This window comes from Pan paniscus, chromosome 12, assembly GCF_029289425.2.
Source record: "Pan paniscus chromosome 12, NHGRI_mPanPan1-v2.0_pri, whole genome shotgun sequence".
Lineage (NCBI taxonomy): Eukaryota > Metazoa > Chordata > Mammalia > Primates > Hominidae > Pan > Pan paniscus.
This window is the reverse complement of record NC_073261.2, coordinates 67,079,721-68,112,760: the sequence shown is the minus strand read 5'-3', so window position 1 is coordinate 68,112,760 and position 1,033,040 is coordinate 67,079,721. Positions and strand designations below refer to the sequence as shown.

At 37.7% G+C, this 1,033,040-nt stretch overlaps 1 protein-coding gene, 3 long non-coding RNA genes and 1 pseudogene across 9 annotated transcripts; 3 read left to right on the top strand and 2 right to left on the bottom strand.

Annotated features, from left to right (window-relative positions):
* Positions 1-29,464: 29,464 nt before the first annotated feature.
* LOC130541258 (uncharacterized) lies at positions 29,465-51,419 on the top strand. Its single transcript, XR_008955305.1, has 3 exons — positions 29,465-29,793; positions 47,271-47,626; positions 49,981-51,419. It is a non-coding gene; the product is annotated as an uncharacterized LOC130541258 (long non-coding RNA).
* A 127,949-nt stretch (positions 51,420-179,368) lies between these two features.
* On the top strand, positions 179,369-1,010,045 carry LOC117979156 (uncharacterized). Of its 6 annotated transcripts, XM_055107910.2 has the most exons (13): positions 179,369-181,733; positions 182,137-182,217; positions 410,955-411,016; positions 604,338-604,514; positions 678,412-678,493; positions 679,478-679,776; positions 747,513-747,642; positions 757,680-757,758; positions 768,072-768,140; positions 773,370-773,432; positions 776,704-776,730; positions 889,356-889,463; positions 1,008,801-1,010,045. In XM_055107910.2, exons 7-13 carry the CDS (start codon positions 747,635-747,637, stop codon positions 1,009,290-1,009,292), a joined length of 846 nt encoding a protein of 281 aa, XP_054963885.1. In that variant the 5' UTR covers positions 179,369-181,733; positions 182,137-182,217; positions 410,955-411,016; positions 604,338-604,514; positions 678,412-678,493; positions 679,478-679,776; positions 747,513-747,634; the 3' UTR covers positions 1,009,293-1,010,045. The 6 variants fall into 6 exon arrangements, 3 of the variants coding, with proteins under 3 accessions (XP_054963885.1, XP_054963884.1, XP_054963886.1); XM_055107909.2 differs by lacking the exon at positions 179,369-181,733 and having other exon boundaries at positions 181,764-182,217; XM_055107911.2 differs by lacking the exons at positions 179,369-181,733; positions 410,955-411,016 and having other exon boundaries at positions 181,764-182,217.
* Positions 211,782-215,778, bottom strand: LOC100992630 (protein Red-like; annotated as a pseudogene).
* Positions 804,650-819,457, top strand: LOC129397163 (uncharacterized). Its single transcript, XR_008624353.1, has 3 exons — positions 804,650-804,701; positions 811,919-811,954; positions 814,139-819,457. It is a non-coding gene; the product is annotated as an uncharacterized LOC129397163 (long non-coding RNA).
* On the bottom strand, positions 992,344-994,749 carry LOC134728649 (uncharacterized). The gene is made up of 2 exons (XR_010109273.1): positions 994,639-994,749; positions 992,344-992,531 (listed from the first exon to the last, which is right to left on the bottom strand). It is a non-coding gene; the product is annotated as an uncharacterized LOC134728649 (long non-coding RNA).
* Positions 1,010,046-1,033,040: the final 22,995 nt, after the last annotated feature.

Genomic DNA, 1,033,040 nt, shown 5'->3' with positions numbered 1-1,033,040 from the left:
AATAATGAGTCTAGATCCATTGCAGGTACAGAATAACAATTTCTGCTTCACTCTGGGCTGTAGACTTGAGGAGCAATGATACCCACAACCCAACTACAGGTAAACAAAAGACCATTTAAGGGTTAAGTCTGCTAAAAGAGTTGATGGGTTACAAAGATTGGGCTGGAATCAGAAGAATATTTATGGGGTCATCATCTAAAGAAAGGATAAGAATGTAAACGGGCCATTTAAAAGTATAGAAGAATCCAGATTATTAAACAACCCTCTTCTTAGCAAAGCACGAAGACCCTCTTCCCAAGAAACATCATCCCCACACCCAGTGAAAGCCACTGATTAGAGAGATTAACAGCTCTTTTGTACTTTTTAATAAGCCACTGGGAGAAATGTCCTCAGATTACTAGCATCTAACAAAAATTACAACTCAGGAAATAAATGTTGCAGTTGACAGTGGCAGAATAGAAGAGACCTATTTACAGGGGGTGCAAACTTGAGAAGGCCACAGTTGTAGAGGTTAGGAGAAAAAAGAGAATAATAAGTACATAGGATTAGAGAAGAGTAGTTGTTAAGAGGAGGATGAAGCATGCAGCAAGATAAATCAAAGGGAAAAATGACTCTATGTTTATTTTGAAATTCTGCTTGAGGCTAGTCAATCCCACTTGCCCTATGATACCAAAAGGAAAGCAATTCCATCCCTGAGAAAAGGACTTCCAACATCCAAAGAGGAAAGAAGATGCACAAATCCCTCACTTTTACTCTGGAAACTCGAGCTAATAGATCAAAGGGAATGAGAGGAAACAGATTTAATCTTACTCATTCTCAATAAAAGTTTCTAATACTGTCCCTAAACCATCAAAATCATTTTAAAATATTTTAATACATAGGTGCCTAGGTGATGCTGAAAGGTTCTCAAAACTATGATCTCTGGACCAGCAGCATCGGCATCACCTTAAAAGAACACACCAACTCTGATCTACTGGATCTCTCATTTCGGGAAGAAGGATTCAACAATCTGTTTTAACAAGTATGTGTGTACCAAATTCATGGGCCAGGCGCGGTAGCTCATCCCTATAATCCCAGCACTTTGGGAGGCCAAGGCAGGCAGATCACTTGAGGTCAGGAGTTTGAGACCAGCCTGGACAACATGGTGAAACCCCATCTCTACTAAAAATACAAAAATTGGCCAGGCATGGTGGTGCACACCTGTAATTCCAGCTACTCAGAAGGCTGAGGCACAAGAATTGCTTGAACCCGGGAGGCGGAAGTTGCAGGGAGCTGAGATCACACCACTGCACTCCCGCCTGGGTGACAGAGTGAGACTCTGTCTCAAAATAAAAATAAAAAACAAAACAAAACAAAACAAAAATTTATGTTTTAATTGGGCAAATCTGATACAAGCTAACACCATTAACCTAGACTTAGTAAACCCAAATTCTCATATCTGATTTTATTGTGCAGCTATAATTGAAAGTTATTGCATTAATCAAATGAATAATTGTTCAGACAGAAGTTTTACAGTGCCAAACTCAGAGTTAGCCTGGCACATATTTAAGGCTTAGAGGATATCAGCTAAATAAATGTAGTTTGTTAGTGTCAAGCCATTATTTAAAAGAACTTCTTAATGTAAAAATTATTTTAGTTATAAACAGATAAACTTTTTTTTTAAGCTAAAAAATCTATCTCAATTTGGATCAGACATTAGGGAGCTGAAATTTTCTTGACCCGTCCATTGCAGTCCCAGATGGCTGCCAGAACTCTAACCATCACTAGAGGGAAGGACAATAATAGCTTTCTCAGAGGTCCTTTCGAACACTAGCCATTCTCATATGCAAAGGGGCTGGGAAATACAGTTTTTTTAAGCTAATATATTACCTGGAGTTCTATTAGTAAGAATAAAGAAGAGAATGTTTACGAGATGCACTACTCCCCAGTTCTGAAACACTATGAAATCCTTCTAACACACACAAAAATTAAAACTTTTTTGGCATTGCATTACTAATAAAATGTATACTCTATATGACGAATTTTCAGACTGAAGATCCAATATGATCACTGTAATTCCAAAGATATTACAGTATGTTTTCCAGGTATTTTCTATTTTTTCAAAACTATTTTTTCTTTCATGTGACTACTAAAATTAATTTATATTTTGTTGCTTACCTGAAGTGAACATCATCTATGAAAATACTAAAGATGGATGGGTAACATTATAAGAAGCAATAAGGAACCAGTTTTACATTTTAGAGAATGTGTCATCTATACAGTAATGAAATATGCTCAAATAAATAAGGAGATAATGAAATTATAGTTTTTTAATCCTAAAATGTCCTTCATCTATGAAAAATAAATAAGATTTGGTTATGGCCTATGCCATCTCTTTTAAACAATCCTTTGTTGACTGGGGTAGGATTTGCTGAAATAACAATTTGGTTTCTATTTAATGTTGTTTGTTTCTAAATACAACAAATAAAATAACATATATTACCTGTAATCTGAAAATACCTGACTTTATGAAATGTTGTTAAATAAATTTTAAAAAGTTAATTAACTTTTGTTCCAAAATTTAAAATGGATTTTTATAAGTATACAGTAATTTCAAAATAACAAAAACATTTCAAGTATCTTAGCAACACTTTCTTATATTCTACAAAATCTTAAGTATATAAAAGTCATTATTAGCAGATATAATTATGCATTTGCTGATGGTTATGTGTAATTGGCAAAAGGTTTTTTTAAAAAACAATCTGCTTAAATACAGCAGGAAACATAAAAATGATTTTCTTTTGAGCAAGTACCACATATAGAAGTATATACCAAAAAAAAATCCAGAAATGTTCCTAGAAATAGGAGACAACCAAATATCCAATAAGTTGGAAATGGGTAAGTTATAGTAACATAGTAGAATGTCTAAAAGCCATTAAAATTACATGTAGGCATACAATTTTGGAACATAAGAAGTATATATAAGATACTAATGTGTGAAAAAGACCAAAACAATGCCAAGATGAAGAGAAGGATATATAATTAGCTGATATTTTAAAAGTAAAGAATCTTTCATTTTTCTATTTAAAGCAAGTTACTTTACAATGAATTTTTAAAAATAAGACATTAGCAAAGATTTTCAGAAATCTAAATGCTGTCAGAATTAAAAAGTCATCTATTAAATTAAAGGAAGCACAGTAACATGAAAAGAGAATAAAGAAACTTGGGTTCAAATAGTTGATTTTATTGCTTTCACTTAATATATCTTAGAGTTTATTGCATACCAGTAACTATAGATCAACCTCATTCTCTCTAAAGGTAACATAAAGTTTATTTTGAGAAGACTAATACTAACTTTTCTCATTTTAAAAAATTAAGATATGATTTACATAAATTTTACCCTTTTTAGTGTGTATAAGTTTTGACCAATGTATACATTCAAGAGTAATTTCTATTGATACTGCAAAATTGCCCTCTTGAGAAGTTGTACCAGTTCACTCTCCCACAGTTATTTATGAGTACTTGCTTTTCTATAGCCTTATCAATTCACATGTGTCATCAAATGCTTTGATCTTTGCCAATATGTAAGTGAAAGTGGCATTGTGTTATAATTTAAATTATTATTTCTTTTATTATGATAAAGCCAAGCATCTTTTATATAAGATCCATTAATTGTTCCTTTTCTTGAATTCTCCATATTTTTTGGGGGGGTGCTCATTTTCCTTTTGTGGGTTGGCCTTCTTTTCATGAATGCTAGACTTCAGTTTTGGGGGGTTTTGTTTATTTCTTTGTTTGTTTGAGACAGGATTTCACTTTGGTGCCTAGGCTGGAGTGCAGTGGCAAGATCATGACTCACTGTGGCCTCAACCTCCCTGGAATCAAAGAATGCTCCCACCTCAGCCTCCCGAGTAGCTGGGACTACAGGCACCCACCAACACGCCCAACTAATTCTTGTATTTTTTTGTGGAGATGGGGTTTTGCCATGTTGCCCAGGCTGGTCTTGAACTCCTGGGCTCAAATGATCCACCCGCCTCGGCCTCCCCAAATGCTGGGATTACAGGCGTGAGCCACTACACCTGGCTGAATGCTTGACTTTGGATAAGTTACTTAATGATTTCTGAGGTTGTTTGCAACTCTAAAAATGCATTTGTGAAAAATGAATGGTTTTACAAAATAATTACAGTTAAATATGAATTATCTGGATGATAAATCTAAAAAAGAACTTACTTTGAAACTGTTATTCATATTGTTTGTTACTCTGTTTAATAAAAATGTTTGTGAAATCTAAAGTGAAATGCCAACATTGGGTATTTTCACTATTTCGTCAACAACAGAGAAGAAAGTTTAAGCTTATACATTTTCCATTGGAAAATAAGTACTTTCGGGAAATGATGTTGTAAAGTTATGAACCAATTATTGCACTGGGAGATGAAGTTCATGTTCAGTATAGAGTGAGCAACAACAAGCAATTGAGGCAAAATATCTTTACATAAAGTTTTACTATTTTGTTTGATGAGAATTCCCAAATTTTATTAGATGCTTATATTCAAATTATGAACATAAAAACCTTACAAATTCAGATGTAGATAATCTCCTTTCTGTAGGTTTATATCATTCAAAAATGATTATATATTATCATTTTAAAATGACAAAAACATTTTAAGTAATTATTGAAAATTAACAGGAATTCAAAACTATTCTTTAAACTCTTCCTAAGTACATAAAGTTGTTTTTTTAAAAAGAAAAATGGTTATTCTTCAAATAGTCCACTTGAGGAGGATTCAATTTAATCTCATTTCCTTTATGGCCTAAAAAATAAGGCACAAAGAAAAAGATATTATGAAAGGAAAAAGGCACAAAGGAAAAGATATCACATGTCAAGGCTGACTAGTCCAAGTTTTGTAGCTGGGCTTCTAAATGAAAACCGGACTGACAAAGATAAAAGATAAACTCGTACAAGTTTTAGGACTTTTAGAATATTGATACTTATCCTAGTAAACAAATATAAATAAAATCTGGTAACATTAACATAAAGTTATTTTCTACATTTGAAATTTGTTCAATTTTCTAAAACTAAGTATTTTTACCTTACCTTAGTGTTCCATCATTTCATAGACAGCACAACCTAAATTACACACTCTTCACCTACTGTCCTGAGACTGAAAAACAGATGTAGATTCAGAAGAATGTGAAATTTTAATGGCCCCATTGGATAAGCAAATGAGTTCACTCAATGAAGATAAATCCCCATAGGCAATTCCTTCCCAAGAATACTCTTGGCTTTTCCTTTAGTCAATTTTCAGTGAACCTAATTTAATTGAAATACAACTTTATATACTGTGGAGGATGTATTGAGCTAAAACCCTAAGTCTTTAGGCCATTTAAAAATGGAGTAACAACACCCATGTTAGATGTGACTATGGATAGTAATGGACAAAGATAAATCTTGCAAGAAAGGGTGGTGTAGAGCCAGGGACCACAGAGAACAATGGACTTCTTTCCAATGATCAGAATTAAAATTGATTCAAGAAATATTTTCTCCTGCCAGAGCAGAGGCTTTTTCCAGTTCTTACCCTGTAGGATTTCACTGCTGCTATGAACCAGCAACTGCTCTGTATTTTCTGCTATTCCTTTTTCAAAATAGGTAAGCTTATTGTATTTATCCTACTCCTGCTGTACCACTGTATTTTGCATCTCCGATGTTGTATGTGTGTCTGTTTGTATCAGGTGTGTGTCTGGGTGGCGGGAGGGTAGTTGCAGTGACCAGAGGAATCTAAATCCAGATTCTCATAGAAGGGCATGCACCACCAGCAGTCCTGGAATTTGAGATAAATACAGTTGGGTTGTCCACTTTGGGAAGGGGATGAGTAAATTTTATGTGAGGGAAGAAGAAGGCTATTCAGCTATCAGAAGGGTAAACTACAGTAGAGTCTGTTAAGTGCTTATCAAACTCATTTCCTTTTCCTCTTGGGCCCATAGCTAAGCTACATTTTCCCACCTTTCTTTCAGATTGATGTACAAGTGATTGAGTGGCAGCCAATGGAATGTGGGTGGTCCATTAAAAACCTTCTATGCTTGATTCAACATTCTCTCCTCCTATCCGCTAGTTTGAATAACGGATTCTGGGGCCCTCGGAATGATAAACCTACAAAGTAAAAGTTGTGTCTCAAATGTCTTCCAATCGGCTTGATATGAACTAGGAATAAACTTTTTGGTATTAAGGCACTGAAATTGTGAGGTTCATTTGTTACACTCGTATACAGCATGCATTATTCTAAGTAAAATGGTGAGTATCATATTTAGATTCCATTTGAACGTTTGAAAGTAAAGCTTATTGTAAAAAGCTTTATTGTAAACAATTTTATGTAAAAAGCCAAACATTTACAATATGCCTAAAGCATATCCTTTGGAACTAAACTTACAATGAAAAATTTTAGATGTCAACAGAAATATATGCAATCAAAAATATTAATTTAGAGAATATTCATGTAACTGAAAACATTTAAAGACCACTGCTCTGATGCACCATAATTATTCTTCAATTAGTTTCTATGATAAAACCTGAATGATATAGTGCAGATTAAGGATGCACACTCAGACACATTCAATGAGTCTAAAACAACTACCCTGAGATAAACAATTATAAATAATACTGTCTATTTATCAAAGTTTTTTTCTGTTGAACTTCCATTTGAAAACACTTCATTAGCCTCTTGTTACTGTGGAGTAATGAAACCGAATACCTTTAGGAACACTAATTACTACAGACTGGTAACAAATTCATGCTGAATTTCTGGAATATTTTATTACACCTAAGTTTGCTCTTGCCTTTTTTATTCCTTATTTCTAAGGTCAATAATTCTGAACATCTAAAAATCTCAGAAAGGGCTGGGCATGGCGGCTCACGCCTGTAATCTCAGCATGTTGGGAGGCCGAGGCCGATGGATCACTTGAGCCCAGGATTTCGAGGTCAGCCTGGCAACATGGCAACATTTGTCTCTATAAAAAATACAAAAAATTAGCTGGGTGTGATGGTGCATGCTTGTGGTCCTAGCTACTCTGGGGGCTAAGGTGAGAGGATTGCTTGAGCCTAGGAGGCAGAGATTTCAGTGAGCTAAGATTATGCCACTGCACTCCAGCCTGGGTAACAGAACAAGACCCTGTCTCAAAGAAATAAAAATAAAATGAAATAAAAAATAAAAACCCCAGAAGGTAGAAAAAAGTCATTAAAATGAGAAAAAACTTATCAAGAATTAAAGCTTTTAAGCTTTTGGGGAAAAAATGCATTTTAAACTGACTTTTAAAATCTTTGCAACAGCAGTCCAAGTGGATGATTCCAATGGACAAATATGTTAGCATACTTTTATTGTTTAAGAAAAAGGAAAAAGGCTTTTGTGTTAAAAGTAAATTAATTTATCTTATGATATAATCAATTTTCTATGTGCCTCAGATTTGTTTATTATCAAAGTATTTTAAAACCCACATTATTTTGCTATTCTAATTATCTTAAAGTAGATTGTTTTCCAGATGTATACAAAACTTCAACATCAAAGTAACTTAATGCCGGTAAAATAGAAATGTATATCTGATGCAATCAATAATTTCTCTGTACCAAATCTTCCTAATGAACTTATTTCATGAAAAGAAATTCTTTTTTTAGCAACTAAAATGATCTAATGACTACATTTAAATATTTTGACTACTTATCTTTTCAATAATCATGTCTTTTTTTTTTTTTTCTGAGATGGGGTCTTGCTCTGTTGGCTAGGCTGGAGTGCGGTGGCACAATCAGGCTCACTGCAGCCTCAATCTCCCAGGCTCAGGCAATCCTCCTTCCTCAGCCTCCTGAGTAGCTGGGATCACAGGCTTGGGCCACCACGCCCAACTAATTTTTTTTATTATTCGTAGAGACAGGGTCTCCCTATGGTGCCCAGGCTGGTCTCCAACTCCCCAGCTCAAGCAATCCTCCCAACTCGGCCTCCCAGAGTGCTGGGATTATAGGCATGAGCCGCCACGCCGGGCCAGTCTTTTCTATTTAAAACATTACCAAAAATGGACATAGTTAAAATGATCTTAGTCATTGATTTACATAGGAAGAAGGTGGGTTTTTTCTGAATTAGGTAATTGAGACAAAAACAGCACCAATTGGCCTGACTTATCCAAATGGGAAATTTTTTGGTAGAATTTACCTCACGACTGGCAAACTTCTACTTTATCATTTTTAAGGATGAGGTGCTGTGCTGCCCACATTCTCCTCAGGACTGATTGACGTTGCCTCACCTGCTGAGAAGGTTGTCCAGCCACAGTGCTCAACTGCCAGCTTTTTCTGTGAATTGACCTTTGCTGAAAAGTGAGCTGAATGCTCAAAGTCAATGCTCAAGTTCCCAGGTTGGCACTGATTTAATGCCTGCCAGTGCAGGAGTAAGAAGGCCATGCCCCCTCCTTCCAATAGAGAATAACTCTGAAGGGCTATCTCAGCTTCAGATCTCCTTTTACAATCAGATGATGCCTTTTTGTGCCTAAATCCCAGTCCAGCTTCTCCCTCCAATCAACCCGGCTTCTTCCCTTTTCCCACAGGTGTTGACTCCACCAGGGGTCCCAAGAAACTTCCTTCTAAGAAACTCTCTTTCTTTTTTTTTTTTTTTTTCCTTTTGAGACAGGGTCTCACTTTGTTACCCAGGCTGGAATGCACTGGCACAATCATGGCTTACTGCAGCCTCAACCTCCTGGGCTTAAGCAATCTTCCCACCTCAGCCTCCTGAGTTGCTGGGACTACAGGCATGCATCACAACACCTGGTTAATGTTTTATTTGTTGTGGAGGCAGGGTCCCACTATGTTGCCCAGGCTTAACCCAAACCTCTGGGCTCAAGGAAATCCTTCCGCCTCAGTATCCCAAAGTGCTGGGATTACAGGTGTGAACCACCATGCCTGGCCTAAACATTCTCTCTCACAGTCTGCTTCATAGACAATCCAACCAGTGATGATCATAAAATAATATTTGAATAAATATATGTGCAGGGTAGCTGATGCTGTTGTTTAAGACTAATGATTTAATAAGGGTGATTACTTTCATTTGTATATTTTTCAAAACTCCTTCATATACATTATGTAATTTGGGCTTGCCAATTATTCTGCGAGGTAGCCGGAGCAAGGATTACTATACATTTTACAGCTTTGTAAACTAAGGCTTGGAGAGAAGTGGCTTCTTGATTCCAGGCAGACATAATTTCTATTTTCTCCTAGTTTTATTATTTGCCTATAGCACCATTTCTCTAAAAGACTTTTATTCCTAATTGTTATAAAATTCTAGCTCAAAATTTCTTACCATATTCCCCAACCCAAGAATGCATAGTAAGTTCCTATTCATCCTGGCAGTATGAAATTCAATGTCATAACTGTATTTGAATGTTTTTCAAGATCTTACTCCCAGTTCTTTGTCCACACACGTTATATTGCCTTCTTCCATTTATTCTTTAACGTGTTTATTGAGCAACTGCTATAAATGCAGTATAACATTTCTTGAGAACTTACTATGTGCTAAGCACTATAGTGAGTGCTTTTCATGCATTATCTCATTGAATCTCTGTTGACAGTTCTATCATCTCCGTTATATAAATGAGAAAACTGAGGCTTAGGGAACTTAAATGATTTTCCCAAGGTCACACAACTAGTATGTCACAACACTAGGACTCAAACTTAGGTTTATCTAATTCTGAAATCCATGCTCTTTGCCTCTGTACTAGACCTCTATGATACAAGAAAAAAGATAACATAAGATGTAGCTCCTACTCTCTGCTCTCTAACTACACTCTACTGTGCTCCTACTCTCACTATACTATATAGTGTCTTCCTAATATTAGGAAGACACTATAGCACTTGATTGTAATTTTATAACAGTTTTATTGATACATAATTCATATATCATATAACCATCCCTTTAAATTGTATAATTCAAGCATTTTAACTAATTCACAGAGTGGTGCAACCATCATTACCATCAATTTTAGAACATTTTTTATCCCCCCAAAGAAACCCCATACTTATTAACTGTCACTCCCTATTTCCCCTACCTGCACCCCCAGGCAAACAATAATCTACTTTGTGTCTCTATAGATTTGCCTATTCTCTACATTTCATATAAATTGAATTATACAGTAAGTGGTCTTTTGCAACTGGCTGCTTTCACTTAGCATAATGTTTTCAGGGTTCATCCATGTTGTAGCTCCTATCAGTCCTTCAATTATGATTGAATATTGTTCCATTGTATGGATATGTCATATTTTATTTACTAACCACTTATCAGTAGATGGACATTTTGGTGGTCTCCACTTTTGGGCTATTAAGAATAATGCTGCTAAGAACATTCATGTACAAGATTTATGTGGATATGTTTTTATTTCCCTAGAGTATATACCTAGAATGTAACTGCTGGGTCATAAAGTAATTCTGGAGATATTTAACCTTTTAAAGAACTGTCATCCTGTTTTCCAAAATGCTGCACTGTTTTACATTCTCACCAGCAGTATATCAGTTCCAATGTCTTCACATACTCCTCAAAAGTTGTTGTTATATCCCTATTTGATTATAGTCATCTTCGTTGGTGTGAAGTGATGCCTCAGTGTGGTTTATTTGCATTTTCCCACTGGCTAATGATATTGAGCATCTTTTCATATGCTTATTAGGCATTTGTATACCTTATTTTTAGCTTATGGCTCCCATTATGAGACCTACACGGTATAAGCAAGCTGAAGCGCACGATCAGAGACCCTAATGTTCCGTGCCATGCTGCACCTAGGGTAGGACCTATTAGTAGGGGCTAGATGGAGGAAAAGAGTCTGACTTCTTAGGTGCACTCACCAGAATCTAGGCTCTGCAGCTTGGAGCTAGAGGGGATAAGAAATGCCGGTGGCGGCTGGGCGCGGTGGCTCACACCTGTAATCTCAGCCCTTTAGGAGGCGGAGGCGGGTGGATCACGAGGTCAGGAGACGGAGATCGTCCTGGCTAACACGGTGAAACCCTGTCTCTACTAAAAAATACAAAAAAAAAAAAAAAAAATCAGTCGGGCATGGTGGCGGGTGCCTGTAGTCCCAGCTACTTGGGAGGCTGAGGCAGAATGGTGTGAACCTGGGAGGCGGAGCTTGCAGTGAGCCAAGATCACACCACTGCACTCCAGCCTGGGCAACAGAGTGAGACTCCGTCTCAAAAAAAAAAGGAAAAAAAAGAAATACCTGTGGCCTGCCTCTCCCAGTGAGATTTTGTACCCATAACTGTGAACTGAGGGGAGAGGGAGCACCATTTTGGTGAAAACCATCCAAAGTAGAGCTTCTGTCACCCTGAGCTAGAAGGCAGAAGAGAAACAATGTGTTATGGCTCAAGTGACACAGATGCCATCATTGTTGAGATTTAGTAGAGTTTCTTGAATAACTGTTTCCTACTTTAAGAAGAAACTGTATGCCCTTAAGACAATTTCCAGAGACATTAAATGTTTTGTTTTGTTTTTTTAAATAATTTTCACCAGTTGTGGTAGTATCACTGGGGAATGGTCTCCAACAGGTTCTCCTGCCTTTTTTCCAGAAGTGGAACTCTCACTTGATTATATTTTTAATGTAAGGAGTTCAGAGAGGGGATCTCGGAAGTCAAACTGAATGAATGGACTTGAGTCCAGACTCTGAAAGTTACTAGTGTATTATTGGGGGAAAATTACTTAACTCCTCTTTCCCCCTATTTTCTTATCTCTTAAATATGGAATAACAAAATATATACCTTTAGGACTGTTGGGAGGATTAATAAGATATATGTAACATGGCTTAGTACATAGCTCTCAACAGATGTTAGCAATTATTAAAAATAATGTTAGTATTATTATAGTTATAATTATTAGGATATCCCACCAGAAATTAAACTTGTAAGGTTTCTTCATTCTTTCCCATTGAGAGAGATGCCCACAGAGGACAAGTTACTCTGAGGCATTGTGATTAGTTCTACTTTTCAAAGGGAAGTGTTTGGCTTATCTGGAGTCCCATAAGGTTAGCCAAGTCAAAAATGGCTTGGTACATCTACTTTCCTGAAAAGGATATACATGAATTAGATATTTTTTTCAGAGTCAAAAATGATAGCTATACCATCTGATATGGTTTGGCTGTGTCTGTATCCAAATCATCTTGAACTGTAGTTCCTGTAATCCCCACGTGTTTGTTGTGGGAGGGACCCAGTGGGAGGTAATTGAATTATGGAGGTGGTTACCCTCATGCTGTTCTAGTCATAGTGAGTTCTCACAAGATCTGATGGTTTGATTAGGGGCTTCCCCCTACACTCAGAACTCATTCTCTCTCCTGCTGCCCTGTGAAGAGGTGATTTCCACCATGATTGCAAGTTTCCTGAGGCCTCCCCAGCCGTGTGGAACTGCAAGTCAATTAAACCTCTTTCCTTTATAAATTACCCAGTCTCGGGTATGTCTTTTTTAGCAGTGTGAGAATAATACAGCATCCCTGATGATATGTATCTCTAAGGGTAGTCGATACAGGATCACAAGAAGCAGGCAGAAGAACCAGCTCTAACGCCATGATTCTGGGGTGGCTGGAGTGAGGAAGGGAGTGTTTTTTGCCCCATGGACTGGAAGAGCCACACCTTAAAAACTCTGAATCTGGGAACCCAATCAAAGGCACACTGACAGAACTCAGGATTGGCAGGGTGATATTTCTCCCTCTAAGATCTATAGTAGCCTGTGTACAGTGTTTCAACAACAGCAGACCTGAATGCCCTAAAACAATGGTTTTCAACTGGGGCAATGTTGACCCCCAGGGGACATTTGGCAATGCTTGGAGACAGTTTGGTTACCACAACTTGTGTGTGGGGAGTACTACTGGTGTCTAGTAGATAGAAGCCAAGGATGTTGCTAAACATCCTACAACGCACAAGGTGACCTCCCTCAACAAAGAATAATCCCCCCAAAATGTCAAATGTGACTAGGTTGAGAAACCCTGCACTATAGGGATGTACATTAAGACTCTCCAGATGCCAGGCTTGGTTACTAGCCTTACTTGTGACAATCATCAGACTCTAGGTTCTCCCTGTTTGGTGTGTATGTCAGCCAGGATTGGCTCTGTTTTCCAGTGCTAACAAACAATTCTAAATCTCAGTGGCTTAATACAACAAAATTTATCTCTTGCTCATGCTGCATTCCAACACAGGTTGAAACACCACCACAGCAGCAAAGGGCAGGGAAGGACAAATCAAGTAGTAGGCTTTAAAGGCTTCTTCAGGGAAGTGAAACATGTCATTCCTGCTCACATTTCATTGGTCAAAGCAAGCACCATAGCCACTTCTTTCTTCAGGGGAGCAGAAAAGTACATACCCCTTTGTGCTCAGGAGAACCAGTATATTTGGCTAATAGCTCTAATGACTATTGTAAAGTGACTATCTTTCTGGTTACCCTTTTTAGATTGTGTAAGCCTCTGGAACCTTGGAAAATTAGGAGGAAGGAGCAAGAGGAAAATATTTTTTATTTTTATTTATTGTACATGGTTTTTAAGGTCTACTTTAGGTATTACTTTAGATGTCTAATTGTCATCTCAGATTGTCTGTGCCAAAACTGAATCTCCAGACAATGACCATTTAATAATTCCTGAAGAAATAATTGACTTAAACAATAAGCCTCAAGAGATGCTTAAACCTCTTTAAGCATGAAAGATTGTAATGAAAGGTAGTAATGAAAGATATATACATAAGATACAAAATTGTCAACTTTATAATGGTATAATCAGGACATGACATTCTATAAAAGCAGGACATTATGTGTCAACTGATATGCTGCAATGTAAAGTACAGCACCAAAAATAGATTTGACCTGAATCCAATCATGCTTTTGGATATAACTCCTAGTTTACAGAAAAAAAAGGGGGTGGGTGGGTAAAGGAACCAGTTAAATGACATCAGGAGGAAGTGATCAGGCAAATCTGGAATGTCAAATATACAATTGGACAACTGACCCAATTCCTTCAGCTGGGCAATGGCATGAGGAGAAAAAAGGCAGAATGGGACTGGACTGCTCTAGTTTAAAAGAGACTTAAGAAATATAAGACTCAAGAGCAATATGAAACTTTGTCCATTTTCTGCTGCTATAATAGAAAACCACAGACCGAGTAATTTATAAGGAAAATAAATTTAATGGCCGGCGCAGTGACTCACACCTGTAATCCCAGCACTTTGGGAGGCCAAAGCAGGTGGATCACCTGAGGTCAGAAGTTCAAGACCAGCCTGGCCAACATGGCGAAACCCCATCTCTACTAAAAATACAAAAATTAGCCAGGTGTGGGGGCAGGTGCCTGTAATCCCAGCTATTTGGGAGGCTGAGGTGGGAGAATCGCTTGAACTCAGGAGGCGGAGGTTGCAATGAGAAGAGACCATACACTCCAGCCTGGGCCACAAGGGCAAAACTCCGTCTCCAAAAAAAAAAGAAAGAAATTTTATCAGGAGTCCACTCCTATGATAAGTAACCCACTCTTGTGACAATAGTATGAACCCATTCATGAAGGCAGAGCCCTCTAGACCCATTTGCTGTTTAAGGGCCTCACCTTCCAATACCATTAGGTTGGCAATTAAATTTCAAATAAGTTTTGGAGGGGACATTTAAATCATAACAGAAACCTTGTTTGAATCCTGATTTGAACACACCAGCTCTGTGAGAATATTCATTTTTCCCAGAAAATACAGAGTTCTGGATTGGTGAAGTATTGGTAATGGTATAAACATCTAAGATTAGGAACAATGGAGGAGAAATGAATATATTTTGTATGTAACAAGTTAAAATGTAGGTTCTTGGGAAACCTTTATGTACAGATAACCATAAGCCAATGGTTCTCAACTGACAACAAATTTAAACCCCAGGGGAAATTTGATAATATCTGAATTCATTTTTGTTTGTCATAATGGGGGTGTAGGGAATATTAATGGCTTCCTGTGGGTAGATGCCTAGAATGCTGCTAAACACCCTACAATGCATGGGAGGGTCACCACAACAAAGAATGATTCACCCTAAAATGTCAATAGTACAAAGGTTAGGAAACACTCAATAGGCAATCAAATGTAAGCACAAAGAAGGTAGGGACTAGAATTGGTTTACTTGCTGTGAGCTTGGGCACAGATCCTGGCATATGGTAAGTGTGAAAATATCTGATAATCTCTTTTCTATTGTGTAAGCCTCCAGATTCTTGGCAAATTAGGGAGAGGAGGCAAAGAGACATTGTTTTGAGGAGGGAAGCCCAGAGAAAGTTCTTAGAATGATTTATAAATGTATGTTATCAGCATATAAGTGGTACTAGAAACCTTGGGAGTTGATGAAAGAAAAACTTCAGCTGAATTAAATTTAATTGAGCTACGAATGATTCATGAATCGGGCAGCCTCTGAGACAGAATAGGTTCAGAGACTCCAGTGCAGCCACATGGTGGAAGATTTACAGACAGAAAAAGGAAAGTGATGTACAGAAAACAGAAGTAAGGTACATAAACAACTGGATTGGTTATAGCTCCATGTTTGCCTTATTTGAGCACAGTTTTAACAGTTGGCTACATTTGATTGGCCAAAACTCAGTGATTGGCACAAGTGTAGGCTACAGTCTGTTTACATCTCCATGGATGTTATAGTTCACAATGCATGGAGAAACCTTTAGGCTGAACTTAAAATATGTAAGGAGTTTTGCCTTAGGCTAAATTTGATTTAATAAGAGTGAATGAGGATTTTTTGGCAGTGGTTCTCAAACCTCCTTGTGGATCAAAATTATTTGGGCAGGTTTGAAAAAGCAATGCTTGGTCTAACCCCAGAAACTCTTATTTAAATTTTTGGGAGTGGGGAGTGTGACTAGCATCATATTAAAACAACAACAACAATAAAAAAAACCTCCTTTTATTATTTTAATGTGCAATCACATTAAAATGGTGTTGAAATCTAAAATTTCTTTTTTTCCCCAGAACACAAATAAGCTGTATTCATTATGACGGCTTCATTCATAAGATGTACTACATTCAATATGGAAGCTCAAGCAGTTGGCTGTCATTTTAACAGTTCTTTTTTTTTTTTTTTTTTTTTTTTGGTTTGCTAAAGCAAACCCTTGGCCTCATTTGGTGAAATAAAAGGCCAGAAAGTCCTTGGCAAAGCATAGAAGAAACAATGTAAAGAATTTAGGAGATAAGCCTAATTCATTTTATGAGGCCAGCATCATCCTGATACCAAAGCCGGGCAGAGACACAACCAGAAAAGAGAATTTTAAACCAATAACCTTGATGAACATTGATGCAAAAATCCTCAATAAAATACTGGCAAACCAAATCCAGCAGCACATCAAAAAGCTTATCCACCATGATCAAGTGGGCTTCATCCCTGGGATGCAAGGCTGGTTCAATATACGCAAATCAATAAATGTAATCCAGCATATAAACAGAACCAAAGACAAAAACCACATGATTATCTCAATAGATGCAGAAAAGGCCTTTGACAAAATTCAACAACACTTCATGCTAAAAACTCTCAATAAATTAGGTATTGATGGGACATATCTCAAAATACTAAGAGCTATCTACGACAAACCCACAGCCAATATCATACTGAATGGGCAAAAACTGGAAGCATTCCCTTTGAAAACCGGCACAAGACAGGGATGCCCTCTCTCACCACTCCTATTCAACATAGTGTTGGAAGTTCTGGCCAGGGCAATTAGGCAGGAGAAGGAAATAAAGGGTATTCAATTAGGAAAAGAGGAAGTCAAATTGTCCCTGTTTGCAGACGACATGATTGTATATCTAGAAAACCCCATCGTCTCAGCCCAAAATCTCCTGAAGCTGATAAGCAACTTCAGCAATGTCTCAGGATACAAAATCAATGTACAAAAATCACAAGCATTCTTATACACCAACAACAGACAAAGAGAGAACCAAATCATGAGTGAACTCCCATTCACAATTGCTTCAAAGAGAATGAAATACCTAGGAATCCAATTTACAAGGGATGTGAAGGACCTCTTCAAGGAGAACTACAAACCACTGCTCAAGGAAATAAAAGAGGATACAAACAAATGGAAGAACATTCCATGCTCATGGGTAGGAAGAATCAATATCATGAAAATGGCCATACTGCCCAAGGTAATTTATAGATTCAATGCCATCCCCATCAAGCTACCAATGACTTTCTTCACAGAATTGGAAAAAACTACTTTAAAGTTCATATGGAACCAAAAAAGAGCCTGCATCGCCAAGTCAATCCTAAGCCAAAAGAACAAAGCTGGAGGCATCACGCTACCTGACTTCAAACTATACTACAAGGCTACAGTAACCAAAACAGCATGGTACTGGTACCAAAACAGAGATATACATCAATGGAACAGAACAGAGCCCTCAGAAATAACGCCGCATATCTACAACTATCTGATCGTTGACAAACCTGAGAAACACAAGCAATGGGGAAAGGATTCCCTATTTAATAAATGGTGCTGGGAAAACTGGCTAGCCATATGTAGAAAGCTGAAACTGGATCCCTTCCTTACACCTTCCACAAAAATTAATTCAAGATGAATTAAAAACTTAAGTGTTAGACCTAAAACCATAAAAACCCTAGAAGAAAACCTAGGCATTACCATTCAGGACATAGGCACGGGCAAGGACTTCATGTCTAAAACACCAAAAGCAATGGCAACAAAAGACAAAATTGACAAATGGGATCTAATTAAACTAAAGAGCTTCTGCACAGCAAAAGAAACTACCATCAGAGTGAACAGGCAACCTACAAAATGGGAGAACATTTTTGGAACCTACTCATCTGACAAAGGGCTAATATCCAGAATCTACAATGAACTCAAACAAATTTACAAGAAAAAAACAAACAACCACATCAAAAAGTGGGTGAAGGAAATGAACAGATACTTCTCAAAAGAAGACATTTATGCAGCCAAAAAACACATGAGAAAATGCTCACCATCACTGGCCATCAGAGAAATGCAAACCAAAACCACAATGAGATATCATCTCGCACCAGTTAGAATGGCAATCATTAAAAAGTCAGGAAACAACAGGTGCTGGAGAGGATGTGGAGAAATAGGAACACTTTTACACTGTTGGTGGGACTGTAAACTAGTTCAACCATTGTGGAAGTCAGTGTGGCGTTTCCTCGGGGATCTAGAACTAGAAATACCATTTGACCCAGCCATCCCATTACTGGGTATATACCCAAAGGACTATAAATCATGCTGCTATAAAGACACATGCACACGTATGTTTATTGCGGCACTATTCACAATAGCAAAGACTTGGAGCCAACCCAAATGTCCAACAATGATAGACTGGATTAAGAAAATGTGGCACATATACACCATGGAATACTATGCAGCCATAAAAAATGATGAGTTCATGTCCTTTGTCGGGACATGGATGAAATTGGAAATCATCATTCTCAGTAAACTATCGCAAGAACAAAAAACCAAACACCGCATATTCTCACTCATAGGTGGGAATTGAACAATGAGAACACATGGACACAGGAAGGGGAACATCACACTCTGGGGACTGTTGTGGGGTGGGAGGAGGGGGAGGGATAGCATTGGGAGATATACCTAATGCTAGATGACGAGTTAGTGGGTGCAGCGCACCAGCATGTCACATGTATACATATGTAACTAACCTGCACATTGTGCACATGTACCCTAAAACTTAAAGTATAATAAAAAATAAATAAATAAATAAATTAATTAAAGAATTTAGGAGATAAGGAAGTAGATTAAACGGGTCATGTGCTTCACTCCTATATCCTGCTAGGGCCATAAAAAGTTCTCTCCCTTGCCAGTAAAAATAGAACAAAAAACAGAAATACCCAAATATTTAAAAAGTGCTCTGCTGGCTTTTTTTTTTTTTTTCTGGGCTGGGAATGCTTGTGGAAGGAGCAACAGTAACATTTGTATTCCTGATCTCAGTGGGGATATGAGAAGCCAGCTGAGGCATGGCCCAGGTGATGACTATTAACAGTCTGAAGCAAAGTGGATATAGTTTTAATAGCCAGATGCTACACTCAGGGATCAGGGAATGGCTTCAGTAGCAGAAATCTCTGGCTGTGGTTAATTAATCATGGGGTCCCCAGGAATGAAACAGACAGACAGCCAATTAAGGTGTGTCTTGATTTATTTAACCAAAGCTATTCTAGGTCTGGTGAACAGAGGCCTCACTGGAGCCAATATGCTAGAGAATTTTGGGTTCAAAGACCCGGTACCACCCAATGCAGGCAAGGCTAGTACCTATGAGGAAAGACCCTGCTGTAACACTACACAGGCACACTGTGAACCTTTCGCCTTGTCTTTCCTAATGGGGCTGGCAGTTGTTAACCTGAATATTTGTGGATTGAGGAAAGGGAAACACTTAAACTCAGGAAATACTGGATATTGGCTCAAAGTTATCACTGATTCTTAGGGACCTATAATTCCACTGTAGTCAGCAGGTAAGAGTTGGGGATTATTATGGAGCTCAGGTGATAAATGGAGTTCTGATCTGAGTTTATTGCATGGTAGGCCCAGTAGGATCCTCCAAAACATATTCTCAGATCCTGAGTGAATTGCTGGAATCGGTATTTTAGGAAACTGGCAGTTTCTTGAATCCCCACGTGGTTTCCCAGACCTTTAAAGTAAGGGCTATTGTTTTAGGAAGGGCCAAGTGCAGTCATTTGACTCTCCTTACCTGCCAAAATAGAGAATGAACAAGAGCACTACAACCCTGGAAGCTGCTTCCTGAAAGGGGAAGATATGGTGATGAATTTAATAGGCCGGCTTGGCTTTTGCAGTCTGATAGGTCTTGAAGAATGATAGCAGATTATTGGAAACAACATTAGCTGAGGCTCAAATTGTGGCTGCTATTGCATTTTTTTTCCTCCTTGTTAAAATAAATTAACGTATCTTTTAGCACTTTTGAGGCAGTTCTTGATCTTGCTAAAACATTTTTTTCCCATTTTGGTTTACATGAATCACCAGAAGTTTGCTATCTTTGACAGAAGAACCCGTAATTCTTTATTGTCATGCCTCAGGGAAATGTCAGCTTTCTGGCTGTAGTCTACAGTCTAGTTTGCTGAGATCTTGACCACATTACCATTTACTTTGATCCAATACCCACAAAACATCATGCTGATAGGATATGAAGATCAGGAAGTAGAAACAATTCTGAATGACTTCTTAAGTCATATGTTTGACTATGAAATTCTGTAAAAGTAAAGAGATTTGATGTGATGGTAACAGGCCTGGTGTTTGAGGATCTGTGGCATGTCCAGCTACTGCTTTCAAAATGGTGTCTAAATCTTAGATGCAACATATTTGTCTGCATTACCCTTACCACAAACAAGGTGATCCAACTTTTGTCCATCTATAATTGAGGTCCATAGTATAAGAAAGCTTAGCACCTGGTCCAGGGTTTCAGTGCAAGTAACTCTGTCAATTGATCCTTATGACCTCCGATGGTGCTTGAACTTCCGTAATAAACTGAGATACTGAAGTAAGACTTAGTAACTCCAGGTAGGATATAAAATAGAACTCTCACGTTTGGACAAAGACCATGCCCTATTCAGCAGCCAATATATAGTTTGGCTCTGTGTCCCCACCCAAATCTTATCACCAATTATAATCCCCATGTGTTGAAGGAGGGACCAGGTGGGAGGTAACTGGGTCATGGGGTGGGTTTCCCCCATGCTCTTCTCCTGATAGTGAGTTCTCATGAGATCTGATGGTTTAAAAATATTTAGTAGTTCCCCCTGGAGCACTCTCTCTCCTACCACCATGTAAGATGTGCCTTGCATCCCTTCACCTTTCACCTTTCACCTTTTTTTCTTTCTTTTTTTTTTTTTTAAACATGGGCAATTCCTGGAACTGAGGGTTCTTCCCTTTTAACTTTTTAATTTTTATTTCTTGAATCAGGATCTCACTCTGTTACCCAGGCTGAAATTCAGTGGCATGATCTCAGCTCACTGCAGCCTCCATCACCCCAGGCTCAAGCAATCCTTCCCCTTCAGCCTCCCAAGTAGCTGGGACTATAGGTGTGTACCACCAAACCTGGCTAATTTTTGTATTTTTAGTGGAGATGGGATTTCATCATGTTGCCCAGACTGGTCTCAAACTCCTAAGCCTAAACTATCTGCCCACCTCTCCCTCCCAAATTGATGGGATTACAGGCATGAGCCACCATGCCCAGCTTCAGGTAGTTCTTTATAGCAGTGTGAAAATGGACTAATACCGTTCCTGACTTGATAATATCTTTGCAGGAGACCGTTTACCATGGGATTCCATTTAGCTTATGCTGCCAGTAGTGAATCAACACAGCTATAAAGCTTGAGGTGCCCTGAAAAATCAGATAACTGCACAGGTCCTACACTCCTATGCCTTCTCCAAATTCCCACACTGGCTTCAACTAACATCTATAGCTTAAAGGTAGTTTCCTATAAGCAATTGACTGAGAAGGTCAAGCCTTAAGACTGATTTAAGGACGGTTCCACACACAATATGTCTATACCGGATAGTACAAGACTGCTGGCTCTTAGAAAATTGAAGAATAGAAATCCCTTTGGTAGGTAGAACTTGTGCTTCACATGCTAGATATTTTTCATGGAAGCAGATCTGGCCCATAAGTCAGGTCATGTAGTGATTCCTGGGCAGGAAGTAGTGATATGGGGTATTTGGAAGAAACAAGATCATATGATTAGTAAAAAGCAAGCTTATGGAATACATGTATATAGAATGTGGATTTCTTAAAATTGTCCTAGAGCCTAAAAATGGTTATGCCTCAAGTAAATACTCACCAGAAGGTCCCCAGTGGAAATGAACCCACTTTATATAATCAAGTGGCAGTATTATCTTTGGACTCAATTTGATCAATGGTCTTATCAATAGAGTGGTGTTAGGGTAGGAGATCTGAGGAAGGCAGAAGGGAGAAAATGGAAAATGCGAGAGGACCTTGAAAAACACAGGAGACATATAAAATTTCTGCCAAATGCCTCTGAAAACCCAGATGAATCCAGAGATGATGGATTTGTAGCTATGGCAGGAGCAGGTATAATTTTTTTCTTCAATATCCTGAGTGTAGGAACAGAAAAGCAGAATTGATCCAAATTTCAGAGTTTACAGGTGGCTGTAACTAGTACCACAGCTTGAGGTGAGACTTGGAGAGCAAGTAGGGGAGCCATTGCTCTCTCTGAGAAAAATCCTCTGTTTTCCAACATTGGTAGTAGCTCTTTGAAAAAAAATTTGCAGAGTTAGTAGTTTGACTTGGAAGTTGTCAAGATTATGATGAAAAGGCATGAGGAAGTAGTTTGAGAGTAGGATTGTGACTGACATTAGAAAGATAATTCAAATTTAATCATCTGTTTTTCACTAGCATCCACTGCACAGAACTAAAAAGTTTGTTGTTCTGATGTCTGAAACTGGCCATGCCTGAGGGTAGTCCAGCAAGACAGGATCTAAGGCATTGAGTGTTCTGGCCACAGAGTGATTGCAATGTTATACTACAGGGCCTATGCTAAATAGTCAAAGTAAACACTTGGTAGACTAAATAAATAAATGAAAGATGAGAGGATTGTATGGGTCAAAGTGGTATAGTCTTGCCCACTCTGCTTTATCCGTTAGTATTTTCTTGACCAGTATTACAATTGTTTCTTTCCGTATCTTCACCCTACTCCTCTCATTGGAAATTCTTGCCCCCTGCCTGCCCTACCCCCCTGCTGATTCATACACTAAAACTTTTCAAAACCTTTCTCAAAACTCATCTCCAACATCATCCTAATTACACCCTAATTTTAATCCATCCTTAATCTAGCACTGTATGAAGACTCTGCCTTATAATAACTTGACTTGATGTTTCTATGAAACTATGTTTTTACTTGTTTCATTGTTCTGTTTCATCTGTTTCATTTATTCTGCTTCCCTACCCAAACTAAACTATTGCTGGCAAGTACTCTAGCTTGGTGTGTTCACCAGTGTGCATGTTGATACAAAAGAGATGTTAAAAATGTTTTATTTGATTTGAATCATATGGATGGATATGTTCTGAATTGTTGAATCCAAGATTTTACTGATAAATCTAATTTTATATTTTTATTGGAGATGAAAAGTAAAGGTTTGAATGTTAGTTTTGCACTTTTGCTTTTTCAAAACTGAATCATATTGAAAAGCTATTTTTGCCAAAAAATAAAAATTGTGAACTTTAAATGAACTTTAAAACCCAGAAGCATTGAAACCAATAAAATGCACTTTTAGAATGCTTTAATTTAACTTGAGATTCAGCGGGAGAGTATGAACTATGTACAATTAAGACTATACCAGAGAAGAAGTAATAGTAATCATTTTTTAGAGGAGATATCATCCATAATTGAAAATTATATGGAAAAATATTGAAATATTGAAACTGTTAATAAAGGGAATGCAAGCTAATCTATGCTGCCATTGGAATAGTTCTAATACCATAAATTGTTTTATTGTTTTAATACTGACACTATTAATTAATTTAGTACTAACATTTTTCATGGGGCCTTCTTATGAACTGAATCCTTGAGTTCAGATAGATTTCATTTTGACAAATGCTGTTTTGTAATGTCACAGAAAATATTTCCTCTGGAAAAAAATACTGTTTACTCTGTTCATAAAATATTCTGTCAGGGCTTGATAAACTATTTTTTAAACAACCCTCAAAATAATACGTTATTTGTTTTAGGCTTACATATTTCATGGATGTCGTCAAAGATTCTGAGCATTACATATTAAAAGGCTTGTTCAATGGCAGCACATGTAAGTCTAAAAATAATCTGGCATTTAAGAAACTGGACCATTTTAACCATTTCCAGATAAGATTATTTAAGTCTGATCTAGAGTAATATTTTTTAAAAGGCTATTTAACATAATTTTTATGGCCAGTTATAAATTGTGGATGGATTACTCATTCGTGCTGGGTTTTACAGAAGGAATGCTGCATTGACAGGAAGAAGGACAAGATAGATGATTCTTCTGATCCTTTTGTGCTTTGAATTCTATAGATGAGGGAGAAAAGACACCAGGCTAGGCATCATGAAACCCAGGTTAAGCCATTATCTTACTTGCAAATATAAATATATAGATATATATGAAAAATGTTTGTGGTCCATGCATCAATTTTTATGATGTGGTTTGGTGCTTATTATAAATTTGTTTATTATATAAAATGTTAAAATGAGATTAACAAAATATAGATCACTCACCAATGCTTAGAAACATTTTTATTATTTGGCCTCTAGTAAAATTAAAATTTTATATTAAATTTTAGCTATTTTAAGTTATTTTAGAACTTAACTTTGAAGTCTGGAAATTCTGAGTGAATTGCTCCAGGTTGCTACTTTATGTTGTTAGTGTAGACCCTGTTTGTTTTTTATTTAACCTTTAACAAAACATTGCAAAGACTATTTCTCAACTCTCCTATAAGCAACAGATACTCTTTAACAGTTATGCCTTTTATTTTTTCATGAGCAATCTATATCTACACTGAAGGTCAATTTCTGTTGCCATATATAATGGTTAGGCACAAAATCTGGTGAGATTATTCACTGAAATAAGTTGATTATAGTAACTTTTCATATAAAACTTTAGGAAATTAGACTATATCAGATCATACATATGTGGTATGTTATCATAAAGTAGGTAATAATTCTGATTCCCCACAAAAATTATTCTTATTCCATTATAACCTTATCTCATGAAATTACCTTACATTAGAGCAGATGCAGAAAGACTATTTAAAAGGCTATGGAAGAACCTGATTAAGGTATGGCGATACTTGGACTCAGATGAAGTAATACAGATGGGAAGAGTAGAAAGATTCAAAAGACAGAAAATAGAATCAATAATGCTCGTTGATTAATTGGCTTATTACAAGTAAGTTTCTTAAGGCTGCGAACATGTATTAAATTTGTTTCTGTTTCTTAAAGCAACTAAAAACTGTGTTATGCAACAATAAAAATTCAAGAAATTACTATAATAAATTTATGAATGACTATCATAGGTTTCCAAGCTATCTGAATGGCATGGTAACAAAGTGACAGCCTTTCTTCACTGTACAAAACATGGCTATGTGCTTTAACCCAGCAGTGCCCTATATATATATATCTGCCAGCCACAGAACTGCTATTAACATTTCTCAGGTTCCACAAGGAAATTCTACCACTTCTAGAAAGGCAAGAATAGTTATGCTAAGCTTATTTAGTTTATGTTTAATCCACCTATACCAGGTCCATCACTATATGAAAAATAAGATTTAAAATTCATAACTTAAGGCAATTCATTTAAAATTGTCACTGAAGATGTAATAACACCACCAGGAAGTTCAAAAAAATAGTTCCCTAACTAGTACCTTAACTGATTTCTGCTTGCACGCTTGCTTTTCTATTACAAATGTGGACGCTGCTAAGATCATTTTTATGGAAATCATATCATGTCACTGTACTGCTCAAATCCCTCCAACAGCTTACCATTTCAATCAAGTAAAATCGGTTTTCTTAATATTTCACAAGGCCCCAGATGATCTCTCTCACTATCTCTTTTTCCTCTCTAATACAATCACCTATTATTCTTGCTCACTGTTCCAGGCACAATGGTCTCCTTGTTATTCCTTAAACTTCCCAGGCATGTTCCTGTCTCAGCTGTGTACTGGTAACTCCCCACTGCCTGGAAAGTTTGTCTCCCAGATGGATTTTCCCTCTGTCCCTTTCGTCAGGTCATTGTATGAATGTCATCTTTTCAAAAGACCTCTCAGTCAACTCTATTTAAAATTGTAGCTCTCTACCACCACACCTCATACCCCTTAGCTTGCTTGATTTTTCCCCCTTAGACTTATTATCTTCTAACAGCTATAAATGTAACTTGTTTATTTTGCTTATTGTCTATCTCCCCTCAATAGTGTATATAGACTCCATAGAACAGGATTTTTTTTTCCTGCTTTATTTTCTGTCATATCTCCAGCACTTAGTCTAGTCCCTTAAACATATACAAACTCAAATAAATATTTGTTGAGAGAATTACCACATATAGAAATTTTGCCTGAATTTCATTAGTTTTTGGTAATGTTAGAAACACAGAAACATTAATAAAAAGACAAATAAATGAGCTACAAAATATTGAGTACCACATTTTCCTATAAATTGTAATATATTGGAATCTTGAACGTATTTGAGGAACATATTCAACAGAATGAATCACACAAGCACCTATCCTGAGCAGGACCTATGGCCCTGAGGTGATGGGACAAAGTCTGATTCATCCTCACACTTCCCAAACTGCAGTTGAACTGGGAATGGTTCTGGCTATAAGATACAGATACAGATGATTGTGGCCTTCAGATACAGATGATTGTGAATTTTTAAAAAGTTAAATTTGTTTGGTCGATCAGTTGGTCCTAATGGTTACTAACTTAACCCAGGCCTTCACTCATGGAAATGAATGCCATATGCAGGTGACCATTGTTGAGTACTTCATCACTTGCAGGCTTTACACATTCCCTATTCGGACTTTTCTTGAATCATGGGTCATGAGTTGGTATAAAAAGCAGTCATCAGTTGGATAAAATTAGTTATGAAATAGTCTTAGGGAATATTGGCAACTGAACCTACTGTACTAATTTGATAAAGTGCAAAGTGTACTACTTGATAAAGCTACAAACCTTATCATGAACTTACAAATATGTCCTGGCCTCTTGCATACCTATTTACACCAGATGCCAGAATCCTTTGAAGCCTATGACTTTATGTGTGGCTCATACGGAACAATGGAGGATGAGAAGGATGTTTGGCCACACCAGCCATACCAAACTTGGCAATCAGTGGGATGATGGAGCTCAAAGTCCTCTCACCCAGGCATAGAGTCATGTCTGATTCTTCTGCATCCCTAGAACCTAGTATACTCTACTTATTCATTCCTTTGGTACTTTATTTCTTCATTTGAAATATCTATTGAGAACTACTTGTATAAGGCACTTCTGGAGCTAAAGTAGTGATGTCGTTTGGTTCTTCGTTACCAACCAAATCTCATCTCCAAATGTAATCCCCCTGTGTCAAGGGAGGGACTTGGTGGGAGGTGATTGGATCATGGGGTAACTCCCCCCACGCTGTTCTTATGATGGTGAGTCAGTTCTCATGAGATCTGATGGTTTTACCAGGGCTCTTCCCCCTTCGTTCTCTCTTCCTCTCTCTCCTGCTGCCTTGTGAAGAAGATACTTGCTGCTTCTTCACCTTCCTCTATGACTATAAGTTTCCTGAGGCCTCCCCAGCCATGAAGAACTTTTAGTCAATTAAAACTCTTTTCTTTATAAATTACCCAGTCCTTGGCAGTTCTTTATAGCAGTGTGAAAACATACTAAGACAAGTAGTGAACAAGAACCAAAATAATGCTTCCAGGATGGAGCTTACATCTAACTGAAGAGGCAGATATACCATACTACAATTGCAATATCTATCATAAAAAGAAATAGAAATTGATGAGAAAGCATACTACCTAGACCTGGCCTAGTCTAAAGTATAAGACATAAAGTCTCATAGGAAGTGACTAATCTGAGATTTGAAAAATGGTTAGGAGTGGGCTAGGTAAGAAAGGATACTAAATATGGGAGTACCAGCCAGGAAGACACACAGTATTTTCAAGAAACTAGAATGTAAAGAATAGGAGTATGCAGAGGAATGAAATGATTGTAATATGTGAGGCAAGAGACAGGTCTTAGGGAACCTTGAAGTCAATGAGCCCAATGTAAAGAATTTTGATTAAGGGAAATAGGAAGAGTTTATGGGACTTTAAGCGGGAGAGTGACGTGATTAGATCCTAGTTTTTAGGGGGAAAAATCACTTACTATAATATATACGGCATTGCTTGGTATGTAAAATCTCAGTGGCTGTGTTATAAATATAGAAGGACCAGGGATCAGTTAAGAGGCTAGTTAGATAATTACTTTTGCTAACTTCTAGCTAGCCCGTTGAATGTCTCCAGTGCTATTTTGAAATGAACTTTCCCAAGGCTATAACTTGTGCTTTTCATACAGTAGAGCAGATACAGAAATATTATTTGAGAGGTTATTGAAGAACGTGAGTAAGCTATGATGATGCTTGGACTCAGGTGGAGTAATAGAAATAGGAAGAGTAGAAGGATTCAAAAGACAACAAATAGAATCAATAAGGCTTGCTGATTAATTGGCTATGAGGTAAGATAAGCATAGCTGAAAGCAGAGTTGAATTATTTACTGCATCGATGAACATCAGAGAAAGAACTGGCTTGAAATGGAAAATTGTGAGTTTGCTATTGAACATATTGAGATTGAGTTGCTTGCGAGACATCCAAGTGACCTGTAAAATGAACACTAGATATATGGGTCTTGAGCATCGAAGAAAGATCTGGGCTAGAGACAGAAATGGGAGTAGTTGGCATATACATGGTAATTGAAGCCACCATACTGCTGAGAGAATGGAATCTAGACAATATATTGAGTAAGTAAAGAAGGGGTTGCCTTGAGGAATTCAAACATTTCAAGAATGGGTAGAAGAAAATGGCTGGCAAAAGATATTGAAAATAAGTTATCAGAGAGATAGGATGAAAACATCATCCTATGTGTTCATGGAATGAATGAATGAAAAAGAAAGCTGGAAACATAGTGCTAGATTCCTCCCTTATCAGCCAACCAAAGTGTTTTTGGCAGTAGACTGGGATATCACATACGGTATACAGATATCTCTACCTGCTGGGAAAATCCATCCTTGGCTATAGAAAGCAGAAGTACACTACCCTCAGCCCCAGACATGTCCCTTTATTGCCCTTGTGTTTGGTCTTGGGTGTGGCTGGCCCATGCTGGTTCCTTATCCAAGAGGTAGGCATTGTTGGCCAACAAGTTGACCTTAGTTGGCATATCATCATCACTACCTAAGTCAGGCTGAATGGTTAAGGCATTCTAGCCAGCTTATCAAGAAGGGACCTGAGTCACGGGAAATGACATCATAGTGAGAGATAGGACTAGCTGGATTTCCTAGGCTGACTAAGAATCCCTAAGCCTAGCTGGGAAGGTGACCGCTTCCACCTTTAAACATGGGGCTTGCAACTTAGCTCACACCCGACCAATCAGATAGTAAAGAGAGCTCACTAAAATGCTAATTAGGCAAAAACAGGAGGTAAAGAAATAGCCAATCATCTATTGCCTGAGAGCACAGCAGGAGGGACAATGATCAGCATATAAACCCAGGCATCTGAGCCAGCAACAGCTACGCTCTTTGGGTCCCCTCCCTTTGTATGGGAGCTCTGTCTTCACTCTATTAAATCTTGCAGCTGCACTCTCTTTTGGTCCACATTTGTCATGGTTCGAGCTGAGCTTTCTCTCGCCGCCGTCCACCACTGCTGTTTGCCGCTGTCGCAGACCTGCTGCTGACTTCCATCCGTCCAGATCCGGCAAGGTGTCTGCTGTGCTCCTGATCCAGCGAGGCGCCCATTACAGCTCCCAGTCGGGCTAAAGGCTTGCCACTGTTCCTGCACGGCTAAGTGTCCAGGTTCATCCTAATCAAGCTGAACACTAGTCACTGGGTTCCACGGTTCTCTTCCATGACCCATGGCTTCTAATAGAGCTATAACACTCACTGCATGGCCCAAGATTCCATTCCTTGGAATCCGTGAGGCCAAGAACCCCAGGTCAGAGAACACGAGGCTTGCCACCATCTTGGAAGCAGCCTGCCGCCATTTTGGAAGTGGCCCACCACCATCTTGGGAGCTCTGGGAGCAAGGACCACCTGGTAACAATAGGCCAAATACTGTGCTGATAAGGTATGAAAGCCAATCCTCTCATTTCTACCTTAGACATTATATTCTGTCTATTCATGGGTGGAGGTTGGAGAAGTATAAAGGCAAAAAAAAAAAAAGAAGCAGAAATATATCTAGAGTGCTTAGAGGTGACTTCATCAAACAGTACTCTCAACTTTCAACATGCACATTAACTGGGGATTCAACTTTTAATGTGCACATGATTCTGATTCAATACATCTGATGAGATGCCTGGGATCCTATGTTTTCAAAAAGCTCCCAGGGGATGTGACTGTTTCTGCCCCAAGAACACACTTTTAGCAGCCAGGGTTTAAATGATATTTTAGCACTAACACGGAGGAAAATAAAGTAACCCCCCCACCCCGAAGCAGCTAGGGCAGAAACTGATCAAGAGAGACACAGGATGCTATGCAAAGCCCAGATCTGACCTCCAGGTTTGGACACAAGTCATCTAATAAAGGATGTGGATGGCAGTGACCAATTAATGTGTACTGGACCTGGTTACTTGAAGGATCCCACCATGGTGGACTTCATGTTTCTTAGGTGCCTTTAATTTTTTGGATCCCCAAACACAGTAATTCCAGGACAGCTTGAAGCATATACATTTGTAAACATAGATATAAAGCAAAATTTCCATGGATCAGCAGGCTCTTTAGCTGTGATTTTGCTTTGGAATATAAAGACTTTTCCTAGTGTTTAATGCAATAAAGAAATATTTATAGTAAGAAAATTGAATCTACTTAATTTTTGAAAGTTTAATTTTATAAGGTATACATTATAATAAGTATTTTTGTGTGTGACAGAGCCTAGAAGCATTGTATTTGGATCAGCACTTAAATTTTAAAATAAAATACAAACTCTACACTAATATAGATTTTGCCTTCTGTAAAGTATGTTCAAAGTAAAAGTTGAAAAAAAAATGTAGAGAAAGAGAAATAAGAACTAGAGTGTATATAATATAAAGTGAAGCAGACAAGGCAAACTAAAAGAAGGATTTTTACAGGGGAAAAACAATTTCATTTTATTGTAAAGCCCTAAATGAATAAAAGAAGACTTTGAATGTGAAGATGATTAAAAAGACAAAATCATTAGCTAAAGATATTTACAAGTTTAGACTCTTTCATTTTGATTGTAATTTTAATTAGCTGGACACAGGGGGAGAAGAAAATGAAAGCCTACATCATCTACTTACTCTTTAAATTGCATTCCACCTTAATTTTCTGCCTTTCAGTTCTTAATTTTCTCTATTTTTGTTCTAAGTAATCCGGTTATCAGGCTAAAGTGATTTTTTTCTCAGCCAGGTTTAGCATTCAGTATTTGTGTCTATGAACAAGAAAAAGTTCGCCCCATTGCTTTAGTTTTTATTCTTTCAGTAGCAAAAACTCTCTACAGGTAACTTTTTTCAGTCTTTTGTTTATTCAGCAGGGGGCTTCATATACCATGACAGTTAGATGACTAATAACAAAGGCTCCTATTTTCAAAATAATTATGCTCTATTTACAGAGTTTTCCACAAAATTTACTCATAAAATTTAGAAGGCAGTAAAGCCTTAAAAAGCTGTAGTTTTACTATTCATTAAAGCCGTTTTTCTGTGTACAAGCAAGTTGCTTGTTTCTTTATATGATAAAATGGAAGCCAAAAATTCAGTATTGGTTAATCAAGTTCGGGATTTGTGTATATGTGAATAAAAATTTTCAAACTTACATTGAACACCTCTGTTTAGAATAACCTACTTTCCAAAGAGTTTATCTTCAAGATATTATCTGGCTTTTTAGTAGGGCTATTTATTTTGCATTAGTTAAAGAAAACAAGGCTGGGTGCGGTAGTGGGTGCCTGTAATCCCAGCTACTAGAGAGGCTGAAGCAGGAGAATCGCTTGAACCCAGGAGGTGGAGATTGCAGTGAGCCGAGATCGTGTCACTGCACTCCAGCCTGGGTGACAGAGCAGGACTCATTCTGAAAGGAAAGGGAAGCAAAGGAGAGGGGAGGGGAGGGGAGGGAATAAAATTAGCATAGCTAACGATGTATTGTGTGTTGTTCAGTTTGTCCCCTCTTCCAAAACATATTCACTCAAATAATGTAAAGGAACAATGCTGAAGCGTCTTGAGGTCTAAGGATGAAAGGCACTATTTAAGTGGTGGTGACAATTATTATTATTATTCTGCCATAGATAAAAAGTTAAAATTGGCTTTTAAAACTATTGTGGACAATTTCATTTTGCTTCCCCATAAATCAGAAACAATCGAAGTACGTAGTTCTCAGCACATGAGCTATACACTCAAACTAGAACTAGTAGGGAGTATAAAAGGAATTATCCTAGTAATTAAATACCCACAAATAAAGCATTAGTTGCCGATCGTAGCCAACCAGGATGGTTGTTAAGGGACAGCTAGAAAACTCAGCTCTACCTCATTAGTTGTCTTCTGTCTAAAATTCCAAAATATATTTGTATTGTTTAAAAAGCCTTTCTCACCTTAAAGTACAAATGTTCCTTGAGAGACATGATGCTTTGAAGCTTATAATTGTTGCATGATTTTATTTTATTTTATTTTATTTTACTTTATTTACTTATTTATTTCGAGACGGACTCTTACTCTGTTGCCCAGGCTGGAGTGCAGTGGTGCAATCTCAGCTCACTGCAACCTCCACCTCATGGGTTCAAGCGATTCTCCTGCCTCAGCCTCCCGAGTAGCTGGGGTTACAAGTGCGTGCCACCATGCCTAATTTTTGTATTACTAGTAGTGGCAGGGTTTTGTCATGTTCGCCAGGCTGGTCTTGAACTTCTGACCTCAAATGATCTGCCCAACTCGGCTTCCCAAACTGCTGGAATTACAGGCATGAGCCACCATACCTGGCTAGTTGCATGATTTTAATGAGTATGAGCTCCACATATTTTCTAGACAAAGAGTTTGAGAACAAGGTAGAATAACAGAGAGGAACTAAGAAGTTGAGAGAGAATTAGAGGGGGTTGCAAGGGTGAAAAATCTGCAGAAAATGAAATACAGGAGCAAAAGAGACAAAGTTCCTAATCTTGTCCAAGAATGTGATAAGAATTAACATTAAAATTATTAGAAAGTGTCAACAAGAAATGCCATAAAATCCCTTTCTTTGGAAGTCTTTTAAAATCGAATAGTTGGGTCTTTCCAGCATGGTTTAGATGTACCGCTGAATATAAGGTGATGACATTAATTGTCCTGTCTAGGATTAATATCTCTCTGAAATGCATCATACCTGAAAGGTCTTTTCTTTAATGCAATATTGGGATGTTGTACCAATTTGTTTATAATTTGGATATGCTGAAGCAGCACTGAGATTTTATTCCAATATTTCTTATCTTGCTACTCTTGTCCATTTTGCCTAACAGTTATTGCTCAATGTTCAGACTCTTACTTCAAGATCAACTGAAGTGCTTTCTAAGTATATGGATTCTTGAGGCCCCATCCTTTTTGGGGGGGTCAAATAACCCAATTTGTGAATCCTCAGAGGCCTGCTAAGATGAGGGAGGGACATGTTTTCGGAGTTAGAGAGTCAAACAGAGAGTGGCAAGGCAGAGTATTCTCCAACAAGATGATATTACTGTCACCTGGTGGGGGTCCCCACCAGGTACATTTCTCAACCTGGGTTGGGTGTGTACCCTCCAACTCTGTAGCACCCCCCACCACTCTAGTTACAACACTTAGAAACACTGCATTGTATTTTATTGTTTAGTTGGGTAGCCCTTCTTAGCTCTCATATTAATAGAGGGCCATGTGTTTCTTGTTTACTTTTAAGTCTCCAGAATCTAGTACTGTTTCTGAAACATGGCAAGTGCTCAAATAATATGTGTTGAATAAAAGAATAAATCAATGAATAAATAAAGAAGTGCTGGTCGAGTAAATTAAAAAGACACACAAAAAAGGAAAAAGAATGTATGTATCTTGCCAGCAAAATGAAACAGAAAAACAATATCAGTAACTAACAATTATTAAATTCTTATTATGTGTCAGGAGTTCTAAGTACTTTAAATGTCATATTTAATTAATACAACTGTATAAGTGGGATCCTATTATTATTAGATTTTTCAGAATAAAGGAAGGTCCAGTTACTTGCCCACAGCCACACATGTAGTAAGACAGGACTAGAGCTGAAACCAAGGCAGCTGGACTCTTGAACCCATGCTCTAAGCTATTACTCCATGTAATGTAGACAGTGATAAAGGTACTGTGCTAGGAGTGGTGGAGGATGCTAAGAATCAGCTCCTGCTTTCAAGGGGGCTTACAATAATTAACAATACATGTTTATCTGAATAATTGGCTCTTGCTTTTTCTTTGCAATTTAAGAGAAGACAGAAAGAAAACAGGGAGGCAAGGATGAAGGAAGGAAGAAAAGAAGGAAATAAGGAAGGAAGGGAAAAGGAAGGAAGGAAGGGAAGGAAGGAAGGAAGAAAAGAAGGAATGATGGAAGGAAGGTACGGAGGGTAGGAGAGGGAAACAGCCCTAGTTCTTCAACAGGTTTTTGATCCAATTTACGCCTGTTTGATTCTGTTCCAGACAAGGAACAGTGAACAAAAAACTCTCAAGCTAGCACTTAAACCCACAAAAACTTTTCACCATCCTTTGGGTATTAAAAAAATCCATCTTCTAACACAAAGAAATGATAAATGTTTGAGATGATGGATATGCCAGCTACCCAGATCTGATCACTGTACATTATATGTATCGAAACATCACTATGCACCCTAAGAATATATAGAATTATTATTTGTCAGTTTATGACAGTATTTTTAATGGAGAATTTGTCTCTATTAGAAAAAGGAATCTGTCCTTTGTTAATAACTTGAAAGAAAAAAAATTTGCTGCCAAAAAACCCAACACCTACTTTATATGTGTATAATATATTTAAATTTATATGTATGTATAATATATATTTCATTTTTTCCTAGACTAATCTTACACTACAAATTTCAACATTACCACCATAGCATTTACATATATTCTAAAACTATCCAGTGATGTGGCATAAAATAGCTAAGTCATTTTTACTGAGGATCATAAAATCTTAGAAGAATTTAGTTTGAAATCTCTAAACAAAAATTGCAAAAGTTAATATAAGGTAGAAAAAGAGAAATAAATTTTGACTTATTAGAGAAAAGGGTTCAGGTGCAGGATGAAGCATATCAAAGGCATATGAAATGTCGTTACTTTGAAAAAAATAAAAGGATGACAAGTTTAGAAAATTAACTATCAAATTACATTTTTTTTAAGAGGGGCAGTTAAAATGTTGATGAACAAATGTAAGATGATGACTCAGGGGCACTAAAAATACAAAATGTGTGGGTTCTACTAGATAATACAATAAGTACTGGGAGTTTCACTTTATAACCCGTTGTGATTAAACAGCATACTGCTGAAAATGCAGATGTGATACTACCATAGTAAAACCAGCCTTTTAAAAGATGTTTCTAATTAAATCATGAAAAATCAAAAAGAAAATGTTGAGAGAAGCCATTTTGCAGATTTTATTAATGGTGCCTTCATGGAGAGGGCTTTATTAGATTTGAACTAGCAAATGCTAATGCTAGTGTACAAAATGATAGATAAGCATTTTTCCCCTTAAAAAGTTATTTCTTCCAGGGTAAAAAGTTTTCTTGTAATATAAGCATCCTTTGATTCAGTTAAATTCTAGTAATGAGGTACTCGACTATTTGAGTTAATAATACTTTAATTAATCCATACCTGTATGTGATCTAGATGTGTTTATTGTTGCTATTTCTCACTCGGAATTTTACTGCTAAATAGAGGACTCCTTTTAATATTCAAATAGCTTTTATCAGGAGTCCAGAAGTCATTGGCTTTACTCGATATTAATACCAAAACATCAGGTGTAAATTGATCCATTGTAGAAGCTCTTGTTAAATGCTTTCTAGTCAGAGCACAGTGGCTGACACTGTAATCCCAACAATTTGGGAGGTTGAGGTAGGAGGACTGATTGAGCCCAGGAGCTTGAAACCAGCCTGGGCAACAAACACAGTGGGACCCTGACTCCATGTGCATCTTTAGTTCCAGCTACTCTGGAGGCTGAAGTGGGAGGATCACTTGAGCCTGGGAGATGGAGGCTGCAGTGAACCGTGGTTTTGCCACTGCACTCCAGCCTGAGAGATAGAGTGAGACTTTGTCTCTAAATAAATAAATAAAATGATTTCTAAGGAAACCCAGGGAAGACCTAAATTAAGATTAACCCATGAAATGTATGACTAATTCCAGAAGATGAAAGGTAGATTTCTTGTTTTGAACACTATTATCTCCTCATTCACCTGGCTAATTACTCACTATCCTTCAAAACTTAGCTCAAAATTCACCATAGTTGGGAACCTTTTCCTAATTCCTTCCTCTTTTGGCTTCTAGATGCTCCCCTATCAACTTGTGGATATCTTGCTCTTTGCAGAATGATAGTCTCTTACCTGCAATTATAAAATCTAAAAAACTCTAAAAACCAGAAGCCTTTTTGTTTGGTGCAAATTTATTTGGGGGTAAAACTTGACCCATAAATTTATTTGCAGAAATAGTAAAATGTTTGTTTGATTATGACAGTGCTTCCCCAGACCATACAAAGAGGTTAGCATAATATATGGCATATGCACACTATAGTTCACCCTTGGTATCCTTGGGGGATTGGTTCCAGGAACCCCTACATAAAAATCCTCAGAGGCTCAAGTTCCTTATATACAATGGCATAGCATTTGCAGATGACCAATACACACCATCCCATATACTTTAAATCATCTCTAAATTATTTAAAATACCTAATACAATGTGAATGTTCTATAAATAGTTGTTACACTTTTTGGAAATTTGTGTTATTTTTTATTGTTGTGTTATTTTTATTGTGGCAAAATCATTATTATTATTTTGCCAAATATTTCTAATCACGGTTGAATCCGCAGATGTGGAACCCACAAATACAGAGGACCAATTGTAGTATTTTTTAAAAATGCTCTCAGATTTTAGAGGTTCCATTGAGGCTTGGGACCTCAATGCCATCTCACAATACTTAAATTGCACCCTACCAGCTCCATTTCCCATTTGGATTCCATGACTCTTCAACATCTTACCATTTTCTTTAATTTTCTTACCCAAATGAACTTGCCTTCTATTTTGCAGCAAATATAAAGCTATGAGGTTTGAGATCCCAACCAATTCATTGGCCATCCCCTGCCCTCATGACCACTAGTTGATCTATACCTGCCATTCATTCTTAGTTGCTTTTCTCAAGTCTCAGGGGTGTAGGGGGGGAAAGTAACATATTTTTCTCACCCATCACAAGAGTCATGGTTCAGGCATCTATAATAAAAGACAGACTGAGAAGCAAAAAGCTTCCAAATGTATTTAATATAAATTTTATGCAACTCACAAGCTTTTGGAAATAAAGACCTAAAGAAACAGAAAAAACAATGCGATATAGTTTGGCTGTGTCCCCACCCAAATCTCATCTTGAATTGTAGTTCACATAATCCCCATGTGTAGTGGGAGGGACCCAATGGGACATAATTGAATGATGGGAGTAGTTACCCCCATGCTGCTGTTCTCATTATAGTGAGTGAGTTCTCACGAGATCTGACGGTTTTATAAGGGGCTTTTCCCCCTTTTCCTCAACACTTCTCCTTCGTGCCACCATGTGAAGAAAGACGTGTTTGTATCCCCTTCTGCCATAATTGTATGTTTTCTTAGGCCACCCCAGCCATGCTGAAATGTGAGTCAATTAAACCTCTGTCTTTTATAAATTATCCAGTCTTGGGTATGTCTTTATTAAGAGCATGAAAATGGCCTAATACACTATCTATTTTATGTTTAGATTTGATTAAGAGTGGACAACAGTATAGAATTATGATTGGACAAAAGGAAGTATGATCTAATGGTAATAAACCAGGGGGAACTTAGCAAGGCCTGTTTGTACAAATTCTTCTTTGTATCTCTGTGTCTTCATTCTTTCCTCTGGGTATAGGGAGGATCCCTCTGGAATGAGTGTCTTATGACCTACTTTAAAGGATGGTCAGAGAATTATTTTATAGTCTGCTTCAGGGGAGAGCCACAGGAGAAGGTCAGAAAGACCTTCCTGCTTCTACTCTTTTCTCAAGTGCCAGGGTGCCAAATGTGGGGATAGTGTGTCCTGAACCCTGTCAAAGGTTAAAGTCTACTTCCCCAGTTTAAAACCTACATTTCTTATTCTTTAGATCTTAATACTTACTGTTTACTCCAAAATTGTACTCTTTTGTTATTTCCATGCTTTATTTTCTCTTATATGTTTTTATTGTCCTATAAATATGTTCAACTGTCTCCAAGTCTTAAATTACACCCCCCCCCACCAATTCCACATCCTATGCTCTCTCCTACTTACTTCTCCCACTCTCCTGTATTGCTTTATCAAAAGCTGCTTTTAAAGAGGACATAATTCTTGCTTCCTCTATGACTTTCTAATACTCAAACTTCCTGCAATTAGGTTCTGCAGGGACTAGTGTTGGAAAAAATTACCAATGATGTCCAGATAATCAAGTCCAATGGTCATGTTTGTTCCATATCTAAATGAATCCCCCTATGCCATTTAACACTATTGACATTTTCTTGAAACTCTCTACCCTTTGGTTGACATTTTACTGTTATTTCATTCTCTCCCACCTCTGTTGTTTCCTTTTTCATTTCTTTGGGATTATTTCTTCTTGCCTGTCTCTTTCATACTGATGCCCCACAAAGTTCCAGTTTTTACTCACAGTTATTTATTTTCTTCTTTTATAAATTCTTTGTGTAAATGTGTGGCAATCTCATCATTTTCATGACTTTAATTCTTACTTATAATGCTAATGGCCTCAATAAATGTATCTTCAATCCTAATCTATTCCCTCTCCTTTATATTTATAAAAGCAACTGCCTATCAAACATACTTCTTTAGATGTCTTATAATCACAACATATGTAACATGTCCTAAACTGAACTCAACTCCCACCCCCACCCCCATATTTCTTATTTATTCCTGCCACATCTATAGCAATGATGCTATATCCAAAACACAATCTAATTTTGTTATGCCTCTGCTTAAGCCTTCCTGGCTCTTCATTCATTACCTAAAATCAGAACTTCTTAACTGGTATATCATGAGACCCTCCTTGATCTGCACTTCCTTACCAATTTCCCTGGTCTCATCTCCAGCCACTCCGAGCCTCATGGTTTAAACATTAGGAACTCTAAGCTGCTTATAGTTTTCCAAGTTCTCTGTGCTGTTTTATGATCTGCACACTTGTTCGTGCTTTTTCTACAGCCTGAAATGCTATTCCAACTTTTCTTACTCTGTATAGTTCTTATTAACCTTTCAAAATCCCAGACATTATTTCATCTAGGAAACAACTTTTATTGACCAGTGATTCTGAGAATAGGAAAAGCCAAAGCGGTTTACTTCCAAAGGCAAGATATGCAAGCCTAGTGTTGGGTGATTTTTATTTTATATTTTTATTTATTTTGTTTGAGACAGAGTCTCTTTCTGTTGCCCAGGCTGCAGTGCAGTGGCACGATCTCAGCTCACTGCAACCTCCGTCTCCCAGGTTCAAGTGATTCTCTTGCCTCAGCCTCCCAAGAAGCTGGGATTACAGATGCCTGGCACCACGCCTGGCTAATTTTTATGTTTTTAGTAGAGATGGGGTTTCACCACATTGGCCAGGCTGGTCTCAAACTCCTGACTTCAAGTGATCCACCTGCCTAGGCCTCCCAAAGTGCTGGGATTACAGGCGTGAGCCATCGCACCCAGGCCAATATTTTAAATATCCTCAGTGCTCCTTTGTGGGTATTTCAGAAGCACGCAATGATTATTGAGGGTTCATTCAAGAACAGCTGTTGCAAAAGCAGTATTTTATTCTTCAATACTATTATGATAATATATTTACATACCTAGCTCTTTCTAGGTTTTGTTTCCATTTCCTTACATCTTTCACTTGGGAACAAAAATGTCTAGGTGTGAAGTAGATTAACTGTGCACCAGTTACCAAGTAGTCTGAGTCCAGTGAGACAGAACACCTCCACACATAAGTTACATGAAGTGGGTTTATTAGTTATAAATAGGTAGCAAGGGACAACAGAAGCCTTGGGTTCATTACCAGTCATTCCCTCAAGGCTCAGGAAAGCTGCCTGTGGAGCGTGGAGTCTCAGCTGCAGATGTCCCACGTGTGCCACAGATGAGGGACTCCAGAAAGCATCTAGCCTTGGGTTTTGTACCTCAGGAACATGTGACACACTGGGCTAAAGCACTGAAGGACATCCTGTCTTCAGGATTGGACTGCAATAGAGCTTGGGCTATTCTGGTGAATCCTTTCCTATCCTAGGATGTTGCATTTCCAGATCATTCTACAGTTATTCTTGAGAACTACAAGAAAGAAAGGGGGAAGAACTTGGTTGGTATAAGGCTACTTGGAGAACTGTTCTACACTAGGCCAAAAGTTTGTTTTTATGTCTTTCTCTTTTTATATACATATAGCTAAATTATTTCCAGAGTTGTACAAATCTATAATACCACAAGCAGAGTTTGACTGCATTTTCCCCAACACTGAGTATTTTTATTAACATTTTCTTTTGCTCTTGTTAATGCTTAATAGTGAAACAGAGCAGAGTATTTTTGTGTTAATTTGGATAATTTGCATACTCATGATGCTGTTCATTTTCCCATATATTTTTTATTAGTGATAGTTCTTTGTTTTGCCATCATATTTTAATTTTCATGAGTTCTTCTTGTTCTCTGAATTACCCTCCTTTTTAAATAGCATTCTGTTTATACCTTATGGTTACAGTATTTTCTGAAATATTTGTAAGGTATTATTGAGATTTTTTTTTCTTTATTTTCTTTAGCTTGAACCCTATACTTCTTTGATGGTCATTTCTTTCTGCTTGTACTTCTTGATCATTCTCTTTCATAATACATGCTTCACTCAATTCCAAGTGATTCCTTCTTATCCATCGATGTTTCAGAATGTGACAATAAAAATAAGTGACTGTGTGCTGTGTACATGAGCAGTTTATCCACTGGCATGCTTTGCGTTAGGGTGAGTAGGGTGAGTAGGGTGGAGGGTGAGTAGGGTGAGTAGGGTGGAGGGTGAGTAGGGTGAAAGCCAGCCATCATGCTGGGAGGCCCTAAAGCAACAAAAGAAGACTTTGCTCTGGAACAGCCTTATCACACTCCTGAATTCTTCCCAGAGAAGTGGTTCATTTTCTTTGGAAAAGGAAACACTGATTTTGTTTTCTTTTTAACTTGGGAAATAAAAGCTTGACTTCTGAGGATTCTGCTTGCATGCGTATGTGTCTGAAGGAGAGGGTGAGATGGGGGTGGAGAGAGACAACAGTGACTGAATTCCATGTACACTCTGTCTATGAACCCCTGTCTTTAGAGTCCCATGTGTCATTCATGGGGTTTTGGAGGCCAGCTTCTCTCTGGGGCTCAGTAGGGCAGATCAGTCAGCCCGTTCTGTACTTTCTAGGTTCAGGCTCCCCCTTTGCTCTTTCATCAGTAACCACTCTTTCACTCACTCTCTATTTTGCAAAAATTGGTTGAAATTTCTCATCCACTATCTCTTTATTATGATGATATTTACCTGGATTTTCCTTCTGGAAAATTGTTGCCCACATAATGTGCTTTTTTTTTTCCCCTCAAATTAAGATGTTTGTAGTTTTAATTCATTGGCTTTTTAAAACTAAGGAATTAACACATTTAAGTTCATATGTGATACAAATATTTTTGTCATCTTTTTACTTTGGTTTATTTTGATGTAAAGAAAGTTTTAAATTTCATGTAGTCATCTCTCAGTCTTTCCTACACATATTTTTCTTCTATTGAATGTATATTTGGAAAATTCTACTTATTTCAGATATTTGCTTCTGGTAAATTATGTGTTCCTTTGGATTTTCAGTGTTTTATTTTTAATAATAAATATTTAATCTGTCTAAATGTATTTTGGTATATGGCAAATTTTCAAGCCTTTTTGTTTTCTTTTTAGTAGAAAAATTTTTTTTCAAACAGAATCTTAGGTGGAAGTTTAATTTATAAAAATTGGAAAGTTGGCCAGGTGCAGTGGCCTGTAATCCCAGCACTCTGGGAGTCTGAGGCAGGAGGATTGCTTCAGCCCAAGAGCTCGAAACCAGTCTGAGCAACATCATAAGACCTCCCTTTTTAAAAAAATTAAAAATCACAGGAGTACGGTGGCACATGCCTTTAGTACCAGCTACTCGGGAGGCTGAAGTGGGAGGTCACTTGAGCCCTGGACGTCAAGGCTGCAGTGAGCCATAATCACACTACCGCACACCACTCCAGACTGGGTGACAGAGTGAGACCCTGTCTCAAAAAAAAAAAAAGGGAAAGTGGAATGGTCTAAGTGAATTTGTGTGAGAATGCAAATTCAATCAGCCCATCTGATTCTTTCAACCATGGTCCTATATTTGAAGTATCTTTAGTTTTTCAAGAGTAAATTTAAAAACAGTGGTTGGTATATGGTATAAAGTAAAAGTCAAAATTGATCCTATTCCTAAATTGCCAACCAATTATCCAGAAACTAATTATTGGTAAGCCCTTTTTTCCTGATTGAGTTGGAAAATGCCTTTTATATATTAATTTACTACCCATGATAGATTCTACTTTAGGGATATCTTTCCATTCCATTGACCCCTCTGTCTACTTTTATACCAGAATTCTACTGTTTTAATTAGTATAGAGTTACGTGTTTCCATTTGTAGTAAGGCTGTGTGTTATTCTACTTGCATTGCTCTAAACAAATATCCGAGGCTGGGTAATTTATTAGGAAAAGAAGTTTATTTTTGCTCATGGTTTTACAGGCTGTACAAAAAGCATGGTGCTGGCATCTATTCCTGGCAATGCCTCAGGAAGCTTACAATCATGGTGGAAGGTGAAGGGGGAGTGGGCATTACACATGGCATGAGCAGGAGCAAGAGAGGTAATGGGGAAGTCTCAGAGTCTTTTAAACAACCAGATCTCACGTGAGCACATAGAGGGAGAACTCACTCATTACTGTGAGGATGGCACCAAGTTATTCATGAGGGATCTTTCCCCATGACTCAGATACCTCTCATGAGGCCCCACCTTCAATACTGGGGATTACATTTCAACACATTTGGAGGAGACAAACACACACTATATCAAGCCGATTCCCTTTCTTTCTTCCTCTTTCTTTTTTCTTTCTTTCTTTCTTTCTTTGTTTTCCTTCTTTCTTTCCTTCTTTCTTTCTCTCCTTCCTTCCTTCCTTCCTTCCTTCCCTCTTTCTTTCAAATCATCATAACTTATATTTTCAAAGAATGGTCCTAGTTTCCTGGTTTGTTCTACCTTATCTAGTCAGGTGCACAGGGAAAGTCAGGTCACCTACACAAAATGTGGTCAACCTATACAATCTTAGGGGTATTGATATTTTAATTCTGTAGTTAATTTTAGAACCATTTTTACTGATTTCCCTATATTACAGCATTTGACTCATTTGTCTTTCAAAGACTAGTAAACCTTAATTTGCTTTAGCAGCTCTGAATGGATTTTTATTGTTTCTTACCACTGGCTTTCAACTCATGTAATTTGAAAACTAAATGCTAACTGTAAAACTCAATCAATCTGGTAGTATTCTTTTAATATCAATTTTTATATAATTAGCCTCCAAACTCTGTTCAATTACTAACAATTAATCTTATGCACTTTCAGGGACAACACTAATTTCACACTTAGCAGCATTTAAAAGAAAGGTAGTGTGAATACCATAGGGAAAAAGTCCCTCCCCAAGGAGTTATGCTTTATTATCACTGACTAGAGAATAAAAGTGCTTTCCCATTGCAGTCTACTGTAGGGGCCCACATTTTCTTTAACTGTAGACCAGGAGAATTATGTAACAAACACACAAGCAAAATCACACATACTTTAATTACAGTTTTCAGTGAGACCGCTAGCCTTTTAAAAATGATCCTGAATGTTCTATGTTCTTTTGACAATTTTCTCGAGTTAGTATTTTCATCAATGCTGTATGGTTAATTGCCCCATTAAGGCTGACTGTGAGAAACCAAACAATGGAACCATGATGGGACAAAGAATGAGAACAACAACAGCTGAAGGTAGAAAACTGTAGAAAACTTCTTATCATACAAGAAATGCTGTTAGAAATCAAGAAATTCCCCAAACAGAACGTAGTCAGTGCTTAATACATTTTATAATACGGAATAGCTTTTTAAATACATATTACCGACTTTTTTCTTTTAATAGTGCCAATTTCCAATTGACAAATTACACTATATCTTAATACTGACATCTATATGTAACTCCCTTAATATTTGCTATCTAAAGATCATATCATGTGTGAATCATATGAAAGTAATTTTTTAAAATATCACTTTAGTTTCTTCTAATAATTCAAGGTCAACTACAATGAATAAACCAAGGTTTAAACTATTTCCTAGTGTCAAAAATATAATGAATACATGTTGGATTATGTGACTGGTATTTAGCAAAAGGTGCACACATGTCTGTTTACTTTGGTATTTCATGATTTTGACCTTTTAGGTGCTTCTTGTTAGTAATTGGTTGAAGAGGAGTTGTAGCCAATTTTAATGTTTGTAATTCATACTTAGATATGCAAATTGATGAGCACATTATAAATTTTTAAAATTATCGGAACAATTTATAGTGCAAAGTGGCATTGCTCCAGGGGCTGAGCAGTGGCCTGGGAACTCAGAGCTGTGCATTTTAATTTTGATTAACTCTCAGTGTGACCACAGGCAAGTGCCTTAATCTCCCTGTATCTTGGATTATTCATCTATAATATGAATGTAACAATTTTCTTGCTGTAGCTAAAGTGAGGAATAACTATGAAGCATACAGTGGCTTAAAACTAAAGAGCACTTTATATATCACACAAAAGACCAATATGAGGCTAAAGATTTTATGGGTTTAATAAACATAAGTGTTATGTCATTCACACAAAGATAAGATAAATGGCCCAACATGAAAACTATGGAAATCACCATATCTCAATCTAGAAATTTTATTAAAATGTACTTAGCATAAGAAATAAACATTTGTAATGGTGTCAGACTTATGTGGACGTTCATTATTAAATAAACTTTATTCCTTATGCTGTTTTCTTCAATGCTATATACATCTTTCAAAAGTACAATAATGAGTTTTAAAATGCTTTACTAGATACAGTCTTTAAAAGAAATCTTTCTTTTTCTCTCCCTAACAATGAGTAGGTTTCCATTAGGCATTTTAACTTTACACCAGGAAAACAAAAATTATACAAAGGCATTCAGCTTAAAGTAAGACGTTAGAAAACAACACTCAAATTCACAGTAATTCATACCAAGGGGTAAATCTGTATTTTAAAACTCACCTAGTTGTTCCACCTGTTAAATAATATACTGTATCCTGAGAGCCACTGATACATAGGTGCAACTGGTGAGTTGATGATGGAATTTGAGTCTCTTTACTTTTCCATATATTGAAACATCAATCTTTTTAGCTTAATAAATAGTTCTGCAATGCTGAATTTCAGCAGGGAGGCCATTCTCCAGTTGTGTAGGAATACAATTTGGGTTCTAGTGTCTTCCCAAGCCTCCCTTGCATTGGGAAGCCAATATTTAGAAAGCTGTAGCAAACTAACACCTGTTAGACATAAATCACATGCAGAAATCTACAACTGGACAAGCTCAGGAAGATGTAATAGATCAAATCCATGAAGAACCTCACAACGAATTAGGAAAATCTTAAACTTAATCCTATAACCTGACAGGCAGTCAGCAGACTGACTTATGGAGAGCTGTAATGTGGGAATTAGAATGAATGCCAGATGGCTTCTAGAAGTCAAATTTGAGAGAGAAAAAAAAAGAATAAACTGCATTTGACGATAAGCACAGGGAGGGAGGCTGACAAGGAAAATGCGGTCACAAAATAACACACAAGGATGAACTAATATTTTACACTGTATTCTCTTTCTTTTGTCTCTCCCAGCCAGCTTGACAGAAAGTAGTAATGTTTGACTAGTCACAAGCCTAATACGAGATGCCAGTTTGAACAGGTGCAAAAACAAAGAACAGAACACTTCCATTTGGAACATCAGCTCTTTATGTAGTCCCTGATATGTTTTGTGGGAATTCACCTACCAAGTTTCTTATTGCTATTTCCCTGATTGGCAGAAGTTCTATTTGATGAATACATAGCATATTCTGTTAGTCAATGGAAACAATGAAATAGGGGGAATGACCAATTCATCTGGGACTTAGTCTAATTCCAACAGTCCACCATCATGAGATGATATCAGTGCTGGAATTTTAAGATCACCTGGGTAGAAGAAAATGTGCCTGTTACCTGTTACAATTACCACACAATTGTAAAGCGTTACAACATTCTTTTACTTGTGAAAGATAGTGGAAATTGGCACTGCCAATTATCAGTGTTAAATGTATGACCAATCAGTATGAAGGCCACAAACAAACCAGCAGCTTGTTCCATAGAGTCAGTTGGTAAATTGGATGCAGGAAGACAGAGGAACACACTATCCCTCCTCTGTAGGTGGTCTCTGTTTCATTAGGTTTCCAATTGATGTTGCTGCACAGTAATCCAAAAATGTGTAATGGGAACATCACTCTCATTTTTCATTAACACCCCCTCGCAAATGTATTGGAGGCAGGTACAAAACAATGATTTTGCCAGCCTTACTTTTATCCTTTTGGAGACTATTTCTTGTCCAACATCGCTGCTGGATGCTTTGTTTCTCCTTGTTTAGAATCACCGTAGTGACTCAACACTGTTTGATATGATCAGCTTCCTTTAGGATGCTGTGGAAAGAGTGAGAGAGCTGCTAATCTTTAAAAGACAAGTGATTTAGGAAAATCAGCTTATATATAATAATGGATATTGACATGACTACAAGATAGGTGAGAAAACTAAAAATAGAGATGATGCCTATTGTTTCAGGAAATCTACCAGCAATGTATAAAGCATGGAATTTTTGAGAGATCTTAGAGATCATCCTGACTGAATTCCTCATTTTCATTTTATAAATGGGGGAATTATGGCTCATACTGGCTCTAGCTTTCACAAAGCAAAGCAATTACTGGCAAAAGCTAAGTCTGGAAAGCACAATCTATGACTTGTGCTCTATTCAGTATACCATGTTCAGTCTATAATGTGCGGATGCAGATAACTACAAGAACTACACATCTACAATACAATGTGTGAAGATAACTACAATTCACATCTTCTGCTTCCTTAAGCCTGTATCATAGCTTTTATTAATACAGTTTCATCAAGTTATTATCTAAAATATTCTTCAATTTGTAGTTTTTGGAGAAATCATTCAGCATTATGCTATAAGTAGCAGTGTTAATTTCCTGGTAGAAAGTGTTACACTTTTTAGGTCGATTTCCTGAGACATTAGGCTCATCTGTTTTTCTTTGTATTACCTAACTTCAGTTCCTGTGTTATTATTAGCTTGAAAGCCTGCCCTGAATCCTCATCTATTGATGGAGATTGTGTCATCTTCCCTTGATTGTATCCAGAAGCTTCATCCCCAAGATAAAGGATGGACATCTCTCAGATGACCAGCTTCTTTTGCTCGACTCTAGAGAAGGTTGCTTTCTGCATTCTGGCAACTGCCCTCTATCTACATGATTAGACTCGTTGGTTGCAGTGCTTTCTGGAGTAATGAAGGGATCCAGTGCACAGGGTTTAACTTACTGGGCACAATCTCTAAGCCACCTCTGCCTGAATGGGTCCCCTGTTTTTTCTCTTCTGCTCTTGTTGAACCATATCTCTGTTCCTTGTGCTCCTGGGAATTTCTTGCTCTGGTAAGTGGAGAATCACCATGCCTCAGTCATAGGCAACATACACCCAGAATGTTGAATCATGACATTTTTTTTTGCTCAGGATTATTTATCTAGCTACTTTGATAACTAATGTAATCATTCCAGAATATGAATCTCAAGAAAAAGAATGACTGATTTCAAACTATTTAAAATTATTCAGAATACTTGATATTTTATATGTACAAATACAGAATAGTTTATAGATATATAAACAGTTTGCTAAAATTTTCCTGTCGGTCTTATATTTATTTCTTTACCGCAAATGCTAGGAGTAAATTTATTCTATTCATTGTGATTCATCTTTGTTCTATTTTAAGAGCATTGAGCCCTCATCACCAAAAAGAGAGTTCTAGAGGTAATGTTAACAGATACAGAAAAAATAGGTAGCAGGTTTTGGTTGTGTTTTCTTATTGTTGCTAAAAGTCCTGTGATTAACCATATCCTGTTTCTTACAGTAAGGGTAAATAAGAACATGCTAACCAAATAATCAAAACAAATGGTAAGTATACTAAGTGCATTACGGTGCTGCCAGACATATGTTAATTTCATTTGTAACGTTCATCTGTCTTCTTAAAGTTGCTTGCAAAGTTATCAGCAAAAATATAAAAAACTACATTATTCGTCAATTGAGGAACTTAAAAATAAAAAATGTAATAGCCACTCAGTTTCTTTGGAAAAGTGTTTCCTTGATTCCTATCAATACAAATATTGTTTTTATGATATGATTAATGGAATGATTTAAAGATGGCTCTTTGTAATGCCACTTTGTTTAATGGCACGTATGTATATTTTAAAATGTACCTTAATGAAATTATATATATATATATCAATTTTTTAAGGATAATGTTCAAATAATGTTACTTTGCTTATACTCTTTGTTTGAGTAAAAGGATTTATTGTGCACAGAGTGTGCAGGGTGTGGATTAAACCTTCTGCTCTTATTAGAGGATTTCTCTATCAGGGCTGTATCTTTTATGAAACCTTAACATCCCCAGGCTCAGAGTCACTTGGGAGGCAGTCAGGTCTAAAATAGGTGTTTTTGAAAATGTAATTCCATATTGACTATGATATTAAAACTAACGAAAACTCAACTGAGAAAATGAATTTGGAGTTTAAATATTCAAATAGTGGAATTTGGGGCACAGCTATGTTGCCACAAAAACACAAAACATAGGATTTGCCATAAATGATTTATGTCCTTTGTGGCAATAACAAAATAAGAAAGAAAATATATTTACATAATGAAAAGTTAGAGAATCAGTTAGCACCTGTAAAGCTGCAAGTAACAGAAAACTCAACTCAGGAATGTCCAACTGAGAAAGAGGATTGATTCTTCAAGCAAGGAAAATAAAGAGGTAGGGCAAACTTCAGGGCCACTTGATCCAGAGACTTCAGCTTGCCTCGAGTGCTTTTCTACCTCTCCAGTTAGTTCTTGTGGGTTCCAGGAAGGGCTCTACCCCATGACTGCTTCCCACTGTGGTGAGATGATGCTTCCAGCTTCAGTGGGATTCCATGCTTCTTCAATTCATGGGAGAAAAAGTTTTCAAGCTAATCTACAGGTCTCTCCTAGAACTGGGAGTAGGGTCAACTTTCCCTAAAATTATGGATTATGTAACGAAGGGGTATGTAAGGATTATGTAGGGAAGGATTATGCAGATATATAACACCTCCCCACCCACAAACACAATTTCATGTTTATTTTTCTTTTAGATTCAGAGGGTACATGTGCAAGTTTGTTCAATGGATATAGAGTGTAAATGTGAGATTTGGGCTTCTAGTGTACCCATCACCCACATAGTCAATATTGAGGGTAACTTTTAACTCTCACCCTCCCCTCACCATCCCCCATTTTGGAGTCCCCAGTGTTTGTTATTTCCATCATTATGTCCATGTGTACCCGTTGTTTATCTCCCAGTTATAAGTGAAAACGTGTGGTAACAAACTCTTATTTCTGAATGAATGGGGGAATCTGATAGGTAATCAGTATTAGCGCATTATAGAATTAGACAGAATTTTCAAGTTAGATTTCACATGTACCAATGAGATGTATTAGCCCAGTGCCCATCATTTTAGTTAGGAAAATTATCAGGGAACCTAAAACCTTAAATCTTAGTATATGAAAGGAATTCTATTACAGTAATAATAATAAGAGATGTGTAAACTGAACCTTATAAAACAAGAAATGTTGGGAAAATATAGAGTCATACATTTATTAACAATAATATTAAGGAAAGGTATATTAAATACTTTCTATTTCTTACTGGCATCACTTTAAATTTTCACATCCAATAACTCATGTCAGTGTTTTTTTTTTTTTTTTCTTTATTTCTTTTTAGGTCATGAAAAAAATGGAAACTCTCTCAAGGACTAACAGTCAGAGCTGTCTGGTTGACAAGGGACGTTATGGTTGCAAGAAGACCCTGAAGCAAGGATTCTACATCAAAGATTCAGGGGCAATCTGAGTTTGCATTTAAGATCCTTCTGCCTATAGCAGTGGCTTATATGTTATGTTCAATTGACGTATAAGCACTGTGAAGAAATATTCTATTACAACCTCTAATGACATTAGCATTGTGTATTTCAGAATGTAATTGTAGACAGAAAGTTGGTATATTTAATTCAAATTATGATTATTCTTTAAAAACAAAACTTGAAAATTCAGTTTATCTACATAATTGGCTTAAGTATTTGTTGCATGCCTATTCCATGCCAAGCAATGAGCAAGGTGTTATAAAATAAAACATACAAAAACTATGTCCCTTTTTGCAGGCTGATTTTTACCATTTTAAGTAAGAAATATAATCTAATGCCCTGAAGAGTTATTCAGTTTGTATTGGGAATATCATTACTTTGAATAGAAGATTTTACAAAAATAGATTAAAACTGTGAGAAATTCTCAAAAAATTAAATGACCATAATATTCTCATCTCAGAATAAGAGAAGTGATTTGGCTTAAGCTGTGGAAAATAAGTCCTTTAGAATCCACATTTCCAAGGAGTTGCAGTTGGCTTTGCATGTAGTGGCTACTCCTTTATAAAGCATACCTCTGTGTTCAAAGTCTGTAGCTAGGGGAAAGCAAATTTATCCTTCAGCTAAACAAAAGTTCAATGATAAGAAAGAAAGTACAGGAAATTGTGAGTATTTTTTTTCTCTTCATGCTTAGGGAATGCATGTGCATTTCTGCAGCAAAGGAGAAAATTAAAGGAAAACATTCTCCTCAAGAATCTTTCTTTGAATTTCATATGTAGACTCAAAAAACAGTATTGTTAGTGCTATTTATTCTGAGTAATACTTTTCAGTCAGATGTAAGCTGTTTTTCAATGTTTTGTTTTGGGGAAGGGTTTACTAATTTAACTACAACTTTAAAAAGCAAATATAATAATTACAGTGAAATATGTGCTTCTGAACTAAATTCTCTGTTTGGTCAAATATCATTTGGATGGAATATTTTCCCAGTCTCCATTTTCAAAATCAGTATAATTTGTGAAAACCTCTTTTGCTTATCAATATAACTAGACAACTAAAGTTCTAATCTGTCTAACACCTTAGCATTTTAATTTGTATTCATCTCTCTGTTGGTGATATATTGATATTCTTGTTTAATTAGTGGTATGAATGATAGAATCTGAGGTCTCAAATTATTTGCCAAAGTCACTGGGTTAACTCCTTAAAGCTGATCAGATGGGCTCTCTTTCTAACATCCTATTACAGGAGGTTTTTGTAAACTAGTGGTATAAACGATTATTTTTAGTTAAGAGAAGCCCCAGGAAAGATTAAAAAAATGGAATAAAGACATTCCAGTTCTTGATCTTATCTTTTTCTCATCTCAACCTTTAGAGAGTCTTGCTGGAAGAACACAAGGAAAGGCAGGAAGGCTTCTTACAGATCTTTGAGACCTCCTTCCACTCAAATCCCAGGGGAGCTAGAACGCTATACCTCTGTGGTTCAAAAAGTCTTTGGACCAGAAAAGGGGCCTTTATCTGCCAACATTTCAAACATATTCAATCAAATATTGATCTAGAAAATCAGTTACTTTTTCCTCTAGCAAAGAGATTAAATTAGTACTACCTACTGAAGGCCTACACATGGTCCTCGGGAAGATAATGATGGTACCCTAGGCTATTCCTAGGATCAAAAGTTTATATGGACACCAAACTGATTTAACGTTTTCTGTAATGCATGGAGACAAAAGGGTGAAAGATCTGCTTGCCAATAGTAATGTGCTGGAGATTATCTCATGTGGCGAGTCCTTGCATCAAGAAGCCAGGTTATGGTTTTCAAATCCATCTCATCTCTGAAAATAAAAGAAATGGAACGTGGCCTGTTTCACCTCACTGAAAGGTTTTCATCACCAGAAATATCTGATGCCTCTTATTCAAGTTGACAGTAGCACATGTTCCTCTGACTCATAAACAGTCCTTCTCTCTATTGTGTCCTGTTTCCAAGAAGTACTTAATGTTATGTTATTAAAGAACAGGAGGTTTGTCTGCCTATTCGTCCTCAAATAGGAGGCTATCAAAAATGACAAAAAGCTTTCCAAATTCTAAAATCAGTTGGAATTTCATGCTTAATTTATGAAATAATGTGTTCAAGTTGATGTATGATATAAAAGGTAAACTTTAGCCTCCACATACTACACAATAGGGACAGCTCAATTTTAATTAGAAATTTTAGGTTGCAGAGAAGCTCATCTCTTCCAAAGTACCTATGATTTATTTATCAGTCACCTTTGTACTCTAAAAAAATGAGTTTTTTTAGTTGTCTTTGCGTTTACCTTTACCTAATCAAGGAAACAAGAAAAGATTACATATCTTACAAATTATACACACTCAAATCAAAATTTCATGAGTTAGTAAAAGTAAGAAAACAAAACATTACCTTTTTCCTTGGAACCTTACATATGGCAACAATGGCATCAGCATAACGAACCTATTAATTAGAAGCTAATGTTGTAGAGACTAGGCATTTGAAGAGTCATACTTAGTAAAAAATAATAATCTTTCAGGTTATGGGACTTCAGTTGTTTGACACAAAGCTTAGATTCTTAGGTAAGATGGGGCATATTTTGGAAATGTGGCGTTGGGTTTTTATGGCACTGGCCATAATACATTTATTATGGAGAAGATTATTTCAAACATTGTCACCATGTGGTCACTCAATTGTTTTGGCTGAATTGACTGCTAATGCAAGCAAATCAGTTCTCTGAATTCACTGTTGTTTTCAGCAGCATGGCAATGCAGTAAAAGAATTATGGGAATTCTTGAGCAATTACTCTATGCTAGCCACTTTGCTAAGTGATGAGAATATAGTGATGACTAAAGATACACATGGGCCCTCCTCTTAAATAACCAAATAATAAACACAATATTACTTCTGTAATAAGTGCTGTGAAAAGGAGGTACAGACATCTGCTGAACACCTGGTTTGTGTAGGGCATTTTGTTTATTTCACAAATTAATATAGAATCTTGTATGAAGGTTGAAAAGATTAATTGCAAGTTTAAGAACTAAAGAGCTCTGATTTCACAGGATCCTTGCATGGAAAAAAATGTCAGAAGAGTTCAGTTTATGGCAAGCTTAGTAGAAGACTATGGTGTGATATGGCTTTCAAAATAACTCATGTAGCTTTAGTCCCATTAACAAAGCCCAGGGTATAGATTAAGGAAGGAAAAGGCATTTGTGTAATTGACACCAGTCATATGTTGTGGGTTCCATTTCCAGGAAGTACAAATTAAAGTGGATATTAAAAATCTGGTGATGTCCACAGGAGCTGAATCCACATGATAAAAGGTCCAGAAATCATGTCTATAAGAAACATTTGAATAAAATGGAAAGCTTGGCACAGAGAAAACAAGGGGTGTTATGATAGTGTCTTTAAATAATTAATATGTTGTCATGGAAGATAAATTAGATAATGTATAGCCATACGTGACAGATCTTAGACCAACCAAAGGGAGGAAGTTACAAGTTTAGATTTAACATTGATGATGAACCTTTCAACAATAAAAGCTAGTTGAAAATGCAATTAATCACTTTGTAAGGCAGATTCCTTGGCATTAGAAATATTCAAATAGTGGCTTGAATAAAGTGTTTTTAAGAAATGCTATGGAAAGTTTTCTTACATTTATTGATAGATTAGACCAAATATTTTCTGAGGTTTCTTTCAACTCTAAATTTTTATGATTTCATGTTATAGTTATTAGAAAAGCTCATCTTCTAGAATGCACAAATGTAAAATTTTCATTCCTTCTGCAGAAATTTAGTGAAGGTCTGTAATTGTGGTAAACTATGGATAAATAACACATAATCTCTGACCTCAAGGTACTTATCATCTTGTGGAGATAACAAGTGCTTGAAAATAAGGAAATGATTCAGGATGGAATAAATGCTGTGATGCAGTTAGATGGAAAGATCTGAGAACACATGATAGTATTCAATTCTGAAGGAGGTGGTAATGAAGGAGAAGCAGACAAGATTAACAGAGAAGCCAGGAGTTAATTCTTCCTGCTTTTGTTTCTTTTTAGAGGATGAATAAAAAATAAGAAAGGTCAATAACCCAAAGCAAAGAGCACATTACATTACATCTCCCAGGTTACTTCCATTCACTATGAGAAATATTTATGCAATATTAGAAAAGTAGGGTTCTGTATCTGTCCGGAATTAAGTCCTATACTCAAAACAGAGGATAGAGTTATGGAGCATAGGCTCTGCTATAGAGCCCTATACATAAGCTATAGACTTATATGCACATTTTAGGCATAAAATCCTTTATAAATATATAAATAAAATTGAATATATCCTAACACCACTATGTGGGTTTTCACCAAAAGTATTTTATTTATTTTTAATGAAGATCTCTACCTGAAGATGCATAATTTCCTTTCTCTATAATGGATTTAAAAAACCCAGCTTTTAAAAATTTAATTCACCATACAATTCACCCACTTAATGTACAAGATTAATTGTTTTTAGTATACACACAGATACCACAGCTAACTTTAGAACATTCTTATCACCTCAAACTGCATCCCTCTAGATATGACCCCCAATCCCTCTTAGCTTCCTCATCCCCAAGAAACCATTAATGTTTTCAAGGTCCATCTGTGTTGTAGCATGTGTCAATGCATCATTACTTTTTATGGCCAAATAATATTTCATTGTATGGACATACTACATTTGTTTATTCATGAATTGGTGGGAACCTTTTGACCATTATAAATAATGCTGCTATAAACACTTGTGTACAAGCTTTAGTATGGATATATGTTTTATTTATCTTGGGTATTTAACTAGGAGTGGAATTCCTGTATTTTATGGTAACTCAATGTTTAACTGAGAAACTGCTAGACTGTTTTCCAAAGTGGATCTACAATTTTACATCCCACCAGCAATTTTTCTATATCTTAGCCAACACTTGTTGTTATCTGACTTTTTGATTCTAGTCATCCTACTAAGGGCGATGTGGTATCTCATTGTGGTTTCAATTTGCACTTCCCCAGTGACTAATAATGACATCTTTTTATGCGCTTATTGGCTATTTGTATAACTCCTTCAGAGAAATCAAAATTCAGATTGCTTGTCCATTTTTAATTTGGTTGTTTATCTTTTTATTACTGAGTTGTAAGAGTTCTTTGTATATTCTAGTTACAAGCTTCTTATCAGATATATGATTTATAAATATGTTCCTCCATTCTATGGGTGGTCTTTTCACCTTTTTGTAGTGTCCTTTGAAGAACTAAAGTTTTTAATTTTGATGAAGTCCAAAATTATTTGCTTGTACAATAATAGAAAAAATAGATTGGACTTCATCAAAATTTTTGTTATATCGAAGAATCCACTGCCAAATCTGAAGTCATTAAGATTTACATCTATGTTTTCTTTTAATAGTTTTGTAGTTTTAGCTCTTACATTTAGGTCTTTGTCCCATTTGCATTGATGTTTGTATACAGTGTGAGGTAAGGTTCCACCCTTATTCTTTTGCATGTGGTCATTTGCCCCAGCAACATTTGTCAAAAAGGCAATTTTTCCCTATTAAATGGTCCTGGGACCCTTGCTAAAAATCAGTTGACCGTTGGCACATAGATTTATTTCTGGACGCTCAATTCCATTCCATTGATCTATATGTTTATCATTGTGCCAGTACCACACTCTAGATAACTGTGGCTTTGTAATGAGTTATATATCCTCTAACTTGGTTCTTCTTTTTCAAGATTGTTTTCGCTAATTTGGGTCTCTTGCAGTTCCATGGACATTTTAGAATCAGCTTGCTAAGTTGTACAAGGAAATCCACTGAGATTTTGATAGGGATTGTGCTGAATCTGTAGATTTGTATTGGGAGTATTACTATCTTAGTAGTATTAAACCTTCCTTCCAATTTATATATATGGGGTCTGTTTCCATTTGCTTAGATCTTCTTTAGTTTGTTCCAACAATCTTTTATAGTTTTTGGAGTATGAGGTTTGCACATTTTTTGTTAAATGTATTTGCAAGTATTTCATGCTTTTTGGTACTATCTTAAATGGAATTGTTTTTTTAAATTCCATTTTCAGATAGTTCATTACAAGTTTTTAGAAATACAACTGATTTTTGTATATTGATCTTATATCTGGCAACCTATGGAACTCATTTATTAGTTCTAATAATTTTTAGTAGGTTTCTTAAGATTTTCTATACACAATACCATGTCATCTGCAAATAAAAATAGTTTTATTTCTTCCTTTCCAATCTGAATGCCTCTACTGTGGCTTATTAAAAAATAATCTATAATTGAGAGAAAAAAGAGAAGGAGGGGGTAAAAAGGCAGATACTATGTTGAAACACGCATATGTAGGTTTTTGTGAATTTACACTGGAACAATAATATTCCAGTTAATAACAGGTAACAATTTTATAGCACTTACTTTGTACCAAGCATTTTACACTTATTAAATTATTTAATAACATAACAATTCTATGAGGTTGTTGTTTTCATTTGATAGATGAAGATGCTGAAGCATAGAAATGTAAGTGGTTCCATAGCCCGTAAGTGGCAGAGCTGGAGTGAAGGAGTTACTAATAGCAGCTAACAGTTGGATGAATTTCACAATTTCTAAAGTATCTTCAAATAGTGTAATTAATTTTTCAATTAATCCTCAACATCACTAAATAGAACACATGTCTCTATTTTACCCATAACAACACTGATGCTCAGAGATATAAAACGACTTGAAAAAGGTCCAGAATTAATGACACAAAATCAGAATGGGAATTCATAACTTTTGACTGAGGCTTTATTTATTAGATCATATCTACACTTCTGAAAGCCTTTTCTACATATTGGAAAAGAATAATTTTCTAGAGCAGCCCAGTGACTTGTACACAGAGTAGAAAATATTGCAATTTCTGTTAGGGTTCTTTGGGAGCATGAAACAGAAAGGTATTCTGGCTAGTTTAAGCCAAAAGAAAACATTAGAAATTTATTGGAAGTTTATAAGGCAGCTCATGGAACTGGAGGAAAGGCATAACTATCAAGCCTTACAAAGTCAGATCCCATGGTAATATGTGAATCTGGTACACAGGAACTAGTGAGCAATTTTTCTAGGGTCTTGTGATTAGGAGAAGTCAGTTCTAACTATTTTCCATTCTGGTGACACTCTGCTTGAGATTATAATTTCATGAAGAGTTTGATTTTGATTTACCTGACATGATCTATAGGCCCACATGTTGGCTTCCAAGTACCACAAATAATAAGTTAAATGAGGTATGGGAGATAGCAAAGAATTGGGATGCTACTATCAAGAAGAAGTGGACACTGTGCCAGCCTAGCTCTAATCTCTAAAATACGGAAATAAAAAGTGATCATACTTTCATCATTAACCTTTTAAAAGTTCCTTAGAAATTTATGCAGAGAAAGTATACTATGAATATGAACCCAGTACTTAATACATTTTGTCTTATAGTCTTCCCTGCCCGAGATACTACACACATATGTATAGATAGATAGATAAAGAGATAAATAGATATGGTTTGGCTGTGTCCACACCCAAATCCCATCTTGAATTGTAGCTCCCATAATCCCCATATATGGTGGGAGGGACCTGGTGGGAGGTAACTGAATCATGGAGGTGGGTTTTTCCTGTGTTGTTCTCATGATAGTGAAAAAGTATCATAAGATCTGATGGTTTTATAAAGGGCAGTTCCCGTACACATGCTCTCTTGCCTGCTGCCATGTAAGACATGCCTTTGCTCCTCCTTTGCCTTCCACCATGATTATGAGGCCTCCCCAGCCATATGGAACTGTGAGTCCATTAAACCTCTTTTTCTCTATAAGTTACCCAGTCTCAGGTATTTCTTCATAGCAGTATGAAAATGGACTAATTTGGTAAATTGGTACTGGTAGAGTGGGATATCGTTATTCAGTTACCCGAAAATGTGGAAGCAACTTTGGAACTGGGTAACAGGCAGAGGTTGGAACAGATTGGAGGGCTCAGAAGAAGACAGGAAAATGTGGCAAAGTTTGGAACTTCTTAGAGACTTGTTGAATGGCTTTGACCAAAATGCTGATAGTGATATGAACAATAAGGTCCAGGCTGAGATGGTTTCAGATGAAGATGAGAAACTTGCTGGGAACTGGATTAAAGGTCACTCTTGGTATGCAAAGAGACTGGCGGCTCCCATATTGCCTTTGCCCTAGAGATCTGTGGAACTTTGAACTTGAGAGAGATGATTTAGGGTATCTGGAGGAAGAAACTTCTAAGCAACAAAGCATTCAAGAGGCAGCAGAGCATAAAAGTTTGGAAAATTTGCAGCCTGACAATGCCATAGAAAAGAAAACCCCATTTTCTGGGGAGAAATTCAAGCCAGCTGCAGGAATTTGCATAAGTAACAAGGAGCCAAATGTTAATCACCAAGACAATGGGGAAAATGTCTCCAGGACATGTCAGATAACTTCTCATCAGCCCCTCCCGTCACAGGCTCAGAGGCCTCAGAGGGAAAAATGGTTTCCTAGGCTGAGTCCAGGGCCACCTGCTGTGTGCAGCCTTAGGAGTTGGTGCCCTGCATCCCAGCCACTCCAGCCATGGCTGTGGCTAAAAGGGGCCAACACAGAGCTCATGCCTTGGCTTCAGAGGGTGCAAGACCCAACCAAGCCTTGGCAGCTTCCACATGGTGTTGGTCCTGCAGGTGCACAGAAATCAAGAATTGAGGTTTGGGAACCTCCACCTAGATTTCAGAGGATGTTTGGAAACACCTGGTTGTCCAGGGAGAGATGTGCTGCAGGAGCCCTCATTGGAGAACTTTTGCTAGGGCAGTGCAGTAGGGAAATGTGGAGTGGGAGCCCCAACACAGATTCCCCACTGAGGCACTGCCTAGTGAAGCTGTGAGAAGAGGATCACCATCTTCCAGACTCCAGACTCCAGAATGGTAGATCCACCAACAGCTTGTAGCATGCGCCTGAAAAAGCTGCAGACACTCAAGGCCACCCGTGGAAGCAGCTGAAAGGGGAACTGCATCCTGCAAAGCCACAGGGGTGGAGCTGTCCAAGGCCATGGGAGCCCACCCTTTGCATCAGTGTGACCTGGATGTGAGACATGGAGTCAAAAAAGATCATTTGGGAACTTTAAGATTTGACTGCCCCACTGAATTTTGGACTCGCATGGGGCCTGTAGCCCCTTCGTTTTGGCCAATTTCTCCCATTTGAGATGGATGTATTTACCCAATGCCTGTGCCTCCATTGTATCTAGGAAGTAACTAACTTGCTTTTGATTTTATAGGCTCATAGGCAGAAGGGACTTGCCTTATCTCAGATGAGACCCTGGACTGTGGACTTCTGAGTTAATGCTGAAATGAGTTAAGAACTGGGGACTGTTGGGAAGGCATGATTGGTTTTGAAATATGAGAACATAAGATTTGGGAGGGGCTGGGGTGAAATGATATGGTTTGGCTGTGTCCCCACCCAAATCTCATCTTGAATTGTAGCTCCCATAATCCCCATGTGTCACGGGAGGGAAGGGTTGGAAGGTAATTGAATCATGGAGGCAAGTTTTTCCCACGGTGTTCTTGTAATAGTGAATAAGTCTCATGAAATCTGATGGTTTTATAAAGGACAATTCTCCTACACCCGCTGTCTAGCCTGCTGCCATGAAAGGCATGACTTTCCTCCTCCTTTGCCTTCCACCATGATTGTGAGGCCTCCCTAGTTATGTGGAACTGTGAGTCCATTAAACTTCATTTTTTTAATAAATTACTCAGTCTCAGGTATTTCTTCATAGCAGTATGAAAATGGACATATATATAATATATATATGCACACACACATATACACATACACCCCCACACACATACATATATACACACAAGTGTATATATATAATATATACACAATAAATGTGTGTACTATATATTCAAATATGTATACACAAAACTGCATACAAAATAAGAAGGAAAATAACAATTTACTTAGAGGCCACAAAAAAGTAAATGTATTTTTCCATTTTTCAGTGAGAAAAAAGTATTCCCATGATCAATTTACCTTGATTTTTATTTTTTATTTTTATCTTCACTTCAGGACACGTGGTATAGTTATATTATAAGGAAATAATTGTGAGTGCAGTCTATGTTCAATAGTTCATAAGCATAATAATTTAACTTAGAACAACAAAAGCTTTTCCTACAAGTATGACCAATATTGTAAATTGCCTCCAATGCTTCATGCAGAAATGTGGCATGGATTGCTTAATTATAATTTTTTCCCATTAGTTTTGTTTTTCTTTATTATCATGCCCTCACTGTAAGGTTCTATAATGCAATTTACAAAAGAAAAGCCATAAGATGCTGGGGAGAAAATGACAAAAATCAAGAGGAGGTATTAACAGAAAAACAGGTAAATGAAATTATTATGAATGGTGCATTGTAAGATTTCTGTACTGTACTTTTATATATAAAGGAGAGGAGCTATTTTTTTAAAGCGCATTTTAACTGTGGCAAAAGTGCAGATTAATTGGTTATAAGTAAATGTTTATGATGAGTGCAGTTGTGTTGCTCCTGGCAAAATCGATCTGTATTCCCGTGCTTCTTAAGAAAGACCTTTATTTTTCTGGATGGGCATTTCTATTGGTTTATCAGTGAAGATATTTATAAATTTGGCTGCAGAGGATGCAGAGTGGCCTGTGAACAAGGTGCAGAGTATGTGGGTTCAATAATTATGAATTCCAAAGATTTTTCAGGTTTAGTTGAGTGGTGACATCTATTCTCTTCTCTGCTGCCATGGCATGGAATATAATTTTTGCACTGGAGTGTCACATTGGCTCATGAAAAATAAAGCTATTTATTTCAAAAGAAACAATAGCAACATGATATGACAATTTGAGCTGGTCCAGTACAATTCAATTGTGTTGTTTTCTGATAACAGGGGTATAGCTGTGTCATCGCTTTATATGACTTTCTCCATATAAATTTGGGTTTTTTAAGTCTGAAATACAAATCCAGCTTTTATTGGTTTTATTAACTTTAATAACTTATACTGTAATAACTGCTGTTCTTTGCATTAAACTTACATTAAAAATGATATAGGGAGACTTGAATTAAGGTTAATATGATTGCAGTCTATAATAAATAATTAGGCTGCCTTCAGATAATAATATTGTCTATGACTTAGGTCCATTGTTTAATTCTTTTTTTCAAAACTCTTATCAGTTATGATGTTTATATTTTAGAGAATATAGAATAGTAATTTTCTTATATAAAAAGTATAGAAAGCTTTTGTTTTTTCCTGAAAATCACCAATAATCACACCTAGATTTTCAAATAAAAACAGTACATTTAATTTTATTCAACCAATTTAAAAAATTATTTTTATGTTGTTTCCATAACACAAAAGTAGACTTTATCAGAAAAAACTTCTTGTGTTTTAATCTTTTTTCCACTGCAGATAAGTACAACCATGTATACTACACTTTTGAAAGTATAACAAATATGCCTGTTTTCATTTTCAGATTCTGCTATAAATTCTCCTCACCACTGTGTTGAGAAAGCCCAGGTGCCCATAAAAACCAGTGAATATATGCAAATGTTATACAGTTATAACAATCTATTTGGTATTAATAGATATTGTATATTAAATGCAAAAAACAGAGGAACTTGAAGGGCAGAAATAAAACACACAAAGAAAATGCATGTTTTTGCTGATTAAGAAGTAACATTTATTTACAATCATTGTAATCTAGTCACGAGTGGTAATGAAATTTGCTACTGGGTTTTGAGCATAATGTTGCCTTCCCGAGTTGTCTTTTTCAATAATATACATTTACCCTTCAAGGCTTAATTTTAGGTATTTGTTTCTTCCTTCTGAGATTACTCATATCCACCCATGATCACTTTGTTTGATTTATGCTGGATTAAAACATTTTGCTCTGGCCACCACACTCTATGACTGGGTTGGAGTTGTAGTAACAGTGGGGAAAGGAACATGAGACAATAAGCAAAATCAAGAACAAAACAAAACAACAGTAAGAATAAAAACTGGCCATTATGGCCACATCTCTATTCTGGGAGAGGTGCTTGGCTGTATTTGACTCCAGGAGGTGATGTGGTTAAGGGTGAAAAGGTGGTTCCCAATGTTCCTCCCCTGAAACAGGTCAACTGGAAATGAGTTTCAGAGGCTGGTTAAAGTGGTGGCTTACACTTGCCTCCCAGGCTCCTGAGACAATGAAGGCAGGAATGACAGGGTAACATTTGGTCTGTATTCCTCAAGTTAGATGGCTGACCCAAATAGCTCATTCAGTGGATGCAAGGCCAGGGTGAGCCCATAAAAATCTGTCAAACATGGCTTTTTTTTTCTCCTGCCATTCGTTGGTTGGGGAGCATAGGGAGAGACATTTCCTTCTTTTAAATCCCAATCCAAGGGAGGAAAGTGCCACATTGCCAGAAATGTATAGCCCTGAGAAGTGCATTTACTCGCTCCTAAGGCTTTTGTGAGACCAAAGGGTACCTACTCATAACTTTGGAGAAGTCATACCAATTACAAGGAGAGTGATTGTTCAGAGTAAATGAGTTGATGTAGATGATGTTTTTCTTATAGTAGAAGAATAATCACTTTTAGTATAAGTGGGCAAATAATATGATTTATAGGATTCTTTCTAGCTCTGTTTCATATACTGTTAATGACTTAATTTATTGCACATTTCTGTATGTGTAGAAAGGAAAATAATATGAGGTTTAAAAAGAGGAGCTTATTAAAAATCAGAAAAATGTGAAATATGTATTATTATTTCTAGGCAAAGAGTTGGAGCTCCATCTTTTACTAGCCAAATCTATGACCCTTAAACTTTCTAAGGGTGAGAAGGTGGTTCCCATTGTCCCTCCTCTGAAATAGGTCAACTGGAGATGAGTATCAGAGATTGGTTGAAGTGTGGCTTATACTTGCCTCCCAGGCTCCTGAGACACTGAAGGCAGGAATGACAGGGTAGCTTTTATGATAAGTGAGTATATGATACTACACTGTCATAGATAGGCCTCCTGGGTTTCCATTCAAGCAAAAGCTCTCCACTTACTGCACATGCTGTTTTCATTTATCATGACATCTATTTCTGGAACTTTTTTCTCCAACGTGCTCAAGAACTTCATTCATTCATTCATTCATTCATTCAACAACTGCTTTTCGGGCATCTACTTTTTGCAAGGCAAAAGATGATGAGAATACTTTGCAGACAAGACAAAATTCCTGTCCTCAAGAAATTTATATCACAAAGAGGCAAACTATAAAAACTGACCAAATGATACGTGACAGTTACTAGAAGGAAAGTGAGCATAGGTACAATGGGAGTGTAGTGAAGTTCAAACCTTGAAGATTCAAACAAACTGACAATTCTCAAATTAGCAGGAGAAAAGGCACACAAATTTCTGAATGTGCATAAGCAAGAGATCCATACGAGATATGAAAATCAAAGAAAGGTCAGATGTTTGAAGCTTATATACCATCTTCATAGGGGAAAGAGAGGTGGGGAAAATGTAGGCACTTTGAGGGGTTGTAAATGATTTTTAGGGAAAACGAACAGGCCCAAAGAGCAGACAATAGTTTGTAAATGATTCTCTTTAAAAGCCGAATGGGACCAATAAGTTATGGGAAGGTAAGGGGTAGAACTGCACTGTGAACAAAAGTTGTCTTATTATGAAGATAAAGCCTCAAGTAATCTCTTGGAACTGCTCTAGGAAGAATAAATTAAAAGTCTCTCTGGGTGTGGTGATGACTTTTATCTGTCTTATTCTATGAGATTATTTAATGAGATTCCTAAGCAGGGGAACTTAAGAGAATTTCATTTCTTTTGGAAGAAGTTTTCATCAGTCAGATAAGGGAACTGTTACACAGTTCCCCTTCCTGAACTTGGGGAAATGGAGGGACACCAAGAGAAAGAAAGTTGTTGGTTTGAGGCAGCTTCGAAGGTCTTCCAATTTCCTTTTATTCAAAATTGCTCAGAGGTGGGTGCTGTGGCCCACTCCTGTAATCCTAGCACTTTGGGAGGCTGAGGCAGGAAGGATGGCTTGAAGCCAGGAGTTCAAGACCAGCATGAGCAACAGTGGGACTTCATTTCTACAAAAAGAAGTACTCGGAATGTCAAACCACCTTACTTTGAAATATTGGCCTCTGTACCCCAACATTAGCTATGAGAACGAAGCATCCTTCCTTACATATTTTAAGTACAGCCTAAAAGTTTCTCCATCCATAGTGAACTGTAACCTAACAGACTGTGTAAACAGACTATAACTTACTTTTTTGATTGAGTTTTGGCCAATCAAAGGTGGCCAACTGTTCAAACTGTATTCAAATAAGGCAAAGGCTGAGCTGTAACCAATCTAATGTTTCTGTATCTGACTTCCATTTTTTTCTGTATGTCACTTTCCTTTCTCTGTTCATAAATGTCCTTTGACTATGAGGCTGTGCTGGGGGCATCTCTAATCCTATTCTGGTTCGAGGGCTACCCATTCACAAGTCATTCTTTGCTATTGCCAGTTAATTTGCAGGCCCCCAATCACTGGATCCAAGTTGGAAAAAAAATTTTTTTTCTCCCAACAGGGACATAGTGAATGACCAACTGCAGATGGGAGTGTGGCACAGGACAGGCAGAGAGAGCAGTTGCATAATACAGAGCTTCAGATAAACAGACTCCTGATCCACAGCACAGCAGAAGAAAAACATGGGGGGAAGGCCAGCTCATGTCTGGAAATGGCTCCTCAGGGAGGCTTTCCATGATTAATTCATCACAATTCAGGATTGCCATCAGTATTGAAAATCCTGTTTATCATCATGCTTATAAGTTCACCTCTCATAGGTGAACTTAACCTTAACTAAACTCTTTACACTAGTTTATAAAACCTGAATGTCATGGTACATTTAATATTAGAACAGCTACTCTTTGACTTTGCAATCCAATCCTAAGACCTAAGAAAAACAAAAGCATATGTCTACAGAAAATAATTGTACATAAATATTTATAATGGATTTACTCCTGGGAGCAAAAAACTCAAAAACAACCCAAATATTACGTGGAATATCCATACAACAGAACAGTATTCAACCATACAAAGAATGATCTACTGGTACAAATAACATGAACATTCTCAACAATTTCAAAATATTATGCTAAACTAAAAAAGTCAGAAAAAGAATTTACTCTATATAGCTGCATTTACATGAAGTACAAGTTCAGGCCAAAACTAATCTATGATAACAGATTGTATGGTATGATTTTTAATTTTTGCTTTGCGAGAAGGGGGAGCAATTGACTAGAAAGTCCTTGTGGAAACTTCCTGCGATGATAGAAATGTTCTAAATCTTGATTAGAGAGGTAATCAAGATATTTACAGCTCATAAAACTATATTTAAAATCTGGGTCTTCTGTAAAACGTAAGTTTTACCTCAAGAGATTACTGCAAACAAACATACATGAGAGAAAGAGATACCACCATGGAGTTGTCAAGGTCAAAATAAAAATGTAGATTGATCATGAAAAGAAACAAACTCTGTAAAATATGTGAAGAGATTTATTCTGAGCCAAATACGAGTGGCCATGGCCAGAATCACAGTCTCAAGAGGGCCTGAGAACATGCACCCAAGGTGGTTGGGTTAAAACTTGATTTTATACATTTTAAGGGGGACAGAAGTTACAGGCAAACCTCAGCCAATACATGTAGGGTATACATTGGTTTAGTCTGTTAAGTAGGGACAACTCGAAGCAGGGGTTTTCAGGTCATAGGTGCATTCAAAGACTTTCTGATTGACAATTAGTTGAAAGCATTGAGTTATTATCTAAAGACTTGGAATCAATAGAAGGAATGTCTGGATAAGATAAGGGGTTGTGGACAACAAGGTTCTTATTCAGTAGATGACGTCTCGCAGGTGGCTTAGAGGGAATAGGTGGCAAATGGTTTGTATTTAAACCTTTCAAATGTGTTAGATTCTTAGCTAATCTCTTCAGGATCAAAAAAAGATCTGGAAAGGGAAGGGGGTTCTCTACAGAATGCAAATTTCTCCCACAAGAGACAGCTTTGCAGGGCCATTTAAAAATATGTCAAAGAGATATATATTGGGGTAAAATAACTTCTTCCAGGGCTTGCAGTCTGTCATAGGATGCTATGCTAGAGTCAGGTTGAAATTTGGTATCTTATTGCTACAAAGTCTGTTTTGTCAGTCTTAAGATTTCTGTTTTAATGCTAATGCTGGTCAGCTGTGCCTGAATTCCAAAGGGAGGAGAGTATAATGAAGCATGTCCAACCCCTACATCCCATCATGGCCTGAACTAGATTTTCAGGTTTACTTTGGAATCCCCTTGGCTGAGGGAAGGGGTCTATTCAGTTGGTTTTGGGGCTTAGAATTTGATTTCTGGTTTACAAGATGTGTCAAGCCATTCTCACACTGCTGTAAAGAAATACCTGAGACTGAATAATTTATAAAGAAAAGAGGTTTAGGCCAGGGGTGGTGGCTCACACCTGTAATCCCAGCACTTTGGGAGGCCAAGGTGGGCAGATTGCCTGAGTTCGAGACCCACCTGGCCAACATGGTGAAACCCGTCTGTACTAAACATACAAAAATTAGCCAGGTGTCATGGCAGGTGCCTGTAATCCCAACTACTTGGGAGGCTGAGGCAGGAGAATCACTTGAACCCAGGAGGCGGAGGTTGCAGTGAGCTGAGATTGTGCCACTGCACTCCAGCCCGGGTGACAGAGCAAAACTTATTCTAAAAAAAAAAGAGGTTTAATTGGCTCACAGTTCTGCAGGTTGTACAGGAAACATGGCATCATCTGCTCGGCTTCTGGGGAGCTCTCAGGAAACTTACAATCATAGCAAAAGGCAAAGAGGGGGTGAGATGTCTCACATGGCTGGAGCTAGGAGGAAGAGAGAGAGAGGAGAGATGCTACACACTTTTAAACAACCAGATCTCATGAGGTGGTCTTCAGTATGTCAGAAGAACAAAGAGAAGGTTGGAAATTCCAGGAAAAGAAGAAATGTTAGATATTGTTTCTCCAGAAAGTTCAATGGCACTAGTAAAGTTTTCGAGAGCTGGCAAGTGATGGTGGTGGGTAAAATGAGGCTTAGAGTTGCAACAGTTTATTTCAGAAACCAGTAAATAAAACTGGTTTCAAGTTACAGCAAGCAGTTTCAGCAGCCAGTCTTGCAGAGAATTAAATTCTTGGAGCAGCATCATGTGCCCTGAGGGCTTTTGCCACCTGGATTCTCCACTCTGTTTTAGTTGAGTATGACAAGAATGGCCCAATTATTATCCCTTTTCACAGAGTGTCAGGCCTCTGAGCCCAAGGCAAGCCATCATATCCCCTGTGACCTACAAGTACACATCCAGATCGATGACATTCCACTGATGACATTCCACCACAAAAGAAGTGAAAATGGCCTGTTCCTGCCTTAACTGATGACATTGTCTTGTGAAATTCCTTTTCCTGGCTCATCCTGGCTCAAAAGCTCCCCCACTGAGTACCTTGTGACCCCCACTCCTGCCCACCAGAGAACAACCCCCCTTTTTCCTTTACCTACCCAAATCCTATAAAATGGCCCCACCCCTATCTCCCTTCACTGATTCTCTTTTCGGACTCAGTCTGCCTGCACCCAGGTGAAATAAACAGCCATGTTGCTCACACAAAGCCTGTTCGGTGGTCTCTTCACACAGACGCGCATGAAATTTGGTGCCGTGACTCAGATCGGGGGACCTCCCTTGGGAGATCAATCCCCTGTCCTCCTGTTCTTTGCTCCATGAGAAAGATCCACCTACAAGCTCAGGTCTTCAGACCGACCAGCCCAAGGAACATCTCACTAATTTTAAATCGGGTTAGCGGCCTCTTCTTACTCTCTTCTCCAACCTCTCTCACTGTCCCTCAGCCACTTTCTCCTTTCCACTCTTCAATCTCTCCCTTCTCTTAATTTCAATTCCTTTCATTTTTCGGGTAGAGAAAAAGGAGACACGTTTTATCCATGGACCCAAAACTCCGGCACCGGTCACGGACTAGGGAAGGCAGCCTTCCCTTGGTGTTTAATCTTTGCAGGGACGCCTCTCTGATTATTCACCCAGGTTTCAGAGCTGTCAGACCACGCAGGGACACCTGCCTTGGTCCTTCACCCTTAGCGGCAAGTCCCACTTTTCTGGGGGAAGGGGCAAGTACCCCAATCCCTTCTCTCCATGTCTCTACCCCTTCTCTGCCTTTCTGGGGGGCAAGAAACCCCCAACCCCTTCTCCTTCACCCTGAGCGGCAACTCCCGCTTTTCTAGAGGAGGGGCAAGTACCCCAACCTCGTATCTCTGTGCCCCGATCCCTTATTTCCACGCCCCGACCTCTTGTATCTCTGTGCCCCGATCCCTTATTTCTGTGCCCCAACCTCTTATATCTCTGCACCCCAATCCCTTATTTCTGTGCCCCAACCTCTTATATCTCTGCACCCTGATCCCTTATTTCCATGCCCCGACCTTGTATCTCTGTGCCCCGACCCCTTCTCTGCTTTTCTGGAGGGCAAGAACCCCCCACCCCTTCTCCATGTCTCTACTCTTTTCTCTGGGCTTGCCTCCTTCATTATGGGCAAGCTTCCACCTTACATTCCTCCTTCTTCTCCCTTAGCCTGTGTTCTTAAGAACTTAAAACCTCTTCAACTCTCACCTGACCTAAAATCTAAGCATCTTACTTTCTTCTGCAATTCCGCGTGACCCCAATACAAACTCAAAAGTAGTTCCAAATAGCCGGAAAATGGCACTTTCAATTTTTCCATCCTACAAGATCTAAATAATTCTTGTCGTAAAACAGGCAAATGGTCTGAGGTGCCTGACGTCCAGGCATTCTTTTACACATCTGTCCCTCTCCAGTCTCTGTTCCCAATGCAACTCATCCCAAATCTTCCTTCTTTCCCTCCCACCTGTCCCCTCAGTCCCAACCCCAAGCGTCGCTGAGTCTTTCTAATCTTCCTTTTCTACAGACCCATCTGACTTCTCCCCTCCTCCCAGGCTGCTCCTCCCCAGGCCGAGCTAGGTCCCAATTCTTCCTCAGCCTCCACTCCTCCACCCTATAATCCTTTTATCACCTCCCCTCCTCACACCCAGTCCGGCTTACAGTTTCGTTCCGTGACTAGCCCTCCCCAACCTGCCCAGCAATTTACTCTTAAAAAGGTGGCTGGAGCTAAAGGTGTAGTCAAGGTTGATGCTCCTTTTTCTTTATCCCAAATCAGATAGCATTTAGGCTCTTTTTCATCAAATATAAAAATCCAGCCCAGTTCATGACTCATTTGGCAGCAACCCTGAGACGCTTTACAGCCCTAGACCCTAAAAGGTCAAAAGGCCATCTTACTCTCAATATACATTTTATTACCCAATCTGCTCCTGACATTAAATAAAACTCCAAAAATTAAATTCCGGCCCTCAAACCCCACAACAGGATTTAATTAACCTCACCTTCAAGGTGTACAATAGTAGAAAAAAGTTACAATTCCTTGCCTCCACTGTGAGACAAACCCCAGCCACATTTCCAGCACACAAGAACTTCCAAACGCCTGAACTGCAGTGGCCAGGCATTCCTCCAGAACCTCCTCCCCCAGGAGCTTGCTACAAGTGCCAGAAATCTGGCCACCAGGCCAAGGATTGCCTGCAGCCCAGGATTCCTCCTAAGCCATGTCCCATCTGTGCGGGACCCCACTGGAAATCGGACTGTCCAACTCACCTGGCAGCCACTCCCAAAGCCCCTGGAACTCTGGCCCAAGGTTCTCTGACTCCTTCCCAGATCTTCTTGGCTTAGCGGCTGAAGACTGATGCTGCCCGATCACCTCGGAAGCCCCCTAGGCCATCACGGACACCGAGCTTCGGGTAACTCACAGTGGAAGGTAAGTCTGTCCCCTTCTTAATCAATACCGAGGCTACTCACTCCACATTACCTTCTTTTCAAGGGCCTGTTTCCCTTACCTCCATAACTGTTGTGGGTATTGACAGCCAGGCTTCTAAATCTCTTAAAACTCCCCAACTCTGGTGTCAACTTAGACAATACTCTTTTAAGCACTCCTTTTAGTTATCCCCACCTGCCCAGTTTCCTTATTAGGCCGAGACACTTTAACTAAATTATCAGCTTCCCTGACTATTCCTGGATTACAGCTACATCTCATTGCCTTCCTTCTTCCCAATCCAAAGCCTCCTTTGCGTCCTCCTCTTGTATTCCCCTACCTCAACCCACAAGTGTAAGATACCTCTACTCCCTCTTTGGCGACCGATCAAGCACCCCTTACCATCTCATTAAAACCTAATCACCCTTACCCTGATCAATGCCAATATCCCATCCCACAACATGCTTTGAAAGGCTTTAATCCTTTCAAAGCATGTTATCACTCGCCTGCTACAGCATGACCTTTTAAGGCCTATCAACTCTCCTTACAATTCCCCCATTTTACCTGTCCTAAAACCAGACAAGCCTTACAAGTTAGTTCAGGATCTATGCCTTATCAACCAAATTGTTTTGCCTATCCACCCCATGGTGGCAAACCCATATACTCTCCTATCCTCAGTACCGCCCTCCAAATCCATTATTCTGTTCTGGATCTCAAACATTCTTTCCTTACTATTCCTTTGCACCCATCATCCCAGCCTCTCTTCGCTTTCACTTGGACTGACCCTGACACCCATTTGGCTCAGCAAATTACCTGGGCTGTACTGCCGCAAGGCTTCACAGACAGCCCCCATTACTTCAGTCAGGCCCAAATTTCATCCTCATCTGTTACCTATCTTGGCATAATTCTCATAAAAACACACGTGCTCTCCCTGCTGATCATGTCCGATTAATCTCCAAAACCTCAATCCCTTACAAAATAACTCCTTTCCTTCCTAGGCATGGTTAGTGCAGTCAGAATTCTTACACAAGAGCCAGGACCGCACCCTGTAGCCTTTCTGTCCAAACAACTTGACCTTACTGTTTTAGCCTAGCCATCATGTCTCTGTGCAGCGGCTGCTGCCGCCCTAATACTTTTAGAGGCCCTCAAAATCAAAAACTATGCTCAACTTACTCTCTACATTTCTCACAACTTCCAAAATCTATTTTCTTCCTCATACCTGACGCATATACTTTCTGCTCCCCGGCTCCTTCAGCTGTACTCACTCTTTGTTAAGTCCCACAATTACCATTGTTCCTGGCCCGGACTTCAGTCCAGCCTCCAATATTATTCCTGATACCACACCTGACCCCCATGACTGCATCTCTCTGATCCACCTGACATTCACCCCATTTCCCCATATTTCCTTCTTTCCTGTTCCTCACCCTGATCACGCTTGATTTATTGATGGCAGTTCCACCAGGCCTAATCGCCACACACCAGCAAAGGCAGGCTATGCTATAGTACAAGCCACTAGCCCGCCTCTCAGAACCTCTCATTTCCTTTCCATTGTGGAAATCTACCCTCAAGGAAATAACTTCTCAGTGTTCCATCTGCTATTCTACTACTCCTCAGGGATTATTCAGGCCCCCTCCCTTCCCTAAACATCAAGCTCGAGGATTTGCCCCGACCCAGGACGGGCAAATTAGCTTTACTCAACATGTCCCGAGTCAGGAAACTAAAATACCTCTTAGTCTAGGTAGACACTTTCACTGGATAGGTAGGGTCCTTTCCTACAGGGTCTGAGAAGGCCACCACAGTCATTTCTTCCCTTCTGTCAGACATAATTCCTCAGTTTACCCTTCCCACCTCTATACAGTCTGATAACAGACCAGCCTTTATTAATCAAATCAGCCAAGCAGTTTTTCAGGCTCTTAGTATTCATTGAAACCTTTATATCCCTTACGGTCCTCTGTCTTCAGAAAAAGTTGAATGGACTAAAGGTCTTTTAAAAACACACCTCACCAAGCTCAGCCACCAACTTAAAAAGGACTGGACAATACTTTTACGACTTTCCCTTCTCAGAAGTCAGACCTGTCTACAGAATGCTACAAGGTACAGCCCATTTGAGCTCCTGTGTAGACGCTCCTTTTTACTAGGCCCCAGTCTCATTCCAGACACCAGACCAACTTAGACTGTGCCCCAAAAAAACTTGTCATCCCTACTATCTTCTGTCTATTCATACTCCTATTCACCGTTCTCAACTACTCATACATGCCCTGCTCTTGTTTACACTGCCAGTTTACACTGTTTCTCCAAGCCATCACAGCTGATATCTCCTGGTGCTATCCCCAAACTGCCACTCTTAACTCTTGAAATAAATAAATAATCTTTGCTGGCAGGACTATGCTGAATCTCCTTAGGCACTCTCTAATCAGATGTCCTGAGTCGTCCCAATTCTTAGACCTTTTATACCTGTTTTTCTCCTTCTCTTATTCCATTTAGTTTTTCAATTCATACAAAACCGTATCCAGGCCATCACCAATAATTCTAAATTACAAATGTTCCTTCTAACAACCCCACAATATCACCCCTTACCACAAAATCTTCCTTCAGCTTAATCTCTCCCACTCTAGGTTCCCACGCCGCCCCTAATCCCGCTCGAAGCAGCCCTGAGAAACATCGCCCGTTATCTCTCCATACCATCCCCCAAAATTTTCGCTGTCCCAACACTTTACCACTATTTCATTTTATTTTTCTTATTAATATAAGAAGACAGGAATGTCAGGCCTCTGAGCCCAAACTAAGCCATCATATCCCCTGTGACCTGCACATACACATCCAGATGGCCGATTCCTGCCTTAACTGATGACATTCCACCACAAAAAAAGTGAAAATGGCCTGTTCCTGCCTTAACTGATGACATTGTCTTGTGAAATTCCTTTTCCTGGCTCAAAAGCTCCCCCACTGAGTACCTTGTGACCCCCACTCCTGCCTGCCAGAAAACAACCCCCCTTTTTCCTTTACCTACCCAAATCCTATAAAACGGCCCCACCCCTATCTCCCTTCGCTGACTCTCTTTTTGGACTCAGCTTGCCTGCACCCAGGTGAAATAAACAGCCATGTTGCTCACACAAAGCCTGTTTGGTGGTCTCTTCACACGGACGCGCATGAAACGGAGTAAATGTGAAAAAGTTAGTAAATAATGCAGGAGAGTGATGTGAACTGAATTCAAAATTTCTGAAAACAAATATGAGGAATTAACAAGAGAAAAAGCAGGAAAATTAGAATAGAAAAACAAGACCACAAAATAAAAAAAGGAAGCACAAACCACGTATCGAAGAAGTAAGGTGGCTAGAGGAATTTGTATATTGTTCATCATCTGGGATGTCGTGGCCCAGGAATGGCCATGACTGGCTCCTGGATGGAGGTATTGAGAAGGCTCAGGCTAGCAAAAAGTAAGTGCTCTGGTGCAGCCACAGCGGACTCAGCCTTATTTAAGGTATAAAATATCATTGCTCAGTTAGAGTCATGGCAGGCTTTGCCTGATTTTGGAGATTTAGGGGTATTTGAATAAACATAATTCACAATCTTATCCAAAACCTAATCAGCACACTCCAAACAATTCATGCCTGAAATGCTCAGTTAGAGATCCCTTGAGATGTTCTCTATTTCTGGTTCCCAATTAAGCTGAAACAGGGACAGCTATTTGCATAGTATTTTGGCATATTCACTCAACCCAGGTAGAGCAGAGATTAGTGAAAATGGAAACTAATAGAATAATAAAACTACACTATCCTCTGGAAAATAGTAGGTATTTGTTTTTGCAGTATTGGTAAATGTTTGTGAGGTTCTGACTTTTCTAAATGGGTGGTGTGATTTTTACTTTTTTTTTTTTTTGAGATGGAGTCGTGCTCTGTCACCAGGCTGGAGTGCAGTGGCACGATCTCGACTCACTGCAGCCTCTGCCTCCCAGGTTCAAGAGATTCTCCTGTCTCAGCCTGCCGAGTAGCTGGGACTACAGGTGTACACCACCACGCCTAGCTAATTTTTGTATTTTTAGTAGAGATGGGGTTTCACTTTATTGGCCAGGATGGTCTCGATCTCTTGACCTCATGATCTGCCTGCCTTGGCCTCCCAAATTGCTGGGATTACAGACATGAGCCACCGTGCCCGGCCTTTCTTTCATTTTTATGCTGAAACAGCTCACATCCTAGAAAACCCTTCTACATACAACAGATGAATCCATAGGATTTAATTCTGACATTTCTTGTCATCGCATTCTGAAATCTTAAGTCATTCCTTGTTAAAAAGATGAACTCAACATAACATTTCTTTTTAGGTTCCCTGGAAGTTCTCATAAAGAACTATATTATTGCCTACTTCAATTTACAAAATGAATTTCATGTTAGCTAGGTTTTTCCTAATATATTTTCACATCTATAACTAAATATATATTTTCATAGATTCACATATCATGACAGAATTTATGATTTCAGTTATTGTGCCCCTAAAATTTGTGATGCTTGAAAAACATTTCTGATAAACAAAATTCATACTAGTGTTGACATATATAGAATATATGAATTTCAGCTTGCAAAAACCTAGTGGTTAAAATTTATAATCTATACAGTTCTTAACAGTTTTTATACCTGTACTTTCCTAACCTTCATTACACTTAATTTCAATTTATTTTACATATGGACATTTTTAATTTGACTTAAATTATATATATTTTTATGTATAGTGACATCTATAATGTGATCTAGCTTTTGCATTACTCATTTTCTACTCTTTAAAATATATATATAAAATATTTTCTGATGTCATTACAGTATTATATATAACTTGTTTCTGAAACATTTTAACATTATCTCTATAATCCTTATGGCATATTGCTGAGTTACTTCAGTGCAATCAAATTATGTAAGAATTTAGTTTTTAATGTACTTTCCATATACAATATATTTATTTTAGAATTCTTAAAGAATTCTTAAAGAATTCTAAAATACATAGATATTTTGCTTTAGTAACATATATATTAAGTGCAATAAATAATTATACATTACACATAATTATAGATAATTGCACTTTGAAAAATGGTGACACACACTAGCAATTATGACTTCGAAGGTTTTTTTCACTTATTCATTGTTATTCACACTAAGTAATCATCATCATCAGGGATAACTGGCTATTTTTTTCTCCTTCATTACTAGAAAGAAGTTTCTTACTTATGATCAAACTATGTCTAAAATTTTATTGACAAATTGGCTATTAGAAACTTTAAATTTCTTAAGAAACAAAATAAAACAAAGTTGTAAATACTGATTGGACTCCACTGAGGGTACTTTCTCAGTACCATCCCTTCTCTGAGAATATTCCCTTACCATAGAAGTGACCATGATGTTTCATTGTGACCATTACTCTATGACAACAGTTGATGGAACAAAAGTAAAGATGTCTGCTTAGAATGGTTAATTATGTCATTAGAATGGTTAATTATGTCAACTACCTGTAACTTACCATGTGGTCTTGGTCAAGTTTCTGAACCTTCATCCATAGTCTCCATGTCTCTAACTTAGGGATCTAACCATTTCACATGTATCAATGTGATTTCAGTTAACAGTCACCCAAAACTCTGACTCAATTTTTTAAAACAGAAATGCAGATGTATTCACTATTCATCAATATAACACAAAATTCCAAGAGTGTACAAGTACTGGAATATTTAAATTAGTTACTAAATTACATGGCGAAGGACCCTAGTACTTTTCATCTTTCTGTAAGGCATTTCAGAATGATTACTTAGCAACCTCCTGGTTGAAAGATGACTTCTGCCGTTCTGGTTTTATCCCTTTCTGAAGTATAGCTTCACTTACAAATAAAACTATATCTGATGGAAGAAAGAGGACTTATTTCTTCCTGTGCATTCTTTTTCTTCTTTTTCCTTAGAGCAAAAAGTAACCTTTTCCGGAAGTACTTCAACAGGCCTCTCCCATATCTTGTTGACCAGAAATGAGTAACATGCTCGCCCCAAATCACTTATTGATAAGGCAAATGATAAAGTATGATTGGGTTAGATTTATCTTGTTTTTTGAACTTGAGTCACATGGAGGTGTGGAGTGTACCCCAACTCAAAGTTTTACATACAAGAAAGAACAAAGGAATGCCTTTTAGGCAACGAACAGTGTTTTTCATATCACATGGCATTTATGGGCAGCAAACTAGATAAAGTATGTGACAAATCTTCTTAAATTTTAAGGATATGAACAGGTATGCATATTTGGTGTTTCATAACAACTCATAAATAAAGTCTACCATTCTGCCAGGTGCTCACACCTGTAATCCCAGCATATTGGGAGGCCGAGGTGGGCGGATAACTTGAGCTCACAAGTTCAAGATCAGCCTGGGCAACATGGCAAAACCCCATCTCTACAAAAAATACAGAAATTCGCTGGGTGTGCTGGTTCATGCCTGTAGTCTCAGCTACTCGGGAGGCTGAGGTAGGAGGATGGCTCGAGCCTGGGAGGCAGAGGTTACAGTGAGCAGAAGTTCTGCCACTGCATTCCAGCCTAGGTGATAGAGCCAGACCTTGTCTCAAAACAAACAAGCAGTCACCATTCTGACAGTGTAGTTGTTTTTGGTTATTAGGAGAAAAACAATCATATTAAATATTCTTAAATTAATTCACACTAATTTGTGAATGACTATTATCCTTCTTATGTCTTAAAAGTTATTCATATTTAAAAAAAGGAGATGCTTATAAGCCAATAATTCAGTAACAAATAGATTTTCCCGTATAAAACAAAGTAACCTAAAAAATCTTTGAACTGTGGAAGAAATTACCAAGGAATCTGGTGAAAACACATTTTTCAGTTGCCTCTGGAACCTACCTTCAAAGTCAGAAACCTAAATTGTTCCTTCTTACCAGCTTCTTCCCTTCTCTGGTTCTGAACTCAAAGATCCTGCATAGTGCCAATGTTAACGTGCAACTTTCATGCATATGATAGAGGAATCACCAGTTATCCATGGAATTCCCCTAATGGATCATTTCAAAATTGCATTTGGATTTGATGGCTCAGTTTATCATATTTGACACAGTTTGAAAAGATGGGAAAATGTTACCTTGCAGAGCTTCAAGATTGGGAGGGGAAATTCAGAGCTACTTGTGTTATTTTTAATACCACCTGGAGGAGGCTCTACATCTGAAGACTTGATTGTTCAGCCTAGGGAGAAAATCGGTTCAATTATTTACCTTTGTACAATTTTAAGTTTGGGTCCAAAAGATATGCGGGTCACAGTATTGTTACCAGTATGCTTTAGGTCAGAACTCGATTTTGCTGATCACTAACTGAGCTGAAATTCCCCTATTGCATATGCTTATATGGCCTAATATATTGTCTGTGGCTCTGGCACAGTGGTTTTCACATAATAAATACTTGTAGATTTGAATGGAAAGGAACTGAATTGAAAATACTCATTTTTTATGAGCCTTCTAAAATTGAATTGGTAACAAGATTCCATTCCTTAGGTATTACTAAAGCTCGGTTTGTTGTCATTTTAGGATCCAAATTTCTATCTGAGTCCATCGTGTACTTATAACAAACTTCTGAAATTTGTCTTCCTGAAACCTGATTAATTATAGAAGGATTAAATACTTTTGCTCTTTCTACCTAGTGTGGAACACAATTCAAATTTCTACTCCCAACTATAAAATGCTTTTTCTGTTATCCCAAGGTTGTTTCTGAAATATGGACTCTTTTATTGTATATTAAGTATTGGTTAATGAATATATATACATATACATAAATGTATGTATGTATCATGATGAATATATATACATATACATAAATGTATGTATGTATCATGATGAATATATATACATACATACACATAAGTATATGTGTATATATATTCATTATGATATGATAATACTTATCTTTATGAAAGAAAGATATTACTCCCAGTGAAATCATTTAGAGCACCTATGAGCAGGAGGGAGCAATATGAGATGGATCATAACACAAGGCCTATATGTATGTTTTCATTACTTTTTTCCAGGTAATAATTAAGTCTATGTGACCACTAGGGAGAAGCAACCCCTTCTGCTTGGCCAGCAAAGTTCATGAGGCAGATGACTTTATTGAATAGATCAACAGTCTCCCATTTGAACAGTTATGTTTTAACTATCTACCATGTCCAGATTGAGTGTAACTTGGAGGGGAATTGGCACTTGTCGTACATTTTTTGGTTAGGATATTTTTGCTTCAAAATTGAACATTTTAGCTGAAATAAACATATATCATTTGTGAAAATTGGAAAGGTATGGGGAAAAGGTCTATTCAAAAAAGAAAATTTTAAATAAAAATTAATGAGTTTGAAAAAATCTTTAAAACATAATTTGTCTTTTAATAGCCCTATACATTTCAATTATATTGAAATATATATGTATACATTATATATATATATATATAATTTTTTTTTTTTTGAGACGGAGTCTCACTCTGTCCCGAGGCTGGAGTGCTGTGCTATGATCTTGGCTCACTGCAACCTCCAACTCCCTGGTTCAAGGGATTCTCCTGCCTCAGCCTCCTAAGTAGCTGGGATTACAGGCATGCACCACCACGCCCAGCTAATTTTTGTATTTTAGTAGAGACGGAGTTTCACTATGTTGGCCAGGATGGTCTTGATCTCCTGACCTCGTGATCCGCCTGCCTCATCCTCCCAAAGTGTATTTTTATTGCATTTAAATTAGGGGTAAGCAGAAACAGCCTCAGTAACTTGCTGGTTCCACTTCTTAGATCTTTTTATCCAACATATTTTCATAGTTTAGGTCTAAACAGTGCCATTTTCATGCAAAATAAGCAAATAAATAAATAAAAGAAACAAATAATTAAATCTGGGGGAAGCACTGGACTCTATAACCTAGCTTGCTTTGAGGTGAATTTTGGTTTTGAATTATTAATTTTAGTCCCTTTGTCTGCTGACCTAGGATAGACAGATAATGGGGGAGAGTTGGATCACTTTTAAGAGAAGATTTTCTTTTTTCGTTAAAATTGCTACTGGAGCTGTGAATGGGAAAAGAGGGCAACAGCAAATGGGCATGAAAGATCTTTTTGGGCAATGAAAACATTTTAAAACTGGATTGTGGGGTGGAGCCAAGGTGGCCGAATAGGAAAAGCTCCAATCTACAGCTCCTAGCATGAGCGACGCAGAAGACAGGTGATTTCTGCATTTCCAACTGAGGTACCAGGTTCATCTCACTGGGGCTTGTCAGACAGTGGGTGCAGGACAGTGGGTGCAGCGCACCGAGCATGAGCTGAAGTAGGGTGAGGCATCGCCTCACCCGGGAAGTGCAAGGGGTCAGGGAATTCCCTTTCCTAACCAAGGAAAGGGGTGACAGATGGCACCTGGAAAATCAGATCACTCCTACCCTAATACTGCACTTTTCCAATGGTCTTAGCAAATGGCACACCAGGAGATTATATCCCACGCCTGGCTTGGAGAGTCCTACGCCCACGGAGCCTCATTCATTGCGAGCACAGCAGTCTGAGATCAAACTGCAAGGTGGGAGTGAGGCTGGGGGAGGGGCGCCCGCCATTGCCAAGGCTTGAGTAGGTAAACAAAGCGGCTGGGAAGCTCGAACTGGGTGGAGCCCACCACAGCTCAAGGAGGCCTGCCTGCCTCAGTAGACTCCACCTCTGGGGGCAGGGCACAGACAAACAAAAGGCAGCAGAAACCTCTGCAGACTTAAATGTCCCTGTCTGACAGCTTTGAAGAGAGTAGTGGTTCTCCCAGCACGCAGCTTGAGATCTGAGAACAAACAGACTGCCTCCTCAAGTGCGTCCCTGACCCCTGAGTAGCCTAACTGGGAGGCACCCCCCAGTAGGGGCAGACTGACACCTCACATGGCCGGGTACTCCTCTGAGACAAAACTTCCAGAGGAACGATCAGGCAGCAACATTTGCTATTCACCAGTATCCACTGTTCTGCAGCCTCCACTGCTGATACCCAGGCAAAGAGCGTCTGGAGTGGACCTCCAGCAAATTCCAACAGACCTGCAGCTGAAGGTCCTGACTGTTAGAAGGAAAACTGACAAACAGAAAGGACATCCACAACAAAACCACATCTGTATATCACCATCATCAAAGACCAAAGGTAGATAAAACCACAAAGATTGGGAAAAAACAGAGCAGAAAAACTGAAAATTCTAAAAATCAGAGTGCCTCTCCTCCTCCAAAAGAATGCAGCTCCTCACCAGCAATGGAACAAAGCTGGATGGAGAATGACTTTGATGAGTTGAGAGAAGGCTTCAGATGATCAAACTACTCCCAGCTAAAGGAGGAAGTTTGAACCCATGGCAAAGAAGCTAAAAACCTTGAAAAAAGACTAGATGAATGGCTAACTAGAATAACCAATGCAGAGAAGTCCTGAAAGGACCTGTTGGAGCTGAAAACCATGGCACGAGAACTATGTGAAGAATGCACAAGCCTCAGTAACTGATTCGATCAGCTGGAAGAAAGGGTATCAGTGATGGAAGATCAAATGAATGAAATGAAGTGAGAAGAGAAGTTTAGAGAAAAAAGAATAAAAAGAAATGAACAAAGCCTCCAAGAAATATGGGACTATGTGAAAAGACCAAATCTACGTCTGATTGGTGTACCTGAAAGTGATGGGGAGAATGGAACCAAGTTGGAAAACACTCTGCAGGATATTATCCAGGAGAACTTCCCCAATCTAGCAAGGCAGGCCAACATTCAAATTCAGGGAATACAGAGAAAACCACAAAAATACTCTTTGAGAAGAGCAACTCCAAGACACAAAATTGTCAGATTCACCAAAGTTGAAATGAAGGAAAAAAATGATAAGGGCAGCCAGAGAGAAAGGTCGGGTTACCCATAAAGGGAAGACCATCAGACTAACAGCTGATCTCTCGGCAGAAACTCTACGAGCCAGAAGAGAGTGGGGGCCAATATTCAGCATTCTTAAAGAAAAGAATTTTCAACCCAGAATTTCATATCCAGCCAAACTAAGCTTCATAAGTGAAGGAGAAATAAAATCCTTTACAGACAAGCAAACGCTGAGAGATTTTGTCACCACCAGGCCTGTCCTAAAAGAGCCCCTGAATGAAGCACTAAACATGGAAAGGAACGACCAGTACCAGCCACTGCAAAAACATGCCAAATTGTAAAGACCATCAAGGCTAGGAAGAAACTGCATCAACTAACAGGCAAAATAACCAGCTAACATCATAATGACAGGATCAAATTCACACATAACAATATTAACCTTAAATGTAAATAGACTAAATGCTCCAATTAAAAGACATAGACTGGCAAATTGGATAACGAGTCAAGACCCATCAGTGTGCTGTATTCAGGAAACTCATCTCACGTGCAGACACACATAGGCTCAAAATAAAGGGATGGAGGAAGATCTACCAAGCAAATGTAAAACAAAAAAAAAGGCAGGGGTTGCAATCCTAGTCTCTGATAAAACAGACTTTAAACCAACAAAGATCAAAAGAGACAAAGAAGGCCATTACATAATGGTAAAGGGATCAATTCAACAAGAAGAGCTAACTATCCTAAATATATATGCACCCAATATGGGAGCACCCAGATTCATAAAGCAAGTCTTTAGAGACATACAAAGAGACTTAGATTCCCACACAATAATAATGGGAGACTTTAACACCCCACTGTCAACATTAGACAGATCAATGAGACAGAAAGGCAACAAGGGTATCCAGGAATTGAAGTCAGCTCTGCACCAAGCGGACCAAATAGACATCTACAGAACTCTCCACCCCAAATCAACAGAATATACAATCTTTTCAGCACCACACCACACCTGTTCCAAAATTGACCACATAGTTGGAAGTAAAGCATTCCTCAGCAAATGTAAAAGAACGGAAATTATAACAAACTGTCTCTCAGACCACAGTGCAATCAAACTAGAACTCAGGATTAAGAAACTCATTCAAAACCACTCGACTACATGGAAACTGAACAACCTGCTCCTGAATCACTACTGGGTACATAACGAAATGAAGGCGGAAATAAAGATGTTCTTTGAAACCAATGAGAACAAAGACACAACGTACCAGAATCTCTGGGACACAATGAAAGCAGTGTGTAGAGGGAAATTTATAGCACTAAATGCCCACAAGAGAAAGCAGGAAAGATCTAAAATTGACACCCTGACATCACAATTAAAAGAACTAGAGAAGCAAGAGCAAATACATTCAAAAGCTAGCAGAAGGCAAGAAATAACTAAGATCAGAGCAGAACTGAAGGAAATAGACACAAAAAACCCTTCAAAAAAATCAGTGAATCCAGGAGCTGGTTTTTTGAAAAGATCAACAAAATTGATAGACTGCTAGCAAGACTAATAAAGAAGAAAAGAGAGAAGAATCAAATAGATGCAATAAAAAATGATAAACGAGATATCACCACCAATCCCACAGAAATACAAACTACCATCAGAGAATACTATAAACACCTCTACGCAAATAAACAAGAAAATCTAGAAGAAATGGATAAATTCCTTGACACATACACCCTCCCATCACTAAACCAGGAAGAAGTTGAATCTCTGAATAGACCAATAACAGGCTCTGAAATTGAGGCAATAATTAATAGCTTACCAACCGAAAAAACTCCAGGACCAGATGGATTCACAGCCGAATTCTACCAGAAGTACAAGGAGGAGCTGGTACCATTCCTTCTGAAACGATTCCAATCAATAGAAAAAGAGGGAATCCTCCATAACTCATTTTATGAGAACAGCATCATCCTGATACTAAAGCCTGGCAGAGACACAACCAAAAAAGAGAATTTTAGACCAATATCCCTGATGAACATTGATGCAAAAATCCTCAATAAAATACTGGCAAACCAAATCCAGCAGCACATCAAAAAGCTTATCCACCATGATCAAGTGGGCTTCATCCCGGGGATGCAAGGCTGGTTCAACATACACAAATCAAATAAATGTAATCCAGCATATAAACAGAACTAATGACAAAAACCACATGATTATCTCAATAGATGCAGAAAAGGCCTTTGACAAAATTCAACAATGCTTCATGCTAAAAACTCTCAATAAATTAGGTACTGATGGGACATATCTCAAAAAAATAAGAGCTATCTATGACAAACCCATAGCCAATATCATACTGAATGGGCAAAAACTGGAAGCATTCCCTTTGCAAAGTCTCAGGATACAAAATTAATGTGCAAAAATCACAAGCGTTCTTATACACAAATAACAGACAAACAGAGAGCCAAACCATGAGTGAACTCTCATTCACAATTGCTTCAAAGAGAATAAAATACCTAGGAATCCAACTTACAAGAGATGTGAAGGAACTCTTCAAGGAGAACTACAAACCACTGCTCAAGGAAATAAAAGAGGATACAAACAAATGGAAGAACATTCCATGCTCATGGGTAGGAAGAATCAATATCATGAAAATGGCCACACTGCCCAAGGTAATTTGTAGATTCAAGGCCATCCCCATCAAGCTACAAATGACTTTCTTCACAGAATTGGAGAAAACTATTTTAAAGTTCATATGGAACCAAAAAAGAGCCCACATTGCCAAGTCAATCCTAAGCCAAAAGAACAAAGCTGGAGGCATCATGCTACCTGACTTCAAACTATACTACAAGGCTACAGTAATCAAAACAGTATGGTACCGGTACCAAAACAGAGCTATAGACCAATGGAACAGAACAGAGCCCTCAGAAATAATGCCACATATCTCCAACTATCTGATCTTTGACAAACCTGACAAAAACAAGAAATGGGGAAACGATTCCCTATTTAATAAATGGTGCTGGGAAAACTGGCTAGCCATATATAGAAAGCTGAAACTGGATCCCTTCCTTACACCTTATACAAAAATTAATTCAAGATGCATTAAAACTTAAATGTTAGACCTAAAACCATAAAAACCCTAGAAGAAAACCTAGGCAATACCATTCAGGACATAGGCATGGGCAAGGACTTCATGTCTAAAATGCCAAAAACAATGGCAACAAAAGCCAGAATTGACAAATTGGGATCTAATTAAACTAAAGAGCTTCTGCACAGCAAAAGAAACTACCATCAGAGTGAACAGGCAACCTACAGAATGGGAGAAAACTTTTGCAATCTACTCATCTGACAAAGGGCTAATATCCAGTATGTACAATGAACTCAAACAAATTCACAAGAAAAAAACAAACAACCCCATCAAAAAGTGGGTGAAGGATATCAACAGACACTTCTCAAAAGAAGACATTTATGCAGCCAAAAGACACATGAAAAAATGTTCATTATCACTGGCCATCAGAGAAATGCAAATCAAAACCACAGTGATATACCATCTCACACCAGTTAGAATGGCAACCATTAAAAAGTCAGGAAACAACAGGTGCTGGAGAGGATGTGGAGAAATAGGAACACTTTTACACTGTTGGTGGGATTGTAAACTAGTTCAACCATTGTGGAAGTCAGTGTGGAGATTCCTCAGGGATCTAGAACTAGAAATACCATTTGACCCAGCCATCCCATTACTGCGTATATACCCAAAGGATTATAAATCATGCTGCTATAAAGACACATGCACACGTATGTTTATTACAGCACTATTCACAATAGCAAAGACTTGGAACCAACCTCAATGTGCATCAATGATAGACTGGATTAAGAAAATGTGGCACATATACACCATGGAATACTATGCAGCCATAAAAAATGATGAGTTCATGTCCTTTGCAGGGCCATGGATGAAGCTGGAAACCATCATTCTCAGCAAACTATCGCAAGGACAGAAAACCAAACACCGCATGTTCTCGCTCATAGGTGGGAATTGAACAATGAGAACACATGGACACAGGAAGGATAACATCACACACCAGGGCCTGTTGTGGGGTGGGGGGATTGGGGAGGGATAGCATTAGGAGATACATCTAATGTTAAATGACAAGTTAATGGGTGCAGCACACCAACATGGCACATGTATACATATGTAACAAACCTGCACGTTGTGCACATGTACCCTAGAACTTAAAGTATAATAAAAATAAATAAATAAATAAATAAAATAAAACTGGATCATGGTGATGGCTGCACAATTCTGTAAACTTACTAAAAATTATTGAATTGTACACTTAAAGGGGGTGAATTTTATGGTATGTAAATTACACTTTATTAAAGCTATTACACATACACATACCGAAATAAAATAATAAATGGCCCCCACACAAAGCCAAAAAAATTGCTTTTTTGGCACTTATATGGATTAAATATCTGTGAATGAGTGAGATTCATAGCATACTTTGTTAAGTATTTTCTGTATTTCTTTAGTAAGACATAATTAAAACTAAACAGGAGAACAAAACCTATTTTAATAAATATTCAATATTAAGTGGTCACTGTTTCAGTTATATTTACAGGCATCATTTTTCCACCTGGTATGGGGTCTTCCTTCTACAAGATACCATGAAGGACCAAAGAAAAGCAAACATTTGATCTTCAAAATGAACTTTCATCAAAGGAAAAGGTAGCCTCACATTTATTTAAAATTTGAATTTTCTATGTAATGGGAAAAATCATTTCTTTCATCAACGAGGAGAAAGGGTAAAATCCAAAATGAACAGAACAGCAACAACAACAAAAACCCCAAAACTTTGTTTCCTAAGAGTTTAAATCAGATTTAGGGGCCAATATTTCATCTTTTATCTTTCTTCCTATAGTTACAAATATGTACATATAAATACTACTTGGTTAAGCTTTAAAAATACGCTTAGTAAACTTTAGAGCCAGGGTTCAAACCCAGATTTGTATCTGGAGCCCACATGTGCCTCACTGCACTGTGATCACTGATACACACACAGGTATATGTATAGAACAAAGAAGGAGTCTTCAAGATGAAATTCCTGGGATTGTTTTTCCTGACCAAAATCTATTAAGGTTTATACAATTTATTCATTGCATCTGTAAGAAGATGGCTCTAAAGAAGAAATTAATGGTGGCAATGTGTGAAGAAGGGAACAGAGAACAGTGGCATGGGTATGAAATACAATTTTCCATGTAACAATCCTGTTTATTTCATGAGCCAGAGACAGTACACACTCAGGTGTTGTGGTCAGGGTGGGAATATAAGGTTGCCATACTGGGGATAATGGTAAATGAACTCAACTCCAAGGTGGGAAACCTTTATCAGATTGTAACTATTCTCACTCTTTCAAAAAGTCAGGGATTATACACATTTTTCCTTCCAGACACAGAGAAAAGAAGATCAGAAATGGCTTAAATACAGATATTTAATTTTCAAGATAAGTCATTTGAAGTAAGCAAATTGAAGTCACATATATCTTTCTATGTCTTGGAATTACATGGATCTATGTATTAGCTAGTAATAGCAGAGCTAGTTAGAGACAGAGAAATATGGCTGATTAATATTAAAGCAAAAATGAGGGCCTTTAGTCATGTCCAGAAGGATAATAAATGAATAAACCTTTTTTGCAATTAACATTTAAGCCGTAAAATAGGAAAATAGCCATTGTAACACAGAGATCATTAATATGTGAATGGCATGGGTCATGGAAATCAGTTAATGTGAAAAGCAAACAAACAAACGAACAAAACAGAATGAACAATTTGAAAGAGATCTCAAACCAGGAAAAACAGAAACATTTATTTTAGCTACAGATGGCTCACTGAATCCCCTAGTGAGGAATTTAGTAATTAATATCTGAATTGTTATCATTTTACTTAAGTTGCCTAAGTAATAAAGCTTATAGTGTCTCCATACTATAAATTCTAAACCTGTGATTCCATATCTCATTTTGTGGCCTTATGAAATTCTGGCAGCATGGTATATAGTAAGAAAAGGACAGACTTGGGGGTAAGGAAGACAAGTGCTCTCTTCTGAGCTCTGCCTCTCACTACCATGCACCTGAGTGGTTTACTTATTTGTTCCTCATCTAAAAATAAAGATAATAGGCCAGACATGGTGGCTCACACCTGTAATCCCAGCATTTTGGAAAGCCGAGTCTGAAGGATTGCTGGAGGCCGGGAATTTGAGACCAGCCCTAGCAACATAGCAAGATCCCATCTTTACAAAAAATAAAAAATTAGCCAGGCATAGTGGTGCATGCCTGTAGTCCTAGCTACACGGGAGGCTGAGGCAGGAAGATCACTTGAGCCCAGGAGGTCACAGCTATAATCAACCACGATTGTGCCACTGCACTCCAGTCAGAGTGACAGAGAGAGACTTTTTCTCTAAAAATAAGGTAAATATTAATAAAATAAAAATGCAGATAATATTACCTATGGTGGTGGCTACAGATCATCTTTATAGGAGTGGCATGAGGATAGAAATCTTGCTGGTAAGGGACGAAGAGAGTCTACTTGAAACTGCATTTGCAGAATAAATGGTTTTTACTTAAATATATTTGAAGTGATGGAAATTATAGGGAAGTTAAAAATCACCCCATACTCAAATTATTCATTGGCTCTACCTTGAGATGCAGGCTTATCCAGAAAAATTTTTGGGTAATCTATGCATCAAACTCACTAGACACTATTAGCTTTCTTTACTGTCAGCTTCCTGTGAGTTCATATTTCACATAGGTTGATATTAGAATAAAAATTATGATACTTGGAGGAAAAAGAAAATCAGGTATGCTGCACATCTGAAAGGCTAGTGTGGGGAGACCTGTTTATCTTTCTTGGCCACATACAGAAATACACCAATTATTAGGGGCATGCTGAATTACAGCATCAATATCTGAGTATCTTCTACCCTCCTCCTTTCTTTTCCATTGACAGCGAATTTATGAAAATAACACCACCAGTACATCACCATTGTAAAAAATGTGAAGAAGACTAAAGAATGCAAAGGAGAAAAGAACACTCACAGATAATCTCACTGTATATGTAGAATCACTATTAATATTTCATTCAGGAATTCCTAAGAATGCCTATTGTGTACAGTCTACTCTGCTGGCAGTATAAACACAGAAATGACTAATACATACTATCTGTCCTGAAAGTAGGGCAGAGAAAAGGGATTTTACCAGCCTTATGTAATGTACAGATTCAGAATTCATCTTATATTCTCCATGCTGTTTTAAGTCTTTTTTATAAAGCTTAGTATTAACATAGTTTGTATGATAGGAGAGTGCTTCTGCCTGGCCTTTCTGCACTTCCAAGAGTTACACGTTCGGAAAGTGAAAGCACGTTACCCAACCAGGGCGCCTCAGGAAGGGGGTGGTCTGAGGTGAAGGTTACTTGTGAACACCTTTGCCTTGCTCCACAAGCCTGGCACGTCTCATCTGGGTTCATCTTTTAAGATGTCAAAGTGCTCTGCAATGTTTTACAGTATTTTCCACTAAAAATGTGTCATGTAAATCAATCATGGCTTCAATTTTCCTGTCAGACTTCAGTAACCTTAAACTGAAGCTTTTAGAATTAATCAAAAGAATAACTCAATTTAATTTTTCATGAGAGAATAACAATATGGGGCTTGTCTTCAACTGTCTCAATTATAAATATTTATTAATAAATGTTGTTGAATAAATTTTTACAAAAGGAGTTTAAAAGATGGATTTTTTAAAGTCTAGCCTTCTTTTTTACATAAATAGCCAGCTGCTTTTCTTTTTCCACCTGAGGGTAAAGGGAATTGCACCTCCCTTCAGTGGAAACTCAGTGTCTTCACTTGCATAGAAAATTTATTTGTGTATTTATTTAAAGACAGTCTGCCTACTTAAACTGTTAACCTTGTGGGAATGGGCACAGCTCTCTATAGCACAGTATCTGGCACATTCTAGGTGTTCAATAATTATTTGACAAATAAATAAATATTTGTGTATAAGAGTAAGGGAGCTAGGCAGAAGAGTTGTCTTGATTAGTCATTGTCATATAAACAAAAGAAAAATAGGAAATAAAGCTGTAATCTTCCAGGAAGGCCCCAAAAATGGTCTTAACATTTAGCCAGCCATTACAAGCTCATTGATAATGTCTTATAGTTTAGAAACTAAATAAGAGAAGCGATATTTTTCTTTACCACTCCTTCCTTTATTTTATAAACCACTTTATTCAGGTGTGATTGGCATATGAAAAGCTGTGCATATTTAATGTATACCTCTTGATGAGTTTAGGGATAAGTATCTACCCATGAAACCATCACTACCATCAAGGCCACAGACATATCTATCACCTTCCAAAGTCTTCTCCGCCACCTTTATTATTATTGCTGTTTTGTTTTGATAAAAATATTTAAGACAACATCTACCCTCTTAGCAAATTGTAACTATACAATTCAGTATTCTTAGCTGTAGGCACTATGCTGTTCTGAGTGTAAATCTCTAGGACTTATTTATCACAAAATTTTCCCATTTCCATGCGAAACACACAAAAAGTTAAAAATTCTCAAAGCTTCCCATCCTACGTTCTTGATATATCCATGGGGAAAATTCATTCATTTATTCATCTAACTATCTACGCACACAGTCTACACATATTTATAGAGCAGCTATTCTCTGCCAGAACTTTGACTAGGCATTAGGAATACACAGACTAATAAGAAGCAGTTAGTCTTTGTCTTCAAAGAGCTCACAGTATCATGGGAAAGAACGGCACATAAAGAGACAGTTAAAACACCATCAGTTACAGAAATAACTACTGTTATTGCAGGTACAAAGAGGAGGGGAGCCGGCACAAACTTGGGGAGCCACAAAAAAAATTATGGGAAGGCTTCTTGGAGGAGCTATGCCTGAGCTTACCCTTAAAGGGTGAGTAGGATGAAGCTACAAGTTGGGAGAATTCTGAGCTTTCCCATGTAGAGAAAACCACACAAGGCAAAGCAAATAAGTAAGACAGTGCAATGTGGACAGAGAACATGTGAGTGTTAACCAGGGAGCCCAGAGACACAAGGCCAGGGAGGTGACAGGAGCTGGATTGTGAAGGGCCTTGTTAATTAAAAACTACTTGAAAATATCAGTTTTAGTAGCTACATAATATTCTATCATATCAGTCAACCACAATCTATGTACTTGTTTTCCTAATATTTTAACATTTAAATCATGTATATTTTTTACTCATTAAATATTTGTGATAACAATTATTGTACACAAATCCTTGTCTACATTCCTATTTACTTAAGAAAAATATATTAGTGGGATGTCTTCAGTTGCAACTAACACAAAAACTGACTCAAAGTGGATTAAAGAATAAAGGAAATGTATTGGATACTATACCTGAAAGTACAGAATAAGAAAAGTTTCAGGGTTGGTCTATCCATCAGCTCAATGATGTCACCAAATGCTTAATTTCTCTCTGTCTCTCTCCCCTGCAACCTCAGAGTAAGCTTCCTCTGAAGGCTAGTTCCCCTGGGGTTATGGAGTAGCTGCCAGCAGCAATCACAGCTGTGTGACTTCTCGACTTTGTCCATTGGGAGAGTCAAACAACTGTTAAACAGGAGGCTGCAATTGCTCATCCATCCTGAGCCAATTCCAGAGGCCACACAATGCCGTACACTGATCAAAGGCTCAGGTTAGGATATCTAAGCCGGTATAGGTTTCTGTTTCATCAATTTTTAATGTTCCCAGAGATAATCAAAAAATATGAATACATAATTTCTGAATGAGGAAATAAAAAAAGATAGCAAATGCCAAAAGAAAAAAATTTCCTCATAACAAACCGAGGATTTTTCCATGGCTTCTCTGTTTAAAAACAAGCCAACAATAAAGGAATGCTGTTTTCCTTAAAGTTTGATAGATATTTTCTGAGACTGTCTCTGATCTTTGTACCATAAAAACTGTTTTTAAAACACTCATTGTGATAATTAAAATAATACAAATAAACAGTGAATGTTTTCCTCCCCCCAAGAAAGATACGTATTTATTGAGACTCTTTTCTAGAATATACAAATATATGTATGTTTATGAAAAAATGACACAATACCTTATGTATGTTACTTAATTTTCTTTTTTAACTAAAATGTTTCACTTCACAATAACATAACATTTTATTGTCAATTCATACAGAATGACCTGATTCTTTTTAACAGCAACATATTCCATTATATGCATCCATACTTTCTTTAGCTACTCTCACTTTGATAGACTTTTAGGTTGTTTAAAAACATAAGCACCTACAAGAGGCAATTTTAAAATTTAGTCTAGGTTTTTATGCAGTTAAAGAAGATAATTATATACATATTTAATATTACATAATTTATTTTCTTTATTGATTAATTCACTCTGGAGCCAATGTACTGCTAGAGGAAAGCAGTATCCTATAGACAGCCTTATGGAGAAAAGGATAACATCCACTCTTATGAAAAAGGGGTATGTTTTCCAAAACAGAGGTGGAGATATATGTCAGGATTAAAATAGTCTGGCATGAGAACACACCTTCATTATTCACCAAAAATAATGAATTAGTAAAGGGATTACCTATCTTGAGTTATGTTTTAGTATTACTATTATACGTGCAACATGTTTAAGTAAATTGTTTGACAATTCATGTATTTATTTGTAAACAGGTTCCTAATTACTGTGTGCATCAGGAATTATGTCAAAAATTGCTTATTTCCATTCTTCAATAAGGGAGTCAAAATAGTCATTGTGTTCAGCTGCCTCTGGGTTAGCCCTCACAACTTTACTTACTATAAACATTATGAAGACAATCACCCTTATAAAGTTGCTGAAACCAGTTCTTTTTATTCCCCAAAGAAATAGTCTACCATCATTTACTTTCTCTAACCCTGGTTTCAGAAGCTCAAAGCAGTAGCAACATCAACTGACCTAGACTTTTATTCAATTTCTCTTACCTGTCACCCCTCTGATGGTAGTGGCCATAAGCACATGCATGAACCAGAAGTAAATCAATCTTCAGATGAAGGGAAAGAAACAGAAACCTAAAAATCAGTGTCTGCATGAAGAAAACATTGTCATTTAGAAAGGTGTTTGTTCATGGTGTAAAGATTTGCAGAGTTATTTTATACATCCTCGTTGTTATGTTTTCCAATAGCAATGTAATGTAATTGAATAAATACCCGAACAAATATGAATTTGCTAATTTTTGTAGTATTCCTTATCAAACAAAGTACTAAGCCCCAAGTTTTATTGAAACATTTGGTATGTTGTCCTAATTTTAAAATTTGCTTGTTCTTTGCAGGTAGAACTAGATGAAGGATACAAGTATGAATAAAATGTTAAACTACTCACAATTTCTTTGAAACAATGCAGGTGTATTGAATATTCTGCATATTCCCAACTATGCAGCACTGCCTCCCTCAATTCATATTCCTTTTTGTGCTTCAAAGACTTGTTTAGGTCATTCTTCTAATTATGTTTATATTGTAGACTTGCTTATCCTATGACAGCATTATGAGTGGTTATCACATTCTAAAATGCCAGATACTTCTTAATTGTAATGGTGCCTACTTTTTTATTGAAACTATTCATATTTTATTACTGTAAACAACTTTGATCATAATGATGCCATTCAAAAGAGCTGATCAAGCTGAGAAAAATGACAGTACAGTCATAAAGTCACTCTATATGTAGCTATTAACATTTTATAGTGTATACAAGGAAAAGTGTTTTAAGTTGCAACCATAGACAAATAAGAAAATTAATTTTAAACATAAGCCTATGTTTTTAAGATTGGAAATAGTCTACTTAAATAATTATTGCCAACAAATACTTTTACATTTCAACACATGACCTTCAATACAAAAAACAACATATAGTGGATTGTGCATTAGAGAAATTCAAATCATCTTACTTTGCCAGGGTAGAAAACAAGGTCTTTCATTCCTAGAAACAAATAAGAAAGAAACACATCATAACCTCACTTCAAAGCTATTCTCTGGTTACATTCCAGAAGCGACAAGGTTATAGATGAGGAGTTTTAAGAGACACATTCTTACGGCACTTCTAGGATATAACACTCTCTTCAAATGAAATCAAAGACACTTACTGGGTCCCTACTATGTATGTGATGTGTTGCAAAGTATGGCAGAGAACATGGCCTGTGACATAAGGAAGCCTATAATCGAGTTGAAGAGAGATGAGATAAACACATGAACAATTAAATACTAGAATCTCAATTCCACAAATATTTAAATAACAGTATGACAACAATAGAAGCAATACAAGGCCATGTGTATACCTAATGGCCAAGAAAACTAAAGACAAACAGCCACTGCTGGAATTCAGAGGGAGGGTTCTAGGTTGGGGTGGTGAAATAATTTTTTATAAAGGAATTCTTTAGCTGGGTCTTGAAAGACTGGTAATAATAACGTTTCATGTTTGCTTAATGTTTTGTAAGGTGTTGGAAAGTATTTGAAGCTGTAGGACAAACATGGCTTATCTTTCTGTAGTATCAATTTTAGTTAGAATATTTTAAAACATATAAAAATAAACAGGGATTGACTATTACTATTATTCATTATGTAAACCATCAATAATGGTGACTAAAATTGTGAATCACTTTGGTCTTGGCAATGACTAAGTGCTACACATATATGTTATTGCTTATCATGGAATCTGTCACTTATAATGAAATTGAAACTTTTATTTTCACAGAGAAATAATGGGTCTAAGAGATTTTATAGGTTGCTGTAAAATATATTTTCTCCTTCTTGGGATATCTTTTGCTCAGGAAGCATGGCTAGTCAGGTGGTTTCACTGACATAATTGGCTTTGATTCTCATGACAATCACTGTGTAAGAAGCACAGGGTTTAAAGATGAACAAAGTAAAGCTCAATCTCTTAGTGGCTAACCAAGGTTCATTCAGATAAGAGTTGTCTAATGACTCCAAGTACAGTGCTTCTACTCTAATGGCAAATGAACTCAGGCCGAGGTAGGTGATACAGTGGATTGCAGTGGGACTGGGGGTGAAACAGTAGGTAGAGATGACAGAGAACTGGACAATATCCTCCTAAAGGCATGTAGATTCAACAAAGAAATTTCAAGCCCTGGAGAGCAGGATGGGGTGGGGTCAAGGGGAACTTTGAGCTTTATTTAAATTGTTTGTTAAAAATTTACAGATGGGAGTGGCTTCAAGATGGCTGACTGAAAGCATCCAGCACTCATCTCCTCCACAAAGAACCAAAATAGCAAGTAGATAATCATACTTCAAATACAGCGTCTAAGAGAGAACACTGAAATTCAATAGAGAAATGACAGGAAAGAACTGAGGTGTGGAAGGAGAAGGAAGTGAGCAGCCAACTCGGCCAGGATCATCTGAGAGCCCAAAGACAATCCCCAGTGTGGGGAAACGGTAAGAGAGAACCCAGAAGTCCATATTCCTATCATAGATTCCTGCAACCCAAGCCATGGGAGAGCCTCATGATCTTTGTGGGCCCTGAAATTAGCGTAAGGAGCTGCCTGGGAGCCATGAACAGCATTTCTCCAGAGAGGGAGCTCATACAGGGTTCCACACACCCCCGAAGTCTTAAGCAGCTGCAGCATGGTGTCATTTTGAGAGCCCAGCCACCACCAGACTGCAACCTACCATGAGACCCAATAGGCCCTGCATCTCCATATCCCTGGAGCCCCACTGATATTCCCTCTTGTCTTCCTGGAAGGCTATAGTGGCACAATGCTAGTTGCATCCAGCAGAGCAGCAGGATCCCCAGCTAGCACAAACAACGTTGTGCACCCCATTGAAGGGATGGTGCCATGCACTGAGAGGCTGTCTCTGGGACAAAGGGAGCCAAAGCATGTGTTCTTCCGAGACTTAAACCTGCCTGCCTGAGTCCACTGCCACTGATAGCAATCTTCTTCCACCAGCAGCAGGGCTGCTGCATTCTTGCACACTCCCTGAGAACAGAATCTCCTTGCTCACAACCACCACCACTGCTGTTACTAGGGACAGAAGCACATGCTGCTAGTAGTGACACCCTTGTCCCACCACCAGCAGCAGGGCCTTGCATACTTGCACATGCCAAAGGGCTGGCTATCCCATCCTCTGCCACCAGTGTTGCCATCACCCAAGCACTCTGCTGGGGAGCTGGGATCACTCTGGCCTGCCTACAACAGCCTGCACCTGTGCACACCACCAGGGGGCCTGAGGACAACCCCAGCTGGCCATATACCATCCGATCCTAGTGCCCAAGCTTGCTACCTGGGAGCCTGGGGATCACCGCAACCCATCGACCACCACTGATATCTGAGCACTCCTCCCAGAGGCCCAAGGATAGTCCCAACCAGCCTGCCACTATGATAGCCAGCACCCAACTACATGCACGACCTGGGAACATGGGAACTGGTTGCCTTGCCCATTGCAGCCAATGCTAAAACCAGCATGTGCTGCTTGGGAGCCCAAGGTTTGTCCCATCACTACTACTACTATCATCCATGCCACACTCGCTGCCCAGGGGCTCAAGGACCCCTCCATCCACTTGACCCACTGTTGTCCACTGTCAGCACCCAAGCAAGCTGCTTGGAAGCCCAAGAATTGGCCTGCTAGAAACTGCTTACAACAGCGCCTATGTATACTGCCTGCAAACCCAAAAACAGGCACAGTTGGCCTGCTGCTTCCACCACTGGGGCCTGACATTCACATTCCTAGAAAATCCTCACCACAGCCTCCACTAATAACCACACCCTAAGCCACTGAGGAAGTCACAGACAGCACTGAAGCTATTTACAGTGAAAAAATAACATGGAGACTATACTACTGCATGCACCCAGAATCAAAGCTAAAGTACCCTACCGAACTAACACCGTGGATAGAACTTCAACAAAAAGTCTCCTCCAGTGAGAGCCAATCCAACAAGTTGGAAGAAGCAACTGTTATACCACATACACAGATATAAACATCAGGACACAAGAAAATGAAAAAGCAATCAAATATGACACCTCGAAGGGATCATAATAATTCTCCAGCAACAGATTTCAATGAAAAAGAAATTTATGAGATCCTAGAAAATGAATTCAAAATAATGATCCCAATTAAAGAAGCTCAGTGAGATACAAGAGAAAATAGTTAAGCAATACAAAGAAATCAGGAAAGCAATTCAGGATATGAATGAAAAATTCACCAAAGAGACAGATACTGTAAAAAAGAATCAAACAGAAATCATAGAACTGAATAATTCAATGAATAAAATTAAAAACATATTTGAAAGCTTCAACAATAGATGAGATCAAGCAAAAGAAAAAATTTAAGAACTTGAAGTGAGGTCTTTTAAAATAACCAGAGTCAGAAAAAAAATAAAGAATTAAAAAGAAGGAACAAAGCCTACATTACATATGGGACACCATAAGGTAACTATTCAAATTTTGGGTATTTGGGAAGGTAAAAAGGCCGAATACATAGAATACCAATTTAACAAAATAATAGCTGAAAATTTCCCAAGTAGAGCAAGATATTTAGACATCCAGATATAGGAAACTCAGAGAATCCCAAATAGATGCAACTCAATATGTCTTATCCATGGCACATTATAGTCAAACTGTCAAAAGTCAAGGACAAAAAAAGAATTCTCAAAATAGCAAAGAGAAAATCACCCACCCCTACATCAGATTAACTACAGATTTCTTAGCAAAAATGTTATAGGCCAGGAGAAAATAGAGTGATTTATTCTAAGTGATAAAAGAAATTTGCTGCAAGCCAAGAATTCTATACTCAAGTTATCATTCATAAATGAATGAAAAATAAAGTCTTTCCCAGCCAAGCGAAAACTGAGGGAATCATCACCATTAGACCAGCCCTACAAGAAATGCTTAAAGAAGTCTCACACCTGAAAGCAAAAGGATATCTACCATCATGAAAACACATGAAAACATAAAATTCACTGGTAGAGCAAAAACACAAATGAGGAAGAGAAAAAACTCAAATGTTACACCACAGAAAACAACCAAACCATAATGATAAACAACAAGAGAGAAAGAAAAGAAGGGCATGCAAAACAATCAGAAAACAATGAACAAAATGACAAGAATAAGTCCCCCTAAGTCAATAAAAAACTTGAATGTAAGCCGATTACATTTTACACTTAAAAGATATATACTGGCTGAATTAGCCAGGCATGGTGGCATGCACCTTGGGAGGCCGAGGAGGGTGGATCAGTTGAGACATGGAGTTCAAGGCTATAGTGAACTATAATTGCACCACTGCAGTCTATCCTGGGCAACAAAGTGAGACCCTATCTCAGCAATAATAATAATAATCATCATCATCATTAAAGATATAAATTAGAGGAATGGATAGAGAAAAATATGGCCGTTATATATTGCCTACAGGAAACTCATTTTACCTGTAAAGACACATATAGACAGAAAGTAAAGAGGCAAAAAAAGATATTCCATGGAAATGGAAACCAAAAGTAAGTAGGAGTAGTTATATAAAACAGACTTTAAGTCAAAAACAGAAAAAGTATACAAAGAAGGTCATTATATAATGATAAAGGAATTAATTCATCAAGAGGATATAACAATTCTAAATACGTATGTACCCAACAATGGAGTACCCAGATATATAAAGCAAATATTACATCTAAAGAGAGAGACAGACTCCAATACAATAATAGTTGAGGACTTCAACACCACAATCTCAGCATTAGACACATCACCTATACAAAGAATTAACAAAGAAACATTAGATTTAAACTACACTTTAGACCAAATGGACCTGAGAAACATCTGCAGAACATTTTATCCAATAGCTGCAGAATACACATTTTTCTAATTAGCTTATAGAATATTCTCTAGGATAGATCATATGGAAGGCAACAAAATGTCTCAAAATATTTAGAAAATCGAAATCTTACCAAGTATCATCTCAGACCACAATGGAATGAAATTGGAAATCAATAACAAGAGGAACTTTGGAAACTGTACACAAACATGAAAATTAAACAACATGCTCCTGGATGACCACTGGGTAAATGAAAAAATTAAGAAAAAAAATTTTTAAAAATTGAAACAAATGAAAATGAAAGCACAATCTACTAAAAGATATGGGACATTGCAAAAGCAATGTTAAGCAGGAAGTTTATAGCAATAAATGCCTACATCAAAAAAGTAGAAAGATTTTGGCTGGATGCAGTGGCTAACACCTGTATTCCTGATAGTTTGGGAGACTTAAGCAGAAGAACTGCCTAGGGCCAAGAGTTTGAGACCAGCCTGGGTAACATAGGAGAACTCTCTCTACAAAATAAATAAATAAATACAAATTTTTTAAAGTATAAAGATGTTAAGTAAACAATCTAACAATGCATCTCAGGGAATCAGAAAAGCAAGAACAAACGAAGCCCAAATTAGTAGAAGGAAAGAAATAATAATGATCAGAGTAGAACTAAATGAAATAGAGACTAAAACACACACACACACACACACACACACACACACAAAATCAATGAAATGTAAAGTTGGTTTTCTGAAAGGTAAAATCAATAAATCACTAGCTAGATTAACCAAGAAAAAAAGAGAAGAACCAAATAAACAAAATCAGGAATAAAAATGGAGAGATTACAAATGATACACAAAAACACAAAGATTATTTGAGACAATTATAAACTGTATGCTAACAAACTGGAAAACCCGGAGGAAATGGATAAATTCCTGGATACATACAACCTACCAAGATTGAGCCAGGAAGAAACAAAAGCTGAACAGACAAATAACGAGGAATGAGATTGAATCAATAACAAAATCTTTCCCAACAAAGCAAAGTCAGGAACCAGATGGCTTCACCACCAAATTCTACCAAACTTAAAGAATTAACACCAATTCTCAAAAAAATTACAAATTAAAAATCATCTAATCAGGCCAGGCACAGTGGCTCACCCATGTAATCCCAGCACTTTGGGAGGCCAAGGCAGGTGGATCGCTTGAGCTCAGGAGTTGGAGACCAGTCTGGGCAACATGGCGAAACCCTATCTCTACAAAATATACAAAAATTAGCTGGATGTGGTGACATATGCCTGTAGTCCCAGGTACTTGAGAGGCTGAAGTGGGAGGTTGGCTTGAGCCCAGGAGGTACAGGCTACAGCAGTGACCTGCATTCCAGCCCGGGTGACAGAGCCGTACCCTGAAAAAAAAAAAAAAAAAAAAAAAAAAGAAGAAAGAAAGAGAACACAACATCTAATCAATCACAAATATTAAAGAGGTATTGTATGGCCAGGTACAATGGTTCACATGTGTAATCCTAGCACTTCGAAAGGCTGAGGTGGGCAAATTGCTTGAGCCTAGGAGTTTGAGATGGGCTTGGACAATGTGGTGAAACCCTGTCTCTACTAAAAATACAAAAATTAGCCAAGCATGCTGGTGCGTACCTGTAGTCCCAACTATTCAGGAGGCTGAGCCTGGAGGATCATTTGAGCACAGGATGTGGAGGCTGCAGTGAGCCATGATTGTACCACTACACTCCAGCCTGGGTAACAAAATGAGACCCTGTATCAAAAAAAAAAAAAAGAGAAGTATCTTACATTCTTTTAAAAATATTGTCTTCAAAATCTTATGTGCATTTTGCACTTACAGCACATCTCATTTCACACTGTTCATAGCTCAATTTACAAAAAAAATATAGTTTTTTATTTGGGAAGACAGGAGGCCTCACTATGTTGCCCAGGCTCAAACTCCTGGGCTTAGATGATCCTCCTACCTTGGCTTCCCAAAGTCCTGGGATTACAAATGTGAGCAGACTTGGCCTCAAATGTTCAATAACCACATGTGGCTGGTGGCTGCCGTACTAGGTAGTGCTGTTCTAGCATATTAACTATGAATGATTTTTAAAGTTAGAAGGAATAATTCTATGTGTATATAAAATAAAATCACATCTACAGGTTACCTCTACAAAACAACACATGCATGCATACTGTCAAACATATGGACTTATTATTAGCTGAGAATAAAAACAGTATCTTGCCCCTTCAGGATGCTGCTGTAAGGCAAGCATAAATTAATCCATGAAAAGTGCTTAGAACATCCAAGTACCACACCATAAGCACGATTAAATATTAGTTACTATTATCATTAGATAATCTACTGCTTTGACATTTTTCCACTACTGCTTATTTCTGCTCATCCATTCATGTTATTATCTGCTAGCAAGTTTCTTGTGAAATAGAAGAAAGGCAATAACAGGTATCAAAGGTTTAAGAAAAATGCTTTGGGGCAGGTTGCTTAGTGTGGGAGGATCAAAAATAAATACTTGCAATTAAAAAAAAAAACACCACATCTCCTCAAACTATTCCAATAAAATTGACGAGGAGTAAATTCTCCCTAACTTGTTTTATCAGGCCTGTAATACCCTGACACCAAAATCAGATGAGGACATGACAAAAAAAGAAAACTACAGGCTAATATCCCTGATGAATATACAGACAAAAATTCTCAACAAAATACTAGCAAATTGAGTCCAACAGGACATCAGAAAAATAATATATCATGAGCAAGTGGAATTTATCCCAGGGATGAAAAGATGGTTCAACATATGCAAATCAATGAGCATAATACATTACATCAACAGCATGAAGGACAAAAGTCATATGATCATCTCAATAGCTGCGGCAAAATTATTTGATAAAATTCAACAGGTTTCATGATAAAAACTGTCAACAAACTAGAAATATAAAGAAAATATCTCAATATAATAAATCCCACCTATGACAAACTCACAGCTAACATCATACTGAATGGGGGAAAGCTGAAAGCCTTTCCTCTATGAACTGGAGCATGACAGGGATGCCTACTTTCTTCACTCCTACTCAATATTGTACTGGAAGTTTTAGCCAGAGTAATGAGGCAAGAAAAAGCAATAAAAGACATTGAAATGGGAAAAGAGGAATTCAAACTTTCCCATTTTTCTGATGGTATGATCTTATATTTAGAAGTACAAAAGACCCCACCAAAACACTCTTATAATATGATCAACAAATTCCGTAAAGTTGCATGATGCAAAGAACACACAACAATTAGTAGCATTTCTATACACAAATAATTAAATAGTTGAAAAATAAATCAAGAAGGCAATCCCATTTATGATAGCCACAAAAAATAACAAAATACCTATGAATAAATTTTACCAAGGAGGTAAAAGATCTTTTCAAGGAAAACTACAAAATACTGATGAAATAAACTGCAGAGGACACAGACAAATGTAAAGGCATCCCATGCTCATAAATCAGAAGAATTAATCTTGTTAAAATGAACATACTTCCCAAAGCCATTTACAGATTCAATGCAATCCTTATCAAAATACCAATGTCATTTTTTAGAGAAATAGAAAAAAAAATTCTTAAATACGTATAGAATCCAAAATTAGCCTGAATAGCCAAAGCAATTTTGAGCAAAGAGAACAAAGCTGAAGCTATCACACTATCTGACTTCAAAATATAATACAAGGCTACAGTAACCAAAATAGCATGGTATTGGTATAAAAACAGATACATAGACTAATGGAACAGAATAAAGAACACAGAAATAAATCCACATATTCACTGCCAACTGATTTTCTACAAAGGCACTAAGAACATACATTGAAGAAAAATATCCTCTTCAATAAGTGGTGCTGGGAAAACTGAATAACCATATGCAGAATAAAACTAGGCCCCTCTCTCTCACCATATAAAAAAATCAACTCAAAGTGGATCAGACACCTAAACATAAGACTGAAAACTATAAAACCACTAGAAGAAAACATAAAGTAAACACTACAGAACATTGGACTGGGCAAAGAATTTATGGCTAAGATCTCAGAAGCACAGCCAACAAAAACAAAAATAGACAAACAGGACTACATTAAATTAAAAAGCTTCTGCACAGCAAAGGAAACAATCAACAGGGTTAAGAGACAACCTGTTGAATAGGAGAAAATATTTGTAAACCATTCATTTGACAGGAGACTAATATCCAGAATATACAAGGAACTCAAACTCAACAACAGAAAAACAAATAGTCCTGTTAAAAAAAATGTGAAGGATATAAATACACATTTCTCAAAATGTTGACATACTAATAGTCAACAGGTATATTTTTAAAATGTTCAACATCACTAGTCATCAGGAAAATGCCAATCAAACTCACAATGAGATATTTTCTTACCCCAGTTAGAATGGCTATTAGTGAAAATGCAAAAAACAGATGCTGGCAAGAATACAGAGCAAGAGGAACTCATTCACTGTTGGTGGGAATGTAAATTGGCATAGCCATTATGGAGAACAGTATAAAGATTTCTCAGAAAGCTAAAAATAGATCTACCAGATGATCCAACAATACCTCACTTGGGTATTTATCCAAAGGAAAATAAATCAGTATAACAAAAGAATACATACATCCCTATGTTTATTACAGCATTATTCACAATAGCAGAGTTATGGAATCAACCTAAGTGTTCATTAACAGATAAATGGATAAAGAAAATGTGGTATGGAATGTGGTACACAATGGAATACTATTCAGCTATAAAAAAATAATAAAATCTTATTGTTTGGAGACACATGGATGGAAGTGGAGGTCATTATGTTCAATGAAATAAGACAGGCACAGAAAGACAAATACTGCATGTTCTCACTCACATGTGGGAGCTAAACATAGTTGATACCATGGAGGTAGAGAGAAGCATGATAATTACCATAGGCTGGAAAGGGTGTGTGGGGAGGAGGAAGGATAGAGTGTTTGGCTAATGTATACAAACATACAATTAGATAGAAGAAATAAGATCTAATGTTCAATAGTAGAGCAGCATGGCTGGTTAATAATAATATACTGTATGTTTCAAAATAGCTAGAAGAGAGGACTTGAAATGTTCCCAATACATAAAAATGATAAATGCTCAAGGTGATAAATACCCTAAATACACCGACTTGATCATTACACATTATATACATATTACAAAATATCACAGGAACCTCATAAATATGTACAAACATTGTGTTTCAAAAATTTTTTTTCGAAATTAATTGATGGTTATTTATGTCATAAAAATAGTTAAGCAAACAAAGTTCCTAAAAATAATCAAACAGACAAACAAAATCCTGGGATGGCAAACAAAACCTTATGGCTTTTAGGCCATCAGTTAATAATTTCTGCCACTTGCTACCTGTTTGTTATAGGACAGGGACAGGATCAAAGAAGGGGAGTAGAACCTGCAGGTAGATTCACATGAGTGAAGTTGCGAGGCATTGACCTACAAGACGTGTAACAGCCCCTGATGTGCTTGTTCTCTGCATGGTCTGTCATATCCCCCTCGCTGGACTGCTCTCTGCTCTCCCCCATCTGCTCTGATCGGTCAAGATCAGTTGTAATCTTCCCTCCTGAAAGCCTTCCTCAATATGGATTTCACTTGCTGTGTTAAATGATGTGGTTTTTACATTGACTTCCAAGATTTGCTGTTAATTTCATTCATGATAGTTGTTTCTCTCAATGATTATTTTATTAATTCACTCATTCAGTATGCTCTTATTGGATGCCTCTATTGGAATTACGACTATAAAAGAGACAAGTCTGTATGACAATCTGTATTCAATGTGCGAGTAGGTACACAGAAAGTGCTCACTCTGCTCACTACTATTTGAAGAACTCATAAAGGATTTCTCAACCCCCAACATTATCAACATTTTGAGCTGGATAATTCTTTGTTGTGGGGGCTGTTCTGTGCGTTGTAGGATAGTTAGCAGCATCGCTAATCTCTAATCACTATATATGAGTAGCAACTCCCCCCCACCCTAGTTGTGACAAGCAAAAATGTCTCCAGACATTGCCAAATATTCCTGGGGACAAAATTGCTCCAGTTGGGAACAACTGGAATAATAATTTTGAAAGGATCCAAGTAAAAATAATGTAACATCAAACACCTTTTGGTAACAAGTTATAACAAAATTCAGGTGTGGGAAATACAACCACAAAAAGAGGCCTTTGAATCAGCAGAAAATACATTTTTATTGGAAACGGTGGTTTCAAATAAGTTTGAGGAAATTGTGAAGATTTGGAATATTTTTGAATATATTAAAAAATTGAAAATTTCTCAGGGTAGAAATTTTTTTAATCTAGTTACTCTAAATTTATTTGCCTAAGTAATACCTTTTATTTTTTAAACAGTACTTATTAACTTTGAATTCTAACCCATTAAACATGCTTTGAAAAATTCTATACTCTGTGTTCATTATGCAACTATTACTGGTTGGATTGATACATTATAGACATTGCTATCCCATTATCTACCTCTGATAAGATATCCCCTTAAGAACATCAATGATACTAGTCAGGACCCTGATAACTAGCAAGGAGAAATAGGGACATTGTTTTAGGCCAGTGGTCTCAAAATTTAGAGTGCATCAGAATCATATGGAAGGCTTGTGATAAGAGATTTCTGATTTAATAGGTCAGGGTGGTGCCTGAAAATTTGTATTTCTAACTGTTCTGCAGGTCATGCTGATCCTGCTCATCCAGAGATTTCACTTTGAGAACCACTGTAAAGTATAATGAGAGCATCAAACCAAGTTACAGTTTCTATTTAGAGAAAAAACCTTTCTTGGTCTTTTGATGTGGCTAAACCTTACGACTGCTGACTGTTTCAGAAAGCCACAGAGTAGGGACCACAGATAAAGATGAGCCTTTATAACAGAAATGACAGTAAGTAGCCCATGGACAAATGTTGGTGGCACTTTTCTCTTACAATGCCATCGCATACTGGATATCTCTCAGTAATTGGGGGCCTACTGCATTTAGATGTTCAGAGCTTTGTACAACAGGCTGAGCAAATTATAAGTAAGTCTTAGATATCTTATCTGCCTTCAATGAATTTATAGGATACTTTAGAGCCACTTAACAATACAAAACAGCATAATGTAAAGGCACAATTAATAGAACAGAAAATGAAGAAGAGAGGGAGAAATGATCTCACATCATTAATACCACTCACGCCTGTAATCCCAGCACTGTAGGGGGGCCGAGGAGGGCGGATGAACCGAGGTCAGGAGTTCGAGACCAGCCTGACCAACATGGCGAAACCTTGTATCTACTAAAAATATAAAACAATTAGCTGGGCGTGGTAGTGGGTGCTGAGGCAGGAGAATTGCTTGACCCAGGAGACAGAGGTTGCAGTGAGCCCGATAACGGTGCCACCGCACTCCAGCCTGGGCGACAGAGCGAGACTCCGTCTCAGAAAAAAAAAGCAAGCTGAGACATAGAGTATAAGTAACACGCCCCAGGTGTCTATCTTTGTTAGGCAACAGAGCAGGGAGTCAAATCCAGGTGTATTTAACACAGAGCACAATGTTATTTCCTCATTGTTCACTCGCATCTGTTTTTCTTGAGCTGCTTTCTCTTCCTCATCCTCAGTATTTACCTATTTTATAAACTAACCTTTTTTATTTGTTTTTGTTTAGTAAATAAAAATGTTTGAAACCCAGCATGTTAGCATATTAGCTAAATATGGTCTATACTAGAATCTCACTGCACCAACTTTAAGACTCAATGAAAAGATAAAGTTTATCCATGTGGAGCTGACCAAAAAGAATAAGAAGACAACAGTGGTTTATCTTTTAAAATATTTTTCAGTTTAATATGCCCTTTATTTGATATGTTAAGTAATTTTAGTGTATTAATATGTTTCAATACCAAACTATATAGATGCATGAAAACTATAGAGAAAAAACCCTAAATAAATCAGTAGCACTAAAGGACATGGTAAGCAATAATTATAGAAAGATTAAGAATTTTAGAGCTTAGAAAGAAATGAATGAGAGAGAATTAAACATTTTGTCCATGTTAAGATTGCGTGACTGTTTTATGAAAGTAATCAGGTATACCTTCAGAGTTAGAAGAGATCAAATAGAACAGAGATGTGTCCTATATAGGAAGATTTTTTTCTGTTCAGTAGATTCTTGTATCCTGAGAATTGGGTTCATATGAGTTTCATAAAGACTTCTCTACTGCATTGGTTTTCACAATATAAAGTGCGTCAGCATTGTTTAATAGACTTGTTAAAACATAGATTGTTGGGCTCAACCCCCAGAATTTCCAATTCAGAAGGTCTAGTTAGGATCAAGAATTTGAATTTTTAAGAAGTTCCCAGGTAATGCTGGGTGCTAATAGCCAGGGACCACATTTTGAGAACTATAACTCTAGCAGTGGCAGCTCCTTGCATCCTGTTTTCACACATCACTCTCTCTCACCCCTTTCCAGAGGAGAGATCCTGCCTGGGGTCTGCTCTTGGCATAAACTGCCTCTCCTAATTTTGCCTTTTGGTCTTCTATTTCATGAAAGTCAGACAGCCACTTTTATTTTCTGATGCTCACAGAGGCATGATACATTGAAATTAGAACTAGATTGAGATTCTGGTGATGGGGTTTAGCCCTACACCTGCCACTAATTGCTTAGGTATCAGTTACTTCATGTTTTAATTGAGGGATTGGGACTCTTTGATTCCTCAGGTATCTTCCAACTACTGATCCCTCAGGTATATTCAACTAGTTGATCCTTCAGGTATATTTCAAGTATGTTTCTCGTCCCTGAATAGAATATTATGCCTCAGTGGGCACAAGAAAAATATTAAACATTTTCGGTGGCATGTGGTGATCTCTTAGGCATTTGTGTTCCTGTCCCATGTCTAAGGAGAACTCCACTTCACTATGGGGAAGTGGCTACAGTGCTCTGGGACTCACAGCCCTTGGTCTTTGGCCCTGGTTCTGTGTTTGAGCAACCTTCTCTGAGTCTCAGCTTCCTCATCTAAAAATTCATGGACATGCATTCTATATATTATACAGATAAACAATCTATATAATAACTTTAGTTCTAGCTTCTGCTGACCACCTTAAAATTAATATGTGTCTATTATATGCCCATGTGGTAAATGACTTACATTAGTAAAACGTAAAAATGCTACATGTGATCTACCCCTATGGTATTTTGTCAGTGAGCAGGTCCTTACTAATGAAGGGGAATAAATGTGTCATGCTATAATTTCAGATATTAATGGCTCATTGTGCTATGGTGATGCTACTTTCAGAAACACTTTCTCCCATACCCTTTAAGCAACAGAACAAATCACCTATCCTACATGTAATAAGTACCAAGTCTTACTGCGTGAACAATAATGGAGCCTGGATACAGATCATTTATTTCGTTTATTCTCCATTCTATCTTTTCTGATCGTAGTGAAAAAGGAGTTAAAGCAAGTCTACTTTGGCCCTGGTTAGGAGCTGCAGGGAAATATGTGCACCACCTTTGTTCCCTTAGTAAGTGTAAGTTATAGACTCAGGAATGGACTGAGTTAAAAAGGAAACCTGATAAATGAAATTCTATATTTAATATTTGTAATTTTTAATATTTGTCTACAATCAGTTGCCAAATACAATTCCTTTTGTCTGGAAAACAAGTTGGAAGGTCCCTACTATAATTGTGTCACAGTAGTCATGATGATGTGAATGCATTTCTTTTATTACATATTCACCTAGTGAATGTGGGATTGCACCTTTATTCTTCAAGGAAGCAGCAGAACCCCATGAAAAGAGCATTGGCCTGGATGTCAGGAGAGCCAGGAACTCAGGGTTGAGATTGTTGTTTGGATAAGATATCTTTTTTAAAAATTACCTCGAGGTTGTATTTTATCCTTCAATTAAATAGAAACTGATAAGTTAGAAGTTGAGCTCAGAGAAGAGCATGGCCCTTTGAGCCCACGGAAGTAACTTTGGAGATTTCTACAGAGGTCAATACAAGGGTGAAGAGAGCATCAGGGTTAAAAACATTCAAGGCGAATATACTGGCACTTGTGTGAAAAGAAGGAAATCAGTAAGGTTCATTGACACTGAGGACATAAAAAGTAAAGTGCCATAAAAGAGAGTCAGAGACAAGATCATCAAGTAGTTAAAGAAACTCTTCCACTGACAATAGGAGACTAGCAGAAGTAAAGGCAAAAGAGCTGAAAACATCAATCCTGGTATCAGAAGAGGGCTACTTTCCAATAGTCATTCACTTCTCTTTTCAAAATGCCTTTCATACATGCATCATCTTTTACAAGCGTGAGTGAGGAAGTGCTTCGCAGGTGTTAGCTAAGTCAGGAGGTTAATGGTCTGAGTTCCGTTTTCTGAATCTCTGATTCACAGGCTACCCCATTCCTGATGGAAGAAGTAGGGTGAGCTCAGCCCCGATTAGTGTGCAGCCTTTCCTAACTTTCAACAGCCATGAAATTGATTTTTTTGTAAGCCTTCTATAACCATGATTGTACTTTCACCAGGCAAGTATCTTTGCAAACTAGATGACAAAATAAAAATATGTTGTTGCTGATGCAGCTTAATTTGTTAAAGTTCCTAATTATTTGGACACATACTGTCATACACAAATAAGTTAACTAAAAATGAATTAGCAATTACTCATTGGGAGTGGGCCAATGATAAAATAAAATTTAAAAAATCTTTAAAGCAATTTTATTTTTAAACTATGAGAAATTGAGATTAAAATAATCTAATGCATTAATTTTTATAGTAGACTGTACAATATATTGACTACTGAGAGGTCTACAATGTTCAGTGTATAATGAATAAAGCAACTTTTGGACCTTGCGTTTATCCTATAGTTGGTGACCTAGAACACTTGGTTTCATAAACAAGTGAGTCATTTAAGCTATTTCCATTTCAGGCTTTCAATACACATATCAGGGCTGAGTTTATTGGCATGAATTCATCTTTAAGTTTTTTAAGTTTAAAACTGAAAATTTATTTCCAGGACCAGGATTTGGTTGGCAATGATGAGCCACAAGAGCTGAAAGAGTTTGAATTGAGAAAACATGGAAAATTATGGAAAATCTCAGCACCAGGGAAAAGGTAGATCTTAGAATTCATCAGCTTTTCTTGACAATCCTCCTCACCCCAACAACTACCTGTTCAGGTACATCAGGTATTTTACTAGCACACAGTGAGCTTCAATTCACAGACTAGAATTCAGACACAAGCTTTCAGTACTTTGTGGGAAAAGAAATATAGAGCAAGGATCCATTCTTAGATGTCCACAGAATGTAGGCAGAGATTAAGTAACAGGAGGGGTATCAGAGAGCAACTCAGAATTTACATGGAAATTGTGGTAATGAATCTGGGCATTGGTTACAAGAAGGAGCAAGATCTTCCACTGCAACTAGAAGCAAAGTCAAAACAAGGAAGCAGAAGCCCAAGATGGGTTTGGTGAAGAGACACTAAGATGTGAACCTTCACATGTCCTCTGTCCAGGGACTCGTTTGTCCCAGAGCCTGAGTGGGGCCTAGGTCTGAAGTGGAATAGACATTTACAGTTTTTTCAACATTTTGTTCTGCAAACATATCATATCCTAAAGACTGTACCTCTTCCCTGGAGGAGGACAGAAGAAGGGAGAGTGGGAGAACCTTGAATGGACCAAGTTTGAACCTTGATCTTGACTAGGAGAACATATATTTTTGTAATTAGGAACACAATAATAATGAAGAGAGAAGATTAATAATTTTTTACCATCAATAGAAATGACACGCATGGGCTTGAGTAACTCCAAAGCTAAACTGACTCTGTTTAAAAAGATTTTGAGGAAAGTTTGGCACATTTCAGTCATGATTTGCACAATTTGACCTAGCAATACAAATATCTGATGCCCTAATTACATGCCACTTTTTCATACTTTTTTTTTTCCTTTTAATCACTCAATCTTAGCAAGTGTTTGCCCTCAAAGTCCCAAAATAAGAGACTGGTGTTTTGAATATAATTTCATTAATAGAATTAGCATGATAAGCAGGGCACGGGATTTTTCCTTCTCTACTCTTCTTTCAGCCCATCTGGTCCAAAATGCTCCTCAGATGAGGTGAACTGCAACCACCATTCTACTCAGTTTATTCTCATGGTTTGAATTATGTCTCCCTGGAAGGGTTACTGCTGTTGAAATCCCCTGTGCACTTTTTGAACAAATGGCTGCTGCCAATCCTATTACTCAAAATTCCACAGGGGAGTTTAGAAGGTGAGTTCCAAATTCATTGTGGCTGAACCAGAAAAGTACATTTGAGAGCAAAATTCTGCAAAAGAATTTGGCAAGAGATTATTCTTGAGAGTTCTCTTTCCTTCTAAATGCTTAGAAATTTGGGTTGATTTTTATCACTTTAACACAGTGTTTCTCAACAGCAGCATTGTTGACATTTGGGACTGAGTAACTCTTTTCTCAGACGTGTGTGCATTATGGGGTGTTTAGCAGTATTCCTGGCTTCCACCCACTAGAAACCACTAGCACCCCCTTAGCCAGTTTTGACAATCAAAAATGTCTCCAGGCATTGTCAAATGTCCCCTGGAGATAAAACTGCTCTTAGTCGAGAACCACTGATGTATTTATTTATTTTAATTTTTAACAGCTTTATTAAGGTGCAACTGATATACAAAGAACTGCACATATTTAATGTGTACAATTTGATGAGTTTGGACACATATAAACACCTATGATACTATCATCACAATCAAGGTAATAAGCATATTCAACACCTCCCAAAGTTTCCTGTATCCTCCCTTTTTCTATGACAGGAACACTTCACCTGAGATCTACCCTCTAAACAAAGTTTGAAGTGCACAATTGTTAATAGGCACTAGGTTATATAGTAGATCTCTAGAACTTACTCATCTAGCATAACTGAAGCTTTACACCCACCAAATGACTTCTCATTTCCACTACCTGAGAACCACTGATTTAATACCTTTAAAATACCTTGATTCTCTAGACAAGATGACTAATTAGATTTGTAACAATATTACCAATAGATAGCTATCCATATTGCAATCCTGTATTTTCTACCTTTAAAGAAGCACTATACATATGTACAATATAAACATGATTAATATTGTCTTTTTCACATTACTCTTGCCATCCAACCAACAAAATGTAATATTGTCTCGATCATGGATTATTGAGCAATTGAGAACAAAACAACAATAAAGATAAAATTATTAGGTGACCCATAAACCAATATTGAAATAAATAAGCACTGAAATAACTAGTAATTCTGTTTCTACAGCTAGGCCATTTTTGTATTTTATCTCCCTTTCAAGGAGCTATTTTTCATTCATAGCACTGTTGTAAATTATGCACAGCAGACTTCTTCATTTAATAGGTTCAGGTCAGAGAGTGATTGTATTTCAGCAGTTGGTATTCAGGGATTTTGTAATTTATGAGGTTTATTAATTTAGCAGATTATTTGCTTAAGACGCCACTATCCCTTCACCAAGCAATCACTGTGAGAATTTCTGGTCAGTTTAGCATTTTTAAAAGAAGCTTCGGTATTTAGAACATTCTCATACCCCTCAAAATTATATAAATTCCACAAAATTTAGCACATAGGAAGTGATTAGAAGAGAAATAAAAGAACTGTTTTTTTCCTTTTGTGCATGTGAAGGAGGGTAAGTGGAAAACTGGAAGTTAGGGGCTGAGGAAGAGCACCTTATTGTTCCCTGGAAGATTCAACAGGGAATGAAATTAGAAAGAAACAGGTACTGTAAACGCCAATATAGGAAGTGCTTACAGAATTAGGCCCCCTAAAGAGGGCAATCCCTAGCATTTCTGAGAGGATCTCGAATTGGTCCACTGCTTCTTTAATCACATTACAAAACAGGCAAGAACAAAAAGAGCAGGGAGGTCTCCCTGCTGATGCAAATGGGAGGTAAAGGACTCAGTGCCAGGTGACTCAGAAAGGTATACGCAAGTTTCTTTTCTTTGTATTTAGAAATATGAACTATTGCCACAGGATATATTTAAAACAAGAAAATGGGTTATAAGAAATCATATAAAATGGTATTATTTGCAGGAGCTTATGTGTCCCCCCAAATCCAAATCTGACTCTAGTGTCCTCTCAATGTCCAAATGAAAATGCAACCATCAACTGGAGTACTTTCCCAAGTATAAACATGTCACCAAATATCCTTCTTTAGCAAAAGGGCTTGGCTAGGTCATTAGAAGCCAACCAATATGACTAAAATGAATCAGATATTTTTCCTTTAAAATAGGCTTCCTGTATTCTTCATGGAAAAAAAAAAAAGCCTATTTTTCCCTCCTTTCTCTCCCATATAACCTTTCAAGAATCTTCCACCTGGTGTCAGTGGTGAACTCCTCTCTGCCTCATACATGCTTCCAGAATTTCTGCATCTTCACACATTTCCCTCACTTAAAATTACTTTCCACTCCTTCCTATCTGCATCTGATTATCCTTAAAGCTGTGGCTGAAGTCTCACCTCTTACTGAATCCTTATTTGAACTCCATCCTCCACACCCACCTTGAAATAATATTATTAATCTCCAAACATTTATGGTCCTTGGTGCCAGGATCAGTCATTTGTCATTGCCACTCATTGTATATTTTAATATTTTAAATGTGCATGGTTTATATTCTCAATGATAAAATAGGAAGCTTATAGAGATGATTAATACTTCAGCATATCTTTTATAGATAATTGCTATTTTTTAAATATTTAGGTGAAATTAATTGAGAAAGAGGTGGTTTCTCTTTGCTGCTTATATAACCTGACATTCAGGCATTCCTCTCCTTTCTTTGTGACCTCCCCCCACCCAATTCCAAGCATCTTGCTACCTGTACCCTGATCCTAACTAGTTCTGTGTTTCCACTTTCTCCCACAACCTCTAAGATTGCATTGCTTCCTAGTATGCAACAAAAATGAGTTAGATGAATACCTGCCCATAGTGAGTCAAATTATTAAATTAGATTCATACCTGCAGATTAATACCAGCCCATGAGTGAGCCAAATTATTAAAGACAAGTTAATCTGGGCTTTTTGTGCATATTATATGTATATGTGCATGTGTTTGTGTGTACGTATTTGGGGAAAGAATGGAAAGATTCTCTCGACAGTCTCAGATTATGCCCCCTGGCTGCTGCCCAGCGTATGTTGATGAGCTGCTTACAGCTATCATCTACTGGTAAATGAGAAGATAAAATGACTCAAGCTAATAAATATGATGTAAATGATTTTAATCCACATTTATAAGACATCTAAAAGAATAAATGATGTGTGATTATTCTCAATGAGACTTTTTTAAAAGTTAGTTTTAAAGATGTTCATTTTGTTACCCCAGCCTTCTCATGCCAATGCATTTTCTCTTCTATGTGTCTTGAACTGGGGTCAGAATCCCTTGCGGCAAGGCCTGGAAATATAAAAGGAGATTCTTTGTTCTTATAAAATTAACCTAAATTCACGACTTCAATGTGATAGCATTAAAATTTAATATTAATTCTATACCACTTAGGGCTTTAGTTTCCAACTTTACATAACAGAGAATGATTGTACCTTCCTTTATCTTCTTTTTTCTCTTTCTGTATAGCTATTTTAAATGTTCACTGGTTTTCTTGAAACTTAGCAATCAGATAAAACTGTCTTGATTGATGTTACAGAATCATGGATTTCCCCACCAAACCAAAGGAATCCTTCCTCATTATCTCTGGTCTCTTCAGCTAGGCCATGATCATCTTCAGGTAAATGTACTTATTCCCTATCTTCTCAAATCAGCTATCCACTTTTCTCCAGCCAAGCTTGGCTGTAAATTGACAAAATCTCCAGTTGTCTTTGTGATTTCCCTACAGAGTGCAGCTGGGTCCCTTTCAGTTTAAAAGAAACAGGTGTGGGGGTAACTTTGCTCAACCTTTAAAAAATTGCTGTCATAAAAGACAGAGATGGAGTGGTGACTTAAATATATATTTTTTTGAATGGCAGAAACATCTTACTCTTATGGAATAGGAAATTCATGAAACATAAAACTGGCTAATCACAAAGCATCAGGCTTACTGACTGCTTCCATTTGTTCTTCATTTTTTTTTTGGACAGGAAACTTTGATATTCAAGCTCACAGCTTTCAAAAGCGCTGAATATACTCAGAAAAATTAGAAACAGTGAGGTTAGATGGGAGTATTAGCTTTAATTCCTTCCAAACTTGGTAAACATCAGAAGACATTAGTCATAATAGAAGAAGTGATGAAGTAGGAATTAAAAACCTGGGGTTCCAGTCTCATCTCACATAAACTAGCCAAGAGATCTTTGATAGGTCATGAAAGCTTTCTGGACCTCAGGATTCTTATCTATAAAAGGATGAAATTGAACTAGATAACCTCTGAGTTATATTCCAGATCTAAAATCCAAGGGCTCAACCTAATATTTTTAGACCTTTTAAATTTCCTCTGGTGCATAATAAATGCAGGTTTGTGTTTTATCTAGAAAGAATGAGAGAGATTTAGGAGTAAATTTGTAATAATTTTTGACTTAAGACCAGAGATGCTAAAGAGAAAGTTGGGTTCATAGGGATATAATGGGAAAGCATCCACCTATTAATGTTCCATTCTTAGACATGAGCATATGTAAAGTTGACACTGTTTTAAATATCCTCTACTCCTTATTCACCATTATTACTCTTGACAATATTTTTATTATTGCCGCTGTGTCAGCCGGTTGGCTAAGATTTGGTTGATCTCGGCTGGGCTTGGCTGTTACCTCTACTTTAAACCACCGGTTTGTGGGCATGTTAGGGTGCCCTAATTCATATGTTTCTTGTCTTTTCATGCCAGAGATTTCAGCCAGGGCATGTTCTTCTTATGGTGATGGTAGATGTTTAAGAGTAATCTTAATTTATAGATGAGAAAACTGAAAGCCAGAGAGGTTAAATAATAACACCCATTTCAAAGTAGATGAAGAAAATAAAGGGGGAGAGGAGAATGATTCTTTGGTTTATGTAGGTGGAAAGTCCAAATGGATGATCTGGCTTCAAGGCGCAGCTGAATTTATTGGTTCAAATGATGTTCTTGGGTCTCTGTCTCTCTCCATCTCTTGGTTTTGCTTTCTTCTGTATTGGTTTCATTCTCAAGCTGACGCTAGCTGCCTGAAGCACTGGCCTTAAGGCTCATAATACAGAAGACAAACATTCTACCTTGTTGTTTATATAACATTTGCAAAACTATTAGACTGGCTGAGCTAGAGACAAGAACTTGCAAGAACTTGTACACGCATAGCCTTGAGATAAGAGAAGTGAGGCCATTTGATGTCAGCGTGGAGTAGGGGAGGGAATCCCTGAAAGGAAAAGATGCTGAATTGATAAAAACTTACAGATGCCTGCTCAAGTGTTTACCTAAAAGCCTACAAAAGTGGCAGAGCCAGGACTAAAACATTTATTTCCTTGACAGTTCACTTTAATATACCTTGTACACATTAGTGATGTTCTCTGTGTCCCATTCTAATAGTGGTGGGAAGCAGGTCTGCCTAATGATGAATCAATGCCAATTCCAAGCCCTGGGTAGACAGAAATGATGCCCAGGACATATACATCTCCTATCTCTGGATCTCAGAAACACATTTGGGCCACTCATTTAATCTCAAGTGATCCAATACATTGAAGCTGGTCAGAATGCCCAACCAGCCGACTCTGTTTCTTAATTCCTGAAATAAATGGCTCATTGTGCTAGTAAGAGTGACCATACCTATTTGTGTATGCAATCTCTCTATACAATTGAGGGGAAAAAAATCACATAGTTTATTATTTTTAAAATATATCACCCCACTGCTATGTTTGTTTTATTCATCTTTTTAAAAACAAAACCATAGCTCTATGAAAGACTTTACTAAACAGAAAGTGATTAGTTCTGTGTTAGCTTCCTAGGGTTGCTATAACAAAGTGCCATAAACAGGGAGTCTTAAAACAACACGCATTAATTGTCTCGCATTCTGGAAGCTGCAAGTCTGAAATCAAGGACTTGCTGTCTCTGAAACTTGCAGGGGAGATATCTTTGCTTGCCTTTTCCTAGCTTCCGGTGGTTTTCCAGCAATCTTTGACATCGTTGGCTTGCAACTGCATGACCCTAGTCTCTGTGCCTGTCTTCACACGGCATTCTCCCTGTGTCTCTGTGCCTTTGCATGCCCATCTTTCTGGAAGGATACCAGTCATGTTGGATTAGGGGCCTACCTTTTTCTAGTGTGACCTCAAGGATACCAGTTGTGGTGGATTAGGGGCCCACCGTTTTCCAGTGTGACCTCGTCTTAACTAAGTATGTCTGCCACGACCCTATTTCCAAACAGAGACACATTTGAGGTCACTGGAATTAGGACATCAACATCTCTTTTTGAGAGAGACACAATTCAAATGACAACAGTCCTTGGCAGGATAAAGGGTTAAAACTAAAGGAACTGCTGGTTGTTTGACACTGAACTTAGTAAGTGTTACTCCTCTTGGCCTTCCCTGCTCTTTCCTCCTCTCTTTTCCCCCCACCACCTTCCCTGTCAGAATTTCCTAAGCACTTTCAACCTCAGGAGACAGATAATGTCTTTATATTTAACTTCCAAGGGAATTTTTTCCACATTAATTTATTATATCATACACTGATCCATGAGGTAAATTCGGCAAACTTCATTATCTCTTTTCAGTAAGTGACAAAAGAGAAAGACACCCAGAAATATGGAATGTCTTGTCTAAGGTCATTCAGCTGGGAGGTAAAGCTTGGATGAGAAGGAGAATGCCTAATTCTAACACCTGAGATTCATTCGCCCTGTGCTGCCTCCCAGCTCCAGAAAGACTCAAGGATTTGGTGACTTTTAAATGGGTCTTTCCTTTCTATATGTGCCACAGCTTCCCAGGCCCATCACATATCCAGCCATGTCTCTGCTTTTCACGGAAGGTTGACAATTCACAAAACTTTAAACACATCCTGAGAGCTTTCCTAATCTGTGTGGTCCTATTTTAACTGCAAATTGGGCATCTTCACTTGGAGGTTCTTTAAATACGGTAAGTCAGTATTTCCTCCCTCCCAAGATTCATTCCTTGTCGCAAATTTCCCCATCTCTGTTCATGGCCTGGGACCTCTTACCACTCCTACATCCATGTAGGAATCTATCTCATTGCTAGACCACATTGCATTTACCCCCAAACTCTCTCAGATCTCTCTCTTCCTTTCTATCCCAATTGCTGCTGCTTCTTTTGCTTGATTCTTCATCAGTCCTGCCTGAACTGTTGGTTTTCCTTCCCCACTGTTCCCTCCCTGCTCCAACTCATCCTCTACACTGCCCCTAGGGTCATTCTTAAAATGGTCAATTTAAAGTTCTTCCGTGGCTGTGAGAGCTGAACTATAAAATAAAACCAAGTATTAATGGACAAGATACTGGAAACCTCGGGGGAACTATGGCAGTAAATTTGACAAGGGTAGTTGTATTATTAAAAATATAGAAAGATGGTCTTAAATTTCTAAGCTGTCCAAGAATATTACATACTCAAAGAAGAGTTCAGGTAAATAAAAATGGTTGGCGAGAGGGAGAAAATGTATATATGGCAACTTTGAGTGACTTGCTCAGTTTTTCTGTTAATGTAAAACTGCTCTATAAAAATAAAATCTAGGCTGGGCATGGTAGCTTATACCTGTAATCCCAGTACTATATAGGAGGCCGAGGCGGGTGGATCACTTGAGGTCAGGAGTTCGAGTCCAGCCTGGCCAACATGATGAAACCCCGTCTTTACTAAAAATACAAACATTAGCCAGGTGTGATGGTGCAAGTCTGTAATCCCAGCTACTCGGGAGGCTGAGGCACAAGAATTGCTTGAACCCAGGAGGTGGAGGTTGCAGTGAGGCAAGATCGTGTCTCCGCACTCCGGCCTGGGCGACAGAGTGAGACTCTGTCTCAAAAATAAATAAAATAAAATCTATTAATTAAAAAATAAAAACGATTGAGAATGAACTGTCATTGTTACAAATAGTTATAAAAATATTATAAATAAAACAAAGCATAATTACTTTTAGGTGTTACAGCTCGTCTGGATCCATGGTTAGGGTTAAGAGGACTGAAAGAAAGAGTATTTGCTCAATCATATTAAAACCTAACTTGCTGATATGCCGCCTTGTTCTAAATTGCAAGTTTCATAAGCACTAAAAATTGGCTGACCTACTTCACCATAGTAATTGAAAGGGATTATTACTGACAATTAGCAAGCAAGCAATAGTAATAGATAATTTACTTTCCAAATATTTTGCAAGCAAGCACATTTTTTTTTTCAAAAAAGAAAACACATTAGACAGTTGTTTCTTGGCAAATTACAATGCATCTTTTATTTCTTGACAAATAATTCATACTGCAGTGTTTTTTACAGCCTGTAATTCTAATGTGGCTGTTACATTCGTTATGTCTACAGACACTTTGTCAGGATAAGTATTCAGTACAATGCATAGGGACTTATCCACGCAGTGCTCATTATAGCTGATAGTCCCAAGATCATGGCCTGGGCAAAGCTCAGAGAGGAGGCCTTTTATAGCCAGATTTTGTCCTTCGAGGGAAAATGGAGTCATTTTCTATGTAAATGTTAAAACTCTTCCAGCCTCAGATAGTCTATTACAGCCTTTCCAAGGTGTTTTCTTTTCTATCCTTAGTGAAAAATATTGTAAAATCATGGCATATTTTTCTCATCCCACACAAAGGAACAGAAATCACTATATCTTTAGCAAAGGCTAAGTAAGGTGAAGGATGGAAGGGGCTCTGATGATTCACGATGTATTATTGGATAACATCTTCATTTTCGGGAAAACTATATTTTGAGTTTAAATTAATTATTACTTATTGGATTATATTTCTGGTCAATATGCCATTGTTTAGCACTCTGTTCCCTAATTACAACCTTGTCATACAATTTCTAGGACTTATATCACTATCAGGTTAAGTTTAATGCAAAATACATATTAGGTAATCCAAAACTACTTGAATGAATTTGGTCCTCTGTGGTTTTCTGCAAAGGCACTGCATTAATGAGTTTTTCAGTGTCAATAAATCATTTTCTTTGCTTATCCCCAGAAAAATACATTGTTTTCTGCATAGAAAAGAACTTATAGTAGTAATTAAAGCACACGATTTGCCAAAAACTCTGGTAGCAGTATGCTGCTCTTTGTTCTAATGGAAAGCCTGGACTATTCTAAAGTCATGGACCTGTGTTAACAAGGTTTCTTTTTCTTGGAATAGTACTCAGACACTGTTTGTTATGTGAATGAGTGAATATATGAGTGAGAGAATGAACGAAAGTCCTTCTCTCTACCTTCTGTCTGGATCTAAGGTATTCTTTAGAGCTCACCCTTACCGCTGTGACTTAGCCACCAAACACCTGTAGTTATACTTTGTGCATCTTCCCACACATCAGGAATCTGGCTTTCTGTTCAGTAAATATCTAATGAATTAATGACCCAGCTGACAGTAGTTTACTTGCCCTCTCAATAGATTGTGGCACTATTGACACTATGTCCTTCTTGAAATAAACTGTATTCTTCCCTGATTTTTCTGCTACCCTCTAGCTCTTTCTTCTCAGACTCTTTTGGCAATTTGTTCTGGGCCTTCTTCTTTTTCTACATTCTTAGTTAATTTCATCCATCACTTTAGTTTTATATACTATGTAGGATAATGCCCCCTAGGGCCATGCATATTATAGTAAGTGAAATAAGCCTGACACAGGAAAAAAACATGACCTCACTTGTATATGGACACTTTTTTTTAAAGGCCTAATATAAAGAGATAGAGAATAAAATGACAGAGTTTTGGAGCATAGGAAATGGAAGATGTGGGTAAAGGAGACAAAATAGAAAACATGTATGAGGAACAAGTCAAAAGATCTAACAACAAGAGGACTATAGTTAATAATGGTGTATTATATTCAGGATTTTTGCTAAATGAGTAGATTATAGCTGCTCTTGCCATGAGAAGTGGGGAAGGCAAAAATGGGTAACTACGTGAGATGATGGATATGTTAACTTGTTCCACTATAGTCAACATTTTACTATATATATACATATATATGTATTTTTCATATCATATTGTATACCTTAAATATATACAACTAAATGTATTTTTAAAAAATAAATAGTATCAAAATGTTGAAAACCCTCCAAATTTTATTTCTTTCTCAGACCAATCTTCAATCTTCTGAGCTCTGAACTTCATTTATATTATTATTTATTATATATTATATAGATTTATATATACATATATAACTTCATATATATTTATATATATATAACTTCACATATATGTGTATTTATATATATGGTGCATCTTCTCCATTCCAGGTGTCATAACAAAATACCACAGACTGGATAGCTTAAACAATAGGAATTTGTTTTTCACAGTCTGGAGTTTGGGAAGTCCCAGATCAAGATACCAGCTGATTTAGTTCCTTAGTGAGGGCTCTCTTCCAGGCTTACAGATGGCAGATGCCCTTCTTGATGGATTAGTACCCTTATAGGAAGAGAAACCAGAAAGCTTCCTTCCTCTATCTCTCTCCACCATATGAAGACACATCAAGAAGCACATCATGAGCACCCCACCCTCAGATCTCGTTTAAACTTAATTACCTCCCAAAGACTCGGTCTTCAAACGCTGTCATGGTGGGAGTTAGGGTTTCACCATGTGAGTGGTGAGGCGATACAATTTAGCCCATAGCACCAGGTAATCTCTCCATGGATACAGACTGAACAAAACTGATACAGGATCCTTTCTTACAGAACTACATTCTAGTTAAGGAAAGCAAACAGTAACCCAGTAAACAAAAATAAACGATTTCAATTATTATGTATCAGTAAAATATAAAGGTTAAAAAGTAAAATAAATAAGATAATTTCAGATAGTGATAAATGCTGTGAGGAAAAGAAACAGGGTAGTGTGACAGTAAAACTAGAATGGGATCAGGAGTTTAAAGGGCATGAGAAATAGGGCTAGTCTTTGTAGGAATGTGAACATTTAAGTCCTGGATCTGAATAATGAGAAGGAACAAGCTAAAATTTAGGGCAACAGTTTTCTAGGGAGAACCAACCCTGAGCTTGGCTACTTTGAGAAACATAAATAATTTTATAAACAAGGCTATAACTGGCATACCTAGTTGGCTACCTAAAAGACATTTTGTGAGTCTAATCTTAAAACCAGTTCTAGATCACCCCCTAGAAATGTATATCTTTCCTGATCTTCCCTACCTCAGTAAATGGTTCTACCATGCACTTAATTGATTAAGCAAGACTTCTAGGAGTGATTTCTGTTATCTCTCCACTTCTCACTTCCAACATGCAATCCTGCTCCAAGACCTATCTCCAAAATACATCTCTTCACTTTTCCCCCTTACAACAACACCAATACAAGTCACCATGATTTCTCCACAGGAACTATTTCAATAACTATTTGTTATTTCATAAACAAATTTATGCTCAAGTGCTATTTGACAATATTTCTAAGAAAATTCAATTGAGAAAGAATAATTTTTTCTACAAATTATGCTGGGACAACTGAGAATCTTCATGCAAAAAAAAAAAAAAGAAAAGAAAGAAAAGAAAAGAAATTAGATGAATTCTTTGTACCACACAGATAAATTCACTCGAACTGGATTTTTGACCTAAATATGAGAGATAAAACTATAAAAAATCTTAGAAGAAAATATGGGAATAAATCTCCATGACATTGGGTTAGGCACTCATTTCTAAGATATGACAAGGAAAAGCATACATGATAAAGAAGAAACAGTTAAATTGAACTTTGTCAAATTAAAAGCTTTTGTGCTGCAAATAATACCACAAAGGAAGTGAAAGACAGCCGACAGAATGGGAGAAAATATTTGCAGATCATATATTTGTTAAGGAACTTGTACCTAGAATATAAAAAGACCTCTTAAAATGCAATTATGAAAAAAAAACAGATTTTAAAATGAGCAAAGGATTTTAACTGACCTTTCCCCAAAGAATATGTATCAAGAAATGATAAGCACATGAAAATATGTCAACATTCTTGATTATTAGGAAAATGAACATCAAAACCAAGATGAGATACCACTTTATACCACTTTAAGGTGGCTATAATTAAAAAGACAATAGGAAGTGTTAGCAAGAATGTAGAGAAACTGGAACTTGTAAACAGCAGACAGGAATGTAAAACTGTGCAGCCACTTTGTAAAGTGTTATGTCAGTTTCCCAAAATGTTAAATATAGAGTTACTATATGACATAACAGTTGCACTCCTCAGTATACATGGAACAGATATAAAAATATATGTCTGCATAAAAATTTGTACTTGAAAGTTCATAGCGGCATTATTCATAATAGCTAAAATGTAGACACAACTCAAGTGTCAATTAACTGATAAATGGGTAAATAAATGTGGTATATCCATACAACAAATTAATGTTCAACAATACAAATAATTGAAGTACTGATACATGCTACAACATAGCTGAAGCTTAAAATCATTACGCTAGATGAAAGAAGCCAATCACAAAAGGCCAAATATTGTGTAATTTTATTTATGTGAAATTCTAGAATAGGCAAACCTATAGAGACAGAAAGTAGGTTAGTAGTTACCTAGGGCTTGGGGAGGGGGAATGGGGAGTGACTGCTAATGAATATGGAGGATTTTTTGAGGGGAAAACAAAAAACATTTTCAAGTTAGATTGCAGTGATGATCATAAAAATGCATGAATATACCAAAAGGCATTAAATTGTATGCTTTAAATAAATGAATTGTATGCTTTACGAGTAATATCTCAATAAAGCTGTTCAAAATTGTTAGGCGATGAAGATATTCTGTATTTTATGAGTTACATGTTTGAATCAATTTGTCAAAATTGTATAGTTGAGATTTGTGCACTTCAGAAAATATGAATTTTACCTAAAAATAGATATAAAGTAATAATCAAGTAAGGGTAGAGAATAAAGGAGAGTATAGGTAAAACAAAAATAGCAGAATGTTAATAATTCTTGAAGGTCAATAATAGGTACAGAATGGTTTATTATAATATTCAGTTTATTTTGCATGTATTTAAATTATTCCATCTTATGTTTTAAAGTATATATTATATACATAAATATATATTTCTGCATAGCACTTTTCAAAGGCCTCTCTACTGTGGACTATAGAACCCTGCATGATTTAGCCCACTGCCTCCCCGCCTCACCTTGTGCCCCTCTTCCACAGGTTTGCTCTGCCCCGTCACCCTGGGCTTCTTTTTCTTCCTCTCTGCAGGTGCAGGAATACTCATCCTTTCATCCTTTCTCTGATTCTCCCTTCATATTTTGGGCCGCAGCCTATAAGTAACTTCCTCAGAGAGGCATTCTATTTCCATCAAACTCTCTCTCGTGGCTCCCAACTTTTTGTTCTTTTTTTCATAGAACATACCACAATATGCAATTATATATTTATTTATATTTTTATTTGGTTTTTCTCAGTAGGATCTAAACTTCATGAGGTCAGAAATCTTTTTCTATTTTGTCCTATGCTGGCTATTTTCTGCCTAGAGTTTGCGTGCCAACACATTAGTAAATAATAGTTTTTACACAGAAGTAAAGAATAAGTGAGTATAATTTTAGATGGCTCATCTTATGAAGAATTTCTAAAACCAGATTAGACCATGGAAGAACTAAAGTTTCAGAATGTATATCTTGTTTTTTTAATGTTTCAGTGATACTTTTTCTATCAGCAACTTTTTATATAAAAACTCATTACTCAGGGATTTTTAAGATGGTAATTTAAAACATTTTAGAGTGAGGTTGAAATTTCAAGGAAATCGTAAACTGTATTACCAAGAATTATTTTTTCTGATGCCAGAGGGAATTTTTTAAGAATATAATATGGCTATTGTTTTGTAGCTTAACGAACTCAAAGTGAGGAAATAAGCACAGCTGCTGGCATTTAAAGCTATCAATAGGTAAACAAGGCGAGAAAACAAGTAATAAACCTTGCTTTCATTTTTGATTGCCAGGAGTAGATTAGAATTGTTAAGAAAAAGATGGAGCAAAATGTTGGGGTATTGTTAATTAAAAAAAACCTAGTATATATGCTTAAAATATTCTTAAAGCAATGGATGTGATGAAAGATACATATTAAATACCTAGGTGCTACATTTTTCAACTGCCAGTGAAAATTCTGAACATTTTGGATGTACTTAATTTTTAAAAGAGCAGAAATTAAATAGTTTATACTGTGGTAAACTATAATCCTTAATATTCTTAACAAAAATATATTTTCCTTAACAATATTGAAATGTTTTTTATGCAGTATATATTTTATATGAGGTAGCTATATTATTCTGCTTTTCAAACTTTAATGTGCAAAATAATTCAGGGGAATCGTATAAAATGAAGATTTTGATTCAGTAGATCTTGGATGGGGCCTACACTTCTGCATTTCTAGCAATTTCCCAGATGATGCCAATGCTGCGGGTCCAGAGACCACACTTTGCTCAGTAGTGATCAGCACACTATTGAACTTTATTGGCAGAGGTAGTTCCATTACTAAAAATTGTAACTAGACAGTACCTTGAAGATCATTTAGTGCTTTCCTGCCTTCAGGAGAGGAACATCTATCATGAGGGCAGATGGCTTTTCTCTTTTTGAAGATCTTAAGAAAATGTCAAACTGCTTAATTTGCATCCCATTATAGTGTTTATTCACTTTTATCCTTAAGGATCACATATCCTGGTAAAAGTGGCAAATATATAGGCATGTGAACCACTGAAAAATAATACAAGGTAATAGATGACTATGGGCTACTGAAACCCTTGGCTCTTGATTCAAATATATCTTTCTCTATGTCATTTTTAACTTGATTTTTATCTTTATTCTGTTCATATTATTATATATATAATCATATGCTACATCAAATAATTGTTTGAATTATAAAAATACAAGTTAGGGAATGCTACATGAGTGTTTTACATAGTAAGTCTGACAGAAATTCAGAGAAAGAGAAAAGTCTAGAAATCACTAGACATTGCCCTAGAATGCTTCTTTTAGGAGGTGTTTTTAAGCTGGGTCTGTAGCAACAAGAGTGAAGTATAGAAAGGAAGGACAAATAAGGTGTGTCAGCTAAAGAATAAGTGGAATAACTGGGTAGAGCAAAGTGTTGGGAGATAATAAGAAATTAAATAGAGGAAAAATTTAAAAGTAAAATTGGAGTTAGGCAGTAGAAAACTTTCAGGAGTAAGACTCAGTGATTTGCCTACTCTTCCAAAGGCAGTGGGAGTCATGGGAGGTTTTCTGTGGGCAAATGACAAGATGAAAGCACAGTTGAGCAGGCTGGTAGGAGCCAGAAAGAGCTGGAGTCAGGGAGCCCATCACCCTACAAGCGTATAGAACCCTGCCATAGACATGGAAGTGCAGGGAGAGGAAGTAGCTTTGGAGAAGATGTATTTGGACCAAAAATCTGAATTTGGTCTAACATAAATGTTCCCAGCTTTAAGTCTATTATGTTTGCTTGATTTCTGTCAACATAGGAGAAAACGATTAGACTCTGAATAAACCAAAAAACTCTAAATCTAGATACGTTAGAAAACAATAGGTTTTTTTAAAGTAAATGACGAGTTGATGGGTGCCACAAACCAACATAGCACATGTATACCTATGTGTACATTGTGTGCATGTACCCTAGAACTTAAAGTATAATAATACAAATAAAAATAAATAATAGGGTTTTTACTCTTTACTAGATTTTTTTAAACCTTTCAGAACGTTTAATGCTTGGCTCAGTTAGCCTAAAACACACAAACACAAACAGAAACATGCACACACAGATACATACACAAATACATAACACATGCACACACATGTTCTCTCAACCTTGCTCTTCACTTCTTTTGCCATTCGACTTCTCTCCTTCTTTAGCTGCTCTGTGTAAAGATGAATCTACACTCATGGCCTGCCCTTCAGCATTTTGCAAATTTACTCCTTAAACGTGTTGCACTCTGGCTTTTGTGCCCTCAACCCCCACACACAGTTGAAATTTTGCTGAAGAATAATTTACTTATTTTCAAATTGAGTAGCCTAAACAAATTTTTACTATGAAAAATTTCAAATATAAAGGCAAATAGCAATATAATGAACTTTGTGTCGCCATCATTTATACTCAAAAATTACCAAGACTTTGCCACATTTGCTTCATTTTCCTTTCCTCTATTGAGTTGCTAGAAAACAAACCCCAAACATCATGTCATTTCGCTGCTACACATTTAGATACTTTATTTCTAAATAAATATGGACATTTTCTTTTATAATTATAATGTCATTATCAACCATAATAAAATTAACAATTACTCCTTAATATAATCTGATACCCAGTACTGTAATCAAATTTCTCCCAATTATCTCAAAAAGATTATAATTATTTTGTTTGAATCAGGATCTAAACAAGGTCCACACAAGACAATTTCCTGTTAAGTCTCTGAAGCCTCTCATAATCAAAAGCATTTATTCCTAGCTTCTGTTCCCTCCTTTTTCTTCTCTCTGCCTCTGACTTGCTAAAGAAACTGGGTCAATTGATTTGAAGAATATCCCACAATCTGGATTTGTCTGTTTGCTTTGTGGTATCATTTTGATTGTTCTTTTTCCTGTTGTATTTGCTGTACATAGGGACTACCTTTAGATGCTTGTTTAGATTCAAGTTCAGCATTTTATAGCAAATAATTTATAGGTGATCCTATGTGCTTCAAACTACATCAAATCAGCAGGCCCATAATGTCTTAAATCCTATTTTTAGTGCTGCTAAGATTGATCAATGGGTGCAAGTATTGACAGCCTGACCTCTCCATCAACTGTTCAGCGAATGGTTCATCCATGTTGGGTTTTGCCTAAATCACTTTACATCATTAGAGTTTGAAAACTGAATTTCTAATTCTATTATCCATTGCAAATTTCTGAAGTTTATTTATAAACAGGTACTTTTCCTCCCTCATCAATAGGGCTATTTGGGTAGCCTGCAATGTCGTTTATACAGGAAAGGCAGAACAAATGCTTACCTCTTTCCTTTTAATTGACAGTTTTGAAAGTAAGGCATTGGTATTTAGTTACTTTAAATGGTATCCAATGAGATATCATCTCCACCCTCTCACTTTTGAGTTCTCTATTTTTCTCCACCTCTGTCTCTTCTAAAGGACCATTTTGAATTCATAAGACAGTACTTAACTGTTTTAACCAATTGCATCATTATTTTTGATGCTCAAATTGTTTCATCTTTGGTCAGTTGGAAGTCTTTCATGTTGTCCACTGGGTCCTTGGATGGAGACCTTGCCTTCCAATCCATCAAGATTTTTCAGGCTCATATTGTATAATTCCTCCCCCTGATGTGTAATTTTTTCCGTGAAACTGTTACCAAAATATCAAGGGAGTGGTCTAGGTCCTGTTGCTCATTGCCCAAAAAGCCTATCACTGAGAAAACGAGTATTGCTAGAGAAGAAGGCTTTATTTGGATGCGGAAGCTGTGGAGACAGGAGATAAGTCTCAAATCCATCTCCTCAATTGACTCCATTTGGGGGATTATGCAGTGGGGACAGATGTAGCTATGTGTGGGTAAACAGGAATTAGAAAGGGGTAAGAAAGGGGAGTTTCAGTTCCTTGATACTCCCTGGGAAGCCTGAGGGTCAGTTTCCTGAGGAAGGAACTCAGATAAGACTCAAGCATTAACACTGAGAGGGTCAATTTCTATGTTTATCCAAAAACCATCTATGGGACAACTGGGCTGGTTGCAAAACCCTGATCACTTTTAGTGGAGATTGGTATTAAACTTTTACAAACTGGCCCTGCATATACTCACAGTAATCGTAAGCTCCGGGTTCACAGGTATCAAACAAAAGTAACTGATTTACCTTAAAGCTAGAAACATTTATACTGGACTGAATGGCTTAAACAACAGAAATTCACTTTTTTACAGTTCTGGAAACTAGAAGTCCAAGATCAAGGTTCCAGCAAGGCTGGTCTCTGATGAGGCCTCTCTTCCTGCCTTGCAGATAGATGCCCACCTTCCTGCTGTGACCTCACAAGGTTTTCCCTCTGTGTGCACACTGACAGAGAGAGGACGCTGGCATCTTGTGCCTTCTTATAAGGACACAAGTCCTATTGAATTAGAACCCCACCCTTATGACCTCATTTAACCTAATTACCTCCTTAAAGGCTCTATTTAAATATTGTCACGTTGAGAGTTAGGCCTTCTATATGTGAACTTAGAAAATGGGGCACAATTTAGTTCGTAATACTCTTTTTTTATAGATTGTTATTGCTTCTAGGCTTTTTCAGTGGACAAAGCTAAGAAGAATTTATTTGGAAAAAAAACTTGGTTATGTAAATCTATGTTGCCTTTTCTAATTTAAATATAAATTAAATGATAGGGTTTTAACCTAATTTCTTGGATTTTATTTTTGTTTCTTTTTCCTTTAGTTTGAAAATCTTGGTTCCTAACAGTTATAACAATTACTCGTTTGCATCATTCTATCATATACATAAAATAATTTCAAAATAATAATACCAATATTACTACTACTACTAAATAAGATTAACATTTCTTTGAAGCTCTATTTGTCTTAGGATATATTTCAATAAGGGCATACAGTCTTTATTAAGTGAATTTAAATAAACTATTTTCCCTGTGTGGTTTTGTTATCAGTTGGTAGGCACTTTGGATAAATACTTTTGTTAGTTTATTATTTGAGGTGTTTTTTTTTTTTTCCAGACAAGTCTCCCTCTGTCACCCAGGCTGGAGTGCAGTAGCGTGATCTTGGCTCACTGCAGCCTCTGCCTCCCAGACTCAAGCAATGCTCACACCTCAGCCTCCTGAGTAGCTGGGACTACAGGTGCATGCCACCACTCCAGGCTAATTCTTGTATGTTTTTTGTAGAGACAGAGTTTCGCCATGTTTCCCAGGCTGGTCTCCAACTCCTAGACTCAAGCAATCTGCCTGCCTCAACCTCTCAAACTGGAAGATCAAAGGCATGAGTCACTGCACCTAGCCCAGAATTTATTTCTTAATTATTTTTTTGAGAAGGAAAAACACTTGTATTTCCAAAATCAAAATTACATAACATGGAATATTCAGAAAAGTCTTAATTTTATTCCTGTTTCTTCTACCATATTTCCCCTCTTCTCTTCTAGATAAATATTTTTTTAAGTTGACATTTTATTTATCCTTCCTTGGTTTATTTTTACTAGGCTAGCAAGATTGTTTTAACAATGACAATCTCAGCTCTGTATCTTTTCATTTTTTTGTTTGTACATAGTCCGCTTCTGTGCCTTTTATTTTTGCGTTCAACATATTCTAATGAAATGTGTCCTGGTTTTATGTTAAAACTTTTCTTAACATGTTCATTTTGAATATTATTTATTTTCAAAGTACAAGCAAACTTCAAAAATATAAAAAATGTAAAAGGTTTGGTCTCTAACTGAATAGAATATCATCTAAGACCTATTCGCTGATGTTTTACTAGTTACAATAAATCACTCACACTTTCAGGTGAGAAAATATAGCAATTTTTAAAAAACAGACAAAATCTTAATCAGGGAGCTGGAGCTTACTTTCTAGTTAAAGTAGACAGATGATGAACAAATACCTAAATAATATATAAAATGAATATGAAACATGCAAGTCATATCCATTTCCCAGGGCTGTCACAACAAAGAACCACAAATTGAGTGGATGAAAACAACAGAAATTTATTCCCTCACAGTTCTAGAGGCTAACAGTCTGAAATCAAGGTGACAGCCAGGCCATGCTTTCTTGGAAGCCTCTAGGGGAGGGTCCTTCCTGGCCTCTTCCAGCTTATGGTAGCCCCAAGTGTTCCTTGCCTTGTGGCAGCCTAACTCCAATCTCTGCCTCCATTTGCTTATGGCATTCACCCTGTGTGTCTCTCCGTGTCTGCATATGGCTATTTTCTTAGAAGGACATCAGTCACATTGGATTAGGAGCCCACCCCTACTCCAGTAGGACCTCATCTCAACTAATAACATTGGAAATGACACTATTTCCAAATAAGGCCACATTCTCCAGTCCTGAGGGTTAGGATTTCAACATGTTTTTTTTTTTTTGAGGGAACACAACCTAATCTACAACATTAGGTATTGGTAAATATTACAAAGAAAACAAAGTAGAACAAGGAGGATAGAGATGACACAGCAGTAGTATTGAAGGAACATGAGATGTGATGAAATTTTGAGCATTTTTTTAAGATAACATTTTTCAGAAATCATGGATAGATATGACATATTATCAACGATTATTCCAGGTTTTTTGTCTAAGTCACTGGAAGAATAAAGGTACCATTTGCTGGGTAAAAATTAAAAAGTAAAAGTTTTGAGGGAGTAATTAAGACTTGAGGTTTTGATCAATTTTAAGATGCCGATTGGACACACAAATGGAGATGACAAATAAGCAGTTGGGTATACAAATAAAGACTCTAGAGGAGTGGCTTGGACAGGAAATATAAATTTGGGGGTCATCAGTGACAAATTATATTAAAAGCCATGAGACTGTATAAAATCATACAGAGACTGAGAATGATTAGTGACTTGGCTTTTAGTAAAACCAAAGTTTGGAGATTGGAAAAATAAAGATGCACTTGCATCGAAAACTGAGAAATATTGGCCTGTGACTTAGAAAAAGTCTCAAATGACTAAGTCTCAAATAACTAAGTCTGAGTCTCAAATGACTAAGTCTTTCAAGAGCAACAGATCCTGATAGATCAAATACAGTGAGGATGTTATTAACCATTGGATATGGCAATGTGAAGGTCATTTGTGATCTTGACAAGAGCTGCTGATAAGAGTGGTAGGACAAAATCCTGACTATAATAGGTTCACAAGGGAATGGATAGAGAAGGATTGGCCATACTGCACACAGGTGAATCTCCTGGGGTGAAATTTGCTAAGAAAGGAAGCAAGAGAAAAAACCTGGAGTGAAAGTTGGATTCAAAGGGTTACTTTTTGGATGACCAGTAGAGAAGGAAAAAACAATGATATAGGAGACAGAGGAGACAGTTGCAGACGCAATTGAGTAAATATGAGGGAACTGGATCTAGGGAGGCATTGGCCTTAGTTTGAAGCTACAACTTCTACCTACAGTTTATTTCTAGTAACAACAGGAAAGCAAGGATACCAATGTGGATTGAGTTGTGCATAAATTTGCTGTTTTGCTGCTGGAAGCATATGAATTGTTTGTTATCTCAAAGACATAAGAAGCAGTGTCATCAACTGAAAGGGAGTCCTCCAAATTAAGGCCAAGATGAAGATTTCATCATGCACAATTACTCACTTTATAATAGCATAACAAAGACTTACTTTATCATGTATCACTTCTTTTCTATACTCATCATACACAAATCTATACTGTAATATTTTTTAAGACTCTGGAATTTTCCACTATGAAAGTGTATTTCTGAGTTTCCTTAAGCAAATAAGAAAAGCATTGTAATTGGGATGATTTACTTTATTATATAAACTTTAAATGGTGTTTTATGGGATTTAAAAAAGAAAATGCTCATTATAGATATGACGGTCTATAAGCCAAACTTTTATAGAACTTCGATAATTTCTGCAACCATAAAAGTGATCTATTTCAAAATTAGACAGCCTCACTCATTTCTACTCATTTGGGTAGAAATTTGTCAAGCAACTGAATAAAGCAGAAAAGATAAGAAACAAACAATGGGAAATAATTTATTTCACTTACTGAATTAGTTAATAGAAGGAAACAAAGAAGATTATTTAAACAAAATTTTCCTTTAAGGTAGTACCAGTAAGATATCTAGTGGTAGATGAAGAGAAAAGCCCATAATATACCCAAAAGAGATGGTGTTTGTTTTATTATTTTCAGCAATAAATATATAATCTAAAATTTATCAAAACAATGCTCTTGACAGAAGCATCTAAGCTTGAATGTTTTCTAAAAAAAATTTCAAAGAACATAATATGTTTAAAATTAATTTTTAAAAATTTGCATTGTGTCTATATTAATATTTGAATGTCAATGCTTTGTGGGATCCTGTGTCCATTTGTGTGTGTGTGTGTTTGTGTGTCCGTGTGTCTGTGTGTATGTTCAAAAAGAGGTAGGAGAGTAGAAAGTTAAAAGTTTATTGTTGGAAAAATGCATTGTTTGGAAGGGTTTACAATCTGGTTGCAGAGAACATACATAGAAGAGAATGACACACAGATGTTATGTAAATAAAGATAATTTAAAACACATACAAGTGGAAGCTAACACAGTAACATGAGCTCCTAAGTGCCTGACAGTAGAGTAAGGACTTTTGAATGCCAATGGAGGAGAGTACATAGAAGTTAGTTGTAATAAGAACCTAGGTATGGCTTTTTCGGCAACATTTAAAATTGCGAATCGCTCCTTTTTTGGTATTCTGTCTTTCTTAGATTTCAAGATACTATTATTTTCTAAATTTTATGCTTTCTGTTTTTCTTGGCTTCTTTGGCCAGCTCTCCTTTCTCCCAGGAAGCAAGATTCAATATTAATTCTCTTCTTTGGCAACCACAATAGATAACCAGCACTGTTATATTAATCATTGTTCCAAACACATTTTATTGCTTAAATCTCACAATATCCTATGAGGTACAGATTATTATTACTGTCATCTGGCAATGAGGAAACTGAAATAAAATTACTTGCCCAAGTAATTTGCCCAATATCTTTTCAAAGTTTCTGTGCCCCTCATTTTTAGCATGAAGTCTATTTCTTACATTTAAAATATAACTTTTTTTTCCTAAATACAGAAGTAATTCATGAGGGTCTGTATTAGTGAGAGTTCTCCAGAGAAACAAAACCAATAGGATGATTTATTATTAGGAATTGGCTCATACAATTTTGGAGGCTGAGAAGTGCCAAGACTTGCTGTCAGCAAGCTTGGAGGCCCAGGAAAGCTGAGGGTATAGTTCCAGTGCAAGTACAAGACAGAAGACAGGGGAAGACCTATATCCCAGCTTGAAGGCACTCAGGCAGAGAGACGGGGAATTCTCTCTTGCTCAGTCTTTGTGTTCCATAGTAGTCCCCCCCCTTATCTGTAGTTTCTGTTACTCAAAGTCAACCGTCATCTGAAAATATTAAATGAAAAATTCCAGAAATAAACAATTTATACCTTTTAAATTGTGTACTATTCTGAGTAGCAACATGAAATCTCACATATACTCTCTGTGTCTTACCTGGGATATGAGTCATCCCTTCATCCAGTGTACCATGCTGTATATAGAACACACCCATTGCTGTATAGGAAAAAAACAGTGTTTATGGGATTAGGTATGATCCAGGGTTTGAGGCATCCACTGACGGCATCCACCCCAGAAATGGGGAGACTATTGTATTTCTTCCTTCAATTAATTGCGTGAGGCCTACCCACACTGGGGAGGGCCATCTGCTCTACTCGGTTTGGTTTACCAATTCACACCTTAATCTCATACAGAAACTCTTAGAATAATGAAACACCCAGAATAATGTTTAACTAAATATTTGGGCACCCCTTGGCCCAGTCAAGTTGACAGATAAAATTAACTACCACAGTGTCATAAAATTTTAAAACCAATGCAAACTTGTTAATACCTCCTCTCTTATCATTTTTTGCCATCATTTATTCTGCTCCTGTTCCACTAACCTGCTTTCTGCACTTCAAACAGTTTAAGTGTTGACCCAAATTGGAAATTTTGCCCATGCTGTTTTGTCTGCTCAGAACAATTTTTCTTTCTTCTTATCATTTAAATTTTAACTCAATTGTTACCTCCCCCAAGTGACCAAGTAATACCCTTTATCTAACATCGCACTCAACCCAACCTCCCAATATTAACCTGAGAAATTCCCATTCACTTTTTATTTTGCTTTCCTGTTGTAGTTTCTTTATGGAACCCATTAACTGAGATTATCTTACTTATTTTCATTTTATCTTTTGTGTTTATTATCTTTCTCTTCAACTAGGAGATAACCACCACGAAGGTAAGAGCCATATCTATCTCATTCATTACTTTGTCTCCAGAACTCAGACAAGTATCTGGCACAGAGCAAATGCTTCATAAATATGGAATGAATGAATGAATAGGAGCTCGTAGCATCTTCAGTCAACCATACTGAACTAACCGTTGTGGCCAGCAGGTAGAATAATCTTCTTAAAACAGCACTAATCATATCATTTCCCTGCTCAGCAGCCGTTAATGTTTTCCCATGGTTTTCTGAATAGCTTACAGATTTTGGTTGACATTCAAGGCCCTAGATTATAAACAAGGGATATTTTGGCAGCTCTAACCATTTCTCCCAAACACTCCAATGTTCAGCCAAACTGTACCAGTCACAAAGCTTCCCATTTCTATATCAAAATATTTCCCATCAGTGTAGATAAAGCTCCAATGCCACCGCTTCCATTGAGGCTTCCCTGAACACCCTAAATGAGCCAGTAGAGTTTATCTGTTTCACCTGGATTCTGATGATCCTTGCTTTATGCCACTGTATGAGAATATACAGCTTTATATGAATGTTATTTTAGCATATGCATTCTTTTCCATTATCAGAATGCAAGCATGCTGAAAACAGAGTGAGGCAGACTGGTGCAGTTGAAAGAGTGCAAACTTTGATATGGGTGAAGTAATTTACTAAAACACTCTAAAAAAATCTAAAGCATTCTTAAAATGGAGAGCCAAACATAATGTCTCTAGTAGGTTGCCTGCCATGTGTTAGGGTATCTGATAAATGTTAGTTTTCTACCTTTATTCCATATTTATCTTTATAGTTTTATAGTGCTGTTGTCACAGATATAGAGCAAATATTTGCAGAATAAATTGAACAAAAATTATCTTCATAATTTCAATTTATCATGTCAGCTCCATGCCTGTGTTTTAACTTCTACATGGGTAACCTGCCATTACCTCAAACTTACCACATCCCACATACGACTCCATATTGTCCTTGTTCTTCTGTTCAATTGCCTTAGTTCGGTCACTGGCAAGACTACTGCCCACTTCTCAATACATCTGAGTCACCCTATCTTTTTCATCTTCTTTATCTTCATTGCCTGCTAAATGTTTTTTTCCTGCTTACCTTTTAAGATATCTCTAGCATCTGTCTCTTTCTTTTCCCTCCACTACCACCATTCTAGTTCAGTCTCTTAGCAAAACTTAGCTAAATCAGTCTATGAAATCCCATGAAATATTAGAAAAAGTTCCAGCATTAGTACTATGTATTTAGCTTAAAGGATGGATGGTTGGATGGGTGGATGGATGGGTCAACTGACAATAGACCTAATCCCTGATATTGTGCATTAGTTTCCAAAATTGAATTTGTGATAGGGGGTTTTCAGCTATTTTAAGAGATCAAAAACTTTCCAAAACAAAATTGTTTTACTTGAATTTGAAAATTTATATCATTAAGCAATATGAAAATTAAGTTTGCAGGTAAGTGTATTTGGAAGTGTTCTTTTTTTTTTTAATACTTTAAGTTTTAGGGTACATGTGCACATTCTGCAGGTTAGTTACATATTTATACATGTGCCATATGTATACATACATGTGCTGGTGCACTGCACACACTAACTCGTCATCTAGCATTAGGTATATCTCCCAGTGCTATCCCTCCCCCCTCCCCACCCCACAACAGTCCCCAGAGTGTGATATTCCCCTTCCTGTGTCCATGTGATCTCATTGTTCAATTCCCACCTATGAGTGAGAATATGCGGTGTTTGGTTTTTTGTTCTTGCGATAGTTTACTGAGAATGATGTTTTCCAATTTCATCCATGTCCCTACAAAGGACATGAACTCATCATTTTTTATGGCTGCATAGTATTCCATGGTGTATATGTGCCACATTTTCTTAATCCAGTCTATCATTGTTGGACATTTGGGTTGGTTCCAAGTCTTTGCTATTGTGAATGATGCCGCAATAAACATACGTGTGCATATGTCTTTATAGCAGCATGATTTATAGTCCTTTGGGTATATACCCAGTAGTGGGATGGCTGGGTCAAATGGTATTTCCAGTTCTAGGTCCCTGAGGAATCGTCACACTGACTTCCACAATGGTTGAACTAGTTTACAGTCCCACCAACAGTGTAAAAGTGTTCCTATTTCTCCACATCCTATCCAGCACTTGTTGTTTCCTGACTTTTTAATGATTGCCATTCTAACTGGTGTGAGATGGTATCTCATTGTGGTTTTGATTTGCATTTCTCTGATGGCCAGTGATGGTGAGCATTTTTTCATGTGTTTTTTGGCTGCATAAATGTCTTCTTTTGAGAAGTGTCTGTTCATGTCCTTCACCCACTTTTTGATGGGGTTGTTTGTTTTTTTCTTGTAAATTTGAGTTCATTGTAGATTCTGGATATTAGCCCTTTGTCAGATGAGTAGGTTGCAAAAATATTCTCCCATTTTGTAGGTTGCCTGTTCACTCTCATGGTAGTTTCTTTTGCTGTGCAGAAGCTCTTTAGTTTAATTAGATCCCATTTGTCAATTTTGGCTTTTGTTGCCATTGCTTTTGGTGTTTTAGACATGAAGTCCTTGCCCATGCCTATGTCCTGAATGGTAATGCCTAGGTTTTCTTCTAGGGTTTTTATGGTTTTAGGTCGAACGTTTAAGTCTTTAATCCATCTTGAATGATTTTTGTATAAGGTGTAAGGAAGGGATCCAGTTTCAGCTTTCTACATATGGCTAGCCAGTTTTCCCAGCACCATTTATTAAATAGGGAATCCTTTCCCCATTGCTTGTTTTTGTCAGGTTTGTCAAAGATCAGATAGTTGTAGATGTGCGGCGTTATTTCTGAGGGCTCTGTTCTGTTCCATTGATCTATATCTCTGTTTTGGTACCAGTACCATGCTGTTTTGGTTACTGTAGCCTTGTAGTATAGTTTGAAGTCAGGTAGCCTGATGCCTCCAGCCTTGTTCTTTTGGCTTAGGATTGACTTGGCGATGCAGGCTCTTTGTTGGTTCCATATGAACTTTAAAGTAGTTTTTTCCAATTCTGTGAAGAAAGGCATTGGTATCTTGATGGGGATGGCATTGAATCTATAAAGTACCTTGGGCAGTATGGCCATTTTCACGATATTGATTCTTCCTACCCATGAGCATGGAATGTTCTTCCATTTGTTTGTATCCTCTTTTATTTCTTTGAGCAGTGGTTTGTAGTTCTCCTTGAAGAGGTCCTTCACATCCCTTGTAAGTTGGATTCCTAGGTATTTTATTCTCTTTGAAGCAATTGTGAATGGGAGTTCACTCATGATTTGGCTCTCTGTTTGTTGTTGGTGTATAAGAATGCTTGTGATTTTTGTACATTGATTTTGTATCCTGAGACTTTGCTGAAGTTGCTTATCAGCTTCAGGAGATTTTGGGCTGAGACAGTGGGGTTTTCTAGATATACAATCATGTCGTCTGCAAACAGGGACAATTTGACTTCCTCTTTTCCTATTTGAATACCCTTTATTTCCTTCTCCTGCCTAGTTGCCCTGGCCAGAACTTCCAACACTATGTTGAATAGGAGTGGTGAGAGAGGGCATCCCTGTCTTGTGCCGGTTTTCAAAGGGAATCCTTCCAGTTTTTGCCCATTCAGTATGATATTGGCTGTGGGTTTGTCATAGCTAGCTATTATTTTGAGATACGTCCCATCAATACCTAATTTATTGAGAGTTTTTAGCATGAAGTGTTGTTGAATTTTGTCAAAGGCTTTCTCTGCATCTATTGAGATAATCATGTGGTTTTTGTCTTTGGCTCTGTTTATATGCTGGATTACATTTATTGATTTGCGTATATTGAACCAGCCTTGCATCCCATGGATGAAGCCCACTTGATCATGGTGGATAAGCTTTTTGATGTGCTGCTGGATTCGTTTCACCAGTATTTTATTGAGGATTTTTGCATCAATGTTCATCAAGGATATTGGTCTAAAATTCTCTTTTTTTGTTGTGTCTCTGCCCGGCTTTGGTATCAGAATGCTGCTGGCCTCATAAAATGAGTTAGGAAGGATTCCCTCTTTTTCTATTGATTGGAATAGTTTCAGAAGGAATGGTACCAGTTCCTCCTTGTACCTCTGGTAGAATTCGGCTGTGAATCCATCTGGTCCTGGACTCTTTTTGGTTGGTAAGCTATTGATTATTGCCACAATTTCAGATCCTGTTATTGGTCTATTCAGAGATTCAACTTCTTCCTGGTTTAGTCTTGGGAGAGTGTATGTGTCGAGGAATTTATCCATTTCTTCTAGATTTTCTAGTTTATTTGCGTAGAGGTGTTTGCAGTATTCTCTGATGGTAGTTTGTATTTCTGTGGGATCGGTGGTGATATCCCCTTTATCATTTTTTATTGCGTCTATTTGATTCTTCTCTCTTTTTTTCTTTATTAGTCTTGCTAGTGGTCTATCAATTTTGTTGATCCTTTCAAAAAACCAGCTCCTGGATTCATTAATTTTTTGAAGGGTTTTTTGTGTCTCTATTTCCTTCAGTTCTGCTCTGATCTTAGTTATTTCTTGCCTTCTGCTAGCTTTTGAATGTGTTTGCTCTTGCTTTTCTAGCTCTTTTAATTGTGATGTTAGGGTGTCAATTTTGAATCTTTCCTGCTTTCTCTTGTGGGCATTTAGTGCTGTAAATTTCCCTCTACACACTGCTTTGAATGCGTCCCAGAGATTCTGGTATGTTGTGTCTTTGTTCTCATTGGTTTCAAAGAACATCTTTATTTCTGCCTTCATTTCGTTATGTACCCAGTAGTCATTCAGGAGCAGGTTGTTCAGTTTCCATGTAGTTGAGCGGTTTTGAGTGAGTTTCTTAATCCTGAGTTCTAGTTTGATTGCACTGTGGTCTGAGAGATACTTTGTTATAATTTCTGTTCTTTTACATTTGCTGAGGAGAGCTTTACTTCCAAGTATGTGGTCAATTTTGGAATAGGTGTGGTGTGGTGCTGAAAAAAATGTATATTCTGTTGATTTGGGGTGGAGAGTTCTGTAGATGTCTATTAGGTCCGCTTGGTGCAGAGCTGAGTTCAATTCCTGGGTATCCTTGTTGACTTTCTGTCTCGTTGATCTGTCTAATGTTGACAGTGGGGTGTTAAAGTCTCCCATTATTAATGTGTGGGAGTCTAAGTCTCTTTGTAGGTCACTCAGGACTTGCTTTATGAATCTTGGTGCTCCTGTATTGGGTGCATATATATTTAGGATAGTTAGCTCTTCTTGTTGAATTGATCCCTTTACCATTATGTAATGGCCTTCTTTGTCTCTTTTGATCTTTGTTGGTTTAAATTCTGTTTCATCAGAGACTAGGATTGCAACCCCTGCCTTTTTTTGTTTTCCATTTGCTTGGTAGATCTTCCTCCATCCTTTTATTTTGAGCCTATGTGTGTCTCTGCTCATGAGATGGGTTTCCTGAATACAGCACACTGATGGGTCTTGACTCTTTATCCAATTTGCCAGTCTGTGTCTTTTAATTGGAGCATTTAGTCCATTTACATTTAAAGTTAATATTGTTATGTGTGAATTTGATCCTGTCATTATGATGTTAGCTGGTTATTTTGCTCGTTAGTTGATGCAGTTTCTTCCTAGCCTCGATGGTCTTTACATTTTGGCATGATTTTGCAGCGGCTGGTACTGGTTGTTCCTTTCCATGTTGAGTGCTTCCTTCAGGAGCTCTTTTAGGGCAGGCCTGGTGGTGACAAAATCTCTCAGCATTTGCTTGTCTGTAAAAGTATTTTATTTCTCCTTCGCTTATGAAGCTTAGTTTGGCTGGATATGAAATTCTGGGTTGAAAATTCTTTTCTTTAAGAATGTTGAATATTGGCCCCCACTCTCTTCTGGCTTGTAGGGTTTCTGCCGAGAGATCCGCTGTTAGTCTGATGGGCTTCCCTTTGAGGGTAACCCGACCTTTCTCTCTGGCTGCCCTTAACATTTTTTTCTTCATTTCAACTTTGGTGAATCTGACAATTATGTGTCTTGGAGTTGCTCTTCCCGAGGAGTATCTTTGTGGCGTTCTCTGTATTTCCTGAATCTGAACGTTGGCCTGCCTTGCTAGATTGGGGAGGTTCTCCTGGATAATATCCTGCAGAGTGTTTTCCAACTTGGTTCCATTCTCCCCATCACTTTCAGGTACACCAATCAGACGTAGATTTGGTCTTTTCACATAGTCCCATATTTCTTGGAGGCTTTGCCATTTCTTTTTATTCTTTTTTCTCTAAACTTCCCTTCTCGCTTCATTTCATTCATTTCATCTTCCATTGCTGATACCCTTTCTTCCAGTTGATCGCATCGGCTCCCGAGGCTTCTGCATTCTTCACGTAGTTCTCGAGCCTTGGTTTTCAGCTCCATCAGCTCCTTTAAGCACTTCTCTGTATTGGTTATTCTAGTTATACATTCTTCTAAATTTTTTTCAAAGTTTTCAACTTCTTTGCCTTTGGTTTGAATGTCCTCCCGTAGCTCAGAGTAATTTGATCATCTGAAGCCTTCTTCTCTCAGCTCGTCAAAGTCATTCTCCATCCAGCTTTGTTCCGTTGCTGGTGAGGAACTGCATTCCTTTGGAGGAGGAGAGGTGCTCTGCTTTTTAGAGTTTCCAGTTTTTCTGCTCTGTTTTTTCCCCACCTTTGTGGTTTTATCTACTTTTGGTCTTTGATGATGGTGATGTACAGATGGGTTTTTGGTGTGGATGTCCTTTCTGTTTGTTAGTTTTCCTTCTAACAGACAGGACCCTCAGCTGCAGGTCTGTTGGAATACCCTGCCGTGTGAGGTGTCAGTGTGCCCCTGCTGGGGGGTGCCTCCCAGTTAGGCTGTTCGGGGGTCAGGGGTCAGGGACCCACTTGAGGAGGCAGTCTGCCCTTTCTCAGATCTCCAGCTGCGTGCTGGGAGAACCACTGCTCTCTTCAAAGCTGTCAGACAGGGACATTTAAGTCTGCAGAGGTTACTGCTGTCTTTTTGTCTGTGCCCTGCCCCCAGAGGTGGAGCCTACAGAGGCAGGCAGGCCTCCTTGAGCTGTGGTGGGCTCTGCCCAGTTGGAGCTTCCAGGCTGCTTTGTTTACCTAAGCAAGCCTGGACAATGGCGGGCGCCCCTCCCCCAGCCTCGCTGCTGCCTTTCAGTTTGATCTCAGACTGCTGTGCTAGCAATCAGCGAGACTCCGTGGGCGTAGGACCCTCCGAGCCAGGTGCGGGGTATAATCTCGTGGTGCACCGTTTTTTAAGCCCGTCGGAAAAGCGCAGTATTCGGGTGGGAGTGACCCGATTTTCCAGGTGCCGTCCGTCACCCCTTTCTTTGACTCGGAAAGGGAACTCCCTGACCCCTTGCACTTCCCAAGTGAGGCAATGCCTCGCCCTGCTTCGGCTCGCGCACGTTGTGCGCACCCACTGACCTGCACCCACTGTCTGGCACTCCCTAGAGAGATGAACCCGGTACCTCAGATGGAAATGCAGAAATCACCCGTCTTCTGCGTTGCTCACGCTGGGAGCTGTAGACCGGAGTTGTTCCTATTCGGCCATCTTGGCTCCTCCCCCTGGAAGTGTTCTATACTTAAACCAACACAGAATATTTTAACTCTAAGTTAGAGCTTGCCTTTTAAAGAAGCTCATCACCAGGTGCTAGCAATCACTGTCAAGGGAAATACAATGATGGAGATCATCAGTGAGCCCTGGGCCTTCAAAGGGGATGAGAACATAAACAGCTTCATATTTAAAAATCTGTGTGGACTATACAGTACCTGAATCCAAGCCAAAAATAATCATTTATTTCAAATGGTTTCATCAAATTATTCCTACGGTCTCTGTTGTTTTAAATGCACTCAGCCACAGTTTGGCATTAGTCACACCTGATATTCTGGCAAATGACTCTTGGCCATATATTGCCTAACTTTGCTTTCTCTTTGTTAGGTAGCCAGCCTCCAAGACAACTTTTAACAATTCCTGCTTACTGGTATTCACACCCTTGTATTAATTCTCTCCCAGATTATTCTAGGGTTGGTCCATGTGACCAGTGGAATATGCCAGAAGTAATGCTGTGTCACTTTCAAGATTAGGTTATAAAAGATTGTAACTTCTGTCTCAGACTGTACTTCAGCTCACACTAATGACTACATGTGGAGTTCTCCTGACTAGTTTACAAGGAAGGAAAAAACTTAAGCTTGGTTTACAGGTGATTCTGCATGATACTCAGACAACATCCAAAAGTGAATGGCTGCAGCCTCTGCTTCATTCGGGGATGACCCTGAAGGACAGTGGTGAAGGAAAATACTCTAACTTACAGAACTCTGAGCAGTGTGCCTAGCTGTTTATTTTTCCTAGAAAGAAAAATGCCCAGAGATATTGATATGTACCAACTCATGGGCTATGTCTAATGGTTTGACTGGATGAGCAGGGACTTGGATGAAACATGATTGGAAAATGGATGGGAATGAAGTCTAAGGAAGAAATATATGAATAAAGCTTTCCAAATGGGAACAGAGCGTAAAGATATTTACATTCCATGTGGAGGCTCACCAAAGGGTACCTCAGTAGCATAAGATTTTATTAATCAGGTAGATAAAATGACCATTGACCATAAAATGTGGATTTCAATCAGCCTCCTTCTTCAGTCACTCCTGCCGATGTCCAATGGGTTCATGAACAAAGCATCAAGGATGAAGGGTTTGCATAAGCTCAACAGCATGGACTTTCACCCACCAGGGCTGATTTAGCTACAGCCATTCCTGGATGCGTAGTCTACCAATAGCAGAGACCAACACAGAAACCCTCATATGGCACCTCCTGGAGGGATTAATCAGCTTCCTGGCATAAAGTAGACCACATTAAACCACTTCCGTAATGGGGCTGGCGAGACTTGTTCCTAAGAGAATAGATATGGACTTGCCTACTCTGACTGCAATTTTTTAGGCAAAACTACCAGACGGCCTTATCTACTATCATGCAATTCCACACAGCACCTCTTCTGCCCATGGAAGTAACCACAGCAAATGACATGCAGCAAGACAGTAATACACACAGAATTTATTCATGGTCTTACCATATTCCCATTATCCTGAAGATACTGGCTTCATAGAAGGGTGTGATGGCCTTTTGAAGACTCAGTTATGGTGTCAGCTGGGTGGCAACACCTTGTGAAGCTGAGGTAACATCCTTTATGATGTGTTGAAATGGCTAATATATTGTCCTGTGTTTCTGATAGCCAAAATCTGCAAGTTCAGGAATCAAGAGGTGGAAATGAGAGTGATATTGCTCCTAGTGATCTTGTAGCAGAAGGATGGCTTCCTGTTTCTACAGTTTGGGCTTTGCTGGTGTAGAGACCAAGTATTTTCAAAGAGAGGACAGCTTCCACCAGGGGACACAATAATGACTCCATTGAATGGGAAATTGAGACTGCCATCTAGTCAGCTTGTGCTTGCATGCTTGTGAATCAACAGGCAAGGAAGTGAACGGCTGTAGTAATTGATCCTGACTATCAATGGAAATCGAGTAGCTACTACACAATGGAAATAAGGAGGAATAAGTCTGGAAGGCGGGAGATTCTCTGCAAGATTTTCTACGTCCTGTGATTAAAATAAATGGAAAACTACCACAACCCAATTGAGACAGAACTGTTAACAGTCCAGACCCTCCAGGAATAAAAGTTTGCCTCACCCCATCCATCAGACAGTGAACTACATTTGGTGTTAGCTTTTTGCTGAGGGCGAAGAGAATATGAAACAAATGGTGAAAAAAGGTGGTTATAAATACAAGCTATGACCAAGCGACCAGTTGCATAAATGAAAACTGTAATAGTTATATTTCTTGCATATTTTGAAAAAAAATGAATGAGCTAGAACGGAATTTGACAAACTTTTTAAGCAAAAAGCCAGACAGTAAATATTTTGAACTTTTTTAGGATTTGTGGGCCATTTACAGTCTCTGCTACATATTTTTTTATTTTATTCTTTTTTGACAATCTTTGATTTAAAAATAATGTTATTTTATATTTTATTTGTTATTTTCATCCTATTGGTATATTATTAAATCATCATAAAATACTTTGAAACAAAACTTTTAGCTCTCAGGCTGTATAAAACAGGTTAAGGGATGAATTTTGCTTACAGGCCATAGTTTTCCAACCCCTAGACTAGAAGAAGAATAACCATTATCCATAGACAAAAACAAAACTTTGTGTTGTCTTCTGGGAAAAGGCTTAGCATGTTTTCCTTGTATGCTGAATAAGTGCATTGTGTTAGGCATAATGTCATTACTGTTTCTATTTGGAGATTAAGTATAGTTTAAGAAAATATGTCTGGGTGCCAAAGTGACAAGTTGTGGACTGGTAGCTTTGTAATGTGTCAACTTGGTTAGATTGAGTGACATTTCCCAGAGTTCCCTTCCCAGTATGTTGCCAGTTAGAGTAGGCCACAAGTGAATCTTATGCAAGATTTGGAGGGTAGAAGAAGAGAAGCAACAGCAGTTGTTCTGAATGCTCACACACATTGTCACTGGCATGGAGCAGTAGCCAAATCTGCAACTGCCCCACCTTCCCCTGAATCCCCAGATGATGAAGAATGCCAGCTTCTCCTGTAGACACTCGTACTATCAACATCAGAACAATAGAAACTGCCATCTTATGCTTGTGGGTCCCAGCTAGCTCTTGCACTTCCCTACTTTCCATCTTCCCTTCCTAACTCTGCTTTCCCTGCAGACTTTGAGCTCCAGCATAGCTCTCAAAGGCAACAGCCTTGCAGAGACTATCCAGTGAGCTTCCACAATTGTGTAATGTCAAACCCCAGTAACAAATGTCTTTTTAAAATGTATATATCTGTGTATCTATGTGTGTATGTATGTGTGTAATATATAAAATCTCCTAATGGCTTTGCTTCTCTAACTGATATACCCTGCTATCTGAGTTTAGTGGTGTCTTATCTCTGAGAGCTGTTATACTATTTCCATCTCCAACTAGGATAACCAAGAAGCAGTGAGTCTTTGTATATTGGAATTCTGAGCTTGGTATATTTTCCTTATTCTGAGTGTGCAGTAAAATAATGTGGCTACTGTTAAGAGAATTCCATACTTTGGAGCTCAACAAAAATGTTTTAAGATACAAATTTTGCATAGTGATCGTTTATTGCACCAAATTACTTCCTTATTATCTTTCTCTCATTCAGAGAGATCCCAATTATGGAATGCATATATTTCTGCATACTATTTATTTACAAAACCATAATAAAATTATATTTTAACGCAAACAATTATAGACAACCTGTAATCTTATTTGGCACTCTTCTCTTATTTGTCTCTATGCTAGTAATCTCATACTTTCACTAAACAGTTCCTATCAAGCTTACTTTGTATCCTGTGGTCAGCTTACTACAGTGCAAAGCCAATTACTCTTGGATAATAGACTTACACTCTTATTTGTAGCCGTATCTATTCCTATGGAACATACCTGGTGAAATCTCTCCCAGATCCAAATTGCTTTTGTCTCAGGCTTCCTGGTCCTGAAATGTTATGATTTACTATCTGAAGAGTGAAACAATATATTACCATGTGGTGGCAGGAACAAAGGAGACACAGCTAAGGGGGAGAGGAGACAAAAATAAAGACTTAAGGAAAACATAATAGTAATAAAAATAAGTTGCTAACACATGTTTTACATAGATTCTGTGCTATGCATTATGCTATGCTTTTAAAAAAAAGCATATTTTCAGTGTATCAGGAAATACTTATTAAATAAGTACTTTTAATCTTTGATTATGAAATATTTTCTATAATATCATAAGTAAATTTTTAAAAAACTAACATCTATGCATAAGAAATGGAACATTATCAACAGCTTGAAAGTCCTCTATATCCCCTTCTTGATGCATCATCCTGATTTCCATCATGTCCAAATGTAGGTACAGATCTGAATTTTGTGTTTCTTATTTTCTTGCTTTTCTTTATCATTTGGCCTCATGTATGTGTATCCTGAAACAATGTATTTAGCTTTGCTTGTCTTTATACTTCATATAGATGGAATTAAATTACATATATTCAGTGATTTCCTTTTTTACTCACCCTTATGCTTGTGTGATGAATCTATGTTCTGTATGTGTGTGTACTTAGGGCTTATTCATTTTCACTATTGTGGACTTTCTGACTATACCTGACTTTATTTATCCATTCATCTATCAATAGATACCTGAGTTATTTGCTATTCTGCTTTTTCCATGATTAAAATTAATTCTACAATAAAAATTCTTGAATGTATCCTTTGATCAACATGTGTTAGTGATTTTCTTTTGCCCATAAGTGTTTCCTGGATTTGTTTCCACTCTACAAGTTATTTCTACATTGTTTTCCAAAGCAGCTGCAACTATACATATATATATATATATATATATATATATATATATATATATATGCCCACCAGCATTATTAAAAAGAAATTCCTTTTGTTATATTTTTTCAATGTTTCACAATCTGGTGGGTGTGAAATTAAACCCACATTGAAGTTTAATTTGCCTTTTCCCAACTATTAAGGGGGTTGAACATTGTTTCATGTGTTCATTGGCTACTTGTTTTCCATCTTTTTTGAAATGTCAGTTCATATTTGTTGCCTTTTTTTAACTACTGTTTTTTTTTTCTTAAGAATTTTTAGCACTTGTTTATATACTCTGGAAGCTAAGCCTTTGTCCATTATGCGCAACGAATAACTTCTTTCATTTTGTGGCTTATTATTTAGGTTTCTTTATGGTATCTATTAATTAGCAAAAGTTCTTAATTTTAATATGCTTGAATGTATCAATCAATATTTCCTTTATGGCTAGTACTATTTATGGAAATATTACTTACCCTGAGCTCTTAAATAGTTCGTATTTTCCTTTAAGTTTTGGCATTGCCTTTCACATTTAATTATTTAATCCACTTCTGTAGTAGACACACATTTTATTTTTCTACTTGTACCAAAAAGGGCTACATTTCCATCCAGCTTTGTAGTTTGGTGGAGCCATAGGAATGTGTACTGCGCCCTAAAATCTCTTGCAAGATCCTCAGTTCTCCCCATCTGCCAGCCGGCTACAGAAGACACAGAGGATAACTAAGCCAAGGGGATGGCACAGCCACTAGATAAAAGGAGCTGGATCTGTGAATGACAATGGAGATCAGACCACTGACACAACTCTCCCCCATAAATCTACATTAGAATGTGACACAGATAGGAAATAAACCCTTTTCATGTGAATCCATTGTAATCTGTGGAGGTAAGAAAAATAGCATGCCCGGCTAATAAAACTTAGGAATTAATTTTTTATTTTATTTTATTTTTTTGAGACGGAGTCTCACTCTGTCGCCCAGGCTGGAGTGCAGTGGCGCGATCTCAGCTCACTGCAAGCTCCGCCTCCCGGGTTCTCGCCATTCTCCTGCTTCAGCCTCCCGAGTAGCTGGGTCTACAGGCGCCCGCCACCACGCCTGGCTAATTTTTTTTTATTTTTAGTAGAGACGGGGTTTCATTGTGTTAGCCAAGAAGGTCTCGATCTCTTGGCCTCGTGATCTGCCCGCCTTGGCCTCCCAAAGTGTTGGGATTACAGGAGTAAGCCACCGCGCCTGGCCAGGAATTAATTTTTGTGTGGTTAAGAAAGATGCAATTCATTGCCTCATATGAATAAACAATGGTCCAAGTTCCATGTATTGAATAAATCCAGCCTTTCCTCATTGACCTGCATTGCCATATCTGTCATATATCAAGTTTCCAAATATGTCTGGGAATGCACCTGGAGTTTCTATTCCATTCCAAGCATCTATCCCTGTACCAGTACAGATGGTTTTAGTTATTGGTGTTAGGATAAATCTTGTCATGTAGTAGAACAAGAATCTCCACTTTATTCTGCTTTGTCAAGAACTTCTTGTCTTGGATGTGTGTCACTCTTCTATATGGAATTTAGGATCAGCCTCATAAACTTTATGAAAAGCTTTATGAGATTCTTTTATTGAAGTTGCTTTGAAACAATAGATAAACTGGGGAAAAATTGACATCCTCATAATATAAAGGCTTCTTACCCATTTGTTTGTACTTACTTGGTGTTTTTCAGTAAAGTTTTATAATTTTATGCGGAAAAGCATGAAATCCAAAACTTAGATAGCATTTGTGGTAGGCAAAATAATGCCCCTTCCCCAACCCCCAAATGTCAATGTACTGATTCCCAGAACCTGTTAATATGTTACCTTAAATGACAAAAGGGACTTTGCAGATGGGATTAGGGTAAAGGACTTTGAGATGAGATGATCCTGTTTTACCCAAGTGCATACAACTGAATCACGTGAATACTTAAAAGTGAGGACCATTCCTGGCTGTGGTCAGAGGAAGATGTGACTGCACAGAATGATCAGAAAATACACTTTGAAGATGGAAGAAGAGGAACATGAGCCAAGAAATGTAGGAGGCCTATGAAGCTTGTAATGGCAAGGCAAAGATTCTCCCCTTAAAGCCTCCAGAAATGAATGCGGTGTTGCTGACATGAAGATTTTAACCCAATGAGACCTGTGTCAAACTCCTAGCTACTAAACTGTAAGATAATAAATTTATATTCTTTTAAGCCATTGAATTTGTGGCAATTTGTTATGGCAGCAATAGAAAACTAATAAAGCATTATTATTGGTTTGTACAATTAGAGTTTGTTCAAATTTACCTGTATATTTATCATTTTTATTGCCAATGATTCTTTTAGAATTTTAGACCCTCCTAGGTGATGATTTGGCTCTGTGTTCCCACCCAAATCTCATGTTGAACTGTGATCCTGAGTGTTGGAGGTGGGGCCGGGTGGGAGGTAATTGGGTCATGGGGGCAGATTTCCCCCTTGCTGTTCTCATGATAGTGAGTGAGTTCTCACGAGATCTGGTTGTTTAAAAGTGTGGAGCACTTCCCCCTTAGCTCTCTCTCTGTCTTCTGCTCCACCATAGTAAGATGTGTTTGCCTCTTCTTGGCCTTCTGCCATGATTGTAAGTTTCCTGAGGCTTCCCAGCCATGCTTCCTGTACAGCCTGTAGAACTGAGTCAATTAAACCCCTTTTTTCATAAATTTCCCAGTGTCAGGTAGTTCTTTATAGCAGTGTGAGACGAACCTAACACGCTAAGATTAGCGTTTTTCTTTCCGAAGTAAACTTTAGAAGGTAATTGACTTAGCATATGTTTATGAAACACTTAGGTTCTTTGTTTGCCTTTTGTTTGTCTTTGTTTTTGAAAAATTTCACAGAGTATACAATTTAATGTTGACAGTTGTTTTTCTCTCCGTACTTTGAAGGTATTCCACTCTTTCTCATTCAAATATCAGCTATCTGACTAATTAATTATCCTTCATTAGGTATTCTGTCTTTTCTTTCCGACTACTTTTAAACTTTCTCTGTGGCTACTTTTTCTTTATTTTCACTGTATTATTTCTAAGAGTATTTCTTTTTATTTAAGCCTTTGGGGATTTGTTTGCTTCTTGAGTATGAAAATCCTTGTATTTCTCATTAATTGTCTCTTCAATGTTTTGTCTTCACAATTGTCTCTATTATCTTTTTTTATTAATTTTTTTTGCAACTCCATGTGTTGAACTTTCTCACTCAGAGTTCTATACTCTTAAACCAACTTTGATATTTTCTATTTCTATGTCTTTCTGAGCTTCATTCTGGATAATTCATTGTCTCTGATAGTTTGAAAATTGATACAGTTAAATTGAGATAACCACTAGAACAGTCAGAATTTGGGTTTGGAAGCTACAAGGTGAAGACTGAGAATTGAAAGTTCTTTTTTTTTTATTTTTGAGACAAGCTCTCACTTTGTTGCCCAGGCTGGAGTGCAATGGCACGATCATAGCTCAGTGCAGCCTCCATCTTCTGGACTCAAGTGATCCTCCCATCTCAGCCTCCTAAGTAGCTGGGACTACAGGTGTGCATCACCATGCCTGGCTACATTCTTTATTTTTTAGTAGAGATAAGGTCATGCTATGTTACCCAGGCTGCTCTTGAACTCCTGAACTCAAGCAATCCTCCCGTCTTGGCATCCTAAGGTGCTGGGATTACAAGCATGTGCCACGGTGCCCGGCAAGAACGGAAAATTCTAAGACTCTAGATAAGAGAGAGGAAAAGGTACAGAGTAGCAAATACTAATTAAGTATGGATAGCAGGAAGGAAAGCAGAAAAAGCAGGTCTTGAAATGTTTCAAGTCATCATTTAGAAAGTTATTTCTGAAAAGAGAATAATGGGAAACCTATACGTGAAACAATATTTTGTTCAATCTCCTACTCTGACAAATAAGAGAGCACATCCTGCTTGAACTTTTGTCTTTTTTGTACCAGAGAATAGATGGCATTTAAAAAAATGGAGGAAAAGTCTTGCCTAGTAATAAAGTTTATTAACTAGGCTTCAAAATTTAAGGGTTAAATTTTAAAGAGGGCACTATGAACACCTATAGAACATGTAGGGATAAAGGAGAGTCACTACAAAGGACTAAAGTGTACAGACATTGCTTTCATAGTAAGCACGAGTGTTTTCTTTATATTTTGATTTGTATTACCTAAGTAGTGGTTCGAAGCTGCATTTCTTTGCAAAAAATAAAAACATCACATATAAAGCCAAAATCCCTTTACTATCCTCCTCAATTTTAGAACATTCATCCTGGAGGAACCATGATGTAGATTTTCTCTAAATATTTACATTAAAAGGTGCCCAGATAGAACATATGAACTAATCGTATGTGTACTATATGTGTAGTTTGTATATATGTGTTTCATATAAGATTAGAAACATAGGTAGATGCTGCCCACTAGAAAGCCAGAATGAAACTGATAATATTCTAATCAGGAAGCGACGAGGTCCCAAAACAGGACTGAGAGAGCAAAGGAAGCTGCTAAAGTTGATAAATGTGTATATGTGGAAGGAGAAAGATTTGAAAGTAAAGATAATGCCAAAGATTTGGGCTTAAATACCAGGATAGCAGCTGGTGATTCCCTTGGTGTTTAGGAAGTAGGGCAGTTGGGAAAATTTTAAATGAAACAAAGACATTTGTGTGAGGCATGCTGATGTGAGGTGGAAATGACCTCAAATCTGATTTAAATCTTTAATCAAATAATAGTCTTCTGTGGCTTGAAATGTACCTTATTTGACTATCTATTTAATAAGTATTCTACCCTACTGAATATTGATGTCTATTTAGATCCATCCCAGTCATCATTATATTCAAAATTTTAAATTCTTTAAAAAGTGTTTCTCTAATTTTTTTTTCCTTTAACGGACATTCTTTAAGAATTTGCTATTTAACTGTAGTGTTGAACAGCAAATTTTTAATCTGGACAATTAGAGCTGTGTAACCTCAGTCAAGTCATTTGCCTTCTTGTGGCGAGTGTGCTGTTTAAACAAGGAAATGTAGGCTTCCTTTCCCATCAACATTGAAAACTAGGTATCCTAACTTACCCTTCTTCTGAAAGCAACTTAATGCTAAGCAATTCTTTTTTAACTCCTTAAGTGCATTAATAATATGACTACAAGACAAATAAAAAACTAAGTGAAGTCAAGATTCCAGAAGTGTTTCTATGTAAGAGAATAAGAGTAAGTTAGAAACAAGCCAGATTCCTTCCTCCCTGCACCCCACATTCCACCCCCTGCCACTCAGAATGCAAGGAAAATAGCATGATGCTCAATAAGAGAGAAAAAAATTATCCTTTGAAAATTGCTAAAGAAATGCCAACCCTCAGGGCTTATAGGTCAGTTTACATTGGCTGGGTTCTTCAAAAATCTTAAAATGGCATACCAGAAGCGAATCCAAGTGCTTTTTGGAGGAATTTACCTCAATCACAGGTCTCAAAGAATTTTAATAGGTGATGTTTCACATGAGATAACATGACAGAAACAGACTACAAAAAATGGCGGATACATAAATTATCAATCATAGATTATAAACCAACTATGTTAAAAGTTTAAGAAATAAGACAGTAGCTTGAAAGTATGGGCAGGAAGAAAGAAAACATAAAAAAGGAACATGAATTTTTGGAAAAGAAAACAAGTAGAACTAGAAAAAAAAATTACAATAAATTTAAAATTCAGTGGATTGCACTAACTACATAGTAGATTAAATTAGAGAAACAATAAGTGTACTGGAAGGTGGATCTGAGAAATTATTCGGAATGTAGAATGCAGAGACAAAGAAACAGGAAATATATAAAAGTGATAATGGAAATAGGGAGCATAGAGTGAGAAAATTTACCTTATAAAAAAGAAAAAAAGAGAATTGATACAGCAGAAGCGAGGTTTAAAAAATTTCCACAACCAATAACAAACAATAATCCATACCTTCAAGAAGCTCAGCAAATTACAAGCATAAAAAAGTTCATATGTGACAAATCCTACTGGAATTGCAGAGGCCTACGTGGTCGAGATATTATTTTAAAAGACCCATTACATTAACAGAAGCAATGATAAACCAGGAATTAATGAACTCTGCCGTGAAGGGTGAGATGGTAAATAATTTAGGTTCTGAAGGCTATATAATATCTGTCACAAATATTAAACTCTGCCATTTTAGCAAAAGCAGAGATAGAAAATGTGTAAATTATTAAGCAGGCTGTGTTTCAATAAAGCTTTATATACAAAAAAAAAAAAAGATGGTGATCCAGATTTGGCAGGTGGGTCACAGTTTGCTCACCCCTAAGTTAGACTGACATCTAACTCCTCAATAACAAAAATGGGAGACAGAGGCAATAGAATAACTGTAATGAAATGAAATAAGACCATGGCCAACTTGCCCTTCCATAGGCAGCAAAATGTCATTCAAGAATAAGGTAAACTAAGGACATTTCCCAGAAAAAAAAATCTGATAGATTTTACCATCAACATAACTTTACTGAATAAAATTCTTAAAAATGTAACTTCAGGCAAGGGGAAAAAGTGATCTCAGATAAAGAAATAAAAAGATAAAGAGCAATAAAAATAATATGTGAGTAAATCTAAATCAGCATCAACTATGTAAAACAAAAATAAAGGTATAACAAGCATATAAACAATAAATAAATAAGATAGAGCTAAAATTTCCAATGATAATAGCATTTACTGTGAAAGGAGTGACTGGAATAAAGTGCTCTAAGTTCTTAAATTGTTCAGAATGAGGATGGAAATATTGATTAGCTTTAGGCTATAATATTGATATAAGTAAATTAAATGTATGTAAATGTATATAAACTTCCTAAAGGAAGCACTACATAATAGAAAGAGAAAAAGTAAATCCAAACAATTAAGGGAGAAATACGTTTTTTAAAAATCTACTATAAGAAAGTCAAGAAAGGAAAGAAAAATATCATAGAAAGAGGCATACGAAAAGGACAAAAAATATGGTAGAAACGTCTACATATATAAGCAGTTAGCATTAATATAAATATACTGAATGCTCCAAATAAATAAAAATGGTAATGCTGGTTTTTAAAAAGCCACCTATTTACTACCCTAGGGAAGAAGAGCAATTTGAGCCTACAGCAAGGAAAAGGGAATAAATAGTAAAATTTAGAGCAGAAATCAACGAAATTACAAAGACGTAAACAATAAGAGATTGTTTTGTTTTTGAGACAGGGTCTCACTCTGTCACACAGGCTGTAGTGCAGTGGTGATCATAGCTCACTGCAGCCTCAAACTCTGGTTCAAGTGATCCTCCTGCCTCAGCCTCCCAATAGCTGGCACCACAAGTACGTGCCACCACGCCTGGCTAATTTTTGTATTCTTTGTAGAGATGAGGGTTGTCTCTACAAAGAATGTTGCTATGTTGTCCAGGTTGGTCTCAAACTCCTGGGCTCAGCCTCCCAATAGCTGGCACCACAAGTATGTGCCACCAGGCCTGGCTAATTTTTGTATTCTTTGTAGAGATGAGTGTTGTCTCTACAAAGAATGTCACTGTGCTGTCCAGGTTGGTCTCAAACTCCTGGGCTCAATCCCACCACAGCCTCCCAAAGTGCTGGGATTACAGACATGAGCTACTGCGCCCAGCCTAATAAGAGAATATTGACAAACCTCAAACCTCATTCTTTGAAAAGATTCATACATGTATTAGCCTATAACCAAGAAAAAAGAGAGAAGACACAAATTATAAATATCAGGTGAAGGAAGGTCATTATTACTGATCTCATGGATATTAAAAGGATAATAAAATAATACCACAAACAACTCTATGCTTACAAGTTTGATAACTTAGATGAAATGGACCAATTCCTTGAAAGACACAAAGTACCAAAATTCACAAAGAGAAATAGATAATCTGAATAGGCCTATATCTATTTTTAAAATTATTTCAATAATTCATAACCTTCCCCCCAAAAAAGCATCAGGCCCAGATGGTTTTATCGCTAAATTCTACCAAACATTTAAGGATGAAATTACATGAACCAATTTTTTACATTCTTGTAGAGAAATAGAAGCAGACAGAATATTTCTAAACTTAATATATGAAGCTAGAATTAACCTGTACCAAAGTCAGACAAAGACATTACAAGGAAGGATAACTAAAGACAGATAACTTTCATGAACATAGAAAGCTAAAGCAATCTTTTGTTAAAGATTTCATACAAAATCTTTAACAAAATATTCATAAATCTATTTCAACAATCTATAAAGAAAATAATATGCTATGATTGAGTGGGATTTATTCCTAGTGTGCAAGACTGGTTCAAAATTCAAAAATCAATCAATGTACTTCACCAATTAGGCTAAAGACAAAAAAAATCACATAATCAAATCCACTGATGTGGAAAAAGAATTCAACATAATCCAACACCCATGCATAATAAAATTCCTCAACAAATTAAGAATAGAGGGGAACTTCCCCACTTGATAAAGAAAATCTACAAAAAGATCCACAGCTACATTTTACTTAATGGTGATAAACTAAATATTTTACTCCTAAGACTGGGTACAAGGCCAGGACATCCTTTCTTTCTAGGTACCCATTCAATTTTTGTGCTGGCAGACCAAGCCTATTCAATTATATGAGAAAATAAAGTAAAATGTATAAAGATTGAAAAAAGAAATGAAATGTCTTTATTTGCAGATAACATGATTGTCTATGTAAAAAATTTGAAAGACTTGACCAAAAAAATACTCACTCATGGATCCAATAAGTGAGTATTGCAAGATCACAAGATATAAGGATAACATGCAAAATGAATGTTTTTCTATATACCAGGAATGAACAATTGGAATTTAAATTTTAAACAACAAAACATTTACAATAGCACAAAAAAGAGAAAGAAATACTTAGTTATAAATCTAACAAAATATGTACAGGATCTATATGTGGAAAGCTACCCAAGTCTGATGCAAGAAATTAAAGAAGAGGTAAATAAATGAAGAGATAATCCATGTTCATGGAAGGAAGACTCCATATTATTAGTCTAACTTCATCTATAAGCACACTCCTAATCAAAATCCCAGGAAGCTATTTCACATATAGAAATACACTTATCAAAAATTTATGTAGAAAGGCAAAAGATCTAAGATAGCCAACACAAAAAACAAAGAACACCATCTAATTTCAAGACTTACTTTAAAGCTACAGTAATCAAGACAGCATGGTATTGGTGAAATAATAGGTACATAGATCAATTGAATAGAATAGAGGGCACAGAAAAATACCTACAAAAATATATAGTCAACTGATTGTTGACAGAGGAGGAAAGGCAATTGTATTAATTTACTATTGCTATTGTAAAAAATTACCACAAACTTCATGGCTTACATAACACAAATTTATATTATAGTTCTAGATTTCAGAGGTCTGACATGGGTCTCACATGGCTAAAATCAAGTTGTCTGTAGGGGTGTGTTCCTCTCAAAAGATTCTAGGGGACAATCCATTTCCCTGTTAGTTTTAGCTTGTTGAGGTGCCACATTTTTTGGCTCATGGCTCAATTCTATCTTCAAAGTTGGCAATAGCCAGTCATGTCTTTCTCACTTTGCATCACTGTGACATTGCTTCCATCATCATCTCTCCTTCTTTAATTCTTTCACCTCCCTCCTCTACTTTTAAGGAGTCTTGTGGTTACTTTGAAGGGCCATGTAGATACTCCAGAATAATCTCACCATCTCGAGATTAAATGATTAGCAATCTTAATTCTATCTTCAGCTTTGATTCCCCTTTGCCATGTAACCTAAACCTAATTTACTCAGAGGTCTTGGGAATTAGGGTGTAAACATCTTTGAGAGGGTGTTATGGGGGAGGGGTGGATTTTTTTTTTCTTTTTTCTTTTTTTTCTTTTTTTTTTTTTTTTGCTTACCACAGCAATTCAGGAGAAAGAATAAACTTTTCAGAAAATGGTGAATGAACAATTGGATGTCCATGTGTTAAAAAAAAAAAAAAAAAAAGGTAAATCTAGCACAGATCTTACACCTTTCACAAAAAGAAATCCGGATCATGACCTCAAAGTGAACCATAGACCTAAATGTAAAATACAAAACTATAAAACTTCTTGAAGAAAAACATAAGAGAAGATCTAGGTGGCCTTTGGTTGGTGCTGAGTTTTTGAATACAACACCAACAGTAAGAACCATGAAAAAAAATCTGGTAAATTGTAACTTAATAAAACTTAAAAGACACTGTCAAAAGAATAAAAAGATAAGTCGCAGTCTTAGACAAAATATTTGCAAAACACATGTCTGATAAAGCACTTGTATCGAAAATACAAAAAGAATTCTTGAAACTCAACAATAAGAAAACAAACAATCCAATTTTAAAATAGGCAAAAATATCTGAGAAGACACTACTTTAAAGAAGACATACAGATAGCAAATAAGCAAATGAAAGATGTTCAATGCATTCTGTCTTTTTGGAATTACAAATTAAAACTTTAAGGAGAAATTTCTACACACTAGTTACAACAACAAACAAACACACAAACAAAATACTCCTAAATCTGACCATAGAAATTACTGTCAAGGATAAGCAACAGGAACTCCCATTCTTTAATGATGGAAATTCAAAATGGTATAAACACTTGGAAGAGAGTTTGGCAGTTTCTTAAAAAGCTAAAAAGTCTTACCATACAACTTAGAATGCACTTCTGTTTAGTTACCTAACTGATTTGAAAACTTATGCTCCACAAAAACCTGCCCACGAATTATTATAACAGCTTTATTTGTAATCACCAAAACATTGGAAGCTAGCTAGATGTCCTTCAACAGAAGAAATGGTATGTAAACTGTGATAATCCATGCTAGGAATTACTATTCCATAATAAAAAATAAATGAGCTGTTAAGCCACAAAAATAGATGGATGAATCATAAATGTGCATTGCTACACAAGAGAAGCCAGGTGGAAAAGTGTACATATTCTATGATTTCAATTAGATTTGTCTTAGAAAAGGCAAAACTATAGAGACAGTTAAAGGGTCAGTGGTTACCAAGAGTTTAGGGGAGAGAGGAGAGTTGAATAGGTGAAGCACAGGGCAGTGATATTTTGGGGTAGTAAAATTATTCTGAATAGTACTGTAAGGGTAAATACATGAAACTTTGTCAAAACCTATAGAAATTTACAGCACCAAGAGTAAACCTTAATGTATACACATTTTTTAAAAAATCATTCAAGAGGTTGTGGGATCCTGGAATGGAATGTGGAATGTGACAAGATAGTATACCTTTATTGCAACATTTAAAACAACTTCACTGAAGCAGTATGGGAAAAAGTTGCCAAGCTAAGTAACTTTGGAAATGAGTAGAGTTTGTTAGACGAAAGGCAAAAGAATCTGTATATAAGCACTATACTCTAGTTGATAAAGGCGGTTCCCATGAGGTTATTGGTAAACAACTCTGATAGCGCTCTGCATGTACACTGAAACTAAACAATTAAGTAAATGGGTGACCGATGGTAGGAGCCAGGTTTCTTACTGTTGGAGCACGAGATTGCAGATATACCAGAGAAGTAGCCTAGATAGATCCATGTGGTGGTAATGGACCACAGTTGAGGACATCAGTATGAACGCATATTTAGCTTACTATACATATCTATATAGATGATTATAACATAAATATTATAGATATGTATGTACATATACCTGGATTAGTATACACATATATTTTCTTGCTGTATCAGCTGAGAAAATCTAGAAGCAATGATAATCCAGGAGTAATAAACACACCTAACACCTAGATCTTGGTTTCTCATGCCACTCTCCAGTAAAAAGAAGCAAGTCTTCCCGGTAAAATGGCTGGTTCTAGGATGGGATGGGAAATGTACAAGAGGATCCTGGAGCATCTAATGTTAGATGCTAATAATAGGGGAAACTGGGTGAGAGGTATATGTGAACTTTCTGAACTATTGTCACAATTTTTTTCTAAGCCTACAACTGTTCTAAAATAAAATGTGCATTTTAAAAGAAATCTTGCATTAAACCAAAAGAAGGTGACAGGAAGAGCAGAAAGCTTGAAGACGCAAGATGGACAAATAGACAAGAACGACAAAAACTAAATAATTACATAAAGTTTATGTAAATTAACACGATTAATTACAAGGCAGAGATTATCAGACTGAATTAAAAAGCAGAACTCATCTATAAGTTCTCTAAAATTGGTGCATTTAAAATATAAAGGTACATAGAGATTAAAATGAAAAAGATGGAAAAAGATATATCATGAAAACTGTAACCATAAGAAAGCTAGAATGTTTATGTTAATATCAAATAAAACAGGCATCAACATAAGGGGTATAACCAAAGGTAAAGGACATTTTAAATGTGTGCTGAATTCTACAATTTTTTAAGTGGGAGAGTTATGCTACATGATCTCTAAAGTCCTTCCTGCACTTAGGTCTATGATTTCAGAGCTAGGCAGTAGCAAGTCTGATTTCTAAAAGTGAGCACATTTTGCTATGCCTTACAAGTCCATAAAGAGCTGTTGGATTCACATGGATAAATTCTGATGGGCTCTTTCTGAACAGATTTGTCTATGCAGAATATTTTGCTTGAATACAAATGAAATTTGTATTAACCTTTGTAAGTGGGAAAGCATAAAGAAATAGCACAAGAGGTTTATAGATATACCAGACCATAAGATTGTTTGCTTATGAAAGCTGTTGAACTATTTATTTGATCCACACCACACACATTTTGGAGGCATTGAACTGAAAGCATAATAAACCCTAGGGTGTGTATGTATTCTAGAGAAAGAGAAAGACTTGCATTCAAATGAATTCATTTTGTTTAATGTGTGTTTTAGAACCATACTTGAAAAGTACTCTATGAAATTTCAATTTGATTTTGCTGGGTCACTTTCATTTAGAACTTAGTAAAATCTGAACTGCCTAATGAATATTTAGTATACCTTAGACAGTTCAGCATTTTCAAACCTGCCTTAAATTGAAACATCAAAACAAAAATATATTATTTTTCAAATTCTTCTTGGGCTTTTCCTTTTGTGCCTCCTAAATAAAGATAGTCTAATAGCTGGAAATACTAGTATAAAATGAAGAGGGTAATGAGTAGGAAAAGAAAGATTAGGAAGTTATAATCAATTGTGAGCTTCAATACAATCATAAACCATGAGAGCTAAATAAGTCCTATCTCTGCCTTTGCCCTTTCCTTGTAATAATGCACACAGTGATTTTTAAGTAATATAAGCCTGAGATAAAAACTGCAAAGTTCAATTATCGTAGCAATGAAACATTAGGAAGGAAAAGTGGATATGTTTGAATAAGTGATAAGAGTGGAAATATGACAACATAATGACATTTCAGTAACAAAATTAATTTACCTCAGATATAAGAGGGTACATTTTCCCATACTGATTGCTACTGATTTTTTGGTTTAGTTTAGTGAATTGTAAATCTCCCTGCTGCTGTTCTAGTAATTATATATTCATTTGAATTATGAAAATGATTACCATAATATTTCAGCCTCTAGGGAGCTATAGACGTTTTCCATCACTTGAACCATTTTCTCCATTTTTTAAAACTCAGAATGATTTATATTCATTTTTAAAATTGTATAGAAATATTTGTAAGTTTAAATGTGATGTGATTCTAACTTGCATTGTTGAAAAAACTAATTTCCAATGGTTTTGTGTGTGTTTGTGTGTGCATGAAATAACCAAGTTATTTCATTGGAATGCAGAGAAACGGAAGAACTAATGAGTTACTAAGTTGAGAAAGAACAGAAACAGAGCAATGAAAGACTGAAACATGAGGGCATTTCCCCATAGGGCCATTTTAAATTTAAACCTAATAAAGATGTATCAGGGAAGGGGCAGCAAAAATGGGGAAAGACAGCATATAGTCTCACTTTGTGTATGTATAATAGAAAAGGTAATGGCAAATTGCAGAGAACAAAAATGTTTAGAGATTCTTTTGCAGTGGAAATCTTAGAATTGAGAGAGAAAACCAACTTGAAAACAAATAGCATATTACCATTTTCTCTTTCTTTTTCTTTGGCTCCATAAATAGGTACTAAGTCTCTGCCAAATGCAAGGACACTTAGCTAACTGTGAGGATGGCAGGATATACAACACTGGTCCTCAAGGAGCTTTCATTCCCTTAATCGGAAGGCAGTGAGGGAGCTTGCCCATTGTGTTGTGTGGCAGTTAGGAAAGAATGTTTAGATAAAAATTCAGAGAGTGAATACTCTTAGGATGTCCCAAGGCCAGTATTTTTTTTTTCTGTTTTTCTTTTTGAACCAGGGTTTTTCTGTCACCCAGGCTGGAGTGCAGTGGCATTATCATGGATTCACTGCAGCCTCGATCTCCCAGGCTTGGGCACAAGCAATCCTCCCACCTCATCCTCCCAAGTAGCTGGGACTATAAGCATATATCACCTCACAATGCCAGTATTTCTGTGAGCCTCAGTTCCACTTCCCTCAGCACCATCTTACTGATGGAGTCAGTAACTGATGGGTTAATTCCATGTATATAAACTTAAGATCATTTCCAGTCATGAGCTGTTCAAGCCCCATCCTTCTTCCTACTTGCTTTCCTCCTTGTGTCCAGCATTAGTATGAGGTCATGTTTCTAAATACACATTTTAAAGATCCCACAGTTCTGAATGAAGCAAAATCATTTGCAGTTCCAAAATGTGTAAAGAATTTGGGCTCGGGGTTTGGGCAGGTCAGATGCCGTCTACTCTTCTCATGTGCATATAATTCCTTCCTGGATAAAGTGTGCTTTCACATGAATTTCTCTTCAGTTCTGACTTTCCATCTTGAAGTGATCCCCTCTGCAAATTGGAGTCCTTCAGCCCTGGGAAGATACTATAAGCTTCGTTAGTGTTATTCTGCTGTCCCAGAGCTCAGCAGCCTATGGAAATAAATTTGGCTGTATTAGAATGTACTCTTGGCTGGGTGCAGTGGCTCACACCTGTAATCATAGCACTTTGGGAAGCCGAGGTGGGTGGATCAACTGAGGTCAGGAGTTCAAGACCAGCCTGGCCAACATGATGACACCCCATCTCTACTAAAAATACAAAATTAGCCGGGCACAGTGGCATGTGCCTGTTATCCCAGCTACTCAGGAGGCTGAGGCAGGAGAATCGCTTGAACCCGGGAGATGGAGGTTGCAGTGAGCCGAGATTGCACCACTGCACTCCAGCCTGGGCAACAAGAGTGAAACTCTGTCCCCCGGACCACCCCTCAAAAAAAGGAATGTATTCTCAAATTTTGCTGTTTGGATATGCCCCTATATCCTCCTGCAGCCCCCAAAAAACAACAGCAAACCTGGTTACGCAGAACCTGACACATGACAAGCTTTCTCTGTGAAGTGTTTCTGGAAGACCTCAGAGGGTGTCTCATGGGTGCCAAACACGTCTGTGCTGCTGGCTGCTGTATGCCCCCCACCCCATCTCCATTGCCACTGGCTGGCTGCCAGCAGTGACGCAGGTGCTCTGCCACTGCATTTTCAGGAGCTCCCCTTGGTGCTTGTTGTAGAAACTCAGGTTTGCAAGATGTTATTATTTTGGTTGCAGTTGTTTAATTTACATCAGCAGACAATTTTTTTCCAAAGCACTAAGTTAGTTCTGTCTATCCTGAATTTGCACTTCGAAATTTGGGGAAATTTTAGGCTATGTTATTGGAAGACATAATTATTTGTATATAAAATCTTTAAATTCAGCATTACCAAGTAATTTTTAATAACGCAGATACAAAAAGAACAAAACTAGAATGACCCGAAGTATGTCATTATAACTCATGGAAAAAAATCGTAATTGCCAAAACTTGAAAGCAAGCAGTACGTCCTTCAGCAGGTAGGTGAATGGACGAATGAACTGCAGCACATCCAGACAATGGAATACTATTCATGCCTAAAAAGAAATGAGCTATCAAGCCATGAAAAGATACAGAGGAAAATGAAATGCATGTTACTAAGTGAAAGAAGTCAATGTGAAAAGGCTACATACTTTACAATTTCAACTATATGACATTCTGGAAAAGACAAAACTATGGAGACAGTAAAATGATCAGTGGTTGCCAGGAGCTGTGGGGAGGGAGAGATGACCAGGCCAAGCACAGACGATGTTTAGGGCAATTGCTATCCTGTCTGATGCTGTAATGATAGATATATGTCATTTTAAATTTGTCCAAATGGCACAGAATGCACAGCACCAAGACTGAACTCTAATGCAAACTATGGACTTTGGATGATAATGATGTGTCAATGTAGGTTTATCAATTGTAACAAATGTACCACTCTGATGGGTGATATTGATAATGGGGGAGGCTCTGCATATGTCAGGATACAGGATATATGGGAAATCTGTTATCTTCCTCTTAGTTTTGCTGTGAACAAAAACCTGCTCTAAAAAAGTAAAATGTTTAAAAAACATAAAAGTTATGGTATTTATTTATATTTTACTCCCTAGTCTATATAAATAGCTTTGAACATCATTACTTTTATCTAAACTATCCATTTTTTTTTAAATAAAATGCAATCTGTTTTACATTGTCTTTTCTGAGGATGTAACACTGAGCTTAGTTTCTCTTGAGAAAAAAAACTAAAGTCCCTTTCTTTTTTGTTTCATTTTTATAGATTTAGGGGGTACAACCTACACTGATATGTTGTGTAGTTGTGAAATCTGGGTGTTTAGTGTAACCGTCACCCAAATAATTTACTAGTTAGGTAATTTCTCAACCCTGACCCTGCCCCCACCCTCCCACCTTTCCAAGTGTCCAACGTCTACTATTTCCACTTTCTATGCACACATTATTTAGCCCCTACTTATAAGTGGGAACATGTGGTATTTAATTTTCTGTTTTTGAGTTGTTTCACTGAAGATAGTGACCTCCAGTTCCATCCAGGTTGCTGCAAAAGACATGACAATTTCATTATTTTTATGGCTAAGTAGTATTCCATGGTGTGTGTATGTAAATATACAAAGAAAGATGTGATATATAGAAAGATATAGAAAATAAAGAAAATGTGATACATCCAATCATCTGTAGATGGACACTTAGGTTGATTCCATATCTTTGCTATTGTGACTAGTGCAGCAATAGACATATGAGTACAGGTATCTTTTTGATATAATGATTTCTTCTCTTTAAGTAGATACCCAGTATCTAGTAGTAATCCCAGTAGGACTGTTGGATCATATAATAGTTCTATTTTTATTTCTTTGATAAATCTCCATACTGTGTTTCATAGAGGTTGTACCAATTTACATTCCCACCAACACTGTATAAGCATTCCACTTTCTCCACATCCTCACCAACATAAGCTGATTTTGACTTCTTATTAATAGTCATTTTGACTGGTATGATATCTCATTGTAATTTTAATTTGCATTGCTCTGATGATTAGTGATGTTGAACATTTGTTTATGCTTCTTGGCCATTTGTACAAAGTCACTTTTTTATTTACTATTGAAGATAAATTGTAACTGCCAATGGCCATAGATACGTGGGCCTCATGTTGTTTTCAAACAGAACAATGCAGAATTATTCTAAAGCAGCTTTTATTTGCCAAAAATAAAACGAGTTGTGTATTATAAATAACAATTGAACACAAATTGTTTGGTTGTGTCCCTTTTTAACCCAGTATACAATTGTTTGTAAAAGCAAAACATCTGGTTCTAATTTTATGGGTATCAAAGCTACCAGAAAAGGCAACATGCAAACAATGAGCAGATTTGTTACTTTTGTAAGAGGGTCAAAAATCTTCTACTGCTTACACCCTAATGTGAGCAAAATGCTGGTCTTTCTCTTCACTTAGAGCAGAATTTTTGATCCCTCCCCAGTTGTTCTCAAGGCCAAAGCCGGAAGTAAGGTCCCACTTCCTGATTTTCAAAATGTGGTTATAGATTTGGTCATCTTATTTTCTGTAAAGATCACAGGAAAATGGGTATCATTCATTCCAGGAACCTGTAGAAATTAGAAAACAATAATTTAGGACTGCAATATGAGCCCCTTGCAGCTCTTTTCTAGGGGAGTGATTGAGTGATATGCTCCTATCTGATTGTGGAAATCCAGTGCCATAGAGTCCTACAGAAGCCCCAGTCATTTTACCATGCTGACTACTCTGCTTAGATCATCTTTTTAACAGCTTTAAAAATACTATATATTTATTTGGAAGAGTAAACAAGCATTCTATTATTGTAGTGCTAATATTCTTCTATTTTCTCATTGAGTTAAATTAGATGCTGATTTTGTGAAGAACAGAGTCATTTTTATCACTGATTACACAGCACAAATCTCTGATATATGCAGGCTTCCTTCCTGATATAAGCATCCTCACTCATTCATTCATGCCCACTTCAGCATTGGCTTTAACATCCAAATTCCGGGTACCATGCAGATCTTGTGTTCTCTGAGAAGCCTGTCTTATACACAGTCATGGAACAACAGAACTGGGAGATCACTCTAGCTCACATTACAGATGAGGACACTGAGACAGAAAGCTATTAAGCAATTTGCCTGAGATCATCCACCTGGTTAGCATAAAAGTTCAGACTGAGCTGGGGTCTCATACGGCTCAGGCTACACTGGCTTTGCCATTTCCTGGATTCTTACAGTCTACTACATTATTTCACACTTAATTATGTATTGCCTGGCCATACTCCCTAAGTAATTCTTGTGTCTGGACCTTGCCTTACAGGCATATCTTGTTTTATTTTGCTTTGCTTTATTGTCCTTTTAATGCAAGTTTTACAAATTGAAAGTTTGTATTAACCCTGTGTTAAGCAAGTCTATTGTTGCCATGTTTTCAACAACATGTGCTCACTTCATCTCTCTATGTCATGTTTTGATAATTCTTGCAATATATAAAATTATTTTTATATCTGTTACGGTGATATGGGATCAGTGATCTTTGGTGTTCCTATTGTAATTGTTTTGGGGTGTCATGAATCACACCCATATAAGACAGTGAACTTAATATATAAATATTGCGTGTGTTCTGACTGCTGCAGTGGCAGGCCAATTGCAGCCTCTCTCTTTCCTCAGGCCTCCATGTTCTTTGAGACATTACAATATTAAAAGTAGGCCAATTAATGGCCCTACAATGGCCTCTAATTTTTCAAAGGAGAGAAAGAGTTGTACATCTGACTTAAAATCAAAAGTTAAAAATGATTAAGATTAGTGAGGAAGGCATGTCAAAAGCTGAGACAGGCCAAGAGCTAGGCCTCTTGAGCCAAAGATAGCCAAGTTGTGAATGCAAAGGGAAAGTTCTTGAAGGAAATTTAAAGTGCTAATCCAGTGAGCACACGAAAGACAAGAAAGCAAAATAGGCCACGCATGGTGGCTCATGCCTGTAATCTCAGCACTTAGGAGGCCAAGGTGGGTAAATTGCTTGAGGCCAGGAATTCGAGACCAGCCTGGCCAACATGGTGAAACCCCTCCTCTACCAAAAATACAAAAACTAGCTGAGCTTGGTGGTGCACCTGTTATCTCAGTTACTTGGGAGGCTGAGGCAGGAGAATTGCTTGAACCCGGGAGGTAGAGGTTGCAGTGAGCAGAGATCACGACACTGCACTCCAGCCTGGGTGGCAGAGTGAGACTCTGTCCCCGACCCCTGCCTGCCAAAAAAAAATAAAAGACAGAAAGCAAAACAGCTTTATTGCTCATAGGAATAAAGTCTCAGTGGTCTAGATAGAAGACCAAATCAGACACAACATCGCCTCAAGCCAAAGCCAAATCCACAGCAAGGCCCAAACTTTCTTCAATTCTATAAAGGCTGACAAAGGTGAGGAAGCTGCAGAAGAAAAGTCTGAAGCTAGCAGAGGTTGGTTCATGAGGTTTAGGAAAGAAGTTTCTCTATCATAGAAGTACAAGGTGAAGTAGTAAGTGCTGATGAAGAAGCTGCAGCAAGTTATCCAGAATATCTAGCTAAGATCATTGATGAAGACGGCTATGCCAAATAACAGTTTTCCATATAGACAGAACAGCATTTTATTGAAAGAAGATGACATTAAGGGTTTTCATAGCTAGAGAGGAAAAGTCAAGGCCTGGCTTCAAAGCTTCAAAGGACAGGCTGGCTGTCTTGCTAGGGGCTAAGGCAGCTAGTGACTTTAACTTTAAGCCAATACTCATTTACCATTCCGAAAGCCCTAGGACCCTTAACAATTAAGCTAAATCTATTCTGCCTGTGCCCTATAAAGGGAAAAAGAAAGCCTGGATAACAGCATATCTATTTACAGCATGGTTTACTAAATATTTGAAGTCCGTTGTTAAACCCTACTGCTCAGAAGAAAAAAAAAGTTTCTTCCAAAATATTACTGCTTATTGACAATGCACCTGGTCACCCAAGAGCTTTGATGGAGATGTACAAGGAGGTTAATGGTGTTTTCACACCAGCTGACACAACACACATTGTGAAGCCTGTGGACCAAGAGTATTTTTGACTTTCAAGTGTTATTATTTAAGTAATATGTTTTGGAAGGCTATAGTGCCATAGATAGTAATTCCTTTGATATACCTGGGGAAAGAAAATTGAAAACCATCTGAAAAGAATTTACCATTCTAGATGTCATTAAGAACATTCATGATTCAAGGAAGGAGGTCAAAATATCAATGTTAACTGGAGCTTGGAAGAAGTTGATTTCAACCCTCATGGATGACCTGGAGGAGTTGAAGACTTCAGCTAAGGAAGTAACTGCAAATGTGGTAGAAATGGCAAGAGAACTAGAATGAGAAGTGGAGCCTGAAGATGTGACTGAATTACTGCAATCTAGTAGTAGACGGGAAGTCACTTCATATGGATAGGCAAAGAAGGTGGTATATTGAGATGGAATCTACTCCTGGTGAAGATGCTGTGAACATTTTTGAAATGACAACACAGGATTTAGAATATTACATCAACCTATCTGATAAAAAAAATAGCAGGAAGGTATAACAGGATTGACTCCAATTTTGAAAGAAGTTCTACCGGAGGTAAAACACTATCAAGCAGCATCACATGCTACAGAGAAATTTTTTGTGAAAGGAAGAGTCAATAGATGTGGCAAACTTTATTTTGTCTTATTTTAAGAAATTGCCATAGGCACCCCAATCTTCAGCAACCACCACCCTGATCAGTCAGCAGCCATCGACATCAAGGCAATAGCCTGGGCAGCATAGTGAGACCCTGTCTCTACAGAAACTTCTCAAATTAGCCAGGAGAGGTAGCATGTGCCTGTAGTCCCAGTTACTGAGGAGGCTGAGGTGGAAGGATTGCTTGAGTCGAGAAGGTTGGGACTGCAGTGAGCCGAGATCATGCCACTGTACTCTAGCCTGGGTGACAGAGTGAGACCCTGTCTCAAAAAACAAAAAACAAATACTATCGTAGCAAACCCACCAGCACAAAGATTGAAACTTGCTGAAGATGATCGTTAGCAATTTGTAGCAATAAAGTGTTTTTTAATTAAAATATATGCATTGTTTCCTTAGACATAATGACATAATGCTAGTGCACACTTAGTAGGCTACAGTATAGTGTAAACATAAACTTAACTTTTTTTTTTTTTTGAGGTGGAGTTTCACCCTTGTTGCCCAGGCTGGAGTGCAATGGCAAGATCTCAGCTCACTGCAGCCTCTGCCTCCCGGGTTCAAGCGATTCTCCTGCCTCAGCCTCCCAAGTAGCTGAGATTACAGGCATGCGCAACCACACCCAGCTAATTTTTTGTATTTTTAGTACAGATGTGGTTTCTCAATGTTGGTCAGGCTGGTGTCGAATTCCTGACCTCAGGTGATCTGCCCGTCTTGGCCTCCCAAAGTGCTGGGATTACAGGTGTGACCAACCTCACCAGGCTGTAAACATAACTTTCATACACACTGGGAACAGAAAAAATTCACGTGATTTGTTTTATTGCAATATTGGATGGTCTGGAACTGAACCCACAGTATCTCCGGAGTATGCCGGTATCTATTGACTGCTGACTCCATGGTAGGTGCTCCAGAAACGTGTTAATTGACTGGCAAAAATGTGCAGTGATGTGGATAACGCCTCTTGAAAACCCTATCGTGAGACCAAAATGAAGAATTCCATTAAGATTTTGTGTTCTCATCCCTGAGATCTTGAAAATATTCCACAGAACAGTGGTAATCCTGCCTATTTTAAAAATCAGCACATTCAATATCGATATTGCTAACTTTTAACAGATAAAATCCCTGTTTAAAAAAGGAAGTAAAATCATATGGGACAAAGTATCTTTCACTACTGGAAAAGGTAAAGAATGAGACATTAGCTCATTGTGTCCTTCCATACCCAATGCTAAGAAATTGGCATGAAAACTAAAAAAATTCAGCCAATTATCTGGATATTTTAGTTTGTCTTATAAAAAATGGTATATAGAAGGCGTCCAGAATTCTATCATTGCTTAGTTGTCAGTCAAAAAGTCATTGTTATACATAAATATGATGTCATATCAATGCATAATAAACCTTCCTGTCAATCAAAAGTATTGTTATGTATAGACTTTGTGTCAGACATTTTAGGCTTTGCATTGAGATATGAAGTGCATGCAAATTAAAGAAAATTTAAAGATGGCATGGCCACAGGCAAATATATTTTAATAGAGTTAGACTTTACAGGGAAATTGACACTTGAGCAAAAACACAAAATGCAAGTAAATACAGTTTGCTAAAAAAGGGAGCTAGCTTTTGAAGGGGGAAAGAAAAGATATAATTTTATCACATACAGGCATATTTTCAATTTAGACAATCCACCCATTAGGATTCCATAATTGAAAATGGGAAAATAATAAATGGAGACAAGGTATCAAGACAAACTTCTTGTCTCAATTTCTACATTTTCTAATATTTAAAAAATTGTTTAATATAGCTAATTTTCAAAGGAATTATCTGCCCAGTTATATATTACATTGTATGAGATCTAATATCAAAAATAATACTTTCACCTGAAAATTTAACTCTTTAATTCAATTTTCCATTCTAATCACTGGCAAAATTTCTTTCACTGAGGGAGTCAGCAAAGCTCCTGAAGAACAGGGATTATGTAGTTGTTCACCTCCTGTCTTGCCCTGAACTCCTCTCTTTATGTGTTCTGTTATCCCTGCTTTGGCTGAAACTAAAATAATAATAATAAAAAAAGAATCAAAGCAGGAGGCATAGGACAGGAATGGTCTAAACTCACATCCTATCTAATCCAAGCAGCATGAACCTTCTGCAAGGGTGCCTGCCTAAACCTGGTACTTGCAGAATTCCACGTATGACTTTGGCTACTTAACCTGACACAGGTTCTTCATCTACAAACATATAAAATGAAAATAAATTCATTTACATAATAAACATATATTGAATACTTTCTATGTTCTAAATACTAGGATAGAGTAATAAGCTAGAACATGGTTCAACCTAGAAGGGGGGGCAGACTTTAATACATTTTCTGGTTCACTATTTAGTTGCAGGTGGGATAAGTGCTCTTGAGCAATATACTTGAGGATGTACAGCAGGGGACTCATATACTCAAAGGCAGAGTTAGAGGTGGGTGGGTAGATAGTCCAGGTGAAAAAAAACCTAGCAATTACAAATGGGCTTTGTGAACCTCACATATAATGATTATAAGAAAGCACCTTGCAAAGTATGAAGGGCTAGATACATTCTAGTATTATTAATTTGGAAAGTATAATTATGAACATCAGCACTTAGTTGAGAGTTAATTAACATCATAGATACTAAAAATATATGTGTTGAATTGATTGCTTTTATAGACCCCTTCACAGACTGAATTTATTCCAAAAATAAAGTCATGCAATATTAAATGTAAGTTACAAAGTCCAAGAAGGCAGGAGTCATGTTATCTTGTTTACTTCTAGCACAGGCCCTAGCATATAGAAGACACTAAATAAACACATGATTTGGGGCTAAACAAAACAATAGACTTTAATTGTTCCATTTTACAGATAAGAAAACTAAAGACCAGAGAAACTGCTTTGTTCAAGGTCAGAGGCTACAAATTAGTTCAAATAAAATCTGAACCTAGGATTTTAGCTCTTAATCCATTAATAATAGTAAAATTTGTGAAAATAATATGTGATATCCATTGATTACTGACACAGGGGATAAGATCAAAAATGATTTGAGAGGAGATCATTTTCTTCTTAGGAACAAACGAACAAAACTTTCTGGTAACATATTGTATGTATTGCTTTTCTTTTGCAGCAGGCTGAGATTAAATTTCTACCACATAGGTCACCTTGCTACCCCTTACAGAGGTTAGGGTGGAACTCAGCAACAAAAAAGTAAGGGGTATGAGTGCCAATTACTGATAGTTAATCTTGAATGCTTCGCAATGGTCAAAAGCAGGCTAATAAGAGGAATATCATTTTCTCATAAGGCTGAAAAGGTTTGGGGAGAAAATTCATTCTCTTAGTGGAGAGTTTTTTTAACGTGTGTAATTGAGTGGTAATACTGCTGTAGCTAAGACTAGAAGGCCCCGCGTATTAGTATCTATTGTTGTATGGCAAATTATCTTAAAACTTAGAGTCTTAAAACAACAATAAAAAATTATCTTACAGACTTTCTGTGGGTTCAAAACATTTGTTATCTCACACAATTATTGTGGGACAGGAAGTTAGAATTGGTTAAGCTGGATGATTATGGCTTGGGGTCTGTTATGAGTTTGTAGTTAAGATGTCAAATGGGGCTACAGTCATCTGAAGGTTGGATGAGAGCTGAGGAAGTCACCTCCAAGATGGTTCACTCACAGGCCTGGTGCTGCTGGCTGTTGTCAGGAGTCCTTAGTTCCTCACCATGTATACCTCTCCATAGGGCTAAGGGTCTTCACGGAACAGTTGGCATTTTCCAAAGTACTTTCCAAGAAAGCAAGGAGGAAGGCACAATATCTTTTACAGCCTAACCCCAAAGGCCATACTTCATCGTTTCTGCAGTATTAGAAGTTATTCTGTGTGGAAGAGGATGGCACAAAGGCATAAATACCAAGAGACAAAACTTACTGATGGCCATATTGGAAACTGGCTATCAGATCACCCAAGATCACATGCTCTTCCAGGAAAGAAAGTGGACATTGGGACCACAGTATAAAAAAGTGCCTATAGTACACCAGTTGCACCTGGTTGATAAATTACAATGTAATAGAATAAAACCTTCACTTGTTTACCTTTTTGTAAAGCAAGGGAACTATTAAAATTTCTCAACTTAGGTTCAAACAAACAAACACCAAGCATAATAAGGAAGCATACAATGTAGAAAAACATTTTTTCCTAGTATCAGGGGACATATTTCGTGTCAAGTTTGAAACAATTGGTAACCAGAAGGGACTATATACGCTGGCAGAATTGTTCTGAAAATATCTTCATCCTGCTGATCAATTCACAGAGAGATGCTGATAATAGTCAGAGGAGGTCACAAAGTTTCACTTGCTAGATAGAGAAAAGATGTTCCATGAAGGAGGTAGAGGAACTGAGAGATACAGGAAGTTTGTAAAAGGGCAGAAAGGTGATCTACCCTAAAGGTGGATTGCAACTCATCCAGAGATCCCTGAAACTACTCACCACCAAACCAAGCAATAGTACAACCTCATCACACAAGGCAAGGGATTTAGACTATTTGAGACCAATTCACCATTGAGTACCTCTGTGGGAAGCTTGGTTTAATCCCAAAGATGGGTATTTCTTACTATCCTGAGGAAGTGTACATTCTCACAGTTCCTAGCCAAAAATGAAATGTGCTTCAAAGTAGGTCAGAGCTGAATAACAGCTCTCAGGAGCTTTGCAGTACACCATGCATGTAAAGGAAGAAAAACAAAGCTGCTTACAGAAGAGTCTCAATTCTCAGATTTTAGAATGAATTCTGTAGCTGGAATGAAGAAAAGAATAATCCTTTTGCATTTACTGAATGATTGCAGTAAGAACTTTGGCCATTAATTTTATCCTCTAGCTTGATTTTTCTTCTTCATACTTCCATTTTTTTAGGAATTTGGGTGTATGATAACTACTCCAGATTCTGTTATTAACAAGTAACTTACAGATTTTTGTTTCAATAAACTTTCTGAAAGTTAATCTAAACATACCCAACTAAGTGTTTCCAACTGTTTCTTATTATCCGCAGTAACAATTTTTTTTTTTTTAGACGGAGTCTCGCTCAGTCGCCCAGTCTGGAGAGCAGTGGGGCGATCTCGGCTCACTGCAAGCTCCGCCTCCCGGGTTCACGCCATTCTCCTGCCTCAGCCTCCTGAGTAGCTGGGGCTACAGGCGCCTGCTACTACGCCTGACTAATTTTTTTGTATTTTTAGTAGAGACGGGGTTTCACCGTGTTAGCCAGGATGGTCTCGATCTCCTGACCTCGTGGTCCGCCCGCCTCGGCCTCCCAAAATGCTGGGATTACAGGCGTGAGCCACCTTGCCTGGCCTATCTGCAGTAACAATTCTTAACCATGGAATAATTTGGAGAATACACAGATTTGACACTAAAAACAGTTAACGTTTTGATAGGTAGATAGATTATAGATAGATAGATAGATAGATAGATAGATAGATAGATAGATAACTGGGTGGGAAGATGAATGAATAGATGGGTGGGTGGATGGATGGACAGATGGATAAATGGATGGGTAAGTGGGTAGGTGGGTGAATGGATGGATGGATGAATAGATAGATGATAGAAAGATAGATAGATAGATAGATAGATAGATAGATAGACAGATAGATATAGATGTGTTTTCTTGAATGGCAAGCAAGGGGCTGCAGTTCGTCTTGAGCAAGCAAAGGTGAATGATGCAGCTATAATTTGTGTTCATTAATGGTATCACAGTGAAATAGAGATTGAGAGCTCTTGGCCTGCATTATAAAGTGGATCTTCCCACCTACCGTTTTGAACCATGTCTAATGGAGCACCTTTCACTTACTGTTCCTGCACATGTCCCCACATTTTCCCACTCCCAGGCCTTTGCTCATATTGCCTCCCAGCTTCTCTGATTAGCTTTACATGTCTAAATCCTAGCTAATTTTTAAAAGCTTACTGCCACTTTCTCATAAATGTCAAGTCCAACAGACCCTTTTCTCTGAACTCCTAAAAATATCTTTGCTTTTGCACTCCTCATTTGATTTTTGATTCGTGACACGGGAGAGGTTTAGACAAAGTGATTAATTAATTAAACTAACATTTATTGAGCATCTATTATGCTCTTTGTATTGAGAATACAAAGTTGATTAATCACAGACTCTTCCTGGTAAGTTCATACTTTAACAGTAATGATAAATAAGTAAGTTACCGCTCAGTGTAATAAATTCTATGATAGCAGTAAGGATGGAGGGCTGGAGAAGCACAGAAAAAGAAGTGACTTGAAATTCATATATTTAGTTTAACAAACACATACAAGGAAACTACTACTGCCAGGAACTGTTCACAGTGCTTCATAAACATTAACTGATTTTATCCATCTGACAATTCTATAAGGTACGTATTGTTATGATCCCCAGTTTACAGATGAAACTGAGACATGCTCACACAGCTAGTAGGTGGACAGCCAGGATCTGACCCAGGCAGTCTCAATCCTGAATCTTTGCTAAGAATTATTAGACAATGCTGGCTCAATGGCTATTGAATAATCAAAAAAGTTTTGAAAATAGACTTATTTTCATGAATAAACTCCATGAATGTTCATGGAATAAATGGCTTCATTCATGATGGATGTATAGGAGTTTGATAGGCAAAGAGAAGAAAGAAGGGCATTCCTGCTAGATAGATGGAGATGTTTCAAGATGTATAAATATGAAAGAACAGAAAGTATCTGGAAAACTGGAAAGTTCCCCTGGCAGGTACTGGGCCTGTTTGCCTCATTTCCATTCTCACTCTTTCCCTGTTTGACACTGTATCACAGGAGAGCTACTGCTACAGCAATGTTGTCCAGACATATGCATGAAGCCAGGTTTGCCACTGGGAGGCCCTGGACAGACACTGTAGACAAGAAGGCAAGCAGTGGTCAGAATATTTTTCCCAGACTCTTGTCTGTGGCAGGGCCTCTGGCAACAGCTGTGTCTCCTGGTCAGTTCCCACCAGGTGACTGGGCCCTGGTCCGCTGTCTTGCCCCTTGGATCCTCTAACCCAGATGTGCTGGGTGCCCTGCAGTTGCTAACCTCTGAGCTGTTGCACCATCCTCTGCCCAGTTTCTCACTGCTTCTATTTCCTGTGTAAGCAACCCCTAGTACTAATTCATTTTACATACACACAAAAAATTTTAGATAGGCTTTTGTTTTCACGCTTAGACCCTGACTGACATATTCACAATATTAGGGACAGAGTGTATTCACCATATGTGAGAGAAAAAGGTATGAGTTTCTCATTGACGAACAGAATAAAAAATTGTAATGATAGTTTATTTACTCTTTACCTTATATTTTAAAACCTTATGTTTTGCATAATGCATAATTAGTAAAGTGATATGTCCATAAATAATATATTATGTATTAAATGTAATGTATAATTTAAATCTATTTAATGTATTTATAGTTATACAGTATTTATAAATTATACAAGATATCTATGTACTATATATAAACATGTTATATTTTATGCATCTTAACAATTCTATTTAAATGTATTTAAATATATATTTTAAGATATTCATTCTCAAAGACTGTTTCTCCGATGGAGCATTCATCTGAAAACTTTAGAGTCTCTAATACAAAAACACATTTAGTCAGTATCATTATAATGTCAACAAAATTCATAAGTCATCAGCATCTCCTCTTAGTGATAGGCACTGTTGTGTGAGAACTCATGACAGAAGCATATTAAAACAGCTTCACAGAATGACTTATGTCACTTATGTGGGCACAATGACTACTAAGACTTCTACAGTTGATTTTATTTTCTCCCAGGCATGGCTGAACTAAATTAAGCACTCTAACATTGGCCAGAAAAAGAAAGATGGAAGGAAGAAGGAAGAAGGAAAAAGAAAGGATGGAAGGAAGGAAGGAAAAATGAAAGAAGAAAGGAAGGAAATCTCAAATAGCATGTGGTCAGAAATGAAAAGGTAACAATGGCCCCAAAGGTCCAGCTTCCATCCTTGCAACACCGTCCCCAGAGTGAAAGACTCTTAGAAGACCAGAAATCCTTCCTTTTGGATGGTTGGTGCCTATAGAGGATATGTGGCTCCTCCTGAATGTGGTTCAGCCCCTGGTTCCTCTTTTCCTACTCTGGGGATCAATAAAAGAATAGGGCTGAACCCAGGGTATCAGATAGACAGAATAGCTGCAATGCCCAGTGAAATGCACAATTTATTTTTATTTTTAGATGAAAATAATAACAAGTGTCTGTAGATAGAAGTTTTAATATTTTTTTCTGCATTCTACTTTGGAAACTACAGTTTTATGTAATTTTCCACTTTATTTGGCATTTTTAAATGCTAGTCACCTTTATTTGTGTTTTCAAATGACCCGAGGGGAAGACCAGAAGGAGGGGGGAGAGAGAAACAGCTAAAATAGCTTAACACCTGAGCTTGCTCATACTGCTCTTTCGCAAGTTCATGCTTCTGCACCAGTTGGTTCAATCTGGACAGAACCCTGGGAAATGAACAAACCTATAGACTAATTTCTCTGTGTTTTGCTTCATGTTTCAGAGTAGCTATTTTCAACTAGTATCACAGAGTGCTGCTACTAGCAACTGTTAAATTACATAGGAATTTGACTTCACACTGTTTATTGAAGAAATGCTAGAGTATATTAAGTGAATTTTTATTGTGCTTATATATTTCTCAAATGCAACTACAATGCTAAGTGCCTTTATTAGAGTGAGCAAGTTGATACAGCATTTATAACATATAAATATTTGAAATTTATATTTTCAAATAGTCTATGAAAACAAGATAAAGTAATGGTTTACTTTGGTGTTTGGGAAAAGAAAGAGTAACTAGAAATAGAAATAAAAAGTCTTGATATAGAAAACACATATCATCTACATTGGAGATTTAAGAAGATTATAAAAATACATGTGTCGTAAAATATATGCTTTGTGGGGTAATTTTAAGAAATAAGAAAATCTAATCTTATTTGAGAAAACCAGCATTTAATTTCCTTTGGGTTCTCCCTTTTCTATCTTTGAGAATTGCAAATCTCTCAGTATTATCTGTTATATATCTTCCCTAGTGCTTAGTTCTTGGATTTATGTTCTATTCAACTACTGATTGCATTAAATAACAATGTTAATTCTCAGTAGTTATTAGTTGAAATTAGCTAAATTATTTGAAATCTCCCTATCAGGATAAAAATACAATTTAAAATACCTTTGTTACTTTTTTGGCAAGGGAACACCATTATTATAATCACCATCTCCTAAAGATAGTATTTATTACTTCTGTGTAGAATAGAGAACATTACAAGATTCACCTTTAAAAGAGCACACAATGTAAGGATAAAAAGGTAGAAATCATTTTCATCTCTCCACGCACGCATAGGTTACTGCTAAGAGAAGAAATAAGATTTGCTTCACAAACAAGCGTATGCGTCACTGAACAGACAACAGCTCACTAGGTATATTCTGAAAAGCTTTTTAAAAGCATATGAAAGAGTGAACAGTGGATTTTTCTTTTTCATACTAGGCTGCAAGCTATAGTAAAGTGCTTTTCTAAGCATATTTCAATATATACATATGCATGTATGTATGTACATATTCCAGATATTGGTTTATTTAAAGGAAAAAAATACCAGTTTTCCAAAGCATAGATTCCAAGGGGTAAAATTAAGTTTAAAATTTTAAAGACATTTTGGACTTACTTTAATATTTCAGGCTGAAAAAAAAGTGAATGAGGTGGTAGTGGTTGGGAAGATACTCATTTGGCTGCTCAAAGAGATGTGTCTGGGTTCTGGGACCCCTCAAGTACAGCAGCAGCTGCGCCTGTAGATGATCCTGCACCTATTCCAAGAAGTGCCTGGCTGGAAATAGGAAATTCATGTTTCCCGATTACCTGCGCCAAATGCAGGGAGAAGCATTGTCAAGACCCTGCAATTCTTCTCTTTGGGTTTGTCATCGATGCTGTGGGTACAGTTTTCCAAAAAACAAAGGATAATGAAACTGAGTTAGGAGAATTTGATCATTTCATAACTCTGCCTATTAAAACCTTATATTCATTCCAAAAACTATAGAATGCGTGGATTTTCCAATTGTTATTCTCCTGGGATTTGAAAAATAATCTTCTTAAGCCAAAACTTTTTCTGAGAGTGGGAGAAAGAAATTTTATTTCCTGGAAACCTAATGAGAAATTGGGAAGCATAATAATAGAGTTGTTTTATTCATCACTAATGGACATATTTTGGAAGTAAAAAGTATAATTTAAAGAAACCATGAAAATAATCCCACTATATGCCAGAATTTTTAGAAAAAATAGTTTTATAGAATTAAAATTGAGGGAGGAAAAATTAAATCAAAGAGTGAGAAATAAATATAAGCTTTAATCCTAGGAAGAGTTAGAAGTTAAACATTGCAGAAGAAATATTGAAAAGCCATCCTGCCAGAAAAATTCCCCTCATATCTGCCACATTGCTGAGATTTCACTATTAAAAAGCCCTTATTTTTTGATTTTTAACAAAAATCCTTTTGTGGCTCTCAGAGCTTTCCTCTTCCCAAATCAAAATATCTAATAGTTCTAGTGATGTTACATTGTGATTGGTGTCAAATACACAATTTGAACCCAGGTCACCTGACTGCCACCCCAGTGCTATTATCTAATAGTAATCTTGCTCAAAATGGAATTTTAACTCAATGCTAATCTGAAAAATAAAAATATTCTTGACCATTTTAATGCCGATATTTGTGTCTAGAGTTGTGCCAACTTTAATTATCTTTATTAATTATCAACTTTAATTATCTTGGACTGAAACAGATAAAAACTTAATGCATCCCAAGTGGCGGCCAAATGAGGTAGGGGAGCACTGTGCTAAGGAAGCTTTCACATAACTTTGAATAGAGAAAGTGATCAGCTCATTGTACAACAGCACAGAAGTATAGGATTGTTAGTAATGGCCAGCACCATCTTCATGAGACTAGAGGCAGCTAAGTATTGGCAAAATAATATCACATTAGACAGGCACGGTGGTTCATGCCTGTAATCCCAGCACTTTGGGAGGCTGAGGCGGGTGGATCACCTAAGGTCAGGAGTTCAAGACCAGCCAGGCAAACATGGTGAAACCCTGTCTCTACTAAAAATACAAAAATTAGCCGGGCGTAGTGGCACGTGCCTGTAATCCCAACTACTCAGGAGGCTGAGGCAGGAGAATCACTTGAACCTGGGAGGCAGAGGTTGCAGTGAGCCGAGATCATGCGACTGCACTCCAGACACTCAGTGACAGAGCGAGACTCCATCCACCCCCCCAAATAATAATAATATCACATTAAATTAATGTGGGTAATTTAGCTCTTGGCTTTATATATTTGATTAACTTTAACTTGTAAATGTGTGAATATTGTTTCACGGTTGTATAAAACTTTTGAGCATATGGGGGTCTGAGAGAATTCTTTTAAAAACAAAACATTATTCGAGTTCTGAAGTTTAGCAAACTGTGTCCTTTACTAGTTGAGACATTGGACTCTCTTGTCTCACTCCCACTTGTAATGGGGATAATTGATGTGTGTGTGTGTGTGTGTGTGTGTGTGTGTGTGTATCGGCTGCAAATACAGAGCCAAATTAAATGTTAGAGGACCCACGTCCTTTGGTGCCTAATTCAAATCCAAGGGCTTTTGAGCACAGGGAGATGACTTCTAGGTAACCAGGTAACCACTTTCATATATTGAGTTTGTGTCTGAACCCAAAATTTCCATGTGTTAGTCATTTATTCTCATTCGTGGTCTCACTTGAACAATTTCCTGAAGAAAATGTGTATTTTAAAATATGCCTAATTTCTAGAAGTCCCAATAATTGGGAAAGAACTCCTGTTCATTCATTCTGCATTGTTACTTGGGGACAGAGCTGGGACTTGAAGGCAGGAGAACTGAACTCCAGAGCCTGTGTCTGTTGACCTCCTTGCTTTAGAGACTCAAAGATTCTTCATTCTAAAGTGATGACATAAAGACAGTCCCCAGAATGGCTATTACATCATTGAAGTAATGGTGTCATTGAGCTCTAAGAAGTGACAAAGGGAAGTTCTAGTTCTGGGAAGCGCTATTAGGCAGTTTTCTAGAATTTCTCTTTCTCCATCCTTATGTCTTTTTGCTAAATTCTTACCTCCAGCAGTAATCTGACCATGTCGCTAATCTTTTAACTGGAGAAAGCTGTATCAGTGACCTACTGTTGTATAACAGACCGTCCCCAATTTAGTGTTTGAAACAATGATTTATTGTCATGTTCCCATGAATTCACTATTCTGTTCCATGTAGTGTTGGCTGGGATCACTCATGCATCTGCACTCAGCTGGTGGCTGGGCTAGGGTACATTGATTCTTTTCCTCTAGATGGTCTCTGTCTCTCTAGCAGGGTTCTTCAAAGCACAGCAGCTAGATTCCAAAAGGGAGCATTCCAAAAGGACTAACCCCAGTGTGCAAGTGCTTATGGAACTTCTGGTAGCCACAGCAATTTACATGGCAAACCCATGGTCCATGTGGAAGGGGACCAAGACAGTATTCATGCAAAACAGTGTGATTGATTGGGAGCCATCAATGTGTCAGCCTACAAATGAAATGTAGCTATGTACGAATTTCCATTTTTTAATGTATTTTCAAGGAGTGTCGGAATGTGATTACATTTTGTATGTATGTGATTACACATGTGCAAATCTATTAATATAATGTGATCTTGCCTGTTAAAGAGACATATGAGAATCCAGAATAGGCTCAAGAGAAGTTCTACTTGCCCCTCACCCTCTAATTTCCAAACAAATTTCAGTTCATGGCAAGTGACACATGAAATAAACCTGACAATGGACAGGGGAATGGTGTAAACATGCAACATTCAATGTATTAGAAAAAGTTAACGTTATCCTGCACATGTACTCCTGGACTTAAAAGCTGAACAAAGAAAAAGAAAAAATGTGAATATGGACAGTAATTCTAAACAAACAGGGCAGGTATTTAAAGAAATTAATTTTTAAAAGTGAAATTATAGGTTCTTAAACCTAAATTTTGTGCAAAAAAAAAAAAAATCCTTCCACGTATTGGCATATCAGTCCCCCCATTCAAGGGCCTTGATCATCAGTTGTGAAGCTCATTAGTTTCATATCTGATGCCAAGAGAAGTAATAAGGTCCAATCACTGGGAGAAGGTACATATCAAGGTGGGTTTTGCAAGGTGAGATATAGGCTAGAATTTGGGGAAACATGTAAAACTTGGCATGATATAAAAAAAGAGGCCAGGCGCGGTGGCTCCCGCCTGTAATCCCAGCACTTTGGAAGGCCAAGGTGGGCGGATCACCTGAGGTGGGGAGTTTGAGACCAGCCTGACCAACATGGAGAAACCCCGTCTCTACTAAAAATACAAAATTAGCCGGGCGTAGTGGCAAATGCCTGTAATCCCAGCTACTTGGGAGGCTGAGGCAGGAGAATCGCTTGAACCCGGGAGGCGGAGGTTGCGGTGAGCCGAGATCACGCCATTGCACTCCAGCCTGGGCAACAAGAGCGAAAATCTGTTTCCAAAAAAAAAAAAAAAAAAAAACCCACATCGAAAGTGTGGAAAATAATATGATAATAACCTCTGTTAAACTTCCATGAGGGAATAGACTAGACCTAAGTGTAAACAGGTGATTTGATTGGGGTCATTTTGATTGCTTGGCAATACAATTCCTTTCTTTTATATTTAATCAGAATGTTTGTACACCTATTTATTAATTGACCCAGTGGGTAAGACGACCACAGTGACTGGGCTTAGTGTAAATACTCATTAGTTCAGTTCTCTTGATTGGATCAGATGACCCTTTTACCCATACGATCAATACATTATGTGACGCATAAATGGTTCGTCCAAACTTCTAAGGGTGACATTACTCCATTCAACAGTGCTCTCCCCACAGAGAAATAAGCATAGCTAAGGAAATAACTTCTTTTAATGAGATTAATCCCGATGATAACTTAAAAGGCAGTTTTACTGCAAGATGTAGATGACTTTCAAACCTCCTTATTAATTAAAATATTGAATCATTTTTGGTGTCATCAACATGGTGGTTATAAATAGAAGTGAGACTGGGGGAGTAGTTTTTTAAATAAATGAAGCCATAACCCTAGAATTTTCTGCCACGGATTACCCTGAAACTCTTCATAAATTCACCTAGAACAGGATTTAAATGATGCCTGCATTAACCATAGTCAAAACTGGTGATCAAATGCATTTCTACCCACAGAAACTCAGATGAAGGAATGCTGAGCCCTTCTTTCCACCAGGACCTAAATATTTCCTGAAAGTTTGAAACTCGAGGCTCAGAGTCTACTCCTTCCCCAATATTTCTGCAACAATTTTATTGGGACCAGTAATTTATGCAAATGTGAGGCTGAACAGTTGGGCTCCTCTGGGAGCTTTCCACTGTGTTCGTGCTAGTTTGGATCGTGTGTGTGCGTATGCGCGCACGCGCGCGTGGAAAAACCGGGTATTTCCCTAAAGGAGTTTAGTTGACACCGAGAGGTCACTCCCCTGAGGAGCCGGCTGCAGGGCGGTGATTCGCCCCCGGGTTGTTGGCGGCGATTCCGTGCGCCTTCCTGCAGTTGGACATCAGTTATATTTCAGGCTTTCAAAGTAAACGACGAACTCAGCACTTTGGCAGAGTCCAAAATCCGCCAGCGAACTTGGGTGCTAGAGAGTTCGGCGGGAAGAAAAGGTGACTCAGAGATGCAGCGCATTTTTCTGGCACTTTCCACCGAGTATACTCTAATAAACGGGGGAGGGGGAAAGAGGGAGGGAAGGAAAGGAACACCCTCCTCCTCTTCCAGAAACTGCACCTCAGCCTGAAATTTGGGTATTATTTTACCTGTATTTATAAAAACCACCACCGCACTCCCTGCACCAACTACCCAACTGCCTCGACTTCCATTAAAAGCAGCTACTAAGACTAAAGAGAGGGAAAGACTAAGGGCGGGGTGGGGGGAGAGACAAATAAATAAATAAAAGAGAGCGCGAGGGGGGAAGGGGAGAGAAGGGAGAGGGAGCGCCTGGGACTCGAGACGGCGGCAGGTTCAATTAGCTAAACAAAGAAATCATGGCGGATTGTTTACATTTGGCAGCGCCCGGGCTGCGCCGACCGCCGGCCCCGAGCCGCCGCGGGCTCCGAGGAGTCGGCCGAGCTGCTCCCGCGCCCTGGCCGGGTAAGTGACCCCGGCCGCGGGCCCGGGGCGCGGCCGCCGCGCGCGCCACCCCCGCTGCCTCCCCGCCCCCGGCGGCCCCGGAGCACCCCCACCATCCCCTGCCCCCTCCCCCACCGGATCGCCCCAGCCCCCTCCTCTTGCCCCCGGCGCAGCTGGGCTCCGCTTGGATTTCGGTGACGCTGTGGCTCTGTTCGTTTGCTGCTGCTGTTGCTGCTGCTGCTGCTGCTGCTGCAGCCAGGGGGAAGGGGAGGGGAGAGTTGGGGTCGGGGCGGCAGAGCAGTGTGGAGAGCAGTGCCCCTCCACTCGTTTGTTGCCTCTTGGGGTCAGGACCTCCCCGCCTGGGCCAGCCCAGCGGACGGCCCTGGTGCGCGCTCGCCTTGCGCCACCGCCTCCGAGACCCAGGCGGAGCGCGCCACTCAGCCCAGGAGGTGGGGCCGGGCAGTGACCCCGCGCGAAGTGCCAGTGCGGAGGGCGGGGGTGGTTACCGAAAGATGTAATCCCAGGAGGGGCCGCCGCCTTCGCTGTCCCCTACCTGTACCCCCTCTTTATCCTACCTTCCATTCCCCGACCCTTTACTCCCTCTCTTCTCCCCGTTCTTTTCTACTCCCCTCATTGCTTTTCTCAGACCGGCCTTAGGGTTGAGAACCTGCTCAAGAGGTCGCCTTCCAAAGGCTGACCTTGCCAAAGCCACCCACGTCTGTGAGAGCTTTTCCAAAGATTGACTCTTTCCTCGTCTTTGTGGCCCGAGGGTTCACTTTTTTCCGTAGGGTGGAACTCTTTCTCCTACAGAGGCTTTTTAGACGAGTGTCTTTGTGCTGCGGTTGGCACAGCAGTACTAGGATGTTAGGTAATGACAGGGGAGGAAAACAAAGGCAACAAATAGGGGGAAAAAGGGAGGGCAATGTCACCAACAACAGAGGGGGCTTTCTGTGTTCCCAGAAAAGATGGTTTCCTTTGCGGAATGCTTCCAGCATCATCGGCATGCAACTGACATATTTGCTTTGTACAGAGAAAAACAAATTCTTAGGTCCTTCAAGTTAACCTCTATTTTCCTTTCAATAAAACTTTAAAAAAATGTTTAGTGCATTCAGTAGTTTGCTTTTTCTCTTTCTCTTGCTTCCTCTTTCCAGAACCTTAGTTAATATCTGTGTCCTATTTGGGAGAAAATCACAGCCAGGACTAGCTGTGGAACAGAGCAGGACTGGAGTTGGTGACATTTAAGCAGCCTTGACTGGGGGCCAGGGCAACAGAACTAGGCCCAGTTGCTTCTCTTGCATACGTCTTTTTGAGGCTCTGACATCACACTGCTGCTGGGTTGCTAATGCACCATTGTAAATTGTACAATGAATTGCTGTATTACCTGAGAAAGAAAATGCTGACATTAAAAACAATCTTTTTTGCATTATCATAGCAATCATATCTTCTATACAAAAAAGGATTCAAGCGAATTCTTGATTCATAATTTTTATTATACCCTTTGGAAGGCCCATCTGGAATAAGATATGCACGTACTATTTCTCTTCTTCCCCTTGAAGGTGGCAAACACTAGGTGATTGGTTCTCATTTGTCAGATTACACCAAATTATGTCTATTTTTTGCTTAATCACCAAAGCAACTTTCTATCCAGCTCACTACATGTTTAGTAAAGCAAAACTTATTTCACAATTACTATTTGGCAGGTATAGCCCATCACCTTACCATCCCACTACTCAGTTCTTTTTGACCCATTGACATTTTAAAAAGTAAGGTTTATCTTCAGAGAGCAGAATAGAAATGGGAGTGGGTAGCGAGTCTTAGCTAACTCAAGAACTCAGGACTTACTGGAGTCAGAAGCTTTCAGTGAAGATTGCACATGTGTATTTTCAGTTGTGTGGACATGAGAAACACAAAGCTGGTGGTTTCATAAAGAGCTTCTACCCAGACACTTAACTCACCTGTTAGCTTGAGATCCCGTTACTCAGTAACCCCAAGCACATTCTCATAAATGGATTTTATGTTGACTCCCTGTCCATATCAGTTCAGAGATCATAATCATGGAAGAAAGTGAATTGGCTTCCACAATGACTTTAACAGAAGTAGAAAGATCAGCCTATGGGTTATAGATCTTGCTGACCCATTAAGGGTCAGTAAATTAGTAGACTGCACTTGAGTTGACACTTCTGATCCCAACTTAATGTGTTGATTAACTCATGGCTGCCATCTTCATTATGGGCTATTAGCACATTGTTAAGCCTGATCTTAGAGTAAGAAATTGTTTTTATGTTTACTTTTTGGTTCCCAAGGTTAGTCAATATTCATTATGGCCTTACTGTTTTTCTTTAAACTGAGGAGGTTAAATAAGTCCTTCTATAGAGAAAAGAAAATTTAATACTATATATATGAATTTGGGATGCAAAATATGGGATGGAAGAATTTTGCAATATACACAAATATATCGTTAGAAACACCATCTCCAAATGTAAAAATACTTATTATATATATACATATTAAGGAATTTGAATCTACATCTTTCTCATTGGTAGCTAGCATCCTTTCTTACTCTTGTGTGTGCATTTGAATGACAGACAAATTTAATGTATGATATTTAAACCTCCAATGCTGGTTTCTGGAAATTGCTGTGTAGAAATAGTCAATGCCTAAGTCTAGACCTTGTCTACTAGTAAGTGTAAATTGTAGGCTCCAGTGAGGCAGATATTTGTGATCAGTTTAAGCTAGAAATCAATCTCTAGACTGCATTATTACATCCATGAAGCATTTCTTCTTTCCTGGTTTTCCTGAAGTTTCAAGGTAGTTGCAGTCCTGGTAGTCTGGGTATCATCAGTAAGTACTCTGTAGTCTCACCATTTAGTAATCAGTATGTCAATAATGCTGGGAAAACTGCTTAAGAAGCTCGCAAGATTTATACTCCCAACCATGTAATAGATAAGAGTTGCATAGGTCGTTCCACATGGAACTTCATTCCAAACTCAATCTGTTCTTGTGTCAGCTAGGCCCCAAAGTAACAATTTCTGGTAGGGGTTTTTGGATCTATTACTTGGCAAACATTTATTGAAACTCAAGCAAAAACAAAATGTAATGAAACCCATTAGTCTACAGAAAAATATAAGGAGAATTGGGATATTTTTCTGCCTCTGAAATCAAGATGAAGAAGGGTGTTGAGGAAGCCTGATAGTATCAATAACAAAGGAATGGTCCCCCAAATCATGAGAGGCCACTGAATTTGTCAAAGAGGAGGTCATTGATAACCTTACCATGGGCATTGACTGAGGGTGTAGATCGGAGGGCAAGATTGTGGGAGGGTAAAGAAGAAGAAGATGGTGAGAAAGCTATGATAGATAATATTAAATTTGAATATCTCAGGATGACATTCTTGAAAGGTACTATAGTTGGCAAATCCTCTGTTCACAAGGCCAGTCTCAGAGAAAATAGTATCTTAGTAGAAACTAAATTTTAAAAGTGTTAAGTACATTAAAAACTCTATAGCAAATAAAAGCCGAGGAAGGCACCTGCCTTCAAAATTAGCCACATTGTCGGCATTAAAAGCCTGTACCAACAGGTAATCCCCTTGAATCATCTTCTTTAGTCGTTCAGGGACACATGGCTGCAGAATTGTGATCTGCTGAGTACAAGTCTCCAAGCTGTAGGGTACACAGATTATTTTTGGTTTTAAAGTGTTTGAGCCCATTATTACTTGAAATTCAATGTCCTTTGCACTTGCTTCCTCCCTTATTTCATTTCCTTAAGCCCTGCCAAACTGCTTTTGTAACCATGTAGCCTTTCTACAAATTATCTTGGTATTTAAGGGAAGTTTTTTTCCTTTTAAGGGTGGTGGTGCATCTGGTGTCGTTATCTTTAGAGTTAGAGGATGTGCTGTCAGCAGACCCCTTTCTGAAACACCTGACTACACAGCCCACCAGAGAGATAGCAATGTTTATTGTCTGTCCTGCCCTTTCAGGGACTGAACTGAAGCTGTAATACATAAAAACATTGTAGGTTTTAAACTTACAATGTGTAAATATAAAGTGAATTATTTAAAATTGTCTGGCAAGAGTTTACATATAGGTATATGTAAAAGAGGGAGACGTAAAAGCAAAACATTTGGCTTTTATTTGAATGCAATCTGTAGTTTTTTTTTTTTTTTAATAAGAATTTGGCTTAATTAAGGTGGCTTTGTGGTATGCTGTGTGCTTGGAGCAGGAATGGGAGACCAGCAAGGGCTATGAGTCACAGGCTGTGAAAAACAAAGTGGGGCAGCAAAACATTCCCCTTCAACCCAGATCTTCACCCCTGCCCATCTCAGGCTAAACAGCAATATCAACAACCATGGCCATAGAGGTAGGCCAACTCAAATCAGTAGAATCTGCATCAAGGAAAACAGAGTAGACAGTATGTCAAAGGAGCAGCAGCTCTTGTCATCGCTGGGTTTTCAGATACATAAATCAGAGAGCTCTGTGCCAGTTAGTACCAGAGCTAGTGGAAGCAGAATCTTGTTGGAGGAAGAGGCTGGCTGAAGTTCACTGAGAGGCCAAAGTCCCAGTCTTGCTTGCACCTGGGCTTTATTGCTACCAGAATACAAGCTAGGAACCAGGTAGATGTGTCAGAGAGCTAGGTAGACTTCATGTGGAGATTAGGTGAGGTGTGGGTATTTGGGCTTTGCTCTCACTCCAGAACCCTTTGTTTAGGGGCAGCAGACCCAACCCCTCTTGCCAAATCCATTTCTACCAATGGGTTAGAGTGTTTATTGTTCTATTATGTCTCTGCTGTGCATGTTTATGGAAAGAGGTGAAGACTGAGTATGGCTGCAAAGATTGGATAAACAGGGTAGAAAATGACGGGGACTGATAAAATGGAGTAACCCAATGAGACTGCAGAATTAACTAAAATTAAATTATATTATTTTATATTTATTATAATATAATTATGATATAATATTCCATAAGTACAGTATCTGAAAACAACAACCATATGCTCAGATAAAATCATGGGTCTGAGATTATATATTTTCAACAATGCACTGAAAGTTAACTTTAACTTGCTCTTAATTATGTCAGAATTCCTATATCAAGCCCTTGTGTGTGTCACAACTCAATGAAATTTTAAAATTCGAGAATATACTCATACAACACATTTGACACATAACCATCCTTTCCAAATGAAAGACTCTAAATATAGTCCAGGTGAAACTGAGCACTGGAAAGAGACAGTGAGTTTGACAATGGCATTCTATTATTAGTTGCCATAGTTTCCACTGTAACAACACATTTCTTTAATTATATCTTTCTGAGGACATCACGTAAGATTTAACAGGATTGATTAAATGACAGTAATTTTCTGGCTAAAACAAAACAACAAATATCAAACATCTTTACCATCTCATAATTAAAGAATGGAAGAATGATATTCCATATATATAAGAGGCTCTATGAATCTCTAAGAATATCACTCAATCAAGAACACAGACAGAACTCAACATATTAAACATTCAGATCAACATCTGAAAAATCAATCTTAATTTCACTTTTTATGTGTATTAGTTTTCTATTGCTGTTATAAAAAAATTACAACAAACTTCGTGACTTAAGACAACAGAAATTTATTATCTGACAATTCTGTAGGTCAGAGCTCTGATACACATCTTGACTAAAATCACGGTGTCACCAGGGTCTTAGTTTTTTCTGAAGGCTCCTGAGGAAAATCCATTTTCTTATCTTTTCCAGCTTCTAGAGGCCACCCACATTCCTTGGCTCAGAGCCCCCTTCCTCCATCTTCAAAGTCAGCAGTGTTGGATGTTTCTGACCATTCTTCCATAGTCACGTTTCCCTCTAACTACAGTTGAGAAAGGTTTCCTGCTTTTAAGCAACCATGTGATTTGATTAGGCACACCCGGATAGTCCAGGATAGTCTCCCTCTCTCATAGTCTTTAACCTTAATCACATTTGCGGAGTCCATTTTGCCATAGAAAGTTTCATATTCACAGGTTCCAAGGATTAGGATGTAAACACTTTTGTTGCCCTATTATTCTGCCTAATCTTTAATTCTGCTTTCTTCTTAACCATGTTAGAATTTAATTCTGCTTTCTTCTTAACTATGGCCTATGTTAGGCCACTCTAGAAGCAGTGGCCAAGGCAAGGATCCCAGTGCCTTTGAAGTTTAAAAATACAAATTTCTTTGGGAGTAACACCAAAAAATGCTGATAAGGGAGTGGAGAGAAGAGACAGGAAATTAAAGAAATACAAGATAAGGTGTATTAACAAGCAAGTTACCACTGGGATATTCTGAGAGTTAGTGTAAGACTAAGAGTTATTCTAATGGAGGAGTGAGGAGTTTGTGGCATTTGTCCTCCAAATCTCTATCTTTATTGGTTTGAGCTGCTTCTAAGGGTATTATCTCTCTGGCATTGCTGGCTTGTCCTACATGTGGGCCAAGCATATTCCCCCAGCCAGGCTGAATACCTCAAGCAAAGATTATAGGTGTTCACAGCAAGCAGCTTTCAGTGTGAAGAAATGAGTGCTTGGAGTTTATGTGTGGGGCACCCATGGCTCTGCTACCCCACCCCCCAGATTTAGTTATTCACTAAGTCTTACGTTTTGTTATTCCTACATTAATTTCTTTGCACTTTCCTCTTTCTAGTACTACAATTGAGATCAGCCTTTCTGCATCAGTCTACTAATCTGTTCTATTCCACTCTAATTTGTGCTATATATGGCTCAAAATTTGTCTTCCTGAAAAATATGGCTTTTAGAGTATTACTTAGACAAGCAAGCAAAGAAAAGTCTCCACTGATTTCTCATTAGCTGTAGGAAAATGTAAAAAGAGAAGTCTTCAGCCTAGCGAGCCCTCAGGTAATTCCATTCTAGCCACATGATACCTTATCTTTGTCAATTCTTATGCTTATACTGTCCTATATATATCAACTTTACCCTGTCCCTGGAGACCGGAAGTATTAATCCAATTTGCCTAACTATGCTTTTGTTTTGTTCATAGTCCTTAAGTCTTCAGATCTAAGCCTGGCTGATATGGAACTTTTCACCTGGCCCAGGTGAGACATTCTTGTCTCATTACTCATTACTTGTCTTATCACTATTTTTGAGCCCATCTTATGATTTCCTTTCCTCTTGCTCTTGATCATAGAGTTTCCTTTTCTAGGCTAATGGTCTAATACCTGCCATCCTTGAAGGTTCGAATCAAACCTTTCCCTTCTTTATTTAGCCTTCCATTAACCCATCCCAGCTGGAAGTGAGGTATCTCTCTTCTCTGAAAGCTTTAAAACTACTATTTTAGCTTTTATTATTTTGTGTTCATAATTTTAGCTATCTTTTCATAGAATGTAAGTTTAATCACTTCAGACAGGTTCTAAGGTCTTTGAAGATAACAGAATATCATACTCTCTTACCTCTCAAATCCTAGAATATTTTGATTGTAGTATGTACTCTTTAGCTATTTGTTGATACATTTGTCAGACACAAGTAATCTGTTTTGGAAAAGTGTGCACAGTATATTTCAAAGTGAAAACTAATAAAGAAAAAATAATCAGTATTTCAGTGATGTGCTACTGTTGCGCTACAAAGCAATTCATTACTTGAGTTAAATGATAAAAAATCTAATTCTCTTTTTTCTTACTTCAGCAAAGCAATTTTTTTAAAGTTAAAGAAACCAACACATTTAAAACTAAGATATCTTAAAAGTATGAACAAGTTTGGATGTTTCTCCTCTATTCTTAACCTAGACCTAAGAGATGTGGTGAGGATGACAAAGTCCTGTTCCATTTTGAAAACTGCTGAAACACCCTTAAAAAGCATTAGTACTTTTTTATTTAAAATTTTCAAATTTCCAAAACTAATTTAAAAAGAATCTAGGATACGGCTTTACTTGCAAAGCATATATATTCAGTGGCTTCTTGGATGCTGGTGTTTCCATTCTTCATTGGGGGAAAAAATAAATGCTCCATTTTCATTTTGATCTCCTTTGTCAAGTGTGAGGCCTGCAAAAGGTTGGGAAGCATGGCTAATTATTTGTTATGGTATCAGCATAGCTTTTCTTTTGTGCATAATTTTACACCTCAGAGCCTGTGCTTTGGGGTGCTTTTTCAGTGTTGGAAATAGAACTTCACAGTGCCTTTAATCAGGCTCTTTGGACCAACAGGCATTGTAGTACTACCAGCAGAATAGGACAAAGTTACCTGCCAAGGGGAGCATCCTTTGTTATCTCCGACCTCATTAATACCAATCAATTGAGTTAACAATCAACACATACTGCTTGGATTACTCAACCCTGGTTGTTTAAAAATACTCATGCCTGAGCCCCACCTGCAGACATTCCAAGGTCTGATCTGTGTTCTGGGCATCTGAATTTTGAAATTAGCCCTAGGTGATTCTAAAGAGCAGCCAAAACTAAAAACCACAGGTCTGATCCCTACTGTCCCCCGAAGCCTGATAGAATATGGATATCATGGATTATAGAGCTTATAGATAATATAGAAATCATCTAATCTCCTCTCTGATCTGAAACAATTTATGAGCTGAGCAAGCAGATCTGGCAATATTAAGAGAAGTAACTCATACAACAGGAGTCACGGCTAAACTTCAGGTCTCCTAACTTATGGGCCATAGTCCTTCCCTACTTAAAGTATGGTCATGGGACCAGCAGTGTCACTTGGGAACTTATTAGAAATGCAGAATTTTAAGCCCTACCGCTGATCCCCTGAATCAGAATCTGTTTTCAACGAATTCCCCAGGAGACTCGAATTCACATACTTTTGAGAAGTGTTCATCTTTACCGTTGCTTAACTATCGTCTCTTATAGGTTAGAATCTTGTTTATCTCTGTATCCTCAACATCTAGCACAATGTCTGGGACATGTGCACTTTAAATGCATTTTTGCTATGAAAGATGTTAGACATGTACTTTAAAACATGTATTCTTTGAATAGATGAACTTTATTATACTTTCCATATACTGTTTCATGTTTCATCTTTATGAGCCTTTATTGTGTACTTTAAGTACACTTATTTTGTACTAGGCATTGTAACTACGAAGGTAATACATAGAGTTAGAAACACAATGGAAACAGTGTGGCATAAGAGCCCACAATGGAAACAGTGTGGCATAAGAGCCCACAATGTTTGCCATGGGAATGTGAAGAAAGAACACTGGGTTTGGGTCTTCGGGTGGTCTTGGGGTTTGAAGGGCAAAGCTGACTTCGGATAGCTATTAGGAGCCAGCCAGATGATGGAGATGAGGGATGCAGGTAGCACTGCTCAAAGGGTGGTTTAAGAAGAGACAGCAGCCTAGGCAAAGACTCAGAGATACCTTGTGCATCAAAATAGAAGGAAAACTACACTTAAGAGTGGCTACTCTTGAGAATCCAGTAGAAGGATGACTGGAGGTGGGGTGTAGGGAAGAGAAGAGGGTTCCTGTGTTTCTTATCCACCTGGATTTAGATGTAAAGGAAAATATTTAGAAAACCAAGGAACAGCCCAAAATTTTACAACTCGGAAATATCAATATTAATTGCATGTGAACTGAGAAATGCCTTACAGTCCAGAATTTTTTTTTTTTTGAGATGGGGTCTTACTCTGTCTGTCACCCAGGCTGGAGTGCAGTGGCATGATCTTGGCTCACCGCAACCTCCGCCTCCTGGATTCAAGCAATTCTCCTGCCTCAGCCTCCTGAGTAGCTGGGATTACAGGCATGTGACACCAAGCCCGGCTAATTTTGTATTTTTTTTAGTAGAGACAGGGTTTCTCCATGTTGGTCAGGCTGGTCTTGAACTCCTAATCTCAGGTGATCTGCCCGCCTCAGCCTCCCAAAGTGCTGGGATTACAGGCAAGAGCCACGGCACCCGGCCTACAATGACAGGATTTGGAGATCTTGTCATTGTGCTTTCCTGGTCTAAATCCTCAGAACTGCCTAGCATTCACAATCAACAATAAGCAAAGAGCAGTCCACTTCAATCCAGACAGAATCATATAATTCCATTACCTTCAAAGTACCTCTCCTTTTCAAATGAGACTGTGAGTCTAAAGAAGCATTGTCCAGTAGGGTAACTACTAGCCACTTGTAGCTGTTGAGCTTTTGAAATGTGGTTAGTCTAAATTGAATGGTGCTGTAAGTGTAAAATGCGTACCAGATTTGGAAGACTTATGAAAATAATGTAAGATATCTCAATTTTTTATATCAATGACATACTGAATTGGTAATATTTTGGATACATTGGGGTAAAAATATATTAAAATCCATTTTACCTGTTTCTTTTCACTTTTTTAATGTGAAAATTAAAATTATATATGTGGCTCACATTATATTTCTGTGAAAAGAGTTGGCCTAGATTATTTAAACCTGAAGATGCCACCAAATAATGACGTTTCTTTTCTTACCCTGGAAACTCACTCCCATCTTCTACCCTGGTAACTGACTCCATATGGGGCTCCAGAAGCCTTGGAAGTGGTTTTAGCTTTTAAGTTGTAGAGGTAAAGTTTTTTAATAATTGTGTCAAGTTGGGATAAAGTAAAATGAATAACAGGTAAAATTTTGCCTTTATCAAGTATTTCAAATTTTTTATTTTAGTATATCTCTTAAACATCCCTGCAGTTATTTTTATTTAATGGTTATGCAAGTTTATGACTTGTCCAACTCTTTCCCTCTGAAGCCTGAATAAAATGCCATTGTCAAATACACCCTTTCTAATCTGTGTTATTTGACATACAGTAGGTAGGACAGAGCTTTAGGTTCTATTTTCACTTCAGTGCAGATGTGAAAGTTCCAGTTAATGAGAGCGTAGTGTAAGTGTTTGTGTTTCAGGAAGAAAAGGCTCCCTGAATCTGCCTTAAAGCTTTAGATATTCTGTACAGGGAATAAAGTGATAGGCTCAAATTAACTGTGGCCAGACAGATCCACATGATATGAATATAAATGTTTAAGTTTTGTTCGAATTAAGGTTCTTGGTATCAAGGAAAGTGCTTTCTCACTAGGCAAGTCAGAATCACTGTATCTTACTCCTCTGCTGGGACATATAGTATGGGTTTTGCATTGAACTCAACTATGAGATTTTATTCAATTCCCTTATTTGGATACATTTAAAGGTAGCTTCAGTAGTCTAAAATTTTCAGTCCACATTTTTGGGGGCCTTCATAAATCTTTCCTGATTACTTTACATCAATGGTGATGTGGTTAATTGGAAAAAAAATATGGAGGATAGAATGTGAATTTTAGAATCAGCAGACAGGTTTTAATGCCTCACCATTTGGTGATTAGAAGCAGGTCACTTCACCAAAAAACAGCTTTCTGAAGGATAATTACCTTGAATTGTATTTCTCCAAAAATTACTTCTCAGAAAGTCAATTCACCAAAATCCAATTTCCCTACTGAACACTTCATGGAATGATCAATTTGCCAAATCACTGCTTTATAAAACTTTCCTTCTATTAGGTTTCTTAAAGTTTGTAGCAAATCCTGCTGTATAAGGTGACTGTGGCAGCTTTGGGAGATAATTTAGAGTTTTAGTTTAGTTTAGTTTGGTTTTAGTTCTTCTTAGAACTGCAGCCATTTTACATTATAGCTTATGTATTTTGAATCACAGTGTTGTGTTGTCTTAAAATCAAGGACTTCTTAAATCATAAGGATAAGGTGAGTTCCCGTCATCTAACTCATTTTTAATCTAACCCATTGTCTTTTATACATTTTTGATTCACAGATTTGCTAACTGAATGAATCAAATGGATTACTTGTAATATATTTTAAACATACGCCTGAAATGTGAAACATACAGGAAATGACATTTAGCTGGTTTGGACTGACAAATGTGCTACAGAATTGCTGGGCTGAAATGGCTAGGGCAAAATTAAAAAGTAAACTAAAACTAGGACTAAACACAATTAAACTAAATATTCAAAATATCATTAAGGGTATTGAACCATCCCATGCAATTTGCTAGAAATTTTATAAAATGCAGAAAGTTTATGGCTTCTATCCCTTTGGTATGTTAACTTGGTACTGGTTTGTAGGAAGATTTGAGATGAAAGACAATAGCATTGTAAGTGGTAGAAAATAAGCTGGAATGCCAGAAGGGATTTTATAATGGACCATGTAATTGAGACCTCAAATTTGATGTATACTAATTACCAATACAAAGTGAATTTAAATTCCTAAAAATTGTTGCCATGAAGATAAAATGAAAACCAGTCAACTAAAACTAGAAATAATATTTGGAAGCTTTAATTACTATGAATAATATTAATTGCTTTAAAAGTTGGACATAGTTTAAAGAAATAATTTCTTGGTAAATTCAGCAAATTGGCCATTCTTCATATTTATTATTTCGCAAATTGGCCATTTGATGAATAGATTTTTAGCAAATTGATCTAAAAGTGTACGATTTGTAGTAAGTTTGGTAAACTGTTCTAAATCTCACTTGCTTTACTCTATGAATGCGGATGATAGGGAGTATATGAGAATTAAATGAGGTAACTTAGGTACAGCACCTTATACATAACTTAACAAATGTTATGTCTTTATCCTTGGAGTGAGATTCCACCTGTGACTTAGCCACTAACCAGCTGTCTACCAAACCATGTCAACTTTTCTGGGCCTTAGCCTTCTCAACTTTATTATTATTATTATTATTTCGGGATGGAGTCTAGCTCTGTCACCCAGGGTGGAGTGTAGTGGTGCGATCTCAGTTCACTGCAGTTTTTGCCTCCCAGGTTCAAGTGATTCTTCTGCCTCAACCTCCTGAGTATCTGGCACATGCCACCACACTTGGCTACTTTTTTGTATTTTTAGTAGAAACGCAGTTTGGCCATGTTGGCCAGGCTGGTCTCAAACTCCTGACCTCAAGTAATCCACCTGTCTCAGCCTCCCAACGGGCTGGGATTACAGGCGTGACCCACTGTGCCTGGCTAGCTTTCTTAACTTTAAAGTGAAGGGGTTTGACTAAATTATCTTGAGGATCTCGTTCCAACCAAAGAATTCTATGATGCTAAACACAAAGAAACAAATACCTCAAACCCTGGCCTGCTTAGATTTCAAAACTTCTGAGGTCTGGGTTCCATAAAAGGACAGAATTCAAGGGTTAAGGTAACTGGGTCACTAGTGCTAATTATGAAGAGCCTCTCTGAGTTGTTTGCTTGGACTCTGAATATTTGGTGGTCCCAGGACTCCCAAGGTGATGTGCTCTTCAACACTTCTGAGAAAAAACACGTTTGGTCCTATCTAAGCCATGAATTGAGGAGGGAGACGAGCTGACTATGTTGGTTTCTTGCAGATGTCCAAGTATCAGTTCATTCTCCAAGGAGAGCTCCCTCACTGGTGTACCTGGGGCATAGGAGTATTCTAGGCTGCCTGAGGGCTGCCTGAGCACCTACTAGAATGCTAACTAAGCATGAGTGACCTGTTGGTTTCTGCCCCTATCCACTCCACCCTGGTCTTTTTTTTTTTTTTTAACTTATCAGTATTGCACATTTATTCGCTATACTCAAAGAGCCTCTCTTTTATTAAAAGTAAATAGCATACGTGTAACTGTATTACAGCCCCTGAACATGTCTGTGCAAAGCAAGTCCTTTTTCTGACTGGAGCACACTTTACTTGTGAATCCAAATTAGAATAATAAATAAATAACTTTTTTTATAGCAGACCAACAAGCTTCTGTTGAAAATAGCTACTGCCTAATTTAAAATGCTATAGAAAAATTTGATTCTTTCTTGATATTTTATGATGTTAGAGGTTCTCCCCCCACACAGCAAAGTTTACAAATATACTGTGCATCCAGCTAATACTACAGCCTTAGAGTAACTGCATTTTCCTACATAATTTTAAGCCTAACTTCAGGAGTTCTAAACAAAGTAAAAAGCACATACATTTCCATCCATAAAATACAGCACAAATCTCACTACATTTTCTCAGGGGTAAAGAAAGAAGTATCTCCATGCTCTGGGAACCATTGACAGAACATATTGCAATCTTTTCATTAAGTTCACACTAAATGAGGATTTAACGCATGGGCAAAACATTCCATCCCTAGAGGTTCCAGTGCCCATAATCCCACCTTGAAAATATCTCCATATTAATTGTTGCAGCCAAGTGGACACGGAGTTTTACTGCTTGGCACTCCTACTTCACAGATAACTAACTGCAATCATGGAAACCTTGGTTTTTTATTTTCTAATACATCCTTATTCGAGCAAATATTTCATATATTCCTTTAAACCCAGAAAATCCATGTGGATCAAGCTAAACAGTAATGCCTTTAATGTATTTTGATCTTAACTGTATGACTTTTAGAATATTTATAAATACATGTACTTCTGTTAGACACATGTATCTGTACTCTGCTTTAAAATTTGATATCTGAAAATTCATATTTCAGAAACTGATAAATTGCAAATTGGTCATCCACATTACTAAAAAACTAGCTGAGGCTTCCTTTAAGAAACTGTATCCCTAGTTAATTTAAAATATGATCCAATGTATAAGTATTTTGTTTTCCCATCACTCCTGGGATGCATTTATTGTTTAAAGTGAGGTACACCTGGATGAAATGAATGTTTATAAGTTCTGGCTTACCTTTTCCATTTCTGTGCCTCAGGCTGTTAGCTGCCGAAGTCCTACTTTCTCTAAAATCATGTACTTCAGCCATTTAATAAACTCATAATAAGTGAGTTTCCCAAATAACCATTGGGACATATTTTACACTCATTTTCTTAAAACAAAGAAAATAAAAATTTCCTATGTAGTAAATCCCTCACTACTCACAATTCTACCTCACAAATAAGAAGAGCTTAGTTGTTTCCAGAGACTGTACACAGTTTGCAACTCTGGCATGGTGGAAAATCCTGGCACATGAACAGCCAGTAGGAGCAATGTGCCAGTTTTGAATTGTTCACTGTTTTTATTATAGGTTCTAGGTTTCAGATGAACAGGAGCCTCCTATTGCTTTTATAGCAGGATATTAAATTGTAGCCTCTGGCAGGAGGCACCTGCCCTCTTCCTGGCATGCTGTAGTCAGTCTTTGGCCATGTGGTACTCTAGTGTAATGTATATTTTGTGTTTTGCTCTACATGGGAATTTAAACATAGCGGAACACAATCTCTCCCTGAAGGTATGCAACCCTTGGTGTCAGGTCTTGATAAAGTCTTCACACTACCATACTAAAATTCAATGTGTATGGAAGGTCCTGCCTTCCACAGAATGTTTTTAATGGTAGAATGAAATAAAATTTTATGAGCATCTTAGACAAATGTATATAATATCTTGTTGCCTTTGGATAGAACTTTCCTGATAGCTCCTTTGCCCTGGCTGTCTGTTCTGTTGACCACACATGATGATGTGTTTAAGTCCACCTAGTATTTGGAGAATTAATCATATATATATATATACACTGATTCCTTGTCCGTGCTCTGCAGGCAGATCAGTATATTCTCCCCCAGATTTAAAACTAAGAGTATTGGAAGTAATTAATAATCTTTGAATATACTGTAAATCTTTGTCATTTATTGATGAATATTCAATCATATATTTCAAAAAACTGGAATGTACAAGTAGTACAAAGTTTTGCTCTTATAATTTCAGTACAGAGCAATGATTTAGTCTGTTATTAAAATAAAAGGCACAACTTTAACATCCTTAGTTTTAATAGCGTGATCTGAAGTTTATTTTGATGGCATTTCTCTTGAAGTTCCATCTTCTAGAATTGTCTAGCTGAGCTTACAACTTACTACTCAGTTAAAAAGAGTAATTAAATCTGTTAATGCACAATTGTGGAAGTATGGATGGCTTTTTGAAATGCGATATATTTAACCTTTACCTTATTTATTAAATCATGAAAACAGCTCACAGGATTAGAATACATCTTAAAGTTTTCTAGCCCAACCACCCTCATGATACTTATCTCTAAATTTTTTGCCAAACTATTCTTCATAGGTGTACCTCAGTTGTAATGAACCACCTCAGGATTGGCCTCCTACCAGATGTGCCAAACAATGCCGTTCCCTGCCCCCAATCCCAGAGTGCTGCTTACATACTTGATTAAGAGAAAGTTTTGGCATCTTCTGAACCTAGAAAGAGGTCTCTTATTGATTGTTAATTGAAGATGTGTCCGTTAATTTTAAGCTTTAAACACCTCATGTGCCCTTAGCAATTAGACTTTTGTTTCTGACTTCCTCAAAATCTACATTAAAAGACATTCAATAATTGGAATGTGAAATGATGTAAGAGGTAGTGGTGTGCTGAAATAGGCTCCTACCTGCTTGTATGGCTCACTAGTTGAGTGACATTGAGTTAAGTGACATCCCTTTGGTAGCTTGAAATCAGCCATGGTGGGAGCATTTACACCACGGAAAATGGCGAGTGATTTAAATCCCCCTCACTCCAGCCAACTGTTAAACATTTACCAGTATACTACTGCATAAGGAGGTGTACATAATTGAATATTAAAGGAGATAACAGGTAAAATGCATGTCAGATACTCTGCCTTAAAGAAACCAGATGAATTAAGAGGTTCTGGCTTTAAAAAATAAATATTATGGTAATGTAGATAACTGAAAAAATGAAAGATAAAAGAACCTTAAGCTAGAGACTATTATAAAAATATCCCGTCTCTCAAAATGACTTGTTCTCTTTGGGGTCAGTTCTCAAAATGACTTGTTTTCTTTGGGGTCAGTTTTTTATAACTTCTTCAGGAAACTTGAAAATTTACTTAGATTACTTGCAAAAAAAACACTTTTCTTTGCAAATATTCTATATGGAGGAATCACCACATAGTTTTGGATAACTGAGCCATGAACTGAAAGTCTCTGAGTTGACTTGCAGAAGCATTTTACAAAGTAATGATACCCACTTTTAAAAAATCTGTGATTACGTATGGATGTGATAATCTGTAGCAGCACTATCAGATAAATAATACATATTTAAAAAATTTCTGTAATTACATGTTTACCCGATAGGCCAGAACGACTCTGTCCCAAGGAGCTGTTACAGACTGAGTAAATAATACATGTTTTAAAGTCCATAATTACATATGTAAACGATAGACTATCGAGTAAATAATGCACATTTTAAAAAGTCCATAATTACATATTTACATGATAGTCTGTAAATTCTGTAATTACTTATTTACACAATAGACCATAACAGCTGTTACAGTCTATTATGTTAACTCTCATAGAATTATATTATGGATTTTTAAAAACACCATAAAGAACCTAAGGAATGAGATGATAGCAATGAAATAAAATATAAACTTCCACTTATTATAGCTCTCTCAAAAGAGGAGAATTTTGAGTTCAGGTGAAACTCATGACTGATACTTTATCAGTAATTTCTGACTTAAAATTTATTCACAAAAATATAGGTTAAGGAATCAAAGGATGAGGAATAACTGGGCAGTATGTATTAGGCCAAGTTTTTAAGCATTTCCAAGGATAAAACTTACTCTTAGTGGCATAAATAAAGACTTGTATGTAACTTTTATGTTTTTTAGACCTCTCATAAAATTGCAGTGGAGCATAAAAATGAAAACTGTATTTGTGTCTTTTATGTATTATTTAAGTATAGTAGAATTAAAATACTGTAGAATATTCTCTGGTTTATACCTAATGATAACATGTTGGGGCATATGTGTGTAGGCTATATATAATGATAACATATGCATTTGTGTGTTTTTTGTGGGAATTACAGTTGCTTTCTTGACCTTTTAAGGGTCCTCATGGGTTAAGGATTCATACCATACATTTTATGGCTCAGCTTCTGAATTTATTCTAAAGTTAAATACAAGATCAATGCAACTAAATGAAACTTCTATCCGTAATGACTACTAAATAGCAAGGCTCAATCAAGCAAGTTAGAATCTGTCATTTAGTGATATTGGACCACATATTCTTAGTTACAAAACATATTATGGGAGAAACCTTTGATCCTATTTGTTAGGTATTATTTTGTAAAATATTTGACAGCTTAAAGTAAGTGAGTGCTTGAGTTTCAGAGAACTGTTGTACAAAAGTTAATCTTCACATCTCTTAAAATTTATTTTCATTTCACATTTGAGCTGTAGACCCCTGACACGTCTCAGCAATACTGTGGACAAAGTTATTTAAACCAGGGGCTTTCAAATTTCTTTAAATACAACTCCTGATAAGAAATATTTAATGTTAGTACCCAGTATGCACATACATATATACCAAACTTTTACAAAACCATACATACTCTTATGAAATGTAATATACTCTGATATCTGTTCTTTTGTATTCTATTCCATTGTGTAAAAATGCTGGTTGTAACTCACCAAATTGATTTCATGATCTACAAATAGGTCACATCTGCAATTTGAAAAACACTTAACACTGATTTAGAGAATGCTTTTTTCTTTTCTTTTTTTTTTTTTTTTTGCTGGAGTACGCAGGATTTCCTTACTTTATACTAGGTAGACAAAATCTGGTTACATTTGAGATGAAATGTTTTATTGGTGGATCATATTTGTATAATCTAACAAAAATGGCTCATTATTCATGAGTCCAGAAATATATTAAAATATTATAAATTTTTCTCATATATGTCTAGTTTTAAAGATCTTGAAATAGAGCATCCTAGTATATATTATTCTAGAGTTGTGGTTATTACTGAAACTGTAGAAATTATTTAATGGGAGCTATACAGAGTGATAAATCAGATACTCAGAATGTCCTGCTTGAGAAGGGATTTATTTCATGGGTATTGTTGATATTCCCAGTGCACATTTGGAATCAGAAAAGAAAAAAAGGAAATAGTAACCAGAAATGATAACTGGTCTGAAAGTGCATTTCATCTTCTTTGTATGGTAAGAAAGTCCTTGAATAATAAAATATAATAGGGTATTAAAATGTATCTAAATTTTAATGAGTGAATTAACTTGACACTTAAGATGTGAAATGAAAAAGTCACCATTAATTTGTAAATAAAGTTAAATATTTTAAAAATTATTGTTTTACTCTCCTTTCCATTATATATGTTAATGTTCACGAAAATACAGTATGCTAAGATTTTTTTTTCAGAAGCCATGCCTCTGATTGTGTAATGGAAGTTCTAAAATTGGTAAATATTCACTAAACAAATATCTAAAATCTATACTGACTGCTAGTCTCTATCTCGTCAATACTTTACATTTGGTGACCAGGGAGAATGGAAGGAGTTTCTTCAAGTATTCCTCAGTGATCTCTGTAATGTTCATGACTCTGAATAGGCTCTGTGGGTAGAATACCTTCATACCACAGCTAGTTTATAGTTGTCAATTAGTCATAATGTCAAATACATGTCATGACAAATCTTTTGAGTTTCAAAAAACATCCGCTCTGCTGTTGTTTCACCCATTTCTTCTCCTGCATTTCTTCCCTTAGAGTTCAGCTCTCCATATATCCAGCCTCTCAAGCTCCTAACTCCCTCCCTGTCCTTCATTCTTCTTCATTCTTCCTCTCTTCATTCTTCCTGACTAGTCAATGCCACATCTTTTATGGTCTATTTCCTAAATATATCTTGAACTTGCCCCTTGTTTCCTTTCCGACTGCCATTTCCTACGTTCAGACCCTCATGATTTCCTCCCTGGATTCCTCTAAGCCTCTGGAGTGATCCTCCTGCCTCCAGCCTACTGCTATCACTTTGTCTTCCCCACAGCTATTGGGGCAGTTCTAAAAATGAGATCATGATCATGGCGCCCTCTGCTGAGGATTCCCTTTCCCTTTGTTTTCTCTGACCAGCTTTGCTCATCCTTCACAACGTGGAAACAGCGCCTCCTCCCATAGGCCTTCCCTGCCTCCCTGCGTCCCCATAGCACGCTGAGTGGGCCTAGTACCTTGAGCATAGCTCTATTAGGGCACTGTCAAACTATTTTACTGCGTGTTTGTATCTCTTCCTCATTAAATTTTAAGTTCTTAAAGGTAATGACCTTATCTCTTTGGTAGGAAATATTAAGTACCCAATAAATATTTCTGGAATGATTAGATGGCAGAACCACTGTCTGAAAACATTAACCTCCAATTCAGGCTGGTATTTTTCAATTAGATTTGTCATAAGTTGAACTTGATCTTTTCAATGGTTACTAGAGAAAATAGAAATAGGGAATGGAGAAATAGGAGACACAACTTAGAAAGATGAAAATTTCCCTTCTAATTACAGAGTTGATCAGGAATTTTGTGGTTCTAGAATCCAAACTGTAAAACTACTGCTTCCATCGCAAAGATTCATTGCTACTGTAATGATTTCTTTAAAAACATTATATATTAAAGAAAGGTATTGAAATCTACTCCCTTCCTGAATGTTTTATAAGTATTTATAAATTATTTCCACATTGCACATAGCAGCTTTTTCTCAAACTCTGTACCCAATTTGGATGTTGCAGTTTTAAAATGTAGACCACTTATTTAAAAAGAACATTTCTTTAGCTATATTCTGCAACTATGTATGGACATTATCCATACATGGGTAATTTGTTTTTTTCTGAAGGAATTTTCCTCTTGCTCTTTTGAAGTTTTGGAAGTTTGTGATTTAATAGCAAATGATTGCATAACTTTTCTGTTGTAATGTCGAGTATGTATGTGTTGGAGAAGTTATTTATTTTATATGCATTTGTTGTTTTCTTTTTTATTATTATACTGGAATTTGAAGACAGAGAGAAATTTCTTCCCTGCAGTGTTAACTACAGAAAGGGCTAGCATTATGGAATGTCACTTGACTGGCTCTTATAATGATAAATATTTCCATGACAAAACCTACTGTGAACCTGTCTGTATGCTACAGAAATTTCTCTCTCCCTTGGCTACTACTTTACTTCAAGAAGAACATAGAGAAAATATAATAGATTACTTCTAAACACTCATCAGAAATTAAATAAAACACAGGTAAAATAAAGGCTATCTTTCCCTTTATATTATTCTGCTATCAGTTCTGCAGTATGTAGATTTTATTCATTTTTTTTTTTTTGCCCTTATTCAAAGTTGATGCTCTTGGTGGTGCTATTGTCCATTTATAAATACGCCTTGAAATTCAGGGTGTGTGCCAAAGATATTGATAAGCTAGATTCTTTGTCTAGTGACCATTCATTTATTTATTCATTAAAAATATTGAGTACCCCTCATTGGACATGCAAAAATGAACACAAATTCTGGCCTCAAGTAGTGCAGAGTCTAGAAGTGGCAATAAGACATGTACATAATATGACAAAAGTAAAAAAGTGATATGAAACTCTAACCGCTTCTTACCGGCTCCAGTGCTTGCATGAAGTGTGTGAGTCACTATCATCTCTTGCTTACATAACTACAGGGCCTACTAATTGGTCCCCCTACTCCTACTTCTCACACACCCCAGCACTCTCAACACAGCAGCCAGAAGCTCCTTTTAAATTAAAAGTCAGATGATGTCACTCCTCAGCTTCAAAACTCTGTAATAGCACTCATTTCACTGCCATGATATGTCCCTTCAAACCCCCACACCAATGGCCTCTGACCTTATTTCCTACTACCTTTCCCCTCCCCAGGTTCCCTCAAGCCCCTCTGGCCTCTTTTGTTCCTCAACAGCACCAGGCGTGTTTCTAGTTCTTTGTTCTAGGTCTTCGCCACAGATCTATGTTACTAATGCCCTCACCTCCTTCAAGTCTTTGCTCAGATGTCACCTCTAAGTAAACCCTATCTTAACCACTGCATTAAAGGTTGCAACCCCCTACACTCCCATCCCGTTACTCTGCTCTACATTTCATGTTCCAAAGAATCTATCACCTTTTAAATGCTACGTGATTTTTTTTGTGTATTCTATTTATTGTTGTTTCTCCTTGTTAGAATCTCAGCTCCATAAGGCAGGGGTCTTTTCCTCTTTTCACTGATGCATCTGAAGCTCCTAGAAGAGGACCAGCCCATAATAAGTGCTCAGTAATGTTGGTTGAATGAATGAAAAGATGAATGAGAGTTACAGGTAGAATGTTATTCAAATGTATAGGAGAAAGAGACTTATTCTAAGAAGAAAGGACTGGGAAGGCCTCAATGGAGGTTTATCTAAATTAGATGTTGATATATGAGTAAGGTTTGGACACATGCAAATACATTTCAGTGAAACAGTTTAGCTTGTCATTTTAAGTTTTCTTTTACCTTTAATATTGTCTTGTAATTCATATTCATAATATTTGTGTTAAAGTCAATTAAAAGGGCACATTGAAGATAGGATTAAGTGCAGAAAGAAATAGGAAAACAACTGGTTTTTTTGGTAGGAGAGTATACTTTCCACCTAAGTCTGTATAACAGTTCATTTTGCTTTGTAGTCCAATCTCTCCAGACTAAAAGGAAAAAAAGAAAAGAAAAATTATTATAGCAATCACATCGTCAGTCACCTTCCTCCTGCTCTTTCAAAATTTTCTCAGAGACCTGATGTCCTCAAAGCCTATTTCTATTTAACTAAACATTCATTAAATCCAACATATGGTTTAAAAATTATTTCTGTTATTTGGATGTTTTGCAGCTCTTTAACTTCTTTTTGACATATTTAGAGAAAAAATTACTATAAGTGTTAACATCAGATAATCAGCCAGTATAATATAATGCTAACAACAACATAGTTTAGCTTATAGAGAAATCCTATATTAAAGTGCCTGCCTGATTTCTGCCGCCTTTTATTTCTTACTTAAACTGCTCAAAATGAAGCTTTTACTGCAGCACCAAACACTGAACTCAGAAGCTCAATACTAAAATGGCTGGAGGCCATGCTGAAAATTAAGCAGCAAAGAACTAAGGAACAACATGAAATACTATTTCAAGTGATGCTTTGCTAATTTGGCAAGATACTGTTGCTAAGGTACTGGTTTTCTCTGCCTGCTCGCCTCTTATTCTTTCTTGACCACACTACAGATAGGCTTTTATACTTGTCACTCTACTGAAATTCCCTATACTTATCTTTGACATCTCACGGCATCTGATGCACTTGAAACCCTTTTTTGGTGTTGGTGAGTATTCCTGAACATCACACCTAGGGTTGCCTTCCTACCTCACTGGTCCTTCATCAAATATCTCGGCTGGATCTTCCTCCCACTCCCCCTCATTGCCACCTGAACATATTGGTGTGTTCTGGGACCAGTCTTCACATGTCTTATACTCTGGATCTGCACTCACTGTTGGAGCAATACACTATTCCCATGGCTTAGATCCCATGTACGTACTGATGACCACAAGTGTTTTTCTCTAGCACCTGCCTCTCTTCTAATCTCCAAGTGCTTATCATCATCTAATAGACATCTCAAAATTAGCATGTTTAACACAGAACACTTGGTTTCCACTTAGCCTCACTCTGCAAACCTCTTTTCCTGCAGTGTTCTGTATTTCAATCAATATACCATCACCACTGCCATTTATTCAATTACTTAGGCAAACCCTTGACTCATCCTAGATTCCTCTCTTTTGGACCACACATCCAACCCATTAGCAATTTCAGCTGGCTATATTATCAAAATATATTCCATATTTGGCCCTTCTTCCCAGTTTTCTTTGCCCACCCTATTGAAAATAGCACCCCCTGTGGGTCACTTTTCCTGTTTCACTTTCCCCATAGCAGTTATCGCTATGAATTGATGTTATGGTATAGTGCCTGTCTCACCACGACAATGTGAAGGCAATGTGTACCTGCCTGTTCCCTGGCACATGGTAGGCACTCGATAATTTTTTGAACAAGTGAATAGATGCTGAATAAATATACATTAAGTCTGATTTTATTTATTTTTGCCTCTGTTGTTTTCCCTAATTCTTTTTTCCTCAATAAAAACATGTCATGTTTTAACCACTCTACATGTCCTGTTAAGGGTGACTTAAAAAAAAATTATATTAACCAAAAAATAGTGTAGATGATCCTGGAAAACTTGGAAAATATTCACTGGAAATTGTAAATCTTCACCCATTTATACTCTGTCTGGCATATTATATTAGCTTAAGATAATTCAGATACTGGCTGCAGTTTTTTAAAAAAGGTTTCCTTAGAGATATAGATTCCCATCAAAACCAAATACAAAAAGAACATGAAGCAGAAAGAGATACAGAAAGACAGAATATGAATATTTAGTGCTTTCTGCATAATTTTCATTCAGTCCATGAAGACCTTGTAGAAACTAGATCAGTTATTTCCTATTTGCCTTGACCCAATTCAACCTATAGCCCTTAGGCTGGTCAGAACTGGAACTAGGTTTTTGACAGATGTTAATAGAAAGTTAACATAAAATCATGGAGATAAAAAAGTGAGAAATGAAAGCAAAGTGTCAGCACAGGGGTGAGCTGCCCAAGTATCTATGCACCAATAACCATAAGAAGACAGATTTATGGGCTCCCACTTGGTCTTCTTCATCATCCCACTCACCTCAGGGTCTTCTCACCTTCTTCCTGTGCTGGGTTCTGCATTGATGAACAAGAAATTATAGCACACTTTTTAGTTCTTCCTCTCCCACTGGGGTACAAGTCAAGCTGAACAACTAGGACAGTCGTACCTTTAGGATCAATTTTCCCCTGATGTTTTGGTCGTTCTGTGTGTGTATTTGCTATTAGAAAATTCTCAAAGGAGAATCCTAAGTAATGTCAAAGTGGACCTATGTGGAAATTTCTGTTAGAAAAACTGCTCCTCCCTGGAGGAATCATTTACCTATAGCAAAGGCAGATGATTCTATGGTCACTGGGCCTAAGAATGTATCAGTGCACGTGATTTCGAGCAGCCTGCTTGGGTATTTGTTATTTGATTAAGCAACTGTCTAGATTTTTTGAACCAATAATTTATTTAATTTAAACTAATCTGAGGGGTTGGTGGAGAAGCCAGTCTGAGTCAGTGAAAATAATGAATTGTGATTAAAAAAAAAAAAAGCAATTTATTTTCACTCACAAAAACCTAGCAGCTAATACTTTTGTCAAGTAGAGATCCTGCCAGATCCAAAAGATAAGAATTGCTTTATATACAAATGATCATGCCAAAAGACTAAAGAAACAGTTGTGTTGCATTAAAGAGGTTAGTACATATGCCCCTAAAATCTTATTTTTTGGATTGATATAAACCAATCCCAACTATTTCTTAATTTTTACAAATTTAAAATTATAATAGACAAAGAATTTGTAAACCACATGTTTGAACAAAACTCTGGGACACACAAACTGAAAGGTAAGGGCAGAATATTTTAAATTAAAGGTATTTTAGAAAATCTGGACCAGGCTACTACCCCAAATATAAGACACATAGTTAGTTGTAGCCTGTGCCCAACTCTTTCATGTCTGCAAGATTAGAAACTGAGGCCAAGGATGTAATGTGTTTCAATTATGATAATTATAAAATTTCTTTTCTTTTCTATTTTTTTTTTTTTTTTGAGACGGAGTCTTGCTCTGTCGCCCAGGCTGGAGTGCAGTGGCGCGATCTCGACTCACTGCAAGCTCCGCCTCCCAGGTTCACGCCATTCTCCTGCCTCAGCCTCCCGAGTAGCTGGGACTGCAGGCGCCTGCCACCACGGCCGGCTAATTTTTTGTATTTTTAATAGAGACGGGGTTTCACCGCGTTAGCTAGGACGGTCTTGATTTCCTGACCTCGTGATCCGCCCGTCTTGGCCTCCCAAAGTGCTGGGATTACAGGCATGAGCCACCGCGCCCGGCCGATAATTATAACATTTCTGATGGATATAGGTGAAAGTAAGTTTGAATACAACCCACCCAAAACAGTGTTTGAAGATGTTTTCCTCAACCGTTCTTCCTATTTTATACTTTGTTGTATTTACAAACTGCTTCAAAGTTTTGCTTAAGTATATCTATTAGATTATGTGACATTTACATGATAGGTTTCATAGGTTTTTAAAAGTCATTCCTTCTATTTATTAATTCAGTGAATACAAATCTGTCATGATGCATTGATAATCCCCTTAGTTTTTATTATTTTGTGTTGAATATATTAATGTTTCCCTTCAAACTCACTTTTTTAACTTCATTATAGGTGTGCTCATTCTTTTTTGTTGTACTGGTTTAAATGCGCAATTAAAATTAATTAAGTGCTTTTGTCCAGAAGTTTTCTTGTGTTGTAATAGCTGTAAGGTTAAATTGGGCTGGGAGTGGTGGTTCATGCCTGTAATCCCAGCACTTTGGGAGGCTGAGGTGGGCAGATCACTGAAGGTCAGGAGTTTGAGACTAGCCTGGCCAACGTGGTGAAACCCCGTCTCTACTAAAAATACAAAATTAGCCGGTTGTGGTGGCGGGCACGTGTAATCCCAGCTACTCAGGAGGCTGAGGCAGAAGAATTGCTTGAACCCGGAAGGCAGAGGTTGCAGTGAGCCCAGATCACGCCACTGCACTCCAGCCTGGGCAACAGAATGAGACTCCGTCTCAAAAAAAAAAAAAAAAAAAAAAAAAAAAAAAAAAAAAAAGATTAAATTGAAGAGCAAAAGAAAGATTCAGTTTGAAATCACTACAGTCTATGGCTACTAGTTTTCAATTCATATGTGAGTAAGTATATTTCATAGTTTTAAAACTCCACACATGATTCTTTTATGTCACATGTTTTAAATTAGGCACAATAATGTGTGTGTTAGAAACCTACTTGGAGTTAGTTGATGCAGAGATGTTTGGGGACTTCACATCCATTTTCTAATCTCTAGTTCTCATATACTTCCTAAACTTGGAAAAATTTTGCATTGTACAAGCCATGAAGAAATTTGAATGTTGAAACAATTATTCTTTTCTTTTTCTTACTTCTGTGGAAATTAAACAACAAAAAAACTTTGTTAATTCAAGACTGTATTATGCCTGAGGTTTTAAATACACAAAAGTCAGTAAAATAAAAGTGATGGTTCCTAGAGCAAGTATAATTCAGCTATATTGCACATATATATTAAAGCATAAAAGTTAACACCATATGTACAAAATACTACACGGGCCCATTTGTGTCACAACTGATAAATGCACAACTCCTATAGGAGCTGTGAGCTCTTATAAGAGCCCAAGATTTGAGTCCCAGATATGAGAGAGGTTTAGGTACGGTTGTGAGAATACTGCTGCATTTCTTCTGTAAATTTTAAATTTCAACCAGAAAGCTGTTGAAGCTAAAATTTCATTAGGGAAACAGTGTTAGCACTTCTGATTTTTACAGTCACAGATTTCTTTGTATATTATAAATTCAGAATGGTCTTTGCCATTTATTGGTTGTTGCTGGTCATTTATTGTTTTCAACAAATATTTATTGAGAATTTACTAGGTACCAGATTACCCTAGACACTTGGGTCATCAGCAAACCAGACAGTAATTCTTGCCCTTGGGAAGCTTACATTCTGGTGAGGACAGGCAGACAGTAAACATAACAAATAAGTATATTATAAAGTAGGGTAGTAGTTGTTAAGTGCAATGAAAAAAAAAAGAATAGAGAAGAGGTATACAGAGGACAGGAAGTTGGTGGATACGTTGCAATATATTAAAATAGGGAAAGAGGTGAGAAAAGGCTGGAAGGCCATAGGGAGTCAGCCAAGTTCATAGACAGAAGATGGTTTCAGGCAAAGTGAACAGCTGGAGCAAAGGCCCAAAGGCAGGAACATATCTAGCATATTTGAGATGCCGCCTCAGTGTGGCTAGAAAGGCCTGAATGAAAGGGAGAGTAGTGGGGGACAGTATCAGAGAGTTAACAGAACACTGGCTCATGAAGGGCCTGCGGGTCATTGTCTGGATTTTGACATTTTCATTTGAGCAAAAGGGTGTAATCCCACAGTTTTAAGCAGAGAAGTGACATGATATGGTTACTTCTAAAAGGGTCACTCTGGCTGTTTTTGTTGAGAGTAAACCATGCAGGGACTACAATGATAGTATGGAGCCTCATTGGAGAATCAGAATAATCCAGGCTATATGCTTGAACCAGGCTAGCAGCAGTGGAATGGGGAGAGAAATGTTATGTTTTGGAGCTAGTCTGAAGGTAAAACCAACAGGATTTCCTAATGAGTTGAGTGTGGAATGTGGCAGTTAGAAAGAAATAAAAGGTGACTACATACAAAGTTTTTGGTTCAAGCAACTGGAAAGATTATGTTGCCATTATCGTAGATGTATAATTGTTGGTGAAATATGTTTGGGAAGGAAGATTATTTCAGTTTTGGACTTGTTAAATTTGAGATATCTTTTAAATATCCAAGTGGTGATGGAATCATTGCATCTAAGAGTGTGAAATTCAAGAGAAAAGTCTGCTGGACCTGTAGATTGGGGAGCCATGAGCTTCTAGATAGTATTTGAAGCCATAGGTCTTATTGAGGTCATCAAGAGGGTATAGATGGAGAAGAGAGTAAGGCCCTGGAGCCCTCCAACATTAAGAGGTCAGAGGAAAGAGGAGGAACCAACAAACGAGACTGAGAAGAAATGACCAGTGAAGGGAGAGAAAAATGATCAACTGGGTCAAATGCTGCGGATAGATTAAATAATCTAAGAACTGATCATTGACCACTGAATTTAGCAACGTAGAAGTCATTGGAGACCTTGATAAGAGTAGTTTCAGTAAAATGGTGGGGACAAAGCTTGATTGTAATGGTTTAAGTGAAAAAATAGAGAATATGTTTATGCCCAATACTTTTGATATATTTTGCTGAAAAGAGGAACAAGGAAATGGGATACTTGGTGAAGGCAGTGAGATCAAGAAAGTGATATGCTGGTTATAAGTATTTAACAACCAGCTCTCTGGCAAAAATAAAAATTCTAAAGAAATTTTGAGTTGTAGCTTTTGCCAATTTCAGTAGTGCAAATTCTCCTATTATGGCTGATTTTACTGAACACAGAGTTGAGAAGAGTTGGGCACAACTGGCTTTCAAGGGCTGGAGTGAGCCAGCTCCAGGACACTACTGGGTAATAGAAATTTTGTTTTGTTTTAAAATGAAAGAAAAAAGTAGTTTGTATATCTTAAAGGGACTAATTCAATAGAGATTTAAAATTTGATGATCTAAATAAAAAAGGGGGTGAATTTCTGGTTGAAATTTTCCATAGTAGGTGAGACGGGATGTGATGCAGTGCACACATAGAGGGATCAGCTTTAAATAGAAACCTGTATAGTTCATCTTTGTTAATAGTGGGAAAGCCAAAGAATATAGTGAGTATTCTGTAGGTTTTTTGGTGACAGGAGCCTCACTGTTTATTTGTATGGAAGAGAAACCCACCTAAAATAAATTAAGCCTTTAAAAATAATGAATATTTGGAAAGATATAGTGATAGCTCAGAAAACCTAATGGGACTAACTGTAGTTGAGCCTCATGAGGAAACTTACGTCTTTGTTCTTAAGTTTTAGACATATCCTTCTCTATCTCTAGAGAATGAATTTCTTTCCTTCATTTTTGCATGTTCCAAATTCGGCTTCCCTGTTCAAGTGTCCAGTAGAGAGAAGCAAACTGCAGATAAGAGAACCTGTTACCTAACTTGTGTCAGTCTCCACCTGTGGTCCAATCAGCTTATATCAGAGGGCAGGAGCTACTGACCAGTTAGCAAAGAAGATTCATTTTAAGGGAATGGGGTGGGTTCTCTGGGCAGGATAGGGCTAAGGATGAAAACATAGACATCTTCAATATGGTCATTAACAGTTTGGGGAAAGTATTGAATGAATGAATATCTTCTGTGTCATTCATTTTTTTATTCATTTATGTATTCATCAATTAATTATTTATGAGCTACTATGTGCCAATCATTGTGGTATACAGTGGAGCTATGAAGATGAATAATTCTTCTCCCTATCCTAAGAGCATTTCCATTTTTCTAAGGTGTTTACAGTCTTCCTCAGTATGAAAATGATAGTGGTGATAGCACTGGTTGATTATGTCTTAAAGATCAAATATTGAAAACATTTTATACTATTTTTGATACAAACATTAGTCATTAGCCCAAAGACATCACGTACCTACAAGGCATTTGTTAAAAATCATTTATTGCCTTTTTTTTTTTTTTTTTTTTTGAGACGGAGTCTTGCTCTGTAGCCCAGGCTGGAGTGCAGTGAGTGCAGTGGTGCCATCTTGGCTCACTGCAAGCTCCGCCTCCTGGGTTCACGCCATTCTCCTGCCTTAGCCTCCCGAGTAGCTGGGTGGGACTACAGGCAGCCGCCACCACGCCCAGCTAATTTTTTGTATTTTTAGTAGAGTTGGGGTTTCACTATGTTAGCCAGGATGGTCTCCATCTCCTGACCTTGTGATCCGCCCGCCTTGGCCTCCCAAAGTGCTGGGATTACAGGCATGAGCCACTGCGCCTGGCCTTATTGCCATCTTAATCTCTTATTAAAAAATGAATTATTTTTGGTAATTTTTTTATAGTTGGTTTCATAGATTGTTTTTTTGTGAGAAAAGGAGCATGAATTCCTTGCTTTCATATGCTAAAAAAGTTATATTACCTCATGCTGATATTTAAAATAATTCATTTGTGTTTCATATTAGTTTTTGAATCATCTAACATATGTACACTGTTAAAGGCTTAAACATTATAGGAGAGAATGAAATTAAAAGTTAACATAACATCTAGCTCCCTGAGCTCTTCTTCCTTAAACCTTCTAGTCTCACTTCACCGAAAGAAATACTGCCAACATTTCTTATGTAGACTTTGGGAAATGTTTAATGTATATTTAAGATATTTATACACATATAGTACGGTCCTAACTTAGGATTGAAAAGCACTTGGCGTTTGTTCTTTGAAATTCCCTGCATATATTTCTTCTTTAAAAATACTTATGTTATTGGATAAGAAATAACGAATCCCAACTTTTCCTCCTGAACAGACCTGAGACAGAGATCCTAAGTAGCTGAATTTCATCTTGTAATACTAATCCCATTTTACTGAATTGTGTTTCAGAGAAGCTTGTCACTTGTCCATGCTCATATAATTAACAAATGACACAAGTGAGATTCAAAACCATGCTCACATTATAATGGACTCTACTGTCTTCCAAATATTCTTGCCTCTTAATGATAAACAACTATATTATTTCTTCATGAATTTTTAAAAAATGTTATTTTTCCAAGCTTTTGCAAATGCCTGTTAATAACAGAGGTGTCACCTTTGAAATATTATGCTCTTTATGGCAATGAAAATAACTGCAAGCTTAATTTTTTAATTTAAAAATTTTTATGTTTCCATAAATGCAGAACATTTTGCAATTCAGAATCCTGGATCTGATTATTTCGAAAAAATGTATTGGGGCTGTTTTCCTGAAGGATACTTTACTTTTTCATGTGGTCTTTGGTTGCCAAAGTAGGTTGACAGATTCCCTCTCATACCTTCCTATAAGAACAGCAGCAGGTGGTGGTCTTGGAAAGAGGGGATGCATATTTTTAAGCATTTTTTAAAGCCAAGTATTCTGGCAAATAATTTCTCTCTTGGCTGAATACTTGAGCCCCAGCTTTGATATGTTTGTTCTCTCTAAAAAAAAAAAACAACAAACAACAACAACAAAGCACACACACACACAAAAACCAGTATCCTCTAATTCCTCTATTTAAGGCTGGAAAATAGAATAGAACCTTAGTATCCTTCAATAAGAATTCTGTAATTTTCATTGCAGGTAGAGAAAAGATGGAAGGGAGTATAGCTCTTCAGAATTTGTCCTTATATGTTCTAATCTGTAGATGATGGGAATCTACAAAGCCCATCATCAGTAAATGATTATTTATTTTTGAATGAGCTGTGTTGCCAGACATAACATTTTTTTTACTATCTGTGTTTCTTTTTTTTTTTTCACAATAAAATTTTATATTCATCCACAAAAAAACATCTTGCAACCTTCGGAAATTGTAGAAAGAAAACAGTGGGGAGCATATCCTTGTGGAGCGTCTCTGGTTGTAACTGGTGATTAGTATTTTGGTCTTTTGACTTCAACCCCATCAGCTTCCATCTTCTTCCTCTTCTCAATGATTGCACTAATCTTCCACTGGCAATCAAGCTCTGCTTTGTCATTGGTTTCCTTGAAGCGTCTGGTTTTCCGCCCTTCAGACGTTTTGATACCATACTGGAATGCAGCCTTGGGCAAAGCCTCTTTGTTGTTCATATACTCGCTGTAGTCTTCCTGGGTATCAAAGTCCCCACGGCTTAAGGTTCCCTTCTTGTTACCCTGGTCCATTTTGCTATAATCCACATCCTCATCACTATCCACAGCCATGTCATCCATCGTGGCTGGACAGCACTCTGCATAACTGTTGGACATGCCAAAGAAATCTCTCAGCTGCTTTTTGTCTTCTGCAATTTTCAGCGATTCTGTGCCTTCCCAGCCAGCAGACCCAGCAAACTTTTCATTGATGGACTTGATCAACTCCTTGGCCGACCCAGGTCCTTTGTCAACGTCCATGGACTCATCATGTACTTTTGGCTTCTCAAAGTAGCTGTGTCTCTTCTTTTCCACTTCTCTCTCTCGGTCCTGCTCTCACTCTCGTTCCCGATCTCGTTCTCGTTCCCGATCTCGTTCTCGCTCCCGATCTCGTTCTCGCTCTCGCTCTCGCTCTCGGTCACGGTCTCTGTCTCCTGATCACGCTCCCGTTCCCGACATCTCTCCCGCTCCTTGTCCCAAGGTGTCTTGATTGTGGAGGGTGTGTAATCCCCAATGTCTTCGAAAATACTCCTGTCAGCCTCAGGAGGTTTCTTCTCTTCCAGCTCCCCTTTATCCTTCTTCTTAAGCTTCTTGTTACGGGTTCCCTGCCTCAGGTAGGAAAGCAACTGGGTAAGCTTGCTAATGACAATATCATTTGTGGTCAGTATGGTCTGGGCCTCCATGGTGAGGCAATCAACCTTGCTGCGGATAAGAGTGGTGGGGATATCTGTGTCAGCTTACTCATCATCCAGGCCTACCACATGGGCCATGCGGCCCGGCAGGAACAACTCATTCCGCTTATATGCTTGTTCTTAAAAAGCACTCGGTAAACATTGCGGCCCAGACGTGTTTTAAATTCAATTTTATTTTCAGGATCCTCATCTTTCTTGGTTTCTTTCTGGGGCTTTTCCATCAGTTCCTCTTCCTCTTTCTCTTTGCTGGCAATCTCAGCTCGTACCTTTTGAAGCAGAGCAAAATCCAAGCCTTTCACGAAATGGGTGTGTTCCATGTCACCACCCAAGAATTTGGACTCCTGGATCAACTGTCTTCTCTTCTCTGCAGCTGATTTGTCCGCCTTAGCAGTGGGGCCAACAGCCCTGTAGTTAGCTGTGGTGTTGATAAGCTCGGTTTCTTCATAATCTTTGTTCACTCCATCTCTCCGTTCCTTGGCACGACCCCGGTACTTCTCTGCTAGCTCTCTCTCTCTCTCAATTTCTTGTTGGCGTAGCTTAGCATAATAATTTTTCTTTTTCCTCCTTCGTGCAGCTAGGTCTTCATCCTCATTGTACTCCCTTGGCATCTCATGGTGACGTGACTTAGAAGGTGGTGCAGAGGTAGGTGCAGCCCTGGGGGTCATGAGAAGTTTCCTGAAGTCTTCATTGGTGAGTTTTGATTGGTGGAAGGAGTGAGGATCATCCACATCGTGGCCATCAGGGGCCAAAGGGTTGGAGAAAGGCTCACTATCTCGCTCCGGCATTTTGTTATCATTCTTCCGCTGTCATCAACAATCGAGTCTCCAACCTACTATCTGTGTTTCTTGTAGTTATATTTTTATTTGTCTGTCTTTGGATAAGATGCTGAGATCCAGTTTTCTTTTGGAAACTTAGTTGTCTGCATGGTAAGGAAAATGTGCCTGTCTTAATAGTTAATGATTAAGCTATTAATCTGGGGATATAAAAAATAAAAACCAATAAAATTTCATCAGTGATGTGGGAAGTGAAAATATCTGTTAGGTAATACAGAGATTGAACAATTTTAACTTTGTTTATTGGCCACACATTCCTTTCCTCCCTCTGACTTAGCTGATACCCTCCTTCATCTTCCCAATGAGTCAGCCACATTTATTAAGAGCCCACCATATTTTAAACGCAATGTATGTGCTGAGGGTAAATACAAAATAACCGGAAAATAAGGATAATTAGCTGGAGGAATTTATAATCTAGTTTCCTTTTTTTCCCCTTTGCTTTTCCCACTCAACCTCTTTCTTTGTTTTATTCCATTTAATTTTTCATTCCTGGGGTCTGCAAGCATTCTATATGACTGCCACATTCCCCTTTTTCTTTTATGTGCTCTTTATTTCATTCAGGAATACAGTTCAGGAATTTTCATTTGTAACTTTTTTTTAACATATGCCAGTGCTATATGACTATGCCAAATAAGTAAGATTATAAATATTTTAAGACAATTTTATAGGTGTTCATAACACTATAGGTATATGTAAAGATGTGTAAAAATTATATATGTATAAAATCCTGAAGGGCTATGGATAGCTATGTGTTTCAATAACTGAAATAAACATTTATATATACTCTATGTTAAAATGACCAAATTAAGTGGTATTACTGATTAAACATATGTAGTTGTTAATATATATTTATCCTTAGCCATTTTGATTATAGTTAATTTTAGGGACTAATTACAATAACGTTTGACAGCTTTAATTAGACCCCATTCAAAAGTGCTGGGTCAACATGGATAAATAATTCTGAAAATACTCTTGATACACTTACAAACCTATAGGAATTACTGCTAAGACTTTGTCTACACTTAGCATTTCAGTATCCTATTTTCATTTTTACCACTAAAATTCCTTAAATCTGTTTTTGGTGGTTGAGGGAAAAACTAATGTTAAGTAAAATAATATATCGTTTGCAAATATTTTGAGCAGCTAATTAACAATGTTCTAGATACACCCAAACCAACGAATAAAAAATTCTCTTTCTCACTTTCTTTCTCTTATCTTTTTTTTAAAATTCATTTTTTTAAATTTTATTTTTCCATAAGTTATTGTTATTAGGGTGCAGGTTGTATTTGTTTACATGAGTAAGTTCTTTAGTGGTGATTGGTGAGCTCCTGGTGCACCAATCACCCAAGCAGTATACACTGCACCCACTGCACCACATATAGTCTTTTATCCCTTGCCTCCCTCCCACTCTTCCCCCTAAGTCCCCAAAGTCCCTTGTATCATTCCTTTTTTTTTTTTTTTTTGAGACGGAGTCTTGCTCTGTCGCCCAGGCTGGAGTGCAGTGGTGCGATCTCAGCTCACTGCAAGCTCCGCCTCCCAGGTTCATACATTCTCAATGCCTCAGCCTCCCGAATAGCTGGGACTACAGGTGCCTGCCACCATGCCCGACTAAGTTTTGTATTTTTAATAGAGACGGGATATCACCATGTTGGCCAGGCTGGTCTTGAACTCTTGATCTCAAATGATGCACCCACCTCGGGGTCCCAAAATGCTGGGATTATAGGTGTGAGCCACCGTGCCGGCCCATTGTATCATTCTTATGCCTTTGTGTCCTTGTATCTTAGCTTCCGCATATCAGTGAGAACATACCATGTTTGGTTTTCCATTCCTGAGTTATTTCACTTAGAATAATAGTCTCCAGTCTCATCCAGGTCATTGCAAATGCTGTTAATTCATTCCTTTTTATGGTTGAGTAGTATTCTATTGTGTATGTGTGTATATATGTGTGTGTGTGTATGTATATATATATACATATATATACATATATATACATATATATACATATATATACACATATATATACATATATATAATATATACATATATATACATATATACATATATATACATATATATACACACATATATATACATATATATACATATATATATACATATATACATATATATACATATATACATATATACATATATATACATATATATATACATATATATACGTATATATATATATATATCACAGTTTCTTTATCCACTTGTTGATTGATGGGCATTTGGGTTGGTTCCACGATTTTGCAGTTGTGAATTGTGCTGTTATAAACGTGTGTGTAAGTATCTTTTTTGAATAATGACTTCTTTTCCTCTGGGTAGATACCCAGTAGTATGATTGCTGGATCAAATAGTAGTTCTACTTTTAGTCTCTTATATTCTCAGTGGAGAAGAAGCAGAAAGGATTGAAGGGGTGGGATGACGACTTTATAAACCGATAGATTCTCAAAATGCCTCCCCTTATGCATCTATACTATCTATTCAACTCAACTTAGTTATATGGCATTGTGTTAGGTCATGATGGAAGAGAGGCATTGGTCAAAAAATAAACAAAATTAATAGAAATGTAATCAAATTTGCAAGTTTACTATGGTTAAACATAAAATATAATAATTATAAAGTTATTAAAAATGAACATTCTAGATATTAGAAGACATTTGTTTAGAAATACATATTAACTAATAAATGCTATACAGTACCTCCTGCTTCGTGCAAAAGTCTACGCCATCTACCCATCAGATGAGTAGCCATACAGTTAAAATATTCTCAACCTAATCTTAAAAGGATAATGCTTAACATTAGAAAAAATCTTGAAATTGTCAAACATTAGAGGAGGGGGAAAGTGTTACACAATTTGCATTATAATTTAAAATAGAGGAAGACTTTTTTAATTTGAAAAAGAAAATATAAATTAATTTATTTTGAATATGGTTATGTTCTTCAAGTAAGCTGAAAAACAAAAACAAAGAGACAAAGCCCTAAAGCCATGAAAAGGCCCTCTTCTCATGGTGACCTTGACAAAGCAATGCTGTCTCCCAATAGTCAACAAAGGGCATAGGGAATGTCTGCGTCAGGGTTAATCTGGGTGGACAAGGCAAGGTGTTTCTTGATGGTTTCTGAATGGAAGGTAATTTTGACGAATATTCTGTTTGGTTAACCTGATCAAAACAACAACGTGGGACTCACATTTAACAAGTTGATAAGAATAAGTTAATGTGTTGGAGCCAGCATTTGTGACACTGAAATGAAAGTGTTTGGAGAGGAGGAAATTAGAGCCATGATCAGCTAGCAAAACAAGACCAAAATAGACTATCCTGATATTGGATATATTTTTTCTCAAAAAAGTATCTTTTTATTACAAAGTAATAAATAGTCCATGCAAAAAATTTTTAATGATACAGGAGTAGTGACCTCCCTCTCAAAGGCAATCACTCTATTTTGGTATACATCATTTCAGATGTGAAAACGTATCTACAAGGTCAGAAGTATATATATACACATACATATACGCACATATACATACATATACTTTTCATATAAATAACAATGTATTTCTATGTTTTCATATTTCTATATATATTTATATATACATTCATATATATGCATTCATGTGAATGTATATGTAAATAAATCTGAAAGTATATATAAACAAATGTATAAATATATTCATATATAGTATAGTATCTAAATCAGTTGCATCTTAAAAATAGTTGTATGTATTCCATTGTCTAAATGCATCATAATTAAATTAGCCAACCGGATGTAATTTTAATTAAGTTTACATTGACTCTATTAAAAATGTGTTTTTATTTGCTTTGTCTGAATTATGATTTTGGTGATCTATGACCTCTATGTCTCCATTACCCTGATTAACTAAAAATGGACTGCATATTATTAGAAAATGTCATAGGAGGCAGCATTTAAAATTAACTTTTAAGGTAAACTAAAAATCAAAAGACCTGGATTTTATTTCTAGCTTCAAGACTTAGATAACTTTTAAGGTAAACTAAAAATCAAAAGACCTGGATTTTATTTCTAGCTTCAAGACTTAGATATTATGTACATTAATTAAAACAATTTCAACAGTAGCAAACATACGGCACATCTGGGGTTACGAATTTATTCTACAGAATTGTTTTAAATTTTTAAAGGAATACAGAGACATGTTGGTTGACAGCAACTCTCACAAAACTTTTCTAGGAAGTAGAATTAAGGCTCCAGCCAGAGTGACCATGAGTTTAAACCAGAGAAACATTTTTAATGTTATATGCCTTTATATTAATGGAAAAAAAGAAGAAAATTATCTTATGAGATGGTTAATAATTTTCATTTTTATTTTTCTCATTTACATTTTCTTTTTCATGTTGGCCCATGCACTAAACTAAACTGTGATTCAAGGCTTGGTATATCCTGTAACTACACAGCAATTTCCAAAACTTACTTCCTTTTTTTTTTTTTGAGACAAGAGTCTTGCTCCGTCACCCAGGCTGGCATGATCTTGGCTTACTGCAACCTTTGCCTCCCAGGTTCAAGTGATTCTCCTGCCTCAGCCTTCCGAGTAGGTGGGATTACAGGTGCCCACCACCACACCTGGCTCATTTTTGTATTTTTAGTAGAGGCAGGGTTTCACCATGTTGGCTAGGCTGGTCTCAAATTCTTGACCTCAAGTGATCCACCCACCTTGCCCTCCCAAAGTGCTGGGATTACAGGTGTAAGCCATCTTGCCCAGCCAACTTACTTCCCTTTTAAAGCATCTTCAGCATTTTTTATTCCTTTAGATTCCTTCTCTTATTGTGTATTTTTGTTAGTGTTAAGCTTTCTTACATTAATTTCGTTTCCACAGTTCAATGAATTCTGAAACATAGGTTACTTCTGGATACCATGTCCATGGTTACAGTTTTGGATTCCATTTGTTTTCCTCTAGATGACATTGAGGGATAGGTAGCCCAGTAAGCTTTTCATATTCTGGCATTGATTTCTCTGTAGAGATTACTATCACATTTAATTTGATAATTTTTAAATAGTTTTTATCACCTGCTATATCCTTCTCTAGCTTTCTTTATATAGTATTATAAGCATTAATATATTAATATGTATATCCTATCCATCTACCTTCATGCAAATGTTATATGTATGTGTTTGTGTGTGCATGTATATATATACACACCTATACATATATATAATACGTGAATTATAAATGTATGCATAGATAGATGTGATTCAGCTTCACTTTCTTTGTTGTGGATGACATAATTGTGTGCTCTCCTGTGGCGATATTCAAGTTCTGGTTTCATTTAGAAGATTAGGGTTGTTTTCTTTTTTTTGTTGGTATATATTTAGGCCCTTTCCCCACTGGCAAATTACATAAGCTCAAGTTCTATAGGCAAACCAGTTTCAAGAAAACTGGGGATACTTTGTACATTTTTAAATTATGTGTTTAGAGCTTAAAAACGGGGCATAATAATTTCTAAAGTATCCCTTTTTTGTATGCTTTGATAAGTACCATGCATAATATTGGATTTTATATACATTTTAAGGCTCTGATTCATAATGTAGATTGCAATTTAATAGAAAATTTAATTTTGTTAGAAGATATACTAAATATTTGATAGATGTCCTGAAGACAAATGTTGTGTGCTAAAAAGAGAGTCATAGTTTAGCAAAGATTAAGACAGAGCTGAATTCCCTGCCCATTAGTTGTGAGCTGAGCGGATTACAGGGGAGTATCCATTCCTTCAGGGAAGTCTAACTGGTACGATGTAATTTACTTTGGATTTTCAATATCTTTTGCTTACTTCATCTCCTAAAAGGATAACTTTGAAAGTAAATTGCAAAAGCGACCATATTAGACCCTTCTGATGAAGAATTAGAAAAACAGATCAATATTAGGTGAAGTGTGTATTTTTCTAAATCAGTATTAGCATGGCAACCAAGAAGTGATTTATATGCTTAAAATACAAATTAATCATCAATAGAGTTCTTACATCATTATTTACAGTTAAAATATTCAGGAGTCATAATTTAGAAAAAAAGGTATTTTAAGCTCCCCATGACCTGATGATCACAATATTTGGCCATTTAGCATTGCTCTTGCAAGGTGGTGTCCTGCATGTAAAATCATATGCAGATGCAAATGTTCAGATTTTACAAATTGTAATAAATCCTGTAATTATGAGGCATAGTTAATTAGCCTCCTGTGAACTGAAAGGCATTGTTAAGTACCCTAAGTGTCCTTCCAACATATGGGATGCACTGTATGTAGGGTGAAAGGATTCCTCCCCGCAATAATCTTTCAGTTCTTGTCCTTTCTCCTAGGTGACAATTCCATAATGTAAGCATCTATCTACTCAGAACTGAACTGAGACCTCCTATCCATTTTGCATAGGACACTGGACAGGCATTAAAATGGAAACAATATTTTTTCCCTCTTGATGCAGAGGAGATTTAAATTGGTACCCTGGAGGTAAAAAGGGCACAGCTCATCACCCACTGCCCAGGCTGTAGGGGATTTTTTTTAAATAGTAAGTACAAGAACATGATTTTCCTTTCTCAGTTTTTGGGAATACAGTCATTTAGAAAATATTTTATTAGTATAATTGCTTATATGAATCATAACCTTTCAAATACTCTAATTTTCATGGATCCATTTTAAACATTGATTATTTAAGTTCTGAAAAAAAGGTGTGAGTGTGTGTATGCGTGTATTTCTGGATTTATTGTAATACAATCGTGAACTTCCATATAAATAAAGTGAAGTAAAGATTTAGAGCATTCAAACCAAAGTTTTTATTACTTACGTAAATACAAGTTTTTATTACTTACAAAAGTATTTGTATCTGTTATGGCTACAAGTTTCTATTTTATTTTTCTGTAGCCTCAGTTTTCGTTAGTTGCATTTTTTTATCTCATGAACTAAAAAATTCAATATTCATCTAATGCATGCACATTTGGAAGATTATTTTACAGAATCAGTCTGTAGCTACAGTTTCTGTGTCTATAGATGGACAGGTTGAACCAGACAGCCACTTCATGATTCTATGAAATTTGAGACTGAAACTTCCTGCCTTTTTAATGATCTGAGAATGAAGGCAAATTAAAATAATTTCTTTGAAATTAAATTGCATTTTCAGAAATAATTCTAAATATTATAACACCAGATCTTCCACTTCCTAATTCTCTGACATGTACCAGCACCACTGCCTACTGTAGGTGTGTTCCTTCTGAACTTTGCTATACAGGCCTAAGACCAGCACTTAAATACTTACAAATTGAATTGCACTGTGTTAGAAACTGGCTTGATAAAATAAATTACTATATCTTGTAGGTTAAGATTTGAGTTCTGCAATTGTAGCTGTTACAAATTACCTGAAAACCTTTTTATATTGCATTTCTTATGGCTGTATTTTACAATTGCTCTAATAAAAAATTCTATACAAAAATTGTTTGATATTAATAGCAATCATTAACAACTTGATAGATTCTTGTTAAGTATATTTGCAATACATTTAATCTTATTAAACTCAGCCTTGAGTTGTTTCTTCCAAATATTATAGGTCTTTATGAAGCTAGCAATATAAAGAAGAGATTTCAACCATTTTCGGCCAAAAATTAGGTTTAGCTTAATGGATCAATTTTTTTCTTATTAAACTGCATCTGACCAGTGCCAAGTAATACATTCAGCATTGATCTTTGTCTCACCCTGCTGTAGCTTGCATTCTCTTTATGTACATGAAAAATAAGGTGCCAGGAATGAAAACAATGCCTGTATAATACAAATATAGAATTTTTCTCAGACTTCCATTCAGTTTATCATTTCACTTTGTTATTAATGCTTTGCCTGCTGCTTTTCAGAAATGTGTTTTTAAAAAGCACATTTATTTCCATAAAGAATGCTTTCTTCTGTTGTAATTATAAAAAACATACACCATATACTGGAGTACATCAGTTGTTTCAGGGGCATGGAGAAAATATATGAGCCCCATTCACATGTGCAAACAGCCTGTTCTAAATGTGGAGCCCTCCAGGGACTTGACCCAGTAACTCCAGGGATCTGAAGCCTACTGGTTAGAACTGGGGCTTGAATTTGAAGTTGTGTTTTTCTTTCTGTAAAAATAGAAAGAGAAATCAAAATGGAACCAGGTTTTAATAGATACAGAGTGTGCACTTGACAAATTTGAAGTGATGTCGGTGCTTCTGTGAACTTCTCAGTGTTTGTGACACCTATAGTCATAACAGTAGCCCCCAGACCTCTTCATACCACTCCTCTCCTGTCTTTTTTCCATCCTAATACATTCTGTATACTTCTTGGGAGAATCTTATATCATTGCCTCAACTTGGAACTTCCACTTTGCTTTAAAGTTTTATTGGCTCTTTATTGCCTTAAAAGGCAGCATTGAACCACCACACCTGGGCACTTAAGACTCTGGGGAATTGGGTTTTAACCCGACTTGTTGCCCTTGCCTTACACTTTCCCTACACAAATCTTTGAATTACTATGTTTCCAAATACACCTTGTGCATTTCTTTGCTCACACTTTTCCCCTGGTTAAAATGCCCTTTAATTCTCCCTTCCCCTTTTCCACCTGTCCAGTTTCTATCAGTCTTTCAAGTTCCAATTTCGTATGTCACCATTGCTTCAAAATGTTAGCTCCTCACTCTGCACAAACTGGGTTTTAAATGAAAAAGTAAGCTTTGGAGTCTAACAAATTTGGTTGGAATACAAAACAGACAAGCTGCATGACCTTGGTCAATTTAGTTAACTCTAATTTAGTAACTTCATTTACTCCAACTTTGAAAGTGGCAATTTTAATATTAATTCTGTATTGTTGTGAGAATTAAATGTATTTATATAATAATCTTGGCAAATGGTTGGCATCTGATAAATAATAATAGTTTTCTTTCTTCTCCCCTGAGGTCCTGTAGTCTGGACCATTTATTTGGTACACACTGTTGACATGTTGCAATAATTTTTTTTATTTATCTGTAGTTACCATCTCATCAACTGATTTTTAAGGTTCCTTTTCCATGGTGATGGTGCCATTTATTACTTTGTATCTGTCATAATGTAAAGCACAGATTCATGCATACTAGTCATGATTTGATTAACTTGTTATATTTTTTCTCAACAATAAAGAAAAATAGTATCTTTCTTCTCCATTGTCTTTCCACATATTGTCCCTTGTCAACATCAGGAGTCAGTCTCGGAATTCTTATAATTTGTTTTAGATTTTTCTTTTAATTAGTCTCTTTTAAAAAGGGAATGATACTTGATGGATGCCTAGAGCCCCTAAAGAGTGACAACTAATATGAGACAAGGGCAAGTGTCTTTCCGTTTGAACCATGTGGCTTCATTCTTTTTTGCCAGCAGTGAAATGGTGATTTGATTTCAAGTCCTAGATAAGGCATCTTGGATTGGAACATAGTTGTAATGTGGGACACACTCTTGTCTCTCTGATTGGTGATGGGAGGTGATAATCCATAGAAGGCTGTCTTGTATTTTCTGGGCTTGGAAACTGTGAGGTATATAAAGCTATAACCTTTCCCATGATGAGATGGCAGTGCTTTGTATCAGTGGCTCAGGTACTCTCAAGAATATAGGAAATCGACTTGGGCAATTCTTTGTAACAGCTTCATAAGTTAGCAGTTAAAAGTATGTTTTTTGGGAAATATATGTCTTAAAGTTGGGCTTCTTAGTGGTTATAATTTATATAAATACCAGAGGCATACACCATTCATAATTCCATCCAAGGCAACCAAGGTGCAAACATGTTTTCTTTGTAGACACATGAATGCAAACATACCATAAATACAGGTACACATGCATACCACTAGAGTAGCATCGAAAATGAAATATGCAGCCGGGCACAGTGGGTCACGCCTGTAATCCCAGCACTTTGGGAGGCCAAGGTGAGTGGATTACCTGAGGTCAGGAGTTCGAGACCAGCCTGGCTAACACGGTGAAATCCCGCCTCTATTAAAAATACAAAAAATTAGCCGGGCGTGGTGGCGGACACCTGTAATCCCAGCTGCTCAGGAGGCTGAGGCAGGAGAATCCCTTGAACCTGGGAGGCAGAGGTTGCAGTGAGCCGAGATCATGCCACTGCACTCCAGCCTGGGCAACAGAAGCAAAACTCCATCTCAAAAAAAAAAAAAAGAAAGAAAGAAAGAAAGAAATACGCAACTCCATGTGTGTGAAATATCATCAAACTGCATGTTTAGCTAAAGGTTCCATCCTAAGTCTTTGAGTGATCAGTATAGTCCTAAAAGTGTCCTAAAATGAGTATATGTCATGGATTAAAAGCAAACCAAAACACACACAAAAAGGGTATGATTTTTGGAGTAATATATACCATAAAAAACAATGTTTATATTGAATATGTATGAGTTTTGTCATAAGTGCTCCTTAGTCTTTTCTAACTCCGAAATAAATTTTAATTTTTAAAAAGGAAAGTATATAAAACCTGCCTTTTTAAAATTTAAGAATAAAAGAAAAAAGTTAAACTATTACAATGCAATTCATATTTTTATACTACATTTTAGGTTTCAGTTTTGCAGTAAACACAAATGAGAAAAATGTTTTTAAGGCTAGTAAGGGAAAACATCTTATGTCTTCATGACATTTTGCCAGGGAAAAATTGTATACATTAAAATTTCAACTAACTGGCATTCAGTTAATTGGCATTCTTGATTAATTTTCATTAAAAGTAAAAATAACACCTGTATTTATTTTTAAAATTTAAATTGTACAGAAGGGACAAAAATGAAAAGTAAAAGTTTCTCTCCACTCACCACTGGAAATCACTTAGGTCATTTATTTTACCTGCCCTCTTTCTTTCCCTTCTGCGCTCCTGCTATCTCTCTCTTTTTCCGTCTCCCTCCCGTTTTGTTCTATTCAATTGTATTGTGAGGTGGTAAAATTATTATTTATTTTCTAACTTATCAATCTTAGGCTACTCATAGGATGGCCTACTGTGAAGGGCACATCCATTTTACACCATCACCACCTTCCATATCCTCCAACTTTTCTGCATTCTGATTTGTGTTAAGTTTTATAACATATACATTCTACTCTGTAGCCATAGTGAAGCCTTCCTCTACTTTTAAAAACCACAGGACAATTCTACACATTTTAACCCAGTAAAACAGTATTATGTTGTGTAAATGTTATTCAATGAAGAGCCAAGCATTTCGGTTGGACTTTGGCAAAGTAAAGATAATACTATCTCACTAAACTTCCAACTGCTGCAAAAGGAATTCCAAACTTCCAGGTTCAGTGGAAATATATATTTAAAATTCAGAAGTCTTTTTTTTTAAATTTCCAGAATGTGTGTTTATTTATTTATTTATTTATTTATTTATTTATTTATTTTCAAAGGCAGCCTATTCTTTTTAATGGATACCAAATTCTTTCAAATTCTTTCTGAAGATACTAGTTATAATTTTAAAAGCTTTCCTTGCTGAATGATATCTTTTCGGCATTAACTCTTCTGTCCTATGAATTCTTCTAGGCTCTTTTCTTTTGTGCTCTTGGTGTCTCTCAAATATGATCTTGGAGCTGTGTTTTCTGTGTAGCTGTGTAGGAAAGCAGCAGCAGGTGGAGTGTTTGCCAGGTTTTTCTGGAGGAGGTGTGTGTGAGGAGCAGGCAGACACCCTGGGAACCCCCACAACTGGCGAATAAGAATATTTATTTTGGCCTTGGAGCACTTTAATCCTTGTGTGTTCTCCTCAGTTTCTGGGGTGAAAGTCTAATATTACATCAAGCTCCCCATGCTTCCCTCTCAGCCCCCAGTCCCTCACCAGGCTTACTTATCAGCCATATCATACACTTTCTTTCGAAAGCAATTCTTGGGGTTCTTTGTGGGGGAAACCCCAGAATTTTTAAACCTAGATATTGCTGTTATTCATTTTACACACTGAAGAGGGAGAGTCGAGAGAAAGATCTGTATGGTTCAGCTGCTCAGAATGTAATTCTTCAGTTCCCCTCTGCTGACAGCCCCACAGCCCCTACTCCGAACTTGTTGACTCAACTTGAATTGATGTTTCCTTTGATGTTTTGGGTTGCAGTTTTCCCTCTAGTCTTCTCTCCTCTAATTCACTTCCACTGTCTTTGAATCAGTTTCCTCTGAATTTATGATTTTCTTCTGTGTTGCTTTCTTATTTGCCAGAACTCTTAAGAGGTTTTATTCTTCGGGAAAAAAAAATCTCTCATTTCATTGGGACTTGGAAAGGAAGGATAAGTGGAAATAAATGCTTGATTTGCTTTCTCAAGCTGGAATCAAGGTTAAGGGCTGATCTAACACAACTGTGCTTTAGAAGGATGACTGCCAGTAAATGGAGGGTAGTGAGAGGAGAAACTGAGGCTGGGAGACTGGTTAGGAGGGTGCAACACTAGTTTGTGTGCAAGATGATGAGAGTTCCCAGTAGGACAGTTGCAGCAATAGAAAAAGATGAAACTATATTGGATAGTTTAAAAATTATTCTTTAACTTTAAGACCCGTAAGAAAGTAACCCTATGCACTAAAACAAAAAATTCCAGGGAATATCCTGGAAACAGTACACATGTCAAACCTTTATGTGTACTGTTCTGGACAATGAGCGATGATGTTTAATGATCATGAGGTAGTACAAAATCCTTAGGTAGGAAAATAAGAATTTCTCGTGCTAATCAGACTGCATTTTGTTTTTCTCTCTCTCTTTTTTTTTTTTTTTGGAGACAGATTCTCACTCTGTCACTGAGGCTGGAATGCAGTGGCACGATCTTGGCTCACTGCAACCTCCACCTCCCAGGTTCAAGTGATTCTCTTGCCTCAGCCTCCCAAGTAGCTGGGATTACAGGCGCCTGCTATGAGGCCAGGCTAATTTTTGTATTTTTCAGTAGAGATGGGGTTTCACCATGTTGGCCAGGCTGGCCTTGCACCTCAAGTGATCCTCCCACCTCAGCCTCCCAAAGTGCTGGGATTACAGGCATGAGCCACTGCTCCTAGCCTCAGACTGCATTTTCTAGGACAGACATGAAGAACATTTTCTACCAGGCTAAAAGAATAAGATTTTAAAATAATGTTGTTTTCTAGTTGTACAGAAACTTCAGTTAACCAGGCTTCAAGAATTCAGGGAACTTGCATCTGTTTTTTTGTTTGTTTGCTTATTTGTTATTTTGAAGTCAGAAAAAGGGTATTATGAAAATGCTACCTTTATTCAGTTATGTGACTAAAACTTATATTTGAGAGAATTAAGAATTACCTTGCTTTTAGGGCAAGCAAAGATAGATTAGCGAGATTGCAAGGCAACTGAACCTCATTTATTTTTTTCAGTACTGGTCTGTGTTTGTGTTTGTATTAGAATTAAAAAGAATCTGAACAAATGCTTAAAACAATTTCTCTAGTTTCTTTGATGGTGTTAGCAGATGCTTCATATTTTAATGGATTATATAAATTGTGAGCATTAGAAAAGCAGTGAAGAGGAATGGAACTAGATCACATTTAGTATGATTATCATCATACTCATCCAGTCAGAGGAAAAATAGACCAATCCTACATATTATGGGTCTACTAAAAATGCAACTTTGTCAAGGAAATTTTTTGTTTCCATAATGGTTCTGTAGTTACTTCATCACAGTGTAAAATGGTGTGGGCACAGTTATTAACTATATTCCCAGTGAAGTATACATTTATTTCCTTTGCAGATGTGCACTTCATAATTTTTTCTGTTTATAATTTGTGTATTGCCACACAATTCCCTTTTCTCTTAATAACAAAATAAGCACAGGATGATTTATAAAACTTTTGAGCCTTTTTTCTTTCTTTTATTAGATCATTAAGAATATTCTAATAGACTCTTTTCTTCAGAGAAAATCTATTTCCATAGATTTCTGTGTGTTGTTAGGGAGTGTTTTCTTTCGTTTACTCATCTCTTGTGGGTTTTTTTTTTCCCCTGCTCTTTGTGTTTATTTCAGTCAATAAATAGATGAAAAGAAAATGCTGCATAACAAAATGCAAAGTGTATTTTTGTTTGCTAGTTGATAAATTAGGAAGATGTGGGGAACGAAAAAATTATAACCTGCATTTGCAAGACACTTTAAAAAACTTTCAAAAGCAGCACATGTATACGATGTCCCATACTGTCTTTAATGGTCCTGTGAGTTAGTGGGCTAGGTAGTGCTTTCCTAGGATGAGGATTAGAAAGCCCATTTGCAGAGAGTTTAAGTGACTCATCCAAAGACCTATAGCTGATTGTGGTGCAGACAAGTCTTGATTCACATCTTCTAATCCTCCTTTTGGGAATTACCCTTGACTATGAATAAAGCACAATAGCAAGTCTATAACTGGTAATAAATGCACAAAGAAAGAAATAAACAAAGTATTTATTCTTTTCAGCAATCTTCCTAATTGATACTAAGTCCCAGTATCATTATATTGATTGTTTGTGCAGATATGTTGATTGACAATCTGCAGTGATTATTAAAGTGGCCAAAATAAACAGATTAATTATGTGTTATCCTTCGTGACACATGCAAACACATGGCCAACATTATGGAATGTAGAAACCACAGAAAGCCTCAGTGATACTTTGTCCAACACCCTGCTTTTAAACATAAAGAGACCAAAGCTTGTAAAGACCCAGTGTTCAGAACCACGGTCTTAGATTTATTAATAAAAATTTAGGTTTCCTTACTTGCTCCCAACCTAGGAGTCAGATCTTGTCCTTAGTCGTATCTTCTCCTTTACACACTAATAATTCCCCATATCATTAAAGAAGTGGAGCACTTGACAAAGAAATTTCTATCTCTAATAAGCCATTAATGAGATGGAAATGCAATAGGATTTCTGATCTTTTCTCCCCAAAAAGAAAAAAATGGCAAATTGGAAGGGAGTGTGTGGAAGAATAAAACAGAGATGTATTCTAGGCCCCTGTTACACAAAATGTAGGCCAGGAACCAGCAACAGCAGTATCACCAGCAGCTGGTGAGAAATGCAGAATCTCTGGCTCTAGCTCAGACCAGTCAGAATCTGCAAGATTCCTGTATGATTTGTATGTACATTAAAGTTGAGAAGCACTGCTCTACATCAACAGAGTAAGGAAAGTGAATTTTTTATTTGCTCTTCTCCCATCAATTCTTTTTTCTAATGCAAACATGTCTTTAGGTAACAAGTTGTCAAGATTTGGCTCTCTGAGAAAGTGGAAGTGGCTGTTTAGCTTCTACAAATTATTCTCTGAAACATTAGAACTCTTTACTTTATAAGAAATCTCTCCCTCAGAATTATAAAATGCTGTATTTCTCAAAATTGTTCTTTATGTGCCAGATGTCAGGAGTATATATAGTGCCATTTTATGAAAAAATGAATGAATATATTATATTACAGACACATTATTCATAAAGCTAAGGATCTTTGTTTGGAATGCAGAGATTTTCGGTTTGGACTTCATGTTTGTATAAGGCTTATTCTTTCAAGTTCAACCTCAGTTTTTGAGATTTTAGTGTGAAAAACTCAAAAGTAAATCCATTTGATATCTAAAATTTTAGATACAAAGGAAGGCACCATGAAATCAATAATGTATTTGCATGGAAGCAAAGGACATCCCTTGACAAAACATTTACCTCAATGAAATGCAGACCAGTGATATTGGACTTTAAAGCAAACATTAAGTTTACCCAGTATGTATGTAATATTTTCACAAAAGGCAAACTAACATGGTTCTCATTATTTAGAGATATATTTTTCAGAAGAGAGAAAGCTAATGGAAGAATATTCTGATATTTTTGCGGGCCAGATTTTGTTGTTTTCTTGATTCATAACAAGGCTTTCTGGGTACAAGTCAGTCAGGTAAGGAAAGCAGGAATTGACTACTGTCTTAGAAGATGAATAAGATTTGAGTAAGGTGAGGATAGAGGTTTTGTGGGGCCTGATGCGTATATATTGTTGGGTGCCTTTTTAAGATAAATAGTGCAAATTATAAACACAAAATTAGATGCAGTCTTGTAAGAGGCTCATGCAAATGCTTTCTGGCATAACTGCCTCTGGGAAGGCATTCTAAGTGAATAGAATTGGATGCACAAAGGTGCAGCAGTCTAAATGAACTGGTGGAATGGAGGTATCCATATGAAAAACCAAAGAAGACTTTGTTCAATCCACTGTTGCTATTCCAGGCAGAGGTATTACGTAGAGGTAAATAAGGTATAAAATGGAGCTGGCTGTGGTGACTCTCTCCTGTAATTCCAGCAACTCAGGAGGCTGAGGCAGGAGGATCCCATAAATCCAAGAGTTTGAGGCTGCAGTGAGCTTTGTCACCCAACCTGGGTGACAGAGTAGGATCCCATTTCTAAAAAAAAAATTTTTTTTTTTAAAAAGAAAGTATAGGCAGGGCACGTTGGCTCACGCCTATAATCCCAGAACTTTGGAAGGCCAAGGTGGGTGGATCATCTGAGGTCAGGAGTTCGAGACCAGCAGGCCCAACATGGTGAAATCCCATCTCTACTAAAAATACAAAAATTAGCCGGGCATGGTGGCTCACGCCTGTACTCCCAGCTACTTGGGGGGCTGAGGCTTGAGAATTGCTTGAACTCAGGAGGTGGAGGTTGCAGTGAGATGAGATCATGCCACTGCACTCCAGCCTGGGCAAAAGAGTGAGACTTGGCCTCAGAAATAAAATAAAAATAAAAATAAAATAAAATAAAATAAATTAAAAAAGGTATAAAATGGAGATTCAGTCTCATTACCATCACTACTATGAAAGTCAAAACTTATCACCACATGCTTCACTCTAGCCCTACAAATTTTCCCCTGCCATCTGAGCCATTCTTAGACTAGAGGAAATGATGAATTGTTTGGCTTTTACCAAATGTTAGTAACTTCCAGGTGAAGGAAGCAGTTTAAAATTAAACCGTTGCTTTGAAAGTGAGGTGACAAATTTCCTGTAAGCATAATATGTTTATTTTACCAACTTTTAAAAATAAAAGTGTTAAAAATGAAAGAAATGTTTTCAGTGGAAATAGAGAACAGTCTATGCGTTTACAGTAGTCTATGCTTCTTTAATAAACTTAACTTTAATGGATTAATTTTTCCCTGATACATATTCAGTAACATCATTTTTGAGTCAGTTTTCACAAATTCTAACTTAGTGAAAGGAATTTGAAACCTTTTGCTTCCCCCAACATTTTATAGTATTTCTCAGTTAACTTGAATGCTCACAAATTACATTCTATTCACTTAAATATTATATAGCACTTTGATGAAATGATAAGCAACTGAGCTTTAAAAAAAATAGTGATCCTAGAAAGGTTTGTGGATCTGTAGACTAAGGAAATAAATTAATGAATGTGTTTAGGATGTGCCAGGACAATAAGGTTCCCAACAATCCTTAGGTGAGAAAATTCTGTACTTTTAAATCCCAGAGGGCAAATCAGGTCTCTTTCATTCATCACAGTCTTGGGAGCTCCTAATTTTAAACTAGTGTGTAGGTGTCTGTCTGTTCACAATAGAACAAGAGAATCAATAAGAGATGGATAGTTTGGGAAGATTTCAACTGCTTCGGCACCTACTTTTATTACACACAAGGCACAGATGCATCAAGGTCAAGAGTCACTTGTAGACACTGTGATTTGGGTCCAAGAGAAGCCTTCTCTTGAGTGGCATTCTCTTGAAATGTATTTGCAAATACATGGCGATTTAGACTAACAAAGGCTATCCACTTTACTAATATATTTGCAGTGGCAGAAGAGATGCTCAAATTCAGGATTCAAAGGCAAAGGTAAAAGGAGAGCCTTGAATTTAAAAATCAAATCAAAACAAAACAAAACCTCACTCACCAACTTGTATGGTTCCTCCAGTCTTTTCTCGTCTTGGATTTTCATCATTCTAATACATTTACTGCTCTGTTTGGTTAAATCCCAAATTACCACTTCAATTTATCAGCTGGTCACGGTCTCATAGAACAGATCCTAATCCCAATGTCAGCACCACTCTACAAGGGCTGCTCCTGCGTTAAGTTTGTATGGAGTTGCCCTGGATACAGCTCCCTACCTAACTCTGTGGCCCTCACAGGGGGCACTTCCAGCCCGCAGGCAATGCAAATTAGCACAGGAAATGTTACATTAATTTCTAGGCACTTCAAATAATAGTTAGAACGAATCCCTAACTAAATTGGTAGGGAGCAGTTAGGTTACTGTCTTTCCACTCCTGGGTAAGGTACCTCCCTGCTGATTGACAGGTCGTCCGCTTCTGAGCAGGGGAACAGGCTGAGAGTTTAAACTTCGCTCCCCCCAACACAGCTTTTACTTCAGCAAGTAAAAGCGTCACCATAGCGGCTTGAGTATATTTGCTCTTAACCTGCTCTATTTTATATAGACACGTATAAATGCATATATAAAAATAGAATGTACTTACATGGTAAATATGTATATATGTAGATGCATACACACAGATACACATGTGTGTAAATACATATTTATGCATGCAGATATACATATACACACACATATATATACATCTATAAAATTTTAATGTGTCTGGGTTTAAGAGGGACTTGGTGGATAGCAGCCTTCTTAGGAACACCCTCTGCCTCTCCGAACCCTATCATCACATAATCATCCCTCTGGCTTCATGAAACAGACATCTGTGTTTACTGGAACTACCATGATATTTATTGAGAGGCAACAGAGTATAGTCCAGAGAGGCATTTCCTCCAGGCTAAGATAGTCAAAGATAAAATACCAGTTCTCCCACTTACTGTCTGTGTGTTCCTGAACAAATTTCTGAACCCTTCTGTGCCTCAGTTTCTTCATCTATAAAAGGAGGATAATGAGAAAAACATATCGCTTAGGATAAATATCAAGATAAAATGAGATAGAAATGTACATGTTATAGTTCATATAACAACTATACAATAAATGTCACCTATTATCTCCTTATAATATTATCTGGAAATAATAGAATATGTTATATAATTAATTACAAAACTGAAGCTTAGATAGTACCCACCTTGCCTGAAGCCTAGTAAGGGTGGAGCAGGGAACTCCATCACTGGTCTGTCTGACAGAGAAGCCCCTCTTCACCTGTTTCCTGATCCCTGCTTTTGCCTGTGTAATAGTGTAGCCTGTTTCCTTTTCCAAGACCCTACTTTATACTTTGGCACATCATCTGCAGTGCTTTGGGCAATGTGGAGTCTAGGGGGTGCATAATAAAGATATATTGTTGGATTAATTTGTTTGCACACCTCTCTACCTGTGATGCTGCTAAACAATTTTTAAACTTCTGACAATGCACTTCTCTAATACCTGTTATAAAATGTTTATCTTTCAGAAGCGGTCTTTATTAAACTCATAACTTTTTTTCCCTTTCTCTTTAGCACAATTTCACTTAGCTCTCTTATGTTCAACTTGTTAGTTGAGATTGTTTTCTAATTGTATATAGCATGGCCAAATAAATTGTAAGTTGCACTTTCTTCATATTACTCCTTAATTTCACTTGCATTTCAAGGAGCAGTAAATAATTATATACACATCAGAGATTCTACATACAAACAAATTGAAAAGTCTAAAGAGCCATTTACATTTTTTACTGGATGGTGTTTTTGCTCTCATATGGTTTAAAGAAATGTGATGGTGTGTTAGTCTGTTTGCGTTGCTCTAAAGGAATACCAGAGGCTGGGTAGTTTATAAAAGAAGGAAGTTTATTTGGCTTACAGTTCTGCAGGCTGTACAAGCATGGTACCAACATCTGCTCAGCTTCTGGCGAAGCCTCAGGAAGCTTATAATCATGGCAGAACGCAAAGGAGGAGCAGGCATACTACATAACGAGACAGCGAGCAAGAGAGAGAGAGGAAAGGAGGTGCCAGGCTTTTAAACAACCAGCTCTCACATGAACTGAATGAGAATTCACTCGTTCCTGTGGGAAAGGCACCAAGCCATTCAGGAGAGATCTGCCCCCATGACCCAAATACCTCCCTCTAGGCCCTACTTCCAACACTGGAGATCACATTTCAGCATGATATTTGAAGGGGACAAGTATCCAAACCATGTTAGATAGTGAGTGCAAAGTCAACAATTACAATTATGTCCTGGTTGCCTTTATCTTTTTGATTTTCTTTAAAGACAGGGTCTCACTATGCTGCCCAGGCTGGACTCTAACTCCTGGCCTCAAACAATCCTCCTTCCTCAGCCTCTCAAGTAGCTGGGACTACAGGTGCACACTACTGTACCCAGCCACCTTTGTCTCGTTTGTCCTTTTTTGCCAGGATTCATACTGTTGATCAATTTTTTCTTCTCCTCTTAGCCTCTTCTCCCTGGGCCTTCAGTGACACCTGGATCTCCTGGGTTTCTGCCTAACTGTCAAGCAGCTTCTTGGGCTTGCCACTTACATCAGGTCTTAAATTGCCATTTCTTTGGTCTGTTTCTTTGCTTTGCTACCTTCTTTGGTCTGTTTCTTCCTTAAAGCTATTACCTGGCTGCTCTCATTTACATTTGTGAGCCTCCCTACCATACCTTGCATATTGTTCCCCAAGCTCCAAACCTGTATCTCTTTTGAGGACCAAACCTATGCTCTCAATTGACTGCAAGAGAATTCTCCTCTCTCAACCATACCACAAAATCATCATGTCCAAAGCTGAACTAATTTCCATACAATACCTCAAGCCTACACCCCTTTCTGCATTAGATATCTAAGTGGATGACCCCACCATTTACCTTTTACAAAATAAACAAACTTGGGTGTAGATCAAGATTCTTCTCTCAGTCAAACACCACGCTCTGTAAATATTACATCTGAAAATATCTGTTGAATCTATCATTTCTTCTTCATGCTTAGTACTGCTACCTTAGTTTTGTTCCTTATGATTTCTTGCCTGTGTTATTATAATAGATCCCTAAGTGGTCTCTTTGTCTACATTCTCACCCCCTCCATTTTATCCCATTGTGCTTTCCAGAAGGAACTTTCTAACTGTAGATCTGATTGTGCCTCTCTTGGGGCACACATCGTATCACTGCCAGGACAGGACGAAGTACCAAGCACCGTAGCATGGCAGTGAATGCAGATTAAGACCTCATTCCTGCCCATTTCATCAACTTTTTTTTTTCCTTTTTTTTGAGATGGAATCTCACTCTGTTGCCCAGGTTGGAGTGCAGTGGCTTGATCTCGGCTCACTGCAACCTCTGCCTCCCGAATTCAAGCAATTCTCCTCCCTCAGCCTCCTGAGTAGCTGGGATTACAGGCGCCCCCTACCATGCCTGGCTAATTTTTGTGTTTTTAGTAGAGACGGAGTTTCGCCATGTTGTCCAGGCTGGTCTGAAACTCCTGGGTTCAAAAGATCCACCCACCTCGGCCTTCCAAAGTATTGAGATTACAGGCATGAGCCACCACACTCAGCCTTCATCAGCCTTTATGTCTTCACAAGAAATTACATTTCTGCAACTCAGACAACTGTCCTGTTCTTGAAGGAGCACGAGACTGCAGGACAGTTATTAAACATGTATACTCCTGAAGCCCAACTGCTTAAGTTGAAATTAAGGCTCTATGTGACACTGGAGAAATACCTCACCTCTCTGGCCCGTGCTTTTCTCAACTGTGAAAGGGGAATGTTATAGTATCTACTTTACAGGATAGTTGAAATGGGTAAAGCACAGGGAATAGCAGAATAGCAAGTGCTCAATATAAGTGGCTGTTGTTGGTATTACCTGTTCTTTAGTCCCTCAGCTGCCTTCTCCTACTGCCTGAAATAGCTAACATCTACTCTTTACTTAAACCTTAACTTGCATTGTATGTTCCAGAAGAGTTCTCTAGCCCTGTCCTCCAGGCCCTCACTGCGTTCCATGGATACCTCTATCACGGAGCTCAACTTAGTTTTGGGTCATTGTTTACCTGGGTTGAGACTCTTTCATCTTTGTCTTCCCCAGCACCAAGTACTAATAATATCTCAGTAATTGTTGAGTGGTTTGTTTAATAATGTAAGTTGGTGTTTAGATAAATGACTGCTGTAGGTAGCTCGGAAATGACCTTGGGCAAGAGAAAGTGAGTTTTTTCATAGGATGGTTAGGAGTATTGAATGGATGTGATTATGCTTTAAGGACTCTAAAAATATTAATTATCTGAACAGTTGATGATGGAAGTGGTATTTCTGCCAGATTTTACCTTGTTGTATAAAAGCCATTTATCTTTGTTGTTCTGCTGTCTGGATGGTTATTCTTAATTACCTTTCCTCTGAGATACCACAAAATATACACTTCGGCCGAGAGACATCATGCGATAGAGGAAAGAAAGAACACTGGGCCAGAAGGCATGAAACCAGGTTCTATTTTGTGTTTATTCTTGACTGCTTTGGGTAAGGAGGCGGCCTAGCTGAAATTCAGTATTCTTGTCTATCACAGATGACTGGTATACTTTCTTAGGTTCCTCCTGGCAATCCTAGTCTGTGATTTATATCATCTGAATGAATATTGTAGTAATGATTAAATTCTTAGGTACTTTAGTAACTGCATCACCACATCTTTCTTCCTTTTCTCTATTTCTACCAAAAAAACAAACAAGTTAACTTGGCTACAAAGTGGTTTATTCTAAATAGTTTGAAATATTTTTCAGATGGCTTAAGAAGCACTTATTTGTGTGGCATGGTTGGTGAACAAGAACTTTAGAATTTAATGTCAGATCTTGCTGCCAGAGAAGGAGGTGGAGTGGGAATAGAATGGTGATGAATCAGAAGCCTCTGGTCTTTTGAAGTCAGAAAAATGATACTTTAATGGAGTCATCCACACAAAAATGTTTTAGGTTTGATATCTTGAAAGAAGAACACATTGTGGGGTTGGCTTTAGGTAGCAAGTAACGAGAGAAAATGCCAGAAGACAAAATAAATAAATAATATTTAGCAGAATCTAGTTGTAAACAGACTAATAACTCAAAGAAAGACATGAGAAACTTGACTAAATAAGAAGGAATTCCTAAGTTTCGGAAGAGCAAGGCTAGACCTTAAAGGAAGCTTTCATTTCCAGAGTACTGATTAAGCATTTCCGACGTGCATGTGAGGCACTGTTGTAGGCACAGTGTATGTATTAAATCACAACAATTCTATGAAATAGGTACTATGACTATACCCATTTATCAGATGAAGAAACTGAGGCACTATAGAACTATACGAAGTCACATTGCTAATAAAAAGGGCACATAAGATTTGAATTCAGGCAGTCCAGCAGAATCTGAATCTTACTTAACAATAAAACCCTCTTATTAAAATTTGCACATTTGAGTTGGAGGTTTTCCTGAGGGGAAGGAAGAGGATAGCATGTTTTGCTTTGTTTGTTTGTTTGTTTGTTTTTTTAAAGTAGAATTTCCAAAATTTGGGGGCATGGCCAAAATTATTTATCTTCCTAAATCTTCAAAATGTATGGGAATTATTTTTTCCATACCCCGTATGTTCAGTCATATAGAAATATCAGCTCTGAGGAATGGGTTAGTGTAAGATAGTATGTGCAAATATAAAAAAAATTCATGCATCATGATATCCTTGTAATATATGGCCCATCTTTCTTCACATTCATAAACCCTTCAATGTATAGGAGAATTGTATGTGAATGATTTTTTACTATTAAAATAAATGAAAAAATATAAATGAGCATTGAACCCCTATTTTACATGGAGCATTGTAAATTTAGAAAGTTGTCAGAATTGTCAGTTCCATTCTTCTTTTTCAATTTTCAAGACTTTTAAATCTTAATATTTATCACACAACCAGAAAAAGTATATAAAACATACAGCACAGGTTTGATGAATATTTGTAAGTGAACATTCATGCACCTTTCATTCTAGTCAAGAAAAGAGCATTCCCAACATGCTAGGAGCTCCCTTCTTCTTTAGCACCCAAGTCATAACCCATACCTTTCCCCTAAAGGGCCACTATCTTTATGTCAGTGTTATTTCTAACTCTTCTTAATATCATCAAATATTCATCAAACCACAGAAGCCCCTCAAAGAAACAAACTATTCATTACACTTGTTAAAGAACAGTGAGTCAGACTCTATTCAAGGAGGGCTACTCAGGACTGTGGAGATAGGTGTAGGGACCACTACACTGTGGTTTTGCAATGGGGAAGATAGATCAGGCTCAACTCCTTGTACAACAAGAAAAAATGGGAGTTTATAGACAAGGAGTAGGGGTGAGTGTCAGTGGATCGAAAATTCCTACAGGGAAACACCAGGGTGAGGGGGATTTCTGGGCAAACGGACTTGACAGGATTCTTGCTAAAGGCAGGCCAGGGTGATCAGACTGGACAATGGTAGAGAATAAGGAAACTGACCAGATATTAAGGGTGATCAGATATCAAGGATGGCCAAGCTGACATAACAGGATTCTTGCTACAGTTGGAGAATGCAGAGACAACATGGAAGTCTGAAAGTCAAGGCCTACCTAAGAAGAGAGCTCAGAAAAGGCTGAGTAGAGTTTGGTCAAGGAGAAAATTTTTATCAAGGCTAAAATATGTTTTACTCCATACCAGCAATCCACTGACTTGCTAATTTATTAATCATAAAATTATAGTGTGTGATGCTAATTTCATAAGTGAAATTCATTTTTAAAAGTTATCAATGTTTCAGAAAAAAGATATGCTGCTAGTTCCTCAATAATCATTTCTCTTCACTAAGGAAGAATATCCTGTACTTTATGTAACAAGAGATAGGCTGGTACATATTAAACACAATTTCCATAGAGTCAGTTTGGTGAAATACATTCCACCATTGACAGCTATTAACTGTTGTATTCATAAGTCACAATGAACTTTTGAAATAATTTTCTCAATCTTTGCAATAGAATTATGTAAATATTATTATTGCCACTTTTTATAGGTGATAAAAGAGCTAATATCTTCATGAGTCCTTTTATGGATGCGATGTGGAAATTAGGGTGCAAAGAGGCTGGGTGATGTGCCTAGAAACACACAGCCAGCAAGTAGCACTGTCAAGACTCAAAACGAGGTCTCTGCTTTCAACCCTTTCCACTTGCTCATCCTGCTCTTTTAAAATAAAATGTTTAACAGCAATCTTTTAACTTTTCAAAGAAATAGATAGTTTACTAGGTGCTTTTTAATTAATATGAAAGACTTCATAGCTGCCCTGTCAGGTAGGCAGATTGGGAGATTTTAGCCTCATTTGGTGAAAACAAAAAAATCCTGAGGTTCAAAGATGAAAAGTGATCAAATCAAGTAACATGACTTGTAGGTGGTGCAGTGTGGCTTGAAATGTTTTTTATGTGGATTCCACAGTGGGGTTGGAGAAGAAAAAAAAGAGGGCCCACTGAAGTATCACCTCATTTTCTCCTTCTGCTGCAGGATTTTTGCTTCTTAGCTCAGCTAGGTCTGGATTCTTGTCTCATGACCAGGAAGAATTAGGCAAGTGAATGTCAAAGATTGAGTGGGGTAGAATTTATTAAACACAAGGAAAGCTCTCAGCAAAAAGAGGAGAAGTAGGGGGTGGTTCCCCTACCTGAAGACAGGAACGTTCCCCTAATATGGCTGGGCCTGGGGATTTTTATGGGTCAGAATAGGGAGTGTGTGCTGATTGGCTTGTAAGTATGCAAAAAAGGTCAAAGTGAAGATACCACTCAAAGGTGCGCATGACAGTGTACAAAACCAATTAGGAAAGGGTAGTTATATGTAAAACAGGTGTAGGATGGGGATCAATCACAGGAAAGTGTGCCAAATGGGAAGATGAATTCTCAATCTGGTCCAAGGATTTACCCAGGACAGTTTCCAGCTTGAAGGTTGGGTTTCAATGAGGACCCACCCCTAACTGCTTAGGCACTTCCTATCACTTTCTTCCCCTTTGACGACAACCGTTGCCACATATACTGGCATATATGTGGTCCTTAAACACCAGGGAACACCCGGGGAGGGGTTGAGACTGAGGTTTGGGGAAGTGACCCCTACTGTGAAAAGGCTTACATTAGGAAGAGGGAAAAAGATGAAAGAGAAATTTAAGGAGGGAAAGGAATAGAAAAGTTGGTCTTGAATTTTTAAGGGAGAAACTTATTTATTAGAGAGGTTAATATTAGGGCACAGGGACTACTGGAGTATTTTTGAAATATCCTAAAAAGCTATGGTGACTGAAGAGAAGGAAACATCAAGAAAATGAATTACTACATTGCTTTCAAGGTCAGTTAGATAAAAACATAGTTTCATTTCTTCTAAGCATTTTTTTCTCTAACCCCAGTATTCCTAATTTGGGGGTATTTAGAGATAATATTTGCCTCTATTTCATCTACCAATAATATATGAAGACTAGAAGGGTCTATGCCTCATCTGGTTTTCAAACACCTTTCTTGATTCTCCTGCCTGTTATGCCTCAAGGAGACATATACAATTCTTTTCACAAACATTTGACACCTATCTTAATAAAATAACAAGCACATGCCTTGTAGCACTTCAAGGAGAAAAGCAAGGTAGAACTAAAACCGAACCATTATGGGGTACTGCATCTCTATAAAACTAAGGAGACTTCATCAAAGAACTGAAATGGATCCAGGGGGACCAAATTTTATTTATAGTAGTTTATAGTACTAAAAAGTTAGAACTGATAGCTAATTTTAAAGTCATTTCTTAACCACAAACCTTAAAGTGATGATGATATCAGTGCATTGCATTCCTATTTCAAATATTTACTTACACATGAAGATGACAATTAGAAAAGCAAAGCCTAGCAGGATTTTCACAGCCCAGTCTTTGTCTCAGAAGGACTCTGTGCCTTTTGTTTTTTATATCCATTCAAACTATTTTGAGATTTTATGTGCCTAGACTCAATCATAAAATTGAATTCAGATATAACCTTTTGCAGTATGTGGAGCTAATGAAATCACCCCAAAGGTCATTTACTTAAGCAATAAGCACTTCAAATTGATCATGATCAGTTAAACTATCAACTCCAAGTAATGATTTGTTTTTGTCTCTTTTTCTTTTTTCTTTTGGTACTTACTCAAGTACCAGAATTAGAAGATCGGTTTGTCCCTAGTGTTTAATATCCAATTTTCTACCAATCACAACACAAGACATGCTCTGTGAGATTCATGATACTCTTAAAATGGGTTTTATTTTACAAGTCAAGGTACAATCACCAATTTTGTTGACATATTACTACAAGCTATGTAAAGCCTTAGATAAAAAGCAAGAAGGAGATAAATCTGTGTATCTCACATCTGATAATCACACATTGTAGGAAAATTTGAAAAATGTAAGGATATGAATGTAGACATATGCATGACAATAAAGGACACTTTCAAATTCAATATTTTTAGCTCAGTTTTCAAAATCAATTTTTATTTCCTATGTCTCTAGTAACATTGGGTAAGTCAGACTGTGTATAATAATATTACATATCATTTCAATTCAATCAAATAATAATATGTCAGTAAACTTGGTGAACCAAATTTATGTACTCTTATCATTAGTTATATATTCCAATTTCTTTAAACATTTCTAGGAATCATGGGACAGAAGTTTAGCATTATAATTAAAAGTTTGGTTTTAGATAACTCTATATGAATATTATAAATATCACATGAATATGTATCACCATGTCATCTTTATTTTTTATTTGAAAGATAACTTTTGGGCTAGATCATAGCATATGGCCCCTTCTGTAGAATTTGAGCAGAGCGAATAAAGAGTGAACATTCAAATTATCAGTGGTGTTACCTAGTCAGCAACCGTGGCAAAGCAGCTGATAGTTACTGAGTTGAAAAGAATTACTGAAATAAAGTTTGGGGACTTTGGATTTATTAACTTTTTCCTGCTATGGACTGCATTCAAATGCATCAAATAGCATCTCTTTTAGTAGGAACAGAGATCAAAAGAGGAAAGTAACATTAAATAGATAATGGTGCCTCCCATAGAACCTTAAAGTAACTGTCTACTTACTTCTCAAATTCAAAATACATAATTTATAGAATCATCTACTGTTCTTTCACCAATAATTAATTTTATTTATAAAAAACCCTTTTTTTAAATTTTCTATTCTGATATGGTTTGGCTGTGTCTCCACCAAATCTCATCTTGCATTGTAGTTCCCATAATCCCCACCTGTCATGGGAGGAAACCGATGGGAGGTAATTTAATTATGGGGGCGGTTACCTCCATGCTGTTCTCGTGATAGTAAGTTCTCATGAGATGTGATGGTTTTATAAGGGTTTTTTCCCCCCCTTTTGCTCGGTACTTCTCCTTCCTCTGCCATGTGAAGAAGAATGTGTTTGCTTCCCTTTCCACCATAATTGTAAGTTTCCTGAGGCCTCCCCAGCCATGCTGAATTGTGAGTCAAATAAACCTCTTTCCTTTATAAATTACGCAGTCTTGGGTATGTCTTTATTAGCAGTGTGAGAACGGACTATCTAAGGTTTTCATTTTGGCTGAATATTTGTATAACTAATATAATGATGTTGGCTGGGTGCAGTGTCTCATGCCTGTAATCCCAGCACTTTGGGAGGCTGAGGCTAGTGAATCACCTGAGGTCAGGAGTTTGAGAACAGCCTGGCTAACATGGCAAAACCCCATCTCTACTAAAAGTACAAAATTAGCCGGGTGTGGTGGTGCACACCAGTAGTCCCAGCTACTCGGGAGGCTGAGGCAGGAGAATCACTTGAACCTGGGAGACGGAGGTTGCGGTGAGCAGAGATCATGCCACTGCCCTGGGCAACAGAGCAAGACTTCATCTCAAAAAAAAAATGATGATATTGTTTTCGTTATTTTTTTTGTATCATTTAGATAATTTGTTTTACATCCCACATGTAATACATAAGCAAATCCTGTTGGTTTTGCCTTCAGAGTGTGTCCTAATCTAACCATTTATCATCACTTTATCTCTGCCACCATGTCCGAAGTCATCACACCTCCGACCTGGATCACAGCAAGTGCTCCTAACAGGTCTCCTTATTTCTACCCTGGTTCCTGATAGTATGCTTTTCACAAAACAGTACATCTTTCAACATTTAAACTAGATTGTGGCACTCTGCTGCTCAAAAGCCTCCAATGACTTCCACATCACACTTAGAACAAAATGCTAAGTCCCCCATCATGGCCTATGGGGATTTGCCTGATCTTGCTCCAGGTTTCCTCTCCACCCTTGTTTCCCACCACTCTTCTGTGTTCCACCCAGCTGGCCCCCTTCAACTACTGAACACAAGAAAGCTCTTCTCAGAGTCACCTCCACCTGGAAGGTTCTCCCCTCAAGTACACATGGTTTGTGCTTTTACTCTACCTTGAATTCCTCTCAAATATCAGGTTCTCAGAAAAGCCCTGCCTTACCCTCCTATCTCAAATGGGTCTGCCTTCTATTATTCTGCCCTTTCACTCTAGATTAGTTTTTTCATAGTACGTATTGCTATTTAAAATAATATTATTGGTTAATTGGTTAATTGGTTGATTGGTTAATTGGCTGGCTGCCCCAATATGTCTTGACTGCCCCAGAATGTGAGATCCTGTAAGTCAAGAACTTTTCTTTCTCTCTTCTTATTGTTTAAACTAGTCTATACCTGGGAAGTAGAACTAGTGCCTAGAATATAGAGGCACTTGATGAAAAAATATGTTGGATTATTTGAGGAATGAATTTTCTTTTTAATAGGATGTGACATAAATACCTCAATTTTTTTCCTCCAGGGATCCCAGGACCTTACTCCTTTCTATTATAATGATAGAAATGCCACCATTGTAATACTAGCATTTACTAATGTTTGTATCTGTTTTCAGGAATGTGTTTTATCTCTTTATCTAACTGGTGTTTTGAAACCAGCATCCTACTGCTTTAACCATTGTAGTTTTATGGTACATTTTATAACTGACAGTGTAAGTTCCCTCCCCAATACTCTTTCCAAATTCTTATTTATTCTTGCTGATTCTTCTTAGTTTTGCCAGATGATCATGAGAACAACCAATTCAAAACAGTTATGTTTTAACTGGAATTGTGTAGAGCTATAAATTAGTTTGGAAATGTTTTTGCATTTTTTTTTTTACAATGATGAATCTTTCAACTCAAGAGAAATATGTCTCTCCATTTATTCAAGTCCTGTTTTGCAGCTCAATAAAACTTTGTGGTTGGCCAGTTGCATTGGCTCATGTCTGTAATCCCAGCACTTTGGGAGGCCAAGGCAGATGGATCACCTGAGGTCAGGAGTTCGAGACCAGCATGGCCAACACAGTGAAACCCCGTCTCTACTAAAAATACAAAAATTAGCCGGGCATGGTGGCATGCGCCTGTAATCCCAGCTACTTGGGAGATTGAGGCAGGAGAATTGCTTGAACCCAGGAGGTGGAGGTTGCAGTGAGCCTCATCGCATCACTGCACTCCAGCCTGGGTAACATAGTGAGACCCTGTCTAAAAAACAACAACAGCAACAAAAAAACCCACAAAAAAACAAAACTTTGTTTTTTTCTTCATTTTCATGTATTTCTTATTACAGTTATTCTTAGGTTTTTTATATTTCACATATTACATATAAGTTATTTCCAACTGAGATTGAGCTTTAAGTGATATTTTCCCAATGAGTCCCACCTGATTTCTCTTTGTGCTTTGCAACTGACGATCTGGATGCATGTTAGATTAATTATTTTCAAATGGGAATTTTTTTAAAAAAAATAACTCCTTATTTTGCTGTTTATGGGCTTAATAAAGATAAAATAGTGTATTCTAAAATGTTCACATCATGTCATTTGCCCCATTCCTCTTACTCCCTATGACCTTTATCAAAATAACTGAGAACTTGTAGTTTGTATTTATACAAAAATTGCTTAGCAGTCGAACATTTTATTAATCATTTGCGCAGAAAAATACATCGAAAATCAGTTTAACACTGTTCAAAAAATTACAAGTCATTTAAAATCAATTTTTGGGGAAAAAACTTGTTTCTTTTTCAAATATGCAGATGAATGTTCTATATTGTGTCTAGCAAGCAAACAACTCATTCCTTTTAAAAAAGTGTAGTATAAGCGTTGAAAGGTTAAACTGAAAGAAAATCACTAGGCCATGAATTATAGAAAAGTATAATAGATATAAAAATAATTCAAAACTATGTATTTACCCCATTCTTTATTATCTGTACATTTTATAGTCTTAGTTTATATAAATGGCAAAACTGGCTGAGAACGGTGGCTCATGCCTGTAATCCCAGCACTTTGGGAGGCTTAGATGTAAGGATCGCTTCAGCCCAGGAGTTTGAGACTAGCCTGGCCAACATAGCAACACTCAATCTCTATGAAATTTTGTTTTAAAGTTAGCTGGTTGTGGCCGGGTGTGGTGGCTCACGCCTGTAATCCCAGCACTTCGGGAGGCTGAGGCGGGAGGATCACGAGGTCACCAGTTCGATACCACCCTGGCCAAAATGGTGAAACCCCATCTCTACTAAAAATACAAAAATTAGCCGGGCGTGGTTTCACACGCCTGTAATCCCAGCTACTCGGGAGGCTGAGGTAGGAGAATAGCTTGAACATGGGAGGCGGAGGTTGCAGTGAGCCACGGCACTACAGCCTGGGACAAAGCGAGACTCCGTCTCAAAATAAATAAATAAATAAATAATAAATAAATAAAGTTAGCTGGTTGCTGTGGGGTGTGCTTGTAATCCCAGCTACTTGGGAGGCTGAGGTGGGAGGATCACTTGAGCCCAGGAGTTTGGGGCTGCGGTGAGCCATGATCATGCCATTGTACTCCTGCCTGGGCAACAGAGTGAGACCCTGTGTCTAAAATAAATAAGTAAATGGCAAAACTATGTCACACGAGTCAGAAATTACATCCAACACTTGGGCCTTACAAATTTCTTTTCCCGTTTATCTGTGAAATTTCTGGACATAACAAATGTTCTTTTTATTTCATGTCATTGCTGTTGCTTTTCATGTTCAAGTACTACAGTATTCTAAACACTGGTACCAGACACTCATATCAGATACTGCCCTGGAGAAGGTCAAAGGCTCTGCAATATAAATTATCCTCATTAATCACTGTAAATAGAGAGTTTCAGGATGAAATTATTTAGAATATGTTATAATATGAATAACCAAAGACGACCACTTGCGTATTGTGGTTTGTAAAAACTGCCCATGACACCTTCTTAGTGAAGATTCTGTTCCCCAAATAAGGTTTATCTTTGAATAAAGTGATGTCATATTAGCTGGTGTGGAGATTCAATAATCCTGTGATGTTTCTTGAGAGAAGAGGGTCAGTTGGAGCTTCTGAAACCCTTATTTTTGGTTGCTGTTCCACATCACAAAAATAAAATCCATCTCTTCCTTTATTTGTGTCATGTATACCCTGCTTTTCTTGATGATGTGAATGATTAATACAAACGGTCACATTGATAGCTGATTTTAGAATGCTCATTTAAAAATATCTTAATTTCTGGGGTGGGATGCTGGGGGTGGAGTAGGGGCGGGGAACAGCGCAGCCTCAGCGAAGGCGCAAGAGCAATGTGTGGAGTCAACGACACTTATCTTTGAGAACTTGCGGGTAGGGCGCTTTAAATTAAATATTAACATCTTAAAAATGAGGTCTGGGCTGGTTGTCACTGCACAGAGGAGACCTAAATTGGGCTGTAGTGCTGAGGTCCCTGGCTCCACTGCACTGAGACAGAGTGCAAACTGATCTGCCTGTGGAGGGGGGTGGGGGTTGCAACTTCATTTTCCTCTGACATATTTTGTTGGCTGATTAATAGGCTGACACTAATTTAGGTCTCAGAAGACTAGGATGTTCTGTAACAGGATAGAGAAGGAAGCGGGGGAGGAGAAAAGGGGGAGTAACAGAATGTGGGATGTCTTGGAATTTGGGCCTAGGGAAACCCAGGGCATATTTTAAAGACCTTACCCGCTAGCAAATTGAGAATGAAAAAGCCAGTGCCTTAAACAATTAATTTTGCTAATCATGCAATCTAAATTGTCACACTTAAGTATCTCAGTGTTGACCTGTTTAGACAATATGCCTTAATCCACAGGGCAGTAGTTTCAGTAGATCATGTTTAAGTTAGCTAATTAATATCAAAAGCAGGGTGGAATTGACTAACAGGTAATTTAATCAAAAGATAATTAAAACTATTGAAAGTTACAAATTATTATTTAATTAATACTAGTTAATATTATAATTTTCAAAGTTTGAATTATGCTGATTAAAGGGTTCTCTCATAAATACCACTGAAAATTAATTACAAATTAATATAATCTGCTGAAACATCCTCTTAATGGACTTCCAGCTATTCTTGACTTTTGCAATAAATAAACATTAGACCCCATACTGCATCCCATCTTCCTGAATATGTTAGGCATTCTGAAAATATTGAGGCCTTCAACTCCCTGGGTTTCTAAAGGAATGCACACATACATTAGCACCTTTAATAGCAGAGAGGTTGATGCTTTTGCTGGGGTAGAGGCTGAAGAGCAGTAGAGGTGGGCAAACACTGAGGGGGGAGCTCCACTAGCTAGTGCCTTTTTGGCTCCTCAGCGTGGCCTCGTTACCTGTTTTAGAGAAGCTTCCAGAAGATAGTTGGGTGGGACATTAGAGGAGACAGTGGAATGTTGCTCTTGGCCCTTTGCTTCTTCCTGCACTTTGCTATAATCTCTGTCTGTGGGTGAATTCATTAGGAATCATGTGCAAGGATTCAGGTGAGTATGTTTGGGGAGCCTGAGAAAATCAGACCTTGTGAAGGAAACCTAACAGCCTATGATAGAGTTGTGTTATATTATATATATTTGCAGAGAATATAGAGAAATAAAGGAGAAGTCAGGGGTAGGGTTGTAGGGAATAGATGTTTTCTCCTCTCTCATTTACCATAGAAAACCAAGCTAACAACACATCCAGAGGAAATGTTCTTTGTATTATATTAGGGAATAGGCAATATTTCCATACTAAAGTGGGCGAATACCCTCTAGAGCCTTAGAACACTGTAGAGATAACTCTTTAATGTTGCTTCTCCCGGTATTTAATTTTTGACTGTAAAGGGACCTAGAAAGAAGAAATGGAAGCCAGAAAGCTGAGCCAAAGGGAACTCTCTTTGGTCATTGAGGATTTGTGCTATTAACCTTTCCTAATAAACCGAGCATGTTGAGCCTCCCCCTTCTCCTGCCCCCAGTGTATAGCATCTAGCACTTTTGGAGTTGCCCTGTAAATATAAAATGACCTTGCTGCCTGTATTTATGAGGCAGTTAGATGCTGAATGGGATGTCATATAACCTAATACTCCATATAGAAGCTTCTGCTGAAATGTATATGCAGTAAAGACAGATTTACAACTGCCTTTAGTTTCCCTTTGAATTTCCAAGATTTATCTGAGCTTAAGGTCTCAACATTAGTTTCATGCTGCCAGAGCATTTTTCAGAATTCACGCTAGAACAGAATTTTGGGACTAGTGCTGAATTTCCTTTGATGAACATATGCTTTTGGTCTCTCATTTTCTCCAGAGGCTTTGACTGAAATTGAGGGTTATGGTCTTCATTTTGTTTTAGTCATTTACCATGGGCCACTATCAAAAATGCTTTTTCTTAATTGGAGCATTTTGGGAAAACTAATGAAGGAAAAATCTTGTCCCTTAAAAATTGAATCACAGCTGTAGTAGTAGATAAGACTGACATATTCAGTTCTTAGAAAGAGACAATCAATGTTGAATGCATCAGGTGAGTTCATTTCTGGAGCTTGGCTTTAATAGCTTATAAAGAAGATTGATTAAGTTCTTGTCTGATATAGATCAATAGTGGAATGAAACTGAGCTTCCCTCCTTCCCCTCATAAGTGTGGATTCCCTATCTGCCTGGAGGCACAGAGAAGGCAAACATTTGTGCCTTGCTTTTCTTCAACGTGTTATTAACAGCAGCTATTATAATAGGGACAATATTTATAAGTTACCTAGATTGTTTTATTATATATTAAACATTTGAGAAAGTTTATTAATTCATCTAACAAATAAGTCTATTTCTTTATGTTGCTGTGAATAATTCTGGCCTAGATAAGGATAAAAGTGATGACATTGAAAACACAGAGAAACGTCATGGATTTAAATCTTGAGATTCCAAATCTGCTCTTTATTCTAATCTGTGTAGCAAAAATTAGTTTATGAGTGTATAAAATTTTGGTTTTATATGTTTGTGTTTTAATGTGGAATAGTTTTTTATTAAATTAATTAATTTTGTTATGTTAATAAAAATGCATATACATAATTTATGTATTTACTCTTTAATTCATTTAATTTAATTCAATTTACATAATGTATACGCTTCTGTTCAGGTTTTTTCGTTATTTTCTTTCTTTTTTCTTTAGCCTCATGGAATAAATCATGCTGTTGAAATGAAACTGTGAAGCATGATGATTAGTTAGATAATTATTAAAAGTTTTCCATAATGATTAACTTGCATTTATTTGTAAAATATTTTTTAAATGCACTATCTCTAATTGCTTTTATAAACTGGGTAGGCCTTTCTTACTTATTAAGCTACTCCCCTACCATTTACATGTAACTAAATTCTCCTCTGATTTCCATGTGCTCCAAGAATGAAGACCAAAAGCCTTTCCTAGCCCCATATGGCTTTGTGTAATCCAAACCTTACTTATTACTTCAGCCTCCAGTTACACCACTCCCTGACTCACACTGCCTTTTGTTTTCCTGCTATGTAGCCATTGAGACATTTTCCCCCCTTCTGCGGTGAACTCTTTCTCTCTGTAATCCTTCCCCCTTTTACCTGGTCACCTCTTACTTGACCTTAGTCAGCATTTCATTCTTCACTTCCCCTGGGAAGCCTTTGATTCCTCAAAGGCACATAATGCTCTTCGATGGTCTCACATGACATCTTGAACCACGGTTTGTAGAATGCCTTTCTTGGTTTAATTAGTTGATCAATGTCTATGAGGACAGGGTCTAAGTCTATTTTTTGCTCATCTGTGCAATACAATAATAAGCAGGTAATAATAGTGTTCCTGGCACCTAGTAGATACTCAAAAAGTATTTATTTAATAATGAATTAGTGTCGACTATGGTACCACCTCGAACTGTCCTTTTGCTTTAATCAGGCCTTCTCCCCGCTTTTAAAGAACAGGAAGAACTGCAGAATGCAAGGAGAACATTTCATAAAATGTATACACCAACTAACATTGCCTCTGATGGTTGAGAAACTGAATGAATCTATTCCTCCTTAAAGGAAAAAGAATCACATGATTTAATAAAGACTACTACTGAAGATTAATATGTAAGTTCCTTCTTCTCTTAGAGAAAATTGGGAAGGTTTATGTGTGTGGTGGGGATGAGAGAGTGGCAATATACTGACAGAAGTGTTTGTGTTTGCATACTCACAGTAGAGGACCAGGAGAAGGAATGATAGTATTGTAAGAGTAAATACAGTGTTTTCCTTTGTGGCTTTACTGAAGCAAAGATCTATTGCCAACATCAAGGTGAGATTAAAATACTTTTGTACAGCATCAGAAATAATTGTTTTTAGGGAGAATAATAGGCCATGGAGAGTAAAAGGCTGTTTCAGAGAAGCATATCTCTTCACACCTAAAAACACTCTTTTGGATACAAAGGGAAGAGCAGAAAGGAATTTATGAAACGAACAGATACAACATACATAATTGGGCAATATTGCAACCACAGATTATTCTGAGGTTAAAAATGGTATATTAAGAATACAAGAAGTTTTTCAAGTAAGAGAAATTGTTCTTTTTCTACCTTCTTTGCTTCATCTCTTTTCACTTTTTCTTCTTCACTTCTTCACATCTCTCATTCACTTTTTCTTCTTCTTGAATTTCAAAACAAAATGCGAATACAGTACTTTCTAGGCATAGTGTTTCTTAACTTTCAGAAGTTGTGATGAGACCAAGTGGACCAAGGTGAACATTCAGTGCCTGCTTTGTCTCCAGCTCTGTCCTTGCTTTTTTGTTTTTAAATGGCCAGGGCAGCCTTCTTGACCAAATTTATAAAATAGCAATAATGGCCAGGGCATGGTGGCTGATGCCTGTAATCCCAGCACTTTGGGAGGCTGAGGCAGGCGGATCACCTGCGGTCGGGAATTCGACACCAGCCTGACCAACATGGAGAAACCCTGTGTCTACTAAAAATACAAAAAATTTGCCGGGCGTGGTGGCACATGCCTGTAATCCCAGCTACTCTGGAGGCTGAGGCAGGAGAATTGCTTGAACCTGGGAGGCGGAGGTTGCAGTGAGCCGAGATCACGCCATTGCACTCCAGCCTGGGCAACAAGAGTGAAACTCCGTCTCAAAAATAAATAAATAAATAAAAATAAAATAGCAATAAATGTTTCTACCCTGACAGGTTTTTAAAACAGAAATACTTTAAACTTTCAGAAATATTATTTACAATAGAAGTTATTATAGAGATCGTTTAAAATTACATTAAACTTATTATTACATACATTAACATTACTATTACATATTAGCCGAAGTTGAAAGCACAGAGAAGTGTGTTTTATTTTACAACGAAGGCCTTTGTATGCTGCAATAACAGCAAGCATGTAATTTTTAATTAAACAGTCTTACTGATTTTTTAATAGTAGCATATGTATGGTAATATGAGAGGGAAAACTTTGGGATTTAGCCCTTTTCATAGTCTCAATGGCTTGATAGCTACAGTAGTGTTTGCATTTACTTTGGAACTTTGTCTTATCAAATAATTTTTTAGACGAAAGCCATTATTCTGATCTGGCACCACATAAAGTTTATATTACTAATGTCTTTTAAAAATCATTTGAAATATATAAATTTCTAACTTTGGCTGGGTGCAGTGGCTCATGCCTGTAATCCCAGCACTTTGGAAGGCCGAGGCAGGAGGATCACTTAAGGTAAGGAGTTCAAGACCATCCTGGCCAACATGGTGAAACACTATCTCTACTAAAATTACAAAAATTAGCCAGGTGTGGTGGGGCTGTGATCCCAGCTACTTAGGTGGCTGAGGCACGAGAATTGCTTGAACCTGGGAGGTGGAGGTTGCAGTGAGCTGAGATTGTGCCACTGCACTCCAGCCTGGGTGACAGAGCAAGACCCTGTGTCAAAAAAATTAAAATTAAAATTAAAAATCTGACTTAAAAGGCTCAAATAAAACATTGTCTCTGTAGGGAGATACATTTGCCTTCTCCTTTAGAAAATATGGACAGAAAAGGAATATGAGGAAGAGTATTTGGCAATTTTGTAGTTGCTTTTATTTCTGTTTCACTTGAGCAGTTTATTGTCATGTTTTAATGAACATGAATTAAAATATGAAGAGTGATTATGGATCTATTTTAGGGTTAGTATTTTGCGATCACAGACTTATATTTTCTTTGCTGCAAAAGCTTTATTTGATAAAGATATAAACTGACTCCTTTGACAACTGGTAAAGTATTCTGCATGAATGTTTCTCAACCTTATTTGAGCCAATAATCTCTTTTCATTATAAACATTTTATAACTCCACTTACTATCCTGAGATTAAATTCATATTTAACATAACTTGCTACACACATAAATATTTTAAAAACTTAATGTAATTCACCAAATTGTTATGAAAGATAAGAAAAGGGAATGTGATTTATAATAAAATAATCCGTAGCTCAGGATGTAAATGCATGGTGGGACTGGATCAGAAGATGGAACAAAGTTGGCAGGGCTTGCCTGTGTATGATTGCTATGACTGTGACCATCACTGGTAGAGCTGTGATGTATTGGCTACCAGGTGAAGCGAATTACCAAATGACTAATAATTCTTGGTACATTTATAAAAAACAGGATTTAATCTTCCCTTAGTTACAAGGCAGTTGTAGTTCCAGAAAATTCTGTTTATGTTAAACTTTTGGCAAAATGCGTTTTTTTTTACTTTTAAAAAATGCTTTGTGTTTATATGTAAAATGGGTTATTTTGCATAATAATTATTAATGGATTTTTCCACTATAGGAGTGTTTTTCAAGATAACAGAAAATTATTCAGGATATGGGTCAGTTTTTGTTGTATGTGGGATTGATTTCCTTATTCTAAGACACCTAGCATCCCTGGCCTCTGCCTGCTAAATGCCAAAAAGACCCCCTCCATCATTGTAACAACCGAAAAGGTCCCCACATTTTCCAAAAAGACCCCTGGTGTTTTCCATTGAGAACCACATAATTACCAATGAATACTGCTGTATCCTAGATAAAGGAGATAGTGGCTCCTACTCCAAGCTAAGTATTATTAAATCTTTCATATTTATGTTCAATAACAATAAGTAAATAGGCTAAAATCATGTAAATATACAATATGATTTTTATCCAAAGATTAATTTTCAACTTGAAGATACCTGAAATTATAACAGATCCTCTAATGATGAGCATGCAACCATTTCTAGATTAAGAATTTTTAGAAGAAAAATGATTTTGGGATTTTGAGAATATTGGCCATAAAAATCCCCCAAAATTTTGCTAAAAAATGATCATGACCTCAACTAAAAGGCGTGCCTTAACAGTGAACTGAGGTCAAAAGGGGAGTGAGACAAAATGTGCATGGCATTTGCGTTAGGGAAAAACCAGTTGTAGTGTGGTGTGAGTTAGGTTCCTTGGGATACAAACTCGGAGACAGCGTTTTGTGTGCAGGATGTTTATAAGGGACCCCTGGGGATCAACACCTGTGCAATCAAGACTGGACAGAAGGAGAAGTCAAGCTGTGATACAGTCTTAATACCCACTTTCAATGACCTCATGGGAGCTCCAAAACTAGGATAGCCTCTCAGAGTTGGACCAGGGTGTCCAGATATTTATAGTTTCAAAGTGGTCAGTTGTTGTATACAGGCTGATCCAAGAAGGAGTATGAATTTGAGCAAGTCCCCTCTTTGGAACTGCGCTGATCCCTGAAAGCCCTGACAGCGGAAGCCTGTCTGCTGACAGCACGCCCAGCAGAGAGGACAACAGGTCTTTTATTGAAGGGAGACATGCATGGCACATCACAGTATTTACCACATAGATTGGGCATCTGTTCAACTGGAATCCAAAAATTCAGGTTGGCAAGGATACCTGTGGGATCTGCTCTTTGGATGGGAAGCTGTGGCAGCAAGAACCTCTGGCATGGGTCATATTAATGGCAATATTTGCAATTATCATTATTCCAGACAGATCTAGCTATACTGAAAAAGAGAATGTGAGTATAGAAGAAGAGTCCAGGCACCAGGAGCATAATAGCGGTCAGAGAACCAAGTCCAGGACCCCAGGCAGATTAGCTAGAGTTCAGGCAGGGTGTCAGCGCCAGTGGGGAAGAAAGAAACCAAGGAGCTGGAATACCGTCTGTAAGTTGAGACAGAAGGATAGCCATATGGCCTGGAAAAAGATGACAGGTTTGAGGAAATAGTTTGCATGTCAGAGGGAACACTCGAGGGACCCTGGCCAGAGGGAGGGATATATCCAGACACCCCATGTCTGAGTCAGGATAGGCTCAAAGGTTGCCCAGCACTGGACATCTTCGAAGATTTTTATTACTGTTTATTGCGTCAGGTGAAATCAACAACAGCTAAGAAAAAGGAGAAACACATTACAATGTAACTAGTATAAACAGTGGAAAATCACTGTGGTTTGAAGAAACAAGTTTTGGTTGAAGTAATAGTCCTAGCAAACTTCCTGCCTGGACTGTTTTTAGAGGATTTGGAAAAGCCAAGTAGCTGTCATCTCAAACTAAAGAAATCTGAGGTCTGTGTCTCCTAAAGAGAGGTGACTGTGGAACAGTAACACAGAATATCAGATTTCAATCTTCATGTTTCTCCTTTTGATGGGCACACAATCCAAATTCGAGATTTTAAGGTCCTGCACAATTTCGTTTCACTCACGTGTCCTTCCTTATTCCCCGGCCCCTTTCATGAGACGTGCTCCCTTCCTCCTCCAGTGCCTTAATGCAGCTTCTCCAGCTTCCACAGCTCTTTACTCCAATCCCAGCCATCTGGGCTCACTTCAGATCACACCTTCCCTATGGAGATGACAAAATCTGCTCTACTGTAATGATGCTGGCAAAGCTTAATTGTTCTTCACTTATTTCATTGCTGTTTGTTTTATCTTCCCAGCTAAATGAATTGCAGTTCTTTTGAAAGAAAGGATCGGCTGGGTATGGTGGCTCATGCCTGTAATCCCAGCACTTTGGGAGGCCAGAGCAGGCAAGTAACTTGAGCCCAGGGGTTTGAGACCAGCCTGGGTTGCATGGTGAAACCCCATCTCTACAAAAAATACAAAAATTAGCCAGACATGGTGGCGTGTACAAGTAGTTTCAGCTACTTGGAGGCTGAGGTGGGAGGATCACTTGAGCCTGGGAGGCAGAGGCTGCAGTGAGCCGAGATGTGCAACTGCACTCCAGCCTGGGTGACAGAGTGAGATCCTGTCTCAAAAAAAAAAAAAAAAAAAAAAGATCATGTCAAAAGTTTCCTTTATATCTTTCACAGTGCTCAGAAAAGAGCTGGCCACCAGGTGGCTGCTAGGTAAACAGAAATCGATTGATTGACTCAGCCTGAGTATATGTATTCAAATTCACATTTCCTGAATTAGCAGACATTGTCTTGTTTTTAAAATTGACTTTATAAGATCTCATGTTTTCTTATATCTGATGGTAATGAAAATGTCTCACCTCAAACTTGTGAAAATATGAATTCCTATGAGGATAATTTTTTTCTTCCTCTTTTAGTGAGTATGTTTCATACTGTAGTCAAAATTTTAGATCTCTCTGAGAATTAACTTCTGTTTTATTACATTGTGGCAATGCCATCTATTCATTGTCCTGAGAGATGCCTGCCTTTGTCATCTCTCCTATGATCAGGACCCAAACTGTACTAAGTAGTAGCTATAGGGCAACATTAATTATTCTAGGGAATGTGTTTCTTTGGTAGAATCTGAAGTTCAGGATTAAGAGGACATCTTTCACTTGTAACATCTTGTTCCATCTGTGTTATTTAATTAGAGATAACTTCATACTATTAAGAGCTACTACTCTTGGATCAGATGCTGTTTTTTAAAGCTCAGTCCCATAAACCTCTATAGTCCACAAATATCATTTCCTTTTTGTGATACCTCTACAATATGAAGATTATATTTAACTCTCCTGGTTAATTCATTAATCTTATGCTTTATTCTTGACTTTATTCAAGGGGGGTAGGCATCGTGATAGGTATAGAGACCACTGTAATGGGGTCTTGCAGTGGATGAGAGACACTGAACTCAACTCCAAATATAACTTGGGCAAGTGGGGATTTATAGACAAGGAGCAGGGTGAGCAGGGTGAGCAGGGTGGGGATCAGTGGATGGAAAATTACTAAGCGGAGACATTAGGGGTGAGAGATTCTTACGAGAGCAGCTCAACAGAATTGTTGCTGAAGGCAGGCCAGGGTGATAAGATATCCAGGGTGGTTAGACACTAAGGGTAAGGAGGTTTCCCTACACTGACTTAGCAGGATTCTTGCTCAAACTGGCTTGTACAAGGACAGAGAAGAAAGACCAAGGTCAAGCCTAGATGAGTACACATCTCAGAGGAGCCTGATTAAAGTTAGGTTAAGGAGGGGGTCTTTGTCACATGTTATTCTTTACATTTTACATGCATTACTAATCATGATTGTGTTATACTTATGTGTTTGTACATATGTAATGTTACATGTAAGTATACATATAATATCTATTATGTCAATGAAATTTTTAAACAATGCTTATTATTTATTAGGCAAATATTTATGAAATGCCTGTGATGTGTCACTTATATAGGTACTAGAAATACAGAAGAGGGGCCAGAGAAGGTGGCTCATGCCTGTAATCCCAGCACATTGGGAGCCTGAGGCGGGAGGATTGCTTGAGCCTAGGAGTTCAAGACCAGCCTGGGAAATATGGCAAAACCCTATCTCTGCAAAAAATATAAAAGTTTGCTGGGCGTGGTGACACATCCCTGTAGGCCCAGCTACTCAGGAGGCTGAAGTAGGAGGATCATTTGAGTCTGGAAGGTCAAGGCTGCAGTAAGCTGAGATCAAACCACTGCACTCCAGACTGGTGACAGAACAAGACCCTGTCTCAATTAAAACAACAACAACAAAAAACCCAGAATAGAAGAAAATAGACAAAAATTCTTGCCTTATATTGTAACAGAGGATACAGACAATAACAGGTTTGAGAAGGGAAGACAGATAAGGAATAAGATAAATAAGTAAAATAAAGCTGAATAGGGAGATATAAAATGCCAAGAGGTTTTGTTTGTTTTTAAAGTTTAGTTTTGCTTTGCTGAAATTTTAGATAGGCAGGTTAGGGAATAAGAGGGTGACCTTTGTGCAAAGCTCAGAGAGAAGAGAAAGATGGAGCCACATAGATTTCTGGGCAAAAAGCATTCCGGGAAGAGGGAGAGGTGAGTGCAAAGACCCTGAGGCAGAGGGCCAAACATGCTCATGGAATACCAAGGAGGGGAGTGTGGCTGAGGGCAAAAGATGGGGTGGGGGGAGATTAGTTAGAGATGAGGTTAGATCTAAAGTAATGGGGAGCCCGATCCTGGGGGAATCCACTCTTGAAAGCTGTCATCAGGACTTTTAGTGAGATGTAAGCCACTACAAGGTTTACAGCACTGTGATGAAACAGTTATTATGACTATACCCATTCTACACGGTATTGTACAAATTTTATAGGGAGACTGCATGGAGCTCTTCCTATTTAAAAAAAGGGAAAAAAATTAAAACACCTTGAAAAACACTCTCATACTAGAGTCACTGATAATATAATCCTATTGTATTTTTCTAGGGAGAGATGCCCTAATACTTATTCATGCATAACAGAAAGAGAGTTCCTTTATAATCTCAAGAAAACAAGACCATTTCATTTGGTAGATTTTTAATTGGGGAACTCCTGAAATTCCAGTAATGGAACATGAGCAAGGGTAGTGGAAAAAGTATTGGATTTGGAGTTATCTATATTTTTGGCTTCTTACTCCATTTTTACTAGCTTTCATTGATGGAAAGCTCACTAAGTGCCAGGCATTGTGCTAAAACCTTTAAGTGCATTACCTAATGTAATTCTGACAACATCCTGTCCATTAGGTACCATTATTTGAAAGGCATAGATAGATAGATGAAGAAACTGTGGATTATAAAATTTAAATAACTTTCTTAAAGTCTTACTGCTGATAAGGGGAGGAACCTTTATTTAAGCATACAAGATGTACAATGGCTTCTGATATCAAATCTCACATTCTACCTTCTAAAAAGCAGTTTAAAAAACCAATCCGTAATCACTGTGGCCAAGGGAGGTTTTGAAAAAATAAATAGCAGAAACCTTTCCATGTGTCCCATTCTGGACTTTTTACACCCAGATGGGACCAGGGGTCTCTTTACTTCAGGACTTTTACTGCCGAGTGCTTAGATTTTTACTTTGTGCTTGCTTAGAGTGACACTCTAAATATGAAAAGACGGGTTTTCTTTTTGTTTTTCTCTTCCTCTGTTTTCCTCTCTCTTTTCTCCTCCTCAGATAAGAGAATATCTACATATTGTCTTTACCCCTTCTGTCATTAGTGGTAATGGCCCCTATGTACTCTTCTGTGACTTTCCCACATTCATATATAAACATATATATTTCTTTTGCTTTAGAAAAATGGAGTCATGTTATATAGACTTCTCTGCATGTTGTCACTTGACATTGGGAAAAATCCCTTGAAATCAGCTGATATTCAACCATTTCCTTATTGAAGCCGTTTTCTTTGTTTCCAATTCTTTATGTTTCCGTGAACATATTTGAACATACATTCTTACCTATTGATGGTTTTATCTTTGAGACTGATTCATAGGAATAGCATTGCTATGACTAGGTTATATATAGTTTAATTAATTCGTTATAATTAATTTTTAAAATTTAGACGGGGTCTTGCTTTGATGCCCAGGCTGGAGTGCAGTGGCATGATTATAGCTCATTGCTGCCTTGAATTCCTGGGCTCAAGGGATCCTCCAGCCTTGTTAAATGTTAAATCCCACAAAGTGCTGGGATTACAGATATGAGCCAGCATACCTAATTTATATAGTTTTAATTTTATAGATATTTCTGAACTACTTTCAAAAACTTCTGTAACAGTTTACATTTGTAGCAGCTAGTTGTTGCTATATGTTGAAATATAGCCATTTACCTGAGTCTTCACCAGAAGTAGATGTTACTTCTCCTTTTAATTATTTCTAATTTGATAGCATAAAATATCTCATGGTATTCTGATTTGCCCTTTTCTGTCTGGTAGAGAGGCTTAACATCTTTTTATAATTGTATTGGCCATTAGGACTAGTTTGTAAGATGTGTATGCAAATGCTTTGTACGTCTGTTGGGTAGTATGTTGTCTTATTTTAAACACTGAGATGAAATTCACATAACATAAAACTAACCATTTAAAAGTGAACAGTTCAGTGGTTTTTAGTACATCCATAATGTTGTGTGACCACTCCTACATCTAGTTCCAAAAAATTTTTTTCACCCGAAAAGGAAATACTGTACCTATTAACAGTTATTCCTCATTCCTCTTCCCCAAAACCACTGGCAGCCACCACTCTGCTTTCTGTTGCTGGAGATTTACCTATTCCGGGTATTTCATATAAATGATGACCTTTTGTATCTGCTCTTTCACTTAGCAAAATATTTTCAAGGTTGATCAATGTGGTTGGTATATCTTGTTTTTTTTTAATCAATTTGAAAAGCTATTTGTAGATCTAGATTTTAAAACTTTTTGTATCATCTGGATTATAAAATTAATATAGTATTTGGCAATGGATTTTGTTTATAGAATTATTTGTCATATAAAAGAGTGAATATTTATACATTCAGATATTTCTATCTTTAACCTCTGGGTTGAGCATGCAGTCTGCTAAAGTTTCTCTGAATGTTTTTATTGATTTAGGTTCATATTTAAATTTTTAAGCAAATTGGAACTTTGGTACATGAGATTTCTTTTGTCTCAGAAGGATAGCCACTAGTTTCATTGTTATTTTTAAATAAATTATCCTTTCTTCACTCAGTTGAAATTGTACCTTTCTATATATTAAATTCCTGCTATTGCCTTTTTCTGGTTTCTCTAGTTCATTCCACTCATCTCTCTGACTATTCTTATGCCAATACCATAGTGTTTTGATTCAGTGGTTTTGTATTTTTCATATTTTTCTTTCCTTGTTAAATGCTTTCTAAGTTTATATTAGTACAATTACATTTTTTATTAGAGGCAAAAAAAGTTACTCTTTTGAAAAATTTTGGCACTTAGAAGTAACAATTATGAACTCATCTGAAATAAGTGGCTATATAATATACTCATGTTTCTGTTGCTAAATCTGTAAATTTTAATCCTGGATATCAAGAAAAGATTGCTGGTTGCCATTTGACTGGACTTCCGAGAAAAATTACAGAGATAAAACCCTTCCTATATAAATCCTTCTGTAAATCATGAGTGTTTCATACTCGGAACTGGCATCACTGCATCAATCTGTGAGCGTGTTTAAATGCAAAGTGCAGAGTGATGCACAAGCTTTCCTTGGTGATGCTGTGTGTAATCTGTTTGCTAGCTGCCCCTTGCAGGGCCTGTCACTATGCCTGGCTTCTTGCCCCCTGATTACTAAAGACCATTGAACTCTTATTCATGAAGTGTTTTCAGGCAGCCATTGTATACTCATTACTGGGTAAGATCAAGAAAAGAAGTCCTTACTTGTTCTAGCTTTGAAAAACAAAGACAATTTTTCCTTCACAAAAAGAAGACACAAACTCTACCCTTGAGAAAAATCACAGCACAGTTGGGGAAATATAAATATTTATAATTATATCTAAATACATCTTCAAATCAACATTTATATACACACATTGCAGTAGTAACTTACATTTGTAGAGCACAGCTCTTTATAGTTTAGAAAGTGTTTTCATCAAAATTGTTTTAAGAGGATGTTCCTACAACATTTTGAACGATGTCTAGGAGCTATTTGTGTCCCTAATTTAATGATGTTCAGAATAAGACTTTTAGGGTAAGCAAGGCCAAGAACCTTTCAGAAAAGATGGTTTCATTCCTGCATTTCTTTAACCAGGTTTGTTTGTTTGTTTATTTATTTATTTATTTTTGAGACAGAGTCTCGCTCTGTCGCCCAGGCTGGAGTGCAGTGGTGCGATCTCGGCTCACTGCAAGCTCCGCCTCCCGGGTTCACACCATTCTCCTGCCTCAGCTTCCCGAGTAGCTGGGACTACAGGCACCCCCCACCACGCCCGGCTAATTTTTTGTATTTTTAGTAAAGACGGGGTTTCACCCTGTTAGCCAGAATGGTCTCGATCTCCTGACCTAGTGATCCGCCTGCCTTGGCCTCCCAAAGTGTTGGGATTACAGGCATGAGCCAACGTGCCCGGCTAACCAGGTTTATTTTTTAATGGAGCCATCCTTGGCTCTCAACACCTAACTTATGGAGCATCTTTGTTTTTTCCCCAGGAGTGAGAGTATACAATAGTTTGGTGGACATTTAAACTGTATATAGTATAAATTGTTCTTGGGGCTGGAGATCCGGGAGAGAACAAGACTGACATGGTCCCTGCCCTCATGCAGAGTGTGTGTGTGTGTGTGTGTGTGTGTGTGTTTAGGAGGGATGTGCATGCGGGCAGGGAAGGCAAGGATAATAGATATGTAAACAAATAATTAGCATTGTGATAATTATACAGCAGGCTGGTATATGGTACACATAATTATTGACCTGACCTTGATAGATATCAAAGTGAACTTTTCTGAGGAAGTGACCATTAAGCTGAGTATGCAACTGCTTAGGGGAAGCAGGAAAGCCTTAAGGGAGGGAGCAGAATCACACATTGAAGAATCTGGAAAAAGGTGGGAAGCACTGGAATAACAAAGTTCTCTGGAAACAAAGCTAGGGAGTGGGTTGGGGGCCAGATTATGCAGGCTTGTGGGTCAAGGAGAGGATAATGGAAATTATCCTTAGGAGCCGTGAGAAGTTTAGGAGTGACATGGTTCTATTAGAGTGCTATGGCTGGTTCAGAGTAAGACATAAGAAGAGAGGCCAGTTAGAGGCCTGTTGACAGAATTGAGGTGATAAATGTGGGTAACTTGGACTGGAATATTGGTAGTAGAAAGGGAAAGAAATGAACAGATTTGCAAAGCATTTAGGTTATAGAATTCACAGGTCTTAGCAATTGATTCAGTCTGGGGAGATGTCGAGTATATCTCCCAAGCTTTTGACTTGGGCTTGAAGAAAAGACTATTTATAATAATTGGGGCTGGGTGCAGTGACTCACATCCGTAATCTCGGCACTTTGGGAGGCCAAAGCTGGTGGATCGCTTGAGCTCAGGAGTTCGAGATCAGCTGGGCAACGTGGTGAAACCCCATGTCTACAAAAAATACAAAAATTAGGCGTGGTGGCTTGTGCCTGTAGTCCCAGCTACTTGGGAGGCTGAGGCAGGAGTATCACCTGAGCCCAGGAGGCGGAAGTTTGCAGTGAGCTGAGATGCACTATTGCACTCCGGCTTGGGTGACAGAGGGAGACCCTGTGTCAAAACATACAATAAAATAACAATTGGTTCAAAATATTTTGAAAATTGTTTTGGTTCTTTCTGCATTGGTGCAAAAGGCAAAAAATAAAAAAAAAACAGGAATGTGCTTATGTAGACATTAAAGCCATAATGACACACCAAATGTTTGCTTTAACTAAAGAGGGCTATGGTTGTACAGAGCTGACACAAATATGATACACTATTGATAATAAAACTGAGGTCTTGCCCTCTATAAAAGTTAAACTAATTATTTACACTTGCATATTCACTCACATTATTTATTATTTTCTATTTAAAATCATTATTTTTATTGCAAAACAGACTTAATTTTATTCTCAGCCTGTAAACCTTACTATAACTTATCTATATCTGCTAAGCACAGAGTCATTTTTGTTCCTTTAATAAGTGTAGTAATTCGCATTGGCTAATGGTATAACTATGATAATTACATAATGTAGTTGTACTCTTAACCACTGCCTTATTACAACAATTTTAAATCTTGTTATTTTTTCCTAGTGGAGCAGAGCATATGATTATCCAATTTTTTTTACTACATTAAAAAAACACACAACTTTTCTTGCTTTTTTTTTTATCTTTTGCCTCAATCCAGTCAGCAAAATTTTCCATGTAGTTTGGAGATTATACTTGCTATTGGGTGAAATTATATACCTTGTGCTTTTTTCCTCGTCCTGGATTAATTTGGGTTTTCTTCTTAGATCTTTTACTTCTGGGATAGTGTGTACAGTTTTTCATGGCAAATCATAAACTTAGCACATTCTACTGAACAATTCACTCATCTTTTCAACTACATTATGGTAGATAGTTGTGGAGAGGAGGGTTTGGTGTTAGTGATTAAAATTATGAATAGAGGAGCTGGGTACAGTGGCTCACACCCTATAATTCCAGCAATTTGAGATGCTGAAGTGGCGGGATCTTTTAAGGCCAGAAATTGGAGACCAGCCTGGATAACATCGTGAGATGCTCTCATAGGTGGGAATTGAACAATGAGAACACTTGGACACAGGGCAGGGAACATCACACACCAGGGCCTGTCGTGGGGTGGGGGCATGGGGGAGGGATAGCATTAGGAGAAACACCTAATGTAAATGACAAGTTAATGGGTGCAGCAAACCAACACAGCAGATGTATACATATGTAACAAACCTGCACGTTGTGCACATGTACCCTAGAACTTAAAGTATAATAAAAAAAGAAAAGAAAAAAACAGTTTTAACTATTATTTGGGTGTGGTGGCGCATGCCTGTAGTGCCAGCTACATGGAAGGCTGGGGTGGGAGAATCACTTGAACCCAGGAGTTTGAGGCTGCAGTGAGTTACGATTATGCCATTGCACTCCAGCCTGAGTGGCAGAGCAAGACCCTGTGTCTAAAATAATAAGAAGAATGAATACAAATATAGTGAACTCTTATCTGGAGTGATTGAAAAAAGTGCAAACCAAATATTCATCTGTGTGTATTCCATGTATAATTTATAGATGATTAATTTTCCAATAACTATAGCCAGATTAATTTCCTCTAAAAATTAAACCAAGTGTATTGTATTTTGGCCTTTGAGGAGTCAGAAAATGCCTCAGGATTTTCCAGAACCTGACTCCAGCATGTTTCAGGGGGGATCTAGCTGTTATTCCAGACTTCTTTATGCTTCCTTTATAAAGTTGCAAAAGTTCTGAGTAATAGACGTTTTGAGTATTCAGAAAAGATAGCTTTTCTCAATATGTCAGATCTTCATTATATATATCTAAGACATGCTAAACTTCTCAAGTTTTTTAATAAAACCATATTATAAAGGCATAAAATAAAGTTTTAAGGCTAGTGAGGCCAGGTCTAGGAGGTGAAGTGGATAGTTAAAATAATTAAAATGCAAAGTTTAAAATTGTTATTTTATTTAAAAGCCTAATAACTTAAATCCTAACTCACCATAACCATTAATTAAGTGGATTTGTTTTTCAGCACTGGCCTTGTTCACCTTAGTACTGAAGTCCATTCAAGTTCAACTCAGTCTTATTAGTCTTCATGCTGCCCCAGAAGATCACTGATGATCAGCATTATCAGAAGACCTTTAAAGGTTGCAAATTATGAAAAAAAGTATTAGATTATGTTCAATGTACTATACCTGAATTAACCAGAAAACTTAACAGTAAAATACTGTGTTTATTTCTAATTTTGACAGCATTATTTAATTTGGAGAATTTGGTCAAAGAAACATAAGAGCAAAATGCATTTGTTTCAATAATTTGTGAAATTCAGAAGGTTGTGATGCTTTTTTTACTTTTTAATTATCCAGAGGCAAATTACATTCTTCTTCTCTTTGACTCTTGAAACTCGACCTAACATGGCTATTATAAGAAACAATAACAAATGTACTTGCTGCATTATTCTCTTGATGCTAGTTACATCAATCTGTGTGACTTCTTAATGACTTATTTTTAATCCTGCAAGATTTTACATAGGTCAAATAATTACATTCATTTTCTTTATTTGTCTCCCTGAAATTGCTTAATGAAAGATCCACACAACTACTATTCACAGCAAGAAATGTGGCCATACGTGGGAAACATCTTTGGAAACTGTAAAGGCCTCACAGATATGTAATAATGGGAACGATGATGATAGTGTGTGTTTTGAACAAAGCTGATGGCAGAATATTCCCTAAGCATTGACAGGGAGCCCGGGAGGCAACTTTCGTGGAGGAGACTTTATAGTACTTAGCTTCTGCATTAATTTGGATGTGCTCATCTGCTGTACTGAGATCTTGTACACTGTTCGGCCCATTTCACTCTCCAATGACAGGTGTGGTGCATCTTGTTGGAGAACTTAGCAAACATCTCAAATTTCAGACCAACAGGTAGCCTTTGTCTCTGAGACATCCTTTCTATGTGTTGATTTCATTTGTTTCACCTCCTTTTACAAGGCCTGACTCCAGGCTCATTCTTTCAGAAAGCCTCTTTTTTTCACTCTTCTGACATGAAGGGCCAATGCCTTTGTTGCTCTTAATATTTGAACTCTTATTTTGACAACAGATTTATTATCAGTGTTGTGACATCTCTCCTTTTGCTTTCTGGAATCCTTACTCACACCCATATATATTCAGGTAAATTTCTTGTGTGTTTGCTTTATGTTTCTTTTCATATTGTAAAACTCTTGAGATGTAAAGCCATAACTTTATATCTCTTTGGATGCCTCACAGTGCCCAGAATCTAAGAAAATTTATGTTTAGTTCAGTTTTTGTTGATTTAATTTTGATCACCAAAGATATATTCAAAAAATTTTTTGTGCCTAGAAAACATATTAGATTTTTTAAACAAAAGAAGTTTAGTTTTCATAGAAAGGATGGTGGGTGATATGGACAAAGGAAAGATACAAAAGGTGTTTTTGCTGCAGTTCTATGGTCATTTTTCCATCAGATTGAAGATACTTAACATGGTTGTGCTTCATAGGGTCCTTAAACTCCCTGAAATTATGTGATTAATATAATTTGTAGAGAATTATAATATGTAGAGAAAGAGCCCATGGTTTTTATCAGATTTTCAAAGGTTGTAAGTGACTCAAAGATAACTGAGGGTCTGAGTAAAAAGGCACCACAACTAAAATACTCTGTAACAAAGCTGGTGTCAAGGGCTTTTTGTTTGGATGGTGATAGTATTACCATAGTAATACCATATTATTACCATAGAGGAATGTTCTTTGTTGATCTGACTTCATCATACAACATTAATACATACATGAAAATCCAAGTTTTTGCAAGTATAAATTTGGTGATATTATTCACTTAAGGAAATAGTTAAGTAAAATTTTAGGTAATGAGCTCCTAGACATTTAACATTAACTTATGTGTTGTATTTCAAAAATACATTTCCTTTGCTCTGGACAAAAAGCATACCAGGAATTCTATAATTTGCAACAGAATAAATTAGCCCATAAATGTGCTGCATCTGCCTGTGGGACAGACATTATTTTAAAATGTTGTCTCACAGAAGTGAAGGCATTTCTTGATTTCATGTCTGTGTATTTGTTTTGTTTTGTTTTTAATTCTGTATGAGACTTCACAGCAGACTTAATATTGGATTCACAATTAGTGACTGAATAAACATCTCTGTGTGGATTGATTTAGCTCAGTTCATGTATTCATTATGTGGGTGATCTTCTAATACCTCAGCCTCCAAGTTCCTTGACCCATGCTCACAACCCAGATCAGTGGTTCTCAGTGTAGACCTCAGACTGACAGACACAGCATCACAGAGAACTTATTAGAAATGCAAATTTGGGGGCTCAGCCCTAAATCTGGAATCTGAAACTCTGTAGTGTGAAGCCCAGCAATGCAATCCCTTTAGCAAGCTTTCTGGGGGACTCTGAAAGCTGTTATGCTACAACTTGCCAATAACAACAACTCTACCCCTTACTATCATCTCAATTTCAAGCTAACTGCTCTCTGACCACCATTAATCCTGCCAGCTCCCTACTTCCTTCTAGTATCTCAACTGTCCCATAAGAGGTCCATGAATCATTTTCACTTTTTTTTTTGTAATCATCTCCTTTGTGTCCTCATTACTCCTATTAGATCCCATGGTCCATGATTGTAATCATTAAGTTCCATGTTCTCTCTCTCTGTCTTCGTTTTACCTAGACAAATTTCCACCTTGTTTACATCATCTCTCCAATGCTGCAGGCTTATCTGAATATTTCTAGAGAAAAACTCACAACCATGCCAGTAATCCACTTTAACACTAACCCCAACTGAACCTTAGTACTACTGGAAATCCCAGTATATTACCTTAGTCTAGTCACTCTCATATTCCTTTAGCAGAGTATTTTCACATTCTGCCTCCCCTACTGTTTTTGTGGATAAACTGTCCATGTGTTTCCAAAGGTCAACCTCTAGCTCCTACACTGGATTCCATTTCCTGTCCCCTATTCAAGGAGATTTTTTCCAGTAATTATTTTTTCTCTCTCCTGCACTAGCACTTGTTCCTTCTCTACCTGGCCACTCCCATCAGCAAAATAAATATGCTGTCATATCATCTATTATTTTAAAAAATTCTCTTACCTGCAAATGCCCTGCTTCCTACTATACTGCTTGTTTGTTTTTATAAGAAAACTCTTTTTTAAAAGTTGTCTCTAGTCATTTTCTTCCAATATTGTCACTTGCAACTACCCCAGCCAGGTGTTCATTTCTACTGTTTCATCAAAACAATTTTTGTCAATGTCACCTAAATCTAATGGCTAATTCTTGTCAATGTGCCCAATGAGTTTCTGAATCCAATGGCTAATTCTTGTCACTGTCACCAGTGCGTTTCTAGATTTAATGGCTAAGTCTCATTCTTCTTCTGACATGGCCCATGTACAATATCTGACATAGTTAATCAGCTCCCTCCTTCCTGAAATACTTTTCTGCACTTGGCCTTCAGGACACATCTCTTTCCTTGATTATCCCTCTCTCAGTAGCCATTTGCTGCTTCATCCTCTTCCTCCTGACATTCTAATATGGAACTATTTCCAGGTTCAGTCCTTAGCCTTCATCACTTCATTATCTGTAATCACTCCCTAGGTGACACCATCTAGTGTCATTCATTAATTTATATACCATTTAAAAGCTGGTAGCTCTAAAACCCATGTCCCCATCCTATACTACTCCCCTGAACTCAAAATCTATATATCTGTTTATTTGATATCCCCACTTGAGTGCCTAATAAGTCCCATTAATTCATCATGTTCCAAACTGAATTCAGATTTTTCTACCCTGCCCACCAAACCTGCATCTTCCACACATTAGTTAAAGGCAGCTCCATTCTTGCATTTGCTTAGGTCAAACACTGTGCAGTGATCTTAACTCACTCCACTCTGTTTTTTCTCTCAGCCTACACCCAATCCGTAGTAAGACCTGGCAGCACTAGCTCCAGTTTACATCCCAAATATGACTGCTTCTCACTGCCTTACTTCTACCTATCTGGTCTATGCCACCCTTATTTTTTTACCTGGATTGTTGTAAGAGCTTTCTAATTTGTCTCCCTGCCTTTGCTCTTCTCTCTATCCTCTTAGATGCTACTCTTAATCTAGCAAACAGGATGATCTCATTAAAAAGGAAATTGCATCATTTTACTTCTATACTCAAAGCTGTCCCAAAACTTTCAGTCTTATTGGAGTAAAATCAAACTCCTTGTTGTGGCCACGTGACCCACCATATGACCCTCCATGATCCTGCCGCTTCCACCTCACTGACCTCACCTTCTTCCACTCTTCCCTCTTGCCCAACCTGCTGTAGCTACAATGATGCTGAGGCTGGCTCTCAGTAACCAAACCCAATCCCACTTCAGATCTTTAAATGCTCTAACCAGAGAGATCTGTATCATCTTGCTTGATTGCTTATGTAAGGTTCTTTCTTCCCTGACTACCGAATTTAAAAGAGTAATAGTCTACATATAATCACTTTCTCTTTTACACCAGCTTTATTATTCTTGATGTGACTTCTCACCATCTGACATATCATTTAGGACAAACCACATGAAATTGTAGATAATTACTATTTTTGACCGACAAAAACTGCCAGTGCCTAGGGTAGTCAGGGAAGCCAGTTCGTATTTCTTGTTTGTTTGTAAGCTCTGTGAGAGAAGAGATTTTTCCTGTTTTGTTCACTGTTATAGCCCTAGCTAAAAGATATAGTGCTTGGTACATAATAAATACTCATAAATATCTATAGAATGAACTACATGAATGAGTCAGCAATATTTATAAGGTATCTACAATGTGCTATTCGTGTTTCAATCCCTGTATCCACTCTCTTTTCTGTTTTATTTCTCTTTATAAAAATGAGTCACAGGCTGGGTGTGGTGGCTCATGCCTGTAATCACAGCACTTTGGGAGGCCGAGGCAGGTGGATCACCTGAGGTTAGGAGTTTGAGACCAGCCTGGCTAACATGGCGAAACCTCGTCTCTACTAAAAATACAAAAATTAGATAGGCTTGGTGGTGGGAGCTTGTAATCCCAGCTACTTGAGAAGCTGAGACAGGAGAATTGCTTGAACCCGGGAGGCAGAGGTTGCAGTGAGCCGAGATCACACCATTCCACTCCAGCCTGGGCGACAAGAGCAAAACTCCATCTCAAAAAAAAAAGAGTCACCACATTTTTCAATGAGTAACTAAATTAATATGCAGTTGGGGTGATTCAAGGGAACACAGTAACTATTTGAAAAAATAATGTAATAGAAATTTATATCTAATACATTATATCTAAGTATATGCATATATCTTTATTTTACTAATTATGCTTTACTGAGACCACTAATAGAATTGTACTGAGACCACTGATAGAGCTTTTTTTTTTTTTTTTTAATGTCCTGAACACATTTTATCTGAAAGTGTGTGATATGCATGCTGGCAGGGCAAAAGTAGGATGTCATTAAACTGTTGCTTTAAAGAAGTGACAAAATGTTACTTCTTTCCAAATAAAACAGGATAAAATTTGAAAAGAAAGGCTTTGGGATCATGAAAAGTATGAGTATGGGGAACAAAGTACCTTCTTTTAATTTTGCAGCAATGAATACGCTTTGAAAACTGAAATTCGTTAGAAAGAACTAGAAATGGTTTAGCAATAGAGTTCAGCCACAAAACTTAAGTCTGAGACTATGGCATGGGACACATTTTCACCAGTCATAATTTTAGCCAAGTATAGAGAGATGTGATTAGGAATACTCAAATACAATCTGGGGGAAAATAACCAGGAATCACATTTTAAAAAAACATGAAAATTGTGATGTCCTGCAAGACACTTAAAACTGCAACATCCGTTCTCTGAACAAGTTAACTGAGGCAAACTGAGAAGGCAGTATATATCCAGGAGCACAGCACACATTGGGCGGAAGATCTGGGATGAGAGCCCAAAAGTCCCATTTTCCTGTCTCATACTTTTGTATTCAAAATATTGCAATCTGTTACCTAGAAGAAGATTAGTGTGTAGAACTGAATGCTTTAATTTTACTGCAGGAAAAAGTAATGTAGAAAGAGCATAGGCTGTGATGGATTTAAAATGTGTCTAAACACAGATATCTTTGGTTAATTAGTAAAATGGCAAAGACACTTCGAAAAACAAGAGAGGCGCATAAATCTCATTCATAAGTGTTAAATATTTCAATATTCACTCATATGAAAATCTTTTAATGGAGCCCTCACATATTTGTAGAAATAATTAACATTATATTTGAAGCATCAATTTTTTTGCCACTGAGCTAACATAACTTTTTATCATTATAACTTTGAATACTGTATTACTTATCTGATCTAGAACATTTCACATAAAAGGAAGCTAAAGTTAGCAAAAGAACAGTTCATAAAAATATGTGGTATCTGTGAAAACAGATATGATTAAAATAGTATGTGCTGTTTAAATGAATTAGAAGTCATCTTGGAAAGCCCAATGAAGTCTCCTCATCACACAGAGGCAGTTAGGAAGGCAAATAGGACTCCAGGGTACATTAAAAAAGGGAGAAAATAATATGGAAATATTAAGTTGATGTGATATCAAATAATGATATACTTTCATCCAGAATACCGAGTCTAATTTCAGTCAGTGCACCTTAAGACATGTCAAGCAGAGAATGAAAATATCAGAGGAATGTGGAAAAAGGAGTAAATTGGGGATTAATTCACAGAAAGATAATTTATTTCTCCCAAATAAGTTTTAATAAGCAGGAAGTCACTTTTTTTTTACAAAACATCACAATAAAGGACATTGGGCAACTGATATTTATAATAAAATAATTAGCAACTTAATGTATTAGCTGAAGTTTGGAACGATACACTTAAAACTAGTTATCTGGATTGGTCAGAAAAGCGTTGCAGATTTAAAAGAACTGAATGGGAACATCAGTGATGGAAGCAGAACTTCTAGGCTAGTGGTCTTATTCTTTTCCAGGTTGTGTATTTACCCTGGACCTCTGGTCCCAATCAACATGTAACATTTATTGTAAGTTTATGTGCATTTATGGTGACACAAAAGTGTAAAATAAGGTCTCTCATCCTTTTTTCCTAATTAACAAAATAAATTGCTTTATGTGTTTTCTCAGTATAGAAAGAGAACATACATATTACCAGAAAGGAATTCCAGGCTGGAACAGTAGATTATATAAAAGCCTTTTTCACTACCAAGGAAACTTTGTGCCTATTACCTAGAAATAATGGCTGAGCTCACTATTGTGAAGCCTGGGGCTTCCTCTAAGAAAAGAAATGAAATTATTTTCTTTTTCTTTTAATATACTTGTCATTTTATAAAATGTTGGATTTATGTACTTTAACTTGGCATGTAAATTTTATCTCATTTATCCTCATGTGCTTCTTAAAATGATTAACATTATCTTCATTTCAGAAATGAAGAAACAGAGTATATAGTTGAAAGAATGAAAAGGAACGAGGATTCAATTCTAGGCCTTTCACTATGAGCCTATTTTTCAGGATTCACAATGATATTATTTTTTATAATACAAGTGACAATGAGGAAAAAACTTGACTCTCATGGAACACTGCATGGAATTTGGGACTTTCTTTATCTTTATTTATTTTTTACATACTCAAATAGGAAAAGATTAGTCCCATAAACCTAGCACTAATTTTAACTTCCTCTTGAAATATGAAGCATACCTCATTACTAGAAATTGGACTTTGTAAATAATCTGAATTAAGCTATTCATTAATATTCTCTACTTTAATCACTTGTAGTTTTGGTCTTCCAAACATTTAAGTGATTTTCTGCCTTTTCCAGAGACTACTGTTATTCAGGTGCAAACATTTTTTGTTTATTTTTTCCAAAAAAGATTAGTAAAGACCAAGGTTTGGGAAGCTTAGAGGAACCAAGCTTATTTGAAAGTAGAGTTAAGAGAATGGACTCAGAGGGTATATTATTTAAATACCAAACAAAGGTATTCACAAAAGAAAGAGAGAAATAGAGCACATGAATAGTAGCATCTAAACATTTAGAGCTTCGAATGGAACATTCTTTCCTCTCTTATGAAATGTCTTTGAAAAGAATTTGGGGCCTTGATTGCATGTTTAGGACATCAGAGTACTAAGCAGGGGTAGGGAAATTCAGGGTCCTATTCTGCCTTTGCTGAATACTGTAGATTTTTTTCTACCCCCCACTGGTAATTATAACGTTTGGAAAGATGAAAAAAAGTGTTTTTTTGTTTTTTTTTTTTTTTCTTTCTTGGAGAATGCTTTTCTTTCAAAGATTCTGAGTTTGGAGAAGATCTTTAAACTAAGGGGTACTAGACATAAGAGTCTTTTTAAGTCCTTCTTATCCCAACATTTGAAAAAGCATTTTATTCATAAAGCTTACACTGTTTTTTCAAAGGAGCCATTTAATTCATTATGGAGTAGTATGAAGCTGTTGAGAGAGATATAGCAGCTTGATTCATTTGAAATCACAGGACAAATAGACTTTAAAAAGCAAATGCATCCATTTTGACACTAATTATGTGTCTTTTGCACATGCGGTATCTCATGTCACAAATTGCTCTCATTTGCTTCTCACTGCAGAATGTCTCTGAAATGAGATGAGTGGAAAATGCCTTAAACAGGTGGATGTGGAACAGGTCGGGGACTTTAAGGACTTCAGTGGAGGAGGGGTGGGCTGGGGAAGGGAAACAAATGAAGATGTCTTAGAAGTCACTGCAATTTATATGGAATCTGTTCAACGCTGACACTGAACCATGTGAGAAGGTGGGTTATATGGCTTTTCAAATATCATGTATTCTCCTTACAATCAGAATGACAATATAACAGAGCCCACGATACATCAGAAATTGTGCTAGGATTATTTTATTTGTATATGGATCATTGTCTTTGAACCTTAACATAAACCTGTACTTCTGTTCCCATTTTACAGATGAGGGAACTGAGGAGGTGAAGGAATTTATTGAGAAGATCATAAGTAATTCTAGGGGGATTAAAACCGAGGCAATCTGATTCCAGAGCCCTAGAGAGCTTTCCCACCGCGTGTGTAGTACTTTGTCCTGCATTTTTCTGATTCTCACTCTTCTACTTGGCTACCCAAAATTCTGTAGAAATGCTTTATGACAAACAGAAAGTTTAGTGAAGTCTATAGAATTAACCTGAGTCTGGCATCTTGCAATCCACTGTTGAATCTATTTAGCACAGGAGGAGAGCTTTATAAATGATGCAAGAGTTTCTTAGAGTTCTTTATAGAACAATTCAGATTGGGCTAAAAACAACCAAGAGAAGAGAAAAGCACACATTCATTTTCCCTGAATATGAACAAAAACAAAAGCAGTTGCTACATGGTGTGAATTGGAGGAATCTTATATTATTGAGCTGGTGCTTGTTGCCTGATAATGGACAAGATTAGCCTCACTTTTCTGTAACTAAGCCTGTAATGGTGTCACAGCCTATTTGATGCCAATTGATGTTCCTGGGGTCCTTGGTATAAAGCAACCTTTGCAAATGAGTAGTCAAAATGGTTGGAATAAGGAATAAAACCAGAGAGTAAAAAATGAATAGCTAATTCAACACTTAATTTCTTTTAATTTTGAGAGCCTTACATGTGTGCTGCTACTATGAATGGGTGGGATGTTGATGGTGAGGGAGAGTTTTAAACTGTAAATTTATTTTCACCTGAGCTGTAGAATTCAAAACTGTCATGCCTTACACGTAATGCAGTTTGACAGTTCATTTGAAATAAATGTGCCGATAACCCTTAAAAGTGGTAATAAAATACTCTTTGCTCTACTGTACAGATGATTAATACCACTAAAGTAATTAAATTCCATTAGGCTGAGGTTCACATACCCAAGGAATTGGTGCCAGGATTTAGCCGTTCTCTAGTGAGGACAAAAGACTAATGCCTTTTAAAGCCATGTTTCACTAGGAAAATCCCAGGGAAGTCTATATTAACTTAGGACATCTGCTTGTTGTGATTGTTTGAGGTATTGATGCATTGGATCATTAGCAGGGTAGCGTGAACTAGTGTTTTCCTGTTGACAAGGATCTCTCACCAGGAGCTGCTAGCTTTCTGCAAGGGGAGAGAGAAAGCAAAGCAGGGCAGCCAAGTTGAGTCCTGTGAATAGCTTTGACTTACAGAATTATTGCTAACTGTATAGTCTCTGATGGTAGGAAACAGCATTTTGCCCCCAGCCATTTTTCCCAAGATCAAAGCCAAAGTAACTCTGTCTCCTGCTGTTTTGTAGCTGTAGATTCTTAAAGACTGGCATTATTGTCGTCGATGAACAGTTTGCCCCCTTTCAGATGGTTGCAGTAATGACCCACGGGGGAGGCAGTGGTTAGGCAGTGCTGACAATGTGACCAGGTGCTGCAGCATAAGCGTTTCATTAAATATTGAAGCAATGGTTTTCAGTTACAGTGGCAAAAAGGGAATTTGGTCTATGTCCAAATATGTGGCTATTTTTTCCCTTCAGCCTCTTCTAATCACATTATTTTTTGCATGACCTTTCTGCTGGTAATTAGCTGCCGTCCTGAAAAGCATTGTGGGTAATATATCTAAGGTGATTCTGCATCCCCCTTTACAGGCTGGTAGTCGTTCTTAATGTATGAATGATTTATTTACCATCTTTTGTCTTAAAATTTACAAACCATAAAAAACCCCTTATGATTATTTTGTTTCCAGCGATACCCACTGAAAGAATCCTGAATTTTCCAGGGAAAGATAGTTTGCAGAAACTGAGAATGGGACTTAAGTGCATTTAGAGTTAGGTTTTATATGTGTACCATGTGAAAAGCTGTTTTGTGGCTTCAACGCCCTGTTTCCATTTAAAGAATGTTAAACTTGTCTGTATAATTTGTGTAATTGAATTCACAACAGAAGAACTACAGTCATTTCTCAAAGAATGTGGTTGCCACTTTATTAGAGGAGCAGCATTACAATAGCAAAGTTTACTAGGCTGTCTGTCCTGTGACAAACTTTTTATTTATTTTTTTTTGAGGCAGAGTCTCACTCTTGCCCAGACTGGAGTGCAGTGGCACAATCTCAGCTTACTGCAACCTCCACTTTCCAGGTTCAAGTGATTCTCCTGCCTCAACCTCTGGAGTAGCTGGGATTACAGGCATACATCACCACCACACCCGGCTAATTTTTGTATTTTTAGTAGAGACAGGGTTTCACCATGTTGGCCAGGCTGACCTCAAGTGATCCACCCACCTCGGCCTCCCAAAGTGCTGGGATTAGAGGTGTAAGCCACCACACCCATCAACAAACTTTTATAGGACTTCCTAAAGTTCTCTGATTGCAGAATCCTTTAAGAGAAAGTGAGACTTTACATAGGAAAACATTTGTAAATTGTAATAAAATATTGCACACAGAAAACTCATTCAAAACATCTAGAGGAAAGCCTGGTGACTATTGGAGGCTATGAGAGGTGAACTAAAACAACAATGTACCATAAAACAAACAAAACAGAAGCTCCGGGTAGGAAAGGCCGCAGAAATTAAATAATTTTCTTCCCACTTATCCCTACCTTGAAAATCTTACCTATTGCTTAATAGTTATATTAAATTTCAAATTTTCTGAAATATCAAACTGAGTTTCTGCAGGGTTAGGTGCACTTTGCCAGATTTCCACATTTAAGTCAGGTTCCTCTCTTCCTTTAGCAAAACTCTTTGGCACTTTTCTACCAAATGTAAACATGGTTTTGTATAATATTGTCATTCATCTGAGAGACAAACTAAACTGTTACATGTGGGCATTATGTTTTAGATGTACCATACTTGCCCATGAGATCACCAACTCTATGTCAAAACCACATTAAAATAAGAATCTACTGTCAAATTTTCCTTGTTTTTGTTTTGATTGTAGTTAGGAAGAACTGAATTAAAATGTTATTATAACCATTCTTCAATCTCTGTCTTTCTATCTTTCTTGTTCTATCATTATTTCTTTATTCTTCTTCCTCAATTCATAGATGTTAAATGTGTGTACCTGCCAGGGAAAAAAAGTACTGAAAAATGACTGTTTACTGACAGGTTTTTATTTTCTGACCAGTATTAGTAAAATAAAACAACTTTTAAAAAGAGCTATAAGAAGAATTTTAACTTATTGTTATTATTTCCTTTTGATTGTACTGTTCAGAACACTTTAGGAAATGACTACCTTCTTTTCATTGGCAAATTCTTTTTTTTTTTTGAGATGGAGTCTCGCTTTGTCGCCCAGGCTGGAGTGCAGTGACACGATCTGGGCTCACTGCAAGCTCCGCCTCATGGATTCATGCCATTCTCCTGCCCCAGCCTCCCAAGTAGCTGGGACTACGGGCACCCGCCACCACGCCCGGCTAATTTTTTTGTATTTTTAGTAGAGATGGAGTTTCACCATGTTAGCCAGGATGGTCTTGAGCTCCTGACCTCGTGATCCACCCACCTCGGCCTCCCAAAGGGCTGGGGTTACAGGCGTGAGCCACCACGCCCAGCCAATAAATTCTTAAAAATATAAAAGTTTATATGTAATAGAAAAAAATTGAGGCTGCTGTAGATGGAGCAAATAAAGAAAAAAAGGAGGAAGACTTGTTTAAAAATGTAAATTAATCAAGCTTGTTTAAACCTATTCATGCTTAGTTGCTAATATTATCACCTAGCTAGTACTTTCATGTTGAAAATTGTTTATACTCCCGAGACTGTTTTAAGTAAGATGACAACCAGGCAAAATTCTAGAGTTGTACGTGAGTACGGAAATAAATACAAAGTGTCTCGTGCCAGTACCATTGCTTCTTGTAGACATAGCCAAAATAGCTCCTAAAAAATGTTCATGAGATTCCTCAAAAGAGCATATTTATCTATTTTCAAGTGCTGGATGGGATAGTTTCTCTGCCTTAAGAGTTTTCACAAGCAATGGTGACATCTTCAAATTTCAGTCTAGTGGGCTTGAAATATTTTTGGAGAAGACAGTATGCATTCAAAACCATTCCTTTTTTTTTATTATAATGTGAAAATTCTGTTTTGACACAATTTCTTCATTTCTTCATGACAATTTGCACACACAGTTTAAATTATTTCCCATTATTTAATTGTATTCTTTGGGCTTCTCTGAAACACATAAATATTAAGGATAGATTAATGCCAGAGAGTATGTCCAAAATACTGCTGGCAAGAATAATGTGACCAAAGGGAATTATCTTTGATATAGGAAAGATTGAGATACAGTTAAGTGGAAAAGGGAGGGGATTGTTTCTAGGCTAGTAACTGAATGGTCTCTATTCAGAATGAGATTTTGTTATAATAATAATAATAATTTATGAAAGGTTTTCTTTTTATTGTTAAGCTTTCTTTTCATGATATAAGTGAGATTTTAACTTTCAAATTTTTTTGTAGGACTCCTGATTTTGTGATATGTGGCCTTAAAGATTCTAAAAGTATCTGTATTGGCATAGATTCCTCTATTTCAGAACATTCTATATGTTGCAAAATAATTTTGTAATATAAATCAATAAGCACTTATTAAGTGACTATAGACATATACTCTAGAAAATACTTTGGATAATATATCTGAAGTCTGATTTTATACTTTTAATTTTTAGGAATTGACTCTTTGGTGGCAGTTTCTTTGAGAGCCTTGCATGCTGTTTTAGAGGTTAAGTTATGGCTTACCCTATATTTTGTAGAACACTGACACCCTGTGAAAAACAACATAGTATTCCCAGGTTAAAATGGAAAACTAATGCTTTCCCTACTTCACAGACCCTACATTAATTTTATAATGAAAATATTTTTCATTTAAAATTTTTCTCTAAGAGCTGCCCATTTTTGAGAGACACTGACTTTTATTGTTTAGGCTTTTGGGCTACAGTGGCATTGCCAGAGGGAGCCAGAATTTGATCAGCATAAGGACATTGCAAGGCATGGTTTTAAAAATTAATGTACGTGGTTCAATAAAGAGTGGTAATTTGAAAGGATCCAGCAGAATGCAGATAGAAGATGGGGAACTGGGCACTGGAAGTTCTGGTGGTATAGGTAGCTGAGCCACATATGGACACAATGAAGGAAGGTGGATGACAGAAGCAAGAAATGCATCAATAATTGCTGCTGAAAGGAACAATTTTTTTCTCTCAGTTTTGGGGAATGAGTTGAAGGAACCACCCAGCAAAAGCAAAAGGAAAGTTCAAAGTTAGAAACAAACCAGGGGCACACAAGCAGCAAAGGGGAGCTGAGAGGAACCTGGGGAAGTCCTCATTTATTTGCAAGTTCTTGGTGATCCTTGACATGATGTGAACTTGACTGCTATAACTTACAGGGAAAAATACACAGTGGTGTGCTGGAGCCAGCCAGTATTTGCTCACAAGAAACAATTGTTAAATTGTCAGTAATTTTGCAAGCCCATTATTAAACACAGCCATTATTAACAATTAAAATTTTACACTTACAATTCAATTCGGTATATATATATATATATAAAAATTATAAAGATGGGGTCTTGTTCTGTCACCTAGGCTGTAGTGTAGTGGTGTGATCATAGCTCACTGCAGCCTCAAACTCCTGGGCTCAAGCAATCCTCCCACCTCAGCCTCCCAAAGTTTTGGGATTATAGGCATGAGCCACTATGACCGGCAAATTAACTATATTTAAAATAAATGTAACATATGTGCAAAACTTATCACTTATTACCTTATAAACCTTTACTTTTCCTTATAATTTTGAGTTCATTCACATCTATTCTATGTTTACCGTGAAAATGCTATATAATGATGTGCTATTTCCTATCCTCTACATTTAGTATCATCATCTTGGTAACCCGAAGTCAGCCATGATGGGAATATTTACACCATGAAAACTGGCAAGTGTTACAATCAGGGCATTTTTCCTCATCTTGAAGCTAAATGTCAAACATACACTCTTACACATTTAACTACACCTTTGCAAGTATTTGTGATTATCTTGATCATTCCATTAACAGGGACACTCAACTATGCTTAATCTACAGTAGGTCCAATATCTTGTTCATATTGTTTTTAGTAGTAGAGATAGTAGGATTGAGGGCAGATTCAGAAGAGCAGGTAAGCAAACATCTTCTTGCTCAAAACTAGTATTCAGTAAAAAGAAATGAGGTGAAGAAAATCTGGCAAACTGTCTTCTGAGACATAGGTTTTCTTGGAATTTTACCCACATGTCAGTATGGAAAGAAATCAAGGTTGCATTTTTCCACCTATTAGGGAAATCAACACACACTTACTAAGACAGAAGGGAAAAGATCATTTTTAATAAATTTGACCAACTGTGGTTCTTAGGGCAAAAAAACTGTTCTTCTCTGAGTTATTAATACCTAAAAACCAAAGTGGGATTGGAAAAGGCCCAGATATAGGTATATAAGTACAGATAACAGTTAACAGCATGCCAACCATTGCTCAAAAGAAAATGTGAGAAAGACAAGAGTCTATCCCTGGGGTTCACATTGCCTTAACCTGGGTTCTTGGACCTTTCTATCTTCACTAAAACATGTTTCAACTTATGATCAATTATGAGTACAAGAGAGCCAGAGGGTTTTTTTTTTTTTTTCAGGGTGCACAATTGCAGCTTTGAAATTCTTTTACATTTTCATTCTTCATGCTGATGAGTCAGTGCATATTTATATTACCATGTTATTATGGATAGTGGAGACTGTGTCTCCTTGAAAGTAACGGCGTGTGATTGCTTACTCCATTACTTTCAATGGGACTCAGTCGTTGCCATCCTTAGGGACTCAATCCCATTGAAAGTAATAGTCTGAGACTGCCCACATTGTTACCGTGCTTTAAATTGGCTTGAATTTATACTAAGCAGTATGGGCTAGCCACAGAAGTCTCACTTTTAAATGATGTAGAGTTGATCAAGTTTTTTGGCTAGCATTTAGAAAGTTTAACTGCCTGTTTGGAGAGTATATTCTTATTATTTAAACCATCCATTTCTGAATATTGAAATGTTTTGACATTTAGCCTCTGAACTATTAGAGAAATTCACAACATTGCAAGAAATTGTTTTTAAACTTTAATCCTTTCTTAAATATGCTGTATTCTGGCATTTCAGGAAAAGAGAATTCTTTTGCCTGGACATTAATTAGGTTAATGTTTTTACAATAATAACTAAAGTATATTTTTAGAGCTAAAAAGAAACTCCACAATATCACATTTTAGATGAGGAGGCTGAAGTTTAAGGTAATTTGACATGGGTCAAGGTCACAAGGCAGGCTAATAGCAAAGCAGAGACCAGAATGGCTCTGTGCAGGATTATCCAATCCCATTTAAATCTTTAGAATTAGTCTATTTTTATTCTTAGATATACCAGTGAGTTATTTCAAGATAAATTGAACATTAGTACTCACACTTAAGTGATAACACATTTTAATTTTTCTCCATAAAACAAACATTTTAAGATCCTGTTAGCATAAAATACCTTTCTGGTAAAAACATTCATGGAGTTTGAAGTGGGATAGAGGAGAAAGAGGGTATTGCATAGGAGATTGTATAAAATAGTGTTAAAAAACTGCCTCAGGTATATTATCTTTTATATAACTTTGCCCCTATGTTTATGTTAGAGTTTGGGAATGCAGAACATAGTTTTAAAATCTGTGTGCTGTTATCAAATTGTTGAAATGTCCAGTCTTTTTAGACTACTATAAAAAAGTTTCCATTGTAACCTCTATAAAATCAGCAAAGTGTTACTTTATATTTAGTTGCTTTTACAGCTAAAACTTGGACATTCCTTGATATATGTAGCAAATAGTTGATAAAATCATTAAATATTATTGAGTTTGTACCTTGTCATGAAAGCTAATCATTTGTGAATTGAAGGCCTTCCTCTTTATTAGCAGTGCCAATAGTGGAAAGTACTGGCCTCTCCTAGATATTCATTGTAACAAAAAAATTCAAAGCCCTGTCAATTATGTGATGAAAATGAGGGAGGTATTAGCTTTGATAATAATAACATAACCAGAAATTTAATTTATTATTTTGTTTATTGTCAACATTATTGATGCAAATATTATTGATATATAGATTTTTACCACATATACTTGTATATAATGTATATCTAACTACTATTTGGATAGACAATTGAATTATATTAGTTATGTTACTATGGGAATCGGATGTAACATGAAGGTGTAAATATGGATGTTCTCTAAAATCTCTTCCATTTCTAGAGTCTATGATTATATGGTTTAAAAAATACGAATTTCAGTCCTAGCAGCTAATTTCCTTTTTGTTGTATAACAAAACTTTATCCTACAACAGTTTTTTAAAGTAAACTACTAATATGGTTTGGCTCTATGTCTCTACCCAAATCTCACCTTGAATTATAATAATCCCCACGTGTCATGGGAGGGACCCGGTGGGAGGTAATTGAACCATGGGGGTGGGTTTTTCCCATGCTGTTCTCTTGATAGTGAATAAGTCTCACGACATCTGATAGTTTTGTAAAGGGCAGTTCCCCTGCACATGCTCTCTTGCCTGCTGCCAGCTAAGAGGTACGTTTGCTCCTCCTTCACCCTCCGCCATGATTGTGAGGCCTCCCCAGCCATGTGGAACTGTGAGTCCGTTAAACTTCTTTTTCTTTATAAATTACCCAGTCTTGGGTATTTCTTCATAGCAGTATGAAAATAGACTAATACAACTACCGCACCAAAAAATGAAAAAACAACTATACTACCCTGTGCTCTTACAAGTCGACTTAGGGTAGTGGCTACTCTTGGAGTGGGTGTGGTGGTGATTGACAGATGAAGAGATGAAGAGAAGGAGGGGAGATTCTTGGTGCTGTTAATGTTCTGTTTCTTGATCTGGGTGCCGATCATATGATTGTGTTTCGTTTGTGAAAATTCATCAAGCTGTGCACTTTTCTGCAGTTTTGAAGAAAACTGGATAAAACGTTTTGAAATGACATGCAAATATAAAGAACAGGTTTATTCATTTGAAAACATCCGACATTCCAAGAGACTTAACCTCCTTTTAAAAGTTCATCTTAGAATTGTTTGTTTGGTTTGTTTTTGGTTTTGTTTTGTAGTAGGAGAGGTTGACAAACTATGGCCCCTGGGCCAAATCTGGTCTTTTGCCTTTCTTTGTATAATCTATGAGCTAAGAATGGCTTTTTACATTTTTTTTTGTCACCCAGTCTGGAGTAAGGTGGCGTCATCTCGGCTCACTGCAACCTCCGCCTCCTGGGTTCAAGTGATTCTTCTGCCTCAGTCTCCCGAGTAGCTGGAACTACAGGTGCGTGCCACCATGCCCGGCTAATTTTTTTAGTAGAGACGGGGTTTGGGATTTCACCGTATTAGCCAGGATGATCTCGATCTCCTGACCTCTTGATCTGCCTGCCTCGGCCTCCCAAAGTGCTGGGATTACAGGTGTGAGCTGCTGCGCCCGGCCATGGCTTTTTACATTTTTAAATAATTGAAACAGAAAAATCAAAAGGAGTCTGTGTGTGGTGGTTCATGCCTATAATCCCAGCACTTTGGAAGGCCAAGGTGGAAGGATTGTTTGAAGCCAGGTGTTTGAAACCAGCCTGGGCAACACAGTGAGACCCTATCTCTTCAAAGAAAAAAAAAAAATTAGCCAGGCATGGTGGCAGGTGCCTGTAGCCCTTGCTACTGACAGGGCTGAGGCAGGAGGATCTCTTGAGCCCAGGAGTTGGGCTGCAGTGAGCTGTGATTGTACCACTGCACTCCAGCCCAGGCGACAGAGGGTGACCCTGTGTACAAACAAACAAACAAAAGAATAGTATTTTGTGACCCATGAAAATGACATGACATTCAAATTTCAGTGTCAAAAACTAAAGTTTTGGCCGGGCCCAGTGGCTCATGCCTGTAATCCCAGCAGTTTGGGAGGCCGAGGCAGGCGGATCACCTGAGGTCGGCAGTTTGAGACCAGCCTGACCAACATGGAGAAACCCCCTCTCTACTAAAAATACAAAAAATAAAGTTAGCCAGGCATAGTGGCACATGCCTGTAATCCCAGCTACTTGGGAGGCTGAGGCAGAAGAACTGCTTGAGACCGGGAAGTGGAGGTTGTGGTGAGCCGAGATCAGGCTGTTGCACTCCAGCCTGGGCAACAAGAGCATAACTCCATCTCAAAAAAAAAAAAAAAGTAAAGTTTTATTGGAACACAGCCACACCCATTTATTCCTATTTTCTCTACCATTTTTTAGGGGGGAGGGGGTCTGCTTTACTGCATTACAGTTGCTTTTGTATCAAAATAGCAGTCCAAAAATAAGTACAGTCTGGCCTTTTAAGAAAACGTTTGTGGACTTCTGCTAAAGGGATCAACTTTAGGGTCAAGGGTAAAATGATACTACTATCATTTAAATGGTATATGAAATAAGGCACTAATTGGCATCATTTAACTTAGATATTACCAACACTCACCCAGATACTTATCTTTGGAGCCTACATTCATTGTTTATCAGATTCTGATAGCAAAACCAGGAAAGCCAGCAACCGCATTGGAAAAAAGTATTTTTCTTGAGGTATTGCTGCTTTCTCTCATGCTTTTATCCTACCAGTTTCCAGCATCCTTATGGGGCCAGTCTATCTCTGCCTTCACAAAATTACTGCTGACTCAATTCATGCCCTTCAGCTGGTAATCTGGTTAATATTGTGCAGTCTTCATGTGGGATCACACCTGCCTTTGTCTTCAAGATGTGAAGTATTGATTTACCACAAGCACTCTTTGACCTTCAGAAATCTGTTGATAGTTTCTTCCCTTAATGATATGTCCTTGTTAAGGTTATTTCCTCAACTGGTATCAGCCATCTTCTAGAAATCATACACACACACACACACACACACACACACACACACACACACACACTCTTACACTTACACAAACATTCAGAGATGTCCATGTTGCCCCATGGGCAATTGTTCTCATATTATTTCTCCTCGATCTAGTACATACTTGCAGTTTCCTTGGATATGGTCCATAGTAGTGACCTGACTGATCAGTTGTCATTTTGTTGATGCATCTTTAAGAAATAAGAAAAGAGGAAGAGCTGTGAGTGCTCAAGTAAAGCCAGGGTCAGAGGAAAAGAAAGATAAGGTGCAAAAACTGGATTATTCATAATTATGAGCATACCAGTTTTTTTCATGCATTCTGGTAAGACGGTGAGAAGGTTCTTATAATTTATTTTTCTCTTCTTCTTCTTCTTTTTTTTTTTTTAATTTTGAGACAGGGTTTCACTCTGTCACCCAGGCTGGAGTGCAGTGGTATGATCATAGCTCACTTCAGCCTCGATCTCCAAGCAATCCTCTCACTTCAACTTCTTGAGTAGCTGGGACTACAGGTACAGGCCAACATGCCCAGCTAATTTTTTAAAAATTTTTTGTAGAGCTGGGGTCTCCCTGTGTTGCACAGGCTGGTCTCAAACTCCTGAGCTCAAGTAATCTCCACACCTTGGCCTCCCGAAGTGCTGGGATTATAGGCATGAGCCACCATGCCTGGCTCGGAATTTATAACGTAAATCCACTTAAAAGAGGAATGGGGGAACCAGCCACCCCAAACTGTAACTATGCCATGATTCTGTAAGTCCTTCTCTTATTTTTGTCCTCACTTGTTTATATTTCCATATGGAATGAGAGCCTATGGCCCTGAGGCAGTTTGTCACAGGTGGCCACTATGCACTCAGAAATGCAGGTGATAGCATCTTGTGGCAGTTATGAGCATGGTCTCTGCAGCTGGAGTCTGGATTCAACCCTCACTGTTCCATTTCCTGGCTGCATGTTATACATTCCTGGACAGTTATACATATATCTACTCAGCACTTCCATTAACTCACCTAGAATGTGGGGGTGAAATGAATGAATACCAGTGCTTTTGTAGGGTGTTCGGTTCGTAACAGTTTTACCATTCTCTCTCAGAAGCCTGAAGAGTCCCCTGTAGGATGCTCTGGGTGCCAGTATAGAAATAAAGTAGAGACCAGGTGCAGTGGCTCATGCCTGTAATCCCAGCACTTTGGGAGGCCGAGGTGGGTGGATCACCTGAGGTAGGGAGTTCAAGACCAGCCTGACCAACTTGGAGAAACCCCATCTCTACTAAAAAAAATTACAAAATTAGCCGGGAGTGTTGGCGCATGCCTATAATCCCAGCTACTACGGAGACTGAAGCAGGAGAATCGCTTGAACCTGGAAGATGGAGGTTGTAGTGAGCTGAGATCCTGCCATTGCACTCCAGCCTGGGCAACAAGAGCGAAACTCCGTCTCAAAAAAAAAAAAAAAAAAAAAAAAGAAAAAGAAAGAAACTAGAATTGATCTGTATGAAGTCACACTGAATAACATTTTTCTTTTGTTTAAAGCTCAGTTAATCTTCAACGTCTAGAAAAAAGTTTGTGTTTGTAAATGACATCAGACTTAAAATTTACATCTTAAAATATTTTAGGCCTTACTCAACATCTCACATTCAATCATTGAACAAATAGTTATTGAATACCTACTGAGTGCAGTCATCATGTCAGGCCCTGGGAATGCAGCATCCAGAAAGACTCAGGTGGTCCTAGTAGGGAAGAAATCGGGCAAACAAAACCAAATAAAACAGCTGTGAAAGAAGTAAATGTTGTGGGTGTTGTGAATGGTAAAATAGAGTTTTAAACTAGAGAACTGCAAAAAGAAGTGTGCTTTTGACAGAGTGATGGAAGCAGACAATTAAGCTTAGATCTGAAAGATGAAAAAGAACCAACTAGGTTGACAATGGGAAGGTGAACATTCCAGGCACACCGTACAGCCCTTCTGAAAGTCCTGAAGTGGACACTGTTTGTCCTCATTTGAAGAACAGAAAGGGGAGTTGAAGCTTGGTGAGTAGCGTGGAGATCAGGAAGAATGAGATTGGTGAAGTGGGTCAGGGACAGATCTTGCAAGGTTGGGATGTAATCTGATTTCTGGTTTATTTCATAAGAAGGTCCAAATTAGCCAGGCGTGGTCGCGGGCGCCTGTAGTCCCAGCTACTTGGGAGGATGAGGCAGAAGAATGGCGTGAACACGGGAGGCGGAGCTTGCAGTGAGCCAAGATCGCACCACTGCACTCCAGCCTGGGCGACAGAGCGAGACTCCGTCTAAAAAAAAAATAAATAAATAAAAATAAGGTCCAACTGGCTGCTGTGGGGAAATAATAGGGGAAGGGTGGAATTCAGAATTACAGTTTGAAGTCCACTGCAATAGACATGATGCAGATTATTGCAGGATCATGGACTCTGTGTGTGCGTGTGGCTTGGAGCATGTATACCATGATCCTTATCAAGTCATGCAGGGAATTCAAATCACCGCTATGTACGTAAAAATGAACTTATATAGACTACATATCTAAAAATAAATACTATAAACACATATTCATATGTCTTTATAAAAGATGAAATGCCTTAAAATTAAAATTATGGGATGTAACTTACTGTGTATTCAGTTTAGGATTATTTTTTCGCCTGTTAATAATGCTTATTTTCATGTATCAAGCTTTTATTTTTTTACAATTTCCAGGAAAAAAAAAGCGTATTTGTTTTATCCCTTCAAACCTGCATTTCCATTCAAATTTACCTTCTTTATGTTTTTATGTAAGTGAAAATCTACATTAATAAGCATATCCATGAGATTTTAAAATGTAAGAGGGATAATTGTTATTGAAATGAATGTTGGGGAGACTTGGATGGAAGTGGCCAGGTGGAAGAACCTCGACTGTATTCTGCTCAGGCAGTATGATTCTATTGAAATTTCAAGTCTCTCTGGGGATTTTTTCCAATCAGCCAAAACTCATGATATGAATTTTTGATGGCAAAATTAGAAAATAAAGCGCCCTTGTCTTTAAAAATAAAATTTGAATTCAAGAAGTGATCTAGTTAGACACTTGTATAAGCTAACTTTACATTCATGGCGAATGAATCTAACGTAGAGAAGAAGTTTCACCTGGTTCCTCATTAATATGATTATATCCTGAGTTGGTGATGAGGTGGGACAGGTTCTGAACTTGCCTATTCTAACTAATTTATTCCACAATGAGAACCAAGTCAAGTGTATCCACATGAGAACTAGCCATGCCACCTAGGAGAAGTGCATAATTATCCTCAAATAGCCCCTTACCTTTGGAATGGGACACAAGATCCAATGTGAGTCAAGTTATTCAACCTGGAGTTGGCTTTCCCCTAGCCCCTCCCTCCTTTGTACAGGGCTAATGCAGACAAATGCTCTAATCCTCCCATCCTGAGGTTGGCAGTTAGCCAGCTGCAGGGACATTAGTTCCTCATTAGCACCTTGTCATCTGCCCACAAATCCACATCCCAGAACAAAGTAAAGTGCCTGTCCCATTTGAAGCTTTGGCCATTGAAAAAATGAATGCCAGTCCGTGGGGTTCCTTATGGTTTTATGAGTTAGGAGTAAAACAGAAATTCATGTTATTTAGATTTAAGAGATTAATGGCATGTTGGTCAGCAGATTATATATTATGGTATACTTTGATAAATTCAGATTTTAAAACTGACCTTTTATTTCCAAATCACTTGGAAATAGTCTTTTATTTTTCCTTTAGAATATTATCTTTATTACTATTATTAAGATAGCATTAGAAAGTTGCAGAGTAACAAAAAGGAGAGATGTTCTCAGAAGTGATTCTGAAATGTTCTGGACAAGCACAGGAGTTTAGCTTGTTATAAATTCTTTGCAATATTGAATAGGTGAAGACCATTTGATAAAGAAGCAATTCTCATTAACACCTCCCTTTTTCTTTGTAGAACCTGTCTCATTCTGTGGTTGCAAAATGTGTATATCTGGGAACATGTGCATCAGTAAAAGCTTTGCAGTTAAGTCTCTCCAAATCTTTTTTTGTGGTCATTTCAGCCATCTGAACCATCAATTTTGGTTACTGCAAAAGCTAATCCTTTGGCTCAAAGCACAGCTAACGGAAAGAGGGTTGAGAATTCTGAATGCGGTGTCTTGCATTTGGTTTTGTTTCTGCATGTAGGAATAGCTGAGAAACATTTCTTTTAGTTCTGCAAACATGCTGTTACTCTCAGCCACACCCCCCAGCACTTGCAGAGCTCAGCTGTCGATGCAGCCAAGTTTGCTGTACGCTTCCGATGGTGAAGCATTTTCCCCCATTGTATATCTTGTGCCTTACTATCTAATGCTTTAAATGCCTACTTTGATTTGTGGCTGTCTGTTAAGGCCTTGGGTGTGCCTTTAAAAGGAATACAACTTTTCTGCTGATACAAAAAAATTTTAGATCTCAGATTTTCACCTTTGCCTCCACCCACTTAAGGTCTGAGAATTGGACAGTATGGAGGAGAAAGCATATCTTTCCCTTCTCATCTAAGGTTCATTGACTGGGGCCCCTATAACGAAAGACAGATTAACGAGAGAAAAGCACACATATGTTTTAAATGTAAGCTTTGTGTGATATGGGAGCCTTCATGAGGAAATTAAGACCCAAAGAAGCAGCTAAACTGTAGAGCTTTTTATACTGTAGTAGGTTTGATGTAGAGTGGACAGTCATGGAGAAATATAATTGGACAAAGGGGGTATGATCTAATGATAATAAACTAGGGGAGAACTTAGCAACACCCGTTTGTTCAGATTTTTCTTTGTGATCCTGTGTCTTCAGAGATAAGGCTGCTCTTTTCCTCCAGGTATAGAGAGAGCATCTCTCACATGAGGGTTTTATGGCCTGCATTAGGGGAGGGTCAGAAAATCCTTCCTAGGTTTTATGACCTGTTTTAGTGGAGAAAAGCAGGGGAAGGTCAGGGAGACCTTCATGCAAATACTGTTTCTCAAATTTCTTCAGCTTAAAATATTCCATCTGTCAAGGTGCCATATTTTGGAGTAGCATGTCCTAAGCCCCAACAGTAACTGAGGAAGTAATGGTTAATTGCTATATTTTGTAATTTCCACTTCAGCTCAAATTCTGGCCTGCCAACAAGCTTAGTTTCTTTTAGGGCTCATCTAATTTCAGTACTTTGAATCAATGCCAATCTGTACCTCCATACACAATAATACAAATTGATTCTATAGGAAATGATGCAATGATGAGATTGGTCAGTGTCCCAAAACAGGCAGCCTACTTTGTTGGAATGGAAACATTACAACTTTATAAGACAGGCTTATACATTCCAGATCACCGAAAGATTTTAGGGTACATTTAATAGACTCATTTGCTATATGGAATGTCCAAGATGAGAAGCCACATTTTCAGAGGAGCAGGAGCTACCTCTTTCTTTTTTCTTTTTTTGAGATGGAGTCTCGCTCTGTTGCGCAGGCTGGAGTGCAGTGATGCGATCTTGGCTCACTGCAACCTCTGCCTTCCGGGTTCAAGCAATTCTCATGCTTCAGCCTCCCTAGTAGCTGGGATTACAGGCATGTGCCACCATGCCTGGCTAATTTTTGCATTTTTAGTAAAGACAGGGTTTCATCACGTTGGCCAGGCTGATCTCGAACTCCTGACCTCAGGTGATGCACCCACGTCAGCTTCTCAAAGTGCTGGGATTATAGGCGTGAACCGAGCTACCGTGGCTGGCTGAAGCTGCCTCTTAAAACATATTGTTTCTATTCCTAAATATATTCAGAAGGGAAAAATATGACTATCAGTTTGGATAGTTTTATTTCCCTCCTAGAAGCCAAAAGACTTCTTCCAATCACTTCCCAAAATCACATCCAGCTCTATGGTGAGCCCAAAGACGCCATGGCACTTACTTAACTTTTACTGTTTGCCGTGTGTGTATGTGTTTGTGTTTGTATGTGAAGAGAGGAGTCCTGTATTGCTACCTGTCCCATCCCCCTTTATCTAATCCATGGTAGGTGTTTTTATGCTGACAGATAAAACCCAATCCCCTGGCAGTTTGAGGCTGTGTCTGTCTAACAGCACCTGCCATTTAGACTACTTTTGGACATGGTCCATTAATATATGGTCTAAGTTATATTTTTATAAGTTATATTTTTCAAAAACCAATTAAAGAAACGTTAATTTCATGTTATATATGAGTTTCATTGAAGTGATGTTTATTTTGTTTACCAAGAGCTTCCAAATTCTGGTCCTTTAATTGTATTGTTTTTCTAAAGGCACAGCCCCTCTGGTATCATAGTTTAAAAGAATATTGTGATCTGGTTATCTAGTTTCTGTTCAGATTTATATATTGACAAGGAAAGCAAGATACATAGCATTCACATCTTGAGCTTTCAAATTCAGAAGTATAGTTATCACAAACATACTTCATAACTCAGCAATGCATAAAAAGTGTTTAAATAATAGGTCGAGGTGACAGATGTCATAAACATATATGAAAGGGATAGAGTCAAACCTGGCAAATTTTGAGATGTGGTTTCAATCACAGTGTTTTTTGTTGATTTTTATATATGATCTTAGGCAATTTTAAATTAAGGCAGGCGTCACTTTTAATTTATTGTCAGGTGGAAAGCACACTTATTTTGTACTCTAAGGATTTATTCAACTTAACTCTGTAATTGCTAGCAATATACAAGCTCATTATTTCACAATTTACTATATTTGGTGCCAGCTGTTATGGAGTTAATGGCAAAGTCGAAAGAAATGACATAAAGCACACTCTCAGGTTTAGTGCAACCATCATACATTATTGTTAAGAATCTCCAGTCAGCCCAGGAGTTCACTTTAGTATTATTTCTTACCATTGTCATAAGTTAAAAAAAAAAACAAAAAAGGTTATTTTTCCCACCAAATATTGTATTTAATATTTTGCCAGACATTCAACTTTGCCTCCCTTTTACTATAAGAGAAACTTCTCATACCTGTTTCTTTTTCCGAAAGTTATTTTTGGCAAAGTTACAATTTCATACAGTATTTTCATTGAAATGAGGTTTGAGAGGTGTCTGTATAAAAAGTAAGAAGCAAATATGCTTTTAATTGGGTTATGTATCGCTCAGCCCAGTATTTTTTCCTCCTAGATATACTTCCTACTCATATTTTAATAGAGCCTGTAATCTTAGGGGAACAATACCCAGATAAAACAGCATAACAACCCAATATGAATTCAACAGCAAAATTCTGAAATTAAAGAAAAATGATTTTCCTGCATTACAAGGAATTTTTGGTATATATATATATATATATAATATGTTATGTTATACAATACTCACATTGTTTACTATTGTTACTTTCACAATTTCAACCCAACATTTTAGGTTTTTTTCCTACTCAGTGATATCCCTAAATAAAGCCATTTTTAAAATTGAGGATTGTTACAAATTTTTTTTTGGTTTGAAATTATGTAACTTCTTTTTGCTGAATATATTATCTCTGATATGCACAAAATGCAACATTTGATATATTTCTATAAATTGAATGGGTGTTAAAATAAGAAATAAGAAACTCTATTTTTAATTATGGGAATACTTAAACTATTCCTCACCCTCTGGTTAACCAATAATGTTTACACATTTTTGTGAATTTGTGTATCTAACTTGGGAAAAAGCCACTCTTCTTCTCTGTGTGACACATAAAAAGAGAAAATGCGTTTCCAGGAAACAATCCACTAGTAATTTAGTCCAGCTATTTTCAGTACTTAACTTTTGTACTTTTTTCTTAAGTTCACCATGATATGACATTTTATTATGAGTTTTTTTTTTTTTAAATAGTCGTTCACCAGATATTAAAGGATGCAGTTGGTTTCAGTTCAGGCAGGTTTTAACTGCGTTTTAATTAGCTGAAAACATATGCTTCCATTTATCGTATTATGTGGTGTACATCCTATCCCATTTAGCTGAGTATTGAGGACTATCGTACAATATTGTGCTCAGGCTAAAACAATGAAATACTAATTGGATCCAGTAAAATAACTGTAACATTTCCGATTCCTATTAGGCAGGTTACGTAAATTAGGCTAATATAAAATGGTGCTTAATAGAATTGCAAATATGGTGTGATGATACATTCAGACAGGAAAGACAGTGAAAGGGGATTTTGGAGAAAATCAAATACATTTGCATTACAATAAAACATTTCCTGCTGTGAGGGCTCTTGCAATGCTGGAAAAAACAACACTCCAGCACCACTCCCTCTTATTTACATAGGAATGCCATCCCAACCTCTTCCAGTTCCTATGAACAGTTGTCTGTCAGTAACAGAGAATAACGTGCAGTTTTAAGTCTGTTGATGAATACAGTCCTTTTATTATTTCGTCAGGCATCACATCTGAGATCTTTATACTGCAATGAGGGAGCATTTCTCTTTATATACAGTATGTCTTTTATGATGAGAATGTACTGTGTAGGCTTTAAAAACTGACTATAATCATTGGATTGGATTGATATTTCCTATTTGAGCGACTAAATGTCTTGTGTTTATTTCCTTCTCTTCTTTTAAATTATTACTCACTAGGTTGGATAGTTGTGACATTTATATATACTTTAATCATCCTAAAATGGATTTGAAAATAAAGTCTGGGTAGCCTTTTCCTCCAAGGTCTCAGCCCCCTTGGACTTTCTTTTAAGCTCGAATAACAGCCATGTCTGATATTTTAAATGAAGAAATTTGAGGAACTGACACCCAGGTTCGCAGAAGGGTAGACCGATCCTCTTTCTAAAATCCTTCCAAACCAACGCTAATTTTGTCTTTGTTCATTAGGAGTCCCCATGGTGAGTTTCCTTCTGTGTGTTTGAGGAATGCAGAGCACTTTCTGGGCTGAGAGGTGTTCTGGGGAGGAGATTTTTGAAGCTGTCCCTCAAAGGAAAAGTTGCCCAATGAAGTGAGGAAAGCACTACATTTTTCCCTTGCAAATACACTGATAAAAGAGCTTTCTGCTGAACTCACAAGCACCCTTGAACCTTTCAGTTTGCTCCCAGCGCTCAGATCCCAGTGTTTCTGTGAAATGGCAGAGAGAGAGAGAGAAGACCATTCTGGGGCCTAGAATGCAAATGAGCAAACCACGTAAAGGAAAAGAAAATTTAAATCCCATCTATTGTATTCTAAGCAGGTTGCTAGCAAGCCTTTGTGGAGCTGGTATAAAAATGAATCTCATCTCCTTCCTGGCATGAAAACTAAAAACGTACTTTATTTCCTCACTCACATCAGTAATTTTTATGCAGTTTTATCTTCAAGAAAAGGTTTTTGTTTTTCCTAGGATTTTAGGGTATAACATTTTCATTCATGATACAAATTATTTTATCTGCATCTGTGCTTCTGATTCAGACTTTAATCTCCCTGAGATGTTTAGTTTTGGAATTTGTCACTTTATTTACATTCATAGGTAGGTCTCCCCCTCTTTTAAAAAAGTATTGGAATTAATACTATTTGCTCAAAGGAACAGCCTTTTAAAAAGGCACTACGTCGTATGAGGCATGCTTTTCTAGTGAAGCAAACAAGTTAAAATCCTCTAGATTCAAATTCCCTTCACTTCCAGCTTTCAGCTGTAAAGAAAAGCATTTTCATCTAGATGTAAAAGATGGTAATTGTACAATAAAGGAAAGGTTCTGGCCAATAGGAATATGCTTGGGGAACGTGAGAAGAGGGGCACTAGGGGCAAAGAAATAGTCATCAGGCTCTGCAGGCCGGACTTACTGAAGAGGAACCCTTGACAACCCACGTGAAGCAAACTGGTCAGCCAGCCAACCAGAGGCTTTGTCCACCAAACCACGTAATCTGTTTAGCTGGGTTCCCTCCACTCCATTATATTGATTAGAAAAAATTAAACTGATTGATTTATTTCAGCCTCATTTCATGTAAGTCAAGTGTGGAAATTTTTAGATCTATTAGTTTTTCTTATTTTCTTTTTCCCTGTAAAATTTTTGAAAATCTTGGTACAATGTAATTCTATATCAGATAGAGGAACTACCCATATAATCTAGAGGATTCTCTTCTCAAATGACTTACAAAGATAACCTTTATTTTGAAATAATTATTGATTTACAGGAAATTGTAAAAATATTGGAAGTCCCATGTACCCTTCTCCTAGTTCCCCCATTGGTAATATCTGACATAATTCGAATACAGTAATACAGTCAAACTCAGGAAACAGATTGAAAGCACCTTATGATTTCACCAGTTTTACATGGATTCATTTGTATCTGTGTGTGTATGTAGTCTTAAACAATTTTATCAAATAACTTCTTTTTTAGCTTACTGATAGCTTCAGGAAAAAAATAGCAAAGTGGCCTCAACAGTGGTGTTTTACTAAATCACTCATTATTTCCACATTCAGTGATAGCCAAAAATAATATATATATATGTGTATATATATATGTGTATATATACACATATATATATATTTTGCTGTTGTTGTTTTGGTTGTTTTATTGTCTAATAAAATAGACTCTTCACAGACATAAGGAACATAAAATGCATACGTGCAAAAGTAAAGCAGTAATTTGCTAAATATAATTATAATCAAAATAAAAGTCCAGATAATTAATATAATTTGATTTTCATCACAATGCAAACATTAATTTTTAGTTACACCTAGAATTATAGTTTTTAACCTTTTACATCACACATGCATGCACACAGATATGTTTGTGGTAACCCTACTTTTATCTCATAGATCACTAATTGTTTATGTGTGCACATACATGTAAATAACGACACACTCCAATTACATAGATTTGTAGAGTACAAATGCCTTAGATCTGGGATCAACAAACTCTTTCTGCATAGGACCAGATAGTAAATATTTTAGGCTTTGCAGACTAGGTCTCTGTTGCAAGTACTCAATTCTGCCCTTATAGCAAGAAAGTAGCCATAGACAATATGATAAATAAATGAATGAGTGTGGCCATGTTCCAATAAAACTGTATTTATCGACATTGAAAATTAAATTTCACGTAATTTTCAGGTGTCACAAAATATTATTTTTCTTTTGATTTTTATTCCAACTATTTAAAAATGTAAAATCCATTCTCAATTCACAGGCTTCACAAAACAATCTGGTTTTGGCCTGGATTTTACCAAGAGGCTGTAGTTTTTGGACCCCTGTACTACAAAATATGTACCATGCTTTCATTGATGTGTATGCATGCAAAAGTTTTCTCCCTTCTACTCTAATCTCATTCTCATTGTCACTTGAGAAGGCATAGACAAGTTATATAGTAGAAGCAGTTATGCTAATATGAGAGAAGGTTCTTGATGTAATAGTACAGTAATAGTAGATTATTTTCTTCTTTTTTTTAAAGTAGTTTAACATTGCATTAAAGGGAACAACTCAAGTTTCTAATTTTTTTCCTATTTTCTTGTCATGGATATATTAGCAGTACATGATGCATACTAATTATAAAGTTGGCTGTAACAAGAGTTCCTCTTGTGAATCCATTTAAGAACTGATTGTTTACTATCTTTTTCTGTAAGTATAAAATTTTAATTATGCCACTGACAGGAACTGTGCGTGATACAGTGCTCTACATTTATCACTGGGAGAGGGCCAGTTGCAGAGCTGTTTGACTTTGGAGAAATCCTGATGCGTTTGCAATGTTGAGCAGCAGGTGCCACATTATTATGTACAGAAAAGCAATTAGGAAGCATATTGGATGAATGGGGAGTGCATTAATATTAGCAAGTACATTTGTCAGTGGTTTTGATGCGAGTCTTTTTCTTTCCTTTATGCAACATTAAGATTGTGGCTCTCATAAATTCTCCCCTTAAATTGCCATCTGTTCCCTTGTCAGGCAGTAGTGAGGTAGAGAAAAGTTTTCTTGACAAAATGAAAGGAATTTCTTTTATTTAAAGTAGAAGCAAAAGGGCCTATAGAAAGTTGCAGAATTGTAGGTTGTGCAGTTCAGCTTTGCCTGTGTTAAGTAATTACCTTTGAATATAACATTAACCATGGAACCCTTTGGTTTTTACAAGTCGCTATTTTTTCCCAGTCATTTCATGTATTTGAAAATTCAATAGGAAAGAGTTATAATTAGATTAATGCAATGACAACCAGCAATTGGCCATTTGGATTAGGAAGTTTGAGGAAGAAATTGCTGATTTTTTTTTTTTTTTTTTTTTTTTTTGGTGCATCATTTCCATTTTTCTTTCCTAGGTCTATGTTCCTATCCTGAAATAATTTAAGATTAATTAATAGAATATCACTCCTCTTTAACTCTAGGCTATTTCTGAAATAGATAACATTCAATACAATAGCAACTGAAAGAAATTCTCTGTACCATATTTACTATAACAACTGGGTATATCTTCATGACAGACTCTGATATGTACTTAACAATTAAATCTTCCAAAATCTTCATTAACTGGAAGACACAGCCAATAAGTGATTTTGGTTAATTGAGTTTTCTGGTTAGTTGAAAGGTAATATAATTCCTTTAATTGCAACTACCTTAATTGAACCTTTTTTTCTTGAATATATTTTTTCACTTTTTAACTTTAGCAGTATAGGATATGAAATATCATGACATCTAGGCCTTCACATGCTTTCTCATTGTCATCTTGGGCATTTTTTAAAATGCTTTAGGAAGAAGAAAGAATTGCGCTAAACTTGTACCTAATATGAAGCATAACCTAACTTTTTAAAAAATGGTTAATGTTGTTGTTTTCTTCTTTTCCCAAAAGTACTTTCTTTTTTTTTTTTTTCTTTTCTTTTCCTTTTCTTTTGAGACGGAGTCTCACTCTGCTGCCTAGACTGGAGTGCAGTGGTGTGATCTCAGCTCACTGCCACCTCCTCCTCCCAGGTTCAAGCGATTCTCCTGCCTCAGTCTCCCAAGTAGCTGGGATTACAGGCGTGAATCACCATGCCTGGCTAATTTTTGTATTTTTAGTAGAGATGGGGTTTCATCATATTGGCCTGGCTGGTCTTGAACTCCTGACCTCAGGCAATCTACCCACCTCAGCCTCCCAAAGTGCTGGGTTTGTAGGCGTGAGCCGCTGCGCCTGGCCTCCAAAAGTACTTTCAAAAGGAAAATTGAGTTAATATATTTTCTATTTGAGTTCTCATTGATTATGGGCATAGAAAGATTGAGTAATGTAGCTTTATGGCTGAGGCCTGTGAAACAAAAGACAGATTAAAAAAAGAAAAGCATTCACATTTTATTTAATGTAAGTTCCATGTGACACAGGTTCATAAGGACATAAAGACCCAAAGAAACAGTTAAACTTGTGTATTTTCATGCTAGATTTGATGAAGAGTGGATAGTCTAGGAGGAATAGGATAGGACAAAGCATTTTCATCTAGATGTAAAAGATAGGATGATCTAATGGTGGCAAACTGGGGAAACTCTGCAAGGCCTTTTTGTTCAGATTCTTCACTATGATTCTTCACTTTCAGAGATAAAGATACTCCCCTCCTCCAGGTATAAAGAGATGCCCCTCTTGCATGAAGGTCTTATGAGCTGCTTCAGGGAAACCTCATAAAATCCTTCTTAGTTTCATGATCTGCTTTAGGGGAGAAGGGTTGTGGTGGTGGGGAAATTAGAGAGACTGTCTTGTTTCTGCCATTTTTCAATATGTCAGGTGGCATAACATTTTGGGCTATAGTATCCTGAACCCCATGAGTAACATGGTTTTTCCACCCAGGTTAAGTGTTGTCATGCATAACCTAGCCCATTTACAGGTGTCTGGAGCCACAAATTGATAGTTGCAGACGTGAGGAAAGCTGAAGATGAAAAGAACATGAGGTTTGACTGAGGTCTTCTAGTTTCCCTTCCTTTCTGTTCCCAGAGTAACTAAGGTCAAGACCAATCAATTGTGACTCAAGCTCACATGAAATGTGTGTAAGAACTGATGCTGGTTTATTCACTTAAAATGAGATTGGGCACTGTGTCAGCTCATCAGCTTGTTCCCTACAGGTAAGTTTTGTTTAAAAGCTAAAGTTTAAGCACAGATTTTAGTTGGCATGCAAGGCCTCATAATTAGTGGATTTATCTGGATCTTAAGCTAGTGTCCTCAAGTTCAGATAGCCTTATTTGTCTCCACTCTTGGAACCCAAATGTTTAAGTATCCTCTACCATGGACAGGGCTGGAGATACCTTGAGAAACTCTTAATTTGAGAGTTCATTTATTCTTCTTGCCTGTTCAATTTTAGCTCAATTAGCAATATCCACATTCCTTTGAAATTTGAATATTCCCAAATCTCCTTAGTCATGCATAACTAAATCTCTTATGAGACTTTTACTCATAGATGGCTATGAGTAAAACTATGAGTAAAAAAGTCTCTTTTTTTTTGGAGATGGTGTCTCGCTCTGTCACCAGGCTGGAGTGCAGTGGCACGATCTCGGCTCACTGCAACCTTCGCCTCCTGGGTTCAAGCGATTCTCCTGCCTCAGCCTCCCGAGTAGCTGGGACTACAGGCACATGCCGCCATGCCTGGCTAAATTTTTTTTTTTTTTTTGGATTTTAGTAGAGATGATGGGGTTTTACCATGTTGCCCAGGCTGGTCTCGAACTCCTGAGCTCAGGCAATCTGCCTGCCTCAGCCTCCCAAAGTGCTAGGATTACAAGTGTGAGCCACTATGCCTGGCCTAAAGTCTTATTTTTATTAGGTGTTGTTTTTCAAGCTTTCAGAAGTAATCTTTGTTCTATATTCTAGGGCGCCCATTTAACCTCACTATCTTGTTTGAGTGCCTGTGTGGAAAAGGACAATCTGAGTACTTTTATAGTTGAACCTGGTTGTGATTACACCATGGCCTTTCATCCTCACAGTAGGCAGCTAGCTTGGGCCACATAAACAAAGACAAAAATCAAGTAAAAGGAAGAACAATTAGCCAGGTAATTTAGAGAAGCAAACCACAGCAATAAGGATGAAAATACCTTATCATCATTTGCAGTGAACTTTCACACGCGTCATCTCGTTACCTTCTCATAACAAACCAATGAAGTAGGCAGTGTTCATGCGTTTATCACAAATAGAGAAATTGACCCTGTGCCAGGCTTCCAGAATCATTCTGTAGGAAGGGGCAGGGCCAGGAGGCAAATGAGGATCTACCAATTCTGGTGCTTTTTCCTCCCTCCCAGCCCTCTTCTCAGCTTTTTGCATTTTATAAAGGGGAGTCTTTTAACTCTAGGGAATCCATTTGTAGAAAATATTGCCTATTTGATCAAACTTTCAATTTACTTGGTCATAGCAAATGGATCCTAATGTGTCTCATTGACTTCCTATCTTGAACACCTTTGAGTTTTTTGTTTACCCCAGGCTACGTGGAAGGAGTTGTCATCAAGGTGAGGGTAAAAAACACTGGGCTGAGAGTTAGGAGAGCTGACTTTTACATGAGTTTGATAGATACTTTTAGGTTAGTTATTCAACCAAACTAGACCACATCTGTAAAATGAGGGAGTAGGACTTGGATATGTTCTAAGCCCCTTTCCGGTTTGGGGATTGTATGTCTGTCTCACATCTTTCAGGAAGTCCCAGAGCTCCTCACTGTTCATAGAGCTCAGTCCTCTGTTACTGGAGCCTCTGTATGTCTGGATGCATTTGGGGTGCCTGGACTCCAGTCCCAGTGGCCCAGCATACCAACTATGTGACCAAGGACTAGGCAGATGGTATCTCTGGACTACTACCTTGTTTCTACAACGAAAATGACAATCCTTACTCTGCTGGATTCACAGGGTTGTGTGAGGATCTAATGAGATAATAGTTATGAAAACATTTTATAAACTCTAAAAAGATAAAATAGTCCATGAACTTCAGTTAGTGATTGCTATCTAACTGATCATCTCTCTGTAGCACCTATTCTTCCCATGACCCACTACCGTCTTGTTCACTGGTCATATCTTGGAAGCTAGAGGCAAGGGCTGAAAAGCATATAATCTCAGCTGGGCCAGTTATCTTGGGTGTTAGATCTGTAGGAGTCTAGGTATTCTCCAATCCCAGCTCATTCCTGAAGCAAATGAAAGCTCTATGGGAAGATATGTGTACATTGAAGCCCCTAGAAGGGAGGAAAAATTATTACTGTCGCCTAAAATCTGGAAATAAAAAGAAACATTTTAAACTATGAGTGCCAGGGAGCCTGGGCTTCTACTGGTGGCAAGAGAAAATGCCCCCTGCGCTTTATAATTGGATATCTGTCACTGCCTTCTAGCCATCCAGGCAGGCAAATTCAAACCTATTTTCTGTCTCTCACTCAAGAGAGATTTGGAGCCAAGCTTATAACCCTTTCTGGCATGCCTTTTGGATCTTTTCTTGGATTCCTTAATTATTTATTTATTATTATGAAGCCATCACTTTGAATCTGGGCATGAGTACAAAATGGAGGAAAAAATTAAAAAAAAAAAGGAAAGTGTGGAACCACAAAGGTCAGCCAACTAGTCTCCAAATACCCCTCCCTTCATTTCCTTACTATCCTCCCCTTTCTATTTTCTCCTTTTTTCTACACTGCATACTCTGCCTAACTCAGCATCATCACCCACCTACAGTCAGATCCCTTTAAAGGAGTGTGATTAGATGCACATAATGACCATGTCCAAAATCCAGCTGAATTTTTCTTCTCCACCCTTCTCCCCATCTTTACTTTAGTGACTTGCTTTGTTGAATCCAACTGCGGTAGAACTTGGTGGAACGCCCTTTGTCAAAACTCAACCACTCCTAAAGCATTTATTCTGCACCTTCATATTTTGGATTATTGGGTTTTTTTGTATTTATTTGTTTTGGATTGATTTTATATTCATCTAAGTCCTGTGTATGGATTAAATTTTTTTGTATTGGTCTTAGTACTGTGTATCAGGGACAGCGACAGGTTTGTTCTCTTGTCCTTCTAATAGAGGAGAGCATTTATCTGTAGTTTCTCCAAGCACTTCTCAGAGGCATGTTTGAAATGAGAAGAAAAAATGCCATTGATGGCTGGGTGCAGTGGCTCACGTCTGTAATCCCAGCACTTTGGAAGGGCGAGGCAGATGGATCACTTGAGGTCAGGAGTTCGAGACCAGGCTGGTTAACATGGAGAAACCATGTCTCTACCAAAACTACAAAAATTAGCCAGGTATGGTGACAGGCACCTCCCAGCTACTCGGGAGGCTGAAGCAGGAGAATTGCTTGAACCTGGGGGGCAGAGGTTGCAGTGAGCCGAGAATGCGTCATGGCACTCTAGCCTGGGTGACAGACTGAGACTCTGTCTCAAAAAAGAAAAAAAAAATGCCATTGATACACAGATATCAATATAACTGTCAGATGCTCTCTTAGGAATTAGCAACTTAATTCACTTCCATGCATATTTATTGAGAACTCTAATTTTATTGAACCTCATTTTCGTCTCCATTTCTCCAATACTATGCTAGTTCCTGGGAATAGGGAAAAGAAACATAGAAGATAATTCATCTTTTAAAGGGGTTTTACAGTTTGGTGAGGAGTCTTAATACACATGGACATTTAATACACCTGAAACATACAGCCAAATTGTAAATTTAGATGCAGAGGATAACGTCTAAGAAATTAACATTAGAGCCCAGGCATGGTGGCTCATGCCTGTAATCCCAGCACTTTGGGAGGCCAAGGCGGGTGGATCACCTGAGATCAGGAGTTCCAGGCCAGCCTGGCCAACATGGTGAAATCCTGTCTCTACTAAAAATACAAAAATTAGCTAGCCGTGGTGATGCATGCCTGTAATCCCAGCTACTTGGGAGACTGAGGCAGGAGAATCGCTTGAACCAGGGAGGCGGAGGTTGCAGTGAGCCGAGATTGCACCGTTGCAATCCAACCTGGCAGCAAAGCGAGACTCCATCTCAAAAAAAAAAAAAAAGAAATTAACTTTAGGGATAATAAATAGATCAATATACTAGGGTTAATGGAAGGGACTTCATGGAAAAGAAAGGACGTAAATAGGGCCTTAAAGGGCACATTGAATTTGAAAAGAAGAACGGAGTAGGAAGGGCACAGGAAGGGAAGGATATGACAGGCACAAATTTGTAGAGACAGGAAGGGATGTGGTATGATTTGGAAGCCATGGCATTGGGCTCCAAATGGGACATTGTAAATGATGAAAAGGACTAGCAAGACCTTATTAGCAAAGATTTGAGACTGTAGACAGAGAAAGGATGCTGAAGTTTCGAAACAGAAGCATAGTGTAACAACTATGTGTTTTGGGGAAGTCTAAATTGGCTTAATATACACAGGCTAGATCAAGGACAATAAATGTAGCCAAATCAGATTGGGTTAGCAAACTTAAGCCATTCAATTCAGAGTCATTTTATTTTAAATTTTTATCATTTGTTTTTATAGCTTGCAGAGCACTTTCACTTGTATTATCTTGTACACAAGTGAAAATAACCCAGGAAGGCAGATAGGGCATGCCATGTTATCCCATTCTATGTATATTGAAATCATAGAATCTGTGATGTTAAATGTCTTACCCAAATATATGTAGTGTAGAAGTGATAGAATTGGGACTTAAATATAGGAAATACAGTTTATAGTTGAAGGCATGCTATGTCACCATGAATCAGAAGAAATTCTCCTTTCTTAGGTCATTAAGTTGATCTTGAGGAATTTACATAAGCATAATATTTTACTCCTGAAATCAGTTCACTCAAGCGGACCTAGCTTCACACATCTCAAAGTCAGATTCCCTGCTCATTGCCCATTTTTTAGGATTCAAGTAGAAATATCTTAAGATCCTTTTCAAGACTTTAAATATATTGACCAAGTGTGAGTTATTCTCAATCCTTTTAAGGGAACCACATTCTTTACAACTTAGGATGTTATTATCTGTTTTTATGCTGAGCCTTATTGTTAAGTATCCTAGCAAAGGTAAACTCAAATTTTATGAATTTGACTATGACCAGTAATTTTTTTTTTTTTGTGATGGAGTCTCACTCTGTCACCCAGGCTGGAGTGCAGTGGCACGATCTCGGCTCACTGCAAGCTCTGCCTCCTGGGTTCACGCCATTCTTCTGCCTCAGCCTGCCGAGTAGCTGGGACTACAGGCGTCTGCCACCATGCCCGGCTAATTTTTTGTATTTTTAGTAGAGATGGGGTTTCACCATGTTAGCCAGGATGGTCTTGATCTCCTGACCTCGTGATCCACCTGCCTTGGCCTCCCAAAGTGCTGGGATTACAGGCATAAGCCACTGCGCCTGGCATATGACCAGTAATTTTTTTCTTTAGAGAGCTTTTCATAGAAACATAACATTCATTCAGAATAATGCACAAATCGTAAGTGTACAGCTGAATGAATTTTCAAAAACTGAATACATCCAGATTAATAAACTAAACAGGAGTATCCTAGAAGTCCCCCTCATGCCTCCTATTAGATGACAGACAACGTTATTCTATTTTTTATTTTAGATTCAGGGGGAACATATGTATGTTTTATACATGCATGTTGCTGCAAAGGACATGATTTCATTCTTTATGGCTGTGTAGTATTCCAGGGTATATATGTACCACATTTTCTTTATTCAGTCTGCCATTGATGGGTACCTGGGTTGATTCCATGTCTTTGCTATTGTGAATAGTGCTGCAATGAACATGCAAGAGCATGTGTTTTTGTGGTTCAAGGATTTCTTTTCCTTGGGATATATACCCACTAATGGGATTGCTGGGTAAAATGGTAATTCTATTTTTAGTTCTTTGAGAAATCTCCAAACTGCTTTTGACAGGGGCTGAACTAATTTGCATTCCCACCAACAGTGTATAAGCATTCCCGTTTCTCTGCAACCTTGCCAGCATCTATTTTTTGACTTTTTAATAATAGCCATTCTGACTGGTGTGAGATGTTATCTCATTGTGGTTTTGATTTGCATCTCTAATGATTAGTGGTATTGAGCATTTTTTCATCTGTTTGTTGGCTGCTTATATGACTTCTTTTGAGAAGTGTCTGTTTATGCCCTTTGCTCAGTTTGTAATAGGGTTTTTTTTTTCTTGTTGATTTGTTTAAGTTCCCTATAGATTCTGGATATTAGGCCTTTGTCAGATGCATAATTTGCAAATGTTTTCTCCCATTCTGTAGGTTGTCTATTTATTAATAGTTTCTTTTGCTGTGCAGAAGCTCCTTAGTTTCATTACATCCCAGTCTGACAACTTATTAAAATGCTTCTTCTTATCTTACTTTTTTGAACTTTCTTTAGTAGAAATATATACTTTCTACTATATTATGGTAAAAATATATATTTTTTACTCTATGATAGTAAAAATGTACTTTCTACAATGTATAATTTAATTTTTGAAAATTTCATTGTTTTTACATTTTTGTATACCTATCTTAGTACTTTGAGTCAAAATTCAGTCAAAATAGTCTTCAGCATTGTTATAAAGAACAGTCATTCGTAGATAACCTGGAATGATTTTGATACAGCTAAATTTCAATTTTCATTCCTTTCTCTAACAGTTGTAATTTGATTTTCAGTGTTTCACTGTCTTAGATCTTTTTCAGCTTTTTTTCTCTTTCATTTTAGACATTGTCTACATACCTAATGATCATTATCACCTAGAGGGTCCTCATTCAGTTTGCTTTAATAGACTTGTCATCTGTATCAATCCAAGTCCAGGGAATTGGCTGTTTATTTTTTTCCCTAATTTAACATTTGTATGTCAATAGAAATTTGAGTGCTTGATTTTCTCTATTTAGTGTATATCAATTAATGTCCAATTATAATCTTTTCCTTTTACCAGTACAAAGCTTATTATTACCAGTACAAAGCTTGTGGAGTTTGGTACTTCCTTTGCACTGTGATATGTCTTTACATAATAAATATTAGAACAGTACCTATGTAAGTTTTTGCAGGTTTTATTCTTTCAGCTTTTGCTATTAAAACCTGCATATATGTAGATATTATTGTTCTGTTCGTTGTGACCTGGCTCTGTGTTCCTGCCCTTGAAGACTTGTGAATGAGTCATTTTTCTTCTATAACAATTGTGTTTGGCTTAAAAAAGAAAATCTTGGCTCAGATGTCTGATTCTGACATCAATTACTTTTTGCTGCAGATTCTTTTTGCTACAGATTCTGTTTTCCCCAGATTCTTCCCTGACTCTGACCACCATGGCTCTTTTAGGTATGAGGTCAATTTACTACCTATGACCTTCGCTTCTTCCCTACCTATGATTAGCCACTATGCAGACTTGGCATAAAGAATCTCAGAAGTCCTCCCTAGTACATCAATTTCTAGGACTTTCCTTTTGCCTATGCAGACAGCTTTACTCTGATTCCTTTCTAACCTATGCTGTTAATTGCAAGACAAGCATACCCAAATTAAGGACTTGTAACACACAGCCAACTTCTCCCTGAGTTAAGGAAGGAATGCTCCTTGAAAAGGAAGAGAGAAAGCTCTGCTCCCCACCCCTCCCACATTCTCTTTAGAAGGGAGCAAGAGAGGTTTCAGGAACTTATTTCTAAGTGCAACACTTAAGTTTGGCCTGTGAGGGGTAAATAGTCCATTATCAGGAAAAAAAAGTCTTACCATTACATAGTCAAAAACATAGACAAATACAGAATTTGTTGCATCAAACTTTACTTTTTCCAAGGAATCAGCCATCAGTCCATACACATCATATGGGCATCAGGGATCTCCTTCTCCTTCCTTTCCCCCCTTTTTTTCCAAAGTCTTGTTCACATTTTTGCGTCTTTCCAGAGCTCTGCTTCTTAGTCAATAAGTTTGTGATCTTCCTTCTAGATGCATCTGAATGGCAGCAGCAGGCCCTGAGCTCATTAGCCTTTGCATGTTATCTGCATCCTTTCAGGTGCTTGAACTTTCTCTCTGTGTCTTTCTCTCTCTTAGGAATTCTTACCACCTCTTGTGGTCTGAGTTATTATATTTTATTATACTAACAGATTGTCTGTCTTTTTTGGGTCTCACCAATAGCCTCCTCCTGAGAAGGCGACTATGTGAGGAAGAAAAGTGGCAGGTGAAAAAGGGTAAAGAAGCTCCATATTGTCACATAAGTATTCATAGTACCTCTTTGAAAAGACTCCAAAGTTTCTTGTGCAGATAGTAGAGAGGGCAAGAAGAAGACTTAACACTTCTCGTTGCTTTTATTCTTGTAGGAAAAGTGGAGTGAGTGCCTAAAGTAGAGAGAAAAAGCAGCTGCTTGCTGTCACCACTGGGGCTTGGTCAGGGCTGCCTCCTGCAGGTCCTTCATGGACTTGGTGATTGTGTATCCTTTTGACACTTAGGTTTGTGAAGGTAGAAACAAGACAAGCTTTTCTCTCTATGACTTCTTGGGAATGGAGGAAAGAGGACAATTTTGGGCAAGACATTTGATACTTTATATAGAAAGTCATTATAACACTTTTCCTTTTTTTTTTTTTCTACTGGAAGTTCCTACCCTAGGATAAGACTCTTTCCACCAATTTCTTTCTTTCTTTCTTTCTTTCTTTCTTTCTTTCTTTCTTTCTTTCTTTCTTTCTTTCTCTCTCTCTTTCCTTCTTTCTTTCTTTCTTTCTCCTTCTTTCTTTCTTTCTCTCTCACTCTCTCTTTCCTTTGTTTTTTTTTTTTTTTTGACAGAGTCTCACTCTGTCACCTAGGATGGAGTGTGCAATGGCATGGTCTTGGCTCACTGCAAGCTCGGCTTTCCAGGTTCAAGAGATTCTCCTGCCTCAGCCTCCCAAGTAGCTGGGATTACAGGCGCGTGCCACCATGCCCGGCTAATTTTCATATTTTTTAGTAGAGACGAGGTTTCACCATGTTGGCCAGGCTGGTCTTGAACTCCTGACCTCAAATGATCTGCCCGCCTCAGCCTCCCAAAGTACTGGGATTACAGGCATGAGACACCTTGCCTGGCCTCCACCAATTTCTTATCCACACCACAGACCCTTCCCCTTGGAGAAGCATGTGACCTGTAATGCATCTTTTTTTCTTTTCTTTTCTTTTTTTTTTTTTTTGAGACAGGGTCTCCCTCTGTTGCCCAGGCTGGAGTGCAGTGGTGTGATCATAGCTCACTGCAGCCTCCACCTCCCTGGCTGAAGTAATTCTCCCATCTCAGCCTCCCGGGTAGCTGGGTCTACAGGCATACGCCACCATGCCTGTCTCATTTTTTGTATTTTTTGTAGAGACAGGGTTTCGCCATGTTGCCCAGGCTGGTCCTGAACACATGGGCTCAAGCAATCTGCCTGACTTGGCCTTCCAAAGTGCTGGGATGACAAGTGTGAGCCACTGTGCTTGGCCAGACCTCTAATATATCTTAGTGCAATTATTCAGTGCAGTAACTTCGGGATCCTTTTCTTTACAGCCAGCGAAAGCAGTTTCCCAGGTTTGTGCACAAACATTATTTTTGAGAGTGGTTCATCAATTTATTAAAATAATTTATGTTTTAACTATGTTGTGATAGGAATGGCCTGATTTGGCTGTATTAGGAACTGTGACCAATAGTTGATATTTGCAAGATGACATCAGTTACATGTGCTTTTTTTCAAGATACTTCTGTCAAATGATTAGTTCACAGGTTCTACATCTGTTTTGAGCTTAGGAGGTAGTAAGTTTCGTAATGTTTATTGTTTTCTAATGCATGGTTTTTGTCAAAGTTTTACAAAATTTTTGGTTAAATTTATTATGTGACATTGGAGATTGACTTAGTACTTCTGCTTTTTGGTCTGATTTTCAGGTAGTTACTCTAAAGATATGGCTAGTTCTACATCTAAAACAAAAAAAGAAAATTTTACATTTTCTTACAGGACTATTAGAAGCAACACCCTTTTGTATCAGGGGTTGATCATTAGGGAATGGAGATGGGCCTCTATTGGAAGGAGTTTATGCTGCACATTTACTCAAGAAGGTAGTAGACAGATGAATGAAAGGTCCTAATCACCAATATTTGCTGAATAGGTTCTAGGGAATTAGTACCTTAACTTCCAGCACATATACACACACAGGCTTCAAGCTGTAGCTGAATTTTGGTAGCATCTCTTCTCATCCTTTCTCCTTTTCAAGTTAGTCTGACAGTTTCTTCTTTCTAATATTTTATATAAAAACATTTCTGGTGAGGGACAGGCTAGAAGCCTAGGGTATTTCCACAAATCAAGATTTTTTTTCCCCACAGCTCTAGCTTCTTCCACATCCTGTTAGATTCCCGGTTATAACATACCAAAGCTAAATTAATTAATTAGTGTTTAGAGCAGTTTTAGGTTCACAGCAAAATTGAGATGTATAGAGATTTCCCATACACCCCCTTGCCCTAACACATGCATAGCATCCCCCATTACCAACATTCCCCACTGAAGTGGTATATTTGTTATAACTGATGAAACTACATTGACAGTTAAGAAAAAATAAAAAGCAGTAACTTATTTTAAAGATCATCTTGATTTCCAGTACACTCTTCCATTTGATATCACTTAGGCTAATACCTTAATCAATTCTCAATCTCCGTATATACCCTCTTGGAATGGTGTGCCCACCAACCCCAGCACAGGAGGAGCAATAGGGCTGTAGCGACTCACTCATGTATTAACTTACTATATCTGTACAGGCAAATCAATCCAATTACATGGTGATATTTGCCTGCCTAAAAGGGACATTTTAAAACAAAAGAAAATAAACATGGGGTGAGATTGATTTTAATTTGATTACTTCCAGATTAATTTGTTAATTCTTAGTAACAAATGATAGGAACAATCAGTGTTCTTGGTGCTATGATTATGAACACAAAGAAGACATACTCCTACCATCAAGTTGTATATTGTCAAGAGGGGAAAATCAGCTCATGAAGAGATGGTGATAATTATATGCACCAAAATCAGTGCTAGATACTCAGGGGCTTATGAGAGCCTGGAAGAGGGTTATCTAACCCTGTCTGAGGTTGATGGTGAAGGAGATGGATAGAAAAGAATTCCCTTAGCTGCTGCTTCCAAAGTTTAAAATAAAAGGATAAGTTTGAGCGAAAGAGATGAATAAGCTGGGGTGGAAGAAGAAGAGAGAATGGTATTGTTGGCAGAGTGTACAGCATTAGCAAAGCTTTGGAGTCCAGAAAGAGCACTATGCATATTGGAGGGAACATCGAGCAGTTTAACGTTGCTCAGGGGTAAAGCATAGAAAGGGAGAGGTGAGAGATGAGGGCAGATAATTAGGCAGGGGCATTATCTGCCATGTTAAGGAGTTTGGACATTTTCCTATAGCTGATGTTGTGCTAGTAAAGTTTAAAATGGCACATGACAGAGTTCCCCCTTTAATCGGACCATAACTTCAATTTCTTTCTGCTTTGAGGAACTGCAGGTTATTTGTCAACCCAATGGTGTCAGAGGTGTTTTTCCCCTGATGAGTGGACAAGCCAAATTCTTCAGAGAGATGCTGCTGCCTGACCCATATGGCCCACTGACAGTTTGACAGTTGACAGCTTTTAGTCAGACTAGACTCACTTAAGCTGCTTACCCATCCTGAGGCGAGCATGCGGCCAGCGCCCGGACTCCACATCATTCTGGCTGTCTTAATTGGGCACTAATTAAATGTTTTGGCTGGAAACCTCTCCTTGCCATGGCTGAATGGACTCATTTGAGGCCAGTATTTCAGGGAAACATCTTGTTAGGCTGATCAGAATCCCTGTTTAAAAGGAAAATGCATATATTCAGTTTGTTCCTTCCTATTTTGGCCTAAGGATTTATCTCTTTTTTGCCTTTGAGAAAAAAACCACAAAAATTTAAAAGGATGTATGTGTATGTATATATGTATAGATTCACATGTATAAATAACATATATTCATATGTATATATCCTCATTCACATACACACACACACGTGCACATACACACACACACACGCACGGCTCAAGATAGGAGCTGATGGAAAGCATAGCTCTACAGCCAAGAGGTCGCATCCAAGTTTTGTTTAAGCTAAACATATAGTTTACTTTAAGCTAAACATATAGTTAATCTGCCTGTGGCTTATTTTCTTTATTTGTGACAAAGTCACAAGAAAAACATTAGAATGTTAGCATAATATTTTAGAGTGAAAGTTAGGGATGAGGATAATTCACCTCGAATCCTAGGGCATTTACAAAATGATAGATAGATGGGCTGAGATCTGTTTTCTATCTTTAGTTAGCTGTTGCATGCTGATAGGTATTTCTTTCTCAAATCATTCCAAAAGCAGAGTAGATAGCCAAGTGTTTGGGTTTCAAAGGGCTATCTTCAGTCTACATTGCAAAGAGTGCCTGCAGTATCAACAAGGCTAAGCAGTAGGTACAGCAAATGCATTGAAGAAGAATATATTGAATGCACCAACCATCTGCAGACCTTCAGGTGTTGGTTTTATAGCCATTGAAGGCATTGGAGGGGGTTACATCATTAACATGAAATAACAATTGTTATTTCTTAGGAATTCCTCCACTTTCTGAAACTATACCTCTCTTATGAATTTTGCTTTTCTGGTAAAATAAGCCTAGTAATGTGATTTTTCCCCCAAAATAATGATGGTATTAATTGTATTAAACAAGAACTAACATGAAAATTGAGATTTGTGGAGGCTAAAATTAATTCCTAAATTATAATTTTCTATGAAGAAATAGAATTAGATAACAGGGTTTCAAGGTGATTTCTTCTCTAAAAAGGAAAAATAAGATGTGCTCCAGTTCATGTATCTTCAATGCTTTCAATTATCTTAATGTGTATTAATATATATTATATGTGATAAGTATAGGTTTATAAGAGAAAACCTCATCAATTAGCTATTCTTGAGTACATTTGCATTTGGTTACTAAGGAATAACCTGTTCATGATCAACAGTGGTAAAACAGAGCACAGTAAAACACTGCTCTATCTGAACTAAAGTAGATCTTCAAAACCTCTTTGATGTGTGTGCTTCTTTAGGTCTTAAGGACACATTAAAGTGTATGTTGAACTTTCTAATATTCATTTTATTTAACGAGAAATGTTTTCCTTCTTGTTTTGCCACTGTCTTTCCCTTCCATATCCACTCCCCCCTCCTTTTATTTTATTTTATTTTTTGTTCTGAGAAATGATTCTGTGTGTTCTTTTCCTATTTAAAATTTAAAGAGTTACATTTGGGAGAGGAACAATGTAGGGAAAGGAAACCCCTGGAGTGTGTCTGATGTGATCGTTCTCCTCTGTGCCACCATTTTTCCTCCTGCTGTGGGAGCGCTAAATGATAATGCCTGATACCTTACCGAATAAAGCCTGACACGGTTTCCAGCTGTGAGCATGTGATCAGTTTTTATGTTTGATTTTTGCACACAAGTATACTACTGCAAGCATGTCCACAAACTACTTCACAAATGCTTTAAGGGGGGAATTGCTCTTGAGTGAATAAAACATTAAACAAACACTAAGTAATTGCATGAAAAAATAAAAAAACCTTCATTTATTTTAGAAAGACATGTTTCTGTTCAAACCCAGACTTTTAAAATAAATTTAATTTATATTCAATGGTCAGATATAACCACATAACCAATCCTCTATGAATTTACTTGCAAGCAAATTTTAATCTGAGATGAGTTGTCCAAACAGAAAAGAGACTGTTACTTCCTGTACTTTGCTACAATGATTAAATATGATTGTAATTATACAATATGTTGATTCATTTGTGAGAAACATTGACTAATATATCCACTATTATGTCATCTTAAAATGGAGTCTCGTAGGCTGTAATTTTTAAATCCATATTTTTCTTGAAGCAGCATATTACCATATATGATCCTGGTTTTAATGATATATTTTGGTAATAGTCTTAGATGTTAGAGTATTCTGTGTTAATGCCTATCTTATAATATACAATATATATTTCTTATTGTTAATTTGTTGATATTTATAAAAAAGCTAGCTATTCCAATTAGTAATTCTGAATTTAAAAATAAGATATTATTAAAACAAAAACAAATTATCAGATACTGTTAATTCTGAAATTCTACTGCTGTCATTTACAAGGTGTATGGTGTGCCATGATGTTTGTTAACATCAGAATTAATCAGACACTTCTTCTTGGCTCAACTCACTGATCAGAGGGCAAAAAGGCGGGGATTGGGGGAGTTCCTGAAGGAGAACACTAGCAGACAAAAAGAAAAGTAATTTTATTTTTAGTGATGAGATGGTTTGATCATTGGTTGTGGCTTAGTGGTTTAGAGATGGAAGGATAGGTGCATAATTTATAAATAAATGATAAGTACCTATGCTCATATTTTTTAAAGCATTCTACTTCCGTGCAGAATTCCATTTTCTGAATCCCACCCACTGCTTGTCCACCTGCAAGCACCAGACCAAGAGGAGGCCACTCCTATTCTCAGGCTTGTTAATATTAGATACAATATAATATTACATACAAGGGACAGGGATGTTACATTTAGAGAGAGTTAAGATTTCAAGTTTCCCAACAAAAGTAGAAAAAACAAACATTCCATCCTCAACTTTAGCTTTTAAAGATGTTGTAGAAGTATATGAAGAAATGGAGAAAGGATGGTGATAGTAATAGAATGGTTCTGCTAGTGATAACATGCTTGTTTTTAACTTTATATGCACCCACTTTAAATCCCCAATTGAACATTTCTAGTGGCTACTTGTTTTCTTGTAGAAATCTGGTATTTCCTGATTATCCCGATTATTGACAGAGTTTTTAGCTGTGTCCTTACCATGGGTGACAGTATTAAATCACTGTAGATATGCCGTCATCGTCTTTAGGGCCAGTCATTACTATCCCAAAAAAGAGAGATAAATAAAGGAGAGGAATGGCAGTGAGTCATTAGACCCTCTGCAGAGAAACTACTTACCAACATTGCTTTCATGAACTTTCCTTGTCAATGGGCTAGCAAAAAGAACAATGCTAATCATTCACATAGACATGGAATTTGTGAATTTCTGAAGATTGGGGATTATTTCCAGTCCTGTTTTGGATTTTCATGAGCCATTAAGTATTCTCTCCCTCTCTCTGTAAAGTATACATGCAAAATATGCAATGTTAAACATATTTGTTAAATGTATATATGTTAAAGATATGTTAAATGTGTTCATATATGTATTCATGTATTCGTATATTCATGTATTCATATATAAACATGTATTCATATATAAACATGTATTCATATATAAACATGTATTCATATATTCTCATGATGTGTTAAATAGACATTATTCAATATATGTTAAATAATATATGTGTAAGATATATCTGTCTATCCATCCATCCATCCATCCATCCATCCATCCATGTATCTCCTTGAAGTGTGAGATTAATAAATGGCCATATTTCTTTCCATTGTTATGTTAGAACTTTACAAAATATATGGTGTTTGAGAGTGATGGGGAATTGGTGTGGGAATTTGCCAGGATAAATACTTCCAGGATAGGTTGGAATACGGGAAAAATGGCAAGTGTGGGAAAGAGTAGAGAGTTACCAGATATTTCGTAGCAATTGAGACAATCTGTGTTATGAACAAAATTACTCATTTATATACTTCAGTTATTCTTCTGTTGAGTATAGATAATAATATTTCTTATCTCACTTGCCCCAAGCTGCTGTTCCCAAACAGCTGCCATATACTAGGTCTCTGCAGTTTATGACATCCAGAGGCAGAAAAAACGAATGCCTTTTTTTTTTTCTTTGAGACGGAGTCTCACTCTGTCGCCCAGTGGTGAGATCTCGGCTCACTGCAAGCTCTGCCTCCCGGGTTCACGCCATTCTCATGCCTCAGCCTCCCGAGTAGCTGGGAGTACAGGCGCCCACCACCAAGCCTGGCTAATTTTTTGTATTTTTAGTAGAGACGGGGTTTCACCGTGTTAGCCAGGATGTTCTCGATTTCCTGACCTCGTGATCGGTCCGTCTTGGCCTTCCAAAGTGCTGGGATTACAGGCGTGAGCCACCGCGCCCGGCCGGAATGCGTCTGATTTTTGTACCATTTAAAGAGGTGAAAAGCTCCCCTAGAAATCTCCCTGTAGATGCTCCCTGGTATTTCTTTGGCCAGAATCGTGGCACCTGCCAGTGTTTGAACCAGACACTTACATGAGGGATGTGTTTTTCTGAGGCAGCAAAAGAGAAGACATTGCTCAGTTCAGAACAAGAAAGGGCAGTCTTCTAAAGCTTTTTGTCCCGCAGTTTCAAGTAAGAAAAAACCTTCTGACCCATAAGAGTTAGGAATTTTGTACAGAGTCATTACGAATGTTGTCATCTAAATCCTATTTGATGCAGAAAGGTGTCAGTGGCTTTAAAATTTTTTCAGTTTAAGTCATTCAGAAATTCTTTCGAAGTATACATTGATAAGACATAAACAGTCTACCACCTTATCTCCTAGATAAATCCAGATTCTGAATCTGTTTCTACCACTGTTTCCCAATTAAACAGCCAAAAAAGTCATTCCTTAGAATGGATTAATGACCTGCAAAATTCCATTTAAACATAGCCATTCTTGAGTTTTATTAGTGGAAAAATACAAACTGGTCTGTGGTCATGGATTATTACAGATTCACTCCAGACTGCTGAATTGAACTCTGATGAACCTGCGACACTCTCCATTAAACCTCAAAATGAGCTTTCTCTTAATTGGGGAGTAGGAAGGGAAAGTAAACTAGTGGCTGGTAAATGCCAGATTTGTGAATCATTTCTTTATTTTGGACAAGAGTGTTGAAACGTTTTTAGATGTGCATGGAATTAAAAGAGAACAGGGTAGGGAAAGGAATTTATTTATTTATCAAGCCCTACACTTTTTCTGGGCAAATGTATGCATGATATTTTTTAGACCTCAATATAATGCAAGAGGAAAGTAGTGTTGTACTCATTTTTAGAGGAAAAAATTGATTCTAGGAAGGTTAAGTGACTTGTGCCAGGCTAAATAATTAGTAGTGGCCCTAGGATTGAAACAAAAGCATTCTATAGATATTTATTGAGTTAAGCTCTAGCTACTAATATATATATATAGTGAAAGAACCAGACATGATATTTGTCTTTCTGGGGCTTATGGTTTAGAGGGGAAAACTAATATTAAAAAAAAAAACTTCATGTAAAAATATATGTGATTATAAAGTTTGATAAGTATTATGAATAAAAAGTTCAGGGGGACATAATTTTCCTTGGAATGTCAGAATATTTAAGTAGGGACCTGAAAAATGAGGAACTATTATCTAGGTGAAGAATGGAGATAATTCTGTTCCCTCCGAGGAAATGGCCTATGTCAAGGCTCCAAGTAGGACATAAAAACTGACTGGAATAACCAGAGCATAGTAATTGAGGATGGTGAGATGAGGCTAGAAAATAGGCAAGGACCAGATTTTTGTAGAGCTTTGGAAGACATGATACGGATTTAGATTTTTATCTAAAATGCAGGTAGGCCTGGCACAGTGGCTCATGCCTGTAATCCCAGCACTCTGGGAGGCTGAGGTGAGCAGATCACCTGAGCTCAGGAGTTCAAGACCAGCCTGGCCAACATGATGAAACCCCATCTCTACTAAAAATACAAAACTTAGGCATGGTTGCAGGCACCTGTAATCCTCACTACTTGGGAGGCTGAGGCACGAGAATCTCTTGTATCCAGGAAGCAGAGGTTGCAGTGAGCCAAGTTTGTGACACTGCACTCCAACCTCACAACAGAGTAAGACTGTGTCTCAAAATAAAATAAAATAAAATGCAGAGGAATACCATTGAAGCAGGGCAATGTCATAATTAAGATTCACAAAATCATACCTGTTGCTATGTAAGAAATGGATTAGAGGGGTTTATTTCATATCTAGATCATTCAACAAACACTTTTAATCATAATTATATGTTTCTAGTGTTGTTAGTTAAATGAATGAAAGAATAAATGAATAATTGGATCTGCAGATAAAATGTAGAACAATGCTTTAAAAGACAAATGAATTTTTGTTAGTCAGCACCAGAGAGAGAATTACCTACTAACATGGCTCTGAGAAAGTATTATAATATGGTTCTAAAGATAAAATTTACCTACCTCACATTTTTTATTTCTTTTTTCTTACTCTTATATATTAATATTAGGTTGGTGCAAAAGCGCTTTAGAGATTGTGCTTTTCAGAACTCTCTGCTTAAATTAAATGTATTTCCTTTTTAGAAACTTTAGCTTTCTTTAAGTTACAGTTTCCTAATGCTGAATACCTAACAACCTGATAAATTATTTTAGAGTTGAAGGAATCAAGAGCTCAAAATATGCCTTTACCCCACAGGTTTTCGAATTCAGAATGATAGCTGCTCAGTGTGTATTTATGTGCTTGCCAGTATATACTAGATATATTTAAAGTTTTTTAGTTCTTTTCCCTCTAAGCAGAGACATTAATGGGCTATTATTGTTATAATGGATGTATTGGTGGTTTATGAAGAAATTACTCTTAGGGGTATATGCATATTCACTTGTATATAAAGACAAACATTGACCCTCAAGGTGTCCATTTACATTTTAGGCTTTTCAGCTTCCTGACTTACAAGGGAACTATCAATATATTTAAAAATAAACAAAGAAATAACAGAATTGGAAGTCTACATAAAAGATCACCTAACCCACTGCATGGTTTGGATGTGTCTCTCAAAATTTGTGTGTTAATTCCAAATGCAACAGTGTTGGGAGGTGGAAACTAATGGGAAGTGTTTAGATCAGGAGGGCTTTGCCCTCATGAATAGATTAATTCTACTATGAAAAGGGTTTGAGGGAGTGGGTTCACTCTCTTCTGCTCTTCTTCATGTGAACACCCAGTACCTTGATCTCGGACTTACCAGCCTCCAGAACAGTGATAAATAAATTTCTGTTTTTTAAAATAATTTACCCAGCCTGTGGTATTCTGATAGTAATAAAAAACAAACTAAAACACCCACCATGTTTATATTTCAAGCAGAGAAGCTTTTGTAAGGAGTTGGGCTCCTTTTTTGTTGTCATCGAGGAAAGACAGTGTCTCTCCCCACTGGACACATATATCTGCTAAATACAGGTCACTGAGGACCTGTAATAATCTCCTTGAGAGCAGGTCACTATCTGAAGTAGAATATCATTTGGCCTTGTACACCTTGAGACCCCTGTGGTGATCAGACATTTGAATATGCTATCCTCTCTGTCTGGAATGTTTTCTTCTCTCCTTTTCACTTCATACTCATCCTTCAAAATGCAGTGATCTTATTTTTCTAGGGAAGTCTTCCCTGAATTCTCTTTTATGTTAAATTAGATTATACTATCTTTTGGGGCCCTCTGAGTACCATGGAATTTATCACAGCTGAAACTTACAAATATTTGTGTGGTTATTTGATTAATATTTAGTGAGCTCCTAAGGTAAATAACAGCTCAATGACAGTGACATCCAGCACATATGAATGCAACCAAGGAAAGGCAATTAATATCTTCACCAGTTTCACAATAAAACAGTATTTTTAAAATATTTCTTTTTTTTTTTTTTTTTGAGACGGAGTTTTGCTGTTGTTGCCCAGGCTGGAGTGCAGTGGCGCGATCTTGACTCACTGCAAACTCCCCCTCCCACTTTCAAGCGACTCTTCTGCCTCAGCCTCCCAAGTAGCTGGGGTTACAGGTGCCAGCCACCATGCCCAGCTAATTTTTTGTATTTTTAGTAGAGACAGGTTTTCACCATGTTGGCCAGGCTGGTCTTGAACTCTTGACCTCAGGTGATCTGCCTACCTCAGCCTCCCAAAGTGCTGGGATTACAGGCTTGAGTCACCACGCCTGGCTTAAAGATATTTCTTATCAAGATTAAGTTTATTACAAAAGATGTCTCATTATTAGAATGCTATAGAAATTCCTTCCTTTTTTTACTTATTTATTTATTTTTGAGACAGTCTTGCTTTGTCACCCAAGCTGGAGTGCGGTGTTGTGATCATGGCTCACTGCTGCCTCAACCTCCTGGCTGCAAGTGATCCACCCACCTCAGCCTTCCAAGTAGCTGGGAGTACAGGCATATGCCACCATGCCTAGCTAATATTTTAAATTTTTGTGGAGATGGCATCTTGCTATGTTGCTGAGGCTGGCCTTGAACTCCTGGGTTCATGCCATCCTCTCATCTTGGCCTTCCAAAGTGCTGGAATTACAGGTGTGAACCACCATGCCTGGCACCTTTCTCCTTTTCAAATAAATCAACTAAAGTCATGAAAATCGAAGTCTTTTAGCAGTTAATTTCAGTGTCTTGTCTGCAACCCACACTTAGAATTATGTTTTACATCATGACCGTAAACCTGCGAATATGAATAAAAGTTCTATGAAAAACTTCCATCATACTATACAGTCTCCCACTGTATTGTAATAAAGGATGCTGATCATAAACCCCCAAACTGATGTACCTTCCATCAATGGGTTGTGATGCAATGTTTGAAAAGTACTTAAAGTGTTTATCTAATTGGGATTCTTCCCTATTACAAAATAAATAACTGAAAATTTAAATTATCTACCCATTGATAGTGTTACATATGCTTTTTTATTTTCTTTATAGTATTCTGTATTGTCTACTTACTAAAATTAAATATATTGCATTTGTACTCAGAAACTAAGTTTAGGGAAATAAAGTTCCTTTTCAGTTATTACTTTGTTACTGCTAAAATATATACTTTTTGATATTCTAACAGTCTAAATCTTTGCTTTGCTTTTCACTAACTTCTCAGCTCACACTGGTCTCATCTCAACAAAGATTTCTCTTTTTTGAATCTTCATAAAATCCTCCAGCTTCCAATTTGTATCTGAAGAGCTATTACATAAAACTGATTTCCCAGTACGTGTTTGGCAAAGCCTCACTTATATCCAATATTTAGATACTCTGAAGACAAGTACTGTGGGTGTCATTCACAATTTAGATTATCAACTTCTGGCCAGGAAATTCACTTTATTGCAGTATGTATAGTGCAAAGTACTTTGTGTTGTTTGTGTTTAACATTGTTTGTTAGTATCATTATCAACATAGTAATGTTATAAATAGCATTGTCAGAAACGACAACAGTCACTAAGATAACAGCCTTAACACCAGTGGCATGTACAGTATGCCATTATATTAATTATCACAATGGATCTGACAGGCTGCTCCTAAGAATTCACATTAGTGAATAGTTTATGATTTTAAACTCAAGAGGAAAACTGGAGAATACATCAATTCTAATACACCGTTGTCTCTGTGAACCTCCCTCTTTTTCTCAGTTTTAAAAAATAAAGAGGAAAATGATAAACTATTACTGAACCACATTCATTAATGGAATTAAATAAGTTGTTAGCTGTGTAATAAAGAAATGTGACAAAGAGTACATAATTTTTTTGCTCTATAATTTGATCATTGTCATTTGGCTGGATACAAGTAGTTCATCAGAAGGAAATGTGTGTACCCAACAAGGTAAAGCTGTGAAAGAAAAGAGAATGTTGCATATTTATATTTCTAAATATGATTCCATTGAGAAAATATTTTCCTCTGTTGGGGAAAGGAGTGGCATATCATCTCTAAGCTGGTTTTATAATTTGGTATGTTGTAGATTCTGTAGTCATGAACATTAGGAGTGGGATAAAAGTCACTATCACTGCAATGTCCTCCCAATCTAAATAGTAAAACTGAACTTAACAAAAGGATATTTTTCCCTTTGGTATAAATTAAAAGTTGATTGTAGGCCGGGCGCGGTGGCTCACGCCTGTAATCCCAGCACTTTGGGAGGCCGAGGCGGGCGGATCACGAGGTCAGGAGATCGAGACCATCCTGGCTAACACGGTGAAACCCCGTGTCTACTAAAAATACAAAAAATTAGCCGGGCGTGGTAGCGGGCGCCTGTAGTCCCAGCTACTTGGGAGGCTGAGGCAGGAGAATGGCGTGAACCCGGGAGGCGGAGCTTGCAGTGAGCCGAGATCGCGCCACTGCACTCCAGCCTGGGCGACAGAGCGAGACTCCGTCTCAAAAAAAAAAAAAAAAAAAAAGTTGATTGTAATTCATAAAATGAACTTCTAATACTGCTTCTGAAAGCTTTATGTATACATGGATAATTTACTTATTTATTCCTATAGCACTGGACAGATATGAATACTCAAAGTGTCCTCAATGTTTAGGGGTTCCTACAGAGTATAAAGTTATCTGTTTATTTACAGTTTTAATTACTATAAAGGAAATTGTTTCATGGCTTCTGCCTTTATTTTTAGTTTCTTAAGGAATTATTAGATAAACATAGATTTCAATTTTACCCACTATCTTCTTTGATGGTCTGCTATTTGGCTAGCTTCTATCAGAAATCTATACTACCAATGGCCTTTGAAAGCAGTGAGTATATGAAATTAAATGCTGGAAATAATTATGGTTAAGCAGCAGTCTGAAAATACATGACACATACTCATTTGTATAATAGGATAATTTCATTTTGCGTTCATTTTGGTGTCATAAGAGTTAAACTTGGTTAAATAAATGGTTTGTGTTTTAGGCTTTTATTTATAACTGTATCTTATGTTTTATTTATAACTGTATCTTATGTTTACTTATTTAAAAATATAACATATAACTGTATAGGATTTGTTGAAGATAACTTAGGGTTAATTCATATTATGGCTAGTTTGTATCACATGGTTATTTAGGCAAACTACCTTTATCTCAGATCTTAGGAACTAAGTAAAATCTGACATATTTAATGTTGTGCTTCCATTATGAAATAGTATTTAGATAATTAAATTAAAAAGCAAATTTAGGTTCTTCATCAAGTCAATATTCTAGAGTTGGATCCAGTTGATCTAACTTCAGCTGTTGTCTTTAGACAGCGTGGCTGTCAGTGGTCATGGTCTTAAATGGAATAAAAAGCAATTCCTAATAAGTTGAAATAAGTCATTCCTTTGAACCTGTTATAAACAAATAACAAGACTTTCATCAGATACTTTTCATAAAAATGAGCAACTTTGTTCCAATACTCTTGGAAAATTCCAAAGGAAATATGCACTCCGTCAGATAGAATGTACATTATAGATGGCTTTGCCAACCTTACTGGTTCACAGATGGCAAAGTGTTAATAGAAACTATCATCTCAAGTCAAACTGTAAGGCCTAGTATTTAGTGTTTTAACTCAAGAAATATTTTCAGACTTGCTCCCTTATTTATTTTTACTTTTTTCTTAGGGAAACTCAGGAATCATAGTAGTGTTCCTCTTTGCTTTTAATGTGAAGGGAATTTGAGCCCTAATTATGTTCACAGGACTCTCCCAAGATGATAGAGCTGGGCTAAGAACTGAGGAGTCTCAATTTTCAGCTTTGACCTCTGTGCAGCATCTAATATTGGCATGCAACCTCTGGTCATATATTCGTTCCATTAAAGCACTATGCTAACTGATGGGATTCAAAAGATAAGATGAAAAGTGAAATTGTGATAAGTGAACCCGTGGGACAACATGCTGCATTTGTTTTGGGCTTAAATTCTTGACTGTAGGGGAAGGGGCAAAGGGACTCTGATATTTCTAATGACTGCTTACACCTTCTTATCTTTTAAAAACTGTGCTCTCTGCAGTATGTAATAGAGTCTGTTTTTAAAAGACATCTTTCCTTGAGAGAAAACACAGATTCTTCCCAAATCCTCCAAAACCCTTCTCTCAGTGTTTGGTCACTGCTATTAAATAAAAATTTTGTGCAGTCTAAAGAACCGGGCAGATGTTAAAAACCCTTGTGGTCCCCACCAGCTGGGGGCTTCCTCTGTTTATTATTTCCCGGCTGCTTGGCACGTTCCTGTGACATAAAACAAACCCCCATTATAAAGGATTATATGATGAGTCAACAAGCATGTGAAAGATAGCAACCAAATGGTGACTCCCAATTACATGAAAAATTACTATAATCACCCCTGCTGTAACACCCGTCTGTTGGCAAAGTGGTTGATCCCCTTGAAAAGCATTAAAAAAAGGCCTAGTGTATTAAATAAAAATCTCAGTTCTGTGTGTAATCATAAAAATTAACACTGTCACTTTAAAAAAAAACTAATTAGTGTCCTAAAGGGAAACCTACTAGGCTATGTAAAGTAGCTATTATGAAAATGTTTAGCCTTTTGAATGTATTTCAGACAGCGTTTGTGTTGCCAGATTTGTCAGCCAAAAATTCACTAAGCAGATTTGTCAGGGGCTGAGGCCATAATCTGTAAAACAGACATTGGCATAGAGATTAAAGATCAAGAGAATTATATAGGTTTTGTTACCATATGCCAAGATTTCTTTTTAAAAGTAAGTTTATTTTGTGTGGGCTGTAACCAGAAGCAAGCACTATCTTTGTTTGGTATTTAAAACAGTAGCATTTCCTGCCGAGGAAGGAACAAAACAGTTTCATTCACACACTTGGGGTGCGGTGGTGGTGGTGGTGGGGCGGGGCGGGGAGGGTGTGTGTGTGCAAGATGCTTCTGACATTTCTTCTGTAGTTTCTTTCCTCTCTTTCTACAGTGTAAGCCTCATGTATGAGTCATGGATGAAAAATCAACGACAGAAGAGCCCTTGGGTCCACAGTCACACTTTTCCCGGGGACTGTAGGAGCTGCCTGGGACACCCTCTCCTTTCAGAAGATGTGTCCCTAACTTGGAGGGTGCCCATATTACAGTCAGGCTTCCCATGTCTAGCCACAGATGACATATTCATGTCTATGAGGCTCCTCTTAAAGAATTTTACGCTTAGAAACATCAGTGACCCAAAACGGGCTGGCTGCAGAACTTCTTTGGCAGCTTGGCCACATGGCTCTGAGGAAGTCATGAAATCACTTTGAACTCTGCATTCCTTAAATAAGAATGTGAATTAGGTGGTCTCTCAGGACCCTTGGCCTCTAAAGTTGTGTGATTCTGTGAAGGTCAGACCTTGCATAAATTCCAGTACAACCCTCTCAGATGCAGCAAGAAAAAGTAGTTTATATTGCCATAATATATGCTTCAAAATTTAATAGAATGATGGACCGCTTCCTGAAAACAGTTGAGCAAAAGCGTTATGCTACAAAAAACTATATATGATGGTTTCCTTAGAACTGTGGTCAGTATTGGGGCAGATTTTGGTAATTACGACAGCCAAACATAGTGATGACATTCTGGGACATTTATACTTTTGAGATGACAGTGGATAAAACTCATTGTAATACTTCATAATTTTAGTAATATTTTAACACAGAAGCCTAGTCCACAGATATCCTGGGACACACACATATGCACACACACAATTTATTTACCTAGATGGAAAGGAAGTCACATACAATTTGTATGGGAACTTTCAAAGGCGCTTACACTAAAGCTTTTCTAAGCCACTTTTAAATTATATCTTCATTACACAAATGGAATATTGCTCAAAGAACCGCTGACTGAGAGAAGTGGCAAGCAGTCTTCCCAGACTTTATTCAGTATTCACATCCAATCACATGGGTAAACATAAATACATCACAATGCTTATTCAAACACTCACAAGTTATCTATAGAAGACAAACTACCATATATTCTCCGAAACAGATTTTTCTTCCATTTCCCTTTTTCATTTTGCGTCTAGTATATTGACTGAAATTCATCTGGTTTTTTGTTTTTTCTTTTCTTGAAGCAAATTATAGGCCCCTCCTGGCTCCACCTATAATTTTTCACATTTTCTTGAGACAAACTACAACACATTGACACGAAGTTACTGGCAAACAGATATTCTAGAAAGTATCCAAAAGGGGTTGCGAGTCTGACACTTGGCCTCCTGACCTGAGAGGAAAGTAGATTTCTGTCGAGGCTGCAGTCCTGGGACTTCCGCCTTGAGGAGCCAATCTTGGCCCTCATGTTCCGGATAGCAGGAAAGGAAGGGATATACCTGCGAGTGGTTTTTGTGCTAGTACAGACACTAGGGGGTGTCCAAGGACCAAATGTATTCCTCCTTCCCTTCAGCCTTGTCTTAGGTCCAGCTAACTTAAAAAGTGCAGGAGCTAAGGGAAAATCCATCCAATTAATTCCTGTCTTGTGCCGAAATAAATAATGTGGGGTCAGTTTCATCATCAGGCCCCGATTCCCTTGGATCTCTGGCAGCCTTTGTAATCTCAGGGTTCAGAGCTGGCACCATCCTGTATTTAAGCTACAGGTGATGAGAATGAGGTGCTCTGTTATAAAATGCTTTTTACCTCTGTGTGTGTCAGAATTTACTTGTTGTTGAAAAGAGGTCACCAATTTTCCTTTTCTTTAGTGTTTCAGTTTAGGTCTGTTCACACTAAACTATGAAGGGGGGGGGAATTGTAAGAAGGCAGATTTCTGCCTTCTCATTCTTGTGGGGTCCCATTTGCTTTTTATTGTGGATTATTTGTTAATTATTACTTATTAGAAAACCTTGGCCTTTGCTACTGTAGACATCTTCAGGCCTTTGGGCATGGGTCTCTTTATGAATACCTATTACTTCTTAATTATGATGGTTTAATAAGATACGTCTTTCATTTTCATCTCCTATCTCTCTTCCCCTATGATTCTTCTCCTCTTGCTATTGGTCCCTAAGGGCATGTTACTGGCTCCTTTTTCTTTATTGCTGCCATCTTCCCTTTGCCCCTCCTGGTAAATTAAAAAAATAAATAGAATGCATTTTAAGGATGACAACAGTAATAATAAAGCCAGGAACTGCTTTCCAGCTAAATGCACTGATTGGAAGTCCTATTGAAAATAGCATAAACCTAATTGAAGTAGTCAACCCCTCCCATATAGGTCATGCTATGCTCTATTAAAATGAAGGTAAAACAAAGCTTGTGACATTTCTGCATTTCCCAGACTGACTTTTCCTAAGACATATCAATAGTATTGACAATAGTATTGCATTGTGCTCCCTAGTGACCCAGCCTGTCATCTTGTGGTCCTGGATAATTCTTTCTTAATGAAACCTTATCGTGTCCTTTACCTATAACAATCAACAGAAAAATAATTATGTTTCAACATATAGAAATAAAAAATTTGAAATAAATCAAAATTGTAGCAATTAACTAACCAGTAACACTGATCATTTGGATAATGTGGATGTTCAGTACCCGCCAATTGTGGCCTGTTAAAGATGCAAATACGTTTTCTAAATTTATGAAAATACACAAATTGCTAAAGAAATGTCTGATGTGAAATTATCAGGAGAGTTGGGATTATATATAAGGAGTTATTATTTGATTTCATTTTGAATAATTTAAGTAGTCTGCCTTCAAGAGTCATTATTTGGTCCTAAGCTTTATTACTGAAGTTTCTTATATTCCATGGAACTGACTGTCAGATTTGATGGCAAAGCACTAGCAGCTGGGAAACTGCTCTTTCTCTCCCCTCTCATTTCCCAAACAATGTTTGCACTGATTAATACTATGCAACAAGACATGACGCAGAGATTGTGTTGGCATTGTGTTCTGATGACCCCACACATTGTGTGCGCTCTGTGGTTCCTTTTGCTGTTCATAGTTATATGGGTTTATCAGAAATTACATGTCAGGCTCCCGATGAGTGTAATTGTATACTGATTGTGTATAGTTTTTTAAAACTCATTATTAGCCTTGTATGCAAACCAAATAAAAGGAAAGTTTAAAAAAGGAGAAAGAAAATAGCCTCCACTGGACGTCATGTCAGAGCCCAGGTGTTTGAGCCTGGATGCAGGGGGGAAACAAAATGTTCTCTCAGGGACATCTGCAGCAGCCATGTGCTTGAAAAAGGCCCTAATGAATGGAGGGGGAAGGAAAGAAGTGGTTAGGGCATGGGGGGAGAGCTCCTGGCTTTGCTTTCTTCTAACTCTGTTCTCCTTGCATGCACGATTCATTTAATAACAAGGCAGGGAGGACACTGAGGGATGCAGTGCGTGTGTCCTCGTTCATTTTAACTTTCATTAATTGGTGCCCCCATGGCAATTTCTCTGAGTTCTGACCCTCTACTTAGAATCACTCTTTTAATGGAAAAACAAAAACAAAAACACCTCAACTATGCAGCTACAAACTCGGGGAAAATAGGCACAGGAAGAGTGATGAAATGAACAGTGCTTTCTTTCTCTTCCCAGGGCTCTGCCCTTCCACCCATTTACACCTGAGCAATTTATTGGACATTTCCAAGACAGTTATTATCCAGGATGTGCATACTTTGGACTCACAAGCAGGAAGCTCAGCAGGGAATGTTGAAGTATTACATACCAAGGACGAGGGACATTAGAATTAGACTCATCTCTAATGTGGAAAGTACTTAGTTCTCTTTTAAAAACCTTTAATCAGTATACAGTGGTTCAGTACACAGATGTTAGCACCAGTGTGAGGGCTCTCTAATTGTAATTTAAGTTATCCCTGCCTTAGGGCTCCCAATCAAATTATTAGACTGTTACAGTGAATCTGTGGCTCTTGGTTGCACCTTGCAAGGGGGTGTTTTCTGGAATGAGGAGAAACAGTGGTTTCTCCTGGGAAGCAAATGTACCATTATGGACTTATTAGGTCCTTGATTAGATCCACAGCTGATAAGTGAGTAGATATTTCAAGAGAAAATATTGCAGTTTATTTCAATCTGCCTTACTCAGCCCATTGGGTTGTGGAAAAGAAAGTAAATGAAATAGAACTAAAGGAAACGTACGTGCAATTTTTTTAAAAAGTGGTTGTAAAATTTATTAATCAATCCTTATACATTGCTACTAGCTCTTTATGCATTAAGGGTTAATGCTTTTAAAATGTGTCTGTTTGTTTGGTGTTTCTTCTCAATCCCTAAACTTGCTTTCTATTGAAAATTTTCTGACTGGACTGCTAAGACTCAAAGAGTTAAATATTCAGAGCGACAATTAATTAATTAAACGGTCCTAGAAAGTAACCTCTCAAGTTTCCTTCCTGAAATTCATGTTGATCTGATTTGCTTTAATAAGTGACTTGCTATTGAACTAGTTTTATGTACTTTAATTTGAAGATAATTACAATACTATAATTCACATTTCAGATGCACATTAACTTTTCAAAAGATATCAAGCTAGATACCTCTACCTAGCATTGTGTTTATTTTTTAGTATAGTGTAACCTGAAGAATAATTATCTGGTTGTAGTAATATCTTTTAAGTTCTTTCTATTACTACGCGTTTATTTGATTTTAATTGTAGAACCATTGGTCATATTGAGTTCATTTCCTGTTCATGTTGATTTCATGAATCTCTCCATTAGTATTCAATTGCACAGTAATTAGTCATTAGTTCACCGTGATGTCTTCAAGCATGTGTACACTTACATTCTCATTTTCCACTCAGTTTCTACAGTCATATTTGAATTTTCTATTTCTTAAGGAAACGAAGGCCATGATAAGGAAGACAAAAATGCTAGATGATGACTTGATTAAACATTTTGCCAAAAGACCCCTAGTCGAGGCATGCAAAAGCTGGATGCATTGAAAATGAAGTAAGTGGCAGCTGCCTAGCCATAATACTGAAGCCATTGAGATGTCAAAGCCTGGGATCTGAAGCATTTGTGATCAGAGGCCAGATAGAAGCTATTTAGTGAAACTTCAGCATGATGTTTGACCTCTATGTACACCTGGCTAATTCTGATTAGAGCATCTTCAATTTCTGAAGAAAGGTGAAATTCCCAACTTGTTACTTAGCTCCAATAATGTATTAAATGTTACAATTTTAACTAACTGTTCGGCTTTACAGATCTATTTTTCTTTATAAGAGAAAGTGTTTTTCAAAAAAATGTTGTCAATGGATTAATTAATTCCAAATTTGCTGTGTTTTTAGCTCACATTTTATCTGAGGTATTCGTTTAGCTCCCATGAAAAGTAAATATGTCATCTGTCATAGTCTGTCACAAGCTCGCTATTTAAATCCATTAGAAAACTCTTCTTGCTTTTTATTTGAGCTGGCTTCACATTGTTGTCCTAATTAAATTGGAATCTTATATCATTTAAATGTTAGACTTGAGAATGAAATTATTTCTGTTGAGGTGATAATGGCAGTCCTCTTGGCAGAGCTCAAAAACACTGCTTTCAGACTAGTTGAGTCAATGTTCTAGTTGCCATACCTGCTTCATATAGGTTTCCATTTGCATTTGTTCCCTAAATGAAATGAGAGACCCCAAGTTGAATAGTCTCTTTCCAAATAGATCATTTCTGCAATATCTATAACTGTGCCCTATTTTTGTTTTTTTTTTTGTTAGTCCAATTAGTACTTTAATTTTTATAACTTGTTTAAACAAAAATACTTTGCACAGTAATGTGTATAATGCTTCTCAGACTAACGTGCATGTGAATCTCTTGGGGACCCTGATAAAATGCAGAATCTGGTTCAGCAGGTCTGGGGTGGCTCCAAGATTCTGCATTTCTCAGAAGCTCCCGAGGGAAGCTGGCGTGGGTGGTCCATATTCTACACTTTATGCAGCAAGGATGCAAAATGATTAGGAGGCAAATGAGATGAATCAGAATTGGTATCTTCTCACCTAGCTCTTTTTGAGAATTGAGAAATCACTCTCAAATTGTAGAAGTTATAACAGCAGTTGTTATTTTGATGTGAAACTTTGCTAAGACGTTGGTTTTTATTATGTGTTAAGCTTTAACATCTATGTTTGATCCCTTTAGAAGCAACTGGCTTTTGTAAGAGGAATATGTGTGGCTTCAAAGTCACCCTCCTGACTTAAACATACTCATTGCAGCAGGCTTTTTCCATATATTAAACTTAATATTTAGAAGTTAGCAGCAGGTATATTATTTCTGCATCTTTTTTATAGGAAAAATTACCTTTAATTTTTTGTAAACGTCTAGGCTTAAGAAATTAATTTTCATCTCTAAATTTAACAGGGTGAATCCACAGAATAATACCCAATAAGTTAATGATAAGGGATGCCAATTTGAGAATCATAAGAAACTGCGGAAATTCCCGGTAATCAAGGTGGTTTAACATAAATGTCTGCCGAATGTCTGTGTGTGTTTTATCTGGAAAACTAAGTTAGATCAATGAAACAGTTTATTTCATTTCTCTGGGCATGAAGTCTTGGCTTTTGGATTCGCTTCTGCATATAGTCTCAACTGTAAATTGCTCTCAGAATTGAATTATAAAGTTTCCCAAATCTACTTGGAAAACTCTTTAAATTTTCTCTAAGTTTCAGGAAGCCAATGTGAATAAGAATAATTATTACCCATTTGTAAAGTAGAACATTCTTGGCCTTCATCTTTTACTGTCTCTCTTCCTCCCTGCCTCTCTTTCTCTCCTCATTTTAATTCTTCTTTTCCTTCTTCTCCTTTTCCTACTTCCCTGTTCCTACACTCAACTCTCCTCCCTTCTTTCTCCTTTTCTTTTTTATTATTTTTAATTTTTTAATTGTCAATATTCAATAAAACCTCTTTCTTTTTTCTTTTATGCATTTGTTAAATGAAAAATTAATTATATCAGTACAGGAAGATTAGAAAAATTTCCAAATTATGATCAGCCCATGAAACTTATTTTTCAAACTTTTTTTTTTTTTTCTTATAGCAAGAAACCAAAGGAAATGTTTTATAAATTTCAGATATACCCTGGGAAGTTGGTTCATATCCATGAATCTGTTTCTGGTTAGTTAATATGTAAACTTTGAAGGAAATACTTTAGGAAAAATTTGATGTAACGTTATTTCAATTTTTAGATACAATCATTTTAAAAATTTGAATATGACCCAAAACCCGATGAAAAGGATTAGGGAAAGATAAAAAAACAAAACAATAAAAAAATACTTGACTCATCTCAGACTTTAGAGCCCAAGAAGGCTTTAAGTAAATAAGGTGTAGTATGTTTTATGTAAAGGTTGGTGGTATGACAGAAACAAGGTGTCCCAAAAGATAGCAAAGATATCAAACAGACCTTGATGGAGACATCCATCTGCCTCTTCCTACCTTTGCTACCTGGACAATTATTTATTGTTTCTGAGCCTAAGCTTTTTTAACTATTAAGTGAGATAATTACTAACTCCAAGTGTCCATTTGAATTAAGTAAAATAATATAATCCTCCCAAGCATGAATATTAACACATATTTTTTGATTTCTTGTCTCTGGAAATATAGCAGAAAATAAAATAGAAAAATATTTCTCATATAGCTTGCATTCTAATAAGAGATGAGAGAAAATAAGCAAATAGCAAATGTAATATATGCTACGGAAAAAAGCCAAAAAAAAAAGGGGAATAGGGGATGCTAAGGTGCCAGGTGGAGAGATGGTAGTTTTAAGTAAGGTCATCAGAAAAGATAGCATTTGAACAAAAGTCTCACTGGGAAGAGTGTTCAAGGCAGGGAAACAGCAAGTGCAAGGGGCCCGAGGCAGAGGTGTGCTTGGCATATGTGAGGAAATGCACAAAGGCCTGGATGGCCAAAGTGGAATAAGTGGGCAGGAGACCAGAGGAAGAAAAAGTCAGGGACCTGCCTGTGAGGCCAGATCATGCTGGACCTTGTGGGTTATTTTAAGGACTCTGGTTTTTATCTTAAAATGATGGAAACCTGTTGGAGGTTTTGAGTAAGAGAATAACAAGATCTAATTCTGTTTTCAAAAGGGGAACTCCCTCTGCAGTTTGGTGTCAGTGGAGGTGTGAGAAGTAGTCAGATTCTGCAGGATTTGCTGTTGGATTGGATGTGGAGTGTGAGAAAAGAGATGAGTCAAGGACTTAGATTTTTTTTGGCCCGAGAAACTGGAAAAAAGGAGTTATTATTCAATCTGTGGCAGAAACAGGTGTGGGGAGGCAGGAAGATCCAAGTTGAGTTAACCTGTGTTAAAATTTGAGAAGCCTATAGGATATTCCAGTGAAGCTATGAGCTAGAAGTTCAGCAAATGTGTTGGTTTGGGGCTCAGTGGAGAGGTGCAGGCTGAATATGGAAAACCATGAGAAGTCACTGATACCTTTTTTTTTTTTGAGACTGAGTCTTGCTCTGTCACCCAGGCTGGAGTGCAGTTGCATGATCTCAGCTCACTGCAACCTCCTCCTCCCGGGTTCAAGTGATTCTCGTGCCTCAGACTCCCGAGTAGCTGGGATTTCAGGTGCCTGCCATCACACCCGACTAATTTTTGTGTTTTTAGTAGTGACAGGGTTTTACCATGTTGGCCAGGCTGGTCTCGAACTCCCGACCTCAAGTAATTAGCCTAGCCTTGGCCTCCCAAAGTGCTGGGATTACAGGCTTTGAAAAGATACGTTTCCAGGGGGATGTGGGAAGGAGAGCACTTGTTACACAGTAGGTGTTTAACAAACACGAGTTGTCCTACTTTTCTCTTTTTCTTTCACCTTCTGACTGACAGTCTCATGCCATTTTTTTATAGATAGCTAGATATAAGTAGGGTCCAGATAGTAAATTATTTGTCACGTGCATGTGTGTTAGTCTGTTCTCACGCTGCTAAAAAGACATACCCGAGACTGGGTAATTTATAAGGAAAAAGAGGTTTAATGAACTCGTAGTTCCACGTGGCTGGGGAGGCCTTACAATCATGGCTAAAGGTGAAGGAGGAGCAAGGGCACATCTTACATGGTGGCAGGCAAGAGCTTGAGCAGGGGAACTGCCCTTTATAAAACCTTCAGATCTCATGAGACTTATTCACTATCACATGAACAGCATGGGAAAAACTTGCCCCTATGATTCAAATACCTCCCACTGGGTCCTGTGGAAATTATGGGAGCTACAATTCAAGATGATATTTGGGTGGGGACACAGTCAAACCATATTACCATGTGATTATGTGTTTACTTCATTTCTTCTAAAGACTTGTCATTCTGTATCTATTGGCTATAGTCTCTGTTTCTTGATTTAAAATAGTTTCGGAGCATACCTTCACTTGAACTAAGCCATATCTTATATTTTCTGTCCTCATGAGTGTACCATAATTCTTGTCTTCACAAGTGTTTATTAATAGACCATCTGGATTGCGGGGTGCTATTATGTAAGCAAGTTAAGCAAACTTGATGGACCTTTAGCTCTTTGCCCTTGAAGAACATTTAACCTCATGCTAATAGGCTCATAACCAACAGGCTATTTAGATGCTTAAATAAACACTGAAAAAAATGCACACAGATTACAAAAAAAGTCTAATATTGACAGGTGCAAGTGATATTTTAAGATTTTTTAAAATGTGTTGATCAGCATAGCGAATGATAGAATATTAGACCATCTGGAGATTCTTTACCTATTGAATTATTAGAAATGTAATAATATTCAGTTTTGCTTCTCCTCTCTGTTGACATTGTTTTCCCATGTGGCATCCATGTTGGCCCATGTGAGTGGGTTTATAGCATGCATATGTTTTCATTTTACTTATTGATTTCAGAGCTTTTGTGTTCAGCATGTCTCTATATCCATCCTTTACATGTGGCCCACTCACATCTCCCCAGTTCAGAAGGAGCACAAAGCTCAGGGTGTCATGATTATTTGCTAATGAAGCATTTAGCCTGGAAATTTGCCCTCAGGAAAACAGAGCACACTGATTGGAATCATGTTTTTGATGAAACCTTTTGTTGAGTGAAACTAATTTCTCTTTAATGAACATCTATATGTATTGGTTTATTTATTCTACAAGTGTTAATTTTCCTGTCCTGTAGTTACATAGAGAGTGCTGCTTGAAAACACAATATATAGTCATGCATAGTAATCATTTATTACTTTATAAAACACTTATGGTCCTAGAAGAAACTCCTTTGTTAAAAGAATCAGATTCTTTTAACAAAATAGTGTAAGGTTATATATTACATTAGATTATATGATATTATAGTGGGATTATATTATCTTTGTCGATTTTTATTTAAAACTTTAAAAGTGATTTTAGGGCATCTTCTTTTTTGATACAAATCAAATTAATTATATCTAGAATTCTATTTCTAATAAAAGGAAACTTCTCAGAAAAACTAAAACTGCTCACCTTGCCTTATGACCTCATTCTAGTCAGGATAGCCTGATGGTTGTAACAAAAAGTCTAAATTCACCACGGGATAACACAACATGGCAAAGTTTTGTTACTCCTTGATGTAGTCCAATTATAATAGAATGCGGGGAGGGGTGCTTCCCTTCTCTGTCATTTAGGGACCCACATTCTTTCCACCCAGTGGTCTATCCCACCCTGTCTCCCGAAGACTCAGTGTTCTTGGCGGGATCCTTTCTATCCTGACAGTGAGGATGGACAACAAGGAAATAGCATGGTGGACTGTTAAGAGTTTTTAGATGCCAGGCCTAGAAATAGCACCTTTCATTTCTGTATATGCAGATACCTATCTGCTTGGCTAGAATTCAGCTATGTGGCTCTATCTAACGGCAGGAGTAGCCCAGAAAGGTGGTTTAGTTGGGTGCCAAAAAGAGGTGAATGCAGATATGTCTGAGTCTTAGCAATCTGCCACAGACCCTATTAAATTAGAAACCAGAAACACAGTGGTGGACCTCTCCCCATTCTGCTATTTTCTCTTAATGATACTGCTTCCTCCACCTCTGTTCTCTTCTGCTATTTACCAAATTATATAAACTGTGAAATGGGAAGGAATTGCACACTAACCTAAAACAGACAAAGAAAATAAAATTATTTTTATTTAGGAAAATATAACATATATTGGTCTCTTAACGTTTGCTTTGAAGATTAATCTCAGTACAGCAGGTCCTTGAATAAGATTTTGTTCAGCATTATTTCGTTATAATGTTGATGAGAAAAAAAAATGGATTCCTATCCGGGACCACTGTCTGTGTGGAGTTGCATGTTCTCCCCTTGCCTGTGAGGGTTTTCTCCAGGTGCTTGTTTCCTCCACATCTGAAAGCTGTGCACATGTGGAGAATGGATGTGTCTAAGTGGTCCTGATGTGAGCGAGTGTGGGTGTGTATGTGAGTGCGCCCTGCCGTGGGATGGCATCCTGGCCAGTGCTGGTTCCTGCCACACCCCCTGAGCTGCTGTGATGGGCCCTGGCCATCTGTGACTCTGAACTGGAATAAGCGGATAAATCATTATCTTACTTGTTTTTATTTTTTTCTTAAATGTTTGTAGAACTCACATTTCTTTCCATGTTTAATATTAGAAGTGTTTTGGGGATTTATTTAGAAGTTAGGTGATGTTTTGTGACCAGAAATATGCTGTAGGAACTTAACTCTTGTTTTTTATCAATTAGCCTGTGGTAAAGTTGGTTTCATTATATATCATTTTACTTGAAGTTGATGTTTCCAAGAACCTATCCATAAAGTTATGTGAGGACTTACTGTATTTAGCTTGTGTTTCCCTGTATCACAGGCTGACATCTATTAAAAATAAGCTCCAGCGTACCCTGCAGCCTTGTGGAATTCTGAGAAGGACATTCTGGTATAAAGTTCTATTGTGTTCCTTAGTGAAAATAGACCTGGAATTAAAATTGATTGAACAGCTACTATGTAGGTACCCTGGTAAGCCCTTTACAAATATTTATCTTATTTACTCCTCAAAACAACTTCACAACTCTGTGATTTGGGGATTATCCCTTATTTGGAAGGAGAGGAAACTGCTTTGACTAAAATACAGATCTCTTTGGCTATAAAACCTGTGCACTTGCCACAACAAGGGTGTTCATTGAATGAGCCTCCCCTCCCCACCCTCCATCTCCAGGTTTCTTCAGTGGTTTAAGGCCCTATGCAAAGTCCGTATTTGACAATGTAGACTGAAGTAATTGGTTACCAAAACCATCAAATCTACTAAGTATAGACAGGCTGAGCCTGTAGTCAAACCAGTGTACTCAAACCAGGGATTAGAAAAACAGCTTAAAAACAGATTGGGAAGTCCTATAAACATAGAAAGAGATCACAGATATTCTGCTTATTTTTAACTAATTACCTTAAAAGATAATTAAGAAAAATGAAGTTAGTGCTGTTTTCCTAAATATTGGACTCTTTTTCCAATTGATTTTTTTCTTCTCTTTTCTTCTCTTTCTCTCTGATTTATGTTCTCTATCACTGCTGACAAAAGAAACAAAAAGAAAAAAGGAAATAATGGAAAAGATTACTTTTTCCTTTCTCATGGACTCCAAATAAAATGGACATGGTATTAACTCCTATAATGATTTGCTCTTTGCTTCCATCTGCATATCTGATCTAATTATACTAATAAAAGAAGAAGGCAAAGGGAGATATTATACTAACAAGTGAAGTTTTTAACTTGCACAAGAAACATTTATTCCCTCTGCTCTCCACTCCCCTTTAAACAGCTATTTTGCATCCCTTGATGCACAGCAGGGGGAGTGGCATTTGCCACCCCATGGCAAAATGGATCTGCATGCCTATGTACATAAAACTGGTCCATGTGTGATTTAGCTTTGCATTGTATTGTGTTTCTTATACTAATATAATATTGTTCTAGTGCTTGCCCCTGATTAAAGAAATACATAAATAAATAATTTATAATTTAATTAATAAGGTATAATATGCAAAGCACAGTAATTTCAAACAGCTTGTAATGTCTCTAATGTACTTTCAATTTTTTATTTTACATAAGGGCTATATTCATTATGTGGTTATGATAAACATACTAATGAATTTTATTACAGGAACAAATTTAAACATGTAAATGAGATCAAATAGTATTAAAATGCAAACGATGGTGAAACTTACTACAAACTAACCTTGCCAACACACATGGAATGATGTTATTTTAAAACTTTGCAAGTTGTATCCCTTAAACAAAGACAATGCCTTTTACAATGTCCCTGAACATAAGAATTTGTGAACCGCATGCTTTATTCTCATATGAACTCCCCAACCAAAAAAAAAAAAAAAAAAAGTTAACTAGAATCCAGGGTTTGCATGTAACTTTGGATGACAATTAAAATCCCTTTTCTTGTTCCAGTGAACAGTAATCTGTGCATAATTACATTCAAATGAGATATTAGCATTTTTTGTGCTTACTCTTTGTTAATTGCAGAGTTCACTCACCATGGTGATGCTTTTGATGGAATCAGGCAACCTTATTGACCTGATGCCGTAAGGCGTGTTGGGAAATTCTGCTGTATTCTTCATTTTTTTTTTTATTTTGGCATTTTGAGGAGTCCTGCTGCTTTTATTACATTCCTGACACTTTTGTTAATAAATCATTGCAAAGTTAATGAAAATTGCATTGAGGCATATCCAAAATAATTGTGTCCTTTGTCATGCTAATAAATTGAAAGATGTTGATCCAATGGGCGAATGCATGCCCATTATGGAGAAGTTTGTGATATGGTTGCCTGTTGCATTTACACTTTTTCCTTGGCATATCATTCCATGTAAAATGTGAAAGAGGAAAACAAACCTCAATATGTTTTATTTCATATTTTCTGCAATGAGCCTTTAATTAAGTCAGCAAATCGGCAGATTATATCTACATGGAAAGATAGAAGTATTTGTATTATGATTTATGAAAGGTTGTTAATATCAATAGGCATCAGCAACAGTCTAATGTCAGACTCATGAAAACATAAAAACCATGTTTAACTGACCTTTCTCTTATGCCTAGGAATTTTGCCACATTTATATATGACCCACTTGATTTAAAAATCACAGTAATAACTGACCATTCATTTCCCAAGGCTCCTCCTATACTAATTTAGGAAGAAAGTGAAGAAATGTGACTTTTATTTAAAAAAATGGTCTTTTTGGCAAAGCATTAGGTCTTTTCATTCACTAAGCCTTAAGTGTGTAAGGGTGCAAGTGAGTATGTTTGAGGGACGAAAACATAGTCATACTCATACACACTGTGAAGCAGGTTTGACTGTTCTAGGTGAGGAAGAATATTCAGTTCAGAAAAATTTAAACTCATATTAGATTGCATATATATATATATACATATATGTATGTATGTATGTATGTGTTTTTTTGAATTTATCTCAAGGAAGAACTCCAAGTAATTGTTGTCTTGGGGAGTTCTTAATTTATGCACTAGACCATCATGCTGATTTTAGGTAGGTATTTATTCTGCTATTCAATCAAAAAGCATAGTTTCCATAACAACTGCCACATCAGATGAAACGTACAGCTTGGCATTTGAAATACAGGACTTCTTAGGAGATATGCTTCCTGACATATTGTGTTGAACTTGTGTTCCTTTCATTCTCTTTTAAGCTAGCAAGATCTGTGTTTCTATAAAGGACCATCGCAGTTTTGCATAATTATTACAATCCATCTGCACATTTCCAGGATTTATATTAAAGTAATTAAAGCCATTTTGTATTAGTGGGTGCTGTGTGGAAGCGGCTTGGATGCAGGATTCTAAAAGTTCCCACTTGCCTGCTTGCTGTGCTGTAATTTGGAGAACAGAATGTTCCGTAAATGAGGTTTGGGAATACTACATTTTTTTTCTTTCTTTTCTTTGCAAAGTTACTTTTTTTCCTCCAGCGGAAAATGGAATAAAAGGTGCACCTAGGGACTGGAATTAATGTAGTCCTTCTGCCTAGGGTTAAAAAAGAGCAAAATCACAGCTAGCAACATTGTGCAAACCCTAATATATTTAGCTTTTTCTGTGAAGAAATAATAAGCCTGTGTTTCTAAGGCAACTTTCTTCCAAGGAGCAGCAAGCAATTTAATTTATATTCTCATTTTCCCCAGCTGTATTTGTTCAAGATAAATGAGGGCTAATATTATTAACCCCATTTTGTGGATGGGATGATTGAGGCAGACAGATAATGTTGTAGAGAGCAGATAATGAGGAAGATAATGTTGTACTGGGCAGTGTGGAGACGCACCTCGGCAAGAGTAATAACTAACACCTATTATATCAGACTCACTGAAAGAACTGAAAGTGCGATACTGCATTTGCTGAGAAAAATCGTGTAAGTTCCATATACTTTCAAATGGCTAGTTTGGGATAGACTTACCACTTCTGGCTTAGGCGTGAATCCTTGGCATCTCTGTTGAGGTTTGCAAGGCTGTTTGATTCTTAGCATTCAGGATCTGCTTCACAGGAATCTGTGATTCTTCTGGGTAGGCCACAGGAAAGCTCCGAGGAGACCATAGTATCCAATTAAGAAGGCAGCATTCTTTTATATATATATATATATAAAATATATATAATATAAAATATATAATATATAAAAAATAAAAAATATATAATATATAATATGTGATATATAATATATAAATATAATATATATAATATATAGTATATAAATATAATATATAATATATAAATATAATATATATAATATATAAATATACTATATATAATGTATATAATATATAATATATAAATATACTATATATAATGTATATAATATATAATATATAAATATACTATATATAATGTATATAATATATAATATATAAATATACTATATATAATGTATATAATATATAATATATAAATATACTATATATAATGTATATAATATATAATATATAAATATACTATATATAATATATAATATATAAATATACTATATATAATATATAATATTATATATACTATATATAATATATAATATTATATATACTATATATAATATAATATATTATATATACTATATATAATATATAATATTATATATACTATATATAATATATTATATTATATATACTATATATAATATATTATATTATATATACTATATATAATATAATACATAATATATAATATATAATATATAAAATATATAATATATAAAATATATAATATATAATATATAATATATAATATATAATATATAAATATATATAATATATAATATATAAATATAATATATATAATATATAAATATAATATATATATTTTTTATTATACTTTAAGTTCTAGGGTACATGTGCACAATGTGCAGATTTGTTACATATGTATACATGTACATGCTGGTGTGCTGCACCCATTAACTCGTCATTTATATTAGGTATACCTCCTAATGCTATCCCTCCCCACTCCTCCAACCCCACAACAGGCCCTGGTGTGTGATGTTCCCCTTCCTGTGTCCAAAGGTTCTCATTGTTCAATTCCCACCTATGAGTGAGAACATGCGGTGTTTGGTTTTTTGTCCTTGCGATAGTTTGCTGAGGATGATGGTTTCCAGCTTCATCCATGTCACTACAAAGGACATGAACTCATCCTTTTTTATGGCTGCATAGTATTCCATGGTGTATATGTGCCACATTTTCTTTATCCAGTCTATCATTGTTGGACATTTGGGTTGGTTCCAAGTCTTTGCTATTGTGAATAGTGCTGCAGTAAACATACGTGTGCATGTGTCTTTATAGCAGCATGATTTATAATCCTTTGGGTATATACCTAGTAGTGGGATGGCCGGGTCAAATGGTATTTCTAGTTCTAGATCCCTGAGGAATCGCCACACTGTCCTCCACAATGGTTGAACTAGTTTACAGTCCCACCAACAGTGTAAAAGTGTTCCTATTTCTCCACATCCTCTCCAGCCCCTGTTGTTTCCTGACTTTTTAATGATCGCCATTCTGACTGGTGTGAGATAGTATCTCATTGTGGTTTTGATTTGCATTTCTCTGATGGCCAGTGATGATGAGCATTTTTTCATGTGCCTTTTGGCTGCATAAATGTCTTCTTTTGAGAAGTGTCTGTTCATATCGTTCACCCACTTTTTGATGGTGGTGTTTTTTTCTTGTAAATTTGTTTGAGTTCATTGTAGATTGTGGATATTAGCCCTTTGTCAGATGAGTAGATTGCAAAAATTTTCTCCCATTCTGTAGGTTGCCTGTTTACTCTGATGGTAGTTTCTTTTGCTGTGCAGAAGCTCTTTAGTTTAATTAGATCCCATTTGTCAATTTTGGCTTTTGTTGCCATTGCTTTTGGTGTTTTAGACATGAAGTCCTTGCCCATGCCTATGTCCTGAATGGTATTGCCCAGGTTTTCTTCTAGGGGTTTTATGGTTTTAGGTCTAACTTTTAAGTCTTTAATCCAACTTGAACTGATTTTTATAAAAGGTGTAAGGAAGGGATCCAGTTTCAGCTTTCTACATATGGCTAGCCTGTTTTCCCAGCACCATTTGTTGAATAGGGAATCCTTTCCTTATTTCTTGTTTTTGTCAGGTTTGTCACAGATCAGATAGTTGTAGATGTGTGGTATTATTTCTGAGGGCTCTGTTCTGTTCCATTGATCTATATCTCTGTTTTGGTACCAGTACCATGCTGTTTTGGTTACTGTAGGAAGGCAGCATTCTTAACAAAAAAGTTAATGCACATTTAAAAATAAATTAAGTATGCTAAAACTGTTTCCCAACTGGAGAAAATGATTTTTTTCTTCTTAGAGCTTACTGTTAGTATTAAAACTTCCTTTACTGTGAGAGAAGCAAATGAGTAATACTGAGCACTTTCTTTCCTGAGCCACTTATCTGTCAGACCATTGTTGTCATGCCCCCTAATAAATGATTATTAACTGATCTTTCTATGATCCCATCATACACCTATAAGGCTAGACGATGATGAAAATTCTTTGTCAGAAACAGTAACATCCACAGAATTGATTAGATGTGGAATCCTGGCTTCTGCTGCAACAGTGGAACTGAGATATTAGGGTGTCCTGAAGCACAAGGTTAAAAGTACCTGGTCATGGTGTAGATAAAGGTTAAGCATACAGACCTTGAAATCAGACAGAACTGCTTAATGTACCATTTACCTGCTATATGCTTTGAATCAGTTACTTAATAGTGCTGAGACTTGTCTCCTCTGAAAAAAAGAGTAATAAGAACTTGCTCATATTTGGGAGGCTGAGGCAGGTGGATCCCTTGAGGCCAGGAGTTTGAGACCAGCTTTGGCAACGTGGCAAAACCCTGTCTCTACAAAAAATACAAACATAGCCAGTCATGGTGGTGCGTGCCTGTAGTCCCAGCTACTCGGGAGGCTGAAATGGGAGATCACTTGAGCATAGGAGGTCGAGGCTGCAGTGAGCTGTGATTGCGCCACTGCACTCCAGCCTGGGTAACAGAGTGAGACCCTGTCTCAAAAAAAGAAAAAAAGAAGAAAAAAAGAACTTGCTCATGGGGTTGCTATAAGTGTTTTGTGAAACAGTATTTGGAAAATGCTAGCACATTGCCTGACACATAGCAAAGACTCAAGAAATGATAGCTTTTAGGTTTATCATCATTCATACATTTTAGAACCTACCAATTTGAATTTTATCCGGCTTGCTATTTTTTTTTCCTTTTTTACTTGGTCTATCTCTTGAAGGTTTTCATTGTTGTTGGTGCTGGTGTTTAACAAGAAATAATTAACTTATTTAGTTAGTAAAGTAGGCAAAATAAGACAGAACTCAGGTTTAACAATACCATGACTGTTAGCTATATGATCGTGGAAGGTGAGAAACCTTGCCTGCATTTTTGTTTTCTACTCAGATCACATTCATTAAACTTCTGCAACTAAGAAGGCATAGTGAAGGCGATTAGAAGGAGGAATAGTGTAAGATCTCATAGTGAGATTCAAGAAAGTAAACTTTGGCTGGGCATGATAGTTCACACCTGTAACTCCAGCACTTTGGGAAGCCAAACAAGAGAATGATTGAGCCCAGGAGTTCAAGATCAGCCTGGGCAATGTAGTGAGACCCCATCTCTACAAAAAATAAAAACAAAAAAATAGCTGGGTATGGTGGTACATGCCTGTGGTCCCAGCTACTCAGAAGGTTGAGGGAGGAGAATTGCTTGAGTCTGGGAGGCTGAGCATGAAGTGAGCTGAGATAGTGTCACTGCACCCTAGCCTGGGTGATAGAATGAGAATTTGTCTCAAAATACCAAAAACAAAGAAAGTTAACTTCTCCACAGACTCTAGAACCTAACCTGGAGAAAGTCCTTAAAGCTTGAAAGAAGAAATTTAGAGGAAGGAGATCTGAGATACAGTTTGAAGAGTACCTGCTGAAATTATATAACTTTCCACTACAGTATATTTTGAAACAAATTTAAAGAAGTTTTAAATTCATTTCATGGGTTTTAGATCCACATTAAGTAACCACCAAAAATGGTCAGGATTAGGGGTCATCCTAAATGTGGTGAAGGGTCAGTGGAATGGGGTCTGAAGGCATGAGGATAAGAACAAGGAGGGGCATTTGATGCATAAAATGCTTCTGGTACCTTGCCTGGTCCCAGAAGCAGAATGCCAGGCTGACTAGACCATCGTCAGACCCAGTATATATTACATTTCTGATATTCTGAACAGATTGTCTATTGGATTATAACCAGGTAATTCTTCCAAAATAATTTAGACAGAAGCAGATATACACACAGTCCTAGTGAACACTACCCAAAATAACTTTATCTATCCATGGTCTCTAAAGGCAAAATGCAATACAAATGAAAGGTTTGCAAAAGTTTTGATTGGGAGTGGAGGAACTCTTGCTGCATTAACGTGTGGGAATAAAAAGAGTTCCAAATCTAGCAGTGCCTATTTTCTGTTCTGGAAAATATAGAAAATAACTTGCCTTGCACACACCTCCTCTTCTCTCTCTCTCTTTTTTTAATTATATAGGTTTTGCTCATCCCAAACTGCCACTTTGGAATGACTGACTTGTCTGATACTTCTGTTCTTCAGTACATGTTTTATTGCCTGCAGTCTACTTTATGATGTGTTGGTGAGATTGGCCCTTTTTTTGCACACAAAATCATCAAAGTCCAAATTATTTTTGGACAAATAGAACCACCAAATAACAAAAATTTCAATCTATGAGTTTTAAAAATATAAATGAATACTGTCTACTCACTTAGTAATTTTCATTCAAATTTTTTTTCAAGCATATGTGTTTTCGACTGAGGTTATTGAGGTCTTAGCTCTGTAAAGGACCAGTGTTAGATGTGGGAAATATTAAAGAGATGAACCATACTTAGCATAGTAGAAAATATTATAGAATTGCAGTTAGAAGACCTGGTTTGTAATCTCTTCTACTTCCAGCTTTCAAATTCACCCTCTGCAAGCTATTTAGCATTTTTAGCCCTCAGTTTCTTCATTTGGGAAAATGTAGAAATATTATCTGAGGTGTTCACCGTTTCATAATTTGTTCATAATTTGTCATAAAATGCTCAAAATTTTTAATTCTGTGGAGTTTTATTGTTTTTACTGTTCATTATTCTTTTAAAAAATTGATCTTATCGAACAAAACCTCTTTTGGGTTCTACAACTTTAAATCAATGCAGCAGGCAGCAATGGAAACAAATCTCTGACAGAAATTCAAAAAGAAAGAAAAACTGATTAGAACACCACGCCTTCTGGTATTCATAGCAACACTTATATCATGTTGTTTCTCAGCTCAAATAACCTTTGCTGGCCCTTCTCACATGTATAGGTCTTAGCCTTCACCTCCAACCTTGTGTCTCCTCTCTTCTGTTGCCCTTCTGGGACACTATCTATGTGCCCCAGACCAGCTGAACAGCTTGCCATTTTCTGAATATTTCATGGGCCTTTTTTTTTTTTTTTTTTTGGCTCCCCCTTCTTTGTTCCTGGTGAATTGTGTACTTCCATCTTGACTCACTTTAAATTTTTTATAATACTCATCCTTCCTAATTCTCTTGCCACATTTTTTGTTTTTTGAAGCTAATGTCGCTTATCTACCCTGGCACTTGGAACAGTGTGACACAGACAATCAACAAATATTGCTGGAAAATGACTAGGAATCCAGAAAGCATCCAGTGATTTCAGATCTATAGAACACGTTGTTCTGCAAGCCATTGAAGTATCTTAGGTTTGATGGCTTTTGTGGAAGATAGATATTAATGTTCTTCTGGAATTCTTTGCTCTGTATTTGGAGGACATCAGCAGATGACCATCTCTCTTATCTTGAATTGGGCCACTCTCAACAACTCTGATGTGGAAGCTAGTGGGTCCAAATTTTACATTTTTCTTTTAATTTTCTGACTTATCAAGACATAAGAATTTCCTGGAGGTTTTTCTACTAGTTCATACATTATGATATTCAAGATATGTCATGATAAGCTAAGACCACTACAGCCCAGGAAGGCAAAATTTTGATGTCTTGTTCATGGATAACAGAAATCTGAAATCCTAAACTGAAGGGATTAATTCAGAGTATTGCTCAATGAATGGTGACCAAATGTCTGTGTTAGCGTATCCATCATTAATGAAGAGCATTTGATTAGCTTGGAAAAGGCCAGGTTTGCTATGACCTTCCCCAGAAAGAAGAACAAGAGGGTGGACAAATGCAAGTACTGGATCTGAGTGTTTCATAAATTGTTTATTTCCAGTATACAAGTACTATTTAGAGTGGTTTTTCTTACCACTGGGCTTCAATACTAGCAGTGGTGTAGCCTGTTGGATTCCTGTACATACTTCTTGGATACTTCGTTGTAAAAGGGGTACAAGATGCTTTTTAATAATTCTTTAAACTTACCACGTATCTTAATATTGGGTGAAGCAAGGTTACTGGGAAACATTATTATTATTAATTAGAATATGTGTTTGTATTTAGTCAAGCATTGGGAGCATGCTCTTTTTCATATTCTATTTAGTTAGCTTCAAGGAGTAATGATGCTTCTCAGCATCTGAATCTCAGAGAGCTGGAAGACTGGCAACATATACGTCATTATGTCCCACAGTGTCCATTTCAAATACAGAATCTTCTTAAGACCTGGAGTGAGAGCTGTGTTAATTGCTTACACAATTATTGGCTAACACTTCTTTTTTTTTTTTTTTTTTTTTTTTTGAGACAGAGTTTCACTCTTGTTGCCCAGGCTGGAGTGCAATGGTGCGATCTCGGCTCACCACAACCTCTGCCTCCTGGGTTCAAGCAATTCTCCTGACTCAGCCTCCCAAGTAGCTGGGATTACAGGCATGTGCCACCACACCCGGCTAATTTTGTGTTTTTAGTAGAGATAAGGTTTCTCCATGTTGGTCAGGCTGGTCTCAAACTCCCAACCTCAGGTGATCCACCCGCCTCAGCCTCTAAAAGTGCTGGGATTACAGGTGTGAGCCAACGCGCCCAGCCAACACTTTGGTTTTTAAACTGTACCCTAACTTTGACAGTGGAAAATTTTATGTAAGTGTATCAACAAGCAGATAGGAGATGAGCAGGCCTCTAAAATAGATGTTCAAAAGCTCCTCTGAACAAACCTCATGTGTTGAGTAGGATAATGCAGTTTAAGAAGGAGAAAAGTAGTAAAGGGGACCCCCTTGGCTCCGCTGATATACCTGTAACATGAAGAACAACTCGAGTTTGGGTCTCATCTTAGAAACTTGGCCCCTAATGTGTTTAAATCAACCTTAGCATTCTGGTGCATCACAATATACAAAATGATGAATGGATTATAAAGTGTTTAGGCCTCAGAATACATATATTGACACAGTTCTTGAGAAGCAGCAAATCTACTTCATGTTTCTGCTCATATACATAATGCTCTTAGCAGGTCTGCCAGAGAGTCTGTTGTGTCTTCCAATAGGTGTGGAGTGTGGAAACCATGGGTAGTTGAGTAGTTGGCATTTGACCGGCCCTGGCTTTTCCAATAGCATTCAACAGTGAATCTGGAGCTGTTGTTTAGATTGGTGCTGTTATCTTATTTGAGGTTTGAACTTGCTGTATTTCGTGTTTATTCTGTACCATAAGTTGCTCTACCTAAGATTACCAGTGGCTTTGAAAACAAGTGTCTGATGAATAGTTTTTTTGTCTCCTCTTTATTTTTGCCAGCTGACCTTTGGCCTGTAACTATAAATAAAGATATTCCTGTCTTGAATGACTAAATAGGAATGAATTTAGAGATGCTCACATAAATACTATACTATTCTATAAACAGTGAAAGGACTTGGAGAAGCATTCTGAAGTACTAGGAAGATTAAAATTTCTATTGATTCTTATAGCTGACATCATGTGCTAGATTAAAGATTTCTAAGACATTTCAGAAGACTTTTTGCAATTGGAATGTATATTTTACAGTATTTTCCTAATATAGATATGGTAACTCAACAATTGAGAAGTTGTGGGGATTTTTGTTTGTTTGCTTCATATATCAGCATTGTATCAGTGACTAGGCAGTGCTTAATATTTCCTTTTACCCCTTCGCTAAGTTTTTGATGGCTTCATTTCATCTGACACTTCACACGAGTCCCTAAAACACCAAGACTGTATAATTCATATATCACAGGTGACAGTTCATGGATAACATGTCATGTTTGGTTCTCTATTAGATCTGCTATAATCTATGGGCCTTGTGATGAATAAAGAGAAAGTGCTCTATCATAGCGCTCTATCACTGTCTATTACCTGGAAACACTGCACAGACACTAATTAGAGGAGCGTTTTCTAAAGGCCTAGAGTAAGACTAAAATCACAAGTAACTGAACCACAATCTCCCAGCGAGTTTCAAGCCAGAAGGTGCTGTGCCACAGAATGGTCTGCTACGGTTTTAGGCCCCTTCTTTATGTGGCTGAGGCAAACTTTGGTCCACAACTGCCTGAACCCACGCATCCACGTATATCTTCTGTCAGTTCTCCAGTGCTTAGAAGAAACTTCAAGCACTATTGCAAATATGCAAATATGTGTTGCATGTTTTCGGGCCCTAATATGTTCTGAAAACCATACTCTCACTATTGACACAAACCAATTTAATTTGTTTTCATCCACCCCAAGAGAAAATAGGTTAGCCTGGGTTGTTAGAGAGTTCTTTGAAAAAAGAGGCTCATCTTTTTTGGGTTCTATAAAGTGCTTCCTAACTTTCAATGTGCATACGACTTCTCTGGGATCTTTTTCAAAATGCAGATTCTGATTCAGTAGATCTGGGTGGAGCCCAAGATTCTGCATTTCTAACAAGCTGCAGCCCCCTGTCCACACATTGAAGAACAAGGTTCTAAAAAGAACTCCTTGAAGTGTATGCCTGAAGACAGTTCGTGGCAGCTCTGAGTTGAAGATAGTGAGGAATTGTTCAGATTCCAGTTAGAAACCCATCTGCCATAGCATGTGTCCTGTTTATTTCCATTAACAAGTCCTGTTCTCATTATTGATCTGACCAGCCTTGAAGGGTCAGACTTCATCCCTGAAAGAACATCCTGCACCCTGAGCCACAAGGAAAACCATCCAGCAAGGGGATTAATGTCACCCCTTTCTGTATTGACCCTCCACTAGGGGAGCTAGTATTTCTGGCCCTGAGCCAGCTGATCTCATCCACAAATTAAGCTGACAGTTCCTCCCAGCAATAAACGTTGTCTTGGAGCCAAGGCAACATTGATTTAATCGGTCTCAAACAGACTCACTGGCCACAATTTCACAGATTCCTGAGGGAGAGCCCCCCCACTGCGCAGGGGTGCTGCAACCCTCTTTCTTTCCTCTTCTTCTCTCTCCATCTTCACTGATGCTGCTGGTCAATGGGTTGGAACCACTGCACAAGACAGGATGGAGTGAGATGGGCATTGATTAAGGTGAATGGGACTTAGATTAAGGCAGAGGGGACCAGGATCTGGGTCAGAGGATGAAGAACAAGGACTGGGAAAGAGCAGAGAGTGAAGAAACATAGGAAAGTAGTTTTCTGTAGATTTGAGACTATTTGATGCCTCTCATAATATGTATACTTTCTCATGGAATATAAAGTCCATAGATATCAGAAACATAAAAACTTCAAAACTGGAGGAGGAAAGGAGTCTTTCTCATTCTTTGTGTTTATTAGAGGTTTGCAAAGCAACAACTAGAACAATGGAATCCTGTTAAGTAGTAGTTATGTGGAATATGGAAAGGAATTCAGTAACTGAAATGGATGACTAAGAGGAAGCTATTTGCTGGATATATGTGAAGTCCAGTGAACAGATTGGGTACTAGACCTTTTTCTAATGCTTCAAGGTCTGGGATTCACTAACTCCCTCAGTTTCAAGGAATTCTCGAACCTCCTGAGATTATATCTAATATATGCCAGGTATAATTTGCATGGATGAACATTTTCAGAAACTGAAATAAGTTCCTTTTCTTTCATTAGGATATCAGAGTTGTTTGCAATTTATAAAACGTTAAGCAAAAACAGTGCCCTAAGAGAAGGACATTTTGGCTATGTGGCTGTGATGTCTGGTAAATTACTCTGTACTCCAAACTTGGTCAGAAAATACTTTGTAATAAATTAAGGAAAAAATGGAACCCAACTCCTCCAATAGCAAGAGCTAAGACTGACACTGGTTTTCTTTGTTAGGATGAACCATTCAAGCTAAGGAGAACTCAAGAGGTGATGGTGAGGAGGGAGCATTTACACTGAAAGGAAACTCAGGCCTAGAATAGTATAAATAACTCATCCAATGTCTCTTGGCAGAGCTAGAATGAAAACCTGTCTCACTCTTAATCTAGTGCACTTTTTTACTTCACCCTAAAGTTCTAATTTAGATGTCACTGTCAAAAATGTGCTCTAGCTTTTATTTTTTATATATTTATATATTTTGAGATGGAGTCTTGGTCTGTCGCACAGGCTGGAGTGCAGTGGCGCGATCTCAGCTTACAGCAACCTCCACCTCCCAGGTTTAAGTGATTCTCCTGCCTCAGTCTCCCGAGTAGTTGGGATTACAGGCATGAGCCACCACACCTGGCCTCTAGTTCTCTTTTCTAATTCAATTCCCCACCTCCCATGATGACCTTGAGGGCTTTATGTCCTTGGCATTTACCCTTAGACCCAAAATTACTTAGTGATTTTTAGTTTTTTCTTGTTTTATTGCACAATAATAAAGTTAAAAAGATTGGTTTCCATTTTCAAGACCTTTTTACTTTTGCTATTTAGGCAAAACCCTATTCTAACATTTCACAATATTGTAAGAATGCAGAGGGCTATAAATCCATGCCTGAATCTCAGTTTCATGTATTCTGTCCGTGTCTGTAGATTCTCTAGTCCCATATGGGTTCATGCAGTTGCATTATGCACTCTGACATCCATGTCATGTCATGTTTATCCAACTGTTTTACTACTAGTCAAAATCAGAAGTTTTTTTCCTTCCCAGTTCTCCCAACAGGGCCTTCCCAGCTTAGAGAAAATGAAGCTGTCGGCCATCAGTTTATACATCATCACCAACGATAAACATGCCAGGATCAGAACCTGCATTTTGTTATCTGACCATTGTTGATGGCAGGGAAAAAAAGACAGCTTGATTTTCATTAGCTGAGCTGACCCCTAGCCCTAGGAGCAGTGGGAAAAAAAAATACATTTTGACTGGAAGTAAACTGAGGAAACATGACATGGAGTCAGGGAGGGATTGTAGATCTTTCCCAGAGGTGTGATTTTTTAACAGACTGGCTTTTGGCGTTTGAGGAAAATCTCAACAACTCTCTGGACAGAATTTTCATAACTGTCCACTTGGCAGGGCTGATGTGTGTCTTGAAATAATTTTCAAGATTTGATTTTGAAATCTGAAATTTGATTTCATTGTATGTGCTCTGGTTTTTGTATACAGTGGTCTTGTTTCCTGAGGCCTGGAAATGTAGACAAGTTTCCCCTCCTCCTGCATTTTATCCCCTTTGTATCTGTGGCCTCTCACAGAGTGGCTGGCACATGGCTATATAAGAAATTCCTCCAAAAGGAGTTAAGTGTTTATGTGGGGATGGGAGCTACCTTTTATTTGCCATATGATAGGGGAGAAGGAGCAGAGGCTTTGGGGGTCAGATGGGTCTGAGAGTATCAATGTGGAAATGTCACTTACTGATTTAATCTCAACATCTTCATCTTTATTATGGCTATAAGACCTTCTTCCAAGAGATGTTAGAAATAAGTGATTAACATGGCTGCATGTAGTGACTCATACCTGTAATCCCAGCACTTTGGGAGGCCAAGGCGGGTGGATCACCTGAGGTCAGGAGTTTGAGACCAGCCTGGCCAACATGGTGAAACCCCGTCTCTACTAAAAATAAAAAAATTAGCTGGGCGTGGTGGCTCATGCCTGTAATCTCAGTTACTCGAGAGGCTGAGGGAGGAAAATTGCTGGAACTCAGGAGGCGGAGGTTGAGGTGAGCCAAGATTGTGCCATTGCACTCCAGCCCAGGCAACAACAGCGAGACTCTGTCTCAAACAAAACAAAACAAACAAAACAAAAAAAGTAAGTGATTAACACGTATGTGTAAAGTGTTGGCATGTAATGAGTTCTTGATATAGGTAAATTCTTTTTCCTCTTTTGGTTGCTTCTCTCTTTTGGTATAAATGCTGGATGTGCTAGAAATCTAGAGCTAGCTCAATACAACTTTTACATGAATCTCATGGCCTTTCTTTTAAATTTTCTTTGTGATAAAGAAGGAAGAATAAAGGCATTAGAATCAGTTAGACATAAAACACATTCTTCTTTTTATAGAGTGTTCAACTAAAAACAAGGGTCTTGACACAACCACTGCCTGAAACAAGATATATTAGTTGCATAACCACCCCTGTATCTACAAGCAGTTATTTCCTATTTTTCTATTGTATTTACTCTTAAAAGTAATGTTTGTGGCTCTAACAAAAGATAGATAGAAGAGCTTTATGAAATAGAACATAGGGGAGGTATTGGGAGAATGGAAAGTAGTGGGGAAAGGACCAGGGTGTGGGCAGGGAAGAGAAGACCAAGGCAGCCGGAGGGCTGAGGGTTTGGCAAACAGTGCATAGCCTTTGATGTACTGGTTGGAAAGGCTGCCCTGGCCTTCTTTTTCCATCGTCTGGATGCCACCATATGGCTACTCTATCTTGGCTGGGGTTTTCAGGGTTAAGATTCAAATCTCTTCTTCTTTTCCTCTTTAGAACTATAATAAAAACACCAGGAGGGTCTTGCTCCCTCTGGCCAAGAATAAGATGAAAGAACAAAGGAAACTTGATTCTATGCCCAGAAATTGGATTTTCCTTATTGGGTCCATTTTTAAAACCCTGGAGTAGAAGATTCACCTGGACTTGGGGCATTTCATTTGGACTAGGCTTAAGATCCTAGGGTAAACAATTGGAATGCTGCTATACAGACTTGGTGGATGCGTTATGAGGTGTGTGTGGGAGGGTGGGAGGTCGGGGGAAGATTAAGGAAATACTTTCAGTAAGAAAGGTTAAGGCTTCTGCTAATCATTGGTAGTGAGGCAACAATTCCACTCAAGGACATTCACAATTCATTTGAACAAGTATTTGCCAATTGCCTGCTCTTTGTGGGTCAAGGAGGGCAAAGGGTTCTCTGCTCTCCTGGGTGTGGTATTATGGTTAGGCTGAACAGCTTACACAGGAAACAGTCAAAGAAACAGTAGAAATAAAGCACTCAGTTGGCTATCATTAACTGGCCCCAGTTTCAATAATTAGTCTGTAGTATGGGAGTAGACAGAAAGGTCAGTGATCAGTGCTGATTACTGAGGAGCTCTTGTAGCAAATTTCATGAAAGAGGGAATCCTAGCAGGGGATACAAGGTAGTGCCTATCTCCATTTCCTTTTTTTTTTTTCTTTTTTTGAGATGGAGTTTCGCTTTTGCTGCCCCAGGCTGGAGTTCAATGGTGCGATCTTGGCTTACTGCAACCTTCGCCTCCCGCGTACAAGTGATTCTGCTGCCTCAGCCTCCTGAGTAGCTGGGATTACGGGCATGCGCTACCAGGCCTGGCTGATTTTGTATTTTTTAGTAGAGATGGGGTTTCTCCATGTTGGTCAGGCTGGTCTCGAACTCCTGACCTCAGGTGATCCACTCGCCTCAGCCTCCCTAAGTGCTGGGATTACAGGCGTGAGCCACCACACCCGGCCCTCCATTTATTGATACATTCTTTTCAGGTCCTTATCTATGCCCTAAGAAAGAACAACAGTTCTCCTCATGTGCCATATTGTCTTTGTATAAGTGTTCCCTCTGCCTAGAAGGATCCTCTTTGTTTTTATTTGTTCTTTTGATTGTTCATTCATACATAAGCTGGTTGAATCCTACTTATCTTTCACAACTTATTTTCTGTGTCACCTCCTCCCCCAGGAAGCCTTCCCAGAGAACTGACTCCCTTCCCCTCCAGCTGCCCCTAGATTGAACAGGGTGTTTCTTTTCCATGTTACATCAGCACCTATGCATACCTTACATACAGTGAAATGAGGGCAGATACTGCATCCTTGACCAGCCTCTGGTCTCCTTTAGCACAGTAATTTGTTTTAGCTTGACAGTCTGTAGTCAACTCAAGAAAGGTTTTTTTGAATGAGTCAATAAGAGAATACCAGATAAGGAGTCATGAACATCACATTGCTTCATTAGCTGTTTGTTTCTGGGGAGAACATTTTTATAGCAAGGAGTCCCATTTCAGAATCAGAATTTCTAATGCATACTTTATCCCTGAAAATTATGCGCTTGTCTGGCAGTGATTCCTGCACACCCAGAAGAAGAAACCTCTTAGCATTGGCCATAGGTGATCACGTGCCCCCACTCTCCTGCTGGGAGATGTATGGCTCCATGTTCCTCCAGGAGTGAGAATGCTGAGGCTGGCTTCTTCTAGGATGAATGAAGGGTCTTGGCAAAGGCTAACTGAACAAGCTTTGGGGTCCATTTGGAGGTTGACCTTTGTGTGTTGTGCAGCACATGCTCTGCTGGGAATGGGTGCTGTGTTTAGTGATCCACTTTCCCTGTAAGAGATGCAGAGATGGGAGGCCAACCAGAGAGAGGTTAAAGAGATGTGGGAGACTTACAGCTGGGGATCATTAACAACAATCAAGACCAACATAAAAAGGCAGCAGGACTTCTCTCCCTCTTGGCCTTGGACGCCATCTGGATAGAAGAAGTTTGGTTTAAACTTCTTAGCACTCTAAGATGGTTTTTTAAACTGCTCCATAGAAGTCCCTCAAGGTTGTAAAATCTATCACTCGAAGCCCCTTACCAGAAAATCTGTACCCTTTTAGACTGCAGCAGATGACTGATAACATAAATAGCATACTTACTTTTTTTTCTCAGAAATACCTGGTAGGCCCAATGGATCTTTTTACACATTCTGAAAGCCATTAACTTTTTCTAATTAGAACTAGACAGGATTCTTCAACTGCCCCACCGTCATGTCCTTTCTAAGGGCCCACCGTCTGCCAGAGCTGGTTGGAATACAGGTGGACTCCTGAACCTGGGGCAGCCCGGGGACTAAGACAAGGCCTGGCTAAATGAATCAGACTTTTTCCCCATCAAGAAAATTAGAAGCAAGGACAGAGGGAATTTGCAGTCCGTGATGGACCCTTGAGATGAAAGGTCAAGGTCTTATAGAATTAGAGCTGGGTCTGCTTTCCTGATGTCACCTGCACACTGAAGTCATGAAAGGCTGGATAGTGAAGACCTGAGAAAGCAGCCAAGTGGAGGGGATGGATCTAATGTGCAGAGAGAAGGAAAGATGACACCGTACAGGCCCTAAGAGTTGGAGGTGATGGCCTCAGTGACTGCATGCAGGTTTCCAAGTCCAGGCCCAACTCTACTGTGTTTCCTGTCCTTGGATGCATGGATGTCCGTGACATCATCATTGTTGTGTCCATCTTACTCTCCTTTCACTAGCTTGAGAGGTTTTCTATTCCTAGCAATAGAAAATGCTCTGAACTTGTCCCTGTCAGGCTTTACGTGACCATGGCATTTATTTTATTTTATTTTATTTTATTTTTTTTGAGATGGAGTCTCACTCTGTTGCCCAGGCTAGAGTGCAGTGGTGTGATCTCAGCTCACTGCAACCTCCAGCCTCCTGGGTTCAAATGATTCTCCCGCCTCAGCCTCCTTAATAGCTGGGATTACAGGCGCCTGCCATCATGCCCCGCTAGTTTTTGTATTTTTAGTAGAGATGGGGTTTCACCATGTTGGCCAGGTTGGTCTCAAACTCCCAACCTCAGGTGATCCACCCTCCTTGGCTTCCCAAAGTGCTGGGATTACAGGCATGAGCAAACATGCCCTGCTGACCATGGCACTTATATTGCTTTTTCTGTGGTGACTAAAAGCAAAGTATGTAGACGAAAGGGGGCTAAAGGGGGATGATCAATGTTTGTTTTTACCCTCTTAATAACAGCAATAGTTCTTGGCCTCTGGAACCCACTGACTCTGTCTTAGTCATCTGTATTGTGCAACAGTTTGGGCCTTAATGGTATTCTGTCCTACAAGAGTCTCTAATCTTTCTAGACATGTAGTATTTTTGTTGAGATTGTGGCCAGCAATATGTTTCATGCTTTGCTTAATCTCCCCACATCAGTCAGTTTTGGGGCACAGTGCAGGCATCCAGCAGGTATTCCTTGACATGGGAAGGTAATGATGGGGATTCATGTTTTCCTCATATATATTAGTAAGTAAAGAAAACCACTCGATTCCTTCATATAATTTGCTTTTGAAACCTGTGCCATAAAATCAGTGGTGGAAGCTCAGTTCTACCCCCTCGTTTTGTAGTTGATACTTGGAGTGTCAAGAGAGGTTAGTTTGATGATAGAGTCCCAGTTCCAGGGACATTCTATGCCTTTGAATTTTTTTTTTCTTTCACACAAATTAAAATAACCTTATAGTTTTTTTGACCTGATTATAAAAGAAATGTATGTTTACAACACTCAGGGCCTTGGTGTTACTATTCTGTCTGCCTAGAACACTTTTCTCAACGTGATGCTTGTGGCTGGGTCCTTTGTTTCATTCAAGTCTCTGCTCAAATGTAACTCTGAGAGGTCTTTGAACATCCTAAAGTATAATAGCCCAGTAGTTGCTCTCAATCACCTCTCCCTGCTTTCCTTTCCTCCACTGCACATACTACCTGCTGACCTTATATTCTATTTTTATTTATCCCTTGCCTTCCCCACAACATTGTAAGCCCATGAGCACAACAGGGGCTTTGTTTAGTTCTCGGTCATATCTTCATTGCCTAACGTAGTGCGAAGAACATGGTATGAAAACAGATATGCAGAATGAATATATAGTATAAATGAATTGGAAAAATTTAAAGACTTCCTAAAGAATAGAATAGAAAATAAATATTACCCACATTCCCACCACCCCAGAAATAAATGTTAACATTTTAGTAGACAAAATCTTGAATATTTTAAAGAAAGAGAACTTGTTGTTTTTGATTAGATTTTTTTTTCATTGCAATGAATGTAGGTGTCTTTCCATGTGACATCAGTAGTTGTCAGCCACAGTAGTGTAGCAGCAGTTAGAGGGTGCTAAAATCCACATTTCAAAGTCCTTCCTCAGACCGATTCAATCAGATATTTCAGATGGAGAGCCAACATTCCTAGCTTTAGAAATGATTTGTATGCACAGTTGGAGTTGCAAGTTACTGGTCTACATCATTATTTTAGTTGCAAAGAATGGAAAGTTTTTTTTTCTTTTTGTAAAGCTAATGGACCCTTATAGGACTCTTAAACTATGACTAATGAAGCCAGATGTTCCTACCAGTAATTGGGTTCATAATATGGCTATACTAACAAATATTTTTTAGTACTTACTATGAATTTAATTATATTTCAAGATACATGTACAGATGCTCCTTGACTTACCATGGGGTTATGCCCCAAGAGACTCATCCTAAGTTGAAAATATCATAAGTCAAAAATGCATTTAATACATTTAACCCATGGAATGTCATAGCTTAGCCTAGCCTATCTTAAACATGCTCAGAGTATTTACATTAGCCTACAGTTGCGCAAAATCATCTAACATGAAGCCCATTTTACAATTAAGTACTGAATATCTCACATAATTTAGTGAGTGCTGTGCTGAAAGTGAAAAGCAGAATGGTCCTATGGGCATTGGAAGTGTGTTTCTACTAATCGTGTATTGCTTTTGCACTGTTGTCAAGTCAAAATATTGTAAGTTGAACCACTGTAAGTCAGAGAGTTTCTGTATCTATTCCTTTCATCCCCACAGAACTGTTAAGTTTGGTTCCTTGTTATTGCCATTTTACAGATGAAGAAATTGAGACACAAAGTGTAATTTACCCACATAACCATCATATAGCAGCTAATAAGAAATAAAGCTGGGATTTGAGCCCATTCTTCTAACCCTGATACTGTACAGCCCAATGGATTCTAATATAAATATAAAAATTAACATTGACTTAGTTTTCCAGTCTGAAAATAACTTTTGCTTTGGAAGGCATAGTGGAACAGTGGAAAGACTTTGTCTGTCACATTTGAAGACATTTAGTGATTATCTACTTAATGGCTGGCTGACCTTGGGCAAATTGTTTAACTTCCGTAGCTTAGCCATATCTGAAAAATGGAACAAAGATGCCAACTAAATACCTGTGGAGAGAATGGAGATGTTACATCTGTAACCGTGCCTGGCACAGGTAGGTCCTGAATAAATGATAGTGATTAGCATCATCATCACTTCACTTGATCCTCACAGACATACTGGGAAGGACACAGGAGGGGCTTTTGGAAAGGTAGGCTGTGCGGGGCTCAATTTGTAATGTTTTGCCTATACCTGTCTCCTTCCAATAAGCAGGGCCTGAATATGCTTTGATACATAATTTGATGGTTAAATCCTCTATTACATCATGGAACAAATGTCAAAAGCCCTTCCCCAACCCCTGTAAGTTATAGAGAAAAAGGCACATGGGGATAGAATGGGGGTAAGAAGATGGGTGGCATATCTGCCTTTTCCGGGTGTCTTTATTCTATTTTACTAGTGAGCGATTTAATTTTACTTGCAGAATAACAGAGATGTTAATTGTCATGTCAGAGCTTTTACATGACAAGATACAGTTAGTTATTGAATAGATAAGGACAATTTCAATGCAGTACAGTTATGGTTGAGGTAGCACAAGTGAACAGTGACATTTTTTATTTAACTCCCTATTACATTAAAAAATCAAGTCCTTATGCCTTTTCTTAAGAAATTATCAGTCATCAGTCTTTTGAACTATGAGGCTTATGAGTTAAATGGGTCTCCAGAATACATCTGAGAAATCACATTATAAAGTGTCCCTTGCCTACTAGGTTGAGTCTACTCTTGCTCAGAATGTTCAAAGCCTAAGGAGTAAAGGATAGGAGAGAGAAGTGAGTGGGCATAAAGTTGGAAGATAAGACAGAGATGGAAATTTTCTGCTGAGTGGGAGAGGCAATAGGAAGGAGACAGGAATTGAGAGACTGTGGCCAAGACACTGTGTGAAATGGTTACATGTCTTCTTCCCTGCAGATTCAGAGCTTAGACATTCTCAGACATGGCCAAAATATTACATGAAGTTTAGTCACACATCTCTAAGATTTTTTTCTACACTGACTTTTATTTACTTACCTCCTATGTACTCTCGAAATACTCTACTTGGGCTTTCATTATTGAACCAGTTCTTCTCTCAGAAAAGCCAGCAATAACCTGTATGCATTCTTGGCTTTTATCTTTGTAACCCTTCAGCATCTGTTTGGCATTGTTTTGCTCTCTCCTAAATGAACAAACATGCCCTTCCCTTGCCTTATGACAGCGCATCTTCTGGTTTTCTTTCTGTGAGTTTGACTACTCCTACTCAGTAGCCTTTATCAGCTCCCTCTTTTCTCCCTAGTCTTTAAATGTTGAGAGTTTTCAAGTTTTGTCCTTGGCCCTCTTCTATTTGCCTGCTGTGCCTTTCCCCCAGGCAATTTTATTTATTCCCATGGCTTTAATTACAGTCTGCCTTGCATAATCACTACACTGATGACTTGTAATTGTATAACTCTAGAATTGACTTCTCTTTAGACTCTTCTGTGAGCTGCACCTCACCCTGTTTCACGGACAAATGAAACCACTCAAAAACTGGACTCGACATCCCTCCCATCCCAAACAAAATCTTTTTTTTTTTCCTTGAGATGGAGTCTTGCTCTGTTGCCCAGGCTGGAGTGCAGTGGTGTGATCTCGGCTCACTGCAACCTCCGTCTCCTGGGTTCAAGCGATTCTCCTGCCTCAGTCTCCTGAGTAGCTGGGATTACAGGTGCGCACCATGACGCCTGGCTAATTTTCATATTTTTTTTAGTAGAGACGGGGTTTCGCCATGTTGGCCAGGCTGGTCTTGAACTCCTGACCTCAGGTGATCAGCCCACCTTGGCCTCCCAAAGTGCTGGGATTACAGGCATGAGCCACCATGCCTAGCCCCAAACAAAATTATCTTCCACTTTTTCCCATGGCCACTTTGTGTCCGCTCTCATCATTCATCTCTAAACATTCACCGTGTCCTATTTGTCTTACCTCCACCATTTTTTTTGGCTTTGTCTACTTCTCTCCTTGCTTTACAACTAAAAAGCAAAAAGTCTCAAGCCCTGAATGTTAGAGAATTTGCCTCTCCTACCAGCTTAAACATCTCCTCTGCTTACTCTCTGAGTCCCAGACCCTTTAGTATGCTTGTTTCTCCCTGGCTAAGAGTCTTCACATGTTCTGTTCCCTGTCCCTGGAGGTCACTATCCACCTCCACATGCTAGGTAATTAATTGCTGCTTTTTCACTTCCTCAAGGAAGCATTTTCTGACCTTCCAGGTCCTTCCGCTATATGCTTTTATTATACCCTACCGTCTTCTTTTATTCAATATTTATCACAAAGTGTAACTAAGTAATTAACTAGGACAATACTAGTCAATCTTTACCATCCCAGTGAAATAGTAAAATTCATGAAAGTAGAAGCCTTTTGTCTATTGTTCTATGCTTTCACCCACTGTACCTAGTACAGTGCTTTACACACTGAAGGCACTCAGTAAATATTAATTGAAAGAAAGATAAAGAGGAAATTCCTTTGTGGATATATAAAATTCAGGAAAAAGTCGGGGCAAAAAAACAGTCCATTACTAAACCTGGGAAGAATAGTTCAAAGTTCTTTCTTTCTACATTTGTCAGTCTCTCTGAATTTTTTTTTAGTCAATTATTTTCCACCTGGCAAAATATATGAGATGGTGAGATACTTTCTCTGCTACAAAACTTCAGTCAAATAAGGGCAGTCTTTCCATATTTATGTTGAGACTATATGTCCAGTTGTATAAATGTTCCTTGCCTCTAAAGAGGATTCTATTAGTTCCTTTTTCCTCTGTTAAAAAGTGAGAAAGTTGAAAGCTATTATATTCCTGATTGCTGAAGCATGTTTCTGATTTAAACCCACATCTCTATGAATTTAATTTAATGATATATTGAAGATGGTTGAAGGGTATAAAGTTCTGCGCTGGTATCAGTGTGAGTACACCTAAGTAATTAGTGAGGAGTGTAAATACTTTCTTTAAATAAACTGCTATCTTTTTAGCACTTGAGGGAGGTTTCATCTTTATCCTTATTTCCTTGATTAAAAAAGAAATGATATGGCTGTTGTAACTCAAAGGCCTTACTCACTTCATAGGCATTGCTGACACTGGAAGCCATCGCATGAAGAGGAAAAGAAGGTGAAATTCTCACCCCTAACAAAACTGTCACAAAATTACATTTTCACATATCTGAGAAAAAAAAAAAAAGAAAACACAATGCTATTCGTTTCTGACTTGGCTTTTTCAACAGCTAAATACAGGTGGCAAATGAGTAGCATTACACAACTATTTTATAAAACATCTCCAATAATTAGTACTGAAGTCTTTTGTGTGGAACAATATTTGGGAGATGGGCAGCTGAGAAATGGTATAAATGTCGAGTTACCAGGATGGGGACTTATTGGAAGACTGTCCAAAAGGTAGGAGAGAAAAGGAACAAGTGACTGTGGAAAAGCAGACGGGAAGGGTGGTTTAAAGAGATCAGAGAGAACAAAAGGATGTGGGGCAGACTGCTGAAAGTCCATGGAGGATTGAAAACCAGAAGTGGAATTTTGAATTGGATGTACATATAAGAGGAATTGATTGAGGATAGAGGAGTGGGATGTAGTATTTCAGAATTATAGATGTGAGGAAATGGACAGGGCCATTGTCCACATGCATTGATGCACTGACCTGAGGAAAGGAATGAGCTCATCATGGTAAAGGACTGGGAAGTTGTGGGGTATTACATCAGCCTCTGATGAGGTCCTTCTCTTGCCTGCCGTTTTTCTGAGCCACTGGCAAGATCTCCCTTAACAATATGTTTCCTATTTTCTAACATGAGATCTGATGCTATTTTGTTTCTTTAAATTTTAAATCTTCTGAAGGAAAAGTGTTCTGATCACTAAAGAGATATCCCTAAATTGTGAGAATCTTTTAATCTGTCTGTCTGTCTGTCTATCTATCTATCTATCTATCTATCTATCTATCTATCTATCTATCTACCATCCCTCTGTCTGTCTGAGTTTGGAAATGTTTAAATTTATTTATTAATTCAAATATGTATTTTATGTTTTTGTCTTCCAGTATATGAAAGCATTTCATATTGAAGAAGGTTTCTAGTGATGGTAAGGGGTAGCTCTAGAAAAATAATGACAAGAAAATTTTGATTCAAAATAGGGAAGAGCTTTCCAGAATATGGAAAAGATCTAAATGCGATAACTTGAGAAATGCTGAATTCTTCATAGTTAAAAGTGTTCAGATATGGGTGTGAGACAGCAGCTTGGCAGGAATGTGGCAATAAGAGAGGCAAGTCAGAAAGCCTGAACTAGGAGGCTTGTTATCCTGTGGCCCAAAGGCAGGCCATGTTCTCCCAATGTGTTTCCCCAGTCCTTTTTGGCTTTCATAATTTTTAAACTAGTTGCCAACATTTAAAAGTTGAGATAATTCACAAGATACCAATTTTCAGCTTTACTTGAAAAACTAGAAAATCTGGCAATAGTGCAGTATCCTTAATAAATGACACACCTCGGAGGAAAGTAGCTATTGTCCCTTGAGATGGTGCATAAGATCTCCTGTTTGTCACAGGCCAGCACAGTCCACTTCACACAATCACATTACTTCTCTGTTCTTTGTGAACATTGGAGTTTTCACCTGGTTTATTTATTTTTTCCAATCCTTAGATTTTCCAAATTTATGAAAATTTCAGAATGTTTTTCTTTTTTCATTTTAGATACTTTGGATTTTGAGTGTGGTGTGATTAGCTGGTAGTCCATGGTTAAGATATTCTGTGTTTGAGATAGAAGTGAGAAGATCCAGGGGAGATAGCCAACGTTAAGTTTCTTTAATGATTTTAAGTTAGTTATGTCAAAGATACCTCATATTGATAATCACACATCTGATTGGATCAATCCTCTATATTGCTTACAAAAGTGGCTATTCTGTAAGTAATATTTCTTTATGAGTAGATATACACTTTTCTTCATAAAGCACGATGCTTGAAACTGTAAGACAGCAATGAATCACTGTCATAAATCTTATTATAAATCTTCCAGGAATGTTTTAAACCAGATTGCAGTGATTTTTGCAGAATGCATATAGATTCTAGACATCCATATTTTATAAGCACCTGTCCTTAACTGCAAGAAGTCTGAAACAAATACATTTTGTTTGAGAGTTTAATGTCCTGTAATACTTTAAGATGTAACTAAAGATTCAGAAACTTCAAGTCTGTTAAATTTTACCATATACCTCAATGGCATCTTCTTTGCCTATCTCACTGGCAAAAATATGTTCACAATATATCCCACTTTATCAGTACTGTATAACTCTAGTACTCCAGTCCTTAGAGGCAAGCAAGAGATAAAGAAGAAATGTGTTTTTTTTTCTTTTTTTAAACCTGAAATCTATTACCTTTTTATTGTAAGAAATATACCTTTAAGACTCCTCTCTACTGCTTTTGATAGTTGCTGTGTCTGTAGTCAGTACATGTCTCATGAAGATCTACATAATGCATGTAAACATTTTGATCTGATGACATTTCCCCATTAAAGAGAACAGAAAAGCACAAGATTTTTAAAATGCTTTTTAAAAAGAGGGTGTTATGTACATATCATTTATAAATAAACCTTGAAATAGCCATAAGATATATGTGGCAGACGGTTGAGTAAATGTGGTCAATGTGAAGACTTCCACAATTGACTCAAGTGGGTAAAATTGATTTTTTAAACCTATAACCCATTATGATTATGCATTTAACCTAACCAAACTCACATGGTGGTGTTTGCATTCTTATGTGGCTTGGATTTTCTGTCTCCTGTCTAGCAAATGCTAAGAATGGGAAAGAAGAGCTCCTCTTGAATATGTCTGAGTTCCATAAAGATATGTTTTAAATCATGGAGGGAGATAAGCTTTGGTTTCTTTTCTTCCTGTTTTTAAAATTCAGACTAACTCAGTGTTGTTGTCTTTATAAATGATAGTATGTATTGCATTTCAGAGTGGCCCCACTTATTTTTTATGACCACTGATGAGAAGTGTGTCATTTTTTGGAATGGAGAAGGTAGAACAGAGTTCTACAACCTCTCTATTTGTCATGGTGAAAAATTAGCAGTTTGTTGACTTTCCTTTTTCATTCATGTTGACTTGTCATCCTTCTTGCTCTCTGGTTTCCTAATCTTGGTAGCTGTTGTTTGAGAGCTTGTCTTTGTAGGGGCAGTGTCAGAATATTACTTGTTGCAGTTGTTTCATTTTAACATACTTCCTCAATGATGTCTCCTCTAGGTTGCATAAGAGCAAAGTTAATATTTTTGAGAACATCCTTTCTCCAGCCTGATACACTTCGTAGAATCATAGGAAGCTGGAACTGTAGGGAATCACTATAACCATGTAGTTTGGCATTCACAGACTGGTGGTCCACCAGTGCTCCTCTCAGCACTGTTTAGTTTGGCTGACATAGTGATTGTTGTTTGTTTGTGTGTTTGTTTTTAATCTGAATCTCTTCAAATAAGGCATGTGTTTTTCACACTGCTATGGCTCACAGTCCTCCTTGATTTCCCACAACTCCCTACTTGACACATTTATGCTACTTACCTAACCTATCAAGTGTCATGTGTAGTAACTTTAATGTACATTAAACCATGACATTTCCATTTTTTTTGGAATTAAAAGATAGTTGAATATTAGAAATTGCATATGTTGCGATCTTGTTGTTTCATAGACAAAAAAGTAGAGGTCTAAAGAATTAATCCCTTCTTCAAAAATAAGAGAGGTACTACCATCTCAAAACAGGTATATTTTTTCAGGGATTTCTAGGTAAAGGATCATTTTACTAGATTGACAAACATTACCTATTAAAATGCAGTTACCTCTGGGATTTATAATTTTTGAAGCCTTATCACCAAGCATATATGTATTTGAATAATTTATTTCACTTCCCTCCTGAGAGTAAGATTTGATAGGTAGAGGATGATGGAAGGAAATGAACACTAGTGTTCAAGAGAAAAAGAAAAGGTACCACTGAAGAAAGAGTTAGGGCACCCATGAAGAAAAGACAGAGAGAGAGACGACATGCAGAAATAAACTTTAATTCTTATACCTACAGAGGGACATAAAGAGAGATTCACAGGATGGGCAATCAAGGAAGACTAAAGGGAACACAGCTTGCAATTATAGGAGCTAAGTGGAATTTTCCTGAAGTTCTGTTTTCTCTGTAGATGTACCACTTGTTTTATGTGGATTAATAGTCATCAGAATCAATATGCTCTAAGTGATGTAAGTGAATTTAAGCATTCTTTCATTTAACAGATTCCTAGTGTGAACCATATCTAATGATCAGTCTAAAATTGGAAATAGATTATTTATTGCAGGGCTCTAAGTTATGAGTTTATTTGGTAATTGAGTTGGGACAAAGATATGATTACAGTTTGTTCAGTAGATGCACTATGGCTTAAATAATGCCTCTGAAATGCATGCATGTAGATAAAACTGCATCTGTGCATCTAAGGGAAAAAGTCCTGTCCTTTTTCTTTCAGAATATTGGGAAAATGGGTTCTGATATTAATTTTGGCAGTTAATAAAAGTAAAGAGCTATAACACTGTAGTGTACTCTAAAAATTACAGGGAACAGAGCCGCTTAATTACAAGTGGCCAGTTTTCAGCTTCATATTCCTATGCTTGTAATGAGAACAGTAGGAATTATTCCTGATTTTTCTAGTTCCAAACATGCCAAGAAAACAATTGCCTTAACCTTGTATCTTCACATTAATAAATCCTAATTATGTTCTCAGTACTGAATTGTACAATAAAATCCTTGAGAGTTTATACAGTGCTTGAAGCTACATCATCTCCTTAGATTCCTATGACAACCCCACGAAGTGAGCATCGTTATTATCCCCATTTTTCAGATGGGAAAGGTGAAGTTGGGCAAGATCAAGTGGACTGCCATGAAGTGGCGGGGGTGGCATCAGATCAGAGTCTGCATCGTTTTACTCTAATTCCCTTGTTTGTTCACTCTTTGGATAGAAGAGAGGAAAAAGCAAAGAAGCTTTGTGCCCAGACTCTTTAGCACATTGACCTGTTTTGATACCAATGGAGAGGCTCCAGAAAAAGTTCAGAGATGGCATGCAGATTCTGACAAATAGAGGCTTCTCTAGCCAGTAGACTTGAATATGCTGTAGAGGAAAAGCTACTGTGCCCTGCCTTCATGGCAGGTCAGAGCTTATATTGTCATGCTGTTTTTCTGCTTAAGGGGTCATGGCTCTCTGCTTTTCATTATCTAGGGAAATATCATATTATTAACCAGGGGCATTGAGGGATGTATATGAGAACTAGTGGCACAAATGTGTATAGATGATATTTCCCAGTGGTCTGCTAGAGAGAGCCTTTTCCAGTGTATTGTGGAATTTCAAGCCACATTAACAGAGAGAAACACTATTCAATGTATCCCTTCTGTCCATAAGGGAGGAAAGTATATAGGGAAGAATGTTCAATTTCTGTTTCTCTATAGTCACAATTAAAAAAAAATTGATAAGGAGTATCAGTCTTCACAAATGAGAAAATTCAGTTAGAATCATTGAAATGATAGTGCTTTTTGGGCAATTATATGAAGATGGCTCATTTAAAATCAGATCTTTCAGTGTTAATCTAAAAGAGAATTTTCTATAATGCTATCACTGGGAGGAGGATGGCTCTGTGACTGGTAATAGGCTGGTAAGTGAGGGCTAAAATTGACTTCCTCATAGAGCATGTTCATCACTTGCAGAAAGAGCAGTGCAAGTACTTATAGGGGCTGTATTAGGGGAGAGGAATTTTGGGAGAGGGTTATGTCAACTTTCCAAACTTTTTTGTAATGCAACTATACTAACTAGAAAAAGAAAATATGTTTATAATACAATGAGTAATAAAAGCCTTTATTAGATGTTACAATTGTGTTATCAGTTCTACAGATAATTTTTTTTTTTTTGAGATGGAGTCTCGCCCTGTTGCCCAGGCTGGAGTACAATGGCGCGATCTCAGCTCACTGAAATGTCTGCCTCCCAGGTTCAAGCGATTCACCTGGCTCAGCCTCCCGAGTAGCTGGGACTACAGGCGCGTGCCACCATGCCTGGCTAATTTTTTGTATTTTTTGTAGAGACGGGGTTTCACTGTGTTAGCCAGGATGGTCTTGATCTCCTGATCTCGTGATCCGCCCACCTCGGCCTCCCAGAGTGCTGGGATTACAGGCGTGAGCCACCATGCCTGGCCTCCACAGATATTTTTACTAGCATTTAATTTGGGTGGAAACAGAATAGACTAGCAGCAGTATACATTTCAATTATATATATTTTATATATATGTTAAATAAATGGTCACGTAAGACATTGGTTTGGATGTGTTGCCATGTGTCCTGCCTGGGTCACTTATTTTTTTTCCTAAGTAGCAAAAAATGAGTGTAATAGACTTTATAAAGAAAAATACACTCCAAGTAAATTTATTTGGAGTATTAGAGGTTGTGAGCACATCATATACTTTGTTTGTTTCTGGAATCATAGTTCAATTTCAGTTCAAGTTAGGAGAGCACTCAGTAAAGGAACAACTGTCAAAAAGGTTCTGTCTTGATATAGTTGTCTCTTCTGTGGCTTCTTGGTAGCGACGAAATGACCTTACTTGAGTCCATTAAGGTTTTTGGTACTGATGTACAGTGTAAATGATCCATTTTTGTCTTTCACAAACCCATATTCTTTGAAAGTACTCAGTGTTTTAGGTGCAATTCAGAAGGTAATAGAGAAGGAGAGTCAACCCTCAAGGAAGTTGCAATCTAAAGGCAATCTGTCCTTCAGTGGCGAAATGCTCTGCAGATGTGAAGTGCCTTCCCACTCCTCTGTGGAGAGAAATTGCCTTTCGCTTTGGTGCTATCCAGCGAGAGAGAAGTCCCTGCCCTTAACTATTAGCTTTAGAGAACAATTTGAGGAAGAGGTAAGCCTTCAGAATACTTTTCTAATTTAATGTATCTATTTAAGTTTTCAAAGACCAGAATTTCTTTTATTCGCTTCTGTTGATTTCCTCTGGAAGAACTGCATTTACATTCAGAAAGCTGACAATTTACAAACTTTGGCCACACCAGCTGATTCAGGGGTAAAGAAATAAACCAAGAAATTTTCATCAAGGCATTGGATCCAGTGAGGTAGCCTAGAGAGAAACAATAGGAACTTTTCATTATCCAGTTGGACATAAACACTCTATACTATTTCATTCCGTAGTACTTGAGTTCTGGCCACAGAGGACCTGACAAGGCATGGAGACAAGATTTGTCATTTTTCCTTCTCATAGAGTCCTGATGTTTCTCTCTATGGTTTCAATTTCTGATTATTCCCATGGCTCCTAGTGCTGTGATACCCCTGAGCTCACATCATGCTTATACAAGTTCAAGGAGTGTCTGCCACATTTTATAATGGAGCTTCCGGTCACAGCTTGTTTGAGAGTATTGCTTTTGGCCAGGAAGCAAACAAACAAGCAAAAGAGGCTCTCACTCCTCATTCCATTTCAATTGTTGTAACTCAAAAAAAAAAAAAAAAAACCAAAACAAACAAACAAACAAACAAAAAAACACCTAATTTCAAAACTATGATCTTTTAAAAAAGCACTTTCAGTTACAGTCACTTTTCAAACAGATACACACACACAAGTACACGTATACATACACTGATATGATAATGTAGTAATCACAAATAGACTTTTAGTATGCTGTCATATTAGTTTATGAAATTGACTTATAAAGTATAACTCTTATATTGTACATTCCATAGATGATACACTCTGATATTGTATTTGTTGAAGAGAGGAAGTAACAAGAAAGTCTTAGGATTGCTTTGTACATTTTATAATGTCAACTAATAATTGTTTTATACAGATATTTTAGCTTAGGCCATAGTTCATACTGTTCCTTCTTTGTACATTGAAATGCAATAGCTTTTTACGAAGTGGAAGTACAAGTGCTAACAAGAACTTGCCATTTTGCCTGTGCATTCTGTTGCAAGCTTTGGTTCTTTGGAATATAAGGTAATGCTGCTAAATATTAAGATAGTTCCTTTACTCTATGTACTTATCCAGTGATAGAAACCACAGCACTCATTTTGTCGAGATGTGTTTGTTTAACTTCTGGAGGTTAACCCAGTGGCAAGTTCATCTTTATTTGATAATAATGAAACAGAAGTTTTATGTGTTTGCTTGAGTAAGATTGCCATCTGGTAAATAATATGTTTTGTGAGTGTTTATAACAATCATGGTTTAAGCCAAAATTGACTTATCATGATTGCTGCAAATAACACTTGAGTGTCCTAACTGGTTTGATTTTTTTTTCTTTGTTGAATTGAGCAAATGTATTTTACGAAGCTTCCTGCGTTTATTTTTAAAGTATTTTATGGGTTTTAAAGCATGAGTTTTCAAAAGCAATAATTACAGCTGATTACTATCTCCATATAGTACTTCTCTAAAGTAGAAAAAAGGATTGTTTATAAAGCAGCATAAGTATTATATATATGTGTATGTGTATATATATGTATATATATAGTTTTGCCTTCAACAAGTTTCAGGTTTATTCCTTTATGAATTGAAGAACCCAAAACATTTTTACATTGGTAGAATAGCATGTTAAGAAAGTGTGGCTAACAGATCAGCCAAGAGTGTCTTGGTGTATTATTTCTCAGGCAGTAATAGCATTAAAAGCAATTGTGAAAATGGTCTTTAACCCATTATCTTGCCTTAAAAAGGAGAAATGTATGATATAAAAAAGTTTCTTTTTCTTTTCTCAGCCTAAGTAAAACCTGAGACTGTCTTTTTTCCATGCCACATGTAAAACAGCTTTTCTAGTTTCCACAGGATTAATTTTCTATCAGTTCAATTTGAAGACTTCAAGTGATATTCAATGACTTCTTCTTGAAAATGTCAATTAAAATCTTTAACTGGTTGCTTTGCATATCAAAAGGAACTGAAGGAAATGAGTAGTTAAACTAGAAATTTGGGATGAGTCTAGAAAGGGTGTCTATAGTTGGTTAGTTATTTTTGCTTCGACGACCAGGAGTTTGATTCTTCATGGCAATCAATTATTTTTACTCTGTTCTAAGGTCAACATTATGGTCCTTGGCTGTCAGTGACTCTCTTGCTTTGGGTGGTATGATCTGAAAGTAGACTGGAGAGGCTGAGAGTAGAACTGGGTCAACAAAAAGCCGTCTTCTGTTCTTTGAAATATTCTTCTTATCTTTTTTTATATTTTGGAAGATGATTATATCTTCATTAAATGGTCTCCATCTATGTGTATGGCATATGTAGATACTTCCCTGAATCCCGTCTTCATCTCTCTCACTTCTTACTCCTTCTTTTAGGAAGTTTATTTTCACTTATGTGTTCAATTTACACTTACATATGTATGACTCCAAATATACTTTGCTGTCCCCTTAGCTTTAGATCTTTAGCCATAAACATGCCAGCATTCTTGATTACTGATTAATGGCTCCTTCAATAAGTTTTAGAGTTCATTATCATTCCTCTTCTATCATTCCTCCACGACTGTGGACTTGTTGCTTAAATACAATATTGAGTGAAAATATTAAATCAGACATGACAGAGTAAAAACTGCATGATTCAAAATAACATGAATTAACCTATGTTGTTTAGGAATGCATAATTAGGTAGTAAAACTATAAAAGAAAGCAAGAATGTGAATGGCATAATGGAATGGTGGTTATCCCCATGGAAAGAGGGGCTTATAATAAGGAGGGGCACACAGAAGACTTCTCTTGCTTGACCTGAATGGGATTATAATGGTTTCTTTCTTTTTTTTTTTTTTTTTTTGGAGACTGGGTCTTATTCCGTCACTCAGGCTGGAGTGCAGTGGTGTGATAATAGCTCACTGCAGCCTTGACCACCCAGACTCAAGTGATCCTCCCACCTCAGCCTCCTGGGTAGCTAGACGCACAGGCACACGCCACCATGCCTGGCTAATTTTCTGACTTTTTTGTAGAGACAAGGTCTCACTATGTTGTGGTTTATTTTATTACAATTAATTAAGCTGTATATTGATGTTTCTGTACATTTCAGTATGTTTGTTACATTTCTAAATTTTTAAAAAGGAAAAATGAGAAAAATATATTTTAGGTTTCTTGACAAGATCACTTTTTCCTTACACATTGTGAAGAGAATTTAAAAATAAATCTATTATTGTATAAAAAGTAATGCCTAACAATGGTCAATAATCATCAAGATCTTTAAGACCACTGATATCCTTTGACTCTGCAATTCCAGTTATGAGCTCCATTGTAAAGAAATAAAATCAGAAGTATATATAGAGAAATATGCATTTGGATATTTATTATGGATTAAAAAGCCCTAAATTTCCCAAAACAGGCAGTTAATTAAATTTAGTATGGCATATTGACAAAATCAAAGACTTGAATCCTTATTCATTAGCAGTCGCACCCTAATATATTTGCTTTTTAAATTTTTAAAATGAAATTTTTTTTCTAAAGATCTCTTAGTTTGTATACTTGAAAACCATAGGTCAATATTGCAAATAATATATTTTTCTTTATCTGGTGTACCCAATAGTTTGTGTTTTCTGATATTGACTCATCTGACTTCTTTTTCCAGAGGTATATGAGGATTTCTGCTAGTTTTTATGTTGGAAATTTTAGGCATATTCCAAATAGAAGTATGAATTTCAGCAGAAGAAAAGCCATTATTAGGAAAGGGAGTCACTTATAGTATTTCAAAACAAACCCACCATTTCTGCAGTGCTGAACAGTTTACTTAGCCAATGAGGATATAAATATTTGCATATCTGATAGACTAATGCCAGCTCTAGATTTAACACACAGTGCACAGCTGCTGTCGGCTGATGATTTTACTCCTGCAAACTCAAATATTAACTAAACCAAATGATAGATTTTTAGCTTCTGTTAATAGAAGTTGTACAAAATGGCTTGACTACCTGAGATAAAAGACATTCATGTTTTTCCAGGGTAAATGTAATTGCTTATAAAAACTGCCTCAAATTGTGATATTAAAAAAAGTTTGATGTTAGAGGAAATGCATGTTAAAAGACAGTATTTGAAAAATGATGTAATGCAACAAACTGGGTTTTTAAACCACCTAGTTTTCCATAACATAAAAATAAATCCTTTCTGCTCACTCCAAAAGCAAAAGTCCTGTCAGGATTTACTGTTAGAAAATGTTAACTTTCCTTATTGCTTACATTTTTCTGTAAATTCAATACATCTGAAATGTGTTCAACTCTTTGATATATAGCAAATCAGTGTTCTTTATGTTACAGGAGATTTTAAAACTGACTTTTCAACTTTTAAAAGTTATTGATTTTGACACAAATCTATGAAAAATACATCTTCTTGCTTGCTTGGTTAGCACCACCGCAACAGAAAGAAAAAAAAAATCCGAACACACACACACACACACACACACACAACAAAAGCCCGAAGTGAGGTCATCCTCACAGAGATCCGGAGAGAGGAGTGCTTAGAGCAGGCACCGGGAGCAGTGTGATTAAAAAGCAATTTATACCACATTGTCTTCACACTAATAACCACTCCATGTAAAAGCTCCCCAGGAATAAATGTGCTGTGGTAAAAAGTTGAGTCAATTTCACATTTTCAAAACCCAAACACTGTGTGTGTGTGTGTGTGTATACATATATATAATACATATGTATGTATATATATATATACAGATATATCTGTATGTATATATATATATATATATATACAGATATATCTGTATATATATATAGAACATTTAGTTAATCCTGTGCAAAAGGAATGGTCTGCTCTGGTGGAGAGCTTTTGAGTTGGGAAGATTGAGTTTTGCCTCATTGATCTTGGTCATTATTTAATTATCTGTACTTCATTTGCCCTTTATGAAAATATGGAGGAATTATTCTTTCCTACTTGTAATGTTGACCAATGATTTAGTACCATCTCAGAAAATATCTTTAATATTTTCTGAAAATGCTAGTAAATATACAGTATTGTTATACCATGAATGTAAAAAGTTATAATAAACCACTTAATATTAGCTTTCAGAGAAGAAAATCAAAAAGATCATTTGACTCAAATGTTACCCTCACGTTAAAATATCACCCTTTGTCTGAACCAAAAATAAAAGTCAATGTGGAATCATCCTAAGGTTGTCAGACAGGGTGAGAAGAACATACTAATATTGCCTCATTTTCTTGTTGAGTAGAACCCCTTTGGATAGTTCTTGAAACTCTTTGTGTCTCAGGTTCCTGTTCTGTAAAATTCAGGCACTGGGCAGATGATATTGAAGACCCAGTTTTAGAATTATATCTGTAGCATGAATTAAATTTGTTCCTATTTGAGAATATTTCACTTGACAGTTATTTAGATTATAAAAGCTGAATAATAATTTGAAGGAGACATAATGCAAGAAACTTGATTTAATTAAGAACTAGCTTTTAAACATGTGTGTGGGGGGCAGGGGAGAGGGTCAATAACATATAACAACAAAGAGGTAGAACATCTAAAACTGCCACATATTTCTGGTGGGAACTGTAAAACTCACTTTGAAAAGCTGATGGGAATGTCAAATTTTTTTAAAGATAACCACTTATGATTAAAAATGTTAGTAACTTGATTTAATTGAAACTAGCCTTAAAAAAAAAAAAAAAAGAGGGTGGTTACGAGTTCTCAACACTAATTCTTGGTGAAGATGTGATACAATTGAAACTCTCATACACATTGTTTGGAGTTTCTTGTAAAGTTAAACACACACCTACCCCTTGTCCAGCAATGCCACTACTACCAAAGAGAAATGAAAACTTACATCCACAATAAAAAACTTGTATAAGAAAGTTGATATTGGTTTATTCATAATAGTCCCAAGCTGGAAGCAATTCAAATGCCCATGAATAGAATAAGTAATTTTTGTATTTTCATACAATGAAATAAATATTAACCAGCAATATAAAGGAAAAAAATACTGCAACACCATGGAGAAAACTCAAAAATGTTATGTTAAACGAATGAAACCTGATGTGATAACATATGGTTCATTACATGAAGTTGAAGAACAGGCAAACTATGAGCAAAAGTTGATTAACTGGAAGGAAACGTGAGAGAACATTCTTGAGGGACTGAAATAATCCCTACCTTGACTGGGGTGGTTGTTATACATTTGGAATGAATGGAATATACATTTATCAAAATAAATCAAATTATACTCTTAAGATATTTGCATTTAATGTAAAATGTAAATTTTACCCCGATTTTTAAAAAAGGGTAAGGGGATGCTTTTATGGTAAGTGGAAAAGTTGACAATGGGAGGATTAAGGGCCTACCTTATAGGAAACAATAGGATGTTAGTGGTTTATGGGCAGGAAAGTAGATATTATTTACAGCAATGATTGGAAGAGATGAATTCACTTAGTCCTGAAGTGGAAAGTGTTCTAAGTTTAGACAAAGCAGTAGTCTATAGTTATTTCACTCTGCCCTTTATGCTGATCGAAAATAAGCAAAAAAAGGAAAAAAAAATCTCCTTCCTCATTCTTCATGATTTTAGAACTTCAGATAATACAAGTACCTCCTCAAATTTGGAAAATAGTAGACATTTCCTATTCTGAAAGACTGGGTTTGTTCTACATGGTTACTATAAAGGCCCCCAAGTAGTGTAATACATTGTTTCTACACCTAAAACTCAAGAAATACTTGAGGAATTTGCTAGACAAAATACAGTATGAAGGTTTGCGTGCTAGGGAGCAGCTAGTAAGTGAGATACGTTGAAAACTCAGGCAACCAGAAGGACTAATCACTCACCCATTCCTCATGCATTTTTGAGAGTAGATGCAGAACCCTGGGTTTTAACTGTACGTGAATCCAGTCTCCCTGAAAGTGAATGCTGATTAGCATAGCTCTGCTAGGTTGCCTGTTTTCTGAGCACCTAGGCTGCTGTTGATCTGTATGTTCCATAATTATTAGGGTGGGACGTGGGTGGGAAGTTCATTTGTAACTGATGGGTCAGCTCTAACATAAACAGATTTTGACTCCAGGTTATGATTCATAATACATATTTCTTCCATTAATAATCCGTTCAGTAACCTGAATCAGATTTCATATAATGTAACTTCACAAAACACAAAATCACTTTGTATTGTCTTGATTAATCTGCTATAAATCAGGCTGAAAACTCCATTTTGATATAGATTAAAAAATACCTTCCACAAGTCAACTTCAGACTAGTAAATTAATCGTTTATGTGAAGAGGAACCTTGATGATTTATAGAGTTCCTTTGAAACACAGCATAGTATTTTAAAGGAATTACTTAAAAGAAAAAAAAAACTTCTGTAGAAAGAAAGATCTCATATAACTTCCTGGTAATATGTTACTTTTTCATTAAATTTGCTTTTTATTTGGAATAGCTTTTGGCCCACTTGCTACAAGATTACATTTTAAACTGCCAACAAAATTATGTTTATCTCACAAAAGAAGTCTAACCAGTTTATTAAAAAGGCATCTAAACATAAAATCCCTGTCTTCAAATATTTGAAGGCCTGTCATGTAGAAGAGGGAGATTGTTCAAGTAGGAAAAACCTTCTGAATGGTAGAAGAGGAGCAGATTTCCAGGGAAATGAAAGAATTTGTAATATTTACAAAATGGAAGTAATTGAGTCTGCTGAAATAGATGTTTATCATCCAAGGTTTCAAGCCTCTGAGGTTAAATACCTCTCAGAAATGTTGCATAGAGAGTTCTGCAGTATGTGAGAAACTGAACCACAGACCTGTACATTCCCAGCAACTCTAAGATTATACTTACATGGTAGACATGAGTATTTTTTAAATGATACTTTCTTTAGAAACAGGTATCTATAGAAAAGTGATTTCTAACATTGCCATAGAATGACCACACCACTTTTAGAAGAAAGAGTTGTTTATTATACTCCTTTCCTAAAACATGAAATTTTGGACAAATTAGGTAATTCAGCCTTTCTTCAGTTGCTCCAGGAACTTAGAATTTATCTCATAACCTACCCCAATTTTGTAAAATTCTAATTATTAATAATTTCTTCTTTTACTAGGCCTGCAGTTCTTCAGATGTCATTCAGGTACCCTGGGAGTCCCTGAAACCCTTTTAGGGTGTCCTCATGGTCAAACCTATTTTCATAATAGTACTAAGATATTATTTGCCTTTTTCCTGTTTTTTTTTTTTTTGAGATGGAGTCTCCTTCTGTTGCCCAGGCTGGAGTGCAGTGGTGTGATCTCGGCTCACTGCAAGCTCTGCCTCCTGGGTTCACACCATTCTCCTGCCTCAGCCTCCCGAAAAGCTGGGACTACAGGCACCTGCCACACACCCAGCTAATTTTTTGTATTTTTGGTAGAGATGGGGTTTCACTGTATTTGCGTTTTTCATTCTTATTCTCCACAGGAGTACAGTGGAGTTTTCTAGCAGCTGCGCGATATACGACATCATCACAGACTATATATAGAAGCAGATATGAGAATACCACTGTCTTCTAATAAAGCGGACATTAAAGAGCCATCAAAAAAATGATAAACAATGCCACTTTTGTCTTGGAAAATAGCTGCTTTTCATTAAAAGTGTTATTTATGTTTACATATGATGGGTTATTTATTAGTTTAGATAAGTAATAAATATTTTTTAAAATTTCTGTTTTAATTTTTTTTTTTAAATATCCAAAGAGATTTATTCTGAGCTAAATATAAGTGACTATGGCCTATGACACAACCCCAGGAGATCCTGAGAACATGTGCCCAAGGTGGTCGGGCTATAGCTTGGTTTTATACATTTTAGGGAGACATAAAACATCAATCAATACTGCTAAGATATACGTTGGTTTGGTCTGGAAATGCATGACAACTCAAAGTGGGGTGCTTCCAGTTCATAGGTGGATTTAAAGATTTTCTGATTGGCAATTGGTGGAGAGTTTTTCTAAAGACCTGGAATCAATAGAAGGGAGTGTCTGGGTTAAGATAAAGAGTTGTGGAGACCAAGGTTCCTATTATGCAGATGAAGCCTACAGGTAGCAGTCTTAAGAGAGAATTAATTTCAAATATGGTAAATATCAATAGATACAGCCCACATAAATTATAGCGAGGGTAAAAGAGTTATGAAATCAAAACTTTTGATAACTGCTCTGGCAAGTCAGAGACTCCTCCCCAGCTGGGCACGGTGGCTCACACCTGTACTTCCAGCACTTTGGAAGGCCGAGGTGGGTGGATCACCTGAGGTCAGGAGTTCAAGACCAGCCTAGGCAACATGGTGAAACCCTGTCTCTACTAAAAATACAAAAATTAGCCAGGCATGCTGGCGGGTGCCTGTGATCCTACTACTAGCGAGGCTGGGCCTGAGAATCACTTGAACCCAGGAAGCAGAGGTTGCAGTGAGCCAAGATCACGCCATTGCATTTCAGCCTGGGTGAAATGAGACTCTGAAAAAAAAAAAAAAAACCACTCCTCCCTTCTTATTACTTTTACCCATGAAACCTAGATCTACCTAAGATATATTCAATGTCTATGTGATCTGAGAATCTTGCAAATGCTTGAAGACAGTGTAATAATTTCCCTCTCTTAGTCTCCCCTCTGCAGATAAAGGGCCATCAGTTCCTTCAGGCACTAGACACAACATATGATTTTGAGTTCCCACACTATTTGATAGGTCTTTTTTGAATGTATTTCAGTGAGTGATGTATCATCTTAAATATAGCACTCAGAATAGAGGAAAATATTGTAGGTCATACATTTAATGGTAGAGTGGGACCATTATCTTTATTATTGGAATTTTGCTGCTATTCATACTGCTAAAGATTGAATTAACATTTCTGGCAGCTATTATCATGATTTTTTGATACACATGGAGCTTACAGCTAACTAAGATTCCCAAATGCTTTTCAGTTAAGCTACTACTTCTAGGCTACATTTTCCAGATCTTCAGTTTTTGTAATAATTCTCTTTTTATCCAGCTGAAGATTTTACTCCTTATTAAATTGAATCTTATTTCATTTACCCTAATTATTACAACATGCTGGGATATTTTACAGATTGCCATTGTGCATCTGAAATGTTAGTCTTCTCAGCTTTGAGGCATCCAGGTATTCAATAAACATGACATTTACATGTGAATCAAATCATTGATGCTGGACAAGGCCAAGGGAGGAGTTCTGTGGTCCATCACCATAAAATTTTTTCATGAGGAAGGTATTTTCCCTCTTCAGATACGTCATCACTTTCCTTAGAGGTGGTCTCTTTGTGTCCTGACTGAACTCACTCCTATGAGCCATAAAATTATTGTTGACCTTCAAGAACTACTAACTATCCTGTCACTTATCTTCACACATACCCTGAGCTTCACATCGCCCTCCATATGTTTACCTTTTTATATGAGAACAGTGCTATGCGAAAGAAAGCAGGACCGAGCTGAATGGCTTTACTTTCTGTTATCAGTTATTTTATACCTTCTTCCCCATGTAGACCTTCTACCACTTTTATCTTTCTCTTACTCTAGACATAGCTTTAGAAGACTTTGTGTTGTCGTTAGGGTTTCTTACAAACCTCCTCTTATTTTGGGCTTTCTACTCAAGTGACCCTGTTCCTTCTTGCTAGGGTACTCTCTTCACCATTGGTTAATTATTCCTCCTGGAACCTACTGTACAAACCTTTACAGAAACTGCAGTTGTCAGGTTGTTCCCTGGGCTGCCACATGACCTGTTGGGATACTTGTCTCTTCTGTAATGTCTCCCTCTTGTCATGAGCAGCTTTTGTTTTCATCAGTTTCTGACCTGGGTTCTTGCTTATCTTTCTACGTAACTTTTAGTCCACCTTTTCTAAAGTTTGTGGTATCCATATGGTTATGTTTAGCTTTTTCTTATTTTGGCTTCTTGAACTCTGAAATAACACAATCATTTAAAAATATCTAATGTTCAAAATCTTGTAAGTTTAAAATTTTTTATGACATTTAAATACCATATTTATGTTCAATTTTTTTCTCTTACTACCAAAAATACATTTATCTTGTCTCTGGGATAGAATACAAATGTTTTGTTTTCATGGAATGTTTGATGTTAGTACAACTTGCCATGTGGTAAATGGCCTATATGTATTTGTTGACACAATGCTAACTCCTTCAAATATACTTTATTTCAATTAGAAAGTATTTTATTAGTGTATCAATGTTCCTAGCTTTTACCTACCATGGTAAAGTAAAAGTAAGAAAAATATGATTAGGTCCTTGTTTTCAAATAATTTATTGAGTACCTGTGAAGAAAAGGCAGAGTAGCAAAACAAAAAAATAAACAATAAAATAATCAGGTGACAATATATCAATTTGTTTAGCTGTTCATTTAGCAATGACTTATTGAGCAACTACTATATACCAGTTTCTTCAGTAGGCACCTGGGACACAAATATGTAAGGTATAGGCCATGTCATTAAGGAATACCAATCCAGTGGGGGTGGGGAATTCATATGATAATAATACAGTATGGTGAAAGCTAAGAGACATACACACATGAGAGACTATGGGAACCCAAGGAAAAGGAAACCAATGAGGCTCATACCCCTCAACTCCACAGAAGAGGAGCAGGAATTTTAATCATGGATTGGTTTTTACCAGGCGGCAAGATGAAAAGCAGATTTCTTCAGAGAAGGAGACAAAGCGTGCAAAGGGGAAAGCAAAAGAAACTGGGCCATTTGACATGGTTGAGTGTTTGCTTTGTATATTGGGGGCAAGGGCTGGAGGTGAGTGATAAAAAGCAGTAATTTGAAATTTAGTATTTAAACCAGTAGTTTTCTAATTGTGCTCTCTGAAATCCCTTACGAGCAATGGGATGGGAGCTGTGAAGATAAGAAAGCTGATCTGCAGGGCTCTGGGCTTCTCACCCCCGTTTTCACCAGGACAGCTTCTCCTTTGTTTGTTTTATCTACTGGACTTTTTAGTCAGGTTTTCTTGAAATAATTGTTTAAAGCTTTTTTGAAAAATGAAGCCCATTGCAATGGACAAAGGGGATGTCCTGATAAACAGGGGGCCAATATGTTCATCCCAGGGGTGGTGTGAAGGATAGGTGGAAAACAGGAAGACTAGTTAGATGGCCATTGTATTTACATGTTCATTATTTCAAAATGTATTTATTGCACACCGACCCCAAGCCAGGTTAGAGTCGGGAAGTGCAGAGAATGTTTTGTGTCTGACAGCTTGATCACAGAAGCAAGATTTGAAGTGGTTCTTGAATGATGTGTAGAATATAAGGAAGGCTGAGCCTTTTACTTGCTTTTTTTCTCCTTGTAATTTTTCATTTTGATGAAACTTCAAACTTACAAAAAAGTTGCATTTTATCTACTTTAAAAATAACTAAATCTTGTAGAACATATAGAAACATAGAAATGTTCATAGTTATATTTATTTTTCTATATTATTATAACATATATAACATATAATGTTTACATTTCTTTAAATATATTTCTATTTTATAATGATGGAGATAAAAATAACCACTATATTGAATTCTCAAGTAATCCATGCTGTGACTTTGAAAGCCTGAATTCTCAAGGATAAAGTGACACTCTTGTTTTACTAAGATAAACATAGCTCCCTCTCAGTCACTGTACCCTACCATTAACGCTAATGTGAAGGCCTAACCTGGGGCTGTGCCCTGCTTCGTGGTCCAGGTGGACAGGGAGCCCAGATGAACATTCACGTGCTTCTAGAACATGCATAGTCTGCTCTGTTGGGCTTTGCATTGGGTTATAAGACAGAGCACATCTTGAAGAGTGTCACACCATTACACTTTTGAAAGAATTGAAAGAAAACCTGTAAGGCCAATTGAACAATTGGAGTTCTATCTTGAGGATGGAGTTAGTTGGGAGTCCTTTGTGGTTTACTATGTGCCAGGCTATACGTTCATCCAATTTCTCATATTATTTCATTTAATTCTAAGAGCAAAAGGATAAAGGAAGAGCTATTATTATTCTCATTTCATAAGTGACAAATTTTCTATGCTGCAGCTCAGAGTTGCTCCGTAACTTTCCAAAGACCATAGATAGTATGTGGCAGAGCTGAGATTCAACTTGGGTGTGGTTGGGTTGTACTCCAAAGACCAAGCTCTTATGTAGTATTGTTCCCTGATGTTTCAAACCCATGCTCAGAACAGAGATTTGGTCAGAAACTCTTCTGGGAGAGGCCTGTGGGTACTTGACAGCTTCAGGCAGTCATCTCAGCTCCCGGCTCTCACAGCCCTGTCCCCTGGGCCTGCCTGTGATCACTGCTCTGTTGGGGAGGACTTGTGTGCTGCTGATAGAGATGGGAAAGTCTGTGGCTTAAAAATTTAGAAGGTTTTCTCTCATGTGAAGGAAAGCTTTAAGAGGGTAGTGCAGGGTAGGCAGGCACTTCCTAGGCTCATCTGGAGCCTGAGTTCCTTTTATGTGTATGTTCTACCATCTTTAATACCAGTCGGTAGAAAGGTGGTGACTGAATCTCCAGCTGTTGTAGCCAGGCAGGAAGAAAGAAAGGGGGAAGCAGGACAGTCTCCAAGTGTCTGTCAAATCATTAAAAGGCCTTCTTTGTTAACTTCTCATTGGCCAATACAAAGTCACATAATCACATCTAGATGCAGAGTAGCCTGGGAAATAAAAGCTTTTAGCTGAGCACATTGCCTCTTTAAACAAATGCAAGATTATTACGACAACAGAAGGGGAGAATGAATATTGGGTGGGCAACAAATCCTCCCTGACACATTTTCCTAACCTGAGGTTTACCCAGTTTATTTCTAGGTTCAAAGACTGTCCACTGAAACCTGTGCTGGGTCTCTACTCTGGCTTAAGTGCTGAATGCTGGCTTAGTGAATTATGACATATTTTTATAGTGTTGTTTATGAAATTGACAACCATTCTCTTTAATTCTGGATCTAAAGAGTTGGAACCTACTCAGGAATATTGTTTTCTAAATCTTCTTTGAATCTTTGAACACATGGCTATCATGGGACAGAGACAGCACTTGTCTCCATTACACCAGTTAAGAATCTGAGGCCAAAGAGATCAACAACCTTTATTCAGAGTTGATGCAAGGTACTGCTATCTCTGACATTCAGACTAGTGACGTGTGTGTGTGTGTGTGTGTGTGCGCGCGTGCGTGCGTGCATCTTTTTTTATGCTTTCAAGTCATTCAGTCAAAAGCAGGGCTTCTCAAGGGTAGAGGAAGGACCAGGACTTTCATGTATGTTGAGAAAAATTATCAAGAAAAAAAAAAGGAAGCACCCTAAAACAGGACCCCTAAATTGTCATGTTTCCAATGTTACATCTGAAATGTACATTTTAAATGTTTACAAGTAAACATTAACGTTTTACAGTCACTTCTTTTATCCTCAACACATACACACCAAACCCCCTTAACAATCCCGTAATACTGTATCATTGTGCAAAATAGAATCTTAGCATTTGTTTAGAACACTAAATATTAAGGTCAATGTATAAGGATAGGGTAAAGTATGCTGCAGCAACAAACAACCCCTAATGTCAGTGGTTTTATACAAACAAAATTTATTATTTTTCTTCATGAAAAGTCCACTGCAGATCTAGATGATTCTCCAGGGGTTACCAGTGATTCAGCAATCTAGGCTAATTAAGGCTTCATTTTTCCACCTTTTTGTCCGTGCCAGGAACACACAGCCTCTGTCTACTATGCAAGAGTGGAAGGCTACCGGAGAGTCCAGAAGATATGTTAGCTCACTTTTCATCATTTAGATCAAGTCAAAAAGCCTTGTTTGTAACTGCAACAGAGTTGAGAAGTGAATTTTCTGAGTTTCCAGAAGAAGAAAAGAATATGAACACTATCTTTACCATTGCCCACTAATGGGAGAAATTTTTAAAGTGGCATAATGAATATCATCTTTCAATCCTGCCAATGTTTCTCTATGACTGCATGTATGATGTTGGCTGAAATTTGAGGTCCTTTGTGAATGTGAGGTCAAGGCCAACTGACCCTATATTCCTCTTGCCAAATCTGTCGCTGGTAGACCAAGATAAAGTGCAGGAGGTCCAGGATTACCATCAAATAGCAACAACCAACATGCCTTGTATATGTGAGTTTCTGAGACTGCTATGTCAGTTGTCAAGCACACACTTAATATGTAATTTTGAATAAATGTTGGATGGAGGAGTGACTTATTCTTGGAAGCCTCCTTCAAGTTCAGACACGTAATTGAATATTATTTCTAGTGACTTATCTTGGACATCTAGTCTGCATTCATCTTTTAACAGTGTCCAATTGAAATTTCATATACATTTTGAAAGCAGAAAGTCCCTCTGCACTCTTTGGGATGAATCTTTGTTCAGGATACTTCCAAGCAGGGTCCCTAACAAAAGAGAAGGATAAAAACCCTCACCTAAGAAGAGGGATGGGGTTGCTTATGAGTTACTGTGATCATAGAGGGTATCTAACAATTTCCTAGTCCCCTTCCTCAACAGCTGTGGTCGTCTGATAGTAGGTCTTTCTATGCCTTTTTGTGTTTCTCTTAAAAAGTTGAAATTTTAAGGTGCTACATTTAACCATTTGCCCCCATGCCGTCTGATTTACTTACCATAAATTTGAAGAGATGTCTATCTTTAGATATTAAGTTACAATTTTGAAAACAAAAAAGTGCCATCCATGGCATTTCACTGGGTAGTAGGTTGTATATTTTTATATCACAGATGGAAAAAGAAAACTAAGACGAAATTTTGATCTAGAGCACCAAAGGAATTGCCATTTGAGCATGTGTGTAGATTTCTTAACTAGCAGTCTAGGTATACTTCCCATATTGATTCTATTTCATTGAGCATCATTTGGGGAAGATGCATTCATTGGCTGTCATAGATAATGGATAGAAATTGTGGTCATATACATTGAATTGTACCTGTATTTTCACCTCATTAAGACTGGTGAACACCTAACCAGAATAATTAAAAAAAGGTGCATGTATGTCTGTGTGTATGTGATGGGTTTGGGAAGCAGGGAGGGGAAAGGACACCACTGAATACCCTCTGCCACAAGTAGTGAGAACTGATAAGAAAGATGGTTAATGAATTACTAGTGACTAGAAAGAAAAATTTTTCTTGCTGTAGCTATCAAGTCCAGCTTTTCATTTTTTGTTTTTGTGAATGAGGAAATGATCTCATTATTACTTTATTGATCTAGGCCAAGTGCTTAGATACATTTCTCTCAATTTTTGAAGTAAAAGTTTCTTTGTTCTCAATTTGAAAAGGATTTTCTTTTCTCTTCTTTTTTTGGTCAACCCCTCTGTGTTTCTGCAATATCGGGCCACCAATATGACTCCAATAGCACAGTCACACATGTGATGAGATGAGGGACAGACATGGGAGCAGATTGTCCCAGGCGGCTACTTTTCTGTTGACTTGGATGCAATCCTAGGGGAAAAATCATTTTAAATAAGTTACTCTCTTTAAATCTTAAAAGTTTCTGGGACAGCAGGCAGGGACTTGGCAATGTGCTGGTAATGTGTTTTAGCCAGGATGGTCTTCAGAAATATGCTTGAGAATTATTAACTTGTCTGGGCATAATTTAGCAGTATTTACTGTCTGTTCCTCTGAGTCATTGCACAATCTGTACTGTCCCTGGGATATTTAGACCTTCCTGGCCTGGCCTATTTTGTCATGTAATAATATATAAAAATACAACCATTCTTAAAGTGCAAGCGTGTACCCTGTCGGAGTGTGACCTCTTTAAGTTAATTTTTATGCATCAAAGCTATTTGATATTTACCCAAACATATTCAGATCTCTCATGCAGTGTTTTTTGTTTTTTTAATTTTTAATTTTTTTTTTTAATGACAAAAACATCATTGATCTGACAGCTTGCTCTCCAGGGAAGAGATATTGTGGATAGCTTTAAAGCCTAGATGCTTCCAAAGTCCTTTTCTTCCACCAGTCCCAAAGCAGTATGTCTGGAGTCGGGGCAATGCAGCTTGCCACCATGGCAGCTGGGAGTTTGACAGTGTTATGAAGAATTGCAACTGTTGATCAGTGAATTGTTACAGTGTTGATGACAGCGTTGCAAATTAATTCTGAAATTAACTGAGGGGACATGAAGAGGTCCCACTGCTTATCTGAGAGAAGGAGGGCAGGGTAAAAATTATTGGTGGAGATGAGTGAATATGAGAATCACATTCAGAAAATTGTGTCTACCAATCAAGGTGGTGGGTACAATTTCCATAGTCTTTGGGAGAGGCATCCGCCTAAGGAAAATTGGTGGCTGAAAAATACATGAAAAAGAGTTATGACTGAATGTTTTCAGTACTTTGTTATTTTAGAAATTATTTATTGAACTCATTGCATCTTAGAGAGGAAGAATTAATAGGTTGCTATTTTCCTTCTGTTTTAAAATTAACCCAATATTTTACAAAATTGAAACAATTTTTCAGAGTTTCTCTTCTTCTTCCTGCCTCCCTCCACAGTTTTGTAGCAGGATTTTATTTATTTTTTATTTTTATTTTTCCAGATGAAAGTACCTTCTAGTTCTGAGTGTTATTTTGGCTACGTGTACAGAATGCTGTGTACCTGAAACCAGAGGTATCCTTCACCAGTTTGTAGTAGCCATTAACATATGCTTTTCCCAAGGTTTCGTGTACTTATTCTGAGCATGTGCCTTTTACAATGCAGAACACAAGAGACTTGTTTTGTAAGATTAATGAAGGTCACCAAAATTCTCAAAAGTATTCTGATAATTAAGGCTTTGTTTATCAAAAACAAGTTATATTAAGAGCAAAAAGATTCATGGTAATTATTCATAATCTTAACAATTCAAGTGTAGCCACCTCATTTGTGCATTTAATTCTTCTTGTTAATGTTTTGCATAAATCTGCATAATTACTTGAGTTGCCTGTTGTAATTTTGACAGCTACTCAGTTCATGTGCACTAAAGTATATCAAAAGCTTGATGTGCTGAATATTTATAATTTTACGTATGTTCTTGGGATAATATTTTTTCAACAATATTTTTAGTTTTTATAAAATTGACACGGTATACTTGGAAACTTTGCCAAATGTAGCTCTCTAAAATAGAGAGCTCATCAGGGAAATAAACTAACATTTAAAGGTATAGAACCCACCCTGGGCAAATTTTTTCAGTAATCCAGATGAATTATGCCTGTCATGAACTATTTTTCTCTCTCAATCTTTCTCCCTTCCTTTTCCTTTATCTTTATTTCTCTCTGTGTCTCTTGCTCTCTCTCACACACACATACACACTAACACATATATGATGCAAAAACTTCAGATTATGTTTTTATAGAAGTCTTTTAAATTTAGGGACACAAAGTTTTTCTTTTCTTGTTTTAAATAATTATTTTGTAAGGATGGGAATAACCAGATGCTTCTCTTCTGGATATTAGTAATAGTGTAATAAGTAAATAACCCCAGGAAAAACTCTAACCAAGTCTCATTAAACTTGCATTGTCACCTGAATTCTATAGTGGAAGGGAGAAGGCTATAATTCATTTTGTTATGTAGTTTTTAAAATGAAGGGAAGTGTTTTACTCAATGGGAGTTTCTTAGCAGGCGGATTTTTTAGGTAATATAAGATGTCCAAGAAATAGCCATTCCTAATCAATGTAGTCACAGGGAAATAATAGTAGTAAGAGAAACCCATCAATAAAGTGATATTATGCGCCATCCAAACTCCTGGTGAGGAAAAGATTTTATGGATTGAGAAAATTCTAACCTCTTCCAGATAAATGGAAGCAGGCATGATTTTAGAGTGATAGCAGATGTTGCCATTGTTTGTAAATATCCCTGTGCTTGTGAAATATTGAGACATTTCAAGCCTAGATCTTAGAGGAAATTTTATTGGTTTTTCTCAGATATACTTGGGGGAGTTTCATCAGTTAGTTGAAGTTGTGTAATTGATTGTGCTGATATCAGAATTGAAATAAGATATTAAAACAAGGTAAGCTTAAAATTCTTGTCACTGACATTCTTACAGATGATTTTGAAGTATCTCTGAGGTTCTGTTTTACATGGAAACACTGTGGTTTATTCAGATTGCCCAAATTTGGTTAGTTCATTGGTTTAATAAACATTGAAGGTGCCGATACTTTCATGAAACATTCTGTAGCATCTGCATACACCATTAAATAGGAGATGACATTCCTTGGATGTCGATTTAATAATTTAATATTGTTTATAAATAATGTTATTCTAAGAGTAGTACAATATCCATTTGCTACACGTAGGCATTTTGACCGTAACACTTTTTTCAAAAGTGATGTAAATGTATTAGCTTTCCACTATTAAACAGCCTGCCAGTATTTCTGAGTTGTTATAATCACTTAAATAAGGAAGCCAATGAATGAAAATGATTACCTAAGAGAACAAAGATCTTATTTATTAGAACTAAGCTCCTATGAGATGGCAGAAGCTCCTCTCATGAAAACAAATTGCATCAGTAATCCATTAACAGAGTTTTTTGTTTTTTGTTACTGTTTTTTTCCTAAGACTTCTCAATGCATTGAAAACATCATTCGATTTTAGACTACTGGGAGTTGCTAAATACACTTATTACTATGGGATTATTTTGCAAAAAAAAAAAATGAATAAAAAGGGGAATTTTTAAGGTGACCAAATATCAGATAGATTTATCTAGAGTTTTATATATAGGTATTTCTGTGTACTTGTGACCTGTATGTCTCCATGGATGCAACTTGTGCATACAGACATACACATATGCACATTCACACACACACACACCTGAGATTGATTAAAGTTAAAAGTGCAGTCATGTGCTTCTATTTTTCACCTTAATGAGCACTCAGATGTAAGTGAAAAATTAAAAGGTGGTTGGTTATATTTAGCTGTAGCTGTACACTCAATATATGTTGCACACAGTAGGAAATGAACATAAAATCAGTGAAAAAGCCTCAACATTGCAGCTATATGCATTAATTAAAAGAAGTTTGTTAAACTAAATTTGAAAAAAAACTTCTTTAATTGTGTTTACCCAAAAGGCTTTTCTTCCTAATTTAAATAGCATAAACATCTGGACTAAAGCAATATTAGAATCATGGCAGTAGTCAAGCAAATCTTGTGGAAAATAATGAAATTAGATCCCTGGTGTTGTGACAGAGTAAGGGCAGGATACATCAGTTCGATGTTAATAAAATTTCCATGAATGACTGAATACAATTAAGAAATTGTCAGTTGCGGCAATGAACTTTTGTAGCTCATAGATGTTTGCATCATTTGATTATGCTGGCAATTTAAAATTGTTTGTTAGTGTCTGTGTTGGGATATTAATTATGACCTTTATTACAGCCCACAATTAAACTAGTCATATAGCAACAAGCAAACTGTGTTGTGATACTGAAGGATCTGAACTATTTACAAAGAGGTCTGTTGGGTTTGGAGCCACCAGTGCCCTTTCAAACTGGAAATGATTTTTAAAAGATGCAGTAGTTGAGAAACCACAACAACTGGGATGAGTAAGCCCTTTAATACAAGGATTTCTTTTTAATAGTGTTTTAACAGTTTTAATTGCTAACAACATCTGTAAAACTGGAAAAAAAGCATTTTTAACTGTGACTCTAAGATAAGCTTTCCCTGTTCAGGAAGAGAAAACAATTATTCATTGGTTAATTAGCTGTAAACAACTTTTAAAAGATACATTCATTATATATGTAATTATTTGAAAAAAGGCTTCAATGTTATTTGTACTAATGCATAATTATTAGTGCTTGCTAAAAGGATTAACAGGACTTAGATGACCACTATTATTGCGGAGTAGCACAGTGAAGAGATGAGATTAGCATCAGGAAGGAATGTGTTATGATGAATCAGATAGGAATTTTTTGTTTTTGCCTTGTTTTTTCTTTTTTGCACACGGTAGTAGAGGTCACGTGGAGTCACATTATATTTTCAGAAACAATGTGTTTCAACCTCAAGTAATAGTACTTTTCATCTTTGTTTTTATGACACATAAAATATCTCACTAGACAAGTTTTTCTCTCCTAGAGTTATATTGTTGCTATGATTTATTATCTGTTCATTTATTTGTTTATTTACTTATATTTACCTTTGAGAGCTTTAAAAAAATCAACACTAAGTTATATTTTAAACTTGTGGTTATTAAAAACAAACTAGTTACCAGTGAAACCATGAGCTAGTTAGTCTCACTTGTGCAGCCACTGTATTATATTTATTAGATCATGTACCATGTTCCCTGTAGCATGTTTGCTGTTTCACAACTATTGGTAGAAATTAAGTAAAATAAAAATAGTTTGGTCTGATGTTTGAATTTCAGTAGATGAAGTTCAGTGTTGACCTGCTTCTAGTGTTCAGTGATTTGGTTGAAACAGAATAACTTGGATATGTTGAAGTAGTTTGGGTATTAGCTTTTCTCCTCTCTGCCCTCTATGTTTTGTTTAGCTTCCTCTTCCCATTACATTTAATTGGCTACCTGATACCATTATTACAGACTCAAAGTTGTGCATTTCATGCTGCAGTGATGTTGATAAAGATATTGCATAGCCTAGGGCAAACCCAGGGCTTTTGTACTTTTTACTACTGTATATTATAATTAACTCATCTTAGGTGGGCCAAAGGTTTGTCATGGGCTTTCTTACCACAACAGCCTGGATTTGATTCCACTCGAGAGCCCCACCACCCCCACCCCAACCCGCCAGCCGTTTTTTTTTTTTTTTTTTTTTTTTTTAAGAAAGAAATGAAGTTCTGGAGCTTTGGTTTCAGCATTTGCAAACCTGTTTCCCAGGGTGCCAGTTAAAATCCCAGTGGTGGTGACTCATCTCCTTTATTTCTCCTTAAGGCCACTGTGAGATGAGACCTCGCCTGGAGCACTGTGTAGACAGAAAAACTATTGCATATTCCCAATAAGATAGGCTTTCCTCCGAAGTCCTTGATCAAGTTTTCTACTCTAAACTGAGAATGTTAGTGTCTTTGTGAGTCACTCCAGCCTCTATTACAGAGCAATAATATTTTGAGTTTGAAAATTTTTGTAGCATTTGGTATGAGCTTGCCATCTCTAAGCATTGCAGTTTTTGTCTTGAGTGACAGTGATGAGGGGGCAAGCCTGCTTGGGCTATCACGTTGGCTCAAGTAGCTAAGCTAAACTCTCTCATGCCTTGAGAGACCTTAAATGTGACATTATTCCAGTGTCTATTGAACTTTGAGTGTACTTGAGCACTAGTCAATCTGCTGAATTATCGGATACCTCCCCTCAATTTCTCCCCCATCTTTATCATGTGTCCTAAATATTTGAAGGAGGCGAAGGTGTCAGGAAAATTTACCTATAAAATCCATTCATTTATTAAATATTAAAATTCCAAATTCAAACACAGCCATGGCCTTTGGCATACAGGGAGTTCTAAATGAATGCTGTAGCACTGTTATTTTTGTTAGTTGACAGGGAAATTATTACATTTTTAAGGATTTGTGAATTTAAGCATAGATGATTACTTTGAACGTTGGGGTTTTGCAAATGGGAAGCCTTGTTGCTCAATTTACTAATTTATTTTGTGATCTGTGACTAAACTGAGTAAAAATGCAAATAGTACAAGGCCCTTTCCATTTTATCACCAGATCAGTTTACTGATGGGAGGATCAGAGTCACTAAACACTCCGACACTCTTGTGATTCCTAAGTAGTTGGGCATTAAAAGCCGCTAGTGAAGACTAGGAAGATTGTGGTGTTTCACACAGGGAGGTTTAAATGAAATCTAGTTATTTATTTTAGGTTTAAAATGAAGAGTCTCCAGCTCAGGTTTCTTGGCCATTGTGACAGTACAAACAGGTCTCTTCCCCATCACATGCAACAGTAAACTGCATTGCTGGGAGGTGGCAAACTCATGCAAAAAGGAAAGCACTTGGCAAGGGCTGAGTGAATAATGCTGCGAGCTTAAAAAGACCCTGTTAAATGCCTTTGTATGTTATTTGTATACAATTTCTGATTCTTAAAAACTGAAAATTATATTTTTGATTCTTTTTCTTCTCGCATTTTTATAGTGATCAAATAAGTTTCCTTTAACATTATAATATTAAAAATAATTCAAGAGAATGTATTTTTTCATATTATATATTAAAATGAAGTTAGGTCATCAAGGGAACACTAACGAGGGACGCTATTGTGGTACAGTGCATTGCTATATATGTTTAGAAACATTAGGGGTCAAATGAAATCCTGATATGATTTAATCAGCCTTTAACATGTGATTTATTCTGAAAATCCAGTAGAGAAACTATGAAATTCCTCTACATAGTAGCCATTCATAGATTGAAATGCCTTTTAGTAGAAAGAATGGAAAACGTGTTCCCAAATGGGAAACATAATCCCAAAAGCGATCCACAACCCATATTCAACATCTCAACAATATGAGATGTTGATATGAAATGTAATATGAAATGATCTGATATGGCATATAAGTTGATTTGTTTAGCATTGTCTCTTTCAAAAGTCTCTTCTTTTTTGTATTATACTTTAAGTTCAAATGTCTCTTCTTTAGAAATTATTGAATCAGACTAAGTGATGTAGCTCATTTGTGCAATAGGTCAGGGACTGTGTTGCAGGAAGCACACACATGTAGTCTACAATTCATTACCCAGAATCCCTGAGATGGAGACGTGTTTAGAAATTTTCTTTTAGAAAGGTACTATGGTGCATATACCGCAGATTATGCAATATCTCCAGCTGGGTCTGGGGCAGCACCCTATAATCAAACACATTCATGTTTCTGCATCGCAGTGTATGAATATTCACATTGAGTGGGATAAATAAAGATTCGAAATAATCTTCTTGAAATTAGTTCAGGTCTGGTTTTGCTGCCACATGAGTTATGAAAAGCCTTTCATAGCTTTTTGTTTTCACAGTTGCAGATGGGAGATTGTGGACCAGTGTTTCTATACTCAAGAGACCCCTCCAGTTACCTTTGGTGTCATAGGTTTTCATTTTTATGTCAGTCAGGTCATAATATGTTGTTTTAATCAAACAAGTGAGTAGGGACAAATATGGCAAGAAACTTACGGTTAGACCTATTTTTTTAAGTCAACAAATATTTATTGATTAACAGATATGAGCCAGGCACAGTGCTGGGCACTTAGGGGGATATAGAAGAAGTGGAATCATGGTCTCTGCCCTGGTAGAATTTATAATGAAATTAGACACATTAAACTTTCTCTGTCTCTCTTCCTCTCATACACACATACACACACACACACACACACACACCCCTGCAGAATAATACCAAACATATATGAGCAAATGCCAAATTGAGTGTTCCAAAGAATACATGCTTTAAGTCAGCAATGGAAAATATGTTTCAAATCACCTGCCAAATCTTATCGATTGGCAGTGGCTGCTTCTGGCGCTAATATCGATGTTTCTAGCTAAGCCTGAGGTTAGCTGCAAGAGTCTCCTTATTGATTATCAATGTATGGCTTGGTGGCAGGAGAGTGGAATGATAACACGCCTAATATTTGCATCTCTTCAGATCTAGGTAGTCAAAGTCTAGGAAGGATTTCTTTTTGAAGACGGATAATAACTGCTGTTGAAATTTATTATTATTCTTTAATTATTCTTTGTCTATTAAAAAAAACCCCTTGGGAGTTAGTTATTTTCAAAAGTTTAAGAGCATATTCATGGAATTACCACCTGTGTTTAGAATTTTAAGATCCTTTAAATAATTATAGCATCTTTTTGGGGTGCACAATTCTGAGGCTGTAATTTTAGGTGAGTATGGGACAATAAAATTTAATGTAACAAACTAGATTATAATCATATGGATTAGTAGTTGAGAATCTCTTCAGCTTAACTTTTTTGTTTATTCATTTTGTTGTGTTTTATATGTTATGTCTTATACAATATGAGTTATAAAATGTAGCTATGCTAATTAGATGTGAACCTCTCTTCCAAGAAACAATAATCCACTTTAGGGTTGTTACCCTAAGCCTTATCTTCTTTTGTTTCCTTTCATTATTTCAGGAGCCCTGTTTGCACTTGGTGCGTTGTAATAAGAAGTCTTTATGATCTTGTTGCTTACATTCTTTGGCTCCTCAGTCCACCTTCTGAAATGTTTAATTATGATGAATGTCGGATGTTGGAAAACGCCTCATTCCCATGTGATTGTTATGAAATATATGTACTGTATATATAAATGGGGCAAAAATTCATTAATAGCAAAGATGTAACACTCCATGTAGCTTTCCTGTCTCACCTCAAGCATTCTCATATGACCTAATCACAGAAAAACGTGTCAGATTTTTCCTTTACTCTGGAGTTTGACCTCCTCCCATAAGAATTGGGTTTTGACATAAGCTTTCTCCAGTTCCGACTGTAATATCTTGAAATCTTATTTGAGAGATTTTTTCCTTGAAACTGTATTCTCAGATTTGAAAGGAAAACATTCTTTTAGTCTTGTAAATTTTTACATATTTCCCAGGTTCATGGTAAATTCTGTGGTGATGTAATTTTATATCATTAACAAATACTGAGCTGAATATTTTTAAATGAATTCTGAAAAGTTCAAAGTTCCCTGCTGCTTGTGTGAAAGGTTAAGCCATCACGTTTAAAATAAGAAAAAATGGAATAATAGGGGAGCCACAGGCATCTTTTATTTCTCTATCTTGGGGAAGCAGCAGCAGGGATCAAACAGTTTAACTATGACAGTGCCCTCCTAACCTGCCGTGTACCTCCTTGGGCATGAGAATGGACAATCCAAGGAACCCGAAAATGTGCTCATCCAGACACTTTGAACATCAAACTGGGCAATCATATTTATACTCAGGGGAAGCTAATTCATGGCTGGCCACAGAATGGCATTCAGGCAACCAAATGAAATGGATTATAAAATTTGATTGATATAACAAATGAAAGTTAAACTGTCCCCTAGTGCATTTAATTCTGAACTGGGAAACAGTGATCAGGTAGTGTAGAATTATAATTTATTTTTGCTAAAAAATAGAATATTGACTCCTACACAAGAGTTTTAGAATAGAAAAATCATCAATTTTAACCAGATATCAGCTAACAAATAGGCTTTATAATCAATGCAATACACATTTATGCTAAAGATATTAAGTATTAATGTATAATATTTTAAAATTCGTCTTAATTGGTGAGGATGGTAGATATGGATAAAGGCAATAATATATAATTATGTTACTTGTTCTAAAAAAAATAAAATGCATTTTAAACTCTTTCAGCTTTGAATTTATTTGAAACTCATTCAAAAATTATATGGGATAATTATAAGCATGTGCAGATACAAGGAAATACCACTTCTATAAGGTAAACACAAGGACTATAATGGACAGAATAGTATAAAGAATACATCACGTAAAACAAAAAGATGAATGTAAGTATATAACTTGGTTTAAGGTATGTTTGTTTCCCCCCTAGATTCATATAGAATCTAAAAACAGGCTCATGAATCTCAAATGATATAATTTGACTGAACAGTACAATCTGTTAATGTATTGCATGTTAATATATTTTCCTTATATTGAGGTGTGTATGGTTTTATCAAGTATATTTACTGTTTCAGACGTGTTTGATGATGAGCACACTTTCACAATGTTTTTTATGGAGCTGTCAAATTAGAACATTTTTGACATCTACTCATACATCTAAATGTGTCAGTGGTCTGTAGTAGCCTCATATGTGTACTAACATTGATAAAGTGCCTTTGACAGTCATAAGGATGTACTTGTGCATCTCCAACTACAGGGAGTGTCACTTACCAAGGACCCCAGCTGCTGTGCTCTGAAATCTACTTCAGAGTTTGTGCCAAGGTCATGCCTCCCACAAGCGTCAGCCAATCACTGAGCTTTGCTACGCGCTGAGTCAGTCCTGTTGCCGGGACCCTTGGCTCTCTTCTGGCCAAGGACTCCTCTGTGCTTGCTGAGCAGTCTGGGAAGCTTCTACTCAACCCTCCTTCCTTCATATTCAAGCTGCACCGTGGTCTGAGGATTATCCCAGCCTCTTCTGTAATCCTATCTTGGCATCTGCTTTCCAAAATACCCAGACTAACACAATGCATTTAGTTTATTCTTATTCTTTTTGGAATTTAATTATTTGTCAACTTTACTTTTGTCAACTTCAACAGGCTGTAAGTTGCAAGGCTCTCAATAAATGTTTAATAAATTCATGAATAGATGGCAGGCTTTCTGAAATCTAGCAAGATTCATAGATGGTGAAACTCAATTATGATATGCTTTTGTCAACTGTATGCTCCCAATTTTACTTAATCTCTATCTCAAATTTTTTTGATACTTTTGATTTTAATAGTTTCCAAAAATGATTACTGCTTGTGATTCACTAAGGGTAGGGCCAGGGCCATATGATTTTATTTTGATCGTTGACTGATTATTCATTTACAACCATACATATTTGTTGAACACCTGTGACCACTACTGGCTGGGAGAAAGAGAGGAGAGCAAAGATGTATAAACATGGTGCTTTCTATCAGGATGCTTACTATCTCACTTGACCAGAAACAAAACAAGCAAATAATTAACACCAATATGTGAAATGATTTGAGACAAAGAATCTTTTTCATACATAGCCAAGGGAACTCACAGACAAATGGTCCACTTGCAGGCAGAGACTATATGGTTAGATTTCACAATTTTCTCAATAAAATGAAACCCTACTACCTGCTTACTTGGTTGTCCATGATTATGGACTTCTAGTTAGCAAGTAGAGTACTTGTACCCTGATTAGTGAGTGCAGTCTCAGTCATTGGCTATCTACCCTTGCTATTCAGAGTTTAGCATCACCTGGAAGCTTCTTGCAAATGCAGAATCTCAGACCTAACCCCAGACCTACTCAGCATCTTCAACAGGTGATTCACATGCACGTTAAGGTTAGAAAAGAAATACCTTGGCGTCTAACACTTAAACTACTGACGATTATGTTGCTAGGATGAGACTCAGACCATGGAGGTTCACAAATTACTAGGAATCTCACCTAGAGTGGCAAGATTCTCAGCTAAGCATTGGATCTCAGACTGATGAAGCAACACTGCATTACTAACTCTTTATAAAAATTTGTTTATTTATTTTCTATATCCTGCATTGTTACCAAAAAGGCTCAAGATGGCTTATAAGGTATATATAATATAATATTTTAAAGAGAATAATAATAATAGCATTGTTGGAAATACTTGTGAAGAGAAAATATGAATAAGAAACAGAAGCCATCGAAGAAGAAGATACACAAAACTCATGCAAAGAGATCTAGTATCTGTGTTTTATTTTGCAATAAGAAAGTTGAGGACAATGTCCATTACCTTAGTGAAGGCCACCTGTATAATATCCCTTATGAGACAGCCTTCCAAAATTTAGTGACAGGAAAATCTTTGTCTAATTTGAAGAACTGCTGTGCTTCCTTCTTAATGATAATAATGCTTTTACGAATTACTGTGTTTTTCTTCCTGACTTCCAGAAAGCACAGGGCCAAATTTTATGGCAATCATGAAAACTATTTTAATCTTCACAACTGGAATATTTTCCTTTTCTTTCTTTGAATACTTAAAATAATTTAGTTGTATTATACATATGATTCATATTATAGCCCAGTTTAATTCACTTTCGGAAGAAATTTTTTTAAATCAACATATAATCAATCAACACATTTTGTTTCATTCTGAGTATTGTTGAAAAGGATGAACTTTCATGTACCAATAACGAGTTACTCATTTATTTTTAATAAAACTAATTCAGCTAGTGTGAGTATTTTGGGTATATCTAACACAGGGTTACTTCTGAGGAAAGGTAAATTAAAAAAGAATTATAATATTGAAAACTACACCTAAAGGAAAGAGAGGAGCGACTATGAAATGGAACAAATTCAGATCTTATGTCATTGTGTACAATGCTTCACTAGAATCAGTTTCTTTGTATCAGCTTCTCTACTGTGCTGATGTCTAACCCTCAGAAGTGAGACAGTTGAGTCTGCTATTTTCAGTGTAGAAAAGGACACATCCGCCAAGACTGTAGTCCTACAAAGTTTGCTCTCCTGCAAAAAGATGTGTTCTTGTGGATAGCCATGGCATGGCCTTGGGAAGATGGAGTTAGGCTATCTACTAGCATGTCTTCAATGCACCCAGATGCTGTCCCACCCACCTCAATACATTGCCATTAAAGTTCTATCCATTTAAGTCTTTGGGTCTTGATTAAATTTAGGTAGTTTTAGCAACACCGTTAAATAAAACTATTTTCCTTCATTTACTCTTTGGACGAATAAAATGTTTGCGATAGATTTCGATGTGTGGAGATGGGAGAAAGGCTGAGGATGAAGCCTTTGGAGGGAAAAAAGGGAAAGACGTGAAAGAGAGGATGATGGAAAACTGGAGGAGGAGAAACTAGAATTTTCTCACTTATTAATTTCTGCCCCTTTAGTTCAAAAATGGTGAGCATGTTCAACTGATTACTTAATTAATCGGTTATAGAGTATTTTTCAGAAAGAGTCTTAACAGTCTCAATACAAATCGACTTGCACTATATCCATGTTATCTTCCTGCTCACTTCTGTGGTTAAGTTCTGTGAATCAGCCTTAGTTTTAGATTTTCTTACTTGTAGCCAATTGTATTAAACATTAATGAAATTGAAACTTTATCTTTTTAAAATCTGTGGGAAATTAAGTTTTGTAGTCCAAAGTATTTGCCCTTAAGAATATTGATTCTAATATAACACATATCAAGACTTTAAGATCTCTTGAATGATCTATGAAAGAGACATATAGCCTTTTCGTTTATGATTTTTATGTGAATGATTATTAGTATGTATATAGTAAATGTTGAGTAACTTGACTTTATTTTTCTATTACATTATAATGATCTTTTTAATTACAGAATTTTAATTAAATTTGGCAGTATTTTACTAAAATTCTTTAACAAAGAACTTTTTGCATGTTCTGTTATATTGTTTTCTTGGAAGTTGTAAATAAAACTACAGGCCATATCTATATAGAAGCCTCACCGCTATTATTACTTCAGGAGTTAAATAACATCTATTTTGTACTTGATGACTGTCAGCCTGTAATTCTTGCTTTGTTATACCTTGAGTATTTTAATAGTTTTCGTTACATTTGTAGTATTTACACCCTACCCTATCATTGCATTTTTTAAATGGTGAAATTAAGTAATATAATCTTTATTTAACTATGTCTTATTTGACCAGAGGTACTCAGTCTAGGCTGAGAAACATCAGGGGAGCTTTTAAAAATCCAATTGTCCATGCCACACCCCTAATTAATTAAGGCAGAATCTCTGGGGTTTGCACCCAGGTATCGGAATTTTTTAAACCTCCCCAGCTGATTTCAACATGCAGCCAGGTTTGAGAAGCACAGGATAGGGCAGTAAAGCACATCTGTTCTGAGCCACTCCTGTTGGCCCCAATAGATTCTGCAAAAGATTCCCTGCCTCAGGCTTCATGCCCATTTGGTTTGTTCCTGTCCTGCTTCCTAAATCAATTTCAATCCAATAGTATCTTGATACAGTGCAGAAGATGTGCAAGTATTTTTTAGCAGGTTGTACCTAACAAAGTCATTGGCTTACTACAATATGCCAAATTCCAAACTTTGTCTTTTCATAGGCATAAATAATTGTGTGTGACGTTCATTATAAATGCTATTTGTGAAATAATCAAGAATTCTGGGGAATTAACCACTCAAATTGGATATGCTATTCAAAAATCATGTATGTGACCCACAGGTCAGGCATATATTCAGAAAAAATATATACATACACCCATATATATTCAAATACTTGTGTTTGTGTTTGTGTGTGTGTGTATGTATAAAATCTTTCCTTGAGTATAGAAGGATTAGTCTTGGTTGTTGTTAGGAACCTCAAAATTGGAGGCAGGAGCCTGAACTTTCTCCCTTGCTCTGTGTCTGCCTCTGCCTGAAAATTCTGTCATTTTTATTGTATAGACAGTTAAAAATGTAAAATCAGGTGAGATTGATTTTTCATCTCTCCACCGCCCACATTTTTTTAAGTGCAGAAGCTCGGGATAAATATCCTTAAGTAAGAAAGTTTAAGTGCCTATTCTGACAGTTACAAATAAGTTTATACAACAGTCAGACAGACAAATTGTGCCGATTGTCTGTATTTCTTTAAAAAAAAAAAAAAAGAGAGAGCGAGAGAGAAAGTCTGGCCTGGAGACTAGAGTAAATCACAGAAGTGATCTCAAGTGAACAGAGATATATTTCTGGAATACGGTGTGCGATGAAACCACTGACCTCTTATACATGGGTTCATGTCTTTTTCTACAGAAACAGATGGGTAATAGCATAATGCCGAAATCATGCTCTACATAATATGGACCTAGTGATTGCAGACCTGATTGCTTGCCATATGGTTGCTGAAGGGTTGAAGAGAAAATGGGATGATATGCAAACCCTTAAAAGCAACATTTTTATTGAATGGCCATTACATTAAAACCCAAACTCTGCAAATGAAGGCAAGAACTGTGGTGAATAATGATGAAATAACAAAGCAATAAAAGCAGCAGCAGCATTGTATGTATTTTGTTTTTGATATGCAAATGAAGGGCAGACTTATTTTTGTCACTTTGCCTAACATTATTATGAGCATTAGCGGGTAAGGTGGTGGCACATAAATGCCTTTAGAGCAGAAATACTATGTGTGTAGGGCATTGCTACATTCACTAGGTCAGAGAGAGAAGATAATAATCACGTGTCCCAGAGGAACTGAATTTGACTCAGAAGCTACCTGTAGTCTGTGACTATCCCCCTGTGAAGTTCAGTCTATCAGCAAGAAGGTAGTAGTAAAAACCTGTTTGAGAGTCTAGTGTGATCATGCAAAATGAGGAAGCGTGTTTACTTTTTGCCTTTGAATTTCCTCATGCAGATTTTGCTGCCACCTCATTGTTGGCAAACAGGTGTATGGGATAAGGCGGGTGCCATTTCCCAGAGTGTATTACAGTTTAGTTGAGCAGCTGTGATCTGTTTTGCTCTGAGTTTTGTTTTTAGCATGTTACTGGGAACAGATAGGTTTTTTTTTTTCTTTAAAGAATTTTTTTATTAGCTTGCTTCAAATTTGCATACACTTCATTTCCTGTCTCTTTAACGAATGTCTTTCAATCATGCAAAATCATAAGAGTTTGTGCTCTCAGAAATGCAACTCAAATACATTAAACTAAACCTACTTAGAGTGTGTGGAGGGTAATGAGGTGAAAGGTAAAAACTCAGTCCTTCAGTGAGAAGTCAGAAGCATCTTATTTTATTTTAGAATATAAGAGCTACTGATCAAGGACCAAATATCCACACTTAGTATATATTATTATGCTAACAAATCTGTGGAGATTTGGGGACTTTATAGTCCCTAGTGCCTACCTATGAAGGTTCATTTTTAAAGAATTTTTTTTAAAAGCCTACATATGGCACCTTGCTATGAATTAACTTCCCTATTAAACTGTATGTAATTTTTTAAAATTCCTAAATGCTAAACTGTGATTAGTGGGAAGTCCGTGCAGTTTGCTTTTATTTTCCTCACACCTTGTTTCTTCTGAACAGCTCCATTGCTTTAATTCATATTTCCAGAAGCAGAGACATCCCTTGAGAGTTTTTAATACTGACCAAATTCAAGTTGTCAGTATTAAATAGCTTGTATACATTGTGCCTTCCCATTGTTTATAAAAAGTTTATTTGAAGAAAGAGACTGAATTTGGCTAATATGAGATTTGGGAATGTTCTTTAATTTACCTGAATTTTTATCAGTAATTGTAAAGGATAATTAAAAGTTCTTATGTTAAGTTGGAATGGGGTAATTTGCATTTTTATCAAGTTTCCTGTTAATATTGATGTTGTCAATCACTGGGATCACATTTTCAGAATCATTGTCTATGTTTCAGTGCCTGTGGTCAAGCAGAAGCCTTAACACCATCAAATATTATTGATTTGAGCATAAAAAGAGTTTGGGAAGTCTTGGATTTATTTGATGTTTTAAAAATAATGGCTTGCACACTTAAGCCAGCTAGTGAAGCCACATTGAACAAAAACAAGACACCTCTATTTAAAGTGGGTGAACATAGAGGAGGAAGACCACCTTATCCCTGATGAGATGCAACTTTTCGTGTTTCATCACTGTTAAAAGCAATCAGTAAGGTCTGCATCCTCTGAAAATATTCATCACTTAGGTTTGGCAGCTGAGACCTGTGCACCTTTGAAATCCTGTTTGCTTTTGCTGGAAGAATAAGAATTTCTATAGTAGTGTTCAAAGAACCCCATCCACTTAAATGAATCCCAGAATTGTTAGGCATTTCATCAGCCTCATTGCTTTTATTACTTTCTGTGGCCTAAAGACATATGACAAGTGTAGTATAGTATTTAAGACATTTTATGTATGGCGAAAGAGTTTTTTCCCCCCAGTGATGAGGAAAATTTTCTTCCTGCCTAGAAAGCTGATTTTTATACAGCTTGACTAGTGACATATCTCCTGTGTGGCAGAAATAAGTTTTGCATAACTTTTAAGCGCCCAGGCTGACCTATTTAACAGAAACCCAGTGCTACATAATGTATTTAGGTCAAGTATTGTGTTTGAGCTTCTCATCACTCTTGTTCTTGTCTTGCTTTCTGTGAAAACCTCAGGTATATCATACATACAAATATAGGCTGAGTGATGTCGCCTGACATCAAAATGTAATAAGCCTCTATATAACATAATTGTCATATCACCCTGTTGTATCACTGGAGTTTAAAAGGAATCTAAGATTTTAATGAAATATCTGCCCTACTGGTTTTACTTTAAGGCATTCACAATGCTACTATTAAGTATTACTAGGAGAACCTGAAAAGAATCAGTGGCGTTAAAATGCTTTTGAATGCCATTACTATTTGGAAAACTTTTCTTTAAAAATTAAAGAAAATAGTGGTCTGCTTTTGTTTTTTAGTAACTTTTTATTTGAGAAGTCAAATTATTAAGTTTTGCAACATATCTCTAAATATTGGCAGAAATTTCTTGGATAGAGTTTGAAGCCTGAATATGGGCAGTGTCATTATCTGAACATGTTGGAAGATGAATCCATCCGTCTTATAACAATACCTCATTGTTTCTGAAATTCTTAAATTGTATAAATGTGAATTTGAAATAAAATTTAATACCTATTTTGAACTAGCTTCTAACAATATTTATCTAATATATTTGTTCCCCTGGTCTAAATAGAGAACATTGATTATTATTATTGTTTTTTAAAATTGATGCTAATTATATTTCCCTTTTATTGTTGTACTTATATCCCACTTCCCATTCCCCAGGATCCCGAAAGAAGTGCTTGAGCTTTAGGTCAACCCATATCTGGAAGGGACAAAAGAAACTTCTAATTTAGTTCTTTAGTGTGGGTATGTAATACACTAGTATTCCCATTTTATTGCTTACAAAAGTAAGATCCGCTTGCTAAAGAGGATCAGTCCATAGTGTACTACCGGTTAGAAATCCACTCTCCTGCCTTGTTGTGCAGAAATATCATGGCTGCAGAACCCAGGCTGTAAAATTAGTGGGTCTCAACCCTGGCTGCACATTAGAATCACCTGGGGAGATTTTGAAATGATACCAGTGTCTGGGCCCCACCCCAGCCCATTAAGCCAGAATCTCTGGGAATAGGGCCTGGGCAAGGATTTCTTTTCTGTTTTTTTTTTTTTTTTTTAAAGCTCCCCAGGTGATTCTAATTGTGCAGCCAGGGTTGAGAACCAGTGTTTTAAATTAAACAGCACACAAGTTCGTCCTCAGTCTATAGGAATCACTTTCTCAGCAATCACAGCTCCAGTCACAAACTGCCAAATGAAAATTAGTTATAAACGTGGAGGGAAAGAGAGTCCATGTTATGAAATCCCTCTTTGCAACCTGTCTATACAGAGAATCAGACTGAGGCTTGAGAACAGAAGCTCTGACCAGGAGTTATGAATATGAAAACAATGACTACCCTGGACGCCTTCCCACTGCCTTTATTCACAACAAGAACTGGTGAAGCACAGTGTTTATGTACAAAGCCAGGCAAGTTATGTACCCACTCCGTTCCATCATCATCGTCTATAAGATGCAGATAGGAATAGGATAGTTAGAAGAATTAAATTAAAAATATAACATGTCTGATCTACTGAAGGCATGATGAAATAAGCGTTTTAAGATAAAGAATTAAGAACCACAGTTCTTGTTTTAGGCCAAATAGGCAAGCAGTAAATTTGTCTGTCATTGCTTTTGTTTGGCTACACAATGGATAGATTGAAATGAATATTAGTAGGTATATTATGCACTTTGAAACCAAATATAAGTGACCTTTAAGTTATCTATTATTTGGATTGTGTGCTCTCTGTTACGGCAGACTTTAAAATATGAATTCCTCCTCCTCACCTTCCCCTTCCTATTACTGTTATTTTTTTTCCAGATAAATATGATCTTAACACAGTACATTAGTATACTGCAGTAATTGTAGGAGAAGAGCTTTTTGGTTATACATATTGAGGAGCTTAACTTTTTGAATATCGGTTGTGGCATAGTGAATGAGGAATTCCATTTGCGGCGTGGGTAGTGCATCTCAAAGGATCACATCCACTGCTATGGCTCATCTTACTTTGCATTTATAAACCTATACATTTGTTTTTGTTCATCAGACAGACAGTAAATACATATTCGCTCTCTGTAGTTTTTCTTTAACTATGATTTTTATTTTAATTATTGGAAAATATCATTTATCAACCCTAACTGCTAACAATTTATCACTTGCATATTTTGCAGAACTGGTAATTTATCACCTGTTATTTTTACAGTACTAGTAAATTTACTGGTTCTTTCAAAATAAAAGAAATATAGCAAATTTTATTCACCTTGTTCAATTATGTGTGTGCATGTGTGCATGTGTGTTTGTGTGTGAGTTTTAACTTTTGTAGTGGTTTTTATCTAATATCCTGGTTTAAAGTCTACCACTGAATTGGTAGATTTATTATTCTTCTTTTTTGTAAAAGCATTAAAATAGTGTCAAAATTATTTCTTTAAAGAAATACATTTTTGTTTTATAATCGAAAGATTTTTACACATACAGATGCTTTTAATCATTTAATTTAGATAACTTATGATAGTGCTCTCCTTTACTCTATAATCTAATAATTTCAGAGGAGAGCTGCTTTTAAGTGAAACGGGTAGTGTAGTTTTTGACTTGGGCACATTTAGAAGCACTTCCTAAATAGGGACTTACTTATGTTTCTATATAACTATAATAATGACCCCCGTCTAAGAATCTGTATAGTAAGTGATGCTACTGCATTATACCTTTACTTCTCAAAAAAAAAAAAAAGAAAAAGAAAAAAGAAAGAAACACCCAAACCAAAAAAATTCAAACTGCCCTTAGAGGAGTAAAAGTGTTCCATGCCGTGTTCCTTCATCCTCATCCCTTTGTCCTGTTCCCAAGGCTGTATCTATGAGTCTTCATTTTGATTAACAGCCTTTCTCAGGAAGTGGGAGGCAGAGACTAAGAAGCTAAAATCTCTTTGAAGTGTGTGCTAAATGATTCACAACAGTGTGAATGAATCAATTTCTGCAAGCATTCACAACCTTTTAAATATGTAGTCTGCCAAATCTTTGTTGGACTACATTCAATTTTTTTTTAAAGCACCTTTCTCCATGACACCTCTCTTTACACAACCCACAAGTATACAAGCCATTTGTAGTTCAGCTGCAGTACGCCTGCCCCAGAGATACTGTTTTGGGAGAAACATTTAATATTAATTTGTCTTTACATTTCATTGTGTTAAGTTTTGCCTTTTTTCATTGTCACCATTGCCATTTTTATTGGAGTTCATTTAGTGGTCCAAATTGTTTAAGAAACTGCCAGAACAGTTCTTTTCTGTTCACCCCATTTGATTCACAATTATGTATCCTACATGATGCTGAAGAGGGACTGCTTTATCCAAAATGGAAGTGAAAAGTATTTCTTGAGTATTTATTACCTTGAGCAACAACTTTATTTATACTTAGGTAATTATGTATTTAGGCAAAAGTTATTCAGTTCTTAAATGCATCACTGTAAATTATGAGAGTTCATTCTCAAAACTTATCTGAGAACCAAGTCTGCTCTCCAGATGGTATCATTTAACTAAGGGCCATTGTCTATTTAGGGTGAGTTGGTGGCTGTATTTCAAGGACAGCACCATCAACACTCAGAGGTTGTCTTTTATTCTGATGACTGGTCATGTTCTCCCTGTAAAACTATAAGTTTCCAAGCTCAAATGTATTATCTTCATCCTTGCTTCCTTTACCAAACAAAGCTGATTTCCATTTTTAGATTTTTTTCTCACCCTTAGCACCATCACTATAACCCAGTCATTTAGGACATAAAAGAGATGTAGTGGAAGGGCTATTAAGAACCATTTGCAAAGTAGTTCAAAGGCTAGCGTGAGTTCTCTCCAGGTCATTTAAGGTCTAGTCTCCAGATACTTCCATTAGAATCATCCATACTGCTTACTAAACTAAGAGACTCCTGGCTTGTCCTCAGTTCTGAATTCAAGATGCTGGAGGTGAGGCCCCAGGCAGAATCTGCTCACCAGGCTCTCAGATTAAGCTTGCTCAAGTTTGAGAACATGCTATGGAGTTTTAACATTTTCTTTTGATATCTCCATTCATTATTATGAGTAACCGACCGCATTGCATAAGCAGGGAATTCATTCTGCTTTTGCTACAAAACTACACAATAGGAAGATAAGATTGGCTATCAGGTAGTTATTAATACAGTGTATAGAAAAAGAAGGAGAAAGATTAAATGTTAAATGCAAATTATGTCTAAGAAATTTTTCATGAAAACTAAAGGATTCTCATTAAGAAGAAAAGAAACTTAAGCCATATTAGTTCATGAAGATTTGTAGTTTGGGCACTACGTTCTCATATTCTCTTGTTGGTCATCCCTCTCCGTCCCCTGCATCTCCTCTCCCCCTCTCTCCTTTCCTCTCTCATTATGGAACTGTTATGAGGTATCTTAGAATTTACATTCTGAAAGTTCATTGAATAACTTTTTATTTCTTTTTGTGGCAGATAGATACCACCTTAAGTAGCACCAGTAGTTTTTTGAGAGAAGAACCAGAACTCTGACCTAGACTTAGACAAGTTAGTGTCCCTACAGTGTGTAATAGAGAATACCAATATATTGTATAAGAATTCAAGATCCTGTGTTATTTATGTCAGGGTACAAGAGAAATATGATTGCTATATTTAAAAAACAAACTTATTTACAGCTTGTTTTAGCTTCTCAGTATTATAAAATATTATTTTTTCTTTGTCATTTCACATTTTAAATCCATGCAGATGCAAATTTAGGGTTTAGTTATCGCTGAAACAGCAGGTATGTTTCCTGTCGGGTGAGAAATGGATCAAAGATTTATTAAGCTGCAAAACTCAAATGGGGTTTGGACAGGGAAAGCCAGTGTCTGGTGGGTTACTGTCATAACAGTATTCCTTTTTTTCATGTCCACCTGAAATGGAAGCTTTACTTATCTCCTGTGCAGACTAGAGTGGTTGAGTTATAAACTTTCCCCCAGTGATGCCGTACAAATTTTGTTCTTTGAACAATTAAAGCCAAGAAGACCAGAAAAGCACAATCACATCTCGATGGCCTCCATGCATTCCCTGGTTGATTTTCTGTGTACTGATTATTCTCTGGGTGAGTCGAGTTTGCTGTTACTCAACTGTTTACATCATGGTTTATTCTTCCCCCGGGGAGAGGATGACAGTGCAGGTACTAACAGCTTTCTCTCAAGTGGGTTTCCCTGAGACAAGGATGCATTGAAGAGAAAGGGAATGGGGAAACAGAGCGAGGCATATGGTTAAAGCTAACATCTACCTACTACTTACCCCACAAAGTTGATGTCCCTCAAATCAAAGAAAGTGGCTTTTGTTGCCCCACCCTTCCATGTCAGGCAGTTTTTCTGTGGGTTGTAGAGTTTTAACCTCTGCAGTGAAGTCGATCCTGCCAAGCTAAGGACAATCCTGCAGAAAAGGAGGCAGGTGGGAGCCTTTAGCTGCCAACTCTTCTAGCAGCTGGGGGATGGCTGTGCCTGGGCAAAGGAGTCTGAGTGGAGTACCAATAGCACCCACTTTTTGCCTTTTGTCTCTCTACTTTTCAATCCGTGCTTCACTCTGTTCATTATACCACCATTCTGTTCAGAAATGTCAGTGACTCCTCACTGTCTAGAGAACACATTTCTGAATATCTATTGCTCTTATCTTTTAAATTTCCAATCTTTCTTTTCACTGCTTTTGCAGCTCTCCCTAAGTAAGCAATCCACCTTAGTCCTACGTATGTTGCCTAAGTTACTTCCCTTCCTCTCTACCTGACTTACTTTTTCAATGATTCCTTCATCTTAAATGCTTTCTTCTTCATGCCTTGAAGTTAGAGTCAACAAAACTGTGATTTAGTCCCCATTCAAATACATTTGTGCTTGGGTAAGTTAGCCTTTTTCAATCTCAGTTTCTTTACGTATAGAAGGGACTGTTCAGCTCTTAAGTTCAAATGAGATGCTGCATTTTAAAGCTTTATCAAACTCTCCCCAAAGTACTCACTTACAAAGGGGGTTACTCACAAGACCCTGTGCTCCCTTTATTTTATTAACTTTTTTGTATTTATTGTGTCAGCTCTTTGACATTTATCGTAACTACACTTCCATTAGGAGGCAACAACATCGTTGGACACACCATCTTCTTTGCAAAGGCAGGTATCTTTGCTTAACCAGCCCCCATAATAGCTAATGTAGAAGGTCTTTCATGGAGTTTTATAAATTAACATGCTTGTTTTTAAACAACAAACCTCTTGACAATTCCTTGTGTCTGGACTGTAAAACTATGCTAAGAAGGTGAATTTGAGGCCCAGATAATTACAGTTGAAAAATCCAGATAAGTTTAGGTTTACAGTTAAAACAGATACTCAGAAGCTGATGGTGATATACAATAAACAGTGATCAAAAGCTCACTGGAAAAGGGAAGTCTTTATTAACGGGGAGACCTCTAATTGAAATATATGTGGGAAGTAAATAATTCTAGTTACCAATATATTAGCAAAGAAGTTCCCAAAAAGTTGTCTCCCAATTATTTGCTTTAAAAAAATTCCTCAAGCTACAGCCAAATAAAACATATTTTAAAAAGTCCTTTCAATTTCTTTGGACCTTTTGAGTTTGTTACACACCCTCTCTCAAGAATGAAATATTTAGTTAGGATATCTGATTGGAACTGTAATGTCAAAGTGATCAGAATCAGTAGGTTCATGATAAAGGCAGTACTATTAGGAGTTATTTATTATGTTCTTCGTGGCTGGGGTTCATGTTTTGAAGTGTATTCCATCATGCCCCAAGGGTATTTATAGACCAAACTTCTTAGCAAGTCTGGCTTTCATGATTTCACTCCGTGTATGGGGCTTGTACAAGTGGCTACTGAACACCGGCCAAGACGATTCACTTTTTCTCACAAGATGGAAAACTTCCTTCAGTATGGTTCTATCTAGAGGTATCTGTTTTCTGTTACTGGTTAAATACTAGTGACATATAAGGTGGTAAGAATGCATTGAACATGTTAAGATAAATAGTTGAGGACTGTTTAAAAATCTGAAACTTGGGATTGTAATGAAAAAATACAAGTGGATCATTTCACAATAAACTCAACTTACTCATTTTTCTCCTTTACCTTCCACCTGTAACCCTAACTACAGAGATGAGAGAGGGAAAGAAATTGTGAAAAACCTAGAGAAATGCCTAAATAGCCTTACTATCTACCATAGTTAGCATTTATTTTCCCTTAAAGCAATTAATGGTTTAGTTATGTTTCTCAGCTGAAATTTAGAAGATAAGAGATAGGATATTTAGATTGTCATATAGAGGAAAACATTGCTGTCAAATACGTTATTGAAGCTGGAAAAAAATGAAATTGAAACAGAACACCTGCTACTTTAACTCATTTAAAAAAAACCAAAATGTTCTTTACTTGCTGACTGGAAATACTGTATTTTCAGAGAAGAGAAAGTGCTAATCTAAATGGGATAAAATGTAATGATTCACTATGCAATGATACGAAATCAGAAATATTTTAAATTAGATATTTCAGTTTGTGGAGGGTTAGGTGGTTTTTATAAAAATGATTTTGCTCATCAGGTGGTGCATATTTCTCTCAAATTGCAGTAAAGAGAATAAAAATCGGCTTGTCACTGAAGATTTTTTTTTATTGACATCTTTAGCTTGTCTTCATGCCAGTAATTAAATTGCTAATTATGTGTTTCTGTTACTGTGGTCATGCTTTTATTACATAATTGCCTCAAGTTTAGCTCAAATCACTAACAATATTTATTTAACCTTTTTGTGCATTAGATAAATTTTAATATATAAAAGCTTTGGAACGAGTTCATTGACTCTGTTATGATTAGCAAAATCAAAAGGATTCTAACCTTTTTTATAGTTACATGAGTTGGTCATGTTTTCAGTGAGATTGCTTATAATTATTAATTCGAGCAATAGCAATCATTGAAGTAGAAGAGAAAAAATACAAAGAAAACTTTATAAAAACCTAGGGTATATTCCAGAGAAATAAAGTGATCTAGCTTGACATAATTGAAAATATAAAATTAATAATTTGATTTTTAATATATGTCCATGTTTTTCAAAAATTTATTTGATTAAGTTGCGGATAATTCATTTACCAAGCTGCGGCCATGCCAACCCCCGAACGCAGGTGTAATTTTTGTCAGTGTCTCAATGTATTCATAAATTTTTCTCATTTGTTTATTTTATGCAAACCATAAGAGACATTTTTCTCAGTGAAGATTGCCTCTTTATTTTATTTTGAAATATTTGTATATTTATTTCATTAAATGAGATAATGCTTTTTCTTATTAACATAATTTCCAGTACATTAAACATATTTCTCCACAGACAGAAGAGAGGAATCAAATTAAATGACAGCTAAATCACTTGCAGCAATTTCAACTGTTAAAAGAAATAAGTGTCTCTGTTTTCTTTGTGATCACAAGATGTGCTGTAAAGGGAAATGAAATGCTAAAGAAAGAAAGGAAAACATAAAGAAATAATGACTGACTTATTGCAGTAATACCATTGAGAGAAGAAAAATTCACTACAAATAAAAGGAAAAATAATATAGTGGACTTGAAAGTTACCAAATTCATTTCTTATTGATGAGTTCAGTGGAAGCCTAATACTAAGTAAACTGATGAAAAAAAATCAATGCAATAAACTATGAATGATGAAAGTTGAAATAAATACTTTTCCTATGGAAGACCATTATTCTAAATGTCTTTAATTTTTTAATAATTCATGACTTCATGTTTATAAAAAAGGAGGCGTTATTGCTTGGTAGACTCAAAAATGCATGTACAAAGCATCTACTAGAATTCTGTATTTAGTAATAAGTCCAAATGATATTGGTGACCTTCTGATTTTTAGTATCATGTCCTGACTTTAGGTGCATTAGGGGGAAGCAAGCTAGAATTTTAAAAGCCATGCTGACAAAGGATGCTTGTACGTTTTTACAGCATACTTACTCTATTGAGGACAAACTGCTTTCCAAACAGATAATTAATCTTTGGATCACAGAAAGCAAAGCTCAGTGTATATATTATATATATGCATATATACAGAATGCTTATGAAAATTCTGGGGGACAGTGATGGTAATTCTTGACAAAATCAACATTGCCACACACATGCACATGCATACATATGCGTGTGTGCATGTTTGTGTCAGTCAAGTTGTTAACGTGTTCAAGTCAGAATGCATACAGGTTACCTGGATCTGAGTGTTTGCAGGTGGGCTTATCCACTTGTTTTCTCTTTTCACACATCATTAAAAAAAACTAGTTAATTTAATCAACACAATCAGAAGGCAATTAAGTAGAGAAAAAAAAATGATTCCAGCCATTTTTACTGAATTGCTTCTGACTGAATTAACCTTCTAATACAGTTGATCTTGTAGTATGCTCTTCTCAATGCCTGTCTCTTTCTTCCCTTCCTTTCCCCCAGTTCATCTACATCCTAACATTTCACTCTCCTTCTCTCCCTTTTGTCCTCTCGTTGGCTCCTAATTAGATTCTTCTTCTTTCCTTCAACATGTTAAGAAGCCTTTTCCACTGGCTGGTATTCCCATTCACTCTCCTGTCTCCCCTTCCAACACACATGTACCTTACCCGGCCCCAATGGAAAAAAAAAATGCTAAAGCTGATTTTTCTTTTTTTGACTTACAGACGTTTGAAACTATTGCTTTGCTGAAAACATCTGACTGCCAGGCTAGGATGTGACACTTAAGGTAATTGTGATTTTTTTTTTCCGCCTTTAGAGACCTCTTCATCTGAAAGGTTCTTGGGTCCCCACTTGGTGTAAAGTTTTGGCCATCTCTTGAACTGTTTCCTCCTCAGTATAAAGCCTTTGTGAAGGTGTGTGGGAGCTGCAAGGCAAGCAGTTTTCTGAGGAGTTGGGGGTAGGGATGTAATGTTAATGTTCAGGAATCCTTCTCTGTGCCCACTTTGGAAATACTTCCTCTTATCTTTCATTCAGGATGCAGGGGATAAGGCAAAAGTGCAGGCCACATGCAAGAGATTTTGAATTATGCATTAAGCTGATAATGCCCCAGAATGCAAGCTTATGTCAATAAATAACTAGGCTGGCAGGAGGAAGGCAGTCACCTTACCACTGCGGAGGGTACCACATAGGGAGAGAACTAGAGGAAGACGAGGTGAAGGGTGAAAGGCGCTCACATCCTGTTAGCTTGCTCTGATGAAGAAGCAAGAAGAGTAAGTTAATATTGAAATTACTGTCTAATGCCTATCTGCTTTTAAATGGATTTAGCCAAGGTAACAAGACAATCTCTAAGGTGGGCCCTGTGTGTTCAAGGATGCATGTGTGGCGGGGTTAGCCCTTCTGTGGAGCTGTATGTAAAGAAATTCTGTCTGCAGAGAAATTCATGAATTCCTTAATGGGACCCATACATTCTTTAAAAGGGCAAGAATTTTGGTGGCAAAATTTGGCAAAATTCATAATGGGACACTCAAGGTTTTGTTTCACCAGGTATTCTTTTCTGATTATGCCGTAGAATAGCAGTAAAAGTTAAGCAAGTGGAAGAAGCAGGATTAAAAGAATGCCAAAAATTGTGTCCCTGGCACATGATACAGCACTACCCAATGCTGATGAGAAATGATTCTTTAATCTTTGTGTTATTTCTCTTGCTTTAGTAAAATGCATCAATAAACGTGACTATCTTCTGTGAGAAATGAACGGTGGTGCACACGCCAGCATATACCTGCACACATACACACACGATATTTAAAAAAAAATTAGTCCTGTTTCTCAAGGAAATGGAAACTGTCTGGGTGTGTGGACCCTGGGAGATGGATACTTGAACCTTTATCTATTTTTTCCTTACCAAAAAGAAGAAGGAATTTCATATGCGTTTTACCATTTTCTTAGTTTTAGACAGCAATTTGCAGCCCCTGGTTATGCAATCTGAAGCTTTTGCTCAGATTCTCTTAGCAATGTGTGCATTTGCAAGGCCAGTTCTATAGGCCCACATGCATATACACACTGGCAAATTAAAAATGGACCTGGGAAAACACCCTTCTCCTAGGAGAGTCATATCAAGCAGTGTTTAAATTAAATAATTTGCAGAGTGTAGGGAATAAAGCTTTGTAGCAGTATCTGGAGGTTATCTTCCCTTGGGAAATTTCTGCCATTTAGTACAATCTGGTGCATGCCAATGAGACACACACTCATGCATACACACACTAGTAGATATATTTTATTTTACATCTAAATTATATTTATTTCTTTAGGTTATCTGCCATTTTATGTTCATGTTGAGGAGGAAAAAAAAAAGAGACAAACTTCTTGTGAAGGGTTGAGCTCATTAAAATCCAAACAAAAGCAAAGAAAGGTTATTAGTGAGCAGAAATGAGGGAGGGCTGACTGTGGCATAAAGCCAGTTACCCCACAGCTTCTGGGGGAGCATGGCTGTGATTGGGAGACTGATCAAGCTCAGGTCACTGATTTTGCTCCCAGCCCATTGACTGGTGGTAAAAGGGGAGCCATTGTTGTGATGAGATAATGTGAGTAGGTAAGCCACAAGTAGCTGAAATTAGTTGATTTCTTGCTTCTTGTCTTCCTTAACCAATATCAAAGCCAAATTGCATGTTAAGGAGTTTGTCGGTTAGAACCTCATGCTATGTTTCTAGTTAATGCATTCCTCTATAGCCAAATGTATTCTTAGCCTAATCAGCATACCTGTCCACCTGTGGAGAGAATGAAGCCTGTCACATGTAAGGATGTTGAATGAAATGTTAGCAGGACAAGAGAGGGTTAGAGGGAGAGGGAGAGAGAGAACGCGCACAAACAGAAGAAGATATCTACCTCTGTACAGGTTATTTTGAAAGATCCTGTTTATAAAAATTGGGATAGGCTCAAGTGAAAATAGTTATTTTTTCCATTTCCAAGATTATCTTTGTACCCTTTAGACTCCCACTTTTATCTTTTATGTAAGAAAATTCTTGCAAATTACTAGTAGCCAGTGTAGAAGCTGTGAGTTATAGTGCAACTCTCAGTGAATCCCGCATTCTGGCTCCCCCAATTCTTTGACAAAAATATACTGCTACTGGTGTATGTTAGTTTGCTTGGGCTGCCTTAAAAAATACCATAGACTAGGTGGCTTAAATGCAGAGATTTATTTTCTCACAGTTCTGAAGGCTGGAAGTCTGAAATCAAGGTGTTGGCATGGTTGGTTTCTTCTAAGGCCTCTTCCCTTTCTCTGCAGAGGACCACATTCTTGCTATGTTTCTTACATGGTCATTCCCCTTTATGCACAAATTTCCTCTTTTTCTAAGGATAGCAGTCACATTGGATTAGGGCCCATCTAAAGACCCCATTTTAACTTAATTAGCTCTTTAAAGCTCTTATCTCCAAATACTGTTACATTCTGAGGTACCAGGGCTTAGGACTTCAACATATGAATTTCAGGGGAACGTAATTCAGACCATAACAACTAGACTTTCCAAGATAGTTGGTAGAGCTATAATTTTTAAATTTGTTTTTGCCTGTTTATTTAGAGATTTATTCTTCCCACTTTCCTTTCTTCTTCTGCATTTTTGTTAATACTGGACTGAAAGTAATTTGTTACAATGATTCTAGGTGGATGTGTTCTGTTGTTTTAAGAATGGTTTGGGGAAAGAAATAGAAAGCTTATTTAAGAAAACAAATCTTGCTTGATTTTTTTTCTTTTAAATTCAAGCCGGCTCCATCATGTTCTCTGACCTTAGCAAGTTACTCAGCCACACTGTGCCTCCTCTTTCTCCTCTGTATACTGTGGATAATAAAAAGAAACTTTTCGAAAGGTTGCTGGGAGGATTAATTGAGATAATACATGTAAAGTGTCTAGCATGGTCCCTGGATCACAGCAAGTGCTCCGTAAATAGTATTTATCCAATAACCATAATAACCACAGACACCTACAGAATTCTGTGTTGTACACTGGTGCTGGACAAAATGTAATACCCTTTCTGAATTTCATTTGATTACAGACTTATTTCGTGCTTTTAGAAGTGGAGCTAGGAGCAGATTCCTTTTAAAAATTATTTTAAGTGGACTTTGACAGAGGCTTGGACTCACAAAGTGTAGATAAAGCACAGACAGGCTTTATTGTTAGCTTCTGTTTCACCAAACCAAAAGAAAGATCTTTGGTTGATAAGCAGAGTTAGAAAAACAGAGGAGAAGAGTGAGTGGCTGGGGTCTTCTGATACCTTGTGGGTCAGTAGGAACCCAGTTTCTTCTCTGGAGAATCTCAACCTGTGCAGCATGAGTGAACAGACCTGGCATGTGCCCTGTGGTCTTATGGAGGGACCAGTCACCAGGCCCTCTCTTTGTCCATGGGAGACAGTGGCTTTCTAGCCTTGGAGGCCCAAGCACATTGGACCACTGGATATTCAGAGTTGGGATGTCAAACAGAGGTTACCCACAAGGCTTTTAAAATGTGTAGTTAAGAACCAAACACATTCTTTGATGAAGCGAAACATTGAAAAGGCTCTATATACTGCAATTGACTTGTATCAACGAACACTTTTAAGACTCTCAGGGCCAGGCGCCATGGCCCAGGCCCATACAGCACTTTGAGAGGCTGAGGCAGGAGAATCATGTGAACCCAGGAGTTCAAGATCAGCCTGAGCAACATGACGAGAAGCCATCTCTAGTTAAAAAAAAAAAAATTATATATATAGATATATATATAGATAGCCGGGTGTGGTGGGGCACGCCTGTACTGACAGCTCCTCAGGAGGCTGAGGTGGGAGGATAGCTTGAGCCTGGGAGGTTGAGGCTGCAGTGAGCTATGATTTTATCACTGTACTCCGGTCTGGGCAACAGTGAGACCCTGTCTCAAAAAAAAAAAAAAAAAAAAAAAAGACCCTCAGGACTTAACTACTTTAAAAATAGTCTGATGACCAAGAAAACAAAAGTATCTATTGTTTTAAAGTGGCATTTCCTTAAGGAGCCTTTGGCTCCGTAAAATCCTGTGAAAATCTACATGAATACTCTGCCGTTGAATTTTGAGAGAAGTTGAGGAAGTAGCAGTATACTTTGTTTATTTTTTATTTTCCTTTTTGAGACAGGGTCTCACTCTGTCTTGAAAGCTGGAGTGCAGTTGGCGCAATCTCAGCTCACTGAAGCCTCAACCTCCCAGGCTCAAGCCATCCTCCCACATCAGCCTTTCGAGTATCTGGGACTACAGGTGTGCACCACTGTGCCAGGCTAATTTTTGTATTTTTTTGTAGAGATGGGGTTTCGCCTTGTTGTCCAGGCTTATGCTTTGAATTGAATACAAAAAACAAGATGTTTGAGCTGTGTTAAAATAATAATGCTAATGATAAAATGCTGCTGTGTATTGGTATCTTCATGGGAGACACCATGCTAAACTTTTTTTTAATTTATTTTTTAGTTTTATTTATTTATTTATTTAAGACAGGGTCTCGCTCTTTTGCGCAGGATGGAATGCAGTGATCATGGCTTCCTGGGCTAAGGGATACTCCTATCTAGGCTCTTAATATGTCTTAACTCATTCAGTATTTTCTAAAACCCAATAAGACAGTACGTTTTCTCACATTTAGGATGCACAGTGAAGTAAAAAAGGATTGCCGGGTTTCAAACCCAGGCATTTGGCCTGCATTGCAATCTATGACGGTGACTGGTATACTTGAACAGGAACAAGAATCACTTGGAGGAGTTAAAAAAACCCATATTTTCATACTATACATAAAAATAAATTCCAGAGATATTCAAACTCTAAACTTTAAAAACTATAAAAATATAAACAGATAACATAGATGATTTTTTATAATTGTGAGTTGGGAAAGATCATTGTAAAGAACAGACAAAAACCTGTATGTTTACATTATATACAAATTAAACATCAAGTAGTGAGTTTTCAGAAAGTAATAAGAAGATAAATCACAGGATGGGAAATGAGTGTAGGATATGAATGATATGAATGAACAATTAATAGAAGAAATAAGAATGACTAATAACCACATGAAATGAAGCAAAAAATGAAAATTTAAAATGAGATAGCCATTTTTAATACATTGGATTCGTAAAACTTTATGAAAAATATTTAGCATCCATGAGTTGTGAAGAAATGGGCCCTCTTATATTGTTTGTAGGTGAGAGTAGAAAATGATACAGCCTTTTGGAATGGCAGTTTTTCATTATCTATTACAATTTAAAATGCACAGATCTTTGATACAGAAATTTCATTTCTAGGAATCTATACTGCAAAAACACTTGTGTGTAAATGAAGATAAAGTGTGACAATCTCTTTGGAAACATTGCTCTCTTTTTTAATAAAGATAACTAATAAGTAGGAAACATATTAAAAGCAAGGCAAAGGCTAAAATAATTATGATATAAATCACAATAAAATTCCATAATATAAACCATGAAATACTATATAACCATTACAAATAATAACAAAAATAGGTAGCTTTAAATAGATTTAGATATAAATCCGTATAATATGAAGTGAAAAGAAAACTCTGCCAGGTGCAGTAGCTGGCTGGGTGTGGTGGCTCAAGCCTATAATTTCAGCATTGTGGGAGGCCAAGGCAGGTGGATCACTTGAGCTCAGGAGTTCGAGTCCAGCCTGGGTAACATGACCAAACCCTGTCTCTACAAAAAATACAAAAATTTTCCAGGCATAGTGGCATGTGCCTGTAGTCCCAGCTACTTGAGGTGGGAGGATCGCTTAAACCTGGGAGGTTGAAGTTGCAGTGAGCCGAGATTGTGCCACTGCACTTCATCCTGGGTAACAAAGTGAAAACCTGTCTCAAAAACAAAACAAAACAAAATAGTATAGTAGTCTAATTTGTATTATGTAAAATACACAGACTTACAAATAAACCAATGAATACATAGAGCTACTATAAAGACCCATCTACTTTTAAAAGTAATTATCTCTGTGGTACAGCTATTGAGGGGATGGCAAGAGCGTTCTTTTGTGTTTCTACGTTTAATGAAATGTAATGTATTAATCTTTTGCCATAAGCATATATTATGTCTTCATTTAAAATTTTTACAGTGACCCCCCAAAAAACATTACTGAAAATATTATTGACTTGAGAAATTTTGTATCAAGATATGCATGGATAGAAAGATGGATCTTGGACAGTGGCTTGTACATGATAGGTTTTCTTTCTGCTCTTTCATATTTTACTTACCAAATATTCTTGGGACTCAGGGATCTTCATATTAAGAAACTCCTGAGATAATTCTGGGGGTTAGTTGGGTTTGAGTATATTGGCAAAGCTGACACATCTCCAAAGGATTTAAGGGGAACATGGACCTTAGAATTTGAATGTGCCTAGAAAGAGTGATTTCAGTTAGATTTTGCTTGAAGGTAAATTTTAGAGAATATAATTGTTTCCTTTATATTTCATGAAGACTGATTCAGCACCCGTTTTTAACTCCCACATATTTAGTCTCCTGTGATGATGCTATTACTTTGGTGGGTTTTTCACACTTGCTGTATTTCCTACACCTCACGCTGCTGTTTATTTTAACTGTATATGGTCAGTGCACTCATTCCTAACACCATCACTTCCTAGTACATATTTAATTGTTTACAGAATAACCAGTGGGGTGGGTTTAGAAACCTCATGACTGATTCTCTGCTTCTTGTTTTCTTTTACCTTTTCTTATTTTTCTTTTCTTATTGAGCTCTTAGAAAAGAGACATAATTACATTTCATATATGAGCACTTTCTTTTCCAGTATATATCCTTAGAAAGGAAGGGCCAGATATGTGTATTTTAAAAAGAACCTCGAATTAATCTACATCACTTGGAATAATCATGCCTGCTGCTATCATGTCTTTGGGTCCACTTCTCAATAAGACACTTATTTTTATATTTTCAGATCTATTGATATTTGCTTAGAATGCAATTTCCTCTTGTATGAACTGTGGAATGGGATCTATTTCCCTTGTCTGCTCAATAGTTATATGCTGTCTCATTTTGCCTTCTGCACCTTAAATATTTCTTATGTTGTAGGTCAAATTATAGGTGAACTGTCATATCCCCTTATGTCTATGAAAGCAATATTCTTCGGAGAAAAATATAAGGTATACATTTGTAGCTTGTCTGTATCTTGAGAGTCTTCTTTCCATTCTATATTTTGGAAGCTCAATAAAGCTGGAGTTTCTAACCTTTGGGTCACAACATATACCCCTGATTAAGTTTCTCTGGCTTCAAAAGTAGCTACAAGAATGAGAATTGTTATAAAGGGGGGAAAGCTCTTCAATAATTAGGATTCATCTACAACTAGAGCATTTTATTAATTACACATTGTAATCACATGGATAGTCACAAAACCAATCGTGCAAGTCTGCATTTAGAGATTTGTAGACAGAAGACTTAACGTAAACATAGAAATGTTAAACCTACTCAACTGTAACCTGCAAAGAAGATAACAAGAAGGATTCTGTTCTCTGTATGATTTGTGAACAATGCTAAGTAAATATTCATCATTAATATATAATAACTGTTTCTTTTGGCAGTTCACTTTTCATTTAATTTGATAATGTGTCCAGTAAATGAAGTGGTACAGGCTACAGTGTTTTACCAACACAATTGCATATTTTCAATCATTGTTAAATGAAGGCAGCTCAAGGCAAAGCTTTAACCCCCACTAGTTTTGTGTGTGATAAAAAGAGAAGGCGCTATCAATCTTTATTGTCTGTCTCGCTTACTGTAATTGCATTCAATAGTCCACTGATTCTGTTGTCTGTGCTAATGTCAGGAACAGAGGAGAGCCAGATGCTCAGACTTGATCATATGCATCCAGTGGCCACTTTGATAAGTTGGCAGCAAGTCGCTGGGTTTGATGATAAATTGTTAACGCTATAGATTATGAACAGCTGAACACTGCAAGTGTACATGGAGGAAACTTCTTACCTTGTTTTAAATCTGGCATCATGATGCTAGCTAAAGGGCATGTCATGTATTATTCAAATGCATCTTGCACTGGAAATGTGCCAATGACTCATTGTATCCCTATGAATAGTAAAAGCAACAACAACAACAACAAAAATCCACAGTGATTTGAACATGACATTAATGGTCCCAGGATTATGAAAAGCATTTTGAAATACTGTTTAATAGTTCTGATTATCTAATTCAACGAGAAGAAAGCTTCTGAGTTGTATTCCCATTTAATTCATATTAAATCATGTTCTTCCTGGTCATTTCTGTTATATTAGCCGATAATGAGGAAGTTTTTAAAAAACAAACCGATTTTTCCTTAGTTAAAACCCATGGCAGTTTGCTTGTGAAAGGACATATATTGGAGCTGGGAGGCAAGCATTGTGTTGACATTTTTGCCAAGGTTTTGTTTTATACAAATGCTGCTGCTGCTGAGAGAGACGTGACATAGGCCATTTGTACAGCGTATATAATAGGTCTTATTTCTACTGAGTCCATGTAGACATTTGTAAAAGTTCAGGGTTGTGGTTCTGAAGTCATTGGAAATCTATTAAAGTTGCTTTAAAAGGTTGACATAACCATGAACTGTATGACAGTTTCATTCTAGAGAATGCTAAGCTTTTGATCACATTTTTAATGGGAAGTTTTAAGTGCAGATGACGAATATTTCTTTATTATACAAGTAATTGCTCTTGAAGTCTCCAATCATTATATGGTTTGGTTTCCCTAAAATAAACCCATTAAGAAATACTGAGCTTATGGATTGGGACAAAAAAGGTCTCTTATCTAAGTGATTTTTTTTTTGTTAGATAATCGAAATTTTGTAGTCTCTTGTGTGTTACTTTTTGCCTGTGCTGCCAGGAGACTCAAAACTGAATCATAATCACTTTTGTAGCTGAGTTTTCGGATATGCTTATCTTTTCTTTCATTTCTCCTTTTTTCTCAACTTGTTACTTTACCTTGTTTTTCTTGCTTCTTGCTTATTGGCAGGATGGATATGTAAGGAAAATGGATAGCAGAGTAAAGAAGGGAGAGAACAAACTTTACCATGACATTTTAAAGACAGAGCCCTGAGGTATTTAACCATGTCACAGAAATAGAAACCAAAGTCTGTAGTTATGACAAATGTGAAATCCTAGCCGACACTGAGAGTCACTTAAACCTCTCTTAGGGTCATTTCCTTATCTTAAAAAACTGGGCATAATAAAATTATTTAATTAATAAGATGTGGGTGAGGATTAAATTAATTAATTTCAAATAAACATGTAATAAATGTTAGCAGCTATGATGATAAAAACTTTTTGTGTGAGCTCTGGAATGTAAAGATAGCATAAACGTATGACCCAAATGTTAGAGTTTACTTCCGATGGCAGCTGAAATTAAACTCAACCCTTAAAATAATTTCACCATGATTTGGAATACTACAAGTTAAATCCTGCTTTACGCAAGCAGATATATGAAAATCTTGGTTTACTCATTTGATTTTTTTGAGATGCACTCTTATTTTAGAAAATATCTTTAACTTTATAAAATTCTTCATTTTAGTGTTCTTTGAGGTATCAGGCTCTTCTGTAAGAATGAGTCATTAAAATTTAAATTTATACAAGATTTGCAAGAGCATATTGTTGGCCTAAAGTAAGATACAGCTCTCTTTCACTCAACACTTGAAGGAGTTCAACCCAGATTAGCACTCCCTCCTTCTGGATTTGTAGTATTATTGCTAATCTTTTGCTTTTTGTGCTACTCCTAGTTTTCTCAGCCTCAGTGGCTGCTCTTTCCAGTATTCTCCCCTTCCTATCCATCCTGCTCAGTTTCTACATTAGAATGCTCAGGGCCTTAGCTTGGGGTTCATTACTTGCTCTACATACACACTCCCCCCTTGGTGACTTCATCCAGTCCCAAGGCTTTACACGCCATCTATAGACTGATGGCTGCCAAATTTCTGTCTCCAATGTGACCCCTCTTATGGAACTTCAAATTCTCACTCTAAATGTGTAATAAGCACTTAAAACTTAACTTGATTTTCCCCTCCGGCCATCTCATTCCCTAGTCATCTGTACTTCAAGAAGTGTTACCACCATGTAAAGTTGCCCAAGCCAAAAACTTAGATATAATTCTTTATTTCTCTGTCTTCACCCACCACACCAATCCATTGGAAAGTCCTGCTGAGACTATCTCTTGAACATATCTAACCTGTCCACTCTATCCGTCTTTTCTCTCCCTACCTTAGCCAATGTGCCAAGTCACCTGCCACTCTCACCTGTGCCACTGCAATAGCCTCCTGGTCTTTCTGTTTCTCTTCTTGTTTCCTTATGATCCAAGCTCTATATGGCACAAAAAGGGACATTTTGAAAACAGAAATATATCATGGTACCACCTTCTTCCTAAATCCCTCCAATGGCTTTCCATCACGCTTAGGATAAAGGACAGAGTTCCTGTCATTGTGTGAGGCCCTACTTTTCCAAGTCATCTCTTATGTACCCTCACTTCCTGCATTTCTGACACACCAACATTGCTGTGACTCAGGCCTTTGCACAGATGTTTAATCTACTTGGATCAGCTTTTCCAAGAATTTTACAGGACTGGCTGCTTCTTGTCATTGAGGTTTCAGTAAATGCCATCTCATCTAGGATTTCCCGAAACATTCTCCACTATCTTTTATATCACTGTATTTTGTTTTCCTCAAAGTTTATCATTGTCTAATTGCTTTCTTATTGATTGATTTATTTTTCTCTATTTCACTGCTAACATGTGAGCTTCATGAGAACAGAAACATTTTCATCTTGTTTACCCCTGAGCCTTCTGTTCTGCACATTGGTTAAGACTGTAGGCCCTGAAATCAGATTCACTAAGTTTGAGTGCTACCACTGACACCTATGGCGGTGTCATTTCACATCAGTTGTTTCACCCTGGGTGACTCAGTTTTCCCAAGTGAAAATGGAGAAAATATTAGTGTCTACTCATACTATTGTGGGGAATAAAGGATCATACATGTAAAACATTTATGACGAGTCTGACATTCAATAGACTTTAGCTATTTTCCTCCTCACTTAGAATTAAATTTCTATATTTGGTAGCATAGTAGATATTCTATATAAAGGTACACAATGATATTTTTATGTCTTGGTGAATATTTTTGAATTTTATATATTTTAATATTGATTTTGGAAAAGATGTCATAATACATATTTTGACTTCAGAAAAATAATTAGGCTGAGTGTGATGGCTCACACATGAAATCTCAGCACTTTGGCAGGCTGAGGCAGGAGGACTGCTTGAGCCTAAGAGTTTGACACCAGCCTGGACAACAGAGGGAGACCCCATCTTTACAAAAAAAAAAATTAGCCAGGGATGGTGGTGCATGCCTGTTTTCCCAGCTACTCAGGAGGCTAAGATGGGAGGATCACTTGAGCCCAGGAGGTTGAGGCTGCAGTGAGCCTTGGTGGTGCCACTGCACTCCAGCCTGGGCAACAGAGCAAGACCCTGTCTTAAAAGAAAAAGAGAAGAAGAAGATTAGTTAATAATTTGCCAAATTAGCTCATTCATAATTAATGGCAAAATCATTTTTTTATAATAGAATTTTGAAGGTTGATGATTTTTTTAAAAATTGAGACAGAGGCTCACTCTGTCACCCAGGCTGGAGTGCCATGGTACGATCTCGGCTCACTGCAACCTCCGCCTCTCGGGTTCAAATGATTCTCATGCCTTAGCCTCCAGAGAAGCTGAGATTACAGGTGTGCCCCACCATGCCTGGCTAAATTTTTTGTATTTTTAGTAGAGATGGGGTTTAGTCATGTTGGACAGGCTGGTCTTGAACTCCTGGCCTCAAGTGATCTGCCCCTCCTCTGCCTCTCAAAGTGATAGAATTATAGGCATTAGCCATTAGCCACTACACCTGGCCTGAAGGTTGATAATTATATTTAACAATATAAGTATGCCTTGCCATTTGGAAAAATTAGAACGTACAGTCAAGCAAAATGAAAAAATAAAAGTAATCTGTAATTCCTGATATTTTTAGGTATATTTAAACTTCCGGACTCCTCTGTGTACTGTAATGTATATTTTGTTTGACACTAGTTTCTGTGTTAGCCTGAAACAAAGGCTTGTAGAAGATGGTTTATCTGGGAAGCAATCCCAGGGATTTCATTAATATTGCTGTTGTAAAGTACATTGGTTTTTAAAAATTGATTATTTTTCAATGTTTGCTAAGTATATGTTAGAATTACAATCGATTTTTAAAATTGTATCTGAAAATCTTGTTAAACTTAGTAGCTTTTTTGTAGAATCTTTAGAATTTTCTATGTATACAATTAAGTTTTCTGAATAAAGATTATTTTACTCATTCCTTTCTAATTTTAGCCTTTTTATTTCCTTTTCTTGTCTTATTGCACTATAGAAGACCTCCAGTAAAATGAAATGGTGAGAGTAGAAACTTCTGTCTTATTTCCAATTTCGGAGTATGTATTTCCAATACATGCTATTAAATATGATGTTAGTTGTGGATTTTTTTGTTGATACCCTTCATCAGATTGTGATAGTTCTCCCTCTAGTTTTCTAAGAGTTTTTTTAAATTATTATCATGAATGGATGTTACATTTTGTCATTTTATCATTTTATCCACTGCATATGATATGGGGCAGAGGAACCCCAAAATTGAGGCTTAGCCTGAGAAGAGTTCATGGTTTCACCCAGGAAGGAATTCAGGGGTGAGCCGGAGGTGTTAGATGGCAACTTTGTATTTTGTTTTGTTTTGTTTGGAGATGGAGTCTGGCTGTGTCATCCATGTTGGAGTGCAGTGACACAATCTCAGCTCACTGCAACCTCTGCCTCTGGGGTTCAAGTGATCCGTCCACCTCAGCCTCCCAACTGGGACTATAGGTGTGCGCCACCACACCTAACTAATTTTTTTGTATTTTTAGTAAAGATAGGTTTCACCATGTTGGCTAGGCTGGTCTTGAACTCCTGACCTCAAGTGATCTCCCGGCCTCAGCCTCCCAAAATGCTGGGATTACAGGTGTGAGCCAGCATACCTGGCCTAGGCAGCAACTTTTATTAAAGCAGCAGTGTACAGTAGCAGCAGAGTTGCTGCTCCTTGCGGAGCAGGGCTATCCCATAGGGGGCATGCCCAGAGTAGCAGCTCAGAGGCAGTCGGCCGTGTATTTTTAGCCACTTTTAATTACATGCAAATTAAGGGGCAGATTATGCAGAAATTTCTAGGAAAAGCGTGGTAACTTCTGGGTTGTTGGGTCATTGCCGTGGAAAGTGGTAGTAACTTCTGGGTGTTGCCATGACAATGGTAAACTGACATGGCACACTGACAGGCATGTCTTATGGTAAACTGCTTCCACACTATCCCTGTTTTAGCTAGTCCTCAATTTGGTCCAGTGTGTGGGCACAACCTCCAGGGTCAATTCCTACCTCCTACCTCACATCTACTGGGAAGATCATATGGCTTTTCCTGTTCATTCTGTTAATATGTTGCATTTTATTGATTTATTTTCAGTTATGAAATCAGCCTTAGATATATTAGGTATGATGTATTATTATAACCTTGATTATGATGTATTAGCTTTTTTATGTAGTTTAGATTCAATTTGCTAATATTTTGTTACAGATACTTGTGTATATATATCCACAGTAGTATCAGTCTGTAATTTTTTTGTTTTTGTTTTGCTTTTGTTTTTTTCCTGAACAGTATCATTGCCAGGTTTTGGTGTTCGAGTTATGTTAGCTCCTAAAATAAGCTGAGAAATGAGCCTTCCTTCTCTATTTTTAGAAAGAGTTTGTGTAAGAGTTACAATTTCTTTTTAAAATGTTGATAGAGCTCACCAGTAAAACCAGCCAGATCTGGAGTTTTCTTTGTGGAACAGATTTAAATGATAATTTAAATGTAATTACTTGATAAGTGGCTATGCAGATTTTCTTTTTCTTCCATATCACTTTGGCAAGTTTTATTTTATAAGGAATTTATTCATTTCCCTAAATTGTTGAATTTATGCACGTAAATTTGTAAATAATATTTTCTTAATATCTTTTTTATTATCTCTAGTGTCTATAGTGATATATCCCCACTTTTGTTTCTGATATTGGTATTTTGTGTACTCTCTCTTTTTAAAATTAGTTTTGAAACAGGTTCATCAATTTTATTAATCTTTTAAAAGTCAAATTTTGGCCCTGTTAATTTTTTCTACCGTTTGTTTTTGAACTTACTGATCATGCTTTTATCCTTATTATTTCCTTCTTTCTACTTTGGTTTATTTTTTCTTTTTATGTATTCTTAAGATAGAAACTTAGATCACTGATTTTATATCTTTAATGTTCTTTTGTAATATAAACATATAAAACTGTACATTCCTCTTCAATTACTTCCATAGCTGTATCCCACAATTATTGATATGCTGAGTTGTTATTCAGTTTGAATATTTTCTAAGTTCTCTTTATCAATTCTTTTTTTGATCTACAGATCAAATAGGTCTACTATTTAATTTTCAAATATTTGGTGATTTTCTAACTACCTTATTTTTATTGATTCCAGATTTCAATTCTATTATCATCAGAAAACAGGTACTATAAGATTTCAAACCTTCAAATGTATTTAGATTCATTTATGGTCCACTGTGTACTTAAAAACATTGTATTCTAAGTTATTGAGTGTGCTATATTATAAGCATCAATGAGGTCAATTCTGGAAATATTCTATATATCTATTATATTTTTTCTATTTGTTCTATAAGTTTTGGAGAAAGGAGTGTCAAAATCTATACTTAAGACCATATATTTATCTGTCTTTTTCTTTATTTCTGTTGATGTTTGTTTTTAGCATTTTGGAGCTCTGTTATTATATACTCACACATTATGGTTGTCATGTCTTTCTGACAATTTGAGCCTTTGTTTATTATAAAATGTCCCTTTTTATTTCTGGTAATACTCAGTGACATGAAGTCTAATTTGTCTGATATTATTATAGCAGCATCAGCTTTCTTATACTTACTATTTGCCTTACATAGCTTTTCAATCCATTTACTTTTATGCTATTATCATATTTGAAATATATCTAGTATACATGTTTGTGTTTGCCTTGTTTATTATTCATGCTATTTCGGCCTTTTAATTTTTTGTGTAATTAGAATATGGTTGGGTTTAAGTCTAGAATGTGCTATTTGTTTTCTATTTATCCCATTGGCTTTTAGTTCTTTTGTTCACCTTTCTTGCCTTCTTTTGGGTTTAGTATTTAAAAATTCCAATTTAATTTTCCTATTAGCTTTTTTTCCTTCAAATTATTTTTTAAAGTTGCTTTAGGGATTAAAATATGTAACAGCATCTGGCACTCAAAAATTTCAACTTCTTCTTCAGCACTTAAAATAATGCTGCTCATTGGAAGAAAATAGATAAATACTTAACGAATTAATGACCAAATTCATGATGTGATTTTTGTCTTTTGATAAATGCTTTTGACTTTTATGTATATCTAATATTGATTTGTGAAAAAAGACCTTTTATGCCGTTTGGACCTGAAAAGAATTATTAAAATACTCATAACATTATTTCAAATGACCTGTTAACAATCATATTGCCATTTAAATTTCTAAAATTGATATATGAAGCCTATATATGTTAGTCAATAAATGCAAGCAAATTACCCTACTCATTCTAAATGGTGAAGTTACTATTTTCTTTTATAGAATGTTGAATGGCTGGTAACTTTCTCATGACATAAGTAATACTTATTGATTTGGTTTCCATCAGCTACTTCAATCTTATGAAGTCCTGAGAGGCGAATCCTGTTTTTAATTGTGTCCACTAACTCTTAGTTGTGTCTGAACTCTTGATTTTTTAAATGTGTTTTGTAATTGTAAACTAACAGCTGTCATCCTTAGCATGGTACTGTCTTGGGAATCCTGTGCTATCTGTATTAAGAGTGTATGTCTACAGAATATTTTTGCATTATCTTCTACCAGATGTCCTGAGGTGTATCCTAATCTGTGGGCAGTTATTATGCCAGTTTCATGACTTAGGAATTCCCAAATCATAGGACTCAAATTAAACCACATTTTCTTCACCTGCCCTCTGATCATACATTTCCAGAGATTGTTTTTTCCTCTTCTATTCCAACTCAGAAGGAGGGAACCTTTTGTGTCATCTTTTTTGTACCAGTTGGTGGATTTTTTGAGTCCACTCAGGATGTAGTCCCATGAAGGTCCTGATTTTCATGATGATGTAGAAGGAGAGATTGTCTCAGTTCCCATCTGTTTCTTCTGAAGCTTGAGGCCCTTTATCTTATCACTGGGTCTGTGTTCAAAATGAAGCTTTGGAATTACCAAGAAAGATCTTTATGCACACCTCCACACAACCCATCCTGGGCAGTGCATATATTTTTTGCTCTGGTTTTCAGGTTTTTCTTCAGTTCTGGCCTTGGGGGTTTACTTAACTTTCTTGCTCACTTGAACATGTATTAATAGGATGTTTCCACTGCACCTGTAGTCCCAGATACTTGGGAAGCTGAGAGAGGAAGATCACTTGAGCTCAGGAGTTTGAATCGAGCCTGGGCAATGTAGTGAGACCCCACTTATAACATTTTTATTTATTTTTTTATTTTAAGACAAGGTCTCACTCTATTGCCCAGCCTGGAATGCAGCGGTACAATCTTGGCTTACTGCACCCTCAACCTACCAGGCTCAGGTGATCCTCCCATCAGGCTCGGGTGATCCTCCCACCTCAGCCTCCTGAGTAGCTGGGATTATAGGCATGCATGCACCACCCAGATAAATTTTGTATTTTTAGTAGAGACAGGGTTTTGCCATGTCACCCAGGCCAGTCTTGAACTCCTGGGTTCAAGTGATCCACCTACTGCAGCTTTCCAAAGTGCTGGGATTACAGGTGTGAGCCACCACGGCTGATTTCTCTCTCTCTCTCTATATGTATTTTTAAAAATTAGTCAGTTATGGTGGCATGTACCTCTATTCCTGGCTACTCAGGAGGCTGAGGTGGGAGGACTGCTCGAGCCCAGGAGTTTGAGAATACAGTGAGCAATGACTCTGCCACTGTATCCCTGTCTGGGCAACAGAGTGAGACACAGTTTCTAAAGTAAAAACTTCCTAATCTAAATTATTTCATATAAATAAGCAAAAATGCTGTGCATGCTAACTAGTGTCATATCTCTTTGCATTTCACTAAAATCGTATTATCTTGGTGTGATAACAATGGTTACGTGATGATCAGAAACTCTGCCTCTTCATGGTATCTGAGACTAATGAGACATCCTTGTGCCAAATACTGATGAGGGAATTTCAACTATTCCCATTATTCATAATGGTGAGAATTTAACATAATTTCTTTCTCAATATTTCCCCAATTTTCTCAATACTTTGTTTAGTAATTCATCCCCAAATTTGTAATTGTTGTTTTATTGTATTACTAAACATTTATTTGTACCACATTCTGTTTCTGTTCCATTGTTCAGTCCATAAATTTTTGTGTTAAAAATCCACATTTCATACAAAGTAAACACGAAACTTCTCGGAAAAGTGAAATAAAAGTAGACATTGTTTATGTAAATATTTGGACTCACTGTATTGTAGCTTTCTGGACCTAAAACTGTGAGCTAGATATCCTGATTGCCAAAATTGTCTTGGGATCTTGGATGTCTTTGCTTCCATTCTAGAGCGAAATAAGATTGTATTTTGTAATTATATTATTGTGTCATGTGTCATAGCTGAAATCCTAATAGCCACACCTATGAAGAATGGAAACTGTTTACATCTTAAAAGATTTTATTCAAGAACCAGAAAGCAAAATAATGGAATACCTTTATGTAAAATCAACCTTGATGTAAACACCTGGATTTACTTAGCAATTGTTTCATAGAACTGAAGTATAATTAAAAGGCTAATTTGCTAGTTTGCTAGTCATTTCTCTCAACTGCAGACATAATCATAGAAATACAGGTTTTCCCGTTTGGAAAGAGTCTTAAAGACTGACCCCCTTTTTGAAGGTTAAATCCCCTCTATAATATTTCTGCCAAGTATTATTCAAATCTGGAATTTGGTGTTTGTCTCATAGCTGTGTAACCCGGTGATGTAAGCCCTCTTGACTCTTGGAGACCAGTTGCGTGTCCTGGGATAGTCAGTAAACTTCTGCTTGTGGTATGTTTCTTTGTCTCACTTGTTCTGAATCGTCATGCTCCTGAACGTAAGTTGGATGTCTCATGCGGCACAGGACAGTTGGGATACAATACCCAGTTCTTTACTAGTTTTCACACTAAAAAAAAGTCTACCAGCATCGATCAGTTAATAAGTTTGTAGTTTGTGTGTATGCGTGTGTGTGTGTGTGTGTGTGTGTGTATGTGTGTGCAAGCACGTGTGTGTTGTGGGAGGGGTAAGGAGTAACGGAGGAGAAGGTCATTATGCTGTCTATGGGGACTTTCACCAATTTCTTTTCTGCTCTCTAAAATTCACCTCATTCACTTGAGGTTGAGGCAAGTGTCATTCAGAAAACTTCCATTCCTGTTTACTGTAATACCTGTCTCTAGTCTATTCTAATTTTATGAAAGATTTACTTTCAACCAAGATTGTACTCACTGTAAAGGAAAGTCTGGTGGATATTTCTTTTCTCATCACAGATAAAAATAATCTTTAAAGTACACCTACCTACAAATTCTGTACAATAGTACCAATTTGAAATACATAGCTTGCTAACTTGAATATCTCATACATTTGTGGTAAGAAGTGGTGAAGACATTTAAATTATAATAATCCTGGAGACGTGAAGGGTTATCCAGGATGGAGGAACTTTGCGTAGGTATAACCATTGCAGGGAGGCCTACTTGACAGAGGAAATAACTTGCTTGCAGGTTAGGGAGTGATAAACTATTGTAAACTAAAGACTCTTACATTCATTTAAATAGACAATCAATACCTACAAACATGTTGCCAGATATTTGTTATTTATTACCTTCCTTAGTAAAGGTATAAGACTAATCTGTAATTAGCACATTTACGTTCTAAATGGAAAGCTCTCAAAGAACTTACAAACATTAAATGAGCAACTACTGTAAGGTTAAACACTGTGCTGCCCCACATGGCTGCTCTTGTGGTTTTAAAAGTGCATAGATGACAAATCACATTCTAAAATAGTATATTTCTCTCTGCACATTCTTCTAGCACAGAAAGAACACACTAACATCTTACCAAAAGTTTAAATTTGACTAATTCTGAATTAATGTAAACACATCATTAACTCTTATTACCATGATGATTATTTTTATTCAGGGTTATGCAGAATTATTTGCATTTGTCCCTTAACTAAAGGAGACATTTACTTTTCTTTCATTTCTTAACAGAATGGAGAAATGCATCTATCCTTTCCCTTGGTTTTCAAATGGTGTTGACAAAAATATCTTTGATCTTACTTAAGAACAGAATGTGTTGGCCAGTTAAATAGCAATGATAACTAAGAGCAAACTCTCCCCAGTGTTTCGTATAGCTCAGTGTGTCTAAGGCAATTGTGTGGCTATTTTACTGCTGTTTCTCGACAGGTTTTTCATAGTTCTTTTTATAGCTAATATATTGTTCTGGAGCTCCATTCTTTCTAAATACTGGGGAAAAATGAGAAATCCAGGGCTACGGCCATGCCTGTGGCAGTTAAGTATTGATGATGAAATTGGTGAGGCATTAAGGAAGTGTGAGTTGGTAAGCAGGTGATACATTTAAAAGAGAAAACAAAATGGGAAGAATGGTCTGTTGGATGTTGCAAAAATTACAGAAATATCTTTAGCTTTATGCACCCTTATGTGCATAATGGTAGCAGCGTTGGTGATTGGGGCATTGGAGTATTTTTACACTGTTTGGGATGTTGTCCTAAGTGAATTGCCTTAATATTTTCCATAGAGGCAGGAATCTGAATAAATGCTATATATGTTCACATATGTATCCTTGTATATGTTTTTGATTGGAAACAATCCTGTCATAAAATACTTGCCTACTCTGCTAAATTAATATGAGTGTATTTATAGTCATGGGAATGATTTAATGTTGTTTGATAATCTTCTGTTTTGTTTATACTGAAAAATTAGTAAGAAGCAGAGAAAAACAAAAAAGTGGTTTGTTAAATTCATTTTACCTACTGTTCTTTCTTCTTTTCTTGTATTTTCTTCAAATTAATCAATTAAAATGCACAGATGTTCAATTAAAACTATAAAAATTTTCCATGGCTACAGCTGTTTTGAAGCTGCATTGTTGAAAATTTAACATATCTAGTAATGATTCCCTCTCAGAAGAAATTAAATTAATGACTCTTTGCTAGATTATTTTCCATTTGATAAATTAAACAAAATTAGAAAAAAAACTGAGACTTACTCTGCCTGCTACCTTTATTAATTAGCATGATAGACTAGCAGATATTAATATGAAAAGGCAACAAAATGGAAAATGTTTCTCATTTTCCAAGTGAAATACCTTCAGGACTGCAGTTTATCTTATCGGCAAATGGTTACATGGTATAAATTATTAAAATTTTACCTGTAAATAGCAGACAAATGACAAATTTCATAATCCCACATAATAGAAATGGCAGAGATGTGATTATGTGGAGCTGATATGAAAATTTTTTTCACATTTTTGTCCACCTTGTGCATGCTAGTCAGTGACCCTTAAATAATAAGTAGAGAAACAGGATCTTTTTTCTCAGTCATGTTGCTTTATCTCCAGGAAAATTTGATTTTTTTTCTCATTTTCAATTTATTCTTTAATTTTTAAAGATCTTTCTAGTCATTTTTTTTCTTATGCCAAAACTAGTAGATGGTCATTGCATTAGGGTTCTCCAGTACCAAAAGGGGTGTGTGTGTGTGTGTGTGTGTGTGTGTGTGTGTGTGTGTGTGTATCTAGAGAGAGATTTATTTTAAGGAATTGGCTCTCATGATTGTGGGAGCTGGCAATTCTGAAATTTGTAGGATAGATTGGCAGCCTAGAAACTCAGGCAGGAATTGATGTCTTATTGAGTCCAAAGTCTACAGGGCAGAACGAGCTGTCTGGAAACTCAGGCAGAGTCTGTATGCTGCAGTCTTGAAACAGAAAGAATGACATTCTTTCCTTTGAGACTTTCAACTGATTGGATGAGGCCCACCCACATTATAGAGGGAAATCTGCCTTCCTTAAAATCTACCAATTATAAATGTTAATAAATGTTAATCACAACTAAAAAATTCCTTCACAGCAACATCTAGACTGGCTTCTTATGAGTTTAAAATGTTTTAAACTTCATTTGCTTATGGATCCCACAGATGACAGCCAGCTTTTACCTGCACATGAGGGGCAGCACTGTCATCATGGTAGGGTTGCCACAGGCAGGCACCGGGCAAGTGATCAGGGCACACATTTACCATTCGTTGTGACAGTAGGATAGGCACCATATGCTGGGCACCATAGCCTAGCTAAGTTGACACATAAAATTAACCATCACACTAATTAAGAAAATTTTAGAAAATAAAAACTAACTAAAAACACATGTAATAAAGCCCTTTCAAATGATCTCTGCTAAATGTTTCAGTGTATATCCCTAGAGTCTTCCTCTTATGTTTATGTGTCTTTTCTTTTTCCTAAGTTAAGAATAAAGTGTTTATTCTATTTCATAAGTCTTTATTTATTTAAGAGTATATACACCTCAACTCATTGAAATTATTTATTTTTCAATCATATTTAATAACTTCAGTATAACCAGTTGAAGGGCTTGTTGGATGCTTAGGTTTTTAATTTTATGTGGACATTATATCTTTTTACATGTATCTTTTGAATATATTACTACATGTGCATTTGCTAGTTAAAAATATGCACGTTTTAAAACTTTTTGCATGCATGGCTAAATTGCCTTCTAGAAATGTACCAGTTTACATTCCCAATATCAGTATTCCAGAGGCCAGTTTCCTTCCCTACCTTTCAATATTAGGTGTTAGAATAAAAATATTCCAATCCGAAAGATAAAAAAGACCTTGCATTATTGTTTTAATTTGAATTTCTTTGATTTCTAATGGTGTTACATGAGTTTCTTATGTTTATTTATATTAGTAGTTCTTTGTGAATTGTCTACTTTGTCCAGTTTCTATGAAGATGCTTGCTGTTTTCGTATTATAAAAATTGTATGCCGTATGTATATACACACACAGTTATATATGGAATATATATATAACTATATGTATATTTTAGTTATATATGACATATATATGTATGTGTGTATATATATGTGTGTATATAGATATATGCACACACAGTTGTATATGTGTGTATATATATATACGCACAGTTATATCTATATATGAGAAATGTATGGTATATATATGTGTGTGTATATATATGCCATACATTTATATATATGTGTATATACATACATGGCATATATATGTGTATATATATGAAGTTTATCAAACTGAAGTAAAAAACTCATCCATTTTTTCTGTTATGTTATACTTTTGACGTCATGCATTTCAAATTTTTTCTATCCCAGGATGGAACACCCTCTAGTGCCATTGTAGTTTATTTTCTTTTTGTAAGCCCTATAATTAAATTTGATGTGTGGTGTGAGGTAGGGATTATTTGTCAATTTAATATTTTGTTTAAACTACAATTTTTCTATCTACTTCCATACCTGAGGGAGATGGCATGCAACAGACTGAAAATGCTAGAAAGAAGCAACTTTACAGGTTCGTATCTGATTGACCCAATAAAGATCACAGTGTTTCTGCACCATTATTATTCTGTCTAAAAACAGAATTAAAGGTAATGGCAGTTGCCTCCAGCATCCAGGCATATGAATGCATGTGTATGTTTATGTGGATGTGTGTAGATATATGTGAGCATGAAAGAGAGTATGCCTATAAGATGATAATGAGGAATCTGAGAATCATTTTTAATATTAACTATGATCTTATTAGCTACAATTTTTTCAAGACTTGAGAATTTTTCTTTGTTGACAATACTTGCATCTTTAATCAGTAATCATGCTAGATCAAAAAGTACTAGACTACAGTATTTTAACTGCAGCAGTATGTATTTATGTACAAGGGAAGAATATATCCATGGAGAAGATACTGCCTCTAATTCATGGACATATTCTGCCACTGAGCAAATCTTGTTACCAGTGACTATGTTGACTTGGAAAGGTTATGACACACATCCCTAAGCACAGTGCTGTTTGTGACCCTATTGTAATTTTTACTATATTTATGTACCCCCATAGGAAATGTCTTCCATTTATTTTTTACAAAATGATAAGTTATTGGGTATAAGAAAGTGCAGTGACTAAGATAAATCTTACCCTATATAGTCTTATTTTTTTCCACTCATCTTAAGAATCCTCATCATGCTCATCATCAATTTTTCATCACTAAATATGGGACAAGAAGAAATGACCTGAAATTTCAAGTGAGCCATATTAAGAACTATGATTTTCATAATTGCCAGAAGTAAACAGGCTTAGTATTTTGTCAATATGTTTTATATATTTACCAATTCGTTTTAGATTGCTGTCTTTTTTTTTTTGAGATTTTTTTTTCAGAGTTATCTTGAAGTTTATTTTTAGTGTGGCAGAATTCCTTATTAATATTTGTGGGTTTTCATTATGCATTGCACTGTTTTACACTTGAAATTTTTAGGAGATATGGCTTAGCATTTTACATTTTATCAAGCTCCTCAGGATATTGATATAGCTATTCAGTTTCAGAGGAACTAGACTATTGCATTTGGCTTTAGAATTGGTATATTCAGAGAGATTTTCTCATGAAATATGAGAAGATAGGTTAAAGTGCCTAGCACAGAGCCAGGCACAGAGGAGGCATTGTACAAATGTGCATTACTTATTTTATCCGAGTATTAAGGGTAATTAGCAAACTGATGTGGACTTGGTCTGTTCCACATTTGTGGCTGTTTTTAAGGAAGCTTCCATTTAAATACATATATTTTACAGTGTATGTTTTGTATTACTAATCTCTATGAGCTTAACATTTGGAGGACAGTGTTTATTGACTTTTTAGTGTGAACAGCTCATCATTTTGTTAAAGACTGAATATTCTGAACATTCCAGGAACATAAATATCCACAAGTACTACTTGCATTAGCTAACAGAATTGCCATATATTTGCACAGCTGTTAAATGGTTGTTTAAAAATTTTAAAAAATACTTCAGGTGTATGCAATTATTCAAATTATGTAAATATTCAGAGGTTTATACCAAAATAAGAAGATGCCACCTTGTGGTACAAAAAAAAGATTTTTAAGTACATTTGTAATATGTGGTTGACAAATCTTTGGAATAACATGTGGTTGACAAACCTATTTGAGTAAATAGGAAAAGCCGCTAAAATACTCATGCTCATGGCCAAGTGTTTTATTTTTATTTATTTTTATTACTTTTGAGATGGAGTTTCTCTCTTGTCACCCAGGCTGGAGCACAGTGGTGTGATCTCGGCTCACTGCAACCTCTGCTTCCCTGGTTCAAGCGATTCTCCTGCCTCAGCCTCCTGAGTAGCTGGGATAACAGGCACCTGCCACCATGCCCAATTAATTTTTGTATATTTGTATCTTTGTTTTTTTGTTTTTTTTTTGTAAAATTGGAGTTTCACCATGTTGGCCAGGCTGGTCTCAAACTCTTGACCTTAGGTGATCTGCCTGCCTTGGCCTCCCAAGGTGCTGGGATTACAGGCATGAGCCACTGTGCCTGGACACTAAATGTTTTAATTCAGCAACTATGTCACAAATAGAAAGATCACAAGGGGAAAATTATGTGGGAGTGTGTTGTTTTATGAAAGCAGGGGTCTATTCAGTAGTATACAGTTGTTACAAAGGTATTACAATGGAACATTTCAAAGATGTTTAATGGAATATAATAAACTCACAACATGTATTTTAAAATTAAGATCATGGTGTATTTTCAAGAACGATTGCTACATTTTGTTCCTTTAGGTAAAGAGTAAAATTTTATTATGATTTCACTTTAATGAACATAATTTAAGACAATCTTTTACTTGGATAATGTCTATATATATTAAGATGATGTGTTGTTAAAAAGATAAAGATTACTTGAAATGAATTATGAACTATAGCATACACCTAGATGATGAGTAGATTTCTTACATCAGATTATGTTGGAACTTCTGAGAATGAGTCAATCTTGGAAATCATGTAGTTTGATATTTTATCTTTTATTGGCATGTAAACTGAGGCATAGAGATGTTAAATGACTCACCCAGGAACCCCCACTCCTCAGCAGTTTCCTTCCTTTATCCTGTGCTGCTTCTTCTTCCCCAAACTACATTTGAATTGGCCTCTTGTATTGAGAATCTTTGTTTTCCAGAAAAAGAATAGATGAGAATCCATTTCTCCCCTCTGAACTTTTCATTAAATGTTTATTCTGTTGCATTTCTCCATAAGCATTTTTATATTGCCATTTTCTCCTCTTATTAGAATACTTAATATAGTTCCAAATAGTACCTAATTGAAAACAGTTTATCATATCCCTTTTTATTTATTAGTATAATAGTATCCCTGCAATCTGGTGGCAGGAAAGTACTGCACTATTTTATTGTAATTTATCCCATTTTAAATGTTCATTTGGGTCTATGAAATTGCATAATACTTTTAATACTTTATAGAAATACACTTTCAGAGTATGTGTTGGAAAAAACACCTCAAATATCAGAATTGGCTTTGAAATTTTGCAGAAATAATATTGGGGGATATTCCAAATCCAAACTTAAATGAATGAATCGGCCTATCATTTCAAAGATTTTGAAAGGGTGGGCACCTGTATATGTACCAAGGAAATAAAAGATCATGTTTATAGACATTTATCCATGACAAGTGACAAAAGAAGTTACTGGCAGGCCTTGTTATAGAATCTCCAGAGCATTGTGAGTGGATTTATCAGGAAAAGTATCACACATAGACTTGTATCTATCTTATTTTTATTATTTTTCTTTTTTTACTTTTATTTTAGGTTCAGAGGGTACCTGTGCAGGTTTGTTACATGGATAAATTGTGTGTTGCTGAAATTTGGTGTAGGAATGATCCCATCACCCAGATAGCATACATAGTACCCAATAGGTAGTTTTTCAGCCCATGTCTCCCTCCCACCCTTTTCACTCCAGTAGTCCTCAGTGTCTGTTGTCTCCATCTTTGTGTCCATGCATACGCAATGTTTAGCGTCCACTTATGAGTGAGAACGTGTGGTATTTGATTTTCTTTTCCTGTGTTACTTTGCTTAGGATGATGGCTTTCAGCTGCACCCATGTTGCAGCAAAGGCCACAATCACATTCTTTTTATGGCTGTGTAGTATTCCATGGTGTATATGTACCATATTTTCTTTATCCAATCCACCATTGATGGGCATATAAGTTGATGCCATGTCTTTGTTATTGTGAATAGTGCTGCAGTGAACACACAAGTGCATGTGTCTTTTCGATAGAACAGTTTATTTTCTTTTGGGCATATACCCAATAGTAGGATTTCTGGGTTCAATGAAAGTTCTGTTTTGGCTGGGCATGATGGCTCACGCCTGTAATCCCAGCACCTTGGGAGGCCGAGGTGGGGGATCACGAGGTCAAGAGATCGAGACCATCCTGGCCAACATGGTGAAACTATGTCTCTACTAAAAATACAAAAACATTAGCTGGGTGTTGTGGCATGCACCTGTAGTCCCAGCTACTCAGGAGGCTGAGGCAGGAGAATCGCTTGAACCCAGGAGGTGGAGGTTGCAGTGAGCCGAGATTGCACCACTGCACTCCAGCCTGGTGGCAAAGCAAGACAAAAAAAAAAAAGTTCTGTTTTAAGTTCTTTGAGTTATCTCCAAGCTCCTTTCCACAGTGGCTGAAATAATTTAAATTCCCATCAGCAGTGTACAAGTATTTCCTTTTCTCCACAACCTCACCAACATCTGTTATTTTTTGACTTTTTAATAATATCCACTCTGACTGGTGTGAGGTGGTATTTCAATGTGGTTTTGTTGAATTATATTTAAATGAAGTCTTGAGGAATAAGAATAATTTAGATAATTAGGTGGTGCTGAGGTGGGTACTTTAGGCAGAAATGGTGTGGCCCATGTCTATTTCTCTTTGGGACATAGTGATTAAAATTTGTTTGGAGATGGAGGACCTTACATAAGGGTAAGGTTATTCAGGACAGGTGATGAATTAATTGTGTTTAGCTGTTTTCCATATGTAATGGAAAGCCATGAGTGACTTTTAGTTAAGAAAGTGGTATGAATGAACTAGCATTATGATTGAGGATTGTACACAAAAGTGTGGTTTTGAGAAAATAACATGAAATGAAATGAATGTGTGTGAATTTCTCTTAATTCAACAACTAATCTTTCTATTTCCAGATGTGCTTTGATTCACAAGTATCATAGAAGAAAATATTTTTATTACCTTTATTTGGTTAATCTTCCTTTCTTCATTTATTGACCAGAAATACGGCAATAGAAACTCTATACTCCCTTTGCAACAATTTATCTTTTCAACAGCACCATCCCTTAGGACAACTGTCACCTTCCAAGGGCAGATTTACTTAAAAGAAAAAAAGCCTAGGGGTGTGTTATGGTTTGAATTTGTTTCCAGAAAACGTGTGTTGGAAACTTAATCCACAATGCAACCGTGTTAAGAGGTGGGGCCTACTGGGAGGTTTTTAGGTCATTTGGGCTCCCACCCTCATGAGTGGATTAATGTTGGTGATAAAAGGGCTTAAGGATGTGAATTTGAGCTCTTGGTCTCCCTTACTCTTCTTTGCCCTTCCACCATGGGATGACAGCAAGAAAGTCCTTACCAGATGTCAGCCCCTTGATCTTGGTATTCTCAGCCTCCAGAACTGCAAGAAATAAATTTCTATTGTATACACGTTACTCAGTCTGTGAGTCTGTGGCATTCTAACATTACCAAACAGACTAAGACAGGGTGGTTGCACAAAAATGTGGTAGAGTACCCCATCATTTATATACTGTATAGGTGTTAGTAGGAGGTCAGTTAACTCAGTATAGCCCAGAATAGGCATCAAGAAGCTAAAGAAAACCTTTCTCAAAAATGTCTTTGTGTTAGGTGGAATAATGGCTCCTCAAAGATGTTTATGTTCTAATCCCACAGACCTGTGAATGTTAGGTTATATGGCAAAGGAGAATTAGGTTTGCAGTTGGAATTAAGACTGTGAGTCAGCTGACCTGAAAAAAGAGAAATTATAGTAGCATCTCTGGGCTAAGCATGTTAGCACTGGATTATCTGAGTGAGTCTAAAGTAACCATAAGGATCCTTAAAAGTGAAAGACAGAGACAGAAGAGAAGGTTGGGATGATAAAATGTCAGAAGGACTCAACCTACCATTGCTGGTTTTGAAGATGAAAAGGGGGGTGTTTGGTCTAAGACAAGAACGTGGGCCTCCTTTAAGAAGCTGGAAAAGGCTGAGTACGGTGGCTCAAGCCTGAAATCCCAGCTACCCAGGATGCTGAGGCAGGAGGATCACTTGAATTCAGGAGTTCAAAGCTGCAGTGCACTATGATTGCACCACTGCACTGCAGTGGAGTGACAGAGTCAGACCTTGATCTCAAAAAAAATAAAATAAAATAAAAAATAAAAAAAGCTGGGAAAAGGCATGACAAGGAAACAGTACTCTTTAGAAGCTTCTGAAAGGAATATTGCCCTCTTGCCCTACCTTGACTTTAGTCCAGTGAGATCTGCAACAGACTTCTCACCTACAAAACTGTAAAATAATACATTTTTGTTGTTTTAAGCCACTCAGTTTATGGTAATATGTCACAGCACCAGTAGCAAATAAATACTGCCCAGACCAAAGATCAAAGGATGAGAATGATCCTCCTCCTCCTCCTCATCTTATAGTTATTCTGTGGAGGACTGACTGTCTGTCAGGTACTCAACATAATCTCATCCAGTTCTTACAGCTACCTTGCTGGCAGGTATTATCTCTAGCTTGTAAATGATAAACAAATGCTGTTAGGAATTTAGAAAGAAATTCTCCCCAGAGCCTTGAAGTTTGTATGTGACAGAGATCAGGTTTAAACTGTTTCATCTGAGGACAAAGTCTCATCCTCTTTATTTCAGCAGGAGTAGTTGGGAGGCAGTAGAGCTTTGGGCCTAAGCAGGTTGGCTCTGGAGTCAGACTGCCTGGTTTGAATTCTTGCTCCTCATCTTGTTAGACTAGTGCCTAGGACATAGTAAATCCTCAGTACATCTTGGCTGTTATTATGATGAATTGTTGTTATTAGTATTATTATTATACTGCATAGATGGCACTATAAGAGTAGTCATTGTCTTAGGAAGGTGTTTGTTAAAGTAACTACTACAACATCCAGACTATTGAGCTTAAGTATAAACTTCTCAAACTTTGTTTTATCCTTTAATTTTAGCTTTTGAAATTTGTTGAAATGCCTCTTCAGTTCATTAAGCATTGAACTTGAAACTCATTAATTCATGTATTTACCTGGCATGGTCTTTATTTGTAACTACTGGGAATGCTCTATTTTTGTCAACCCCTAATGATTGTTGGACAATATCTTGAAATACTTTTCAGTGATGGTTACTTTTTTGACGGGCCCTACCTTTGTGCAGTGAACTACTTTTTTTGGAAAGATGCTTGGATTTAGGAAAACAGGCATCTGAATGAACAGAATATAGTCCCTTGGGTGTAAGTGATGATCCTTTCATTCTACCGTTGTCAAGAGATGGCATTATGATTTATCTGGACATCTATGCAACTTGCAGGCCCATTTTATCATTCATTGTCTTACAAATGAGCCCTGTTCCCTGTTTAACCAAGCCTCAACCACAGAAGGTGGGTAGCAAGCTGATAAATCTCTACCAAGGCACTGGGTCTTCAGACTGGTAATTTAATGGTAAATCACTATTCTGGTAATCCAAAAAGACAAAATTTCTGGTTGTCCCAATATTCTGATTTCAAGGCTATCATTCATCTTTGGCCCCAGACCAGTGCTGAAGTAAATGTATGCAGCCAATTCCAGTATGTACTGAGTCTAAGATTAAGCAAGCTCTTGACACCTGGAACCCTCAGATGTTAATCTCTTCTTAGTCAGTTTCCTGATCTTCTATTTGCTCTTCAACTCCCTTGGTTTCCCTGATATTCTTTTCTCCTTTTTCATTGTTCCTCTTTCACTTCTCATTCTTGGTTTCTTTTATGGACTCCACTTCTATAGTTCTCACATTAAAAGATAGCTTTATCTAGTTTTAAACTTCTACCCTCTACTCTTCTTGTTCTGTTCTCTCTTTCTGAATGCTTTTTCTGACTTGCATGCCAACAATTATTACCCCTGTTCTGATGACTCCCATCCCATTTTACTAGCTCCTAAATTCTTCCCTGATCTTCAGACTTATGAATCCAGTGGCCTGGCAACTGGGCATGTAGATGAATATTGAAATCATCTTTCCTGTATAAGCCTGGGTTTTCTGTCCTAGTTGTGGCATCATTATCCTACAACATTCAAATAAAAATCAACTGTTTTTTCCCATTTTGGTGTACTGTAATGTGTTTCTTGAATCTCCTTTCTCTCCATCTTTATTGTAGTTGTCCTGATTCAGGTCCACGTATTTGTCATCTGAATATTAATTTTGTTTTGATCATTTTAATGTATCATTATAAATTTTATCATTAAATATATCCATCATGCTTTCTATTTTTTAATTTCATCCATTGCTTTAATGCTTAGGTGGTACTAATCTACCATGAAATAAGTTAAATATTCATATAGATTTCCCTCTAGATTATTATGGTTTCCTTTTTTATTAATTATTAATGCTTTATAGTTTCTTTTCTTTTTCATGTTAAATGTTCTTTCATTTTATTATCATTACTTATTTAAGGTTTGGATACTTGAATTTTTCTTGATTGAGTTTCTTGAATGTTTACTCCAATAATTTTTGCAAGAACTAGTTCTTACAATTATTAATTTTAGTATATTTTTATTTTTTAAAACATTTTCACTTATTTCTGCTTTCATTTTTAATAGTGTCTTTTTTTCTGATTTTCCTAAGTTTTCTTTGTTGATAGCATTTAGGATATGAATTTGCCTCCAGGTTACAGCTTTTTAAGCAACATGTGTTATAGTATGCAGTACTTTAAAAATATTCACATTTTATATATGAAGAATTTCACATGTATGTAATGTAAGCAGAATAGTTTAATCACCCCCCAGGTACCTATCACCAAACTTCAACAATTATCAACATTTTGTCATACTTATTCCCCCATGCCCCCATTTTTTTTGCAGTATTCTAAAGCAAATCCTAGATATTGTGAAATACAGTAATATTTATTTATATTTTTAATTTTGAGTTTCCTACTATTAAAAAAAGTTTAGATTATATATGTGTGTAAGTATTTGCACGTTTATGTACTCATATGTATATACGTGTATTTGTGTGTATATATACAGACACTCTGATACACATGCACAAACATTTTCAAGTAATTGGTGAATCTTTTAAGCTTGATTAAAATATTTGCAGTTTCAGGGAATGTAGTCAGATAATTTGATCTGCATTATTTCTGCTTCTCCTAATAAACTTCATTCTTCTTATAGATCATTATCTCACCAATTTGACAAACTATGTGTTCTTCAAATGCAAGGAAAATCTGCTTTTAGAGTTGGAAGCACAATATATTTTATCAACTATGCTAGTCAAATTTCCATGCTACCATTATCTTAATTATAATAATCCAAATCTCCATGTTGTCAAATTCGTCATGTTCTGTCCAAAGCTGGGAACATTGTATTACAATCTATTATGACAACGTTTTCATTTTTATCTGCCTGCCAATTTTTGCTTAATATATTTGGATGTTATATTATTTGACTCATAAAGGTTCATGGCTGATATATCTTTTATGAAACTTTTATCAATATAAAACAACTCTCTTTTATTCTATTTTATGCTTTTTATCTTGAAGCCTACATTGTCCAAAGTTAACACTGTCACTTTTACTTAAATTTAATTCGTGCTCTCTAGATTCCTCCTCTCCGGGCAGGGCATCTCTGAAAGAAAGGCAGCAGCCCCAGGCAGGGCCTTATAGATAAAACTCCCATCTCCTTGGGACACAGCACCTGGGGGGAGGGACAGCTGTGGGCGCAGCTTCAGCAGACTTAAATATTCCTGTCTGCTGACTCTGAAGAGAGCAGCAGATCTCCCAGCACGGTGCTCAAACTCTGCTAAGGGACAGACTGCCTCCTCAAGTGGGTCCCTGACCCCCGTGCTTCCTGACTAGGAGACACCTCCCAGCAGGGGTTAACAGACACCTCATACAGGAGAGCTCTGGCTGGCATCTGGCAGGTGCCCCTCTGGGAGAAACTTTCCAGAGAAAGAAACAGGCAGCAATCTCTGTTGTTCTGCAGCCTCTGCTGGTGGTACCCAGGTAAACAGGGTCTGGAGTGGACCCCAGCAAACTCCAGCAGACCTGCAGCAGAGGGGCCTGACTGTTAGAAGGAAAACTAACCAAACAGAAAGGAATAACATCAACATCAACAAAAAGGACATCCCCACAAAAACTCCATCTGAAGGTCACCAACATCAAAGACCAAAGGTAGATAAATCCATGAAGACGAGGAAAAGCCAGTGCAAAAAAGCTGAAAATTCCAAAACCAGAATGCTTATTCTCCTCCAAAGGATCATAACTCCTTGCCGGCAAGGGAAGAAAACTGGACAGAGAATGAGTTTGATGAATTGGCAGAAGTAGGCTTCAGAAGGTGGGTAATGACAAACTCCTCTGAGCTAAAGGAGCATATTCTAATCCAATGTAGGGAAGCTAAAAACCTTGAAAAAAGGTTAGAGGAATTGCTAACTAAAATAACCAGTTTAGAGAAGAATATAAATGACCTGACGAAGCTGAAAAATACAGCATGAGAACTTCATGAAACGTACACAAGTATCAATAGCTGAATTGATCAACTGGAAGAAAGGATATCAGAGATTGAAGATCAACTTAATGAAATAAAGCATGAAGACAAGATTAGAGAAAAAAGATGAAAAGGAATGAACAAAGCCTCCAGGAAATATGGTACTATGTGAAAAGACTAAACCTATGTTTGATTGGTGTACCTTAAAGTGATGGGGAGAATGGAACCAAGTTGAAAAACACTCCTCAGGATGTTAACCAGGAGAACTTCCCCAACCTGGCAAGACAGGCCAACATTCAAATTTAGGAAATACAGAGAACACCACAAAGATACTCCTTTAGAAAAGCAACCCCAAGACACATAATCATCAGATTCACCAAAGTTGAAATGAAGGAAAAAATGTTAAGGGCAGCCAGAGAGAAAGGTTGGGTTTCCCACAAAAGGAAGCCCATCAGACTAACAGTGGTTTTCTCTGCAGAAACCCTACAAGCCAGAAGAGAGTGAGGGCCAATACTCAACATTATTAAAGAAAAGAATTTTCAACCCAGAATTTCATATCCAGTCAAACTAAGGTTCATAAGCAAAGGAGAAATAAAATTCTTTACAGACAAGCAAATTTGAGAGATTTTGTCACCACCAGGCCTGCCTTACAAGAGCTTCTGAAGGAAGCACTAAATATGGAAAGGAAAAGCTGATACCAGCCACTGCAAAAACATACCAAATTATGAAGACCATCGACACCATGAAGAAACTGCATCAACTAAGAGGCAAAATAATGAGCTAGCATCATAATGACAGGATCAAATTGACACATAACAATATTAACCTTAAAGGAAAATGGGCTAAATGCCCCAATTAAAAGACACAGACTGGCAAATTGGATAAACAGTCAAGACCCACTGGTGTTGCTGTATTCAGGAGACTCATCTCATATTCAGAGACACACATAGGCTCAAAATAAAGGGATGGAGGAATATTTACCAAGCAAATGGAAAGCAAAAAAAAAAAAAAAAAAAAAGCGGGATTGCAATCCTAGTCTCTGATAAAGCAGACTTTAAACCAACAAAGACAAAAAAAGAGAAAAAAGGGCATTACATAATGGTTAAGGGATCAACACAACAAGAAGAGCTAACTATCCTAAATATACAGGTAACCAATACAGTAGCACGCAGATTCATAAAGTTCTTAGAGACATACAAAGAGACCTAGACTCCCACACAATAATAGTGGGAGACTTTAACATCCCACTGTCAATATTAGACAGATCAACGAGACAGAAAATTAACAAGAACATTCAGGACTTGAACTCAGCTCTGGACCAAATGGACCTAATAGACATCTACAGAAAACTCCACCCCAAATCAATGGAATATATGTTCTTCTCAGTTCCACATTGCACTTATTCTAAAACTGACCACACAATGGGAAGTAACACACTCCTCAGCAAATGCAAAATAACAGAAATCATAACAGTCTCTCAGACCACAGTGCAATCAAATTAGAACTCAGGATCAAGAAACTCACCCAAAACTGCACAACTGCATGGAAACTGAACAACCTGTTCCTGAATGACTGCTGGGTAAATAACAAAATTAAGGCATAAATAAGTTCTTTGAAACCAATGAGAACAAAGACACAATGTACCTGAATCTCTGGGACACAGCTAAAGCAGTGTTTAGAGGGAAATTTATAGCACTGAATGCCCACAGGAGAAAGTGGGAAAGATCTAAAATAGACACCCTAACATCACAATTAAAAGAACTAGAGAAGCAAGAGCAAACAAATTCAAAAGCTAGCAGAAGACACGAAATAACTAAGATAAGAGCAGAACTGAAGGAGATAGAGACACAAAAAACCCTTCAATAAATCCGTGAATCCAGGAGCTGGTTTTTTTAAAAGATTAACAAAATTGGTAGACCACTAGCCAGACCAATAAAGAAGAAAAGAGAGAAGAATCAAATAGACACAATAAAAAATGATAAAGGAGATCACTACTGATCCCACAGAAATACAAACGACCATCAGAGAATACTATAAACACCTCTATGCAAATAAACTAAAAAATCTAGAAGAAATGGATAAATTCCTGGACACATACATCTTCCCAAGACTAAACCAGGAAGAAGTCGAATCCCTGAATACAACAATAACAAGTTTTGAAATTGAAGCAATAATTAATAGCCTACCAACCATAAAAAGTCCAGGACCAGAGAGATTCAGAGCTGAATTCTACCAGAGGTACAAAGAGGAGCTGGTACTATTTCTTCTGAAACTATTCCAAACAATTGAAAAAGAGGGACTCCTCCCTAACTCATTTTATGAGGCCAGCATCATCCTGATACCAAACCGTGGCAGAAACACAACACAAAAAGAAAATTTCGGGTCAATATCCCTGATGAACATCAATGCGAAAATCCTCAATAAAATACTGGCAAACCAAATTCAGCAGCACATTAAAGCTTATCCATCATGATCAAGTTGGCTTCAACCCTGGAATGCAAGACTGGTTCAACATACACAAATCAATAAATGTAATCCATCACATAAACAGAACCAATGACAAAACCCACATGATGCAGAAAAGGCCTTCAATAAAATTCAACACCCCTTCATGCTAAAAACTCTCAATAAACCAGGTATTGATGGAACATATCTAAAAATAACAAGAGCTATTTATGACAAACCCACAGCCAATATCATACTGAGTGGGCAAAAGATGGAAGCATTCCCTTTGAAAACTAGCACAAGCGAAGGATGCCCTGTCTCAGCACTCCTATTCAACATAGTATTGGAAGTTCTGGCCAGGGCAATCAGGCAAGAGAAAGAAGCGTATTCAAATAGGAAGAGAGGAAGTCAAATTGTCTCTGTTTGCAGATGACATGATTTTATATTTAGAAAACTATCTTCTCAGCCCAAAATCTCCTTAAGCTGATAAGCAACTTCAACAAAGTCTCAGGATACAAAATTAATGTGCAAAAATCACAAGCATTCCTATACACCAATAATAGGCAAATAGCGAGCCGAATCATGAGTGAACTCCCATTCACATAAATACCTCCCATTCACATAAAATACCTAGGAATACAACTTGCAAGAGATGTGAAGGACCTCTGCAAGGAGAACTACAAACCACTGCTCAAGGAAGTAAGAGAGGACACAAATAAATGGAAAAACATTCCATGCTCATGGCTAGGAAGGATCAATATCGTGAAAATGGCCATACTGCCCAAAATAATTTATAGATTCAGTGCTATCCCCATCAAGCTACCACTGACTTTCTTCACAGAATTAGAAAAAACTACTTTAAATTTCATCTGGAACCAAAAAACAGCCTGTATAGCCAAGACAATCCTCAGCAAAAAGAACAAAGCTGGAGGCATCATGCTACCTGACTTCAAACTATACTAGAAGGCTGCAGTAACCAAAACAGTGTGGTACTGGTACCAAAACAGATATATAGACCAATGGAACAGAACAGAGGCCTCAGAAATAATACCACATATCCACAAGCATCTGATCTTTGACAAACCTGACCAAAACAAGCAATGGGGAAAGGATTCCCTATTTAATAAATGGCATTGGGAAAACTGGCTAGCCATATGCAGAAAACTGAAACTGGACCCCTTCCTTACACCTTATACAAAAATTAACTCAAGATGTTTTAAAGACTTAAATGTAAGACCTAAAACCATAAAAACCCTAGAAGAAAACCTAGGCAATACCATTCAGGACATAGGCATGGGCAAAGACTTCATGACTAAAACAGCAGAAGCAATGGCAACAAAACCAAAAATTGACAAATGGGATCCAATTAAACTAAAGAGCTTCTGCACAGCAAAAGAAACTATCAGAGTGAACAGGCCATCTACAGAATGGGAGAAAAATTTTGTAATCTATCCATCTGACAAAGAGCTAATATCCTGAATCTACAAAGAACTTAAATTTATTAGAAAAAAACAACCCCATCAAAAAGTGGGCAAAGTATATGAACAAGCACTTCTTAAAAGAAGACATTTATGCGGCCAAAAAACATATGAAAAAAAGCTCATCATCACTGGTCATTAGAGAAATGCAAATCAAAACCACAATGAGATACCATCTCACGTCAGTTAGAATGGCAATCATTAAAAAAAATCAGGAAACAACAGATGCTGGAGAGGATTTGGAGAAATAGGAATGCTTTTACACTGTCGTTGGACAGGTAAATTAGTTCAACCACTGTGGAAGACAGTGTGGTAATTTCTCAAGAATCTAGAACCAGAAATACTATTTGACCCAGCAATCCCATTACTGGGTATATACCCAAAGGATTATAAATCATTCTACTGTAAAGATACATGCACACGTATGTTTATTGGGGCACTATTCGCAATAGCAATAACAAAGACTTGGAAGCAACCCAAATGCCTATCAATGATAGACTGGATAAAGAAAATGTGGCACATATACAACAATGGAATACTATGCAGCCATAAAAAAGGATGAGTTCATATCCTTTGCAGGGACATGGATGAAGCGGGAAACCATAATTCTCAACAAACTAACACAGGAACAGAATTCGAAACACCACATGTTCTCACTCATAAGTGGGAGTTGAACTATGAAAACACATGGACACAGGGAGGGGTACATCACACATTGGGCCTTGTCAGGGGGTGGGGGGCTAGGGCAAGGATAGCATTAGGAGAAATACCTAATGTAGATGACAGGTTGATGGGTGCAGCAAAGCACCATGGCACGTGTATACCTATGTAACAATCGTGGGCATTCTACACGTTTCCCGTAACTTAAAGTATAAAAAAATTAATTTGTACTTGGTTGAGAAATCTCTAGTCATTCTTTCATTTTAAACATGTATGTGCACTTTTAAATTAGAGATATTATAGTAGCAGCACATTGAATGTGTCTTTTTACTCAATCTTCTGGTAGACTTCCTGCTATTTCTGAGTTTTTCAAAACTGATGTTTGAGTTTCTCTCTTTTCCTTGTGTGTATTTATCTCCCTTTTATGTTTTATTTCTTTTCCTTCAATTTTTGTATTTTTTTATTTTTTGCTACCTTTGTTTTGGTGATTGTTTTTGAATGGTCTATGCTTTCATGTTTTCTATTGATTAGGAAAGTAAGAATCTGAATATTTATTCCACTCACTTTCCAAAATATCCAGCCTCTATTTTTTTATATGAAAGTTAAGAAACAATAACTTTTGTTTATTCACAAGGAACGTGTTGACATTCCCTGCTCCCAAACCTCCCAGTCCCTCTTATTTATATGAAAAGTGGTGCTGGACTCAGAATCAGCTTGATATTATTAAATTATTTTTGCTTCAGATCTATTCTTTTACAAGATTTATTTTTGACATTTGAAATTAGATTTGAAAATGTATTTATGATTGGTATTTAGGCCTAATACTTATGTTTATTTATTTCAGGGTTCATCGCTAAGATTTATATTCTAACTTTCCAAAATTTAAATTTGCAAATTAAATTTTAATTTGAGTATTGGTAGTCTTTTCTTTCCAATCTATTTTCCTTTCACCTCAGATTGTTCTTTCTTTATGACATCTTGAGGATGCCCAAGAGTTTTCTAAAGTTGTTTTCCTGATTCCTATAAACCAAGAAATATCGAAAACTTCTAAATGGTACTCTTTGCTTATAGCCATATGTAACCACAGGTCTCTTGTTTATTTACATTCACTCAAATAACAACTTTTTCCAATTCATTGTTGTTAATTTGTCCTCCTTGCACCTTTTCCCACATACTATTGGGTAAGTTGATGTGTTCACCTTCCTTTCTAATTTCCAGTGACCAGGGATCATTTACATACTGTGGTCTTGCATTACTGAGATGAAATCTTCCACCACTCCCACCACCTACTACAAGAGATGGAATTAATTGAAACCACAGCCTTCAAGAGACATTTGGAGCAATACTCTTCCAGTTCTTTCTTCCACATTTTATTTGTGGGTACAGCGTCTCCCAGGATGTAGTGTGCTGTAATTATTCTTCCACCCTTTTATTTTCTGGGAGTTTCTCTATCTGAATAGCACAGAAATATTAGTGGATAGGAAGGGAATATAATATTCTATCCATCTGAAAATTAACACCCATGTTGAACAGAATCCCTGTTCAGTTTCCTGTTTACTACAGGGTCCAAATCTCTGAGCTGAGCTGTGCAGCAGATAATAGGAGAAGAAAAAAAGATACCTGCTCCTCTTTCAAGGACGTGGACTTTTCTGTTTTGTGAAGTGATACTTGGATAGGCTACTGGATATTTTCTCATTCTTGACTCATCAACCTTATAATTGGTCTAAGTTTTTCCCAAATTTGTAGCTCTGGATTTCCTGTCACTCCTAGTTTTCTGTGTTAAAGTTTTCCATTTTGATATGTATGATATTGACAACTGGGAGAGGCAGTGCCAGGGGATGGTAGCCAGATGCCATTTTGTACCAGAAGTCTTTTATTATCTACATTTAATGGTTATAAATAATGAATGCCTTTGTTGGGAGTACTTTCATTTACTCATTCCAACAAACTCTTAGACCAATTTTCCTTGAGATCAATTAAATTCAATCCCTCCTGTATGCCAGACTTTAAAAAAAATGCCCAATACTAAGTAGAATAAAAAATGTCTTTTGCTTCAGAGTAGTATGATTAGGACTATAACAGAGTTAGGTTGAAAGGTCTATAGTACACCAGAGTCAAGACTACGTTTGTCCTTGGGAAATTGGAAAGGCTACTGGAGAATATGAAACTTCAGTGAATCTTGGGGTATCACTGGATATTTAGAAGCTGGGTTGAGGGGCCAGGGGATCCTTGGCAGAAAGAAAAGCATAGTGACATGAGAGTGCATCATGAGATCAGGAAGTCGTGATAGGTTGTAGGCAATTAAGCTGAAGAGGTTTATGAGGCCCTTATTTGTGTGGATAGTGGACAGGTGCTGGGAATGATGGATGGCAGGAAGATCTGATACTAGAGCAGTTAAAATTATCTAGGCAAGTGAGATGGGGAAATGAAGTCAAACAGCAGCAGCAGGGATGGAGGGAAAGTGACAAGTTTATGAGTCTAAACTGGAGAGAGAGAGGATGAGGGAAGAAGAATGCAGAATTTGAAGATTGTTTGGTTCTTCTGGTCTTCCAATTATGTTCAAGTATATGTGAGATGCAATGGTCAAAGTAATAGGTACATAATAAATAAACCATTTCTGTTTTCAGCATCTGTAGATCAAACTTTAGCCTGCCTTAGTTTATCATTCGTGTGTTTAGACTATGATCAAATAAATATATTCATTTTCACACTCTATTTTTAGTGGTACTAATATATTTTTTGTGACGCAAAATAGTCACATTCCTAGTGATGGGAAAACTAATTCATAAATGGATTTGGCATAAGTCTTGAGGAATCCCTGAGAGATCTGGTTGGATAATGAGTCCTATTTTTGATTTTCAATCAAATATTCTTTCCACTAGAATTATCTGCTTGCTTGCTCAAAAAGAGTCAACTAACTATCTGAAAACTAATGATAATTTGCAAGTTACAAGAAAGCCATTTTCTACCTTTGTTATACTTGTAATAAATCCTAGGTCCAATGAATATGTTTTTAAATATGTTTCAAATGGGTATTACTAAAGTAAACCATAATAGAGACAAAATAGCATTATTTCCCTCAAGTTTTTGGGAAAGTAATATTCTGTTCAGAGAATCAAATGGCATTATCCAAATGAAAGTATTATTTATCCCTCAAAGGAATTTCCACCTATTACTCACAATTTAGTTAGGTAGATTTGCTTCTCATGTTTGAGTTTCTTTTCCAAAATCATTTATCTTTTATTCAGTTGAAAAATACATATATATTCTTAAGCGGTATTATTGAGAAGTTTTCCACTAATGGGAGAGTAAAGAATAAAACAAAAAAATTAATACACGCTAGAATTGCTCAAACAACTTCAAGTACCCATCTTATAAACCCATAATACATTTATAGGTTTTTGAAATTGAGAAAGAAATCTCCATTTGCTCTAGTCAAATAATTTTTAGAGGTGCTAGAAATCATATATACATATATGTATGTATATATGTACCAGATTTAATAACTTGGCATGCATTACAAGAAATAACATTTTTCTCACATTCTTACTTTAAGGTAAAGATTTTTAAAAAAATACTTTAGTGAATTGAGATAGTCACTCTAGAAATTAATGCTAAAATGTTTAGTGATGCACTTGTACTAATTTTAAAACATAACTTGTTAACCATTATATAGTATTTGTTTCCAAACATTTAAAAAACTCTAATAAAGATTCTAACACAATTGTAATCAGCTACAATCAATATGCAGGAGCTGGTTTTCATTTTCCACTTTGCACTGAGAGGCAGTTCTTAAAGTGCTGAAGACCTAGCTGTACTTGAAAATGGCTGAGATTTACTTGTGCTTAGATCTCTTATATTCCTCCTCAACTTTCAAGACATGCTTTCATTTGATAAGGATGCTTTGGAATCTGAATTTTAACATGTAGCTGTGATGCATTTCAGCATGCAAATATACACACTGTATATTATTTTGCTTTTACAGTAATTATTTTCATTTATGAAATTCTAAATTCGATGTTAAATATTGAATATTTTGGTTAAGTGACAGCTTGTGCTAGCTTTAGGATATTCCTGCTTGATAATTATTCATGAGAAGAACAGCTGAAAACAAACTAGTTATACACCTTGGCAAATTACTGTGATTGTAATTCTGTGAAATTTCCCCATGGCCATGTGACTTTATTATAAGTACTCTAACAGTGCAGATGTCCAGAATGTTGTCGTTGTCACAAATGTTATTCCTATATTCAAAGTTTTTGAATTACTCTTTACTGCTTCAGAGAAAACGTGACAAAGGAGATGAGACATGCAATATGTATGATAGAACATATGCAGCTCTCTTCAGTGCCTGTCCTCCCTTGGTTTGGAGTGGGCATGGTGCTTACATCCCTTATTCCTGCAAAATAAGGAAGCAGTGGCATTTTTGTGAAATGTAGATATGATGAAAACATTTCCTATTAAATGTTAAGAAAAAAGTAGCCCCAATTTATCATTCGTCAAAAAATTTCTGTCGAAAATCAAATGTTATTTCCCTACTCTCCTTCTCCCTTTCAGTTCCTTCCCCATATGGTTCCTGAAATGTTCCTCCATTTAAATGGATTTTAAAGCTCATTCCTTATAGTTCCTAGAGCATTCATTGCTTTTGAGAAAAAAAGAAAAACATTTTAGCATGTGCTATTTTTGTTATTCTAATTAGCAAAAACAGCTGGTCCTGTGCAGCTCAGACTGTAGTCTTTTTCAACACATTGTTCAGATTTTTTTTCTTCTTCTTCTGTCAAGCTACAGGCTACCACCTCTCCTCTTCCCACACAAATCAACCCCCAAAACACCTGCACACACAACCTTAAATATCACCTACATCTGCCATGAAAGGAAAAGGGAAACAGCCTCCCCTTCCTGGTGGCTGGGCAGGGCACATGTATCAAATTATACAGAAGGTGAACTAAAGTCATTCTTAAGGTTCTCACTACTTCACTGATTTTCCATTCACCCAGCATATGTTTCTGTTGTCTCAAAAAGTGCATCTATCTTATAGTTTTTTGTTTTCTTTCTTTTTTCTCAACCCCCTCTGGCACATAGGAGTAGCCTCTTGCAGAATCAGAGATTGAAAAATTGGATAATCAAACCTTACTCACAATTTGGTATCTATCAAAGGCATGTGACTGCCAATGATCATTGGAGCTGATCAAAGTCACACTCTGTTACCATGGCAACGAATCCCCATCTTGTTTATGTGGAGGGGTACGCACCACAGGAGAATAATGTTGAGACGAATTAAATTTGTGTTGTTGAGAAATTAACATGTGGGATGTTTAGGGGTGAGTTGAATGGGTGTTTATCAGTGTGCTTTTTTTTTTTTGGAAATGGAGGTGGTGGGGACAAAACATGACATATAGAGGGTGCCATTATAAAAGAATCCAGTAAAACACTGAAATGTTCCAAAAGTGCATTTTTAGATGGGATCCAGATATGAGGAAATAGTCTTTATTTGGTTTTGTCACTGACATATTTCATGAGCTTGTCTTTCCAAGCTCTTCAGCTATTCTTCCCTTTTCCAAATTTAAAAAGGATTGCAATGGCGTGTGTCTTTCAAGTTTTATATTTGTTTATTTATTGAGCTGGAAACAATTCTTAATCTTGTACCATTAATCTTTTAGGGAAGATGTAGTATGACTAGTATATTTTAATTTTCAGTGATTTGAGACCTCCCCTAGCCAAATTTTGGGTTTGCATAAAGCTCTTTGTGTTTTTAGTTTATAAGATATTATCTGATCATGAGGGTTGTAAGTCATTACACAATTTTCCAATGATTTTTTTGGCACCTTTTAATGTTTTAAATTTTTCAGAATAAATTAGAGTATCTTCTTCAAAGGAAATACAATACACATGGGATATTTTAACTTTTTGTCATGTTCAAATACTAGCTCTCCTTGCCACGTCCCCCATTCTTTATCTAGGCACTGTTTTCCTGCTATTTTATCTCTCTTATCCTTCCACGTCATTCACCATCCATGTCAAATGCTTGCACTATAACCTCTATCCAATATGGAACTATCATTTTCCTCTTCTCCAGCAGCCACCAGGAATCACTGACTCATATTTTCTGAAATAAACAAGACTATCATATGTCCAAATATTAGTTCCCATTGCACTTGTTATTTTAGCCTTCTATCTTTTTATACTTCTCTTATTATTATTCAAAATACGAGTTCCACAAATATTTGAAGTGACTGCCTCTTTCAAGACTGTGCTGTCATGTAAGATATGATCCCATTCTGGGAGTTTGAAATCTTGTGAGAAAGAGGGAGAAACCAACACTCACTGACAGTCTCCTATGTGTCAGTGCCCCTGCACAGCACTTGATGCATTTGTAGCTTGTTCAATCTTTACATACACTAGAGGAGGTGAGTAATACCCTCATTATTCAAGTGAAGAAACTAAGTCATGGGGAGGTTAAGCAACTTGCTTGAGAACATGAAATGGAAGTCCACCCCTAATATTTGAAGTGCTTTATTTCAAGATTCTTGTTACTTTGTTTGCTTTTTCTAGGCTACATTGGGTGATAAAACATATACACATAAATACCATACAAGATGCAGCGAAATGAGTGTTACGTGAATGTCAATGGCAATATCTTCTTCAGAAGTGAAAGATGAGGAATAAATTCCTTCTAACCAGAATGTCAGGAATTAATTCTGAGGAGGAGGTAGCATTAGACAAGGCTGTGAGAAGGGTGGCACTTATTAGGTAAAGATGGAACCTAGAGGTGAGGCTGAATGACTTGCCCTCTGTCACCTAGGTTGATCACAGATGCTTATAATATTGGTGCGTAGGCCATTTAGGATGTATGCTCAATACAAACAGATGAAATCTTTGTTTTTCATTTTTGTATCTATCTTGGCCAGTACATTTAAAATGTTCATTTATGTTTTCCAGGAGGAGGCTTGCTGCTTTCTTTTTAATACCTGAATTACTTATCAAAAATAGCTATCCTAGAATGGGATATGATGGATGATATATTTATCTTTTATTAATCTATAAGGCCCTAAGGACCCATAACCTTTGTTAGTCAAATTAAATTAAATCAATGAAGAACTAGTACAACCAGCCTTATATAATTTTCTATTGCATATGCTAATCAAGGGTGGTGATAAATTCAGACAGAACCTATTAACCACTGCTTTACTGTTTACTTCAACCCTTTCTCCTACCAAGTTGTGATGACCTACTAACATTGAGGCAATGAGTCTTGTTTCAGATTGCTGGAAGTGTTGTTAAAAACAAAGAGAGGGGTCAGGAAATAGAAAATATGCCAAATTATCTATTGGAGAGGATTAGCCAGGAACCAAGGGATAATAGGTTTCTATACCATTCTCTTAGTTGTGTACCTATTATAAGGCAATGGTCTTGTACTTTCTCAGTTCCTCATCCCTATACTGAGAATGATGATACTGCTCTCGTCACTAAAGTTATTAGCAAACAAGTGTTAAGTACTTCCTATGTCATTTTAAAATGGATGCATATTAATTTACTACAACAGCTTTATGGAGAAGGTAAGTTTCATAATGAAACTATCTTGTCACCCAAAGAGGTCCTATCTGTGTTTATCTTCTTAGAAAAGCAAAAGGCTGCACACTTCCTGTTGTCCTCTCCAATGGCAGTGAGTCAAGGCCTCTCTTGGAGAGCTTTGTGGCTATAGAACCTTCTATCATCAAGGTGGGAACCTGTGAGCAGCAGAGTGCTTCCACACTGACCCTTTCTTGAAGAGGAAGATTCTTTTAGCCCGAGACTTCAGGCAAAATACATTTGGAAAAAAATGTTTTTGAAGTATATTCTTGGAGGCTTCTTCCCCGCACCCCCTTCTGAGTGTCTGAGAAATACAGGCAAAGCTGCTAAATTTAGAGGACAAAATTTTTTTACCCAAAAGTATTAAATAATCTTTCTATTTGCTGGCAAAATGTGTTTAAACCATTTAATTCATTTATTTGGTTTAAGAGGAAAAGAAAATGTGGTCAGTGCCTTCCAGGAAGTGAGTTACTCAGCTGCAAACAGTGCCTGCATTGTTGTTATGGCTGACAGGTTATCCTACTGGTGAGAAAAGGTTTTCCCACCACATTCCAAACCACCACCATCTGAGTATTTTCAGGCTGCTTCAACCTTATCTAAAGAAGCCAGAAGAATGTCTCCTACTGCTTCAGTTTACAACTTGATGCAGACATTGGGGAATTTTGAAAACTTTCCCATCAAAATCTACAAGAGGCTGTTGTCAGGGTGAGCTGTTTAAAGATCACAGCTATTGGGTAACTGGTTAACATTGTCCCTGCCCAATACCCCACCCACTGCCCCCAGAAGAGCTTTGTAGGCTTTCGAGGTTTCAAAATGGGCCTTTAGGCTGGAAGGCAAAGTGAGGGGGATTCAGGAGCAGAGAGCTCTAGCTCAGCTTCCCTGTGTGCCATTGTGCTTGTTGGGTAAGCAGGGGTTTAATGATAAAGTCATGAACTTAGCATACGTTTTCTCCTCTGTATTGTTCCTTTCTGCAGTGTTGTCTAATTAACAAGGGCATAAGACCCTTCTCTCATCATACCAGGAGATCTGCCACAAATTTCAGCTTAATCAACTTTCACTGACTTGGTGCACATCCAAAGAGTATTGGGGCTTCAGTAATTGCTCAATTATTAAAGAATTGTTAAAAAGGTTTGTGTGGAAATGGAGTTTTCTGAAATACATTTGTATCATCAGAATCTAAGCTTATGTTCTTGGGTAATTCTGTCTTCTCTTAAGTTTCTGAGTGGCTTTTTCACCCAGTGCTATTTTTATCCAGCATAGAGGAACAAATTCATAAAAGAAATCTCAATTTGTTAAAGCCTGATATTATGCGTGTAATGACTGGATTATACAATGAACTGACTTTTGAATTTTAGTGAGTGGTAAATGAACGGATTGGAAGCCGTTGCTTTTAGAAATGGGCTCCTTCTGTTCCTTTATTCTAAATTTCATACTAGAAGGAAAGTTATTTTGCAGGTATAGTCCTTTTGCCTGGAGGTTGATTTTAATTTACTTGAAATGGTAGTTTCTTTTCCCTCTTTCCATTAAAGCTTTCTTTCTGTTCAAGTCTAGAGCATTGAAAAACTGTAGCAAGTATTTAGATCCTTTGTGATGTACAGGTTTTATGTATATAGTCAACCTGTAGTCAGCCAGCAAGTATTTCCCTTCCCAGGCATGGAGAAATATTGTCTAAAAGTAAATGAAAACATCAGTGAGGGCTTAATGAATTTCATGAAGCCTTGGGAAAACAACAGACCACAGATGACTTTCCTCTTCTCTCCTCTTTTACTTTTTCTTGAATGCAAGAAACCAGATAAAATATTAGACTTATCAGAGCGTAAATAGAAGATTCTGTTTTGATTAATCCTGGTAACAAATTAGAACAGAAAGACTGACACAAATAGACTAAAAAAAGAAAATAAAAGAATGAAAAAAACCCCACTTATTTTAACCTTACTCTACAAACCATCTAGAGATGGCACCTGCTCCAGTTGTTCACTGTAGGAGTTGGAAGTTGAGAGGTTAACTTCTTCCAGCCCTTTTGTAAAGGAATAGTGGTTTCCCTTTGTTTTCTTGCTGCAAATTTGTGATATGAAAATAACATTCCATATACCTTCAGAGGAGGAAAAGTTCACATTGACCAATTTTATTTGATTTTTTATTAGAAAACTAAGGACGTTCACACTCTTGTTTACATAGAATTAATATTCAATCTTCTGTTGAGAGGTAGTATCATTAGCCGAAAGAACTTGCAACAGAAGGAAGTGGCTTAGAATTTTAGTCCTTTGCTCCTAGTAGCTGTATGACCTGGTAAGATTCTGAATTCTTCTGGCCTTCACTTGTCTCATCTGTGTAACGGCAATAATATTTTATGGACCTTTTGGTCCATAGAAACTGGAAAAAGATAAAGCCTTAATAATATTCCTTCTAGACATGGGTGCAGTCTTTAGGATGGACAAGTACCACTAATATTCTCAGATTTTTATCTAAGAGTCAAGATTTCTCACATGCTATAATAAAATGAGGTTTCATGCTAGAAAATGAAACAAGAAAGAAGTGAAAAAATTCCTAATGATAATCCCACTTTGCTTGAAAAAGCAATTCCAAACTGTCAGAAAGACAAAAAAATGGACTTTTTTTTGACACTTGCTAAATTATTACTGTTACTGGATTAACTCTGCATGCTGCTGGTTTACTGGGTCAGATACTGCTGTCCATTTGTCTCTTTTTGGCTTCCTGGTAAATAGTATAGAGAGTGAAACCTCATTAACTTCTCCAGTTATTACAGCTAAGTTTTGACTATCCAGAGATGGGCTTGCAACATTTTTATGTACTAATCTATCAGACTAAGGGTTTAAAATAACTTATTCAACTGCCTATTGTTCCTTTTCATGTTTTTCTACTCATAAAACCTACAACCTACACTTAAAAAACAAGAAGATACCTAATTATTGTTCCAGTTGCTATGACTATATAACAAATTATTCCTAGATTCACTGACAAAAGGAAATTTACTTATTAGGTTAATTGATTCTGTGGGTCAGGGATTCAGCCAAGACATGGTGGGGACAACCTGTCTCTTTCTCTGGGTCCTCACCTGGAATCTTGAAAGCTGGAGACTGTAGTCATTTGAAGTTTTCTCACTGACATTCCTGGAAGTCGATGCTGACTGTAGGCTGAAACTTAACTGGGACAGTTGACCAGAAGAACTATGTTTGACCTCTCCATGTAGTCTGGGTTTCCTCATAACATGATGAGAGAGAGGTAGGCAGAAGCTGTATTTTTTTTGACTTCAGCAGTCACATAACATCACTTCCACCCACTCAATTATTCTGAGCCTACCCAAATTCAAGGCAATTCATGGGGAATGAGGAGGTTCCAAAAGAACATGTAGGACTTCAAATATCACTGTAGTCATTTATGGAAAATGCAGTCTACTACAATTACCTTCCCCTCAACATTGAGATGTTGTAAAATATACAGCTAAGTAAATATCCACAGCAAAAAAAATAACTACTATTAAGTGGATGCCTTGCTTCTATTCATGAGGGAAGGCTGTTTCTCTTGGGGAGAAAGGAAGAGGAAATAGTTTTAAGCAGAAAGTCATCTGTAACAATTTAACTAGATGACTTGTGATTTCTAAAATAATAAATTATTTCCCAGTTAAATACAAATACCAAATCCACATTGGAAAATCACATTTAAATGTTTTTAGATGGATTGTTCTCCTAGATTATCCAGGATCTCAGCACTACTTCATTGGACTGGTTATTCTAGTTGCTTATTCCTCTTCTTCTAGTTCCCCAGGATTAAAGATGGTAGTGGTAATGGTGTTTTCAAAGGAAAAAAAATGTGATGGACATATTCCACCTGTAGTAAGACTTCTAATCATCTACTAATGCTTGAGAGTGTTCAGTGAGATCAGAAATAATCTTTGGATCATTAACTCATTCATTTATTCTTTCATTCAACATACATTTGTTCAATAATTACTTTAAAAGCATGCTAATTGTTATTTGTTCTGTCAAACACAAAGATTAATAATAAGCAGTGTCTGCTTTGAACAGAAATATTAGCTGTCATTTACTGAGCTTAGTATATGTCTGGCATTGTGCTAGCACTTCACATATAGTGTTATTCAACCTTATAGCATGAATTAAGGCAGACATTATTATCACCCATTTTACAGTTGGGCAAACAATTTAGGGAGGCTGATTTCTTGCCTAAGTTTGTACAGCTAGTTGGGAAAACATGTTGATATCACTCTTTGCTTTGTTCGTCTGAAAAGCCTATTTTTCCTACAAGTCTAAACTGCTTCTTCTAAGAATTAGTCTTAGTAAGAGGAGGAGGGAGATAGCTACATTTATAAATAATTGTTATAATATAGGTGGAATTTGATAAGTATCATTCAAAAAGCTATGTGAGTTTGGAGAGCCTGCTTCTTTGCTGAATAATTAGGGGAGAGCATCGTGGAAGTGATGCCATTTGAACTAGAACTTGAAGAACTCGTAGGATTTTAATATGCAGAGATGGGGATAAAAGAGCTAATGTAGATGTTAGAAAAGTATAACTGGGTTAGGAAGAGCATGGAGACATTTGGGAAATAGCAAATCATACACCTTAGAGTAATCGATGTGGGAGGATTGATGGGTTAGATGGCTGGTTGAGTCCTTATCACACAGGATCATATATGGTAGCTAGTGGGAGTTTAGCAAGTAATAATGAGCAGTTGCAGGTGGTTGAGTAGGAGATTGACATAGGGTAGGGCAACAGGAAGAGAAATCCAGCTGGGCTACCCAGGATGGACTGGAAGGGTTTGGTGACAGTGACGCTAGGAGGTTTGCAATAATCTGGAAAATGATGACGCGGGTAGAGGGGGATTGGTGATGGGAGCTATAAAGAGAGAGAGTGAAATGTGTTGACATTTCTATAAAAAGTTAACTGCAAGTCTGGAGCAAAAAGAAGAGCCATTTGTTATATCTATATCTATGTTTCCCACCAACTGACCAGTTGTTCAATTAAAGTACATTTGCCTCTTCCCTCGAATTATCTTTTTTTACTTTATTAAGTCATACTCTCCGGGGGCCCTACCAAGCACCTGCATCTAATTTGGAAATGGGTTGTCATGGCTCCTGTTGCGACTGTTCTGCATTTGGAAGTTCATTTTCTATTCCGTTTATTTCGATTAAATGCTTTGCTATTAGACTTCTTGCAAGTCATACTCCCGGAATATGAAGTCAGAAAATAACGTGAGCAGCCCTGAAAGTGCTGAATTGCTGGTCAGTGTTGTGAGGAGCAAGAGGAATAAAAGGATAACAGTGCATGTTGCAAGTAATTTTGTAGAAGAGGTTTATTCCATTTTTGCCCCTGAAATAGTTCTGATTTTCTAAAAAAAAAAAAAAAGAAAGAAAGAAAAAGAAAAAAGAAAAGAAACGGTGTGCTTGGTTGATTCTGTTAACATTTCCCTTTCCCTGTGCCCCTCAAGGTAGGTCTGTGCACATGGAGAGGTTAATATTAATATTGCCTTTTTACAGCTAAATTATCTGGCTCTAGAACCATTCACAGATTCTATTAAAGACCCCTATGGAGGATTGCTTCTTCAAATAGGCATTTTAATTCACCGGGGTACAATAAGGTGTTACCTTTCTTTCATTAATAAAATGGGAACTCATAAAGAAAACCAGATTATCTTGAATTTATGATCAAGTAATTTTGTTTCTCTTAGCCTGGATAATAATTGTGAAACATCATTTCCCCCCTTCTTTCCTTTTCCCTTCATACACTTCGACATTCTTAATTTCTCATGTTTATTTATCTTTTTTATTTTAATCTGACAGCGAAAGCTATCTAGGACCCCAGGAGGCAAACGCCGTGACTCAAGAATTGGTCTTTTCCATCTCCAATTTAATGAAATAATAAGCCAGTAATTGATTTATATTTATATTTACATTTGCCTTACAAATTCTGGGATTTTTGTCACCTTTATTGTAATTCCATAAGTAGTCACTAAATTACTTCCAATGACCTCTGTTTTTCCCTTACCTACCCAGTGACTGAAGTCCTTTATTTTTGTCTAGGGGCTTTGTTCTTCTCTTTAATTTCTCCTGGCGTTTTTCCTTACCTTAAATTTTAGTTTTCATTTCAAAATGTTATTGAGTTATTTATTTATTTTTTTTTTTGCCTAAAACTCTGTACCTTTATTAACCGATAATTTGCTTAAAACAATTTGGCTTTGTGTCTTTCTCCCTTCTCACAATCTCATCTCAAGTGTTCTAATGAGGACTGGATTCTGGTCATATTAACAATTTAGGACACAACTTGGAATTGGAAAGTAAGCTAGCTGGGCTTCTGAGCATTTTGGGTGCACTCACAAAACCTTTTTATCCAAATCATGATGTTCATGGGCCTTCCTTCATTCAGACACTTGTTGCTTTCTCCATTCTTATTAAGAAACCTTTATTATCTGGTAATAACTTAAAGAAGATTAGATATAGCTTATTAGAAGGAGGATTGAGGAAAGAAGGATCTGTTGGATTTAGGCAAATGGCATAAGAAATGATAGCTGATAGCCTGATATTTGTGGAAAATATTAAGCACTGAAAAATTTGTAACTGCATTAATATTGGCAAATGTGATCTCTGGGGCACCCACTATGTGTCAGGTGCTTTTCCATATATCATCTAAGTATCAGTGTTTCCATTTTATAGATGAGCAAATTCGGGCCGAGATGTAAATTGTCAAAACTGTCACAGCTAGTAAGTGGCACTACCAGAGTTATCCAGTAGTCTGTCTGACTCCTGAAATAGTGATGTTGTTCTGTTTCTCCCTAATACCTCAGTGTGCTGCAGTGGGTGCCTGCCCATGAGCACTCATCTTTGAAGAGAAAACTAAATTCAATTCTGTGGCTTCTCCTTGAGGAAGCAAAAAAACAAGGTGTCTTGAAAGAATTTCATTGAAATGAAAGTATATATTTTTGGTTGTTAGGAAATGAACTCTTAAGCTATTTGAAAAGTTAATTATGTGGAACACCCGAGTTCACAGTAAAACAAGATTATTTTAAAATAATCCTGACATCAGAATATCTGGAAATTTGATCCCTGGATTGGGTTTTCCTTTAAAAAAAAGTTCACCATGAGATATCAACATTCATTCATTTATTCACTCACTTTGGTTAACAAACATTGAGTGACTATTGTGCACACAGAAACATTGTTGTGACTCTTGAGAATTTGACCAGATAAGAAAACAAAACTAAACAGAAAATACAAAAAGCATGAAAAGTGAATTTCTGTTATTTAAATAAATGCTGAAATAGTGCTCCTCTTCCTCTACCTCATTCTTCATGTTGCCACTGGAGTTTTTTTTTCCTAAATCCGTAATATGATGGCATTACTTCCTGGTTTCAAACCTCTGACTACCATCACTGCCTATTAAATGTCACGTGGCCTTTCAGAACCTGTTGGTATCCTGCCTTTTCTGTCTCAGCTGAGGCTGCATCCTAAACTGCTCACTCTTATGCCCCAACTGGCAGGCACTCTCACATCTCCTTGCCTGCCCTCTTGCTACTTCCTCCTGGGGCACATCCTGTGTTCTCTCATTCTCTGTTTGTCCTGCAGGATCCAACTCAAATGGCCTGGTTGGAAACTGCAAATAAACTAGCGTCTTACAGTTTAGCATGCACAAGAATAGAGAGGCAGCAGCCTAGCAGGCTCAGAACATGGGATGGCTCCATATTGTTGGAGGGCCTGTAGGTGTGATAATTTCACTCTGCCATGTATATATTTGGGGAGCCTTTGGAGGTATGGTTTTTACCCCAGGGGATAAGATTGGACTGAGAAAGACTAATTAGGAAATGCTGGAACAGTTCAAGGCAGAGACAAAGGCCTATCTAAGGTGGTGCTGCAGGGATGCTCATGGTCTTGTTCAGACTCCTGCAGCTATATCAGAACTGTCTGGCTGAGCTTGCTCCTTAAAGTCTCATTACAATTTTTTTGGACACTGACTGTCTTCTTGGATCTCCTATAATCTGATTTTAGCTCTTACACATTCTTCCTTGTTCTCTCAGCTCAGGCCATCCTGACCTCCTTGCTGTTCTTTGAACCTTTAAAAAAATCCCACTGTGGGAGCTCTGCCCTTTCTGCTCCCTCTGCCTAAACACAGTCCCCACCATTCTCTGCTCAGGGAGTGTGTCCCTGCTGACTCCATTTCAATTAGCACCCCTCTCAGCCACATTCTCACTTTTTACCCTGCTTTATCTCCTTTTTGGTACTCACAGCCATCTCCTATTGTGTGTATATGTTTTTACTGCCCTGTTTACCCCATTCAGAATGTAGATTCTTTAAGATTAAACAGCAGTTTTGTTCTCTGCTATATTCCAGCATCGAGAACTATGCCTGGCATAGAGTAGGTGCTCAAAAATATATATTTAATCATTTAGTAAATTAATAAATAAGTGAGTGTCACAAATCCCCCTGATTCCTCCACTAATCGTTCTACCATCACAAGAACTGATGGGCAGCCTTTATGCCAGTATTTTCCAAACCTCTTCACCTCAGGACGTAGAAAATATAATATTTGCCTGGTATGACAGTATACTAGCAGGGTTTTAAAGATAGCTATCTGGTGCTTAGTGAACAAAAAGGAATTACGTTTTTCAATTCAATTACGGTAAGAAAAATGAAATCAAATATTGGATAAAATGTTAAATATTGAATTTTCATAAAAGTTCCAAATGAAAATTTTGTAATTTTACAAAATTTTATAACCACCACTGCCTTATGGCACAGCTGTAACCTGTTTGCCACATACCGGCGGGTGTTGGCTCCCTGTTGCCTTTTTCCATTCTGTCTGGATTTCGGATTTTGCCTTTGGGGCAGGCCTTGCTGGCAGCACAGTGTCCCTCGCTGCATCCCACACCTTCCTTGTGAGCTGGCCTGTTCCATCAGGGCAGTTAGCTGGACGGTGGCCCGTGCTATGATAATAAGGATGCTGAATGTGAATTGTCTGCCTTCACCAGCATGACAAAATAGTAAGTAAGTAATGTTTGCGAAAGTTTGGCGTGTTGGAGGCCTCCTTGCTTAACCGCAGCTGAGCAGCACCATCTGCTTGGGAACAGCCAATTTGTTGTTTGTTTTACACTGAGTTTATTAAAGTTACCCAAGGGAGAGTAGGAGGGGCCTTATTTGGAAGCTTGTTTCCTTGAAAACCCGCATGATTTAGTGGAAAGAATACTACAAAAGTCCTCCTAAGACCCAGGTTCTAGTCCTACCCATGGTCTGAGCTGTACAGTCTTGTAAATTGTTGCCTCCTCTGAGCTTTGGTGACCTCAGATGCAAAATGAGAATAATGCTTTTCCTTTCTATGTCTCAGAGCTGTTGTAAGAATCACATCAAATCTTATAATGGCAAACTATAAGGGCTCTGATGAGTGAAATTAGATTTCCCAGTGTAGACCATCCCATTGGGATTGTTGCCAGGGTAATTCCTGTCCGTGGGAGTGCATACCAAGAGTCGGTCCCTAAAAGCATGGGTCCAGGCTTTCTTATCTGGAAGCTTCAAAAGCCACTATGCCTCTTATCCATTACAAATGAAAAGACTCATGAGTAAAATGCATGTTCCTATTTTAAACCTGACAACTTGTTAAGTTATATACAGTATTCCTAAAATGAACTCATTGGCATCAAGACTTGTCTACAAGCGTTGAAATGAGGATATAGCTTTACATAGATTAACAAAGTCTTATTAAAAGGTTACCATTTCTGTATTCAGACTACTTGTACATGTTTCTCTTTTCTTCTAAGGATTCAGAATATTTAATTCAAATCATTTATTCTCTTGCCGTAAACTCCAGACACAAGTCGAAACTTACTTTGTTAGTTTCTCTTCTCAAACACTCCGATATTTTCCAGAAGTGATTCAGTTTAATTCAGTGAAATGATCTTTAGTTCAATTCTCAAAAGCAAGGGATGGTGTTCTAGTTAATAAACACTCACGAGAGGCTTTGCTGTAATTCTTGAATATCCTTATTTTTTTAATATTAGGGAGCATCAAAGGCATTACAATTATACTATCTTTTCGAAGCACTGTGTTGTTAATTAGTCGTTTTCATCATTTTGATCATCTTGTTGAGAAGTTGTTTCCACTGGTTGCTACTTTTTTTTTTTTTTTTAATGTTTTAGCATCTCTGTGTGCTTCGACATTTTTCCTAGTTTTTATCTCAATGAAACCTCCCTTTCTTGTATCTAGTGCACATGCATTGAGAGGAAAAGACGTGTTTTTAAAAATTGTCTTAAATTGCTCACATTTTTTAAAACACATATTTTCAATTTTGTGTTTTGAGTCTCAGGTGAAGAGTGTAAGAGAGACTGTAGAAAACATTACTTTTGGAGAAAGCTCCTATTTTGGTTCCACAGATTGAAAATCAGATTTTTCCAAGGATTTTGTAACATATGGAAATTGACATCCCCTGAAATTTGGAGACACCAAAATAGAAAGTAAGGCCAGATTTATTTTCACTTTTAGTAATCTGGCTCTATTACCTTGAATAAACTAGCCTTTAGAGAATTACTTAAACTCATTGTAGAAAATATGGAATATTTAGAAATATATAAATAAGAAAATAGAATATGAGACATTCTACAACCAGATATAATTACTGCTGATGTTTTAATATATTTATTTCTGTATTTTATTAGTATGCCTATAATCTATATATTTTTTAAAAAACAGGCACTGATCAGTTTAGAGTCTTGCATTTTGCTTTTTCTCTTGCCATCACATTATGAGCATTTGTAGAATGAATAAACTAAAAGCCATTAAATATTCAATAGTACATTAAAAGGTTGTATATTATTCTTTATATGGACATGATATAATTAATTTTACTGCTCCATTATCATTAGGTAGGGACAAATTTTTTACTATTATTAGTAACCCATAACAGGACATTTCCACACACAAATAGTTTTTATTTCTAATTGTTTCCTTGCAACCATCAAAGACTTTTTGTGTTTCTCCTATCAATTTGGATCTTTTTCTATATCAAAGATATTAACTTTTATTGAGACAACTTTTCACTCATTAGTTAGAATGTTAGAAACATTAGTTTCATTTAGTTAGAAACATTAAATAGAATATTTTTCAAAATTTTCTTAGCTAGTCCTTATTCAATAAATGGAGTTTCTCCTCTGGGCTAGGGATACTAGGCAAGATAGACATGCTCTCTGCCCTCACCATGTACACACCACAAGACTCGGGAGAGTCTTATATTTCTTCAATGGAACTCTAAAATCGCTTTGACGGTATAAGAAAAAATGCAAAGATTTTAATTGTAATAGCAGTAAACCCATGAAATGGAGAAGAATTGACATTCTTACAAAATTTGTTCTATGTCTGAGACATAAAAAATTTGTTCTATGTCTGAGACATAAAAGGTCTATTTATGTGTTCTTTTATGATTTTTCAGTGAAGAGCTGTAGTATTCATTTGTTCCTGCATGTTTTTATGTTTTTAATTACAATTCTTTTTATTTTTTCATTGCATGTTGAGAAATATCTTCCCCCCCATTCTGTTACTGTAGATATAGAAGAAAATTATTCATTTTTGTATATTTAGTTTATGTTTGGCCATTTTCTAGAGTTCTGTTTTTAGTTCCTCTATGAGACAGATAGACATAGTTTTGAAGCGCGGCTTTGGCACTACCAGTTCTGTGGAGTTGGGCAAATTACTCAAGTCTTGGTCTGTTTCTCAACTGAGCGTGAGGACAATACACTAACCTTAGGAGTTATTAAGATTTAATGAGCTACATATTAAATAGCTTAGCACAGTCCCTGGCACATAGTACTCATTTGATAAATGGTAGATCGTTATTGCCATTTTCTTAAATTCTTTAAATCATTTACTTCTTTATTTCAATTTAGCCTAATGTCTTCCACTACAATGAACAGTTTTTCCTTTATAAACTTAAATACTACACCATTCAAAGAATAAATTTTGTTGTTGGCATTACTGTTGTTATTATTGTAACTACATGGCAGATTTTACCTATTATATTATGATTCTTTTGTTCCATTTAATTTTTTAATTCTAATTCTTCAGTATCTGATATTATGGTTGTGATGCCTGCTTTGTTTTTGTTGTGATTGTGTGATACTCCTTTTTAATCTCTTTGTCCTTTTGTGTTAGCTATGTTTCTATTAGCAGCATACATTCAAAATAATTTGCCCCAAACTTAAATCTTTTGTTTGCTTTTAAAAATAGTTCTATAGATTCACATTTATGTCATCGTTGATGTATTTGATATTACAGTAGTGCCCCCTTATCCGCAGGGCATACGTTCCAAGACCTCCAGTGGATGCATGAAACTGCAGATAGTACCAAACCCTGTACATACCATGCTTTTTTGATTTGACTCATAGAAATGGCCTCTAAGTGACTAGTGGGTGGTGGTCTATACAGTGTGAATGTGCTGGACAAAGGGATGATTCAAGTTCTGAGCGGGATGGAGTCAGACAGCACAGGTTTCATCATGCTCTTCAGAGTGATGTACAATTTAGAACTTACGAATTGTTTATTTCTGAATGGCAGTCATGGATAACTGAAACTATGGAAAGCAACACTTCGGATAAGCGAGGACTATTGTATTTCTCACATTTGTTTAAAATGTTTCATACCTCCTGGTTTTGTTTGTCTTTTCTGTTGCTTTATGGATTTTTTCCTTCCTTTCTCCCCCTTTGTTCATTCCTTCTTTCCTGGCATCTTCTTCCCCTTCCCCATAGTTATTTATAAAGTATGCATTTGTTTTTAACACTAACAACTACCTTTACATTAAAATAACACTTCTTAAGCCTATATTTCACTAATTACCAACATGGAGAAAAAGCTGCTTTTGATTAGCCACTTTGTAGGATTGGAAATTACCTCTTTTTACTACTTTTTAAAAAAACGTACTTCACAGTTTGTGTTAATATAATCTGGGGTGTTACAGCCAGATAATAAAAGTTAAATAATGATTTTTTAAGTATTAGGCTTCTTCTTTTGCAAGAGCCATTATATAAAATATTAATTCATATTCATAATAATATTTTAACACCTTAGACACACCATCATTGATATTATTTTTTATTTACCATCATTTATATTATAACAATACTTTGTTCTTTTCATTTGTAAAAATTTTGAGTATTCTCTGTTAACTTAAATATACCTTTGAGTAATTTTATTTCTAGAAAATGGTATATGGATAATATGCTTTCTGAGCTCTCGTGTATCAGAGACTATCTTTGTATTGCTTTTATAGATATCCCACAATTGTTTGCATATAGAATTCTCAAATTAATTCCACAAAATTGTTTAGCTATTATTTCATTATCACCCAGCATTGAATGCAGCTCAACAGAAGTATAAGACCAGCTTAATTTTTTCACTTTTTTGTAAGTAGCCCATATTTCTTTTTGATATAAATAGGATATTATTATGTTTTTACTTTCCTGCCACCCTTTTAAATGATTGTCCTTAGGTTGGCTTCCCATTCTCTGTTTCGTGTCTGCATTTGTCTTGTGACTCACAGTTTTTGTTGTTGTCCTTTATCTGTACCCTCTGCATGTGCACCTAGTATTGGCTTTTATGTCACTGACCGTATGTTTTCAGCACAATCTATGCATTAATTCTTTAATGCAGATTCATTTACAACAATAAAATTCTAGATCCCTCTCAAGCTTTTCTTTATTCTTTCAATTTCTTTATCACCTACACATACATCTCAACTCTTTTCAAACCAGTCTGTTTCCTGATAATTTTTATCATTCATCTCTTGCTTTTGAGGACAAGTTTTCTTAAATTTCATCAAGAACACTGAGATGATGCTTTCCTCTCTCCCTTTAGGTAAGTAAACCGAGAACAAATGTACTCTGTTTTTATGTTGGAGAATCTCATGATAAACTGTTGTCATCTTTATTTGCTTATCTAAGAATGAGGTGTGTTTTATTCATGTCAGGCTTTGTGAATATACCATACTGGGTCAGTAGATTCTGTTTGGCACACCTTAATGTTTTCCTCGTTATTAGAATCTTCTATTTAAATCTTAAGCTGATGGCCAGATATCCAGTGGCATGTAGTCATCTATCTAGTAACATTCTTTTGAACTGGAGAGGGATTTTCTAATCTATTTTGGTCATCTCACTTTGAACAATTTGGATTTTCTCATTCCAGAACTAATAACGTAAAATACGTGATGTCCAAACCGTCTCCCTTCCAAGGCTCTTATTGATTCAGACATTTCTATCTCAGATTCAGTGTGTCACTACCCGTCCCACCCATACGTATGGTGCCTTTCTAAAATTATAACCTGTGAAAGAACATATAACAGTAGGGATTGATAAGGGTTGAGAATGGCGTGGTGCAACGATAATGGATTAGCTCTGGTTATTTAATAAAGCAGCTTCTACTCAGTTCCTGGTTCTGTGGTCAGCAGGGCCACCATGTTGCTGGGAAGGGGTACAGAGTAGAGGTGAGTGGGAATCTCCAACTTTCTTTTTTCCCTAACCTGACTGTCTTGTCTCAGGGCTTTATTCATTCTTTGATTACATGCTACTTCTCCTGGAGGAGGTCTGATTATCTATTAATTTATCTAGTTTCCACTACTATTGCAACTTATCTGTGTTCCCCCTGTGTTTCAAGAGTGTGAAGAGAAGGGTGAATCAGATGCCCCTGAGTAATCCCTATAATAATACAGAAGCATGGTATAATTCATAAAGAGAAGCACCTCACAGGCTGAAGATAAAACAGTGAGCAGGGAGTACATCTTCAGTAGAAAGCAGTTAACAGAGGATCAAACCCAAGCCTTCTCTGAGATCCAAGGGTGGGGGCTTCACCATCGTTCGTATGAGAATATTAGACACAATTATTGTGTTCATATTAGAGAATCTATAGAACTTATCATGCATAATGAATAAAAGAAATGTATAAGGGGAATTGTCGGGGAGCGTTAAGAAGCCAAGGTTCTGGGAGTTTGGGTCGGCCGATGATACTTAGAAGATCTTTGCAATTCCGTTTATTAACCTGCTTATTCCCTAAATCAAATAATCTGTTCATTGAGGTCTCAGCTGTGTGTTGAGAATAACATTTCAGGAAAACTGTCTTTAGACTCTCCAGTTTTGAGCATCCCGAGGGAGCCATTTTTAAAGATATCTCTCATTCATGCATGCAGCTTTTGAATTCACATTCTTCTTCCTGTTCAGAATAGAGCAGCTGCTTCTGCAACTGCAGGAGACTTTGCTACTTAGAGTGAGGTCTGTCACTATGATTTTATGGCAGACTGAATCTAATGTTGGTTGTTAGTTTCTGAAATAATTAAATATTGCCTGCTGTTGTACCTCTTCAATCTAGGGCTCCTTGTCAAAGCACAATTGGGGCCACTACTCTGAGACTCTTGCACTTCACTCCTTGGACTCCCTATTTGGTAGAAATCTAAAGGCACCTTAGTGTCTTCCAAGCTGGAGATGGGCCACACTTAAGTGGTGGAAAACATGGAGCCAAATCTTGAACCAGGAGGAAGATTTGGGAAGTGGTATATAGATAAGAGTTGGTAACCAGAACCAAAGAGTCAAGGGTTATTTCACTGCCAGTGTACCTGTCCTGCTCTACACAAGTGGCTCCCTGGACCTCAGAGGCTGAAGATCAAAGAATTGAAGGACACTAAGTTGATGGGCACTAAGAGCTAGAAGGACTGCTCAGTAGTCACCCAGAGAGCTGGATGGATGGCTGTGGAGACTCATAAACGAAATCTGGACAAGATAGGCAGTGTCTGACTATGACAGACCACTAAAATCTATGGTAAATAAAACTTATGGATGCATCATTTTGAAAGTTCTGTATTTGACAGAAACACTTGCGTTGCAGTCAATAAGCTGATGATTAAAATAAGGTCTTTGTTCAGTAAGAGTGCTAGCTGAACACTTTATAGTTCCAAATGCCCTCCTATTTATTCTGAATTAGCTTGTTCACACTTTAATGGATAAAAATTTCCATTTTAGGTTTTTATATATGATTATGCATTGCAGTTAAAGCCTGTTTTTGGGAAAGGTTTTACGATGTGATTTTATTTGTTTGCTAGTAAAATTTATTACCGTAATACTTTTACCATCCTCGTTTAATCTTCAGACTTCTCTTTAAAAAAAGTGAATTCACCATTATGTTAGCTTCTCACATGAGGTGAGGGGGGTTCTAGTTTCACAGTGTGTACATTCTTATTGGCTTTGTCTTGAATATTTTATTCTGAGGACAGTGAAGTCAGTTTTTACAAGAATAAATCATTTAACCATATTAAGATTTGAAAGGCTTATAAATGGTTTATTTTCAGCCATTATTGTGAAAAGAGGAAAAGGGGGGAAACACTCCACGCTAACACTTAAACGTGTCAATTTTCAAAATAGTGCTGAGGAAAAGCTTCTCCTTTTTTTTCTTTTGAAACAACAGAGTTGGGTGAAGAAGTTATATCTGGTTTATTTCCTCTTGAGCTATTCTCTCCTAGTTATTTTAAATATGAATATACATTTCTGAAACAATAATTGTTATTTCTAGGGAGTATACTAAGAAATAAATACTCCTTGCATATGTATGAGAAGTCTAAAAATACTTCTTTTATATATATTTTACATATAAATTTCTCTGAATTTATTTATTTTAAAGTTTAAATTATTTTCGTGGATTCCAGAAATAAAGCTTATAGTTCATTTCCACTTTTTATAACACCTTATATTAAGACCCATTTAGTTTTTAGTATTTTTGTCCATGGATGTATCTTCATTCACATATGTATGTGAATTTCTTTGTTTTAACACTCAGAACGTGATAATTTAAGCCCTGTGTTGTCATTGAACTTTATATGGGTCGAATGTTTCCCACAGGACTAAACTGCTCCCAGGACTGCCACACAATGAGATAAAGACAATCTAGCAAAAATGGATCTGCCAGGAATTCGAGGCCAGCCTGGGCAACGTAGTAAGATCCTGTATATACAAAAAAAATTTTTTTTAAATGTGTTCATTACCATTGATTCTGGTCATTGATTTTGCAGAACAACTCAATTTAAATTTTCAATGGTTTAGATTTCTTTTCTGAAGTAATTGATCAATCTGTTTATATCATAGAGTTGGTCTTGAAGAGAGAAGGAATAGTAGGTAATTTAACTAATGCTTAGTCTCTGAGCGAAGTACATTCTTACATCCCATGCAATGAAAGCCTTCTTTATGTTCCTAATAGATGCTGAATTTTTATTTTCATGTTGTTAATACACAGCAAGTATTTTAAACTGATGTTTGTATGATTGTGCTTGAAGATATAGTTCATATGAAAGGTGCTATAAAAATAAAATCAAATTCTATATATTACCACACATCCATATATACATACACAAATCATCAGCCCAAATTCATGTTCCTCTAAAAATATTTGTAAATGTTACTCCAAAGACACATTTGGTAGATTCATTATTGAATCTTTATATAAAATTCATCTTCTATAAGCTGTTCAAAATCTTTAGAATTCTTCAACATGTCTTAATAATTGTGTTTGAGTAATGTTTTACATTTATAGGAGTTTTAAAAAGGCAGGTGCAATGTGACATATCAGAAGAAGCAAATTAAACTCTTGTAAAGCACAGCTGGAATGCTAAAAATGTGTATTTGTAATTTAAATATGTGACACCATCACACTGTAAAATCAGTTCATAATTAGAAAACATCTGTTTTTTCCAATATGATGCCTAATAGTATATTTAAATAATTTAGAATGCAATAAGAAAAAAAGTCAAGGAACAATAAGTGATTCATGGACATTTCTTTCCTTTTGTTTAATGCCCTGTAAGAGATCTTGGAGTAACCTATCATTTTGAAGCTACTTTTTGGATAGTGCCTAATCATCAATGTTGAAATGCATATGCCAAACATATGTGCTGTTATGACCTTATTGTGTCAGTCAAAAATAAATAAATAAAACCAGTCTGTGTAGGTTGTGGTGTTAAGAAGAATTTACACGCTGTTATTTCTCTCTCACCTCACTCTTTTTTTTTTCAATCAAAAGACATTGAAGCAAATAGAAGTTGATTATTTTCACAGGAAATTTATGAGAATGTATTGCAAATACAGGGGAGCTGTTGAGTTATATGAGTTCTGGAAATATACTTGAACCAGGTAAAATATTGAGCTAAAACTTATCAGAATCAATTCTAGTTTAGCTAATAAAGTTTGAACAAAACCACAATTTCTCAAATGAAGTTAACATGGTAGATTAGCCACACATCTGTCATCAGTGTTTGCATAGGAAGGTATTATATATGTGTGATGAAAACTCAAATGGGTATTTCTATTCTAACTGAAGTATGCACGCTGAATGGTCTCTTGGTTTATTGGCAGTAAATCGTGTAACTTTTATTTTTTATTTATTTATTTTTTTTAACCACAATCCAAGTAATTGTTTCAGATATGGACAAACCAAATGTGGCTGGAAAGTTCTGGTTTTGGTATTTCTGGCCTATGTCTGGAAAGGTTTGCAAATCCAAAAATAAATAAGTAATAACACAAATTAAAAAATAAAGTATTTGCACCAGCTAAGAAGCAGAATAAAAGCAGTCGGAAATACAGGTCGGGAGTACTGCTAAAGCTTAGTCACCAAGCTATGGTGAGTAAATTAAGTGCAGCAAGGACTGCCTGACAATGAACTTTGTTGAGCGAGAGGGGAGTATTATAATGTAGGGACTTACCTTTCTATTTTAAATGCAATTTTGTCCCTTTAATTCTTGGGGTGGGGGTGAAAACTCGCTTTTTTTGCAGGGTTAGAGTACACAAAGTTAATCTGCTACCATTTATATTCATCTACTTTGAATCGCCTTTTATCCACCTTTGCTGCTACAGCCCACCACTCGCCATTCATCAGTTTATGCATTGTGCGCCAGGGCAAATAATGACAGAATATCTAGCTAAAGAAGGGGTACTTAATCAGCAATCAAGATTCAATTTGTTTTAATTTTAGCAGGTGTTTGTGAGGTACATTGATGGGAGAGATAATATGTGCTGCTTTCATTAGCTCTCTTGTTTTTGTGCTTGAACATTTAAGAGCCAGATGTTCGGAGGTGAGCTGATCAGAATATTAAGTCTCCAGAGGTTGGTTTCCATAGTGTTTTACATTCCTTTCTTTATCTCCCTCGGTTCACCCTGAGCTCTGAGGTGCAAGTGCTGGCAATGACAGACTCCATCTCAACGTCCTGTTCAACTAAGGCTTTAAATTAGTGGCTAATTTTTGGTATGAAATACTTTAGTTTAATAATCTGTCATTAATTCTTGGACTCTGGGTCAGCCTCGTTTCTCATGTAAAACTCTTTCAGCTGATAATCTATTTTAGAAATTATTTGTGTAGCAGCTGGTATTTCATCAGGATATTTTCCTGAAGCAAAAACATGAGAATCACAAAAGCTACAAAGGTAATGACCCCATCATCTTGTTAAATCAATATCCAAACTTAATCAGCACTCTGTCATCACTAGTCAAAACACGACATGATGACATCATCATGGCATGAACAATAATAGGAGGGCCATTCAAAATTGGTAGCTTTGCTGAGCTTGAAAGTTATTACCTCTCACAAGGAAGTGTGAATATTTGTACATGAAATTATTTTCTAATGTAATATAAGATTACTAGGTTACAGTTTGCAATAAACCATTAATAGGACTTGGGGAAGATCTAATCAGTAGTTAGGCTTTGCTTTACAATTTTTAACTCAATTGTAACTGAATTTTGCTTTTATTTAATAGCTTTCCTAGTTACATTTTGATTAGCTGTATATATATTTTTTCTTCTTTTGGTTCTCCTAGCTATTAGGAGTGAATATCTGGGAACATGAATTCCCTTTCTGCTGAAACACAAACCTACCAATAAAGAGTTAATTAAATTGGCATTGGCAAGATGTTTTCTCCCACCATTAATTGTTCTCTGCTTACTTTGATGTTCAAGGATTGTACTGTTTTATAAGCATATTTTCTTAATTGTGTCACCTTGTACTATAAGTATGTCAGAGGGGAAACATTTGCAAGTGATTAGATATGGACCTATGTGTCACCAAATGTATGAGGTACATACCCTTATAGGATATAATTGTGATCTTTTAATATGCGGCCATTGACCCAGACTTGTTATTATCTATTATAGTTTATAATAATGTATCTCTTTATGATTAAATGATGATGCCCGGCAGAACACTATGATTAGCATTTCAGTTATTTATAGATTATGTCAGAGCAGTAATAAACATAAAATGCTGTTAATGTGTGGCTAATGAAATCTGGACATGAACAAGTTTATGAATTGATATAATTCATTTGAGTGTTCTAACTGAGCTGCTGGTTCTTGTCATAATTCAAAAGCTTAGCAGGGTTCACCGATTAGATGGTAGACTAATTTGCTACAAAAAGTCAATGGGCTTTCATCGTCTTGGGCCATCATGCCCAGCATGGCTGATTGCATAAGGACTATACAAAGTAATTCTCATAAGTATATTTATTATGCTTAATATGTTTGGTGAGGATAGGACAGAATCTACTATTACACAACATATGTAGAACAAAAATCACAGTGTTAATTAGATAGCCAAAAAGATATGTACAGCAAAATCATGAAAGGCTAGAGAATTATTTGATTATTACAGGAGGGAAAAACTGGGATGATTCAGGAGCAAATGCTGATGACAGCTGCAAAATGAGGGTGTCTCCTTTTTTTCTCTTGAGATATTCATTAAGTATATATTAAATTCTGTTTGACTAGTAATGACTGGAAGCTGCAAGTTGCATATTTCAGGTTGTTTGTACAAGCTCCATGTCTATAGCTAAGTTCAAGTCTCCAAGGAAGGCTGGCAGTTTGTGTTTCATTTTAATGATGCTAATATATTTGTTGGAAGGGTCTGTTTTTAGACCAAATGTGAAACCATACTTTTTTTTCAGGAAACAGAATCTGAAGATGTCTCTTCGTTTCTTAGAGATCAATCTTTATGGCTAGATAGAAGACCACTCAGCCTTAGCTTATGAAAAACAAGTTCTAGACTCTCAGCAGTGTTCGACCCCTTAGCATGGCACACTTGCACAGAACACTGCTAAATAGCCATATCTGATTCCTTTAAGAAATAAGTAGGTTTCAAATGTCATAGTGTAAAGAGAAATAAAGAGAAATGATGCACAGATTTTCCAGCTTCAGTTTGAATGTACAATCGCTGGTTTCTTCAGAGTTCCTGTTTGTCTAATTTATGTACTATTTCCATAATATCAAATCTTTCTTTTTATTAATTCATTAAAGGTCTATAGGGGGCAGAGCAAGGACAAAGGAGACAATGATTCAAGGTGGCAGATTTTGGGTCAAATTTATTATTGTTGTTATTATTAAAACCAACACTACTCATGACAGCAGCTTTCCAACAGTAATGATCAATGATTACTTTCTAGCCATGAAGTAAGTTACCTCTGATGATATGAGCTGTCCCTGGGGATAGTCAAGTAGAGTCTGTATGATTAGATGAATGATAGAAATCCAGGATGGATCAGCATTTTCCAAAGTGTGTTTTATGGAATGTCAGTACCTTGAAATGCTCTATTTAAAAAAATTGTATTCAAGTTAGTATGGAACACACTACATAGTCCAACATGTGCTCCCACCACTCTAATAATCAGTCTAAAATTAATCTGATCTTTAAATCTATGCAACAGACAAGAAATAGTTACGGGACATAGTAGATATTCAAATTTTTTTTTTGTGGAGTGAAAAATATTAATTATGACTTTCTGGAAGGTTCTTTATTGGCGATATTATAGCAGTTGTAATGTAAGCCGCAGCTTTTGCATATTAAATACAGTTGATTTCATTACTTTTCCTGCAGCTGGCATAAGGGTAAATTTGTTGTTGTTTTTTTCTTTTTAAAGAGGAAATAGGAAAACATCTCGGAGAATGGAATCTTTCACTCCTTGTTGGACAGTTTTTCTTTTAATAGTTAACATTCTCTCCTGAAACTGTACATTTCTGCAAAATCTGTTGGGGCAGATGCATAGGCCCTCTCAGAGTTCAATGAGCGTAGAGTGAAGGGCCTTTGTACCTGGAGGGGTGAGAGAGAACAGAAAGATTAGTGAGTTCTGAAAATGGGAACAGGTTATGAAGACCCGATGCAGGGTGAGGAACATGGTACTGGCTGGGAGGCCACACTCTGCAACCTGGCTCTCCTGTTTTCTTTCATGGTATTCCTTCTGCTTAAAAGCCACTTGCTCTTCTTTTTTTTTCTCTTTCTTATGTAAGGAAATTATATTTTCCTTTAATACCAAGCACAAAACAAACATCACTGCCTTTGTGAAGATTTCCTAGGTTCTCCCTGACCCTTATTGTATTCCTATACTGTAACTGTTTATGTACCATTACTGCTTTACCAATCATATTGAATTGTAAGTATGTTTATCTCTCTATAAATATTTCTTGAGTTTATGAAGAGTAGGATCTGTGTCTTATTCCACTTTATATATGCTACAATGCCTAGGGAAAAAATGCCTAGTTCATATAATCTCCATGGTGGATGGGCCTGGAAGGAAAACAAGACCACAGGGAGGCCATTGGGCTAAGATGGTATCCTTGAAGCTGTGAGTCCCAATCTTCGAAGACTGGCCGTATAAAATGACCCAGAGTTTTATATATATATAATTTCAACTGGGAAGGCTTGTAAGCTTGAATTGGGAAAACAAACAAAAACAAATAACATGAAACACATAATTTCCCAGGGAACTGAGTTCCCTGTTTTAGGTCAAGAGGCCTCAAACATGAACTTTAAGGCCCAGTGTATCATCAGGAAGTGTAGTCCTGAGAAGTAAGTGTAAACCTGAGGAGAACTGGAGCTCATCCAGCATTGAGGTTTCTCCTTTATTTACCTGTGGCTTGAAGATTTTACTAATCCCTTAAAAAAGGAAATAATCACAATAGCAAAGACATGAAATCAACCCAAATGCCCATCAATGATAGACTGCATAAAGAAAATGTGGTAATATACACCGTAGAATACTATGCAACCATAAAAAGAACAGAATCATGTTCTTTGCAGGGGCACGGAAAGAGCTAGAAGCTGTTTTCCTCAGAAAACTAACACAGGAACAGAAAACCATACACTGCATGTTCTCACTTATAAGTGGGAGCTGAATGATGAGAACACATGGATACATGGTGGGGAACAATACACACTGGGGCTTGTTGGGGGTGGGGGTCGGTGGAGGGAGAGCATTGGGAAGAATAGCTAAGGGATTCTGGGTTTAATATGTAGGTGATCGGTTGATCTGTGTAGCAAACCACCATGGCACACGTTCACCTATGTAACATACCTGCACATGTACCCCGGAACTTAAAAGTTGAAGGAGAAAAAAAAAAGAAAAAAAACAAGGAGGTGATCAACAGAGAAATACACCTGAGAAGGATATACATTCATATATATATATATGTGTGTGTGCGTTTGTGTGTGTATATATATATGTAATAAACAATGTTTGTATCACCCCCAAATTCATATGTCAAAATCTCAATCCCAATCTGATGGTATTTGGAGGTGGGTATTTGGGAGGTGATTAGGTCATGAGGGTGGAACTCTCATGAATGAGACTAGTGCATTTATAAGAAGAGGCCAGGCTGGGCATGGTGGCTCACGCCTGTAATCCCAGCACTTTGGGAGGCCGAAGCAGGTGGATCATGAGGTCAGGAGATCAAGTCCATCCTGGTAACACGGCGAAACCAGGTCTCCACTAAAAATACAAAAAATTAGCCGGGCGTGGTGGCAGGCACCTGTAGTCTCCACTACTCGGGAAGTTGAGGCAGGAGAAATGCTTGAACCCGGGAGGCGGAGGTTGCAGTAAGCTGAGATTGCACCATTGCACTCCAGCCTGGGCGGCACAGCAAGATTCTGTCCCGCCCCTCCCCCCCCCCCCCCCAAAAAAAAGAAGAGGCCAAAGAGCTAGCAAGCTCTTTTTCTGTCAGGTGAGGACAAGCAAGAAGATGGGTGTATGTAAACCAAGTACTTGTTTACTCTGATCTTGGACTTTCAACCTATAGAACTGTGAGAAATAAATGTTCGTGTTTAAGCCACTCATTTTATGGCATTTTGTTAGAGCAGCCCAACCTAAGAATATATGTATGTGGATATGAGTGTGAATGTGTGTCTGTGGGTATGCGTGTGTGTATATTAAATAAAATGTTTGTATACATGTATGTCTTTGTTTATTGCTTGATAAGACTATATAATATTCACCCATAGTGTTTCTCACTTATAAGTGGGAGCCTTATCATCAAATACAACTGAAAACTGCACCAGACTTATTTGGAAATGGAAGGCTGGACCTCATTCTTGTATGCATTGGTAGGGCATGCCTTCTGTATCATTTGGAATCCAGGTACTTACACTGATGGGGCCCCTTATGACATGGACTTCTCTTCACACAACATACTTCTTTAGAAGTAAATCTCATAATGCAAATATATTTGTATTTAAATTTAGATGTGCTTATGTTTTAATTTTTAAAAAGCTAATAGGGTAATAGTGTTTTGCTGTGCTAAATCAGTAAAGCTCAATTTGGGAAATTCCCTATTGCTATACCATGGAATTCAACCGGGCCTCAAAGGTAGTAATAAAGGATCATGAGCTATTTACAATATTTCTAAGAGCTTAATGGAAATTGTAGGTTTACCTGTGATAGAACTGCCTATGCTGACTTAGATGACAAGTTTCTTGCTTCTGGTTTTAATGACATCAACTTAATGTGGTACTGTTGATTTGCTCATAGTGTTCTAGAGTGAAGACAGAAACAGCTATAGAGTCATGTATAGTGTCTTCTTACCTGACTCATTTGGGACTGAATGTTGTTCCAATTATTATAAACATAAATAAAATCAAGAGTCATAAAAATAATATCTATTGAATCACTTTATTTAAACTTAAAACTCTGAGTGGGGGTCCAGTGATTGAGATTCTGTATAACTCTTTTTGTATAAAGTATACCAGTGATCTATTCTTTATGATGATCAATTTCAAATTCTTTAAAGTGAAGTGAAAACTTACAGGTGGATGCTCTGAAGAAATACGAAAGCAAAATCCTTCAGTTTTTTTATTTTTTATTTTTTTTAACAACTTTTCCTAATCAGTAGTGGCTTTTCCCAGAACTAAAACTTCAGCATTTATGTATGGTGGTGGTGGTGGCTTGGGGGTAGCTCAGGTTTACCTATTTTTCCCAAATAGGTAATGTAGTTTCATGAGACACAGTTAAGTGTTTCTTTTTGCGCTATGTTTCATTGTTTCGTGGACTTTTAAGAGAGCTTTTACACATACATGTATATACATACATATTTGCTTTACAAAATATTTAAAATTATCATGACTTAATACATGCCACTTGTATAGTTGATAGAGCCTTTGAAAAAAACAGGAGTTAATAAGATCTTTGAAAGAAGAAAGTAAAAAGTAATAATAATAATGAATCCCTTGACTCCAGAGACCTAGTTTTGAAAAAACGTTCTTGAAGTTTTTCAATTAGAAGTAGCTGACCAACAGGTTATGGTTCAGGTAGCTGGATGAGGACAAATTCTGCTTCAGTTTGTCAAATTCTGGTTAGAGAGATACTCTACATGCAGCTAATGTTATATAGGAAGTGTCTCCTCTGATTGGGGCAGGCAGGAATCTAGGTCCTACAAATTGTCTTAATATATGATCTTTTACAGTAGCATTTTGCATTTACAGAATAAAATACTTTCAACATTTTATCAGATTCTTCATAAAATTCTGTTTGTTTTTTTTCTCATAACACATGCTAGGAAGTTCCTGTCTGCCTCCTATGTCAGCTAAAATTTCATTTTACATCTAATCATAACTTCAGATTTGATGCCTTTACTAAAGGGTCTTAGTAGGTCTTTATTGAAGGCCTTTTCTGTATTCCAGATTTAGTCATTAAAATATTACAATTCTGCCCATTCCATTAGAGGAATATCCATTTACAATAAGTAGGGCCAAACAATGAGGTCTCAGTGGGCCGTGAGGCTGTTTGCCTGTTCTAATTCAGAGTCCTTTAACTATAAACTAAGCAATTTTGCTGTGATGTAACATGTAGGAGAATGTTAGTTACCAACTATTTATGAGTCCTCTGCATTTCCTAGCATCTGTACATATAGGTGTGTTTATGTGACTAATACTTACTGGTGGAACATGAGTAAAAGCGACATTTCACTCGCAATCCAGGGCAGTGCAAAGTGGGTGGGATTTCTATATTTTTGCTCTTCCTCTTTCTCCCTGCCTCTCTTCTTCCCTTTCCTTTTCCCTTTCTCTTTCTCTCTCTCCCTTTATATATTAGAAGTGAAGATCCTTAGAGGGAGAATTGCAAAATGGAAGTATCCTAAGTCCCTGAGTCCCTGAGCCACCCAGTGGAGGATTATCCAAAACACAAAGCCTGTGTGTGCATAGGTATACAGGTATGTGTGGAGGGGTTAAGCTGCTGAAATTTTAGGGTTTGTTACCACAGCATATATTAGCCTGTCCTGAATGATAGAATGGTTCACTGTAGCTTAATTCATTAAAGGAACCAGAAGAATTTTAGCTTAGTATGCTCTTTCCTATAACATGTTTTTGTAGTACAATACTACTAAAGTATACACTGATGAATCACATCCAAAAAATGAATAGCTATCTATTTTTGTTTCTGCAAAGACTTGCTGTGATTATACAGATAATCAAAGTAGAAATTAAAAATTGAGCCGTTGTGCAAAAACCAGCAGCAATAGTCTTGGCATCCTCTCCCTCTGCCTCTTCAGCTCATGACATTTATTTGGTGCTTAGTAGTTTCCAGGTATTGTCTAACAGTTTTACCTGGATAATCTAAATCAATCCTCACAGTAACCCTGTGAGACAGGTAGCATTATTTTTCTCATTCTACATATCAGGAAACTGAAGCCCAAAGAGGTAAATTGCCCAAGGTAACATTGCTGGTAAGTGAAGAGGGGGAGATATGAAACTCAGAGTATGCTGCCAGAACCTGTATGCTTAACCTGTATGTTTATATAAAGCAGAGTTTTTAAAAATGATACTCATAATTGTGGATTTGTAGGTTCATAAACATAGTGTGTAGCATGTAGCCAGTACTCCAAAAATATTGATTCATTTCTTGATGAAGGACTTCCAGAATCCAACTGTTTATGGTCTCTGTATTGGTAAGATTTAGGGCCATGAATAGCACCACCGTATTCAAGGCAAAGGAAATACCTCTTTTTGCAACTTACCTTCATTTGGCATGTTCTTCCTTGCTTAGAAATTCTGGTGGTCCCTTGAACCCAGAGACAGCAAATGTTCAGAGCTCCTATGAGAGTGGAAGATTATGTGTAGACTGAATTTGAAGAGCCATATACCACAGAAAAATGTTCAGCCTTTACTGTACAAATTATCTTAAAATATCCCATACTCATCTCCAGAGCTTGAGTGTGTTCCTTAGCCTTGTTTGCAGGTTCTGCTGATATAACTTCATTTCCTATTCTCTCTAGATCACAAACACTTTATAAAACAAAAGAGTTGCTATAAATGATGTCTAGCATGTGTTCTTTTGACTGCCAGGCAGATCATATAACTGTATCCACCACCCATCTTTATTACTCTTTCTATAGTTCCTTTTCCTATAATGGTAAAGAATGCTCAAACATTAGGGTTAGATAGACCTGGATTTGCATCCAATCTATACTATTTAATGGAAGTTTGTCTGTGGGAAACTTGTTACTAAATTCCTCCAAGCCCCATATCTCTCAACTGTAAAACAAGTATAATCACATTGACTTAGTAAAGCTTGGCCTGTAATAGATTCTCAATGAATGACAACTTCCTTCACCTGATAGCTTCTTTCCCTCTCTCTATATATGCCATATATCAAGGCCTGGCTTTAATTTCATCTCCACCTTGAAGTCTTCTCTGGTGAAGTCTACTTTATTTTTTTTTCACCACTTCTCAATTTGCTTTTGCACTTATTTTCCTGTGCTTACAAGTCATCCTTTATTATAACTGATATATGAGCTGACACCTAAAATCAAATCTTGTTTAGCCATTCTTTTGTTGATTTCGATTGTCCAGCTAGTATGCATATTGAGGGTAAGAAGGCCTTTTCTCCTGCATTTCCTATAGAGCTGGGCACACAATAGTTAGTCAATACATAGTTCTTTTAATCGATTGTCAACTTGTTTATCCTTGCTATAAACCAGCATGAGAAGAGGGGAGCAAGTCAATTTAACAACTACTTAATTATTTTCAATTAGATGCTGCATTGCGGAGAAATAGGGAACCCCCCAAATGAGAAAAAAGTTGTGATGCAGAAAAAAAATGAGTGCAAAATAACTACTGCCATGTAATTTGAGAAATAGAAACACAAGGCATCCAAAAGATGGGAAAAAAATACATCTGGTTTGGAAAATTAGAAAAAATGAATGATATTGTTTCTATTACAATGGACACTGTCAATTGCATTTTATCCATCTCGAGTTCAACTGCTTTATCATCAAATACAACTGAAAACTGCACCAGACTTATCTGGAAATGGAAGGCTGGACCTCATTCTTGTATGCATTGGTAGGGAATGCCTTCTGTATCATTTGGAATCCAGGTACTTACACTGATGGGGCCCCTTATGACATGGACTTCTCTTCACACAACATATTTCTTTAGAAGTAAATCTCATAATGCAAATATATTTGTATTTAAATTTAGATGTGCTTATGCTTTAATTTTTAAAAAGCTAACAGATGTGTAGAATGGAAAAGTGAAGAGTACACTTTAAAAAAATCATCTGTGATCATTCCAGTGCCCATGCAGAGGTGTTTAACATTCCTCCCTCTGCACATCTCTCTGACCCAACATGACTCTGTGAGCATTTGCTCCCTTATCACTCCCATCAGCCTCTGTTCAGTTACCTTTCAGTATCGTTCACACTATACATAGTCTTTTACCAAGGAACATAAATCTTTTTCCTGTCTCAACAAAAAAGTGCTTGGTGTAATCATGCACCACCAGCACTAGCCACATTTTGCTGATCCTTTTTTTTTTATTTTATTTTAAACTACTAGGGATTAAATTAGTTTTGCCATATTGTTCCCACGAATAATTTTTGTCTCCCCTTTGAAGATAAACTATACCTTCTTCCTTTTCTTTATTGAGTTAGGGGTAAAAAGATTTGAAAAGATTTGTAATTAAACTTATTACACACGTCAATAAACTAATCTATCATGAATCACTCTTTAACAAATTTGACATCTGTAATAAAACTTTGCTTTTACATACTTCTTTATGTCAGCCCAGATCTTTTAATATTCTTAGTGAGGGAGCCAAAATAATGATAGACTCTTTGTCAGTACAATTAGCATAAATGCCCTGAATAATTGGAAAACATCTACACTTTAAACTTCACTGTGGCCCATTTTGTCTTAGCATTTTGATCTTTCTTTTTTCGCGGGAGGAGGAATAAGCCAGTATGTTCCTCTTTTCTTGATCCTAATGTGAAATTCTGTTTCTGCATATCTAAATACATATCTGACTCAACCCCTTAGAAACTTTGCCCACATCTTTATCTCCTTCCCCATTCACTAGCTTCCCCACTCTGTAAAGTTAAAAAGAATTATGAGTGTCAGCCAAGAGAATGCTGGGCTGCGGAAGTGTGTGATTTGAAGATGTTGATGATAAGCACGGAGAATTACAACTACCCTCTTTAACTAGAATGCCATGTGTTTTCCTCACCACCTACAAAATCCCGCTGGCAACTTAGAGGCATAGTGTTTTGTTTGGGTCTGTATCTTACTTTTCAATATGCTGTAATAGAGCAAGCATGTTCAATATATGAGGCAATTAATTTAAAAAATATTTAGCTCATGTACTTTGGAAAGAAATCAGCTCAATTCAGAAATATTATAACAGTTCTAAAATCCCACTCTCTAAGACAAAAGAGGACTAATTCAGAGTCTGAATAACAAAGATTGTTAAGAGATGTGTTACCTAAAATGCCGGTGAGATTAATTTCTTCAGCAACTTTCAGGATACTTGACAGCCTTTAGACAAATAAATATAAGAGCTATTTTACATAATAGGTAGTTAATATATGGAATGCAGTACCTAAAGTAAAAGAAAAATAGCTTTATAATAGATTTAATTTTATTCACTAATTTGAAGTTGATTCTGTAGAGAACCACTACACCGTCCTATAAAAATACTCCCCACCCTTAGTTTTATAGCTAGAAAGAGGGTACTGAACTAAATTGACAGTGGTTAAGTATTGTGGTTTATTTATTCTGTTATTTTCAGTTAGTTATTAAGAGACTTGCTAATAATTCTTGTCTCATTTATTGTGTCTTTATGGAATGTTTTTAGAGTACAAATGGGTGTTTAATTCTTCATAAGAATCTTTGAATTTATAAACAAAACATTTTAAAGATGGATCTAAAATTAAGGTGGCTTTAAACTCTGTACTAGCTGTAAGGCATCAATGTCTATAAACAAAGTCAGTCCAGGTGCTATTTAGAGTTAGGGTTCATCAGTAAGCACAGGTTTACTCAAATTTTCTTTTCTTCTTTCTTCAAAGTATAATGAAAATGGTCAAGAGCTATGCATCAAACACATTGTTAGATGCTTAGGGACATAGCAAATTGGTAGAAAATAAAATTTCTCCCCACAAGATTTCCAATCTGATTACAGAGAAGGCCCAAAGCATAGTGGATTATGATCCAGCTACAAGTGGCACATCCAAACAGAATTAGGAGGAGGAACAATGATTTGGTGTAAAGTAGTTTAAAAACAAATTCTGGAGAAGGAAGAATGTGAACCAGGTCGAGGAGGAAGAGTAGGGAGGAAACATTGCAATGCAGGGCAGAAGAGAGCAGAGTGAAGTGGCATGCCAACAGTATAAGGAAAATGTGTAGGCATGGATTGTCATGAATACGGGAATGATGCAAAGAACTCTGGACTAAAATCAGAAGAGGTAAGTTTTAAATATTGCCTCTGATATTCTGCTTGTCCATCTATAAAATGGGAATATTTATACCTACTTTGAATGTCATACAGAGGAGTTTATGGCTGAAAAAATATACTTGTGAAAGTGTCTTATAAGTTGTAGATCTGAGTTTTATTGTTGTGTTCATTGTTATACGTATGATGTTTGTGGAAGCAGGGTTGGAGAGAAGTGGAACAGGAGGCCAAAGAAAGCCATTGCCAGTGGAGAGGAATTTAGACTTGCTTCAGGAGATAGAACTAGCCACAGGAAAAATTATGAAGTTCAATTAAATTCCAGTAATATTTACTGATATTGTAATATGTGGTAGTGGTAGAGATTGGTAGAGATTCAATGTGGAGAAGACAGATGTGGGCCCTGCCCTCCCTGAACTTATGATCTTAAGATATTTTCCCCAGCACCCTGTCCTCGTGCCAAACCTACAGAACCTTAAGCATGACCACAATATTACCCGTCTGAAAAGTATTGTCTTAAATCATAACCTCTGGAAGCTTTAAGCATATTGGAAAAAAATGACTAGGTATTACATAACATAAAAATGCCAGCTACTTGGGGAATAATACTAAGCTTTTTACTGAGGAAGTAACACAATACAAATGATATTTGAGGAATATTAGTTAGTTGGGAGTGTGAAGAGCATATTATTGAGAAGTATAGCCCAGAAATTTACTGCTTCCTGAATATCTGAGTGCTTTTCATATATCCCAGGGTCTTTTCCAACTAGCAGCACCATGTTACTAATTCTGGATAATGGGCTGTGAACAGGTGTATTTCATTTCCAGACAACAGTTTTAAGGGTTCGTGCATGGCCATCTAGGCTCTTCTTACCTAGTATGGCAACCCAAGAGGTTTCCGCTTGTGGTGGCAGAGACCCAAGATGGAAACAACTTGTGTCTCTGAATTACTTAACACAGGGAGCTGCTTTGAAGATACTCTTGGAACTGCAGCAGACTCTGTGAGCATGAACTTATCCTCTCTCACCTTAAACTGAGTCCTATCCTGACTCTTCCAGAGAAATAGGCTGCTGACAATAACATCTGCTAAATGACAGGAATATTATTTTGGGGATGAGATGATACAGCTTAAGAGCTGGGGAATGCCTTGAATGCTCTGCTTACAGTTCCCAGTCCTTACATGTCACTTTCTTCAACCTCTTACCTGTTAAAAGAAGGCTGCAGGTTGAAAACAAATAAAACAGATTTTTTGTTAGTCTTTTCAAGATTATATACAAAAAATAAAAACAAAGACAGCAAATAAACTGAGAACCAAATCCCAAGGATGGTAGTTTGGTGCATAAAGTTATGTTCTCTGAGGGAAGACATAAATGTTGGATTATAATATCTGCACTGGAATATTCCACTGAAGCTTTCTTATGTCCAGGTTTTCTTTTGATGACTAAGTGTGCCAGCAATGACTCTGACATCTACTGCTATGTCATGTGGGCTTTGTTTACTGTATGAGCAATTTCTCAATGAAGAGAGGCATTTCAATTATTCCCAGTAGCTGTGTGCCTGTTGACACCTTGATGCTGTATAGGAAAGAGTGAGTGAGCTTTAGCCTCTGGAGCCAAACACATTTTATCAAGAAACAGTTTCAGCAATTGACTCTCATCTGGTCATGTTACTTATATCTTGTTATCTCTCAAGGGCCCTGTAATTAAAGCAGGTGTGTGTCCTCTTAAATTACACATGTGGCAACTGTAGACATTATAGTAAGTTTCAACGGGAGTCCCTAATGACCTGCAGATTCAGTAATTACAGTGAAGCCACTGGTGTGAGTGTTTGGCCAGGGAGAGTGTCAAAATGGGCAAATATATTCCAAAGTGATGGGCTTGCAGGATGTAACCTAACGGAACCAGGAGAGTTTTCAAACAAAATCACAAAGATCTCTCCCTCCCTCCCTTCCTCCCTTCCTCCCTCCCTCCCTCCCTCCCTCCCTCCTTCCTTCCTTCCTTCCTTCCTTCCCTCCTATTTCCTCCCTCCTTCTCTCTCCTCTCTCCCTCCCTCTCTATAAATGGACTAAAGCAGAATTTGAATTTAGATGTTTTCACAATATTCAATGCACCAAGTAAGAGGCCTTCTTGCTATTTTAATAGCTAATATTTTAATAATCAAGTGACCCAAAATTGTTTTGATGGCAGTTTGGAGGCTACTTTTTATGTCTTAATTGGGTGAAGGTCATGTTCCACAATTCTTGAAAGTTGTGGAAAGGTAAAGACAATTGAGGAGGAAGGAAGAAAGTGTTGAGGTGAGTGAAAAGAAGGTAAGAAGGAATATGTGACAAACAGGACCCAAAAGGAAGAACCAGAGGAGGAGCGATGGTATTTATCTTGAGGCAAATGGGGAAGGGGAAAATAAAGACCTTCCTCTGAATACATGTGTTTTGCGAAGGTAATTCCACCTAAAGAATAGCAGCACTGTGGCTATGTTCAATGTTCTTATATTTACTTTTTAAGAGGAACATAAAACAACCTTCTCAAGTTATTCTAGAGCAAGAAATATGTAGTAGATATTACTGGTTCCCTCGGTCCCCTTATTTATAGAAAGCAACCCTTGTGCATTTGGATGGCTTCTGACCTCAAGCTCCTTTCAGTTTCTCTACTTCAGGGAATTCTCTTAGGCCAGTGGTCCCCATTCTCCAGGCCATGGACGTGGACCAGTACCAGTTAATGACCTGTTAGGAGCCAGGCTGCACAGCAGGAGGTGAGCAGAGGGCCAGTGAGCATTACTACCTGAGCTCCTCCTGTCAGAACAGCAGGAACAATTGATTCTCGTAGGAGCGGGGACCCTCTTGTGAATAGTGCATGCGAGGGATCTAGGTTATGCACTCCTTATGAGAATCTAACTAATTTCTGATGATCTGAGGTGGAACAGTTTCATCCTGAAGCCATTCCCCGCACACCCCTTTAATGGAAAACATTTCATGTTTCATGGAAAACATTTTTTCCATGAAAATTGTCCCTGGTGCCAAAAAGGTTGGGGATCCCTGTCTTATGCTTTAGCTTTTTTAGCCCCAATTAGATGCAGCCTTGATGTATGGGGGAGAAGCTTTCAGGGTTGGGGCAACTATCAATTATGGGCTGTGACAGAGGCTGAATGCCCCAGCCTTCTGTCTTGCTATAGTTCCAATAAAGTTCATTTCTACTTGGCTCCTGAGGGACTCCAGTGGGAATAAGCCTCAGATGTCCACAGTGATAATCAGCTCAAAACTCATCCTGACTAGCTTTGCTTCCTTTCTGAACTCTCTCTGCTCCTTCACTTTGGCTTCCTGGGATTCCATCCAAATAACCTCAGTTCACCAAACCCTTGTTTCAGTTTTGGCTTTGAGGGAATCCAAATTAAGATACACTATTTTCATCATAAAATGTTTTTCAAACTCAACTCTCCTGTACATTTTATCTACATTTTTTTATTTTTATTTTTATTTTTTTGAGATGGAGTTTCACTCTTCTTGCCCAGGCTGGAGTGCAATGGTGCAGTCTTGGCTCACTGCAGCCTTCGACTTCTGGGTTCAAGCGATTCTCCTGTCTCAGCATCCCAAGTAGCTGGGATTACAGGTGCCCACCACCACACCTGGCTAATTTTTGTATTTTTAGTAGAGACAGGGTTTCACCATGTTGGCCAGGCTGATCTGGAACTCCTGACCTCAGGCGGCCCGTCCGCCTTGGCCTCCCAAAGTGCTGGGATTACCGTGTGAGCCACCACGCCGGCCCATTTTATCTATTTTTAAAAATGTTTTTGGAATAAGTTGCATTGAAATATACAAGACACAGAGAACCTTAGAGGATGGAAATCAGAATGATGAGATAAGCTCTTCCCTTTTCTACACCTTTTTTTTTATTGGGCAGGCCAGATGCTCACTGGTACTTTCAGGGTTATTATCAGAAGTGCTAATTGGTTAACACATACACAGTTTATTATAACATTACAGGGGAAAATGTATTATTTTTATTTCTTTTTCCTGAGCCCCCACAACTGTTGAGAACTGTTTAACCTCTAAGTTATTAACGATTTTTTTTTTCTGTAGAGATGACAATGGCTGATGATTTCTGTGTCCTTAGGGCAAGGGTAAATCTTGGTGTGCAGCCTGAACCAAACAGATAAATATAATTATTATTTCTGTATATTTGATGATGAAAGGGTTTCAGGCTCCACAGACTGATCTTTCTGTCGCCAACTGTGTATTGCCGAAATTTTGATTAAAGGCTCACTGAAGTAGTTTATCAGTATTTGTTTGGTTTCAGGAAGTAAAATATGTGAGCTCAATATGAATGACAGACTACATCCATCGAGAGCATTTGTTTCTTAGTCTGGGAAACTCAAAATCCTTGCTGTAGATAATGTATGAGGAAGATATTTTCTTTTCCCAGATTTGCATAGAGCTCAATAGTCCCCTGATTCCAGACATATTATGTTCTGTAGTAGCTTTCCTTGCCTCCATCTTCCTCCTGCAAATGTGAATCTGCTAGAATACAGACATCATTTAAAAAATAATTTAAACCCTTCAAATCCTCCTGTCTGGAAAATGTGTATACAATTTGTAACAGAGAAGCCCAAAGTGCTGCTGAAGAAAGCCAAAATATTTTGCTGACTTTTTGAAGAGATCATTTCTAGGCAAGGGAAAAAAATACTGATCTTGATAAAAGGAGAAAGAAAGTGAAAAAGCAGGTTCTGATTTTTAAGTTATTCCATAGAATATAGGCAATTCTTTTGCATTTTAAGAAATTACTTTAAAGATACTAAATGGGTGAGAAGGAGAAAGACATTGCAATAGCCCTTCATTGTTTTGAGTCAAAGAAACTAAACTTAGGGGCACTACAATAAATTTGATGTTTTCTCTGTATGTCTGAGAGAAAGACACAAAAGAGAAGGTGGGAGGGGGAAGAAAGGAAGGACGAGGGGAGAGAGGAAGAGAAAGAGAAAGGAGACAACACACACATAAGCACACACACACACAACTTGGTGGGAGAGAAAACAAAAACAAGCTAACAAAACCATGATACAAGCACTTCCAGATCTCACTTGGTGATTGTAGAGTGGTGACTTTAGGCTTTGTACATACTCCCCAACCCCTAAATTGAAAGCATTAATAAACACAAATAAACTTTTGATAAATCTCAGCTAGTTACATCTGTGTATGAAATTTGAGGTATTTAACCTAATCAAGCCTTTTAACATTGAGAATTTTGAGTGTTTTCATTTTATCATTATTGTCATGAACCTGAGCCTTTGTCATTCTGTATGTACACACCATGTGCACAAGTGATTATGAGACGAAAAACAAACATCAAAGACGGATGCCTTGATTTCTTTCTGTGGAGCAAAATGGTAAGAGGCAAAGATATTCACCATCCATTGTAACTTTGGTGGTTTTCTAAATTGCTTGCAATATGGCAGCTTTTTTGTTCAGACCTTTTAAAATAACACAAACAGACAACATGCAGAGCATTCAGAGTGAAGCCTGACATTGTCTTTTCAGCTGATGGGACTTGGGGATAAGAAAATAAATAATATAAAAACAACCTGCACAATGTGAATTAGAAAGAAAATACCTGTCTCTACCTTTTAGGTTTTTGGGCTTTTCTACATTTGTAATATAATCTTTCTATTTTGAAATGGTGGCTATGTTCTTTTTTATTCTTTTATTTTCTCTCTTTCTCTGATTTTTTTAAAAAACAACCCACAGTCCCGTCTATGTGTGGGATAAGTAACTAAACAGTGAGGCATGTGATCGGTGCTGTAGTTATTTTGAAAAGGTGTATTACTTGGCAAAATAGTCTGTAATGATTTGAGCCTATTGTGTATATCTGTGTTTGGATGCTTCTCTAAAAGTGAGCCTTTGATCTGATGAACCATAATAACTTCTTCCGCAGCAAATCCCTCTCAGATGCTGAATTATTGGGCCTCCACTACAGTTACGGTTTATTGGGTAAATAATAGTATGACTATACCAAGCCAAAAGTTATGGATGGCCCAACGTCCATGTTAGCTGCCTACAAATCTTCCCATGATTTTATTGAAAACAATTACCAGACTGTATAAGCTCATAGGGGAGACAGGGATTCCCTTTGGATGATTATATAGCCATGAGTGCTATTCTTTTCAAGGCCTTTTGTTCTTCTCTTTTTTTAATTAAAATATGACAACAGCTCTGAGAAACCAGTGTTGCAAGTTTTTCTGGCCAACAAAAAAACTGAATTTTAGTTCATCAAATGACTCACCCAGGGCCTTGGAGCTTTCAGGATGGAGAGCTTGGCTGTGCCTTCTGGGCAGCTGCTTTCTTCCCCACAGACCCTTTATGGCAGGTGTAGAGTGAAGAGATTTAAGCTCAGCATTTGGCTTGAAGAAAAAGAAGTCTAATATGGTGTTCCAATGTCAGTAATGTTCAAGTTTGCTCACATTTTGAGACCAGAAAAAGAAAAACGATTTTAAGATATTAGTTAGAAGAGGGTCGTAGTGTTGAAAGGAGGAATTAGTAATTTTGTTTAAGAGCTGAAGTTTTGGCTTTAGAGAGGTACTTGGCAAAGGTCTTCGTTGCAACCACAGGTATAGAACTAGATGCCAGCTCAATAATGTCACCACAAGTGTTTTTCAGGCCACATTTATATATTTCTTGAAATAAGCTTCTTAAAAAACAGGCTGGGCACAGTGGCTCACACCTGTAATCCCAGCACTTTGGGAGGCGGAGGTGGGAGGATCACTTGAGGTCAGGAGTTCAAGACCAGCCTGGCCAACATGATGAAACTCTGTTTCTACTAAAAATACAAAAATTTGCCAGGTGTGGTGGCAGGCGCCTGTAATCCCAGCTACTAGGGAGGCTGAGGCAGGAGAATCACTTGAACCCAGGAGGTGGAGGTTGCACTGAGCTAAGATCGCACTATTCCACTTCAGCCTGGGTGACAGAGTGAGACTCTGTCTCAAAAAAAAAAAAAAGGTTTTCATAACTGAGTTTGTTCTGGGGACTATACTCAGAACTTTCAAGATGTGCTGGAATGTGGCCTTATCAGAGTGAATAAATTAAGAATTTCCAACATTTTCTCCAATTAAAGACATAGAGACTACCTTTTATTTTTATTTCTATTCACCTTTTATTTTGTCTTTTTATTCTTGCTGAAAAAATTATATCCCAAATATTTTTTATGCTCTTGGAAGTTAAATGCACATTGATATACTTCCACATACAAAGGATTCAACTTGGCATTGCTGGGTATAATAACACAAATAAGATATCCCCACCATATTAGTTTTTTATTGCCATTTAACAAATTACCTCAAACTTAGCAGCTTAAAATACCACCCATTTGTTAGCTCACAATTCTGTAGGTCAGAAGTCCAACAAAATGTGGCTGGGTTCTTTCTCTGCTCAGGGTTTCACAAGGGTAAAATCCAGGCATCAGTTGTGCTGTGTTCTTGTCTGGAGGCTTTGGGAAAGAATTCATTTCCAAGGTCATTCTTGGCTGAATTCAGTTCCTTTGATTTGCATCACCGAGGTTCCTGTTTTCCACCTGGGTTTCCTGTCAGAGGCTGTTCACAGTTCCTAGAAGCTGCCTGCATGCCTTGTCCTGTGGTCTCTTCTATCTTCAAACTGGCAATGGAGAACTTCTCATGCATTAACTCCCCTGTGTACTTTGAGTCTCTGACTTCCCTTTCTGCTTGGATAAAAATTTCTGCTTTTAAAAGACTCATGTAATTAGGTCAGGCCCACACAATGATTAATCTTCCTATGTAAATGTCAGCTGATTTAGGACCTTAATTTCATTTGCAAAGACTTTTCACAGCAATACTTAGGTTATGCTTGATTGAATAACTTGGAGAAGGTGTGTGTACACCAGGGGCAAGGAATGGTGGAGGTCTGTCTTATAATTTTGCCTACTACACCTGCCCTAAGGGAACTTAACATCCTTTGAGATGGATAAAACAAGGATGTAAAGAGTTAAGATGCAAGTGGTATTATAGGAGCCATAGGATAAAGATGCACCAGATATTATAAGAGTTCAAAAAAAGGATAAACCACTTTTGTACAGGGAAATCTGCAGCAGTTTCTTGAAAAGGACCTGGAAGGGTGGACAGTATTTTTGTTCATGAAGATAAGGAAAAGATACCCCAGGCAGAGATAGTAGCACAAACAATGGCATAGAAATGACAAAGTGAAGACCATTTGGGAAAGGGTTGACAGCACTGTGTAGATACAGCATGAAAAATGTACAGAGAGGTGAGAATGGAATGACAAATATAACTTCTATTTGGAAAGGGCTTTGAATGCCAGGCAGATTAATTTGGCTCTAAGTTGGTGGGAATGGGTTATTAGTGAAGGTTATTGAGTATTGGAAAGATCTGTTGGGAGTTATACTTTAGAAAGATTGATAGTAGAATAGAAACAGTTTGGAGTGGGTTGGGATCTTCCAGGGAGGCTCTTTAGCAATAGCCTAGAAAGTAATGAGAAAGGCCGGGTGCGGTGGCTCACGCCTGTAATCCCAGCACTTTGGGAGGCCGAGCCAGGTGGATCACCTGAGGTCAGGAGATCGAGACCAGCCTGGCTAACATTGGAAACCCCGTCTCTACTAAAAATTTACAAAAATTAGCTATGCGTGCTGGCATGTGCCTGTAATCCCAGCTACTTGAGAGGCTGAGGCAGGAGAATCCCTTGAACCTGGGAGGCGGAGGTTGTAGTGAGCCAAGATCACACCATTGCATTCCAGCCGGGCAACAGGGCAAAACTCTGTCTCAAAAAAAAAAAAAAAAGAAAAGAAAGTAATGAAAAACTCAACTTAGGGAAAGTAAAAATAGAAAAAAGAGGATGGATGCATTGTGGCGATAGAGTTTATAAATTCAAAAACAGGCTGGATACATGGAGAGAGAAAAATGAGAAGTTGACTTCACTTGGAGCCTGCTCTCATAAGCAGAAATAGGGACACTGGAAAGATTTGTTTTGGAAAAAAAATATGATGATATAGGTTGTACATGGTTTAATTTAGGTGGAATCATTATTGAAAGTATTCTTGGTTCTAAGCATCAAAATAAGGCTGTCAGGAAGGAGAGAGTCACGGCCATATTGGACAAAGGGATAGTAAAATTAACAGGGATCTAAGGCTGCCAGGAACGGGCCAAATATGGAATTAAAATGAATCCAGTCATGGCAGTAGAAATGTTAAATGCCTGGCAGGGGAGATGCTTGGAGTCTCAGGCAATCATTGTGGAGGAGTTGGAGGCCATAGACACAGGAAATATGGTCTAGTCTCTCAGGGGGAAGGAATTAGTAAGAACTGGCTCAGAGACAAGGGACCCAGGTACCTCCTGAAAAACTGATGCACTATTCAGAAGCCATTCATACAAGTTGTCCAGACATATAGGTGACATGATTTAGGGGAGGGCTTAGGTCTGCCAATCCACAATTTCCATGGGCTCAGAGTAGACATATTGGAGGTAGAACTAATGTTGACCTCATGGTCTAGAATGGATGTGTCAATGTAGCAATATACATTAGCCACCTTGGAAACACATGACACTGTCTATAAGGTGAGGGTGTTCCTATCATATTTACAATTGAAAGGGAATAGACAAGGCTCAGAGTATTATTTAATATACTGATTTTCAAAGGATGGTTAATCAAAATTTTCTTGCAGGCAGGTAGAAATGTAGTTCTGTCCCTCAAAAAAGTGAATGAGATTCTGTGTTCCACAGAATTTTGAGGGAAAGGAGGAATGAAATTTTAGATATATGATAAGTATAGTGAGCAAATTGTTATAATTAGTCTCACTCAATTTTTAGCAGAGAAAGAAAAAGAGATGGGTTCATGACAGGGCAGGCTTACTGGTTTTAAATAATCTAGTGGCCCCTCTTCTTTTTAGATGGAAGAGAAGGAGCCAGCAAAACTACTGCAGAGGAGGGTGGAGGGCCTGTCAGATGGTATGAAGTCCTATAGGAGACAGAGACAAAAGGATGAGCTTGGGTGAAGAGACGAAGAAGTTAGTATGATTCTCCTCTCTAGTACGAGTAAAGGCTTAGGTTCTTCCTAAAATATGTAGAACACATCATACTCAATCAGCAGTGTCCAAAATGTCCATCCAAAACTATTTAATATCTCCTTCATAAAATCTGCTTTTGAAAATACTTACATGTTAATACATACTTGTACTTAATATTCGGACTTAGATATCCAAACTTTCCCTTGAAGTCTTTTACTGGCCTTGTCTTTGGGAGGCTGGATAGAGAGGATGGGACTGTCATTGGAATTCCAGTTTATAGCTTCTTGGTTACCCCGTGGAGTGGAGTAAGGCAGAGGGTTCCAACACCAAGCCAGGTAGATCAGAATCCTAAGTAGCCAGTGCTAGCAATGTGAAGCCAAGAGGACAAGATGAGGCACCAGCTGGAAGACAAAGTAGAGGATCAGCTGCCCAAAGCTGAAGAATTGACCTAGTGAAGAGGAGAGGATGAACCATGGTAAACTGCTAGGGAAAACCCAGAGAAGTGATGACATAAGGCATGGCTAAAGGTTGGATTTGTTTAAAACAATTATGGTTCAATTTAGTTCATGAAATTTAGTTTCTTTCCTAGTACTGCATCAAAGATGTTTCTACAGGGTCACAGAAAGTCTTAAATTGGCAGACTCCTTTTTAACATTCTCCAAGGCCTTTCATGCCCTATTCTCTCCTCCTGTTTTTTTATGGGCATCTTTGTCTATTCAACCAAAAACAACTCTTCTACTTCTTAGTTTTGTTTTTTTTGTTTTTTGTTTTTTTCACATGGCCTCCCTTTCTGCTGGAAATTTACTCCTAGTACCGTCTTCCAAAACACTTCTTTATGCCAGGAGTTTCTGAAATCCCACTTGTTCCATGCAGATATATTGGCAGAATTATGGAACCTTCTTCCAATTACCTTTCTAATCTAAATAAAAGACGATGGCATTCCTTCCACCCTTCAACCTCCAATAGTCACTTCACCTTTTGTGATACATCAGGTTAAGAGTCTTTGTGAATATAACTTACAAAAAATATGTAACGATCCAGTGTGGTGGCTCATGCCTGTAATCCCAGCGCTTTGGGAGGCCAAGGTGGGCAGATCACTTGAGGCCAGGAGTTCCAGACCAGCCTGGCCAATATGGCGAAACCCCATCTCTACTAAAAATACAAAAGTTAGCTGGATGTGCTGGCAGGTACCTGTAATCCCAGCTACTCTGGAGGCTGAGGCAGGAGAATCCCTTGAACCCAGGAGGCAGAGGTTACAGTGAGCTGAGATGCACCACTGCACTCCAGCCTGGGTGACAGAGTGAGACTCCATTTCCAAAAGAAAAAGAAAAGTCCCAATCCTATCCTACCATAATCAAAAGATTTAAATTATAAATTTAAAATTTGTAATTTTAAATTCTAAGTCTGTGGAGCATATTTAAATCTCTTGATCCGAGGTGAATGAACTACAATGTATTTTGTTAATTTTATTTAACATATCTTTCTTGAATGCTCACTATTTTCCTAGGGTGGTAGTATGCTAGTGGTGGTGGTGATGTTTATGTGTGTGTGTGTGTGTGTGTGTGTGTGTGTGTGTGTGTGTGTAAAGGGTAGACATCTAAGTAGAGAAGATAAATGTTTGCAAAAGCAGAGGCATTCCTGGAGAAATTGCAGTGGGTAAACTGTGGCTGGAGCACAAAATGCATGGATATATGAGGGCATGGTGGTATGGACAATTAATCCAGCCATGCTTGTTGAAAAGGAGCTAAGATGTTATTCTGAGGTATTTGGAGTGTATTCCAAAGACCATGGGGGAGCCACAGGTTTTCAACCATGTGATCTCCATGAAGACAAGATCTAAACCTTTTTTAGAAACATCCCACAGTGTCTGAGACTTCAGAACTAGATGGTGAAAGTTTTTGCTAAAATAAATTATACTTAATTCATGTGAAGTCAGTGTAATGCAGGGCCAATATTGTGACTGTACTGTAGTAGGGAGAGGCAAGAATCTGGGGCAACCTGTGGACCACTGATACATTCAGATAAAAGATGGTAGAGATCATAGAGTTATGGATGACTTTTATTTTTGTCTTCATACTTCTGATCATTTTGCAGTATCTTAAATGAACATGAATTACATTTATCATTAAAAAAAACCCATAGACCTTATTATACACAGAAATAGAAATGACTAACAGGCCTTTGGTGTGCTTTTAGAGAGTACAGGATAGAGTTGACAGGCATTTTGAAAATACTGGACTTGGATAAAGGAAGGATCTCTTGCTGCCACATGTGCATGTTTCATGTGCCTTAGATTTATTGAGTTGGATTTTGATTGCTGTGTTCTGATAAGCCTATAGGGTAATTCCAGGCCTCTGTAGGTGTTAGGGCTGGGGCAATGTATTAGTACATCTGCATGCTGCTGATAAGACATACCTGAGATTGGACAATTTACAAAAGAAAGAGGCTTAATGGACTTACAGTTCCACGTGGCTAGGGGAGCCTCACAATCATGGCAGAAGGCAAGGAGGAGCAAGTCACGTCTTACATGGATGGCAGCAGGCAAAGAGAGAGCTTGTGCAGGGAAACTCCTGTTTTTCAGCCATCAGATCTCAATGAGATTTATTCACTATCATGAGAATAACACAGGAAAGACCAGCTTCCATTATTCAGTTACCTCCCACTGGGTCCCTCCCACAACACATGGGAATTGTGGGACATACAATTCAAGATGAGATTTGAGTGTGGACACAGCCAAACCATATCAGACAGTCTCCCTAATAGACATTCGGGACATTGAGGTTTTCATGAAGGGAAATGAAGTTTGTATGAAAAGTCCAAAATAGGCTGTAAGAAGACTACTCTTAGCTCTGACCTCATTATTTCAGGCCAGCCCTTTACAGGAGACAATGATGCGGGAACCTTGAGATACATCCTTCAGGGACAGGGGAAACCACCTAACAAGGGGAGCAAGTTGGAAGCTAGACCAGGACCATTCACCCACAGAGGGCTATAAGCTAAAGAAAATGGAACTGTATTTCACACATTAGACTATCTAGTTGCTTGTTGTTCTCTGTATTTACTTCCTTTCTATTATCCTTGTTTAGTGAAGTCTTGTTCGGTATTTTTTCTGAGCTAGGCTTTGGGGGAACTGAAAAAAATAGTTGTATTTCCACACTTGGACTAAAACATGAAATGGGGCCACTCTGCTTGGCTGTGGTAACAGAACTTAGTATAAGCTCATGACAGAAAGGTGAATCTTACGGTATAGGTGGGAGGCTGTGAGTTCCAGACATCCCTTCCTAATAGTGATTGTCTCTGTTACTGTGAAGGATTAGGGTCTGACCTTTTTCAAGGTATCTGCATATATAAGTTAGTGCCTGTCTGAGGAGAAAAAGGGGAAAGAGCAGAATTAAGTAAGACTTGATGTTTCTGTTTTCCTAATTAAAGAGATCATGGTGCCATGAACTGAGATAAGGCACTCATGAAGGTCAAGTTTTATGGAGGAAGGACTTCGAACATGGTAAAGATGAAGCATCTTTGTCCAGGTGCAGTTGTCCAGGAAGCAGTGGGACCTGGCTTAATATGAAGAAAGACATAGGATTAGGAACTAGAATTCAAGAAGTCACATCTCAATAGGGGGTGAGAATACCAATTATACTACCACATGGCATTGCCATATGAACAAAATCAATCACCACAACACTATGGATAGCTTCTGGCAAAAGGCACTTATGTCCAGAGTTGGATAATAAATATAAAGGCACTTATGTCCAGAATTGGATAATATGTTACTCTTATTAAAAATAATAACCAGCAGCTCTGTGTATTCTGCTGTTAACTTCACATTTCTGCCATGTATTATTACTCTTTCTCTTTTTAGAAGCACTTTTAATTATGTTATTGTTAGACCTAAAGCAAAGATTTGTTTGGAGAACTACATTGTCCCTGAGTAAGGAACTTTTTAGTTTCTGGAGAGAGTTGCACTTAGGATGTAATAACTAAAGCTTAAATATAGCATGATCTCAAATCTGTCAAATATCTGCATCAGTCTTTTAAAAATTTTTTTACTCCTTAAAGCCTGGTAACTTTTGGTTTTATTGAGGACTGAGAAAGCTACTCACATTTGAAATTGGAGGAAGGAAATAATTTCCTTTGAAACACCACAAAATCACTGCATGTTACTAATACTATAAGGCTTCTTTCCCATTCAGTTTATCTGGAGAAAAACTGATTTGCATATGTTTGCATCTATTTGCATGTTCAATTCAAGCTACTCCCAACTCTAAGTATATAAGATGAAACAAATTAACTCCTTGTTTTAACCTGCTGTGATTCTTGTCTAATGCTGTGTGGTGGTTTTGGAAATTGTAAGTGCCTTGGAAATTGGTGTAGAATTCAAGATGTGTGGAGGTGGGCATTCAGGATATCATGTTGGCCTTAGGGGCTCAGGGGCTGAGAGCTGGGAAGCCACAAGAGGCCTGGGAGAGTGTCAAAATGGGCAAATGTGTCCCCGAGCATGAGCTTACAGAGCACCCCCTAATTGAGCAAGGGAAATCACAGAGGAGGGTTTTGAGAAACTGCCATCTGCAATCAGGGACTTAGAGCTACTAGAGGCGAAGCTTGTCCTTGGTCCTCTGCCCTTGACATTACCGCCCTCCTTTCAAGGATCCTCTAGCATGTCCTTAATTTTTTACAAATCTATATTGTAAAAGGATGGCTTATCTTCATATTACATGTTCACTAGACAGATTATGGAAAAGAAAATCTTCCCTGAATTTTCTTCCCCTAATATGTGTGTGTATATATATTTATGTATGTGTGTGTGTGTGTATATATATATTTTTTTAATATATATGTATATATTTATATATATGTGTGTGTGTATATATATATATATATTTATATATATATATAGTAGCATATCCATCAAACCATAGGAAGTAAAATGTTAGAGGAAATTTTAGGTTCTTTGGAAAACCAGTAAATATATTTTCTCCCTGGGAGTAGGTGGTCTTTGAAGCCACTACATAAAGACAGTTACTTCTTTACTTTCTTATTGGGCCAGACTCTAAGCCTGCTTTTATCAGGGCAGTAGCCACTTGCCACATGTGCCCATTGTACAAGTAAAATGTGGCTGAATTCTTCTGCATTGGGGTATGCTGTAAGTATAACATACATATTTGTTTTTGTGTGTGTGTGGAGATAAGGTCTTACAAAGCAGGGTCTCACAAGACAGGGCCTCACCAGCCTAGGCTGGTCTCAAACCTCTGGGCTTAAGCGATTCTCCTGCCTCAGCCTCTCAAAGTTCTGGTATTACAGGTATGAGCCACTGCACTTAGCTACACATTGATTTTTAAGGCTTCCTGTCAGAAAATAATGTAAAATTTTTCATTAATAGTTTTTTTAAAATGCTAATTACATGTTGAAATGATAATATTTTTGATATATTGGATTAAGTAAAATATATTATTAAAATAAATATTTTGTTCCTTCTTACTATTTTTTTTTAATGTGACAACAGGAAAACTTGAAATTATTTATGTGGCTTGCATTATGGCTCATACAACATTTCTGTTGGGCAGCACTGCTCCAAGGGAAACATTTCACTGAGGAGAAATCTTGAGCAAAAACTGAGAGTCCATGCTGGGGCTCTGGTGGGAAGCAATCGCTACCAGTTGCTCACACTCTAGATTATTGCTATTTGTGCTATGAATATCAGATGTCTTAAAATTATTTTAATGTGGATTTTGCTTGCTTTTCCTTTCTTTCCACCCTGTCTGTATTTCTACTATGATCCAATGTAGAGATAAGGGAAAGCCAGTGTCCTCAGCTTCAGGCCTATGTAAACGGATTTTAGTTGAAACAGTTTCTCCTAATGACTGTTTAAAACTAATTAGGTTTTGTCATTTATTCACATGGAATTTTGTCTCATTGAAATCTTGCTACTCTATTTAACCTACTTCTGGTTGGCGAATATCTGCTGCCATGTTAGGTTATGCTTTTTTGCTTAAATTAACTCCTAAATAATATAGCTTAGCAGATACAGGAGAATGAGTGGGGAAGGAAAAGTTTTCACTTTTTTTTAAAAATACAAGACTGATTTTATTATATTGCCAGAGAAATAAGTTACATTGCTCTGGCAGTCTCAATAAATCACACATGAAGTCATCTTTTTTTTTCTAAATTAAATTTTTATTTAAATAAAAGTGTTATGTTTGTATTTGAGCTGACAGCTAAATCTGATAATTAGAGTGCATGAAGTTGGCTTTGATTGGCATTGTAATTGGATTGTCATTGGGCTGAGAACCTATTATCTTTGGATCATGCCCCATGAAATCTGTTGAAGAAACTTTGCTGCCAGTCATTAGAGCCACCATCTTGGCTTACAAATTAGGTTTGAAAGGCTTCTTACCACTGGGAATGTAATTTAAACCACTGCAATTGCACTCCCATTAATTAAAATTATATTAAAATTATGGTTCATTTTCTAAATTTTTTTGTATTTTATTAGACATACTTATTACTAAATGCTTAACAAATTACATAGCAGTGCTTAGTAAAATTATGTTTCATAGATAATCCATCTCTTCAGCACATGTTACTCAGCATCAGTAGAATTAGTCACTGTTACTCATTAAAGGATATACTATTTACATTTTTCATTACAGGTTTCAGAAAGAAGCATTTCCTTTATTTCAACATAAAATGCAGGACCAGCAATGTGTAGTGTAAATTAAGATCAGTCCTGCCAATAAAGAAATATGCAGCTTTCCTTTAAGGAGATGTCATCCATCATGGTCACAGTTCTTCCTACCTTAATTTCTTTCTTTTCTAAAACAATAGAATACTGTAAAAGACAGAAGTCTTTTTTGCCCCCATTTTTCTTTTTTGGATAGATGATTAAGAAAAAATTAAAAGCACACATGTGCCAAAATCTATGCTACTCTTTATTGCTATTACTGTCTGCTAAAAGCAGATCAGCACTGATTAAGACAGAAAAGGAGCTTGTGAGAACTGGAAATGAAAATGATGTGGGAGATGGGGGGTGAGACAGGTCTCTCCCAGCTGGCAGAGAAGAGGATGTGTATGACAGGGTCCATGATACATCCTCTCTTGACTCTGGTCCTTCAATCTGCCCACAGCACCTTAGATACTACGAGCATCTGCCACCGTCTAGCGTATGGATGTGAAGAGCTAAGAGGCATACTTCCTGAGATACAGAACCAGGCAAAGATCCTGATATTTACTTCTCTTGTTTATTGCCCCCCGACCTTTTTGTGATTGATGTGATTATTCAGCAATATCTCCTCATCCCTCAATTTCTTGCTTATGGATAACTTTGGGGTGATAGTTTGGCAACTTGGATGAAAACCTTCAATGAATTTAAAAGTATAAAACAAAGTTTTCAAATTTATGCTGTTTTTATTTAGATTGTACTGAATATCTATACCTCTCCCCTGCTCTCTCGGCTACATTTTTTAATGTACCTATTTCCATTGTTGCTTCTGTTTCTAGCTTCAGCATTTTGTTTCTGACATGTAATAGATGCTCAATAAATGTTAAATTGAATTGAATTGAATTTGAAGTCTAAAGATTACAGCGTTACTTAGAGCCAAATCCCAGATAGGCTAAAATATCATATATGGGTGGCAGCATATAGGTGATAAAGTCTTTCATGGCTTGTTTTATTTACTCCCCCATATGATGTTTTAGAGATGATTTAGGGTGAATACTGCTACTTGCTTTCCCATCCCTCTTTTCTTAATAGATGACGACATTGCAGGTCAGAGAACTGAGAGATCAAGAACACACAGTTATTGAATAAGTAGCAAAGCTGAGACTAAACCTCAAAATTTTTTCCAAGTTCAGTGTGCTTTCCATTTTCCCATGCTGCTCCCTGTTTTAAAAAAGGACCGCATACATCCCCAAGTGAGGGAGAATGTCTCACTTTCCTTTTTACTCACTGGTGGGAGAGGAAACTGGAAGACAATTAGCCATGGATTAAAGACCCTGTTTGGGCCCTGTGACCCTTTGAATTCCTTTCAAAGAATATATTCTAAAGATGTAATCATATGAGGACTTATTAAATCACAGCCAACTTTTATTGAGCCCAAATGAGCCAGGCATACTGTTCAGCATTTTTCATACCTTTCCCCGTTTAAGTCTCAGAACAGTTTAATGAGGTATGTTCTTACAATTACTCTCCCCTGAAACAGATGGTGAAATGAGGCATGGGAGGATTTTTATGTCCAAGTGTCCAAGTTCCATGGCTACGTAGAATTTTGATCCACATCTGATCCTAGAGCACTTTTTCCCCACTGCTTTGCTCACTGTCCAGTCTGTGCAGTGTTGCTTCATGCAGAGACAACCAGGAAATGATCTAAATAGGGAAATTATTTAGAAAAACATCCTTGAAATTCTACAAATGATACTTTAGATATAGATGATGGATGCCAAAAGATGATAGCAATAAAATTGAAATCTATAAAATGCTATGATCCCACTTTGTAAACATATGCCCATGGAAAAATATCTGGAGGGATTATAGCTCAATTTTTTATTTTCTTTTTCTTTATATTTTCTATTTTAGCTACAATGAACAAACCTAATGGTGTCATTTTCTTTTTTAGGCTAAAGTACATTAATTGGGGAGTAGTTTAGAACTTTTGAAGCACTCAAATAGCATCAAGGAATTGTCATAAGGCGTGTCTAAGCAAAGCGAATTCCACTTGGATATGGTTTGGCTGTGTCCCCACCCAAATCTCATCTTGAATTGTAGCTCCCATAATCTCCACATGTCGTGGGAGGGACCCAGTGGGAGGTAATTGAATCATGGGGGTGGGTTTTCCCGATGCTGTTCTTGTAATAGTAAATAAGTCTCACAAGATCTAACAGTTTTATAAAGGGCAGTTCCCCTGCACATGCTCTCTTTCCTGCTGCCATGTAAGACATGCTTTTGCTCCTCCTTCACCTTCTGCCATGATCATGAGGCCTCCCTAGCCATGTGGAACTGAGAGTCCATTAAACCTCTTTTTTTAAAAAAAATTTACCCAGCCTTGGGTGTTTCTTCATAGCAGTATGAAAATGGACTAATACAGTAAATTGGTACCAGTAGAGTGGGGTACTGCTATTAAGATACCTGAAAATGTGGAAGCAACTTTGGAACTGGGTAAAAGGCAGAGGTTGGAACAGTTTTGAGATCTCAGAAGAAGATAGGAAGATGTGGGAAGGTTTGGAGCTTCCTAGTGACTTGTTGAATAGTTTTGACAAAAAGTCCAGGCTCAGGTGGGCTCAGATGGAGATAAGGAACTTATTGGGAACTGGAGCAAAGGTGATTCTTGCTATACTTTAGCAAAGAGACTGGTGACATTTTGCCCCTAGCCTAGAGAACTGTGGAACTTTGGAATTGAGAGACATGATTTAGGGTATCTGGCAGAAGAAATTTCTAAGCAGCAAAGCATTGAAAAGGTGACTTGGGTGCTCTTAAAGGCATTTCATTTTATTTTTTCACAAAAATAAGGTTTGGAATTGGAACTCATGCATAACAGGGAAGCAGAGCATAAAAGTTCAGAAATCTGCAGCCTGAGGATGCAATAGAAAAGAAAAACCCATTTTCTGAGGAGAAATTCAAGCTGGCTGCAGAAATTTGCATAAGTAACAAGGAGCCAAATGTTAATTGCTAAGACAATGGAAAATGTCTCAAGGGCACGTCAGACATCTTCACAGCAGCCCCTCCTATCAAAAGCCAGGAGGCCTAGGAGGAAAAAATGGTCTCATGGGTGAGGCCATAGACCCCCCTGCTGTGTGCAGTCTCAGGACTTAGTGCCCTGCACTCTAGCCCTGGCTAAAAGGGGCCATTGTACAGCTCAGGCTGTTGCTTCAGAGGGTGCAAGGCCCAAGCCTTGGTGGCTTACATGTGGTGTTAGGCCTGTGGGTCCACAGAAGTCAAGAATTGAGGTTTTGAAACTTCTGCCTAGATTTCAGAGGATGTATGGAAATGTCTGGATATTTAGACAGAGATGTGCTGGCAGGGTGGAGCCCTCATGGAGAACCTATGCTAGGGCAGTGCAGAAGAGAAATGTGGGGTGGGAGCTCCCACACAGAGTCCCCACTGGGGCACTGGCTAGTGAAGCTATGAAGAGAGGGTTACCATCCTCCAGACCCCAGAATGGTAGATCCACTGATAGCTTGCACCTGGAGAAGCCACAGACCCTCAATGCCAGCCTGTGAGAGCAAACAGAAGGGGAGCTGTACCCTGCAAAGCTACAGGGGTGGAGCTGCCCAAGACTATGGGAACCTACCTCTTGCATCAGTGTGACTTGAATGTGAGATATGAAGTCCAAGGAGATCATTTTTGGAGCTTTAAGATTTGACTACTCTGCTAGATTTCAGACTTGCGTGGAGCCTGTACCTCCTTCATTTTGGCCAATTTCTCCCATTTGGAACAGGATCATTTACCCAATGCCTGTGCCCCATTGTATCTGGGAAATAAATAACTTCCTTTTGATTTTACAGGCTCATAGGTGGAAGGGACTTGCCTTGTATTAGATGAGATTTTGGACTGTGGACTTTTGGGTTAACGCTAAAATGAGTTAAGACTTTGGGAGAGTGTTAGAAAGGCATGAGTGGTTTTGAAATGTGAGGACATAAGATTTGGGAGGGGCTGGGGGCAGAATGATATAATTTGCCTGTGTCCTCATGCAAATCTCATCTTGAATTGTAGCTCCCATAATCTTGTGTCATGGGAGGGACCTGGAGGGAGGTAATTGAATCATGGGTGTGGGTCTTTCTTGTGCTGTTCTTATGATAGTGAATAAATCTCATGAGATCTGATGGTTTTATAAAGGGCAGTTCCCCTGCACTTGCTCTCTTGCCTGCTGCCATGTAAGATATGTCTTTGCTTCTCTTTTGCTTTCCACCATGGTTGTGAGGCCTCCCAAGCCATGTGGTCCATTAAAGCTCTTTTTCTTTATAAATTACCCAGTCTCAGGTATTTCTTCATAGTAGTAGGAAAATGGACTAATATACCCTTCTGGTTAATTTTCTTCTTATATTGCTTCTGGGAAGGGCCTCTCTGTTTTCCTCCTTGCATGCAAGCCCTCTGGTGGGCCTTTGAGCTCAACAGGGCATCAGGGAGAAGTAGGCTTGTTGTGAGGCCAGGCTTGGAATGTCTATGGCTGTTCATGAAGTGGAACTTATATGGGATTCAAAGCTTTGTTGTCATTATTGTTTAGCAGGAGCACAGCCTTCGAAGAGGAAGCATGACAGCCAAATTTTGGGTAGTTTGCACAAGTATGAGCTCCAGCAACTTAAGGAGCAGCAGGCATATTAGAAAGGAAGCTCAGAGAAATGAAGGAAAAGAGAAGCAAGATACCCACCTTTTGAAAAGAGTGGCTTATTCTCCTCTTTTGGTGACTTGGGAGGGTAAACAGTATATAAAAACAAAGGGCATAACTGGGAGCCCAGGAGAACAGGGCTGAGACAGGATGGAGCCTTATGGTTTGGAGTCCAGCAAGGTGTGCTATGTGTGTAGGCTCTTCCTTAACAGATGCTTCATGTAGTCCTGCACATGCCATGGTCAAATCTCCAAAAGCAAACTGGGCATTGGTTTGGGTCTAAGCCATGGCTTATGATTTGTTCAGTGCCTTCGACACTTTGGGGTAAAGTTGGGGCAAGCACCCCGAAAAGAAGCTCTAGGTCCTCTATTCTTCTATTTGTACATTTGAGGTTTGGGGTGTCTAATAGAATCTCATTTGAACAAGGTCTAGAGCTAAAACATCATCTATGAAAGTTCAGAGGTTGGGTGTGGTACCTCACACCTATAATCCCAGCACTTTGGGAGGCCGAGGCGGGTGGATCACCTGAGGTCAGGAGTTCTAGACCAGCCTGGGCAACATGGCAAAACCCCATTTATACTTAGCAGGGTGTGGTGGTGCATACCTGTGGTGCCAGCTACTTGGGAAGCTGAGGCAGGAGAATCACTTGAACTCAGGAAGCAGAGGTTGCAGTGAGCCAAGATTGCATCACTGCTCTCCAGTCTGGGTGACAGAGTGAGACCCTATCTCAATAAAGTTCAGAATATTTAGGAAATAGGAGCTACAATATGCAAGTTTCCCTGAGGGGAGAAATTGAGGAAAAAGGGTGCTGTCCATAAAATGCAGTCCAGAATGGGACAGCTGGGTATGGGGAGGACAGCAGAGGTGGACCCTGAAAGAAAGGGCAAAGGGGCAACCAAAAAAATCATCACCACATTTTCACAAGTATTTTATTTAACTGGTTATTTCTACTTGAGAAATGTCTAGAAATATTGCCAAATGATTTATTTGCCAAAGAAATTCTAAAGTTTTGAAGAATTAAATTTTCTCAGGCAATATCGGTCATTTAAAACTAAGTGTTGTTATAATATAGCCAACATAGAATTTTATATATAGATGGTGATTATATGTTTATAATCACCGTAAACTCCAGAGTGCCTCTGTATAATTTTTTGGTGTTTCTAGAGTTTTGATTTAAGTTTTCAGTTTCACAATGAGTTTACACTTTTAATATGGCACAATAGAATTCAGCTCCTCCGTAAAATTCAGCAATTCTGTTCGGCAATTTTTATGCTGTATAAAAGATGCAATTTAGCAGAGAAGTTATAAGGGTAAGCTTTGGAGCCAGATCCCCTGAACGTGAATCCCCTTCTGCCATTTATTAGCTGTATGGCCTTGGTAAAGTTTCATAAATTCTCTGTATTTCTATTTCCTCATCTGTAAAATGGGAATAATGACAGTATTTCACTGGCAGGCTTTTATTGAGGATAACAGCAATTGAAACTCTTGAAGTGGTTAGAACCATGCCTGGCAAAAATGAAGTTCGATAAATGTTAGCTATCATTGCTGTTATTGTTATTCTTAGACACTTACCAAATTTCAGGTACTGGGGGAGATACAAGGATGAAAAAGATGTATTTCTATTCTTCAACTATCTTAAATCTTAGATCGCTATTTTTCTCTATTTTATTCATTATATTAGGTTGTATTACTACTGCCATCAGTGTTTTCTATCAGAATTTCTGAGTTCCAAAGTTGTATTATTGAAAGAAATATGGAACTCTTTTTATGGATTTTTTATATTTCCTGGGAGAGATAGTTACCTCCTTCCTAAGCAAGTCAAGACCTAGCAATTCACTGCCTCTAAGGTGAAGCAGCCCCTCCCTAGATAACCACAGTGGGATTCCAGGAAAATCCTTTGAGTATAGCAAAGGCCCTATGCTTGCTCCCCTCTTGGTAAATGAAATCATTGCTCTCCCTTTAAGACTAACTTATCTAGGGGTGATGTTTAGCTGACATTTATGTTGAGATCGCTAAGTGTGCAGCTACAATATATGCACACATTTCCAGAATACCCGCCTGCCTCCTCCTCCTCACAACACAGCTGGGTCCTCACATGCACATTTGAATTTTTTTTAATGTACTGTTCCCTGAAACTAAGAAAAAGAGTGGAATCTTTTCATTTTTTTCTTTTCAATTTGTGTTAATATAGACATAAGCCTTTATTGGGAAAAGTGAAACCAATGTGTATGAAACTTGGACTATATCCAACTGAAAATAAAAACGAGTTCAGATGCTTTCTATGTTGGTTTTTGCCTCACATGCAGATTGTGCTGTTTGGTGAGAAATAATTAGTCATTTACAGGTTCATTACATAGTATGGTTAAACTTGACCTTCTCTTCTCTTTGGCATGCTGGTGAGAGACCTTTCTCAGTAGGTCCAGCTGGCTAATATGGCTCTTATATGTATAAACCTATGTAGTACAGTCTGTATTTTCCAACTCTAATGTCACTCTCTTTGAGATCCCGATTTTACATATGGCAAGGAAGAGCTTATGTGTCATTCATTTTTCAGTTCTTTGTATAAAATCTCTAAATGGGACGTCCATTCTCCATTCTACCCTCTGCAACAAAAACAGCACATTGTTATTTAAAAAGCAAAGGCTTTATAGATTAGTTGTTGAATGCGATATTCATCTCATGAATAACTAATAACATAAAATAAAGAACAATGAAAATGCAAATTATCTGCACATATACAGTGGCAGTTAGCTGTACGAATATCCCTCCTGAGTTTGTGCAAGGTAGGAAAAAGCCAGTCAAATTTCTGATTGTACCTAGTCCTTTGAGTTGTTGAGACAATATCAGAATTCATCCTTTTTAGGACTCATTATTAAGGCATGAAAAAAGAGATTGAAATCTGGTAGAATTTTAATTCTTTCGTTAGCATTATTAATAAACAAGAATTGGCAGGAGCTAAACTGATTGGCACATACATCTGGAATAACAGAAATAAATAAAGTTTCAGAATGGGAGGTAGGGCTTCTACTACAGGGATTTTGGTTAGAAAATAGCATGTGTGTGGCAACAGGTTCAAATCTAAACAAACCACAAATAAATCTTACTGAGAAGCACTTTTAGTGTGTAAGATAGGGACAGGTGGGTGTCTTTCTTCATGAGTGACATGTGTGGCTTTTATTTTGGGAAAGAGATCAGAAAGTCTGTTAGGGAAATGGAAGTGGAGTGTAGGTTACCACAGCTGTGAAAAACTAGCCCGGGGAGACTCACCAGGGAAAGGTCTCATCATTTTAAGTATCAAATTGCCCTAGAGCATTATTTGCTGGATTGACTCTTAAGAAGACCTAAATGGTAGAGAAAAAGATCTCTGGCCTTTGAAATATTTATATGAATACACAGAACCGAGATTTTATTTCATGTGTAAATAGTGAATTAGCTTTATTCATTTGATAAGGAAGCAACATACACCAAAAGCACTGAAATTGTCTTTTTCTTTTTCTAAACTGCTGCTTTTTATCCAGTCTGTGTGCCCATCACACACAGTACACTTGGTCAATGCGTTCAGTGAGAACGATGATGGTTAAAGGTTGGATTTCATTTCCTTGACAGTCTGCAACCAGAAGATGACTCTCTGCCTTGGATTCTAGTGGTAGTTCGCCCCGTGTCACTTTTGGTAAGGATCCCACAGAATAGTCATGCAATATGATGTGGACAAGGAAGATGCAAACATTACAGGATGTGCCTTTTTATAAGGCATTAAATTACCTTCAATTCTTTTCTTTTCTGGGTGAAAGAGAAAGATGAAACTGAAGGCTCGAGAGCACCATTGAAAAGCAACAGGCCTCGCAGATGGCTGACCCAGATAACTGATAGCATGACATTACAGCCTCGCTCTGTGTGGTGAGCTCTGGCAACCCTGAGCCCCCTGGCTGCCCGCCACTAACTGCCAGGCTAAACTGTGCTTCCTGTGGTCACTCTGAAATTGTCGTTAGCCTAATGGAGGGGCTCCCCACCCTACCTACCCACAGACCAGGCCTCGATATTTCCTTCTGCATCACCTCTTGAGAGACTCACTGCATTGAAGAACTTGGGGCATTCATGAAACTTTTGTCTTGAGTCTAACATGGCTTAGATCAGTTCTCTTCAACCAGTTGTACTCAAGTGCCCTTAGTCACGTGAAAGAGTTAAACTCTTACTTCGTTCATGCCAAATCAACCCTCAGCAAGAAAACCATTTCTTTTTAAAAATGCAGAGAAATGTACATTGTACTCCATAATATGTCTGTGTTTTAATTTCTTAAAGTATTTAACAACCATCACCTGCTGCCATGACTGCAGCATTTTAGAGAAAAAGTGATGTTTAGTGTGATCCTTAAACCAGCAGTATCAACATCATCTGGGAACTTGCTGGAAATGCAGATTCTCAGACATCCACTTACGGAATCAGAAACTCTAAGGGTGGAGCTTAGCTATCAAGCTCCACTGGTTCTTAACAAGCTCTCTAGGTGACTGTGTTGTATAATAAAGTTTGAGAGCCATGTGCTGTGTTAACCTGGGGACTGTGAGTATTTTCTGATGTGAGTACTCTCAGGCATGTCTTTCCCAAATTGGAGAAGCAGAAGATAGTTGATTGGAGCAGAGGTTCTTCAGTTTTTTTTTTTTTTTTAAGGAAATGTTTACATATGGGAAATACATATGGTCCCCAACTTACAATGGTTCAACCTACTATTTTTTTTAACTTTACAGTGGTGTAAAAGTGGTACACATCCAGTAGAAACTGTACTTTGAATTTTGATCTTTTCCTAAACTAAGATAAACTCATGACTATCTGTAGCATCCTCATCATCCAGCAGTTAATTTTAGTTCAGTGCTTCAACATTCTTCAGGCCTACTGTGCCTTCAGCTGTATACATTAATGATGAATACTCGTATGATGATTCTGTTTTTTACTTTTGGTACAGTATTCAATAAATTACATGAGATATTCAATGATTTATTATAAAAATATGCTTTGTCTTAGATGATTTTGCCCAACTGGAGGCTAATGTAAATGTTCCGAGCATGGCTATTGATGTTTGGTAGGTTACATATTGTGTTAGTTCATTAGTTCATTGTCATAAAAACCTGAAGCTGGGTAATTTATAAAGACAAAAGGTTTAATTGGCTCACAGTTCTGCAGGCTGTGCAAGAAGTGTGGTGCTGGCATCTGCTTCTGATGATGGCCTCAGGAAGCTTACAGTCATGACAGAAGGTGAAGGAGAAGCCAGACCATCACATGGCAAGAGCAGGAGCAAAAGAGAAAGGGAAGAAGTGTTACACTCTTTTAAACAACTAGAACTTGTGTAAACTGACTGAGTGAGAATTCAGTCATCACCAAGGGATGGCACTAAGCCATTTATGAGAGATTCACCCTGATGACCCAATACCTCCTACCAGGCCCCACCTCCAACACTGGAAGTCCCATTTCAATGTGAGATTGGAAGAGGACAAACATCCAAACCATATCAGTGTGTTAAATTCATTTTCAACTTATGATGGGTTTATTGGGACATAACACCATTGTAAGTCAAGAAGCATCTGTACTTACTTGGATGTACCCAAAGTTCATTGAGTTGGCCCTTTCATAAATATTTGCTGAGCACTTACTGTGCAGGCACTCTTCTGTGCATTGGAGATACAACTGTGGACAAGGATAGCCAATAATCAAGTGTAATGTCAATAGAAATAAGTGCCACAGAGAACAATATAGCAGTATATAGGATCAAGAATGTCTGAGTTAGGATTGCTCTTTTGGACAGGGTGATCAGAAAAGGGCTTTCTAAAGAGGAAGCTTTTGAGCACACCTGAGTGAAGTAAAGGACCAGGTTATGAGACTGTCTGGTGGAAGACATTTCTAAGCAAACTGTGGATGATACCTTTGTCAGTTTCTCCAACTTAGAATAGAGAAGCCTCGATACTGAGAACATTTCTTATCTTTTCCTTCTGGGCTCTAGGTCACTGGGACTCACTGTCTCGTTCCCAAGTCAACTCTGTGCTGAAGACACGTTCAATAGGAAGAGGTGGTTTAGCTCTTCTGGCAAATATTATACATGGTGGCTGTCCCTGAGAGTATCTGCTAGAGCAAGGGGTCAAGCATTGAGTCCTAGGCCCTGGGTGAGCAAGGGAACCAACTGGAACTCTAGACCTCTCTCTCACATCTCCCAGAGCAAAAACTAGGAAAACAATTTGCAGTGTTTTTACTCCATAGATGACATTGAAGTTCTTCTCATGTCTGGATGTGGTGTATGGATGTGAATATAAATCTCTCACAAACTTTCGTACTTTACTAGTAGCAGCAACACATTACTTGTAACTTTACTTTGTGAGTATTCCAGGCACAGCACTTTGTCAAGACAAAGCCCTAGGTTAAAAAGTACTGTGAGAGAGGTCAAGGTAACAGATTCAATCCCTATCTGTGGCAGTTATCATTCCCCTAGAGACTCATGACCCTTCATAAAGTGGATTTTTTTTTAAGTAAATACCATTAGCATCAGGGAGCGTGGGGCATGGAAGTACAAGTCATTCTCACCAAAGGCTTGCCAAATAAAGGCAATATTGACAGAGGGTTAAGACGGAAATTAAACAATTTGTTTGTTGCAAAGTATGGTGGAGGCTGAGATTCAACTAGCAGAAGCAAAAATCATTTCTCTTTCCTTAATTCATAGCCCTTTTTTTAATGAAAATATTCAATGAAAGTAGTATTCAACAGTAGTTTATGATCCTGAAGAGCCACTCAGGGGTTTCCCCGTTCATCCTACTGAAAATGCACAGAGACTTCACAAGAGAGTTTCATTGAGCAGCAGTGGTGATAGTACAACCAGGGCTTTACCTGTCTTTGAAGATGAACAGCAGAACATCCATCATCCATGAGACCCACTGTGCTACCAAAAGCGTAAAGAAAACCATAAGTGCAGTGTTGTGATTCCCAAAGATATTTCTAATGATTTTCAAAACAAGAGCAAGAAAGGAGTCACAATTGTACTCTATTCCCACTTGAGATACAAAGGACATTTTCCCCAGGATATGGGGACTGATTAAGCCAGCAGTATCAACATTATCTGAGAACTTGTTAGAAATGCAAGATCAAGCACTTTCTTCTCATTCTTTTTCATTCATGTGCTTTCCCTCACACTGCTTTACTTTCTCTGCCTTTCATTTCTCTGGTTTATCACTGGCTCCCTCATCCTTCAGCCCTTGGATACAATGTGAAGTTTGAAACCTCCAGCAGTCCTTTCCTTCAAAGAAAGCATGTAACCCCCACACTGGAATGTCGTTGGAGCTGTGTGAATAAATGTGTTGAGAAGGAGTAGATGGTTCCCAGGTAATTTTTGCAGACAGAACGGCAATCCAATTCTGGATCTGCAGTCAAACCATCTGCAGAGATAAACATCAGAAGCAAATTTGTATTTGTGGGGGAAACTGTCCTTCGTCCTCAACCCAACATTGAATCTGAAATATTTACAAGCTTTATTACATGTAGAATTGGTTTTTAATGCTTTGAGGTGTTGTGTAGGTGAAAGGGAATGGAGCTGATAAATGTAGTTACATTCTTGCATCCATTGGTGACACAATTTTCCAAAAAAGTCATTTTGCATGTAGAAAAAAATAATGATGGGGGAAATGAAATAGTGTCATAAAAATGTATAAAATAATCTGGCAGGGCTCAAAATTTGAGAGAGATTTGAGGCCAAGCAAAAGACTCTATCAAAAAGACTTTAAATGCTATCTCCAATTTTCTTAAATTTAAATAATAAGAACATAACATTTTTCAATCTAAAATGATTCCCCTTGTTGATGGGGGTCTGAGAGCCAGGGCTGCAAGACTGTTCATTCTGGTTTATCTTCAGATGAAATCCAGCCATGGGGTTCAGGTGGAGGGCATCGAATTGTTGTGAGAAAGCAGTGGTGTAGAAATCTCTCACTGCACCGGCATCAGACTTTTTCACATACACAGAGATAGAACATTCTAATTCTCTGCCCCACCCTACATTCTTGTGGGATTTAAGAAATTCCTGCTCTCACTTTCTACAAGGGCTGGTGTAGTTCATGCTGGTGCCAAATTGGTCACAAGGGGGCACCGAAGTGCCACAAATTTTGCCCTGGGACCTTTCTACACATGCAAATTTCCAGCAACAGAGGCCAGAGAACTGTGGCCCTTCAGGAGCATTCTTCCCAAGCTTGCTTGGCAGAGGCATCACCATGGTGGTTGGAATCATAAAACATCGCCCACAGTTTGTGTCTGCCCAAGTGTCCATCTTGGTGCCAGTTTGAAAGTATTCCACCATGGTGGTTGAAGCACCATATTAAGGTTCTTTCTTTAAAATATTTTTTTCTTTAGCTAATTCAGCCCTGCATCATGTTACTTTTAGAGAAATTGTTACAAAAATCCATTTGAGAGGAATCTGTTAATTAAAAAAAAATTGATAGTACAGTTTCTAACAATACATTTCAAGTATTGGTGTCCTGAATCTATTCTTAACAGGGAAACTATTATTTTCTTTTTTAACTGTTTGCCAAAGGAGACAGTCATTTGTTTATTTATTTACTGTGCATTGTCTTTCCTCTTTGCCTGAAAAGTGAAGAATTGGCAGGGTTCTTGCTGCAACATGAAGAACCATGGGATAATTTCATGGAGCAATAGTGAAGTTATATGTTAGTTTCTCTCACTTAGAAAAGATGGGGAATTTGACTATTGATTTCAAATTTTCTCTGTCTGGGCAGGAGAGCTTGTATTTTATTAAATGCAGTCAATTTGTGGTGAAATATTCTTTTTATTTTTCAAGATAGATTGCTGATTTACTTTAGAATGGTGGGAAAATAAGTCTGTACCTGCTGAGTGCTGAAGAGAAGTGTTTATTTGCTTTATTGATTTGATCCATTTTTGTGAGATGTTTTCTATGTATTTTTCATTTGGCTACAAAACCTGCCCACAAATGGTCCTGGCTGTTGTACTGCTTCAGCATTCTGGAGAATAGCTCCAAAGAGTAGAGTTTGGAATTTGCAAATAATTCTTTTGTTGGAGAAGCCTTTCTTGGAGAGAAGCTCTGTGCCTCGGATATGGACAGGCTTATAACAGCAACCTCTATACTTTCCAGTGATCTTGATTGGTTAAGTTGTCTTACGGTTCGAGGGTATGAACAAAATAAGTTTTGGCTTCCCAGCTAGGACCCTCAGATCATTGTTAAGTGGGAAGCATGATCAATCACAGGTACTAACATAAATACCAAGAATATTAAGCTTTCAAAAATGGTCCTTCTGGCCTTGAATTCTTTATTTTGTATCAGAGGATGAAAGCTTCCTCTTTAAAAACAAAATGATGATACTGCTTCCGATTGAAAACTTATTCATTTATTTAAAAGCTAGACTTAAAAAAAAGCTAGACTTTTAAAAGGCCATTCAATTATGATGAGCAAGAAGAATGTCTGATCTATAGTTATAAGTGGAAAAGTATAATGTACATACTATGTATATAAAATTTTACTCAAAATTTTGCATACAAGATGTAAAATGTGAGTATGTTTATATGTAGCAACTGGGAGGCATTTTGGATTACATAGGCTATTTTGTAGGGATTTAGATTATAGGTGACTTTAAACAAATTTGGTTGTGTTAATTTTAGAACATTATTTATGCTAAAAAAGAGCATTGGATACTTTTGTAAAATGATGACTCCTTTATGTGATTGGGACTAATTATCTTGACATTTTCTGGCTGAGTTAAAAAATTTTTTGAATGTTGGATTTCTTTCAAGTCATATCTGATTCCATTAGAGTTGACCATTTCTACTTTCTTTACAGAGGAAATCAGACCAAGATTTTTAGATCTAGACTGGAAAGATAAACATAAATTTTATTGCAATTTAAATTACCTATAGTATCCATCCAATTTTGACAGAATAGGCTCAGGATTCATTGATATTTTTTATTTCTTCGATAATGAGGTAGAGAAAATAAACTTGACAAATTCTAAACTATACTCAACTGTTCTAGCAATAATATGTAATAAGCTTCCATTAATGGAATGACCTGTTGCAATGAAGTATATTTTTTAAAATCCTTATGTATATATTTCAAGATTAAAAAGCTCACACACACAATTTTTTTTAATATATAAAGGAGAAAACAGGTTTGTCATACAATTAGTTCATATACATATGAGGTCAGTTAACTCTGTTCAGCTTTTAGTCATGCATAGAAGGATAGCTAAAGATAGCAGATTCAACCCACTTCATTTCCTATGTGCGCCTAAAGGCACTGATGCTGAGTTTTGGCAGAGAAAATAAATTCAAATATAAGAGGATGTAGGCATGTTGATTTCCAGACCAGAGAAAGAAGTTAAAGAAGTAACTTTGTTTTGGATAGAGGTGGGTGGGAAGGACGCTCTCTTTGAAGTAATGTTCGGAGCTTAGATGATTTTCTAGGAGCCTTTCCAAATTTAATTATTTTTGTGCTCAGTATTTCAAATTTCAAATAATTACAGTTATCTAAATTTCAATACAGGCATATGGGTTCCCCATTTCCTGTTACTTATAACTGTACTTCTTTGGGGGAAGGAAGTTTCAAAGGTGAGATTCATTTTCATGGTGGCTGTGGTTGTTTCCATTGTGCACTTTTCCAGGCAGTTGTGAAAGCGGCCCAGGAAACTTTGCTTATCACTGGCTAAAAGGCAATACTTAAAGGTGAGCTTTTGGGTGGTGGAGCAGGAAGTGGTGAAAGAAATACATAAGAAAGTAATCTTGGAACAAAAGCTTTGCCAATTTGTTCCTTCTTGCATTTTTTAAAAAAAAAGAGTAATAAAGATTCGATAATCCTGGATTCTCAGAGCAATGCTTCCATCACTGTGCTTCATCCTGAAGAGCAATTTGTCCATCTGCATTAGGTTTCTTATTTATATTCACATATGGATAGGTATTTCTTTACATTCGGCTGCCTCTTATTATATACTGAAAAGACAATATGCTTTTCCAGTCTTGCAGCATTGTTGCTGGTTTGGGACATCCCCACGTATTAAAAACATGCAACTGGCATAGGATGTTTCCCCCATTAATTAAATTTTTCCTAACGCAGTTTATCATGGGTGCTATTTTCAGGTCATGCTTCTATTTGTAGTCTCTCTCTCTCTCAAGTAGATTTTTAAAAAAACAGGTCTAGAAATCTTTGTGAAACTTAAAAAAAATTATACGGAGTTATAAGCATTTCTTTCAAATTAACGCTTATTTAGATACCTAAAATGTTATCACCTAGAGTTTTTTTTTTAATGTAGATAACTCAACTTGACTTCTATTTTTTTCTTGTTTAAAAGTTTGTTGTTGTTGTTTTTAAAATGAGAATTCTTATTGATGGGAGAATACTGAGCCCCCCTTTCCCTAATATGTAGATGAAAAGGGGAAATTAATGATTGACTGAACTTTTCACTTTTATCCAGATGTCTTCGCTTTCTGTCTACTTAGCCTAGGTGTGTGTGTGTGTGTGTGTGTGTGTGTGTGTGTGTGTGTGTGTGTGTGTGTGTGTCTACAGGCATGTGTTCTAACCCTCCAGTCCCAGGAAGAAATTGGTGGGGTCAGTTCTGGGATGGTGATAGAATCTGGCAGCATAAAGTGGTGTGGGTGGGTGTTGCTTCAGCTAGAACCAAAATGCTCAGATATCCTTGCAGGTACAGGTGTGCTGGGATGGACTGCAGGACTATAATGTGGAGATGACACCTGCCAACAAATTCCAGTGACCAAACAAAGGGAATGACTGCTCTTTGGGGACTGTAATTGTGGTCTCACAGCAGATCTGACATTGTTCTATGCTCCGTGGTAAAGGGACAATTTATGTGTTGTTTCAAGAAATTATTATTCACATTTCTTCAAAAGAACTCTGCTTTGTAGTATTCCTGGGGACATTCCTATTTGACTGCAACAGTGACCGCCTTAAAGTGGTGGGAAAAAGTGATCTTCACACATAGAAGTTAGGAAAGCAAAGGTGATTGGGGACTGTGGTATAAATGTGTTATTAAAATTCATCTCTTATATGGTGAGCTATATCTAATTTCAGAAATAGATTTTATCAACCAGAATCAGCAATATCTTTCAGTCTGCAGTTCTCTGTTACACAGACACATTCTCTATTAAATACATTTTTCTCTTAAAACTGGTAATATTATCTGATGCCTGTGTATGAGTGACATACTCTAAGTCCCATCTGCTGATCTACCTTTCAAATATTCCAGTTTCCTCCTTGTTTCCCATTTTTTACTGTTCAGGTCCTCCACAGAACATTACTGTCCCAGCAGACCTTTTATCCAAGGACTGTTGATCACAACCCAAGAGCTGTCATCCTATTTGCATTCTGTGGATGCATCATTATTCACAACACTTGATGTCCATAAAAACACATTAAAACTATTTCCTTGAGCAAAAATAATCAGCTCTCTGCTGTACATATCATTTGTATACTCAAATTGTAAAATGTAAATTGATATATAAGAAAATGGCCCATTAACTTTTTCATTAATGACAATAATACATTTTGTACACCAGCAGTAGGAGGATCTTGCCTCTACTTTAGCAACCTGAAGGGTAAATGGAGCCCTCCTTCTTTTTCTTTTCTAATTTCATAAAAATGATGGGTATCATCAAGCAGAGATTCTTTTATGTATCTTACTTGCCTTAAAATACAGAACCTTTGATTTATTATAAAATTAAAACTACCCTGGTATCCTATGTGTGTTTTCTTAAAGAAAGCCAAAAATAATTATTTACTATTTGATTATGCCTGAGAGGACAAATTTTCACCATGGATGATATGTAATTATCTTAAAATGTTTATTATAGTTTCAGTACTTAATTATATGCTCCCATATTACATTTAAAGTATTACCAAAATCTTAAAGTATTAAAAAAGGATGTCTTTTATAGCCAGATAACTGTCATAAAATGCAAATCTATAATTGATCTGAAAACACTGAATATAACTTTTTGTTATGAGATAGGGATATTTTTATTAAATTTCATTAGGATTTACTTTGATTACTTTTTGATGAGAATGTAGCATAAGCATGCTTTTTATACAAGAGAATATTGAATTAATCAGTTGTCTTTTTTTTCAGGTATTAATGATAGTCATATTCTTTCAGGGATGTAACTCCTATAGTGCCTACATGAGCAGTTGTCAAACCACAGTATTTGATTAAAACATGGATTAATAATTTGTCTATCATGGATACATCATGCACTAAGAGATAAAGAGCATCTGATACTAACTGAGAAATAAAATCTGCCTTCAGTAAATTGTGTAGAAAAATTACACAGTACATTTAAATTACCATTTGCTTAGCAACATGCCCTTGTAGCCATTCCAGTGGGGCTATAAAATGATCGATTTACTTTAATTTTCTACTGAATCCTGAAAAAAATGACTATCAGTAACCTATCCCTTCATCATAGCATGCTGATTCACTCTGTGTATTAAATTTACTGGCAAGGAGCAAGACGTTAACAAAAAGTAACAGATAATGTGAACATTTCATGCATAATCTGTAATATGAGATATGTATTAATAGGGAAATTATGATGCATTCAATTATTCTGAAATGCCTTCCAGAGATGTTTTGATTTGGCTGCGCTCGGATAGTAGCAGCACAGCGGGGAGCATCTCAAGTGATGAATAACCTAATCTCCTAATCTCAAAATGGGCACTATTCACAGTTAGCCTGGGAGAGGCTGGTGGAAGAAAGCACACTTTGCAGACAAGGCCACTAAGAGGAATCCAACAAAAATAACAACTCAAACAACAACAAAATAACCAGCACCCCAGCCTGCCAGCCTGCTACCATGCCACCCAGCCTTTTAAAAATCAAGATATGAAATGCACAGCTCTAAGGAATCTGTTTCGTTCCCTGTGATCACAGTGGTCTAGATTCCAATCGGAGAGGTACCTTTCCATGCCTCTCAGCCAAACTTACAAGACAAAAGGCTATAAAAATGATTGCACTTGCCTTAGTGCTGTTAGGACTCTGGTATTTATGAGACATTATGTAAGCACAAGAACCCTTACTAATTTGCCACGTTTCATGCACACCTGGAATAATCTTCCCCGTGTATACCGGCTTTTTTTTTTTTTTTTTCCTTTTCCTTAATTTCCAAAGAAAGCCTACCCCAACAGGAAACTGTTCATTTTGTGTCATAAGCCCCCTGTTCTATAAAGCTGCTTGGGCGTAATTAAGTGGCTACGTTTACTTCTTCATGTGGGGAACAATGGTCTGGCTCCTTGGAGAGGTCAAGCAGGATTTATTTTATTGTGTACAGAGTCGGAGCAGTGGAGGAGGTTGTCAAGACAGTAGCTGGTCATTCCTTTGCCATTTATGTGGCCCTCTCTATGTAAGAGTAAGGCTGTATATATTTTTTCAACCTCTGATTTGCTTCCCTTTTTTCCTGGGATCATTGCTACAAAACTATTAGGTAATACTCTGTTGTAAGGAAAATCAGTCCTGAGGAAAATGTGCTGTGCATGTATGCCTTCCCCCACCCTCAAATTACTTGATTGCAGCGGGCTCACTTTTTGATTAATGCAATTTTGCATAAGGTAATATTACACGAGTGTATTACTTTTCAGTAATTATTCAATGGAGTTAATATGGCAGACTTCTTGAAGAAAAATTAGAACCGTGGCGTCTCATTTCTCTAAATCCCCAGCACTGTTCAGTAGGGTAACAATAATAATTATGTATAAATAAATAAATTTCTTTTATCAATGTTCACTTGGGCTAGAAATAACGGGCAGCCTCATCCCCAATCAGAACACTAACGGCTGTACTTTTTAATTAGCAATGTTCCGAGGGGCAGAAATGATTTTATGTGCAGTTTTGTTATGCTGCAGTTTGGGAGAGTGACACAGTGATTTGTTATAACAAGGATCTTTGCAGTTTAATCATCGTGTGAAATTATGTGTGCTATTTTGCTTTTGCTTTCCCTTGCACCTTTGGGTTTGAGCCACTCCACAACGGAGGACAGGAAAGGCTCGTGGACTCCTTTTCCTAAAGCAATTTTCTCTCCTTTAGGTCTGATTTCACGTGAGCATCATTTTAAACTCCAGCAAGATGTGGTTCTATTTAACTAGCCCTTGCTTACAGAGGTCCCATGCCTACTATTATATTTCCTTACCATGATACATACTTTGCAGTGCATTTTTCTCACTAATCATGGTTTAGCAAACAAGGAAGGAGGGCCCCGTTTTATGAAACTTTCTGATGAGTGATGTTCAGTTTATTTCAGTCTTTAGTATACTAGAATGTACAATTGCTCTGAAGATAAATAAAAGATTCAGCCGGGTGCCACTGGAGAGCAGAGCAGCATGTCTTTGGCATTGCTTGAGACTTATCTGATTTGGATTTGTATACCTCATGGGGAATGGCAAAATATTGGAACAGACGGCTTGATATTTCCGAAGAATATAGTGGGCTTTATTAGCACCAGTTTCGCTCCCTGACTGACGGCTTTTTCAAATTTTTTATCTTATTAATCCGTGCTACTGTATGTAAATGTTATTCCTCTCTGCATAAGGGAGGCAACCAGCGATTTGTAATAAATGCTTATGAGTGCCTGAGGCTGCACTTAAACTTTAAAACATCTATTATTAAGTTGCAAAAAAACACTGTAATGGCCAATAGTGACCTCATAGGAATTTTAAACTGTGGTCTGCTCTTCTGCATTAAAAACAAAAAAATTGCCTCAAGTTAGAATTATGAGCAATGCTATTTTAACAGCTGCATTTTGATTATTAAAGTGTGTTTTACAACTGAATTACAATGCTTTTATGGACTCTAGGTATAAGATTTAAAAAGGTCATTAAACATAGTGGGTTTTGTCACAGTAGGTGTCATTGTATACAATGGACACTACACAATCTATTTTATGTCACCGAACTTAGGATTTAAAATAGCATGCAGGAGCATTTTAGTTTGTTTAACCATGTAGATTACTATAGACCTCTCAAGGATTTTGACAGTTTGCAGTCTGAGATGACTACTTTCATTATTATTTTATTAATTTGACAAGAAGCCCTACAGATTTTCTGTGTATCACCGATCCATTTGTCCCAGAAATAATTAAAAATGCCAGCCTGGAGCAACAGACAACAGATACACTTCTGGCAAATCAATGTTCAAAAATGCATTGCTTGTACTGTAGCCAACTCTTTAGTCCTGAAACATTTCTACATTTTCTCCATCTGATCATATATGGGCTCGTTGACAATAGGTATTGACCCATGGTGTAGGTTTTCCAAATGTAGCACCTTTAAATTGATTTATCCATTATGTCATTATGCTGGATACTATATGTAATGTTTACATCTCTTGCTGCACAAATACAGGGTAAAGTTGCTGAAATTTCCCAGGGCTGCCTCTGTTGTATACGGCTCAGCAAGGCGGTAAATGTAAACTTCAGTTTGTCTTATGTGTGCCCTGCCTGTTAGCTACTTATATGTAAATCTTTAATTTTCTTTTCATTAATTTGGCATGGTGTTATGCCTGTGACTAGCTGGAGTCCATGCCATCCGTGAAACTGATTTCTGGGTGCCTGACTGTTGATGAGGACACAGGGATGGAGGTGTGATAAGGAGCATACAATCCTCAAAATAGTTGACAAAATGTCACAAAGGATTTTATTTGCATGTAGTACCCTGGGTAGGACATAATGATTAGTGTGCAGTGCATCGCTGGCACTGCGTATCCGAGCTCATCCAGATAACATGTCTGCTGCACAGCTTTGAATATTGTATATGTACTTTGAACATATCTATGACTAGCAAAGCTGTCATTCTGTTGAAAAATGTAGCTGCACGAATGACAATACTGGTTTAATTTTTTTTTTAAAGAGGACATCTTCTAAATAATTATTATCATGCTAATAACATTTGTATTCTTTTGTGTATAATTAAGATCTGCCTGTCTAAGCATGAAATAGGGTTGACATCGTGAATGAGTATGCTATCCTTAACCTATTTAGTAAATCAGTTTTAATTTGGCTTTCTTTAGGTTAAATCATAACAATAGACTGCTGTATACAAAAACCCACACTTCTTGGCTGTAAACAATCTTGGAAATATTTAACACTCAGCAAAGCTTCCCACAAAATTAAAGGAGCCCCTCTTATGAACGTTAAGTGTTGAATCAAAGATAATAATTCAATGATATAGAAGTCATTTATTTTATAAAGTTAACGTTATTTATTTCTCAGAATGATAAATACCCAAGCAATTTTATATTCTGACCTCTTTGGCTTTGGCATTTTTTTCTTATGTAACAAAAAAATTAATCTAAGACAATATTCCACCTACTTCTGAGAGGACATGAGGCAGCAAACAGGATAAAACACAGTGAAACATAACAAGCCATTTACGGATAAAACATAACAGGTTATGTAATTTAATGATCACAAACTGTTTTGGAATACATCGTGCCTTTTTGTTCCCTTAAAATAAGATAATCTGTTTTGAGCAGGATCTTTTTTTGTTTGTTTTTTTGTTTGTTTGTTTGTTTTCTGGTATAATTTCATGGCTAATACCTAGGCAGGCAATCATGCTAAAAGAAATTATCTTTGTCATTTTGCAAGGGTTATTCTTTATTTTGAAGGTTCTTATGGCTTCTATAACCTAGCATATTTACCCTTCCCTATCCCAACTGTAACCATTTGCATGCTGTGATTTGTAAGGTTATTGGAAAACACCTCCATTTATCAATTATGAGAGAACACAGACTGCTCGGGAACAGTTTGAGCAGCATCCTTGGCAAGTGAAATGTCTAAGGGGGTGGGGGGCTGAGAAAGAAAGAAAAGAAGAGAAAATGGCAACAGGAGGAAAGTGGGAGTGTAAAGAACTCATTGACGTTTCTGCTTTTGTTTTCCTGCTGAGCTCTACTTGCCCTCCTTCCCACAGCTTTCCAGGTGTTGTACACACAGGCCCCTGCCACTTGATTTTTCCATCCATATTTTTGGTGCTCATGCTGTTTTTCTGTGAATCTGCATTTGTTTCTCAGTCATCAGCACATATGTTCTGGATGTCTATGCATTGAAGGCCTAGCATTGTGCAGAGCCCCATGAGGAATACAGAGGGAGTGAGGATGGGACCTATTCTCACCTCCTATCATGGGCAGAACAAGCCTTTACAAAAGTACCAATTCAAAATAAACAGAAAATATAATATGAGGTGAGTGCTAAGTAAATGAAATCACATTTACAAAATGGTTTGCACTATAGTGGTTTACAAGTCATCATTTCTTAATAAATGCTAGTCACTAATAATAATATGTTGATGATGATGATAATTTGATGCCAGTAAGGACTGAAGCAGTTGCCACAGAGGAAGAGGTTAAAATGGAGCAAAGTTTTCTGCCACTTAGGAGACCCTCAGCATTTGAAGGGTCTTCCACAGTGGAAGATGCTTTGCTAGGTCCTCTCTGACCCAAGCCCCATTCTCTCATTTCTCTGACTCGTTTTCTTTATGGCACTTAATACCTTCTGATATACTACCTAATTTGCCATCGACTGTTTTTTTGTCTGTCGCCTTTCTCTGGAATGTAAGCTTCATGAGTGCAGGGATCTTTGTTTTGTTCGTTGAGAAACCCCAAAGTCTTTGAGAGTGTATGGAACAGAGTCAGCACTTAATACCTATTTCTTGAATGCTGAATGAATGACTGAAAGCTTGTCTAATTTGCCTGCCTCCTCTCTGTTTTCTAATCTCATCATCTGAGTGTTCCCGCCTCGTGCACACTTAGTGGCCATTGTGGGTCTGCTTTCTATAGAGAATCTGGTAGGCGGAGGATGGAAAAGAGAGAAAGATTTCCAGGAATGGCTGGGTGACCTGTGATGCCTGTGCAGCCTGACCTAAGGTCAATTTCTAGGAACAGCTAGAAAATTCAATTATAGCCTCCTCATCTGTTTGCATATTGAACCCAGTTTTTCTGGGCAAGGTTTTCCTGAGAACTCCACTTCTCCGACAATTCCCTCAACCTTGCATAGAGGTTACGTAAAGAGGCTTTGGAATCAGGGCTTCAGTCCTTTCTCCTCTACCTTCATGCCAGATTAACCCTAAGCAAGTTCTTGGCCTCTCTAAGCTCCACTTTTCTGATTTATGGAACTGAGATAATAAAGATACCTACCTCCTAGGTGGTTGTGAGGAATTAAATGAAATGCTGAATGAACTCTGCACAATGGTGAGCATTGATAGCCAATGAAATAATACTACTAATAAGCACTATAGGTTTATGATCATTATTATTGTTGCTATTTATTTTGGCAGGAATCCAGTATGTTGTGTAAAATATTACCTAACATTTTGTGATCTGTGTTACACCTTGAGTTCTCTCTTTCTTTAGTATCTAATCACATCTTCTTTATTTTTTCCCCTATTTTCTCAGAGATTTAAGTTATCACTAGATTTATTTGAAAAAGAAAAACTTAAGGAACTGGTTTGGGAGAATATACTGAGATTCAAAACTATAATATTACTTCAGAATTTAGAAAACATCTTTTTCCCTCCAAGTCATGATTACTAATAGGAAGAGGGGTAAAATTATGTGATTTGGATGAAGAACAATTAAGAGAAGAAAGTAAAGGAAGAATAGTTTGAAACCATTCACCATCTTGATTTTATTTTTAATTGCCATACATTTGACTAAACCTAAGTGAGTATTTTTGAATGTTACCTGATTTTTTTCTCTTACATCTGTATTTTCTTGCAAGCAATTATTATTTGTCGAATAATGAATTAATTAGAAGGGATGATATCTGTATCTATATCTATATATCTATATCTAGTTAGAGAATGAATATCTGCAAACTGGGAATTACTTTTCACAAAGAAATCTAAACATAAAAAGATAATTAATTTGAAAAAGAAAAATGATATAGTAATGTTGCACTAAGCACATTACAAAATTTCAATAATAAAGATGCTGTTACTATTGTAAGATGAAATAGACATAGTAGTATAACAATTCAAATATAGAAATTAAATAGTATAAATAATTTATACAATTAAAAGTAGCATTTTGATTTAATGGAGAAAAGATAAATAATTTGAAGAAATGTATTAAAAATTTAGCTATTTGGGGGGAAAAAGAATGTAGAATTCTGCCTCACACAATATTTAAATGTACATTAAGGGTCAATTAAAAAGTTAAATGTAAACGATAAATTTATAAGAAAAATCTAGATGGAAGATACGTTACTACTTACAGATCTAAATGTAGGGAAAGCCATTTTAGCATAAAAGTAAATAAAGGAGATATAGAGAAAATTAAGTTTGATGATGTAAAAGTTAAATATTTATTCATGCAAAAAATTAAAAGGCAAAAAAAAAATCCAGGTAAATATTTGAAATATTTATAAAACATAAAGTATTAGTCTTAATATAAAAAGGGATTCTTAAAAATCAGTAAGAGACAGATTCTGCTAGGAACATGTGTCTAGAAACTCAACATTTTTCCTTTGTCTTCTCAGAAACCTTAAAAAGCAACATGGAGAAAGGAAAGAAAAAACCTACACAATATTTTTGGTTGAACTAGAATACAGGCTGTCAAATGTTTGCAGGACTGCCATTTGAAACCATTGGGAGTAAGTGGAGGAGAACTGGGTTCTGTAACACAAGGCTCTATAACTCTTCTATACAAATATGCTTCCTGTAGTTCGGGACACACTCTGAGGGACAATACCTGGATTCCTTGTCTGCAAAGAGGGTTCAAAAATGGGATGAATGGGGAAGTGATAGTGCTCCTATCCCCAGAGGGAGGATCGGGCTTAGAGCAGGTTCAGAGGCAGGGAGTGTCATGAAACATTATGCACATGGCCTGGCGCAGTGGCTCATGCCTTTCTTTAATCCCAGCAATTTGGGAGGCCCAGGTGGGCAGATCACCTGAGGTCGGGAGTTTGAGACCAGCCTGACCAACATGGAGAAACCCCATTTCTACTAAAAATACAAAATTAGCTGGGCATGGTGGCGCATGCCTGTAACCCCAGTTACTCAGGAGGCTGGGGCAGGAGAATCGCTTGAACCCAGGAGGCAGAGGTTGCAGTGAGCCGAGATTAGACCATTGCACTCCAGCCTTGGCAACAAGAGTGAAACTTCGTCTCAAAAAAAAAAAAAAAAAATGCACACAAGCCACAATGGCAGGATGTAGGCTGGCTTTATCTGAGAAAAGATGCCTATGAACATGAACTAACCCAGAACATACCTGACTCCTCCACACTTATGAGAACTTCTTACAAACAGCTCTTCCAGAAGACCCCAACTCATACAATACTACAAACACTAATACTAAAATACAACACTTACACAACATGTATACATAGATAACATTTTAAAAAGAGGAAAAGAGCCTCATTCTTAATTAACAAAAAACATTCACCAGAATGAGGTTGCTAGGACAGATGTAAATTGTGAGTAATTGTGATGCCTTTAATTAAAATAAAAAAAATCTCTTTACAAAAAAACCACAGTGCAGAAATGCAAATATATAGGAAAGACATGATAACGTGGCAAAAAGAATGAAAAGTAAGTTGAACAAACTCATGAAAGAAGTAGAAAAAAAATAATGAACTACAGAAATGGAGGTGAAACAGGAAGCAGCACAAGTCCAAGAGACACTGCAGAGATCATGGTCAGGAACACGGAGGGTCGAAATCATGAGAGTGAAATGAAACAGATGTAAAGAAAGATATAAAGGATCAGAACAAAGATGGTAGAAATAGAAGTAACGAGGAGACATACTATATATGTATTTAGATTCCTTATGGAAGAAAATACAGTATTAATGAAATAAAACAATTATTTAGAGATACAATTTGAGAACATTTTCCCGAAAGGAAAGAATTAGTTTGTCTATTGAAGGGGCACTAGTGCCAGGAAAATTGACCCATTTCAGTCAATACCAATATTAGGGCTTAAGAAGCCACACATACACACAAAAAAGGAGTCATTTTTTTAAGGGATTAAAAATCAGGTTGGCTTCAAATTTCTCCACAGCAATCTTCAATCCCCAAAGATAATAAAATTAAAGTTACCAGATACTTAAGGAAAAGAAAATATGAGTGAAGGATTTCATATCTAGTAATGCTGTCTTTATACTATAAATACTATAAACCAACTGTTTTGAATGCATGAGTCAAAGTGTATTCTTCCAGTGAGCTCTTCTAGAAAAAATTACTAGAAAATTGACATTAATAAAACAAGAGATAACTTGGGAAAACATAGCAAAAGGACTGGCAGTGAACATTCCATATATTTAATAGAACTAAGACTAAAACTAATGTGGAATGTAGCATAACAGACATAATGTAAATGTTCTAGCGATTCCCAAATTTTAAGATACATACAAATCACTCGGGGAGCTTCTTAAAATGCAGATCCTGAAAAATTAGGTTGGGGTGAGTCCCGAGATTTTGTATTTCTTACAAGTTCTTAGCTAATGTTGATGCTATGGGTCTCTGGACCTACTGTGTGTAGTAAGTAAGGTACGGTAAACACAATACAACCAATAGAATTAGGAGGGAAAAGCGTATGGAAATTAAAAGAAGAATGATTATTCATTCATTGATATCTGTGAATTAATGAGTATTGTCTACTGCTGATAAATCAACTTGTTGAAGTTAAACATTTAGTAGTACAAAGGTAAATATTAAGAAATATAATATTATTGACCAAAATCAAGCAGAGGACGAAAGCGAGAGGATTCCAAGGAAAAGAGACATGATACTTTTTTCTCATTGCTCACAGTAGGAAACTATTAGATACAGCCCTCCAAATTAGAGGATTAAATATATAATGTAAAGATATAACTACAAAGGTAATCATTAAAACAAAGTACAAACCCCGTTTTTAAATATTAGAACTATAAACATGTAAAAGAAAACAGAGCACAATAGTGAAAGATGTAAACAGTAACTAAAAAGAAACAAAATAATGACAGAACAAAGACCAAATATATTTATCATAGCAATAATGCAAATTGTTTAAAACCCATTATTAAAAGACTAATGATTTTAATTAGAATCACTTAACAAACCCACCCTTTATATCAGGGTTTCTCAACCTCAAAACATAGACATTTAGGGCTAGATTATTCTTTGAGTGGGTGGATGGGTGGGGGCTGTCTTACGCATTGTAGGATGTTTAGCAACAACCCTAGATTATTCCCCAGGTTCCAGTAGCACACCCCTCCCTCAGTTGTGACAATCAAAATGTTCCCAGACATTGCCAAATACCACCCCCGAGGGGAAGGAGAAGGGACAAAATCATCTCCAACTGAGAATCACTGTTGTAATTAAGACATGCATATATCAAAATGATTTAGAAAAGTTAAAAAGATAGGCAAAGACATGCCATGCAAATGTAGATAAGAAAGATAGATGGTAACATAGTATGAATATGAAACAATAAGGAATTCAGGCCAAAGGCATTAAGTAAATAACAACAAGAAAAGCCCTTGGTAATGTTAAAAGATAAAATTTGCAATAAAGATATAATTGTTGTAATTTTCCATGCACTAATACTATAGCATCAACATATGAAAAATATAGGACATGTAAATAAAAATAGAAATGTAATAATAATTTACCTCTTATTGTTGATGATTAGACAAAGTGAAAAAAAGTAAATACACAGAAAACTGAAAAAATAATGTAGATTTTTTTTGTAGTATGTTAGTTCTATTCTATAAAAATAGAGGGAAAACATTATTTTCCAGTAACCATGAACCCTTAGCCTGATCGTGTCCTAAGGAACCAAGGAAACCACAATTATCTCCAGATGTATAAATAGCAAAGCAAACTTTTTTATGACAAAGCAACAAAACCAAAATAGTGAACAAAATTAGAAAATAAAATTCTCTACTTTCTAGAGGAAAGTGAATCAAGTCTAGGTTTAAAGATGAAATATAAACCAAAATTTCAGAATATGTGAAAAAAAAGCTGTCTGCAGGACAGTACTATTACAGCTGATAGGATGCAGCTAAAACAATATTCAAAGAAAATGCATAGCCTTAAATTTTTATATAAATACATAGTAAAGACCACAAAAATTAATATAAGAAGAGGCAACAAAATAAATATAAAAAATAAAAAGAAACAAGAAAAATGCATGAGTTAGAAAAACAGAGACAAAGAACAAAAATGATATAACTAAGGTGTTAGCTAAATTCTTTAAGATAAAAAAGGCCAACTACAGTACACAAGAAAGAAGAGACTACTTTATTCAATATTTTGCAAATAAATTTTTTAAATGTAAGTGAAATAATTTATTTAAGTTGACTCTAAAGGAAACACAAAGTGTAAACAAGTATTTTTCCATAGAAGAAATAGAGAATACATCGTTATCTATACTTTCCTCCTCCCCTCCAAAATAAAACAACCAAGTTGTAACTTTTTCAAACAAAATGATACTTTGAAATGGATAATGTTTAAATAAACTAAGTTCTATGGTTTTATAGGCGAACTACCAACAAATCTTTAAAAAGTAGATGTTAATGCTGTTTAAACTATTTCAGCTCATAGATAAGAGGGAAAAATGCCAAAATATTTTTAAGCAGTGAGCTTATGCTTTTAAAACATATGCTTTTAAAACGGCTTTTCAAACAGCAACAACATAGTCTGAATTCATATAAAAAGAAAATATTAGACCAGTGTTTCCATACCTGGCTTTACATTAGATTCCCCAGAGACCCAGGCTGCGTCTTCATAGATTCAGATGTAATTAGTTAGTGCATGGTGTGGTTGAGTCAGTATTCATTTATTATTACTTTTATTTTATTTTGTTTGTTTTTAAAGCTCCCTATTGATTGTAATAAGCAGTTGGATTGGATAATCACTGTTTTAGATCAATGTCTCTCTAGAATATCAGTATAAAAATTCTAAATAAATATTGATATTTGGAATGCAGAAACGTATTAAAATAATACATCATATGACCAGGATCTTTCAACTTTTAAGATGTCTAATAATATAATATTAATGGAAGAAAAATTATATAACCATTTTCATAGATACTTAAAAGATATGTTGTGGAATTTAATATTCATTCCAAATTAAAAAAAACAAAACCCACAAAATGATATATCCTTATCAAACCAAAGCCCAACATCATGTTTCCTGGGAAAACATTAGAAGCATTTCTATTTATGTTAGAAACAAGAAAAGTGTGTCCACCATCAACGTCTATTATTACAAGGTGAACTAGCCAATGCAAATAGACAAGAAAGAAATAAAAAGAAGAAAAATTAGAAATGAGAAGGTAAAAGTATTGTCTTGTAGGTGATATAATTAAATACTTTGAAAACCAAGAAAATCAACTAAATTTACTGCCACAATAAAATCTCTCAGGTGTTAGGGTGCTAAATTAATACACAGATGTCAATAATTTTCCCATTTACAAACAAGTTAGAAGACATAATGGGAGAAAATACCTGCTTTGCAATAACAACAATAAGTAAAATTTAGAGGTATGAGCTTAACAAGAAATGTGAGGCTTCTAGGAAGAAAATTTTAAAACATTTTCAAAGTCCACAAAAGATTGTATGAACAAATGGAAAGGCATAGCATGTTCTTGGATAGAAAGACTCAGCATCATTAAGATGCTAATCCTTCCTGAGTTTACTTATAAATTTAACATGATCCCGATAAAAATACCAAGTCTTTTTTTCCCCAAAACTAGACAAGTTGATTGTATAATTCATATGAAAATCAACAAGAATAGCCAAGAAATTTCTGAAAAAGAAGACCAATGAGGAGGAATTAGACAGACGTAGAAAAATGTGTATGGTATGATATGATTTGTGTAGGAGAAGAAGAAAAACTTTATAAATATACATTAAAAATATATATGATATACACATATACTCTACTGTGTAGTGTGTATGTGCATGTGCATTTGGCTTGCATATACATAGTGTTGTCCTCTGGCAATAGACATGAGAAACAAAGAAGAATCGTAACCTATTCGGGATATGGGCACGAATCTAATTCTGGATAGAGGTAGGAAGCTGAGCCTTGATTGCATGATTTTTATACATTCTGAGGTTTGAATCATATGATTATATTAATATATTCCAAAATAGATAAGCAAAACACAAACCCATTTGTAGAAAAGTGAGCAAAGGACAGCAAGTTGAAACAAAGAAATTTTGAACATTATGAATCAAGGAATATAAATTACAGCAATAATAATGATACTTTATTGATGTATACAATATGTTAGCCACTGTCACAAGCACTTTATAGGATTTAACTTAATCCTCAAGCAATAACCCTGTGACTTAGGTATGTGTCACATATACATAACCCTGTGACATATGTATAGATATGATTTTAGGGGATTTTTAGTTCTCTGTTTCTTTTGATTCCCAAATGTCCTGAAATCACTATTTTTCTTTTTGTTTTCAGAGGAGAAGCAGTGAGTATTTAAAAAGAGAGCTGGTGTTCTTGACCATCCTGTCACTCAGTTGTACTCCATTATTTGCCTGAGTACTTCTGGGCTTTTCTAGATTCCTTCACTATGTGGTTTAAAGAGATTTAATGGCTTTTTATTGGTTAATTGTGTAGGTTGTCAAATTAATACAGAAGCATTGTTAAAAAATTGTTTGCATGTGACCAATTTTATTATTTAAAACCAGCACTACAGTCATGAATTGATTAACAAATATCTTTGGAATCATCCACTATGTGCAAGATACTCTGCTAGGTACAGAGGGTGATAGGCTTCAGGAGGATGACTAAAAATATAGATCTGGATGCCACTAAGGTCAGGTTCACTGGTGGTTTTCTAAACTCATGACATGTGCATTTAAAGAAACCCACTCAACTTAATAACAGCAATAGTTGTGATGATAAAAATGAGGGTTGCTTAGCTGGGAGAGAGACTATTGCAAAATTCAAATAAATGATGATACATCAGAGGCAGAAAATCATAAAGCACATGAGAACTACTTAACACTGTTCAACGACTTACTGGCTGGGTGACTTGGGGAAAATTAACTAATTAAACTAATCAGTCTATACTTTAGTGGCCTCATCAATAAAGTAAGTAATCATGGCACCTAACTCATTGGGTTATGGTACAGATTAACAAATATAAAACTCTCGGGACACTGCCGAGCACATGGTAAGTGCTCAATAAATGAAAGCTATTGTCGTTGTTATTATAGTAAAATCCCAGCTCTCTCAAACAATTTTTGGAACTCAAGTGACTCCAGAGATACTCAATATAAGCAGAGAGGTGATTTAGAAGATCAACTTTTTCCCACAATAATTAACAAATGTGATGGGAATAAACATAGCAAAAGAGAAGGAGGGAAAGGAAGAACAGAATAACGGCATGAAAAGGTAGTGGCCATCAGCAGCAGTGGTGGTGATTAAAATCAACAATGAAATTAGTGATAACACAGAAGTGAGACTGAGATGAAGATACCAAAAATGAGAGCTACACTATACTATCGGGGTAAGCAGAATCCACCCCACAGGAAACAGTCAGAGAAAGCACAGGGCATCTCTAGTGTGCATGTTTGTGGAAGGACTGGTAAAGAACTCTTTGCGCCTTTCTATTATGACCTTTCAAGGCTCTAGGTGTCATTATATGATGCCAAGCAGTAATATTTCTATCTGATAATTTGTATAAAAATTATCACATCTAATTCTATCTCATTAGCCATTATATATTATGGATTTTGATTTTCCTCTAGTAAAAGGCAAAAGACAAAAAGATTATAACAGTTTGTGCAACATGTAAAAGATAAAATGAATATCTTCACATGACTTGGAAGGATTAGTCCAGGAATATTTTATGGGACTTACTTGACTGCATTTGCTGCATTCCAGTTTTAAAACAGAGAGGTGGCCGGGCGTGGTTGTTCACGCCTGGAATCCCAGCACTTTGGGAGGCCAAGGCAGGTGGATCTTCTGAAGTCAGGAGTTCGAGATCAGACTGGCCAACATGGCGAAACTCTGTCTCTACTAAAAATACAGAAATTACCTGGGTGTGGTGGTGTGCGCCTGTAGTCCCAGCTACTCAGGAGGCTGAGGCAGGAGAATCGCTTGAACCCTGGAGGCGGAGGTTGCAGTGAGCTGAGATGGTGCCTGGGCAACAGAGCAAGACTGTCTCAAAAAAAAAAAAAAAAAAAAAGAGAGAGAGACAGGGAGGTACTTGGTCAATAGTCAAGCTGACGTCTGGAACCATTTCAAGGAAGTGAGTTTAGGTCCACTTCTGAGATAGTAACCATTCAAAATCTCTTCCTGTATATATATGCAGTTGTCCCTTGATATCCATGGGAGATTGGTTCCAGGACCCCTAGAGGACACCAAAATATGAGGATGCTCAAGTCCCTGATATGAAATGGCGTAGTATTGGCATACAACCTACACACATCCTCCTGTATACTTTAAATCACCTATAGATTACTTATAATTTCTAGTACAGTGCCTACACATCACTTTATACATGTGGATTCAACATAGTACTTGGCTCGGGCAAATTTTAGTTTTGCTTTTGGAACTTTGTAGAATGTCATGGAGAAACACAGGCCTGGCTTGTGGTACAAGAACAGTGAGCGGTCAGTGTTACTACTTGTTCCGTACAAATCCTACTAGGCAAATTGTATTATCGCTTTTATAAAGATTAATAAATTTAGTATTACTAGGTTTAGGTAAATCACTAAAATCACACAGTAACTTTGGATTGGACTGCAGACGTATTTGACAACAAATCTCTTGTCTTTCACATGTTGGAACCCAGAAACTTTTAATGCATGAATTTGGTAAAATCCACTTTGATTATCAGAGTTCTATATGTTTTTATGTAACATTGCTTTTTACTGTGTTCCAGCTTTTTGAGCTTTCCCAAAATGTAAGATATTACTGTCTTTATAAACTGATATAGATGTTTGCTACATATAGAGATATTTCATGAACACACACACCAGACAGAAAACTCTCCTATCTCATGCTTCCTTCAGCTCCCTCTATGTATCTACCGCCTTCAGAACAAAAATTCTTAAATCAGTTTTCTCTACCCTGCTCCTTAACTACCACTCCTGCCTCAATCTGCTAAAATGTCACCACTTCCCCAAAATTCTTCTTGTCATGGCCACAAATTCTCTTTATTTTTTGTAAGTTGAAAGGCCACTGTAATTATAATATTACTTGACATCTCTCAATAATTTGATTGTGTTAGCCACTTCTTTCTTAAAATCTCTTTCCTTAAAATCAGTGACAACTTAGTTGCTGCTTTTCCTTTTACCTCCTTTTACCCCAGTTGTTCTCAGTCTCTTTTGCAGGAACCTCCATTCTAGGTCCCCTTCTCTTCTTCCCTGCCTGATCCTGCCCACTCCTGTGACTTTGCTGCTGTATGTGGTTCTAATCCATACCCCTTGCCTGGTCTCCAGGCCAATCTTTCCAACTGCTTAGTCACTGTATCTTCCCAGCCTTCAATTTCACATTTCCAAAATTGATTCCAATGTTTTTCCTACCGTCCTATCCTCCTACCCTCCTACTCTAAGCCTGACACAACTCCTAATCTACTTATTGTGAGGGTGGAGGAATATGAAGCACAGCATTCAGGACGTATTTATTGAATGAATTCAGGAAACACGGAAAGTAGAGCATTCACTTGTTTTTCCTTTACAGCTTAGTGACCTATAATAGGAAGTGCTTAAGAAATGATTTCTTAGAACGTTCCAGTTGCTTGTAAAATAGCTTTTTCTTTTCTTTTTCTTTTTCTTTTTTTTTTTTTTTTGAGACAGAGTTTTGCTCTGTTGCCCAGGCTGGAGTCGTGCAGTGGCACGATCTCAGCTCACTGCAACCTCCACTCCTGGGTTCAAGCCATTCTCCTGCCTCAGCCTCTGGAGTAGCTGGGACTACAGGCATCCACCACTACTCCTGGCTAATTTTTGTATTTTTAGTAGAGACAGGGTTTTGCTGTGTTGGCCAGGCTGGTCTCGAATTTCTGACCTGTGTTGATGCTCCTGCCTCAGCCTCCCAAAGTGCTGGGATTACAGGCATGAGCCACCACACCCGGCTAAAATAGCAAATTATCATTCCTCCTGTGACCTGCACGAAGCATGCTAGGATAACCCTTGCATAAAAGCCAACATTTTGACCTTGGTCCATAACGCTAGTGCCCTTGGTAGCACTCCAGAGTGGATGACCCCTGCAGAGCTCTGAAGTCTCTCTATATGACCCCTACAACTTGTCACTAGACCTGAAATTCTGCACTTCTGAAATGACCCCTATATGAAGTGGCCCACCAAACCAGAATATTTTTAACAAGAATTAAGCACAAGCATAATTATACAGTTTGGTATTTGAATGAGTTGATAAACTAATAGTAGGTTGGTGTAAAGATAATTGTGGTTTTTGCCATTATAGAAAAACTAAAAAATAGAGACCCATAAAGAGACTGAGGAGATGTCTTTATAAGCAAGTATTACGTCAAAACTTACTATAGACAAAATACACTATATTTCTTGAGCATTTACTACATGCCAGAAAATAGTCTATGAAGTTGGTATGTGTTGATTCATTTAATGCTCCCAACAACTTTATAAGATGATTATTCTCATTTTCTAGATTAGAAACCCAATCACAGGGAGATAAAATAATGTGCCCAAGGTCACACATCTGTGAATGATGAAGCATAACCACCACATTACAGATGAGCTCAGTAAGGAAAGCTTGATTCCTTTACAGGATTTACGGGAAAGCGACATGAAGCCACAGTTCACTAAAAGAAAACACATTTAGTAAGCAAATATGTACAAAAATGTTTGTCTGCCTTAGTAAGGGAGAAATACCATACAATAAAATACCACCTTTACATCCCTGAAATGAGAGAGCGAGACAGGGAGAGGGAGAGGTGAAGAGAGACAGGGAAGGAGAAAGAGAGGGAAGTTGGGGAGAGGAAAAAAGGAAAAAAGAAAGAGAAAAGTGCATACTCTAATCTTGGTGAGGTCGCAGTGAGATTGCATACTTCCTGCCACCCCCAGTTGCAGTGCAGTAGGAGCTGCACTAAAAAATGATAGATCGAGAGTTACAAAGAATCTTTTCCTGAGATTTTTAGCATAAGGAAATAATTTAACGAAAAAGAAAATTTCATGTACCAAAATGATAATTTCGTAATTATTTATAGTATAGTGATATTGCAGATGATCTAAATGCCTAGTGATAGAATGTCATCATAATTCATGAAATCTGTAGATTATCCAAGCATGAAAATGGCCATTTTGAAGAAGACATATGTAATATAATGTTAAGTGGAGAAATCTGAATACAAACTTTGTTATATTTATACCTAATTTTTTGCTTATGTATAGAAGTGAGTAAGAACATAGAAAAATTAAAACAGTTGCTATGTTAATTGTGATATTATGATTTTCTTTATTAAATGGCATTTTTTTATTATAACATTGCTTTTGTGATAAGTGAAATTGAGAAGTAAACCAATTAGCTAGATGAGATATGGGGAAGCTTTGTAAGTGCTCAGTACCATTATTTTGGGATGAGCGAAAAAGTTACAGTTATGTACTAGAAAGAGCCTGGGGCTTTGAGTGTAAATAAATTTGGTCGTTGAATTCTGGCTGCAGCATGTGGTTTTAGATCAATCACAGCAAATTTGACCCTTGGTTTTTTCATCTGAAAAAAAGTCTAGACACTTGGATTAGTAGTCAATAAAATTTAGTTTTTTTCCTGAAGTGATCCTCCTATGAATTTCAGGTTGTAAAAAGCAAGTAAAAACCAACCAAACAAGAAACTCACACCACCAAAAGTCTAAGTTAATTCTATCCAGTCCTATCAATTGAAAAATACTTCCTTTAAAAAAAAAAAAAGGAAAAAAAAAAGAAAAATACTTCGTTTGGGCCGGGCGCGGTGGCTCACTCCTGTAATCCCAGCACTCTGGGAGGCCGAGGCGGGCGGATCACGAGGTCAGGAGATTGAGACCATCCTGGCCAACACAGTGAAACCCCTTCTCTACTAAAAAATACAAAAAAATTAGCCGGGCGTGGCAGCAGGCGCCTGTAGTCCCAGCTACTCGGGAGGCTGAGGCAGGAGAATGGCGTGAACCTGGGAGGCGGAGCTTGCGGTGAGCCGAGATCGCACCACTGCACTCCAGCCTGGGCGACAAAGCGACTCCGTCTCAAAAAAAAAAAAAAAAAAAAAAAATCTTCGTTTGATAGCTGCTTTGCTGAATCGCAGCATCTGTATCTTCTTTTTTAATTTTTGAAGCACTAGAATAAGTATTTGGAAAAAGAAATTTTTGCTTTGTCTAATTATTGAAAATATACCTATGTCTGGCCAGCATAATGGTAACCCATCCCTGTCTGTGGCTGTCAGAATGGGAGATTTAGAAGACACCAATGTAGGATGAACATTCTAAATTTATGAGCGCAACTCTTCTTATCTGATTCGAAAGTTGGAAAGAGTCATCCAATAAGCTAAATACTTAGAGGCGAAATGAATTAAGTTTTCTTTGAGAACAGCATAAAGTCTTTCTCCTAATTATGCTAATGATTTCCTCGGCAAATAGAAATGTGTTATATTCATATTACTGGTGGTACTTTAGATAATTTTAGGTACTTTATATATATTTTAGTTACTTTATATATATTTTAATAATTTTTAATGATTATATTTTTATTTTACTGTGTATTAGAAAAAAATAGTCACCAAAGCTTCATATGCACATGCATATACTAGGAATTATGCAAGATGATCTATTTTGGTACAAGAAATATAAAGGAACTATTTACATTCCTTTCTTAATTGATTCTTTCATTTTTCTTTTTGTTATAATATATATATTATGCAGTAATAAATGTACATTGTTATAAATAAAACAAACGACTGGATGTACATGCTAAAAATATTTGACTTATAAGATATAGAAACCACTGTATTTGAACAATATTGGTTTTCCATCTTTAGTAGTGGTATAAAGTTTCCTTTGAAAATTAAATTACAAAAGTAGTTAACATAGAGTAAACAATAGTACGGATAGTAACACAGATAAGTCACAGACCAGGGTAGTGAGATAAGAATTACTAAAGTTTGGAAATCCTCACAGAGAGTATTGGATGATAGAAGGCATATGGCAGTATCCAAATAAAAGCACATTCATCTACTAGCCTTTTCCCATGCTCATGGGTATCTGGAAAAGCTGGTCATCCTAGAATAGCAGAAAGTCATTAATCCTGATTAGAAAAAGGGTGGAGAGGACACTGAAGGCATTCGGTAGGCCAGTTAAGAGACTGGTGCCAGGACACAAAAGATCATAGGTGCAGGGATCAACATCTGTTTCTATGTAGTGTCTATCTACTACTTTCAGACTTATGCCTTCTTACTTAAAGTTCTAGTTCATGACTGATTTGGAGTAGAAGGAGATTTGAAATTCCTATAGCATAAGAAAAAGGTGTAGATAAAAATAATTCATTTAGTCAATATTTTGCGTACACATTTTTTTTTGCAGCCATCCCCCACCACCATACCAAAGTGGAGGTACTGCAAGAAAATGAAGCTGAAGCTGCTTACCGGGCAAATTGGAAATAAATCCTAAATAGTGTATTTTTGACACTAAAGATAAAGTACCCCTTCAAAGTATCAATTTATAAATTTATACATGCTTTGATTTTTTTAAAGAAAAGTAGAAAACAGTCTGTATATGTCTCTTAAAACGCTTTAAGGGGAAAATACTACAGAAGAAAGTCTCCAGGTTTTGACCAAATGTTCTAGTTATGAATCTATGTAATCATTAGAGAAAGAAGTAACCACTTCAGTGTGAGAATCATCTTTTCTAAGCCATTTGTATTATGTGAGATAGAGAGAAAATAGGTTGTGGTTATTTTTGCCAAATAATTAGCTATTATTAACATGAAAACTATATATCAACAAAAGGACTGGAAGAACACCCACGGTACTTAGGCCAAAGTAAGAAATGGTTGATTGCTGGATTTTATGCTCAGGAACATTTTTAAAAAAATAACAAGGGAAAACACCAGCCCGTCTGCATTATGATGGTTTTGAATTCAGTTTCATCTCTAGTTATAAGGATTGTAAGGAAATTTTTGATCTTTCTTTTGCATCAGCCTCAGTTCACTCCCTCTGCAGCACTGCATAATTGTTGCGTATTTACCTCCCTAGAATTTGCCTACGCTTGTCACTAGTGGGTGTGAATGCAGCATAAGGGGAAGGATACAGGTGATGTCTAGGAACCTCAAGTTGAACTTTTGCCTTCTTGAACACTGCTGGGGCAAAAAACTAAAAGCCCTAGAGACTTCCAGCTCCTGGTAAGTATGACTCATTAAGTACCGATCTTTAATAAATCTGCCTGGTCAGACTCATTCTTTTACTTAGAGAAATATAGGTCTGAAGAGAATTTTGAGCTGTCATAAAATTCATCTCTGTTGATTGTACTCAGGACTAACCAGAGACTCAAAGATGTTGGCCCAAACACTTATTTTTCTCATTGCAGTGGCTGACAGCTTTCATTGCTGAGTCTATGCTATGGCTTATTTCTTTTTGTGTGCTTTTTCAAGATGAAAAATCACTAGAAGCTTTTGAAGAATATTTTATTTTGTTTAGAGACAGGTGTCTTGTGGTGTTGCCCAGGCTAGCCTTGAAATCCTGGGCTCAAGTGATCCTCTCACCTCAGCTTCCCATGTAGCTAGGATTATTGGCATACACTATAGTGTCCGGCTGAATATCTTTTTTCATATGGGGAGAATATCCCTTTTAGACATTTCTTAAATATGCAGTGATACTGGGAGTTTGACTGATAGACTTAAAGCTCTTTGTTTGGTTTAAAATTAATATTAATGCCATTTGCCTTTAGCTTTTCCCGATTGGTCAGCAATGTCTTATAATCCAGCTCATCTTTTTATTTTTCCTTCATTATTTCCGTGGGAGAGAAGCCCATATAAAACACACAAACACAAAGATAGTAGAGGTCCTATTTAGGCCTTTGACTTTCATAAGCTTTTTTCTGTATCTCACCTTAATTAGCAAGCGAGATCAGAGGAAACATACTGAACATAAGAAGAGAGAGGTGATGGGACAAAGGCTTTAGGAATATTATTGTGTCTCTAATAGTTTCATGTGGGTTGAAGGCCATCTGGATGGCATTATGGGAAAAGGGCAACCTGCTGGGATATTTGGAAGAGAATCAGGTTTATTAGATAACTTGTGCAATAAAATTCAAATTTTGGAATACCTGAAAGGAACAAAGAAGAGAGGGAGCTATAAAAAGAAATATTTGATTGTCATATGGGTACTCTAGAAGTGAATATGATATTATAGACAGGAGCAGTTGTTATTTTAGAGAGCATATTGTTCATATGACCCAAAAAAACAATATGGAGTTACTCAAAACAAAGAAGACAGAATTCATGTGCTCGCAGTTGGTTTTTAGGAATGTACCTCGGCCTTTATAACTGATAGAAAAATATGAAACCTCCCCCTCTTTTTGAAGCAAAATATTCCTTTTTCTAGTTTTCTCTTGACTTTTTAATGTTTAGCTCATGTTAAAGATAGAATTCTGGTCCTTATAGATTTTCTTGAATTTTGTACAGTTTTTAAGGAGAAAAACTTTTTATCAATTATTTCAGTATTTTCCTTTAGAAAAAGCATGCTTATGAAGAACCGTTAAATTTATGTTACAGTTTAATTGTTCAGATGATACATAAGATAGCATTTTAGTCCAGTATTCTCGAATAAAAGAATGTGATCTCTAAGTTTAGAAGCACTAACTTAGGGAACTGAAGTGCATGGTATACAGCAGCTTTCAGTTCTGAATTTTTACCAGTTTGGTTTATGTGGCTGGTAAGAAAAATCTACATGAAGGCATGTGGGGCAATTGTTGCCATTCTTTACATTAGGACATGTTAAACTATAGGACAGCCATCTATATTTGCCAACAAAATTGCTGAACTTCTGGTAATAATTTGTCCCCAATAGTGTCAGAAAGACAAAATGTAAGTGGCTGTAGTTACATAGTAGTCATCCAAAGAATTTTAAAAAGGTATTTATCTTTAAACATAGTCTAATTATACTATGTATTAAATATATATATAATTAAAGTGAAAACATATGTTTTAAAAAATCTCTTACAGGTCTGCCGTCTATGGCCTCTACTTTGAGAATTATTGGCCAAAACAATTTCTTCTTCCTATCTATTTAACTGTCACGTGCTATTGTCTCTATGGCAAAAAATAGGGGATGAGAGCAGGTGTAATAAATCCATGCAGAAGAGATCATCATTTGATGTTAGATTTCCAAGACATTTAGCATTTGCCCAATTCAACTACCTTATGTTGACAGAAGACTGACCCAATGAGATGAAGTGATTTATACGCAGTAGCACAGCTAACGTAAGACTCAACCCCAGGACTCCTGACTTCCAGTTTAGTACACTCTGGTGTACAGCTGTCAGAAAGAAATACAAATGCATTTTTTATCAGAGCAGTGGAAAGAAAATAGTATTTGGTTAATATGGATACTTATAAAATTAGATTACTTTGGTTTCTAAATTTTCCTTTCTTGTTGGATTAGGTTAATTTAAAATGTATTGAGCTTTATTTCATTTTTTACTTTTTATTTTTGCTTTTAAATGCTATAACTTAAATATTAAGGTAGAAAATTCTTTTCTGTTCTCCAGTTGAAGAAAAAGATCTCATTTTATGAAGTCATTTAAGGCAGGAATATTAGGAACTGCCAAACGAAGAGTGGATATGTCTATTTGGGGTGATGTGGAGTATAGTGGAAATGCTTTGGGGGTATCAAACCTGGAACATCAGATTTGAAGGGAAATTAACTTTTCTGTGCTGTTCTGCTTCATTTTATGCAATTCCATTCAACTTTTCACTCCTCACCAACCTCTGATTTACCCATTTGGACTGTATCATACATCAGCTTTTGGGGGGCTTGGTTTTCTGTCTATCCACTCAAATGCCCGTCATTAATGTCAACCTGTCTGTTTCCATGTCAGGTTTCACAGAACTCAACTGCACATGTTCTTTCTGTCAGAAGTTTTCTTTTCTTTTTTTTCCATAAGACAGAATTTCATGCTTAGTCAAAAGAGGTAATGGAAAGTAAAAAATCCATTTAACTTTCAGGTATTTTTCTGTGTTTGTGCTCAAAATTGGATATTATTTAGCATTGTATTTATTAGAGGAAAAATGATTTTTGATGCTCATACTTCATCTTCTCTTTTCCATTAGTATGGTTAGACATTCCAGAGTCTGTACAAAGGAAATCAGCAGAGTAAGAGACTGAACAAGGGGGAGAGTAATGCCAAAACTGTCTTCACTCACAAACTATCTTAATATTAAGCAGGTCACACAAGGAGGAGAGCAAATGCTGTTCTTGAAAAGATAATGCATTGAATATTTAACAAATGTTGTGTGATGTAATTACTTGGAAAACATAGTACCTTTTCCAATTTAGAGGGATACTCAAAAAAGGAAAAAGCTGAGGTTTTGTTTTTAATAATTAAAAAATGCCTACAATAAAAATCTCATGACTATAAGCATTTGATATTTAGGGATTTTATATATTTGTATGTGATTTCTATAATTCAAGTTTTGAAGAAATAAAATTATAGCAATTGCTACCTTTTGCTGATATGAAGGTCAGCTGTGTGCTAATAAAGTTTGTTTAGTGAAGGCCAGCCATCTGCTAATGAAGTTTGCTCTACATCATCTCATTTTGTATAGTTAGGTAAATGATGTCATCTTTATTTTATAGATGAAGACACTGAGGTTCAGAGGTGAGAAGTAACTGCTAAGATTGCACTGCTGTCATATGCCAGAGCTGGGAAGTATCTCGGCTTTCTGGTGCCGTCCTTCTCACTGAACCCTGTAGCCACTATGCAATGAAGCCAGCATAGTACTTCACTGGACCAAAACCATGGCCCAGTTAAATTGATGTCAGCCACAAAGGGCTCACAAATGATTGTGTACATGAAAACAGGACATATTTAACAACCTTTGGGTTAACGTTTTAGGATCTGAATATGTGATAGACTGTTATCCTAAAACCTGAAGAAATAATAGGGATATCTGCTTTTTTATAATATCTCTTTCCTGTACTCAGAATGCCCACTTCTTTCTCTAGTCTTCAATGTTAAAACTTCATCCATCATCCATCTTTCAAAGCCCAGATTAAATTAACACACTGTATGGGCTAATTCCAATCAAAAGTGATCTATTCCTTCCAAGATTGTGACCATTTCATTTTAATGAGGACTTTTGACTCTATGTAGAGTACTGATGTCTGATTGCCCCTCTTGTAGAGCCTGCCCATATAGATACAGTTCTGTCTGACTTCTCTTGGTATTTCATATTGCAAGTGGCTTGCTTCTAATGATATCTTAATACTAACTTGTTGAACAAATGAAATGACAATAAAGACAGGAACTGCCATGAGTTTCTAACATAGAGGTTCTATAGATGGGATGATGATGATGATGATGAGGTAACATTTTATCCACACTTAGTCTGATAAAAAAAACTGTGAAAACTGTTTTATAATCACATTTTGCCATCCTAACAATACTCTTAAGAAGGGATTATTATTATCCCAATTCTACAGATCAGGAAATGGTCTCAATGAATTAATATAGTATGCCTTCATTCACAGAGATAGTAGGTAACAGGGCTAAGATTTAATCCCAGGTCCATGTGACTCTGCAGCTAAAGCCTCCAGGCCATGGAAATGAATATCTTTTTACTGCTCTGTGTTTGCTTCAGAACTTAAGGCTATACAAAGTCTCCTCAGATAAAGCCATAGCCATCTAAGAGATGGGGCAGCAAAAGAGGGGAAAACCCAGGGCTACTAAATGTACTTGTGCAAAGTGTACATGTGCACAGACCTCCATGTGAATAGTAGCTCCTGGAGGTAAGTGTTCAGTGCACAATCTGCACAAACTTTCATGACAGCCCTGAAATTTGTGCCTTATTTGAAGCAAGCAATTCCCTCACTCTTCCATCTAAATGTTGACTGGTTAGGGGGACTATGCATTTCTCCTGTTTACTCCAGGGATTATTTTAGTCAAAAGACAGATACAAAAAAAATCTACATCTTAGCTTTAAGTTCTGAAATAAGCACAAAAGGGAAAGGTAACTTGTTGTATACAGTCAGAATCTCATTTTCTAAAATAATTATTAACAATAAATACTCATAAAAGATTTTAAGTAATAAGTAATTATAATTCTGAGTAAGTATTAAAATATCATTATTTCCCAAAGAATTAAAACACATTGGTGAACAGTATCTTTGACTTTTCTCAATGTTATCCAATAAGGATTCTCCTAAAGGTGATTTCGGATTCATAATAGTGTAGGCACTGAAAAATAAATAACCTGGCAGATGCAATGCCACATGACAGATCTGAAAGCATGTTCCTTTAATCTGTGTCTCACTGTTTCACTAATCTATCTTTTTAAATATTTCCAAAGGTCTCCCCAAAGTCTTAGCTTGAGTTAACACTCTAAGCTCTTGATATTCATTCCTTCATTTAGAAACTATTATCCAAGTCTTGAAAAGAGCCACTTAGCCATTCATTCTAGGAAAGTAAAGATTTATTCTGGTGAGCTTTCAAAAACCTTAACTTTCATTTCATTAGTCATTCATGTATTGTCATAGCAGAGCGAAAGTGATGGCAGTACACTTCCATTCTCTAGGCAAGTGTGATTCTTATATGTAAAGATGCACAGGGTATCTGATGCTCAAATAAGAGGTCTAAGTCATGGTCAAAATTAACCTAGGAACCTATCTTCAAGTGTTTTTCTAACAACAATTGTTGTTCTCCTGCCAAAGCAAAGTTCCCCTTGACCAAGTGTTTCCAATTGCTTTCTCCGTGTGTAGTCAATTTTGTGCTGCTTTCCTATTTTTTACTACCTTATCCCCTCAGCTTTTTCACACCCTGTTTCTTAACTGATTTTCATGTCAGCCTTGAGCCCTCATTGTAGCAGAGCACCTTGGTTTCCCAATCCTTTGCCTACCTGCTTTTTGATACCAACACTGCCCAGCTAGCTGTTTGGCTGCTCTGTGGCTGATGCCCACTGCCACCACGTTGCCTTTTGTCTTATTGTCTAAGTTTCCTACCACTTCCTCAGCCTCCTTAGTCATCAGTGTCTTACCTCTGCCTCTCCTGCAAATAACTCCTCACCTAGTCAGTGAGTTGCCACTGATTAGGGAGAAGAGTCACTGATTTGGGATGTTAATGATCTTTGTTATAGAAACTAATGGAGAAATATTTAGGTTGATGATGGCCAAGTCTTTATTCCAGTCTAGAACTTTCTGCTAGTTTCCAAACTCAAATATCCAGATAATTTTGTCAAAAATGTCTCCCTAGTTTTCCCACACTATGTATGTACAGTATTGAGCTAGTTATCTCCCATCTCCCATAAACCAGTTCTATCTTCTGTATTCACTCTTTCCAATGATATCATCCTGGCTGGAAGCCTGAGGATAATTCTTGACATCTTTTTTTCTCTCCTTCCCTCCCCACCTCCAGTAACTTGGGAAATGTTGTCACAAAATCCAAATCATGCTGTCCTCTCTGTTCTCCTTTCTCTAATGCTGGTTAAGGCCTTCTCATTCATTTTTTCAGCTCAATCTATGTCATTTCTCCAGCCTTGCCTCCCTCAGTGTGGCTTTTTGGCTTCCTCTCATGTACAGGATAAAGTAAACATTTTTTATTGTGACTTTATTTTATGACCCCTGGTTCTGCTTTTATATCTTGCCAATCAGTGCCCCATTCTCTATGCTTCTTGGCACCATAATCCTTGGAGTTCTTCATATCTCCATCTTCGCTTTCTTCTTGGTGAATTTGTGACATTTCTTCACATGGACTTTGCTATCCATTTCTTGTTTGGCAACTGATATGCACTTTCAGTTTGAGAATACATGGTTTTATTTAATTTGGAAAAATTTTGAGCTATCATCTTCTCAAACACTGCTTGTCTGCTGCTCCCTCAAATCTCTTCTGCTTGGATGCATGAATGTGTATTGGAGTTCCTCATCCTCTATGTCTCCAAGCTTCCCTTTTCAGTTTTTATCTTCACATGCTTCATTACTGTTTGACACCTCAGATATTGTCCAATTCACCAGTTTCTCCTTTAGCTGGTGTTTGTCTACAGCATTTCCAATTAATTGTTTTCTTTATTTTAAACATTTTGTTTCACATTTTTGGAATTCTAATTAAGTGTCCTTTCAGATACCCATTCTCATTTCTATTTATTCTGTTTTTTTTTCTTAAATTTCCTATTACCTTATTATTTATTCTAAATGCCATGCATATCTTCATCATTTTGATGATGTTAAATATAAGTATTTTAAAGCTACTTAGGAATTTTCTAGTTATTTTCATTTCGCTTAGGGTGTGTCGTTCTACTGATTTATTGATTTTATTGGTTTGTTCTCCTAGCTCTTTTTCTCTCATATATTTTGGAATTTGAGTCTTCAGACTAGAATTGAGTGGGGTTTGTTTCATTGCCTTCCTGTCCTGCACTCATCCCTTCCTATATTGCCTTCCTGTCCTGCACTCATTGCCTTCCTGTCCTGCACTCATCCTCCTCTATATATAGAGACTTTTGAGCTTGTCTCTATCCAGTCACCCTGATTCTTCAGTTCACAACTAGGTCTTTGATTGCCCATGTAGCAGTTTTTTCTCATGATGAAAATGAGGCTAAAACAGATGTTATTACTGAGTCAGTGAGAGCTGTCAGGCTGTGTATTCTACTTCCAGCCATGTAACTACAAAATTTTATGTAAATAATAACCTTAGACAGAGGGCACTATTGAGGAAGACTGACAGGGAACTGCACTGACGTAATCCCTCTGGTTGCTTCTCCACCTTATCACTGATTCCTCTCAGGGAGAAGGAGTGACTTATTGGCTTAGAGAGTTTTTGAGATGGAATGAATGTATGTGGTTTAGATGCTTTGGGGTTTTTTCTTTGAGACTGTCTGCAAGTGGCAATGAGTGACTTCTGGTTTGCCCTCTTGGCCAAGATCTAATCTCAGCAGGGAGGCTCTGACTTTGCATAGGAGTGAGCAGTTTTGCATCCCTTCTGTTACTGGGTGGATAAATCTGTCTAATTCAGGAGACTGTTACCAACCCCACTGGCTATGCATCTAAGCCACACTCTCCAATTTAGCATTTATCAGCAATAAGGGATGCATTTTGATATCCATCTTTCTTACTCTCATTAATCTTTCCCTCTTCCTCTTCCTCTCCCTTTTCCTCTCCCTCTCCACTGGTTCTGAACTTGAAGAGGTAAAGAGATGCTATATATTGGGCTTTCTTGTAATCTAGGAGTGGTCATAGTCTTTTCACAGGCAGGTCTCCAGTTCCACGCCTATCTCTAAACATCAGTCTTGCACAGGGCATTCTTAATCTCAGTTTACTCACAGAAGCAGGAATTCCTAGCTTTCTTGCCTGGTTCGATAGCCTAAGAGCAGCAGAACCACAGTTTCAGGACCAGGCTTGAAAGATTTATGTTACTTGTCTGCTTTCAGACCACAGAGATATCTAACTTATTTATTTGATCTCAGCAGTGCCTTTTGGATTTTATCTATAACATTTTTATATTTTGCTACATTTTAATAGCAGACAGAGGCCAGTGTGTAGCCACGTGGCTTTATAATTTTGTGTTAGCCTGAAATCCTTCTCAGCGACTTTGTGCATGTTATTTCCTCTACCTGACATGCCTTTTGTGTCTTGTGTCTCCCTTGACCTAATTATTATTTAAGACACAACTTTGATGGCACCTTTTTAAGAAAACTTGCCCTGCAAAGTTAGTCACTTCACTTCCAACCTGGAAATGATCCTTTTAGGTGTCTTCCGCACTAGGTTCTAAAATCCTTTAGGGCCAAGATGGTATCTTATACATTTTTGTGACTCCAGCACAGGTCCAGTGCCTGATATAAAAGCATCTTTAATAAATGCCTTTTGATTTATTAAATCCTTATATATATTATAATGCTTGTTGATTGAATAAATGCTTTTTGAAGTAAAGGTATAATTGTGTATTTGCACTGTGGAATCATATACAAAGTTTCCTCCTTTCTTTTTTACTGGAATGTCATTATCATTTCCATCCACATTACCTTAATTTAAGGAGTCATCATATCTGAAAAGCAGCATGGTAAGATGGAAAAAAACATGGTCTTTGAACTCTACTAAGACTACAAAAATTAGCCGGGTACAGTGTCAGGCACCCATAATCCCAGCTACTCGGAATGCTGAGGCAGGAGAATCACTTGAACCTGGGCAGCAAGGTTGCAGTGAGCTGAGATCACGTCACTGCACTGTAGCCTGGGTGACAGAACAAGATTCCATCTCAAAAAAACAAAAACAAAAAAAAAGAACTTAAATTCATAGTTTTCTTAATATTGATGAATCTCTATGAGTAACTTTCTTAATATCTATGAATAGCTATCACTAGCTTTCTTAATACCTATGAATAGCTATTTTCTTGTCTGTAAAATGGGGTTAACAGGATAAACCTTGCATGATCTGATTATGATATTAAATCACAGATCAGGCAGGGAGCTAATACTTCTTATTTTCCCATTCCTACACTAGTCCCCTTGTGTTGAATGATGCAATGATTTCCTAACAGAAATGTAGTTTGTCTGCATTCAGAAATTCCCCTATGGTCTTGATTTTTCCCTATAAGCATAATCAGAGGTGGTTGCTCAGAGGGTATCTTGAAATGTTGATCCGTCCTCCCCTTAGGCTTTTTCCTGGCAAAAGCTGTATCGTTCCTCCAGTAAAGGCTGACAACATAGAAGACACTCTCATAACAGGATTTTGAAGAGAACGCATATTAGAATCTTACTGTTAAAAGCTTGAAAATACAATTAAACAATATTTTAAATTGAAACAACACTAGAAGAATCCCTGTCACAGCACCACTTCTGGACAGGCAAGACATACTATCACTGTGCAAAATAAAAGTGGCAAATTGCATGTACATATGGAAGGCTGAAATGAACTTTTTCATATCCAGGAGCTGGATATCTTATTCTCAGTTTCACTCCAAATAAAAAGGAATGTCAAGGATGGTCTTATTTAATTCTTTAATCTTCTTTGTGTTGTTGTTTGCTCTTTCCGAGTAGGAATAGGGAATAAAATTCACTTCCTTAATTCTCATTAATGTGTTAGAGAAGTGGAATGGGATGAGGTTTGTTCATCCTCATTGCTTCCTTTTTCTGGGCTGGAGGCCATAAGGCACTTGGCTTCTAGAGCTCAAGCTGTTCTGTTCTTCAAATATCCCCTGACAATCAATTTATTGAGTGATCCTGATGTTGCTCCAGGGATGAGATGACAATTACAGACCCACCAGGAAGCAAAAAGGTGGCGAGAACAGCAGTTACTATACAATGGTGAGGATTCAGGGATTTGTCAGAATATGAGTGTGAGGCGAGAGTGAGAAAGAATGGTGTGTGTGTGCGTGTGTGTGTGTGCGTGTGTGTGTGTGTGCGTGTGGGTTTTCAGCAGTGAGGATACACTGACTTTGATGTTTAGATGTACTTAAAATATGCTTCTACTCAGCAATAAATACAATCTTAGCAATAGGAGAAAGGGCTAGAAATAAGGGAATTTATAAAGAAAGAAAAGTGGAACAATGGCTTTTGAATGAAGGCCCCTTCTACTATTAGAAGGCAAGAGCCACTCTTCTTCTATAGATGCCACATGTGAGAGTGAACATCAGAGTGGGAGATGCTGGAACGTATTTGACTTTGAGTGTTGAGTTGAAGCCAAACTTCCGTCAAGACTGGCTGAAGATTGTTCAATTTTTAGAACTGCTTTCTTTCCTCCAATATGTGAATTCTTTGGATTCTATAAGTGATGATGATTGAGAGGAGGTCAGTGAAAGGGGAAAGCCACTGTTTTTAAAGTGATTTGACTCTTTTATTGTTTTCCATGATTGATTGGATAGAATATGCTTCAAGTAGCAAATTTCACATAAATACTTTGCTGTAAGTTCTACTGGACCTATAAGAATAGGGAAGGGAAGAAAATCTGGCTTTATTTCTCTCTCCAGTAAACATATTAGCAAATCCACTTCCCTGTGTCCATCAAAAAGGTAAATTTAAAAAAATACTTAAACAAACATAGCAGATGGATGCAGGATGTAACCCATTGAAGCTTGATCAGTTTATATTTATTTATTTGTTCTCAGTAAGCCAGTCATCTCATATGGGATTCAAGAAATAAGCAGGAGCTGTGACACCTCCGTTATGGTGCTCAACAAGAAACAATTCCCCAGATTCTTTGAAATATAGCTAAAAGTAAATTAAACATATTAGGCTTCACTTTTTTAAATGAAATTCCAAGAGTGATCTTTGTTTCGCTCAGTATTTTATCTCTTCTTGTTCTGAGTAAGTTGGGAAAATTAGGTAGTTCTTATTTATTCAGAGGAGGACCCTGTAGTATTATACCATCAAGGTGAACTAGAACAAGGATCCCCAAACCCTGGGCCACAGACAGGTAGGTACCGCTTAGGAACTAGGCCACGCAGTAGGAGGTAAGTGGCAGGCCAGCAAGCATTACTGCCTGAGCTCTGCCTCCTGTCAGATCAGCACTGGCGTTAGATTCTGATGAGACTGTGAACCCTATTGTGAACTGCGCATGCAAGGGATCTAGATTGTGTGCTCCTTGTGAGAATCTAATTCCTGATGAACCCCACACCACCACCCCCTTCATAAAAAAACTGTCATCCATGAAACCGGTCCCTAGTGCCAAAAAGGTTGGGAACCACTGAGCTAGAGAAAGCTCCACAAGCGTATCTTTTGTGTTTGCATTTTTAAACAGGTTATTCCACTAGAGACTGGAATTTAAAATGTCTTTACATTTTCCTCTTGATTTTATTTTAATAAATAGTATTTTTCTAAGAGCTAAAAACCCCTAATTTTACGAGAACATTTTGTATAAAATCAGATCCAAATTCCAGACACAGTGATAGCAACTGCTACACATCCTTTTACATAGCTCTTGAGAATATTAAGGCGTTCCATACCAAATTTCTATGTTAAAGGCTTGTGAATAGGATTAAATTCGACCCAAAGCAAGGTGGCAAAAATATGTCATCCAGTACTTATAAAGCAGCATGAATGAAAATGGACTCCGTCCAGTTTTGATGTAAATTATAAACAATTAAAAGTACATGAGTTACAATGCCCAGAGCTGAGCACTGAGGACAGTACTGCACACTTGAGATAACTTTGGGAACTGAAGAAGCAATTGTTTCACAGTATGACATGAAAATAACAGACAATATTTGTGTCTGCAGAGTCAAGCACAATCTTGTGTGCCTTTATCATGTAGGGGATTTTTTTCAGCACGCTGGCAGGAGCATGAGTGATGCACAATGGCAGTGGTGAATAGTTTTTGGAATAGATTAGTAAGTGACGTCACAGATAAAGGACTATTTATCACCATAATTTAACACAAGATGCAACACAATGGCTTGATGGATGCATTTTATGGTTTTCAGCCAGTCATAATAATGGACCTATTGACTAAAGTTTTATGTGTCCTTTATGCATCCTTCATGTTTTAGAAAAAAAGCAGGGACCACGCTGGGGTAGAATGAGTGATAATTCAGAAAGGACCAGCCCTTTGTGGAGTATGTTTTTCACCTGCTCAGGCTCCTATCCCCCAGTCTCTGGGGCTCTAAGCTCAAACTACCAAAGGCCAAGGAGACAGCCGAAGCTAAATTAAAGGAAACATCTGAGGTGAGAGACAATGTTGCTCTGCCTCACCGCTGAGGTCAGTCAGCAGGGATGGGAATCACTTAGGGAGCCGAATTACTGTCACTTCCCTAAACAGGGGAAGGGGTGCTGGTTAGGGAGAATGATACCTCTCAGAGAATTTCTTAGCTAGTAGGGTCTGTAAAGATGACAAAGGAGGTCAGACAACATTCTTTCAGAGAAAATGATGAATTCATTATGTCCGATCAGATAATTTCCTTAAAGAAGGGGATAGTATGCAGTGTCTTCTTTTCCCCCCAACAAACACTCTTAGGGATACATTTTTTTTTCACTGATTTTCATGGACTTTTGGACTGCTGTAAAATATTGGGCTAATTTCTTCTTATTATTTTAAAAATGATTCACTTGTGGGCAGTTGGAGAACCAAAGACCCTAATGTTGTTTTCTTTACAAAGAAGGGCTCAGAAAGTAGAAGAATTGGATATTTATGTGATCAATGTTTTATCATTTCTCTCACAGCCAACCAGGACTAGGATGTTTTTTTCAATTGAATACAGCAAACAAGCAAAAATATTAGATGATGAAGTGACGACACTACACTGACAAAAATTATTTTCCTCAATCTCAGCACATAGGTACCCATCTCTTACTGACTATTCTTTCCCTTGTCTGCCAAGTGAGGGTAATAATATCATGACCCTCATAGGAAATTTGGGAGGGTTCAATGGGATGATGTCAAGAAAAGCAATTCATATATATGCATAACTCTTATGTCCAAGGCATTGTCCAAGTTTTACATTTCCCACCAACTTGCCTACAAGGCACAGGGGTGGAGAGCAGAGAAATAAGCCGCTGGGTTCTAATCTTGGGTGGTGATCATATCATTTGAGAAATCAGGAAAGGTTTAACATTTGTAACCCTCAGTTTCCACTTATTTAAAATGGAGTTTATATTAGTACCAGCTTTATCCGATTACTCTGAAAATGAAATAAGTTAATGAATGTAAAGGACTTGTCTGTAATAAGTATTAAATAAATAGAAGTCATTGTTATGACTAATCCTGCTCTTGGATTCTTTTAGGAGGTAGCCTGCCAGTAATGAAAGGACCAGTTCAGCTCTCATTATGAATATTTTTAACAGTGTAGATTCTATATTTGTACATGCTATCTGTTTGTGCTTTAGTTATTTGCTCCAAAGTATTTTTCACTCACCACAGTTTGAGATTTGAGTGGAATAAAATATATTTAAATGGCCCTCTGTGTAAAGGGAACATTTTTTAAAAAAAACAGTAGACAGAGGAATAAATTCTCTATTTATCAATCTATCCATCTATTCATCTAAACTTTTTTGAAATTAGTACCTTATGTAGGGGACCAGATGGCTCAGGAAATTTGTAATCCTCATACTTTGCATTGCCAAAGTGCTTTTAAATTAAAAATCTAAAAGCATCTTACCAATATTAGCTCATAACTCATTAGAATTAACCTAAGATCCTTGGTTCATTTCATCCCCAAGATGCTAATTAGCAAAAGCACTTCTTACTCTTACTGTTTGGGTGGCTTAAATAAAATGGTTACACTTTGTTTCTGAAGAGTATGCATCTGCACTGTGATTGGTCAGTATTTTATAGCTTTGGTTTCACTAGAAAAATTTTAAAAATCATACAAGTAGGCAGAAGTTTCAAGATAGAGAAAAACTATACAATAGGTATTTAATATTTTGAAGAAGAAAATACTTGAGCAGGAAATGAGAAATAGTGCATGTTTCATCATGTAAATGCCAGTGAATTATTGATGATGTAGAGAGTGTGAAAAAAATTTTGAGATTTTAACTCAAGGAGATATACACAACTTCATAAGAACTCCTGAGATTTAGTGAAGTGAAAATCATGATAGACACTCCTGGTGAGGAAAGTTATACCTCTGTTTGAAGAGACACCTGCATGAGAATGGGAGGCACAAGGCCAAGAGAATGTTACGGGAAATCAGTGAAACTGATGATGCAATGTTCTATTGAAAGTAAAAGTGAGAAATAAAACTAGCATTAGAGAGAGAACATGGATGCTGCATTTCAAGTATAGGTAACATAAATGGATAAGAAACAAGTTGCCTTGGTGATAGTGGAAGTCAGCTACCAGACTATCTGCTGAAATTCTCACTCAGCTACGAGTAGAGCATATAAAACATTTGAGTCTTACCCTACATTTCATGTCTTGCTACCAAGTCTTGTCAGATGAGGCCACCTTCATTTTGTGATAGAACTGGGAAAGGCTTTAGACCTAGTGAACCTGGATTTCAACAACACATTTGGTAAAATCTCTGGTTATCTTTATAGACAAAAATGGTAAAATGTCGATAGGATAATAGGTATGTACATTTGTAACTATTTAATCACATGCCAATAAGTGCTACTTAATGAAGCGAAGTTTATCTTTAGGGAACAAACTGCGCTTGTGCTCCTGTCAATGGTCTTATTTCTTTGTGTATTTTTCACAGTGACTTTGGTGATGACATAAATGGGTTAGTCTCTTCTGATTACTAGATGACAGGAAAAAAGTCACGGAACTCAAGTATTTGCTTCATGATCAAAAAGCTCTCTAAAGGATGAAATAATGGGTCAAGCATAATGAGGTAGGAACTAGAAGAGATAAAAATAAAGTTATACACATAGGATCCCCAGATCCCTCTGTTTTAATATGTAATAGGGAATATGAAGCTGAACAGTAGTAACACATTTTATGGAGACTATACTAGTCCATTCTCACACTGCTAATAAAGACATACCCGAGACTGGGTAATTTGTAAAGAAAAAGAAGTTTAATGGACTCACAGTTCCACATGGCTGGGGAGGCCTCACATGGTGGCAGGCGAAGGAGGAGCAAAGGCACGTCTTGCAAGGTGGCAGGCAAGACAGCATGTGCAAGGGAACTGCCCTTTATAAAACCATCGGCTCTCGTGAGAACTTATTCACTGTCACGAGAACAGCACAGGAAAAGCCCACCTTCATGATTCAATTACCTCCCACTGGGCACCTCCCATGATACATGGGGACTATGGCAGCTACAAATTTAAGATGAGATTTGGGTGGGGACACAGCCAGACCACATCAGAGACTCAATGTTTAATTGATTCTGAAAACCCAGCATATGTCAACACTGTGATGTAACTACTAGAAAAGCTGTGTGTTTCATGGACATTTATATAACGTTAGTACTGATGAGATGACAGATTCCCTTTACCCTGTGCTAGTCAGACTAGACTTGGACCATGGTGGTTCATTTTAGAGGCCATATTTTAAAAAGACATTGATGAGCTGATATATACCCAGAATTATTGTGGGTGACTATAGAGGAGAACTTGGGACAGTATTTGTAAAATGTAGGGTGAGAGGAGTGGGTTAGGTGGGGTGTTGGGGTTTCGTCGCAGTATCAGGAAGGTACTCCTAAAGACAGATGAACTAGAAGAGTGGAGAGTTGATACACATCTTGTTAGAAATGTTATAAAGGACTTAAGAGTCAGCTAGTGTGTTGGACTAGCAACCTCTGATGGTCTTCCAAATCCAAGATGCCAGAAATCTAACAAAATCTTAATTTGAATGACCAATGGATATGAAAGTTGATATTAAAGAAATGAAGTAAATGGAGAATCATTGGCATGCAAAGAAAAAAAAAACCCTCAAGCCAAAATCTCTGGTTCTCTGCCACATGTTTCACAGTATGTTTCTACACATCCTGTTTCAAAGTAGTGCACAAAGAAAAAGGCCCTCAGATGGTAATTAGCCTCTGAACTTTTCTTTAATTTGGAGTTTGAATTAGTTTATTCACTCTTAATAGGGGCCTTTGGGTTGACACCTGGAGGTAGCCTACATGTCCCAAATCTTCTAGCAGGCTTCAGAGATGAACTCAAATCCCTACTATATTTGACTTTCACTGAGCCTTTGATGTTTGCTGTCCCTTGTTTAGGTGCTGGAATAAACATACTGACCACAAAGACAATCCTATCACTCACAGTTGCATGCAATTTCTCTGAATATTGCTTTCAATCATGAATGATCATTTTTTTGGAAGCAAAGACCAAGTACCTTTTGGGTCAAGATCATCTTCATTAATATATGTTTTTTTTTCCAAATCTAAATAATGTTTTGTTTCTTTTTCTAAAAGAAGCAATACTTCAGTACATGCTTCGATGTCTAGCCTTTAGTTTTATTTTGATTTCACAATAAAATATGAGTGTTTCAAAGGCTGGAACCATCTTTGAATCCTCAGCACTTACCTCACTTTTGGCACAGTGCAGGTGCTCAATGAATGCTTGTTGGACTTAAAAACTTACTGATGATTCGATTAAAGGACATTAAAGAAATATGACAAATAAATACCAGAAGTGATCCTGGATCCTGAACCAACAAAAGGGCCTTCAAGGGACAATGGTTGAAATTTGAATAAGATTTGACTAGAGATTAATTATGAATTTTAATGTTAATTTTCTGATTTTGATAATTGAACTGTGGTTATTAACACTAGTTACTATTGTAAATATAGGAATATTTGAGAAATCTTGTATACAGGGATTCTTTGTACTATTTTTGTAAATGTATTAGAAAACTGAAAAAATAAAAGAAAAATGTTTTTCAATGATATCACTTAGCAGCCTCAGAGGAGATTAGAACAAGATTAGTTAGCATTTTTTCTAAGGCCTAGATATTCATGGGACAGGAGGAAGTGGTCTTGCATCTTGCATAAATCACAAGCTTGTTCTAAGGTACTATTGGCAGGCGTCACTTGGAATTAGCAATATCAGATCACAGGAAAGTGGCTGGTTGTAGAGAAGGCCATTTGTCCACCTGAACTTTATAACTGATTGTCAACCAAACTGATGTAGAGTGAGTTCTCTTTAATTTTACAGAGAGTAGCCTAAAAGATGACTTCAAGCTGACTAGGATTTAATTTTCAATGCTAACCTTCAATTAATTTGTAACTTTTTTGGCACTTGGTTTGCTGCAATGGCTGTAATTATGTTGTTTTCTGAATGATGAATTCATTCAGTGCATACTCTCCAGACTGTTTATACAGCTGGAAAATAGCAATGGTAATAGATGAGGGGAAAGAAGTTAATAACGAACTTACTTAAAAAATTCAGTTATCTGTGTATTTTTAAGTGTCTCCTGAGCCATTATTTGGTAGCTTAAACTAAATTTTTCATGGCCACCATTTTAAATGAGCTAGTAATAAAATCGCTAGATGTTTTAATATTTTAAATGCTGTCTTGAATGTAAATGCATATTTGACATTGCAAAGGAGGCAGCTTAATGCCTTTTAATCCTTAGTTCACCATTTGCTGAAGAAAGCCATGTTGGTTTTCCATTAAGGAAACCAAAGCTGTCATCTACAAATTTCTTCTTAGCCAGAACTGCTCTTAGCATTTTCTAGAATTCTTTCTATGATCAATTCAAACCCAGGCAGGGTATATTACTGCCATATTGGTTTCAGCTGATGAGTCATAAAAATTGCCTGTCAGGCAAATGAGGAAACTTGCAGATGATCTTTGGAGTTTTATAATACACACTCTTTCACCTTAACTTCTATTTAGACAAAAGAACGTTCTTTATCAGTAGAAATTTTCTTTTGATCGTAAATGCCCACCATGTGGTTTGTAACCTTGTGTTTAACAAAGTACTGCAAGAGCTATCAGTTGGAGTGAGGCTGATTCAGAGTTACACAGACTGCTTGACCCTAGACCCTGAGTTTCTGATTTAGAAGGTCTGGGATGGGGCTGGGAATTTACATTTCAAATTAGTTCCCTGGCATTGCAGGTGCTGCTGGTTCAGAGACCATGCTTTGAGAACCATTACTCTAAGGCAGAGGTCAGCAAACTACAGCTCCTGGGTCAAATCTGGCTACCCACTTATTTTTGTAGGAGAGAAATTCATTGAAACACAGTCATGCTCAATTATTTACATATTGTCTACTGCTGCTTTTGAACTACAATAGTAGAAATTCAGTAGTTATAACAGAGACCTGATGGTCTGCAAAGCCTAAAAGATTTATTACATGACTTTTATAGGAAAAGTTGGCCAAATCCTACCCTAAGGTGTTACCTCTAATCCTGTGACCCAGTGTGGCTGAGATGTGGATGTGGTCAACCCTGAGCAATAGAAGTGCCCTCGACTCTCCCGCACCTGTCCTGCCCTTCTGCTTCTGCAGTCACTCTTGGAAATGGCTCTGTTATTAGTCACTTACTCTTTATTCACCTGTTTCCTCCTCAGAGGGTATTTGCACCTGAATGTTTCTCTCTCATTACAGGGTTAAAAAAAAAAATACTTCTCCCTAGGGAAATACGTTTGCCATATCACAAGCAAAAGGAGAGTTCATTTTGCCATAGGAGCAGAGAGCTCCTGGGAGCGGGGAAATCCTCGCTTCTCTGTCTCGGTGTGAGACAGGTCCCTGACATGAACATCTCCCTCTGCCAAAGTGCACTCAGACAAGAAAAGAGAACTTTTCTTGTTTTGCGGCAGCTATTTCTCATTGTGGCCTCCTGTGCTTAGCCTGAGACCTTAGCTCCAATGGATAAAATCCATTTTTGACACTGTTCCTGGGTGAAGGAGAAAAGTTAATCTCACAGATGTCTAGATGTTTGTCCTCGCTCAAACCAGTTACTAGTCCTCCCACCGGCCTGTGAGGAAACTTCCATTTCCTGAGATGGACACCTGGACTCCAGAATTTTTTGATATCCAACATCTCTCTACATTTCCCGCCTTTCTAGGCATCACCCAAATATTTGAGTTGCACAGATATTTTATTTCTTGTGCTATGTCTTTTTTAATGGGTCTCTCTTGCCTAGAAAGTATGTCTTTCTCCAAGTCACATGGTTAATTTCCTCTGCATCGTATGTTCAGGTGGCACATCCTCAAGGAAGCTTTCCCTGCTTCCCTCAGGAATGCCCACTTAACCCTTCTTTGGGTTCTCATGATTCCCTGTCATTTCAGCATAATTGAACTTTCCCTTTGTTTTATAATCACCAGACTCTTACATTAAGTTTGCTTACAGCTGCTATATTACCTTTCTCTGTATGTTCCAACCCTAGCACAATACTAAAATGTGGATAATATTCAAATATAGGCTAAGCGAATAAATAATTCAATGAGATACACTCTCAGATGTGCAGAGCCTCCCTCACATCATTCATGCACCAAGAGTAGTAACTTGGTAATAGTTATGCCAATATGATTTTCCTAAAATAGAAGTAACACCCTTTTCTTCTGCTCCTCTACCTTTGGGAAAACTCAATTTTTATCAATATTTTGGGAAGTCACAACTTTGCTGATGATGGGTTTTCACACCTGTCAAATGGGTCTAATCCAGTCTGTTCTTGGAAACTCTCAAGATGAGTTATGGATCCAATGAGAATGATTTAAAGGAGCTTTGCAGAATCAGAGGCACTGCACAAACTATGGCATTATTATACACACCTTTTAAAAGTGTCGTGGTGCCATTTAACCTTCTCTTGTTCTGAGAATCATCTTGACCTTAGGAATTCACTCTTCAGTTTGAAGTTGGATAAACAAAAGTAAAGCTTCAACGTCCTTTCTTTAGAATTAAAGAGGAAAGTTGGTGATTATGCATGTTTGTATTCTGCGCTTCTTAGAACTGTTAGCAAGTGTGTCTAGAGAGAGATCAGCTCTCAAGGCCCTATATTTTAAACATCTGTTTTTAAACAATAGATTTCTCTTTAGAGACACTCATTGCTTTGACATTTGTAGATTTGCTGCAATGGAAGGTCAATAACCATGCAGTGTTAGAAAGTATTTCCCCTTTTTGCATGGTCCCTCTGAGGAGAGGTAATTCATACATCTTCTAAAGCCTGAACCATGGCATCACCCAGGTGGAAGGGAAACTTTTAAGGCCAGTGAGCATGGAATCCTCTCATTCCATCCCAATTATGGAAACACCTACACTAAATAGCACATCAAAAATTACAGTGCTTGGCTTTGAATGAGCATATAGGCATATATCCCTGAATATGCAGTATCTGTACTAACAAAAAAGAAGTCATTCTTGCACCCTTTATAACATTGGTGTCACTTGTATCTTCACTTCATTTGAAATCCTGAGATTACATTTAATCACTGTTCTTTTTCTCCATTCATTCATTCATTGATTGATTCATACAATAAACATTTATTAAATTTTGACCGTCTGCCAGGGGCTGAGCTAAGTGCTTAAGACCAAGCTCTGGTCTTGCCCAAGGATGAGGCTGACAGCTAACAAGGAAGAAAATGTATCTTTAAACAAAATGATATAAATGACACAAAACAAAAGAAAATGGAACAAATGGCAGGTCTTCCTTTATAAATATATATATTTAGCTAGGACCTCTAAGACAGGCTTGCTTCTTGAGGGAAATGATATTTAAACTTTGGCTTGAAGGCTGAGTTCTTCAGATGAGTAAAAGAAAGAAGAGAGTGATTTTAATGTAGAAGGTAGAGTGTGCAGTCGAAAGGCTCATGGAGTACAGTGTGTCAACTCGGAATAATAAGTTGTTCAGTGCGGCTGTAGTTTTTGGAAGTGGAGGGGGAGGAATAAGAGATAGGAAAACTCAACAGAATTTGGGTTTTGGAGGACCTTGACTGCTAATGAGTTTGGCTCTTGTTCAGTGGAGAAGAGGGAATCATTGAGGAATGTTAAGCTACTTCATCACAAGAAATTAGGTGTTTTATCTGAGACTAGAACCTCAAAATCCTTGCCATTTTTCTGAGAAGTGGCCTAGGCCAAGTAACACAAAGGATTGGTCTCTCACTCTTTCCTCTTATACCTTAGTCTCTCCAGATGAGTTTTAGAGTACATGAAATCTATTTTATTCTGAGATTGGTATCCTTAACATGAGTTCTGCCTTTTTCTCACTTTAGGAACTGAATATCTTGAGGCACTTACTCCTTATCAGTAACAAACCTATTCACTTTAGGTATGTTTTGGTGTGAAACAAAACCAGAGAATTACTTTTTAGGATAGAGATTAATAGTATTCATCACATTCAATACTTCTCTCCTTTCTGGCACACAGTAAGTCTTCCCAGCTTCCCTTGCACTTAGTTTGATCCACACAACTAGTTCTGGCCAATGGATTATGAACATAAATGATTAACTGTAATTTCTGATTAAAATATTTTAGACTGGGTATGAGTTTTCTATTTTTTTCCCTCCTGCTGATGCAATACTAGTAGACTCAGTATCAAAATATGACAGAACCTTCATCAGCTGGATTCCTGAATGACCATGTGGAGCAGAGCTACCTGCTGACCTGTGTCAGGAAAGAAGAACCTGAAATTAACCTTTGTTGCATTATGCCACTGAGATTTTAGAATATATTTGTCACCACACTCAGGGAGACATTGAGGATGTTTGGGGCCTGAAGATTATACAATTTGAAGGGTGGGTGCTTTTATAGAAACAGACACAAAACTAACTTACTTTTGCAAAATTTACAAAAGTATATGAACATGAAAACTCATTGCTAGGGCCTTCTTAGGACCTCGGAAGGGGTCTGGATGGTGAAGGGCCCTGGAGCTAAGCTTTTTTAGATTTGTAGTAAATCTACCTCTTCCCACAGCACAGCCTATCTTAATCTACTTTCCTAGAAACATTTGTATCCCAGGCCTATGTTTCATTATAGAAGGGAAAGCTTTTTTCTTTGTATAGGGAAATTTATGCATTCCTGTAAAGATAGGGACTATTCTGGAGTAGGGCTCGTGAAGATTCCTTTTCCCTTGAAACTGTTACTTGGGGTGACATCCACACTTGTGTATAAGCCCAATGACACCTTTTGCCTCTTTTGAAAGATAAGTATATGTACCTTTGCAGTTGGAGGGGCTAGTTTGCCAAACGGCACAGCTTTTGCCCTCATCGGCTTTGAGAGTTTTCAGATTTCTCTCAGAAATTCTCTGTGATTGATTGATTGATAATAAATCTATTCATTTATTTAATGAATATTTATTGTGTTTGGTATTATTAGAATTGCTAGAAATATCATGATGAACAGTATATACATGGTACCTAACTCCTGAGAGTTAAAAATTTAGAAAATTAATTGATCTATTACTATCAAGATACATGGAACCTTAGTTAATTCTCTTTGATCTGTGGGGTAAGATTGTCCTTCTGAGCCAAATGGGTTCAATGACCTTTGCCCCTTTCCTTCCTTCCATTTGAGGTACTCAAATCAAATGAATTGGGTCATTCATGAAATTTGTTATAGCCTCAGGAAGAAAAGTTCTATTTAAATCCAAATCATTAGCACCAATAAATCTAAAAATAGACATATAAATTCATAATGCATTTAAATAACTCTAAAATAAATATGTGTGTTGATTAAGCAGTGCCATAATTGGAACTCTGTGGGTGGAAGTGGGATGAGGGGGAGATAAAATCACCTTTCTTCTAGTCCTTATTAACCACCAAAATTTAAGAAGTGTTACTTGGAAGAATAATTGTGAGAGTGTCTCTGATTACAAAGGGCAGGCTAATGTGATTAGTTTCTATGAGACATTTTTGCAAACTGTATGTGCATTTCCTTTGAGTCTATTTCTTATTGTTATTGTTAAAATTTCTGTTAAATTGCTAAAATCTCATAGCAGTCAGGTAGCTTTTGTGAGAATAGTGCTAAATGTGGAGCTTGGGTACACTCAGGTAATCATAGAAATATGAATGGTGCTCATGGATTAGCATCCACTCTTTCTCCAATTTCATGCACTTTGTAGGCCATGGTGCCTCATTCTTATTGTGTGATACATAAAGGCTCAGTACTTAGAGATTTTCTGTTTTTAGTGTCAACCCCTTATTTTCTCCCCAATAAGAGCTATCTTTGTAACACCCACATATTTTAAATTAAAGAAAACATAAATACATGCAAAACTGTCATTGGCTTTTAAGGTATTATATAAGTGATTAAATTTTATCACGAAGAGACAACCAGCTAATGGTTTTAGTAGAACACATAAAACCTCATAAAATCCAAAAGTTAAATTTTGTCATATAATGAGCATCACTTAGAGAAACCAACAGAGTTTCCTTTTCCCCCTGAATAAATTCTAAACAGTCCTTAGAAAATGAATTACTGGACTGCAAATCAGGATGAAATATTTTATAGCTGTAAAACTAAAGCTACTTTCAGACCACTTAGTTGGAGGAGAAAAAAACGGGAGGGAGAGCAACTTGTCAACCCCGTTGTTGTGGCATCCCTGCCAATGGCATCAGATGCTTGGCTCTGCCTCCATTTTAACAGTTTGACCTTGTTTAGAACAACCTGAATCTAATCGCCAGGACTCCCTCACAATTCCCCCACCCATAATAGAAAGCACACACCTCCGAGAGTGCATTCAGCTGGAGCTTTGCCAATAGAAGTAATTACATGATGAAACTATTTAACTTTGACTAAAATACTCTCACCAGGTTCTTGCAAACGGTGTGTCTTATATCTTGTCGAAGCAATTTTATATCATGCCTTTAAAGTACAGTAATGGCCCCTTGCATTGACAGAATCCTCGTAAAAGGAGAAGACCAAGACCTGGCTCATGAAGTGGTATTGATTTTCTGAGTTCCTGCTCGAGTTGCCAAAGATACAACACTGTTGTTAGGGAGAAGAGATGCTTTGGCCTTCAATATCACAGGAGGGTTCCTCAATAAGCACAGGCATCAGGAGGCCACAGTGATAAATAATGTATTGGGGTGATAACTGCCTGTAGTACTTGGTTAGTTTTAAAGTGACTCAGCACTTGTTCATCCCAAATGCTTCTTGATGTCACCGGTGGCTGTGGAGGACTGTTCTATATATAAATAGTGCCCAGACTCTAAGAGAGTGCCTCTTGAGGGTTAATTTACATGAATGATTTATTTTAGGCAGAATTTTCTAAATTTTAATCACTAAGAACAATGAACAGATTCAACTTCTAGCTAGAGTGATGGCTTCAATTTGTTGCTTAAAGAGAGTTTAAACATGTCTGCAGATCCGTAACTATATCTAATACAGGTTAAGTTAGTTTTTAGTCATTTCTAGTAAGTCCGTGTGAAAAAGATTTATAACCTTGAGCATAGCTCTACGTATGTCATTACAGACAGCAAGCAAAGGAAACCAAGCATCTTGATCAGACGCTTGCAAAATATACATTTCTACCGACCTACATAAGTGCATACAACTTAATCTTCACTTTTTTCCATTTTCCATTGATAAACTGCACAATGTCTAATATTGAATAAAAGTAGGAAGATGGATCTCTGACAATTTTCAAGAAAAATTGAAAGTTATGTTTTTTAATCTGTTGAAAATATGAATACCTATACTCAAAATACCTATACTTTTTTCCCTTTGGCAGTGATGGGGGATGTGCTACAGAGATGCAAATAATAGGAATAGCATTATATTGACATGGTTCTGAACCACACAGTATGTGTCCTTAACTCCAGCCCTCACAGGGCTCATATGAGCACCCTATGAGAGGGAACCAGCAAGCACATGTGGTCACCTCTCACTCAGAAGACAGAGAAGGAAAACAAGAAGCAGAGGAAAAAACTGCAGCCCCTCTGTTAATTAAAAAGATATTGCCCATTCGTTTCTCTCTCCTCCCGGTTCCAACAAAAAGGAGGCCCTAGCAATTTGACTGTGATCAGGTGTACAGGTTGTACACTGCTTAATTTTCAGGAATTTCACTAAAGTCACAGGGCTTTTATTGAAACACCTTTGTTTGGTGGACGGGGTACTGTCTGCTTTGTAGTCTGCATGAACAGTGTCACTGGAATCATGCAGTGCTCAGCCAGCATGGACATATGCAGCCACCATGGTGGAAGAGAAGTGATGTAATGAGATGTTCCTGCCTCAACCTCCTCATCCTCACTGGAAGCTGTTAGAGGCCACAGACAACTCCAGCCTGGTCTTGGGAGAGAAGAACTTAGAATCAAAGTTGAAATTGAAGTTTTAAAATAAATAGGAGTGGGTCTTAAATGAGGCAATTCTAACTACCAAAAGGAACTGCAGACTTAGGAAATCAGACCAAGATGTTAAGAGAATGATTTACCAGGGGAAGAAGACAGTTGGACATGGTAGAATTAGGGGTCAGCTATAGAAAAGAAATTAAACTGTTTTGTTTCCACTTCAATGTGTTACGACATGTGTAAAATGAGGTACATATGAAATGAGGAGATTATGGCTTTTATTTACTGCAGTCAGATCGTATTTTTTTCAGGTCCAAATCCATACTGATTTTCTCATGAGTCTAAGAAAAGTTACTTGCCTGGAAATCAGCTTTGCTCGAGTTTGTACTCCACTTCCAGTAACAAGGTTTTCTCCTTGTCCTATGACTGCTGTGCATCCTATTTCCAAGGATGGGCTGTCACTTACTCCTCGGTCAGAATCCAGTCTTGTTGTGTTTCTGTATAACCTAATGCCTTCACAGCTGTGATCCTAATTTACTCTAAACAGTTGACTGAATCTCCCTCCTTTATCAGGGCCTTACTTTATCTGATGCCAACAATGTAAGGGCTCATTGAAATTCATATGGAGAGCCCCTCAAGCTAATTGATGTTGTTGGAGATGAGTTGGTGCAGGGCCTTTGAGGGCCTTGCTGTTTGGTCAGCAGCCTCTCAAGACACTGCATACCTTATTTCAGGTGGAAGGAAGCATTTTGTCAATCCCAATACCACCCAACACTTACCATTTGGTTGCCAAAGAATGCTGTGATTCGTGGAGATGATCATGTTCTTGTTCTAAATGTTCTGTCATCTTAGATGGACGATCTAAGGATAGTTAAGGGTCCATTAGCCTGGGGCAAATGAGGAGGCGGTGCCCTCTGCAACTTGATGGAGGTCAGCTAAGGACAAATGAAAGATAACACTAATTCACACAGTGGGTAATAAAATGAGGGACCTCATTATCCTAAAAGGTGATACTGGCAGGAAATATAAATGGATTTTAAAAGGGTTTGGACAAATTTATGAATGACAGATTCATAAATGGTTCTAGAGAGAAGTGGGATGCAGTCAACCTTTAAGGTAGATGTCAGAGAGGACAGTCATGCCTTCTTGGGCCCTGCCCCTTAGAGCTTCTCTTGGCAATAGGACCTAGAATTGGAGGGAACACAGGCATGGGTGATCAGTCTATTCCAGGCTGAGAAACACAAAGGCAGCAGCATGATGTGCTGGGGAGAATATGGGCTTTGGAGCCACACTACATTTCAGCTAGGTATCTCTGGGAAAAGTCAGGTGTCTGAAAAAAGGCGGAATAACATGCAATATGCACCTTGTCCAGTTTTGGGGATCAAAGAAATTATGTGTAAACTATATTACAAGTCTAATACATGGTATGCACTCAAAAATTATAACTACCACTATTTAAGTAAATCCATGGAAATGAAAATGACACTCTTTGCTACTTTCCAAGCACAGTCACTTGTGCTGGGCTGGTAGATTCATCACATAATTATAAATAGTGCCCATAACTAGATATTTCATCTATGGAATTTGCATATTTTAGAAGACCGTTACCCAGGGAATCTTGGTAAGCTGACATTGCTTTGAAGAGATTGATTCCAAGAGCAGCCTTAGGTATTGTGATTCCTTGATGTAATTTCAGAGACTTTGGAAAGTATTAGGTATCCACACCCCAGTCTCACGCCTCTTCCACGTCTTACCTCTTTGCAGAATTTTTTATATAAAGGACAAGACTTCTTATAGCTTTGAAAGTTTTCCAGATTCCTTTTTGAGGAAAGAAAAGATACATCTAATGAGAACTGCTCATCAGCATCACAGCCACTACCACCCTGCTGAAGAATTTGAACTTTGAGAAGTTTACCAAAAATAAATAAATAAAAATGTAAAAATCTTTGTAATGCTAAAGTTGATAAGATTTAGAGGTAGGTGACACATTTGTTTAGGAAAATACTCTGAGGAGTTCTATTTCCTGAGAAGGAAAAACTCTTTTGAACTTAATGAAAATAATTAAGAGAAAGCAATCACATAGTTTTGTAAAAAGTATTCACCAAGTAATTTAAAAAGTATATATAATTTGTGTTTTACAGTGGCAGTCAATAAAGGAGAGGGACAAGAGCCTTTTGCTTCAGTGTCTAGGGAACAAAATGACCAGTAAGAAATTTCCTGGGACAGGGATGGCCAAAGGACTTAAAGATTAATGATATTTGGTTTTCTATTTTAGGTTGTTCTTATTTTGTGCTATGCCATGGCCTCTTCTGTTTTACCCAAACTATAAATTAAAGTTAGGCACACACAATAACTTTGTACTGATACAGTGCCTGAGAGAATGAAAAGCACAGAGATGAGGGTGCACATGGATTGGTAAAGTGGTCTAGGAAAGAGGAGTAGTCTGAGAAGGCATGACTGTATATGTAAAGGAATCAATGGGAGTGACCAAGAAAGTAAGACTCCTCTTTTTTTCCTGGACATTCCCAAATATTTACAGGATCGAACTACTTTTCCATGTGTAGGACTGGGCTGAGTCATTTCATTAGGACATTTAGAGAGGAATATGACCCTAAAAAGTGGGAGGAGGACTTGGGACAATCATATTATATGCATGTTATCAGTCAAATCCCATTGAAATGAATGAAACTTTAAGATCCCAAAGTTGATGATATATGTTAATTTAACCACTGTCAATTATGGAGACATGTACCAAAGCAAATAATACGAGTCAAATTAGTATTATTATTTACACATGCACAGTGCTTGAAACTTTACAAAATACTTTCATCTCTATTATATATTTGACTAAACCACCCTCTGAAATAGGTAGCAAATTATGGCAATTTTATATTTTACCAAATGTAGGTACCCAGAAATCTCATCTTTCAAGAAGTTATACTTCACTGTATGCAGGTAATGCTTTGGATATTTGTTTTAGGTTAAACATTTGACTCACCGAGTTGGTTAGAGAACCCACGTGGAATGAAATGTTGGTTTTCTTACAATTTGTGAACCCTGGTATTCAACATTAATTTAGAAAATGTAGAGGGGACATTTGCTGAGCCAAATACACAGGTCTCTGGTATCTTGGACACACAGAACAATATGTAAAGTAATAGCAAAAACAAACAGCTTAGGAAAAGCAAAGCAAGGTATTTTTGTAATTCCTGAAAAGGATTTACAACCTATATAAACATGAATCATAAACCCATCGGCAAATAGATCTAAGCTCTTTCAGGAAGATGTTTTGTTTATATATGGGAACTAAAAACTCAGGATAAGAGAGAGGGTCAACAACAAAAAAAAAGATTCACATTACTCAAAACACATAATACCGTGGTAAATGATTATTCTGACATTTTAGTTATAGATATTTGATTTTAATTTCCTCAGCACCTGTGCTCACTTTCTAGGGAGAAGGCATGCCAGTAATCCTCTCAGAATTTGGGGGGTTATATATCCTTATGGAAGGCCTCCGCTTTAAAATATTAGAAAAGTTCCTCTGTTAACTTTCTCCTGTATGCCCACTAGAATGTGTCAAATTGTCTCTATTAAGTGGGACATAAAGGCATCTAATCCAAGCTTTGTGACATACTAGGTGAGTGGCCTTGAACAAGTTGCTTATATTCATCCATTTATTCAATTAATCAGTAGATATTTATTGATTTCCTATCACATTTTAAACACCATATTTATCACAATGGTCAAAGTGAACATGAGAAAACATAGCACTTACCATTTAGGAAAGTGCTTGAAATAGGAAAGAAGAGTTTAGAATAGTGCCTGGCATCCAGGAAGTCCTCTAATAAATGTGTCTAATGAATAAAAGAAAACCCGGAAAATATGCAAGTAAAAAAAAGAAAGAAATGCACATACAGACAGACAGACACACACATGTCTTTAATATGTTGGTGTATATTCAGACTGTTTTTCATGAATATGGAAGCATCTATGAGTTGAGTTTATGCTATGCATACATACTGTTTTGCAATTTGATTTTTCTTCTCTTAATAAAATACATACTAAACGTTATTTAACACTAATATTAGTTAATACTTTCTCATAAGCTAACCATTTTAGTTTTTCTGAAAAATTTCCTGCAGAAATGATAAACATCCCTTTCTTGTTCTACCTTCTACCTGAAGTTTAAGTTTCATGGTCTTTCACACTTTTCACACATTGATTTATGCACATTTTATTTAATCATATAGGGATTTTATTTTTGTTTTACATAGATAGTTTATATATGTATGTGTGTGTGTATATATATATATATTTATGTATCTATGTATGTATGAATATGAAATGTGCTTTGTAAACATATATCATGGATACCCTTCAGATCAAAAGGACCTGGATAATATGAATTGAATACTATATCGTGATATAAATAAACAAGTTTATTCACTTGTTTCCCCACTGATGATTATTCAGATTATGTCCCCTATTTTTTTTTTTTTTTTGAGACAGTCTTGCTCTGTCACCCAGGCTGGAATGCAGTGGAGGAATCTCAGCTCACTGTAATCTCTGCCTCCTGGGTTCAAGCAATTCTCCTGCCTCAACCTCCCAAGTAGCTGGGACTACAAGCATATACCACCATGCCCGGCTAATTTTTGTTTAGTAGAGATGGTGTTTCGTCATGTTGGCCAGGCTGGTCTCGAACTCCTGACCTCAAGTTATCTGCCCGTCTTGGCTTCCCAAAGTGCTGGGGTTACAAGTGTGAGCCACCTTGCCCAGCTCCACTTTTTTAAACCAATTTAAAAAGTTTCCCAATAAATGTGTTTGTAATATATCCTTGAGGACTGATATTTCTACAGGATAGAATCACAGAAGAACAATTCCTGAGATAGAAGTCTTTATTTTTAATAAATATTGACAAATTGTTTTCCAAAATGCTTAGGAATCCATATTTTATCAGTAGCGTATAAGAGAACAATTTTCCCCACATCCATAGCAGCACCATGCACTGTCCTGGCATGAACTTTCAGGGACTCTCTTGGCTGAGAAGACAGTTATACACGGTTGCCTCTGCCTGGATTCTAGGCCCTCTGTAACATGAATTCAATTTAACATTTGGGTATTACTCCTCATTACTGTTCTGTTCTACAGAAACCCTTCATTTTAGCCAAAGTAATTGCATTGTTTCTAAAACCAATTTCATCTCTTCTTATTCTTTCCCCTTTGCCCAGGGCTATTCTTCCACATCCTCTTGGGTTTTTCTCCCATTCTGCCACCTCTCTCCTTCTGTTAAATTTTTCCCTGCTCTTCAAACTCCATGTATTCTCTCAGTGCTCTTGAAACCCTCAACTGTGTTCCTCTTCACACTTTTTATTCACGATATGTCATTCATGCCTGTTTTGTGGCATTTTTGTATATTTTATCATATACAGTTTTTTATGTCCTTGCTTATTGCCCATAATAAGCAGTAACATCTCTGAAGACAGAGGATGTGTCTCCTCTTTAGTATTTTTCATATTGACACTTTAATTTTTATCAAATTGAATTGAGGGATTAATGAGATATTCCATTGTGCTCATTAAATGCAGGGAAAAAGGCAAAAGCAGCATTAAGAAACTGAGTATATTTCACATGCAAGTTACTAGGAGAATGAGGACTCCTTTCTTTCAAAATCAGGAACAAGAGGTGAACACAGTTCGGAGATGAAATTAATATATTTCGGCGGGATTCATTTCGGTACCATCGGCCATCCAGGTGGCAGTATACAAAAGGAGGTGGCTGCATGTAATGCTTATTTTAGAGAGAGGTGGAACTTAAAATACAAAGATACACTTTTCTCAATTTATTTGATATTTCATTTTATACATTTTGAGGCCAGACTGAGGTAGCACATGGGTAATAAATAGGTGAAATGATTACTTTCTATGTGTAAACACTGTGTGAAGTGAAATTGGGTAAGAAACTGGCTAACAGGTTTCAATCTCCCATTATTCATTACAAAGATCACATAGTGGAAATCTTATTTTCTCAAGAGAGGCAAGTTGGTGATAGTCACACTTCTGTTCCTTTGTTTTGTGAATATTGCTCTTGGTTCTCTCTAGGGCTGGCTGACGTTCAGTAGCTGTCCCATGCCTGTGTGGTCATTTACGTTTTACAAGATATTGAAATCCTTCCCCATTGAATGTTAGATCATTTATGCCCCATGGGAGTGCCTTCTTGCCATTACCCTGAAATCCGAAACCCCACTCTTAGAACCACTTTTTCCTCACTGCCTCCTCCCATCTTCTTAACCTCAGACTTCCTCAAGATCTGACAACTAAATGTTGATACCTGACAAGGTAGAGCTCTCGATGATCTGGTTATAGCTCTGGGCCTGGTGGGGTCTACACACAACTGGATTATCCCCAGATTCTCAGCCATCACATCTTTGAATCCACACAAAGCATGGTTGAGGTGCCCCCTCTCTTATTTGAACAAGGAGTTCATCACTTGTCCATCTGAACATGAACCTTCTGCATCCATAGAGTGCTACGCAGTCTCAATAAGTGGTTAATACATTAAACCGGAGCTACAGAAGCTCGTGATGTTGAAGAGGTTCATTGTAAAAAAAGCTGTAAAAAATTATCTCAGAGAGGACAAATATATGCAAACCCTGTTTGTTTCCATGTTTGCATTTAAAAGTGGCGAAGGCTACTTAATGAGAGATGACAAAGAATGCCCATTTGTGAATTTAAATCTGATTTGTTTTAGTATAGTTTTTACCAAGTAAAGCACTGAGGGAAGCTCTGTGCTACTGCTGTTACTGGTGTTGTTTAACTTATCTGTACTTTCTAATAAAAAAGGTGAAGAAATAAAAAACTATTGATCTTTATTTATTGACTTCCTTGTGAGGATAGTTAAAGTTGACACAGATCAATCACAATAAAGCTAAATGGATGATATAGTGTAACACAACCTAGGGTTGCAAGTGGAGTTTTAATTATGGGAACATTAATGTTTTTCTGTATGAAAATTGGGTAGGAATGGGATTTTCTAAGTACACAGGGACCAGGGAACAGAGTTTACAGAATTCTTACCGTCTCCACACATGCTTCAGCAAAGTTTCCAGCTCCTTGGGGAGCAGAGAAAAGGAGGAAGAAAAGGAAGTCAAATAGCCATTTCTCAAATTTCTCATTAAATCTGTGTTTTACCCTGTTCCTCTTTGGAAATCCTAAATGAGATTAATATCTGACATTGTTAAGAAAGAGAAAAGGGAGATACACAAAGGTGGTGAAGCACCCTACCAAAAGCAGAATATCAGCCTTGAGTTTAAAAGAAATATTGTAAATAATTAGAAAATATTGTAGCTTCAGTTGCACACATCAACCCCATACACCACATCAGTAGAGTCATTTTCCCTCTGCTTTTTACTCTCATCACTTTTCTATGTTTCTAAGCTGTCAGGGGAAAAAAACAATCTCTGTTGGAAAAAAAGAATGTTACCAATGGAGAGTTCTCATCTTCTTTTTTATGTTTTATTTTTATTTATTTATTTTAATTTTTATGGGTACATAATAAGTGTATATATTTATGGCTTACATGAGATAAGGCATGCAACATGTAATAATCACATCAGGATAAATGTATTTATTTTTTGTGTTAAGAACAATCCAATTGTATCTTCTAGTTATTTAAAAATGTACAATTAAATCATTTTTGACTATAAACACCCTGTTGTGCTAGGAAATAGGTCTTATTAGTTCTTTCTATCTACTTTTTTGGTACCCATTAACCATCCCTACTCCCCCAAAACCACTGCCCTTCCCAACTCTGGTATCCATCTTTCTACTCTCTATCTCGTTGAGTTCAAATATTTTCATATGTATCTTTCACAAATAAATGATAACATGCAAACTTTGCCTTTCTGTGCCTGGGCTATTTCACTTAACATAATAACCTCCAGTTCCATCCATGTTATTGCAAATAACAGGGTCTCATTCTTTTTTATGACTGAATAGTACTCCATTGTGTATGTTTACCACATTCCATTATCCATTCATCTGTTGACGGACACTTCAGTTGCTTCCAAATCTTAGCTATTGTGAATAGTGCTGCAGTAAGCATGAGAGTGCAGATATCTCTTCAATATACTGATTTTCTTTCTTTTGGGCACATACCTAGATGTGGGCGGAGGATTACCTAGGTGCCGAGGCAAGAGACTGAAGGCACAAACTGTTCCAGTATAATAAAGAAAATAGTTAGAATAAGAATAGTCATAATACAAATTAGATATAGAGATGATCATGGACAATTATCAATCATTATTATAAACATTATTAATCATTAGCTTTTAATATTACTCTTTGTTGCATTACTAATATAACCTAGAAATAGCTGGCGGGTATAGGGTCACGTGCTGAAGGGACATTGTGAGAAGTGACCTAGAAGGCAAGAGGTGAGCCCTCTGTTATGCCCGCATAAGGGCCGCTTGAGGGCTCTTTGGTCAAGCGGTAAAGCCAGGGTCTGGGAAGGCACCCATTACTTAGCAGACTGCGAAAGGGAGTCTCCTTTCCTTGGAGGAGTCAGGGAACACTCTGCTCCACCAGCTTCTTGTGGAAGGCTGGATATTATCCAGGCCTGCCCGCAGTCATCCCAAGGCCTAAACCGCTCCCTGTGGTGCTGTGCTTCAATGGTCATGCTCCTTGTCCACTTTCATGCTCCTCCCGTACTCCTGGTTCCTCTTTGAAGTTCATAGTAGATAGCAGTAGAAGAAACAGTGAAAGTCTTAAAGTCTTTGATCTTTCTTATAAGTGCAGAGAAGAAAACGCTGACATATGTTGCCTTCTCTCTCTGCTTCAGCTACCTAAAAGGGAAGGGTCTCCTATCCTGTAATCACATGACTTCCTTCACCTTGTCAATCACTTAGAAGATTCACCCTCCTTACCCTTCCCCCTTGTCTTGTATGCAATAAATATCATCCAGCCCAGACTTTCGAGGCCACTACCGGTCTCTGCATCTTGATGGTAGTGGTCCCCTGGGCCCAGCTGCTTTCTCTTTACCTCTTTGTCTTGTGTCTTTGTTTATTACAATCTCTCGTCTCTGTACACGGGGAGAACACCTGCTAAGCCACGTAGGGCTGGACCCTACACCTAGGAGTGAGATTGCTGGATTGTATGATAGCTAAAGTTTTAGTTTTTTGAGGAACCTCCAAAATTCTTCACTGTAAATTAGTGGTTGTACTAATTTATGTTTCCACCAACAATTTATGATGGTTCTCTTTTCTCCACATTCTTGTCAGCATTTGTTATTGGCTGACTTTTAGATAAAAGCCATTTTAAGTGGAGTGAGATGATATCTCATTATAATTTTTATTTCCATTTCCCTGATGATCAGTGATGTTGAGCACCTTTTCATACACCTGTTTGCCATTTGTATTCTTTTGAGAGTTGTCTATTCAGATCTTTTGCCTATTTTTTTGTTTTTTTTAATGAAGGAAAAAAGGTAAATACTTTAATATACTACTTAGATACATTAGATAATATCATAACACAGCTCCCTCTCCTGTTGTCCTTCTTTATACTTGAGCCTTTTGTCCCAATTATTTAATTGAACCTAAAATTTTAAAGTTCTCTTAGAATAAATCTTTACTTTGACAAATAGCAAGATTAACTATTTTTTAAATTTTATTATATTTTATTTTATTATTATTATACTTTAAGTTTTAGGGTACATGTGCAGAATGTGCAGCTTAGTTACATATGTATACATGTGCCATGCTGATGTGCTGCAGCCATTAACTCGTCATTTAGCATTAGGTATATCTCCTAATGCTATCCCTCCCCCCTCCCCCCACCCCACAACAGTCCCCAGAGTGTGATGTTCCCTTTCCTGTGTCCATGTGTTCTCATTGTTCAGTTCCCACCTATGAGTGAGAACATGTGGTGTTTGGTTTTTTGTCCTTGTGATAGTTTACTGAGAATGATGATTTCCAATTTCATCCATGTCCCTACAAAGGAGATGAACTCTTCATTTTTTATGACTGCATAGTATTCGATGGTGTATATGTGCCACATTTTCTTAATCCAGTCTATCATTGTTGGACATTTGGGTTGGTTCCAAGTCTTTGCTATTGTGAATAGTGCCGCAATAAACGTACGTGTGCATGTGTCTTTATAGCAGCACGATTTATAGTCCTTTGGGTATATACCCAGTAATGGGATGGCCAGGTCAAATGGTATTTCTAGTTCTAGATCCCTGAGGAATCGCCACACTGACTTCCACAATGGTTGAACTAGTTTACAGTCCCACCAACAGTGTAAAAGTGTTCCTATTTCTCCACATCCTCTCCAGCACCTGTTGTTTCCTGACTTTTTAATGATCGCCATTCTAACTGGTGTGAGATGGTATCTAACTGGTGTGAGATGGTATCTCACTGTGGTTTTGATTTGCATTTCTCTGATGGCCAGTGATGGTGAGCATTTTTTCATGGGATTTTTGGCTGCATAAATGTCTTCTTTTGAGAAGTATCTGTTCATGTCCTTCACCCACTTTTTGATGGGGTTGTTTGTTTTTTTCTTGTAAATTTGTTTGAGTTCATTGTAGATTCTGGATATTAGCCCTTTGTCAGATGAGTAGGTTGCGAAAATTTTCTCCTATTTTGTAGGTTGCCTGTTCACTCTGATGGTAGTTTCTTTTGCTGTGCAGAAGCTCTTTAGTTTAATTAGATCCCATTTGTCAATTTTGGCTTTTGTTCCCATTGCTTTTGGTGTTTTAGACATGAAGTCCTTGCCCATGCCTATGTCCTGAATGGTAATGCCTAGGTTTTCTTCTAGGGTTTTTATGGTTTTAGGTCTAACGTTAAAGTCTTTAATCCATCTTGAATTCATTTTTGTATAAGGTGTAAGGAAGGGATCCAGTTTCAGCTTTCTACATATGGCTAGCCATTTTTCCCAGCATCATTTATTAAATAGGGAATCCTTTCACCATTGCTTATTTTTCTCAGGTTCGTCAAAGATCAGATAGATGTAGATATGTGGTGTTATTTCTGAGGGCTCTGTTCTGTTCCATTGATGTATATCTCTGTTTTGGTACCAGTACCATGCTGTTTTGGTTACTGTAGCCTTGTAGTATAGTTTGAAGTCAGGTAGTGTGATGCCTCCAGCTTTGTTCTTTTGCTTTTGCCCATTTTTAAATTGAATTATTAGATTTTTTTCATACAAGGTTGTTTGAGCTCCTTATGTATTCTGGTTAATAATCCTTTGTCAGATGGGTAGTTTGCAAATATTTTCTCCCATTCTATGAGTTGTCTCTTCACTTTGTTGATTGTATCTTTTGCTCTGCAGAACCTTTTTAACTTGGTGAGAACCCATTTGTCCATTTTTGCTTTGGTTTCCTGTGCTGGTAGGGTATTACTCAAGAAATCTTTGCCCAGTCCAGCTTCCTGGAGAGTTTCCCCCAATGTTTTCTTTTAATAATTTCATAGTCTGAGGTCTTAGGTTTGTATCTTTAATCTATTTTGATTTGATTTTTGTATATGGCAAGAGCTCGGGGTCTAGTGTCATTCTTTTGCATGTGGATATCCAGTTTTCCCAGCATCATTTATTGAGGAAACTCTCCTTTTCCCAGTGTATATTCTTGTCATCATTGTCAAAAATGAGTTCACTGTAGATGTATGGGTTTATCTCTGGGTTCGCTATTCTGTTCTGCTGATCCATGTATCTGTTTTTATGCCAGTACTGTGCTGTTTTGGTTACTGTAGCTCTGTAGTATAATTTAAAATAAGGTAATGCCATTCTTCCAGTTTTGTTCTTTTTGCTTAGGAGAGCTTTGGCTATTATGGGTCTTTTGTGGTTCTATATACATTTTAGGATTTTTTTCTATTTATGTGAAGAATGTCATTGACAGTTTGATAGGGATTGCATTGAATCTGCAGATTGCTTTGGGTAGTATGGACATTTTAACAAAGTTGATTTTTCCAATCCATGAACATGGAATATCTTTCAATTTTTTGCTGTCCTCTTCAATTTCTTTCATCAGTGTTTTATAGTTTTTATTCTAGAGATCTTTCACATCTTTGGTTAAGCTAATTTCTAGCTATTTAATTTTATTTGTGGCTATTGTAAATGGGATTACTTTCTTGATTTCTTTTTCAGAATGTTCACTGTGGCATATAGAATGTTACTAATTTTTGTATGCTGTTTTTGTATCCTGCAACTTTACTGAATTTGTTTATCAGTTCTAATAGTATTATGGTGGAGTCTTTAGGTTTTTCCAAATATGAGAGATCATATCCCCTGCAAACAAGGATAATTTGACTTATCTCTTTCCAATTTGGATGTCCTTTCTTTATTTCTCTTGTCTGATTGCTCTAGCTAGGACTTCCAGTATTATGTTGAGTAACAGTGGTGAAAGTGGGCATCCTTGTGGTATTCCTTATCCTAAAGGAAAGCCTTTCAGTTTTTCCCCATTCAGTATGATACTAGCTATGGGTTAATCCTATATGGCTTTTATTATGTTGAGATAAGTTCCTTTTATACCAAGTTTTTTTGAGAAGGTTTTTTTTTTTTTGTCATCAAGGGATGTTGAATTTTGTCAAATGCCTTTTCGGCATTAATTTAAATGATCATATGTTTTTTGCCCTTCATTCTGTTGATATGATGTATCACATTAATGATTTGCATATGTTGAACCATCCTTGCATTCCTGGGATGAATTCCATGTCATCATGATTAATAATGACCTTTTTAATCTATTGTTATATTTGGTTTGCGAGTATTTTGTTGAGAGTTTTTACACCAATATGCATCAGTGATATTGACCTGTAGTTTTTTTTTTTTGAGACGGAGTCCCGCTCTGTCACCCAGGCTGGAGTGCAGTGGTGCCATCTTGGCTCACAGCAAGCTCCGCATCCCAGGTTCATGCCATTCTCCTGCCTCAGCCTCCCGAGTAGCTGGGACTACAGGTGCCCCCCACCACGCCCAGCTAATTTTTTTGTATTTTTGTAGAGATGGGGTTTCACCATGTTAGCCAGGATGGTCTCAATCTCCTGACCTCGTGATCTGCCCTCTCGGCCGCCCAAAGTGCTGGGACTACAGGCGTGAGCCATCACACCCGGCCAGTTTTTTTTTTTTTTTTTTAAATGTGTCATTGTCTCGTTTTGGTATCAGGATAATACTGGCCTCATAAAATGAGTTTGGAGGTATGTTCTCCTCCTCTGTTTTTCAGAATAGTTGAGTATGATTGGTGTTAGTTCTTTAAATGTTTGGTAGAATTCAGCAGTGAAGCCCTCAGGTCTTGGGCTTTCCTTTGCTGAGATACTTTTTACTTGATCTTGTTACTTATTAAGGTCTGTTCGGGTTTTAGGTTTCTTCATGTTTCAATATGTAGCTTGGATGTGTCTAGGGATTTATCAATTTCTCCTAGATTTTCCAATTTATTGCCATATAGTTGCTCATAGTAGCCACTAATGATCATTTGAATTTCTGCAGTGTCAGTTGTAATGTCTCCTTTTTCATCACTGATTTTATTTATTTGGGTCTTCTCTCTTTTTTCTTAGTATGGCTAGAGGTTTGTGAATTTTGTTGGTCTTTTCAAAAAACAACTTTTTGTTTCCTTGATCTTTTGTGTTTTATTTTTTAATTTCAATTTCATTTATTTCTGCTCTTATTTTTATTTTTATTATTTCTTTTCTTATACTAATTTAGGGTTGGGTTTTCTCTCACTTTTCTAGTTCTTTAAGGTGCATCATTAGGTTATTTATTTGAAGTTTTTTCTCTTTGTTGATGTAGGCACTTATAACTGTAAACTTCCCTCTTAGTACTGCTTCCACTGTGTCTCTTAGGTTTTAGTATGTTGTGTTTCCATTTTCATTTGTTGCAATTAACTTTTCAGTTGCCTTCTTAATTTCTTCATTGACCCACTTGTCATTCAGGAATGTATTGTTAATTTTCATGTGTTTCTCTAGTTTTCAATATTCCTCTTGTTATTTGTTTCTAATTTTATTCCATTGTGGAAGAAAAGATGGTTGATATATTTTCGGGGCTTTAAAAAATGTTTTAAGACTTATTTTGTGACCTAACATATGGTCTGCCTTTGAGAATAATCCATGTGCTGAGGAAAAGAATGTGTATTCTGAAACCATTGGATGAAATGTTCTATAAATATCTATTAGGTTCATTTGGTCTATAGCGTAGATTAAGTTCAATGTTTCTTTGTTTTTCTGTCTAGAGTATCTATCCAAAGCAGAAAGTGTAGTGTTGGAGTCTCCAGCTATTATTGTATTGGTGCCTATCTCTCACTTTAGCTTTAATAATGTTTGCTTTATATATCTGGGTGCTCTGGCATTGGGTGCATATATATTTACATTTGTTATATTCTGTTGCTGAATTGACCTCTTTGTCATTATATAGTGGCCTTCTTTGTTTCTTCTTATGGTTTTTGTCTTGAAATTTACTTTGTCTGTTATAAGCATATCTCCTCCTGCTCTTTTTTCATTTTTATTAACACGGAATATCTTTCCATTCTTTTCTTTTTGGTCTGTGTGCATCTTTATATGAATTGTGGGTCTTGTAGGCAACGGATCACTGGATCTTTCTTTTTTTTTATTCATACAGCCACTCTATGTCTTTTGATTAGAGAGTTTTTCCATTTATATTCAACATTATTATTAATAAGTAGGAACTTATTTCTGCCATTTTGTTATTTGCTTCTGGTTGTTCTGTGGTCTTCTTTCTCTCCTCATTTTCCTTTTAGTGAAGGTGATTTTCTCTGGTGGTACAATTTAATTTCTTACTTTCTTGTGTATATATTCATTGTATGCTTTTCAATTTGAGGTTATTTACTATAAGGCTTGAAAATAATATCTTATGACCCATTATTTTAAGCTAATAACAAAAATATTTGCATAAACAAATAAGGAAAAAGTAAACTAATACAAACTCTACACCTTAACTTCATTTTCCCACTTTTTAACTTTTTTTTGTTTCTATTCGTATCTGATTGTACTATGTCTTGAAAAGTTGTAGTTTTTATTTTTGATTGGTTCATCATTTAGTCTCTCTATTTAGGATAGTTTACACACCACAGTATACAGTGTCCTTTGGGAGTTTCGTTATTAAATGCCTTGAGGTAGGCAAAATCTGCTTGGGTTAAATTTCCTTGCTGTTCTATAACTTTCTTGCACCTGGATATTGATGTCTTTCTCTAGGTTTGGGAAGTTACTCATTATTATCCTTTTCTACCCCTATCTCTTTCCTCTTTTAGGCCAATAATTCTTAGATTTGCCTTCTTGAGGCTATTTTCTAGATCCTGTAGGTATGCTTCATTGTTTTTTATTCTTTTTTCTTTTGCTTCCTCTGATGGTGTATTTTCAAATGGCTTCAAGCCACTAATTCTCCTGTTTGATCAATTATTCTATTAAAAGATTGATATACTCTCTAGTATGTTAATTGCATTTTTCAACTCCAAATTTTCTGCTTGATTCATTTTATTTTAATGTCTTCGTTAAATTTGTCTGATAGAATTCTGAATTCTTTCTGTGTTATCTTAAATTTCTTTGAATTTCTTCAACACAGCTCTTTTGAATTCCCTGTCTGAAAGGTCACATATCTCTTTTTCTCCAGGGTTGGTCCCTGGTGCCTTGTTTAGTTCATTTGATGAGATCATGTTTTCCTGGATGATCTTGATGCTTGTGGATGTTTGACTGTGTCTGGAAATTGAAGAGTTATTCCTTCTAGTCTTTGCATTTTGGGCTTGTTTGTACCCATCCTTCTTGGGAAGACTTTCCAAGTATTCAAAAGGATGCGGGTGTTGTGATCTAAGCTGTATCTGCATTAGAGGGCACCCTAAGCCCAGTAACTCCGTAGTTTTTGCCTGCTCATAGAGGTACTGCTTTGATAGTCTTGGTTAAGATCTGGAAGAATTATCTCGATGACCAGGCAGAGACCCCTGTTCTCTCACCTTACTTTCTCCCAAACAAACAGCCTCCCACCCCCCACTCTCTCTCTCTTTTCTGAGCTGCCTGCAGCTGGGGCCGGGGAAGGTGTGACACAAATACCCCTGTGGCCACCACCACTGGGACTGTGCTGGGTTAGACCCAAAGCCAACATGACACAGGGTCTTGCTCAAGGCCCACTGTAACCACTATTTGGCTACCACCTATGTTCACTCAAGGCTCTGAGCTGGTCGGCAGGTGACAAAGTGAGACAGTGTTGTGTCCTTCCCTTCAGGGCAATGAGTTCCTCCAGGCTCCAGGCAGGTCCAGAGGTGCCATCTGGGATCCAGAGACTGTAGTAAAAATCCTTAGAAGTCTACCTGGTATTCTATTGTACTGTGGCTGAGCTTGCATTCAAACCATAAGACTCTGTTCTTTCCATTCTTCCCTCCCACCCCTCATTGCATGGCTGTGATCCCAACAAGTCCATGGGGAGTACTGTCAGGCTATTGCTGTTGTTTCCTTAAGTTCCAAAGGCTCTTTAGTCAGCTTGTGGTGAATGCTGCCTGACCTGAGACTCATCCTTTTGGGCAGTAGGCTCTCCTCTGACCCAGGGTAGATACAGAAATGCCATCCAAGAGCAAAGGCCTGGAATTGGAGAACCCAATAGCCCACTTGGTGTTCTACCCCTCTGTGGCCAAGCTAATACCTCAGGTGCAAGACAAAGTCTTCTTTACTTTGCCCTGTTATTTTCTTGAGGAGAAGGAGTCTCTTTCTATATTTACCGCAGGTTGGAATGTGCTGAGTCTCACCTGAAGCTAGCAAGTCTCAGAGTCTCACCCATGGCCCATGACATACTACCTAGGTATTACTGCTGGTTATCCAGGGCCCAAGGGCTCTTTAGTCAGCAGGTGATGTGTTCTGCCAGGACTGGGTCTTTATCCTCAAGGTAGCACGTTTCCTCTGCCCCAGAGTGTGTCTAGAAATGTCATCCAGGAGCTAGGGCCTCACTACTCTGACGGATGCCCTATCATACTGTGGCTGAGCTGGTATCCAAGATGCAAAAGAAAGTCCTTTTTACTCTTCCTTCTCCTCTCCTGAAATAGAAGGAGGGAACTCTTTTGGAGCCACAAGCTGTGCAACCTGGGGTTGGGGAAAAGATGGCAGAAGCACTGCCTTAGCCACCCCAGCTGGTGTCTCAATAGGACACATATCCTGCAAGTCCACTGGCTCTGAGCCCTGTTCAACACTAGTACTAACCTAGGAGTTACAGTCCTTGTGGCCTAGACTGCCTTTCAAGTTTATTTAGAGATCCAGAGCACTTTAGCCCATGGTGGCAAGGCTTGCTGGAACTCAAGTTCTAGCTGCTGGGATGAGCAATTCCCCTTTGACTAGAGCTTGTTTAAATACTCCCTGTATGGATGGGTGTCAGCTTTTAGCCTGGTTTTGCTTTCTGCTGTTACACGGCAGCACTAAGTTGAGTGCAAGTTCTCACAATTGCTGTGCTCTCCCTCTCCCTAGCACAGAGATTTCTCTGGGATATGCAGCCACTGCCAGAGGATGGGGGAGGGGTGGCATTGGCAATATGAGGTTGTGTTTCCTAATCAGTTCAGTGCTTCTTTCAGTGGCATGAAGTTAAAACCAAGTACTGTGAGTACTCACCTGATTGTCAGTTCTTACGAAGGTGTTTTTTCATGTAGATAGCTGTTAAATTGGTGTCATTGTGGGAGGAATCTTTGGTGGAGCCTTGTTTTCTGCCATCTTGTTCTGCCATCTCTCTTGTTTTGGAGTTGACTCGGACCAAACTGCTCAGATAGCAAAGTCATATGGCTAATAACGATTGTCTTTGTTTCTTATACAAGGGAAGATGGTATTAGTAACTCCAATTAACAGGGTATATGTTGTGTCTTGTCTTTCTGACAGTGGGACTGCCTTTGCCCTGAATTGCCCACACATTCTTTCTCAGTCCCTCTTGTAGCCAATATCAGACTTTGGCTGAAATTAAGCAGTTGGTGGAGAGCAATAGCTATGGATTAACTAAGGGGTCCCTGTGGGGACTGAGGCTAAATACTTTTGTCTCATTAAGCTAGTGTTCTGAAGTGGAGTCACTAAGCATGTTGATCTTCTCATGGATGCCTGTTCCAGCAACTGCAGTCTTTATGGCTACTAGTAAAATTTGTATATCCAGGTAGATTGGAATTGAAGTATTTATAGCCTTATAGGGTAGAATTATGTACTTTTGTTATTGGTACATAAAATACTGCCATGTATTTCTTTTATATTTGATTTTAACCCTAAAAATCGCAGATTTTAAAATTATTAACATTAACAGAACTTGAGAAAAGTGTATGGTCCTGGTTTGTATTATGTTCATAACAGATTTAAAATAATAAAAAAAATTGCTTGTGCCTGGAAACATGTTTTCTGTCCTGTGCATGGGCTTTTCTCCTTCCCATCCTCTCTACAAAAACCAGAGCTGACAAGACCTGTCGGTGCTTTTATGTAAAGTGAAAGAAATAAGGCTGCTTCTCAGGGAATGTTTCTTTGATTTCCTTTTCTTTTTCAATTGGTCACCATTAATTTTAAACTTTCCTGGCATTTTCTAGGCAATAAGAAGAGGGAAGGGAGGAGCTTCTGGAGGAGGATTCTGGCTCTTCCTGCAAAGTGTTCACAACTGGTTGTCCATTTTGAAACACATTCTGCCTGCATACAAAGAGATCACCACCATCTTTCACATTCAAAGACAATTGACAGTTGGTCCAGTTGCAGGAAATAAGGGTCACAGCAATTTCCATAAGGGGCAGAGTTAATGTGATTCTGGCCACTCTTAATACTGCATGAAAATACCAAGTTTTGTGTAAAAATAATCAGCTTATTGTGCCCACCTATATCACCAGGAAAGGAGAGCCCACAATCTCTTTTTGGAGACCTAAAAATCTAGGGTGGCTAACTCATTTTTATTGGACAGTGGCTTCAAGCTTCTCATTGTCATCCACTTAAAAGGTTTATTGTGAAGCTCATAGCATTTCTCCTGAGCTATTTAGAGTGGAGAGAGTGTTTGGAGGAAGGAAATTGTTTCTTAGGAAATTCCATGTTGTAAATAAATTATTTTTAAAAGGCTATTTAATTTATTTATTTTGGCAAAATGCAATTTTAGTTCCAATGCTTGGAGATATTTGGGGATTCCTGCTTCATGGAAAAACAACAGGATCTCATGGAAGTCTTTTGCTTGTCGGTTTGTTATTTTTCCTTAGATTCCTTTCTTTTTTTGGTATACATGAGCCAGTATTTGCTATGCATTCATCAAATGTTGATGAATAGTGTATTAATTAGGATTAGGTTCAGCTGCTAGTAACAGAAAAAAAAATGGCAGTGGCTTAGAAAGAAAAATACATCCTTATCTTCTTTTGACATGAAATTCCGGATGAATGAAGTCCAGGGTTGTTATGGCTGCTCTGCTCCCTCATGATCTTTCATACTCACCACTCCACTACTCCCAGACTAGAGTCCTCAGCCTCATACTATCCTGTGTCACTGATGATGCAGGCTACAAGATACAATAAGGGTGATAAAGAAGAGAACAGAGGAATTTTTTTTTTCTTTGAGAGAGAGTGAGAGAGAAGGGTGTCCACCCTACACTGCTAGGATGCTGTGAAATATAATTTTAATTCTGTGGAGTCCTGAATGAAGATTCTATTGCCATGGAAAAATGGGAGAATATATATTGTAGCATTACTAGCCTTCTCTTTTGCTGTCCATTTCCCTGATTGAGACATACAAACACAGCAGAGGGGATGTAGGGCAGTTCCACCTGTTGTTTCTTCAAGGGGTAGTTTGGAAAACATGGTAGAACTGCCAAACATAATGGAATTAGCTACATGAAGTGCAAAATAAGTTACCATTACATTTGTTCTATGAAACTGTAAAATTTCTAGATGTCGTCAAGTAGAAAATACTGAGCCAAAGAAAACTGTGAGCTGTTCGGCATAGTTCAATTAATGAGTTTTATTTTACCAGGTTGGCATTCTGCATACCTCACTTAAATATGTTTGTTTATGTCAGGACTTGCTATGATTCTATAGCTTTGGACACAAATGTTATACTCTCTTTCAGTAGTTCTCTGTTTTGGCCATGGTAATTTGTGGTTTTATTTGTGGCACCTGAGATTATTTGAAAATTGTATCAACAAATTTTGTTTGTTTCTCTCTTGTAATTTCTTGGTGCCTATGTCTCTTCCTCTCAGTCTTTATCTACAGCTTGTGATCCAGTCTGTTCCATGACTAGTTTACAATTTTTTTGTTTCATTTTGGCTAAACTGGACAAAAGTAATCTGTGGTGTCCCTTGGTCAGGAGAAACACCAACAGGACGATCAGGACCGTGGACAGCGACACTCAAATTCCAGGCTCTAACTCCACACTTCTACAAAAGCTTTGTTTCTGTGTTTGAATGTCCTAACCCTGAGGCAGCAGAGATTCAGGTGAGAGAGTCTGGAAGGGGACAGCAGTAGGGGAAAAAGTGAGGAGTGGCTTCCTATATAGCTCCCTACCCACTTCCTTCATGCTCCTTCACCCTCATCCCCACCTCACCAAGCAGAGAAGTTTCTCTCCTGAACTCCCCAACCTCTAATTAATTTCCAACATCTACCTCTATTACCAAACTTTGGGAAGTATGATAAACTTAAGGTGGTTTCTCATAATTTACTCGGATGAAATTTATTCAACATTTGGGCATCTTACTGGTTTTAGTTTGTTTTCAATTCAAGTGAATGAATGAAGCACAATTCAAATTATTTGATATATTGCCAAGATTAAGAGGAATTCCTGGAACCCTGCGTTACTAACTCTTGTTTGTTGTTGCTCACCTCAAGTGCAACTTGTTCTAATGATTCTGATTCATTCCTTCCACTCCACACTCATTCTTTACATAGTGACACTATAGACCAAATCCTTATTTTGTACATAATTAATTTAAAGCCCAGAAAAATTATATAATAAGCTCAGCTGCAAGGAAGATTCATTCAGGTGCCTTGAGCCTGAGCCCAGTTTTTCACTGGCAGATTTGAGCATAAATTTCTCGTTTTCTGACCCTAGACCCACCACCAATCTGATCTACTCTAACACATCACTTCTTTGAGACATGAACATTAATCAGGTACAAGATGGCTATAAAACATAGTTTATGGTCACCTTGAAAAATTATCTAGCTCAACTACCTCACAGACAGATTTTTCAACCACATCGTAGCTTTTTTATTATTATCTATTACCTCTCACTCTTCCATTTTGCACATCTTCCTTTGAAAATAGAACTTTTGAGTGTCACATGCTGTCTATTCTGAATGAGCAACCTATTCTATCTGTTTGGACTTAGCAGCTGGATTCTGATGAACTATGAACCGAATGCATCCCTTGTCTGGAAGCTCTCATTCAGGTGCCTTGGGCCTGAGCCCAGTTTTCCAGAGCCCCTTCCTTGGGCTCTCTTATTAGATGCATGCCTTGGCTAATGGTGATTAGTACCAATGTGTGACTGTGTGTGCTCACATCTACTCTAAAGCTGACCTAACAGAGACTTTTTGTAAATTTTCCACTTTGGAAAACTCCCAAATAGAAGACTGACAGAACTCTGGGGTAGGCATGATTTTAAAAAAATAAAATCCAAGGAAATTTAAAATTAACACAACATAGTCATTTCACTCAAAAAAAAATCAGTGCAGTGTCCTAGCATGTGTGGTTGTTTTCCTAATTGATCCTCATTTTTGCTGTTTTTTTTTTTTCTCTCTCACTCAGGGCCATATCTAACCACATCCACCCAGACTTCATAAGAATGCTGAGTTGTCATGCAAGAGTTTTACCTCACACTGGGGAGATATTAGTTGATAAGATCCACCTTGTTCAGATTTATTGCTTTAGCATATTTCATGCTAAAAATATTTTTTCTACCATCTGCTAAGATTAGCACTCTAGTGGTATAATAAATTTACTCACCCTGTTTCTGTGATATACTTTGGAACCAACTTTATACTTTATTCAGCCTAATTGAAAATAGGATAAGATAAATGATGCACTTTGAGTTTCTCTCTCAGACATACCATTGTTCATTACTTCAACAGAAGATGAGCACATCTGATGGTAATTTTAGTGGTTCAGTAAAACAAAAGTTCCCATGGCAAAAATACAGCATTAGCCACTGTCATCATCCAGTAGGGTCTTGTAAAAAATATTTAATATTGTTGTGCCCTCAAATGAAATATTGTTTTTCATTTAAATACAAAGCTGCTGGCCATCTTTTCAAAACATGCTATGAAAAGAAATATATTTCAGTGGAAATATGGGACTTGGTATTCATTTACATCTGAGGCTCAAACTGAAGGCCAAATTTAGAATTTGATATATTCTTGGCTTATTGGGAAATTTGGATTTCCTTCTCTTATTCAGTCTTCTTAGGCTTGAGTTGTTTAGACCATATTGAAAGAGAAGAAAGAATATGTTAGGTGCTTTTTATGTTAGATTGTTATCGATCCATACCCTTGTGTAATTTCCTCTAACTTTGATCCTGGGCTTAAACATGAGACTTGTGTTGGCCCAGAAGACCAGTAAATGTGATGCAAGCAGAGGCTTTAAAAATATTTGCAGATTGGGACTTGGAGCAACATTGCCATGTAAAGAAGTACGGTCTGCTGGAAACAGGTGGCCCAGCTGACAGATAGCACCAAGTGCTAGACATGTGAATGAGGCCACCTTAGATTACCCAGTCCTTGTTGAGCCACCAGATAACTATAGCTGCATGAGTGACCCCTGGTAAACTAGCAGAATTCTATAGCTAAGCTCAAGCCAAATAGTTGACCCACAAAATAATAAGTAAGTAAACTTTTTATTGACTTATGACTTTAAATTTTTTAAAAAATTAAAATTGTGATAAAATGCACATCAAATTGTCTTAAATATAATTCACAAATGTCCAGGGTTGTTTGTTATGCAGCAATAAATCACTGATGGAATACATAAACCCATTCTCTACTGCCAACAGATAACTTTGTGATTAGGATCGAGGATAATGGAGACACTAAAGCCTAGATGAGGTTGTAGTTATGGCTGGATGGAGGTTGCTAAGGAGACAGAAATGTACTGGAAGACCAGGAGAAGAAAAAAAATGGGAACAAAAAGTATTGATTATTACTGTTTATAAGCATTATGTGCCTCAGTTTCTTCATCTGTAAAAAGAGGATGATAAGAGCACACCTATCTAATGAGGACTGAATAATCCACATAAATCACCCAAACAGATTTGGTGCTTGGCACAGAGAAATCATGCAATAAGTATAAGCTGTTACCATCCTGGGTAAATACCCTGTTAGCATATGCTTGATCAAGTTGGAGAAAAGTCTCCTTGCAGCCAAGATATTAGTGGCCCATGAAGTGAAGACACAATGAACAAGAGTGATTAGACTTTGTGATTTTGGATTGGTTCACAGGTAATGAGCACGTCATGGCCCACCTGCAGAGAACTGCTTTCAGATTGGCCACTAGACCCTTTCCAAAGTCCTCTGTAAGAAGGTTAGTTTTGAATCAAGGTAACAATGCACTAGAATAAGGTTTTCAAAAGAAACAATTTACTCTTCAAATTACCAATGTGAACTATCTCTATACCTTCAGACACCAGAAAAGAAAACTAATAACACATATTGTAGCAGGAAAAAAATCTTTTTATCCAGTCCTATTTCTGATGCTCAACCATTTCCTCAGTGTAGAAATAACTATCAAAAACTATCAAAAAATTAATGTTATGCAAAATTATTGAAAATAAATAAAATGTAGGTTTTTAAACTTTCTCATCTTAACTATGACAGTCTGGTGACAGGAGATGGCAGGAGTCTGTATTTGAGGATGGGTCTCTGAGCATAAGCATATTCAGCATTTCCTTCCTTCCTTCCTTCCTCTTTTTGTCTCTTTCATTCCTTCCTTCCACTTCCTTTTTTCTTCTTTCTTGTGGGTATTAATGACTAGGAGAGAAGAGGGGTATATGTTTATTAGAATGTTATCATCTGCTCTACCGTTTCTGACTTTATCAGTCATTAAAAAGTGAAAGCACCGCCTTTAGCCTTTCTATAGCCTCCGCTTTATTATATCTTCAATTTGGGAAACCTTTGTAGGAGTCAGATAGAAGACCAAATACTGCTTATTTGTAAAAGCAGCACATCACGGTGATCAAGAGACTGGCCGTAAGGTCTAAAAAGGCTGGGTTCAAATCCACACAAAATACTTTCTAGGACTCTGACACCAGGCAGGCTAATTAGTTTCTTTGAGGCTCAGTCCCTATCTGTTAAATAAGGTTAATAATTCTCACCTCAAAAGGTAGTTGAGATGATTAAATGATCTTTATATGCAGCATGAATGGCACATAAATAGTGCTCGAAAAACACTGAGGATATTTATCATTTTCTGTAATAGAACATGCTGGGCTATGTCATGAAATTTTATTCAGCCACCCACTCTGTCCACCTACTCTACATTACTTATGACAAACTGGTGTAGCACAGCTGACCAGGGATAAGGTTAAAACCATGTCCATGCATCAGCACAGACTTCAGTCCCTGCTAGCTTCAAACTTAGGCCCCAGATGCTATCACTTTAACATCTGGGTCTCACTGATCAACAGGCTATATCTATGCTTTTGACCTTTAGCTGGTTTTTCAAATGAAAAGCAGCAGAAGCAACATTTAGAATAATCATGACATGTTATAGTTTGAGAAGACACTAGAGATGATTAGCCCAATCATCTCTAGTTCTTTCTTCAAACGTGTATTATCCAATAGGGTAGCCACTAACCACATGTGGATACTGAGCACTTGGAATATGGCTAATCTGAATTGAAATGTGCCATAAGTGTAAAATATACACCAGATTTTGAAGTCTTGGTATGAAAAATATAAAATATTAAATAATAATTTTGTATTAATTACATGTCAAAATGATAACATTTTGGATATGTTAGATTCAATAAGGTATTAAAATTAATTTTGCTTTCAATTTTTTTAATGTGTCTACTAGAAAATTTAAAATTACATATGGATTCACATTTGCAGCTCACATTGTGTTTTTATTGGGCAGCACTGTTTCAAACAAAACAAATTAGGCATGGAGATGTGAAGTGACTTGCCCAAGATAGCTCAGCTTTCATCAGCAGAACACAGATGTGATTCCAGATCCCTTTGCTAACAGCGTTTCTCTCAACATGCAACCTTCTCCTGCTAAATTTTTTTTTTTTTTTTTTTTTGAGACTGTAGAGTTGGGTCCCTGAAAACTGAAGTTTCTTTGGAAAACACTGCCAGCGCCTCCTCTGTGACCAGCTGTGCTTTTTTTTCTTTTTCTTTTTTTTATTGCACTGCCTTGGAGACTGTGCTACTGTTATCCATTTCTTGCATCAGTTACAGAAATTGGTATTGTATCTAAAACAATTGCTGTTATTAACAGGTTAAGCTGCTGGGATGTTAAAATAAAGGCTGCCCAGCTTTAGTGCATTTTGTTGTAATCATCTCCCAGATGCCTTGTCGGAAATCAATTCAAGTTCAAAACTGGCTGGAATTGGGAGGTCAAGGCTTTGGCAGACTAAATATTTTATCTTCTGCTCATGTCTGGAGCTTTTAAAGATGTGGACTGGGGGCTGTTTTCTCATACCCCATCTGGACAAAGATGATTGGCTTTGCCATTTTGCCCAGGTTAGGACAAGGTTAAAATCAATTATAATCAATTATTAAGAGTCTTCTGTGGCTGCATTGCTTAAAAGGGGATTTTAAAAGTTTCTCAGTTCTGAAACATGCATATCTTAGTTGCTACTGGAGATGTTGTTATTCTAGAATGTCAAATATAGATGTTATCAGCATCAAGAATAAATGCGAAGAATTTCTACTTCCTATTTCCTTGATACCTATGTTTCAGGATAATGAGAAAAGCCTAGAAAGATTGAGATAATCATCATTCCTGCACCAAGTTGAAAAATTTTGTTACCTTCTTATATGTGTTAGACTATTGTAGCTATTTATTATTTGGTTACATTGTCAAATGATTTCTTAGGAATTTACTGAGATGCTCTCTGCAGTTATGTGATCATTTGCTGTGTAAATGCACATGTAACTCCTCAATCTAAGGTAGGTTCAAAGAATCATAGATTTGTAATTGCATAGTAATTTTAAGACAAGCTAGATACAGCCCTACATTTTATGATAAGGAAACTGAGGCTTGGATAATTTAAATGACTTCCCCTAATTCTTTAAGCTATCCAAAGGGAGAATTGTATCTCTTAGTTCCTAAAAGCATGTGTGGTCCCTAAACATTCAAAGGAATATTTTCATTTTATACAATATTTTCATACACTTATGATTTTCTTCACAATGATTTGAGAAAAAAAAGTGTTCATACAAAATGAATATCATTCTGAACCTTAGACCAAGACATGAACTCAATAAACAGAATATAATTTTAAAGTGTTCTCAAAAGGTCACTTAGCTTTATCCTTCATCTCATTTCCCATGAATGGAAATCCCTTGTATTTTCAGGTTTAATACAGACCCAGTAGCTGAGGGTTCAAAATGCTGCCAGAAAAAACATTCCATTTTATTTACAGTCTGTTTAGAAGGAAAACTCCAGCAAATATACCATAATTTCTCTGTAGACATGTTCAGTACCAGTTACTGAATGGTGAGTGTGGACTATGTTCTTTGCTGGTATAGGAGGAGCCTGGCATTAACAAACACTGACATATTTTCATAGCAAGTTCCTCATCCTTGTAATATACTGAAAAACAACAAAACAAAAACTTGCTATTTCTAATTTGAGGGAAAAAACCTCATGGATTTATTGGGGGGCATACGATTGAATTTTAACACTTGCTCATCTCTCCATCAGCAAAATAAAGTCCCTTGTATTGCTTGCTTACTTTCCTCCAGCTCATGTTGGCAATAGAACTGAAGTATAATACATGTAAAGCATTTGAAGAAACTAAAGTTAGAAGGTCACAGGTAGGGCCGTAGGAATCCTACTCGTGTAGAAATCAATGCAACACTACATAGTGGTGGTGAGAACACAGCTTGGGCCCAGACAGACCTGGTTTTGTGTCTGATTCCATCCTCACTGACTGTTTGGCCATAGACTGGTTACTTACCTTCTTTAGCTTCAAATTCTTCCCGTGAAAAATGGGGGTTTCAATTATGCTTACCTCATGGAGTTGTTTGAAGATTAAATGAGAAACTACCTGAAAAAGACTTATAAAGCTTGGTGTACAGTCAGCTTTCAATATATCTAAACTATAATGATGACAAATTATCACCGCTTATAATGGTAGCCTCAGTAGCAGCAGCCACAGTGGTAATATGTATATTCCTATTTCTAACATTGTATTATTTTCTTTGGGATCCATATGTACACATACAGGATAGAATTGCTTCAATGTCTGTTCAGATCCAAAGTTCTGGGTGAATTTTTTCACCTTGGTTTATTTCACAGCAACACAATTCATATGACTGAACCCTTCAAACCTTTCTCTGCTGAAAGAATGCATTGTTCATTTGGATCATTGGTTCGATTCTAAGAACAGTTTATTCACTGCATGTGCACAGAAAACCCAATTCTGATATTCCAAGTGCTAATTAATTGGTAGAAATTTTTACTCTTTCTTTCTGCATTCAATCTAAGTTTGTAGCACATTGTATTAGAACAAGCTTTTAAAACCTTTGAAGCCCGCCCCGTGGGCAGCATGATGCCATGGTTAAAGGATATGTCAGGGTTACAGAGTAAGACGGACTAGGGAGTTTTGTCACTTACGGGCTGATCCTTAGCAACGTCCATTCACCGAACTGAGCCTCTGGTTCTTCATCTGTAAAGCAGAGAGGATAATACTTACTTCCTAATATCATTTTGGGTGTCAAAATTAATACAATGCAAGTAAAATTCTTAGCACAATGCCTGAGACATGACATGTTCTTCTTAAGTGGCGACTACTATTTAAATTTTTACGTTCTATATTTATACAAGTCATAAAATGTGGTATTTATTTCAGGGCAGTGAATAAACATTCAGATTATATCCATTCATTCATAGTGTCAGTCCACAAATGCTGATTGATTGATAACTTATCTGTAGCAGATACTGTGCTACAGCTGCAGGAAATTGGTGAGCAATAGAAACGTTCTTAGAAAAGAAATAGTACAGCTCTGGGGGAGTGTGGCGAGAGAGAAAAACTAAACGAGTAATTTCAGTAAATTAATTATAGCATCATTGCTTATTAATTCCCATTGGACTTGGTAGCTACTTTGGCTTGTCTCACTGTAGCTAACAGCTCAGATCAGGCTCTGGAATCTCTGGATTTCAGGTACACATACTTTGCTTCCAAGTTATGCAGACCTTTGCCCTTTGTTTACATAGCTCCTTCATCCAAACATCTCAAGCACTTAAAATTGGCCCAGTAACTCCCTAACTTACAAGGGAAACTAAAAATGTACTCTACCTGTTAGAGTGTTGACATAGTGGCAGATAAAGAAGCTCGAGAAAACTACCCTGTGTTTTCAAAGGTACCCAGTGATGTCCTGTCCTCTATTTTCCCTTGCCTGGGTATAGTTTCTTCTTAATTGGTTTTGCATCTGATAAGATGAACATTGAACATTTGCAGTATGTTTGTCGTCTGTTGCCAATTACAAGCTACTGATCTTCAGCAGGGCCTGCCATCTTTGCATTCAGCACAGCCTTCCCCCATTCTATTTGGATCTACTGGCTTAGTACCAGATATGGAAGCGTATGAAAAAGTAAAGGAGAATAAATAATCCTGTGTAGTTTTCTTGGAGCAAAAATGTTTCGGAGGAATGAGTACCCCAGAGGTCCCCTATTTCCTTTACCTTTGTGAAAGGAACACCCTATGCTTTAAATAATGATTCATGCGGTATGCACCACATCCAAAGAGTAAACGCAGAGATGAAAGCTTCTATTTATTCTGTACAGTGAAAATAGAAATCTGGAAACAGCATCTGCTTCTCATTTAAATGTATTTTTTTCTAATTATTTAGATGTATAGAGGCATCAAGCCAGGTTTCAATCAACAAGAAAGGTCTTGTGCTATCTAAACAAAATCTTATGCCTGAAGCCACTGGTCATAACACTTAAAATGGCTTAAAAACCTCAACAGGGCGTTTTATGCAAAGTAGTTGTATAGCATGGGTCATGAACAAATATGTTATTTTTGCTTAAAATATAATCTGAATGTATGGAGAAATATTGCTAGAAATATATTTCCTGATCCCTAAAAATAGCAGGTAATTAACCTTGGCTCAGAGTCACCTTACCTTTTGAAGAATAAATCCTGGAATCATGACTTTTGTGTCTTGTTGTTAGTGGAGAAGAAAAAAGACTAGAGCTATGGATGATTTGATTATATGGATTAGTTATTAGGAGCATTTAAAAGAATGCAATTTTTCAAATATCAACTTATATAATTATGGCTCCCGCAATTCCACGACTCATAAAATAGGAGACTCAAATAAAGAAACTCTGGTTTTCAGAAACTCTGAAACTATTCACAATTACCCATAGGTGAATAAATATACCATAAAATTTAGAAGAAAAAGGAATCAGACATTTTGACGAAAAGGGTCCTGAGAACCAACAAGCCTTTTTAACATCTGGATGTGGGAGCCCAGCCCGTGTGGTAGACCTGCAACTTCCAGAGAGGTTTGCTCTGCACAGATGATCCCACAGTAACGATGAAGATAGAAGCAAAGGAGTGTTTGAATGAGGACAAGAGATGGCTGGCCCAAATTGGTTTAGAAATGGTATTTGCAAGGCACTGTTAGAAAATGAAGCTACCCCTTCATTTTGGGTTAACCCCTTCTGTTTACCCCTTCCCTCCATGAAGACAAGGCTTTTAGTATTTTTTTTTTTACTTTTTTTTTTTCTATTCTTAGGTACACTTAGAACTGTTTCTATGTACAGTTCTAAGCTCAGATTGACTTAAGAGAAGTTGATCTCCTGTCTCCTAATTATTCTCCATGTCAACTTCTGGCTGATTAGAACTAGAGGCTGAAAGGATGTTGATTTGGGGGAAAACTGTATTTTCTGTTATTTTTCAGATAATTTTTAGTCTGCTCTGTAGATGTAAATTGAAAATATATTTTTTTTCCTTTTTAAACTTTCTCCCTCTTTCTCTCTCTCTCTCTCCGGCTTGCCTACCATACCTATTTTAGTCTCATTTTACTAGCTCTCCAACCTACTGCACTCATGACCTTCTCTGATATATGATAATTGAATTTAGGACAAGAGTTTACATTTTTATATATTTTTTATGATTTATAACCTGCCTAATTTCGAAAAGGATTTGAGGCAGCAAGAGTAAATGGCACTGGGAGTTACATGGATATTTTTACCCTGCATTTGGCCCATTTTCTTTTAGGCTGCATACATTTCCATAACTCTGAACAAGGATCATGTTTGGATGACCTTTTGTCCAGGGTAGAATTCACAGATTTGCAGAAGGTAGGAAATGAATACCTCAGTATTTACAAAATCACCAGAGGCACATTTGAATGAATTAAATATTTCTACTATTCCAGTTTTGATAATGGTACTAATTATATTGTTTGGTACTTAAGAAATGTTTCCTCTTCTGGAGGGGGAAGAGGTGGGGAAGATTTAAAGTACCTCTTGGATTGCTGTGTGACTTTGGGAAAATCACTGATTACTCTGAGTTCACCATTCCATGTCTGTTAAATGGGGATAATAAACCAACAGCATGTTTATTATGAGGTCATTGTGAGGATCAAATGAGATAATGTACCTGTAAAAGCTTAGAAAACAATAAGTCACTATGTATTATGCAGTCAGTGTGGGCGAATGCTTTATTTACTTCCGTCTCAGCCTCATACAGTGAGCCTTATACAGTGAGAGAGACCAGGCCCTAGCTCTTCCGGATGCTCTAGGAAAAGTGCTTCATTGTGTTTGGGCTTTATTTATTGAATGCATTTGAATGAGTGATCATTCTAAGAGCAGAAAGTCATTCAATTTGATTTCACAATAGGGTGATGGGTGAGCCTGGAAACTACATTCTCAAATGCATTATCCCCGAACACAGGAAACAAAACCACTTTTTAAAAGTGACTCATCTTTAATATCTCATAGCAGTTTTGAAATACTTCATTCATTCATTTTTATAGCAAACTCTTAATTGAGAATGTCATTAACCACTTTGCAGAGAGAGGCAATCATGACCTGAAAAATTAAGTGGAGTAATTTACAAATAGGCTTTTGTTTCGCTAGGTTTTTTGCTTATTCAGGACTTGCCTTTAGATTATTTTAGCAACATATGCTCCCCTTTCCCCACCCCATTGGCAGTATGTATTTTGGGTGTCTGATACATACTGAAAATGAAGAACAGTTTTCGTATGTTGCTTTTTCCTGGTCCACATTGGAGAGTCCTTCTGACCCTTTTATTCTCAAAATCAAACACTATCATTTTCCTTCTTCAGAACATTTTATCTTCTCACCTTACTGTGTGTCAAAATTTCTTCCCATGTGGGCCAGACAAGTATGTTATGAATGAATGAACATTGGGTCCACTTCCAGCTTTTCTCTGTGAAACCAACTTTGACTGAAGTCCACAGTGAATTTCCTCTCTTAATTTCCTTACAATTCATAGTCACAATAATTTAGCCCTTTAAAAAATATATTCCCTTTCCCTTCTTTTAAAAATATTTTGTCCCTTCTCCTCCCTGCCCTGACTGTATTAGAAGCTATCTGCAGAGGGCTGACTTCTAAGTCAGATAAACTAGAATGAAAGTACTGCCATTTACTAGTTGTGGCATCTGAGGCACCTGGGGATGATAATAATAATAATTACTTTATAGGGTTGTTGAAGGGGGTAAAAGAGGTAGGTTATATGAAGCATAAAACATATTATATGGGCTCATTAAATTCTTGTTCTGAGATTAATTTACTGATTCTTTTCTAAGGAAAGCTTTCTTTTTAAGGAGTGGAGGGAGAGAAAGACCTCTCCTTTTTTAAAACCAAGGACACATGTCCCCAGTTTTTGTCCCCCAAACTTATGGCCCCTTAAACTATTGAAGATTTTGTGAACTTTCATTTAATTTCATTCTTGAAGCTTAGTCAATTGTTTATTGCTTTCAGATCATTTTTCTTAACAGACATTAATTGAGCTCCTATTATGTGTCAAATACTGTACTTGACACAATGAAGAAAATTTCTATTAACTTCTAAAATCCCTGTCTGCAGATCTGTGAAATAATTTTTTATGCCATGGATTCATACAGTGTTCTTCCTTTCCCCATGTTCCCTATATGCCATCTTAAAAATTAAACTTGGGCAAGGGAAGAAAATATCTATGGAGAGAACCCAGTGGATTATAGCATTCAAAGTTACTTTCAACAGGCTGAACACCTAGGATACTGTTTGGGCAAGGTATGAGCCATGCCCAACTCATGTCATCCTATAGCTATTATGCTTACATTAACACATTGTTGTATACAAGTAACTATGCCTTACATCACATCATTTGATCCCCTTTGTCTTTATTATTAATAGATGTAGATCCACCACTTTAACTCATAGTCACCATAGTTTACCCCATTTTAAGTTTGTACATGCAATCCATTTAGCCATAAAACACATTATTCCAAAAGCAATATTTAGCTAGTCTAACAGTATTAACAGTCTACCACCAAAAATTCCTGACAAATTTGTTATTGTACAGGTCAGAGCATTCATAGTTTCTAACTAGGATAAAGCAGCTTACTTAGATTTACAAGACAAAAACAAAGCTGAAACAAGTTTGCCTTGATGATACCAAAAACTCAGTAATTGCTTTTCTCTTCCCACTTGTAGTAATGGATAGCAAACGGATTATTATTGACATTGGTAGTTTCATCGAATTTTCAAATTGGGAGATACCAGCTAGTCACTTGTTCTTCAAATTGTGGTTTATGAGCCTGCAGCATTGGCATAACATAGGAGCTTGTTTGGAATGCAGAATCTCAGGCCCGCCCTAGAGCAACTGAATCAAGATCTGTATCTTCACAAAATACCCAGGTGATTTTTACACTCTTTAAATTTTTTGAAGCGCCATTCTAATCCACCTTCATCTCTGTCCTCCTGTAAGAAATGAGAAAGTTCACACTCAGAGTTAGTGTAGAGCTAAAATTAGAACCTCAGCCCCCTGACTCCAAGGTTACTGCTCTCTTCTGTGCTCAGAGCAACCTCAATAGCTTCTGAGTACAGTGTGGAAGTGAGTGACCCTTGCCCACCACTTGATGTTTGGTGGTCTAGTAAAGTAGACTGCAAGATTAGAGAATCACCTTCTCTTTAACCCCCATTCCTTTTCTGTGAGAAACTATTTGGCTTATCACCCCCTATGGCCTAAATCCTCCCAAAGAAGAGTGAAGCTTTAATGAGGCTAGAACCCTCTTATTGTCTTGAATTTTAGATGTTTGTCAGCATCTATGATAGGAATTCTTTCCCTAACTCACAGTTCATGGTTGTATAGTGCATCTCCATTCATACGAGGAGGATAGAAAAAGCTGAGCCAAACCCTGTTAACAAAAGAGTCCCCTGAAGGGCTATAATATTGCTCAGTGGTAATATCATCCCTATGCATTTTATCTTATACATGAAATCTGGACTAATTATCATTTTCTCATACAGTACATTTTAGACCATTGTGTTTTTGTGTCCCTGCCTAGTTCATTAAGCAGGGTTTTACGGCTCCTCCAGTAACAGAATCGCTATTGACACTTTCATTAGACCCATAATTCAAATGCTTGTCTGCCTTCCAAATGGAAGCCTCTGAGTCCAGAACCACAATCTGGCCACCAACCGTATGTTGGCTTTTAGAACTGTCATAAACTCATCATCACATTCAAGTTCTTGAAGGGTCAAAATCTGCTTTCTTGGTGAACTGTCTTCATCCAACAAACAGTCAACGTGTTCTCCAGGAACAGTCAGCCAATTTTTCTCTGTCGCTCTCTGAAAACTCTTCCAGACAGTTCTCAGTGTGGTATGACTATAGCACAAATAATCAGTGTCCACATTTAAATATTAATTCTCTTATTTATTCATTCATTCAATTATTTTTACAATTTAAGACCAATATACCAAATATTATGGCAGTTGCTGTAGTGATTTAAAGATGAATAAGATGGTGTCTGCCTTGGGGTTTCTTATCGTCAGAAGATATGTATATAAATCACTATGTGAAAAATTTTACTTCTAAGTTGCCAACAGTTGGAACGGCGATGATTGTAGATTTCTTTGCTCTAACTAATGGCTATTATCAACACTGGTTCTTTACCAGTGGTTCAAATGGAAATAGACTTGACTAGACTAAGTAGAACTATATATATATGAAATATATCACAGAATATAATCTTAGGAGCAAATGAAGCCAATTCCCCAGTAATACAGCTGATGGGCATTAGAGAGAAGGTGGGATCGGATCAGAGACAGCAGTTGCTTTAGTGATCACAAAAAACAGTCTTTCATTATCAGTAGGATTTTGATTTTCTCTCTAAAAATGTTCAAGAAGAAGTTCAGTGAAAATATTTGATTTAGTTTACAATAAACTTTTTAGAGGTGCCTCCTAGACATCAAAAATTTTTGCTTTTGGCTGAGCACAGTGGCTCATACCTGTAATCCCAGCACCATGGGAGGATGAGGTGTGTGGATCAATTGAGGTCAGGAGTTCGAGACCAGCCCGGCCAACATGGCAAAATCCCATTTCTACTAAAAATACAAAAACTAGTTGGGGGTAGTGGCACATGTCTGTAATCCCAGCTACTGGTGAGGCTGAGGCAGGAGAATCGCTTGAACCCAAGAAGCAGAGGTTGCAGTGAGCCAAGATTGTGTCACTGCACTCTAGCCTGGGCAATAGAGCAAGACTCTGCCTCAAAATAAATAAATAAATTATACTTTTAATTTTTGCAGAAGTAAATATCTTGAGCAGGAAGTCTGAGCAGATTATATACCATCAGTGTGCAAGAGAAGATTTTCACCTTTACAGAAGACTTTTAGCGATTTAATTAAACAGAAAATTGTAGATCATATTTTTAAATGTACAATTAGATATGTTTGGTTTAAACGACTGCTGACTGGGTACTGTGGTTTTGCTTTCTGTCCAATTAGATCAGAGAGAAAAAAAATTGTTTTTGGGTCCTTTCATCTTCCTTACATCTATGCCTAAAAAAAAAAAAAAGAAAAAGAAAGAAAGAAAGAGAGGAAAAAATGGAAAAGACAAAAGTATAGGCTGGTGCCATTTATTCAAGTCTTTTCATAGGTTTTGACTTTACCTGAGCACACACATTGGATTACCTACCTCATTAGCTTTCTTCCAACCAAACCCAGAGCCTCTTTCCTGAAGTGGAAAGGTCCTTTTCTAGAGTGGACTCAGACTGTTAAGCAGAGGAAGTGTGTGAGGCTGGACTCCACTGCTCGTTGGAGTAATGTGGCTTCGTTTTGCAGTAATATTGCTGTGCTATTGAAAAATGACTTCAGTATTCTTCTCAGTGCATTTCATTCTACCACATGCACTTTCATAAACATGTCCAATCACGTGATGGAGGTCAACAACAGTGTGGGGTTTAGAAATTGTTGCTTGGAAATCACACTCACTTAAATACCTGAATCTGTTCATCAGCCATGCCATAGCTTATTCCAAGCCTGTGCAGAAGAGTGATTTGCAATCGCCTTGCTTTTCATTTCAAGTAGCATCACTCACTTTAAGCCAGATATTCAGGCCTCTTCAGAAGCCTCCAGGGTGAAGGACAAGTAAGAAGAAGCTTATTGAATCTTTCACAACTGTGGCCAGCTACATCTACTCCTGCATCAAACTCAGTACATCTTTCTTTGGTGTTTTATTTCAAAATCACTTATTCTTCCTTTTACGTGACAAATAATAGAGATTTTGCCACACAGTTTCAGGATCCAGATGGCTCTTTTGTGGTTCTATACATTTAATTGATCACTATCCAGGTTGAAGTCTGAGCCAGAATGTCTGGGATGGAAGAAGAGGACATAATGTTTATTTTTGCCAATCCTTCTTTGAGTTATCTTCTCTCATCGTCTATAAACTCAGGTTGCATAACTACATTCTGTTTTTTTTTTCTTTTTCACTTACAGGGACTTACCAATTTGGGATTCTTCCAGGAGCTGAAAACTGATTACAAATATGAAACAGATTTCACTACAGGACTTGAACCCTACATTAAAAAACAACAAGCTCCCCAAAATAATTGAAAAAGGTCTTCACCAAAGAGTAGCTGCAATGTGAATGGCAGGATATGAAGCAAGTAAGAGGTAAATTTTGTATGAAAACATCTTTTCTTTATGGCCAGATATATAGAAAATATTCATATGGCCTTAAGGTAATATTCTTTCTCAGGCAAAGGTCAGAGGACAGAGGGTCTTTTATATAATCAGCAAAAAAAAAAAAAAACAAACAAACAAACAAACAAACAAAAAAAAACTGAATGATCCGGCCTATTCTGGGCCTGTCTGTCTAGCTATCAATTATAGAAATATTGCAGAATGCCAGATTCTTTCTAAAAACATTATTTCGGAGGAGTGGGCTTGCTTAGTAAAGGAAACATCCTCCACAAAAAGCATCCGTGGGAACATTTGATAATTTATTATGCTTCAGAAATTCTGGTGCACCATCTTGAAAACCTACCTCCTGATTACAAAGGATCAAATAAGGAGCAAAAGGCAATAAAGCCTTTAAATCCTTTTTATCTTGTTGTTTGAGGAAAAAAAATAAAGAAAGTGGATTGGGCTTCCCAGAATATAAAAAGATCATCTGGAGTAGGTACTTGCCATCTTAGCTTTTTTCAGTAAGAAAAGAGGGAAAAATGAATATGTACGTGTGTGTGTTTATACATACACATATACACATACATTGTGTGCGTATATATATATTTACACCTGCAGTTAATATCTCAGTCTCAGTTGTTTCTCTCTTCTGGCCTATTAAATAATTTCTGGCTTCATCTTTTCTGTCCTGCCTGGAAGGGCCTATGAGTTGCCAGATTCATTCTGGGGCTTGTATGAAGCAGAATCTGAAGAATTGGGAAAGAATAGAAGGAACAAAAGCCATGGTGTCCTACTCTCATGAGGAAAGCAGTGAGTTTGGAATATAGCAATGAAAGGCATTCAATCCTCCAGAATAAAAAGGCAGAATGGGGGTTGGGTGGCTAATACCCGAGGTGTAAGTGTGGAGAGACTCCAGTGAGTGAGGATGTGGCATGAGAATTCTAGGAGATGGTGGGAGTGATTTGGGGAGAGATGATGGAGTTTGAACAGTGAACATGTGAGCTCACAGAGTGAGCTATTCAGAAAAGCAGGGTATTAGAAAATGAGAGATGATGGGAGGTATTAATAGTAATTGCCATGGACTGTATTTTTGGCTTTCCTTTATTTCTTCGATGAATGAGTAAAGGATAGAATCCCCCAATTTTCAATGAAATGTCACTTCAGGTCTGAACACATGGGTGCAGCCTTTGATAAGGTTTCACCCACAAAGCAAATATCTCACTGGGTACTCTGGCAATGGGATTCTTTTTAAAAGAAATCATAGTGTCTTCTCAATGCCTAAGCCTCTGCTTGACCACTGGTTTTCCAGTTCTCTTCATATGGCCTAGTTTTATAAAGTACAGAGCTGAGAAGGAGCTGCCCTCAGCTTTAGCCTTGGAGGAATCACAAACTAGTTGCAGGACCCCAAGTCACTCATCTAAAGTAATGACGTGCTCTGATTAGGGATATGGGACTAGGGAGTCACAGATTTTGCACAGGTTATTTAACCTTCTTCAGGCATTGTTTCTTGTATCTATACAGTTGAGACATTAGAAGAATCTCTCTTGTGGGTTTTTTTTTTTAATTAAATGCTGTATGCAACGCTTCACAGTACTAAGCTCAACCAATATTAGCCACCATGGTTACAGCTGCTAGGATTATTATTGGTGGTGGCAGCGTTGTTAATCCCTGGCCCTCAGTTTCCTCATCTTTAAAATGAAAGGATAAGATAAAACTTCCTCTCTGCTCCCTTCCAGCTCTAAAAATACTTTCCATAATTCCTGAGTTTAGGAACACCTCCCACAAGAAACAGGCAATGGGCCACGAGACAACTCGTTTTCACCCTAAGTCTCTTACAAATATTCAGGTTATTTTAAAACGCCACTCCCTGGAGAGGGCCCAAGATTTCATTTAACATGAGCTTTGCCAACTTCAGTATCTTGCTCAGTACTACTTGCATACTTGTATTACTGAATAAGAAAAAGGGTTGGATTTTTTTTTTTCTCTTTCCATCTATCACTGAACCTACTTGAACTACTTTCAATTTATCCTGTAGGTATGGCGACACTAGTTAGTAGTTCTGCCATTTACAAAAAAAAAAGATATTCTCAAAAGTATATTTTCCTTTTCCTTTTTTTCCTCCACCCTCTTTTTCCTCTTTTTTTTTTTTTTTTTTAAAGAAGATATTAAAACCCTAGTTCTTCTGTGAGAGGAAACAGACCATCTCTTTCAAAGACTTTTAGGCTATTTCTGCTCTTTCCTTGATTTGCTTGGTAGCATCTCGGCCACAGGAATACAATACTGATAGAGTTGTTGATTGGTCCTAGAATATATCACAGTCCCTAAATACATGAAATTAAAAAAAGAAAAAAGAAATCAACATGGTTCTGAAAGGAAGGTAGTTAAAATTCAGAAAGAGAGATTCTTTAATTAACTTAATAAAATTACTAATGGAAGCATTTTAACTGCTAAATTTAATTTACTTGTCAAGAGATCAGGCTACAAAGAGGAGGGAAGAGTAGGAACTCTGCTTCCCATTATGATGTTCTCTATTATAGAATAAATTTGCTTAAAATGAAATATATCACCAAAAGCCATCAATGACATCTTAATTTGGAACAGCCAGTTGAAAAGTAATTAGACTATGAAGCAATCAGTTCTAGTAAATCAGTGTTTCCCTTTACATAAACATACATTTTTTTTCCTATTTATATACAGGCAAGACTAGACTTTCAGGTAGTAGGCAAGCAAAGAAGCGGATTCTTTTGGCTGTCGGTGTTTCTACTTTACATTACCAAGCTGTCAAAACAAAATGTTTTATGATAGGATTAAAAAATGTATAAGCATCTGATTTGATTTAGTGTTTATATTTATATGTTGAACTGAGGAGAGTTTGCTTATCATAGGGGTTTAAAAGATTTACATTTGTCTGCTTCTTACTTCCAAAATGCTTTCCAGATCCACAGGCAGCCCTGACACCTTACTTCAATGAATGAAGCCCAGTCAAAAATCAAACAAGAGCTCTGCTTCTCCCTGCAGGGCCTCTCCTAACTTACATAAATAAACGGAGAGAATGTGGTTGCTAATGAGACATGGTTTGAGACTGAGGTGGGAGTGGTTAAAATTATCCTTTGGTTTAGCAACTGAAAATTCACCATTAGGAATTTCTCACATTGTAACTGACCTTCCTAAAAGTGTGTTTGTTTGTTTATTGTTATGAACAGCTAATACGGGACATGGGTAAAACAGAAATAATGCATATTTAATTTGATTATGAAAAGTTAGCACAATTTGGCAAAGAGATATCAAAAATTCAAGTATCAAACTACTTTATAGTAGGAAACACTTTCTGTATATATCTTTTCTGATCACCTTAGTACCCCATGAAGAAGATGTTTTCAACTTCAATTTACAGACACGGAAATCGAGGCCCAGAGAGGTTAAGTGTTTTGTGGAGGCAGTGGAGGTAGTTAATGGAAGAACTCGGGATAGAATTAGGGCTTCTGGGCCCCTGATACTCTTTCCACAACATCTGCTTCTGATGATGGAATCCCATCTGTTATATGCTGAGGGGAAGAGGTGTGAGAAAAATAACTAGAGGAGCTATCAATCACTCAGCAAAATATTTATGAAGGACATCATTCAGATATTAGGGGTGTCACCATTGTCACCAGCTCTGAAAAATCAGAGAGGATGATGAATTATGCCAAAGAGAACATTAGCTCAGAAGGTAGAGAATATCTTGCAATGACATGCTTATGTTAGTATGTATTATTTCCAGTGGGAGAGAATGGTATGAGAGAGGAAAATAAAGGATAATTTTATAGGGAGTGAAAATAAGCTACACCTTGTGATTAAGAGAGAAATGTGGGAAGTCTCTGAAACCTGGTTCTAGGATCTGCCAGCATGCAAATCACTTAACAGTATGCAAATTACCTGGGCCTAATAGAGTAAATCATGTCCGCCCTGCCCGCGGCCTATTTAGAAATGTGATCATTGATAATGATACTACAAAGTACTATTCCTCACTGGAAGACAAGAGATTGGAAGGAAATCTGATATGGATGATGCAAGGGGAGTAAGTATTAAGATTTGCAATTGTAGATAGGTGTGAAGTAGGCTAAAACAATACAATTAAAGTGTAAAAGCCTCCATTGCACTGGCCAAGTGAGAGAACTGGGCAGAACACAGGGACTGCAGGGCCCTTCTGCCTCTGGGCATCTAGTAAAAAGACAGTCTGTTATCCGCAGTGGCTCCTCAAGATCTGTGTGTAACAGGACAATTGCCCTGAGAGTGGAGATGGCAAGAACTATGTAAAAATAGACAGAACAACTTAAAGTTACTAAGGAAAAGATAAGGAGTGCTAAAGTGGAAAATGAGATATTGCTAGTAAAAGAGGTTAAATGGAGTAAGGAGATCTTTTATAAATGTATCGGGAAAAAAGTGATCCTCGAGAAAAAGACTACTGAATAAATAAGAGAAGGGTGTGAAATTAATGATGGCTGAGATATTGACTTCCTGCTTTAAGTCAGTTTTTAAGAGAAAAATGAGAAGAAAATTTGGACACCTGGAGGGCAATAATGTCTTTTAAAAATAAGTATTGACAAAGAGGATGGGAGGAAATTTAGAAAAAAATTAAACTTTGTGGCATATACAGATGGTAAGTTTCAAATAATATGCTTCCTAGGGAATTAGATTCCCTGCCTGTGAACAATACACAGACATGGAAGAAGGACAATACAAACTAGAGAGATGTCGGAAGCTCGTCAAAACAAATGTGTTTCATATAACAGTAAAATAAGGGTTGGGGCAGATTGGAAAGGCAGACATAGGACAGGCTCTCTAAGTGTTGTGTAAATTTGTGGCATATTTAGTCATGGCTATGTGGCAATTACAATTTTAGAAAATTAGTGAAAACTTTCTTCTTGTATTCAGTAAGAAAGGAAATAAATCGGATACCCCATACAACTAATATGTATTGTAGATACTCTAAAAGTACAAGAGAGTTACTGTTTTATGGGGAAAAGTAAAACAATGATGCAGTCCTTAAATATTACATAAGCATTGAAATATTGATTTAAATAGCTACGTAAAATTGGAAAATTCAGAGCACGGTGGAAAAAACATCACCCTAAAGAAAATTTCAGATCCTAATAAAATTTCCAGACTAAATTATCAAAATCCAACCAATTAATAGGAAGCTACTAATTGCTTGGGAATAATCATTTAGGGAAACTTTTGTTGACATCAGGCAATATATTTCTGTGGGATAAAGATGCAAGTGTAAGCGTCAGAATTTTACAGAGACAATAGTTTATTGGCAGTGAATTCTTAAGATAGTGTCTTAGAATATTTGCCCCTGAACATTTTCCTCAACATTCCTACCCGATAGGCTATCTTAGTTGACAGAGTGTAGTTAGTGGAGCTCAGTGGCTTCTTGGTTTCTCTGACTTTTGGTGTTCTCTTTTCTTCTCACAAGGTCCTCTTCAATAGCTAAAATCATCTGAGATTTGTGGTATACCACTCCGTTGACACACTGGTCCTATGCTCTGCAAGGAACCTACAGCTCCTGCCCTGGACCAGCTTATAGTCAATCATAAGTCAAACCCGCATTTGCGGTTCCTTGCTAGTTGAGTGCCCCAGGCACAATGAGGGAAGAATATAAAAGGATGAAGTTCTAGGGAAAGACAGGTGGCAGAGGTGAGACTCAGCCTCCTCCCTGAAGAATGTGTGGAATTTAGACACACAGAACAAAGTGAGGAGAGAGCAGTTCATCAGTCCAAAAGTCTACAAGCAGAGAAGTGCATCTGCACAAGGGGACGGTGATTCGATCTTTTCTGCTGGAGCAGACCCTTAGAAGGCAGCAGGGTGCAACTGTGATGTGGTGGGGCTGTTTGGGGAACTGAAGACGTGGACACAAATCAGGGCTCTGACTTTTGGGAAAGCCATTTTCTCTCTCTAATGTTCATCGTCTCCATTTGTAAAATGGAGTTCATTACTCTCCTCTGTGGCCTGCCCTGAGAGGCTCTGAACATGGTACAGGTGCATGGTTGAAGTGGCCATGCCATCTGCTTCCCACTTTCTACCCAGCCTCTGCTTAGCTTTCACAGGGGTTCTATTCCTAAGCAGTTACTTTTGTGCCTAGTGCCATTTGGTTCCCTGACACATTGCAATTAAGCAATTATTTTTAACTAATTGTTTAATATTTCTTTCAAGGTTTCTAAAGCAGTTTAAATGTTTTGTACTAATTTTTCATATTTTATAACAATCAGCTCAAAGAGAGATGGAAAGAAGATTACCTGCTTTCCAGTTGGATTGTGATGCTGTGAAGATAGGGAATTTATGTGGAGAAAAAGAGAAATTCCATTCCACCCGCAGGATAACAGAGATGATTTCTGACTAGAATAGTAGCAGATTGTGAGTGAGAGGTGGGCACTGCTGATTCTTTTACATAAATCAGACCCCAAATCCAATAAAAGAATGTCAGCTCTCGTCACTAAAGAGTGGTTTGTGAGCATTATTGAAGGAGGGCAGGAGGGATGGAGAGATGAAGGAAAAGGAAGAAAGGAAGTGAAAGAAGGGAGGAAGGAAAGTGGAAAATAAAAAAATGCATAGGAATGCACATATTTTTTAACAACCGATTGTGAAGCAATGTCTATCATTTTGCATAATTGGCCACAGGAAACACAGACCTTCATTTCACGGTTCCTTTCTCTTTTTTTCTGTTGCTCTTCTCTATAGATCTTCTATTGAAGACAACTTTATTGAAGAATATGTGAAAAGTACTGATACATTATTTTTTATTTCCATTAGTAGTTTTATACATCGAACATTCTCTTTGAGTTTTTTTTTTTCCTTTTTTTTTTTTTTTTTAATTTTTTGAGACAAGGTCTTGCTCTGTTCCCCAGGCTGGGGTGCAATGGCATGATCTTAGCTCACTGCAGCCTCAACCTTCTGGGCTCAAGAAATCCTCCTGCCTTAGCATCCCGAGTAGCTGGGACCACAGGAACATGCCATCACACCCAGCTAATTTTTTAAATTTTTTGGAGAGATTGGGAGGTCTCACTCTGTTGTTCAGGCTGGCCTTGAACTCCCAAGCTCATGTGATCCTCCTGCCTCAGCCTCCCAAAGTGCTAGGGTTACAGTTGTGAGCCACTGTGCCTAACCCTTTGAAGTCTTTAATGTCTTAATTTCTATACTTCAGGACTTGATCCCTGACTTCGGGAAATCAAAGTAGAATATGCACCAGTGTATATTTAGGCAGAGCTGAAAACTACTTGACTAAAAACTTAGATGCTAATATGTAATAGTTAATAGTGAAAAGTCCCCTCTTAGTTGTAATTAAAGTTCTTATGAATAAATGAAGTTATTTTTCTCTTCTGGCTATTATACAGTATTTTAAAGAGATTATCTCATCTTTTCAGAGTATTTTAGCTAACGTATTGCTCAAAGGGCATGAGGAATAATGTACACAACAAGCAATATATAATAAAATGTGTACAATAAATAATATATAATATATAATAAGCAATAAACATGAGAATGCTACATATCAAGACTATGAGACTCAGCCAATGCTATATTCAGAGGTGAAGTAATAGCCTTAAATATTTTATTTCTTTGGGGGAATAAAGAAAGGATAACTACAAATAAATTAAAGGTAAAACTCTCGAAATTAAATAAACATAAAATAATCAGGAAGAAAATACTAAAGATAGAAACAGAAATGAGAAATGTAAAGATAGTAAAAGTGATGAATCAATCTCTGGGTATAAGGAAAATCTTTTATTTTAAATTTCACTTTAATATATTTATCATATAAATTATATTTATATATTATATATTTGTATTTATAATATGTGATATATATTATGTATAATAATGTTATTAACTTATTTATTTTGTCAGCTATTTTATTAATTGATAAAACCTTGCCAATTACAATAAAGGGAGGGGATAACACAAACAAAATTAGAAATGGTAGTATGAGTTTTAGAGTAGATTCAGGGATAATAAAAATTATAAGATAATTGTGTCCTTATGTTCCAGTATGTTTGAAACCTCAGTGAAATGAAAATATTTAGGAAAAATATAAATTGACAAAATTATCTGAGAACAATTGGAAAGAAATAACTAAAGTGGTAGCCAAAGACAAAATTATGTAACTTTTAAATAAGATATTAAAAGTGGTTAAGTGTTAAAAATATTACCTATAAAACAAAACAAATCTTGGGATCTTCAAAGGCCAATTAATTTTAAATTATTCCTAAATATAGACAAATATTGAAAACTGCAAAATTCATTTTATGATGTTAGCATCACTCTGATACCAAAAAAAACGAGAAAGATAGTAATATAATAAGATTTAAAAATCTACAGACCTCTTCCATTTATATATAATTACAGAAATATAAAATAAAATAACTAAACTGTTTATAATATGAGTAGTCTTTCCATCATGGTAGGTAGGCTCAGGATACATTTGGAAAGAGGTGAGGAGGTCATTGCATTTTTTATCCTTTGTTAGAAGAGGACTCACTGCTGGAAAAGTGGCAGGCAGGTGGAGTACCTTCATCAACTCTGACAAAATAGATGATCACAGAACCAATTAGAATGTGTTTTCAGGAAATGATTTGATTCTGGATATTTTTACTGGAATATGGGGACTGGGGTTAAAGTCAAGAAATAGTCATGCTTTATTTTGTATTACTTACACTATTTTCAAAGTTATCATTTCACAGAACAATTATAAATCAGCATTCTGCATTAAATCCTCAATGTAAGCAGGCTAGTGCTACAGCCTCTTTGAACATGGTTCAAAGAGGTAAAATTAATTGTTAGTTGCCAATAAACTTCATGCATAGTGGGCCCCTCAGTATATTTGTTAGTGTTCTGGCTCATTCTTCTCTTGCCACCCTGTGTCATATCCATTTATAAGGTCTCTATCTCTCTCTTTCCCTCTGGTTCTCTCTTTTTCTCTCTTTTAATTCCCTTCTCCCCCGCTCATTCTTTGTATTGTTTGGGGAGTTTGGTGAGCAGGCTTTTGTCAAGAGAAACCTGAATGGCACCCTCCTAGAGAGGAAAAAGCTGCCTTTAAATGCCATTCTTAATTTATGGGTAAGAACTGCTACGGTACCTGTGTGAGGTTCCCATGAGAGTTTACTAAATGTGTCTCTGCCAATACCAATGACCGAAAGAGACCTTCCATTAACTTCTGAATTAGCCAAATGGGACAGAGCTTAATCTAATATGTGTTATTTCATTTTCTAGGTTACTTGTTTTAAAGGAAATAAAGTATACTCATAGGCTGTCTAAAACTGTCCTGGGAGATGTGCATGGAAGGACTCCATCTAAACAGTATTGGCTTCTGATAAAGCTGGGTGCATGCCTGAGGGCCCAATTTAGCTTGGTGGATGCCTTTCTCACAGTAGGCAAAGCAAGTTCCTAACTCCAAAGAGCTTTGAGAGAAATTGCACATTAGTGAAAATGATGAGCGCTTGTACTGGAGTTCTAAGATACTGTGGATAAAGGGGCTTTTTTCTCTACTGATAGCTCTGCCAATACTAAACTTAAATTCTACTTGGAGGTGGCATTCCTCACAGTAGCAGATCTCTTCTCTTTGGCCTGGTATGACCAGCACTATGAACAGTCTAGCCATCATTAGAAGCAGATTGGAAACTGATGAACTGGAGCTAAAGGCTTCTGAGGAGGCAGAGTGGTACAGTGGAAGGATAATCAAACTCACTGCCTGGAGACCAAGTGTCTTTCTCATCTCCGTCGTTAATCAGCTGGGTACTGTTCAACGTAACTCCCCCTGTGCCTCAGTATCTTTTATCTTTCAAGTGGGGATAATAATATTTACCCTGTATATTTTCACAGGACCATTATATTGATCAAATGAGGTAATAAATATGAAAATGTTTTGCAAACTACAAAACACTAGACAAATTTAAGTGATTTTGAGTGTGATATGGCATATGGAATAGTCCAACAGGTTACTGAGTTCTTGTAGGTATCTTGGCAATGTCTTCTTGACTCTCTAGGATTTTCATGAAAGCAAAATTTGCTAAACAGAGCTAGATACATGCAGCTCTCTCTCTTTTTATAGCCAGCCTTCCCAACTGCCAACCCTATTCATAGGACTTAGGAATGTGCCAAGGTTAGAAGATTCAGACATGGGGTGTGAGCCATAACTTCTAAATCAGTTTTGGAAGGATGCCAGACCATCAGTTTAGAAAAGTGATTTGAGTGTCTTCCTAAGGACAAAGAAATACTTAGAGAGTCTATCTTTCAAGAACATGTTATTGAAACTTGGAATAAAGAGTTTTAAAACGTGAGAACACTAGTATTAAAGGCACTCTAAACCAATTACAGTGTATTTACTTGGATTTCAATGGAGGGGATACCCTTTTTATTATTTGTAAGTCTCAAGAACATTAGAAACACTTCACTGAAGACAATATAATATCCAAATATGAAGTAGGCTGTTGTTTGTCCATTTAATCCACTTTCTTGCTTTTACCTTCTTTGCAAAGGCAGAAGAGCACTTATGTGTTTTTAGAATGCACGATGTACACTCAGTAGGCAAGGTACTTTTGGAGAGTTTGCACCCTTTGTCCCCTGGAAAAAACATATTATATTGTACTTCCCTTACCCTAGGGTTCCATGAAGATGCTGTGTTTGAATAGGATTCACAATAGGGACAGGTTTGTAACCTTGAACCCTTAGCACAGAAAGGCCTAGTTGTTTCACAGGGCCTAGGGCTCATTCTACATACATCAAGGGGAGCTTCCCTAAGACCATGGATGGAAACCATAGAGGCCCAAAGGAAACTTGTGTTCAGAGATGCCCAGTATTTTAAATATCTCTTGTTAACAATGCATTGACTACTTTCAGCTAACAAAACACTCTCTGCATTTTAGTGCCCTTTAGCCAGAGGATGGTAATTAAACAGAAAGAATATCCACTTTTTCCTGGTAGGTTCACTGTTTGGGTTTGAAATGAGTTTGGGGACCCAATGGTGCATTGTTGAGTCTCTATATGTCCTTATACACATCAAACTATGGGGTTTTCCTCATGCCAGCCACAAATGCCTAGTTGGATGGGCTTTTTATTTGGCTCCTATTTTTCTTCCTGTTGTGGAAGACTCTCCTCCTGCTTAGACAGGCTCTGACAATCTGTCATGCCCATAGAATGGTTCTTGGTGCTTTCCTGTTCTAGGACAACTTCCTAAGCCTTGCATGTCACAGTGGTACCTGGGTTCTCCTTCAGTATGATGGACACATTCTCCTCATCAACACTTGAATTGAGTCTTGGGACTAAGTCTTCTGGGTCTCACTTTGTAGACTAGCTCCTCAGAGACTGCATTGAGATGGAGTGGGTTTCTTCCAGGCCTTCTGAGACTCTACGGGTTCTCTCCCTCTGCCAACTGCCTCTTCTCAGTGCAATGCCAAGAACAAGAGCTTGTTGTACATTTTATTCCTACCTCTACCATTACTACTTCCTGTGACCTTTAGCCAATTACTTCACACCCCTGTAGCAAGATATCTTCCTACCTTCTTAGGCCAGAAGGGTAACTGCTCTAACACAGAGATCCCCCAATTATATTGACTTAAACCCAGTAAAACAGAAGGGCCAAAATTGGTTTCAAGTCAGCAGAGGGCATTCCTGTTCCACGAAGACATTCAAAGACCCCAACTGACAGAAGCTCTGCCATCAGCAACCTGTGGTTTCGAAGGTCACAATGCATCAGTGGCTTCAGGTGACAGAAAGGGAAGTTCCCATGGGGAATCTGCGCTGTCTTCTTGAGGCCCTGGCCCAGAAGTGGCACAATGACTTTCTTTTACACTCTGTTGACAAATATGAGTCATAAAACCATGTAGGAGTTGAGGTGGGAAGCTGAGAAATCTACTTCCCAGCAACAACTCCAAAGTATGGAAGGAGGAACAGAAATTGTGTTGCATAGCTGCCTCTGCCATATACCAGGCTGGGTTACTTGGGTTACTATCAAATGTGGTAGTTATGAGTGTGGGCTGATTTTGAATGGGCCTCTGCCAATCACTAGTTTTGTGATGATGAACAAGTAATTTAAACAATCTAGGCTTCAGTTGCTTTATCTTTAAATGGCGGCAGTTTAGTACCTATCTATCTAACAGAATTATTGTGAGGAGCAAGTGAGTTAAGTCATGTGGAGAACCTAGGACAGAACATGACACCTATAACTACTCAATGAATGTTAGTGGCTTTTATTTCTCACTCAACCCACTTTGAGATCCTGTTAAGACTCAAGATTGAGTCTTATGGCAGAATGAGATATTTATTTCCTTTGTGATGGCTTTTGAAACAGAGTGCTTCTGTACTTAATGGTGGCTTTAATAATAACAATGCCTACTTCTTGAGGTCATAAACAATCTAAAATTTCAAACACAGATTCAAGGAAAGAGACAGAGACAGAAATGGGGTGAGGGGGAGTAGAGAGACTCACCATTGGCCTGGCTGGATCTTTCTTATATCTGTGTTGCAGTGGAGATTCTTTCTATCCAGCCTTCCTTCTTTCCCCATCTCTTTCACAAGGTCAGACTTACGGCATGGTCTGAAGACTCACTCTGCCTTCTCCAGCTCTGTCCCCTTCAGCCTTGACAAGCACTTCCTCATTAAATCTCTCACACATTTAATCCCATCCTGGCATCTGCATCTCAGAGAATCCAAACTAATACACAAAATAAATATTTCACATGTATGTACTCAACATAAAGTGAGTCTCTCCCCAGTTGTCCTAACTCAAACCACAAGAAACTCTTTCTCCAATTTTTTTGTAACTCTACTTAAAGCTCATGCAGATACTTTATTTATGTGGGCATTGGCCAGTTTTCTATAGCACTTAGTGCTACCTTTCTCAGATTATAGCCTATAAAACATATGAAAGTAGATGGAAAAACCTGCCATACAGCTAGATGAGATGATTTTGGAGCGTAAAAAAGTGTGAGCTTGTGTCAGGAAGTGCCTCTGCAGGGCAGCACAGGGATGTGCTGGAGGAGTATCCTGCTGGCTTCTCTGTGGCTCTGTGTTTTGAGGAATAGCAAGTGAGTACCTGCCTGGCACTATGACAGGTACTGGGACTACAGGAGCAAGGCCCACTTCTTGCCTTCAGAGTGCTTACAGGCTGGCCGGGCATGAACAGCTAAACAGAAAGTTGCAATTCCAACTGATGGGTGCTAGGATAGGATGGTGTATTACTCAGGGTTCTCTAAAGGGACAGAACTAATAGGATAGATGAATATATGAAGAAGAGTTTAGTAGCATTACTGACTCACATTATCACATGGTGAAGTCCACAACAGGCTGTCTGCAAGCTGAGGAGCGAGGAAGCCAGTCCAAGTCCCAAAACCTCAAAAGTAGGGAAGCCCATTGTGCAGCCTTTACTCTGTGGCCGAAGGCCCAAGAGCCCCTGGCAAATCACTGGTGTTAAGTCCGAGAGTCCAAAAGCTGAAGAACTTAGAGTCTGATGTTCGAGGACAGGAAGCATCCAGCATGGGAGAAAGATGGAGGCCAGAAGACTCAGCAAGTCTAGTCCTTCCGCGTTCTTCTGCATGCTTTATTCTAGCTGCACTGGCAGCCAATTAGATTGGCCCCGCTCAGATTGAGGGTGGGTCTGCCTCTCCCAGTCCACTGACTCAAATGTTAATCTCTTTTGGCAACACCCTCACAGACACACCCAGGAACAGTACTGTGCAGCCTTCAATCCAGTCAAGTTGGCAGTCAATATTAACCATCACAGATGGCTGCCTAGGAAAGGTGAAAACTGAGCTGCATTGCAGAGGTGAAGTCAAAGTTGCCCAGAGGCAGATGGGAGGGAAAGGGTACTCCAGGTGTCAAAGCAGCTGGTGTCTGGGTTTGAGGCAATGACAGCATAGAGAAAGTCTAGTCATTCTGCCTGTGGGGCCAGTGGAGCTGGTGGGGATAGATGGGGGCCTGGACAGTAAACAGCTTTTTGTGTTCTCCAAGAGTGAGAGCTCTGATAACTGCTCTAATATAATGGGGTTGATACCATCATGGGGGCTCATGGAGCATGTTGCTATTGTCGTTGGAATGGCAGTGTACTTCAAACATCTATAAACTCTCTTAGAACAACAACATGCATTCATCAGCAATGACTTAATGAAAATTATAATAAATGGAGAAAATAAATATATTTTTTCACCTTTAATTAGCACCTCTTGGTGACTCACTTTGCTGCTTTCTTTTATTTGTTCTGAAAATATATCCATTAAGTCTCAAGAGATAAGGTATGGTGCAGGGTACATGGGTAGATACTAGCATCTTAGACTTCATTAATGATTTTACATGCAACTAATCCTTTAAACCAATTAAATAAAATCATGCCGTCAGCCACACATGTGCCCCTCTAGCCTTTACCAGTGTATATGAAGGAGTCCTGCTTCTTTATTCCCACCTCTTCTCCTGCTCTTCCTTTTCTTCTCCTTCCCTTATCTTCTTCCTGCTTCTTGGTCAGCCTTCCTCCCAGCCAGGCTCTGAATAGGCAGTTTCTAGTTGGTGCCCCTGGGGGTATGGAAAGGCTCTTGGCTCTGCCTGTGCTTTCCTCAGGCCAGACAGTTTGACCACACTTGGTTACCACCCTCTGAACTCTTGAGTTTCAGTGCCGCGTGGGGTACCTGGAAACATGAACCTGGATGACCTCCCCTCCCACACCATGGACATGCCCTACCCATAATATTTCTCCCTATCTTCCAGTTCCTGAGAACAGCCTGCCCTCATCCCAGTTCTTTGAAAGATCAGATAATATGTAGTTCAGTGTAGCAGCTATGGAAGCCTAGTTGCCTGTACCTACCCAATGATATAGATACATTTCAGACTCTTCTGTGGCCTTTTTGAGTCAGCTGACTCAGAAGAGCTTCTAAAGGTTTCCTGTAGGAACCTGCTGCTGTAAGACTGCCCCAAACAGGGGGCTCAAATCTTTCAAGTTCAATCAACCTCATTAGGCAAACCTAGAGGTATAAAAAGCTGTGTTTACAGTCAAAAAATAGAGATCATTGGTTTTATTAGTGACATGCTTCTAAAATAGCAGACACCTTATGTGTAAAAATATTGTTTCACTTCCACTCAGCTTTTCCAGGAATGTGTGTGTCATGCAAAACAAGACACACCTGTATAGCCTCTGAAGGGTGCAGGTCCTGTCTGCTGCTTCATTCTCTCACTACTGAAAATAAATGTGTTAAAGACTCGCCACACATAGGGATATTTTATTTTAAGCTAATTGGACACAAATAATTTTAATTTGGGTTATGATCCAGATGAAACTGTAAATGAACTTTTATTTTAAGCCAAATCTATCTGTCTAAGTGGCCCCACCAAATTTTTTTCTGCCATTGAAGAGCATGCTCCTTCTCACCCTTTTGGATTCTGCTAGCACAGATATTCTTTAAAAAACAGGTAGGCTTCTCCCGTCTATGTGGTTCTTCTTTGTCTGCCAGGTGCTGTTGAAGGGCAAAGGGCATTTTAAAGCATTGGTCTTCACATAATGCTACCACCTTGCTCTTAGCTTCTTCCATCACCACATGAAAGTTGCGGTTAAAAAACACACATCAAAGAGCAAGTCCCATTGAAAAGGCGAGAGCTGCCTGCTGAGCTGGCATTCAGAGCCTGGCTTTTGTTTCAGTGGCGACTCTGACTGTCTTCCAGCGAGTTTCCTGTTAACTCTGGTGTGGGTTCTGACTCGCTCTTGATGATATTGGAGTGTGTGTTTGTGGCACTCACTTTTAATCAGTGCATTTGAGTTTCTGAAGCAAGAACTTCTTTCTCCAGCAGGTTGAAACTTTTGAATGGAAACATCATGTTTGGGCCAGATATGTGTTTAACTTGGGGATATAAATTTTAAATCTGGGTCCTCAAACCTACCATGAATTTTAGGAAGGGAGATTTGGGGCTTTTTTTCCCCCATTTATTTCTTGTTTGATAAATATGTCCATCTTTTTGAGAGAGAGAGGCTGCCATGAAGGAGTTATGTGGGAATTATGGCAAGAGGCTGCTCTCTGGCTGTCTGCATCCAACTCAGTTCCCCCTCTCTTGCCCTGACCCCCTGTTTTACCTGTAAACCAGAGGGTGTGAGAGATTGACTCTCAGCTAGCCCAGCCACTGATTTGCAACCAGTGGGCACCTGCTGCAAGTTCAGAAGGTTGGGCTGAAGTGGGAACTGCATTATCCACAGATATTTACAAGTCTGACAACTTCATGCATATCTCTTATGAGATTGCCTGGCCAGCCATAGCCATACCTGGTTAACAGGACCCTCACTTACTATATCCTTGCCAATAGGTTGCCATTTATTGTGCATCAATACCCAGGATTGCAGAGCACCATTTGCTTAAGTGGCAGCCAGACTAACATTAGGCCCAGTTGTGAATGAGACAAAACATATCTTCCCCAACTCGCTCTTTGTCCTCTCTTACTTTCCTCCTACTCCATCCTCTCATTGACTTTTAGACCCTTTTCACTCCATAAATAACAAAGGTTCATGGAGCTCTGTGAATAGCTTAGCTTGGTTAATGTTTTCCACACTTGTTCTACAAAGAGCCTTTTACCCAGTCCCTACCCTCTGCTCCAAGCAGAGCAGTGCTTCCATTCTTATGTGTTTTTATATATTGAACATGAATTAAAGGTTGACTTAAGGAAAGAAATCTACTGCTAGAATGTCTTTGAAATCTACCACTTCTATTTAAACACACTCATCCTACAGATGAGGAAAATAACTTCCAGGGTGGGATCAGGGCTCAGAACATGATACCCCAAAATATGATACCTTGACATGCTGAGTATTTTTGAGCTGAAGGAGACAGGAAAGCCTCCGAAGCAAGAAGGTCTCTCTGACCTTCTCCTGCTCTTCTGTCTCCCACTCCTCTTACTCCCCTAGAGCAAACCATAAAACCTAGAAAGATCACTCTCTGACCTACCTCCTCTGAAAATTGATCATCAGACCCTCATGCGACAGTTATCCTGCCCTGTACCTGGAGGGAAGGAGTACTACCACGGAGGAGCCAGGAAGAATCTGAGCAGACAGGCCTTGCTGGGTTTCCCTGCCTTAGTCTATTACCATTAGACTATACCCTTTTAACCAATTATGTTTTCTACAACTATCTGTGTTTTCCCTCAAACTTAACATAAAACATGCAGTTTTCCCTGAGTATTTTCATCTGCATTTCTGAAGGCTCCTGGTTTCACATAAAACATTGATAAATAGATTTGTTATGCTTCTCTCTTGCTGACACATCTTTTGTTATAGGAGTGCTGGCCGTGACTGCTGTGGTGCGTAAGGAAAAGGTATTACCTCTTTGCCCCTATAGTGGTTATGGTACTTAAACAAGTTAATTTGGTGGCTGAGCCTGAATTAGAACTCAGATTTCCCTAGTCATCCTCCTGTGCATTTTCATTCGTATCACCCTGTATAAAATATTTGTTCTCCCTGGGGCTTATGCTTTTTGAAAGGAGTCAAAATTTAGGTTCATATTCAATGATAGACTTTAGCAAACTCTACAAATGAGCTTTAGTCATAAGCCACAGTTGGAGGGTTCATGTGCTTGCATATGCAATGGTGGCCTTAAAACCCTCCCAGAGACTGAAATTGCAACATATTTGCTGGCCTCTTGCTCTATCCCCAAGGGCGGCAAACCTGGTGCTTCCTCTACCTTTCTGTGGCAGGAATCACAAGGATTTGCTATGCTGGCTAATGTCTCTGTTGTCTTCTGTGAGAAGCTCTAATCAGAAATAGCTTCTGTCTGCAGTCGTTATTATGCCTCATGAGAAAATTCAGGGGCCATCTTCCTGAATGAGTAACATGAACAGGAATGAAGTTCTCCAGAAGGTCTCAGGTTGACTCCATGATATCACAGTGCACCCACTCTATGCAAAGCTTCTCTGGGATTTCCATAAAAATTTCCACTATCTAAATCTCATTTGCATTCCTTTCTTAATTGATTCTGAACCAGCCCTCATTCCCTTAGTGATACCTCCATAAAACAACTTATTTCCACTCTTGAATAGCCACGCTAACAAGAATGGGTGATTTCTACCTGTGGAAGAAAAAGTATCATTCCAGTGTAAACTGGATTTGCAGCCCACGTTGTAGAAATTCTGCTTTCTTGAGTAATTGAGGTGCTCTTTTGAGATTTTTGTTGCCATTCCTAAGGTGAACTGTGCACTTAAAGATCTTGCTATACATTTGTATAATGCTTTAGCAATTTATAAAGCATTATGAAATGCATTATTTTGTTGAATTCTTGATATGGTTTGGCACTGGGTCCCCACCAAAATCTCATCTTGAATTCTACTTCCATGATTCCCATATACTGTGGGAGGGACCCAGTGGGAGATAATCGAATCATGGGTGTGGTTTTCCCCATACTGTTCTTGTGGTAGTGAATAAATCTCACGAGATCTGATGGTTTTGTAAAGGGGGTTCCGCTTTCGCTTCTCTCTCATTCTCTCTTGCCACTGCTATGTGAGAAGTACCTTTTGCCTTCCGCCATGATTGTGAGGCCTCCCTAGCCACATGGAACTGTGAGTCCATTAAACCTGTTTTCCTTCCCAGTCTCAGGTATGACTTTATCAGCAGTGTAAAAATGGACTAATACAATTCTAAAAGCCAAACTGCCAAGTAGCTGAAGCAGGTGGAGCCAGGATACTAAGGGTTGGAAAAGGGAGATCACCTTTCAAGAGGGAACCCATGTTTTCTGACTCCTCAATACCAAGCTCCACATGTTTGGGAAGCAGTCACTTGCTGGAGAACTTGGGAAAGAGATATACTTGCTAGGAGTTACATGATAACTGTAGTTATTGCACTGTTTCCAGTATCCAGCAAGAGGCAAGAGAGTTGGAGTTGGCTTTCCTTGCATACAACCCTTAACCAGCAAAGCATCCCCACAGTCCCTTACTCTCATCACCTAGGTGCCATTTCCCTTCCACTTCAGCCCTACCTTCCCTAATTTTCTGAACTCCTACCTTATTAACTCTTGATTTTAGAATGGTGGGATAGTACACCCTTTGGGGGCTGATGCTGATGTCTGCATTTGCCTGATTGCCTGCCTGTATTTTCATTCATGCATTTATTTAAAAATATCTAATCAGCTTCTACTGTGTACCAGGCACTGTGTAGCAGGAAGAAGATGGAGATACAATGTTGAACAAAATAGACTTTCTGCCCCCTTGGAGCTTGCAATCCTGAGGGTGAGGGGAAGATATTCTATTACTCAAAGGTTTTGCTTGCAAGCAATAGACTCTAAAATTGGTTAACTAGAGCAGAAATGGAATTTATAAATTCTCACAGCACCAATGGGAATCTTAATAACCAAATTCAAATTCATAAATAGGCAAACTCTAAAGGAAGCTTGGTAGCAGGGCCACATAGCCAAGGTAGCGCTGCAGGAACAGTCTAGGTTGTACCTGTCACTGCCACTGCTGTCCTGGAAATTTGGTGCCCTTGCAGCTTCATTCTCATGGCTGTCACCCTGAATAGTTTCTCAATTTTCTCTTTGTTTTGCTTTATTTCCTTAAGGTTTAAAATCTCAAGTAAGGATGTTAGATTGTTTGAGTCTACACTCTAGCTACATGCAGTATTAAAAGGGATAACTGGGTCCTTTCCTTTCTGTAGTGGGAGGTGAAGGTTTTCTCTTCAACAGCACACACCTCTGAGTTTATTCCTCAATCCTTGGGTTCTCTTGCAATTGTGAAGGGCCATGTGAATCATGATAAATTTAAAAATCTTATACTAAGAGTAATGCGTGGCCAGTGAAGTCCTTCAAGTTTGAAAGTAATATGGGTCAGTTTACATTTGCAAAAGAAATTTCAGTGGCATTATAGTAAGTCTGGAACAGAAACCAGACAGCAACATGCTTTCCACAAGAAATTTTAAACCAACTAAATGATTTATATTTGAATTGTAACTTGTAAAATTAAAGTAATTCATGCATATTATAATAATTTGGGGTAATTAATGCTAGATGCTGTAACAACCCCAAACTCTCATTGGCTTATTTTCTTATTCACATAAAGTCCAGTGTAGATGTTGTTAGTTAACAAGTGGTCTTCAAAATAGTTCTTCAAGGACCCAGGTTCTTTGCATCTGATGGATCCATCATCCCTTCTGGCCTTTGATTCTTTTTGCTGGAGACTTGGTATTTGATCAGGGATCAGGGAAAGAGAGAGGGTAAAAGATCATGTGATACATTTTTATGGGCTATGCACAGAGACGCTGTTATCACTTTCTCTCACATTCCATTGGCTAATACTCAGTCACATGGCCATCCACCTTCAAAGGAGGCTGGGAAATGTAGTCTGTGTGTCCAGGAAGTAAAGGGAACAGGTTTTGATGAACACATAGCAGCCTGCAACGTACAAATAGCTTAAAAATTTATAGGCACAGAGGCTTACAACAAAAAATTAAAAAATAAACTCTTTTCTACCTCCTAGCCCATTGGCAGTGCCCAGAGTAATGTACCTCTGATTCCTTTTTTAGAGCATGTGACAGCAAGATTGACTCTACATTTAGCTCAATGTAACATACATGTTGTGAAGCAGGAGAAAGCATTACATTTCAGATTATTAGAGTAATTCCAGGTCAAAGATCCAGAGTTCAGTGAGGTGTGTCACCCACCAGCCATTTGGGTTGAAGCATCAAGGTGTCCCCATCACTTTAGGGCAGGGTTTCTCAGTCTCAGCACTACTCACATTTTGGAGTGGGTAATTCTTTGTTGATAGGGGCTGTCCTATATATTGTAAGATGTTTAGCAGCATTCCTTGGCTCTACCCACTAGGTAGTAGTAGTAGTAGTACCCCTCCCCTTACTTGTGACAACTGAGCATTCCCTGACATTGCATATGTATCCTGGAAAGTAAAATAACCCCTAGTTAGGAACCACTGCCAGAGAGGTTGAACCTGGGAGACTCAGAGAGAAGATAGATTCTGTCACTGTGGGCCTCAGATGATGGCACTACTGAGTTTTAAGGGTAAGAATTCCCCTCAGCTTGAGTTGTAGAGAAAGATGAGGATGTGAAAGAATACCATTGCTGAGGTACTTTGGTGTGAAAGACCCAGTTAGGTACAGCACACCATCATATTACTTTAAGATCCAGGAATGACTTTCTTCGTGACTCCAGCCAATACTATTCTCCATGCCTCATCCTTATCACATCTACTAGTCAGAAACATGGCAACACTTGAACAGAAGTTGGGAGTTTAAGGACAAAGAAAGCTAGGTATCAACTTGATTTATCTAGCTGAGGTAGACCAGACCTTTTTTTTTTTTCCCCCTGAAGTGCAGCCCCCTGGTGGATAAAGATTTACTCTACATCTCTGATTCAGCTGCCCTGTGGAGACAGACATTAAAGAAGAATTAAGAATGAAGACAAGAATATTGATCTCCCTCACCAATCTCCTCTAACCGATACCTCTTAATCACAGAACAAATTGGAGTCCCGGTAAACTACTTTAATGAGCATCCATTCTATTTCTCAGTTCACATGATGGGAAGAGAAGCTATCTTGCTGTCTCCCTACCTGGTTTCTCTTTATTTGTGTTTGTAATTCACTTTCTCATACCATGTCTATATTTCATTTTATGTATACATGCATATATATATATATATATATACATACACACACACACACACATATATATTATTTCACATTTTCATCTGTGTTTTGCTGTAACACTGGAGGTTTATTATTGTAGATTGTTGTGAGGCACCTGAATATTTTGCAAGACAATGAGCCTCTAGAATCTTGGTATCCAAGGAACTAATTTCATGCAGCAAGAGAAAAAAAAAAGGTAAGCAAAAGAAAACAGTAACTATACATCTGGATTCTAGACAGTGTTAGGATGGCATAACTTGTTCCCATCTGAGTGAATTCAGTGGATTTGTATTATACAGTGCCTGCTTAAAACGTGTAGCCAAATCAGAGCCATTCTTTAAATTAAAAACAAACCCCATGGCTTTTGCAGCACTGTGTGCCTTGTATTTGCAACTCTGTTCAGTGAAACAAACTCTTGTCCCAAGAGAGTGGGCAGACAGGAGAGCTCTTAGTGCACAAGCATAAATTTCTTCCTCCTTCCAAATGATATTTTATAAAATTGTGAAGGAAATTGACACCTGAAAGTGCCTGGGTAATGCCATGTCATAAACTTTGTACTGTAAATTGGAGAGCTGGGGTAGACTGTGTTTTGAGCAGCAGGCTACGTACCCAGAAACTGGGCCTATGTTCCCAGGCCTGTCCCTGGCTTTGTGTCACCCAGGGGAAATCAGTACTTTTGCCAGGGCCTGGATTACCCATCTCCAAAGTGTAGATAGATATACACTTTTGCTCCCTCCTTGTCTCTTTCCCCAGCTGTAACTTGCATTTTTGGTATTCAGAAAATAGATGAGCCAATGTTTATGAAACACTTCGAAACCCTAAGTAAAATAATCTTATGCAAGCCTAAGTTGTTATCAACTGTATTGTTATCCTTATCATTACAATGTACATGCTGTTGCATATTTGCAAATTACATACAGTAATTACCTGAATACATACAGTAATTCAAGTACCATTACTGGTACTTGACATTAGTATTTCATATCAACTTGCAGGGCAATAAATACTGCTGGGATGCTTTCACTTGACAGTTGATTATTTATTGGTAGCTCAGGATTTGTTAGACACTATAATTAAGAGAATTTTAAACTTTGTCTGCCAGCAACTTCATAATCTCAGATATCCTGTGTCTGGTGATAGGCCTGTGCTGTAGGAAGTTCCCAGAATATTAAAGATTCAAGAAACCTGTAAGTGTATCTCCTTCAATGCTTCCATTTTGCAGATGAAGAGATGAGGTCCAGAAGGATCAAGTGACTCTCCCAAGCTGTGTAGTTAATGTGTCAGGACTGAAACCCAAGTCTCTGAATGTGCAGTTAATTGCTCTTTTCATTGTCTTGAACTATATGGCAAAGGCAAAAAAGAAGAAAAAGGGGGTACAGAGCCCAATTGTTTTGCTTGATTGTGTGATTCCCCAATAGTGACAGAGTTACACTGTTAAGGATTTAGAAAATGTCCCCATGGTACCTTAAAAGACTAACTGAAGTTGACAAGAAAGATGAAAATCAAATGTAACCCATGGGTTAGAGACATTAGTGACATGATTAGAAGACTATGGGATGAGTTTCCTTAGAGAGCTGTGGCATAATCTTCTAGTGTGAAGTTGTACTGCTGTCTTTCTGGCAGGCAAGTAGGTGGACTCCATTTTCTATCACCTTTACAGCTGGGATATAAATGAAGATTGTCACTTCCTGGCACTTAGTTGACCCTTTGCATAGAAAACACAACAAATTGGGTGTTGATGATGGTGGAGGTGATTATTTGGGTGAGTCCACATAGAGGAACTAGGCAGCCACATCACTGCCTATGGAGCAGAGATTCCTACTTACTGTGTGGGGACATTTATCATTGACAGATATTCTCCAGGTGGTCCATGGGCTGATATTTTTAAATCATATTAATGTTTTCTTCATAATACAGAATTGTTTCTGGCACCAATTAATAATGTGATTATGATATTTCATACAACTCAGACAGTCCCAGTTTGATTTTTTATCAGTGGCAATCTATCTTCTCATTATTTTTCCTCGTAGGGAATTCTTGTTTTCCAGTGTGTCATCAGAGATCACTCTCACTTTAGTAGGCTGAGATTTGAAAAGAAGTACTTATTTTTAGTAGAGAGATCCATATTATTCCTAGGAGCATGGAAGAGTAATGACACAGCATGATGCTGAAGTATGGTATAGTGTTGGAAATACTAGACTAGAAGTCAAAGGATTGGGAAACTCATCCCGACTTACATACCAAGTAGTTTTGTGATATGACAACTCACTTAACATTTCAGGGCCTTACCTTTCTCTTCTGTAAAATGACATAATTTGATTAAATCAATTCTAAAGCCCCCTCTAGTCATAAAATTATAGGGATCTAAGTGAACTGAAAATTGATGGCACAATTTAGGAGAAAACTTCCTGGGTTATGGAAGATATTATTATAATTCTTGTGAAACACACAAATTACACCAAATGACCCTAGAGCCAGAGCCCTGCAGCACTGAAGCTCCCAAGGTGTGAAAGGATAGCTTTATGTTTTTATGCTGTACGCAAACCACCCTTTTCCCCAAAACAAGAAGCACATTTTCAACCATAGCTGTTGGGTAGTTACATACCCAAACACTAGCCATCATAAGCTATATTGGTGTTTTGTACACCATGCTATGGAATGGTGTACCATCTAAGTTCTTTCTGATGGTGTCAGGAAGACTGGGGAGGAGAAAAGAGACAGGAGGGGAGACAGAGAGAACTAAAGCATAGGCTTTCTGAGGTGGGTGTTGCTAGAATGTCCTTTAAAAAACATCTATCTAGTGTAATGGAAAATTATTAAAGCTGATACTCATGTGGCTAATAGGATCCATCTCGTTTGTCGTAGTCTCATTCCACATACATTAGAAACACACTGCAACCCAGTGGGGCAGCTCTTTGATCTGCCACTAACTTGATAACACCAAGTATTTGCCCCTTATTAATTGTAGCCATATAGTGTAATTTTTTACTGCAGCACAGAAATCCTATGGAACAGGTGTTCCCTTATTGCCCAATGTGACTGCCATAAGATTCCATTGTGTGTGTGCTTCTAGCCCTGAGATTTGAGGAATTAAAGCAGTTTAGGGAGGAGATGTCAAGAAACCTCTCTTGTTTCTGCAAAGCCATCTTAATCATGCCTGCCTCTTTTCTTCAGGTTGATTTACATAGCAGCGTGACATTTCATCATTAAGGAAGCAGGTCCCAATCTTCTGTGTCTTTTTCTTGGCTTGTCTGGCAAGCAATTCTCTTTTGCAAGCTATGAAATCCTTAAGGAGGACTTCCTGGCAAGGGAAAAATCCTCAGTCATCCAACAGTCTCTCACTTTTCTATTTTAAATCTTGGCCATGCACATATGGTTGGGCATGTGTGTCTAAAAATTTCTTCCACATTGACTAACTTGAGCTATTTAATAGATTGTGCTGGCCGTGGGCCTCTGCAGCAAATCCTGTGATGCTCATCTCCTTCCCTTGGGAGGCAGAAGACGGCTTCATGCATTTGCCTTTGTGCTTTCCTTGTAATCTCCCTCTTTTGCCCTGTTAGAGCATGAAAGTTAAAACCCGCTTCTTTGCTCATTTTCTTGCAATTAACATTGTCCCTGCTCTCCTGCTTCCAGCAAAGAAGTGAGATCTCCAAATATCTTGGTTAATGTCCCAGCAACTGCACTTTCCCTAGGGCTTTGCTAGGTCTGTTCTAACACATTTCTAAGGACAGGAGAGCTTGAGGACATTTATACCCTATGCTCTTCTTTAAGGCCTGATTTTGTGTGTGTGTGTGTGTGTGTGTGTGTGTGTGTGTGTGTGTGTGTGAATATAATATGTCTCAACCTCAACTTGCTCCGAAAACTCGGAATTCCTTCCTTGTTTCTGAACAGCCCCAACCACAGACCTGGGGCCTATTATATCCTCTGAAATGATGGTTAAAGTAAATTTGGAGACAAAGCCAGGTTCTGGCAACTTTGTTTCTTCTTCCAGGTTGTAGGAAATGGGGCCAAAGGAATACAGGAGAATGGTGGGGGCATGCACCCTAAGCCAGTCCCCAGCTGTGCCTCTTCCAGGCATGAAGCCCAAACCCCCATGGTTTTCTCAGCAATTTAGCAACTCAGAGAAACTGGCTAAATGATACTCTGTGATCCAGAAGAATGACTTCTCTGCCAGAAGGTGAACAGTTCTGCCTTCCCAGAGGAGACTATGCCTAAGAAGACAAAGAGCAATAATAACAATAACAACAGCAACAACAACATAATAATAATAGCATGGGGGATGAGGAGTGGTTTAGAAGCTTACAGAAATTATCCACCCCCACTCCCCCATTATGTCACATTCTGTGCCTAGATAGTTTGGCAGTGTCTTAAAGCTCAATGCTGCTGTAAGAATGGTGTTATTATCCTCCTGCTGGGTGGCCCCAGAAATTTCATTTTTTGTAGAATGTTAAATATGTCCCCCGAAGTTTATCACAAACAGCATGAAGGAATAAAACTCCACGTGGCTGGTATTCAGTGGATCTTCCTCCCCACTGAATGACAAGCCCTTAAGTAAAAAAAGTCAGAAGAGTATGTGATAGATGGGAATATCGGGCTTACCTTCTTGGAGGGGTGCCTTGGCAGTGCACATGGTTTCAAACTTTATATAAAAATAATACTGCTGCAGTAAATGGGAAGAACATGTTGTCGTTTTTGGATTCCAGACAAAGGCAAGAGTAAACATGCATTAAAATGGAATCTTTATTTTTAACTTACCTTTCTCTTTCTAGAAATCACATCAAAATCAGATGACACATAATACTGCATACCTTTTAAGGATGAACCAACCTCCCAGTATAATTTGCAAAATTATTACATTTCCTACTGCTAGTCAGATGTATAATGTCTCAAGGCACCACCACCATTTCATTTTGATTCTTAGAGCTCAACTTTGTTACTAATTGTTGATTCTGACTTCATTATGCATTTAACTACTCTTGTTTTGTTGTGATCTCTGGAATGAGGATATTTCAGTAATGTAGCCCCCTATTTTCCTTTATCTCATTATGTTTCCTCACCTCTTAGGGAGCATTTTCTTATTTTGCGTCTCTCATTTTGATCCTAGTTTGATGCTCTCTAAATCCAGACTTGCCAACTAAAGTCATCAGTACCGAGAGTGTCTGGGGCACAAGACATCACAGAAATGGGACACACATTTAATGGTTGGCTTTTAAAAGTGTAAGAGCCATTGTAGAGAGGACTTGGGGAAGAGCCACCTGTGATTTTTCTTCTGTTTCACTTCTCTCCCTCTGACTGAGAGGGAGGAACACCCAGATAGTGAGTCCAGACTCAGGATTTCTCAACATGCTGGTTGGGGTCTGCTCATTATGAAAGGCCAAAGAATGGAGTAGAGAAATAAGCACTACCTCAGAATCCTGGTGAGGTGTTTTAGATTCCGCCATGTTAACAGTTGATCCTTGCATAGCCCTCGTCAGGCGCTGTTGTGAGAGCTTTACCTGGGTTCCCTCTTTATGCCTCTTGACAATGCTATGAGGAACTCTTATTCTCTTACCTATTTTACCAGTCAGGAAATGGAGGTAGAGCATGGCTATGTAACTTGATCAAGTTACAGAGCAGACTTAGCCCATCTGGCAACAGAGGCCAGAACAATCACTCTGCTCTGCCGCCTTTATGCACCACACCTACCCCAGTGCAATGATGGCAAGAAGCTTGTAAGTTAAATGGTGAGTGTTAAAATGCACTGCCCTTTGACTACCAAGACAACACAGGTATCTTCTTTCCATCCATAATGTATGGAGCTTAATTTTTATTTTTCCTGTTTGTGTTGATTCTCACTGCTCACTTCCTAAGACCATCTTGGGGTCATTAGCACTCTTTTATTTTTATTTTCTGACACTTTCCCAGCAGTACAAAAACGAAGTTCTTAGGTATAGAAAATTTCATTCTGCAAAATAAACACACTCACATTAGAATCAAATGTATAATCTTGGATTTGTTAGTACCACGTGTTACCTAACATGGCTATCCAGCTCAGGTGATAAGAAATTACCTGAAAACAGTTTGATGCCTCCCTCACCACCCTGTATGTAAATTCAGTCATATACAGTATAGCAGAAGATGCAAAAGTAGAATACATTGTTCAGAATTTGGGGCTTTTATGAAAATTAAAATTTGATGCAAACACTGGAGAAAGTGATTAATATTAATTCTCATAGATATTTATTGATCCTAACTGTGCATATGGAACTACACTAGATGAGGCAGGGAATATGAGGATACATAAACAAGGGTCCCTTCCTTTGGGGAATCATAGACTAATTGGGAGACATAATGGAAAATGAAGGGCCACAAAATAAAAATTGAAAGTTACAAGAAAGTAAGTAAATATAATAAGTTACTATATCTGAATGGCTTAGAAATTTCTCTGAATTCAAGAGGTAAGGAAAGAGACAAGGAACAAGGAAGTAAAACATTTGTTATGAAACTAAGCTGTTCCAGATGCTTTTTTATGTGTGTTTTATGTAATTATCACACCTGCCTTACAAGGCAGACATGATTATTTCCTTATTTTATGGATGAAGATGACAACTGATCCAAAAGAATGCCTGGCCTGCCAGAAGGTGAACAATCCTGGCTCCTCAGTGACTCCTACCATGGTTCACCTAAGTATGCAGGGGTAGATTTAGATTTTTGAAGCCAGGCCTTTAGTAAGAGTAATCAAGGAAGGCTTCCTGGAAGGGGTGTGCTGATCCAGACAGACAGTATGTGGGCAGGGAGAAATCAGGGTAATTCCTGACAGAAATTGGCATGAATAAAGTGATGGAGAGATGACTCTGCACACATATTCAGTCAGAGAAGACTTAATGGTAATAGGACATTTATTTAGGGGAAGAGTTAGAAACAATGGTAGAAAGTGTGAAGCTAAGTCTGCATGAATATGAACTAATGATGGTGAAGTGAACCATAGTGCACACTCAAACAAATCACCAATCTTTCAATCATATTGCTATATTCAATCTACAACATAGTATCAATAATATTTAAACCCTATCTATATTAGATTTATAAAAATTGTATTTTGTATTAATATTTACAGGTCACATTAAGAAATCAGCTCTTCTTCTCCCTATTATCAATTAATATTTATTGAATTGTTCTTTGATGTAAATATGCTGTGTCAACCCCAAAGTTTCCTACTATCTTATCATCATGGTCATCATTGGCTTTACCTGAGTACAGTCAAGTAAATAAATCACTGTGGGTCCAGATGTATGGGTTGCATTCTGCTGGGGTTTCCAAGGGCACTAGAAATGAAGAATAGCAGGTGCACAAGCACCTCTCTGGGACATCCATAACTTTCTAAAAATCCCCTTTGTCTGACTTTATAATGTCACATTCTAAAATATTCAGTTTGCTTTTGTTGTTCTCTCCATAAAAAATTAATGGTCATGAAAGTATTATCATGTTTATTTTAAAGCAACTATTTTCCACATTTTAATTAAAAGTTGTAATTCACCATCTTTTGACCAAGTTATCTTAAATCTTCATCTTATTGGTAATGGGCATTGGGCTAGATTCAGAAAGAAATACAAGTGTGACTTAATGCAAATAGTAAAATCTCAGCATTTCGAGAGATATGGTTCTGTTCATTTCATGTGCTGTACTAACTCTACCTTTTTAATTAGAAATATTCTCCCTGCTTATGTAAGAATACTGGGAAAGGGGCATTGTCTTATTCATTATGTATTCCACAAGATTCATAAGTGGACAAAACCAGGCATAATACGATGACTGTTGTGTTATTAAAGCACTTTAATAAGGTTACTCCCTCAGTAGAGTGAGCTTCTCAAATACCCGTTTCTTTTCAAGAGATGAGCTACACGGAGCAAGATGTATGTTGCTCCTCTGTGCACACGTGAGGATGATTTCTGTCTGTATTTTACAGATCTTCATGGCTATCCTACCAGGACTAGTTCTTTTTTAGTTCCCTGTCCTACCTCAGGGATTGATGTCCTAGAAAGTATTGGATATTCTATTTTAGTCCTATGGTATATAACAGGAAATAGTTTGAACTAATGATATATTGAAGAAAGGTCTGTAAACAAAGATTCACTACATCTAGGCATTTCTATGCAATGCGGTGCTGCTATATTTACATCTTTGTCTACCCTGCCCTCCAACTAGAAAACATTTTAATTAATATTTCAATCTCTAATCATTTTCATTAAAACAAAATCTTTCATAGTACTGAAGTGTTCTTTAAGAAAGAAAATGGAAAGAGTGAGGAAGGGTGGGAGGCAGGGAAGGAGGGAGGAAGAAGGAGAGGAAAGAGGAGAAGGAGGCCGGGTGCAGAGGCCCATGCCTGTAATCCCAGCACTTTGGGAGGCCAAGGAGGGCAGATCACGAGGTCAGGAGTTTGACACCAGCCTGGCCAATATGGTGAAACCCCGTCTCTACTAAAAATACAAAAATTAGCTGGATGTTGTGACGGGTGCCTGTAATCCCAGCTACTCAGGAGGCTGAGGCAAGAGAATCATTTGAACCCTGGAGGTGGAGGTTGCAGTGAGCAAGATTGCGCCATTGCACTCCAGCCTGGGCAACAGGGTGAGACTCTCTCTCTCTCTCTCTCACACACACACACACACACACACACACACACACACACAAAGAGGATAAGGAAGGTGAAAAGGAAGGTTTTTTTTTAAAGGCCTACCCAATGGCAGCAGAGCAAAGACTTATCTATATGCATTACTTTGATTTCAAATTATTTTTAGCATGGCTTTTATTGTACTCATTGTTACATACATAAATCTTTAAAGTAATACGTTTTGTAAGAAATGGTCATAAAAATTTACAGCCAGTAACTTTTCCCCTGTCCCTTACAATGATATTCTACTAAAACCATTAAATGGTTCTCATTAATGCCCTTTAAATGATTGTGTAATGACCCACAATCGCTTGTAAGTGAACAACCATTAAAGAATTACCAGTTCTTAGCATGCTTTTAAGTACAGCTTAAATACATGGGAGGTAACATATAATATATTAGAAAAAGTATTAAATTTGAAATAGTAAAAACATGATCATCACAAAAGAATGAGTAGGTGTGCAACTTTACCCTGCAATGACCACAGTTCCTACTGAACACATTATTATAGTAGATTTTTACAGCATTTGTGCTTTTTCCTTATTGAATCTTTTCCCTTTTTTTCTGGGATTAAAAAAAATAATAATAATAAAACCCTGACACAACAGGAGAGAAAGTACATATAAAAGCAAATGGGGAAAATAATTAAACCCATGTAACAGACAGCCTATCTAAAGAAAAGTGAACAGTTCATCCCTCAGATACTTTGTGCATAACAGCAAATATTCACTTTTCCCCTAACCATACAGATATTTGACATGAGGCTACTAAGCTCTTGGATGATTGCATTTTTACACCTCAAAGTATTCTGCATCATGGGAATATGGTCAAAGATAGTAATAAATAATAACCCTTTCTGAAGGTGTGAGTTCAGATTAATTCCCTGCTATTGCAAGCTTGTTCTGTATCAAGCTTATCCATCCATGTAGAGTTGGACATTTGATTTGCCCTAAGCTACAAATGTCAAATAAAGACTTTGGTGACATTCTTTTTTGAAGTTCTTTCACTTCTGACAGACCTCATTTGTACTCAACTACCATTCATGGTGATGCAGCAATAGAACCAGGACCCTGGGAACCACATCACCAAATAGAGCAAGGCGTAGGGTGAGCACAGTGCCACGCCACACAAGGGAGAAGAGAAAATCAAACATTTACTGCCACTTTCATCTGCTTTTTTTTTTTTTGAAGGCATTTTACCAGGAAGAGGGGTATACAGGGGCATGAGTAGTATTAGTTTTATGTCCCCAAAGACACAGCCACACATTTTGCTGGGGACATTTTAGAAAGTCAAGTTAAGCCTTGAACCCCACTCCACAACTATTGTCTTCTTTGGCCTCCTAGGATTGATGATGTACTATCTTGTCTGCTGTCTGACAAGCTCTGCATATTCCCTGTTTTCTTAGTTGCCTCATTATGGTGCCCTGAGCCAGGGCAGGGAGGAGATTACTGACTTTTGAAATTCTGAGATTAGACTCACAAAGATGATCAGACTTGTTTCTCCATGTCATGAAAGTCTCAGTGCGACTATTCACAATAGCAAAGACTTGGAACCAACCCAAATGCCCACCAATGATAGACTAGATAAAGAAAATGTGGCACATATACACCATGGAATACTAAGCAGCCACAAAGAATAATGAGCTCATGTCCTTTGCAGAGACATGGCTGAAACTGGAAACAATCATTCTCAGCAAACTCACACAAGAACAGAAAAGCAAACACTGCATGTTCTCACTCATAAGTGGGAGTTGAACAGTGAGAACACATGGACACAGGGAGGGGAACATCATACACCGGGGCCTGTTGGGGGGTGGGGAGAAAAGGGAAGGAGTGCATTAGGACAAATACCTGATCCATGCGGGGCTTAAAACCTAGATGACAGGTTGATGGGTGCAGCAAACCACCATGGCACATGTATACCTATATAACAAACCTGCACATCCTGCAGATGTATCACAGAACTTAAAGTAAAATAAAAAATAAAATAAAATATTTTAAAAAAGAATTTGACCTGAAAACCATCATTAAAGTACAACCCTAATAGTTCAATATAACATAATTAAGGTTTTGCTATAATTTTAGCAGAGGCAGGGCTAAAGTTTATATCTGCTAACCAAAATGCAGAGAATGTTGACTTACATGGACTAGAGATAACGTGAAAATCCAAATAAAATTTTCTTGGGTACAAAAAAGAAAAAAAGAAAGTCTCAGCTTGGCTCTCAGTTTCTCTGGGGTTCCTTTCCTAACCCCATGAGACTCTTTCCATAATGCTTACCAAGTGCTGTTATAGTGACAGAAGATCTGGAGGGGCAAGAACCACGTTGATTCCATTCCCAGCCAGGTCCCTTGTGCCTAACACAGTGCCCAGTAATCCTAGGCTCTTAACTAAATATCAGGTTATGAAATGTACCCAGAAAGGTTGCAAAATAAGTTCAGATGGCCAAATAGAGCTGGATAATTCTAAGTAGATTGCTATTCAAAAACGAAACATAGAGATCTACAAAATTGTCATTAGAAAGTAGAAATCTGGGCCTGACAAGAATAAAATGAATCTCAGGCATTCCGCAGTTTCTCTTCTCTACACCCTTTCCCCTGTCCCGTGTTGGTCCCTCTTGTTCTCTATCCCCTTTCCAGAAACTGTGCTGCTATTATTTCCATCTCTTCCACCCTTCTCCCCCTGCCATAGATTCCCATCCCCATTAAAGTTGTTCTTCAAAAGTCGTTCCAACTTTATGTTAGTCCATGGAGGTCTTTGCATTTTGAATGTTTATCATATGATGAAAAAAAGGATATTTTCTTCCCTGTGACAAGAAATGCAGTTCTGAGCATTGGTGGGCTTGTGGGCAGCACCTTCAAGTAGCCCTGAACCCTGACAGAGAAATGAGAGGGAGTGGGGTAGAGTGAGAGGGTTTGGATTAACTGGAAGATTGGCCTGATAAAGAGCATTTCCCTTAACTGATTTGACAAATAAATCAAGCATAGAAAGAAAGGCGAAGAAAAGAACACAATATTTCTTAGCTCTGTGTCACCTGGTATTCTCCCCTGAAGTCAGGAATCTTTCCCATCTCTAATTGTGAGACACATTCACATTCAACCTCGGAGCCTCTTCCTTGCATGCCTGGCAGGAGCTGCCACACTGTGTGTTAAGCGTCTTCATTCAGCTTCATTCAGGAGTCATGTTGCTCAGTACTGAAACACAATCACCTTAAGGGCAATTTTCCAACAGTTCATGTTGATTTACAACATGGAATGAAGACCAGATGAAGTTCCAGGAGGTATTCAGAGAAGACGGGCAGTGATGCATGTTAGAATTTGGTCAGTTTGCTGGATTGCATGTTTCTTCTGGAAAGAGGCATGGAGCATTGGTAGACTATCAAAGGGAGGCATCCTACTTTATGGCCCCATTTGTAAATGCAAAATTCTGCTATATCTTTCTATAGAAAGAAACTGGCAGTGAGGGTGGCTCCATTCTTATACTCCTCAGCAACTTTTTTTTCTTTCCATGACTAGTAAGAACTCACTTTATTTGGTCCAGAAAATTATGCTGTACCCGCCATGCTCCTACCAGATTCTTCCAGGGATTCGTGTTTATGATTAAAACAAATAATGACTGTGGCTTTGAGGGAAATTCTGAAAAAGTTTATGTTGTGGATTTTTGGTGGTGTTTTGGTGGTTTTTATTTTAACCTTTCTGAAAGTTTCTATGGAGGTGGTCCTGAGCCAGTCTTTGGCTTCCTAAAGACATTTTATGTGATTTGCCAGATGCCAGTTTTAAAGAAGCACCATTAAAACAACTGGGGGGATAAAATGTCTTGGCTCTCAGATGGTATAAGAGTAGACAGGCAGGATGACTCTAAAAGGTTCATGATTTAGAATACAGTGCATTATTTGCCCTTTGTTCCTTCCTTCTATTGTAAATTAATCATTAGAGAGCTCTATCTGAAGCACTTTTTTCTCACTCTGTATCCTGTTTCAACTTGCCCCATGCGACTACACCTGACTGTAATTTGGGGAACACAAATTGCAGTGGTTCAGCACTTTGTGATTCCTCTAATAAGTTAATGTCACTCCTATCTTCTGGCACAATTCAGTTCAGAAGGGCTGCAATGTATCATTAATGCGTTAAAAGATGTTGTGTTTTTAGGTTGAATACCTGGAATTAGTTGGGAGCCTGACGATCCAAAACACACTTTTTACAGTGCTTGGGAGCCTCAAGGAAGCAATTCTTGTTTAAGCATCTGCGTTATCAGAGCAGCCCAAGTACTTCAAAGGTCTGTGCAGGATGCTCAAAATAGGCACCTTGCCAAACAGAAATTGAAACACATATACGTACTACACTATTTGCCTTACAGAAATTAATTTTCAGCCAGCAGCACCCAGGATTATTTAATATTTATCTTTAGCTGCAGGAAGATGAATCTATTATTTTATGAGTTGATTTTGCTATTTTACCTGAGTGTTTCAGTCAGTCTTTCTAGTAGGAGGCACTTATGGTCTCCCCTATCCCCTGCCTATCTCCCTTTTCTTGTTTTTCTAATTTTTTAAGGATTTGGAAGCAAGAAGAGATTTCATTTGTATCACTTGATTTCCCCAGTGGGTTCCCTTGAATCAATGATCCAAGCAAGTTTTAGGTCTAGGAATGTATCAGTTGAGTAAAGTCAGTAGTGGTAAAAGGTATTGAAGAAGTAGTTGTGGATTGCAAGTAAGGAAACCTGAGTTCTAGAGCCCCTCTCTACTTTTGTGACCTGTGATAGGACACTTAACTACCAGAGCCACCCCTTGTCATCTGTACCTAACTAGTTTAGAGTCAAGTCCCTGAAGAGCTATTTCCCCTAGCAATTCCTGCCTTTCTGAAATGCCACCAAGGCCCAACGGCTCCTCCTTCTGTTGTTAAGATTCTGAAGGACTGTTTACTGTGTTGATTGTTTGCACCTGTGAAGTTAAAACACCAAGAACAGAATATGTCACTGTGTCAAATAACAAAATGACTGATAGAGTATCAGGGGGACTTGAGTGTATAAAAAGCCACAATATTGCAAAGTACTTTGTAGATGGGAATTGTTAAATATCAATGGAGCATTGCTGTGTCTGCACCGTCAGCAGACTTCCCTGTGACCACAGTGAGAGAGATGCTAAAATGTCATTTCATGGACCACATTATGTGCTGCTTACGATGAATATTCTGGCCATGGATTATTACATTTTTGATAAATTGTAACTTCTTGGACCCAAATTTGGTTAGCTTATCTCTAGTACCATTTAAATATCTTGAAAGACTGAATTTGCCCCAAAGATTTAATCATCATTCAGCAGCAGTCTGTAGCCATGTGGTACTAATTTAAATTACTGTAGCTATGGACAAGTCTCTATCCAGAAATTAATAAATGCAATTTATAAGGAATCTTAAGTAACAACTAACAATTTAATGCTTTGTGAGTTTCAGCCAAACTGATTAAATAATTAAAACAGATTTCCAGGGATAGGGGAAGAGATTTTACCATAAAAGAGATAAACAGTTTGGGAATTGTATGCATTCTTTTAGACATTTAAGATAATTAAATCCAAAACCTATGTTAAAATAACACTAAAGGTCTGGTTTAAATCAGTAGTGGGAATTGCTAAGTTAAAAGTTGAACACCATCCTCAGTGTCTGCCCCATTGTTTTAAACAAGGCATTTGGGGACTCTCAGTACACTGGGTCAATTTATAGAGCACACTATTGGTGGGACAATATTGGTCTCAAGCACAAACAAATGTATTCAGTGGAACCTCCTTTTTGTCATGATGTTTTTTGGCTTTTCATGAAACTAAACTGAATGTTTACAATCCACTCAAACTTGTTCAAACCTAAAATTTATTTATTTACTGTTTTCAAATTCTTATTGAAAAAAGGTAAAGGAATTTAGAAATCATAGCTGTTTTGATTTAATGTGTAATAAGCATAATATGTACATTTATGTGCTTAATGCAATTCATTTTTGCAATGAATTGTTGCGTGCTTATATATGTACAGTTTAGGTATGGCTTTGTGGTAGAAAGATTAATAAGGCATAGAAGCACTCTGATTTGTGATGAATAATGATTTTGTAGCCAGTAAGAACAGATGGTAGCTCCTTTGATAGAAATGACCATGGGTTACAATGCTATGTATTTATTTAAGGATTTTTTTAGTAATTTGCATAAAAGACTCAAAAAGTGTCCATCAATCATCTGTTATGTTCTATCTGTAGCCTATGAACCCCAGTGGAGAAAGACCATTTAACCACTTGTGTCAGGGTCTCCCAGATTAAATGCGTGAAAGCTGGATGGTGGTATCTACAAGATAGAATGGAAATATGGAAGACTGTTTTACAAACACCTTTTTGAAGGGACGTAGTGAATGCTAGCTGGTTAAATTTTCACTGAACTGGCCATCTTTTTAGGGGCCAAGTAGATGCAAATTAAATGTTCTACTGTATAGTAGGTTTGGAATCCATTATCTTCCAAACTGAACTTATCAAATTTTCCTCAAAATTTACTTTTCCTTGCATGGTAACCAATCATCCTGGTTTGCCTGGAACTGAAGGATTTCCCAGGATATAGATCTTTTATTACTAAAACTCGGACAGTCCCGGGCAAATCTGCATAAGTTGATTGCCCTCTGTTTTAAATTCTCATCTTGTCTTTTCCATCCTGATTAATTATACTTTCACCTATCCAATCATCCTGGACTCCTTCATTTCTTCTTCCACATTCAGATTTTAGTGAGTTTCATCAAGTATTTTATTTCTCATCCTTCTCTAGTCTCTTCGTTATTACATTGGGTCAAGTAGTATCATGCTTATGCCTGAACTATTGAAGCAACTTCTAAACTGAATACCCCACATCTAGTCTTGTTCTCATTCCAGTCCCCCTTTGACCTAGCTTCCAGTGATATTTAAAAATACCCATTCACTTTGTTAAGTGTTCAGTGGTACTTATTACATAAAATCTTAATTTACATACAACACAAAAAGGCCCACCATCATCCAGTTCCTGCCAAAATCTCCAGGCTTACCTCCATCTGCACTCCTTCCAGCCATCCAGATCCACTTGGGGTTTCCTGGGAGCAGAATACTAGTCCATGCTTCTCCACCTTTGGCTGTAATATTTCTTCGTTTCGGGATGCCCTTTCCAGCCCCTTGCAACTGATTTTTTTTATGACCCAGTTCAAACACTGCATTCCTTTATGAAATCCTTCCTGCCCTCAAATAAAATTGACCCTGACTGATTTTGTGCTAGACTGTGTGTTTTACAGTTATCATGCATCTACAAACACATATTACAGTTACTTGTTTAGTCATTAGTCTTTTCTTCTAGATTCCTTTCTCTTTTAGTGAAGGGAACCTTATTTATTAGTATTTATTTCCAGATTTTGGTATTAGATATTACACAAGACAGATACTCTAATGTTAGTGGAGTGGATGAAGAATCTCTCTCTCTGTATCATGTAATCTATACTGAGACAGCAGAGCAATGTATGCAGTGATCTCCAAGGATTTTCACAATGCCCTTCTCACATCACCTGGTTGAAACTTGAAGTAGTTATTTACCTGCTCATGACTTCACTGCTATATCATCTATTTGCTCATGGAGTAACTTTCAGAAGAAAACTGTATGTCCACATAAGACATAAAATCTTAGGTTTTATATCATTTTATCCCCTTACACTGTATTAGCTTTGATTCAAGTCTGATGAACACTGTTGACTGCCTACCTAACATCCATTTCTCTGCTCCACCTCAGGCCTTTATCCATCCAAAGACAGACCTGTTTATTCCAGAATCCACTGTCCTCCCCAGACCATCTACTCCTGAAAAGGTTGCTTCTCTTCCCAAGGGGTGGCCCCTGATTGTTCTAAAGCAATGGTTCTGTTCCCCATTGCTACTGAAAATGCTGTGAGATTTGGGCATATGACATAATTCTGACCAATAAATGTAAGAGAAGTCTGTTGGGGGTCTTTTGGAAAGGTTATTTCTCACCAGAAAGGTACCCAGGAAGCAATGGTATCTTGTTCTTTGGATGTGAGTAATAACACTACTGTAGCCATCTTGTGCTGCTGAAGGAGAGCAGTCTCTGGATAAAGCCAGTACTGAGACCAGCATGTGTCATAAATCAGAAGGAGCCCAATCTTGATGTCATTATGGAGTCTCTGATCCTACCCAACTAGTGCCCTCAATCTCCTTCTTCCAGGCTTGTAATTATGTTACTTGTGGGTGAATGTCTCATCCTGACACCTACAAGTTCAGTATTGCCATCTGAGAGGCCAGAGACATTTGCTTAATTCTCATTTATGTGGTACTGCAAAGGTAAGAATAAAAATGCTTAAAGTACACTTGAAATAAAGGAAGAAGCCAAAAAGACTAGCTGAAGTAGCTTCTAATTCTGTCATCTGTTCAATATGTTGAATGACTGAATCAATGAGTGAGTATTTTGTTCAAAGAATTGTACAAAGTGCTTATAAGGAACACATACTCTAAGCAGCCACAACCCTTCCTATATGAGCTAATGGTCTCGTTAGTGAGCTGGGGCAGTGACCTAAATTGCTATACAATAAAGAAAAAAGTAATGGTTATTATAGTAATGATAATGACATAACATTTATTGAGCAATGACCATTAACCAGGCACTGTTTTAAGTCCTTCCCAAGGACTTTTTTGCACCAACTGTATTTTCTCTCTCAAATATTTTCCTCCTAGAGTACTTAGCCTAAAAATATTTACATGCAAGTGCATGTATACTCTCATTCTGTGAAGGAGAAAATACCATTATCTTTCCTGACTTTGTTTTCCTCTCAAGATATCACTTTGTTTCTCTTGAATCTCAGTTTTTTAAAAATTAATAAACTTTATTTTTTAGAGCAGGTTTTTAAGTTCACAGCAAAATTGAGCAGAAAGTACAGAGAGTTCCCGTGTACCCCTGTCCCCACACATGCGGAACCTGCCTCACTTTCGATGTCCTGTGCCACAGAGGTACATGTGTTACCATCCGTGAGCCTACATGGACACGTCATTGTCACCCAAATTTCATAGTTGATGTTCGGGTTCACTGTTGGTGCTGTACATTCTGTGGGTTTGGACATGTGTCCTCCTATAGTGTTATACAGAAGAGTCTCAATGTCCTAAAAATCTTTGCTCTGCCCACCCACCCCAATCTCTCTTTACCAAGTTTTTTGGAAAAATAAATAAATGACACCTTGTTCTGCCAGCCTTTGATTCTTCATATCACATTCATTCTTTGGTCCACTGCACTTATTTTTATCCCCTCGTTTTTCTGAAAATTCCTTAATAAAGGTCATCATGGACCAAGATGCTGAGAGTGCAGTGACCGTGGTCTTGCTGATTACTTCTGTCTTACCCTCATTAGCAACATCATTTGTCCAGTTTCTCTCCCAAGCCAGGAACCTCAGGCCCCTGCTCGACTCTCATCTTTTCTCTTTTGTCCTTAATTGTTATGTCACTTGTTAATTCTATTTTCTTTTTTAATTTTTATTTTACTTTAAGTTCTGGGTTACATGTGGAGAACGTGCAGGTTTGTTACATAGGTATACATGTGCCATGGTGGTTTGCTGCACCTATCAACCCATCATCTAGGTTTTAAGCCCCTCATGCATTCGGTATTAGTCCTAATGTTCTCCCTCCCCTTGTCCCCCATCCACCAACAGGCCCCAGTGTGTGACGCTCCCCTCCCTGTGTCCATGTGTTCTCATAGTTCAGTTCCCACTTATGAGTGAAAACATGCGGTGTTTGGTTTTCTGTTCTTGTGTTAGTTTGCTGAGAATGATGGCTTCCAGCTCCATCCATGTCCCTGCAAAGGACATGAACTCATTCTTTTTTATGGCTGCTTAGTATTCCATGGTGTATATGTGCCACATTTTCTTTATCCAGTCTATCATTGATGGGCATTTGGGTTGGTTCCAAGTCTTTGCTATTGTAAATAGTGCTGCAATAAACATACGTGTACATGTGTCTTTATAGTAGAATGATTTATAATCCTTGTTAATTCTATCTTCAAAATTTCTCTTTCATAAATTTCTCCCAAGAGAAACTCAACTTCTCCTGTCTTCCCTTAGGCTCAGCACCTCTCCCCTGGGCTGTGGTGTAAACCTCCTGACAGATCTTCATGCCAGCTTACTCTCTGAATCAATGTTGGAGTAACTTTTTATGACATCATTCTCTTTCTGGCATTCCCTTGTTTGAAATACTTCAATATATTTTTTTCCTGTAGAATGGCATCTCAACTCCTCAGCTTGGCTTGTGATTGTCTTCACAATCCTGGATTCACAATGCGTCTTGAGTGTCACCTCAGCCACCCCTCCACCATGCTCTCTTTTCTACCTAAATAGTCTGTGCTGGAGCATGTGTACTTTCACAGCTCTGTAACTTAGCCTAGCCCATTCTCTCTATGTGGAAAGCCCTCCCTCTCCTGTCTAGGTAATGAACTTCTACTACCCCTGAGGCAAATTAGAAATGTACCCTGCTCTCTAGCATTCTTTCCAAGGCATTTTTAATATATCTCCTTCATTAAAGCTATTTTTTAATGATTGTGTCTGATTCTTGAAAATGATTGTGTCTGATTCCTTTGAGACAAGGAACGTTGGATTATTAATCTCAGTATCCTCTGTACTTGGATCAATGTCTAATGCTTAATATATGTTTGTCGAATTAAGGCTTCTGTGGTGGTATGAACAGAGAATGAGGGAGCTTTGAGAGGGAGCATTTGGTAGGGGAATTTCATAAATTTATTCAACAAATATGTATAGAGGACTTAAAATGAGCCATCCATTCTTCTAGGCACTGTACATAAAAGTGAACAAACAGATGAGTAACTTACACTTGTGAGACTTAGCATTCTATACTAGTGGGAAAAGACAGATAACAGTGAGTTTAGCAAAGAACCAGTGCCCAGAATAAATGAAAAGATTGGGGTGTAAGACATAGTGAGTGATGAGGGTCAGTGATAAACTGCACAGTACATGACCCACCCAAAGGCATTTATTTGAACTCATATTAAAATGATATCTATAACAGCGGCTACACATTACCTGGCTCACTAAACATATGCTAGGGCTATATTTGTTCAGTGGATGCCATATTTGTTCAGTGGACACCTCTTTGTTGTCTTTGTTTCAAAGGCATCTTTGTTCCAGGTCTTGTTGGAGAAGCAGGAAGGGGCAGTAGACCCTGGAACCTTAGCAGAATGTATTCAGTCTTACTCCCATCAGCCTCGAGGACAGCACTTCACTTTGTCCTACCCTCTTTATCTTGTGCTTGCAGCTTTTAAGATATTTTCTCAGCAGCCACAAGGGTGTCCTGAGCAAGTGGTCTACTTGTGTTTTTTGGAAAGAATAGCTTGTGAATAGGAATAGAAGGTCCAGCAAGGAGAGCTCAAAGGGGACCAAAAGAGTGTGGGCTCTCTCCATTCAGAAGTTTTGGTGTGTTAAATAAAAATAGCTTCTCCAATCATCTTTTCTGAAGCAACGGAGAACAAATAAATATGCCATTAATATGTATGTGTATGAATAGATGGCAGAAAAAAAAATAATATTTTAAAGTTAAAAAGGCACTTAAAGATAATTCTAGATTAAGCCCTTTGTAAACAGACAGGAAAACTAAAGTTCGGTTATGTACCTGAATATATTAAGCAGTGTTGATGCTTGTCCATCTGCTTCTCCCCCATGTTGGTAGTCAAGGGTTTTCAATAGCAGAAATGGATTGGGGGCCCTGACCAGCAAATTGTATTTTTCCAAATTTCTTTCTTTTTTCTCTTTCCCACCCCCTCATCTTCTTTGTGCTGGTATGTGTTTTTCCAAATTTCTGTAACCTAAATAACAAGCTCTTAATAAGGAGGAGAGCTATGAAAGAGGTAGCTGGAGATGGGTTTGGGTTAATGTGAAGGTGTGAGGATGGTGCATGGAGTACATGTAACTCCAGCTTGCAAATTAAAGCCAGAGGCTTGCAGAATTATTAAGTTCTGATAGTGTGTGGGAGAATAGCATTGTTGATTATTATTATTATTATTATTATTATTTTTGAGATAGAGTCTTGCTCTGTCAGTCTGGCTGGAGTTCAGTCATGCTACCTCAGCTCACTGCCACCTCTGCCTCCCGGGTTCAAGAGATTCTCCAGCCTCAGCCTCGCAAGTAGCTGGGATTATAGGCACTTGCCACTACGCCCAGCTAATTTTTTTGGGGGGGTGCGGATTTTTAGTAGAGACGGGGTTTTACCATATTGGACAGGCTGGTCCCGAACTCCTGACCTCTGGTGATCCACCCATCTCAGCCTCCCAAAGTACTGAGATTACAGGCGTGAACCACTGCGCCCGGCCCGTTTATTAATTTATTCATCCATGTATTTATTTCCTCATTTACAAATGCTGAACCTCACTACTGCTTACTTCTTGGAGGACATAAGGTGGCAGAATGCTCCTCCATCCCAGGGCTCACAGTCCCATGCAGGAGCCAGGCATGCAGGCAAATTATCACAATGCACTGTGACATGCGAGCATTCATGTTATTCCTGAAGAAAAGGAAAGACCACCCGGACTCTGAAGGCAGTTTGCTCCAAGTCAAGTGCCATATTAAAAATACTTTACTGTACCCTAACAGTGCTGTCTGTGCACTAATAATCCTCTGAAGAACCTTTTTCCCTCTAGCAAAAATAACCTGCTTAGAAGATATTATGAAGAGGTTTTCTATTTCTTTTGAAGCTATAACACCCTCCAAGTGACGTACTCTGTGTTTTCTGTTATTCTGTTCCCGGAAGGACCAAGGCTCCTGAGTCATAAGATGGCAGTCATTCTCCACAGCCATTGGCTCCCGGGAAGCAGGCATTTCCATCGTCTGCAAAAGGAAGAATTAGCCGCCTGCTTGAATCGACCGTATGTGTGTTGGTTGAGAGTTGTGATGAGACGTACCCCTGACAAGAGCTGAGTTGCCCAGCCAGCCTCCCTTTATCAGATGGGTCAGTGCCAATCATCATTGTTCTCGCAAGGTGATAGCAGGAGTTGTTCCCCGTTAGAAGATGGTGGCATTCTGGCAGGGTCACCGTGGTGTTAAGATGCATAGCATTTGTCAGGTTTGCCTAGGACTTCTGGAGGTTTAGTTATGAAACTTGTTAATTGAGCTATAAATATAGCTGCAGCCTTTGCCTTCCAGTAAGGCAGTGTGTTAATTTGGGTTTGGCAGGGGGATGGTGCAAGCTGCCAATGTTATGTTAGGATTAGTAACGTGCAGTACATTTTAACTCCACTTCCCCATGTGCCACGCGTTCCTCCTCTGTTTGTTATCTTTGTGAGGGAAGAGAGAAGAAGAGAAAGCAAGCTCATCGTCATGGGCATCTTACATTAGGGATATTTATCTGTGGGCCTGCTTTCTACCCCTTAGGTCTCCAAATAGAGTCAGAGGGAGAAATGAAGAAACCCATATGCACGATTCCAGAGGGCACAGCCGCAGCCTTCTGCCTAAGATTAGTGTAACCCCAGTTGAGATCAGGGGTGTATTTGCTCTTGCTCCCTGCAGGGAACCCCTCCCTATATTCAGGATATCTCTCTGTACTTTAAGGTGGAAGCGATAATCATAAATATATATAATCCTTTTTATAAAAAACACACATAGAATTAGATGTGGAATGGAGTGGATTTATTTGCTTGTTTGCTTGTTTCTTCTTCAATGAGTTATTAGAGGGTAAATAAATGTGTCACTTGTTCATCTGACTGAGAAAATATGTGAGAATTTTAAACTAGACAGAAGAGCAACTTTGGTTGCATACTTTGTGCTCACAGAGGAAGGGAGGTGAGGCTGATGAAGCAGTTATTTTCATGACCCTTTAGAGATGCTTGATAAGTATTGAATGAATGAATGGATGGGTCTCAAACAGTTTTAAAAGAGTGGCCTTTACAGATTAACCAGATGGCTATGTCTGCTTTCTTTTCTTAAAACACATCAGTGACCTGGAAATAGGTTGGTAAAAATGTGGAATCCTGTTAGTTGGCAATGTGGTTGAGGAAAGAACTAACTTCCAACTAAATAACACTGAACTTTTTTTTTCTAAAGCACCTGGCTTGAGTAGAAATATGAGCGATTTAGAAGCCTAACATCCTGTGTGGGTTTCTCGGGAGACAGTGCTGATTGCATTTCCCTGGTTATAAAATGTTACGGAGAGATCAGCTTGAATTAAATATTCTTGGTTTTTCATTCAGCTTTCCACTTCTTGGGCATGTCTCTCACCTCCGATAGGCAGAATTTTCCACTTGTTTTTATTGTTTTGTTTCTTTGTGTGCGTGTGTGTGTGTGTGTGTGTGTGTGTGTGTGTGTGGTTTTAAGGAGCAGAGAGTTTAATAGGCAAGAAGTGAAGGGAGAAGACAGAAGGAAGAAGCTCCCTTGTACAGAGACAGAGGGAGGGGGGCTCCAAAGCCGAAAGAGGAGGTCCCCCTGTTGTTTTGTTTCATTAGAGTGCCATGTCTTTCTTCCTTCTTGAGTTGAACTGTAGAAATAAAGATGTTATATCATGGACACAGAAATGTGCTCAACTCTAATGAAGATTGTATTATTATTATCATTTTTTTACAGTGAGACTGTAGTGTGCCTTAACTACACCAGCCGTTAATTGTATTTTTTTAAGTCCTTCTGATATTCATTTGAAATGCATTTTATAACTCATCTGGTAACCTTGCTGCTAACCAACAATTATAGTCTGACATTTGAATACAAAGAATTTGGGACAAGCCACAGTTGTACATGGAAACTTTTAAAACAATGTCTCCCTTAATATATTCCTTAGTGAAAAACATTGTGAAGAAATGATTATAGCCTCACTAAATTCTGACATGCTGAAAAAATGTTCATTCTTTGAAAATTTCTACCAACTTAGTGATTGCGAATTGAGAAAACAATAGTAATAAAACAGCCACAGGCTACACCAGGGAGCCAACCTTTCCTCCACTCCACCCTATTCACAAACTTGACACAGCCTGGACCAATATTAATTCCAACTGTTTGAGGTGGACAGTGAGTGGGTGCCGTTCACAATGTGGTTTCTTCAGAGACTGAAGAATCTGGGATCAAATTGATAGGATTATTAGAGTCTGAAGCAGGCTGCTATGGGCAGTTGTGGGTTTTTGTACTTAGGCACCAGGCCGAGTAGGCAAGTGTGAGCTGGAATCTAGCCCTGGTACTGCTTGCCAAGCTGCATGCCCCAGCCTGGGGCTGCATCGGCCGAGAGGAAAGGGCCATTCTGCAATTCATCTGCCAGGGTGGAGTGCCTTTTTGTAACTTGCACAAAGATATACTGTGCGCTAGAGGTGGCCTTGGCTGGAAATAACTGTTGTGGGAGATCCTGTCTTCCCCATTGCTATTGTGTATATGAAACACTCCTGGACTCTAACAACCCCTTCATTAACCCACCCCTATTAGTGAGAGGAGAGATGAGTTATCGATCTGATGGCAGAGTCTTGAAGGAGAAACTAAACATGGGCAGCTCTATCCCTTTTCCTGTCTTTCTCTCTTTAGGGAACTAGCTGCCCATAGACAGCATACATCCTCTAGGTGTATGCAGGAGGTAAGGAAAGGAGGGATGAGAGGCCTGACCCAGTGGTCTTGGAAATTAGAGTCTAATTCCAGGAAACTCAGCTGCACATCTCTCCCAACCTTGCTTTCTTCAGTAAGTAAGGTTCTAATTTGGCCCCCATCTGCTTACTTCTTTGTCTTATTTTTTTAGTTGCTTTATAATTCAGGAAAAGGGGTGCTATTTATTGAGCTCCCAAGAAGATCTTAGAGACCATATAATTCCCCATTTCCCTCCACACCCACACTTATAACAGAATTGTTCGTTCCAGCAAAAGCCACGAACTAGTGGGCCATTGGCCAAGTGTAGCCTACATCATATTTTGTTTGGCACAGAGAGTGTCTTTTGAAAATAATTGCACCAACATTTAAAAATGAGAGGTTGCATGTGCACATCAAGAATTCTGACCTTTCTTAAAAAATAAAATTGGAAAATCTGGCCACATCAGTCCTGCCTCTCCACATGGCAACAATCAGCTAGAGTTGTACTCCCATTTCCATGGAGCATTTACTCTCGTTTTCCTCTGTCTTCTCCATTCTCTTTTGGCTCATGGGCTAAGGCTGGGTGTCAGCCACCATTTATCATTCCTCTCTCAGTTTTTGTTTAGAAGTAAATGAATGTCCCTTTACTCTTCTGTCCCTTTCAAAAGTCTATTGAGAAGTCTCCATTTATGAAGAAACATGGGAGAGAGCAAATGTCTTTATGGAACCATAGATTGTTTCCATATGTTTAACATGTATTTTTTTTTTTTTCCTGGATGATTCACATATTATGCCACCTACCTGGCTTCTGTAGATATTTGGGATTTCTTAGTGAAAGTCTTTATGCTTTTCTTAAAATACAACACATGAAAAGGAATTCACTGCTATATGGAAGCTCTTCCTTTTCTTAATACCTGCTCCCTGCACCTTACACACAATGGTATTGGCTCAGCCACCTCAAGCCAAATGAAGAAATATGCTGCTGTTAGCTCATAAGGTGTTCACTAATATTTCTTGTCCTCCTTTTGGATGTGGTAGAATTTCACCTTCTCTAAACCTTTAAAGTTAACCATGACAGATTGACTTGCATCAGCTAACAAAATGGCCACAGAAGGGATAGGTTATTTTCAGAAAAAACTTGTGAGAATCAGTGTGAAGTGAACAATTAGCCTCTTTTCTTCCTTTCTGTGAAAAGGACTCTACAGAAAACAGAGGCTCCTTCAGCCTGTGTGCCTGAGTGTGTTGACTGTCTCAACCGTCACCTTCACCTCACCTCAGATCAGAGATGGACAGTTAGTGCTAGTGAGGGTGGAAAAAAAGAACTTTGTTGTTTTAAGTCCCTGAAATTTTAAGGTTTTCTGTTAGTATTGCAAGCCTGGTCTATATTGATAGATACACCCCTTCTTCCGTTTAGCAGTTCTGGTATTTGAAGATCATTCCATTGCCTTTATTTTATGATTCTCTGGAATAAACTTCCATTTGATGCGTGCATGATATATTTTCTAAATATGCTCCAAGTTCCCATCCCATTCCATTGAAGAAAATCTTTCTTAAGATAATATTCCTATGGTCAGCACTGCCAACAGCTGCAGAACAATCCAGAACAGGGAGTGAAATCTGCCTCGAAGCCAGAAAAAGAACATTGTGACACATTCCATATTCAAAAATATGTCACATTGGGCCTGTTTGCTATTTTATGTGGCCCTGGGTTGTCTGTGATAGGGGCAGCAAGAAACCTGTTGTAGAAAGCACAGTTACCATCCATCGCTGAGAAAAATTGGAGGCATTCTTCAAACTTTCCAGCTCCCCACTGAGTTCCTGCCATGCCTGAAAGTCTCCAAACTGTCCTTGAACTTGCTGCTGTATTCAGCCTTTATCTGAAACCCTACACTTGCTTGGTGGAGTGAGTTCCAAGGTTTACTGACCAGTGTGAAACTGAGTAGTCCCTTTATTGTTTCTGAAGAACATCTTCCAAAATTCAGGAAATACGCTCTTGTTCTAGTACTTTGATAATTGTATAGGCTTGAACTCTATAACCTTTTATTACATGAAACTTCCTTGTCCTACCAAAGGAAAATAACGTATTTTCCATTTGGGGGTTATTTACAAGGACTTAAAAACATTCTTCATAACTCATCAGAATTAAAATATTATCCAATATAATATTTTTAAATGAATTTTATCCATCAATCCATCTGTTTACCTATGTTAGTGTCTCCTTTTCTATTTTTGTCCCAATGTGTGTTTGGATGATGTGATGAGTAGCAAGGAGGAGCTAAATGAGAACTGCAGAGAGGAAACAAAATCGCTGTTATTTGTCCTTATAAACCTTGTAGTCTCTCCCCTCTTCCTAGTCCCTATTCAGGAGAACAGAGAGATGAAGGCTGAAGGTTCCAAAGGTCAGTGTGATACACTGGGCTTATCATAGATATTTCAGTGGGAAAACCATTTTGATCTCCTGCCTGCTGATTATAACTTTGGGCGAGGTACAATAGGAAGAACTTGAAATTCTGCAGTAAGAAGGTTCCAGCTCCAGCTCTGGAGGTAATTAGGTCATTTGGCTTGTCTAAGCCTCACTTTCCTAGTTTGTAAGACTTCTACTCTACTTACCTCATTGAGGTCACCTGAGAGTCCAGTGCAACATCTACAGATGCATTGCCTTAAAATGGACTACTGTGAATGTGCTGAACTGTTTCAATTAGGATTCTTTCAGGCTGCCGGGCAAGTAGAGGCATGTTTTTAGGAAGGGAAGATTTTCCCAAAAACTTTTTAGAAGGCCCCTATTGGCCTCGTGTCCCTGCGATTTCTCCCTCCGTGACCCTTTTCAGGCAACAGCACCAAAGAGTCCTAGTGAGGCTTGTCTCCAGCACCAGGTAATTTTTACATCCTTCCCAGCTTCAAATGCAAGCCCCTAAGGAATTCAGTCTCCCTATGCCCCTCCACATACTGTTTGCTGAGTTTATGTGGGAGGTCCCTAAGGTTATACAACCTAGAAGAGCTAATGTCTGAGACAGCGAAGAGATCGAGCTTCTGGCTTTGCTCAGAGATTGGACTTTTCTGGTGTGAGGGGCCTCAGGGGGAGGATCATAATGCACTGGGAGCAGTAAGGTACTGGAAGGAAAGGAAGGCTTCCAAGTGCTGAGGGCAGGCCACGTAGCCGCCAGAATCTCTTTTCTTTCTCCACAGTGAGACGTATCCCTTCACTCCATCTCCTACTTGTGTCACCAGGGACATATTTTTTTCCATTTGTAAATCAGACAAACGAGATTTAAGGATTTCGAGGGCAGTCCTGAGCACTTGGTTGGTAGTATTTTCTTTGGGCAGGGACTAGGCACTTTCCAGCTTATTTTCTGGATACTCAGAAGTTTCCCAAACGTTACTCTGAGGGCCGTGTAGAAATACACTCTTCTGTCAGGCTTTGGTTTCTGAAGTGTGAATTCCTGTGACTCATGGCTGTCGTCTTATTTCTCATTTTTAAAAAATGAGAATTATGTGGAAGCCAGACCAACTGTTGTGGACCGAATTGGTAAAAGAAAAAGAAATTGGATTCCAGGTGATCCAGTCCGTCCTCTCTGAGAAAGCAGATTGTGGATGAAAACATGGGCATAAATGAATCAACATATATTACCTTTTTAATATGTCTTCCCATCATCAGTGTGTTCGTAATAGGAATATATAAGCTAGAGGGAAGACTTTGTGATCTATGCCTCAGATTTATTTGCACTCCCTGGAGTCGCTGCTTAACTAACCTTGCCCTGCCCTGCACCATCCTTCATCCTTGCAAAGTAAATAAATGGAGTTCCCCTCAGCTTTTTTTCTTAATTAGCTATCAAAATTTGAGGTGTCACCGAGGCTTTGAAGACCCCTCTGACTCTGTTTTAAGAATGTGGGGGTTGTCCTGCTGTCCTTGGCCAACTCTTCCCCTCTCCTATCAGTGGTCTCCAAGATGAATGCAGCCGCACACGCGTTTCCTGCCTGGCTCCCACCACCAGTTTCAGAGATGGCGGAGCTCCTGGCCTCTGTTTGTATATAGAGCTGTCTGAAATGCATTCGGGATCTCTTGAGGTGAAAAGAGTTATATAAACAGAGAATGTTATTATGGATTCTTACTACAGATGGAAATGACTGGGTATTCTCAAAATAAATAACATTTCACATTTTTATAGATATGTAACATAATATGCATGTGTGTGTGTATTTATATTCTTTCCATCTTGAATACACAGCCTCTCCTTCCTCAGCACTTGGATAAGCCATTCATTTTGCCTCCTGCTTTTTTGATTCTCTTCTTAAGAATTCATTTAATTGTTGCCAGCATTTGGAGAGTTAGGATGAAGCGGTTATAGGCTTCCTGCTAGCTCCCGCCAGATAAGCCTGCCGTGGCTGTAGCAGTTAGGAGAGCTGAATGCTGAAAACACTTAAGTTCTGTTTTTCCACTTCCCCTCCAAAGAGAGATCAATCGGCTAGTAGCTCAGCATAATTACAAATGGAAACTTCCTAGAAGTGGTGCCCAGAGTTAGAGGATTCAGTGTAAGGCACCTAGACCTCGAAGTTACTTGTTTAGATATAGTGGGTGCCTCCTCCTCCTCCTTTTATTGAATCTGTATATTTATTTTCCTTGAGTTCCAGAGGACATAGCATGCCATATCTCATTTACATTAATCTACTTTCAGTTAAACATACAAGTGAATGTAGGTAAATGAATGATAGGATTATCACTTTCTTAATAGTGCCATTCCCACAAGGAAAATCCCAAGTATTGGGACCCCATGCCTGGGGTTTGCAGAAAAGAGCAAAGATGCCAAAAATTTATCCTGAGCCAGGGAAGAGGAAGATTGGCATCCACCAGTCCAGGCAACACAAGGCGGGCAACAGCTGGCTTTGCCAGCTCCACCTGGCTCCAATAAAGGACTGGCTGCCATCCTTGGCAATGGCTGGTGGGAGAGACAGACAAAAGCCAACTTCCCCGAGGCTGGCCAGTTCTGGTGGAAGAAGGTGGAGGAAGGAGAGGTAGCTGGGTGAGAGGGCCTCGGGCCCTCAGTATGGTGCTGAGAAAATGACTGACTTGGGGGAATTCAGGCCAATTATAGAGTGATCCTTTCACACCCAGCCATCTGGAGATGCCTGTAAGGGGATGGAGCCTATAATTGGGAAGCTAACCTAAATGACAACTTCCAAATTTTAAGGAGATTTGATAAAATTTTAAGCTAAGTTTTACTGAATGCCTACTATGTAAGCAGGCTTTTTGATAGGTGCTGTGGTCAATAATAACAATAGTCATAATGATGGTGATAACAAGATGATGATGATGGTATATTGCTAAACTTTAATGAGCACTTACTAGGTGCCAGATTGTGTTATGTGCCTCAGCCCCTTTGATTCTCATCATTCTTTTAAAATCAGGAAATCAAGACTTAGGGAGTTAAAGTAATGTGCCCAGGATCATAGAATTACATGATATTGCTGGAATTTGAACCCAAGCAGTTCAACTCTTAATCTCTATTCTAGACTAGGCTGAAAATTATATGGGGTTGTACTTAAGGAAATAATATTAAATAAGAAACTACATAATAATGATGATAGAAATAATTAATAGTAATAACAATAATACAGTAGAACCCCACAGTAATGCACTCTGCAACAAAGTAAATTCAGATATAACACACTTGAATATTCGATTTCATTCCTGGCTTTGAACTCACTTACAATAAAAATTAACTGCACAAACACCTAATCTATATTTTTAGAATTATTATTTTTGGATCCCATTCAGAGTGATCTGGAGGAATATCACTATATAATATTAGTATAACAATAGCAGTAATAGCTGATTTCAATGGTATACAAGAGTAGCTGGTTTTTATGGACCATGTACCATGAAGCCATTAATTCTAGTTCTTACAACCAGCCCCCAGAAAAGTAAATAATGTTATCCCTGATAGAGAGATGAAGGTCATGAAGCTTACATGATCTGCTCAAAGTTGAGTAAGTTAAGTGGAGAGCTAGGATTGGAATTGACTCAGAATGAGTCTCATATGAGACTCACTATGCCATCTATATTGCCTCTCTCCAATAAAATGGGATATATGAAAAGATTGCATATGGTACAGTTACACAGAGGAGAGAGCATATTTAATTTTAAGGAATGGGTTTGTATCAGAGAGAGAGAGAGCTAACATGTACTGAGTTCTTACTACATGCCAGTCACACTACTGAGCACGTAGCCTGTATTCTTTCATTTAATCTTTGTAAAAACTGAGTCAAGCTTTATGGATGAACAAGAACCATCCAGAGAGATGAATGAGAGGTGACTAGTCCAAGTTGAACGAATAGTATGTAGAAAGGCCTAGAGCCATGAAATATCATGGTGTGTTTGGCAGAGCTAAAATCATTTTGGTTTTACATGAGCATAAAGGATAGTGCAGAAAGGCAGTATGAGGTTGTGGGGGAATAGAAGATAGTGGGGATCAGAGATGGAGTTATAAAGATAGAACTGTGATGACATTCTGAAAGGCCTTGGACCTGGCCCTTGTCCTACAGATAGTATTTGGGTGGCAGAGTGGAGGGAGAAACAAGTCCAGGTAGAAATTTAATTTTCTCAAAAAATCTTGAAAGGTGGAGCTATTATCTCATTTCATTGTAATCAGTAAGGAAACATGGTGCCCAGATAGAAAGAGGAAAGAACTTAGCCAAGATTTTGCAATTTGCAAATGGCAGAGCTGGGCTTCAAACCCACTTCTCTCTGGCTCAAAAACCCACATTTCTTTTACAATCCCAAGATGTATCACTTTACGTAGCTCAGTTCTAGAGCTTGGAAAGGAAATGAATAGAAAGAAGGTAGACAGAAAGTGCTCAGCAACTTTAGATCTACTTATACAAGACTGTCCTTGTGTTGCCAAAATAAATTGCTTTTTTCTTATAGATTTTTATTACAATTATCAATGTTACCATTGCCACTATGAATTTTAAAAAGGTCAATCAAGAAAGATGATATTGTAAGATGGAGTCACACAGAACCTGAAGAAAATGATCAAGTAATGGTAGAGCCTCTCTAACTTCTGTCACTAGCTAGGCTGCCGCTACTTACATTTAGAAAGCAGGGCTTCCAAGAATTGCTGGTGCAGGTCATGCATGCACAGTGATACCCAGTGAGGATAAAAATCTTACTTGCAATTGACTCACCTGTCCCAGCACTGAGTTGTTTCTACCCTGAGGAAAGCACCCATTTTTCATACATAGGAGCCATATAGGTTAGCAGAAGTCACCGTCATGAAAGAAGCATCAATAAATCAGCAGTTCCCATTAAAAGTTTTACCTGGTCTCCACATTTTGCATAAAAAAGCACCACTGTACCCATTGTTTGCATAATTTCAGCAATGCTAGCATTTAACTTCTAGTTTAATGATACATTCAACCTTTACCCCAAATTATTGTTTACCCTCCAAAGCTTTTGATTTTCTTGATTGACACTCCAGATTATTTTGTTTGGTTTTGTTTTTGCTTTTGTTTTATCCTTATAAGTGTGGAAAAGAACTGTGGCACAGGAGTCTGATGATTCACTCTTCTACTCAATATTTAGCAGAACTATGCCATATTGGTTACTTTCTCAGAATTCCATCTTACTCAGCTTTGAATTGAGCATAATAATACCTACTTCCCAAGGATGTTTAATGGGAAGTGTCTGACTTGGAGTGAGACCTAAAAAGTGGTCATGATTATTGGGGTGTTATATAATAAACAGTCAAGATTACACAGGTTTATCTTCACCCAACCTGGCTTAAAACTGCTATCACTCCAGATCCCCCCAAGTGACAGGTTTACTACAAGGACAAATAATGAATTATGGATTCAAAATGGGGAAGTGGTAAGGGGCATATAAGAACTCATTTTCCAGGTGGCCTGACTCCACACCAACTCCGAACCCTATTTTTTTGCTAGCTTTCTTTTGAACCTTTCCTTGAAGGAAATCCAACTAGTTTTTTTTATCATAGTTTTAATAGTTTATTATAGTTTTTTATTATATTTATATGTATGAAGCTATACATTAAAATTGCATGTAATGTATATTTAGATTATACATTAATGTAAGTATCTTCTTGTCTCTTACAAGTCTTTGCTCAAACGGATTAATACCCTCTCAGTGTGGTCTACCCTGACCACTCAGTATAAAATCCAGTCTTGCCCACAGAACACCTTCTCCCTTTCCTGTTTTATTTTTTTCTCTCTTTAGCATCTCTCACGTTCTCATATGCTACATAATTGTTGTTTTGTTCATGTTTTGTTTACTCTCTCTTTTCCACAAGAATATATGCCACATGAGGGCAAGGATTTTGCTCTTTTTTCTTGGTAGCCTTTTCCCCAGGGCCTAGAAGAGTGCCTGGAATTTGTAGGAGCTTAATGGTGAAGAAATAAAATTATATTATGGTTGCTTTCCCCACTAATTTCTAGGACCTGAGAGTTTACATATTTTATTGAAAGTTGTCAATAAAATGCTTTTCTTGGAGAGTCGATACACCTACAGACATAGAGGTCCTAATTAGCATCTAAAAATTTTACTTAGCCCATCGTTTATGAAAACCAAAGTCAACTCCCACTTGTCCAGAATAATGCATTTTCTCCTGGGATGAGAAGCCTGAAGGTTGCCTCTGCCTATTTCATGAAAAGGAATAAAATGTAGAACTATCTCTTCCATCTATAATTTTTTTCCCACCCTATTATTGGAAACTTCTAAGATTATAATGTCAATCTGAGATATTGTGTAATGGATAGTAATTAAAGGCTTAAATCTTGACTCAAACAATGAAGTAATGCTGCTCTGAAAGGGGAAAGAAAAACTAAGGTCCATCTCTTCCAAATCTCTCGATGTGGAAGTGCTTGTTTGTAAATTGTCAACTCTGTGTGTATGTGTATGTATTTCTTTTTAAATGATGATTATTTTGGGCAAGTGAAAAGCTTTGATTGTGTCATCTGTGCATAAAATTAGTATGAAAGTAATGAGTTTTTTTTTTTGGTGATTCACTGAATTGTCAGGTGCTAGTTAAATGGCTAAGGCAAAGTCAAGTGACAAAGATTTTCTTAAATCTTTGTTTCAAAGTAATGTAATGGAAACACAGATAAATTTCAATATGATTGTGTTAAAGAAACATTTAGCAAGACAGCAAATAGATGTGTGTGGGTCAAATGGGAGGATGGGTAACTTTAGTACAGGGAAATATAAAATAGTGCATATTCAAGATCATGGACAGTTTAATCATATACATATAAACAGGGACAACCCAGTTTATTTGTTGACTTACTGCTTTTATATTTTATCCTGGAACTCTACTCTGTTTTGTTTAATTGACAATGGTTTCTATTTCCCTCTCCTTGAGTAACTATTTTTCATTCCCGAGTTTGGGGGTGGGAAGAGGCTTAAAATATCAGTAAGACAAATGGGAAGAAAGGCGAAACTATCTTTGTCTGCAGGTTATATAACCTGTGTTTATTATTTTTATAAGGGATGAAGATATAGCCACTATAGTATCCAGAAAAAGAGAATCATATTGGTTGGTTCTCATGTGTAGGAAGCATTTCAGGCTGAGCACAGTGAACTTACTAGAGTGCTATCCTCAGCTGATGGAAGCTGAGCTTATGTTGTAAGCAGTGCATATTATTGTATAAAATTTACTGCAAAGGGGAGTGATATGAATAGAGAATGTATACAGTAGCTTACTGCGTGCTAGCAGGTCTTTTCTGGGCTCCTAAATGTTAACTGGATAGTAATGTAAGTTATTACACTCATTAAATTAGGCCACAAACAAGTCAACAGTGATTCAGCAAAATGGCTTTGTTTGTATAGTGCAAGGAAGTCTGATAGATATCCAGTCACACATTTATGGCTAAATGGATGAAGATTTTAACATTACAGCCTAATAAAAACCCCATACTGTGTGATTAAATAAGAGGGAAAGCAGTAAAAAAGAGAACGCGTAATGACGGTAACATGTAGGTCAGTTACAATTTAATTGTCATTGCACTTCATTGCTAACATATCAATTCTCTGCTGCTTAGCTGAGCAGAAAACAACAACTTAACATGTACACTGGGCCCACTGACGAGTCGTCAAACCCCCACTTCCATCACCTGCTTTTGACTACTTCCTTAACAACCACATGAAGTCTTCCTGCTTTAATAGGATAATCTTGCTGAAAGCTCCTGCTGATTGTTTCTTCCTATGCTCAATGCATCAGTGATCAGTAAATTTACTTCACACTCTACATAGATGCTAAAATTAGATTGTTTGCATTACAACTTTCAATACTTCTGCAACAAGAAACACCTGCCTGCAGATTTATATTGTTTTGTTTAATGGTTTAAAATAAAGATAGCCTCACAGTGGCGATACCTTGATGTACTATATCGGAGGCACACAATGGCTGATCATTTTTCTTACTTATCCAGTTTGTACTGTATTTCTTGCCATATAAGGTGTAGCTTCATTATCATTAATTGCAGCTTTAGAAAAACCGAGGAAGTATTTATTCTTGCCAACTTTGCTGCAATTTTACTTATTCAATGCAACTAAGAAATGAGGGGGGTAGAAAAGTGCAGTATATTTAACATTTTTTTCCCTGAATCTGGATAATTCACACAGATCTCAAAGGGGCTTTGGCACGTTTTTAAAATGTTAGCTCTAGAGAATTGTCTGCCTAGCATACTTATGCTGATCTATAGTAAAGACTTAACCGAGTACATAACCAAACTATTAATTCAGGTGCCTAAGGTGACATATTTTATCCAGCTTAGCGTAGTCTATTCCATATACAATAGAGCACAGCTCTTGGTATAAAAAATGATCTAGCAGAAGCTAGATAATTTTATTAGAATGATTAGAAACATCAACTTTTTTTCTCATTTCAAATCTCATTTTAATTCAGATTTCTGGGAATCAGGCCCATAGATTCCAAATGTTGCAAGTATGTTCTACTGGTAGATTTTCTTCCCTTTGCACCTCATTTTACCTATTTAGATGGAATCATGTGTCATCTAAGGGCAAGAATAAGGTCCTATAGTTCAAGATCATGGACAAGCAGAGCAAAATCCCCAGGAACAAATTCTATCTCTAGAATGATATCTAGAGGCAGTCTCCAAGCAATGAGAGTTATTAGTGATTTGGGAAGAGTCTCGTGGTTACCTCTAAGACTGGCAGCTTATGAATCTCCAATTCTGATTTAAGGGTCAGTAATTGATAGATACTAATCCAGGATTTTAATCATTAAGAAAACATTTATAAGAAAAAAGGGATGAACACAAGGAAGGCGTGCTTCTTCTTTATGCACTATGGATGGAAATTCTTTCTTTGAGTTCAACCAGGGAAAGACCGAAGTAGTACAGTACTTTTGGTTTCCATGGTGCTACTTATAAAGATTATGCAAAGTGTTTAATGAATAAGTAACTCCTCTTAACACTTTATGGATGAGACAAGAGATTTGGACAAAAATAACAATATGAATAAAAAGTTATATGTGGTGGTCCAAATGCCTAGTTATCTGCATATACCCCTGTCTGCTCAACTGCACCAGGAAGATGGCTGTCTTCTATTAAGAGTATTCTTTCATATCCTTTCTAATAACAAGTAAAGGCCAAATTTGTTCCTCTAGCATGGGCAACTTCTTGTCATCTTGGATAATCGTGCCTAGTGGAATTGGTAACACTCAGACTGCCTAGAAAATGAACCCTAGCAATATGCACAGTTGCTTATCCAGGTGAACATTCTGCAGATGCTCTAGAAAGTGAGGGAGAAAGCTGAGGAAGACCTGTCATCGCAGAACTACCCAATTAGAGTTTTTATTGGTGAGGGTTCTCTTTAGTTTTTTATTTTGATTCATTTGCTGAGTGCCCATATACGTTTTTCTCTGTCCCCATGAGAAATAAATTGTAAGTAAAAGACTCATTTTCACAAGTAACATATATTATCTGGGGGTTTGGGGGGAAAATGCATTGATTTTTCCATGAAAATGAGCTTTGGAGATTTACAAGTGCCTGGCCAGCTAAATATAGAAATGTGATAAATTCAAATTCACAACAATGGATTTAACCACATTATTGTCAAAATAATTTATTTAACTATGTATTAACTTATCTGAAATTAGCTAGAAGAAGGACTGAAGAAAGCTGAGTTTTCAAGTGTTTTCAGATACCAGTTTCAAATCATATTTACCACTTGTCTAATTTTTAAACCTTGACCAAATAATGCCATGTTCATTTTATCTTTGAATCAAAGAGAACTTGGAAAATTTCCAAATGACAAACTCTATTCACTGACTTCGAGCATAGATTTATCACCCAGAATATTAACTAGCTTGATTCTTGATACTACTTAGCTGTTTTAAATGGTAAGGCCAATCAGTGTTCTCTAGGGCTATTTTAGATTCGTCTCTCTCAAAACCTTAGGAGATTAGTGTCTAAGCATGGACTGAGGGAAGCATTGCCCCATTATGCATCATGTATGTGTGTGTGTGTGTGTGTATGTGTCTGTGTGTGTATGTGTGTGTCTGTGTGTGTGTGGTGTGTGTGTGTATGTGTGTGTGTGATGTGTGTGATGATGCTTTGGCAGAATGGACTTCCACCTTCTCCAATAGCTGTCTTTTATAAGCTTATCTGAAACACGGACACAATTTTTGGAAGCTCATTAGACTTAAGAGTGATTGCAAATGAAAGAGGATGCACGGTTACTCACTGACATTCATGCCTGCTTTTTAAATCTCATGCTGTATTGTTGCGGATCTTGATTTCACACTCAGATGCTTAACCCCACATTAATATGTGTCTTCTTCCTCAGGATGAACACAGTTGCCTTCCTTGCCTGGTATTATCATTCCCCACCAACAAAATGGATTGCAGGAAGTTTAGAGGGAGAAAAAACAACTGACATGTCTCAAAATTTTAACCATGATTTTTCCATGTATTCCTTAATGCAATTCATATATTTAATGCAATACATATTGTTGAGTGCCTACTATGTACAGCCCTGTCCCGGCACAATGTAGATTGTTATGGGGAATTAGCTTCTTAAATAAAAAGACAGGTATTTTCATCTCCCTAGGGTCATGCCAGATGTCTGTTTCTTTTTATCTTTCCTTATTGAATTATGTTTACCTGAATACATCAGGTTCATTTCACCTAGGCAGGATGTCCCATTAAGCATGACAAGTAGAAGGTTGCAAGATTAATGCCCTTCTTGAGCTTGAATTAGTGTGTCAGCATCTTTCCAGACCTAGGACCAGAGTATACAGGAAGTATTCCATAATGGACTTTAGCCTCTAACTGAACTGCTCTAATATTATTCCTATAACAAGACTCCTTTTAAAGAGTCTCATTATTGGCTTCATTAGATATGTTACTTGCATCAGTGGCTGTAGTTATGTGTATAATATAGGACAGGTTAGCATAGCATATTTTTTATGTATTATATGGCATACAGCTTGAAGTAGCCAAAAGGCTTATGGCAATGTAATTGGTAGTTAGTGTGAAATTTGTAAGACAAATAGACAATATCTAGGGTAACCCCTCTAATCCTCATCTTTCAGTTTTTTACAGCCACCAAAGGGCCTCATTAAAACAGCAGTCAGCACCTTAGTGAAAAGATACAGTGCTTAGAGTGCCCAAATGTGACAGAAAATCTGCATTTTGTAAATCTGACACCTTTGATAGATTATACAGTGTGAAGCCATTTCTTCTAAGCATTATGATAACGCTTAAGATTCTCTTCTGAATCCAACTTTGCTATATTCACCAGCTATAACAATGTGAAAAAGAGCCAATTGAATAAAATGAAGCTTAGAAGGTGAAGAGGAACCTTTTTCTATGCCACGAAGCTCTTTGCAGGCAAAGGGGCTGGAACGCAGTCATTGGCATCTCCAAGGACCACTTAATCTTGGGGGTAACATTCCTTTAAATATGAGGATGCTGCTTATGAATACGCCAGCATTTGTGTACAACAACATGTAGGCTTCTAGGACAGAGGAATAGTAGTTTTATTTTCTACATGGGAAAGATTACTGGCTTTTCATCTTTTTTTTAAACAGATTAATGTTTTACAAGGGTACCCAGGCTAAGGGAATTAACGAAAACCTTACTCTTCATTTCACAAAAAGACCCTGTGAAATCTGAGACTTCAGAATGAGGAGGTCCAATGCAAATGATGTAAAACCAAGCAAATCTTCTAATTTAGTTCTAGGTAGCTGCCGGAACAGAGCAGGACAAATGAAAATACACCATGAATTGTAGAAGCATGACTGCAGTGATCTTAAGCAAAGACTGCCTCCCTTCAAGCCCTCACCATACCTTTCCCCAAGCCAGAAGAGTTTGGCATGGTCCCTTTCACTCTGAGTCTCATCCCCAAGGCCTCATTCAGAAAGATTTGTATGGACAACTGACAACAAAGGTGGAAACTCAAATTGTAGGGCCTATAGAAGAAATAGTCTTCAGACATTCTGTTACATGTTAACGTACATTTTCATAGCTTCTTGGAGGAAGAAAGGAAGGTGTAGAATAAAACTTCAATATGATTTCATCTCTATATTGGCCCACAATTTGAAAATGTTTACTAATTATGATTGGGCCAAAATAGAAGGTGACCTCTCTTGAGCCCTTTGTGTCTGCCTGTGATTGAGGACTGTTCTTGTATGTATATATTTCCAGCAATTCTTACAAAAGTAAAAAAGCCCATTCCCCACTCTTCCAAGCTTTCCATCTTTCTGGTCAAATGATATTAAAATGAAGTCTTTTGTTTTAAAACTTCTAAAAAGATGACCAGACCATTTTGGCCTGTATAGTTTATGTATTTTATGATGAATTCAAATTGCTGCTTAATGTAGCAGTGGAGTATCTTCAGTAAAAATTGAAAAGTAGAAGAGATGACTAAAAAGCATGTTGTGTTATTTATGTTTTAACCCGTAGCATAATAGAGTGTTATTTGTAAGCAGCTGTAATTCAAATGAAATAAAATATATCTGACCAGTGTTTATATTTTAATATTGAAAGTCTTCGAGGACAGATTGATAATCATATTTAAACATGCCAAGGTAATTGCCTGTCTTTCTTGTTAGATATACTTAACCATATATACCTCCTGAAATTTCCTTTTCAGTATTTTATGTGTACTCATTTTGAATCTATTTTCTAAAAGGGTTAGGATTTTTTTTTCCCATGCAATAAAAGAAACCAGTTTTCATTTAAATGTTCCCATTTAGGTATTTGCAATTATTAATAATACAGCATACAAAAGGAAACATTTCAATGACAGGAACCTTGAAACAAATCCTTGAGAATTTGGAATGGCTATTGCTTTCTCTTATAATAATCTGGGGCCAGTCACCACTTTTGTTGAATTCAGTGTGTGGTTTCGTGTGTGTGTGTGTGTGTGTGTGTGTGTGTGTATGTTTGAGGGTCAAAGCTATTAAATTTTAGTCAGTTGCTAGAGGGAGTGGCAGGCCTCTTGACTGAGAAATCTACTTGAAATTACTCTTTGGGAGAAAAAAAAAAGATAGAAAATTGCCTCATCAGACCCATCTTTCAACCAACAAATCCTGTGACTCTCACTGTTCTTAATTGTTGACCTCTACCATCTGTGTCATGCAATGTGGTGGGAACTCTCCCTTCAAATAAAGATCCATGCTACCTCATCAGAATGTACTTGTTAAAAGTGATAATGGTTCACAATCGGTACTTAGCCATGTGAAATACAATATCCCCTTTTAAAATGTGGAGGTTTCAGGCCTAAATTAATACCTTGGTATGTAAGTCATTACATTATCTGAAAATCATTTGATACGAAGGAGAAATATCTGTGAGATGCTTTTGTTATCCAAAGGGTTTGAATTGCTGAATTTATTTAATTTGCGAAAGGGAAGTTATTGTGTGATGTCTATGGCTAATTGCTGGAAGTCATTTAGCCTTTAAAAAGCTGCCTTTACATATGTAGCACCAGCACCGGAAAATGTATTTTAGGAAGTTATATATGTTTTTTCATCAAGTAAACAAAAAGCATTTGAAATATATCTGGCATTATATTCGTGGAACTGGACTTTAAAAAATCACAACCTTATCCAGTGAATTCTCTGAGTGTATGTGGCTTGCCTTGCCCTGCAAAATGAACTTAAAGGGGCATTGTGAATAGAATATGTGGGTTTAAAATTCAGTGGATTATTCACATCTGTTAGGTGAGAATTAAAGAGCGCTGAAATAATGTATTCTTATGTTTTAGAGCTATCACTGCCAAAGGCTACTGACTAGTAAGTATCAACATCTGTGTTACCTCTCCTTTTGATTTCCTGATTCGATGTGTCTAAACATTTCATTTACTACTGGAATTTTTAAAAGTAGTTTTAAGCCTCTGTTTGATGTACTAATTCATTGAAAGATATTATTAGCAAATATTAGTTAAGGGATTATATGTACAATTAGCGCAAAATATCATTTACCGAATGTTGTGATTCATATTATTGAAAGGACGTCAGACTCTTGAAATGGTAAATAATGGAATAAAAATAAATAAAGGTACCTGTATTTTGACAGTGATATTCCACCTCTGGTTTCCCCATGCGCAAGCGTAAACACACACTCTCTCTCTCTCTCTCCCTCTCTCTCTCACACACACAATCATTCAAATGCCTTTTCTTTCTCTGACAAAAATATTCATTAAAAACATTTCACTGTGCTGCCTTTTAATATAGCACGGGCATTCAACCTGCGCGGGAAGCTTCCTGGAACCGCACAAATACTGTGTAATTATCTGGTGGCTCCCTGCTGGCTGCTGCATATTCCAAGCACAAAGTGAGCAGCGCATTTCTAGAGCCTGACTCCTGTCTTCATTGTCCCTGCTTGGAATATGAAGCCTCACTTCATTATAGTAGACCTGATCAAACTTGATAGATTTAGCCATTATTCTTGACTGTGTCAACTTTCCACAGTTTTCCACCCCCTCTCCTTGGACTCTTTTGTTTTGCCACCCAGGGAATGCAGAATATTCTGAGTCTAGGCTTCTCTCTTTCTCGCCTCTTCTTCTCTTTCTTCCCTCCCTCTCTCTCTGGGCTCTCTTAATCCCCCTCCTTCTCCCTCCACCCCATTTCTTTCACTATCTCCCCCCCTCTTTCTCTCCCCTCTCCCACCCAAACAAACCAAGGATTCAACAAATAATGTTCTTTCCACATCATGTGATTCAAGGAAAATAAGGCTGCAATTTTTCTCTCAATTGTCCTCTTTGGTTTTGAGTTTTCAGTTACTATAAAAGAATTCTGCAGCAATGTTGACACACAAGGCAGAAATTCTTTGAAAATCCTTTTATATTTCCTGTTAGTAGCACAGTAACTTTTGCTCTATGATGTTGTGATGGTTGGGTTTTTTTGTTTTTTTTTTTTTTTGGTCTGTTTTATGACAACTTTCAAGGAGCACTTCAGAGTTCATATTTTCAAGGATCATCCACATCAGTGTATCTTATCAAATTTTATAAATGCCTTAGTGCATTTTCTTTGCAAAAGGCATTAGATCATTCTCTAGACAAATACAGATGTTGATACAACTGGTTTAGCATAACGGATTGCTTGTAGTATTTGAGAGTTGCTATGTAACAATAGAGAATTATATCATAGCTCTAACAAAATTTTAAAGTATCAGAAAAAGAATGCAACCCACATTACCATAATTAGGACCACACTGATCCCTCAAACTGTCGTGGAACAAGTTAACCAATATGTCAGGAATTGTTACTGAACTTAAAATACTTATAAGGTCAATTTATCATTACCCTAGTTAATGAATATTTTGTGGTGAGATTTAATTCCTTGAGTTTTAATTTATTTCTTTTGTACATATAGCCCTTGGGTGGATCTCGAATGCTATTTAAAAGTTAAAAAATAATGCTTATGTTAAAGTCTGCTTATTAAGTGCAAATTATTAGTACAGCAAAAACTTAAGGGCCTTAGAAAGTTCTCTCACTCTCAAGAGTATCTCCACACCCCAAAACACTGCCAATCCTTTTAAATTTTTATTTTTTGAAAGCAAAAGCCAGGCTCCCAACATGGTGCTTTTTAACAAGTTTGCTCACTTATTCTTTTTTATTGTAGCTTCTGCTTTTATGCCACAGAAATAAGGTAAGATGCTAGTATGGCATGAATTTAATATTATCCTGCTTAAATTTAAAATAAAATAATTATTTTTTAGAGTGGCATTTTCAGTCACACCAAAAGCTTCATGGCATCTTAAAATGTAAATTGCCGTGAAGCAACACAAAGGAGAAAGAGAAGATTTTGAAGGCAATCGCACTGATCACTTAATTCAGTAGCTGCATATCCACTTGGCATAAGGTAATTAGAGTGCCACATTGCTGTAAAGACAGAAAGCTTAGGGTCCCATTCTGACTCACCCAGACGATAATACATGATTAGAAGTCAGTGACAGATCACAACTGCTGAATGACCCACCAAGGTCTTATCAAGGGCAAATCGCATAATTAGCATGCACTTCGCTGGCAAAGGAGTACAGTGCTATTGTTCCCGCACAATCAAATTAGCCCCGCCAATGAGGTCAGTGTTCTGTGACCTTAGAGACATTTTATGTCTTATTCCCCCTCCTTGTCTCTCACATACACACGTGCAATATGCACACATGCACACACACTTAAACTGAACCTAAGTTCTATGGACACTCCACACATGTTTTATAGAGGCATTTTTGAAGTACACTCCATTGACTCTTTAGTTCATCATATGTGGAATGAGGAAACTAGCTAATGTAGTCTGACCCTGGGGAACACATATGTAATGGAGCTACTTTGACATAAATTCAAGCATCTAGTGAGGCTCTGATCTCACATTATTTGCTCTTAATACATCTGCAGCATCCCATGTGTACTAATGAAGTCTCAATTCAAGCTGCAGATCTCTCCTTCCTTTTGGCAGTCAAAATGACCTGGCTGATTTGTCCACTCTGCCTCCATCCCAGCTACATTTTCCTCAAGCACTATGCATTTCTGTGACCCTAAACTTCTCTCAGAAAGGGCAAAATTTGGAAAATGGCTGAGGCCCCTCACAGCTCCAGACCATTCTTGCAGCCAGAGTACCCCTTACTGTGCCACCGATGGCCCACTGAGTGTAGCTGTCGAAGGGTCAGAGGCTTCCCCTGCTGGGTGACATGTTGGTCTGTGATCTGAAAAGTGGGCATCTTCATTTTCAGCAATGTGGGGAATCCTGGAAGAGCCCTTCTGTGAAACAACTTGACTGACTAGCAAGGAGCCTGTTTTGTTTTCCAGCTTGAAAGTCACTTTTTGATTTGTTCTACACACTTCATCACGTGTTCACTGCACAGGAGAGGTCGACTGGCACTCTGCACTGAGCAGAATCATATGTTACCCTCGCCCTGCCATTTCCATCATTCCACTGTGCTCTCCCTGAACCAGGTATTATCATCACCCACACTCCTGGATTCCATTCTGCTGGCATTACCTGCCTCCATACTTTCTATTGATTCCTTTAAAGACATGTTTACATCCTATCAAATTAAAGCCAAGTTTTGAGTCCTCTAAAGAGGATGATGAAGATATTTTGTTCTCTTAAGAGCTAAATAATTTCAAGTTTTCATTCTTCGAATCTTGCCCAAACATGACTCACAATTTACTACTGTTAAGATAAGGCTCACATGAGCTGAGATTTCATGACATTTTCAGAAACATGTAGTCCAAATTTTAGTGCTAATGAGAAGTCTAGGGAATATTGATTTGTATAAAAGGGAGGGGCTCTGGCTTGAGGCTATTGTTCAGGGAGTGGGGGCTGCCTGAGGTGTGGGAAGCTTTGGATTTGTGGTGCAATCAAGAAGCAGTGGACTGAATTGAATATCAGATGACTTGGGCCTAGCCCTGGCTTTGAACTTGGCCAAGGCTTTTTTAAATTCTTGGCCTGGATGTCTTCATCTGCAAAATGACTAGATTTGGCAAGAGGCTCTCTCTGGTGTCTCCCGGCAAGAACATTCTGTATTTCTAAAACATGTATGAAAGCTTTGACCAGTTCATCTGGTCAGATGTACGAACCAGTTGCCGTCTTCAATGTTTGCGTGTCACAGCTCTGACCATTGTAACTAATAGCAATGTTGCAGGTAGTGGATTCAGACCTTGGAAATCTAACAGCAAAAGGGAGAGAGGGATGCGAATGTATCTCTTGTTTATAAGATTTCATCTTCTCTCACCCTAGACACATACACCTTCTGTAATTAAACACTAAGGAAAGCGAGAAGCCAATGAAAGTGCAACTGAACTTATGTTTAAATAATATGTTTCCAAAGTGTCACTGACCAGGCAAGTTTATCTTTGAGCCAATTAAATAATTCTAGCTCCGCTTTGGCCTCTTCTGTAATTGCTGTATTTTGTGACACTTACATGTTAATAGGTAATGCATGTTTACAACTGTGTTGTGGTGCTCCCATGCATCCAAACATATTTTCTTGGGCAAATGAAATATTTTGATTGACTTCTATTTTCTGAAGCTGAACTCCATGGATATTTTAAAAGAAGGAGATTTAAATTAGAGTTTAGTAGTATAGGGTCCTCCCTAAGAATTTATTTCTAAAGTATAGTTCATCTATTATAAATGCCTTGGCCATTTGTGCTATATGCAGGGATAAAACTTTTCTTCTCCTATAGCACAAAGATAATTTCTAAACGTCTTGTTGATTTTGCAAACACAGGGACGTTTCCCTTCAATGAGAATTAATACTGTCTGTCTATAGAATGGCAGCAGTATTCAGCGTGCCAGAAAAGTTCCTGAAAACATTGTATTTATAATGATTGTGATAAGCTATGCCATCCTGCTGGTATTTAGCCTTCATGGTAACTTCTTTTTGATGAAAAAATATAGAGAACTATGCACAAAGGAGCAGTTTTTATACTTGTAATGGAAATATTAAAAAGAGACCCATTTTTACAAATTGCCTATCTAATAGAGATTTTACAGCATCTGTAAAATATAGACACTGCATCTTGCAGCACTGTTTCTGCTGTTAGGGTGTGTGCTGATTTTCATATGTGTGCTCTGGGTACATTATATATATTACATATAAATATAAATCATGGTACCCAAAGTCTCCAGGGGACCCCCCCCAGCCCTGAGTCATCCAGTGCAAACCATGAAAGTCCCCTAACAAATAGGATTAAAATTCACTCCTTTCAACCATCCCAGGCATTTATTCCTTCCTTTTCATTGAGCTACATTTGTCTGATTTAACAAGATAAGATTTGAGTGCTGATGCAGCCCGTTGTTAATGTAGCAGCCGCATCCACCATACCATCGACACTCGGCATCAGAGGAATGCATAAATCAGGTATTCAAAAAAAATTAGATATGCAGCACACCAGTTTTATAGTCCCAGCCTCAGAAATTGAAATGGCCCAGATTAATGTATTATATCTTACACACTGTCCGAGTGAATCAACTTTAATATATTGAACAGATTCGCAGAACAAGACTTTGTTATCTAAGGAGCACTCGGAAGAAGGAATTGACCTGAGGATTTGATTTGGTTCAGGTAGTTCATGTTGTACAGCAGCATTTGAATAGTTTCACATAAAAATAAAATTTCTATTAGAAATATTTCACATCATTTCTGGGCTCATCCACACGGCAGCTTTGCAGAGGGCCAATATTACAGAAACAATGTCCGGCCAAGATATGATTTTAACCTTTGCTTCTGACATGGCAAAACAATATAATTGTAATTTTAATGCAAGCTGCTGTTTCTCAGCAAGGCAGCTTGTACAGGCTGACTTTAACTAGTTTGGATTTTGACTGGAAATGAAATGCCCATTGAATTGCTCATACAATAGAAGCACCACAATTTGTAGCATTCCATTCCCAAAGGCTCAGTCGGGGCTGAAGCTGCTCTGTGAAGAAGCTGCTTTTTATACTGTTGGATGCCTTTCCAGGAAAGGACCAGCCTGGAAGCAATGCAAGGTTGTGAGGACAGTATCTCTTTTCTTTGCCAGGCTGGGATAGCCATGACTAGGAAATAGTTTTGGGATTTGAACTCAGAGATGATGTGATCTTTCCCCTGATCACCTGCAATAGAGGAAGGATGGGAAGAAGAAGAGCAAAAATTGAAGTCTAGAGAGAAATAATCTGCATTTGGGGAATACGTGCCAAAGTGTTTCATTCTTCCACACTTTCTTTTTTCTGTTTTAAATGCAGCTACATTCTAGAGGACACTCTTTGTGTAACTGCAAGACCTGCAGGACTGTGCTCTCTTCCCAGAGTGACAATGATGGAGCCTGAAATCATATCTTATACTTATTGGCAATGTCAGCTATGTGATCCACGACAGACTATAAACTCCACCCTACCCAGAGGTGGCATTCTATTTAATGCATTTGATAGAACAAATGCTAGCAGTAGTGACAATTTTCTCATTGAACTCAGAAAATCTTTGTTATTTCTAAAGTGTTTGGAATGAGAGAAATAGGCAGAGACAGACATTAAATGTAAAGACAGTAAATAGACACAAAACTGACCAAACACTAGTTCCTGTTACATTTACATGCAAAGTAAACAAGAAGTCAAAAAAAAAAAAAACACAAAAAAACACATACTTCATCCTTAGGACAATACTACAGCCCTTGTTGGCAAAGATTCTTTTGCCTATTTATTTACCCTATTAGTCTTGCCTGTTTTTCATACCTTTAATTTATTCTAATTTTTAACTAAAAGGCATGCTTTGGTTCATTCAGCCAACCTCATAGGTAGATGGCTAATGTTCCTGGTTTTTCTGTGGTTGGTGGAGCTGTATGTGAACATGTCTGACATCAGAAATCTGACTATGCTTTTGTGACTGTTTCTGCTTCTGTTTTCACCTGCCCAATTCTCCCTTTTCAGATGTCGATACTAATCTTTTTATTGACTGGAAACCCAGACCTCAGCCCTCTTTCCCTTCTCCCCTACCAACCCAATCCGGGCCGGGACCCACTGATGGAAGAGGGAAGCTTGTCCCCTCAGGGTCTTGGACTTGGAAACCATCTGATGGCCCCTCTGAGGACACAGGTCAAGGCCCAAGATAGTCTTTGAGCAGGGCAAGGGTCAGCAGGGCGAGAGTCCCACGTGCCACTTGCCATATAATTGCAGACGCTGGCATTCATTCCTCTCCTTGCATCCTGCATTACCCCTTGTCCCCGTGTTTGCCTATTAGCTTTTTAGGTACTGATTTAAATCTATTTTTCCCAAGACAACTCAAAGCTCTTTAAGACTGTCTTTTTCATATATTCCTCATTCTTAGCACAGTGCCTGGCACATAATAGGGTTTCACTAGAAATCAGTGAATTCATGTATTCATTCATTCAGCGAATATTTTTGAATGCCGCCTCTGTGTCAGGCACTGTTCTAAGCTCCAGGGATACAGCCGTGAACATAACAAAGCCCCTACTCTCACAGCACTTACACTTTAGGGTGGGAAACAGATATTGTCAAACAAACATGTTAAATGAGCCATATGAAATTACCAATATATGACCAGATGAGATCTAGAAAAATAGAAATTTCATATGGTCTGACCTAATACACAGCATATCATGTGGAGATAATGAACATATCAGTGCAGTCATGGTGTTTGACAACATTCTCTGAGCCATGTTATGATTTGAAAGGTTCCAGCTCATGCTTAGTCTACTTTCACATAATAAAATTGTCCGAAAATCATCAGAAAAAAATGGAGCACCATTAGTCAGATGGAATGTAATAGTTGCTCTCATGGCTATTGAAACAACAATCATCGCATCCTGTTATGTGTGTGTTATTCTACAGAGTTGGCATGGCAGAACCAGTCCTTTTTTCTGTACTTGGGGGTCTCAGCATATCCTTAGAGCCCTAGAGAACCAGCCTGTGCCAAGTACCTGTGTGGCCCAGGCTGGGTCTCTGGCCAACAGGATTCTCATTGAGCCACAGTGACTCTTCTCCCTCATGGCTTCAGGCCCTTCACCATGCTTCTGGTAAGTAAAGCTGCCATTCTGGGGAGAGTGATTTGGGGGCTGGTAAGCAAAAGGAAATGAGAGCACACAACGTGTTTCCCCACCTCCTTGCCCAAGCTGAGGAATGAATGCCAGTGTCTGCAATTATATGGCAAGTGGCACATGAGACCCTTCTCCCCGCTGACCCTTGCCCCGCTCAAAGACCATCTTGGGCCTTGACCTGTGTCCTTGGAGGGGCCATCAGATGATTTCCAAGTCCAGGAACCTGAGGGGACAAGCTTCCCTCTTGCAGGCACACTTGGTGCATTATTTCTCATGGCATGTTCTTGTAATATTCGGCTTTGACAGCACAGTCTCTGAGCACGCATAGGAAGGTGTCAAAAAAGTGCTAATATTTCTGCTTGTTCAGATCATTAATTTTCTCAAAGAAATACTCAATAAAATGCCTTTTTTTTTTTTTTTTTTTGAGACAGAGTCTCGCTCTGTCACCCGGGCTAGAGTGCAGTGGTGCGATCAAGCTCTGCCTCCCGGGTTCACGCCATTCTCCTGCCTCAGCCTCCCGAGTAGCTGGGACTACAGGTGCCCGCCACCACGCCTGGCTAATTTTTTGTATTTTTAGTAGAGACTAAAAATTTCACCGTGTTAGCCCGGATGGTCTCGATCTCCTGACCTCGTGATCCACTCGCCTCGGCCTCCCAAAGTGCTGGGACTACAAGCATGAGCCACTGCGCCCAGCCTAAAAAGCCCTCCTACACTGCTATTTCTAAAGTTTTATTTTAAATTTTGTGCCCTTAAATGGCTCTTTTTCCCTTCCACTTAGAATTATTTTTCCAGATTAAAGTTCATAACTCTTTTATAAAATATATATCATAAATATTTTTGCGTATTTTAAAAAAATTATATAGCAAACCGTGATGTTTGGGAGCTTTTGCTAGAATTATAAAGGATTTTTTTTTTAAGGAAGTCCAAAGCAAAGTCCAAAGCAGAGGGAAGCTGCTGCAGAAGGAAAAATGATGACTTTCTGCCCCTCTATGATCCTGGGGTTGGTAGATGGCTTTTCATCTCTAGCTCACTGGAACTGACTGAAGGCAGAGGTCATATGTCTTACTTGGAACATCTCTATAGTGGCTGGTACAGGGCTCTGTGCACAGGGTAGGCTAGAATGGCATTTATAGAGAAATCATCTCAGCTGTCACTTATTAAGCACAAGCAATGTGCTACATCTCACCAGACCCTACTTTGGGAGAATATTTTTCCCATTTTACAAATAGGCAAACTGAGGCCCAGAGGGTTCACTTGGTGTCTAAGATTACATAGCTAGCAAGTGACAGAGAGGATCCAAACGCAGGTCTCCACCTCTGAAGTCCTTGCCCTCTCCACTCTGTTACTAAGCTTCTGACATGGTCGAGTTCTCAAGAGAGGGTAGGTACATCCAAACTGTTGAGCAAAAGAATGCATTTGTCATTAGGAAGTGGTTGAGTTACTCAACTCAAATTAAAATCAGGGTCCATTGTGTATCTATTCTAGGCTTGTTAGGGTTCATTATCCTCCCTTTCCCAAAAACTTGAGCCTTTCTGAGACCTCTATCCTTGACCCCACATACCCTGACATCTGGCAACAGGAGACCCTCATAGTAAACTGCACGATGGAAGAGAACTGCTCTCCTGCAACACCACTTCCTACCCTTGTCCAAACAGACAACTCTTAGAGATCCACAAACATCTTTCAGCAGTCATATGACATTCTGTTCATTAAGATAAAAAATAAAGTGGCTCAAACCCCAATTTATGGATTTCCCCAAGGTTTCCAGAGACTTGGAAACAGGAAATGCTATATTCTCCCAGGCACCTCAAGCTCTAAATTCTTGCTTTCTCTGAACTCTCTCCACAATGCTTGGATATGCTAATGAGTACTGTCATCATTCTCTCAAGTACCACAAAATTGAGTTATTACACATAATATGCATTTATTGATGATGTCCCAGTAGTGGAGAGGGATTACAGCACAGAAGAGAAAACATCTTTAAATTGACCATGTAACATCACTGCTCTTATAGTTCCTTGAATATCCTCATTGCAGGGTGTATCCTCCCTGGGACTCAGTCCCTGACCATTAAACTGGGGCTTGTTCTTCCTGCTGTAACCTTTTTACAAGCATCTGTTCTCCCCTCAAATCTCCAGCCTTACTCCAGTCCTCCAAGCCTACCAGAGGAAAACTGAAAATTCCTGTAAAGTTATTCTGCAGAGTGACTTAAGACCACTTTTTCTCATTTCATACTTTGCACAGGCCTCTAATTTGTATAACTAAGAAGACTAACTCACTGGTTATCTTCAACCATCAACCATCTACCACTGAGATGATTTCCGGAGCTTTTCTGGAAAGCACAGGGTGCTCCCATCATCTCATTTTGTACATCACATCTTGCCCCTCATACTGACTCTTTTTTTGTACTACTAGTCTGATTTGGGTTGATCGCATTCTAGGAGTCAGCTAGTAGCTGACTCCTTTCTCTCCTCACCTTTCTCTACTCCTTCCACATACTTGTTTAATGTTTTGGGAATATTTTTGGACTCCAGAAACCATGTTTGGGGAATCCTTGAAGCCATTACTCTTTAGGGGCTAAGGGCTAGTCTGTCAATCAATGTGCTGGGCCTCTGGTTGGTTTTTTCTCTGTCCTCAGCTACCCTGTGATACAAATGCCACATGGACATGAGCCTAAGTCACTTCTTTCCATCCAGAATGAGACTGGATTTGGTTGTAATTCACATACAAATATGCCATCCCCAGTACCTTAACTAATCTGTAAGGTAACTATACATTTAACCTTCTAAATAGTGATAATTTAAATGTCTGCTACATATTAAACATTTTCTAAGTGCAAAGTACCATGTCTAACATATGTCATTCAAGCTTTATCAAGCAATGTGTCATAGAAATTGTTAGCCCATTTTACAGGTGAAGAAACTGAGGCACCATGAGTTTCATAGCTTGTATAAAGTTACAGAGTTAAAAAGAGGGAGAAAAGATTGCAATTTGAGCCTTTTTGTTTCTAGAGCACAAGTTCTTAACCATTCTTTTTTTATCATCACCTGTCCCACCAGTGATATATAGATATCTACTCCAATTCCCATGTGACAAAAGGCTGTCTTTGTATGTAATCTAAGCAAGTGAGCCCATGGCTATAGGTCAATAATGGACAAATTCACCAGTCCATTAAAGCCAAGTAAAGAGAAATAGAGGTTCCACAGAATCAAGCATTTTTTTTTACTATAGCTAATCTTATCTTTGATTTAATTATTTATATTCCTGGAACAGCCTCTTATATTCACTTAATAAGCTAGCTTCATCAGAACATCTTTAACAACTTATTGCCTATTTATCCCTCCTTTGTTTCTCACTGGAAATTTCTTACAACTTATCCTAGCCTGGAGATCATCAAATGAGTCAATTTTTCTAAAGTCTATCAAGCACTGGGATCATGTCTGTGACAGCTAGTTGTGGGAGTGGATAGTTGATTTTATGGTGCTTTTAAAGGATGATGTTTGGACTGTGATTCAGAACGCTCTTTGTTGGTTATCTTACATACTTAGAATGTTTTAGGTGTGCTTACTTGAACAGCATGGTTCTTTTATGTGCCTCCTTTAAAAATGGTGCTCTGCTGGTAGAAGGCCTGGTGAGTCATCAGTGCATGGTGATGGAGAACCACACTTTAATGAAAGCAAGCTGTTTGTGGGCTCCTGTAGGACCTCTTACACTTAGGCTTGCCGTTACCATGAGACTTCACAGAGGCCACTAAGAGAGCCCTTATTTCCTAAACACCTTTAAGAAAGGGGGTACAAGGATCTGAAAGAGACTAAGAAACTCTTGGCAATGTTCTCAGAGCTGGTCTAAATAACACCAACATTAAAAAAAAAAGTTAAAGTAGAAAACTCAGTCAATCAATCAACTAAATGTTTTGATTTTCAACATCTAGATACATTCAACATTGGTCTCATGGGAACAAAGCCATAGTATTTTCTTGGCCAGTGTTCCAAATGTGGTGGAGGGACCTGGATATTCTGGAGATGTTTTTGTCTTTCAGATGGTGAAAAGATTATCTTAAGCTTGGAATTAAGTGATGAAAGGGACCTTCGAAATTATCAACTCTAAATACTTCTTTACAGGTGAGTGCCAGTGAGGATATGATGTCGCCAGTCTTAGTCACATTGCTAATTTCAGAGGCAAGAGTGAAACAAAGTTCTCCTGCTTCCAGTTGCATCTTCATACAGTTGTCATCCTGTATTTTCTTTTGTAAGGGGAAAGAAAAGTGGCAGCTGGAATACTCCACCTTTGAAATTAGTTAGATTTTTCTGTTTCCAAATACAGACATGATTATGCCTGCATAGGTGAGATTTACAGCACACGTTGGGCCATCATCATGATTGTCCAGTATGTAGGATGAATATATTGTATGTGCAAAGCTCCAGACAACGCCCAAGAGAATGAGAAGAGCTGGAAGACACCACCCCACACTTTATCTGATGGTTGTGCCGTTGGAAACAATCATTTGTGCAAACCTAGTACTTCAGAGAAAATAACACAGCCTGAAGAAAATCAGGCCTTGACTCAAATGAATCTTGACTGTGTTCAGCCTTCCCTGAAACCCAACTTTTTTCCTGAGAATGTGTATGTAAAGGAATTTTGAGAATATTTGAAGAATGCAAATAATTATATTTTCTTAGTGTAGTTAAGAAAAGGATGTGTGTGTGGGAGGAAGAGTAGACGTGCAGTGACTGCACTAACAAGTATGGTCCCCCCAATGTATATTTAATAGGATAAGGATGGTTTTTTGAAGTTAATGGCATAGAGTTACGATTAAAGTATATGTGATATGAGGGATGTAGGAAAGTCCAACAAATAAGAATGTATGGGCAAGCTCATACAAAGAAGACAAGACTAATTTTATTAGTGTGGTCATTTTTGTTTTAAAGAAAGTCCTGAAGGATTCATATTTTAGAAGATTTGCTTCCAAAGATGCCATAATCTTCTGAAATCATACTCTAAAAATCAATGTAAATGTAAATGTTCATTTCTAATATGAATAAAATTAATCAAACATTTGTTACTATTTCATATATCCAGGCTTTATTATATGCCCTTCATTTTAGGAAAATTGAAAGCAGTTAAGAACCTGCCCCCTACCGTGGAGTTCTTGGTGCCGTGAGTTGGAGTTCTTGGTGCCTGGGTGCGTCCCCAAGGCCACTGGTCTTCAGATCTTTCTTACTTGAGAAGAACGCCTCCGCCTCCTGGCTCTCCCACCAGTGGTACTGCCACCACCACACACCAGCATAAAGCACAGATTGCTGCCCAGCTCCTTGGAGAGGGGCCAGTGCATTTGTCAGGAATTGAAAAGTTTTGGAGCCAGTTCGAGGACTTTCTGCTGCACAAAGTGTTGGCTGGAAGCATGGTGAGTATTAAATGGGATGTTAATTTTCATGAATATTTTCCCCATGGTTGTAGCTTGTGGTCATTGAGCAATTTAGCAATCACCATGTGGTCTGTTGGACACACAGCCTGGGTGAAGTTCAAGAAATTAGAAGCCAGTCAGTGGGGACAAGGCCAGAACTCAAATTCATGTGTTTTCACTTTCTTTCTTTTTTTTTTTCCTCCCACCTCAGGGGATGGTTGCTTCTTTATTACAACTTAGGTGCAACCATATGCCTGAGATCCCTTTGTACCACCCATATTGATGTTCCTTCACATTTTCACTCATTTCATTTTAGCTCATGTCTGTCAGACTTGTATTCTGGCTGTAAAATCCATGATTCAATGATTATTTGCCAGTTCATTCTTTGCCTCATCATGTAGGGTAGATTGCATCATTAATTCCAAGGACACTTATGTATGGTACAAGGCGTACACGATTTCATACTTATCTTCAAAGTGAGAGGGGTTTGTTGGAATTCTGGAAATTACAAGCCTGTAAGAGAAGAAATTTTGATACAATGACTATGGAAAATCAGAGTCCTGTATTTGACATGAATACCATCTTATGTTTTTATGGTACCTTTCCTACATCATATGATTGCAATTAACTTTCACAACACTTTGTGAGACGTCTAAGGCAGGATCTCTATCACAGTTCCTTCATTACCCATCCTATAGTCCTTAGAAGTGAAACTATGTTGCTCAAGCGGACACAGCTAGGAGTGGAAGACCTCCTGCTCCACCCACATTCTCCTTCCTCCCTATCAGCCCTCCCCCACCTCAATACCCAAGCTGTGTCATTAGAAATTTGTTATGGATAACAAAAATAGCACGATTCTCCCATGACTTATTTTTCTCGGTTTTTAATAAATTGTAGCAAGTCAAATTTTTATTCCCATTTGTTAATATTCCTGCATGCTTTCTTGAAGTGAAACAGAGTGGATGGAAATATCATATATACTCTAGGACAGCAATCCCCAACCCTTTTGGCACCAGGGACCAGTTTCATGGAAGGCAATTTTTTCATGGACCAGAGATGAGGGAGTGGTAGGATGGTTTTGGAATGAAACTGTTCTACCTCATGTCATTAGGCATTAGTTAGATTATCATAAGGATCACACAACCTAGATTCTTCACATGTGCAGTTCACAATAGGGGTTCGTGCTCCTATGAGAATTTAATGCCACTGCTGATCTGAGAGGTGGCAGAGCTCACAGTAATTCTGGCTCGCCTGCCACTCACCTCTGGCTGTGCGGCCCAGTTCCTAACAGGCCATGGACAGGTACCAGTCTGCAGCCTGAGGATTGGGGACCCCTGCTCTAGGAGTTATGTGTGACACACAGATGTCAGCATATCTCATTGGCACCACCTGAGGAATGGCTGTAGCATGCAAATTGATATTTGACATATTGTTGACGAGAGTTTGCATACCCTCTACTGTGTTAGCCACTTCTGTCTACTGTCTTAGGAGGAGATATTTTATAGGGTCACTTCAATGATTCTCATTATTTAATTGCCACCCATGGTAGAACCCCAGAAGTGAAACTTTTTGATATTCTCTTTTCCAGGATAAAATTCTCTGACATCTGAAGTTGCTTTCTGAGAATTAAATAGTAAATGAATCTGAGATGAATCTTTAAAAGTTCACAAATAGATTACGTTATTTGTTTAGCCAATGAATAATTACGCATATAATCAATAATACATAGTAAAGCACATTAGATGTATTCCCAAATATACATATATATATGCATATATAGAAAATATATGAGCAATCCATTTTTATTCAATATTGTTGGAAAATCAATTGATCTGCATATGTAAAATTTTGTCTTCCTTACTTAAAAACTTACCTTTTAAGTATTTTAACAATTTTGATGGACTTTCCTTTGAACTGTTTTACATACTTCTCTTTCAGGAAAGAAAGAGAATATGGAACTCATTTAGTCCTTTTTGGAAGGCTTGTGTTAACACTATAAACAGAATTTATTTGCTCTGTTCTCTGAACACCTTGAAGATTCTTTGAGACATTCTGTCCATTATATTTTTGCGGCTCTTTTCTTACCGGAATAGCCAGTCTAGTGTTTAGAGGTTTTAGCCTGATAATCTCTAGCATTCTCATAATTTGCTTCTTATCTGCATTGAGCTGCAGCTCATGATATAAAAGCATTAGTATTTCGTGTGAAGTAAGAGTTAATAGGCCCTGAATGATTAGAGTACATATAAATTATGGGGGCTTGATGTTGTGGAATAATAACCCTGAACTGCTGATTCTCAGGCCCCTTTTTTCCACTTTCTCTTTGGTTTCCAGGTAGGATATAAAGAATAGAAGTTGCCTAATAAGTGAAGTGTTACTCTCCATTAAAAAACAATGAGGTGCATATGAATGCTTTAAATCTTACTGGGATTAGCGGTGTTTAGTTTGGGATGACCAAGGGATAAGCAGGGAGCACTTCTGGCTGTGCATAAGAGAGGAGTGTTTTTATTTGTGTTTGTCAAGGATGAACTTATGAGCAAACTACAAAAGGACATTGCCTCTTTAACGGAGGCTCTGGCTTGTGTTCCTGGGAGCTTCGCAGCGTTTGTTCGTAAAGCAGCATGAAAGAGTTGATTTTCATTTTATGTTGTGCTTGTGAGGCATTAGCATGATGTTCTAACACTTGTAAATGAATACAGCTCTCGCCTAATCTGTCATTTTAATGCCTTATAGATTTTATTTCACTCGATGTTGTACCAGATTCTCAATAATAATAATCAACTGCTTTGTTGTTCTCTTGCAGAAATTAAATTTCTGCAGTGAGTGTGCAACTAATAAAAGATGTTGCTTGAGGAAACAAAAAATAAATATGATGAATCATAAAAGTTGGGTGGGGGGAGAAGGGAAGTTGCTCCTAGATGAAAGACAATTACTGAACCAGTGGTGAATGTGTCTGATTCTCATACTGTCAACAGCTTAATAACCCTCACAAAGTCTTTAGCCACTGTACTTATGTCTGAGCATTAACCTCATGGACTTGGCATTTCCCACGATTTCATTGAAAAGCATTAAAATAAAAAGGTGAGGTGGTAAAATCACTATTCTCTTTGCTTTGCACCCTAGATAAGTTTGCTCAGGGTTGCCATTTTGCCACACATACATGTTATCTTTTCCTTGTCATGAGCTATCCAGGAGAGCAGCATCAAGGCAGCTGTGTGGGACTTGGAGTATTGGCAATGACTGCAAAGTGGAAAATAAACAGTGTGTCTATCACCAAGCTACAAGAACACAGCACTCAGAGCAGTGAAATGACAGTCCATGGCAAGCAACTAATTGGTCACCAGCTTTGGAGGAAATACATTATTCCAGACCTCTGTCATTTACCATGTTCTTTAAACTAGAGAAAAATCTGCCAGGTTGAAGTGTTGGCTGCAACCCCCAAAAGAAAGGAAATAGAGAGTTAAGACTGCGAGGCTGGGCAGGCACTTTGGAGACTGAGTAATTGAAGACATCCATTGCTAGAGAAAGAGTCAGTTTCCTGAGACATAATGAATTTACCCCATTGCGCACAGGTATTGTGTGGGTCCAGCACCAGTTGTGTGATGAATGTTGTATTTCACATAGCTTCTGCCTGAGAATACAGGCTCAAGTGAATTCAGCATGTGACCACATTTTTATGAGAGCTGTCCCTTTTTTTTCACAGTTTGTCTCTCTAATTTATCGTTTCACTTGGAAAGGTTGATACATTGATGAGCTACGAAAAGCAAGAGGGAACATGCCCATCTACTAAGAGGAGAAGAGAGCCTAAAACATATACATTCACTAAGGAAGAGAAAGCCAAATGTGAGGTAACAGACACTCACAGGGCTAGACCTACAACTGGTCAATTTAAAAATGTTAAAAGTAAGGACCTAATGCATAATCAGATTGACTTAAGCATGTGCACCTCTGTCCCAAACTGGACATATCATATGCAGAAGAGAAGGAATAAGAAGAAACTTCTCACACAAATACGCATTTTATTTATGTATTTAAATGTGCAGCCACAAAGACTCTCCCCATTCAGGTTAGCTTGGATGAATGAGGCCTTAGTGTGCACTGAGATTGTGAATTTAAAAACCCAGAGGTCTCGATAGCAATAACTGGTTGTTTATCTTAATCCACAGAAGTATGTAGTCCAAAAATTATAAAATAGTTTAAAATCATGTAGGTTAATAGCTTTATAAATGTAAGCACTGTTTCTTTGATGGGCCTTAAAGGGCCCATAAACTCTTTGGAATTGTACCCTTTAATGTGTATGGATATATGTACATTTTAGAGACGAAGAAGATCAGTGGTTTTCCTCGGATTCTCTAACAAGTACAAGACCAAAAAGAAGCCAAAAACCTCTTAATTGTGTATACTGAAAGAAAAAGAAGAAGAAAAGAAAAATAATAAATTTTAAGGAAACCTATGATCAATTGTTCATGAATGTCAGCTCTAAATAGGAAAAGATTTATTAAAAGTAGTTTTTAAAAGTTGTGTATTTTTATAACTTGCTTTTAATCACAAGAATCATCTTAGAATTTCATATGGAATCCTTTTGCATCCATATGACTTCATTTCCATTTTTAAAACAAATATATAACCTAAAAGATGCCCAGACTGTATCTTTGTATTCCTAATCTATGTGTACTATTGTGCTCGTATGCGCATGCACTCTCTCTCTCTGCCCTCTTTTGCCTTTTCAGAAACAATAACACATGGTTTGCCAAAGAATCTGCATTGAATAATACTGGTGGTGACCACAAGAACATGCCTCTCTGACTGCAAGGAACAAGAGTGACCCAGGGTTTCAGCTGCTGCCTTGGAATTTCATCACAGTGCGAGTCTATGCTTCCCACGGGCTGCTCCCAGCCTGTGAATAAGCCTGGCATCTTTGTTGAGGCAGGCCTATTTCTGGAGATGCAGGATCCTCCGATGGGCGAATTTGGCTCTAGGACTGCTTGATGGCCTTGACAGACTTTCCTTAGAAATGCATGGCAATTTAGGGTTCCTCCACCCTTCCCTCTTTCTCTCCTTCACCTAGGGTCGGACTTGCATCATGGCCTGAAAGCTCCACCAGCCTCTCCTGCCCTCCTCCTCATTTTCTTTCACAGGCATATCCTCTAATAAATTTCTTGCACATTGAATCTCATCTTGGCATCTACTTATTGGAGGATCTGAAAATTCACATTTTTAACACAATAATAAAATTCACATTTTTTCATCATCCACTATATGCCAAGTGATGTGTTACTGTGTAGTCTCATTAAATCCTCTCAAATCCAAGAGATAAGAATTACATTTATTTTACAAGAAGAAAAGCAGTCGCTCTGAGAGGTAAAATAATGTATATGGCAGTAGATTGCAGAGTTAGCATTTGAAGAATGTTCGGTTGTACTCCAAAGCCCACCACAAAACTCCACCACTAAACCACAGCACCTTTGGAGCAATTGGAATGACGATTCTGTTCAAATCATATTAATACCAATCACTGTATTTGACTTTTTCGTTTAGATGTGGCTGTGATTGAAAAATCATGGTCTTTGTATATAGTCACCTGTTCTATCTGCCTTTGTTTTGGGGGACTGCCATCTGAAATTCCTGACTTTTACCCTGGGAGGGGCTTGTGCAGAGGATCTGAGTTACTCATCTGAACGGACTGCCTAAAGACACCTCAGTTTGTGTTGTCTGTGCATTCACTCAGCCTCCATAGCGAAACTAAGATGCTGGGAATGAGAGACTGTTCAAGGAGTAGAAGCCTTGCTTCTAGCTTCTATATTCCTCCTACGACCTATGACTTTTAGCATTGTCAGGGAAGTCATGAGGTTAGAGCTGATTTTTTTTTTTTTAAGAAAATGAGAAACATAAATGTTCTCTTTTCAAGGTTTCTGTTTGATAGTGTTTGCTAGACAAAGTAGAATTTTCACAGTACAAGTCCTTAGCTCAAGAGCTCCACTCAGTCAGCAGTTATTTCATGTGCCTTTTATCCAGCCTTTCTCGTTTAAAAAAAGGAAAAAGAGAAATTTATCCACTCAAAGTGAGCTTTTTGCTAAACTTGTGTCTTTCCCTTGTTTGTCATGTTAATTACATCCCAAACAACCCTATTGCAGAGAATTCTGCAATCAAACCCTAAAGTCCCATCAGATGTACAGTGGCTTTTAAAGTGGACTGATTTTTTATGTAATAATAAATTTAGTGTTATGCTTACCTCTAAATAAATGCAGATTCTGCTTCTTAGAATACCTGCTACTTCGTGTATCGTGTGACCTACTATGGTAAGATGTTTAACCTCTCATTTCTTAATTTCCTCACATTTAAGGCAGAGATAATAATATCTCCTCTATAAGGGTTATTATGTGCCATGTGTTATATGATATGCATTTAATTCATGTAAATGTGTGTGAAATAAATAACCAGATCTTGCCCAGTTAATTTTTGGTGAGGCAATTTGACAGTTCTATTGTAGATAGACCTATTCAGCAAACTATCCATAAGAGAGAGAGTTTATCTGAAATCGCCTTGGCTGGACAATACTTGTGGGTTCAGATACCTTTAGGAAGTGATTTTCACCACGAATGGCAGAATTTAAGAGATCTCAACTGAATGAACATAGACAGGTGCTCAATGAATATTACAAAACTAAGTCAACAAGGGAATGTGGCATAGAATGAGCTTGGTCCTCCAAGGTGAAAAAGCTAATGCCTGCATTAGTAAAGGGTTATTCCATTAACTCATTTTCAGTTAATACAAGACTAATTATTCAAGTATTACTCAAATTCCCTTTAATATTAACATTGTGTGTGGAGATTACATATTACAAAAACATTTGAGGATTAAACCAATGTATAAGTCATTAAAATTATTCTGTTGCAGGGGTGGGGTGGTGAGGACTATTTTATTACCGTGCAGAAAATTCCCTGCTCATCTAAAGTGAGATCATACTCACCTTCTAGCCTTGTCTGCTTGTTTATAAACTCCAGCAGGCAAAACAGTGCCAAAGGACACACAGAGATTTTCCCAAATAAAGTGCTAAAATGGTGGTCAAAATGTTAGCAGTATAAGTTTATCACGTGATATGTTAATCATAGTTACAGACTGACTGGGAAGTGTTAGTTTAAGAGGAAAAAAGACGAAGAACTTTACCTGTCTTAAATAGAGAATTAAACTCATTTTGGAGGGAGAGGGTTTGAAGTGGTTCCTAATTGGATGATGTTGGCTGGTTTCATCTCAATCCTGAAGGGATCTAGAAATACAGTAGGGTCCCACATTAGCTTTATATGTAATATGGAAGCAGCTTAATGGGGCCTTATAAAGCTTAATTCAGCACTCTTATGCAAGAAGAAATGTGGTCATAACCCAAGGACCACCTAAGAATGAGAAATATTAATAAAAGGAATATTTGTGGGGTCCTTGGCCAAGCTTTGGTGTGGATCTCCAGAAAATTTATGAGAGAGGCAAATTTGCTTTTTTTTTAAAGCCACTACATTATAATTCTGCCGTGTAGCATAGTTATATATGCACTTATTGTATTCCCTCTTACTGGATCATCAGCTCATTATAGGCCAACATCTGTTCATTAAACAAAACATGTTTTAAGTTCCCATTTTGTTCTGAGCGCTAGCAATATAAAGAAAAAGAAAACAAAGATAACATTGCTGTTCTCAAGAAGAGTATCATCTAGTGGTGGATGTGCAAATTTAATTAAGAATTAAATTCATATCTCCTTGTGCAGCAGTTTCCAAAGTGAGGTATGCACATTGAAGGTATGGAAATTTCATATTCCATAATATGATGACATTATGTGATATTTGACAATAATAGAGCATCTATTTATATTTAAAAATGAGAAATTATGTTTAATATTGAATATGTGGACATATATATCATTGTTTGTAATTATATATTAAAAATACTTTAGTGATAGTAAGATAGCAGTTGGAAGACAAATATTATATATACCCACTGGATGTCAGTAAACAATTGTTGAATGAAAAGACTCATAATCTCAGGTTAGTAAATCTTCTTATTGTCGCAGGTACACTAAAATCTACTTGTTGTCCTTTTAACCACACGTGCTTCCTCTTCTGCCTATTGCCCCATGAGCAAGTTCCCTCAGTGACATATCCAACTCATAGTTTTCCCTGCATTGACCAACCCAGAAGTCCTAATTCAATCTTGAGTTGAATAGAATTGAATTACATTGCTTGAGTGCATTTCTAATAATGTTTTCATGAGGTAACACATAGCAAGATTCACAGAAGGTTCATTTCAGTCCCCAAGTGTACACATTTTGTCTGAGCAGTTCAAGTTAGCCTCTATATTAATGAACAGATATGACAACCTCTGTGGATCACCAAATACTAGAAACCGTAGTCATGATTAGGTTTCTAATTTTTCTGCCCCAGAGTTCTTGTTCTACTTACTGATGCCACTTCAAGGAAGAAAGTTAGTGTTTATTTTGAGGGGTTATAGCAAGATTTCTCAGACCATCACGATAGATATTTGGGACCCATAATTCTTTGTTATTGGAGGGCTGTCCTGTGCATTGTAGGGTGTTTAGTATTATCTCCATCCTCTACTCACTAGCTGCCAGTAGCAGTTCATTCCCCTCCCCCATTTGTAACATGACAAACGTCTGGGGATATTGCCAAATGTTCCCTGGGGAGTAAAACTGTCCCCATTTGAAAGCCACTGGGTTAGGGTAAAATAGTATGAGGCATTAAAAAATGTACAGTGTAATTTAGCAAGCAGCAGATTAACTATGTAATTGGGTTCAAATGCAGTGTGAATTTCTAAAATGTGAATAATCAAACATGATGTATTTGAGAGGTTAGAGTCAACTCCAATCCCCTGCTAATCACATTAGTTTTGAGTTGTAAATAATAACTTAAATCTTACTTCCCTCCGATGTTATTTAGCCATGGGGGACAGAGGTTTTGAGTGGTGAAACAGTAAATGGTAGAAAGAGTAAGGTGGAAGATCTACAGATAATATAACAAATTGGTGAAGGATGATTAGTAGCATGTTTTCTGAATAATCAAATGAATCAAGGCTATCAGGAAATTCTATCGCTCATGACATCCATTGGGAGGTGTGCCCAGAAACAGCCAACAAAAGGTAGCATAGTACATAGGAAAAGATGATCCTTAGAATCTCATTATTAAAAAGTGGCTCAAGGTCAGTTTCCCAGCACATTAGCAGAGTGCATGTTTTCTGAATGAGCTAACTAATTTTACTCTAAAGGCTTTCTCTAAATTCTAATTGGAGAGTCTTTAAATCTTCAAACATGAAAATGTTGGAGAAGAGATTCAATTATATGTGAATTGAAAATAGGAATAGATATGCTTGACCAATATGTTTCTCTTTTCCCATTAGAACTAACGGAAAAACATCCAGCCTACCCCAATGGGCTTGCTGTCCATTTGCTGGATTTATGTCAGATGGGGAATTACTCAGAATCCAAGATACTGCAAAAGCAACTTGGGTCAAAACTGTCAATTAAATGGAGAAATTATGTACAAAATTAGGATTTCAGAGACCCAGATCTTTTGGCAGATAGCTAGGTCCTGACGCCCTTTGAAATCGGAATATAGTACAATGACCCTCTGGGGTAAACCTTCCCATTAAATTTGCAATTCTTCAATGTTTGATACTGTCCAGGGAGCAAACGAATTAAGACTTTCTTTTGTAAAATATATTTTTTATTTCTACCTGGCCTAAATTCTGATTCCTGCTTCTCTGTGGACTGCAAATGGAAAGGTTCATGTCCTATGGCAAGTGCCATCTGTAACTTATGCTTCTGAAAATTTAAAATGGCTATAGTTTATTGTTTTGTCACTATGTGTTACATCTACAGATTGTTTAAATGACAAAAGGAAAAAAGGGCTCTGTATGTATGCAAAAGAACATGTAATTAGATGCAAATAAGCAATAAGGCAAAGAAAAGACATTTAGCTTTTGCTTGTGTAATGTGATATAGGTTTTGTTATATACATATCATATTTATTTATCATATAGCAACTGGATGCACAGACTTTAAAACCACTTGAATATTAGATTTTGCATAATTGGGAGGCTGCCGTCACCAGTCCGTAGCACAAAGTCAAAAGGCATTTTAGGAATTGCTTACAATGAATTGTAGGTCATTTGAAATAAATTTGTAGGAAGCCTATTTAATCTCTTTCTATCTCTCCTCTCTCTCTCTTTCTTTTTTCGCTACAAAACACCCTGAAGATCATTTCTCTAATGCATTGGTCTGTCAAATCTGTATAAACAAGCATAAATGTTAAAAAAGTAAAGAATACTAATCAAGAGACACAAGACATACACTGCCTAATAAATCTTGCCTTCAATTTATTTGTCTAGTACTACAAAGGCAAAGGAGATATCAATTAATATAGGCAAAGAGGACCCATAATTTATAATTAACTGGCAAGTGGTTTGTAACAAACAGCAGCACCGAGTCTAATAGCCGGTAGAAAAATAACTAGTGTTGATTTGTCCCTCGGCAAATTAATAGAGTGCTTATCAATGACAGGGTTACATAAAACTGCTAAATAAATAATCATCAGTGAGTTCGAGTGAAGCAGATCTTTAACAAGCTTAATCTGAACCTCTTGACATCTGTAGACTATGAAGAGATTAAATGGTAAGAAAGAGAAGATACAGTGTGCACATTGTAAGCCTGCTCAGTAACTGTACAAGATCATGTTCTTATGTAATGAGAAATAAAGAAACATTTTTATTGCAAAATTACATTGAAAAATGATTTTCATTATAATTAGAGTGAAAATTATAAAAGATATATCAAGGAAATGCTGAACTGGAATTCACCAGATGAGAATTTCACTACATCTCTTAACAATGAAAACACATCATTTTAGTCACTTTTGATATATTTTTGCTCGTTTGCTTCACTTTTATTACTCACCTTTGTACACGCCACATGTTCCAACTCATATGTCACCACCACTACATCCGTGAGCTTGTTTTTGGTTATTATGGTTCCTCTATAGAAGAAAATTAATCAAGGTTCTATATTTAAATGGACATTTCCACCCTGCCTTCCCACCTACCCTCCCCCTAGGCATATATATGGAATTCTCAGTTTTTTTGTTGCAGGGCATTTTATTACTCCTGGTTTGGACTGTGCATCATTTGCATTGCTGGGAATTAATAGACCTGTATAATACCTCAGGTCTTGTCTTTTCTATAAGAAAATATTTTTAAATTACCATCTTTTATAGGCATATTAACATCATGATACCACTTGGGTTTTCAGCACTAGTGAACTAAACAATGCCTGTCTAAGATTGATATAGATACAGATATATAGTTGGAGCTTCTCACAAGTGGGGAGATCCCCCCTAAATTTTAAATAGAAACCTGATTTCTAGTGGGATAAATATATATTTCCATAGGTGTTCCTGTGAGAGACAAAACATGATGTCTTTGTCCATTTGTGCTGCTATAAAATACCCTAAGGTTGGGTATTTTATAAAGAAGAGAAATATTTATTTTCTCACTGTTCTGGGGTCGGGGAAGTCCAAGATCCAAGATTCTGGCAAGTTTGGTTTCTGGCAAGGGCTGCTGTCTGCTTCCAAGATGGCACCTTGAACACTGCATCCTCATATGGTAGAACAGAGGGGTAAAAAGGGACCAAATACTCTGTGAAGCCTCTTTAATAAAGCCCTTAATCCCATTCACGAGGGAGGAGCCCTCATGACCTAATCACCTCCTAAAGTCCTCACCTCTTAATACTGTTGCATTGAGGATTAAGTTTCAACATCGATTTTGGAGGGACACAAAACCATAGCATATTCAAACTATAGCACATGCAAACATGGGGCTAGAAAGTCAAGAGCTGCATCCAGTGTCCCATTTCTGTTTAGGGCAGAACATATCATTATTACAATTTCCACATTCCTTGGGCTTGGGGATGCCACCTCTGTAGGGGTTCACCATTAGACTTGTCTTTGCTCTACTTATGAGCTACCAGTGAAGATCAGCTTCAGATATGATTGATCATTTACGTTTTATTTTTTGGATATGTCTTATTTTCTCATGTTAAATATTAGCTAGCACCAACAAGAACTGCTAAATATTCAGTGGGCTTGTGTGTGTTTGTCTTTAATGTGCTTGGTAACTTACAGCAAACTACTCTGTTGGAGACATTAAATTACTTGATAATACTCAAATCTTAGTTATCAGCATCACTGCTTTCCTGAGCTTCAGACTGAATTTCCAACAACCTTTTGGGCATCTCACCCATAATATTCTAAGAGAACTTTATATTTACATATTAGACACTCATCTCATAAGTTAGTGGCATCATATTTCATCAAGCTGTTCAAATTTAAGTAGGAGACATCCTTAATTTCCTATTCTTCCTCATGTTTTTTATACACTCTAAAGCCATCCAAATGAATCACTATATTCTTCTATATTTTTATTATTTGTGTTTGAGACAGGGTCTTGCTCTGTCACCCAGGCTATAGTGCAGTGGCATGATCATAGCTCACTGCCACCTCAAATTTCTGGATTCAAGTAATCTTCTTTCCTGACCTCCCCAAGTGCTGGGATTACAGGCATGAGCCATTGCACCCGGCCGATACTCTTTAATTAAGCATCTAAAAGCACTCTCTTGTATATCCCTTCCTGTTTATTTCTACTGTCACCACCTTGATTCAGGCCCTTATTATCTCTTAGCTGAGATTTTGTAATAGCTTCTGAGGTAAGAATAATGACCCCCCAAAGGTGTCCAGGTCCTAGTCTCCAGAGCCTATGAATATGTTACATTACATGTCAAAGGGCAATTAAGATTGCAGATGGGTTTAATGTTGCTAATCAACTGACTTTAGGGAGATTATCATGGATTATGGCAGTGGGTCCAATTTAATGACAGGGATCTTTAAGAGTAGAAGAGGGGGACAGAAGAGGAGTGAGAATGATTTGATTTAAGCAGGACTTGACCCAGTGTTGCTGGCTTTCAAGATGGAGAAAGTGGCCATAAATAAACGACAAGGAAATGGATTCTCCCAACAGCCTCCAGAAGAAAGGCAGCCCTGCCAACACCTTGGTTTGAGCCTAGTGAGACCTGTGTCAGACTTCTAACCTGCAGAACTGAAAGCTAATAAATTTGTGCTGTCTTAAGCCACCAAATTTGTGGGAGTTTGTTATAGCAGCAGTAGGTAAACGAATACAGTCACCAGTTCTTAGCCAGTCCCCTGGCCTTTAGCTTCCTTCTTTTGGATCTATTTTCCTTAGTTTTACCAAAATTATCCTTAAAAATACAGATCTGGCTATGACACATTCTTGTGTTAAATTCTTTGATGGTTTCCTACATTGACTAGGATAAAATTGCACTGCTTTATCATGGCACACAAGGCTCTGCATTATCTGTTCTGTTTCCAGCTTTTATGCCTCCTGTAGGTTTGCCCTTTCCTCATACTCCCCCTTCCCCACATTCCAAAAAAATGTATTCTATACTCAATACTTATTAGCTTACTCAGTTTCTGGAAAACACCAATAACCTTTATAGCTGCTAAGTGCTTGTTTATGCTGGTCGCTTTATGTGGTATGTTCATTTCCTTGCTGTCTCCCTGATGTGTTTACCAAGCACATTCTTTAGTGCTGAGTTCAGGGATCTCCTTCATGGCTCTTTGCATGATATGATTACTCCTCCTTCCACAGCTGCTCCCTGTCAGACTAAGTGAGCACCTACTATATCCCAGCCATTCAGTTGTTCTAAACATTTTACAAGTATTAACTTGTTTAATCCTTGTAACAAGCCTATAGGAAAGAGATATTCTCATCTCTATTTTATGGCTGATAAAATTGAAGCACAGGGAAGATAAGTAATGTTCCCAAGTTATAAAGCTAGTAAGAGATGGAGCTAAAATTCAATCCCAGGCGTCTGTGACTCCAGAATTTGTTATCTGAACAATACTCTGTACCTTCAAATACCAGACAAGTTAGTGAATAAGGAGAACATCTACTTTTTCGGCTCTGTGAAAATAGGAAACTTTTTACTGAAGGAGTGGACAACATGATATAGCCCCCCACTCTCTGTGGTCTCATTAACTTTGATATATTTGGTTTATCAAGCAAAATCTGTTCATGCCAAAATTGTATTTTCTAAAATGTTTTTGAAAATGCTTACATCTATGTCCATGAAGGATTTGATCAGTAGTTTTTTTGTAATGCCTATTTTTGATTTTGCTTTCAGACTAATGCTGGTTTCATAGAATGAGGTGGGAATTATTCCTTCTTCTCTGATTTTATAAAATAATTTCTGTGAAATTGGCACTATTATTATTTTCTTATATGTTTGGAAGAATTCACCAGTAAAGTCATTAGATTTTAGAGTTTTCTTTCTGGGAAAGTTTTAAACTTTAAAATAAATAAAAATATGTAATAGGGCTACTCAGATTATTTATTTCTTCTTGAGTGAGTGTTGGTAGTTTGTTTCTTCAAGGAATTCTTTCATTTCATCCAAGATGTTGAATTTATTGACATAAGGTTGTATATAGTATTCCCTTATCCTTTAAATATCCTGAAAATCGTAATGATGTCACCTCTGTATTTCCTGAATTTGGTAATTTATATCTCCTCTCCCTTTTTACTAATTAGTCTGGCTGTAAGTTTACCAATTTTATTGATTTTTTTCAAAGAAGCTGCTTCTGGTTTTATTAATTTTTTAAAATCATTTTTCTATTTTCTATTTCACTGATTTCTTCTCTGATAGTTATTATTTCCTTTCTTCTCTTCACTTTAAATTACCTTTTTTTGTGTGTGGCTGTTGCTTTTGTTTCTTATGGTAAAAGCTGAGTTTATTAATTTAAGACCTTTCTTCTTCTCTTATATAGGCATTTTCTGTTGTAAATTCCCTCCCCAACCACCAGTACTGCTTTACTGGAATTCACAAATTTTGATACATTGTGTTTTCATTTCCATTCAGTTCAAATTACTTTCTACTTTCCCTTTTGATTTCTTCTTTAACCTATGGTTTATTTAGAAATGTGTTAAAATTTCTAAATATTTGGGAAATTCATTTCTTTTGATTTCCTATTTAACTTCCTTTGAAGTTAGAAAACATATTTTTTAAGACTTGAATTCTTTTAAATTTATGGAGACATATTTTTATGGCTCAGAAGTTAGCCTATCTTGGTGTTTGTAGTGCATTTGAAAAGTAGAGTTTTTTGAGATAGGGTCTCGCTCTGTCACCCAGGCTGAAGTACAGTTGGGTGATCACAACCCACTGCAGCTTCAACCTCCAGGGCTCAAGACAGAATGTATTTTCTAATGGTTGTAGGATGGAGTGTTCTATATATATGTATTACTTAAGTTAATTTGGTTGATACCATTGTAAAATCTCTATGTCCTAACCGGTTTTTTGTTCTATCAATTATTAAGAAAGAGATATTAGATTTCTAGATTAATTTTATGAATTTGTCTATTTCTCCATGTAACTCTCAGTTTCGTTTCATGTATTTTGAAATTATTTTATTAAATATATACACATTTAGAATTTTTATGTACCCATCCTTTTATCATTATGAAATTACCTTCTTTTCCACTGCTCATCTGCTCATAGTCTTTGCTTTGGTGTCTACTTTGTCTGATATTGATATAGTCACTCCAGCTTTCTTTTGGTTATCATTAGAATGGAACATCTTTTTCTATACTTTTAAAGTATTTGTTTCTTTATGTATAAAATGTGCTTCTTGTAAATGGTATATAGGCCATTCTTTTTTTAATCATTTTTCGAGAATTTTTGCCTGTTAATTGGGGTGTGATATGGTTTGGCTGTGTCCCCACCCAAAATATCATCTTGAATTGTAATCTGAATTGTAATCCCCACATGTTGGGGGGAGGGGCCTCATGGAAGGTGATTAGATCATAGGGGTGGTTCCCCCATTGCTGTTTTCATCATAGTGCGTGGAGTTCTCACAAAATCTGATGATTTTATAAGGGGCTTTTCCCCACTTCACTCTGCAGTTCTCTCTCCTGCCACCATGTGAAGAAGGATGTGTCTGCTTTCCATCTTGCCATGATTGTGAGTTTCCTGAGGCCTCCACAACCATGTGGAACTCTGAGTCAATTAAAAATCTTTCCTTTATAAATTACCCAGTCTTAGGTATTTTCTTCATGGCAATGTGAAAACATACTAATAGAGTAAGCTGGTACTTCAGAGAGTCGGGCACTGCTGTAAAGATACCCAAAAATGTGGAAGCAACTTTGGAACTGGGTAACAGACATAGGTTGGAACAGTTTGGAGGGCTCAGAAGAAGATAGGAAGATGTGGGAAAGTTTGGAACTTCCTAGAGACTTGTTGAATGGCTTTGATCAAAATGCTGATAGTGATACGAACAATAAAGTCCAGGCTCAGACAGAGCTGAGGAACTTCTTGGGAACTGGAGCAAAGGTAACTCTTGCTATACTTTAGCAAAGAGGCTGGCAGCATTTTACCCCTGCTGTAGAGATCCGTGGAACTTTGAACTTAAGAGAGATGATTTAGGGTATCTGGCAGAAGAAATTTCTAAGCACCAAAGCATTCAAGAGGCGAAAGAACATAAAAGTTTGGAAAATTTGCAGCCTGACAATGTGGTAGAAAAGAAAAACCCATTTTCTGAGGAGAAACTCAAGCTGGCTGCAGAAATTTGCATAAGTACCCAGGAGCCAAATGTTAATTGCCAATACAATGGGGAAAATGTCTCCGGGGCATGTCAGAGGGCTTCACAGCAGCCCCTCCCATCAGAAGCCCAGAGGCCTAACAGGAAAAAATGGTTTCATGGGCTGAGTCCACTGCCTTGCTGCTTTGTGCAGTCTTGGGACTTGGTGCCTTGCATTCCAGCTGTGGCTAAAAGAAGCTAATGTATAGCTCAGACTGTTGTTACAGAGGGTGCCCCAAGCCTAGGTGGCTTACGTATGGTGTTGGGCCTGTGGGTGCACAGAAGTCAAGAATTGAGGTTTGGAACCTCCACCTAGATTTCAGAGGATGTATAGAAACACCTGGATATCCAGGCAGAAGTTTGCTACAGGGGCAGAGCCCTCACAGAGAACCTCTGTTAGGGCAGTGGGGAAGGGAAATGTGGGGTCAGAGCCCCACACAGAATCCCCACTGGGGTACTGCCTAGTGGAGCTGTGAGAAAAGGGCCACCATCCTCCACACCCCAGAATGGTAGATCCACTGACAGCTTTCACCATGTGCCTGGAAAAGCCGCAGACACTCAATGCCAGCCCATGAAAGCAGCTGGGAGGGGGATTGTACCCTGCAAAGCCCCAGGGGCAGAGCTGCCCAAGGCCATGGGAGCCCACTTTTGCATCAGCATGACCTGGATGTGAGACATGGAGTCAAAGAAGATCATTTTGTAACTTTGAGGCTTAATGACTGTCCTACTGGATTTTGGACTTGCATTCGTCCTGTAGCACCTTTGTTTTGGCCAATGTCTCCCATTTTAAGTGGGTGTATTTACTCAATGCCTGTACCTTCATTGTATCTAGGAAGTAGCTAACTTGCTTTTGATTTCACACGCTCATAGGAAGAATGGACTTGCCTTGTCCAAATGAGACTTTGGATTTGGACTTTGAGGTTAATTTCAGAATGAGTTAAGACTTTGAGGGACTGTTGGAAAGGCATGATTGTGTTTTGAAATGTGAGAACCTGAGATTTGGGAGAGGCCATTGGTGGAATGATATGATTTGGCTGTGTCCCTACCAAAAATCTCATCTTGAATTGTAATCTGAATTGTAATCCCCACATGTTGGGGGCAGTACCTCATGGGAGGTGATTAGATCATGGGACCAGTTTCCTCATGCTATTCTCATGATAGTGAGGTTTCATGAGATCTGGTGGTTTTATAAGGTCTTTCCCCCCCTTCCCTCTTTACTTCTCTCTCTCCTGCCGCCACATGAAGAAGGATGTGTCTGCTTCCCTTCTGCCATGATTGTAAGTTTTCTGAGGCTTCCCCAGCCATGTGGAACGTGAGTCAATTAAACCTCTTTCCTTTATAAATTACCGAGTCTCAGGCATTTCTTCATAGCAGTGTGAGATTGGACTAACACAAAGTGTTTTAAACCATTTTTATTTAATATGATTGTTGACATGTATGGAAAAAGCTAAGTCTATTATCTTTCTGTTTTCTATTTGTTTCATTTCTTTTTTCTAACTCTTTTTTTTTAACTTTTCTGGGTGGTTATTTGTATTATTTGTGTTCATTTTCACACTGCTATAAAAATATCTGATACTGGGTAATTTATAAAGAAAAGAGGTTTAATTGGCTAACAGTTCCACAGGCTGTACAGGAAGAATGGCTGGGGAGGCCTCAGGGAAATTCCAATCATGGCAGAAGGAGAGGGGGAAGCAGGCACATCTTCACATGGCCAGGGCAAGAGGAAGAGAGAGAGGTGGGAAGTGCTACACACTTTTAAACAACTACATCTTGTGATAACTCACTCACTATGAGGAGAATAACACCAAAAGGGAAATCTGTCTTCATGATCCAATCATCTGGATTGGATTTTATACATCTGAAACCAATTTTCATTTCATCTTTACATTTGAAAAATATGTTCCCTGGTATGGAATCCTAGTTTAATAGTTACTTTTTTTTTTCTATCAGTACTTTAAAGGTGTTGCTCCACTGGCTTCTCCTTTGCACTGTTTCTGAAGAGCAATATGCTGTAACTCTGACCTGTCTTCCTCTGTGTGTCTTGTGGCTCTTTCTTTGGCTACTTTTAGAACTTTCTTTTTTCACCAGGTTTGATCAGTTGGGGGTAGTTTTTCTTTATGTTTCCTGTACTTGAGCTCATTGAGATTCTTGAATTTGGAGTTTATGGTTTTCATCAAATTTGAAAACATTTTAGGCATAATTTCTTCAAATTTTTTCTCCACTTCCATCCTCTCCTTATAGGATCCCAATTACATGTATATTAGGCAAGATTAAGCTGTCTGTCCCTCAGCTCACTGATGTTTTTTTAAATTATTGTTTTGTTCTTTTTTTTTTTTTTGCTTTTGCTTTTGTTTTTGTTTTTGTTTTGTTTTGTTTACAGATAGGGAGGGTTTCACTTTGTCACCCAGGCTGGATTAGAGTGATGTGATCACAGCTCACTGCTGTCTTGAACTCCTGGGCTCGAGCAATCTTCTTGCCTCAGCCTCCTGTGTAGCTAGGACTAGGTGTGCTCCACCATGACTGGCTAATTTTTTATTTCTATTTTTATAGAGATGGTGTCTCACTGCATTGCCCAGCCTGCTTTTAAACTCTTGGTCTCAAGTAATCCTCCCACCTTGGCCTCCCAAAGTGTTGGGATTGTAAGTATGAGCCCCTGCACTCAGCCTGCCCTTTTATTTTGGATGGTTTTTATTGCTGTTTTCAAATTCACTAATCTTTTCTTCTACAGTGACTAATATGCTGTTAATCCCATCCTGGTTAGTTCTCTGGAAGTTTGATTTTGATCTTTTTTATCCTTTATGTCTTTTCTTAGCTTTTTGAATATATAGAACGGAGTTATAACAATTGTTCTAATGGCCTCATCTTCTGACAGTAACATCTGTGCCTATTTTGGGTTGGTTTTAATTACTGATTTTTCTGCTCCTTAAGGTTTTGGTTGTCTTTTCTCTTTTCTTTTTCCTTTTCTCTTCTTGATTCTTTACATGTCTAGTAATCTCGGAACTGTGATTTTACCCTGTTGGGTGCTGATTATTTTTGCATTTATATAAATATTTTTGTCTTTTGTTTGGGGTACAACTAAGTTACCTGTAGGTTTTAATTTTGGAGGGTCTTACTTTTAAGGTTTTGAACTGAGTCCAGAGCAGTGTTTGGTCTAGCGCTAGGTGTTTCCCACTAGTAAGGCAAGAAACTCCTGTGTACTCTTCACAATGCCCTGTGAATTATGACATTTCCTTGCCAGTAGGAACACTCTTCTCAGCCCTTTTTGGCCTCCTGGCACTGTTTTCTCTAATCCTTTTGGATACTTCTTTCCCTGGCCTCAGGCAGTTTCATCACAGGCCTGTGCTAATAACTACTCCGCTTAAGTACGCTGAGGGCTTCTGCAGATTTCCAAGGGCCCTTCTCTGGGCAGCCCTCTTCTCTCTGGCACTGTCTTGTGAACTGTCAGCTGCCTTTGTCTCCCTATACTCTCAGCTCGGTCTCTTCAACTAAGGATTGGGCTGTGCTCCGCCTGGGTTCCTCATCCCTGTACCGCAGCCTAGAAACTCTCGAAGTATATTTTATGGCAATTGTAGGGTTCACCTCACTTGTTTCACATCCCTTAGGGACTACTGTCCTTTGTTGCCTGCTATCTAGTGTCTTGAAAACCATTGTAATGATCTGGTTTTTATTTTTTCAGGCAGAAGTTAAATGTGGTCACTTTTACTCCCTCTTGGTTGGAAGTAATGTCAAGTTAACATTCTTGTTGCTCACTTAAGGGCTTCTTGGTGGAAACAAAGACCCAGAACCTAAAGTTTGAATTTTCTGTTTTGATGAATTCTGATGGACCAGAAGCTTTTTCTACTTCAGTGACCTCGCTCTATTTGCTAGGAAGAATCAATTGGTGGCCTCTAGCAGAAATGGGGTATTCAAGACAAGCTTCTAAGGAGCCTGTCCTGATAGTATTAACCCACCCGGCAATCCCAGCTACATTCCGTAGCACTTAGGTCTAAAGCTGTATTTGGACAACCTCCATGGTAGGTGCCTATAATAAAAAGTCACACCATAAAACTAGACATAGGTTCTTAGGAGACCCATGGCTTTGCACTAAAAGATAAAGGAAAAAAACTAAATCTGAGCCTTCAAAAATCGTGTAGAAAATTTTGAGAACTGGATGAGAAGTTTTTCTGCTTTTATGCAGTACTTATTTTTGTCAATTTTTTAATCAACTGTAGCTCCAAAATTATTCCTGGGCCTGACATTTCACAGGATCATTTGCCATTCAGATGTGTTGCTCACTTTTGTGTGACTGATCTGCAGAGCCTAGGACCAAACATTTTTAATAAAAGTTTAAACAATTACAAAAGACAGTATAGAGTCCTCATACCATGTTTTGAAAAGCTTTAGGTTGTTAACATTGAAATGGATGTCAGGTTTGATAAAAGAAATAAAAGTACTTTTTTTAGTTCATAATGAATGTTTTCACTTCAGGGCTATGGAAGTCATGTTTCTACATATTTCCAAGCATGCGACTTTTCCAGGATAATGTAACTCAGGACTCCCAGGCCTTCACTGTCCAGAGGAAGATCAAAACTACAGAAAGAAACACTGAAGGCTGTTTTCCTGGATTGCTTTCCTGAGGGCTTTATGATCTTCTCAGGCTTCCTTACATGTCTGGTGCTAGGAATTTCTAGGGAGCAGCTAACTTTATGCTTCTTGAACTAGTCGTTTTAGAAGGAGATGAGCCTGTCTTCATTTTCCTTTCTCCTGCTCCTTTTCCCCATTATTATGTCTCTTGCCACTACAAAAGGGTGACTATTCCATGGTACCTGTAAAGATGGCACTTCTCCTGCCCCTTGACAAATGCGTCCATTCTCCCCATGTCTAGGGTACAACTACGTATACCGAGAGTACCTTACCTCTTGAGGGCATCCCCTGGACAGTTGATGCCAACTCATAGCTGGGCTAAGATTCTTCATGCCTTCTGCCAAAGGGGAGTCTGGTTGTTACGTGGGTCGAGAACGTTGGCTATTATTGTTGCCACTGCTGCTGACTTCTTGGACTCTGAATAAATCATTGAAGTTTTATGAAATTGTTCTTTGCTTTTGCTGACTCTCCTGTTGCAGTCATACCACCCCAGGATTCAAAGGATGTAACTTTTGAGCTAATCTATGGAAAACACATAGGAGAAAGTAGAATTTATTCACAGAACTACAAAAAATACCCATATGACTGGAGGCCATCTGTGTAAATAGCCGTGTAATACTGGGGTCTAGAAGGGCTCCTTAAAAGAGGACCCTCTTCTTTGATATAGCTTACCTTTCATTGGAACTAATTATTGTTCTTATTCCTGTTTTCATCTATTTGCCCTTATTTGCATTAATGGCACACTTTTGAATAGCAGCATATTTGGAGGCCCCTTTGAAGGAATTAAATTTGCATCCACAACCATCATACGACTCAGGTGGTTGCCTTTATCACAATGTGGCTGTGTGAGTAGAGCCATTTGTTTTCCTGGGCTCACTCCATTATGCTCTCATGCATCTCTGCTTTTTTTTCTTTTTTTTTTTTTTTCTTGAGACAGAGTCTCACTCCATCGTCCAGGCTGGAGTGCAATGACGCGATCTCGGCTCACTGCAACCTCCGCCTCCCAGGTTCAAGCAATTCTTCTGCCTCAGCCTCCCAAGTAGCTGGGACTACAAGCACCTGCCACCATGCCAGGCTAATTTTTTTTTTTTTTTTTTTTTTGTATTTTTAGTAGAGATGGGGTTTCATCATGTTGGCCAGTCTTGTCTCGAACTCCTGACCTCAGGTGATCTGGACACCTTGGCCTCCCAAAGTGCTGGGATTACAGGCCTGAGCCACCATGCCTGGGTGCGTCTCTGCTTTTACTGTCTATTCCATAGGTCAGTTTTTCCCTGGGAGGACCCCGATTCTTCATATAAATATACCAGAAAGAAACTTGCACCACCAGCCTTTCAAACATACCTAAATATGTCTGAATTCTCGGGTGAACATATTTTTTGCTCAACTGAAACTTCTGTTACTGTTCAAACAAACATCTTTACCTGGCATTCTCTTGGGAATGAGTAACTAACAATGAATTTCTGGTGGCAATGAAATGGTACAGCCTATAGGTAGGAGGGCCTGCTGAGCAAGTCCTTAGAGATGTCTGTACTTTCCCAGATATAGGACTGGATGGCACTGGGGTGTTCTCTCAGAACTTTGAGGTTTGCCAAATCTAGGAAAGAATTTTGATTTTTTACATGCTTACTTGATTTCCTAGAATGACTCCTGGATAGAAATAAAATTGAAAGTAATTTTGTTTTTAGGCAATCACATAGCATCACATTGCTTCTGATCTCTTCACTCCAGATAATGGAATGATGAGCTGACACAAGGCCACATGAAGCCAGGGTGAGGTAAGGCTACAAGGAGGGGCAAAGAATGAGAGATAGCAAATTTCACCAGAAAGAAATTAGGGAACAGCAAAGAGAATAAGAGAAGTAAGGAGGCAGGAAAATCTGAGTCATGGTTCTTTTACCTATAAAAGAAGTAAATTCACATGCATTTAAGTTGTGTGTGTGTGTGTGTGTGTGTGTGTGTGTAGTAAATAGATGTATATGTCTGCGTTTCAATTGTTTTATCAAAGCTGGAATGATGCGCCAATGAAGTAGATCCAAAGCCTTAATTGGACTCATATTTACCTGGGATTGCATGGGTGGGCTTTTATATTCTTTGGTGAAAAAAACCATTCCTTGAATGATAGCAAAAGAAGGGGAAACTCCCTTCATTGAATGTGCTCTCTGATCTTCCATACAAGCTTTTATGTGATTGGTAGCATCTCTTGAATTGAGATCAGGCCCTAGCAGCTGTTGGGAGAACTTGTCCCTGACCATCTTTGTTGGCAGCAACAGGACGCTGCCCTGAGGGGGCATTGTTAACCTTCTCAGTGGTTTTCATCTTACACTCCCCCAACCTTTAGATGGATTCTTTCAGAAGTGCATTTTTTAAAGTAGCATTTGTTTATACCTGGTTTGCTAACAGGATGAGTTAAAGTCTTTGATATTCCAGTATACTGCAAAAAAACTCAGGTGATTAACAAAAAAGAGAATCATTACATATTTACAAGAATACTGATGCTTTTGTTCGAATAGTACCTTTCATTTGAAATAATTTTTGTTCTAATTTTCTCCTGTTTTCATCTATATGCCCTTTTTGCATTAATGGCACACTTCTGAATACCAGAATATTTGGAGTCACCCTTGAAGGAATTAAATTTGCATCCACAACCATCATACAACTCATGTGGTTGCCTTTATCACTGTGTGGCTGTGTGAGTAGGGCTACGTGCTGTCCTGGGCTCGTTTCATTACGCTCTCAGGAGACAAAGTTCTTCCATGTTTTAGAAGACACTCCATTTTTATTTTGCATAGGCTTAGTGCTGCATATAATAACAATAACAATAATAATCTGTTTATTTTTTTATCCATCTTGGAGAAAGTTGTACTTCTCTTCTTATTCTGAGACTAGCTTAAAATTGTTTGTTGGACAGGTATCACTATAATTCAGTTGTAACAATCAAAGCTGCATAATGATTATTAAAAAATTGGTGGCTCACCACCAATTCAGGGTACCTAGCTATATTGTACTACCACAACAGAATAATATCATTCTAATATTAATTTGTTAATCATTTCTGGTGGATAACCTTGACCCAACTTCTCTGAAAATACTCTATATTTTCAGCCAGACATACCCTTATGTGTTTCTTGAAGTTGTGTTTTTATTTTCCTCCAATATCGGGGTTCTGGGGAAAAATGCTTATTTAAATCTAAATTATAATTCAAAATTGATAAAAGAAATACATTGTATCTCAATACGTATACGTTGTGTTTATAAATAAATGATACCCAAAGATTTGCAAATAAATCTCAGTGCCATCCTCTATATCCTTTCTGGATATGACACATGAACCATTTTAATAGGTAACTATCATGTAATAAGAAAAACAGATCCACTTTATTAGTGCTGTCTTGCTATTTTGCTTTTCAGTATAGGATCAGAAGTGATTTATGAATAAACTTTGAAATATAGTCCAATACATTATGTCAGCCTTGTTCTTTTGAGTTTTGGCAATTGCATCCTCCATAATAAACAATATCAACAATCATATGCCACATCACTATCGCCCAGAAAAACCCACGAAAACCAAATGAGCTATTACTTCTCAGCTCTGTCCTTCGCTTGAAAGATGTTTTATCAATATTTCCTTGAATACTCGAATGCCTTGCAGGTCATTTACTAATTTTATCATTATCTGCTTTTTTGCATGCAGTAGGAAGACTGGACATTGCATACCCAGGCATGGTGCCCAGCACAAACTGTCAGGGCTGGAGTCTCTACCACGCTGTTGGCAATATGCTGTGGAGAGGCAGCCACAGAGTCAGGCTCCCACAGTAATGAGGAACATAAAAAATGATTTTTTTTAATTCTGAAAATCTTTTTGAGAGCATGCAAAGTGAAAAAGGGCAAAGTCTTTAAGAGAGAGGAAAAAATAAAGGGCTGTGAGAATTCTGTGATGGAAGAAGTTGGCACCTGGGCCAAACCCAGCATCTCTGGACTGACAAGGACTTTAGGGTACCATCAGCAGGCGGGTGTGAGTCACATGCTGGCATTTTCTCTTTCCTCACTCCTGCCTACTCACACCATGACTCTAAATCAAAACTCAAACTTAAAAAACAAAAAGATCTCACTGTGTTGGATACATAATAGTGTGTTTCTATCTAAACCACTTTCTGTCCTCTAGATTGATAATTCACACCATACAAAGCACACTGTGGATTGGCACTCCATGTAAGGAGCTCTGTAAATGACTATCCCTTATGGCCAGATCATGGAAAATGCAGGCAAGGTCCTATGTGTTAGTCCTTGCTCCAGGTATCATGCCTATGCCAGCCTGCGTACTGACTTCAACGTTGCATTGTCCAATGCTCAGTCAGAAGGCTGAGCTTGTCTCATTACTCTCCACATCTACAATGAGTTATGTAAATCCTGCCTACCTGGTATTATCTTGTGGTTCTTTTTATACCCCCAAAACATGTTGTTATGGACTTCACTATGATGTCTCCATTCTACTGTCTCTTCCCATGGCATAGAGATTCCTCTAAACCCAGCAGCAAAACCCAACCCCAGAAGCTGACAAAAGCTGCATAGTAGGCTCTCTACTCATGTCTATCAGCCTCTGAATGCTGATGTGTTCTTGAAATGAGGGAGCTTTAAAAACCCTTGTTGACGTCGGTCTAAGATCTCTCTGTCTGAGGTACTATCAGGGAATTCGCAGGGCATTCATCAAAATCAAGCTGATGCAAGCATGAATACTCACAAGAAAGAGCCCTTTTATGCTGAAAACTGCTGAAGGCTGGAAAAGGGGCTAATTTATTTAAATTATCCCTCTAAGTGTCAAGCCCCACACTTTCTGGAAGGAGCTGACAACTGTGGGTTAAAGAAAGTTTTCTTAAATTTATAAATAAATTAGTGACGGTAGAAAGTTAACCTGGGAAATCAGAGTAATAGAAAAGTAATCGCCATCGATGTTGATGCAGATGTAGGAAAATACAGTTTTCTGCTATTAAGCTTTTAAATGTCAGCAAATGGCAGTTTAGTAGATCATTTGCTAATAATGATTAAATTTCTCATTAAAATGCTTCCTTCATTATTCTTCAGGTAGAAATGTGTAATTCAATGATTGTTACATCAATTACACTTAAAAAGCTCATTAAAATACTGAAATATTATCTCTCGTAGTCAGAGTACTTTAAGAGTACTGTACTAATTATAAAAGAAATAAACTCTTATAATAGCACCATTTGAACTGATGCCTTATAAATTCTTAATGTAAAGCTAACATGTAAAGTTTAAATCAAATATATAGATCCAATAAAACAAAACCTTTTTAATCTTGTTTTACCTTCAAAAGGACTCTGATTATTGTAATTAAATAATGCATGATATAATAAAGATCTGGAGTATGTGATTATTTCATTGGCAATTGAATATTGGTGCTTTTTATTTATGCAAGCAATGTATCACAGGCAATATGCATCAAGCATTAAAATATTGATACAATTACACCTAGCCTGCTGAACCAATAAAAAAAATCTGTGACATGACTCTGCTGATGATACTAGGACAGTTTGAAATCCTTTTTAAATTTTAATACTCTGATGTGCTGGGTTATGCTAATTTTGCTAAGAAATAATGCCTCCAAGATTCACTGTTGTGCTTTCTATTCTTGTGCGTGAACAAATCCAGCTTTGCTCAGCATAGCTAACAAGTAGAGTTTGCTTCTGTACACATTTGGCCATTGTTTCATTTTTTCTTTTTCTTTTTTGTTTTTTTGTTTTGTTTTGTTTTTGAGAAAGACAAGAGAATAGTGAAGTTGGGGATTAATTTGTTTGTTTTTAGGGGTATCCATCCATATTATAATGATCTTTCTCTAATTTTCTCATTTACTAAGTTTCACAGTTTTTTTTTTTTAAACATTCAAATGCTTTTTATCCTCAAGTCCTTTCTCAGCAGAGTAAAGGGTCAGGAAAGGTTTTCCTTGTAGCTGCTTTATTATTAAAGCCCTGGCAAGTGACTACACAAAGTTCTGAGCCCATCCCAGAAGTCCCCCAGGGACGGAATAGGTGATGGGATTTTTCTGTCATCTGCACACCTGAGGTTCAGTCTTACATAGCTGACCCATTTTCTCACCTGTAAAAATGGACCAAAAATGCCTTTGTTGTTCTGTGTACAAGATGTAATTTAATACATAATTGTTGACTAAAAAACCCAGCAACAGAAACAGACTCTGCTCACTTGGCTGTGAAATGTTTGCATAATTCTAGGGACCTTCCTCTTTGCTTCTGAAATATTTTAGACCCCTCCCCTGCCTGGAGTGAAAGATTTTTCTGTTATCTCACCTAAGAGTGCTGTTAACATAGAAAAATGCACAGATTCCTAGTATGATAGCTGTGCCAGGAACTAAAAAATGACCTCGTTCAACTTTCATATTTTACGGTGGTGTCATTCTAGGCACAGAGATGTAAAGGGGATGCGTATATACACCCATGTCTTCTTCTGACCAGTCCCACATAGGAGTGTGATCTGATGGGATCTGCATCCTTGTCAGACCTTCCCCTCAGTGATGGTTATCTGGGAGATCTGATAAACACCCTGGTCCCTAAGAAGAAGCTGCCTGATATCTGCTTTTCCAAAGAGGTGCCAAGTATGATATGGAGCTCTGAAAGAAGTGAGAATTGTTGAGCCTGTAAACAGGATATATACATCATAGCAATTTAATTGCATTTTAAGACCCCAGAGCTGTACTCTAGAGCCAATAACTGTGTAAGCCCCATCTTCACCTGTCCTTCCAGGGACTATAGTTCCCCTTTTAGCAATGTCAGGTATATTTCCTCCCTCTTTTCCTATGTGAATAAGTAGCAATGGCTGGCGATGATACAGCACAGTTGATCATCATGAATGTCTATAGGATGTCATATTTATGCTCTTCTGTTTAGCTTAAATCTTACTCAGGTTCTAATAGCAAACAGTTCAGTTACAATGGGCTGGCATTGCAAAGCATCTGCTCAATTCAGATAAATAAGACCAATGTGTTTGAAGGGCAAAGTTTCAATACAAGTGGTCTGCCATTTCATTTGGAGATGCAATTCTTATTCAGCATAAATAACAGAGGGGAAAGGGATCATTTGCTAATTGATTAATTATCTTGTAAATGAATTACAAACCTGTGGAGTGTTTGCTAGGTGTTTGCAAAAGACCTCAGCTGCTTTCTTTTCTCCTTTGAGTCTGTAAGTACTGTACAAGTGACGATGAAGCTCTATACTCACAAAGCTGATATGTGTCATACCAGGCTGAAGGCCGCATGCCATGATGCACTTGTTTTTCAGGGTTTGAAACCACTCGTTGTCTGATGAAGGTATGCATGTGTGCCTGTTTATGTGCATATGTGTATAAAATGAAAAGAATTAAATTTCCAGTTAAAGCAATCCATGAAGTTAACAGTTCAGCTGGGGATGGGAGACAGTTCTTTTTTTTTTTTTTTTTTGCCTTTATTTTTACGTTCTATAAATGAGCAGAGTTGTGCCAAATAACAATCTTTTGTGGACTAAAAATGCCAAGGATTAAAGATCAGAGAGAGGAGTGTTCCCAAAGTGCAAGCGCTGGTGGGTTTGCAGCACCTTGATAACCACAGAAGAGCCGATAATTAACATTCCTGCTTCCTAGGCAAAGGGCAATTGGCCTTCCAAAGGTGTCCCTATTTTACTTTCTCTCCCTATATGAAAGTAGCTGATTTAGTCAGGAAGGTGACAGTTAAGGCTCTTTGCTGGCAGAATTTTTGCATCTTTCCAGTGCCTCGTTTCCCCCGACTTTACCACGGAGGCTGTCCATCACGGTTGTTATGTATGCAGGCTGAGTGAGCCCGCAGGGGATCCTAGTTATTTACACTCTTTTTCAAGCTTCGAAGCTGTTATAATCATTCGCTGTCAACTTTGTGCTGACACTGAATTTTACTTTGTGTTTTTTATGCTCGGTTTGGGTCTAAATACTGGCATCCATACCCGACACTGTAATTCCATGGGTGACTGAGCTGACCAGCCATGTCCTGTATTACTAACAGAGCCCTGGAATCCTGCTACATATGGAAATTTCAGGATTTGTTGATTGTGGACAATAAACAGAGTCCTCCGGCTTTGTGCTTTTATCCAGGTGGTGGCCCTAAAGAATCAGCAGTGCACCCTGTTTCATCTCATTACATTTTCATCTTTAAGAACACATAAGTATCAGTTTCATTTGCCCCTGAGTTGTAAAGTTGGAACAGGCAAACTTTCCCTCTGTAAAACCCAGTGTGATTTTCAGACGTTACTTCTTCTCTCCAGATCCCTGTTACAAGGAGAAGGTCTGTGATCTCCCCTTGTGGTTTTCCCCTCCCCCTTCCTTTCTATCCTCTGTGAGTCCAAATACATGCCAGATATGCATTCATGATCCAGATTAAAATAGAAGTGTTGTCCTGGGCAGTATGCATGATGAGGGACAGATTATAAAGACCCTGGGTAAGGCCACCAGAGGGGTGGGAGTGATATGCTTTTAGACTTCATCAATAGACATTTGCATGCTCAGACTTAAATGCCCTGTGTCCCAGTCATGCAAAGAATAAACACCTTCCTTTCACTTGTGAACAACATTCTACCCATTACGTCCAGGGCCTTAAACCTTTAATGACAGGGCAGCAAATTATTTCTCCATGTTTAAAAGGTACTGTTGCTATGCACCATCCCTGTCTTCAATATGAAAATTTCATGTACATCGGGCCCAAAGGGAGTGATACACAAAATGATATGACCCTATTCTTAACTGGACTTGAAATAAAGCTGGTCAAAGGAACTTGTGTGCTTGGCCAATGTAATAAAGTAGACAAATAATTACGGAGCAAATCAAACACACTTACACCTCAGATGATTTTGAAATATTATCTATAATCGGGCACTTCTGTGCTAGGAGGAAAGGTTAATAAAGTAATTTAAAAAAGATTGTGTGGAGTATTATAGAATCAGAAGAGGACTGGCAATCATAATTGTTAATCTCCTGAAACACCAGTTCTGTATTGCACAAAGCAGATATTTTAGTACATATTCTTATTGTGTATTCCACTTATTGCTATATTAGCTTGCTTAATTGTCCTTTTTAAAAATCTTACGTTTTTGGCACAAAAAAAGTTGATATAATTATTCTAGCAGACCTGAAATGTGTATGTCAGTCTTAAGATGTGTAGGAAAGATTGATATCTTTGAAAATTAATTGCCTTTATGTATGTCACATAGAAGATAAACATTGGAGTAGGCAATAGGTATACTCTTTCTTTCCTGCTTTTGTTTTTGTTGGATAGATAGGGGAATGGCACAAATTTTGCAGTTGGAATAAGGAGAAGTAATTCTGAGCTTGCTGGTGGTAGTTTAACACTCTTCAGATAAAGCTAAGATGTACAGTTGGGGCTTTTTCATAGAAAAATCTGTTTACATAAAACATCATCTGTTTTGATCAAAAACTTACTGATACAAAAGTAAGTTTCAGTCATTCTTTCTTCTACTGAAGAATTCTATAGAAGGAAAAAGGGGGACCAGCAAACATCAGAAGACACAGGCCCCACCTCCACCTCTAACTAATTGTACCCTGGAGCAGATTGTAAAATAGAGATAACAATAGAGCTTCCTAGGACCTTGGAAGGATAAATGAGAGAAGTACAGAAACTTCAAAAGCAGCATCCTTGGCTTCACTAAATTTTCCCGTCATATTCATGTCATAATACTTTATGACTTATAAGTGTTTTAAAATATTTAATGTTTAGTTATGCAACTATTTTTCACTTTATGTGAAGCCCATCCTGGCTACAAATAGATTTTTAATGTGTTTCTGTACAAATAATTTGCACTTTAAATCATGCCCCTTGCTTGACCCTGCTGCCTCTTCTGGGGAACATTTACTCTTCTCTTTTCACTTCCCAACATCTCAAAGAGTGATATATCACTCCTGTACTCTCACATTCACTTTATCCCTAACCTTCTTGCACTCAGCTCTGTGCCTGCCGTGCTGCTGAAGCTGACCTTGCCTTAGTCCCAGTGGCCAGTGATCACTTTTCCAGGCCATGCCTTTGACCTGTCTGCAGCACTGCCATACTGGAGCCTTAGGGCAACCCTTAGCCTCTGAGACATGAGGTGCTCCTGCTAAGCTGCCACTTCTGCTTCACATTTCTCCCTCCTCCTTCTTCCTGCCTGGAGAGGATATGCCATGGGTTCAACCTGAGCCGTTGGCTCCTGTCTCTTCACACTCCTTCACAGGCTCTGTCTATTCCTGAAGCTTCAAAGAGAGCCTCACTGCTGCTTACTCTGCCCAGATCCCCCTTTCAAGCCTCAAACTCCAATCGCTCATAAGAACATAAACAAACACATTTCTGGCTGCAGCTGTGCAGAACTCTGCAACTAGCAGGAGTTATGTAGCAGTGAGAGTGACCAGATTTGAAGAAGCCTTATTTTAGATTGAGGTGAATTAGCGTCTTAATTCTTACAAATTGAAGCAATTGTGAAGTTGTTCACTTTTTATGGTTTTGGTGTAGAAGCAAGCAGATTTCATAAAATGCTGGAGCCTGGTGTGCTAGAATCACCTACTAAACATTGTTTCGTATAAGACTGAGGGTTCGGAAGGAGTATTCCATGCATGTGCATCAGTTGCCAGCATGGTTTTAGGACTTTGGGGATATGGTGCACACCCTGGGAGCACGGAGGACTTTCGAATGACTGAACTGGAGTGTCCATTAGTTGCTTTGTGGATTAACATCTTCATTATTTTCCAGCAGCAAATACAGCTCTTAGAATTCTTGGCAGTAACATTGGCAAGACTCCGAAAGCCAGACCTTTTGAGGGATTTGACCCAGGACAACATCGTCTGTGCTTTCAATTAAGTAAAATTAAAAAGTGGAAAAAAAAAAGGAAAAAATCAGAATGTACTGTTACTCTCAGGTGCTATCACACCCCACAAAATTTGTAGTAAGCTTCTATCTGTCTCCTGAGAGGTGAGAACCTGGTCCAGTGGAGGTCATGAGAGAAGTTCAGGTCAGGTCCACAAATGTCTGATATGTGCCTTTGAAAGCATGGCTTTTCTCTGAACGTGGCAGCTGACATTTGCTGTCTCCTACCTTCTTCTGGGATCAATACCAAATCCCTATGGAGAACTGGATGACTTTGTCAAACACACACACACACACACAAACCCTCATGGACACAGGGTGGGATCATGGGGTGGCAGGTGGCAGGATAGGAAAACTTTAGTATGTGAAGAAAAATCGAGGGAAAAGGAAGATCTCTCTTCTCAATTTTGAAACTCAACTACCATTACCTCACATGCCCCGCTGCTGTAGTTTGTGCTTCTGGATCTAATGATGCTATTCTGTCTGGTTGCAACTTTAGGACATGAAACCTTCTATAGAATTTGCCAGATGATTAAATAGTTGGTCAAAACAGAAAGCTAACACATTATTTTTTAGTAATGTTTTTCTTTGATCATATTTCTAAATAAAAGCTCTAAATACAGTGCAGTTCTATCTGCATGAATGAATTCTAGAGTATAGGCAGGTAACACATGATTTCAAATATGTAAATATTAGTCATACGGAAGGCCTGACAAAAATTTATTGGTGAAGTGGAATTTACTGATATCAGCTGTGGTTTGTTGATTCCTCTTTATCTCTCCCTCTTTCTTCTCTCTCTCTCTGTTCCTTCTTCTTTGCTTATTTTCTCCTTTTCTTGCTTTTCTCTTTCTTTCCTTTTTTCTGTCATTTCTTCCTTTTTAGAATATTATATGGATTGCTTTTATTTATTATTATTGACATAAAATGATTTGTTTCATTTCCTTGCATATAATACTGATGTTGGCTATTGCATTATTCAATATTTCTTACCTTTATATTTCTACCCAAAGTTAGAGTGTTCCTGCAGCCTCTGTGCATGTAGATACATTCAGTAAAAAACAAAAAACAAACAAAAAACCAGTGTAATAATCGTATGTCTTTATACAGGTAAGGTCAGAGCACAGCATCATGTGACTTTTTTTAAAACATGGTAACAGAATTTTATACTATGAATACCTTGGATACAATACACAGAACAGGTTAGAAAAGTAATATAGTCATAGTAATTACTTTCATCTGAAGAAATACTTCAGTCAGCAGTGTCTAGCAATAAAATAAAATGATCACCTTTAGCATATGTATTACAAAAACAATTGTCTAAAATAAGAATGGTTTAAAATACCTGGTAGAATATAAAACATTGAGACAAGAGACCACCTCTCTTCTCTCTCTCTCTTGCACCCTGTCTTTCTGTCTCTTTCACACACACACACACACACACACACCACACACACACTCTTCTCACACTTCACAGACTATGTTAACAGAAATTTACTTGAAATGTAGGGCTGTTTTTAAGGGAAAAAAATACCCCAATTAAGGATTTAGAATAAATACACTATTATAACCACTGTCTTTTTAAAAATGAGTTTTCTTTTAGCTTTTAAGGTTTATAGAAATCACTTATCTGCTCCTTAAAAGATTTTTATTCTTTTTTCCCCTCTTTTTTATAAGTATAGCGAATGTGAAACATCATTAATCCAGTCGTAATATCATCTGATAGTAGTTAATCCCTTCTTAGACACAGCTTTTCTTGGGCCTTTGGAATATAGAAATGTGCTTTTACTCTTAGGCATTTTATTTAAGCATCAACCTATTCTTAATTGTCTTCCGTAAAAGACCACCAAGCAAAGTGCATGATGTGTTCAAAGTTCTTTCCTTGAGAGTCTGATGACATTCGGCAGCCTGTTATTTTGTCTGCTAAGGTCATGGATCAAGGGCAGCTTTGTGCCTGTGGTTTGGACTTGGCTATCGGCCCTGACAGGATGATGCAGCCCGCGCTGAGATCCTAATCGGTCAGAAAAAGTCTATTAAGTTTGAGCCCTTAAGCTGTCTCAGCCAAATCAGGGATACCAAAGTTACATTTGTTTTTGTGATGACCATTCATTTTGGTCAAATGAAGAAATTGCTCGTGTGGATTTTGTGGCTTCAGGGGCAAAATCTGTGAATGTCACGTATCTTTTAGCCTCTCTGCTTTTTCACAGACATTATTGAGAAGACGCTTATGAAAAAAAATTATTTTTATTGTAGCTGTTTATAAGTCACCTTGATCATAAAAGAAAAGAGGCCAAAGAGAGGTAATCGGAAGCTCTTTCTCACAAAGTTGAGAAGGCCTGTGATCTGATGTATTGGGGACAAAGTGTATGTTGTGAGTGGTGTCTGACTTAGTCAATGGACAGGGTGGGGTCAGGACTTCACCTTGGAAACTCTTCATGCTTTTTCAAAACCAGTGGTCTGGCCAGATCAGTAAAGATCTGAATCTGCCCTCTTAGATCCTAGATTATAGCTGTATTACTTTATTTTTTTCATGGATAAAATAAAAAGTCTTTGGTTTTATAACAATGCTATTTGTGGATTTATAGCAGCCTGATCTATAGCAGTCACAAAGGCAGAATTAATTGTTCTGTCCATTTTCTCTTTTAAAATTGTTGAATTTTTAGTTAGCCAGTGAAAGGGTTTCCTTGTGATACAAATGTTGTTAATCTGGACTTAACTTTCTAGTAAGAAAAATACGTTAAATTTTAAAAGTGCATCCAGTATGTGCGTTGTATCATCTTACCAGGACCTTAGAACTTTAGTGTTTTTGTCAAAGGAGGCCTTAGTCATTACATTTTACAGATGAAAAACCTGAGGCCTGAGCAACTGTCTTGTCCTGGCAACTGATAGCAGAAAGATTATTAGAATCTAGTTTGACTCTCGTGAAAATTTTATTTTCACCACCAACTTCCACCAAAAGTTTTGTCACTTTTTGTGAGAACACAATTTTTCTTAATGTTCATTCTATCAATAATAAGAGGGTACATAGAATAATAGTTACTGTTTGGATCTAAAGTTAGGCTGACAACAAGGGCACACGATGGGGAAAGGACAGACTTTAATAAACGGTGTTAGAAAAACTGAATATCCACATGCATTAGAATGAAATTAGACCCTTGTATAACACCATATACAATAATCAACTCAAAGTAGATTACAGACTTAAGTATAAGACCTGAAACTTAAAAACCTCTAGAAGAAAACGTGGGAAGAAAGTTTTCGACATTGGTCTGGACAATGAGTTTTTGGATATGACCCCAAAAACAAGAAAGCAAAAGTAGATAAGTGGGATTGAATCAAACTGAAAATTTTCAGCACAGTAAAAATAAAAAATAATCAACAGAGTGAAGAGACAAGGAGAGAAGCTATTTGTAAACCATACGTCTGATAAGGGGCCAATGTCTCAAATATGTTTGTATGTACGCATGTATTTAGAGACATGGTCTTGCTCTGTTACCCAGGCTGGAGTGCAGTGGTGCCATAATATCTCACTGCAATCTTGAACTCCTGGGCTCAAATGATACTCCCATCTCAGCCTTCCGAGTAGCTGGGGGCTACAGGTGCATGCCACCACACTTGGCTAATTTATTTTTATTTTTTTGTGGAGATTGGGCCTCCCTGTGTTGCCCAGGCTGTTCTCAAACTCCTGGCCTCAAGCAGTTCTCCTGTCTTGGCCTCCCACAGTGCAGGGAATACAGGCATGAGCCACCATGCCAGGCCTCAATATCCAAAATATTTAAAAAACTCAACCCAGTGGCAAGAAAACAAATACACTAATTTAAAAATGGGCAAAGGACCTGAACAAACATTTCTCAAAAGAAGACATACAAATACAAATGGCCTACAGATATATAAAAAAATGTTCAGGCCAGGCGCAGTGGCTCATGCCTGCAATCCCAGCACTTTGGGAGTCCGAGGTGGTTGGATCATGAGGTCAAGAAATCAAGACCATCCTGGCCAACATGGTGAAACCCCATCTCTACTAAAAATACAAAAATTAGCTGGTCATGGTGGTGCGTGCCTGTGGTTTCAGCTACTCAGGAGGCTGAGGCAGGAGAATCACTTGAACCCAGGAGGCAGAGGTTGCAGTTAGCCGAGATCATGCCACTGCACTCCAGCCTGGACAACAGAGCGAGACTCCATCTCAAAATAAAAAATGTCCAACATCACTCATCATCAGGAAAATGCAACTCTATACCACAGTGAGATATCTCATACCTGTTAGAATGGTGACGATCAAAAAGATAAAAGATAACAAGTGTTGGTGGGGAAATGGAGTAAAGGAAACAGTTTCACACTGTTGGTAGGAAGGTAAATTGATACAGACCTTACAAGAAACACAACTCTATGTATGATCGAGCAATCTCACTTCTGGGTTTATATCCAAAGGAAATGAAATCAGCATCTCTAAGATATATCTGGACTCCCATGTTCACTGCAGCACTACTCAAAATAGCCAAGGTATGGAAACCTAAGTATCCATGGACAGATGAACAGATAAAGAAAATGTGTTTTGTGTATGTATGTGTGTGTGCATGGGTATATGTTCTCAACACACACAAACAAAAGTAACTATACAAGGTGATGAATATATTAATTAGCCTGTTTGTGGTAATCATTTTACAATGTACACATATATCAAAACATCATATTGTGTGTCTTAAGTGTATACCGTTTTTATTTGTCAATTATACCTCAGTAAAGCTGGAAAAAATTAAAGTCGACTGATGTGAATTGGAGTACAGCTTGAACACCTGTAGAAGTTCAACTTCTCTGAGCCTCAGTTTTCTTTTTTCTTTTTTTTTTTTTTTTTTTTGAGATGGAGTTTCGCTCTTGTTGCCCAGGCTGGAGTGCAATGGTGTGATCTCGGCTCACCGCAACCTCCACCTCCCAGGTTCAAGCGATTCTCCTGCCTCAGCCTTCCCAAGTAGCTAGGATTATAGGCATGCACCACCAAGCTCAGCTAATTTTGTATTTTTAGTAGAGATGGGGTTTCTCTGTGTGGGTCAGGCTGGTCTCGAACTCCCAACCTCAGGTGATCCGCCCACCTCAGCCTGCCAAAGTGCTAGGATTATAGGCGTGAGCCACTGCGCCCGGCCTGAGCCTCAGTTTTCTAACGTGTAAAATGGTCAAGATAATTGTTCATATCTCAGAAGTCTGTTTTAAAAATTAAATGCAAGAATGCATATAAAGTACTTCACACCAGACACAGCACCTTACAATTGCTCTATATGGGATGTCTACCACTGTGTAGCTTTCTGCCAACCTCTGCAACCTCAGCGGGGAAAAAACAAGTCTAAAGTTCTCCTAAGGAAAAGAAAGGAATGAGTATGATATGGCAAATAATACATTTTGTAAGATTGCATTGTGAGAACTGAAAAAGTGTAAAAATTACGGTATTTCAAATTGGCATACTATTATGTTACAGTACAGCTAGCAGACAGATGTAAAAATAAAGTACAGATGTATCTTTTTTAAGTCAAACCTGATATATGGAAATCTAGATTTAGAGAAAGATTGGTTATAGGGTCATTATTTGCTTTACAAAGCAATTTGGCATAAGGTTCCTTTAAAAGGGAACTTCCCTAGTATCTTTAATGTAATATTTCATTTACTGAAAAAAAGATCACACAACTTTACAGAAATTCATTTCATCCATAAAATGAAGCACATCTGTTGTATGTATAGAGGAAAAATTAAAGTAGAGAGAAAGAGAACATTGAAAGTTAGAAATAAGTCAGGTAATAATATATATGAAAAATTAAGTAGCAAGGGAACTCGAAGAACTAGAACTTCACATTTTGTTATTAATAATTTTTAATAATACATATTCTTCATAAAATGTCTACACTGTGTGTGCGTATGAGAGAAAGAGAGAGAGAATGTGTGTCTGCTGTTACCTCTCCATTTGGCTTTAAGTTTTGCTATGACCTGACTCCTTGCAAGCCCTCTAGACATTGGCACATGTGCCAAACCCAGCCATATGCACTGCCATCCTCTCAAGCCTCTTCAGTTTTGCACAGGTCAGTCTTTCTGCCTGAAGTTTCTCAATGCTCTGACAACCTCAGTAGTTAGCACCTATGTTTTTGGCAAGCTAGGCTTCTTCACTTTTTCTGGTAATGTTCCTGGGATGGCATTCCATCTCCAGATAATCAGGGAACCCCACCCACTGCTAGACACTGGCCTACCCTCATCTTTACTCAGTTACTTTTGTAGAGGGCTATGATAGCACATAGACTTGGGAACACAACAGACTTGACTTTGAATTCTTGCTCCCTATCATACTTCTGGTTTGATCTGGGCCTTAACTGTTCTCTCGGAGCCCTGGTCTTCTTCACCAATACCCCTGGGATAATTAAAGTTATCTCATACTGTTTCTGAGAGGATTTGATGAAATATGTAGAGCCCTTAGCATAATGCTTAGGAAAAAAAAGTCTTGGCACAAACAAATGCTTATGTCTTTTTTTTATCTTTATTACATTGTATTGTATCTGTTGACTTGCTCTGTTATTTACTTTGTTTTCCCCCATTAAACTATGAGTTACTTAAAGGAAAGTATTGGATCTAATGCAGCTCACATTGCCAGGGCCCATCTGATTCATACAGAGTGGGCACCAGATACTTATTTGTGGAGTCTAACTGAGAAAAACACTAGAGCATATACTCTCTTGGAATATGCAAGTCCCAGAGTAAAGCTATGTACAAAAAGAGAAAGAATAAAGAAAAGAACAAAGGGGTAAAATAAAGTCGAAAGGGCACAAAACACTAGGGAACTCTCCCGATTGCCCCCAATTAATTAACAGGTGTTCTCTGGGAACATTTATTTAACCAAGTTTGAGTCACCCTAATTACATAAGCCTTTTTTTTTTGGTCCACCAATATGTTATGCAATAATGTATTAAATATCTTGATGAAACAGAGCCATTCTCCCAACTATCTGGCTAGTCATTCTATAAAACAGAAAGGGAGCAAAAGGAAAAAAAAAGAAAGAAATGAAGTAAGGGAGTGAGGTTAGGAGAGATGGGAAGGAGAGAGAAATTGGTGTAATCCTGAGTAGACCTTTGCTCACTTAAGGTGATTGCCACTTCTTTCTCTAAGCACAAACAACCCATGCTTGTGATAATCCATCCAGAATTTTGCTAGGGATATGTTCTGGATAGTTGTTTGATTTCGAAAATCGAAAGCTTTTCTTTCTATAGCCCACACTAATCCCTGATCAACCATAATTAGACTGTGATTCTAAAAAATTACTGGGAGGGTTTCCACAATCCCATCTGTACCGTTTTTTCAGTTCTTTCAGTAACCTGAGATATAATTTGTCTGGCCTGGAGCCCTGAACTCATCTGAAGCGGCTAGGTCATACTTCAGTATGTCTTGACTTATCTTGGGCCTCAGTTCACTCTTAACTCTGCTTGCTCTGCCCTCTCGGGTTTGAAGATCATTCTTCCTGATAGAGACCATAGAATCAAAATAGGAGTTGAATAGTTCTGTTTTCTCTGTGACATCTGTTAACATTTTGCTGTGTGCCCCAATCAATGTACCTATCCCTTTGTTGTTCTTCACAAACAGAGCTTAAAATAGCTTTCTGTTGTCCTTGGCAGTTTTTCAGCCTAAAGTCAAGCTTTAACCCTCCTGACAATATTCTTACAGCACTTTTTTATATTCGTTACCCATCATGTTTTCACCCTTCCATTTTGGATATATGTTCTTTTATAGTCTGCATTCAGTAGCTTTAAAAACAGGAAAAGAATGTCCCTTTCATGTTATATCTTTTTGGCATAATCTGTGATTATTTTGTCTGAATTTTAAAAATAGTCTTATTTTCCCTTTAAAATTATTTAGTCATGAAATCATCTCTCCATTTTCTCTATTTTGATGACTGTTTTCCTAAACTCTAGGATAACTGCCTCTGTCCAGAATTAGTTTCCTGTGAAAATAACAAACTCTAAGATGACATGTCATTTCCTTCCAAGTTGCTCATCACTTTTAATTCACTAACCAAATCTCACTCCTTGTTCAAAATTAAATTCATGTAAAAATTCTCCGAATTGATCTCTCAGACTTCTAAAGGAATGCAAGTGGCAGAAGGTAGGTCAAGAACTTATCAGAGGGTCTTCGTTTGAAAGAGACTTCTGGCAGATGTTTAGGAGAAAAGTTTCCTGTCAATCATTTAACATCCGTCTGTACTACTTTTGTAATTTGCATTAGGAAGGCCTGGGGATGGTAGTCATTCCTTTTCTGAAACAATACCACTTTAACTTTACTCTCCTTTTAACCTAACGTACATGTATTCTAGCATATGCCCTCATTGGGGCCGTTCATATCCATTTTTCCTGGATTTAGAGTACTAAAGCCACATCCTTGTGATAAACTCTTTTGGGGCCATCTAAAATGTTACTCATAGAGCAGTGTATGTCTGTGAGCTTTTTATGATTGGTTTGCAGAAATATAAGTGCAGAAATGGAGAGTGAGCATGTAGGAATTTTTAAAGCAATTGACAAAAATAATCTGTATGTTAAATCTAATAATAAAAACTGAGGATTCAGTATTGTATATATTTTTATATTCTTTTTCTAGTAATTTAGTCTTCTTGCATTGTACCGAAGTCCTGGTCTATAACAGATTGGAAATAAGGAAACTGGGAAGGATCACATATGATTCGGAAGCACTACCAGGGATGAGGCCCACACCTGACAAAGACTCTCTATAAGTCAAGGATCTTATTTAGCTTTTTGTATTAAAGTTACACATTCATTGTATTATTCTTTTTTTTTTTTTTGAGATGGAGTTTCCCTCTTCTTGCCCAGGCTGGAGTGCAGTGGCACGATCTTGGCTCACCACAACCTCCGCTTCCCAGGTTCAAGTGATTCTCCTGCCTCAGCCTCCCAAGTAGCTGGGATTACAGGCATGCGCCACCATGCCTGGCTAATTTTGTGTTTTTAGTTGAGTCAGGGTTTCTCCATGTTGGTCAGGCTGCTCTCAAACTCCAGACCTCAAGTGATCCACCTGCCTCAGCCTCCCAAAGTGCTGGGATTACAGAAGTGAGCCACCGCACCTGGCCCATTGTATTATTCTCACTCTGATAATTGTTATATATGAAGATACTGGACAAACACATTGGTCCTTTCCTGCCCATCTTCCTTGTGTTTTCTTCTGCAAAATCCTGGCCAACTTATTTACAATTTAATATTCTCCAAATAATACCTAATGATATAGTCTAATGCTGGATTCGAAAGCATTATTTAGATTTTTGTGCCTTTTTGGCTTGAAGTTTAACTATAGTTTGCTTGGCCTTGGTATTTTTGGCCCCAAGCATTGCTGCCAGTCTTCAAAGAGCCACTTCTCCCTTTGCAGAAGACGCCCTTTCTACTATCAAGAACCATGTTGTAGACAAGCAGATTCTCTTTTGTGCCACCTACATATTTCCCAAAGCCTCCTTGTGTTCTCAGCTAAACTTGGCAGCAGATATCATACTTCTACCACCTCTATGCTTGTGCCCTTCAGCTTCCTCCTTTGCCTTCATGCCTCTAGAAGGACAGTGACTATGTCTCCTAAAGACAGCACTGATTGTCACATGTAATCACAGAAGACAGTGGAATCTTTCCACACATTTTATCCCAGGAAATTCGTTCATTTCCTTTAGTCTCATAACGTCGAAATATGAACTCATGAATGCCTTGGCAGGGAGCCAACCACACCCTCTCTCCTCTGCCTCTTGGAGAAGATGATAAAACTGTTCTAATGTGACTATCCTGAAAATCCTTTTTCTCCTGTATGGGATGAAAGGCAGGTTGTCAATGCCCTTATAGGAATTCACTAGTCATCATCCATGGAAGTAGATGATATAGAGTACATTACCCCACCAGTCTAAAATGTCTTTTAACCTTCTTCATACCAGATTCAAATTTTCTCTGGTTCTGCAGCAACATTTTTTTCTTCTACATTTCTTGTTGGGTTCTATTTTTTTTAATGTCATTACGATCCCTTCATCCTTCCTAATAAGCTGAAACCATAGAATGACACTCATCAAGTGTATTTACCTTCTGCTCAAGATAGAAGGCTCTCTGCATTTGCAGCATGCACAGTATTGAGGGCCTCAGGCAGCTGGACAAATGTCACAGAAAATTCAGTAACATCGTTTCTGGTGCTAACTCCCAGATATCAACATACATTGCTCCCGTCTCAGCTTCCCTGATAAGGGATTTGCTGTTCCTTTTTATTGTTAGACTCCTGCAGGATTGTGTGTGGTGGTGGTGATGACGGTAGGTCCCTAGTAATGCTGCCACTAACCAGTGTTCTGCATGGGTTAGATATGCATGTTGTACAGACCATGCATTTAATTACTGAACTGCCTTTTTAAAACCAAAGAAGTGCCTACCTGGAAAGGTGACATTTTCATTGCCTCTCATTTTTCTTTACTCCTCATCCTTCTAACATCTAGTTAAATCAATTGGAATATGATTAGAGGGCTGGGAAGATGAATGAGAAGTGGTTGATTGGAGTACTAAAAACTTTGTGGATTTGTGTAAACTTGGACCAGGGAGCTATAGAGTTTGGGGGTACTGGGGGCCAAAGATTTCTGGGTCGAGGCCTGGGTCTCAGGTTCTTTACCCACAGAGGAGGGAAAACTCAAGCTCTGAACAGGAGAAAAGGAAATGATGCTCCTCTTCACATCTTCCTTCTGTGAGTTCCTTATCCACTCATCTCACTTTTTACTCACCTTGTATCTCATGGTTTTCTGTTTCTTGGAACCAAAGGACAGCCAAAGCAGTTTGGATTTTAGCTCAGCTACATGATGACAGACTTGGTTTTTATGGGCTAGCCTTGGAACCAAACTACTATTTAAGTATTGTTTCTGTGGAAAAAATCATTACCAATTTGAAAGAAATTTACAAGTTAACTTTTGGAATGAAATTAATTTGTCTCATGGGGGCTGACTGTACAAGATCCATTAAGTATTAGTAAATAGAAATACACACATATTAGAATGCTATATTTCAAGCTTATGATACCTAGTGTTCAATTTAGTATATTTTATTGTCAAAACAGATAAATAAAAATGTCACTTCATAAAAAAAGAGACTACAATATTTTTAAAGTTTTTTTAAAAGCAAATTTTATGTAGGCCTTGAAGCTTCATTAGAGCTCTGTATTTAATAATGAAATGGTAAAAGAAGTATGAATTTTGGATGAATAGTTGCAAATCATTGCTATATACCCACCCCAAATATTTTGTTTCAGCTTTAACATTTAGTTTAAAAATTAATTGTTATAGAAAACAAAAAAAAAAGTCTTATTTACAATTTCCAAAGAAGGGATGGGGCAAAAAAGAAAAAAACAAGTTCATCTATGTTATAAAAATATTATTTGAAAACTTTTATTATGCCCTTTTACAAGGCTGTGAATTTTCTCTCTTTTTTTTTTTTTTTTTTTGAGACAGAGTTTTGCTCTTGTTGCCCAGGCTGGAGTGCAATGGTACTATCTCGGCTTACTGCAACCTCCGCCTTCCGTGTTCAAGCGATTTTCTTGTCTCAGCCTCCTGAGTAGCCAGGATTACAGGAATGCGCCACTACGCCTGGCTAATTTTATATTTTTAGTAAAGACGGGGTTTCTCCATGTTGGTCAGGCTGGTCTCGGACTCCTGACCTCAGGTGATCCGCCCACCTCAGCCTCCCAAAGTGCTGGGATTACAGACATGACCACAATGCCCAGCCAAATGTTCTTCTTTAATGTGATTTTTTTTTTAATAAAATTCTCCACGTAATATATATATGTAAGTCTGTGTGTATGTGCTCATGTATATTTCCCAACAGAATTGCTAAAGTAAAAATGATAAAGCAAAGATGATATCTGTTTCCATAGAAGTATCTTTCTGAAACAAAACAAATAAAAATTATACTTTATATCACTAGTAAAATTTAACTTGATTATCTGAAGACTAATTATATTAACTTCTATTACCTAAAGTGCAGTTTTATTCCCCACTCTAGTAATTAGAGGGATATTAATAGCTGTTATATTCTAATACTTGAGAGTCAAAATTGGTAATGTAGCCTCACTCTGCCCACAATTTAGCACATGGAAAATTAATGATACAAGAGATATTACAATATACAGTTGTCAAAATGTACCTGGAAGCTCTTAGAGGAATATTAGAGCAACTGACGACAGGTGAAATAAAGGAAGTCTCAACTTTCTGAATTCAGGAGGATTCAGCAGAATTTCCTATAATGTCACTTTGGGCATTTAAAAATGTTTCCCACAATTAGAGTAGCAACTACAGGTGGAATAGATTCAAAACTGCTTACTAAGTTGTTTGTTATCTATTTCCCTTTGGTTTCCTGAGGCCACAGAGACAAGGAATTGGCCTGAGTTTTCACCTCAAAAACTAAAGCATATTAGTGGTGGCACCTTTTCAGGCGCTCCTGTGTCATTCCCTGAAAATCACAGACATGCCGTCCAATTAAAATTTTACTTTGTGGAAACCAAAGGAACATAGCCCAGGAGCACCTAGGAACTGCTCGTATGCTTGGAGAAGCTACAAGACTTGCTTACATGGACCACAAGAGGCCTTCTCTGGCCCCCTGAAAATAAACATCTCTTTTGCATAGATGCTCTCTCATAGCTGCCAGTGCTCTGCCAAGGAGAATTGTTATTTTAAATGGAGACTCTTTCTGTATCTGCGGGAAGAATTTGTATCCAGTCAGAGAGAATGTAGAGAGCAGTTCTTGTTGCCCGTCACATTTTAGTGCAGGGAAGTGCTTTGCCCTAAAGGTGCCAGGTAAAGAGAATTGCCAAGTAAAGAAAATTTATTGAATGCATTTTCCAATAGGGAAGCATAATCTGACATTTTTGTTTCTCGGATCTCAGAAAAATAACTTTCCTCAGTTCCTATATCAGGTAGGAGGACATGCAAAGGCAAAAACGAACAAACAAACAAACAAAAACCCATTTGGTCTTAGAATGCATTTATGTACATTTTCTTGTATTTAATAATGTTTTATTCATAATTATTTCATATGCTTTTCTTTTTTCAAATGTCTGCCTGCAGCACACGTCAGGATGCTGAATTTATTAGTGTTTCCTCTTCTCTGGTGCCCGCTCTCCTTGGAACCACATTATTGTGGGTCCATATGATTATTCCCTTAGGACTATCCACTTGAGAGTAACGCAATGGCCTCCACCTCCCAGCCTTTAGGACCTAAATGATGGAGTTAAAGAATCGAACTTTCTTTTGAAAGCCAGTGGCAGCCCCACATCCACGTCAGGTTTGAGGGGTGCTCTCCTCCCTGACTGGCTAATAGGTGAGGTCCTTGGTATGTTCATGCCTTCTTACCTGAAGCCTCTCCCTCATTTTAATTCCAATTGATTTCACCTTGGTTGTGCTCAGATTTTGTGGGTTTGTTCAAACTGCTCTTGGGAGTAACACAAAAGTATTAACATTTTGCCGACTCCAGGACTTTAGAAAAGTTAGGCTTGAGTGAAAAACAAACTGACGGATTCAAATAATACAAACGCACCCAATTTCAAATCATATTCTCTCTTGCCTTGTCTCACAATGCTGGGCTGCCTCCCTTTACAAGACAGCTGCAATCTCAACACTCCATTCCAACCTGCTCCGTGACAAAGCGTGAGGTTCCACCTCTGAGCAGGTAAAATATGTTTGTTAGGGAAGGACTGCTCCGCAGTAAGGATGACAACAATTAGCACATGCTACTCATTAACAAACGGAGATTAGAACGCAGCCGAAATGGCAAGCTGCCATCAGTGTGATAGTTACGGGGCAGTTTAATTTCTAACGAATGTGAGTGCTGGATCAGTAACAATATTCGACAAAATGCCGCCTGCATTCTCTTATGGCTTTCATTACCAAATTGAAAATCTGTGTAGATTTCTGAAAATTACTTTTAAATGTAGCCAATCTCCTAGACTGCAAGGCTTGATTTGCTGGTGAGGGAGCCCTGCTGTGAGATTTTAATGAAAGATCATAGTGGCCCTCCAAGGCCAGCAAAGAGCTATGGGCCCTGGAAGACCCGAAATAATCTGTTTTACTTTTAATGGCAGCCATTTTATATTCATTAAGATCAAAATGCAGTTTTGCAGGCAAATTGCAAAGCTGTTCCACTCACAGCTTGAGAACCTGGAGGCCCTACAGCTTTTTATCTTGTTCATAAGCAAATATGCAGTTAATATCTTTTAATATGCTTTGATGCTTGGTACCTTATGGGTACATTGTACCGGAGGTTAGAGAACTGCATGTTTCCTTGGCACAGCCAGCCACGAACTAAAGCGGTAGTCCTTTTATTTCCATAATGGCAGAAGAAATGAGTCTCTCTCTTTTTATCCCCTCCCCATTTTTTAAAAAATATGAGCTCTGCTCAAATAGATTGTAAGGTGCTGTATAGTGTACATTCAGGGTCTCAGAGAAGGGGCAGTTTTTCACTGGGATCTATCTGTTGGTGGTTCATATTATTTAAATTTATACAGTCACATTATTTAAATGTAAACAGCCAAATAAGATATGATCAAATCATTGGCATCTGGAAACTGTGCTCTCATCCTCTTTGATTGTGAGGTTGTCTGCATTAATAATGGAGTTCTAAAGACTGTGATTCCACCTGATATACTGTATGACCTTAACAGTTGTGATTTTATCAGGGTTTCACTGTAGTAGAAAATGAAGGTATTTTGCAGCTCATTTCCAGCAAAGCTAGTTTGCATTATCTTCTGTCCAGAGTAGTCCTGCCTGTTCTGTGTTATAAAATATCACCTCCCCCATTGCCCCCTTTCTGCTGCACAGCTGTACTTCCGGTCTGGAACCATGTTGTAGATTAAATTCCATCAGATTTCTTGTAGAAGGTAAATGGTACTGTGTTTAATGACAAAAGAAGGAAGGAAGGAAGGTCAGGGAGGAAGGAAGGAAGAGAAGTCAGTAAGGTGGGGAGGAAGGAAGGGGGGAAAAAAGAAAGGAAGGTGGGATTGAGAGGGGAGAGAAGGAAACACTGCACTTCCTCCTCCAATTCATCAATTTCTATCTCATCTCTAAGACAAGAAATAAGGTTGATGCAAGTGGATCTCATTACTCAACCCACAACTCCATCTTAATTCTGCCTTAAGCAATAGGCAGGGGTTAGATATAATAGTCTAGAATCACAGGACTCTCCAATACTAACAAAAATAATATTTAAGGGGTACTTTTTGGTAGAAAAAGGACCAGCCAGGTCTATTTCAATTTGCCCAAAGATTTGGAGGCGAGGCCAACAACAAACAGAACTTTTGCTCCTTTACCCAAATTATCTTGGTTTTTGAATGCACCCAGGGCGTCAAAGTCTTAGAACCAGGGCGGGAATGGGAACCCTTTTTGGTGGGAGGAAAGCTTTCCATCACTATGCAGCATCAGATGAGGGTGTTGTGCTTTTTTTTTTTTTTTTTTTTTTTTCACTCTATAGCCATTGAAATTTCAGCCCTCTTGAAGAGCACTGTAGGGCCAGCTAGTTTAAGAATGGAAGTTAGCTTCTTTATGCAAGTTAATACCCGTTGTGCTGTCTCTAAAAAATAATGTACGTTAAGACAGCTCCACAGAAAGGCCAGCCTTTGTATCTCCAGGCCCGCCCAACCTTTGTACTTAACCGTGCCCACAGGCATATTATAATATTGTATGACATGTTTACAAGTCCTAACATCTTACTTTGTGCAACTGCATAGCTTCTTTGCAGGCTCAAGAATTCAGGCTTGGACTGTCTGATGAGGGAATTTGATAACCCCCTCTCCCTGGGTCTCAGAGCAAGGTGAAGGTGTCTGGCCTGCCAAGGCACAATTTAATGGTCTTCTGAAAACACTCAAAAGGCAGACATAAATGTGTGGATGGGCAGCCAGCCAGGCTGACCTGGGGGATGGGGCCAGTTGATTTTAAGCAGGGTGAGGTCGGGAAGGAATGTTTCAGACCAGAGCTGGCTGGGGGGGTTGGGGATGGAGGCGGTCCCTGGAAGCCTGAGGGTTGACTGTAAAGGATTTACAGAGCTCGAACTCGACTCTGTAACCTAAGAGCTCAAGCATTCCCACCTGTCCAACTTTAAAAGGGAAATGGAAAATGTAAAGAACATATAATTAATTTCAATTACAAGCCTCACATATCTCAAGCCAGATAGGCACTGTCTTCATTTCCTGTCAGTTCAATGGGCTCCAATACAAAAGTCACGTAAATTAAATTAAATTAAATTAAAACATAAAATTCCCTCTCACACATCTCTGTTTTCTATTCTTAATGCCTCTTGACAGTTAGTCTTTGATATGCTACTTTTTTTTCTGCACAACACATATACTTCAGATGTCGATTTCCAATCAGTCTTTCATCTTTATGTTGCATCATCCACTATCATGGGACAACTATATATCAAGAATCTTTGGAAAGATGACCAGAGAAGGAATGGGAATACACTTAAACATGAGAGGTTTCATCTAATGTTTATTTACAACTTTATTTCAAAATGATCCCATAATTTTCTAATACTTTTTTTTTTGCCTATCTTTGGTATTTTCAATAATAATATGGAAACTTTTCTAGGCTTAATAACCTGGTTTTATTTTGGCTCCATAATTGTCTTGCTCTTTTTTTTTTTTTTCCTCTCCAAAGACATCTCAACGTGTGCTGTGTGGTGTCATTGGCCACAAAGGGGTCACTCTCTCACAGAAGGTGGATTTGCATTTTCATCCAGTGCAAGGGAGAAAGTAATATTGCACACTATTTTCACATACCCATGGTATCAGCAGTGGTGTTACATCACTGCAAGTTGAGCTCTGTGTAGATTCCTAAAAAGGAGGTGTACGTGTGCTGCGGGGGTGCAGTGAAGAATAATGTCACCCTCAGTGAGACTCCGTCAGGGAAAGTGGGAGAGAAAACAATCTTCATCGAAGCTTTTTGCTATTTGGATTTCCTTCGGCTGCCTATTATCCATCAGAATATTAGAATCCATACATAATGGAGTTCCTTGGCTCCTACGCAGTGATATCCTTAAGCATGCAAAAGGAAGTTGTATCTTGCAAATTCCTCCAAAAAGGTTATCAAAATTGCCCTGAAGGGTTGACATAGTCCTGACAGGGATTGTTTTGAAGGATGATGTTATTATTTTTCATTGGTCATTCCACAAAAGTATTAGTAGAAAAGAAAAATTCAACACCTGTCCCTCGGATCTTATTTAGCAAAAAAAAATACAACAAGATTTCACTTTAACAGGGTCTTTCAGGCAGAAAAATACAGCAGTAACATGTGTAAAGAAAATTTCAATATGTTTTGACAATAGTGTAATCTAGAGGAAGTGTTATCCCCCTTGTGGAGGTCATCATTCTTAATACAGTATGTGTCATCAATTCTCAGGACAACAGAGAAAATGATCTAGTCAATACATATGAAACAGAAATCATGCATAAACATGCTGCCTTACTATAAAGTGGGTGACACCACTGAAAATTGGATAGCAGGCCTGGATGCAATTTTCCGTAACTTTTTATTATTCATAAGATCGTGTGATCTAATAAGCCACACCTCAAATTACTGTCCATTGAAGGTGTTCTTGAGTGATAGATTTTGACAAACCAGACAGAGGATATATTATGATTAAGATCAGATGCTGGTAGTGCTGGACTTTCTGCTGCTGCTGACTGTTTTCAGCTGTCTTCCATCAATTCTGTATTTTTCCCCCTTAAAAAAATGAAGAAGCATGAATCCGTGGGCTATGAAAGCATAAGAGAAGAAACCTACTGATTATTCAGCAGCTCTGATTCCAAGTGTCTCTCAATTTAACTTTGATTTTAGGTGGGGGAGGATTGATTTGAGAAAGAACAATGAGGAGGAGGGACATAATATCTGAGTTGAATGAGACAAATATCCGAATCTCCCATTTAAGTATTTGTTAGAAATACATGGAACTTTAAAGTGGCAGGCTCTTTCTTAAATATTTAAATGGTCGCGGGGAGGAAAAAAAGGTAACACTACCACCAGCAGAAGACCAACACACCCAAGACAACCCAAACCATTGTCTAATCACTTTTTGTTAAAATTAATGGTAGGTTTCTAATTAAGCGGCGTGCCTCTGTAAAAGCTTTGAAAAGCTTTTTTTCTTCTTTCTCTCTCTCTTCCTTTCTCCCTTCCTCCCCCTTTTCCTTCGTTCCTTGCTTCTTTTCTTCCTTCCTCTCTCTCTCTTTTTTTCTTTTTTGTCCTGTTAAATAACTCCTATGGTCTAGGTCTGTGAAAAGGACTCTGCCCCTTTAATTCATCAAATGCAGAAAAACTGGCGTAGCCAGTATCTACAAGCCACATTCCAAAGGGAGATGTTTTCAATTCACTCATTATAGAAAGGTCAGTCAGGTTCAAGTTCAATGTCATGGAAAAGAAGTACTCTCTACAAGGAGTACCACCCACACATGAAAAAGTGGAGGGAGAATTAGATGAACTATGTAACCTAATTTTTTGGGCAAATACAAGAAAATTAGCCCTGTGTGCTATTTGAATTTAAAACCACATATTAACAATTCAGCTGTAGAAGGTGACAGCAACCACAACAAAGTAAACACGCTCTCCAAACCACTCGGCCGTAATGATGTTATTAGTATGCATGTTGCTGAGCCCAGATGTAGCCTTTAGCAGCCCAAGCCCTTCCAGTGCTTTTTGTTCTAATGGCTTCAGACTCTTTTTCAAAGTGGGGCACTCAGAACCCACCACGAATAGAGGACAGGATCAGAGGATAATTCACACTGGCAAATGGGACATGACCGTCGCGTCCATCTTCACCACATCCCATTGTCTGCCATGATAATAAATGATATCTGCTGGAAGGCAACAAAGCACCTGTGAAGAATCGTGGGTTAAGTGGAACTGAGCCTGTGCTGAAACTGAGTTCTGAGAAGTTGTTCCTTTAGGTTGATGGCAAAACAGTTGCCTGTAGATGGGAGAATGAGGCCGCCCTAGCGACCTCTCCTGAGTTCTCCCCTGAGTGAGTTTCCCCATTGGAAAAAGGATGTGCTGGCCTTCACTTACATGTGCTTGAATAGAAAAATTGTATATATACAATCATAGCCTACGTGCATTCAAACCAACTGCCCAGTCATCTGCGAGAGCCTTCATCTTTATGTTAATTTCTGCATTGCTGCTGCGGGAGTCTTTGAAATGTACAAAAATATGCAAAGAAACCCTGACATTCAGAACATAGAACCTTCAGAAACCACACCAAAAAACAGTGTCTTGGATTAATCTGTTATTCGCTGTTACAGTTAAAGTCAACCCTTTTATGCCATTGTTTTGAATTCCTTTCTTACATATCGTCATTCTCTTTTTAAAATTTTTATTACTATAGATATGTAGAAACAGGAGTTAGGACTGTTTTCTTTTTGAATCAGAAGTAGGTAAACACCGGTAAAGCTGAGAGTGTAGGGTGTGATTTAGTGTAGGTTAACATAGTGCAGAGGGTATTCTGCAATAAAATTTTAAATTAGGGGGAATATATTTACCGCCTGTCGTGTGTGTGGCTTATGAACTATAGGTTTGATATTTGGCAGAATGTGTAAGAACTGATAATTAGGTATGTGTGTGTAGGTAGTGACATTTGTTTAAAACAAAGTACTGTAAAACTGAATTCATTTATGCCTCTTACTTTGTTCAGCTTCTCATAGACAAGTAATAAAATATACCAATAATATCTCACTTTACAATAAGCTTTAATTATAGCGACACCTGATAAAATGCAGATGAGCTATCTGTTCAGGAGCTGTGTGAATTCTAATAAATAGAATTGGTTTTGTGTGTGTATGTCTGTGTGTGTGTGTGAGAGAGAAAGAGTGACAGAGACAGAGACATACATAATAGTGCTGAGATTTTTTGATGGTGGGTTTTTTTAATTTGCAAAATTTTATGGGCTCAGATTATATGTAATAAATTAGAAAAGGCTAGCACATAATTTGTCTTTATTTGATGTCTCAAAAAACTAAGAGAAGTAGTGCCATAGGAAAAAGAAAACTGATGACGTGTATTACTTTTTTATATTGCCATTTGAAAGCATTGTTTTTGTTTCACAAAATAATGTTAATTTGAAAGCAAAAAGCATAAATGAATAAACCGTTTGAAAAATTCCAAATGATGTATTCAGGAGTGTTTGCGAACCGTTGTCCCTTTTCTGCCTTGGGGTGGAATCTAACCACTGTACTTAATTATGCCAGAAATTTCAAATGAAATCAAATGGAAGTCCTTTCCAAGTTAAAGGTAACCCAGAGAAGGCCTGAACTAAGGCCTTTTATCGTGCAAGGTTAGTGTTAGAGCAACTCTGATAATTTCTAGGTTTTTTTTTTTTTCTCTTTATTTCTGCTGTATCTCTCAGCAGAGGTTTATTACAATAAACTTGGATACTAAATGAGGCTTTATTAGTTAGGGTTGGGCAGAAAACCAGCTGTAACATAGTGACCCCGGGTAGGAAGCCAGACCAGAGTAATTAAGACATAACATGGTAATGGGGACAAATAATGAATACACTCAGTGACCTGATGCCGAGCCATGTCCCCTCTCAAGGCCTGTTTTTTTTTGTTTTGTTTTGTTTTGTTTTTGCTTTTGCTTTTTTCCCCCTTTTAAATTAGTAGTTCTCCTGAATTGCCTTTTTATTACACTTCGGTACAGATGATCTCCAAAGTAGTAAAAATCGAGGAAAATATAGGCTAGTGTTGGAGAAACTTTAACGTTTAAAGACAATTCTCTTTATGTGATGTGATTCCTATCATTCGAGACCAGAGGTTGATGATCCTTTGCTCTTCATCATACAGCGTTTCTCTTACCTGGAGGAAGGCTAATTGAATAATATCCTGGGCCAAGCGTGCGTCTCTTCTGAAACGGTCGTATTCTGCTATATCTTTCTGGTTTCTTCCCTTGATGCTGACTCCTTTTGGTTTCTTCCCTTGATGCTGACTCCGTTTGGCCAAGAAAGAAGCCAACAGGGCTCCCCAAGGTCTCAGAAGGTGAGGAGGAACCTCACGATACTCTTTGTGCCACGTTAGACTACCCAATGGAAAGATTACAATAAGGCATCCTCTCCTCACAAACTCCTCAAGGAGTCTACATTGGAAGTCTGTGGACACTTCAGGACAAAACGGCTCTCCAGGAGTGTGCCTGCAGTTTTAAATAGTTCACAAAGTTTCCATGTGGACGCAACCTGACCTGTTCACCCACCCTCTTCAATACATTTGCGTTTGGAATAAGGATGTTTGCACTGGGAGATAAGAGCTTTATTTTTAAAATTTAAAAAACCTGACAATTGCTATGGCCGTCCAATCCTTTTAATAATACTTGCTCTCCTTCTGTTGAAATGTCATTGGTTAACACCTTTGCAAATCTTGAAGTTAAATGGGATCCTTACTCATAATTCCAAATCTGACACAGAGTAGGTACTTAACATAAACTTATTAACTAATTATCTGTCTGGGCATGTAAAGTGATGAATTAAGGCAATTATCCAAATAAAGGAGCCCAATAAAATGCAAAACAAATGTTCCAACAAAATCAAACAAAGCATCTACATTCCAGTAATGAATGTTTAAATATTTTGCTTTTTATTTTCTTGACTTTTAAGACTACTTACTTCAATTCTCCATTTGTTTATGTATCCCAACATAGCCAAAATATTCATGATACGTGATACACCTAAGAGAGATGTTTTTATTTTTTTGGCAGGACTTTAAATCATTTATACCTCAGTTTATTCTTGGTTGAAACAAAATCTTCACCAAGTTCCTCAAATAGTAAAGAATGACTAAGTAAATTCTAGCCTAATGTTAACAGAAGAAGAGCTATGAATGAGTCCATTACAGCTCTCTTAAGTTGTCCATTTGCTCGACTTCGGGTGTAAAGGTGTTTTTTTTTTTTTTTTTTTGGTTTGTTTGTTTTGTTTTGTTTTTTTCTGAAAAAATTGCCTAGCTGTTGTGAGGGAGCCATAGTATTCTCAAAAATGTGTCATTTTGTGTTATGAAAGCATTGGCATTTCTTTTGCCTTCTGTGAATCATATAGTAGTTGGCATCCTGAATTAATCAATACAAACATTCTGCATCTAATGACAATTTATTCTAGTGGGGTAAAAGTCCTGGGAAAAGTGAAAGAAAGAATTGCCCCTATTTGATTTTAAAACAACTCCTTTGGCTTCTCATCGCATTGAGCAAAGGAGATATATTGTAGGATCACTGCTTTAAAAGCTTCTTTTTAAAAATTGATGTGTTTTAACAAATTAGATAAATAAGATACTTGTAATGGTACCTAACATTTTCTTCCTCAAGACCTTTAATATAGCATAGTTTTAGCTACAGCATAGTATTTAGATGAGTGATTTCAGGAAATTTCTAAGTTTTCTCTATATTTGCAGCTTATGCTTATTATTAGCATAATGTATAAAAAATTTAGCTCTTATGGAAAGAGGGTTTGCATCTGTCTTCTTTAATGGCTAGAGCAAACATTCATGCTTCAGAAGAAAGGACTATGGGTGTGGGTGGTGGGGAATGGCTACAGGAACTTTGCTTCTGTTTAACAAAACAGAATTTCTTATTCAACCTGAAAATAAATGCTTTATGATTTTTCTTTCCCTAATCCTTTCAATTTCTCCTGTTTTGCTGGGTTTTATTTAAAAGTCAGGCTCAGGAAATTCAGAGCTTTGAAGAAATAGTTTGCACATACTTTGAGTGAGTTAAGAAAGTTTTCCTCTTTCTGGTTTTAAAGTGAAGGTTAAAAAAAAAAAAAGACATCCCCACAAACTGGAAAGAGGTCCTTGGGCTAAGTCAGACTCCATCCACTGCTTAGCTGAAAACATAATGTAATCTAGAAATTTATAATGATAAAAGTTACATTTCCCCATCAGACCACTGTTAAAATTGCAAAAAAACCTGTGTATTAAGCACATAGAGATTGTCCCCTAGAGCATGTTACAGGTAACTTCGAATAAAGGCAATTGCTGCTGTGGTCTCAAAAGATGGGCAAGTGCTCTTTTCTTTGGAAGATATTAATGCTGATGCAGTAAACATTTTCGGAGCCACTTTCCCAGAGTGGAGTCCTTTGCTTGTTCCCCGTTCATGCTCTTGCCTGTTCTTTGTGCTTGAAAAGAAGAAAACTGACAGCATATAAAGAATGGTGAATGGAAGATGGTCATAAATCAGAAAGAAGGAAGTGATTAGAGACAGACCTAGAAAACCATCTTCTTTCCCGATGACTGCCTTGTGAACTAAGAAAAAAATACATCTATTGGCTCCTAGAAGCATCGTGTATGAATGAGTATGCATCTCATCTACCCTTTTTTTATATTTTCTAGCTTCTTAAAAAACACATTTTATTTTTAAAATTAAATAGAAGTTTTAGGTTTCTTTTAAAGGTAAATGGTGTTTCAAGGCATTCACATTAATCCATATCAAAGAATAATATAGTTGGAAAGAAATTTAAAGATTATCTGGCAGAACATTTTCAAGGGATTTGGGAGGAAATCAACTATGTTTAGGTTTTGAGAGCATTTTGATCTATCTATCTAACACCTGTCTATTATATACATAAACATACATGTGTATATATGTATATATGTAATTAGTGTGTGTGTGAAAATCATAAGAATCGTCATGTACATCTAGCTTCTTATCTCCAGTGACTGCGTGGAAAACAGCAGTGTGCAGATAGTGGATACTGTTGGCAGCTCCAGAACCACTTGCCACCCCTCTCCACCTACCTATGAGCTCTTAACACATTCCCTTGCCTTCTGGTTTCCAGTTGGGTTTAGGCAACAGAAGCATGAGCAGTATATTTGCAGGACAGGAAGGGAGTGAGTTGGAGTATTTACTCCCCTAGTCTTAATAGGCCACAATTTGTCAGTGGCTAGGATAATAGTATACTACAATCCATCTCATCATTCATTAAATAAACATTTGTTGAAGCCCACACCATATCAGGTGTTGAGGACACAATAGAGGCCAAAGGCATGAGATCTCTGTTCACAAAGAACTTGTTTTAAAACAGTATCTTTTCTGATTGCTTTCATTTTTAATTATGACATATTTAAAAGATTTTGTGACTTACCTTTCACAGAAAAGTTTTTTTGTTTGTTTTTTTTTTGAGATGGAGTCTCGTTCTGTTGCCCAGGCTAGAGTGCAGTGACACGATCTCGGCTCACTGCAACCTCTGCCTCCTGGGTTCAACCGATTCTCCTGCCTCAGCCTCCCGAGTAGCGGGGACTACAGGCACACACCACCACGCCCGGCTAATTTTTTGCATTTTTAATAGAGATGGGTTTTCACTGTGTTAGCCAGGATGGTGTCAATCTCCTGACCTCATGATATGCCCGCCTTTGCCTCCCAAAGTGCTGGGATTACAGGCGTGAGCCACCACGCCTGGCCCAAAAAGGACCTTTTTTAAAAGAATTGGAACAAAAAATGTCAAAAGCAATCGTAAATGTTAGTAGTAATTTGATACATTGATGGCAAATAGATTGTATATACCAAGGAACTTGTTGCTTAAAAAGAAAAAAAAAAAAGAAAGTAAAATGGATTTTAGTTACTTTTCAATGAATATTTGAGTAGCCAGGATACCAAATGAATTAATAAAATATTAAAGCAAGGCGTGTAAGTTGGGAGATTCTATTTCTTGTCCGGAATACTCTATACTGTGTGAAACACATGCATTGAACTAGGTTCTAAGATGAATTAAAAACTGCAGATGAGCTTTGTTTAACACTTTCAGGTTGTTTTGATGGAGGAAAGGAATTCATCATTCATAGGAGAACTTACTTGAGTTATAGATTTGACAACTAAGACTGAATATACATAGTGATAAAACATCTGCTCAAGTATTGTCAAAAGCTCAGTCAATTTTGTGAAGAAATCAGTCAAGCCTGTTGCTTGGTGGCATGTAGACAAAACCACCAACTGATCGACTGAGTTTTTCACTTTTGAATGGGTTGTTTGGCATCTTGTAGACCCAGCCTATGATTATACTGCCATCTGTATTCTTTCTTACATCAGGCTTATTTCAGCCACAACTTATACATGCTGTTTTGAGAAGAACTAGTCAATATTTTGGTTTGTCTTTAGCTATAAGAGCGCCGTAGACAGTCTTGCGTGAACTTGGCTCTGCCTTGCTAATTCTCTGTCAGTTCTGGCAGCTATAGGAATTTAAGTTCATGATGTAGATATTTGGATTCCCCTCAAAATAAAAATAAAATATGTAAAATAAAATCTTAAAATAGGCTGCTTTCCTTTGACAAAAATACCCAAATTCCTAGAAATGGCCAGCCATAGTCAATATGTGTATATATATGAGAGTATAATTTTAATGTAAAAACAATACAAACAGAATAGAATATTTTGAAGTTAACAATTGCTCATGTTATCTTAGTTCTCAAACTACATGAAGCAATTGAATAAATCTTCCTTTTCCAAATTCAACTGTTCATAAATGCTTTTGCAACTCTAAGATACTATGTGAGGCTGGTAGAATTGTTCACTCAAAATTGGAAAATAAAATCTTACATGTTTTTTGTTTTGTTTTGTTTTGTTTTGTTTTTTTACTAGCACTATCACAACTTGCAGTCTCAAAATGTTACAATGACTACTGGGACCCATTATTTTTTCCAAACATCTAGGCTTAAAAAAGAGTGAAAGTTTGAGCTTTGGAAGGCAATGAATCATGAATGAGCTTTTGCATAACCTTCAAACTGCCCTCCGATTTTAATAGGCGAGAACTGCATTGAAACATGTTTCTCTATACATACACCTGAATCAATAGTATCTTGTCTTTGTTTTGTCTTTTTTTGTTGTTTAATGAAATTTGGAAAAGTGATAAATCAAAGCAAATGAGGAAGAAATATGTAATTTTTATTTGCTCAAGTATTAGAGTGGGCAGGTTTAGGTTTTGTGGACCCTGAAATGTATACAATGTGGGAAACCCATTTTTTAATAATATATAAAATTATAATTAAAACATTAAACACAAAAGTGAATGTTTATTTAAATGAGAGGAAAAAGGTTTTTGGAAGGAAGATGCTTAAATCAGGGAACCTAAAACTTGAATTTCATTAGTTTTACAATACAGCTAGTGATGAAATAACAGAACAACAACAATAAAAAAATACCTGGAGTTTGAGGCATGAAAATAATTTGTCACAAAGATATGATTTATGATATCTTACATTTAAAAATCTTTTGAGTACCCATCATTCATAAATAACACTTATATAGGGTCATCTGGGCTTCTTTTTTCCATTGTTCCAGTAGAATCTGAGTTAGCTGACTCTATTATCTTATAAAACATTTTAGAATCACTAAGTAATGACCCTTTAAACACAAGGAGACAGGGGCATATTACCGGAAGAACTGTGCTGACCTTAGAGGAACTGTAAAGGAATAATTGAGGGCTGAGAGGCCACAGATTTTTGCCTGATGTGTTATCGGCATAGTCAGTTTACAGATAAGTAAAATTAAACCCAGAGAGGAAAGGCAACTTGCCCAACTTCCCACAAACCACTAATGGCAGAGGTGAGTTTAGAAGCTGGACCTCTGGACAGCCAATCCAGAGCCATGCCCACTAAGTCTGACTCCACATCAACCTCCCATCTTCAGTTTTTTTTCACTGAGACCACTAAACAACCTCATAGTTGTAGTCACCACTTCTGCTCTCCAGACTAGCACTCTTAGAACTACCTGGTGAATTGGAGTGTCTCCTTTTAGGTTGATGTGGTACATGTCAAGTTTGTATCAACCTTCTGAAAATGTTATGGTATTTACACTTACTTTCTCTGACCACTAAAACCACTTGTGGCTGCATTGCATTCTGGCAGTTGTGAGTAATGTGATTAGCACAAACCCAGGTACATGATTCTCTCTTTTAAAATATTGCTTCCAGTTATTTCTTTTATTCACTCAGACAGACATGGTATAGGATTCTTGAGACTGTTTTTCTAGCAATTTAACAGAAATTATCTGTCTTATGAAAAGCAACTAAAAATACTGGTTTAATATAAAAATACATAGCATATCAATGATATGGTAAGAAAGTTAGCAGTTTGCAGATGTCAAAAACTAAGTGAAAGTACAAACCCGGAGAGCCAAGCAAAACAGTGAGTATGATTTGTGTTCTTAGGGTACTCATCAAACCAAGAAGAACTTGAGTTTTCTTTTCACATCTTCACAGGTCACAGGAGATGGAGGACTAGTACCCACAAGGGAAGGAGATGACATCTCATAGGTAACCCTCCCCATAGATCTGGGACCCCAAACAGCCATCCTCTAAACGTAAATAGAAATGTCACCTTCCCCTAAGGGATCAGCAAGACAAATTGCTCTTCTCCAGCCTTGACCAGAAGAAAAACCTCTTCTCCGGAAATTCATACTACAAGCCAGTCTTCACTGGCTAGGTTTGCAGATAGAGTCCACAGCACTTGGGTGTGCTCAAATAAAACTAAAAGCGTGCATTTAATTAAAGTGATGCTGAATCAATAGGCTCTCCAGGCACATAGCAGAAGCAAATGCAAATCCTATCTAAAGGAACCTCTTTTCAATCTAAGCCTCAGTAAATTTGCATAAACAAAGTACTAAAGAATATGAATTCAAGTTCAATCACAAAACATACAAACAAAACAGTAAAAAACATGAGCAAGGATAATGTGAGCCACAAACTTCCTACTTTAGAAACATATTTAAAAAGAGTATGGGATAAAGAGGTTTAGCATATCTAATGAATTAAAATAGGGGATACAAATGAGTAAAAAAGAGGAGTCACCATAAAAATGACCAAGCAGGTATAAAAATAACCAAAGAGATCAATGGAAGAGACACTATAATAATTGAAATTAAAAACTTAATACCAACCTTCTAGATTAGATTAGATATAGATAAAAAGAGAATTCATAACCTGGATTATATTTCTGAAGAAATTATCTGAAATGCAGTATAGAGAGACAAAGACATAGAAAACATCACAGAGTTATTAACAGATATGGAGGATAGAGTGAAAAAATCTAAGGCATGTATGTACTTGGAGTTTTCGTAAGGGAAGAGGTAAGCAGCATGTGAAAATAAAATGGCTGACAATTTAAAAATATTAATTAACAACATCCATCCTCAGATTAAAAAAAAACCAAGTAGGATAAATGTAACCATCCACATTTAAATATACAATAATGAAAATGGATATCACCAAAGATAAAGAGATGATTTTAAAATCAGACAGAAAAGACAAATTATCTAAGCATGATGATTAAAATAACAGTTGACTTATTAGTGGCAACAGAAGACAAAGAGAATAGAGTAAAATTTTCAGAGTATAGAAAGAAAATAATTGTTGAATCTAGAATTCAATATTCCACAAATATTTTTTAAGAATAAGGGGGAAATAAAGATATTTTCATCAAAGAAGTCTGAGATGCAAGGAAGAATGATGATCAAAGAAAGTAATAAATATGTTTGTAATCAAAGCAAACATTGACTATATAAAACAATAATTGCCACTTTTAAGTTTATGAAAGAAAAAAGTAAGATAAAATAAAAATACATAAAGCAATAGTGCTTAAAGGGAAAATATTATTAGAGTTATAGTGTTCTAACATCATTGATTTGTTCAGGAGGGTGAAGATAATGATTAGCTTTACAATTTCATAAGTTAGCCTGCATGTTAAGATTCCTAGAGCAGTCACTAAGAGAAATGAAAGAGTGTTAAGTAAAAAGAAAAAACAGAATGAGAAAACATATTCAGTTAATTCAAAAGAAAAAAAATAAAGCAAAAACAAGTATAGAAAAGGTAGGACAAATTTCAGTTTGAAATAAGGTAGAAATAAACCTAAATATACCAGTAATTATAAGAAATGTAAATGATTAAATAATCCAGTGAATGACAAAGAAACATATATAACACACAAAAATGTAAATAGGTTGAATATGAAAGGATAGGGAAAGGTATCTCATCAAATACTTTCCAAAAACAGAAAAGAAAAACAAAAGATGTAAGTACAGCTTGATTACTAGACATTAAGCTAAGAAGGATTATTCAGATTTAAAAGGTAACTGTGTAATAATAAATGATTCAATTCACATGGAAAATATAAAATTTTAAAATGTTTGTCTCCTAAAACACATAAAGCAAAATCTTTTCCTCTAAAACAGATAAGGCAAAAATGAGGACAAACAAGAATAAATAAATTTATTATCATATTGAAACATTTTAACAATGCCTATCGCTAACTGAGAAAAATAAATCAGTAAGATTTGGAATTGAACCAGGTGTAGTGGCTCATGTCTGTGATACTAACGCTTTGAGAGACCGAGGCAGGAGGATCACTTGAGCTCAGGAGTTCAAGATCAACCTGGGCAACATAGAGACACTTTGTCTGTACAAAAAAAATTTTAAAAATTAGTCAGTCATGGTGGTACGCGCCTGCAGTCTCAGCTACTTGGGTGGCTGACATAGGAGGATAACTTGAGCACAGCATATAGAGGCTTCAGTGGACCATGTTTGTGTGACTACGCTCCAGCCTGGGCAACAGAGTGAGACCCTGTCTCAAAAAAAAAAAAAAAAAGATGAAATTAAAAGACAATTTGCAAGCTTGATCTAATGAACATAAAAAGAAGAAGATTCATATTTTTCTTTTCTTTTTCAAAATTTAAAGCTCAATCTCAAATGTATATCATCACCACATAACTCTGCAAGAATCTCTAAAAATGCACAGCCTTGTTTGTACATGACTGAAACCAAAATTATGCCTGATAAAATTATGAATGATTTCTTGGTATTATCCAAAATCCAATTCATACCATATGAAAATGGTCATGATTGTTTAAATGTATTTTCCACTTGGTTTATTGGAAATACAATCCAAACAATTGCCTTCCTCTTTACTTCTTCCCTTTTTTCATCAGGCCACTGAGTGGTGGAAGAACTTGGGTCAGTTCTAAAAAATGTCTCACATTCTCGATTTGTCTGATTGCTTCATTGTGGTTAAAGGAATTAACTCATTCCTTTGTCTCCTGTATTCTCTATAAATGGAATTTAACCCTGAACTTGATTAGATTCCCTTTCAATTTGGGAGTCTTGGTTGCGGGGAGTACTTAATATTACACCACAACCAGATGACACCACACTTGATTGTCCCTCTGTTTGTAATGCGAAGATTGATCATTTGGTTCATTTGGTCATTGCCTGATCCCTTCACTCTTAAGTTCTCCATCAAGCTGGGTGTGGTGTTGCACTTGAAGTCCTAGCTTCTTGGGCAGCTGAGGCAGGAGGATCACTTGAACTCAGGAGTTTGAATCCAGCCAGGACAACATAGTGAGATACCATCTCTTTAAAAAAGAAAAAAACAAAAAGTAAAAAATAAATAAATAAATTCTCCATCAATCTTTCTCTTAATAGTGTCATCCATGATGACCATTGTCTAAATCCATTATTTCATTAGGTTTTTCAAAATGACATTTTTTATTTTCAAGTACATGGAAAATATTTGCGAAAACTGAAAATATTTTGCTATAAAGCAAGGATCCAAACATTAATGTATATTCAAGAATTTGTATCATACAGACCACTTTGTCTTGTCACTGTGAAATTCAAATGAGATTTTTTAGAAAGATAACTTGAAAAATGTCAATACTTTAAAATTCTATTTTAGTCAACTTTAAACATAATATGAAAAAATGTATAAGCAAATTTCATTTTTGAGCTAAAATTAAAAATTTCTAATCAAAATATTGGAACACTGACATATAGCAATGTGTAATACAGTGGAATTCTTTTCAGGGGGAAGATTGATTAAACATTAAGAAAATCACATAATTCAGTTTACCAACCTAAGAGATAAATGGGAAAAAAAGATGGCATGATTATATTAATAGAGGAAGTAAAAGCCTTCAATAAACTAAACAGCCATTCATATTTTTTAAAGAAAGAAAACATAAAAGAAAAGCACTTAGCAAAGTAAAGAGAAAGGGAAATTGTATTAATCTGATAAATAGTAACCTACAAAACCTAGTACTTTACAGTACTATGGTGAAAGAGTTGGCTTTAACATCATAAAAATCACAAGGGTGTCTGCATCAGCAATTCTGTCTGACATTATATTGTGTGTCTTAGCTAGTGCAGTAAGGGAAGAAAAATAAAGAAAAGGTATAGAAGAGGCTATATGATGTAACATTTAAGGGTTGGACCAGACTGCCTGGATTTAAATCATTTCTCTATTGCTTACAAATTAAGTAATGAACAAGCTTAACAAGCTTAGTAGCTAAGTATTTTATTCTATATGTGCTTCAGTTTCCATAATGGAAATAATAATACCTACCTGATGGGAGGTTATTAATGTTAAATTAGTTAATATTTGTAAGTGCTCAAAATAGTGTCTGACATGGGAGGGAAACAACACACACTGGAACCTGTCAGGGAGTGTGGGGAAAGGGAGAGCATCAGAAATAATAGCTAACAGATGCTGGGTTTAATACCTTGGTAAGGGGTTGATCTGTGTAGCAAACCACCATGGCACACATTTACCTATGTAACAAACCAGCACATCCTGCACATGTACCCTGGAACTTAAAATAAAAGTTGAAGAAAACAAACAAACAAACAGAAAATACACCAATAAAAATAAAAGTGGAATCACTAAAAAAATAAAATAAAATAGTGTATGAGACATGATAGGTACTATATGTGCCTATTAAATCAGTATAATAGAAAGAAAAAAGGAATTACTAGTCACAGATGATAAGACTATGTAGAAAACTCAATAGCAATATAATATATTAGAATAAATTAGATGGTAAAGCAGGTGTGTTGAATACAAAATCAACACATAAAATTAGTAATTTGCTACATACAAATAAGTAATGTTGAAAAACACATTTTAAAACGATAAATTTTACCATGACATAAAAAAATCAGGTGCCTAGTAATAATTATAACAAAATGTACATATGCTATTTGTGGAAAAATAAAGCTTTATTGAAAGAAAATAAGAAAATCTAAATAAACAGAATTATACCATGTTCATGGATAGGAAAATTCAGTAGTATAAAGATGTTAATTTTTCCTAAATTGATTTACCGAATTGTGGCAGATGATTTTTTTCTAATATGGACATATCCAGATTAGAAAGTTGGGGGTGTGTGTGTCTATGTTCATCCCCTTGAATTTGATGAGCTATGGTAGAAACAATAATATTTGGTACTAAGGCTAGGTCATAACTATTGATGTGATTTCTGCCTGTTCCTCTTGGGACTCTTGTTTGTTCCAGAAATCTGGTCTCATTGTCATGAGAAAGTAGAGAAATCACATGGATAGGATACGTGAAGCAGTTTTGAACAACAGCCCTAACTGAAGTTCCAGCTGACATCAGCTTTCACTTCCAGATATATGAACAAATTATATATATGGCCACCATTAGACAAGAGCCACATGAGAGACCCTCAAGAAAGAACTGCCTAATTCATCTCAGTTAACCCCCAGAACTGTGAAATATAATAAATAAAAATGATTCTTTTATGTCATTAAGTTTAGAGTGATTTATAACAAAACAATACATACTTAGAATGAGTCAAATTATTCTACTTAAAATTCCTACTTTTTTTTTTAACTTGCAAGCTAATTCTAAAATGATAGATACACCTAAAAAAGAAAGACAAAGTGAGGGGTCTTTCCTTTTCAGACATCAAAATTTATAATAAACTGAAAAATAAGTTAGGTGATATTGCCATAGGGATAGACAAATAGATTAATTGAACAGAAGAAAAAAATTACAATGAAATCTAGCAGTAATGATGTGGAATTTTTTTCCAGAGGAAAGAATTAATAAACAAGGTTTACATATAGAAGCTAACTTAATTTATTGGCATGAAAATTAGAAGGGAAAGAACAGACTTTAATGACTGGTGCTGGGGAAAGAAAGCAATTATCCAATAAGAGTGCTTTATAACATTTAGAAGATGATACAAAAGAAAGACATTTACCTAAAGCTGTTCAATGAATGTATGTTGAATGATTAAAGTTACTATAAGATTCCCTTATGAAGTTTTATTTAAATTTATTATATTTTATCTGCCCAGCTTTTCTTGTGGCATAATTGTTACCAGAAAGGTGCCCAAATCCAGACCCCAAGAGAGGGTTCTTGTATCTCATGCAAGAAAGAATTCAGGGCGAGTCCATAGAGTAAAGTGAAAGCAAGTTTATTAAGAAAGTAAAGGAGCAGCCCCGAGGGCTCCTGGTTGCCCATATTTATGGTTATTTCTTGATGATATGCAAAACAAGGCATGGATTATTCATGCCTCCCCTTTTTAGACCATATAGGGTAACTTCCTGATGTTGCCATGGCAACTGTAAACTGTCATGGTGCTGGTGGGAGTGTGGCAGTGAGGATGCCCAGAGGTCACTCTCGTAGCCGTCTTAGTTTGGGTGGGTTTGGGCTGGGTTCTTTACTGCAACTTGTTTTGTCAGCAAGGTCTTTATAACTTGTATCTTGTGCTGACCTCATGTCTCATCCTGTAACGTAGAATGCCTGTCTGGGAATGCAACCCAGTAGGTTTCAGCCATATTTTACCTAGCTCCTATTCAAGATGGAGTTGCTCTGGTTAAAACGCCTCTGACATAATCGTTTAATTTTTCAAAGTATAGAATTATAACAGTTATCACAATATTTTAAACTTGGAAGTAGGAACTTCCTAATACTAAAAAAAAAAAAAAATATCTATTGTCCCTGTGGTTTGGACACAATATATCTTGGTTTTATTAGAGTCAATAATAAATACTATTGTCTAATAACTTATACTCAAACTCATAGTAATTTAGCTTATAAATTCAGAGTGTCACTTTTAAAAAGTTAAGTGGTCAAATGATGTTAAATATTTTAGGTGTACACTCTTATGTGGAAGTAGGAGATTTATTATTATCCTGCCTATATATAAGTCCTTCAAGCAATGAAGGAATGAAGAGTTTGCTGTGCCTTTAATTTTGGCCACTCACTAAATGATGATGCTTCATAGGGGAATTCCTAGTGTGCTCTTCCACTCAATACAAACATAAAAACAATTTCAGTTGCAGAAAATGGGAGGACAGTGGAGTACTACTTATCCACTGAACTCCATTACCATCTATAGCTGCTTTGAATAATTGACCTCACTTTTTTTTTCTTTTTGCCAGAATTAGTTGGGTAAATGCCTTAGTTTTCCATTTTACTTAATCTGTGTAGACAGAGCCAAAGAATCCCTCCTCCGCCAAACACAAGCTTTCCCACTGCACAAATGATGCTAATGCCCTTGATTGGCATGACACAGCACTCTAAACCATTTGCCTCCAGTGAATTCATCAAGCAAGAATGTCTGAAAGCAGAGTAACTCCTCTGTTTAAACACTTATATGCACAGCAAATAACTGCTCGCCTTTTTTTCTTCACTAGTCTGCTGTCTCATGGAGCAGTGTATTATTACAGATAATCTACAATGAATAAAGGACAAAGCATTCTGTATTCAAAATATACACGCATTTGCCAAGTTTACTGAACCTGTGATTTTTCAAAATAAAAGATACAATATTTATTTGAAAAATGATATAATTAAGAGGGGCTTACTACAGAGCAGCAACTACACAATGCTATATAACCAAACCATAACACCAATAAACAAGTTTTGCAGACAGACACCTATTGTCAGTAAGATTAGTTGAACTCAAAATAATGCCAGGAAACCTCTTTCATGCTTCAACAGAACATAATTTGTTTCAAGTAATGATGACTAGTTATGTATAATTATCTGATTATTGGGGAAAAAACTTGCCTAAACAACTTTGGTGTGCTGCATTATAAGGTTTCATTTAGTCTCTGAATTATTTAATGTTTATGTAGTTCTGAAACAAACTGCACAATTCAAAATCAATTAAAACGTTTGCCCAGATCCCCCATAACTTGTAAATTGGCATGACATGGTAGGATACATATTAAGTTGGAAGTTTTTTTGGAAACTAGTAGAGGCTTCAAAAACTAATGAGGTTTTCCAGAAGAGAATAGTTTATAAATCATCAGTCAATAAAAATGATTCATGAAATTATATCAATTTTAATATAAAACAGCATAATTCTTATCTCATGTAGGTAGACTTTTAAGATGTATGAGAAAGTGAATTGCTTATACCATGTAAATGAAAATAATCATTCAGTGTCTAGCACAGTCTTTCAAATCAGGAAAAATATTTAGATTCATACACACAAAATTTTTAGTCATTGTTATTCTTCCAGGTTACTTGGAAGCACAATGAATTAAACTAATGTTATTTTCTATTCAACTGGCATAAATTAACTTTGCTTCTTGGAACAATTTATTTTGAATACTTGCCCAATGAGTTAAAATGCTAAATATTTTTTCTTCCTAGGTGACATCCTAGTCTCCTATGGTGGGAAGAAGGAAAGAACTTAATCTTCCCATTTATCAGGGAAAAAAAGGATTGTTATTGTATTTAAACAATTTCTTTTTCTTTTTCTTTTTTTTTAGTGATAAGGTCTCGCTCTGTCGACCAGGCTGGAGTGTAGTGTCATCATCAAAGCTCACTGCAGACTCGACCCCCTGTTCCTCTTCAGCCTTCTGAGAAGCTAGGACTACAGGCACATGCCATCATGCTCAGGTATTTTTTTTTTTTTTTTTTTGAGACAGAGTCTCGCTCTGTCCCCCAGGCTGCAGTGCAGTTGTGCGATCTCGGCTCACTGCAACTTCCGCCTCCTGGGTTCACACCATTTGCCTGCCTCAGCCTCCCGAGTAGCTGGGACTACAGGCGCACACCGCCACACCCAGCTAATTTTTTGTATTAGCTGGGTTTCACCATGTTAGCCTGGATGGTCTTCATCTGGTGATCCGCCTGCCTTGGCCTCCCAAAGTGCTGGGATTACAGGCATGAACCACTGCGTCCAGCCCATTTTTTAAAGGTAATCTCGCTATGTTGCTCCGGCTAAACTTAAACTCCTGGCCTCAAGAAATCCTCCCAAAGTGCTGGGATTATAGGTGTCAGTCACCACACCTGGACTATTTCTATATTATATAAATTTAAGATAAATGTATAATGATTTGGAGCTTAGATTATCATCTCCTTGCATTGACATTATTATCAGTTGATAGTATTAGGAATGCTTTTGCAGCAAGTAACATAAAATACTATTTATCTGACTTAGGCAAAGAGACACTTCTTTTTCTCATGTCATAAGGAGCTCAGAGATAGGCAGGCAGCTGAAGACATTAGTTCCATGACTCAATCATGTTGGAGCTAATATCAGTTGAATTGTTCTTGGCCTTTTCCTGATGAGTCCACAATTACTGCCTCATCTCTTGACATTGTGTACATGTCAAGGTGAGGAAGAAGGAAGGAGACTGAGATGCCAGCATTGCCCATTGCTTTTAATAGAGAAGGAAAAACTTTCCCCAAATCTACCCCTGCAGCAGAATTTCTTTTCACTGCAGTCAGAAAGATGTTCACCTGGCTAACTCTAGTTGCAAGGGTGGAAGTGAAAATTAGAGGTTGTTTTTTCTTTATCATGAAGATGGGCAAGGGAGAAAAAGATTGGACTAATTTAAGAACAACTTGTTTTATACTGACGTTATCTAATATTCTAATTATAAAAGAGTGATTCAGCTGATCACTTATACACATCAGAAAGTGAGAATACTGTTTCCCTGTCTACCTCTCAGAACTGTGTGAAGGTTAAATGAGATAATATACATAAAATCGCTCTATAAACTATTAAGAACTGAAAATAATTTAGATTGTCAGTGTTGATATGGGAACACAGCTTCAAAGATAGTATGCAATGACACCCTTATATTAATCACTTCAATTTAGCCTTCCCATTTCCAGAAACTCAACCTGCAGGCCTATAAACGCAGCTGTATATAATTTCTGACATAGAGCTGTCTTAAGATACTCACAATAAGTGCAGAAAGAAAAGACAGCAATAAAACCAATTAGAAATAAGGTACTATACAGGAATAAAGATGATGTAATATAATTTATAATGGGCATCCTGTAGAAAACTTCTAGAAGAATCCAGAAAAATTTCACAATGTAAAAGTGGAAAATTTCCCTGAAATTAAGCAAAATAACTGATTAAGTTTAAAGATATGATGTTCCAGGAAAAAAAAAACTGATAAAAATTTAGCCTGTTTAAAATATTAAACTTCTAGTAATTTTTTAAAAAAAGATTTTATTTTAGTCATTTCTGCACACAATAAAAGCAAGTAAACTATTACATAAAAAAAAATGAGGCCAGCCTAAGATCTCACCAGCAACACTTAGTTTCAAAAGACTGTAGAACAATGTGTACGAAGTCATGCTATTAAAAAAGCGTGGCCCAAGATTCTCATAATCCAGGTATAAAAACTAAAACTAGATATTCTTAGGCACACAAGAACTTGGGAAGTAGATCTATAAGCCCACCTTGAAATGAAGAGATTTATGAAAGTGAGTACTGGGCAACAAAGAGAAGAACCAAAATAAATATCTCAAGAATGGAGAAATAATTGGAAGTGACTGTTTAGGTAAATACAATCCTCAGCTAATATTGGAAATTCAGTTTTGAAGGCTAAGTTTAAATGCTATATGCCTTGATGACGTAAAAATAATACAATGACAGTGGGATTTTTTTTTTTTTTGTCTATTTCTAAGGGGAAGTCAAACCTTTCTAAATTTGGATCTCATTCTAAAAACATAACTTCAAACACCTATTATTTTGATGACGTTTTATTTTTAGACTTAGATATATATTTTTAAAATTGTAATACAGCATTAAAAATATTTATTTAGTATTCAGAAAATTCTTCAGTTTGTCCACACAATTTAATTATAAAGATTGGTGCAAAAGTCATTGCAGGTTTTGCCATTACTTTAATGACATATACAACTAATTTAGTAGTTTTTTAATTAAAAGAGCATGTAGATTAGCATCTTATTTTAATAAAATGATTTTATATATGTGTGTGTACATGTATATGTATATATACATATAAATATGTATCTTTTGTTGTAAACAGACTAATGCATCCCCAAAGATGTCACATCGTCATCTCCAGAATATATAAATAAGTTATAATACATGGCAAATGGGAATTAAGGTTGCAAATAGAATTATAGTTGCTGCTAATCAGCTAACTTTAAGTTAGATATTCTGGACTGCCTGGTCAGGCCCATTATAATCACGAGAGTCCTTAAAAATGGAAGAGGGAAGCAGATGGTTAGAGTGATGCAACCTGAGAAGGTTTGAACTACACGCGCCGGCTTTAAGGTCAGGAAAGTGGCCACAAACTGAGGAAGGTGTGCAGCTGAAAGTACTAATTTCTCCCCTAAAGCTTCCAGGAAGGAAGCGGACGGCTTAGTTTTAGCCTCCTGGGATTTATAGCCTACAGAACTATAAAATAATATTTTTGTGTTGTTTTAAGCCGTTTAGTTTGTGGTGATTTGTTACAGCAGCAATAGGAAACTAGTGTGTATTTCAATATGTTTATATGCAAATAAACATATAAGAATGATGTCCCATTACAGTTAAGGATGGCTAGTTTAGAGTGGTGGGATTTACATGATTTTAAACATGATTCCTGTGCTTTTCTGCATGCTTTTAAAAATAAATTAATATACTATTTCTATTAGGAATTTACATGAAATATATACATTTCTCTGAGAAGCTCAGTAGAAAAAAAACACTTGATTTACTTCGTTTAATTTAGAGTTTTCCAAATACATTTAAATGTAATGTAAAAGAGGCCAAATTCTTTACATCTTATTAGAAGGTGGAATTTCAAGAAACATGTCTACCCTGAATAATTGATATCCAGTACTGTCCAGGTGATAAGTATTTTATTCATCCTGATTACTCAGAAGTTTAGATGTGATCCATGTGTGGTACACTTAATTATCAGAGTTGGATACACTCACTGTTCTTAGTAGAAGAATCATATAACACAAAGGTATGTGTGTGTGAGAGAGAGAGAAAGAGGGAGGTAGAGAGAGAGAGCGAGATCTAAGCTTAAGTAACTTATTCCCCCCAGTTATCAATAAGAAAGGAGAAAGGTTTTATGACACCTAGCTAATGGTCAGTTTTTATAGCAGTTATGTAAATGTGACTAACAAGTGAATTTTTCAACTTTGATTTGAAGCTGTGGATATTAGGTAAATTTCATCCAGCGTTAGATAGAATGTTAGCTAAAAACCCAAAAGATAATCCATCCATACTGGAGAGAGTTTCCATAGGTCCTTTAATTGCCTCTTCTGCAAACACTTTAGCTGTCCTTTGGAATTCATGCTGTTGTAGAAATAAAAACAGGTGATTGTAGTCTGATAAATGCATGCATCTAAAAACGAAGATAAATCAGTTTTCTTTGGGTGTGATGTTTGGTTTAGCTCTACCATCTTTTAACACCTAGATAGGGATATAGATTTGCATTCTTATTTAAGAAATAAAGTCAGGCCAAGAGTGATGGCTCGTGCCTGTAATACCAGCACTTTGAGAGGCCAAGATGGGAGGATTGCTTGAGTCCAAAAGTTCGAGACCAGCCTGCACAATGTGGTGAACCCCATCTCTACAAAAAAAAAAAAAAAATGAAAAAATGAGCTGGGTGGAGTAACACGTGCCTGTAGTCCCAGCTACATGGGAGGCTCAGGTAGGAGGATCATTGAGCCCAGGGAGGTCGAGGCTGCAGTGAGCCAAGATTGCTCCACTGCACTCCAGCCTGAGTGACAAAGTGAGACCTTGTCTCAAAAATAAAAATAAAAGAAGTTAACAGGGAGTGAAAATTTTCATTAATTACCCAATAGTATTTACCTAACTCTTTGGAAATTCATTTAAGGACCATAGGCTAATGGGGGAAAATAAGGAATTTGGCAGAATTTTTGCTGCTCTGGAAAGGAGAGGGGTGGTGGCTAGTAACACTTTTCTAAAACTAAAATATCCATCTCATAGCACTGGAACCCAAGGAAGAAAAATACTGAATTGGTTGAATTTAGAATTTTTTTTCAAAAGAATTACTTATTGCAAATAAGCAAATGGTACTCCGTGAAAAATTTTAAGTCAAGTTCTCTTTTTCCTGTGATTCCAGAAAAATTATTTACTTTCTCTCCTTCCTTCATTTCCCCTCTCTTTTTTTTTTTCTCTCTTTTAAACATTTTAGCAGTAAGGCAGTGTATTGCTAGTGTTGTTGAAGTTAAGTAAAAACTGAACACAGGATATTTCTATTTTTGTAAAGAGTAAAAAATAATATAAAAATGATAATAAATGCTTACAAAAATAGTTTTCTTTTCCTTGCTGAGTGCTATTATGTCTTTCTTCTTTGCTTTGACTTTTCTCATGCCCATCCCATCCTCACCCTTGCAAGCAAATATAATTCTTATATGTTCTTTTGGCAAAATACCTACACAAAGAAGAATATTCCTACTTTTTGTGGGTGCTTTTAATAGGTACTGATATGGTTTGGCTGTGTCCCCACACAAATCTCATCTTGAATTGTAGTTCCTATAATCCCCGGGTGTTGTGGGAGGGACCAGGTGGAGATAATTCAAGCATGGGGGCAGTTTCCCCCATCCTGTTCTTGTGATAGTGAGTTAGTTCTCATGAGATCCGATGGTTTTATAAGGGGCTTCCCCCTTCACTGGGCACTCATTCTCTCTCCTGCTATCCTGTGAAGAGGTGCCATCTGCCATGATTATAAGTTTCCCGAGGCCTCCCTAGCCATGAGGAACTGTGAGTCAATTAAACCTCTTTCCTTTATAAATTACCCAGTCTTGGGTATTTCTTCATAGCAACTTGAGAACAAACTAATTCAGGTGGTTAGATTTGACATCACAGTTTCCAAAGTCTAAAAGGGTAGAGTAACTTGGATGAAAAACATATTTACAGGATTCAGAAAAAATATAATATGCAGAAGCTAAAGGGCTGGATTTTCTTGGTTGGGAAAATATATTTTATGCAATTCCCGAGTTGAAGTAAAGACGAATGTCCCCATGATGTAATCACTGAGTTGAAAAAATCAGGTGATTTTAGCCTTCAAATTCCCTTTTAGCACAGTAAGTTTTAATTTTTTTTAATATCATGGTTAGTAGATGGGTCAATATTTAAATGGTCATTCATCATTTACCATATAAAAGAAAAGCTATGACCTGAAACTGATTTTTACAGTTGCAGGCAAACAGAAATAATCATTTTCGAGACCCTAAAGCTGTTACTTGAAGAATGTCATCATTTTATCCTTATTTTACTTACTATTTACTTATATATAAGCCAGTTTTTGAGAGCTGCACCCTGCAAGTCCTGGCTATAAACAGTTTCTTCCAATTCTCTACTACAGCAAGTGAGGAGAAGAAATTGGACTTTCTCGAAATCAAAGTTATATTTCTGACAGACTCAAAGAATGAGGCCAAACTCACAAAGCCAGCCATAGCAGTCCTGGCTCCCATGATGGGCCAAGCTCCCGTATTCATGATAGGTAGTTGGGTGACTACTAAATTGTCTGAGAGTAAGTGCAACACTTATTCTTAGGATAGTCCTTGTTCTTTCAGACATTCCAAGAATTATTCCAAATATGTGGACTTACCTTTTGTAAACATTTGCTACCTTTTTTATTAAATGACATTTGTTGGAATGAAGAAAAAGGTAATAATACACTAGTTGGGCAGTGGTCTTCATGAAAATTGATGAGTGACTTGACAAGACATAAAAAATTATTAGAAGAGACATCCTAGTGATTGAGAAAGAGTGGAAAAGCTCTAGAGTAACCTAGAACTGGTTTAAGTCTTCCCTCTGCTGTTAAGTAACAGTGTGGATGCAAGCAATGTTTCAAACCTTTTCTGGCCATATTGTTCTTATGGTCAGAAACACACACACAAAATAACATTTGTGTCAGAACAGATGTGAGCATAAAATAAAAGTATATATAAGATGCCCACTAAATTGGCTATGTAATAGGAGTGCAATAAATGTTAATTCACTCCTGGTTAATCACTCCCAGACCCAGTAATTCTCTTTGACTGTGTCAGAGCAACCTCCCCTACTATGGATATCCTTGGAATGTAATTCCAGGCCAAATGTAATTCAGTCGTATACTAAACCAGGTGGAATACGTATAACAGGCATCATTTTAGATCCATACCCGCTTTTCTTCTTCCCTCCTCTAAGAACAACTGTTGGGTTGCCAACTATGTATCAGGTACCATGCCAAATCCTTATATATTTTATTTCCTTTAGTTATTATAACTGCAATGAGGTAGTAGATATTATTCCAAGTTACCTCAGAGGGGACTAAAATTCTGAGAAATTACGTAGCTCAAAGTTAATCAGCTACTAGTTGACAATTCTGTAGCCACATCTTTTCCCCCTCCCTCAGTTTACCTCCCTCTAAGTTCTGTGATGTCAGAGAGGTTTCTGAGATACGTAAATTGGCCTGAGTACTCACCATGACAAATGACTCAAAACATGAGCAAAAATAAGAGCTTTGTGATTGTTCTGCAACCACTGGATAATGGCAACACACACAATTTTTAGTTGCTCTCTGCTTGCTGGTTGATGGCACTGCACTGGGTTCCAGGGATTCCATGACATAATATGCCAGGAAACAGGAGAACTGCCATCACTTATCAAATAGTGCATAGGGAGATGGTGGGAGAAACAAAACTACAACCAGGAACAAGGGCTAAACTGAAAGACACAGATACTGTAAGGCCAAGAATGTGGATGTGGTTTTTAGTAATTTCCTTCCCCTGCTGTGCATCTGTATTTATGTTCACTTTTCCAGGAAATATGAATGGGAAGATATGGATGCCAAAAGCACATCGTTTATTAAAGCTTCTGTCCAGAACCCTAATATGCTCCTGGTCTCTAAACAGCAGAGGCAGACAGTGTAGAAACCACCAGGAGCCCTCAAGTTCCTTTTCTTTGAAGTCTAGAACTGAGTTAGGCTTAAACAGCCATCTCTTTTCCCACGGTCTTCCTGTACCTCACAAAATCCTCCAAATCCATAGCTCTCATCCAAGGAGAGAGGAAAGGACATAGTTGGATTTAAAGATGTTTTTAAGCCTTTTACGTTCCCCTCCAAATGCTGAGGTTTTAGGCTCCCGTAATTTCCTTGTAAATTGTTAACAGACCCTTCCTCATGGTACAGTAGGCATTTAATGGCCAATGGAAGACCATTTGATCACAAAATACAGACAAAAAATTGTTGCACTTTTAAAATCAATTGCTTTGGAAAATAGAGAATGAGAAAAAAGTTACAATGAAATTGGTAATTGTATTAGTCTGTTCTCATGCTGCTGATAAAGACATGCCTGAGACCGGGTAATTTATAAAGAAAAAGAGGTTTAATGGACTCACAGTTCCACGTGGCTGGGAAGGCCTCACAATCATGGCAGAAGGCAAGGAGGAGAAAAATCACATCTTACATGGCAGCAGGCAAGAAAGAATGAGAGCCAAGCGAAAGGGGAAACCCATTATAAAACCGTCAGATCTCATGAGACTTATTCAATACCATGAGCACAGTATGGGAGAAATTGACCCCATGATTCAATTATCTTCTACCGGGTCCCTCCCACAACACATAGGAATTATGGGAACTACAATTCAAGATGAGATTTCTGTAGGGACACAGCCAAACCATATCAGTAACTTATAAAAGCAACTTTGTATTTTATGTTTTTTGCTTTTTTGTTTGTTTTTGAGACAAGGTCTCTCTCTGTTACCCAGGCTGGAGGGCAGTGATGTGATCTCGGCTCACTGCAGCCTCGACCTCCCTGGCTCAAGTGGTCCTCCCACCTCAGCCACCTGAGTAGCTGGGACTATGGGTGCATGCCGCCACACCTGGCTAGTCTGTATATTTTTTTGTAGAGATGGGGTTTCACCATGTTGCCCAGGCTGAACTTTTTAATTATCAGAAGAACATCTGTGTACACTTGAAAAATAGATAGTGATACATCTTCTCAGGGTACTTATTTATTCAACCTCCAGGGAATTCTTGGTGTGTTTAATGGGATTTCTGGGCCCCTTGAAGTCATTTTGTAGCATTCCCACAAAAGAAAGCCCCAGCTACAGATTGAATCCCTAATCTTGGTAATGGGAAGCTACTAAGGATTTTAATGACATATACAAGGTGATGTCTCAGGGAGACTGACTGACAAATCATTGGAGACATAAGGGATTAACTGTAAGGAGATTGATGATTACTGTATCCAAAGTATAAGATTTTGAGGTCCAAACCTAGGTAGTGGCAGTAGAAACAAATATTAGTTGATAGATATAAAGAATATTTAAAGTTTAAAAACTTTTTTTAACCTGGATATTAGAAGAAAATGAGAGACTCCAGAATCTTAAGTCCTAGTGGTTGGGAGATTGATGGTCGAACACAGTTGGCTTTGGGAAAAAGATAAATTCAATCTTAGCGATCTTGAAATAATGGTGATTTACTCACCAGTGTGTGTGTGCAGGGGAGGGAAATGTTAAATAGGCAATTAGAAATATGTGATTGAAGTTCAAAAGATCATGACTATGACTAGAGGTTATGAAATCATTTCTGTAGAAGTGATTGAAACAACAAGAAATCAAGAATGTACTCTCCAAGATAAAGATTGAAGAGCTGCCACAGTTGAAGAAGGATCTAGAGTCAACCAGAATTAGCCAATATTTTCTGTAAAAAGCCAGAGAATAAACATTTCAGGCTTTGTGTTCTAAAGGTCACTGCTGCAACTAATTAACCATGCCATTGTATCCCAAAAGCAGCTGTAGACAATATTTAAATGAATTGGCATGGCTGTGTTCCAAGAAAAATCTATTTACAATAATAGGTGACGAGCTGGATTTGGCCTGGAGGCTTTAGTTTGTTGACTTCTAGTCTAGAAACTTAAGCTCCATGAGGGCAAGGATCATGTGTGCCTGATTCTCTGCTGTACCCCCAGCACCTAGAACAACACCTGGTTTGCAGTAGGGTCTCAATAGACATTTGCTGAATTGATGAATACTGTGGTGGAATGACTATGTCCATATTTAGCTTTGTTGGAGCAACAAAGAAAACCAAGAGCATAGTAAGAGTTATGAAGATAATTAAGATCCTATGACATAGATGAAATAAAGAAAAAAGTGTATCAACAAAAAAAGGTCTAGCAACAATGATGACTCAAAGAGATGTTGAGGAATGAAGAGTTATAAAAAGTTACTTTTTTGACAATTAGTTGTAAGTCAGATATTTAGGTATAAAAGACCAGAATAAGAGACCACAGGAATGTTATCAAAGACAGATATATATACACAAAATAGCCTGGGGGTTGGGGTGAAAGTTGTTTTGTGGAGTCTGTATGATTTAATAGTTACTTCCCTTAACATTTTTAAGTTTTTAATCAAAAAGATATTTTTTCAAGTATAATTCAAAATCTGTTAATTAGATTCTTATAAATCTAACATGAATTTTTAAACTGTTTGAGGGAGAATCACACTTGTTTTCGACATTATGTAAATAAAATAACCAGCCTGAGTAATTTTTTAAATAGTTGTATTGATATTTGTCAAGTATTCTTTTAACTTTTTCGCCTAAATATATGAGCTTAACTTTTGTGAATTTCCAACTTCACTTTATGAAGTTGATATCAAGCATTGGATTTAAATATTTTCTTTTTATTATTGGTTTCCAACATTTACTTTTTCCTTCCAGATTATCTCACACAGAGCGTTGGAATTACTTCGTGATGATTTCAAAGAAAATTTTCTTCTCTAAACACTCTTATCCCAAGGTAAATTGATGGATTTCTAATGAATAAATTCTGGGAGGAAAACATCAGCATTTTATACTTCAATTCAGAGTATTTAATTCCCTCACCTTTAACTGTAGAACTGTAGCCACCTGTCATTCTAAGTTTATGCAGTCATTTATAACAATGGGAAATTATTATTTTTTGTACAATGTTGATCACCTTTGTGTCATTTGATACCTAGTGTGTTTAGTTTGTTATGCCTATGCAAGTGAGAGAAAAACACTACCATAAACATGTCTAATCATGTCATTGAAGCTTTTCTTGGAATAATTGGAGTGTGATAATGGAGCAGGGAGAAAGGAGGGGATGGAAATTGAGGAAAAGGGTCTCAGCCTGAATTTTCCAAATTGGCTATTTATCTGGTTAATTCTTCATCTTTCCTCATCACCATGTCTGAATTGAGAAAATCTTCCTAATGATAATAAACTATGTCAAGAACAGATGGCTGATTTGATGTGATGAAAATAGCTATGTCAATTGAGGGTATTTTTTTCCTCACCCGTTTTGCTTTTCATCACTCTGGGGTTGGTGGTTCATATATTTTTTTTTCTTTTACAGAATATGCCCTCAGCCCAATATAATGTGGTGAATCTTTCCCCAAAAGCAGTTTGGGCCTTTTTCTCTGAAAGAAAGAATGAAGAAATGGCTTAAAAAAAAGTGATTATCACCTTTCCTGCCTTTTCAGCTTTAGTTAAGTTACTTTTGGAAGGATCAGTTTACAACAAATGTTTAGTGTCAGGAATTTTACAGTTTCATAGGCCCTGACAGCTTGGCATGAAAAGAGGTGGCATTATGTCAATTTTAAATGAGTATGCCATTTACATACTAATTAAACTTTGCACTAGTGGGGTGAAAGAATGTCATTTTGAGTACCCCAGTTATTCTGTTTATATCATTGTTGTCTATTTAAACCATCTATTGTTTGGCATGTCACAGCCTCATCCCCTAAATGCCATTTTATGACCTCATACTACTTAAAAAATATTACCCCACTGCTTGACAAATCACACAGAATCAGTGTATCTAAAAGCAAAGGGGATTCCTTGGATCACCTTGCATCATTATCACACCTAGTTCGATGGTGATGATAGTAACAATTAGCTTTTATTAATTACTCCTAAATGTCAGGCATTTCACTAAACTATTTTTAATATCTTAATTCACTTAATTTAAAAAATTAGTTGGGAATGCCTATTACAACCTTTTTGCACATGGAGAAATTGGGGTTGCACAGTGTGTGGGTGAGCTCTTATTCACTATACTCTGTTGCCTTCTGCTTTACTGTGTCCATTGATCCACAGAAGGTCCCACTGTGGTCAGATGTGGATAGGGTTACCAAAAATATACCAAGCATAGGAATTTTACTCACTCTCTCAACCCATTTACTTCAGGGAGAAAGTGATAAACATGAAAGAGCATTTGCATATTACATGATATATTATTCATTGGTTACGTGATTAATGTATCACTAATACAGGCTCGTATAACATACATATTTCCCATCACTTTTCAGTTGCATCTTATCAGTTGCAGTCTTCCCTGGTCTATTGATGATGTTTTTACATAGAGTTCCACGTGTTCTCTGTGAACTTGATTCAGGAATACTGATAGTGTCTGTTAGCTTATAAAATGAAAAGTGATTAATACTTTGTTGGGCTATTTTATCCTCTTGATTCACATCCACAAATTCGGTTTATTGGATTTGGTTAAGGACATTTTTTCTCACTGTATAAGGAGCAGAATCAACATTAATATCACACCTGTGTGGGAGTTGGCTTAACAAGATTGGCAGTGACAGGAGTAAGATCAGAACTTTTCCTGGCTGGGCGTGGTGGGAGGAACCCACCATCCTTCTGGGTATTTATACACCAGTGCTGAGAGCCCGGAGTTGGCATTTCTTGGCATTGTCAACAGAGTGCTGGTCTGCACTTCTTTCTTTTTTCAAAAAATGACAGAAACAGAAAGCCTAGATAGTTGACATTGAAATAACTTGCCAAGAGAGGGTTGAACATATGATCCCTTTATAGCTTTTTCCTCACTATTTTCTGCAGTCTTCAAGGTTGAAATACTTCCATGATAGAGTCAAAATCCAGGGGAAGAAAAGGAAGAAAATATACTTTAGCTCTCCATAATTCCAACCACCATATCGCATTTCATGAAATGTGACATAGTTTTGCTCCACAAGCTTGCCAGGGGGAAAAATATATATCTAAATTTTAAGCTGATAACTCGAATGGTTCCAGAGATATCAACTTGTGAAAAGTCACAATTTTGCATTGTGCTGAAAAGCCACCTTACAATACAGGGACTACCATCACTCTTTAATATCCAGCAGAGTCCCCCGCTGTGCTTTGTCAGTCAGTAGCAACATCCAAGTCTTCCCGTAAAAGTAATTCACACTTTTTTCACAACACTGTTGCTTTAATTACCACTGAACTCTGCTGATGCTCAGGCAGGCCTGGCAGGACCAAGGGAGGGTCAGAGCCACAAAAGAAGCAAATAGCTTTTTTCCCTCCTTACTTTATTATTAACAAACCATCTTTGATGGAAATGTTCCTAGTTCTGAGGCCTAGACTTAACTCTGGGCCCCCTTGGCGTATTCATTATCAAAAGAGACTCACAGATGCCATTCTGAGAGAGAAACACACACACACACACACACACACACACACACACACACACACGGGGCTGGGAGAGAGAGAGAGAGAATAGTACCTACAATCCTAATTAGAAATTAGAAATTTTGGCAAAGAACAAATATAGCAATTCAAAACTGATAAACAATGATTCTGCTTCTTATACAGCTTTTCTTTTCTGCAAATGAACTTACATTTCATACTGTATAGTTCTGCTGGATGAACGTCAATTTATCTGTTTATTTATTGTGGATTTTTCTTCAGGATTAGTTGACACAATAAATTATATATCAAAGGAACCACAGAACTGACAAAATCTACCAGTGCATAAAAGTGATAAGAAAAGCCTATGGTTTATAAATAATATGACAGCAATATTATAGGTATAACATCTTGTGTGCATAAGGCACCTTTCATTCCATATCACAAAATGTTTCTTCACTGAAACTATTCCTGTGAAATGAACTTCTGAAGTCTCCTCCACGCAAAATAGGAAGGGGGCCCATCAGGAACTTCATATACACTTTTGGGGAAGAATTAAATAATGTTGTGAACTTAGGGAAAGAAACTGAAGGACTGCTAAGCTTTCTCCTGACTCTAAATTCCATGTTTAAAAAAATTATAATTTAAAGTTACACTGTAGGCTTGTCTATGTATCATCAAGTACTTAATGCTGCTATTATTTATTGTTTACTGATTTATAATCTGACTTACCACAAATGTGCAGCATTTAGCTGGAAAGTGTGGTGCTGTGATAAGTTAATTAATATAAGTGAAATAATCATCGGATTCTATTGCAGACCATTTGATTCATATAAGTCCCCTATGATTTGGTTCTAATCTTTCTTACAGACATCTTTATTTCCATCTGCATATATCCTATACCTCAGTGGTTTCAAAATCTGATTGATTATCAAAATGTCCTGGGGGAGAGGAATTTAATAACTTAAAATACTCTAGAAGTAGGGTGTAGAATCTGTAGTTCTAAAGGGGCCTTGGAGTTTTAGATAATGTACTAGGTTTGGTCAATTTCTTGAATCAAACTTTTTCCTTACTTTCGGTGCTTGTCTCTCAGCATCTTCTGTGGAAATCTTACTAAACTTCCCAGTCTTAGTTCTAATACTCCACACCCCAGGCAGCATTTACTGTTTCTTCAGCCAGTAGTAGCCTCTGCCTTCTCAAAACCCTGATAGTACTAAATACCTTCCCTAAGACTTAAACCTTCTATGCCAAGTTGCCATTTTCTATATTTTCTTTCTCTTTTCTCATATATTTATCTATAAATATAAGCTCCTTCAGGGTACAAGTTAAAACATTCTATCTTGAAACCACGTTGTGTAAAAAAGATGCACTTATGCATCTGTGTAATGAATGCATGGATTTCATTTTCTATGGCATGTAAGACTGCACATGAAGTGGAAATGACTAACTCATGTTCACATCTTCATTTGTGTGACATAGACACAGTGCAGCAGACTGAATTTTCCAAAGATTGCTGCGCTGGTATATATTCTATCCCGCGTTCTTAAAATGTTGGCACAAGTGTTGAGAATCCTCCATTGAGAGTGGTGTTTATATTCTTTCACCGTAAACCCAGGCAGATTTTTTATAACTGCCTCAACCAAAGATAATGTGGTGGAAGTGCCCCTTAGTGATTTCTGGGGGTAGATTACAAAACTGGTAACACAGCTTCCTCCTAGATTTCTCCCTTGGGAGTCAGTATTGATGGGTAACAAGTCTGGCTACCTTGGAGCCTCCTCGCTGGAGAGACCACACAAAGTGATAAGGGAGCTCCAGTGCTTCTAGTACCCAGCAATTTGGTTAAGACCTCAAACGTCATGGAGCAGAGAGAAGCCATCCCAACTCTGCCGTAATGTTAAGGCACAGGATCTATGAACATGACAGGTGACCATTTTATGCCACTACATTTTGCGTTAGTTACTCAGAAGTAGTAATCGGTACACCTAACTTTAGTCACTAGAGACCCCAAATAAGCAAGATAAACAATATTTCGGCTCTTATACAGCTTCTATTCTTTGCTAAAAATAAATAAGATAGAAACCTTTCATCTTGTTAATTAAAACTGTTCTATTTTTTAAATGGCTTTATTGAGGTGTAATTGACGTATAATAAACAACCCATATTTAAAGTATGCACTTTGATAAATTTTTACATATTTATGCACCTGTGAAACCATGACCACAGTGATGAAAATGAATGTATTCATTATCCAGAGACTCCCCTGTCTCTTTGCTATCCTTCACTGCATGCATGCAGCCACTGTGCAGCTTCATGTCACTTTAGATTCATTTGCATTTTCTAGAATTTTATATGATGTGAAATCATATGTATGAATTCATTTGTTTCTCTTACTCAGAATGATTATTTTCAGATTCATTTATTTGTTGCAGATATCAATAGTTATTCCTTTTTATTACTGAGCACTATTCCATTGTATGGATATACCACATTTTATTTACCCATTTGAATTGTTTCCAATTTTTGGCTATTACAGATATAACTGTTGCTCTGAACATCATGTACAAATCTTTATGTGGACATGCACTTTTATTTCTTGAGTAAATGCCTAGGAGAAGAATGGCTTCCTCTCTGCACTGTAGCCCAAAAATTCTCTCAAGGAAGTAAGGTGGGACAATCTTAGGGCTTACCTGACTTGTTTACCGCTTATAAGATATCACTCTCTTCTGTCACTTAATTGGACAATGGTCTGAAAACTGTAGGTCTCTGTGTGTATGTGTGTGTATTCATATAATACACATGTATTTATGTATATGAATATATGAATATGAATATATACATTCATATATTCTCTCTTCCTTTACTTGTTCAGGTGGGAGGGTAAATATAGTCCCTATTACTCCACCTTGGTACTTTCTCATTTTTTAATTCCCTTTTAGGTTAAGGTCTTATTAAGAGGCAGAAGAATATTTGCCCCCTCCTTGTGTCTTCCAGAAATATACTTTACAAATGCAAATGGGCATTATTGTCATTAAGTAGAAGGCTTCTGAAGTCAACAATATCACAATGCCTGGTTTTAACTCAGGATTCTGCTACTTATTAGCAATAAAATGTTGGAGAAGTTACTTAGCTTCGCCAAGCCTCAGTTTTCTCGTCTTCATAATGACATCGATAACAGCAGCAACAGTAATAATAATACCCATTTCATAAGACTGGTAGAAGATTAGAAGAGAACTCATGAAAAGTACCAAGCCAAGTGTCTGGAACATCATAAACTTTCAATAACATGCTATTGATTGTTATTGGTTTAATTTTAGGAGAAGCTATCTGCACAATAAGAAATTGTGTCCAACCCTTGGATAAAAAAAGCATGGCAAATAGCTTTAATACCATTGTATGAAACACTTAGTAATAAAGGTGGTTCCTCACACACTCTGAATAAAGTCTCTGGGTTTCATTCCCTTTTCTAAATCCCATCACTAGAGAATTGACATTCTGCAACCTTTACACACAAAAGCTTCAAGAAATTCAGTCAAATCATGTCAGGGATCTGGGAAAAGAACTTAAAGTTCGGTCAACAGAAATGATCGTCTCAGAGAAACTTGTTCTATCCACTAGGGCTGAAGGAGCATAGATGTGATGTGGAGCCTAATGCACTTTGTAGAGTGAGTTTGCAGAGGGAAGCTCTCTGTTTTGAACAGAGAGAGTTTTCTGATGGAGTGAGCTCTATAGCTAGGTGAGTAGACTGAGGCGGATAACTAGCTAGCTTCTAGGGTTCAATTTGCTGATGCATTCAACTTTTAATTAGGACAATATTGAATAGCTAGTTAAACTCTGTGTGTGTGCACGTGTGTGTATGTATTTGTGCAGGCAATGGAGAAATCAGGTGAAGGGGGATCTCAAAATTTTTCCTTTCCTTTATGGCATTTTGAATCTATTTGGAGACGCTGGACTGAATGAGAGTTTTAAAAAAAGCTTTTAGCTGCTCAAAAATGTAAAAGATGAACATTAAAAATCCTAGCCCCTTTTTAGGGACTCTTATTAGCGACCTAACCATGCCTAACACAAGGCTTCCATGTGCCTCAATGTGAATGGGGCCACCTGAGGAGGCTGTGTAATGCTATGGGCCAAGTGGAGCACCAAGGAGGAGCTTTGGTGCCAAAACAGGATCTATGGATTATAAAAAGGCATTTTTTTACGCTACTCTTTGCAGTACCATTTTACAGTTAGGCAAAAGCTGTCCTTGCCTTAAGCCCTGTGCTTTTCTGGGCCCATTTTTTTTTTTCTTTTCTTTTCTGGGCTTTTTCAGTCCTCCTTAAGGGGTAGGGTATCCAAAGAACCAACAGACTTTCTCACCTGAATCCTGGACATTTGCCCCCTTGTAGGTCATGCTCTAAACATAATAGATCCCCAAATTCCCTGCCTATGTGGCCCCAAACCCACCGTAGGGCCTGTGTAGGTCCATCTTCTTAGGGATGGACTTTACCAATGGCCTCTGCTCCCCTGAACCCTGGTGTCAACTGACCATGGAGATGTGAAAAAATATATCCGCACATGTGAGGACCCTCACAGTGGAGGGATGGGAAAAACAGGAGGTGGGTGGGAGGCTGAGGTTTGGTTTTCCTCTTCTGTCAGTTCCAGCATCAAACTTCAAGGATCCCAAAGATTCTAAGTTGAAACTTAGACTTCCAGGTTGTTATTACAGCCTATTAATCAAGACAGAGGGCTAGACCTTATTTTAGTCAACAGTTTGCTAGCTTTATTTATAATGAAAATATTTCAACCTACATTTATGTGGACCTCCCTTTGTATTCTTTCTCCAGGCCCTTCAAATGTTAAGGGTAATCATTACTTTGTGACTTTATGCCAAGTAGCTTCTTCCTGCTCTCTCTTGCCCATCTCCCTCACATACAATGGGAATATAAAACAAGAGTCAGAGAGATAAAGCAGTGATGAATCAGGTAAATTCTTTTGTCCTAAGATGTCCACTTTATGATCTACTGTGTAACTGCCACTTGTGCAGTCTTCACAGACAATGTAATGAAAAGCAACCTGATATTTTCCTCCTTGGCATCTTCAGAGGAGATGGGCAGCAATGTGTTTCTTAAGTCCGGAAATCTCTGGGTCTCTAGTTACTCTCAGTGTATCCTTTACCCTCTTCACAAACTCTTTAAAATTCTGAGGCTGTTCCATGGGTGCCTGTTTTTGATATGCTTCTCAGAGACATCACATGGTCTTAACAAATTCTATGACTAAATTATCCAGGTGTGGTGGTACACACCTGTGGTCACAGCTACTTGAGAGGTTGAGGTGGGAGAATCACTTGAGCCCAGGAGGTTGAGACTGTAGTGAGCTGTGATTGAGCCACTGCACCCCAGCCTGAGTGACAGAGCAAGATCCTGTCTCAACAACAACAAAAATTCTAACACTATTTTCCTTATTTCTCCTATATTTAAGTCCTGGTGAGCTTGTTACCTTTGATGTTATACCCGCCATCAACATTTGGTGAGAAGGGAGGGTTTCTCCCCAGAAATATTGACTTTCTTCTTTTCTACCTTGTTAACACTTATTCTTTCTTCAATTTGCAGCTTAAGATTTATGTCTTCCCAATGAACATGTCTATAAGGTCGTAGGAAAGAAGTTAAGTGTGGAGTCATATAGAGATAGAACTGGATTTCAATTCAATACTTTGTGACTTACTATGTTATCTTGCACAGGTCACTCAAACTTTCTGAGACTTGGTCAATCAGTAAATGGGTATTAGGCAACTGTTTCCAAATTCTGTTGGGAGGATTAGATGATGTCATTGACGGAAAGCATCTGGTGTGTTTTTAGATAGATCTGATCTTGTGTTGACTCCCAGATAAACATAAGTACTTCTTCCTGTATGTGTCCATCACACCTATCACAAACCCCAGATAGCTGGAACAGTAACATAAGGACACCAGGCCATAAACATAATCTAATGCATCTGAGCGAGAGTTACCAGTTTTATTCAGCTGCATTTTAGGGGACAGTCAGAAAATGTGCTAGTGAGGTGGGCTAAAACCAAGTTGGGACAGGCATTTTAAATTAAATGAAGAAATTTGACCTACTGTTATGTCTTAGAATTCCTCAAGTAGATATGTGAGCTTTCCATCTTCTTTAGATAAAACGTAATTAAACATCTTAAAGCACCTCAGCTTAATGTACACAGAATGGTGACATGTTGCCAAAGAAAGCTTTGGGACTTTGTTGCCTACAACTACGCGACAGCTTAGTAACCAAAGCATGCTTGCTATTACATCAATGATAAGTTCTGAATAAATTAGCTACGTCCAACATGGCATAATGCTTTGGATCATGCAAGTGAGACTATCATATTCATAATTATCATTTTCCCCCAAACTAGACAAACTGTTTTATAGGATTTTTCTTACTGCTTGTGTTTCAAAATGAAATTCTTACCAATTTGGGATACTAATGATTTAGCCATGTACCAAGTTGGAGTTTCTCCAGTGTGCATGTGCTCCTTATGAAAATGAAGAAGGCAAGCTGCCAATCAAAAGACTAGTTGCAGGTTGCAGGCAAAGACCAGATTGGTGATAATTGCTGGCATGGTGCCTAGCACAGTGTCCCATACACAAACATGCTCAGAAAATGCTACTGGGTCCAGTCAAGGCTTCCATATTCCAACTAAGAGCCCTTCCTTGAACACGTAACATTTATTCAACCTAGAGTTGGAAGGAAGGCAGCGGTATGGACAATCTCCAATTAGCCAGAAGATTTTAATCTACTTTGCAGAACTAATCGAATGGTTGTGCTTCCCCAGTGTTCACGTGAATTGCACCCTAGCTGGAAGTTAACAGACTAAACAATAGCAGCAGCAATTAAGTGGATATAAATGAATGTGATAGGCTAATTCTCACAAGGAGAACATCAATGTGTCAGTGTCAATGCACTGCTGCCCGGAATAAAGAAGGAATTGACTGGGATGAAGAAGGTAGCAATGAACAAGATGTAGCAACCTTGTAAGGACATATATTCCTCAACTAGATTAGTTTGGAAATTCTTTGGATATAAGCAGAAGGAATAAAAATAAGTAATGATAGCAGTTCTCTTCTACATATCCTCTTGTGGGAGGAAAAGAAAGAAAATACCACACTTTCACATAAATACATTCAAGGTATTATACCTATGGTGTACCTTAACTATGAAATAGATTGTTGGATATGGAATAGGGTAAAGCACAAATCTACTTACAATGAGGAGAAGGACATTTTCATGACCTGGGAAGCTGAGAATTCAAAAGAGGACAAACTTCCTTGGCCTTTTTCATATTTGAAAATGGGAACTGATTGACAGAATAGAAGGCTATAAAAGCTTATTGCTGCTGGGTTTCAGCAGAGTCTAGAAAGATAGAAGAAAATATGGTGCAATAGGAAAACTTGAGTTTTTGCTTAAGTTCTTTCCTTTGGCACTTTGATACTTTAGGGAAATCTCAGCATCTGTAGACTGGGGTGTGAGACTTGGAGAGAATGTGAAATTTGTAAAGATTATTTTACATGCTGCCCCAGAAAATTCCTTTTGTTTAAAGCATCTGAGAACATTGTCTGATTTCATTTTTAGCTCTTTTGAAAGAAAAGAATCTGATGAATGCAATGGGTTCAGCCTGACACCCTGCCTTCTGTTTTTCAGGGCATCCTAAAGTTCCTCTGGAATGCATTGGGTGGGAGAGAAAGTTCTATGTCAACTCTTCTGGCAGAGGTGAGTCTAAATCTACCTTTCCTCATAAATCTGCAGAGGACATCCCTGAATGTGTTGACTCTCTGGTCCATGCTGAACATATCATAAATGGGCCTGATTACTATCATAACACATTGCCTATCAAAAATCAAAGGATGGAATAAGAGAGTAAATCAGATGCATAAAGGAAGAAAGACAATCATAATGTCATAATACACTGTATGGTATATACAGTATTTTATTGAAGAATAGTTTCCCAATGGGCAACTGAGACATTAGAGTAAACCGGAAATTAATCAAGATTAATAGATTGGTAGAATAAGAGAATGAAAAAAAACCCATCTATTGTCTGGAAAAGAAAGGTGGGTACATACAGAGTCTTTTTAGAGTATGTTCAGATGATTTAAAAAAGCATAGTCAGAAATAAAAGTATTGTGTGAATATGAAGAATATTAATTATCATCATACCAACATGTTATATAAGCCATTACTGAAATTAAGCTATACATGAATAAATGGCATGCATAGTTTTGGTTCTTCACCTTTCTATAACTTTTTAAAATTGTTTAACAGAAACCTATAAGTTTTTGTATCTGCCAAGATCAAGCCTATGACTTTGGCTGCTTATATAAATAAATTTTATCGGGAAAAGGTTGAACATGAACAATTGAATTATCAGAAGGAAATATAAATCTAAGTTCAGTTAAATTAGTTGTACTGATGCAGGATTTTTCTTGATCACTTTGCCAGCCACAGACTTTTGGCTGATGATGCCCCTGCCCGGGCTTCGCTTAGCCCCAGGCCTGCCACAGGAGGTGCGCCACTCACTTGGCCCACCAGGCCGTGCCTGGCTTGCACACTGGCTCAGCCCACAGCTGGCTTAGCCATGCCCCAGTCCACCTGTGTTACAGCTCATACTCATGTTCAGCGTTTCCCGAGTTCTTGTCCCGTGTCCAAGAAGAATGAGGTTATGCTGACAATCAAAGGGTGAGGAGGGCAGAGACAAGTTTTATTGAGTGATAAAACAGCTCTCAGCAGAGAGAGGATGTGAGGGTGGTCCCCCACCTGAAGTCAAGTGGTGCCTCTTTCAGTGTCACTGGGTCCTGGATTTTTATGGGGTCAGAATGAGGGAGTGCATGCTGACTGGTTTGTGAATACACAAAAAATGCTGAAACAAAGGTACCACTCAAAGGTGGGCATGACAGTGTAAAACACCAATTAGGGAAGGGTAGGTATATGAAAAATAAGTGAAGGGTGGGGATCAATCAGAGAAAAGCATGCCAAATGGGAAGAGAGGTTCTCAATGTGGTCCATGGATTTACTTGGGACTTGTAGCTAGGCTTTAAACTGTCCTTGGCTTGAAGGTGGGATTTTACCAGGGACCTGCCCTATCTGCCTAGGATGTTCCTGCCTGCTGCTGCTATCAGCATTATTGACCCAGCTCCAGTCTTTTTGTAGACAAAGCCTCAAAGAAGCATAAAAAACAGTATTAAGGACATTTTACTTGTCAGGTTTAGATAGAAACATTACAAATTAGCAATTCCTTTCCAATAAAGCAAGAAATGAAACAACCAGTAGCAGAAGTTGAGCTATTATGCCTCAATAATTTAAATTGAATCAAGAATTTTTTGAGACACAAAATCTTTAAGGTTTTAATGTAACAACCTAGTGAACCATCTGACCTGTATGTTTATTTGAAGACTAAGGTAGTACTTGCATATGGGCTGGCAGGAGGAAAGGAAAGTGAATGTAAAGTAAAAAGTTCAAGCAGCAATACTAGAATTGTTCTTATGAGAAGAAAATGTGAAAACAATGAAGCATGGGTAATAGAGTCCTATACAATAAATAGTATGCATTTAAAAGGCAAGAAAAAATCATGGCATAAATTTGACTCCATGGAGATAGATTACTGGTTTTATCTGAAAGAAGGCAGTGCTTTAGACATACCTGGTATTATGAAACAAATGTGGAGTTTGAGGAAATATTAATCAATTTTTCCATGATCTACAAATGCGTATTTTTACAGAAGGAACTTTTTCTTTCTGTGTACAAATTAAATAAAAATGTATTTGTTTTATGCTAACAGTGAGTTAGGAAGTTAGAACCAGATAACCTTATACTTTTTTTTAAGTAAAAGAAATACCAGCTCAAATGATCAACTTATAGCCATGTTCTTGATAAAATTATGAAAATAACAAATGACATGATAGAGATTTTAAAATAAATTTTGTTTGCTGATCCCTAATCACAAGTAAAGAACATGGTCTTCTTTTGTCCTAATATGTTTTCCTTAGTTTCTGACTTTTGGCAACATCTCCAGGCAGTCAGCAGGGAATGGAGGGAAATTAAAGATATGTATCCTAATGTTATTGGAGGAGAAAATGTTGTTCACTTACTTGAAGTCATACAGTCTAGTCACAGATAAAAATCTGGTTTCATAACATCTAATTTGATTCTTACAAAAGGTGTGAGCATTCTTTGCTTTTGACAAAAACAACATGAAATAATTTGCATGGTAGATCTAACTTGTATGAGTGGTATACATTGTTCCAGGAACTACTCTAGATATTCGATGCACACCATTCTATTTTGTACTTATAATAAGTCAATAAGTTAAATATTTAGGATAAAGGGCTTGTTAAGGCTCTTCCTGCCAGTGAAGGGCAAGGGCCAAGATTTCAACTGGTGAACTGCCCACTAAAAGGATGTTATGAAGTCTCTAATGGTAATATGCATAATTTTGGAACAGAATAAATTAAATGGAGTAATGTTATTATCTGATAATTTTTGTCACTTTTCCATCAACCGATAAATGTCTTCTCCACAGAATTATTGTCATTTGACAAGTATTTTTGGAATTAAAGAGAACAATTTTATCATGGCTAAAAATGGATCAGAACTTGAATACATCTTTTTTTTAAGGCCCAAATTCCAATTCCTATCTTAATACAAAGAATATGAGGGAAAGGAAAGAAATGAAAGAACAACAGAAAGAATGACAGAGGGACAGAAAAGGGGAAATGAGGGAGGGAGGAGGTGAAAGAGAGAGAGAGAGAGAGAAGAAAGGGCCCAGGTAAAATCTGTGGTCATTATAAATATTTTTGAAACTGTTTCTATACATGGAAAGAAATGGGTACATTTTTCTGACAATGATATATCTATTAATATAGCTAATATATCTATATGCTATGTATATTCAAGGAAGATGAACAGGAATCAACAGCAATATTTGGCCATGAATGCTGAACACTAGGATATGCAGTCTTTGATCTTTGTCAGAGATAAAGTAATTAAACAAATTATTAAAGATAAAATGATTAGGTCGAGCATGGTGGCTCATGGCTGTAATCCCAGCACTTTGGGAGGCCAGGCACAGTGGCTCACATCTGTAATGCTAGCACTTTGGGAGCCCTAGGCAGGTGGATCACTTGAGGTCAGGAGTTCGAGACCAGCCTGGCCAACATGGTGAAACCCCATATCTACTAAAAATACAAAAATGAACCAGGCCTGGTGGCATATGCCTGTAGTCCCAGCTATTCAGGAGGCTGAGGCAGGAGAATCACTTGAACCTCGGAGGCAGAGGTTGTAGTGGGCCGAGATCAGGCCATTGCACTCCTGCCTGGGCGACAGAGAAAGACTTGGCATTACCCGCCCCCGTCCCGACCAATAAAAGATAAAATAATTATAATGGATAGACTGGCCATGCCGAGATCCATTTATTTTACATGGGCCCATTTCATGTGCATACATGAAATGATTTTTCTAGGCACAAAATACGTTAGTAGGTCTTATTATGAATTGGAACTATTTCACCCCAAGTTCCATGCCTGTTTTCTATTGGTTGTATGGCAGCATCCTGTCTTATTCAGACTCTAAAATGATAACAGAGTGATGTCATTTGGTACGAATTCATGTGCATGGGCCAGGTGTGTTAGCCAGTGTGCAGGTAGTCAGTACGTATGTAGCAGCCATGCTCTATTCCCAGTTCATTAGCTTGGCAGGTGACACGTTGGCCTCTGCTAGGATGCAAAATGCTCTTTCTCAGATTCCAAAGATTCTGTGTCAACTGTTATGTACCAATCATTGACTTCTCTCTGTGTGATGTGGGGTTAATGAGGAATGACAGGTTGCTTGTTTTTTTTTTTGCCTCAGTATATGGAAGCTGCCAAGCACACTTAACCCAATTGCCGTTATTTTGGAACTAACGTCTGACATATGGATCATATTTTAACCTATAAGTAGATATACACATGTTCGATATGAAGCAAGTGTTTACAAAATATCCCATGTACATAACAATGTCATACATGTTTATTCATGGTGGAATACACAGAATTGGATTTATAAAACATTAACTCTATGTTCATAAACTCTCTGCAGTTAACTAAACCAAAGATAGAAGCTTTCTAAAGGAGCGACAGAATACCTCTAAGGAACATGAGTGACTTTTTAGTAGTCTGATATAGAATGAAAAATGCAGACACAGTATTTAATAATGTGCTAGAGTAGAGACAGTGAATACAATCACCCTCCCTCCCCGGCTCCCCCGCCCTGCCATGATCTTTATTAGCTTTGTCCTGACAATCTGACCTTACTGAGCTCTCTCCAGCCCTGACAGCCACATAAAACCTACAAACAAATAGGGAACCAGTGCAGCCTTTTCAGATTTAGGATCATGTTCAAGCTTATGAATCAGATTTTTCTATGTGTGGACATGACAACTATGGAAAAACTGTAATTTAGGACATATTCTCTTTATCCTTTTATGTAGAATTTCACTTTAATGTGATGCAAATGACAGTAAGAAATACATTCAATGAATGTTAAAGCCTTCCCATTAAAAATTCTGTATGCATTTTACATTCTAATTCATGTACAGTCAAAAACCCTGATAAAATCACAGTGCTGATTTGACTGCTGCACTTATCGTATTAATGAGGATACTTTATGCCTTTTGAAAATTGGGATATGGTCCATTATGTGATTGTAAATGATGTGATTGTATCACATAAATTTGTTATTCAATCCCACCCCTCCCTTCAGTCAGCTTTGTATATAAGAAGATTCACTGGTGAGCCAGAATTGAGGATGGAAAACTGAACTGCAAATGAGACTTTTCTTCTTTTGTCTTTATTTCTGTTTATAGAAAGGAATATAATAAACATGCATACGTGTGTATGTGGGCATATATATATATGTATATATGTATTTTTTCTTACCTTTTTTTTTTTAATTTCCCTAAAACCACAGGGAAAAGCTGACCGAGGAAGTCAAAATGAAAGAAAGAAGCAGCCAGGACTGAGGCTCCCTGAGGTACGTAGCACTTTCTTCCACAGCCACGGAAATACGCCTTTTACTTTTTCCTGATTTAGGATTGTCTAACACTTGGAAGTCTTCCCTTCTCCCTCTTACAATAAGTGAAAGGTCTGAGAACTGTTGTTGGCCAAGGTTTCCTGATTTTTGGTTGCATTTGCATTCCTAAAATACCTACTTTTCTCTTTATTTATTTTTCTGTCTTGCCTACCTAGAGACAGAAACACCCTCCCTGACATCAAGATTTCCAAACTCCCCACATAACAAATTACAGCACTGATCACAGAAGCATCTTCAGAACTCTGAGATTAAAGCAAGGGAGGGGACCACTGGCTGTTGGCTGAGTAGCTCTTATGGCCTCGAAGGGCTACACATTTAATTGCCTCTTTAATGACGGTCCCAAGTCTTATGATTATTGGAGAGAAGCTCATGCACCAAAGGTGCTTTCTGGTCCTAAAGCCATGGCAATTATCATTTGTTGTCTGTACATCTGTGTTTTATAAATATTATTTTTGATTTTGGATTCCTGAGTATTTGTAGGCTGGCCTTTTTTTTCTTTCTTTCTTTCTTTTTTTTTTTAGTGTTGTTTCTTTTTTGAGACAAAGTCTCGCTCTCTTGCCAAGGCTAGAGTGCAGTGGTGCAATCTCAGCTCACTGCAACCTCCGCCTCCTGGGTTCAAGCAATTCTTGGGCCTTAGCCTCCCTAGTAGCTGGGATTATAGGCATGCGCCACCATGCCTGGCTAATTTTTGTATTTTTAGTAGAGACAGGGTTTCACCATGTTGGCCAGGCTGTTCTCCAACTCCTGATGTCAAGTGATCCACCCACCTAGGACTCCCAAAGTGGTAGCATTACAGATGTGAGCCACCATGCCCAGCCTCCTTTTTCTCTTTATTCCTTAAAAAAATGATCTTTTGTTGCCTGGAACCTGGAGTAAGTGATATTGCCCTTCACAGTAGAGCAAGCTCTGGTGTGAAGTTCATAGAGTTTGAAATACAAATGCCCAAGTTCTTGCCACTCATCTGGCAATCTCATATTTCTGACTCTCATTCTTGTTCACCTTGGTACCTGACCTTTAGGCCTTATGAAGCTCTGAGTTTTCTCAGAGCTCAGATGCTGTGGATGAAAAACAAAAATTAAAGTTTGGTCTCCGATATGTTCTAATATCAAAAATACAGTACCATGTTTCCCCTACTGTCTTCCAGGAGAGATGTCAGAGGGAATGATTTCCACATTATAGTAAATTTGATGGCACGTCGTTTATAATTTACAAATATTTACAATTATTGTAAATTTTATTTTTTAAGTAGCACATGGGAAAAGGTAAGTTTTTTGACTTACAGGGGGTCTTTCCTGATGGGAGGTAGGTTTTTTCTTTTTTTTTTCTTTTTTTTTTTGTTTTTTGAGATGGAGTCTCGCTCTGTCACCAGGCTGGAGTGCAGTGGTGTGATCTTGGCTCACTGCAACATCCGCCTCCCGGGTTCAACGATTCTCCTGCCTCAGCCTCCCAAGTAGTTGGGACTACAGGCACGCACCACCACGCCCAGCTGATTTTTGTATTTTTGGTAGAGATGGGGTTTCACCATGTTGGCCAGAATGGTCTCCATCACTTGACATCATGATCTGCCCGTCTCAGCCTCCCAAAGTGCTGGGATTATAGGCGTGAGCCACCGCGCCTGGTCTTTTTTTTTTTTTTTTTAAACCTTATTTTAGATTCAAGGCCAATAAGAACTTTATACAATCTTCTGGACAAAGCTTGCTACATCCTAATCTCTGCAAATCCACTCTGTTCTGTTCACCGCTCTCCTTATTAATCAGTTCTACAAAGCTGTACCCTTCTCAGTACTGTTACACACACTGCATTTTTATGTTTCTGTTTCAGAGTGGCCTTTTCTATATTTTTGCTTTGCCTTGCATTCAATTACCCATAGCTTGTTCTGTAGAATAGGATACTATCACTGCCTACATTTAGGCCACAGCACATTATGTCATCTGGATTCATATATTTTACTTCTGCCTCTTTTAGGAGGAAACTCATTTGAGAAATCTTGGCTCTGCCTTTGGGGAGGAATCATTTACCTTCTTTCATCTGGGCTGAAATTTGCCTCCTCATTTTTTTGTTAATAAAAAAAAGAAAACTTATTTACATCTTCTCAGATCCTATTAGTTAGCTCAATTGCCTAATTGTTGCAGTTTTAAGAAAGACCTAGTCATTTTCTTGCTTTCAATCCTTGTTGGTCTATTTCTTGGGTTACACAATGCTACATTCATGTCTGCCTACTTTCTTTGGGAAGCTTTTTCTGTTTCACTTTGCTGTGCAGCATCATGTGCATGGTTCATTTCCTTGCCACACATAGGAAATATGGCTAAACCATCCCACTACAAAAGAGTAGAGAGAAAGATATCAGGCCTGGCAATATCGCCCATCACCTTGACCTCTCTGTCTGAGGATAGGGGCAGGCTGGAATCTGTGTTTCTGTATGAATTTGGCCTGATTTTTCTTCCCTTTTTTCTTCTCTAATGTCTTAATAGTTCCTTAGAATGAATTTCCCTACCTAAAATGGATCTCCCCCTTTCTCTCTTGACAATGCTGAGTGAACCAGGGTGTGAGATATTACCCATGCAGTCCACTCTCTGAGAGGTATCGCTGGATGAAGCCATGCTGCTCATCTGCCATTCTGTACCCAACTGTGGATAATAACGGAATTGATTTTACCTGAGGAAAGACAAAGGAACCTCGGGCTGCTTTTTGCATTATTTTGTTCTCAGGTTATTCTGCTCTGAATGGTGAGATCTCTCACTAGAATATTGGGTCACATTTAGCTTTCTTTATGGCAAATCCCCTGTGTGGGAACTTCTGGCAATGGGCTGTGAGGTGTTACTATTCTGTGTTTGTGTGTGTGTGTGTGTGTGTGTATGTGTGTGTGTGTGTGTTGTCAAAGTATAACGAGTAAGTTTATGTTTTCAACTCCTCTGAATGCTTTTTCTTTTTTAAATGTGCTTTTAAGAAAGCATATCTTAACTTGGAGACTAAAACTTGGCTTTCAGATCCTCTGGATGGTGACTTTAAAGAAGTCTATTCTTGAATAAATTGTAATATGACCATAAATAAGCCTATCTACACATATTATAAGGGCAATAATGATAATAGCCATTATAAATTGAGTGCTTAGTACTTCTCATGCATGTTCTAATTGCCTCATGCTTATTAATTTACTAAATCCTTATAATAACTTCATTAGGCATACATTATTTTTATCTCTATTTTACAGATGCAGAAACTGAGGCACAGAGCAAGGGTAAGTAAATTGTTCAAGCCATATAAGTGGTAAGTGGCAGGTGGCCTTGGCTCCTAAATCTAGACTCTTAAATGGTGAACTTCTCTGCCTCATTGAGAGAAAAATCTACAATGTCTTGTATAGTAACCATCATGTGAGCAAGACGTTTTACAAATATTTTAAGGAAATGTTGATAAAATAATGTGTACTTATAAGTGATTTTATTTCTGTCACTCTGTGGTTTTTTAAACTATATTATCCCTTTATGTTAAAACAACCCAAGTTATCTTGAGTTATGTGGAGAATTCAGGAAAGTTAACATATAATGGTTGTCACCTTAAAAAAATCTGGTGTATTTGCTATATGAACCCTTGAGTTATTACTTTTATTTTAAATCTCTCTGTATTTTCTGTTGATTCTTATTGATACTTCTATTCAGGTGAGAAGGCATATACACCCACTGAGGCTGTCTCTGGAAAGTGTTGAAAGAGGGTCAGGTAGAAGTCTCAGTTTTTGCCTGTGCTTAAAATGTGTAACTATGAGAAATGTATTCCAGGGATGGCCTTCATAGTTAAGTGTTTACAAAGAAAGATATTAAATATATAAGGACCCATGGTCACCCTAACTTTCTGAGCATTGTTAACTTTGGGTCTGATTCTCTTAGCTCACTGCCTCAGAGTTGCCATGGATGTGCTTGGTAGTCCTGTGTACACACAACGAATGTATTGGATGTCTTGGAATTTTGAAAGTTCAGGGAATATTGGATTTTATGTATTATATATTACCTATTACTTGCTGGAGTAGTTTGCTTCTGTTTCTTATAGAGTTAAGAATAGAATTACTATTCTGGTAGTCTTGCACAAGTATGACCCTTTAGATTATGTGAATAAGCATCAAATTGGTGGCAAGGATTTACAAATTAGTACAAGTTAACATAAGTATCATAAAGCTTCGTGGGACCCCAAAAGAGTTATTTATGTTCAGCTCTGGCTCTAACCAAGTCATCACCATTGGATCAATGCATCAGATCAAGAATAAGTAGAGTCCCAAAGTCACACCATCCTATCAAAATAATTATCTATAATTAATATAATTATTGATCATGTAGTAGAAGTCACTGCCTGATGATATAGGGCTTTTAGGATTTCATGGGAATGCTTCACAACCTAATTATGTTTCCCTGGGAGATTATAATATAATTCAATTAATTTTTCCCATGTGCTTCATCAATCATTATGTGGATAGAAGGAATATCAGAATCTCATTTCTATGTCAATTCCTGAAGAATGTAGACAAGTCATTTCAGTAGAACAGAGCTGATTAGAAGATAGGGTTCCTCCCACAGGGAAATTATGCCCTATGCCACTTGTAATGCTGGTGCCACATTCTGTTGGTTTTGTAGTATGTAATGAGGATAGCTACAAAAATCTGTGATATCCCTGTTCCAGCTTATACACCAAAACAAATTGAGACCTGTATAAAATAATGTTCTTAGATATGTGAGGAGTTGTATTCCCCTCAGGACCTTGGTTTCTCTATCAAAGGAGTCAGGTGGTGGCTAAGTCTCCTTCTACTTGTAAAGCTCCACACTCTAGTTTTGTTTATGCTTTAGCTCTTTAGTGTTTACACTGGTTCGTCTCAAGGTTTAACATACTTATGAATTACTAGAATCTTGTTAAAATGTAGATTATGGTGCAGTTGGTCTAGGGTGGGTTCTGGGCTCCTGGTTTTCTAACATCTCCCAGGTGATGCTGAAGCGGCTGCTCTGTGAACCACATTCTTACTAGCAAAGATCTAAATGATGTACAGAGGTAAGGGGGGAAAGAGTAGCTCTTTGTCTTCCTGTGGTAATACATTCACCTGCTTCTGTCTCAGGGCTAGGATTCTTGACTTTCTTCTGCAGAACACTGAAACATGCCTCCTCTTTCCTGGCCCCACCAAGCAGAGTTTGGGCTTCAAGAAGACTGAATGCATCTGTACAGAGCACAATCCCTTCTCCAAGAAGGAAACCATGGGGCTTATCAAGAAACGTCTGTACTTTTACTGTCAGGCATCCTTAGCCCTGCTGAAATATGAAACAAATGAAGTGGAGTTTAATTTTAGGGTCTACAAATCTGTAATGTGTTCATCATTCCTGATGCCATTTTACATGGCAGGCTGGCGTTGTCAGACATGTTTTGTGAGGAGAGCTGCATTTGAGTTCTGGGTTAATGAAGCCTTCGCATACACCCTCCCAGGTCCCTCCTCTAATCTCCACTTACCGGAGAAAGAGATGCCACTTGTATGAGGGGTTTTCACTATTGGAAATGCACATCTCTTTTGCTTTCCTAGGGGCAGGCTCTTTGGGGGGATTTTCCCAAGCTGGACTGCAGGCTGGCTTCCCAGCAGAGGGCGCACTGCCCCAGTGCCATGGCCCAGAGCAGTTTCCTCCTCTTTTGGGTGGACTTCCCTCCCCACTAGGCTGGTTAGGGCTGAGAAGGAATCGAGGAGAAATGAGCTTTCAGCAAAGGAGGACATGAAGATGAGATTAAGGGAGAAAATCAAATCTAATCATTTCAGATCTGAATCAGTGACTTTTAAAATGAAAGGTCTACTTGGCTACTGTTAATGGCAGCTTTTCATAATTCTCAGCTATTGCAAAACTAACTTTTCTTTCTTAAAGCTTCTCTGAACCCTACATTGTCCAGCATTTGTATCTTTCACTTTAATGAGCTCTAAATAAGAATTACATAAAGAATTTTAATAATTCTCACTGGAAAGTTAATTAAGCAGCGAGAAGTCTTTGGAACTGTTACTCTTTCTGCCTTTTACAGACAAGTGCTTCTGTGGCTTCCAAGGAAAGAGGTCACATTTATATATATATATATAAAATGATGTGTGGGTTAGTAACTTTTTCCAGTAACAAATGACCTCCTTAACGAGCTGAAATCGTGAAATAAAAATCCACCTTTTTGTGGCCCACTTTCCCTGAACTCTACTCTCCACTTTCCTCAAACTTCTTTGCACAGGAAATGAATCCCCTGTAACTTTGGGGGGGCTCGAATATGTTGATCTCAAGTTCTCCAAATTTTTTGTTCCTCTATAAATCATACGGGCATGACCCAGCCCAGTCATTCATTTCAAATTTCTTTTTTCCTTTCTTGCTTTTTTAAAAAACAGCTTCTGTTTTTTCTCATTTTTGATAGATCCTACCACAAACTTCAGCTAGAGTAAGTGCAGACGACCGTAACACTATTCTCACATAGAGGGTATTTTATTAAGTCCAGCAGTTAAAAATGTACAAAGTTCCTTGTAATAATCCATTCATTCTGTTCTTGCCTGATTCTTGGAGTAAGCCTGCACAATTATTCAAATCCCAGCTTTTAGCTACAGCATACACCTCGCCATGGGGCTATGCCTCTGTAATCTTGCTTTGGTCTTGCATGTCAAATGGAATTAACTCCCATAAGAAATGTGTGCGAAGACAACCCAAAGTGTCTAATCCTGCTGCTGTCTTAAATTTCTGAAACTCTGAGCTGTCATCTTTTTCTATTGCTTTGTTGAAGTTCTCACTTATGCTTCGGTCCATCCAAAGCTGAAGTTTAGGAAAATTTGCATTTTTATATATTTTTTTCAGTTATGCTCTCCCTTGGCCTTTTCACATGTTCTCTTTGTAGGAGGATTTTTTTCTTCCTTCAGATTTCAAGACCATTTTATACACAGTGGAATTTCAACAAGAGGTGAATTCACTTTTTTTTTTTTTTGCCCCTGGGAGTATACAAGTTGATACACAGACACCACCAGTTGAAGATTCGCAAACCAAATCCAAACATATGTGAGGGTGTATGTGTGTGTGTGTGTGTGTGTGTGTGTGTGTGAGAGAGAGAGAGAGAGAATGTGTCTCTGAATGTTGAATGAGAAAGGGGAGAGAAGAAATAATGATATCATTATTACCATACCTTAACCACTCAACCTATCTAATCAGAAAAACTAATTCTGTCTCAATTGAATCTCAAACTGCATCATCTCCCTCATGAATAAAATGCTTGGTGAAATGAGCTTGGTTAGGTTAGTCTACTTGCATGTTGTATTAAGAGTAGATTAGCTTGATGAGTAATTTTGTACTTTCTTCCTTCTCTAGGGGTTATACTATTTAAAGATCTTGAATGCTGGGAAAGTCCTCTTCTTCTTCACCAGATCCTGTATTCCACTTAATCACCTTCCTAGACATGAGGAATCTAGACGAAGACTTAGTATCCAGAATGCAATGCAAGCACTTAAATATATGTTGAATTCCTATGAATAAGGACAGTGCGTTAGCTAGAGCATACACTTCATCTCTTTCTTTCTGGGTGACCTATCTTGTTGCCTCAGTTTACAAATTGTATCATTCCATCTAGAGATGAAATCTGGCCAGGTTTTAGTGAACTCCCCTCACAGCCTGTGTGTTCAGTCCAATCATCACACATGGTACATATTTTTAAATCACCAGTTATTCAGCATTGAGGGTTCCTTGAGGTGTCTCAACTAAGTGAGGTGTGGAAGGGCAAAATTGTAACTTGGTGTGGTGGATGTTTAATAAGTGGTAAACCGCAGCATTCTCCATTTGAAAGCTAATTAAGGCCACTAGCTGACCGTGCTTGTGCAGAAAACATATTCATGGTTTAGCCATGGAAACAGTCATAACAGCGCTCAGCTAAAAATAATGGGCTTAGGAGACATTTTCACTGATCACTCCTCAATGCTTATTTATTTATTTATTTTAAATATAAGAGTTGTCACATTTTTTAGGAAATACTCAGCAGCGCTAGCTCATTTTGAGACTTCAAAGTTTTACTTGTGCCACCATAGATACTAATATGAGAAGGGATGTTAGGGCATAACCGTGAGACCAAATTATATTTTTTAATGCTATATGCAGGAAGGTCTCAAAAGATAATCATCATTTTTGCTCTCTTGACTCTCTTTCCTTTTTAATACTGGCCTTTAATATATTAGTGATGTGATGACTTTTTGTCACAAGAGAAGTTAACCCTCTAGCACCTATTAACTTATTTTATCTAAATTGAGTTTGTGTTTGTTGAAGAGACCTCCTTTACTGACAGATGATATAATATGAATTACGTTTCTGTGTGCTCATTGTTTCTTCACAGTAAGAGTACTGTAATACAACAATATATTTTATTGTACAATATATTACTTTGGCTAATAGGATTGAAAAAACATCAAATGTAAATATTTTTTCAGCATCTGTATGGTGAAGTTAGATTGTCCTATCAAATATCTTAATGCTCTTCTAGGATCCAGCAATATTTAGTGTCACTGAATGAAATAGGGGATAGCAGAGTATCAGGCAGATGTGATGAAAGCATAACCAAGGTAAAGGGATCTCAAGGAGGCTGAAATGATCTGGGGGCATTGTTAGGCTGCTTGATTGCAAGTTGTTTTTAACTGAACAAGAAGAATTATGTTTGAAATCACTTTTGGGAGTGGACACACAGTAATCTTGGTCCATGATCATTTCAATTAATTTTAAATTAATTTCATTTGATTTGTCTTGCTGACATTGAATCATATTGAGACCACGTATTGCAAGAATTTACTTCCTACTCTCCCATTCATCCACACAGCAATGGGTCTCTAAGCATATCTCTGGGATAACTTTGAGCTCAAATGACACTTCAACGTTAGCAGGATTTGGTAGAGAAAACAAATTGGTGCAATGAGACATGTATTTTCCACACCTTCCAAGAGCTAAACCTTATATCCTGCATATGCCATCATTTAACCAAATAGAGATAGAAACATGGTCCAAGAGCCATAGGACTTCAGATCTAGATTTAGAACATTTTCCTGCTTAACCTGGCCATATCTGCAGCAGAATATGTTAAACAGAACTGACCTAGAACTGTCATCCCTACAAATTCTCACTTATGGCTCTTTTTAGCTTAAGACTAGATGACAAACATTGATCTCTGCCAGTATCAGTTGAGTTTCTCAGGCTCCATTTTTCTCACTGGCTACTTTAAATGAATACCATTTTTGCTGGTTTGTTCCTCTCCCTTCCCACTCTCCTTTCATTTTCGTTATTTGTTCTAATTTAATTTGAAATGCCCAGCATCTGACTGTAATCAGGTAAGGGGACTCAGGAGACTTCCAGCAAGAGCAGGTCTTCTGAAAAGGGTCTTTTGGACACAACAGAATGAGCCTTTATTTATTATCTCAGGGATAACAAAATGGGGAGTGAGCAAGACTGCGCGGCAGCTGTCCTTTCAAGCAGCAGCTAACTTCGTGGAACACTCCCGTCCCCAGGGTGTGAACAGACCGCCCCTTGGCTCAAAGTCATCCCGCTGTCCCTGGCTGCTGGTTCTCTAGGCCAACACAAACAAGCATAACAAAACATGCAGGGAAAGTGTCAACAGAAACCCGTTTTCTAGGAACCTGGCTTTTGGAAATGAACTGGATTTGCAGTCCATACAAAGGCTTGGCAAGGTTTCATTGGCCATGGCCACACACCTCACACTGTGACTTCTATCCATCAGGTGGGACATTTCGCTTATTACGCACATGTGCTCTGTTTCCTCTGAGATCCTCCAGAGAAAGGCCTTGGTTTCCCCATGTACCAAATGAAGATTACTGGGGAGGAACAAACACTGGAATTTGCAAAGGATCTCCTGGGTTTAAATTCTTGTTTTATAACCTGAGAAAATCACTCTCTCTAACCCTCAGTTTCTTCATTAATAAACTGGGGATAACAATATTTTCCTTTATAATCATGGTGAACAAATAAAAGAGAGAGACGTGTTATCATTGAGAAAAATATCACAATATTTAGACCAAGGTTAAGTTTGGTGTGGAGAGCCAATGAAACCACAGATGTAAAAATGCTTGAGAAATGGAAAAGTACTATAGACATGAAATATATGGTCATGATTATTGTTATTATCTTCAAGGAATTTAGTCATTTTCTCCATAACAGAAAAAACATGGTGATCCTGTCCCCACATTTATGCCTGGATCTATCACATCTAGAGGGTCTTCTGCTGCTTTGCACAGGGAGACAGCCCAGGCACATCTGTCCCTTCATTTCACAGAAGTGTAGCAGATAGCTCAGTTACAGACCAGGTAAGACGGCATTGTCCAGAGACTTTCATGCTGCAGAACTTACAGATATGCAATGATCTTGGGTATTTAATGTTCATGTGTTGTGAGTTCCCAGGGAGGGTTGAGAAAAGGTAAAAAATTCATGCTAGTCCATGGTTCAGTTCCTGCAAGAGGAAAGCATGATGAAATGGGATACTGAGAGCTCTGACCTATCAGTCCATATCCAGTGTCCAGCTGTATGATTTCTTTCAGGATGTGGAGACACTGGCTTTTCTATAGTTAGTTGCCGAATTATTTTTTGGTCAATGCAGATGCTTTATCCTGTCACATACATCTGCCTAAGAATGTGTGTGTATGTAAAGGAGACAACGAGACTCTTTAGGAAGTAGGAAACAGAGGTAATTCAGAGAAAGAAAATCATGAAAAGAAATGATAAAACCTATGGCTCAGGCATGTTTGTCTCTTTATTTCTAGCACTTAAGCGGGGACCTGATTCTTTATGGAATGTTGCACGATTGAAAATAACTGTGGAAGACTGTGACTGTGTTGTCTGTTTTTAAAGTAACACTCCACTCCTTTGAACCTATACAGAAACTATCGCAGTACCTTATACAGGGTGAACACACAACGCTTTGTGGTACCAGAAGGAACTTACAGCTGGGCGTGGTGGTGTGCCTGTAGTCCCAGCTCCTCAGGAGGCTGAGAAGGGAGGATGGCTTGAGCCCAGGACTTAGAGGCTGCCGTGAGCTATGATTGCACTGCTGCACTCCAGCCTGGGTGTCAGAGTAGGACCCAGTCTCTAAACAAAACAAAAGGAACTTGCCAGAATACGTGACACCCACCCTTAAAGTAAAATGAAAGGCCCTGGAAGTGTTGACAACATCTAGATGATGGGCAGAATATAACGAGGCATGCTTCTGGCAGCCTGTGGAGTAACCAGCACAGCGAGCCTCTTTTCAATGCAAGAGAAGGAATGTCAGGGACCTAAGCTAAGGCCCAGAAGTCAATTGACTTGCCTGGCATCCGGGAACATTTTCCAATTGCTTTCATAACACACGTCCACAAGCATCTGTGTGTATAAGGGGCAGTTGAGGGGGTGTGCCAGAGAATGGGGAGGCAGAAAGTAGGAGTTACATAAGCTCTGTGAGCCTCTGTGTCCTCATCTGTCAAATGGGCTAGAGCTTCATGAATCCCACAGCTGTGAGGAATGAGTGGGATAATGTAGATTAAACCTCATCCCAGTGTCTGGCTCAGAGGAAACACTCAACTAAAAGGTAGCAATTTTTATTAGAAGGAAACACATAACTCTTGGTCTTTGGAGAAGCCCTTTCTCTCTCCTTGCCTCCTCCTTCAAGCCTTTGAGGCACCTCAGTAGTAATTGGCTGCTAGGACTTGGAATCTATCTGTGGAGAAACAGTGTTTGTGAAAGGGCTCTAAGGTGATGGTGTGAGGCATTTGTTTGTGATCTAAGGGAACATAAGTTGCCGCTGGTGCTTATTGACTATTTCTAGCTGGAGGCACAGAAATACACAGGCACTAAAGGGTGAGTTACTGTTGGACGCTCCTCTCTGGACCAGCAGGGACTTGGAAAGCTCTTGGAGGATGTAGTGTCTTGCATCAATCACCAGTGACCCCTCTGGCTGAATACGTACAGGCAGAAAGAGGCTCCTAAGCCTCTGTTCTCCTTAGCTAGATGGATGGAAGATGAAATGCAGTCCCTGGAGGAGGAGGAAGTGTGTGTGGTGGAGGATTGACCTGTACCCTGGAAATCCAAGCTGATTCCTCCTTTCCAAAACAAATTGGAAATGCCTTTATTTTCTATGAGCCTATTAAAGCATATACATTTAATAAATTGACATCGTGGGAGACGAGAAATAGAAAGGAGGAGATGGGGAGAGGAGAGAATGGTCAAGAAAAATAATGCCCGGAACTACTTGTTTGACGAATGAATTAAAATGGAGCAAAAGTGGCTTAGGACTAATTCCAGCATTTTTTAAAAGTGTATGTTGAGATGGATTCATGCTAGGAGCAGAGGTGTGAGGTGTGGTATCAAGCCGGCTGATCCATTTTAAATAACTTCCAGAAAAATTTCACGTGCTTATGAAAAATTTCATTGAATATTAATTCACCTAAGAATGCTAAAGATTTGGCTAAACCCCATAAAAGCTAGGAGTCATAGAAAAGGTGCTCTTCCAGGATATGCTAATGACGCTCTAGAAATAATGCTTCTGTTTTTCAGAATTGTTAGCATATATCCAGGGATTCTTCTACTTCCTCCTCCCTAGTTGTAATTTCTCCTTTGGTCAAAGAAAAGGAAGGCAAGCAAAGGACTCCGTAGGTAAAAGCACACCTTTGTGCCTCACATTTTCTAGGTTTTCTTTATGGTCCAATGGCAATCATTTTAATGCCTGTTTGAGAGCCATCCGTACTCAAAAAGCCTGGCAGGAAAATAGTAAATCTGTGAACTCAACATTATTTCCCATGGTAAGAATTTTTCTTTGCTTCCTTTCTGTAAGGCCTAAGACCAGTACATTGAATCCCACTCCAGATGGATGTGTTACATAACCATAGCCAGGCACGTGCAGTCATCCCAGAGCTGACTGAGCCACAAAGGTGGATCACTCAATACAAGCCTGACCCTGTTGCTGCCAAAGTAAATCCAGAAGGCTCGGTAAACATCTGTTCATGCACAAATAGGTCATCACCATACACGCTTGAGCTGTGAAGAGCAAGGAGAAAGATTTCTTTCTCAGAGTTACCAGGCCTTCTCAGTATTAGCTCACTTTGGGGGGACAGCATGTGAGCCTCAGGGGCTTGTGGTGTTTTGGATACACTTGAGGATTCCCTTCCTAATAATAATAATTAGCATTTATGGGAGGCACTTGGTAAGTGCCAGATGCTGTTGAATGCACTTCACTTATATTAACACGTTGAAATCTGTCAGGAACTCTATGAAAGAGAATCTTTTATAAACCTCGTTTTATAATAAGGAATTTAAGGCAAAGAGAGGTCAAGTATTCTCTCCAAGATCATAGAACTACCAAGTAGTAGAGGTGGGATTTGAACCTATTCTGTCTGACTCCAGAGTATATGCTTTTAACCATTATAGCATATTTTTCTGGCGTAGGCATACACTGAAGAGACTGGAAAGTGAAGATGCAATTTTTGTCAAGGTATTATATCCCTTTAACCTGGTGGGGGCAGGGAGGGTTTCTAAGGAGATCTGAACTTATAGAGTAGTCTTAGACTTTCTCTGTCTTCTGGGATCTCAATATCCTGTCAAACAAATACACAAAGGACCAAAAAACCCAAATAAACTCTAGAGACAGTTTGCAGATTTAAATAAGTTTTCCTAATTAGGAACCACTTCTAGCACAGCTCTTAACAATATAGGTAGAAGAGGTGGCCGTAGGGTTCACACCGGGAAGACCAGTAGCTCTGAGGTAATTTTGGCAATTGTGAAGGAGGTCCATTGCACTCAGCAGCAGTAAATGACAGAGAAAAATGTCAACCTGAAGGGGTGTACCATGTTGCCTAAGGTGTGGGATTGAATTTATAAAATTGCGAGCGTTCAAGAATGTCGCATAAGGACTCCATTTGCTTCTGTTTGCAAATTCATTCAGGAAAGGCTTCAAAATTTATGTTATGAGAAAATACAACATAGTTCCTCCTCTTACGGTTTCCTCCCCCTCTTCTCCCACCCCTTTTTCTTCCCACCACCAATACCACCATGCATTTTTAAAGTCCTTTAAAGTTTTCAAAGTGCTTTCATACACATACTTCATTCTTTATGTCAGGTCAGGGCAAAATTTTATTGCATTTGGCCAAAGGCCATTTTGAAATTTTGAGAGAAAAAAGGAGATACGATGTGATCTTTGAAATAAAGGGATTAAAACAGAGCAAAGTTAAAAAGGATTTATGAGTAAAAAAAAAAAAAGTTAAAAAAATATAAATCAAATTTTAGAGTTGAACTGGAAAAGGACTGACTGACCAAATGCTTCTCATATTTTGCAAAACAGTTGGAATTTAGACAAAAACAACTGGAAGAGATACACAAATTATTTTAAAATAACATTTATCCAGCTTTGATTTTAAAATGCTAATACATGCTCATCACAGAAAAATTGAAGGATGTGAAAGTCAAAAGTTGAAAATATAAACATCCATAATACCAGTATGCATTTAAAAACATGATTATGTTTAGAGTTACAATCCTCTAGTCTTATCTTAAACACACACACATACCACACACACGCATGCACAACAGAGTTGTAAATTGCTTTATGCTGTACTCAGATATGCAGAAAATAAATGCTGCCCTATAATTTATAAAAACTGTGACCTGGCCCATGCACTACCACTTTACTGAACTGCAAAAACAACTTACTCTCCTTTGGCAACATTTTAGTCTCTTCTGCTTTGTAAGTCTTCTTTCACTTTAACATTCAGTCCATTCAAAGTTATGATGGTTTACAGAAGCATCTTTCAAAGATTTAGTCTCTTTAGGAAAATGCATAGTGGTTCAGATTGCTCTCCTAGCCCACTTTTCCCTTTCTCAAGATGGTGCCCTGCTGTCTGAGAGACAGGGCTGTAGCTACCAGAGACTTAAACTTACAGTGGATTACAAAAAGACTAAAAAAGTCCACACTTCTGTGATGACTAATGCCAAAAAATCTCCCTTCCTCCAGAGTGCACCTTGTGGGGCACATTTTTGTGAGCACAACCTGCCCAGCCCTAAGCCACATCCCTTCTTCTGTCTCCGTGAGGGGAGAAGAGGATGCTTAGGTCCGTGCCCTGCCTCTGACTCTGGGGTTTCTCTGTAGCAAGGTCTCTCCTCTGCCTGGCTGTTCTTGGCTCCACAGGCATTAACAGTAGGTTTGACTGGGGACCTGCTGGCCCATTGTGTGGTCAGTACTCTCAGATAATGCCCAGATGCCTCTGACTCATCTCAGTTTTTGCTGATGTGTTTTGTGTCTCTGCCATGTAGTGGCAAACAATCTTTAACAGTCCTCCCAGAGTGTTTGCTGAGGAGGCCCTTTGCCGTTTATCATAGGGGGCTGGTCCCCTGCCAAACTCATGACACTTAACTCGGCCTCTCCTAAGTCCTCTCTTTGAGGGGTATAAAGAAATTTCCTAATCTTGCCCATGCCACTTGGGAAGTGAGGTCAATCTACAGAATATAAATTCTGCACCTTCCTCTTCCTAGCTGGGTGGCATCACTGAGTTCTTTTTATGTGACCATCCCACATTGTGTATCTGTTAAGATCATTTCAACTCCTGCCAGAACGAGAGCTGTTAAATTAATGGAGGATCAAAGGAACAATGGAAGAGATTTTAAGAAACTTTTCTAAAATGCGTAATGTGTATTTTGTGTCTTGTCCCAAGTTCACACTTTTTCTTTATGAAGAACTTGAGCCTCTGTAGATGTGTTTTAGTGCTGCTGCACCTCTTGAGTCCAGAAAAATTTTCAAGAGAATTATATGGCTCAGTGATTTTGTGCTTATTAACTTTATATTTGCTATCTACAATAACCTTTAGTGAAAATTAACAGGTGGATATATGGAACCAATTTTAGAGATGATTTCTATAGCTAATGGAAAGTTTATGTTTCCACTGAAATTCACATTTATTTATTTAAAATAATAAGTTCTCCTCACAGTTTTACAAAGGAGACGGAACAATACCATGCAAAGTGAAACAGCAGAATCTTCAACACTGAGAAAATAAGAGGTTTTCCTCCAGTTAATTAAAGGAGCAAGAGTTATGGAACTTTATAGTCATTTAATTATGTCATTAAGGTAAGGTAAGAGTTGGCTAGCAAGGATGAGGATAGGGTGGGAGAGACCACTACAGGCCACTGTGTAGAGTTCGACCTTTCAAGGCTTTGCCAATGCTTAGACTGTGACTCTATATTTTTGAAATATTGCAACTGGATTGACACATTTGTTATAAAGATACTTAACCATTTCATTAAAATGGCATCAATATATATTTTTCTAAGGGAATTTTAATTTTTTTCTCATTAAAAGTGGTAAATACAACTTGTCTCTGAAGGTTAAAAGCTTAAAAAAATGTCTTCTCGGTGTGGTTGGCAGCATGGTTAGGCATGCTTCTGGGACACGCATGTCTGTTAACTTCTTTCTCAGTTTCTCAGGTGGCAAGCAGAAAAACATAGTAACACCTTTGTAATACTAATCCTAGCTGCTATGTATAGACTTATTTATTTGGTCCTGTGTACCAAGGCTTTTATTTTCTTTCACTTAATCCCCACAGCAAACCTATGAGGTAGGCATTATTATGCCTATTTTACACGGAGTGATGCAAACTGAGCCATACAGTGGAGTGGGATTCTAATCCATCTTTCCAACTTTTTTTTTTTTTTTTTTTTTTGGAGACGGAGTCTTGCTTTGTCGCCCAGGCTGGAGTGCAGTGGTGCAATCTCGGCTCACTGCAATCTCTACCTCCTAGTTTCAAGTAATTCTCCTGCCTTAGCCTCCTGAGTAGCTGGAATTACAGGCACATGCCACCACGCCCAGCTAATTTTTGTATTTTTAAAGACAGGGTTTCACCATGTTGGTCAGGCTGGTCTCGAATACCTGACCTCGTGATCTGCCCACCTCGGCCTCCGAAAGTGCTGGGATTACAGGCGTAAGCCACTGCGCCCAGCCCTCTAATCCATCACTTATCACTAAAAGACCATCATCTTGTCTGCTCTGGTGAGCTACCTCTCTTCCCTATCCTACCAAATTTGCTTTAAAGATCGAATACAACCATGTATGTAACAATACAAGTTACTTTCAACTAGGCAATTTCTATTTAAGGTATTTTTCTCCTCCCTATTTATTTTCACTTACATTTTGTTTTCTTGCACACAAAAAAAACAAAGATGACTAAAAAGACCCAAAGGAAGAGAGTAGAAAATAACAATTATGAAGTGTGGTGATGATTTAAAATACTAAAACTAAAGAAGAGGATATCATCATGGCATCTAACTATGTGTACCTTTCTGTGATTTGTCTTTGGCTTCAGTCAGAAGAATCATAAAATTAGTTATAGTTTGTCGTTAGAATTTGTGGTTGGGAGGGAATTATCTATGACTTTTTATAATTTATGTCTCAATTAATTTAAAAAATGGTAGAGTCCCTATTAATGTGTCCCTTGAAAGAAAAGTTGTCTAGATCATATGCTCTCCTACTAAAATTGTCGTTTTCACAAAGGACATATACGTACATGAGAAACAAGATTCTTTTAGGAAATATTAGAATAAGATTTTCAATTAGAAAGTTGCATCTGCATAGGCCTCCCGGACAGTAGGAGGAATAATTGGAGTGGAATAATAAAGAGAGAATGAAAATTTTAACAAAAGAAGTGAAAGATCTCTGCAAAGAAAGCTATAAAACACTGATGAAAAAATTTAAAGAGGACATAAAAATGAAAAAATATCCTATATTCATGGATTGGAAGAACTAATATTGTTAAAATGCCCATACTACCTAAAGCAGTCTACAGATTCAATGCAATCTCTATCAAAATACCAATGACATTATTCACGGAAATGGAAAAGAATCATAAAATTAATATAGAACCATAAAACACCTTGATTAGACAAGGTAATCTTGAACAAAAAGAATAAAGCTAGAGACATTACAGTACCTGACTTATACCACAAAGTGATAGTAATCAAAACAGCATGATACTGGCATAAAAGCAGTCACATGGACCAATGGAAAAGAACAGAGAACCCAGAAATGAATCCATGCATTTACAGCCAACTCATTTTTGACAAAGGCGCCAAGAACATACATTGGGTAAAGGAGAGACTCTTCAATAAATGGTGCCCCCCAAAAACTGGATAACTATATGCAGAAGAATGAAACTAGATCATCTCACCATATAAAAAATAAAATCAAAATGGATTAAAGACTTAAAGGTAAGACCTGAAACAATAAAACTACTAGAAGAAAATATTGGAGAATCTGGACAAAGATTTTTTGAGTAAAACCTCAAAAGCACAGGCAACAAAAGCAAAATCAGAGAAAAGGGATCACATCAAGCTAAAAAACTTCTGCACAGTAAAGGAAACAATCAACAAAATGAAGAGATAACCTACAGAATGGCAGAAAATATTTGCAAACTATCTATCCAATAACCAAAATACATAAGGAAATGAAACAACTCAGTGCCAAATAAACCAAATAATTCAATAAGCAAATGATCTGAATAGACATTTCTCAAAAGAAGACATACAAATGGCAAACAGGTATAGGAAAAAAAATGCTCAACATCACTAATCATCATGAACATGCAAGTCAAAACCACAATGAGGTCTCTTATCATAGTTAAAATGGCTATTATCAAAAAGACAGAAAATAACATGCTGGTCAGGATGCAGAGAAAAGTCAACTCGTGCACACTGTGGATGGTAATGTAAATTACTACAACCATTAAGGATAACATTATGGAGGTTCCTTAGGAAACTAAAACTAGAATTACTACATGATCCAGAAATCCCACTTCTGGGTATATATCTAAAAGAAAGAAAATCAGTGTATTGAAGAGATATCTGAATTCCTATGTTTAATGCAGCACCTTCATAATAGCCAAGATAAAGAATCAACCTAAATGTCTATCAATAGATGAATGAATTTAAAAATTTGGCCTGTATACATGATGAAACACTATTTAATAATTTTTAAAAAATGAAATCCTGTCATGTGCAGCAACGTGAATGGAACTGGAGGACATTATGTTAAGTGAAATAAGCCAGACAGAGAAAGATAAATATCGCATGTTCTCGCTCATATGTGGGAGCTGAAAAATTGATCTCATGTCAGTAGAGAGTAGAATGGTGATTACCAGAGGCTAGGAAGGGTAGAGGGGAGAGCAGAATGAAGAGAATTTGGTAAATGGGTACAAAAATACAGTTAGATAGAAGGAATAAGTTCTAGTGTTCAATAGCACAGTAGAGTGACTATAGTTAACAATAATTTATTGTATATTTCAAATGGATAGAAGAGAAGTTTTGGAACATTCTTGACAGAAAGGAAAGATTATAGTTTGAAGTGATGGATATCCCAGTTACCCAGATTTGATCATTACACATTGTATGGATTTGTCAAAATATCACATGTACTACATCAACATATACAACGATTATGTATCAATAAAAAGAAATAAGGGAAAACAAATGTCATTAAAGGACTAACTTGATATGTTATTGGTACAATTCAATTTCAATATATATGAAAAGTTAAAAAGTATCAGGCAGCTGGGTGTGGTGGGTCACGCCTGTAATCCCAGCACTTTGGGAAGCCAAGGCGGGTGGATCACTTGAGGTCAGGAGTTGGAGACCAGCCTGGCCAACATGGTGAAACACTGTCTCCACTGAAAACACAACAATTAGCTGAGTGTGATAGTGGATGTCAGTAATCCCAGATACTCGGGAGGCTGAGGCAGGAGAATTGCTTGAACCTGGGAGGTAGAGGTTGCAGTGAGCCAAGATTGCGCCACTTCTCTCCAGCCTGGGCCACAGGAGCAAAACTGTCTCAAACGAACAAACAAACAAACAAACAACAACAACAAAAGTATCAGGCATAAAATAAATACATTTTTGAAATTTACACCTTGTTCACAAATTTAAATATTTTTCACCTATCTTAAAAAATGCCCTATACTAAGTCAGAAAACTTTTAAATGGACCGCATAAACTCTTGAACCATTGGCCTCAGAGTACCTTATCTTGTCTCGTCAGTCAATCCACAAGAATTTTTTTTTGAATGTTTGAAGTGCTCCAGAATCTAATGATCTTTTCTCCCTTCACACCCTCACTATGTCAGACCAAATTCCACCCTGTTTTTTTTTTTTAATTATACAGTTTGGTCTAGTTTTTACATTTCAGACTTTCTTCATTTGCTTTTGCTTTTAAATCTCTCTTTACTGACTTTGAGTGCCTTTCAAAAAAAAAAAAAAGTCACTACCAACAACAGGTACTTGCTTTCAACAAGTGTACAAACTGCTTCAATCAGTAGATTTTGCTTTTCGCTTCTTCCCAGAAGAATTGCTGGTTAGTGTTTCCTTCTCATTTCATCAGTTTTCTTGAAACTATGGTAAGGTATGCATACCATACTCCAGAAAAGAGTCTTTGGGGACTCAACAAACTCCTCTTTTTCCTTTTCCATTAGTAGTGGAGTGTATATCTGGTCAGCTATGTAACTTATTTTTCAGGGATACACTGGTACAGGTATTTATTTTCATATGATGGAGACACCTTTCCTATAAACATCAACAAAAACATGTTAGGGTAATTTCTCTCACCTCATTATCCCTCCTCCATATACTTCAAATTCAATTTTTGTTGGCCCCTTGGTATCATTTGGATATTCTAGTTTTGTGTTCTTATGATGAAGTTTTAATTGTAGCACTTACTTTAAAACCACACAATCAGATTATTTGTCTTTATTTCTTCAATAGTCACCTTGGCAGAAGAACTGTCTTTTTCAAACATTATGTTCCCAGGATTTAGCATAATATGTAGTCCATAATAGAGGTTGGGTAATGTTAGATGGTAAATAAACTGTTCAGTTGAATTGCTGCATTAAATGAAGGATACAACATTTGGGTTAAAGGAAAGAATTGCTAATGAAGAATAGGAAACTAAAATGGGTTGACTTAGAGAATACAAAAGGCTAAAACATGAGTTCTGTTAAGAGTATCTGTAGAATTCCTGCCTTTTCATCTGTGGAAAGATAACAGATTTCCCCATGTTCTCCAAGGTTGACCCCAAAGGCATAACTAAGCTCCTCCCAAGTCAGATAGTCTTCTGCTGAACGAAGCCTTAGGCAAAAGCCTGCATTATTTTCTGGTATAATTTAATATCGTCCATATCCAATAGCCAAGAAGGGTATACAAGCATCTTTAAGGGGGTTTTCTCTCTCTGCTTGGAGTCCTCCTCCCTCTGTTTTTGTACAGGGAGCTTTTTCTGTCTTTCTTGCCTATTAAACTTTCTGCTCTTTCAAACCACAAAAAAAAAGAAAAGAAAAAAAGCATCTATGGGCTCTGAAAGTCAATTTATTTCGACATACATGTATTGAGAGCCTACTCTGTGCTGGAACTGCAGATACAGAGACAACAGGATCACTATCCCAACAGTAATGCACTTTACTCAACCCGGTGCACTCACTATGCCAGTCAGTCCAGTGGTTTCTACACCAGATTATCTGTGACGTCACCCCAGCATATCTTTAATGCTTTCTTGTAAATAACTTCAAATGGCTTATTTTCTTATAGGTATGTCATTCTTCTTTTTTTGTTTTTTGTTGTTTTTCCATTCTTCTTTACCCACTATAAATTTAACTTTGTTTTCAGTAAATTATACGCCCAGAGTTCTAATATATAGTTAATGTTTAATTGGTAGTTTCTTACTATATATTACATTTTTCCTTTTTAAAATACTTATTCAATGACTGTACACCAAGAATGTTTCTACCCACTGGAATACATAGATGAACAAAGTTTAAAAAGTTTCTTATTTATTTTTATTTATTCATTTATTTTTGAGACAGGATATCACTCTTCCACCCAGACTGGAGTGCAATGATGCGATCACAGCTCATTGCTCCCTTGATCTCCCGGGCTCAAGTGATCCTCCTACCTCAGCCTCCTGAGTAGCTGGGGCTACAGGTGTGTGCCACTGCACCTAGCTAATTTTTTTTTTAATTTAGTTTTTGTAAATATGGGGTCTCACTGTGTTGCCCAGGCTAGTCTTGAACTCTTCCTTTTTAAAATAGAGCCTACAATTACATTCTCATGAGGGGGCAAGCAATAAACAAACATAAATGGTTTCAATTAGCATTTATACTACAATAATGCTATGAAATAAACAACTCTAAATCTCTGAATTGCAACATCAAACATTCATCTCAATAACAGTTCTGTGGGTTAGCTATGAGGGGACTGACCCTAGCAGAGTTTTGCTTATCTTGGCTCTAAACCGTCAGTTGGGATCAGATCTGCTCCTCTTGTTTCTTCAGTCTCCCTAGACCAGCTATCTGGAGCATGTTCTTCTTGTGGGGAAGTGTAGGAGTGCAAGAAAACAAGCCAGATCATGACAACAAGTCTAAATCTCTGCTTCTGTCTCATTTACTAACATTTCTTTAACTCAGACAATTCACATGCCAAGCCCAATATGAGTGGATCAAGGGAGTATTTTTCACAAATATTGGAGAAAACTGCAAGTTACATAGGAAAAAGGGTAACATATAATTTTATAATAGAAAGAGAATGAAGATTAAAAGTATTAATAATAACTCAGTCTTTCAATCACGGTTGTCTCTCTTGTTCACAATTCATGTTCCTTCTGCACCTGAGACATATTAATGGCCATTCCAAGAAACCCACAAAGTTTCACCCAATTATGGCATTGAGTTCAAAGTCCAGGATCTCATGATCCATGTCAGGTCTGGATGGAACTTCTCTTGATCTGGACCTCTATGAACTGAAAAGATATGTTATCTGCCCCCACACATCTAATGTCCCATGCTGGAATATAAACAGAACAAACAAACAGCTGCATTCAACAAGGGGACAATTGGGAGAAACACAGAATAACTGGTATATAGAAATTTTGAAACTCTGCTGAACAAATTTTCCAGGGTCTCCTACAAAGATGTTGGCAGATATTTTGGTTAAGCCCTGTTTCTGTGCCTGGGAGTTTATCCCAGTCTACTGTTGTACATGAGTCTTTGTTCTTGTCTTGGAACTCCTTCCTTTTTCATTTTTGGCTCTCTGATGAGTAGAGGAGAATATGTCCTCTTGGTAGCTGAGCAGATTTCTCAGCCTGCTTCCTGTCTGAAAAATCTTGGGGTCTCAGAGATTCTTATACATTTCCAACAGACATAATTTTTAAAAATCCAGGCTGGTGGTAATCTTGCCAATACAGCTCTCTCAAAAACTCTGTGAACTTTCTGTTTGCTTCCAGTCAACTACAATGTGCCAAATGCCTCAACCATAATTCTTTTAGAGACATGTTCTTTTCTAGCTATAAGTAGGTAATTTGCATGTATTAGGCATCTGTGAGATGCACCCTCAGTCTCCTTAATCTTTTCAGGAGTCTTTTTCTATCTTTTTTTTTTGAGATGGAGTCTCACTCTGTTGGCCAGGCTAGAGTGCAGTGGCACGATCTTGGCTCACTGCAACTTCCACCTCCCAGGTTCAAGCAATTCTCCTGCCTCAGCCTCCCGAGTAGCTGGGACTGCAGGTGCACGCCACCACTCCTGGCTAATTTTTTGTATTTTAGTAGAGACGGGATTTCACCATGTTGCCCAGGCTGGTCTCGAAATCCTGAGCTCAGTCAATCCGCCTGCCTTGGCCTCCCAGAGTGCTGGGATTACAGGTGTGAGCCACCATGCTCCACCCTTTTTTCAGGAATCTTACCAATGGGTGTGACAACTATTTTCTTGATTTTATCTTTATCTTACCTTATGGCGATGTTCTAATGGCAATGTTCTCTATAGAGAGAAATGGTTTAATTTTCAAACTGATAATTTCCAGAATTTGGGGGTTCTCTCAGTTTCACTCAATCTTATTTGCAAGTCAGTCAATTCTTTTCTAAGCTTATATTTTTCTTGTAGTAACTTAATAAATGCAGACAACAACAGCCAATTCATACTATAAATATTTTGCCCCCAAAACTTCCCAGCTCAAAGCCACAAGTACATTTAGTACACTTTCTGCCTTCCAGATTATTGTAGTCAACAGTTTTATCAAATGTTTTGGTACTGCATAATATGGGTTTTCATTTTCCTAGCTATTACTTTTTAAATAATAGTTTCTTCTCTTCTTACCAGGTGATCCCAAACTAATGACACGTTTTAATATTTTTTGACAGCAGAAGCCCATTTTTGGTAGAGTTTCAATGTTAACTAGCAATTGCCACAAGTAGAATATATAACAAACCTCACACCCAAACCCAAAACTCAGTGGCATAAGCAAGTGTTTATTTCCTTGCTAATGGTCTCATGGGTTGGCTGAAACAGTGCTACTTTAGGTCATAGGGAGACTTGGTTCCAAGACTCAGATTAGGTTCAGATTTGTCCTAAAAGTCTCTTCACTCTTCTTCAAAAACTGACTACCTAGGGTCTATTTCTCTAATAGGGAAAGGCAGAAGCACCAGGATCCAAGCAAGACACAGGGCATATCTGAAGCCTATTCTCATGATGACTGCCAACATTTAATTAACCAATGCAAGTCACATGACTAAGCCTAATTGCAATAAGGTAGGAATATTTTCTACTCACAGTGACATGTCAAATGATATGTATATTATAGCATGAAGGAGTCAAGAATTAAGGAGTTCAATCTAGCATATATACAAACAAGAAAACATCAGCTAGTATAAATTGTGAGGAAAGTAAAGCAGGTTTAGAGAATGCTTGGAAAACCACTAAGAATGGTTTGTTGAGATGACATTTTAACTGAGGTTGAATGCATTCTACGCAGAGGAAACAGACAATGAAAAGACCTAGATGCAGAGATAAGCTCAGGGTGATGGAAGAACTGAAATAAAACCACAGAGAGGATGGTAGGAGATGAAACCAATGAGGAAGTAGAGGCCAAATTATTTAGACCTTTTATTATCATTGTTATTTGCAATATTACATAAGTGGACATTTCAGAGGATTATTTACCAAATGCTGAAGAAATATAAAAGATTTTTGTGAGTCCTAATGGTTGTCATGATAGCCCATGAATAGGGTAGCTGAATTCAACCACTCTGGAAAGTTTCACAATGGTCGAGTTGTGTAATCGATTCAATAATTTACCTTTTCACTGGTTCTTTTTGGAGTTTTGGCCTGCTAAGTTGTTTCAATGGAAAACCTGAAAATACTAAGAATTCTTGACTAGAGAGTTGCCAGCTGAAATACTGAAGAGATAAATTGGTAGCCGCTGAAACTGCTCAGCTTCTTAACAGTTCCAGGTATTTCTTTTTCCCTGGGCTTCTCGGAGCTAAATGGAAATATAAAGGTGTTGGAGCCCCCTTTCTCCCTCTTAGTTTCACTCAGGAGAATTCTCTTATTCTCTACTCCCAAGAAGGTTCTCTAGGTATGAAACAGTAACAGTTCTGGTTGTTGGTGGTATCATTTCCTAGGGAAGTTTTTGTACTGGTCCTTTGGATATGGTATCAACTCTGGGTGTAAAACCCAGAGGTCCATCCCATGCCCTTGGGAACTTCAGGATTAATAGGAGATGCAGAATATATTTAAATGGGACATACATACTCATCACCATAAATAGTGTGGTCACACAGAAAGAGAGTTGTACACATCTCAAAATTTTACTGAATTAGAAACACAAATGCTCTAAACACTAAAATGCCTTAAAATAAGAGGTCATGAGCACTTTCTAGAAATGACCTTTGATCTTTGTTCAATGTGAAAAATTTTGTTTAAAATTGGCATTTAATTAGCCAGATTTTCTTTTGTCCTCATCTTTCTGTAGACTTATGGAAAAGGGAACTACTCTATTTTCAAAAACGTGAAAAAAAGAAAACCTAAACCAGCAACATAGAGAAACTGTGGTTCTCCCTGGGTCGCCATAACACCTCTACAGGTGTGCCCTTGACTTCTATTAAGAATCACCAGCTAAATAGGTGAAATACACAGCTGTACATTTCCACTGCAGCATCTTTTAGCAAGCAAGGGGCTGTGTCTAGGTGAATCAGAATATGCTGGCTGGTGGAGCTCAGACACAATAATGTGTTTTTTTCAGGAAAAATAAGTGTGACAGTGTTTATTTCACACACAATTGTTTGTCAGAGGACTTCAAAGGGGTGGGCAGAGATCAGTTAAGCATTGCCATCTGTCCCATAGGTTGTGCTTCTTCTTTTCAGGTGGGACTCTGAGGTCATTAGCACTGGGGTGGCTTATCCTCTGTTCAGCTCCTGTGCCACAACGTAAGACAGGAATCCTGCCAGGAGGAGGACTTGGGTCCTGGCTCCTAACCACCCCCGTTGGACTCCAGCTGCCAGCGCCGCCCAAAGAAGAGAGCATGCCGCCTGGCTTTAAGAAAGCTTGCAGCCCCTGAGAGTGGCAGGTTAAAAACCTATAGGGTGGTTCAATCAAAGGCAATGCCTTGCTCCGTCCTGTGCTGCTATTGTACATTGGAACACATGCTGCTAGGAGACAAAGAGGACACGCGTTTATTTTCAAGCGTAGGACTTTGGAACCACTTGGGAAGAATATTCTTGATTGAGAACCAAAACATTCCATGATGCTTAACAAACCTGCAAATTGAAAAATCAGCTTCGGCCTGTGCAGCCAGGAGGCAGGAAAAGGACCTATACCCTGAAAAAAAAAATCAAAATATTCCTTAAGTGATATTTGTGTGCATTTACAAAATTACCACTTTCTGAATCAAAGTCTCAAGCTGTTTTCATCTGAGAACATATGTTGTGCCGTTAGACAATATCTCAGCCTGCCGCCATCCATGACATACCCTGCCGCATTGCATAATGGACAGTCCCTTGAAAAAGGAGCTGCAGCTCAGTCAATGCCCCTGTAATAATATTTTAAAATAAATGATATGCATCATTAAATCACTGAGGATGACTAACTCAATTTTAGAAAACCCACAACTCCAGCAATCATAGTTACAGCTCTGATTTGAATATTTTCACTTTCACCTGAGCAGCCAGTGGGAGCCAGTCAAGCAGATTGGGCATCCAGGCAGAGGAAGGCTGTGTCTCCGAGGAGCAGGAGGGAACCTGTGATTATGTAGTTACAGTAACGTCGGCTCATGCCTCGTGTCCGCCTGGGCTTTTTAGGCTTTTCCTTCCTCCCTTCTTGGCTTCTTATTTACATATCACAGGCATCCTCTTTGTAAAGTTATTTTAAATAATGTATTAGATTGATCTTTTTAAAATTCTACCATGGCTAAATGTCATAAGGAAAAAAAAATAAGTCTTCGAAACTTATTTAAAGGTTTCTACTGGAGTAGGCCAGTTACCTGCTTTACTGCTGATATTCTAAAAATACCTCCATGTCCATACTATTATCCATTCTTCACGTCCAATTGCTCTGTTATGGTAATAGTCAGAAGCACACCATGCAGTAATTACTTACAGCTGACTGAAGAAAAGAATATTCAACTCCCCCACTGTTCCACTAGAAGGTCTTTATGCACTATTAACTCATTCCTGTTTATTAATACTCTACTGGTAATTCAGACTGCTGCCTCTTAGGTTTGTAATAGGAGGACTATTAAACAGCAATTACTGACCATATGGGTTGGTGAATATTTGTTGTTTTTTGGTGGGCTTTTCCCCCCCTCCTTCCAACTTGTTTTTTAAGAAGCCATATTACAACATAGTAAAAGTATCATCACATCTGCATGAGATTAACAAGCTTGGCAGGATTTCTCCCTTAGAAAATGTGTATTTATTCCCAGATTATCATTGCTAGCTTAAGAAAAAGAGAACGTGGGAGAAACAGGAAAATGTGGAAGATTGTTCTCTTGTGAGAAGACCCCTGCTTTGGAAGATATTTTGGATCTTATGTTTCCTAAGTCACTCTGTGGGATGTTTTCTTTTACTGACTTTGAAAGGACACTGACCCACTCTCAAACACCATCAGCTTCTCAAAGCAAGCATAGTTATTGAGGAATCCAAGTCAAATACCACTCTCCATTTCAAGTTCCCCAAGCGTTTGAAAGGGATCACTGTAAAATTGATAATTTAGTAAATTTATCTCCCAAAAAGCAGGTATATGAACCCTGAGAGGTGACGAAGGGTTCCCCCTGGGAGAGGGATGGCTTGAGTAATGGGTTCAAGTGAGGCAAGCAGGTGGTAAATGATGATTATGGTAATAATAATGTATGCCTCTCTCACAGGTAGTGAACACTGAGCACGTTGCAAGCATTAAACACATTTAAATGGAGATGCATCTCTAAGATAAATAGGAGCCTGGGAGCTAATTTTCATTGGAAATTGAAGAGTTGAGATCCAGGACAGAGAAGTCACTTGACCAGCAACCTCCACTAACATGATGGCAGTGGCTAGGTGTCTAGGCTGTTTGACATAGTAAGCTTTTGCTCCAAGGCAGCCAGTCTCCTTAGGGCCCCTTGTGCTTATCTTCTGATTTTTCCCCTTTTCCTATAAGGAGCTATTCTCTCTTTATGTCCAAATCTTTCTAGCCCTTCAATAAACAGATCAAATCCCACCCCTGACCCCAAAACTCCAGCTCGCTTTGATCTTGCTCTTTTCAAACTGCCAAGCAGATTTAGTGTCAGTACCACACCTTTGGCAGGTGGTTGTAGCTAATTTAGCACTCTCCCTTTGTTACCTGCTGGTGTTGTGTGTGGAAGTTTTTTTTTCTCCTCGATACACTCTAAATCCTTGAAGACAGGGACCATATCTTTTAAACTTTTCTTCTATTTATCTCCGTACCTAGTTCAGTATTGAACATTCAGTTAGTGCTAAATAGAGGTTGGAAGAATTCAATGGAAATATGTAGAGCAGGGGAAAGGACATTAACCCCTACATTTTCTTACTCTATAAAGTTGTAGGAACTGGAGTTTCTGAATTAGGTATGGAAAAGCAACAACAAATAATAATAACAACAACAACAAATAATAATAACAACAACAACAAAAACAAAATGACAAATATCAGCTCAAACCTAGCAGTACCAAGCTAATGTGTAGCCTATATTTGATGTTCAATGAATATTTGTTGAGTCAGATCCTCACACTATCCCAGAACTTTTTCACAGTGGGTCTTGGCCATAGGGAAAATTGCAAAAAATTTATTTCATCCATATCTTTCTGATTGGATCTAGAATCCTGGATTGCCTATGGCCTAGAAAGCCCTCAAAGTGGGGAGAATGATTCCTCTAAGACTCTGTGTGGTAGGTAGCTTCAATAATGCAGGCTGATCCCAATAACACAGGCTGATCCAGGCAAGATCAGAACTGCCTGATAGGATCTGAAAGGCACCAGAATGGCCTTCCTGCTCTCTAATATCTCATAGAGAGAAGGAGCCAGCAAGCACCTGAGATTAATTACTCCAGTGGATTTCAAATATTTTGTTTTGTTGCTATTGTTTTAACAGTAGGACTGTTTTTTTCCCAGTTAAGCATTATGCAGAATCCTGGTGTATACAGCGGATTAAAACAGAACAGCTCCGGTTGAAGTTGGGTTGGGAGGCATGAATTCCTAACCTGATAACCTAGCTGATAAAGCCAAGATGCACTTCTGGGAGACCCCAGTGTATCTGGGGACACTATAGGGCAAGTATTTTTCCAGTCCAACCTTTTTTGGATATAAATGTGTAGATTGAATGCAGAATCTCAAATCCACACAGCTAACAGCAGAATGGTCCTGGAATCCAATCCTTTTCCCTTAGGTTTATTGAGGTATAATTAACAAATAAAAATTGTATACATTTAAATTACACATCAAAATATATTTGGATATACATATACATTGTGAAATGATCACCACAATCAAGTGAATTAACATATTCATTGCCCCACATAGTTACCTTTTCTTTTGTAGTGAGAATACATAAGATTTTCTCTTAGCAAATTTCAAGTATACAATACATTATTATCAACTGTAGTCGCCATGCTGTGCATTAGATTCTCAGAACTTATTCATCTTAGAACTGAAAGTGTGTACCCTGTGACCAACATCTCACATTTCCCTCCACTCCCTGGCCCCTGACAACAACCCTTCTACTCTGTTTCCATGAGTTTGACTTTTTGGATTCCACATTTAAGTGAACTCAGGTAGTATTTGTCTTTCTGTATCTGGTTTATTTCATTTATCATAATATCCTCCAGTTTTATCCACGTTGAAACAAATGGCAAGATTGCCTTCTTTTTTAAGGCTGTATATATATATATATATATATATATATATATATATATATACACACACACATATATATACACATATACATATATACATCTGCATGAGATTAACAAGCTTGGCAGGATTTCTCCCTTAGAAATTTTACTCTTGGAAATATATACATATACATATATATACATATACATATATATACACACAACACACCACACACACACACACACATATATGGCTGTATATATATATATGAAACATATATATTCTATTATACATATTTATTTATAAAGTATATATACGTATACACAGATTTTTTTAACATTCATTTGTCAATGAATACTTAAGTTCTTTCCATATCTGAACTATTGTGAATAATCAGTTTTTTTGTTAATTAGCTAAGCTTTTATCTCTATTGCCTACCTGTGCTAGTAGATTAAGTCATTGTCACCAGAAGGCTACTGTTAATGGGTGCATATGTGACATCACAGAACCAGGCTATTAAGCCTCTTACTTTAAATTAAAAATTAATTATTTATATGTTTTTTTGAGATGGGGTCCTTCTCTGTCACCCAGACTGGAGTACAGTGGCACTATTATAGCTCACTGCACCCTCCATATCCCAGTCTCAAGCAATCCTCCTGCCTCAGCCCTCAGAGTAGCTGGGACTGCAGGTGCACACCACCATGCCTGGCTAATTTTTTTGACTTTAGTAGAGAGGAGGTCTTGCTATAATACCCAGGCTGGTCTTGAACTCTTGAGCTCAAGTGATCCTCCCTCCTCGGCCTCCCAATGTGCTTGGTCTCCTGATGTGCTGGGGTTATAGGTGTGAGCCACCACTCCTGGCCTAGCCCTCCTCTTAACACAGAGCTGAGATGAGTTTATAGTCAGGTGAGTCAAGGTGTATTGAATGGGTGTCTTAGTCTCTTAGTTTTCTCAGCCTGCTATAACAAAATACCATAGACTGGATGGCTTAGACAATACACATTTATTTTTCACAGTTCTGGAGGCTGCAAAATCCAAGATCAAGGTGCCAGTGGATTCAGTTCTTGGTAAGGGTCCTCTTCCTGATTTGTAGATACAGTGTTCTCATTATGTCTTCATGTGATCTTTCCTTGGTGCATGCATTTGAAGAAAGAGAAAGAGAGAAAGAGGAGAGAGAGAAAGAGAGACAGAGACAGATTTTGTGTCTCCTTCTTTTTATAAGGGTGTTAATCCAATCATGAAGGCCCCACCTTCATAACCGAATTTAACCCTATTACCTCCTAAATGCTCCACCTCTAAATGTCATCACACTGGGGATTAGGTTTTCAACACTTCAACATTTTGAGGAATACAAATATTCAGTCCATAATAGTATACCCGTGATCCCCCAAATTAATGTCCTTCCTGCATACAAAATACATTTATTCCATCCAAATTGCCCCAGAACTCTTGATCCAGCATCAACTCTAAAGTCCAAAGTTTTATCTAAATATTATCTAAATAAGATATAGATGAAACTAGAAATACATTTATCCTGAAGCAAAATTCCTTTCTATCTGTGATCCTGTGAAACCAGAAAAAGTCTGTGTTTCTAAAATACAATGATGGGACATGCATAGGATAGACATTTCCCTTCAAAAAGGGAGAAATCTGAACGAAGAAAGAATGATGGATCCCAAGAAAGTCCAAAACTTAAGAAGGCAAATTCCGTGAAATCTTAAGGCTCAGTAATAATCCTCTTTAAAATGATTTCCTGCCTACTGGACCAACTGGAGCAGCAGTCCTGCCTTCCAGACTCATTGGGGTGGGTGGTTCTGCCAGGTGGGGTTTGTGAAGAGTCATGCTCCAAAATCTCTTGGTGGGCCCTCCTTTACTGCTCTAGGATGCTGCAATCTCGCTGTTGAAGTGAAGGCATTTGCCCTTCCTGCTTCTTTGAAAGCAAGGAAGCAGCTTTGATGATTTCTGAATCACCTTCAGGGTCATGCTTCTATTTCCCTGAAGAATAATGTTGACAGCCAAATAGCTCTCTGGTCTAGTCCTGTAGGATGTAAAAAGTGTGAAAGCTTTCCTTCATTTAGTCTCATCTCTGTCCCCTTACATTCAAATTAGCATTGTTCCTGCTGGGGTGGCTGATTAGGTCCATGGTTCCTACCCATATTAATCCTCTTATCAAGTGGTTGCTCCACCACATGCTTAGCGTTCTCTACAATATAGATGGGCTGAGAATTTTCTAATCTTTAAGTTCTGGTTTATCTTTGCTTAACAATTCCTTCTTCAATTTATTTCTGTCTTCTTGCATTTTACTATAAGTAGTCAGGAGGAACTGGGCCACTCCTTCGACACTTCTCTTGGAAATATTCTCAGCTAAATATCTAATTTCATTGCTTGGAAGTTCTACCTTCCTCAAAACTTTAGAACACAAATGCAATTCAGCCAAGTATTATTTTTTTAAAAACAAAAGTTGCCTTCCCTCCAGTTTCCAATAACGTTTCTCATTTCTACCTAAGTTTTTCCAAACAACTTGAATGCCCTTTACCAAAATGGCCATTATTGTCCATATTTATGCCAACATTCCATTCATAATTATTTAGATATCCCCCAAGAAGATAGACGCGGTCTCTGCAGCTCTCCTCTTTTCTTTCTAAGTCTCATTAGAATCATCCCTAACTGCCCTTTATGGGAATCTTAGCTTTTTCTAGCTTGCATCTTAAAAACTCTTTCAGTCTCTACCTATTACCCAGTTCCAAAGCCATTTCCACATTTCTAGGCATTTGTTATAACAGCACCCCACTTTCTTGGTACCAGTTACTATCTTAGTCTTTCTGTACTGTTATAACAAAATACCATAAATTGAATGAGTTAAACAACAGACACGTATTTCTCACAGTTCTGGAGGCTTGAAAGCCCAAGATCAAGGTGCCAGTGCATTTGGTTCTTAGTGAGAGTCTATTCCTGACTTGCAGATGCCATCTCTTCTTATGTCCTCATGTGGCCTTTCTTTGGAGCCTTCCTGTGGAGGGAGAGAGAAAAAGAGAAATAGAAAGAGATTGTGTATATCTTCTTCTTTTTATAGGGTATTAAGCTCATTATAAGAACCCCACCCTCTTGACCTTGTCTAAACTTAATTACCTCCCAAAGCCCCTGCTTTCAAATACCATCACATTGAGGATTAGGGCTTCAACATATGAATTTTAGGGTTCTACAAATATTTAGTTAATAGCACATTGTATGAACAAAAGCTTCATATGGAGGCTTTCCACTTAAAGGAGGGATTTCCACTTAAAGGAGGGATATCCACTTAAAGGAGGGATATCCATTTAAGGATCTTAAATTTCAAAGCAAATATGGGGTGATTGTGGTTCATTTTCAGCTTGGCCACTTCTGCATTTGTGTGGTGGTTGTCCCTTCCCTAGTTTTAGCTCAACTTGGGTGTCCTGTGCTTGCCTGGTCCTGGATCACACATTTATACCAATTTCTATCTTGTCTTAGTTGAGGGAAACCACTACAAAGACTCCCTTATGGTGCTGGAAATTAAACTTCTTCTATACACAGCATAATATAGATTATGCTATAATCTACAGCATGTGAATAGTCGATGTGCAGAGAATAGCATTAAAATATTATTTTGAAGAAAATGGTCATATTGCAGATTGTCTTTTAATTATTTCACCAATAGTAGTAGCAGGAGGTAGTGAAGAATATGGTATAGGGACGGACGGAATCTCTATTCTAGACTAGAGCTTTTTGCCAATTAGCTGTGCATCTTAGGGCATATTATTTAACCTTTCTATACTCTCACTGTTTTATGTCCAAAATAAGGCCCTGTGGCCCAGATTTGCTTCTGAAATATGTTTGACTTCACTGAACCATCAAAAACTTGAATGCCCTCTATTCAGTACTTCTGAGTTAAATTGTATTAAAGCAAAACAAATGACTATAAATAGCTATATTATGAATAGAATGCTCATATATGCCAAGAAATATAAATTAGGCTGCATGACAAAACATTTATTTCTTATATCAGTGAAAACTTGAGATAATTCAGTAAAGATGGTATTAAGCCGTGTAAATATCATCCAACTGTGATTTGGAACTGTGGAACTTTCCCCATGGGTGAGAACATCTGGGCAGTCTGTAGGCTTGATTTCAGAGATTCACTTATTCAATACGTACTCACTTTGTTTCTTCCATATTTCATTATTCAATTAATAAACGTATATTGAGTTGATGCCATTGATTCATTCAATAAATGTTATTCAATGTATTTTTAAAGAGCAATCTGCTGCATACGTAACACTGTTTTCATTGTTAATGATATCAGTGAAAAGATGAGTTCTTGATTGTGAAGAACTAATAATATCACTTGGGAGAGAAAATGTATTTGTTAAAAAGATAAATAACTTTATGTTATAATGCATGATGCATACTGAGAGAGATAAAGGCTATAACGGTTGGAAGTAGGGGGTGGAGAGTGAGCATGTCAGCTGGGTGAACACGAAGGGTTTAGAAGCCTCTTAGGCTGTGCCTTGACACAGAATAATATTAGCACAGGTGGAGAGGATGAGAGAGGTCACTTTACATAGGGAAACAATATGTATTAAAGCAGTGAATTGGATAACATTAAGAGGTGCATGAATTTAGCAAAAATCCAGGCCCATGTGCAGAGAAGGGCTTATATGAGAGACTAGTGTTGGTGAGGGAAGTGACATGAAAGAATCTTCCATTTTGGAGAGGTTTTCAAAGTCAGGTGAAGAATTTTGATTCCTTCCTTCCTTCTTCCTTCTTCCTTCATTTCTTTCTTTCTCTCTTTCTTTTTTCTTTGTTTCTTTTTCTTTATTTCTCTTTCTTCTCTTTCTTTCTCTCTCTCCTCTCTTTTCTTTCTTTCTTTTTCTTTCTCTTTCTCACTTTCTTTCTTTGTGTAATATGTTTTGCTTAATGGAAATGTTTTTTTTAATGAAGTCACAGAGGCGTCCTAGAGACCATAGAAAGGAAAAAAAAAAAACTGCAGGAAAAGCTACTAGGGTAACAAGTGAGAATGGGAGTGGTTATAAAATATCAGAAAACATGATTGAGGTGGCAGAGCTTGGAAGACCCATGATGAAGGTAGGGTTCCTGACCAACTTGATAAGTCAGGTTGGCCAAAGATGAACTGTGCACATGGAAACTTCTCCAAGTCATCCATCCCAAGTCAGGCACAGTACTTACAACAGACTTTATTTGTCTGAAGGCATTTCCTAGTATTACTTGAAAGTTTTCTCTTTACCATTTGAGGGTTCCACCATACAGGAACATTCTCATACACATTTGCCTAGTTACATGCTGATGAATTGACAAATAAATTCCTTTTCAATTTAGACAACTTACTTTAATGCTTTGTCTGTTGCTGTTTTATTGATGACAGAAGTGGTAGGTCCAGAATGATCCCTCAGAGCCAGAATGCAATGCCCTACAGTTCCTGAAATGTCAATGGCATCATAAGAGAGATATGCTCAGCCTCTGCTCACTGAAAAGTGCTACCCCGTGCTCAGGCCTAAATTTCCAGGCATGTAGTATTAGGTTGCTAAAACACACAGATATTAACTTGTGGAGAAGAGTGAATTCTAGGTCCCTTGAAAAAATTGCTAACCCAAGATTGAAATTGAAAGGTAGCAGACAAAGTGGGTTTTATTTCCCTGTACTGGTAGAAAACTTGTACATCACTTACTTTTGTGGACTGAATTTCATCTCCTCAAAGTCCATGTGTTGAAGTCCTAACCCGCTGTACCTCAAAATGTGACTGTATTTGGAGATAGAGTCTTTAACGAGATAAAATGAAGTCACTAGGGTGGGCCCTAATCCAGTATGACCAGTGTCCTTAAAAGAAGAGAAAATCAGGACACAGATAAATGCAGGGAGGGAGGACCTTTTGAAGGCACAGAGAGAAGATAACTATCTATAAGTCAAGGAGAGTTTCCTGGGATAGATCTTTACCACATGGACCTCAGAACAAACCAACCCTTCCAATACTTTGATCTTGGCCTTCTAGACTGCACAATTGTGAGAAAATAAATTTATATTGCCTAAGCCCTTCAGTGGATGATACTTTGTTATGGCAGCTCTAGAAAATTAATACACTTACCCTTTAGGGTTTTGGATGCCTCACACATTAATGGCAAATAATAGTTTATATTTACATATCTATCAGCCATTGCCACAAAAATGATGTGCATGAGGTGACTGGGACAGCCATATGCATTCTGAGGCCTAAGATGAAGGGACAGTGACTATCTGGGGAATATCTTCTCATGGCAATGGTTGAAGTGCAAGATAGCAGGCCAATTCCACAAGCATATTTCAGCTCTGCTCTCCAACATTCCTGTAATGTCCCATTGACCAAAGAAAGTCATATGGCCAAGCCAGGATAGACATGTAAATGTATAAGATAAGAGAAGGAAGAGTTGGAGAAAGTAATTCACTGTATGATACTTACCACACAGAGGCAGGAGGCTGGATGTGATGGCCTTTTAAAGCCATTTTTCTCTAAGATAGTTCCATGACAATTACCCAGGGTGTAATTTTATTGAGAGCTTACTATGCAACAAACCCTGACCTAAGTGCTTTACAAGGTAATCCAATTAAACCACACACATCTGTAGCTTATTATAAACAATATCCTGCTTGACTTAATCAAGTGTAAGATGATAAACCATGGTGTTACACATCAGATGGTAATTTACCATTTGCAGACGCTTCAAGTACAGCTCCTGAGACTACCAATGAATGTACATAGACATTCCATGCTGGGCAAAGCATCCACAAACCAGCTAACTCATTTGCAAATGGCATTGTGTTTGTTCTGACATTTTTCCTAACTCAAACTACAAGACACAAAATAAACACACAACTAAGGTCTTGCCTCCAAATAGACACTTGACTCACCTCTCAAGATATAGCCGAAAGAAGTTTCAGAAGATACTGTCACAGCTAAGGCTGTATAAGAACTCAGTGTCTTGTGACTCCAAGGCCTTGACACTGTTGTGAGAAGGCCTGGCAAATCAGAATGAGCCATTCAATACCATTCCACAGTGTCAACCCCTACACTACTAGTTTCTCCTTCTGGTTCTGGTCAGTGTCTAATTTTTGCTTAGTAAATGTAGGCCAAATTATGCTAAGTGGTTTTTGAACAGGAATTGAGATTACAGATTATCATTGACTACTCTTTACAACTGATTTCCATTGCCTTAAATCTGAGCCTATTCCCTTAAAAAGAATGTGTAATCATTGCTACGTCTTAACTTTGAAGACAGAAAAGTAGAAATGGGTGTTCTTCTATTCCCCCTCTAGAAATCCCATTGAATCTCATTCAGAAACAGAAGTTCAGGCACTATAATAGAGAACTCTGTGAAATGGCCTTTTCTAGAATAGCAAATGTCAGTGCTTCAAGGATGAATGGCATCAAGATGACAATATACATTCGATTATGGCATATAGATTAGATAACAAGTATAAGAAATGCATTTACAATGCCCAAACCTGCTCTTATATACTTATTGGTAATGATGTTTTACCAAATAATACCCAAAATTGTTTTTAATATTAATCACTGTTCCTTTATACATTTTCAACTCTGTTTATATCTCTTGCCTATATTTAATCTCTATGATAAAGACAGTGGATTTGTTTTCATGTGATAGAAATAAATGGTAATCCAGAAACTGATGACATTTGGCATAGGTCAAATGACAATTCAGAGCTGGAGGAATTACTGGAACCTTCATCTTTGTAACAATCATTGAGATCCAGGGAGAGAGAGGAGCTGCCTCACAGTTCTTTACACATGTTGATTCATTCCAGTCTGGGCTGTTTACACTGTAAAATTTAGGAAGGCAATCTGTAAAATGGCCCTTGGGACCTTGGTAAAGATTTCTCAAAGACAGTCTGAGCTCCCCATTCAGTAGTGTTTCACAACACGTGCTCACTCCAACACCCAGGCGTCATATTCAGAATTTTATTTGATCTTCCAATTTGGGGCAGTTTGACACCCTAGCAGAAGGTAGTTTAGTCACCTTTGTAAACGACTTCATGACGACTGTTCTCACAGTAAGTAGTTCTGCTGAGCAAAGAAAACAAATCGGTACAAAAACAATGCCAGAGCAGGTGTGCTAGCTGTTGGGGAAAAATCATTAGCGTGCCATTACTCAATCACTCTGTTTCTCTTATAATAATATATTATTTATTAAGAGCATTGTTTTTCTCCGTGTCATTTTTTATAAATTTCACATCTAACATTTATTTTTTCCTTCAGATGTGCCACAGCAGAAGCAAGTTGTGTTGGCAGTAGGTGAGACAGAGAAATTTTAATCCTGTTTTCAATAAACCATCCTAAACTTATTTACAAACCAATGTAATTTGAAGCAAGACACTTCTGATATTTTTGTCTTTTGTTTGGGTTTCTCACATGCAAAATGATACATTTTAGAGATCAGAGAAAATTAAAACAAAATGAAAATAAAACTATTTCTCATGTCTGCCAACTGAAAAACCTGAAGAGTATGTGCTTTATATGATTCTATGAATACTTTACTAAGCAGACCAAACATGCACATTCATGATACAGCATCTCCTTCCAGAGTAGAAAGAGCATTGTTGTAGGAGAGTTTTCCTCATCCTATCAATTGAAAATAAGGGGGATTCCATTTTCTGGTATCTTATTTAGTAAAATTAAGCAAAGCTTCCTGATTTAAAGTCTTCAAGTGAAGGTAATAGAGAGTGTTAAGTAACCAACTAATATTCTGCTGAAAACCTGACGACCCTCAGGGAGGCCTCATAGAATATGTACTATTGAATAGTGAGCCTCCTACCACATGTTTTCTATTTGGATGACTCCAATTCTACCCCATTCCCTTGTCATTTCAAGCAGCACTCTCACAGTTCAGGCAATCAACAGGGACCCGGAGGAAGAGAACGTTCGATCTGTTCTCTGAAACGCAGGAGAGAGAGAATGTGAAAACTGGGGTAATTGCCTCAAAAGTGGGGCATGTGGCTCTCTAACAAAATCCCCACCTCTGAGAAGACTTTCCACAGAAACATCCTGTCATCCCCTTGAGACTGTATCAAGTCAGTTTGGATGTAACACTGTGAAAATGCTATAGATGCAGCAGGAGAAATTATTCCTTTTCCTGAGATGATTATGACAAAGAACTCATGTCAAAAATAAGGAAACTTGCCCTAGGAGTTTTATAAGCACTGACTGGCAAAAGGGGAGCAAGGGTGGACCTTGGACATTTTGCATTTCACATGAGCTCATCTTTGGTAGCCTGGGTTGGGTTAGTTGGGTCAGTTAGAAAGGAAAGTAGGCTGAAGATGAGAGGGAAGCAATAAAAGGAAACTTTGTAATCAGGCAGTTTCCTATACTGTTGGTATTATAGTTAGTGTCATTCTTAGTGTCTAGTGTCTCCCACTAGGAACATCAAATAGGCAGATGAATAAGGTAGTCATGAACGTAGTCCCTTCACCATTAGCCACATTAATGGAAGACAGAAATGTAATGGAGATACTGGAGGTAGGAGGAGAACACCTACACTTAAATGGATAATTTATCATTAATTTAATTTCCCATTGACATTGATTAGAATTTAGGAAATAGACTGAATAAATAAATGAGGAAAATATAGTGGTAAGTGTAAATCAAGGCCATCCAAGGCTCATGTGCTTCCAGTACAACTAGCGAGCATTTCCTGTGATTTTACCATGTGCCAGGCAATGCTCTATGTGTCCTCTGGGAATAACTTACATAAACCCTTACAAAAAATGGGAACTGTTTGTTATTCCAATTTTGCAGTCAGTGAAACTAAAGCACAGAAAGGTTTGACAACTGGCTCAAAGGACCACGGGACTGAGTAGAAGAACTAGGATCCAAATCACATAATTAGAATTCTTCACCATGATGACCCTATCCTGAATCTAGATTGGGAGAACAAAGTGGAACTTGGGCTTGAAACAGAAAGTAGGGTATACATGTTTAGTCAGCTTACCTGCAGGGTGTTACCTTTTAAGTATTCCCTAATTGATGGTTAAAATTCATTTAGTTATAGAAATAATAACTAATACTTCTACAAATGGTGGTATCATACCACTATTTTAGTTCTACAGGATGTCACTGACAAATGATGGGTACTTTTTATTCCTTCTTTTGATATGAAGAAATGAACTTGTGAACCACTGGACATGCTAAGGTACTTTAGTCAGTGTACATTGATGAAAACAAGTCTTTGAAGTATTGACTTGAATTAGATTTCATGGAAACGTATAGAATATTAAATGATAGTCATGAATATTAGTAACAAATAGTGACTTTGTTTTTTTTAAGACCATAAGCAATTCTTGTAACCCATGTTATTTCTGAATATCTGTCTTTTGTTCTGATGATTTTTAAATAGAAATTGTTTGGAATTCATTCATTTAAAAATCTGTCTTACTGGGGACATTACTTGATAGCTATGTCTAAATGTCATTTTTCTTTTAGGAAACAAGATAAAGAGAAGAACTCAAAGAATTGAGAGAAGGCTTTGAACATGATGATGGAGAAATAACACTCTTGGGAGAAATGAAGATACTTTCTCCTCCCTGGTTTACCTAAGTTTCCAGCACCCAGTGATAAGAAAGGATGGCATTAGTGATGTGTACACCTGCAGTGATAGCTTCACCTTTCTAAAGCAGATGCCATGGTAGACATTTTGCCAGCCCTCCTTTCACTATACACACAGCTTGGTATACGCTGGCAGACTTTTGACCTAATTTTTTAACCCTCAAATATTCCAAGACAGAACAAAGCACACAACAAAACCAGAATGAGGCCGGGCAAAGTGGCTCATGCCCGTAATCCCAGCACTTTGGGAGGCCAAGGGGTGGGCAGATCACTTGAGGTCAGGAGTTTGAGACCAGCCTAGGCAACATGGTGAAACCCAGTCTCTACTGAAAATAGAAAAATCAGCCGGGTGTGGTGGCAAATGCCTGTAATCCTAGCTACTGGGGAGGCTGAGACACAAGAATCACTTGAACCCCGGAGGGGGAGTTTGCAGTGAGCCGAGATTGTGCCACTGCATGCCAGTCTGAACAACAGAGCAAGACTCTGTCACAAAAACAAACAAAAAACTGAATGAATGGAAGCAGATAAGTGCAGAGAGAAACACTGATTTACCTTCAGAAAGATAAAAAAGTAGTATATTGATATACTTGTATATTGCTATCTACTAGTATAGCTTCAATTGGTGTATGAGTATAGAACTATTGGGTTGTTCTTTATGTGATTACTCCTTCCCAGTTTTAGTAAAGTATTCCAATTTGAGGGAAATTCTTTTATTTGTCAATAAAATAAAAAGAGGTAAGTTTTAAAATCTGTATAGTTCTTCCTTCATGCTAGTTACCTCTCTTTTTGATATTTCTTCTATAAAAATCTTCTCTTATATTCAGTTTTCATTGTATAGATCATGAAGGAACCATAGTGATTATCAAAGATCAGCAGATAAGTTCAAGGCAGAGTTCCACCTTTCCCCATGAAGCCCTTCCAGACTTGTTTACATGTAACACCCTTGAAGGCAAGACTCATGTCTATGCTATCTTTGCTGCTATTGGGCACATATTAGGTGTAAGGGCAATTAGACCATATCATTTAATGATCAGTAAGAATGGATAAAGTAGATGTTTTTGTGAGCCTCTCAAAGAAGATTTATAGAATATTTTGGAAATGGGCCCAATTTGTTTCTAAAGGAAAATTTACTTTCAAATTAAAAAAAAATCACTCAAATGAGATTTTGGGGGATTTCATATGATTAACTCTTTACATTATCTTGTGGTAATTATACAGAAATCTGTATTTATGTAAACACAGTAAATGCATCATAACACTAGAATAAGTATACAAATACTGCATGTCAAATTAGGTTATAATCACTTTCAAGGGACGTGATTTCCTAGCTAAACAGATTCGTTTACATTTTGCAAAATAAAAAATAAGTGAAAATAACTATATAAAATCAGGCTTACAGCTGGACAGATCTTCTTGGCAATGGTCCAGACACTGAGCAGGGAAAAGCCCCTCCAGCTGAGGAACGTTCAGGACGCTCAGGACGACTTTGCAGGCGCGGCCGGGAGAGAGGCCCTTTTTGGGGTTGCCTTGACTGTGCACCCTGTTCCTGGCTACCTATGGGGAGATAAGCTGCATTCACATTTCAGATGAGACTCTTTTTGTGAGAGGTCTGGGGTGGGATGTGGGAAGTGGAGTGAAAACCTGCTTAGTAGGGGAGGAAAAAAACAAGCAATCCAACACTTCACCTTTAGGTAATAAACATAATAGAAAAAGTCAGGAATTCTCTAACTAAAAAGCAGATAGTGGAAGCTAGCATCGGACTCACTGAATTTTAGAATCAGGGTCTGTGTACCATGGATTATCTGGCCCAGCCCTTGTCACTGGATGAGAAAATTCTGGCTATAGGGCAAGAAGCAGTGCTTGGACCGAGATCCAGAATGTTACCCTCAAATCTGAAGCTTATTTATGAGATAAATAAAGCTCATATTTTCAAGAGAGATAATTATTTTAAAACTTCTCATTTCAATGTGTACCTTAAAAAAATAAATACATTTCGGGCCAGGTGCGATGGTTCATGCCTGTAATCCCAGCACTTTGGGAGGCCGAGGTGGGCAGATCATGAGGTCAGTTTGAGACCAGCCTGGCCAACATAGTGAAACTCCGTCTCTACTAAAAATAAAAATAAAAAAATTAGCTGGGCATGGTGGCACGTACCTGTAGTCCCAGCTACTTAGGAGGCTGAAGCAGGAGAATCGCTTGAACCCATGAGGCAGAGGTTGTGGTGAGCCCAAATTGCGCCACTGCACTCCAGCCTGGGTAACAGAGCAAGACTCCATCTCAAAAAACAAACCAACCAACCAACCAACAAAAAACATTTCACATCTCCCTGACTTAGCCAACATTTTCTGCAACATTCTCTTATTTTGATGGCAGAAGGGCATAACTGTAAATCTCAGTTTTTATATGGTATTGTATAATATAGTGGCATCCTTTGTGGCCAGTTGATTGTGAAGAGCAGTTTGCCTTTACTTAGCTTCCATGAATATTAACTTTAAATGCTCATTGACATTAATGAGAGCCAGTTTGCTAAATCTGTGTCTCCTTCATGTTCATTTGCTACTTAGTTTTGTTGATTCCAAGAAGTCACTAATTTTTTTAAATCATAGATTCTGATTTTGAGGTAGCTTCATTTTTCTAGTGTTGAGTAAAATGTGTGTGTGTGTGCTTTAGTTTAATTAATACTAATTTTTATTCAAAATATATTTGTTGAGCACTTACTCTCTGCTGTGGCTGGGCATACATTACTTTCTTTCCACAGTCCGTTGGTTGAATTGTCCTGAGCAGGGGTTGACAAATGATGGCCTGTGAGCCAAATCTACCCCACTGCCTGTTTTTGTAAATAAAGCTTTATCAGAACATAGTCACACTCATTTGTTTGCACATCATCTGTAGCTGTTTTTGCACACATGGCAGGGTTGAGTAGTTGTGATGGAAATTATATGGACCAAAAGACAAAAGTATTTGCTATCTGGCCTGCAACAAAAATATTTGCCAATTTGTGGCCCTGACTATGAACCTTTAATTACCTAGCTGGTTTGATAAAACAGCTAAATAAAATAGATGACACCAAACTGCAGCTACCTGTTCACTACTCACATTCAAGTGTCTGTGGTCACAAGAAATAATCATGGCACTGAATGATATAGAGAGAACTAGCAAAATTCTAGTCTTCAGAAAAATAGAAAGCTGTTCACATTCGTTTAAACAATTTCCAAATCCTGTTCCTAGAACCATCCCTAACCTGTCCTAATACATACACTTGTAGCTTTTGCATTACAAATTTATTGTTATTACTTTTAACTCCTTTTTTTTTTCAGGAAAAAGGTAATTAGGCTATAAACAGAAGTCTGACAACTAATTTCAGACAAGGGAAAATTAATACAAAGCCAGCTGATAATTTTAGTCATGTGAAATTAAAATAGATATATTTTAATGGCATTCTACAAAATCCAAGTCTAATATCTTCCCTTTGTTTTCCCACCTTCCCCTGTTCTCATGTGAACTGCCGCTCTGTGTAGGTAGTGACATGTGCTGATAAAGGTCATTGCTTTAGCTATACTCACTGTCCCCTTCTCCTGTCCCCACTATTGATCTTTGAGTGGAGAGCTGCTTCTTCCCTTTCCTTCTCAGGAGTTTCTCAACGCTGAAAAGACAGGACCATCCAAGGGAAAAGTATTCAGTCCCAATTCTTCTTACATTTTCAAATGTTCATTGACATTAATAAGAGGCAATTTGCTAAATCTGTATTGGGGCTTCAAGAATTTAAAGGTTAGTGGCTGTGTGTGTGTGTGTGTGTGTGTGTGTGTGTGTATATGTGTGTGTGCATGTGTATTTCTAGGGGGAGATTCCAACATTGCTGTATTCTGTCATTCCAGGAACATATTAAATATGCATCTCAATGTCAGCAGCAGCTTGGGATGTTATCATCTCCAAAACTATCACCTGCCTTCTGAAAACCATAACCCTAAAAATATTGATTGGTTAAAAGGCAGGATCTGAAGGCATGAGTCAGTGTCTCGCTGGATTATCCTAATCAAATAAGGATAGTATTAGCCCAGATACTCACTGATCTGCCAGTATTTGGTTTGAAATGTAGGCATCTCAACTAAAGTTATGTGTTTCATTTTTTTGAATATTTCTTCCAGACATTTAAATACATTACCACTAAGCAAGAACCAAGAAAAGCATAAAAAGCATTTTAGGGAATAAATTCAGCAAGTTTCCATTTGTACCAGATAGTAAAATTGTTGACATGCATTAGGAGGCATGTGTATTGTTCAGCCTGTCGGGCCTCAGTCACGTGCTCAAGGTTTAATATTTTGGCTGCCAGGGGTTATGCAGAAAGGTCCCAGACCTTTTAGTGAGCAGTGCTTCTTTGTAAATAGAAAGATACTTTCCAAGTCACCTGGCATAACTATTTAAGCAAGTCAGAAGGGAAGCTTATTTCATTAATTATGCCACAAATTAACTTCAATGAAGGGTAACCAGCTAAATACAGGATGAAAGGACTGGTAGGAATTCTCTCCATCAAAGTGTTAAGCTTTACGCAAATTATTTAGAAGCACTTCCATTACTAAGGAGGCTATGAATTGATCAACTGTGTCTCAGAATTAACTACAGTGGTGAAAACACAAATTGCAAACCAGCACGAAGTCACAAAGGGGAAGGAGAAAAGAGAAGTAGTAAAAGTCAGGCACTCATATGTACTCTTCATTTTCCTTTCTGCAAATAAGTCTTAGACCAGCTGCCCCGAGTCCTACATTAGTATGAGCAAGCCAGGTTACTGTTAGGCAGAGAATCTAATGAGAAATGCTAACACAAGGGTCTTTATTTCTGTTCTCATTTGCTTCTGTTTCCAGAGGAGTCTAGATTTTGTTGGAGGTAAATGACTGTTTCTTTGCTTGATGTGCTAGGATGAAATATGATTGGGAAAAAAAAAGGAGAATCTCTACTGGGAAGTGTTGGGACTATGAACTGTTTTGAGTGGGCCATTGAGCAATGTTCCAGCGGAATATTGTTTGCAGTGAGGGGTGGATGTGATAAGTGCTTGGAGCTCACTTAATGTCATCACCATCTTTGAATTCTTTTGTGGGCACTACTCATTCTTCCCAGGGAGTATTAATTATGGCAATTCTGCTCTTTTTGTTCTTTTCATTGGAGAAATTAGCACATATTAAAATTAAACTTTAATCCATATCAGAGTGGTAACCCTTTTTCCTCATTTCCTAATTTCCTGACTGATTTTTTTCAAGATTCAGGACACAGAAAAATACTTATGTTTCCCACAAATGGCCAAGGTGGAATTTTTTCAGAAAATCACTAATTATAATCTATTGAAAAATAACTCACATATTGTGATATATACATCTTTGTATCTCCTATAGTGACATTTTGTTGACTAAACCAATAATTGTTTAATAAACCAGGAAGACATTTTGCTTTTATTTGCACATCCTTTCAATGTACCAAGTGCTCACCTACAAGCTCTTTTGCTATTGAGAAGTGGCAATATGCTAGCAGCCCTCGCTCGCTCTCGGTCCCTCCGCGGCCTCGAGGCCACTCTGTGCCACTCCGGCCGGTGAAGAGCCCTTCAGCCCGCCCCTGCACTGTGGGAGCCCCTCTCTGGGAGACAGAGAGGCCGGAGCCGGATCCCTCTGCTTGCGAGGAGGTGTGGAGGGAGAGGCGCGGGTGGAAACCGCGGCTGCGCGCGGCGCTCGCGGGCTAGCGCAAGTTCCGGGTGAGCGCGGGCTCGGCGGGCCCCGCCCTCGGAGCGGCTGGCCGGCGCCGCTGGCCCCGGGGAGTGAGGGGCTTAGCACCCGGGCCAGCAGTTGCGAAGGGTGCGCGGGGTTCCCTAGCAGTGCCGGCCCTCGCGCGCGGCGCTCGAATTCTCGCTGGGCGTCAGCTGTCTCCCCGCAGGGCAGGGCTCGGGACCTGCAGCCCGCCATGCCCGAGCCTCCTCCCCGCCGTGGGCTCCCGCGCCGCCCGAGCCTCTTGAAGTCAGTGAGACCAAGAACCCGCCAATTCCGGACGCACTATTAGAAGATAAGCTCACGGCAGAGCAAACTTTATTACTATTTTAAACATAAGGAAGCCGACTCTATGATGAAGAATTAGCACAGGTTATGTGGCTGGCAATTGCTGGATTCTTCAGTAGAACTGATTCTAGACGTGTAAGTATTATGCTAAACTTCCTTTGTCAGTCTATAAAATCTTAAATTTTTACTCAATATGGAAAACTTGTATTCTATTGGCTTTTTATCTCTGGTTACCCCAAATCAGAGTAAAGTTAGTTGAAATCCTCAAAGCATGTCTGAATTTCTGGGAGTAGAGCTGTGCTAGATCTGGCTCCACAGGGGCTCAGCTCGCCAGCTGATTCAGCACATCTTTTTCACTTTCGCATTGAATGATACAGCCTTGGCAGCTTGAACTCAGCCATGGCATGAGTGTTTACACCATGGAAATCGGCAAACATCATGTACAAATTATGCCCCCTGCATCTCCACACCGAGGGTCAGTTGTCGAGTGTCTACCAGCATACTGCTGCTAGAAATCTGGGCACTTTGGCAAAAAAAAAAAAACAAAACAAAAACAAATAAACAAAAAACCAAACCTTGCAACTGGGTTTCTTGATGCTTAGACTCTGTTCCAGTGTGCTGAATTTGTAAGACATGACACCAAGTTCCTTGTGAAATCTTTTGAGTATATACCCTTGTGGTCTTTTGAAATTGTATGTGGAAGAACATCAAAGTATCTTCTCCAAAAGGGAGAATGAGATCTGGGAACAAAATTAGCTACTTGTTTAAGGCTATGGGTGTTTGTGAACATGTGAGTGTGCTTTAAATTACACATAATTTTAAACAACTGTGTAAAAAGAGTTTTAAAAGTTTAATGGTACTGAACCAAGCATAGGATTAAAAATTGAAAAGAAAATATGAAATTATACCTTGTTGTTCTGCTTTAAAAAAAAGTTTCCTTCTCATTTGCAATTAAGATGCTGATAATTTGCATAAAATGTGTAAAATTAGAGATAATTGAACTACAGTAGCTATAAAAGTGGCTTTTCCATTTAAAAAATAAATCAGATGTCCACTAAAAGGGTGTAAGAACCATTCCCCTGTCTCTTCCCTCTTCCATTTGGGTCTCTGGTATTTTTCACACTTTTATAGCTGATTTTTATTGCCAAACAATCCGTGGAGTTTGTGCAGCTCCAAGACAGCAGCTGGCCCAGGCAGGCCTGTTAACTCTGGCATGTTAAGAACCCTTCAGAAGATTTCAAATCCAGCCTCAGCAGCCAGGTCAGTAGATCAAATCCAGGGAGACCTCAGGGAGGCTGCAGTCAGGGTGGGAGGAAAGAGGTACATGGGGAAAAGAAAGACAAGGAAAGCCAAAATACAGAAATCCCTTTAAACTAAACATCAATAGCTATTTTTGTTTCCCTGTACCAGGGCTTCCCCTGGGAACCTCAAGTTTAAAGGGGCCAATCTGGAAAAGAGTACACCAATGATCAAAGTGGCCACAAATAATGGCCCCAGACTGGTGTTTGTTTCTATTGAAGGAGGCTTTCTTCCCAGGATGAGGTACAGTCTCCATTCTGAAGATAAAGTCAGGACCAGCCCTAAGCTACTTTGCAAAACATGTCTCAGGCCTGTTCCTGTCTGCCCATAGCTGAGGTGGGCTTTAGCTCTTTCTCTTTGGAGCTCTGGCATATGATGATATGTGCGATTTATTTTGCTACTCTACTGAGATGTTTATGATTTTGAATATTGGCAGGTGTTCTCTTCATTTTGTCTCATCTTTCTTCTTCCATGAAAGCATAAGAACTTCAAGGGCAGAGACTATGCTTATAAGCAGAGTATTGGTGGTGGAGGTGAAAGTGGGTGGGCAGATTTCACAGTGTTAAAACATGACATCGAAAGTGCTCACATGAGAAAAAATGTTGAATTCTCAAAATGTGATGAAGCTCTTAAAGCTATATAAATAGAAAAATGCTAGCTGTAGTTCTATATCTTCTGATACAGAGTAAAAATCATCGTTTTTGTTAAAATATCATGAGTAATAACAAAGACAAGTGGTCTTTTAAAGTGAGATCTCTCATACTAAGCCATTTTATCTGTGACCCTCAAACATCTGCTCATGCTGTGTCTATGTGTTATGCAATAGATCCCAGAGCATCTAGGAGGTATGTAAAAAATGTTTGTTGATTTGATTTGACATCGCTTATTCTCAGGATTTTAGAGCCCTGACAGCCAGCTCTATCTGGAGGGGTCTTTCTCAGCATAATCCTTTGTCGCTAATATTACTACTCAATCTATGTCACATCTCTTTAAAATGATATATTTTAAGAAATCCTACAATTTCCTTAGGTTTCTACTCTCTCTTTAGAAGTTAGTAGCTGATTTGATAATAGGCAATAAGGTTATTGATCTAGTATGTGAGCCCTGCCTAGTAGTTTGTTTGTGTTCAAGTTGGGGCATCCTGGAAATGATGTGTCAACCCATAATAGTGATTCTGCTAGCACCTGAGACACCACAGAAGGCCAGTGGGAATTAACAGTAGCAGAATGCAAATATTCAGAATCCCAGCAAACCGCACTACCAGAAAGCTGTCCTCCATTTTTCTATTAGGCCAACCTATTAAGTTGTGCTCTTTATTAGCTATAGGTATCTCTGTTTTACTTACACTATGGCATGCCCATTTCCCATAAAGAATCAACATCAACATGAAAGTATTTCTACATATTCTAATTTCCATGTAAAGGCGCATGACTAAAAATGTATTCATATTTAGTAATATGTATTAAATCTGCCTCCTATACAACATACATAATATATAACAATTCTTTATATATCCTCACCAAAAGTCCTTAGTACACAAGGATGACGAAGGTCTGAAAGTGTTCTGTGGAGAGGTATCTTGAAAAATGAGGCATGCTGAAGGGTGTCTCAGGCAAGAGAGGGCAGGCATGCTGTCAGCGACATCTGGAACATAGAGATTGGCACATGTGGCTGAGAGAATGAAATACATGCTGCCACTTTCCTCTTTTCATTCACATTGAGACCTCAGAATCCTTCTCAACACAGTGTTCCAGGAAGCAGATAATTGGGGTTGGCTAGAGCAACAATGTCTCTTTGGCATTCAGGATATGTATCATAGGAAAATATGGTAAATAATGCTGGAAGTAGAATGTGCAAGTTTCTGGGTTGTTTTTTCTAGTTGGTGAGTAGAGGGTCTTCCAAACCTTGGGAAAGTTATGTGCTTAATGAATATTTAATTCAGCTATTCTTTTCTTTATAATCCATTACCAGATTTCCAGCCTGTCTATGTGGGTATGCAAAAATGCAAAACTAGCTTTCATTAAAAGTTGGTGTAAGAAACAGAAAAGAAATAGGTATAAAATGTGCCTCATATGATCTCAAAGTTTCTGCCAGTGTGCCTCAAACTCGAATGTTAGCTCTGTAGCTCTCTAATGTCAGATAAGCCCCTTCACAAGCCCATGTGATTTCTGTGATAACAAGGACAAGGCTATAAGACGATTGAGGGCTTTGGAGTATACCATGGGGCATTTGGGACCACCCTACCTTCATCTTTTCGCTCAGACTTTTCTTATGTGATTTTTGGATGTCCCCTCTCAGAGGGAAATGATGCCTCAGTGCCTTCCCTCTAATGAGGAAACTGCCTTTACCCAATGTAAATTCCATAATTTTTAAAAAACTCAATAAACTAGATATTGATGGAATGTATCTCAAAATAATAGGAGCTATTTATGACAAACCCACAGCCAATATCACACTGAATGGGCAAAAGCAGGAAGCATTCCCTTTGAAAACCGACAGAAGACAAGGATGCCATCTCTCGCCACTCCTATTCAACATAGTATTAGAAGCTCTGGGCTGGGCAATCAGGCAAGAGAAAGAAATAAAGCGTATTCAAATAGGAAGAGAGGAAGACAAATTGTCCCTGTTTGCAGACGACGTGATTCTATATTTAGAAAAGCCCAGCATCTCAGCCCAAAATCTCCTTAAGCTGGTAAGCAAAGTCAACAAAATCTCAGGATACAAAATCAATATGCAAAAATCACAAGCATTCCTATACACCAATAACAGAGAGACAGCCAAATCATGAGTAAACTCCCATTCACAACTGTTACAAAAAGAATGAAATACCTAGAAATACAACTTACAAGGGATGTGAAAGACCTCTTCAAGGAGAACCACAAACCACTGCTTGAGGAAATAAGAGAGGACACAAACAAATGGAAAAACATTCCACGCTCATGGATGGGAAGAATCAATATCGTGAAAATGGCCATACTGCCCAAAGTCATTTATAGATTCAGTGCTATCCCCATCAAGTTATCATTGACTTTCTTCACAGAATTGGACAAAACTACTTTAAATTTCACATGGAACCAAAAAAGAGCCTGTATAGCCAAGACAATTTTAAGCAAAAAGAACAAAGCTGGAGGCATCATGCTACCTGACTTCAAACTATACTACAAGGCTACAGTAATCAAAACAGCATGGTAGTGGCACCAAAACAGATATATAGACCAATGGAACAGAATAGAGGCCTCAGAAATAACACCACACATCTACAACCATCTGATCTTTGACAGACCTGACCAAAACAAGCAATGGGGAAAGGATTCCCTATTTAATAAATGGTGTTGGGAAAACTTGATAGCCATATGCAGAAAACTGAAACTGGCTTCCTTACACCTTATACAAAAATTAACTCAAGATGTATTAAAGATATAAATGTAAGACCTAAAATCATAAAAATCCTAGAAGAAAACCTAGGCAATACCATCCAGGACGCAGGCATGGGCGAAGACTTCATGACTAAAACCCCAAAAGCAATTGCAACAAAAGCCAAAATTGACAAATGGAATCTAATTAAATTAAAGAGCTTCTGCACAGCAAAAGAAACTATCATCAGGGTGAACAGGCAACCTATAGAATGGGAGAACATTTTTGCAGTCTATCCATCTGACAAAGGGCTAATATCCATAATCTACAAGGAATTTAAACAAATTTACAAGAAAAAAACAACCCCATCAAAAAGTGGGCAAAAGATATGAGCAGGCACTTTTCAAAAGAAGACATTTATGTGGCCAACAAACATGAGGAAAAGCTCATCATCACTGGTCATTGGAGAAATGCAAATCAAAACCACAATGAGATACCATCTCACACCAGTTAGAATGGTGATCATTAAAAGGTCAGGAAACAACAGATGCTGGAGAGGATGTGGAGAAATAGGAATGCTTTTACACTGTTGGTGGGAGTGTAAATTAGTTCAACCATTGTGGAAGGCAGTGTGGCAATTCCTCAAAGATCCGGAACTAGAAAAACCATTTGAAACAGCAATCCCATTACTGGGTATATACCCAAAGGATTATAAATCATTCTACTATAAAGACACATGCACATGTATGTTTATTGCAGCACTGTTCACAGTGGCAAAGACTTGGAACCAACCCAAATGCCCATCAATGATAAAGAAAATGTGGCACATATACACCATGGAATACTATGCAGCCACACAAAAGGATGAGTTCATATCCTTTGCAGGGACATGGATGAGCTCAAAACCACCATTCTCAGCAAACTAACACAGGAACAGAAAACCAAACACTGCTTGTTCTCACTCCTAAGTGGAAGCTGAACAATGAGAACACATGGCCACAGGGAGGGGAACATCACACACCGGGGCCTGTCGAGGGGTGGGGGGCTAGGGGAGGGATAGCATTAGGAAAAATACCTAATGCAGATGACGGGTTGATGGGTGCAGCAAACCATCATGGCACGTGTATACCTATGTAACAAACCTGCACGTTCTGCACATGTATCCCAGAACTTAAAGTATAATAAAAGAAAAAAGAAAAAATACAGAAACAGACAAGACAGAAAAAAGAGTCTTTTTGTAATATGGAAACTTCAAGCAGAGGACTCAAGGTATTTTATTTTATCAAACTGGATCTAATTTCACCAAAGCATTAGAAAGAAATCTGTTTGGCATTTTTGTTGTCCAGTATTCCACCCACTCTGAAGACATTAAAAAGCTACCTTTCTGCTTCGCAGATGCCTCCGTGGAACACGGAATTATGTAATTGGACCAACAGTTACCACTTTTCCACACTCTTGCTACCCCATGTTACTGCTGAGCAGACTACTGTTTTGCAGACCTTCCTTATTGCGTAAATGGCTACATTATCACTGTGTACACATTAGGACAAGCAAATGGGCCCCTTAAGGCAAATAAGGGTTCAAATAACCCAGACAAGGTAGCACAACTGAACTGAGGATTCACTCTTCTTACAACCTTATTGCTTTATGGCACATGAACTAACGGAAGGGACAGACTGCTTCAAGTGTGTTTTCTCTGATCCTGTTGGCAAATCATAGCTTTATTACAGTAATGAGTCTGACCATATTTCTGTGCTTATGCATATTAGGCACCAAATGTATTTTCTGGCCTGCCAGCCTGTGGTAGTAACTAACACGAGCAATTTGTCCTGGGTTACAGTGTGTGTGCATGCATTAGGTATGAGCATGTTAGTTGCTCTGGGTTATAAAACACTACATGTTTCATCATGTGTATTTTTGTGTGCACAACTTAACTGTATGCAAAATAGCCTGGCAATTAACCAACACAACTTATTAGTAGGCTACAAGATTATTCCATAATCTTGGGGAAAGCCACAATTTCAATTTAGCAATATTAAACATTCCATAGAATTATTAAATACCTAAGGAAAATGCTGAATTTTTTTCCTCTATAAGTGTTAAGATTTTTAAAAAATACCCTTATTCTCCTCTCAATTTCATTTTCATAACTGTGAATGACTCCTTTTTAGGAGAATTTGGGATTTTAGACCATGTATTCCCCTATACTCATTGTGAGATGATATTTGGCCTTTGACCACAACCATTTTCAGGTAAAGGTAAATGATCATTATTGTAATTGTTGCCTCAGGATCATATTTTATGTATGCCATTTATTGGGTTCATTATTATGAAAAAGTGACATCAGCATAAATTTCAGCTCAACCAGTAAAAACAATGTATTTTTTTCTTTCCCTTTCTATTGATGAAGCATAGGCCTGGTGCTGTTTGCTTGATTGTATAACTGTATAGGAAGCATACTAATAATTCAGGGGCTTACTTTAAAAGAACTTGCATGTGGAAATACATCCTCTTGCGCTCTTAATTAAAATTAGCTCTTTCTCTCACTCCCCTGCAAAATAAATCAATAAATATATAAACAAAAAGAAAGAAGTAGGTGAATAAAGAATTAGAATCAGTCAAAAACCTCTGCTAACAGAATTACCCTTGCTGCTTCCACACAGTTGTTTTAGGTTGTCAGAGATTTACTTTTTTCCGCCATTCGGGTTGGATTTATGCAAATGACCACACAGGACAGGTGCCTTTATTTAGTCACTACTAAAGCTGGAATCATGTTGTACAAGAGCTGATAACATGAAATAACACGAAATAAGTGGGCTTATCCCTTCTGAAGCTTGTTTTACAGTACTGGCATTTCTCTTTAGCAAATCCTGCTGCGTTTTTAAGTATTATGATAAAACAACATAAATGTCTTTGTGGCTAAAACTGATTGTTTCAGAAAGAACACGGCTGTTTTATTCTTGTCTTTTATATCCTCTACATCGAATGTTTGAACACATTTACAGTTCCCTGGTCTATGTGTATATCATGGGTTATTTGCTTATGGACCCCACAATTATTCATGCACTGAAGAAAACAAGAAGGGGAGGAAACTCATATTGGTAATAGCAGCACCCCAAATAAATAGAAAACCAAGACTGCAATGTGCCTTTTGCAGTCCTGTCACAGATTAATATGGCTCATGATAGATACTTAGTTCTCTGACAGTTTCCCATGGACCTTCGCTGGGAAGTTGATAGAAATTACTCCAGCTGAATGCTTAAAGCAGATGTTATCCCATTAATTAGCTTTGGACCTGGGTACACTCGAGACTTTCCCATTTTCAGGCCGAAAGGAATTGGTCCCAGTGAGCATGCTCTATATCCACATTTAGTATCATCTCATAAACAGCAGTGAAAACACAGCAGGCCCTTGATGAAGATACATTAGCTTATTTCTAATTTAAAGTTATGTTGCTTAACCTTAATGTAATTGGTCACTGGTGGCCAACTGTTTGTATAGTGTGTTGATGACCAAAGAGATGTAATAAATTATAAAACTCTCTGCTTAAATGGAGGGAACGACTGCTTTGTTAAAAGCCTTGCATGTAATAATGGTAAAATAATTACACCTCAAGCAAAATAACTGTGAAGCTGTTAATACTAACAACAGAGTTGTTCTCAGGATAGCTCAGTTCATCCCCATTTAAAACTAGTACATGAACGAGGCTCTTATATTTAGCCAAAGAGTAACTTTGAACGTTCAATCTCACATTGATTAAAATAAATGAGTAAGTTATCCTGTTACATTATTTGGGAATGATGGTGACGAGTAGTGGTGGTGGAGTGAATTAAAATATGTAACCAATTGCTATGGTTAACTGGGAAACAAAAAGTGCAAATAATTCTATTCAGTACCTCAATTCATAGTCACTGCCAGGCACATTTTTAAAGAAGACTTGATTAGCTTGTAGAATAACTGGGATAATAATCAAATATGAAAGTAATTGACACAACTTTAATGGTTAATAATGAATAGCACGCCAGGGGTGAAATAAAGGCAAACTGTCTTCTTTTCTGAGAACAAGTTCAGACTTAAAATTTCTTAGGCCAAATATAGTGATTCCTTGAGGCTTGTGAGTTGCAACTCCAGGATTATAGGTAAAGTTACAAATATGATTACAATGAAATACCATGAGCAATAATATTCGTGCTATTAGTTTTCTATATGTTACTGTTGAAAATCTGCTTCTCCCTCTCTGTATTAAAGGCTTGAAAATTTAGGTTAAAATGCAAAAGTGAAATAAACATATCCATGCTTCTGCCTCTGTGTTCTTTTTTCCTTCCTCATTCGATTGTGTTAACTAGCTTTGCTGTAACAAGTAGGAAAAGTACAGTATTTGCTTTTCTCAAAAGATAGTCCTTTACTCTAAATATTTGCATTCTGAATTTGGATCACCTCCAAAGGGCATTCATTTTACAGTAGAGTAAAAACATCTCTCTTCTCACATTACATTTCCTAGAAAGACCTTCCAATAATTTAAACTATTTACAGTACCTCTAGGTCATTATTTCCCCTGACTCCACCGAAAATACCTTGGGACACTATTTACAGCTGACTCCTGAGTTACCTCACAGGATCAGTTTACAAAACGGAGACTTCACCATGTGAAAGTCATTATTTTGTTTACCACAACTTGCAATGTTAAGTGTTTTTTTTTTCTTTTTCTTTCTTTCTTTTTTTTTTTTTTTTAAAATTTGCCACTTTTACACAAATACTGCCTTAGCTGATAGGAAAACCCTGGAAGCTCAGATATGAAGATATTTATCTCTCCAGGGCCAATCTGTTGATATTAACTGGATCTAATCCATGAAACAGAAAAGGGTGATAGGAAAATAGCAGAAGAATAAAAGAAATTTTTCCTTCTTGAACAAAAGAGAGAAACTTCTTATGAAATTAAAAATTCTGCATTATGAATAATAACCTATCAGAGGTTTCTAAACAGAGGATAGTGGGGTGTCCCATCAAGACCATGCTAATTGAGGCAATGAAGGGGAAGTCCCCAACTTTGTACAGAGACTAGTGGTGCTCTGGGAATAACTTCAGAGCTACCCTTCTTAAGAGTAAAAATGACTCCGTTGCTGTTCCAACTAAAAATCAATATGGCTCACAATTTTAATAAGGAACATGAATCTGAAAACGTTGTTTAGTATCAGGTATATAAACACACCCTAATGAGTTACCATAAAATCCATCACATTAAAGGCTGGTTTCCTGCAAGGTATATTAGCTAAAAATGCTCCATATATTAGGTCAGTATACAGCAGTACACATAATAAAACAGCTCTGTCAAGATAAGATGCATGTTTTGCCCCTTAAAACTGTTATGTTTTGCACATTTTATAAGGTTCTTTGAATACATGAATAAGATAAGTTATTCCCATCTCTTTCTTAAGCAATCTCAGAAATGGCTATGACCTGAAATTGGAATTCTTGTAAACACCCATCCGAAGAAAATGTGTGCAGCTCTGTCTTAAAGAGACGGTACATGTTTAATTATCCCAACTTCTTCTAGCAGAATACTATTAACATGCACATTAGCATCATCTCATTGGTTCTTCCTGCTGCTCCACCTTAGGGGCAGCAGTAGGAGCTAATCTTATTGCTCCCATGCGCATAATAATGAAATTTGGTCTTGTCTCAAGGCAGCGTTCTTTGGTCTAAAGTACAGCTGGAGACATTACTGTTTTGGAACATTCCTGACCGATTGATTGTAAAACATAAAGAAGTAAAATAAAATATAGTCCCATACAATGCTTATGAAACATATTGTTTTACTTTGAGCATCAAATATCGAACAATTGAAGGTACGAATGACTCCATGTTTGAATAAAGACATAAGTGGAGGGAAATTCTTAGATACCTCTATCTGTGTACATGCCAACAAGCACACCCCATGTATAAACCCCAATCAATGTGTACCTGTGAAAGTTCTGTTTCTGAACATTACCTTTAGCTGTATACAGGCAGGACAAAAATAAGCCAAAACCATAGAAAGAGCCCTTTTCTCATGTCTTTTTCATCCATTTTCCAAAAAACAATGACAAGAGCTCATGGAATGTGTAATGTGCTTGCCTTTTTGCATGCAATGTTGGAAAGCTTAAAAAAAAACTATGCATACACTACATAGCACACACAAAAATACTTGTGAATTCAAGGCTACTGAATTAAGGGATGTTGTTCCAACATTTCCCTCACTGTACATTATTTGTATTCAAGGTTTTTGAAATGACATTGTAATCTGATGATGCACCAGCCTATTATATTGTCTAGCAGGACAAATATCCTTGCGTTTTCTCTGTAGAACTAACACAATTTTTCCATGTCAGAGGTGCATAATATCCTGGCGGTCATAAGGAATGATGCTATTAATCCTCTTGGGCAATCTCCAGGTCTGATTATTAGGGAAATAAATTTGCATGCTGCATATGAGCTAGGTGAATCACCGAGAGCACAAATTATATTTCCTGACAGCAAGTTAGAGAATGGAGCCGTGTCGCTTTTTTATCTTTCCCCCCCCTCTGAAAGCTGTAGAATTTCAATTCATTACATGAGATTGGTTAGAATTCAAGTCTCTTTTTAAGTTGATATTAAGTTGAGTCTGTTATCTCTGCAAAGGCTGGTAGGTTCCCCAGAGTATCCACCTAATCACTACTTAAAAAAATCGAAACGTATAGTTAGTGTCATGATTTAGGTACCAGAGCTACTTTATTTATCAGCACAGAGTGAGATAATTTCAATTTGAGCCTCCATAGCCCTCATGAATTTAACTGACGTGAAAGCTTTTCACCCCAACTCTCCTTCTCCCTCCTCCTTTTGTTGCATATTGTAATAATAGTTATTCTGGGCACCTTCGTTGTTGCCATGCCAAGCATTGTACTAGACTCCTTCCTTTCTCGTAGAGACTCGATTCTAGCCAGGCTTGTGCAAAACATCCCCTAGTTTCTTTTTCCACATCTGACTGCCTCCTCTCTGCCAGCAGTACTGCCAGGCATGTCTGCGTTCAATATCCATGATGAATGTATTTTTATTATTTCTAGGGTTTGGCATCAGAGAAACCTTTTTGCATTATTAAATTTGAGCAGGGAGAATGATAGCAAATAAGAGCATAATAAATTGCTTTATGTCCTAATGAATTAATTAAGCAGACATTTATTATAATGGTTGTTTTATAGACCCATTGTAAAAATGTATGATTGTGTGGTGATACTCTTAGCTGGAGCCACATATGGCAACTCAGGTGAATGGGTTGTGACGTCTGTCAGATTGAAAAGGGTTCACCAGGTCTAGTCTGCAAATTCACAAGGATGCAATGAACCTTGCTGAGGTGTGAGTTTGGTGAAATATTATTGCTATGGCTAGCATGCAGGCAAGTTGAGAATCCTTTTATTATTATTGTGGTTGTGCATAAAAATAAAAATATGCATACCATGTGCAGTCAAATAGCTTATAGTTGTATAGTGTTTTATAGTTTTTAAAGTATATTTGCAGATGAATGCACCACAAAAAGAAACAGCAGGTATGGAGGCTTCCTTCAATTCAAAAATGTGTATCATTACCATTGTTTGAAACAGAAATATGTGTACACTTCAGAATAATAAGAGTAATGGCAAATCCAAGAGGCGGACAATTTTGGAATATGTAAGCTCTAAGTGTTTTAGATTATATTTATTTACTCAGAGCAAACCAAAGCGGCACAGCTCAAGGGTTATATCTGGGCCTTGTGATTACTTGAGCCATGGGTAATTGTCAGAGAAACAATTCATTTTTTATCTTGCTTCTTCACAGTGGGTCAAGTGACTCATCTGCCATTTTCCCAAAAATAATAATAAAATAATAAAGTAAGATAAAATAAAAGGCTGCAAATTCTTCCTTTGCTTTGCTTTCCCATATGGTTTGGGGCATTCCTTTTCAGAACAGAGGTACCTCTGAATCACAGGTGTGCTTTGCAGGCACATGGCTTGGGATTCTGCATAGTCAGGAAATATACCCTACTTTTAGGAAAAGGAAATAACAGTTTGAAAGAAATCAGAGAATGTCCGTGGGGAGGGACAGTGGGAGCCTGAAGGGTTGGTTTCTGTACCTCACTAGAGGCATGAGGGCTATTTTTGGCTTCAAGTAGCAGTGCTTTTCAGCAGTGTTGAGTTTAATTCCTGCGTAAGTCTGGGCACTGAGACTGATTATAGAGGTGATTTGTAACATATTCAGGAAAGGACATTAGTTTAGAATCTGGGAATGCCTGAAACCAGTTACTGCAAATAAACCAAACCAAATTCGTCTCTAGCACCATCCTGGACTCCTCTCCCCAAGAATTCTGTATGCTGGATGGCCTCAAACAAAGTGTCAGAAGGATTAGGAAATGGGAGGGATGGAGAAGGCACAAGGCTGGAGTATGATGATTGTTGAGTGCCCGTGAAAGGCCTTGAGCCTGGCCACTGGCCAGCCCTGGAAAAGAACGGTTCAGGCCATGCAAAGTGCATCCATGAACTGGGAGCCAAACACCATGTGATCCAGAAAAATGCTTCCTCCCTCAGCAGTATGTCAAAACATTCATTCATTTCAGCGAAAATACATCAGTTTGACAAGTTCCTTTATATTTAGAACATGACAGCATCTGAGTGATTTGAGTTTGCTACTTTAGTACCAGTTGTTCAGATATATGTCTGGATTAGAGAAGCAATTTCCATTCCTAAAGGCCAGGCATCCTGCTGGGCACTTTGTTTATGTTCTTTTTTATGATTCACACCATAGCTTTACATGAGAAGGAGTGTAGGTCTACTGCAGATATGAGGTCACTGAAATTTGAGCAATTAAGTCAATGCCCTGGCTCATAGCTGGGAGGCAGTAGAGCTGGTATTCAAATATGATTATGATGCCTGAAGTCTCTTGTTTTTATTCTGGGGTTAATGTTTCTCCTAGACAGAGAGAGAAAGGGAGATGGTGATGGAGAGGAAGATGGAAAGAGAAGCATAGGGAGAAGAGAAAAAGACAAAGAGAGGTAAAGGTAGGAGGAAGGAATGAGAAAAGGGAGAGTGAGAGACAGTGAGGAGAGGAGGAAGGGAGGGAGAGAGAGAAAAAAAAAGGAGAGAGGAGAGAGAATGAGAGAATTTGAATCTTCAAAGGAAAAGGAAGGTAAATGTGATCGAAAATATTTCTCTATCTTTTCATACTGCCACTCCAACTGAGACTGGATACTATCTTAACATTAACAAGAATCACATGTAAACCACTTCTGTTTACTCTTGAGAGTTACAGGAAAAAGTTTGATGTTATATGACTTCTGGTCATTGCCTTTCTCAGAAGGTTTATCAGGGTACACAGGTAATGAAGCCTTGTGCCTCAGGATTATGCTCTTTAGACCCAGACAGAATTATGTATAAATTAAATCTTGATCATTTACTAGCTGTTGTTTCCTAGAGCAAGCCATTTAATTTCTTTGAATGTTCAATTATTAGTATTGTTGTTATTAATATTATTATACTTAATAGACTCAATCATAAAACTTCATGAAGCACAGTAAATTCTCTCAGGTCTCTGGTCAAAATGCAAATCTGTGTAGTTCAGACCATAAACCAGGCAGAATCCAATCCTCCTATGTCATTATCCACCTTGCATAAAAATGTGACACTGATTGCCTGGGCTGTAGACACTGAGGATGAAACCAAAAGCTGTAAGTGGCAGTGATTGTCCTCTCGCATTGTGATTGTGTGGAACATGGTAAGGTGTTTGATTATAATAAAAGGAATCTACATGCCTTACATTTGTCTTGGCTTTTGCAGTGAATAAGATCTTTTTTTTTTTTTTGAGGCAGGGCCTCACTTTGCCCTGGCTGGAGTTCTGTGTTGCGATCATGGTTCACTGCAGCCTCAAACTCTGGAGTTCAAGCCATGCTCTCACCTCAGTCTCCCAATGTGCTGGGATTACAGGCATAACTCACTGTGCCCAGCCTAAGAATGTTTACTTCAGTGACTCCCTGTGAGTTTCATAATTACCACAAGACATAAACACTTTCATTGACATGTTGCAGATGGGGAAACTGAGTTTCAGTGACATTTGAAATGACCTGCCCGATACCACAAATCCGTAATAGAACAGGACATGAAACTCAGGTTTTCAGTTTCTTGTGTTCCTTTGGGGTCTTAAATTTCGGATTTGAATCTTAAAGTGAGGTATTTCAAAAAGAGGATGGAATATTTTCTACCAAATTATTCTGCCAGCTAAAGAAACTAGAAGACATCAAGCTTTATATAGAATCTGGATTCATGAGGTGAGTTGGCTGATACATCTTTAAAAAATCTCACCGTTATAAGAACACTAATACCACTTACATTTATATAGGGCTTGGATTCCAGTGATTGCATACTTGTCCTAAAAGCAAAGGCTAGCTTTTCAGGATTTTGCCCAGGGCCCTGGAATCCACCAGGGAGATGGCAGTCTACTGCTAACTTCTGTGCAGTGACCTATCATGACAAAAAAGAAATTTCACACAGCCCAAGCAACTGACAAAACAGTTCACCTTTCAGGGAAAATGTAATATTTTCTGATAAGCAGCTTATGCTAGTTTTCTTAGCAAATAGCCTGGAAGCATTTCTGTCTGTGGCATTTCTAGATGTGATAAGTTGAAGGGAACCCTTCTGACCATGCCATAGTTAGGCAGGCCCTTTTCGTTCAGGGGACAACTATTTGGAAAGATCTAAACACGTAACAATTTGAAAATGATATAAAATAATTGATCACAGAGACAGCCCAGAGCATGCATTGTTAACAGAAACACATGTCCCTGTTTATGGAGTTGTAAACAGAGACGTGTGTATTTATTGTTGGAGTTGGAGGCCAAAGCCTGAGGCAAGATTAGGTCAAAGCCTTGTCTCTTTTGCACATGGCCATGAATAAAAGCAATGCACATTTTTAGTAGCATTATTCTCCAATGTGTGTTCAAAGAACAGGGACAAGGTGGTAGGTGTTTCCATACCAGGCTTCATTTGCTCATCACAGAAACATAATGAAGAGATATTGTTGCCATTTGGTGAATGAAACACTGAGGACCAGGATCGTTTAGAAGCTTTCCTTATTTTAGGCAACTAATTAATAGTAGAGTTATGATTTCAACCACCTGGTTCCAAAGCCCAGGGTCTCCACCACGCCACTCTTCCTCCAGAAGGGAAAGAAGAGACCTGGCCAGGTGTCTGCTTCCTGTAGCGAGAACCTGGACTGCTCCAAAGACAAGAGATCTTGCTGTGTTTTGCCCCTTTCTAATTACTCAAAGCAAGCTCAAGGAGGTGCCTTATCTCCTCACATAGCTGACTGCCAAGAGCCTGGTCAGGCTCTGGAAAAAGATGAAGACAATTCTTTGGGGAAATTTCCAAGTGACTTACAGCCTTTGCATTGCAAAGAACACTACTGTGCCTACCCTTTGCTTTCATAAATTTGGTTGCAGGCTATTTTAAGGGAAAATGCATCCCATCTTCCCTTTACCTTGCAGGTATTCAGTAACTATTGGACCACATTTAAAAATGAATTGTGTGCACTGATGTTAGAGAAGGTTAGACTCTCTGAGCTGCCACCAGTGACATATGACTACAGTGACAGTCAGTCAGCAGTATTCAAACTGAATTAATCAGAAAACACAGCCTACTTCAATATGACGTTTAGAGGGAGGAGTGATAGCTACTTATTTACCAAAGGGATGTCACTGAACCATCTTTCTATCTAGAGATAGCCTATGGCTACATAATCCTTTCAAACCAGCAGTAGAGCAATAAACTACACTCAGAGCCAGGTCTTTCAGGCCAGTTCCCTCTTGTTCTCTCCTCTCATTCCTCAAGCTGGCTCTGGTTATTTTATTTTTGGCAAGGCCACAAGATAAAGTAGGGGTTCGAATCCCTTCTATGGGGACTGCAGGGACACAGCCTTTGGAGATGGAGGTGCTTTCTCTGATCATTCTGAAAAGTGAACATGCACATGTATCAGCACCCAGGAAGGAAGGAAATATGGTAATAACGGTGGTAGTGGTACCTTAATTTCACAAATATGTAATGCTAATTATGTAAACAGTGGAGAACTCTGAAATCTCTTCATCGTGTGTGTCATACAATGGAAATATTATGCAGCCTAACTCGACATTATACAGTAATAATGTTATTTCACATTGGCTAGTTGACAAGCATAGGCCAATGCTGTCTATCAAACAAAACTGTTGTGCCAGATTGTATCTTGGCGATAAGTAGAAGAAGAGCCACCCAGAGTCTGTTTGTGTATTAATCAAGGCATCAGACTCAGGCCATTTCTGCAGGCATATCCTTTACTAAATAATTCGTAAATCTGCTGGTTACCAGGTATCTTAGTCACCTCCGGCCACCACAGGCAAATATTATAGTCAGAGTGGCTTCAACAACAGCAGTGTAACAATTTATTTTCTCAGAGTTCTGTAGGCTACAGATTTGAGATCAGGGTTTCAGCAGGGTGGGGTCCTGGTGAGGGCACCCATCCTGGCTGGCAGATGGCCACCTTCTTGCTGCGTTTTCACATGGCAGAGAAGAAGATAGATACACATTCTCTGGTGTCTTTTCTGATAAGGGCACTAATCCCTCATAAGGGCTCTACCCTTGTGACGTCTAAACCAAATTATCTCTCAAAAGCCACGTCTCTAAATACTATTACACTGGGGCTTAGGGCTTCAACATATGAATTTAAGGGGGGTGGGGTGGCCATTCAGTCCATAACAACACATTGTAGCTGAATATTTGTTGCTGAACCCCGAATTGTCCTTTTCTCATGAAACTTTTCTTTAAGCTTCAACTTAAGTGTGTTTTAATGATTTTTTGTCTTTGATTCCCTTTTTTTCCTAAGAATTTAGATAATCATCTTCTTGTATCTCCCTAAACCGTCATGTCACTCACACTTAGACAGGTGAGGCATATGCCACACAAATTTGCCGTGAAGGGAAGCAAATCGCTTTGCATAGAGGTACAGTCAAACTTGGTGAAGACTTATGGAATGATTATGACACTTGTCCTAAGAACAAGTACTTTACTTCTAGAACAGACCCAAAATAACTTGTACATTTTTGTAAGTCACCATTCCTCCTTTCTACCTAATGCTTAACTCACGCACTTTTTTTTTAACTTTCCATAATAGTCGCGGTAGGATAAGAATATTCAGATCTCAGTGCCAGAGTAAGTCTGAAGCCAAACTTAGAGTAAGCATATCTGTTGAATATCTCCTGAAAGCAACACTGATGATTTTCTTCATACAGCAGCCAGTGTTGGACTATTTCAGATGAGTCGTTGGATAAAAATGCCCTCATTCTTTAGGTGATATGTATCTAGATGGAAATCAAAGGTGAAATTCTTTTTCTTCTTCTTTCTTTTTTTTTTTTTTAAAGAATTGCAAAAAGCCTGAGAGGCTTATACCATTGAAGGAAGAGATTATTGAGTAATTACCAGTCAGGACTGACTTGTTAAGAGCTTGGTGAAACTTGAAGGCTGAGTCTACATAGCATAAAGTGAAGAGGGTATTTGGTAATTATTATTTAATTTGAGCAATCTTTGCCAAGAGGTCCTTTTACAATTAATTAGTCTTCATTTAAATACAATTTCATAAGTGGACCCCAAAGTATCACCTCAGGAGAAAAATGCAGTACCAATAATGATACTATATCAAGAAATATCATAATGGAATCTATGACGTGGCACAAATAATTATCCAAGGCCAAACAAAGCAATCCTTAATGCTGAGACTATTAGTCTCATATTCCTATTAGAGATATGTTCCTCTAGCTCTCTCTGCAAGAAAGAAAAATATTCAAGACCCATATAGAAAGAGTAATTAGTAAAATGCTTCAATTAGTGCAGATTAATTTTGCTGTTTGATTTGAACCTAGAAAATGTCATTAAGTAAACTTTTCAAGATTTATCAAGGAATTTTTTTCTACAAGTTTGTAGTGCAAATAGAGAAGACCTTTTAATCTGACTTGGAGGAAATCCAGGATTGGAGGATAATGCACACTTATTGCAACAGTTCTTATATATATATATAATATATCTTTTATATATATAATATATATATTATAGATATATTATATATTATATATATTATATATATTATATATATTATATATATTATATATATATTATATCTATAATATATATATATAAAACTCAGCTCAATTCATTTCAACTACCTATAAAGTACATATGCATGTGACACCTACTCCGTCCCAGGCACTGTGTTTTGTAGGTAATGAGCTGCTGCTAGATGGCAAATGCTTTATAGGCAGGAACCACATCTTAATAGGCATTGCATCTCTGATGCCTAGCAACAATATTCAAGTGCGAATGTGGCAGTGTGTTTGAGGAATGCAGTCCTGGATAGGATTTAATAATGAATGCTAGGGTAGTAGGACATGGGACCTGAGCATGAAGGGCCTTGAATACAGTCAAGAGAGTCTCAGAAAATAATGATATAGAGACCAGAGAATGTTTCTGTAGTATAGACTGCAATCCACCTAATATTCATGCCATTATCCAGTACAACAGTCAGCAATTTTTTTTTGTAAAGAGTGAGATAGTAAATATTTTCTGCTTTGTGGGTCACAGGATCTCTTTTACAGCTACGCAGTTCTGCAGACACTGTAGCAAGGAAAGCAGCCATGGACAATATGTAAACAAATGGATTAGATGGATTTAACCTATGGGCCACAGGTGGGCAACTTCTGATCTAATTTGATGTTAGCCATTCTCTTTTCTAACAAAAGACTATTTGACTCTAATATGAATGGCAACAGCAATTCTTTTTTTTTTATTATTTAAGTTTTAGGGTACATGTGCACAACGTGCAGGTTTGTTACATATGTATACATGTGCCATGTTGGTGTGCCGCACCCATTAACTCATCATTTAGCATTAGGTATATCTCCTAATGCTATCCCTCCCCACTCCCCCGACCCCACAACAGTCCCCGGTGTGTGATGTTCCCCTTCCTGTGTCCAACTGTTCTCATTGTTCAATTCCCACCTACGAGTGAGAACACGTGATGTTTGGTTTTTTGTCCTTGCGATAGTTTGCTGACAATGATGGTTTCCAGCTTCATCCATGTCCCTACAAAGGACATGAGCACATCCTTTTTTATGGCTGCATAGTATTCCATGGTGTATATGTGCCACATTTTCTTAATCCAGTCTATCATTGTTGGACATTTGGGTTGGTTCCAAGTCTTTGCTATTGTGAATAGTGACACAATAAACATACGTGTACATGTGTCTTTATAGCAGCATGATTTATAATCCTTTGGGTATATACCCAGTGATGGGATGGCTGGGTCAAATGGTATTTCTAGTTCTAGATCCCTGAGGAATGGCCACACTGACTTCCACAATGGTTGAACTAGTTTTCAGTCCCACCAACAGTGTAAAAGTGTTCCTATTTCTCCACATCCTCTCCAGCATCTGTTGTTTCCTGACTTTTTAATGATCGCCATTCTAACTGGTGTGAGATGGTATCTCATTGTGGTTTTGATTTGCATTTCTCTGATGGCCAGTGATGATGAGCATTTTTTCATGTGTTTTTTGGCTGCATAAATGTCTTCTTTTGAGAAGTGTCTGTTCATATCCTTTGCCCACTTTTTGATGGGGTTGTTTGTTTTTTTCTTGTAAATTTGTTTGAGTTCATTGTAGATTCTGGATACCAGCCATTTGTCAGATGAGTAGGTTGCAAAAATTTTCTCCCATTCTGCAGGTTGCCTGTTCACTCTCATGGTGGTTTCTTTTGCTGTGCAGAAGCTCTTTAGTTTAGATCCCATTTGTCAATTTTGGCTTTTGTTGCCATTGCTTTTGGTGTTTTAGACATGAAGTCCTTGCCCATGCCTATCTCCTGAATGGTATTGCCTAGGTTTCTTCTAAGGTTTTTATGGTTTTAGGTCTAACATGTAAGTCTTTAATCCATCTTGAATTAATTTTTGTATAAGGTGTAAGGAAGGGATCCAGTTTCAGCTTTCTACATATGGCTAGCCAGTTTTCCCAGCACAATTTATTAAATAGGGACTCCTTTCCCCATTTCTTGTTTTTGTCAGGTTTGTCAAAGATCAGATAGTTGTAGATATGTGGCATTGTTTCTGAGGGCTCTGTTCTGTTCCATTGGTCTATATCTCTGTTTTGGTATCAGTACCATGCTGTTTTGGTTACTGTAGCCTTGTAGTATAGTTTGAAGTCAGATAGCGTGATGCCTCCAGCTTTGTTCTTTTGGCTTAGGATTGACTTGGCAATGTGGGCTCTTTTTTGGTTCCATATGAACTTTAAAGTAGTTTTTTCCAATTCTGTGAAGAAAGTCATTGATAGCTTGATGGGGATGGCACTGAATCTATAAATTACCTTGGGCAGTATGGCCATTTTCACAATATTGATTCTTCCTGCCCAAGAGCATGGAATATTCTTCCATTTGTTTGTATCCTCTTTTATTCCATTGAGCAGTGGTTTGTAGTTCTCCTTGAAGAGTTCCTTCACATTCCTTGTAAGTTGGATTCCTAGGTATTTTATTCTCTTTGAAGCAACTGTGAATGGGAGTTCCCTCATGATTTGGCTCTCTGTTTGTCTGTTATTGGTGTATAAGAATGCTTGTGATTTTTGCACATTGATTTTGTATCCTGAGACTTTGCTGAAGTTGCTTATCAGCTTAAGGAGATTTTGGGTTGAGACGATGGCGTTTTCTAGATATATAATCATGTCATCTGCAAACAGGGACAATTTGACCTCTTCTTTTCCTAATTGAATACCCTTTATTTGCTTCTCCTGCCCGATTGCCCTGGCCAGAACTTCCAACACTATGTTGAATAGGAGTGGTGAGAGAGGGCATCCCTGTCTTGTGCCAGTTTTCAAAGGGAATGCTTCCAATTTTTGTCCATTCAGTATGATATTGGCTGTGGGTTTGTCATGGATAGCTCTTATTATTTTGAGATACGTTTCATCAATACCTAATTTATTGAGTTTTTAGCATGAAAGTTGTTGAATTTTGTCAAAGGCCTTTTCTGCATCTATTGAGATAATCATGTGGTTTTTATCTTTAGTTCTGTTTATATGCTGGATTACATTTATTGATTTTTGTATGTTGAACCAGCTTTGCATCCCAGGAATGTAGCCCACTTGATCATGGTGGATAAGCTTTTTGATGTGCTGCTGGATTCGGTTTGCCAGTATTTTATTGAGGATTTTTGCATCAATGTTCATCAAAGATATTTGTCTAAAATTCTCTTTTTTGGTTGTGTCTGTGCCAGGCTTTGGTATCAGGATGCTGGCCTCATAAAATGAGTTAGTGAGGATTCCCTCTTTTTCTATTGATTGGAATAGTTTCAGAAGGAATGGTACCAGCTCCTCTTTGTACCTCTGGTAGAATTTGGCTGTGAATCCATCTGGTCCTGGTCTTTTTTTGGTTGGTAAGCTATTAATTATTGCCTCAATTTCAGAGCCTGTTATTGGTCTTCTCAGAGATTCAACTTCTTCCTGGTTTAGTCTTGGGAAAGTGTATGTGTCCAGGAATTTATCCATTTCTTCTAGATTTTCTAGTATTTGCATAGAGGTGCTTATAGTATTCTCTGATGGTAGTTTATATTTCTGTGGGATCAGTGGTGATACCCCCTTTGTCATTTTTTATTGCATCCATTTGATTCTTCTCTGTTTTCTTCTTTATTAGTCTTGCTAGCGGTCTATCAATTTTGTTGATCTTTTCAAAAAACCAGCTCCTGGATTCATTGATTTTTTGAAAGGTTTTTTGTGTCTCTATTTCCTTCAGTTCTGCTCTGATCTTAGTTATTTCTTACCTTCTGCTAGCTTTTGAATGTGTTTGCTCTTGCTTTTCTAGTTCTTTTAATTGTGATGTTAGGGTGTCAATTTTAGATCTTTCCTGCTTTCTCTTGTGGGCATTTAGTGCTATAAATTTCCCTCTACACACTGCTTTGAATGTGTCCCAGAGATTCTGGTATGTTGTGTCTTTGTTCTCGTTGGATTCAAAGAACATCTTTATTTCTGCCTTCATTTCTTTATGTACCCAGTCATTGTTCAGGAGCAAGTTGTTCAGTTTCCATGTAGTTGAGCGGTTTTGAGTGAGTTTCTTAATCCTGAGTTCTAGTTTGTTTGCACTGTGGTCTAAGAGACAGTTTGTTATAATTTCTGTTCTTTTACATTTGCTGAGGAGTGCTTTACTTCCAACTATGTGGTCAATTTTGGAATAGGTGTGGAGTGGTGCTGAAAAGAATGTATATTCTGTTGATTTGGGGTGGAGAGTTCTGTAGATGTCTATTAGGCCTGCTTGGTGCAGAGCTGAGTTCAATTCCTGGATATCCTTGTTAACTTTCTGTCTCATTGATCTGTCTAATGTTGACAGTGGGGTGTTAAAGTCTCCCATTATTATTGTGTGTGAGTCTAAGTCTCTTTGTAGGTCACGAAGGACTTGCTTTATGAACCTGGGTGCTCCTGTATTGGGTGCATATATATTTAGGATAGTTAGCTCTTCTTGTTGACTTGATCCCTTTACCATTATGTAATGACCTTCTTTGTCTCTTTTGATCTTTGTTGGTTTAAAGTCTGTTTTATGAGAGACTAGAATTGCAACTCCTGCCTTTTTTGTTTTCCATTTGCTTGGTAGATCTTCCTCCATCCCTTTATTTTGAGCCTATGTGCGTCTCTGCACGTGAGATGGGTTTCCTGAATACAGCACACTGATGGGTCTTGACTCTTTATCCAATTTGCCAGTCTGTGCCTTTTAATTGGAGCATTTAGCCCATTTACATTTAAGGTTAGTATTGTTATGTGTGAATTTGATCCTGTCATTATGATGTTAGCTGGTTATTTTGCTTGATAGTTGATGCAGTTTCTTCCTAGTCTCGATGGTCTTTACAATTTGGCATGTTTTTTCAGTGTCTGGTACTGGTTGTTCCTTTCCATGTTTAGTGCTTCCTTCAGGAGCTCTTTTAGGGCAGGCCTGTTGAGAAAATCTCTCAGCATTTGCTTGTCTGTAAAGTATTTTATTTCTCCTTAACTTATGAAGCTTAGTTTGGCTGGATATGAAATACTGGGTTGAAAATTCTTTTTTTAAGAATGTTGAATATTGGCCCCCCTCTCTTCTGGCTCGTAGAGTTTCTGCCGAGAGATCAGTTGTTAGTCTGATGGGCTTCCCTTTGTGGGTAACCCGACGTTTCTCTCTGGCTGCCCTTAACATTTTTTCCTTCATTTGAACTTTGGTGAATCTGACAATTGTGTGTCTTGGAGTTGCTCTTCTTGAGGAGTATCTTTGTGGTGTTCTCTGTATTTCCTAAATTTGAATGTTGGCCTGCCTTGCTAGATTGGGGAATTTCTCCTGGATAATATCCTGCAGAGTGCTTTCCAAGTTGGTTCCATTCTCCCCATCACTTTCAGGTACACCAATGAGATGTAGATTTGGTCTTTTCACATAGTCCCATATTTCTTGGAGGCTTTGTTCATTTCTTTTTATTCTTTTTTCTCTAAACTTCTCTTCACGCTTCATTTCATTCATTTCATCTTCCATCGCTGATACCCTTTCTTCCAGTTGATTGCATCGGTTACTGAGGCTTGTGCATTCGTCACGTAGTTCTTGTGCCGTAGTTTTCAGCTCCATCAGGTCCTTTAAGGACTTCTCTGCACTGGTTATTCCAGTTATCCATTCGTCTAATTTTTTTTCAAAGTTTTTAACTTCTTTGCCATTGGTTCGAACTTGCTCCTTTAGCTCGGAGTAGTTTGATCTTCTGAAGCCTTCTTCTCTCAATTCGTCAAAGTCATTCTCCGTCTAGCTTTGTTCCGTTGCTGGTGAGGAGCTACATTCCTTTGGAGGAGGAGAGGCGCCCTGATTTTTAGAGTTTCTGGTTTTTCTGCTCTGTTTTCTTCCCCATCTTTGTGGTTTTATCTACCTTTGGTCTTTGATGATGATGATGTACAGATGGGTTTTTGGTGTGGATGTCCTTTCTGTTTGTTAGTTTTCCTTCTAACAGTCAGGACCTTCAGCTGCAGGTCTGTTGGAGTTTACTGGAGGTCCGCTCCAGACCCTGTTTGCCTGGGTATCAGCAGCGGTGGCTGCAGAACAGCAGATATTGGTGAATCGCAAATGCTGCTGCCTGATCGTTCCTCTGGAAGTTTTGTCTTAGAGGAGTACCTGGCCGTGTGATGTGTCAGTCTGCCCCTGCTTGGGGGTGCCTCCCAGTTAGACTACTCGGGGGTCAGGGACCCACTTGAGGAGGCAGTCTGCCTGTTCTCAGATCTCAAGCTGCATGCTGGGAGAACCACTGCTCTCTTCAAAGCTGTCAGACAGGGGCATTTCAGTCTGCATAGGTTATTGCTGTCTTTTGTTTGACTGTGCCCTACCCGCAGAGATGGAGCCTGCAGAGGCAGGCAGGCCTCCTTGAGCTGTGGTGGGCTCCACCCTATTCAAGCTTCCTGGCCACTTTGTTTACCTACTCAAACCTGGGCAATGGCGGGCGACCCTCCCCAAGCCTTACTGCCGCCTTGCAGTTTGATCTCAGACTGCTGTGCTAGCAATGAGCGAGGCTCCGTGGGCGTAAGACCCTCTGAGCCGGGTGCGGGATATAATCTCCTCGTGTGCCGTTTGTTAAGCCTATTGGAAAAGCCCAGTATTCGGGTGAGAGTGACTCCATTTTCCAGGTGCCGTCTGTCACCCCTTTCTTTGACTAGGAAAGGGAATTCCCTGACTCCTTGCACTTCCTGGATGAGGCGATTCCTCGCCCTGCTTCGGCTCATGCACAGTGTGCTGCCCCCACTGTACTGCACCCACTCTCCGGCACTCCCCAGTGAGACGAACCCAGTACCTCAGTTGGAAATGCAGAAATCACCCGTCTTCTGCGTTGCTCATGCTGGGAGCTGTAGACTGGAGCTGTTCCTATTCGGCCATCTTGGCTCCACCGCGGCAACAGCAATTCTTAATGAATAGTGTTATTACTGTTTTTGATCACATGCACTGTATGTGGATCACCCTCCCCCAAAATAAATGACAATATAACTTAAAAGTCACTGTACCTTTAAAACCTATATTTGTAATATTCAACTTGAATTATAGGTGTATGAATTGAGTGGTGAGTGAATACTGCAAAGGTCCTACCAACAATAATGGTCAGACAAAAAATTGAATCTCAGTGACTCATTTAGACTAATTTAAAGACAAAATATCAAGAAACCATTCAATTTTTCTGAGAGCTCTGCATCCCCTGTCAGATGACCATCAGCCTGGAGGCAAAGACAAGCCAAGTTCTTTGATCCTTGCCATATTTCCTCAAAATAAGGATTTGAACCACATGAGGTACCTGGTCAGATTCTAGCCCCCTTGCCATACTTTCTCAGGCTGTTAAGGAATCTGAGTCCTTCACTGTATGTGGCTTAACTAGTAACCTAACCATTGGCAAGAACTTTTTAGAGCACAGTTTGACCCTCGAAGTCTGCTATAAACAAACATTCAGAACTTTTACCTCTTTCCGAATGCATTACAAGATTTTTGCACATTTGAAAATGTGGTAGTAGTGATGATAATGGCTCATCAGAGAACTGGTTGTTGCCCTTTAGGTGAGTGAAGACTGAGTGACATTTCCTGTGCTTCGTCTTCTACGCTGTCTCCCCCCAGCTTCTTTTCTGCCCGGTTGGGATGTTTCTCTCTGTCATAGTTTTTGAGTATTTGAATGGTAGATCACACACCTTTAAAGCTGTTATTTTCAAGTTTTAATAATGTTTTGCAACTCACTTCCTGTTTCTCAGCTGCCAACCTTGCCAAAAGCATTCCTTGTCAGGTACTAATTTGGGTGACGTGAGGACCACTTGATCTAAATTTTTGGTGGGTAATTACTGAGTCAGAAGTGAGTAATTTTTTGATATCCAGTGGCAGTCAGAAAGGTGGGTATTTTACTAACCACTCATTAGAGATTCTCCAGTATTGAAATGTCCTGAATTTTGCTCTGTTTACAGACAGAAGAAAAATCTGACTGCTCTGATGAAGAGTAAGTTCCTGCTTATTTTGGCAGTACTTACAAGTATATTGAATCTTTTTTTATTGTGAACCAACTCCAGAGTTTCATTGTACCTGCAATATTAATTTTGTATTGATCAAAGTCTTATGCAATGACTTTTTGTTTTTTAAAAAAATTACAGAGACCTTATATTTAATTTAAAAAGTAGGTGAAGATATTTCAGTTATTAAGGATTTAAGAAATACCAGAAGCATTTAGTAGTAAATTTTGGTACTTAAGAATAAAGAGTATCAGCCTTTCTCTGTAAGTGCTAGTTTGTTTTTCTTTATTTCATGTAATAGTTCTGGGTGAATACTTTTGGGATTTCTAAAACTGTTCACTTTATTTTTCTACTAGAAGAAATGAATAATAGTGATATTTCTGGTGAGAAATAAAAATCACTTAAACTTGAAGCAAACCTGTGTACCCATTTATTAGAAGCAGTGAAAGCAAAGATGAATTTTTTGTTTTGGGAAATTTCTACTTTAATAACAAACATTGACATATCAGATCATGTTTATTTACCTGCAAACAAAAAGTTTAACTGAAATTATATGCACTCATAGATTCTTTTCTTTCATATTATTCTATGATTAAATCACAACTTTTTGTTATGATTAGCCACATTGTATAATATAAAGTTACATATTTATAATAGTTACATTATTCAAGATAATACACCTAAAGAACCAGTTTAAAAGTAAAAAAATTAATTTATTTGAATAAATTATTTTTAAAAATATTGTATAGAATAAATGCTGTGTTAGTTTTCTATGATGATTATAATAATTTACCACAAATTATGTGGTTCAAAAATCACATAAATTTATTCATTCATGGTTCTGGAGGCCAGAAGTAATAATTTATATAACTGGATATAACTGGGCCTGAATTAACATGTCAGCAAGGCTGTGCTCCTTCTGCAGCCTCTAGGGAAAAATATGTTCTTGCCTCTTACAGCTTCTGGGGATTGCCAGCATTCTTTGGCTTGTGTTTGCATCACCACAATCTCTGCCTCTGTGGTCTTCTTCTTCTCAATCTCTCTCTTTCTCTTCATCTCTCTCTCTCTCTTTCACTCTCTCTCTCTCTCTCTCTCTCTGTGTGTGTGTGTGTATGTGTGTGTGTGAAATCTCTCTGCATCTCTAAGGATGCACATGATGGCATTTAAGTCACATCTAAATAATCTAGGGTAATCTCCCCACGTCATCAAGGTCCTTAATTTAATCATGTCTAAAAAGTCCCTTTTTTGCCATATAAGGTAATTCGCAAGATTCAGGGATTAGAATAAATATGTTTGGGGTCTTTTTCAGCTGACCACAGGCACTTACTAAACATTGGTACTGTGCAAGACAGATTATGATCTATACCCTAATTAGAGGATAATCTTTTACAGGGGTTTGGAGAAAATAAAATTCACACCTACTTGAGTGTAACAAGGATTGCTAAAGAAAAGGAAGTGTGAGCTGTGCTCTGAAAATAGGTATGGATTTAAAAGCAAAAATAGGGTGGAGAGACATTTCTAATGAATGGAAGATTTTGACAGAAGTCCTAAAGGGGATAAATCTGACAGACTGTAGTGTTGGGTTCAAGCCTTGAGTTATTTTATTTTTTATTTTTTTGAGACAAAGTCTCACTCCATCACCCAGGCAGAAGTGCAGTGGCATGATCTTGGCTCACTGCAACCTCCACCTCCTGGGTTCAGGCAGTTCTCCTGCCTCAGCCTTCCGAGTAGCTGGGATTATAGGTGCATGCCACCATGCCTTGCTAATTTTTGTTATGTGTAGTAGAGACAGGATTTTGCCATGTTGGCCAGGATGGTCCCAAACTCCTGACCGCAGGTGATCCACTCACCTTGGCCTCCAAAAGTGCTGGGATTATAGGCATGAGTCACCACACCCAGCTAGAACCTTGAGTTCTAAAAGCAGATTCCTGGGTTTGGTTCCTCACTTTGCCTTTTTCAAGCTATGCGTCTTTGTTTGATCTCTTTGTACTTCAAATATTTCATATTTATAATGGAGATAATGGTATCCAACTCATAGGTTTTATTGGTTACAATCTTTAAGGCACTTATAATAGCATTTGCATATGGTAAAATATAAGTTGCTAAGTTGCTATTGTCATCCCTACATGTCTAATGTTTTTATTTTAATGTTTATTAAGTAATTGCCCCAATCCACTTCAGAAGTAGGTAGAGGTACATGCCTTCCATGAGGTACTGAGAGGAACTAAAGTTTCTCAAATGAATAATTCTCTTTATTAATCACAGCCCAGTTCTCTAAATTGTAATGATGAGACTCCACTGTGATAGTTTTACCTACAATACCTTCAAGTCGGAATGGGTAGGTATCACTATAGTTCAGCCATTCTGAGATGCACATCTTTTCACTGTTAGGTTGTGTTTTACAATTACTGTATATCCTAGCTTAATTGGGAGCAATTTTTCTTTCTTAGTGGTACATTAGATAATGGCAAATTTTACAATCCATGGCACCTTAGATTTGATGAAATATGGGTTTAGTCTCATGTAGATGGGGAGACTGAGATACTATGTGCTCTGTTTTGAAGATGAGTCAAAGGTCTAGGTTTAGGGATAACCTTCAAATTCTGACTCAGTCACATATTTTCTTCTCCAGACCTAACCTTTGTAGTAGTCTTTTTAGAAGTCCTTTCAGCTGGGAAGGGGCAGCATGGCTCAGTGAAAAGAACATGTGCTTTAGCATCACACAGAACTGAGTTCATATCCAGACTCTGCCACCAGCGTGACCCTAAGCAAGTTGCCCGTCCTCTCCAAGTTTCAGTTAGCCCATTTGTTAAAATATGTTGACAATACAGTTTTCACAAGGTCATAGTAAGAATTTCCTCAGCTTCCTGTCACAGATGCAGAGGGCTCACCAAATATTCTATCTACTCATTCACATTCCCTTCCTGCCTTGTATCTAGGCAGGGCCATGTGACTAGCTCTAGTCAAGGATTATGTGTGCCACTCTCAGCCAAGGTGTGCCACCCTGCAAGAGCCTTGACTCCTGAGAATCAGAAGGATCATATGTTCTGTATCATGTAGTTCATCCTGTATTTCTGAATAATTCTTGGGAGTAAACCCCACCTCACCCCTGGACATTCACATGAGATAGACCTGGAGTAAGAAGTAACTTTGTGTTCTGGTTAACTCCTGAGACAGGGAGATTATTTATCACCACAGCATGACATAGCTGTTTTCATTTTACATTGCTGCATAACAATTTACCACAAACACAGCAGTTTAAAACAACATGCATTTATTATCTCACAGTTTCTGTTGGTCAGAAGTCTGTGTTTGGCATGAGAGGATTCTCGGCTTCAGCCCTCTCAGAGCTGAAATCAAGATTTGGATCAAATGGCAGTTCTTGTGTGGAAGGATCTTCTTTCCAAATTACTAGTTTTTGGGAGGATTCATTTCTTTGAGCTTGTAGGACTGGAAAACCACTTTCCTTGCAGGCTTTTCTTAGCTCGTAGAGGCCATCTGCCTTTTTTTTTTTTTTTTTTTTTTTTTTTGCCACATGGCTCCTTCCACCATCAAACCAACAGTTGAGCACTAAGATTCTTTACATGTTTCCAATCCCTGATTTCCTCTTCTGCAACCAGCCAGAAGAGAATTTCTGCTTTTAAAGGTCTCCTGTGATCATTTCAGAGCCTTACAGATAATCTCTGTGTCACAATAGCATCTTGGTTTACATAGTACCCAACACATAATAGGTGCTTAATAAATATTAATTTTCTCATTACCACACTCTCTGATCAGACATTTATCACCTATTATTTCAGGGTATATTTTATTTTTAATTTTTTAAACAAGGAAGTTGTATTAGTCCAGTTTCACACTGCCATAAAGAACTACTTGAGACTGGGTAATTTATAAAGAAAAGAGGTTTAATTGACTCACAATCCCACATGGCTAGGGAGGCCTCAGGAAACTTATAATCATGGCAAAAGGTAAAGGGAAAGCAAGCATGTCTTACCATGGTGGAGCAAAAGAGAGAGAGAGAGCAAGGGGGCCACTGTCACACACTTTTAAACCATCAGAGATTGTGAGAACTCACTCATTATCACAAGGACAGCATGGAGGAAACTATCCCTATGATCCAATCACCTCCCTTCAGGCCCCTTCTTTAACACATGGGAATTACAATTTGATATGAGATTTGGGTGGGGACTTGGAGCCAAATCATATCATTCTGCTCCTGGCCCCTCCCAAATCTCATGTCCTTCTCACATTTCAAAACCAATCATGCCTTCCCAATAGTCCTCCAAACTCTTAACTCATTTCAACATTAACTAAAAAGTCCAAATCCAAAGTCTCATCTGAGACAAGGTTAGTCCCTTCCACCTATGAGCCTGTACTATAAAAAACAAGTTAGTTACTTCCAAGATACAATGGGGGTATAAGCATTGGGTAAATGCTTCCATTACAAATGGGAGAACTTGGGGAAAATAAAGAGGCCCCAGGCCCCATGCAAGCCTGAAAACTAGCAGGACAATAATTAAATCTTAAAGCTTTGAGATAATCTCCTTTGATTCCATGTCTCACATCTGGCACACACTAATGCAAGGGGTGGTCTCCCAAGGTCTTGAGCAGTTCCACCCCTGTGGCTCTGCAGGGTACAGCCCTCTTGGCTACTTTCACAGGCTGGTGTTGAGTGCCTGTGGTTTTTACAGGTGTATGATGTATGCTCTCAGTGGATCTGCATTTCTGGGGTCTGGAGGATGGTGGCCCTCTTCTCACAGTTCCACTGGACAGTGCCCCAGTGAGGACTTTGTGTGGGGGCTTCATCCCTACATTTCCCCTCTGCATTGCCCTAGTAATACTTCTCCATGAGGGCTCCACCTCTGCAGTAGACCTCTGCCTGGTTATCCAGGCATTTCCCCACATCGTCTGAAATCTATGTGGAAACTCCCAAACTCTTGCCTTCTATGCACTCAGAGGCTGAACACTATGTGGAAGCTGCCAAGGTTTGGGGCTCATCTTTACTTTTGTAGCTTTACTTCTTGCAGCTGGCACCTTAAATTTCTTCCCAGAAAATGAGTTGTTCCTTTCTACCACATGGTCAGGCTGCAAATTTTCCAAACTTTTACTTGCTGTTCCCTTTTAAACATAAGTTCCAATTTCAGACCATCTCTTTATGAATGCCAGGTCAACTCTTGAATGCTTTGCTGCTTAGAAATTTCTTCTGGTAGATACCCTAAATCATCTCTCTTAAGTTCAAAGTTTCACACATCTCTAGGGCAGGGGCAAAATATTGCCAGTCTCTCAGCTGAAGCCTAGCAAGAGAGACCTTTATTCCAGTTCCCAGTAAGTTCCTCTTCTCCATCTGGGACCACCTCAGCCTGGACTTCATTGTCCATATCACTATCAGCATTTTGGTCAAAACCATTCAACAAGTCTCTAGGAAGTTCCAAAGTTTCCCACATCTTCCTGTCTTCTTCTGAGCTCTCCAAACTGTGCCAACCACTGCCCATTACCCAGTTCCAAAGTTGCTGGATATCCAAAGATATCCACATTTTCAGATATCTTTATAGAAGCACCCCACTCTCCTGGTACCAATTTCTTGTATTTGTTCACTTTCACACTGTTATGAAGAACTACCTGAGACTGGGTAATTTATAAAGAAAAGAGGTTTAATTGACTGACTATTCCACATGGGTGGGGAGGCCTCAGGAAACTTACAATCATGGCAGAGGGGAAGGGAAAGCAAGCACACCTTACCATGGCAGAGCAGGAGAGAGAGAGAGAAAGGGGAAGAATTGCCATACACTTTTAAACCGTCAGATGTTGTGAGAGCTCACTCACTATCATGAGAACAAAATGGGGGAAACCACCCTCGTGATCCAATCACCTCCCACCAGACCCCTTTGTTAACACATGGCGATTACAATTTGACATGAGATTTGGATGGGGACACTGAACCAAACCATATAAGAAGTGTTAAGAGTCTTAGTTTCTTTATCTCCTGCTCAGAGAAATAAAAACTCATGATCAGTTTATTGAAAATCATGTCAAACCGTTTTCCATTATTTATATAAATATATAAATACCAGAACAAAAGACTGTGACTTGATGTGTGAATGTGCATGTGCATGAGTGTGTGTGTGTGCATGATTTTACATAAGTAACATCATACTAAACGTATGCCTTGCAACATACTTTTTCACTGAAAAACAAATCTAGATGTTTACATATTGAAGTGTATGAAACACATCATTGTCCATAGTTGCACCACATTCTATCAAAGTCTGTTTAGCAGCTTCCATAGTAGACACTTAGGTTGATTCAAATCAGCTATCACAAATATTTCCACAAGGAACACCTATATATATATCTCTCTCTTTGAAAACATGAAAAAAAGTTTCAACTTTGATGGTGAAAACTGGATTTGTTGGGCTGTAGTATATGTGTGTTTTAAATTGTGACCAATGCTGCAAAATTGATTCCTTCCAAAATGTCTGTAACAATTTTAACTCTCTCTAGTATTAGGTTAGTGCAAAATAATTGCGGGTTTTGCCATTACTTTTGATGGCAAAAAACACAATTACTTTTGCATCAACTTAATAATTTAGAGAAATATCTGTTTCTACACATGTATTAGTCAGGGTCCTCCAAAGGGACAGAACTAATAGGAGATATATATATATATATATATGTATGTGTGTGTGTGTGTGTGTGTGTGTGTGTATATATATATATATATATATATATATATATATATATATATATATATAAAGGGAAGGTTATTAGGAGAATTTACTCACGCAATCACAAGGTGAAGTCCCACAATAGGCTTTCTGCAAGATGAAGAGCAAGGAAGTCAGTCCAAGTCCCAAAAGCTCAAAAGCGGGGAAGCCAGCAGTTCAGCCTTCAGTCTGTGGCTGAAGGCCTGAGAGCCCCTGGCAGTGGTGTAGTCCAAGAGTCCAAAAGCTGAAGAACTTGGAGTCTGATGTTCAAGAGCAGCAAGCATCCAGCACAGGGGAAAGATGAAGGCAGGAAGACTCGCAAGTCTCTCTCTCTTTTTTTTGTTTTTGAGACAGAGTCTTGCTCTGTCACCCAGGCTGGAGTGTAGTGGCCGTGATCTCGGCTCACTGCAAGCTCTGCCTCCTGGGTTCACGCCATTCTACTGCCTCAGCCTCCCCGGTAGCTGGGACTACAGGCGCCCACCACCAAGCCTGGCTAATTTATTTGTATTTTTAGTAGAGATGGGGTTTCACCATGTTAGCTAGGATGGTCTCGATCTCCTGACCTTGTGATCCACCCGCCTTGGTCTCCCAAAGTGCTGGGATTACAGGCGTGAGCCACCATGCCCAGCCAAATCTTCTTTCCAACTTCTGCCTGTTTTACTCTAGCCACACTGGCAGCTGATTAGATGGTGCCCACACAGGTTGAGTGTGGGTCTGCCTCTCCCAGTGCACTGATCAAATGTTAATCTCCTTTGGCAACACCTTAAACAGACACACCCAGGAACAATACTTTGCATCCTTCAACCCAGTCAAGTTGACACTCAATATTAACCATCACAGCATACCCTTACCAACACTTGATATTGATCAAAGTTTTTAATATTTTGAAATTTCATGTATGAATGGGATATTTTACCATGGCTTGAAGATCATTAGTTGATATTGTTGGAGCTTTTTTGTTTTTTGTTTTTTACGTTCAGATTGCAAGGAACTTACAAGGTGTTGAACCGTATATTCTGTGCAGTGTATAGACTTCATCTTAAGTGTCTTCAATTCCTGAGTACTTATACTTACCTCTTTACCCTTCCTTTGAGATCTAAGAAGGAGCCATTCCTCTTGATATTCTTTTTTATGTCCTTGGGGTTTATTTGAAGTCATCAATATCTTGGAAGGTCTTAGATGGGAAATAGTAAAAAAGAGGGTAGTAGGAGATAATAAATTAAAAATATGAATAATAAAACACACCTTACTGCCCCTGCCTTAGATGAATCTGATATTATCAACTGTTAACTGTGCACATGTACATGTGCAAGTGGCTTTGTAAAGAGACTAGAATAGCTAGCCCAGGACAATAGGTTAAGACTGAAAGAGTGGGAAAGACACTCTTTTTAACACACATCGAAGGCACCATTGGCTAGTCCAATGCCAGCATATCTTTGCTATCTTCTGGTACTAAAACTCTTTTAGTAAATATGGAATTAATGGGGAAAATATTGATTTTGGTTGTTAATTTGATTTCAAAAATTGGTTTCCTGCAATCTTAGTAGAATAAGTCCAAGATATATCTGTTTATTCATTTATTCCTATTAAAATAGCAATTCTAGAAAATATTATCTGGTATTAATCTGGTGAATAGTGTTATAAATGCCAGAGTTTATGTTTATTATACTTATTAAACTGGTCCTGATATCTCATAAAAATAAAATAAATGGCAGGGTTAGAAATGTAATACTTCGTATAATTCTTCAAATCTTTAATATTCTGTTTATTAAGTTTTTATTGAAATACAATATGTGGAGGACAGAGTGAGTGAGCTGAGTTTCAGAGCTATACAACAGCTGAGCTCCAGCATTCCTAGGAGAAAAATTGTCAGGCTTCTATTTCTTTTATAAAAATCTCTTAGACTTCCAAAGTTCTCTATATTCATGGGAACTTGCATTTAAGAGGGAAGTCACTTTTTTTTTTAAGGAAGTGTGTTCGTTGAAGAAAAGACTTTCCACTCATCTAGAGCTGATCACATTTACCACTGTCACCTTCACACAGGGACAAAAACAACCTTAGCCGTGAGCAAAAGGAGTGAGGAAGCAAATCATGATGGAGGCTTAGAGAAGCACATAGGTAGAGAGAGCATCCTGGGTAATTCTTGGGGGAAAAATAACACTGGGTTTTGCATCATCCTCCCTTCACCTAATAATAATAGTGTTATGCATGGCATATGCCTCTTGTCATACACCATTTGTGGGCACAAAGTAGCTACATTGAAATCAGGACTTGGAGGAGAACATTTATGAAAGTCTAGCTTAATTTCAATAGATAATGCTGGGTTGGAACAAGGCCTGAACTTCTCACTTTTGCATGGTGCAATGGACAGAATATTTGTGTTTCCCCAAAATTCATATGTTGAAATTTTAACCCCCAAAGTGATGGTGTTATGAGGTGGTGCCTTTGGGAGGTGATTAGGTCATGAGGGTGAAGCCCTCATAAATGGGATTAATACTTTTATAAAAGAGACTCCCAAGAGCTCTCTCACCCTCTTTCTGCCATGTAAGGATACAATGAGATAACGGCAGTCTGAAACCTGGAAGGGAACCCTCACCAGAGCCCGACCATGCTGGCACTCTGATCTTGGACTTCCAGACTCCAGAACTGTGAGAAATACAATTCTGTCGCCTATAAGCCATGCAGTTCATAGTACTTTGTTATAACAGCTCAAAGTGACTAAGACACATGGGGTATAATGAAGAAGCAGCCCTGTTATTAAAATTTAGAAGTAATGTCCTCTGTCTGGCAATCAAGCCCTTTGGTGAATTGCTTAACTCCTTTGTATCTGTTTTCACAACTGGACAGTGATAATGTCAATGATTGCTTTTATATTTCCCTGGCATATTAGAGCAAAGAAACTAATTATGGTAAAGTGCTTGAAAGCTTCCAAAGTAGAGCAAGATATCATTACAGCAGTACTAAAGTATTCCATATGCACCTCAAATACAAATGGTCGCATTTCTTCTTCCTCTCTAATTTATGTGTCAACTGTAACCTAGACAGTAGACTAGTGTGTAGAATTGGCACAACAGGTACTTGCTTTCATAGGATAAATGGAAAAATTCTAGAAATACCCCCAGTGCCTAAGACTGGGAATAGGGATTACAGAGTCTTTTCTGTAGATGTAATTGAAACCATAAGAAAAATAAAATAAGGCACCCTCTAAGAGAAAGAATACAGGAATGGAACAGTTTAAGGATGGGCCTAGAATCTATCAGCAGTTAGCAAATTTTTTTATATAGAGGATCAGACAGTAAATATTTTAGGTTCTGCATGCCGTATGGTCTCTGTAGCAAGTACACATATCTGTAGTTACAGGACAAAAACACCCATAGACAATACATAAATGGATGAATGTCATTGTGTTCCAATAAAACTTTATTTGCAAAAACAGGTGGTGATCAGGTTTTGGCTATAGTCCTCCAGTAGCCTATGTGATTGATATGTAGTAGAGATATAATAAAGATTCATTGAATGATTAATAAGTTATTACTTTTCCTTGTTTACTCCTTCAGATTAAATTTTGTGTTCAGATCCTGTTTCAACACACTTTTGTGGGGTGCCCAAAATGTATCAGGCACTGGGCTATTTTATCTGACATTTTTAACTGATTTTCTTTCTCAGCCTTGCTCTTCTTTATTTTTTTACCTTTTGTTTTCCAGTTGCTTCTGTTTAGTTGCTTATTTTGACAGTCAAAATTTCTTCAGAAGGGCTTGAAAGTACAATAAGCATATAGGGGAAAATAATCAGTGTTTTATATGAATAGCATTTTTGATATATTTATTTTACTGAAATTTGTCCTTTAAATGAGAGATTTTTTTTCTCTAATATGCATTCTATGTCATAGCAGTTTTGCAAAATGCTTCTTGAACAAAGATTCCTTGATAAAAAAAACCTTGGGAAACTATGTATTCTGTCTGTCTGAGAGTCATTCACCAAAGGCACTATGATGTACAGTAAAGAATCTGTCTTAATCTGTTCGGGCTGCCATAACAAATACCATAGACTAGGTGACTTAAACAACAAAAATTTATTCTTCATGGTTCTGAAGGCTGGAAGTCCAAGATCAAGGTGCCAGCTGATTTAGTTCCTGGTGGGGATCTTCTTCCTGGTTTGCAGATGGGTAGATGCCTTCTTGCTGTACCCTTACTTGGTAGAGAGAGAGAGCACATCTCTTGTGTCTTCTCTTTTAAGGGCACTAATCACATTCATGAGGGTTTCACCCTCACACCTAACTACCTCCCAAAGACCCCACTTTGAAATACTATGATACTGGGGAATAGGGCTTCAACATATGAATTTGAGGTGAGAGGGCACAAACATTCACATTCAGTCCATAGCAAGACTTCTGATAAATTTTGTTTGATACTCTCTTGCAATGGTCCATGTTCAAACAACAGCAAATAGCATTTGGTGCAGGATTGCAGCAGGTACACAGGCCTCTGTTCTCTCAGAGTCCAGCAGAATTGTGACAGAAGTATGCTGGGGCAGGGAATAGCTGGATAAACAGAGGGGCTATATTCCTATAAAGGGTTTCACAACCCTGTTGCTCTCTCTTTGTATGATGTAAGCAGGAGAACAGTCTTCAATGAAGAGAACTGAACTCAGACACCTAGTAGTCTAAGATTAGACACTAACCATTGGGTGAATTGCTAGAAATATCAGTTGCCCAGCACTTGGAGACTTGGAGGAGCCCAGACCTCTGGGTATAGAGTCTCAGCACACCTCCTGTTGCTGAGAGCAGTGAGAGCTGCTATACCTATGGGGAATTGTAGCCATTCCTGATGAGAGATCTGGAGCCACTCTTCCTACTAGCTCATTTTGAGGCATCAAGGGAAGGAGTCCCGTAAATGCAGAGTCTCCTACTGTATTTGAATATGGAAATCCACCCTTCTTTTCTGTATGAATGCATGGGTATTGTTTTTTATCCCATCAATTAATGGCATGTAGAACCAATGTTTTGCAAGACATACTTTGACAATACTCTATTAGTGTTACTTTAGAAAAATGATTTTTAAAATGGCCACAAAAATTCACAAATTCTGGTATCTACACCCTTTGCAATGTAACTTTGTGACTCCTCCCATGAAGAGGTGGAGCCTCCTTCCTCTACTCTTGATCTGGGCTAAGGCTGTGATTTATTTCAGCTAATAGAATTAGGCAAAGGTAATGGTGTGCCAGATCTCAAGAGACCTTGAACATTTTCACTCAACTCTTGGACTCCTGTCATCACCATGTGAATAACAGCTAGCTGGCTGGATACTGAAATAATGACCCAGTCATTCAAGAATCCCAACCATCAGACAATAGTGAGGCCATCCTATACAAGCCAGCTCCTAGCTTACCCCTGAATATCTGAGAAATCCCAGCCATGGCCAGCAGAGCCGATTATACAATCCATAGCTGACAAGGGTAAGGCCAGTAGAGACCAGAACCACCCAGCTGACTTGTAAACTTGTGAGCAATAATAAATGCATCACATTTTTAGCCATTGTGTTTTGGGGTTCTGGTAGCTTTGGGCTATTAATATGCAGTAATAGCTGCTGACACAGTTACTAATTGTTGGCCTTTTAATACATTATTCCTTGTCCATGAAATCAAGGCTAAGAAGTGACTTTATTGAAAGTGAAAATTGAATCATGCACATCAAAATGATAATCAATGAAGAGTGTCATATTAAGAAAATATGCCCTAGCAAAGGATTATTCTAGATGTATTGTTTTGACTCAACATGGACAATATTGTATAGGCATATACAAATAATGTAAAATTAGTGTGTAGGGAATCTCAGTGATACAGACGAGGCATATATAGAGAGAATTTTATTTGTCTGTTTCTCTCCCTTATAGCTTCCCCTACTAACTGTCAAACCTACTAGGTTTCAGGTAAAATATCCATTGAATCAGGCACCATTTCTGGAGATGTCTTTCCATCCTGAGTTGCTTTAATAATATATTTTTTGTTTGGAAATAACAATGAATAATATTGTGGAAAAATTGCTTTTTTGTTCTTAGGTTTGAAGCTTGTAAGGTAGAAGAAGAATCTTCTTAAATAACTAGGAAGCTAAAAACAATGAAATGACAGAGACATTTCCTCCCTTCTCCACTCCAAGTTTCTGTCCACGGGGAAAATATTGAAGCACAGAGGCCTCTCTCCTCTCACAAAAGCATTCATGGGTAAACAAATCGTTGCCATCTTCCCCGTGCCATGAGAAGCCATGAGAATTGTGTGGGAAGAAATAATCTATCTTTTAGGGCAACAAAACAACTACTGAGAGGCCCGTGGAAATGAGGGGCTCGCTGGACCAGTGGAATTCCCACATCACACGCTTGAGGCACTTAACTAGTGCCGCTGGCTGGGTTGCAGCCTGCTAATTGAATTTAAATTAATGATGTATATTTCTTTTAGTTTAAGTTGTTAAATTGTATTTCCATGTTTGATAGCCATTTGCTAATTCTTGAAAAATATCACATATATAATAATATGTTTGAATACCCTGTAGCATTTTTTAAAAACTAACAAGTTATATATGATTTACTTGTGCTCAAGAAACCTTAGTATAAGCAGAAGAAGGATTGGGTTATTGATATGAATTCTAATTCAGATATGATTTACGAAGACTGTATCAGAAACAAAGGGTTGGCACCCTCATTTAAAATTCCTTCTTTCTCAAAATGGAGAGACTTTGACTCACTTTCTTCTTTAAGAAAGAAAAGTAAATAGAGGTAAAGAAATAGCTAATTTTTTCATGACTAATAATTCTGATTTTTCTTCACTTAATCAAACATAATGTTTTTTTTTTCTTCCTCAGCTCCCTGTACCCTAAATAATAGAGGTACAAAATAATTTACTCACAGCCAACTAATTTGAAAAACTAAATATGTAATCTTTTCATAGCATAAATGACTTGATTCTTTGCACTTTGCTAATTTGGAAAAAAATGCATAAGGGTGCAAAAAATTAATGAAGAGCGCTTAAAGCGGATTTCATGAAGTTTTCCTCATTATCTTTATCTGTAGTAAATTTATCACAAAACAAACATAGATAAAAATGCTTAATTTTGGTTTGTATTACATATGGGCATGCTCTTTTCTTATACAGTCTATTATAGTGGAAATATCTCTGCGATAAGAAGACATGGATTCTAGCTCCATCTCCAGAACTTAGGAGCCAGGTAAGTCTGAGTTGGTTCCTTAACACTTCTATACATGAGTTGACTCGTGTTAAATTGTTATGCTAATATTAACTATATAAAATTGTCCATATTAAGCCACTTTTGATCAACAAAAATGGCAATTTTATATGATTCAACCTAATACTGCTCTGTCTTATAGGGTTATTACATCAAATAAAATAGTTTAAAACATTTTGGAATACCGTAAAATGTATATAAATGCAAGAGTTTTATTATCCTAATGTATGTGTGTAAGGAAAATCATTTGATGCAACGGTAATAATGATTAATATAGATTGCCACACATTCATTTGCCTGGGAGGCAAAAAAAAATTGAGGGCACTAGATAGCATGAACCAAGTTTTATGAATTTGCTTTTCTTCTCCATTAAGATTCCAAAACTTTGGTATTTCCATAGTAAATTATGAGTTATGGACTCAATAGCAAGCAAATGACTCGTCTATCTGCAAGCCTTTCTTTATCTACCAGGAAGATGTGTCAGTGAACTGGCATCTCTCTAGCCACCATCTGGGTTCAAAGCATCACAAATCTGGCCTAAATGCATCACTTCTTCAAAGACATTGAAATACTAGATTCTAGTTCAAATGCAGTCCATTTTTGGTATCCATAGGTGACCAGATAGAAGCCTTCTCTCTTCAGCTTTCTCTCTAGCCAGGCACTAATACCTGGCTTCCTCTACTTCCTCCTGCCCTGTGTCTGCATCCTCCACCCCACACTCTATCCCTCATACCCCACAGCATGCTCTGATGAACCCAATACTTTCTCTTTCTTGATAGTTTAGGTCTTCTAATCCCAGCTCAGCCTCAGCAAATTCTTGGAACTGAGCTCTTGTGGAAGTGGCCAGCTGATGTGCAGAGGTAGACTGAGAAGAGGTGCCATGAAATGCACTGATGGGCTCCAGTAGTCTCAGTAAAAGCAAGCAACAGTTGTTTTCTGCAACGATTGAATGTTTGTCGCCTCCAAAACTCATGTTGAAATTTAATTGCCATTGTAACAGTATTAGGAGGTGGGGCCTCTAAGAGGTATTAGGCGATGAGGGCTCCACACTCTGAGTGGGACTGGGGCCATTACAAAAGGGGAAGTTCACTCCTCTTTCACCCTCTTGCCTTCTGCTATGGCATAATGCTGCAAAAAGGCCCTTGTCAGATGCAGATTCCTGGATATTGGATTCATCAGCCTCCAGAACTGTGAAGCAGTAAATTTCTGTTTATTGTAAATTACCTAGTCTGTGGCATTCTGTTACAGCAGCACAAAGTGGACTAAATAAGACATTTTCCTTTCTTATGGCTTTGTAATTCATGATTGTGGTCTGTCACAGGGCTCAATTTATTTTCTGCTTTAAGATTTTATAAACTATTGTGCATTCTTACAATTTTTTTAAGAAAACTGACTGAAATGGGTCAAAGGCCTGTGCCCATTGCGGAGATACTTCTCTTAGTATCATGGACCTGTGGGCTGTTTATAATCAGTAGACACAATCCTTCCTATCACTTTAGATTTATGTCTTTCTATTTGGGATCAACATATACAGGGTTTCTTTTTTGATACAACTTATTTATCAGATTTATATTCAAGTAATTATAAACTTTACTCAAAAAATTCACTCCAAGTTTAAAATTTAAGTAAAAAGGGTTTATGATAATTAAAGGAATTCAAATAAGTGTGCTCTTAGACTGGAAAGTTCATTTCAAAGAGGATTTTCAAGAACTCTTTGAGAAATTGTAGCATTGTTGGAATATTTGTACTACCTCTCACACTGCCTATTTTTGAGGTAGCAACTCTAAATGGGCACAACAAAGAGTTATATTTCAGAAGTTGACCTCACACTATACGATGATGTAATTGTAAGTAGTCTTAATCATTTTGTTTTCTTGTGAACCCCAAATCAGTGCTTTTTAATGATCATGAGATTGACAATTTTGGCTTCTGGTAGATTAAAATAAATTAATATAAACAAAAAGCAAAACAAACAATTTTCTCCAATCTAGTTGCTCCCTAGTGCTATACACAGAGCAGCTGGGCAGAAGTGGCTGTTCTTGAGTCTGCTGGGACGGAGACTCCTACAGACACATTTTATGTAACCATGGCATGGGTGCCCTTTTGCATTTTGCTAGCAAGAGAAGTCCTTATGTTGTAGTCTCATTGAAAGACAGAAGTGACACTGCACTCCAGGAGATATTTCCTGTTTAAACAAGTCACACGAAGATTATTTGAAGGGTAACAGCCAGGTTATGTACCCCATAAAAGTACAAATGATTTACAAATATTTAACAAGGAAAAAACTAATTATGCTGCTCTTGTCACAGAGAGGCCAGCCTCAGAAATGGTATAATCAATATGGGAATGTTAGCTGTAATACAGTCTGTCAGCTTTTTAACCAACCAACAACAACAACAACAAAATCAGAAAGTCTATAAACAAAGTGGAGCCCCCTTCTCTGGCCACCTGAATGTTATCTATCCAGTCACATGTACCTTGGCACATGTAAGGATTAGAGCATTCAAAGTTATTTTCAAGCCCATTTGGGAAGGTCCATTTAGCCTGAGTTTAAAGAAATTCTAAGAGAACTGACTGGCTTCACAATGGGTCACTGTACTCAAAATGTAGCATTTTGTCCTTTGGGCCCTAGTTAGTATTTCTTAGAATATTTGCCCTTTTGGACCAAACTCACAGAAATTTGGCTCAGAAAAGTCTTTTATAATATCGGTGTGTTTTAAAAGGTGGACAGTGTTTATATTTTGCATGGTTATTATGTATCTACATAAATGTAATGATATAGATGTGTTCGTGGGAATCTCAGGGCCCAGGAAAATTGCCTAGCTGGGAAATATCACTCTGGAATGCTATACCGAAAGTGGCTCTCTGCAGAGTGTAAGGAGATCATGTAACGGCCATGAACACAGCTGGGGGGCAAATTCTATAAGTTTAGTTCCCAGCTCTGGTCATTTACTCATAATGAACTTGGATAAGACTAATGTGCTGCAAATCTTTCACCTGAGAAATGGGGAAAATAATGGCACTCACTTCATAGGTTGTGGTTTAACTGAGAAATACATGAAAAATGCTAAAGACAATCTGTAGTACATGGTCAATACTCAATAAATATTAGCTGTTAGTATCAAACCAAAGCTTTTGCCATTTGTAACCCATGTATTCCTAACCTTGTCGGCTTCTGGGTACAAAGGGGGTCACATTAATAGGTTGTATAGTTTGCACGATTATTATATATCTATAGTCACTAATTGGCCTAAATTTCACTAGTGTTTGCCAGCATCTGCATAAACCTTTGGGAACTAAGCACCTTCTAAGACCCACATATGTCCCTCTCTCCCCAGCCCTCACCAGTATTTCCTGGCATTTCTGGGCTGTTTAACATGAGTTCATGGATCATCTCTTACTATTCATGTTGATGTTGGCTCAACTTAAAGCCCCTCATGGAAGTGATTTGCTGCTGTAGCTGCTACCAGGATTTATGAAAAAGTCGAGGCCAGTGACATGGGTCCTGCCTCTCTCTTGCTGCTTCCAAAGCTACCAACCTGTCAGGAGTTAGGATAGTGTCATGTTCCCTACTGTCCTCAGCACTTGGAAGCCCCTAAAGTAAAAATGTCTCTCTCCTTCACCATGGCACATTTTATTACCAGGGCACTAAAACAGTTATGTGGCAGCTCATTCACTTATGGTTTCTTATTAAAAAAAAAAAAGTTTAACCTCTGCCTATAGTCCCCTCTGCAAGTTTCAGGTAAATGTCCGTAGAGCAAAAAATCAAACCAAAATTAAGAAAAGTCCCATGATTTCCGCTCAATCTCAGGCTTTTGTCTCAGGCATCTGTTAAAAACAAACAAACAAGCAAACAATACACACACACACCAAAAACTAAAAACCAAATGAACAAAACCAACAAACAGCAAAAGCAAAACAGCCGCTTTCTCAGCCAACTTTTTTCAGAAATTGGTTTCTTGAGACCCTGACCAACATACCAGGTCTTCACATATGCCCAGGTATACTTAAACACCAGCTTAGGCTCCACAGGGTCTCCCCTCTATGTGATGTAAATGGAATGGAATATTTCTGTATTCCAACAGGATTTTTACCCCTTATGGCTTAGGGGAACATGATTTAACCCAAGATAAATACCTGAACCCAGATAATACTGATGGCTATGACAGGGTTCCCTGCGTTACGTGTTCAGAGATGGACATGCATTGTTCCTTCTGCACATAAAGTTCTCAGAGTTGGGCCATTTCTGATTTGTAGCTTTGTTTCAGTAGTTTGGGTTGGTTACTACATTTTACATTGTAGTAACTTTATTTTATTGCTACTGTCACAACAAAGCAAAGCAGCTATTATCTTATAACAAACTAAAGCTACATTTCTAAACCATCGCATCTAACCAAACTACAGTGCTATAACACCTAATTTACAGTTTATTCCAATTGCATGGACATGAGAAGCATACAATAAAAATAAAAAATATATACTAGATTCCATTGGCTGAGCTGGGCCAAGTGCTTTGAAGTTTGGGAGGATGGTTATAAAACAGCTGAGGTTCTATGTTGCTCACAAGACTTCTATTTAGAGCTAGGCAGCTGAATACACATTAGGGCTAACTTAAAATTGTCCATGTGCTAGATTGACATCACACTCAGGTTCTCACATCTCTGCAGCCAAGCCAGAAGCCTGCTCCTCCAGGCTTGTGCAGAGTTGCCTTTTTAAAGCTGCAGACACTGCTGTGTAAGGGATTCCTAAAGGGCCCTGCAAGGTGAGAGAGTCTTGAAGATGATCCAACAGGCCAACCAGTTAAGGGTTTGGAGGAATGTAAGCACAAAGGCAGAAATGTAAAGTAAGGTTTTTTAAAAATGCCTTTATGAAAGTATACTTGTGTGTTTCCATTGATAGATTGGCTCAGGTTAAAGTTAGACATGAGCTACTCTAAAAATAAATAAGATATGAAGGCCTGATTCCCTTTTCTCTCTTACAGGTTCTTGCATAACATCGCACAGGTTCAGATGGCCTTACTATTCCTCTCTTACCCAAGACTAATTCTAGCTTCATGATTCAACCACTTCCACATGAAAGTGTATAAGATTATTACAAGTAACATTATAAATCACATGTGTTAGTCCCACCTTTCCCCCTCACTACATCAGCCTGATAGGATGCACCGTTTCTCTGAGCTTCCACAATGCTCAGTTACTCCACAACCTGTGGCTCATACATCAGCTGCATAGTATCATCATATGGTTTGTATGTTTGTCCCCTCTGAATCTCATGTTGAAATGTCATGCCCAGATTTGAAGGTGGGGCCTGGTGGGAGGTTATTGGATCATGGGGCAGATCCCTCAGAATTGGTTTAGCTCCATCCTCTGGGTGATGAGTGAGTCCTTGCTCAGTCAGTTCACATGAGATCTGGTTGTTTAAAAGAGTGTGGCACCTCCCACCATCACTATCTTGCTCCAGCTCTGGCCATGTGACATGCTGCCTCCCTTTCACCTTCCACCATGATTGTAAGCTTCCTGAAGCCCACACCAGAAGCAGATGTCAGCACCACACTTCCTGTAAAGTCTGCAGAACCATGAGCCAATTAAACATCTTTTCTTAATAAATTATGCACTCTTAGGTATTCCTTTATAGTAATGAAAAAATGTCCTAACACAGATCACACTCAACAATGTAGGTGAAGAGGCATTTGGGGGTGGAATGATGGATCACCATACAGTGGCAAAGGAGTAGAAGAAGTTTAGAGTGATTCCCAGGTTCTGGTGGTCATGGGTCTCCATGGTGGTGCCATTTCTTGAGACAAAGCACCTGGGAGGGGTAGAGATTTGTGAGGTCTGAGAGTCAATTGCCCCACTTTGTGTCTCCCTTGCACTGCTGTTCATATTTTTCATCCTAGCATGATGGTGTCCACAGCTTTGTGCCCAGAAAACATTTGTTAATGACTATAGGAGCAGTGCACCCCTTTAAACCAGGACAAGAAAGGCCTCAGATATGTTTTAGAAGGCAGCCCTCTGCCCTCTGCCCTGCCTTTGCGGGGCTACAGGAGTGGGTTCAAGCAAATGCCCTCCCTTCCAGACCATGTTTCACATACCCTGAACCCGCCTCCAAGGCCAGCATAGACCGTTCCCCTTACTGCTGCTTCCTGTGGGCAGACTATGCTGGTGGTATGTGCACATCTAGACTTCAGGAGTGGTTAAGTTGAGCCAACAGTGGCTGTTTGCAGGGGTAAGATGCAAAGGAATTTGGATGTGCAGAGAGGAGAGTCTTCATAAGTTTGGTGTGAGATGCAGTCTGTATGGAAAGTGAGGGTGTTGTGTCATGAGGCAGGATTTGGGGACTGAAGTCCAGTCTTCTCTGGATCTCCAAGTTCCAGAGAGGAATTCCAAAGAATCCAAAAATTTTAATTTTGAGCCTAAATTTCCAGGTTATTAAAAATGAATCTTAACAAAAAAGAGATAAAATATTTATTAAAATATTTTGTTAACTTGATATAAGTTAAATATTTAAATCTATGCTTCATGTACTTGTGGCTTGAGGCCTATAAAAGAGGCAGGGCTGAACGGGGGATCTGAGAAGCACTGTGATCAGGGTGCCCTAAGCATACTTCCTAGGATGTGGCACAAAGACTCCAAATGCAGAGCCTCATGATATTGGTGTGTCACTAAGTCAGACATGGAAAGAGAAATGCAACAGATTCAGGAAGCAAGAAATGGTCATAAGAAGTGGACAGTGTATTAGTCTGTTCTCCAGCTATTAATAAAGACATACCGAAGGCTGGATAATTTATAAAGGAAAGAGGTTTCATTGACTCACAGTTCCACAATGCTGGGAGGCCTCACAATGATGGCAGAAGGTGAAGGAGGAGCAAAGCCACATCATACAGGCAAGAGAGCATGCACAAGGGAACTCCCCTTTATGAAACCGTCACATCTCGTGAGACTTATTCACTATCATGAGAACAGCATGGGAAAAATCTGCCCCCATGATTTAATTACTTCTCACTGGGTCCCTCCGATGATATGTGGGGATTATTACAATTCAAGGTGAGATTTTGGTGGGGACACAAAGCCAAACCATATCAGACAGCAAGAGGGACTTCGTTCCTTTCTCTTAAATAAAATAGTTCCCAGTAACTCAGTCCCAGTGTGCTGTCTTCAAACTTAATCTATTCTCTCTGATCATATCATGCTAATTTTTTTCTTAGTATTTGAAAGAATAACATTACAGTACAGTATTTGATTTGTCTCTCCCCACCCTACCTCCTGGGTGTTTTACTGAATTTTTTTGTGTTTTCATAAACTGCAACACTCCTCCATATTCTGTCCATCATTTTAAGGGTTAGAATACTTTGTTTTTCTTCAGTTTTTAGTAACGTCTGTATTTCCCAAATCCTAATTATTGTTTTGACTGTTTCTTATCCTCTCACCCTTTTTTCCCCACCATTCTTTTCTTCTTTTCTTTTCCTTTCTTTTCTTTTCTTTCTTTCTTTCTTTTTCTTTTTTTTTTGAGACAGGGTTTCACTCTGACACCCAGGCTGGAGTTCAGCGGTGCGATCTCGGCTCACTGCAGCCTTGGCCTCCCAGGCACAGGTGATCCTCCCACCTCAGCCTCCCAAGTATCTGGGACTACAGGCGCAAACCACCATGTCTGGATAATTTTTTTTTTATTTTTTGTAGAGACAGGGTTTCACCATGTTGCCCATGCTGGTCTTAAATTCCTGACCTCAAGTGATCCGCCAGCCTTGGCCTCCCGAAGTGCTGAGATTACAGGCGTGAGCCACCAGGCCCAACCCCCACCACACTTTTTCTATCTTCCTTCCCTATTTCCTGGTTCATGTATAATGGAGAGCAGTCATATAGCTATATCAGGACCATTTGATTTTCTCAACACTTACTGGACAAAAATACTTAAGCCAGAGTACAGAGAAGTAGCTCCAGGCTTTACAGGGAGCTAGGGGATGAGCTACATATAGGGGAGAGCACACATTCTATCACTCCTTTGCTTAAGGGTAATAAGGTAAAATGTGGAGGAAAAGGGGGATGGTTTGTTAAGAAGAGGATGAAGAAGATGATGTGAAAGTGATTGCAAGAGAAAGATTGGCAGGACCTTTGAAGGAAGGAGACATTCATAACTTATAGCTGAGTTTCTGTGGCAATTCACTGAATTAAAGAATTACCTTCCTTGTACTACACATCTCTTTAGTTGCTAGAGGGGAATGATAGTGAATGGCCATTGCAGGGAGAGCTTCACGGATGCTTATTGAAAGGCATCTATCTGCTCACCTGGTACTTCTACAAGAATTAGAAGATCCTGCTCTCATGATGCTTAAAGTGTTCCCAAGAAACCGACGTTTACACACATGAAGATAACATAAGTTGGAGCCGTTTTCTCAGAACAGGCATAGGGAAGTAATGGGTATCTCTCTTTTGCACAGCCAGGCCAACACACATACATGTAAGAGCAATTTTCACCCTGCCTGTGGCACATGAAACCAGTTGTAACACTTCGGTTTCCCCATATTATCTGCCTCCTCTGCCTGGGCACAGATCCTTGGCACACACTGGAGCAGTATTTCTACTTCTTTCTGTGTAGTCCAAAACCTTTATGGTTGGGCTCTTTCTGGTGGTTATACTTGTACAAAACAAGGGAGTAGCAACTCTTTTGTTCTTTTTTGTCTATTTTATATAAAGCATTCAGCCAGTACACTCTGCTTCTTGTCCTACTCACTCTGAAAATAGTGACTTTTTTTTTTTTTAACTAGCCATGAACCACAGGTCATATATGACTTGGGCATAATATGTATATATTATATATGTATATATGATATCTGTATACATAATATGTATATTTTATTGGACTTCAGGAAAACAGCCAAAGGCTGTAGCAAAGTTAAGAACTCCCAAGTTAAGAGATCTTGCAGAGTCTATTTTCTTTTTCGTATGAAAAGCCATTCTTTTGATGGAACAAACAGTGCTACATACACTACTCTGTAGTTGGATGGTATGACTTAGCCTCCATATTGTAATGCCTGGTGGTGCAATGTTTCGTTTTCCGAAAGCTGCATGCAATACTAGGGAAAATGTAGACTTTCTGCAAATAGTGCAAGTTCAACACCAGTCCTACTGTTTTCAGCTATATGACCTTGAATAAGTTTCTTAATTTCACTGGTCTTTAGTTTCCTTATCTGTAAAATGGGTTAATAGAAATACTTACCTCCGTGGATTTTGAGACTTACATGAAATGATTGTTTAACTAGGACTTGGCACGTAGATACTCAGTGTATGTGAGTTTTTTATTCTTTCCCACCCTTACCATGAGGTCTTCCTGCATTCCTGAGAGGAAGTGAAATAGAGTGGTTGAGGGAATGGGTATTAGAATTATGCTCTCTCATTTTACTGCCCTGGAACCCTGAGCAAGTTTCTTAACCTATCTTTACAATTGGAATTAACAATTGAACTCATTTCACAGGGTTATAATATGAATGAAAAGAAATAATTATATGAAATGATTAATCCTGAGCCTCTTCCAAATAATGTCTGGAAATACTGTTTTTTTTTTTTTTTTTTTTTTTTTTTTTTTTTTTTTTATCATACTGTGCCTTGGCTACTTAGGGCCTTCTCTAGCCCTATCCTAGCAGAGCACTGATGCATTCTATGGAGAGGCTCCATTGTAACCAGTTCCTGAGCCAGTCTGGACCAAAGCATGCCACCAGCTAAGTGATCTGAAATTAGTCTGTAATACAGGAAATATTTTTACAGATATCCTCATGTATTTTAATTTCCACCTTGAAAATGTTTTGCCCTTACAGCCTTTTTTTTTCCCTCTCAGACTGTGCCCTGTGGTGTAGTGCCCCAAGGCGGGAAGTAGGGATTTCTTGACTTTTTAGCAAGATATGAGATTGAAGCCAGATTAAGAAGATTCTACTACAGTAGTTTAAGCTAAGGGAATGCAGACAGAAGAGGAAGGATTGTGGCTGGGGTCAGGGAGCCAAATCTTTCTACCTCTGGATAATGGTGGAAAGAAGGAGATTGAAATGTGGGGGAAAAGAAAGCTATTAGATGTAAAGGGTCAAGATGGCTCTTCTTTGGACTGCAGTTTGGAGAAGGCAGATGTGCTAGAGTGGTATAGGAATTATTGTTAAGTAAGAGGAAATATTGCCCAGATTCCCAATTGGGACTCTAGAATAGACTGCCTCTTGGCTGCTTTTCTTTTCCACCTACATCCTTCTTTCCTAACCCTACCTTACCAACCTTTATTGCAACCTTATGAAAGTAAATTTGGTTGCCCAGCCTGGTTAGCCAGAGAGAAGTCCTTCAACTCATCTTTCACAAATGGAAGTGAATGTTCATTGCAAGGAAAGCTCCTTCACTGATACTTATTGAAAGGCATCTACCCACTGCACTCACTGTTATATCCTGCATGTCATGGCAGAGACCCACAAGTTCCCGTATCTTCTTTGGAAGAGATTTCAAAGGCAGTTGAGTTGAGATCCAGTTGGATTGTGATAACACTGCCTGTGCCAATAGACAGGTAGCCTTCAGCAGAGCCTGGAGATGGGTCACCTATCTATGGGGGATGGAAGGAGAATCAGATTTAAGGTAAAGGTAGGTTTCCATGGGGAGTTACACAGTCCCTATAAAGCCAAGAGATGTCACGAGTTACATAAGTAACAGACATCACTCAATGCCCACCAAGGGCAAGAGGTATTTCTGTATATCCTCACCTTCCATCTCTGTGTAATTTCTCTTTTTAGGAAAATCATATGACATGGGTGACCTACATTCAGAGTGGGCTAGAGGCCTGCAGCTAAGATTGTAACTCTTTGCATAATGAAGATGGAATGGTGCAGAGAATTAGTTCTGTCATCCAATTTATGATGGCCACCACCACTCCACTCTTGGCTAGACTTTGGGAATTTGAGCTAGATTCCCATTGCATGCCAGTGGGAAGAGCAGGCCAAAGAGGAGAAGGACAGTACAGTGACCAAGCCCATAGCCTGGATTTGCACACAGCCAACAGTAAAGTAGGCCCTGGCAAATTGGTCAGGGGACATGAGCAGTTGAAGTAACTTAATCTGATTTTAATAAATATGGGGATTTTATTTTCTCAAAAAAATAACATTAACAAAAAAAAGAACCAATGCAAATATACCCTCATACCAATTAATGCCTTGTGGCTAAACTTCAGCTTTGTGCTGAAATGGGCATTCTCAGTTTCTTTTTAGTTGTTTGCTAAAAAAAAAAAAAAATGCATATTGCAAAATACTTAACAGGCATAAACTTAAATTCTGATTTTTATACATAAAATGTCCAAATTAATTATGTTAAAAATGAAACTGACAAATATTCACAGTTAGCTATGCACCATGAGAAACAGAAATAAAAGGCCAAGGTATGAGGCTGGCAATCAAGTTACAGTGACAGATGCTAAAGTGTGAGGAGCTAGTGGCTGCTGATAACAGGAAAAGATAAACTGAGGCACAGCATACTGGGTAACCAAGAAACAGAGAAAGAAGAGATCATCTCAGCCTTTGGTGATTGGTGGGATGAGGCAGAACTAGATAAAGGGTGGGAATGGGTAGTCATGGGCAGACCAATCTACAAAACGTGCTCTAAATCAGAAAGATAGTACCAGTTAGCACAGCAGGAAACTCCTTGCAGACTTTCACACTGTAAATTGGCCCACCTACTACAAAGTAAAGCATCACTATGGTATGGAAAGTAACAAACCCATGTCATTGGTATTGCAACCTCACTAGAAGATTTTTGCAAATTGGGAGGTATAACCCAGGTTTGCCTCCAATTCCAAGAGCAGCTTTTGGACATCATAGTCATTGGAAGCTGAAATTATATAATAGAACAATAGGTGGTTATACAATTTACCTGGACAAACACTTTACCAGTATGAGTAGCCAGTGCTAGCTGTTTATTAATACAAATAGCAGAGGAAAGGTGCTGCAACGTAAGACGCAATTCCAAAGAAGTTGAAATGTTGTGTCACATTCAATCCATCTTATGAATGTGCAGAAAAAGGCAAACAAATTTCATTATTTAAAATTTGGTATTTGCACCAAATTATTAGCTGGTTATGGCGTCCATTTTTCTCAGTCTACCCCTGAATAGAGGCACCATTTGAGCTAGGTGTTAAACAGTGGGCAGGATTTGAACATGCAAATAGTAAAGACATCTATAAGGCAGGAGAAGTAAACTTCTGGCAGGGAGGTCTCTTCTCTACCTGGTCCTCCACTCTAATATGTAAAATTTGGGGAGTTCACATAGCAGTACTTGTTGGGCTCATTTGTCAAACAGAAAAGACCTAATTAATGTCCCATTTTCTTTAGTATGTACCCTAAAAGATGTATGGCAACTTGGCTTTCCTGAAATCTCAGCCAGATTCTAGGGTAGCATGGTGTGGATGAAGAGTATGGGCTGTGGAATCAGGCAGGCTTGGGTTTGAATTCTGGCTCCATCTTGTACTGACTGTGAACCTTCTCTGAATTTACTTACCCTTACTAGAGAGGATTTAGTCTCTTCATTTTAAAAATGGGAACAATATCAATTATCATGTAGAGATGTTGTATTATTTGAGATAACACATGTAAAGCATCTATCACCTGGGAATAACTCAATGAAAAGAAGTTTTGATCATTAGTTTGAAGCTTTGTCTTTCCCATTGCAAAACTGGCAAAGAAGCACCATGTCCTTCCTTCTGCTCCAACCAGTCTGCACTGCCTGTGGTTTTGGGATAGCAAGTCCGCACCTGACACATATTCAAATGGACACTTTCCTGCCATACCTTGACATTGTCTGGTTTGATAATTTGCCGATCTCTTTGCCATAGAAGATTCACCCAAACCTGAACGGGGTTGGGTTTCCATGACCCGTGAGTCAATTGCCATGGTAAGTGACATGGTTTGGATATTTGTCTCCTCCAGATCTCATGTTGAAATGTGATCCCCATTGTTGAAGGTAGAGCCTAGTGGGAGGTGTTTGGGTCATGGGGGTGAATCCCTTATGAATGGCTGGGTGCTCTTTCTGTTGTAATGAGTTCAGAAGAGATTTCACTGTTAAATAGAGTTGGGGATCTCCCACTTCTCTCTCTTGCTCCCTCTCTTTCCATGTGATATGCCGACTCCCCCTTTGCCTTCTGCTCTGATTGTAAGCTTCCTGAGGCCTCTCCAGAAGCAGAGGTTGGTACCATGCTTTTTATATACAGCCTGCAGAAACATGAGCCAAAAGAAACCTCTTTTCTGTATAAATTATATTTACAGAAAATATATATATGCAGAAAATACAAACAAAACTCTTAGAACAGTAGTTGCACACAGTTAGCATTCATTTTCTCTATAAATTGCCTAGTCTCTGTATAAATTACCTAGTCTTATGTATATACATATTATATATAATATTATATACATATATATGTGTATAATACACATTATTATACATATGTATAATATATAATACATATATAATATACGTTATATATAATATATAATATACGTATTATATATAATATGTATATATGTATTATTTATATATATTATACATATATATAAAATATAGATATAGACACATATTATGCCCATTTCTTACCTAGTCAATGCAAAATGGACTAACACAGTAGGGAATCTACTTGCACAATATTTTATACCCTGCAGTGAACCATGGTGACTATGTATTTTGTTTGCCATCATACTTCTCCAACTCTCTTTGAGTAAAGTCTCCTCCATTTAGCCATAGGATTGGAGTATGACCCAAGCCTAGCCATTTACAGTACACCACTGTGTACAGTACAGGCCACTGTGTTTTGTTCAAGACAGAGTCATATGACTCAAGCTGGACTAGCTGATACACTGGGAGAAAAAAAAGCTGTTGATTCCTCAAGAGTTATTAAGCTACTTCTGTTGAATCTGGTTCTACCAGAAGCTATTTCGTTACCATCTGAAGAGAATCTTTCTTTTGTTTTAAGAGCTAACATTAATTGAATGCTAACTGTGTGCAATTACTATTCTAAGAGTTTTGTTTGCATTTTCTCACTTAAATCTCACAATACCCTTATCTTGTATATAATGTTATTATTAGAGAGATGAGGAAATTCAGGCACAAAGAGGTAAGGTAACTTGCTCAATGTTACATTGACAGAAAGTGATAGGATTTGAATTTATGCAAGCTGTATTACTATTCTCTAGGCCAGTGGTTCTCAACTGGGGGCAACATTTTCCCTGAGGGGACATATAGCAACCTCTGGAGACACCTGTGTTTTTCACAACTTGAGAGCAAGATGCTACTGTTATCTAGGGGATAGAGGCCAGGGAAGATGCTAAGCATCCTAAAGTGCACAGGACAGTTACCCTACAACAAATAATTACCTAGCCTCACATTTCAATAGTACTGATTTGAGAAACCCTACTTTAGGCTGTTCAAGTTTCCTAGTGCTGACAAACAGAAATGAGAGAAGAGTGGAAGTGTGGACCAATGGTAGCACTGGTCCTTGAGCTCCCAATACCGTGTGCTGGCCTCAAAACATTCCCAGCTACTTAAGCCAAAAGGAAATACCTCAGTCAAACTTTACTCAACATGAAGGGCATCCTTATGGTTGCAAGCAAGAGCATCGTGACCAATACATATACAAAGGTTGCAAGCAGGAGAATCTTGACCAATACATATCCAAAGCCCATTTTCAGTCTACTCTAGTCACCACCATTGGAAAAGACGTGTATGATTTCTGTGTATGTCGCTTGTCCACTTTAGACTACAAGGACTATAGTGATTTTTTTTTTCTCTACCTATGAAGATGCTTAATTGGCACTTTCAGGAAAAAGTGATAGTGATGAGCTATAAATCACATGTATCACACAGGTCAGTATGGAAATGATCCTCAACAATATTTTTCTTTACCTTTAATTTAGAAATTAAAATTCAGTGAGATAATTTATCAAACATTTAGGTTTAGAGGCAAATGCATGCTCATCACTTCTGCTCCAGGAGCCATTTATTTTTATATTTATTTATTTATTTATTTTTTGTTATACTTTAAGTTCTAGGGTACATGTGCACATCGTGCAGGTTTGTTACATATGCATACATGTGCCATGTTGGTGTGCTGCACCCGTTAATTCATCTTTTACATTAGGTATATCTCCTAATGCTATCCTTCCCCCCTCCCCCAACCCCAAAAAAGGCCCTGGTGTGTAATGTTCTGCACCCTGTGTCCAAGTGTTCTCATTGTTCAATTCCCACCTATGAGTGAGAACATGCGGTGTTTGATTTTCTGTCCTTGCAATAGTTTGCTGAGAATGATGGCTTCCAGCTTCATCCATGTCCCTACAAAGGACATGAACTCATCATTTTTTATGGCTGCATAGTATTCCATGGTGTATATGTGCCACATTTTCTTAATCCAGTCTATCACTGATGGACATTTGGGTTGGTTCCAAGTCTTTGCTATAGTGAATAGTGCCACAATAAACATACGTGTGCATGTGTCTTTATAGTAGCATGATTTATAATCCTTTGGGTATATGCCTAGTAATGGGATGGCTGGGTCAAATGGTATTTCTAGTTGTAGATCCTTGAGGAATCACCACACTGTCTTCCACAATGGTCGAACTAGTTTACAGTCCCACCAACAGTGTAAAAGTGTTCCTATTTCTCCACATCCTCTCCAGCACCTGTTGTTTCCTGACTTTTTAATGATCGCCATTCTAACTGGTGTGAGATGGTATCTCATTGTGGTTTTGATTTGCATTTCTCTGATGGCCAGTGATGATGAGCATTTTCTCATGTGTCTGTTGGCTGCATAAATGTCTTCTTTTGAGAAGTGTCTGTTCATATCCTTTGCTCACTTTTTGATGGGGTTGTTTGATTTTTTCTTGTAAATTTGTTTAAGTTCTTTGTAGATTCTGGATATTAGTCCTTTGTCAGATGGGTAGATTGTAAAAATTTTCTCCCATTCTGTAGGTTGCCTGTTCACTTTGATAGTAGTTTCTTTTGCTGTGCAGAAGCTCTTTAGTTTAATTAGATCCCATTTGTCAATTTTGGCTTTTGTTGCCATTGCTTTTGGTGTTTCAGTCATGAAGTCCTTACCCATGCCTATGTCCTGAATGGTATTGCCTAGGTTTTCTTCTAGGGTTTTTATGGTTCTGGTCTAAAATTTAAGTCTTTAATCCATCTTGAATTAATTTTTGTATAAGGTGTAAGGGAGGGATCCAGTTTCAGCTTTCTATGTGTGGCTAGCCAGTTTTCCCAGTACTATTTATTAAATAGGGAATCGTTTCCCCATTTCTTGTTTTTGTCAGGTTTGTCGAAGATCAGATGGTTGTAGATGTGTGTTATTATTTCTGAGGTCTCTATTCTGTTCCATTGGTCTATATCTCTGTTTTGGTACCAGTACCATGCTGTTTTGGTTACTGTAGCCTTGTAATATAGTTTGAAGTCAGGTAGCATGATGCCGCCAGCTTTGTTCTTTTTGCTTAGGATTGTCTTGGAAATGCGGGATCTTTTTGGTTCCATATGAACTTTAAATTGGTAGCTTGATGGGGATGGCACTGAATCTATAAATTACCTTGGGCAGTATGGCCATTTTCACAATATTGATTCTTCCTATCCATGAGCATGGAATGTTTTTCCATCTGTTTGTGTCCTCTTTTATTTCACTGAGCAGTGGTTTGTAGTTCTCCTTGAAGAGGTCCTTCACATCCCTTGTAAGTTGGATTCCTAGGTATTTTATTCTCTTTGAAGCAATTGTGAATGGGAGTTCACTCATGATTTGGCTCTCTGTTTGTCTGTTATTGATGTATAGGAATGCTTGTGATTTTTGCCCATTGATTTTGTATCCTGAGACTTTGCTGAAGTTGCTTATCAGCTTAAGGAGATTTTGGGCTGAGACAATGGGGTTTTCTAAATATAGAATCATGTCATCTCCAAACAGGGACAATTTGACTTCCTCTTTTCCTAATTGAATACCCTTTATTTTTTTCACCTGCCTAATTGCCCTGGCCAGAACTTCCAACACTATATTGAATAGGAGTGGTGAGAGAGGGCATCCCTGTCTTGTGCCAGTTTTCAAAGGGAGTGCTTCCAGTTTTTGCCCATTCAGTATAGTGTTGGCTGGGGTTTGCCATAAATGGCTCTTATTATTTTGAGATACTTCCCATCAATACCTAATTTCTTGAGAGTTTTTAGCATGAAGCCTGTTGAATTTTGTCAAAGGCCTTTTCTGCATCTATTGAGATAACCATGTGGTTTTTGTCATTGCTTCTGTTTATATGATGGATTAAGTTTGTTGGTTTGCATATGTTGAACCAGCCTTGCATCCCAGGGTTGAAGCCAACTTGATCTTGGTGGATAAGCTTTTTGATGTGCTGCTGGATTCAGTTTGCCAGTATTTTATTGAGGATTTTTGCATCGATGTTCATCAGCGATATTGGTCTAAAATTCTCTTTTGTGTGTGTGTCTCTGCCAGGCTTTGGTATCAGGATGATGTTGGCCTCATAAAACGAATTAGGGAGGATTCCCTCTTTTTCTATTGATTGGAATAGTTTCAGAAGGAATGGTACCAGCTCCTCTTTGTACCTCTGGTAGAATTCAGCTGTGAATCTGTCTGGTCCTGGACTGTTTTTGGTTGGTAGGCTATTAATTATTGCCTCAATTTCAGAACCTGCCATTGGTCTCTTCTGGGATTCACCTTCTTCCTGGTTTAGTCTTGGAAGGGTGTATGTGTCCAGGAATTTATCCATTTCTTCTAGATTTTCTAGTTTATTTGTGTAGAGGTGTTTATAGTATTCTCCGATGGTAGTTTGTATTTCTGCAGGATTGGTGGTGATATCCCCTTTATCATTTTTTATTGCATCTATTTGATTCTTCTCTCTTTTCTTCTTTATTAGTCTTGCTAGCAGTCTATCAGTTTTGTTGATCTTTTCAAAAAACCAGCTCCTGGATTCATTGATTTTTTGAAGGATTTTTTTGTGTCTCTGTCTCCTTCAGTTCTGCTCTGATCTTAGTTATTTCTTGCCTTCTGCTAGCTTTTGAATGTGTTTGCTCTTGCTTTTCTAGTTCTTTTAATTGTGATGTTAGGGTGTCAATTTTAGATCTTTCCTGCTTTCTCTTGTGGGCATTTAGGGCTATAAATTTCCCTCTACACACTGCTTTGAATGTGTCCCAGAGATTCTGGTATGTTGTGTCTTTGTTCTCATTGGTTTCAAAGAATGTCTTTATTTCCACCTTCATTTTGTTATGTACCCAGTAGTCATTCAGGAGCAGGTTGTTCAGTTTCCATGTAGTTGAATGGTTTTGAGTGAGTTTCTTAATCCTGAGTTCCTTAATCCTGAGTTCTAGTTTGATTGCACTGTTGTCTAAGAGACAGTTTGTAATAATTTCTGTTCTTTTACATTTGCTGAGGAGTGCTTTACTTCCAACTATGTGGTCAATTTTGGAATAAGTGCTATGCGGTGCTGAAAAGAATGTATATTCTGTTGATTTGGGGTGGAGAGTTCTGTAGATGTCTATTAGGTCCACTTGGTGCAGAGCTGAGTTCAATTCCTGGATATCCTTGTTAACTTTCTGTCTCGTTGATCTGTCTTATGTTGACAGTGGGGTGTTAAACTCTCCCATTATTATTGTGTGTGAGTCTTAGTCTCTTTGAAGGTCTCTAAGGACTTGCTTTATGAATCTGGGTGCTCCTGTATTGAGTGCATATATATTTAGGACAGTTAGCTCCTCTTGTTGAATTGATCCCTTTACCATTATGTCTTTGTCTCTTTTGATCTTTGTTGGTTTGAAGTCTGTTTTATGAGAGACTAGGATTGCAACCCCTGCTTTTTTTTTGTTTTCCATTTGCTTGGTAGATCTTCCTCCATCCCTTTATTTTGAGCCTATGTGTGTCTCTGCATGTGAGATGGGTCTTCCAGGAGCCATTTTCATGTACGTTTTACTTTTCCTCTCTTTGCATCCATTTTGGAATTCTTTCTTGTCTTATATAAATAATAATAGACTGATATGTTCCAAGAACAAATAACAATTCTTTGTGTCTGTGTGCCTGAAGGTCAACAAACCACTTTCATTTTTAGTTAGAATAAAATAACTACCAACACCTAGAAACAAATAGAGAGCTGGAAAAGAAAAGAAAGACAGTCTAAATGTAACACCTAGAAAAGCTACAAAGTCAGGAAACACAGAACAGACCTGGAAAATAGCCTGAAAGTCTCTTTCTGTGTGTTTCACAGCAACTACCAATATATGGGATGCTAATATTTATTTAAGAATCCCATACTCATGGCATTGTGTTATGTATTGGGCATATCACTTGTTTCTGGCAATGAGGTACACATCTTGACATTTAATAGTAATGAATTTTAGAGGGCAACTCTTCTCTCCCCACTTTTATATTTTGCTCTGTTTTGGGACATGGCTTTTGTTTGTTTGTTTGTTTTGAGAGAGTCTTGCCCTGTTGCCCAGGCTGGAGTACAGTGGCTCAATCTCGGCTCGCTGCAAGCTCCGCCTCCCGGGTTCATGCTATTGTCGTGCCTCAGGCTCCCGAGTAGCTGGGACTACAGGCGCCCACCACCACACCTAGCTAACTTTTTTGTATTTTTAGTAGAGATGGGGTTTCACCATGTTGGCCAGGGTGGTCTTGATCTCCTGACCTCGTGATCTGCCCACCTCAGCCTCCCAAAGTGGCTATTTTTACAGGACTGGGTTCTTCATATACCACTATCTCAAATTATGAAATGCATCTTTAAGTAAACCAAATCTTATATAATTGATTGAATTACATTGACATTTTTAGGAGCCCTTAGTTGTTTTCTGTGGGGTCTGTTGATTTAAAACATTTCAAGTTTTTCACTGAAGCTAATATTTGCTTAGTTTTTTACTACTAATTTCTTTAATCTGATGAAAATAAATGACCTTTCAGGATCTCTGTTTTGTGGTGGAGTTATTAAATAATTCTTAACAGACTTCTTTAGGGGGTCACAGAGAAGATAAAAAACCCTGGCTTTGCAGGGCTCCAATGAAACCACTATGGTTGCTATCAAGATATATTAGAATCCGAAAGTTCTCAAGAATGTCAGCCGTTGAATTGGATTATATTTTCTAGGTGTTCTTATATTTTCTGTCTGTGTTTTATTTATACTTCAATTACATGCCATCATTTTCCTCTGTTAAAACAACTATGCAAAACGTATTGTCTCCCATCCTCCCTAAACTTTGCTAGCACAGATTATATAATTCACTGCCTTATCTGGTTTCATGTGAATATCTTTTTACTCCAATTAGATAGTAAGCTTGAGGGAATGGATTATAAAACACATTTCTCTCAAGTCTAGCAAAATGCTATCTAGGTGTCGAATAAATATCTGTTTAATAAGTTGAAAGGCAGCATGGTAAAGCAGAAAAAGCCTAGCTGGAGGTTTAGTCATACCTATTAGCTATGTACAGTGCAAAAATTAAATCTCTGTCTCAGTTCCCTTCATCTGTAATATCTCACTATTTTTTTCTGGCCATTGCATATTAATTGGTGCTAGACGTACCCTTACTTCACACAAACAACTGGTAAACTGGACAAACTATATGAAATAATTGTTCTTATATGTTGGACAACGGATAACACACAACTGAGATCCCTGACGAAAAGGAAGTAAGTGAGGTAAGACCTGAACTCACATGGCTTTCTGCCAGGAAGCATGTAACAAACCATGAGAAAGGGAGGAGAAATCACAGAGAAGAATCTTATCACTGAGATGAGAAGACAGATTTTGGAATGTAAGAGGATGAGGTGGCTAGAACTTGTGATGCAGAGCAGTGCAGAGGGGGCAGAAACACAGAGAAAGAGCTCTAGAAATCTATTAGGGTTCTTCATGAGTTTCTGATTGGATATTGCAAAGAGGGAAGCTATAAAAGCCTCGGCAAAGAAAAAACACTGGATCACAGCAAGCTGAGCAATTCCTAGAATCCACACAGGGCTGGAAGACATTCATATTTGCACCAGCCAGATGGAAGGGAAAAATTTCAACATCACAAAAGAAAAGTGATGTCACCATAGAGCTTAAATTCATAAATGCATATAAAGACAACATTATAAGAAACGTTAAGTCAGTAAATTTGACAACTTAGATGAAATAGAGAAGTTGCTTGAAAGACAGAAATTACCAAAAACTGACACTAGAATAAATAGAAAATATAAATAGCAATATATGTGTTTAAAAAATGCAATTGGTAATTTAAAAAATGTTTCTAAAATAAGAATTCCAGAGCCAGATAGCTTCACTGGTGAATTCTGTCAATCATTTAAGAAAAATCACACCAATTTTATATGAAACCTTTCAAATATTAGAGGACAGGGCATATTCTAACACATCTCTGAAACCATCATTATCATGACTCCCAAGACAAAGATGTTATCAAACAAACAAACAAACCCAAAACAAACTATAGATCACTATTCCTCAAGAATATAGATTAAAAACTCCTAAATAAAATGCTATCAAATCAAATTCAGCAATTATATGAACTGTATGATACAAGATGACCAAGTGAACTTTATCCCAAAAGTGCAAGGTTAGTTGAATATTCACCAGTCAATACAAAATCACCATATTACCACAATAAATGAGGTAAATCGTGTGTGTGTGTGTTAATCATAATAGTTGCAAAATCATTAGCAAAATTCAATATCCACTCATGATACAGTCATCAGACTGGGAATAGAAGGGATTTCTTCAAGCTGATAAAAAGCATTTATGAGGAAATCTAAAGATAACATTTTATTTAATGGTGAAAAAACTATGTCCTTGAGATCGAGACTAAGCAAGAATTTCCTTTCTCATCACTTATACTCAACATTACATTGAGAATCTTAATCAGTGCAAGACAAAACAAAGCAAAACGCACACACAGACACACATACACACACAAGAAAGCACAAAAGACATACAATTTGAAAGGAATAGGGAGAATGGTCTTTATTCACAGAATACTTGATTGTGTACCTAGAAAATTCTAAGAGATTTACCAAAAACTACTTGAAGTGAATTTAACACAGTTAAGAATACAAAGTAATATACAAAATTTATTGTATTTCTGTATATAAGCAAAGTACAATGACAAAAACATGAAATAATTAAGGATAAATTTTTATATATGTAAGATTTATATTCCGAAAACTACAAACCACTGCAGATACAAATGAAAGGAAACCTAAAGAAATGGAGAGAGGTATATCATGTTCATGCATCAGAATGGCCAATAGAAATTATATGTCAAATATCCTTGAACTGATTTATAGATTTAACATAGTCATAATCAAAATAATGCCACCTTTCCTTTTGGTAGTAATTGGTAACTTTTTAATAAAATTTACCCAGTAATGCAAATGACATAGGGTAATCAAAGTGATTATAAACTAGAAGCATAATATTGCAGAATTTACTATCTTAGCTTAAGCTACCAAAACAAAATACCACAAACAGTGAGGCTTAAAAAACAGGAATCTATTTCTCACAGTTCTGAAGACTGGGAAGTACATGATCAAGTTGCCAGCTGATTTAGTTCCTGGGGAGCGCCCTCTTTCTGGCTTGTAGAGAGCTGCCTTTCCACTGGGTCCTTACATAGGGGGAGAGATAGAGACAGACAGAGAGAGAGAGAGCAAGCTCTGCGGTGTCTCCTCTTACAAGGACACTAATCCTAGTGAATCAGGGTACTGCCCTTATGATCACTTAACCTTAGTTACTTCCTTACTCCGGATATACTCACATTGAGGGTTAGAGCTTCAACATATAAATTTTGGAAGGACACAGTTCAGTCCACAGCATTTAGAGTATCTTATTTCACAACGTAATGCTTACTATAAAGTCATAGTAATTAAGGAAGTAGGTACTGGCCTAAAGATAGAAATGTAGATCAGGGGGGAGGGATAGCATTGGGAGATATACCTAATGCTAGATGACGAGTTAGTGGGTGCAGCGCACCAGCATGGCACATGTATACATATGTAACTAACCTGCACAATGTGCACATGTACCCTAAAACTTAAAGTATAATAAAAAATTAAGAAAAAAAAAAGAAAGAAATGTAGATCAGATAAACAGAACAGTCTATAAATAAATCACACATTTGTGGTCAATTGATTTTTTACAAAGTTGCCAAATTAATTCAATGGGGAAGGATGATCTTTTCAACAAATTGTGCTGAAACAACTGGACATCCAAATGTAAAACTGTATGAAGCATTAGCTTTGCTTTACATCATCTACAAAATTTAATTCAAAATAGCTTATAGTCCTCAACCTAAAGCTACAACTATAAAATTTCTAGAAAGAACCACGGGATAATATCTTTATGATCTTGGGTTAAGCAAAGTCTTCTTAGACAGGGCACACTTATTCATTAAAAATATTAGATTTTATCAAAATAAAAACTAACTTCTAACTTCTGTTCTTTGGAAGATCTCTTAAGAAAATGAAGTGGTAAATCACAAAGTGAGAGAAAACATTTGTGAACTTTTTTTTTTTTTTTTTTTTTTGAAATGTAGTCTCACTCTGTCGTCCAGGCTGGATATGGAGTGCAGTTGGTACTATCTCGGCTCACTGCAACCTCTGCCTCCTGATTTCAGGTGATTATCCTGCCTCAGCCTCCCGAGTAGCTGGGATTACAAGCGTGTGCCACCACACCTGGCTAATTTTTGTATTTTTAGTAGAGACGGGTTTTCACAATGTTGGCCAGGCTGGTCTCGAACTTCTGACCTCAGGTGATCTGCCCACCTTGGCTTCCCAAAGTGCTAGGATTACAGACGTGAGCCACGGCGCCTGGTCCTTGCAAACGTTTTTATTCAGAATGTATAAAAACTATTATAAATCTACTGTAAGAATACTAACTATCCAATTAATTTTTTTAGACAGTCAAAAACTTTCAAAAGACTTGACCAGAAACGTCATGAAAGAAGATATTTGAATGGCCAATAAATACATGAAAAGATGCTCGTCATAATCTTCATAATCATAATCATAAGAGAAATGCAATTAAAACCACAATGAGGCAACATTACATGTCCACTACAAAAGCTAAAAATAAAAATAAAAAAACTGACAAGACCAAATGTTGTCAGCGATGTGGAGCAACTGGAATTCTTGAACATCTGATGGGAGTGTAAAATTTTATCATCACTTTGGGAAACAGTTTGGCAGTTCCTTAGAAAGTGAAATATACATTTACCATATGACCCAGCAATTCCACACTTCAGTGTTTACCCAAGAGAAAATGTATCCACACAAGGATTTGTACATAAATGTTCACTGCAGCTTTATTCATCACAGTTGAAAACTGGAACCAAGTCAAATGTCAAAAACCTGGCAAGTGATAACCAAATTGTTGTATATTCATACGATGGAATACTACTTGGTAATAACAAAGAATGAAATATGCAACCTGAACTATGTAGTAACATGAATGAATCTCAGAAAACATGATGATGAGTAAAATAATCTGACACCAAAGAGTACACACATTGTATGTTTCTTTTATAAGAAATTCTAGCCCAGGCAAAACTAGTATATACTGTGAGAAAGCAAATCTGTGTTTGCCTAGGGCCAGGGTTGCGGGAAAATTGAAGATGAGCACAGTTGTTTCTGGAAATTTGGGGGAACTTAGAACTTTGATTATAGTTTTGTTCACATGGATATGTAAATTTATTAAATCCCATCAAACTATACATTTAAAATGGGTATGTTATGTTGTATGGAGTGGATAATTTAATAAAGATAGTTCATCGTGTTCTTACCAATACGTAACTGAAAGAAAATGGTACAGGATTAAATGATATAAGATGTGTAGCTGCCAGTACTGTGCTTGGTAGTTAGTAAGTTTCACAAAAGGTGGCTCTCTCTCCTATTTCTTCGTCTTCCCTTGGAGCAAATTCAAAACTTTCTACCCACTCTGGAAAATATTAATATGTTTCAAATTTCTATACATGTATAATAGTGATTGTTTTAGACCCAATGAACTTTAATTGTTGGGTATTCTTGGGTAACAATATTTTTAGAACTTTGATACATTTTGGTAACCATTTGTAAGATAGTTTTATTTTATTTACATTCTTATGAGAACTAATTGAAATAAGACTGGTGATACAAGTCAACTATTGCATCAGAGTTAACCAATTTGAAGATAAAGAATTGAGGTGGGGTTGAAGTGGGGGTAGAAGGCAGTGAAGAGCACTGGATTGAAAAGTGATAAGATTACTTCTTTGGGTTAAATGGTAATTAGATTACTGGTCCTTACCTAAATGTTTTATGAGTCTGGACTTTGAAAAAAATGGAGAAATTTTATGCTACTGGAAATATATGTATACATATGAGACCTCAGGGAAAAATCATATTTTATTCTCTTTATAGGCAGTTCATTTTGGTATTAAAAGTATTAAAAGTCTAGCTATTTATTCCATATATCAGGGAATAACTAATTTGCTGCTTTCTCTTCCTCATTATTTAAAAACTTTATTAATGCTGATTCCTCTTTTTGAGTTCAGGGAATGAAAGAAATGCCCCCCTTTAGCCATTGAAGACAGAGGGGAAATATGCAGCCTCATGACAAGTAGACTATTGTATAAAATACCACATCCCTAACACTAATCTTACCACCTGTACCCTGTCCCATCTTCTGCTCCCTTCTGTTCCCTTGTCACTTCAGTCATTGCTTCAGTCTCCCAATTTCCTAGAATCAAATCCTTGGGGATACCTTTAAATTATCTCTTTCCTGCCAGGACTCTGCATGTCCTCTGCATGGCAGAAAACATGCCAGGACATGCAGTGTCCTGGCATAGGACATAGCATGTGCTTTGCTAAATCCTTTAAGACTTTCTCATATCAGCCCATTAACTTCTATTTTATTTGATATCACCGAGTCTACCCCCGTATTAATCTATTGTAGACCAACTGTATTTTCCATTCTCTAGACTTTTTACCTGCGTCTGCATATTGCTCACAAAATTTTAATGGTTTTCCGTTACCTGATTAAGTTACACACCTTATTCTAACATCAAAACTCTCCACAGTACCAGCCTCTCAACTTTCTTACTACAGACTTTGCAAGCAACTTACTTCATTTTATTTTTGTTAACACTTCATAGATATACCATATAAAGTGCTGCCTTCTAACCCTTGCTTATGCAGTTCTCAGATTTCTATACTGTACTTAACTAAGTTTTGTCCTTCTATCAAAGTCCTACTCAAATTCTGTCTTTTCACTGAAGGCAAAATCTTTGATTTAAAATACTGTTTCTCACTAATGATTTATTGATGTAAAAATATGCCTGGCTTTTGATCCTTGCATCCCTCCATTCTTTGCACTCAGGGACACTTGTCCCTTATTTTAGATCAGTGTCCATGCTGTTGGTCTCACTTTGATCTTGTTTTTAAAATAAAGAAACTAAGTCCTTGCCTTGTTGACCATTCATTATGTGACTTAATCCCACTGGTTCCCAAAGATCTTATAGGAAGAAGAGTCCCACCCACAATGGTATTCTTCATGGTGAGACTCCATTTCCAAGCACTTAGGCTTCCATGAAGCCAGTGGCTTACCTTCCTCTGTCACTCTCTGATATGTGCACTTGCCCTAGTGTGTGCCCCATCTTTATGTGAGGTCTGACTTTTCCTGATCTGTCCAGACTTGCTGTCAATAACCCTTGGTTAGGAAACCGATGACACTGATGAAATTGCAAAGGTTACTTATCTTGCTAATTATTATTCTCATGCAAATTTTTCTTTTTCAGTAATCTGTAATTTCCTTGAATGCATGGATCACATTGAACAACTCTTCTACCTCTACTCCTAAATATTTTATTTATGGAGAATACAAACTTAATAAGTGGTTTGTTGTTTATTATGATAGTGGTGATTTTATTTGTTGTAGCCATTGGCTTGGTACAAGTTGGAGTTTTGCATAATGGTGAGCAAAGATTACAATCATATAGCTATGTCAACCTTTCTGCATGGAAAAGTGCATATAGTCTGATTATAGATGTTTCGGTAAGAATAGCAGTTGAAGCATTTATAATAAAGACTCATCAGCCAGGTGCGGTGGCTCATGCCTATAATCCTAGCACTTTGGGAGGCCGAGGCGGGTGGATCACTTGTGGTCAGGAATTAGAGACCAGCCTGGACAGCATGGTAAAACTCCTTCTCTACTAAATATACAAAAATTAGCCGGGAGTGGACGCCTGTAATTCTAGCTACTCAGGAGGCTGAGGCAGGAGAATCACTGGAACCCTGGAGGCAGAGGCTGCAGTGAGCCAAGATCATGCCACTGTACTCCAGCCTGGGTGACAGAGTGAGACTCCATCTAAAAAAAAAAACAAAAAACAAAACAAACAAAAAAACAGAAGGCTAGGCACGGTGGCTTACACCTGTAATCCCAGCACTTTGGGAGGCCAAGGCAGGTGGATCACCTGAGGTGGGGAGTTTGAGACCAGCCTGACCAACATGGAGAAACCCCATCTCTACTAAAAATAAAAAATTAGCCGGGTGTGGTGGTACGTGCCTGTAATCCCAGCTACTCGGGAGGCTGAGGTGGGAGAATCACTTGAACCCGGGAGGCAGAGGTTGCAGTGAGCCAAGATCACGCCGTTGTGCTCCAGCCTGGGCAACAGGAGCGAAACTCTGTACCCCCGACCAAAGAAAAGAAAAGGAAAAAAAAAAGACTCATCACTTTGATGTGCGTGGACTTCAGGAACATAAATGCCCATCAGTGATATATAGCAAGGAATACATATTTCATACTCATGAATGCTTTCAAGAAGGTAAACATGGGTTATTAAATAATATGCAAATTTTTAATAATGTAAGCTTGATTCACACTAGTGTCTTCTCAGTAATCTCTAAATGTTGCTAATTTCCAGCAGTCTTCCAAAATAAATGAAAGCTGCCACTTAAATATGTCTTTTCTAGTTGCCAGATACAGGGATGGTTTTCTATTCCATTTTTCATTTTCTTTAGTGTATTGTTGAAAAGTGATATTCATACCCATTAGACAAATGTAGTTGGAATTGTTGCAGTTATATATAACACATCAACACCTGCTTGTTTCTTCTCATTAAAAATGTGATATGTACTGAGATCTGGTTGTGTTTGAAAGGGTGAAAATGCATATCAAAAGCAAATCAAAGATTTTGTAAAAGAGCAGTGGTGCAAATCTCCGAGAGTATCACTTCTTGAAGATGATGTATTGAAATCTGTCCTTCTTATGAATTTTTGTGTGCAGCCTCTTTAACTGGTGAAGGCTCCCTCTCCTAACCTGATGAGTTTGTAATAGATGTGTTGGGGAAAAAGGTATAGAGCTTTCATTTATGTGACCTTTCTAGTGGAAGGTGAATAATGAGAGTATTCAACAAACATCTTTTTGACTGCCACATCTTATTTTGTATCATCGTAGGATTCACTTAAAGGAGACACGGGCTGTGCTGGCTTCTCAAATTTGCAAAAGATCAATGTCTCCAAGTACCCAAAACTTACCTGGGGTTTTCAAGATTATGCAGCTAGGGTAAGTTAACCTGCTTCCAACAGCATTAAGTTGTTTTTATGATGACAAGAGTTTCCAGGTAATTTTATTTTATTTTATTTTATTTTAAATAAGTTGTAATGTGTATATTTAAGGCATATAACATGTTATTATTTACATATATAAATATGTAAATATGTATGCATATCTATTATACACACACACACATATATATGGAGTGAGAGAGAAAGAGGGGAGAGAGAGAGAGAGAAAGATAGAGAAATGGTTACTATAGTGAAACAAATAATTAACACCAGGCATTTTTTTTTTAAGTGTTGGTTATCTCACTTGACAATGAGAAATAAATCAGTGATCACTGACATAGACCATTCATGGCATATTTTCATGTTTGATCCAACTATGTTTGATGAAACAAGAATATTTTTTATTTTTTATTTTTTATTGTAATCAATATGAAGTACTTATATGTTGTTTTCTTCAACTATCCCTTTCCAAATGTGGTGATGGAATCTATGATTTGATTATATTTAATAGAGTCTTTCAAAGGGGTATTCATATGATTTGGCTACCTATCCTGTCTTACACTTCTCAATAATATAAACATTATTTTCTCTTGTTGATTAGGTGCAGAAATATGGGACAGCTAAAACTTTGGTTAAGAAACACAAATATCTATAAAAGGTATAGAAAGCAGTTTGCATTGCGAACAATTAGAGAGAGTGTGCTAAGCATTAACAAACAAATTGGTATGAGAGTGACTTTACACAGTAAAGATGGCTTCTTGCTCATGTTAGAATGAAAAGAAGTCCTTTATAGTCATTTAGGAACCAAGTTCCCTCCACATGGTGGCTCCATCACTCTCTAGGTTCTTGGAGACCTCTCCAATCACCCTCTACATCAGAAAGAGACAGGATAAGGATCACTTGGAGAGTTTTAATGCACCAAGACACTGGCCAGAAATCAATCTGTGATGATGCCCACAACTTTACTGCAAGGGAGACTAAGAAATACAGTAACTGGCTGGGCGCGGTGGCTCACACCTGTAATCCTGGCACTTTGGGAGGCCAAGATGGGGGGATCACTTGAGTCCAGGAGTTCAAGACCAGCCTGGCCAACATGGCAAAACCCTGTCTCTACTAAAAATACAAAAATTAGCTGGGTATGGTGATGTGTGCCTGTAGTCTCAGCTACTTGGGAGGCTGAGGCCAGAGAATCGCTTGAACCTGGGAGGCAGAGGCTGCAGTGAGCCGAGGCTGTGCCACTGCACTCCAGCCTGGGCGACTGAGCGAGACTGTCTCAAAAAAATATATGTATCTATATATATATATATACATAGGATATATATGTGTGTGTGTATGTGTGTATATATAGTAATTGTGTGAACAGAAGAAAAGGGGAACCATTGGGTAGACAACTGACAGTCAGTGCTGCATTAATTGACATGCCAATTTCAGTACTACAAAGCAAAGCACAGATAATAATTCAAGCCTATCACTGTAGCCTCCTGTGAAAAACTGTGTAGGATGTTTACTTGCTGAAACACTTGGCCAGAGAGATACAGAGATTTTTCTTCCATAAAATTCTGGATGTTGTTAATAAAAGACTCACAGGGTACATGGGCATAACTTCTTTCTTGCTCTGTATTTCTTCTTTGATTGGCAATTGATTGGCAATCACATTTGCCGAGTTCTTGAGCTCCCAGGATTAAGCCAATATTAGTCTTAAGTGTGACAATTATCTATCCCTCAAGCCAAAATTCCCAGAGGGTCATCATATAATTAAAACACTTCCAAAATAGTCATCATGTTATATTCATAGTAATAAGTAAAGCTGTACCAAAGGCTATAAAGCTGTGGGGAAAAAATAGGGGTCATTCTCCTTTAAATAAAATGTGGCACATTTTCTACAAAAAATGAATTTTTTTTGAAATAATAGGTAAGCTGTCCTTGTTATTCATAAACATCTTATTTATGCATCTTCACTGTTGTGATAAATTAGCTGGGTTTGTTTTATATTTCCCTACAGTTTACTTTAAATAATCCTTCACAGTCGTTCACCACAAGACCACATAAGGTTCTTTTTTTAATACCTAGAATGCTGAAATAGCATTTTGAGCACAGACTGTAATGCATAACAAGTGTAGTGTATTATTTCTTCTTGGGAATGCCATGCAAAAACTTGTTCCTCTCACATTGTCTGTTTTTAGTTTAATTCTTTAAAGCTGTTCTGTATTTTAAAAGGCGACGTTCTTTGACCTTGTAACTGCGTAACACCCTAACTTTCCTTTCCCCATATGCCCCATCATCCACCCCATCATCCGTATTCTAGCATAAGCATATCCTGAGTCTCACTGCCACAAAATTCTAGCCATTTAAATGAGATTGTTAACATAGAACACTGCCCACCCTCTTTCCCACTATAACCATCTCTCAGTTCCTTCACCAAGCCTACTGAGTCTCTCAAAAGGCATTCACTTATTATATCCACCCACTCTACCCAGTTCCTGAGTGCTGAATTTCAGGGACAGAGTGTAGATTTCAAATTTTAAAAGCTGAAGGCTAATTTCCAATTGAAACATACCACCAACCACCCCAAACCCACCCATCCCATCACCACCATTGCTATTGCTATATATATGCCCAAATACAGACCATTATCGCATATGATACACCTGCTAACGGAAAAGTATCTGGCCTCTTTGAATCTCACTTTAGGTGTGTCTTCTTATGCTGCAGACCTGATTGATACTGAGGAGCATAAAAATGTAAAAGTTCTTATTTATCTTTTAAATTATGTATTGTGAAAGCAAAGATAATTTTATGAAATCATTCATTCAAAAGGCTATGCTGAGTACCAGCTCAGTGGAGGTGACAAGATAATAAGAACTAGGATATGATTTCATAAAGTTCACAGTCAAGTGGGTAGAGGCAGTCACATTACAACGATAAAAGCAGTGTGGTAAAGGCTAGGAGAGCAGGTGCAAAACACTCCACCAGGACACGATACTATTTCACATCTCCCTGCTTGCCCCTGTTGTTCCCTCTGCCCCAAATGACATTCCACCTCACTTTTCTAAAGCACTACTCAAATCCTGTGTTACATCTTGTATTGGAATATCTTTATTCATGCTCCACCTTTGCAGAAAGAAGTACTTCCTCTTTTGTATGAACACTCATCTTTCTGTGTGTTCTCTACATGATCTGTATTATCACGTTAAATTATAGTGATTTGTTTACATATCTCCTTCCCTGCGTTAATCCTTGAGTCTGGGATCAGTGCCTTGCACAGTGCCTAGAAAATAGCACTTAAATATAGGCTGGCACTTACATATATCTTTATACTTATACATTTATAATATATAATTAATAATATAAATATATATTTATACTTATATAATAAATTTGTATTTTATATATTAGCATATATATGTGTGTATATATATGTGTGTGTGTGTGTATATATATATATATATATATATATATATATATATATGGACTGTACAACGAATTCTGTCAGGAAAAACCAGGGACTATTTATAGAAGAGAAGATATTTGGGAAGGGAAGAGGGAGAAATATACCCAATAAATGAGAACAGTATATGTAGAGGCACAAAGAGATGGGAAATACAGAAATGGGCCAGGAGTCAGGGCAAGGATTCAGGGTTTCAGAGTTTCAGAAGCATATAGTAGCTGATTGGAGGGAGCTGTGAGAGTTTAGAAAATGAGATTGCTGAGGAAGACTGGGTAAATAGTTAAGATCTTCATAAAGCAACACTTAGAAAGGGAACATACTTCTTAGCACTGGTGCCTAACCATTTTTTTTTAAGTAGACTTTACTTTTTTTTTTTTTTTTTACAACAGTTTTAGGTTCACAGAAAAATTGAGCAGAAGGTACTGACAGTTCCCATATATGCCCTGTCCACAGATGCATGGCATCCCCCCTTATCAATAACTCCTGCTAGAGTGGTATAGTTGTTGCAATTGATAAGCCTATGTTGGCACATCATTAGCACCCAGAGTCCATAGTTTATATTAGGGTTCACTCTTGTTGTTGTAGTTAGAAAAACATATGTCTGTAATTATAGTATACAGTGTAGTGATGTAAGAATCTTTTGTGCTCCACCTGTTCATCCCTGTCTCTGCCCTCTAACTCCTGGCATCCCTGGAAAATTACTTTCTCCATAATTTCCCCTTTTTCAGAATGCCAGATAGTTGAAATTATACAGTTCATAGGCTTTTTGGATTGGCTCTCATTTGGTAATATGTGTTTAAGTTTCCTCCATGTCTTTTCATGGTTTGAGAGTCTGTTTCTTTTTAGTGCTAAAAATATTTCATTCTCTGAATATACTACAGTTTATTCACCTATGGAAGGATGTCTTTGTTGCTTCTAAGTTTTAGCAGTTAGGAATAAAGCTGCTACAAATCTCCATGTGCAGATTTCCATGTGGACATAAGTTTGCAACTCCTTTGGCTAAATATGAAGGAGTATGGAAACCGAACTGTCTTCCAAAGTGGTTGTGCCATTTTACATTCCCACCAGTGGTGAATAAGTGATCCTGTTGTTCCACATCCTTCCCAGTATTTGATGTTGTCAGTGTTCTGAACTTTGACCATTGTAATAGGTATGTAGTAGTGTTTACACTTTTTAAAAGTCACAGAGCCCTTTAAAATCTGAAAACATCCGTAGACATTTCCACAGAAAATGAACACTCTGTGTTTGTTTGTTTGTTTGTTTGAGATGGAGTTTCCCTCTTGTTGCCCAGGCTGGAGTGCAATGGCATGATCTCAGCTCACTGCAGACTCCACCTCCTGGGTTCAAGCTATTCTCCTGCCTCAGCCTCCTGAGTAGCTGGGGTTACAGACGCCCACCACCACACTCGGCTAATTTTTTTGTGTGTGTGTTTTTAGTAGAGACAGGGTTTCACCATGTTGGCAAGGCTGGTCTGGAACTCCTGACCTCAGGTCATCCACCCTCCTTGGCCTTCCAAAGTGCTGAGATTACAGGCGTGAGCCACCGTGTCCAGCCAGAAAATGAACACTCTGTATGCATACTATTTTGTCCCTTTTGATGCCTTAGACTACCTAAAACTCTTCCAAGGATGCCAGAAAAAAAAAGTGCTTTTTTGGCTTTTGCCCTGTTGGTAACTGAGAGTTGTGAAAGCTTGTAAGGCCACATTTGTTTCAAAATAAATCTAGTAAACTAGTTTAAAGTTCAGTTAAAGGAGAAGAGATCGGAAATCAAGATATGAGTTGAGTCTGGTAGTCACTCAATGAAATCACTTTACTCAAAAATTTTAGAGTCTTAATCATCTTTGGCTGTAGATACATTGCTGTATTATATTTCCATATTGCTAAGATTCTTGGTTTCCATTAGACAGAGCTCCTTGGCTCATGTGCCATACATCTTTTTTATATATGTTTTTACAGAACCTAGTTGAGTGCCTGTGCTAAGTAGTCACCTTTTGATTAACATTTGTTAAAGAGGTAAGTAAAGTACACCTAAACTAAGAAAAAGAAGATAGATTATACATATGTAAACATTTTTTCTAGAGAAATTATTTTGCCATTTTATGGTCAATAGAATAAGGTAAAGATTTAATCTGTTGCATGAAATTATAAAAAAGCTTACATGAGGTTTACATGCTATATGCTACATGTTTTCATGCTTACATGCTAACCTCTAGGACAGAGTCAACAAACAACATATACCATTACTCTCCATTTCCTCATTCATTGCAAACATAGCTTGTTGAGCACTATGGCAGCCAGCTTCCTTGTTGGCCCACATTATGGTTGGTTTGTGTGATCAACAGAGTATGTCTAAAGTGATGGTAAATAATTTCTGAGACCAGGTTATAAAAGCTATCTATCTGTTATTTCTCTCTCTCTCTCTGTATATCTATCTATCTATCTATCTATCTATCTATCTATCTATCTATCTATCTATCTATCTGTCTATCTATCTATCTAACTATCATCTATCTATGCCTATGTTTACCCCTACTTCTGTATATTTGATAACAAGTCCTGGGAAAGTCAGTTGTCATTTTGTGGAAAAAGACCCACATGATGAAAAAATGAGGCTTCTGGACAACAGCTGGCAAAGGACTAGCTACTGACAGCCATGTTGGTGAGCCACCACACATGTAGATGCTCCATCCCCAGTCAAGCCTTCAAATGATTACTGCCTTTACAGATATCTTGCAAGCAACCTCATTAGATTCCTTGAGCTAGAACCACTCAGGTAGTCTGCTTCCAAATTCTTAACCTATAGAAACTATGAAATAAGTGTTTGTTGTTCTAACCTATGAAGCTTTGAGGTAATTTGTTATGCAACAATAGATAGTGAATGCAACCACAGTATTCTTTGTTCTTTGCTCTATGCTCTGAGGCCATCACTGAAGTTTTTTCAACATCATGATCCAGGCAGCCACCTCTGATCTATTGATGTTGGCAGGAGATAAAACTCATTTGCTAGCCGATTTTGAATGGAAGTCCAAGGTTGCTTTCCCATGTTTTATACCATCACTTGGTAATAACTAAGTTGTCATCCCACTGAGACTTTTCCCACTTAAAACTTGCCAATCAATTTCTTAGAAACCTACACATATAAAAGCCTAGCAGAAAGTGGCTGAAGAAGCCACACAACCTGGGTTCACCAAGATCTAAAATTGATAATGACAAAGGAATCCTTGTAGTTCAGTCCATCACAGTAGGAGACCACAGAGAAGGGTGAAACTCAAATCTTACTGTGATGTCTTATGCAGCCTTCTGGTGTCCTAGTTCCTCAGATTTTAAAGAAATAGCTAATCCATAGAAACTGCCATCCAGAGTAAGATTATAAAGCTCATCCAATTCCACATTCTCCCTGCCATACCATGAATGAGTTGTGGGAAGTTATGGCTGGGAGTGAAAGCAGAATATGACACGATTCTCAAAAACTTAAGGATGTTTTCTGTTCAGGCCTCACTGCCATTCACATCCTGCTATGTAGCTATTTTTCATAGCTTTATGTAAACTTTTCGTGAGACCAGTTATTGTTTCTCTCTGCACTGTACCTTACGTTAGGATCTTCTATAAGCTAAAGAATTCTCCAAGGCAAGGGTAGTTATACAGAAAGATTAAATAGAATTTCATTTCATGTGGGGGTTCCTGAGTTTAGAAAGTATGAAAGGTTCTTTTCTAAGATTTATGTCTTATTCCAACAATTTCTTTCATTAATGAGGTCTTTCTTTTAGATGGCTTTCAAGCAAATTCACTGGTGGTCATGGAACTGAGGAAAGAATGCAAGATAGGTTTTTTATTATGCTGTCTAAACTTTTGGAGAGTAAAGAGAATCAGTATCCATGTATTACATTACATCAACAAGAAGCTTGGCTCAGAACTCTCACCCAAGGCCACCATGTGGGTCAGCGGGTATATGGCTTTATTCCCTAGGAAGGGAACTCTCACCTACTATTTGAACCTTTGAATACCCAACTTACTGCTGCACTATATATATATGGTTTTCATTAACAAATACTTAATGACTAGTTGATTGAAAGAAACAGTGGAGAAACAGGAAAAGTGGGGGAGGCATTTAGTAGATTTTCCTGTAAGAGCAGAAAATCATAGAGATGGGAAAGGGAGAAAGGGAAATGGTGTTGTTTATGGTACACTCTGAGTGACTCTACATTACAGGACCTTATAGGGACCTCTATAAGACCCTGAGAAAAAAGACTGATACAGTTAGTAAAGAGAGAAATGATCTTTATTCACACAATTTAGGCTGGAATAGGTAGAAAGAGCCTTTAAATTATGAATTTTGCAGCAACAAAACTTACTGAGGCAGTTTCTTAAAGCCCCAGAGAAATTATTTTGGTTTTCATCTTCAGGTCGACATTGGCTTTGAATAGCAGCCTTAGAGAGTTTGAAGTTTCTTCTCTGTACTTCCATTCCTCCCTCTAGCCATCCAGTGTTGAAAACCTTTTCATTTCAGAGACCAATTGAGTATGTTTGCCAGAGAGAAAGTTTTTCACTAGACTCACTTCTCCCTTTTCTTTCTGACGCAGAAAGTTGGAGTCAGACCTCTGGCCAATAGAAGGGCACTGACGAATCCCTACACAGCCCGGCACATAAAATATTTATACTCAGAGAAAGCTACACTAAGTAGTCAGCAGAGTATTTTGCAGCATAGAAGCCAAACACCTCTCTAAAAGAGTAGATTGTGTTTGCAAAAGCTCCTGTCTATAGAATGAAATGTAAACTGTGATTTCCATAGTGGAGGATTGCTTGATGTTCTTTTGACTGGTTCATGCCATAGGCTTCTAAAATCAGAGTCTGCTTGATTGAAGAAAGGGCAGATTTTTATTTGTTATTCGTTTACTTACTTATTTTTGCTATTATCAAAGACATCAATTTCTGGATGGGAAGGGTAGATTTCAAATAGTAGGTGAGAGTTCCCTTCCTAGGGAATAAAGCCATATACCTGCTGACCCACATGGTGGCCTTGGGTGAGAGTTTTGAGCCAAGCTTCTTGTTTCACTGCCTTGACATTATTTGGAATTGTGGAAAGAGGAGCCGAGCTTTGATGTTGGAGACACTCAAAGGAAAGCAAAGGACAAGGAGAAAAGCACAGTGAGTGTAGCACCACTGACCCTAGACAATGCTTGACTGGTCCTCTTGGCCCAGCCTCATATCCATGGCCTCTCCATCAGTAGCAAGAGGGCAGGAAGGGCTTTCCTTTTAGTTGAAAGCAGAGGGTGAGCTGAACAGGCAGTTCAGAGGGTCATTAGAAAGCATCAAAGGAGGCAGCTTCATGATGGTAATAAGACGGCTGTGAGGAAATAAAGTGGGCATTGATCTGCACTATCGAGTGTGACGTTTTAACCGAAGCTAAAAGCCAAGAGCAAATCTAGCCCTCTTATTCATCTGCCTGCCTGTTTTAGTAAATTGTCTCCCCCCTCCCACAAAACCACTGGCCTCAGAGGTCACTTCATATTAGCTGGCTTGTTAATACTGAGGCAATCAATACTTAATCAACAAGTAATGGGATTTTGCAGTCATCCTGTATGATCTTTCAATAAAGCCCCGAATCCATCTCGGCCCATTCCAAGCCTGACGAAAGGTGTGCGGTTGCAGCAGACCCTGGATTTGATGGTCTGATGCTCTTCAGCTGATCTGCATCTTATTAAGACACCAGGCAGCCACTGTCCTTCACCCCTTTGTTTCCTGATCCCCACAGAGCACAGCGTGGCATAGAATCCAAACATCTAAGATTTTACATGCATCAGTAAGAAAATTCAGATTTCTTTGCTTCATAGGGTTCAGGCCTCATTGGTAGCATTGTACAATTTTTACAAAATGCATAAATAAAGGACTGAAGAAGGAGGAGATGCAGCAAGCCAGGAAATTTAAAAAGGGAAGATGGCTATTTTAATATATGATATTAGGCCAGGGAGCTGAAATCCCCACATGTCCCAATTATTGAACACTGGGCTGCCCAAGCTGTTTGCTAAATGGACTCAATGAATGATGAAGGGGGAAGGATGCAGACCTCAGCACTGGCTCTGACCATCTGGCTTCTGAGAGAGACCTCTGGGTACTGTCATAAAGAGTGAAATTGATTTTGTGATTCAGAACAAAATTTTCAGTATTCCTGTGGTACCTTGAATATGGGTGTTTTGTCCACCTATACTATTGCAATAGCCTTTAGTAGATGTTTAAAGGGGTTCCACAATAAGAGAGGGGAGGCTTTCCAGGGGAAGACCTTGATATCATCCTTACATGATCCCCCAAAGCAGAGTTTCTTTAGTGAATTAACCTTTTGCCCTTGTCTGACTTTTCAGGCACCAAAAGTGGATCTTGACAGTGTCTGACTCAATGGTGCAAGTGATGAATAAAACTAGAATGCTAATGTATTAATATAACTTTAAAGCAGATAAGATATCAGGTGCTTGGGCAGACCAAAGTCCCACCAGCACAGCCTTTCCTATCAGAAAAGAAGCTGCATTATTAGATATTGACTGGCAATCACGGAACTTGATCAAGGGGAATTAAAAGATAATATGAACATTTAATGGCCGCAGGATCTAGCACCGTGGTGCATGCAACTCCACAATAGGCTGTGCTTGCTGTTCTGCATTTACAATTATACTGTGTTTATTATTACCCCTATATATTATATATATATTTAATATATATATCATATATATTTAATATATATATCATATATATATTTAATATATATATCATATATATATTTAATATATATCATATATATTATATATGATATATATAATATATATCATATATATGATATATATGATATATATAATATTATTATATACCCCCTGATATATGCATTATTTCATAGCAACCTAAAAAAAGCAAATATTATCAGCATCTTCATTGTACATGTAGATAGACTGAGATTTAGGAAGTGGTTGAATTGCTTGCTGAAAATCATGTAGCTAACATTATAGGAGAGCAGAGATCTGAATCCATACACACTGACCTCAGAGCTGTGTTATAACCACTAAGCCGTATTCTGGCTCTGCCATTTACTAGCTGTACAACATTGAACATGGCCCTTAAAATTTTTCAGCCTCAGTTCCCTAATGAATAGAGTGGGAATACTCATGCCTATGATTGCCATTGACTTGAGGATTTAATGAGTTATACAATTTAGGCCCTTAGTATAGAGTTTGGCTTATAGTCAAACTCAATAAACATCAGTTACTATTATGGTGTCACTGTAGCATCATCATATTCACATCAGCTTGTTATGTCATCTTTTCTCTTCCATTCTGCTTGAATGAGATCTGCCAACATTTCCCTCAGGAACACTTCTTTGTCTAGGGTGAAGGATGATCTACTATTCCCCTAAATTGTGCAGCCTTCCTTTAGCTATGTTTGTAACCTCAGTCATATAATACTTTCTGGGAGTCATAGTAGCTATTCTATATCTCTTTTTTGTTAATAGATATATGAGGGGATTTGTTATGGGAATGGGGCCACATAATTATGGATGCTGAGAAGTCCATAAAATGCCATTGGCACGCTGGAGACCCAAGAAAGCTGGTGGTGTAATTCAGTCTGCGTCTAAAGACCTGAGAACTTGGAGGGTCACCGGTGTGAGACTCCAAGTCCAAAGGGCTGAGAACCTGGAGTTATGATGTCTAAGGGTAGGAGAAGTTGGATGCCACAGTTCCAGAAGAGAAAGAAAACAAATTTGCCCTTCCTTCATCTTTTATTCTATTCAGGCCTTCAAGGGATTGGATGATGCCCACTCATGTTGATGAGGATGATCTTCTTTCCTCAGTCTACTGATTCAAATGCTAATCTCTTCCCCAAACACCCTTAGAGGCACATTCAGAAATAATGTTTAGCAGCTCTCTGGGCATCCCTTAGCCCACTCAAATTGGCGTCACAACCAGCTTTTGGCTTTGTTGATTTTCTCTATTAATTTCCTGTCTTCAATTTCATTGATTTCTGCTCTGATTTTCATTATTTATTTTATTCTGTGTACTCTGGGTTTCTTTGGCTTAATCTGGATTCATGTTTCTTATTCCTGGTCTAATACTTCCAACACTCCTGCCGTATTTCACTCTAGTTATGATGCTTGTTTGATCTCCTCAAACTGTTTGAACTGCCTTTTAGTATGCCATGTAATTGTTTCGCTGAAAGGCGGACCTGACCTACTAGATAAGAGGAACTGTGGCAAATAGGCATCTAGTAATGTAATGGTAAGGTGCAGGGGAGGGGAAGCGTGCTTTAGTTGGGTCTCAGCCTTTTGGTAACCCTGTGCATCTGGACTGTGATACTGTACCAGTTCTTCTTAGTATTTTTTCCAGGTAAGGTGGGACAGGAGAACTAGCAGGAGGTTGATTTGGGAATTTCCTTTCCCCCAGGTCATTCAGGCTCTGATAGAAACCCCAGCACACTGGCTCTGGTAACAGTTTCTCCTGAGGGCAAACCTTATTAAGAAGAATAGGATGCTTTGGAGTATTTCACAATGGTTCCTTTTCTCCTCCCACTGCCAGAAACACTAGAAAATGTTTCTCAAATAATCACTGTAAGGACCTGGTAGAGCTCCTAGAGTCAAACTCATAAAAGTGTAGAGGCTCCCCTATGACTGGAATCCCTTGAGGTATTTTTTTAGTATCTTTTTTTTTTTTTTCAGATGACTTAAAAAATTTGTGTAAGAACACTTCAGATCTACCATCTTCATAAATTTGTTACAGTAGGTAGCTAGTCAGGCATGAGCAGGACAGGAGAGGGCTCTCCCTAACCCACCAGGAATGTCAGGCGACCATCAGGTGATGGTCAGGCAGTTGTCACACTGCCTCTCTAAAATAATAATTAGTCACAGTCAGTGCCAGGGAAAGGCAGTTTCCTAGTAGATAAAAACACCTATAACTGGTGATTGGCAGCTTCCCAATAGGATGTCAGGAGTTAGGCCAGTGGGTTCAAGCATGTGCATTAAGAGGCAAAATGGTAGAGTTTAACTGGTATATGACCTTCCTGGGGCATTCGACCAGAAAAGGGAAGAATCCTTCAAGTGAGCATGTGACAACTCCAGTGGTCGTGCATGCGGGCAGCCCACCCTAAGGGGAAGAATCAAGGGAAAGGGAAAGAATCAAGTGAAATAGGAGGCAAGACGCTGGAAGTATGCCAGCATATAAAACCCGAAGTCAAAAAGTCAAACCATGCACTTGTCCTCCAAGATGTCCGCTTGGTCGTCTTCCAAATGTGCTTTCCTTCCTCTTGTACCTGCTCTAAAGCTTTTGAATAAACTTCCATTCCTGCTCTAAAACTTGCCTGGGTCTCTTCTTCTACCTTATGCCCCTCAGCTGAATTCTTTCTTCTGAGGAGGCAAGAATTGAGGTTGCTGCAGACCCGACCGGATTTACCGCTGGTAACTCAGATAACTTCTGCTGCTGGTAACAAATTTGTAAGTGCATGATGTGTTGTTTTTAACTCTAGGCACAATATTGTACTATAGAGACCTAGAACTTACTCATCTTGCATAATTGAAACTTTATACCTGTTGAACAGCAACTTCCTATTTCCTCCTCCCTGCCAACCCCTGGCAATCAATATTTTACTCTTTGTTTCTATGAGTTTGATCTTTTAGATAATTCACGTAAGTAGAATCATGCAGTATTTGTTGCCTTGGAGCTTTTAAACTCTCAGAGTTGTCTACCATGAGCCTCCAGTGATCTGTCCATTACTGTTCATGTTTTGCTGCTCTGGCACTATTTCCTGTGGTGGTTTCTGCTTATGGGTTTCTGCTCTATGAAGTGGTGATTCTCTGCATCTATTTCAGGTTCTGCAAATTTGGGTGCAGCACTTTTCCCTGGGACCTCATTTCTCTAATGGATTTAAGAAGAGTTCATGATTTATCAATTCGTTCAGTTTTTTAAATTGTTGTTAGGATGGATGGTAACTTTTAAGGTCCTTACGTGACAGACTGGAAGTCCAATAACAATCACTTTTAGTTGTATGGTTTTACTGAGTATGAGCCTATCAACCAACTTGTTCATTCCCTTATTTTACAGATGAGGAAATTTAACTCGCACAAAATCATACATACATTAGAAGTAGAGTCCAAACTATAACCCATATCTCCTGTATGTAGGGCAATGATTTTCTAGGCTAACTGGGCCTGGTAGCCATGGAAGGAGAAATATATATATTCATAATTTATCACTCAAGTTTGAGCATTCGTATTCCAGTTAAACTTCCCTCTGCACTGAATTGGAAATATGAAGAAAATGAACACAGAAGATGAGGTTGGACAACTCGTGTTACCTGCGAGAGTCACCTATTGAGATAAAAACATAACACATAAGACTTAAAAAATTGATTTTCCTTTTTTTCCCCATTTTTGCAAAGGCAAGAAGACAACTTGGAAATTATTTCCCTTTCACTCATTTAGTAATAAGCCTTTCTTTTTCTTGCATGTTGACTCTTTTTTTGTGCTCCCGTGCTCATAGAGCATCAGTACAGAAGAAAATCTGTCTTTATTTAGTGTTCCAAGTGTTCTAGCATGTACGTAGCCATTCAGATTGATGCAAGTAATTCCAGCAAACTTCAAGAAGTTAAATGTCAGGAAGTAGGTAAGGCATATGCCTACACAGAAAGACTACTCAAAAGGGAGCCATGGCAATAAACTACACACCCTAGAGCTTAGCTCAGAGACCTGCTGACTATTCAGGGTCTTTCTTCTTAGCACCAATATCAACAACATTCTTTTTCTCTTCCACATGACTCCCCAGCGCTGTGATGCCCCTCCTCACTCTCTGATTACTCTCCAGGCTGCCTGTCCTCTAATTTGCCTTTTAGTAAACTGGCTCTTCTTTTAGATTTCAACATGCCTCTCACTTCTTGATGTTGACCTCAAAGAAATTCCAATACTTGACATGTGTGCTCCAAGGGGCTGATGATCTCAGAGTCATCTGTCTTCTGGAACCTCCCAGTACTTTCGAAGCAGTGAACCAGATGCCAGTGACTACTGTAGTTCTCCCATAAAAAAATAAGGCTTATCTCCCATTCTGCCTGGCAGAACAAACAAACAAAAAAACCCAGTTATCCAAGTAAATAATCCCCACCTCTTCCTTTCTCTGAGCAGAGCTCATGAATACTAATAAGTAGGCTCATCCAGTCACCAATTTCAAAAGGTTACTGAAGAGAAATAGAGGAAAGTCCAAAGATACTTGGGCTTCAGGGAAAGGATATCTCAAAAATGACCTGTGAATACATTTAGCTTGATTTTTCAGGGCTGTAGTCTACAGAGCAGCACTGAATTTTCTGGCTTTTCAACAACTTGCAAGAGAAATGGTTCTTCAGTTTTCCAGAGATACCAATTCGAATGTCAAGAAAAATGCAAAGGACTTGAAGTGATTTGCAGGAAAGGAAGCAGTATCTATGTGCTGAATATTTTCCATTCCACCCGCAGTCCTGCCCAGACCCACTCTACTCCTCTCTATCCTGCTCTGGGCAGAGGAAGCCGATTGATATGTGAACTACTTCAATGGAATCCTTCCCTTTCTGGCTTGTAGTTGGCTTTGGCTAGTGGGAGGATCTGCAGCAGATCTGACAGCAATTCAAGAGTGGGGTGGATATTTTATTCCTTCAGCTCCCTCCCTGTGGGTCACTTAGGGTTGACTGGGCTTTTCTGCTGAAGACCATAGCTCCTGTTGGACAGCTCTCTCTCTGAGCTGTGGCCAGCCTCTCTTGGTTCTACAACCACCCGCTTTCTTTGCCCATTCAGGTTTAGAAGTGGTCATAGCTCCCAACTATTGCTAGCCCCAAAGTACTACACAAAGTCTTGAGTTTCCCACATTCCTGCCCTTTGGATTGTCCCTCATTTCAAGCTTTTAAACATTCTTCTATTTGAGCATGCTGTCAATGACCCTAACTGATACCATGAATAATAATAAAACATTGAGTAAGGGAAAGTGCCTAAAGACTCTTAATATCTAAATAAAATTTAAATTTTAGAGGGCTTCTTGAAAGAAAGAAAATGTGATACTCTATTGTAGATTACCTTCTAACTTGACAGAACCCTCTGAAGTGAGCTATGAATTGAATATATGTTTATATTTTGGAAGACGATGGTGGTAAACTTAGAAATTAGGATGAGTATCACATGTGAAAATAAATGATGCTGTGAATGGCATACTTCTCTAGTGATTATGATAAAGCCCCAACTCTTAATTTGGATAAATTGCTAACAACCCAACTTAGCGCACCCATTTGCGGTAATCATTATTTTGCTGACTTGGCTCTATGTCTGGCTTGCATTTCAATAGTGAATGCAAAGCCTATAAGCATTTAAGGGCTTTCTTGCTAAACATCTTCCTATTCACAGGGAGCCCACACCCAGAATCAGAATGTCCCTGTGCCTGGGCTATATTTCTAGTAGAACATTAAGGACTTTTGAAGTATGCTTTAACTATTAAATGCTATCAAATATCTTTTGAATCTGTCACTGAAGCTGGTTATAAAATTCAAAAGCATTTATTTCAAAACTGAAACTATTAACCAACTGCCTATTGACACATTGAACCATATTCAGATAGAATCCATAACCCCAGCATAAACTCACTCCTTGCTTTGTCACCAGGTGCACGAGGCAAGGATGAGAAAGGGTATGTGCATCAAATGAGTCTAGTCGTACCACTATCTAAATGTCTGTCTGAGGATCAGCCAAATTAGCGAGCTGAAATATTAGGACTGATTTTCCTCATTGGCCATTCTTGTGAGTTAGGAGATTCCCTCAATCAATTTAGAAAAGAGCCTTGGTTTGGGAGTTTTATTCCTAGCTGTTACTAGCCAGCTTGAATGTTTTTAAAAGGTTGCTTAATCTCTCTCAACTTTTGTTTTCTTATATATAAAATGGAACATGTGCTAAAGTTATTTTCCACACTGAAGTGGCCTGGCCAGGTCCCTCCAAATGTTTGTGGGCTCCATTTCTCCATAGTGGTGTTACTCCAGTATCTCTTGAATGGTGTCTGGAGTGTATCAGGGCATACATTTGCATGTCTGGATGTCTCAAGGTATTTAGGAGAAAGAGCATGCATTTTGAGCATAGATACTTAGTCCCCAAAACACAGTGGTGCCCACCTCTGCTCTTCAGAAACCAAGCTCATCTGCTGGCTTAATATCAGCTTGACCCTCCAAGTTTGTGTCTACGTTCCAGGCCAATTTTGATTTCATTTTCAGCTGAATTGTCTATTTTTTTTGACATGATAGATTATAAAGCAAACTTGAAGGGACTCTAAAATTGTTCTGGGCAGTGTTTTAGCAGGGGCCTTGAACTTCAGTGGAAGAAGGCCAGTCATATATTCTGCATGTATTTCACCAAAGATGACAGTAGCTAATGCCTCTGAGCCTGCCTTCTAAAGACACCTTTAACTGAGAAGAGCTCAGATGAAGGAAAGGGCAAGTTATGGGAAATGAATATCTGGCAAATCCAACAGTGTTATAATTGTGTCCAAAACCAACCATGTTCTGACTAAATATTTCATGCTTTCCTCAATAGGATATCACCTAACCTCCAGCTGTTCTCTTCGACAGAGATAAATTCACCTTTATGGGGTGATGCATTAACATGGCTTTAATACACTTTATGAAAAGTTTGTTTTCAATTGCTTGTATATTCTCCTCCTCCTTTTTATCTCTCTCCTTTCCTCTCCTGTCTCCCTTTCTCTCCCTTCTCTTCACCATCCTATTCCATCCTATTCTTAATTGGAGATATAGATTTTACCCAAAAGTACCAGTCTGAAAACATTTTATCCCCTTCCAGCCGCAGGATTCACACTCTCTACAGGTTGAAGGTGGCTGCAAATTGGTTCCCTAACTATGAGACCTTCTAGAACCAGATCATAAGCCTGGCTAGACGAAAGACACTGTATTGCATGTCTGCACTGTTGGTATTCTTTTCTTTTGTAGAGTTCTTAGCTAATCTCTTTAGGTGAATAGACTTCATGGCTGCTGAATCTTTTTTGGTGGCTTGCTCCTTATTCACTCTTCTTAAACCTATTATGATTTTATTTTCCTTAAACTTTAGGTTGTCGGATACTAATATTGCTACCGCCTTCTTTTTGGCTAGTATTTACATTGCGTATCTTTTCCCTCTTTAAAATGATAACATGGATTTGTTTAGGAGCTCTCTTTCAAGTAATATGTACCTTTACCTATTTAATACAACCAGAAAATCTCTGTATTTTAATGTAAGAGTTTATGTACTTACTGTGCATTTTCGCTTCATGCATTTGTGCTTAAATGCAATTTATTTATTGCATTTACTTTGCTCACTGACATATTTCGGATTATTCTTACCATTATATTTTGTGCTAGCTGTTTACCATCCTTTTTTTTTCTTTACTTCTGTTTGATTGAAGAAATTCTTCATATTTATCTCCAGTCTTCACTATATACTTTTCTCCTATGATGATTTGATATCTATGTATTGCATTTCAGTTTATTTAATGAGTGTCATTAATTTTGTAACCTACTTACATGACTATAATTTTTAAATATACTAACTCATTGTTTTCTGTTTTTGTCCTAAGTACTAGAATAATTCTAGCACAATCTAGCTAGCCAATAAACATCTTACTCTTCTTGATTTTGTAGTCTAGAATCATAATTTTACTTATATTAACCTAAAAATGGGGATTTTAAAAAATGATTGACATAAACTTAAATTATTGATAACTTCAGTCAATTTCTGTGCTCTTCACAATTTAGTTTTTCTCCTAAAATTTTCTTACGGTATAATATTTTATATATATATATATATATATATAGAGAGAGAGAGAGAGAGAGAGAGAGAGCGCAGAAGCATGTGTTAGTCATTCTTTTAATAAGGGCCTGTGTGGGAAAAAGCACTTTTAATCTTTGTATGGATAAAACTGTGATTACTTTGTCCCTATTTTTGAAAGAAAGTATAGCTAGGCATAAAAGTCTAGGGTTGAAAGTTAATTTACCTCAATTCACTGAAGTTAAGAATCCACTATCTTCTGGCCTCTAGTGTTACTGATGGGACCTATTTACAAAAACAAACAACAACAGCAAAAACCTGTAATTTCCTGTCAGTAATATGTCTTATTTTTATGGGAGCTTTTAAGATTAGTTAATTATTTATTTACATTAAGAGATACATGTTGAAGTATGAAATTATAGCTCCATGTTTTATGAACATGCTTTTATAAAAAGATAAGGTGAGTACCCAATGTTTCAAAATGTTAAGTGTCAAAAATGAAGATGAACAAACTAAAAATAATTTAATCTAATGACAGAAAAATCTACTGTTATGTATATTTTATTGTACTATGTGGTAACATCTTTCCCAATTAATAAGTGATCACTTACATTACATTTTTAATGGTTTTATAGAAGAAACACATAGGTTTTAGCTAGAAGTAGTCACTGAAATGTCAGGAAAATCACAAGCATCATTAAGTTTCATTGTCCTGATACTCTTAAATTTCTTAAGGATAAAAGAAAAGAGTAATGTTATATCCATTTAATATTTTGAGGAAATGAATGGGTAGAATAAGAGTAAATAATGAATGAGTGTATAAATAAATGAATGAGTAAGCCTAAACAAATGAATAACTGGTCATGTGAGCAAGAAAACAAGTCACTCTTTTTTTTTGAGAAGAAGTCTTGCACTGTTGCCCAGGCTGGAGTAGAGTGGTGCAATCTCTGCTCACTGTAACCTCTGCCTTTTGGGTTCAAACGATTCTCCTGCCTCAGCCTTCTGAGTAGCTGGGATTACAGGCGCCTGCCACCACTCCTGGCTAATTTTTTGTATGTTTAGTAGAGACGGGGTTTCAATATGTTGACCAGGCTGGTCTTGAACTCCTGACCTCGTGATCCGCCCAGCCTCGATTTCTCAAATCGTTGGGATTACAGGCGTGAGCCACCGCGCCCGTCCAACAAGTCACTCTTGACCGTTCTCTTGCCCATCTCCTAAATCCTGTGGAGAGAGTGATTCTCCTAAGACCCACTAAGCCTCCTAACGATGATCAATTATGTCACATTATAGTGCCAAAATATGAAACCTCAGTATTTAGAGCATCTTGTTGTATGAAGAGTGGCTGTATTGCTGCCTTTCGTATTTTTTCTCAGGTCCTGAAATCATTTAGAGGATCTGGAAAACTCAGTTTTTGAGAATGAGTTGTTTTCTATTTTGTCTAGATAGGATTGTGAGTCCTCTTGCCCTTTTGTTTACACATTGACCAGAAATGTGCACATTTGTGTTTGTACACATAACATACACATGTCATCATATTATTCAGACTGACCCCAGCACAAATATTTCTGTATGGAGTTTAAGTATAACTTAGAGACAGGGGACCTATTTTTTTTCTGGCAATTGGGAATTGCTAAAAGGGTTAGTATTCCTGTGTCAGGGGCCAGCATGGAATGCTCTAAAGATGCAACATTAAGTGACATTAAAATCTTGCTTTGGTCTACTAGATCTGCAATGAAAGAAAGACTGTTTCTTGTCCAGACATTGGATGTCTGTAATCCTCCATGCCATTTGTAACTAAGAAAACCAGGAAATAGATTTTGGACATTTGAGTTTTATCTCTACTGCTGGAAAATAAGTTATTGTTCATCGTCAGTTGATGGTTGGTAGGTAAGGACTAACACATATTTTGAAAATTGTCATTATTTAAAATGAAATAGTCAAATTTAATTTCAATCCATTAGAAATGTTTAATAAGTAGTTATAAATCTTAGAAGAGTAAAGGACTCTCAAGAGAGCATCTCATTCAGTGTCCCATAGTCCTGCAGGTAAAATATTATTCTTTATTTCTCCTGTGATAACACTACATTTCGGGCACTGTGCTAGGCTCTAGTGAATAAAATACAAATTCTATCTGTTAGTCACATTAGGATTAGGCTTCTATAGATGACAAATCTGATATGCCTCATAAAATGTAAAAGGTGTAGCCCACAGACATAGGGCCAATAAATAATGGCAAAACAGGTAGAATAGATGCTTCCTGCAGATAAATGGCCTGAAGTCTGCTGTATACAAAGAAAATATGACATATATTAACTGACATTAGTATAAGAATGTTTTTAAACTGAGTTCCCAGATATTAAAACAAAAGTAATCCAGATGCCCATCTTCAGTATCATTCCTTTTAATAGTAATAGTTGTTAATATTTAAAATGTCCTCATTATGTCTCAGAGATGTTCTTACCTCTTTATATTTATTAAATAATTTATTTATCCTAGCAACCCAATGGAATGAGTTGTTAAACCCATCTTACAGAGGAAGAAAACAAAACTGAAGGCACTAATTTTATATGTAACTTGCCCCAAAGTAACAAAGTGTATAATTGGCTGAAGAGGCTCTGATATCCTGGTTCTTGACCACTCTGTTATCCAGCCTCTCAGGAGAGAGTTCATTTATGTTACATGGGCAATAAGTTTTTTCAAATCATGAATAAATAATAAACCTAATTTTTTGCTACATCCTATTCTTTAAAATTCTTTGAAAAATCTATGTTTTCAACTATATTAATTAGAAGACCTCATTTCTTAACTATAACGAATGCACTGAGTCTCATTTCTTTTTGAAAATGGGTACTTTTCTTTACATTTAAATTTCTCAGATCATGCTTACACATTTAGTCATTCATACATTTCTTGTCAAGTTTATAAATTTCTGAGTACCTTATGATAAGGGACCTCAGAGGTTTAGAACCTATTCACTGGGAACCAATATGCTCCGCTGCTTTTTGATGCAGTCTAGATGCTTGCAGATAGTTCTCCAATTCTTAAAGTTAGATTATCATGAGACTAAATGCTTTTGAAAAACAGAGACATGCCATTTGTTCTCCATCTCTTAACATCTGTATTTTAGTAATTGTTTTCTTGTAAGTGCTCTATTATTTTTCTGAAAAAAAACCTAAATAATTTTCACTTCATTTTTCTGTACTTTGCAATGATCTCACCAAGAAGTAGATGGGCTTTTTAGTCTATAGTAACACAGAATTATTTCAGCTGGGTAAATTTATTTCATTTTTATCTCCAATATTCATATACCTTGTGAAAACCTGCCTACCCCCTGCAACTCCTGCAACAACAAAAATGAAGGAAGGAAGGAAGGGAGGGAGGGAAGGAGGAAGGCAGGAAGGAGAAGGAAAGAAAGGAGAGAGAGAAAAAAAGAAAGAAAAAGAAAGGAAAGAAAGAAAGGACGAAAGAACAGAAAAGAAAGAAAGACTGAAAGAGAAGAAAGGAAGTAAGGAGAAAAAGAAAGAGAAAGAAGAAAGAAGAAAAAGAAAGAAAGAGAGGAAGGAAGGAAGAAGAAAGAAGAAAGAAAAGAGAAATAAAGAGCAAGAGAGAAAGAAAGGAAGGAGAAAGAAAGAAAGGAAAAAAAAGCAAGCAAACAAGAAAGAGAAACAAAAGAAAGAGGAAGGAAGGAGAAAGAAAGAAAGAGCAAGAGAGAAAGGGAAGGAAGGAAGGAGAAAGAAAGAGAAAGAAAAAGCAAGCAAGCAAGCAAGCAAGCTAACTCTAATTCTTTTGGGCGTATACAAGTATCACACCAAGAAGATTGTGCTTTTAGTCCTGGAAAATTAAAATTAATAATAACATACTATGTATATGATTGTATATTAAAAACAGAACCATATTGTCAACTTCTCAAAGAAGAACATAGACTCTTTCAGAGTGGCAACCAAGTCCCGTGTGTGTTTATGACCTATGTAACACAGTGCTCAATACATAGTAGGTAATCGGTACTCTTTGGCTGATTTGTTTCGTGTATTACTATAAACTACCTGTCATTTAGTGAAAAGACTAATATTTGTTCTTAGCCTATCCACATCATTTCAATGTTAGCAACATCATGTATCACGGTCTTCAATCTCTGATTGTACTTAAGGCTGATCATAAATAGAAAGGCTTTGGGCTCTGGGACTATGATTATCAGCTAGCGTATTCTATCTAAACAGTGAAACCATTGTGTGCATAGGAAGAAAGAGCATTTGCTAGGCTATCTCACTGCAAAATGCAAGACAAAAGTCTTAAGATTTTTATTTAAATAATTGGTTTTATATAACAAATTTAGGGAACACATGGATCACAAAACAAACCTTTTTATCTCAACATGAAGTAGTCAGTGATAAATTTCTTTGGAACACTGAGAATAAAATGAATGTAAGAGTGTTCTGTAGAAGAAGTTCAAATGTAGGGAAGGCCCTTGTGGTAGATACTGCTAGTTATTCCCCAATAAGTATGCTTCCCTTTTCTTTCAGTCAAAACTTTAGATTTCTTTCCATTTCTGGTATGGCTGAACAAGCTCCTACTGCCTGACACTCTTGGAGATAACACTTATAAACTGTGGGGAAAAAAAATACAGAGAGACAATGACTCAAAGGTACTAGAGACTGAACAAAGCAGGGAGATTTGGGAGGGAAGTGACATGATAAAAAAAGACTGATTGATTTTTCCATTTGCTATGACTTTTAAACTGAGGGCAAGCCACAGTTGGCATTGAGCAAGGCACTTAAAACTGATGGAAAACCAGGCTCTCTGACGTTAAGGACTAAGGGAAAGAGTTTGAGGCAGATGTAGTAACCGGAAAGTAGTGCTTCATCACAGAAAAGAGAGAGACAGAAAAAAAAAAAAAGGAACTCCAACTTCTGTGCATACACTCTGCTTAAACCTCTGGCTTTACTCTGAACCATGCATGGACAGAATAAATTCCAGCTAAAAATAAAAGCAGTGAACTGGGATTTGACCTGCAGCTCAAGAGAGAGAGAATTTTAGTTTGAGTCTTACCAACTTAATTGCCTCCTAAAATGAAAATATGTATATATCTGAAGAAATATAACTGAGTACAATATCTTCACAAAAATATTAAAAATTTTACAATGTTTAGAATACATTTTAGAATTACTTGACATATAAACAACCACGGAAATGTTACTAGTTGTCTCTTCTCTTAAGAAGTTACTCATTCTTTCTTTCTTTTTTTTTTTTTTTTTTGAGATGGAGTTTCGCTGTTTTGCCCAGGCTATAGTGAAGTGGCATGATCTCGGCTCACTGCAACCTCCACACCCCCAGGTTCAAGCGATTCTGGTGCCTCAGCCTCCTTAGTAGCTGGGATTACAGTCACCCGCCACTATGCCGGCTAATTTTTGAATCTTTAGTAGAGACGGGGTTTTGCCGTGTTGGCCAGGCTGGTCTCAAACTCCTGACCTCAGGTGATCCACTGCCTCATCCTCCCAAAGTGTTAGGATTACAGGTATGAGCCACTATGCCCAGTCAAAAGTTACTCATTCTTGAGAGAAAACACACTCAATGGAAATGGTTCTTTGATGGCTGGGATATCAGAATTAATGGATAATTATAACTATGAACAATGATGTAGAGGACAATAGGCTTATAATTAATTAATAATAAAGGATTGCTCAGCAGATATATAAAAACTTATAAAAGTATCAAATGGAAATTCTAGAACTAAAGGAACTATAATATATAAAATTAAAATTTAACTGGATGGGCTTAACAGAAGAATGGAGACAACAGAGGGGAGTCGGTGAGCTTGTATATAGGTCAACAGAAGCTGAAGAATGGAGAGGATAAAAGATGAAAAGAATAAGCATAGCCTCAGAGAAATGTAATGTAATAACAAAACATCAAACATACATGTAATTGGAGTCCCAAGAAAGAAGAGATGGGCTAAAAAAACTATTTGAAAAAATAATGGCTGCAAATTTTTGGTTTGGCAAAAGACATAAATTTACAGAATCAAGAAGCTTAGAAAACCACAAGCAGGGTAAGAGATGAAGGAAAACATGGACAGGTGCGTCACAGTCCAACTACTGGAAACCAAAGATAAAGAGGAGGTTACAGATTTTTTGCTGGCTGTATGATTGCCTGAAATGAAAACTACATTTTCCAGTCTCTTTCATAACTAGGTGGGTCCATGTGATTAAGTGTTGATGAATTGCGTGTAAGGAAAAATGAGGAATGCAATTCCTACAGTGTGTCTTTATAGAAAGATGTGCACTTTCTTCCCCTTTTGTTTTTTGTGCTACCTGGTGAGGAATATGGTGGCAAGTCATCTTCAATTGTGAAAAAGAGTAACAACCTAGAAATAGCAAAGTAACCACTGAGAAGGAACCTGGAATTTGTAATGAACAGAGCACCATTCTGGTTTGCGATGACCTCTGTCTTAGTTTGTTCTGTGTTGTTATAACAGAATACCAGAGAATGAGTAATTTATAAGGAACAGAAATGTATTTTTGACAATTCTGAGATTGTAAAGTTCAAGGTGCCAGCCAGTTAGAGACCCATCTCTCTGCTTACAAAATGGCCACTTAAATGCTGCATCTTCTGGAGTGGAGGAACACTGTGTCTTCATTTGGCAAAAGAGCAGAAAAGCAAGCTGGTACCAGCTCCCTCCATCAAACCCCTTTATGAGGGTACTTAATCCCATTCACCAGGGAAAAGCCCTCATGGACTAATAAGCTCTTAAGGGTCCCACTTCCTAGTATTTTTATATTGGCAACACCTAGATTTTGGAGGTCACACAGTCAAACTGTAGCAATCTCAGAGCAGCAACAGCACATCAGCCTCAGAATGATGTATGGCACACAAATGAACTTCTATCTTTTACCTTTGAGGAAAAACAACAGTTTTACCTACTGCTTTTGGTTTTTCTGATGATGAAACCAAACCTATATCTATGTTAACACACGTGAAAACACCTTGTATGAGGTTCAGGTCACACTTACATAGGGCAAAAGCAAAAACATGAATAAGCCAGAAGTCTGGCAAAGATGTAAGTGGATTTTTAAACTTGTTTTACTTTATTAAGATAAGAAGTTATTAGTGCTGTTCTGTTTGGTATTTTTCGCAAGCTTAATGTAAGTAATTTTTTTTGTTAAATGGCTCACAGGAATTTTCAATCAATCAACTTCTTTTTTTGTTGTTTTAGTTTTTGTTTTTATTTTTTTATTTTTATTTTTATTATTATTATACTTTAAGTTTTAGGGTACATGTGCACAATGTGCAGGTTAGTTACATATGTATACATGTGCCGTGCTGGTGTGCCGCACCCATTAACTCGCCATTTAGCATTAGGTATATCTCCTAATGCTATCCCTCCCCCCTCCCCCCACCCCACAACAGTCCCCAGAGTGTGATGTTCCCCTTCCTGTGTCCATGTGTTCTCATTGTTCAATTCCCACCTATGAGTGAGAACATGCGGTGTTTGGTTTTTTGTCCTTGTGATAGTTTACTGAGAATGATGATTTCCAATTTCATCCATGTCCCTACAAAGGACATGAACTCATCATTTTTTATGGCTGCATAGTATTCCATGGTGTTTATGTGTCATATTTTCTTAATCCAGTCTATCATTGTTGGACATTTGGGTTGGTTCCAAGCCTTTGCTATTGTGAATAGTGCCGCAATAAACATACGTGTGCGTGTGTCTTTATAGCAGCATGATTTATAGTCCTTTGGATATATACCCAGTAATGGGATGGCTGGGTCAAATGGTATTTCTAGTTCTAGATCCCTGAGGAATCGCCACACTGACTTCCACATGGTTGAACTAGTTTACAGTCCCACCAATGGTGTAAAAGTGTTCCTATTTCTCCACATCCTCTCCAGCACCTGTTGTTTCCTGACTTTTTAATGATTGCCATTCTAAGTGGTGTGAGATGGTATCTCATTGTGGTTTTGATTTGCATTTCTCTGATGGCCAGTGATGGTGAGCATTTTTTCATGTGTTTTTTGGCTGCATAAATGTCTTCTTTTGAGAAGTGTCTGTTCATGTCCTTTGCCCACTTTTTGATGGGGTTGTTTGTTTTTTTCTTGTAAATTTGTTTGAGTTCATTGTGGATTCTGGATATTAGCCCTTTGTCAGATGAGTAGGTTGCGAAAATGTTCTCCCATTCTGTAGGTTGCCTCTTCACTCTGATGGTAGTTTCTTTTGCTGTGCAGAAGCTCTTTAGTTTAATTAGATCCCATTTGTCAATTTTGGCTTTTGTTGCCATTGCTTTTGGTGTTTTAGACATGAAGTCCTTGCCCATGCCTATGTCCTGAATGGTAATGCCTAGGTTTTCTTCTAGGGTTTTTATGGTTTTAGGTCTAACATTTAAGTCTTTAATCCATCTTGAATTAATTTTTGTATAAGGTGTAAGGAAGGGATGCAGTTTCAGCTTTCTACATATGGCTAGCCAGTTTTCCCAGCACCATTTATTATTCTAAAAACAAAGAGAAAAGAAAGTTAAGAAAGTTATAAACATAATTGAAGAGCTTATTTAAATTTTTTTTATTTCTCCCAACTTGGTTTTCTTATAAATTAAAGGCAATGCCCATTCACTGTCTCTCACCTGTTCTGATCTAACTTCTACCTGAGATCTTGGCTTGCCATGAGGTTTTGCTGAGCCTTTATTTCTTTTGACTAGACAAGCAAGGCTTTGTTACATTGGCACATAGGAGATGTGGTTTATTTTTTTCATTTTGTGTTGGAATAGAACTTCGATCCCCCATAGGGTTGTAGATTTTTTATGTATCCTTTTGTATATTTGCCTGAACTGACCATATCCTCACAGGATTTTCAGCCTCTGCCATCAACTCTTCCTTGGTGAGATAGTTACTCTTTAATGGTGTTACTCTATGAAGAGGAGCAGGGACCTCTTGCATAAATTTTCAGTACCGATTGTTGAGTATAAAAAAGATAGTATTTTTTTCTAAGCATCCACAATATCAGCAATGATCTCTTATATATATGACAAAGGATTTAGGAAACTAACTACTAATTTAAAGCAGGTCCCTAAGGTGAAAGCCTTCATTAGGCCACTTTAGGTGGCTGAAAATTGATAAATGTTTCCTGTTTTATAATTCTTACCGATTCCCTTTTATTAAGGATAGCCAGCTAGCTCTCACATGGCTCTTCAATGGCTTTTTTGTTAACAGCTTTTGGTGCTCTAAGGATCAATACTTTAGAGCTAAACATGAGGCTGATTTTGTGTCAAGATCTTTCCACTAAATGGTACTGCCCAACCAATGCCTCTTGTGAACACGTATATGAGGAAGCAAGAGTTTTCCCTGAGTCTGCTTAGCACTTCCTTCCAATTTAAATTAAACCCACAAGCAGGAAAATGGCAGCTTCCCAGCTTCCTTTATTTCCCATACCTGTATTAGGACCAATCTGAAAAAATTTGACACTTGGCAGGTTGCAGCATCTTCTACTTCACCGACTCCCCATGACTCAGCTTCTGTGGCCTCCTCAAGATCAGAGCTCTGTGCAACCTGAGGAGTCATTACATCTGATCAAATGCAATTTGCTTTGCAATCCATGCTTATTGTTTTAGTCCACAAGTATTACTTTGAAAGGTTCAACCACTTTTTATTGATTTGAAATTTAACATAATGAATTTGGGACCAACAAAGGTGTTTTAAAAGTAAAAAATAAATATTAGAGCTCTGTCCCCAGTTTCTGGTGCACAAATCCTAAAATTCTTGGACTTTCCTGAGGACTAAAACTATATTTGAAGCTATCTTTTGTATGCTAATTATGTTACTCATGGGGGCAGGAGGGGACATGGAAGGCAGATATTTTCAGGATGGGGAATAGTCTCCAAAAGGATAAGGCATAATTAGAGGGTTTGAACTTTAAGCCCCAATCCCCGGCCTCTGGGGAGGGGAGAGGGGCTGGAGATAGAGTTAATCATCCATGGCCAATGATTTAATCAAGCACATCAACATAATAAAACCTCCATAAAACCCCTGAATAAAGGGGTTCAAAAGGGTTGGTAGACACCTCCAGGTTCTGGGAGGGTGGGGGTGCCTTGAGAAGGGTCAGAAGCTCCATGCCACTCCCCCCATACTTTGCCCTGTGCATCTCTTCCATTTGGCTGTTTCTGAGTTGTGTCTTTTATAATAAACAGGTAATAGTAGGTAAAGTGCTTTCCTGAGTTTTGTGAGTTGTTCTAGCAAATTATCAAAAGGGGACTGGAGGGAGTGGAGAATCCTCAAATTTGTAGCTAAGTCAGGCAGAAGTGTGTGTTATCTGGTGACCTGATTCTGGAGACTAGTATCTGAAATGAGGGCAGTCTTGTAGGACTGAGCCCTTAAACCTGTGGAGTCTCATGCTCACTGCAGGTAGTTCGTGTCAGACTTGAATTAAATTGTAGGACACTCAGTTGTTGGAGAATCAGAGAACTGAAAAATTAGTGTGGAAAAGACAATATGTATTTGATATGAGGAGGAAAAAAATCCTCTCATTTGACGTCAGAAGTGCTGTGAGTAAAACCAGCTCAAAAGAGTAGGTCCTCATCAAAAGATGGCTTTGTCTCATCAGATTTTTGTTTTGCAGTTAGGGGCTCTGGAACTTCCTTAGACCATTTCTTAGAAGAAGCTTGAGAGTGACATGGTTAAATTGCACAAATGCATGATCTTGGAAGTGAAACAGACCCCATTTTTTAGAGAAAAGTACTGATTATACTAAGCAGGAGTATTTGGAGGCTGACAAAATAAGCAGTCCATGTAGAGGGCACTTCAGTTGTTTTAAGAGTTGGATAGAACATAGTATAGAGGAATTTATCAGAAAGATTGGTATCCTGTAATCTAGGATCATAGGCAGCAGGTTTGTATCAGGCAAGTGCTTTAGCAGTAAGTAAGAAGCAGGCCTTTGGATCACACAAAGCCTGTCTTGGGAGTAGTCAGAGGATGAACTCTCAAGCCAGCCAGAACAAGGCCAAGGCCTACAGAGACCATGTACAAGGTGAGTTCCCAAGATTTCTCTGTCACCGAAGAATCACCACAGTTGGGATTCCCAGGTGACTGGCTTTTAGGAACACAATGCCTAATTATCAGAACAAAGTGAGAGTCAGAATTAACACAAGAGAGGCTTGATGCTGAGTCCCAGAATGTTAGACTAATGCTCTTTGACATCCTCTTTCCTACGGTGAGGTTTCGACCAAGAGTTTAGCAGTACTGACCTTCAGGTTGAAGCCATTGTCCCACTTGCAAACAAGATATGATGGGATGTTTTGACAATTACCTTGATCAGAAAGTTTCTGAGGACCATTTTCATGTATGTAGAATAATTAGGAAGGGCAGATATGTATTTTCATTGAATTTGTGTAAAATTTTCAATGACTTTGTTCTGGATATGTTTCTTCAACTACTTGTTAATCCTGATGGAAAATAATTAAATTTCTACTCTGTGCAGTGAAGTGTTCAAAGAGCTTGAAAAGATACAACTATATATAGTATTCTCCTTTAGTTAAAGACATAAAATACATATGGAATAACGACAATTAACAACATATGGGAACTTAAAACTAAGTGTTTCAAATAAGAAATACAGACAAGTCCTATTAGAATTCTAAAGAAGGCAGAACCCTTTTGAGCTTTGATGAGCATGGTCAGACAAGGTCTAAGAAGTTAATCTGTGTCTTAAAGGAGCAGTAGGAGCTAAATGTTAAAGAGGATCAGGGAAGTTTTTGATTAAAGACAGAGATGGAATTGTTTTGGGTTGATTTTTGCCCGCCACCCAACCCCAAATCCATATGTTGAAGTTCTAACCTCCAGTATTTCAGAATGTGAATAGTATTTAAAAATAGGGTTATTACAGAAGTGATTAGTTCAGATAAGGTTATACTGGTGTGGGCTGGGTCTCTAATCTGATGTGACTGGTGTCCTTGTCAAAAGGAGAAATTTGCACACAGACACACAGGAAGGAGGCCAGGTGAATATTGGAGTTATGTTGCCAAAAGCCAAGGACCTTCCAGAAGCTAAGAGAGAAGCCAGGAACAGATTCTTGCCTAGCACTTTCAGAGGGAGTATGGCTTGGTCTTGAACTTCTAGACTCCAGAACTGTGAAACAATACATTTCTGCTGTTCAGGCAACTCAGTTTTTAGTATTTTATTATAACAGCGTAAAAACACAAACACAATGACCAAAAACACAGAGGCAAGAATGCACAGGGCAGATCCTAGGGAATGCTAAGTCAATATACTCTGTCAATACCTAACACTTTCTAAATGCCTATCATCAATTTCATGCACATTTTATAAATTTTATTCTTGTGATCATTCAATAAATTAAGCCCTGTTATTCCCATTTTATGGATAAGAAATAGAGATTTGGATAAGTTAAAAAAATCTCCAGTGGTCATACAGTTAGGAAAGTACAGAGAGGGTGGTAAGAGATACTGAAAGAGCTGAGGAGCTGATGAGGACAGAGTGTCGGGCATGTCTGAATCTCTATCATTGATGCATTTCTCTGTACCAAACAGAAAATGACAGACTAGCAAAAATACACTGCTGAGGAAAGTAGAGCCACCATGGTTTATTTCTGAAAGAGACCACCAAATTGGTCCTCACTTAGCAAAATGCCCTCATTTAGCAATGGGAAATTCATATCCAAAAAGGATTAAAAAAAGTCGTGGAAGACCAAACAGCTAGTGTGGAGTTATCACTAGGGACTAAGCTGTGTGGCTGTCAGCCCAGAACCTCTTCACTATATCACCTATGTGTGTAAATAACATTGATCAGGGAGGCATTCGGGTTTTATACACCTGCTCCCGCCTTTCCTTTTAAATGGAGATTAGCAGAACTCTCCCAGCAGGCACCCATCCCAATCCAAGGAGGAGATTTCTGATCAGTGGTGCCCTGCCCTGGGTTTTGCACCCGCCTTGTGTTTGGACAAAAAGAAAAATGGTACCTCTCCCCTGAATTGACACATCGCTATTTCACTAAGCATGCAAAGTGTTCCTGCTTGGGCTGCCTTGGTAAATATTTACCTTGAATTATCACAGGCTTGAAACATCAGCTGCCCAAAGGAGCTGAATAGTGACTTTGGACATTTGGATCTGGAACCTGTGAGGAATAGAAATATAACCTTGCATGTTGTCAGAGTCTCTGGTGTGCCAAGGGAAAATGTACTTTATACAGCCACAAGCTTGACCTCCAAGAGCCTTAAAAAGCCTCACATACTCAAAGGTGCATTACTAGGCCTTACATTAATTTATCACGATAGCTAAAGTGCTGTGTGTAAACCACAGGAGATCTGAATCCCCTGGGCATCCAGGAGTCAGCATTAATTGCTTCAAGTTTAGCATAGGGAGCTATAAGTGAACATAGGGGAATGACTATTTGCATATTGTTTGCAATAAAGCTTAGAAATGGTTCCAGATGTCCCAGCTTAAACCTTTTCCCCTAAAGTTTGTCCAGGTTGGGAATCAGCACAAGCCAATCTAATAGAAGTTTCTTCTAGTCTGTCTCCTCCTGTTCCTAATCAGAACTTGCAGGTTGCTACAGGAATACTCAAGACAAATTTTTATTCTGAGCAGGCTGGGCATGATTTGTTAATTCACTTCTGAAATAACAATTGCAGTTGGGAGGGATCAGTTGAAAGCCTTAATTACATTGGAAAATATGCTTCACTGTAGCCTGCTCCTATCCAGGGTACAGAACACATAATTATCATAATTTTCAAATTTTATTATTATTATTTGAAAAAATTTGATGGAGAGCAGACTCCGTCAACTTAGCTACTTCAAAGCAGTGGCCGAGTCACATTTAAACCTTTGAATAGATGATTTCCCCAACTTGCTTGTTAAGGCCTCTTAAATGGGAAGACATCTATGGGCTGTTTCCAGCCTCAGATGTGATTTGTCCAACAGAACTAGCTTCCCAGTTCCTTTTTCTTCCTTTGTGCCAAGAGGGAAATGCTCAGGTGTGCTGTTGCCAGAGTGATTAGGCTAGCTGGGAACTCTCCTTGGACAGGAGGTTGGAAAGCCTTTGGGATCATGCCCTCTCATCCTTGTTAAATGACTCTGTGTGTGTGTGTGTGTGTGTGTGCGTGCACGTGCACGCACACGCTTGCTGCATGCACACCTGCCTAGAGGGAAGAAGTTTGTTTTCATTTTTTAAAGTCCCAGAATATTTTTAAAGAGAAAGCAAAACATTTCTGAAATAATGTTGGTATCTGTGTTAACCAGCGAGGGTGCTGGCAGAAGCCTCACTTGTGGTTATTGGCTTTGTTATCAACTTACCATGTCTTTAGAGAGTCTCTGTCTCTGGGTTTCTAACTGTAACCCTGGGGTGAGCAGATCTCTCTCCACTTCTTTGGGTGGCTGTGACGTTTATCAGACTAATGAGTCCAATTCTGGTGTCAGTGAGTTCTAGCATGTCCCTGACCCAGTTCTCACCTGACCTATGAATTGTCTACCTTCCATTTCCAAGCTTCCTCCTTCCAAGTTGCCATTGATCCTTAAATAGTAATAAAACTCAGGGGAGGAGTTAAACCATTTTGAATAATTCAAACCCTTTGTTCAAATGGATCCATTTAGGAAAACAAATCAAATTTTTAAAAAGCATCCAAAGTAATAAGAAAGACTGGTTGGCCTGAATTTAGCTTGAAGGTAAATCATCCTTCTGTAAACTCTCCTATCCCAGAAAGGTATCTAATGGTTGTCTGAATAGGAAGCAACTGAGTAGAAAGCACAGAGCATTCAAACCGGGAAACCTGGAATCTAGTCTTGGCTCAGTCACTAACCAGGGCAAAAACCTGGGGAAAGCCTCCTTATGGACTTGGGCTTCAGTTTCCTCCCTGGCAAAATTGTAGTCATAATATTGGGTCCTCTTACATAATTTCTCGAAGCATGCTCTAAATGTGGGCATTGTTTAAAATCATTAGAATTGACTCAGAGCTTTGAACACAGTAGGAACTAAATAAACATTTCTTGTAGTGAGTTTACCTCCCTATTTCCCATTTTATTTTCAGAAAATGTTTTGCTGTTCCCTGAAATGACACAATTCCTGTCTATATCTTCCCTGAATGTGAGGGCCCAGGTGTTTTTTTTGTTTGTTTGTTTGTTTTTTTGAGGAGAACTGCAAAAGCAAATATAACCACTGAGGACCCCAATGTCTCTTAGAAAGATAATATTTTATTCTCACCCACAGACATAAACAAAACTTGTTTATTTGGAGCCAATGACAACATTTTAGGGTCATTAAGGTCCAAAGATGAAGGGGCTTTAGAGAAATTAATGTTCATTTTTTGTTTTCCAACTCCATTTTCAGAAAAAGAAGCCAATGCTAAGAGATTGTTACTTGCCTAAATTGTTGTGCTTTCTTACCAATTGGAGGAAGGTGTCTGACTTCCCACCGAGGCCTGTAATCTTTGTGCCCCTTTTAAACTAATCATTTGGTAAGACTCTCTGCTGTGAAGAACACAACCTTGGAAATACTGCTCTTGTCTAAATGCATTATCTTACAGAGAAGGAGCCTCAGGTCCACATGGCCCTCTGCTGAGTCTGAGGAGGGAGAGCAGGAGTCACTTTTTCTCTAGGCTCCAAGCAGCTCCCCCATGACACATCATGGACAGCTGTTTCTTGAGATACAGTTGTGTCAGGACTCTCTTTCCATAGCTGCTTTCTTTGGCACCAAGGCTAACTTTGACAAATCTCTCTATGCCCCAATTTTCTCTGATGGAGATGACCAGAGGCAAAGCTGTCATATTCAGTCTCTACCCACCTCCTCACACCCTCTTCCTTGGGAACATCTATTTCTCTCTTCAGATAACAGCAACTGTGGTGTGCTTAGTGCTTTTCCCAGCATCGTCAACACACTGCTTCCCTTTGGCTTCCTTCACCCAAGTAGATAAGTCCATTTTCTGATCTGATTAAGTTAATAGAAAAATGGTCTCCTTCTCCTCCTCCTCCTCTTCCTCTTCCTTCTTCTTATTCTTCTTCTTCCTTTTGGTTGAGTTGTATGAGATCTGACAAGGAAGAATAAAGGCCAAGAAAAGGAAGAAATGATGATAGTATCCTTGGCTGTAGCTATTGTTCAGGAGCTGAAGCTTCTTCTGGTTTTCCTCAGCAAGAGTAAGTGCACCTTTAAACAGGTGGAGACTGTGTTAAGACAGCTCATCACTCCTTTTTACTCAGCAGTTTATAGATTCAGCTCTCTAGTACCAATGGAAAAATTGATTAAAGCCTTCCCTTGAGGACACATCACCTCCAGGCATTATTATTTCAGAAGTCAGAGCTTATTCACTTTGACAAACATCCTGAATACCTGAAAGGAAGGGGAATAAATGGGCCTTGTTGCCCAAGGAATAGAAGGAGTGAAATGACATAGTATCCTAGATATGAAGACACTATTGCTCACTATTGGCTTTGAAAATTAAAATGTGTCCCACCTAGTACTATTTGTGAGCACTAAGATAAGTAGGAAAATACCTGGCCACAGCTTTTGGTGTAGGAGAATGGTTAAGAAGAAAGATTCAAATATGTGGTGTTTCAATTCCTCCCACAAACACCTCTTCTCCTCTCTGCCTCCAGACTTCTCTAGAACAAAGGTCTCATTTTTTAACCTATCTAGGTGGTATCACTGGCAGTGACAACATATTGATTACCAAAATATAAAAATTTAGAACATATTGAGATGGACCCCACTCTTCGGGGTGTCATATGGGAAGAAAGCCCATATTTCCAGGGCAGAAGCTTGCTCAACTTGTGAGAAATAAAATCAGCTTGTGATTCTCCCTGTCTGCTTGGTCTGCAGGCTTCTATTTCCATCATCTCCACCATTGTAGGACTGGTTTTGTCCTCACACACACATTGCATTTTGCCCATTACATCTGTCTTACTGTGGATGTCTGTTTGAATTTGATTCTATACAAGTTGGAAATTGGGTGGACCGGAATAGTGCATTTTCAGTACCCTCTTGAATGAATTCCATGGTCAGCATGGGGGATGGCAGCATTGACCCAAGAGGTATGGAGGAGGAAGTGGAAACTTAAGGAAGACATTAGTGAGGCAGTCAGAGAGCATGTCAAGGTGATTTGATCAAGTAAAGAGGGAGCAGTGCCTCATGTTATGGCTTATAGTGTAATTGTAAGCAGGACACATGTGCCTCTGAAGGGGCAGCAGAGAACAGTGAGGCTGGCAAGATCAACTTCAGTCAATTTGGCTTATCTGAAACTGAAGAGTTGCCTTTCCCTCATTTGCTTTTTAAAATTAATTAATTTATTTATTTATTTTGAGATGAGGTCTCACTCTGTCACCGAGGTTGGGGTGCAGTGGCATGATTTTGGCTCACTGCTACCTCCACCTCCCAGGCTCAAGCGATCCTCCCACCTCAGCTTCCCAAGTAGCTGGAACTATAGGTATGCACCACCACATCTGGCTCATTTTTTAAATTTTTGGTAGAGACGTGGTTTTACCATGTTTCCCAGGCTGGTCTCAAGCTCCTGAGCTCAGACATTCCACCTGCCTTGGCTTCCCAAAGTGCTGGGATTACAAGCTTGAGCCACTGAGCCCCACAGGCTCGTTTGCTTTAAAATGTCAACATTTCTCCTCCTCCTCCCACTCTTCTCCCAACTTTGGAAAGGTGTTAAGGAGATATCATATGTGGACTCTTCTGCTGACATGTTTCTGAAAGACCTTGTCAACTGGTACTAATTGTTGTGACTGCAAACTTCCATTCCATCCTGGATGCTCTTAACATCCTGGGCCTATCTCACATTCTCATGTAGTTTTATTGGCATTCACAAGACCTCAACCTCCAGAACCTGTGGGCGGAGGATTACCCAGGTGCCCAGGCAAGAGACTGAAGGCACAAACTGTTTCTGTATAATAAAGAAAATAGTTAGAATAAGAATAGTTATAATACAAATTAGATATAGAGATGATCATGGACAATTATCAATTGTTAGTATAAACATTATTAATCATTAGCCTTTTTTTTTTTTTTTTGAGATGGAATCTCGCTCTGTCACCCAGGGTGGAGTGCAGTGGTGCCATCTCGGCTCACTGCAACCTCTTCCTCCTGGGTTCATGCCATTGTCCTGCCTCAGCCTCCCCAGTAGCTGGGACTACAGGCGCCCGCCACCACGCCTGGCTAATTTTTTTATATTTTTAGTAGAGATGGGGTTTCACCGTGTTAGCCAGGATGGTCTCCATTCCTGGCCTCGTGATCCGCCCACTCGGCCTCCAAAAGTGCTGGGATTACAGGTGTGAGCCACCGCGCCCAGCCCCCTAATCATTAGCTTTTAATATTACTCTTTGTTGCATTACTAATATAACCTAGGAATAACCGGCGGGTATAGGGTCAGGTGCTGAAGGGACCTTGGGAGAAGTGACCTAGACGGCAAGAGGTGAGCCTTCTGTCATGCCCACATAAGGGCCGCTTGAGGGCTCCTTGGTCAAGTGGTAATGCCAGGGTCTGGGAAGGCACCCATTACTTAGCAGACCGCGAAAGGGAGTCTCCTTTCCTTGGAGGAGTCAGGGAACACTCTGTTCCACCAGCTTCTTGTGGAAGGCTGGATATTATCCAGGCCTGCCCGCAGTCATCCGGAGGCCTAAACCGCTCCCTGTGGTGCTGTGCTTCAATGGTCACACTCCTCGTCCACTTTCATGTTCCTCCCGTACTCCTGATTCGTCTTTGAAGTACATAGTAGATAGCGGTAGAAGGAATAGTAAAGTCTTAAAGTCTTTGATCTTTCTTATAAGTGCATAGAAGAAAATGCTGAGGTATGCTGCCTTCTCTCTCTCTGCTTCGGCTACCTAAAAGGGAAGGCCCCCCCCACCCCCCTCCTGTGATCACGTGACTTGCTTCACCTTGTCAATCACTTACAAGATTCACCCTCCTTACCCTGTCCCCTTGTCTTGTATGCAATAAATATCAGCGCGCCCAGCCTTTTGGGGCCACTACCGGTCTCCGCATCTTGATGGTAGTGGTCCCTGGGGCCCAGCTGTTTTCTCTTTATCTCTTCATCTTGTGTCTTTATTTATTACAATCTCTCCTCTCCGCACACGGGGAGAACACCCGCTAAGCCCCACAGGGCTAGACCCTACATCTGGTACTCCAATGTGCCTTTCTCCCTCGCTGTGTGAAGTTGCGCTTTGAGCCAGGGACTCAGCGGAGGAATTTCAGCGACAGATTCCTGAGGATTGCGGTCATTAAGCTTGGTGGTAAGTTTGGGCACTCAGAGTATCTCGGGGACACCATGGGACAAGCCAGTACTAAGTACTTGGCCTATTTAAATTTCATAAAAACCCTTCTTAAAGAAGGAGGAATTTCAGTTTCCTCTGACAAACTGATTGAACTCTTTGAGGTCGTTGATCTCATTTGCCCTTGGTTTCCAACTGAGGGAACTTCAGAACTTAAAGACTGGGATGAGGTGGGCCGACAGTTTAAAACTGCTCATAGAGGGGGACATGTTATCCCACCTGCCATTTGGACAGTTTGGTCCTCGGTTCGCTCCATTTTAGAATCCTTGCAGCCACAGGAGGAGGGAATGGAGGGTACTCTACCTTTCTTCCCCTCTGAAGAGGTTGAGGAAGCCCTCAGTACTCTCTCTCCAGAGGACGCCGCACAACTTGAGGCCGTCATTTTAGAAATGGACCCCTACTCTGATATTCCTTTGGCACCACCAAATACACCACAGCCTACCGCGCCTACTGCGCCCCCAATATCGCCTTATGAGGATTTTGTGGAGGTTCTCCTTCCCCCACATCCAAAAAAATCCCTCTAAAATGCACTATCAGCAGCCGTTGCGGCCCAAACCTCCTGTACTATCTCAGCCTTGCTATAGGGCTCTCCACCATCCGCCTGTTCAGCCCGGTTATGAGGCTCTGAACCCTATCCCTGTTCCGCTCGATAATGAGGCCCTCAACGCTATCTCTGCACTCAATTCTGCCTTTCTTTCTATGCATCAAGCTCCTCAGAAGTCTGACTTGCAGTCAATGCACCAGCCTGGAACTCAGGCCCTGCAGTCAATGCACCAGCCTGGAACTCAGGCCCTGCAGTCAATACACCAGCCTGGAACTCAGGCCCTGCAGTCAGTGCACCAGCCTGGAACTCAGGCCCTGCAGTCAGTGCAACATCCTGGAGTTCAGGCCCCTGAAAGACCTGCACAGCAGGCAACTGCGCCTCAGCCTGGCTTAAAGGCTCTCAACTTCTCCTCTATTCAAAACTCCAATTTCCTTTCTGCTTCTGGTCCGGTCACAACTGCTGTTACTACCCATAAGCAACAGGTTACATACCTTCCTGATAATGACACCCCTCTTATGAGGGCCATTTCTCAGTCAAGGGAATATGGGGATCCCGAGGCATGGCAGTTTCCTGTTATTTTACAATCTGCTATACCTGCTGCCCCTATTCCTGCCGCCCCTGCTCCAGCTGCAACAGTTCAGCCACAGCCCTTTGACCAAGCTCAGCAGGCAGCTGATCCCGCTGCTCCTCCAGACCCGCAGCTTAATGATCAGGCCCCTCAGCATTTCTCCTCCTCCTCCCGCTCTTCTCCCAACTTTAGAAAGGTGTAAAAGAGATATCATATGTGGCCTCTTCTGCTGACGTGTTTCTAAAAGACCTTGTCAACTGGTACTAATTGTTGTGACTGCAAACTTCCATTCTGTCCTGGATGCTCTTAACATCCTGGGCCTATCTCACATTCCCATGTAGTTTTATTGGCATTCACAAGACCTCAACTTCCAGAACCTCCTGCTTCACCATCACAGCAGCCTTTCTGTCAATTCTTCCGCACATAGCCCACAATGGTAGAGCTCTGTGTGACTTTAGCTAAAGGCACCTAATTCTCAGAACTCATTTTTCCCCCTGTCCAAGGGCCCAGGCACCAGCTGTATTCCTTTATTTGCATTAGAGGCTGTTGAGCATATTCATTGTGAGTGAGCAGTGTTTAGAAACTCAGAGTGCATTATCCGTCAAGCTATCTCTGTTGATATGCATGTTGTTGACCTGTACCTCACAAGGGCACCAATCAATGTTACAATGTTCTATCTCCAGCAAAACCTGGGTGATCTGATGGACTCTCTGGGTAATATTAAAACCTGAGGAGAGAAGTGAAAAGGGAGGCTTTATGAAAGCGACTTCCGAACACTATCCAATTATTAGTATGATTTTTTATAATACCAACGGTTTCAGATTTTATTGAGAGAGAGAGTTTTTCCCTAGCCCTCTTGGGAATGATTTTATTGAAAGCATCAGAACGAAGAAGATGGCTGCATCATTTCTGTAGTGCCAGGGGTCAGAATCTTTGACTGGTTTGGTGTAATGTGCACATATAAAATTTCACTCAGTGCTTATTCATTGCCTTTTATTTAATATATAATCTGGCTAGATCCACTTTTGTATCTTTACATTTACTGCTTGCCTGCATTAGGTTATTCTTTTGGCTGCTTTAATATGTACATATTAAGTCATATATATATGTATATATATTTTTTCTGATCAAGATTCTTACATGAAGGAAACATTTTGCTTTTGCTCTTTTTACAGAGTAATTACAGTAGCATAGATGGGAATGAGAAACTATCCATAGGACAGCTCTTTATGTTTGATAGCCATTTAGTTTAGAATGCTTTTGTTCTTACAGAAGTAAGTGTCTGTGCTTTTCCTTCCCTCCCTTTCCTTTCTCTGTATTCCATACCTACCCCCCATCCCATTAAATATTATTCACACTCCATAGCCCACCAAGAGCACTTTAAAATATAATAGATTTTTTGAGTTGCATTATTTAAAATGCACAAAACAAAATGCAAGAGCTACATTTGTAAGGAGAGCTTGCTGACTCAGAAGAGTGTCCTCTTCTTTAGCCTCTAATCAATGGAGAAGAGCCCTAAGCAGAAAAATAAGAACAATGAGTGTTATCAGTTTTATTTGTGAAAGCCCAATGACTCCCAAAATATGAAACTCCCTAGTAAAGTTAGATTAGGGGATGGCATTGGGATCTGGGCCAAAGTGGTTGCCTCTTATACATTCCCATTGTATTGACAATAACTGACTCTTGGTGAAGGACTGAACTATATAGGCTAGCAATTTGTTGAGTATCATATGATAGGAACATTCAAAATAACACTGCCTAAACAAAATAGAAATTTATTTATCTCCCACATAAGAGAGGACTGGAGGGAGGCAATCTAAGGTTGCTGTTGTGGCTCCATTAAGTCATCAATGACTTATGTTCCCTCTAGGAAATATGTGGCTTTGCATTACCTATGTTATGGGTGTCTACTTGTCATCTAATTAATTGTACTCCCCATGCCCCCTAAAGGTAGCTTTCAGAATTTCCATGAGATACTGTCATGTCTCTTTGGCCAGAATGTTGTCACATGGCTATCCTGAGCCACAAAGGAGCATAGGCAGCATTGTCTTTTAGGTAGGTAATATTGGGCCTACTAAGCATGGGGATTCTTATTTCTAAAGAAGGGTACAGAGAAAATTGAGGTGACCTGGCCATTTCTGAAAAACTTGATGGTGAAAGGATTATTTAAGGTGAATCATGCCTCTTTCCTGCTGATTCCCCATCACCTATAAAATAAAGGCCAGTCTTATAATCATGACATGTAAGTCGAGTGACCATATAATTTATCATCTAAACTAGGATATCTTTGAAAATAAAAAGGAGAACTATTAATAATACACCATGACAGCAGGACTATACCAACTCTCTTAGGTAAACAAGGATGTATGAACTAAGCACTAATCACCTTTTAGACCTCATCACCCTCGACTTCTCCACCTGCACTTTATTTTCTGTCTATAAAAATAGTCTGATTTTCCCCAAACATAGCATGATTCTTCACATGCCATGGAATTCCCATGTCGACCTTGTACCTAGTAAATCCTTATTTATTCTCTCCACCCCTACCCAAGCTTAGATATTTCCCTGCAAAGTCTCTCCTAATCAGGCTTCCTCAATTCATTGTGTTCTTTGAAAATTATTAAGATTTGCTTACATGTTTACTTCATATCAGGACAGGATTTGTTATGCTGTGGCAAAAAAAAAAACTCATACAATTTTTATTGCTGTTGCTCATGCTTCACAATCAATTTCAATTGGCAAGGAGGCTCTGTTCATTGCAGTTCATTGTAGGCTGATGGGAGCTACAGCATAGCAAATAATTGCACAGCAGAAACATAAGAAAATAGGATATGGTAACTCACATAAAGGCTTTTATTTTAAACATTTCCATGTAGAGAAGACACGCATCGGTTCTGCTCATACTTTACAGGCCAAGGTAGGTCACATGGTCACTTCTGACTTCAAAGCAGTCATGAAATATGATCCGACCATCTGCTTGGAAATGGAGAGAATAGCACTAACTTATTAGATTAGGAGTTGGCAAACAGTTTCTGTAAAGGGACTGAGAGTAAATATTTTATGCTTTGTAGGCCATGGAATTTCTGTTGCAACTATTCACTTCTGCCATTTTAGCATGAAACCTCCTTTAGAAAATACATAAATAAGCAAGCATGGCTGTGTTCCAATAAAACTTTATTTACAAAAACAGGTGGCAGACAGGATTTGGCCCAAAGGCCATAGTTTGCTGACCCCTGTATTGTGCTGAGAACTTCATTTCTATTACTTGATAAAGGTGTCTACAATATGCTGAGTGCAGTGGCTTGCAACTATAACCCCAGAACTTTGGGAGGCTGGGGCGGGTGGGGAGCGGATCATTTGGGCTCAGGAATTCAAGATCAGCCTGGGCAACATGGAGAAACCCCATCTCTACAAAAAAATTTGAAATTAGTGGGGCATGATGGCTCGCAACTGTAGTGACAGCTACTTGGGAGGCTGAGTCAGGAGGATGGTTTGAGCCTGGGAGGCGGAGGTTGAAGAGAGCTGCACTCCATCCTGGGCAATGAGGGAGACCCTGTATCAAAATAATAACATGAATAATAAAATAAAAAGGTGTCTACAATATATCAGGTTCTTAAAAACATGTTATTGATTTGTCCGAAATACTTAAATATGTCTGAAGCAAATGAAATGCTTCATTTTCCATCTGTGAAACTAAGTAAATGTTATATTATTTTACCCATTGTCTTAGCCCATTCAGTCTGCTATATCAAATTGTCATAGACTAGGTAGCCTATAAATAATTACTTATTTCCTATAATTCTGAATGCTGAGAAGTAGAAGATCAAGGTGCCAGCAGATGTGTCTGGTGAAGGCTGGCTTCCTGGTTTTCAGAAAGCAGTCTTCTCACAGTGTCCTTACATGGCAGAAGCAATGAGGGATCTCCCTGGGGTCTCTTTCATAAGGGCACTAAACCCACTTATGAGGTCTCCTTTCTTATGGCCTAATCACCTCCTAAAGGTCCCATCTCCTGATAGCATCACATTGAGGATTAGTTTTCAACATGTGAACTTTGGAAGAACACAAATGTTCAGCCTATAGCACCCACTCCTATAAAATTTTTACAGGGCAAAATAAAATAGGATGAGCTAGGAGCGGTAGTTAATACTTGTATATAAAGTTTTGGGAGGTGTAAAATATAAAAGAGTCTGGCCAAGAGATGGGTGGCTACCTGTGGCAAGATATGCACAGGAATTGAGTGAATTCAAAGTAAGTAGCCAAGCATCTGTGTCCAAAGGACTAGTCTAACCAGAAAAAATCGGGGTGGGGGACTGGAGGAAGTGAACTCCAAAGAAAGAGATTGAGTTCAGCATCCTGTTTCTCCACACAGGCATATAAACCAACATTCCAGGGCCTAGAAGATAAATTATCATTTATCAAGAATGAAAGTTGGCCAAGTTCTGCACTGGTATTTAATATCCTGCCAAGAACAAGCAGACAAGGGTTGGTGGGTAAGCATTAAGTGCCAGAGAGAGAGAGAGGAGCATGGAAGACACACACACACACACACACACACACACACACACACACACACACACAGAGAGAGAGAGAGAGAGGGAGAGAGCAGGTATCTGGGAAGTCCCTCAGAAGGGAGTCAAGAGACAAATTTTATCTACCAGGAGATGTGCTACCAACATCTGAGGAATGGCCAGTCTTTATCAATAAAGATAGATTCTTCCTTCCAAGTCATCTTTTCATGCAGACATGCCCCATCTTTCCTCACCCGAGTCATCAGAGGTGTGATTGCCATCTTCCGAAGTACAGTCTAAGTAAATGGCAGTCTAGTGCTTCTTTGCACACAGAGTTGGGGAGGCTATTGCCTCCTAGAGCGTCCTCTCGTTTGACTAGAACCTCTGGGTAGGTAAGTATATGGCCTGCTTAACTGCTAATGACCACAAAGGAGGACAGGGAGGCCTTTGGTAGGAAAACATTTAGCTAAGCAGAGCAATTTTAATTAAAGCTCGTTGAGGTGTGCATTACTCTCAGGGCAAGGCGACTAGTAATAACAATGGCAGTAATATACAGAACAGGCTATAATATGTGAGTTAGTGGCCGCCACATGGTTTTTAGTGGCTCCTCATCACAGAATCCAAAAGGCTGCTCAGGGCCAAGTACAGAAAACATTTGGCCCAAGGGGTGTGGAAAATGTTCCAACGATGCATATGTTCTTCAGTAAACAGAGCAGCCACTGGTACCACAGGACAGCCAGTGCTGAGGAGGAGAGGGTGAGAGGGGACTCTGCAGGAGGAAAGAACAGGGCGCAGCAGCAAGAGCTGAGAAAAAGGATGAGGGAAGCTAAGACCTTGAAAGAAAGCAGCGCTGGGCTCTGCTCCAAGCCTGAATTTATGAAAACATTGGGCCAAAACAAGATAATATGGCAGCGTCGTTTCACACAGGGGCCCTTGCTGTTGGGCACTATTATTCCAATTCTGACACTTGAATGAAATGTGGTATAATTGGGTTTCTGAGCCTCCGCTTCAGGTGACATCAATTGCCGTTTTTAAAAATGATGATGGCGTGGAAGGAGACTCCTTTTTCCCTTTAATGTTTGGAAGTTGCCACACTCTCTGTGCCACTTGTATACTCCTTGGAAGGGCCATGGGACTCCTGGGAGGATCTGAAGTGCTAGTGGCCAAGCCCATGAAGAAATATGGCGGGTTGATGGCAGAGAAGCTAAATGTGGCAGAGGATGCAGGATTAAAGTTGGTCCCATGACACATCTTTCTAGGTCTCTCTCTTTTCTTGCTGTTTTTCTTTCCCATCAAAGAGTGTTTTTTCTTTTTCCCTCCTCCTTTGGCTTTCCTTCACTGTTTTGCATACAATGACTAGGATTTTTTCCAGCTGTTGCAATTTTTTCTTTTGGACTGAACAATGTGACATCTATATTATTGAGTCAGAGAAAAAATATTGTCATGAAAAAAAGCATATTCCATGCAAAATGGCTAACTCCTCCCTTAGTGTGGCACCCTGGATACATGTGTCCTTGTGTATGCTGTTTGCCTCAATGGTGTTTTTGGGTTGGGTTTTGGAGGCAAGTAGTGGGAGGAGAGAAAGTTGAGGAATTTTTAAGCATCCTTGTATTCTTTATTGATATCCATAAAAATAGAGGCAAAGTTTTCTTTCCATTTCAGGTTTTCCTTCTGTGTGTGTGTGTGTGTGTGTGTGTGTGTGTGTGTGTGTGTGTGTGAAAATGTTCTTTAAAGCAGAAAGAGCCAATCCGATTTGTAGAATTTCCTCCAAGCAGTGGAAGAAGTTGGAAAAGCAAGGAGCAGCGTGATACTCAGAAGAGATTCCCTGTCTTCTAAAATACTTTCCTCCCCTACCAGAGAGCACTCCCTCCCCCTAATTAGTCTTAATCGAAGTAAATAAATATAATTTGCAATGCAATCTGGAGTCTCTACTCTGAAAGTCCCTATGCCAAGTGAAAACTGTCAAATACAGTTTAAAACAATGTTTTCCAAAAATAGGCCTTACATAAGTCATGTTTCTTATACCAAGTTGAGAATTCAGAGACTCCTCCCATATCACATGATGTCATCATGTGAAACCAAAACAAATATGAAGCTACTATGCTGTGACATTGTTTATAAAACTGTAATACTTATCTTCAAACACAGTCAAGAAGGTAATATGGGGTCAGCAGTGAATCTGAAAACATTAAATGCTATTCTTCCCAATTCCATGTGTACCTTATATTAAATATGAGAAAAATTTAGTATGTTTCTACTGTGATCATTGTGGCTAGAAAGAGAGTAGTTCAGTGGCCTCAGTTTTATTTCAATTAAAAGGCTGGCTTGACCAATGTGGTGGTGTTGGGGGAGCCACTTTTTCTCTGCCTCACGTCTCACCTATAGGATGGGTTAATAAATTCTCTTTATAACTCATAGATGTCCTGAAGACAAATTCGTAACAGAATCCATCATCATCATTTATTATTCAACATATAGATGTATACCAGACACTTACCAAAGGGCTACATAATTATCCACCTGGACATTTCCTTTAAAAGGATGTCCTCATCCTAACTTTTCCGACAGCACATTTGATTACCTTTGTTCTCTTAGCTATGAAAGGCAAGAGCACCAGACTGTCCCCACCACATAGATCCCTTAGGGAATGGGACGCAGGTAGAGACTCTCTTCTGCCTCTGCTTTGATAACAGTCTGGGATGCAATCAATGTTCGGCTAAGGGTAGAACCAGACCGTGCCATTTCTGATGATGGGTTTCCCTCTTTATAACTGTGGGAGAAACAGACCCCAGGCTGTTCTAGGGACTGCTGTGAATTCCTTTAGCCTTCGGTGAGGCCAACCCGCAGAGGTGAAAGGGACTGTGAGAATGTTATTGCAACTTCTTAATTCAAAACATCACTGAAAAGAGACTTCCTGGGATAGGGCTGGAGGAAATGGGGCTGCTCAGCTGGGATGAATTACTGAGACCGTTGGGTTAGTTTTGCCCCCTAGTGGTTAGAGGCTTAGGGACCCCAGGAGCTAAATGGCTCCCAGCATTGAATAAAGGAAGCAGCTGGGGGGAGCAGGGGGATACCACATGGGGTAACCTGAGCCTTTAACTAATGGTGGTGTGACCTCAGCTCTCAAGAACCCAGTCCCCACACCTGCAAATTGAAAATGATAGACTAGATCATGAAGAATTCAATTCTTCTGTCTTTATTGATAGATGACTCTAGAAACATAACCTGCGATTCTGCAATTCCCCCACATATTTCCTGAGGGCAACAGAGATAGAGTTTTAAGGTCCTGATGGTTGAGATCAAGGGGCCAGTAACATCTAAGTGGGGGCTAAGAGAGCTTACTCCTCAAGTGTCTTTAAGATAAAGACTGCCCAAGAGGATGAAACCATGGTGGCCTTTGGAACAAAAGTTTCTCTCCTGCACGGATGCCCTTTGCACCCTTTACAAATTTCTTGAAAGTGAGCAAGAAGAAGAAACAGCACAGGATACCACTTTCACATACACTGCAAGACTTTCTTCTATTCATCCATTGTTTCTCATATCTCAATAACATAGAGATCATAAATTAAAAAAAAAAGGATTAAGACCATCCTCAACTCCTACAACACAGGGGCAATAGGATCCTCCCCTTTAAACTTACAGAGTGAGAAATAAAACAATTGTTTGAATTTCTGGGCATTGACCCTATATTGCTCTGTGTAAGAATGAGATTCCCTCAAATGTGATGTTATATGGCTTATTTGTCTCTCCTTTGTGAAACTTACTCACTGCATCTCAGAACATTGCACAACACATGAACATGCCATTGCTTCTTTTCTTCCTGTGCCATCTTTTTAGATTTTCTGTTGCATTCTCCTATATTAGGCAGATAAATCTCCATAGCATCTGTACAATTTAAAGGTTTTGATCAAATCAAGCCGCAGACATGCATTTTTCTGTTAGTGTTTCCTAACTCAGTGGCTTGTTACCATTTCTCCTTATATTTCAGCCTAAAAAGAAATGGATGGCATCTTCCTTTCTGGGGCTGTGTCATGTTTGAATGTAGCTAAGGGTACCATTTCATCAAGTCAATTAGGTTGAGAGGATGAAATGAATTTGGGATACATTATGCAAAGAAAGATGATAGTTAATTTTTCAGGGCAGGCAAGTGATTCTGGGTCACCAAGGATTGTTAAAACAAACAAACAAACAAAGGAATTCCAGGTAACTAGAAAAAAAGAAAAAGGATGGCTCTGTTCAGTTAAAAGCGGCAGAAAAAAGAAATCCATCAACTCATTTACTCAAACCTGTTTCTGGCTAGAGTGAAAATGGAGACAATGAAATCATTTTCAGCAAATTATTAGTGCAATATATATTTTTTCCTTTCAAGAAAAGGAAACTAAAGAATGGTTGTGGCCTTTTGTTGTAGATAGCTTTTCAGAAGAGTGTAACGTAAACAGATTATCTGCAGTGTTTATTCAGTGTGAAAAAACAGTTCCAAGAGCCCCAGGTGCTTGCCAAGATCATAATTGTACCTTCTTAAATACTTTCATTACTTGGAAGTACAATAAGCGAAGCAGGGACACATGCTTTCCATTTTCTTGTCAACAAAACACCTCCAAGAAATTAAGCTCTATTTTCTCTAGAAAATTTCTCTAGAACTGTTCAGGGCATATGAAAAAGGAAGGGAGGTGGGGCTTTGGTTTAATTTCTTTATGACCTTGAAAAGAAGCGTGTAACTCCTCCCCCCACCCCACCCCACCCCACCCCACATAAAAGAAAGGTGGCTCCAGTATGGGGTGCAGGGTGGCTCAAAACCAGAATATTAAATCTATAATGGTTCGTATTTGGTTAAATGTGGATATATGAGGAGTATAGAGTGTTAGGGAAACATGATTTCACACACAGATTTTTCTTTAGCGGGAGCTGAGTCACTCTGGGGTGGGAGGAAGCCGCAGGACAAAGCTCAGCTCATCTATGTGAACATTTACTGGGCCAAGTCTTCACAGTGGGATGAAAAATACTTGTTGATCCTTCTACAGGAGTTGGCCTTTGCATGAGGGGGAGGGAGGTAATCTACCTCTGCTTTTACATTTTAGTAACTTTTGAGCCAATTGGTCATCCCAAACACAGGATGAAATGTCAAATTGGCATGTGCGCACAGGACCTCAGAGGAAGTTTCTTTCTCAGGAAGAAAGGCTGTTACGTCTGGCTCTGCTCCTACTGTCGTATCCTTCTCTGTTCTTTTACTCACTGCCTTTTCTCTGAGCTTTTGTCCATCCTCCCTTATAACCAGTCCTTTCTCCTTTCACCTTCAGTCACAGTGTTTTCAACAGCTTCGTCAGGGCTTGAATCTCCTGGGGTATGTCACAGCTGCTCACATATATGCATTTACTTTCCTATAGCCTCTGCTACGTTTCTCTAAACTTGATCACCTTATGAAAGTGAGGAAAGTCCTCCTGGATCTGGAGCAATCAGAGAAGATACAGAAATCAGAAAAGCTGCAAGTCAAAAATTCAACAGTTTTTCTTCAATTTTCCTATGTGTCTTTTTCTCCCTTTTATCAGGCTTACTTCCAAACCACTGCTTGGAGGGGATATGCTGGCAGAGAAAGAGAGAAGAGTGGGGGAGAGAGAGAGAGAGGGGGGGGGAGAGAGAGAGAGAGAGAGAGAGAGAGAGAGAGAGAGGGAGGGAGAACTGGAATATCTCTAACCAAATTAGTAAATCAATTATAATCTTTCTGCACCTGAATTTTAGGAGAAATGTAAAGGAACACAAAATTGTCAACATTAAACTCTTCTGCTAGACACTCCTGTATGCATTATTTCAGTTCATCTTTATACCTACCCTTCTGGATAGATCTTTTTGAAGGTCATTTTATGGGCAAGGAAACTGAGGCTTAAGGAGTTTAAAACATAGATCTGCAAATTATGGCCCATGGACCAAACCTGACTCACTATCTGCTTTTGTTAAAAAAAAAAAAAAAAAAAGTGGCATTAGAACAATGACTCCCATTGGTTTGTGTCCAATGGCTGCTTTCATGCTACCACAGAGGGTTGAGGAGTTGCAGCTCAACAGTATGACTCTTTATGGCCTACAAAGCCGTATTGACTATCTACCCTTTTACAGACAAGGCTTACCAAACTCTGGTTTAAATAGTATCTCTGTCTTCAGGTACGTGAACGAGATAGGGGTTGACCTTTAACTCAGACCTTTTTGGTTCTAGAGGCCACTGGACTTTGAGACAAGAAACAAGAATATAAGGTGATAGGACTTTTATTAAATAATCACAATTTCAAACAGTGATTTCATTTGTGAAAAAACAAAAACAACTACACTGGAATGCTCTCAGGTCAGCTTTAGAGTGAAGGCAGTCTTTACAAATCATACATCTGTCCTGGAGTTCAGGAATGACTTAGAAATGCTGTACTATCTCCCCAATCTTGCAAACAGTCTTAACCTTACTGAGGCAAGGAAGTGGGTCCCCACAGTGCTTTCCAAACCTCAAGGTAGACACAATTTACCCAGGGTTTCTGCTCAAAATGCAGATTTTAATGTGGTACTTCTGGGGTGGGGCTGAGAATTTGCATTCATAACAAATTCTCAGCTAATGTTTATTCTACTGAACCTTGAACCATACCCTGAGTAGCAAGGCATTAATATACTTATGCCAAAATCCTGAGCCAAAAGATTGCTTGGTCAGATCTAAATTACCCAGAAAAATCAAATAACATCTACATGTTCCCATAATCCCCAGGCTAGTAGTCAAAAGCGATAGACTCAGGTTAGTTTATGCCACTGGTTCTCAAAGTGTGGTCCTGGGGTAGAGCAGTGTCAGCAACTCTTGAGAACAGCTGTGCTTTGTCTTCTACCAACCCCTTCTGCTGATTCTGATGCATGTGATAGTTTGAGAACCATTGGTTTATGCTCTGAATAATTAGTCAGGAAGTTTTTTTTTCTATGGACATCCTAAAAGTCTATCTTTGTAATATGTTCAGTCTCTGTTTATATAGTGTATACATCCTCACCTAGTAGAGAAGAGAGGAAAATGGTAGTATGAGGAGAAACACATTCTGACATTATTCTGGATCTTTCTCCTCCCTTCAGTATGGTACAAAGCATTCAATTTATTTCCTGTAGACTATTAACTGATATTAAATAACAGCAGAATGGGAAAGTTTCTCATTTAATTACTAAAGACTGTTATGTATACTTGTCCCACATTTGTTAAGATAAAACATGGCTCTAATATATCCCAGTGAAAAACCTGGGAGGGTAAGGAAAATTATATTTTGACGTTTGGAAACTTTCGTTCAATGTTTTATTGCTCATTCTTCTAGTACCATCTTTTCTATGTAACAAATGTGCTGTTTATTGGAAATAACTTCTTCATTAAATTGGGAGAAAAATGTTGTTATATGAGTCAGACACCTTCATGTGCCACTTCAGATTATCTTAGTTTATCTGCAAAGCTTTTGTCAACACAACTACTTCATTAACAGTTCTGTGTGCATCTTCTTCCTCCTCCCCCACAGCTCTCTTTCTTGCTACTAGGGATGTGTGCCATGCTGCAGGACCACCGTGAGCTCATAAATGCACAACCCCAAAATGTGGGGAAACTAATGTCCCGTGGAGTGAACCTTTGATCAATGGGGGGGGGCTAAAGCCAGCAGATAGATGCCTCCACTGTCTTTCACTAAGTATTGTGATACACAGCCACTACCCAGCGTCCTTTTAGAAAAACGTCTACATTGCAAAGCAAGCTGGCACCTTTGAGGCCCAGCAAAGCCCAACTCAGTGATGCACTCTCTTTCCCTTCCCCTCCCCTTTTACCTCACTCCACTTAACTGGGCTTTCACTCTCCAATCAAATAGAAGCACATACGCTATTGCTCCAGGCTCTGTTTTCTGTGAAGCCCAGGTTAAGGCGTCATTTTACACCACAACAGAGGTCAGAAACTTCTTTTTTAGGTTCATCTCAGTCTGTGGTCCGTAGAAGTTTTAGGTTATTCAGAATGTTTGAAAGGTTGGAGAGGGCACTTGGGTGACGGTAACCAGATTACTTCATGATGGATGCAATAGCTGCTTGGGGGTGGAAGGAGAGCAGTATAAGTCAAGGTGAAGTGCAGAAGTCCACACTACTTCCTGGGCTTCAGAAACATCTGTGGAGAATTGTCCAAGTCCCTGCCGAAAGATACTGCATCAGAACCTCCTGGGGGTGAATTATGAAATATTTGTTATATTTTTGTATTTTGAAACATGATTCTGATGGGCAGATAGGGTGGTCAGCCTTTAAGATAGGGTAAAAATACACACTGGAGCAAACGTGTTTTTAAAAATACTTTATTGAGGTATAAGTAACATACAAAAACTTGTACATATTTAATATATACAATTTGATGAGTTTGAAGATGAGTATGTGTCTGTGAAACCATCACCACAATCGATGCCATAAACATATTTATCACCTCCAAAATTTTTCTCCTATACTTTTTATTATTATTAGTTGTGTGTGTGAGTGTGTATGCATATGATAAGAGCACTTAAAATAAGATTTACCCTCTTAGCACAATTTTAACTGTACGGTACAGTATTGTTAACTATAGGCACTATGCTGTGTAGTAGATCTCTGGGACGTACTCATCTTGCATAGCTAAAACGTTGTACCCTTTGATTAATACCTGCCTCCCCCTAGCTCCTGACAGTCACTATTCTACTTTCTGCTTCTATGTGTTTGACTGTTTTAGATTCCTCATATAAGTGGTATCATGTAGTATTTGTCATTCCGTGTCTGGCTTACTTCATGTCCCTGAATGTCCTCCAAGTTCATCCATATTGTCACAAATGGCAGGTTTCCTTCTCTTTTAAGGCTGAATGATATTCCATTGCCTGTATACACTACATTTCCTTTATCCACTCATCTATCAATAGATGTTTTGGCTGGTTCCATACCTTCACTATTGTGAATAATGCTGCAATGAACATGGGACTGCAGACATCTCTTCAACATATGCATTTCATTTCCTCTGCATATACACCCAGAAGTGGGATTGCTGTATCATATGGTTGTTAGTGATACGTTTAACTTTTTGAGACATCTCCATACTATTTTCCATACTGGCTGCCTCAATTTGCGTTCTTACCAAAAATGCACAAGTATTCCCTGTTGTCTACATCCTCACCAACACTTGTTAACTTTTGTCTTGATAATAGAGAATGGATGTGGTTATAAATGCCTGAGTCATTCACTTACCTGCCTCACGGCCTTGAGTGAGTTACTTACGTCTGTGAACATCAGTTTTCTCATCTCTAAATAGGAAAGATGATAATACCTACCTTAAAAAGTTATGATTAAGTTAGCTCATAAAGCACCTAGTGCATAGTATATGCTCAACAGCTGTTGATTTCTTGGTCCCCTCCTGCTCTGTTCTTTTTGGTGTCATTATAATTAACCCACGTTGAGTCCTATCTAAACACAAGTTATCACCCAAACCCCTGTTGTACATTCCTGGCTCCTCATCTTGTATCCCTCCTTGTTCCATTGCACCTCACTGCTTAGAATTTCCATCCTCTGGTCCTGTCCGAATCACACTCCTTCTATGAGATCCTGTCCAAATTCTGCCCTACCCATAAAGCCTTCTGTTACCACTTTAGCTTGCTGTGTTCTCTCCACCTCTGAAATTTTCTGGCATGTATTGTCTTTTCCACTTAGCACTGATTCCTTCCCATCCTTTTTATAATTTAGTGTATCTCTGAATTATTCTCTAACAAAATTCTACTACTTGATGGAAGGCATTGTGCCTCGTATTCACTCGTGACCCTCAGAGTGGCCAGCATGGCACTTTCAGCTTTGTTTGCTAGTTTCAATTGGAGAGTCCATTCTCCTTTTTGGGAGAAAATTGAGTGAGTATGAGACAAATGCTACCAATAACATATTCCCAGGCTCCAATCGTGAATCAAGCCAAACTGCTTAACAATAGAAATGTGTCTGTTTTTCCTGGTTTGGTTTAATGATTTTCCTGTAGATCCACATCTCTTTCTATCACAAAGAAATCACTTTATCCTGCTGGGTAGTTAATATGAATGTACAGTATAGCAAACATATTCCTGTAGCCTGCTTATTTTGCTGGTAAATTACAGGAAATCCTATACAGTACACCTGGGATACCCTGCAGTTTGAAATTAGAATGTAAAGTGTCTCCCAGTTCCTCCTACTTGGCCAGGATACTGGTCTGATTGTGAAAATCTTTCTAGTTAGACGTGTAATAAACTGGGATGATAGCAAATTCATTTATTTCCCTTTAGCTTAAAATTAATAAAGATTTTAATTCTGAGCTTAAAAAAACCCACCCTGTTTACAGCCTTCTGAGTTACTAGAATGGCATGTGATATGATATTGGTTCCCAGTTGTGGATTCATTCAAAAAACATACACCACATACAAATTTGTAACTAAATCCTTAGAGTCTAAGGTATATTGCCAGTAAAACTCCTTGGCCAAGCTTTAGTTCTGTGTGATGTCACATCTATATGAGCCCTGCGATAGCATTAAACTGGCCACAGCTGTTTCTGATTGAAGCGCCATAGACCTCTTAAAGGCAGAGCTCACCTCTTCCCCTCCCCTTCCCGCCTTCTTCCTGAGTGGCTTGCTTTAACAAAAGGGCTTCTTTATGAACATGGTCATTGAGCTTTAGCTGGTTATTGTCACAGCAAGCTTTTCGTGATTTGGTTCAGCCTTGGAATGACTGAACTCACGCACACAAGTGAGTATGCGCGGGCTAGCATACACATGCACACACACATGCCAACAAACATATGTACACACAGAGACAATCCAGAAAGGTTTTTCTTTTTGATAATTGATGTGTAAATCCTCTTTAGGTCTGTGTGCTATGTGCTGAATTTCAAAGCAAATGCCTTGCCATCTTTGTTTCTGGAAATAATAGTGTAGTCCAGTCCAGTCCAAGTAGCCAATGGGAAGTATCAGACCTCATCTCTCCTTGGAAGGGAGGAAGTAGTGAGAGGGTAAGTGAAGTAAACTTTGCTGAACGCAATTTCATTTTTTTTTTTTTTTTTGTTACTTAGAAGGCTCTAGTTCAACAGAGGTTCACAAACTATTTCTTAAAGGGCCAGATAATGAATATTTTAGGCTTAAAGGCCAACTACTCAACTCTGCTGTGGTAGCATGGAAGCAGCCAAGGACAATTCATAAGTGCCCCCATCAAATTTTATTTACTAAAACAGATGTCAGATGGGATTTTGCCTACTGCATAGTTTGCCAACTCCTGTTCTGGTACAGTGTTACTCAGAGCACAGTGGCCTGGTGCCAGTTTGAAACTACTTAGAGCTGTCCCAAGAAATGGTAAGTGTAGAAGTTAAAAGTAAATTGATAGAAACTTATAGCAATGACATTGCCACACAACATTCAAGTGCATGAGCCATGCCTTTCTCCCCATGAAGAAGGAATAGAGCAGTTCAGATGTCTATCTTGTGTAGGGTTCTTGCACATGGTAAAGCTGCACACGAGTCCTGCTCAGTAAGACACATAGTGATTCAAACACAAAAACAATGGATGGGTTGTTTACTACAGGCAGTTTGAGAGGCTGCTGTAGCAGGCCCATGAGTGAGAAAGATCTCAGCTTTCCAATCCCAACATCTAGGTGTGCTCCTCTGTCTTGTGAAGAAAGGTTTTGGATGGCAGTCTCTACTCTGCCTACTTGAAATCGTGAAACAAAGAATCTCCATTTGCCTGTTCATACTTTAGAAATAAAGGGGATTTAGCCCAGTAGCAGGAACTCCTGCTGTATCATGAAGAAAGTTGGAATTTTTTTCTCTTTTGGTCTTGTGATGAAAATTATTGGTCAGACCAGACCTAAAGGGAATGGGAAAGGAGGTGCAAATTGCAGAACCTGGCCAAAAAAGAAAAAAAGAAATCATTACTGCTTGAACCCAGACTGTTTTGTCTCTTTTCTAACTCCCCGTCTAACCTCCCTCCAGTCAAAGCACCCTACCAGCCAGACCTCTTTTATAAGGTGCTATTCATAAGGTTGGCCTCACAGTTTGTAAACACATAGAAACTTATCTGGATGGAGGGTCGTAGTCTTCAAAACCCAAAGAAAACTTTGGAAACTTAAGGTTGTTAAATAAACTACCAAATGCCAAATTTTGATGGGTTAGGAACATTTTAAGATACTAGTGCCATTGGATTCCTATCTTTAAAAGCTATGATGTCACCATAGAGGAATATGATGTCAGGCTGTAAAAAGATCAGAAAGCTTTTGAAAATTCTTAGGCTGTGTTGGGAAGTTTATGTGCAATGCTGAACAGAAAATACAGTGTTTCTTTACCTCTTGCCTCCACCTCCTTCATAAGTACTCTGCCAAAACACGAAGGTGAGGCAAAAGCCGCTGTTCCTTTTCTCTCCCTGGAATTGTAGCTGGCTTTTATTACCGGAACTTGTTCATTCTTTGACAGAGTTGCAGTAAAAGTTTTTAAGAAAAGTTTCTTGGCTTAACTACTACATGAAATATTCAACGGTTGGCCATCCTCTTTTAGAAATAGCGCTTACTTTCCATGAAGTAGGGAAGATACTTTCCTCTGTGTTGGCTCAAACTCTTGGTAACAAGGAAATCATTTGTGCATTTTCATTTAAGAAGGCTCTGGAATTCTTGCCCTAGCTCTCATTAGGAATGTATTGGGGCTCTCTCACTTCCTTTCTGTCTCCAAGGACTCAGTACTAATAATGCTTTTTTAAAAATAATTTATGTTGATATACTTTCAAGACAACAATCTCACATTTTGATGGTAAACTATTGGGCAAATCATCTGTCAAGAATAATTAAGGAGCTGGAGAGACTGATTTATGAGGAAAGATTAAAATAACTAAGTGTGCAGAGCTTGACGAAGCAGAGATTGGGGGGCATCCGATAGTCATCTACTAAAATCAGGAAGGGTTGGGAATGCAAGAGGAGGAGAGCATTATCTCACCTAGGAGCTGGCTCTAACGACGAGTAATGTGAGGAAATCAGGAGCTGAGGATATAAGATGCGTATCACACCAGTCATCCTGACATTGAGATCCATTAGAGGGTGGGCTCATCTCAGGAGAATTGGTATGAGAATGCCACTAGGGAGCAACCTGGACTGCCGGGAACAATCAGATCCCAGAGTATCTGTGAGATGGGAGGCTTTCTTTTGTTCAGTCCTTTATATTATTTTTGCAGGGTTGTCGTTCTGATGCCTCGAGTCATTGCAAAGCAATATATAGCAACAGTGACAAGCGTAAAAAGGAGAGTCTGAGAGGTGGATGGGCTTGGGACCTGTACCTAATGATTCCTTCAGGTCTTTCTTCTAAGAGATTGTTGCTTTTCCCAGCTTTAGTCTCAGTATCCCAAAATCTAGTAGGTGTACAATGTGTTCTTCAAGTTTAAAATAAAACAAAACAAAATAAAGGTAAAAGTGGAGGAAGAAAATGCCCAGCGCTTTGGGAGGCTGAGGTGGGTGGATCACGAGGTCAGGAGATCGAGACCATCTTGGCTAACATGGTGAAACCCCGTCTCTACTAAAAAATACATAAAATTAGCTGGGCGTGGTGGCGGGCGCCTATAGTCCCAGCTACTCAGGAGGCTGAGGCAGGAGAATGGCGTGAACCCAGGAGGCAGAGCTTGCAGTGAGCCGAGACTCCGTCTCAAAAAAATAAATAAATAAATAAAAAATAAAACAAAATAAAGGTAAAAGTGGAGGAAGAAACTACCCACTTTGCATACTGTTTAAAAAGTGAGAAAATACTTTGAACGTTTTTGGAAAAAAGAAAAATAATCACCTGAAATTTCACAGACAAAGATAAATAATGTTATCAAGTCAGCGTGCAAGTCATTTATGGATTAAATAATTTTCCCTACTCATACTGTTTTAGATTCTTTCAAGTTTGGGCTACCTATGCTCTCCTGCCATATTATGTGTTTGACCACCACAGATATAAGCAGAGTGTAAAACTAGGCCTATGTGATTGCTATGCACCACTAAAAAGAGCTCTTGGTAAGTGGTGGAATTTTAGCAGACTCATTAGGAAAATCCTGGCCAGATTCTGTTGAAATTATTTACATATTAGAGAGGTGAGACCACGAGGTTTTGGAATAACATTTCTTTGAATATTTACTATTTGCCATTTGTTCTCTCCTCCCTGAGTGTTACTAGGGAATTATAAAGAGCAGATGAGGTTATGGAGACATGAGATTAAAAGAGCGAGGGAGTGAAGAATTAAAAAAAAGAGAACGAGGAGAAGGAGGAGCAGTGAGAGGAAATAAAACTGATTTCAAGAGTTTCAAGAAAACTGATTTCAAGAGATGTACAATCTGGTTAATATTATCAACCTCTCAAACCCCTAAGTTTCATATGTATTTTTCCCAAGAAACATAGTATCAGCATAAGGCTAATATTAATTTGAATCTGTCTTAGCAGTCAGTAGACATAATATCCAAAAATTGTCAAGAAATTTTTGGTCAAGAAAGAGAAGGGCACATATCTATGTGACAGGTCACATTGAAAAATATAAGATAACATAGAGAAAGGATAATATCTGCTTAGGAAAGAAGCTACGTTTTCCAAAGTTTGGATTATTCTTCATGCAAATATTATTAAAAAGCCAAGAGAGTACAATATGAAGACAAATATTCAGCAGATTTTGTGTGGTCTATATATAAAAATGACCACATACATTTTCTGATAAACTGATATTTTTAGTATTAATTTGAGCCTCTGCTATTACAAATGAAACAATCAGTTGTTTTCCTGAAAAATCATTATATGGATTTTAATTACCCAAATACTTAAATTTTTGTTGAACTTTTAAGCTCTCAGCAAAATTCTTGCTATAATGAAGACATAACCTGTATGCCCTTTGTAAGACTTTTCCATAAAATTGTGGAACTAATATCTAAATTGAAAATGTGTAATTCCTTTACCAATTTTTTTATGTAGGTGTAATATGTAATTAGTAAAGAGAAAATGCCCAGCTGCCCTTTGCGTTTGCATATTAATGCTAATGGGAATAGAAAAATGAACTCTTTCCCCTCCCCACCCTCTCCAAGGCCAACTGACTTTTGCTCATTTCCCTTCCACATGCATACACCTATGATAAAAGGAAACGAAGAAGATAGATTTAAATCTTGCTTCTAATTTTTCTGGATTTTCAGTTTTGTTTTTCTCTGCTGTTTGTCACTTTTGTGGATGTTTTGTGTGGGTGAGAATCTGTGTGTGTGTGTGTGCGTGTGTGTGTGTGTGTGTGTGTGTGTGTACGTGGTTTAATTATACGAAAATTATACTGGGGGTTCAGTAACCAGTGGCTTGAAAATTAACTGAATTATGAAAGCTGAAATGTTGCTCATAGGATCAGTTAATGACAAGGTCGCCGCCACTGTCATATTCAAAAGAAATGTCACACTTGAATGGGGCTGAGATGGCTGTGTTGTCCCAGGGTCCCAGGTAGAGACAATGAAACAGGGCCTCCTTGGGTACTGTTTCATCCCATGTTTGAATCTAACGCATTCTTCTTTCAGCTCATTTTGGTTCTGCTGTGTTCCCATAACATATGGAGTCCCTGGGTATTCTGCTATAACATGGAAACTTTTGGGGCTGGGAATAACAGATCATGAATAGATTGGAAATTCTCTCTAAGTGCCCCCTTGGGTGGTCGATGTAAAGGCTCATTGTGTGTTGTTTCTGTCTTTTACAAAAATCAAATATGTCTAGAATTATTTGAGTCCAACAAGCTATATTAGGGATCTGAATTCCAGCATACCCCATACACTACCAGATAAATGATGACAGATGTATGCCCCTAGTATCTCCTCCTATCGCCCCAGCTCTGGGCAACTGTAGTTAATTGAAAAAGAGGAAGGAGGAAATTGAGTTTGGGATGGAATCAGTTGGAGATGAAGGAAAAATCTAAATAATAGACTTTGATGTTTAGCCTGTCCCAAAGCAGTTGATGGAGTTGGTGCAAGTACTGCATTGGGGCAGCTGGCAGGGCAATAAATTTGCAGAGCAGCAACCCAGAGAAGGAGCCTGACTGATGATGACTTGGAACTTGAAAGGAGGAGAAGCCCCTAAAAAGATCAGAATGGGACTTCAGGAAAAGGGGAGGCAGCTGCCCTCCACCCCCAAATATAACAACCTCCTCTTCACTGGGCGGGAATATATTGAATCTGATATTGTGCATGCATTGTTTATTTTCTCTCCCTTTTGTTCTCAAGACGAGGGTTTCTTAAGAAGTAAGACTGGAATACATAAACATGAATATAATTTCTTCTTTCAATTTTTTCCTTTCCTATTTGGAGCCCAAACTCAATGTGTCAGCTTAGCAGTCCTCACACAGGGGATATATGGCTAACGGCTACTGTTTTCCTGTCACTGTGTTAAGCCCTTTATTTATACTGCCTAATTTAAGGTTCACAGAAGCCCCAATAAGGTTAATAATGTCATCCCCATTTTCGAGATGAGAAAACCAGAACTTGGAGAGGAAAAGGAGGCAAGTTGCCAAAGGCTGCCTGATGAGAAAGCAGCACAACCCGGACACAAACCCAAGTGTGTCTGAAGCCAAAGCCTGTGTACTGAACCCATTTGTGGTCAGCCTCTAAGCTACTGTGCTGCATAGCTAGGGTAACCTTAATTCTTGTAAAGGATAGTCCTCCTTTACACTTTTGTCCCAGTTTCCTGCCTGCTTGACATTTGTCCCAGACAAACGTTTCCTGGCTTGGATGATGTGGATGCTCTGCATATAACCCAGCTCACTGTTATATTGATAGGGTTCACCCCACTGTGGTTCCAGCATCAGGCACAGAGCTGCAGCTCTGAACCCAGGTGCCCAGGGAAGTGACAGTGGCAGTGGGGAAGGTGGGCTAATTGCTCCTGGCTGAGCGCTGAGTGCCCACATGACAAAAAAATGATATGCAGAATGTATGGCACCTGCTCTCTTCTTGGTGTCTATTAGCTCAACTTCTCCAGAAATTGGAGAAGGTAAGAGCAAGGAGAGGTGACATGAGCAGGGATGAGAGCAGGGACTCTTGGATGAGAATTAATCAGTAATTCTGTCTAATTAGATAACTAGGCAATATGTTGCAATTTTCTCTGATTAGTCATGCTGAAACAATAACATACTGGGGAAGGACATTCCTTAGTGTTTATAGTTTGTAGAGTGAGAGCAGTTGTGAGGAACATTTTTGCAACTCTTAACCTTGGTGGAGAAAATGTATAAACATCTGAAGAAGATCTGTCTTAAGGTTTCCACATCAAAGAGTGAAAGCATGTCACATACTTGGGATGTACATGTTGCTTGGGAAATTCACCTCTAGGACAGAAAGCAAAAAGGAAACACTGTCTAATCAGAAATTCCATAGGGCTGAGTCTAATGATTCAGATAAAGGTGGTGGGTATCCTGTGGGGATAGAGGTGCCTTGGGGGTCCCGTCCACTTACCAGCAAAGAGAAAAGAACCTGTACCCGACTCCTAAGTCCCACCCTAATATCCATACTGGCTGCTCTGGATCAGTACATCAGCAAGATCATGTATCTGGGTTTAGTACAGGTTTTGTTTGTTTGTTTGTTTTCACAGAAATAGTGGATGCTATTTCCTGAGTTGGGGGTGTTGGGGGGTGGCAGAGGTGGGAGCTACATTATATCTTTGAACTGGATTCTATGATAGAGATAAGTCAGTCACTTTTTCATTGTTTGGAAGAGCTAAGATAGCTAACCTTCTTGAACACTTGTAAGATCATGCTCTGTTACAGGGGTTTTACATGGGCTAATTGATTGAATGTCCTCGCTTCACACTCAAAGAGGGTAGGACTCTTGTCCCTTCTTTAAAGCAGAGGAAACTAAGATTCCAAATGGAACATCACCCCTAGAGTTACATCATTCTACATCTCACAGAGTTTTACCTCCCCTGTGGGTTAGGTCTAAACAAGATGAGAAATAGTTTGAGTTTTCTTGGGCTCAGTTGGGTAATTATTCTTTTAAAAATTTTTTAATTATACTCAACATTTTGTTTCTAAATTTCCATCATGTCTGCATTTCTACTTATACATGTGTAAGTGAGAGGCGTAGTATTGACACTACCTAAAAGTGGAAATAATAAACTGATTATATACCAGAAATGTGGCAGAAACTACTTGTTGCTTACCCAATACACATTCTATTTTCCTCCCTTAGATCACCCATTTGGTTACGGGTGACCATGTGCTCAGGTGAAATAAAATAACAAAAATACAAGTCTATATTTCTCAGATACCTTTGCAATTATATGTGACCATATGACCAAATTCTGACCAAGAGTTATAAATAGATAATTTTAGATGGGTTTTAAGGAAAAGGGAGGCAAGTGCTGCAGAGACATATTCATTATGCATGTCTTTCTTCTTCCTGGTGGCTAGAGTCATCCCAGCCAGGCATCTTACAACTGAATGTGAGGGAAAAAGTAATAGGACTGCAGAAACTTAAAGCTTTGGGTCATTACATCAAACTTGGATCTCTTCAACCTTCAGATCTTTTATTACAAAAGAGAGGATGTCACTAGGGTTAAGTGAGTAAATATTTAGCTTAAGACAATACCTCACATAGTAAGGCTATAAATGCAGCTATTATTTGTTTTATGAAAGACACTGTTATATAGGTTTCTTTTTATGTATAGGTGATATGGTTTGGCTGTGTCCTCACCCAAAACTCATCTTGAATTGTAGTTTATGTAATCCCCACATGTCATGGGAGGGACTTGGTGGGAGGTAATGAAAACATGGGGACAGTTACCTCCATGCTGTTCTCATGATAGTGAGTGAGTTCTCACGAGATCTGATGGTTTTACAAGGGACTTCCCCAACTTCACTCTGCACTTCTCCTTGCTGCTGCCATGTGAGGAAGGATGTGTTTGCTTTCCCCTTCTGCCATGATTGTAAGTTTCCGAAGGCCTCCCCAGCCATGCCGACCTGTGAGTCAATTAAATCTCTTTCCTTTATAAATTATCCAGTCTCAAGCAATTCTTTATTAGCAGTGTGAGAACAGACTAATACAGCAAATTGATACAGAAAGTGGGGTGCTGCTGTAAAGATACCTAAAAATGTGGAAGTGACTTTGGAACTTGGTAACAGGCAGAGGAACAGTTTGGAGGGCTCAGAAGAAGACAGAAAAATGTGGAAAAGTTTGGAACTTCCTAGAGACTTGTTGAATGGCTTTGACCAAAATGTTGATAGTGATATGGACAATGAGTCCAGGATGAGGTGGTCTCAGATGGAGATGAGAAATTTGTTGAGAAGTAGAGTAAAGATGATTCTTGTTTTGCTTTAGCAAAGAGACTAGCATCATTTTGCCCCTGCCCTCGAGATGTGTGGAACTTTGACCTTGAGAGAGATGATTCAGAGTATCTGGCAGAAGAAATTTCTAAGTGTCAAAGCATTCAAGAGGAAACAAAGCATAAAAGTTAGGAAAATTTTGCAGCCCGATGATGAAGTAGAAAAGAAAAACCCATTTTGGGAGGAGAACATCAAGCTAGCTGCAGAAATTTGTGTAAGTAATGAGGAGGCAAATGTTAATCACCAAGACATTGGGGAAAATGTCTTCAGGGTATGTCAGAGACTTTCATAGCAGCCCCTCCCATCACAGGCCAAGAGGGAAAAATGGTTTCCTGGGCCAGGTCCAGGGCCCCCTGTTGTGTGCAGCCTTAAGGCTGTGTTCCAGCTGCTCTGGCCATGGCTAAAAAGGGCCAAGGTACAGCTCAGGTCATTGTTTCCAAGGGTGAAAGCCCCAAGCATTGGCAGCTTCCATGTGGTGTTGGTCCTGCAGGTGGCACAGAAAACAAGAATTGAGGCTGGAGAATTTCTGCCTAGATTTTGGAGGATGTATGAAAATGCCTGGGTGTCCAGGCAGAAGTTTGCTGCAGGGATAGAGCCCTCATTGAGAATCTCTGTTAGGGCAGTGTGGAAGGGAAATATGGGGTTGGAGCTCCCATACTGAGTCTCCACTGGGGCACTGGCTAGTGGAGCTGTGATAAGAGGGCCATTGTCCTCCAGACTCCAGAATGGTAGATCCATGGAGAGCTTGCATCATGTGTCTGGAAAAGGTGTCTTTTCAATACCCACGTGTGAATGCAGCCTGGAGGGGGGCTATACCCTTCAAAGCCTTAGGGGTGGAGCTGCTCAAGGCCATGGGAGCCCACCTCTTGCATCATCCTGCCCTGGATGTGAGGCATGGAGTCAAAGGAAACCATTTTGGAACTTTAAAGTTTAATGACAGCCCTATTGGATTTTGAACTTGAATGGGGCCTGTGGCCCCTTTGTTTTGGCCAATTTCTCCCATTTGGAGTAGGTTTATTTACCCAATACTTGTACCTCCAGTGTGTCTAGGAAGTAACTAACTTACTTTTGATTTTACAGGCAGAAGTACCTACCTTGCTTTTGATTTTAGGCAGAAGAGACTTGCCTTGTCTCAGATGAGACTTTGGACTTGGACTTTTGAATTAATGCTGGAATGAGTTTAAGAATATGGGAGACTGTTGGGAAGGCATTATTGTGTTTTGAAATGTGAGGACATGAGATTTGGGAGGGGACAGGGGCAGAATGATATGATTAGGCTCTGTATCCCCACCCAAATCTCATCTTGAATTGTAGCTCCCATAATCCCCACATGCCATGGGAGGGGCCCAGTATAAGGTAATTGAATCATGGGGTTGGTTACCTCCATGTTGTTTTCATGATAGTGAGTGAGTTTCATGAGATCTGATGGTTTTATAAGAGGATTTACCCATACCCACCTTCTCTCTGCACTCCTCCTTGCTGCCACAATATGAAGAAGGATGTGTTTGCTTCCCTTTCTGCCATGATTGTAAGTTTCCTGAGGCCTCGCCAGCCATGCTGAACTGTGAGTCAATTAAACCTCTTTCCTTAATAGGCTACCCAGTCTCGGGTATTTCTTTATTAGCAGTGTGAGAATGGACTAATACCATAGCTGAACCTGTTGAATGCATAATTTAATATTAGTGCTAAGTGTAGCTAAACAATTTACTAACAGTCTAATAAGTGCTCTGAGGGCAATAACAATGTGTTCTGTAAAAAGGTAATTGGTTTTACATGGAAAAAGCATTCTGTGGTCAAATAAACTTAAAAAGCCCTGGAATACACAAAAAACTATTAGATTTCTCTGTTGCAGTGCTTCTCAGAGCTTTTAGTAATTTAATGTGCATTAAGAACATCCAAGTAAGAGATTAAGTAAGCGGCATTTTCTGAATTTCTTAAGGCAAAGAACACTCTTTCTGCACTTTACATGACTGACATTCTATACAACAACCTTTTTGGAATACTAACTTGGATGTTTTAAAAGACGATTTCCATTTCTAATATATGTTATGTTTTTTTCCTGAGAATTCCTCTACTTAAAGAATTCCTGAATGCACTTATTTCATTCCACCATTTTGTTCAAACTGCTCCCTTGGCTTGAGATGCAGATTTTAAAAAGTAAAAGATTAATTGAGTGCTAGCATTAAATGTGTCCAGCATTATAAGAATACATTTGTAAATTGTTCCTGTTAACTAATGAATAGGATATGCTAGGTCATGATGTGGTAAAAACAACAGACAATGACCCCCAAATCAATGATATATTGCAATAGATATTTACTTGCTTATCATACACAGATAGATCTGGGTGACTATCCAAGACATCTGTTCTCTGTGTGATGACTCAGAGACACAGGTGGCTTTGAACTCATGGCTCTCTAAGCAGGAGGCTCCCCCAAGTTTGCCATGTCAGGGAAAGAGACTTGCCTTAACATGGAAGTGAAATATGTCACTTCTTCTCACAGTTCATTGACCAGAACCAGTCATAGGGCCTTGTCTGACCGTAAGAGAGCTGAGCAGTTCAGAGACCCTTGTGCTGGGACATTGGTGAGCCCACAAAAGATCTATTACACATTCTATAATTTAGCTGGTATTTGTATCTTTTATTTTATTGTAAATGAGAAAACTGAGGCTTTAAAAAAGTAAGGTAACTTTCCCAAGACTACACACCATAGCTCAGATTTTAATCTAGACCATCTGCCTCTTGGTATCACCTGACCTCGTATTTACCAAGTCTGAATTCCTGTAAAAGGCTCCTCTCTACCCATCTCCCACTTCTGTGAAGGGACAGTTCAGAAAAGAGTCAAAACATCTAAAAGAAGCAAAAGTGTCTGCAATCTTCTCCCACCCCCACTTCTGTATGATGCCCCTTTACTTTTCACCAACACTTAATGCACATCAACCTTAAAAAAGAGAAGAAAAAACTGCCCTCAACCCCCACACCTGCCATGCAGAGACAAGCGACATTCTTCTGCTACTTTACAGAATAGAGAGAAAACAATGGGTCCCTGTGTAGAGAGTTCTAAGTCTTTTATCTTTCTACAGATTCAACCACAGTATTGATTCTTTATTGACCTAAACTGTCCTAAGCACGGCTGTGGTTTTTTCTCGTATAGTGTATGGGAGAGTTAAGGCAGATACTACTTTAATATTGATTTTTGTGAAAAAGATGCAGGAAAGAGGGCAATTTGTGTCTGCAGTTGCTCTTCACTATAAAAGATACCATTGTTAGGAGCTTATAGCATTATATCAAGGGTCTTAATCTGTAGCAATCTTTTCTTACAACTTAGCAATAGGCTTGGGCAAATGTGTTATTGGTGTTAATGATATTTTGAAGTGAAGCAAATTTGTCAGCCTTTCTAAGTAAACTGTTCAACTTAACTATTTGAGGACTTGCCAGGTTGACTCTGAGTGTGCAGAAATCTTACAACTTATTTATTTATTTGAAAGTTCATGAAAGAATGTTTTGTTGTATGAATAGTGACAACAATGTTTGCTCAATGAATCTTTGAGGAATGAGAATGATTATATAGGGCTGAAAGAAGCCATGCATCTTTCCCTAGGAGAATATTTCTTCTTATTGTAAGAATCAAAGGATTCTCATTTTTGGAATATCGTTCTGTAATTCAGGAGAGAGAAAGAAAAAAATATCACTCAAGAACCCGGAATTTTATTGGTCAGAATAAAATGGCAGTTAAACTCGTGGGTGGGTTTTCATGTTCTTGAATGAATATCTGTTTTTGGAAACAGGTTCTATTTGTGTAACAGAAAAGCTTCTGAAAAGGTTTCAATAAAGCCAGAAGAAATGGCAGATTTTCTGAATCTGACCAGCTTAATTTGTCTTATTTTTAGCAAGCGCACTCAAAATGGGCATTTGCCACTCTAAGTTCAGAGGGTTTTTCAGCTATAATTGTGTGGTTTTATTGGAATTATTTGCTTCTCTTCAGGTGGGAATGGCCAGTAAGTCAGTGAGAAGTATGAATTATGTATCTACTGCACACAGAGCATTCTCCAAGGTGTTGGAAATAGAGGAACAGAAGACAATGATGATTTAGAGTCACGGTCCCAGAAAATGATGACCAGGGACTGGTATGGGATGCCAGGGCACTGAACTCTTTGGGAATACTCCTCTTATCTATAAAAGCTCAAAGGGCCAGGTTCTCCGTTGTCACTAGGTAAATGTAACATGACAGTCCTTAAAGTTGAAAAGATCTAGTGCTTCTCAAGATGCACAGAACGATTTATCCTGAGAGAAAATTCTATTCACCGTCTGACAATATTAAAATGATGACTTCCACAAGTGAACGTTGTATTACCTAGTTTTAGCACTCTCTTCGGGCCTGGTTCTTGCAGTCAGATGCCAAGATACATCAAATATTCAAATTATCACTTTCTTGTAACACCTGGTTTCTGCTTAAAACTTTAAGAAACTCCAAAATAACACCTTCTCTTCAGATTATTAGTTGGCATTTTAAACATTTGCTTTTTATCTAGTGCTATTGTTTTGAAATATATAGTGCTGGCCGGGCATGGTGGCTCATGCCTGTAATCCCAGCACTTCGGGAGGCCAAGGCGGGTGGATCACAAGGTCAGGACATGGAGACCATCCTGGCTAACACGGTAAAACCCCATCTCCACTAAAAATATAAAAAATTAGCCGGGCATGGTGGCGGGCACCTGTAGTCCCAGCTACTCGGGAGGCTGAGGCAGGAGAATGGCATGAACCCAGGAGGTGGAGCTTGCAGTGAGCTGAGATCGCACCACTGCACTCCAGCCTGGGTGAAGAGAGATTCCGTCTCAAAAAAAAAAAAAAAAAAAAGAAATATATAATGCTGGGCCCCAGTGGGCTGCCTTGTATATACTATATCAAAATATCATAGTACCTGGTGCAGGTTATATAAGAAGGCTAGAAAATTGATTATTTCAGAAGGAATAGAGGGCCTGGTCATTTAAAGACACCCTTAATCATCTTTCTTTCTTCTCTTTTAAATTTCCATATTGAGTTATCAGATAAAATTTGCAAAGGTACAAAAATATACCCCATATTGATTAACACTTTGACATGAGTAAATTATTCTTTAAGCATATAAATATATGGCATAGCAAACATGTACACAGAGATGCACACATGTAGACATGGTCACCTCTTCCCACACATTATGTCATGAAAGCTGGGACACCATGAAAATAAATATAAGCCCATATGCCAGGTCCCCAAAGAAACAAGCAAATACAGTAAAATAAACATTTTTTTATCATTTTCTACCACCCACAATTCCCTTTTTGAACTTTTTGAATTGACATTCATATTTGTAGGAGAACTTGGACTGTTAACAGGAGGAAACTGGAGACCAAAGCTTATGGCTGAAGTGGTGAGTAAGCTGGAAGCTTGAAGTGGCCAGGTGGGGCAATCTCCTATGTGGCTTGAAGTGGCCTTGGAGGCTAGGTGAAGCCTAGTGGAGGAAATAGGAGTTCTTCATCTGCCTTATTCAAATGAAGCCTATGTGTGATCTTGGGAACAAACTGCATGCTTTTTCTCCAAGAAATTTAGACAGCAGTGGAAATAACTGGAGGTTGAAATTGGTGGAGGGAAGTTATCCTCAATAATAACAAAAATCATAAAATTTCAGCTCAGGGATATGCAGACAAGTAATGCTCCTTTCAGCATCCACATTCCCCTACTACATAGACTCTTTAACAGTACCCACTGCTTGTACAGGGTAAGGGATAAATGGTGGTACTGCCTTTTGGACACATTATGAAAATCTTTGGAAGTATTATTTTTTGTCACAGTGATAGTGACCAAGTATTCTAGATAATTTTGCACAACTAGGAAGTTTCACAGTTGGAATTTTCTGAAACAACTGCATGTAAATAAAGCCTATTTATAATTAACCCAGTCTAGAACAGAACTCCACTTAATATTTATATACGTAGCATGATTTTAACATGCACTGACTTTTTCCAGAATGTTACCATTATGTAGATTGAAGGAAAAGCATACTTTTTTTGTTTTGTTTTTTGTTTTTTTTTTTCTGTTTGTTTGTTTATTTGGAAGTGATGCCAGGACATTGTTCACCATTTTAAAAAGTCACATCCCTGATTGTAGTATTATATCTACCAATTAGCCCACTTCTATCACTGAGTCTGCATTTGTTGCTATTGAACATGCACAGTGATTCTACATAAGTTCAAACAACTGATTAATTATTTTATTACAACATATAACAAAATATGTGTTATAGAAAAACAGGCATCAGGTCTGATTTGGTTGACAAATACTGATTGCAATAATAATAATAATAATAATAATCTGGTTTATCCCTCCCATATACTATCTTAGTTTTAAATAGTCATCTTCAGACATTTCCTCTTCTCCAGTTTCTGGCTTGACCCTTTAAAAAAAAAATTCTTCAGACAAGGCACCCAGGGTTGGAAACCAGGGCTGTGGAATCCTTTTCCTGGCCACAACCCTGGTTTTCAACAATTTTTGCTGTATTCTATTCTATTGCAGCCACATTACTCCAGTCTACTGTGGATAAATTCCTCTCCCAGGTAAACTCAACTGTGGTACCAACCTCAGTTTGCCTCAGCCCTAGAACTGGAGGAAACTGTGTGGTCACACAATCCATTTGAAGGTGGAAAAAGTGATTCCCAGAGAAGTTTAGTGAACGTGTCTAAGTTTATATTGTTATCATAGAGAACTTGAGGCTTTCTCCAGAGATGAGGAAAATAAGATTGTGCCCTGAGCATCGATTCTTCTCATTCTATACATAATTATCAGAGCTGTGTTAGGCAAAGTTACCTTAAAGAGACCTAATGGCTGTCAGCTTATATTATCAGACTGGACTGTGATATGATTGATATCTTCTTTGAAAATGCAAATATGCTCAATGGGATGCCTCACATAGGGAATTTTGACAGTAGACTTCCAAGCTCTATCTAGCGCTGAGGAAATGTAAGCCATTAGACTTTCAATGTTCAATTCTATAAACAGGAGTATCTCTATTATGAAATAGATGCACAGAAGTCTAGCTAAGCCTGATCATATTAACTGCCAATTCACCTAAATAGCTTCCTTTATTATGAGTCCATGTCCACCATGGTTACATTTCGTTCTCTAAGGAGGAAAAGGGCTGGTTATGTGGAAGAAATCTAAGTTGTGGCATCATTTTTATAGGCAATAAATGTGTTGGCAATCTTCAATTTAAAACAATTAAATACATTTCTGATTATGGCTTGGCCTTTTCAATTAGCTTGATGTACAGATCACAAAGTGGGAATGAGTTGATCATGCAGGCACGATTACTTTGCTTCCAATCAACAAACATTTCCCTTTGCAAATTGATGAATCAACGTTCTGATTAATTTATATACAATTCTAAGAGATAAGCCCTCCATTAGTGCTCACCGGTTTCTGATTCTGCAAGTCTGAGGTGTGTGGTATGAACAGAAATTTCCCACAAGACTGTAAACTCCACATAGGCAAGTATACTTTACCCATGGCTTTATTCCCAATGCCTGAGAGTGCCTGGCATATTTTTTGAATGAATGCGCATTTCTCTGGAGGAGACAAACTTCTAGATACTCTTCAGGGCTGTGCTCCATCTCCACCGTCATCATCACCACTGGTTTCAGTCACATCTGTTTTTCTGCTGTTGTTAGCACCCCTGGGACTAGGTGTCCTGACTTTGTTTTTCTGTCCTTTCATCAGACCATAGCATCAGCAGGAAAGAGAGTGAATGTACCCCGTAGGCTTGTTCAGACTTGGAAATGACAAAGAAGAATGGGGAAATGAGAAGTTACTGAGTGATTTGCCCTATGGCAGAACTGAAAAGTGGGAGGAATGGAAAATATAGCTACAGGAAAACAAAAACGTTAAAGAAAGTTTTCTCTTTTATTTATACTTCTTTTATTACTTTCCACATGGCATTTGGCAAATAGAGATGTAGATCATTTAGGCTGAATCTTATGAAATTAAAATTCAGGAAGGAAGATAAGTATATTAAAAACGAGAAGATATCAATTTGATTTGGTCATACAGTACCTTCAGCCAAATGCTGAGGACCTTAAATAATGACTGTGGTTTGAAGAGAGAACACGAGGTGAGAGTATACAAACATTTTTGCTAGATGTGTGAGTCTGAAGAAAATGAGAGAAGGTTGGCCAGGCACAGCAGCTTATGCCTATATTCCCAGCATTTTGGGAGGCTGAGTTGGGAGGATTATTTGAGGCCAGGAATTCAAGACCAGCCTGGGCAACATAGCAAGGCCCTGTCTCCACAAAAAGATTTTTAAAAAATAGCCTAGCATGGTGGCACGTACCTGTAGTCCTAGCTACTCAGGAGGATGAGGTGAGAGGATGCCTTGAGCCCAGGAGTTCAAGGATGCAGTGAGCTAAGATCACACCACTCACCACTGCACTCCAGCCTGGGCAACAGAGCAAGACCAAGACTCAGAGAAAACAAAAAAGGGAAAAAGAAAAAGCTCAAAGTCAAACAGGTTTTTGTTTATTTGTTTTTAAGGTAGGAGATACTTGAGCATGCTTTAGCCTCGAGTCTAGATGAATAGCCATAAAGAGTTTCAAATGGAAGATTTATTAATAGAGAAGGAAGAATCCATGTATCATTATTCTAAATTAAATGATAGAGAAGAGCATCTAAAATATAGATTCTTCCCAAGGCAATTAAGAGATGATTCTCTTAAGATAATTTCAACTTGTTATGTACTGGAAATCTCACAAAAATTCTCTTCAAAGGGACATCATAGCATAAAACAATCTTGCAAAGGAGCTTCGTATGTAGCGCTGAGACAGAGAGATGGAGAGAGTTCAATCTAAACTTATTTGTGTTGCATAACTTCTCTCAAATATACAGCATACTTCATATTTGACCTAGTTCATAATATGTAGAGAAACAATGGGAGCAAAATGATCATTACTATTCTTACTTCTTGAGAACAGCCTTATTGTTTCATACCAATGTTATTCTCCTAACACTCAATGTTATTCACCTAACATTACACTGTGGTGTTTCTGTTTGCTGAAGCTGCAGTATGGTGAAAAGAAAATTCTTAGACTCGGTTGAAAACAAAAAAAGGAAGAGTACCACCATGGTTGAAACCTTATATATGCAATGATCAGAGATCCCAAATACAACTCAAACAAAACAGAAACCACACCCAGGCGAGACTCTGGCAAACCCTAACAATATGACTACATAATTGCTTAAATTCTCTTTTCTTTGAAAAAGTGACAGATTCTCAATAATTATGTGTCAATGAAAGAAGGAAGGAAGACTTCAAACACATCCACTTAGCGTACATCTGCAATCTAAATATAAATATATAAAGAAAGGGATACAGATGTCAATCGTCATGTAGAAACTCTCATTTGTTCACTCCAAACAGCTATTCTGTAAACAAGTTCTCGAACACAGGATCAAAAGACATTGGCAGGCCATTAGTTTGTGAAAATAGTCATGGAAATAGTCTGTATCCTTAGCATATGTGCCTTTCAATTAATAGAAATTTGTGGAAGAATTCCTTTGGGAAATTGCATGTCTCAATTCTGTAATGATATAATTACTAGCGTAAATACATGAACGCTTCTGCTTACAAATATTTCATCCATCTAAAGAGATAAGTTTTAAAAGATTTGAATAAAAATAACTTACTAAAAATAGTGATTCTGTTTATCTTTCCTTACTTGTTTTTTATTACAAGTGTGTGTTTACATATAGATTAATGAAAGCAGAGTAAACCTAGGGAAATAAAAATCATTCATAATCCTAACATCCAGAGATACTATGTTACACAGCAATTTGCATCCTGACTTACGTCATATAACACCACTCCCCTTATTCCAGAAACATATTTAACAAATACAAAAGAACCTATTGTATATATTGGATTGAATCATATTACTTTGCTACGAGATTTCTAGCAGTGACATAATTGAGCTGATGATAAACAGCTTTATGTTACTTTAACTTATATTAGAAAACTCTTTTAAAATACTGAGGAAAATTTACTCTGGTCAACAACATATGAAAAAGCCACATGCTTATCAACATTGATTTTTTTTTTCTTTTCTCGTTTTTTTGGTAAATTTAATAGAAATGCAAACAAAAAAACCCAAAACAGAACAAAAACAAAATGAAAGTCTACCAACTTGTTTAAATTTACCTTTCTTCTTTAATAGTCAGATAAAAATTTTTCCATGTTTATTGGCCACTTGAATTTCCTCTTTGGAAACTGCCATCCCCTAAATGTTGTATTTGTTTTGATGACTCAGTTTTCTTTCTAGTTTGAGTTGTCATATTTGTGGGCTTTCATCTCTTGTTTGTTGCTTGCCTTTGACTTTGTTTATTTGACATGTAAAAGTTTCATATCTTTTGGTTTGCATAAACATTTATTTTAAATTTTTAGAAGTCATGTCTGCATAGTTCTAAGTCCCTTGAAAAGTAAAGAAAAAAAGTATTTATAGCCAAATATTTGGATGCAATAATAATGCTGTGTCATAGAGCACAGTAGTAAACATCATGGGATTTGGATTAAAAACTAAGAAATCTAGTTTAGTCTTTTATTAGTTTTTTGATATTTGCCAATAACATAATATATAATTTAAAAGATTGTTTTGAGGATTAGGTTGCTACATGCAGATTATTTAGCACAATTTGTAGCTAGTCTATAGTAAGCTTTCACTGATCAACCTAAATTAAGATTATTTTTTAATATTTAATGAGCTTTTTCTTCTCAGGTGACTAAACTATGACCTTAGAAATGATATCTCTCTACACAGTGATAAAACCAATTCAAGACTTTCTAACAAATCTTTCATTGAATAGAAGATCATTATTTCAGATGGAGCAGGCAAATAAGCAAGACCAATATTCCTCAGTATCTTCTTGTGAAGATAAATAATGCACTTGGTGAAAAACAGAAAAAGTAAATCAGTTTATAATGGTATTTTATGTGTTATCTTCTTCTAGATGTCATGCTTCCATATTTCTGCCTCAGTACAATCTAGTAGGGAGTAGTAATGTAGTAGTAGTAGTAGTAATAGTAGTAGCAGAAATAATAATTCATTGATTTCTAAATAATGTATATGCCAGATGCTGTTTTAAATACTTTGCATGTATGATTTTCTTAAATCCTCATAACAGTCCCATAAGGTAGATAATTATGACCCTAGTATACAAAGGAGAAAATGTAAATAGAAAGGTTCATACAGTTAGTAAATTTCCTGTACTAGTTTGCTAGAACACCATAACAAAGTACCACATGCTAGGTAGCTTAAACAATAAAAATATATTTTTCTTACAGTTCTAGAGGCTAGAAGTTCAATATCAAGGTGTCAGCAGGATTGGTTTCTTCCAAGGCCTCTCTCCTTTGCTTGTAGGTGGCCGTCTTCTCCCTGTGTCTTTATATGGTCTTCCCTTTGCACCCATCTGTGTCCAAATCTCCTCTTTTAATTAAATTAATTAATTAATTAATTTGTTTTTTGAGACAGAGTCTAGCTCTGTCACCTAGGCTGGAATGCAGTGGCACCATCTCGGCTCCCTGCAACCTCTGCCTCCTGAGTTCAAGTGATTCTCCTGCCTCAGCCTCCCCAGTAGCTGGGATTATGGGTGTGTACTGCCATGCCTGGCTGATTTTTGTATTTTTAGTAGAGATGGGGTATCCCTATATTGCCAGGCTGGTCTTGTACTCCTGACCTCAGGTGATCCACCCACCTTGGCCTCCCAAAGTGCTGGGATTACAGGTGTGAGCCACTTCGCTCAGCCAAATTTCCTCTTTTTATAAGGACACTCATTATATTGAATTAAGGTACACACCAATGACCTCATTTAAACTTAATTACCCTTTAAAAAATTGTATCTCCCACTACAGTTCCATTCTGAGATCCTGGGGACTAGGGCTTCAATATGTAAATTCTTAGGGGACACAACTCAGCCCATAATCCTTCCGAGGTAGGCAACTTCATATTCACATGTCAAATACGGGCACTCTGGCTCTAGGTCCATATCATTTTCTTTTTCTTTTAGTTTTGAAAAAAATTCAGACTTACTGAAAAAGTTACAAAAATTGTTCAAAGAATTCCCATATATTGTTCATAGAGATTCCCCAACATTATCATTCCATCATACTTGTTTTATCATTCTCTCTATATACATCACAGTACAGTTTATCAAAGTTAAGAAATTTTCATCGACACAATACTATTATCTGATTATCAGAATGTAACAGAACTGTATCAGTTATCCCACTATTGTCCTTTATAAAGAAAGAAAACCAAAATTTTCTTATGATCCAAGATGCCATATTTCTTAAATCTCTTTTGATTTTAAACATACCTTCAGTCTTTTATAATTTTTGTTTTTCATAACTCTAACAGTTTTGAAGAGCACATTACTAATATTTTCTAAATTGTTCCTTGATTTGAATTTGCTGATATTTCTTCATAATTAGATTCTGGTCATGCATTTTTGGCAATATAATTTTACAAATGAGATGCTATATCCTTCTCAGTGCATTGTGTCAGGAGGCACATGATATTAATTTAACCCCCATACTGGTGGTACTAACTTGACTACTTGTTATGGTATTATCTGCCAGGTTTCTGTACTGTAAAATTACTATTTTCCATTTGCAATATTACTTGATAAGTGTCTTGTGAAAGATATAGACAATATATAAGCCCTGTTTCTCATCATAATTTCACCTTCCAGTTTTGGCATTCATTCATATTTCCTGTCCAAAATAATTATTTTGGTGAATTTTAAAATTCTATCATTTCTTCTTTATCTATGGATTGGAATTCTGCTGTATGAAGGATATCCCCCCTGCCATTTGTTTATATCAATGTATATAAATGGATTATTATTTTAGTCTATGGGGAATAATCTGTCACTATCATTATTTTGTTGTTTAAATTGTCTTGAATTTGGCCAGTGAAGGCCACTTCAAGTTTGTTCTATATAGTTTTACATGTCTCATTATTCCTTGAGAACTTTCTTAATTTTTTGCACAAAAGATGCCCCAGAATCATTTTGTACTCTCCAAGTCTCAGCCCTAGAATTATATTTATCCATCCCTTCAAGGACTCATAGTTTCCTTTACTTATTTAAAGAAAGATCATTGAATAAGATCTCAGCTGTAGGTGTGCTCACTGTTACTGAGGTGTAATTGATTCTAAGCCCTCTTATAAGAGAACTACAAAATACGTTTGCATAAGCACATCTATACTGATTATTTCTATCTATCTGTCTATCTATCTTTCTATCTATCTATCTACCTATCTATCATTTATCTAAATTGGTAAACATTTAAACATGTTAATACCTGCATTTTAAGTTGTGAAGACAGTCGTCACTTTATAGTCCTGCTAAATCCATGCTCAAAATAATTTAATATCCTTTCGTTAAAATTGTTCAACTTTAATTTCCAAGGTTTTCAGTGTGTTTTACTAACTTTTAATCCTGGAGGTTAATACCAGATGGTGACATCACAAATCTAGGATTACGAGTACAGAAAAGCAACATTTCAAAGAACTACAGAGGAAATTATTGGAAAACCTATAGATGGAATCATGGTCTTCTCAATCCTTTTTGATTTGCAATTATTTAAGTATCTAGGGCATATATATTACTACATAATCATATCAAATATGATGTTTTAGAACTACTAATTCCTTGGAGGCATAGATGGCTGAGGGTCAGGTTCTGTTACAGATCTGATCTCAATTCCATACTCAATAGAGCTCTATGCACTAGATCAGGGATTGGCAAATTGCAGCCACACACATTCATTAATGTATTGTCTATGTCTGCTTTTCTGCTACAACGGCAAAGTTGAGTCATTGCTACAGACTGTAGGACCTGCAAAGCCTGGAATATTTACTGCCTGGCCCTTTACAGAAAAAGTTTACTGACTCCTGTACTAGATATTTCTGAGCCCTTGCATTGATAAGGTTTTTTTTTTTGTCATAAACATGTACACAAACACACACATGCACACCACTGCAAGACAATGACATTAAGAGATACTTTATACATAGTGCTGGATGAGAAAAAAATACTGCCAATGGCTGGCTCCATATAATATTGATGCAATTGAGTTGGCATAAAGGTCTCATCTTAGATTTCAAAGTATGCTATACCCAGACAGTTCATCAGATTAGTCTGCCTATTCATTCTGTGTGGCATGCAACCTCTTTGATAATTGGGCAAATAAATGTGAACATCCAAATATGGAAGCCTGTGTCAATTCTGTATGACTTATCAGTTTGACTTATGGTGCTGTTAGAAGTTGAACTTTTGTATTTTTACAAATATGTCTGCATTTCTCATTAATTATTTTGAGACCTAAAGAGGAAGGGAGACATTCTTTGGAAAGACTATGAACACAATACTAAGTTAAAAGCTGTGCGGAATGGTGTGATGTCTGCTGGTAGTGCCAAATTACTGCATGGTTGATCCACTTGCCAAAGTCAATATGACTGCTGAAGCAACCCAATCTCCCTTTGTTCCACCCATAATCATACACAGAGAGCTATGAATACCAGCAATATAAATTTAATGCTGGTTTATTCTTATTTATATTGGTCATTCAAAAGAAAGAATCTTGATGCTGACTTGATGTGGTTTTTTTTTTTTTTTGGTACACCTTTTACTTTATGGTGAATTAAAAATATTGAGGCTATGCCTCCAAGCTTCCATGACCCCAATCTTTGTCCCAGGTCTCTCTGAACATTCTGTGGGTGCTATGAAATAGTCTTTCTGAAGTCAAAATATTCTGTGTCAAAAATCTATCCTTCTTTGTTTTCTGATGACTCAGGTTGCTACTTACTTTGTACACCTGTTCAGATGTATTATATTTTTATGTCCATTTCTTTTACCTGCCATAAAGCACCATCACTGTGCTGCCTGCTAAGGTTTTTGTCTTAGGGGTGGTGAGGAGGACACACACAAACACAGGCATCAAGGTTAACTCTTTGACTGCTTCAAAGCAACACTTTCTAGACCTGTCTGAGATTCACATTTAGAAAGTGACAATCTTAGTTTTACAAAACAAGACTTTTTAATCTGTCCTTGGGTCAGTTCCCAAGATCCATGAACTCCTTAGGTGAAAACTTTGTTTTCTCCTGTTATATATTATTAATCTTAAAGGACTTCAGCTTTTAAATAACTAGAAGCAAACACTGCAAGACTGTAAGAAAGTAAGAATGCTACTTTTTTATATAATTGTAGTGGCAGTCTTCCAAATATATTTTAGCATGCAGATATCTATTATTAGCTCTCTTTTTAATATTAATGCTATTGCTATTTTCTGTTTTGTGCTTTGCCCACAAGTCTTAATACAAAATACACGCTATCCAAATCATCTGAGTGTCTCTATCTGAAAGTCCACTAATACTGAGTGGCACTTATCATTCATGGTCTTTCCACTCCTACTTAATGAACCTCGTACCCCTGAGAATGTTCGAAGATGAAACCTTTTAAAAAATGTTATTTTATCCCAGAGGTTTTGCATCTTTGAACCACCAAATCTAATCTGAAACCCTTGAGGCCAGATATTTTTCAGAATTAAGGATGTTTTAGAACCTGGAAAGATGCATACAGAATGTGCTGTGTATATTAAGTATTATAATAACCTTTGTAGGGTCTGGGACAACTCCCTGTAATCAAACAAACCAAAATTTCTGTAGTGAATCATATAAATATTTCCAGCGGGATAAATAAATAGAAACTATAAATAACCTCATATCAATTCAGACAAGTTTATACCATTGATGTTAAAGGATTTCAGGTCAGTTCAGGTTTTGCTGCCAAATACTTTTCAAAAAATTTTAGATTTGGGCATTACAAATAAGAAATTGTTGATCCATACCAGGGGTCAGCAGATTTTTTTATATAAAAGGCCAAAGAATAAATAATTTAGGCTTTGCACGTTATACTCTCTCTGTCTTAACTATCAAACTCTGCTCTTTGTTCCTTAGACAATATGTAAATGAGTGTGACTGTGTTCCAATAAAACTTTATTTACAAAAACAGACTGTGGGTTAGATTTTGCCTGTGGGCCAGATTTTGCCTGTAGGCCATAGTTTGCGAAGCTCTGATCTAGATATCTTTATTGTTTTTAATTCTGTACCTTGTGTATTAAATACGTGTCTAGTTTGTAATAATTTCTTTGAATTCACATTTTGAGAATGGGAAGACTTCTTTGAAAAGGGGAAGAGATTTCTATGGCTTGTCATCTCTTTTCGGCTACCTCTTCTTAATTTCACAATGCAAAAGTGCATAGAAAATAGTACATAGCTCTGGAATAGTGTGATCTAGATCTGAGTGTGATCTAGAATTTAATTTGTCATTGACTTCATTGTTAATATTATGTGATGTTAACATTTAAAAACATGGAGTAGCTAGGATCTGGTGGCGTCCGCGATTGTTGGGTTAGTGATCCTAAAGAAAAATGGAGGTTTTCAAGCTTGACTTTAACTTTTACTGTTCTGTGCTGAAAACACCAGATTGAGCATTTGTCCTCTTAGTATTCTGCTTGCTTTGTTATGTGTTTATTCAATTACAAAGGCCAAGAGAAAGTATATGGTTGAACTAAAACAGATGAACAAATTGTAAACTGTTCATAGGAGTTTGTGTTTTTGTCAACATAATATGGAGCAAGGCTTTGTTGGGTCAAATTTGAAGGGCTCTTTTGAATAGGTTTGTTCTCTTGGTGGGTACTATCTGGAACTTCTTATCAAAGTGAGATTGGAGAATAGAGCAGTATTCACTATAGATGGCCTCCCAGGGTGTATTAGTCTGTTCTCACACTGCTATAAAAAATTCTTGAGACTGGATGATTTATGAAGGAAAGAGGTTTAATTGACTCACAGTTCTGCATGGCTAGGGAGGCCTCAGTAAACTTACAATCATGGCAGAAGGGAAAGCAGGCACATCTTATACGGCAGCAGGCAAGAGAGAGGAGTGGAAACTGCCACTTATAAAACCATTAGAACTCATGAGATCTAATCACGATCACAAGAACAGCATTGGGGAAACCGGCCCCATGATCCAGTCACCTCCCACTAGGTTCCTCCCCTGACATGTGGGGATTACAATTTGAGATGAGATTTCGGTGGGGACACAGAGCCAAACCATATCACAGGGTGCTAAGAAATTATGGGCTCTCAATAGCTGATGGATTGATTATTTGAATAAGATTCACCTTAAGAGACACAATTATACATCTAAGAAGTGGGGAAAAAAACTCTTAACAAACTCTCAGCCATGAAAAGCTGATTCTTTAGTCCAGATGTGTGAAGCAAATAATTGAGACCACCTTAAAGACACAATGATATTTTTGCCAGTTATCTGCTAAGCTGACTGAGCAGTGACCCACACTAAGCATGGTGTATATTTAGGCATCTTTTCCTAACTGTTGCATATGCTTTCTTAGGATGACTTGCTGCCCGCATGTGCGGAGCTGCCTTCATGATTGGTCTTATGAGAATCTGGACCAGATTTTAAAATTTGACGGACAATAATTTTTCCTTGTTGTAGTGCTAACCTTTCAGAGCTTGATAAAATTTAAACAATGCTTAAGGATATTTTGTTTTTTTGGAGTTCCTACTGCATCTTGAGGATATTTTTTTCGTAGTGCTCCTCATATGGCTTCATACTTTGACTCTCATGCTAGAAAATTAGCTTTTTGAGAGCAGGAATAGGACTTTTTTATGTCTGTAATCTCAGCTTCTCTGCTGGTACCTGACATAAGATACACACTAGACTTTAGAATAAACAAATATGTATTATTAACATCCAAACATATTGTAATGACAATTGAAAGATAACCTAGATTAAGGCAATGAGACATAATATTGGCACTTGTAATTGGAATGGCAGTAGGGAAAAGGAGAAAAGTTTGAAGGATAAATTCATTTCTGTTGCTTTAAGCAGATGTGACTTGGCCAACTGTAAAGGAAACTATACAAGAAAAAAATGATTATGGTAGTAATTTCTGCTTAATTTATCCTAGATTTAACCTGGTTACTAACTGATTTGATTATATAAAGAGACAAGAAACTTACATCATCGATTTCTCTTTAAGGACTTTTCACTTAGCAACTGAAAAAAAGAAGAGTCACTTGAGCTTAGCAATCACCTGCTAAGGTACAAAGAGAAGCTGGAGTTAGGAGGACCAAGCACAAATAAAGAAGACAATGGGATGTTTCTAAATAATGCAATTATTGGCTGAAACAATAGTCTATTAAGATTCCACAGGTATAGATTGTACTATATTCTGTTTCTTTTTCTAGTCTGAACAAGTCAGAGAGACAATCTCCTGCCTCTCTTCCATCCCATCTGGAAACAAGGCCCATGTAGCAAGCAGACAATGACATCTACCCAGCTGCCAGGACTGTGCAATGCATGAAGCATCCCCTCAAAAAACTCTGAATGGATTGCCAATTTTTATTATGTTTAAGGCAGGCAGTAATTTCAGTTTTCAATTCTACTAAGTAATAATAGTTATTAATTAGTAAATTAGGCCACTGGGTTCTAGAGGTGAGCTAACAGAATGATTAAAAAGGAGAAAATTCACAGATAATGCTCAGGTTTCATAGAAGCCTGCCATGATTGAGAGTTTATGTTTGTACATCTCTTCAGAATGGATTGCTGCACTTAAGAGCAACTTACATTGCCTACAGTGCTGTCTGTTCGGTAATTGCAGCAAAGTGAGGTACTGCACCATACATTGTCATAAAGATGTCAAGAAATGAAGGGAGATGTTCGAGGGCTCAGCTTCTAATACTTACATTTTAAATCTGGGGGCATTAAATCTAGGGAGGAGAATTCCTCAGATTTCCCAACCCCACATCAACAAAAGGCAACATTTCCTGAGTAAAGGGCTTGACATCAACCCCAGGGAGGATTTCTGGACTCCAGGTAGGTTTAATTCATTTTGGAGGCTAATTTTTTGAGCTTTATATCTCGAACACAATAGCCTTCATAGAGGTTTGTGGACTGTGATTAAAAGTACTTTTCATGGCTGTATCTGGATAATAACAAAATCCTTGAAATATCGTTTAAAACTTCTTAAAGACTTGAAATGCTAAAACTGAAGTTTATCTTGCAGGGCTGCAGATGGGCAAAAATGCAGGTAACATATCTTATGGCTGTTGGAGTGAATTTCTGATACTAAAAGAAGTAGTTGAAAAGTGTGAAAATCAGTCCAACTCATTCTGAAGATACAAAATAGTAGCAATTTGCTGGAGTTAAATGTGATTTATAAAAAACTGTATGGAGGCAAACCAGATCTATGTATGAATACAGACTCTTCCTATAATGGCAAAGTGAATTAAATCATTAAGACTGATCCCTGGCTACTCTTTTTAAGAAAAATAGCATATTCTTATTCTTCTATTAAAATTAGCTATCTGCATGAATTTTGTTGAAATAAAAAATTGATCTATTTTACTATGCTTTTATAGGAATCAGAAATAGGTATTTCTCAAGACTTTAAGACAAATTTCTCTAATCAATTGTTCTTACCTTCTGAACACCCTCTCTCTACCTTATCATTTTTGTTCCCTCAATAGAGATTGGTGCTTGAGGGGTTTTTTTGTTCCCCCACCCTGATTGTTTTCCTTTTCCTTCTGCTTTTAAAAAATCTTCTTTGAATACTTGCCTTTACAGTTAAAAAAAATACTAGAAATAGTGGTTTTTTTAGTCCCACAGAAACTGATTAAACATTTGACTTCACTACTCACTAGCCATTTTCAGCTTGGGAAAATTGATCAACCTCTAAGTTTTTCTTTCCTCATTTGTAATGGGGGGAAATGTAATACTTACCTCACACAGTGGTTTTGAGTTTCTCTGATGCCCAGAAGACTTGTTCTTGGAGTAAAGAAAGGAAAAAAAAAATTGGAGGTGGTTAGTTGGCACATAGACAAAACCTTTTTACTGGTATTAGTATTAAACTGGATCAACTAAGATGTAATCTTTCTAGAGGTAGATAGATTTAGTAGCTATGAACATGGAGATTAAGTATTTAACTGTGACAGTTGGCGCTTTGTAGGTATTCAAAATATATTATTTCCCAAATATCTGACCCTATTCTCATCTCAGACGTATACACACACACACACACACACACACACACACACACACACACACACACAGAGCCTTAAGTCTAATCTATGTCTGTAGGTGTGGGTGGCTTCAGGACCTCCTGTCTATGCTTACCTATCTCTAGTTTCTAGATAAGGCATAAATTTCCATCTTATGCCATCTGGCCCCACTCTATTGTTGTCTTTTTTATGTGAATTCATTAGAAAATCTTATTTGCCATGAGAATGAACGTTAGGCTGTCCCTCTGGGTTTTGTTGTTTGGAGCATTCATCTGATATTGAGTCTAATATATAAAGAATATAAGAAACAAACTGTGAATTTCCATTGTTGGAAGACAAGATTAAACACCTACTTAGAGAGAATGTTTTAAGATATACTAGAAAGGGGCAAGGATTGGGAAAGGAAATAGGATGGACAATATTAAATGGAAACAAGATTTTTAAATAAGATTTGAAATAAGTTCATCAGTGTTCATATAAAAGGTCAATCTAATTTTGTTTTTGAACAACCGACTAACCAGCCAACCTAAAAACAACAACAAAAAAAGCGACACCAAAATAATTTGTTAAGGAGGTCATGAAACAGGAGATCATGAATATTTGAACATCAATCCACTGCTCATCAATTGACAAGGAAAAACAAATGTCTATGTTTTTATCTAAGGATGTGACATGTAAATGCCTAAGAATTCACACAAGGCTGGTCCGGGTGCGGTGGCTCACGCCTGTAATCTCAGCAATTTGGGAGGCCAAGGCCGGCGGATCACGAGGTCAGGAAATTAACACCATCCTGGCTAACGTGGTGAAACCCCGTCTCTACTAAAAATACAAAAAATTAGCCGGGCGTGGTGGTGGGCGCCAGTAGTCCCAGCTATTCAGGAGGCTGAGGCAGGAGAATGGCTTGAACCCAGGAGGCGGAGCTTGCAGTGAGCCGAGATTGCACCACTGTACTCCAGCCTGGGCGACAGAGCGAGACTCTGTCTCAAAAAAAAAAAAAAAAAAAAAAAAAGAATTCACACAAGGCTGTAAAGGAAAGTTTAGCAAAGAACATGACTAGATTGGAAAAGCATTTGAAGGTTAAGATACTCTCAGGGAGTTTCTTGTTCAGTCATCACTATCATTGAACTTTTCTGCCTTTAAGGGTTTGTAATATTTAAATATAAATTATTCCATCTTTAAAGATACTCAGTGATATTTCTTTTGTGACCACCAGCACAAGGCAGTTTTCTTTTTCCTTTCCCCTCCTATCATCACCTATATAACATAGCAGTGTGCACAGAGCACAGCCGGGAGCTTTCATTCAAGGTCATCTCATGCCCACCATGGTGAGACATTTCGATAACTTGGAATTATTTTAACTAATTAATCTACATGGTTCATGGAGGCTCAGTTTCTTTTCTCTATTAATAGCTCATTGAGCAAACATAGTATACCAGACTAAATATATATATATATATGTATTTTTCAATAAACTCTGTGATCCTGAATATGCAATAAAAATGTTTCTATTATCTTTGCCTGTTTGCATTTCAAAAACTGTAAAAATGCATTGATTTTTGAGACAATTTTGGGGGCTTATAGAACTTACCCTCTTGCTTAGACATGACTTTTAGAATTAACAGGTTCATCATTTGTCCCAGGGGAGTTTTCATGTTTCTGGACAGAAAAGGGATATTATGGGTTATGAAAATAACTCTGTCAAATTACAATGCAAAATACTGGGTGAAAGTCGACAATTGCAGCCAAATATCTGAAGGTGTGATCTACATGAAATTATCTATAAAACATTAAAGAATCCTGATAAGCTGTCTTCTTAAGGTTTCTTTGTATCTCATGGCTTATATCTGGTACTTGATTATATTATCAATTAAGCTATCACACCAAGTAGAATATGTACTCAACCCCTAACAGACACAGTGGGCAAAACAAAGACATTTTGAGGCATTTGCCATGTAACTATGAAAATAAGCTTTACATAGATGAAACAATTAGAAAATTAGTAGTGACTAATTGGTATTGGAAGGGATAAATCAAAGTGGGATGTTAATAACAGGTAATAACTTCATGAAGGAGAAAGGATTTAAACTAAAGGGCTTGTATTTAAATAGAGATAAAAAGGGATTTGGCTACATTTTAATGTGGGCAAATAGCAAGAGAAGTATAGAAATAGAAATGGACAATGAAAGCCAGCTTAACTAAATGGGAAGTGAGAGTCGGCAAGAAGTAGGGATAATTTGGATAGTTAAGAAGAAACCAATTTCTGGAACATCTTGTAAGTCAGCTAATGAAATTTGAGACTCATACAATGGGTAATAGGAACTCTTTGCAATACCTTTCTTTCAGGAGTGATGTGGCATTATATGAAAGTGCTATTTCTGTAGTGTTGCTCTGACCTCACATGCCAGTGTGTCAAGACTCTCATCTCTGGTCCTGGGCAAATTATATGGCAAGGTACAGAAAGAATGCAGAAAATGTTTATGGAACCTTCACCATTCTTTGGAAAACTTTGTGGAAAATGAGAATGGGAATGGGAATCGTACAAGAAAATAGAAAATCAGAAAATGTTCTGGGAACCAAAAAATAGGAAATGGGAATTCTGGAAACTACATGTTGGTAATCTTCATATCAATTTCTTAGAAGTTTCAGAATTAATTTCTAAATTCCCAAGTTGTGAATAAAAAGAAAAAAAAAATCTGAGTATTGACATTTACACAGGTTCACTAAAAACAAGTGATGACAGATGAGACATTTTCATTTTTGATGGCATTCGTGTCACAGGGTGAACCCCAAAATTGGGTTTCAGCATGGAAAGCCATGTGGGTTCTTGGCTTTGTGTGGAAGGAATTCAAGAGCAAGTCTATAGAGTGAAGTGAAAGCAAGCTTATTAAGAAAGCAAAGGAATAAAAGAATAACTACTCCACAGTCAAAGCAGCCCCAAGGGCTGCTGGTTGGCTATTTTTATGGTTATTTCTTGATCACTTGCTAAACAAGGGGTAGATTATTTATGAGTTTCCCTGGAAAGGGGCTGGTAATTTCCAGAACTGAAGTTTCCTCTACCTTTCAGACCATAGAGGTTAACTTCCAGATGTTGCCATGGCATTTGTAAACTGTCATGGCCATGGTGCTGTGGTAGTATCTTTTAGCATGCTGATATTATACTTAGCACATAACAAGCAGTGAGGAAGACCAGAGATCACTTTCGTTGCCATCTTGATTTTGGTGGGTTTTGACCAGCTTCTTTACCACATCATGTTTTATCAGCAGAGTCTTTTTGACCTGTACCTTGCAAAATCAATCCTGCCAAACTGCTATCTCATTACTGTGCCACTAGGCCTTATATTTTTTGTTAATCTTGTGTTGTTGAAAATGGTCTGTTATGTGGTAGGTGCTTAGTAAACAAATGTTGCGTTGCTGCTTAAATATATAAGTCAGAGGAATAGATTTGTTTAAGTCTAGATTTGTCAAAATTTCTAGTAATATTCTGTGAGAGAAGACAAAGAAGTGTGTAGAAAATAATGCTATAGTTAGATCAACTCATTCCTTGTTGATTAGCCATAATATTTTGGTTAATAAATTGATTCCAATTGAGAAGGTCATCTTCAACATCTTCAATGCCAACAAACAAGCTGTGTTCTTGCTTCCACCTCCCAATATTTCGATTAAATCTTTCTATGTTGCTAAAAAATGGAATGTATATCACATTTGTCTGGGTGACATCAAGTTGTGAGGCATGGTTATACATTTGTTGACAGATTCAGGATGAAAAAAATTCTAAACAGGCTGAAGTAATGACTGCCCCCCTACCACCACCAAATAGTTAAATATATAACTTGAAGTGAAGAGTATGATTGGGCTGCAAAAGCAAAGAGGGGAAGGAAAGCTTCAGGATGGGCAAAAGGATTAGCTCAGAAAGTTACCTCCCAAGTCAGGGACAAGCCTGGGACTCATATAAGGGCTCACACAGAAAGGAAGGAAGATTTAAGATAAGACAGATGCCAATTAATTATGTAGCATCATTCTTCTTTCTGGAGACGGAGGTGGAGAACCCAAAATTGCCTCTATTAAATTGACCACTGTGAATTGTTGCCATGAGGCCCACTTTAGACCCTGTTCATTTCTTAAGTGGAGTTGTTCTCTGTTCAGAATTGATTACTATATAAATAATTGAAACTCCCCCAATGTGAGGATTAAGAGAAGGAAGCTCCAACTGTGTCCCTTCCCATTAGCTACAGGAAGGCATAAGTTAGAGGCATGAATTGATTGAATACAAATGAAAGCCATTTGCATTGGCTCCAGCCACTCTTTTTCTATCCCTCTATAAACAAGGGTTGGTTCCAGGCTGTCTTTTAGCAGGCGAATGTCTTCCCATGGTGGTCTAAGGAAATTTGTCTTTTCTTGGTGAACTAGCACTGGGTCATCCTCAAAGCCCACTCTCCTGATTGAAAGTCCATTGTCACATTACCAGATAGTTTATTCAAATGTCCTTGATTCCCCTGTATCAGCACTCCTTGTCATTTTGGGAATCTTTCCCTAGAACATACTCTCTTTCTGAGGCCCAAAGATGTCCTGAGTTTCCTAGCATTATGACCCATCTCAATCTGCCTTTAAGAAATATCTCAGGACTGTGCTTGGAAACTCATTCCATTATCCCAAATCTAACCGTCTTCTCTCATTCTCTCAGGGTTTCATGGGTTGAATGGCTATCTAATTTAAAAAAGTAAATCAATGAAATCCACCCTCTCCACACATACCATTCTCCAGTTCTCTCTGCGTTAGAAGAACAATGATGCAGCTCTGCATGGCAGGACCCTTCTTTATAGTCTTAATAAGCTAGCCCTTTAACAAGCTGTGCTGTGGGGATGGGAAGCAACAGGGGTAGCAACACCTAGAACAAATATGGCACTTGGTGAACACTCAATAAATATTTGTCTAATAAATGAAATATGATTCCTATGCTGTTCAGCCCCTTCATCCATATGAACTGTGACTAATTTCCTTACTAGTTTTCCTAACAATCACTCACACCAAGATAAATCTTAATTTTTTTCAGAAAAAGTTTTCTCCTTATAAAGTTATCATAACTTTTATCTTCCCCATTGTGAAGCAATTGCCTGGACATAATTTTTCTAAAACATTTGACTATTTTCTGGACCTAAGTGAAATTTCAGATCTATAACACATTCAGGAGAGATGGCCTCACCTCCTTGCTGTGATGGAAGGGGTGCTGAGGCGTCCAGTCTATCCCACCAGGCTAATAATGGCGGTCATTTATTATGCCCCACTCTGTGCCAGTTACAGCACAAGGTGCTTTGTATACATTATTGATTAAATCATTAAAACAATCCTATTGGGTAGGATTGGGTAGCATCCTGATTTAAAAGATAAGGAAGCATTTTTCTAAATGCTGCACCCAAGTTCACAGAACTAGGTAAGCAACAGAGCAAGGGTTAGAAACAAATGATCTGACATTTTGATGTTCCCAAGAGAGCAGTGGATCTAAGCCAGGGTGCCTGGATTCAATCCTGGCTCTGCCACTTACCATCTGTGAATTCTGTCAACACATGTAACTCCATTGCACCTCAATTTTACCAAAAGTAAAATGTGAATGGTAATATATTTATCCACAGATTTGTCCTAGGATTAAGCTACTTGCTTCATGTAAAATACTTAGAATAGTGTTTGGAACATAGTAAGCACTTAATGTATATTGAATATTTTAATTCAAATTTCTGTAGAACTAGCCTTCAGTATCTTGTAATTTAGCACTTAGTAGTTTAATAATTTTTTTGTTTTATTCTCTGTGGTACATCAGGAATTAAATGATTTCATGAAGGAATCATTTAATAAATTGTAATCTCCTTAAGGGCTGGGTCCTTGGTGCACTTTCAAAAACTAGAGGATTACATAGTGAATATTAGATATACAATTAATACTTCCAAATAGGGCTACAAAAGTACAAATGATCAAAGCCTTTCTTACAGTTGTGCAGAATTTTCTAGTTTGCAAAATGATTCCCAGACTTAAAAAGAAAAATTCCTACATTAACTTCTGCAAAATACATACCTTTATCCCCCATATCATACACATGAAATCTAAGGCTAAGGCTGGTCAACAGATTAAGCAGAATTGGTGTATGCTTTTCTTATATAATAAGGAATGCAGAGAAATGTAGTAGCTGGCATGATTTCTCTGGCTTGACGAGGTTAGGTCTCACTCTGCTGTCATTTCCTTGACTTTTCTCTGATAGTCACAATATAGCCACTTCACTTCTAGTCAGGATGTTGGCATTTAAGGCAGTGGGAAGGCGACAATTTCACAGGAGCCTCCTTCTTCATTGTCCTTTAATATGAAGGAAGAAAAGCTTCTCCAGGGGCTTCCTAACTCCCAGGAAAACTTTCTTTACATGTCCAGGGCCAAAAGTACATGATATGGTAGCCCCTAGTTGCAGGAGAGCCTGGAGGGGGAAGACGCTTGGCTTTTTGAACTAAGGAAGTGGTAGCAAGAGAGAGGGGCTGCACATAGATTTTGGTGGTCTCTACATAGTGTCTGCCAAGAATCAATTATTTTTAATGCTACTAGTCCTATCACTCCTACTCCTACTTCTAGTACTAAGGATTTTGCCTTAGCAAATATAGTGTGCTCATTTGCTATACCTTAAGTTCATCAAGAAATGAGAAATGACAAGACTTTTTCTAGCAGTGATGAACATAAGTTGGTATTCGAAGGTAAAAATAAGTGTCTTCAATCCCCCTGCTGCCCTTTAACAGAAGACATTGATGACTAGTATCAGGGACCTTTAAGAATACTCCACTCCTAATTGGTATTCAGTCAGGAGACCAGAGTTGTGGCTTGTATGTTTATGAGCTACTGGTTATGTGATAATTGGAATAAGCCATGGTTTGACATATCAAGCTCAGATTACACATGGAGGATTTCTAGAAGATTTGGTTGGGCTTAGATGGGGCTTGAGCAATGCCTGAAAAGGAGAAGGATAGAAAAAAAACTTAAAACTAAGTTGGGTCATTACCAGTCACAGATCTTTTACTTTGGTTTCCTGGGAAATTAGCAGAGCCTCTGGGGTCAATCTCCCCAAATGTAAAAATGCCTTTCCAATCCCAACCCCAGAGGCAGGGCCCTAAAAATACTGAGGAGGGAAAGTAATTGAAATATTTCTGTTTCACAAATAAAACAAACTTATGTAGATGAATTGGGTAGAAATACACTGGCATTTGGTCAAAGGATGAGCATCAGATAACTTTTGTCTTATGCATCTGTCATTCCCTCTCACATTGTGCACTAAAATGACACAGCCTAGAGCAGTGGTTGTCAAACTTTTTTGTCCTTCCCCGTATTTCCAGGAAGATGATTATATAGATAAGGTCACTTTGGGAAGCAAAGAGAATCCAGGACACAAGAAAAGTCTGGAGGCTGGGGAAGGGTGGGTGAGACAGATCTGTATTAACTGGCTTCGTGTCCAAGCTATCATGTGCTGGCAGCAGAGGCCATTTTGAATCCAATATTCCCCAAGAACCCTGCAGCCACTCTGCTATTTGTTCCCTAAGTCATCAGCAGTTTTGTAAGCCAAGGTTGCGTATTGGAATTGGGCAGATAAGGAGAGCTTGTCTATTAATTGAGTGTTTGGGAATGGGAAAAAATGGAGTGAACACACAAAGGCTCTTTGCTGTTTGGAAAGTTGGAAGGACAAGGGTGGTATGTTTGCTTCAATTATGGTGCCAGTAGACCCAGCTAAACTAGACCTACTGCACTTTGTCTTTAGTATACATATGAATGTATTTGCAAATAATTGACACTTGGGAAAATGATATTCGGCCAAGCACATTTTCCATTAACATAAAACAAGAGTGACAGGGAAGGAAGGAAGGAACAAGGAAGGAAGGAAGAAAGAGAGGGAGGAAGGGAGGGAGGGAAGGAGGAAGGAAGGAAGGGAAGGAAGGAAGGAGGGGAGGAAGGGAGGGAGGGAGGGAAGGAGGAAGGAAGGAAGGGAAGGAAGGAACAAGGAAGGAAGGAAGAAAGAGAGGGAGGAAGGGAGGGAGGGAAGGAGGAAGGAAGGAAGGGAAGGAAGGAAGGAGGGGAGGAAGGGAGGGAGGGAGGGAAGGAGGAAGGAAGGAAGGGAAGGAAGGAAGGAGGGAAGGAAGGAAGGAAGGAAAGAGCTTATTCAGGGCAAGGGGGAGGAAAATTTAATCTGATCCACTGCTTTATTTATACTTAACTCGTCAAAATGATCAAAGTGGGTTAGTGTTTGGCTCTTTACTGTCTAAAATGTAGTGAGCATCCTTGGACATTCCTTTTCCCAGACAGTAGGCCAGCTGTGACATGACAATGTTTCAGGATATTGGTTCCAAAGCTAAGATACACAAAATTTGGCTAAAGGCAAAACCTATTCTCCTCTGCTCATTATCAGACACTTAAACTGCATGCAGTTAGCCCTTTAGCTGCCTTCTAATACCTTGCATTGCCATCTTGTAAATGCTGCTGCTTTGCTGAAACACCTACAGAGTTTCTTGGTTTATAAACACTATTTGATCACACACCAGGAGTAAGGTAGACTCATTTGCCTCTTGGCCAAACAGTTTAAGACTTAACTGAGCTCCTGTCCGAGCCCTGGACGGCGCCTTCTCTTAGCATGGCAGTCCTGTCAGTGGGGTGCTTTCTTGCCCTTGGCTTTAGAAGGGGAAAACTAGCAGCTTGAAGCAAAAGGAAGTCTATCACACAGCCGTACAGTCTATTACAAGTAGACTACTCACTAGCTTAACTAGTCTTTCTTTTTACCTCACTGATGCTACCCCTTAAGTATTCTTTCTCCTTGACAATATTCATCCCACAACATTGTCTCCAGACCCCTATACATTCTTAAAAATGACTGAGGACCTCAAAGAGCATTTGCATGTGTGAGCTACACACAACACAGTAAAACAGAGAAATTTAGACACTTATTATTGTAAAATAAGACCAGAAAGTATACAGACTTCTTGTTGTGTTTCAAAAAAAGAAAAAGAAGAAGGTAAGAGAGGGCGATATTTCCAAAGAAAATTAATTTTTGGATTTCAAATTAATGGTACATTGGATTAAAAACAAGGTTTATAACTAATAGAAACAAAGGTAAATGTCAAGAGCTTGATATAAATAAGAAAAAACTGAGTTAATTTCTGAAGACTCACATTTTTTCCCAAAAACTACTACCTTAGAAAATTTTGGAATATGTCAGTACACATTCCGTTAGTCATCAGAATGATACCATCACTATCACTCTTCATGTAAAATTCCTGAGTAACGTACACTTATGAAAGAAAGAGTGAAAAGGCAAAAAAACAGTAAAAGAAAAATTATAGTTTTATTGTAAAAACAATTTTAACTTTGTGGATCCTCTAAATAGGTCTTGGTAATCTCCTAAATTGACCACATGTTGAGCATTGCTGGGCTAGAGGATCAATGTGCTGAGTTGAGTCTAGGATCCACTATTAACTAGTTGAAGGGCTTTGAACAAATTAATTGCCCAATTTCATCACCTGTAAAACCAGATAATAAATATCAGAATGTGAATGTTTAATTTGTTTTACTTTGGAAAACTAACTGGAATTGCTCCCTGACCTGCTCCCTGACCTGCCCTGACCTGCCCCCAACCCTTCATTTGTTGCATTAAAAGAATTCAGAAGTTGGGGAGTAAATGGCCACTTCTCCACGTCACCCAAACCACTTCAAAATGACTTTTGAGGAGTAATTGGCACCACTCTCAAGTAAAGGCGGGCCAGTTTTCCTGCTGTTAATAATTGGAACTATGGGACAAATGATTTTAAAAGGTTTAGAAAGAAAGGAGAAAAAGAAACAAAAGTTTCTTGTCTGCAGGAGTAAAGGTGATACAATGGTAACACTCTGAGAAAGGAATGGTTATAAAGTATCAGGGCTTAGAAAAGCAGTTAGGGACCCTGCTTTGTTTGTTCCAGGCAAGTGGTCTTTTTCATTGTTTGCAATTTACGTTAATATGCATTAGCATATAGATCTCGAAATGCATGAGTATATATGTGTGCATATGTATAAGATGAGCCTGGAATATCTTATGTAAAAAAGAAAGAAAGTGTTCAAAGAATGAAGAAAACATGTTAAAAGGACACAAGCTCTAGTTTGAAGGGGACTTCCATGGGCCAACTCCAGGATGATTTGAACATAAAATAAATAAAGGCAGTGAGAGATTATAACTTATTGGATAAAGTAAGAATTCCTGAGTTCCCAGTGATACAGATGTATAAAAAGGAAGAGAAAGCTTTCCCCTGTAGTAGAAAGCCAATTAAAAACTGTTGAAGGAATAATGAAATTAGGAATCACCATTTGTAAATGTTAATTTCCCAGTTATACAAAATTATGTTTTATGAAAATGCACTAGAAAATATTTTGGGGTGAGGATACAGATTGAGAAAGAGAGGAAAGAATAAATTTGGCTGAAAGGTATGGGTGTCTGGAGATTTTTTGCATTATTCTTGCAACTTTTCTGTAAGTCTTGAAATTAAGTCAAATTAAAAACCCTGAAAACATTAAATTAATAAAATAAAGTACTTCCTCATAAACTGTATGACATACATGTATGGATTTGTTGATTTCACTTGATGCCCTAGGGACTGGTGATTAATATCTAAATGCCAAAATCAAGTGCTGAGTTTACACTTGGAAGTTTCAAATTAGAAACTCATATACAGAGATGGCTGCATACCACTAATTAGTACAATGGATATTTAATATTAAAACATTTTAATCATAACTAATATAAGTAGTGTTTAGGATGTGTAGATTGGCTAGAAATGCTCTACAGCACATTAACCTTATCATGAACAGGGTGTAAGAATCTAGTCAGCCCTAAGTAACCCACTGTAACAGGACCTCAAGCTGAGGATTCCAAACAACAGCCTCTCATTGTCTCCAATTAGAAATCTAATTGAATCCTGCCTATATGTAAGACATCTACATGTCTCATCTACATTCTTGACCCTTTCAGTAACAACTTAAAAGATGCCATAATTCTTGAGCTTATAGCATACATTGAATGATTGTTCTTGTGCCTACTTACTGGAAAATATTTATTTGGTTGGCGGTCCACTTTTACTGTAACACACCATCTGTATCATACCACCCAAGAGGAAGGAGACTGTTAGTTTTCTAGGGCTGCCATAAAAAAATACCACAAATTTGGTGGCTTAAACAACAGAATGTATTCTTTTTCTAACATTTCTGGAGCCTTAAAAGTTCGAAATAAAGGCGTTGGTAGGTTTGGTTTCTTCTGAGGCCTCTTTCATTGGCTTGCAGATAGCCACTTTCTCTCATCTTTACATGGCCTTTCTATGTGCATGAGTACCCTTAATGTCTCTTCCTCTTCTAACAAGAATATCAGTCATATGGGAGTAGGACTCCACCCTATAAGGGCTCATTTTAACTTAATCACTCCTTAAAGACCTTATCTCCAAACATGGTTCCATTCTGAGGCATTGGGACTGGGACTTCAAAATATGATTTTGGGGGAACACAATTCATCTCCTAACAAAGGCCTACAACCTACATTTTCCTTTAACTGTTGAAAGTGCTATATATCCTCAGCTAAGATAATGGTTACTGCAAACTTTCATTACAAACACTAACTTCATGGAATTTCTGTGATGATTAATATCCCTGGCACATAGCTGATGCATCATTAATACTACATACATGCTGATACTATCTAGGAAGGCTATTTAACCCTCATTTTGTATGGCCAAAGCTCACCAGATCATCCTGTCATCGCCCTAAAATTGAATTACTGTTTATAGCATTGATAGTAAAATTTAGTTTAACAACAGGTATAGTAAATATTAATGCCAACATTTGGAATAGTCAAAGGTTTTTCAATGTCAAGTTCTTGAGATCTCAAAATGAGCATGTTTCCTATTTGTATTTAAAGATATGTAATTATTCCAGGAATATTGAGTGTCCCAGAAGAAAGCAAGAAGAAACTCTAAAGGCCAGATATTTAATAAAGACTTTTTAATTATGCCCAATAATTTTACTTTTGAGAAAAAAATTTAAAATAATACTTTCGTAATTTCCCTCTGAATCAGAATCCAACTGGCATAATATCTGCTGAGATATGTATGTACAACATCCATACACAGACACATATTCATAGATTCTGATATAAAATGTTCAATTGCTCATAAAATATACATCAAACATATGAGAGGCTCCTTTCACAGCTCTCAAAGGGAACAGGTAGATTCCTGAACCTAACATGTTCTATGTTCATTATAACTTTTAATTCCTGGTTGAGAAGAACATGGCTTCCAACTTTCAGTGATGGATGAGTTTAATCCCAACTTCAAGATGCTTATAATTTTTGTTGTTGTTGTTTTGTTTTGATTTTTGGAAAAAGTGACTAGTTAGATTGGGACTGCATTGTATGAACCCTCATCCTCACCCCCATCCTTGGCTTTAGGGCTGTCTTGCCTCCCAGACCTGTCTTGCCTCACATTTAAGGCTGTTTTGCCTCCCAAGACCTCATGATTGATGGTGCTGCTTTCTATCTGGGGAACCAGTCAAACCCATTTCTGTTCATCAGCACAGCTGTCTTTTCTGCTCAGTTCTATGGCACTCACTCTACAAGCTTTGGATATTTAGGCATAGTCACTGAGGCCTGTGGTATACATGGAGATGAGCTGCCCAGATTATCCTTCAAGGAAGAACTTGCTGTCCAGCATTGGGGAGTGCAGTGAGCAGACTGCCTCCAGCTATGAGCACCTTCAGGTCCTGTTCAGGTGGCAAGCCCACCTTGTTGGACATCCTGCTTCTCTGGTGGCAGCTCACATCCAGTGACTGAGGGAGGCCAGGGCATCAAGGCCCAAGTAGGTTGGTCTAGGACTCATTGAGCCTGCATAGCAGTTAGGCTTCTGTCTCTGTCCATTCCTGCATCTTCTCCCTTCTGTTCACAGGCATTCACTCCTGATAAACACCTTGCACCCAAACTTCAGTTAGGATCTACCTCTGGAGAACCTAACCTTTGTCAGCCTCTCTATCTGATCTTTCATGTTACTTGTCTTTCCCTCCCAGATTCCCTGGAGCAGTGGAGATGAGATGTCTGGTAATAGCCATCAAGTTAATATCTTAGAATTAATGTCATAGAATTTGTAAAATGTACAAAGATTTTCATGTGTAACTTTTCTCTTCATATTTATTCCATCAACAAACACAATGGGGTAAGACACACTTCCTGTTAGGAGAAGGTTAGCACTCAAGAGGGGCCACTGGCATCTGACTTGGGGCATTGGAGCCATTTCATAGACTCTGAGGGTGGACATGCCAGAGGGCAGGATCTAAGCCAGAGCCCATTCCGTTTCTGAACCATGGTCAAGGAAGAACAGAATACTGAGAAGATTGCAAGGACAAATGGGAGGGAGGTTGAGGAAAAATGTGCAGACCTTTTTTTCCTTCCGCTTTCCCTGGAGGAAAGAAACAGTGAGATTCTAGCAACAGAGATTTGTTTAGGATGACAAAATGGCCTCTGAATTAAAGCTCTACTGCATTGATATAAAGAAAGGACATATTGTCTTTCCATGAATATTCTCTCATACACTGGGCACTCACTGCCAGACACCTGTCTGATTTTGAGGCATTGTCACCATTCACTATTGCCACATGTGTTAATCTCCACTCATGTGGGCTGAATATGTGTTTTAAGAGGTCAGGACCATCTGACACATACGAGGAAGTGGCATGAGTTGTACATGAGGCTTAAATTCCTGTGAAGGAATGAATGGTTTTGCCCTTGATCTGTTCCGAACTATTTTTAACATTAGTGTCCTATTTAAAAAGGCATCATCTGCCTCCAAAGTAGCTCGGTGGGGCGGCATAGAGCCCCTGGGCAGGCTACGAGGCCCAGAGTGAAGGAGCTGATTGCTATTTATCACACATTACTGCTGGCTCCCAAGGATCAAAACTTTAAGCGCAACTTGGTGGGGAAGAAAGGTTTCCATCTATTCCCTGGTATTGCAACTCTATGATTAATATGACCTAAGCTACCTAATTCTTGGAAAGATGCTAATATAATAATACTTCTTTTTAAAGGTCAAAACTCTGTATTTCTTTCATTAGCTCCATCACGTGTGTCTCCAAGTTGAACACACCTCTGTGGTGTCTCTTCAAACCAGCACAACCATGTTTTGTGGCAGGCTCAAAATACTCTTTTTGTTTCAAAAGAGGCGACATACTGAAAGACACATTTCCAGCCAAATTTACAGACTGCTTCTATCCCACCTTTCTTCCATGCTGCTAAAAAATATAGGATGAGTGCAGCCAGACAGATGCTATAACTACTGTAGGCAAGAAATATAGATTCTAGGTGGGAAGCTACAGACACCGAGATAGAACCATGAAAATGTAACGTGAATGGTTGAGCTTTAACTCAGCAGAAATACTTGTTCTATTTAGTGTTTGTTATTCTCAAATGGTAAATCTTAGAGAAAACAGTTCTAGAGGAAGTGAAACCAGAGGTTTATTATGAAAATGAGCACAGAACTGAAGACGTGTTACGAGTCCCATATAATTGCCTGACGGGGGCATAGCTAATCCAGCACAGCATCAGGCTGAGGCTAGAAGCTGGATTCAGCACAATTTGATCTGTTTTCTTCCCCAAAATATTCTTGTAGTGTTTTGTTTGGGGTGCTTCCATATCACTCTAACATGAATAGTGCCCAGGAATTCTGTTGTTTTATTTAGAGTAGGAACTTTTCTGAGAGAGATAAAAAAAAAATAAATCTGTTTAGTAATAGAACATGTTTTTTTTCCTCTATGCTGTTAGACTAAACTAAGTACACTTTTTCTCCAAAAAGTAGCAAGATAGCCCAGCCTACTTCAGAGTAGGACTGCTATTCATTCATTTATGTATTCATTCATTCATGGATAAAGCATTTATTGAGCTTATATCACAGGGGCTGAGATTATAAAATGAGTAAACTGCAGTTGAATTCCTCAAGGTGCTCCATTGCCTTTGTAGAGTCAAAATCTCCAGTGGTTAATTCCCCAGTTACTTACCCTCTTGTGTCCATGACTTTTCCATGTGACTGTGCAGTAGCTTGCCACTCTGAGCCCAGCCATGTGACATGCATGGCCAATAGGATAACCACAAATATGGAGCAAACAGAGGCTTGAGAAAGGTTGAATGATGGAACTTACTCATTCTTGCTGTCTGCCATCAGCAGGAGAACATGTCTGGGCCACTCTGCTGGAGGATGAGAGACATGGAACTGAGCCATGCTGCCCCAGACATCTATGCTGATGTCGATCCTAGATCAGTCAATAGCCAATCTTCCCCCAGGCATATGAGGAAATCCAGGCAACATCAGCAGAACTACCCAGCTGATTTATAGATTTCTGCAAATCCATGAGTGAATACAGTAAGATCAGCCATGCCCAGTCCAGGCCTTACAGATAATGAGCTAAAGTAATATCATTATATACCACCAAGGTCTGTGGTTGTTATGCAGCTCTATGCAACTAGGGCTAACTAATGGATCACCCCAAGGGCTCAGTCTAGGACTCTTCTTGCTGTAGAGGCCTCAGCTGACCTTCACATGGGATTCTGAGTAGATCTAAAGCTCTTTACAAATCCTGATATTTTTGCCTTTGAAGCCATCCTGGATTTAAAAGCATCTGACTCACATGTGTTACATATACCATATGCTGCCAAATACACTAAGGGTGTTTTCTCTGGCCAGTATGGTTGTCAGTGAACACTGGCATCTCTTTGTTAGTGGATTTTCAATTAAGCCTTAGCATACAGGACTCTCTTTCCTAACTACAGGCATTGGAGGCCTCCCCCGACCTGTCTACCTCTATCCAGGTCTGGTTCCCAGCCTCAGGCAGCGCTTATCCAAGGGTTTTCTAGAGATCCCCCAGCTTTCATGATGTACAGCAATCTTTTCAGGCTGTCTAGATGACTGAAATAAAGTGCATTTGATTAGCTATGAGCTATTAGTGGTCAAATCACTTCACCTCTCTGAGCTTCAGTTGTTTTATTTATAAAGAGGATGATAATGCTTAACTCAGAGGTGAGAAATAAAGAGATAAGTATATGGAGCGTATACTGCAGTGCTTAGCAAATAGTAAACATCCAAAAGATGACAGCCATGTTAATTCTCTCCACTCTACCTAATCTTTAGTAATATTGTTCCCATGATGTGCTGGGAGAGGACCCTCGACAAATTATAAGGACCATGGAATTAAAATACATAGAAATGGCCTGCTGGAAAACAGCATAAGAGCAAAGTAAGCAAAATTCCCAGCCCCAGAACCCCTCAAAAGACTTCATCACCATGATAGAAAGAGGCTTCATTGTGTGCTAAAATGCTGCAAGAAGGGTGTTGGAGGCAGAAGACTTTCAGCATCTGTTCTTCGGAAAATGCCTTACTTAAAAAAAAAAATAGATCTGTATCTCTATGTATCTTGAAGCTGTAAGAATACAGCTTCAGATTCTCTCCTTCACCCCAGACATACGTACTAAAAAGTGTGGAAAAGGTTATAAGTATTACAAAGGCATCTGTTTAAGAAGTTATGAGGGGCGTGTAATCTGGGAAGGTGACTTGGTCAGGACTGAGGTCAAAATTGTGATGTGCAGGTAGAGAAGTTCTAGCAGGAACCCAAATCAGTTTTTGATCCTAACAGGTCTTTGGGATTTGTGGGTGAAGGTTAACATTTGGCTAACAGTGCTGGGCCATAAAGTTATATTTGAAATGTTGTACAAAGGAAAATAGCACACAAATCTAAAATCCAAAGCTTATAGTTACTTTGGAAACTGGTGTCTTATAATTTCTTACTGTGAAACAAAAATGGAATTAATGAGTTAATTTTAGTTTTGTTCTTGTTTGTTTGGTAGAGGGAATCAATGAGTGAAAGTTATTCCAGAATTGGTTCATATTATTTACATGAAGATAGAAATGACCTGGACTCTTGGTGTCTGTCAGTGTTCTTATCAAATTGCATGGGGACAGTTACCTTAAGGAATTAAATAGCCACTAAGACATGGCATAAAACATGAACACACAAGTTCATTTCTATAACAGTAATACATTTGGACACTGCATTATTACCTAGGGCTGCCATAACAAATTGCTGTAAGCTGAGTAGTCAAAACAGAAATTTTATCCTGTCACAGTCCTAGAGGCTGGAAGTCCAAAAGCAAGGGGTCAGCAGGGCTGCACTCCATCCAAAGACTCTAGGGTAGAAACTCCCTTGCCTCTTCCTAGCTTCTGTGGTTGCTGAGAATCCCTGGCATCCCTTGTCTGATAGCTACGTCACTCGAATTTCTGCCTCCATCCCCAGATGACCCTCTTCCCTTGTGTGTGTCTCTGGTTCTGTTTGTCCTCTTCTCTTCTTGTAAGGACACCAGCTCATAATAAATTTAGGGCCACCCTAATCCAATATGACCTTATTTAAACTAATTATATCTATAAAACCCCTATTTCTAAATAAGGTAACATTCTGAGGTTCCATTGGACATGAATTTTTGGGGAACACCATTCAAACTAGTATAGACACCCAAATGGAGATAATGAACAACAGGCTTTCTATCCTGCTTCAAAACAGCCAGGAAATCAGTCAGTATTTCTTAAGTGCAGTGCATTGTTTGTAACATTATTTGTTATGTGGGAGAGCTGAGGGTGGTGGATATGAAACGCCTCTGGGTTTTTTTGTTTGTTTGTTTTCTTTTCTCTCTCTCTATCTCTCAATCTCTCCCCTCCCCCCACTGTCTGTTTTGTAAACTATATTGACATCATTCAACTTTTAAGTTGGTGGAAGAGAAACAAAAACAAAAACATATACTTAGCAGAAGATATAGGCATTTGCTATTTATTATGTCTCAAAATAACAGCCAAAGCAAAGTTTTAATGGAGAACACATGTAACAGATGCTTTTTTCATTTCTTCAATTCATCATATTTTGATATTTGTTTTATTAGCAAGGAATGTGTTGGGTGATGAAGAGACTGGAGAGAGAGAGAGGAAAAGACTGGGCTAAACCGAGTTGACTTTAGATGAAAAAATTTTTAAACCCATATATGCATACACAGTTTATGAGGTTGAGTTACTTAATAGAAAGTAACATATGCCAAATATGTCTGCTTCCTTCCCATTGTTGGTATAGAAAGCAGGAGTTCTGAGTGATTGATTGTAAGCTCTACCACTGAATGTCAATAATTTATCAACCTTTCTGTATCTGTAAAATGGGGATAATTACACTTGTTCTATCTTTCAAATTCATTGTGAAGATTAAATGTGATCATGGAAATAAAATGAATTTGAATTCTAAAGTAAAAACATATTCTCGTGATTGCCATGTACTGTTGGTGCACTTGAATACTGAATGAGTATTCTTGGCAAAGTCTAGGATTTATTGTCTTGTCCAGTTATGTAACAAGAGCGGCCACCATATATTGAGCAACTGCTATAAAGTGCTGTGTGAGTCACTTTATAAAAACAATTCCTACTGCTCACAATGACTCTGCAAAATAGACTTTGTTGTCCCCATTTTGGACAGAAGTAACTGCAACAAGGTCTAAGTGAGCTCTGCCTGGTCAACTCGTTTTAGCTTCCGAGTAGCACAACTTGCACGTGGCAAGGCCAGGAATTTCTGCCAAAGTCAAGTTGGTTTTTCTTTCTCTCCCCTCCACCAAGATACCCCTGGGATTTCTCTCTCTCTGTCACACACACACACACACACACACGCGCACGCACACACACACTCACATTCATCTGCATCTTTCTCCCTCTCCCCCATACCAAGCATGTTGAGCAAATTAGTTATTTGTTTTTTTAATAAATCAATCTCAACCATTATTAGATGGCACTTGGGCATAATCAAAAAGAATTGTTTGAGAGAATTTTTTTATTTTCTTCTGGTTATTAGCAGGCTCTGAGTTTCTGTGGTTCAGTGCAGATGGAATCAAAATGAAACAAGAGTGTTCCACATGCAGTTTTGCAAGTCTAAGTACAACCATTTCCCCTACTTAATCCTCGGCTTAGTGCTGGTGTTCAGTGACAGCAAAAGAGGTTTCCCACTTGCTTCTCTGTTCCAGTTTAGCTAGACCCAGACCACTCAGGAAAACCTGGGGTCCTGCCAATTTCATCTGCCTCTCCTCTGTTGAGAATGGAGTGTGTTAATCTTCTAGTTTACAGAAGATAGAATTCAGGAAGATAGCATTGATTTCTAATTACTTTTTATCCTGTCCTTTAACATTTTCTGTTTGATAATGCTTTGTAATGTATCTAATCTAGTAGTACAATTGCAGAAATATTGGAGATGTGTGCTTGAAAATATTTTACTGATGGACAATATGATTTAAAACAATTTTAAAACCACTGAACCGGAGCAGTAGAGGCATGTCGCTCCATCCTTGGCTTGGACTGGTGTTTTTAGAATCCTTGGCATGACCTATTTTGTTTGTTTGTAAACTCTATGAGATAGTTCTTTGGGTTAAAGAAGGCCAGAATGGCAATGACACTTCATTTTTTTTTCCTTCCTGATCACGTAGCCGGTTTTGCCTATGAAAATGAGTTAATGTACTAAATGCCCCATTGCCCATTCTTTATGGTTTACCCTGGTCATAACTGTGCAAGTGGGCTGTATCTAAATGATGGAGGAATTGACAACAATCAAAAAGCAGCTCAGCCTCAACTCTCCTTTCTGATACAGCAACCAAAATCACGGCACAGAATCACAGAAGCTCAGGGCAGGTAATAACCAGATAATGTTGAAAATTTCACTTAAGCTATTATTTTTTATTAAATCTATGTAATATCTAATAATAATTGAGATGAACTTATTTAAACCAAATGACCAATGTTTAATGCTCACTTTTCTAGTTAGTGACCGTTGTGACTCCTCATGTGACCCTAAGTCACCTTGGATTCACCTTAATTTCCTAAACAGGCATGCAAATTCTGTTCATTATGCACAAAGCTCTTTTTTGCAATGGTGAGCATTGTCTCACCACCTCTTGACTTTTGTTAATCTGACAGCCACACAGTCCTTTCTTGGGGAATATTGCAAAGTGTCTTCAATTCAATTGCATTTCTGTGGTCGTGGGGTTTTATGTAATTACAGAAGTTCTGTAGTTGATTTGAATGTTATATCCCTGTTGTGGAATTACGTTTGGACTTTATCCTAAAGGACAGGGAAGGGATTGTGTTTGTTTTGTTTGAACATTTCTTGTCACAGGACTATGTTGGAGACAAACCCCAATGACACAAACATTCAAACACCACCTTCAGATGTAATATTGATTTATAAAACAACAGTGCACAGCTGCCAAGCTTCGCTCTTGAATACAGAGGGTCTTCAATTCCCAACAAATTACTGGCATTTCTACCAATTTACAAATTAGAGTTTCCTCAGAATATCTCACAGTTCTTAATATTCCAGTCACCTTCCTTTTCAGCCTTCTCTCTTGAAATCTGTGTGTGGGGAGGAGGGAGAAGGGAGAAAGTAGAGCATTTGTAAAATTGGAGTTAAAAAAATCTAGATCAACTTTTATCCTTAGGCAAATTATGCACAGAGTTAAATTAAACCACTATATGTACTTGTAGATTGAAGAATCAGAGGTGGAGGAGGGGTCAGAGACACCAAGATCAAAGTTTCTGTTCTTTGAACAAAATCCCTTTGAAAAGCCCCCCATGCCACCTATCCTGCTTGTTAATGTTTTGACTGGGAGTGTCTAGCCGTGTCATCGGCAGCAGAATATTTTTAGTACCATATTTTATTTTATTTTCTGTGTGCAGCTAGCTCTACTTAGCAAAGCACCAGATCCTTTGCCAGCTCTGTTCTATGTCTCTTAGGGGAATATTTTTGTTAATTGCAAATATTTGATTGACAAACATAGGATGCAATTAGTAGTCAGGCACAGTAGGAATGTGCAGTGAACTGGATCCCTGAACCAACGGATCTCAACTCAACTCTCTCAGCTTGATCTGAAATCGACTAGAGCATTTCAACCATATGTTTGCCTCAAACTTTCTCTTTCCTATGAATGTTGCTTATTTCCCCAAACTAGCTTCTTTTCACCTTGGCTCACTGAGGGAGCTAATTCCTCTATGATCAAGCCAAATGAAGAAAGAAAATTCTTCACAAGTTTCAGTCTGGTGGGGCTATTTGACCATGGCTGTAAAAATTAATGTGGACAAAATTACACATGCCAGTTGTTTCTCTCCAAAGCCCTAGGTGGAAAAAAGAATCTAATCTCTTCTGAATTCAGACATTTTATTTTTCATAGCTATTTAAAACAACCTGGCAACATCTGATTATCTTTATCAATTACATTTTGCTTCTTTATGCATATAGCAAGATGAGCTGTTTGCTCTGTCTTACTGCAGTATGTGAAATAAATTTCTGTTTTCAAAATATACCATTTATTTTAAAGGTATTCTGTTTGCCACAAATCAATGGGAGGAACTGGAATCTGATGCTATCAGATATTCTGAACTTCCTTCCCCCTTGAGAAATTAATTAAAACTCACAAAATTTGAGGGGAAAGAGCAAACTTCAAAGCCTTAAGTACCAGCTTTAAAAAGCCTTAAGAAAATGTACGCTGTTTACCCACATACATGATGTAAAAAACAAAGTTGAAAACAAAAAAAAAAATGTAGTCAAATTGGGGTTGTGGCTCTAAAACAGCAGTTCTCAATTTTTTTAACTCGTTGATGCAGTTCTCATGTTATTTTAGGGGGATGAGATATACAATATGAGTTGCTCTCTCTGAAGGATAAGCAAAGAGTTATCAACATTGTGGGTAAAGAGATAAGACATCTCTCAAAGCTGGAGGAGAGCATACTGTATGCTTACGAACATCCTGCTGTATGCTTACGAACATCCTGCAAGTTCATGGCAAATGATGTGGGGCCTTCAACGAAGATGGGGAAGCTGAAACCCAGGGAGATTTTAAATTAGTTCAAGGACACACTGGAAGTGCTCGGTGATATGGAAATATAGGGCAGGAATCCTGACATGCAGCCCATGAAACCAGAATGCTTGTCAAGTCTGTCAATTATAATGTACCACATTCCAAATAAAGCTTTAAAAATGGGTGTCGCAAGGCTGCAAGGCACTGCTGTGGTTCATCTTGACCATCCTCCTGCCTCTAGAAAAGCTGTGATTAATTTTTTAAAACTAGCAGTCTGCTTCAAACATACAAATAAAAGGTGTTCTTCATGTTTAGAATTTAAATAAAACCATAGTAGAGCAAACTAGGAATTTGGAAAAATAAGAAAACAATCTCGTGTTCTCTTGTTTTTCTCTCTCTCTCTATTTTTTCCTTCTTGGAATGATGATCCTAAGCTCAGTGACCATGAAACTATTGGGATGGATCTGGTTTACTGTGTAGAGCACTGACAGCAGCTCCTTGGGTGTCTGTGTGCCCTGTGGCTTTTGCCATTAGTCAAGGCATTGTCTAAGCTGATCACATCAGCTAAGGTCCCCTAACTCACGTAAGCTCACCATATGCCTGGATGCCATAGATCCTTGGAAATAGACAAGTTTAGAGGTGGAAGGATCAGGAAGGAAATGTACCCATTCAACAGATGAGACATCAGAGGCTCAGCAAGTGGTGACTGTTTTGAATAACTTGAAGTAATACCAAAGCCAGCTTCTGAATGGTGTAATGGTTTGAGCTCTGCAAGCCTGGAAGAGTATGAGGCATGGGGGAGAAATCAATGAGAAGAATAAATTGAAGCAGCTACACAGATAGATTTGACTGATCTAGTGACAGCTTTCTGAGATGAACATTTTGTATGTGGGGAGGCGGGGCTTGTGAGGGAAGGACGGTGTATATTTTTTCGAGTAGAATAGGATAACACCTCAGATGATGAGTCCATAACCTCAAACTTTCTGATAGGAAATCAGATAATGCACTGGATACTGTTGTTGCATTTTTAAGGTATATATTTCCCTAAATGCTGCCTTCAGAGACAACTAGTGGCCCTCAGGGAATCAGGTCTCTTCTCAGAATTTTCTCGTTTGTCTCAGTTTGCAGTTCGTTCGCTAATGCTGTGGCCTGTAAGTGAGCTCACATCTGAGATTGTAAAGGCTTGTGTAAGGGGATTCTTCTCTTTTTTTATAACTCTTAGTAGGGACTCCTCTCTGCCACTCTACCAGAGACTGGCAAATATAAGTGTGCACCAGAAGCACCTTCAAGGCCTATTAAAATGCAGATTGCTGGGCTCCACCCTCAGAGATTCTGATTTAACTTTTTTGAGGTAGGGCCCCAGAATCTGCATTTGTATAAAAGCTCACCGATGCTACTGATGCTGCTGTTCCAAGGACCACACTTTGAGAAACACTGCTCTTTATATAGAAGCAATGTTCAGTGTATGCTATTGACTGAAAAATCTTTATGTTCACCTGTATAAAAAATGATAAGAGTTGGAGAATAAAATAATATTGGCAGGTACCAGCTGCTCAATAAATATTTTTGATCGATTGAGTTGAGGATTGATGTTACTCTCCATTTTCTTATATAGCTCAAAACAAATTATGAAGTTGAGTAAATTCCAAAACTTTTTTCTCTGTCAGCCATATCCCAGGCTGGGTTCAAATATCATTATCTAATATTTTTGAACCTTAGTTTTCTCAGTTTTAAATTGGGGGAAGTAGGGATATTGTGGAGGAGTAAATAAAATAACTTTTGTTATAGTTCTTCTTAGCAGCATGCTTTAGTGTAAACATACTCCCTTATCTTACATAACTATTGGTGAAAATACGTTTGCCAACTGGGAGGGGCCCTTCTTCTCTTTGAAATGAATTGGGAGGCATTCTTTAAAATAAGCAGTGCATCTTAAATTATGCCTCAGTATCCGATGATCTAAATGTGAAGAAATCTACAGGTAGCCTGTTTACTAATATGATTCCATGTGAAAAAGAGCATAGAAATCCTCTGTACTAAAAAATATTTTTATTAGAACATTTGAAGGAATTAATCAGTTTGTTTTAATTTATGGGGAATCACTAAATGGTTTAATGGGCTAGCACATAATGAATAAATAATGGAAAACCTTCAAAGTCAGGACACTAAGTGGCCCAGATGTTCATCAACTGTTTTGTAAGCATATACACCTGTGGCTTAGTATTCAAAAGTTAAGTTTATGTTAGTTTTCTAACAAAAATATCTTTAAAAAAATTTAAACATAAGTAAATAAAAAGAAAGCAATATGAAAAAAAAATTCAGAATAGATTTACATTCCTTGATAGTCTTTGGGTCAGATACTTATACCTTTGGTTCTTTATATAAATAAAAATAAAGGATTCTTATTTATTTTCCAGATAAGTTTTTATCTCCACATGAAATTAGAAGTAGATGACTCAGTTCTAGATAACAAATATATTATTTACATATTTATTTTAACTTATATGAAAATTTACAGAGTTCTTACTATGTTCCTGGTGTTATTTTAAGTGCTTTATGAATATGAAGTCATTTAATCCTCATACCCCACGAGATGGCTATAATTGGTATCACCCCCATTTAACAATTAAGAAAACTGAGGCACAAATAAATTAAGAAAATTGCCTATAGTCACATAGCTAGTAAACAGCATAGCAAGGATTTGAACCTGGGTGATCTGGGACTGTGTTCCTGCTCATCCTACACTACTGTCCCAGCGACCCCAGTGACAAATACTGGACTGGGCGATGTGATGCGATGTATAAGTGGCACACCTTCGTGGAATTTACAGTCTCGCTGGGATTACAAACACAACAGCATTCGTTAAAACTCAAGTGCTAAAGGACAAGTGCCAATATTTATGGTGTGTAGACAGAGGCCACAAACTAGAGAGCCCAAGATAAAATCTGGCTTGTGGATATGTTTTGTTTGGCTCATACAACATTTTGAAATTTTTGAGCTAATGGCTTACAATGAAAAATTATATAAATATTCCAGATTTTTAGTCATTAAAAAACACACAAAACTTAAACATTCACTGTGCCCAAATTTGGCATGAAACAAACAGATGGCACTAAATTCTCTCCTATTTGCTCCAGTCTCTGACATTCACACAATGTATACGTATGCATTTTTATCAGATGCATGCCATTCATTTATTTTTCTTGCTGAGTTCCTGAGTTGGCCCATATATATGTGTCCTGAGAAAGGGGTGTTGGATGTCCGGGGGACAGCTATTGCCTGGAATACTTGTAGAAGTTTCAGGAAGAAAAGTTATTTGCACTAAACTTCAAAAGAGGAGGACAGGTGGTTGTAACAAGATTGCAGTGAGCCTTCTGATTCTTTCTGACACCCTAGAGTGTATCTATACAAAACAACTCTTCTAAATTCAGCCAAAATAATGAGTAGATGTTGCAGTGTTCTGACACTTACTTTTGTAGCGGCTACCATTTGACTAGCCAAAATATTCTTGCCTCATTGTTTATTCACTGTAGTAGTATTGCTAGTCTCACTTCTCTGAATTAGAAAGAAAGCTCCTTCTAAGAAACACACTACACAGAGACAGGGATCTGTTTGTCTTGATCAATACTAAACTTCTAGAACCTAGTGCTGTGTCTGGAATGTTGTAAGAGCTCAATAATGTTCTAGGAAAAAAAGACAACTGGGAAAGACAAAATAAAAAGAAAGAAGAAAGGGAGAAGGAAAGAAGGAAGGAGAGGGAGGGAGGGAGAAAGGAAGGAAGGGGGGGAAAGAGAGAGAGAAAGAGAAAACAAAGCAAGGCATCTGATGACTTCTCTGCGAGTTCTCTCCCTCACTAAGTGTTAGTAATGGCCATTGCCGATATACATCCAGGAATAGTACAGGAACTTCGTGGGAATTTTCAGACTGTACAAGCTCTTTCTATGTTTGGTAAAGGTCAAATTTGTAACTCGTTTAAAGAATCAGGTAGAGCCGTGATTTATCAAAGTATATTCCCTAGATGGCCCACATTGGGAAGGCATGCTTGCTGTGAATGTAGACTCCCATGCTCCCCCAACCCTCCATGATCTAATGGCACACAGGAATTATGTATTTGTGCATGCCAGGTAATTCCTTTGCACCTTCAATTTTGCACACCAAATTTTGGTGGAAGTACCCTTAGGTGGAGAAGGTCTTAGCAACCTGTAATTTGAGCCTGGAATCACAAGGTTCACACAATCTGATTAAATTCAGTTGAGTTGAAAATTATACAGTTAATTTTGAATAGATGCTAAATCAATCTGACACTTCTTGATTAAGCTGAATTTTTACCTGACTGGTGGGTGCTTTGTTAATATAAGTTTATGTGCTGCCATGTATCTGCCAAAGTGTCACTAAAATTCTCTAGACACAGAATTTGGGAATTGGTTGTTTCATTTATTCATTTGTTATTTTAACTAGGTTGATTTAATTATGAAGTATGCAAACTACAAAAGTAACAAAATTCTATTTTGTTTGGTTGATACTGTGGTTTAAACAAGTGAATTTAGGCTGGGCGCTATGGCTCACGCCTGTAATCTCAGCACTTTGAGAGGTCTAGGGGAGGGTGGATCACTTGAGCTCAGGAATTCGAGACCAGCCTGGCCAACATGGTCAAGCCCCATCTCTACTAAAAATATAAAAATTGGCTGGGCATAGTGGTGTGTGCCTGTAATCTCATCTACCTGGGAGGCTGAGGAATGAGAATCGCTTGAACCTGGGAGGCAGAGGTTGCAGTGAACTGAGATTGTGCCACTGCAGCCTGGGTGACAGAGTGAGATTCTGTCTCAGAAATAAATAAATATGAGATGAAAAAAAAAAAGAATGAATTTAGACATCCTTATGAACTTGCTCTGCCCAGTTTGGCCACAGGCTCCATCACTTCCCATTATATTTCACCAGGTTGTATTACACACTGATGGTACTAGCTCAAGTATTTGGGCTTGCAACCTCAAAAACCAAAATAAAACAAAACAAAATAATGAGCTGACAGCTCTACTCTACTCTGTATGGGATCCCAAATCCAACCATCCCTCACCACCTCCACTACCACCACCCTAGCCCAAGCTATTATTATCTCTCACCTAAAGTAATGTTATAATCTAATTATGGGTCTTTCTGTTTCTCTCACTGTCATAGCTCTATGTTCTCTACACAAAAGCCAGCTCAAACAGCTCATAACCCTCTCATAGCTTCCCATCTCATTGGAATAAAATCCAACAATTTTACCATAGGATTCATGCATGCTGTTTACAAAATATTTATAGGTCTCTGCATAGTGGACACATGGTAGAATTGTGCTCCCTGCCCACACACACCTGTCCCTTCTCTCCTCCTCCGCCATCATTGCATGTGGTTATATGACTAGATCTGGCCAGTGAGCTGTTTGTGGAAGTGCTATGTGTCCTTTCCATGCTGGAACATTAATTGCTGATATGAGATCTTTCAGAGATGTCTTTTCTCTGATAATATGTTTGGCAGTGATTTTGACAGTGGTTTCTCTGCCCATCTGTTTCCTGGGATGAGGCTGACACAGTGCAGAGCCTCCAACCTAACTGTGGTAGACATGATGTGAGCAAAAAATGAACCTTTCATGTTTTCAGCCGTTGAGATTCAGGGTTGTTTGTTACCATAGCATAGTCGGGCATATGCTGACTGCTACTCTGACATTCGTCTACAAGGCCTATGTGAGCTAACCTCCACCTATCTCTCTGACTTCATCCCCATCCTCTTTTATCCTCTCCCCTTTTGTTTGGCTCTATTTGCTTTCCTAGTGAATTCCAGCTTTCTGCCCAATACTGGGCCTTTGCACTGTTTAAGATACTTTATGGATGCATCTTTCCATGTTCCCTTACTTCATCCAGATCTTTGCTCAAAAGTCTCCTTCTTAGGGGGAGCATCCCTGACTACAGATCTAAAACAGCACCCTTTATTATTCTATTCTTATCCTGTTTATTTTTCTCTATATCTGAGATAGTTTTCCTTTATGATTTTACTTTTTGCTTCTAAAACTGAAGTATAAACTCCTTGAGGACAGGGACATTTTGTTCACAGGTGTTTTCCCAATAGCATGAGCAATGCCTGGGGTAGAGTAGATAGTTAATAAATATTAATATTTGATGAATTAATGAATTATTCATTCTTATCACACAACTATCATTCTTCTCATCCGAAAGTATGGCTTAACATGACCCTCAACCTACTCTACAATGTTATGTTATAGTTTCAGAAGTAGAAAGCACAATGTATTTTATTTTCTCACCATAATGGTAGGTTAATTCACTTAAATGTTCTCATCTAAGGTGTCAAGAGAAAGCATCCTAACAATAAATAATGCCTTTGAGGCCAATGGGCTTGACCTTTGGGTTTCTCAGGTAGTTTACAGTCTCATAGTTGTTTCTTATGTGAAAATAATTCCAGAAGGAACTATGAGAACTGGCATGCACTGAAAGGCTGCACATACAGTTGAAATCCTTCATTCTTCTCAAAAGAGAATCTGGGTATCATTTATCTTGGAGGCATTGGCAGAGTTCTGCTTGGTCATACAAAGTTTATTGATTCTTTTCTAGCAGCCTTGCTTGAAAATTAATATGGAATTTAAGCAATGACCTCTTCTAGAAATAGTGAACACGTAATTTTTTATGCTGAGCCTTCTGAGCATCTAGTAATGGAGTATGGGTCACACTGAAATAGAAGCTTCACTTTCTAACCTGAATTTTACACAATACAATTTTACTTATAAAAGACAGCACATCTCAGTAAACTCTAGAAATATAAATTTGTAATTTCTTCCTACTTAGAGTCAGCCATACAATACAATTACCATGAGAAGATTGCTTTAAACATGCAATTATAAACATGGCATGATTCTATAAATTACCTGTAATTTATTTATAAATCTGCTGCAAGGGCTAATGTTTAACACATGCAGATATTTTTTTATGCTCCCTTTCCCTTCAGTTCTGTCATATCATTAGATAAATATACTTAATGAGGGTTTATTATGGAAATAAAATAATCTAAACAGTATTATATGGTCTACTGTATTATGAAAGAGTGATTTTAAAAGCCTATTAAAGTCCCTGCTTAGCCTTGTCCAAGTTAGCATAAGTGAGGAATGATAACCTAGAAGAAAATTCCTATTTTGATTATTCAATCAAGTATATTCTCTTGTATTATTCAATCAAATGAGCAGTTTTCTCTTTCTGCTACTCGATGTCTATAAGTTACATTCAGATAAAACTATAAAAGTCAAGAGACTAATTTCTTCTTCATGGTCTGTCTATGGTATTAAAAAGACCAGGTTTTGAGTCAACTTTTTCACCCACCAAAAACACAGGAGAGAAACACATATCCCTTACAAAAGACTACTTTAAGTTCTAAGCATCAATTCGCTTTTTAAAAAGAAATATGTTAAGTATTAGATATTTGTAGCTAGATTTTGCAAGTTCTGTATATAGCAGGAAAATTTGTTGCGATATTATAGTCAAAGAGATATACTTTAACCTTGCTGACAATGAAATGCTTCCATTTTGATTCGTAAAATGGGATTCCCCTAGTAAGTGAGACACAGAGGGTAATTCATGACATTTTTGGATCACAGAAAGGTCTTTCTTACATATCTAATCCCAATCCATGTGACAAAATTTACCCACTCTACTATGCCCTCCAAAGAAAACAAACATTAATCAAGCTCTCCCCACTAAATCTCCCCAGAACTTGAGTTCTGGGGTCCTACCCTAATCATCTTTAGATCCTTAGTACCCAACTGCACCCTTCACCCACTAACTATTTGAGGTATTCTATGTATAATGATAACACAAGTAAGCTAGCACCAGAAAGGTGTTAAAACAAATGTGAAGGAGAACTCAAAACAATTCTACCAGGATCCCACACAGTATGTATGCATTTACATGTACAAATAGAAATGACTGGAGAAAAGTAAGGAAAAAGCGATGTTGGAAATGCTGTATCTTTCTACATAAGTAACACTGATATGTGTATCATCCACAAGGTATTAGGTACCCCATAGTTACAGCATCTGGACAGGCGACTGTATTTTTCTGTTACTTTTCTCATAGTCTTCAAAGGGCAACCTAGCACAACAGTTTTCAAGAAAACTCCCTCCTCCTTTTTTTATTTTTAATCTTTTTTTAAAGGCAAATGCTGCACTACCTCCCCCGAAATAAATTATACTAACAATTTCAACAACCTCAATATATGAAAAAGATAAAAGTAAAGGTGGAAGAGTCACTGTGCTGATTTCTTTTTACATACCGCATATGGCAGCCATCATGGCAATGTTTAAGGCCATTACAGAGAACTCGAGGGCTCCTAGTTAGAAAAGCAGTGACCCAGATCCATAGGAAATAGATATTTTTCAATTGCACTAGACAGATGCATATATATCGATGTTGCACTCACTAAATAAATATATAAAGATATAAATTGACTATATATGTATATATATATACACACATATACTCACACACACACATATATATATCTATATGATAGAGACCATAATTTGGTTCCATATTGTGATTGTGGAAAACAAGTGGTGATATATTTTTCCTCTATTGGACATATTTTCAGAATCATGCCTGGGGATTTATATGCATACCCTGTGCCATTTATAACAGTGCTGCAAATAACGAGGATTATGCTCATTAGCAAACATTGCCACTTTTTTGAAGGGGATGCTAGGCAGACATGGCTGAAATGAAAGTCTTTTTTAGACAGAAGCGACAAACCTGGAAATAGGCATCTATATCTTGGTCCTGTGACTGTTTAGTGCAGTGTTTCATGAGCTAAAAAAGAGAGAGAGAGCACAAGAGAGAAAAATGGTGCTTTGTATAATATCTTACAAGCACCGCAAAGAAATCTGATGTTCATCTTAAACAGGCATAGCTATGATTTTGCCATCTAGTTTCTCAAAAATATTCACTGTATCTAAAGAACTTCTATCTTGAAAAAGGGGAAAGGGGAACTTAACCAAACGTTCTTTTGAAAAATCTTTTCTCTCTACTGGCAAGTTTGGACAAATAATTGACATGAAGGGAAGATAGCTTTTTGTAAGAAATTAAAACTTCGTTATCAAGTTGCCCTTCAATTTTCTCAATCCCCATCTTACCCCATTTTCTCATCTGTGTAGCCTGTGTTGCGTTTGCGGTTGTTTTTCTTAAGGATAATTTTTGCTTCTAAATACTGAGAAAGAATAATCAGGTGCTTGAGAAGTGGTGTCTCTGCTCATCTCCCCACACGTGACTGCTTTCTGTCTGGTGCTTTGTCATGGTGCCTCCAGAACAGACTTCCTCAGCTTCCTTTGTTATCCTCGCCTGATAAATAAACAGCACAAAATTACCGAACTTATTATGGTAATTGAGAGAAGGGAACGGAATGCTGAGCCTGCCCCCCTATCTGTTACGCTGCCATTGCAAAAGTTGGGCAAACCTGTGCCAAACCTCAGCTGATAGTGTAACATCAGCCCCTCTCCTGTGCGCCCCCCTTTATTGCCGTAGCCCCCCACCCTCCACGATGATTGCTTTCTGTCCATCTTGAGCTCGGTGTCAGTTCGTTTAGATTTACATCAAGTAGTAAATTAAAATAATCACTCAGCAAACACTCTGAGCTCAGTTTTCTCTTTCAGTCAGGAGTTGCGCGAGCTGCTCGAAGCATTCAAGCAGAAAATATTGCTGTCTAGATATTTGTCCTCTGGGTGATAAAGGAGGCATTGTCTTGGGACCCACTCAGGCCTCGGAGCCGATCGTCGCTGTGCATCACAGCTGTGAAGTGCGCTTTGTTATGTGTCTGAGGATTCGGGTTCAGGACCTTGTTTTTCTTGAAATACCAGACTGATCAGAGCTGCATATGTTCGGGGGAAATCAGGGGTCGGTGGTTCTCTGTCCACATTTTTACTAGATTATTCTTGGACAGAACTCTGGGAAAATACCCTGCAGCATAAACCATCCCAAGAGTTTTGCTTTGTTTTAATTCATTTTCTTTCTTTCTCTTTCTTGCATCTTTATTTTTTTTCCCTCCATATTCTGCATTGTTACAGTCCTGGAAAATGCTGGAGTTTATCTGCATGAGTCAGAAACAAAGGCTTACGGCATTGCTGCTTCCTTTTGCTTTGAACCTGGTGCCATAATGTACTGAGTTATAAACCTGCTTCTTTGTGTTCTCATTACAGTACATCTATCTGCCCATTTGGAAATCAAAATGCAGAGTTCAGTCACCTGGGATGAAATATAGAGTGGGCTAAAGAGGCTTTTCACCATTTGCAAATGATCAGTGAGATCTTGAAACAAAACAAGGAGTTGATAGGAGAAAACAAATCGGAAATTTTGCTCTGAATGAGAATTTTTTTAAAAAGATAATTATCACTTGTAAATCTTAAAGTCATCACATTTTTATTTCAGCTATTTTGTAGGTATGCTATTGCTAAGAGTGTGAAGAAGTGAAATATTTGTTACTCTAAGTAGTGACAGAAAAACATTAAATGTTAAGGAGCATGGTTGCAGGCGTAGGAATGAAAATTGAAATTTTTAGTCAGTTATCTAAATTTTTACAAATAGTTCTGCATGCTTGGCTTATTGACTACTCTTATCAATTTTTGGCTAGAAATTTGGCATCGTGCTATATTTAAGCCAAGCTAGCTACAGTGAATGTGCTATTTGATATATTCCTTATGTCTGTGCTCTGGCTAAATATACATTTTTCAATTATAAAATTCTCCATTCCTACATAGAAAGAACATTACTATTATAAGCCAAAAAGAAATAAAGGAATGGGATGGACATGTATGTATTACAGGCACATATATATGGTCATGTGCATGATGTACTCATGAATGAATGATTTCATGTTCTTGAATTAAATGAGTTCCCCTTAGGGATGTTTTCATGGTGACCCCACTGCAACCAGCTGCAAAGCTTACCCTTTCGACCACTGTATCTATAGGAACCAGAGGTGCCATTAAAACCAGCAATGCTAAGTCCTTAGATTATGCCAATGAAAATAAATTGAATCACCAGAGTAAAATCATAGATGGCTTCCAGTCATATATTGTGGTTTGTGATGTTTTATGTCCAAGTCCCAATTTAGTTCATAAATATAGGTAAAAGGAACCAAACTAGAAAATTTGGTTCTGGTTTTCCTGGACTCCAGAGCCAGTCTTATTTAATTCCCCTGTCTATCACTGATAGCTGAGTAACCTTGAGTAAATTACCTAGTCACTCTGATACCTCAATTTTTCCATCTGTGCTTTGGAAATATTATTAATAGGCACCTCATAAGTTTGTTAAAATTGTTTAATGAATATTAAACATATTAAATGCTTAGAATGATGTCTGGCACATAGCTAATATTCAAAAAATATTTTATTAGTGATAATGATGATGATAATGATAATTTCTACAACAAGAAAAAAGGTAACACTTATCTAGGAAACACAACTAAGGTGGAATAATAGATTTGTCCTACTTTTCCAAGGTTGGTATACACATTAATATTAGGTTGTCCTGGGGCTGGGTGAGGTGGCTCACACCTGTAATCCCAGCACTTTGGGAGGCCGAGGCGGGTGGATCACCTGAGGTCAGGAGTTTGAGACCAACCTAACCAACATGGTGAAAACCCATCTCTACAAAAAATAAAAAAATTAGCTGGGTGTAGTGGCACGTGCCTGTAGTCCCAGCTACTAGGGAGGCTGAGGCACGAGAATCACCTGAACCCAGGAGGCAGAGGTTGCAGTGAGCCAAGATCGCGCGGCTGCACTCCAGCCAGGGTGACAGAGTGAGACCCCATCTCAGAAATAAAAACAAACAAACAAAAATTAGGTTGTCCAGAATAAGAGTCACCGTTTAACCATTTACTAACTGTGTGCATGGGCAAATTATTTTATTTTCTATGTAATAAGATAATAACTGGTTACTGTGGCTGTTGTAAAGATGAAAATAGACCGTACACATCACTTGCTTAGTACCTTGTGTGGCCAGAAGGGTTGCTCCTAAGTTGTGTTATTCTCCAGGCCAAAAATTTAAAAAGGTCTCCTTTTTTATAGCCAGTTTGATTTAAAATAATATTACAAACCTCAAGAGCCAGTTATTAAAAATTTAGAGAAAAGGGTAGAGAAGAGGGTAGAGAAGAAAATCTTACATATTTTTTTCTTGTGTAATTAACGTGTGTGAAAGCTTTTCAGTGTCCAGGCACCGTCTGTTCAGGTGCAAGAAACTTCTCTTTATGTTTTTTCTTTTACTTTTTGATTTTCAGAATTACCGGGTCTGACTAAATCACAACTCCCACCGTGAAAAAAGCTAGCAATGCTGATATTACTTACTCTGCCATGACTCTTCAGAACTTGTATATATTGATATAATATTGATGATCTTGCTTCTGAGCTTCCCTAGTACCATTTTGTAAAAGTCTAGTTATAATAGGACTTGTGTCACTTCATCATCCATTGCACTGTTTGTAGCTATTGGTTTCCAGTAATTCTCTCAAAGGTTGATTTGTGCTTCATTGATGATGACCACGATTGTAAGTCTTACCCAGAGGATGCAGAAAATGTGAGGAATAACTTACTCCCTGATCATGTTAAGTTTACCATTCAGAATTCTATAGCATACAAACAGAAACAATATATCTTCCAACCATGCTTTCTCATAAACTAACTGGGCTATAACATTGCATTCCTAGAATGTGATGTCTTTCAATGTTGTCTGCATCCGTACCTTCCACTCACTTCCACTAACTAGAAGGGTAGAAAAGGAGGAAGGCACTGAGTGAGAAAAATGGTCCCATTTGTACAAAAAAGTCTGTCCTTTGACCAGCATGGCCTAAATCTATCCAGAATTTCATGATGTGACCACATCAATTGGAGGCAATAAAGAACATTAATGGGAAGGCCCCCTTGTTGTGTGGAGCAGTGGTCTTGGAAGCCTCAGGGGAGATAGTTGCAGCCACCTGGTAGATTGTCTAAATATGGTACAGAGCCTGCAGAAGGAATAGGATGACTGTTCTGGATGCCAACAGTAACGGTCCCATGAGTAAGTGATGTCTGGGGTTACCTCCACTCCCTCAGGTGCTGTAGCCTGAAGCCAGCACTGTGATTGGTCAGAACATGGGTGGATAAGCATGGATCACACATAGTTCAAGCTCAAGGCTGGCAGTGGACTATAGGTAGTCCAGAGTCCTAAACTCCTTCTGTGTCTGATTTGAAAGTCATACAAAATCAGCATGTCAGCACCATTATGACATGATACTCCTAAAGAAATACTGTACTGGCTAGCAGGAAAAATACATTCACCAGGTCACTTTCCTGGAACCAGATGTCCATGTGGCTTCAGGACAACCCCACAATGATCCCATAGGCTCAAGCTCCAGAGGTCTTGGGGCATCTGGTTGGCCCCATAAGTGCAGAAGTGAAATGGGGTGTCAGAGCACCCCAAAGGAAAAGGATGAGTCAGGACTCACAAGAATCTGTATCTGAGTTCTGTTAGACCTGCTCACATGCTACCTGTGCCCAAAGAGAGACTTAAATAAATTTAAGAAAAATTTGAGACTTAAACATTTTTTGACGAATTGGAGTTTCTTTTAGCGTGGGAAAGAGAAGGAAGGAAAGAATAGGTATACAAAGCAGAGGCAACAGCCTGAGCACAACAGAGTGGAATGCAAATGGTCTAGTTTTTGAGGGAAATGCAGGGGCCAGTAGGGGCACTGAAGTAGGTGCAGATTGAGATTAGAAGTGAAACAGAAAAGTTACATGGAGATCAGGTTTTGAAGAGCTTTGAGTACAAATTATATCCTTATATATTTAAGGGGCTTACTTTATGCCAGGCTCTGAGCCTTAGAGACATTATTCCAGATTTTGGGGGGAGAAGAGTAAATTGTTGAAAGGTTTTCAAGCAACACAGTGATCTGTGTTTTTGAAAGATTCCACTGGTGGAACTTTAAGGGTTGGATAACAGTGGACGAGACCATGAAAAAGGAGATTAAAGAGCTATGATCTTTAATTCATCACTTCTGGAGAGTGATGAAGAGAACCTCAATTAGGATAACAGAATGAGAATGGAGAAGAGGGAAGAATTCATTATTCTTGTAAAGGTAAAGTCAGCAAAATTTGAAGACAATTGAATGGGTGCTGGAGGAATAGACTGGTCACTTAATGTCTCTATGACTATGATATCTGTTCATTAATTTAGTTCATAAAATTTTGTGAAGCGATGTGTCTCCAAGTGCTAGGCCCCGTGTAGGAAATACAGAAGATAGAGGAGTTCTGATCATGATGGGCTTTCAGAGGTGGGAATCACTTCCATGTTAAATATGCAGAGAGCTGGGCCTCTCCCTGAGCAGACATGGGTTCCAGAGTCCAAGGATTTGTGTTTTTAACAATTGCCCCAAGTAACACTTTTCATCATGAGAGTTTGGGAAATTCTTCACAAAATAATGCATTTGGTTTTGGATGTGTTAAGATAATCTACATAGAGAGAAATTCTACATGAATGCAGATATAGGATATTCTACTACATTCACATAAGCATCATAGGCAGAAGATGTTAAAAGGAGGTTTGCTAAGCTACTCTACAAGGTAAAACAAATAGAAGAAGCTAAAACCATAAGGAATAAGCTCTCTGGACAGTGTCCCTCTCTGGCACTGAGAAATGGGGCTGGAAACTTCTGCCAATAGAAATGTCTCGTTCGTTGACTGAAAGATTGACTCAGCCTCCCACCCAAATCCAGCTTCAGGCTTTAGTATCAATTATGGTGATTGATATTGTGATTTTTTGTTTTACAGTGCAGCGCCTGCTATGAAGCACACACAATGCTTATCTGCTGCTCCATTGGAAAGCCAATAGCAAAGAAGGGAAAGGACCTTCTGATTGGCGAGTGGAGGAGTGAGTTAGAAGATGGTTTTATGTTTACTGCAATGCCCTTTGTCCTCATCAGAACTGTGAAGTGGAATTTGATTTTGATGGACTCTTTAACAAGGATGCTTTGTGTTATCCATGCAATCCCCTACTACTCTGAACCACAACATACACATGCTACATCCCAAAAGCCAGAACCCCCAAAAATGGGTTGTTCCTGGTTTCAGCTTCTAAGATCTAGCTTTCTTTCTCTCATTTATCCTTTTCTCCCAAAGGCAAAGCTGTTTTTATCTGATTACTTGATTTCTATGAAAATTTTAGTGCATTTTAATGACTTTGTAGTTTATCTGACCCAGATAACATGCACTTTAATAGGAAACTTTTACAGAGATAGTGTCTTAACCAAAAGAATGACTTAATGATGAAATTTCAGGTAGATGTTTGTTCACATTGAGGAAGGCTAACTAACCAAGTCGAGTAGAGGATGAACAAGGTTTAGGGAACAGTTCTTTTTATAATTTAAATTTTAAAATTTTAATTATAAGCTCTAAATATTAATGCAGGCCATATCAACTTCTTTACTGGACTACTTAGGACATTTAAATGAGATCACATATATAAAGCCCCAGCTCTAAGACTTGGAATTGAATAAACGTCAGTTTTTTCCTTACACCCTCATGCCCATATGGGTGAGTGTGGGTTGCCCTGTAATCTTTTGCTGCATGTTTCTTTTTTTAGATTATTCAGTTAAAAATTCTATTTTATTCGGAAGAGATAAGGCTTAAAGAAGGAACTAGTTTATTTATTGAGTGCCAGGTTGTAGGACTGGGGATTATATATGTATTATCTCACTTAAATGCTGGCAAATAGTCTTGTTAAATAAGTTATAAAAATACAGTAGAAACAGTTGCTACATGGCATGATTAAGGTGGGAATTCTGGAACAATCATCTTAAGGGTGTGCCATGCTGTTCCTGTGAAAAATAAGTAACTTGATGATTATTAGAAACAATAAGACTAGTTTGCCTTAATTTTTTTATACATGGAGAATCTTTAAAAATGGAGGCTTTCTGCTTAGGTACTCTCCAGATTGGCACTCCAATTTTGCCAAATGCTCCTAGTATCTGTTACTCTGACTGAAATAAATATACCATGAATAAAATGCTCAAGTTTCAGAGTGTGGATATTATGATATCACTGTAGTGTCTCAGATGCCTTTCCCTTCTTTCACTTTCTCTTGCTCAGGGGTATTCTGAATAGTAGAGGGCTGTCAAAGAACTGTGTGCTGGTGGAATGAAGTTGAGTTACCATGCTTTCCTATTCAACCCTGACTCAAAGTGAATGCATATGCTGTGCATTGGAAATGCTGTCACCAGTGTTCTGGCCGTTTGTAGGTATCAAATCACTAACCTTGCCAGCGAATAAGTTTGTGAACCTTCTTTTCAGAGGTTCTGTCTCTGATATTTCAGAACCATTCAATTATAATTCTGATGCTTTCTTTTATGTGGCAGTCATGGGTTGTCAGCAAGGATAGAATTAAGAGAGGCACATGAAGTGTGTTATGGCGGCTCATGCCTAAGGATCTCTATTTCTTTTGTTCATGGTGACAAATGACAGCCTTAAAGATATTTGTCCTGATTCCTTACTGTCCCTATGCAGGTAAAAAACTTTCATTGAAGTCAAACAAGCTTCATTGAAGTTAATGGGAAGTAATGCCCTTGAAGGGAAGGGAGAACTAGGGTGATTAATTTTAATTAGCCAAATATAAACAAGCATGTGTCTACAAGTAGTGACAGGAAAGTGGATATCTGTGACTTTTAACTTAGCTTTGGGGAGCTAGGTATGGCCATTTTGTAGAGAATCAGATGAAACTATTTCAACTCAGAAACATAAGAATGCCCATAAAAAATAAAATCCATTTTCCCTAGCTGTATCTCTGAGCTTCACCTTCAATACACTAATTCAACAAAACTCCTAAAATATTACCAATATTACCACACATCAAACAAACATGTTTCAGGCCTTGGGGAGACAAAGATTACTACAACTGGAACCCCATATGGGACTCACTTTTAGGTCATGGAAATACCTCAGTAAACAGTTTTGGTACAAGTCATTCATTAGTGTCTCTATCATTCATTTATTCATTGATTGGTTCATTCAAGAAATATTCAGCACAGACTTTCTAAGTGTTTTGCTTCTGTTCCTATAACAGAGCACGTGCAAAGTACTACTAGAACCAAATGGGATAAAATTCTTGTTTTGCATGACACGGTGAGTTATAATCATGGAAAGATTCTTAGAGAGTGTGTCACTTGAGCTTAGTTTTGCTAGCATTTAGTTAGGCAAAGTAAAAAGGGAAAGATGTAAGAATGTGGGAACTATATAATGAAAGGTATTTATTTATTAGGGAAATGCAAATCAAAACCAAATGCAATACCACCTTACTCCCTCAAGAATAGCCATAATGAGAAAATTAAAAAAATAGATGTTGGCATGGATATGGTGAAAATGGAACACTTTTACACCATCGGTGGGAATGTAAACTAGTATAACCACTATGGAAAAGAGTATGGAGATTCCTTAAATAACTAAAAGTAGATCTACCATTTGATCCAGCAGTCCCACTACTAGGTATTTACCCAGAGGAAAAGAAGTCATTATACGAAAAAGATATTTGCAGAGGCATGTTTATAGTAGCACAATTTGAAATTCCAAAAATATGGAACTAGCCCAAATGTCCATCAATCAATGAGTGGATAAAGAAAACATGGTATAGGCATACCATGGAATACTACTCAGCATAAAACAGAATTAAATAATGGCATTCGCAGCAACTTGGATAGAATTGGAGATTATTATTCTAAGTGAAGTAACTCAGCAATGGAAAACCAAACATCGTATGTTCTTGCTCATAAGTGGGACCTAAGCTACGAGACACAAAGGCATAAGAATGATACAATGGACTCTGGGGATTTGGGGGAATGTGTGCAAGGAGGGTGTGGGATAAAAGACTGCACATTGATTACAGTGTACACTGCTCAGGTGATGGGTGTACTAAAATCTCAGAAATCATCACTAAAGAACTTATCCATGTAGCCAAGCAACACCCGCTCCCTAAAAACCTATTGAAATAGAAAACAAATTATAAAAAGGAAAGGTGTGGAAGCACAGAAACTCATAGCATGTTCAGAAAATATTTGAAAATGCTCTAGTGTAAGGGTCAGCAAACTACAGCCCAGAAGCCATATCCAACCCACCATTTGTTTTTGTACAGCCCATGAACTAAGAATGTTTTAAAATTTTAAATGGCTAGGGGAAAAAATGAAAAATAAAAAGACTATTTCATGGCATGTGAAAATTACATGAAATTTATATTTCGGTTTCCATGAATAAAGTATTATTGAAACACATCAACAATCATTCATATGCATGTTGTCTATGGCTGCCTTTGTGCTACAAAGGCAGAGTTGGGTGGTAGTGACAGAGAATGTATAGCCCACATAGCCTGAAGTATTTACTATTTCCCCCTTAATGGAAAGTTTGCCAAACCTTACTCTAGTGTATGAGGTGCTGGTATATTGAGAAAAAAATTATGAAGGATCTTAAATATTATCTGAGTGAATATAAACATTATCTTGTGTGAACTGGTGAATACAATAGTTGAAGGATTTATCATTATGTTAAAAATTAACATTTTGGTGAACTTATCATTCATTTGATAAAATCCTCCATTCAAATGTAAGTGCCACATGACCACTGAGCCATAGTCAGGTTAGTTAACAAATCTTTACAATTTCTAAAGAGAATTAAAAGGTAGTTCAAGTATGTCTCAAGGCTTATAGGTCAAACAGAAAAAAATGAGTTTTAGGTTTAGAAAATCCCAAAGTGGACATTAGGCACAGACAGTTTTCTGAGAAGAAAAGTCTGACATGTACCTACTTTATAGCCCAGTAGCTAAAGACTAAAAAAAAAAAAAAAGAAGTCATTTTATTTAAGCCATGTTTCCAATATTTTCGAACAAGAATGCTCCCTTTAAGGCCAAAAAAAATTTATAGGCCATTTTGCAACAGTAACAGTTGTACACATGTTGTAAGAAAATGTATAACGAAATCATGCATTTTAAATTAATTTTAATTTAAGACGCTTTTGTATACACAAAAATAGTAGTACAAATGTATGTAAACCTTATGCAATCTTTTGAATAATATTTGGTACGTGTGGTTTTAGAAACTCCTTAAAAAACTAGGGGGAACCAAATGTCCATGTTAAAAAGCCTAGGAGTCAATTGATGTACAATGCCATAGAACTATTTTGACTGAACTTCTTAATTAATTGATTTGCATTTGCTTGTGTGATTCCTTATAGCCTGCTCATATTTGTTTTAAGCCAAAGAAAACTAAGTTTGTTATTAAAAATATCATCAAAACCAAAAAATTTGGTTAATCATATGCTAGGTAATTTCTGGACCTGATTGGATGATTTCTTCTACAATTAATTCCTTGAACAGCTAATTGATTTGTTGCCAGATAAACAGAAAAAGGTCATGCTAAAATCCAGTCATACCACATGCTCCATGTTGGGTTCTGGGACCAACCTATTCACCTACCTTTTATCCAGATAAATTCTAAATTTGACTCAGAGATAACTTACAGAACAGGTCAGAAAATACTAATCTTTTGCATTGTAAACAACAAAAAAAATGTAGGTAGCTCTCCCTTTTTCAAAGTTTTGTTTTTGTTATTTTATTTTTTAAAATATTTAATGGCTTAGGAGATACATGAAAAATGAAAGAAGAAACACACCTTGGCAATAAACTGATAAATTGATGATATCATCAATGCTAATCATGCCACAGAAGCCTTCAACTACAGGATTAAAAAAGCACCACTGAAAATACATTACTCTCTGGCTTTCTCTTCAGAAAACTAGGCTAAATTCAGCTTAAAACTGCATTCGGTGACTCCTTTAACATTTTGACTGAGGAGTGATCTGGAGGTCAGTGTGGAGGTCAGGAGTAGGGCAATGTGATGAAACGTCCATTTCATTGTCAACCATGCATTTGAATGAAGTTCTTTTTTATAGGCGGAGTAAGAACTAAAGGCCAGTAGGGTAAGCCTGGGTTGTCAATTACTGCGTGTTTTATGTCTTGAATCATTGGCCCTAGAACCTGAAGAACTCTTTCTCTCTGTTTGTTTGTTAAGAATTGACCCAAGATCCTTTCTCTAACCCCTGAATATGCAGTAAACTTCAGAGTTACTATGTTTTTTATAATTATGATTACTACTCCCAATGTCATTTAGTTTACATGTTGCTTTTAACATTTTTATTACCATCACCTCTAATCCACTTGACTTTTCACAATAGTCCTGTATTGGTATTTCCAGTTGACAGATGAAAAACATACTTGGTTGTTTATTTTAAAAGACTAAGGCAGACATTTTCACTATTTCAGCATAGGATATTTCTGTGAGTTCATAAAAATCCAACTGTTCTTAGTTATATCTCCTTCTAGTATACATCTTGTAGCCAAATAAAACGACTATATTTGGTCACATCATACCCCTACCTGATCACCATATGCCTAGCTGAAAATTAGGTCAAAGATGGACTAATAATAGTTTGCTTGGTTAACAGGCAGTTTTGCCCAAAGAAATTAATATTGTTTATTAATGAATGATGAATCCTAGATGATAAAGGTAAGGAAACTGAATCAAACACATAAAATCAGAAATTCAACAAATATCCATTAGGAACCTTTTATGGACAAGGCATTATGCTAGACACTGAAAGATATATACTAAATAATATAGTGCATTCATCTTCAAGATGTTTTACAAACCCATTGAAAGAAATGTATTAATTTATTGAAGCTCATAGAGAACCTTGTCACTGAATCTTCATTCTAATCAAAGCATTATCAGGGGAAAAAAGTCAAAATGATTGCTACATTGAAAGATAAACAGAGACTATATAATAACTATGATAAATATGTAGTTATAATCTTCTCTAAATTAAGCTTAACTGAAAAGTTATGTACTTACAAAGGCCCCAAGTCTTGATCATAAAAGACTCATGGAACCCTATAAAGAGTGCTAAAGATCATTTGGGTAAAACATTTTATTCAAGGCTATATAGTGGAATAAGAACTAGTCACCACCAGGCCTGCCCTAAAAGAGCTCCTGAAGGAAGCACTAAACATGGAAAGGAACAACCAGTACCAGAAACTGCAAAAACATGCCAAATTGTAAGACCATCAAGGCTAGGAAGAAACTGCATCAACTAACGAGCAAAATAACCAGCTAACATCATAATGACAGGATCAAATTCACACATAACAATACTAACCTTAAATGTAAATGGGCTAAATGCTCCAATTAAAAGACACAGACTGGCAAATTGGATAAAGAGTCAAGACCCATCAGTGTGCTGTATTCAGGAAACCCATCTCACATGCAGAGACACACATAAGCTCAAAATAAAGGGATGGAGGAAGATCTACCAAGCAAATGGAAAACCAAAAAAGGCAGGGGTTGCAGTCCTAGTCTCTGATAAAACAGACTTTAAACCAACAAAGAACAAAAGAGACGAAGGCCATTACATAATGGTAAAGGGATCAATTCAACAAGAAGAACTAACTCTAAATATATATGAACCCAATACAGGAGCACCCAGATTCATAAAGCAAGTCCTTAGTGACCTACAAAGAGACTTAGACTCCCACACAATAATCATGGGAGACTTTAACACCCCACTATCAACATTAGACAGATCAACGAGACAGAAAGTTAACAAGGATATCCAGGAATTGAACTCAGCTCTGCACCAAGCGGACCTAATAGACATCTACAGAACTCTCCACCCCATATTAACAGAATGTACATTCTTTTCAGCATCACACCACGCCTATTCCAAAATTGACCACATAGTTGGAAGTAAAGCACTCCTGAGCAAATGTAAAAGAAAAGAAATTATAACAAACTGTCTTTCAGACCACAGTGCAATCAAACTACAACTCAGGATTAAGAAACTCACTCAACACTGCTCAACTACATGGAAACTGAACAACCTGCTCCTGAATGACTACTGGGTACATAACGAAATGAAGGCAGAAAATAAAGATGTTCTTTGAAACCAATGAGAACAAAGACACAACATACCAGAATCTCTGGGACACATTCAAAGCAGTGTGTAGCAGGAAATTTATAGCACTAAATGCCCACAAGGGAAAGCAGGAAAGATCTAAAATCGACACCCTAACATCACAATTAAAAGAACTAGAGAAGAAAGAGCAAACACATTCAAAAGCTAGCAGAAGGCAAGAAATAACTAAGATCAGAGCAGAACTGGAGGAAATAGAGGCAAAAAAAACCCTTCAGAAAATCAATGAATCCAGGAGCTGGTTTTTTGAAAAGATCAACAAAATTGATAGACCACTAGTAAGACTAATAAAGAAGAAAACAGAGAAGAATCAAATAGATGCAATAAAAAATGACAAAGGGGATATCACCACCGATCCCACAGAAATACAAACTACCATCAGAGAATACTATAAACACCTCTATGCAAATAAACTAGAAAATCTAGAAGAAATGGATAAATTCCTCAAAACATACACCCTCCCAAGACTAAACCAGGAAGAAGTTGAATCTCTGAATAGACCAATAACAGGCTCTGAAATTGAGGCAATAATTAATAGCTTACCAACCAAAAAAAGACCAGGACCAGATGGATTCACAGCCAAATTCTACTAGAGGTACAAGGAGGAGCTGGTACCATTCCTTCTGAAACTATTCCAATCAACAGAAAAAGAGGGAATCCTCCCTAACTCATTTTATGAGGCCAGCATCATCCTGATACCAAAGCCTGGCAGAGATACAACCAAAAAAGAGAATTTTAGACCAATATCCTTGATGAACATTGATTCAAAAATCCTCAATAAAATACTGGCAAACCGAATCCAGCAACACATCAAAAAGCTTATCCACCATGATCAAGTGGGCTTCACCCCTGGGATGCAAGCCTGGTTCAACATATGAAAATCAATAAACATAATCCAGCATATAAACAGAACCAAAGACAAAAACCACATGATTATCTCAATAGATGCAGAAAACACCTTTGACAAAATCCAACAATCCTTCATGCTAAAAACTCTCAATAAAGTAGGTATTGATGGCATGTATCTCAAAATAATAAGAGCTATCTATGACAAACCCACAGCCAATATCATACTGAATGGGCAAAAACTGGAAGCATTCCCTTTGAAAACTGGCACAAGACAGGGATGCCCTCTCTCACCACTCCTATTCAACATAGTGTTGGAAGTTCTGGCCAGGGCAATTAGGCAGGAGAAGGAAATAAAGGGTATTCAATTAGGAAAAGAGGAAGTCAAATTGTCCCTGTTTGCAGATGACATGATTGTATATCTAGAAAACCCCATCATCTCAGCCCAAAATCTCCTTAAGCTGATAAGCAACTTCAGCAAAGTCTCAGGATACAAAATCAATGTGCAAAAATACAAGCATTCTTATACACCAATAACAGACAAACAGAGAGCCAAATCATGAGTGAACTCCCATTCACAATTGCTTCAAAGAGAATAAAATACCTAGGAATCCAACTTACAAGGGACGTGAAGGACTTCTTCAAGGAGAACTACAAACCACTACTCAATGAAATAAAAGAGGATACAAACAAATGCAACAAAATTCCATGCTCATGGGTAGGAAGAATTAATATCGTGAAAATGGCCATACTGCCCAAGGTAATTTATAGATTCAATGCCATCCCCATCAAGCTACCAATGCCTTTCTTCACAGAATTGGAAAAAACTACTTTAAAGTTCATATGGAACCAAAAAAGAGCCCTCATCGCCAAGTCAATCCTAAGTCAAAAGAACAAAGCTGGAGGCATCACGCTACCTGACTTCAAACTATACTACAAGGCCACAGTAACCAAAACAGTGTGGTACTGGTACCAAAACAGAGCTATAGAGCAATGGAACAGAACAGGGCCCTCAGAAATAATGCCGCATATCTACAAGTATCTGATCTTTGACAAACCTGACAAAAACAAGCAATGGGGAAAGGAGTCCCTATTTAATAAACGGTGCTGGGAAAACTGGCTAGCCATATGTAGAAAGCTGAAACTGGATCCCTTCCTTACGCCTTATACAAAAATTAACTCAAGATGGCTTAAAGACTTACATGTTAGACCTAAAACCATAAAAACCTTAGAAGAAAACCTAGGCAATACCATTTAGGTCATAGGCATGGGCAAAGACTTCATGTCTGAAACACCAAAAGCAATGGCAACAAAAGCCAAAATTGAAAAATGAGATCTAATTAAACTAAAGAGCTTCTGCACAGCAAAAGAAACTACCATCAGAGTGAACAGGCAACCTACAGAATGGGAGAAAATTTTTGCAACCTACTCATCTGACAAAGGGCTAATATCCAGAATCTACAATGAACTCAAACCAATTTACAAGAAAAAAACAACCCCATCAAAAAGTGGGCAAAGGACATGAACAGACACTTCTCAAAAGAAGACATTTATGCAGCCAAAAAACACATGAGAAAATGCTCATCATCACTGGCCATCAGAGAAATGCAAATCAAAACCACAATGAGATACCATCTCACACCAGTTAGAATGGCAATCATTAAAAAGTCAGGAAACAACAGGTGCTGGGGAGGATGTGGAGAAATAGGAACACTTTTACACTGTTGGTGGGACTGTAAACTAGTTCAACCATTGTGGAAGTCAGTGTGGCAATTCCTCAGGGATCCAGAACTAGAAATACCATTTGACCCAGCCATCCCATTACTGGGTATATACCCAAAGGATTATAAATCTTGCTGCTATAAAGACACATGCACACGTATGTTTATTGTGGCACTATTCACAATAGCAAAGACTTGGAACCAACCCAAATGTCCAACAATGATAGACTGGATTAAGAAAATGTGGCACATATACACCATGGAATACTATGCAGCCATAAAAAGTGATGAATTCATGTCCTTTGTAGGGACATGGATGAAGCTGGAAACCATGATTCTCAGCAAACTATCACAAGGACAAAAAAGCAAACACTGCATGTTCTCATTCGTAGGTGGGAATTGAACAATGAGAATACATGGACACAGGAAGGGGAACATCACACACAGGGGACTGTTGTGGGGTGGGGGGAGGGGGGAGGGATAGCATTAGGAGATATACCTAATGCTAAATGACGAGTTAATGGGTGCAGCACACCGACATGGCACATGTATACATATGTAACAAACCTGCAAGTTGTGCACTTGTACCCTAAAACTTAAAGTATAATAATAATAAAATTAAAAAAATAAAAAAAGATTAAAAAAAAAAAGAACTAGTTTATCAATCAGAATACCTGGGTCTAGTCCTGGCTTTGCATGAACTACTTTGATCTTTGAACTTAATCAAGTTACTTAAAATCTTCTTTAAAACAGTTGTGGAGTTTGAGTAGAAGAACTAGGCTTCTTTTACTTTAAAACCTCCATTACTTTAAAGTTTTGAATTATGAACTAGTAAATATTATAAGATCTATGTATATGCCCATTTTATCCATGTTAAATAAGGTCCCCACTACTTATTTTCCACTACAGGAGGACAAAAATGTAATGTAGAACCATGGTTTGATTTTCCTAGACTTGCTGAGAGTTCCTCTCTACCGTGGTAATGAGTAGAAGTGACCAGTTTTCATTATTGCATAGATTAGAATAGATGATGCTAGAAATAGTGGAAACTATAGCAAAGTAGAAGAGGAGGGTAGAGAAGTGAAGAGGCTTGCAGAAAAGTTTTGTTTTTCAGCCTATAAAAAGACAATTTTAGCCACTCAGCTGGGCCTTTTACATCAAACGTCTGAATCAGAGTAACAAGTGCATATGTACTAATGAAAAATTTCCTGAATAGAGGACCCACTACATTATTTCATTAAATTAGAAATACAAAAATAGCTATTTAATAAATTAAATCACAGTTTTAACAAATATTTACTAAAGAATCATGAAGTATTGCCTTGGCTTCTAAGATGACTAATAGGGATTTTCAACTTCGCTAAGCTTAGTTCTTTGTTAGAGGAAAAATCTTAGTGCGATATGAGCAAGAACGCTAACCCTTGGAGTTCCAAGGGGTCTTTATCTCAATTGCTTTTAAATAGTGTTAGGCGTGCCCAACCAGAGGAACCAAGGTGAAGAAGAAGCTTGTGTGGACTGACTGTCGGGCTGACTGATAATTCCTACTGAGGTACACTTCAATGCCATTCCACAACAAGATGCTGGGATTGGATTTAAAGCCAATGTAAGCTTTAAATGGAGTTTTACTGTGAAACAAAACACCTGTCTTTCATCCCAAGCTAAATTGACAAGCAATAATTTAGTTGTCTAAACTGAGAGCTTTCAGGATTCCAAACTGCATAATGTCAAAAGACAATGTATAAAGTTGCACTTGGAAGTTCAAAGGTAGAATGCCATGTAGGCAAACATATTATATGACTGGTCTTTTCCTCTCTCTAGTCCTTTCTTCTGTCCCCTCTCCCAGTTTCCTTTGCTACTATTTTTTGGGGGCTGGTGGGGGGCTGGTGAGGAATGTGGGGGAGAGAGATTGTAACTATGCAAATTGGTGAGTAGGTGACAACAAAAGCATTTTCTCCCTTTTACTTTCCACAAGATGAGCACTTCCTGTGTTCAGTTGAATTAATCAGAGATTGCATCTACCAAATAGAAATAAAAGGAAAGAAATAAAGAATACTTAAGCAAGATTACTAAAGTCCTCCCTACATAAATGTAAAATAATATAGCCTGAATTTTGTAGCAACTTTTTCCATACAAATTATTCTGTTTCTTCTATCTTCCACTTCAGTTGCATTTGTTAAAATCGGGGTACCTGACATCGGAGAGGCTAAATTTAGTCCCTTACACGTGACAACATTTTACACTTGTCCTTCAATAATTTCTTTTTAGGATAAATAGTAAAAGTAACCATGGCCTTTCTTTCTCCAAACTAAAATCTCTCTCTCTCTCTCTGTCATCCACACACACAGGATATTTCTTTTACTTTTTTTTTCTTCTTTTGAGGTTCACAAGCTATCTTTTCTTCCATCTTCTTTCCCAAAAGAAAAAATGAGGGAAGCAGGGTCGATTAGCAAAATGAAACAGATGCTGATACAAAAGTAGTGAGCTAGTTCTGATTGGACTTTGCCAGCTGTCAGTGAGCATTTCTGTGTTTTGTTAATGAAGTGGTATTCACTTTTCTGGACTGGCATTGGCTGACATGTTTAGTGTAATGAATGCTAAACTGAGCCTAGATCATTTTTTAAATCATAGCTTAGGGCTTAACAGCCCTTTAAATGAATTCTATAAACAAGATAGTTGTTAATTCTCAATCAATGTATCACTAATCATCAAATAGTATTAAAACAAGAGACCATCTTTTACAAACTCAGTAAACCTTATTAAAGTTACCAAATTATCCATTCAGGGGTTATTTTCTCATTCAGAGAATGTCAAGATTTGAACAGAAATATATTTGAAGATACCTATTTCTGTGGATTAGTAAAGGAGATGTGTGTTTGTGTGTGTGTGTATAAATGTATGTGCCTTCATAAATATGGCCTTAAGAAATGAGTAACTAATATAGCCTTAAATCTGAAGTCATTAATAAAAATGTAAACTGTATATCACAGTGAGTTCCATGTGTCTTTAGTTTGCTGACACCCACAAGCAAGCATTTCATGAGAGGAACCTAAGTATGGTGAAAACTAGAAAAGTATATGTAGGCTATTCTTTACAACAACAACAATGACAACAACAAAATTCTCCCTTTTACTGTCACACTATAACAATACAGGCTATATTATTTTGCATTTATGTGCAGTGTTTTAAAATTCATCTACAATTCCGTAGACTCAACACTTGGGGAGTAGTTTAGTGATTCTAGCTCACCCCATCTCTTCTACTGTACTGCAACTCTGCTTTACTTTCTCATGGAATACTAAAATAGTGCCTGGCATACAGTACATGGTAAATATTTGTTTCATAAATGAACAAATGCAGGTGGAAGATGAAAAGAGATGTCAAGTCAAATAACATTTATTAACTATCTTTTATTCTCAATGTTAAGGTGTGTTTGGGACCTATTATTTAATTCTAATAGCAATCTCATTAGGTAGGTAGTATTATTCTCAGGTGTAATATTTAATTTTGAAATTTAATTATATGTAAACTTATATTCAAACACACATTTAATATTATTCTAAAATGTAATTTCTTAATTGAATTAATTTAACAGTTATATGAATAATATTTAATATTTTATGTATATAGTTTTAAAAGTCAAATGATGATCAAAAGCTTACAGTGGTAGTTTTTGCTCATTTACCCCTCTTCCTCTCCCTCTGAGGCCAGTTTCTCCAGAAATGTATTCTTCAGCTTTTTGTCTAGGGGTATTATGATGTTTGAAATGCCTTACAAAGGAGTGACAAATTTAGCATATGTCTTCAGAAGAAAGGTAATACTAGAAGTGTGTTGACAGATAAATGAGATTTATCCCTAGTTAGATGAGGACAGAGAGGGACAATTGTAAATCAAGGGAGAAGTACAGGGATTAAAAGTTTAGAAGTTTCTGGTATGTTTGTGTAGCTGAGAGTGTAAGATGCTTGTATCTGTTGGCTAGATCAAGGAATATAGGCATCAGGAATGAAGCTGGAAGGATAATCCTTGACCGTTGCGTAAAGAACTTAAAATGCTATGCTGATAAATTTGTATTTTGTAATGTATGTAGAAAGCGAAGCAAAAGCTTAAGAAGGCACCACATCTATATTTTAGAAAGATTTGGTAACATTGTGGAGAAGGGATTGAGGAGGGCAGGAATTAGAGTTAAACCCCCTAGTTAGGAGGCTATTACAGTCACCCATGCAAGATGTATAGAAGACTTGAATTGCAACTATGTACTGATTGTGGTCACTGTTGAGGCCCTGGCAAACAGCTCAACTCTCACCTCTTCATTAGTAACTGAATTCCAACTGTGTTTATGCATCCATTTCTTGATGAGGCACTCACATCCTCAGTTCAGGGATAAATCCAGATTAGTCCAAGGAAATTATAGAAAATCCACTGAATTTGTTAGTGATTGGCTGAGGAGCATGCATGTGACAGTCTGATCAATGGGATGTGAGGGGAGTTTTGCTGAAAGCTTTTGAAAAATATTTCTTCATTTTATAAAAAGACACTAGTCTAGATAGTTTCTCTTCTTCCAATGGATATATTCATGCTCAGATGCAATATTTTAAACTATGACAAAATATCTGACCATGTGGGAGAGCAGAAAGAAAGAATCTGGGCTTTTTATTACATTGCTGTTTGGCTGACTTAATTCTTATTCTTTCCATAGCACAAAATTTTCCTTTATCCAAACTAGTACACCACTTCTCCTCCTCATCCTCCTCCAAATAATACCTGGCATTTAGGCAATATTATTATGTGCCACGCATCACCTAAGACAGCCCTATAAAGGAGATTCCTGGTTATCAAGGGATAATAGAGAAAGACAGGGTGCAAGTTTGAAAAATGTATAAGAAGTAACATCAATAAGTTTAGGGACTTCATATATTAGATAAAAGACAAGATATCAAAATAATTATACATTTGGTTTTTAATTGAGTGACATTGGTGCATGGCGCTAAGATTAACTGAGCCTGCAAATAAGAGCAGAAGTTTTGGATTACAAATTAGAAACACTATGTTGTTGAGTTTAGGACCGGTTAAGAATGTCCGGAATAAGTTCAATAGTTGGGGATGTGGCATCAGAATTTTTAATTACTGTTTCATTGTCATGTCTGTAGTGGGTACTTAGCAAATGCTTGTGCAATAAAATTAATTAATAAATAAACTATTTCTGAATATATATAGAAAGAAGCATTCTCTTTCTCCTACTACCAACTGCCACCACCTCACTCAGATGAATATATAATCAAACGTGAATGGAACAAAGAGTGAGAATATAAAACATCACTGAAGCAGGCTTAATCTGATGCACATGTAGTGAATAAATAGCAATGATGAAATCTTTTATTTTTCCAAAGATCCATTTGGTGTATTTTTTACCCATATGAATTCATATGGGTAAAAATTCATATTCAAATATGAATTCAAAGTCAAACAGAAATCATAAATATTTTAATCTCTTTACTGGTATTTTCAGTTAGCCAACTAACAATTAAAGCATCCCACAAGATAGTTTTTTCAAGTGCTTTGTGTATTTTCTTCCTGGAAGCATTAGCAGTGGGGGCCAACAGCCCTATGATACTTTGGGAATGACAACTAAGTAACAACATGGTGCACTGATTCATCTGTCACCATCCTTATGTTTTAGGTGCTTGTGGCAGAGATGTAGGTGAGACCACCAAGAAATGTACTCTTGAACAGTAAAGTGTTTTCTTAAAGTGAGCTAACTTATTGCAGCAAACGAGTCAAATTGAGGGGGAAAATAACGTACTTTAGAAGTGAGACACTTACTCAAGCCTCAAGGGCGAATACAAAGTGAGAATCAACTACTGATGATCAATAATTCAGTTAGCCAACTGCTTTGTCCATGTACTCATTTATTCAAATTATTTGTTTATTTGTGTACCTTTACTGATCATTTCTAATGTGCCAAGCACCCTGCCTATGCACAGGTTTGCTAAACTAAACATGATTTGAAGATAGGAAATGTCTCCCAAATTCCCAAAGCATTATAGAGGGTAAACAGCTTTTTAGGGTGAAGTGAACTGCCCTAGACCTAGGGAAGAGTGAAATAGCAAAAACATACATGGCCCATGGGATTCCTGTGTTGCAGTCCATACAAAGTACATGTAAATGGCCGCTCAGCTGAGTGACCAGGTGACTCTAACAGACTTGGTTCTCAAAAGTACTGACAGTTTATTCAGGTAATCAGTAAATAAATTATTATTATTATTATTATTGTTTTTGAGACAGAGCCTCGCTCTACAGCCCAAGCTGGAGTGTAGTGGCATGATCTCAGCTCACTGCAACATTTGCCTGCGAGGTTCAAGCAATTCTCATGTCTCAGCCCCCCAAGTAGCTGGGAATACAGGTGTGCACCACCAAATGAGGCTAATTTTTGTATTTTTGATAGAGATAGGGTTTCACCATGTTGGCCAGGCTGGTCTTGAACTCCTGGGCTCAAGTGTTCCACCTGCCTTGGCCTCCCAGAGTGCTGGGATTACAGGTGTGTGCCACCACACCCGGCCTCAGGTTATCAGTAAATAAATACCCAACCACTGGTTTGACAGTTGTTTCATTCAATTAGTTGGCTTTAAAGACACTGAATATCTTTGTGGTTTAAAAAAAAATGATCCAGATTCAAATCCTGGCGTGACACTTTCCATCTGCATGTCTGTGGTTAAGCTTGCTATTATATTTAGTTACTTTACCTTCTCACATTTAAAATGATGATGAATATGACAGCCACCTAGAGTGATACACAAATTACACAGTGAATGTGAAAGGCTAAGCATAGCATGGAGTACAAGGTAAGGGCTCAGCTAAAAGTAATCCATGTAATTAGTTCTATTTTCTCATAAGGTTGGTGCAGTTTACCTGAAACATGTATATACATAGTATTTGACCAAGAATTTCTGGTAGCAGTCTACTTTTGTTTTTGTTTTACCTTATAATTCACAGGCAGTTAGATATTACCAGTGGTATGGATTTTCACCATTGCTTTTCAGCTATTATTACTCTAAACAAGGAAGAACTCTGAAAAAAGGCTAGAAATTATTGATTAGTAAAAGTAAATCCTAGGTAATCAGTTCCATTTGGTGGGTACTTCATTTGCTCTGTTTCACAGCCATAGGCAAGATTATGAGTACAGTACCTTGATCAGAAATATTTCAACTATGAAAAAAACAAATGAGTACAAAAAATGTAATAGCAGATTTAGGTAGTATAAAATTAATGCTGAAATTCAAATATATTGTTATGGAAACAAGCATTTTATTTCTTTGTGCTGTGTCATTTTCTTTCTATTGGCTTTGGGACTTGAGTCCAACGGTTGTTGCCTTATGATTATAAGGTGGCTGCTACAGCTCCAGGCTTTATTTCTGCTTTCCAGACAAAAGAATGACAATTCTTTTTAACATTGTGAAGTTTTATATTTTTGTCCCAGGAGTCTTATCCTCTTTGGCAGCCTTTCAATTAAATCTTGTAGGCCAAAAGTGGGTCAGTCAATATGACCATCATTACACTATGAAATTTCAATAATTAATTTAGACCAAGGGGATAGGTAATGGCCTATCCAGGGACTGTCACTTACTACCTGAACTGAAAGGGAAGAAAAGCAGCAAACGGCTATTGGGAATTGGGATGAGAACAGTCTTCCATCCATGGAAGAACAGTCTTCCATACTCCCAAGAGAAACTATGTTTGGTTTAAAATTAAGGACAATTAGAGCACTTACATTACAAATGGGATGACCTTGGATAAGTTATTGAGCCACTTAGAGCATCAGTTTTCTTATATGTAAAACAGAAAAAATAAAAGCAATCTGAGAGGTCAGAAAGCTTGTGGGCCCATCCCGGCTGATAAATAGTTTCTCAATAAATGTTGGTTTTCCACTGTGAAATGTTGATCAAGTTTACTTTGAAACTCTAAATCTCAGTTTCTTCCTCAGTAACATGGGTTTGATAATAGTGAAGCAGTCTTGGAAAGCATTCAACACAGCTTCAAATAGTACAGCTCAATGATTGTTAATCAAGATAATGGAAGATGATCAAGATAATGATCCTGATCTATGCTGGTTAGTCTATTTTTGTGCTCTTTGAAAATCCAAAGAAAAATACTTGGCTGAAAATAGTTCCACATCTTTGAAGCCCTACTCCAAAGAAGATTCCTTGGGGCTTTGAAGGATCCTTAGTCATTGAGAATTTTTTCCTTAAATTCAAAAGTAGCACTGAAGGTAGGTAGTCCTTAATTTTGTTGGCTGCTATCAGTGAAAACTTTAAAAGGGGTGAATAAGAAGTATTTGAGTCTTTTCTGGATCTATTTATTTATGAGTTTAGTAAAAAGACATGGAAAATATCTTTTTCTCCCCCACTGTCTTCCCACCACTCACTCTGACTATAGATCTAAGAAAATTCATTTACAGGAGCTCCAGTTCTCATGAAACAAACTCCTTCAAATACAATTTTTCTGTTATGATTTTAATAATTTGTTTCAGTAGACCCAGAAGAACTGGCTTCTGCCTCAGGCTAGTCAAGCCCACCCAGAATTGTCACAGGTTAAGCTCTGGACTGCAAACTTTGCTAACATGGAATTAAGGAACAATGGATAAAAGTGTTGTCCTCCTAAGGGATGTTCTGAGAGTTCCTCTTGTCTTACTTCTTGGGAAGCTCTGGAAAGTGTTTTGTTTCTTCTCCTTTTCCCCTGGTCTCCTTTTCCTCACATCCCAACAATTATGTCATTTTTTAAATATTTCAAATGAAAAGACCCCTTTCATTCATCATGGTGCCTTCATGGTGAGGAGCTCTTGAAGCCTGAGAGTTTCATAGAGGATTTCTCTGAGTAAAATCTGAGAATCTGAGAGCATCCCTTAAACTCCAAGCTCAGCTGCCTGGGACTTCTAAAATTGGAGGAAGAACCAGATGGAGTGAAAAAAGGAAAAATGTAGCAAAAAAAAAAAAAAAATTAAGGCACTTGGGCTTTCTAATGTCCTCAATCTGCTTCTTATCTTGTGTTTCCTATTTTGCTTTCTTTAACTTCTACCTTCCTCACCCCTCTGCAGGCCTGCAACCCAAATGGTTATGTTTGTCAATTCTATCATAGTAGAACCTCACTCAATCCCTATAGCATTGCTTCCTGGCTGCCTCTCCCTTAGTTCAAGTGTGGAGAGAACCATTGCAGCCTTCCCTACTTCCCATCATTCTGCTGGCCCCAGGGCCCCCAGCCCGATGGAAGACATTTTCCTACAAGTACAAGGTTATCCCCAGCCCACAATCTACATCCTCAGCACCTCCCTCTGCCTGCACAACTGAGGTTGCTGAGCACTACATGTAAGGTTTATTATGATATGTCTCTATCCTGCTTCTCTGCACTTATGTCCTGCTCTTTCTCCATCTTACTTCTGCGTATAGCCACTCTCATCTTGATACTATAGGACTTTCCCTGCCTGTGTGTTCTGTTGGAGTCCTGTGCTTTATTGCCTTCTTTGTTTCAGGGATCACCAATCCAATTTAATTTTGAAATCCGTCTGAGCTCCTCTTTTTACCTAACAACCTACAGCCAGTCCATCAGGAAATAACATGAGCTCTACCTTCATAATATGTTCAGAATATGAACTCTTCTCAGAGCCAGAGCATAGCCATAAGATGGGCTCCCCCTGTCCCACTCTCTCCCCCATACAATCCACACTTGCTTGACCCTCTCCTGCATCTCTTCCCACTGTTCATTCCAATGTCTTCTTCTCAATGAGCCAGCCTGACTGACTGACCATCTCATGCCCCATCCCCACATTCCTGATCCCCTTATCCTACTCTACATCTTTTTGTTTCCATAGCACTTGTCATCTTATAGCATCTTATATAGCATTCTATATATGTTGCTTTTTGCCTGTCTCCCCACCCCCACCTTAGAAGATTATTGACTTTTTGAGGTTGGGAATCTCTGTGTGGGTTGAATGAAGGATTGTGCAGGAAGTGATGATAGATTTTTTCTTTATTTAACACACATTTCTATGATGCTGATCATATGCCAGGCACTATTCCAAACACTTGCCAAACTTAACTTATTTAAACTTAATACCAAACCCATAAGGAAAGTTATATTATGATCTCCATTATACAGGTCAGGAAAACAAGGTATGGGGAGGTGATATGGCCTGCCAGGACACATGTCTGGCCAGGACCACAGCCAGGATGTAAACACAGGCAGTCTGCATCCTGAGTTCTTGCTCTTCACTATGACACTATTGGCCACTCATGGTGCTATTCTGAGTAAATGAATGAATGGATGCTACTGTTCACTACCCTTTTCCTATTCAGGAAGAGTTAGCTTCTCTGCCTTAGTACTTACTACATTGTATTATAATTCCCCTCTACCTCTAGGCAGTGAGCCCTTTGAGAGTGAAGAATGAGTTCAGGAACTGGCCCAACAGAGGACACCCATGAACATTTGCTGTCCCGAGTGGAGCTGAAGGAAAAAGAGTCATGAATTGTTTGCAGTGTGAACTTTAAAGAATATAAAATGCAAAATGCTCCAAAAATTGGGATAGGCTATTTGGAAAGGCAAAACGGCAAAACAGAGTTTTGCTGTTACTCAAGGAGAGACATTTCCTTGCCTGTCTAACAAATTTTTTAGACAGATTGTATTATCCTAAACATGAGTTTGTTAAAACTTGAATATACCTAAGTAATGAGATTGTCAATGATTAAAAAGACAGGCCTGGTGCAGTGGCTCATGTCTGTAAGCCCAGCACTTTGTGAGGCCAAGGTGGGTGGATCACTTGAGCTCAGGAGTTCCAGACTAGCCTGGCCAGCATGGTGAAGCCCTGTCTCTACTAAAAATACAAAAATTTGCTGGGCGCAGTGACACAAGCCTGTAGTCCTAGCTACTCAGGAGGCGGAGGCCAGAGAATTTCCTGAACCTGGAAGGCGGAGGTTACAGTGAGCCGAGATTGCGCCACTGCACTCCAGCCTGCGGTGATACTCTATCAAAAAAAAAAAAAAAGATTAAAAAGACTGAAAAAAAAGAGTACATTTCTCCAATAGTACCTGTCTTCTTTATTTTTTTTATTATTGTAAGTTACTGACTATACTAAGTGACTATTTGATATTATGAGGAAATATATTCATGAGATGGGCAGTGTTCATTCACTTTTTCACATTCTTAGCCACCCAGTAGGAGGTGCTGTGCTGAGCTCTGCAAAGGGTACAAAGAGGGCTGCTGCACACTCTATGCAAGTGGTGGCCCTCTCCTTGGGAAGGTGAAAATAACAGGCATTAAAAGGGATAGACGAACTCCAAGTAATTATATCAACAATAACAATAATATTAGCAGTCACTCTACTAATAGCTAACACTTTAAAACTCTTTTGACTTATCAGGTATTGTGCTAAAATCTCTAGATTCACTTCTCTATTTAATTTTTATAGTAATCCAGTAAAAATCCTATTAATGTCCCCATTTTATAGATGAAAAGACTGAGATTATATAGAACTTAAGTAATATACCTAGTGACATAGTGTCTGAGCTGGGAAATGGCCCTAGATCTAATGGACACAACAGTTTATGCTCTAAGATTAAATGTATGAATGGAAAACCCAGGAGCAGGAAGAGGGAGGGTTGCTAGGTCATGCAATATGTCTCAAACCGAGGCAAAAAAACAAAACAAAACAAAACAAAACAAAACAAAAAAACAGTTTTTAAAGGAATTAATAGAAATAGTCTGAAACTATTTTTTTTCACGATGATGATAATGTTGAAACAGTGAACCAGAACTTTTTATATTCTTACCTATGTAAAGAAAAGGTATTTGGAGTCTTAGTTAGAGATTATTCTTTTGGATTCTTTTTTGTCCATTTTCCTCTAGCTTTCTTCTCTTTCCCTTTTGCTGTCTAATATTGATGCATTGTACTTCCATATCAGATCAAAAGCATATGGGATTTTGAACTTATTGACACTGTTCTGTTAAAAATTACATTTAGAAGCATGTTAAAAGGTCACCTCTCTGGTTACTTATTTCTTGACACTTTGCTAGCACGGACTGTAGCCTTGGTTCATTAGTCAAGGATATTAACAGCCAGGGTTCGGCTTTCTGAGGTCACGTGGTACAGTCTGGGCCCACACATATTTCTAAGGCTTGTTAGAGTCTTTATTCTTTAAGAATTTCCCATTAATCTCTGCCCAAGAAGTGCAATAATAGGTTAGTTAGTCATCAGATACAAATCAGAATCATTTCTACAAGTACCTTTAATAGCATTCATTAGTTCTGTGCTTATGTTTTAAGGGAAATGAAGGTAGGGGAGGAAAATGCCCCCTCTCCAATACTGAACATTTTCCTTCTTTAAGAGCATCTCATTTTGGAATCACTGAAATTAAGACACAGAGAATGTGCCAAATCAAATGCAGAAAGTGTGCTTTTCCTGTGGAAATGAGGGCTCCTACAATACTGACTCCTTTTTTTTTTTTTTTTTTTTTTTTCACAGAGGGGCATCATCTTTGATCATTATCAGATTTTACAACTCATTGTTCCCTTCCAGTCCACAGGGTGAGAGAATCATGTAAATGGTCAAACAAACACTTGGATTATAGAAGGCACTTGATATTAGTAATGACAATAAAAATGTTTACCTAACTTGGATAGATTTTGTGTATAGATAGGATATGTGTGCGCATGCACGAATGTGTGTGTGTGTGTGTGTCTGTGTGTGTGTGTGTGTATACTCCCCCCTTACTGGGAAAGGACATATCAGAAGATCAGGCAATGCATTATACAATTTTTGTATGCAATATTAGTCCATTTCTTGGCGGAGACCCAAATCTATTGTGGCGAGAAAGTAATAGATGAACTAACTAGGGACTCAGACTTACTGGCTAGTGTCCAAGAAACATTAAAAAATTGCGTACTGAACATAACAAGTAGGATGGTGCATGCAAATTTAGATGTCTTATTGAAAACAGCACATTTATTAATATATTAGACTTGTAGACATGAGGGTGTTTTAATACCTACTCAGAATTACTCATGGGTCGGCTTCACAGAAATATCACTTGCATAAGTGTGAGCTTCACAGAAATGGTGCCAGGCATGAGTGATCATGGCTGGACTATTCTAAAGAAAACTGGAATGCCTGTAGTTAATGATACTATATTTTACACGTAAAAATTTTTAAGAGGGTAGATATCATGTTAACTGTTCTTATCACAATGAAATAAAAATTTAAAAATAAAACTGATTAATGGGCAAAATATGTTATTGTCATTGTCAAACTGTCATCTTTCTTCCTAATTCCTTAGAAACTGCTTAACATAACTTTATTTGATGCCTACTATGTGTCAGGCTATCTTCTAAGACACTAGGAATATCCAGATAAAGTAAAAAGATTAAAAGCATTATTATATAGGAACTACATTTTTGTCAGATTTATTTAAGATAGCATTTACATACAGTAAAATGTACCTTTTAAAATGTACAGCTTGAGGAGTTTTGACAAATATATACAGATATATGACCATCACTACAATCAATATACAAAACTTTTCCATCATCCCAGAAAGTTCTCTGCTGATCTCTGTAGTCAATGCCTTCCTCAGACCCCCAGCCTCTGGCAACCACTGATCTGATGTTTGTCCCTGAAGTTTTGCCTTTTCCAAAATGTCATATAAATGAAATCATACAAAATATAACCTTTTGTGTCTGTTTTCTTTCACTTAGCACAATGTTTTTGGATCCATCCTAGTTAATATATCAGTAATTCACACCTTTTTATCACTGAGTGGTATTTCATTTGTTTATACATTATTCAGTTGATAGACTTTTGAATTATTTTCTATTTTGTCAACTATGGATAAAGCTGCTGCAAGTATTTGTATACAGGTCTTGTCCATTGTGTGGGCTTATATTTTCAGTAGGCAAATACCTGGGAGTGAGATTGCCAGGTAATATGGTAAATATATGTTGAACATTGTAAGAAACTGCCAGAGAGCTTTTGAAATGATTCTACCATTTTGTTTTCTCACCACAATGAATGAGATTTTTAGTAGATCTGCATCCTTGTTGACATCGCCAGTCATTTTAATTTAAGCAATTCTAATCAATATGTAATGGTATCTCATCACAGTTTTTACTTGCATATTGCTAATGACTAATAATGTTGAGTACATTTGTATGTGCTTATTTGTCAACCAGGTCTCTTCTTTGGTAAAATGTGTGTTCTATCTTTTGTCCATTTTTAAAAATTGGGTTTTTGTCTATCTTACTGAACTCTTCTGTGAATTTAAATATTGTTTCCTAATGTGTTAAATGAAGATAATGCCTATCTCACTGTATTGTGTGTGTGTGTGTGAAAATAAATGAAACATATGTACAATTGACCCTTGAACAACTTTGTGGGTGCACTTACATGCAGATTTTCTTCCTTCCC

What these genes read in the sequence shown, in the direction of transcription:
- LOC117979156 (XM_055107910.2), top strand. An exon ending in CAGGACTGAGGCTCCCTGAG is followed by an intron (nt 773,433 to 776,703) that starts GTACGTAGCACT and finishes TCTATTTTACAG; the next exon opens with ATGCAGAAACTGAGGCACAG. An exon ending in TTCAAGATTATGCAGCTAGG is followed by an intron (nt 889,464 to 1,008,800) that starts GTAAGTTAACCT and finishes TTTGTTTTACAG; the next exon opens with TGCAGCGCCTGCTATGAAGC.